Source organism: Ambystoma mexicanum, chromosome 2p (genome assembly GCF_040938575.1).
Source record: "Ambystoma mexicanum isolate Mex_15411 chromosome 2p, UKY_AmexF1_1, whole genome shotgun sequence".
In the NCBI taxonomy this organism is placed as follows: domain Eukaryota; kingdom Metazoa; phylum Chordata; class Amphibia; order Caudata; family Ambystomatidae; genus Ambystoma; species Ambystoma mexicanum.
Window position 1 is genome coordinate 792244501 of NC_090923.1, and position 980376 is coordinate 793224876.

The 980376-nt window shown below is 46.2% G+C and overlaps 3 protein-coding genes across 3 annotated transcripts; 1 reads left to right on the plus strand and 2 right to left on the minus strand.

Annotated features, from left to right (window-relative positions):
* Nucleotides 1–38138: 38138 nt before the first annotated feature.
* On the minus strand, nt 38139–179850 carry LOC138566797 (melanoma-derived growth regulatory protein-like). The gene is made up of 4 exons (XM_069644454.1): nt 179594–179850; nt 68300–68433; nt 67393–67503; nt 38139–38589 (listed from the first exon to the last, which is right to left on the minus strand). Exons 1-4 carry the CDS (start codon nt 179718–179720, stop codon nt 38566–38568), a joined length of 396 nt encoding a protein of 131 aa, XP_069500555.1. The 5' UTR covers nt 179721–179850; the 3' UTR covers nt 38139–38565.
* Nucleotides 179851–381041: 201191 nt separating this feature from the next.
* Nucleotides 381042–395568, minus strand: SNRPA (small nuclear ribonucleoprotein polypeptide A). Its single transcript, XM_069644455.1, has 7 exons — nt 395388–395568; nt 391951–392038; nt 388713–388885; nt 385508–385666; nt 384220–384408; nt 382915–383000; nt 381042–381660 (listed from the first exon to the last, which is right to left on the minus strand). The coding sequence occupies exons 2-7, from the start codon at nt 392021–392023 to the stop codon at nt 381501–381503; spliced, it is 840 nt and encodes a 279-aa protein (XP_069500556.1). The 5' UTR covers nt 392024–392038; nt 395388–395568; the 3' UTR covers nt 381042–381500.
* Nucleotides 395569–396057: 489 nt separating this feature from the next.
* On the plus strand, nt 396058–974792 carry ACTMAP (actin maturation protease). Its single transcript, XM_069644456.1, has 7 exons — nt 396058–396251; nt 521681–522022; nt 535681–535749; nt 728516–728640; nt 833505–833631; nt 948686–948756; nt 973412–974792. The coding sequence occupies exons 2-7, from the start codon at nt 521733–521735 to the stop codon at nt 973729–973731; spliced, it is 1002 nt and encodes a 333-aa protein (XP_069500557.1). The 5' UTR covers nt 396058–396251; nt 521681–521732; the 3' UTR covers nt 973732–974792.
* Nucleotides 974793–980376: the final 5584 nt, after the last annotated feature.

Sequence of the window (980376 nt, forward strand, 5' to 3'; positions counted from 1 at the left end):
AGCGAATAGCGGAATGATAGATAGATTTAAGAGGAGCAAATCATGAGTGAGGAAGACCAAAGAACTTGTACAGAACAGTAGAATAGACGGGAGAAGACTGGTGAGGAGACAAGGAGTTTTGTAGCATGTAAAGTGAAAAAAAGGGTGGACTTTGTGAATGTTATAGAAATGAAATCGACAAGCGCGGGATGTAACGGAGATATGATGGGCAAAGGAGAGATTAGAAACGAAGTAAAGACCAAGATTGCGGGCAGAGAAATAGAGAGACAGGAGGGGGGAAAGAAATGGAAGAGGGAGGAGATGGAGATATGAGGGTGTTTGCGGGAAAGAACAGGACTTGAGTCTTTCCGGCATTTAGGATGAGTAAGTGAGAGGCCATCCAGGATTTGATGGCAGAGAGGCAGGATGAGAGAGTCTGATAAATGTCAGGGGAGAAGGATGAGAAGGATAGAAAGAGTTGAGTATCATCAGCATAGACATGGTGTGATACTCCAAAGGATGAAATAATTGTGTCAAGAAAGGAAGTAAATAAGGAAAATAGAAAAGGACCTGGAACTGACCCTTGAGAAATGCCATAGACCAGAGGAACGGGAGGAGAGGTGGTGCCGCCCCAGGAGACAGCAAAAGTATGGTTGGATAGGTAAGATGAAAACCACGATAGAACAGACCCGCGAACACCAAGGGAGGCGAGAGAGTCTAGGGGCAAAGAATGATCTACAGTGTCAAAAGCAGCAGACAGATCAAGTAAAATAAGGACGGATGAGTGTTTGGAATAGTGAGCAGTGAGAAGAGAGTTAAGCACACAAGTAAGGGCTCTTTCAGTGGAATGGTGGGGACAAAAGCCAGACTGAGTCAGAGGAAGGATAGACAGACCAGACATGAATGATGAGATTCGTGAATAGATAAGACGCTCAAGGAGTTTGGATAGAAAAGGTAAGAGGGATATGGGACAGAAGTTAGAAACAAGAAGGGGATTAGCTGTAGGTTTCTTTGGGATAGGAATGATAATTTCATGTTTGAAGGCAGAAGGAAAAGTAGAGGTGGTGAGACAAATGTTAAAGAAAGAGGTAAGAAAGGTTAACAGAACTCAGTAGACTTTAGGGATAAGTAAAGAAGGGATGGGGTCAGTAGGGGCAGCTGTGGGGTGAGCTTTGGCCAGGAGGAGAGACACCTCAGAGTCCGATACGGGAGCCAAATTAGAGATGGTGTTGGAGGCCGTAGGGAAAGGTAAGGGGGATGAGTTATAGGAACGTGAGGATAGAATATCCCAGCGTAGGGAGTGAACCTGGAGGAGAGGAAATTGGCAAGATCAGATGCTGATAGGGATGAGTTAATAGATGGGTCGGGTGTAGGAGGGGAGAGAAGTCGGGTAAGAGTTTGGAAGAGACGTCTAGAATGAGTGGCTTGATTTAGAAGAAGAAGAAGTAAGTGCATTTGGCAGACTTAACACAGACTTAATACAGATGTCGTAGAGTGCATGATAAGAGAAATAGGTGGCATGGTTAGTAGGAGAATGGAGTTTGAGCCAGCGTCTTTCAAGGCGGCTAAGGAGGCGCCGCATAGAAGAGAGATGAGGAGAGAGCCAGGGTTGGGCAGGTTTGCGAGTGGGCCGAAAGGAAGAAAGGGGGTAAAGTTGATCTAGGCTAGATGTAAGACATGAAGAGAGAGTGGACGCAGCTTACCCTGCAGAGAGAGAAGAGAAGTGCGTGAGAGCTGGCAGAGAGCATATACAGGTATCATGGAAGAGTGAAGAGTTAAAGTTGCGTAGGTCACGCCTAGAGAAAGTCTTAGAGGAGGAGAGGGAGGAGGTGCTAGAGGGAGTAGGCAGGAGCAAGGAAGCTGAGATTAGTGTGTGGTAGACAGGAAGAGCAGAAATGGAGGAAGCAGTAAATGATGAGGTAAATGATGAGGTAAAGATCAGGTCGAGGGTAGAGCCAGAGGAGTGGGGAGTGGAGAAAGTAAATGTGAGTCAAGTATTGTTAGGAAGGGGGATGTTAGATAAACAGAGGAGAGATGAAGATTAAAGTCTCTGAGCAAGACGAGAGGTGTAGGACTAGGTAGAATGTGACCAAGTAGGAGGTCAATGTCTTCCCAGAATGAACCAAGTGGGCCAGGTGGGCGGCAGATAATGAGAAAGGAGATAGCATGAGGAGCAGTGCACATTTTATTTTTATATATAAATTCAAATGAGGAATATTCTGGTAAGGGTACAGGAGATGGGATAGATGAACAGTTAGGACTGTAGAGTAAGACAACACCGCTGTCACGTCCTTTGGCACAAGGGACGTGTGCAAAAGAGGATAGAGAAGTGGTAAAAGAGGCAGCAACAGTTGTTTATGTAGGAGAATACAAGTTTCACTAATACAGAGAAAATGAAGGTTTAGGCATAGAAAAAGGTCCACTGTTTTGTTGCAGAGCGACCTAGCATTCCATAGACCAAGGATGATGGTGGTGGAAGTATCAGTAAGTTGCAGGTAGATGATATTAGGATTTCTGGGTGTAGTAGTGGAGCGATAATCATTATAATGGGAGATAGTAGGGTAACGGGTAGGTATGGAAAGAGTCATTTGAATGATGAGTAGTACCTTGCAACTAGTCCAGACTATGGTAAGCGGAATGAGGGATGGTAGGAGCGGGCAGGCGGGGAGTAGCATGCCCACGAGGTCTATAGCCACAGAAAAGCAGCGGACAGCTGCAGACAGCTATATCCCACTTTGCCTCACTTTGCCGTAGCTTCACCTGGAGGCAGGTGTTTCAAGCCGCAGGCGAGTGAGCAGGAGTGAGGCTGGTGGGCATGGCCTCCAATGCAACGGTCTGTTGCCTAGTAACAGACAACAGTGCCCCTTCGGTTGATGCTGGCATGTGGAGAGGGCCTAATGGTGTGGCCCGCTGTGCTTACGCACAGCGGGTGGCCCGGGGAGTTAGGCAAGTTGTGAGAGGCGGATTCGGACAGCAGACAGCTGTAATCCACTTGGCTCGCCTCGCTGAGGCTTCACCTGGGGGCTGGTGTTTCAAGCCGCAGGCGAGCGGCAGCATGGCAGGTGGGCGTGGCCTCCAATGCAACGGTCTGTTGCCTAGTAACATACAACCATGCTCCTTCGGTTGATGCCGGCAGGTGGAGAGGGCCTAATGGTGTGGCCCGCTGTGCTGCTGCACAGCCGGTGGCCTAGAGAGTAATGCAAGTTGTGAGAGGCAGTTCTGGACAGCAGACAGCTATAATCCACTTGGCTCGCCTTGCCGCGGCTTCACCTGGGGGCTGGTGTTTCAAGCCGCAGGCTAGCGGCAGCATGGCAGGTGTGCGTGGCCTCCAATGCAACGGTCTGTTGCCTAGTAACAGACAACCATGTTCCTTCGGTTGATGCCGGCAGGTGGAGAGGGCCTAATGGTGTGGCCCGCTGTGCTCCTGCATAGCGGGTGGCCAAGAGAGTTAGGCAAGTTGTGAGAGGCAGATCCGGACAGCAGACAGCTGTACTCCACTTGGCTCGCCGCGGCTTCGCCTGGGGGTGGGTGTTTCAAGCTGCAGCGTGGCTGGTCAGCGTGGCCTCCAATGCAACGGTCTGTTGCCTAGTAACAGACAACCGTGCTCCTTCGGTTGATGCCGGCAGGTGGAGAGGGCCTAACGGTGTGGGCCGTTGTGCTCCTGCACAGTGGGTGGCCTGGAGAGTTAGGCAAGTTGTGAGAGGCAGATCCGGACAGCAGACAGCTGTAATCCACTTGGCTCGCCTCGCCGCGGCTTCGCCTGGAGGTGGGTGTTTCAAGTCGCAGGCGAGTGAGCGGGAGCGAGTCTGGTGGGCGTGGCCTCCAATGCAATGGACCGTTGCCTAGTAAAAGACAACAGTGCCCCTTTGGTTGATGCCACCAGGAGGAGAGGGCCTAAAGGTGTGGGTCACTGTGCTCCTGCACAGCAGTGGCCCGGAGAGTTAGGCAAGTTGTGAGAGGCAGATCCGGGCAGCAGACAGCTGTAATCCACTTGGCTCGCCTCACCGCGGCTTTGCCTGGAGGCGGGTGTTTAAAGCCGCAGCGAGGATTAATTAATCAGATTGGAATGTAGTTCCCAACAACAGCGGCTGGTCTCCAAGCATCTGTAGCGCATAATACAATTTCATGATGTGTTATTTATGTCTTGTAAAAAATGTGTACAGACTTCTACATCGGACAGCCAGGTGGGGACCTCTCCACTGGAGGGGACCTGGGAGTCTTGCCCCTTTTGCCCTCTCATAAAGCTTTCTCCAGCCAACACTTTCACTGAGGCCCTTGCGGCCCACTTCCTCCACGCTAATTTGAGACCTTGCATTACGAGCAGGATGCTTCCTGGTGCATCAGAGAATTTTGATTAACTCGCAGTGCTTTTTGTGCATTGCTTACTTTGAGATTAGCCTCAGCTTTACTGCGAGGCAGATTAATTTACTATCTGCCATACTGGGAAAAGTGGAATGGCCTCAAGAGGGACAGGAAGGGGGGCATAACCAGCAGCAGAACAATGCAGACGTTAACCTGCAGAGCTCCGTGGCGGGCCTGTAAACACTCTGATAAATCCTGAATATTTTTATTTTCTTTATTTTTATTGTTGCATTTATGGTACAAAAAATACCTTAGACAACAGTTTCAATCAGATTTACATGATGAACAAACCTTTAAAAAAATGAAAAAATAATAAAATTAGAAGCACCCCAGACAAGGTCCATACGCCACTTATTGAATAAAAAGACAGAACATCATTTAAAATATTTATGACAAAGACTTTAGTAAATATAAAGATAAGACCAGAATTGCCACTAAACTACATTAATGCTGATCTACACTACTTCCATTAAAAGACCTTCTGCTTCAGTCATTACAATTGATATTTGTTCGAATATTTGTTTTTAAAAGTTTACTAAAGCAGAAATTAAGGACATTTGTGTACTTGTCATAATTCTGTTCCATAAAAATACACCATTAACATTTTCAGTTGAATGAATATGGGATTTAAAATGTATGATTCTGTATTTTTTTACTCCAGTACAATCAATAACTAGATGAAAAAGTGTCTCAGTGCAATTTTCTGTGCAAAGTCTGCAGGATCTAAGTTGATGCGGAATATTCAGTTGAGGTCCTACTATTTCAAGTGTGGGCAGGCAGTTCAATCTAATTTCATATACCATTGCTGGGACATAGCAGATGGGAATTTTCTTAGAAAGAGCGTTAACTTTCTGGCAGGGATATACATTGTCCCAAATTCTATCCCATTTTTTTAACTGCTCTTTTTAGAGACAACTGAGTTGGAATTTCATCTATATCCATCAATGACATAAAACTCTGAGACCTCTCTTTAAAGCCTTTGATAAAATCATTTGTTCCACCATCCATCATTTGCTTCAAAGAGTGGGTTCTGCCTGAGTCCACAATTTCCTCTATTTGGAAATATAGTGACAGACTCCTATATATGTATATGGACCACCATGATTGGAGTCCCAATTCCAGTCTGATCAAACTGATGGAGACATATTTAGGTATACATAACGCTTCTTTTAGGACTCGACCCTCCAGGATGTGAAGGGTTTTCCGATCCTTAAAAGATATACAGTACCATTGTAGTCACATTAAGACTAGAAAACTCAATGATGGGGACTAAGGAATAAGCACAAAAGTGCCTATAGATGATTCTAATCATAGAGGTACCGGTTCTTACTTTTTCGTCTAGCCTCTTTCTCCTGTGTATGGATACATTTTTGCTTGCAAACAAAAATCCCAGATAATAGAATACGTCTGTTCCTTGAATTTTAGTCTGGTTTACTTTCCATACATAGCTCCTTTGAACCTTTTTGTTAGAGGAAACTATTATCTTTGAGTTAAGCGGATTGAGTGTTAAGTGTTCCCCTCTGTCCAAAGCACGCTGAAGACCTGCTGGTGTAAATTGAAGAACGAGCAAATCATCTGCATATGCAATACAACTAGTTCGTAACCCACCACATCTTGGGGCGTACAAAGACCATTCTTTAAAACATTCCCATTAGTCTGACATATATAGGGTAAACAATGTAGGGGCACCCACACAACCTTGTCGTACTCCTTTTTTTATTGGAATGTTTCTAGAGAGATCATCCTCTATGTTTAATCTTATTTTCACACTGTTGTCAGAATGGAGTGTCCAGAGTGTATTTAACAGATCATGTTCCATTCACTGTTTTTCTAAATGTTCCCATGGAATGTCTCGGTCTACATTATCAAATGCAGTTGAGAGGTCCAAAACTGCCACATACAGTGTCCTCCCAGTCTTACCTCCTGCCCTAGCTAAACATGAGGATAAGGTAAGCCCACTGAGCACAGTACTGTATCCCTTTCTGTAGCCCATCTGTAAGGGGCTTAAGATGTTCCTTGTTTCAATCCATTTAATAATTGACCTCAAGTGAATATTAGAAAACATATTTGAGAATGCATCCGTTAAAGATATTGGAAAATAACTCAAAGGTTCCTTCCTGTCTCCCTTTTTAAAAATTGGGACAACAATAGCCGTCTTCTAGGATGAAGGAATTAGACAAGTCTTTACTCCATGGGAGAATGGGAGAGCAACAGGAGATGGATTTCAGACCATAAAACAAGGTTTAATTTCAAAGGATTATTGATTACCCTGTCTGGTTCACAAAATCATATCAAAGGGCTCCTGGTGGAAGCAACCCTATTCTGCCCAGGAAGGCTAAAGCTACTAGAACAAAAATGAATGGGTTGGAAAACAATCTTACTATGTATCCTCCTCCCTTCTATTTTCATTCCCAAGACAGCAAATATAAGTGTATAGAATCACACTCAGAGAATTTCAAAAAGTTTTATATTTGAAAAGATTTTTGAATTTCTATTTTTACATAATGAACATCGCATCAAAGACAAAACACATAAGCAAACACAATTTGCATGGTCAGAGCAAAACAGAAACCTGTATTCACAGGGCAATATAGTTAGACAAACATTAATGCAAAATAGAAATTCAAAAGTCTTTTCAAATATAAAACTTTTTGAAATTCTCTGAGTGTGATTCTATACACTTATATTTGCTGTCTTGGGAATGAAAATAGAAGGTAGGAGGATACATAGTAAGATTGTTTTCCAACCCATTCATTTTTGTTCTGGTTCCCAAAATCTACAGTTTTCCAGTTTATTAATGACCAGTGTTATTAGATCATCGACTAGACCATGCTTCCGTAAGAACGCGTCATAATTAGAAATGATAGTACTCTTGCTTGTAGTGTTTTTTGTGTTATCCCAGAATGTATTGCTATAAAATTCTACCCAGTCATTCTCCGATATAGTTGATGACAGTTTACAGATCTGGTTGTTCTCCTTCAAATGTATTTTGTTCCATAATGACCGGGAATTATACTTCAACATATCGAAGAAGAGTTCTTGGTTGATCTTGATATCCTTCAACAGCTTGTGATTGTGCAGCAAGGATTTATACTTGTTCTTTAAGGAGCACATTTCCAGCTTCTTCAGTTGCCAATCACCTTTAAATTTAATTACTGGTCTGGCATTGTATCTGAATAGACATTTTTTAACACTGATATCGTGATCAACCACCAAGTATTTTCTTTCAACAAAGCTGCATTTCTTCCAAAACATCAATAGATGAGTCTTATGTTTGAGCATTGACACAGTGGTGTGTATCTCAAATGGAGAACACCTCACATTTTTCTCCTTAATATCAGTGAAGTTTGACCAGGCCTTAATTGCCTTGTTAACTTGTTTATGGTTCTTCCTAAATAGTGACACCCCTTTCCCTGCTTCATTTGTAACTAGACTTACACACTGAGTTTGAGAACCGACCCTCTTATCCGTAGGAAACGCCACTGTTGCTAGCAGCATAGCATGATCACTTCTGTTCGTTTTTCTTGCCTCAAAAGAGGTTATGTGAAATATTTCACAGTTAGCCATATATATGTAGTCAATTGTCAATTCACAGCCCATTCCAAACCAACTACCCGCTGGTTTTGAATAGAACAGTGTGTTCAATTGGCAAAAACCCCACCTCGCCAAGAAGGTGGCCCAAATACGTCCATTGCTCCCTCTGGGCGCCTGGAGCTTGTGCTTTGTACCAGCAGACATGTCTGTTGACTCATCTGGATTTTCATCATTGGGATCTATGCAAGGACAGTAGCTATTGAAATCCCCCACCATGATTATTATTATTTTGTTTTTGTTTTTTACCAATGCATTATCTATCTCATTTGTCAGAACATCCACATCATAATTAGCTAGATTATAGTAGATGTTGATAAATAGGATAGAGGCATTGGTTTCATCAGATTTGTCAGAAATTGTGATGAATAACAATGAATCAGTTCTACACCTGTGTTTTACTATTAGTTTCCTGCAAACATACAAAATCATTCTCAACGAAGAAAACACTAATGTCCTCATCCAGGAAAGTTTTGTGACCACTAGTATTGCATGAGAGAATTTTTAGTTTACTTTTGATTTCTTCAGGATTCTTAAACAGGGGTGAATTTGAACAGTGATGAAAGCAGTGCCCATCTGGCAAGTTCCAAGTCAATAGTAACTTGCCTTCCCTCTCCTTTACTTTCTAGGCATTTTATATTCACCTTGTCTTTCAGGTCTTTGCATTTATTTGTCACTTCCTCTAACAGAGGGACTGGTAATGTATTCTCATATCAATCATAGCCTCTATTTAGAAATTCTGCATGACAGTTCATAACAATTCTCCTGACCAATAGTGAGTGGAAATGCACTTCACATTTTCCCAATTCATTACGGTCAAACAAATGCACAAACCTTAGATCTTTTGACAATATATTATGAAGCTCTGGTAGGAATGATAGTAAAGAGACAATTCTGAATATTCTTGATATTCACACCTAAATCGAGCTGGGCCGAGGGCAGAGAAACGGGCGAGCTGATTCACGACCTTGCGACTCCAGGGTCAGACTCAGCACCACCCGCAGGTAGAGATATTGCTGGTTGATTGCTGGGTGGCACCAGCCATTTTGGTGTGGGACAAGCAGAAAGGAACAGGCTTGGAGATGCTGACCGTGGCAGCGAAGGAGATCAGCCCGGCAGGCAGAGCGTTTGAGAGGCTCTGATCGCTGGAGCAGGAGGAGGCAGCTTCCCATATGTGCAGAAGTGGAGGGGAAGTGCCTGATTGACCTGGACTGTGAGTCGGAGGCCCAGGAGGGGAGTTGGAGATAGGCCTCTGATGAGTGCCATTCGAGGTCAGGCTGAGCGCATACATGGAGCGAGCGAAGGAACCAGGAGAGGAGGCTCTCTTCAAGGAAGTTACAACACCACCACGCACCAGCTACAGAGAGGAGGGGGATCCTGACCGGCAGACGCTGCACAGGTGTGGACAGTGGAGACCACAACAAGCTTTTGATGACATCTTTGGCCTCATTGACTGCATTAGGAGAGGAGAGTCCCTAGGGAGATAACCAGTAGAAAACATGCACAGTAAAGCAAATAAGGAGAAGAGAAAAAGAAGGAGATACCTAAAGAACAAAACACTCAAGACAAAGAAGTACACCTGGCAATAGAGAAAGACAGAGTACAGGAAAAAGGCCAGTAGCAGACACAGTGATTGGTGAAGAGGACCCTAGCCTGATTCAGATAACTACAGAGACACTGATGCTGGGCCCCAGCACAGGAGGGTACACTTGGGGACAGCCCAACACGACTAGCTTTGGTTGCGCATTGACAAGGTAAACGAGACACACTTACAGAGCCAATGGGCCTCAACCCCCGCTGAGGAGGAGGAGAAATGGTGAAGGGGCAACAAAAGATGGAGGTGTATGTGGGGGTGAAGCCAAAATCATCCAAACAGACGCCGGACCGGCAGGAGGAAGATGTAGGCGCCGAACCAGTAACGGGGGATTACATGGAGAGTCTTATGGTGGTGATTCAAGACTCTCGGACAGCACAGGAGGTTGGAGTGGATGTAACCCTGGTGCGGGCCAATCAGAAGAAAGTGAATGACAGGGTGTCTGCTGTGGAAATAACCTTCGGTCTTTTCTCCCCTGAACATTTCTGACTTGGCCGCCAGCCACACCCCCCTACTTACCTTACGGCGGCACACTTTGCTGTGTGCCGCCGACTCGCTGTGTCGGCAGCAACACATTTTTGTGTTATTTTTATTTTTTACTTTTTTGGGATCGGCTGCGGGGCACTTAGCAAATGTTCTATGTGTGTCCAGCGTGCTCTCTTTGCTTATTTATTGATGAGTTTGCATAGATATCCTCTTGCAAATAGTCAATCAACCAGGATGGTGGCCTGTTGTTCAAAGTCATTAATGGTAGTGCAGTTCCGTCGTGCCCATATGGTAAATTTGAGAATGTGGATGCTGGCTAGAATATTCCAACAAGGTATTGCAGTCAGTTGGTTTACTGTAAAGTGAAGTATAAATATGACCCTCATGATGGGATATAACTAAATCCAAAAAAGGTAAATGATGGTTGTCTGAGTGGCACGTAAAGACAAGGTTGTTGTTGCACTGATTTAACCAAATCCAAATTCCTTGAGCTGTTCCTTCGTACCTTGCCAAATGAAAAAATATCATCTATACAGCGTTTCCAATTAAAAACCTGGTTATTAAAGGGATTGTTGTTATAGATTAATTTTTCTTCAAAATCACCCATGTAGATGTTGGCCAGGCTAGGGGTGAAAGCCTCCCTATCGTTGTTCCTTGCTTCTGCAGATATATATCTTCCAGAAATTCAAAAAGGTTATTACAAAGAGCTATCTGCAGAAGATTGAGTACAAACTCTGTAGGTATTCCCTGTGGCATGGGGCGACTATTCAGCCGGTGTTTAATGCATATCAAGGCTTTGTTTTCTGTAATATTGGTATACAATGCCGTAATGCCAAGCATAACTAGTAAACTGTTCTTGTGTTCAAAACCTAATCCTTCATAGTAATTGATAGTGGTCATTGTGTCCTTAAAAAATTAAGGTGAATCTTCTGCCAGTTCATAAATAGCTTTTTCAATATATTTCCCACATGGTTGTAACACTGATCCACACAGTGAAACAATAGGTCTACCTGGTGGGCCAACACAATTTGTATGCATTTTGGGAAGTGCATAGATGGTAGTTAATCTGCACTCTCTTGGCGTGAGGAAACATGCCTCTTGTGTTGTCAAAAAACTGGATTCAATGCCCCGTGTACAGAGTTCCTGCAAGGTCTTCATGAGTTTGTCCTTAGATTCCACTGAGATTTTAGAGTAGTGGTTCTTGTTATCAATTAAGCTACGTACCATCTTCTCATAATGTTCCCTATCCATCACCACAATTCCTCCACCCTTATCCGCAGGTTTGATGACTATTTTCTTATTGCGCGATAGGGCCGTTAATGCTGTCTTCTCTTCTAGACTGAGAATGTATTTCAACCGTGAGGCATTTCTATTGTTGGTCATTTCTGGCAATGATCTGAGAATCATGTTTTCAAATGTAATTATTTCAGGGGGAATGTCATTGGCCCCAGGAGTAAAAGAAGACTTTGCGGCTGCACCCGCCCAACTGGCCCATGACACCCCCTCTTCACCTGAGCAGGACGTCCAGCCACATGGTCAGCGTGGTCCGGAGTCTGAGCATGACATGAATGATAGTATGGGTGGCAGGTCGTATGGCTCACCCTGCTTCAGCAGCAGCAGCCCCCCCACCCCCCATAGCCCACAGCCCATAACGCAGGTGCCACAGGATGCCATGTAATGGAAGCTGAACACCATCAAACAGCAACAGATGAGGTTAGAAACCTTGGCAGACACACAAGTCCAACACCTGCAGGCCATCAGACACTGTGTCCAGGGCACCACTCTGAGGTTAGCGAGGTCCATGGACCGGGACTGATGACAGTCAACTCTCATATCTGCTTCTCTGACTGTTGTGGCACAGAGGGTGAGGAAGATAACTGAGAGCATCTCTGTCTTTGCAGAGGCAATGCAGGACAGCATGCTACTCACACTGCAATGCATGCAGAGTCCTGAGTCGGACCAGTCCACCTCCATCACCCCCACACAGGAGTCTCTGCCCAGCTCCCCAAGGTGCCACTCCACATACCATCTGGCTCCAAAGGTGCTGGCAGAGACCTGCAAGGACAAGAGGCCACACAAGTGACTGTGCATAGCACTGTGTATATAGGCACAAGGGGGGTGGGTGGGAAGGGTGTGTTGGTGATGGTGTTGTGAGGGGGAGGTGAGTGGGGTTAAGGGTGTATTAATGGTGTGTTGTGGTTGGTGTAGTGGGGACGGGGAGATGGGTGGGGAGGGTGTGTTGGGGATGGTGTTGTGGGATGGGGAGGTGGGTGAGGATGAGGTTTTGGGGATGGTGTTGTGGGGAGTAGGTGCATTGTAAGGGTGTGTTCACTAACCTGAGTAAAACAATAGTTCACTTGAAGCAATGCTGGGACCTTCCTTGTTGTGTACATGTGTTTAATTGGTAATGTGACTAAACGTGGTAATAAGGTGTGTAGCATATGGATTTAAATGTGCGAAAACAAATTGTCCATCAGTTCTTGCCAGACAAGACGTCATCTCTACCCTCTTCAAACTCAGTGTGTGGCAGTGCAGCACTACCAGCACTAGCAGGTAGCAGGTAGTGAGTGCCCTCTTCTGGGGGTGGTATTTCCACATCAGGGAGCAGGGGGATATGACGCCTGAGGCACATGTTTTGCAGCATGGCACAGGCAAGAACAATTTGTTGGTCCTTCTCTGGCCTTTAAGGTCCCTCCATTGTGGTATAGGCCCTGGAAACAAGCCTTTAACAGGCCAAAGGCCCGATTTATGCAGAACCTGGTCCGAACCCCCTGTGGCATCCATGTATTCCGCACGGGTGTCATCAGCCATGGTAGTTGGGGGTATCCAGAGTCAGTGTGTGTGTGTGTGTGTGTGTGTGTGTGTGTGTGTGGTTCCAGCCCTCCATCCCCTTCACCAGGGCCTTGAGGGAGCATGCATTCTTCAGATGTGGCAATATACCCCCTCCCTTCACATGGTATTTCACTAGTGCTGCAAGATTAGTTTTTGTGATGGCACCTGTATTCACATCCGTTGCCCTCTATGCCTCTCCATGTATCCAGGCAGTGTGCTGTTCTGCAGGACCATGGCATTGTGGGTGGAACCAGGGAAGCGGGCGCAGCAGTGTGTTATGAGGGGGTCCAGATCGCAGGACACTTGGACATTGAGGGAGTAATACTGCTTCTGGTTGTGGTATACCTCTTCAGATGCCTGGGGGACCACCAATGCCATATGGGTGCAGTCCAGAGCAGCAATCACATTGGGCATGTGTGCTACTGCATAATAACATGCCTTCATGGCATTCTCCTGTTCCAGTGTGGTGGGCAGGGAGATGTGCCGGTAGACATGGCGCAGAAGTGCATCGAGCACCTGCACAAGCACGATGGAAAATGTCGGCTGGGCACTGCCATGCAGCATGCCCACAGTGTGCTGGAAGGTGCCAGTTGCAAAGAAATGCAGAACCGACACAAGCTCCAAAACCGGGGGTAAGGCTGTACTGATGTCAATCCTGCTCTCGAGGTCATCCTGGCTCAAGGTGAGCAGCTCAGCTATGGTCTCCCTGTTCAGCAGGTACAAGATGATTTGCTGGTTGTCAGTCAATGTCCCGGGTGTGGGCCTGATCCGGGGTATGGGCGCTCGCTTTACATTGCGTCTCCTCCTCCTTCTCTCTGCACCCTGGATCCTGTGCTACTCTTTCAGCCTATGCAGCTCAATGCAGAGCAGGAGCAGCTCAATTTATTTATTTTATTTATTTGTAACACTCATAGACAAGGCCCATAGGCATAATAGCGCAGGGACACACCAGCAAAAATGCAGAAAACACAGTACAAGGCAGTTCAGGGGTCAGGCTGAGGGCAGTCACCTAAAGAGAACAGTTTTAAGGTCATGTTTAAATTTCCCAAAGCTTGGGCAGGCTCTTGAATTGGGAGGCAAGTAGTTCCACTGTCTTGGCGCTGTGTGTGGGAAAGAACTCCGAATAAGCAAGAGTTATTTGACAGGAGGACTCTCCTTGTCGGCAACCATTCTAATCTGTCTGCGAGGTAGCTGGGACTTTTTCCCATGGAGGCATTGATGTGTGATGCAGAGGGTCTGATAGGTCACTCTACTTTCCACCGGGAGCCAGTGAAGGGCCCTCCTGGTGTTAGAGACGTGATCAGATCTCTTCAGGCCTTCCACCACTCTCACAGCATTGTTTTGGACAACCTGAAAGTGGGCCAGCTCACCCTTACAGGTGCCCTGGAGAAGGCTTGCACAATAATCTATGCATGCTCCAATGATTTCCCGGGCAATGGTGACACAATTAGACTGATTAAGGAACAGCCTAATTTGTTCTAACAGTTTTAAGTAGTAAACCGAGCCGGAGACAAAACTTTTAATGTGTGCTGTCATGGTCTAGGATGACCCCCAGAGTTTTGACTTTAGGGAGAGTCGATATGATACATCCTGAGATGTTGAAAGCCTTGTATTTGGGCCAAGTTTTCTTAACTGGACGGACGTGCCTGCGATCACCAGTTCTGTTTTTGTTTCTGTTGAGCTCAAGGCCATTGTCCTTCATACAGGATTCGATCCTGTTGTAGGTGTTGTTAACCGTAATTGTATCTTTGGCATGATTCCCAGAAAGGGTGATCAGATATTGTGTGTCGTCTGTGTAGTTTGGGTACAGGGTTCCTTCTTCCTCCAGCTTTTAAAAAAGGGGTCGTGGTATAGATGTTAAAAAATGTCAGTGAAATGCACGCCCCCTGTAGTACTCCGCATGAGACCAGGTAGTTGTTGGTCATGGCATTGTTGTGGAAAACCTTAGCTAGTCATCCTGATAGAAAGGAATTGACCCAATCGGTCGTTTTGGGGTAAAAGTGGGCCGTTTTTCGAAGCCTCTGCACCAGTATTCTATGATCCACCACATCAAAAGCTGAAGACAGGTCAAGCAGCATCAGCATCACAGTGCTGCGCTTATCAAAGTGAAATAGGATATTAGCCTTGGGGTCTAACAGGGTGGATTTGGTGGTATGGGCCTTCCTAAAGCCAGATTCATTATGTCCCAAGATATTGTGAGATTCTAAAAAGTCTTGGACCTGTATATGTGCAGCCTTACCCAGGATCTTCAGCAAGAACCGGATATTGGTAATGGGGCGATAGTTTTGTGATGGGGCCGGGTCCATGGATAGTTTCTTCAGTAGTGGTGAGATCCAGACCTGCTTGATGAGGCTGGGGACATCATTTTCTCAAAAGAAGCAATGTATGACTTGGTGATTAAAGGTAGGAGTTGTGCTGTGCAGGCTTTAATTATCACAGCAGGGCAGATATTCCCCTTGAAGGTGGTGGGTTTAAGGCTGGACAGTATTTCAGAGATTTCTAATTCCGTTACTTCCTTGAAAGAGAATGGTGCAAACGTGGGAAGCAGCAGTTTTTCTTTTTGCCCATAGTGCTAGTGAGGTCCGGGACAGTACAATTGTCCCTTACCCTTTCTCTGATTTTATCAACTTTACTTGTCATAGCTTCCTCTATGCTGGTGCACCCTTTGGAGCCTTTAGTGATTTCAATAGGGACTGGGGATGGGGATTCGAGTTCTTTTAGAATTTTTAACAATTCTTTGGTGTTGGATGAAGTCACTTCTAGTTTTTTTTTTGAAATTTCAATTTTATTGGTTTTGCAGAAAAAAGTTTTACAGTTTTTCATGTGAGCAAAAATGAAAGATTATAACATGTAACATTGAGAGAGTGACTTAGGAGTGCAACATACAACGTGTTGGTTAGAAAAACATTATAAAAGCCCCCCTAACCCCCTCCCGTTCAGTTTGTGCCCACGATGAGAGCAGAGGCAGCTTTCTTGGTTCTTGTGACTTTTCTTTACAGGATTTACATGGCAGGATTAGGCACGATTGTTCGAGAACTTTTGACAATGGCACAGACGGCAAATGGATTGTTGTGTTTGCATTACGGCATTATGCACACATTTTTCTCATGTGGTGTATTTTGCAAGGAAGTCCACCCATTCCATTTCGGTGGAGGCACCTTTTCCATGTAGAGCAGCGGTCAGAGCCTCCATTCTGAAGATGGTTCGCGTGACGTTCACCCATTCCTCCTTGGAGGGGAGGGATGGTCTCTTCCAGGTCATTGTAAGGCAGGCTCTTGCGGCCACCAGGAGGCCCAAAGTCATCTTGGGAGCTTTTAGGATCGTGTCTTCTTCCTGCAAAAGGCCGAAGAGGACCAGTAGGGGGCATTTCTCCCTTTCTTCTTGGTCAAGGTCCTTGATCCAACTGAGAACCTCGTCCCAATAAGCCTGGACTTTATTGCAGCCCCACCACATGTGCCAGTAGTTTGCTTCTTGACCACAGCCCCTCCAGCATTGCGGGTTCGCTCCTTGGTACATTTTCGCCAATCTAAGAGGGTCGTACTGCCACCTGTAGAGGAGTTTGATTGCGTGGAGTTTATATTGGCATGATATTGATGCTTTGGCCGTCTGTCTACATATGCGCAGCCACATCTCTTCCTGGAGAGGGCCACCTAAGTCGGCTTCCCATCTGTTCCGCAATTTGGTGGAAGGAGCTAGGTTTGTCGTTATCAGAGCATTATACATAGAGTTTATCAGGCCTCTAGAGCCCACAAAGGTGTCCAGTATTTTTTCAAAGGGTGTAAGGTCCCTCTGTAGTTGAACTTTCCATTTCTCTCGTGACATTACTCCCTTCAGCTTTAAATACTGGAAGACAGACAGCGGGCCTATGTTGAGTGCATCTTCAAGTTCTTGTATGGTTATAAAGGTCTTGTTTCTCCATAATTGCCCAGCTCGTTCCAGGCCCGCTTCATACCAAGACTGGTAGCTTAATGGTTCAGATATGTCATCACGTATCCCTGGGACCCAGATGTGTCCCAGGGGAGAAGGCCAGGTCGTGATTCCTTTCATGGTGCTATCGGGTTTCCAAATTGCCCAAATGGTTCCAAGTATGGGATGGTTTTGGATGCTATTCCGCAGTTGGGGTCCGGGGATCCATAGCCATTCTCCAACGGTGTACGGCCGAAGGTGGAAGTTGTCGAGGGCTATCCAGTGTAAATTCATTTGCTGTCTCACGTGTGGGATTATTATACGCAATTGGGCCGCTTTGTAATATGCTTCCAGGTTGGGGAGAACCTTTCCCGCGTCGTCTTTCTTGAGGAAAAGAAGGGATTTTGGGACTCTTGGTTTTTTGCCTTGCCATAGGAAAGCCATCATGGACTTCGTTATTTCAGAAAAGAATTCTTTGGGTATCTTTATGGGGAGCATCTGAAACAGGTACAACATTTTTGGAAGAATCAACATTTTGATGGCACGTATTCGCCTCATCCATGAGATTGTAAGTGTGGCCCATTTTGCCATGTCGCTTCGCAGTGTCAGTAGGATGGGGGGGAAGTTGGCATTGTACAGGATGTCAAGGTCACGTGTAACGTTTATGTCCAGATATCGCAGGGTGGTCAGGCTCACTTTCATTCCCAATGGGGTGAATCTCTCCACCTCGTTGTCTTTGTTTTTGACGAGCGGGAGGAGGATTGATTTCCCAGTGTTGATCTTCAGGCCCGCCATCTGTCCGTATTCCTCAATGATGTTCAGGGCCGTCTGGATGGATTCAAGTGGATGAGTGAGATGTAGCAATATATCGTCGGCGTAGAGGCCAAGCTTGTATTCCCTGTCCCCCACCTTGATCCCCCGGACACCAGTGTCCGATCTCAGTCGCTGCGCAAGGGGTTCGAGCGACAGGACGAACAAGATGGCAGATAGCGGGCATCCCTGTTTTGTTCCCCTTTCCAGGGGGAACCATCTGGAGTAACCTCCGTTGACTGAGACTGATGTTCGCTGGGACGTGTAGAGTGTCTTTATGGCATGGCGTAGCTTTGGGCCGAAGCCCACCTCGATGAGAACCTTTTCCAGGAAGTCCCTTGTGAATCAGGTGGAGCGTTTTTCTCATGGTGTCGGCACCTTGTCTTCCTAATATGAAACCCACTTGGTCCGGGTTCACCAATCGCGGTAAGTGGACTTCTATACGGGCTGCTATGACTCTTGCATATATCTTGGCATCAACGTTGAGGAGCGAAATGGGGCGATACGATCCACAGAGTTTTGGGTCTCTGCCTTCTTTGGAGTGAGGAGGGCTTGTCCGATGGAAGGGGGTGCTTTGCCTGTTTCGAAGATATTGTTGAAGAGTGTCGTTAGGAATGGGACAATATACGAGGAGAACGATTTGTAGAAACCTGGGGTGAATCCGTCGTCTCCGGGGGACTTCCCTGTTTTGAGCCACTTAATAGCGTCAGCAACTTCCTCCTCAGTGACAGGGACATCGAGAGCCTCGCGACGGTAGTTTGACGTTTTTGAGGTATGCCTCTATGGCATTTGGCGCGGAGGGCGGGTCACACATGTATAGATCTTCATAGAAGAATGTGAAGGCTTCCTGAATCCCCTGGGGAGAGGTCTCTGTGGTATCCAGGAGTGTGCCGTCCGTCCTTTCTATGGTTTCCACCCATCTCTCGGCTCTCTGTGCACGCAAGCTTGCCTCTAGGAGGATGTCCGCCTTATCACCTTTTTCGTAGAATTTTTGCTTTAGGTGTTGTAGGGTTTGGGTTATTTTGCCGATTTCCAATACTTTGAGTTCTTCTCTAAGTTCTTTGGCTTCATTGATGTATTTTGTTCATTCGAGCGGTTTTGATTGGGCTTGCTTCTCAGCCAGATTCAGTTTCTCCCTAATGTTCTTTTCGATTAAGGATCGTTCTCTCTTTTTGCAGGCTCCCTCTCTGTTGAGGATGTCCCTCCAAGTGGCTTTGGCTGCTTCCCACACTGTGATCTTCGGGTCCTCCCCTGTGTCGTTTAACGTGAAATATTGTTTGATTTTATTTTCAAAGTCATCTCTGAACACCGTGTCCTTCCATAAAGAATCGTTGCACCTCCATTTTGTGGTTCGGGGAGTTTGGTTCGCCCAGTGTATTTCGGCCATGACCATATCATGATCCAACCATGAGATCGGGTATATGTTTGCGGCCGTGGTTTCCCACAAAAGGCCTTCGGACAAGAATAAATAGTCAATTTGTGTGAGAGTTTCATGTGGGATGGAACGGAAGGTGAAACCACGATCTGTGGGGTGGAGATGACGCCAACTGTCGATTAAGCCAAATGTCGAAAGGGCTGCCTTCACGTCTGCTGCATCGTTCATGTGGGATGGCTTGGGTGTGTTGGTCTTACTTTGCCTGTCTAGAGAACTAGTTGAAGTCTCCCCCCAGGACCGTGTGTCCTTGTGCCATATTGAACACTTTTTCAATCGCTTTGTGGAGGAATCTTTTCTGTCCGTGGTTGGGGGCATTGACCGTGGCCAGAGTGACTGGAGTATCCTGTATGGTCCCTGTTATAACTGCTGTTCTTCCCTCCGTGTCGACCCAAGTGCTGCGAATCGACATACGGAGCCCCTTCCGTATCAGTATCCCCACCCCTGCCTTTTTTGATAATCCGGAGCCCCACAGGGAAAAACCGGCAGCTCTACTCGGGATTGTTCTTTCTGTTCCCTTGAGGTTCTGAGTCTCTTGTATGAATAGAACATCAATTTTGGAGCGCTTGAAATCTCTGGCCACAAGAAAGCGCTTTGTGGGGGAATTTAGACCCTTAACGTTAAGTGTGCACATGCGTAAACGATCAGTGTTAGGTGTGTTTGCCATTGAGGATGTTTAGCGAAGATATTGCTGATCTCTGTGCCTGTCGTGCTGCCTCTCCTAGTCCTCGTGACCATAAGTTCAGTTTTTGTCCTTTGCCATTAGAAAGAAGCTGGGTCAGTTTTACCACATTTTGTAAATCAGCCCCGTGTTGTAAACAAAAAGTCTGTAAAAATCCAACATTTCCCTCCCAGCCCTCCCTCCACCCTCCAGAAACAGGCAGCCCAATGTAGGGTCACCCACACCCATCTCCTCCCGCGGCATCCGATTCAGCTGGGTTAACTTCACCCAACCGATGTCGAACCACCAGTATGAACCGCACAACATTCAGTCCAATGATCAATAGAACACAACATAACTTTAACTTTTGAGCCCCCAAATCGTGTCACTCGAGACCCGGAAGCAAGAGGCTTTCCGTGTCATCAGGCAAGACTGTTTCAACAGTAGCTCCCTGTCCAGGTGTGATCGAGTTCATCAACATTTCCCCCCCCTTGACCCCAGCCTGTACCTTATTGCACATGATTCAGCCACGGATCCAGCCTGGGGTTCATTGCAGCGTAATCGTCACCAAATGTAGTTTCGTCGTTTAAAATGTCACGTTATGATGGGCGGTCGAGATGATGGAAGAGTCAGTGTTCCATTTCTGAGGAAGCATTCATCCTCCTGGATTTCCTGGAGCCGTGCATTTTTCTTCTTCGAGGGCCTTTCATTTGCCATGAGCCTTCAGCGTTTTTCTGTGCCGGCACGTGAGGTCTGTCCGCCTGGGGGCCTAATAGGTCTGCAATGGCATTGACAATGTCTCTTTCAGAGGTCAGCTTCATCCCTGTGCCTTCCCATTCGAATGAGAGGGAGAATGGGTAGCCCCATCGGTATCTGATGCCTTTGTCCTTGAGGAGTTTCGTAATCGGAAGGCATTTCCTTCGTAGCGCCAGTGTAAGAGAGGACAGGTCCTGAAAGATGACAATGGGTGACCCTCCCCGGGAGATCTGTGGTGTAAGTCTGGCCTTCTCCAGGATCCAAGCCCTGTCTGCATAATTGTGGAACCGGGCCAGGACTGATCTCGGACCGCCTGGTTTGCCCCCGGCTCTGTGGATTCTGTCGATTTTTGGCTCGTTATTCCATCATCTCCAAATAATAGTTTCAAGATGTCATGTAGAGATTTTTTCAGATGCGTTCCTGTTTCTTCTTCCATCTCAGGGATGCCAAAGACATGTATATTGTTTCGGCGCTCTCTATTTTCCAAATCGTCAACTTTTAGACAGAGTTCCTCCTCCTTGCTCTCAATTTCCGCAAGGCGGTGATCGATTTGCATTTCCAGTGTGCTTGATGAGGTTTGGTTGTGTTCGACCTCCTCAAGCCTGTCCTCCATTTTATCTATTCTGTTTGTGATCTTGTCAATTTTATTCCCAATGTCCGCCCTCATCCCTTTCATTTCTGAAAGGAGGTCAGCAATATCGCCCTTGGTCAGTGCTTCCTCGGCATTCTTGGAAGCCATGGTCGAGGGGTCGGGCAGGTGGGGTGCTTCGGAGGACTGTATGAACTTGAATTTGGCCAATTTTAATTTTATGTCCATGGACTCGAAGTGCACCAGTGGTCCGCTGGGCAGTGCTCAGTTAACACCAGGCCTATCTGTGCCGACCGGGAGAAGGATGGGTGAGGGTCTGCGCCACCGTGGGGACCTTGAGGGTACGGTGCGTCTGTCACTTCGTTTCTCCACCGCATGCGCGGGGCGTGAATCCGATGTGCACTCGTGGTCTATCGTGCGTGGCCTTAAGGGCCCTGAGACAGGTCTGTGATGGGAATGAAGAAAGGCGAAGGAAGGTCCTTGTCACAGTGGGGACCCTTTGGACACAGGGCCTCTGAATTTATGTCTCATTTCCCACATGCACAAAGGGTGGCTCGCCTGTCCAGCATAGGCAGAGCTGACTCAATAATGGAGTGACCATAGGGGTTGTGTAGGGGGTCCACTCACCGTTGCGGGGGTGTTCCATTTAAAATTGGTGAATGAGGTGGGGTGCCTGGTCTAACCGAGGAGGGCATATGCCCCAAGATTTGGGAGCCCAACCCTCGAGTTGCCAAATGTCCGGTATGTTGATGGGGCAGCGACCACTGCCCTATGCCGCCAAGTGAAGGGGATCCAATTCAAAGGTCTGTTTTCCCTTTCCGTGATGAAGCACTGGGTGCGATAGATCTGGGCTCTCTGCCGTAGGCCTTATCCCAAACCCTGCATCCTGTGGCGCAGATCAAGGAGGATCAAGTGTCTGCTGGGCCACAGGCTTCTGTGGGAATGTGAAGTGATGTAGACACCGGCGTAACCTGTGCTCCCAAAAGGAGGTGGATATCTCGGCCCCGCGATGCTCCCGTGTTGTGCTCCGCGGAGGCCGCGGTCCGCGCCTGGCTCTCAGATGTGCACGGAGCAGCCCTGTTCTGGCGCTTCTTCCGGAATCCCAACCCGTGAGACAGTCTGCAGGAAGGCCGCCGAGCGTGAGAGATGTCTTGATGCAGGCCCGGATTGTTCTCTCCTGCGACTGCCCTCACAGGCCGCAGGTGCGCGAAGCCTCTTCGCCGGCTGCGTGTGTGCCTCTGCGCACCGTCAGTGCGCCGGAGTCTCGAGGCCCCATCCTGCTGATCCTGAGTCCTAGGTTATGCAGGACAGGGGGGGGCGAAAGGTGTGTGCCGTGCCGCAGCACCTCCTAGCCGTGGGAAGCCACCCGCGTCCTGATGCGGGGTCTCTGTGGAGCTTTGGCTGGGCAGGACGCGAGCCGGAAGCGATGCTTCCGTTTCAGGCGGAGAGACGGGGGACCACTTCAGACGGTTAATTCAGGGTGAAAACTCCACCGTTTCACTCCAGATTTTCTGCCACAGGCCCCCGGCACATTCACAAAGCTTCGTGTCAGAACTCGGCCGTGGGGGGGTCCTAAAAGTGGGGGCTCAGACCTCTTAAAGGTCCATAGCGGAGCGAGCTCAGACGGGGCACAACATCACCTGTGCACGCCCTGGTGGCCAGTCCATCACTTTGATGTCATATGACACTTTTTATGCCTCACAGATGGCTATTTGGGAGTCTTTAGCTGCACTGGTGTATTTGTTTGTATTATCTATGGTCTGGTTATAATTCCAGAGCTGGAATGCCTTTTTTTGAAGATTGTAAGTTTTTGGATTTCAGATGAAAACCAATCGTTAGAGGGTGTCACCTTGGTGAGGCGTGTTTTTTCTGGGGCTAATTGGTTGACTGCTATGGTGGGCATGGTCTGAAAAGCAGGTAATTTGCACAGTTAAGATTAGATAGATTATTAAGGGTAGGTGTAAAATGTGATTTCAATGCAGCTGAGGAGAGCTTCCGTAAATTCCTGTATTTTGTCCAACTTCTAGCCGCTAGGTTTTTAGTGGACCGGGAAAGGACGGGCAAAGAAAAATGAACGAAGACATGGTCCGACCGAGGGCAATGTATCACCTTAATGTTCTTGAAGGTCGACCCTGTGTGTGGCCAGCCAGTCCAAAGTTCTTCCTTTGTCATAAGTGGCTGACTCCACATGCTGCCGGAACTCCAGTGCTGTCTGTGTGGAATTGACAAGGTTAGCCATATTGTCTGTGGGGTCCAAAAGTCCCAAGTTCAGATCCCCAATAAAAATCAATTTGGCTGAGGGTTTGAGGAGGGGAAGGATCCCATCAATTAGATGGATGAGGAAGTCGGGTATTTTGTCAAAATCCACTACAGCTATTGGCAACATGGTGTTGGAAAGTGTGTTTGGGGAAGGGGTGTGCCTTATGTACTCCTCCTGAGTGGATTGGGTGCTCCTGTGACTTGTTTCCATCACCTATAAGCATTTACCTCCACCTTTCTAGGTGGAGGTAACTGAACTGTGTTCTTGGCAGAATTACTGCCCATTTTCACTAGTATTTTGGCAGTATTGGAATAGGGCAGAAGTACCGTTCTGTAGCCAGCTGTAATTCCACCTTATGTTGGCGGTATTCCGCCAGGCTAATTCTGCCAGTGGGGTTACCACTGACACATGATTCGGGGGTATGGTAAAAATGTCAGTAATTCTATGCCGCCACTTTTAACTTATACCTCCAGACTGATAATGAGCCCCATAGTCCAGTGTCTAAGTTGCAAACTGGGATCAAATCTCATTTTTACAGAAAGTGTGTTATTCTGGACACATCAGTGAATTTAACTGTGCTGTATCTACCAAAACTGGGAGCCCAGGTATAGGTTTACTGTTATGGTCAGAGGGAGGCAGGACACCAGCAGGGGTTGTGTTGTGGGGACAGGGAGACAAATACCAAGTATTGTTTGTTGTTGTAGGAGTTAAGGAAGCAAAGTGAGAGGTATGGGATTTTTGCTTGTAGGTGGTGAGGCAGATTGCAAGGTATGCATCTTTTGCCGGCTTAGCTCGCATTTGTTTGTTTGTTTATTTGTATAGCGCTCCTGACCCAGGAGTATATGGGCGCTTAAACATCAAGTTACAGGCAAAGGTGAGGAACATTTGTACATTTGTGCAGCATATGTATAGTTACAAGAAAGCAGTTATTGCAGAGATAGTAACAAGCAGACATAGTAAAGGACACATTCATACATTAGGCATACATACATAGTTGGTTATTTATTGAGTAACCAAGTGATGACCTTAGATCTGAAAGGTTGGAAGGTGGGGGTGGATTTGATATCCAGTGGAATAGTGTTCCACAGTTGTGAGGCTAGAACTGGGAAGCTGGATCCACCGGCTCTTTTAAGGGAATATTTGGGCACCGTCAGTTGTAGTGTATTGGAGGATCTGGTGGTTCTAGTATTCTGTCTTAAGGTGAATTTATTGGTTAAATAGGGTGGGGCTAGGTGGTTGAGAGCTTTGTAAGTGAGGCAGATGGTTTTTAGGTCTATTTTTTGTTGGATGGAGAGCCATTTGCATGAAATTCTTGTAGCCGAGATATGTTCTCTTCTAGGAATATTGAGGGCGGCACGGAGTGCATTGTTTTGTAGAACTTGCAATTTATTGATTACCGTTTTGGTGGCACCTACATAAGGCTGTTACAGTAATCCAGTTTGGATTGTATGAGTGCTCTGGCTAAAGTGAGGCAGTTGTTGGGGGAGATCAAGGGTCTGCAGGCCCTTATTAGTTTACCAGTGTAAGCAGTGGCTGAGGCGGTCATATTAATTTGTTTGGCGAGGTTGGTATTCGTGTCTAGATAGAAACCAAGAGTTTTTACACTCTTAGCGATGGGAATGGTGTTACGGTCAATGGTGAAGCTGGTGTAACTAGGGCTGAGATTCCGGATGGTATTAGGTGAGCCGACAAGGAGCAGTTTGGTCTTGTCATCATTCAGGCAGAGGCCATGTGTGGCCATCCATGCCTGAATGATGGAGAAGACTTCATTGATCCGGTTGGCGTCTGAGTTGTAATTGCCGGATAAAGTGAGGAGTGTCTGGGTGTCATCTGTGTAGTTAGTGTAGGTGACACCCAGATGGTCCAGCTTGTCGAATAGGGGCTTTGTAAATATATTATACAAAGTGGGTGAGACATAAGATCCTTGTGGGACACCGCAAGTAATGGGAATAGGGTCAGCCGCTGCTAGGGGTGAGAATACCCGCATGGTCCTATTGTCAAGGAAGGATTGGATCCATGTGACCGCAGAGTGGGAGAAGTGTGCTGCTGATGACAAGTGGTTGCACAAGATTTTGTGGTCAACCAGGTCAAAGGCAGCGGAGAGGTCAAGGAGAAGAAGGATGGCAGCCCTACCTTTATCTTTGAGTTTGTCTATCTGGCTCTTGAGATCAACAAGGGCCGTTTCCATCCCATGTTGAGGACGAAAGCCAGATTGGCGAGTTCCTAGTAATTGGTTTGTCTCAAGGTAATCCTGAATTTGTAAATAGGCCACTCTGTCAAGAATTATTAGTAAGAATGGGACAGTGGTAATGGGTCTATAATTCGTGGGTATATCTGGGTCGAGAGTTTGTTTTTTTAACAGTGGTAGGACCCAAGATTGTTTCAGATCACTTGGGACCGTGTTATTGGAGAATGACAGGTTTATTAATTTGGTGATGAAGGGGGAAAGATCCCTGGCTGCATCTGTCCCCATTGCAGTTCGAGGGTTTCAAGGATGCTATAATTTTTTGTACTTCAGGTATGGTTACCTTTTTGAAAGTGAAGCCTGAGGTAGTGGCGGTGGGTGAAGGAAGGGTGGATCTGGAGGTAGGACCATGAGTGAGTTGTTGTCGTTTGTTTTCAATTTTAGTTTGGAGCCCTGAAATTTTGTCAGCAAGGGCATTCTGGATCCCTGTGCACCATGGTTTATCCTTTGTGCAGGTATCTGTGGGAGGAATGTGGTTTTCTAATTCCTTTAGGATGTTAAAGAGCTCTTTTGTGCTAGAGCCTGCCTGACAGATCCTGGAATTAAGAGATTCTTTCTTAGCGCGTGTGATCTCATTTTTGTAGAGGGTGGAGATATTGGTGAGATTAGTTCTGTTGTCTACTGAAGGCACTGATTTCCATAGTGATTCAAGTTTACTTTTTTGTTGTCGGAGAAGTTTGAGCTCCGGGGTGTACCACGTATTCAGGTGCGCTTTTGGTTTCCCTTTGCGCATTTTTAGTGGGGCAATGATGTCGATAGCTTTAGCCATGGAATCATTATAGGCGTTGACCAGCAGGTTTAAGTCAGTTGTAGCTGGTAGAGCGTTCAGAATAGGGGTCACCAGGGGTATTAAGGCTTCAGCTGTGATATTGCTCTTTTTCCTAGTTGGGCAGGCCGGTGCAATAACAGGCCTTTTATGCACTAGGTTGCCGATATTAATGTCGAGTGGGAGGAAGTAGTGATCCGTCCAGATGAGCTGTACGGGGTCCTTCAGGGTGATGTTGCAATTAAGGGCGGTTACCCAATCAAGGATTCTGCCCTTCGAGTGGGTGGGTTTGGAGCAAAGTTGTAGGAGGCCATGCTCCTCTAATGCCGTGGCCAAGGCAATGGCTAGGGTGTCAAGAGGGTCATTAAACCCAAGATTGAAGTCTCCCAGTATACCCATTTGTGCTGAAGGTTTGGAACTTTCGGCTACTAGTGAGTTGATATCTTCCTCAAATGAGCCAGGTGGCCCCGGGGGTCTGTAAATTAGATGCATCAGGATATTACTCTTAGGGGAGGTTTGTAATTTAACTGTGAGATGCTCACATGATTTGAGTGGAGGAGAGGAGGCTAGTCTAATATCAAGCAAGGACTTAAAGATGATAGCTACACCACCTCCTCGAGCGTTAGGTCTGTCTACTCTGAGGATGGTGTAGTTATCAGGGATAGCTAGGGTAAGAGATGGTCCCGCAGCATCATGCAACCAGGTTTCAGTCACAGCGAGGAAGTCCAGGTTGTTGGTCAGAATGATGTCGGCGACTTCTATGGAATGGACGACTAATGATCTAACATTTAGAAGAGCTCCTTTTAGTGTAGGAGGGTTGGAATTGATGGAGGTTACAGTGTGATTGTTAGTCTTGTCGGGTGGTTTAGCTGGACGTTTGCTAGTTCTGTGGTGGGTTCTGGCACCAAGTCTATTGTCACGATCGGTAGGGATGAGGGTAGTAGTTTGAGACACAGTTAGGTCAGTCGTAATGGAGGGGTTGTAGTCAGGGGTAGGGCAGGATGCTCTCGTGTCGGTAGAGTTCCGCTTGGATCTATCTGAGCTCTTATTGGCTAGGACATCAGAAAAGTGTGCGTGGTCATAGGTGGGATAGGCAGATTGTGAGACCGGGAGGAAGGCTGGTGTGGTGGGCAAGAATGGTGTGGGGCAGACGATAGGGTGATCTCTTGGGCAGGCAGGTCTCGCTAGGCCATTTCTATGGGCTATGTAGCCGTTACCATTGCAGGGTATATTGCTTTGCATGACACAAAAGTGGAACATGATTGCGGTAAGGCAAAGTAGCATAATAAGGACGCTAGGACCGAGGCACCGTGCAGAGGATTGGCGAATAAGGGACATCAGTGACATAGGGTAGGGTAGTGCCAGATAGTAACAAAGTCAAAGGGCTGGTATCAAGTTGTATCTGAGTGTCAGGCAGGCAATGGTACGGGTGAGTAAGGCACAGGTATATATAATGTGATCACCATACCCACAAAAGGTCTGCAATGTCTAGGCTAGGCACAGATCAGGCAAGGCACAGTATCTAAACTAGGTACATAGGCAAAGTACAGTATGTTGGCTAGGCACATATCAGGCACAGGTATATATAAAGTTGTAGGCACAGGGCACATTTAAACTAGTCAATGCTAAGCACAAATGCAATGGTTTAGTGCAGTGACTAAAATGCAGTGGCGTAATTCCTAACTTTGAGAGAGCACAGTAAAGTAAAGTGTAATGGGTAACACCTAGATTCGAAATTATACCTTTGGGTGAAATGCAGTGTTACAGCAATTGAATATGGTAAGACACATTAGGTGCAAAACATAGTGTAATAATGCTGTCGAGCAGTGGGCACTAGCTGGGCGCAATAAGGCAAGATAAAACCAGGTGCTTAACATAGTTTGTCTTTATACAATGAAGCAACACCAAGGGTGTAGGTGGCGCAGTTAGGTTAGGGTGCTATGGGCAATGACAGAATCAATGTGGGTGCAGTACAAAGTGTACTTACACATATGCAGTAGTCAATGGAGGCTAGTGCAATGCAGGAGTGGGCACGTTCAGTTGGCTGCAGGCGTGCAAAATGCAATAAATGTCTGTGTAAATCATGCAGTAGACATCGTTTCAGATATAAGGGCGAACGTTGGTGCAAACGGCAGATACATGTACAGTAGGCCGTGTGTCGGGAAGCAAAAACAATGCACCCTGTGCTCAGAGTCAAGTTGGTCACTGGAGGTGATGGTGCAAAGGGCTCTGCACGCACATTTAGGCAGTGGGGGTGGATGAATAAGAAGGGGTTGATGATACTCAAGCTGGAGACATGGTCAAGCAGACAGTTATTGCATAGATTAGCAGTCCATTGTGGAAGTAGAGGCATATACATGCAGTGCGGCAGAGTTAGGCAGCAGCAGGGGATGGTGGAGGTGTACCTTATATGAAGAGGGCCAGGGGGTCTGGCAGACGGCACTCACGGCACTAAACAGGCTCGAAACAGGTAACAGCCTTGCCTCCCGTGGGCCTTGGAGGGAGTGGGCCGGCTTCGCCTGCCGGCAGCCAATGGCAGTAAAGATAGGCCAGTAAGCCAATCAGGTGGCTGCTGGAAGGCTGCTTAGGCAAGAAGGGCAGTTGGCTCTTAGAGACAAGCCAGGCCATCGGGCTCGACTCTGGCTTGGCACTTCACAGAGATTCTTTGGCTTCTCCACCTCTACTTGGGTATGGAATGAAGTGACAGATAAATGTGAAGTGCTGGCTATAGGGGAATATGGAGGGAATGTGACTGATACGTTTTAAAGGTATTCTATGCAAAAGAAACGTGGTGTGTAGCAGGTTGTGATTTATGTGCATGGTGGGCAAGAACATATATGAAAAGGAGTTGGGCAAGAGGGTGGGGGGTCTTAAAGAGGCAAGTATTGATCCCAAGGTGTATTGTGACGCTGAATTATTGAGGCAGTTCTATACCACCATACCTTTCAAGGGCAAGTGTGTCAACGGTTGGGCATATGTAGAGAGAGGAGGAGCAACACTATGGGCTAGGATAATTGAAAAGATTTAAAAATGCAGACATGGCTAACCTTCTTAGAATATTATAGCCTACACAAGAAGACAGACAGAATACAAAATGGCCCACTCAATTCAGATGACTAATATCTAATAAGCCCCGGTAACACTGCGAATCAATGGCCTCCGCACTGTCCATTCCTGTAATTGATGGATATGGAAAATCTGATTCCCATCGCTGATATTCCCAGACTCCCTTTATCTTCTGTATCCCAGTCATTCACTTCCATCATCCCAGAGGGGCGATGGGAAAGGAAGGAAGGAACGGGTGTTGACAGGGAAAGTTGAATATGATAGATGTGATAGTATAATTGTATTGTTTTTACAATGTTTTGTGTTTATGTACTTAAACCCGGGACTGCATAGGATTTGTATTACACTGGAAGCATGATAGCTCCAGCATTTCTTTTAGTGTGAAATTGGTCCGTTTTGAAAACCTGAATAAACCATATTTTCAAAATGAAGCCAGAGACGTCACTACCAGTGGAGCCAGAGATTGTTTCAGTGCAACAAAAGAGGAGAAAGCTGGAAGCAGGGGTGTTGCTAGGTCTGGAAAAGATCAGGGGCTAAGCTAATGTCGGTACTGGCGGGGCTAGCTGTAGCCTTTTGGTTGCAGTCCCTGAGCTTCTATCCAGGGCTACAACCAAAAGACCCGGGGCTATAGCCCCCTCAACCCCCCCCCTAGCAATGCCTCTGGCTGGAAGGTTTAGAAAGAATCCTCTGGCACCGCTCAGGTCAGCCCTCTAGACCATCATGCTTCAGCTGGGAAGCCATTACAGAAATGGAAAAGACCATATGCAAATCACTCTTAGTCCCACCCTAAAGGGGAAGTCAGGGCCACTTGGTCACATCCCTACTGCACAAGACCACAAGCAACTCCAGACATGTCTCGACCTCACAGATGTTATGAAACATGATTTCCCCAAAGCATACTTTCAGGTAATGTGGTGCATTTTACCTAAAGTCAGATGCACAAATGTTTTAGAAAGTGTGCAATAAAACACAGACACACTGCCTTGCATCACCCCATTGCACAATGTAGAGTTCGAGCACAATTCTAAAGGGGGGATTCTTTTGAGTCATTCTAGTAAGCATCCCTGGTACAATGTGTTTAACCATTTGGAATGGACATACTGTACAAGACCTCACTCAGTTACAGGTGTTTCTCGGTTTTTGTCCCTTAAATGTTAGCGGGCCCAGCACGTTTATGAGCCCTAGTTGTTTAGGAGAAGCATCAAGTGTTCAAGTAGCCAGGCAGAATGCTGTAACGGAAGGACAGGAAAATACAAACATAGGTGTTATATCCCAACTGAGGTCGGATGCAGCAATAAAGCAATATGGCAAATCAAATGAAGCAAATACAATAATACGCGGGAGTCGGTCAAGTGGCTTCTTATCTCTTTTTATCATCGGCGCTCGAACTGCCGCCTGAGGCGGTGACCCCGCCTCTTCCTGCATACTGTGGGGCACAGCCCACAACAAAAGAACAACAACAGAAATGGGACTTAGCTCCCATTCAAACAGGGTCATTAACATGAATGAGGACACAACATCTCCCCCTCACTTAAAAGAGAACGTTAGTTCATTTCTTCTATCCACCTAGTTGGTCTGCGTACTGTCCGTTTCGAGGGGCTTCGCCTCGGTGTCATTGTTCTGGCCATCTGGGTGTCGCTGTCACTGTCGTCGGCATCCCAATGTTCCACTCTATAGTCAGATTCTGGATCTGAGGATTCGTCTGTGACCAGGTGGTTGTGTTTTCACGACCTGAGTTTCCTTCGAAGACTTTGAAGAACGATGAGTTCCTCGTGACAGTTCTATGAGGCCTTGCCGCCGTTATCATGGACCCGCTGGTGTAGGTCACAGTCAGGGGTTCGGGTCTGAACGCAGGGGTGCCCTTGGTGTTTTGGTCCTGTCGTACCAGTACCACATCACCTACTTGAATCTGGCATGGTTCGGCTTGTCTCCTCTGGTCGAAGTAGGTTTTCATTTTCTCCTTGCTCACCTTGTCACTGGCTCGTGCATCTTCGGCGATGGTGGTGGGTGGGCGGACATGGGGGTTGTGCTGAAGTCTTGTCCGTATGATTCGGCCAAACATTAGGGTGGACGGGCATTCGCCGGTGGCGCTGTGTGGCGTGTTCCGGTATTCTCTTAATAGTGTGCAAATGGCTTGCATAAATGATCCGTTGGTGATGGAACAGACTTGTAAAGTCCTCTTGAGACTGCTCATAAATTTCTCGGCCATTCCATTGGCTTGGGGATGTAAGGGTGTTATCTTTCTGTGCTGGAATCCCAGATGTTCTGCGAACATTGCAAAATCATGACCACTGAAGGGCGGCCCATTGTCTGATTTCACGGTCGTGGGGATTCCATAGTCTGCAAATGTCTTATCCAGAGCAGGGATGATGGCCTGGGCGCTAGTGGAGTGTACAAGGTGTACTTCTGGGAAACGCGACATTTCATCCACAATGACAAGCACATATTTTCCGTTCACTAGGGGTCCAAACATGTTGACGGCCACCTCATCCCATACCTGTAGGGGCATGTCAGATGGCCTTAACGGTGCGGGGAATGGTCTTGGAGCCACTGCTTGGCATGTGAGGCACTTGCTTAGGAGACATTCCACCTTCTCATCCATTTTTGGGAACCAAACTTTTGTCCAGAGCTGTCTTTTCGTGGATACCACTCCGCGGTGCCCCGCATGTTCTATGTCTAGAATTTGGTTTTGCAAACTGGATGGGATCACCAGTTTGTTTTCTTTGAAAATCAAACCCTCTGGGGATTGAGACAGGGTGTGGTGTAAAAGTTTGAATGTGCGCAATTGAGATTCCTCTTGGGAGGATAGGCCCGCCTTGTCTCGGTCTTTTATATGCCATCAGCCTGCTTGTATGCACTCCTTCACGATTTGTAGGAGTTTGTCTTCGCTGGTGGCTTCCACTAGTTGGGCTGTGGAAATGTGTTTCGGGAGAGCGTTGTCAACGAGATAGTTGATGTATTGATTTGCTTTAACGGATTGACGCTCTTCTTGAGTGGGCAGAGGGTATCTGGACAGGAAATCCGCTAGATTATTGTCTTTGTCTGTCCTGTGCACGAACGTAAATGAGTACTCCTGTAGTCGTAATCCCTATCGGGCTATGCGAGGTGGCATTTTATCCGTGGGTTTGCTGTAGATCGTGGTGAGCGCCTGGTGGTCCGTGACGACGGTGAAAGGGTGTCCATACAGAAAGAGATGGTAATGTTTGCATGCCCACACGACTGCCAGGCTTTCTTTTTCAGGCTGAGAATAGGCACACTCGGCGGTGACAGGCTTCGGCTTGCATAAGCCACTATGCGTTTTGGCGAAGTTGGTGAGGCTCTGGGTCTGGACTGGGTCAGGATGGCTCCAAGGCTGACCGGGCTAGCGTCCACGGTCAGTTCAGTGTCATATGCGGGATCGTAGTAAGCCATGCACGAGGCCGAAGCGATGCGACGCTTGATCTCTTGAAATGCTTCTTCGCATTCTGGGTTCCATTGGTAGTCTCAATCTTTTCCTGTGAGGAGCCTTAGTGGTGTGCTCACCGATGCGAAATCTTGAATGTACCAAGTGCAGTAGCTGGCCATCCCTAGAAATGAGCGTATGGCTGATGGAGAGGTGGGAGTAGGGGCGTCCACCAGTGCTTGCACCTTCTCAGGATCTGGGCGCATGACTTTGTTCGAAAATATATGTCCAAAGAATTTCAATGTTGTTTTGCTGATTTCGCATTTTTCAGGATTGAGAGTGAGGTGGGCGTTTTCTATTGCCATGCAGACTCTTCTCAAAGTGTCATCGTGACTTTCTCGTGATGCGCCGAAAATGAGAATGTCGTCGCTATAATTTAGACATAGGGGAATATGCTTGATTATTTGATGAATCTCGTTCTGGAAGATTTCAGCGGCCAAAGATACTCGAAGCTTAATCTTTTATACCTGAACAGTCCTAGGTGTGTTGAGAAAGTTGTGATATATCTCGATGAGGGGTGAAGTTCAAGTTGATGGTAACCTTTGTTTAGATAAAGCTTTGAGAACAAGGTCGCCCCATGTAATAGATGCATCATGTCAGTCATGCGCGGGGCTAGGTGTCGTTCCCTTTCAATGGCCACATTTGGGGCACGTATGTCCACACAGATGCGTATGCTTGATTTGCTGTCTCTTTTGGGTACCAGTACTATCGGAGAGACCCACGGTGTTGGACCGGATGCTGGCTCTATAATGTCCTGTTGTAGCAATGACTGTATTTCATCCTCAACCTGTCACTGTACGTTAAGCGGGATGCCTCTATAATGTTGAGCAATCGGTGGTACATGGGGGTTGATGTGTAGCTTGATTTGTCGGTCTTTTAGACGTCCCAGGCGTTTGAAGAGAAATGGGAACATCTTTTGAATCATGTCTTTTGCGCTAGAAGTGTAGGCGGACATAATTTGGTACATGATGCTGATTAACCCCATTTGTATGGCTGTGCGGAAGCTCAGTATGCTTCCACCTCGGACTTCCCCTTTGATCACGTAAATTTGTACTTTTTGGCTTTGATTTTTGTATTGGCATTTTGCGGTGAACATGCCTTTGCAATCTAGCGGTTTGTTGGAGCCATACGGATATATCAATGTGTCAGCTTTCCGTAGCTCTTTCTTCACCTCCAGTGTTTTGTATACTATGTCGCTTATGACATTGATGGTGGCCCCCGTATCGATTAAGAATTCCAAATTTTGTCCATTGAGTTGCAGTGGCAGTGTTGGGCTGTATTCAGCAGCCGTGTTGTTTCCTATGGCATGTACATATGCGCGTTTCCTCTCTCCACTGGAAGATGACGACCTGGCCGTTCCTCTTTCTTGCGGCGATTCATCCAGGTACCTGATTCTTTGTCTTGGCTGGCGGTGCTGAGAGTGGTGTCTACTTTTGCGATGACTGGATGTGTCTCTTCTTTCTTCACGCCACCGATTGGATGGCATGTGCTCCCTTGACGAGCTGGGTGAGCGCCGCCTGCTGGGCGCAGACGACCGGCTTGCGTGTTTGCGCGGGCTTTCCCGCCGTGGCCTTCGGCCATCTTGTCGGCCATCTTGTCTCCAGGACTCTCTGTGAGGCTCAGCACTCTGATAGAATTTAATGTTTTTGCACACCGATTGAAAATGGTTCTCACCCCCACATTTGTCGCACTGCTGACCTATTGCAGGACATGGTCCTGTGTGGGGAAACCGAAAAGCGCATCTGTAGCATTTCATTTGTTCTGACGAGTCGGCGTGGGTGCGAATGGGACATACTTGTGCTGCGTTGGCCGTTTGCGTGATGGTGATGTTTCCTAGCGACTCAGTTTGTAGTGTTAATGCAGCGTCAGCTCTTGCTATTTGCAGGATTTCTTCTAGTGTGCTACTTTTCTGCAGTAGTTTTTTGCGAAATTTGGGGGATCCACACCCGGCAATGGCTTGTGATTTGAGGGCCTCGTCTGTGGAGTATTTGTCGAATCCACAATATTTGGCTCTTTTTCTCAATCTCATGACAAAATGATCCATGCTTTCACTTTTATCTTGTGTGGTCGTATGAAATATATGTCTCTCATAGTCAACATTTCTTAAAGGTGCAAAATACGTATTCAATGAGTCGATGATGCCTTGGAATGAGTTAGTGCTAGAATCAGGCATTTCAAATACTATGTCACGTACTGTAGGGCCCAATGAATGCAGCAAGATGGCTCTTAGGCGACGTTCCTCCATCACTCCAGAGGCGTCGATGTAGATATGCAGTTCTTGTAGCCATCTGGCCCATCTGGTAGCCAGGCTGTTCGTGTCCAACATGTCGAAGTGTGGCACGGCTTGTAATTGAAGTGACTCAGAGTTACCTTCCTCTTTGTTGCTGGCAGGCCTATGGGTGGAGCTGGCATGGGGGCTTTGGATGCCACTATCTGCGGCACCTTCCGACATGGTTGCAGCCACGTGTGGTTGGCTGTGTCGCGATGTTTTCTGGGGCAGGCCTCCCGCTGCAGATCAGCGCGGCCTGTGCCGTCTATGGGAAGTTGAGTCGTTGTGGAGTCCGCATGGTTTTACTGGCGGCGTTCACGTAGTAATGAGCGTTTTCTCCGTGGCGGTGAAATCGTTGAAGTTCACCGTGCAGTGTGGCTGCGGATGCGGCCCTCGCGCCTCGTTGTGGCACGGTCTAGTGGGTTCGGCTGAGCGTGACAACTCAGTTGAAGATCCTCATCGCCATTGTTATATCCCAACTGAGGTCGGATGAAGCAATGAGGACACAACAATAGGTTTCATGCAGAGGCATAATGTAAATGTGTGAGAACTGAAGGTGTGGGACATTGCCCTACTTGGGAACCCAAGACAGTGATTGAGGTTCCTCTGAATGGTGTGCTTCTGGGAGGTGACCAACATGCAAGGAATCCAGGCAGGTTTTCCTGAAAGGGATATCCAAGGAAAAGACCTGTCAGATGCAGAAACAAAACTACATGGCTGACATTTTCTTCTTTTTTTTTTTTTTTTTTAACCTTGAAACTGTATTTTCCACAATGTATAATGAACTGATTTCTGTAGGAAGATTTAGTTTAATGACATTTCCTATTTCCTAAATATATTTCCCACAATGTGACAAGCTGAGTTATAGGGGGAGGAGATGAGCTGTCTCTTTTCTGTCAGACCTAGTCATTACAGAATGTTAAGCAATGGAACTCTTCCTGAGTTCCAAATAACCATTGAATAAGTTGAGAGCTAGTGAGCATTCAATAGAAGCACCCCCTGCGGGTGCTCCAGCCAATCAGGTTGCTCCAAACCCATGCTGAATCACAGCTGGCCTTTTTCTCTCCTGTCCCCGCCTCTTCAATCATCTTGCCCACCCCTTCCAACCCTTGAAGGGGGACCTGCATGAAGCCCTAACCTCCGTTTCCCTGTCCGCCTTGTTATGTGAGGAAGTGTTTGTGAGAAGCAGTGGGACACACACTCGCTGCAACCTTTTGTTTCTCACAAATAAATTGCCATGGGTTGGCTATGGGGTGCTAATATCATTACACACCTGTTCTGGGTGCTGCACCAGGTGGTAACAGTGCCGGGGCCCACTGTTAAGGCCTTTGCTTCGCTTGTGCATATAAGTGGGGCCCTGGGTCGTTACCACCTGGTTCAGCCTCCACTATTGGTGCTTATTGCTTAAAATAAGCTCCTCCGCTTGATGTTTTCTGATTGGAGGCTCTGTGGTGTATTTGCAGTGCCTGGATGGATGCAGAATGTTTAGGCTTTGAGGCGTGAATTAAATGATGATGACTCATTGTTCCACCAGTGGCAGTTGAAGGGTCAGTTGGAGTGTTGCTGGTTTGTGTTATGACTACCTACACACCAAATTGCCTGCAACTACAACTAAGATGGAATAAAGAAAACGACTTGCTTTATACTTCTGACTGGAGCTGGCTTCTTGTGTTTGAGCGCACTTCAGTTACCACAGTTCCCGAACTTATAGCAGGTCCCTCACACCTAGAGGCAAGAACCTGGATCCGAAGGATGTTATGTTTGTTACATGTGCCGCCCCACCACAAGGGGGAAGAGAGATACAAAGACCAGGTTTTCTGTTGTATCCAGTACTAGCAGAAGTACCCGTTCTCCGAACGGGTTCTGTAGACAGACATAAAACTGATCCTGTAGATAGCTGCTCTCATTCACTTATCGCGTGATGTGCTTTGCACCCTGGAGTAAACTGCACTGAGAATGGGTGTATGTGGCTGGTTGACATACTTCGTAGTAGACGCTGGGCGGAGGTCGAGAGTTGGTGTGTTGTTGCATACTGGGACCTACTGTGCCCTCTCCCCACCTGCCCCTCTCCCTGGCAGGATGCAGTTTTTTGCAGTGCATTGCATTGCAAATATCTTTGAAACCGTGCATCCTAGTGCCTGGACCTCGAATTTTGTTCCTCGTGTCGGGACTGGTCCTTCGACGACCACATTGATGTTTCGCCGATTTCAAGCAAACGTCTCATGTGGGAAGGTGCTGAAATCCAGGGAAAGGGGCGGGGTGTCCAAATGTCATGTAGCTAGGGTCCTAACAGGTACCTATGCAAAATGTGGTGCCAATCGGTGAAACGGTGTGGAATTGTATAAGGAACAACGCTTCACCAAGCCACAAACCCACAAACAAATGTTGGCTTGTGATGAAATCCACGGAATCTGGTGGGATGTCCAAATGTCATATAGCCAGTAATGTCTGGAGGTTACTCACAGCTAACTATGCACAATTTGGTGCAGATAGGTGAAACAGTGTGGAATTGTATAAGGAACAATACTTTGCCAAGCCACAAACCCACAAACACATGTTAACATGTGCTGAAATCCGGGGAACTGCGTGGAGTGTCCAAATGTCATGTAGTCAGTAATGTTTGGAGGGTTCTAACAAGTAACGATGCAAAGTATGGTGCAGATTGGTGAAACAGTGTGAAATTGTATAGGGAACGACACTTCGCCAAGTCACAAACCCACAAACAAATCTTGACTTGTGCTGAAATCTGGGGAACGGGATGGGGTGCCCAAATGTCATGTAGCCAGTAATGTCTGGAGGGGCCAACAGGTAACTATGCAAAATGTGGTGCAGATTGGTGAAACGGTGTGGAATTGTATCAGGAACATTGCTTCGCTACAAATCCCGCCACAAACAAATATTGACTTTTATGTATATAGATGACATGGGGTGGAAACCATTTTGTTAGGACAAGAAAACACAGGAACGTGATGTAACCTTCACAAAAACATTTTATAAGGATACAAAATTGAAAAGAAATCAAGGTACACTATTGCCTTTAAGCCACTCTTGTTGGCTAGTTTGTGCTTAAAATCAAACAATACTAAAAGTAGTCATTTTATTAATTTATTTTCAGGGAAATTAAGAAATTAGTAATGGTATTTTTGGAAAAGCCTAGTTTTAATGGATTTCCTACTTGCTCTTCGGAAGGCATCTCTACTTGCTCTTCAGCAGGCATCCTTCCACTGTTTGGGAACGTATGTACTAGAAACTGGGCTCTCTCCAGGAACAGAAAAAAAGGAAAATGGAATGTGCAGGAGAAGCCTGGCTCCCTAAGTATTGGCAGATGATGGCATGTGTAGAACCTTCCACCTGATGCTTGGCAGATTCTTGCCACTAGCCTATGCAGGAAGTGTTGCTCCATGCAGCAGCGTGTTGCAGAAGCGAGGAGTATCCATCGCGGTGGGGCCTGGGTGCAGAGCATCTACAGGCCCACATCCCTCTGGACGTCCAGGGAGGCAGTGCAGCATCCCCAGGGGGCTACTGGCAGTAAAAGTCCCACTTCTGTAAAAAGGAAACGAAGAGTAATGAGAAACATAAAATGGCGACACCTGACACTAGTACCTTATGTTTATTCCAGGGCAATAGCAATCACTATTCAAATAATGAATTGATGTGCATCCCTGAAACTGCATTCTTATTCCTACATAGAAATACAATAGTCCAAAGGGAAGAAAACAACTTTTAAAATATGCAACATGCACATAGTTGATCATGTTCACAAAAGAAAACCTTTGAAATAAAACAGATACATAGAAGAAGGCATTCAAGAGCTTTGTGTTCACTACCAAAGATTCTACCAAAGTAGAAGCTACTGCACGTTGCACCATTATGACTACCGGGCATTAAAACAAGCATTGGCAAAGACAACGGTTTGGGATTTTGTGTAGCTATGTGATAGGCGCTGATATACTGATATTACCTTTCCCATACATCACAACAGCTGAAGGATTGAGTGAATACCTGGGTATGTAATGGCAGTACCTGGCGAATGCGAATAACTCAGTCAAACTGTTGGCTTTGTTGTTGCTTGTTTTCAGAAAGGACTTCAGTGCATGAAGAGATATAAATTATTTTTTTTTAAATCATTCTTATCATTATTATGATTATTAAGGTACTTATTGAGTGCGGACCTAGCCTCGAGAAGCAACAGAGCACATCACAGAGGTACAAGTGGCTGAAGACAACTTGCTTAAGGCATTTTTATTACACCAGGGGCCCTATATAGCTGCCATTCATGTTTGATGCAACTGCTTGATAGAACAAGCTCAAAGAGATCCCAGAGAGGGTGTTTTGGGCGGAAAGGGGTAAGTAGTGCCTGGAAAGGGCCATAGGGATTAGCATGGCCATGGGCATTCAAGGGGTAGGTAAATAACCAAACAGCATCCACAATCTGTGTGTCCCTCCTCATGTGCCATCTCCCTCCTACCTGTATGCCCATGCATTAGCTTCGGCTTATAGACTGCGCTTCAGTTCCACCTAATAGCCCAAACCAAGAATTAAGGACCTACCTTGCATATCGAACCTTATATGATAGCTGCATTGTTTCTGGATAAGCCTTCCACAGGTCTTTAAAGAATGCACAATCATTGAACCCATGGCTGATTGCAGGGCACTAAATTTGCACTAGCCACTAGCCATTGGCGAGTGAGAAATGGTATACTGGGCAGGCTAGTCGCCTGGAACGGCACATCCCCTTGCGAGCTTATGACCACATCAGTAGGTGGGGGCCCATGATGTTTTAGAGCTTAGCCCATAAGTCTGGGGCACGCAGGGACTGACGCTGGGTTAGGGGGTTACCGTGCCTGGTACCTGAGGGCCTTAAAGCCTTAAAGCTTTGCCTTCTGGAGAGGGCCTGGGCCCATTGCTGGGGTGCACGAGGACCGCCACTATGTTAGGGGGCTACTGCGCCTGGTGCCCAAGGACCAGGGTGCCACCCCTGGCCATCCAGGGTTCGGGCCGGGATGCCTCAGATCTTTTTCCCTCCGGTGAGGGCGGTGCCGCCCGATTACCAGTGCTGGATTAGGGGGCTGCTAGCCTGCATCGCACTCTGGTGACCCAGGGATCGGTTCTCGAGGGGTGCAGATCTGGAACGCCCCAGCCTGCCTCAGGTAGTCCCAGGCAGGACTCAGGACTCGCTCTGACTGCCTTCCTAATGGCCATGTGTCCAGCTGCTGGGCTTGGTGGAACTTACATTTCCACTCTGTTGCTTTTGGTCCAGTCGGTGATGGCCCGGTGTCCTGGGCTGCCAACCCAGGGGGCCTTCGGGCCGCCACATGAAGTCCTAGTAGCTCTCCCCTGGGACTTCCACCGGAGCCCAGATCGCGCTTGGGCCTCAGCTGCTGGGCTCTCTTAATACTCACCCTGCGCTCAGCCCCCTGCGCTGAGGCCCCCTGGCCACCCCTTCGGTTTGGCTTGCCGCCTTCCTGGAGCACCAGTCCGGGTGTGGAGGAGGTGGCCACAGCCGCCCCCCAGGAAGACACTTCCCATCGACTATTCTTATGGAGCCCGACCAGAGACAAATGTAGCAGTCAGCCGGGCCAACCGTGACTCAGACCATCTGTTCCGACCTTCCCAGCTCGATGACCAGTCAGGCCCAGCCAAAGGACTAGATGGCCTGGGCAGGCCTGCACCGACCAGATGCTTGGGCGGCCACAAGGCCGTGCCTGCCTTAATGCCACTATCCAGGGTCTGGTGGTTAAGCTACCAGCTCCGGTCCCCGGGGCCGGGCTTAAGCGGTCATCCACATCCAAGGCCTCGCCTCTCTTCCCTGCCTCCTACGGGCTGTGTCCTGCCACTCTTCCACCTGCGGGGACAAGGCCATCTCGTCTGCTAGGCTGGCCAGAAAGGGAGAGAAAAGCTCTGCCTGGCCTTCCCACCCCCACAGGTGCATCAGGCAGGACAGCCTTTGACAAAAGCTTGGCCCAGAGGATGACATTGAATAGATTGCAGCTGGTATCTGATCGGCTTCTTACAAAACCCTGACCCATAATCAGGTATTGTATGAATGATTTAGCACCTGGTTCCCCATGAAGTCCCAAGGCGAGCGGCTCTATGCACTGACCCAGAGGCCAACTATCCTGGGCCAGCCGAGGCTCCACAGCGCTGCGGTATCATTACGGTTTACGGGGGATTCAGACTTGGAGCCAATCAGTCATAATCCCACAGATGGTAGCTTCACCCCACTGGCTCCTCGGGCAAGCACATACACTGCATGTCTGAACCTGCGGTTCCTCTCATACTGAGCAGGATTACTATTGCAACAACGCATCATCAGTGGGGTAAAACTGACCTTTCTCACAACGGTGTAAACCCAGCCCACGTTCCCTATTTGTTGGTGAACAATAGAATGCTTGCTGAACTCTGCTTCACAGTGGAAAAGTGGACATAGAAGGATCAAAAAGCGATGTTGCTATAAAAGCTTGACTGCCACAAGCCAGTTATCTCTATGGTAACCTTTCTGACACCCTCTGCTTGTTCTCTTGGCTGTGGCTGTGCCCAATGCTACAGCGCCATCCATATTCAGGGCTAGTTGATTCGGCAGGTGAGTTGTTGTACACTCCTTAGATGAAGCCGACTTCCATGACCACCGTCCTGCTGTCTATATAAACCAAGACCATTTGTGGGATCTGATGAGCATTTGCATTAGGTGCCTTAACCAAACGTTTGGTTCATCCCACAGAGCCAGCTCTGCTTACTAAATGTGTCCCACTGGGCACAGGCCAGTGAGCTGGGCTTCTTACCCATATAACGTTTGCGAATAGGTTGATACTGTTTCAGCCCCAAGACCTCTGATAATTTGCTTTAACAGATAAAACAGAGGTTTCTGAGTGCCAGGCATCCTGAGGGACACTTCAGGAGGAAGCAGCTACCAGATGGTTCGATTAGTCTTTCACCCTATACCCAAGTCGGACGACCGATTTGAAGGTCAGAACTGCTACGGATCTGCACCAGAGTTTCCTCTGGCTTTGTCCTGCCCAGGCTAGTTCACCATCTTTTGGGTCCTATCACACATGCTCATGCTCCTCCTCTCCAACAGAGTGCCGCAACAGAATCCCATCTCAGCCGGTGCACACCAACACTCACCTTCATTGTGCCATAGGGTTTAATTCAGCCCTCCATGTTGCACACATGTTAGACTCCATGATCCGTGTTTCAAGATGGGTTGGGTGGGTAACCGACATAACAGCAGACCCCTGGTGCCCTTCGTTGGCCTCCCAGCCCGGCGGCATGACATGGTCGGGGCACACTGAGGACAGCCCACTCCAGTTGACAGTCCCACCAGGAGCAGGCAGCCCCGTCCCCTGTTGCCACCACAGCGACCGCAGAGAGGGGTCAGGACAGTTGCCGGAGGAGGGCATGGCGGGGGTCAATCTCTCAGCACTGCAGACCTGGCAAAACTGCTGCTACGGGGCTGTAACACTCTCTGCTGGAGCCCCGCATCCTTCCCAGCCGACCTGGAGCTGGTTGTGGTGCACTGCTACTTTGGAAATGCACCCTTTATGGGCAGGGAACTCCCGGGCAGCGGGCCCACGATTTTCGATTCCGGGCGACTGACCTGCCTACTAAGTGGAATCCTCCCGTCAGACTGCACAGACCCTGCCCATTTACCTCTCCACAGTTTCACACTCTCTTGAACTCTCTCTTCAACGTTATTTTCAACTTTCCCTTACTTGTTGGTTACCCGTATTTAGCCTTAGCTAGAGTTTACCACCAGCTTTGGGCTGCATTCCCAAACAACCCGATTCCAGCATGCCAGGTATCATTGTCTGCCTAATACTGGCCACGGAGTGAGCCTCAATCAGAAGGACTTGGGCCCCTTGTGCAATGTCAGGGAGTCAGCCTTCTGTACGCCACATTTCCTGCACCCACCACTGGATAGTGCCATGCATTTGCAGTGGGCCTGCTTGGAAAGGGTCCTTGGCCTCCTAGCAAAGGACCAGCATGCCACCAGGGCACGCAGGGATTTCAACTGGGCAGGGGCATGGTCAACCCATGTGCATGGGAGGGGAAAGCACCCCAGCCATCCTGGAGATCTGGGCAGGGAGCAATAGAGCTTTTCCATCCAGGGAGGGACGGCAACCCTGCCGGGGCTCCCTGGAGTGCCACTGGGCAGGGGAACAGATGACCCACGTGCGAGGCAGGCACCCAAGGGACGGGGCAGCACCCCAGACCATCAAGAAGCTCTGGCTGGAGCGCATTAGATCTTTTACCTTCAGAGTGGGATGGGGACCCCTCTGGGGCACACCTCGACCACCACTGCCAGGGGGATGATCAACCCATGTGCAAGGCAGGCATCCAAGGTAGGCGGCAGCACCCCTGGCTGTCCTGGTGCTCTGGCCACTTCCTTTGGACATCTGTAACGACACTTCCCGGATATCCTTTAGGACAAGTTAAGAACCCCTTGTTTCACTAGGCATTTCATGACTATCACCCAGAGACTTCTTGGGGTATAAGTGCAATACACAATGGTACAAAATCAATATTAATAATAATAACATCAGGTGTTTATATAGCACTTCCTGCGGGATTCTTCCTATTTCCAAGAACTGTAATGATAGCTGGAAATGATTGCCCAATTCGATGCTTCTCAATGTATCGGCCTCGGACGCATGAAGAGCTGAGTCGGCCATGTGGTGTTAGAACTTAAGTTGTTCAGGCTTCCCTCATTTAAGAGGCAAGTTATGAACCTGTGAGCTTTCCGCTGACATGGTTTCACGTGTTTTCGCGGCATCCACTTTGCCCGCTTGCACTTTAAGCAGGTTTCACAGCGATTGTTTTTGACGATTTTCCTTTTTTCAAAATGGGAGGGTAGTTGCCCGCCCATCCCCTATCTAACCCACCCTCATGACCTCACCCTGTCACCGACCATCCCCTAATCCCTTACCCCAAACACACAACACATTAAAAGAAAATCGCCGAAAACATAAATTAAGAATCAATCAACCGATCAGTCATTAGGATTTACTTGCATAAATTGGACGAAAGACGTGAACTCACCTGAGTTACACAGATTAAACAAAGGGAACCATTCAAAACTCTTACTGAAACTATTTAAGCAATAGAACCCGAGCCCATAGGTAAGGACCCGAGCGAAGCGAGTCGGTAATGCCCTCGATGCGAGGGTTCTATTGCTATTAGTACCCCGGCCCGCAAAAATTGCGTGACCGGGGCACTAAAAGGTTTTTTTTTTTGTCCCGAAACGCTGCAGCATTTCGGCGCTGCAGCGTTTCGGGAGAAAAAAAAAAAAGAAAATGGCCGCCTCCATGGAAAGGGAAAACGGAGTCCGTTTACCCTTTCCATGGCGGCCATCGGGAGCGGACGCGCTGGGAACACAAGTGTTCCCAGCGCGTCCGCTCCCAAAAAAAGGATCAAAAGAAGGTAAGTGGGGTTGGGAGGGCAGGAGTGGGACGGAAAAAAAAAAAAAACGTACCTGCGCCCCGCTCCGAGTCTCCACACGGCTAGAGGCTTCCCTCGTCCCCCGCCGGGGACGTAGGACCAAGAAGGTAAGTTTTTGGGAGGGAGGGAAGGGATTAAAAAAAGAAAAAAAAAGACTTACCCGAGTCCCCGGCGGGGGGCGAAGGCATCCTCTCAGCCGCGGGGAGGCTCGGAGCGGGGATGGTGCCGCGGGGAGGCTCGGAGCGGGGATGGCCCTGCTTCAAGCCTCCTCATTGGCTGAGGGGCTGCCACGCCCCCCGCCGGGGACAAAGGCCGTGGAATCCCGACGGAGGGATTCCCGGCCGGGTAGGGACCTGGCGAGAGCCAATCAGAATGCTTGTTGCATTCTGTTTCGCTCTCGCCGGGTTACTAATAAAGATTAGGATCCTGTCTGGGAACTCACCACCCTTCTTTCATGCAAATCTGTTTATTACTGGTGGGGGCAGGTGTGATGAATGTGAGCTTGTAAGTGTGTTGTTGTAGATGTGTGACTGTATATGCAGACATTCAAGTTTGCAGAAGTATTGTTCAGGTGTTTCCAAAGGGGAGCAAATGTGACCAATTTGGCCTAACAAGAAACCCCTCTACTGGCCTGTGCAATTAGCTAACATCCGAGTCTTTGCCCCTCACCAAAGGAGAGATATTGAAGCTTTTGTGCAATCTAGATGTCATCAAGGGTTCACATTGCAACCCCTATTTCCTCACTGAAATTCCTATGCTTGTCTTTTGTCTGCTTCAGTGATATTGAAGAGTCATGAGTTTCACATTCATTGTTGGATTTGTATGAAATGTTTGTGATGTCATCACCGTCAAATATTGCCTGTCATGTTCTGTGATTTCATCACGGGTCCTGGACTTCACTCCCATCATGCCTAGCCAGAATAGTCAGTATTGAAGGTTCAAATAACCTGTTGTATGGGGTATGTCTTAGTCAGGAGGGTCTGCAACCACATGTAAATAGTTATTTCTCTTCTGTGAAGGGTACAGTGAGGTAAAACATAGTTGTAGGCCCTCCTGAGAGGGATACATCCCGTAGAACAGTTAATTTGAGCAATGTTCGTTCTTAATAGAGGGGCTCCAACACTTTCATAAATAGTCAGACATCTTAATCCATCATACTAGTCATAGTACGTCATCCTAATCCGCATCCCTTTCCCTAGTCCTTCATTCTACTCGCTTGTGTCACAACTTGTCCTCATCCCTAATCCTGATCCCTTAACCTAGTCGTAGTCTCTCATTCTAGTCCCTTGTCCCATTTCTAGTCTCTCATCCTAAACCCTCATTCTCGCCCTAGTCTATCTTCATTTTCTCTTGTTCTAGTCTCTCACTCTAGCCTCTGGTCCTAGTCTCTAATCCTAATCCCTCCTCATAGTCCTAGTCACCATTCTAGCCCCTTGTCCCGATTCTAGTCCCTAAACTTTTTTAAATATTGGTTTATTAGTAAAACTGTTGGTGGTTACAGTGCATAACAATCAAAGCATATATCATCCTTAAGTACACCTGCAATGCCCAGCATCACCCCAGCATTAAACCATTCAACCAATACAGGTAAGCATAACATTACAAACAAATACCCATCACATTTCCATTTAAGACCTATGATGCTAGACACTGTTAGTATCTCAATGAGTCCATTGTGTACCATAAGCAGACCTTGTCTGCCGCATCGAGGTAACGGCCACAGGCTATAGCATATGACATACCTATAAGTAAAGTCAAGGAAAGTGAGCCAAGTCCAACAGGGGGGATTCATGGTGGCCTCTCATCCAAAGGGGAGGAAACTGAGTCTATAAGGGCTTTCCAGGCTTCAAAGTTAAGTGTTGCATCTCCACCATGGGCTTGTATCACCCCATTCCATACCATTGTCTCAATGTTGCACCAACGCACAAATTCTCTAACCCACTCTCCAAATTGTGGGCCCTTCTTTGACTTCCATGTCATAGCCAAGCATCTCTTGGCTATTATGTATGCTAAATCCATAACTTTGGTGACGTGCTTATGCTTGCTCGATCTGGGTGTAAAGACTGGGGGTGGGGGGTGTCTGTACTTCTGCTCTCTATATGGTAGAGGAGAGGCACAGAAGACCCCAGCCAAGATTCTCTATTCGGTAGCTTTGGTCGAGCAATCAAGGCCTAGCTTCTCAGGAGGTGATGCAGGCTGGTTCTTAAGTACAGTGTAGTCCCCAAACCCCCACAAAGGAATGTCCACACACTGTATTAGTTAAAACACAGTCTTTATATAATTAATATTCAAGGTTATGTACACTAGCACAATAACTCACTTTGTGCTCAGAAAATCAATAATGGTAAATATATACAGTTCTAAAGTGGTACCACAATTATTATCAGATCTCATTAAAGTGCATCAACTATACTGTCAAAATGCCACACAGATCAATAAAGAGGAAACCAGCAGTAGAGAGGGGAAGGAAAGCAAGATGGTTGAACAATTGGCAGAATACTGGCCTTTACCAACTAGGCACAATTCTGTGTGGAGATCCCCCCACCTGGGCAACCGGTAAAGCAAAGATGTTTCACAAACCCAGTCCATATATTGTTCTATGAGTCTTATTTCCCTCTACAATAGATCTACAGCCCCAATGTACATGGAATTGTAGCATTCGTCGTCAGGGAATCGACAGCCCTTCTTGAGTGCCCTCCCTTTAAGGCAGGAGTCACAGTTCGTCGAACGTCCCACAGAGAACAGGGTGAACTACGGCGGTGAAGTGGCAGCTTCGTTCCTAAAGGTGCTCGTCGACGACGGAGCGTTGGCGTCCTGCAAGGAAGAGGCAGTGACGGTAGTTCTGGACTGCAAAGAGATGTTGAAGAATTGTGGCCCAGCAAGGCATCAAGTCATCGGCGTCTCTGTGGTCTTTAGGTGGCGGGAAACCCACCGGCGGATGCTCCTCGGTGCTTCGACTGCCGGGCCTTCTCCAGCGGGATAAAGCGGGCGGCGATGCAGACGAGAGCATCCTTGGCTCAAATTAAGTTCTTAGGCAGACGGGAGCACGGCGGCTCCAGTCGGCGATGGCGGTCGTCGACAGGGGCGAACAACAGCCCAGGCGCTTCTCTTTGGGATTCCGCGGCAGTCCCCGTCTCCAGTCAGCAGCCTGTCGTAGGTCTGTCTACCAGGGAGCTATGGCAAAGATCAGCTGGTGCATGATGGTCCCTCATAGCTCGGGAAGAGGGCACCTTACCAGGTCCTCTCTGGGTCAGTTCTTGGAGACACAGCAGCTTTCAGATTGTGAAGGAGAGCAACAGCAATTCTTCTCTTCCAGCAGGGCTTCAAGGTTAAGCTTCAGTTTCACTCCAGTTACTCTTCAGCTTCTGAACACGATTCCTAGCAGTGAGAGGTCCCCAGATATACTGGTGATCTCCTATTCATTCCGCTGGGTCATACTCAAGCATCCTATCACGGTGAAGGGCATTCATGCAGGCAGGCAGCCAATCAGGCACACAGTGCTTTCAGGCTATTCACTTCTCTCCCGCCATTCAACACTACACACTGCATTCATACAGGTTTCGGGCAGGGCTGTCTCAGTCATTGTGTCAAACACCAGATACTAAACACCCACAACGTAGAATGCGTATTTGTTACACACTCTATTCACCCAGGTCCCACCCACAGGCGTACCCACAACATACGGTCATTGGGAAGGCTCCAGCCAGTCTGGTCAGCACTTCCCCACACTACCATAGACAGAACTTCCACCCAACAGCCAGTCAGGGGGAAGGGACAGAGTCAGGGTGTCCCGGGACTTCGGGAAGATCATGGTAACAGGTGATGGAAGGCAAGAGGCCATGGAGCCATCTTGTCTCCATCAGGAATCTACCGATTCAAATGACAGGGCCTGGGCATCCCAAAATGGAGGACACTCAGGGCACCAGTCAATTCAGCACGGAGCTGCCGCCAGTCCGTACCCTGCTCTGTGGGTCACACACAGGTGCCCAGAAACATACACTAGGGGCACAGGGTTGCACCCCTACCCATGTGTGACATAAGGGTATCCCATGGGTCTGTTCACCAAAACCAAAGGAGAGAGCTGCACCGCCAGGAGTCCCACATGAACTCCTGTGCGGATAACATGACAGAACGCACGATAAAAAGCAGTAAAGGACAAGGATACGGAGGCCCTGTCCCTCCGATGCATTTCCAGCATCACACTGGGGTAATCGAGTGGATTGCAGTTATTTCTTTTTCTCCCAGCGTATTCGCAAGTCTGTTTAACTCGAGATCAAAAGCGCTGTACCACAACGCATGTCCACAACATATGAATAAAGTGGGCGTCATCCTGGCGGCAAGTGGTGAGTGCACCCTTCTTGAATTTGGCAACTCTAGAGGGGGTCATATATGTGCAATGTAGCACATTAACTTGTATGAGCCTGAACCTGGCATTGCTTGATACATTTTTAACAAAACTCAGTGCCAATGTCCATTGTCCGTCTGTTATTTCTAGGCCGAAATCGGACTCCCAGCACATCTTCAATTTCATGGATTTAACATTAGCTCCCTCTAACAAGCACTTATATAATCTAGACACGAGTCTCCAACCATCTTCCAGAGGATACATTGACATAAAAAAAGCATTTGCTTGCGGCTCAGTGGGCCATTCGCCCCAACTTCACTTGGCTACCTTCACCACTCGCATGTACCTCAAGAATTGTCCCTTGGGTAATCCCTCCTGTTGGGTTAGACTAGTCAAATCCCTGAATGGCTCCATTATCGTACATGTTTATGTGGTTATGTGGTTATGCTCACTAGTTCCCAACATCGAGCTTGTTTTAAGTCGTCTGAGTTGCCGCATGTGACTGTGAGGATTTGAACATTGGGAGAGTAAGGGTATTGAAGTCAGAGTAGCTTTATTGTTCTAACCCAAATCCGCCTACCCACACTCAGTGCTGGTTCGGATTACTTCCAGTCTTTTGGAAGCGATATGACCTCTTTAAGCCAGGCAGTTTCACTAGTGTGCTGCGTAGCTCATGTTCAGATGTAGATTCGTCTGACAGCCATTTCGTGATAAAGCATAACTGAGCAGCCAGATGGTAAAACTCCAGGTGTGGGAGTTGAACTCCTCCCTCCTCGTAAGGCAGAGACAGGACAGTGATTGGCAACCTATATCTATTCAGCCCCCACAGGAAGTCTTGGAGTATGCCTTCAAGGTTGCAAAAAAAGAGGTATCTATATAAAAGAGTACATTAATAAAACCATATCAAAAGTCTGGGGAGAATGATCATTTTAGTTATGGCAACCCTACCCATGAGAGATAAGGGTAGACAGGACCAAAATGCCATTGACTGTTCAATGCCCTCCACTGCCCATTTTGTATTTAGTCTGTGCATATCTACTGGGGAATGTGCAATTTGTATACCCAAATTATCAAAGGTTTCCATCCCAACTCAGGCAGTTCAGCTGTGTCTACCCCTTGCAACCCAGCTAAAGGAAAAATACATGATTCATGTCTATTGAAAAAGATCCACGATAGTCTGGAAAAGCTTGCTGGTACATCTAATATCAATGGAAAATTATGCTGTGGTTGGCATAAGTAAAGCAACACATCTGCATACAAGGAACCAAGATGTATAGAGCCCCCTATTTATATTCCCGCCTCCGATTATTCCTGCCTCAAGTAAGCTGCGATTGGTTCTAGGGCTAATATATAAAGCCTGGGCGAAAGTTGGCATCCCTGTCGCGTCCCTCTCTGAATAGTCCATTGCCCCGATATCTGCTGGCCAGTTCATACGCTGGCTGTGGGGTTAGAATATAACAATTTGACCTACCGAGTAAAATTAGCACCAAACCCAAAACCCTGGAGCGCTACATCTATCCACTCCCAATATACTGAATCAAAAGCTTCAATCGCATCTAATGACGCCACCACATATTGCTCAGTGCAAGTGTTGTTCTGGTCAATAATATGCTGTAATTTCTGTAGGTTCAGAGTAGTACTACGGCCAGGCACAACCCCATTTTGGTCAAAGTGAATCAAAGTTGGCAGACACCTGCAGAGGCGTGCAGCCACGATAGTAGCAAGTAGTTTAACGTAATCATTTAGCATGGCTAAGGATCTATATGAGTCGGACAGTCCAGCAGGCTTTCCAGGCTTAAGGACAATCACCACCAGGGCTTCCCGCACGGTGCTTGGAAGTATGGCTGTATCAAAGGCCTCCTCAAAGACCTTTAATAGTATGGGAGCTAGAGTGGATGGTATGTTTTATAAAATTCCAAAGATCCTTTTGGCTAGCATTGAGCTTCAGGAGTCGGATCATCGCAAAGACCTAAATTATATCCTCGGCAGGTATTTGTAGGTCGTGTCTATATAGTTTGGCATAAAAGCCAGCAAATACATGATTAATTTTCCAGGGGACGCCACAATCGTTGTGTATCAGAGTGGCCAGTGTTCTAGGTTGTTCTCTTTTGCATAGCCAAATTAACAGTGTCCCAGATCTGTCGCCTTCAGTGTGTATTCATGCTGTTCTAGTGGGATCCCTGCAAGATAGAGGAAAGAGGCCAGTTTCTTCAGGACGCTACTTTGACTGCGGATGGGAGGACTCTTGGAATAGCCCGAGGGAGGTGAGAATTTCCAGGATTAGGCAGACCCATTGGGCTGCATAAACACACTGCCGAGTAATTTTGCTATAAAATCTTTAATTCTAATATGACTCCCACGTTATTGGACATGTTGCAATTACCTATGATTGGGGTATTGGCCCTGTCAGTATTAATTACGGTACTCTTTAGTGTTTTCTGCCTATACTAGTAGTGAAGAGTCAGAATGTGTCTGACTTGTTAGGTACAAGACATGTAGTTCTTGATACCTTAGTTCAGGTATATGATTTACGGTATATCTGATACCCTTGTGGTGATGAGGGATTGGCTATGGTGTATAAATTTAACCTATTATGCCCGTATTAGTGATATGTTTGTTTGTTTTTCATCCTTAGAGATAGCAATTGGTGTATGAATAGGAAGATTCTACCTAAAGCACAGGACTACTTCTGCCCCTGATGAATGTCCGGTTACATCGAACACAGAGGACTGAAACTTATATAAGTTGGGCTTTGTCACACAATGGAAAATGAGATTTATTGAGTTGCCAATAGTGTGGTATGCTGGTTGAATATTTCAGCATACTAGTTGCGATACTGTGAGGTGGTAGTGTTTTTACTTTGTATATGACTGTGTTGTGTATATGTGTTTTAATAATTTTTGTATTACCTGTGCTTAACAAAAGATTAATATATTAAAAATGATATTTTGTGAAGAAAATGTTTTCTGATGATGATTTGAAACACAGAATGCAGCCTATATTTGTTCAAGGGCTGTGTCTTGAAATTGCTATCGGAGGGGAATGTGTTGACTGTTCCTTCCTTTTGTAGAAATATCTATTCTTACTCTCCCATCCTCTTTCTAATGGTTTATAAAAATGCTGCCCCCCCCCATTGGCCACCCCGCGAAATAGCAACACATTTTTAAAAAAAACATTTTGCACTGAACTGTGCATGGACAATAACATGCCCAGTTCAGTATGGGAAAAAAAGTATTTTTTTTGCTTTTTTGCTGCGGCCCAAAGGCATAAGATGGTTTTCAGATCATTCCTGAATCTAAGGAGGTCCCATTATTGCAGCAGTGGGTTCCGAATGATAAGCTTTGTCACCAAGAACCCACAGTGCCCTGCCCCGGAAATGATAGTGTCGGAAATTTACCAGATTTGCCTCTTCAGTCTGCCGTTGACCGCAGATTATGGCTCTATGTTGGGGCAGCAGCTGTTTGCTCATGTACTTGGGTTTACTGCGCTAGCATGGCTTGTGGGCCAGAGAAAATATCTGAAATGTTGCCTGTGGCTCCATCCATGGTAAGGCAATAAAAAGCCTCCAGTACGGTTGTTGAATGGTGCAACCGTTTGAGGCACACCATCAGTCTTCCTGCCTGTTGTTGCATGGATTGCAAATGATTCATGAATTTCTGCTTGCTATAACGGTAGTTTAGATGGGAAAGTAAGTAATCCGAAAGCCAAAGGTAAGTAAGTCCATTTTGCATTGGAATGGCACAGAGGCACTATTTCAACACCACAGTTACCTGAGTGGCAAAATATACAATTGAGGTCCACTTTAACCTCAGGTTCATTCTCGATATGGAAGTCATGGAGATAAAAGGCCTTGCATTACTGGAGCACCTTCACTGGTCTGCTCTTCTTTACAGTCCCATTATCTAAACTGAGTGCGCAACCGGCCTAAGGAAGTTTCTCATGGACTTTATAATGGGGGGCCGCCCGCAATGGTCAGGAGTCAGGGCCGGACAGACCTGGAAATAAACACAGCCTGAGCCTGGACGCACGCATTTGTGCTTTGGCTTGCGCTTCCAGGCTGGTTTTTTTTCCGGGTTTCCTCCTCAGGCTGCATGTAGGTTGTGACAGCCCGTGCGCACTGCAGCACATCTGTATGTACACACGCTGCCAATATTTCTGGATTGGCAGTGGCACTACATGCAAAGGAGACCTGGGCTGCGGGGCTGAGAGTTTCCACCAGGCAGGCAAGCAAGCACTTGAGGGCTCAGAGGTAAGCAGAGTGTGTCTGGAGATACATACAGTCTGAAGTGATGCTATACAAGGCACCACGCGCGCAATGTCATTGAGCTAATCGGGTGCCAGACCCCCCACCTACCTCCTCCTCCAAAATGGGAGCTGAAGGGCAGGGAACAAACAGTTCAAAGGATCAGGAACATAGACCTGGGCGCATTTTGTTTCTTCCGAGGCAAATCTACAATCTGCTCGGCTGATCAGGCACTGTCATTTCCCCGAGTCACAGCCCCCCTGAGACACACAGGTTGCTGCCCTGGCTCTGCAGCCAGTGCGGAAATAAACTGGACAACACGTTTGTTTTGTCATCAGCAGTGCAGCCTTTCTCATGCAGGATGATGAATTTCCAACTGAAAGACCACCAGTCACCTTGCAAATTTGGGACAGTTAAAGCAAGCAACACAATAAAGCACCCTTTGAAATATATGTTCATACCCATAATGTCTAAAAGCTTGATTTGTTAAAAAGTAAAGTTTGCATTGATGTCCTTAGTTGAATGTTCTTAAAACCATACATACCACGTTGGAGGTTTGTGACGAATCTCCAAACCTAACTGAGTTTACTACGCAGCTTCCTTCATCGTGCGTCTTAAAGCGCTGAAAATAAAGTGGGTAAATAGATAGTTTGCCTTTTGCATCTTATAGTTTTACATCCAGGATGTGGAAAATAAAGGTATTATTTTATCTCAACATGCTGCTATATGTATTTACATGTTGTCATGATGCTTTATTTTTCAAGTAACTCTATAATACAGTATTATTGTAGGCCCTGACTCCCAAAACTTTATTATTTCTTCCAAGTAAAGCGTGGAAGAAGGTGGTTGTGCCTAAATTGGAGAGTGGGTTAAAATCCCTGATTCGCTGTTTAGCATAAGCGTGTGATCCAGCGCAAATAATGCAATCTCACCCTGACTTCAACTGCAAAAATTGGAGAGCTTATCAGTGATTATGTTTACAATAGGACAGTTTTAACAAGTGTAGGGACAAATTGGTGTACCCTGGTGCTCCTCTGCTAGTGGCTCCAATACTGTCATATATAAGTGCATGATTGCTGCACTGGCCCTCCCCCAGTCCGCAATCACTTGATTTGACAGGCAGACTCACCAGCCAGTCAGTGCACCAGAGTTTCTAGTATAGCGGACTAATTGTGTTTGAAGACAACATTACATTTTCTACCCTGTTGCTCCCAGCCACTGAAGTTGCTTGTGCCGCCCAGAGTACTGCCCCACACTCTGCAATGTCCTGTTATGCTATGATATTGAGTCTTTCATTGCACATCATCTGCCATTTTCACACTTTCTAGGAGCTTCAGAATCTGCAAGTAATAGGTTAGACGGCTAATGCAGTAGCAGAGGGATCAGGCCAAGATTGCTTTGTTACAATATTGATGTTTGCAGATCTTAAAAGATATGTCTCTGTACGGTGAACGTTTTAGATATTTTGTCAGCTGTGTGGAGCACTGGTTATTTGTGTTTCAGGTAGCTAAGGTACTTGTTTGTATGATTGACAGAAAATTGAAGCGTTTTGCTTCTTGTTTTTTCTACCAACTCATCAGAGAGCCAAAGACCAAAGGAGGGATGGACCAAAGGTTCACCTGCAAGAGAGCCAAGGACCAGAGGAGAGTTCACCAGAGCAGCCAAGGACCAGAGGGGAAACTGACCAGAGAGGTTCACTTTTACCTTAGTTTTACTTCATTCTATTTTAAATTTTGCTGTAAACTGAAACTATTGAACTGAAGCACAATTGGGAAGGACAGGACTTGTGAGGAGGGCAACTTGAGGGCGTTTTATTTTACCAGCGCAATGACTTCCCATGGCCATGCTAATTTCTATGGCCAATTCCACCCACTACCTGAAGAGTATTGCTAAGAAAGTCTAACTTGAACTGCCTGGGTAGTGTTCTCAGTGAAATAGAAAATAGTAAAGGAAAGATGTGTCGCTCAAACTAACAAATAGCATTCTGAAAACTAAATTGGGGATAGCAGAAGAGCTACCATTTCTGAAACTGAAAATAAGTCTCTTGCTATACCCTCTTCTTACCATCAACCTGACTTCCCTAAGATTCTTTTGTGGAGACCAATGCGTAAAATGTACCACTGGGTGCATTCCCATCGTAAATGCAGTCCAATGGCAAGATACATCTAGTATTCTAGTCAAACCCTGCTGAGTGCACCATATTTGATAGACATTTTGGCAATTAAAAACTTGTGAGTGAGGATCTAGAGCATTCTCTGGATATGATATGATATTTTATTTGTATCGCGCTCATAAAGAAGTGTTTCAGAGCGCGACAAGGCAAGGGAGGGTAACAAGGGAAGACAAAACAACGATCTTACTAGGCCCAGTGACATTGAGAACGCACAAGTGCAGGGAGAGGGGAAAAGTGGAAAGTGTTGAGCAAGGGGTACAACTATACAAAAGGTAGTGCAGCCAGCAAGGTGGCAAGTGCAGGTTTTGAGTGCAGACAAGGGGTGTCTGGTAAGTGCAGGTAAGGGGACTGTAGGGTAACAGATACAGGCCCAAGTGCAGTGCGGGTGAGTAGCTGGGTGGGCATGGACCTGGGCCCGAAAAAAGTGGGACACCCAGGCGCATTGTGCCAACGCAGACAGATCAGCAGGGGAGAGGGGGAGAGGAGGTAGAAGCAACGAGGAAGGTCTTGAGGTGCTTCCGGAACTGGAGATGGTTCTCCTCAAGTTTCAGAGTTGCAGTGAGGCTGTTCCACCAACTTGTTGCTTGGAGAAGCGACCGACCCTGAGGGAGTTGGAGGTGAAGGAGAGAAGAGCTTGAGCGGGAAGGTATGTACGGAGGGAAAGTTGAAGTTATTTTGGACCCATGCCCCAGAAAGCCCTGTGGGCAATGCAAAGGGTCTTGAATTTAATCCTTGCAAACACTTGGAGCCAATTAAGAGATTTCAGGGCTGCAGAGATACGATCCCAGGGCTTGATGCCAAGGACAAGTCGCGCACAAACAGGATTGTGGAACTCAAAATGTTAACCGTACTGGAATTAGTCTATGCGCATCAGATAAATTAATTAGTTAACAGTTAAATAATAAATGGAACTATATCAATATACAATTCCTTAACTCTCATATATACATAGTTTTCAACTGGACTATATACTCCATCTATTAGACCAGAAACTACACTATAGTATGTATAGTATTTTGGCCTGAAACCAATCGCATCATGTGACAAACATCGTGGTCAGAGAATCGTCAATGTAACCAGAGGGCGTCCATTTTGTGAAATGTTGGCCATTTGCTTTTTTCCTTTCTGTCAAAACGCTTTCCAAATGTATTCTATGCTTCGAACTCGCACACAGTGCGAGGCCAAGGCTTGAACGCTGAAACACTAACACAGACAGGAATGTCAAACTATGCAGAAATACATTTTTTTTCTCTCTCACTAAGTCCTTGAAGCCGAACAGAAGCTGCATCTAATCAGTAGTCCAGGTGCCGGCCTGTCTTGCAGACGCTGTAGTAGAAGGCAGTTAAACCATGAATTATATTCTCCTAGCGGTCCTCCTTCGCAGAGAATGGTATTTTCTGCTTCAGAACTGTTTGACCCTTAGCTCATGAACCGAGACACACAGATAACGTACTAAGGAATGTTTCTCTGCTAAGAACATGATATCTTTGCCGAGCTAAGAGCTCTATGTTCCCCATAACAGAAAGCTGTCTCTGCTGCCATTGCTAGAATAACTATGTTTAGACTGAATGAAGACTTGTCATAATTGTCATGATTGTCAATCACCGAACCCTAGCCTGAATGACGTGTTTGTTGGCGGATCGAATTGCCTTTGTAAAGATTATATGTAATGTATATATATTGCTGCTTGAGTGTTGCTCCCTCTCTCGCATCTCACGAGGTATGGGAACACACGTCATGAGGCATTGAGACCCAGTCGGCCGACTGAAAATACTTTGAAAATAAACCAGACTTGTTTGTAAAACGAACCTTGTGTCTGACGTGTCACTTGGATATATGGTTATTGTGCCTTAGTTTCCATATGTGGTCTTTATGGCCTAGCAAATATGGTGCCCGAATAGGGACCCTCCCACTAATGCTCAATCGTATACATTGAAGTTGAAAAGGCAAAAACGAGTCGAGGACGAAGCCGTCGAGCCGGGATCGGAAGGTGTTCGGGGCGCCCCTGTAGAAGTGATGAGAGACTCCTCCGCAGATCTGTACACAGCCGATCCCTGATCAACGAGCAGCGCCCTGAGAGCATCAAGGTGAGGGTCCTGGAACGAGGCAGATTGCGCCAGACACACAGTCACGACGATTCTTGGTTGTGTCTGTATACGGGCGAATTGCGTCCTTAGAGACGAATTGGTTGATCAGGTGAGTCATGCCCCGATTCTTAAACATCCTGATATTGGTTGAGAGCTGCTCTTGCAAGATCAAACGCCCAGGGTAAGAAAAGGGTAAGAATTAACCATGCCTTAGGAAATTGTCTTCCTGTTTAGTATGTTTTTTTCACTGTGGTAGACAATCTTTGGAAACTGGCCAGGTCGCACCACCCGAAGGGACGCTGGCACATGAAATGTAGATAAAATACGGTACAGGGGCAATAGCGTTTAATGCGATTTAGCATAGGCAGACCAGACGTGTATCAGATCTTCAGTGGCGTAATAATGGGAGCTTTAAATTAGCATGTATAGCACACCTAGAATCAGTACTGTTACGCAAGAAGGCCCGACCAGCAGCGTTCGACGTTGTAAGAGACTGGAGGAAGGAAGCTAATCTCCGATTGAGAAGTAGAGAGAAATATGCGCGCAGACATAAAACAAATGTAGAGAAAGCGCTAGAGCATGACCAACATCAGCAGACAGAAGCCATTAGGAACATGGACAGGGCCTTCCAATTAGATGTATAGAAAATATATCCTCAGCAAGATTTGCATACGTCAGATGAACTAATAAAGAAAATATTGAATGACCGAAGAAATGAACATCAAAGTACTGACCCAGTTGCACCTCCTCCTTATGTACCTCACATTCCCATAATTCCATCTGCACCTGCAGTAAGCTGTTCCTCTCCCCCTGTGCCTGTGACACCATTTCCTCCACCGCCACCAGAGCATGAGTTAGCCACTTTAGCAGGCAGTTCTACAGAGATGGGGCATGTGCAAGGAAGCATTAGACAGACTTGTAGCACGATTAGCAAAGGAAGGAAAGAAGAACAGAAAGAGTGGGCCAAAACGTATATGAATGATGACAATGAAGTGGCTGTGCAGAGTTCCATATCTGATCATTGAGGCCTTGGTGAACAACAGGTATTGTTAGAATGCATGGGGAATTATCTTTTGAAAATATGGGGTGATTTGACCGATAAAGTGGTACTGCAAGAGTTGCGTGATTTGGTTGTTCTTTCGAATTTGCGAGATGATGCGATGAAAGTATGAGATCAGGCAAGCCAAATATTTGCGTTTAAGTGAGAACTTGATCAATTGCATAAAGAGCTATTGAAAAAAGATAAATCGTATATGTCGTATGTTCAGCAACGGTTTTTACCGCCATTGTAACCTGTTAGTGAAGAGATCCAAATTTGTATGTGAGGCGCGCTTAGATGGATTACGGATGCCGCCATTTCCCCAATTGAAGTGCATGATACGTTTAGTCAGTATACACCAGAAATGCAGAGAAAGGTATTGCAAGTCATGGTAGAGTACCTACGAGATGAATGTATTAAGAATAAGATATGTTGTCCCGCTGATTTAATGACAATTTATAAAAGAGCATTTTCGCCTGAAACTGGAACGGCTGTTTTTCACTTGATTTAGCTTTGTTGCTTAATAGACGAACAAATGTAGAATCGCCTAGTTTGCAATTACCCATGAGGGAGGTGCCTACGACGTTTGTCCCGAAAGTAGAAGATGCTTCCTCTGGAGGAAGTCCAGCGCGAACGATAGAAGCTCATTATATTGCACGGTTTGGACATGTCCCTTATTATTTTAATCAATATGAAGAAGTATTTGCAGACTTTAGTGGTCAAGATCTAAATACTGAACCCGGGAAGAGATTGTTTGTTGATAAGTTTGTGCAAGGGTTGCTAACAGAATTCAAAGTTTAATAATGGCATCTGAAAGTGCATGGCAAGCAAAAACACAAAGTGAAGTATTACATATGGCCCAGTATTATGAGAACAGAGTAAATTCAGAGAAGGATAAGGAACTAAGGGAAAAAGGGAATTTGAAGACAAGAGTATTTTTTCAGCAAGTAGCAAACAATAAAAGAGGCAGTGGGAATGCACCGTCCAGAGTCCAATTTGCATTAACATTCAATATGCAAGGGGGTCCAAAAGAGATTAATCAATGTGCCTATTGTAGACAAGAAGGCCATTGGCAAGCACAGTGCCTGCATATACAGAATAGAAATGGGACCTTACCAAGAAGACAGAATAGAGGTCATTCGGGGATACAAGGACAGAATAGAAACCAAAGAGCGCCACAATTTCAAGATAACCAGGGTAATCGGAACCATAATCAGAACCAACAGCGAAACAATACAAATGGTGGGAATGTTTTTGACAATCAGACCAATGCATATTACTATGGCGACTTCACATCTGACAATGTATTGTTTTACTAGGACAGCCCGAGACAGGGGTTGGAACCAGTATCTATTCCCGTAGACCAGAAAGGGCCCTACGTACAAATGAAGGTTGGGAATAGGGAACACATTTGTTTAGTGGACACAGGTGCACAAAAATGTTCGATTGACCATCAGCGGGTTCCAGATATACCACTGTCAGGGCATAAAAATGTCTCAGTAGGGTTCTTAGGAACATCAGTAATTAGTCCAGTGACACAACCAGTACCTATAACATTAGGTCCATTCACAGAGTCTTGCCCATTTCTTTTGATGAAAAATTGCGGCGAACATTTGTTGGGATTAAGTTTGTTGAAGAAATTGAATGCGGTCATTTATTGTTCTCCAGATGGAGTGTATTTGACAATATCGACACAAAAGACTCCTGTATCGCAATTTGTATCTAAGCCACTACCAACTGAATTGAGTAAAGTACCGGCTTGTATATGGGCAGTAAATGACAATTATGTTGGTTGTTTGAAAGTAGAGCCAATGAAAATTGTTTTGAAAGAAGGAATTACATTGCTGCCTATTCCGCAATATAACATTTTGGCCGAAGGAGAAAAAGTGTTGAAATGCATTATATCAGATTTGATTTAAAGAAACGTAATTGAAGAAACTTCTGGTAGTACTTGCAATAGTCTGATTCTTCCGGTTTACAAGAAAGGAAGTAACGACATACCATACCATTTTATAATTGATTTGCGCGGTGTAAATAAAGTGGTTGATCCGCAATTTCCATTAGTCCCGGATGTGACTACAATTTTGACTATGATTCCAGCTTCGGCTTCATATTTTAGTGTCATTGACCTGAAGAATGCTTTTGTTAGTATCCCATTGCACCCCGATAGCAGATATTTATTTGCTTTTACTTTAGGAGGACGTTCATTTACATTCACATGAATTCTGCAGGGCTACACTGAAAGTCCAAGTATTTACAGTAGAGCATTAAAAGAACAATATGGTATGCTAGAACTACCGACAGGCTGCGTATTATTACAATACATTGACGATTTGTTAATAGCAGCAGACACAGAAGAAATGTGTAAAGAAAGTACAGTTGCATTATTAACACATTTAGCAGCACGTGGACACAAAACTTTACTAAAGAAATTCCAGTATTGTAAAAGAAAGTGACCTACTTGGGCTACCTCCTTTCGAAGGAGGGAAGGAGATTGACACCAGAAAGAATAGAAAGCATCTCTGATATGCCTATTCCAAATACGCAGAAAGAAGTCAGGGCTTTAATTGGCATGGCTTCATATTGTAGGCGGTGGATCCCTAATTTTTCTATGATCGTGAAACCAATAGTGGCATTGACAAGGAAAGATGGTACCTTACCTTTGCCATGGAACATGGAATGTCAAGAAGCATTTGACCTGCTTAAAGCTGCATTATGTTCGGCTCCAGTTTTAGGCACACCAAATTACGACAAGAGTTTTAAGTTATTTGTGCATGAAAATAATGGATGTGCTTTGGCTGTTTTGACTCAGGGACAAGGAGGGAGAAATAGACCATGCGGTTACTTCTCTTCCACGTTGGATCCTGTTGCATGTGCTTTGCAGCGATGCTTGCGAGCTGTTGCTGCAGCCGCTGCGTCAGTAAAACAAACCTAGGGGATGGCTTTAGGTCATGCTTTAACCATCAGGTTACCCCATTTAGTGGACGTTCTTTTAAATAGAATGCAGACACAACACCTTACATCAACCAGATTAACAAGGTATGAAATAGTTCTATTTGCACCGAATATCCAAATTAAAAGGTGTTGCGCTTTAAATCCGGCTGAGGTAATGCCCTCTCCGAATGACAAAGGGGGTGAAAAACAATTCCTCCATGATTGCTTAATGGTTACTGAACAAGAGACAAAAAAAAAGAATTGACCTAACTGACACCCCACAGACAGAGCCAGATGGAGAACTGTTTTGTGACGGTTCTTGTTTTAAATTACCAGATGGCACATCAACTGATGCTTATGCCATCACTACACTGAAAACTATTATAGAAAGCAAACAAATCCCATATAACTCAGCACAAGCTGCAGAAATAATAGCGTTAACAAGAGCATGTGAAATCTCTGCAAACCTCAATGTAAACATATACACTGACAGTCGGTATGCCTTTGGGGTGGTACAGAATTTTGGTAAATTATGGGCTGAAAGTGGTTTCCTGACACAGAATCAAAATCCAACATGGCACTTTGATAGTGAAACTATTGTCAGCACTTGCGCTTCTCAAGCGATTAGCAATAATGAAATGTGAAACACATAAAAAAGTAACATCTGATGTTGGAAAGGGAAACGCATTTGCAGACAAAATTGCGAAACAAACTGCCACTGATTTACACACAAAAATGTATATTGAAAGATTAGAAGAAGTACCTTGCATGATAGAAAATGGAATTGCAACAGTGAAGGAATTGCAATCAGAAGCTACGGTAGATGAAATAAAAAACTGGTCTGAGGGTGCAACAGAATTAGATTCAGAAGGTTGTTGGGTGGACAAGAAGAATAACAGATTCATGTTACCAAATGCCTATGTGCTGGCAATGGTCACCATGGCCCACAGTCCAACACACATATGTGCTAGAAAAATGATACAACACCTGGATTCTGTATGGCAGAATCTGCACATTAGAAGACCTGCTGAAAGATTGGTTCAAAATTGTATGACTTGTTTACAACATAACATTGGAAAGGGAACAGAGATGCCAGTAGGACGTTTTTGGCCCCCTCTATGCCATTTGAAGTCATCCATTTTGATTTCATAGAAATGGAAAGGTGTCAAAACTATAAATACGTTCTTGTGGGGGTCTGGGTAGAGGCATATCCCCTAAAAGATTGTACAGCTATGTCCACAGCTAAAGGAATACTTTCCCCGTTTCGGCCTGCCCCGTGTCATATGGTCAGATAACAGCCCACACTTTATTGTGGCCGTGATATTGCAAATTTGCGCAGGTCTCCAGATTGATAAACGATTCCATTCAGCCAGACACTTGATGAGTGCGGGTTTGCTAGAATGTCAGAACGGTATCTTGAAAAATAAAATAAGGAAAATCTATGTGGGGAGCAATTTGAAATGGCCCGATGTATTAACGCTAGCTTTATTGTGCATACGCACAACTGTAGAGGCGAGGACTGGTCTCTCTCCTTACGAAATTGTGATGGGGAGACCAGCGAATGTTTGGAATGCCCCTCGGCAGAAACGTCTGAGGGATATAGAGTACCCATTACTTATTGATTACTGTAGACAGTTGACTGAAAACGTGCATTTGATTCATCAGCAGGTGCAGGAGGCTCTTCCTGTCAGATACACCGGCCCAGGACATTGTCTGCATCCTGGGGACTGGACATTGATCAAGAATTTTGAAAGAAAATCTTCACTTTCACCGCGATGGGTGAGAACCTTCCAGGAGCTGCTGGCTACGCAGACTGCAGTCGAAGTGAATGGACGCAAGCACTGGATCCATACAACACACGAAAAGAGTTCAGTTTCCTTTGCCACATGAGAAAGAGCTTGATGATCCTGACATCGAAGGAAAGACAGCTGCACTTGATCACAAAGATATCATCGCCAGCTCTCTGCCAGAAGTGCTTCCTAACCCTGAGAAAGTGCCTGGGGAGATTGCAACAAAGATCAAAACGCCAGAGGTGCCTCAACTTTGTCCGACTGCTGCTTCATCATCACTCATTGCATCGCAAGCTGGCACTGATCTTGCATCTGGAAATGAACATACGTTCACAAACTCGGAAGTGATCAGCTTTTGTTTTGCCTTTGTTCCCAGCATGGATGAAGTGGGAACGGAGGCCTAGGGAAAAGGAGCATATGAGCTGTATCAAGCTGGATCAAATTGAAAGCTCTGAGACGCGGTTTTCTGGTGCTACCATTGAAAAGTGAAGGGCCGTTGCAACCTTGCACAGACAAGCGGGGCAATTGGTACCGACACAATCGAATTGATACTTGCTCCTTTCTTTTTGAGCTCTGTGCAAATGCACATCAGCTTGCTGCCATCTGTTAGGCAGACTAGCCTGAACTGGTCTGAACGCTTTGCTGCTAACGTTTGTTGCTGTGGAGAACTTTTCCTCTACGGACATTGAAAATCTTTTCCTGAGATAAACATTACAAACAATGCCTATATTCACTCCTGCTCCCTCCTGCACCAATGCTGTTGATGATATAGAAATAGAGGCTAAGCCTGTTCCTAGAAAGACTTGGTTCAGAAAGAATAATATGCTAATGATTATGATACCGCTTTGCATTTTGATTAGACTGATCCCAATATTTTGGTATCTAGAAACTGTAGATCCTTTGAACTCTCTTTTGACTGCTACCCATGCCCCTACTACGAGCAGCCCAGTGCATGTGCTCTCTTATACTCTCCCCTCACAAGAAGTGTAACATAGAAAAAGGGTATGATAATAATGCATTGCTATTGATTATGAATATGACTCATGCTATCTTGAATAGGACCAATTGTTGGGTCTGTTCCCATTTAACCCAACACAGGGAAATAGGAATGGGTTGGTATGTACATCCTTTGCCACTTAATAAAGCTTGTTATGCTTCATTAAGAGCACTATTTTTCAGAAAATTGAATGATGGTGTCACTGGTCAGTTCGATAGAACAAATATAAATGAATTTGAAAGATTGGTGTTAGAACCGTTAGGTTGTTCTGTTTTTACAAGCAGAAACAAAATAAACCCGGTAACAACAAATCCAGTAGATAGTCTCTCTAGGCCTTACAAGTCCCTAATCACTTTCAAAATGGCTCCGGTAGTAAATAACGATGCTGTGCCGCCCTCTTATACCATTAATCATAGTCCAAGTTCTGTCCCATTCTGCTTATGGAAAAAGGGTTCCCATCTGGTGGGAACATTCACTAGATGCATGAACATTGCCGTGCTTGAACAAGAAGAAAAGCCCTTATATATAGGAGGTTCTGTCTATTTTATATGTGGAGATCAGGCCTACCCATGGTTACCTAGAACTTGGGAAGGGACCTGTTATTTAGGTATACTTCTGCCTGGTGTATTTCTTTCCAAAACTTCTGAGATAGCAAAACTATCTAGATCTCGGCCACATCGAGATGATACTGCAGGACAAATTGCAGGGGGTATAGCAAAATTATTTATACCATTCTGGGGGCAAGCAATACATTCATGGAATATAAGAAAACTGTCCAGGTAGTTAGAAAAAATGATAAATGTAACTACAGATATACTCTATAATATGACATTGGAACAAAAAGCAATCAGATTAATTGCACTTCAAAATAGAATGTTCCTTGATATAATTTTGGCTGATCGTGGAGGGGTATGCAAATTGGTGGGGTCTGCTTGCTGTGTATTCGTAAGTGACTCCTCCCCCACAATATTTGAAGCAATTTGAAGAACTGCATGTTCCCACAGGTGATTGGAATCTGAGTATAGGTTCATGGTTTTGGGAACTGCTGCGGTCATGGGGAAGGAAACTAATTGCAATTTTGGTTATGATATTTGGAATCCTCATGTTCTGCTGTTGTTGCATACAATGCCTGTCAGTCCTTTGCTCCCAAATTACAAATGAGTGTGTACATGCGATTAAAATGTATGGATGATGCTCTTGGTTTACGGCCAAAAGGAGGGTTTGTTAGACCAGAAACGACCCTAAAGTATATATAGTATGTTGGCCTAAACCAATCGTGGTGAGAGAATCGTCAATGTAACCAAAGGGTGTCCATTTTGTGAAATGCCGGCCATTTGCTTTTTTCCTTTCTGGCAAAACGCTTTGCAAATGTATTCTATGCTTCGAACTCGCACACATTGTGAGGCCACGGCTTGGACGCTGAAACACTAACACAGACAGGAATGTCAAACTATGCAGAAATACATTGATTTTCTCTCTCAATAAGTCCTTGAAGCCGAGCAGAAGCTGCATCTAATCAGTAGTCCAGGTGCCGGCCTGTCTTGCAAACGCTGTAGTAAAAGGCACTTAAACCATGAATTATATTCACCTAGCGTAGCTCCTTCGCGGAGAATGGTATTTTCTGCCTCAGAACTGTCTGACCCTTAGTTCATGAACCGAGACACACAGATAACGTACTAAGGAATGTTTCTCTGCTAAGAACATGATATCTTTGCCGAGCTAAGAGCTCTAGTCAGCCGACTGAGAATACTTTTAAAATAAACCAGACTTGTTTGGAAAACGAACCTCGTGTCTGACGTGTCACTTGGATATATGGTTATTGTGCCTTAGTTTCCATATGCGGTCTTTATGGCTTAGCACATCAGCATAATGCAGTTTTGTGTTTGTTTTGGTGTGCCACCCCAAGATTTCCTGTGGCCTCATCAGGCCACCCATATAAAAAATGTCTGGGGGCGCCACTGGAAAATGGTGCATCAGATAGGATTGCTTCAAGTGTATTTCAAGTTTACACAAATTGATTCAAAAAATACATTGTGGGTGTTGTGTGTGCCCCCATGAAGTGCATGCTTGCATGCACTCGCGACCGTATTCCTACTCACAGGAAAAAAGGCTCCCATGGTGCAGAGGCCCATATGAAAATCTTACGCCATCCCAGCACGCTTGTCTAGCCCTATCTACTTTACCTCTTAATTATTCTAAATTTCTGTCTTTACAAAATACTTTTAGTTAATATAGCTGTCCTCATCTCTGTGCTACTGTACGCTCCACACAATTCAATTTCGAATGTTGTCGGTTTCATCAATTCCCTGATCCTGCTACATTCTAACATGTCACGCTTGAGGTGCCACAACGAGGCATTCGTTTCAGAGCTGGGCATTGGAAAAACGTGTTCAGGCGCTCGCTTTGCCTAGAGTTCACTCTGCCTAGAGTTCACTCAAGCAATGCTGAGCTGTTCGTTTTTCCTCCACAATGAAGGTTTGAATATCGTGTTACCCACGATTTTGAGAGACTTCATGAGCTCAGTTTTTCAAGTCTGCATTACAAGTTTCCTCCATGGATCTTTCGAATGTAGGAATATATTTCTTTCAAAACCCCGAAAATATAGAAAAAGATAAAAAATCTAAGAAATTCCATCACCAAAATTGCCAGCACGACCTGAATTAGTATGTTGCTATCACTGCAAAATTTGCCTTGTTTGAGTTTATGTACAAAAAAAGTAAAAAACATTTTTGTTCAACTGTTCTTTTAATTTCTTATTTTGGGTTGTCAATTATTGGTAACATTCCAACGGTTATAATCTATCGATGTACTCTAAACTAGTTCATGCCAGTGTTCCACATAATAAACCGTGTTAATGGTGTATAAACATCTGGATCATTTTAATGGAACTAACAAATAATGGAGGATGGTATTGAGAATTATACACAAATAGGGTTTCTGAATATCGCTCCACCAAATTGAGAATCAGTCTGCAAATAGTGACTGTGAAGTACTTATGGCACGGCGGAGATGCGCGTGTGACGGAGATACCCACACAGAGTTGGGTGCTGTGCCAGTGCTACACATGCCGTGGTGCCACGCTCCCACTATGGAAGTGGAGGAAGCTGGGCATTTGGCAACATCCCCAGTGCTAGGGCCACTCCGAGCATTGCTGGACAGGAACCATAAACACAGATTCCACTCCACATAGCACGACCACAGGATTTGGCACTTCCAAATCAATTTTAAATATATGTATTCCATGGCACCGGCCATCTATGATATGTGTAGACCGCTTCATGCCTTTTCATCTGTACTCACATCAGTTTTCACCTCCATCTTCCCACGCATCAGGTACTGGTCCTCCCGCACGATGCTGCTGGGAAAGAACCCCAGTCGGGCTGCCTGCTCACCATAGTACTCCCCTTGCACCTACAAATACAGCAGACAGAAACATGGAGCCTGAGTCATTGAAGACATACACAGGTTCCAGGCAGAGGTAAGAACTGTGCATTACCTTATTACACAGAATATACTCCCCTGTGGGAGTTTTATTATTAAAAATGTAAAACATACACCTATTTGGGTTTACTGAGGCTCTCATACGTGGGCAATGAAGTGTTGCATCACAAACTTTGATTTTAAGGGTAATTAGTGGTTTCGTCAGCCTCAGTCTTTGTGTGGTAAATTTGCCAGACCTGTGTCTGGTATTTGGACTTAAAAAACATACCTGTATCTGAATATGGAGGAGTGTGAAGGAGCGGAAGAAGGGGTGGTGTGAAAGAGGTGCTGTGGTTGGGGGGCATGGGAGGATGAGGGGCATGGTAAAGACCCACCTCATTAAAAGAAAAAAGTCAAACTACCAAACATAGGTCAACCAAAGTTACCATACAAAAATTGAGGTCAACTAAACTACATAGAGCAGATTTGAAGGTCTTTGTGGTCACACACACAATCGGTTTCTTAGCTTCCATCCTGCGTTGTGAAGGCGCTTCTAGCTCTGGAAACAGTGTGATATGAAACAGCAGCCAACAGTGCTCCATGCAGACCTCTAAACCTATCACAGTAGTTGAATTGCCAAACTAAAGCTAATGTATGGAATGCAATATTAATGCTCCTCTTCAAATAACAGAAGTTTACAGCAGGATAATAGTTAGGTGCGCAGAAATGCCTACATTCGATGTCCCACTGGAACAATGACGAGAGTAACCAGGCCTCAATCACTTACACTGCCCGACCAGAAGAGCCTTCCCTTTCCTTTCAGCTTGGAGTACACGTAGAGGACCTGCCCTCTGTAGACGCTGATAAACCTGCAGTCCGGAGCAATGTAGTCCTCCATAGCAACAGCGATTGAAATTGGATCTGAAAAGAAAGAACACGAGGAAAGAGGGCCTCAGCACATTCTTAAGCTCCTTGGTCAAACAGAAGGCACAGTTTCAAGTGAGGACTCAAAAAACAAAAACAAAACTGGAAAACTCATTCCAACATTGCAAATCCCTTGTATTTTTCCAAGGTTTCAGAGAGGATGTATCGACCAAACAAAATGCTCTCGACACAGATGGATGACTGCACTCATTGTTTCAATCAATACTTTACATAGTTGAACTCCTTTACCTAGAGCAAAAGATGTCTTATTCCAAAGCGTTTCCACAACAAGTGGCTTTCGAAAGGCGATCAAGCAAACATAACCCATCATAATGTCCTTTCTATAAACAGCACCTGAAAATATTTGTTCCAAAGAAATGTATCAATAGGAGCTTATTTTCAGAACTAGAAGCCAGGCAAGAGATCTCAATGAGAGCATCCCATGGAGTAATGACAGTGAACAATGCATAGAGATGACATTGGTGCCACTGGACATAACGGCCACAAGTGCATTGCGATGGATGACTTCCTGCCACCTATAACTGTTAAGACCCATATCAGGACTAGCGCAGTAATAGGGATGCCAGATACATATCTCGAGAATCAGATGTTCCCTTCATAGGGTAGATCAAGGGGTCCACATACATTAGGAGGGGGGTCCTCGCTCCCATATCAACCACTGGAAATAATAGAGGACAGTCCAATCCCTTGTCTCCTGGCGAAGAGTCCAGAGCCATCATGATCTTGCTCTCCACACCTCTGTTCCTCCTCAATGCCTGAGGGTCTGTAAGTGCAACAAAGCCATTCCGTCATGGACAGTCCCTGCTCCATCATAGCCCTGCGGTTGCTGGGCTGGGGTAAATCTCTACCCACATCCATGATCTGCTCAGGATTTTTCCTCTTAGCAGGGGAATTTTTCCCTGTGAATTCTAACCCCACACCGCCTTCTGGAGCCGGTGATCCTTCAACTAAATTGTTATCAGTGCTGCAAGGCCTCTGGGCCAGAGTCTTGATTTCTGTGTCATTAAGGATTCCCGAATAGTGGAAAACTTTGGAGGAAAGGCTTTGTCTACTGCTTGATAAAGAGAGACGTCAATGATTGAAACAAACTCTCCATGCCAGGCCTCTTTTTGAGATTCGGAGTCCTCCTCAAATTCAACAGTGCCCTGGGACTGAGGGTCGAGATTATCAATAATATGTCTCTCCAGATCAGCACTGTCTTACGTCCTCAGCCAAATTTCATCCCCTGATGAGATCCTGCATACCTTTACAAAGAATGTCCCTTTGGAAGTGTTTACCCTGTTAGGGAGACGGCCCTGCCGCACCACACAGGTTTGAGCTGGTTCCTACCACTGGGGTCCTGTTAGCGGCAGTAGTGCATGGAATGCAGAGGGCATTCCTCTAGCTCTGCTGCAATGCACTCACTGTTGCTCACAGAGTAGACTACTCTCTCCTAGATGTCTCTAAAAAGTCAAACTTCCTACTGCATCTCCTCAGAGGTATTCTGCCTTTCCTCTCCTTCCCCTAGAAGCTCATTGTCTCTCGAGCCCTGGTTCTCTCTAGGTTGGATTATTGCAAAAGCCTTTTTCAAAATCTATCTGCTTCTACTCTCGGCCCTTTGCAACTCATCCAGAACAGGACTGCAAGACTTGTCCTAGGCCTCAAGCCCTGGGATCGTATCTCTCCAGACCCAAAATCTCTTCACTGGCTCCCAGTGGCTGCAAGGATTAAATTCAAGACCCTTTGCATTGTCAACAAGGCTTTCTGGGACCTGGGTCCAAAATATCTTCAGCTATCCCTACGTAAATACCTTCCCTCCCGAGCTCTTCGCTCCTCCACCTCCAACTCCCTCAGGGTCAGTCGTTTCTCAAAGAAACGAGCTGGGGGTAGATATCTGTCTTCAGCTGGGGCCTCCCTTTGGAACAGCCTCCCTGCGACTCTGAAACTTGAGGGGAACCATTGCTGGTTCCGGAAGCACCTCAAGAATGTCCTCTTTGCTTCTGGCTTCGCTGACCCTCTCCCCTGCTGATCTGTTCTGCTTCAGCATTGTGCACCTGGTTACCCTCTGATTTCGGGCCCAGGTACCTACTCACCCTGCCACACACCTGCACTGCCTCCTGGCAACCCTTGCACTTGAGTCTGTATCTGCAACCCTACAGTCCCCCCCTTTCTGCACTTATCAGACACCCCCTGTCTGTTGCCTTAAACCTAGCACTTGTCACTTACTGGCTGCACTACCACTGTTTTTGTGTTATTCCTTTGCTCAGCACTTTCCACTTCTCTCCCTCCCCCCATGCACTTTCCCCCTTCCCTATACCCTGCACTTGCGCATTCTCAATGTCACTGGACCTAGTAAGATCGTTGTTTTGCTCTCCCTTATTTCTCCTCCCTTGCCTTGTCGCGCTCTGAAACACTTGTGTATGAGTGTGATACAAATAAAATATCAATATCTCCTCATCTTCTCCATGCTGCATAGGTTTGCAAGCACAATCGACCCACGGGATAATGGGTTCATCAAAGCAGTACTGACCCAAAGCCTAGTGAATACTCAGTACTGTATTCCTCACAAGTGAAGTAAGCAAAATATATTATCAAAATGTAACCTAAAGCACTGAATTGAACTAGAACAAACTTCATTATAACCGATAGATCATTCACAAGCAAACAGAATGATATCTTATCTCGTATGAATTCATACGAAAGGCGAAGGAGAGAGTGCCATTGAGAGAGATAATGGACACCCTGGGTTATGATTAGACTAAGGGTTATGGGCACTACGGGGAGGGCTATGGGGGCTGTAGTTTGTTTAAATTAGAATTTGTATCCCCTCTACTTGAATAAGTGAAAGAGAAAAGTGCATATCAGAAGCCCCTGTTCAATGTCGCACAATTAGAGACATAAATCTGCACAACTGCTCAAAGATATAAATATTCAAAAGTACATATTGTAATCTAAAAATTGACACAGGCTTTTTAGAAATGGTTTTAAAACAATTGTAATGACGCATTAAATCACTCGATCTACATTCTGTGTATATCTGTGTTGCAATTTTTAATACAGATAGGCGGGTCACCGTGCTGGCAAATGTACAAAATGTGTTTCTTTCATGTAAACTGAGGAGCATGCTCACCAAAAACATGGGTGGCTGTTGTGGTTTGTTTAAAAGATGTTGTCCTGCATTTTTGCACAATGAGAACAACGTTACTAAATCAGGATTATTTCTGAATAGTATATGTACACTCAGAGTAGATTCTCAAAAAAGAGCACTAATGATAAAAGTGCAAAGGATGCCCTTTTTTCATTTGTGCTCATTGGAGAAATGCGTATGTCACCTTATTCTTAAAATTGACACGCGCATATCAGGCGTGGCCAGAGATTTGCACAAGGATGTGCTGGTCAGTCCCCTTTCATAATTAGCGTTGGGTGCGCTTTCCTGACATTAATGTGGGACTGCATCCCAGCAGTGCATTTCACAGTGAGAGGCCTCTAAATGCATGACAGAATCAGGAATTGCATGACAGGATCGGTCACAATTTTATTCTTCATCGCTTTGTTTAATTCTTCCTATTTTCATTATGTTTTCTGCCAAGTCCAGGAAAATTGTTAACAAATCTATGGATCTCGCACTTAAAGATTTATCCTGCCCCCTCACCCTGACCCTCTATCCCTCCTGTTTCAGGAGCCCTTTCAGCATTATCTTCTGTTCAACCTTCTCAAACTATGACTGTTCTTCTGAAAGAGACCTCTCCAGTTCCAGTTGATTACAAACAATTATTTAAATTCTACCATTATTGACACTCATTCTAAATCATATCAACGGGACTCGGAATCTATGGACTACTTACCTGATGTGATAAATGATCAGCAAATTCAAGATTTGGACAATCCTATCTACAGAGACTTTATCTCTCTCCTCCTCACTTTTATAGAAAAGTCTGTTCTAAACATGTGGGTAGCCCCTCAAATGTAATCACAATGCCATGCTCTAGATTACCCATACCTACTCGCACGGATAATAAAGCTTTCTCTGGTGCACTCTTTAATTGTTGATCTGCCTTGTCTTGCTGCCCTGAAATCTTTGATACTGTCAAATCTCTCTACCTGGATTTTATATTTGTGGCCGAAACATCGTTTTTGCCCTATTCATAGTGTTTTTTAACACACTCATCCCAAAAGACGTCTCTCCGTTTCACGTAGACAGAGTTGGTCAATCTGGCGGCATGTAGCATGTATTGTCCCCAATAGACTTACTTGCAAACAATAACCCTCTCTCAAGTTTTGTTTGGTCAAACCTTTATCCCTTTTCATAGCGCTGACTCCTACTAAAACCATAGTAGGCCATCTTATTTACTGTCGCCCTGGTAAAGCAGAGGCCTTTCTTGATGAGCTTTCCGACGTAATCTCTCATGTTACGTTGGATCATGCTATCAATATATATCTCTGTCATTTTAACTTACCCAACATCAATAATTCTGCTTCCTTCTTGATAACAATTTGGAAAAAGTTTGCCACATTCTAATCTTTTTAGCGCAACACATAAACAAGGAAATCAACTTAATTTTGTTATTGCACATGAATTCCTTTGTAAGGCAAGTCCCAAAATCAAATATTAAAAATTAATCTACTGAGCCAAAAATAATGCATGAGATATGAGAAAAACTAAAGTTTTCTAGACACACAGAGCCTAGCCTGGGGAATGATCAAAAAGACATTCAAAATGGCTTTGGACAACAAATGTTAAAAGTTATTCACAAACCCACAGCATGTGATTGGGCATCGTCTTTTGTACTATAGGCAAAGCTATACAATACCTAGCCCCAATGGCTTATTCTATCCTCAGGAACATGGCAAGACATCAGTTTATTAATTATTTGACATTGAGATCATCTTCCTTCCCAGAATGGTGATTGGATGCTACACTTTATAATTTGTTTCTTCTAGACTTAATAGCTGATCGGTTATTCCAGGAGGAGTATTCGTGTAGCGAGTGACTTAATAGAGTTCAACCAATCACTGTTTGAAATTTTACAGTGTAACAATGAAATGATAACTTTGCATCCTCTTCCCAAAGACATCATCAGTTGGAACCATCTTTCCATTCCGATCATTATGAATTTCATCGAAAGTTCAATATTGTAACTCCTTGTTCGAAACAGTACTCACATCTCCTTCCTTTCTCATGGTTTGTGCATGATTTCATTTGCTCTGTCTTTATGACCTGGGGGCGTAGGTGCTTACAAACCTCATTCTCTTACAATTATATGAATATATGTTTGTACCTTGCAACATGGGTTGACTGGGAACCAAAAGAGCCCCTGGATATAATGTTCAAAGTGGCCCCATGTTACATATTTTTAGCAAGTCCAACCTTTTTCCTATGGGAAAATGTGGAAATACCACACACAAGAGGCCCAGAGTTCAGAGGCCTACTGGGAAAACTCCAGAGTTCCCTATAGGCCAGTCCACCCCTGCCTTGCAACATTATAAACATACTCATCACCAATGTTGTGTATTTGCTTTTGGGGGTGTTCATAAGTTTCAATGAACATCATTGGTACCTAATTAATTCTACTCTATGTGTAATGATACTTGTTATGGTTCCTATCTTAGCAATTGGATCTCTCTCTGTGAGGTTTTTCCTAGAGAGGGCAGTGTTGCTGCTTGATCATTCTTCCTGAACATGTACATACTGCTCTGCTCATTTTTTCATTATTGCCCAATTGTGACCTTCTTTGTGATATGTTTCGATGTACTAACTAGGAGCATAAGTTGTTGTATATCTTTTGAACACAGGCTTGGGAACTTTGCTAAGCTGATGTGTCTCAGCCAATCCATATCCCGATTTTGTCTCTTAACATCTGGGGTCTGTTACTTATTTGTTGCTTTTGCATGACCTCACTACTGAAATTCAGGCTTGAGAATGTGTTTGCCTACCTGCCTTCACCAATCAATGCGCGGCATTCAGTCTAGCTGTGGGAAGTGACAGCTTTGTGTATGTGTGCTTCTTTGCGAGAGCCTGGCTGATATTCTCTGTTGAGGGGATGTGGAATGTTATGCTTCTGAGATGGCTGAATGTGCCGTGAGGCATACTTGTCTTGTTCATTCAATTAGTGTAATACAAATTCTTTAATGTGATATAGTATGGAAAATAAATTCATACTTTACACATATATCAATAGACATAAAAAATGAAAATTATACATATAAAATCATACATCTAGACTCGTCCTACTAATGTGTAACACCAAATGCACAGCAAATCTATAGTCTAAAATCCAAACAAGAGAGGAGGGAATTGGGGTAAAGGGTCAGAATAATCATAATTGCTGATATAGGCTTCATATTGTTCAAGGTTAGTATTTGGACAGCTATGTCAAGTATAAGTGCCTCTGCGACTCGTTACCCAAAAGTCAATGGTGGAGTTTGCTCATTTTTCCATTACATATTCTATCTGTTGCCAGACGTTATACAGGGCTATGAAAAGATGCATGTTCGATGTATTAGTACAATAACGCCAGAACATAAGTTTGGGTATTGATAATGGATCATGCACAAATTCTCCCAGATAGCGGACAATAGTCTTCTTGATTGCTCTGCATTGCGTTAATACATGTCTTGTCGTCTCCAGACATACAGGAGATTTGCACACTCGGCAAGTTCGTTCTGCTGCAGGTATGTTTTCCCTTACTCCTATTCTGGATAGGGTGGGCAGTTGTTCCAGTCTGAATAAGATGATGAAACGGCGGAGTCTTCTAGTAGGACATAGGAGAAGATAGTCCTGAGGTTTCATGAACTTGTATATTCTGTAGGGCACAAAGTGGTAGGATTTGAGGGATTCCAAGTGGGCAAAGTTCTCTAACCAATCCCATAGGTCTACCTTTTTCCTCAAGGCATTTAGCATATCTTTGGTGACAGTTGCCTCTCTGTATATCCAGCCAATTTCGTTGAGAAATTTACCCATATCTTTGTATAGAGATGCAGTGGTAGATTTGTTGTCTAATTCCTGATGGAGTGTCCCTAATAGGGCGTTAGGGGAACCACTTGTCATTTTGAGGTAGAAACCCGCTCTTTTTTTAAGTACCATAGCCCTGAGTGAGGGAAGACCCAGCTCCAGTCTTATCAAGGCCATAGGCACCCCCGGTGGTAGTCCCAGCATACGTCGCCAGAACTTTCCTTCCAGTACTTGTAACCATGCCAAATTCATCGTCAGCAGTGACTCAAGGCCATAAATGACCATTGGTGCGAATACTTGCATGTAGAGATGGCGAGTTCCCCACAGAGTGAAGCCCCCTTGCTTGTTGGTAAAGGATGCTATAAGCGAGATCACTTGGAGAGCCCTGCTGTTCCGATCCTGTTTGCAGAGTGTGTAATCACCTAGGGGCTCTATCTCCACTCCGAGGTAGCGATAAGAAGGGGCATACACAATTATCTGTTCATGTACTATCAGATTCACACGCGTTGTTCTTTTCTTGGTGAATCTTAATACATTGGTCTTCTGCAAGTTAATGTTCAAGCCATTAAGCTTGGCATATTCCCAGAGGATATGTGCAGAACGTCTGAGACCACCAATAGTGTTGTCTAGTACTACCAGATCGTCTGCATATGCCAAGACCACGCATTTTTCTCCACCAAGTTTAGGAGGACAATTATTTGCCTCCGCAAGTGTCGCAGGAATATCATGTACATACAGATTATATATGAGGGGGGCTGTTACGCAGCCTTGCTTCACCCCTCTATTTTGGGTAATCTTCTGGGTAGAGTGCCCCTCCGAATTAAGTCGTAGGCTCACCATGGTATCTCGATGAAGTAGTTTGAGATAGTATAACAGACCTATGGGGCAACCCAATTCTTCTAGTTTATTCCAAAGCCTGGCTCTAGGGATTGAATCAAAAGCTGCCTTGAAATCAATAAACAGAGCATATAATGGAGGCTGATCCTTGCTGAGTGCTCTCGTGCGTAGTATATCCATTACTAGAAGATTATGTGCAGTCGAGAACTCCCGTCTGAAGCCACATTGAAATCTGCAGAGTATTTGCTTGTCTTCCACCCATTTATGCAGTTCGCTGAGTAGTAGGGAAGCAAAAAGTTTGCCCGACACATCCAGCATCGATAGTAGTCTATAGTTGTTAGGGTCAGTGCGGTTACCTTTTTTGTACACTGGGATCAGGATTGCCGTTTGCCAGGTTCGAGGGATTTCTCCCCCTGCAAAAACCTTGTTGAAGAGTACAGAGAATAGTTCTGCCCAGAAAGCCGGGTTGTTTTTTACCACCACGTTTGCTAGCCCATTAGGGCCAGGAGCTCTGGAGGACTTGAGAGTCACAATTTTGTTGAATATTGCCTCCAGAGAAATATCAAATAATTGGGACATTGGAGGTTTTTCCATGGTCCAATTTGCCGACCCCTCTTCTTCCATATTACGGTCTAGAAGAAATTTTTCCCAGTCTTCCTTGTTTATTGGGTTAGTTGTTGTGCCTTTGACCTTGGTTCTATTCTCATTTAGTAACGCCCATATGCTTCTCGAATTTCTGGAGCAGATAGTTTTGACCAAACGTTGGTAGCCAATATTCTTCTCTATCGCTTTGATACCTCTCACCTCTGACCTATAACAGTTTCTGATTGTTCTTACTTTCTGTTGATGTCGAATTACCGTGATGTTCTGATCTTTTAGGCTGCGTATCTTTCTTCTCATTTCTCTTTTAGCATCTCTGATTTTCCCATTAAAGGGAAGGGGCACTTTTCCCTCTTGTGTAACATAATTCTTTTTGGTTGCTGCATGAAGGCCTGAGAATTTGGATATCCACTCTTCAATTTCGTTGACGGTCATAGTGTGAAAGTCTCGTCCATTATCCTCCAGGGCGCCCTTTAATGTTTCTGAAGCCGCTCTGATATTCTTTTCAGACCAGACTATTCTGGTTCCTGTGCAGTTAGCTGCAATACTTCCAATGTTTATCTTGGGAGTGTCAGGCACCTGAGTCCTGAATGAGCACAGTACTGCCGCATGATCGCTCCTGCTGTTGGGCTTTACCCGCATATCAGCCACTCTTGTCTGCATAAGGGGGCACATGAATACATAGTCCAGAGTACTCCAAGAAGAACCGTTGGTCCAAGTGTGTGTCCCCGGGCTATCACTCATGGTGCGGCCGTTAATCATAGCCAAGTCCCAGGACTCAAATAATTGCAACCAGCCCAGGCCTTCCTTTTCTCTTTTCCCATGGGTCATCTTGCATCTGGTACTCAGGGCAGGATTGGTAGATATGCTAGTTTTATCTTCCATATGACAGTTAAAGTCCCCCACTACCATCACTGCGGTGTTGTTTAATCCTAGTAACCAGGACGACATTAGATCTTGTATAGCTTCTTGCAAGGACTCTCTTATACCTGCACCAGGAGGGTTGTAGAGGTTAATAAGCAGTAGCTTACCACTTCCCTCTTCTTGAGGGTACATCACTTCTACTGCCAGTAAATGGTCCTCTGCTCCGCAACGGATTTTCTGTGACCTCAAGGTATTAGAGATTCCCGTAAGGAGACCCCCAAAAGGGCGTCCTATACTTCCCCTCTGTGCCAGTGATTGATAAACGACATATCCATCCAAGAGAAGGGGTTCCCGAGCCCAAGTCTCTTGTAAGCAGATGAAGGTATGTTGGAGCAAAAGATCAGACGAACCCTCTGGCCTCAATAGGTGGGAGAAGCCTCTACAATTCCAGGATAGCAATGATAGGCTTCAGTGCTTATGCACCAACTGCGGTAGTGACTCCAGTAGGGCCTTGATTGCTTGTTGTACTTCTGCTAATAGTGGATTCTCCTCTGTCATCTGACCGGGGGCATTCTCAGCATTCACTATTTCAATAGGGGTTACTGGGATTGCTGATAGGTCTTTCTCTTGTAGATCCACATCTATAGCAATGTCTACTGCTTTCAGCTCTTCCTTATGTTCTCTTAAGAGTGATGCAGTGTTCAAGAACACACAGTGGAGGGCGGAGACGTTGGGGTTCGGGCCCGTTAAAGGCTCGATGAATAAGAAATCCTCTGATTTTAATACACGAAGCTGAGGTATATGGTATAGCCTAGTCAATAACTCTGATCGTGCCAGCCAGGAGTGGCTGTCCCTAGGATATAAGTTCTTTATAAGGCAGATACGATTCATGTGGCTACCCAAGGCCTCCTTCGTTTTCTCTACGAGTAAAGGTTCTGATGGTTCCCTTACTGGGGTCTCAGGCAGAGTTATCATACTTAGTTTGCATTCTATTTCAGTGATCTCTCCAGTAGTAAGGTCAGGATCCTCCTCATTTTGTTTCTCTTTGGGTTTCAACCAATCTTCCAGAGGGCCTTTTTTCCCTGCCATCCTCGCAGCTGCTCTCATCATCCTTTTCCGGGCTTTTTTGGATCGGGTTTCGATCACGGGGCCATTACTCCCCGTATGAGGCACCAGGCCTACTTTGGGAGGCTTATTTTTGCGAGCCTTTTTTGCCAGTCTTTGCTGTTTCCGTGTAAGCAGGGCCTGTGAACTATCATTCTGCTCCCAATCTATTTCCTCAACGGGGACTTCTTCATTCGAGATATTAGGCTCCGGTTCCTCCAAACCCACACTCGCCTCTCTCTCATCTGTCTTTTCTTCCATCTCCTTGGCAATTTGTAGAGCCTCTACTAAATTTTCTTCCACGTCCTCTTTCGGTGAGTTCTTCATTTCTAATGCCAAAGCAATGGCATCGGAGTTTGCCAAGATGCGGCCTGTCATCTGCAGTAGTATTTTTAGGGCAAATTGGAGGGCCCCCACCGACGTTTGTAGCTCAGCAAGTTGAATAGGACCGGCTACCGATCCCTTATCCCCCATAGTCTCCTCGTCCGGCTCGTCCTCCATCGAGACCATTACCAAATTTGGGGAGGCGGAAAGGCGTTCACGGTAACCTGCCGCGTTCTGCTCCTCCATTGTACTGTTGCTGCTGTTGTCATTCTGGGTCGGGGTGCCACTAGAGATGATCTGTGGGGTAAGTGGTTGCATTCCCCTCTGTATTGTGAGGCACAGGTCCAAGAGAGAGTTGTTGTCAATGTCGTCATAATTTGAGGAGTTGATAGACTGGCTTACTCTGGACACTTGCGCCGACTCCTCATTCAGCGCAGGTTCTTCATCTATTATGGTAGAGTTTATTTTAGGGGGTGGATTCACCGGGAAAAACTCCGTGATGGCACCATACACTACTGGGAGCACATATTTAGTGTTCTTCCTGCATGTGGCCCCTTTTTTTTTCGGCTCCATGGGCTCTTTCTGGGCTTTTGCTTGTGCCTTGTTCCTTAAGTTATAAATTGAGTGCAAGGGTCTTTTCCCCCGCTGCATGCCTAATATGCAGGCCCCTCCACCCCAATGGTCACTTCAATTACTTATACCTTGCTAAGCTCAATGCTAAACTCAATGCCTCAACACTGCCTAAACCTTTCGCCGGAGGTATAAGTTCCAGTGTTGTGCACTGAGTACTGCAAAGGCTTCTTTGAGCTTTTCTTTACTCGTAGCCGTCTTTCTTCCCCCGAATTTCACCAATTCCTTAGCTAGGAGGTTGTCCCCGCACCAGGGGAAAATCACTGTGCTCACGGGCCACAGTTTACGCGGGTCGCCCTGCAGAGTGCTAAAACGCTCACCCGCTTCGTCTGAGCACCCGGTGCCGTGTTCCCAGTGCTCACTGGCACTGCACGGGCTACAGCCGTCCCAGCCCTCCTTATGGTACACTAACTCGTGAGTCCGCGCTGCCCAGGGACCAAGGCAGCCCACAGTACTTACTTGTCCCACAGGTGTCTCACGGTGTACCCACGGACCACGTATCCGTCCGCCCCACAGAGCACAGATTCACATGGCTCGCTTGCTCACACGCTCGCCTCGTCTCGCCTCATTTGCTTAGAGGAAGGGACCCACACAAGTGTCAAGCCTCACCTCTTCCTCTACCACTTCCACGTCTCTGAGGCCGCTTCCGACACGTAAAGAATATACTTAAAAGTTCACTATCATTTGCTATCATTATGAGCGCCCCTAATGGTTCCCTGGCTAATGCTGAATGCCATTATACTTGCTAAGTATACATGGTTATGCTGAGGTATAAGGTTTGCACTTTATGGCTTACTTGTCCCTCAGGGATACTGCTTACTGACCGATGGTTACTAGTGCATTTATTGGCCTGCACAGGGAATGCTATATACATGGGCCTGCTTTCTTTATGCTGTGTACTTTTTCAGAAATACTTTTGAAGCTTGTATTTTCAATCAAGGTGAGGGTGTTGGATTTACTCCCCAACACCTTGTTTCTTGCTCGACTCTAGCTGCTATTGATTGATCGGATCGCGTGTTATGATCCCTTCCCATTTGTCAACTGTTCCTTAGTTTCTTACTAGTAATATTGCGGCTCGTCCTACATATATTTTGCAACTTGCATTAATATCAGTTGCCTTGCTAACTTATAGGAAAGCAGATACTGATACTCTACTTAATGCTTTAAATAACACTGTTTCTACTGCTTTTTTATGCTCCATTACTCTTGAAATTTACTAATTTATATTATACTTCTGAACTGTCTTAAAAAAAAATGCGTCTCCGCAAGCTCAAAAAACAATGGAAAAAATTGCATACAGAAGAGCCTGTTAAACAACTTTCTTTGGCTCGTCAATTTTTCTAAAAATGATGATTAATGATGATTGCTGCAGCTACATCAAGGTTTTATACTAATCTATTGTAAAAGCTAGCTCAGGCTCTCAAACCCTATTTGAAACTGTGCAAACCCCATTTACAACTGTGAGCCATTACTTGCATCCTGTCACTGCCACAGCCCCAAATTATTTATTGATAAGTGTAATGATATTATTTTTGTTTTGTTTCAAAAATAAATTTGATCTGCAACCAACTCTTTGAGAAAACAGCACTGACGGACACTCCATTATTTCCTTCCTGGCCCATACCAACTTCAAACTCTTTTCCACTTCCTTCATCAGAGGATGTATCCTCTATTTTGAATTCTATCAAACCAACATTTTATTCAGATGACCTGATCCTTGCCAGACCTTGGACATAGTGGAACTGTTCTTCTCAGTCTGCTCTGTTAATGCTTATTCACTCTGCTCTTACCCAAGCACTTTTCCCCTCCTATCTGAAAACTGGTCCTATTACACCCTTATTTTAACAATTATCGTTAGGTTTTGATGACCACTCCAATCTCAGGACAATTACGTGTCTCTCATTATTGGGCAAAGTTCTAGAAAGAAGTAGGTCTAAATCAGTTGAGTGATTATATAAACTTGCATCATTCGTTATGTCCATACCAATCGAGCCTGTGACAGTTCCATAATACAGAAATGGCTACACTCTTGTTACTTCATGATTTATTAGAGAGGTTACCGATGACCAAAATGCCTGCTTATTGGTTCTACTCGATCTTTCAGTGGCATTCAGTACAATTAATCATGAAGTTCTGCTTTTTATCTTAAATGCATGAAATGTGTTTTTGGTACTGAATCAAAATGGTTTCATTCTTATCTGACCTCGAGTTTGCAATGCGTTGTAGATAAATCAAACCGATTTCTACCTGTCCTGGTCTCATGTGGAGTTCCTCAGGGGTCCATCCTGCATCCTACTTTAAGTATATGTTGAACCTTTAGGGTATATTGTTTACAAATATAACATTGCCATCTATCTGTATTCTGGTGCGACACAACTTTGTCTTAGTGTATCCCCAGCCAACAATATTCACAACCTAACAGACTATTTGTCCAATATTGAGAACTGGATGTTGCTCACCAACCCCATAATCAACTCGAGACAAAGCGAGTTTAATCTCTTTGCATCTCCCAGTCAGGAAAATGATGCACAAAGGTGGATGATCCTGTTAACCATTGGGGGTATTAATCCTTCTCTCGTATCTAAAGCCAGATCTCTGGGATTCTGGTTAGATTCTACACATCCTGTAAAAATCATCATATTGAAAAGGAAATGAGTTTAGCTAATTATAAATTGGCAAATCTTAGAAAAATCATACCCTACATCCCAATAGCTCTCTTTTGAACAGCAGATCAAGCACTTGTCCTGTTGCATATTGATGGTGGCAATGCCATCTGAATGGGAGTATCCAAATATGCTCTTCAACCTCGCACCAGCATTGCATTCTGCGCCCGGATTGGCCTTGGATGTAAGGAGGTAGGATCATATTTCACCAATCTTGAAAGCACCGCATTGGCCCCATTTGGAAGTGCACATCCATTTCAAACTTGCCTGCATTACCTATAAAGCAGCTGTTTTTCACCAACCCTCAAACTTAGCTAATTGACTGTCAATTTGTGGTGGCACTTGAGCCACTCGATATAAAGATGTCTTACGTCTCTTGATTAAAAAAATGAGAAAATCCCTTGCCTCACAGCAGGCAATGTCTGCAGCTCTTCCACAGTTGTGGAATTCATTAATTGTTTCCCTTAAACTAGCAGGCTCGCTTTCTCCTTTTTGTAAAGATCTGAAATATTCCCTGTACCCAACTTATTTTGTTGGCCAATAGGCACCCTGTTCACTGCTTTTTTTTATTCCTACATATACTGCACTGAGCGTCAATGCCCTGGGGTCAGGGTCGCACAATATACAATGAAAAATGTATAAATTGGAAGTGACCATTAGAAAATAAAGATAGTACAATTTAAAAATGAGCCAGTTTACAATGTAAGTCCAATTAAATATAGATGTTTTAATTGCTGCCATTGTAAAAGGACACCCAAGCCCCTAAAGTTAGCTGGAGTTTTGCCTCTGGTCATGCAGCTGTCGGCAAACGTGACGCGTATGTTCAGTACAAGCAGATATCCCTTAACCCATGTAAAAAAACTGAAACTAAAGTTAGATGCAGAAAAGTGTTAAACATGGGAAAAATTACAAGTATAGTATATCATCATTTTAATGAGAAAAATAATATATTTATAATATGCAGCATAATGTTCCCTAATACCATATTCATACACAGTACTAATAATTACACCAAAAATCTTATGAAACCATTAATAAGTCAACAACATAACACATTTCATTGTACATAAATCATCAACATAATACAGATTTCCTGTAATCTGACAATCCTTTGTTCGATAAAATAATTATGACTGTTACACAGTTATTTTAGGAACACAATCCCTGTGTTCTCCATGGAAGGTCGGCTGGATTACAAACTTTGATATCCAGTTTGGCTTCAGTCAGAGTTTCTTTTTGTTAATTTGCTGCAAATCAATCCATCCCATCATCAGATTTGTTTCCGTTATTAACACCCAATCACCAACCCGTTTCTACGTATCAGGCCAAGTAATGCCACGTCTTCATTAGGGTAATTCGTGTGCACAAAATCAACATATCTATATTTTAGTTTAATACCACCATGCTGCTAAATTACTTAAAACTGAATTACCTTACAAATAATTGTATTCGTTTTTCACAGGATGGCAAATGTATTCAGCCTGTTTACAGTAACATACAACACAAATTACTTTAGGTATATTCCTTTCCCTACTGCATGACTCATTCTCTTCTCACTTCCCACTGCTTACTTTCACCCCAAGTCTCTCTCTCCGCACATACATATGTCAGCTGCTGCGCAAATGGAGGCATACACACATACCCACTCCCATGTGGACCTGGAACTCTATCTCAGTGCCTCTATTCAAATCGATAGAGCGAAAAGGGAATTCTACCTAACCCACATTGACGCTCACGCCAACCATCCTCTCCGGCTACAGGGCACCCTAAACTCACTCCTTCTAAGTCAGACCCTTTTGCTCCTCAGCTAGTCAAGCCTATTGACCCTTGGTATTGGCCAATTTTACCAAATATGTTTCACCGTATGAGTCATTTGACTGAATTTAGGCTGTTCGATATGATCGCGCAACCAAAGATTCGGTCAAATGGACCATACGGTCAAAAGATTAAGGCCCCCTACCAGCAGGTTTCAGCTTCTGTCACTCCACAGAATCTGCTTTCATGAATGTGTCAAATTTCATCGCCTCTGCTTAGCACTATAAACCTATTCTCTATCCTAATTCTTCTTGACCTGTCTGCTGCTTTTGACATGGACGATCACTCTGATCTCCTTAATAATACTCTCTTTCTTCTGGGGAGTCGCGACCGATCCCTTGCCTTGATTGAATCCTATCTTACACCTTGCCAATTTGCTGTCTTCTGGAGCAATACAACCTCTCAACTCACTCCTCTAACTTTTTGAGTTCCACAAAGTTCTGTCTTGGGTTCACTCCTCTTAATACTCTACACCTCTGCTCTTGGGGCACTAATCTCCTCCTTTGGGTTCTCGTACGTACCTTTCACAGATGATTCTTCTCTTTTCCTAAACTCTCATCTGAACTCTGAACTCTCGTTCCTGAACATTTCCAGCTGTCTCTCTGCCATTAAGTATTGGATGGCTTTGCACTCTCTGATGTGAAACTCTACCAGAACAGAGGGGCTCTTCTTCCCTGCCAAATTCTCCCTCTCATCTCTTCCTCTGCCTATCCAGTTCCCACCTGACACTCTCCCTACTGCTCTTCTACAGCTAGTAACCTCTGAGTAATCTATAACCCTTCTCATACCTTCTCTACTTTCATCTCCAAAACTGGAACAGCAGCTCGCCTCAGCCATCAAAATATTAGGAAAATCAGGAAAGCATCTCTTAACCACTCTTGTCTTCTCTAAACTAGACTACTGTTCCAGAATCCTCTTTGGTCTCCCCATCTATGCCTTCTGTCCTCTCGACAAGATCATTAACTTTGCTGCCAGGACTCTCTTCAAACTCATTCACTTCACACCTACCTCCTCGTACCGTCACCAGGCAGGATGGCTGACGATGCAAAACAGGGCCAGATTTAAATGTCTTCTCCCGGTTAACAAACCTATCCATGTTAAGGCACCACTATGTCTATCTTCCTCTATCCAACTCTACAAGCTAAGTTGTAATCTCTGCTCTGACTCCTCGACTACCCTTGTGGCCCCTTGCCCCCACTGTGCTTCCTCTCACTTCTGCTCTTTATCTCTTCTTGCTCCACTTGCATGGAATTCTCTTCCCCCGGACATACAAGAAACAGTCCACACAGATTTGTTCAAAACCAAACTAAAAGCCTACCTCCTCGCCTGTGAGTTACCCTCTTAACCTACCTCTCTCGTCTGCCAGAAAGCTAACATTTCTCCCTTGCCTCTAAAGTGCCTCTGTCCCTCGCTTCCTCTTCCTCTGCCTCCACTCTAGCACTCCACCCATCATGGTCCCATCCCGAGCACAGCTAGCCCTACCGCCGACCTACACTTAGAAATGGCCAATGTTCATTGTCCTTCATCTATGTATGTCTACTTACGTATTTTCCCCAGTGACTGTTCCATTTACCCCCTCCACTGCCTGGTCAGAATATCCCTCAAAGTCCCTCCATTGGAAGAAGCTCACTGCTCCCCGTCAAATCTGATGTCTTATCTATGGTACGTTCTTTTGTGATCAAAAGAGCATTGTTCCTCCTGTGTATAAATAAATATCCTTACCTAGGCAAATAAATATATAAATTTGACACCCCCCACTTTTATTCAAATAATCTATTTTTGCCCTTTATTACAGTTTTTCCTTTTATAAAAATATCTTTGGACCTTTTTTGTACTCACATCTTCAACACAACTCCCTTTCTCCAACTTTACTCCCAGCCCCTCATTTCACCCCTTTTGTTTCTTTTGTATGCCCCTTCCCGATTTATGCTTAAATTACCTTTGCCAGCATTCTTTGTCTCACTGGTGGCATTGACATGGTGGATTGACTAGGGGATATTCTAATTGGTAACGGTACATGGCCTGCAACGGCTGGGGTGGCTCTCGGAATCACGCACCACCTGATTACGCAGCTCTTACCCACATAGAGAGAGACACAGAGATACAGAGAGAAAAGGAGCACAGAAAGAGTGAGAGCGAGAGCTGTACATCGGCGTATGATACGACGGGTACAGCTAGTTACATATATGCACGTTGTGCAGCGCCCTGTTGCACTACATAATTACCATACATTTATAAAGAAAATTAAACAGCTCCATTTTTTCTCTGTCTTTTGTTCTGACACCGAATGCCATACTTCTGTTCATACATACATAAATGTAGGAATTTCTTGTTCTGAAACAGTACTTGTACGCGCTACTATGTGGCGCTCTTGTATTAAATTGCATCATGCTAGGGAGCATTTTTTTGCAATAAAGCACTTCGTATTTGCCGAGATATTGGGCCTCATTACAAACCTGACGGTAGCCGTGCCTGTCACGCAGGCACGGCTGCCAGCGGAGTTGCATTTTTTCCAGCCCCTGGCAATGGGGACGTACAGGGCCATTCCGACCTTGGCGGACCCTGTATGTCCCCATTGCCAGGGGCTCAATGGGAATGGGGAGGTCGGATGCACCGGCACCGTTTATAACGGTGCCGGTGCATCCGAGAAAGGCACCCGCGAGCACAACTCGTAGTTTGCCGGTCCGGGAACTACGGTGCCAACAAGCTTGCCGGTACCGTGGTTCCTGGACTGGCAAACCTGTAATGAGGCCCATTGGGCCTCATTCCGAGTCTGGCGCTAACCAATGGCGCTGTTAGCGCCTTGGTCGGCGCCGGACCCGTACCGGCACCGCCCTGGTGGAATGTGAAATTACTGCCCTATTCCGAGTTGACCAGGGCGGTAATTTCCCATTCCCCAGGGCTCTTCCCCATTCCCAAATGAGCCCCCATAGGGCTCAATGGGAATGGGGAAATTGCAAATAACGGGGACCGTACTTTACGGTCACCGTTATTGGCTTAAAAGCCCCTTTGCGCCCTCGTTCCTAACGCCTGCTAAAAGCAGGCGTTAAGGACGAGGGCTCAAAGGGAACTCGGAATGTGGCGGTAAGGGATTACCGGCACCGGTCTCGTTAACGGTGACCGGTATCCCTTACCGCCATACTCGGAATGAGGCCCATTGTGTAAAATCATTCTCTTGTCTAAGGACTCTTCAAACATTTCCAACTGCTGTTTTATTTCTTAGTGTTTCTATTCTGCAAACATTTGCAATCGCTTTGGCATGTTCAGTCATCTTCATTTTTAGTTTTGGCCTTTAGATGGAGCTAGCCGCCCACCTCCTGGTAAAACTCCTGTAACTTTGAGAGATAAGAAGCAGCTATTGCCGGGCAACGCAGCAAGCAGCATCTAGAGAAGGGTACCCTTCTTGAACACATGCTCTCAGTACTCCTGGAAATACCTCAGTCACACACACTCCCTTTCTCTTTCTCTAGTTCTCGTGCTCTGTCCCTCTCCATTTCACTCTTTGTTCGAAGATATAACAAACCACACGCACTTCACAACACCACAACAATGAAACAAACCACACATAGCCTCGCCCAACAGCACTGGCAGCTACCAACCGATAAAACACACCTACGCTCAGTGAACGGTGTCAACCGAACTGAAGCTGTTAACAGCACATCACAGCTCTCTTGCCGCTTTCCCCCACTCAGTCCTACTAACTTACCCGCCTCCCCCCTTGCTTTGCAGGAGCGCCAAGAAACCACGCAGGTGGCAACATTGAGCGACATGTAAATTTTAACATAAAATAACACATAATTACAAGAATGGTAAAACAATGGGCAAATCACTAGAGGCATCCTCATGTCTATGACGGGAGCTTGGCCCATTTCATTGGAGACAGGAAGCTACACATCCCACTGAAAGGAGTGTTTACATCTCAGGGATAGGAGCTTGTGATTTCACTCAAAGGAGTCTCTGGGCCTCATTACGAGCATGCCGGTCCGGTAACAACGGTGCCGGTAAGTCTACCGCCACTGTTGTATCCGGACCAGCACACTCCGAGCCTGCGGGCAGCTGCCGTCCCGCCTGCAAGGTCTGACCAGGGGGGCGGGACATCACCCGCCCGCAGACTTTCCGGGAACCACTGGCACCGATTTTAATGGTGCCGGTGCTTCCATAATCCCCATTGAGTCCTATGGGACTCAAATGGGAATGGGGAATTCACGTTTTTCCGGTGCCTGACTTCCAGGAACACCAGGGTCGTAATCCCCCCAGTGTTTCTGTGGAGCCAGGTGCTGGAAAAAATTCACGAGTCCGGCGGCAGCCTGCTGGTTTTACTGGCACGGCTACTGCCGGACTCGTAATGAGCCCCTGTATCTTTTATTGATAAGAGTTTATGCATCCCAATCAAAGGAGTGTGTACATCACACTGAGATGAGTTTGTCTACTTTACTGACAGAAGCGTGTGCATCCCACCCAGAAAAGCATGTCCATCTCAATGATAGGGGCATATGCATCCCACTCAAAGGCGCGTGTGCATCACACTGAGATGACTTTGCATACTTCACTGACAGGAGCGTGTGCATCTCATTCAAAGGACTGCCTGCACCTCACTGATAGGCGGGTGTACCTCCCACACAAAGGAACGTGTACATCCCATTGAGATAAGCTTCGCATCTCACTCAAAGGAGTGTGTGCAGCTATTAAAAAGAGCTTGTAGTCTCACTCAAAGGATCATGTACATTTCAAAAGCTTCCCACTCAAAGGTGGGGGTCCGTCTCACTGTCAGAAATATTTGAGGCCATTTGCATTTTTCCTGAGGGAGTATATGCACCTCCCTTAGAACAGTGTGTGCATTTTACTGGGTGGACTATGCACATCTCCCTAAGGGGGCTTGTGCAAGTAACTGATTTACGCATGTACAAGAAAGAAGGAAGCTTGTGCATCTCACTGAAATTGGTGCCAATGCATCTAATTTAGGAACATGTGTGCATATTATCAAGGTGAATTGATTCATTGCCCTAAAGGGGACACTTGCATCTCTGAGGGGTATCTGGTCATCTCAGTGAGATGAATCTGTGCATCTTACTGAGAGGAATCTTTGCATGTCACTGAGGGGAATATGCATATTCTCACTAAGAGGGATTTCTGTATCTCATCGAGGGGAATCTGCACGTCTCACTGAGGGGAATCTGAGCATATCACTACGGGGAATTTGAGCATCTCAGTGAGAAGAATCTGTGCATCTTACTGAGAGGAATCTTTGCATCTCAGGGGCATATGTGCATTGTCACTGAAAGGGTCTGTGAACCTCACTGAGGAGAATCTCTGCATCTCATTGTGTGGAATCCATAGATTGCAATAATGGGAATCTGCATCTCACTGAGGGGAATCACTTCAACTCACTGAGGAGAATCTCTGCATCTCACCAAGGAGAAGCTGTGCCTCTTAATGAGTCGAATATCTACATCTCTTTGAGGGGGATCTGAGCATATCAACTAGGAAAATCTGCACATCTCACTGACAGGAAGTTTGCATCTCATTGAGGGGGATCTCTGAATCTCACTGAGGCAAATCTCTACATATCACTAAGGTCAATATTTACATCTCACTTGGGAGATTCTCTGCATCTACAATGCAGAGGCAAGAGTATTTCTCAGAATGAAGCGATTTGATCATGTCACGCCAGTATTACATACTCTCTACTGGCTATCCATCAAAAAAGGGTGCCTTTCAAAACCTTGTGCATAGCCCAGTGTCAATACCACAGAGTGGGCCCTTCCTCCTTCAGAAGAAAATGTAACACTGCACTCCTTCCAGAACACTTAGGTCCAGCAATGCTGCACTAGTGCTAGTCCCTAACTTCACCAAGAAATGGCAAGGAGGATCCTCTTTTTCAGATCTAGCCACAAAACGGTGGAACACCCTACTCAAACCTCTACGTGTGGAGTAGAGCCACCTGCCTTTCAGGAAACAGCGCAAGACTTGGCTTTTTAACCATCTACTTTGTAAGAAATTAAAAATAATAGCAACCAACTAAAACCTGAGCACCAGAAACCTTTGTGCTAATTTACATCAAGCATTTTTCAAAACCCTTGGCACAACCATCTGCAGGAAACCAAGCTGACTCATGGAACCTCCCCTGCATGGCACTGGTGATATTATGGCCCTTTTTAGGTAGTGTGTCATGCAAAGGATGGGAAACAGAGCAGCTCTGTACACCAATAATCAGACCACTCAGGAAGATGGCAATGTCCTTTTTTCTGTTTTATTACCAATTATCTAAAACAGGGAGTTACAACGCACATCAAACGGACGTCGCACAGCGTTTACTCTCAAAGCATTTCATAAAAAACAACACTTTTACAGCAAGAACTTATCATACGTGATGTCATACTATGTGGCAAATAAGGAAAACCTATGGACGACTGTGGTTGGCTCAATGCGAACATCTAAGTACACTTTCTATAAGGGGTCGGGTTGTGATTGCGTCTCTACAATCAGGTGGACAACTCATGCCCACCCCTAGTGCAAGTCATCTTCAACAGTTATTAGAAGCATGGTACTCCATTCGCTCTCAAACTGTAAGGCCCATTGTTATATGGCCCTCTACAATTGGTTGGCACATTCGGTTCACTTATCAGCATTTGAGCTCAGACCCAGGTGCCGGGAGGTGGAACTGACTTTACCTCCCCACCCAATTAGCCCATCATCTATAATCACCCATGCCTTCTGCCATGCATACTGTCTTTGAACTTGGCCTTGCAGTGTATTCTCATCACTGGGAATATAAGGGAGTATGAGCACATGCTTATCAAAGTTCTGAACTGCACAACCCTATACCTATCCTTGGCTCATATGACAGGAGACCGCAATTGTGCACATTTTATAGCATTAAATTGTCTTGAATTAATAAACTTGGCACTCATGGTGTTCTTTCTTTGCACCTTAACAAGGGATGAATCAGCTTATCACGTTCTCTGCCTTCAAGAATAGATAACCAATCTTTGGCTGCCTTCTGTCTTGATGCCACGCCAGACAGCCCTTCTTGTTTCTTCCATGCTCCCAGCTAATTCTCTGCTGCGACACAGCCTTCAGCCCTTCTCTTCATGGTCTGAACTTACTAAAATTGTGACACCGATATCCAGCTTCTATATAATGGTGGCTTTTCCTGCAGTCTATTTACTACTTATAGCCAGCTTCTATGATCACTAGTCTACTTGCGTTGCTGCTTCTGTACATTTATCAATTTGCATTTTCTCCAGTGCTCTTCACACGTGCAATGTTCATTACGCACATAAAAGTTTACTTGATTCTTTACTTTGTCATCAGTTTCTATAAAGCACATACATTCTCTTCTTCAGCCAGTCTTCTCTGTGCATCATGCTCATTTCCTGTGACGTCACCAACTTCTTTCTCTCTTGTTCATATTCCTTTGGGCATCTCCTCCAAGAGATTATCATCTCTTCTGGGATACATCTGATAGGGGTTTCTTAGTGGATACCTTTTCTCAAAGTCTCAACATGGAATAGTCACAACTGCTGGCCTCAGGCATGGCACAATTTCAGGCTGACAATATATAGGGGGTAAAGGGACGGGACTTCCTGTAGAGGCATTTGACTGCTCTTCTACACTTGTCTACACCTTTAATCTCAGTGAAATCTACCACCAAGTGCAAGAAAGTGACAAAACCCTCATCCCACTCCCCACAATCCTACTCCCTCAACTAACTGCTCACTACTAAAATGTTGCATCCGTACCCCTCCCACACTCCTACAGATGACCTCCTAGGTCTAGTGTACGGAACAGATTCAGACCCTGTCTATTTTCTATCAACAATCAAGCTGTTACTTTTTGCACTCCAACTACAAACAACTTAGAGATTTTCATATCAGCACTTTCATTTCAGATCCTCAATTCGTGGCTTCCTGCTTTCATGTCTTGTTTTCAATATTACCAGGCAGTTTTTGCCCGGTAATGTTCCTGCTTTCACGTCTTGTTTTCAATATTACCGGTTAGTTTTTGCCCGGTAATATTGAAAACAAGACGTGAAAGCAGGAATCCGCGAATTGAGGATCGCCATGATGATATAAAAATCCCTGGACTATCAGTTTCCAAACTAATGATAAGGGAAAGAAACTAACATGACCAAAAACTAAATTGATGGAAAATCACGACATGGCCAAGGAAGGGAATACTCATCCTTACTCAGCACCAAAAGGAAGATAGCTAATTAAGACGCCACCAGGAATATCTTTAGAATAGATGTCGGGCGCAAACCATCGCCTTAGGTCTGACCAATTTGGGAGTTTTGCTACCTGTTTTGAAAAGTGGATATATTCCCACGTCTGAACCACTCCCACCGAATACATAGTGGAGGTGCCGTGGCTTACCCTACCTATTGAGACAGGGCATGGAGAGGTCTCTGTCTCTCCCGTCCTGAAGAAGGTTGCTGTACTAAGGGACTGAAACAACATGTCCATAGACAACTGGAAACACGTGTAGATGATCAAAGTCTGTGAGATTAGCACTACACAGAAGACTGTATCAAAGTTTTAGGTCGAAATAAAATGGTTGCATTAACCAAAAGTTGCATTGACCAAAAGTTCTAAAAATGTTACCACCAAAGGTTCGAAAACCAAAAGTTCGAACCTTAGGTGGTAGCATAGAAAAAAAAATGGGGGCTGCTAGGGTGTCCCCCGCATCACCCCGCTCACTATACTTCATGGTATAGTGAGCAGTGGTTGCGGGGGACACCCCCACAGCCTTCCGTTTAAAAAAAAAACGGTGGCTGCGTGGGTGTCCCCCGCATCGCTCACTATACACTATGGTATAGTGAGCGGGGGCTGCGGGGGACACCCCCACAGCCTTCCGCTACAAAAAATAAAGAAAAGAAAAGGACCTTGCAGCGCCGGTTCCCGATCACGGAAGTGAAAGGGAACTGACGCTGCAGGGAACCAGCGTGAAGATCAAGGTAAGTGGGGTTTGTTCATGTTGGGGGTGTGGGTGGGGGTGTGTTGAGGGTGTGGGTGGGGGGGTGTTATGGGTGTGTTGTGGGTGTGTTGTGTGTGTGGGTGTGAGAATGTATGTGTGTTCGCATGAGAAAGGTGCAAACTTTTGGTAGTTCGCACCTTTCTCATGCAAACGATTTGCCTGCGGTACTTTCAGCCGCGGGCAAATCACTCGGATTCTGTATCAAATAGTAAACCTGAGGAATAAAAAAATTGTGTAATTAGGAAAAGGGTTATCTAAAGTAAATCGTTAGAAAAAGAATCAACACATTAATATCAATGTGATGTTGGAATGAGTTTGAATGAATGGTAGAAGATTTGTATGGTCAGTTGGGGTATTTGTATCCAGTCCTATAATTTGTATAGTGATCTGGATTTATTTGCTTAATCATTTTTGTTAACATTTATTGTCGTTTTTAAATGTTTGTGTTTTAATTAAAATTGAATTGACTAAGTATTGATCAAAACTGTTTGTCGGTTTTTGTAAAAAAGACAAATTGTATAGTGGCTGCTATTATCTCTCTCGTCCACCACATACCGTTTATGAATCCTGTTGAAGCCTGAAGGACCAGGCGTTGTGAATCAGGCATCCCCTTATATATATCCAGGTGCACATTAGGTCATAGATATGAGATGTGCTGATTTTTTTTTAGAATTGCGCATTAGGAGCCCCGCATTGAGGGATGTTTCAACCCACTAGTCCAGGCCCGGCAACATTCCTGTGGCTGCTTACATCAGGAACATCTGAATGGCCGCCGGAGGGCATTTTGCTCCCTAAAAATCATCCAGAAGCGCGCAGGAAAAATCTGAAAAATAGGCCGCCATCCACTTTTGCCTATGTCAGTGGTAACACAGGAGACCACTGCCAAAACCCATCACTTGGCTGCCCACAGAGCAAGGCTGATTGCAAAAGAAACACAGAGCTGTGTGAAAATCCGTTTTTTCTTGGTTGTCAAATTTACAAAAATCATGGCTCACAAACCACCCAAAAGATCCAACCTCACTTGTTCTGAATTCAATTTAGCGAATAATTTTTAGCATTTTTCCCATTCAATTCAAACCACATTTAAAAGCAATTGACCTGTTTAAAATCATTCCTGTTCTCTGTAAGCTTGCTGGGGGAATTGGGATTGAACTGCATTGTTGATTGTTATTCCTGAAACCTGTGTGCCCTCATACCATATCTCTATATTGCATATTGGGGGGAGTGAGTAGTAACAGAGGGAAAGAGGGATCATATTCAGGCCGATTCATGGAATTAATGTGCGCTGAAAATTTCCACGCAAGTGTGCGAAAGCGTGCGAAAATCGCAGCGAAACCCACGCACAGCGATTCATGGAAGTCTGTGCGCGTGTAAAGCCATGGATGTGCGCTAAAATCCTGCGTGGCGCACGCGGGTGCACACGTCATCAAACAGCGTGCGTTGCATGCACAGCGAAAGCACACATAGCGCAGCGCACACAACAAAATTAGGCGGAACACGGGGCGTAACACACGGAATGGGGAACAACACGTGAAAATGTGGCCATTACGGGGGAAGTACAGGAGGCAAATGCTCGGAACACCCACACTCGCGCCTACAACACGTATTCATGGAATCGAACGGGGCTAATGCGTGCGCCAAAAAAGACGCGCTAATCCGGAAACACGTACACAAGCAGGAAGCAGGCGTATGTTGACCCGCGCAGCATAAAAGTGCACGCAAACAACAAACAAGCTCAGGCGCTACGATGAATATACCGTTCCTCACAGCAGTGGTCGTGGGATACCGCAGGAGGAGGAGGAGGATAGTCAGGGCCAGAATATTTACACCCAGGACCAGCCTTTTTGGGATGCCTGATGACCAGGTGTATGGGAGGTACAGGTTTCCACCTCACATAATACTCGACCTGGTGAGTGAGTGGGAGGATGACCTCACAGGCATATATACCTGTCCAGAACACCTGCAGAAAGGCAGGCTGTTGTCCAGGATTTTTACGGGGTGGCACACTTCCCCAAAGTGCTAGGTGCCATTGATTGCACCAATGTGGCTCTACGTCCTCCCAGGGCATCAGAGCAAATCTATAGAAACTGCAAGCACTGGCATTCCATCAACGTGCAGGTAGTATGTGATGCCAAGGGAATCATCACCTCAGTATATGCCAACTATCCAGGGTCCACCCATGACAGTTTCACATACAGAATGTCAACCCTAAACCGTGACCTAGAAGCTGGGCGGCATGGCGATACATGGCTGCTTGGTGAGTATAAATGCCACTACACATGCATGCATGTCAGATACTGAGTAATGTCACAACCCCACTAATGATACCCATCATCACCTCCCCAGGGGACAGTGCCTACCCTCTGAGCACCCACATGATGATGCCAATTCAGAACCCCACCACACCACACCACCCGAGGTAAGATACAGCACAGCCCATATTGCAACCCGTGGCATAGTGGAGCGCACATTCGGAGTGCTCAAGTCATGCTTTCGCTCCCTTGACCGTTCTGGTGGGCAGCTGCTATACGCTCCCCCAGTAGTGTGCAGGATCAGAGTGGCAGCATGTGTCCTGCACAACGTTGCAACACGCCGTGGCCTGCCGGTGGACATGGTGGTGTCCCCACATCCCCAAACACATGCACGGCCGCTGCGCATGGGAGGGGAAAGGGCACGTGGTGAGGCAGCCCGTACGCAGCTGGTGGCTAATTACTTCACCTAAAATCACACCCCTGTGGAGTGCACACAGCCCTGGTACATACCAGCTGACAATCAATGATGATGACATTAGGGACAGTCAACTGTCACAACCATACAAGCCTGAGATTGGTCACCTGGAAGTTTTACATTGTGTGCATCCCTACCTACCCAAAGACAACCAATGCTGTGTCATTAAAAGACATACATTCATGCTGCATGAATGACTATCCACTAGCAAAATACAACATGAAAATAGCGCCATGTCACCCAACCCTCCCGATCTCCGCCACCCAACACACCATGGCATGTCATGCAATGTGAAAGCAATCAAAGCAATGCACAAGACCTGACACAAGTGTCACAAAGTGCACTGTCCCAAATGGAAACAGCCCACAGACAATATGCTCCCAGTAATCAATAACAAACAGCACACATGACCAAATACTTACCACCAACACAATACACCAACACAGCATGAAACATTGCAAAAACATGACAGTACAAAGTCAAAGTAGTGGTAGTCTTACAACCTGAATAAGCCAGCACATCGACACCTTCCAACTGCAGAGTGTTGCTGTCACGCAAATGTGTCAGTGTACTGCATTCAACATGAACTCCATCTGCAAAGGAGACGGCCTTGTGAAGACATGAATAAGGTACCTGCAAATTTTGAGGAAGACATGGATGCACAAGCACATATCAATACACCATGCAGTGTTCAATAGAACAACAATACCCACTAGGGATGTCCACACAGTATTGACTACAGACTGCCCACACAGCTCATGGGAGCCCAATATCACTGTGTAAGTCACTGTCACTTGGTCACACCCTTTGCAAGCCCATGGTAACGGGAAGTAGGAGGGGTGTGTGTGTCACGAACCCAAGCATCTAACCCAAACTCAGGACAAGCCTGCATGTGCCCAGCCGGAATACACAGTGGATGCCCATGGGAGCCACACAAGGCAACACACTGTAAAAAAAAAAAAAAACAATTCTAAAATGGCCATGTGGGAGTAAGGGGGGGGGGCAGGCCACCCAGGAGGTTCGAGGACAGGGTGCACACCAACACCCACCTGCGTGGATGTTGGGAAAGAAAAATACCTCCAGGGGCTCATAGCCTGCACGGCTATGCCATTGTGGGAGAACTGCTGTCGGTCTCTTCACCCTCTGCTGCTGCATCAGGAGGTGGTGGTGCAATGGGATGCAGCCCACACAAAGCCCTGGTATGGTCCTCCATGGCAGCAAGCATGCAGGTCTGGAAGGTCTGATTCTGGAGGATGATAGCGCGGAGATCCCCATGCAGCACCTCACGGGTTGCCTGCATTTCTGCACGCATGGCCTCGCGTGATGCCCGGATCTCCTCACGGGTTGCCTGCAGCTCAGCTGAGAGCAAACATCTGAGCTGCTCCAGCTGCTGTTCTGCCCTAAAATTTCAGGAAGCCTCAAGTTCAAGCAGAGTCTCCCTGATGTTATGAAGTTCTACCCTCAGGGCTTCCCTGTGGCCCTGTGACTCTATTGATATGGCTTCGCGCAGAGTCTCCAGTGCCGCCCGTCGGTCCCTGTTGGACGCCAACATGTCTTCCCTGTGTGATTAGCAAATGGAGTCTGTTGCCTGCTGTTGTTGCTCCATCTGCCTTTCAGGGGGATAATGGAAATGGCCAACCTCTCCATTGCCTGAGCCATCATTTCAACTGATGCTGCCTGTTGGGTTGCCATACCGTACATGGAGTTTTCCCATACAGTATTGCCTGGTGGCGCATGGCCACCGCATCGGCGGGCACCACACCTGTTTGGGGCAAGGCGATCTGCACCTTGCTGTGCTGGCACTGCCTGAGACTGCAGGACTGCATTCCCCCTCTGATCTGCTGGCCCAGGAACAGGATCAGATGTTGTGCAGTGTGACCCTGCATCCGTAACCGCCAAAGGCGGACCTACCAACACTGACATCCCCATAGAGGGTTCTACCCCCCTGGTGCAGGTGGGTTGGACAGAACAGAATCCCTGCCAGAAGCACTCACCTGCGACAGCACATAAGTCTCATCATCCGATTCAGCACCTGAATAGAGGTCTGGGGAGGTGCACCCAGAGGCACCCCTGGACAGTATGGTCTGCAGTAACAAAGGGTTTTCACCCACCACCACACCACGTCTTCCACTGGTGCCCGGTCGTGGCTGAGATCCCTCCTGGGTCTGCACCATCTCCTCAACCTCACCAGCATCAAGTGCGTCATCACCTGCAAAAACATGAAATACAACAAATGCAAACAGGCATGAGCACCATAGCACACACATAGGCCTGACAAGACAGAGATCCTGTACATGATTTACACATGTCCCACATGACTATAACCCTGGCATGCATGCACTGTCAATGAGTTGGAAGGGGAGGCAAAAAACAGACACTGAGGACACCAAGATGGAAAAGCAACACACTTGCTGCATGTTGGGTAGAACTGGCATCACACATTAGCCTGTGAGTGGCATGTCCAATACACATACATGACGCATGCCAGCACACAGATGGTATGTAGCATAGTACATTAGACAACTACAGCGATATGTCAGTGAATGAGTACTGTCACCCATCCATGTGAGATGGACATGATGAGATGAAAAATGCTAAATAGTGTGGCAAAAGATGCATGTGCCACACACTGCAACACATCCAGTGTACAATAATACAGTGATTGTAGGCAGGTGTACACATCAATGGTTGGTCACTTTAACATGACAGCAAACAACTATCATGTTCCACATTCAAACAGGCCCCAAAAATTAATGTGAGCAGGCCAATACTCAATCAGCTTGAATGGTCTAATCATTCACATAACAAGGCAACACATGTGGGCCAATGTGGGGTGTAATCAATGACAGTAGCATGTCACATATGTGGCATTAGGGCTGAAAAATGCATAGCAAAAATGGGAGAATTGAAACAATCAGCCAGAATGAACACTGAAAAAATCTGAACAATGTTGTTGCAAGATGACAGGTCAAGGGCAACTGCAGTATTGTGGCGCTGATTGGCTACTGTGGGCAGAAGGGATTCTGTCATACCCAAATCCAAGGCACGTAAATGTATTGGAGGAAGCACATGGGTGACCCATACCACTCTGGAGTACACACCCTCACCTGGCACTCAATATGAACCTGTCACCCAAACAATTTACACATGGATTACACACACATGCATGGGCACTCACCGGACAGTGCATCGTAATCAGGTAGGTCTCCCACGCCTTGGATCTGTTCCTCTGTGACGAAGGTCCCAGCAACAGACTCATATTCAGTGAGTTGGTTGTCCTCTGGTGGAGACCCACCGCCAGTCACCAGAGTAGAGGCATGATTTGAGGCCGGCTTGTTCTTTGCTCTGCGTTTCAGGTCATTCCACCGCTTGTAGCAATCAACAGCTGTGCGCCTCACAAATCCAAGGGCACTAATGTGGTCCGCAATGGTCTGCCAGTGTGCCCTACATTGACCAGGTGTGGTCTTGCACCCTGCAGTCACCACCATTTTGCGGCTATGTTCCGACACATAGGCCACAAGTGCATCAAGTTTGGCGCCATTAAAGCTACGCTTCCTTGACGTGCCGGAGTGTGTAGCCGTGTCTGGGGTCTCAGCCTGTAGTGCCAGAGCACCCTTCTTCTTCTTTTTCAAAGGTGGTGTGGATCCTGAGTGGTTTACACCGCTCTGGTCAGTAGGGGCAGAAGCGCCGGTGGACTGTGTACTAGGAGTGTGTGAAGGCACAATGACCATAGGTCTTGGTGCAGGCATTGGCTGCAGGGTGATGTTGGCAGGGGCAACGTCGGTCTGATGGACCTGGACCGACACTGTCCCGGCTGGGAGACTCAGAGCTGGGGTGGATAGAGCTGCAGCTGCCCCTGCAGCCTCCCCACCCTGCCTACTTTGGGCAGCAGATGACATTGCTGCCCCAGATCCACGTGGCCTGGTGACAACAACTTGCACCACCACACGTGGCTTAGACTTGCTGACCTGGAAGTCAGCCTGGGAGTCTTCCTGTGCCGGTTCAGGTGCCACAATGGGCCGGTCCAACAAGGGCTGAGATGGGATGGTGTCAGCTACATTTCCCACAACCATGGGGGGGTGAGTCATGGGTGTCCCTGATTGGTCCTCCACACATGGGAGTCTAGGGGCACCTTGCACATCCTGGCCACGTCCCCTACTGCGCCCACCACGCCCACCTTTTGAAGGTCAGCCACCTTTGCCTCCCTTACTGCTTGGTCGCCTCCCAACCATGGCACTGATGTTGTTGTGCCAATGGGAGTAGCAGTAAACTATTGTCCTGGGCAATTGGGGGTGAAAGGGGTAGAGTACTAGATGGATTTTGTACCCTAGTACTCTAGCAAGGCTGTCTGTGACCCCTGGGGGAAGATGACGGGTCACGCAACACACAGGCACCCCGAAAACAAAAATGAACGTGCACGCAACCCCTCGTAGACCACGTGCGTGGAAAAATGAACCCGCACTACGCTGTGGCACCCAGAAACACAAAAATAAGCGTATGCGTAATACACGCAGCCTACAATGACCTCTGAAGGAGTACGCAACACACGGGGCAAGCGCAGTTGGTAAATACGTGCGCGACTCACCATATGTCTGGAAAAAGAACGTGAAAAAGACACGCGTGTGTGCGTTGGCAACTCCAGCGCCAAAAGAAGAATTGTACGCTGTCTGAGGAAACAGGACAAAAGAAGAAGTGAACGCTGTTTGAGGAAACAGGGCCAACCAAAAAAATGAACGCTGTCAGAGGTAACAGGGAGTATGAACTTGAAACGCTGTGAAGTAATCGCGTGTGAACCGACAAGAAGTACATAATTCACCCACTCGCTCTCCACGAAAAGCACGTACAAGTAAATGGCGTCCTACACGTACCTTTTAAACCGGCCCACACGTACAACGTCACTTACGCTAAGGCCCTTTCCTCCAATTACACGAGCTGACACTCGGACGTGCAGTTTTTGCACGTGTACGATGAACATGCACCCGTGTTGAGGGAAACGCCCTTGCGCGTCACGTCACAGACGCGCTTATGCGCTAAAGGGCTTTTGGTCCAATGAATTTGCGTATGTGCGGTGTATTCACGTGCTGATTCACTATGCACCCGTCACGAGGGAAACACCCGTGTGCATAACGTCACAGACGCGCTTACGCACTAAAGTACTTTCCTCGAATTACACGCTGACGTGCAATTTTTTCACGTGCCAAATCACTCCATATCAAGCAGCCAGGCGATAACACACGGAAGACCACGCTCCTGCCCAGAAGGCCGAATTACTGCCCCCAAGAGCCCTGAGCACGCTCCCACCTGCCATCTGCTGCTGCCTGCCTGCCTGCTGCCCATGTGCCCTGCTATTTGCTGCCTGCACGTCAGCCAGGGGTGAAGTTGCTGTGACCACCCCTGTTGGAACTGAAGACTCCCGACTGGGATACCATCGCTCCACAGCCCAGCCCCAGGACCCAGTTACCCACCCACACCTGCCTCTGGGGTTGCCATGTCGGGCACAACACCATCTGGCACCACTAGCAACCCCCCGCCAGAGAGGCAGAGGGCCACCAGCTTCAGTGCCAGGGAAGTTGGTGTCCTGGTGGAGCAAGTCCTGGGGCAGTATGATGCCCTCTTTGGAAGTTTGCGCGCCGACTATGAAGGACGGACCGGGATCTGGATGGACATCGTGACTGCCATCAACGAGGAGGGGGTGGCAGTTCGCGACATCAAACATGTCAAGAAGCGCTGGGAGGACTTCAGGTCCACGACCCTCGACAAGGCCCGGCGCCTCTTGAAGGCAGCGGATGCCAAGGGGCGCTGGGGCCACCTGTCCGACCACCAAATGAGGGTCCTGGAATGCATAAGCCCAGCACTCCACATCCAGGTCCTTGAGAGGCAGACCCGCCTGGAGTCGAGCGGTAAGTGTACATGCATACTGGTTGGACGTTGTGCGTGTCGTGGTGTGCCAGTAGTGTGCATGTTACGCACGTGTTTCTGTAGGGCCATGTATGGATGTGTATGTACAGAGGCGTGAGGCTGACACATGCGAGTCCTCTCATGTGTGAGACACATGGATGGTGTATGTGTGGATAAGCATGCAGGCCAAATGCAGATGTGGGAGTATACATGTTTGAATTACTGTGTATGTACGTTGGCATGGTTGTGGTGTCACACATGGATGTTGGTTCCAGCTGTATGTATCTGCACTGTATACATGTGCATGTGTGTGTATTTGACAAGTGTGCAACTGTGATGCAACATGGATGCATGTGGCACTGACATGTAGATGGCTGAATGCCAGATGTGACATGGATGGCGATCTCATCACTCTGACAGTTGGTGGACATGCACACATGCATGTAAGTGTGTTGGTGTGTGTGCATGTGTTGTGTACTCCCCGTGTTTCATGTGACGTCAGGCTCACCTTCGGATGCTGATGCTGTTGTATGTGTATGGATGGTGCTGCCTAGTGCAATATTGCTGTGGAATTGCTCATGTGTGTGAGTAGAAATTACATGTGTGTTAGGGAGTGTAATGCCATGTCTGAAGTTTGACACTGACACTCATGTACAACTGTCATGTGTGTATCAGTCCATTGTACAGTGCCCTGATGCCTGTGTTTTATCTCTCCCTGTCTGCAGCGTCAATTGATGAAGAGGGCGGAGAGGGTGCTGTGGAGCAAAGCGGCAGGGATCGCACCACCAGCCGCAGATGCAAGGCCCGGCTCCCCTCCCAGATTGTCATCTCTTCGGGGAGTGAGGAGTCTGGTGCCGCATCCCAGGCCGCAGCTGCCGAGGGTAGGTCCAAGAGGCGGAGGTTGGAGATGGACTCCTCGGCAGCAGAAGGAGCAGCTGAGACCCCACAGGGTCCGACGGAGGAAGATGGCATGGAGTCATCCAGGTTGGTGTGGGATTTGGAGGAGGAGGAGGCCGTGGAAGGGACACACAAGGGGTCTGGAGGTGGGGATTCCACTGGTGCCAGTGGTGCAGTGCAGGGGCAGGGACAGGAGGCAGCACAGGCCGCCGCGGAGGTGCCTGTGTGTAATCCTGTCCCTGATCCTGTGACTGCATCATCCGGCACCAGCAGGGATGTCTACATCCAGACCCGTTTTCAGGGAGGGGATGGGCGCACAACAACTGGCCTTCCTCTCCCTGCGGACGTGGCTATTTGGGACCATGTTGAGCCTGTCCTGGCTGGGATAGTGTTGCGTCAATGGGGCATGCGAGGTGACCTGCTGTGTTTTCGTGAAGACACTGCTCGTCATCTCGGATGCCTCTTTGACTGTGTTGCCTACTGGGACGGGTCACCAGTGCTCGATTCCTACGTGTGCTGGACCTTCTTGTGACCCCCTCCTCACCTGAACCCCCTACGCCCAGCCGTCCTCCATGCCATCTTCCCACCCATGTATCACCTGGGTTCCCTGTGGAGCTGCCTCTGACCTAGCGGCCAGGCTGGTGGAGGACACATCCCTGCCACAGTCGGGAGTCGGACATCCAGCAGGTGTGGCCACCACAACAACTGCACCCCAGCCGGAGGAGGACGTGCAGGCAGCAAGAGCCATGGCGCAGGCACAGGCACAGCAGCAGCAGCAACATGGTGGGAGCAATGATGGCTCGGGGCCTTCAACATCGGAGGGGCAGGCATCGGCCAGAGGGCAGGAGGACCCAGGATTGCAAGTGTCTTCTGTGTGGCAGCGGTTGGGCCACGCCATAGATGCGGAGCGGCAGCGGGCGGAAGAGGCACGGCTCACAATGGTCAGGGCGGAGAACTCCATGCGGAGGGCACTGAGGCGTGCCGAGTGCCTCGAAGCAATTCGCAGGGAGTTGGAGGCCAACATGTCATCGTCCCTGCGAACCCTCTGGGCCATGGAAGAGGATCGCCTCCAGGACATTAAGCGGGAGTTCGATGATGCCCTGGCCCGGGACATCCAAAAGTGAGCCGTCGGACTAGCCCGCTGCCATTGTAAATAGTTAGTTAGTTAGTTAGTGTTAGGTTTCATTTTGGTTTTCATTTTTTTTGGGGCGCTTGGACAATACCCCACATTTTTGTATATAGTTATTCATTAGTTAGTGTATTTTTGTAGGTTTCATTTGGACAGTTGGGCTCATGGACCCAGGATTTCATCCTTGTAAATAGTTGGAATGTGGATTTGTCCGCATTTTCTTTTTTGATTTTTCCATGGAGCAATGGATTTTACTTTTTCATTTCTGTTTGAATTTGCTTTGTTGGAAGGAAACTTTGGAGACATTTTTGATTTCATATATTTTGGATTCTGATTTCTTTTTTTTATCATTATGTGACATTCTGCATTGTTTTCCTTATGTCCATTGTTTGGTATTTGATTTTCTTTCACCACATTTTTTGTTTAATACATTTGTTCCCGTACTTCAATGTGTGGTATTCTCTCATTGGTTTCATGCATGTCACGATGTGGGTTTTCACATTCACTGGCACCCATTGTGTGTGTGTGACGGACATGTGTTGATGTACATACATGCCATTTGGGTTGTTTCATGTAATGGGCATTTCAATGTGGGGTGTATGTTATGCTTGGTTGGTTATTTCGGCAGGGGTGGCGTGCATGGGATTTTGGTGGCCATGAGGGCCATGATTGTGGGTCATGTTGACATGTTGGGAGGACATGAGTGGGGGCCTGCTGGCAGGTGCCCCTCACTGCTGGGGGGTGGGGGTGCAGGGGGACATGAGTGGGGCCTTCTGGCAGGTGCCCCTCACTGCTGGGGGGTGGGGGTGCAGGGGGACATGAGTGGGACATGAGTGGGGGCCTGCTGGCAGGTGCCCTTCACTGCTGGGGGGTGGGGGTGCAGGGGGACATGATTGGGGGTCTGCTGGCAGGTACCCCTCACTGCTGAGGGGTGGGGGTGCAGGTGGACATGAGTGGGGGCCTGCTGGCAGGTGCCCCTCACTGCTGGGGGGTGGGGTGCAGGGGGACATGATTGGGGGTCTGCTGGCAGGTACCCCTCACTGCTGGGGGGTGGGGGTGCAGGGGGAAATGAGTGGGGGCCTGCTGGCAGGTGCCCCTCACTGCTGGGGGGTGGGGGTGCAGGGGGACATGAGTGGGGGCCTGCTGGCAGGTGCCCCTCACTGCTGGGGGGTGGGGGTGCAGGGGGACATGAGTGGGACATGAGTGGGGGCCTGCTGGCAGGTGCCCCTCACTGCTGGGGGACATGAGTCGGTGATCATATTGCAACGTGACATGTGGCTTGGCTGGGGGGCATGCCCATGGTGGATGGGCTGCCTGCGGGACATGACCAAGGGTGCAGGGTAGTCTCCTGTGGTGTGGGCTGCCTGTGGGGGCCATGGAGGGGGTAGAGGGGACACCTGGGAGGACCCACAGTGCCAATTCACGTGTGGGACTCCCCGCCACCCCACTGGATACACGTACCCCGCTCTGACAGCGAAATCGCGTGTGAAACTTCTTGCGCACCCCCGAAATACACCTACCCCGCTATGACAGCGAAATCGCGTGTGAAACTTCACGCTCACCCCCGAAATACACGTACCCCGCTCTGACAGCAAAATCGCATGTGAAACTTCACGCGCACCCCCGAAATACACGTAACCCACTCTGACAGCAAAATCACGTGTGAAACTTCACACGCACCCCGAAATACACGTAACCCGCTCTGACAGCATGATCGCGTGTAAAACCTCACTCGCACCCCAGAAATACACGTACCCTGCTTGCACAGGGCCAATCGTGTGTGAAACTTCCCGCGAACGCCAGTAATACACGTACCCTGCTCGCACAGGGCCAATCGCGTGTGACACTTCCCGCGAACCCCAGAAATACGCATACCCCGCTCGCACAGGGCCAATCGCGTGTGAAACTTCCCGCGAACCCCAGTTATGTAGGTACCCTGCTCGCACAGGGCCAATCGCGTGAAACTTCCTGCGAACCCCAGTAATACACATAACCCACTCGCACAGGGCCAATCGCATGTGAAACTTCCCGCGCCGGGGTGTACATGTATTCGGAGGGGTGCGCAGGGAGTTTTACAGGCGTTTTCATGGTTGGGGGCCTGTGCACCATGTACGGGATTTGTGCGCTGTGCATGGCGCATGGGGCGGGGTTAGGGGCGTAACTGGCGCTGCTGCAGGGTCGCTGCACCACTCTGCGCCATGGCTGGTTTTGGATGTTAAAATCCATGAACACGCTGTGCGCAGAAATGGATTTTAGCGCACGCGGCTGGCGCAGACTGTCGCACGTGCAGACTGTCGCATGCGCACACTGTGTGCCAGCCGCGTGCGCCACTTGTGCGCTGGATTCTATGAATTACCCCGATTGTCTTTTGATTGAAGTCATATCAAGTCTTATTTCTGTGTTGCATTCTTTCCTATCATTGCATTTCCTTGAACCATACAAAGTATTCTCTGCTATATGATTCTTCCTATTCCTACTCCCAATTGATTAAAGAGATTGTTGATATTGTAATATTACCCATTGCTGATCATTGCATAAATATTCATAAGTGTGATATTCAGATGTTATTCATATTTATAAAAGTGTAATCTATATATTGTTCAATTCTTCAAATACATTTTTTAATTTGCAAAACAAACCTACTGCTTGGCTCAGTGAGGCCGGGGGGATTCAAAGAGAGGGGCGTTATAAGGGTACATCATCCAGAATTAAAAGAACTTTTGACATAAAAATATATAAATAAGGGTTTCCATTGGGCATCCCATACTAGGCATTGACTTAGTTGGAGTGCTGGATTGAAATCATTTACAGCGTTAGATGACGTACAAAGCTGGATCCGACTTGAAAGGACAGGCAAAGCTGGGACCAGTGATCTGGCATCCCCTATGGAGCAGGCCGCCTTTGTATAGGGTTGCACCAACCAGCTCTGCAGAATTATAACTTATGTAACGTAAGTCAACTGTGATGCTTTGGACCTTTATAACCTGAGACTCATACTAACTCTGCCAGAGCACTCAGAGGCAGCAGAGTTCTTTGCTATCAATAATTTGTTTTTATGAGAATAAACCTTGTTCTCCTTGAAAGAGGTGTGCTGGGCCTTTTTCCCTAGTGGGTTGTATTTTTTCTGGTGAGAGCATTGAGGGGCTTCTCTACATTTTGGTGACCCCAACGTGATCCCACATTTTCTGCAAAGATGGTGGGTTCCAGGCCGCACATCTGGAGGGGCCGTGTTCACCTGCAGTGACCAGTCTCAAGTGCGCAACCCGTAGTAATATATAGGTGCCATTTTCACAGAATTCCTGTCAGCTCTTTGGAGCGGGTTGCAGCTCTGAGGAAGGTGCAGGCCCTTATTGGGACCCTGTGACAGAGGAGCTTGGGTGAACGCGCAGATGTAAGTACACCTCTTGCTGGTGACAACAGTGGGGAGGTAGTGAGAAACTGTGATAGGTTAGTGTATATTGGAGTTGAATAGTGTTTAAAGGCCACATGGAGGTTTTTTATGATTATTTTTTATATAAGTATGTGAGAAGCGAAATAGAGAAGTGGGATCCTTTCCGAGCTAGGGAAGAAGATGGCGCCATATTTTGAATTGTGATACGAGGATGAAAAAATTAGGGGCTCCATATAATTAGTGAGCTCGGATTCCTGTGCCCAATATATCCTGGGTGTGGGAATAAGAAGAAGTAGTGGTTATTATTTTAGTTTGTTATTTTAACTTGTTGTTTTAGTGTTTTAAGATTTTATTGTGTAGCAAACGGGGACCAAAGGAGGGCCTGTAGAAAAGGTGGTGTGCATAGCGGGTGTGAGGAGTGAAGGGGTGTGTAGGAGAGCACGCGGGGGGGTGCTAATACGGGGCAACAGTGGAACGGGAAGTGAAGGATTTATAGGATCATTGATGACAAATTGCATTTTTTTAGAAGGGTTTGATACTTTTAGAATTCAAATGCTGTCAACATGGGGAGAAAGACTCAGTTGGAGTATATGTGTAGTGCATTACCGTTGTATAGGTATAAGACTGAGAAGTATATCAAGCAATGGGTGGTGGAGACACAAGGGGGGATATCCCTACCATGGCCAGAGCAAGGTACAAATAACAGGGGATACTAGAACACATATATATGTTTTTGACCGCCAAATACAAGGATAAGAAACTACAAAGGAGAAAAGAGATTTAAGAGCTGTGGAAGATGGTGGAGGACATGGAGGATAGTGATGAGTGTAAATGTCAGTGTGAAAACAGCCCAGTTCCAAATATAGCTAATTCAAGAGTACCCGAGGAAACACAGTCGCCCCCTCCCCAAGTAGGGCTTTACCCAACTCTTCCTGCCACCGAATACACAAATCCAACCTGTGTGCCCTAACTTGCCATGTCCCCACTCCCATCACTATCAGCTCCTCCCATATCAAATGAACACTAATACTACAGTGCCGCCAGGTGGGAAACCTCAGAAGGAACTAGAAGAAGATTTGCAGGCCGCACAAGCAGAGTTGGGCACGATTGCAGGCCCGCCAGGAAAAAGGGAGTAAACCGGCAGGTGAGCTGGATGAGTGGAGAGCTGGAGACATTTTGTTTATACTAGACAGCACAGCAATGAAGGATGTACACATTGAGAAGTAGAAGAGTCATGAGACGGGACCGGGGAGCGTAGGTTATGGGACAGTGAAGTCAGACGGAGATATGAACAGAGAGTTGTGGGGGGAGGAGTTGGACACATTGGAAGAAGCAGAGGATGGGGAAGAGGCACTGGCAGTTAGCCCACGAATAGAAAGCTTGTGAGGTCTCCAGGTGAGGAACAGGTTTGTGCGGGCAGCAATGGCTAGGAAAAAAGGAAGTGATGGCAGAAAGAGAAAAAGGGGAATGGGTACGCAGTTGCCATTGCTGCACAAAGGCCCTGGGAGGGTGCATTATGTGACTTGGGCTCAGATGGATAAAAATAATCTCATCAAGGTGCTTCGGCCCCCGATTGCAGGGGCTGGTAAGTACATATACGCTTTTGAAAAACAAAAGGCAGGAATACCATTAGCGGTGGGGCACATGAAAGTTTTGATTATAGCAATTGTAGAGGACCAGGCAGGAGATGTTTGGGTCAAGGCGGGATATCCGGGTGTGAAAATAGATGATGGTAAACATGATGGGGCACCTTTCAATAATATCAGAGCACAGGTGTAGGATGCACTGCAGCAAGCCTATGCTGACACACCAGACCTGCGGTCAACAAAATGCAATACACGATGGAGAAGGATGAAGACCCCGCTCAGTACATTTTAAAGGTAGAGGAAATTTGCAGGGCCAAACTGGAGACCAGTGGGACCGATCAGTTCTGCTTTTCTATTTTATTAAAAGGGGATTACCAAAGGAAGTGCAGAAGGCTCTCAATAAGATTGTGGGTATAGAGGTGAAAGGGTGGGCCGAGATACAGACTATAATAGTACACCATTGCAAACAAATAAAGGAGAGAAATGGAAACGGCACAAAGGCTGCAGGCTGAGGAAGCAAAACTGGTACAGAAAAAGCAAGCAATATTAGCAATTATGGAGGCGGTAGCAGCAGTGACACAGACAGACTCCACAGAGCAGGCTGCAGCGCAAACGGGAACAAGAATAGCAGCGTTCTGGCCAGGCAAAGGACAAGGACAATAGGGTGGTGGACCTCAACCACCGTACTGAGTCTGGTACGAAAGATGTCAGAAACGTGGAAGAGGGTGATTCCAAGGAGGTAGAGTGGGCAGGAGTTGATTCGGAGCAATGGGACCGAGAGGCGGAGCAGGACTAGTTCAGTGCGGAGGATGCAGGAAGCGGGGTAATTTTGCAAGGGAATGTAGAAGCAGGATGGGAACGGGGTACAATTCATACACTCCTGCAGGCCCAGTAACTCAACAGCAGCATTTCCACACACCCCCGATGCCCACATCTATTCCATATGAAATACATCAAGCATACACCCAGCTACCATCACAACCCCCACAGGCGCAACTGCCGCATCCACCCAACACCCCAGCACAAGTAGTGCCACAGTACCAGTCATTCGGCAGTCCTATGCCTGAAAGTAATGCCATCCCGAATGGGACAACAGCACCTTATAGGGGGATGAGTGTTCTCGGAAGTAACCCTTTCACATTCCCAGATACCAACACATACATACCCTGATTAGGACAGCCCACAGAAGGCTTTTGCATGACCAGTCCTGTCAGTGACTACTCCCCCCTGAGGAGTAACCCATGCAAGGCACAGAGATAGGAAATAAGCAATTCATCTTCATGGTTAACATGAGTGCCACTAAATCATGTATCAGTGAGGGAGCCTTCCCGCTACTGGATGAAACTCTTCACATGCAGGGCTTTTCTGGGGCTGTCGCCATGGTTTCATGCACAAAAGAGGTAGATGTTAAAATAGGAGGAAGGGTAGTTTGTACACCTCTATTATATTGAGAGACCTCCCCAGTACATTTGTTAGGGTGCAACCTCTTGAGCAAATTGAACATGACTATCTCCTTCACAGACTGAAGGATATGTGCCACCTAAGGAATGTGCGCCATGAGAAAGATGTTTATAATACAGGCCAGAGGAGGGGAGGTGGTAGTTTGTGGCATTCCTGTTGACCCTGACATGTTTGTGTATGGGATTACAAATCTACTAGATGCCGTGCCCCAAATTGGTAAAGCATGTTGGCTAGTACCATCCGATTTCATCTCCCGGGAGGATAGCTCAGCGGCAACGTTCTCGCCTTGGAAGTAAGACGAGGCGGAGCAACACAGGTTCGATCCCCGGGTCCATGCTTAGAAACCTCTGGGTATTAAGCATGTTATAAATAACCTATAATATCATAATATCATAATAATAATAGACCCATTGTGACCCCAGGACTTGTGGCAGGGACGGTACTATCATTGGATCTACAGGGGTTGGTAATGTCTGCAAAAAGAAATGTAGTGGGAACAGATTCCGAGTGAGTGGCGCACGGTACTGTGCACTGGGCCGATGGTATCCCTAAATGAAGGGACAGATGCAGAATTGTTTGAGGATCGGGCTGATGATGGGGAAATAGTGTTTGCTATCTGCATCCCTTGTGAGATCATGGAGCAGTATCGCAAGGTGCAATGTTTGCTGATAGCCCTTGTCACTATGTCCTAATTTACTGACAAAGACTTAGAGTAGGTCCCTGAGAGGTTAGAGACAACCAGTGCCTACAATGTAGGGCTTCTGAAGGGAGTGGCCACATAAGAATCACACTCAGACCAGGCAGACCAGGTGCAGTGTTGCCGCAAGTGAAGCAATATCCACTATCCAAAAAGCAGAACAGGGAATAAGAGAACCCATTGACACACTCCTAAATCCCGGGATTGTTGTGCCCTCCGATTCCCCATGCAACACGGCTATGTACCCAATAAAAAAGGTGAAAGGGGGAGTTGGAGAATGATTCAGGATCTCTGCCCTCTGAATGACATTGTACATGCAGAATTACCTGTAGTTCCCAAACCTGCAACCATTCTGTGCAGCATCCCAAAACAAGCAACACACTTTACTGTGGTGGATTTGAAAAATGCCTTCTTTTCCATACCCCTGCATCCAGACTCACAATATCTCACCTCGTTCAAGCATAATGGGAGGCAGTTCGAGCACACGAGATTGCCACAAAGGTACTGTGAATCCCCTAGTATTTTTAACAGAATATTACATGCTGACTTGGGGAACATCCAAGTGCCCAGTACTATCACTCAGTATGTGGATGACCTGTTAGTGTGAAGTGACAATGAACAGCAATGCTGAAGTGACTCTATTGCCCTCTTGCAGCTGTTGGTGTACAAAGGGTATAAGGTAGACAAAGCAAAGTTACAATATTGTCTCCAGGAAGTGCTTTACCTGGGCCAATTGGTTTCGGTCCATGGAAAGAAAATCATCCCAGAATGCGCTGCATCTGTGCACAGTGCTCCCCAGCCCAAGACTGTCAAGGAAATGCAGAAGTTCCTCAGGTTGTGCAAGTACTGTAGGGCATGGATTTTAGACTATGCAGCATACGCCAGGCCCCTGTTGCAGGCCCTTAAAGAGGCAAAGAAAACTGAAAACACAATTATTTGGAAAGAGAACATGGTCACTAGGTTCAATGAAAGGCAGTCATCTCCACTGCCCCAGTGCTAGCGACCCCTGACTACACACACAAGTTCTACCTATTCTTCCATTCCAATGGTCAGATGATGACAGCAGTGCTGACCCAGAAAAGCACAATGGGCCAGATGCCACTGGCCTTTTACAGTGGGGTGCTAGATTCAGTGATGCAGGAACAGTTCCCTTGCGAGCAAGCTCTTGCGGCTGCTGCATTCATGATTGAGAAAAGCTCTACTATTACTATGGAGTGCTCCATGACACTGTATGTGGCGCATGCAGTGTTTGCCATTTTGGCGTATGAGGTAATTGTGTCTAGCCAAACATTCATCTTGTGAGGTGCAGGGCAGGGAACCCTGCAACCTTTTTGACAGAGTTATGCACTGAAGAAGATCTTGCCAAACACGACTGTGTGACTTTTGAGGGAGAGGAGGAAGATATCCCCAAAGCAAAAGACAGCACGCTCGGAAAGAGTGGGGGTGCTTATCATTGGTAGGTCAGCAACTATTGATCAGGCAACAGGCCTGAGGCATACTAGAGCGGCTGTGTACTGCCTAGTGGAAAGGGAGTATGAGGTAGTGGAGCGAAAACAGTTAAAAATGCATTATTCCGCCCAAGCAGCGGAACCTATAGCACTATTGAAGCGCTGTTCGTGTCCCAGAGCTGCCGAGTGACTATTTTCTCGGGCTCTGCCTATGATACCACATTGGTGCATTCAGGATTGCCAAGGTGGAAAAGAAGAGGGTTCAGTAGAGCTGACAGATGCACTCTCCTAACCCTCTATGACGGTGGTGGTTAAATGCACCACCCAAACCAATGACACAAATGCAGTTTCTCTCGGCAATGCTGCTGCTGATGCGGTGGCTGAACTATCTGCATACCTCACTGTGCCTGTCATTTCTGAGTATCCGGTAACACACAGGCAGGAGCAGTTGCCAGCTCCATACATGTCCCTCCCACTTGCTCAGATTATTTAACTACAGACACAGGCACCACAAGAGGAGAAGGATTTGTGGAGGAAAAGAGGGTGTACGCAGTCTCCCATAGAAATGTTATGACAGCAGGATAGTACAGGCAAAGTTGTCATGCCGCACAGACTCTTGCTAATTGCTTTGGACCAGTTAAACTTGTCAAAAACACACATTGCTGCAGACATACAGGAGGCCTGATTTGTTCCAAATCTTCAGGAGGCTCTTTCTACTATGGTCATGAACTGAATAACTTGCCAGACATACAGCACAGGTTACACTGTGAGAACCATACGGGGAACCTCCCTCCGCCATACTGGGCCATTCAGAGAGCTCCATATCGACTATGGCGATATGGGAGGGTGGCGTAATAGGTCAACGTATTTAATACTGTATTGTGTCCTTTTACATAGGGGGTCAAGGCTGATGCTTGTGCACATCCTGATGCATAATGCGCTGCCAAATCTTTAGTGAGGGAGGTGTTGCCTCATGGTGTGTCTGCAATGTCTTGCAATCTGATAATGGCACCCATTTCTTTAAAGAGCTCTTTAAGGAGATTACAGCTTTACAGGGCATAAGGCATCGGATGTGCACAATTTACCACCCCCAGGCCAATGGAATTGGGGAATGGATAAATGGACTGCTGAAGAGCAAACCTTCAAAGCTATCCACAATGCTAAAAAAGAATTGGGTGCACTTTCTGCCCCTAGCATTGTTCAGTATGTGCAGGCAGCCCTGCGGTGGTGCAAGGGCGCAGTGTTTGGTGCTGCAGGTCTTCGGTGCCTGGAGGTGGAGGGACAAGGCTAACCCGGGACGGCCCTTGTGAGGATATTGCACTAAGTAAAGGTGAAAGGTGGAAGCGGAAGTAAGTCCAGGGCAGAGCTGGATAACCTGCTGTGGGAGGAGGAGGATCACTGCATTGTCACTGACCAGAATGTCAGTCTGTGCTTTGGTAAGACAATGGAGCCTCCCCTATCTCACCTTTCTCGCCCTTCCATCTGCTCCTATTCTGTACTCAGCTAGTCCCCCGGGATGACCATCCTACCCACAAGTCCCAGCATAAAATGTTGGCTGGAAGAAGGTGGCAGCAACTGCAAGGATGTTCCAAATTCATCACTAGAGACCCTGTTCCGTGGGGGTAAATGGGGCAGAGCTACCCCCTAACAACCATATTGACCCTGCGGAGGAGGCCGATCTGCTAATTGAAGAAATTCACCAATTCCTGGGGGGTGACAATTATGTTTTTGGAGGGGCCCCTGGACCCCCCATAGTACCACCAATAGTTTACTGCCTCCAGGGATTAAGGTACTGTAACTTAGGTAGATTGGTTGGAACTTGCCTTGGGGTGGGTTGCACAGATACAAACAAAGAAGCCCCAGTCTTCATCAGAAGTATTCCAACCTCCGGAGGGACCCCCACATGTAGTGGCTTGGCTACAGATAAGACTGGCGGTCTGGATGTCAAGAGCATTATCCGCCCCACATCACCAGCTGATACCATCTGGTTCCATGAGCCCCCTGATGAGGTCCCTGTTTCCATCCCAGCATACTGGCTCCCTAATCCATCATATTCTGGGCCGCCAATACAGGTAGCATTTGTAAAGGAGGTTGTCATCCCGGCTTTCCCTGCCAGTATTTGCACACTACAAAGCCCTACTCCTGTAAACTACAGTTTGGATTGTGTCCTTGCATCTGCCACTGATCCTGCCATTGATGCCCCTTCAGTAACCCCTGCGCCCACCCTGGTTGAACCGGACAGAGTGACTGATGACCCTTCCATTCACAAACTCCTCTCATGCTCCTCTCGTAGTGCGTGGAGCAAGTATTTGTCCCCCACAAGCTCAGGAGCCAGCTTCTTCCTTCGCTTAACACCACTCAGGCCCCCCAAGTGCCCCAGACATGCAGCCAATCTTGGGGTTGGAACGGTCACTGGTCCATCTACCGGGGGCGACTGTACATCCAGCGAGTGGAAGTGCGATCAAGTGCTTTCTGAGCTGGCAATAATCAGAAAAATGCTCACAGCCCTGATGGAGTCTCAGGGGAGGGGAGCGGAGGTCACAGGGGGAAGATAAGCCCTGCGCCAGCCCAATTCGCTTGCAGGGGACCTAAGAATCCATCTTTGGAACGCCCCATTGTTCACGTTCCTGTGAACTCAATAAACATTGAAGTATTGAGGTAAATGCTGGCCCCCCAACCTGGCACCCAGGAATCGTTGTTCTGGAGATCCCAACGTCTCCCGGGAAAGTAACATTAATACCAGGGAGACCAATGGAATGCCAAACCTCTTTGGAGGATCACGCTTCAACCCTGTAGGTGTAAATTACTGGGGGGAAACTAGAGTACAAGTCCCACGGCAAAAGAAGGGGTGAGCCATGTGACCAAGGAGGGCCTCTATGTGCCAATGCATTTCTTCATGTGGTACCCAAGCTGGCGATGGACAAATAAGAATCAAGGGACGCCCTTTTTAACGAAAGTCTACACCACTTGCGGACCGCTGGAGGTTGTGCTTTTGTCTCCAGGGAAGCCATGGCAGGTTGCTGTAGCGTCCCAAGCAATGGCATGAACTCCCATGACACAGTTGAATTAACTTTTTGGGGTTGGAGAGTGGCCAAGGGGATCATGGGAAGAAGAGGGGGGATTGGGTGGTTTTCCAGGAGTGGGGTCTCAATTAGTCCACATTTTTACTCTGGTCTCTACTCATTTAGGTCAACGCTAAGGAACACTCCTCTAACCGGTGCGAATCTTACACCTTTGGGATGTAGCATAGTGGGGGTTAATGTGGCTGGGCTCATGGAGTTGGTGATATCCTGATTGGGGCTGGTTTCTTCTGTAACTTTTTGATGTGTTGCATTATGTTTTGGATTATTTTGTAGTATTTGGATAGGATGTACTTTGATGACCCTACGGCTGAATAAAGTTATCATTAATTGATTGTATGTGCACGCAGGCCTGCAAGGATCACCATTTATTGCCTCACGAGGTGAAGACCAAAGCAGTGCCCAAATCCTAGGCCAAACCCACCTCTTTGGTGGATCATGCTTCAAGCCCTGTGGGTGTAAAATACTCTAGCCCAGGGAAAACTAGAGTACCAGGCCCACAGCAAACAAGGGGTGGGAACAAGCCATGTGACCAAGGAGACCCTCAATGTGCCAATGTATTTCTTCATGGGATACCCAAGCTGGCGAGGGACAAATTAGAATCAAGGGATGCCCTTTTAAACAAAAACCTACACCGGTTGCAGACCGCAGGAGGTTGTACTTTGTCTCCAGAGAAGCCATGGCGGGTTGCTGTAGAGTCCCAAGCAATGGCATGAACTCCCATGACACCGTTGAATTGACATTTTGGAATTGGAGAGTGGCCAAGGGGGTCCTGGGAAGAAGAGGTGGGGTTGGGTGGTTGTCCAGGAGTGAAATCTCAATTAATCTTCATGTTTACTCCGGCTCGGCTCATATAGGTCAACACTAAGGAACACTCCCCTAACTGGTGCAAATTTCACACCTTTGGGACGTGGCATAGAGGGTGTTAATGTGGCTGGGCTCACGGAGCTGGTGATACCCTGATTGGGGCTGGTTTCTTCTGTAACTTTTTGATGTGTTGCATTATGTTTTGGATTATGTTATAATATTCTGATAGGATGTACTTTGATGGCTGAAGTTATGATTGATTGATTGTATGTGCACGCAGCCCTGCAAGTATCACCATTTATCGCCTCATGAGGTAGAGACAGAACGACAAATGCACACGCCCCTATCTCCCATCAGAAAAGCTTCGGATTCTCACAGGGTTGCGTTCAATCGAGTGGATGAGTTCAGTGATTATCGTTCTGCCTTAACAAAAGCCATAAAATGTATCTCAACAGATAGCACCACTGAGGTCTGCATCTACCTAAGGGACGTCACCACCACTACAGCTGTTCCCAGGAGAGTGCATGTTCGTTAAGAACTTAGTAAGCCAAGATGCAATGGTCCTTACACCATTTTCGATGCCACTGCGCTTGCAGTAAAGGTTAAGGAGCTGCGTTATTGGTAACATCTTTCGGATGTCCATAAAGCTCCCAATACCATACCCCCTGCACAAGACATAGAGGTGTGAAACTGTAATAACACATGAGATGTCCTGTAAACCAGTATTAGGTGTACACATTTATATAACCAGTGGTAAGAAAGAAGTGTTACATAACTGTTTATAACAACATGTTTGATCTGCATTATTCATATTATGTTTAGGATAATTATACATGCCTTTATTGTTTCAACGGTGCTATACACAATTTGCACTTTATTTTTTCAGATGTCTCCCCTCCACTATTCTATCTTCCTAAGCCCGCCTCCTATTATCTTTCTCCACCTTGTTGTCATGATAAACATACAGATATTTGCAGATGTGCCTGATGAACGCTCACAACCTCCTCTTCATCACCGCTACAAATGCAGTTCTTTCCCCTTATACCTGCGTGACGTGATGCATTGTGTAGTTGGATTATTTACTTTATCTATGTTTGCATTAGGCATACATCTAGGATATAGTTGTATATGGGGAGGGCATATAAAAGGGGGGGGCAAGGAAATGTCAATATTTCTTCATCACTAAATATCATTATTCCTACATCACTGAAAGTTAATGTGTCAGAATTAAATGGTACAGGGAAAAATGACACTGCAGCTACTAATGTGAATACAGCTCAACAGGAGAAAACCAATTTTACTAAACTTGCCATGACATTATTACTCCCAAATATATTGCATGACCTGATCACAAATGCAAGAACATTTAAATGTATTAAAAGGCAAGCAAGAAGAAGTAACTGTTTAATTGAATTGTTTTTTTATAGCACACCTAATACCGTACCTGAGTTTCTAAGTGCAGATCTGGGATTTCAACCTCTGTTGCTCTGCATGGTCTTGCTTCCAAGACCAGCGCGTTGCCCCTGTGCTATCCTCCATTCACTTGTCCTCTATTTGACGAGAATAGAGGACTGGGGTTAGATGTACTAGATGATGTGCACCACCGCGAGTTAAGTAATAGCTAGTATGCAGACATGGAGCTTGTTGGGGAAAAAGAGGGTTGATGGGAGTTATTACATCTGTTCCTTGATACCACACGCGTCGGGGGCCCCAAGGTATTGATGCCACAGGAGGTTCCACTCTTGGATGCCCCATGTCTGGTCCATCTTACATCATGCAGACTGTGAAATATTTTTCAGGCACGTAGCATACAACTCGTCTTAATGGATCCTGAAAAACAACAATATGCCCGAAATCCCCAAAAGCCGACAGTTTTGGCAGAGGCCATATATGAAGTTGGAAGGCGTAAGGTTTTTGGCAAACAGATGGCAAGAAACTACAATGAGTTGCATGTCAAGAGTCCTCGTATAGGTGGTGCAGAGAGTGAATGTGGTATGCAAAGAATATTGGAAGGAGCATGTGCCGAAACCCACATGGATTGAGGCAATGGAAAAACCAGTGAAGGTGCAAAAGCAAGAAGAATATGAACTGTGCTTTTACAACGAAGGAAGCATTTTTTAGGGGCCAACAGCAAATGCAACAAGATGTTATACATTCCAGACCTCAAAAAAGGGACAGCTGCAGTTATGGACAAATATTGGATTTGTGGCCAGCAGGCGCTTCTGCACCTCCCACCATTATGGAGGAGCACTTATTCGATGGCCTCATTGCATTCCACTCTCATCGTGGTCCCTGAAGAGCATTTGATAGTGGGACCAGGCAGGCTGTCCGCACCAACAACAACACCTGTGGTTAATGTCACTACCACAGTGGTGCTGCAGCGGCCTGTATTTCGTATCCTTCCAGAGAAAGAAAAGAAAGAAAGGTTGCATCAAGCAGAAGATCCAATTACTTGTCTCAAGACTCATCACAGCTGCTCAAAGAAATACCAGACCAGTACAAACTGTATAGCAAGGAAAATACTTTTTGCATCACTTTCACTGCCAGGAGTGCAAGAAGCTGCCAATGCCAAGTGGCTCCAAATTGTTTGCTGGGAGGTGATACAGTTGGGAAATAACATGGAGCAGGGACTCAATGCCATAAAATGGAGATGTGGGCGATCTGGCTGATGACGTTGCAAAATCATTATGTCTTGGACTTGCTTACAGCCATGGAAGGTGGGGTTTGCTAAAAGATCAGGGATTTGTGCTGTATGTACGTTCCCCCAAACGATTCTGACAATGGGTCTCTTACACACACAATAGTGGCCCTGCACACCCTTAGAACCAACATGCAAACAGAGGCCGGTATCCAGAGAAGTGAGCGGTTCGATGACTTGTTCTCGTGAGCACCATCATGGATGGGGGAGATCATGAAGATACTTGTACCACTGATGGTGGTTGTGTTGGTGATATGCACATGGCAAATGGGGCTTCCATGCTGTGCCAAGGCAATGCCTAGCAGTGCAATGATGATGGTTTCAAGTGGGGCACATAGCGCACATTGCGGTACAAATGACAGTCAGGTACAAACTGATGACACTAACAAGCCCTGCATGGTTAGGTTGGAGAAGTGTCTTTACCCGCCCTCCTCCACAGGTACTGTCACTGTTTCCCCACTAAACCCTGTAAATTATGACGAGCACTGGGTAGATCTTGCAGGCGATGGTGGATGCATTTATATGAAGTGCACTCCAGAACAGTATGCCCAAGAGGGAGAGAGTTTGTGTTCAGTATGTAACGAATTGGTACCAAAGAAGGGAACACAGCCATATGAGGAAGCTGAAAGATTGGAATGAGAAGGAATACAGGAGGAAGAGAAGAAGAAACTGGCTGGGGAATTTGTTAATTTGAAGTTAACGCAAAAGCGGGGAATGTTGGGGGGTGGGGACGATCATCCCTGGCCCTCAAGAGATTTTGCACAAGGAGGAGATACAAGAGTCTGCTGGAGGGAATCTGGGAGCCCATAGGGTGGACCTACAGCCACCATAGTATTACTGTAGTTTGTGACAGGAAAATAGCAACTATGTTGAAATCAAGGCCTAGCGCTGCACCATAGCCAGATCAGCAGGACGTGCCCAGAGGTAGATTTTAACATAGGCAAAACCTGCGTAAACTCATAAACCTTCCATTGTCTCATAATGTTAGCATTTGTATCTTTGAAGGAATGCACCCTGCAAGGCCATGAGGGGACCGAGAGCTCCTTGCGAAAAGCTATCCCACAAGAAGGAAGGCACGTGTGTATCTGACCAAGGCAGATCTGGGCATCTCACTGTGCATTTCAGTGAGGGGGATCTGCGCATCAAAATGAGCAGAAGCTAAGCATCTCACTGAGAGAAACCACTTAGGGGAATCTGTGCATCTCACTGAGAGGAATCTCTGTACCAGCCTTGGGGGAATCTCTGCATCTCACAGAGGTAAATCGGAGTATCTTACTGAAGGGACTCTGTGCATCCCACTGAGGGGAAGCTCTGAATCTCACCGAGGGGAACACCTACATCTCAATGAGTGAAATCTGCACATCTCACTTAGGGAATCTTGGCATCTTACTGAGGGAAATCTCGTCATCTCACTCAGGGGAATCTCCACATCTCGCTGAGCGATTTTGTGTATCTCATTGAGGGGAATATGAGCATCTCCTTGAAAGGAATCTCTACACCTCAATGAGGGGAATCTGGCCATCGTGTCTGAATCTGCATATTTCATTAAGGGGAATCTGCATCTCACTAAGAGATATATCTGGATCTCACTGAGGAGAGTCTATGCAACTCATCAATGGGAATCTGTGTGTCTCGATGAGGGGAAACTGCACACCTCACTGGTGGGAAAATCTGCATGTCACTGAGGAAAATTTCTCCATTTCACTGAGGGGAATCTGTGCATCTCACAGAGGGTAGTCTGTGCATCTTACTGAGGTGAATTGTTGCCTCTTACTGAGGGGAAACATTGCAAATCACTGAGGGGATCATGAACATCCCTTTGAGGGGGTAACTCTGCATCTCACTGAGGGGAATCTGTGCAACTCGTGGAGAGGGATTCTGCATCACATTGAGGGGAATCTCTGCAGCTCATTGTGGGTATCTCTAATCTGTAAATCTCCATCAGGGAATCTGTGTATGATCATGAAGAGAATCTATTCATCTCAGGAAGGGGAATCTCTGCATATAACTGAAGGATATATGTGCATTGAGTAGAATCTCTGCCTCTCGATAAGGGAAATTCAAGCAACTCGCTGAGAATGTCTGTGTCTCAATGAGGGGAGTCTGCATCTAATTGTGGAAAATTGCTGCACCTACCTGAGGGAACTCTCTGCATCTTACTGAGGGGAATCTTTTCTTCTTACTGAGGGAATTCTCTGCATCTCACTAAGGTGATTCTGAGGATCTCACAGAGGAGAATTTCTGAATCTTAATGAAAGGAATATGAACATATCACTGAGGGGAATCTCTGCATCTCACTGTGGAGAATATGCTCACCTCATCAATGGGAAGATGTGCATTTCAATGAGGAAAATTTGGTCCTCTCACTGAGGTGAATCTATGCACCTCATGGAGGGAAATCTGTGCATCTCACTGAGGGAATCTGTTGCATCTCATCAAAGAGAATCTGTGCATCACTTGGATGGAAATCTGCATATCTTTGTTGGGGGCTGAAGGGTATGTGCATCTCTCTGAGAGGAATCTGTGCATTTCAATGAGAGGAACATTTGCATCTCAGTGAGGTGAATCTTGGCATTTCAACGATGGGAGTCTTTGTACCACACTGAGGTGGCAGTGCATCTTGCTGAGAGGAATCTATGCATCTCCCTCAGTGGAATACCGGCATCTCATTGAGGTGAATATCTGCATCTCACTGAGGGGAATCTATGCATCTCCCTCAGTGGAATACCGGCATCTCATTGAGGTGAATATCTGAATCTCACTGAGGGGAATCTATGCTCCTTACTGTGGCGACTGTCTTTCTTAGTGAGGGGAACTTGTGCTGCTGAGAGAACCTGCAAACTAAGAGAAGTGGTGCAGTTGTCACAGAGTTGCTTGACCTATGTCTATCTCAGTTTAAGTCTTCTCCCTCACTGTGTTACTTGTACTGCACAGTTCCACCTGCCATTCACTGTGCCAGGTTCACACTCACCCTAAAGGCAACAAGTGTCAACATATGCCCAAAGATAGAAAGTTACCAGCTCCGCCAAGATATTAATGAGGAGTGGGGTGTAAGGTATTGGTCCACCATTATTTTGGAGATCAAGATCCAAGGTGAGCTTCTTTAATATAGGTGTCATCCAAGATTATTTAAGTCTAGGTGGTGTTATGCTTTTGCAAAGAGACTCATTAACAGTCGGAACAGTTACTGTTCGGAATTAGCGTTGTTTCTTGGGCAGACCACTGACTTCACAGGCCTTGATGCTCTTTAAAGGCACCGCAAGGGTTAACTTTGTCTGAAGTTAGTTTGCTCATGCCCAGCTCTCATCAGAAGATGCCACCCACGCATGTAGACCATCTTCTACAAAAGGTGGCTCAGTGCCCCCACCCTTCCCCATACAATGTCATGGGGATATAGGAATTACTATGCATCATAAACAGGCAGAGGTAGGAGACTGGTGTCTTTTGGGATATAGACAATGGTATGAATCACAAACAGTCTGACTTAGGTACAGGAGTTTGGTGTCGTTTGAGATACAGGCGTTACTATAAATCGTAAACAGGTTGGCATAGGTGCAGGTCAAATAACCTTCCGCAGGGCAGAGGAACGCAGATTCTAGGTTCAGGTGAGAGGTAAATGTGGCCGTAGGGCGGGAACACTAGTAGTTACAGCTGAAGTGCTGCATAATGATGAGCGGGAATCAGGAAGGATATGAGAAAGCCTTACAGGTTATTAGATATGGCATTGATTAGAGATCAAATTGTTAATGGTGTTTGTAGGCAAATTCATCCAGATTTATTTGGCAAGAAAGTATTTTTTCTTCTTACACTAGGTGTGTGGCCTAACGTGTTTGGGAAAACAAAGAGTAACACATTTTTTTACCATGGTGGCACATTATGAAACTGACACAGAAGTGATGGATGGCCTGTCAACTAAATCAGCCAATATCAGATCCATTTCACACAATAATGTTGCTGACCAATGAAAATTTCTCCATCAGAGATACCAACAAGAAGTATATTGGCAATAATATTGTAAGAACATTGTTTATATTTCTAATGCCTTGAAATGGTAAAGAGTCAAAGAAGGTGTCAGGGCCTTTTACGTTTTTTTCAGTTCAAGCCTCTAGGGGACGCCCAGAAACTGCCTCCATGTTGCCAGTATGCAGTCTTGCAACACAGCAATACATTCCTTTTTATATTATTTTCATTCTGGCGCTTTAAATGTGTGCTATGCAGTGCTTACCTTAAAAGCTTCTGGCCGTCACTTCCCTCCACGTATAGAGAAGTGTTATCACCTGGTTGCCTTTTAACACTGGTTCCTCCAAATTAGCCACTTGCTGACGAAGATTTATAGCTTTTCAGTGGACATTGAGGGCCCAATTCATGGAAATGTGCGTAGAAATCCTGCAAGGGCCACACGCTGAAAAGGAGACTGTGCAAGCCTGCGTGCAGAATAAAAAATGTGCACCCTGCATATTCATGTAATTTAGGGGGTAATTCATAGAATTTAGCGCACAAGTGTCGCACGCGGCTGGTGCACAGTGTGCGCATGCAAATCTCTGCGCCAGCCGCGTGCGCTAAAATCCATTTCCGCGCACAGCGTATTCAGTGGTGCAGCGACCCTGCAGCAGAACACCCCTTGCGCAAGGAAAAGCCATCAAAATCCCCAATCCAGCGCAAAGGGCTGCGCTAACCCTGGACCAGTATACATGGCCGCCACACAGCAGGAAGTTTCACATGCGATTGGCCCTGTGCGAGTGGGGTACGTGTATTACTGGGGTTCACGGGAAGTTTCACACGCGAAAGGGCCTGTGCGAGTGGGGTACGTGTATTACTAGGATTCGCGGGAAGTTTCACACGCGATTGGCCCTGTGCGGGTGGGGTACGTGTATTACTGGGATTCGCGGGAAGTTTCACACTCGATTGGCCCCGTGCGAGTGGGGTACGTTTATTACTGGGGTTCGAGGGAAGTTTCACACGCGATTGGCCCTGTGCGAGTGGGGTACGTGTATTACTGGGGTTCGCGGGAAGTTTCACACGCGATTGGCCCTGTGCGAGTGGGGTACGTGTATTACTGGGGTTCGCGGGAAGTTTCACACGCGATTGGCCCTGTGCAAATGGGGTACGAGTATTACTGGGGTTCGCGGGAAGTTTCACACGCGATACTCCCTGTGTGAGTGGTGTACGTGTCTTACTGGGGTTCGTGGGAAGTTTCACATGCGAAAGGGCATGTGCGAGTGGGGTACGTGTATTACAGGGGTTCGTGGGAAGTTTCACACGCGATTGGCACTGTGCGAGCGGGGTATGTGTATTACTGGGGTTCGCGGGAAGTTTCACATGCGATTTTGCTGTCATGTGGGGTACGTGTATCCAGTGTGGTGCGCAGGGAATCCTACACGTGAATTGGCAATGTGGGTCCCCCAAGGTGTCACCTCTACCCCCTCCAGGGCCCCTGCAGGTAGCCCACACCACAGGGGACTACCCTGAACCCCTGGTCATGTCCCGCAGGCAGCCCATCCACCATGGGCATGCCCCCAGCCAAGCCACATGTCACCTTGCAATATGATCACCAACTCATGTCCCCCTGCACCCCCACCCCCCAGCAGTGAGGGGCACCTGCCAGCAGGCCCCCACTCATGTCCCCCTGCACCCCAACCCTCCAGCAGTGAGGGGCACCTGCCAGCAGGCCCCCACATCCCAGCAGTGAGGGGCACCTGCCAGCAGGCCACCACTCATGTCCCCCTGCACCCCCACCCCCCAGCAGTGAGGGGCATCTGCCAGTAGGCCCCCACTAATGTCTCCCTGCACCCCCAACCCCCAGCAGTGAGGGGCACCTGCCAGCAGGCCCCCACTCATGTCAACCTGCACCCCCACCCCCCAGCAGTGAGGGGCACCTGCCAGCAGGCACCCACTCATGTCCCCCAGCACCCCACCCCCAAGCAGTGAGGGGCACCTGCAAGCAGGCCCCCACTCATGTCCCCCTGCACTCCCACCCCCCAGCAGTGAGGGGCACCTGCCAGCAGGTCCCCACTCATGTCCCCCTGCACCCCAACCCCCAGCAGTGAGGGGCACCTGCCAGCAGGCCCCCACTCATGTCCCACACATGCCCCCCTACCCACTCACCCACTCAGCAGTGACATGCCCATCTCATGACACACACCAAAAGTCAACTATGTACATCAACACATGTCCGTCTCACACACACACACACACACACACACCCAGGTTGCCATTGATGAGTAAACCCAAATGTCAACATGCATGAACCCAATGAGTGAATCCCACACATTGAAGTAAAAGATCAAAATGTATTAACATGAAAATCAATTGAAAGTAATTAAAGCATAAAATAATGGCAAACATGAAATGAAATGCATGTCCAAATAAAAAAATAAAATTCCTCAAAAAAACCCAAGTAATCCAAAAGAAAAATGGCCAAAACTCTCTGTCCACCAAATCAAATCCAAATGAAACGCAAAAAGGTGAATCCATTGATCCATGGTGAAATGAAATTAAAATGTCCAAATAAATCCAACGTCCAATTATGTACAATACAATTTTCAAGGGTCTATGAGCCCAATGAAACAAATTAAACCTGTCTAATAACCTACCTAACAAAAAAACTAGTCCAAAAGCCCCACAATAAAAAAAATAAAAGGAAACCTAACACTATAAACTATTTACAATGCCGACGGGCAAGACCTGCGGCTCACTCAGTGATGTTTTCGGCCAGGGCATCATCGAACTCCACGTCTATTTGCTGGAGGCGGGCCTCAGTCCTGGCCCCGAGGTCTCGCAGGGAGGCACTCATGGCCTGTTCCAACTCCCTGTGAGTCGCCTCGAGGCACTCTGCCCGCCTCAACGCCCGACACATGGAGAACTCCGCCCTGACCATGATGAGCCGCGCCTCTTCCGCCCGCCACCACTATGCACCTATACGCTGGCCCAACCGCAGCCACATGGAAGACACATCCATTCCAGGGTCCCCCTGCCCTCTGGCCGATGCCTGCCCCCTGATGTCGATGGCCCGAGCCATCATTGCTCCCACCTAGAGCCTGCTCCTGCTGCTGCTGCTGCTGTCCATGTGCCCTGTCCGATGATGCCTGCACATCCTCCATCAGCTGGTCTCCAGTTGTGGTGTCCACCCCTGCTGGACCGCCGACTCCCGACTGTGGCAGCGATGGGATCTCCACCAAGCTGGCTGTGTTGGTCAGGCCAGGTCCACAGGGGGCCCTCGTGGAATCTGGGCCAGAAGACGGCAGGGAGAACGACTGGCGCATAGTCTCCACAGAGGAGGAGAGGTCTGCCAGAGTGCACGTCACATGTAGGAACCCACCAACCAGGGACCCTCCCAACAGTGCCACGTCGCAATGCTGCTGTTCGTGATGGCGTGCGTTCTCCGCACAGGAAGAACGCACGTCATCACGAATGTCATGCGTGCGCAACGCAACACCAATCAGGACGGAGCCCATATGTTCATGGGACCCCTCATCCGCAGGTAGTGGAGAGGCAGATGACATGGCACTCTCCTCTACCTGCGGAAGGGCCTGGGACGGGGCATCCCTGCTGGTGCATGGTGGTGATGCAGTCACAGGGTCAAGGACAGGGACATGCACAGGTCCCTCCGCGGTGACCTGTGCTGCCTCCTGACCCTGGCCCTGGACTGCACCACTTGCACCAGTGGTACTACCCCACCAGGCCCCATGTGCAGCTCAGTAGCGGGCTCCTCCTCCTCTGTGGAGACCACCAACCTGGATGTCTCCGTACCGTCTTCCGCCATTGCAAGCCCCTGTGGTGGCTCACCCGGCCCTTCCGCCACAGCTGTAATGGCAGACACGGCACCAGCCCCCTCGCTCCCGGATGATGGCAAGTCCTGGGAGGGTGGCTGGGCCTTGCATCGCCGCCCAGTGGAGGCATCCCCGCCGCTTGGCTCCACAGTGCCATCTCCACCCTCTTCTTCACTTGACGCTGCATAGAGGGAGACATAGAACACAAGCATCAGGGTACAGTACAATATTCCCCTAGACAGGAAGCAATAACACATGAGTGGCAGTGTCTAATGTCACTTCCATCCTGTCCCTCCACAACACATGGGTGAATGCACGCAACACACATGCATAAACAGGCATGGCGCCTGCAATCAACATCAGCATCCATGTACAAGGGCCTCTATTAATAAAAATGTTGCCTTCAAACTCACATGCATCATGGCTCATCATTGATCCCATGCACACACATCACCGGAGGGTCATGCATCATGCCTTGTACACCACAGACACAGTGGATAGATACAGTGCATACAATGGTGACCGCACTGCATGAGTGAATCTACACATCATCACGGACATGTGTCATGAATCCATGGCGTATCGAAGTCACAGACACACTTCTCAGACACACACACATGTGCAACACACATGTACATGACAGCAGCACCCATCCCTCACGCCCCAACCATGTGCAAGAACAGACACTGGCATGCTTTCATGTGTGCATTTGCCAAACAGCCCCCCATGTAGCATTGGAACTCATGCGCCAACCATGTGGTTCGCACATTACTGGTCTCACGTGCATGACCATGATGTCCCTGCACACACACGTCCATACATGGCCCATGTCACACATACAGGCAAGTATCAGACTACCAGCACACTGCAACATGCCCGGTCTCACACACCAATACTTGGCCACTTACCGCTCAACTCCAGACGGGTCTTCCTCCGAAGGATCTGGGCGTGGAGCGCTGGGCATACGTGTTTCAGGACCCTCATCTGGATGTCACTCATGCTGACCCGGCCCCCATCTGCGAAGTGCCAGGCCTTGTGGAGGGTCCTGGACCTGAAGTCCTCCCAGCGCTTCTTGACGTGCTTGATGTTGCGGGTTGCCACCCGCTCCGTGTTGAGGGCAACCACTACGTCGTCCCAGATCCTCTCCCGTCCTTCCTTGTTGGCGCGTGATGTTCCGAAGAGGGCATCATAATGCCCCAGGACATGCTCCACCAGGACACCAACTTCCTTCACACTGAAGCTGGTGGCCCTCTGCCTCTCTGGCTGGGGGGTCGCCAGTGGTCTCAGATGGTGTTTGCCCCGACATGGCGACCCCCGAGGCAGATGTGGGTGGGCAACTGGGTCCTGGGGCTGGGCTGTGGAGCGATGGTATCCCAGTCGTGGGTCTTCTGTTCCAGCAGGGGTGGACACAGCAACTGGAACCCTGGCTGACCTGCAGGCACCAAATAGCAGGGCACATGGGCAGCAGGCAGGCAGCAGCAGATGGCAGGTGGGAGCATGCTCGGGGCTCTGCGGGGCAGTAATTCGGCCTTCTGGGCAGGAGCATGGTCTTCCATGTGTTGTTGTGTGGCCAGCTTGATATGGAGTGATTTGGCACGTGAAAGTCTTGCACGTCAGTGTGTAATTCGAGGAAAGGCCCTTAGCACGTAAGCGCGTCAGCACAGGTACGCGTTTTCATTGGACCAAAGGCCCTTAGCGCATAAGCACTTCTCTGACGTTATTTCACGCGCGCTGAACCACTATGCCCACGTCACAAGGGAAATGCCCGTGAAAAAAATGCACGTCCGCGTGTGAATGCGTGTAATCCGAGGAAAGGGCCTACGCGCATAAGTGACATGACGCGCGTGGGCGTTTCCTTCAGGAGGGGTTAAAGGTGAGTGGGGCCAGCAGTTCGCAGTACGTGGCTTTCGTGGAGACCGACGTATGTAGCTGCTTCGTGTTGTTTCGCGCGCCATCACATCTTCACAGCGATCGTGGACGTATCTCTTCTTTTGATGGGGGTATTGGCTACGCGTGTTTTTCATTATCACGCTAGTCAGACGGTGAGTCGCGCACGCTATTTTTCCCACTGCGGGTGCCCCTGTGTATCGCACCCGTTTTCAAGGTCATTGTAGCCTGCGTGTCCCACGCGTACGCGTTTTTCGTGTTACTGGGTGCCACCGTGTACTGCGAGAGGTTGATTCCACGCACATAGGCTGCAGGGTTGCGTGCACGGATTTACTGCAGTTTTGGGGAGCCGGAGCACAGCGTGACCCGTCACTACATCACCGGGGTCACATACAGCCTTGCAGGTGCAGGGGGGCTGTTAACATCTTGCACCCCACCCCCTTCACCCCAATTGCACAGGTCAATTGTGGTTTACACCTCCCATTGGCACTACTCCATCTGTGCCAGCACTACTCCATCTGTGCCATGGTTGGGAGGCCACCAAAGGTGGAGGGCGCCTCAGCTGGGTGTACTCCTCGTGGCAGGCATGGTCAGGGACGTGGCCAGGGTGACCAGGGAGTCAGGGGACTCCAGGGTGTCCAGAGTGGCCGCAGAGGGGGAAGAGGCAGGGGTGCGCCACTTGAGCACGATGTTGTGCCATGTGTCGGTGCAGTCATGCCACCACCCCTGTGGTTCTGGGAGATGCAGCTTCTGCATCTGGCGCTGGCACCCGTGTGACCCGGCAATCCGTTTCATCGACTGCCACGGGCCCAAGGGTAGTGGTAGCTGCAGGTGCAGCTGTGGACACCACCCAGGCTCAGGGTCTGCCAGCGCAGGCTGCGTTGGCAATTGAAGAGCCCTTGGAAGGTTTCCAACAGGACCGGAGGGAAACCGTAGGGGCACACAGGGCTGTCCTGACCAAGACACGTGTCCCTGGGGCAGTAATGTCATCTGCTGCCCCGAACAGCCGGGTGTTGGCAAGTGCAGGGGCAGATGCAGCCATCAACACCCCGGTTCTGAGTCTGCCAACCAGGACAGTTGCGGTCAATGACCCTGCCACAGCGGATGTTGATGCGCAGGGTTCATTAGAGGGCACCCAGCTGCCACTGACACAAGTCAGCCCTTTGGTCGTCCCTCCACCTGCCACTCCCTTGGCTCAATCCACCAGTCCCACTGGCCATACTAATCAGGGCGGCATCAGCCAGCCAGGGTCTACGCCACAATCCAAGAGGAGGAAGGTTGCACCTGCAGCACAGGCTGGGACCCCACACACAGCCACGACTTCATGCATGTCGAGGAAGAAGCCTTTCTGCAACCAGGAACTGGACTTCCTTGTGGGCTATGTGCGGAAACACAGCCGTGACATGCTAGTGAGTGCTAATTGTCAGACTACGGCTGCCCACCGTGATACACACTGGAAGCAAGTTGCAGAACATGTGAGTGCATTCGGCCATGAGGTGCACACGGAGCAAGAGTGCAAAAAGCGTTGGAATGACCTCAAACGCAGCGCTAAGGCTAAGCGTGCCTCAAATTACAACTTGACTTTGGTGACTGGCGGTGGGCCTGCACCGGAGGAGGAAGACCTCACTCTGCATGAGTCACTCGTTGCGGAGTTCATACCATCTGAATCGGTCGAAGGAGTGGGAGAGATGCCGGACTTTGATGCCCAGTCCAGTGAGTGTTGATGCGTGTTTGTCGAGGACGTGTATGTTTTACTTGTGTGATGTGTTGTGCATGACTGCCACTACATGTCACGTGTACATGGTTATGATGTGTGAGTAATGCAATGCTTCCCTGATGCATGTCTACTCTGCTGGATGGTGGACATGTGGAGCAGACGGGGACTGTCCACATCACCACTTTTGCACCGTAGTCACATGCTGGTTACCAGTATGCCCCTCCAGTTCATGTTCCAGCTCACTGGCACTTCTGCATGTAGCGTGGGGTGAGCTTCCTCTCAGCCAAGGAACTATGCATAGCATGACTGACGTGCATGTGTCCTCTGCGTGCAAGGGGGTAGCCAATGTAGGCATGCTCCCTTGCCCCTCAACCCCCTGCTCTGCACCCCAATTCCATCTTAGCACTGGTCTGCTACAGTGTTGCCGTTGGTTATTTCCCTGGTCATGCCTCCTGTGTACATTCTAACATCCAGCGGCCAATCTGCCAGACATATCCATTGTGGTACATCCTTAGTACTTGATGCAGGGTGTCTCACTTGGACTGTGCAGAGGTCAGATGCCCCGCAGGGATATGAGTGCCCATTCATGCTCCATGTGCATTCCATGCATGCCCATATGTGTCCATGACTGGATGATCACTGTTACACAAGTCCATGATGACCCAAATTGCATGGCATTTCATCTGCCTTCCCATGTCAACTGTGGCTCAATACTGCATTGCACACATGTTTAGGGTCTGACAATTTGTGAGGGTCACAGGCCTCAGCCTGTTTAATGGCCAATGACCCTGTCCAACTGGTGTAGTGTCTTCTTCACACGTGGGTGGACTCCAGAGGTTTCATCATGTGTTCTGCTTACTGTCCCATCATCATTTGCAGTGTTGACACGTGACTCACATGAAGCTGTTGATGCTAGTCAACACTGTCTGTCGATACACAGGTCTATGGTCAGCCTTTTGATACCATGCTAGGCATCCCTGCTTTTGCACTTGGGTGGAGGGGTGCTTTGCTTGTAGATATGCTACCCATTGAATGCAGATTGCACGTGATGCCTGAAGTTGACCTTGCACTGCCTTCACATTTTCTGACACACACCATGAAGTCCTTGTACATGTAGGTAGTGAGTAACTTACATATTTGCTGCACTGCATAGACCCACTTCAATGCAGACTGCCACCTTTCAACAGGTCTGATCACAGAAGCAATTCCAAGTTGACCCAGCATGAATGCCAGGTTCTATTTTGTGTGTCACATGTCTGCCTGATGTGTTTGTTGTCGGTGTGTGTGTGTGTTGTGTGCTTCTAACATGTGAAGTGACCTTTTTTCTCTCTATTTTTCAGATGATGACGCAATGGAGCCGGAGGATGGTGTTGTCATGCCAGGCACAAGGTTGTTATCACTACATCAACCCAGCACAAGTGGGGGTAGTGGGGTGGTAGGCCACGAAAACCCCCAAGTGCTACAGTCCATCTTGTCTCTGGCTGCCTATGAGCCCAGCCCTGATGAACACTCTGACGACCATGTCGAGTTGGATGAGCATCAGGTCCATATGTCAGGGGTGAGTGATTCTGATGTGGACACTCCTCTGTCCGCAACACCTGCACTGAGGGGTCAGAGAGTCTTGGAACCTCCGCCTGTGGTGGATCGGGACGCAGGGTCACCCTCCACACCAGTCACTGATGTGTCTGGGACATCACGTCGAGGGGGGCATGTAGTCGTGCAGCCGCGGGCGGTGCCAACACAACGAGGACACACGGCCCTTGGGTCCTGCAGGGGTCAAGCCCAGCAACGTGGTCGCCGCGCGCAACCACAGCATACTGAGTGGGAGCAAGACATGACTGCCAATTCTGAACTACAGGGGGCAGCAATGGAGAACATCGCTGAGAGCATGGAGCGATTGACCCAATCTGTGCTCCCCCCTGCTAGGCAGGTGCATCTCCAGCTGCAGGCGGCACGTTCCACGGCCCGCTCGCTCAGGCTGGGCATGGCGGCCTCAGACAGGGCACGCCAGGCTGAAATATCATCTCTGCGTCAAGCAATTGCTGCTCACGCAGAGGCACACATGAAGGCCCTGAGGGAGGAGCATGTTTCCCTCAGATCCACTCTGGGTGTCCTTCTGATGTCCCAGAGGAAGCGGGCAGAGGAGAAGTTTGCACAGCTTGAGCGTACCATCTCGGCTGAGCTACATGCTTGCCGGGAGGTGCAGCGGTTGTCCAGCCAGGCTTTGCAGGAGGAACTCTGTGTTACACATGCTACCTTGCAAGAGGAAGCACGTGTATCATGTGAGGTTCTGCATGCAGACCTACATGTCATTGCCACACAGAAGCAGGCTCACCAGTCCGGCAGACCTGCTGCCGACGAGGGGCAAGCTGCAGCTAGGCGTGGTTATGCTCCTGTGCCACGTCCTCCTTTCCAGGAAGAGCCAGACTCGGACGACAATCTTATCCCACATAGGTCGGGCTATGCAGGCGTTGAACCCATGGAGGTTTTTTTCTTTCCTCAGCATCAGTTAAGTTAAGTTAAGTTAAGTTTCTGTTTGTTAGTTAGTTTAAATAGGTAAAGTAGGTTTTTCATAGTTAGTGTAATTAGTTAATATAGTTTAAAATTGCTAGTCTATTGTGCTTTCATGTGACGGTGTGGTGCTTTGTGGCTTTTGAAAGCATCCACTGTCTGTTCCAACTGGGCCCTTCAAGCTTGTCTTGTGTATGTGTTTGCTGCTTGGGGTCCTTGACTCACATATGCCAATCCTGCTTCCCTTATCCATGGGCTCACAAAGATCATCGCATGTGGGTGTTGATCAGCACCCTGTACCTCCCCCCTCCTGGGTGCCTCCCCTCCCTGGGTCGTATGTGGCCATTTTTGATTTTTCTTTTAGTTTAGTTAGTTAAGTTTCTGTTTGTTAGTTAGTTTAAATAGGTAAAGTAGGTTTTTCATAGTTAGTGTAATTAGTTAATATAGTTTAAAATTGCTAGTCTATTGTGCTTTCATGTGACGGTGTGGTGCTTTGTGTGGCTCACAAAGATGGTTCGTTGTAACAGCCTATTACACAAGGGCAATGGACTGTCATATCTGTGGCATGTCTGCTGCTGTGGAACTTGTGTTAACACCCCTAGTGGGGATGATTGGGGTGTAATTGACCACTGTTCTTCTTTTGCTAGATGGGGTGTTTAATGATTCATGTGTACATTCATTGCTATACATTGTGTAGTATGTTTCTTATCTTTAATGAACATGTGCTTGTTGAAAATCATGCCGTAGATAGTGTGTTCCACACTGTTGCTCTGAAAGACGGACTGATGGTGTGATTTCTGATGTACGTCTCTGACATGGTCCACTCATGTAATGCCTGAAGAGACACACACAGATGAATATTAAGCATTAATCATGTGTTTCATGGACTTTCTTCAGGGGGATGAGCCTCAAGACCACCTTTGCCAGCAGACATGGGCCATTGGACGTCTGGAATCTGGACACGTTTGGTGGTGCCAGCACGCGCATGTGTGCGCAAGCAGAGGCACAGGGATTGCGATCATACATCCAATAAACGATGACGTGTTTCAAGGGACTCCAGGCAAGAGGAGCAGCACAGGGGGGTCACAACACAGCAAACCTTCCACCTGGCCAGTTGCACATGCATGCTTAGTAGCAGCACTGACGGTGAGCTTGGACAAATATTGGTGTTGAAGCGCACAATACAGCTCAGATGCGTTGGTGGACTGATGGCTAGTTGATTGGAAAGTTGTCTGGGGCACCTGCATGGGCAGTGGCACATACCCTCCGCTCCACCATGGTCCATTGAGGCATTTGTATTAGCCATGTAGCGTTGCAAGACATGGAATGAAGCACAGGGACAGACAGCAAGGGACAGACTCGGGTGCAGTGCATTTCATTTCCAAGTAGAATTTGATACATGCACTGGCTACTTTATTTTGGTCATGGTGGTACAGGACTTGTTCTGAAGTCAGACCTTGCTATATGCGCCTGTCTGCTTACCCAGGGAACATTGCATGTTGTGTGAATCGTGACTCATTGGTGTTCCATTTACCACGCACCCACCGGTGCTTGACTTATTGCATTGACTGTGTATGAACCATCACAGGGGTAATGTTACGTATGGGTATGAAGCATCCACACAAGATTGTCTGTTTGTAGAGTATTTTGTTACTTTGGGGCATATTTGGTGGTGTGTTTGTGTGTTTTGGGCACGCACAGATTATTAACTTTGGCTCTCTTTGCAGCATTGTACTGCTCCTGTTACCGGACCGGACAGTGCGCAGGCAGGAGGCCAGCACTCACCCCAGAGATAAGTTTCTCTTTGACTTCCATTTGAGTAATTTGCTGCTATGTGCATGTGAAAAAGTTTGGTCTATTTGTGTATGTGTTAATGTGTGTACTACATTTCGGTGCATTCCCTACTTTCCCATGTCAATCCTACTCCCCTCTCCTGCCCCTCATTCCGGTTATCCAGTATGCCAATGCCTGTGCCGACTGCATATCCCTTACCCTCCTTCCCCACCAGGGTCTCAGAGGCCTGTGTGAGTTAGACCTTGCAGGTACCCAGACCAAGGTGGGGGTGGTTGTTTTGTGCCACTCCTGCGCCTGTACACTGGAGCTGTGACAGTAGACATCCGTTCGTGTTGCATCATTCTATATTATGTACCACACATGGTTCGGATCCTGTTGTGACATTGTTTTACTGTGCTACCTTGGTTGTTAACATCATTGTGGTAGTACTTGGCCTTTGTGGCGTACTGCTACTGAAAGTCATCTACTGGAGGCTGTTCTGGTTTGTTTTACTGCCTGCAGGGTATTTGCTTGGATTCTGTGTTGTCCTGCTTTGAGTTCTCTTGGATTTTGTGCTTTTGCAAATCTAGGTGGACTCTGAGGGTGCTGGCAACTTTTTACACACAAGGTGGGAGATGGTGACAAAGGGGAAGGGGGGTCCTGTGGCCAGGTGGAATTCAAGGATGTCGGATGAATAACCCAGATGCAGTTGTTCAGTAGGTCGTGGTGATTTGTGATGGAGGGGGGGGTGTTTTGTTGTTGATAGTTGCCTTGCCCTGCAGTGTGATGGGCACCCTGAAATTGTAATTGTGCTTTCCTATGTACATGATGTATTCTGCTCATCAATGCCTGTTCATGTGTTGTGTTTGCCTTTCAGGTGTGAGGGGATAGTTGTGGTTTGACATGCTGGGGTATACACATGGTGAATGTTCACATGTGATGTGTAGAGGACAGTGATGGTCACTTGATTTCACATGCATATGTTGAGTGCATGTCCCTACTGACCCACACACTCGCACTATGATCCACTACATGTACAACCACCCTTACATGTCCACGTGTACACTCTGTTTGCCTTCTGGTGCCCACTGTGTCTCTGCAGCGAATGTTCTATGACCATTTGTGGATCCTGTACATGCCTAATTTTGTTATTTTATGTAGTTTGCCGCTTAGATGTGATGCTCAGGGTGTGCATCACACACAATGGCTGTTCACTCTGCTGTGCGCTGAGCAATGTGTTGCAGGAGGTGGACACGGCACACAGTAGCTGCAGTGTGGATTATGCAATGCACATTGTGCATGTGGACAGGCATTCATTGTTATGTTTCAAATACAACTTTTGGAATGCATTTGGGTATGACTTATGTTGGGTGGGAGGTTGTTGGTCAGTCATTTCATCTGATTCCATGTCAGGCATCATTGTCTGATGCCATTTACATTTTTCACATGGCAATGTGTACCTTATTGGTACTGTGTTGGTGTATGGCTATTGCTTGCCATGTCATGTTGTGGTTTGGGAGGGTTTGAGTGACATACCAGTGATAGTCATGGCCTGTTTTGCAGGTCTGTGTGATTCACACCTTGCATGTGTGCCTTTTGGTCACACAGGATTGCTTGTGTTTATGTAGCTAGGGATGCACACAATGTGGCAATTCCATGGCAACAATCTCAGGGTGGTAAGGTTGTGACAGTTGACTGTCTATTTGTCATCATCGATTGTCACCTGGTATGTGCCAGGCCTGTGTGCACTCCGCAGGGTTGGGAGTTTAGGTGAAAAATCTGGCCACAAGCTGGGACCGGGCTTCCTCACCACGTGCCCTATTCCCTCCCATGGGCAGCGCCTGTGCCTGTGGTTGGGGATGTGGGGCACCACCATCTCCACCGGTATGCCCTGCCGTGTTGCAACATTGTGCAGGACACATGCTGCCACAATGATCCTGCACACTACTGGGGGTGCATAGAGTAGCTGCCCGCCAGAGTGATCAAGGGAGCGGAAGCGTGACTTGAGCACTCCGAATGTGCGCTCCACTATGGCCATGGTTGCAATATGGGCCGCATTGTATCTTACCTTGGGTGGTGTGGTGGGGTCCCGGATTGGCGTCATCATGTGGTTGCTCAGTAGGTAGGCACTGTCCCCTGGAGAGGTGATAATGGTTGTGATTATTAAGGTTTGTGTATTTGTGTGTGTGTGTGTGACATGCATGCATGTGCACAGGCATTTGTACTCACCTAGGAGCCATGTGTCGCCATGCTGCCCAGCTTCCAGGGCCCGGCTCAGGGCAGACATTCTGTATATGAAACTGTCATGGGTGGAGCCAGGGTAGTTGGCATAGACAGAGGTGATGATTCCCTTTGCATCACATACCACCTGTACATTGATGGAATGCCAGTGCTTGCAGTTTCGGTAGATGTGCTCAGTGGCCCTAGGTGGACGTGGGGCCACATGGGTGCAATCTATGGCACCGAGCACTTTGGGGAAGTGTGCCACCCTGTAAAAGTCCTGGACAACGGCCTGCCTTTCTGCGGGTGTTCTGGGCATGTATATGTGCCTGCGAACTGAGGGGCGTGCTGTCATGATTGCCAATACCTGGTGTAGGCAGTGTGACTGCATCAGCCTGTGAGACCCCCCCACTATGGCAGTAGTCCGCTGAAAAGACCCAGTGACCAAATAATGCAGGACATTGAGCACCTTCTCCAAGGGGCTCAATGCTTGGGAGCAGAGGGTGGGGGATGTTAGGTCATCTTCCCACTCCCTGACCAGGTCTAGGATGATATGGGGTGGAAACCTATACCTGCCATAGACCTGGTCGTCAGGCATCCCAAAAAGGCTTGTCCGTGGTGAAAAAATGCGTGCCCTGGCTATTCGCCTCCTCCTGCGGTGTCCCACGATCAGTGCTGTGACAAATGGGGCATTCATCGTAGCTGTATATATGTGTTTGTTGTTTGCGCGCACTTTTATGCTGTGCGCGGGGATGCTTCCGCCTGCCTTCGTATGGCAGACGCGTTGATGCCTGTGTGCGTCTTTTGCCGTGCGTGGGTTTCCCGTATTCAAATCCATGAATACGGGATGTTCGCGTGCGTGTGGGTGTTCCGTGTAGTTCCCTGCAGTATTTTCCCAGTTACGCCTTCTTTTTCACGCATTATTCCCCATTCCGCGTGTTACGCCCACTGTTATGCCCACTTTTGTTGTGTGCACCGTGCTATGTGCGCTTTTGCTGTGCGCGAAGCGCACGCCATTTGATGACGTGTGGGCCCGCGTGCGCCATGCACAGATTTGGCGCACAACCAGAGGGAAAGTAGCGCAGCGCCTTCCTTGAATCGCACGCGTGCGCTTGCTTTCTCACGCTTGCGCCTCCTTACGCCTGCTTGTGCTGGGATTTTTGCCGCACATTTGTTCCATGAATCGGCCCCTAACTGCTCAAAGTAACCGTAATTGCAAGCCCCGGCTGGAACGCTGCTGACACAGCCACATGCAAAGCATAAACAGCCAGAACAGCTACCATTGTGTGCTCACCTGGGTGCGAATACATGCACCTTTAAAACAGTGCGTGGGGTCCCCGCAAGCAGGCCTCCATCTCGGGGACCCTGCGCAAGGTCCTCTGTACCTATTTCTGGCACCCCGACAACATGTGTATGAAAAATCGTAATCGGTTGAAATCTCAAAAAATCAGAGTGCAAAGCCCCGTAAACTGTTGCTGCACCCCGCTATATCGTGTACGCGCACCCCTAAGTTTGATAGCACTGGATGCGCACATGCACCTCTGACATGCAAACCCACCTCTGAGCTGCGATGCCTTTGTGCCAGTGTACTTGCGCCTGCCTTTGGGTGGCAGATAGTATGAAGGACTTACATGGCCATTTCCCGTCCCAGAGGGTGTGCGATCGAATCCATGACTAAGGGCCTCATTACACGGTAGGCGGTAAACCATGGCGCTATTAGCGCCATGGTTCATCCCGGTAATTTACCGGTACCGCCTTGGAGGAAAGGGGAATTTCCGCCCTATTCCAAGGTTGGCAGGGCGGTAATTCCCTCTTCCCCCGTTGCCCTTCCCCATTCCCATTTTTGCCCCATAGGGCATAATGGGAATGGGGAAGGCGCTAATTACGGTACCGCAAATTACGGTACCGTAATTAGCACCCTGGTCCCTTTGCGGGTTGGATTTTTAACGCCTGCAAAAAGCAGGCGTTAAAATCCCCAACCCGCAAAGGGACCTCGTAGTAAGGCGGTAAGGATTTACCGGTACCGGTAAAATACCGGTAAACCCTTACTGCCTACCGTGTAATGAGGCCCTAAGTCTTGTGCCGCGCAATTGTGGGCTTGCGAGGGACTGCCTGTAGGCGTCCCTCGAAAAGCCCACTTTTTCACAAGTTCTACCCCATTATTGGTGTTCCGCACTCTTTCCAGCCCTCTGCGCAAGCCACGCCCATGTTCTGCGTGGTGTCTCGCGCAAAGCGCTCCATGGCTCGCAACGACATGCCGAGCCTACGCAAACTCCACCCAAGTCCAGAAGAAATCCTGCGCATTCGATTCCATGAATCGCTGCACGGGAGTCCCTGGTTTTCCAAGCAAATAATTCCATGAATCGCCCCGCCGGCATGCACCCCACAGGTGCTTCAGTCTATTTTCTGCTCTAAACAAGAGAGCCCCTCTAACCATCAAATTGAAATGGGCCCCCACATATCTTCAGTCGGGCCTGAAAAGAGTTGGCTTTTGGCAGTCGAAGTGTAAGAACACGATGTAGGTGTGGAAATGCGCTGTGACACGGAAGACGGGATGGTGAACATTGCCTTAAACCCTCTTTTAGAAGAGAAGCAGCATGAGTGAGAAAATACCCAAAGGCTGAACTAGGAGACAAGAACAAGACTGGGAGGAAAGGGGATAAGGAAGTGGTGTGAAGATAAGAGCCTATTAAATATATGAAACCAAAAAAAAGAACCAGACGAAATGTAAACAAAAAAGTAAAAGCATTGTGGAGATCACAGTATCATGTTTTTTCTGTGACATTTACACATGAAACCAAAGCGACGGTAACTGTTCATTAAGACACACAAACGAATACTGTGAGGCGGCTGCAAAGGCTATGTCCCCTGGCCAGACATCACCAAATACAGTGGAGGCATTACTAATGGAAAGCAAAGTGCGTTAGCATTAGGCACTGGAGTTTAATACAAGAGCGCCACATAGCGGTGAATACAAATTCTGTTTAAGGGTGATCGATTCCTAATTTGAACGGAAGAGAACCAATAGACCTATATTGAAGATAACGTGCATGCAAATATAAGGATGGCTTCCCTTCTCATTTAAAAAAGAACCAAAAACAATTGTTTTATATATATATATTTTTTGTTCTTTAAGGTATTAACGGTTTGTGTAAACCAAAAAACGAATACAAAAAGGCGCGAAAATACGTATGCTACCCCTTGGGCTAGAACTGGGTGGAACATTGTTTTTGTAATCATTATTATTATTAATTGACCTATATGCCTGGTTAAAAAATGATGACGTAAACAAAAAAAACCACTTATAAATGACGGAAATGACCTCAGGAATGGTTGAGTTTGGTGCCATGTAAAAGCAAATTTTCTCAGAAAAATGTTGTGAGAAATAAGAAATATTTCCCTTTTGCCAGAAAAGGGAACGAAAGAAGCAGTTATTTCACAAAGGAGCGTGGTCATTCATCTGGTATTAGCTGTGTTTCCACACTGGACTCTGGCTTTTTTTCCTGCAAAGTCGCTGCTGCAAGGCAGATTTGAGACAGGGGGGAAACCAAAGTGATGCGTCCATCTGGGTCAGCGCCATCCCCAAAGCACGGTGTGTTCTTGTATGGTTTGAGGCACTAATGCCAAGCTATTGCTTGTTGTGGCCTATGCTGTGCACGAACAGCCCTGGTCCAGTGACCCACCTTCAAGTGTTTGCTGACTTGATCAGAACCAGAGTCCCAGCTAAGGAGGGATGCGATGGTTGTGCAGCTGTGCAGCACAATTACACTATCCTTGATTCACTTAAAATAATTCAGAAGGCTTCACTGGTTTAAAGATCACTGCGGACCTTTGAAACTACCGGGTATTTGCTAGAGTCTTAAAGTTGATCACGTTAAACAAAATCACAGATAATACAATCTAGGTCTGAAGAATTACAGGCAAACTCTATTGATTCCCTTGCACAATTAGATGAAGGTCAGTCTCTATCTTAAATCTATCGAGGGTGGGAGATGCTGCTCTGTAGAAAAGTCAAATGTCAGATATAGGCCACTGCTAAGGGTCTGGCTTTTCCTTACGGTAGATGTTCCAGGTGGGAAGTGTACAGTTCCGGTCCCTCTAGTCTAGATGGAAATGCCGGCGCCTAGGCCTCTTCACCCATAGGTTCGTTCTGGAGGGGCGTATCTTGAAGGGGTGCTTGGAGTGTTCGAATCAGCCCCTGCACACTTCCAATTACAACTACATATTCGAACCAGAGTTAAGAGTCATTATAGACGTCTTAACCTTAGTTAAGAAATCCATAATGAAGAAATGGGAAGGAATAAAATTGGATGACACACTGAATAGGTTATTTGAAAAACCAACTATATTTGCTTACATAAAGAGTCAATCACTAATTAACGTATTGGTACAGGCTGACTCTACACAGAAGGCAGAGAAGTTACTGGAAATTGTAAAGAACACAACCATGTTGCAATTGCCATCATTGCCACAATATTATTAAAGGTAATCAAATTAATCATCCTTACAATGGCAAGACAATTGCCTTAAACCATTCAACAACAAGAAATTGTAATATATGGCACTCGCAGCATCTATTATGTAGGATTAACAGAGAGAAAAGCTAAAATACGTTGGGCGGAACATAAGTCCAATGTATGTACAGACAATTGCAAGCCACCAATTGCAGAACACTTTACTCAGAATAGACCTTCAATTGTATAATTGCAGTTTATTATTTTGCAGCATGTAACGTTACCAAGAAGAGGAGGCAATCTACAATCAATACTAGAAAAGAGAGAGCTTTTTTGGATTATAAAAATGGTTGCGTTAGAACCGAAGGGACTGAATATTGAATGGAATTTGACCTGCTGCATTTGATCATAATTGGATTGGTAGATTTCTGAATTCGTTTTAGTTACTAATGAATGCATTATGTGTACCATCGTATTTAAAAACATATATGATAAGTAGATAATTACATATGAGTTATCACTGGATATTACATGGTAAGAAAGGATATAGAGACTTGAGTTGAACAGTCTCTAAATTTAGAGATGTTTCAAGGAATGATTACATGTATAAGTTGAAGAGATGTATTCAACTATATATATATATGAGAAGCAGAAGATTCAACCAATTATTACCAGAAATGTGATGAAGATCTAAATTGATTTGATTGAGAGACGGTTCGCCATATTTACTTAACTCATGTTGTCACACTTTATGTATGATGTCACCATATTTGAATCTATTTGAATCACAATGAGAATGCCACGGCTTTCACTGTGCTTCTGTCAGATGCATAAGAATTGTTACTTAGGACCATCAGCTTTAGGTAAGTGTCTATGGGGACAATTTATATAAGTAATCTTTATGGTACTGGTGGAGTACTAATTGAGGAATATTATTTACATAGGATGTTTAATGTTAAGAATGCTTTGAGATACTTGTCTTGTCAGATGAGGGGAAGGCTTCCTGTGGTTTTGGAATTGAAAACAAGAATATTAGGTGTGGAACTTACTTTGTATTGCTATGTACTCACAAGATACATATTTATATTTTAGTGATGAACATTGAATACAGTAGTAACATCTACAGTCCATATTACTTCCAGTTAATTGAGAAGCAATTCTAAGAAAATTAGGTAAGGAAGTCAAGGGACACTTGTATGAAAGTTAGTGATATATTAGGATTGAAGCATCATTTATAATGGCAAGGAGTTCATACTGAAGGTACCGTAATTGCCTGCGAGGTCCCTTTGCGGGTCCCTACTTTAACGGTTGGTCCAGAACAGCCGTTCAGGTCGGGTCACGCAAAGGGACCTCGTAGTAAGGCCCTAAGTGGTTAACGGCGCTGCAGCCTTTTACGGCACGTTAACCACTTAGCGCCTGGGTCGTAATGAGGCCCAATTAGTCTGAAACGTATGGAAAATTTGGGATGGATTAAAGACAATGGGCCTCATCAGGGGTTGGGTGCAGTGGTAACAATGCAGTGGTAACGCTATTACCGCTCAGCCCAATCCCGAGTTGGGGGAACTCGGAGCATTTATTGATAGCTCCGAGCTGAAGGTGAATGGACTGACTTTCCACCCAATTTTGGCGCAACTGTCGCACGCAATTAGCGCTGCGGTAATTGCACCCAAAATGCCCCAGTGAGTGGGGATTTACTGCGGTACCACAACTTGTGATCCAACACTAAAAGCGCTGGAACAAGTTGTGGTAGCGCCAATTGCATTGGGCAGTATCTCTGCAGATTTACCACCGGGATACCGCACACTCATGATGAGGCCCAATGAGTCTTCCATGAACAGCTTTTGATCTGTTGAGATGCTGTAATAACTAATCAATAATATCGTACTTCTCATTGAACATAAGCATCAACATACAAGATTCACGGCCACCGCTTGGATTGATCTTTCCCAGGTGTATAATGGATCTGAATGAAGAAAATGAGGTTCCTCCTAGGAACCCCTTATCCACCCTGCTCCAAGAGCCGGGACGTAAAGGAGCCCCCAGGGAAAAGAAAAAAACCCTGTGTTGGGCTTCTAGGGTTCGTGGAATCCTGAGGACAGCTGGAATGGTGGGACTCCTCTACTAGCTTCACTGTGAGGATGTTAGTGGAGCTGGATGCTGAGGTACAAATATATATATAGATGAGAAGAAAAATAAGTCAGAACCAGAGCTGGGAAAGAAATGGTTGAACTGAGGAAAAAACAAGGAAAAGGTCTTACCCCTGTATAAACAGTCTAATCCTTATCGTGAAGTTAAAGCGGCTGAAGAGCTGACACCTAATCTCACAGGGCTATAGATAAACGGAAGATAAATCTTAATGATTAGGTGAGAGGTTTAATCTAGGAAGCCCAAAAATAAAGCATCTCTTACCGCCTGGTAAGACAAGCTGATGGAAAGGAGTTTTCTTGTACTTCCGGGTAAGGATCCCTACTTCTTTCAGTACGACATATAGAATCCAGAGTCCTATTTTACAGAGAACAAACTTAATGGTGTCGGGGGTAGAAAAACGAATTACCAGTGGAAGCAAGTAAGAAGATTTACGTACGTAGCTTCCCTAAAGGCAATCCCGAAGAAGTCGGCAAAATCAAAGGATCCCGTGGAGGTTGAATAACAAACAGATGAAAACCCTGCCGGTTCGTCTAAGAAACAGAAAGAGTGATTGTGATCTCATACAACAAACTATAACAAAAAGGAAGGTAGTCAGCAATAGCGCTGGGAGCACTGAAAGTTCAAGAAAGCAAGTAAGCTGAGATAAAGCGCAAATTTACGGAGCGTGGCGCCACTCTGGAATAGAGAAGCAACGCAAGTTGCAATCGGCGAAGAGTTCAGATATGCCGTGTGAAAGCCAGGGGGCGTGGCTAACTCTCCATTAGGATCCGGTAGAAACGCTAGCGCATTACAGCTTGTTCTGTGTTCCGACATACTGGAGGAACCCGGAACAGCTCGCACAACATGAAGAAAGGGGCAGGCAGAATGATAAACAGAATGAAGTATGACAGTATGCCCCCTCTTAGATATATTCTCTCCTGGTTTTCCAGGGTGCTTCTGATGAAATAGTTTTATCAATTGTGGTGCATGAATAGCAGATTGGGCTCCCAGGTTCGATCTGAAGCTGAGTAGCCTTTCCAATCCACTAAGTACTGAAGCTTCCCGCGATGTATTCGGGAGTCACAAATGCCTGAGACCTCGTATTCCGGTCCTGTGGATTTGGTGACTGGTGCTGTTCGGGCGGAGATACAGGGATGGAATGTATTTCGTTGATCTGGCTTCAATTGAGAGACGTGAAAAACAGGATGTGTGCGTGCCCATGTCTTAGGAAGCTCAAGTTTAAATGCTGCAGTTCCCATTGGGGCTGCCACCAGGAAAGGACACATATGTTTAGGAGAAAGCTCAGAGGGTTTAAGATGCCTGGGAAGAAATCGGGAAGATAACCACACCCCGTCTCCGGGTTTAATCCCTGGAGCAGGGGTTCGGTGTTGGCCAGCAAACCGTTTTACTCTGTCCTAAGTATTCTTCAGAGCTTCTTTTGCGAGGTCTTGACCAAGATGTAGTTGTTTAAGTGAAGAGTCAACGTCCGGAATCTTATTATCCTGGGTTCTTTTCTCTGGAAATGATGCTGGGTGAAATCCATAGGTACAAAAGAATGGGGATGTTTTGATGGCAGAATGATGTGAATTATTGTAACTGTACACTGCAATGGGTAACACATCCTTCCAATTATCTTGAGCAGCAGAAATGTAATTCCTTAAGTATCCTTCCAAGGTTGGGTTAAGTCTCTCGGTTTGGCCGTTGGTTTGCAGATGATAACCCGAATTTAGGGCTTGTGTGATTCCCAATCTTTGACAGATATGTTTCCAGTATCTGGATGTATACTGGGATCCTCGATCCGAGATTATAGTTTCGGGTAAGCCATGTAGGGAAAAAATCAGAGATATGAAGGTACGTGCCATTACGGCAGCAGATGGAAGGTTAGCAAGTGGTAGAAAATGAGCCATCTTGGTGAAAGAATCTACTACTACCATAATAGTAGAGCATCCTCCAGAGGGTGGTAATTCAACAATAAAATCTGTAGATATTACTTGCCATGGCCGTGAAGGTATCGGGATCTTTACCAAGGTTCCAAAAGGAGAATGTCTAGGACTCTTGGACTGCAATCAAAGAGGACAAGATTCCACATACCTGCGAATATCCTCCTTCAGGGATGGCCACCAAAAGTATCGAGGTATTAACTCGTAAGTGGTAGCGTTACCACGATGTCCTGCAGTTTTGGAATCATGGCACATGACAACAACCTCCCTTTGTAAGGATTTGGTTGAGATGTATGCTCGATTTCCCCAGAAGTAACATCCCTCTTTCCTAATAAGAGTGTCTTGTTCTTTTTTAGACAGTAATTTTAAAGCTGAATTATCGGAACATTTTTCTAGACGATGTAAGAAGTCCGGGGACTTAGAAACACTCATAGCCAAACAAGGGAAAATTTGTTCTGATTTGGTTGAGATATTGGGGTAATTGTCCTTACGAGACAGAGCATCAGCCTGTAATTTTTTTTCCCAAGGATGAAAGTGAATACAATCGTGAAAGGGGAAAAAAATGAGCCCACCTTGCCTGTCGACTATTACATGTTTGTGCATATTGTAGAATCCGTAAATTCTGATGGGCTTTTCTAACTTCAATGGGATGTTGGGCTCCCAACAGCAAATGTCTCCACTCTTCGAATGATCTCTTTATCGCTAGTAGTTCTTTCTCAAGAACTGTGTAATTCATTCTGCCGGGGAAAGAGTCTTCAACAGATATGCGATGGGACGTTCAAGATCTTGCTCATCCTTCTGTAAGAGAACTGCCCCTAAAGCATACTGAGATGCATCTGTTTAGATGATAAAGCCCCGGGATTGGTCCGGAGTCTTCAATATAGGTGCTGTTGAGAATCTTTTCTTTAGCGTTTCAAAGGCTTTTTGTGTAGATTTGGTCCAGGCATAAGGAACCCCTTTTTGTAGAAGGTTGGTGAGAGGCTGAGTAAGAGCAGAGAAATTGGGTATAAACCGACGGTAGAAGTTGGAAAATCCCACAAATCTTTAAATATCCTTGCAGGACTTAGGAATAGGCCAGTCTTGCACTGCGGAGATCTTTTCAGGATCCATGGCAATGCCCTGGGCGGACAAAATATAACCTAAGTATGTTACCTTGGATTGGTGAAATGAACACTTTTCAAAATTACAATATAAGTGATTGCTCAGTAGTCTGCCTAGTACCTCTTTAAAATGGGATTTGTGTTCAGGAATGGTCCTAGAGAAAACCAGAATGTCGTCTAAGTAGATGTAATGCAGCAATACATCTGAAAATATGTGATCCATAAATTGCTGAAAAACCACAGGGGCATTGGATAACCCGAATGGCATGACTTGATATTGAAAGTGTCCAAAAGGTGTCCGGAAGGTGGTCTTCCACTCATCTCCTTTTTGTATTCTGATCAGATGATAAGCGCCCTTGAGATCCAATTTAGTGTAGATTTATGCTCCTTTGACGGCTTCCAGGATATCCGAAATCAAAGGCATGGGGTACCTATCCAGAACAGTGATCATATGTAACCCCCCGAAATTAATACAGTGCCTGAGTTCCGTAGAGTTTTTCTTGGGCACAAAGAAAAGTGATGCTGCTTCTGGCGAGGTTGATACGGTTATTAACCCATTCTTTAAATTAGTGTCCAGGTAGTCTCTCAAAACCTCCCTTTCTGATGTAGAAAGGATATACACCCTGCCAAACGGTAATGGTTGTTCAGGGATGAGATCTATGGCACAGTCATCTCTCCGGTGAGGTGGTAGTTGAGTATATTCAAACGGGGAGAAGACTTCAGCAAACTGTTGGTATTCTGCAGGGAGGCCTGCAATAAAATTAAGTGATGTAACCTACCTGGGGTTAACCTGCATAGAGTCATCGGGGTTAGAATGAATCTCTGATGACCCCGTCTCTGTGTGACCGATACAGTGAGTCAGACAAAATTCTGAACCCAGAAAAAATGAACCTGCCGTCCAGTTTATGAAGGGGTTGTTCCTTTGAAGCCACAGTAACCCCAATATGATGGGATAATGAGCAGCTCGGATGATGTCCAAGGTAAGAGTTTCTTGATGAGTAGAGACAGACATAGTTACTGGGGAAGTCTGGTTGATTATAGGGCCAGAAATTAGAGGGCTACAATCGACACTTTCGACTGGAACAGCCTCTGCTTTAACCGTCCTGGGGATATGATGTTGCATGGCCCAACCGTCATCAATAAAATTCCCTGCTGCACCACTGTCCAGTAAAGCTGAGACCTCCGGTAAAATAGTATTTCCACATTTCAATATGACACGTAGTACCAGCATATTAGTGAAAGGTGGATTACTGCCTTGAAAGGTTTGCAAATGGGTGGAGGAACCTGGATTAGACACAGGACCCCGGGCCGCGGTTCCTCATATGGCTGAGCGTTGGCGTTTCCCGACCTTCTTCGAGGCGTAATCAGACACTCCTGTACCGTGTGTGCATTATAACCACAGCACATGCAGAGTCCCTGCGATCTTCTTCAAGCTCTTTCCTCAGGGGATAGGGGACCTCTGCCAGTTGAACCTAACTGCATTGGTTCTTCGGAACTAGTTCCTTTATTAGTAGAGGACGGAGTGGCGAAGGTACGAGTAAATTTCCCTTTGCGCCTTTCACTGCTTCTTTCCTGTATTCTATAGTCGATCTGCATAACTAGCGCAATAAATTCAGTCAGGGAAGATGGGCGAGGTACTCTGGAAATCTCGTCTTTTAATTCCTCCGATAACCCCCTCCGGAACAAGGTTACCTGAGCATCATCTGACCATGTAGATTTTTTTGCGATTTGTTTGAATCTGGTAATATATGTTAATATGTCCTGACTTCCTTGTTTTAAATCTAAAAGATGCTCCTGAGTGGTGACTCTTATTTCCTGTCTTCCGAACATAGTTTTAACACCATTACAGAAGGCAGTGTGGGAATCAAGGATGGGGTTATTTGTGGTGACCAGGGGAGTGGCCCAGGCGAGAGCCGGACCCACCATTTGGGGGATCATGTATCCGACACGATCACGGTCAGAATGGAAAAGGGCATTTTTAAATGAAAACTGCAAAGAGCAGGTGTCGAGAAACTCCTTAATCTTGTGCGGGTTTCCTTCGAACTGACCCCCTGGCACTGATCTAAAATAGCCAATAGATCAGATCCTGATGCATCAGAAATTGGTTACACTTATATCTAAGCATTGAAGATATAAAGGATTAGGAGTGTGCCTAATAGTATCATTAGCATTTCAATTTTACCCTGTACATAGGTGAGGAGAGCCCAGTCAGGTCCCACAGTGAGGTTCGTGGCAAAATGCGTATTTTCAGACAGTTTCTCGATGACCTGGAGAACGCGTCTCTGACCTGCAATGACAGCATTTTCAAGGAATTCGAAAACTTTGTGCACCTTTTAATCTCAACAAGTAAAGATGCTGGTTTCCTTCTGGGTGAAACAAGACACATGCCTGGTGGATATTTCCAGAAGGGGCTCTACCACGTCCAGAGATGGACCCCAGTAGTGACCAGTTATCAAAAGCTGAGTGCTCTAGCCCCCCCCCGCCCTCCTCGCCTCGTGTCTCTTTCCTCTGTCACAGCAAGAGGCCAGGCCCCACCCCCATGCTCTGGGCCCTGCTGGGAGAGCTCACGATGTCCATGGAGGCATTGTGTGAGCGAGCTGAGGTGGAAGATGGGCTATACACTCCTGAGATGAGCGTGATTGCGGGCCCTGCCCTTGAGGGGGCTGGGCCATTGTTTTCACAATTTCTTAAGGGGTTCATAGTAAATAGACTGTGGCTTGTGAGCACCCCCAAGAGTGCCCCTCACCAGTTTGTACATTTTAAATAATTTAAAATGTATGCAAGCTAACATATAAAAAAAAGGAAATACAATTCCTACAATTGTACACATAATATGATAGGTTATTTATAACGCACTTAATACCCAGAGGTTTCTAAGCGTGGACCCGGGGATCGAACCTGTGTTGCCCTGTGTCATCTTGTTTCCAAGGTGAGCACGTTGCCCCTGAGCTATCCTCCCGAGATGATAAGATGTCAGTTTTGCCCTTCCAGCGATACTGAGTATCCCTTGGTCACATTACTTATTAGGGAAAAGGCCTACACCTGTTTCACACTTCTGCGCTATATAATCTAACTCAAGATGGGTGCTTCTTCAGGGCCTGTTCTCAGTAGCTACTAGTATATGTTGCTGTGGTTGTTGTCCCAGTTGTCTTGGGTTAGTTTGCTAAAGTAGTGAACTTCATTGTCTTGTTCTGTTGTGAGATATTGCATTAGCTTGCCGATCTTTCCCTGTGTTCCCATTAATGGTCTCTTCTATTTATGATGAAATCTTCACCATGCACGCAGTGCGTAAACCGCATGTCAATGTCGTCCGGGTGCTTTTTTGAGGCTTTGCTTCGAATAATTGGCGCTGCCCTTTCCTGTAAGAAATGTGCACACCAAAAGCTTCTGCCTTGATTCAGGGGGGAAATCTCTTGCTAGGACGCGTTTCTTCCATTGCACATTACAAGGGGGCTTTCCCATTTCATTTTTATCTCCCAAACCTGAAAGCAATCAGGAATGTTTCAAGAAGCAAGCGAGGCATGTGCAAAAAGCAGTGTTTGCAGGCACTGCGTGTAATGTAAAGGTTACTTAGCGTAGTGACTACTGTACTCCGAGTCCAATGTTCCCTTTTTCCCCATACTTATGGGGTGTCCATCCCACAGATACAAGACTAGAGCTGTTTGCACAGCACAACCCTTAGCGCTTTGGTGAAGCCGGCAAGCATGCTGGGGATGTAGTCGCACTCCTCCACGCAACGCATTTCAGCATCCCTCACCCATTCCTTTGATTTCCCAATGCCATACCGGTTGGCTGACTTATTCAGTGTGGAGGGTGGAAGGGCAAATGAAGGAAACGGTACAGTGGACTAGGATTACAGTAGCCACTACGGTGTGTAGCTGTTACATACGTTCTGGATAGATGGCTTTCACCTTAAATTGAAACAAACCGGTTTTGTAATATTGCCTGCCCAAACTCAGAATCGGTTCTGGAACTGGAGTCATAAGAGTAATGAGAACAGAATGTAGAAGAAGACATGATGTCTCCTTTCCATAGAACCTCAATGGGCATGTGTCTCTGAACGGTCATGAAGGTTGCCTGGGCCCTGATTGCGTCAGCATGCAAGCCATGAGAAGAAAGCAAGTCTTGAAGTGTGTAGACTTCTAGAATGCATGAGAACATTCATCTACTGATGGACATCTTCGAAGATTGTTTCCCAGCTGTCAGAACTCAACAAGTGACAAACAGCATGTCAGATGTATGAAGGGTTTCTGTCCCATCCTGGTAAAATGTAAGGGCCCAGCAAATAGCTAGGCTGTGCCATCTAAGATAGGTTCAGAAACAAAGTTGGCAAACAAATCTCCTGGTTGATGTGAAATCCGAAAAGAATGTTAAAAGGGAGGATGGGTGTAAAATACCATCTTGTCTTTGTGAAAGACTGTTTAGGGCTCAGAAGTAGAAGGGGGCAGGGGCTTGCAGATACACTGTGCTGAAGTGACAGCCATGAAAAATGCGGTTTTCCATGAGACCAAATACAGACGAGCTGTGGCCATTGGCTGGAAGCGCTTATGTGCCAAGAGTACCATGTTAAGGTCCCAGACCAGGTGATGAGCAGTGACAGAGGAAAGAGATTGCTGTGTCCTTCTAGCTGACGTTTGGTCACTGGGTTCTCAGTGTAGAAAGATGTCTCTTTCGAGTTGAGGTAAGTGCCATTAGCTGTAAGGTAGGTTTGGCACATATCCACCGGCAAACCCGATCTCACTAGGGCCAAAATAATGGCTAGAATAGAATTCATTCTTGAATTCAGAAGTTTCAAGCCTCTGTCCATGGACCAGTGATTTAAAAACTTGCTGTAGTACCTCTGACTAGTGGAGGCATTTACTTCTGCTGGGAGAGGAGATTCTGACAGTTCAGCAGAGGAATGCGAGGATGAGGTGGGAGGCTCATGATAACCAAAATACATAATTGGGCTGTTGACTGAGGATCACAGTCCAACCAGACTTATGAATATCTGAATCACCCATGGAAGGATCAGAACAGACATACATGGAGAGAGGCATATGGGCTCAGCCCACATTTGTGGAAAGAGCATTTCCCAGAAAAGAAGGGCATCTGCCATCCATGATTCCTCAAGAGAACACATGGAGTTCAGCTGATTGGCATGAACGGTCTTCATTCATATTACTAGCTCTGAAAGAGGTGCACCACCACAACTAGGTGGAGTTCTGATGAGAAAGGCAATAAGGAATCATATTCCTAATTAGTCTCCCCACCCAAGTAGGAGGCCCCTATAAAGATGCTCAGCAGAAATGCCCACTCCTATAGCTGTACAGCTAACATGCATAATTGCATGTACTTTGTACCACCGTACAAAGTGGCATACTACATGCGGTTTTGTTGGCTGCATTGACCAGAACATTCTTGTCATGGAAGGGGGCACCCTGAAGCAAATTGCTCTCTTGCTGCTATTGTGATGAAGTCCTATATATTAGGTGGGGTGATGGAATTGGGGTAACCTTGGAGGCTTGGTTTCACCATCTGCTCTATGATGTATGGCCTGGAGGCTCCTGAACCCATCAGCAGCCTTAAGCATGCTATCTGTCAATACTATACCAATGCTTGGCCAGGTGTGTTTGAGTATAGGTAGGCGTTTTATATTTCAGTAATATATGATTTATTCCAATTTATGGCCCTTGGAAATGATGTTCCCTTCCAGAGTTCATACGAAAATGTCGACTAGATGGCAGCGGTGACCTTGCTACACCTGGATTAATGTATTAAAGTGAAAATTAAAAGCAAAGTCAACTCTGCCATATAGTGGGCGTTTTCGTACCTCCATATGATCCAAACTGAAACAGGTGATATGATATCTTTCCCATAATAATTATTCATTGTATGGACCATGCATTTTAAAACGCAGCAATTTTGAGCTTATTATTGAACCCCCAAAGCTACATGGCTGAAAACCTTCAGTGAGCCATTTTGCAGAGAAGATCAAAATGGACCACTTAATGAAATGGCACATTGTATGCCAGTGGTCCTCTATCAAATACTAATTTGTATACATTCTTTCTGGGAAATGAATAAAAGAAAGGTCACTTCTATTGCTGTAATGCACCGTATTCAGCAAAGCTTTAATTGCACTGTTCTGTTAAAGAGAGACAATGTTTCCTAATATGGATATAAACACATAAAGGGGCCTCACGGAACCAAATAATGTTCACATATTTCACAGAAAGCCAACAGAACTATTTGCAAGAGACTCAGGGCTTAGAAACACACATACCTCCCAAGTCCCAATGTTAAGTCTATGATCCCACATAGAAAACAATTGACATGTGTTACCCATCCTACCGGGTTAAGTAAAGGATATTCACATAAAGCCTTGCAAGCACTGCAGACCAAAGAAGACTCTAGAGGGGTGAGATGCTGGAAATGCATTGGAGGGACGGGACCTCCATGTCCTTGTCCTGTACTCCCTTATCATGTGTGTTCTGTGTTGCTTTCTGCACAGGAGTCCAGGAGGGACACCTGGCAGTGCAGCTCTTCCTCTTTTTGGTTGTGGTGAACAGAGAACCTTGGAATACCCTTGTGGCAACCATGGATGGGGGTATAACCGTGTACCCCTAGTGTATGTTTTTTTGGCACCTATCTGAGGCCCACAGAGCAGGGTATGTGCTGGTGGTGACTCCATGCTGAATTTGACAGGTGCTCTGAGTATCCTCCATTTTGGGATACCCAGGCCCTGACATAGGAATCAGTGTATTCCTGATAGAAGGCAAGATGGCGCATGTGGCCTCTTGGTTTCTATTACCTGTTACCTTGTTTTTCCCAATGTCCTGGGAAGCCCTGACTATGTCCCATCCCCCGACTGGCCGTTGGGTGGAAGAACCATATATGGTATTGTGGGGTGGGGGCTGTATGTTGTGGGTTCACCCTTGGAGTGGGACCTGGGTGAATGGAGTGTGCGAGCAATATGCATGCCATGTTATTTGTGTCTGGCTTCTGTGTGTGTGACACAATGAATGAGACAGCCCTGCCTGAAACTGACATAAATGCAGTTTGGTGTGCTGAAGTGCTGAGTGCTTGCCCCAATCCACGTTCCTTGTTATGGGTTTCTGGGTGGAAGTGAATTGCCTGAATGCACTGTGAGCCTGATTGGCTGCCTGCCTGTATGAATGCATGTCTGTCTGATTGGCTGACTGAGCTTGGCTCAGCATGTGTATATCTGGGGACCTCTCACTTCCCAATTTGTTCGGAAGCTGAAGTTGAAACTTGAAGCTGCTTATCCTTGAAGCCCAGCTGGAAGAAGAAGGTTTGCTGCTGCTTACCGTCGACGAAATCTGAAAGCTGTTGAGTCTGTCGAGGACTGATCCAAGAGAGGACCTGGCTAGGAGACCTCTCCCCAAGTTACGTGGGAACATCGTGCAGAAGCTGGTCTTCATCGAGGCAACCTGGAAGCCAGCCCCGAAAGGCTGTCGACCGGAGATGGGGTTTGCCGAGAAATCTTGAAGTAAAGCACCACGACATCGAGGCCAACGAAGTCCATCGTCGTCGACCACGGTTCGGAGAATTTCCCTAACCACTGAAAGCCAGTCGAGTCGTGTTGCCCAGAAGCAGGGACAGCTTGATGCCATGCTGCTCGATGACCGGAGCCGCAATGCTCCACCTTGCCTAAGAACATTGAACAAAGGGCTACCTTGACATCATCGTCGACCGCTTTGTCCCGCCGGAGAAAGTAGAGGTCATCAACGACCGAGGAGAATCCCCTGCTGGGTTTCTCGCCACCTGAAGTCCACAAAGACGCCAACGAGTGGAGATCCAAAATCCAGCCGTGGTCGAGTCGTGATCGTCGACACCCGCTGCCCGCTGCCAGGCCTACGTTCTTCACTTCGTCTTCTTTACTTCCAGGTGCACTTCTTCTTCGCAAGACATCCACGATCGATCATCGACAAGCACCACGAAGGTCAAAGCTGCTGTCTCAACGACAGTGTTCACATTTCTTTGAAGGAATCTCAACGCCCCGTGGCTCCTGCTTTAAAGGGTGTCCACTCTCGAGGGATCCATAGACAAACTGTTGAAGAAACTCTTCTCACTCAGTTACATTGGGGTAGTTGAACATTATGACCAGGAAACAAGTCTATTTAAACATATATGGAATGAGCTTGTCAATATTCTTTATTACAGGTTGCCCAGGTGGGGGATCTTCACTCAGAACTGCCTCTAGGTAGAAGGGGACAGCATTCTGCCATTGTTTAACCCAACTTGTCTTCCTATGATCTATGCTGATACACATTGTTATATGATTTGTATGCCATCATAACTGTCAGCAGTGGATGCATTTTAAAGGAGTCAATAGCTAAGTGTGGTACCACCTAGACATTGTATATATTTGCCATATTAGAATTGCCAGAGTACAGAGTGTGTTATTAATTGTGTATATATCTTGAACCTTATGTTTATATAAAGAACTGTGTCAGCATTTAACATAGTGTGTGGACATTCCGTTGTGGGGGATTGGGGACTACACCGTACTTAAGAACCTGCCCGCATCACCCCCTCAGCGCTTAAGCCTTGGTTGCTTTTCCATTGCTACCCTATAGAGAAACTTGGCTGGGGTGCTCTGTGCTGCTGCTCTGCCATATAGAGGGCAGGAGTACAGATACCCCCTGCAGTCTTTACAAGGGATCAGAGGACTCAACAGAAGTTGCATCACACCATGGATCAGTGTTTGCTAACTCACCAGAGGACAAACTCTGCAGGCTGCACCGGAGCGGACAGGAGCCCCTCCTCAATCCCTCCCTTCAGGAGCCGCATCTATCGAGCAGCAGCCAAGGACAGGAGTCCTCCGGGCACCGCAGCACGTGATCAGCCACAAGAATCACGGCGAACAGCTGCCTATGCTCCCCGCTCGAGCCCCGATCAGCTGGTTACTGAACAGCTGTAAGGCCACGCCGTCGGTGGCCTGATCTCAAAATGGCAGACCGCAGATGCGGCACCATACCGAGGTCAGCCCACGGTTGCTAAGCAACCTCAGTATTTGTTTCCCCCAAGCCCCAGCCGGCAGGCGGAAGCCGGCCCTCTCTGGAGCAGGCCTGACCGGAAAAGGCCTATTTCTGTGCCTGCTAGCCTCACTCTGCAGGCTGCACCGGAGCGGGCAGGAGCCCCTCCTCAATCCCTCCCTTCAGGAGCCACATCTATCGAGCAGCAGCAAAGGACAGGAGTCCTCCAGGCACCGCAGCGCCATACCAAGGCCAGCCCACGGTTGCTAAGCAACCTCAGTATTTGTTCCCCCACAAACCCCAGCCGGCTGGCGGAAGCCGGCCCTCCAAGGAGAAGGCCCGACCGGAAAAGCCTGTTTCTGTGCCTGTTTGAGCCGTATGAGCCTAGGCCAGAAACGCTGCCCCCCCCCACGCTACGCTCCTGCAGGAACACCAACGTTGCTACCAGTTTGGGTAAGGCTGCACCCTGCCCCTTGTGACTCCACTCCCTCAATTGACTTGATAGACTCTATCGCAGTACCTCAATGCATATCTGCCTGCATTGAAATAACATAGAACTCTTGTCACCATTCATATACTACAGCATGCATATACTCATGTAAGCAAACCAGGCTGCAGAATTCTAGGCCGCATTGCCTACTGACGTCCTGTTTATTTGAACCTGCCTATTCATGTACAACCCTTAGCTAATTCGAATCTGCCTACTGTTATGAACATCCTAAATGCAACATAGCTAAATGCATTTTTGAATATATATATGATATACTTGTGTCCTTCGAATTAAGGCTACCTCCACTGCCTTATTAGCTAAATGCATATTTGAACATACCTTTGATTTTCGAAAGTAGGTACCCTGCACTGCCTTGTTAGCTGACTACAGCCCTGCACCCAACCTCACTGCCACCCTTTCTCAGCCCTCTAACTCTGCTCACCATGAGTCACTCGCACACAACCAGCCCACTCACTAGCAACCAGCCCGCCAGCCGCCCCCCACCTTCCCCTCCAACATTTCCCCCACTTACTTTCTACCCTCCTTCTTCACTAAAAGCAACATCACAGCTACCTACCCTCCACATACCAGAACATCATACCCCAGACCCACCAACATCAGGAACCAACTCCTGGGACTCCATTCCAGACTCCCGAGCATCACACACCAAACACCTCCCAATTTACCCATAATCACAGAATTGTCCACCCTCACAATCAAACTTTCCGCACCCACAGCAGTCGTGGCGCACCCCAACCCCACCTCTCCGGCCCTACACAACACCACCCCCTCATCCGAGACCCTACAGTGTGCCCTTATCAATGCCAGATCCATCCCTGCTCATGCCACCGAAATTCACAAACTCCTTATCAATCTAGACCTCGACATCCTAGCTATCATAGAAACCTGCCTCCAGAGCGCCGCAGGACCAGCCTTCAACCTTGCCATCCCACAGGGCTACTCCATCATTAGGCAAGACCACCTCTCCTCAGTAGGAGGTGGGGTAGCACTCATCATGAAAGATCACCTAGAGGCCAGACAAATCACATCCAACCTGGATGATAGCATAGATTCCTTTGCTATAAAAATCGCCCTCTCTCCCAACTCCACCATCACCATCAACCTTGTCTACTGCCCACCTGGCCCACTACTGGAGTTCCATGAGAACCTCCTACATCATTTAACAGAAAACCTAAAACTCACCTCCAAAAGCCTCCTCTTATGTGACCTTAACCTAGGCTACAATGACAAAAAAGATAAGCCAGCCAAATCTCTTTCATGAGCCCTAAAAGAACTAGGCTTTGACCAAAAGATAACCTCACCTACACATAACAAAGGCTGCATCCTTGACTGGGTAGCAGACCACTACTGCCACATCGACATTAGCTCCATCACCCCGACCCCCTGATCAGACCACCACATCATTCACTTCTTCATCCCAGCCGCATCCAAGACCAAAAAGCCTAACCCGATTCCCCCAGCCCTGGCAAGATGCACCAGAAATCTTACCAAAGATAAGATTATACCCCACCTCAGCGCACTCACAATGGACCCTAAGTCCTCCGACCCGTCAGTGCTAGCAGAAATCTATAAGAGCACCGTAAACACTGCCATAGACACCATTGCCCCATTACAGAATAAAAAAGCCAAAACAGTGAAACACTCAAACACCTGGTTCTCACCTGAACTTAAAGAACTCCGCACTCAAAAAAGAAAAGCACTGAATATTTGGCAGAAAACACCCTCCCCAGCTACATTATCTTCCTACAAAAACATCACCTCTCAATACAAGAAAGCCATAATCATAGCCAAGTCAGCCTCTTACAATGGAAGAATTGCTAACGCAAGTTCCGAATCTAAAGAACTCTTTGCCATTTTCAAAGAACTCTCCACTCCAGCTACCAAGTCACAAGACATAGTCAAGGACCAAACCTGGTGTATCTCCATACAATCTGCACTATTGAACAAAATCGAACTCCTACAAGCTCAAATCAAGGAGCACCACAAAACCCTGTCTCAACACCTCGAACCAACCACCACGTCTGACCACCAGCACAACCCCAGTTCAGTGCCCCTTCCAGCCAAAGCCCCCATAACCCCCTTCAAATTCAGGGAAGTAACAGAACAGGAAGTCATTGAGATAATGAACAAGATTAAACCTTCCAACTGCAAAGGAGACCCCTGTCCAGCTAGTCTCATCAAAGACTGCACTGAAACACTTGCCCCCTTTCTCAAATCCTTCATCAACGCCTCCTTTAACGCTAACACAGTTCCAGACAGTTCAAAAGAAGCCTGGGTACGCCCCCTTATAAAAAAACCTATGCTTGACCCAGAAATTGCTAATAACTATAGGCCCATCACCACCGTGCCTTTGTTGCTCAAGATTCTGGATAAAGTTGCCTACACGCAAATCCAGGAATACCTTGAAACTAACAATATCCTAGGTAAAAGACAGTCAGGTTTCCGACCCGGTCACGGGACCGAGTCGGCCCTACTCGACCTAAAAATACAACTTGGGGACATCATGGACAAAGCCAAACCGGCACTCCTTCTCTTACTGGATCTGTCCGCCGCCTTCGACCTTGTCAACCATGATATTCTAGGCATGCACCTAAAAAATGAAGCACATTTTTCACCAGAAGCCATCTCCTGGGTGGCCTCATTTCTAAATGGCAGACTCATGAAAGTCTTCTCAGACACTGCCTCAGCTACCCCCACTAGCATCCACTGCGGCGTCCCTCGGGGCTCCTGCACCGCCCCGACACTCTACAACATATTTACCCTTCCACTCTTCAATGATCTCGACTGTCACAATATAGCGTACACTAACTACGCGGCTGACACGCAGGTACTACTCCCACTAACTGGGACCTATGAAGAAGATGTGACAGCCCTAACCAAAATCTACACAGCCATCCAAACATGGATGGCTGCAAACGGCCTCTGCTTAAATGGGGATAAAACCGAGATCCTCATAGTAGGGACTAGCAAAACTCTCAACAAACTCCCCCCTCAATATAAATCCTTTAACATCGATAACTTCATCATCACAGTCTCCAAGACTGTCAAAACCCTAGGTGTTCACCTAGATGCCTCACTATCCATGTCCCGCCAAGTCAACGCCATAGCCTCCGCCTCAGCGCTCACCACCAAGGTGATCAACGCAGTCAAGCCTTTCCTCTCCACTAAAAACTGCATATCCATTGCCAGGGCCACAATAGGTACCAAACTGGACTACTGTAATGCCCTTTTTCTAGGCACCTCTATCAACAACTTAAAAAAACTCCAAATCACGCAAAATAACGCGCTCCGGCAGTGCTGACCATTCCCAAAAGGGAACAAATCTCGGAAGCAAGGAAAAACGCCCATTGGCTACCGGTAAAGGAACGCATACTCTTCAAAGCCATGGCCATCACACACAGGTGCATTACATCAGACGCCCCACCCTATCCCTAGAAAGAATGTCCCTCAACACATCAAACAGACCTACCAAAGCACACTGCGCCAACCAGATGTATGTTCCCACGTTCAAAAGAACTAGAGCTGGAGGGTCCAGCTCCCAATACCTCGCACCCAAAAATTGGAATGCCCTGCCAACCTCACTAAGGAATGAAAAATCATACACCAACTTTCGAAAAAATCTAAAAACCTTCCTATTCCGCTAAAGTTTCCGAACTAACCTGCACAGTTATGCTTGCACTGTAACCTTAGCAAAGGATAACTTTATTGATTACCATGTCATCGTACCACTGCTAGCGACTGTTACATCCTAAGCTATGTTGATCTCAAGTCTTCTGTAACAGCGCCACAATGCCTCAGGGCAGCTCTGTGCGCTTTATAAATGTAAATAAATAAATAAATAAATAAACAGTTGAGAGCTAGCCTAAGATAAATAAACTGTGGCAAAGCTTGGTTTTGAAAAATCTTGTAAAAAATGTTTTTTATTGATGTTATGGCTATATGTGTAAAATGAGTACATAAAGGCATAATTCAAGCCCCAAAACAAATAAGTAAAATGCCATTTTGTAGGCTCAGAAAGCAGATTTACTCTGCTATGGTAAATATAATAGAATAGCTCTCTCTACCTGGCCCGGATTATGTGGGATGTTCTCACTTTTGGGCAACTGTCCGGACTCCATGTCAACTGTACCAAGTCAGAAATCTTCCCTCTGATGGACGTGGTGTCTGAACTGCACAGCTTCCCTGGCTTCTCCTGGTCCCCACTGGAGATGGGATATTTAGGGATCACAGTAACCAGACATCACTCTACCTTGTTTGATCGCAATTATGCTGCATACATGTTGAAGCTCATGCTTAAGCTTAAGGCTTGGGCACAATTGCCTCTGACCATTGTGGATAAGATAACCTTTGTCAAAATGATAGTCCTCCCAAAACGTCTTTCTTTTTACCAAAATATTCCACTTTGGCCTGGAGCAAAGGTTTTCAAAGAACTGCAAGTCGGCATTAATACTTTTGTGTGGCACTGTGGGGCCGTACGGCTTAAATGGGACACACTGTCTAAGCCCTACACACAGAGGGGGTTTGCTGCCCCGATTTCAAGGTAAACTAGCTGGCAGCACAAGCACAAAACATGGATTTCTGGTTCACGCACAATGTACCTAATACACATGTTAAGCTTGAAAGATATTCTGTGGATGAATGAGATATTATAACTCTGGTGATGTCCCCAGTGTTTGCAGACTCCTGCCCATTTGATCCTGCAAGTATGACTGCCCTGGTGTAAAATGTGGAAACCTTTAGGTGTAGCCCACCTGTTCCATGGCAGCTTTCCCCTATGGAACTGCATCCCGTCCCTTCCCAGAGTAGATGCTACTACAGAGTGGCAGTGGGTACAAAATGGATTTGGCTTGTTGGGGGACATGTATGTAGGAACTTCATTGCTCCCCATGATATACCGGTGCTCACACACCATAAGTCTTCACAATGGCTTCGCTACATTGGTTAGCGCAGAGTGTTCAAGGGGCTGTGAGCGGAATATCTGGTTGTACCCGTTAATGACTCTATGCTCAAGCTTATTATGGATGCGCATGTTTTGTCTCTACTCTATATGATCTGGTCCAAAGCCGAGCTCAGGCGCCCCTCAGGAAGTCTCGGTCCAACTTGGCACAAGACATGAATTTACATATCACTGACGAGATCTGGGGTGATATGTGTGCACAAACCCGCAAGGTCTCTTACAACTCTTGGTTCCACTTAATACAACTTAAAGTGCTACACAGGTATAATTACACCCCTGCTTGATTGAAGCTCTTCTCTCAAAACAGGTACGGGCCCGTGCCCCAGTAGTAGGGAATATGATGCTGGTTACTTTCACATGGTGTGGAGTTGTTCAAAGCTTGATGGGAACTGGAGAGAGTGTCATGAAAAGCCTCTAGGTGCTTGCAGTAACCTGCACTTGCACTAACCTACTAAACTATCTTGTGTGTATTTAGAGCTTATTCGAAGTGTGGAGGAAAAATGCTGAACCAGCCAGGCCTCTCGAACTGAGTGAGCCAGCATGCTTGCGAGGGGTTAACTGTGAAGGCCCTTCTTGAAGAAATAAAACATCTAGCTTTGCAAGAAGCTCTGTGCAGCCTCTAGGAGACAGGCACAGCCTTGCTCGTCTTCGCTCTGAGAGTCAGGTGCACTGATATCACAGGAATGTCAGGCCTTCCCAAAACAACGTACATGAAGCCTGGGAGCCAAGACTGGCTGTTTCCAGTCTTGTAACTTTCCAGGCGAAAACATGTTTGCTTCCTGGAAAGGTGAGCCTAGAAGATTCTCGAAGAGCTGGTACGTCATAGTGATTGACATGCAGCCCCTAATAAGAGAACTATACCGGGGCCAGTGAGGGAGGGACTCATCCTGGGCTGTTTGTGAAACACGCCTACAGAGAGGAACAGCACCTGGACGACCAGCCGTGCACTATCTGGGCCGAGACTCCTATCATCACATCCCCGCTCTGGTGCAGGCCTGTGGGGGCTGGGCCAGTCCTCCCCTCCTCTCTCTCTCGAGGGGTGCCGGGCACTTCAAGTGGCAAGGGTCCTGGGTGTGATTCGATAATATCTCCATCCACGATATCTAGGAGCGTAAGATAAATAATTGCATATTCATCTGTGACTGACAATTGGTATTATTCCGCTTGCACTTTCATTCCCATATTATGGTGAAATGCTGCTTAGTTCTCATTAGACACTGTAGTAATAAATGCAAGCATCATATATTCTGTGTGATTGGTTTTCTTCCAGAATGAGTTCACTGTGCTTCGCATAGATACTTATTTGTCTGGGAAGGTGATTAGGAGTGATTTTATTGCACTAAGGGCTGGTCCCAGGGAGGTGCGGGTTCTCTCTTTTCACTACATTTGGCGCTGTGAGCAGGGTTTGCGAGCACAATGCCTTTCTGGAAGAAACAAGCAAAGGATGAATGCAATGTGGCGGATAGTGCACTCTGTCATATTCCAGGTTGGCCAGCATCAAACGCCTGGTTGGGTGTGGCAGACATTTTGCATCTGTATTCGGCACTGAGGGCATGGGACATGCTTGAGAATGATGTTTCCCCGGCGGTAATTAGTGAGTGCTTGGAGAGTTTGCTGCTTGGGAAATGCAGACAGGAGCTAAAAGCAGCAGGAAACATAGGCTGGTTATTCCTGCAGGCGCTCAGGAAGTTGCATGAGAATGAATTGCTTAAAGATGCGCAGATTTGCAAATTGAACGATGAGATTTCCCTGCTCCAGGAGCAACAAATCATTATGAGAGAAACCCTTGTACCGCCCGTTAAGTGGGCCGATCAGATGGAGGACAGGTGTACCTCTTTAGCTGCGCATGTCGCCACGCACAAGCGCAGACAGCGGCGGGGCAACCCATCAAAGATAAGGATTTGCGCATTAATTAGGAAAGATAATTAGGACCCAAATTGATGGTCGGGTGAAGTTAGTGATAGCGAAACCAAACAAACATTTCACTGGAATGAATCCGTTGAAGTGAGACTTGCGGAGCTAGACTGCTCTGATGAAAAGGAGCTGGAATGTGCTCCAAAGAAATGCGTTTATCCAGCGTAGCCATTAATCACTAACATGTCAAAAGGCCAAGCTGGCGGTGGAAACATTCAGAATACTAGGATTGTCCACAATTATACACAGACAGAGCATTTACACATTGCCAAGTTATTTAGACAGAGGGCAGGTGAAGCACTTCTGAAGTGGTATCTACGTTTGTGGGATACGGGTGCCGATGGGATCTTCTTAACCCCAGAAGAATTGTTAAAAATGGGTTCACTCACTACTAATGTGATGCTGGGGCAGTGTGTGGTGCGCTAGGGCAGCAAGGCTCGCATTCCTTCTTTAATTGGCTTCAGACTGCCCTATTGAATCTGTATGCAAGTCCGATGGATATGGAAGAGAATTGGGGCCTTTGGGGGTCACTAACGGAAGCGACAGATCATCTTAGTGAGATGGGTTTACAGTGCGCACTGTACAGTGCAAATTTGGCAGGGCCTGATATGGAGATGTTTACAGCTGGAATGCACGTGCGCTTGTTGAGAAATGCTCCGAGTCATATGAAGGGAGTATTGCTTTCATTGCTGGGTCCAGCGCAAGGTAAAGCCATTGGTGAAGTGGCACTGCTGCTAGGGCAATTAGAAGGGTTGGATGTGCGCAAGGCGGCACGCCTAGTGGTGGCGAATAATGATTCAGAGAAAAAGCGTGGGAAAAATGTAAAGTCTAAAGAGAAAACTGACACAATTGAGGTCACGCGCAGACAAATGTGGGTGGACCTGCTAAAAGCGGGAATTCCAAAGGAAGAGATAGACGGTAAACCCACACCTGTGCTGCTTCAGAAATGGAAAAACTGAAAAAAACAGGGATCAGGAAAAACTAGGCCTTCTGCACCCTCTGAAGAAGAGGTGTTGAAGCCCAAAGTGCGAGCAAAGGGCTACCCTGATTTGGCAAAGGACAAGTGGGAGGTCCCAGACCCCAATTTTGATTGAAGGGCTGGCTCTGTCTTTGAGGTACGGTTAATAAAGAGAACCAGTCCCAGAGACAGATGCCCTTTTGTGCCACTAACGTTGTATTTGGATGAGAAAGTAAAACACGTCCTGGCTCTATTAGACACGGCAGCTGGGGTAACCATTTTAAAAGGCAATCCCAGTAAATTATCTGGTCCCAGAGTTTTAGTCAATGGTTATGGGGGAGCAGAAAGCTTTTAATGTAAAAATGTCAATTGGCGAGGGATTGCCTTTCACAGCAAATGTCTTGATTGCAGACAGACCGGAGTATATACTTGGCATTGATGTGTTGTTGGGCAAAAGTGTAACTACAGATTTAGGTTAATTTGTTTTTGGCAATCGGAAAATCCATGTGAGAGTTGTTAGCCCCATGGTGGTTGGGCATGCAAAATGGTCCCCTTTGCATTTACCTCCCCCTGCTGAGCCAGTGTGCGTGAAACAGTACAAGCTGCCAAGAGGGCACAAAGAGATTGGTGAAACTATTGAGTCATTGGTGAAAGCTGGCATAATGAGGCCAGCAGTCAGTCCATTCAATTCGCCGATCTGGCCTGTTCGCCGTCCAGATGGGGCGTGGCGTCTGACAATTGATTATCGCGTTTTGAACAAGAAGAAGCCACCCTTAGCTGTGGCGGTGCCAGACATTATTATTCTGATTGAAAACCTTTACGAAAGAAGTGGGTGAATGGCATGTGGTCCTTGACCTGGCCAATGCATTTTTCTCCATTGATATTGACACTGAATCACAAGACCAATTTGCTATCACTTGGGGAGACAGACAATGTACCTTTAGTAAATTGCCCCAGGGGTATTTGCATAGTCCCACTCTGTGTTATGGATTGATTGCAAGAGACTTAAAGATGGTACAGTTAGATGATGTGTATGTTGCTCATTACATTGATGATAACATGCTGACCAGTGCTGAGAAAGAACATGTAGAAAAGGCTGCTGAAATGTTGATTACACACATGCAAAACCAGGGGTGGGCCATAAATCCCAAAAAGGTACAGGGGCCCGCTCAAGAGGTGAAATGTTTAGGGGCAATCTGGTCTGGGTCAGTTAAGAAAATTCCTGACCCTGTAATTAATATGGTTCAGCAGATTACTCCACCAGCAAATAAAAAAAAGGCACGAAGGTACATTGGGTTAATGGGTTTTTGGAGAAATCACATACCTCATTTAAGCCTGATACTGAAACACATCTACAAAGTCACCAGAAAGAAACATGATTTTACATGGGGCCTAGAGCAACAGTCTGTCTTTCAGCAGGCTAAGGACGCTTTGCAGAATATATCACACTGGGCCCCATGACGAAAACGGATCCTTTTGAACTGGAAATTCTTGTTTACAATGATGTTGCTGTGTGGAGCTTATGGCAAAAGCAAGGACAGAAAAGAGTGCTGCAAGGTTTCTGGTCAAGAAACCTCACAGATCCTATGACAAGATACACTCCGTTTGAGAAACAAGTTGTTGCAGTGTACTGGACTCTAGTTGAGACTGAAAGAATCACAACCAGTGACAATTTGCACAGAAATTCTGATCATGGGCTGGGTGCGCAACTCTGCTGCAAGCAGAAAAAGTGTCAGAGCACAAGACGCTACTCATGTCAAATGTAAATGGTATTTACAGAAACGTGCGAAAGCTGGCTGCACAGGGTTTTCCAGACTGCAAGAACAAATGCTGGAGGCAGTAGATCTGGAAGCGATGCCTGAACCAAGCACCCCTATGGCGTTGCCAGAATCTCCCTTCAAAGTCGCACCCACCTATGATACAGAGGCAGAACAAAAATGTGCATGGTTCACGGACGGCACAGCAAAGTATGATAAAGGGCAAAGACACTGGCAAGCTGTTGCATTCCAGCCCCACCGAGAAACACTGCTGATGAGAGAAGGTGTGGGAGGATCCAGTCAATATGCTGAACTGCAGGCGGTGGCCTCCATGATTGAACAGGTGAAAGAGACAGAGACTGCATACATATACACGGACAGTTGGGCCACATATCAAGGCCTGACACATTGGGCACCGACATGGAGAAGAGACGGCTGGCAGATCAAGAACACTCTGATCTGGGGAGGGCCGGACATCTGGGAAGAGATGTGGTGCAAAGGTGAGAGGTGCAAAATCTGCATTGGGCATGTCGATGCACACATGCCCCATGACACCTCACTGGCTGCCCTGTTCAACAACGAAGTGGATAAAATGGCGAATATTTGCCCAGTGACAACACCTGAAGAAGCTGAAATATTGCAAGGAATGGCGGACTGGGCACACCAAACCTCAGGGCACCTAGGGCAAGCAGGAACCTATGAATGGGCTAAGAGGAGACAATTGCCCATTACCATGGATCATGCTAAGCAAGCTGCCTCCCAATGTTCCGTGTGCTGCGAAGTGAAGCACTACCCGCTGGAGAGGAAACCTCAATGCACTTTGAGAAGAGGTGAAAGAGCTGCTAGCATATGGCAAGTTGACTACATTGGCCCTTTACCACCCGAGAATGGAAAGCATAATGTGTTGACCATGGTAGACACATATTCCGGACTGCTGCTAGCCTATCCAGTTGCCCATGCAGATCAACGGGCTACCTTGCAAGGAATGGAATACCTCATCAGGCATTATGGCATTCCGGATGAAATCCAATCAGATCAAGGCAGCCATTTTGCTGGACACAATGTGCAGAACTGGGCGCTAGAACAAGGCATCAAATGGACACTGCACATCAGTCGATACCCAGAATCCTCTGCTCTGGTGGAGCGCAGTATTGGGCTACTCAAGCAACAAATAAAGAAACTGACTAAGACTCATACTCTCAAGGGGTGGACCAAACACCTGGCACAAGCACTGTTTGAACTGAATAATCGTCCATTGGGAAATAGGCAGACACCCTTTGTGAGACTGCCAAGTGAGAAAGTGGAATCCACAAAGACTCTTATTGTGTGGAAGACAGACAAAGAAGCAAAGCTGCCTGTGCAAGCCATGGTGGGTAGCATTGGACTTGATTTATCTACCTCTGAAGATGATGTTATATCAGCGGGACAAACCAAATCCATATCGCTGGGTATTGGCATCAAATTGCCGGCTGTTACCTATGGACGCATTGCTGCATGATCCAGCCTGGCGAAAAAAGGCATTGACATTTTGGGAGGTGTGATTGATACTGATTATAGAGGGACTGTTTCGGAACTCTTACATGACGCTGGTGCATCTGCAGTACCATTAACCAAATATGACCGAATTGCACAATTGATTTGTGAGCAAGCAGTTGTTCCCCTAGTGGTTGAAAGTAAGCAAGCCCCAGGCACTACACTGAGGGGGGAAGGAGGCTTTGGTAGCACCGGGAAAAAGGTGTGGGTTCACCATCCAAGCAAAAAGCCTGAGGCTGGGGAAGTGTTAAGTCAAGGTGTTGGAAGTACTTATGTTGTACTTTTGCAGAATTCTGACATGCCTATTTATATTCCCGCTACTAGGTTCACACCACGAACGTAGAGCAGTATGAAGGGGATGGGACTTGCCTTGCTGTGGGTGCTCCTGACCTGCCAAGCAAACGCTTTCTCTGTAAAGAATGGGTTGATGCAAGACGCTACATGGACTCTGAGAATCGTATGCACTACACCTGATGCTCCAGTCCTGTGTGAAAACTACAAACACACCGTAACCTGTGAGAAAAGCGCTACAAATGGGTATCCACATGGAACTGCAAGAGTTCAAGCTTGGCACATTGTCGGGCATCTTTTGTCAGACTCATATGACTGGCGCTTATGAAATCTTAGGCCCAAACGTTTCAGTGAATGGATCCAATAATTTGTTTGCTCTTACATGTTTCTTCTGCCCCAAGAACTGCAGCGAGTGTACTCGCCAAGACTTTTTGGACTATAACTTGACTAAATGCATTTCATACAATTGTACCTTGAAACAGCCGTTGCCAGATGGTAGTAGGGTGTTTGTATCTAAAACTAATATTGTATATGGCAGGCATCCCACATGGAGGATGGTGTTCTTCAAATCACACAAAGTAGAAACTGTGAACATGGTAGATTTTCCAGTAGTAAGACAACATTTAAATTGCAAACACGTAATGCACGCGTCTACCATTACAGAGGTACACTTAGACATAGATTTATCATGAGGCAATGTTTCCTTATTACTACCAAGCTGCTACAAATGGAGTCAATTTCTATGGCCCATCACCAAATTGCGCGTAGCTAGGGGGCTAGATTCATTAATTGCGGGAGCAGCGGGGGTGGGAACGGGAGCTTTAAACGCTTTTGACATAGAAACTGTGCGCAATAAGCTAGCCACTATGGGTTCTGATGCCAGCGCTGCTATAAAACCTCTGGCCCAGTGGGGCCCATTGATAAGCCCTACCCTGAACAACACTGCTACAAGTACTGGTAACCACTGGAGATGGCAGAATTTTAACTATGAAGACATAATTTCTGCCATAGGGCAGGTCAACAAGACTGCTTAAGACACACGATGCATTTTATGGCAAACTTTGTTAAATCAGCAGGTGTTGGCTTTTCGCTCCGAGTAGGGGCGACTATCCTCAACCCACTGGCACACAGAGCTACAGTTACCAGCAAACATATGGATTAAACCGCTTGCTTTTGATTGCATGAATAACACATGCCATGCTTTAATGCAAGTTAGTAGAACCGCTTATGTTTAAGAAATATGGCGTCCTTTTATAGTTTTGCCTACGAAAATAAATGGTTCCTGGTGGGTTCTGCAGATACGAGGGGAATGGTTAGACAGCCAAAACTACACCATCCACAGTCACACCTGCATGCCTTGGGATCAGGGGTGGGTGTGTCCCCAAACTGGAAGGATTCCGGACCCATGCATGCATCCCATAGCAGGGGAATGCACCTGGATGCAATACCACATTAATGGGACTGACATTTTCCAGATAGATCAACATAAAGCCTGCGTAGTTACTAATCATTCCTTGCTTATTAACAAGTATAGGTTATTAGGGAATCCTCAAGTATTTTGCGTAGATCAGGTTGTGACTATCTTAGACATTGTTACTCACACCTTATATTCATTAACCCAGAGGTCTCACACTACTCTGCATGCCGAGCTCACGCATTTGCTTAACTGGACTCTACCCTATGGGGTGATTACTGCCCGGCTTCAAGCTATTAGACAATTTGCTCAAACTGTTTGGAAAGATTTCCAAACGCTAGCTACCTCAGTTATCTCTGCAGAGTGCAAGTTGATGATAGACAGAAATCAATTAATTAAAACTGCTGACCATCTGCAATCGGTTACTACTCACCACTGGTGGGATGTATTCACTGGATGGTCTACCTCCTCTACGAGGCTGCTTAATATAATGTTGCATCCCTTGCTGTGGCTGCTGATCTCCCTAATACGGATTGCTATAGTTTTTTTGGGCTCTTGCGCAGGATGACATTTCTCTATAACAGAATGACTGCGTTGGAAAAACGGTTGATCGGCCTGCAGCACACCGTACATGCTTCTAAATCATGGCACTGAGTCAGCATTTTCAAGCCTCACTTCGAAAGGGATGGAAAGTCATGAAAAGCCTGTAGGCGCTTGCAGTAACCTGCACTTGCACTAACCTACTGAGCTATCTTGCATCTATTTAGAGCTTATTCGAAATGTGGAGGACAAATGCTGAACCAGCCAGTCCTCTCGAACTGAGTGAGCCAGCATGCTTGCGAGGGGTTAACCGCAAAGGCCCTTCTTCAAGACATAAAACATCTAGCTTTGCAAGAAGCTCTGAGCAGCCTCTAGGAGCCAGGCACAGCCTTGCTCATCTTCGCTCTGATAGTCAGGTGCACTGATAACACAGGAATGTCAGGCCTTCCCAAAACAACGTACACGAAGCCTGGGAGCCAAGACTGACTGTTTCCAGTCTTGTAACTTTGCAGGCGAAAACATGTTTGCTGCCTGGAAGTGTGAGCCTAGAAGATTCTCGAAGAGCTGGTAGGTCATAGTGATTGACGTGCAGCCCCTAATAAGAGAACTATACCGGGGTCAGTGAGGGAGGGACTCATCCTGGGCTGTTTGTGAAACGCGTATACGGAGAGGAGCAGCGCCTGGACGACCAGCCGTGCACTATCTGGGCCGAGACTCCTAGAATCACATCCCCGCTCTGGTGCAGGCCTGTGGGGGGCTTGGCCAGTCCTCCCCTCCTCTCTCGAGGGGTGCCGGGCACTTCGAGTGGCGAGGGTCCTAGGTGTGATTCGATCATGTCTACATTCACGATATCTAGGAGCGTAAGATGAATAATTGCATATTCATCTGTGACTGACAATTGGTATTATTCAGCTTGCACTTGCATTCCCATATTATTGTAAAATGCTGCTTAGTTCTCATTAGACACTGTAGTAATAAATGCAAGCATCATATATTCTGTGTGATTGGCTTTCTTCCAGAATGAGTTCACTGTGCTTCGGATAGATACTTATTTGTGTGGGAAGATGATTAGGAGTGATTTTATTGCACTAAGGGCTGGTCCCAGCGAGGTGTGGGTTCTCCCTCTTCACTACAGAGATGTATGTGCTACTCTTGCTGATATGTTTGGTTGCAAACTGGAGGCCACTCCCATGCAATGCCTTTTCCATGTATCTGAAGGCCTAGCGGGGATTATGCGAAAACTTGCTAGTCTATGCTTGTTACTGTCGGTGTGCTGGATACTGCAGCTTTGGCTAGGGCCCTCCGCACCATCAGCTGGGCAGTGGCTGCGTGCAGTTGCTTGGGCCAGTGATACCGAAGACCATTGCATTTCTATGCAGCTAGTTATTAACCACCCATATATATGCCAACCCTTTAAATCCTACTTATTATGCACGCAGGAGGATGCTCACCTTGATTAGTATGTGACTATTATTTGCTCCCCCACTGCATTGTCCTAACTCCTTTTTTGCGCTGCCTGTTTTTACCAACGATTCTTTTGCATACTGATGTCTTCTTAAGTTCTGTGTCTGTTGTCAGTTGCCCTCTTGACTTTATTGGCAGCTTCTACGACATTTGTGTTTTGTTTGTATAAAATGTGATACCAAATGCTTTAATAAAGAAAGTTAAAAAAAAGAATAGCTGTTTTTTCTTACCCAAGCAGTCGGTCCTTTCACCTCTGCCACCCCACTTGGAATCTGCTCCCCAGGAGTGCCGGAAACTCTGTATAAACACTTCACTTTAGAGCTTACTTTTATTGGGTTGATTCAGGAAAATCTCAACAACACTTGTTTTATTCTAGCCAATCCTGGGCTTTTAGTTGTCATTATTTACAATTCATGTAAGACAGTGTTTTGCAATTTCCTAGGCTATAATATTGGTTATTAGGAAAACAATGGAAATAAGTGACACCACTGCCCATAATCTCTCCCATAACAGAACTAACCAGCCAGCTGCTTTTGCCGGATACTGCTCAACATGGCTCATTTTTTAAATCCCCATAAATTACACAGAGGGGACTGCCTGCGTTTGCACTTGCGTGCAAAGAAAGAAACTAGCCAGGCAGCTACTTATTTTATATACTAAACATTGAATGGTTCATTGTCATAGCCCCCATAAATTGCCAGGAGGGGACCTCTTACGTTTGCACTAAGGTGTAACCATCTCCCTGTTGTGCAATTTTTGTCATTTGCACTGCGAAGTGCAAAAAAAGGAAGGTTTAAAAAGCAAGTGAAATTGCCTGTATGCCTCCCATTTGCACTTCACAGAGCAAACTGAGTAAATGCTGCTTGCCACTTATGCATGACAGGCAGCATTACAATGGATTGCTCTGAAATCCACCTTACAAAAGGCGAAAATACCCTTTTAGAATACTCCCTCTCTCATACGGTCAGGGGGTGACCACAACTGTTTGTATATCAGGGAGACAATTACACTAATTTCAAATTTGAATGATCTTTACAGATGGTCTGATGAACAAAAACCTCCCAGTACCTCTAGTCTTGAAAAAGTAGACCAAGTATGTGTTACTTATGCTCAGTATCAAAACATTTTTTAATAAAGTTAACATGAAATGAAATGGAGGGTAACACTATCTCCAACATGCAATCCAGTGCCTGTCATCTAACCAAGCAATTTGGAGTCCTGCCACTTCCATTATTGTCATTTACCTCGGGCAGTTGTCGAACCAAGTCTTTTTTCCATGTTTATGATTCAAATATATATTTTTTATTTTTGTAAAAAATATTCCCCTTGCGGGGGTTTCTGGTTCCATTGATCCTAAATTGGTTGTTTATAGTTTTAGTAGGACGATGCGGTCGTGTCTTATGTCTTTAGACTCACGAGTGTAGCTGCTGGGTTTGAGTCCTCTTTTTGTATCCATGGAAGTGAATCTCCGAGTCTTTTTTCCATTGCGACAGCCACAATGGAGTTGCTATATGCGAATCCGTGTAGAGCATGGGTGCACAACATACGGCCCGCGGGCCAGTTGCGGCCCGCCATGCCCTTTTGACCGGTCCGCGAGGCACAAAGACTTTCCTAATGGCGGGCGGCCCGCGGCCGCCCTCCATTAGGAAAGTCTTTGTTGTCTTCCGGGCCGGTGAAAACACTGGCCCTCATTGGCTCAGCGCACACACACATCACGTCGCTCCTACGAGCCACGTAATGTGTGTGTGCTGCACCAATGGAGGGCCAGCACTACGGCTGGCGTGGTCCATAAGGCTTGATGCCGGAAGGCATTTCAGCCTTGGACCACGCCAGTCGTAGTGCGATTCCAGCGTTCCAGCTTACCTGCCGCTTACCTGCCTGCCTACCAGCACGTCTCCGGTAAGTGGTCTGTTTGTGTTTGTGTGTCGAGTTTGTTTTGCTTTATGTTTGTGTGTGTATGTTGCAGGGGGGTGTGTGTCGGATGTGTATGAATGTTTGTATTTGAATGTATTTTGTGTGTATGTTGAGATGCGGGGGTGAGGGGGTGTGTCGGATGTGTATGAATGTTTGTATTTGAATGTATTTTGTGTGTATGTTGAGATGCGGGGGTGGGGGGGGTGTGTCGGATGTGTATGAATGTTTGTGTTTGAATGTATTTTGTGTGTATGTTGAGATGCGGGGGTGGGGGGGTGTGTCGGATGTGTATGAATGTTTGTGTTTGAATGTATTTTGTGTGTAAGTTGAGATGCAGGGGTGGGGGGGTGTGTCGGATGTGTATGAATGTTTGTATTTGAATGTATTTTGTGTGTATGTTGAGATGCGGGGGTGGGGAGGTGTGTCGGATGTGTATGAATGTTTGTGTTTGAATGTATTTTGTGTGTATGTTGAGATGCGGGATGGGGGGTGTGTCGGATGTGTATGAATGTTTGTGTTTGAATGTATTTTGTGTGTATGTTGAGATGCGGGGGTGGGGGGGTGTGTCGGATGTGTATGAATGTTTGTATTTGAATGTATTTTGTGTGTATGTTGAGATGCGGGGTGGGGGGGTGTGTCAGATGTGTATGAATGTTTGTGTTTGAATGTATTTTGTGTGTAAATTGAGATGCGGGGGTGGGGGGTGTGTCGGATGTGTATGAATGTTTGTGTTTGAATGTATTTTGTGTGTATGTTGAGATGCAGGGGTGGGGGGGTGTGTCGGATGTGTATGAATGTTTGTGTTTGAATGTATTTTGTGTGTATGTTGAGATGCGGGGGTGGGGGGTGTGTCGGATGTGTATGAATGTTTGTGTTTGAATGTATTGTGTGTGTATGTTGAGATGCGGGGGTGGGAGGGTGTGTGAAAGTTTGTATTTGAATGTATTTTGTGTGTATGTTGAGATGTGGGGGGTGTGTGTGAATGTTTGTATTTGAATGTATTTTGTGTGTATGTTGAGATGCGGGGGTGGGGGGGTGTCGGATGTGTGTCGGATGTGTATGAATGTTTTGATTTGAATGTTTTTTGTGTGCTGAGTTGGGGGGTGGGGGTTCGGGTCTGTATGGGTGCATGTTTGTGTGTGTGCTGAGTTGGGGGGTGGGGTGTTCGGGTCTGTATGGGTGCATGTTTGTGTGCTGGGGTGGGGGGTTCGGGGCTGTATGGGTGCATGTTTGTTTGTGTGCTGAGTTGGGGGGTTTGGTTGGGGGTGAGGGGGTAATGGGGCATAGTGTTTGGTTGGGGGCGAGGGGGCCATGGGGCATAGTGTTTGGTTGGGGGTGAGGGACATGGGGCATAGTGTTTGGTTGGGGGTGAGGGGGCCATGGGGCATAGTGTTTGGTTGGGGGTGAGGGGGCCATGGGGCATAGTGTTTGGTTGGGGTGAGGGGGCCATGGGGCATAGTGTTTGGTTGGGGGTGAGGGACATGGGGCATAGTGTTTGGTTGGGGGTGAGGGACATGGGGCATAGTGTTTGGTTGGGGGTGAGGGACATGGGGCATAGTGTTTGGTTGGGGGTGAGGGACATGGGGCATAGTGTTTGGTTGGGGGTGAGGGACATGGGGCACAGTGTTTGGTTGGGGTGAGGGGGCCATGGGGCATAGTGTTTGGTTGGGGGTGAGGGACATGGGGCATAGTGTTTGGTTGGGGTGAGGGGGCCATGGGGCATAGTGTATCTAGGGTCAATAAAATATATATAAGTTAATTAAACAGGCGAGATACAATAACTAAATAGAAATAAATTATAACAATGGAAAATGTGTAGTACAAAATGTAAGTTTGAAATGCAAATAAAAATCGTTACCCCTCAAAAACATTCTTTTTCCATGTGTTTAGTACAAATTGGGGGTTTAAAAAGCCTCCTGCCACGCCCCGCCTACCGCCCCGCCCACATTTACTTTTCGGCCCACTATAGCCCTCATGTAAGGTACTTTCGGCCCTCTGTCAAAATCAGTTGTGCACCCCTGGTGTAGAGAGTGACCAGTGCGGCTCGTGTACACGTGGAGTACTGGAGTCTGTGGTTCTCTGGTCACGCAGAGATTGGTGACTGCATGGGAATAAGGTACGTTGGCATTGAATTAGTTTCTTGTTGTTTTACGCGGCATATGCGCGTGTTTGTAGCAAAACGAATGCGATCACAAATTGAGGTAAAATCTTGATGCCTGATGTTTATTCCTACTTTTTTTTTAAAAAGGTACCCTACTTTGGAGGTGCTGCCTCATTGAAAAACCGTATTTGGTATGGAAAGGATGATGGTGGAAGTCCTGTGGGCAGTGAACTACTAAATAGGAGGTACTAGTTTTGCAATAATGATGTTTGGTGATGTTTTTATTTTACCAAGTCACAACAGAGGGTGTGCAGTAAGGCACCATACATTTTCTGGTATCACTCGCGGTGTAGGAATGGAATTCACAGTCCTATATTGGAGGGGAAAAGGTTGTGAACGGTGACTGTGGTACAGTGGTGTTTTTTGGTGATGGGACATGTCTTATGTGGTCCCTAATTGGCATACATTTATGGGATGGTGTTGTTTCTTTGCAGTACTGAACGGGACCTACAGCTATTTAGAAGCAACGAATAAATTTATAAAGACTTGATGTTTGGAGTCTTCAGCTATTCTATGGTGTATTGAAACACCAGCACTACTAATATCATACGAAGAGGTATGTAGTTAGTTCTAGAGATTGTGAGGCTAGGTTGATAGCAACCTGTGTACCTCACCCAGTACATTGCGACTAAAAAGCTCATGTTACTGGGTTGTTGAGCTATGTTTCAAGATGAATGATGGTGATGCATAATGATAGCCCCCCCCCTTTTTGTTTGTATCCTGGTCTTATGAACAATGTTGGAATCTCTATGTGTGGCCCTGGATTGCATGGCGGAGACTAAGACAAGAAAGAACTGAAACATGTCGGGATTGTTGTTTGTCTGAGTTAGTATACTCAGAATTTGAAGAGGTGTTAAAGCCATTTGTGTGTTTCTGTACTGTTTTTTACTATTGTATGTGGTTATATGTATGTGAATTCTGCGATTTGAATTGCTTTTATACCTACCATGCTGTGTTGTGTTGGGTCATACTCATGCAGAGCATTTTTATGAGCTTTTTTTCTTTGTGTAAAACTTTATTAAAACAATGTTTTGATACTGTGCATAAGTTACACGTACTTGGTCTATTTTTTTCAAGACTAGAGGTACTGGGAGGTTTTTGTTCTTGCTCTGAAATCCACCTTTTTGCTGGTGTAAAAAGCAGGTAGATTCCCTGGGAATCATCAGCATCTTCGCCAGCATCAAAATATCATGCTGGCATAACTGCAGTCATATTTGTATGGTGCAGAGGATGGGGAGGCATAAAGGAATATTCAGTTTCATGGCCCCTTTTTCGCCAGACAAATAAATGAAAATGAGGTGTTGCCTAAAATGCATGCATTAGATTTATACGCATGTATTTTACGCATGCCTCACTGTGAGCCCAGGTATGTGATGTAAACAATTAAATGATCCCCTCCCGTAACCACACTTGACCAGCCGGCTGCTTATTTCATATGTGTAACATTGAATGTTATGTAAACAACTAAATGATTGACATTTTTGTGAAGGAAGAGGAGAAACCCATGATTATTCAATCATAGCATTTTACCAGTATATGTGTTCTCTATATGCGATTGGTTTTACATAATGGCTGAAAAGTCGAGTTTAACTTCACATGTATTCTTATATGGAGAAATGTCCAGATGAATGCATTGTGATTTCATTATTCGGGGCCATGTGCTCATTTGAACTATAAACTCAGGGATAAAAACGTTTCTCAGCTTAGCTAGGTAAAACAAGATGGTTGAACGCAGACATGGGGGTGTATTGAAGGATCTGGCTCGGCAGCAATGCAAGTAGAAGGCTGTGACCAAGGAGGTAAAGTGGTGCTATGTATTGGTTGATGGTGGTCGATGGAGCATGAGTCAGGTGTCTGAAGTGGTATTCTGTCACAATGGTGACAGGGACGATGCAAGTGGCGAGTGGATACGTAAGTGATGAGCCCGTTTGGAATGCTCATCTCTCCACACATCATCCACACCCATACACAGATCTACCTCAAGATATCCTCCATCGAAGACATCCACAGGCTCATGGCCTGCCTTGCATTGATCCAGTCCTGGATGCCCAGTGCTTGCCTGAAGCTCAGCACCTACAAGACGAAATTCATACTGCTGACCAACATCACTGAACACCTTGACATCCAGACCTGGCTCTCTGCTATGAACCTTGAGGGATTCACACCCCAGCATGCCCCCTGTGCCAAGTTCCTTATTTTCAACATTGACAGACACCTCACATTTAAACAGCACATACCAAGGAAGGTAAAACCACCCTGGTACCAACTTTCTCACCTGCGAAAAATCAAGCCCTTCATCCCAGAAAACAACTTCACATCCGCTGTCCAAGCCTTGGTCCTCTCCCACCTGGATGGTGGCAATGCCCTTTTAGAAGGCTTTCCAGCGATGACCCTGTCACCCCTGAAATGTGTCATGCATGCTGCAGCAAGACTCATTAAAGGGCTCCGTATATTTGGCCACATCACCCAACCCTCATCGAACTGCACTGGCTCCCGCTACAATCCTGTAACATCTTCAAATCCTGTTGCATTATCTACAAGGTTTAATCTAGAAGTCCCCAAGGTACCGCACTGAGAAACTCAGCATCGCTCGAGGCCTGTGATCCACCAGAAGTAAGGAAATGCGCAGACTTGAATTACGACCATGCACGAAGGAAAGAACCAGAAGACAGGCTTTCTATGTCTACACTCCAACACACTGGAACCTCCTCCCAGTCAACATCAGACTTGCTCCATCACTTCTACAGTTCAGGAAAGAGCTCAAGACCTACCTCTTCAAGGAATGGCTCCTCCTTAACACCTAGGTCCACACACCCTGCGCTCCCCACCTTTCCATGTGACTAGGTGATCTTCTCCCCACTATCTTCCCCACATGCTGCCAATTGCCCTGTTAGAGCCTGCTCCTTTTTCTCTGCTTCCCTCACTGTGTTCTTCCCCTATGCTTGTAAAACATTCCGTTGCTTCCCCAAGCTAGGCCGCGCTCAATAAATACCCCAATATTCATAACCCTAATAATAATGAGTGGAAAAGGGATCTAAAGAGAGAGATGTGACGTCCTCCTAGATCAAACGAAATTAGTGGTGGTTGTGAGACGGAGGGGGTAGTTTTTCAAATTCCTCAGACGACTTGTCAATTGCAATGTCGTTTTATGGAAGTTAGGTTGTTCTTAATTAATTGTGTTGTTATGCGCCATTTTATGCAGTAGTATGTTGTTTTGTTTGTTATTGTGTATGGGATGGAGGAGGAGTTGTTGCGCGGTATGTGCTTTGCGTTACAGCTAAGGGTTAGGAGTTGTTCTGAAAATAGAATTTTGGGCTGGTTCAGGTGGTTGGCAGTTGGTTGGCATCCTTGTCTGTGGGTAGCTGTTTGTGGACATTTCCATGGCATCATCTTGCTTACTCATCCGTAGAGGCCGCCTCTACAGAGTCCCAAACAGTCTGCCATTATGACAACCTTTCCCCACAACACCCAGTGCACTTGTGCCGCTGGGACTGCTTATGACTGGGGCTTTTGTTACGTTGCCCACTTGCGTGAACAAACCTATGCTCATCGTTAGCGAATGCCACTCTGCTGGGGTGTCTTGTGAGCTAGGATGTTTGTGTTCACTGACTGGCTGATCTTGATCTGCATTGAGTGACTGGTTTTGCACAGACAGGTTGATTGATGCGTATTTGCACTGATTGTTTGATGTTTGCATTAATACACCGACTGATTGTGTTTCCTATATACTGCTCATGAAGCTACCAATTGGAATGTGAACTGTGCTTTTTCAGCAATGCAATTACTTGTTGGACAGGATGGGCAGGTTGTGTACATCCAACAACACACAACCTAGTTCCGCGCATAAGGGATTCTGTTGTGGAAACTAACTGCAGAAGCGTTGCTATTCATCTCAAAGCAAAATATATCATTGCACCAAAGCTCCTCAAAAAAGTGACTCAAAAATTCCCCACGTAACTCTCTGAAATTGGCAACAATACTAAAACGAACACGTGATTGTGTTTGCTACCTTTCAGTACGAGGTATTATAAGACCCCCCCCCCCTTACAACTGAAAGGCGTATTGAATTGACAGTGAATGCATGCATACCGCGAGACCAGCCGGAGAACAGGGAGGCCGCGTGGTATATAAGGACTGGGTAAACAAAAGTACTACTGCTACAGCACGCAACTATATTGTTACTGCTGTTTTGCTTTTAAAAACGCAGACAATTTTCTGTTCGTGTGATATTGTACCCAGGGCCCGCCCTACACACACCCATGATACCTTGTTTTTTTGATTTCTTGCTTTTTGGGGGGAAATACATATATGATTCATGGAATTATTTGTGTGAAAAACGCAGATTTGCGCACCTTTCTGCCCGAAAATCTCTGTTTCAAGTATGGGGATTTTCGGGCAGAAAGGCGCGCAAATCTGCGTTTTTCACGCAAACAATTCCATGAATCAGAGCCAAGCAACCTGTGGACCCTCTCAAGCGCTTTGTAACAACCTTTGAATATAAATTATTAGCATCACAATGTCGCCCTCTCTCTCTGAGTCTAACACGACCAGTCTCCAATCGTTGTCCTAAACCTGGGCCATCAGGCCGTTTCGGAGTTGCTTTCCCCATAGCCCCTCCCGCTCCTGCACACCACACCAGTTTCTGCGGTCCGTTTTAGAGCTAAGCGGGTACATACTTACGGCTGCATTCCTCGTCTGCACAAAGTTTCTTGTCCGCCAGTTTGGCCATCTGTTTGCCCCCCTGCGCTCCTACTAAAAAAAGGGCATACACTGCCCCTGCAAGGCGAAGCCCTGCCATGGTGCCCATCTTCCTCTGTGTCGCGCTGCCCGCTGCTGTGGAGTGGCAGAGCACACACGCACGGGGATGGGGGCGGGTGTTTGCTTGGGCCACACAACCTCTAAATATATTCCGCTGTTTTCACTTGCCGCCCACATCTCTTTTGGAATGTTTTGCTCCGCGTTTTCAGCGAGCAGGAAGGAATGGTCACCACATGTTGACCGTATTTTAGTCCAGATTGTAAATTGTTGGTCTTTCCCAACACACTATTTTTTATAGACTTGATCTTGCGTTGGGAAGGAGCAGAATGCTGTACGTTTGTGTTATGCAATGCCACAATAATATATTATGCATTATGCATATGCGTTGATAAATTAGCAGTGGTTGTCATGATCTGCTTTCACATGCTAAATTGTTACATTTATCTTGTCTAGTATTCTATGCTGTGTTACGCTAAGTCGTGTTATGTTACACTTTGCTGTTATGGGAAGGTCCTAGAGATTTGCAGGCACAGTATTAAAGCATATATTTCACGGCATAGCAGACCAAGGCCTTCCACCCCTCCCGCCAGCCTACAGTTGAGAGACTGGGCCCAACCAATGAAGATTACCTCTGCTACTTGCGCAAGGAGTCTTGATTTTATTAAAGACTTCTTTATTCACTCTTCAGAAGTTTCAACAATAAACATAAGAAAACAGAAAATGTGTGTCTCTCTTCATCCCTCTAATTTTCATTACAAAACTACAAATCCCACTGTCTCTGTAGTCCTCCTAGTGGCAGTCCAGTCTATGACCCGCTTCCTGTCCCTGGACTCCTCCTCTTCTTTTCGTGCTCTTCTTCAGAAAGACATCAAGTTTAAGCGTATTTGTATGCATATTGGTTGTATATAACAGTAAATTATGTGAGAGCCAAAGGGCTCTTATAAAAATTTAGGAGAAATGAATATGAATGATGTGAGAAGTGCAATTAGAAGCGACTGTAGGATAGAAGCGAGCGGGAGTTGATAGTGGCGCCGAGCATTCAAGCAGCTCGATAGGGAGTACGAAAACATTTTAAAGAATCTAGGAACCGTTCGGGTGAGCGGATTGAACATGGGCATGAGGGAGGTGAGCCCTGTGTCGCATTCACGGCACGCCTGGGGGCTTGTCCTCCCTCGCAGCCACAGGAGCACTACGGCCCCCACCCTCATGGGGGCATAGCTTTAGCGAGAGTGACGCGGCGGCCCCCTCCTGCGGAGAGGCAGAGCCAGGGAGCAGTGTCGCATGCGCGCATTGCTTGTGCGACTTTTTTAAAGCACAGCAGCGTTCAGGAATGCTGGGCCAGAGGTGATTGTTGCTTCGCTCAGACAAACAAAGCGAGCAAGGTGAAATTTCGGGCTTCAAAGCCATCGACAGAAGCCCGAATTATTACGACTCAGCAGTGGAGTCCACGAGCTTAGAGAAACACAAAGCTATGTGGTAACGACACATGACTGGAGGGATAGCAGCTCTCAGATCAGCACAGCCCAGAGAGGCCTAAGGGATTAAAGAGAAATACAGGTGCTGGCCACAGAAGTTAAATAAAAATGAAAAAAAAAGTATATGAATCAAAGTACTAGTCTTAGGAGATCATTCTCCATTAATCCAAGTCATCACAACCAATGCAGAGGGGGCGTGCACAAGACACTGTACAGGTATCAGGCACACACACCCTGACATCATGTCCGAATTCAAATGGAGCGAGGAGGAGCAATCCCTGGACCTCGCCTCCAGCTTGAAAGAAGTGCTGGGAAGCTCACTGGTAGATTCTGTGACGCAAGGGGTCAAACCCTTACAAGCAGTGGTCGAAGTGTATGAAAAGAAGTAGTGGAGCTATGTTCCCTGCTGGCATGCCCCTGCTCCCCACAAACCCCATTGCCACAACCCCTCCCACACACAATACACCCCCCCAAACACTTGCGCCTGCTGTTTAAGGGAACGTTCAGTGCAGTGCACTGAAAGTGAAGGTTTCAACTTCTTCCTACACTTTTATTTTAAAACAAAACCATTCCGGAACGGTTTCTTTTTAAAATAAAAGTATAGGAGCTGTACAAGCTAATTTAAAAAAGTATAGGAGCACCGCTCCCGACCGCTCCCGCTCACTTCGACCACTGCTTACAAGAGAGGTTAGAGACACTAGAGTCCATGCTAAACCGGCACAGAGAAAGAACCATACAAGAAGACAGCACGCCCACGGAGTCCTTGACAAGAGGCTCGAAGGGGAGTAATCAGACCCGCAAGAGGAAACCTTCTAATGACCACCCGGGTCGACCTTAAAGGGTAGCAGAAAAGGTCCCAGCAGCTGCCGACGCATTTGCAAAGCTAAGAGAGGCATTCATGCAAAGGTCGGCACTGCCAAGCCTCATGACCCACTTCCCAGGGGAAGAAAATATGGGCAAAGATGACCCGGGCTCGGAATAAGGGCCAGGGGAAGACGAGCAATCCTCCCAAGAGGGGGAAGAAAAGGAGGAGGAGTAATTGGAAAAGCCCAGCGGGGGCAAGAAAGCCTGCAAGGAGAAACATTTGGACAAAGAGCCAGAGGAAGGGTTGCACATGTTTAACCCAGACAGCATTAGGAACTCGAGATCCGATTGGCAGCCTTCCGCGAGGGTGACGAAGTACATGGTCCTAAGACTGAGTAAAGCACTTGACAAGGAAGTGAGACAGCGCTTGAGAGCTGAATGTCCCCGGCTGGACCTGCCTGGCAAAGTGGCAGAGACACCGGAATTAGACCCAAAATGCTGGCGTTCGTCTCAAAGACTAGCAAAGACCCGTGCAAGCGGATAGACAGATCTTGGCAGAGCTGCCAGGAGAAGGTTCTGGATATTTCTGGCCCGCTGCCCAAGATTATGGAGCTGGCCGAAAGAGCCCGAGACACCGGAGAGGAGATCGACCCGGAAGCCCTCGCAAATTGGACAAAGAGAGCAGTATGTTTACTAGGCAATGCGAACTGTGCCATTTCCTCAGAGAGCTCTTCTGCACAAGATAGATGCCAAGTTCAGTGACTTGGCTTCCTACGAAGCCGGAGAGGCAGCACAGGGCCTCCTCTTCGGGGAGACCTTCGGCAAAGAGATGGGCAGATTTGTGGGCACCTATACATCTCTATAAAAAGCCCAAGCGTCAATATGGAGGCTCTTTCCGGGCAGAGTTTTTGCTGGGATCGGCCGCTGCCGGGGTCAAGCAGCCGGTCGTTTCCACGTAGGCAGAAGGCCCCAGAATCCCAGAGCCCAATACTGGGAGACCAAGCAGCAGGATGCATTTTTCACGACAAGAGGGTGATTTCCGAGATGTCCCAGAGACAGAGGAGCCGGCCGAGGCCAAAGATTCACCCCAGGTGAGAGAGCAACATTATCCTCTGGGCCCTGCAAGCTGTCAGAGGTCTGCAGCTGGAGTTTATACAAGAGCCAGTACAAGAGAGCTGGCCCAGGGAGATAAAGCTAGCACAAGCAGAGCAAGAGAGTTTATACCGCATGCTCCGGCAACTAGAGCTGAAGGGAGCGATAGAGAGCGGTAGAACAGCCCAGAGATTTGTTAGCTCTATGTTTTTGGTGCACAGAAAAGAGAAAGTGTATCCGGTCATAAATCTGAGGGAATTGAACGGTTGGCTCGTATACCACCATTTCAAGATGGAAGGCATACACCAGCTGAGAGACACCTTGAGGGAAGGGGAATGGCTAACCAGAATAGACTTGAAGGATGCTTACCTTACAGTGCCAGTGCAAGGAGAGTTCAGGACTTTCCTAGCATTGCGCCTGAGCGGGCAGCTATGGCGTTTCAGTACAATGCCCTTCGGGCTAGCCTCAGCACCCTGGGCTTTTACCAAGCTGATAAGGCCAGTAGCAGCAGCGATCTGGGAGAAAGGGATCCGCATGATGATATACCTAGATGACCGCCTGCTCCTGGAGGAGGATTGGCGAGCAGCGCTAGTCTACCAGACTGCATGGGTACAAGATCTCCTGTCCTCGCTGGGGTTCCTTGGAAACAGAGAGAAGTCAGAGACCACACCGGCACAAAGATAGATTTTCTGTGTTTTGTATTAAACACCAGGAAGGCGACCTTAGAGTTGCCAGCTCGAAAGATCAAGGATATCAAGAAGGAGATCAGGGGCCACCTGAGCAAGCAGAACATATCGCTCATAGGTCTAGCGGGAATAGTGGGGATTTTCAGTATTCTTATGTTAATTGTTGAAACTGCTAAAGAGTGAATAAAGAATTTGAAGCATAATGCTTGCCTCCAGTCTTGACATAGAATCAGAGGATCTCTCTACCCAAGATCAGAGAACACATTGATCAATTACACAGTAACTGTAGAACATGGAATGTGTATACAGAACTGCCATCTTGATACCGTCCACAAGACACAACGCTATGAAATGGCCACAAGGTGATCTATAGCACTCTAAACAAATAAACACAGAATACATTCAAAGGGCCCTCAGCTCATCGATGCTCAAAAGTATACCTGCAAATGTTGATTAAAAAGGTAGGCTTTGACCCACACACTAGCAGCTTAACACAACCAACAGGACAAAATCACACAATTCGCATACATGTAGCACCCACTCACGCACACATTTTCAGTTTGCCTGGGTTTGGAGATAATTCGTGCCCAGTTATATACTAGGAATTAACAATTGCTGGAGGCATTTACAATCAGAATTCCCATATAAAAGTCATAGGGATTCCATAGGCTTCCATAGGCTTAATACCATGATAAAAATACATGCTGCGTTAACCATATGTTGCTTTGAGGCGTAGCAGGAAAGTATAAAAGACGCATTTTGTCTGTGCAGTGCTCCCACTGCGCCTCAAAACTAAAATAAAGCCCCAAGGATTGTTAAGGAAGGTGTTAAGACTATCATAACACACATGTGCCTTTTTGCAAAATGTACCCCAGATGATTCTGTACCCTCAATGTTAATGTGAATAGAACAAATGAGGGGACTCCATTGTAATCTGCAGCAAAAAACAAACGGCGTCCTCGCTGCCCTCTAGACCTGAGTTCAGGTATTTATCGGGCAGTAAGACTGCATCTAAGCGCAAGTGGAACACAATTTAAAAAACAGTGGTTAATAACAGTGAGGCATTCTAATTCCTAGCTCCTCATCACAGCCAGCCCTGGCTATAATGTACAGTGTGAGCTACTTCTGTGGTCCATTTAGGTTTGATCTAAACTTATGTGTGGGTTGAGAGACAAGAGAGGGCCCTACCACTACTGATGTGTTACATGGGGAGAAGGAAGAGCTACCATTAGGGTTTGATGTCTCACTGTACCGCCCAGGAGGCCGTTGTGTGCGTCACTGGCTGACTGTGTCTTAAAATGCACACCTTGACTTACATTTTCCCCCAAAATATGCCCAGGTTCTTCATAGTCACAAAAAGGAATTGCAAATGATTCACACATGTTTTAGTGCCTTGGCTAATTTTGCGTTCCAGCCCAACCTTCCCTATGAACCATTCGGAAGGGAATTCAACTCACACTCCAGAAACAAACAGAGGGCCTAGTTTACAAAAAAGTCCATGCAAAGTAATTAGCGCAAGAAAGAACATTGCGTAGACGAAAAGAATAGCGCTAGGAGCCAATTCATGGAATAAAATGCACACAGAAACCTGCAGCGCAAACAATAACGAGTAGCGCCAGGAACTCCCCCAACAGACCCCCATTACAAACAGAACATAGCGTTGTGGACCAACCTTTGCGCCATACCCATAGAAAAAATGAATCCAGGATTACTTACTAGCAATCACCATTATTTCCATTCCACTGCTACGGCTGACAAGTCAACGTCCCAGCACCCCCACTAAACTGCGCCTCGGCCTCATAACCTTAAGCAGCACCCACGTAGTCCCACTAAACTATGCCTCTGCCCTCTAACTTAAGGAAGAACCCATGTACCCCCACTAAACTGTGCCTCAGCCCCCTAACTTAAGGCAGCACCCACGCACCCCCACTAAACTGCGACTCGGCCCACTGACTTAAGGCAACACCCACATACCTTGACTAAAATGCGCCCCAGCCCCTGAACTGAAGGCAGCATCCACATACCCCCACTAAACTGCACCCCTATTTCACATCACTCTATGCCCACTCCTCACTCACACCGTAGTTGCCCCAACAATGTGACACATCACAATCAAGTACCCCAAACACACATCACCCCAATGCCCACTCTTACTCATACTGCGCACAGTACTGACAATGAGTAGTTGGACGAAATTGCACATGTCTGACAGAACATCCATTGAACCATCCTTACAGAGGTCTGCGATGAATCCCCAGACCACCTAAGTAGACCACATACACTTCCATTTAATTTGGCCAAAACGCTAACTTGGCAACAGCTTACTCAATGTGCCCCCATAAACCTTGGACGTTGGGACACAACAATTGTAGTCCCACAGATGCACCAATCTTGTTGCCTGCTGAACAGAGGAAACAGTATGCTGGAACTAACCCATGATCTGTTGGGTAAAGGGAACTGTAACATACCCAACAGCAATGATTACCCACATCCAAACACTGTCCCAAAAAGGTGACAAACAGGCTTGCAGGCCCTGTTCAGTACAATAGTGGTGTCAGCCTCATAATCATTAGGACACCAACAACACTTGGCAGAAATTAATCATGAACACCCATGGCTCAGTTCACTGTGGAGCACTTATCTTCCTCAACTCCTCTGGACTGTGTCTTCCATGAATAACACCGGGAAGAGATCCTCCTCCCACATGATCACTTGGAAGCAGTGCTGTTGAATTCAGGGCAGTCAGCCTGCCCATGACCTCCACTTGAATCACACTCAACTGCACAATAACAGCCAACCAAAACATCACAGCAGCTGCACCTTTGTCCCTCAATGGTCAGGTGTCATGATTCCTGCCCCTCATGTCCCCAGCCCTCCAAGATGTCAGGCTGGAGCCAGGCTACGGTCACCTACATGGCCCTCAAGGGTCTCTCCATCCCTCCAAATACCCACTTGGAGTCAGACTTGGCGCTTGTGGCACCAGACTCACTCACTCCCATAGGATAACATTGGGGATTGGACTTGTAGTGCATTGATGGGGACAAGATGGATGCCCCCACATATTTCGGTTCCCTGAACTGCATGTGCAGTCTAGTCTTTTGGGTGTGGTTCAGCCCAGGGACACCTGGGATACCCAGAGACTATTTAAGCCACGCCCAGGCTGAGAAACATGCTTTGTGTTTTCTGCACCTGCAGGGTGACACTCACCGTGTTCGGATCGGTCTCCAGTAGGCCTGCATCTTTCTTCTCCGCTCAGCTCCTGCAAGAACAAGAACATCGTTAGGAACAGCCTTACCTTGTGGCGCTCCTGCCCATCATTCATCGCTCCTTTTGTTCTGCGGGCATCTTCGGCGGTGTCATTCCCATCCCGGCACGCCGCTTCCTAAGGAAAAGGGAAAAGAACAGAAAAAAGGAATTAGTAAGCATTCAGCAAATCTTCGTTTATTTTTAAAGACTGTACAAGCTTCAAACGCTTACCTGAATCCCAGCCGCTCTGGGGGAACTCTGTCTCTGGAACTTCTCATCCATCTGCAAGAGGGAAAAGACACTCCAGGTTAGCGTGGAAACATCTAGAGGCGCTGCATACCGCACTTACTCACCGCATTTCTTCTTCATAACCGGCATCCACGCTGAAAACGTCGGGGCACCTAAAAGACACAGAAAAATAACTCAGTTCAATACAAGTACAAAAGGGACGCATCGCGCATCGCGCTCTCACTCACCTTCAGCGCTACTCATCTCAGCAGCACGTCACCATCCCCGGACGCCGGCCATCATCTAAGGAAGGAAAGGAACGAAGTTAGAGAACTGTTCAAAAGACTCATTATACTTACCTGTCGGACTCTTGCCAGTGAAGTAACTAGACAGCAACGAGCCTGCATCAATCAACGCGCCCCTGTGCTGAAAGCAGGACGGAGAGCACACTTACCAAGAAAACAAGGTGAGCTGTGGATCAAAGGGAAGGGTTGGACCCCGGGGACGAAGGGGTTCAAGCACAGAGACAGTAGGGAGTTAAACTCTACCAATCCTGTGTTTCAGGCCCAGTCTCCAGTCGAGTAGACTCCAGGGAAGGGTTTGAGGTCGTAAGAGGTCAGAACAGGCTGAGTGATGTCCCCGTGGATACCAGGTGAGCGTTACATCAGGTGACATAGTCCACATCTGAGGTGTGTAGCCTAGTGAATCAGAGTGAGAGCACATCGCTCCCACTCTTCACCAATGCCAATAATCAATACCCATTCAGGAAGTGTGAGCACATCCAGATGGACAAGTAAGTGCCAAAGAGCCAGCCAAACTGCTCTGGAAGCATCAAGGAACACCATGTCCAAGAAAGAAATTCTAAGAAGTGAATGGGCACAGGTGATTGAGCTGCCAACAGAAACCTCAGACATCATCATGAAACATACCTACCATCTTGAAATGATTCCCAACATCCCCACCATCAGACACACAATCCAAAACATACCCAACCACCACCGATACACCGACAGCAAACATGCATTGCCCATGCACCATAAATGGCATCAGGCAACCATCCCTTGCCACCTCCACACTTGCGATGCCCCTTCTCTACTTGTGAAACATATGTCCACATGGCCATTTGGGTAAGCCAATCTAAGTAATGGCACCAGGCCTACCTCAGACAACCCCCAACATGCCCCAACACCCATGAATACATGTACAAAGGAAGTGCCATGCCAGCCACAGCATACATGTCGGACACACCCACGCACACCATGCACAATAATGATCAACTTCTCTGTACTGCAAAGCACAGAAGTAGCCAAGCGACAGATGTGAATGACAAAGACGTCATACATGTGCAACTCCCCATATCTACCATTGTCCACATATATACGTTGTCCATGAAGGCATCATAGTAAACATCACACTTGCATGAATCATGCACACAGGTCCCCCAGCAACTAGGTCAGTACCAACATGACCCACAAAGTCTGACCAAAAACCCACATGACAGCCATGTGACAAACTAAGCTGGAGATTATGTACAAACAAAATCTGCAAATGGACAGAGAGACAGCAAACAGTGGTGCTAAATAACAAAAGTAAACTGTATTGATGAAAAACTATGTAGAAGTATGCCAACAAAAACAAATCCTGAAAAACATAAGGCAAAAAGGAAACCTACAACGAATGAACTATATACAGGAGTCAGCGGGCTACTTTGTGCCGATCTCTTAAAATGCTTCAACCAAGTCTGATTCTCCCTCCACTTCTGCCTTGTACAGTCAGGCCTCTGTTGCTTTCTGGAAGGCTTGCAGGGCCTCCATCATCCCACGCTCAATCCTCTCTGATGCCTTGCAAGAGTCCTCCAGGATGGCAGCCCGCATCTGCACCATCCTCTCCTCAACCTCGACCCTGGCTATTACCACATCATGTGCCAGCTGCCTCTCTTCCTCCTGATGCTTCACGAAGTGCACCCGGGCAGACACTAGAGTCTACAGGTGCCATCATGCCTCCTGCCTCACTGGTACCATGTGCGTGTCTCCTTGCCTCCTCCTTCTTGCAATTCTATCTATGATTTGCCTCCTCACTTTTAATATCTCCTGCTGCCTGGCAGTGTGTCTGAGGAGCAGGTACTCCCTCCAACTGGATGACATCTGTGTCGGGGGAGTACAGAACCTGCCCGGCCCTGAGGTATCTGTTGTTGCTCCATAGCCTGTTACCCTATAGGCTCTGTGGCAGACTTGGTGACCACCTCTTCTGCCACCTAATGGGCTTCCACTGCCGCCAGGGACACAGGCACATCCCCTCAGCAGCATTTCCTGATGTATGGGATGCTCCCCCCAGCCACATCACCCTCGGAAGTGTAGGTGACAGCTGGGCAAGGCTGGCGTCTGTGTCTAGGTCTGGAGGCCTTGTCCCTAGGTTGCAGCTCCACAGCACAGCTTGTGCCCTCTTCACCAGCCGCAGCAACTGTGGAAAAGGCAGCAAAGAACATAGGTATCAATCATCAGTGCCAATGCATGTGTAGTCTCCTCAACAGTAACAGAAGCATGCAGTCAGCATGAGTCAACAAGCAACTGCCTCACACACACACAGGCATATGCCCTGAAATCAGAATGAATACAGTCTCACAAGTGAAAGGAAAATGACATATTGACTTGTGGCCACATACACATGGCAACAACTCATCTCACATCACAATACCAATGATGTAGTGACCCAAATGTATCCTCCAGGCAGGGAGATGGCAAGGACACCTGGCCACATGTGTCCATAGCACCATAGGCACTTCTCCAAACAACCACATCTAGCAACATGCACCCCAAACAGTCCAACATGACAGCATGCAACACCTACATGCAACCGTTGCTGAGGATCAAGCGGCAATGCAGTTGCTCCCAATCCCAACAAATGCCATAATGGCATGCCATGTATGGCCCTTCATTCAGTGGCCTGACATATCACAATGTTGTCCCAGATAGTCAAATGCACAAAATTACCATTAGCACACATCCATACAGATGTGGCAGTCTCAGCTGCTGAGTGGGAATGATGCAATCATCATACACAATTGAGCAGGACATAGAGCAGGTGTGTGAATGCACCTCACATGCTCGCAACATCTGTAACTGGCAACTGTTCCAGTCTGAGGCATTGATGTCAACATCTCACATTGCACGCACACAAGTGTACTTTGTCACCAAGATCTGACAGCGCTCATCCCTACACCTGTCCACTTCATAGATGTGTGCCATCACACACTCTCAGCGTCGGCATGAAGCTACATGCCAGTTAAGAATTGTGCGAAAAGAAGTGACTTGCTTAATTCATGCATACCCATGCAGGATACACAAACTATGGAAAAGTTCAACCTGTGCATACTCACCAGCAGCTTGGATGGCTAGGTTTACCCACTCCAGGCCACATAGGTGAAGGGGTGACACCCGTTGGCGGCCTGCAGAGTGCACCTGCCTCGAAGGACGCCTTCGCCTGGCTCCAGATCCTGAGGTCATCCGAGAGAGAATGTTTTAATTTCTTTTAATCAAGCATTAATTGAGATTTATTGTCAAGTAAGGCATGAACCAACAATCAATGTATATGATGCTGTTCTCTTGAGCTAAGAGGGATAATTAGAGAGTGTTTTATAAATTGCAAGTGATACATCTGCAAGGAGATTAGCAATTGTAATGTACTCACTGGTAACCTGTTAAACTGTTAATATAACTATTTGAAACTACACAAGAGATTGCGGCATTACTAAGATTTGCACATCACACAACAGCTTGTTTAGTAACAAGCAGAATGAGACCATCCTGACTCTTCGCTCAGACTGAATATGATCACATTAGCATCACAAACATATATGGGAATACAGGATGGACATCCCACAATCACATTACATGAAATATGCAGACCTAATAGTTCATACAATTTGCTATGACTGGGTTGTCACAGCGAAATGAATAATTTTAACTGCGTGCCCGTGAGTTTATTTACAATTTGCGAGCAACGGGAAGTGGCGTTGCGCGCAATGAACACGTGACATCATCAAACCATTATAATATGGTGCAAAACAAAATGGCGCCCGCCAAGTGACACATGCGGGACACCTGATATTTGGAATTTTCCACGTTTGAAATACTCCAGGAAATCAGGTAATCCAATATAGAGATAGCTTGCTTATATGTTTTCAGTAATGAACCAACCATGTATCTTTTCATGGCATTAGAACCAATTGAATGGTCCATTTTAATCAGGTGCACTTATATTGCAACAATCTATCAGGATACCTAACTAGCAGGATTGGACCAACTTGAATGGAGACAAATGTAACATTATATATAGGGTAAGTGGACAGTCATTGCAATGACCCAATGTAAATGTTAGAACTAATTTAATCCGTGAAGGGATTGACATCTCAAGAAACTGTCATAACGCATAGTAGCCAGTTATGGCCATTGAACGTGGGCCTAAAATTTTGTATATCAGAATGCATATCAGGTCAATTTAAAAGGTACATCTGTCATATTTTTAACGCTTAGACGATTTGAAGTTGGGTGGATTTACACCCGCGAATCGTTCACAGTGATTGGATTGAAACTAGGGTAAGGACACATGCATGTCACAGTGGTATCTGTGAGTGGAGGGCCATACCTCGCAATAGACACCAATCTAGGATTCATCCTGAATTATATCGTGCATGGGCAATCACCCCGCGGCAATCATTTTATCATCCACACAAGGACTAATGGAATGGCGAGTAAGCTATATTATTTCCAAATCGATTAGCTTTATTCATCACTGGTTTAAGAATTCTGGTGGTCTCACGAAGCTTGGAAGAAAGTTACATAAGCACAAGAAGATGCATATTCCAAAGCGCATGCTAACACATTCATTGTTTGAAGTATCATGGAAATCCATTTGACGTCATTGTTAATTTAGAATTCTATATTATTTTACCGTAATTTCGTTGACAAATATGTGTTTTCTTTTCTGCTTTTGTATTTTGTGTGTTTCTCCTCTGGTCTCCCATTTTCTGGCTATGTACTATTGTTTTGGTGTAATAGGAAGAGACTCGCATGCATAGGATGGATCCGTATTTGGCTAATTCGCCATCTTGTGCACAAGGAACTTTGTTTGATTATTGTATTAGAATTAGGGGCATGCTATAGCCTTAAAAACGACCTCTGCTCGAAACACGTGTCGGCTTGCAGATAATATTTTGTTGATAACATGTTGTCGGTTGAGAAATCAGGAAGTGGGAATCTGATCCCATGTAATGGTTTGTTACTAAGTTAAAGCTCATGTCGAGGTTCATTTATGTAATGGTTTTTGACAAAAAGATGATGAATAATAAGTACAGATTTACATATCACAGGTATAGAGCATTTATTTTGTGTGTATTCATTGGTTAGGCGCAGTGTTACAGTGACCGTTCAGAAACTAATTTTCTGATCAGGGTCTGCTGTATGGCTCTCTGTTACTGAGACTGCGGCCAACCATATCATCGAATCATTGAGAGTACATTTAGAAAAGTAATTGTCCAAGCGCACCAGGGACACAGTTACTCCAATTAATTTCCAAATATTGTGGTACAGTTGTCCAGGTACTTCTGACCCATCCATGAGTACTACAGTGATGCCACCATGGCCACAACCATCACATGATATGCACCCTGCAAAGTGGAAGTTTGAACTATGTGTGCGGTTGACATCGATCTTTCAGCACACACTACTGTATTCATATTTTTTAGCAACAACAATACACCTACATGTGGTAATGGCCTGCAAGACACATGCCACCGACACACTTGCTGTGTCATGCTTGTGGATGGTGCATTGTGAACACAAATTCTGACTCACATGTAATGACACCAAGCAGTGCATGACATGAAAGTTATACACGCACTGGCCCTGGAGGCCAGTGGACATGGATGAGCGACAATGACAGTGCAGGATGTGGGTGTGTTACAGGCAGGAGTTGCAGTGGTTGGACAATAGATGCTTGAGTGATGTTTATTCCACGTTTGGAGTGCCAATTGTTCAGTGGTCATGCAAGTTCACACAGATCATGTCCATGTTACACTCACCAAACATGTAGTTGCAATATATTGGAGTGTGGGTAACTGCGAATCTGGACTTGGAAAATATGTGAAAGAGGGTGATGGGGATTTTGGCTACACAAATGCTGCATACAGGTTTGGTCAGCAGGAGGAGATGTGATACTCCCACATGTTGCAAGTAGGCATGGTTGAAGTAGAGTAGAGTCTCAGCAATGGAGCATGGACCTCCATCCGTCAACTGTTAGACCTTCCACTCTCATACATATCTGAATGTATGTATGGTCGCCTACTCCTCCAATCCATGGCATGAAGCAGGGCCCAATTTTCACCTACATGATTGCACAGGGCACTGAATGTCAGTCACCTGTACCTTACACATGTCAGAGTGCCCAGTTTCAATGTTCATATATGTGTGGCTGGCCGTATTGTGTCTGTATGTATTAGTATTCACATATGCAGGCTCAGCCAGGTAGGTAGGCCTCTGAAAATTATTATCTGACTTTGTGCAGGTAAGGACACAGCAGATGAGAAGGTGGTGGAGAATGAGGAGGAGGAGGAGGAGGAGTAGGAAGCAGATGAGGCTCAACCATCCACCAATGCAGTCCGGGATGCTGTGCCTGGTGAGAATCCCCTTGTGTTGCAGGCCCTCATCAGCAGGCCTGACGACTCTTCAGATGATGCTACCGAACATTTAGTAGGAGACATCAAGGGTGTCCATCCGTGATGACACTTTGGCTACTCATGACATCCCACACCAGGACCTTTTAACTATTGAGGTCCTCATGCACGCATCGCTCTCATGAGTGGCCATAGCTAATGAGGACCAGGCTTTGGCATTGTGTGGTGAGAGTGCAGCATCCCACGATACAGCCCAGGATGGGGGTTCCTGTTGAACCACACAGGTGATGCCATTTGCCATGTCCCCACACACACCACTCCTCTTGCCACCATAATCCCTTCTTCGTGTACCCTGGTGCCCATGAGCCCCTGGAGGAAGCATGTATTTTTCCTATTCAATTCTTTCTAACCCACCATTCTCCCTTCCAGGGTGGACAAGTTTTAGTATTTTTTATAAATATGTATCTTTTTTTTATTACCTCCATCCATGGTAGACTGTATTCCTTATTTATGTCCTTGCCCAGAGTGGACTGATTTCTTTATTTTTGTCCGCGTCCAGGGTGGACTGTATCATTTTTGGGTCCTCATTTTAGGGCCATTTTGACTTGAGTGCAGTGAGTCAACTACTCATGGTAGTGGGCAAAATTACGGACTGTGGGACTGCACATTCAACAATGTTCAGTAGAGTCAACTGACGTGGTGTTGTGGATTGCTGCAGCCTCCCACATACAGGTGAGCATTCAATTCTACCATGATGTGTATATGTACATTCTATCAGACAGACTCCTTTAGCTAGTCCAATCACATGTCCAATGTTATTTCAGGTATGTTGCCTTATCCAGTGCCCACACTCTCTGAGAGGCCACCACAGCACCCTATTTGCACCCAAGTCCCCATTCTCTCTGCTAGACAGTGGCCCTCCTAGCGCCAATGCGGATCCCCAGTGTTAGGTCGGGGTGGTGAGGAATTCACAGCAACAAAGCTGAACCACCAGGTAAGGTTGTGCATAGTCATAGATTTTCATAGCTGGTGACATATGCATCCCAATTGTGGCATGATGTGGCACTCGAAGGGTTTTCCTGAATGATGTGATTTGGAGATGATTGGGTGATGGTCACTGTCACTGAAGACGTGAGTTGTCCTACATAATTGTGTGTGTACATGTCTTCTTGATCAGCTATGCGTGTTCTTTGGGTTACTAGTTGAACATCCATGACTTGCTGCTTGGAGTCAGTCTCTGTGGGATGTCCCTGTACCGTATGTCGTCCTTTTGCAGACGGTCATTTTTTCAATGGTTTTTGTGTGAAATCAATCCATCGAAAAAACTAATTTAAATGCATATGGGGTCGGGTTAGGGTGTAAAAGGGGCGGGGAGGGGGTTGCGGTTACAACTTAGGAAAATGCAGAGCTTGGGGGGGGCCCAAATAAAAAAAATACACTTCAAGGAGTTATTTCAATTAATTTTTGTCAGCAAAACAAAACATCCATAGAAAAATCGAACGATGACATAAAATGACATAGAACCTCCTGTGCACATGTTTTTGGTGAGGGATGTTGGAATAGCTTAATATTTTGTGTGGCATTACATTTGCACTCCTGTCATGCCACGATGCCCGGGGCTGACGTGCGCTCTACAAATGTGAATAAAATAAAATAAAATAAAATGTCAGCCTTGCATGTTGTATCGTGAAATGTGTCTTGTTCAGTAGCCACTCCATGATCAGGGGTGGACTGGCCTATTGGTTACTGAGAACTCTCGTATTTTCAGAGTAGGCATCTACACCCTGGGCCGCTTTTATGTTTTTCCACATTTTATAATGAAAATAGGGTTAACCCTGTGGTACAAGTGTGACATGGGGTAATTTTGGGTATACTTTCCATGGCCGCTTTTGATTTCCAGTCTACCACTGTCCATGTTGCATGGGCATGTAATACACCTAACTGTCACAATCCACACATGTGAATGTTCCATTTGACTAGTATGCATGTGGATGATGTGTGTTGTATGCACCGCATTGCTGGCGAGAAGCAGGTGTCGGGGGACGTAATGTCCTTCTCATGTGTCACGTGTAATGCTGCTAATGTGTTCCCATTGATATGATCATGGGCTGTCGATGGAGAGGGGTCTCTTACTGAACCTTTCAATTTCTGTTTGTGTATCCTGTGGTTGGCTAGTTTGCTTTCTGGTACTCCTGGAGAGCATCTTTATGTTTGGATGGGGGACATGTTGAGCGTATCAGAGACAAGCATGTGGAGGGGGTCGGTGGGCAGCTGTTGATTTTCCTCATTGCAGGAGCATGTACATATGGCAGTGGTGTGTGGAGGTGGGCAGACCGTGAGCAATGGTGCAGAGGGACACAATCACAATATCAGCCATGTGAGCCCTGTTTTGTACTTGATGCATGCCACTCAGGGGGGACAGAGGGGCACACGGTATAGGCACATTGTCCCAGCAGCTGGCTTCACTATGTTTTCCATTTTGCCCAGTGTGGGGTAGAGGTGGGCAGGACCAGCAGCAATGGTGCTAGGGGACACATAATCATGATGGCAGTCAGGTGAGCCCTCTTTTTCACTTGATGCATGCCACCAGGGGGGCACATGGTATGGGGACATTGTATTTTGGGCCTGTGAAATGGTCACTTTTTGTTATGTTATGTTATGCAAATTTATTGGGCGCAAAAACGCCCGAGGCCCCCATGGCGCTAACACGTGAGCAGAGTAGATTAGTACCAGAGTTAGAACACAAATGTTTTTAGCAGGCATCGAAAGGCAAGGTGGTCAACAGTCTTGCGCAATGCAGGAGGAAGAGTGTTCCAAGCCTGAGCTGCAGCAACCGAAAAGGCCCTTTTTATTACACTTGAACTGACTGTGGTGGTGGTTTGTGCACTTCATGTGATGGATGTTGATGGGGTGGCTTTGTACTTTTCACTTTGGGGGGCACACACAGTTTGGCAGTTCGAGAGGTGCATTCTCAGGGTGTTGTTATGGGCAAGCTGCATTCACCCAATTTTCTTCAGGAATGTGGCTTTACTGTGTATGTTCCACAGGGGTTGGTATTCATGTGAAATAGGTTTGTGCTACCTGGTTGCGTGTGTCCTGTCCTTGTGCCCGTTGGCTTGCTATGGGAATGGGCCATGCCTGTGGATGAGGGATGGAAACTCTCCTGCACCTCGGCTGCTCTACCCCAACATGTGCCAATATTATGCAAGCCACAACATGTCACAATAATTTAGCATACTAGTGGGGGGGCATACAAGCAATAACCCACCTGAGTAGAAAAGGGAGCGGAAGCGTGACTTTATGTTACGCTCACCTGGCTCCCACAGGGACGTCGATCGGACCCGGACAGCTGCAGTCTTCTCCAACGTGAAGCGTAGTGCAGAGATGACAGACTGGACTGGCCTGCCTAATCTCGTCTGCTTGACCCGTAGAAGTATTCTCCTGCAAGTGGAGAAAGGGATTTAGCCACCCGTGGATTCTAGTAATGGCACCCCACTGCTCTCCCCACTAATCACCTCCAATATTCCCTTTCAATAATCTCACCTTATGTTTTTGAATGATGAACTCTCCATCCTGCATGGAATGCAGGGGCGCGTAGATACCAGTTACTTCACTGGTTCGAAGGCGTTGGAAGAGTTCCGGATGAATATTGACTCCGAGGTTCCTGGCGAGAACCCGTAAGTTTAAAGTCCAAAGAGTTCAATATGTCCGATGTTCACTCTTGTCCCATTCCCTTCTTGTGTTGCAGCTGGGTCCAAGAGAAGATTGTCTTGTGGCAGCTGATGGCGTTCAGGTAAGAGTCTGTATTACCCAACACTGTCCAGTAAAAGATGCGTCTATTTAACTTGTTGTTTTCTCTCTCCTTACAGGTGCGGCGTAAGAAGTTGCGGGATGTTAAAGAATAATGCCTCTCGTGGTAAATCAGGTAAGTCTATGGTGGTAAAAAAGAGATTGTATTTTTTGGCTCTCTCGGCTCACCTTATATTTTTTTTGTCCCCTAGATGCTGGAGTTCGGCGAAGAAAATGATGGAGACAGAGCCGAATCGAAAAATGATGTGAGGACTACTGAGTATGACACGGTGCTGCAACTGGTGATGCCACCGTGCAGAAATAATGTCCTTTCCAAGTTCGAAGACGTGATGGATCCGGAATCAGGTAAGGAATTAAAATAATGTCCGTGTTCTAACCTTTCCTTCTCCTTTCCTCTTTTTCTAGGAGCTCTGGATTCGAGGCGGGCGTGGCAGAAGACTGGATGCTGACTGCAGGCACAGTGAGCGTTACGCTGCTGGATGCAGAATAACGCGAAACATGTGCTGCCGTTCGGGCGTGGTTTAAATAGCCTTCAAAGTAGTCCCAGGTAAGAAGTTCCCCCAGAACCACACCAGAGTAAAAAATAGTCCCTGAAGTAAAGTAGTCCCATTTAGGCCTCACATTGGCTTGACTTCATTGCAGCATGGTCTGCATGAGGTAAGTAATGTACATGAGCCTGGCGCCTATGGCGCCAGGACTGATTTCTTCTATGAGCCTGGCACCAATGGCGCCAGGACTGTACCCAGACAGTCCCTAGCCGGGGCTGTTGGGCTTTTAGTAAGCACCTGGATGCCTGCTCCCGGGGCTAATGGGCTTGGTCCGGATGCCCCGGGGTAGGCATCATGACACTTTAGTACTCAAAACATGCACTCTACTATGGCCCTAGTGGCTATGTGTACTGTGTTGTAGTGCAGTTAATCACAACTAAAGTCAATGGGTTAGCGGTCCTTTCCCGACCCATGCATCGTTATAACACAACAAAGACAGAATATATTTATTACAATTATTCCTAAGACTTGGTTCCCTACAAATAGCTCACTGTCCCTACAGAATGTCTCTTTATCCCACAACTGATTGTTCTCGCCCTAGTGGTGCACTGGTGCATCGCCTACTAAGGTTAGGGGATAGAAGAGAGATCTCGCCCTATCCTCTCTCACTGCTTTGCTGATTTGCTAAGAAAGGTGCACACTACTCCCAAAAGTCAATATATACCTTTTTAATGTTATTGCTTTCATTTCATGTGACTTATCACAAGGTTTAAAAGGTTGATACCATATGGATAATAGTTTTATTCCATACGTGTCTCGATGTCAATTTCTTAGTCCTACAAACATCGAGAATAAAATGACGTCTTTATACAGGCCCATTTTTTGTTCTATATGTGTTCTGGGGGTTGGATCGTCGGGCCAGCCCACTTCTTGTCTACCGGTTTCCGAGGATACGGATTCACTTTCCGCTTTCTTCAGGACTTCCCTATGGCTTCTATTAACCCAGGGATAATATTTCATACAACAGACACTTTTCTCAGTTGTTGTCTTGTGCTCCTTCCTTCACTTCATGGAGGGCGTCTCAATTTGGATATTGGGACTTCAGATTCTTCATTCTTCCTGTCCCTAGAAGGGAATATGTACAGAAGGGCAACTATCAATATTGTATCCATCTATAAATACTCGTGTTGGGGGAGACACAAAAAGAGGATGGCTTACCTCTTTATGTCATATCAGAGGTGATGTGTATTCCTCTTCGGTTCTAGACTCTATGTAGTTCATTTATCCCCTCAGGTGAGTTACATCTGTAGATAAATAGTAGTTCTTAATTTTCTGGGGTGTATAACTTGTTATGAGCACATATAGGTTCTAATTATAATGCTTTCTGGTGGCATGCGCAGTACTCACACCTAAGCGGTATTCTGATCTCATTCTTAATGTAGTGTGGAACCCGATTTCTGGTAGCGGTTTGCTGGTATTTCTTCAGAAAGTTGTGCTATTCAGTGTTCACCTTGCAGCACCTAGTTATGAAGAATATTGCATCAGTTTCACAATCTCGTTATTTCAGTATGTACAGTGGTTGGCATAGGTAACGCTGGCCAGAGTGATATTGCGGGATGCATTCACACTAAAATGGCAATGATGCATTATCATTCTTTTCACATTCTAATGTATCTATCATATTAGTTTGAGTGTTCTTTACCTTCTGGGGATAATAAGCTTCCCACAGAGTGTGATCATCTTTTTTGCCATTTCTAAAATACATTTTGCGTATGAAAAACATTCTGCGTCTAGAAACACGAATGCGCTATATGGCGGTTAGTACATGCATTCCAACTATTTCCTTAGGATGTCCTGAACTCTGTGGCTGTATGCACGTAATCAGCCGTCCGTCTACTTAGAGGGCACAAGAGCAGTATATTGGGCTCCGGGATAGGCGGGGCACATACATACTATTCCTTCGGTTCTTACCTCCATTTTTTCTTGTGATCCAGTCGAAGTCTGTCTCGCGGCCAGTGTATCCTGCGATTGTTGTGGCGTCCGCCATCTTGGAGGAGCCGGATTTGTATTTGGTGACACTCGTGAGGTCCCTACATTACTAAAGTTGGTCCTTTTTTGATGTTGCTTAGTAATTCTGCATTACTAGATGTGTATAGGTGTCTGATTACTGTGCTTGTAGCAGTCGTGTCTTACTCCAAGTTTTTTACTGTATTGAATAGACATGAAGCATTTTGAAAGCAGATACATGCAATCATGTATACACATACAATTTCTTGGTTGAATGCAACGGATCCTTCCATGTGTACAATCATATGGGTTCATCTTCAATGGATGCATATAATGTAGTCAAACCAGTATGGTTGCGATTACTATCTAGAAAAGATACACAGTGAATTTCATGGTATCTTCATGGTAGAGTGGCTGGTGAGGAAGTGGAGTATTATAATACTGCTAGGGTCTGCCAGCATATTTCCTCGTTAAGTCCATTTTGATGGCTGCCCAATCTAAAAATCCATTGTTGTTCTCTTCTGAGTAGTGTGGCTCCGATGTTACCTCCACGCTTGGGTACTATTACTTTCTCAAGGATGGGCCAGCTGATGTCATTCTCTGAGTGTTTGTTAAGTACATAGTGTTCAACCAGAGGAGCCGTGAGTCTCCTACGTCTGATGTTAGATCTGTGTTCACAGATTCTTATAGGGACAGTGAGCTATTTGTAGGGAACCAAGTCTTAGGAATAATTGTAATAAATATATTCTGTCTTTGCTGTGTTGTAGTGCGCCACGCTTGGGGTGGCTGGATTCCTGGTGGGTGCCAACAGGAATGTTGACAGCAGGTAGGCACTGTCCCCTGCAAAGGAGTAAAAAGTTGTTCATTGCATGTATTATAATTTCTTGTGTTTCTGTGTGTCATGTGACTGCTTCTGTGTACGTGATAGTTGATAACCACCAGCCAGGTGTTCCAAAGGTTCCCGATGCAAGAGCCTAGTATACGGGAAATGGTGAAAGATGTATCTGGCATGCATGCATTCTGGGTAATTGGCATTGAAATGCATGATGTGTCCATTGGCTTCAAAGATCACCTGCACATTGATGGGATGCCAATGCTTCCTGTTTCGGTATATCTGCTCAGCGTCTCGAGGGCGGGGATGTTGCAGCGCTTCATGGGGGCAGTCCATGGCTCCCAGGACTCGCAGAAAGTGTGCATATGTATAGAATTCCTGACACACCTTTGCCTGCAGTTTGTGTGTGGCCTGTGAATGTGCCTATGGACACGTGCAAGGATGCAGCACAAGAACTGGTGGAGGCACCTTGATTGTGTGGGCTGTGATATATCCCCCACAATGGTGGTGGTGTAATTGTGTGGGCTGTGATATAGCCCCCACAATGGCGGTCGTGTGTTAGAATGATCCTGTAGCCAGGAAGTGTAGGGTTTATTTATTATTTATTTATTATTACATCTTGGAACACAAGAGGGTTCACGCATCTTTTCAATGATTTCGACATCAACCTACAAAGGTTCTTTGTAATTTGCCTACAAGAGACGTGGCTTGGTGAAGCTCCGTCTAGAGATGGTTTTGAAACCCACCTGATCCGGCTGTGAAGAACCCCCATGGTCGTCCTTATTCGGGGCTCTTGACGCTGATAAAAATAAACATCTGGTGGACTACCCTGGAGATCATCAATCCTAATCCTTTTATTCAAGGCATAGTCTTGCAATCTTCTCATCTAAAAAAGGAAGAGCGTCAGCATTTGCTGATTATCAATGGTTATTGGAACCCGCATAAAATCAGCACATCGACCTTCATAAAGGCCACCACCCATTTGATAGACAACGCTCTAATAGCACACAGAAACGTATCTTTAATCTGCTGTGGTGACCTAAACTGTTCTTGGTTTAGGTTCGACGCAGATCGAGGGATAAATGTATCTTTAAATGAGAATGAGACGTCTCGACGCAGTCAGGCTTGGATGACGGCTCTAACAAACCGCAATTGCCAGATGGTAAATGGAAACGCTCAAGGTGATGATCCACCGGTTGCTACCTGGCACCGTGCTGACTCCCACAGCATCTTGGACTATTTCTGGATATCACAAAACATGATTGAAAAAACGATCAGGTTGAACGTCGAAAAAATGGTTAACAGCGATTATGACCTTCTTCGAATGGCTTGTTCGATCGAGTGGGCAAGCTCATATGAGCAATATGTAACACCACTAACAGTAAATGCCGGAGGAAACAGGCTGCGAATTAACGGACCGCAACTTCAATCACTAGGCGATCAGGTAGTCAAACTTTATGAAGAACAACAAGTCAACTATGCCCCGCTCTTGCAACAACTCAAGACCTCCATGGTCACGCCTCGACCAATTGGAAGTTATCATAAGCATATGTCATGCACAATGATCTCAGCGCAAAAGAAATCCATGCGGTGCGATACCAGACGGCTGAAAAAGAATCTTGCGCTCATCAAGCTCCCCAAAGATCTAAGAAAGGCTATTAAACAAAGGAGACAATTGTACCGAAACTGGTTAAAATCCCAGAAAATGATTATCCTTCAAAATAGAGCCGAAGAAATGATGAAAATCTTAGTGACCAAAAATACCAGACAAATATGGTCCATCCTGAATACGGGCAACTCTCGATGCTCGGCCATCATCTCAAATGAAATAAATAGCAAGCAATGGGAATACCATTTTTCTGAAATCTATCAGAAACCGCAAGAGGAACCGTTGGTCAAATAAGGGATGCCGATGTAATGTGGGAGGTGAATAGTTCAGCATCTGACATAGCAAAAACGATCAGATCTCTAAAGAACTCGCATGCAGCCGGACCAGATATGATCACCAACGTGATGCTGAAAAAGCATGCCCAACATTGGGCAGCACTGATCGAAGTGTTGTTTGGAACGATTTCCACCATGAAACAAATTCCAGATTCATGGCTAGAGGCAATAGTAGTCCCAATTTTCAAGAAGGGCAATCGTGCGGACCTGACAAATTACCGCCCGATTGCCTTACTTGACACGATTGGGAAAATCTTGGGTGCTTTCCTCCGTCAAAAACTAGCTGACTGGGCATCCAACGCAAAGATCCTGGACATCCGTCAAACTGGCTTCACCTCAGGATTGGGGTGGAAGTAAATTTGCTCATTCTTAACATCCTGAAGTTGGAATCTCTAAAGGCAAAGAAGAAATTGTATCTAGCCTTTATTGATATACGTCAAGCCTTCGACAAAATAAATCGAGACTTGCTCTGGAAGAAGCTGCAGAACTGGAACTGCCCTCGGTCCATATTGGAACCGATACAAGCTCTCCATGACGGCACATCAATTTCTGTGCGTATAAATAATCAAGGAGACTTGTCAAACAAAATTTTAACACAAAGAGGCGTGAAACAAGGATGCCCTATGGCAACGGAGCTATTCAAACTCTTTATCGCTGACATGCCGGAGCACCTGAACCAAGTACATTGTTTCTCACCCAAACTGAATGCCACTCATATCAAGTGCATAACATATGCAGATGATCTTATGCTGATCGACCGCACTCCAATTGGGTTACAACGGCTATTGGGAAATCTCCACAACTATTTAAAATCAAATGATTTGGAACTGAATGTTGAAAAAACAAAAGTAATGATTATTGGTCATCCTGGGTCTTGGAAAGACAAAGCCTTCAAATGGAAAATCGATAATGACACCTTGTTGTCAGTAAACTCCATCCGTTATCTTGGAGTTATGTTCAATAATTCTCTAAACGAGCAGCATTGGAGGCAGGACCTGGTTGCACGAATGACTCAATTTGGAATTCAGGGTTCCAAGATTAATAGTGAGTACGGGAAATTCAGCCTATCACCCGTTATCATATTCTACTTACAAAAAGTAATACCAGCAATCAAGTTCGGCGCCGAAGCCGGATGGAACTTGGAGCCGCTAATATGGCACAAACTAGAAGGACTCTTTTGGAGGCGTGTATTGAGATTACCAAACTATGTCTCTGTAAGAGCGATCCGTTACGAGTTATCACTGAATTCCTTATATTCAGTGGTAATCTGGAAATCACTAAGTGCCTGGCGCAAGATGCTCTTATCACCTGCAATACCGGCATATCAAATCTTTGCCACAAAACAAGACGGACCCACCAATAACCTGTTAAACGAATGGAAATTATCCTTGGCAAATCATCTATCAAAGGCTGACATAAAAATCGATGACTTGATCAATTTACCACAGTTGGCGAAAAAGAAATTTGAAACCTGGACCTGGATTTCAAACTCTGAACAACGAAACAAATTGAAATCAACATTGAAAGAAGCCAAAACGTGTTTTCACAGACTGAACAAACAATGTAGATATCTATTAAAGTGTCCTACACGCTATTATCGAGAACAATTCTTGAGGTTCCGCTTAAATGCACTGCAAACTAAAGAAATGCTGTGGCAGCGAAAGAACAAAGACACAGCGGACAACATCTGTCGATATTGTTTGAGTGACATTGAATCGCTTCATCATGTAGTCACAGCATGCACAGTGCTGAGTAATCAGCGATCATGCCACCTTGGGTCGTACGCCCCCCAGGATGGTGACATGGCAAACTGGTGGGGACGTGTGACTGCAGGGCATGATATAAATTTAACCTGTGCTCTAGTGAATTATCTAGATTCATTCCTGAAGAGGGGCCCACAAGTATCGATTGACAGCGAGCACCACTGATTGATTCTTGTCGCCATACCTGTTTAATTGTTTATCCAATCTTTCTGTGTTTCTTTGTTGTTTGTACCTTTTTACTCTCTATGGCCATTGAGTACAAAGTGGAGGTCACGCGACAGGAGTCAACTGACTTTTCTTCTTCCTTTTATTTCTGATGCTGTCCAGATGTGAAATGGCTTCTGTAACAAAAGTCATGCTTGATCAACTGTAAAGTTGTGATTGGTAGACTGAAGTTTCAATAATAAAAACATTAAAAAATAATTATTACATTTGTATTGCGCACCTAACCCTTAGGCATCTGGGCGCATTACTTATGAATATGGTTACAGGTTTTGCAAATTTAAGAATTTGGTTACAAGTTATGCAGATCATAAATTGTGTAAGCTTAAGAATTTGGTTACAGGTTAAGCAGGCTTGAGACTATGGTTACAAGGCATGTAGGCTTACATGGATGGCTACAGGCCCTGCAGGATTACAAGTAAGGTTGCAGGGTTTACAGACTTAGGAGTAAAGTTACAGGTGATACTTAAATGTACCGGTTAGGGTGTTATATCATGCAATAAGAGGGCAATAAGAGGGTTGATAGCACTTTGACCAGAGGTGGCATAGCATGTGACCACGTGGTGGGTGATACCAAGTAATTCTCGCTCTCCCTGACCAGGTCTAGGATGACATGGGGAGGGAAGTGATATCTTCCATGCACCTCCTCATCTGGCATCACAAATAATGTTGTGCGTTGATGGAATATTCTGGGCCTCCTCCTCATCCTCCTCCTTCCATGTAATAGTATCAGTGCTAGCAATGCAGGATCCAGCATCATGGCAATCTATGTTCATTGGGGTTACATTGTGCTTTTATATGTGAGCTTTCAGTGTGCTTTGTGCTTTGCGACGTGTAATGGGTGACGGTAAAATCACAAGATGTGTGTTCTGCTTTAGACTGCAGATAATTGCGCGATAGCTTCTGTGAATAGGGTTTCCTTAGTGCTTGATGGGGCATGTTTGTTGTTTGCACAGTGCCTCCCTCCCCACACACATATTCTTCCTAATTTTCCACCTTGAATGCGGATTTCTCATGTTCTGCCACCTATTTAGTTCTTTGCTCTGGCCCTTTCCCACCGTTCCGCTCTGCTTCACGCAAAGCGCTCCTGCGCAGTGCAAAGTGAGAAGGGCCAGCGCAAAGTCTGTTCTGTGAATCGTTAACTGTTTATTGCACCGCACAAAGTCACTTTGCGCCACGCAAATCTATTTGTGTATTAGGCCCAGAATCTCTTGCAACGCAATGGCATTATGCCGAGTCGTGTAAAGGCGACGTCTGCCATTTTGGTGGCTTCTCAGCACCTGCTTCTGCAAGAGAGGGTAGTTGTGAGAGAAGCTAGAGGGAGAGGCCAAGTGTGAATCCTGTTGTGTTGGTGTGTGCAGATTCAGAATTAAGCCCTATCTATGTGCAGGTCCAATTCCAAGTGAGTTTGCACAAGCAGGTTTTGTGCTTCCACTTGGTCCCCAGTTCTTATGCTCTGGTGCGTCCTCACAAGAATCATCCTACGACCATGGTGGCTGTGTGGCGATGCAACGTGGTGTGATGATAGAGCACGCACATTGTCACTGCAGGACACCCACGTTTCAGCTTCACTTCAGCATCCTATTGCAGTGGCATTCATCCAGCCATTCACCCATTCCCACACCCTCAATAATGCCAGGGCAAGAAATAGCAGCTGAGCTCTTACTTCTGGAGACATTCTCACACAGTTTGGGGTTCATCGGTGGAAGGGAGTTGAGGATCGCCTGTAGAGACGCTTCAGGAGTCGATATACGAAAAACAACCAAATAGTAAGAAGACCTACATCACAGAAAACAAATGTCAGTATGCCACCAAAAACAGCCTCTCCCAACTGCCTGTGTTCCGTTTAGTATTGAAGGAGTTTATTCAACCCCAGCTTCTTATTAGCCTGCCTTCCTGGGATAGGAAGTCTTATGTTTGCACTTCAACTGTTAAAAAAATGCCTACCCAACCTGAAAGCACAGAGCCTTCATTGTAGGTAGAGCTGGTGCTTGCTCAAATGAGATGCAAAAACGGTGGGTGTAAACACCTTCCAGAAGGTTCAGACGTTTCTCTGTAAAGGACACTATAGTATAACTGTTGATCTGTCCTCAGCGTGAATTAACACAATGTTCGTTCATCGTACATGAAGTGAGAGATGGGTACTCATAGGAGGTGAGCAGTGGATGGATCAGGGAGGATCAGGGCTTCCATCTTGTTGTGGTTCACTAAGCTTTCCAGGCCCCCTTATCCCCAGTTGCAGATAAGTGCTATTTCTTCCAGGTGCGCAACTAGACTGAAACTTCAGGGGTTGGGGAGCCTGTTGTGGAGGGTCTAACATTTTAAATGGTGGGGGAGGGGCTATCCTCAGAGGCATTGGGCCTGATTTACACCACATTTTTCAATGGGATTGCGCTATTGTAGAGCCCTTTTGTAAATCAGGCCCTCTGTGTAGGTGGAAAACATACGTGTGGGAAGGCATGCGCCCAAAAGGAGTGTTTCTGGGAACTAGTACCTAGTTAGCAGCGAACAGTGTGCTTCAAAGCACGTTTGGCCACAAACATTTCCTATAATCATAACTGGATTCATGGTCAAAGGGCACATTTATCTTGGTATTTGCCTGCATGGCAATGTTGTGGTTGTGATGTGGTATGCGGTTGGCTTTGTCAGCATCAAGTTCATTGTGCATCTCTAGCTGCATTGTACCACCACCATATTTAGGGCAATCTGGTGGTTTAGTTGGAGTGTCTTTGGGTGTGAGTGGGTCATCAAAAGGGAGGCCCCAGGCAACTGATTACACATTGTGGGTCCTAAATGTGTGCCATTGAGTACTGGAACATGGCATTGCATGACTTAGCCTAGCATCACATAATATTTTATACGAGGCAAGACTCAATAACATAGCATAGCAGGGCATAGCAAATAGTTCCACTCATTCTACGGTGGTGCAGATTCCTGACCGGCGCAGCAACCAGTGCCGGTGAGTGGCAGCAGTAGGGGTGGAAAGGAATGTTGTGTTGCTTCAGTTAGTCCGCTACACTAAAATCTCTGCTGCACTGACTTGCTGACAAGAATGTATATCCCCATGGTAACTAAAGTAATAAGTGACTGAGGGCTGGCACTGCTACAATAAGGCATTTCTAGGTGACAGCCTCGGGGGACAGCAACAGAGTAACACAAGAAACACGATTCTGTCGCTAAATCTATTGAATCTGCCCCCTCCAAGTTTTTTTTTAAGCAATGAGGCCAAGCCATGGTGGGCATTACCATGTCAAGTAAGGACTCCGGGGTCCATAGTTACAGGCCCCTCGTGAGGGCCTTAACAAAGGCCCCAGGGCATTACCAGACACGGTAATGCCCTCCGGAGAGGGGTTTATTGCTATTAGTACCTGAGCCCTTTAGACTTGGGTACTAATAGTTACTTTTATAAAGTTGCGTGACACCTGAAAAAAAGAAAAAGAAAAGATGGCCACCACGGAATGGGGAGAAGGGACTGTACATAGTCCCTTCTCCATTTCCATGGTGGCCTTTGAAAAACGAATTAAAAAGTCAACAAAAAAGCTGGCCGCCTTGGAAGGGGTAGAAGGGACTACATTAGAAGGGACAACATGTAGTGCCTTCTCCCTTTCCTTGTGGCCGTTGAAAGAAGTGAACCAAAAAGATGGCCACCAGGGATCAGGGAGAAGGGGCTACATGTAGTCCCTTCTCCCTTTCCATGGTGGTCAGGACGTGTCTGCGACCGGCCAGACAAAGGCTTTGTCGGGCTGGTAACAACCCTCTGAGGGCCAATGAGCTCGCTTGTTACAAGCTCATTGTACCTCAGTGGGTACTAATTTCAAATAACGTGAACTTTATCACTTCTAAGGACACTAATTCTTGCAGTTAAGGTGCAGTTAGATTGCATTACTTGCTGTGAAGCCAAGATTTTAACCCACTCCTCAATTTAGATACTTGACAACTTATAGCAGTGTGGCATAAATGTTTTACCCAGAAATAGTGCAATTATGCAAAATGAGAGACCCTGAAATCCCTCAGGAGGAACATTGGGGGTTGGAGATAGAGGGAGTTCCCACCCGCCAGATTGTATTTTGTTTAATTATAGGTCGGCATGGTTCATTTAACAGCACGCATTCAGGGAGAAACTGTATAAAAAGCCATAACATTCACAAACAGTTCTGTAATGGATAATATTAAATATTCCAATACTTCAGATAACAGATACTGACAGGAGAAGGAGTATTTCAATGCAGCAAGTTTAAAGACGTAGCCATCATGAAACGGAGCACTCCAGCCAAGCAATGGATTCCCGATACACAGATTCAGATTCCCGCCTCACCATCACTGAAGGAGAACGTGATATATGTGCCACTGCCAATCGAGGAAAAAAAATCGATTTGTAAAACACGTTCCAATAGATATAAGAGTAGTTTTAAAAAACAAAAGGTTTGGAAGACCTGGATCTCAGGTTGCAGCTTTATTTTTGCTTAGATGTAAGTTTCTGATTTGAGTTTTTCGTGCAAGGGAAACGTCTTAAGCACTTATTTTGAAGCAGGGGTGCACAGTTATACTACAGAGTAATGTTGAGCTAGGCTCAGACTTTAATAAAAAGGAAGCCTGTGCAGCTGGGGCGGGCTGACTTTGATCTCCTCCATTAGAGCACATTCTGTATGTCCAAGGTCTGATCAAGAGGCTTTGGGGATCTGATCCGGCCCACGGTCCTTATGTCTACCCCCCCTGATCTAAAGTAACCTGAAAATAGCGACCTCTTTAATCTCTCATAACAGGAACTTCCCTTTTTCTTGTCCCGCCCCCTCCCTAACCCAACGGCCGGGAACTAAGACCACAACGGCGGTCTGCCCACACAACGATGTGGGCGGGCTGCATAGCCCTGACTAACGATCTGACATCTCCCCCCTTTTTAAACAACCACATGTCTCTCTGTACCTTACTCCATTTCTTCTATGAGTCTGTGGGGCTTGAAACGACTTCTCTGAGGTCGACCTCTGCGGCCCGGTGTCTGCTCATCTAGGCCCTGTGGTGATGACCTGTCCTCACCTTCTGAGGACTCGCTCTCTTCCACGTAATACCTGTCAAAGGCGAGGTCATCTTCGCTGTCTGCTTCTTGATTCGGTGTCTCCTCCCTGTAGCACCTCTTGGGTTTGAAAAACGACACATTTCTCGTAACGGAGGACTGGTCGGTCCTCTGGGCCGTAATCATCGTACCTTTCTTTTGCGTGACCGTCAGCGGTACCGGTGCGAACGTGGCATCCTCCTTGCGCTGTTTCGGTTGCCGCAGCCACACTTGGTTTCCCAGTTCCACGTTCGACTCCTGTGCCTTTCTTTTGTGATCAGCCGTGTCCTTCATTTTGGCTTTGGCGGTGTCATCCTTGTTTCTGGCCTCTTGTTCCAGAGGCGTGGCTTCGGCTGCGCGGGCATCTTCTGGCAGTCGTGTCTGTACTGGCCTGCGGAACATCAGGTCAGCGGGGCATACACCCGTGGTGCTGTGGGGAGTGTGGCGATAGTCCCTGAGAAACTGATACAGTGCTTGTTCGAAAGGTTTGTGGAGGATGGTCGCTATTTGCAGGGTTCTCTTGATGTTGGCCATGAATCTCTCGACCATTCCATTGGCCTGAGGCCATCGCGGAGTTATCTTCCGATGGTGGAAGCCCATATACCTCGCGAAGTTCTCGAAGTCTGTGCTCATGAACGGCGCTCCATTATCAGATTTTATGATCCTGGGTATTCCATATGTGGACAACATACGGTCTAGTACCGGAATAACGCTGGATGCTGCTATGCTGTCCACGATCTGGGCGTCCGGGAATCGGGAGTGTTCATCCATTAGCACTAGCACATATGTGCCATTTCTTAGGGGTCCAAAGAAGTCCACCGCCAGTTCTTCCCATACGTTTCTCGGTAGTGGCGACATGTGGAGTGGGTTTGGGTGCGGAGGCGGTGCTACCTGTGCGCACGTCGTGCATTGTCCTATGATTTCCTCAACCATCATGTCCAGTTTGGGGAACCACACTTTTTCCCTTAGTAGTCTCTTGGTGGCCACCACTCCTCGGTGACTTTCGTGTGCTACCTGGATTGTTCTGGTGCGTAGCGACTTCGGGAGGAGCACTTTGCACCCTTTGAGTATTACGTGGTTATCGACAATGGAGAGTTCGTCCCGGACATGGTCTATCAGTTTGACGTCTTCTCGGACCTCTTCCGATTCGTGCTGTGCCTGTTGACGCATGTGCGCCCTTCTGTCCTCTTGTATGCAGTGTCGCACGATGCGTAGAGCCGGGTCTTGTTCCGAGTGTGTAATGATGTCTGCCCATCCTACTGGTAGCGGTTGCAGGTGATGCACCACGTAATTGAGATATTCGTCAGCGATGGATGGGTGTGGTGTGGCTGGGCCGGTCGGGTGGCGTGACAGATAATCCGCTGGATTATCTTCTTTTCCAGGCCGGTGCTTGATGACGAATTTGTAGTCCTGCAGTCGTAGGCCCCATCTGGCTATTCTGGGCGGCATCCGTGACTTGGGGTCTCCATATATTGTGATCAGTGCTTGGTGGTCGGTGATGATGGTGAACTCCTTGCCGTACACAAACAGATGAAAATATTCGCATGCCCATACCACCGCTAGGCTCTCCTTTTCTGCTTGGGAGTAGGCTTGTTCTGTCGGGGTTAAGCTCCTGCTGGCGTATGCGACCACATATATATTTGCCGGTTCCAGTGGGTCAACTTGCGTTAGTATGGCGCCCAGACCTACGGGGCTGGCGTCCACTATCACCTCGGTGTGCCTTTTGGCGTCATAGTATGCCATGTCCTCTGCCTTGGAAATGGCGTCTCGTATCGCCTCGAATGCCTTCTGACAGTCTGTGGACCATGTGTAGGGTTGATCCTTGCACGTTAGGAGGCGCAGCGGGTTACTGATGGTTGCGTAGTCCTTGAGGTATCTGGAGCAGTAACTGGCCAGTCCCAAGAAAGAGCGAAGCTCTGTCGTGTTCGTTGGGGGTGCGGCTGAGTTGAGTGCCGCCACTTTCTCCGGGTCCGGTCGCATCCCTTCCGAGAATATGTGGCCGAAAAATTGTAGGGAGCCTTTACCGAACTCGCATTTGGCTTTGTTGAGCGTGAGTCCTGCCTCTTGCAGTGCAGCGCACACTCTGTGGAGAGCAGTGTCATGCTCTTCTTTGGTCTTTCCAAATACGAGGACGTCGTCCGAGTAATTCAGGCAGTTGGGCACGTGCCTGATGACTCTGTGTATTTCCTCCTGGAAAATTTCTGCTGCGGAGGATATCCCAAAACTAAGCCTTTTATATTGGAACAAACCCAGGTGTGTAACGAATGTCGTGATGTACCTGGATTCGGGCGCAATCTCAATCTGATGATAGCCTTTGGTGAGGTCCAGTTTCGAGAAGACCTGGGCCCCGTGGAGCAGGTGTATCATGTCAGTGATTCTGGGCGCCTGGTGTCTTTCCCTTTCAATTGCCACATTGGCTCTCCTCATGTCGACACACAGGCGTATGGATCCGTCCGGTGATTTCTTGGGGACGGGAACGATGGGGGACACCCATGGAGTGGGCCCTGAGACTGGTTCAATAACGTTGAGTTTGATTAGCTTGTCCAACTCCTCTTCGACCTGGTGTTGTATATTTATCGGAATGCCCCTGTAGTGCTGGGCGACGGGTGGTATCTTCGGGTTTATGTGCAGCTGTACCTTCCGGTGCTTTAGTTTTCCTAGGCCTTTGAATAGGTTGGGGAATGTTTGCTCGATGGCATCCGGTCTGGCAAAGTATTTATGGGCCATTAACTGATACAGGATGTGCACCAAACCCATCTCGACGGCTGTCTTAAAACTGAGAATGCACCCGCTGTTGGCTTCCGTCTTCAGGATGTGTAGCATGATTTTTGCGGCGTGCGATTTATGCACGCACCATGCAGATATAGTACCTTTGCATGGCAGCGGGGTCGTGGCGCCGTAGGGGTATATATCCACTGACGCCTTTCGGATCTTTGGGGGGCTGGGGAGTGAGTTGTACGCCTGTTCGCTTATTATATTGACAGTCGCCCCCGTGTCTATGAGGAATTCTAACGGTGTGTTGTTGACTTGGAGCAGGAGCGTCGGACTGTGCTGGGTGGCTGTGGCGTTGTTGAGAGCCCACACGTACCCTTTTTTCCGTTGATCATCCTCTGATGACTGGGATTCACTGCCTGATGGGGATCTCATCTCAATGTACCGGACGAACCGTCTTCTTTGCGATCGCCTCGATCCGTCCGAAGGCCTTCTGTCGTCTCTGGCGTAGGCGCTCCTTCGTGGTTTTTCTTCTCTCCTGGGTCCCGGCTGGTCTTCATCTCCTCTGCCTGCTGGTGGGCTATATCGCGAGCTCCTCCTTCTCTCTTGTTGTCTCGTTCTGCTGGGTCCCTGTCCCGGTGGATTTTTGCAGACGGCTCTGTAGTGGTCCATTCCGCCACATGCGGCGCATTTTTGTCCTACCGCAGGGCAGTCACCTGCGTGCGGATACTCAAATCCGCATCTGTAGCACGTGGCGTCTGTTCCTTTCCCACTCGGTGAGGGCGCGGTGTACAGTTTATTAATGGTCTCCGCAGTCGGTGGCGGGTGTTGAATGGTGACTTTGCCTAGACTGTCGAGTTGCGACTCAACTGCTGCTTCCATCCTGGCAAGTGCAAGGATTGCCTCCAGGGACCTTGTTTTCTGGAGAAGCTGTTTCCTGAATGGCTGTGAGATGCAGCCTGCTATGACTTGAGATCTTAGCGCCTCGTCATTAGAGTACCTATGGAACTCACAGTACTTTAGCTTGATGCGTAGGCGCATCACGAAGTTGTCGAGGGACTCTCCTTTCTCCTGTCTCGTAGTGTGAAAGACGTGGCGCTCGTAGTCAATGTTAGTATGGGGCGTGAAATATTCTGATAGCTTCCCATGTAGTTCCGCATATGTGACAGTGTCTACGTTCATCAGTTCGCCTGCGATGTCCCTGACAGCGGGGCCTACTGTCATGAAGAGGGTGTTTTTTAGCATCGCATTGTCTGTCAGACCTTTTGCCCCCGTGTAGAATTTGAAATCCCTGAGCCATATGACCCATCTGGGTCCTAGGTTGGATGTGTCTCTAACATCAAAGGGGCCCGGTAGTGGTAAATTATGAGCGGCGGTACCTGACGTTGGTGCCTGTTGATTGCCATCATTCGCGGCTCCAGATCCGTCTGACGAGGAGGCTACGGGGCTCGCTGAGGCCGACATGTCCGGTGCGACAGTGGTGGACACCAGGCACCTCTGTGCCGCTTTGTGTTGTGCAATGTGGCAGCCCGCGGCACGTGTAGGCGGTGAGCAGCCTCTTCACTGGCTATGGCTTGTCCTTGTGTCCCTCACGGGCTGGTGCGTGTGCTTGGCCTTGTTTCCTGGACCTACTGGCCGTCTCGGGTCCTCCCTGGACAGGTGCTTGTATTTGGCCTTATGTCTTGGGCCTTGGGGCCGACTCCGGGCCGCCCGCCGATCGCGGGTTGATGAGAGGGGGAGGAGGGGGGGGCGGGACCCTGGCCGTTTGCCTGCGGGCCCGCGTTCGCCTTTGCAGGCGCAACTGTAGCCGCTCCCCCGCGGCTTCGACCGCTGCGGCCGCTCGTGTCTGCGGCCTCTCCGGCGGGTTCCTGTTTACGGGAGGTGCGCCGACGCGCCACGCCGCTCGACCGCGGACCTGGTGCTCCTGGCCTGAGTGGCGGCGTTGCGCCGATGCGCAGCACCCGCTCGCCTGCGGATCCCCGGGGTTGCGAGTGGGTACAGCGTACCCCTCGTCGCCAAATGTGGGGTTTTACGCGGGTCCCCGAACCGCGTAATAAGTCACACGGGAGCCGGGGAACAGTGCGACCTCTTTAATCTCTCATAACAGGAACTTCCCTTTTTCTTGTCCCGCCCCCTCCCTAACCCAACGTCACTTCCCTTGCCGGGAACTAAGACCACAACGGCGGTCTGCCCACACAACGATGTGGGCGGGCTGCATAGCCCTGACTAACGATCTGACAACAGGGCCTTCAAGTTTTCGCATTCTTCCCATCTTCCCTAATATGCAGCTTTCGAGCTTCCCCTTGATCCTTTGATCATGCTTCCCCTTGATCCTTTGATCATGGAACTCTAGGGGTGACTCTGTGTTATTGTCTAATCCTGTACTAGGTCAATCGTTGAAAAACCATAATCTTATTTGTCTTCAAGAGACACGGTTGCTGAAATGCCCAGCATTGGATGGCTATATGATTACTACTCAATTAGCAGGAAAGGGGACATTAGGGCGTCCATTTGGTGGTCTCATCATTTGGGTTCGTGTTTGTAGGCAACTATTATTCATCAGCACAAAGGAATTACTCTTCGGCATCTTGGGAACACATGTTTGGATGTCGCTTGATTCACCTATACTCGTGCCTAACATTTATTGGCATGTGGGCTTGGGCCTCCTCGAGACGTTTATTGACTCAATCATGATTCATGTAAATGAATGGTTGGCAGTTAACTCAACCGGCCAGGTGATTTTTTTAGGAGATCTAAACGCATGTCTACTCAACCAGCAAATGACCTCCCTGCATAGGTTCAAGGAAAAACAGTTTGGGTACATCTGGTACAAAAAACGTAGAGGGGCTTGGTCTGACAATGTTGAATGGTTCGATTGCAGGTGAAGTTCCAAGTCATTACACCTGGAATAATGGGATGGTTCGATCAACATTGAACTATATCTTTACAAGTCATGGCTTGTTTAATAGATGCATCCATCTCCTCATAGCCCCAAAGGACTATAGGGGCCATTGCTCCTGATCAACTGTTTTTTCATTTAATTGTGTTGAGCAATAACTGTTGTCTTCTGTCTCTCTTCCTGTCAGTGTAAATCCAACTGGAAACCGAGTGGGTTATAATAGGGGCATTATTCAAAAGAGTCAGCATCAACATACCTAACAGCCTCAACAGTGGACTGTGGCAACATGCCACATTCATGGTGGGAAAATATGATGAATTCTTGGTGGATCGTTTAGCCTATGGTTTACCATCACATCAATGTAATGGGATACTCTCTAGAAAACATATGCATTCTTTCAATCCTAATATGGTGAGTCGGAAAAAGGGTATGCAAGCCGAAATTAGATCCTTGAAATCTAATTGTGATACTTAGTTCACAAAATAGACTTCTACAAATGAAAACAGTTATAGATACGTATACAAATTGGGTGAGTGGCAATCTCATGTTATGGTATCAATGCGATGCTGAGAGCATGTTATCCATTTTGAGAAATAAGGATGCACGCTCATTTTGGTATCTGATGAATGACAGGGACTGTTCTCAGCCCAATCTTAGAATATCATAATTTTCAGAGAATCAGTGGGTTGCCCACTTTGGGAATGTCTTTTTGAATCAGAAATGAGTGGCCGACCCCATGCCCTCAATATTAACATCTGGATTTTGTGCTTTGAGTCTGGTTGTGGAGAAAGATTTAATTCTGGGGGTCGTCTTAAATACCAGCTCCTCGTGGGCACCAGGCCCCAATAATTTATCAAATATGTTATTCAAAGGGGACCCAGAACTTGGGCAGAAGACAACTGGCAGAATACCTCAATGGCAGACAGGCTTTCGTAGGCATCATTGTACCTCATTGATCAGGTTAATATTGAAGGCCACTTTGAGTCAGGTTTGGCAGAAAAAATATAAATCAGTTTATGCCTTTGATGCAGTTGATTGTGGCCTTTTGTGGGCAAAATTGCAGAGATGGGAGATCCCTGAGGGCTTACTTCGGTTAATTATTGGTCTTCACAGCAACTCTAATATACAGGTGGTACTGGATCATGAGGGAACATTGTCTCGCCCAATCCCAACATCTAGAGGGGTCAGGCAGGGCTGCATCCTCAGCGTCCTGCCTGTTTAATCTCTATTTGAGGCATATCACCGTCCGCGAGCCAGGAGAGGGTTGGAGCCCCACCACTGCAGGAGCAGTGCATCAAGGCTGTCCATCGCCTCAGCGCACCCCAGCGCACCCCACTTCCATCTGAGCTGCATCCACCTATGCAACATCACTTTCCTCACTGCAACGTGTTTCGCTGCTTCCTTCGAGCAAATCGAGTGCTGGAGGTACTTCAATTCACTATTTGAATTGCCCATTTGCCGCGCGCACGGCCGCCTGATTTCAAAATGGCTGGCGCAGTGCGGAACCACAACGAGGCTGCATCATTGCCTAGCAACCAAGTCCTAATCTAGCCAATCACCCGCACCGACAGGCGGAAGCCGGCAAGCGGGAGAAGGGTAGGGGACAAGGCTGCTGTTTGCCGCTGTTCGCCCAAGAAGCCGAAAGCTTCCAAAAACCTCAGGGAACAGTGAAGCCATTGCAGTGGAGTGGGCAGGAGCCCCTCCTTAGCCAATTCCCTTGAGCACCAACGTTTTAGGAGCAGTGCTCTGCTCGCCTTGACTCCATCAGGAGAACCTGAGATGAGGAGCCCCCCTCACCTGCTCACAGCAACTGCTGCCCGATGAGCTCCGCTATTTGTTTTGCACTCGATCAGCTGCTCGACACCAGTGCCCAGGGTCAGAACCCCCGGCCGTCTCAGCTGATCTAACTACAAGAATCCTGGTAAGCTGTTTAGTAGTAACCTGCCCTTTGTTGACATTCTACCTGACTTTCTCATCCCTCCTGGAACTCTCTGGTGGTTTCTGCCAGCTGAACATTCCCTGTACCCTGGCTGTGCCCACAACCTCATAGATGATTGACCTCTTGCTCAATCATTGTCAGCACTAGCCGTGGCACACCCCCGTCCCGATTGTCACTACGTGCTGCATATCATTCTTCCGATGCAGGCATTGCAACTTCATTGTCTGTATCCTCAACAGCCATCCCCTCCATTATTCACCCCCTGTTCACCACCCTCATGTTAACACGTGCCTGTACCCATTCTTTGCATGCATTCTGCCTCATCTCAACACGAGGTTGTACTGAATGTAGCATTTGATCGTTGCACATTTGAATTGTGTTGTGCCCTATGGTCGCCTTCAGACCACATTTGAATTGTGTTGTGCCCTATGGTCGCCTTCAGACCACATTTGAATTGTGTTGTGCCCTATGGTCGCCTTCAGACCACATTTGAATTTTGTTGTGCCTTATGGTCGCCTTCAGACCACATTTGAATTGTGTTGTGCCTTATGGTCGCCTTCAGACCACATTTGAACTGTGTTGTGCCCTATGGTCGCCTTCAGACCACATTTGAATTGTGTTGTGCCTTATGGTCGCCTTTAGACCACACTTGAATTGTGTTATGCCTATAGTCGCTCCCAGACTACACTTGAACTGTGTTGTGCCTTATGGTCGCCTTCAGACCACATTTGAATTTTGTTGTGCCTTATAGTCGCTCCCAGACTACACTTGAACTGTGTTGTGCCTTATGGTCGCCTTCAGACCACATTTGAATTGTGTTATGCCTTATAGTTGCTCATCGGCGATCCTGCCGGTGCCTCCTGCTGCGCCTAAGCCACACTGATACCTCCTAGGACCTTAGGATGCTTTTTAGCCCACTCTGATCCTATCCACTCCTGCCTACCTCAGGCCAGGTCCACTCACCCTGACTGTGTCCTCCTCCACACACAGCCCCACCCAGCATACAATCATGCCCATAGCGTCCTGCAAGATCACCATTGCCACCACCACGCTGCTCACTCTCCTCGCAACACTCACTGCTCTCCAACCCTATACTCCTATCCATCCCCTCATACCCACACCACTAAGCACACTCCCCTACCCCAAGCATCTTGCTACCCCGGATACCACACAAACCCTGCCACCTCGCACACCCTGTGTCGTAATTATGCATAGACTAGAAAGGCTTAGAGCTCGCACACAGACCACAGAACTTAGCACACTACCTCTTCCCACAGAATACAGAAACTATAGACTGAGCTCCCGCACCACTTCCAAACGCTGCCCCCGCATGGGACACCCACTCTCCCACAGTCCACCACCCATTAACCACACCACACCCCGCAATACCACCTCACTTAACATATCAGATACGACCACCACTCGCACTTCCACAAACAAACCACACACACCTCACATCAAATGTGCCCTCCTCAATGTCCGATCACTCCCAGCTCATGCATCTGATATTCATGACCTCATAACCAACAATAACATTGACCTATTAGCCATCAATGAAACATGGTTACATGAAGCATTAGGCCCCACCGTTGCACTTGCACTACCACCTGGCTTCACCATACTCAGACAAGACAGGCCAGATCGAATAGAAGGCGGAGTAGCCCTCATCTACAATGAGAACCTCCACCTCCGACCTGTCATTCACCCATCGACCAACAACTCTGACCTCTTATTGGCCAAACTCACACTGTCACCCAACAGCACCATCAACATTCACCTACTATACCGCCCCCCAGGCAACACCCCAGACTCCCATGATAACATCATTCACATCCCCAGCAATAATATCAAAAGCTCCACCAAAATCCTTCTACTAGGAGACCTCAATCTCGGATTCAACGATATTAATGACAAATCTGCAGCCACTCTCACCAAGGAACTTAATGACCTGGGCTTCACCCAAAAAGTAGAAAGTCCTACTCACACCAAAGGCCACCTTCTTGATTGGATTGCAGACCATAACTGCCTCTCCACTATCACCTCTAACTCCTCATTGCCCTGGACTGACCACAACTGCATCGAGTTCTCTATTCCTATCACCAAAACCACAACACTCTGACCCCTGCTAGCGCTGCACAAGTCAGAAGCTCAAAAAAACTCATAGAGGATAACCTGCGCCCATACCTCAATACCCCCGAGTTAGCTCCCCCATTCGCTAATGACCCCAATATCCTAGCAGACATCTACAAAGATGTCATCACCAAAGCTATCAATGAAATAGCACCACTCGAATGGAAAAAAGAGAAGAAATATCTACATACCAACTCATGGTTTACTGAAGAACTGCACTCAATGCGATCCCACAAAAGAGCAGCACTAAAAAACTGGCAATCTGACCCCTGCACCAGTACCAAAAACAAATTCAATTTTATCTCCCACCAATACAAGATAGCTATCACCGATGCCAAAGCCAACGCTTTCAACTCACGAATCCCTAACGCCAAATCACACTCTAAAGAGATCTTCGCCATTTTTAATGAGCTCATCTCCCCCCCCAATACACCGGACGAAATAATCAAAGATGAAGCTTGGTGTACCAGCATTCAAGCTGCCATGCTACACAAAATTGACATTCTCCAAAATAAAATCAAAGACCACTGCAAAGCACTTCCTCAACAGACAGGAACTAAACCTAGCAACACCCCACCCACCTCGTCCAAGCCCACCATACCTGACTTCTCCTTCAGAGACGTCACTGAATCAGAAGTTATCAACCTACTAAAAAATCTCAAACCCTCCCCCTGTAAAGGCGATATTTGCCCACCAAAACTCATCAAAGACTGCGCAGACTGCTTTGCGCCGCTCTTTACGGCATTCATCAATGCGTCCTTTAAAACAGGCATCATCCCAGCTACCCTCAAAGAGGTCTGGGTCCGGCCTCTCCTAAAAAAACCTACTCTCGACCCCTTACAACCAAACAACTACATACCAATAACCACGGTGCCATTCCTCCTGAAATTACTGGACAAAGCCGCACATTGCCAAATCCAACACTTTCTGGAAACCCACTCCATCCTCGGGACGAGGCAATCAGGCTTCCGGAAAGGACATGGCACAGAAACAGCCCTGGTGGATCTGAAGAGTCAGATCACCCAAATCGTGGACAAAGGCAAGCCTGCTCTTCTGCTCCTTCTAGATCTCTCAGCCGCTTTCGATCTGGTTGATCACAAGACTCTCACTTCACACCTCACACACTCAGCCAACTTCTCTAAAGAATCAGCTCTCTGGATCACCTCCTTCCTAGAGGGAAGAGCCATGAAAGTCTTCTCGGACATCGCCAACACCACTCCCACGACAATCCACTGCGGGGTCCCTCAAGGATCATGCTCTGCACTCTACTCTACAACTTGTTCACCAAGCCCCTCTTTGACAAACTCGACTCATACGGCATCACATACACAAACTATGCGGACGACACACAAGTACTTCTACCCCTTTCAGGATCATACAACGAAGATGCCAAGGCACTCCACACAAAATCTACTCCATCATCAAGGCATGGATGGCAGTTAATGGTCTTTGCCTCAATGGAGACAAGACTGAAATCATGATAATAGGTCAACAGAACACCCTAGACAAACTTGACAAACTGTACGCTAACTTCTCCATTGACAACTCCATCATCCCCATATACACAGCCGTAAAGACACTGGGAGTATACCTTGACTCCTCACTATCTATGACTAGACAAGTCAGCGCAATCACTTCCTCATCTGCGCACACCACCAAACTCATAAACGCCATCAAGCCTAACCTCTCTAAACCCAACTGCCTCTCTATAGCGAGAGCAACCATTGGAGCCAAACTGGACTACTGCAATGCGCTCCTAGCAGGCACATCAGCCAAAAACCTAAACAGACTACAAGTCACGCAGAACAATGCTCTCCGGGCCGCTCTTAGTATCCCAAGAAGAGAGCATATCACCCATGCCAGGCACTCAGCCCAATGGCTCCCGGTCAAAGAGCGGATCACTCTCAAAATCCTCACCCTCACTCACAAATGCCTCTCTCTCTCCGCCCCGTCCTATCTATCAGAAACCATCCTCAAACCATCCTCCTCCCGTTCCGCCAGGACGCAATACTCCAATCTACTCTGCATCCCACGCATCAAAAAAGCCAAAGCCGGAGGTCTAGGTTTCCCCTACATTGCAGCCAAGACCTGGAATGCTCTTCCTGGAGACATTAGAGCGGAAAACTCACTCCCCATTTTTCGCAGGAAACTGAAAACCTCATTCCTTGCAAAATAATACGAAACTCTCAGGAATCCATGTAAATATACTGCATTGCTAATGTGTACATGTCTACTGTAAATATTGTATCTTGTATGTAAATATTGTATCCTACGTAACTAAGATATTGTCTGTAACAAGCGCCACGATGCCCCCGGGCTGACGTGCGCTCTACAAATCTGAATAAATAATAATAATAATAATATCGGGGAATATTTAACTTCGTCAGCATTGGCTGCCCCAAAAATCCACAACTTGATACGAACTTGGCTCACCTATGCAGATTACTTTTTTTATTTTTCATATTACCCCGATTGGCCTTCAATGTCTGTTGACTGCCTTTCTAATCTTGCTGTGGCCCATAAATTGAAGAACAATGCCAAGAAAACAAAAATGTTCCATTCTACCTTGCGTAAACATTTTATGAAAGGACAATCATTCCAAAAATATTGTACGGTATAAAACTCCTGCCTTTGTCGGCTTTGTACTAACTGCCCATTATTGAGGGGAGGATGTGGAGGAGGGTCCTTGGGATCCCCACTAGCACTCCTTTTTATTTATTTTTTTATTTTTATTTTTTGCATTTTTAAAGCGCTCATACAGCCCAGTTCGTTATGAGCTAGGCATCTACTTGCTTAAAACCTGAGCCCATTGCAAATATTTGTTTATTATAAAAATTGTTATCCCCTGTATCCTCCGTATATATAGAACTTTATTTGATCCTTAAAGAGAGAGGGGACTTTTTCATTTGTGAATTCACCGATTTTTGTAACCAACTATTGGATGATCTTGGACTTTTACCCAGTGATTTGGCTGCTAACCCGATGAGAGTTAAAAAAAAATGGACTGGGCTCAAACGATTGACACCTTCCATGCTTACGTATCCTCAAAACACCTGACGAGTGATTTTAAAACGGTTGGAGTTCTTGCGCCTTAGCCACAACTTATCCTCATCGGCATAGCAGGCGCCTGTTTATTCGGGTTAGACTACATTTATTTTAACTAGAGAGGTGCTTCTTCTCTATAACAAATTATTAGATGAATGCAGCCTCTGTCGTTTTTGTAATTTAACTACCTCAGTCATGTCCATGGAGCATTTATGAATGTATTGTCCTATTCTCCAAAGTTATCGCGAATTGCACTTTTGGCACTTTTCGTCTCTTATGGCCCTGACGTCAAATGAATCCTTTTGGCAATGTTGTCTTGCTGGACGATCTACCTCATTAGTGATGGCAGTTACAGGCTTTTTGTCATCTTTGAATCTTTACTATTTCATCAGTGATATTATATGGTATTTTTTATAGTTTTTTTATTGGTAAATGTGATTATGATTAAAGTGTTTTCTTTTCATTGCTTTTCTACTAAAGAATTAAATAATGTCTACATGAAAAAAAGAAATTTCTGATGCTTGGTTTTGTGATATGTCAATTTGTATTTGTATATGTATTAACTTTGGATTTGTTATTGGTTAACCTGAAACAATTTAAAAAAAAATACCATGATAGATTTATTTTCCACATCCTGAATCAAAGTTTACGAGTCCCATAATGCAAACCCATTTTTTGTCATAATTGTCATTTTTTGTTAGAAGGCAGGGATATGAACTAAGTATTTAAAAGCAGCTCTGTTTTGGGACTCACTTTCTCGCTCTAGCATCACACTTCTTGAGGCACATTTGAGTGAAATTCTTCAGCTTCAGCTTTCATGTCTGTAACCGTTGTGTTCATAAACACATATGGATGCCCTTAAGAAGAACGTCTTTAAGGGAAAGGCCCCACACCTCTAGTACACCAAAAGAGATCCAAACAGATTGGAAACACAAGCAAATTATAAACCACCCTTGTCCATTTTTGGTAACATGGTCGGAACGGCAAGCTTATCTCTGCAAGGTCACGGATCGTTGGTTAGTTGCAACACAGCAAAAATACAATTATTACCCAATGATAAAAGGGACTGTCCAGTCAAGGTTGTATAACATCTCTACTTTATTATTATCACAACAGGCAGTTCTAGCACACTATAAAATACAACCCACCCTGTAAAGGAATGCAGAGGACAGACAGTTTCAAGAAGGAAAACGGATGCACTCCATATACTGACAGGAGAGTAGTCGGTAAAGTGATTAATTGCAATAGATCAAGGATACTTGGTTTCAAAACAAAGGGAGCAAATGGGTCGTAACATGTCACTATGGGGCTGGGGGACAGAACCACAATGTACCTTGTGCTTGTACAAGTTCTTGGTGCTCGACAAGGTCGAGTCGGTTTCAAGGTGCTTTGCAGCTCCTGCAACAGAGTTCAAGACGGGAGACAGCTGCGGGGTATCAGGCGGCAGGCAGTCCAGCGAGCGAGGCTGGACAGATGACTGCAGGCTTTGCTACAGGGCGGCTCGGGGTCAGGAATCATCTCAGTGCTGGTCGGTGGGTCTGGAGCACTGATTGAAGCATCTCGAATGACGTTAGCGACTGCGGTGTGATAACAATCAGTGGTGCAGTCGATTGCAGCTCAAGGGGCGCAACTGGCTGGAAAATATCCTCTTTGCTTCTGCCTTCTCTCTTCCTCTCCCTTGCTGATTACCTGTTTGATCCACGCACTGGTCATCTGGTCATCTGAATTTGGGCCTAGGTCCCTGCCTGTCCAGTTGCAACCCACACTGCCTCTTGGCTTCCCCAGCACTTGTGGTCTGTATCTATAACCCTACAGACCCCTTTCTTGCACTTATGAGCCACTGATTGGCTGCACTCCTGAGTACCCGCACTGTGCCACCTGTTGGCTGCACTCTTTGACACGCACTTCTCCCCATCCCCTTCCCTGCACTTACGAGATCCTAATGACATAAGGCCTAGTAAGATTGTTGTGTTGTCCTCCCTCTATTTCCCCCTCCTTTTCTTGTCGGGCCTTGAAACATGCCATATCATATTATATCTGCCCAAAAGAGGGCTTGACCCTCTTTTAAAGCCAAATTTGCCAAAGTGATTGGTGTATGCTAATCCAACCTTCATGAGCCAATCCTGGGCCCCCACCAACAATCTCCTGTATGCATGAGGACATAACCAGAGTGCTTTGCATCAGAAAAGGCAAAGGGGTGAAAACATGTAATACTAAGTCCCTGTTACGCTCACCTGGCTTCCACAGGGGCGTCGATCTGAACTGGACAGCTGTGGTCTTCACCAATGTGACGCGTAGTGTCGAGATGAAGGACTGGACTGGCCCACCTAGCTTCGTTTGCTTGGCCCGTAGAAATATTCTTCTCCAAATGGAGAAAGGGAATTAACCACCCGTGGAGTTGAGCGTTAACCCCCCCCCCACTCCCGCTGATCTCCCCACTGATCGCCTTTGATGTCCCCTCTTATAGTCTCACCTGATGGTTTGAAAAGATGAGCTCTCCATCCTGCATTGAGAGCAGGGGCACGTAGATAACCAGTTGCTTCACTGGCTCGAAGGAATTGGTGAGTTCCAGAACAATATTGACTCCGAGATTCCCGGCAAGACGCCATAAGTATGTAGTTCGTAAGAGTTCAAATGTCTGACTTTTACTCTGTCCGATTCGTTGCAGGTTGCAGCTTGACCCTAGCGAAGAGTTCCTCGTGATAGCCGGTAATATTCAGGTAAGGATTTGTATTATCCAACACAGTTTGATAAAATAATGTCAATATGTGACCTGTTGCTTTCTCCCTTATTCAGGCGCTGAGAGAAAGTATGAAGTCTCGGGGAATAATGCCTCCGGCGGTAAAATCAGGTAAGTCTATTGTGGTGATGAGGTTTCCCTTGTTTTTCCCTTTGTTTCACCTTGCTGTCCTTTTGTTTCCCCTTAGGGGCCGGGGTTCGGCGAGAATGCAGTGGAAGCTGCACCGACCCGTGAAGAGGAATAGTACCCCCGGTGGTAAAATCAGGTAAGTCTATGGGGGGTAACTAATATTGCCTCTGTGTATTCCCTTGGCTCACCTTGCTGTTCTTGTCTTCCCCTTCGGTGCCGGAGTGCGGCGGGAACATGCAGAAGGATGCGGTGGAATGTGAAGATGCTGCGAAGGCCGGTGAGTTCAGCGCAGCGCTGCAGCAGGCGCATAAAATAACTTCTTTCTTCCAGCTCGAAGGCGCGATGGATCGGGAATTCAGGTACGGATCAAAGGTATTGCTCTTGTTCTAACCTTTTCTCCTTCTTTCTCCCTTTTTCTAGGAGCTCTGGACTCGAGGCGGGCGTGGCAGAAGACTGGATGCAGACTTGCAGGCACGGTGAGCTTTACGCTGCTGGATGCAGAATAACGCGAAGCGTGTGCTGCTCTTCGGGCGTGGTTTAAATAGCCCCCAAAGTAGTCCCAGGTAAGTATTCCTCCCCAGCCCCACCCGTGTAAAAAAATAGTCCCTAAGTAAAGTAGTCCCTTCCAAGCCTCTTTTGGCTTGGAGCTCTTGCAGCGTGGTCTGCATCAGGTAAGTTTGCAGCATGGTCTGCATCAGGTAAGTTTTAATCTATGAGCCTGGTGCCTATGGCGCCAGGACTGACTCTCCATATGAGCCTGGCGCCATAGATGCCAGTACTGCACCCAAATAGCCCCTAGCAGGGGTTGTTGGGCTTGCTTGGAATGACTTGATGCCTGCTTCCGGGGTTGCTGGACTTGGTCTGGGTCCCTGGGGGTAGGCATCATGACAGCACTCCCCCCCAAGGCCCCTCCTAAAGTCATTCTTCCCTGTGGTTTCGGTTTGTCTGGGAAATTTCGGTGGAATATTTTCACCAATCAGGGTGCATGAACGTGGTCACTAGGTGCCCATGACCTTTCCTGTGGTCCGTAACCTTTCCAGTCGATTAAATAAAAAAGTCTTGATTTTATCAGCTTGGAGTCCAGGGTGTTCTTAACTTCAAATTTCGGGTTCCCCGTCTACAAGGATGGGGTCTGGTGGCTTGGTTAGTCTTGTCCCTGGTTGCACTGGCTTCAAAAGTGACACATGAAAGACGGGGTGAATTCGCATATTAGCAGGTAAGTCCAACTTGACAGCCACCGGGTTGATAATGGCCTTAATAGAGTAAGGTCCCAAATATCTGGGGTTAAAGGTCCATGTTCCCTTTAGAGGTATATGTTTTGTGGCTAACCATACTTGGTCCCCTATCTGGTATTGTGGAGTCCTTCTATGCCGATCAGCATCTTTCTTGTATTTTTCTTTCGCCTGTTTTAAATGTGCAGTTGCTTCCTTAAAGGCTTGTGTAATCGTAGCGTGCAGATGGTCCACTGTGGGCATTTCTAAGTGTTGGGGTGAGTCAAGGTCTGAGGTTCAAGGATGGTGCCCATATAAGGTATAAAAGGGGCTTTGTCCAGTTCCAGAATGTACTTAATTATTGTATGCATATTCGGCGAGCCAAAGAATGTCTTTCCAATTACTCTCAGTCTGATGTAACATACAACGCAGGTATTGTTCGAGAGTCTGGTTGGTCCTCTCCATTTGGCCATCGGTTTGGGGGTGGTGACTGGTCGATAACCTCACATCGATTTGCGCCAATTGACAACATTTTTTACAAAAATGTGAAATGAATTGACTGCCCCGGTCAGAGACCAATACGGACGGAAATCCGTGTATGCGAACAATGTTTTCGAGGAACCCCTTGGCCAGGGTTGAAGCTGAAGGTAATCCCTTTAAAGGAATAAAGAAGGCCATCTTGGAAAAAAGATCCACAATAACTAGAATGGTGATAAATCCATTCCATGGGGGTAGATCAGTAATAAAGTCTAACGATAAGGTGTGCCATGGTGTAGGCAGAATGTCTAAAGGTTGTAAGAGTCCAGCTGGTTTTTTCTTTTGACTTTTGTTTTGGGCGCAAATGCCACAAGACATCACAAATGATTTAATATCCTTTCGCCAGGTGGGCTACCAGAATTGTCTCTTAATTTTAGCTTCAGTTTTTGCAATACCTTGGTGCCCCTCCATTAGGGTATCATGATAACAGGAAATGACTAGCTCTTGTAGTTCCTTGTGTGGCAGAAATAGCCGCCCTTGGTAATAAGGCAGGTTATTGGTGACAGAGTAGTCTGGACCTTTCTTTACCCAGTCCTGCAGGGCTGTAGGATCAAAGAGTTGCTGGATCTTTACCTGAATGTCCTCTAGTGTCTGTAGAGTAGTCATGCCAAGGATCCTTTGTTCGGAAATTATAGGTACTGGTTCTGGGTTCACTTCTGCCTCTCCCATCCCTATTCGGGATAAGGCGTCTGCTTTATCATTCTTACAACCTGGTCGATAGGTTATCACGAAATCGAACTCGGCAAAGAACAATGCCCATCGGAGTTGGCGTGATGATTGGGCCTTGGCTATCTTTAAATACTGTAAGTTCCGGTGATCAGTGATCACAGTAATGGTATGCCTGCCACCGAGAAGATAGTGCTGCCAAGCCTTGAAGGCGGATTTAATGGCTAATAACTCCTTGTCGGTAACCGCATAGTTTAACTCGGGTGCCGAGGACTTTCTGGACCAAAACGCTACTGGGTGAAGCTGGCCAGTTTCAGGGTCCTTTTGAGACAAGACAGCTCCCATGGCTAGACTGGATGCATCAGTTTCCACCATGTATGGAAGTTCAGGGCGCAGGTGCTTTAATACAGGTGCAGACGTGAATTTCGCTTTCAGCTCTTGGAAGGCATTTTCAGCTTCTTCAGTCCACATAAAGCGTTCATTGTTTCGCAAGACTGCTGTGATGGGATGTACAACATGTGAAAATTCCGGGATGAATCTGCGGTAGAAATTGGCAAAGCCGAGCATGCTTTGTACTCCTTTAACTGAACTTGATGATGGCCACTTAAGGATTGGGTCCACCTTTCGTGAGTCCATCCGGACTCCTCTTGGGGTCAGGATAAATCCAAGGAATTCAACTTCTGTGGAATGAAAAACGCATTTTTCCAGTTTTGCATATAGTTTGTCCTGGCGCAATTTCTCAAGGACTGCTCGGACGTGCTTCACATGGTCAGATTCTGAAGAGGAGTATACTAGAATATCATCGATATATACGACAACACAAACGTCAATGAGTTCACGAAGGACATCGCTCATGAAGTATTGGAAGGCTGTTGGTGCATTGCATAACCCGAAAGGCATCACCTGGTATTCGAATAACCCATACTTAGTGCGAAAAGTAGTCTTCCATTCGTCGCCCTCTTTTACACGTACCAGATGGTATGCCCCCCGGAGATCTAACTTAGTGTATATGCAAGCGTCCTTCACTTGGTCTAGTAGTTCATGGATCAGAGGCAATGGGTATCGGTTCTTAACAGTAATCTGGTTCAATGCGCGGTAGTCTATGCACATTCTGAGGTCACCTTCCTTTTTGGGCACGAAGAACAACGCTGAAGATGCAGGGGACTTGGATGGGCGAATGAAGCCATTAGCAAGGTACTGGTCTAAGTATTGTCGTAGGTGAAGGTTCTCAGCTTTCGTAAGGGCGTAGATCCTGCTACAAGGGGGTTGTGCACTGGGTATGAGATCGATTTGACAATCGTAGGACCTGTTAGTTGGTAAGGTGTTTGCCTGTTCTTTTTGGAAGACATCCTGGAATTCTTGGTATTCTGGAGGTAGTTGCATGACTGCTGTGGTTACTGTGGCCAGGCCTGCGTTCAGATTTTTCTTTGGGTAACAGGTTTGTGCACAATCCGGGAAGGTTATTCTCTTCTCTCGCCAATCAATACAAGGATTATGTGTTTCCAACCAAGGTATCCCCAGTATAATTTGGAACTGTGGGGCTTTGATTAGATCAAACACAATAGTCTCTCGATGCCCATCCTGACCCAATAGTGTCATCTCTGCGGTGGAATGAGTTACAGGCCCAGAGGCAATTTCAATTCCATCGACTGTGGTGATGACATCTGAGGTGGTTTTTCGGCAGAGAGGTAGATTCATCCTGGAAGCCAATTCGTAGTCCACATAGTTTCCTATGGCCCCGCTATCATGCCCTTACTGCGTGCATACGCGATGGCTGCCTTGGATCTATGAGGACCATTGGTATGATGAAATGCGAGGTCTGAGTATCCTTCTTCAAGCTCGGCAAGCGGACCTCTACGCTTGTCGGGCGTGGTCGTTTCCCGAGTCTGACTCCATATGGCTTTTATCAGCAGCTCCTACCACCTTATTGGGTGATTTTACAGGGCAATCCCGTAGAAAATGCCCAGAAGTTCCACAATATAGACACAATTGCATTTGCCGTTTTCTTTCTCTTTCCTTCTGGGTTAAGGGTCCTTTAACCCCTCCGATTTGCATGGGTTCTGAAGCATCTGCTCCTTTGGGGTTAGCGTGGGTTTTGACCAACACCTGATTCTCAAACTTGGCTCGATCAGCCTTTCTGTTCTGAAGTCTGTGATCTAACTGGACCACTAAGTCTATATATTCAGCGAAGTCTTGAGGTGTGTTCAGACTTGAGCCAAGACATCCTTGAGTTCTCCTCGAAGCCCTCGATGAAATAACGTTATTTGTTTTACCTCAGGCCATCCAGTTTCCACTACCAACCTATTAAAGGTTGCGATGTAGGATAGAAGGTCCTGGTAACCCTGTCGTAGGGACAAAAGTTTGTTATCCAGGGCCTGTCCTTGGGAGTGCCGGGCAAATAGTCTTTCCATGCTCATTTGAAATCCCTGAAAATCCCGAAGAATTGGGTCATCCTGAGTAACTAGTGGAATTGACTAATCAGCTGCAATGCCGCTGAGATATGACAATACAAAGGCTACCTTGGCTTGATCGTTTGGGAAGGCTCCAGGTCTGCATAAAAAGTGCAAGCGGCATTGGTTCATAAACACGGCAAACCTTTTGGGATCTCCGGCAAAGCGTTCGGGCGGAGCTAATGGAATATTTCCTGGTAGGTTTATTTGCACAGGGCTACACGATGACACAGGAGCTGGTTTTCCCCCGGGACCTGGTATGGGTGCTTGTCCAGCCTGGCTTTGCAGTAGTTGCCTAGCAAGGTCATCAGTTCACTCCTTTGACAAAATCAGTTCTCTCCTAAGAGCATTGGTTTCTTGACGGGCGGAATGCACTTCAGCCCTCAGTTCCCCTAATAATTTGGCCAATTGGTCAGTTTCTGAGGTATCCATAACACCCGGGTGGGAATGTGTGGGTAGGCTTCACGTTCTGTTACGCTCACCTGGCTCCCACAGAGGCGTCAATCAGAACTAGACAGCTGTGGTCTTCACCAATGTGACGCGTAGTGCTGAGATGAAGGACTGGACTGGCCCACCTAGCTTCGTTTGCTTGGACCGTAGAAATATTCTTCTGTAAATGTAGAAAGGGAGTTGAGCGTTAACCCCCCCACTCCCGCTGATCTCCCCACTGATCACCTTTGATTTCCCTCTTATAGTCTCACCTGATGGTTTGAAAAGATGAACTCTCCATCCTGCATTGAGAGCAGGGGTGCGTAGACAACAAGTTGCTTTACTGGCTCGAAAGAATTGGTGAGTTCCAGAACAATATTCACTCCGAGATTCCCGGCAAGACGCCGTAGGTATGTAGTTTCTAAGAGTTCAAATGTCTGACTTTCACTCTGTCCGATTCCTTGCAGGTTGCAGCTTGACCCTAGCGAAGAGTTCCTCGTGGCAGCCGGTAATATTCAGGTAAGGATTTGTATTATCCAGCACAGTTAGATAAAATAATGTCAATATGTGACCTGTTGCTTTCTCCCTTATTCAGGCGCTGAGAGAAAGTATGAAGTCTCAGGGAATAATGCCTCCGGCGGTAAAATCAGGTTAGTCTATTGTGGTGATGCGGTTTCCCTTGTTTGTCCCTTTGTTTCACCTTGCTGTCCTTTTGTTTCCCCTTAGGGGCCGGGGTTCGGCGAGAATGCAGTGGAAGCTGCGCCGACCCTTGAAGAGGAATAGTACCCCCGGTGGTAAAATCAGGTAAGTCTATGGGGGGTAACTAATATTGCCTCTGTGTATTCCCTTGGTTCACCTTGCTGTTCTTGTCTTCCCCTTAGGTGCCGGAGTGCGGCGGGAACATGCAGAAGGATGTGGTGGAATGTGAAGATGCTGCGAAGGCCGGTGAGTTCAGCGAGGCGCTGCAGCAGGCGAGGCGACGCGCATAAAATAACTTCTTTCTTCCAGCTCAAAGGCGCAATGGATCGGGAATTCAGGTAAGGATCAAAGGTATTGCTATTGTTCTAACCTTTTCTCCTTCTTTCTCCCTTTTTCTAGGAGCTCCGGACTCAAGGCGGGCGTGGCAGAAGACTGGATGCAGACTAGCAGGCACGGTGAGCGTTACGCTGCTGGATGCAGAATAACGCAAAGCGTGTGTTGCTCTTCGGGCTTGGTTTAAATAGCCTCCAAAGTAGTCCCAGGTAAGTATTCCTCCCCAGCCCCACCCGTGTAAAAGAATAGTCCCTAAGTAAAGTAGTCCCTTCCAAGCCTCTTTTGGCTTGGAGCTCTTGCAGCATGGTCTGCATCAGGTAAGTTTGCAGCATGGTCTGCATCAGGTAAGTTTTAATCTATGAGCCTGGCGCCTATGGCGCCAGGACTGAATCTCCATATGAGCCTGGCACCATAAACGCCAGGACTGCACCCAAATAGCCCCTAGCAGGGGTTGTTGGGCTTGCTTGGAATGACTTGATGCCTGCTTCCGGGGTTGCTGGACTTGGTCTGGGTCCCTGGGGGTAGGCATCATGACAGTCCCACCCATCTTCCTGTCTGTTGTGGTTCAAAGGTCTCTCTGGTTAATTGAGCTCTCTGTGGTTCCTGATGAAAGCAGCAGGTCTCCCTTGAAGCTGCAGCGAGCCAAACCACCTACTCGTACCTTCTGAATGGGGTCCCCCTGCGGGGATGACTACTGTAAACAGCTGTCCCAGACATGACAGGTCCCTGTCCTTGATACTGAGAGGTGGGAGCTGGCTTCAGGTTGACACAGTGCATATCAAAGGTTGTTGGGGTTTTCATGTCCTTTGTTAGTAACGCGACCATGCCCCCCGTGGGCCTGTTTGAATTAACTCTGATTAGTATGCAAAGCTACCACCAGAAGCTAACAAAGGGCAGTGGGGATCCATGGAGCCTTTGTTAGTCAATTAGGCTGGCCTTGGCAGGGGACGGTTTTGCTTTCCCCCTTCTGAGATGCCTTGATGTACTCTTGGCTGTCATATTCCAACTACATATGACAGGGGGGATGGGCCTGTAGGCTGTGTCCACCCAGAGTACACGGGTCTATATGTATGTTGTGCAGTGAGCATAGGAAAATGTGTGCAGATGAGCCCCACTCATTTTCTACCATCATTAAATTTCCTTTAAAATTTCCAAAAAGCCCAGGGAAGCGCACACCCACCATGCAGATGGTCAAATTCCTCACACAGTGGCTCTGTGGGTCTCTGCACAGGAGAGTGAATTCTGAGAGTTTGAGATGAAGAGGTACTCCGTCCCGTGGGGTACTAGACAGAACAACTGGAAACGAAGAAAGAGCCCCAGAAGACCCCAATGTGAAGAGAGCGGCCATCGATCCGTCTGTGCTGGTAAGAGGAAGGGCTGCAAGAGAGTACCCACATATGGAGCGCCTTCATCCTTCCTTTATCCTGCCTGGATGTAAAGGTAAGCCCTGGGCCTAATACCCCATGGCCCTGAAGCTCTGTACGAGTGCGCCGTACTCAGCCGAGTAAAATCGCCCATATCATCCCCTGCACCCGCAATTTGGAAGCCACGAAGGCGCACCCGATCCAGCTGCCACAACAAGGGTTATTAGCATCATATGAACATTCTGCTACAGCCTCCATTAGAAACCATGAGGCAGTATCCTATTCAAATATGGCTGCCTTGTTGTTCATCACCTCCTCCCTTCTGAGATAACTCCCAGTCTACCTTTGGAGCATCGAGATTGGCCCTCATCTGTTCAATTAGCCAATCCAGTCTCACCGGCAGGCGAGCGCCGGCCCACATGAGAAGGCTCCTGACTGAGCTGCCCAGCTGTAGATCGTCTCCAACAGAGCAGGAGCTCTGGCCGTGTTCACCCGTGTTGCAGGAGCAACACCAACTAGCTTCATCCTGCCTGGATGTAAAGGTAAGCCCTGGGCCTAATACCCAATGGCCCTGAAGCTCTTTACAAGTGCGCCGTACACAGCCAAGTAAAATCGCCCATATCATCCCCTGCACCCGCAATTTGGAAGCCACGAAGGCGCACCCGATCCAGCTGCCACAACAAGGGTTATTAGCACCATATGAATATTCTGCTACAGCCTCCATTAGAAACCACGAGGCAGTATCCTATTCAAATATGGCTGCCTTGTTGTTCATCACCTCCTCCCTTCTGAGATAACTCCCAGCCCACCTTTGGAGCATTGAGATTGGCCCTCACCTGTTCAATTAGCCAATCCAGTCTCACCGGCAGGCGAGCGCCGGCCCACGTGAGAAGGCTCCTGACTGAGCTGCCCAGCTGTAGATCGTCTCCAACAGAGCAGGAGCTCTGGCCGTGTTCACCCGTGTTGCAGGAGCAACACCAACTAGCTTCATCCTGCCTGGATGTAAAGGTAAGCCCTGGGCCTAATACCCAATGGCCCTGAAGCTCTTTACAAGTGCGCCGTACACAGCCAAGTAAAATCGCCCATATCATCCCCTGCACCCGCAATTTGGAAGCCACGAAGGCGCACCCGATCCGGCTGCCACAACAAGGGTTATTAGCACCATATGAATATTCTGCTACAGCCTCCATTATAAACCACGAGGCAGTATCCTATTCAAATATGGCCGCCTTGTTGTTCATCACCTCCTCCCTTCTGAGATAACTCCCAGCCTACCTTTGGAGCATCGAGATTGGCCCTCACCTGTTCAACTAGCCAATCCAGTCTCACCGGCAGGCGAGCGCCGGCCCACGTGAAAAGGCTCAGGAGAAAAGGCTCCTGACTGAGCTGCCCAGCTGTAGATCGTCTCCAACAGAGCAGGAGCTCTGGCCGTGTTCACCCGTGTTGCAGGAGCAACACCAACTACCTTCATCCTGCCTGGATGTAAAGGTAAGCCCTGGGCCTAATACCCAATGGCCCTGAAGCTCTTTACAAGCGCACCGTACTCAGCCAAGTAAAATCGCCCATATCATCCCCTGCACCCGCAATTTGGAAGGCGCACCCGATCCAGCCGAGGGTTATTAGCACCATATGAATATTCTGCTACAGCCTCCATTAGAAACCATGAGGCAGTATCCTATTGAAATATGGCCACCTTGTTGTTCATCAACTCCTCCCTTCTGAGATAACTCCCAGCCTACCTTTGGAATGTCGGGATTGGCCCTCACCTGTTCAACTAGCCAATCCAGTCTTGCCGGCCCACGTGAGAAGGCTCAGGATAAAAGGCTCCTGACTGAGCTGACTGAGCGCAACCGGTGCTAGGTGATGCTACACTGCTTGACTAGAAGCCTACTCCTCTCCCGGCAACATCCATAACATGCCAATTCCGACCCAGCCTAAGCACAGTGAGCATCGACCCTATTCTTACCTGTGTTCCATGATCGTGCAAGGCGTTTGTAACTTACATTGCTGCAAAACGGACTCCCAACCCCTCTACCCCACGCGCTAGCGAAGTGCCACCCATCCATTAAGACATATCCTACATACCGGAACTGTGTTGTTGATATAACCCCCCCAACCGAACTATCCAGGACAGAATGAACCATCGAGCCCACACGACACTCACCCCCACTCATTTCCACCAAACTAATTTGTATTTTCACATTGCTAATAAAATACATGGATCTCACCCGAGTACATTACCTCTCCATATTGCCGTGTATTGCACCATATTGGCCTGATGTTCACCATCTGACTATGTGGGGGCAGCCCCGCTCGGCTCGCATTGTACTGTGTTATACTGTATAATATATTGCTCTGTACTGTATTGTTCTTGCCCTGGTGGGTGGCTCACCTCCACGGCATGCTACTTCACGCTATATATACTTTCATATATAAGCATGGTGTTGTCCTGGTAAACCCACCATACTATCTGATTAGCACTGTTGTGCTGTTGTGCCCTGGGTCCTCCACCTTACCACTGCAGTCTGTATCATTTTGCACTGGTGCCTCCTCGCCATGCTACACTGCACTGCACTGCATAACACTGTATTGACCTGTGTCAATCTCTGTCTCCCGGCATACTGGTCTGCTCAGCATTGTCTTGCTCTCATTTACACTCTCTTGCATCACACTGTTTCTGCTCCAGTGCCTCCTTGCCGCGTTATATGGCCGTGCATACTATGGTTCTGACTAAGCGACTCCCATCCTACTACTAGCTCAGCCTGTAATACTATTGCATAACGTACTGATTTCTGCTCCAGTGATTGCCGCGCCTGCATATTCATAGTCTCCAACCTGCCCCCAGCAGCCCATATACATGCTCACTGCATACGAGCTACGGCACCATTACTGCTCACTGCTCTGTTTGCACACCTATGATTCATGCTATGGTTTCCAACTTGCCGTCAAATTGCCATTGCTTGCAACGCTATCATCGTCAACTCTGCACACTGCCATTAATAAGTATATGTGTATGTTATTAGTCACCAGTTGCCTCTAGCCGAGCCTAGACAAAATAAGTAGACAATTGTGCCAATCACAGGCAGGACAGACTCCATTGCCTGGTAACATTCCGCCAGCACCTGTACCAAATTCTTCCACAAATCCAGTGTAAATAACCCTTCCTGGGGCAGTTCCTTTAGCTCCACCTGAACGATTTACAGGGGACCCCAAGAAGTAAGCAACGTTCATGAACCTGTGTCGTCTTCATTTCCTTTGCAGACCTGGGGCTTTTCCTAATGACGAAGTGCAGGTTGCTTTTGTCTTGTCATATCTGAGTGGCAGTGCTGCGGATTGGTCGGTACCAATTGGTAAATCAGGATAACCCGCTGTTACACGACTTTGGGGGTTTCAAGATGGAAATGGAAAAACTCTTTGCTCGTCATACCCAAGGCCAAGCATTAGACAATGAACGTTTGTCACTCCGTCAAGTAAGTTAAGACTTGCTTACATATATAGCAACATTTAACAGACTAGTCATTGAAGCTGGGTGGCCTGAGGAAAAAAGGACCACACTATTTCATTGGGGTCTACGAGGGGAACTAAAGGGTGTCCTTGCTCAAGTGGTTAACCCACCTAAAGACTGTGGAGAATTCATCAACCTTGTGGTGCAATTAGATCACAGATTACAAGACCGAAAAGCGGACCGGATAAGGTCAGACACTCGAGCTGTGTATGTCCGGTCAAAGGATAATGTTCCACGTACATTGGAAAACACGGTAGAACCCATGCAAATCAGAGGTGTACGGCCCCCTTTAACTAAAACTGAAAGAGACAAGAGAAGGCAACAGCAATGTCCAGTGAAACCACCAAGGAAAACTGTTGGAGCCACAGAGAAGGAAGATAATAACAAGGAGTCGGAAAACTACCAAGCCCAGCAAGCGCAGAGGTCCGCTTGTCAAGCGAGAAGGATGAGCCACAGACCTCACACTTTGCATTACCAGTAATTTTGATCAATCACCAACAACCGTCTCGGATGCATGCTGTCGAAGCATACATAGACAGCGGAGCAGTTAGGAATTATGTAGACCAAGATCTGGCAGCAGAGATGGGGCTTCCCTTATGCTCTATGTCGACTACTGAAAAAATTACTACTGTTGATGGGACAGAAATAGCTTCCGGACCAGTAACCCAATGTACAGCAGCACTAACCCTACTGTGCCAGGATGGACACCGAGAATCTATTGCATTCGATCTCATCAAAGCTCCACAGTTTCAACTAATCTTAGGGATGCCATGGTTGGTAGCTCACAACCCTCTAATAGATTGGCGTGCCAAGAAGTTGGCCTTTTCCGATGATTGTGCTCACACCTGTTATTACCAAGAAAAGGGGAAAACAGACTTATGTACATCTGCTACTCCCAGTATGGCAGCGATTGTACTAGGTGTGACTAGTACTCTACCAAAGGAATACCAAGATTTTCAAGACGTGTTCCAGAAAGAACAAGCCAATACTCTACCACCGCACAGGCCCTACAATTGTCAGATCGACCTCATACCTGCTGCGCAAATTCCTTGTGGTTGAATCTATGCACTTACTGAACCAGAAAACCTCCATTTGAAATCTTATCTTGATCAGTACCTGGCAAATGGATTTATCCGCCCATCTAAATCACTGGCAGCCAGTCCCTTATTCTTCGTACCAAAGAAGGAAGGAGATTTGAGGACTTGCATCGACTATTGCGCATTAAACCAGATCACAGTAAAAAAACGTTATCCACTGTCCCTTATTCCCGAATTATTGGATCAAGTCAAAGACGCCCAAATCTATACCAAACTGGAACTTAGGGGGGCATACCATCTTGTTTGAGTGAAGAAAGGAGACAAATGGAAAACCCGCCTTTTGTACCAAATACGGCTTGTATGAATATCAGGTAATGCCTTTTGGACTTTGCAACGCTCCTGCTGCATTCCAGTACTTTATGAATTATGTTTTGCGGGAGTTAATCGACGTTTGTGCCCTGGTTTACATTGATTACATCTTAGTTTATTCTGCTACAAAAGAAAACCATGTCAGGCATGTCCGCTCCGTCCTTACTAAACTCCGCCAACATAAACTGTATGCTAAACTCGAAAAATGCTCTTTTCATGTCACCGAAATGGAGTTCCTCGGTTTTATCCTTACACCAAAGGTATCAGAATGGATAGGCACAAGGTAGATGCCATTCTTAACTGGCCATCACCAACTTCATTTAAAGGAATCCAGAGTATGTTGGGCTTTGCAAACATTTACCGTTGATTCATCCCAGATTTTTCCCAAATAGTGCATCCAATTACATCACTATTAAGAAAAAATAATAAAAAGTTCCATTGGACCGAAGAAGCAGAGAAAACCTTTCAAGAACTTAAGAAAAAATTCACTTCTGCTCCAGTTTTACGGCATCCTCGCCCAGACCTCCCTTATATAGGTGAAACAGATGCCTCTAGCATGGCTTTGGGAGCTGTTCTCTCACAAAAGAACCCAGGAACTGGCCAGTTACACCCTGTGGCCTTCTGGTCACGATAATTCTCACCTCCCAAACTCAATTATGCTATCACAGACAAAGAACTCTTGGCTATAAAATCAGCTTTCAAGGCATGGCGACACTATCTCCTTGGTGCTAGACATACTGTTGCGGTCATAACTGATCATCAAACCTGCAATACCTAAAAACAGCAAAGGCTCAATCATCCTGTCAAATGCGGTGGGCTCTTTTCTTCGCTGAATATGACTATGTGATCACCTACCGGCCAGGAGTCTGTAACGGAAAGGCTGACGCCTTGTCCCACATGGGTGTTGATGAAAAGGTATACATAACTCCAGATCCACTACCCATCATTCCAGACGACAAACTCCTGGGTCTTAAGACAACATTGACACAGGGTGAACTCCAAAACAAGATCCAACTCTTAATGGATCCCACTTTCTCACAAGAGTGGTGTTCTCAAGGAGAACATTACACCATTAAAGACCAGTTACCATATTTTAGGAACCGTCTATACTTTCCAAGTAAAGATATACAAGAGCATGTTATTTCGGGTTATCACGACTCCCTGAGTGAAGGTCATCCTGGAATTGCCAAAACTCTAGCTAAAGTAAAATGAAAGTATTGGTGGCCCACATGGCATAAAGACATCATACAATTTATCCAATCTTGCGGTGTGTGTGCACAAAACAAGTACCAAAAGCAGAAACCAGCTGGTCTTCTCCAACCATTGGAAATTCCTCCCACACCATGGCACACACTGTCCCTTGATTTCATTACAGATCTACCTCCCAGTCAAGGATTCAACACCATTTTAGTAGTTGTAGAATTTTTCTCTAAAATTGCACACTTTATTCCTTTTAAGGGTCTTCCAAATGCATCAAATTTAGCAAAAGTATTCCTGGAGGAAATCGTACGGCTACATGGCTTTCCATCGGTCTTGATCTCAGATCGAGGTAGTCAATTCGTATCCAACTTCTGGAGGAAATGCTGTTCAATGGCCCAAATTGACATTCGACTATCCACAAGTCACCAACCTCAAACAGATGCCCAAACAGAAAGAACAAACCAAACCCTCGAACAATACTTACGTTGCATGTTACATGAGGTGGAAAGAAATTGGAAGGACTTGTTATGGATAGCTGAATATGCCTATAATAATTCATTACACACCAGCACTGGACAAACCCCTTTCTACACTATAGATGGTAGACATCCATGTACTTCAGAATTGGATCTCCCAACCCCTTTGGAAATGCCAGCGGTTAAAAACCTACATACGACTATTTCCCCGGCCTTCAAAGAAGCAGCAGAACATTTATTCCAAGCCAAGAACAGACAAAATAAATTCGCTGACCAACATCGTAGTAAAGCCCCCGACTATCAAATTGGAGACAAGGTCTGGTTAGCATCAAAAATGTGCCCATAAAAGGGACTCACACCTTTCTTCCCCGATATCTGGGACCTTATTCTATTGAATCCATAATAAATCCAGTGGCAGTTAAATTAGACCTACCACCCACTATGCAGATTCATCCTGTGTTTCACGTATCACTCCTGAAACCGGTACAATCCGGTACTCGGGTTACAGCACCACCAAAATCGGTATTAGTTAACAGAGAACCTGAGTTTGAAGTAAAGGATATCCTAGACTCAAAATACATCAGATCCAAACTATACTACTTAGTTAATAGGAAGGGATAGGGCCATCAAGACAGATCATGGGAACCTAGTGAATACAGCCATGCACCTCGCTTAATTAAAAAGTTCCATCAGAATTACCCAGCCAAACCAGGACCAGGCCGAAGTGCCACCGTGAGAGGGGTTCTGGGGGGGAGTGCTGTCATGACCCTTGCCCCTGGCCCTCACTGGCAAGGCAGCCTTCCAGTTAGGGCCAGGTCAAAGGCCTTAAAACCACATCCAAGACTCTCTTGGAGTCAATCCTGGTGCCTTTGGCGCCAGGCTCATAACCATCATGAAGACCAACATTAGAATGGGACTATTTACTTGGGACTATTTAACTTGGGGGGGTTCAGCCAACATGGAGGCACACACCTAGCTCAGTTACAAGGAACTGAGCTATGCGGCCTAGGCTTTTGGGTGTGGCAGGTCTGGGACTACTTTACCTGGACTACTTTGGGTGTGGCAGGCCTGGGACTATTTTACCTGGACTACTTTACCTGAAACTATTTAAACCGCACCCAAACAGCAGAACATGCTTTGGGTTATTCTGCTGTGGGCAGAGTAACGCTCACCGTGTCCAGTTCTTTGATGCCAGCTTACCTGAAACCAAGGACCAGAGAGAGAAAGAACACTACGAAACTTAAGTATCCTGTCTTCAATCCATCGCTGACTTCAGTTCCACTCACCTGAAGGTACGAACTCCATCATCCGGCACCGCATGCATCCTGGAATACCATAACCTCGAAAGAGGAGAAAGAATGACAGCATTAGCAAGCGTTTACTCGTGTTTCCTCCCGAATGAAGAAATCCACACAATTCTTACCTGGGTAGTCATCTCCTGGTCAGTATCATTGCTGGAACATTACGGTGCTCGGCAAGGAACATCGCAACCTGCAAGGAGAGAAAAGACACAGGTTAGCAATATAAAAGGCGTAACAGCGCCGCACATCGCGCATTACACACCGGACAGCATCGCGCACACCGCGCTTTCGCCTACCGGCCCATGCTCATCTTCTAACTGCATGACAACACCAAAATACCTTTCCATACCTAAAAAGAAAGAAGCAAGACATTATTATTCGAACTAAGAGGAACATAAAAACTGTATATAAAGACTGTAAAGCAGCAAACCTACGGAGTCGCAGCAGGCCTGGATTCGCACAGGGGGGCTTGCACCAGTGAAGTAACTTGGTCGCTGCTTGCCCTCCACATCTAGGTGCCACTGCCATGAAGAGCCGGACGGAGAATCCACCTTTTACAATATTAAGGTGAGGAGAAGAGCCAAGGGGGAGGAAGGAGTTCAGGCCAAGGGAGGTGGGCCAAAATACCTTCAACTCTCTCTTCCTAAATATCTTCCTTCTCGAGCTCTTCGCTCATCCGCCTCCAACTCCCTCAGGGTCAGCCGCTTCTCCAAACAACGAGTTGGGGGCAGATCTCTTTCCACTGCAGGGGCCACCCTCTGGAACAGCCTTCCTACCTCCCTGAAACTTGAGGAGAACCACCTCCGGTTCCGGAAGCACCTCAAAACCTTCCTCTTTGCCTCCGCTTTCTCTCCCCCTCTCCCCTGCTAATACTACTGAAACTGCACTGAATCTGCAACTGGGCCATTCACCGTTCTCGGCCCAGCCACTCTCCCCGGCACTGCCTCCACGGCAACCCCTGCACTACGGGACTGTGTCTGTATCCATACAGCCCCCCTTCCCAGCACGTGTTTGCACTTACCTCGCACTTGCCACCAGCTGGCCCTTGTTATTTATCCTGTATGCTGTATGCTTATAACCCTGTACTGCACTTTCCCCTCTCCCTTTCCCCCATGCACTTTTCCCTTCCCCTCTACCCTTGCACTTGCGCGATCTGAATGACACCTGGCCTAGTAAGATCGTTGTCTGTCTCCCCTTGTTCCCCCCCCCTGCCTCGTCGCGCCTTGAAACACTTGTGTATAGGCGCGTTACAAATGCCATATCATATCATATCATAAAGACAATCTGATATTGAATCCAGCTCTCCTATATTGCAGACCCACCTTTAACCAGAGGCCTTACCAAGGGACCGGGAGAGGGTTCCAGAGTGCAAATCACCCAACCAGGGCTGGGTGGCATCCTGGTGGATACCAGGTGAGCGTAACACATGGTCTCTAACCCTCCATCACTGTTCATTGCTATTTTTGCACATCTAGGGCTATGTTATGGTGTCTAACCCGCCGCCTATGGCCGCTATTTGCCCACTATATTTATACCAGCTCTGCATAACTGCCCCTAGTAGCCCACGGTATAAATGTTAGTCGCCTATTACCTCTAGCCGAGCCTTTCTGCCCAGGAGCCCATCATTGGGCATTGACCTGCACCACGCATCAAGTCCCCCACAGTCTCCATCTACCTCTATTATGCACATACTGCATACAGTACCAAGCGGTATCTGACAATGAGCAATACCCACGCTATGAACCTACCCCTCTCTCTAAAATGCATGCAGCCACCACTACATAAGCGCACCATGATCGCCACTCTCATCGCTCTGCCACTACTATTTGCTCTGACCATAATCAGTATCTGGCACACCCCTACCGAACTTCAGTCGCATTGCAACATGATCCCCACTAAAATAACAGACACCAGGATCAGAGCAACACTGTTCCTACCAGCACTGAATAGCAACGCTTAGATGCCACACTCAAGCCTACCACATTCCTAACCAAACAACACACTGACACTCTTAGGAATAAAAAGGTGTCTGTACCCAATCACACATCAACCAGGAGCACCACAACGTACACTTCAGACTTATTGACCACCTGCCCTAGTTCTATGGACAGAAATCTTAGACTCTGTACGAGGCTACCCTCACACAACAGAAACCACAGCAAATCCGATCTTAAAAACCCAAGTAACTACCCTAAGGGACACCCTACCTCCAACCCCACACACCTTAGACACAATGATAACCAGGAACAACTCAAATCCGGCAACACAATACCGGACAACCTCACACAGAATATCAAAGGAGCCTTAATTAATGCAAGGTCTCTAGTAGCTCATGCTATTGACTTAGCCGATACCATATTATCTAACAACTTGGACTTCCTAGCAGTTACAGAATCCTGGCTGCACCCTGCAATGGGCCCCGTACCCCTGCTAGCAATCCCACATAATTACTCTATCTTTAGAGTTGACAGACCAATCTCCAGAGGTGGAGGTATTGCCCTCATCTTTAAAAACACGCTAGACATGAGAATAGCCTCCCCTCCATCCCTTTCTTCATGTGAAATCCTCTCAGCTAAACTTCAAACCTCGCACAAAAGCACCATCACAATCCATCTGATCTACAGACCTCCGGGGCCCATAGGCTCATTCAAGGAGAACTTAATGGCACTTCTATCTGACAACATCAAAACCACTTCGCAAAACTTAATCTTAGGTGATTTCAACTTAGGCTATAACGACCCTAACGCCCTCCAAGCAACCTCTCTAGCTAATGCCCTGGCGGAATATGGATTTATGCAAACAATTACCCAACCTACTCACGAGAAAGGAAGGACCCTTGACTGGGTAGCTGATCTAAATTGCAACATTTCCGTAAACGAAATCCTACCGCAAACTTGGACGGACCACCACCTTATCTCCTTTGAGTTTAACACCATCAAAATACCTAACAAAACTGGCCTTAAAGCACCGCCGTACCCTACCAGAAACAAACGCAATATCACTGCTGAGGCAATCATGCCTCTTGTAATACCCACATTAAGTGCCTCCCTATACTCAAACGACCCCAACGCGCTTGCAGACGTGTATAACTCAACTATGGCTAAAGCAGTAGACATAGTTGCTCCTCTCAAAATGCGTAAAGGTAAACCAAGAGCCCATGTGAACTCATGGTTTACCCCTGAACTGAAAGCTCTCCGCACTGAAAAAAGAAAACTTGAAACTATCTGGAAACATACTCCCTCACTGGAGAGCAAAACCAATCTAACCACCATAGCTACTAAATACAAAGAAGAGATTATCCGCACTAAGCAACAGAATAACAACAGAATAAATCAAGCAGGCTCCAGTACCAAAGAACTTTTCATTATCTTGAAAGAAATGGAGACACCCAACCCACCCACTGACTCATGCCTAAAAGACAAACTCTGGTGCACGAACATTCAAAATGCTCTCAGTAACAAAATTGCAACCCTACAGACCAAAATAGCTGACAAACGATGACTTCTTAATAACTCTGCCTCTACCAAATCCTCTCCAGAACCACTTACCCCACAAACCCAAGCCTTTAAATTTGCAAACGTATCGGTACCCGAAGTACAAAAAAAAAAGTATATCCTCTCTCAAACCCTCGAACTACCAAGGTGATAGCTGCCCAGCCCAGATCATCAAAGATGCGGCCAGAGACCTGGCCCCTTTCATAACCAAAACAATCAACACATAATTTTCAAGTGGCATAGTACCCAATAACTTGAAGATACTTAGATACTTCCACTTCTCAAAAAACAAACTCTAGACCCCACGATACCTACGAACTATAGACCCATCACTACAGTCCCACTTTTGCTAAAATTCTTGGACAGGGTTTCATACCTGCAAATCCAAGATTACCTGGAGTCGAACACACTTCTGGGAACTCAGCAATCTGGCTTTAGACCGCAACGTGGGACAGAAACCGCCCTTATTGACCTCAAAAGCCAGATTGACAATCGCAAAGTCAAAGGTAAACTTGCTATCCTGCTCCTCTTGGACTTATCGGCAGCCTTTGACTTGGTCGATCACAAGGTACTATGCGATCACCTCGCCTCAGCAACCCACTTTTCCAAGTCAGCCATCACATGGATACAATCTAAATAATAGGACCATGCAAGTCTTCTCGCCATCTGCAGCAGCTGACCCCATACCAATCACCTGCATTGTGCCCCAAGTCTCATGTGTCTCGCCAACTTTGTATAACATCTTTACAAAGCCTTTGTTTGATGAACTGGACCATCTGGGTGTCACCTACACCAATCATGCAGACGACACACAAATACTCCTACCCCTGACAGGCGTGCACGACATAAATGTACGTCACGTTAACAAAATCTACATCATCATTCAGGCATGGATGGCCGTCCATGGCCTATGCCTGAATGATGACAAAACAGAACTACTCCTTGTAGGCTCACCAGAAAACCTAACCAAATTAAGCCCCAACTACAACACGTTTAATATTGATGGGAATAACATCCCAACCGCAAAAGTAGTCAAAACACTTGGTTTCTACCGTGATGCTACGTCCAACCTAAACAAACAAGTGAATATGACTGCCTCAGCTACTGCCTATACGGGCAAGCTGATAAGAGCCTTCAGGCCCATGCTGTCTACAGAAAGCTGTCTCATATTAGCCCGAGCTCTCATAGTGTCCACATTGGACTACTGTAATGGCCTCTACCTAGGCGCTAATAAGACTGTAATTAACAAACTCCAGATATTGCAGAACATTGCTCTCAGAGCTGCACTTAATATATCAAGAAATAAGCATATATCTGCAACCAGAAGACAATGTGAATGGCTCTCCATACAAGAAAAGATTGAACTTAAAACCATTTGCCTCACTTTCAAAGCGCTGAACCACACAGCCCCTCCATACCTCACGGAAAGATTCACCCTGAGAACATCCACACGAACTACCAGATCATCAGACTCTTCTTGCCTGGTGGTTCCAAGATACAACTTAAAAAGATCCGGAGGTTCTAGCTTCCCAGTCATGGCCGCCCAACTATGGAACACCCTTCCTCCAGACATCAAATCCATCCAAGTATTTTCTAACTTCAGGACAAACGTCATCTCTTGGTTACTCAGTAAGAACTGTCAACCCCATGACTATACTATACCCTTTCATGTGCACCGGTTGATTCTTATCTCTCTTTGCTCTAATTAGCTAGATAACTACTATTTTTTGCTACACTTGCCTTGCCTAATCGTCCATTCACGTATAACATCTACCTTGGTAACTCTTCTTTATTGCTGATGTACCTTAACCTGTATACTTGTACCCATTTGTGTCCATAACTTCGATGCATATCTGTACCCATTGCTATACGTCCATAACCTCTAAGTATGTACAATTTTCACTCTCAATGTGCCTTTCCTTTGTATGTAACAATAGACTATATACAATATACTAAAAGCGCCCATATACCCCTGGGTCAGGTGCGCTATATAAGTAAAATAAACAAACAAACAAAGCTAGCCCAGGCAAAAGAGGCCCCTGAGAAGTAGACGCAAAGGATACGCTAGAGAAGGAAAAAGGAAGGGAACACGAAGAAGAACGCAAGGAAGCCTGGGAAAATAGGGCCACAGGAAAGTCAGCCCAGGAAGAGAGGGTGACAGGAAAGTCAGCCCAGGAAGAGAGGGCCACAGGAAACTAAGGCGCCAAGGGAGTGCTGAGAAAAACAACACAAAGAAAAAAGAAAATGGACATGACGAAGTACACGAGAAAGCCTGGGGGAAAGGCCCACAAGAAAGATAGTCCACGAATAGAGGGCCACAGGAAACTCAGCCATAGGACAGATGGCACAGGAAGAGATGGCCACAGGAAGCTCAGATGCCAATGGAGCGCTGGAGAAAGAAAGGTAATCCGCCCAGTTCAGTTTGCCGTTCGAGGCCACATCAAAGGGGAAAGGGCAGTCTGCCCACAGTAAAGAGGGTAGTCCGCCCATAGAAAGGGCGCCTGTAGAAAAGAGGGCAGTTTGTCAGGTCAAGTTTGCCGATCCCAGCCACATAACAGGGGAAAGGGCGGTCTGCCCACAAAGAAAACGACAATTGGCTGAGCCAAACGCGACGGAATTATGCCACAAGGAGAAAAGAAGAGCGACCAATGCACCATAGCTGGCGGCTACATGATGTCCTATGAGAGACGGACGATCGGCTGCGGTCTAAGGGCAACCCTGCCGTCAATCCACAACAAAGGGCAATCCTTCTAACATATACCAATCAAGGAAACAAGAATAAAGGCTCTCTTACGCCAACACATAGAAACGGCTTCCTGCCACACCACAACCCAAAATCCTCCTCAGGAGCCACATTAAGTGGTGAAACACGTGAACGTGTAGAGGCATTACATAACAAAAGACGTCAACACAGTTCATTTTGTGATAATTTTGGGCCGGGAGGGTAGCTCAGGGGAAACGTGTTTGTTTTGGAAGCAAGACAACACAGAGCAACACAGGTTTGAATCACAGTCCCTCTCTGTTGTTGAGTGCGTAATACAAGATTAATAATAACAATGAGAGGAATACTGAGGCAATAAACAAGGTATTAAACAACAAAATATACCAACAACATGTTTTGTGCAAACAATGAGAGGGGTACTGAGGTATTAAACAACAAAAGACGCAAACAATATTTCTTTTTGTAAAAACAATGAGAGGAACACTGACATGTAAATAAAGGATAGAAAGAGTAGGACAATACATCAAGAATTCAAAGACCACTTCTTCACAGTACAATACGAAGTGTACTTTGTATTGCAATGTATTTGATTTACCTGAACACCATTAGAAGTGTAGGCTTTACAAATGCAAGACTGGCAATCGTGGCCTTGGCCGCCTTATAACCAACTGAAACACTACCAGGAGTAAACAAATAAATTGCGAGGAATTCCAAAAGATATTTCCCAACCTAAACAAACGTTTAAAGGCTTTTCCTTGGTAGGCTGTCCATCTTCTGGTTGAGAATTACGTTGCCTAGATGAACAACAGGCAAAACGATTTTCTGGCTCCAATAGAACTATGGCAAATCTGCATGGAAGGAAAAATAGAAACACTGAACGGACAGTGCCCGCAGTTTGCTTGCCCGCCTGGCAGAAGTGACCATGAGCACAAAATGCTAGGCTCCAGGGACGTCATTTCACCAAAATGCCAGGGGTAGCGGAAGTGACATCACAGTGCCACGCCCCCAAGAGCGACATCACAGGAAGTGTTGTCATTTAACCCGACCCTGAAGTGACATCACAGGAAGTGAGGGAACACAAGCTTTCACCCATTGAAAAAACAGGAAAGAGCATCACATAGCATTGTTCCTAAGTACACTACTAAATATATGGTTACGATATCACTGTAATGTGATACACATTTCATACAAGAATGGATTACCATGTGTAGCATTAATATCAGTGTGTATAGGCCCATATTACCAAATTACTATGAATGGAAGCAGACGTCCAACGCCAAATGATAAAGATTTGTTATTATATAGCACTTACGCTTAAGCGCTTTATATAGAGAAAATATACATACCACATCATCAAACCTGTGTTGGTACTCATTCATGAACCTCAGAAGGATGTAAGGCTATGCTGGCCTTGCTGGGATTTGAACCTGTAACCAGCAGATCACACCCATATTGCAGCAGCAAGTGCTCAACCAACGGAGCTATCTTACGAGCTATAGTAACATGAGCAATTACATGTCTGAATGTTCTCAAAGTCACAAAGCAAATTACACTCTGTAGTGGACACCATTACACTGGTAACTGAGATTTAACAGCAGGCCAGTTCATCTGCAGGTCTGGAGCAAAGTTGGCTACATGTCAGTCAAGCTTGCTCAAGCTTGCGTGGATCTACTTTTCAGGCTTCAGATGTTGCAAAATACATACCATTGGGAGGGTTTATAACTGTGTATTAAAGATTTTAGAGTAGCCTGGGAAAGCAGCGCACTCATACAGCATCCCGTACTCTGGGCACCCATTACCTCCTACATGCAAACAAACATCCTGAACAGCATGCCAGCTCTGACTGTTCCCCTGGGTGATGCCACGATCACCCTGTGTCCGCCTTGCGCACACACACAGAACAGCCCATCATGCCAGGCCAATGCTGAATCTTGGCTCCTGAGTAATGCCACTGTTGACCTGTGTCTGCCTTGCACACACACAGAGAAACCCCGCATGACAGGCCAATTAAGATTCGGGACAGGCTCCTGAGCGAATCACAATCGGCCTGTGCCCAGCTGGCACAGACCTGTCCTCTCAGCATAACAATCCAATGCCAAGGTCTGCATTCCTGGGTGATACCACGATTGGCCTTTGTTTGCCAATGTTCAGATCTGTACTCCTGGGCAATGCTGATGCCATGGCTGGGCAGGTCTGCACAGATCCATGCACAGGTTATGCAGCGCGTGTGCATTGCCTAAAGATATTCTCGCAAATGGTCAGCATTTACAAAGAAAAATGCACATTGGCACTCTTCTAGATTTTAGCAAAGGGTGTTAAATGGAAATATTTAAAACCATGAGTAAGCATAATAAGACGTAATACAAAGTCTGAGTATTTCCGGGAAAGTACCCCCCCCCATAATTCCAAAAAAGAACATGTGGTGATATTGCTGTAATAAACAGCATGGCTATTCTGTAACAGCTCCGTGTAAAGTCCTGCAAATAAAAAGGGGATGGAACGCTTCAAAACGTGCATGAACATTTCTGTGCACATGTTGCCCTATTATAATAAGTCCACAAGCGAATTACACTACACACAGAAACTTGTAAACCGTTCACCCAACTCTGGAACAGGTAGGTATGGATTTGAAAACAAGGATAACTGTTTCTAAAACGTGCCCATAATATTTTGCGAAAAGCATAGAATTCGGTAAGCAGGAGTAGACATCAGCCCAAGCACCACACACATAATGGCAGAAAACGAGAGCATGCAGCTGTATTAACAGTGCTTGTGGGCAATGGTAAACAGGGCACACCCAGGTTTCAGTAATTCCATTGACTTGTGTTAAAAGTGCTCCAACAATTTCTGTAATCGGGGTTCCAGGGATGGCACCACTTTACACATTACAAGAGGAGCTTGCTAGGGGCAGGCATCTTTTCTCACAGAGGAAATAACTAGTTATTTGCCAAACAGTTCTGTGCATGGGCCTGATCTAAAGCATACGAGAGTACAGGTCGACAACAGAGCCCTTAAAAAATAAATAAACATAAAATCAACATTGAGAAGGGCCTGGCCCTTCTAGATGCATGCCACTCTACACGTTAGCCTACACCACCATTTCAGATTCTCGTACTCTGAAGCAAAGGCCAACCAAGCATATAGCACCAACTGTAATGGTTCTGTGCCATGCGGATCGATGGACACCACTAAGAAAACAGCTGTCAAGCAACTAGTTCTCCTCTCCTGCGAGATGCTCTCCACAGAGCCAGACTGTTGAGCAGAATGCCAAGCAGCACCCAAATGGAGAGTAGATTGTTAGGTAAACGATTCATTGGTCAAGGAGGGTCAACAACACAACGTAAGCGCCATCAGTTGCTGAATCTTTTTGCAAAACGAAAACCCTACCTTGCTGTGATATAACAGTCTCCGTCCCCTGCACGCCCCCGAGCTGCTGCTGTCTGCTCTCAGAGCTCTGCCCCTCAGCTCCGCCCAATCTCCGGATGAGCAGAGCTCAAGATTAAGAAGGATACATTTACGATCACAGACACAGTGACACCGTCGCCGCACCCGCTCCTGCTGCAGCCCAGGCATGGCAGCAAGCAATCTGGAGCTTGCACGCTTTTTAAAATAGTTTGTTGAAACAACAAACTATTTTTAAAAGCGCAACCTCCAGTCCAGGACCACTGGAAATACAGAGGTTGCAAAAATATTTCAGAGGTCGCTCGGGAGATAGCCGTGGTTGCTCTCATGACCTCTGGTGACCCCCAAATGACGTCCCTGCTAGGTTCCAGGTGATGTATTCAAGTCACCGGATCCCATATGCTCAAAAGAGTTCATCATAAGTAAAAACCAATACCAAGATACTCCCCTGGAGGAGGGGGTGAGGGACGGGGGGCACGAGGTTATCTCTAACAGGGGACCTAAGATGGAACAATCCAACAAGGTGGCAATTAATTGCTTTTTTCTTTAGTGAGAACATTTTCGGACCCCTCTTCAAATAGGCAGTAATACCCAGAGTAGCCGGCAAATAATGTGAACAAAAATAAATCTTCAAAAATCAAAGCCAAAAGATACTTTATTTCGGGAACAGAGCCCTAAAAAGTGTGAACACAAATAACATATAGATCGTCAGAAAATTCAGATCAAATGCAAACAACACATATCTAAATACATTAATGGCAGGAAAAAGATAATACAATAAATGTACATATCAAAATACATTTGTCACAACAAAAAAGTAAAATATCAAAATCGATAGTTGCAGATATAGGGCCTCTCACGAGTTGGGCAGAGCAGTAAAATGCGGTGGCAACGCTATTACCGCTCCGTCCAACCTTGAGTTGGCCGTAAAGTGGGCGTTTTACCTGCAGCTTCTTGCTGGAGGTAAAAATCTCCCCTTTCCACCCATTTTTGGTGCTATTAGCGCAGCTCTAATCGCGCTGATGCAAATAGCACCAAGAAACCCACATTGGGTCCAATGAACCCAATGGGAATGGGGATTTTTCTCCCAACCACAACTCGGGATCTGGCGCAAATTGCACCAGATCGAGTTGCATTAACACTAATAGCGTTGGGCAGTAACCAGGCACAATTACCGCCGGGATACCGCCTAACTTGTGATGAAGCCCATAGTCACCTAATACTAGCTTTTCCACAGTTCATGTTACAGAGCAGTTCATAACGTTCTTTTGAGGTTAATCACCAGGCCTTACCTAGATAGCTCAAAACTGCAAATACAACTCCACCATAACACATAAATTTGTGAATCCCAAGGGCATCGCAAGATGTACTAGCTTGATGTTTCTGATGAACCCCTAATGAAGGGGAATACGAAAACATTCGAGATTATCTTCATCAGGCTAATACAAGCTGTGATAGTCCCTTTGAAAAAGAGCATAACAATGGAGTGAGGAGCCCTGTGAAATGAAGGATTTTCTGCATAGGTCCAACAAGGCCCCATAACCATGCTCTAAATCACTCATGACACACACTTTGTAGATGAACATAAATGATGCACCCTTAACCAGACTCAGTAGCCTTTGACATTATTTAAAGAAATATAATCAAAGTGTTTATAATGACAAATAAATGATTGCTGCCGTTATGCATTAGTTCACTACAAAATACATGTAGGCCACAAAGTGTAGTTAGCTTCTCTTGAAGCACATCTCCCCATCACCCCTCAGCACAGAACAGTAGACAGACCCTTCCAGGAAGACAGACATTTCAAGTTGCGTCAATTTGCATAGTCAAAGGTTGAATGCTGCACAGTGATTGGTTGATGCAAGGGGGGGTTAAAGCTTTTCCATGGTTTAGTTGGTTATGGTAGGGAAGTCACACAAGAGTAACAAGAAATTATGTGTAGTGCGTAGGGTCACAGGCAGGACAGGAAGGACATGCAAGTAGTTTTCCAATGATGGAGTTGCAAAATGAACTAATAGTAAGCAGTACACAATGATGAGGGCATTAGAAGGTGACAACCGCTGCGGTCATTAGGAAGTTTCTTTAAAAGTTCTATTTTATGAGTCACACTGTCACATATCACAATGCTGATTGGTTAAGATCTCTGTAATTGTTCACTTCACATGTACTCCTCTTGAAGCAACCAATAGTATGATTTGTTCTGAATGTTACATGTGTCTAATGCATCTGTCCAAATGCGGTGCGTGAGAAGGGAAATCATTTCACTGAGCATGAGCTAACCAGCAAGCACATTACCGTACAATGTGGCTAGAATATGTCAATGAATTTACAAAATGTATAGAAGTACCTATATTGTAGATCACACCAGCCAATGAACTGATGCCATTTGCAACACACTGTTGTTTTTTCCTTTCTGTAATTGCTATATAACCTGTCATTTTGATTGCATTTGTTTGAATGTCTGTTAGATATTTTCTTGCCTGGCAGTTATAATACGTTTTAGTTTTTCTCATATTTTGTGTATCACATTTTCTGGCTCCTTGGATTATTTGTATTGATATGAAAGGGATCTTCCTTACACTAGTATCCACCTTTTCCATAGATATGAATATTTTTGGCAATCCAAAAGAAAGTGGATTACTGTTTCCATCACAGCAGGACAGAAAGGGCAACGTTTGGTGGAATTGAGGGCCCTGGAAAAGTATTGAGGCCGAACATTATATACAGTGCTCTATTACAGGTGGGGAATATTTAATTCAGATAGAATTAGGGTGTTAGGTCAGCTGTGTATATGATAAAGCCAAGAAACATTGACTGGGTTACGGATGCCAATATTTACATTTTTATATACAAAACAACCTGCTTAATGTCCCTGTATGTTTCGTCAGTGACATAGACATCTTTATCTAGTAGAGGGACAGAGTGTATGTTATTCCGCTAAATTGATATGTGATGAAACCAGTTCCATGATTTGCCCCCAGGGCTGTTAATTACGTCCCATAGTATCTCTTTATCGTGGTTTAATCTGGCAATCCTATTCAGACGTAAGGAGAAAAAAAGAAGGACTGTGCTATGGCGTTCATGGATTTCACTCCGTCCTCCAGAAGCAATGAAACTGTAGGAGTGCTTATAGACAGGCCAAAGACATGTTTCACAAACATATTTTCTGATTTGGCTGGGCGGTTCAACCTTCCATGCCCCAAAGTTCACTCCCATATAGTGCAGCTGAAACAGCTTGGAGTTTGTATACTTCAAGGATGTCAAAGGGGTTCAATTTACCAAGGCGATGATATAAAGTGCATGGTGCACTAGAGGGGAGTTTCCGAATTAGATTGCTCTTTGATATTTGTGTAACCCATTTTGTATCATTTTGGAATCGTATACCGATGTACTTATAATGATTAACCTAAAGGAATTCGCCATATAAATTGATGTTTGCCTTACACTTGAAGGAGCGGTGGAAGGTCATTGTCATAATTGTTTGGCAGTTTACAGAGGTACGTCTTGCTTTGTAAAAGTCAAGCACAATGGGCCTCATTACGAGTATGGAGGCAGCCATGCCCTTAATAAGGGCATGGCTGCCTCCATACCGGGTTCCAGTACCGAGTTCCTCCAATGAGGACTTACCGGGCTATTCCAACCATGGAGGACCCGGTAAGTCCTCATTGGAAAAACCCATCCCCATTCCCATTTGAGCCCCTATAGGGCTCAAATGGGAATGGGGAGGGAGGTAATAACGGGCCTATTAATTACGGACCCGTTATTAGCTCCCTGGTCCCCTCGCGTTTTACCAGGCATCCTTACCGGGTCCCGCATGGGAACCTCGTAATAGGGCGTCCCGTAATGAACAGTGCCGGTCCCCTACCGGCATCCTTCATTACGGGAGCGCCTGCCTCGTAATGAGGCCCAATGTCTTTCTGTTTTTGCAGACTGGCCCTCATCTTAGCGATAAGGACCGCATCATCTACGTAAAGTAGGATGAAAACTTTCTGTTGGTTAACTTGGGGAAATCCTCTCATGAACATAAACTAATGTTAGGAGTGCTCAATGCTCTGCTTGAGGTCATCAAGATGGTAGTGGGAACATGCCATCTTGATGAGCATACATGCAAGCTATCTATCACCATATCCATGTCATGGTTGTTTATTACTTGTATGTAGTTACGGTTATCATTGTTACATGCTTGGTTGCCCTGCCTGATGGAATCTGGAACCTTGCCCAGACTAAAGGTTCCAGGTTGTCCAGTTGAAGATGATGCAGCTGGCTGAGGGTCGCTATGCAAAGAAGTGTCCTGCCTTGAGCATGTTAAATAAAGTAGTAGCTGCAAGTACGCATTTTGACCAGCGAGTGTGATTTCCGCGCCCCTCACACTTAGCAATGAGTTGCTCAAGTACTGAGCTGTAAAGTTGAGTAATGGTGAGGAGAGGCTTGGACAGTGGAGTAACTTTGCTGAAGATTTAGGGGGGACATGACATCGAAATGAAAGGGGATCCTGCCAAATGCGGGAGACAAAATGGTGTGACAGGAAAATTGAGGGGGACAAACACCCTAGTCCCCACCTAAAATGATGCACATGGGCTTGGAATCCCACATTTTTCTGAAACAGAAGAGCTCTATCCGCAAAAGACATACCCAGAAAATCTCTTCTCTGCATGAGAAGAAAGCTTGAAATCCAGAACTATTAGTTCAATTCAGAGCACTCAGAATCACTGTATCATCACTGTTGTGCCTGACCCTCTGCAGGACTCTGCATTAAAGGATTTAGAGACTAGGCATAAAAGAACTTGTCTGACACATTCAGAATGAAGCACCTCCCTTTCTCAGGTGTGTAGACATGGTAGGGACTGCACAGACTTTCTCAGGAGCGGGGAATCAGTGGCGGTGGGGAGAGGGAGGCCTTCCAGCTCCACTGCACGTGTCAGGAACTAGTAAGCTCTCCGAGATTCCTGAAAACTGTCTGCATGGAGCTCTGGAATCTGAGGCTTGGAGAGTGCATTGAGCACAGAGCTGGTAGGGAAACATGTAAAACCGCAAAAATATTTTTGTATGTGTGTTTGTGCATGGGTGTCAGATGTGTATGTGTGTATGCGTGCATGCATGCATGTGAGGGTGTGTCCGTGTAAGTGCGCATATGAATGAGAGTGCTGTGTGATGGGTGTAAATGTATGGGTGGGAGTACATCTGTGAATGAGAATCCAGTGTGAATGTTCTAGAGTCATGTATGAATGACTGAAAATGACACTATATGGGTGTCATAAGTGACTGATGGGTGAATAACTATGAATGTGTGTATGGTTCGAGGCTGTTGGACAAGGGGCATTGGAGCATGGATATTTTCTTACAGTGACATGCCATGTTTCACTGTCATTTTGGGCAATGCCAACATTATGAGTGTTATTACGTGCAGGAGAGTTGGGCTGGGGATTTAATGGTTCAAAGGTGCAGGCAGCCTCATCCTATTCTTACTGTGGCATGGCATTCTTTACTCAGATTACGGGCAAAGCCAACATGATGAGTGTTCTTATGTGTGGGAGACTGTGGGCCTCATTACGACTTTGGAGGTAGTCATCGCGCTATTAGCACCATGGCTGCCTCCAAAATCGTGTCTGGGTCCGGTCTGGTGGAGAGCGGACTTACCCGGTAAGTCCCCATTCCAAATGCCATTCCCCCTTCCCATTTGAGCCCCCATAGGGTTCAATGGCAAGGGGGAAGGCGCTAATTAGCTCCAAGGTCCCTTGACGGGTCCCGTAAAGAACGTGTGGTCAGACCACACGTCCTTTACAGTCCCCGCCAAACGACCCTGGAATTGGGTGGTAAGGGATTACTGGCACCGGTCTCCTTACCAGTGCCCGGTATCCCTTACCGCCCAGCTCGGAATGAGACCCTGTGTCTTGTGTGCAGCCTGCAAGGATATGTTTTCTTACTTTAATGTTGCATTTTTACTGGCATTAATGGTAATGCCAACATGATGAGTTTTCTTATATTGTGGGATGGTGTTTCTGGAGCCAGTAAGAACATGCTTGCTTACTGTGGCATGAGACCAAGAGGACTATGCTCTTACATTGGGATGATGGAATATACTGGAAAAACCAGTATGAACATATTTTCTTATGGTGTCATTAATGGCATTATGCGCAAAGGAAACATAAGTACGTTCTTATGTGGGAATACTGGAATATATTGCTGCGGCCAATATGGACTTGTGATATGGGGACAGTCAGCATGGAAATGCTTGCCTTTCACTGGCATAGAGTGGGTAAAGATATCATGAAAATGTTCCTGTACACTTTTGGAGTTTGTCATGTCTTCCCCTACAAAACTGGTTATAAACTGATGACTTTTTGCCCAATTCTTCACAGAAAGTGAACTGTAACATGCACAATTTTAACCCATTATTTAAAAAAGGTTCCCAAGTAGAATCCCCCTAAAGCCCCCTTCCTGGTTTCAGGCTACCTTGGTAAGCTTGCTTGCCCCTACATATTCGGCCAAGAACAAACCTCATTCCCTCTGCTGTCTCCCTTGGGATGGACCCAACTACATTAGCTTCATGCCTACTTATTAGACAATTGTGACTACACCTCTGCCTTTTCTTTTCCAAGACACATGCGAATAACACCCGGAACAACCCGGAATGCAGTTCACAATAGTGAGAAGGATGAGGTTGGCAACTTCATTTTTCTGCCTCTGTGCTTTTCACATTCTGGACATGCACCTGGTGGTAATGGCTCATTTCCAGGTCTGCATTGCCGCCAGATAGAATGCACGGGTTGAGATGAGTAGGTTGGCAGAGTGGCAGACCAAGGGATAGCTTTACTGGATGCTGTGGAGGTTATGCATGGCAGATGCAAAGGTAGAGGATATGCATTGTTGCTTTTTCAGATCACTGTCAAAGAGACAGCCCAGGCTGCAGGTCATGGGGGATGCAGTGAGGGTGTCTGAGCTGAAGGAAAGGGCCGAGTGGGAGGCCGGGTGAATCATTAGGGGCTACCACAGACAGTGAAACCTTATCCAGTTGGCGAACAAGCTGTCTACACCAAATGAGCCTCCACCAAAACATCCCTTGAAAGATGTGTTAATAACGTGAATACCAAAGCTGCCAGAAATGTCTGTACATTAAATACAAGAGAACCTCTCAGTTGACGGGTGGGCCAAATGTGCAGGTTCTGCCTTCTTAAACTCCCTCTCCAGATCATCTAATTCCTTCTTTCTTTCCTTATTTCGATTGTGTGAGAAATCAAGGGGGTCATTACGAGGTTGGAGGTAGCCATGGTGCTATTGGTGCCATGGCTACCCCCATACCGCATACCGGGTCCGGGTTCCCTGAATGGGGAAATACCGGGCCATTCCAAACTTGGAGGACCCAGTATTTCCCCATTCAGGGAGCCCATCCCCATTCCCATTCGAGTCCCCATGGGGCTCAATGGGAATGGGGAGAGGGCCAACAACGGGCCTGTTAATAACGGGCCCGTTGTTAGCTCTCAGGTCTGCTAGCCGGACCCGCCATGGGCACCTGGCTTTACCAGGCGCCCTTTGCGGGTCCCGCGTGCAGACTCCTAATAGGGCTGTAGGGGGTTAACGGCACGGGCACCATTACCAGCGCTGTTAACCCCTTACCGCCCAGATTGTAATGACCCCCCCTCGTATTTTACCGCATAGGTTCACTTTAAACGTGTCCCAGAAGGGAAAGTAGTCACAAACTGAGTCTATATTATCTGCAACAAAGAGTTCGATTTTCCTTTTTAAGAAATCTGGGAAGAAAGTTTCATTGTCAATGGGGTACAGACCAAGTTGTTCAATATACATCGCACTACACAGCAGGGCTGCCCATTGACGCCCCCCCCCACCCTCTCTCCAACATCACACCTGGCCAGTAACCTGGGAAGTGAGGACAATATAAAGGGAATCTTTCAAAGTTGTAATCTTAAGCCTGACAGCTGATTCAGGGACCCCAACCCCTCGCCTCATTGAGGTGCTAAACCTCATTGATAAAGTCTCTAATTAAAATGTAAATAAAAGTTAATAAAAACAAAACTCAAATCTTCCCAATAACACAATTTTACCCACCAGATGGCTACATTGAGATCCAGTTGCTTCCAGCTATTTTAATAATAACATTAAGAATTTAGGAATGTATGTGTGTAGAGATGTGAGAAACTTACTAAAGAAATGTAAAAAAAAATCAAACTATAAACTTGTTTGAATAGCTTTGTTCCGGTGGAGAGGAATTCACTGACGGGCCCATAGGTCAGCGCTCACCCTCTACAACTTGTAAGACAAGATAGCTGCACCATGAGAGGACAGGGAGTGCAGGATTCACGTACTCCAACACGACTCAATAATGAGGACTCCGTAAGTTGGCAAAGGGAAGTCCGTTTAATGGCAAGTACATCAAACAGAGAAACAAATGGAAATCAGCAGCATTGCGATCAACTGTCTCGCTACGACTTCCTCGAACTTCAGTCGAACAGTCATTGTTATAGGCAAAACTCTTCATCACTGACGTCTAATTCTATAAAAAATAATCATGCAATATAATTGGTTAGGAAAGGTAACTTAAGTATAGGTGTTATATCTGTATATGATAATAGGGCATGAGGATTGGATAACTCTTATCGGGTGGGCGTTTACGCCCATCCCTCTACATCACGCATGATAGACGTCACTACAACTACGACGTCTTATTGGTTCTACTATCTATAGGATTCCAGATAACTTGGTCCATTGTGATTGGGCAGGTTACACCCCTAGTCATAAATCCCTGTTTTAATTAGCAGCATGCAGAATGGACACCCATGTGCCTGGTGTCACAAGTTTCACCCTGCCTCCCTTCCATCAATCAGTGTTTTAGGGCAATGTGTCAATTAGTTGGCTAAGGATGGCCTCGAAACTGTAGTCTCTTATCGGGAAAAGTTATGGCATCCTCGGGTCCTGGATGACATCAGGCGGTGGTACTTCTTCGTGCCTGACTGGTCACATGTTAGTTCACCATGAATCTGCTTCAGTTTCCAGCTTTTAGTGCATTTAATTCGGTTTCAGCCTCACCACCTGCATGGGCCCCCCTTATCTTGACCTTCATGAGGCAGGGTGGTATGCTCTGAAGTTGGAGTCTTGTTAGCTGACGCTCTCCTCCCTTTCTTTGGTTGACCTCGATTTCCTAGGCATGAGCCGCTCTTTGTTGAGTTTCGATTCCGCTCCTTCTCTTGCCTTTGGCTGTGTTACGAAACTTGGCCTGTCAGGCCTCTGGCCGCCTGGGTACATTTCTGCTTTTACAAAATGGAGTCGCACTTGTATAATGGGCCTTATTGAGGTAGATATTTGGTTGGCGCTTGCTTCTACTAAGCATTGCAAGCAGTATCGATTTCTTAGCATTTTGCGTTTCAAGCCTATTTACACAAGTTTAACAGGTCGGTTGCTTCCATCTTGTCTCGTAGCACTGTTTCCTTACGTTTTAACATCGTCTCTTCTCTGTGTCCATTACATTTATTTCCGTAGTTACTCGCACTGGCGTGCTTGTCTTCGATAGCCGCTTTTGTTCATTCATGAGTCTGTTCAGGCCCTTGTGTCATTTCCACTGGCCTTCCATTAGGGCTTTTTGGGTCTCTTCATGGACCGTCTGTAGGTACTCTTTGTTTCGTATCAGCGGATGGTACGGCTGTCTGATAGGGTACTGTGCTGCTCAGGGTTGTCTTGTTATGGGTGCTTCAACAGGTATGGATCTTCTGATGTATACTGGGCAGAGTCCCAATGCAGCTCTTTGTAGGTTCATTTGCTCTTCATACGTCACATACCTTGACGAGTACGCTCCTGATACCTCGAAATGAGGGGAAGGGTTGCAGGCCCTGTATGGGACCTCCTCTACAGCTTCAGAATGTACCAGGTGACGTAAGCTCAAAAGCTAATTTTGGGGAATGATAAAGGCTAAAAAGATGACTGCTTTCAGTATTGTTATAGTTAATTCACATGCTCTGTTACTGACGTAATCGAAAAGCATAAAGTATTTAAAGACTTCTTATGAGGGTTGGGAAAAATTACAAAATATTTATTGACAAGGCGGGTGGATACCCAAACTTGTGTCACAGCCACTGAACGTTCCCCAAGATATCCCTCCACCACTGGAATCACTGAGGGCAACTACTCTAAACCTGACTATACACTCATTGAAAAAGCTTCCTTGCTGCCTATTCCATTATGTGAGTTCTTCTCTATGGAGTGTTGCTTACTGTCTGTGAAAACAACCATTCATACCCACACTAAAATGCTGTAATAAAAGTTACATCATTTTGCAACTGAATGACCTCTTATCAAGCGATTTGAGCATGCGGAAAATCGCAGCTCTGAAGATTAATAAGAGTAAAATCACGTGAAAATCCTGTCAAGCCACTGGTTTTGGGCACATGCGTGTTGCATTTGAGTACCTATGATTTAAGTATAAATTGGGCACTAGTGGGCTAAGTAGAACAGAGAATATATAAGGTCAATGCCAATCTGAGAGAAGGTAGTCTTGGAGGTGGGCAGAAGAACCAAAACTTGGTATCTAATCTGAAATTGGTGGGATTTTGCTTTCTTGTTATATAGAGCCTGGTGTTTCTCCTAGGCTCTGGGAAAGAGTACGCTTTACAAGCTCTCTGATGAAGATCATTTGGGCTCTGGTGTTTTAGTGAATTGGGCAATAGACCCCCCTGATGGTTCTGACCTTCCTAGTTCTCTTTGAGCATATCTAGGGTGGCTCTAGGTTCACGGTCAGAGACTATCTCTAAGGGTGAAAACGCTGTGGTGTTCTGTGGGATTTTTCTGATGGCAAAAAGTGCCCACGGTGTCAATGTGTCCCAATGCTTGCTGTCCCTCATCTACTCATTTCCTTGAAATGGACTTGAGTGTTTTGTTGACCCTCTCAACTAGTCCATCTGTTGGGAATATATACGGGGGTCCTCGAAGATTTGATTCTCAACAGTTCTTTCCTCTTGTGCATGAGTCTTGACATAAAAGTGCTGCCATGGCCTGTTAATATCTTCTCTGGGAAACCCACCGTACCTCACAGTGGGAACACCTCAGGGAAATGAGTGCATAATCTATGACAAGTATATACCTGTTCCCCTGTTTTTATTGGTGGTTTGAGGAGGCCACCAATATCCACGGTAACATGCCAGAATGGGACTTCATGAATTGTAGTTATGTATGGTCTTTTAACAGCCCTTGAACAACTAAACAACAATCAAAATCCTAATGTGATAGTAACTAGCTCTCTTACACCCACCAGGCAATCCACCCTCCATACCGGCCATCCCACCGCCTGCGACCACTACCCAACCAACGTTCGACTCCTTCAGCCCAATATCAACCGACCAATTTCTCAAACTTCTCTCTGCCCTCAGACAATCCGGCTCTCCGCTGGACCCCTGCCCAGCCACAACCCTCAAAGAAATGTTGCCTCTACCTGTGCAGGAGAACACGCAAGAACCATCATAACTGACTCCCTTTCCTCTGGAATTTTGTTCTGACGCATTCAAAACAGTTCATGTCAAACCTCTTATAAAAAAACCTTCCCTCGACCCTCTCAAACCCAAAAACTACCGCCCCATCTCAAACACCAGGTTCCTTGCCAAACCCGACCGAACCGCCTACTCCCAACTAAATGCCTTTGTCGAAGCCAACAATCTCCTAGACCCTCTCAATCAGGTTTCAGAGCCCGACACGGAACCAAAACCACCCTAACCTCAATCTGGGATGACCTTAAAACACAGCAGATTCTGTGGGATGCACCGCACTAATCCTTCTTGACCTATCCGCCGCCTTCGACACATTCAACCACTCAATCCTCCTTGACCGCCTCCACTCCCTAGGAATTTGTGGAACCGCTCTCAAATGGATAGCATCCTTCCTCAATAATAGGAAACAAATAACCCTACTCTCCTCCTATTCCTCCCAAGCCCGACCAGTCGACACTGGAGTTCCACAAGGAGCATGCCTATCAGCCCTCCTGTTTAACCTCTACATGGCTACCTTTCCACGAATAATTTGTTCGCACAACATACTGTGCTACAGCTACGCCGATGATACTCAACTAATTCTAAAACTCCTCAACTCAAATCCCAACTGCCGACCTGACCTCGCTTCCTGCCTCCTCGACATAGATCTCTGGATGACCACACACCACCTCTTGCTAAATCCCTCCAAAACCGAAATTATGATATGTGGCAACACCAAACTTCTTCCACACCCACTACCGTGCCATCTGCCATGGGCAACTCACCAACACCCTCTAATTCAGTAAAAAAAAACTTGGATGCACCCTAGACTCAGACCTAACCCTGTCGCGCCAAGTCAACGTCTCAAAGTCCTGCCACTACCACCTTAAAACCCTTAGACGCATTTTTCCATACCACTCCTTTCACAACAGACTCTCTGCGGTGCAATCAATTGTTATATCAAGACTGGACTATGCTAACCCCCTCTACCTCGGAGTCCACGCATACCAACTGACTAAACTACAAAGAGCACAAAACGCCGCAGCCAAACTGCTACTAGCGCTTGGCCCAAGGGACCACATCTCCCCGGCCCTCAAAACTCTGCAATGGCTTCCGGTTGCCCGAAGGGTGACCTTCAAAACCCTATGCATTTCTCACCGAGCAGTGCATAAAACCGGACCTCAATATCTTCAAGACAAACTAAAACCCTATCACCCTGCACGTACTCTAGGATCAAGCTCAGCCGGCCTCCTAGTCATACCAAAAACAAACTCAGTCAAGTTAGGTGGATCATCATTCTCAGCCTTGGCCCCCACGTTGTGGAACGCACTCCCACCCCACATCCGACTCATCGAGGACCTCATGTCTTTCCGCAAATTACTGAAAACATGGCTCTTCCCCTAAAAACGACCCCTAACTCAATCTGGATAACTGCAACTCAATAACATTAGCCCAAACTGCTAGATCATAAATAACAATCCAGCATCATGATCCGAGCGAAAAATTGAAAACTAATAACCTCTAATGTAAACTAAAAAGAACAATCAGAATAGAATGAGTAAAATGGATTAAAGCAGTGAAGTGGACAAAAATAATAAATTGTATGAAAGCAGTAAAGTGGTTACATTAATGAAATGGATGAAATAAATGTAAGGACGAGGGGAAAAAAATGGACGAGAGGAATAAAATGGTGAAGATGGGAAAAATGACTACATGATACGGATGAGTACACAGAGTGCACGGAATAGGTAGAGTGCATGGAACGGATAGATGGCATGGAATTTTAGAGGTATTAGTTCCATGGTGTAAATGGAACTAATGGAATAGACGATTCAAGTGCATGAGACGGGTGTAGTGCATGGGACAGATGGAGTACATGGGACGGATCGAGTGCATGCGACAAGTGACATAGGTTGAACCGATAAAGCAGGCTGAATGGACGAAATTGGTGGAGCAGACGAAATTGGTGGAGCGGATGAAGTTGGTGGACCGGATGAATGTTGGTGGAGCGGATGAAGTGCGTAGAGCGGATGAGAGCATAGAATGAATGAGAAGGTGGAGCGGATGAATGTTGGGGGAACGGATGAATGTCAGTGGAGCGGATGAAGTGCGTAGAGCGGATGAGAGCGTAGAATGAATGAGAAGGTGGAGCGGATGAATGTTGGTGGAATGGATGAATGTTGGTGGAACGGATGAATGTCAATGGAGCGGATGAAGTGCATAGAGCGGATGAGAGCGTAGAATGAATGAGAAGGTGGAGCGGATGAGAGCCTGGAGAGGATGAGAGCATGGAGCGGATGTAAGGTCTGGTGCAGACGTAGGATGTGGAGTGGATGATAGCGTGGTGCGGACGTAGGGTATTGAGCAGATATAAGGTGTGGTGGCGTTGAGCAGTTGTAGGGTGTTGAGCGGATGTAGGGTGTTGGGCAGATGTAGGGTGTGGAGCGGATGTAGAGTGTGGAGCGGGTGTGGAGCGGGTGCAGAGTGTGGAGCGGGTACAAACACTGCGGTGCGGGTGTATAGAGTGTAGAGCAAATGGGTGATGTATGTGGACGAAACAGGTGATGTATGTGGACGGAACAGGTGATGTATGTGGACGGAACAGGTGATGTATGTGGACGGAACGGGTGATGTATGTGGACGGAACGGGTGATGTATGTAAGTGGACAGAACGGGTGAAAGAAGGAACGGGTGAAGTGGGTCGCAGGAACGGGTGAAGTGAGTGGAAGGACCGGGTGAAGTGGGTGGAAGGAACATGTGATGTATTGTGGAAGGAACTGGTGATGTATATAGACGGAACAGGTGGAGTGAATGGAATGAACAGGTGAAGTATGTGGATGGAACAGGTGAAGTATGTAGAAGGAACAAATGATGTATGTGGAAGGCACGGGTGAAGTGGACCGATGATGTGAAGTGTGTGGTTGGAACATACGATGTATGGGTTTCGAACGGATGAAGTATGTGGGTGGAACAGATGAACTAGGTGGAACAGATGAACTAGGTGGAACAGATGAACTGGGTGGAATGGATGAACTGGGTGGAATGGATGAACTGGGTGGAACGGATGAACTGGGTGGAACGAATGAAGTATGTGGATGGAAAGGATGAAATATGTAGATGGATCGGGCAAAGTGGGTGGATGGAATCGGGGGAAGTGGGCGAATGGAACAAGGGAAGTATGTAGAAGGAACGAGAGGAGTAGGTAAATGGAACGGAGAAAGTGGGTGGATGTATCTGGTGAAGTATACTGAAGGAACGGGTGGAATATGTGGATGTAATCGGAGAAAGTGGGAGGATGGAACGGGTGAAGCTGGTGGATGAAACGGGTCAAATGAATGGTTGGAACGGGTGATGTGGATGGATGGAATGGCTGAAGTATGTGGAAGGACGGCTGAAGTATGTGGAAGGACGGCTAAAATATGTGGATGGAACAGGTGAAATATGTGGATGGAACGGGTGAGATATATGGATGGAACGGGTGAAGTACATGGATGGAACGGGTGAAGTACATGGATGGAACGGGTGAAGTATGTGGATGGAACAAGTGAAGTATGTGGACAGAACGGGTGAAGTATGTGGATGGAACAGGTGAAGTATGTGGATGGAACGGGTGTAATACGAGGATGGAACGGGTGAAACACAAGGATGGAACGGATGAAATTTACGTGGGTGGAACGGATGAAATTTACGTGAGTGGAACGGGTGAAGTATGTGGATGGACGGGTGAAGTATGTGGATGGACGGGTGAAGTTGGTGGATGAACGGGTAAAGTTGGTGGATGGAACGGATAAAGTATGTGGATGGAACGGGTGAAGTATGTGGATGGAACAGGTTAAGTATTTGGATAGATCGGATGAAGTACGTGGATGAAACGGGTGAAACACGTGGATGGAACGGGTGAAATATGTGGATGGAATGGGTGAAGTATGTGGATGGAATGGGTGAAGTATGTGGATGAACGGGTCAAGTATGTGGATGGAACGGGTGCAGTATGTGGATGGAATGGGTGAAGTACGTGGATGGAACGGGCGAAGTATGTGGATGGAGCGGGCGAAGTATGTAGATGGAACGGGTGAAGTATGTGGATGGAACAGGGCAGGTGAAATATGTGGATAGAACGGGTGAAGTATGTGGATGGAACAGCTGAAGTATATGGATGAAGTACGTGGATGGAACGGGTGAAACACGTGGATGTAACGGATGAAGTACATGGATGGATCGGATGAAGTACGTGGATGGAACGGCTGAAACACGTGGATGGAACAGGTGAAATACGTGGATGGGACGGGTGAAGTATGTGGATGGAACGGGTGAAGAACATAGATGGAACGGCTGAAGTATATGGATAGAACAGTTGAAGTGGGTGGAACAAATGAAATAGGTGGATGAACGGTCGAAGTATGTGGATGGAACGGGTAAAGAGGGTGGAACGAGTGAAGTGGGTGGAACCGGCGAAGCGGGTGGAAGGGTGAAACGGATGGAACGGGTGAAGTGGATGGAACGGGTGAAGTAGGTGGATGAACGGTCGAAGTATGTGGATAGAACGGTTGAAATGGGTGGAACGGGTGAAGTGGGAGGAACAAGTGAAGTGGGTGGAACGAGTGAAGTGGGTGGAACGGGTGAAGTGGGTGGAACGGGTGAAGTGGGTGGAACGGGTGAAGTGGGTGGAACGGAAGAAGGGTGTGGATAAAATCAGGTGAAGTGGGCGAAACGGATGAAGTAGGTGGTTGAACAGATGACGCATGTGGATGAAACGGGTGAAACAGGATGTATGGAACGGGTCAAGTATGTAGATGGATGACACATGGAGAACGGATAACGTGGGCAGAACGAATGAAATGGGCAGTCCGAATGATGAAGGGATAACATGCATAGATCGGACGAAGTGCATTGATCAGAAGAAATTCATAGAACTGATCGAACTGATAGTGAGCATAGAACTAAGCGAGTACATGCAACGGATGGAATGTATGGAACAGATAGGGGGCATGAAATGGAATGTGTACAAAAATGATTAGAGTGCATGGAACGATCTGAAGTGCAAAAAACGGTTGGAGTGCATAAAACGATCGAAGCGCATAGAATGGTTGGAGTGCATAGAATGGCTGATGTACATGGAATGGTTCGAGTGCACATAATGGTTGGAATGCATAAAACAGAGTGAATGGAACAGTCTGGCGTGTTTGGAACAGTCTGGAGTGAATGGAACGATTTGGAGTGAATGGAACGGTTTGGAGTGTATGGATCGGTTTGGAGTGCTTGAAACGGTCGGAATGCATGGAACGGACGGAGTACAGGGAACGGTTGGAGTGCATAGAACTATTAGAGTGTGCTTGATCTCAAGCACCTAAGGTAAACCACCCTATCTCATCTGCACGCTTACTCTCCTCTTTACACCACCACTCAACTAGAACACAGCGATACTATGACACCGTTTGGTATAGCTGTTCTTATACAATCACTTGCCTCATATTCCCCATCATCCTAACTACTAAAACACAGCTGGTTACACACCCTCCAGCCTGGGCATTCTCCTCAGGCCTAACGCAGCCAGAATCAGTCTGGATAACAACCTGCCAGAACGAACACCTCCCAACCACCACACCTTCCGCTAAGAAGCAGCTTTCACATGAATACCACACCAGCTGCACACATATCCGGTGCTCACATGCACCTTACGACTCTCTCTCTCTCTCTACTGACTTGAACTTCGGTTCCCGAGGGCGTTCAACCCACCAGCACTTTGAGATCATACCAATGGTGCATAAGGCGCTATATAAATGCAAAGTAACATAACATAATCCAGGCCAGTAAATATTTGACAGGATATGGTACTGGGTGTTGGGTACTCCCTGGAGTACCTAAAGTGAGATGGGCAAAGGCCATTTCCAAAATGTCACATTGGAAAGGGATGTGTATAAGCACCTGTTAACACAGCCTCCCACCACCCTTGGGATGGTTTCATACTCTGTAGAGCATCCTGATCTTTTCCATAAAATATGATCCTTATCATGTTGTACCTGTCACTTCTGACATCATCTGTCTCTTGCCGCTTCCACCTCTATAACATTCGCAAAGTCCATCCCTTTCTTACCTTCCATGCTACTAAACTCCTCATTTCCTCCCTCATCTTCTCTAGACTCTTCTACTGCTCCTCTCTTTTCTTCGGTCTCCCCTCCACTCATCTATCCCCTCTTAAATCCATCTACCACTCCACTATCCGCTTGCTCTGTCTTCTCTCTCCCCACGACCACATCTCCTCTTCTCTCGCCTCTCTACACTGGCTCTCCTTTCACTCCCATCTCAAATTCAACTTCCTCTGCCTTGTCTTTAAATCCCTCTATGGTCTCGCCCCTCCTTACCTTTCACCTCTCTCCTCACTTTCCATACTCCCCCTCGTCCACTTCGTTCTGCTGATCTCTTCCTTCTCACCTCTCCTCCCCTGCCCTGTGCCCCATCCCCTCAGATCTTTTCAACTTCTTGCCCCTTTCCACTGGAACCGTCTCTCCCCCATCCGTTCCATTTCCTCCTATTCCTCCTTCCGCACGACTCTCAAATCTTACCTCCTCCAATCACCATCATAACACCTGTGCTATCTCTTTCACAATGGTCCTACATCCCTTCCTACAGTTTTACTATCTCTCCCACCACGACCCCCTTCCAGTCATGTAATACCATATTGTTCATGTAAATTGTTCTAATTACTGTTTTCCGATACTTGATTCATTGTTGTTAATGCTTGTTATGCATTCTTTTTGTCCTTATGTAAAGCACTTTGGAGTAAAGCGCTATATAAACCCTAATAAAATACAAATACAAATACAAATCTGTCTGATAGAGGGGGTCATCCTTCTGGGCACTGCCGAATCTAGTGGAGGGTGTTGTCTCATAGGTGTTTAGGTTCCCTTACCGGAAGGAAGGATCTGGAACTTCATCTATGTGACCCAATGGTTAGGTTGTGGTCTCCAACGGTGGGTTCCGAGAAAGTGACCTCTTGCACCCTTGGACTCATAATGAACTTATGGACTAGCTGCACAATGGGGAATCCAACTTGTATGGTATAGTCATCATACCCATCATTATCAAGGATCACCTCAACTTCTCACTTATAGTAAATTTCAATGACTCCAGACTTTACATCTAGTGATTGTAATAGGGCCATGCTGCACTATTCTGACATATGTCCCAGTAGGTAGATGTACTTCTAGAGAGGTTTTGACACTCCCCCTACCTCTGGCTGGGGACCTTCAATTCCATACTGAATAGATCTAGGCCAGCAGACCATGGAATTGCTCATACTGACCACTTGGCCTCCGGGAAGGTTCTGGTGACTTTCAGAGTTATTTCTGTGGGGCATTGGTGGTTGTGAGTCGTTGTATGATGGCTCATCATCCCACTTCAGTTACCACTTGTGGAAAAGCTGAGCAATGACTATTGTGGCGTTTTTGTTTCTGGTTCAAAAATAGACTTTATTGGTTTGTTTTCTTTAAGCAAAGGGTTGGAAAAATGCCTATGGTATCCAGGGGTCAATCTACAAATAATTTGGAAGTTCTTTAAAGGAATCAGTTTTAGAGGTGGGCCAACACAAAATGGATCATTCTCCAGTATCCAGCACCTTTGTATGTGAGGATCAAAATCATAAAGTTCTTAATCTATTCTGTATACATCTTTGCTCCTCCTTGTGCACCCTATTCTGCAAAATAATACTGAACAGTGTCGACAACCAAAAGGTCCAAACCCTAATCTGCAGATGTCCTCAGCCTCCCGGCTATCCTATGCTTAAACACAAAAAAGGTCCATTGTTGGGGCAACAAAAGCATTCACGATTCCTAATAAAAAATGTCCACTTCTGAGATAATAACAGAACACAGATAACTTCTGCTGGGCACGCTCCTCCAAGGTTTACTCACAATCTCGACTTTTTAATAGTCTTCCTGCTTTCGCCAGGTTGATGAAAACCTCTGCAATGTCTTAGGTTCTTTGGTTTCTTGTATCAGGATTCTTATCATTAGGCTTTCTCCTGGCTTGGGCTATCAACATACACTAGATTTCCCACACACACCTTGCCCTTGATAGGTCTCTTTTTAGACCTTCGCCTCCTTCTGGTTTCACATTGGTCTCTCACGGACCTTGGCTTTCTCAGTAGGTCTCTCCTAGAGCTATGGTTGCTCAAAGTTCAGGTTAGGCCTCTCCCAGACCTTGGGTGTAATGGGCATTCTCCACCCCCTCATTCAGGGTACATTTCAGGCAGGCAATATTCTGTGACCTGCCACAGGCCAGTTCTAGAAAGGATGTTTCCTCCTTCAAGTTTCCTTCTTTCTGGCCCAGGACCATGAACGTGATCTGCCCTCCCCTTTCAGCAATCAGTACTGCTGCAGATCATTATGCTTATTCAGCCTTGTCCTGAATAGCTACTGCCGTTTGGCCTTAGCAAGGACCACCTACTCCACTTTGTGTCCATGGATGATCTGCTTTTGGGATGTATAGCCTCCAGACATCCCCTTCTACCTGTCTGTTATGTTATGTTATGTTACTTGGTATTTATATAGCGCCTTATGTATCATTGGTATGACCTCAAAGCGCTGGTAGGTTGAACGCCCTCGGGAACCGCAGTTCAAGTCAGTAGAGAGAGAGAGTGTTGTATGGTGTGTGGGCACACCGGATATGTGTGCAGCTGGTGTGGTTGTTGCATGATAGCTGCTTTTTAGCGGTAGGTGTGGTGCTGAGGAAATCAGTTGGATGTGTTCAGTCTGGAGGGTGGACACCCAGACTGAGTTGTGGCTGCGTTAGGCTTCAGGAGACGCCTAAGATAGCCAGTATGTGCTCAGCTAGCTGTGTTTTATTAGGATGATGAGGTGTTTGTGGGGTCATGTTAGTATGAGAACAGCTAGACTGAATGTGTCATAGTATATCTGTGTACTAGTTGAATGATGGTGTATAGGAGAGAGTAAGCATAGTAGTGTGATACGGTGGTTGTCAGTAAAGCGCTTGCGAGCAAGCACGAGAGCAGGACAGGGGGCGTACATATTGCATATGTATATAAAGCGACAGGATGGATAGGGTAAACATGTGATACAGATAACATGGGGATACAGGTACATAGCATATACATTGCATAAATAGGAGAATACAGAGATATATATAGATATATCCACTCCATCCACTCCACCCACTCTATCCACTCTGTCATTTCCATCGACTCCATTCACTCTATCCTTTCCATCCAGTCCATCCACCTTTTCCATCGGTTCCATCCTTTCCACCCACTCTATCCTTTCCACCCACTCCATCCACTCCATCCGTTCCATCCACTCCATTCTTTCCAGCCATCCCATCCTTTACATCCATTCCATCCTTTACATCCATTCATTCCACCCACTTCATCCACCCCATCCGTTCCATCCATTCCATCCTTTTCATCATTTCTATCCTTTCCCTTCTTTTTCCATCTTTTCCATCCACTTTCATCCACTCTATCTTTTTCATCCACTCCATCCACTCCAATCCGTTCCATTCATCAGTTCCATCCACTTCATCCGTTCGATCCACTTCACCCGTTCCATGCACTCCATCCACTCCATCCATTCTATTCACTCCATCCGTTCTATCCACTCCGTCCGGTCTATCCACTCCATCTGCTCCATCCGTCCGGTCTATCCACTCTATCTGCTCCATCCACTCCATCGTTTCCATCCTTTCCATCCGTTCTATCCCTCATCTGTTCCCATCCACTTCATCCGTTCCATCTGTTACATCTACTTCATCTGTTTCATCCATTTCATCCGTTCCATCAACTTCATCCGTTCCATCCATTTCATCCGTTCCATTCTCTTCATCCATTCCATTCTCTTCATCTGTTCCATTCTCTTCATCCGCTCCATTCTCTTCATCTATTCCATCCACTCAATCCGTTCCATTCACTCTATCCGTTCCATCCAGTCTATCTGTTCCATCCACTCTATCCGTTCCATCCCCTCTATCGGTTCTATCCACTTTATCTGTTCCATCCATTTCATCCGTTCCATCCACTTCATCCGTTCATCCACTTCATCCGTTCCATCCATTTCATCCGTTACAAACACTTCATCCGTTCCAGTCGTTCCATCTACTCCATCCGTTCCATCCACTTCATCCGTTCTATCAAATCCATCCACTCCGTCCACTCTATCCACTCCACTATTCTCTCCACTCCGTTCGTTCTATCCACTCCGTCCATTCTATACAGTCCATCTGTTCTATCCACTCCATCCATTTTATCCATTCCATCTGTTCCATCCACTCCATCCACTCCCTCCACTCCCTCCACTCCCTCCTCTCCCTCCGTTCCACCCACTCCATCCGTTCCATCCATTTCATCCGTTCCAAACACTTCATCCGTTCCAGTCGTTCCATCTACTCCATCCGTTCCATCCACTTCATCCGTTCTATCAAATCCATCCACTCCGTCTACTCTATCCACTCCACTATACTCTCCACTCCGTTCGTTCTATCCACTCCGTCCATTCTATACAGCCCATCTGTTCTATCCACTCCATCCATTCTATCCATTCTATCCATTCCATCTGTTCCATCCACTCCATCCACTCCATCCACTCCCTCCACTCCCTCCGTTCCACCCACTCCATCCGTTCCATCCATTCCATCAGTTCCATCCGTTCCATCCACTCTATCCACTCCATCCACTCCATCTACCCCATCCATCCACTCGATCCACTACATCCACCCTTTCAACCCTTTCCATCCTTTCCATTCTTTCCACCCTGTCCACCCTTTCCAACCATTCCATCCACTTCATCCGTTCCATTCTCTTCGTCCGTTCCATTCTCTTCGTCCGTTCCATCCGTTCCATCCACTCCATCTGCTCCATTCACTCAATCCGTTCTATCCACTCTAACCGTTCCATCCACTCTATCCGTTCCATCCACTCTGTCCCTTCCATCGACTCTGTCCATTCGATCCACTTTGTCCGTTCCATCGACTCTGTCCATTCCATCGACTCTGTGCATTCCATCGACTCTGTCCATTCGATCCACTTTGTCCGTTCCATGCATTTCATCCGTTCCACCCACTTCATCCGTTCCACCCACTTCATCTGTTCCATCCACTCCATCGATTCAATTCACTCCATTCGTTCCGTCCATTCTATCCGTTCCATCTATTCCATCCGTTCAATTCACTTCATCCATTCTGTCCATTCTATCCGTTCCATCTACACCATCCTTTCCATCTACTTCATCCGTTCCATCCACTTCATCCGTTCCATCCACTTCGTCCGTTACATTTACTTCATCCGTTCCGTTCTCTTCATCTGTTCCATTCTCTTCATCCGTTCCATCCACTCCATCCGTTCCATCCACTCAATCTGTTCCATCCACTCTAATCGTTCATCCATTCTAACCATTCCATCCACTCTATCCGTTCCATCCACTCTCTCCATCCCATTCACTCTGTCCATTCCATCCCTTCTTTCCGTTAAATCCACTCTATCAGTTCCATCCACGTCATCCGTTCCATCCACGTCATCCATTCCATCAACGTCATCCGTTCCATCCACTCCATCCGTTCCATCCGTTCCATCCACTCCATCCACTCCGTCCACTCCATCCGTTCCATCCACTTCGACCGTTCCATCCACTCCATCTGTTCCATCCACTCCATCTGTTCCATCCATTTAGTCTGTTCCATCCACTTCGTCCGTTCCATCCACTTCGTCCGTTCCATCCACTTCATCCGTTCCATCCATTTCGTCCATTCCACCCACTTCATCCGCTCCATTCTCTTCATCTGTTCCATCCACTCCATCTGTTCAATTCACTTCATCCGTTCCGTCCATTCTATCTGTTCCATCCATTCTATCCGTTCAATTCACTTCATCCATTCTGTCCATTCTATCCGTTCCATCTACTTCATCCATTCAATCCACTTCGTCCGTTCTGTTCTCTTCATTCGTTCCGTTCTCTTCATCTATTCCATCCACTCCACCCATTCAACCCACTCCATCCATTCCATTCACTTCATCTGTTCTATCCCCTCATCTATTCCATCTCTCATCCGTTCCATCTACTCCGTCCGTTCCATCCACGTCATCCATTCCATCCGTTCCATCTACTCCATCCGTCCCATTCACTTTGTCCGTCCCATCCACTTTATCCGTTCTGTTCTCTTGTCCGTTCCGTTCTCTTCATCTATTCCATCCACTCCATCCATTACACCCACTCCATCCATTCCATTCACTTCATCTGTTCTATCCCCTCATCCATTCCATCCCCTCTATCGGTTCTATCCACTTTATCTGTTCCATCCATTTCATCCGTTCCATCCACTTCATCCGTTCCATTCTCTTCATCTATTCCATCCACTCAATCCGTTCCATTCACTCTATCCGTTCCATCCACTCTAACCGTTCCATCCACTCTATCCGTTCCATCCACTCTATCGGTTCTATCCACTTTATCTGTTCCATCCATTTCATCCGTTCCATCCATTTCATCCGTTCCATCCACTTCATCCGTTCCATTCTCTTCATCTATTCCATCCACTCAATCCGTTCCATTCACTATATCCGTTCCATCCACTCTAACCGTTCCATCCACTTTATCCGTTCCATCCACTCTATCCGTTCCATCCCCTCTATCGGTTCTATCCACTTTATCTGTTCCATCCATTTCATCCGTTCCATCCACTTCATCCGTTCCATCCACTTCATCCGTGCATCCACTTCATCCGTTCCATCCATTCCAAACACTTCATCCGTTCCAGTCGTTTCATCTACTCCATCCGTTCCATCCACGTCATCCATTCCATCCGTTCCATCTACTCCATCCGTCCCATCCACTTTGTCCGTCCCATCCACTTTATCTGTTCTGTTCTCTTGTCCGTTCCGTTCTCTTCATCTTTTCCATCCACTCCATCCATTACACCCACTCCATCCATTCCATTCACTTCATCTGTTCTATCCCCTCATCTGTTCCATCTCTCATCCGTTCCATCTACTCCGTCCGTTCCATCCACGTCATCCATTCCATCCGTTCCATCTACTCCATCCGTCCCATTCACTTTGTCCGTCCCATCCACTTTATCCGTTCTGTTCTCTTGTCCGTTCCGTTCTCTTCATCTATTCCATCCACTCCATCCATTACACCCACTCCATCCATTCCATTCACTTCATCTGTTCTATCCCCTCATCCATTCCATCCCCTCTATCGGTTCTATCCACTTTATCTGTTCCATCCATTTCATCCGTTCCATCCACTTCATCCGTTCCATTCTCTTCATCTATTCCATCCACTCAATCCGTTCCATTCACTCTATCCGTTCCATCCACTCTAACCGTTCCATCCACTCTATCCGTTCCATCCACTCTATCGGTTCTATCCACTTTATCTGTTCCATCCATTTCATCCGTTCCATCCATTTCATCCGTTCCATCCACTTCATCCGTTCCATTCTCTTCATCTATTCCATCCACTCAATCCGTTCCATTCACTATATCCGTTCCATCCACTCTAACCGTTCCATCCACTCTATCCGTTCCATCCACTCTATCCGTTCCATCCCCTCTATCGGTTCTATCCACTTTATCTGTTCCATCCATTTCATCCGTTCCATCCACTTCATCCGTTCCATCCACTTCATCCGTGCATCCACTTCATCCGTTCCATCCATTCCAAACACTTCATCCGTTCCAGTCGTTTCATCTACTCCATCCGTTCCATCCACGTCATCCATTCCATCTACTCCATCCGTCCCATCCACTTTGTCCGTCCCATCCACTTTATCCGTTCTGTTCTCTTGTCCGTTCCGTTCTCTTCATCTATTCCATCCACTCCATCCATTACACCCACTCCATCCATTCCATTCACTTCATCTGTTCTATCCCCTCATCCATTCCATCCCCTCTATCGGTCTGTATCCACTTTATCTGTTCCATCCATTTCATCCGTTCCATCCACTTCTTCCGTTCCATTCTCTTCATCTATTCCATCCACTCAATCCGTTCCATTCACTCTATCCGTTCCATCCACTCTAACCATTCCATCCACTCTATCCGTTCCATCCACTCTATCGGTTCTATCCACTTTATCTGTTCCATCCATTTCATCCGTTCCATCCACTTCTTCCGTTCCATTCTCTTCATCTATTCCATCCACTCAATCCGTTCCATTCACTATATCCGTTCCATCCACTCTAACCGTTCCATCCACTCTATCCGTTCCATCCACTCTATCCGTTCTCTCCTCTTTATCGGTTCTATCCACTTTATCTGTTCCATCCATTTCATCCGTTCCATCCACTTCATCCGTTCCATCCACTTCATCCGTGCATCCACTTCATCCGTTCCATCCATTCCAAACACTTCATCCGTTCCAGTCGTTTCATCTACTCCATCCGTTCCATCCACTTCATCCGTTCTATCAAATCCATCCACTCCGTCCACTCTATCCACTCCACTATTATCTGCACTCCGTTCGTTCTTTCCACTCCGTCCATTCTATACAGTCCATCTGTTCTATCCACTCCATCCGTTCTATCCATTCCATCTGTTCCATCCACTCCATCCACTCCCTCCACTCCCTCCGTTCCACCCACTCCATCCGTTCCATCCATTCCATCAGTTCCATCCACTCTATCCACTCTATCCACTCCATCCACTCCATCCACTCCATCTACTCCATCCATCCACTCGATCCACTACATCCACCCTTTCCACCCTTTCCATCCTTTCCACCCTTTCCAACCATTCCATCCACTTCATCCGTTCCATTCTCTTCATCCGTTCCATTCTCTTCATCCGTTCCATTCTTCATCCGTTCCATCCGTTCCATCCACTCCATCCGCTCCATTCACTCAATCCGTTCTATCCACTCTAACCGTTCCATCCACTCCATCCGTTCCATCCACTCTGTCCCTTCCATCGACTCTGTCCATTCGATCCACTTTGTCCGTTCCATCCACTCTGTCCATTCCATCCACTCTGTCCATTCCATCGACTCTGTCCATTCGATCCACTTTGTCCGTTCCATCCACTTCATCCGTTCCATCCATTTCGTCCGCTCCACCCACTTCATCCGTTCCACCCACTTCATCCGTTCCACCCACTTCATCCGTTCCATTCTCTTCATCTGTTCCATCCACTCCATCGATTCAGTTCACTCCATTTGTTCCGTCCATTCTATCCGTTCATTCTATTCCATCCGTTCAATTCACTTCATCCATTCTGTCCATTCTATCCGTTCCATCTACTCCATCCTTTCCATCTACTTCATCCTTTCCATATACTTCATCCGTTCCATCCACTTCATCCGTTCCATCCACTTCGTCCGTTCCATTTACTTCATCCGTTCCGTTCTCTTCATCTGTTCCATTCTCTTCATCCGTTCCATCCACTCCATCCGTTCCATCCACTCAATCTGTTCCATCCACTCTAATCGTTCATCCATTCTAACCGTTCCATCCACTCTATCCGTTCCATCCACTTTCTCCATCCCATTCACTCTGTCCATTCCATACCTTCTTTCCGTTAAATCCACTCTATCAGTTCCATCCACTCTATCTGTTCCATCCACGTCATCCGTTCCATCAACGTCATCCGTTCCATCCACTCCATCCGTTCCATCCACTCCATCCGTTCCATCCGTTCCATCCACTTTGACCGTTCCATCCACTCCGTCTGTTCCATCTACTTCGTCCGTTCCATCCATTTAGTCTGTTCCATCCACTTCGTCCGTTCCATCCACTTCATCCATTCCATCCATTTCGTCCATTCCACCCACTTCATCCGCTCCATTCTCTTCATCTGTTCCATCCACTCCATCTGTTCAATTCACTTCATCCGTTCCGTCCATTCTATCTGTTCCATCCATTCTATCCGTTCAATTCACTTCATCCATTCTGTCCATTCTATCCGTTCCATCTACTTCATCCATTCAATCCACTTAGTCCGTTCTTTTCTCTTCATCCGTTCCGTTCTCTTCATCTATTCCATCCACTCCATCCATTCCACTCACTCCATCCATTCCATTCACTTCATCTGTTCTATCCCCTCATCTGTTCCATCTCTCATCCGTTCCATCTACTCCGTCCGTTCCATCCACGTCATCCATTCCATCCGTTCCATCTACTCCATCCTTTCCATCCACTCCATCCACTGTCCACCCATTGCATCCACTTCGACCGTTCCATCCACCTCGACCGTTCCATCTACCACTTCCATTCCATCCATTTCATCTGTTCCATCCACTTCGTCCGTTCCATCCATTTCATCTGTTCCATCCACTTCGTCCGTTCCATCCACTTTGTCCGTTCCATCCATTTCGTCCGTTCCACCCACTTCATATGTTCCATTCTCTTCATCTGTTCCACCCACTTAATACATTCAATTCACTTCATCTGTTCTGTCCATTCTATCTGTTCCGTCCATTCTATCTGTTCCGTCCATTCTATCTGTTCCGTCCATTCTATCCGTTCAATTCACTTCATCCATTCTGTCCATTCTATCCGTTCCATCTACTTCATCCGTCCCATCCACTTTGTCCGTCCCATCCACTTTATCCGTTCTGTTCTCTTGTCCGTTCCGTTATCTTCATCTATTCCATCCACTCCATCCATTACACCCACTCCATCTGTTCTATCCCCTCATCCGTTCCATCTCTCATCCATTCCATCAACTCCATCCATTCCATCCACTCCGTTCGTTCCATCCAGTCCGTCCGTTCCATCCACTTCGCCAGTTCCATCTATTTCATCCATTCCATCCACTTCGTCCGTTCCATCCACTTCGTCCGTTCCATCCACTTCATCCATTCCGTCCACTTCATCTATTCCGTCCACTTCATCTATTCCGTCCACTTCATCCGATCAATTCACTTCATCCGTTCTGTCCATTCTATCCGTTCCATCTACTCTATCCTTTCCATCCACTTCGTCTGATTCATCCACTTCATCCGTTCCATTCTTTTCATCTATTCCATCTACTCCATCCATTCCATTCACTTCATCGGTTCTATCTCCTCATCCGTTCCATCCCTCATCCATTCCATCCACTCTATCCGTTTCATCTACTCTGTCTGTTTCATCCACTCTGTCCATTTCATCTACTCTGTCCGTTCCATCCACTCTATCCGTTCCATCTAATCTATCTGTTCCATCTACTCTATCCGTTTCATCTACTCTATCCATTTCGTCTACTCGATCTGTTCCATCTACTCGATCTGTTCCATATATTCCATCCATTTCACTTACTCTATCTGTTTCACTCAGTCTATCCGTTTTAGTTATACTATCCGTTTTAGTCTTTCTATCCATTACATCGACTCCCTTTGCTCTTCTATTTTCTTTGTTCAAACAACCTTGGATTTCTGTTTGTTGTGGCTATTCATTCCATTTGTTCTAAGCGTTGATTCTTTAAGGGAAGAGCCATGTTTTCAGTAATTTGCGGAATGACAGGTAGTCTTCGGTGTGTCCAATGTGGGGTGGAAGCGAGTTCCATAGAGTGGGTGCCAAGGCTGAGAATGATGATCCTCCTAAACTGACTGAGTTGGTGTTTGGTATCACTAAAAGGAGAGTGGAGCTTGATCTTAGAGTGTTCAGTGGGTGGTAGGATTTTAGCTTGTCCTGTAGGTATAGAGGGCTGGTTTTATTCACTGCTTGGTGCGAGATGCATAAGGTTTTGAAAGTCACCCTTCGTCCAACCGGGAGCCAGTGGAGAGTTCTGAGAGCTGGAGAGGTGTGGTATCTTGGACCAAGTGCTAGAAGCAATCTGGCTGCAGTGTTTGTGCTCTTTGTAGTTTTATGAGGTGGTATGATTGGGCCTCGAGGTAGAGGGAGTTGGCATAGTCCACTCTCGACAAACACTTGTGTACGAGCGCGATACAAATAAAATATCATATCATATACAATAGATCGGACAGCAACGAGTCTGCACGGAAAGGACAGGTACAGAAAAATGTGTCTAAGAGTTTTGAGGTGGAAATGGCAGGACTTAGAAACGTTGATTTGGCGAGAGAGGGTTAGGTTAGAGTCGAGAGTGCATCCAAGGTTTTTTACTGTGGTCGAGGTGGTGGGTAGATTGCTCATGGATGATGGCCATGGTAGAGGATGGGGGAGAAGCTCAGTGTTGCCGCATACCATGATTTCAGTTTTAGTGGGGTTTAAGAGGAGGTGGTTTGTGGCCATCCAGCGATCAATGTCAAGGAGGCAGGCTGCTAGGTCGGGCTGACAGTTTGGGTTTGAGTTGAGGAGTTTTAGGATTTGGTGTCATCTGCATAGTTGTAGCACAGGATATTGTGTGGGCGGATTATTACTGGGATGGTGGACATATAGAGGTTGAACAGGAGGGTTGATAGGCATGCTCCTTGTGGAACTCCGGTATTGACTGGCCGGGCAGCAGAAGCAAAGGTGGAGAGGAGGGTTATTTGTTTCCTATTGTTGAGGAAGGATGCTATCCACTTGAGAGCATTTCCACAGATTCCTAGGGAGTGGAGGCAGTCAAGGATTGAGTGGTTCATTGTGTCAAAGGCAGCAGAGAGGTCTAGAAGGATTAGTGCAGCGCATCCGGCAGAGTCTGCGGTGATCTTAAGGTCGTCCCAGATTGAGGTCAGAGTGCTTTCGGTTCTGTGCCGAGGTCTGAAGCCTGATTGTACAGGGTCTAGGAGATTGTTAGATTCGACAAAGGCATTTAGTTGGGAGTATATGGTTTGATCGATGAGTTTAGAAAGGAACCTGGTTTTTGAAATGCGGCAGTAGTTTTTGGGGCCCAGAGGGTCGAGGGAAGGTTTTTTTTAGAAGAGGCTCGACATGAGCAGTTTTGAAGGCATCGGGGAAGATTACTGAGGAGAGGGAGTCATTTATGATGGTTCTTGTGTACTCTCCTGTGCAGGTGGATGAGAATATTTCTTTGAGGATTGAGGCGGGCCAGGGTCTAGGGGGGAGCCAAATGGTTTCCGGGCAGAGAGAAGTTTGAGAAATTGGTCTCTTGATATTGGTGTGAACGAGTCGAAGGTGGATTGAGTTGTAGTCTAGAAGGATTAGACTACAACTCAATCCACCAGGCGGGGTTGTGACTGCTAGGGCGGGTGGATTACATGACGGCGAAATGAGGGCCAGTTTGTTGTTGAGAGAATTTGTTCTGTCGAGAGCAGTGGTGTAGATGTGGAGAGAGAGTGAGTCACAGAGTGACTGAGATGGGGTCGATTGGGTGGTGGTACAGGTTGGTTTGGTGAATTCAGAAATGATTTTGTGGAGTTCCTTGCTGGGGTTTTCACAGTTGAGAATTCGAGAGTTGTAGTGGACTTTTTTTGCTTTTCAGATTTCGGCTTTGTAATGGCGATGGTGCTGGGCCAGGGTGGATTTACTCAGGTTGGTTTTATCTTTCTGCCATTTGCGTTCGAGGGATTTATACAGTTATTTTGCGGTCTTCAGCTCTGGTGTAAACCATCTGGGATAAGGGCCACGGCGAGCGGAGGATTGGCAAGTGGTGGTGAGCGGGATTAATGAGGTATTGAGCCACGACTTAAAGGAGTCGGTGGTTGAGTGTTCATTACATGGGGTGGTTGTGAAAGGACTTTAAAGTAGCGCATCAGCTATGTCAGAGATGATTTTTTGTTTCTTCCAGCATTTGCATTGATTTGGGGGTTCTGGTTCAAGTATGTAGAGAGGGCGGGCAAGCGAATGGTGAAAGGCACAATGAAGTGATCTGATCAGATGATAAGTGTTGGGGGGCTTAGATGTATCTGGTCGTGGGAGCTAAAGATGGCATCAAGGTTGTGTCCTTTAGAGTGAGTTGGCCCGTTCATGCGAAGGCGGAGGTTAAGCGCATCTAGGCAGTGGACTACTGAGTGGGTCATGGGGTCGGTGGGAATGTCCAGCCAGATATTGAAGTCCCAAAGAAGAGTGAGGGTGGGATGGTTTATTTGGATGGTGGCTATCGAATCACAGAGGTTGCTTGAGAATTGTCTGTCATAGCCAGGGAGTCTGTAGATGATTACAAAGCTGTGGGTGAACGTTGGGGGGAGCGATAGTTTGACGAGAAGCGCTTTGCAGGAAGGGATGATTGTCTGGCAGTCGATGATTGAGGTAAAGAAGTGTGACTTGAAAACAATTGCTACTCCTCCTCCTCTAAGCGGTTGATACAGGCCAACGGGCAGGAGACCTCCTCAGGGTGGGAACTTTAAATGTCAAAGGTCTTAATTCCCCGACAAAGAGGTCTTTAGTATACCTAGAATTCCGCAGGGGGAAACTGTACATCCTTTTCCTACAAGAAACAAAATATGTTAGGGGAGAGGAACGGAAGCACCTGGGGGCGTGAACGGGGCTAGAATTCTCGGGATCTCGGCCTCTCAGGAGGGGAGGAGTGGGGATACTCATCAGGAAGGGACTAGGTTTCACGATCTCCAAGACATGGGGGGGATGTTGAAGGGCATGCTTTACTTGTGGCAGGCACTGTGGGAAAGGTGAGCATCACATTAGCAAACATGTACGCCCCCAATACGGGACAAGCTAGATTTCTATCCAAGACAGTCCCCAAAATTATGCTAGAAGCCACCGGACACGTCCTCCATGAGGTGACTTCAATTTGTGGGCAGACCCTAACTTGGACAGAAAAGCGGGTAAAACTGAAACGAGGGACCCCATCGAAGGAGGGCGCAGTGAGGTTGCAAATATGTTCGATATATATGACTTGAGAGATACATGGCGCAACTCCACCCAGAAGATCAGGGCTACACCGTCTACTCCACCCCCATAATACCTTTACTAGGATTGATTACATATACTTAACGGAGGGAATGCATAATGCTACTAAGAGATCCGATATCGTCCCAATCACCTGGTGGGATCACGATATGGTCACGGCTGTCATTGACTGGGATATCTTGCCTAGGCAAGGGGGCCGCTGGCAGTGTGATGAGACACTCTGGAAAGACCCAGTTTTCAAAACAGAGATGGAAACTGAGATTACTGAATATATTAAGATCAACAACACCGGTCCTCCATATCATCCTCTTTTTTAGGTCCTCCAGGGATTGGACCGTTGAATTGGAGCTTGGAATTGGCTTAGCCCATCACTCTCAATTGTGTCAATTTTAGATTGGTCCCCTTGCCCTAATGGACATTTAAGTATGTGGTCTAGACTCTTTTTTTTACTGAGCTTAATGCTGGCAACTTGCAATGTCTGTGAGGACATACATGTTGTTCTGCATGTTCAAGGTACTGAACCATGCCTTCTGACAATGGTTCTCCCCGATTGGGAAGAAAGCTGTCATTCCAATTCTCCTTCGGGTCATTTCGAGGACCTCTTGGTTTTCTTTGTGCAAGCTCTGCGATCGCGTTCTTCAACACCAAACCTATAAACCAAATGATATTTACTCCACACTAGCAATGGGTTTTGCTGGGGGGAGGCCTGTGGTGTTGCTCTATGGATACTTTCTAGATACCAGCCTCGTATTAGGCACATGGTCAGGTCACTTTGAAATGGGGAATTCTTAACAACACCTGATGGTATATGTTTAGTGTTTTCAAAACCTGGGATTTGCAGCACCCCAGTAAGCATACTACTGCACCTTGGTGGGTATCACAAGCTATGGGATCCGCTCGTTCTACTCACTGGGAGGCACATTGAGTAGCATCCAGACCAAGCCAGTCCATAGTGGCTCACGCCCTAACATAACAATATAGTAAGATCATCCAGCTCACCACAAAACATGATCAGAGGCAGCTGAGAAACATTGGTAAAAGGAGGGGGAAACATAAAGCGAAGCGGAAAGGAGAAGTGAAAGGAAAGGTTTTCACCGGTGATCCACAGTGGGCCGCGGTCGTGCTTGTGTAATCATGCTGCTGATTTACTCTGAGCAATGCCGGCCACTACCAGAGTAAAGCCCTGAAGCCCTGAGGCTGACAAGTAAGTGACCGGCGTGTGGGGGGGGGGCGTGGCTGTGGCTTGCAAATAGCCAAACAAACAAATACAGTTATAACTTACGCAAGTCTGCGAGTTCTGACTGCTTCAGGGACCGTAAGCAGCTCCCTCTGCTCTTTCTTTAGTGCACATTTTACAGCGTTCAAGAACTAACACAAAACACGTTGGTACTTTAATCGAACGCCCTGTTTAAATCCATGCTTGGGTAAATAGAGCAAGGACTGCAAGATTTGCAGGGACTGCAGGGCGCAAACCCTTTGATCTGCGGCGTACTTGTGGCTTCTCGTCATTTGATCTCTTTTTTTTTTAACTAAACAAGGCTCAATGAAAAAGGAAAAGGAGCCAGAGTACGAGATGGAAAGAATCATGCTAAATGAAATACAGTTTGGTGAGTTAGAGGATTGGGACGATGACACTAACAGTACTGCAGCCAGTTCTCATATGGACAAAGACAATAATGGACACGAAAAGGTGCACTTAACAAAAGGATACCTATTGATTCCAATTGTGGAAATAACAAGCAAAAAGGCATCCCACGTAAACATCCTGCAGAAGAAGATTGTAACATCAGACCAAAAGACAACAGATGCTATCACAGAACTGAGCATTGATCTCACAGTGTCGCCTGGCAAAATGTTGAATGACAATACAGGAGATACTATAAGATAGCAGGATGAGCATGAATTTGGGAACGCTATATGTACTTCAGACTTCTCTCCTCCAAAGAACTTAACCAACGAAGCTCTCAGTGATCCCAACCAAGTAACGATACACACTAAACAAATAAAGATAATGAGAAACCAAAAAGTGATCCAGGAGGAAAGCACTAAAGGCGACTCTTACTCGGTTTACACTTTTGGAACAAACGCTAAAAAAGCACTGACTAACCAGCATGCACAAATTAATCCATCAAGTGCATGGAAACCTAGGGGAACAACGCCAGTGCTGCTCAAAGGGAACCAGCGGTTCCATTACATTCAAAAAGACGAGAGTCAAGGGTTGGAATGGGAATTCGCTAACTGAGGAGGAGATATCAAGAACATGGCTACTTTGTCAACAGACAGTGGCCTTTCAAAACAGACGGAAGTAAGAAACAGAGAAGCATCTCTAGGAAATGATCAAAGTCAAGACACCTTACAGAAAGACCTTAACAAATGTATTGACTTGGAGAGAGGATGTCCTGATTCAAAAGGGGGGACTGCAATTGAAAAGCACACAGAGACAAAGACTGTGGCAAACACGCAACTGTGGGCTGACACCATTGTTGCCAGAAATAAACAGCCGGCTCAAACAGCAAGTCTTATGGGGAACAAACAGCACTTTAACGATTCTGTGGCACCGAAGTGGAAGACCTTCCCTAACAAGTGACAAAGGACAGCTACAGAAGAAGCTAGAACCCATTCAACGGATGAGGACATCTTAAAGGATCTGATAGCTTCTCAGGTGGAACAATGCAAGGATGAATCAAACTGTGTCAGCTCTATTGATCCAAAACTAATAACAGCATTTTCCCTGACGATGGCTCCATTCATGAAGCTAATTGAAAATCAAAATGAAAAAATTAAAGATCAAACAACAGTGATTGCCATGTTACACATTAAAATGATATATGTAGAGGGGTTTATCACCGCACTCCAAAATAACATGGACAAAAATAAAGAGCAGATCACTAACATCTTTAAAAGTATACTGGAGCCTATAATTCTGGACAAAGAGAGAAGAAGATCAGAAAGGTTCTTCCCTAATATACAATTGAAAAACTGTCAAGTGTGGGAGAATAAGAGTAAAGAGGGCTCCAAACAGCTGGGGACTGTACCGGCAGGAATTGAAGTAACCAATTATCCACAAGAGGCTCAAACAAGTGGTCTAAAGACACAAAACAAAGCTGACATTATATGCAAAAATAAGGGAGGAAACGACTGAGCCCAACACCGTGCCAACACAGATTGAACCAATTGAGGAAATGGACAAGACATTGCAGACGGAGGATAAGGTTAAACAAACGCCAATTGTCACTCAAAACCTTTCATATTTTTAGCAAATTGGGAGGGGGGATAATGAATTAATGAAAAACACAGATTCCCCTCAGACAAAAAGACAAGCATTCAGGAAAAAAATTCAATCAGCAAAAAATGCTTTGGAAAAGCAAAAATTGGCAAAGTCACAGCCCAAAGAAATAGGGACAAAAGTTGCTCCCATTAAGAAGGCTCCAAAAACAAAATTAGGCACCACTATTCGAAATATAAAGCGGCTAGACGAACCAGTGGTCTTTGAAAGATCACCAAAAAAAAACCACTGCAAATTCAACCATAGATAAATACATAATGCAGTAGACCAACAAAGTACCCAAATTCAGGTGGAAGATCACGACAAGGCTCAAGAGATTGAAATCGATGAGGCCTTATTAAACATCTCGATCTATTCTGACAAAGTAGAAGTGGTTAGTCTCAATTCACAACGGGAGAACCCGGCAAGGGGAGAGTGGAATGAAAACAAACAAAATAAGGAGGACGATGGCTCACTTATTGAATCACAAGAGGAGCCAGAGCAATTTAACGAACAAGAGCTTAAAATGAAAAACTCATTGACAGTAAGATTTACAGACAAGGAGAGGTTTGTAGAAACAGAACAATCGATAAAAGAAAGGAAAATGAGAGTACAACCAACAGTGACTGTGGAATCCCCAGTACTGGGAAAGGAGAGAAATGACTCAGAGAAAAAATGGCAATTAATGAGTACAAAACATGGGATCATAAAAGAAAAGGGGACTTAGAAAGAAGGGAAGTCGCTCCTAAATCCGGACTGGGGCCAGTAACAAAGGTGAACAATAATCTTAAAATTACAAGGAAGATTAATACAAATGACACCACAACCACCTTTTACCTTCTCCTTAGAGAGGGTATTGAAAATCAACGACAACCTAATTTTAAATAGAGCCAATGTGATGAGACTCATCAATACTGTGGCAGTACCTAGGAAGATGCAATCAAGAGACGTGCAGCTAAAAGAATTTCCAGAGGAAAATTGGCTGGATAGAGTAATGATTCACTCCTCTGATCGAAGAACAAAAGACATTTTAAACAAAGAAGACCACAGACCCCTAACCATGGCATTTTGGCTCAAAGAACAGGAAACCAACAATCTCAAAATGAACAATGTACAAGAAGGGGACATCCATCACTTTAAAAAACAGGGGAAAGAGGAGGCAATGAAGACAAAAAATACAAGAGGTAAAGATTATTTTCAAGAGGAAAGAACTGATAGGGAAACAATAGGAAGGAGAACTGCTCCCATAGCAAATATATATATATATATATAGCATATCAAACAAACAAACAAACAGGAAATGCTCGATATGATATTCACAAGGAAGATTGGAGTTGGCAAGCAGGTACACTAGCTGCTAAATCATAACGACCACAGTGTACGGATGTCATCCTTTTTCAACACCTAGTTTTCGGTTACTAGAATACTAGGAATACTAGGGGCTTTGCACACCTTTTTCGTCAAGGGGACCTGGCATTGGAGAAATATGACGTGTTGTGCCTCCAGGAGACTTGGCTAAGTGAGGAAACGACCCTGGAGGGTTACGAAATCTACTGAAATCCAGCTACGAAAGGGGAGATGGGTCGACCGATGGCAGGATTGATTACAGCCACGGAGCGAACTAGTGGATGGACAATGTGCACTTTGAAGAATCCTTCTCCTTTCATCCAGTTTGTGGTATTAGAAAAAGATCGTACCCCACAACACAACTGGTATTTATTAATTTGTAACTTTTTTTGGAACCCAGCATCCCCATTGGTGGCAATTTTCTCTGATACCGTCATGGATTACATTGACGAGACAAGAGTCACCTATACTAATATAGATATTCTGGTATGTGGGGACTTGAATATTGAATGCTTCAACTCCAGACAGGAGCTAATAACTGATTTACCAAAAAATATTACATCCATAATATCTAGAGGGCTCCACTGGAGAGAAGACTTAAAAAAAAAGAAACGCCCATCGAATGAATGGACACATGAAGGGTGACATTCCACTGAACGCCACCTGGAAGAGAGGAAAGCAGTCTAAAATCCTTTACTATGCCTTTGCCACAGAGACCTTATTGGGGCAGCTGGGATACTTGTAGGTGATAACAGCAACCATAATCTCTTAGAGATAACAGGTTGCCAAAGGAAGGGCGGATTGGCGCCAGTATTACCAATACAGAAAATGCCGAGTATTGAGGTCACATCTGGATTCAATTGGTTAAGAATCTCCAGTGTAGCAGTGAAGGAGTTGACTAGGTCTTTGATACTTGGTGAAACTGCAGACGACTCTGTGAAAACAATATCACTTTTGCAATACCCTTTGGCACTGAGTTACTTCCAGATAAAAAAAAGGTGCATGATCTAAAAGAACTTACATAACAAAGCACGCATTTAACCAGGAAATTGCAGACAGGAAAAATGCCCTGAACAAACCGTCTCGCCACTACGAGAAAGCAAGGACAACGGAATAAGGGGAGGCTGTAAGACTCGAAAAACAGTAATTTAAAAAACTTGCTAAAATTCCATTGATACCGTCTCTTGCAAAAGGATGGGGAGAAAATGTTAAATCTCATAGCTACTAAAAATACAGCTGAGATTTGGAAGTTGTTCAATGCTTCAACAGCTCCTCAAGACGCTCTCCTCGACAACTCAGTACCGTCGTCCAAATGGGAGAAACACTTTGCCAGCTTGTTCTCTAGTACGGTGCACGCACTTCCAAGGACCATAGTTTCACCAAATTCAGTCTGGTCCTTTAAATTCGATAAGGAAGAAATTCTGTCCCTAATAAAAAATGCAAGTTCTTCCAGGTCAGCTGGCCAAAATGGCCTTACCAACGCCATACTAAAAAGAATCTGGGTCAATGGGCGGACTTTATGTTGAAGCTGTTTGAGGAGATCAAAATCAAAAAATCAATACCAAATTCGTGGTTGAAGTCGATAGTGATGCTGATCTACAAAAAGGGAGATAGGTCTGACCCTACCTACTACAGACCTATCGCCCTCCTGGATGTAGTTGGCAAATTGTTTTCGGCAATACATTTGAAAAAACGTAACAAATGGTCTCTGAAAAACAACCATCAGGACCGTTGGCAGCCAGGCTTCAAAAAAGGAACAGGAACATCGCTGAATTTGTTATTTATAAACTTGTTCAAATGCAGGGCAAAGGTCACTAAGCATAAAAAAATGTACATCGCATCAATAGACTTAGCCCATGCATTTGACTCTATAGACAGGAAGATAGTCTGGAACAAACTGAAAACCTGGGATGCCCGACTGACCTGAGAGAAGCCCTTGAGCTACTACACTCGGAAACATCAATTAGGGTGCGGATCGACAGGGCAGGAACATTGTCAAATGAAATTTGGGCATCCAATGGGATAGAGCAAGGTTGTAGATTGGCACCATCCATATTCCACCTATATATTTCTGACATAGAGGAGGCATTCAAATGCTTCCCACCTAGCATTGCACAAACAACAGTGGGAATACTCCTCTACGCTGATGATATCCTTTTATTTGATAAAACAGAGGTAGGGCTACAGCAGCAGTTAAACGCATTGACAACATACGTGGATTCGAATGCCCTAACAATAAATCCACAGAAATCAAAGGTTCTGACTATAGGAGATGCAAGGCGATTGCGAAGTGCTAAGAGAAGTTGGTACCTGCAACGGGAGAAAATCCCTGCGGTCACTTCAATGCTGCATCGAGGCTTAACTTTAAATATCAGTATGGTTGACTCCAATTGAGAGACGGCTGTGAAATCAAAATCTAAAAATGTGGCCGCTCAGGCCAGAATAATTAATCGTAAATATGAGAAGTCTTCCTTAATTCCGGTCATCAATTTCTATAAACTTAAGGTGATGCCCACATTGACTTACGGAGCCGAAACTCAACTACAGCTTCCGGGGGCAGTATGGCAACAGGTGGAGGGCATCTTTTGGCGGCGTGTCCTTAACATGCCTAACTCTCTCCCAGTAGATGTGATAAGAAGAGAGATTGGCACAGTATCGTTTTACGCCACTATGGTGTGGAAGTCATTGTCATTCTTGAGGAAATGTCTGAAACCTACAGGAGAAGGTGGATTTGAGGTACTGCAAAAAGCACTGGAAACAAATAGCGAAAGGCTGCTAAATGAATGGAAAAACACATGTGTGGAAATTCTAAAAAGCTTAGTATTAAGCGAAGAAACGTTACTAAGCGAAGAAACGTTACTAGCAAACCCTGAGTATGTAAAGAAAAAATTATTCGATCTGGACTGGATATCTACAGAGGAATGCATCCACACTATGAAAAGTGGTGGAAAAATAAGTAAAGACAGTAGGAAGCGAGGAGAAATACTTAGATACCTGAATAAATTCTCCTCGCCAACGCTGAGATGTGAATTCATGAGATTCCGCTTTAATCTTTACCCATCAAGGGAAGTAATGGAGAGACATAAACCAGCTACTTCCCGTAATTACACATGTCGATTTTGGCCTGAAACAATTGAAACCCTAGCTCATCTAACGACTGAATGCCTGGCACTGAATGATTTAAGAACGAAACACTGTTCCAACAATCAACAATATTGACACCTAATGAACTTTGGGACTGCCTCAATCAAAGGAGGAGAACAACAGAAACACTAGCATTGTTGGCATTTGTTAAGGACATTTTTGGAAAAAACATGGAGACAGAAGAGACTCTAACGAACTTTGCAGGAGCCCAGAAAGGCAAAGTGTAGACTGAACAAAACTTCCACTATGTGGTTGTATTCAAATTTTAAAGTAAATATCAGTTTTTTGGTTACGTGGTATGAAACCCTTTTTTAATTTAATTTTTTTCATTCATTTAATTGGTTGAGAAAAATAAAGCATAACAAAGTTTCAAATGTAAAGTAATAATATGCTTAGTAAAATAATTTTCAAAAAAATAAATGGCCAAAAATCAAGAGTGTTAATCTTCTCGACAAAGCGAACCCCAAAAACCATGGCAATGAGGTTGCAAACACTACTTCTATTCAATCGGGATTTCAATACAATTATGCCAAATATAGCCCGCTCCTACCTCAAATGAAACGCATGCATGCTCAGCTATGTCACTTTTCTTTGAAGCCATTAATACAGTTCTACCTTTTACAGGTGGAACCTACTATATTTTATGGCCTTGACATTCATTTGAATAACTTAGGTGATAAGCTAAATACTACAGATGGCATGTTATGGAAAAAGACCTTGGGCGTAGCAACCTCACTACGTAAGACATGAGTTTGGGCTTGTATCCCTGTCCACCAGCGCAACTTGGAGGAGGTTATTGAACTATGCTAAGCTACTTAACCCACCTGCACAATCTCTGTATGAAGGATGGAGTGGAGAACAAAATTGTGAATCTGGGATTACAATCATTTACTTGAAACAACAAATGCATGACCTCCTGGTCAAGATGGCTTCCGCCAAAGAAGAGCTGACATTAAATCTGTTTAAAGTAAAAAGAAATGATTCCAACATGACTGGGCAAAAACTAAATATGAGTTGGTTAAATATAAACGTTGCAAGGAATATGCAAAACTTAATAATAAAAGAAACAACTTGAAAAATATCTACTTATTTTTCCTTGCCCAAACATGCAGAGATTGTATCTCCGTTTTCCAATAAACCAATTGCCGACTTTGGAGAGAATGAGAGGTTGGATCAAGATGTTGGAGAAGATATAGGATGCAGGCTGTGTGGGAGGAGCGATATGGCAGAAATGGTAAAACATCTGGTGATGGGCTGTGTGGCTTTGAGTGAAGCCAGAATAAAATACCTCAAGATTGAGGTAGGGAACGAAGCCTTATGGTGCAGCCTGATGAGAGGGGACCTACAGAGTCTGACCTTGGCCCTATGTAGCCTGCTCTCTAAAATTCTGGGAAAACTGGAAGATCTGAAACTGGGTGTAGAAGAGGGAGGATAGGAGGAGACTAGGCGAAGGACAGGGGAAAGGGAAATTCCTCTGTGTGTTTTCTTTTGTGCTTCGTTGATTTCTTCTTTCTGTTCTCCATGCGCCATGCTCCTTTGTATTTTCCTTTTTTACTCATTTTAATTGTTCTGTTTTAACATGGAAATAATTTGCGATGTTTTGATTTAATAGATTTTTGGTGAAAGGTTTGTACATGCGTGTCTTGTGGTTAAAACGCACTAACATTTTTTTTTTTAAAGCACCTACTTTGTCACAGACATGATCTGCTACCCAGAGCCATTTCGTAGTAGAGAAACCAAATTAAAGTTTATATTTTGTCCAGATCTGTTCTAGTATTCACCAGTCAAAAGACCAGAGCTTTCTGAGCCCCAAAAACAGACAAGCGCCACACTCAAACACAGACCACCCAAGTTCAGAGATATCTTTATGGGAGGGGAAAAAGGAGCACTTGCCCCGGGGTCTCACCTCGGGGGAAAGGGGCCCACAAGGCTGCCTTATCTAAAGAAGTCAGTTCCCATTGTTCACCAGACTTCAGTCGCACATGTCATGGTATTTTATGGCATGCTGCTGAGGCTCTAAACCTGTTGTTGACTGTACATTCTCTCTGTCTGTTGTTGACAATTACATTCTGCTCTAATCTGTTCAATTCATCCTGTAAGGCTTTGTGTGTTCACTAAGGCACACCTCCTGTAGCATTCTCACCTTTCTGGGCGGACTATATTGATCATGTGCAAAGCCAAAGTTGAAGTGCATATTGATAGATGTGATTTCCGGGATGGTTCAGAAGATAGCTCAGTGTTTTAAGCACTCTTTGCAGAGACTGGTGTTCATATGCAAGATTACAATAGCAAATTCCAACAAGACCAACTCAGCCTTTCCTATGACCCAAGTTGATAAACCTACATGTATATGTACTTTGTTTTGTAGCACAATGGGTGCTTTCAACACCAATGTACCTGCACCAGATAGTGGCTTCTATACAAACTAACATAGCACCCGTATGGTGAAGATCTACAAATTGATTACTTCCGATGGGGTGGGAGGTGTTGGTAGACCTAGGCAGTCATCCCCAAAGGTGAGAATAAAGTATTAATCCTTAGAGGTGAATAGGTATCCAAATTGAACACTGTGCAACCAAAGCATTCATAATAGTATCTTGGGTTTGCCAGCAGACAATACAATGCTCAATAACAAATCATATCGCTGCATTATTATGCTATCTTCTATGATAAGGGTTGCCTTCTCACATGCTGTTGGCATTGATGATCCCATTACCTGATTGATCTTTTTATGTAGAGCCATTGGAGTGGAAGGAATTCTAATTCTAGACAGAAGAGAGCAGAACAGATATTATGCTTTATCTATAATAATAGTGAACATTGATATATTATACACCCCAGCCACTTGTTTCTATGCACTCTAATGGCAACACCACTTGAAACCCATATTCCTCTTCTAAAGTCAATCTTTCTGTATACAGACACCTTCATGATAGCTTCTAATCTGCATCCACTATCTCTGCTGTGGTATGTGTAGCTTCCTCCTTGCTTCCAAATGGTGTCCTAGATCCATGCGTAAACACTTTCACATTCTATTAGGAAGGTAATCTGAGACCTCTGTCCTGGTTGTGTGCACCTTTTTTCATGTGATAAGTGTCCTGCCTTCATACTGCAACCCATAGATCTTCCTTGTAGCTGCTATTGATGAAAAAGGTTCCTATTCTATAATGCATGTACCCTTGTCGTGAATGTTACCCTCAAAATGGTACTTGTTTATTACTTTGATTACAGCAAGAATGGACAGGGTGAAGGAACTGAAAGTGGGTACACATGCTTATTTTGAATGTTGCAAGGCAGCATATCAAGCTATCGGTTGTGATCACAATGAGGTGGCTGCAACCAGATATTCTGGAACCCTTAATTTATTTCGTTTGGTGGAGGGGTGCCCAAAGGTGTCCATGCCCTGATCCCCCAAGAGTGCTTAAGATGGCCCTACACAAGTTCAGTCTACCTCCACACCACGAGTTCGGGTGTCAATCGTCAGTGCAGCTTTAAACCTGGTGCATGGCTATGTAAACTCTAGGGTGCAGTAAAATCATGAAAATCAATTTGGCATTGTACTATTGGCAAGGGACACCTTTAACAAACTCCTACATTGTCCTTTTTTGGAGCTGGGGCGGTTAAGAAGGGAATGCTAAAATGAGCTTTGCAAAGTATTAGCCTACTCTCACCATACCTCCCCACCAAAAAAGGTGTTGTGCTCCAGACAGTCACATAAGGTAGGCCAACTTTCTATAGTGGTTTTGCGTGACACTTTAGACACAGAGGTGCACCAGAACGCAGTCTGTTGCATAGGTGGATCTGCATGGCATCATTTGCACCCCTCTTTTCACCTGCATTCACCTGCATTCACTTTTTCTGGTCACATTACTGCAAATAACATTTGAACACATGAAAAGCATAAACATATATCAAAAACATTGTAGGACTGTTATGCATACAGGTACATGACCTGTTTGATTTTTTCCCGGGTTCGGCCTTGGAAGTTTCGTGGAGCTGTGCAGAAAAAGACATCCAATCCTCACAATTTGCATAGGTATAGACATCAGATGGGACGTCACAGGAAAGGACAATGCAAGGAGTGTCAGTCTTTGATACCCTAGGGCATCAAGGAAGTGACATTACAAGAAGTTGTTGTAAGCTAGATAAGGGACAAATAACTGGTGTACAATATATGGATGGTCCCTATTGAAGCGTTAATACCTGTATGGAAGGTGATATCTGCCCAAGTTATTGGTCTTGAGTAGAAGGAGAGAGACTCTAACTAGTGAATGTCACTTGACAAAAAACAAAGCCTGATGGTAAAGGCTGTAACAATATTAGAGCTTTTGCAGAGGGGGAGGACAGCTGTGGATTCCTGTGACACAGCTTGTCCATGTTTTGTTGGCCAGTGCCCATTGTGTACACACACAAAGGGAAGCTTGGAATGCTGCTTGTACGGGGGTTAAACCACCATTACAAATGAATGGATTAGCTAGAGAGCTGGAAGCTGTGAGAACAAGAGACGCAAAGAATGCAGGCCTCTACTTTGGTGAGAGCCTGGATTCCACACTTTCTGATTGTCTTAAGAGAAGAGAACATGCTCTAATATTATATTTGGAGCAACTTCCTACTTCCTACTTATGAGCCTACCTCCGCTGCATGTATAACACTGCACTGGTTGCCAGTTGCAGCGCGGATTCAGTTCAAACTGTTGTCTATTTGCCACAAATGTGTTTTCGGGAGTGCTCCAGACTACCTTAAGGATAGGGTAAGTACCTACATACCCACTAGAAATTTGCGATCATCTAGCGAGTGTCTCTTAAAAGTTCACCGCGTCAGGCGAGCCCGTGGCCTTGGACGTGCCTTTCACATCCAGGGCACTTGTGCCTGCAACACTCTACCTGTACATCTGCACAAAACTGAGAACTATATGACTTTTAGAAAGCAGCTCAAAACCGCCCTCTTTCATCGCCCAATTAATAATTAGTCTTGGCTTCTTCATCGGGTTCTCTCCCATCTGCTTTGCGCCTGGATGCCTTCAGGCTTTGGCGCGGTCCAAATGCAATAACATAACATAACTCTATTATCTATTAAACCATGGTCAAGGATTATTTTAAATAACATGTAATATGAACTAAATCACTTCAAGGGCTACCAACATTGGCAGGTAAGGCACATATGACACAGACCAGGTTCTACCAAAGGGCAAGGCCAACTACTACCAAAACACAATCGCCAATAAAAACAATGAAAGCAAAACCCTCTTCAACACCTTCAAGCACTGCATCAACTCTCTGCCCAGCCCACCTGCACTCCATCAAAGATCCACTGCCATCAGTTCTTTCTTCATCAAAAAAATCAGAATTATATGACCGCACATAGACACCAACATCACAACTGAAGGCACCATACACATCCCATCTCACAAAACCACCACTACCTTGACAACATTCAAGACACTCACTATGGAGGACTTTACTTCCAGCTTACGGTCACATCCTTCCTGCCTCCGTACTCAAGACCCTTACGACTGTAGCACTTATCCGGTACCTGACAATTTCAAACATTTCCCGCACTCGAGGCATCTTCCCCTCAACCGTCAGGACTGGACAAATCCTCCTGTTTCCCAAGAATCCAACTCGGGACCGTGATTACCTGAGCAACAACAGTCTTACCGATATGGCTTCAGAACCAGATGCAGCACGAAACGGTTACCATCAAGGTGATCGACGATGCACTTGGCATCCTTGATGACGGCCATCCATGACTCTTGGTTCTCCTTGTCGTCTCAGCAGCATTCAACAAAGTAGACCACACGGCAGTCACTGGCATTCTTCATTGCTGCATGGGGATCAGCAAGATCACCCTCAGCTGATTCAAATCCTTCCTCGCTAACCACTGTTAAGATGGATTCCTGAACTCTGTCCTGGAGGGGCAGAGGTTCAGAAGGCCAGCCTAGTTTCTTGGAACAGGGTAACCTCTGGACAAGCCAGACCAATCAAGGTAGCGATCGCGGTGGTCAAGACTAGGTCTCAAGAGGGGTGAGGGTGACTGAAAGCCCGCAATGAACACACAAAGCAAGGACACTTACAAATTACTCCAAGCAGGTGTTATATTACAAATATAGACAGTTTATTACAAGGCCTTTGTAACATTGACCGTAGCGAGAAATCACAATAAAACTCAAGTAAACCAACACATCACAATCAAATACAATATATATACAATTACCAACGAGTCTAACGAGTTAGACGCACGAAATGTGCAGACCACCTAGATGGGGAGGAAAACAGGCAGTGCGAATAATAGTTAGACCCAGTCCGCCTTCAGAGGCACCTAACTAGAAGGAAGTTCGAGCCCTACGACGAGTGGAGCCTTGTGCTCAAAAGTACCTACACACGCGGGTGCCAACGGGCAAAGGGGAATCTCCTCGAGGGAATCAGGCAGTTCAGTTCAGTAAACAAATGAAGATGAACAGAGCTCTGCGACTCAAGTGCAGCCTCCACTGTGGGCAGAAGCAGAGCGCGAGTATGGAAAGGCATGCTGTTTGACACAGCGGGGAAAAGCTATGGGCTACTGCAGGAGGGCGACCAGTTCATAGCGATGCTACTCACCGGTCCCCGATGCAGGCAGACCCAGGCTTCTCCGCGTCAGTTTCAGTGCTGGCAGGTTCAGATACGAGCAGGGGACATCTCAGCGTTGTGTAGATTCCACAGCAGCAGAAGTTAGAGTTGAGGATGTCCCAAACGCAGTGAAACCGCACAGTTTGTTACCACAGCAGGGCAACGGAGCGGCCGTGTGTATTTCAGCCCAATGTACACTACTCACTCAGACCTGGGAATGCCAAGTGTACGAATCGTGTGAGAGTGGCAAGGACTCGTAATACAGCAGCAACCTGACGGCGGTTACAGAGCAAGACTCCTGGGTAGGCTGGTCCGTCCACTGGATGGCCCAGAGACACTTCCGAAGGCTTACGTGCAGGAGATGGTGAAGATGCCGAGAATAGTTCTTCCCACTATTCCAAAGGGTCGAAGTACCAGTACAGGCCTTCTCGTTCGATCAGAGGTAGAAAGGATTTCACAAAGCGACAGCGGTGCACAGGAGCAGTCCTTCAGCGGGTCACCAGCGATTCCTCGGTTCAGCCTCGTAGTTGCAGGATACTTGGCTCCTGTATCCCTTTGTTCGTGAGAACTCAGGAGATCGACATGGTAGTGGTGTTTCCAGCCTCCTCTTATCCACGGTTCCCTTCGCGCCAAAACGGAGGGGACCCAATGGGAGATCTGCTCACAAAACACTCACACCATACGTGGACCTATCACGGACCACGGTGGTCCCAGGCATTCACGACACACTAGACTCTCTGGCACCCAGGATGTGTATTGGGACCAGACATCCCAGCCCACATCCTGGAAGCACACACAAGGCCTGTAGAAGCCCGCAAAAGCATCTGTGTTTCGCGGGAAAGTACATGCCCAAATAAGGAAGGCCCCGGGTCGGCTCGACCTGGGGAGGTGAAGGGGGCAAGACGGTCAGCGGGCAGGACAAAGAGCCTTGTGGTCTGGCCATTTTGGAAACCAGGCCACCATTTTGGGCTAAGCACGAGAAACATGCTTAAACAGCCAAAAGGAGCTCAAAACACAAAGAAACGATCGCTGCCACCAGTCCCGTCCGTGATTCACTTGCACCGTTCGTTAACAATCCAAAGAGAGTGTCTAGGGCCTGTAGAAGACTAGAGACCCAAGAGAGCAGTAACTTAGCTTACAGTGCCCTATTGTGCCATGTTGCGCGAAAGCTGCAACATGATAAAAGAACTACGGAAAACAACGTTTCCCGGTACTGACTGTCTTAAGGGCATGTCAGTTTCCCCGTAAGAATGGATCGAAAGCCCAGAGGAGGGCGGCAGAAGGCTGCACTTCTCTGGCAAAGTCTAGATCATGGTGAAAACAACAACAAAAAGTTTAGGGGTTGCCACATGGAAGGAAAATTACCCACAATTAAGAAATCTTTCCAAACAACCACCACTAATTTTTCCAAATGGATTTCTCCAGATCACCAACCCTACCCATCCCCTGTGAAGTCCCACAGGGATCCATTCTTTCCCCTGTGATCTTCAACTTTTACATGGAACCACTTTGAACCCTCCTGGCTCAACACAACATCCACATCCATCAATGTGCATATGACATGCACCTCTATCTCAATATATCCTTAATTGAAGACATCCACAGGCTTAGGACCTCTTCACATTGATCCAGTTCTTGATGTCCAGTGCTTATCTTACACTGCTGAGCCATTGAGCTATTGATCTACAAAACCATAGTACTATTGATGACCAACAACATCAACAACCTGATGTCCAGACCTGTCCCTCTGCTATCAACCTTGAGGGCTACACAGCCCAGCTGGTCACCTGCAGAAAGTCTCTTGTATTTGACATCAACAGATAACTTTCATTCAAGCAGCACCAATCGGGGAAGACAGAAACAGCTTGGTACCGACTTTCTCTCCTGCGGAAAATCAAGCCCTTCATCCCAGAAAACCTCTTCAAATCTCCTGCCCAAGCCTTACTCCTTTCTCACCTGTATCAAGGCAATGCTCTTCTGGATAGCCTGACAGCGACTATCATGGCACCCCTGAGATGTATGTTACATGTTGGATGACCACTCATCAAAGGAATCCGCAAATTCAACCACATCACCACAACCCTTATCGAACTGCACTGGTTTGCGCTGCAAGCACTTAACATCTTTAAATTCTACTGCATCATCTACCAGGCTGTTGCCCTGATGTCCCTAACCTACCTCACTGAGGAACTCAGCATTTCTGGAGGCCTGCGATCCACCAGAAGTAAGGACATGCGCAGACTTTAACTGCAACAGCGCAGGAAGGAAAGAATCTTGTTGGGGTGGTCGATAATGGTTTCAATCGGAGAGAGGGGTGCACGTTGCATGCGCCAAATTGGTGACTGGGGTAGATGCAATGTGAGCGCAATGTTGCAATTTAGTATGTATCCAGTGTAGTTAATGAGAATGGGATGAGTTTTACTATTAGTGTTATTGTGTCCATAAGTGATATATTTTAGAGTCACACACACATAGCAACATAGTGATAATTCTGCAGATAACGCATGAACACAATGTAGCTGTGTGGCATGTGATACAGCGCCTAACGATGGGAAGCGAGGAGCTTTAAATGCGCACATGAGAAAGGTGATTTGCGGATATGGAATCCACTGTGAGGGGATGCAGTAGTCTTGCACATACATGCACAGGGATTTTCAGGGACATGTGTTTGGGACATTTGGGGATCAAATGGTACATGGCGAATACATGAATACATGGGAAGGCTGTATACCGCGGGCCAGTCATAGTTGGGGTTCGTGTAGGCTGCAGAAACCTGGGGTGGGGAGATCAATTCTGTGCAACCAGGGAAGCTAGTTGATTGAGGTTGTAGGTTGGGAGAAGGCAGCTAACTGCATTTAGGCAGCTGCAATAACATCAGATGGTCAATTGCGGTCAGCAATGGGTTTATGACTTGGTGCTATTGTGGATAGGGGATGTAATCTTCCTGAGAACATGAGAGTTTGTTATTTAGTGACTAGGGAAGTCTGAACTCCTGATAATAAACCCGGTGTAAGGGGTGCTGGAGGGCAGAGTTGGCAAATGGTTTATGGGTTTCAATCAGGTTCTCAGAAATGACCAGGATGGGGCCAGCGGCCATGCCTGCTGAAATAGTAGTCGTTACGATCAGTGTGAAATGAGAGATACCAGGGACGTCAGTAAGGCTGGGTGGATAACATGGTTATCACTGGTTCAAAGGGAACTTGTTTATTTCTCTACCCTCCTCATATTGTTGAAGTGTCCTTGTAAAAGCCATGTGCACTACGACCGAGTTAGAGGCCCATGAACAGATGGAACTTGTAATAAATTAGGATTGTTGTACATGAATATGTAACCATGTAATGAAGTCACGACCGACTAGGGAAAGATCCCAATGGGATGTGCTGTAAATATGAGCTAATACAAATGTATGTCAAAAGGGGATGGTGGTTAAGTAAATGTGTCCAATGAGAGCGTGGGAACGGAGGGGGATTAGATTTCCTTGCAAAGGGTTAACCAATCATGTTTGGGGGATGACTTAGTAACGAAATATGTCTGAGTGTGTTAAATGTTGCAATAATGTATATAAGATATAACCTTTCTGTGGTTTGGAGAGAATCTGGTTAGTTCGGTCTCTAAAGAGTTGTCCAGCCCCTCCCGGCCATTTATATACAATAAACTTGCTTTACGGACAAACGTGCACTAATTTCTTGAGAGGTGGGCCTATTTTCCGTTAGGAGATCAGAGGTCCACCCCCACATTTGGTGACCCCGATGTGATCTCCAGGCTTTCCAAGATGCTGGGAGTTTCCTGTCTACACAATTCGGCTGCAGCGCTTCCCCGCGGGGATCAATATTTCTTGCACGTTAGAAGGAGAGGGCTACAGGTGCCATATTGGTTAAATGCCTGTCTGCTCCCCAAGGCGTGGTGATGTGGCTGTGATGTGACGTGGTGGTCCAGCTGTGCAGGGCGAGTTGAAGGAGCACTACTTCGGAGTGATTTGGAGAACATTTTCACATGAATGCACTTTGTGGGCAAATCAAAAGGGTGATAGGGGAAAACAGTGTTTTCTTTCATTTGCATTTCTCGGTAGGGTAAATTAGGCATGTACATGTAGGAAAAATAAAACATTGTAGTTGAAAATGTTGTAAGAAGAAGAAGTGATGAAGTAGTCAAGACGATTTTGGGCTGGCACTGTTTGATAAAATGCTGTCTTTTGTGTAAGAGTGGGAAGTATAATTAAAAGTGAATAGCTAGTGAGGCAATCGTGGTGAACGTGAATGAGGTGAGTGGCTGTGGGGAAGCATTATGAAATTGGGAAGCAGGAAAAAAGGGGTTCTATGGTTTGAAATGTTGTGCCGCAGGTTCGGCTCCATGTTTAGATTGTTGATTTCCGGAAGATAATTATTAGAGTTAGGCTGGTTTGAAGTATGGAGACTCCCCTTGATCACTTGTGTCAAGTGCTTCCTGGGCATAAGGTAAAGATTTTGAAATACCATTGAGAATGGATGTGGGAAACTAAGAGTAAAATGCGTTTTTCCTAGCCTGAAGAGGGCACCTACGATAAAGGAATGTTGGAAAATCTGTAGAGCTTCTAAGTTACTAGGCATAAAGGATCGAAGTTAGATAAATGTTTAAATATTTTAGAATTATGGAAGATGTACGAAAAGGGCAGAAAATCTCACAGCCTTAAAACTGAAGAAAATGGGCCAAGCAAGAAGGGTGCAGAGATTACTTTCCGCCCAGTCCCCATACGGTGGGTGTTATCTTTTATCACCTGCAAAGAGGTATGCTAACTCTGAGTTCAAACCAGCGTTATACCCCATGGCTACTCCAGTGGTTGCGAGACGGACACAGGCAATGCCTCGTTCAGCTACAGTGCCTGAGAGATAGGATATTGAGGGAACTGGAAGGGTAACCCCTTCAATGGTTAGGGCCACAGAGAGATTGAGAACAAGGGGTGAAGGCAGAATGACTGCCGCAACCATTAGGTTAGCAGAGAGATTAAGGGTGGAGGAGCGAGAAAGAGAAAGACCGGTAACCGAAAGGTCAACTCAAGGGTTGAGAACAGGTGACAAAGGAAGAACCATGCCTCCTACCGCTAGAATAGAGGATAGGTTGTGAATGGTAGTGGAAAATCAAGCACAGGGGAATTTGGAGGAAGCATCGGGACTAGTGGAGGAAGAGGTAGTGCTGTTGCGGCAGCAGAGAAATGAAGAGCAAGAAGAAGGGAATAGGCAGGTAAAGGATGTAGAAAAAGGGAGGTGGAAGCATGGATAAGTCCTCGTTAGGCTCGATAGGTTGGTTATCAAAGATGTTCACGTAGACCTTGGAGAGGTACGGGACTTGGTGTTGCTTAGGTACGGGACTTGAACAGGGGGAACAGGAACCAGCAAATCATGACAGTATCGATTATGATTCCCTGCCCAAGGAAAGGCCAATGGATGTGATAGAAGGAGAAGAGAACGAGGGGGGCGGTTGGTAAATAGATACCGATCAGGGAGAGCAGGGTTGAGCAGCAGCTATAGATATCACACCATGGGGTTGTAGGACACGCCGTGGAGCTCATGTGGCCGTAGTCAGAAATAAGGGAAAGATGGGGAAAGCTCCAGTAGCAACTCAATTTCTGTTGCTCCAGAAGAGACAAGGAAAAGAATATTTTGTCCCATGGTCGCACATGGACTGGAACAATTTGGTGAAGACACTCCCTTTGCTCACTGCAAGGGCGGGGAAGTGGATTTATGCATTGGAAAAACAGACTGCTGGTGTTATGTTGGCCATAGGGGGCATAAAAAGCGTATTCACGGCTCTAAAGGGGGAAACGGTCAAACAAACTTTGGAGACAAGCGGGGTATCCGGGAGTTCAGTTACATACAAACACCCACAATGGGACACCCTTTAATAATTACATGGCAGAGGTATGGGGAGCCCTACAGATTATGTATCCTGATATGCCAGCCATAAATTTGATTCTGGCTAAGACGATGAAATTAGATGACGATCCTGCCGGACATATTCAGTTGATTCAGGAGATGTGGAGAGCAGAGACAAGAGATGCTTGGGATACAAATGTGGATATTTTCTACCACATGTTAAAAAAGGGACGTCCTCGAGTAGTTCACAATGATTTGGATAAGGTGGTGGGAATGGAGGCCAAGAGTTGGACAGAAATTCAGGCGCACATTGTGCATTTTGTAAGAGAAGGCAGGAAAAGGAGAGTACTAAACAGCCACAAAAGGCAAAAGCAAAGCTCGTTCAGTAAAAAATTGCTAAGATTAGTTTAGAAGGAATAGTGATTACCAGCTCCATGGAGGCACAGCAGGTACAATTGGTACAGCACGGACATATCGAACCAAGTATGGCACATGGTTGAATGGAGAAGTATGCACCCAATCAATGACAAATGAGAGGTTTTCCAAGGGGAAGGAGAGGATTTCCAAAAGGAGGTGGGTAATTTGGGAGGGTTTGGAGGAATGAGACCCTGGTTCAACGGGCCAATGGGTGGTAATTATGGAGGACTGTATGGGATTTGGTGTTGGTCACGTTGGAGAATGGGCCATGTGTCATGATATTGCTGCAGCAGGCCACAGTAGTTCAACCTAGGTACCCAGCAAATGCAGCCCCTGACCATGCCATATACTCCAGGGTCTCTGCAATCACAGCAAGTACTGGTTGGACAGACCCTAGCATCTGAGACTGCACAGACCTATATGTTTCAGCCAATCGTGTCAGAACAGGCACCAATACAGACATGGGAGAAGAATCCTTTACCCCAAGGATTGGTCACTCATTACACTGGAGCAAGTGTTTTTGGAGGGAATCCTTTCCCGCTCCCAGGTACTAACATGTGCCCGGATTAGGACAGTCTACAAAGATCTCTAATGTGTCCAGTCCTGTCTGTTACTGCTGATCTGGAAGAGAAACCCCGGATAGGTGTAAAGGTAGGTGATTGAATGTTTTCATTTATGGTCAATATAGGGGCTATGAAATCTTGCATCAAGGAAGATAACTTCCCCGTCAGGTAAAACAATGGATGCACGGGGATTCTCTGTGACTGTCCTGTTGGTTCCTTACACCGAGGATCCATGTATTATAGTAGGTACACAAAATCTATCTGCTCCGTTGTTGTATTGTACAGATACGCCAATGAATCTCTTGGGTAGGGTTCTCCTAAGCAAGTTAAACATGACAATTACTTTTACAGAGAAAGGTATGGTATACTCGATTCCAAGTTTGTATCCAGTGAGAGAATCACTGCTTTTGCATGCATTTTATAATGACAGTGTGACAAGGGGGGTGCCTGTACAGTCAGCTTTGTTCTTTTACGGACTGATGGTTGTGTTGGGTTGGGTCCCTGGGATCAGAGATCGGACATTGCGGATACTGACAGAATTTTTGTTTCGCCCAGGATGTAGCACCAGGCACTAATGTCACAATTGTTTTAGAAGCGGTGGTCATTAAAAAAAGACAGGATGGTCTCTCAGGAACCGATTTGGAAGGCGCAGCATGGCACACAGGCTTGTGCATTGATCCAACCTTATCGCTAAAGACATGTCCAACAAAAAATTGTTCGAGGATGCCGAAGACACAGGTGAGATGGTTTTTGATATTGGGGTGCCTTGCCAGATAGCGATAGAGCAAAGGGAAGTACCATGTTCTTCATTAGAACGACATTGCCATATTGGAAGGAAGATTTGTAGAAGATTCCGAACTGTCAATCCTCATGATCTGGGGCTGTTAAAGAGTGTTGGAGCAGTGCAAATAAAATTGAAACCTGGTGCGGCAATACCTAATTTCTAGAGTGGCTGACAAAGGGATTTAGGAGACCATTATGTCGTTGTTAAAGCACAGCATTATACAACCTTCCTTGTCCCCATGTTATACGGCTATCTATCCTGTAAAGAAAGGGAAGGGATCCAGTTGGAGGATGGTTCAGGATTTGAGCCCTCTGAATAATATTGTTCAGGTGGAGTTTCCAGTGGGACAAAATCCTGCTACCATTCTCTGTAACATCCCTACTGGGTCAACACACTTTACTGTGATTGATTTCACAAATACATTTTTCTCTGTCCCCTTAAACCCTGATTAACAGTACCTTACTGCGTTCACATATCGTGGTCAGAGATTTGAGCACACAAGGTTGTCCCAGGGCGATTGTGAATCTCAAAGTAGTTTCAATAGGGTAGTTCAGATGGATTTTGGGAATATACATTTTTGTCCAGTACAGTAATCCAGTATGTGAATGACTTACTAGTCTGTAGCTGTCATGATTCCTGCCCCTCTTGTCCCCAGCCCTCCAAGATGTCAGGCTGGAGCCAGACCACGATCACCTACATGGCCCTCAAGGGCCTCTCCATCCCTCCAAAGACCCACTTGGAGTCAGACTTGGCACTTGTGGCACCAGACTCACTCACTCCCATAGGATAACATTGGGGATTGGACTTGTAGTGCATTGATGGGGACAAGATGGATGCCCCACATATTTCGGCTCCCTGAACTGCATGTGCAGTCTAGTCTTTTGGGTGTGGTTCAGCCCAGAGACACCTGGGATACCCAGAGACTATTTAAGCCACGCCCAGGCTGAGAAACATGCTTTGTGTTTTCTGCACCTGCAGCGTGACACTCACCGTGTTCGGATCGGTCTCCAGTAGGCTTGCATCTTTCTTCTGCGCTCAGCTCCTGCAAGAACAAGAACACAGTTAGGAACAGCCTTACCTTGCGGCGCTTCTGCCCATCATTCATCGCTCCTTCTGTTCTGCAGGCATCTTCGGCGGTGTCATTCCCATCCCGGCACGTCGCTTCCTAAGGAAAAGGGAAAAGAACAGAAAAAAGGCATTAGTAAGCATTCAGCAAATCTTCGCTTATCTTTAAAGACTGTACGAGCTTCAAACGCTTACCTGAATCCCAGCCGCTCTGGGGGAACTCTGTCTCCGGAACCCAGAACTTCTCATCCATCTGCAAGAGGGAAAAGACACTTCAGGTTAGCGTGGAAACATCTAGAGGCGCCGCATACTGCGCTTACTCACTGCATTTCTTCTTCATAACCGGCATCCACGCTGAAAACGTTGCGACACCTAAAAGACACAGAAAAAGAACTCAGTTCAATACAAATACGAAAGGGTCGCATCGCGCATCGCGCTCTCACTCACCTTCAGCGCCACTCATCGCAGCAGCACGTCGCCATCCCCAGACGCCGGCCATCATCTAAGGAAGGAAAGGAACGAAGTTAGAGAACTGTTCAAAAGACTCATTATACTTACCTGTCGGACTCTTGCCAGTGAAGTAACTAGGCAGCAATGAGCCTGCATCAATCAACGCGCCCCTGCGCTGAAAGCAGGATGGAGAGCACCCTTTCCAAGAAAACAAGGTGAGCTGTGGATCAAAGGGAATGGTTGGACCCCGGGGAAGAAGGGGTTCAAGCACACAGAGACAATAGGGAGTTAAACTCTACCCATCCTGTGTTTCAGGCCCAGTCTCCAGTCGAGTAGACTCCAGGGAAGGGTTTGAGGTCGTAAGAGGTCAGAACAGGCTGAGTGACATCCCCGTGGATACCAGGCAAGCGTTACAGTAGCGTTACAGAAGAGCAGTGTAGAGGTGATTCAATAACACTCCTCACCCTACTTGTGGAGAAGGGGTACAAAGCGGACGAAGAAAAATTGCAATACTGCCAGACTGAGGTAGTATATTTGGGGTAAGTGATCTTGCCCACAGGAAGAAAGGTAATGGCTGAGAGAGCCACCGCAGTTCAGAATACACCCCAGCTCACTACTGCAAAACAGATGCAGCAGTTCCTGGGACTCTGTAGCTATTGTAGATCATAGATTTTTGACTACTCTAGTTACACAAGGCCCTTACTGCAAAGACTTAAGGGAGCACAGAAGGCGAAAGGTCCGATTGAATGATCCAAAGAGATGGTGACTTATTTTCGAGAGCTCAAGGCTGTGATCAGCAATGCTCCAGTCTTGGCAACCCCACATTACCAAAAGCCATTTTATTTATTTTCACATTCGGATGGGCAGGTGATGACAGCGGTCCTAGCCCAGAAAACATCACTAGCCCATAAACCCTTGGCTTACTACAGCGGACTCCTAGATCCAGTTATGCAAGTCTAGTTTCCGTGTGAACAAGCTGTAGTGGCAGTGTCTTTTGTGATACAAAAGTCTTTGACCATTACTATGGGTTGCCCGGTGGCATTGTATGTGGAGCATGCAGTTTTTGCGATTTTGGAGAAGTCCAATCGACTCTGACAACACCGAGAGTCTACGGGTATGAAGTTATCCTATCAAATGCTTTCATACATCCAGTAATGTGTCACCTAGTCCATCCCGCAAAATTTGTAGCGGAACCAGTGCAACCTGATGACATTGTCCATGACTGTACAACTTCTGAAGGAGAAGATGAAGAGAGGACAAATATTAAGGAGGATTCTTTGGAGGGAGGTGAGGTACTCTTTGTTGATGGTTTCTCGACAATTAATAAGGACACTGATGAGAGGCATACGGTTGCGACCGTTGTGTGCTTTGTGGATTGGGAATACCAGGTCACATTACTCTGCGCAAGCAACAGAATTAGTGGCACTCATAGAGACGCTGGAAATGAGTAAGAGGAGGTAGTCACTATTGATTCTTCCTCTGCATATGTTACCTCCACTGTACATTCATGCTTGTCAAGATGGCATAGGAGGGATTTTATGAGATCTGACAGGACCCCTGTCCAGCATGCTGCACTGTTATCCAGAGTAATCAAAGCCTTAATATTATCAACTGAGGTAGGAATAGTTAAATTTGCTGCACATATTAACCGTACTGACGCAATAGTGCGTGGAAATGATGTCATGGACAGAGCGGCAAAAGAAGCCGCATATTTGCCATTTACAGATTCCTAGAAAATGGAAACTGTGTCCCAGCAGGTACAGTTGCTAGCCCCGTATACTGTGGTCCCTTTGCTTCAACTTGTAGAGATGCAGGAAAAAGCACTCAAACATGGGCAAAGAGGGGATGTGCATTCTCGCCCATGGATTTGCTGTGGGGAAAGGAGTTTACGGGAAAGGTAGTTATGCCTGTATAGCAACTAACATTAACCGTTGCACACTTCTCGGTGATAAATTGCAGCAGAGCTCCAGAAAGAATGCATTATGCCAAACCTGCAAGAACAGGTGAGTAAATTTGTAGGGAACTGTATAGTATGTAGGTAAAATCCTGGAAACACAAGGAAAACGTTAAGGTGAATTTTACTTCAACCTTCAGGGCCTTTTCAGGAACTCCACATAGATTGTGTGCATATGATAGAAAGATGTAATATTTTTCAGCATCGCATTGTAGTGGTTTGCTCATTTCCACAATGAGGCTGGTCACTGTGTACACCCTGAAGCTAAGTCTGCAGCGAGGGAGGTATTTCCACGGTGGGGAATTTGTGAGGTCCTGAAGTCTGATAATAGGACCCACTTCTTTAATACCTTGTTTTCAGAGATCACTGTGCTCTTGGGAATCACGGAAGGCATTTCCATGGACTGTACCACGTGATTTTCGTGACTCCGACTGCTGTGGAGGTAGAGGACAAGAGCTGGATTCAATTTGGTGACGTGTGGAAGGGTACCGGCGCCCCACCACTGGCACAGGAGCAAGAGCAAGCTCAAAGTTAAATATGTCCTAAGATTCAGAGTTTGTTCTAGTCGAGAAGGGGGGACCAATAAAAGCCAGGGACTGTTATTATAATTACGAAGAAGAAATGTGGGCTTAAAATTAATGTTAGAATGTTTGATTATATGTTTTTCTTGCTTTCTTTGTTATTCTGGTCAGGTGTGATACATAGTGCAAATGTGAATATTTTTTACTTATCTAATGATGGAAGATTTGACGCAGTGTTTTGTAGACCACAAAGGAGAATTGATTCTGAACTCATGAAGATTCTGACAATGTAACTAAAGATCAAAAAGGGGATGCACATGGCTTTGCAACTGATAATGTTTGGTACTGGCATATGAGGAGGGTGGATAGATAGGGATCTGTAGGTTCTAGCTACACAGAATTTACTGTAGGTTCTTGCTACATTTTCTCTTTTATCCCCCATGCTTCTGGTGTCCCTAGACTGTTTATTCCTGATGAGATAAAGTTAACAGAAGCACTGTGCCTGGTGCACCTAGCCTTGCGCTGGGTTCGAGGGGAGTTTCAAGGGCAATAAGGTACTGCTTCTGTCCCACCTATTGATGAGGATTATTCGACAAAAGATTGTAAAGAGCAGAAAAATGTAGGCAGTATACAGAGTCCAGTTGAATTTGGAAGAGTCTATTATTGTGAGTAACCGATGGAAGCAAGGGGTGAAAAGTTGCAGAGCTGGAGGAATGAGGGAACTTTCTGAAGAAGGGGTGGCACAGATCAATCAGGATTGTAGAAATGTCTGGAATAAGTACCTGAAGCATCTGACATGGCTCTAGGAGCCAGAGAAATCTGTTAGGATCCAGTTACTTACACATTTTTCTCTGTGTTTTAAGGGCAATGGCACAGTGCTTGTTGGCACAAATGAGAACGTCAGCTGCATGCTTTGAATTGCTGATCTGGCTGGAGGTACATCAGCACTTCTTGATGTGTTTTGGTCTTTCAGACAGTTTTCTTACAGACAACTGCCTCCAGCCTGGTGAGGTGTGTGCATCACACCGCATTGCACATGCCTGTTCTCATTGCACCCCAGAACCATTTGATACTTGCCAGCCGGACACCTAAATCTACATCTGTGCCCATTTTGTACCTGTGCCCTTTGCATCCCTTGTTTCATCAAACATGGACAGCCTATTGACTTTGCCTGAACATAAAGAAGCAGGATCGTTGAATCAGACTAAAATATCTGATTACATATCTCCAGCTTCCACAGAAGTCCTGATGAACATTCTTGAACAGTACAGAATGTTTCTTCGTACTAAAATGGTCTTTGCTTCTCTTTTTCTCCATGGTGTTCAAGCCATTGCTGATGCAAAGTGGCTGCAAGTCACTCACTATGAGCTCTCACTGTGTATGATCTTTTCTGAATCAGCTTTTAGGGACTTAGGAAGTACTAGGGTCCTTGAGGCTTATGGCTCTGCAAAACAGCTACACCTTCAACCTCCTGGCAGCTATGGAGGGGGAAGGGTGCCAAAAGATAGGGAGCACGTGCTGAACCTTCGTGCCACCTAATGATTCTGAAAATGGAACTCTGACACAGACAATCGCTGCATTGCATAAGATTAGGGTGGTCATGGAGAAAGAAGCGGAATTCACAAATGACCCTTGGTTGGACTCTCTTTTCTCTTGGGTGCCTTCTTGGATGAGCGTAGCTGTGAAGATCCTCATGCGGATTTTTGTCTTTTTGTTTGTTATCTTTTGTACCTGTCAGATGCTCTTATGATGCCTTTCTCCTAAGATACCGAGAGCAGTTGCCATGATGACTGTGATACTGTCCAGGGCTAGGACCACTGCCATTTCATATCACACAGGTACTCAGACTGAGTTAGAAGTGGATCCAGGGTTGTTTGGGATTCCAGGTACTGTCCTATGTCCTCCACCAAATTGGGGTGATTGTGTGGAACAGTGGGTAGATTTTTATAACGCAGCTAATATCATACCCAAATTCAGTTTCTAAGCATCAGCACATTGCCCCTGTGCTATCCTCCGTTGGCATGTATCCAGTGGAGTTAATGAGAATGGGATGAGTGTTGCTATACTGTTATTTTGGTAGAAGTGATACATTATATATTCACACACATGCAGCAACATAATGATAAGTCTGCATATACAGTATGAATACAGTGTAGCTGTGTGGCATGCGATACAGCGCCTAAAGATGGGAAGCAAGGATGCCTTATATGCACCTGCAAGAAAGAGATTCATGGATAGGGAAGCCACGGGGAGGGGAACATACATGCACAAACATATAGATACAGGGATTTTCAGGGTAATGTGTTTGGGACAGTCAGGGAATAATGGTAAATGGCGAATACATGGGAAGACTGTATGCCGTATGCTCCTCAAAGTTGGGGTTCGTGTAGGCCGCAGAAACCTGGCATTGCAAGATAAACTGTGCGATCTGGGAAGCTAGTTGATCAAGGTTGTAGGATGGGGAAGGCAGATAACTGCATTCAGGCAGCTGCAATAACATCAAATGGTCAGTTGCTGCCAGCCATGCGTTTACGACCTGGTGCTATTGTGGATAGGAGATGAAATCTTCATGAGAACATGAGCGCTTTTATTCAGTGACCGGGGAAGTCTGGACACCTGGTAGGATCGACTTGGGGGCAGGTAATAAACCTGATGCAAGGAGTGCTTGAGGGCAGAGTTGCCAAATGGTTTAGGGCTTTCAATCAGATTATCACAAATAACCAAGATGTGACCAGAGGCCATGAGTGCTGAAATGGTAATCATTATAGATTAGCATGAAACAAGAGATGCCAGGGACGCCTGTAAGTCTGAGTGGAGAAGATGGTTATCGCTGGTTCAAAGTGAACTTGTTTATTTCTCTCCCTCCTCATATTGTTGAAGTGACCTTGAAAAAGCCATGTGCATCACGATTGGGGTTAGAACTTGTAATAAATTACGCTTGTTGTATGATAATATGTAACCATGTAATTATGTCACGACCGACTCTGGAAAGATCCCAAACGGGGTGTGCTGTAAATATGAGCTAATGCATGTGTATGTCAAAAGGGGATGTTGGTTAAGTAAATGTGTCCAATGAGATTTTGGGAACTGAGGGGGATTAGATTTCCTTGTATAGGGTTAACCAATCATGTTTGAGGGGATGACTTTGTAATGAAATGTGTGAAATGTTGCGATAATGTATATAAGATGTAACCTTTGTATGGCTCGGAGAGAATCTGGTTAGTTCGGTCTCTAAAGTGTCGTCTAGCCCCTCCCGGCAGTTTGTATACAATAAACCTGCTTTACCAACAAACGTGCAATCACTTCTTTAGAAGTGGACCTATATTGAGTAAGGAGATTTGAGGTCCGCCGTCACAATCTGAAGACTGGCCTGCTCTGTCTATACCCCCAGACTCTAGAATCTCCTCCCCATCACCACCAGGCTTACCTCCTTGCTTCTATATTTCAGGAAGGAGCTCAACACTCTCCTCTTCAAGGAATGGGTCCTCCCTAACACCTAGGTTCACCCAGCCTCCACTCCCCATCTAACCTGAGAATGAGTGATCTGCTCTCCCTGTTTCCTCCTCTCGTTGCTTGTAGATCACTTGTTCAAAAATTGCCCACCTACCCCACCTCCCATTGTTAGCTCTGCCTACCTTTTATTGCTGCTTCCCTCAATGGGTCTTTCCCTCTATGACTTGTAAAGCACTCTTGATTCCCAAAGCAAGGCATGCGCTCAATAAATATGCTAAAAATAATAACAATAACAACTCATCATGTGTTGGGCCTTTGCCCTTAAATGCAGCGGTAACGCTATTACCGCAGCATTTAAGCATTGGCCCAAACATGAGTCGGACAGTAAGTCCAGTGCTAACAGCGCCAGACTGAGTAGCGGTAATGCTATTTGCACTGGCGTTATCCCAGCGGTATTACCGCCAGGATACCTACAGACTCGTGATGATTAAATGATTTTTCCAGGATCACACACTTTGGTTAAGTGGTGCAACTGGGATTTGGGCCCAGACTGCGATTTAAGCACTTGACAACATACCTTCCCAGCTTTAGTTCTAATAAATATTTGTTACGGTTTGGGTTTTTTGAGCATCAAGAATAATTGGTTTTAAGGATATGCCTTGAAATGTACATACATCACATAATAAACTAACCTTAAAATATACAGATTGTTACAGAAACATAAGGAGCCAAAATAATGTGATTATATCTTTATTTTCCCAGATCCTGAATTGAAGATTACAGTAGCACCATACAAAGTTAGGTGAGCCTAAACCAAACTCATATTCATTTTATAACTGGAATCATGATTTTACACTTTATAGTATAGAAGAAAACAGTTCAAATTCACATTTTAATGGGAAGGAAAGGTGTAACACACAAAAGCTATATCATTAAGAAAAATATTTTTATTATAGAAAAAAGACATAATTCTCATTAAAACTGTGTTAAATAATACACAGATTAAGGAACAATCCTAAAACCAGGTTATCAAAAAACAGGACGATTACATACACAACATCAATGTAAAAATAAAAAACAACCATACCACATTAACTAAAAAAACAACATTTACCATACAAATATCAGTGAAAATTCATTTGTTGCAATCTATATATAACCCAACAAGTTTCTGTCTGTTGACTCTTAGATGTCTGACATTCATCAGGGGTAGTTCTTCTTAAAATTCTACAGTGATCGTCCCCTCCAGTCCTGGTGGGCATGGATCTGAACTTGATCCTTAATGCAATCTATAAAAACATACAACCATATTAAAAATTGTGTGTGCACCAACATTTGCCAAGATGTACCTACTTTTTTTACACACCATGCAGTATTCTGCACCTCGCACATTTCTCACACATTTCTTATTGTGCACCAATCACATCCCTTAGTGGATAACAGGTGGCCCACTCTCTGCTGTTTCTGGGCCATCAACCTCTGAGCACTTCCATTGTAATGACCTGCTGACTCAAAACAATGTGTTAAGAAGCTCCTTCGTAGATGTTGCAGCAGGGGCTCTGTACATGCATGTCAGAGCATGACAATCGCAAGATAAAGTGTGAGCTCCAAGTGCTGGCAAGGCTTTGATCCTGTGGAAGAGAAGTGGGCAACCACAGTGAAGACACGCCCCCGACATGCTGTGTGCAGGACAGCCCATAAAAATGGTCACTGTCCTGCAAAACAAAGTCAGTTGTCACTCTAAATTACAATACTTACCTGTGAGGTAACAACCTCCATGACAGGAACCCATTACCAAATCCTTATAGCACTGCTCTGTCCCAATGTGGAGGCATAGTGCCTCTTAGATCCCATAATCCTCCAAGTAAGAAAATGTCCCGCCCTATGGACAGGGTCTTAGGTCAGTAACATGGCTGCTCTCATCGTCAACTCCTTGCTGCTGTGCTTAAAGGAGTAATCCCCAGTCATCTTTAACATCTATATGTAACAACTTGGTTCACTCCTAGACGATCCGATGATTGCAATGCACCAGTATGCAGTTGATTTTACCTGAGGGTCATGAGTCCACATAATATCACTTCCCTTTGCTCCTGCCTTGCAACCATTCCAACTCGCATGGCGAGTGCCTATTAAGTCTTAACCGCACCAAGACTGAATTTGTATTCCTGGACCACCTCTCCAAACAGGACCCCACTCAAAAGTGGCTGGTTAAAATGCCCTTGGACAGGTCAAACCCTCACCTCACCCACTCAGTAAAATCCCTAGCCTTCAGTTATTTATTTATTGAAGGCCCTTATACATCAAGTAAATTGTTTTTCAAAGAGCCCACAAGGCAACAGAGAGGACACATGGGAATGAAAGGCAAATATAACAATAGAAGAGAGAGGCAGTCCTACTAGGCCTTGTGAGCATTCCGAGTGTGCAAGTTCAGGGATAGAGAGAGAGGGGGTGAAGGTGGGGGGCGAAGTGCTAAGCGTAACAAGAATGGAAGTGCAAGGGAGTAAGTTGCAAGCTATTAAGTGGCTGGCAAAGCTCATATGGTGAGTGGTCGACTGCCAATAAATAAGTGCATGACTGTGATGGCACAGGCCAGTGGGCGCCTAAAGCAAGTGCTGGGAGTGGGAGGAGGCTGAAGGCTATTGGGGTGTGAGGCCAGGACCCAGGAGGAAACATAAGGGCCTCGGTCACCAATCTCAGTGACTGTGGGATTTAGCAAAGGAAGGAAGGGCGAAGGAGAAGGTGAAAAGTAAAGTCACGAGGAGCTTCCGGAATTTGAGGAGATCCGGCCCAAGATGGGAGGGGGAGACTGTTCCATAAGAGGGAGCCAGCTGAGGAAAGAGATTGACATGCAGAGAGTTGGTGCCGCAGGAAAGTAAATATCTGGAGGGAGTGTATTTAGTGAGAGCCAGTTGTAGATAGCATGGTCCCTGGCCCCAGACAGCCTTATGGATGGTTCACAGGGTTTTGAATGTAGTCCTTGCAGAAAACGGGAGCCAGTGCATGGTTTTTAGGGCTGGAGAGATGCAGTCCCTGGGCTTGAGGCCAAGGATAAGTCTTGCAGCCCTAGTCTGGATTAGCTAGAGGGGACGAAGAGAGGAAGAGGGTAGATTAAGGAAGAGGCTATTGCAGTAGTCAAGCCTAGAGAGTACCAGAGCTCTGGAAAGATTGAGCTTCTGGGGAAAGGTGAGGAAAGGAAGGATTCCTTTGAGGAGGTGGAGTTGAAAGAGGGCCTTCTTGGCAATGTCCTGGATGTGAGGAAGGAAGAAAAAAAGAGGACTCGAAGATGAGGCCAAGGTTTTTGGCTTCAGATGAAGGAGAGGGGGGAGAACCCATAGAGCGAGGCTAGAGTGAGGGGAAGAAAGAGGGGGCAGGAGTTCCAATGGGAAGAATCTCAGTCTTGCTGGCATTGAGGCAGAGATTGTTGGAGGCACACCAGGACGGATGGAGGAGGTAAGGAGAGGATCAGAGGGAAGTTGGAAGAAGAGTTGTGTGTCATCTGCATAACATTAGAAGTGAGGGGGAGATGGAAATTAGGTGTGCAAGCGGGGCAAGATAGGTGCCAAAGAGCCAGGGAGAAAGGTTGAAGCCCTGGGGGATGCCACAGGTAGGAGAGGAGAAAGAGCCCAGGATAACCTTGGAGGGACGGTCAATGAGGAAGCTCAGCCAGTCCAGTACCCGCTCCGAGATACCTATACTGTGGAGATGTTTTATGGGGATGGAGTGGTTACATGTGTCAAATGCAGAGGCGAGATCAAGTAGAATGAGAATGGCAGGAGAGTAAGAATCAAGAGATGCAAGCAGTTTTTCATGGATGTTCAGAAGAGCAGTTTCCGTGCCTCTGGATGCTAGGAATCCAGATTGATGGTCATGCAGGCAACCAACAAGCTCAGTATGCTGGGTCAGTTGGGGGAAGAAAAGCTTCTCCAAGAGTTTCCCAAGGAAGGGGGTGATAGAGATGGGGTGGTAGTTTGCAGGACAGGATGGGTTTGCAGAAGGTTTTTTCAGGAGGGGGTGCACAAGAGGGTGTTTGAGGGAAGAGGGGAAAGACCTAGTAGCAAAAAAGTGATTGCAGAAATCAGCAAGTGCCTGGGAAGAGAGCCAATGTTGTCCTTAATAGTTCTGGAAGAACAGGGGGAGACCTGTTTGGAGGAGACCTTCATAGAGCGGACAACTCTAGTGACCTCATCAGATGTGATAGGAGAGAAGGAGGAGAGAAAGGCAAATGGTGGCTGGGAAGCCATAGGTGGCATGAGGGTGGGCAACCGGAAGGGGGAAGGAGAAGCGAGGGTGCTTAGAATGTTCTGAGATTTTGAAGTGAAGTGTGTGGCAAATGCATTGCAGAAGGCCTGGGGGGGGGAAGAGGTGAGGTGATATGATGTATTTTATTTGTATCGCGCTCATACACAAGTGTTTCAGAGAGGTGGAGACTGCGTAAGGATTGGCTAGTTCCTTGCAGATTTTAAAAAGTTCAGCCGTGTTATTGGATGCACCAGAGACGCGAGTCTGGATGTGGGTCCTTTTCTTGGAGCTAATGGAGAGTCAGTATTACCTTTGGAGTAAGCGACAAGCCAGTTTGTCAGAGGGTGAGCCTGAGGTCTGCAATTTCCATTCCACAGCTCTGCACTCGCGTTTCAGGGATACAAGTTCAGAGTTGTACGAGGTGTTATGCTTGGAGGCATGTTTCAGGTGGATCCTCATGACTGGGGCAGGAATGTCAAGAGTGTTAGTGTTGGCAAGATGGAGGTTGCTGAAAGCGGAGTCAGTGGTAGAGTCTGCAGTAGGTGGAGAGGGGGATGAAGGTAAATGCAAAGGCAGCAGCTGACACTCGTTTCATTGGACGGATTTTCGTGAATGAGGTTGGCAGGGCTGGGGGCAGTGCAGTCAGATGGCAAAGAGGGCCCAGGTCAGAGGAGAGGAGAGAATGGTCAGACGAAGAAAGATAGATGGTGAGTGGGGAGAAGAGCAAGAGATCAGTGTGGATGATGGCATCGAGAGTGCGTCCAGCCAAGTGGGTAGGCCCAGAGGGGGGAATGGTTAGGGAGAGTGAGGTGCAGAGGTCACGGAAGAGAATAGATGCCATAATTGAGGAGTCAAGGTGGATGTTGAAGTCACCCAGGAAAAGGAGTTTAGAGGTGGATGAGAGGAGAGAGGAGGAGAAATCAGCCCATTCAGAGAGGAACAGGGTGATTGAACCGGGTGGCCTGTAGATAGTGGCAATGGTCAGGGAGGAAGTGGGAGAGATGACCAGTTTGCAAACCAGGCTCTCAAAGGAAGAGTAAGGCTGGGTGGGTATGAGGGAAGAAGGAACCCACTCAGGGAAGATCAGGGCAACCCCACCACCGGCACGCTTAAGGCAAGGATTAAAGATGATCTTGTAGCCATCTGGGAGAAGCGAGTCCAAAGCAGTGACTGAGATGGCATTGAACCACGTCTCGGTAAGAGCGAGGATATCAAGGTCAAGGTCTTCAAGGCGGATACAGATGTCAGCAGAGTGTTTGATAGCAGAGGGAGCATTACGCGTGGCTAGAAGCAAGAGGTCAGTACCTTTGAAGGTTTTCTGAGCAGGGGTACAGGGTCGTGGTCACCAGTCAGAGGAGGGGGGACAGAGAGAGTGGGAGAAGGAATAGCAGGGGTGGGAAGGAAGTTGACGAGGAGGTGGTTGGGTTGAGGACCCTGAACCAAGATAGTGCCATTGTGATAGACATTAATGATACACCTGGATGATGAGAAGCCTGCCAAGAGTAATTCCCATCTAGTGCTACCATTAATGGGTGAAGATGTGAGAGGGGAGAGAGGAGAGATAAGATGAGGAGTCCATAGATCTGGAGAGGGGACAGAAAAGAGGATATCAGTGAAAATCTGTCTGGAAGTTGCATTGACATTGGCATATGCGATAGGTAGGCTAGGGTTAGTGGTCAGGATGTCTTTTTTAAGCTTTTTTCTTCCAGACTTTGTGAGAGAGGGAGGATAGGTAATAGTATAGACATTTGAAAAGATAGGGGAGATGGTGAGTGCCATAGGGGCGGTGGAGGAAAGGAGGAAGATAGAGGAGGGGCTGCACAGCACAGGATGAACACAACTCACCAGACGGTCTAGTTGCCCAGAGAAGCAAGAAAACAGATGCAATGGGGAACACTTTAGTACCGACAATGCGGTGCAGAGATATATATATATATTTTAACAGGGTTCAAATTAGCACAAGGGCACAGAATGCAATTCAAAATGGGTGCAGATATATTAAAACACAGCAGGATTCGAATTAGCACAGGGCACAGAATGCAATGCAAAATGGGGTGCAGAGATATTAAAACACACCAGGATTCGAATTAGCACAGAGGCACAGAATGCAATGCAAAATGGGGTGCAGAGGTATTAAAACACACCAGGATTCGAATTAGCACAGGGGCACAGAATGCAGAGTAAAATGGGGTGCAGAGATATTAAAACACACCATGGTTGCAGAGATATTAAAACACACCAGGATACAAATTAGCACAGGGGCACAGAATGAAATGCAAAATGGGGTTGCAGAGATATTAAAACACACCAGGATTCGAATTAGCACAAGGGCACAGAAATACATTGAGTGAAGGATCAGAGAAGGCAGGGAAGGCAGAATGGCATAGGCACAGCTTGGTTCAGCGGCTGTTTAGGTTAGTGGAAAATGCAATAACAGTGTTTTAACATGACTCATGGGTATTCTTGGGGTTTGTACAAAGTTCCAGTGGCCCAAGTTCGTGCGGTAGCAGGCTGCATGCCTGGTGGCTTTCCCATGGTGTGCTGAGGGGGTGAAAGGCGAAGGGGGCACTCTGAGCCCTCCAAGGCCCGGACGGCTTAGCCTGCCGGCTGCTGTGATTAGCTTAGATGCCAGCTGTTAGCCAATCAGAGAGTAACAAAAGAACAAGCCTGCGCTCCTGTGTCTGTGTTGGTGCTGCCAACCATCTTGAAAATGTGAGGACTGCTTTTTAAACATATACCCCGGCTGGCCACATCAGTTGGGAAAACAGTGCGATCCTGCTGCAGAGAGCGAGTATATCCCGCGGTGGAGTTAAAGATCACAAAGCACTGTAAATGCTGCTAAGTGCGATTACCTACAGATATTGCAAAATATGGCTGTAATGCTTAACGAGCCCTGGTGGGCTTACCTAGTAGATTGTGCTGCTTAGGGATGATGGTCACAATGGTGATTCGGTTAACACTCATGAGATAGAGACTGATCAGACAGATCAAAGCACTGAAAACATTATGCAAATTAATCCTTCAGTGTTTCTTTTTATTAAAAAAAAATCTATTTAATCATTAATACAATCATACATTTTAACCACGTTTTAAACCATGAAGTTTTGATTACTAGTTTGTATGATTGTATTAATGATTACATTGTTGTTTTATAAGAAGAAACACTGAAGGATTCATTTGAATAATCTTTTCAGTGCCTTGATCTGTCGCATCAGTCTCTATCTCATGAGGGTTATCCATTGAACATCCCCGGAAATAGGTAGAGACCGCATTTAGTTATTTGCTTCATGGGTGCATCCTGGGGTTCCTCCATTATTTCCTAGCACAATGGTGATTCTTCATGGCGAGGAGACGGGCGGGCAACCTGCGTCCATGTGGAGGTGAAGGGAGGAATATATCCTTCCAACACATCGTAAAAAAGGATCAAACAGCGTGGAATCAGATCGCTCTACTCTGCAAGATCAAGCCATTCCTCTCGAGCCAGGACTTCCAAATGGTGGTGCAGGCCCTAGGGATCTTGCATATCAACATGGGCAATGTCCTCCTCACAGGGCGTCCAGCTGCTCACCTTACCTTGGCTCACCCTGCCTCGGCTCACCTCGTAAATTTGGAAGTCTGAACACATCACTCCCATCTTGCACGAATTACAGTGGTTCCCCACGCTGGCTAGGATCTGGTTAAAAACCGCAGGCCTCACATACGAGGAAACTACTGCTGGCAGGCAGGTCTACCTACCTGGCAGCCAAACCACAAACATCAGGTGGCACTCATTTCACAGTAAGAGCATAGTCAGGCTGGCTCTCAAGGAGAAAACTAGGAAACAGCCCACCTTGTGCTACGCTCCAGGTCCTCTGTAACACCATCCCATTGGCAATTCAGACTGCTGCAAATCTCCATCAATTTAGGAAAGAACTTAAGACCTTGCTCTTTCAACAACACTGTGGTGTATTTTAGATTCCATCTAACTTGTGCACACCCCCATTGATGACTTGTTAGGTTCTTGTTACCAATGTTTTGCTCTACGACCCATACAGTGCTCTGTTGCTCCTGAGCCAGTTTTGCGCTACAAAAATAAATAATAACAATACAGCAGTACCACTGAGGTGAGAGGGGTGAGTAGTGAAGCATGCTGATGCCCGAAGCTTTAGTACAGGGAGCCAGTGGCATATGTGCTAATTTTGTTAAATGGTGGGATCCTGTACATCTTCCCAGGCTAGCAGGAATGATGGTAATGTAAGGAGCTGAGGCATCCCAGAGCCAAACCGGCAACCATATTTGGTTTGGGAGGAGCTGCGGCAGCCCAGAGTTGTTACATTATAGTGTCAAGAGCTGGGCAAAGTACAGAGAATGATGTGCTCTTAAAAAGAAAACACATGTTATGGGTGAAGGGGGTGTGGGGTAGACTTAGGTCTGAGCAGAATAGGACTCCTCCAAACAAGAAACAGGAAAAGTGCTATAGAAAACACCTATCTGATTGGCATTGCATAGAATGTTTAAAAACAAACGTGAAACACATTTTAAAACAAATAATTCAAGAACAGAAGAAAGTTAGGAGAAGGAAGATGCCTCCTTCCGCTTCAACTTCCTAATAAGGCTTCTCTTCCTTCACCTCATCTTTGACCTCTTCCATCTCAGAAGAGGTTAGCAATCCCAGAGGAAAGTGCTTGGTTCGTGAAGTGGATTAAGTCCTGAGGCAAATAACAGAGGCCATGGGATGGTGGATCAAGTCAATCGCAGTCCTTCGGCCAAACCTGTGATAAGGTAATGTAAATATTCCCCCAAGAGCGGTCTCTCAGATATCTCGGAGGGACATGATTATGAAGGAATAGAAGGATCCTTTACACTGTTGTGAATCTAGCCACTGTATTGAATCCAACCACGGTTTTGAATCCTGCTGCATTTTGAATCTTGTCACTGTTCTGAATCCAACCACTATTTTGAATCCTGCTGCATTGGAATCTAGCTACTGGTTTGATTCTAGCCTCTGGGGTGAAAACCAGCCCCTGTTTTGAATATAGATAGGTTCAGAAACTAGCCACTGTTTTGGGCCACTACCATGGACCTTCCCCTGGAATAGTGCTGTATGTCTGAGATTTTAAAGTCTCCTGTATTCTGAATCTAGCTGTACTTATTGCCTCTACGCTGCACCCTTCCCACTGGGATTGTACTGTGGGCCCGGAATCTAAGTTTCCAGCATTTGAATTCTAACCACTGGCCCTCAATATATGTTTGCCGGTATCCCGCCAGTAATTCCGGCGGGATACTGGAGAACGGACCTACCGTTACCAGTGCCTGATATCATGGAATTTACAGGATATTACAGGTGCCGGCAACAGTAGGTACATCCCAATTCCATGGACTTCAAAGGACTCCATGGGGGGATTGCCCGGTGCCAGTGATACCAGATGTTTTTTTGCCAGAGTGGGCCTGATTTACCTACAGCTGTTGGCTGGAGGTAAATCAGTCAACCCCCCACCTCCACCCAAACAGCAGACTTGTAGTTTGGTGGTGCGGGAAAAGTGGAGGTAACGGAAAGCACCAGAAACCTGCCCAACTCTTCACGCAGCCCCCTTCTCCACCCTCCTCCGCCCCCTCCACATGATCGCTCCTCAGGGGGAAGATGATCCCCTAGCGGCCCCTCCAGACATTTCCCACTGCACCTACTACGCAGACCTCAATCCATACCATCCCAGTCTGACCATACCCATCCTAACACCCTCTATTTCCCCCCCACCCTGTCTTTCAGCCTCCCCAACAAGGTCATAATAACTCCAGACCTGGCTGACTCCCTACTTGCCTCCCTACCTAGTTTCCCCCTCCAGGGAGGTCTGCCGTCCATCAGCCATTTTGACCAGTGGCTCTCCAATGCCCTCAGACCTCTCTCCTCCATCAGAACCTCCTCCCACAGACAAGACCCTTCCACCCAGATGGTTTGCCCCATCTCTCAAACCCCTCAAAAAACAAAACCACACCATGGAACGCAGATGGCAGGCTGACCCATCACACCATTACCCAAGAATAGAGCTGCATACGCCTGTCAGATCAAAGCCTAAAAGGCAGAAATCCGGAAGGCCAAGAAATCCTCCTACTGGAACAGAATCTCTAACGGCCATAACACTAGCAGAGAACTCCACAAGATCATCTGAGAATTCAAGGCCCCTCCCTGCACTTCTTGCCCCCCCCACTCTCAAGCACTCTGTGATGCCATCTCAGACCACTTGCACAACATAGCAGTGGAAAAAAACTGCACCACCACAGCTAAACTAGCAGCGCTCCTGCACCGATCACTTGCACCCTCGTCCATCCTCATAGACCCTTCCTCTGCCTGCCCTATCTTCTCCTCCTTCTATCCTGTGTTGCCACCTGTATTCCTGAAGCTACTTGCCTGCAGCCGTCCATCGGGATCCCCGGGAGATCCGTGCCCTCCCGCTCTCCTAAAAGATATCCTTTCCTCAACCTGTGCAGGCAGCATCAGAAGATCTATCATTAACTCTTTCCTCAAATCAGTCACATTCACAGCAGGTTTCAAGACATCCCACATCAAACCCCTGCTCATAAAACCCTCCCTTGACCCTTCCCTCGTACCGGATAACTACAGACCTATGTCTAACAACCGTTTCATAGCCAAACTATTTCACCAAACAGCCTTGACCCAGCTTTGCCTTTTCACCAAATCCAACCTCCTCCTCATCGCTGCCCAGTCCAGCTTCAGACCCCTACCAGAAACTGAATCATCCATATTCTCCATATGGGATGACCTAAAAGGTCCACAGACTCAGAAGGCTGAGCCGCACTTATGTTCCTCGACTTCTCAGCGGCCTTTGACACCATCACCCACTGCACCCTCACAAACAGATTCCACTCGCTCAGCATCAGGGACACAACATTGATGTGGATATCCTCCTTCCTCACCCACATACTCCCTTTCTCCTCAACCCCTCGCCCTGTCACCAACAGAGTACCAAGGGCGCCTCCATATCCCCCTGCTCTTTAACCTTTACTAGAGCCCCTCCCTGCTCTTATTCGCTCACATGGCCTATCCTGCTACAACTACGTAGATGGCACCCAGATCATCTTCAAGATCCCTACGACCTCTTCAACCACCCCAACCTCGCCTCATGCCTCTCAGAAATCAACCACTGGATGATGGCTAGATACCCCCTCCTCAACACTGGAAAAAACCAAAATCATGATCTGCAGAAAGACTGCCCTCTTCCCACAACCCACTCCGTGGCAGTCCTCTCTAGGCTCTCCTCCCGCTACATCCAAATCAGTAAAGCACCTAGAATACACCATCAATACTGATCTCACACTTTCTCACCACATCAATTCTGTGTCTAAATTGTGCTATCTACACCTTCGCATTCTCCGACACATCTTCCCCTACCTCTCCTACCCCCAAATAGTCACAACAATCATGACTATCATCCTCTCTCACCTAGACTACACTAATTCCCTATATCTTGGCGACCCCGCATCTCAACTCAGAAAACTTCAAAAGGTCCAAAACACTGCAGCTAGGCTCCTCCTAGCCCTTGTCCGCAGAGAACACATCACACCTGCCCTGTGTTTCTTTCACTGGCTCCTTTTCAGGTGATGGTCCACTTTCAGAGCCATGTGCATCACCCACCGTGCTCTGCAAAATACAGGCCCAGAATTCCTACTACACAAACTCACCCCTTACATACCCAACAGAAATCTGAGATCAGGCACTGCACTCCTCCTTGTCATTCCCTACCTTCAATTCAACCAGAATAGGAGGATCCTCCTTTTCCATCCAAGTACCCACAATATGGAACTCGATTACCCTTAGCATCCGCCGCTAAGAGGATCACCTTGCCTTCCAGGAGGCCCTCAATACCTGATTTTTGTGCCCCTGCATCCTGAAAATCCCATTCCACCCCTCAGGTTAATTTAACCAAGTCAGATAGGATGGGGTGTCAATGAGTCCTCATAGAATGTACTGAGCGATGCAGAGAAAGGACTCCAGCAGACCAAAGGACAGGCCCCGTGCCACATAAAGAAAAAAGAAACCAGTCGGGACTCACAGGTACATATCACACTCCATGGCAATGGAAGATAGCCGTAGGCACAGCCACCCACCAGAACACATCTGCAATCATACCCCTGTCATTGGAATGCAGCTAAATCTCATGACAACAGTTTGGTCTAGCTGGACACACAATCAGTCTCCAGGACTCGCATACCCTCACGACAACCTCACAGCACCCATCCACAAGCCAACTAGACATTGGTCGGTAGCAGGGACGTGGCCACCCCTATCTACCTTCGTATTGGCTAAAATGCATGAACAAAAAATATCATGTAGGTTTTACCAGCAGCAAAACCCTCTGACAATTCTCCCATACCATGGACTTCGGTCCCCTGAGGGCGTTCATTTACAGCGCTTTGAGGCCATATCAATGTGCATAGGCGCTATACAAATGCCATATTACATTACATATTTCAATGCCACCTTCCATGTCCAAAATATACCCACCAAAAGGGGAAGCAGTGACACTCCCGGAATTAGTGGAAACGGACTCCATTCTCTCTAGTCTGGTAGAAGCTCATCAATGAAGGATCCAACACAGCTGAGAAAGTGCTGGGTGGCTTTAGGAAATTAAATAAAAACATTGAGAATGGATCTGACTGCTACCCAATATTGGGAGAGATGGAAAAGCAAGTGGTGATGCTCTCTAACCCATCCTTTGTACAAATCCTTTCATTGACTTGTCCTTGGCCTCAAGCCCATGGACCGTATCTCTCCAGCCCTAAAATCTCTCAAACGGCTCCCGGTGGCTGCAAGGATCAAGTTCAAGAGCCTTTGCATTATTCACAAGGCTTTCTGGGGTCGGAGCCTGCACTACATCCCGCGCTCTCTTCCAAAATACAAAAAGGACAGATGTCTAAAGAGGATCTTAGTAGCTCAGGTGTTAGAGCATGGGACTAATTTCAAGCTCCCAGACAGGTAGCAAATGACCCCAAACATGAAGATGATTTGTCAATATGAGAAAACATTGTATTATTTTAGTTCTAAATGCTTTTTACTATTTGGGGACCAAACATGAACTTGGTGTGGAATGTGCTGCTTTAACATGGTGCAGGAGTTGGCAGTAGGCATAGCTCCCACAAAGCTTGTTCGGGTATGGCATGTTGGACATAGGGCATCAGTTAATCTGATCCACCTGGTGGATAATATGCTCTTTGGGAGGGGTTTGACCAAAGTAGATTTGAAGTCTCAGGGTATAATTTCTTCAAAGTTAATGAAAAACAGTTCCTGGAATATGTTTGTTGAGTTAGGACAGTCTTCATGATGCCAGGTGGCATGGGTCAACGGTTCACCTGCAAATCATGGTCTAGTATTGCTTTAAAAGCATTACGTGGGGCCAAGAGTGCAACACGTTTGTCATTGGCAAATTTGACAGTATCCATTTAGGCTTCCAATTTCCATGTGGTTTAAAGGTCCCCCCTTTGCAAGATGAATAGACTTTCAGTGCAGATGGAACAATTTGTTTTTGGGTTCTCTTCAATCAAATTTCTCTACTGTGTAGTGTTGTAGTTGCAGCGGTAATCTTTGCCTCTAATAATGTAATACATTGTCCTGGTTAGTTCCAGTTTGTTTAATTGAGCAGGGCTAGTACTGCAGCGTAACACCTGGCTGCATGATTCTTGGTCGAAGGTTTAGAGGATTTCATGGATGCAGGCCTATCCATGCCATCCAGCATCCAATTCTTTATTTAGCAGTATACTTCCTCTGGATCCCTAAGGAGACCTGGCACCTTGCTTGGGATTGAGCTCTACGGGATTGCATTTGGATTACCCAGATCACGTTTCTTTGCAAAATCCTTTAGCTGTAGTTTGGGCTTTCTTGTGGGCAGGTGGAGAGTACACATGAGGAGAGGGATAGCAAAATAGTCACCATAGTGTAACATAATCAGAGGGATCAGATCAGAAGACAGGACCTGGCTGAACGGTTGGGACTAATAACCATGTTCAAGTCACCTTGGACTTGTAAAGTGCCTTTTGTCCACTCTGGATTTTGCGACTGTCCTTCACTCGACCCAAAAGGCTGGGTTATATGACAGTGGTTATCAGTGTTAAGAAATAGTTAATGATGAAACGCAATAGGAAGGAATAGCAAAGCTGAACTAATCTTAATGGATTGGGTTACGTGGAGATGAGCAAATTATGATTTCCCCCACCTCCACAATTGACTACTGCATTCTTAATTTTAAGGGTAGCTTAGCATATTCTCGTCATCTAGCAAGCACTTGGTAATTAGGTCCAATTACACAGGGTTAGCCTGTGGCATGTCAGGCGGCAGTTGGGCGGGGTGCACCACATCAATGTGGAACCTGCACCCCTGTCCAAGTCTGGCATGAGCCTCCTGATGCCCCAGGATAAGAGCAAGATTTTGCACACCACTGCACCTCATGATTCCTCAGCACTAAGGTGTGATGCCTATTGAAAATTAAACAGAAATGAGAGAAAGAGGAAAAACCTTTCCACAATTGCTGCCAAGCAATGGATGCTCAGTAGCAGTCCTTTTACTGTTTTGTTGCCTGGAATTAGTACACAGCAAAAAAGAGGGCAGGGGGGTTGTTTGTAGGACAGGAAATAAGGAGAGGCAAGTAAACAGGTGAGCAGCGGGGGTGACGTCAGCAGAGGGAGGGTCACGAGCAATCCTGAGCAGTATTGGGTTCTATGTCTCCTCTGGCAAATTCTGCCCGAATGTAATGGATTCTGATCGGCTCTTAGGTTTCCAACATTCGATCCAGGGTGCTAATATTAGTTATGTTTCATACCTTATAATAACTAGATCCCACTGTGTGTCTTTTAGGGAAGTGGAAATAATGGCGCAACGGGTATGCCCATGGACATGCAACAATGTAGCCAAACATGACCACCTAGTCCTGGTGGAACAATGGATGACAATTTTGGTGGTGGTCCTTGGTCCTTAGTTGTGTAGTGCAGGCACTGGTCTCATGAGTGATACTGCACCAACCCTGGTCAGCCCTAAACAAAGGAGATGCATCCTCATTGCCCAATAAGGGGGGAGAGAAAGGGGCTGCTCTTGGTTAATTCTGGTGATAACATGGAGGGTGAGGTTGGTTTCATTTTTAATTTGTTTTCTTTGGCATTTATGTCTTTATTGTTATATAAGCTTAACATGAAACCTGCCTACCGTAGTTGTGCCATCCCCCTATTTGCTGACTCTCTATAATGGATATGCGCTGGTTCACACAATCAGCTGATCGGGGAGGTCTGATCTCTTGTGCACATGTGATGACCAGGCTTGTTTAACAGCCCCTCCTCCCCCAATCCTGGCTAGTCATTCTTTCCTTGAACCTTAAGGAAGCGAACTGCTCGACAATGAGGAAATAAAATTGTCTCATAAAAAATGGCAGATTTGGTATTTCAACAGGAAACCCATCTGCTCGACAGGCATAAGTAGTATATATTGAACAGGTATTACAATAAGGAAATCTCTAGTTGCTTTATGGGGCGGTCTAGGGAAGTTAACATTGTCTTTAGATGAGACCTAAGCTATAGTACTGACATACAGGTAGTGAACGCCAGGGGCAGATATGTGGCAGCAATTGTTACACTAGAAAGAAGACCATTGCTACTAGTAAACATATACACACCAATTGTGGAACAAAGGGCTGTTATTTTTGGAATTCTTGAAAGCACATTGGCGGATGGGACAATATAATAGTAGATGGCAATCATCATGTATCATTGGATTGTGGAATGGACAGATCCAGGGAAACATTCACTGTGAATCAAGGATAAAGCAGGCATATGTGTTATTACGTGGCTAGACTGTTCTACATCCAATATAGGCAAGTGGATGCACTGTAGCCAATGTAGGCCAGTGGAATAACACCTTTCATGTTTGCTTTACACTTGATCTACAGCTAGTGTGTATCAAGAAAAAAGTAAATATAACGTAAGACAATAATAACACTTCTGTGGCTAGACAGTCTAGCCACGTGATAACACGTATTATGTTTCCTTAACCCTTGATGCACAGTTACTGTGCATCTAGGGTAAAGTAAACATGATACGTATTATTACATGGTTCGATTGCCTAGCCACATAATAAAACGTATCATGTTTGCTTTACAGTTGATGCACTATTACTTGATGTGTGATAATTGTTATTACTTGGCTAGTCTTGGCCACATAAGTAGTGCTAGCCTGCATTAACTTTCTTAATGTGACATGACATTATTTACTTAACATCAAGGGTAAAGCAAACATGATAAGTTTGACTGGCTGTCACTTATCATGTTTGTTTTACCCTTGATGTACTGTTAGCGCAGAAGTACTTGATACATAATAATGTTTATTACGTGGCTAGACTGGCCTACATTAGTAGCGCCAGTCTGTATTTACTTTCTTAATGTGGCATGACATTTTGTACTTGGCATCAAGGGCAAACCAACATGATAAGTGTTATTACGTGGCTAGCCTGGCCTAGTGTGTCAGGGTGCATTTACTTTCTTATTGTGGCATGGAATTGGTTACTTTTTACTTGGTCTCTGAGGTAAAGCAAACATGATGCATGTTATTGGTTTATATTGGTGACAAATATTCTTTGTGTGTCATGCATTTCTGTACTTTGCATCAAGGGTAAAAGCAATCATAAGTGTTTTTATGTGGCACACAGGCCTATCTTGATATAGCCAGTCTAGATATACTTTTTTTTCTGTGGCATGGCATTTTTTACTGGCTGTGAGTGCTTATATAGTAATACTGGCATATATTGGTGAAACCTGCATTGACATGTATGGGCACAGCCAACATGAACATAATTTATGTACTGGCATAAGTTTTGGGCAAAGGCATAATGAAAATGAAATTGTCCTGTCCACTGTTGGTGACTTGCATCTATTTTTTTTTTGCATGTGGTTCCATACAAACTTATTGCAAACGGTGAGGCTTTTGACCCATTTTTTCTCAGAAAGAGCTGTACAATGCACCATTTAACCAATTGCTTTAATCACCTTCTCTGGCTCTGGAAGAGAACCCCTCCCCATCCGAACCCTCATAGTTTGGTTCCAGCGCAGTGTAAATACTCACTTATTTTGGATCAATTGGACACAATGGGGCTTTTTTTGCTGAATTACCGCAGCAGAATTACCACCGCAGTAATTCTGCCAATTCTGCTGATTTTTAGGTGTTGAGTGGCAAGATCTACCTCCATGGTTTTGCTGGTGGTAAATATTCCACTCAAAGCGAAAACTCATAATTTGGCATAGAGTAGAATTGGAGGTAACTGAGTTACCTCCAATTGTGCTACTTTACTGCCATCTTTCAGCAGTCTTGTTTATTCCTTGGATTCTGGCCTATGGGGCACAGAATGCATGCAGTGCAAATTACACATCAGAGCACTACCTCTGGGGGTGGGGCGACCAGAAATGTGAACGTTGGTGAAGCAGGAAATCCCTGCTTTAAACAAAGACGTCAAACGTTTGGCCAAGACACATGCCTTGCGACTTGAAAAGAACACTGCAACTCCTTCACACATTGCTCATAATAGGCCACAGCAGTTATAGCATAAGGGAACTTGTAAAAGGGATACACCTCCATATAAACCTTACGAAACCTGCTACGGCCATTAGCATCTAAGCAGAAAAAGACTGATCGGGTGTTTTGGAGTAATCTTCTTCTGTTTCACAAAGACACAATTCTATCTGAACCTTCTGAGCCTGTTCCATGCACTATAACAGCAAAGCAAGAACTGGTGAACAGAGTTATAACTATCCAATTTCAAATACAAAGAGGGGGGGGGGCACAGCAAAGCCTTGTGTTATGTTTAGCAAGGCGATCCCGGAAGACATGAGCCATGGGTATAATTTAGGTGATGTATTTGTAAGAGAAAAGCCTGAGGCCTCTTGTCTCCTTCACTCTCTATCTCCAACCGTCGTTAACTCCCATGATGGAGAAGCGGTGTCACAAGACACAACACTACTCCTTCCTTTTATTTTAAATAACATACAATTCCATTAATAACTTTTTACTAACATTGCCACAACTAATGTTGATATCTTAACTATTACTAGTGACTATTTTCACCCACACCCTTTCAATATCATGAACAAGTGTAAACACAGGGGAATTGCGGGGAAGAACAAGGAAATACAACTTTTGCCTCAATCTCACTGGGATTTTGGAAATACGTCCCCTTTCCTTCACTCTATGCAGTGATTTGAGTCCATACCTGATGTCGAGTCTAGAGTGTTTTGCTAGTCTGGAACCCATGTGGGTCATCCTGGCCACGTGATCCGGTACTTATGGAAACAGGTGTTGTTGCCCACACAAGGTGCAGATAGGGTTAGTGCTGGGCGGCTTCCTCTGGTTTGCCCTTGACTATGTAGTTCTGCTCCTAGATTGATATTGAGCTACTCGCTCCACATTCTACACTTTATTGTGTGCACTGTTCCGCACAGTACATGGATGTGAGGTGTGGTGATGCTCGGACAGCATTTTCATACGATGTGTCATAGAGTTGTATGATAGAGAGAGGTGGTACGATGCATGACCTGAAAGCTGGCATCCCCCACAATTATAGTGAAATAACCAAATAAGAGACACTAATGGACACACCCAAGTAGGGAATGAGACCAGGACCAAGTGCAAGTGAGGTAAAAGAAAAGACTTTATATAAAGTTAAAAATGGGGCATGCAGAGGACTCTGCTATTCCGAGAGAGCTCTGCCCAAACAACAGAAAATACATGTTATACTTCAAAAATGCGTCATCTATGACGTGTGCTATAGGGGATACATTAAATCGCGGTTATTGGACAAAGGGGACAGGACAGTATTGATGCCATAGGGTTGGTGCTCCCAAATTGGTTGATGCTGAACTGGCAACTTCGTGGAGCACGCGGGTCAGCTGGGCTCATCTTGGAGGGGTGCAGGGTCAGGTGATGTCCAGGTTGCTGTGAGTGATGCTATCTAACATTTGCCCTTGCAGCTACACACATTTTAATACAGTTCATATATCCCAACATGCAGTATATTTAGATGATCAAATATTTGACCTGAACAATAAAAGTGAGGGTATATGGGTCCAGGTGTCTTATCTGACACAGTGTCTTAGTATTACATTTATCAAGGGTTTCCTTAGATGTATTATGGGTGTTCTTTACTGTTTGTTAGTACAAGGAGAATATATGGCCACACTTGGGTTAAGTGAAAAGGGGTGAACTGGAGTGGCACATGGGTGAGGGGCATGCAACTTTTACATCAAAAGAGGGGTGAGGTTAGGGGGCTTGTGGTCTATATTTCTTTGGAAGGGTCTGCTGGTGCGGAGGCAGATGTGTGGAGATGGATGTTTTCTTCCAGGACCAGGCTTTGGCTCGGTCACATACCCCCACAGTGATGTCAAAGGAAGAAGACAGATACAATGTTTAGCTGTTCTTTTTTGTGCCCAAGCTTCCGTGAGAACAGGACAGCCGCAGAGAAGGCAGAGGGGAGGAGGTGGGGGTTGGCATGCTGGCTGTACGCGGAGGATGAAGGGGAGAGGTGCAGGCCTGCCTTCACTGTTCACATGCGGCCTTCTAGAAAATGGAGTTAGTCGTTGATACAAAAATGGAGTCTCGTGGCTCATAGGCCATGCACAGTTATGGGTCATTCAATGGTGGCCCCACACCTTGGCCAGAGGTGTGCTGCCAGCCATGGAATTAGCATATCGTGTGTTGTTAGGAATGAATGGGGGCCTGGGAGACCCTTCCTCCCTTACATTCCCCCCTTTCATTACTTAAGTAACGGATACTGTAACTCTCCCAAACGTCTCCATTCGGCTTCTTCAGCTACATCTTCGTCCCAAGCTGGGGTTCCCTTTCTTGGCATCCAGGCCTCACATACCGCCCTTAGAATCTCCCCCACCCGTGCATATTCATCAGGGGGTGCACATCATATTGATACATCCTCCAACCCCCTCCAGATCTACACATACTTCATCATACCACTCCAACTCCCTGAGCTCCTTAATTTTTGTGTGCCAGAGCAGGTCTACAATATACCCAGTGTTATAAATAGCAGTCATTCGATATTTTGGTTCTGAATCTTCTCCTGTTTGGACCTCAGCCTCGTGTGTTATCTGCACCACTCCTGCTGCGCTACCCATTATCACCATCATCATTGCACTATTAGGAATAGATTTTACACAGCACCTGAGTCCCAATTGGCACACACAAAACATCAGCAGGAAAAAGACGATAATGGGTACCAGTAGCTTCACTGTCATTCCAAGCCATGTCGGTACCCACTCAAACAGGTTGTCGAACCATGTGCTTGACTGCACTCCTCCTTCTTCTTTCATCCTTTCACCAAGATTATGCACTAGTGCTATCACATGTAATAGTGTCCCGTTATCCGCGTCGGCAGAGGGTACGAACGTGCAACACAAGCTCCCGATTTTTTGGCAAACACTGCCGTCCATAGCAGTTAGCAAGTCGAGGACATGGCAGTTCTGCATGGTCATCAACCGCAGGGCTCTCACTTCCACTTTAATGACATTGAACCCTTCTTCTGTGTTGTTGGCCAGCTGGATGAGTTCCCAGCGTGTGTTCTGGAGCCATTTTGCATTTGCTCGAGCTTGAATGCTTGGAACAAGGGGGGCGTAAAAAGTCTCTGCAGACGTGAAAAGGTTAAATTTATCAGGGATTTGGGCCAGCAGTTCAGAGGATTCTGCAGCGATGTAGTTTGATGATCTTCGCTTTTGGGACACTGCGCTTTGCAGCTGTTCCTCGGATAAAATGCCACATGCAGGGGTTTCTTCGGTTGTAGACGTTGGTGCCTGGGACATCTTTGCTGGCATCCTCTCCCCTCGAATGTGGCTTTTTGGTATTACCATCAGGGCTGAATGCAGCATTGCCACAGCGCAGGTGCCCCTCCATGACTGCGGAAGGTGCAAGTACGCCTGTTTGCCACATACCCAGTAAGTGTCCATTAATGCTGCTGTTCCTTTTTTCATGTCTGGAATGATGAGATTTTTGCTACAGTTCTTGTTCATTCCTAAGGGCACTTTCCCTTCTCCATGAAAGCACAGTTCATAAGAGATTTCACGCTGCACCTTGATCGGTTTTTCAAGAGCTGTTACCCATGTGCGTTTGGTGATGTGATGGGACCAGATTGGAGCGCATGTGCTTTTAATCCATTGTAGCTTCTCGACCGACAGTCCTCGCAACGCCTCTGCCTTGCACATTACTTGCTCTTCATGCCATTTGTTGTCAGAGAACATTGTCCCCTGGATAACAAAGAAAGGCTCCTTAATGCAGATTACTCCTTGCGGCTTGTTGTACCACATCTTTTCGTTTTGCAGCATTTGTAAAGTGACAGTGTGTGCCTGATAGGTGCTTTTCATTCTACACAGTGCAAGATGAATTAGACACTGAGCATCCACATAGGTGCTTCTTGTGGTAACAACACCTTAGGTGTCCCCGAGGCATGAGGAATCAAGGAGCACACATAGCAGCTTTCATTTGTAGCTTGCTTTGCCATTGTGCACATGTCTGCATACCATTTGTTGGACTGGTGTGGGTGACGTGGGTCTTCTACTGTGTCTAAACCCAAGCCCTGATATTCGTCATACCTTTTCCGTTCTGCCCCCCTTTTTCTCCACATGTTCACCCCTGGACCATTTTGGATTTCTATCAGTTCTTGGTATAGGATTGGGACTATTCCAGCCATTGCTTTTGCCCCTTCCATAATTTTTCTGCCCATCCAGTTTATCATAAGTCAGGGCGGGTCTCTGGTTTTCATCATTTACATAGTCGTTGCTTGAGGTAGTTTGTGTGGTTGTATGGAGGTCGTCATATACACATTAAATTCATGCTCATAATAATCAGCTATGAAATAGTTCATTAGTGGGTCTCTAACAGTTTTATTCTTATGCAGAGTAGTGAGGTTTGCAGAAACATTGTGGGTCCATATTAGCTCAAACCCATCCATACTTTATAACCTTAACCTTTCTCTTCCTCCACATGTCCTGTCATTATGTATTCTCCTTGTATTTCTCTACCTAGGTAGGCTGCCTCTTTGGCAGCAGCGTCCGTGGCCGTGTTTCCCAAGGTGATGACATCAGTGTTGTTAGCGTGGGCCTGGCAGTTAACCAGAGCCACCAGTGTTGGCTCTTTTAACACTTCTATGAACTCTTTTAGGAGCTCAGCATGCTATACCGGGGACCCATCTGCTCTCCTGAACCCTCTCCTCCCCCAGCGTGATAACCCCCAGTGTATTGTTCTTGTCACGTAAGCTGAATCTGTGTAAATAGTTACTGCACACCCTTTTGCTACATGTAGCGCCTCAATGAATGCTACCAGTTCTACCGCGTGTGCTGAAAAATGTGCTGGTAACCTCCTTTTTACCTCTTTTGTATTATTGTCTCATACTCCGTCTTCCAATCGTACCACTGCTGCCCCTACATGTTTTTCTCCTGTTTCTGAATTTATTAACGCTGATCCGTCTACAAAGTACATTTCTCCCCCTTCCAGGGCATTCTCATTTGCTTTGGGCATGTCATCATCCTCCCCTCTGTATGTGTCACAGTGGTGGTTTTGCATATCTTCTATTGTGCAGGCCTCAGTAAGGAACGTTGCTGGGTTTACTGTTTTTTCACCACACTAGGTTTATGTTTGGGCTGGACAGAGTAATCTCATATGCTGTAGCTCTCTGTGTTGTCAAAGTGGACTTTGATCTTTCAAGGATGGAAAACAGCAAAAGCTCAACAAACAACGTTACTGAGCATCCCATTACAATTGTGGTGCTTCTTTCAATCGTGAACGTGGCAGCTGCGAGAGCTTGTTCACATGCGAAGTGGCCCTGCATTACCGCATCAAGTGTCCCGCTGTAGTATGCTAGAGGCTTGTGTCCTAATGACATTTTTTGTGTCAGTACTGCTGTCATCAACATTCCATCGCAGTGTGAGAACAAGTAGAAGTCACGGTCATAATCAGGGGTTGCTAAAACAGGTGCTGTTGAAATCAACTCTTTGAGCATGTCAAAAGCTGTGCTAATTTCTGGGGTCCATGTTAACGTTGTGTTCTCTCTGTGTGCTTCTTTAAGTGCATGCAGTAGACATTTTGTGTTCGCTGCATAGTCTAATATCCAAGCACGGCAGTAATTGCACATGGCCAAGAATTTTTGCATTTCCTTTACTGTGTTTGGTTTGTTTACTGCACGCACTGCTGCTGCTCTGTCTGGTATTATTCTCATGCCATCTTTTAATATGAGTTGACCCAGATATAATACAGTTAGGCAGTATTGCAATTTCTGCTTCTCTACTTTGTACCCCTTCTGTGCAAGCAATGTGAGTAGGACAATTGAGTCATGTCTGTATTCTTTTTCAGTCTCTCCGCAAATTAGAAGATCGTCTACGTACTGAATAATGGTGCTATTCATGGCAATATTCCCAAAATCCTCATGTAGTATCCTGTTAAAAATGCTCAGACTTTCACAGTATCCCTGGGGAAATCTGCAGTGTTCGTACCTCTTCCCTCCCAGGGTGAAGGCTGTTAAATATTGTGACTCTGGGTCCAATGGTATTGAGAACAACGCATTTTTCAAGTCTACCACTGTGAAACACGTCGCTGACTTTGGGATGCTGCACATAATTGATGCAGGGTTTGGAACGAGTGGGGATTCCTTTTGTATGATGTCATTAAGGGGCCTCAAGTCTTGTATCATCCTCCAAGCCCCACCCATCGCTTTTTTTATCGGATGAATGCAAGTATTACAGGGCGAATTTGATGGCACGATTATCTCTTGTATTGTTTCTCTTATTCCTTCTTCTGCCTCTCGTGACAGCAGGTATTGCTTTACATGGGATAGTATTGCCCCTGGCTTCAGTTTGATTCTGACGGGTGTTACTTCCTGCAGGAGCCCCACGTCATGGGGCCCTGTGGTCCATAATATGGACAGTACCTGTTGCATGTCTTTGTCAAAAAAGGCCAGCGGTGCACTGACAATGCCATGAGGGGTGTCGTCACCTGCCGGTGTTGAATTAGTATCTCACATGGGATGGAAATGTCCATTATTATTTCTCCATCAGTGTCATTGTCAGTGAACAGCTCCTCATCCGACAAGTCGCATAGGGCTGCATGTCCATTCCAATTACTGCAATTCGTTGCGCAGATTCTTGCACTGCATGTATGTCTATGAACACTATTGACCCGGGTATCATCTCGGGGGTTGCCACGGGGCAGAACACAAATTCTGATGGTACACACCACTCTTGGCACGTTATTTCTGGTACTACCCTTGCCAGTACCTGTATCCCTTGCATGAACATGTCGGGGTGAATGGGTATCCCCGGAACTGCCAATTCATTGGCTTGCGTGTGTATCAGTAACATGGCCCTCATGGCACATATCCCTTGTATTGAGCACACTATGCCTCTTTCTTTGAACGGTATGGTCATATTGAGCTTGCTGAGGAGGTCCCTCCCCAGCAGATTTATGGGCGAATCTTCATAATAGAATAGGGGTGCGTGCATTGTTTATACCCCCACTGTTACTTCCAAATCTTCAGAGTATGGAACCTCGACCACCACCCCAGAAAATCCCTGCGTCTCCATTTTTCTATTCGACAGCGGAAACCGGCCTTCTTTTAGAAACGATTTTTCCGCTCCTGAATCTATCATAAAAATGAATTGTTTATTTCCTATCTCTGCCCCCACCAGTGGTTCCTCATCTGCACAGAGGGTCGTTGATAGTACTGGACACGCAAATGCTTTCTGTGGGCTGTCCTATGCTGGATGTCTCGTTGTGTCAGGATTGTGAAAGATATTATCCCCCACCACTGCTGTCCCACTAAATGGTGCCGGTGCACCGTTTGCTATTGTGGAGAATGGGTTGCTGCGTGTAGGTGTCATGTGAACTTGTGGTGGTGGGTGTTGCTGTGTACCTTGCATGGGTGCTCTGTGTTCGTATGCATACCGGGGGTCTGCTGGTTCCTGACGTCTATATCCTCCCCTTGGCAGCCCATAGGGGCTACCTGAGTGGGGGTGGCCATACTGTTGTTCATTTTGATAAGGCGCCATGGGACGAGTGTGACACTCTTGAAAAATAGCCCCACCTACCACAATTCCAACACGCACCTTTCCCTCCACCTCTGGGCCCCTGACCTCCATACCCCCCTCTTTATCCTTTGTACCCACCTCTTCCTCCTCTTCCGGCCCTTCCTTGCCACTGTGGCCCTCCATACTGTTCTTCACCAGCCCATTGCTCAAGTCCGTTTGTTGCCCAAATTACTGCCATTCTTGCCTGTATTGCTACCTTCACCAGCTTCGTTTGAACTAATTTTGCTTCGTCTGCCAACATTTTCTGTACTATCTCTCTTTCCCTTTCTTTGATCGTCCTCCAATGGTGCACTATGATGCTCTGTATTTCTGGCCAGCCTTTGCGTCTATCCCTACAATTTTATTGCATGCTTTCTGTACTTCTCTTGGGAGGCTTGGGTTTAATTATGAAGTAAAACGGGGAGGTGGATTGGTCCCAAGCCGTGCCCGTCTCTGCTCTCCACATGTCCTGCACCCGAAGAATGTAAGCGGAAGCATCTTAATCCTCCCCCATAGTGCACTGCATTACTGACTGCAAGTCATGAGTGCCTGGGAATGTACACTATCCCTCAGTATGTCCCACACTCGGGCCCTCACAGTGTTAAAAGACACCCCATCACGGTGGTCACAATCCAACGTTACCCCAGGGAGTTCCGCTTTCGCCCACACTCTAATAGCTTGATCACCTACTGCCGAAACCAATAAACTTTTAACATCACCAATTGCTGGGGGGACCCCAGCAGTGTTTTTCTCAAATGCATATATCCACTTGCTTGCCCCCCTGAAAGTGGAGGCAATGTCTTCAATAGGTTTGCTTTGTCGATTTGTGCCTACGGGCCATAATGTGGCCTCCCCGCCCCCTTGTGTATCTATGGCATCTGTAATTTGCCCTTCCCTCTTTCCATATTCACCTTTACTCCCTTTTTACCTACTACCATTACCTTCCCTTTTCTATTCCTTAGTCTTCCTTGCCACCCTTGCCCTTCTCCTTTTGCACTGGGTGATGAGCCCATGAGGAGGGACGCTCCACCGGATGCCCCACCTGTCATCTCACCTTCTCCATTCCCCTCCCCATCATCATCTAAATCGCTCCAATATTCTTCCTCCCTCTCAGATGACTCACTCGCCTGCCCCATACTCACCTGCTCCTCTCCTTGCCCTAGTTGTATTATTCTGGTGGGGGTGTCATTAATTCAAAATAAAATCTCCCCCTTCTTCCAGTCGTAACTCACTACGTTCACTGGGGTTCCAGGCCTCTGGGGTGATGACACCTGCTCACGCCTCTGCGCGGGTGTACTCTGCTCACATATTCCTCAGACTCATGCTAGTTCAGCCGGTGTTATTGTTAACCGTGCTTTTAAGTCCTGTGTTAACTGTTCTATATTCAACGGAGGGGTACATGTATGTCCAAATGAGCCTTTTGGATCATATGGGGGTGGGGCTGGGGCTGTCGCTTGTGGCACGGGTGTGTGCTTGGTTTTGATACATACACTGGGTTGCTATATCCCTCTGCAGGTTTTGTTAACATTGGGTATAGTCTAACAGCTTCAATTGGCTTTTCCGTACGTGTCCCTCCCCCCTCACTGTTGTTCGTTGCCTGGGGAGACATGCCTTGGCCATTACTCTTACTTAAGGGTATTTCCTCAAATAACCTCCATAATTCCAACACTTCTCTTCTGTTTTGCAACTGTTTGCCTTTGTACATAATGAACAAATATGTTGCTACCATGTCTAATATACACTTATTAAATGACCCACCTTCAGGCCATACTTGCGGCATACGTTCCCCTTTAATTTCTGTGCACCACTGTTTGTGATAACTTTTTAATTTTGTCGCTGTACCCTGGTAAACTTTGGCATATATACATAAGTGGTACATAAGTGGAGTTTCTGCCCCCATCGTGCCTTAATTTGGGCCTATTGTGTGCGTGTGTGCGAGTATGGACACTATAATATCAATTTCTTTCAACCTTTTGACAATATTCTTCCCCCCCTTTTTTTTTCCTTTGAAAATTATTACAGTACTGTTTACGACAATATCTTTTCTTCAAATTTCAATTACCACATTTTGTCATTTCCAAACCCAAATTAAACAAAACATTGGCCACATGACATTTAGGGGGTAATTCATAGAATCCAGCGCACAAGTGGCGCACGCGGCTGGCGCACAGTGTGCGCGTGCGAATCCCTGCGCCAGCCGCGTGCGCTAAAATCCATTTCCGCGCACAGCGTATTCATGGATTCCAGCCACCAAAACCAGCCGTGGCGCACAGTGGCGCAGCGACCCTGCAGCAGCGCCAGTTACGACCCCAAGAACGCCTCTCGCGCAGGGGAAAAGCCATCAATATACCCAATCCAGCGCAAAGGGCTGCGCTAACCCTGTACCAGCACAGCAAGCGGGCTACGTGTATCACTGGGGTGCGCGGGAAGTACCACACGCGATTGGCCCCGTGCGAGCAGGGTACGCGTATTTCAGGGGTGCGGGGGAAGCTCCACACGCGATTACATCATGGTACGTGTATTTCAGGGGTGAGCGGGAAATACCACACGCGAATGGGCCCGTGCGAGCAGGGTACGCGTATCTCAGGGGTGCGAGGGAAGTTCCACACGCGATTCCATCAGGGTACGTGTATGTCGGGGTGCAGGGGAAGTTACACATGCGATTTCCGCAGGGTACGTGTATATCAGGGGTGTGCGTGAAGTTCCACACGCGATATCAGCAGGGCATGTGTATTTCAGGGTGCAGGGGAAGTTACACACGTGATTTCTGCAGGGTACGTGTATTTCAGGGGTGCGCGGGAATTTCCACACGCGATTGGGCCCGTGCGAGCAGGGTACGCGTATCTCAGGGGTGCGCGGGAAGTTCCACACGCGATTCCATCAGGGTACGTGTATTTCGGGGTGCGGGGGAAGTTCCACACGCGAAATCAGCAGGGTAAGTGTATTTCAGGGGTGAGCGGGAATTACCACACGCGAATGGGCCCGTGCCAGCAGGGTACGCGTATCTCAGGGGTGCGCGGGAAGTTCCACACGCGATTCCATCAGGGTACGTGTATTTCGGGGTGCGTGTGAAGTTACACACGCGATATCAGCAGGGTACGTGTATTTCAGGGTGCAGGGGAAGTTACACACGCGATTTCCGCAGGGTACGTGTATTTCAGGGGTGCGCGTGAAGTTCCACACGCGATATCAGCAGGGTACGTGTATTTCAGGGTGCAGGGGAAGTTACACACGCGATTACAGCAGGGTACGTGTATTTCAGGGGTGCGCGGGAATTTCCACACGCGATTGGGCCCGTGGGAGCAGGGTTCGCGTATCTCAGGGGTGCGCGGGAAGTTCCACACGCGATTCCATCAGGGTACGTGTATTTCGGGGTGCGGGGGAAGTTTCACACGCGAAATCAGCAGGGTACGTGTATTCCAGGGGTGCGCGGGAAGTCCCACCCGCGATTCCATCAGGGTACGTGTATTCCAGGGGTGCGCGGGAAGTTCCACACGCGATTCCATCAGGGTACGTGTATTACAGGGGTGCGCGGGGAGCACCACACGTGAATTGCACATGTGCGTCCTCCCAGGTGTTCCCTCTACACCCTCCATGGCCCCTGCAGGTGGCTCACACCACAGGGGCCTACCCTGCACATGTCCTGCAGGCACACCATCCACCATGGCCATGACCCCCAGCCAACCCACATGTCAACTTGCACTACTGCCCACCAACGCATGTCCCCCTGCACCCCCAGTCACCAGGGGCACCCTCCACCAGGCCCCCACCCATGTCTCCCACCACCCCACCCCCCAGCACTGTGGGGCACCTGCCAGCAGGCCCCCACCCATGTCCAACTCATGTTCCCCACCACCCCCACCCCCCAGCACCGTGGGGCACCTGCCAGCAGGCCCCCACCCATGTCCAACTCATGTTCCCCACCACCCCCACCCCCCAGCACCGTGGGGCACCTGCCATCAGGCCCCACCCATGTCTCCCACCACCCCCACCCCCCGGCCACCAGGGGCAGCCTCCACCAGGCCCCCACCCCCCAGCAGTGCAGGGGCAGCCTCCACCAGGCCCCCACCCATGTCTCACACCACCCCCACCCCCCCAGTCACCAGGGGCAGCCTCCACCAGGCCCCCACCCATGTCTCACACCACCCCCACCCCCCCAGTCACCAGGGGCAGCCTCCACCAGGCCCCCACCCATGTCTCACACCACCCCCACCCCCCCAGTCACCAGGGGCAGCCTCCACCAGGCCCCAACCCATGTCTCACACCACCCCCACCCCCCCAGTCAACAGGGGCAGCCTCCACCAGGCCCCCACCCATGTTCCCCACCACATAAAAAACCCCCACCCCCCAGCAGTGCAGGGGCAGCCTCCACCAGGCCCCACCCATGTCTCCCACCACCCCCACCCCCCCAGCAGTGCAGGGGCACCCACCACCAGGCCCCCACCCATGTCTCACACCACCCCCACCCCCCAGCAGTGCAGGGGCAGCCTCCACCCGGCCCCCACCCATGTCTCCCACCACCCCCACCCCCCAGCACTGTGGGGCACCTGCCAGCAGGCCCCCACCCATGTGCAACTCATGTTCCCCAGCCAACATGTCATCACAATCTAGATCCCTGGTCCCTATGGTCAGCCTCCAAATGCAAAACACCCACCCGAGTATTGCATCCACCCACTCATAATTTGCAATTACATCACAGAACACCAATTGCAAGTTCCGAAACAAACACATTTCCCTCACATACACCCAATGGGTGTCAGTCAATCTCAAAACACATATCATGAAATGCATGAAACCAATGAGATACCACACATTGAAGTTCACCAAAAATAATATGTATTAAAGGAAACATCAATAGAATAAAAAATGAAGAAACAGAAACGTGAATGTACAAAAATTAAAAGAAGCATGTCCGTCAAAAAAAGCAAAACCAAAAATAAAAATCCAAAGTAATGTCCAAAGTCAATGTCCACAAAACAAAATCCAATGGGAAATAAAAAAGAAAGCCATTGCTCCATGGTTAAAAATAGAAAAAAAAATACAATCAAACTGTCAACTATGTACATGGGAACAATCCAGGGTCCATTATCCCAACAAAATAAAGGAAACCTATCTAACTACACTAACTAATAAAATAAACTATATACAAAAATGTGGCCAATGTCCGAAAGGTCCAAATAAAATAAAAACAAAAATGAAACCTAACACTACCTACATAACTATGTACAAGGGCAGCGGGCTAGTTTCACGGCTCACTTGTGGATGTCCCGGGCCAGGGCATCATCGAACTCCTCCTCAATGTCCCGGAGGCGGTCCTCCTCCATGGCCCCGAGGGTCCGCAGGGCCGCCGACGTCTCCACCTCCAAACCCCTGCGGATTGCCTCGAGGCACTCGGCCCGCCTCAGGGCCCTCCGCATGGAGTTCTCCGCCCTGACCATTATGAGCCGTGCCTCTTCCGCCCGCTGCCGCTCCGCATCTATGGCGTGGCCCAACCGCTGCCACACGGAAGACACTCTCTGTCCTGGGTCCTCCTGCCCTCCGGTCGATGCCTGCCCCTCCGATGTCGAAGGCCCCGAGCCTTCATGGCTCCCACCACGTTGCTGCTGCTGCTGTGCCTCTGCCCGTGCACTGCCTCCTGCTGCCTGCACATCCTCCGCCGGCTGGGGTGCAGTTGTTGATGTGGCCACCCCTGCTGGACGTCCGACTCCCGACTGTGGCAGGGATGCCTCCTCCACCAGCCTGGCCGCACCGTCAGAGGCAGCTCCACAGGGCACCCAGGTGACTGATGGGTGGGAAGATGGCACAGAGGACGACTGGCGGGTAGGGGGTCCAGTTGAGGAGGGGGTCGGAGCAAGCCCCATCAGACGGAGGAATCCGGCCTGGGTGACCTGTCCCAGCAGGCTGACGTGGTCAACGAGCCATTCGAGATGACTTGCAGTCTCTTCATGAAAAGACTGCAGGTCACCTCGCATGGCCCGTTGACGCAACGCCACACCAGCCAGGACAGGCTCAACCCGGACCTGGATAGCCACGTCCGCAGGCAGAGGAAGGCCAGTTGACGTGAGCTCATCCCCTGCCTGAAAACGGGTCTGGACGTAGGCATCCCTGCTGGTGCAAGATGATGCAGGGACAGGATCGGGGACAGGATTGCACACAGGCACCTCCGCAGCGGCCTGTGCTGCCTCCTGTCCCTGGTCCTGCACTGCACCACTAGCACCAGTGGGATCCCCACCTCCAGACCCCGTCTCTGGTGCTTGCACGGCCTCCTCCTCCACCAAACCCCCCACCAACCTGGATGACTCCGTGCCATCTTCCCCTGTTGGGCCCTGTGGGGTCCCAGCTGCCCCTTCTGCTGCCGAGGAGTCCAACTCCAACCTCCGCCTCTTGGACCTACCCCCGGCAGCTGCGGCCTGGGACGCGGCACCGGACTCCTCACTCCCCGACGAGATGACAACCTGGGAGGGGAGCCGGGCCTTGCGTCTCCGGCTGGCGGTCGGATCCCCGCCGCTGTTCTCCACAGCACCTTCTCCGCCCTCTTCATCAGTTGACGCTGCAGACAGGGAGAAACCCAACACAGGCATCAGGGCACTGTACAATGGACACATACACACATGACAGTTGTACATGAGTGGCATTGGCAAACCTCAGACATGTCATCACAATCCCCAACACACGTCATTACAACTCGCACACATGAGCCATACCACAGCCATATCGCAACTGCCACCACCATGCATACACATACAACAGCATGAGCAGCCAAAGGTGAGCCAGACATCACATGCAACACAGGAAGTGCACCACACATGTACACACACCACCACACTTGCATGCATGTGTACACCTCTGCCAAGTGTCGCACTGTTCATACGGGCATCCATGTCACATCTGCCAATCAGGCGTCCACATACCGCTGTCACATGCATCCATGTTGCATCACTGTTGCACCCTTGTCAAATACACACACATGCACATGTACACAGTGCTGATACATGCAGCCGAAAACAACATACATGCGTGACATCACGGACATGTCTACTTACATACACATTCATCCAAACATGTGTGCCCACACAACTGCATTTGGCATGCAAGCCTACACACATAAGCACCATCCATGTCTCACACATTACAGCCCTCGCATGTGTCAGCCCCACGGCCCTGTACACCCCCACCCATACTCGACCCCATACAAACAGATGTGCAACCTGCACACTACTGAATAATCACCACACGCACTGCTCACAGGATGCATGTACACTCACTGCTCGACTCCAGACGGGTCTGCTTCTCTAGGACCTGGACGTGGAGCGCTGGGGATATGCGTTCCAGGACCCTCATCTGTTCTTCCGACAAGTGGCCCCGGCGCCCCTTGGCATCCGCTGCCTTCAAGAGGCACCGGGCCTTGTTCAGGGTCCTGGACCTGAAGTCCTCCCAGCGCTTCTTGACATGTTGTAAGTCGCGGACTGCCACCCCCTCCGCGTTGATGGCAGTCACGATGTCAGTCCAGATCCGAGTCCGTCCTTCCTTGTCGGCGCGGGAACTTCCGAAGAGGGCATCATACTGCCCCAGGACTTTCTCCACCAGGACACCAACTTCGGTGGCACTGAAGCTGGTGCCCCTCTGCCTCTCTGGCCGGGGGTTGTCAGTGGTCACAGATGGTGTTTGGCCCGACATGACAACCCCAGAGGCAGGAGTGGGTGGGCAACTGGGTCCTGGGGCTGGGCTGTGGAGCGATGGAATCCCAGTCGGGAGTCTTTGGTTCCAGCAGGGGTGGTCACAGCAACAGCACCCCTGGCTGATGTGCAGGCAGCAAATGGCAGGGCACGTGGGCAGCAGGCAGTCAGGCAGCAGCAGATGGCAGGTGGGAGCGTGCTCGGGGCTCTGGGGGGCAGTAATTCGGCCTTCTGGGCAGGAGCATGGTCTTCCGTGTGTTTTCGCGTGGCCAGCTTGATACGGAGTGATTTGGCACGTGAAAATCCTGCACGTCAGCGTGAAAATCGAGGAAAGGCCCTTAGCGCGTAAGCGCGTCAGCAAGCGTACGCGATTTAATTGGACCAAAGGCCCTTACAGCGTAAGCGCGTCTGTGACGTTTTGCGCACGGGCGTTGCCCTGGCAGGGCTTGGAGATCCCGCGTGCCTTTACACTGTTCTGTACGTGCTTTTCGTGCGGTGCGTGTGTTTTCCATCCGTTGAGGTTCACACGCTATTACTTCACAGCGGGTGTTGGCTAAGCGTTCTTCTACACGCAAGGCAGACGGTGAGTGGTACCCCGCTCCCCCAGGCCCGATCGCGTGAAAAACTTCACGCGAACCCCTGAAATACACGTAGCCCGCTCCCCCAGGCCCGATCGCGTGAAAAAGTTCACGCGAACCCCTGATATACACGTAGCCCGCTCCCCCAGGCCCGATCGCGTGAAAAACTTCACGCAAACCCCTGAAATACACGTAGCCCGCTCCCCCAGGCCCGATCGCGTGAAAAACTTCACGCGAACCCCTGATATACACGTAGCCCGCTCCCCCAGGCCCGATCGCGTGAAAAACTTCACGCGAACCCCCGATATACACGTAGCCCGCTCCCCCAGGCCTGATCGCGTGAAAAACTTCACGCGAACCCCCGATATACACATAGCCCGCTCCCCCAGGCCCGATCGCGTGAAAAACTTCACGCGAACCCCCGAAATACACGTAGCCCGCTCCCCCAAGCCCGATCGCGTGAAAAACTTCACGCGAACCCCTGATATACACGTAGCCCGCACCCCAGGCCCGATCGCGTGAAAAACTTCACGCGAACCCCTGATATACACGTAGCCCGCTCCCCCAGGCCCGATCGCGTGAGAAACTTCACGCGAACCCCTGATATACCCGTAGCCCGCTCCCCCAGGCCCGATCGCGTGAAATACTTCACGCGAACCCCTGATATACACGTAGCCCACTTCCCCAGGCCCGATCGCGTGAAAAACTTCACGCGAACCCCTGATATACACGTAGCCCGCTCGCACAGGCCCAATTGCTGTATGTTGCCACTTTTTTAATGCGCAGGGACGCTACCGCCTGCCTTCGTGTGGCGGACGTGTTTCGGCTTGTGCGTGTCTTTGGCTGTGCGTGGCTTTGCCCTATTTGATTCCATGAATACGTGTGGTTCGAGTGCGTGTGGGCGTTCCGTCTGCTTCCCTGCAGTACATCCCCAGTTACGCCCTTATTTTCGTGCATTGTTCCCCATTCCGCGCGTTACACCCCGTGTTCCGCCCACTTTCTGGTGTATGCGCCGAGGTTGTGCGCTTTCACAGTCCGCGTCGCGCACGCTTTTCGGGATGTTGCAGTGATTTGTGCGCCATGCACGGGTTTGGCGCACATCCCGAGGTGTACACGCGCAGGGACTTCCATGGATCGCACGCGTGCGCGTGCGCCTGTTTTTTCCGCTTGCGCCTGCTTGCGTCTGCTTGCGCGAAGATTTTCGGCGCACGTTTGTTCCATGAATCGGCCCCTTAACATTCAATTAGACAGATGCAACATATACCATACAACATTAAAACGAGGATTTATGCACAAACATTAGTCTATGGACCCTGCCTGCCTACTGTTCTCTAGTTTCCCCCTACCCTTATTACACCCAGAGTCACCCTACTATCCTGGCCCCTTCTAGACCACCTTGTAAGGAACACGAAAAGAAGAAAGTAAAAGAAAGAAGCGTTTTCTAAAAATTACTCTGGGTCTTCTCTTTACATAAGACTCCTACTTTGTTCACTTTGTCACCTTTTAATCCCTGTATTAATCGAGATAGTAATATGTGGCACTGCCTTCTACGCCCTCGTGGAGCTGGGTTCTATTCACTTCTTCTCCTCTTACAAAATCCGAATGGATTAGGACGAAGGCAAACGCTGTATCCCATTTGATGGAACCCCGTGACAGCAATGTCCGTGGCCAATGTGATGGCATGGTCCGATGCCACCTCGCCCTCCTGCAGGATCTCCAACGTTTACACTCTCTTGTCATCTGGAAGGAAGTCCAGGAGGGGAGTGATTTTAAACCAGAGCTCCCTGTCGTAGCGTGCCACAACTTCTTCCCCTCGCTGTCCAGGGGGGAGGAGGTTTTTGATGCAGCAGAGCCAGAAGATTTCTTCCTCACCGCTGCCGAGACTACCGAATCCGGGGAGGGCTGGGACCTCAAACACTGGGGCACACTGTACTTCTTTTCATACCGGTCCCTCTTCGCCGGGGCCGAGGACAAGTTCTTCATAAGGGACAGCCCCTTGTCCCAAATGTCAGCCAACAGAGGGATTGACAGCACGGTCTTCCTCTTTGCCTCCCGGCGTTGGCACAGGAACCCCGCTTTCTTCTTTTCCTTGAGGATCAGCTGAAACAGGTCAGAGGCCCTAGAGATCATGGCATGGAACAAGCCTATCTCGTCAGGCGGTGAGGCTCTGGGCGGCGGAGACGGGAGGTCTCTTAATCCGCTGTCGTCATCCGTGCCCGTGCCCATTCCCGTAATTGCTGTGTCCGGGTCCGTATCCTCCCTTGGTGGAGGGCAGGGGGCAACTGGTGAAAAGGCGGTGGAGGGTGAACTCTCCTTTTCTTGGTAGGTGGCGCACCTGATGGCCTCGGTGCCGCGGGATCTACCAGTGCCGCAGGATCTTCCGTCGGTGGAAGGGGCATCCTCGTCCTAATCTCAGAACACAAGGTGTGGAGTGCCTAGAGAATGTCCACTAAAATGTCCGCTGGGGGTTGAGGTGGTTGCTGAGGTGGCGGAAGTGGGAGCAACAGAGGCAGCAGTGTAGGGTTCTCCAACTCCTCCATGGCCTGCTCCTCTTCGCCAGTCTCATCGCCACGCTCAACGTCTCCCTCGTCGGGATCATTACCGTAGGACTTGTTCTCGACAAACTTCTTGTCCAAAATGGTCTGGAGAGTAGAAAGCTCCCCCTCAGAGGAGATGTCCATGCCCTGCAGGACTACCCTGCCCGCCCCCCACCCCTCTTTTCGACCAGGGGAGATGGTTTCGGGGAGATGATGGGCATCGCCTTCTCCAGTGTCTTCTCAATGGGCTGAAACAACGATTCCCTCCTGGCAGGCAGGGAAACTCGCGCCTTGGGGGCCGCAACCTGCGAACCCGTGTCAGCATACTTCGCTAGGGGCGCCACCAGTCCTTCAGTAGAAGGCTTCCCCTGGTGATTCTGGGCCTGTATGACCTTGGTCGAGCTGGAGGCCTTCACCTTGGGGGGGGAGGGTCAGTGCCCGCTGCCCCTAGGCCTTCTCCACCTGGCCCGTCCGGGGCTTCTCCAGAAGCTTGCCCGGGTGGTCCGACTTCCTCTTCTTCGCTGAACCTGAGCGTTGGCTCGTGGTTGAAGGTGCAGGAGACACAGAACTCGCCCTGGCTGCCGGGGAGCCAATCGCAACGGCACTACCGATGCCCGTGGACTCATGGTGCTTAGCCTTATGTTGGGCCCCCCTCACTGGAGTGCCCTCAAAGATCTAAGAAGACCGCTCATATTTCTTCTTGTGGCTGCGGAGGCCTGCTGACGGCACTCACCCGTAACAGGGGCATTGGGTTGCAGCCACTCGGTGAGGCCTCTGCGGTGATCCTTCATGGTGCGGGGGACCAACTCCTTGCAAAACGCACAGTCTTCCTCCAGGTGCGTTTGGTCCGCATGCAGACAATAGAGGCATAGGGAATGCCCATCGTCCAAGTAGATGTTCCGTAGGCCACATTCTGGGCAAATCCTGAACAGAGGCATTAAGTCTTCCTTCTCCTCTGCCATGTCCACGCAGGGTAGGCCTCGGAGAATCCTCTGGAATCTTCACTCGATGAAATTCAGCCCTTGAGTGGCACTGGAAAATCCGAAAACGGGTCCCCATTAGTCAGATGATGGGTCGATGGAGCTTGAGGCTCGATTGACAGAAAAATAGAGTGAAACTGTGGAAAAAAGTGCAAAACGCAGTGAAAAGCCCGAGAGCTAATCACAAGGACTCCCAACACTTGAACGTGCGGTAACAATCTGAAGATGGCTGCCAGAGGAGGGGCTTAGGTAGGGAGCAGTCATTGGCTGGGGGCAGTATGACCCAGAGACCAGTGATTGGTTGTTAGGAGAAAGACAGTTCAGAAGTAAAACTGAAACTGATTTTTTCTTTACCGAGGATTCCCAGCCTGACGACGGGGAATATTCATGAGCATGTGAATCTATGCCAGACCCCATGCTGGAGAATCAGCACTACTCTCCATCTGGGATGACCTAAAAACAAACACAGACTCCAACACAACCTCGGCTCTGATTCTGCTCGACCTCTCAGCAGCCTTCGACACAGTAAGCCATGACACCATAAACAAAAGATTGGCAGATATAGGTATAACAGACATTGCACTACTCTGGATTAAATCATTCCTAACAGACAGAACAGAAACCGTATGGATAAAACCCTTCAAATCTACTCCACAAGTTAATGACTGGAGTACCACAAGGATCCTCACTATCATGAGAATATCCTGTAACAGCGCCACAATGCCCCAAGGCTGCGGCGCACTTTATACATTTAAATAAATATACTTGAACATCTACCAGACTCCAGTTATCAGGATATTCAAAAAATACATTACATGCTACAACTATGCAGCCGACACTCAAATCATCTACAAAATCAAAGATACTCAAGCCGATCACTCAACCCTAATAGAATGTCTAAAAGAAGTCTTTGACTGGATGAACGTCGACAGCTTAAAAATCAACCCAGGAAAGACAGAAATCATGATTATATCCAAAAACCAAGAGAACAACACCTACATTCCCTGGCCGATGGAAATGGGACCCCACCCACACCATCTAAGGTAGTTAAAAATCTGGGAATCCTAATGGACAACACCCTAACCTTAGAACCACAGGTAAATGCAAAAATTAAGAAATGCTTCTTCCTCCTTCACACAACAAGAAGAATCCTAACTTTCCTTTCATTCACCCATAAAACACTGACAATCGTCGCCCTCATCATGTCAAGAATCGACTATGCAAACAGCTTCCACCTCGGGATGCCAGAATACTTCCTGAAGAAATTACAATGCATCCAAAATGCAGCAGCCAGACTCCTCCTCAAACTATCCAGAAGAGACCACATCACTCCAGCACTAAAAATACTACATTGGCTCCCAACCAAACATTGTATCACATTCAAAACAAAGTGCATAACACACAGGGCAATCAGCGGACAGGGAGTAGAATTCCTACAAAAGGAAATAACACTCTACAAGCCAACGAGACTCCTCAGATCAAGCAAGGAAATCCGCCTGAAACCAAAGCCATATGTCAACTAAAAACTAGGTGGCTCCTCTTCCTCCCACCTGGCCGCAAAAAACTGGAACAACGTCCCGAAAGAAATAAGAAACACCAAAGACCAACTTACATTCAGAAAACGTCTAAAAAACTGTCTCTTCAACACCTCGGAACCAAATTGAAACAACTAAACAATCAAACAGGAAACACAAAGAACAGATTGACAAAATATATGATGGCACAGACAACACCCAGAACCGACTAAGGAAACTCCTTCAAGAACAAGAGAGACAAAGCTAGGTGGAATAGAACACAAGCGACAACCCCTTGAGGACAGAAAATAGTATATATCCCCAACCTTACCAATGACCTTACCCACTCAGAAAGGACATAGGGTATGGGAGTAGCTAGCAAATAAATCAATCCAAAAACTAGGTTACAGCAAAGACAAACTGGGATAAATGGGTGATTTGACCTATAAGAGCTACAGAGTTCTAAGTCGTTACCCGGTTTCGGGATCATTATTGTGAGGGATTCGTCCTTTGTGGAAGGTAATGTGGCCGGAGGTCAGAAATGAGTTGTACAGCTTGGCCATATGTGGCGCCAAGATGTGGGCGTATGTTTTTATAAAATCGGGCTATAAACCCGTCCGTGCCTGTCATTCCTTATACCTCCTCTGCGGACATGAGCTTCTGCAAGGGCGCTAGGGGTGTGTGGAGACTAGGAAGTCGTTCTGTGCCCCATCCTCTATATGAGTATCCAATATAACCGCCCTATGATGGGCAACCATGGATTACATTCTTTCGCTGCCGGTGGTGAGATGGGCCTCTCATTGCTACACTTAGAACTGTGAATGTTAGCAAGAGCCACACTTAAATAGAATTATGAAAATCAATGTGTGTCGCATCTAGATAGGATTGTGAAGATGAGCAAGTTCCACACTTGGATAGCATTGTGAATGTTAGCAAGTGCCACACCTAGATAGCATTGTGAATGTTAGCAAGTGCCACACTTAGATTGCATTGTGAATGTTAGCAAGTGCCACACTTAGATTGTGAATGTTAACAACTGCCACACTAAGAACTATGAATGCTAGCGAGTGCCTCACTTAGAATTGTGAACATTAGCCTGCGTCGCATATAGATAGGATTCTGAATGTTAGCAAGTGCCACACTTAAATAGAATTGTGAATGTTGGCAAGTGCCACACTTAGAATTGTGAATATTAGCATGCGCCACATCTAGACAGGACTGTGAATGTCTGCCAGTGCCACATTTAGACAGAATAGCGAATATTAGCCATTGCCACATCTAGACTGCTTTGGGAATGTTACCAATGCCACATTTAGGTAGAATTGTGAATTCTACCTGGTTTCGGATCTAGACAAGCTTTTGAAGGTGGGCCAGTGCCACATTTAGATATGATTGTGAATATTGACATGCGTCATATATAGACAGGATTGTGAATATTAGCCAGTGCCGCATCTAGATAGAAATGCAGAGATATTCACGTGCCACATCTAGAAAGAATGTGGAAATTTAACACATATCACTTCTAGATAGTGAGTCCAGTGACCAACCCACTAACAATTTCACCCCCCTGCATACACCTCTCGAACTCTAACCAAACACAACCACAACCCTAAAGCACAACAAACCGTACAAACTTCACTACACCACAATAACAAAACAAACCACACATAGCTTTGCACAACATTACACGACGGCTACCGACCAGAAAGCACCCCCAAGCTCAGCGAACAGTGTTAACCGAACTGAGGCTGCCAACAGCACATCACTGCTCTCTTTCACTTATCCCGCTCCTTCCTACTAACTCACCCCGCACCCTCTTTCCTTTTCAGATCCGCCAGAGAGCCAGGGGACCACTCCGGTGGTGAAAGTGTGTGGTACAAATATCCTTTAACATTAACATTAACATGTGAATGCTGCTGAGAGTACTTACAAAAACAGTGTATGGCAAGTCCTCAGAGCGAAGGGTACCCCCCATCTTTACTGTCAAAAATGTTTAGCTGCCCAGACATAAACCAAGGCTTCCCTTTCAATAACTGAATAGTTTCTTTCCATGGGCTTGAGCTCCCTAGATGCAAACGCGATGGTGTGCTCATTGCTTCCCTTGATTTGTGAGAGAACAGCCCCAAGCTCTTTGGTGCTTATCATCCACAATCAGTGTTAAGTGAGTTAAAGCGTTGAAGTTCAGGGGGGCTTCTATATCATGTTCTTCGTACTCTCAAAGGCTTCTTGTTGTTCACCGGTCCATCGAAACTGGGCTCCTTGCTTAACTAAATGTCACAGTGTCTCCACCACAGAGACAAAATTCAGTGCAAACTTGGCGTAAAAATCACACAATGCCAGAAAAGACACTAGTTCTACCTTGGTGGGTAGGGGTACTCCTGCGATTGCTTTAACTAGATTGTGTTTGGGTCAGAATCCTTGTGCTGACAGTGTGCACCAAGTAATCTACTTCAGGTAGTAATAATCAGCAGTCCAATGTGCTTTTCCAACGACACTGTGTAAATTAAAAGATTATTTTGTAATACCAGGACACTGTGTTTTTAAATAGTTGATCCTCGAGTCTCTGAAAACAGATAGCCATGAATGCCAATCCAAGGGGCATCCACAGGAATTGGTATGATACAAAATGTGTGATACATGCTGTTAATTTCCTAAAATCTTCAGTTAACTCCGCTTGATCATACGCCGGCAGATATCTGTGATGGAGAAGAATTTAGCTACATCAATCTTGCTCGCTCTCCAAAATATTTTGTAGGGGGTGTGTATCAACTTTTATATTCTTGTTTAGACTTCTGAGATCAACACACATTCTTATGTCCCCATCCGCTTTGCATGCTAAAACTATAGCAGCTAACCATTAATTACTTTCTACTTGATGTATTATGCCAGCTTTCAATATCTCTTCAAATTTGTGCTTGTAGCTGGTCTTGTAGTCGAAGGGAACCTTCCTCACTTGATGTTTGACTAGTTGTGCTTCCGTCAAGTACAATGTGGTGTCTGAAATGTTTGATTCTCCGGACCGATAGTGAAAACTGGGGAATATTGTTGCATAACACTGTCAAGCAATTTCTCAGCTGTTGGTGCATTATCTGTCTCAGCACAATCATTGCTTATTTCCTGCATTTGTCCTAATTGTCCCAACATAAGTATCTGTTGTTCTTCACCTTGTCGCAGTGTGAGAGGAAAGGCCACCTGGTATCTCCAACTGAGGCCAGGGGGGCCTTTGGTCGCTACATAGATGACACCTACTGTAGACTTCTTTTTGTACCTCATCAGTGCTTGGAAGTATCCAAGAAGTCATAGATGATGCCCAATTGTGGTAATTGCAAAGCATATAGGGGACAGTTGGTATATTTCCTGATGTAAGGTTTGCATGAATAGTTCTTTGGATATGAACTATGGGTCAATATGCAGAGGCTAATGGCGTGTCGGTAAACCTAACAAAAACAAATAGACCCATGTTAAATACGACTCAGGGCCAACTGAATATACAGACTCATAAGTATCTAGGCCTTTCAATGTCAAATAGCCTATGATACATGAATATAATGGATGACAAAAGAAGGAGGGCTAAACAGATAACACTACTAACACAAAAATGTAGAAATCAATATGCTGGTTTCTCACTTGGTAGAGAACTAGTATACCCCCCAACTGTAATTGTACCCGTCAGTATTGTATGGAATGGAATTGAGGCTCTCGGCCTAAAGGATGTGAAATGGTTGAATGTTATCGAGGGCTTTTTCTGGCATACTATTTTGGGTCTGCCTCATTCGACCCAGATGGAGAATATCTGTCTGGAGCCAGGTCTGCTTTATTTGAAGGCTGTTATTGAAACGCAGAGGAGAGCTCTTTCTGAAAGCTAAAACACTCCCATTGTGCCCCCACTTATGGATACTAAGAGCCAGCCCCAGCCGGTTACTTATAGGCAAAATCAGGTACCCGTTTAACACGTTGATGCGAGATCTGTGCCATGAGTTAAACTGGTTGCTTGATGCCTGACTCTGAACGTTGCAATCATAACATTACACTAAGGGAGGCTTTCAGGGGAAGGATTGTAAGATGGGACTGGGGGGAGAACTATGATCATTTGATGAAGTCACATAATTATCCTCAGGTGGCACAAGTGGTACACAGATATATGAACCCTCAATTATACCTATTGAAATGCCCTAATCCAGTGGTGTGCAAATTTCGACTGCAACTGCGCACTAACCAACCAATGTATTGTTTTTAAAAAGGTAATGTTATAAAGATTTTAAATTGTGACATATGATATGTTAATGACATGTGTTTGTTTATTTAAGAACACATTGTAAATGTTTCTTTGGAACTAAATGCAATGTAACAATAAATAAAAGTATATTCACCACTTCATCTTTGTTCTTGCTCACTACTCTTCCACTAAAATCTCTAAAATGTTTGACTGCCATCCTCTCCACCTCCTCAACCCTCCTGTCTACCACCTCTTGCCCTTACCTCTTCTAATCTTGACTACTTCTTCCATTTCTCTCCTATTGATAAGCACCTATCATTTGCAACACAAATCTTTCTTGTACTCCTATTGACCCCTTTTCTCAAAAAACATATTCTCAATCACTTGGTTGTATCTCTCTGAACTCTTTAACCTCCCTCCCCGCTAGACTCTTCGCCGTCTCCTTCGAATCTGCAACTGTCTTAACCCCATTGAAAAAAAACCTCAGCTAACTCAAACATCCCAGCAAACTATCTCCCAATTTCATTCTCAATCACTTGCTTGTACCTCTCTGAACTCTTTAACCTCCTTCCCCGCTAGACTCTTCGCCGTCTCCTTCGAATCTGCAACTGTCTTAACCCCATTGACAAAAACCCTCAGCTAACTCAAACATCCCAGCAAACTATCGCCAAATTTCTCTCCTTCCCCATTGGTCTCAGAGCAGGTGGTCTTCATAGAGTACTGGATGGGTTTCAATCTGGGTTCTGTGCAGCTCATGGGATGGAAACAGCCCTAGTAGCATTATGGGATGATCTCATAAAACTGGACCATGAGGGCACTTAAACACAGTTTATGTTGGATCTTTTGGCAGCTGTTGATACTGCAGATCACAACATCTTGCTGCTCAAGTTGTCAAAAAAAGCAGGTGCATCTTGGCAGGCATTAGGTTGGTTCCACTCGTTTTTGAAGGGTCACACCCAAATAGTTAAAATTGGTGTATGCCTGTCTGAGCCGCTAACAGTTTTCTTTGGAGTAACCACAGGGTACATCTTTATCTCCTTTGCTCTTTAACATCTATATCCGGCTTCTGACAATTATTTTTAAATATTTTATTGTGCCATACAGTACAACCTGTACTATTAACACAGAACAACACTAACAATTTAATAAAATATAACATTTCATAAACTCCACAGTTAATGACACAGGAGAAAAAGTCACACCCTACAGATTATCCTCAACGTTCTAAAACCAATCCATTAAGAAACCACTGCACAGGCCTTTAAAAATTCCAGTGCACGTATAGACAGAGACAGTTCATTACAGTTTATAATCCTCCACCACAGATCTTGCTCTATGGGCATGAAGTTCAGCAAGAGAATAAGAGTCTGCAAAGTCCACAGGCTAGGACACTGCACACACAAGTGCTTTAAAGTCTCTATTTGTCTGTGACAGTGGCGACAGAGTCTCTGTTCCCGAGGGACATTGTTTTGGCGACCCAATATTTCTTGTGTTGGCACCAGGTTTAGTCTTCTGACATCAATTTTGGCTTTCAATATTCATAGGCCAACAAAACACAGAGATCTAGTTATGGGTCAATAACTCCTCAGATTACTTAAACCTTCTAGCCATCACCTGTTTTGTTTTGCTATAGTCAGCCCGAGTGGGACGGGTATGCCCAGACGTGGGACCAGTGCCTGCTGGTCTTATAGACCCAAGCTTCTCCTCACTGATGAGGCCGAAACATGTTTGGGGATGCTTGTGGTCTCGTGCAGAAGGGATATGACCAAGCATTTTGGGCTGGACTGCCCTTTTTGGGGTAGGACCATGCCTGATTTGCATAAGGTTTGTCCCCTTTTTGTAATGGTTTGCCAGGCGAAGAAAGTTGGTCTTGAGGGTTGCCCAGCACAATGCCAGAGGTTAAGATTAATTCTAAACCTTTCAGCCATAACCTCTTTAAGGTTTTGGTTTTTAAATGTTTGCATATACTAGCACCACCCTAACTCTGTCAAATGGTCCACGAGTATCAGCCAGAACACATTCTCCAGTCTGCTCACAGATTTCTGCTAGTCTTCCCAAGTTCCTGATTTGTGCATCATGGAAATGGGCATTTGTTTTTAGGTCCCCGCCTCTGGAATTAATTCCCGATAAATCTATACTCTATTGACTCTTTTTTGTAATGGCCACTTTTTCGACAAACTCCTCCTTCGTTCTTGGCTTTTTTTCTCCTGTACTTCTATAAATGTACTGAAATCAGATGCAGTTTATTCTTCCCGGTTATGAGTATAATAAACACAAAAATGCAAAATACTTTGAGGATAACGGCCCTGGAGATCCAGTTCAAAGTAGTTTCAGTATTGATTGATTGATATTTTATTTCTATCGCGCTCATACACAAGTGTTTCAGAGCGTGAGCAGGCAGGGAAAGGGAACATGGGAGAACAAAAACAACGATCTTACTAGGCCCAGTGACATTGAGAACGTGCAAGTGCAGGGCAGAGGGAGAAGGGGGAGAAGTGCATGGAAGGGGGAACAAAAGGAGAGTGCGGAGCGAGAAGGAAAATAAAAATAATAATAATAATAATAAAATAATAAATAAAAAGGCAACAAACAATGGGAGTGCAGCCAGCAAGTGGCAAGTGCTGGCTTTATGCAGCAGGCCGTGTAGGTCTGAAAGTGCAGGAAGAAAAGGGGAGGGCTGAATGGGTACAGAAACAGACCCCAGTGCAGGGGGTGGCCCGGAGGCAGTGCGTGAGGGTGGCAAGATGAGCAGGTACCTGGGCCCAGAGGACAGAGGGTGGCCAGGTGCATGGTGCCGAGGGAGAGTAGAATCAACAGGGAAGAGGGGAGGAGAAGGCAGAAGCAAAGAGGAATTTTTTTAGGTGCTTCCGGAACCGGAGATGGTCCTCCTCAAGTTTTAGAGTGGCAGGGAGGCTGTTCCAGAGGGAGGCCCCAGCCGAAGACAGACATCTACCCCAGCTCGTTTCTTTGAGAAACGACTGACCCTGCGGGAGGTGGTAAACAATCCATTAAGACTGCACTCATGCATGGCTCCAACTTTCTCTGATGCTAACCATTCCAAACTATTCTATAGTTGACGACATTGTGTACACCTCTGCTGCCTTCAACACTGGCGACCACTTTTCTTTCCTCATCACTCTCCAGGTCCTTTGATTTCACTGCCCTCGCCTGGCATCATTCCCCCCCTACCCTAGGAAGATTCAGTTCATCCTTTGGCTTTCACAATCACATTTCTGCTGATGACATGCAACATTTTTTTCCCATTTCCCACCTTCACCCCAACCTTCTCCGAATGGTTCACAAACTGTCCATGCAATTCATCACTGGATGGCTCTTCACTGCCTCATGCTGAACTCTTCAAAAACAGCAGTGATCTTTCTCCTAGCTTCCACTACGATACCCCCATTCCCTCCTTCCCACCTTGCTTGTTCACCCAAAGCGTGCAATTTGAGGGTCTTTTTTGCTAATGATCGCAGATGCAAAAATTCCTTAGTGCCACTGCCTCTGCTGCCCGTATTAATCTCAACATTCCGCAAATTGGTCCTATTCTTACCACTTTAAAGAAAAACTAATTGCAACACTTGTCCTCCTAAAAACTCACTATTGCCGAAGCGTACTCCTTGACCGTCTGTTCTAATCCCTCCTCTCCATCGACAAAGTCCTCACCTTTGCTACGTGTCCACAATCTTCAGAGATTCTCCTCACATCCACCTACCAACATCATGCTGGTTGGCACTCCATGCACAACTGCTCCGTTTTCACATTATTTCTAGTCTACAAAGCCATCAATGGTCTTGCTCAACAGTATCTCTGACTGTATCTTAGTTTACTCACCATCCGGTTCCCTCTGATTCTCCTCTGGACTCAACCTCACTGTCCTGTACACTCCCTGTGCCTTTGCCATCTCCCTACTCACCCCATTTACATGCATTTATTTAGCGCACCAAATGACAGAGGCCTACGGGCACAGGAATATAAAGACAAGAACAAAGCCAAAAGAATATGGCTAGCCACACTCGAAGTATATATTGCAGGTCAAAGGATGGGTTATCTGAAAAGCAATGTTTTAAGTCTTGTCAGATCAGTGGATTGCATTGCTTTCAGATCCGGGGGTATACAGTTCCAAGCTTGTAGTGCTGCTACAAAGAAAGCCCCTTTAATCACCTGTGTCAATTTGCATCTAGGCACCCTCAAAAAGTTCAGATCATTAGATCTAAGAGATCGTACAAGTGGCTTGCTTTTAAGAGCCTCGGATAGATATGCCGAGCTGGTAGTCATGCATGTGTGGGTGATCATGAGATGATGAAAGTTAATCCTGGCATCGATAGGGAGCCAGTCCAGTCTCTCCTAACATCAGAGACGTGATCACACTTCTTCAGACAGGCAATGACCCTAACAGCACTATTTTGTATCACCTGCAGTCTTGCACAATTATTTTTGGTGATCCAATGAGCAGGCTGCTAAAATAATCTATTTTCATGCCAATGATAGCCCTTTCCACAGTCTCTCAGTCTGCTTTAGAAATAGGTCGGATTTGTGGTAATAGCTAAATATAATATGCAGTGGTAGAGACCAAACTATTTACTTGTGCCTGCATGTTCAGATTTTGATTGAGATAATTGCCCAATGTTTAGACTTCGGTTACAGACAGTCTGCAATCTGGAACTGCACATATTCTGTTCCAAACTTTAGAATTTTGTTCTGTGGGCCTACTTCCATCCGTGCCGTTTTTCATTATTCAAAGCCAATCCACTTTCAATCATCCAAGCCTGTATCAATTTGTATGCCATATTTATGCTCTTAGTAGCTTCATCAATAATACCCAAAAGCAGGATGAAACATGTATCTGCATAATTTGTGAACCAAATGGTTTTCAATAAGCCAAAGAGGGGAACAGTGAAACTATTGTGCAAAGAGGGAGAGAGGCACATGCCCTGAGGCACTCCCAAATGCAAGGATGCAGGAGCAGCCCTTGCCTCATCACTGCAGACCCTGATGAGTCGGTTAAACAGAAAGGACTCAAATCCAGGTAGCTACCTTATCAGAGAATGCAGCCACTTCTTTCAACCTACTGATTAGTAGAGGGTGGTCCACCAGGTCAAAGGCTGCAGACAGGTCCAACAACATAAGCAATGCAGTTTGTCCGTTATCCATCACTTGGAGTAATCTAGATTTTAAGTCTAAAAGGGCTGCTCCAGTGCCATGCCCTTGTCTAAAGCCAGACTGCCATTTATTTAAAATATTATGGGTATTCAAATACTCTAATCTCTTGTAAGGCAGCATTAACACATTTTGTCAAAATTCCCCATCAGTGCAGGAGCACATGCTTTAATGGTGATCACTGGGCAGGTATCACCCTTCCATTTTGTTGGCTTGAGTTTGCTGATGATGTTGGACATCTCAGTTTCAGACACCAGTCGGAAATTAAGTCCTGCAATTTTCTTAGTTAGTGTGATGGGTGGCCGGGGGGGGGGGGGGTTGGCTCTTCCTGTTGCACCAACTTCCTTCTGACCTCGAAATTCTTTTTTTAGCGGGTCTAGTTTGACAATCATAGCCGTTTGCATGGACGCACATCTTTGATGAGGCCATCCCGTTTGATCAGGCAGGGATTTTCCTATTCTTTAAGCACTTTAAAATGTTCTTTTGACTGATGTTGAGCATTGGAAATTCTAGTATCAAACAGGTTTTTTCGCTAAAACAGTGACTTTATTGTAGGCATCCTTCTCCAATTTCTTTGGATTCTTTCCAGACATAGAAGCATTTTGGGTTTTTTCGCTTTAAGTTTCTGGAGTTGATGGGAGGACTACACATTGACCTTTTCGTTCTGTATCAACCTTGTTTTAAGGGGTGGGGGGGGCAATAGTATTAGTTGCTTTAGACAGGGCTCCCTGATATGTTTTGACAATCTCGTCAGCTGATTCCATTCTGTTAACAACATTGACTAGGGGGGGAAAATCAAGACTCCATGGCTGCTTGAGATATGGTATGTCTTGATGTTATGAGATTTTTCTTAAGTTTTCATCTTCATGCTTTGGTCAAATATTGTGACCCATTGGCTGAAGAAATGAGCAGGGGTGCATAGAAAGATAATTGACTGCAATGTTGCGAGTGGTCATCCAGTCAAGGGTATTCCCTTGATGTGGGTGGCATCATTAATTAAATGGGAGAATCCTAAGTTGCTCAGTGAGCTGTCAAGGCTTTTTTGTTAGGTGGTCAGTAACACTTCCTTACCACACATTAAAATCCCCCAAAAGCATAGCATTGGTGGTGGGCTTTAAAACTGGTTAACAGCATATTGCACAATTCAGTTGCAGTCACGCATCATGAGTGGTCCATATATATAAGGTTGAAATTAGTTTCTGCATCGGTCCAGACTTAGACCTGGAGGGTTTCACAGCCCACTGGCCCAGATGCACCTACCTCTCAGACCTCAAGGCTATTTTAAAGATATGGGCCACTGTTCCCCCTGTCCGCTTGTCTGTCTCCATGTATCAGGCTATACTCAACCGGCAATGCAAGGGATATGGTGGTTCCAGCAGCCTTATATAGCCAGGTTTTATTTAAGGCATATATGTCTAGATTTTGATCAGCTATCTAAAAGGCAACGTCTGTGGTATGTTTCATAAGTGACCTAATGTTTAAGAGGACTATTTTCAAACACAGATTCAATTGCTTTCCATGAAGGTCTGTATTGTGTGCTAAAGCGCTATTCTTTAGTAATCCAATCTGGATCTCCTTATATTTAGGAGTTAAAATGGTAGGACTGGGGGTATCCTTACTAAACTGATGATCAGGAGAAAGTTGCTCACCAATATTAGGCCCAAAATTCAGTATTCCCTTCTTAACTGCTTTTGACTGTACTTTAAAGCTCACGGAGGCATTATAATCAGAAGGCTTGATAAGGAGGCGATATATATTGCATAGATGGCTTCAGGCTGGCAATGCAAATTGCTTCAAGAGGATGCATTTCGCAAAGCCGCAAACACCAATACAGCTTAACGTCCAGGGAGCGTGAGCACCGGGCGTCATGGACGGACACAGACCGGCTAGCCCCGACATGCCTGACCAATAAAAAAAATAGGCGCAATGGACTACGAAAATGCAGGGACTTGTAGTCCCCACACATTTAGACCTGATAAGTAAAGTCGGATCTAGAAAGAGCTGGAGGCTAAAACAAGACATGCAGAATGGACAGGTACGTTTAAAAGTATAAAAGGCAGATGAATTTTCGTTTTAAATTAAATGAAAACAATGTCAGAATCAAACAAATAATTAACTGCATGGCATACAATAACATTTACAAAGTGTAAACATCTGAACACACTGAGGGCTAAAATGTCAAGTTTAAAAGAATTCAGTTAAAATACAGGCTAAAACACAGAGGCAGTAAACCCAGCTACACTGGAATACACAGTCCATAACAATCGAAGCCAGCCCAACTATGGATCTCTTCCAAACACGGCTTAAAATTCACTTTATCTGCTAAAGGGTGAGGTCCTCTTGCCCTCTCCCCATCCTCCCTACTCAACCACATCACTCCCTCCAGTGACCTTAATGTAATTTTGTATATTTAGTTTGAAGTGCTAATGACTAGGGTGCAAGTTTGAGTAACTGACAGACATCCTCCTCCAAAGGATATAGTGCAATCAGCACGAAAGATATTGCAGCACAAGTCTTTAAATATTTCACCATTTATTCTAGAGTAGCTGGGGTACCCGGCGTTGCCGTGTCCTGACCGAGTGGTGTCTCAAGTGACCTGGTGGATATTGCTCGTCAGCAAGTCTTGCTTCAGTTTGCTCTGGTGTCATGTGCCCTGGAGGGTGTGCTCTTGTCCTCATGTTGGCAAGTCTTGCTTCAGTTTGCTCTGGCATCTCATTTACCCTGGAGAAAGTTGCTTGTCGGCAAGTCGTGCTGCTGCTGTGTTTCAGAAACTCTTGATATTGATTTTCGCTTTGCATCAGATGAAACTTTTCCAAGTGATGTTCGTTTTTTGTGCAGCATGTTTCAGTCACTTAGTGGCTTCAGCACATTTGAGAAATTGTCCAATAAAGATCGATTGTGCTCTCTTCTCGTGAATGAACAAGTAAACTGTAACCTTGCCATTTCCCATATTTGGAGTGGCATAACATTTTTTTAACTCCCTTTAACAGTTTCAAACTGTACAGTAGTAATACATTTTAAAGGAATAACCAACATAATCATTTTGCTTCAGACTGTCCCAAATTTTGCCTCCTTCTAGTACCTACTGTAGTGAATCGGAGTGAGCATCAGTAAATGAGGGTGTCTACGGAGTACATTTTTTGCATTCAGACTCCAATCTTGCACCAGGCAAATGAGGAATCCATGCAAAATTTGGTAGCAGTGGGTACAACAGTGGGGATTTGTATAGCCGGACAAACACACATACATTCAGCTTTATATATAAAGAAAGATGACAAATATCACTTACCTGTAAATTTCCTTTGAGGTTTGTATTTGCTTAGTCACATGCTTTGCATAATCTGCCATCTAGTGGTTGGCTTGAAGTATAACTTGTTTTTTCAAAGTTGAAAAAAGGTCGTTCCTGTCACACTATCCCCATCCTACATGTAGTACCCACGATCACTTGTGCATCTACATCCTCAGATTTATTTCTTTTTCTGACATTAGTAAAGTTTGTGGACTACCCCACTGCACTCTGGCAGGGACATGTGACAGCAGGTACAAGTCACAGAAAGATGATTACTGGCAAGTAGTCTTCAGGGCTTGTGAATCTTACATTCACATGCTTTGCATAGATTAGCAAGCAGTACCTGAGGAATGTGGTGGGTCAACGGGTACAGGAGAGAAAATGATGAAATACTGCATGTCCCACTTGTGAATCAGATGTTGCTTGTGTATCAACACAGCACTATTGTGCGAATGTATGAACTGAACTCCAAGTTACAGCCTTACAAATGTCCTCTAGTGGCCCACTAGCAATAAAGGCTAGAGTTGCACCTGTAGTGCATGTGCACTAGGTTTGAGGGGTAAAGTCTTTTTTGCGAGCAACAAAGTTGTATGCACTTCACAATTAAACTAGAAATGGTGGCCTTGGTAACTAAGTCACCCTCTGCCAGTTTCTAAGGAGACGAAGAATTGGCCTGTTTTACATAATTATTTTGTTTTATGTAAATACAACATAACTGCTCTACAAACATCCAGTGTGAGAAGTGCCTTTACCACCTTTATTTTGAGGGGTAGGGAAGGCCAGTCTATGGACTGGTTAATGTGGAATTTTGAAATGTCTTTAAGAGATAACCATGGATCTGTGCAAAACATGTTTATGTATAGAGGCCAAAGGCTTGGATATTGATATGCGTGTAGCTCGCTTACTGAACTGATAGTTAAGGCTGCTATTAGAAATGCCACTTTGAGCCAACACACAGGCCATATTAAGGGCCAGCTCTTACAAAGTGCTCCATCAGACTTTGGAACGCCGTTTGGATCCTACCCAAAGGGCGGGTGTGTAAAAGATGGATGCATTATTTTGAACGGGAGGGGTGGTGGGGGTTCATGTTTGAGTAACCGATGTAGACAGACATCCTCCTCCCAAGCATGTAGTGTCATTAGCAAGAAATATATTGCTGCACAAGCTTTAAACACCACTTAGATGAAAGCTTGAACTACTGGAACCCTCCACCAAGATAATTTATTCTAAGATGTCATGTGCTGATAAATGTACTTTGAGAGTTGCAGATTAGCTCTAAGTCCAGCAGGAAAAAAAAGAGCTAGGTTACAATGTGTGTTGGCCAGTACACAATGGGATTGATTCGGCTTTGACTACACCACATAAAACACTTCCACTTGTTTAAATCCCGTGCATTTGGTTTACTGCCTTCCTTTAAGATCGCCATACCCCTTGGTTTTAAATGTCCAAACTCGAGGACTTCAGGAACAATGCTAATAAACCATTTGTGGGCAAAGATGTGAGTTTATCAAGTCAGAGTTTGTATGATGGTTGAATCACCATCTTTAGAAGGCGAGGATACCACAAATGTCTCACCCACAGATGTGCAATTAGTATTATCTTTAGTCTCTCGTGAAGTAGCTCATGAACTATTTGAGAGACGTGGTGTCGGTTGGGGTGGAGGGGGAAGGAGTTACGCAAGCAAATGCCGCTGACCAACTGATCTATAAAGCATTGCCCAGTGATCCTTCTGCTTGGATGTGAAGTTTTGGCATTTTGTGTTCTGGGCTCTGACGAATCCAGAGATGTCGTCACTTCTCCCAAGTACAAGGGTGGTGAAGATGCAACCTGATATTCCCCTGTGGGTGGTACTCAGCAGGAGGATCTCATGGGAAGAGACCTCCTGTCTGGGGATAAGGGAGGGGGACACACGTGATGGACTATTAAGGGTCTCACACCAGAATATTGCCCTGTTGATCATTGTCTCACATTCAAATATCAGGTCAGTCAATTAACGATTGTTTTCATATTTCCAAATTGTATGGATTCTGCCTAACTAGCCCTATGCTAGAAACTTTAAAAAATGTGTGCCATTAAATCAACTACGGGTCATCTGCTTTCCAAATGCATTATTTTCAATTTTATTCGTTTTCTATGCAAAGGAGTGCCATTTTAAAAAAACGTTTTTCCCAGAATATTGCCAAAAATGTTGCGTTTACTGCTATCAAAATAAAAAGTGAACTGAAGTGCCTCGGCGTATTCCCCCACACACTATAAATGAGTCTTGGGATTTTTGACTCCTTTCATAGTCCTCCATCTTGACTTACAAGAGGAATAATGTACGGCCTGTCACCAGATTGCTGGTTCTCCTATTGTTTTTCGGGTTGAGAGCCTACCGGTTTCAGTGGTGTTCAAGATGTACCACTTTCATCAGGGCACTTCGTGATGTGCTGCATCTGTAGATGGAAAAGAATCAGGGAACAACGTGACAAGGGGGGGCGGGGCGCTTCTTTGCCATCTGCAGGTGGGTACTCCACTAAACAAGACAAACAGATGTTGCTAATAACTCTAGAGGTTAGGTTGCTGTTAGATTGAAGGCATTGCTGATGTCAGTGGGCCATATTGTAGATATTTTTGCAAACCGCCACTTCTGCTAGTGAAGTCTGCTAAATAATTTACACACTCGAGATCCTAGAAAATACTTGTAAGTCCTAACATAATCTGTTGTGCTATTTGAATTTGCATCGATTTGAATTGCCATGTGAAAGCATACGATTTTGAACGGAGGAAATCCTGAAATATCTTTTGTTTTCTCATATTTGACTTGAATTGCACGCATTAATTGACCTGCACCAGGGATTGCCAGAGGAAATTTTAAACTATGGTACTCCATGCACATATTTTGTTCTTACTTACCTTGTGCTACATAACTACAACAGCTTGTTCAGGCTTGAACATAGCTGCCACTTGGGAACTACAGTTCTCAGAGTCCCTAAAGTCGCACTAAAGGAAACATCAGGCGCTTCAGCACCAGCGCTTCCACAACAAAGCTGGTCTACGCCGGTCCATGGCATGTCGGCGGATAGCGCTGCTCCACAACCATAACCCTGAAACAAGCTCACAGGTATGGGATTCTCTAAAATATGTCACCTACTGGCCAAGTCAACAATCTTACAAAACCAAAAACGAGTTACTGCCAAAGACCAGAAATGAGTCTACTAGTACACTGGGTCCTGAAGACACCTTAGCACATATAGAGATTGACTCTCCTAGACAAAACCACCCACGCAGATACAACAATTTTTAGATGCACACACACAGAACCACCATATAAAAAAGAAAGTAGCAAACCAGTGACTATAGACACGATTGCAGAAATTAAAAATAGCACTGCGCAACACAAGATCCCTAAATAAACATGCTCAACAAATACATAGTGGATGAGAAAGTAGACATCCTTTGTCTTACTGAGACATGGCTGCAGGAACCAATGGGACCCACCATTGACATTGCAGTACCGTCAGAATATACCATCTTCTTTAAAAATCGTGAAATGGGAAAAGGGGGTGGTGTGGCAATAATTGCCAAACAAAACCTTAAACTATTCCCCTCGCCAACCCAGTGCACAAGTTGCAAGATCCTACTTCTCATAACTGCTGCTTAAACGTTAGTCATCTATAGACCACCCTCGTTGGGCTCGGACTTCAATGATGAACTCACACTAATTCTAAACAACCTTAAAGCACCAAATACAGGAACACCACTCCTGGGTGACATCAACAGATGGCGTGGAGACACCAAAGATCAAGAAGCCATATGCCTAGAACTAAATTGTTCCTACTCAATAATAAACAAAGATTCCACTTCATCTCTGGCAATCAAGTTGATTAGATAATCACTAACACTGAAGCGACAGATCCTGAAACTTATCCATGTATCTGGTCAGACCACTACAAAATCGAACTTGGACTAACACCAAAACAAAAAATTGACAAGCCAAACAATGTCCCGATTAAAGTCCGAGGAAGGACTACTTCCATACTCTCCCAAGGAACCACTCGCATCATGAATTCCACAACTGATGACACATGTGACAAAGTTATCCAAACAAATAACCACTTGCAGGAACTTCTAGACACTCCTGCTCCTATAAAAAACAAAGTCAGACCATATATAAACCACCAAAAATGGTTCAATGCTGAATCCTCCGCACTCAAACAAGAAAAAAGAAAACTTGAAAGGAAATGGTTAAAAGACCCAAATGAGGCAAACAAAACAAATTGGAAGAAAGCTGACACCAAATACAAAAATAAAATTATTGGAAAAAAAAAAAAAATAATAAACACTACAATGAACAAACCACTGCCTCTAATTTTACAGGGAAATTGTTCCACATTTTGGAAGCTGTAGAAAAACCAGAAGCCCTATCCTCACCCTTCCAACCCACTGAAAAGACTGAAAACGTCCAAATGGCCTTTAAAAACAAAGCAAGAGATACAATAACAAAATGCAAGATTAACAACCAACCTACATTAAAGATGAAAGTCCAAAATCTAACATCCCTGAATTTCAGTTTGCACAAATCACAACAGACAATGAGGAAAACACTAACTTAAACTGTACATCCTGCACAAAAAACATTACCACCAAAACCGATACTAGACAACCCAGAAATATGTACTCCCTTCCTCATAAGAATGGTAAACGCCTCTTTTAGAGATCACACTGTTCCACCATCTATAAAAACAGTCAGTTACGCCCTTACCCAAAAAAACAGAACTAAGTCAACAAGATCCCGCAAATCGGAGGCCGATCAACTGTAATTTATTATTTAAAATACTGGATAATACCACCACAGAACAACTCCAAGATTATGTGGATGGAAACAACAACCTCCACCCACAACAGTCAGGATTCAGGAAAGCCGACAGCACAGAGTCTGCATTGCTCGATCGGCAGACAGAGATGCTTGGCCTCCTAAACAAGGGCAAAGCAGGCGTGCTGATACTTTTGGACCCCTCTTCAACTTTCGACTTGCTCGATCACCTGAAGCTACGAGAGGCCCTAGACAGCAGGGAACTGCTCCCAGGGAGCCATTGATTGGGTGTCATCCTTTATCCAAGACAGATAATCCAAGTCTGGGGTAATCATTCCTCAGCACCTAAACCAGTGGATTGCGGTGTTCCACAATGAGCCAGCTTCTCCCCGCTACAATTCAAATTTATATCTACGCTGCCTATGAGCACTGCTGACCCATCTCAGCATTTACTTTATAAATTTTGCCGATGATACTCAATTGGTATTTCAACTCAGCAGAGACTATAACCAAGACAACGCCAAACTAACATCTATATACACAGCCATTGAATCATGGATGATAAATAACTGATGTGCTTGAATGGCACTAAAACAGAGCTAATGATTTTCGGCTCATCATTCGCCAGGAAAAAACTTAGCTCAGCCTATGCATCATTTAACATCAAAGATACACCCATCATGGTAACAGACAACAAAGTTAAAACCCTAGGTATCTACCTGCAAGCATCGCTAGGAGCTGAAGCCCAAGTAGCCTAGCTTAAAAAGAATTGCCAGTACCATCAGAAACTCCAGAGAAAAATTAGACCCCTACTAAATAAACAAAACAGCACCACAATTGCTAGGGCTATCCTCTCACTGTTGCACTATTGTTGCCTTAAAACAGTGTCAGGTGATCATGAACAACGCTGTAAGGACCATCTTCGGCAAAACATGGAGGGAACACATCACAGGCAAGAGAAGAGATTTACACTGGCTAGCCATAAACGAACGCACCACGTTCAAGTCCTTAATGGTCCATCACTGTTTTACGGACTGGCTCCACCATACCTAAGCAAACACTTCAAGTGGTACGAACCAAATCGTAATCTAAGATCAGCAAACAAAGGCATACTTCAAGCCATGCAAATCAAAAAAGCAAATGGCCTAGGCCTAGGCCGAGCCTTCTCGGCTAAAGTAATATCTAAATGGAATACACTACCTGAGACTCGCAACCAAACCACACCTTAACTCCTTTAAAAAGAAATTGAAGACCTTGCTCTTCAAATAAATCCATCATGCAAATATTAGATCATTAATACAGGTACATACGTTGTCCCGTCACCATTGTCTATGTCTACATGGAATGCGCTCTTATGCCTGCAGGCTGCAGCGCTATGTAAATAAAGGGACATAAGTAAGCTATGAAACAGGACAGTGGACTATAGATTTAAACTACTGGCTCAGCCAGAATGTCAGTCTTTTAGTTGAGGAAGGCAAACCCCTCTTAAGCGTTAGGGAATGTTAGGTTCTCTTTATTCTTCGAAACAATAAAAGTTTATAGCAACCGCTATGCCACCTGAGTGTCAGTCTCCTCCTTCTGTACCCTCACAGCTGTTGCCAACAGGCCCACCGTTGGCACTCCCCACATCTCAAAAGTCTGCGTTATTTCATTTGTATAGCATGTACTGCCATTAGTATGGCCTCGAAGCACTGGAGTTGAACGCCCTTCGGAAGACCGTAGTCAGGTGAGTAAAGGATTTCTAGAATGCATGTGTGCATTTTCAGCCAGCACAAAAGGAAGGTAGGAAGTGGCTAGTTCCCCAACAGCAGCCAATAGTTATCCAGTGGGAGGATGGCAGCAGTGACAAATTGTTAAGGGAGGAGACTCCCAGAGTCAGAGTATGTTAATGTTAAAGGACATTTGTACCACACACAGTATCACCACCGGAGTGGTCCCCTGGTGCTCTGAAAAAGGTAGGGAAGGGGGAGGGGAGAGTTAGTAGGAGGAAGCTGGAAAAGTGGAAGAGAGCAGTGATTTGCTGTTGGCAGCCTCAGCCCGGTGGGTTCATTGGCTGGGCCTGGGGTGTTTGCAGCCAGTAGGCATCGTGGGCTGTTGTGCAAGTATGTGTGTTTTTGTTTTGTTGTTGCCATGTAGTGGCGTTAGTGCGGTTTGTTGTGCTGTAGGTTTGTGGATGCATTTGGTTAGAGTTTGAGGTGTATGCAGAGGGGGAAATTGTCAGTGCAATTGGTTAGTTGGCATCTCTATCCTAGATTGAGGCGCTGGGTTTGTGTAATCTATCCAGATGGGGTTCGGGAGCACCCCTGCGCCTCTGGGCCCGTCTAGCTTTCAAGGTCCCTTTCACATCTGGCCCCTCCTTCACCAGCCTCCATTGCCACCTTACCCGTCTTCCTTTCCCACTCATACAGCCAGTGCACCTGCCAATGTCCACGACTCAGCTAGTGTGGTGATTGCCAATATCCTGACAATTCCACACCACTGTTGTATCTGGTGGCAACTAAGGGGCAAGTGCGGGTGTTGGGTGGGATTAGGGTCGTTGTTGACTCCATCTCCATGGGTGTCGCCTGTGTTCCACTCTACTCGGCGTCACCCGTCCAGGTGCCGTAGGAGCTTCCCAGTCTGTTCTGGGAGTTGTCCATGTTCGCTCCAGTTTAGTCATCCCTTTTCCTTTCTGTTTCGGTTTTCAGTTTGAGTCTGTGGTGTTGAAGAGCCAGGTTTTTAATAATTTCCTAAATTACAGGGGATCTTTGGTGTTTCTCATTTCTTTTGGGATATTGTTCCAGGTTTTTGCAGCTAAGTCGTAGGAGGTGGTGCCAGCTAGTTTTTTCTAGGAGGTATGGTTTTGGTTCCAGGTGAATTTTGTTGCTTGACCCGAGTCTTGATGGCTTGTAGATTGTTATTTTCTTTTGGAGGAATTCTGCTCCTTGTCCATTGATTGCCCTGTGCGTTATGCACATTGTTTTGAAGGTGACAATGTTTTACTGGGAGCTAGTGTTGTGTTTTTAGGGCAGGAGTGATGTGTTCTTTTCTTGATATTTTGAGGAGTAGTCGGCTGCTGTATTTTGGATCCGTTGTTTCTTCAGGAGGTATTCTGGTATTCCGAGGTAGAGGCTGTTTGCATAGTCGATTTTTGACATAAGGGCGACAGCAGTGAGTGTTTTGCAAGTGAAGGAGAGGAACGGTAGGATTCTTCTTGGCGTGTGGAGGAGGAAAAAACATTTATTGGCCATTTCATTTATTTGTGGTTCTAGGGTTAGGGTGTCGTCCATCAGGACTCAAATATTTTTACTATCTTTAATGGTGATGGTGCAGTTCCCATTTCCGTTGGCCAAGGGGTGGTGGTTTTGTACTCTTGGTCTTTGGATATGATCAGGATTTCTGTCTTTCCCAGGTTGATTTTCAGGTTGTTGGCCTTCATCCAGTTGAAGACTTTTTTAGACACTCAGGGTTGAGCGATTGGCTTGGGTGCCGATTTTATAGATGATTTAAGTATCATCTGCGTAGTTAAGGGTGTATTTTTTTAAGATGCTGATAAACGGAGTCTGGTAGATGTTGAAGTACAGTGGCGATAGTGAGGATCCTTGTGGCACTCCACAGTCAACTCGTGGAGTGGATTTGAAGGGTTTGATCCATACAGTTTCGGTTCTGTCTGCTAGGAATGATTTAGTCCAGAGTAGTGCTGTGTCTGTTATGCCCAAGTCTTTTGGTTAGGGTGTCATGACTGTCGAAGGCTGCGGAAAGGTCGAGTAGAATAAGGGCTGAGGTTGCGTTTGAGTCTGCGTTAGATCTTAGGTCCTCCCAGATGGATAGTAGTGCTGTTTCCATTCCTCTTGCAGGTCTGAAACAGACTTGAGCTTGGCCTAGCAGGTGGTGTTTTTCTACGTGTTCTTGGGTTAGTTTATATACGTAAGTTTCCAGGAGTTTTACCGGGCAGGGAATGTTTGAAATCGGCCTGTACTTGGAGGTCTTCTACGTCGCCACTTGTGTTTTTCAGAAGTGGTTTGATATATGCTGATTTGAAGGTCCTCCGTACAGTTCCTGTTGCTAGCGATAGGTTCAGAAGGTTTCTGTAGTATTCTGCTGGCGTTCCTTGTGCAAGGATTGATTTGTAGATGTCCGGGGGAGCAGGGATCCATGGGTGATCCAGCTTTCTTGCTGTGTTTTAACAGCATTGCGAATGCCTCTGCTATTATTGTGGGAAAGTTCGAGTTTGTGCTGAGGTTCTGTGATAGGTTCGCTTGGTAGTATGTTGTGGTCAGTTGGTATGTTTTGTATGGTTTGTCGGATGTTGGGTGTTGTCACAGCCCGAGGGTTTCTCATCTCTTTAATGTTAAACATTTCCTTTTGTGTGTTGGTGGCATTGGTGATTCCATCATCATAATGCCTCCTCTTTGCCTTTGAATTTCCTTCTTGTATTCGCGGATTTGTCTCTGAACAGTTTTTTGTCTGGGTTGTATTCTTTCCTCCATTCCAGTTCCATCTTTTTGTTTCCTTTTTCATGGTGCTTAATAGTGGGGTGAACCATTTTGCCATTGCTTTTTTTTGATGGGGTGAATGGTTTTCTGGGGCAATCTTGTCAATTGCATCTGCAATCCATTTGTGTAGTAGCTCCGCTTCCCCGTCTAGGTCGGCTAGCTCTAGTTCTGTAGTTGAGGGTTTGGTTAATTCCAGTTGTTCGAATAGGTTGCTTTCTTTGACGTGTTTCCTGTTTCTTTTTGTGGTGGTTGTAAGTTTAGGAGGAGGAATGCAGACTTGAGTAGGCAGAGTGATCACAAATGGGATGATGAGATGGTCACTCCACAGTATTTGTATCATTGGTGCAGTGGGGATGAGTTTTTCCTTGGCAAAAATTGCATCAAGGGTGTGTCCTGCCGAGTGTGTTGCCCCTTTGACTAGTTGTAGTTTCATGGTAGCGAGTTGTTCAATCAGTGAGTATTGGGAGTTGGCGTGCTGGTCTTCAAACCAGATGTTGAAGTATAACTGGACCAAATTGTGGGTGGGACTCTGCTGTTTTCGATTAGAGGGACTGATGCGGGATTGTGTGTGTAGTCCAGCAGTGTTTGTTGCAGATGAGACGGGATACAGCTATGTTCCATTGTGATGGCGTGCTTGATGATCCAGTGAAGACAGACAGACTTGGATGTTGTCATGCAGAGCTTATCAGGATGTCCCGACAGATGCATTCAGTCAGGAGTGTCATCACCCACATTGTCGACTCTTTAGGTACCCCTCGCATTCTCATCAGAGGCAGATAACAGTTCACACAGGAGGTTGAATCCAAGTCTCTATGGATATCACTGAAGAGCAAGGTTCTGAGATCCTTTCTGAAGGTTGTGATCGCCAACGCAGCAGATGTTAAATGGGATAGAGTTCCAGATGGTGGGTGCTTCAACAGAGAAGCCCCCTAGTATGGTTGATTTGGTCATAGGAATGACTAGCACAGTGCTGCGTCTGATTTGAGGAGCATGCAAGTTCATGTTACACATACTTCTGTCCTATGTTGTGGAGAGCTCATGGCGAAATGCACATAACCTTGAGGGTGGATCGTCACCCAATCAGATGCTATTGAAGGCCACCGAGGGATAGTAGGATGTGTTCTACAGGGCTAGGAGGAGGCAGTGTTTTGTATCCGTTGGCGTTTCCTTAGCTGTGATGCAGGGGCTTCCAGGTATAGGTTTGCATAGTCCAAGCATGAAAGGATGACAGCAACGATCACGGAGTGTGTGAGAAAGTCAGGTAGGGGTAAATGTGGAGAATGTGTAGGTAGCAGTTTGTCACAAGTTGATGTGATAGTTAGGTTGAGTCCATAATGCAGAAGAGTTTTTTTACTGGGTTGGGGGTGGTGGGCAGAAGATCTAGATAAAGGCCACAGGGTGGTTTGGAGCTTAGATGGCCGTTTACCCGCAGACCTTGTGTTTTGTCTGGGTTGAGGAGGTAGGCGTCAAGTCATCCAGTATTCAATTTGAGACGTTACAAGAACAGGGAGGAAGGGCTCCTTGGTATTTTTATGGCTATCAGGGGGTCCTCTGCTTAGTTATAGCAGGATAGGCCATGGGACCACATTAGTGCAGAGAAGGGGCTGAGGAAGAAGTTAGAGCAGCAGGGAGAGGGTCTCCGTAGGAAACTGGGAGGCACGTCAAGGAGAAAGGAGGCATGTGTAATTTTTGGGATCTGTTGGAGAGGAAGGATATCCACCTCAGACTCATCCCTAATGCTGAGAGCGGAGTCTGAGTGTGGGTCGTCACTGGTGTCAATGGCTGCAGATCTGTCACGAAGAAATTAGGGTGGCACAGCCTTCCGAGTGTCTCTTAAGATCTCAGATGAGAATAGGCACGATTCAAATCCTCTTAAGTGGCTGAAGTCAGACTGAACAGAGTTTAGGATCTGGTTGGATATTCCATGAAGTGGTATAATTGCAAGTGTGCTGCTCTTGTCGGTTAGTTCAAGTATAATTAAGTTGTTTGAGATGGTCTATAATTGGTCGAGACGAGGGGAATTGAGTGAGGGCTTTTTGAGCAGGGGGCTTGATTGTTGTTGGAGGTTTCAAAATCTGCTGGAAGGTGCCGTAAATTGCATTGTTGATGGATCTTGTCTGTTCGAACTCACAAAGAGTGATTCGATTTTAGTGATGTAGTAGTTTCTTTCTAGGGCTATGTTGTGGAAGTGGTCTGAGAAGGAGTTGCAGAGACTTTGGGTGTGGATGGGATGGAGGAGTGCATGCTGTGGGATGGAGGAGTGCATGCTGAGGCATATAATTCTGAGACAAGCTTGTGCAGTTCCTGGGTAAGATGTTCATAGCAATGATAAATCTTCCTGACCTGCGTCAATCCCAGAACTTTTTGCTTCACTGGAGGATTTTTTCCTTATAACTCTGAGTGGGAACCTTTTTCTACAGTCTTACTTTTTAATGGGTGTCATTTTCTCTCCGTAGTGTCTTTTCAATTCAATCCTCAACAACTTTTGGCACATACTGCCTATTGTTGCTGGGTTGCCCCTTTGAGAACCGCCTTTTAACTTTCTCTGGCTAACCTTGAGGACTACAGTAGAAAGGATCTTTGGATCCCTTTTACATTTTATTAAGCGAGACCAGCAACCCCCACGGTATCTGAAGTGCTGGGGAGAGAATGCATCCACTTTCACACTAAATTTGTAACAATGTTACAGGGACAAGCTTACCTTTAATGGCTGTTGGCAGTGACACCTTTTATTAATTTGGTGCACCTTTACCGTAGGCTGTGTGCAGAGTCCCAGTAAAGGCACCCATGGGTGCTCATTTTACCAAAATGAGCCAGTCTTGTTTTTCGCCATTTTAGTGTTTCTGGTCCTTCCTTGTTCCACCCCTCCACCACCCCCACTCCCCCCGACATTCAGGGTAGGAAATTCCTGTGTGTTATTTTTATCTTCTGCCCTGGACTCCAGGTTCCAGTCTGTCAAGGAAGGAAGTGAGAGTAGTATAAAACTCCAGGGCCCTTTGTCTTCCTCCTTGCCTGAATTGGGACAAATCACAGTGGGGGGATTGGACAACCAGACCCCCCCCCCCCCTGCTGTAAAATGCAGGGAGATAATGCAGAAGTTGTTCTGTAGTTCCTGTGAAATAATCCGAACCTGGAAGCTGAAGACAAGTTGACCACTGGAACCAAAACCGAAGATGACAGAAGTGGCTGAGCCGATTTCCAGCGACCAGAGAGCCGGATGTGTAACCTGAGCCTGCTGTAGCACTTTCTTCCTATCGACCTGGGGACTCTGAAAACAACAACCATGACCAAGAGCCTGGTGAGACCCACTATACCAGGGCCGCACAACATGCGGCCCTTTAAGACATTTTTGGTGGCCCTTCAAGTCACACGAGTTTAACAAGTGTTGCCTGGCATAAATTCAGTCAGTCTCTAAGTCTATCAGGTCAGGTGTGGCAAGCCTCTGGTTTTTCTGTCTTTGCATAATAAAAAGGTGCAGTTTCAATTATTTAAAAAATGATTGTCACATAATACAAAGCAGGAATCACGCAAGTTATTTTTCACTAATCTGCACACCAATGCCCATACCACACTCATTGCAGTCGATGTGCAGCCCCCTATATGGGACTTGTGTAGTCATTTGGCCCACCTTGCACTAGACTCAAGACGACCTGCATTTTGAGCCAACCCAGGCCGTGCTGCGACCTTGCGAGCTGCAATACCCTTAATACCATTGGACCTCAAGCCATTGTGCGGTGCACGGTCTTCCAAATTCCAAATCTTGCTGAAACTTTCTGGGCATCCTGCTGGATCTCCAGAGGCACAATTCCAGTCTAAAAAGTCCCATCAGAGTGCAGGACCTTTGTAATATCAAGAATCTGACCAGCTATATTCAGTCTTCTGTGCTCCTGAAAAGGCACCAAATCCACAGCCGCAAGGAAACCCTTGCCTAGAGCCTTCCCTGTCGATCTGTGCTGCAAAATCCCTTCCAAGGTCCTGTTTTCAGTCACCCCAACAAGGAATCCACCAACTGGGGTTTTTGGCTGCAGATCCTGAGCTCGTCCTGCTGAAAAATCTGTGCTGAGGTACTGTGTTGGCTTGGGTATTCACTTACCTTAAGTCTTGTGCGATTCCTGTGTAGTTTTGGGGTGTTTTGTGATTGGGAGGCCTCTCGTCCAGTTCACCCAGGCTCACTGCTGGAATCCACCTAGAGGACCTTCTGTGAAGCCCCTGGACCCTCAACTAAGTAAAATATGCACGTTACAAAGTCTTTGTTAGGAACTCTGACTTTTGCTACTTAACCTATCCTGACACTGCCTGTTGGCCACTAGATCCTAGTGATCCCCCCCACCCCCCCTTCTGCCACTGGGAACACTCATGCTTCAAGAATAAGGGAAAGACTTAAAGGATTGGGGCCTTTTACCTAAAAAGAGAATAAGTGACATACTTGTAAAAGAAGTTGGTTGGTAACCAGGTCCGAGATTGAACAGTTACAAAAGTGAATTACTTACCTTAGAAATGTTTTGCCACTCTGAAAAGTATAACATCCTTCTTTCCTTAGAAACTGATTCGCCATTCTAACACAAAGTAGCTGTAAGGGTAGATTACTCACCTGTGATTTGGTTGTGCCTCTTCCCAAAAGTAATGCTGTTGGTTTCACTTCACTATTCCGGTTAGGATAGATGTATGTGTTCCCAACTGGGTCTTGCTTCCCCCGACTTGCCGTTAGCCTGTTCAGAATAAGTCTGCATAGGTTTTACCTACCTAAATAACCTTGAGTTTTAAAGACCAACACTGGGTTTTGCATTCCCTGGTCTGTTTTAGACACACAAAAACAGTCTTGGGTTTATACCTGCCCCAAGTTGTTAGCTCCTTGAAAAAGTATATGGGTTTTACTTACATTAAGTTAGCTGTGTGCCATCCTCAGAGTTACTGATTATCTCAATCTGTGTTTCACTGATCTCAAAAGCAGATGTAATACAATATTAGATCCTTAGGTTTTATCCACCTAGTTTAACTTATCACAAAAGTAGTTATATGTTTTTACTGTACCTAGAATAAGTGTTCAATTCACAAAACGTTTGTCCAGTTGACTTAATGGGATTTCTTGCAGAGCTTCCACTACCCTGGTATTACCGAATGTAATCTGAAAGTAACCATTGGTTTTATTCCAAGAATAGGTGTGTCCCATACTGAATGTGTTTAACTTCCCTAGAACTGTTAAGGTTGTGCGCTTTGGACTGCCTACCGTCAATCATTGTGCTGTGATTTTTATTATAATGTGTGTGACTTCACCAGTACTTACCAAGACTTTGGCCTCACTGTATTTAAAATAAACCTTTATTTTAAACAGTACTTCTGGTTGTCAGTGTTTCTATCGATTCATTTGTGCATTATAGATTCTTTGTACCCGTCTACAGCCCTCTCCTTCCCAAGGTAAGCCAGGCTGCTCTGCCCAGGCTACCATGAACTCAGGTGGTACAGCCTTATACCAAGAGTGGAGTCTTGTACTGTCTCAGCGGAATCGTTCTGATTAAGTATAAGAACTGTTTTCTTGAGGGGTTCAGAGCGTTGGGGAATTCTATACCAGTAGTAGTATGTTTGGCCATGCCTATTTCTACCTGGTAAGCAGCGCTGGGAAGTGTAGGCTAATCTGTTTGTTGGGCGATGGGTCTGCATGCTATCTGCATTGTGGGATGTGGTTATGGGATTGAAGAATTAGGACAGAGGTGAACCATCTGGGAGAGTGGCCTTGTCTAGAGAAGGGTGTGATGGGATGAGGGAGCAGAGTGCTTCCGAGAGCAGCAATCAAAGGTGGGTGGAAGGGAAATCTGACCCAAGAAGAGGGGTGTGGAGATCAGGGAGGAAAGTTGGGAATCTTCAAGGTCAGAGGTGGGTAGTGGCCTGGGACTGTCAGAGGATCTACTGTGGAAAGAGAACAGGCTGGACAAGTGGGCGAAGTGGTGAGCCCAAGATGGTGTCTAGTGTTTGACCTGAAAAGTAGGTAGAGACTGATGCATGGTGTCCAGAAGGGTGATCGGGTTATGTGGGATGTCGAAACAGTTATTGAAGTCCCCATATATTGTGAGGAGGGTGTGGGAGACCAAGATGGCTAAGGGATTCTGAAAAGCATTTGCTGGATTTTATAATGGTGGGGGTGTAAGAAGTAATATGGGTGCTCAGCCACCATAAAATCAAATAAATCCAGTGAACACGGCCAATGCAGTGGGTTGCACCATATCTGCCTGCACCTGGACAGCAGGCGTGTTGTCACCGGTGATGTGTGAACATCTGGGTGCATTTCAAGCACATTCCATAAGCTAGCTGACCAATGGATGCCTAGATTTAATCACGTGGAAAATTATTTAAGTAGTTTAGTCCATCAATGCCATCTGCCTAATCTCCAAGTCACCTTTCATTTACAGGATATAAGAGCCACCAAAAACAATGTCATTTAAAGTTGTGATCATGATCAGTTTAATTCGCTGCTTTAAGCATGGTTTTCTCTGCAAGTAATTGGTTTATGTACTTTTCACAGCGCCTTGAAACTGGTTTTCCTGGCAGTGCGCTTCATGCATTTTACCACTGCTAGATGCGACTGGACCCTTGAGTTCCGAACACTCAAGGTGAATTACTTAAAAGCCAATCTTGAACTTGTTCAAACCACTTTTAAATGAGTGGTCTTGAAATGGGATTCCAAGGGGATTTCTATTGCTTTGCCAAAATTGAATTGGAGGGTTCTCCACTGCGGTAGCATAGATTATTCCAGGTGGTTTTCCATTGGTGTGTCAAGGTTGGAGCGTTTTCAGCGGCACTGGCACAGTGGCATAGTTTAATCAAGTGCTTTAGCACTGCTGTGACAAAGGTAAATCCAGGTATTTCCACACTGTATAAACCACTGTTCTCACCCCATCTTTAGCTAGTGTTGAACCGTGCTGCACCCTACAGCTAGACCGAGTTGAACTGTGCCCGATAGTTGCCCACTGTCCACCCCATAGTGAGCCTGTGTTAAACTGCAGCCTGCCCGATAAGCTTGCGTTGAACTGTGCTGTGCACTATGCCACTGTGCTGAACTGCACCGCCACACTATGAACTGTGCTGCGCCCGTAGTTCAGCCTCTTGTGTGCAACTCTGGCGCAACCTATAACTATCCATTGCATTTCGAATCCGCCGTTAGCTCCTGTGAAACTGTGCTGCGCCCTATTGACCAGTGTCGAACTGTGCCACACTATCTAGAGAATCCCATGCAATGTATTAAAATTAACTATGTAGACTAATCATGCTTCACCAAAGATAACGTAGTTCAGCCACGCACCACTTGGAAGGCTTGTGAAGACGAGTCATGCGCCACTTTAGATTCCAATCTTACAACGCACCAAAGCACAATTATACCAAGGGAGCAGCCAATCTGTTGCACTCCGAGGAACCGGTGGGCTAAGGTCACCCAGAGAGCTGGGAGAGGTGGAGGGGATGGCCAGCAGACCTCAGTGTTGAGGGTACCACTGAGCGGCAACCAGATGAGCACCAAGGACCTACTTAAACAATATTATTAACTAATTCACCATACCTTAACGTAATTCCACGACTACGGGATAACAATACACACCAAGCATTATGTGCAATCACAACTTCAGGCACTGGACCTACCCTCAGACGCAACATACCAGTGCACACAATCCCTACAACTGTCAAACCAGACAAACTGAAATACATACCAATGCAACTCGCACGCATACAACAAACCACGACATTGAGCCCCCCCTTATGGATAGATACAACAAACCAGGGCTCACGATTATACCCTAACCGTACATGGCTAACCGAACAAAAACACTAGTACACAACTAAGGTAGAGGCTAACCCTTATGGTTACATCAAGCCAGGCCATACAACCAACTTGCAGGCGCCAGTTTCTTCGTGTTCCTATCCTCACTAACATACAGGCCCTCTTCCCCGCAAGCCACGTGAGGGCCTACACACCGCCTCTGGGTGGTAGCTTTGCACAGTATAAACATAACATCCTCCAAACATGAAAAACTGAGCACTATAACTGCACAGATTCCTTTTAAACAGTCCCCCACGGTTGACATTAGAATGGCTGCACCCAAAAAAAAAAATCTTAAGAATCCCCAATATTCAAAATCCCCACAAACATTAAGCCAACAAGAAATGCTCAGTTGGTAGAAAACAATTTATTTAACAGAAGCTCCAGGTGTAGTGTCTGGTTGGCAGACTCTGGGTGCAATGCTTCACCACAGTTTTTAAAAAAAATATTTGTTTACAGCTGCTTTCAACCACGCCATACACTCGTACAAAAAAGTCTTACCCAACGCATGGGGCCAAGGATATCACTAAAGTTGTTTACGTGAAATCACGACAAACCAAAATTTTCTAGGCGATTATCAGACTAAAAGATTTGGACCTGTGAACTCAAGACTGCTTCTAGAAGAGTTACAATCAGGGTTCCTAATCTGCTTTTAAAACGTCCCATCTGAACACCAGGGAAAGACTTACCTGACAAAATAAATTACATCTAAAAAGCAATTGCACGAGTGAGAGCATTGAAATTAAAGTCATTAACGGCTTCATTAATTAAGCCGAGTTGGAGCTATCTTTTGTTCAGAAGTTGCATTCATTTCTTGGCAAAGGAAATCTTCATGGCGTTTGTCTGTGTGATCTTGAATCCCTGCAATGCATCACGGGCAGCTCCAGCCTGTACGTCGTTATCAAACTCCACAAAGGCGATGTCATGGCGACCTGGCACTAAGCGCACCTCCTTGAAGCCAGGAAACCTGTAAAAAACAAAACAGTTAGAGCGTGTGGAATTCTATTTACTTTTCTAGAAAAGGATTGAGACCACAATTCAAGCATTGTCATTTGCTGCCCCAGGTCCAACGCACTCTTTTTCCCCAGCACAAGTCAGACAGGAACCAGGGCACCTGCTTCCTGTCTGCATGCAACACAGGAGCAAGAGACCGAATCGACGACTGTGTGTAGAGACTGCATGAACAGGCAAGGACTGTGCGTCCCGAATAGACGACTGTGTAGGGACTGCATGAACAGGCAAGGACTGTGCGTCCCGGACTGGATTGTGTAGGTGGTCTATATATGCCAGTATGGGCAGCGAGCGCACGCGTCTTGAGAATGAAGTGGTGAATGGACTGGGTGCCCGTGTGTAGAATGAAATGCGAGTGAACGTGAGGTGTATGGGTATGAATGAGATGTGGGTGTGCGAGACGCTGGGGGCCCGGGAAGCACTGAAACATTTTTTGACATTTCATTAAGTGAAATGGCATGTTTTACTGCCACTTTTGGGCAAAGCCAGCGTATGCGATTACGTGGCTAGACTAGGATTCTGGTGCAGACAGTTCGGGTCTAGCCATTCCTTAATGTGGCTAGACATTTTAGTATGCTTTTAAGAAAAATGCAAGCATGTCTAGACAGGCCTACATTGGAGCCAGCTTTGACACTTTTGTAATTAAGCACAAAGCTGAGTAGGTTCTTATATGGGAATACGGCATGTATTGGTGCAGCCAGCATTGAAAAAAGTGGGCGTGGAAATGCTTTCAATATTGGCAAATGCTCCCAAGCATCGTTGGTAACTCGTGCACAAAATCCAAAAGATGCAAGTAACAAAACCAGAAAGGAAAACCACATTTTTACAGAATGTGTGCTGTATATACACTATTATAAACGTGACGCCATTGGTTTTACATGCTTGCAGCAAATGTTTGTGCATCCAATGTTCATGAAATCTCATTTAGAGACTGGTTGGAGAAGGAACCAGATGTGCAAAGTGGGCAGAGCCAGGTGTCATGGGACAGAGCCCAAAGAGGTAAACGGTTGGAAGCAAGCCTGGCGGTGTCATTCAAAGGGCCCAGATCACATGCAACAATAATTGGCTAAAATTGCACCCAATTTAACTGCATTATAAAAATGAATAGCTGAGACAACATGTTACACAATTAACACGGGTATGTTCCAAATGTAGGCCACCACGATAGGTGTGATAGAAGGCACGATAGGTTTGATAGAAGGCCACTTACTGGTTGAAGAGCATAGACAGCATCAGCTCATTGGTTTCTTCAGGTAGATTAGTAAGGAAGAGAATATGGTTCGGTGGGTTTTCAAGCTGAAATAAAAACAGGCGGTTAAATTGCGAGGACTGATGAAAATAGGTTCTGCTCTTACAATCATCAATTGCTCCAAACACCACCCCCCCCCCCCCTCACCAGAGGGCAAAACATTCGCTACACCTCCAAATCAACATATTATATAATTTGAGCCGTATGTAAAATGTAAAAGGATGCACAGCAATGCACTTGGGAACCTGTCCGTAAAACCATCCAGAGAACAAGGGGGGGTGGGGGGGACACAACAACAAGCTTCCTTTCGATATCCTCACCGAAGGTAACAAAAACTGGGTCTCAAACCATGTACGTGTTTGAGACCCAGTTTTTGTTACCTTCGGTGAGGCTATCGAAAGGAAGCTTGTTGTTACCCCCTTCTCTTTGCAATTAGTCCAACAAGCTCCTACATTTAAAAAAAAGGACCCATGCTGTAATAGCGTGCTCGTTGACTTTTTCATCGTAAAACCATCCAGCCATGCGTGAAGGTGGTCCATGCCAATTGTAAAATACATGACAATCCACTAACCCACAACTAACTTGTCCCCTCCTAACAGCCAATCAAAGTCCCAATGCAATGATTGAACATGCGAGATTCTAAATAAGCCAACAAAAACAGTTCCAACGGGAAGGTGACTGTTCAAGATTGCAGTCTAAGCAAGAATTGCACCCCACCCACCCACCCCCCCAAAACACCTCAGCTCACTATCAATTTTCGATTACAGCCGATCAAACCATTTCCCCTTCGTAAACCTTTTTCAATCAGTTTTAACGGCTCTAGTACCATAACCTCGATGGGGGGCGGCGGCCCTTCTGGGTTTGCCTAAATTGTGTTTCGATACCAGCAACGCCTGCCTTCTATACTGCCACACGACGGGCACAGATGGAAAAGTGTCATCATAATACACCCATTTGCACAACACATCAGTGGCTTGCATTTGAAAACAAATTCAGTTCATGGTTTAATACTACCATTAATTTAAAAAAAACGTGCTTGCACGACTTGAAAACTCCAAAGTTTGAAAAAGCTAGCACTGTTAATCGAGCAGCTCCAGTGACTATTCCTTTCTCAAAAAACTCCAATTCGTGTTTTCTTTTTCGGCGTGTAGAACAGAACGGCGTTATCACGTACAAGTTCTTAATAGCATGTGATTTGAAATGTGAACATTTAACTACGTTTAACACTCCACCACGTAACAGCAATCAAGATCACCAATCACTTACCGGCTGCATGAGTGGCATTTGACCAGGCATCATTTGTGAGGGACCCATTCCTCCCGGCCCCATGCCTCCAGGACCCATTCCACCCATCATGCCAGATGGGTGCATATACGCACCCTGCCCTTGCATATGCATCATACGAGACGCTTGGCTCATTTGCTGCATTCCTTGCTGCATTCCCGGTTGCATGCCCTGCAAAATATAAAATGTATTCCATAAAAAAGCATCGATACGAGTTTAACATGCAAAATCAATATAATCTTGACTAGTCACCAGGTTTTACTTGCAGCAGGAGCGAAACATGTAAATACATGACACGTATTCTTATCAGGGGAAAGTGACTAATGCAGGAAACGGACTAGTAACGAACACCTGAATACGCCATCCAAGGGCAGAAAGACCTTAAGGATGGCAGGAAGTGGAGCTCGGCTCCCGAGACTCATGAAAATGGGAGTCTGCTAGAGATGAACTGCCTACTGGGGCAACTCACAAAAGGGTCTTGATGGGAGACCACAGAATGGTGGTGGTAGTATGGACGCCCAATGGTGCTGCCAACCAACCTGGTTTCCTTCTCTATGGAATTGTGAATGGAAACCCCCACGGGCACTACAGTCCAGTTTAGAAGGTCAGATCACGAGAAACGCAGGAATTTAGCTTAAAAAATGCATCACTAATAATGTCCCCATACATAATGTCGCCAGGAAAAGACATTGGTGACATATCGGGACCGGTTGCGGGGATGTCCCCACCTCCCCTGGTTAAAAAAAAAAAAAAAAACAAGGCGACATTGTCAGGAACTATTACATGGAACCAAAAAAGGCAGAGCTACCAACAAATTAACCTACGCCTGTGTCTGCCTTGCATGCCCCAACCTGTATGCCTACAGCCTGTAACGCACTGCCCAAGTCCTTGCAAGTGTACTTAATTAAGCCATCATTGACTACCCACTTAAATCATTCCTTTACTGTACAGCACTCGGCGCTTCAGAACGAAGCTGATGCTAGACAAATCCAGCATACACAAAGACAGCACACCATGTCTGCGCCATCATACTCCCTAGTGCCTCTGCCAACCCTGCAGAAAAACAGACTAGTAGATTTACACCCCCCAACCAGATCTGCTTGAGAACCCAGGCAAGTAATCCTTTGGCCAAGCATTAACATAACCGTCTTGCTACACTACACCAAACTGCACCTTCATTCCTTAAATCAAAAATGCCGCAAATCAAACATGCACACCTTTTTGCTGTTCACAAATTATACATTGCACGAAATGCTCATGAAATACTCACAGCCATCTGCCCAACAACCGCCTGAACCATTGGTGCAGCCTTTTTCACAGGGGGTGGCTCTGGCGCTTTAGGCTTCTTCCTTTCCTTCTTCACACGTTCCACGAAGGTTCCCTTCATCTTGGCAATTATGTCAGAGTCCAATTTTGAATACTGTATTCTCTGCAAGACGAACAGAATTACGTTTCATAGGTCAAGCCATGCTAACCAGGAACACACTAACATTTTAGTTACCCGCAATTAAAGAATACTTGCATTGTTACCAACAGGAATTTCAGACAATCACCATTGCAGGATGTCACGTCTAACCACATCTAATAATGGCTTAAAGCGGGCACTCAAAAATGCAAAGAGCATGCTAAACGAAAAGGGATCCAAATCCAAAGATGAAACTGGGACACCTCAATGGGTATGGTAACGTGGGCGGGCTATACTCTTAAGAAATGCGAGTTTACACCGAAACAACTAAACGGCACCACCATTAGGGTAGCAAAGAATGTTCAACCAAAGTCCTAGAATGTAATTAAACTAAACGCCATAACCCAACCCTGTAAGAGAAAACAATGAATATGCATATTTTATAAGCAAAGGGGACACTGAAGAAAAGTACAGAGGCAATACTTTGCAGTTGCAAAATCAAACTCAGAAGTTGTCTTTAAATAAAGAGTGAGCATCAAAATGTCACTAAGGCCTTTAATGCGCGCCAGGGAAGCGGGACCACGCCAAATACTTTAGGCCTTTTGGGTCGCAACAGCATAGAGACATGTTTCTTAGGGTTTTCTGCATTTCCAGAGGGTTCACAATTGGATGAGAAGGCCCAAGACAAGGCGGTCTTGCAGCAGTGTTCCTCAAGATCAGGCCTGCAATGCTGAAGGCAGATTCGTGAGATCCAACTAAAGCAGCTATTCAGTGCCGCTCAGCTCGAGAACACCTGCCGCACATACACCTGACCGAAAAAGCAGTGACAAAAGCAGCTTTGGTTCTTGCAACAGCTCAAAAAGCAACAAAAGCAGACGAGTAGGCTCAAAAGCAACAAAAGCAGACGAGTAGGCTCAAAAGGGGGATGCAGCAGGCAAAGCTTGCCATGCGCTGGTTCTTGACTTGCCGAGGGACCCCACTCTGGGCCAAGTTGAATTTCTCCATGTCCCAGTCAGGAAGTTTCCAAGAGAGCATTTGCAGGAGCTGAAACCTCCAGTTAGGATTATGGGTACCCGTGGTCCCAGCTTGCAGCAGGCCATGTCCACTTGCAGACCTCAAAATGTTGGGTGAGGGCAGTCTCTCCATACTCAATGTCTGGTGTGCAGTCATTTTTTCGAAAAATAAACGTCGAAAGACAACGTCGAAAAATAAATGTCGGAAAAAAAAGGCGAATTCCTTTTTTAAAAATTGTTTATTTTGGGGTCGGAAATAAAAATGGTGGTAAAATAAAAAAATGAAAGGGGGGTTGGAGGCAGTGAACACCTGCACAACACATTTTGCTATGCAGAGCTATTCCACGATGGCCGCCAGCATCGCATGCTCCAGGGTGGCCGGGGCTTGCCCATCTGTAGGTGACCAGATTATGGTCAGTCATACCTACTGCCCTATTAGAGAGCCGACAGGCTTGGCCGGCCCTCCCACCAAGGCCCGATCCTAATGCCCCCGTCTATGCCCTGTCCGCTACATGTATGCTATGGTCGCCTGTGCGCCCCACCCCCTACGGTTGCCCGTGTGTCGTGTGCACCCCCACCCCCCAATATGGTTGCACGTGTGCCCACACCCCCACAATATGGTTGCCTGTGTGAGCCCCTCACCCACTCTATGGTTGGCTGTGTGCCCTCCAGCCCCCCTATGGTCACCTGAGTGCTGCATGTGTCCCCCACCTATGGTCACTTTTGTGCTGCATGTCCCCCACCCCCGTATGGTTGCATGTGTTGCTGTGTGAAATCACCACCCCTCGTACCGGTGTTCCTCTCCCTCGCTTTTCCCTCCCCAAGCCACGTCCGCCTAAACTGTCTTTATGCATGTGTATGCTGCTGCCACCCTGCAACATGGGGTTAGGCAAACTGCATGTCTTTGCAAGCACTTCTGTAACTAAGTAAGCTGCCCCCTGCAACGTGGGGTTAGGCAACATGCATGTATGTTTTCGCAAGCACTTTGTAGCTAAGTAAGCCTTCTGTAACAGCACTGCGATGCAAATAAATACAAAGTCTCTAGCAATTACCACCCTGGTATGGGGTACCAATGGTCCAGGCAGGGCTCACCCCTGTGGCCCAGAGCTAACCTCCTGGTGAGATTTCATTGAATGCCCTGAATAGTAGTTTGGGTGACACCGACACTATTCTGTTACAAATAGGACGTTCAGCATCAGGTCTATTAGCCAAAAACATGATCAGCTCTTATACTGTGCCAAACCATTGGCTAGATCTCACTACTTAATCTGCCCTTATGTCTGCAAGGAAAGAAATGTGTGCACTGTGAACAGCCCAGTCAAAGATGGGTGCTATGGTCCAAGCATCACATAACAGCTAGAGAAGCCATAGCATTGGGGTACTCCACCAAAAATGTCCTTGCGTGTAGGGCAAGAAGGAAGATGCAAAATAGCACTGCCACGTTGTGTACATCAAGCAATGAACATGGTAAACCACAGCCAATCCACATGTCCAGTCAGTCATTGACCCCTCCCTTAGCTCTGGACGTTCACAGCACATGATGGTATCCAGTGTTAAATTTGCCTGAGAAAAGGTCGCCGGGGGATGCATTTCCCCAAATTTTAACTATGAAAATCAGGCACTTCCCCAAATTTTCTAGGGCTGGCGTTAGAACAGTACATACCCGTCGTAGAATGAGGGGCATCTCTCTGCAGGGGCCCCGAGATTGCTTAGGGAAGCTTCTGACCCTGAGGGAGTGGAGGCGGATGAGCAAGAGCTCGAGAATGAAGTTATGCAGGAGGAGAGCGAGTTACTGAGGCCCCAGAAGGCCTTGTGGACAATGCAGAGGGTTATGAACTTGATCCTCGCAGCCACTGGGAGCCAGAGAAGAGATTTCAGTCCTGGAGAGTTGGTGTATAAACCTGAATCCAGAAATTGCAGATCGAGGATGTGCAATGGCAAGCTCCTGCTGGTATTAGGACAGTGGCATCAGTTAATGTTTGCACCCACAGCCTTAAGTGGGCTTTTTTTATGCAGGAGCTTTATTAAACTAACAATTAATGAACACATGCACTTACCATGGGCTTATCGTAGAATGGAAACCCCTGCATGGAGCGCAAGGCATTGGTGGAACTGCTGACTTCTTTAAAGATGACAAATGCTTGACCCCTCATCTTTAAACTACGAGACACCAAAATATCCAAGATCTGCCCAAACTGTGAAAAAATTGCATAAAGCGATTTTTTCAGCTCTAGTTAAAAAAAGAAAAAGGGAAACAGTATTAAGTTAGATGTGACATCACATGCACCCAATGCACAATTGACAATCAGATTGGTTAACAGGTTCAGTCATGTTGCAAACAAGTGAAAATACTCCAGCAGAGATCAGTATGATGAAATAAAGTGGGGGGGAAATACGCTGGTCAAAGTAGTACCATTGACCATGGTTCCCGATTACACGCACTTATTGTTTTGAATATGCCACCATGCATGACCATGAAATTGGACGACCAGAAGGGGAGAAAGAGGGCGAGAAGTGTGGACAATGTGTCCAATATTTGGAAACTTTAGTGGAAGGGAGAGAAAAGACTAGTGTAAAAGGAGTAGTTGGCAGGGATTTCAGAGCAGCAGTGGAGGGGGTGGGGGGGGGGTTAGGGTAGAAAGTAACCGTAGGCAGGAGGGACAAAGGGGCAGTGCTTTAGACTAGTAACATAAGTGGCCACACATCAAATGGATGGCTGGGGAGATCCAATGCCGAGGCGACATGGGGGGGAATGGGCAGGGTAGTGACCACTGAATGGGCAAACAATGCAGATTTCAAGCCACATCAATGGAGTGAGCAAGTGCAGGAGTGTGCTTGGAGCGAGAAACGGACTTGGTAGGGAAACATGAAGCCAGACGGTATGGTGATAGAGGGATGAAGGGGAGGAATAGAGATGGTGACATGAGTGGCTGGAGGGGGATTACAGCAGAGAAACCAAGGTGGAAGATAAAATCAGAAGTTGCCTTGGAGGGTCATGTAGGAGGACTATAAAGTTGTCAGGGTGGATGTTGGAGCTGTTGAACACCTGGAGAGGCGACAATCGCTCATTAGAATGGCAGGGACATCAGTTGGGTGATTTTTTTTAAAAAAAAATCAAGATCAGAGGGGTAGGATACCGTATAGATTAGGAGCAAAAAGTTGGACTCATATGTACTCAGAGTTGAGAGAAATGCCAGCAGTGCATCCTTGCTATCACGAGACAGTCTTTTTGGAGATTAAGGGCATCAAGTCAGTGGGTGGGAAGGGCTGCTAGTGTGGAGGAGTTGTGGGGGAAATCCAGGTTTCAGTGATTGCCATTACGAGTTTGGGTGATGTCAAAATGATTACCAAGAAAGAGAATGGAGTTAAATCACGAATGCCATAAAGCCAGCGAGAAGTGGGTAGAGGAGAGATGCGAGTCGATTGAAGGCGAAAGCTAAGCAAGGGGGCTTGAGTGGGTGGAAGAGGAGTAAAAGTGTGGACAGCGCCATCTGGGATAAGGAAAACCATAATGAGCAGTATTGACAGAGGTATGGTAGGCGGCAATGGACCAACAGGGTCCTAGGTGATCGTAAAATGCAATACAAGTGTTTAAACAACCAGATTGACAAACATGTCTGGTGTTCTCTAATCTATGCTGGTCCTTGTCAATCCTCACTGGCTGATTTTACCCATTCCATAGTCAAGTGTAAATATGGCTATTCTTTTCAGTGGAAAATGTGGGGTTGTATAAACATTTGTTTCATGAACTTCTCACACTGGGTAATTTGGTGGTAGGTGTCCTAGTGAACCAATGCCCATGGTTAATGGACACTCCCGTCCCCTGCACACCTACAAAGTACTGAAAGCAAACTTCAGTCAAAATTTGACAAGCACCCATTTTATACATTTTCCAAATCTACTGTTTCCAACCAAAGTAATTTATTCAAGATACAGAAGAGAGCATGTTGCATATTTCAGTCATATTGCATTTCATCAAATGAAATTTCACAGTTCAAGTGAAATTTCATAGATCAAGTGTCACCCTGTTTGATTTGTGTAACATTTTCTGAATATAAAAGTTGTGTTCATTCACGAGACAACGGTAAAATAATTGGATAAAAATAAGTTGAACAATAAGGCTCTACGTGTTTCGAGAGATCTCTTCTTGAATGTATGCCTTTTCTTGCAAGAATATGCATACATTGTATGTCTAGTCCGTCTTCCCTATGAGTTCTAATTTGCATACTTTGTTATTAATATCAATTTTGCATTACACGTACCACTCAGTTTTGGTATTTATTAATTCTTACATGTTACAAATTATTCATCAACAAAACAATTTGTAAATCAATTTGTTGTAATGTTGTTCTAATTAATAGAAATAATTTAACAGGAAAAAAATCCTGGCGGACCAAACCCTGCATGTAGAATAAGCAGGGCCTTCGCCAACCAAATTGTGGTGCAGGCGATATATGCATCTGTAGCAGTGGTTGTTCAAACAGCAATTTGGCCTCCCGTGCGAAAGATGAGTGGCAACCAAGAGGTACAAGTGGCAACCATGACACTGACGCCACCAGGGCCAGACAGATTCCCAGCTGAGTTCAATAAGGGCGCTGAGAACAGACTGCTGAAACTCCTGCCTGCCATTTTCATGGACTCCCCTTTCCAGAAGACACTTCCTGAGATCTAACCATCAGTCTTACGGTCTAAACTACTACATGCACTGATAGAACAGGATTTTAAGCAATAGTTAATAAGCCCAAACCAGATAGTGTTAAAAACTGGAATGCGAGGGACACTACGAGCCTCATTAGAAAGGATGACAGAGGGGCGAGACATCAATTAAGCGATGACCCATCTCACTTGAGGAACCGGTCAATAAAGGGAAATATGTTCATAAGGATGGCTAGGGTTTAAAATTCATTGACACCAAACTGCCATTTATTCTGTCACAAATTATCCAAAACCTGGAAAAGAAAAGGCAAAGACGCCCGCTATTTCCGCCATTATTCATAGCCGTTGGCAGTCAGACAAAGCTACCAAGGGCCTGGGTAGCAGGTGAAGTGCTGCAAAAGATAGACTGCAATGGGTAGGTGGTTTTTTGGATGCACATCAGGCTAGCTATGATGAGTGACACAAAAGCAGAGGGCTGACAAGTTTGCACCAGATGGGCTCTGTGGAGAGTTAGTAGTGCCCTAAAAACGTTTTTGGGGGAGGGGCGCACATGCGGAGACAGTCGTAGCAGGCAACATGACAAGCGTAAATACAAGGTAAAGCTGATTGCAAAGAAAGCACAGAAATTAACAAACATACCATCCTTCTTGATCTTCTCATTGAGGTTGTTGATGTAGATTGTATGGTTGGGGCGTGCTTCTGGAACAGCCATGGCTCACGATTGGACCTTCAGAAAAACAAAAGAATCGTATAAAACGGTACCCATTTAAAAACGACACAAACAACTGGGTGCCTAAACAAAAGGTGCACAGCCCAAAAATCGAAATACAACGACTCTGCTGCGTTTGTTAACAATTGTTCTACAATAAGGGGAAGAAAACAGACAACCGTATTATAATTAGGCATCAATCTGATTCCTGGCAGTATTTATTTGGAGGTTCCTAGTGCAATTTGCCTACCATGTGTTTTAAGCTTGTAGTCAATTGTATTATATGTGAAAGAAATATGGCTTGCGGGGGTAAATGGGACATTCAACTTTTCATTTGAACAGTGGAAAAAAAGAAACGTATCTTCCAGTTTTTGTAGACATGAACCAAACCCAAATGGGTAACGGGGCAACATTTCCGAAGGGGATAACATTTCACGTGCTACACACAATGTGGACAATAACTTTAAAAAATTCAAACAGCTTTGAAACTATCAACACCAGATAAAAAGCTACTCAACGGAGCAGGTTCCTGTTTCGGCAACTTAATAGAACATTAGAGATAAATAGGAATGGCCAGTAAGAAATATATGACAAGCCAAAATACGTGCGAGTTAAGTCCAACTACATTGGTGTAGCCAATATGGACATTTCTTACAGTGGGCACGCCCACTTTACTGCCATTATGGGCGACGCTAAAACCATGGTTTGTACACAAGGATACTGGCCTACATTGGTGCAGCCAGAACATACCCACTCACAGACAGAACAGTGGCACATATGGTGGAAAAGCTGGTATGAAACTGTTCCTGTGCAGTGTTGGAACCCATTTGCTTTTGTCTTGGAGACAAACGCAACACAGGCGGCTGTGTTTACACAATGCTGTAAAATGGCAAATTAAATCTAGTTACCTCAACCCTTCCATAAACCATGCATACACCATTAACCAGAAACACAAGAAACTTCTCAACAGCCATGCCATCAGGGTTTACAGTCTTGCTGACCACAAAGCACCAAAAAAAAAAAAAAAAAAAAAAAAAACAGCTGACCACTAAGCCCATACAAAAGAAAGCCAGGCACAATCTCTTTTGAAAAGAATAGCTCTCCAAAAACCTGAAGAGCTACCCACTGAGCCCGTAAAAAAGAAAGCCAGGCACATATCCCAGCCTTCTTTTGAAAGGAATCGGCACAGAGCAATCAGAGCTCCCGGTGGCTGCCAGGATCAAAGTTGAAGACCTTCAGCATCACCCACAAGTCTTTTTGGGGAAGTGGCCCCTACTCTCTACCGAAGTACCTGCCCCCTAGAGCCCTTTGGCTGTACACCCAACTCTGTGGGTGAGTCGCTTCTCCAAGGAGAGATTGGGGGCAGAACGCCATCCTCTGCAGGTGGCTCCCTGCCCCCTCTCTGCCTTGAGTCGGACCTCCTTAAGTTCTGGAAACACCACAAGACCTACCGTTTCTCCTCTTTCTATCTCTACCCTGCCAACCTTCCCATGTTCCCACTCGGTCTACTGACTGGCTGCCTGGTAAGTCTCACAGGAAACCACGCCCGCCTGATCAGTCACCCGCACTTGCCACCTGGCCCTACTTACTGGATAACCACCTGGATTTTTGTGCAGTCACCAGTAGTTGCAGTCCCAGACCCTGAATTCCCCCCCCCTCCCCAACACCAAGGAATGTGGGATGCAGAAGTTCAGACTTTCTTAGAGGGCACTGGGAATAGGTCAATAACCAACCCAAAGCCGAACAGAAGGACACCAGGATCATCTCAGTAATACTGAGACGACCAAAATAACCTGCCCTAGTGTCCCGCTTCACAACCAGCACAGCTATACATCAGTCCGGCCAGTACACTGGCTTGGCATCCACGCCTCAAGGTCACAGACAAAGGAACCTGGAGGGGAAAGGGGCATCCTGCAGAGAGATAAAAAGGTAGCAATAGCACAAATTACATCTTAAAAATACAATACCCCTTCCTTTCCAGAATCCTCAGTGGTTGATGCTCCATTGCTATACTCGGTGGGTCATAATCATGGGAAATGTTTACAGACTGCAGTTACAGGGTTCAAAATGGAGATTCAACAGGCATGAGCTAAAACCAACTTCTGGGTGTGGGGCATCACCCTGAAAGCAGGAACTACCAAAGATGCTCTTAACTTTGTATGAACCATTGAGTTAAATAGTATATTAGATGTTTTCTAACCTTTATTAAGCTCCTCAAATACTCAAAAAGCTAATGTTAAAGGATATCTGTACCACGCACTACCACCACCGGAGTGGTCCCCTGGCACTGTCACATTTACATGTTTAGAAGGCACCCTAGGGGAGCCAAAAGAAGCTTGTCATAGCTGTTGGTTCCAATCTACAGGTTCTACTATGCTAGAAGCTGGAGCTAAGTAACTCCCAGCTCCTCTAAGTTTGGAACCCAAAATTACAAAGTACAACAGCCGCTATTGAGTTTCACAAGGTAGACAAAGAGCACGCACCATAGCTTTCTACCAGTAACACCCTCACCGATTTAGGCATGTTTCGTAAGGTTTGGGTAAGGGGTGCCAATATGCTGAGAACGGTCTGAAAAAACCTAGTTGCGCACCCCTCCTCCACCACGCTGCATTATGGCAAGATAAACACTGTCAAATGAAAAGCCTTGCAATTAAAGACAATCCCAAAAAAAGCATTCTCCAAACCATACATAAACACAAAATACTGCCAATCCCCATCATGGCCTGCAACTGGCTCTACATTCTCCACCCTGTGGAACCTTGAGCACTTACCCCCGTCCCCTCTCTCAGCATTTGCCAAAACAACTGTTCACAAGGCTTAGTAGGACTGCCTCTGCCTTTTGCTCATCGTTACTTTGTATTCCATTGTCTTGTTCCCTCCCCTTTGCCGTGGGCGCTTTAAAACACAATGTATTGTTGATGTATAAGCGCCTTACAAATGCACAATAAAATAAAGTCAACTCCTATCGCAACAGCCTGCGTCCGGTAGCGATTAGGGTACTTAAAACCTGCAGTACGCAGACCGATCAGAATGTCCTCCATACCGTTGAACGCTATGGCTGCAATACGCAAACAGATCAAAATGTCCTCCATACCGTTGAACGCTATAGCTGCAATACGCAAACGGATCAAAATGTCCTCCTTGCCACAGCTGGTTCTACCAAACACTTAACGTGACGAAAGGAAGCACGAATTGCGGGGAGCACTACCACGGTCCGAACATGTGCCGGCCAAAGAGTACCCCCCTCCCCCATCCACACCATGCAACACTGCGACCTTCCTCAGACACACTGCTTTGCCTTCCAAGTTCCAACCGTCCCTTAAAACTCACCTGCAACAAAACTAATCAACAGCTGATGAAGACTTACTCAAAATGAAAGATAGGTAGCGCGAAAATCGCTGTTCTGGTTCAGTAAAGCAGGCCTCGCTCACACAACACAGCGGGACTTGAAAAGAACCGGATATGCGAGAACCGGATATGCCTAGGTGGGTGGCGGTTACTGGTTGCACTCTACTCCGGATCCGGAAACGTCCCAATAAACAACCAATAAGGCTGGCCGGCCGGGATACAAACCAAATTTCTAACTCTAGAAACAGACTAAAAACATAGACACAAACATAGGACATGAATACTTTTACGAACCTAGATGCCATATTGGAATGCTTCCCATAACTGTATTTTTATATATTTGTTATTACAAAAACATAATCTCTAATTTCAAAATCGATATTTTGTATGCTTCGCATGGACTATGAAAAGATGAACCCCGTCAAGGCACCATGTTGAGGCAGAGTTATAGATTACTTCGCAATACAAAATATAGATGAAACGGGGATTTTCCATTTTAATATCAAAGCACTTCAATTCTCATTAGAATTGAAGTCTCCGTAGTAGGAAATCGGTCAAATCTCAATATATCGAAGTTATTTACATTGTTCGATCGATGTACTTCATAATTTCTCAAATACAGTACAGTCATTTTCAAAGCTTGCACACGGTTTTTTGATTGTGACTTGTTGGGTAGTCTCGTTTATATAGATGTGCAGGGGAGAAAAGCGGGAAAGGAATGCCAAAGTGAGATGGTCGCAATATTTGTAAAGGCTCTTTAAGCCTGGCTCTATCTTCTAGGGTGAACGTTATCCCCCTGTATTTCTTCCATGTCCATGCCTGTCTTCCTTCTGTTCCTCCAGTGGGCGTGTTTTACGTGGATCTTGAGTCTAACGTTTTGCTGGTCAGTACACTTCGTTTCTTTAGACCAACAAGTCTACACTTATTGACATGCTTTGTGGCACCAACATACCTTTTTTTCCAAAGCTTTCAATGCTTCTGTACCCAGATGACTCATTCTTTCGCTTTTTTAACTGGGTTCAGCCATCTCTGCTCTTTATGTCCATGGACGTTCTCGACCGATCTAAAGTGTCAGTAGCAGCTATATCCTGTCATGGGCTTAGATAACATTGGGCTGGTGTTGTTGGGAGCTGTCTCCCCCCACATAGCATACTTGCCAACATTTTGTGACCAAAAAGATGTAGGATTTTTTAAAGTTTCAAAATAGTAATTAGAATAATGATATTGTTGGAAATGACTTCATGTCACCTTTGACCTGATGACATCACAGAAAATAACATCACCTGAAATATGGCCCTAAACCGATCACAATGAAGCAGTGTCTGGCATGGTCTAAACCTGACTATCATGAGAAATCATATTAATAAATGAGTGGCCTCCGAACAATGGTCAGATTTGACCAGTTATTTATTTCCGTGCAATCTGCTCTACAACACGAAACGTAGAGATCCCTCAGGTTTCCAGTGACCATAGTAACGAGGCCATCTAGTCCAAATTTTTGGATTTTGGGAAAACTGCAAGCCCAGTATTTCAAAAAATAGGACTGGATGCTTTCTCACGCATATAAACTTGAGAGCACAGCAATTTTAAGTTTGTTTTTTACTTTTTCACCTAACCTTTTGGGTTATGGCAACTATTATTAGCATCACAGGAGCTTAAAATCTACACAAGCTTTGACGCAGACTATTTGGGGGCAAAGGTGCCAACTGCCCCATTGTTCCGGAGCAATGGGGACAAGAACATCATTTTTCCCTCGTGCGGATACTGAACGTTTCTGGGAGCATTCTGCCCAGGTGCCACTGTGAAAAGAATTAGCCATTTTGGAGTTCTATATGGGGTTTTCAGTATTGCCATTTTGGTGGTTCTACACCCATAAGAAGAAACTATAGCACTTGAGAACAGCTAGGAGAGTGATGGAATGTGAGGAGGGACACAACTCTTGTTTATGTTGTTTGTTTAGTAACCCACCCTTTGATTGCCCATGGCCATGCTTATCCCTGTGGCCATTGCCACACAGCTCTCAACCTTCCCCTGCCCAAAACTCATACTCCTGGGATCTATTTGAGGCAGATTTATCACGCAGTAATATCAAACTGAAATAAAACTGCAGGCACTTCAAGCACAAAGCAGTCTTCTCGGAGTCAATGGCTTTGTTGGAGGTGTAAATATTCTACTAGAGTAATAAAAATGCTGTTGTAATCTGGCTTAGAAAGCAGCTGTGTGTGATGTCATGAGCTGGTGGAATGTTAGGGTCGGAGTGTTCTACTGGGTGACCGTTAGACAGATAGAGAGCTTAGAGCTGATAAGTTATGGGTGTGGGGGTGAGCCCAGTGTTTCCCTTGTGAAGCTGTGTCTTCTGTGTCCCCTACCATCCCTGTGTTTGACTGAAGGAGTACAGGACCACGGCAATAAATAACCATAACTTACCTTTGGTGTCCCGGACATCCACTTTGTTACACTGGCGACTAGGATGGGATGTAGGTGGATCGCCTTCACCATCGGCGCTGCTGGGGGGGTGCAGCACTTCAGGAACACCGCCCCTGAAGAAATCCCCCACACCCAGGCGGGTCCTTGTCGAGTTGGCCCGCCATATGGAGTTCATTGCCCTTTGGGACTACGTTGGGCTGTATTTGCTGTCTCTGCCAATTGGAGCCAATGGCAGCATTTCTCCGAGTTGTGGATGGCGGCGCTACGGGCGTACAACGGGCTGGCGCCCCTCTGTTCAGCGTGTAGTCGGGGGTGGTTTCGGAGTGCAGCCCGTGTCCTGGACTGGCAGCTGATCTGCTATCTGAGCAGCCTGGGGTGCCGCCGTCGGAGGGCGGACCTGCGCCGCCACGTTCCCAGCCAGGATGGAGTCTGAGCGCGGCGGTAGTCGTAACAAGTGGGGTCCGTTCCACCTATTTCTTGCAGGAGTTGCTCTCGGAGTTTCTCTGACTGGGAGCGGGTCCGGCGTTGTGGCGACGAAGAGCCCCTACAGCTGTCGTCATGGGGTGGACCATTGCCCTTCCCCGACCCCTCTGTGCCGGTTGAGAGGAGTTGGGTCCGGCTCTGTGTGGAGCTTCCATGCTGTGGAGAAATCTGCCCGATTGTTGGAGGTGCCCGCTGTCGTCCTGCTTGCCTTGCAGGAAGGGCTGTGTTGTGTTTGTACTTTTCCTCCTGGTTGATAGATCTGTGTACATGAGCCCCTGATGGAATGTTGGTGTGGAATGTTATGGATGAACTGTGTCTGGGTGTTCCACGAAGTCAGTTGGGGCCTGGACTTGGATGATGAGGGGGCCGGTGGATGTCTCTCCCTGTTTACTTACTTAACCTATTTGCTTCATATATACTTACCTCCGGTGTCAACTTAGTAAAGAAGTTATCCCAAGCAGAACGACTCCCTGGACTCATTGAACCCAAGCACAAACTTAACAGGCTACAACAGGTGTTTTTGCCCAATTCCCTAGGAACTTCCTTCCACGCTCACGGGAAGTCCCATCGTTCTGGGACGGTTGTCTGGCATAGGAGTGGTGACGTCACTCTGTGCGGCTGGTCCCAGGCCTGTCACGTGATTGGTGGCAGTTGATGTTTCTACGGGCTGTTCCACGCTCTTTTGCAGTACGGGGATGTAAGCAAGAACGTGTCCATGGGTGGGCGTGTTTTTAATATCACGTGATCTGGTCGGGTTTTCAAGCATGGACATGCCATGTTGGAGCCAACAGCCAGAAGCCGGTTTCAACTTTTGTTTATATTGTTTGTGCCATAAACAAAGAGTCTTTCAAGAAATGACAGAGTGACCGTGAGCCTAGCCAGGGGACATTCTATCAGGTTAGTGTATCGGGCCGTGTGAGTGGTATGGGTGCAGTTATATGTAGTGGCCCATGTTATCTGACAGGTACCTAGGCCCTTATTTAAGTCCCGGGGGGTGTACCTTTAAGTTTTGAAGGCCGTTGTTCGTTTTCCTGTGGTGTCCAGTGTTGTGGCCTTCCGTTGTAGTGCAGGGCGTAGTTGTATATGGGAACGGAGCTTCTGCCCCTTCCATTTCCCAAGGCAAAGGGTGGGGGGGGGTGTGTGCTGTGCTATTTACTGACGGTTGTAGTTCAGTCCAATTTCTTTGTACAATCCAAGTGGTGAAATTTCCGTTCCAGGAGGACCATAGCTGCAGGGAATATGGTTTTAAGTTTTACTTGTGAACGGAGTAATGTGAACATGGGTACCTTTGGTGTGGTTTCTTTGCGTGGAACTCTGACTTTCATGCAGCGTTGACAGTGTTCGTGCCCAGCATTCCATGTCGGATACCACCTGTAGGTTATATTACCCAGTTCTGGGTGACAGTGGTATTGTCTGCACTTAATTTTTCCATGTATTCTGCAATGTTTTCAGCATTTCATATTGTTGCATGCTTAGTGTTATCTGTGTTTGGAGTGTGGTGTATAGGTGCATGTAGAATGGGTTGGTGCACGTGTGGGCGCACGTTTATGTCTGCATTGGGGTTCATAGCTCCTGGTTTAGTGCCAGGGTAGGTCGCTATGTCTGTGTGTGGTTGCGGGTGTTGGAGCAGTTAGAGTGTAGGTTTTGTCTATTCCCATAGTGCCCAGTTTTAACGCTGGGTTTGGTCTCTTTGTGCATTGGTCGGTAGGTTGAATGGATTGCCTTTTGCGGGTTCAGGGTTTGTTTGGTGTGCCTGTTCCCATATGTTGTCCTCTTTGTGTAGTGCCTAGTCTAGTCGGGGTAGGTCACTATTTTTGTGGTGTCTCAGGGCAGTATTTCTCGGTGGTTCCATAGTTCCTGGTTTGGTGGTGGGATAGGTCGATATGGTGTTTTTGGGTCTCAGTAGTGCGTTATTGCTGAGTATTGTGGTTGGAGTTGATGTGGTGTTGTTGTGGTCATAGTGCCTGGCGCAATATCAGGTTAGGTCACTACGGGTGTTGTTCTCAGGGCAGTGTTTTTCTGTAGTGTGTGTCATAGCGTTAAAATTTCAGTTTGATCACTATGCCTGTGTATATATTTGAATTTCATTTAGTTCTGTAGCGCCTATTCTAGGGGACTAGGTAGGTCGCTATGGTTGAGGGGTTATTTGGCTTTGCCAATGTTTCATTAGTACCTGGTTTTGGACTGGGGTAGGTTACTATGTTGGATCTGTGGTTGTTCAGTTTACCTCCTGATTCCTAGTTTGATAAATCAGGTTGTCTTACTGATGTGTAGAGGTGGTGTAGCGTAAGAGAGAGAAAATGGCCAATGCTTTAGTGGTAGTGGAGCAGTATTGTGGGTGCAGTTTTTCGTGGTACTGCAGTCAGAGTTGTGCTGTGTGAGTCCCTCGGTTGCTGTTGGGCATATGTTGCTCCGTTGGGGGCGGTTGGTTTGTGCTCAGAGGGGCAGCTCTGATACTCCGGGGGGCAGACAGGAGTGGAAGGTGTTCAGTGCATAGGAGGGTACGTTTGGTTAGGTAGTTGTGTTAGTGTTATCTAATAATAGTGTGGCTAGGGGTGGCAGCCCTAGGTTCTGAGGGGCAGTTCAGGACAGGCGTAAGTGTACAGTTTATTGTTTTTAGTCCTCGAGGGTGAGAATCTGGGGTCTTGGGAAGTTGTGTCGAGGGTTGTGGCATGTTGTTGTCATGGAGTTAGTGTGCCGTTGGCATTTTCTATGTGGTCCGGTTTGGCCTGTGCATGGTTCCTATTGTGTGTGGTTCCTATTTGTTGAGGTTGCCAGGGGTTCTGGGCATAGGCGGCCGCTGTGTGCGGGATTTCTGGTACCGTGTTTGTGTTTGGATGATTTGGGTTTGGTGCTGGTCGCGTTACCTTAGTCATTCTCTTGTGTTTCCCTGGGGAGGGAGAGGTGTTGTAATCTGGCTTAGAGAGCAGCTGTGTGTGATGTCATGAGCTGGTGGAATGTTAGGGTCGGAGTGTTCTACTGGGTGACCGTTAGACAGAGAGAGAGCTTAGAGCTGAGAAGTATGGGTGTGGGGGTGAGCCCAGTGTTTCCCTTGTGAAGCTGTGTCTTCTGTGTCCCCTACCATCCCTGTGTTTGACTGAAGGAGTACAGGACCAGGACAATAAATCACCATAACTTACCTTTGGTGTCCCGGACATCCACTTTGTTACAAATGCCTTACGTAAGTGTGCCTTCAGCCACCTGGTATGAGCCGTATGCATGTAATTCACTGAAGGCCTCTTAAAACAAGCATTGACAAAGCCAGCAGTTTAGATTTGCCAGTCCCTATTATTTTCCCAATTAATCCCACCATTTTGCAGATGTTGCCATTAGAGGCTAGTTAGTATCATTACTGCAGTGCCTGGCAAATGTCTACAAAAAGGTCCAAGCAGCTGGCATTGCCAATGCTGGTTTATCCAAGCTGCGGCCCGCCCCTAAGAGCTATCTGGGGGGTCAGGGAGGTGTTGTGAAGTATCCCGCCTGCTCTTCCTGCAGGCCTTTTAAACAGCATGTACTTTATGTTTCACATTATTTGTTTTCAGTGGTATTTGACTAATGTGCAGCAGTTAATTAATAGCTGCGTCAAACATCATGTGTAGGAGTGCTCTAACCTCTGAAACGTATTGGGTTAAGTGTTAATACAGATTGTATTTTGTGGAAGTGCTATGCACGCTTTACATAAAACGATGCATGCTATGTCAAATGGTGATTTACAAGCAGAAGGGTTAATCACAAAGGCTTTTCTGAATATTGTCTACTTTTTGAACTTAGTAAGAGCTTCAGGATGGTTTAATGCAATGTCAAGTTTTGCACTATCGGGTGTAAAATGATCAGTCATCCTAGCTTTTAGGCTTTATCGTGTTGCCTTCTGGTACTTATAGCCTAGCACTTCTAATGTGAAAAGCAGTGCAAAATGACATGGCTGTGTTTGCAGAGAACTACTTTAGAATTTTCCGCATATTTTTTATATTCGAGAGTGTGGATAAGGTAGTGACCCCAGATGACAAAAAGTAGGCGGTGATTGATTTGCTTTTCTAGCTTTGGAGCCTTAAGAATTCTGATATTGCTCAAAAGGGAAAAACATGACCTCTTCCAATCAAAATGGCTCATCCCATTGGGCTATCTACACATAAATGTAGATTCCCAGAGATCTTTGTGCAAATTGCATGTATGTTGGATTTCAATGAGGGTCATCTTTGCACTTTTGTGATATTAACGCATATTGTGCAGTATGCTCCTTTGGGCACATTAAAAGATCACACCAGAAAGGGTCAATCAAGGAAACAATGCTCTGCAAACCCTCCATCTGGAAGTGCAAAGTCTGATCAAACACATTAAATCTTTTCAGGTCTATCACAGCCTCAACATGCTGTTTGGTTCCGGGACAACAAAGATGATGCAGTAATAGCCCTGAGCCATCTCCATCTGGGAAACATTTCAAATTGCTCCTTTCTTCCATAGGTCCAGAATCCTTTGAGTCATCAACAGTGCATTCTTCACCACCTGGAATAGGGATAATGTAGGATGTTCTAATTGTGTGACATCTAATTCGGAGGAATTTTACACCTACCCCAAATCAGGCACGCACAACTTAATATTTAATGAAGTACTTTATATGAGCCTAGAATCCCCAATGTAACAATATTGATTCGATACAGCTTCCCTCCCCTTTTGGGGCAAGAAACATACAGGGTTGCAAATGAGGTCTATTTATTATTAAAATGGAAATAATTGAATTAATTTAAATATAAACAAATTATACATGTATGATAATCCAATGGTGAATAGTGACTCCCATGACAAAATATCAATACACCAGCCAACTCAATTGTAAATGCTGCATCTACAGGAACAGAGGCTTTCGTAATGCACACATCTCCATCTGTCCCTTTGATTTACCCTGAGTTTGCATCCACCATGCTTTGAAAAGCATTATGTGCTCAGGATAAAGCTGTCATTTTATAGAAAACCAAATTAACTCAGAATTTCCCTGCCTATCTAAGACTCTGCCTCCCCTTTATTGAAAATAGATACCCGCATGCCTCGACTCAACAGACATGTCAGAATTTCAAACAGCATCCTAGGAAACTCAATTGAAATACTGACTTTTTGATATTCCTCAGTCTGTGGGTCAATTTTATTAAGCATCCCCCTCAATCCCCTCTACACAACTCAATTCTATCACTCTCCTCTGCATTAATTCCAGCCTTTTTTTGCACTTTTCCAAAAGCAACCTCCAGCGATTTGATCTCAGACGCACTTTGTTTCCTGATATAAGCAGTGCGGCCAATGAGCTCCCCCCTCACTGTTGCCTAAAAACAATCCCAAACCATATCAATCCCCACGACTTCCAATTATCCAAGAAATACTGTTCAATAAAACTACCCATCCCACGATGAACAGTCTCATCCTTTAGAATACACAAACAAAGCCTGTGTCTCCTAAAGCCCTGACTAACTCTATTCAATGCAATCTTCTAGCGAATACTAGCATGGTCAGAAATATTCCATTCCTGTATGTGAACTTCAGCCACCCCATCAAGTGATGTATCAGAAAAAAAGAGTCCAATCTCAAGTGAGAGTCATGTGCAGGAGAGTAAAACGTATATTCACGTAATCTGGCAACTTAGTTCTCCAAACATCCACCAAATTAAAACTCTCAATCATACACTTGTGTTCCCTCGTTGCACTAGTTCCAGAGTATCTCCAATCTGATCTATGTAATCTACCACCCATAACACAATTGAAATCTCCCCCATTAATCATCAATTCCACATCCACACCTCCCAAATGCGTAACCAAACCATTAAAAAAAGCATTACCATCATTACAGGGACCATACAGACCCAGCTGACTTCCAAGAGCACCACTCCCAGCGACTCAGCAACAACATTAAAAAGTCCTCCAAAATCCTTCTATTAGGAGACTTAAATTTAGGATACAGTGATCCTAAGGATAAATCTGCCACAACCCTAGCTAAAGAACTCGCAGAATTAGGTTTCTCCCAAGGAGTCCTCACCCCCACTCACTCCAAAGGCCGCACCTTTGACTGGGTCATGGATCACAACTGTGCATCCAACATTACCTCAAACACCGCCCTTCCATGGACGGACCACACATGCCTCGAATTCTTCATCCCCACCAACCCTAAACCTAAGACTCTCACCCACGCACCACATGCCACAATAAGAAGTTCTAAAAAACTCAACTCAGACAACTTGCGTCCCCACCTTAAAAGCCCCTGCCTAGCACCACCTTTCTCTCAGGACCCAAATATACTATTAGCTATCTTCAATGATACTCTCACCAATGCCATAAACTCTATAGCCCCACTTGAAAGCAAGAAGGAAAAAAAAACATTTCACTGCAACTCTTGGTTCTCAGAAGAACTTCAAACACTCCGAGCTCAAAAGCGTCAGTCGCTTAAAAACTGGCAAACGGATCCAAGTGATCTAAATAAGAGCCTCTTCAAACAAATAGCCCTCCAATATAAAAAAGCCATTTTAGCAGCAAAATCCAACTTCTTCAATGATAGGATCTCAAAGGCCAACTCCCAAGCTAAATTCGCAATCTTTAATGAATTAGTCACTCCTCCGGCTACCGCTGACGGGATAACTAAAGACAAAGCCTGGTGTGCCAGCATTCAGTCCGCCATGCTCAACAAAATAAAACTCCTCCAGAACAAAATCCAAAACCACTGCAAAGCCCTCCCAAACCAAAAAACCAACCGCCCCACACAAGACAAGCCTAGTAATCTCAATCACGCTCAATTCTCCTTCAGAGACGTCACTGAACCTGAGGTCCTTAATCTCATCAAAAACCTCAAATCATCCCTCTGCAAAGCAGACATTTGCCCTCCCAAAATCATCAAGGAATGCGCCAATGACCTAGCACCCCTGATTACTATCTTCATTAACACATCTTTCCAAACAGGAACTGTCCCAAACAATCTCAAGGAAGCCTAGGTACGGCCACTTATAAAAAAGGCCACACTTGACCCAGCGCAACCCAACAACTACAGACCGATAACGACAGTCCCGTTCCTCCTAAAAATCCTGGACAAAGCAGCTCACATCCAGATCCAATCATAGATAGAAGCTAACGCCATACTAGGCAAAAGACAATCTGGCTTCCGTGTCGGGCATGGAACAGAATATGCCTTATTAGACCTAAAAAATCAAATCTCACAGATCATGGACAAAGGCAAACCTGCCTTGCTCTTCCTTCTCGATCTATCAGCTGCTTTTGACCTGGTAGATCACCAAACACTCACCACCCACCTCAGCCATGCAGCATCCTGGATCACTTTCTTCCTTGAAGGAAGAGCCATGAAGGTCTACTCTGACACAGCTAACGCAGATCCTACCACTATAAACTGTGGTGTCCCCCAAGGATCTTGAACAGCCCCCACCCTCTATAACCTCTTCACAAAACCCCTCTTTGACCTACATGACTCTATGGGTGTTGCATATACAAACTATGCAGACGACACTCAAGTACTTTTACCCCTATCTGGACTCTATCACCAAGACGCCACGGCCCTTCACAACATCTATGCCACTATCCAAGCTTGGATGGCAATCAATGGCCTCTGTTTTAACGGGGAAAAGACTGAAATTCTCATCCTGGGCCAGACAAACACATTATCGAAACTAAGCCCCAATGCAACAACTTCAACATAGACAACTCAACCATCTCCATATCATCCTCTGTCAAGACTCTAGGTGTTCACATTGATGCAAATCTATCACTGAACAAACAGGTCAGCGCCATAGCCTCTGCATCAGCGTTCAGCACAAAACTCATCAATGCCATTAAACCCTACTTATCCAACCCCTCCCACTTGGCTATAGCTAGAGCAACTATAGGAGCCAAACTCGATTATTGCAACACCCTCCTAGCTGGCACCTCCGCCAAAAACATCACAGACGGCAAACCACACAAAACAATGCCCTCAGAGCCGCCATGAGAATCCCTAGAAGAGACCATATATCCAACGCCAGACGTGAAGCCCGGTGGCTCCAGGTCAAAGACCGTATTACTTTGAAAATCCTCACCATCACTCACAGATGCATCAACAAAACCGCTCCAGCATACCTATCTGAAGCAATATCAAGGACCACATCCACTCGCTCCACCAGAGCTCAGTACACCAACCAGCTACACATACCTCTCATAAAGAGAGCCACAGCGGGAGGTCTAGGCTTCTCCTATATTGCACCGAAACTCTGGAACTCACTCCCTGCCACCCTTAGAGCTGAAACTTCCATCTCTGTCTTCCGCAACAACCTCAAGGCCACTCTCCTCAACTAGCAAGTGGAGGACTGCCTCCTCCACCTCTGCCATGTGTATTGTAATATAACACAAATGTAATATAACTATATTGTAACCTGTATATATACTGCTAATGACTATGTAATTATATTGCAACCTATATATATATTGCTAATGACCATGTAACTGAGCTTTGTACTGTAACACGTGCCAAGATGTCCTTGGGCTGTTGTGCGCTATATAAATACGAATAAAACAAACAAACAAATCAACAATCTTCATCTCATCCAAAACAACAGCCAACACAAATCTTCCTTCTGGATCATTCACAACCTTCTCCAAACCAATATTCAACCCCTCTGAATCAAAACACAGACCCCTCTAGGTCTTGTAACAAAGGTGCTAGCAAAAATCTGGGGATATCTGGAGTTCAAAACATTCCCACATTTGGATCCAGCACATGAGTCTCTTGCGAAAGAGTGAGGTCCACCCTCAATCTCCACAACCTGTTGAGAATTTTTTTTTTTTGGAAGGACAGTTCACTCCTTTGATATTCCAGGTTAGAAAGGTAAAATATTTAACATATTTAAAAGAAACAGAATATAAAAGCCATTGCTGCAAAGAGTACACAGAAGTCATCATGAGCAAATGAGCCCATTGCATGATATTAAAGGTGAAACACATACCCCCAACCCCCAAAAGCTCCCATTAGATAACATATAGAACAATGTGCAACAAATCATTGGACACACACAAAAATGACAAAACACACAAAAAACCTAACAAATAATTCTAATACACATAACGCCACTGATAGCAATTCAATCATACAACACATTTTCATTTACAATATAACAACACAAATTAGAACTGATCAATTACTTCATAAGACCCCCACCCACTCAACAGTACAACAGTATCAACCTATATAACCTCAAGCTAACTAACATTTAATGTTATCAACATTTAATAGAACTAAAAGAAAAGGAAGACAAGCCCAACATTGCCACAGTCCAAATAGCTACATTCCAAACCAACTCAGCAATGACCACTCCTGAAAAGGTCCAGTCTCAACCGGCCGCTACCCCGTATAATAATATAGCCACCCATTCGATTCCAAGGAGATCCACTCAAGTGAACTGTGCCCCATGGACATCATAACAGGATCAACATTTTCCCTATAGAGCAAGTAAAAAGATTAGCCCACGTATGGGCCATTAATGAGGGACATTCACAAGTTTTTACAACACTGGACAGGAATCTGCATGTTAGGATGCAGAGCTACTCAACTAAGTAACCGTGGCACACGCAGCACTCCAGTACTTGACATTCCTGCATGCAAAGCGCTTGTAAAGAGAAACATGTTTGTTTAACATGTCTCTTCACTAGATTCCCTTCAATTGTACTTCTATTGCATTACCGTGTAAATGTGTACATTTCTCATGTACATGTTTATTTCCCCTCCCCCTTAGGCACTCCTGTGTGCTCCCCCTTCTAAAGAAGCCCTCAGCCGATCCTTCCTCTCTAGCTAACTGTCGCCCTATTTCCATCACTCCTTTCCCGGGCAAACTCTTGGAAAAGCTGGTCATCTCTGAGCTTAATCTGCATACTGAATCTGTTGGTTTCCTCCATGACCACCAGAGTAGCATGGAAGCTGCTCTCCTGAACACCTGTGAAGCCCTGCTCTCTAATCTTCCTTCTGTCCTGATTCTCCTCGATCTATCCTCTGCTTTTGACACTGCTCAAACGTCTCTGTCACAACCTGGGTATCCGTGATCAGGCCCTAGCCTTGTTGACCTCCTTTCTCTCTGACCGACCCTCTCAGGTTCAACTGGGGTCTTATCTCTCTCTCTCTACTTGTTGTGTTCCCCAGGGGTCTAACCTCTCTCCCTAGCTGTTCAACCAATACCTGGCACCTCTTGCCCACTGTATCGCCACTTTCTGCTCCAACTTTCAGTGCTATGCAGATGACACCCAGCTCTCTTTCAGGCTTGCCTCGGCCCCCTCGCTCCTTCTCTCATGCCAGACTGTCTGGCTGCAATTCAGGAATGTTGTGCCACCAATGATCTCTGCCTTACTGCCAATAAGACTGAGATACTCCTCATTGGGACACCTGCTCCTTCCTTTCCCCTCTCTCTCTCTCTCTCTCTCTTTCTCTCTCTCTCTCTCTCTCTCTCTCTGTCTGCCTATGGTGGGCCTTCTCCCTGCTCCTTCCTGTAAGGCTAAGAATGTTGGTGTCATCTTCGACTCCACTCTCTCCTTCTCTCCTCATATTTCTGACGTCTCTAAGACGTCAAACTATCAGCTGAACCTCCTCAGAGGTATTCTTCCTTTTCTCACTTTCCCCCAGATGCTCACTGTCTCCAGAGCTCTGGTCCTCTCTAGGGTCTAGTCCACTACTGCAGCATCCTCTTTCTAAATCTGCCTGCTTCTACTCTTCGACCATTACATTTTATCCAGAACAGGACTGCAAGACTTGTCCTTGGGCTGAAGCCCAGGGATCGTATCTCTCCAGCACCGAAATCTCTTCACTGACTCCCTGTGGCTGCAAGGATCAAGTTCAAGACCCTCTGCATCGTCGACAAGGCTTTCTGGGGACTGGGACCACTCTACCTCCAACTTTCTCTTCCAAAACATCTTCCTTCTCGAGCTCTCTGCTCATCCACCTCAACTCTCTGAGGGTTACACGCTTCTCCAAGCAGAGAGTTGGGGGCAGATCCCTCTCCTTAGCTGGGGCCTCCTTCTGGAACAGCCTCTCTGAAACTTGAGCAGAACCACCTCCAGTTCCGGAAGCAACTCAAGACCTTTCTTTTCGCTTCCGTTTTCTCTCTTCCTCTTCCCTGCTGATGCTCCTGACTGCTCCGCTCTCTGGTCACTAGGATACCCTCTGAACTCAGGCCCAGGCGCCTGCATGTCCAGTTGCCCATGCACTGCCTCTGGGCTCCGCCAGCACTTAAGACTCTGTTCCTGCACCCTGCAGTCCCTTCTCTCTGCACTTATGAGCCACCTGCTGGCTGCACTTATTGATTTATGGGCACTTCTCTCTTCCCCTCTCCCTTGCGCTTCTACCCTTCCCGCTTCCCCGCACTTGCACGATCTGAATGACACATGGCCTACTAAGATCGTTGTTTTGTCCTCCCTTTGTTTCCCCCTCTTTGTCTTGTCACGCCTAGAAACACTTGTGTACAGGTGCGTTATAAATGCCATCATATCATAGCAATGGGCAACTTAAAGGCGTGAAAGTGGTTAACAATTAATAACCATTTTCCCCAGATTACTTTGAGAGTAGAGCACTGCTCTGAATCAATTCTGTGTATTTAGAAGGTATTTGTCTTACCATTGGTCCTGTAGTGGCCCAAGCTGATCAAAAAACAAGTGAACAGGCTACCCCTCCCTTATCAACGTTGATCAATGGCCTGAAGCTATGGTATGTACTCAGGTTGAAAAAGTCCAATGCACATTTGTCAGAGATAAGTTGAAAAACAATTTAATGGACTAAATCATAGCCGAAATACAATTCAATCATACACCACTATAGACAACAATGCACAATGTCATTATTCCCCCCTCCTCCGTGGAAAGTTTGTCTTCCCAAAAGAAGAACCCAGCATAATTGTTAATGAAAGATTAGGATAGTAGCATATATATACTACACTGTAAGAGGGGAAAATAACATAATCGAATGAAATAGCAAAAAAAATGTTTTTGACATCATAGGTGCGACAGAAGCATCCGTTCTCTTCTTTTTTTTATCAACCTAGCTTGGAAATCAGAAAGAAAAGTAAAAGAGGAGAGTATTTGCCCAAAGATCTTCTGTTGACCTAGATGCATTGGACAAGGCAAATCAAAAGGTAATGACCACCTAATAGTTGGACTTGAAGTTTTGTAAGAAATTAATCAAATCCAATAATAATGGTAGAAATTGGTTTTTCGAAGGATTAATCGAAGGTGACAGTATCTTGACCCGTCCTATGAAAAAGAAATGTGGCCCTATACACGTATAAGCGAAGAAAGAAAAGGACAAGGTCAGTGGCCGAGTTATGTGTGTTTTGCTTACATGAAGAGCATAGCTTTTATGTCAGAGATAAGTTTTTAATGGGATGTATGGTATTTTTTGTGTCTTTTTACAGTTCTGTATATGCAAAAGAACTTTGAGAATCAACAAGAGTAGAAAAGCTGGTTCTCCGTCCTGATGAAGGACCCTCTAGCGAGCAGTTGGTATTGTCTAGAATAGCCAGGTCCCTGAGTAGGGGCCAGAAACACAATGTGTCGACCCATAGTTTGACTCATTTACTGTATGAGTCATACGTGTTGAACCTGTGTACCTACAGGGCCCTTTAAGACAAGGTAGCAATACTTTGTGATAGATGAGGATGCAGAATTTACTCAAACATCAATAATCAGACCGACTCAGGAAGTTGTCAAAGTTAGTCTGTTTTATTTGCAATTGTCTAAAACGGAGTACAACAGACGTGAACGGACGTACGCTCGATTTTTCTCACTCAGCGAGTATCATAAAAAACGCAGTTTATATAGTAAAAATTCATCATCACTGACGTCAATCTACGTGGCAAACTGCAAAAACCTACTTGGGAAAGTGATAGGCGTAGAGGTAACATCTAGGTATACGTTCCATAGTTGTCAGAGAAACTGATTGGGTCTCTAACATCAGGTGGGCAACTAAGCCCTCCTCTAGTACATGTCATCTATATCGTCACAAATTACACGACGATCAATTGGCTCTTTGGTACGTAGCCCTCTACAATTGATTGGCACCCTCGTACCCCACTGTAGTTTTCCACACACGCTAGCTGCACGCAGGCTGGTACCCCAAGTGCTCGTGGCTGGTCTTGACCATAGCTTCCCACCCAATAAGCCTGACATCCATCATCACTCTTGCCGTCTGCCAGACTCTCTCTTCTCTAACACCATCTATAACGCAATCCAAACTTGGATGGCCGCCAACAGCCTCTGTCTCAACTCTGACAAAACTGAACTCCTACTTGTAGGCTCCCCCGACACTCTTAAAACACTTGACGCTCAGTTCTCCCACTTCACCATTGACTCTATCACCATTCCAGTATCTGAGTCAGTGAAAACCCTAGGCGTCTACCTGGACTCCAATTTGTCCATGACTAGACAGGTGAATGCCATTGCCTCCTCAGCTGCCTACCAGGCCAAACTCCTCAATGCAGTTAGACCCTACCTCTCCAGCGACACCTGCACAAACATAGCTAGGGCTATCACTGGATCTCGGCTGGACTACTGTAATGTCCTCTTCCTAGGGACCTCCACAAAAAACCTTGAGAAACTGCAAGTTACTCAAAACAACGCCTTACACGCAGCACAAGGCATCTCCAAAAGAGAACATATATCTACTGCAAGAAGAGCCTCCCACTGGCTACCTATAAAAGAGAGGATCATCTTCAAAACCTTGACCCTCACCCACAAATGTATCCACTCTGCAGCCCCAGCCTACCTTACACAAAGGATCCACCCGGCCATATCCGCAAGACCAACCAGGACCCCCTATACCAACCTACTCACGGTACCCATGATAAAAAAAAATCAAGAGCAGGGGGTTATAGCTTCCCCTACCTTGCGGCTCTACACTGGAATGCCCTCCCCACTGCCCTGCGAGCTGAACCTTCCCTGACCACCTTCCGCAAAACCTTGAAAACCACCCTGTTTGCTTGATTCCCTACCGTTTATCACCTACACTCGCCACATGTATACCTGACCTTTGTACGCCTCCATGCATAATATCTGTTACACCTAAATGTCAATGCCAAATGATGTAACCTATGCATAATGTAACTAAGCTTTCTGCAAGTAACAGCGCCAAAATGCCCCTGGGCTACCTGCGCGCTATACAAATTAAAAAAATAAAATAAAATAAAATTAGCCTTTGAACATGGCCTTGTAAATGTTCTCTGTGCCTGAGAATAAAAGGGAGTATAGGCATACTTTGTCTCTTGGTTTCGGTGTAGCTCAACCAAGTGTCTATTTTCATCCGACCATGTGACTGGAGACCATGTTTCAGAGCTTTCTGCTGTATAAAGTACTATTAAATGATGAACTTCTGATGTCTTCAGTGTTCTTCCACTCCACCTCAGACAGGGGCTTGTTCTTTCTCACGTTTGCAACTGCTGACTGAACACCCAGGCTCACGGTGGCCTTGACTTCTTTTTTGCTGGGCAAGCCAAGCCTTTCTTGAATTCACCTCCGTCATTAGCTGTTTTGCAACTGTGCCACACTGAAAAAGCCTTTCTGTTCACGAGGCCCAGACTCTGCTAAAGTGCGTTATGTAACATCCATATTCTATACATTCCTATGCATACACTTTGGCGCATCGCTGCAATCTGTTCACTACATGGCCAGCCTAATGATCACTTTGTCTGCTTGCGTTACTGCATCTGTACAATTGTAAAATGACTTAGCATTTTCATCATTATTTCTATAGCATGTGCATCTTCATCTCGAGCCCGAAATGTTGCTCAACTTTAACACCTCTTCCTTAGATCCTATATAATGTCCTATAGAATGTCTGTATTCTTCAGCCTCTTGCCTCTTTTCTGGATGCGTCAGTAGATCCATTTCCCCACTTATTTCTTGTGGTTCTTTGGGTACAGGAACTTCCTTCCCTCAGGTTCATGGATGGTGGCCTTCAAGTTGTTTCTGATCTCTTCATCTGTCAGCTCTTTAAGTTTGAATCCTGATTCGACATCAATCACAATCTTCATTCCTTCTGCCTTCTTTGCAGTCTTCTTGCATTGTGTGATTGATATCCTGATCACACAAAATCCAAGCATAATCATCACCAACAGGGCTCCCAGGAATTTGAAAATGTTCGCCGTCCACTGTGGAACCCATGAAAAGATTGATCCAAACCAACTGTCATCAGCAATGTCTTCTACTTCATCTTCCATGTTAGTGTGTGTTTTCGTCAGCAACGTAATGGCCTCTGTCAAGGTGCCATTCTTGTTGTTGTGAGAAGGTATGAACGTGCGACATGTTTCTCCGATTTTGGCACAAAAACCTCCATCCATAGCTGTGATCATGTCCAGGACATACCTATTCTGTCAAGTCATCAGTCGTATTGCTCTCAGCTCCTCCTTGACAGCATTGAATCAATTTCTGGTAGTGTTAATCGTCTGAAACAGTTCCTACCTGGTTATTTGTAAACAATTGGGATTTGCTGCCGTCTGGACTCTGGGCATAAAGGTCAACGTAAATATTGATGAAGTCTTACTGAACAATCTGTGTTCATACAGAATGGCATCAAAAGCTTCTATTGACTTGGCTGAGAAATAGTTCTCCCTCTTCATTCGATTCAGTAGCTCAGCAGATCTCTTCTTCCTCAGGTGAGCATCTGCTTTTGGAAACTCCCCAATGTTCAAATCACTTTTCGGAATCACCAACGCTGGAACGTGGACGATCACTATAGAACACAGTCTTCCCCAATCTCTGGGAAGCTTCATATAAACTCTGGATCCACAGGCCCAGTAGTGATCCATTATCACTGCTGTCCCGTCCTTCATTCCTGGCACATCAAAGATGTGTCCACAATGCTGATTCTCTCTGATTTTTCTCGTGCCTTCGCCAAAGGCACTATCTGCAATGGGCCTCCTTTGTCTTCGACTCATGTCAAAAGCTTTGCAAGCTTTGGCCATAAAAGTTTGCATCCATTACCCACATGTTCAATAACTGGGTTGCCATGGCCAGTTACTACCACTGCTCTGCATATGTCCACACCTTCTTCCCATCCATCTAGATATAGCACTGATCCCCAAATATGCATATGTCATCTCTCCTTGCAGCTTCAAACCTCTTCATCAGTTCTCTCTTGGCAATTGAGTTTTCCATTTATCTCCCACTTGAATCCAGCTCCCTTTACATTAGACTGTTCATATCTGATCACATGATTTCTGGTGTGTGCTCCTGTTCTTGTCTTTATATCTTGAACATAATCATCTTCATCTGGTGCTGACCGTTCTGTCACCCATATCAAGGATGCTGTTCGACCCTGGAACTGACCTCTTGTATGGTAGAGTGCAAGGTGAGTCAGGCAATGAGCTTTCTGCACATCTATTTCAATGACTACCAATATCTTAGACTTCCCCATAGTTTAAGGCAGGAGTGCACATACATAGCATTCCTTCTCTGATGTTCTCTTTCACAGCTCTTTCATGTGCTGTTACCACATGTTGTTCCCCAAGTGTGCTGTGCTTTGTAGGTAATCATTCAATTCATAATCACCCTCCCTTGTACTTCTCTTAGGTCTCCATTTTATCAAATTACCATAATGCATGTTAAACCAGGACCTCCTTTCCATGGGACCTACAGAAACGTTTGTCGCAGAGCTAGGTGACTTCACATGAGCTACTGGTGTAGGAACAATCACAAAGTGCCTTAGCTCTCGTAAAATTGCTATATCTGCACCTTCCTTCTGCATGCATGGGAAGATACATGGGAACCACTGCTCTCTTTGGACCAACATAATAATCATTGTGTATCGTGAGAAACAGAAGAATAATGATGAATATGATACATGTATGTACCAATACATCAAACTCCAACAGCAATGGCTTCTCGTACGTCGCTGTGCTCTCTCGTTGTTTGCTACATTATTATTGCTATCAATATTCACCATCTTGCCTGTAATTACTTTTACGGAAGGAAAAAGTGACTTTTAATAAGGTAAGTTTATCAGATGCTCAGGTAGTAGACAAATTTGTTCAACAATCTTGTGCAGCAGCCAATTTATTGCAAGTCGATTCCTGGATCTCTCAGAAATACACGAGTATTGGTCTGTCGTCCGACAAGATAAGGATGCTCTTGAAGTATACAATACAAGATCATACCAAGCAGTTTGTGGGCATCCTCATTAGATAGGACCATCTGTACCTTCTGTACAATACTAAGGTAGTTGGAGGATTTGCTCAATGATGGCTGAGAGCAGTCTCCTCACGATGGGACAATTTTTAGGATCTTGCAGAAACATATGAATGTCACACGTTCTCCCAACCAGTGCAGGATATACTCGCATAATAAAGAGAAAAACAGCAAGAGCGAGCCGGTAAGTGTTGACATCAGACACCACCAAAGAGAAACTCGTTAAGAAAGGAATCGGGGAACTGCTCCCTCTTCCAGTCTTCGAAAAGGAATTCAAGATCTAGCATTTTTCTTCTTCAGGATCTCAATGCTTCACAGTCCAAACTCCTGTGACTCAAGAACAATAGCTTTTACACTCCTTGCTTAGCAGCTTCAAAGAGTGCCTCGGGGAACCACAATCCATGTATACACTGTTGTCTGTCTACTGGAAAGTCTCTGCATCCTTCTTCCTCGTCATCGATCTAGTCTGCATGTGCTGAACTTCTTCTCCTTTGCTTGCTTCCGAATGAGGTCGGGGTGCGGTGGCCTCTCCAGCGTAAACTTTGACGTCTCCCAGGTGTATCCACGCGCATCTCCCTAGGACCTTAACTGCTGATGGAGTAATGTCCCCCACTATGAAAGGGCTGTTAAATCTGGCCTTGTGCCACTTTCGCGTGAAATTCCTGATAAAAATGTTATCACCTGGAAATAGTCTTGGGACCTGTAATTTCTCAGGTCTGGTTGCTGTATGGTCTTCATCTGTGTTGTGAGACCGACACCCCGTCCACTTGACTTGATCTGACATGACAGAGAGATGCTCGCGGTCATACATGTTAAGTAAGCGCGTAGCTCATTTCCTAACAATTCTGCAGTTGTCTGGGCATCACTCCTAGTCTTCGATGGAGGAGTTAGAGGCATTCTCATTCGCCTCTCAGTTACTAGCTCGTGGGGTGTGAGGTGGTGGTCAGAGCTGGGCTGATTCCTCAATGCTTATAATGCAAGGGCCAGGCAATGCAGCCATCCCTTTTTCAGCGTTCGTTTCAACTTAGCTATCCTCTCTTTGAGCAGACTGTTGAGCCTCTCAAATATCCTGTTCGCTTGCAGGTGCGAAGCAGAAGAAAACTTGTGTTTTATGCTGAGCAATAAGCTAATTTGCTCAAACACCTAATTCACACAATGGGGGTCATTATCTGATCTCAACACCTTGCATATTCCCCATCTAGGAAATACATCTTGGACTAAGACGTTCACAGTGCAAGTGGCGTCAGGGTGTGCGCATGGACCCACCTCGATCCACCTAGAGAAGGGGCTGTAACGCTTACCTTAAGTCTCCGCGGGAGCGTAATGCCTTTCAGCTGAGGACCTGTGGTCTGGACACTAGTTCTGTGGAAACAACAATTATAACAAAACTACTATTGTAATCCCCATTCTCAAACTGATAACTGTGATAGTGTACTTTGAAAATGACCCTCCCTTCTCACCTGTGCTTTTGTTTTGTGGAGCTCTCCATCCTGTATTCTACAGGGGCGCGTTGGGTAGGTGACTTATTCTGAGGGGGTAAATGTGTCGAAAGCCTTTTATCTGATATATATATATATATATATTATCTGAGCTATACTCATTTTTAAGGAAACATTAAATTATGTAAGTTTGTCGAAAAAACTGAGTAGTAGCTGCCTTCAGAAACAAGCGTGGTCAAAATAATCGAAGAAAAGCCTTGCTGAGACTTCAGGTAAGCACACGCAAAAACAACTTCGTTCTTTTCTTTTAACAAGTTCATTCATTCATTAAATACCTTTGTTTTGCAGGTCTTCGGAGAAACTGTGGAAGAAAGTACCTTCGGACGATGCAGGGAACTAACTGCTGTGGAAACTTAAGGAAGAATACGCTGCGACCACGGACAAAGGCTGCTGAGGGAACAGGAGATGCAGAGACTTTGAATATTACTGCGGACTGAGGAAAATTCTTGGAAAACTTTGGTTCAGTAAGTCTTTACAGTTTTTCTGCTATTATGTTGATTTTGCTATGGAACGTATGTCTTTGACTCGTTTTCTTCGGTTGACAGGTTCTGTCAGGAGATCGCTGGAAGCGTTAGCCGCTGTCAGCGGAGAAGACGCAAATCGAGAGCGGTGGAGGCAGGACTTAAGTAGCTCCCTCTGCTACAGGTGTAGAATGCACTGTGGTTTACTTTATGGGATTAGCAGCGGCCATGTTGAAGATAGGAAAGATAATGTAAGTGTAATGAGCCTATAGGTACAATGCTAACAGTGAGGCAAATGCCTCTTGCGCCAAGCTTGAAGCCACTTTTGACCCACAGATGGAAATGAAGTTCCCTGCCTCTCAAGTATTTCTGAATGGGATCTGTATTTCTGTGCTGGGATCATGACAGTTTTCCCCCCAAACACCCCGCCCAAGGATGAACCCTCCGGTCATTGCTTAGTCGGGTGATTTTGATGAAGCCTTTGGAGTAGTTTGGGGGCATGAATGTTTGAGCTAGGTTCCCAAGTCCTATCCTGTGGACCAAAACATTTCCAATCTATCAGGTAGAACCATTTATTTTTAACTATCTTAGAGTCTAAAATGTCTTTTACTATGAATTCTAGTTCACCTTTGACAATGTGGGGTTTTGGTGATGGCTGTAATCTGGTCCCTGGATTCAGTGGTTTGATGAGAGAGACATGAAAAACTGGGCAAATTTGCATGTGAGAGGGTAACATACTGCTTTGGGATTAACAATAGTCTCTACTGGAAATGGGCCTATGAATCTTGGTTGGAATTTATGTGGGCCTTTGAGTGCTATGTTCTTGGAAGACAACCAAACCTCGTCTCCCACCTTATACTCTGGTGACTCCCGTCGAAGTCTATCTGCACATTTCTTTTGATCCTCCTTTGCTGTAGCCAAATGTCGTAGAACTTCTTTCTGTACTCTGGTAATGTCATGGAGACGCTGTACTGCTGGCATCTTTAAAGACTCAGTGGGATCGAAAGTGGAGGTCCGAGGATGTAAACCTTTCACAGTGTAGAAAGGAGTATGGTCCGTGGAATTGGGTTCTGAGTTATTATAAGCATACTCTGCGATCCAAATGACCTCCACCCAAGAACAACCTATCTAGTGACAGAGACATCGAAGATATTGTTCAAGGGTCGGATTGGTTCTTTCTGTTTGAAGTCAGTGGGTGGTGGCTTGTAGATAGGCACACTTCAATCTTGGCCAATTCACAACATTTTCTCTAGAATTGGGATACAAATTGGCTTCCCCTATCTGAGATCACAGTAGATGCAAATCCATGAAGGCGCACAATTTGTTCCAGGAAGACCTTTGCTACGACTGCGGAAGTTGGGAGTCCCTTTTGGGCTATGAAAAGTTGCCATCTTGGAAAGTAAGTCCACCACAACTAAAGTAGTGTTATATCCTTGACAAGGAGGTAGTTCTGTTATAAAGTCCATAGAAATGATATGCCATGGCACTGGTGGGTTGGGCAACGGTTGCAGTAGTCCTGCTGGTTTCTGTTTTGAACTTTGGTTCTGAGCGCAAATTCCACAAGTTTGAATATAGTCTTTGATGTCTTTGTGCCATGTTGGCCACCAGAAGTGTCTCTTGATCCTGGCCGTGGTATTAGCGATCCCAGGGTGACCCTCCAAGGTGGCTCCATGGTAATCTGTCATAACATTCCTTTGTAACTCCAGATGGGGTAGGTAAAGTCGACCCTGCAAATAAGGTAGACCTTCTTGAAGACTTAAACTTAGGTCCTCTTGATTCCCAAGCCTCTAATTCAGATGTGGTTAAATGAAGTAGAATTTGTGCTTTTAAGCCTTCTTTGTAGAATCCAGTGACTCCCAGCATCTTTTCTTCGGGGATTATGTTTACAGTTTCTGTGGTGCTTTGAACCTCTTCTTTTTCTCCAATCCTTGGCAGGGCATCTGCTTTGCCATTACGTACCCCTCGGCGATAAGTGATAACAAAATCATATTCTACAAAAAAAACGCCCAACGGAGTTGTCGTGATGATTGAGCCTTGGCATTGCGCAGATATTGCAGGTTTCGATGATCTGTGAAGACAGTAACTGTATGTCGGGCCCCTAACAAGTGGTGGCTTCATTCTTTGAACATGTGCTTTATTGCCAGTAATTCCTTTTTTGTGATGCTATAGCTCAATTCAGCTGTTAAGAACTTCTTGGACCAGAAGGCCACTGGTTGCAGCTGTCCCGTTTCGGAGTCTTTCTGGGATAGTACTGCTCCCATTGCAGCACTGGACGCATCGGTTTCTACTACAAATGGTAACTCTAGCTGACAGTGTTTCAACACCGGAGCTGTGGTAAATTGTTTCTTCAATACCTGGAAGGCCTCTTCTGCTTCCGTGGTCCAGGAGAAGGTCTTATTTTTTTCATAGCAATGAAATTATCGGGTGGACCAATTGTGAAAATCCTGCAATAAAACTTCTGTAAAAATGTGCAAATCCGAACAAAAATGTGGACTCCTTTCACTGAGGTAGGAGAAGGCAGATTGAGAACTGCTTCGACTTTTCTGTTATCCATTTGGATTCCTTTGGGTGACAATATGAATCCCAGAAATTCCCCTGATGTCGTATGAAAGGAACATTTTTCCAATTTTACAAAGAGCTTGTGTTTTTTTTGTTTCTGGAGGACTTCTCTTACATGGGTTATGTGCTCTTGTACCCACCTTGAGTATATAAGAATGTCGTCCAAGTACACTACAGTGCAGACGTCGAGTAATTCACATAAAACGTTGTTCATAACATTTTGGAAGGCTGCTGGGCGTTACATAAGCCAAAGGGCATGACTTGCTATTATCCACATTTTGTGAGGAAGGCAGTCTTCCATTCATCTCCTTCTTTGATTCTCACTAAGTTGTAGGCTCCTGTAAGGTCTAATTTAGTAAACATCTTGGCATCCTTAACTTGATCCATCAGTAGTGGGATAAGTGGAAGGGGATAACGGTTCTTGACAGTGATCTGGTTTAGGGCACAGTAGTCTATGCTGGTACGAATGTCCCCTTCCTTCTTGGGCACGAAAAATAGAGGAGATGCCATGGAGGACTTAGAGGGCCGAATGAACCCATTGGCCAGATAATTGTTTAGATAGGTCTTCAAATGAATATTTTCTTGTTCAGTTAGGGAGTGGATTCTGCTGCACAGGGTTTTTGAACCGGGAATCAAATCGATTTGGCAATCATATGGTCGATTAGGTAGCAGTACTTAGGCCTGTTCCTCTTCGAATACCTCTCGAAGGTTTTGATATTCCAGAGGAAGGGTCCCTATCATCCCTAAAGTGGGTGTGTTGCAAGGAATCTCTGGTAACCCTTTCTTCAGAGTTCCGCCTTGAACATAGCAGGAAGTCCTGCATTCCTCTGTGAAAACAATGGTCTTGGCTCACCTATCAATCCGTGGGTTGTGTTTTTCTAACCATGGAATTCCTAGAATCACCTTAAACTGTGGAGCACAAATCAGGTCAAAAGATATCTTTTCCTGATGTCCTTCCTGGCAAAGCAAGTTACAAACCTCAGTACACTTCGTCACTGGTCCGGATATTAATTGTGTTCCATCTACCGCGGTGACATTTTCTACCACAGCCTTTGGATGTATACTAATACCCATCTTGCCTGCTAGTTCGTAATCCATGTTGTTTCCAATCGCACCACTGTCCACATATGCTTCCAGAGCATACACCTTGGTTGGTTGAAGGTCACTACTTAGGATGACCGGAACAACAAAATGAGAGATCTGAATTTCCTTCTTTTGGCTTGACAAGTCCATCTTTATACTTGTTGGACGTTGGAGTTTTCCTGATGTTCATCTTCTGTGACTTTTCTATCCCCCTTGTCTACGGCTCCCACTGGCTTCCATGGTGGTTTCACTGGACAGTTTTGCAATTGATGACCCACTGAGCCACAATAGAGACATACATTCTGCTGTCTTCTTCTGTCTCGTTCTTCTTTAGAGATGGGACCTCGAACTCCCCCTAACTGCATGGGTTCAGGGTGACTTTCAGTCGTTTAACGATTTCCAGAGTCTCTAGAACGAACATAAAATGATTTTACCTCTGATCTAGCCCGATCAGAGCGTCGGTTCTGTAATCAGTGATCCAACTGGATGGTTAGATCTATGAATTTGGCACAACCTGTACGAGGATTCACGACTTACGCCAAAATATCCTTAAGTTCTCCTCTCAGGCCTCGATGAAAAAGTGTAGTTCTCTTCTCCTCAGAGCAATTTGTTTCAGCTACTAATCTATTGAAAGAGGCTATATAAGACTACAGTTCCTGGTTATCTTGGCGTAAAGAAAGCAACTCGTTGTCTAAGGCCTGACCTTGAGCAGGATGAGCAAAATGTTTTTCTAATTCCTGCCAAAAACCAGGATAGTTCCTCAGTAAGTAATCATCTCTGTTGACTAGGTGTATGGACCAATCTGCAGCATGTCCTCACAAATAATATAACACAAATGCCACTTTGGCCTGATTGGAAGGAACGACCCCAGGTCTACATAGAAAATGTAAATTACATTGGTTAATAAATACTGCAAAATGCTGTGGATCTCCTGTAAATCTCTCTGGGGCTGCTAAGGGAATAATTCTGGGTAGGACTACTTGTAGTGGAGGACTGGAAGTGGGAATTCGACCTTGTGAAGCCCCACCAGAGAGTGGTACCTGTCCTGCTTGGGACTGTAGCAACTGGCGACCCAATTCCTCCGTGCGCTCCCTATTAACTACCAACTCTCTCATAAGAGAGTTGGTTTCAGACCTGGCGGCATGAACCTCTGCTCTGAGCTCTCCCAGAAGTTGGGATATAATTATCTATTCCTGAGTCCTCTGTTACGCTCAGGTGGGCTTGTTTAAGTACGGCTTCGTGTTCTGTAATGCTTACCTTAAGTCTCTGCGGGAGCGTAATGCCTTTTCAGTTGAGGACCTGTGGTCTGGACACTAGTTCTGTGGAAACAACAATTATAACAAAACCATTATTGTAATCCCCGTCTCAAACTGATAACTGTGATAGAGTGTACCTTGAAAATGACCCTCCCTTCTCACCTGTGCTTTTGTTTTGTGGAGCCCTCCATCGTGTATTCTAAAGGGGTGCGTTGGGTAGGTGACTTATTCTGAGGGGGTAAATGTGTCAAAAGCCTTTTATCTGAATAGCGTCCAAAACATCTTTTAAATTATCAAGGGCAAGTCTCTTGGTAAGAATAATAATTGTTTATAGTTCATTAAATTAGAAATGGTCCCTACGTTGGAGAGATCTCTGTTGCTAGAATTTCCTTTTATCCTTTGCAGGTTCCTAGTTCCCTAACAAGGGCTTAGGCTGTGGTAAGGCTGCAGCTTACTCGTTTTTAAAGGAATGGTTCGGTCAGAAACTATTATTGGCCAAAAAGATGGCCAATAATAAAACAAATATCTAAAATATATATTATTTTTAAGTCCCTATGGAATGTTTCGAGCAAATGAAGCTCAAACTTTAAAATTACATTCACTAGGGGGCATCCATTTTGTGATTGCAGGCAGCCTCCTCGGCTCTGCATTTGCGGCACTAAACAAGCAGCAAAAGCCCCCTACTGGGAGCTTTTGCTTACTGCAGCCTGAGCAGAGCTGAGGAGGCTGCCTTCACTTTCATTTTACGTTTTCTGTGCTCCCCAAGCCCAGGGAAGCACAGAAAATGTAAAATGAAGGCAAAAAGCAGAGGCGCACCAATTAAAAATATAACGTTGTTGTATTTGTGATTGCCGTGGTTGGAAAACCATGGCAATCACAAATACAACAACGTTGTTATTCTGACAGCGGCAGCTTTCGCATGGAGTCTCCTGGATTCCCCCAACCCTGAGGGAGTCCAGGAGACTCCCAGCAAAAGCTGCCGCATTCAGAATAACAACGTTTTTGCATTTGTAAATACTACAGCATTTACAAATCCAAAAACATTGTATTTCTCACTGCGGCAGTTTTCACTTGGAGTCTCCTGCACTCCCTCAGGGTTGGGGGAGTCCAGGAGACTCCACGTGAAAGCTGCCGCAGTGAGAAGCACTGCAGCATTTCTAAACACCCACTTTGTGTTTCTGCCTACAGCAGCTTTCACTTTGGAGCTCTTGGGCTCCCCAAAGTGAAAGCTGCGGTAAGCAGAAATACCACGGCATTTCTAAACACCGGCGTTGTGTTTCTGCCTGCAGCGGCTTTCACTTTGGAGCTCTCCGGCTCCCCACGGGGAGCTCGAGAGCTCCAAAGTGAAAGCTGCTGTAGGCAGAAACACAGCGGCATGGAAACACAACCGCGTTGTGTTTCTGCCTGCCTTGGCTTTCACTTTCACAAAGTGATAGCCACGGCAGGCAGAAACACAACGCGGTTGTGTTTCAACAATGCTTCGGTTTTTCTCTTTAAGTTTCTCAGGCTCCTCCGTCTCGGAGGAGCCTGAGAAACTTAGAAAGAAAAACCGCAGCTTTTTTGAAACACAACAACGTTGTATTTATGTTTGCGGTAGCCCCATGGGGCTGAAGCTACCGCAAACATAAATACAACATTTTAAAAGCTGCGGCTCCTCCAGCCCAGAAATCTTAGGAAAAAAAACGCAGCTAGTGCTTATTTTTTAAAAAGAAATAGCACTTACCGAGATGCAGCTGCAGCTTTCCTGCCTGTAGTCTCTGGTCCCCGTCCTCCGCGTCCGGCAGCAATGAAGCAAAAGCCACCCAGTGGTAGCTTTTGTTTACTACAGCTGGCTGGCTTTTGCTTCATTAGTGCCGCAAACGCAAGCACAGGCGGCATCCATTTCACAAAATGGATGCCCCCTAGTACTTGTAATTTTAAAGTTTGAGCTTCATTTGCTTGAAACTTTCCATAGGGACTTAAAAAAAATATATATTTTAGATATTTGTTTTATTATTGGCCATCTTTTTGGCCAATAATATTTCTGAACGAACTATTCCTTTAAGGAAACATTAAATTACGTCAGTTTGTCGAAAAAACGGAGTAGTAGCTGCCTTCAGAAACAAGCGCAGTTAAAATAAGCGAAGAAAAGCCTTTGTGAGAATTAAGGTAAGCACATATGAAACTTCTTCTTTCTTTTCTTTTACCAAGTTCAATCATTCATTAAATACCTTTGTTTTGCGGGTCTTCGGAGAAACTGTGGAAGAAAGTACCTTCGGACGATGTGGGGAACTGCTGTGGAAACTTTAGGAAGAATACGCTGTGACCGCGGATGAAGGCTGCTGAGAGAAGAAATGCTGCGGCTGCGACGGAGCTTCTGACAGGAGATGCGGAGACTTCGAATATTACTACGGACTGAGAGAAAATTCTTGGAAAACGTTGGTTCGGTAAGTCTTTACAGTTTTTCTGCTATTCTGTTGATTTTGCTATGGAACTAATATCTTTGATTCGTTTTCTTCTGTTGACAGGTTCTGTCAGGAGATCGCTGGAAGCGTTACCCACTGTCAGCAGAGAAGACGCAAAGCGAGAGCTTTGGCGGAGGCGGGGCTTAAGTAGCTCCCTCTGCTAAAGGTGTAGAATGCGCTATGGGTTTAGAGGCGGCCATGTTGAAGATAGGGAAGATAATGTAAGTGTAATGAGCCTATGGGTACAATGCTAAGAGTGGTGCAGGGGTGTCCCCCGCTTCCTTGAAACTGCAGGTGGGGGGGCAAAAAAGAAAACATAAGCCTGATTATGCGTTTAAATTGGGCACTGACCGAATTGATTTACGTTCAGTTTGACACGGTCAGTTTGATTTCGGTCAAACATACCAAAACCAAATTCCTATCTGCTCACACCAGTCCTAAACATGTCTGCAGTGTGTGTCATAGGCCTTTGGGCTTCATGGCTTCTTGTCATTATGAATAGATCGAGCTACTTCTCAGCACAGACCATGGAGCTGTAGTCTTTCCCACTCAACTCCCATTCCCCCTCCAAACCAGATTATTTGGTTCTAAAACTCTTTGGCCCTGTTTTATGGTAAACAGATAGGTCAGGAGGAGAACCACAAGGGCCACTGCAAGCTCCATAAGGAGAGGGAACCAGCCCCTTTTAGGCCTAATTGGAACCACCAGGATAACTTCTGCTGTCAACTCCCTGATCTTCAGTATTACCTTTGGGATCAGTGGGAGAGGAGGGAAAGCATATAAGAGGCCCTGTGGCCAGTTTGTAGCCATCTCATCTACCTCCAAGGGAGCCATGAGCAAAATTGGAGTGCCTTTGCATTTTGCGGAGAAGCAAAGAGATCCACGCTGGTAGTCCTGTACATCTAGCAAATGCTGAGATACCCGTCCTCCCTAAGTTCCCACTCTACAGAAGGAAATACTCTGCTCAGCTTTTCTGCCACTGAATTGTCCAGACCCCTGATATTAACCCCCAGATCCTTTTCAAGAATTCCCAGGGTTCTGAAGTGATAACCTCTCTGCCTGTTGATGTAAGACAGTCGTAGCTTTGTCCATCTGGAGTAACACTGCTTTTCCCTGAGGAGCAGTGGGACTAACTACAGGGCCTGTGCGACTTCTGCAAATAGCCTCCAGTTGTGGGAGCGAGAAGCTTCTTGCTCTGTCCATAACTCCTGGTGTGTCGGATCTCCCACCACACACCCCCAGCACTTTATGCTGGCATCAGTGGTAAGAATGGCAGGAAGGGGCTGGCTCAGAGGAAATCCATTTTGGATATTGTTCAACTGCAGCCACCATTTTAATGTTTTGCTTCAAGAGGTCCTCAGAGGGGCAACGCTTTGACTTTAACCTGTTGTTGAGGAATCCCATTGACTCCACAGTCCTGCTGGTCTGGTCCACATTTAGCATCAGCCTATCTCGAGATAATGCCTTGATCAGCCAGTTATCTAAGTATGGCAAGACCTGTATCCCCTTTGGGTGGAGGGAAGTTGTAATTTGTTCTCGAACGTTTGTGGAGACTCGGGGAGCAGACCTCAGCTCTAAGAGGAGAGCTCTGAATTGGAAGTGGTTCCTGGCAAGAGAGAATCATAAGAACTTCTGCTGTTCCTTCCAAATTGGAGAAAGGAAGTAGGCATCTGTAAAACTAGAGATGCCAGGGAGTCTCTCTCTTGCCCTCGGGAAATCAATCGCTGAAGACATTCCAATTTGAAATGTTGAGAAATCATGCTGAAATTTAGACTCTTCGGGTTTATGATCAGCCTGTACTTTCCTGGTGTCGTGGGGGACTAGAAACACAATAGAGTAAACACCCCTCCACTTCCCCTACTTGGCCACCCTCTTATGGCATTTTGTTTGTAGTAATTCCTGGATGGTGAGAGGGGGTCAGAAATGTGAGGCGGACAATTTGGTAAAGGTTTTTCACAAGTAGCCAATTTATTAACTCCTAAGGGTGGGAAAAACGCCTCACTATCCCTAACCTAAAGAGGATTTCCTTGCCTATCAAAAGAAACTAAAGGAAAACACTCTAATAAAAGGAATCTGTCCCTCACACTTGTACATCATCAAACTCATAAAGATAACAGTGATAACAGTTATACTCAACATACACCTAATAACTGTGTATACTTGTAACCTGGGTCGGATCCCCTTCCCCAGATTCAAAGCAGGATTTTCAATCAGAGGTTCAAATAAGAGTTCCTTTTTGTAACCAAGTTCTTATCATGAAGTTCTTCTTACTCCAAAAGTCCTTCACTTGGACTTTTAACAAAAGTTCAGCAAGGCGAAAAAGTCTTTATCCCTACATGTTCAACACAACTTTTTATTCGTAAGAAAACAAAAATACTTTTACAATTCTTCTGTATCAACAAAAATGGTTGGTCAGGATCATTTCACCACAGTTCATGAAACACGTTAGTGCTCTTGACACTACTTCTTTTTCACAACTTTCAAGCACAATGCAGTACTTCAATCATTTCTTCCTGGTCCACTAACCTGCGACGGCTACCACTAAAAGATCCCTTTCCAGGTATACCTGCCTGCCAGGATACAAGCTCCTAATACTACTGCAAGTACTCTCTGATGAGGTATGCTTGAAACCTTTTGGAAGAGTATTCGAATTTCAACAACATCGAAATTCACAACTGCTTCTGGGACGGCATGATACACATTGCTGCTGTTTGTTCTACTGTTGTATTTGTCACATGCAATACAGGTTATACTGCTCTACTCCTTGATACTTTCTACCAGCAGAGCTTTTTTACTGCCACTCTTGTTTTCCCACTTTCACATCAAATAACTGCTGACATTTTCCACTCTTTGACTTAGGCAATGCTTGTTGATGTCCTGCTCAACTATTAGCTCTTCTTCACTGTATCAATAATGGTTATAATCTTTCTGCAGTAATGTTCTGTTGTTATTTTGCCATTGTGGATTATATGCTTTTTGAATTATTGCCGCCTCTTTAATTTGACAATGTTGGTTATAGTTAGCTTGCCCCCTCTTTGTCTTGCCAATAATGTTGGCTTTGGTATCAATGTTATAACCTTTCTTTTCTTGTCTTTTTACAAAGTTCTTATTATACCAATAAGACTTCCTTATGTAGTTTGGTATTCAGAATTGTTATCAGTAGTCAGTGGTCGATTACAGACCGTACCGGGATTACCCGACAATGGGAAACTCTCCGGTTTCTGTACACGCATCCGCTGCCATTGCTCGTTCTGCCTGTTCTGCCACCCCCTGGATGACAGACTGCTTTGTTGTATTTCCTGCAGCTCATACCATTGGGAAAGGAGCTGTTATTTCTCCTAATGCACTCTGGTCCTCATCAGCCACTGTGACACAACATGCAGTAAGGAAAGCCTCTGGTTCCGAGTGACTGTTTTGACAGTCACATTTTCGACTGACAAAAGCTCAGACATAAAAGTGTCGAAAAAAAAGTTTTCAATGTTTTTTTGTTTTTTTATGGGGGGGGGGTCCCCCCAAACCCCTGTTTTTTTAAAAACAATTATTTAACTATACTAAATTAAAATAAACCCTTTAATATTAAAAAAAAAAAATTCAAAACTTTTTTTTCGGTACTTTTGTTTCGGAACTTTTGTTATTCGAAACTACTGATTCGAAACTTTGCGTGGACACCAAGCCTCTCTCTCTAAAGGGAAAGCTTGCTACAACATTGCTTCCCGCTGCGCAACCTCAGCATTTAAGGTCATCAATGCTGGAGAACCTCTCAGGACAGTCATCTGCACCAAAGATAGCGGCGTCTACGGCATCTCAGTTTCCTTTCTTCTTCTGCTGCAACTGACTGACTCTGCAACTACTCCACATTCTGGTTCCAATGGCCTATACCGGAGGGGGCCTTAAATATGCAAATGTCCTGCTCAGGTATGGGTCATTAGAACCAGTAGACTGCATACTGCAGTTTAGTGCCTCTGAGTCCCTCTTCCTTGTCCCAGTACTTAGACCTTTGTGGGAGTTGAAGTCCCCAATGTTCTGATTTATCATTTCCATCAAAGGCCTCAATTCTATAGTAGACCATTAAAACTGTAGGTTCTATAGAGAAGTTAGTAAAGGCGTTCTTCCAGTTCTACTGATCCAATTCCCCTCTTGTTTGATCCCCCCACAGAAAACCACCCCCTGGATCCGGATCAGGAAGTGTCTGCCTTTCCCTGGCCACATGAGAAGAGTCCCAGGCCACGGCTTTTGGGATAATCACCTCTGATTCATCACAATTGGGTGTAGCATAGGTTTCCTCTTAGCATGTCCTTTGGCTAAGGGAGTTTTAATGGTCCCTGAGGGATTCAGAACTGAGCTGAATTCTATTTGATATCCAATCAAACCAGACTTTTGGGCCATGCATGATATGATATGAGGCGGCATTTATAGGGCGCCTGTACACAAGTGTTTCTAGGCAGGACAAGACAAGGAGGGGGAAACAAAGGTAGGGCAAAATAACAATCTTACTAGGCCTTGTGTCATTCAGATCGTGCAGGGACAAGGGAAGGGGAGAAGTGCCAGGGGAAGTGGGAAGTGCAGTAAACTCACAAGTGCAGCCAGCTGGTGGCTCATATATGCAGAGAGAAGGGTCTGTAGGGTTGCAGATACAGACCCTTAAGTTCTGGGGAGCCCAGAGGCAGTGCGAGGGCAACTGGACATACAGGAGCCTGGGCCAGAGTTCAGAGGGTGACCAGGTGACCAGGACACTGAGAAGTCAGGTGCATCAGCTGGGGAGAGGAAGAGAGAAAGCGAAAAGGAAGATCTTGAGGTACTTCCGGAACTGGAGGTGGTTCTGCTCAAGTTTGAGAGAGGCAGGGAGGCTGTTCCAGAGGAAGTGTGAAAACAAAATCAAAATATCGAGGGTGAGTACCCCAAAAGGAAATACACCGAACACAGGTTACAAAGGAACATACAAAGTACTTTAATTTATACTGAATTCAGTTACAAAGAACAGAACAAAATCAGATAGCTATCGGCCCTCAGTGCAACGCAACGAACTCCAGCGTGGTTCAGTGTGTTCAGTGAGAGACGCTGTACATTAGAATTCATTGCTCTTTTATACTATTTGCGAACACGATGTCCAACCCTACTTCGGGTTAATATTCCTCTAATACATTACTGATCTAGGGTTCATGCCGAGTTCGCATATCCACATGTAACTGGTTTGCTTTTAATACATATATCAACAAGCCTACACGGCAACTGTGTATTCTGGGATTTCCCATGCAGGTCTTCTCAAACATTAATACAATGTAGTTAAACGAGTGTTCTTAGTTCAGTATTTGAATACATTGTTCTTAACATATGCTCGCAGATTAGTTTCTTTGCACGAGTAATCCTATACACACAGGTCAACGAAGGACAAGGTCTCAGTTCACGACCTTAACAAGTGGCCTGCAGGCAAGTTACATATTAGCTACATGCAGAGGTCAAGACGGCCATGTTGTATTTCGGAATGACATCGCCCACCATTTTAACTCACAGGGTGACTTTACAAAGCAAACCTAAAATGGCGGATTGACCTAAAAGGGCGACTTACATTGATTTTAAGGTCAGGACCTTGCAACACGGATTTCTTCGCAAGTGACTTACAAGCAGCTTGGCGTAGGCCAATATACATATATTCATTGCAATAGGAGGCACAATATACTTTCTCATTTGAAAGAAGGCCCCAGCCGAGGAGATAGATCTGCCCCAACTCTCTGCTTGGAGAAGCATCTGACCCTCGGAGAGTTAGCGGTGGATGAGCGGTGAGCTCGAGAAGGAAGTTGCATCTCCTGACAGTTGCGCCACTCCTCCAGGAAACATTTATGGTGACCCACAAGTGGACTGCCATCAGAACTTTACCTTTAAAAGGGATGGAAGATGTTTGCCTTGTTGAATGTATCTCTGTCGGTCATCTCCTGGCTGTCTGTGGATCTCATACCTGGATGTCTGATGCTTGCTGTTTCTTTTGGATGAAGAGGAGGCCCTCGGGTTGGGATCGATCTTCCTTCTTTTACTTCCCGCCATGTTTATCTCTTTAAAGCCCTTATAGACTTTTTCCTCTCGGCAATCCCCAAATAGCAATGGCCCTTCAAAGAGAATCTTCAGAACTGTAGGTTTCTGGTCAAGTCAGTATGCCACTCTCTTATGTGTAGGTGATGATGTCTTGTTACAGTGTACCCCATGGCCATTTTTCCGAAACCTTAACCCTGCTGTAGGCCAGATCAGATGTGAACTATGGACCCTAACTGCTTGTAGGATGGACACTGGGTCAGTCCCGTCAAGCAGGGCCTTAGAAGGTGTCTTCAGGCATCCTAGGGCTATGTGTGAAGAATATGAGGGTGCTGTAAGTGCTCAATGTGCTCTCCCGTGTGCCTTTGCAATGCCCCAAACATCCTTTTTGTCTGTGGAGTCTTTTATGGCTTCCTCTGGGGCAATGGATGATCTTCCCACCAGGCTCCGGGGAATAATGTTCACCTGAATTGTTTGTGGAATGGATTTTTCTTCACCCTGTAGACTTTTGCCAAAAACTTAGGAACCACTGTTTTCTCTGGTTCTCTCCATTCCCTTAAAGGATAGTTCCGGGACTTTGTTTTTTTTAATTGTCCCTACGGTTCGGCCATGTGTTTTTAAGCATAAATCGGTAGATCGTAGAAAACTTTCCTATGGACCTTACCCGACTTTTCGTCCATTAACGCACTCGAAATCAGCCGCCATTTTGTGATAATCCTATCATTTCCCCCCATCGACCTGGCTCACCTGCGTTTGCGGCACTAAATCATATCCCCCGCCCCCTGAAACAGACTTTATCAAAACATTCATATTCCCCGCCTCTATCCGTGACGTGACTGTGCTGCGTAGGCAAACGCGCCCAGGCGTCTTCTACGCGACTCCACACAGAACCCGGAAACCAACACAGATCAGCTCACAACACAGCGCGCCACAATTCGGAATATGAAACTGTACTTTTAAATCAAACCGCAAGATTGTAAATTTGGTAAAGTACATTTATTTGACATCAAATGTTTAGAGAATATTCAGCGATTTGCATTTTTATTTGCTCTCGATCCAAAATAGTTCGTCTTGAGGCAAGCGATGTTCGTGTGCAGTACACAGGGTGTTGGTTTACGATAAAATAAGCTCTTCGGTCGCACTGATAATCGCATGGCTGTTCCAACAACGAGGCACTAGGCCACCACAACGGTATGTATGTTGCATCTAGCCATTAGTACCGCGTAAGGGCATACTTGTACTTGGCGATCGTCCCATAAAATGGTCAGGGTGGTAACGTTGTTCACGCGGAGAAGCAACTGGCGGTTGTAAAAGCCATCCGCCGGTGTCTGGTACTCGTGACACAGACAATAATGAAGGATGTACCTGTTTTAAAAACATAAAAAATGAAATTAGTCTCACCATCAGATCTTTATTAAAATTATTCATTTTATAAATTAGGTCGGGAAATTATTTCATAGCTAGGACAGTGCAACTGGGTATTATACGTCATTTCCAGTAACCCACCCCCTCTCCTCTGCCTTTTTCAGAGCCGCCTGAGCGCCAGTGGACCACTTCGTCACTGATATGATATAATATGGCATTTGCAACGCGCCTATACACAAGTGTTTCAAGGCGTGGCGAGGCAGGGAGGGGGGGGGGAACAAGGAGAAGACAGACAACGATCCTACTAGGCCAGGTGTCATTCAGATCGCGCAAGTGCAGGGGTAGGGGGAAGGTAAAAGTGCAAGGGGAAGGGGAGGGGGGAAGTGGAGTACAAGGTAAGTAGCATAAAATAATAAATACATAGGGCCAGCTGGTGGCGAGTGCAAGGTAAGTGCAGAACAAGTGCTGGGAGGGGGGGGCTGTAGGATACTGAGACAGTCCCCCAGTGCAGGGGTTGACAGGGAGGCAGTGCAGGTGGAGAGTGGAAGGGCCCAGGACCATGGTCGCAGACAGTGGACCAGTTGTAGCAGGGGAGAGGGAGAGAGAAAGCAGAAGCAAAGAGGAAGGTTTTGAGGTGCTTCCGTAAAAGGAGATGGTTCTCCTCAAGATAGTGCGCGGTACAAAACAATATGCCACATAGAACGAACAAGTACAACTTAACCCGTCTTTAAAGCTACTGTATAGTAATTAAATTGCGGTATAAACTCATCTAAAGAGTTACTTACATTATATTTGCATTTTCCATTGTGTCTGTGCGTAGGGCAGCCCCGAAATACCACTCCTTCTATGCCGACGTTATTTCTTCTAATGAACGAACATTAAATGGCTATCGTTTCTGAAATTTTATTCATTATCGTTTCTTACGTTATTGCACCACACCCCCAAAAAGAAGTCTTTCGGGATGGTCCCGGCCTGTCAAGGTCAAATAACAATAGAACCTTATACTGAGTTGTGGGCCATTCCGGCACCCGAGCAAAAAATCAAAGCAGCTGACCTTCACTTTGAACGAGCACACATTCCTAGTTAGCTACATTCAGTGTAAGGCCATCTCACAGGACTTGAAATTTACACTCCATCTTTGCATTTTGTCTGCGTGCTTTGCAGCCCCAGAGAACCATAAATACGGAGACATTCTATATTTTTTGAAAAATGATTTATATTACTGTTTGGTTTAATTTAATGCGCAAATGAACAAGGTTGGATAGACACATTGCATGTACACTGAGCAATCACTTTTATTTACACAATACATAGCTACACATATTCAATGGGCCTGCGACATGAGGAGACTCGAGAGCAAAGTCACAGGTGACACCCGGGTGGTTCGCACTACTGCACGGTGAAGGGAGGGGCAAGGGTGGAGAGACACATTGCATGTACACTGAGCAATCACTTTTATTTACACATTACATAGATACACATATTCAATGGGCCTGCAACATGAGGAGACTCGAGAGAACAGACAATCAAATTACAATCATTTAAACCGTGATGTGTATTTCTCAATGAGCTCTGCTTTAGGTGGACATGGAACAGAGGCAATGTTGGGTGGCAATGCAGTTGTCCCCTGCACAGGTTCGTTCACAACTCCATGTATGTGCCTATCTAGGACATCAACAATAAGTCTCTCAATAAACTCATATTGCATATCCTCAAACACTGGTTTGATCACCCATTGTTTACTTCTTTTAGTGAAGGCCTTATTGTAGCGAAGCGTCCCTAAAGTTCCGGTCATCCTACTTTGTTGACGGCCAACATTATGGTTATGTGCCAAGACCGCTAGAAGAGTCCGATTTATCATGCCCTCCATGCCAAAATGCAATCGTTTTGGCCTGTACTTTAGGCACATATTGTGGAACACCTCCAAATCTCCTGTGTGGCAGAATTCCGTGAGTCCCCTCAAATCTCTTGTTATAGTTTTATCAAATACAATCTTTTCAATGGCTTTGTGAGTGGGTGATGAAGGAATCAACCACTTCTTCTTCCGTGCCTCCTCTGTGGACAAATGGCCATGTTCACAATTGTGGAAATGTTGGTTTGTGGTCCAGCGGTGAACGTTGCTACAGTGTTGCATTACTGACCGCTATTTTTCCAGTAGAATTTCCAACGACCCTTCACATGTTTTTGAGCTCCACCAAAGATGGTTGCTGATTGACTTGGACCACTGTGAAATACCTTGCATATCTTTTTTTTTTACCTGCAGCCGACATTTTTTTATTGATTGTTTTTGCAAGATGCCATACGTCAAATTGGTGATTTATATTTTTGTACTCTTCTCTCATTGTCTTGGCAATTGAAACGTGTCTGTCCGTGGCTATCAGGTCGATCACCATTCCCCGCGATTGTAGTTCTTGCAATGATGCTACAAAGCCAACTTTCTCCATGGCCACTGAGGATGTACTTTGTGACACCTGCACGACCACCGAACTCACAATTTTCTTACTTTCCATGTCCTGAAAGTGGTAGGTGCAGTACTTGGCTGAAAATCCTGGGCTGTCGCACTGTCCATCACCGGCTAGCCTGAACCGTTTGCCCGCGAATGTACTTTCAATAGACATTTTTTCCATTCTCCAAGCTTCGCTAATGGCCGGAAATAGATAATCGGTTTGGTATTTGTAGAACTGAGTTTTCGCAATGAAATGAATTCCCACAAACTGAAAGAAATACTCTAACTTTTTAAAACTTGAACCACTAAAAAGTGCGGCCGCTGCACAAAGTAGATTGCCTGCTGGCAGTTGCCCCAGCATGGGTTGTGCAGACCATGAGAACGGATGATATTGTGTACAGGTGGCATGTATTTTAAGGTTAGTGCCTCGAAATGCACGAGTCACATTAATCAATGGCTCCCCACATACTTCCCCACCAACCGAATGCCCACATTTCATCTTAATAATAATATAAATCAAACAACTATAGAATACAATGAATTTGGCCTCTTTCCTTATACTGTCACTCTGCATCCCAGCTGGTTCGGCCTGCAACGTTGAGGACATGTCACTCACATTAAAGGTACAATCTCTGATATCGTCTTCCGCTATGTTCAGTGATATTGATGGTGTTTCATTGTCGTCCATTTCATTCTCTTATATTGCAACATCTGTTCCTTCTCCGGCGATGGGAGACTAAAACAATTTCTTCAACTTTCTCGCGGTCTTAGTTTTTGAGGGTGTGGATTCTGTGAATTGATCTCCGACTGCATCCGAACTACTAGGAGGACATTCACTATCAATGGCTGGTGGTGGTATAGCTCCGTTGTCAATCACTTCATATTCTTCCCATTGGCACGATGCATCTCCAGTCTCAAGTCCCTGGCAAAAGGTTTGACAAGCAACATCTCTCGTTCGCTTCACTGTCTGTGTAGATCTAGTTCGTACACCCACTTGCAACTAGAGGACAGATTGGAAAAGGGATGTTCATTTTAAACACAACTTACAGTATTGAACTATTAACAGTGAAAAACAACATAATATAGTGACCAGGACACTAACCTTCTTTTGCTTTCTTTTCTTTGAAACTTTCTTGCCTCGAACTTCAACATCTGGACGCTGTTGCTCCGACTCGTGTGTGCATGTCTCCACTTCCTCTTGCGCTGCAACGACTATATTTTCATAAGCACATCCATCACGCACTGACGCTCCATCGACTCCCTGAAACATCGAACTTTCATTAGTATGTATAATAATATTGAAAACACAAAATGTACTTGGGGACCAATACCCACGTACATCTCAATAGCAAAACACGAATGAACGCATTGTGTAGAACATTCAAACGACAATTATTCACGCATTGTTGATCTAGTTAGATGGAACTGTCAAGATCCATACCTCGGGCTCTGCATAGACTTCCATTGATGATATTATTGAAGATGACGCTTCAGCAGCTCCCTGAAACACAGTAATTGCATTAGTATGGTTTTCTATTTTGTTAAAAAGAACATAAACTTTGTGCAGGCGTCAACGGCTCATCTAAATAGACCTGCACAAATGATCAGTTGTCTAAAATAAATAATGGATATCTAAATATGATTCGATTTGCTCGATCGTTGGAAGTGTCACCACCCAGAGATCTGCATCAACTACTAGGGGTGATGTTCTTGTAGAAGAAGCTCCGTCATCTCCCTGAAACATAGTACTTGCGTTAATAAAGAAGGAAGTATAGCGGATGTAATCACGTCATATGATCTCGCTTGATCGAACTGTCAGTATCCATACCTCGAAATGCATAAGAACATCAAGGGACGCTGTAACTGCGGTGCACACTTCTGCAAGCTGTTGCGCCGACCCGTAACTGCATGCTCCCCCTTCTTCTTGGACTAATGCTCCATCGACTCCCTGAAACATAGGACTTTCATTAGTAATGAACACAATATTGAAAAAAGAAGACACATAGGAGGGCGACGACAGAAGGACATATCAATGGCTAAAAACGAAAGAAACATTGTGTGTAACAATCACGCTACAAGAATGCAAGATCTGATGATCTCCATCGATGGAACTGTCCGGAAACGTACCTCGAGCATCTGAGTGACATCAACGGTTGTCGTCAATGCGTTGGACTCCTCAGCATCTCCCTGAAAGACAGTACTTGCATTATTTTGGATAACAATAAGTATAACTGAAAACAAAGACTAGAGGACGAGTACTAGGGTGTACCATTAGGTAAAATAATTACACGATAAATTAAAACTATTGATTTACATGCCTAAAACAAGTCAGTGGCAGAATAGCTAAGTAAGATTACCCGATAGGCGCTTGAAGTGGCTGATGACTGCAATAACGACACGGATGGAGAATCTTCCGCCTTCATATTGAGTGGATACATAAATGGGGAAATTATTGTTAGCTAATGCTACACACTACCGCAAGGCCGAGAGCTAAATCCGTAAACTTGACTCACCAGTGGAGGGATGTGGACGAATAGAGTGGGAATAGCGGTTGAGAGCAATTTTCGCGTCGCTCGCGGTGTTTTCTTCTTTATTAGCAATGATGTGGAGTACATGTCTGAGCTAAAGTGCCTGCTGCAGATGCGGTATCGATCACCCCTCTTGTCCGCAAAGACTTCTAGGACTCTACTTTCAAGCTCAGACGGTGGATATCCGCAATATCGGACCCATTCTCTTATCTGATCTATTGTCTTAGGGAAAACATGCATTACAGTACCTTCAGATTTATTATGGGTCTTCGAAGGGCAACCGCCAATGGAACAGGCAGGCATTGTGGAAAGTTCTGAAAAGTAAAGATCAACAATTCTCTATGAATACCAATGTGTTAAAAAATTAAATGACACATAAAAGGTTCAATGCAAGGTTCGTTTTGGTTCTTGGAACTATACACGTTATTCACATGCGGATAAGTATTTGAATAACTTTAAAAAAATAGAAAAATAATTTGACTAAACTCAGAACATGTGACTAGTTCCTTGCATGTACTGTCTTGAACAAAAAGAAAACATGGATGCAATTTGATGACTACTAGCAAATAGATATAAATTAAAAAATTGGACGCAAAATGATTATGGTACATGGCCTTACCTTGACGAACAAACAGTTAGATGCAGGGATCAGAGTAGTTTCTTGTCGTAAAACAGGGAGCAGTTCACAGGTTGCAAACTGACGAGTTTGCTCGAAGTGGTCACGGAAGTTCACAGAGACGAAGAGCAGATAACCAGCACCTTCACGGGTTGACTAGCAAAGCGCAAAGAAGTTCTCATTAGAAATATGAAGTGGGTTATAAAGAATTCGAAACAGGGGTGTGTTTGTGAATGAATGACGTGTATATGTCGTGGCATTATGCGGTTTGCAGGGGGGCGTCCAGCGTGAGGGGGGATGCTTGGCAGGAGACACGGGGTCTGGAGGTAGACATGGGAACAACAACCCATGCTCTATAGACCACTTTGAAGTGTACATGGTCTTTGGCACCTCTTGGCCTTTATCGCTCCCTGACAGCTCCACTTGCCAGCGCAAGTACCCCGGTGCGAACTGCCTTTGATAGGGCGGGGGGTGGATTGGGGCGGTGGTCGTGCAGACAAGACTCGTTTGCCGCAGGGCCTCACCAAGGAGAGGCCATCTAACTGCATGTAAGAGGCAGGCTGCAGGATCTAGTACATGGAAGGCAGGGGGGTGAGTTTATAAATACCTCACCCTCCCAGGAGAATATATGGGTGCAGTTCACCCTGGAGACCCTGGATGCCTAGGCAGTTAGTCAGCAGCAGGCTGGCCTGTGGTGGCAAGGCGGCACGGGCCAGAGGGGGTCATCTCTGTACCCGGTGCCCAAAAGGATGACTTATTATGATCAACCATATTGATTATTTACCTATAACCATGTTTTGTATCAATAAAATCCAACTGCCTTTTATTGCCAACGCTTGAACAAAGTGGTGTGGTAAGTATTTTTGGGGGAGGAGGCAAGGCCGGGAGGCTTGATGCCAACCCGCAAAATAACATATGTATGTCTGCTGCATATGGGTTCAACGGTTATGTGGATTGAAGGTGGGCGGCCAGCGTGAGGGAGGATGCTGGCCGGAGACATGTGGTGTGACAAGACAAGGCACAGGAAGACTATTCAATGGAGACACACTAGATTCATTTAAAAAATCAAAACAACCATTGTTAAAATATATGTTGGGTTTTATTTTAGATCTTAATTTCAATTGAACATAAATAATAAACATTACACATTGTAAAGTTCCGGTTGCAGCACATCCAGGGAAAATCCGCGGTATTGTCCACTGTCGCTGGGGAAATGTTGTCTAATGGCAAGTACCGCACAGGCAGGTATTACTCTCCGAACGCGGTGTCCGAGCCTCCCGTGAAGCCACCAAGTGAAGCAACGATAGGACACCAGCCTGTACCACCTGTGAAAAAGAATGATGCAAACTGTATTAAAATGACAAAACTTTCTTATCAATGTCGATTCAGGTAAAAAATGTCATTCTGCTTTGAAAAAAATTCTATCTAGAAAATGCACAATATGGAACCAATTTACATGCGTTCGAATGATATGTAGATGTAATTTTATATGTGGGAGACGACCATGAAATAGTAGTGGCATCACTGACATCACAACCAGAGTATACTTACTCGTTACTCGGATTACGCGGACGAACAGTGCCGCGAAGTTCGTGCATAAGCACCATCATCATCCTCAACACGGTCCGTGAGAGGCAGGCTTCCCTGAACTCTGGCAGCTCGGTGATGCATTGGGAACTTGGCTCGCCTTCCGAAATGTAGGCCAAGCACCTGGAATTTTCACGGCAGCAGCAGTTCTCCTCCTCAGTTGGCATTAGGTCGCACCGATTGCACGTACACCAGGTGGAGATGCCGTCCATGCGACATGGTCCAGGCTCTTCATCTGTTGACTGGTCCTCCCAACTGCCGTCCGAATCCCCATCGTTTTCGCGTGCTTGCCTTTCCAGTAGTTCCTCCTTGGTGTACTCGGGCTCGTACATATACGGCATTATTGTAGCCATTGTGTGGTAAAGAAAGTAAAATAATTTACAGAGATGGTACAGGTGTTCACAAGGCCTAGAAGCGGCGAAGGTAGCTGACCAGAGCACAGAAACGAGTCACAGAATACTCAAAGTAACACAGAGAGAGTAATGGAATCGAAAATCTGCTGCTGTGTGTTGTGAAACGGTGTGTTTATACTTATTGAGGAAAGAGGCGTCCTGCCATTTCCATGGCGACACTTCATTAGCTGAGGCGCAGCGATTGTTGACACGAAACGTGCTTTGGCGTTGGGAAATGGGCGGTACGCGTCTGCTGATGTCAGGCTCAGGGGCTGTATTGTGAGATGATCTAAGACCCTGTGTACAGCAAAGGAACATCGCGTGCCTCAAGACGAACTTTTTGGAACGTGAGCAAATAAAAATGCAAATCGCTGAATATTCTCTAAACATTTGATGTCAAATAAATGTACTTTACCAAATTTACAATCTTGCGGTTTGATTTAAAAGTACAGTTTCATATTCCGAATTGTGGCGCGCTGTGTTGTGAGCTGATCTGTGTTGGTTTCCGGGTTCTGTGTGGAGTCGCGTAGAAGACGCCTGGGCGCGTTTGCCTACGCAGCACAGTCACGTCACGGATAGAGGCGGGGAATATGAATGTTTTGATAAAGTCTGTTTCAGGGGCGGGGGATATGATTTAGTGCCGCAGACGCAGGTGAGCCAGGTCGATGGGGGGAAATGATAGGATTATCACAAAATGGCAGCTGATTTCGAGTGCGTTAATGGACGAAAAGTCGGGTAAGGTCCATAGGAAAGTTTTCTACGATCTACCGATTTATGCTTAAAAACACATGGCCGAACCGTAGGGACAATAAAAAAAAAGTCCTGGAACTATCCTTTAAGGTCTCTTCCATAACTTCAGTTAGGAGGGGAAGGTCTGTTTTCATGATATACTTGAATTGCATGGGAGGTGCCCTGGTGACTTTCTCCACCAGCAGGGGCGGGTCGTACTCTGAGAAACACATGTAGTCTGGCCCCTGCATTAAAACTGAGACACTGCCTCTTTATCCAGGTATTTCCCTCTCTTTTCCTCATCTTGAGAGGACAGCAATCAGACAATGTGTTAGAGGAGGAAGAGGAGGATTCAGAATAAGAGTGGGAGAGATTCTATGCTTTCTCCTCTTAACCAACACCCTCTACTTTAATACTCTTCCTAAAGAGTTCAAGAAGCCTTTCCTCCGAAAACCTGGAGTACTTCCTCCTTTTCTTGGGCCTTTCTGGAGACTGTGTTGTGTGCTGAAGGACACTCGGGACTCCAGTCGACACCGCTTTCCTGTGAGTTACCCCATCACTCATTGCTGCTGACGGGTAACTCGCAGAGATGGCCCTTCATCCTCCTGGTTTACTTAAAACCGGTTCTGTGTATTTTATACATTGCTATGCGTTTCTTGTTTGTCGTTTACGTGTTGTTTGTAGGGGATTACCCCTGGTTAGTCTGTTCTGTTCTGGGTGTTCTATGGTAATATGTGTTGCTTTTCAGAATGGCTGGGTGGGTTCTGAGTGTTGGATGTTTGGGGTTCAGAATGGCCGGTTGGGTTCTGAATGGTTTCGGTGCTGGAAGGTATCTACTGTTGGTTGAGGTCAGAATTGCTGGGTGGGTTCTGAGTATGGCTGAGTTGGGTTCTCAGTATTTTCTGCCATTGAATGGCAGACTAGGCGGAGGTCCAGCAAGGTGCTGTGTGGTCTTTTCTGCCGTTTCGGGGTCAGAATGGCCCGATGGGTTTTGAGTATTTTTGTGTAAAGGTTCCAGAATGGCTGTGGGGGTTCTGTTTTGTGGTTAGAGGTGCAGTTAGGTACTGTGGTAATTAATTGCATCTGTCAGGGTGCAGTTATGATGGTGCAGTGAGGATCTGCATTAGGGTGCATGGTCACAGTTGTTTTTGCGTATTGTTTTATGTTTACCCCTAGTAATTAATAACACTGCTGGGGCGCAGCAGTGGGGTGCAGTTAGGTGCTGCAGGAGGGGGCCTGGGTATGAAAGTTTTTACGCATTGTTTCATGTCTTTCCTCTAGTCATTAATTAGACTGCATGCGTGCAGTCTTGGGGTGCAGTTAGGTGCTGCAGGAGGGGGGCATGCTTACAGTTGATTTTCCACATTATTTCATGTTTTTCCTTTAGGAGGGTGACAGGAGTCTAGGATTTGTCAAAGTGCTTTGCGCATTGTTGCATGCATTTCCTTAAGGAGGAAGAGAGGAGTCTAATGGGTGCCACGTTGGTTCCAACTACCGTTTTGTTTTGTTCGCCCTGTCAGCAGTTCACGGTGGTACCTGCAGAGCAGTGGTTTGGGGTGCGACATTTGTGTTTTAGTTGAGTCTGTTCTGGTGTTTTGTTGATGCTGCAGTTGGTTGTTGCTTGGTTGGCTTTTGTATGTATTTGCGGGGTTCCGGCTGCGCACGGTTGTGGGTCTATACATTGTGTTTGGGTTCTTTCATTAGGTTTGCAAGGTGCCCACACGTTTACTGAGTAGGGGAGTTTCATTCCTGTGTTGTTGTCTAGTGACCTGCAATGGGCAAGTTGGTATTGGTATGGTTGTGTTGATTATTGACGGCCAGAGAGGTGTTACGATCTCAGGTTGGCATTGCATTGCAGAGCTATTGGATTGCCGTGAATTCACTCCCTAAATTTAAAAAAACTCTGAAAACACGTTTATTTGTATGATTTGATCTCTGACTCCTCTTGACTCTGGTCTATTTTGTTGCTTATGAATTTGTGTTGGTGTTTTGTCTGTCATGTCGGCGCTAGTATGCCTGCGTGCCTGTGCTTATGCACTTTACACATAAATAAAAATGTTGTGAGGTCATCATGGAGTGTTGAGTGTGTGACTGTTTGGAAGGATTCTGAATGTGTCACTTACATCTGGGAGCTGGCTGACATGTATGATTTGCCAGTGTCTCGTCTAAGGAACATACCTGTCTGTCATTTACCTAGTGTGTAACAACGGACATAAACTTACTTGAATGAAGCCTGGGTTCCCCGTACTCCTAGCGGACAAACCCACTACATTTTGTCACCATGGCAGTGGGTACTGCTGCCATTGTAAACTTCAAAAAACTTTGTTGTATGTGCGCCCCTACTGCCATGGTCCCCTTACCACCGCCCGGGGTTGGGTTTAACTGGGGCTAGACACTGCAGACTGCTGCTGTATATTCCTTTTCCTCTATGTGTGCCGCGCTATCTGGCAGAGACCGCACCAGCAGGACCGCAACAGTGCAGCTTGATGATGCTCTGCGTAACCGACATCCACTCACTCTGCTCGTGCACCTGGAGCTCTTTCCTCAACCATCAGGACTCTCGCACCCAGCAAGGGGTTCTGATGTGAGAAACTCTACGCAACCCCGTTCCAGCCCACGAGAAGGGGAGGAGAAAGTAGAGGACAGCACTGTTGTCTCGGTTCCTGCCAGAGGCAGGGATATTTTTACCTCAAGCCTGTGGAGATGGGAGGAGGTTTATACCCTCAGCAGATGGTGGCGGGACATGCAGGAGAAAAAGTATAGATAGAGGAGAGGAGTTCAGAGAGAGATAAGGGCAACTTGCAAGTAAGTACTGAGACGAGGAAGGGAGAGGTGGAAGCAATGTCATTTCAAATCCTAATTTGATGTCAATGAGGTCCTTTGAGCGATACATGAGGTCAGTGGTGTTTGCTGAAACGTTCATAGAACCATTGGAAACACAACAAAATTAGGATGTCCAGATGGCTCCATGTCACTGTGACACCACATTTATGGAGAACCTTTGTGTACAAAAGTTCAACATGAAGAAATTACAATATAAATAGCTAGCTAGATGTGACTGGCACATGTCTAGCAATTCGTTCTGGCTATTGGTATCAGTGAAGTGGTTGGCCAAGTGTAATGTAAAGCGATAAGGTTGTTATTGGGGATGTGAACATATTGCTGAATATATGAGAGATTAATATAGCATGTTGCATGCAGATGAATTCATAACTAAAAACAAGGGGATGCTTAGAGCGCTAGAAATGGAAGAAATGTACCTTCTTGGTGCACCCCCCATGGGGTTTGGGGAATGACTTGAGTAATAGGGGTGTTGCCAGGGGTGGACTGGCAATTAGGGAACTCTGGAGATTTCCCGGTAGGCCTCTGCACCATGGGCCTCTTTTGTGTGGTATTTCCAAATGTAATCACAGGAAAAGGGTTGGGCTTGCTGAAAATGTGTAATATGGGGCCACTTTGAAAATTATTTCCAGGGCCCCTGTTGGTTCCCAGTCCACCCCTGGGTGTTGCTGAAGGCAGAGTCATGGCAGAAGACATGCCATCTCTGCTGGACGATGCACATTTTCTTAGCTAACTGTGTAGGAAATTAAACATTCTAATAAAGACAGAGGAGCGTAGATTGTGCATTTAACCAATTTAGTGAACTGCCGGCTGCAAAGAATGAAACTATTAACATAGAAAAAAGACGCCACCAGTGTGGCCAATATAACCAAAGGTGGCCGTTGGCTGAATTACAAGCTATATAATGTCTCTTTAAAGGCACTTTAAAGTGATCTGGTTCTGGTGATGAAGAATCACGCTAAGTCCACAATCGGTAGGTTAGTTCCTTTGTTTCTGTTTCTGCTGGTGATTCCAATATCATGTAAAGAAGACAGTTACAAGCACAGCCCAGTGGGCCATCTACACCCATCCATCTCTCCTTCCATCTGCCTCTCTGGAACACTCACCCAGGCTCACTGACATTCCATCCATGCATTCAAGCGTTCTGGCAAGTGGACTGCTACACACATCCTCTTCTTTGTGCAGACGATTAACTTCTCCAAGTTGACCCATGGCCAGAGCAAAAAACTCCCAGAAGGTATTAACTAGTATGAAGGAAAATCATAGTTGAGAAGAGAGGGGTAAAGGGTGGGAAAATATCTGCCTCTGTGACTTAATTATAAGTGGCACATCCTTACACAGCCAGCAAAGAAATGTTTGGCCTCATTACAGGTCCAGCGTTAAAAAATCGTAATTACCGGCATGCCGATGAAGCACTGCTGCCAGAAGCAACAGTTGATTCCGTGGTGGCGTGCCCGCACATTCCGGCATGCCGGAAACTGGTGCACCGGCATGCTGTTAATTATACCAAACTCTCCCAAAATCCCCAAAACACTGTTAGACAAGATTGTATGTAGTAACCCTGTGGGAGAAAAAACCAACAAACAGGGGTGGGAACCTCAGAAATCCGACACCTCGAGGTAAGGCAATACATATGAAACAGATAATGGTGCCGGAAACAAGAGAGCAACTGAAGAACTAGGCAAAAGGTATTACATCAAATCATCATTTTCTTTTATTGTAAATTGTGATACATCATCTTAAACATCTTTAATGCATTTTTATAAAAAAAACATCCTATATAGCAGACATTCATACATTCATTCAACTAATGCAACTCTAAAACTAGTACATTTTAAATTTTTTTGTGGAAATGTGAGACAAATGCAACAACAGTTCCATTATTTAGATAAAAGTTATACTTTCAAAAAGACAATTAATATTGTCAAAAGAGCATTCGGTTACACAAATACAATTTCTATATAAAGAAAATGTAAAAAACACTACCAGTGCTTTGAGAATTAATGGTTCACTCCAGACAAAAAATATATTTTTTAGAAATTGCCCTCCCTTATCAAGTCCATTGTCAGCAAGAAAACCTAAATAGCCAAAATCAAACGGGACTGTCCATTCTTACTAAACTGTCAAGACCGTATCAAGATAATCATTGTGCAAATTAGCTGGAAGTTGTTGCCTACAAGCAACATAACCCACCATTCCTCCATATTACCATTTAGGGGTGCAAAATTGCTTAAGAATTTGTTTCTTTGACCATTCAGGGCTAAACATTCCGTGATCAGGTGTTTGGATGATTCCACTGAGTTTTCACAGAACCGGCACACATTGTTCAGGGTGGCTTTGTCATGTCTTAAGAACAACATTTCTTTTGTTTGATATACATTTTAACGCAGCATCAGAAACCGGTGTCTGTGATATCTTGAGGGGAATTTTTCTAGATATTTCGGGGTTTGATTTACTCCACGTGCGACAGCTCCACTATTTAATCTTGTTGCTAATTTAGATCTTTTGTCTAGGGTTTCTATCCAATGGCAGAGTTTGAGCTTTTTTTTGCTGCACGTGGGTTAATCAAGACTGTTTCCATTCCGACACCAGCGTGGGTTTAGTTCTTGTCTATTTTGTGTGCCCAGACCTTGAAGAGCCCTTTATAATGATTTTCTGGAGTCCGGGTCAAAATACGGTAGGCCAGAGGAGCTGGGACCATTTGCATTTTCCTCAGGGCTGCTACCGATTTCCAATGAACAGATGAGTATAAGGATTCGAATCCAAGTTCATATCGAATTGCGGTCATTGAAACATTTCGAGGAAGTCTAAGGACTTTCCACCAAAAATATACCTCTAGGTAATCCCAAGTAGCACAACGTATATTCAGACCAGCTTCACTGCCGTAAGTGATGGTAGCCACAACCTTTTGTGTATAGAATATCATCACAGCTTTTAAAGGGAATTTGCCCTGTGCTGCATTTAGTTTTGCACCTTGCATTGTCAAATTGCGCATTTGTGTTTTCAAATCTTGGGTCCATTCCCTTTCTCGTATTGATTTGTTGGAGAGGATACCCAAGTATCGATTGCAATCTGTTTTCTCGAGTGGCTTGCTGGCTATGAACCATTTGAAGCTCTTTCCTCTCCTCCCTAGCTGCATTCCAAAAGAGAACCTTTTTGATTTATTTACATTTATTTGCAGGTCATTCAGTTGTAAATAATCTTGATGGTTGGATAACAGCCTCTGTAAGCCAATTTGCGTGGTGTCAATGAGCACCAAGTCGTCGGCATAAATGGCCCAACTAATTTGTTGACCATTGATTCTTAGAGGAAATGAATTGGTTTTCAGTAGAGCCGCAGATGCATCTGAAATGTACAATTTGAAGATTAGAGCCGCCAGGGCGCAGGCCTGCTTTACCCCTCTTTTTGTTGGGATTTTTTCTGTTAATTCGCCTTCTGCATTTAGTCTTACCCTAATCGTTGTGTTAGAACGTAGGGCCATGAAAGGTTGTAGAAGCTCTGTCGGACAGTCCCACTTTTGTAATTTATTCCACAGCATTCCTCTGTTGATGCTATTGAAGGCTTGGTGGAGATCAATAAAGGCGAGAAACAGCTTATTTCCTCCTTTTAAAGTCTCAAGTTTCAACAGGTTGAGCAGAATTAGGTTTAACTTGTTTCCTACTCCTTTTGTAAATCCTGTTTGACGACAGTCGACGATTCCAAAATCAATTGCCCATTTTGATATTCTTTTTTGAAGAAACGAAGCAAAGATTTTACCAATGAGATTGAGCAAGGCAATCGGACGATAGTTGGAAGGGTTGTCCCAATTGCCTTTTTTAAATATCGGCGCAACAACTGCCGATTGCCAGGATGATGGAATTTTCTTTATCATTTAATTTATTTTGAAGAGTACTTCAATGAAGAAGGCCCAATGATATCTGTTCTTCTGCCCTTGACATTTTTAGTTTCGAGATTGCGTCTAGGATATCTTCCTTTGTGTCACAGACATTCCATGAGACCATTGTCTCCACAAGGGGGACAACAGTTATTGGTTCGGAGCTTTGGAACACATTAGTGAAGTGTTTTACCCAGACGTCGGTGTTGACTCCATTGCTCATCATTGCATACTCATTTAGAGAGCCTTCATTTATTATTGCCCGGGTATCTCTACTGTGGTGAGTACATATTAGTCTTAACATCTCCTCAGCTCTCTCCTGATCACAAATCAGTTTAAAGGATTTAATCCAATTACGATTTTTTTGGCGTCTTTTCCTAATCACCTCTGATTGATGCATAGAGGCTCCTATCTTTGAGAGCTTGATGTCCGGGTTCAATTTTTTCTTTCCCCGCACACTTTCATGCTAAAAGGGTATTTGTTTTTATGGTGATCAACTTTAAAACCACTTTCCCTGAATTTAAATTGTGAAAGAAGCAGAGCATAATTCACATGGTATGTGTCGAGAATGCCCTTAGCTGAAATTAGTTGCAACAAAGCCTCAATCTCCTTCTTGTTTATTTTTAATCTGTTTAGGCCTTGGTTAATCTCTATGTTGCAAACATAGCGATCACCAACGACGCTGATATTCATTTCCCAAGTTAACTTTACTGCGTCTTGATCACTGTTTGTCATTTTGATTATTGTCAACTGGTCAATTTTGCATATGAGATTTTTTGAAGCCCAGGTGTAATCTAAATGTTTTATGGGTTTGGTTTCTGTGCCAGGTGTGAAAGGCCTCTTGTGTGACCATTCAGCATTTTGCAGCTTCGAATGTTAAGTTCAATCTTCCGACGTTTCCCACGTTCCAGGTTGCCACCGTGTGAATTGGCATCTAGAGTTTTCAATTGCCTGTTGCCTTCGAACCAAGAATAGTTTAAGTCTCCACAGACGATGATAACTGCGTCAATGAATTCTAGCATGCAATCGTCGATTAAGGAGGTAACAGATGCGTTAAACCTCCCAGTTGAATTCATTGATGGGTTCCAATAAGAATTTACAATCAAAACCTGTTTGATTTTGTTATGAGCTGGCATACAACTTTGTAATGTTGTTCCTCGGACAAACAGATTTGGATTAGAGGTTTTTATCACTTTCCAATTTTTGATTTTCTTTATCACGGTCACAAGACCTGAGAAGGGATGGTCTGTTTTGTTTTTCATTGTTGCGTTTAGCAGGACTGCATATCCATCGCATATTGGTGTTTCGTGCAGCAAAGTTTCCTGGAGACAGATCACGAAGTGCTCCTCTTTAGTTAGGCTGGCTTCTTGAAATAAGTGCACAAAACCTCGGGTATTCCAAGAAATAAGAGGACACCCAGCTCCTTGCATCCTAGTATTTAGCTATCATCGGTTAGATTGGCGATTTCCAGTGTTATTTGGTCTTTGAAGATAATCATTTCGACATCTAGTTTCTTCATGGCAGTTCTTTTTACGACCACTCGTTCTCGAAGACTGTCTCTCCTCTTTTCGTTAATGGTCTGATTGCCACTTAAATTCAGTGGTTTTGCAAGACGTTGTCTCTTAGGTTCTGTATAGGAGGATAGCTAACAACCAAAAAATAAGAGTTTGTTTCTTGCATCCCATAGCGTTTTTTCTATACATTGAGAATAGACATGCAAGATTACCCAATCAGAACGTTTCTGAGGCGTATTCCACTATTGCAATGTCTTCAGTTGTTATGGTTCTCAAGGATGGAATGAAGTTTCATTGTGTTGCACCTATTCAAGGTCACCTCATTCTTTTCTCTAAGTATGTTTTTCAATTGTAGTTTCCGACGAGGGAGAACGTTGGATGAATTTTGAGTCCTATCTTGTGCTGTCTTTTTTACCCCATTTATTTGGGTTTATGCCAGAGTGAGTTTTGGATTCAAGTTTGAATTTGAGGTATTTGGTTGAAATTCAAATGATTTGCTTAGAACCTTTCTCCTTTTTTCAGGTGCGGAGTCCTTGTTGAATATTTTTTGTCTGGTTTTCTGAGCACCTGCCTCATCCTTCATGTTGGAGTGAAAGCCCGGCGCTATGACTTTCCATACCACAGGACTGGGCACCGAGTGTTCACTGCGGCTATTCATCTCTCTGAGGGATATGTCATCGCCATTAATCTGCTCATCGTCTTCAATGGAGACAAATCAGCCAGGTCGATTGAGGTAGTTGAGTCAATTTTAGTCACATCTTCAGCCTCTACCCTTGATCGTTTTTTAGGATTAATCGGGACTTTAGAGCAGTCTTGTGCGAGGATGACATTTCCTTGCAGACTTTGCTTTTTCATGTTGTTTTTTCCGAGACGGTCATTCGAACAGTGCAATTTGTGGAGGGGTAGACACATTTCTAATAAACCTTTTTGAACAGTTTGATCTCGATTTCAAACCAAAACTCACTTTCTCCTTTATTGCTTTTGCTGTTCCATTAATTTGGCGCAAATTTCTTTTCTTTTCCATAATCGTAGATAATTGTTTCTGGGCTCCAGTGAAAATTCCAAACATTGGTTTGGTTGCGCTGTCATTACATGTAGATGACAGACTTTATTGTCTCGTTGCACCTCCATGGAGAACGTTTACAGCCCCTAGATTTAGGGCCTAATTCACAGAAGTGTTTTGTAATGGCAAATCGCTATTGGAATACTTTCTGTGTATAAGGGCCATTATATCTGTGCACCATCAAGAGTGAAAACGGCGCTCGAACTTGCAATTGTTCTTGTACAGGGCCAACCTTAGTTGTTGGTCGCAGAGGAGTCTCTGGACAGTTATGTCACCACACCGAGGACACTCATCGCTATGTGTCATTTCACTGGGACTTTGGATGAGTATATAAGGGACCGCATTATGATAGGGACATGCAATGCCAAAATAAGGAAGCGACTGTGGATTTACCAGGACCTGCTCTTGGAGAAGGCATAGGAACTGGCTAGGGCCATTGAGGAATATGCCATTAACATCCGGACAATGCCCCTAAAGAATGCAGCAATGTTCAGCGGTGGAGGCACATCTATACAAGCGGTATATCCTGCCAAGAAAAGTGAAAGCAGCAGGCCCAGACGGGCAAGTAGGAGAGAGTGCCAGCACAGACGGAGGAAATAAGGGGAACTGCAACCATGGCGGTTGGGGGCCACACTACAGGGGGTCAGATTGTGACCTGCTGTGGTGGCAGAATGCAGGCACTGTGGTGTGACCGGACATTTTGCCAGGCAATGCAGAACAAATAAGGAACATTTTTGCATGCAGAGAGGCAGTGTCCACTTAGTGGAGGATTCCAAATGCAGGCAGCCCGTTATGGAAGAGGGGGTGATACTCCATGTACAATGGGAGAAAAGGAAAGGGCCATGGAGCATTGTAAATGTAAACGGCGCAGAACCTTACGAGGATACCATCAGGAGGCAGAAGGGTGTCCACAGATTTCCTGACATAAACCCAAGTGTCTATGGGCATGCTCCCATCGAAGTTCAGAGATACGAATGGGCAGATATCCAATTCTGTATGTTGCACACAAAGGAGCCAGTGTGCTGCAGTGGGAAGAACAAGCTGCGTTGGATATTGAGTGTCAGAGGTACCCGGGGCTCTCCCGCGTCAATGAGCAAGACGAGAGAAGCGCTTCCTGCTGTTGTACTGTCCTTGGCTCCTACAATAAAGCAGTGCCCGTCAGCACAGCCGGTGAGTCTGGGAGACTGATAGCAGACCGGTCTGTGTTAGAACCAAGGTTGCAAGCAGCAACATTGTATGAAGAAATCTGAAGAGAACAGTGCATGAACCGTATGTAACGAGCAACACGAATATAATTGAATATCAAAGGAGTGACTGAACTTTTGAAGCCAAGATAGATACCTTATACAGAGTGGCCCAGCGCCACGAGGTGGTCATTCAGAGGTCTATACTAGGTATTCAACTGAGAGGTGGTGATTGTAAAATGAATTTTGAAATCAAATTGGTCATGCAACAGGTCAAACCAAACTCTGTGCACATTCGAAAGTCTTCGATAGATAATACGAACTGAAATTGGTCCAAGCCTGGCTAACTGAGACTAATTGTGTAAGAGGAAGGATCTGAGCCCAGCTGAGGGATCCGGTTTGAACCGTGAGTCACCCGAGAAAGAATATTCTCTGAACATTGGAGAAGGGGATCTGAGCCTGGAAGAGGGGGATCCAAAGTAACGATTTTTGTATAAAAGTGATCTGAGCCCGGCTGAGTGGGATCCAGGGTGAAGAGCGAGTCACCGAATTGAGTATTTGTAAGAGGAAAGGAACTTTTAGTTTTGTTTTGATACCATGGAGTGTGCTATACTCGAGTGAACTGCCTTGTCCCGTGCTGAAAACATGGGGAAGGGAGGCCAACGGCTTGAACATCCTGACATATCATTTTGTGAACACTTATTTCTTTTTCATAAACACTACCCAACAATATTTGTATTTCGAGGTAAGGATTGGCAATGTTTTTTTTTAGTATAGGCCCTTTTATTTTGACAAGACTCCACTAGGACTGCATTATTATTATTTGATGGTCGTAGCTTGCTCCCATCTGTAGATTTAGGATTCGATAGGTGTTTATCATACCATTGCTGATGTTCAATAAACACTCTTGAACTGTGGTCACTTGTGTCTGTCTTACTGTTGATAAAATGCCTTCCTTATAGGGTTCCAGACTCGCAATTCATCATAGTATCTGCATGGTTCACTTTCCTGCCAAACATACAATTCCTCTTTCCCTACCTTGGTTATTCTCGGGTTCCCAGACCATCTTATACTTTGACTTTCAAATGGGTGTGGGTCCCAGGCTCGCAATCTGTTCTCAGGGTTCTAGACCCTCTCATTACGGCTTCTGCTTTCACCCTCTTGCTTTCCCGGACCTCTAGCACCTCTCGGGTAACCTGCGTACCTGTTTGTCTCTTCCATGCAGGTAACAGCATTTCCCGAGTAGCTGCGCCCCTTCTCGAGGCTCCAGCAGCATTCGGGTAACTGGTGGTGTTTGCAGCGGCTGTGTAGATGTCTGACTCTTCCCGGCTGTGCGTCCTCTCTCTCAGGCAGTTTGCCGGGGCCTGGGGCACCCAGAGGTTCGGCTCAGCAACAGCCGAGTAGTCCTTCCGTCCTGGACCACGTTCAGGTTCTCCTTCTCCCCTGTTCACGGCTTCCCTTTCGACTATCGTCTGCTCATCTCATGCACGGCTCCCACAGTTCCTCCTCAGAGGATGGGTCTCTCTTAGCGTCCCAGCTGAGCTGCCTTCAAACTCCCATGCTGGATTGTTGTACTGCTTTGGTCTAATCGCATACCGTGAGAAGCTAGAGTGCTCACTCCGGTTCTCTAGAGTGACCCTCGGACTCCTGGTCATCTTGTTTTTCACAGTACATGTTTTAAAACCATATGTAACATACTCTGGCATTTTAGTCTTGTCAAGTATATTAGGTTGGCTAACTTGACAACAGAACACATTGTCTCTATCTAGACAGGGGGACGGAGGGTTTGGCATTGGAGAAAGGGTTGGGTGTATTGAAGTATTGAAGATGGGGTATAACACATTCTCTGATAATGGTCGTCCCCAATTCCATAAGGGGCTTCCTTCCCCATGTGATCCTCCCTCGGTGCACCCCTCACCCCACCGAGGGCTATAGTACTGGGGACACATTGCACTGGCCCCATGGGATAGGGGCGACATCCTCTGATTCGTCACAATTGATACCAGGGCCACATATGGCTATGTTGGTCATGCTTGTGAGGCCCTTTTATTCTATCTATTAAGGGGACTCTTTCATTCTTTTCTGTGGCGCTTCAGTATGGTGGTGTAATGATGAGCCATGTCCTCTCAGGATTGCCCGCAGGTAAGTGGTGTATTCATTGCTACCAGTTAGTAGTTCATCATGACCCACTGTATTGCTCGCCAAGAGTGCACGGACAGTCATTAATCGCCGGCACAGTTGCAGAGCCAAAACTTTGAACGCAGGTAGACGACGCAATGACTTACAACCACACGCACGCTTAGAGAGTAAGTAGCACTTATACGGCTATTTATTCGTAATTATACATACATAAGCAGTAAGTGATAACACAGGAATGGTTACAGATTGTCGGGCTATGTATGTACCCCATAGGTAACCTTGTAAAGGTATACTGACGCCCGCTCCAAAAAAATGCAAACTGCTCTTGGCACTCTTCAGCAATTGGCACAGAGAAAAATGCATTGGCTAAATCTACCACTGCGTACCAAGTCCCCTCAAACTTTTGGACATTCTCAATCAAGGTAATGGCATCTGGGACCGCGGGCACTAAGGGAGGAGTGTGTTTATTCTACTCACGGTAATCCACTGTCATCCTCCAAGACCCATCCCCTTTTTTGCCCGCCAGAGAGGATTGTTCCACGCGGTAGTAATAGGGCGTAACACACCCGCCTCCACATACCCTTTGATGGTGTCTGAAATATCCTTGTGCCCCCCAGGAATGCGGTATTGCTTCATTGCTACCCGCTTGGTTGCCACAGGCACTTGCACTGGGGGCATCTTCAATTTGCCTACGGTAATGGGTGTGCAGGTCAATGCACTCACCCCAAACTGGTACGTTTTACTTCCAAGTCCCAAAGTCAACCCTTCCAGAATGTCAAAGCCAATTGTGTACTCAGGTATCGGTACAATCAACACTTGGTATTTCTGCCTATTCAAATTGCCCATTTTCATCTCCACTTCAGTTTGTACTGCGGGGGTCTCCTTTCCCCCGAGACCTGTGATAGTAAATTGTCTGCCTTTGAATCGTGCTGGATTTCCATGAATCAGAGAGGCCTCTGCCCCGGTGTCTATCAATGCTCGCACCCCTTGCGTATTTCCTGGCCCCCAAAAAATCTTAACATTAACATGGGGCCGCCTATCAACTTTTATGCGAGCAGATGCTGCCGGAGCTTGGCCGTAACCCTAGTCAAATTTTGAATGAGTGCGACCTGACTCTGCCTCTAGCATTGCACTCACCACCTTCCTCAAATCAGCGTATGTTGGTTGGTACGGGGAAGGTGTCCCCAGAGACCCTTCTTCCTGTTATTCCTCAGGAGGGGCAGAAGGTGAGGTGTCCCTCTGTGGCTTAGTCACCACCTGTTTCTGTTTGTAGCGCTCCTTGGCTGCAAGCCCTCTCTTTTTGTATAGTTCGTACATGACCCTGGTTTCAATGCCATCAATTTCTTCCCGTGGCACACCATCTTTTAACAGGGTCAAAAACATATCCTTTCTGGACACTCCGGAGTCTCTACTATCCCGCCTCCTGCCTTCAGTTCTTCTCTCACTATGCCCCTCTCTCTCCCGTGGCTTGTCATCACTCTTGTCCCACTCCCCTAAATCTGCCAGTTGCCGAATGGCATCCACCACCTCATCAGTGGGTTTGCCCATCATACCTACGAGCAAAGTCATAATGACACTTTTGTATGTGGAGGGGGGGGCAGTCCTGATCACCATATTCCTGGTTGAAACTGAAAGCGGTACGACCCCCATGTGTCCTGGTGCATCTACGTGAATTGCCTCTTTCATAGCATGCTCTCTGACCTTTTGAATCGCTTCTTTCAAAGTATACCACTTCTTTTCCTCACCGGGCCAGTCTGTGGTAATAGGATCCTTGCAATTACATGCCTGGGCTGCTAGTTGCAACAAAGACACCTGTGAAGCTTGCCCAGTCTCATCAGGGGGCGGCCCTGCCCTTAAGACATCCTGTACACTGGTGTCATTTGACAGAGGCAAAAAGCGTGGTGAGTCTGTGGCATCTACCAACAGCCCTGCGGCGCCCCATCTAGCAATCTCACCCTCCATGCCAATAAAGGTTCGCCTGACTTTTGCCTCAAACGAGTAATGATTTCCCAAACCTCCTGCTGAGTGTAATCTTCCAGTGTGGTTAAATCCACAACCCCGCCTGCAGGATCCTGCGGGTGGGGTCCGGCACGCCGTCTTCTAACAGGCTTAGCTGCAACTGCCTTTTGATTAAGTTCTGCTTTGGAATCTGACTAGCTTGCCGAGCTGCTCCCAGGGCTGGTTGAGTCAAAAATGTCTCCATCCCACTTATCAGGGTCCCAATCCACACCTGCGGTGGCGATTACATCTACCACTTTCCTTTAGTTCACCCCTCCCCGTCTTTTCCTGTACTTATACCAGGCTACTCTGACTGCTACCCTTTCTGCCACAGCCTGATATTTATCAGCTTTATCTTTGAAAAGTTTCATTTGAATCTGCTGCATTAACACAATCTGCTTTTCTGCAGCCAACTCTTTTTCTAATCGCAAAATATCATTTTTCATTTCCACATTTCTTTGATGTATCTTTCGGTAGGCATGCAGGAGAACCCAACCCCGCCTACCCAGTGCGGTGAATTCCTTTCCCAACTCTACTGAAACCTGTTGTAAACAAGACATTACATCTGACGGATCAGCGTCTCCCAATCCATGATCCCATATTTCACTTAGCCCCGCGCCGCATGCCCACACCTGGCCAATTTATCATATGGTTTCTTAGCCCACCCTGGGATTATGATATCGGAACATTCACCGCCAGCGGGAACGCTCTTTTTCCTGAACAAACTATTCATCATTGCAGTAATGTACAAAACCTCTTTATATATGGATATTGCTTCCTTTCCACACTGCAGTCACTCGCGCAGACACGCACACACAAAAAACAAACAGATTAACACAGTCCAATACTCACTGCCAAATAACTTTTGCTTGCAATGTAAGCAAAGCCTATCTGCGTTCAAACAGATTCTTTAATATTTGGAGCAATTCATCACAAATATCCCATCCTCGTTGCCAAAAATGTATTGCTCGCCAAGAGTGCACGGACAGTCATTAATCACCAGCGCAGTTGCAGAGCCAATACTTTGAACGCAGGTAGACGACGCACTGACTTACAACCACACGCACGCTTAGAGAGTAAGTAGCACTTATACAGCTATTTATTCATAATTAGACATACATAAGCAGTAAGTGATAACACAGGAATAAATCACAGATAAATCACAGAAAAGATAGTAAGTTAGCAGGAATACATCGCCCTGGGCGTAACTGAATCCCTCATCTCGCCAGAAGCGGCTGGAAGACCCCGGTAACAGCCAGGCCGAGAGCACAATAGCCCACAGGTATGTCGGAAACAAGGCGTCCCCCCTCCGACTGAGGTCTTTGTGCTTATCCCGTCTGACCGTTGAGGGGTTCCACATACATGCACTCCTCAAAAAGGGGTGGCAATTACTTGAACCTTCTGGCAATGCGCTTGCGCATTGATGAGTGACCGTTGGTTGCCAGCTGGGTCAACGGACAGTAACCTCAAGGAGCAGAGCGCTTCCCTCTCCTAAAAACAAACGCCACGGAAAACAGTTCCATAACTCATCTCAAAACCTTGGCGCGGGCATAGCAAACTACAACAACTCTTGTTATCAGGTACCAGCCGGCACCTGTGGATCTTAGCTTTCCCAGTGCCGTGTCCTTGGCTGAGAAAGGCCTGCATTCCAGGCCCAGCAGCCAATAATGTTGAAAGCATGCTGTTTCACAAAGCAAGTGCAGCTTTCCACTGAGGCATGGATAAATATCCATTATGGGTCTGAGTGCCCCCAGAATGCACTGTGCACCAGCGCCATGTTTTAGTTCGAGCATCACACCAACCTGCACAAAACTCTTGCCACTCTCCAGCCGTTCTCATCTCCGCTCACTCCCTCTGATTACCTAAGCTTCCATTCTAGAGTCTGCCTGACATCTAGAACTATGAAAGGCCACAAATCATCCTTCCTTTGGTGAGAAGTAGTGGCTTGGGGTGTGAATTTATTGAAGGAAAGTGGGAGGCCTGGTACTTGTATACTTTGCTAGCTAAGGGATTGGGTATGTTTATGCTCACTTCACTTGGGTAAAATGGAAACGGTCAAAAACATTCTACAGAGTGCCTTAAATACTCAGGTTTGCACCAGTTGATTTTAGTTCCGAATATCTTCAGGAACGAATTGTCGCTTGGTGCCACGCCATTGTTTTTGCTTGTATTATAGCGCCTTAAAAGCCCCCTGATCGAGTGTGAGGTTAACCTGCCCATGTTCCTTTGCTGATCTGGAGTCTGGATTCCCCTGGTAACTTAGGGTGAATGGGTTGTGTTTGTGCCGGGAGAGGGACTCCCAGACCTCTTTATGCAAATGTTTGGGTGCTTTGGGTTCTCACCCTAAATTACCAGGGTAATCCAGACGTGGGCCCCTTACTCAATGTGTTCAGAGAGGCACAGCTCCACCTCACTGATGAGGCCCGACTAGGCCGAAACACGTGTCTGGGGCTGCTGTTGGTAATCTTGTTCAGAGGAGATTTGCCTAGCATTTTGGTGTTGGACTGCCTTTGGGTGGGATAAAGACTGATTTGCATATGGAAATTTCTCCTCTGTGAAAAGCACAGTGACCTAAAGCATTGTTGAGACTCTCCCGGGGGCCATCCACCCAGGAACAGGTCAATGGGCTGTGTTTGTGCTGGTAGAGGGACTCTCAGACCTCTTTTTGCACTTCATCTTCTTCAATTATTTTGAGCATAGTGTTGTGTGTCCTATATATTATCTTATTTTTTTCTTGTCTGTCATTTATTCTTCTCTTTACCATATGAAGGTTAACGTTTGCTATGTTTGCTCTTTGCATAGAATGTGGACACACTCGGTGTTAGGTTTCTTGCCCCTCCAGATGGGGCACTCCTGTGGTCGAGTGGGGAGTCAACCTGTGATCTACCACTGTGTTTATGACCGCTTCCTTCCAATCCTCCTACATGGCAAGAGCACCCTGTATGTTCACCTATTTAAATCTTTCAACCATTCCAATTGTCTCTGGATGATACATTGTGGTTGTATGGTCCATTAGAATTACTGTGGAATGCTGTCTTGATATGGGCAAAATCTTCCTCGGGGCCAGCCCTTTGAGAGCAAAAATACCCAATTCAGCCCAAAATACAGGTTCTATTGTGCTGAGCAGTGATCTCATGCTAGTGACACATGACACCCTCAAAGTTTTAGCATATTTATTCTAAGCAGTGAATTTCATATACATTTGGGATTCAAGTTAAAGAATATTACAAAGCATAAACTTAGAACAATGCAAAATATAGTGAAACATGGAACTTAGATAAACATAGAGAAACATAGAGAAATATAGAGAAACATAGAGAAACACAGTCTTACGTCCCTTTAATCAGCACTGGGAGACCTTGGCTTTTCATAAGCTAGCTGTAAAAACAAGCCCCGCTCAGAAAAACAATGCTGGAGGACACCGTGAGAGCCAATTCCGGGCACTTGACCGTGCATGAATCAAGTCCACAGGACGATCTCCCCCCGAGTCATGTGTGCATGGATATTTTATAATCTCTTGCTGTCAGTCACCATGACGCACAGTTCCAGAACTTTCCCTGTGCAACTGGCTCATGGAAAAAACCCAACTCTCTCTGAGAGGCACCCTGCTCGCTCCTACCCCTCCCTGGTTCCCATCTGCGCTGGCTGAGGAATGTCTTATCAGTACCTTCCCAGAGAAAAGGAAGATTAGCTTGGAGCCAGGGCTACCGTTAGTGAGGCTGAATATTCTAAGGGAAGCAGGGATGTATTAACCCCATCTGCAAGCTCTAAAAGGCATGCACTCATAGCTTAGTGTTTATAGCGCTTAAGACTGGCTATCTAAGCGCTATATAGGTGCCATGATGTTCCAAACACTCCAAAAATACCTATTAGCTACATAGCTAGGGGCCCTCTCCCTGCCTGTCTATCAACAATGCATAATGTGACCTATTTCATACTAGGCCTGCATATTCCTTGTAGCTCACTACTGCATAATGGAAGTGCTACAACAGACTACTGTCAGCATTTTTAGCACATACTTTGAATACACTATTGGCTTTCAGCGGCTAATGCTGTCATCTAAAGCCCTGATTGGCAAGGCTGCAATTTCGTGTATCACTACATTCCACCCCTATTCAACGTTTGTGCGACAAATGCTGACTAATACCTATCAATATAGTATTTAGTGCAGTGATAAAGACCTAGGGGCTTTGCAAGAGGTTTAAGCAAACTATCTTCTAGCGGTTAGTTAGCGTGGCATGCAAGGTAAAACACTACCTAAACAAAAATGTACACAAAGTGAACAGTGACATATACCCTTGCCAAAACCTGGCCTACACAAAAAATACCTACACCAAGTGAACATGGACATTTACTCTAGCCAAAACATGGCCTACACAAAAATACCTAAATCAATTTTGTATAACTGATTGTCAGTTAAAAAGCAGCATGCAGTTAAAATGTCAAGGCAATCCAGTGTAGTCTAATCTACAATGCACTATTGCATTTATGTATGGTTACCAATTCTAAAACCTGGCAGCCTTTCACTCTAAGGGCCTACCTCCCCCTGATCCCAGGGCATTCAAGCGTGACTATGGGCTGTGTGACTAGACACTTCCCCCAGGTAGGTGGAACCCAACCAGAAACCATCTAATTTCGTGAACAAGGTGAACCCATGGGCACCAGGTTGTCTAAATAAAAACAATTCTACTAATTTACATCAAAGCATGGCATGTGTTATTCATGCAATCAAAAAGCAAGCAATTCAATCCATATGTATGCTGGTAACTGTAGCTCTGCGTGCCAGTGTGTGGAGGATGGTTGCCCCCACCCAGTAAAAAGCCAACACCTGCTGATTTAACAATGTTTGCCATACAATGCATTGTGTGTATTTAGCAGTCTTGTTGACCTGCCCTATTGCAGAAAAAATGTCTTCATACCTAAAATTCTGCCATCTTCAGTTGGCTGTCAATACTTGTAGCAGTGTTGGGCATATCAATGGGCCCCACTAGGCCAGAAGTTCTATAGCAGAGCTGGCATCAGAACCCATAGTGGCTAGCTTATAGTGCACAGTTTCTATGTCACAAGCATATAAAGCTCCTGCAATTAATGAATCTAGCTCCCTAGCTACGCGCACTCTAGTGATGGGTCATAGAAATGGACTCCATTTGTAGCAGCTTGGTAGTACTAAGGAAACATTGCCTCATGGTAAATCTTTGTCTAAGTGTATCACTGTAATTATGGATGTGTGCATTACCAGCCTGCAATTGTGACTTGGAGAATACTCTTCTTCAAGTGGGATATCTACCATATACAATATTAACTTTAGCCACAAACACCATACTACTATCCGGCAGTGGCTGTTTCATCACATTAAACAAATTCATTTAGTCAAGTTATAGTCCATAAAATCTTGGCGAGAACACTCGCTGCAGTTCTTGGTCAGAAAAACATCACATTAGACAAATTAAACAAATGGTATCCATTCAGTGACAAAAGATGCCCGACAATGTGCCAGGCCAGTACACTAGCAATTCCATGTGGATACTCATTTGTAGCGCTTTTCCAAAGAATTATTCCAAATGTCTACAATCAAAAGGTGACTCTTTGCATTAGTGTGCTGGAGACAGCTGTCCCCACAAAAACATGAAACTGGTTGGTTTAACAAAAACCGTGTCACACTCTGTGTCATAAAATCAAACATCAAGTCAGTCATGGTTTCATTTACCTGCCTTAAGCTGGCTGTAAAAGTATCCAGTGTTTCAAAGATTACCATTTCAAATTATAGCTCACACACTTGGCAGCATTACTTCAATTAAGAATCTTAACCTACGCACAGGTGACTTTGATGTGCGCACTCATCTTATCTCAAAATAAATTACACTCCTGCTTGCATAATCCTGCTGCCCCAACAATTCATAAATCATTTTCCTGCCTACGTGCAATGTAGAATATTTTTTTTTTTTCAAAAAACAAAACATCTCTAGTTAAAGCAATTCAGTTGGAAGAGTAAAACCATTTCGTTTTTTCAGAGTCATCTCAACAGTGCATTTAAAAACCATTTTTCAATGTGTTAGCATTCAATTGCTGTGTCACACAGCTGTATGTGGTGCCTGATGTTACAGTCCACAACTCATTGTCCATAGTCCTTTAAACAAGAAAGGGCAAAGCATGTCAATTAAGTTATTTCCAGCAACTGAGTCATTTGAATGTGTAGCATCAAATACTTGATAATTAGCCAAGTCTGCATCGTGCCAGTTCAGCAAAAGTTATTACTCTGTTGGACACTTTTCGCAGGTTGCAGCAGCGTTGTGCGGTGCAGGGCATGTTTAAAGTTGAAATAGCATGTCGCAGTGGCTCGCTTTCTCTGAGAATGCGTCTGACCCTTCTTTGATCAGTGTCACCCGGCATTTGCACACGTCTACCCCCCAATCTATTTCTTGGTTATTTGCCTAGGCAAAATACAAACAGAAATGTTAGGATTTCATCAAAAGTTCAATATCATTATTCTTCATGTTAGGATGTCATCAAAACTTCAATATCAGCGTTATCCACCCCTTCCCATAATACCACCCCCATCTTCAAAAAGTCTCATCAGGTAACTACACACTTTATCATTGCTACTGCAATTATTTATCACCTTTCTGCATGTTTCTGGGGGCTTATTTACACTCAACCATACGGGGTGTAACTGCCTAATCACAAACTCATTTGTGCAATGCAATCATAGTTGGTCAGTGGTACCTCAGACTGATCTGTGCTTTTACAAAGCCATATAGTAAGTACCCAGGTCGCACAATGCTTTTCTTTTTCACCAAAGCGATCACAAATGCCAGGCGCCAACTTGCTTCCAGTGTCTCATGATCTTGATTTAGTTTGCCCTGCTGGCATCACTCCATTTTTCAAAGGTAAAGTCTTTCAGTCCAATACCGCTTACAGTTGCACAAGCAGCTGTTTATTTTTCTTTCCATACAGGCAGTGTCTTTTCAAGCCTCTGGTTTTTTCACTTGTCATTTTTTCAAAGGGTGTTTGCTGTTTCTTGGACCACCCCTTTGAGTGCGATAGTCTAAGTCAGTTTCTTTTGTTGCTTCAACAAATCATTAATTCTTGCACTAAGCCGTGTGGCTTCTGGATCATGGCTAATGTGCAGTGTTCATGTTGTACTTCAAAGCCCCGCTCTGCATGTTGTCTCTTGCAAAACGGCTAAGCACTTTTGTCAGTTTTGCTTCCATCTGGAATGCCATAATGTCTTTGTCAGTTATTCCATCCCCTGGCAATGTAGCTTGCAGTTTGCCAGATGTGTATTTTCTCTTCTCAAAGCGCCTAGAGGTTTCTTCTCCAGTGCACAGCGCTTTACTTCAGTTCACATCACATGGAGCATTGGAATGCAGCTTGCACAGCAATAGCGTTTCACTTCACATCACATTGGAATGCGGTTTGCACAGTAATGTCTGTTGGAATGGGCAGCTGTCTTTTCTTGGCCCATTCACAGATGCATAGGTAAATGTTCAGATGTGATGTGCCCGTCTGCCATCCTGCATGAAGCCTTTGTTTCCCTACCACAGTGTTCATGGGCAAATTCTTTACTTCTGAACAGCTCTCTGTCTTTGCTCCCCCTTCCTCAGGAATGCAGGCATGTTTATCTTTCGTGTGCACCTGGCAGCGCCAGCAAGCTTATCTCTTTTGCATATAACTCTTACACTGTGGCGGCTTCAATGGAAAGCACTCGTTTCAGACAGTTCATCCAGATTAACTCTTTCTTGTACTGTTTCTGCTTTTGTTTGCCTTCGCTTTCGCGCACCTCGCCCAAAACAGCTTCAAGGCACAAGCTCTGCACACACAGCAAGACTCTTGTTTTCAAAAGCGGCACTTTTCTTGTCATCAGATTCTACTCCATGTAATTTTGCAAAATGTCAAAGCGTCTTTTTTGCCTGTTTTTAAACTGATTAATGTCCCATTTAAAAGCATACGTTTTCTTTTCTTGTAATGTGCGATCTTTCAAGAGAACTCACAACCCACTAAATCTTTGTGCTATCTTATCACACACAGATGTTTCATTCTGTTGTACCATTGCCAAACTATAACCACTCATTTCAGTGCATTTAAAAAATAAAAATGCCATATTTAGTGCAGCTCCCTGCACGTTTTCCTGCAAGAGCAACCCACACTCTATTACTTGTGGGCTGTTTAATGTGTCAACAACATTTTTTCACCATGTATCACAGTCAACAGGTCACTATTTCCAAATCATGCATCACTTATAAGGCAACAGCACAAATCCATGGCATAGCATGGGATCAAAAATACTCCAGGGGCAATTTAGAAAAATATAAATTGTTTTTCCCCCCAAACCATTGCAAACTGATTCAGCAAATTCAAATCAATACACAAAAATCGAAAATCCAAATAACATTCACTCACTTTCCTTTTAAGTGAGTCTCTCACCCATTAAAAGCATGGCACAGCTTAAAATACAATATAGTCATTTTAGTGTGTTTCCTTTAAACAGAATTCGCCACCACCAGCACATGGAATTTTACAGTTGCCAAAAGAAAAAAAAACTCTTTAGGCTCTCAGCACAGATGTTACTCATTCTCCTAAGCATGGCTCCTCATTATTCAGGAATGCCAACATTCAAAAGCATACATCAAAAAAGCGAACCTTCGCCTCCGAACATTACAGCCCCCACTCGCTAGCACACTGGGGCTGAGTCAATGGTTAAATCACTATTCATAATTTGCATGTCAAATCCTTGCAACATTTTTTTCCTGCCCTCATGACAGAATAGAGATGAGAACTCCGTCTCACTATGCATTCCAAATTACAACTTTAAACTGGGGAAACCGCATGATAAAATTCTTTTCTAATTGAGCATACATCTTTCTTGACCATTCATCGGAGTGCTTTAAACAAAGCCATTTCCCGCTCGTTTATCGCCTTGTACTCCCTGGCACCAATCCCATGCAATAAGTCAGTCACGACTGATTTACTGAAGGGAGTCTTAACCACACAAGCTATCGGCCACGGCAAGCCGACACAACATTGCTGCCTTTTGAAGTCTCAGAGCTGCAGTGAGACCACCAAGGAAATGCGACAGCCTGCTCCCCACTCTACACTGTGTTCTCTCACACACTTTGTCATGTCATAGCATGGCACTGCTCTTCACAAATCCCACAAAGCTGCCACCAAATGTCTTGATATGGGCAAAATCTTCCTCGGGGCCAGCCCTTTGAGAGCAAAAATACCCAATTCAGCCCAAAATACAGGTTCTATTGTGCTGAGCAGTGATCTCATGCTAGTGACACATGACACCCTCAAAGTTTTAGCATATTTATTCTAAGCAGTGAATTTCATATACATTTGGGATTCAAGTTAAAGAATATTACAAAGCATAAACTTAGAACAATGCAAAATATAGTGAAACATGGAACTTAGATAAACATAGAGAAACATAGAGAAATATAGAGAAACATAGAGAAACACAGTCTTACGTCCCTTTAATCAGCACTGGGAGACCTTGGCTTTTCATAAGCTAGCTGTAAAAACAAGCCCCGCTCAGAAAAACAATGCTGGAGGACACCGTGAGAGCCAATTCCGGGCACTTGACAGTGCATGAATCAAGTCCACAGGACGATCTCCCCCCGAGTCATGTGTGCATGGATATTTTATAATCTCTTGCTGTCAGTCACCATGACGCACAGTTCCAGAACTTTCCCTGTGCAACTGGCTCATGGAAAAAACCCAACTCTCTCTGAGAGGCACCCTGCTCGCTCCTACCCCTCCCTGGTTCCCATCTGCGCTGGCTGAGGAATGTCTTATCAGTACCTTCCCAGAGAAAAGGAAGATTAGCTTGGAGCCAGGGCTACCGTTAGTGAGGCTGAATATTCTAAGGGAAGCAGGGATGTATTAACCCCATCTGCAAGCTCTAAAAGGCATGCACTCATAGCTTAGTGTTTATAGCGCTTAAGACTGGCTATCTAAGCGCTATATAGGTGCCATGATGTTCCAAACACTCCAAAAATACCTATTAGCTACATAGCTAGGGGCCCTCTCCCTGCCTGTCTATCAACAATGCATAATGTGACCTATTTCATACTAGGCCTGCATATTCCTTGTAGCTCACTACTGCATAATGGAAGTGCTACAACAGACTACTGTCAGCATTTTTAGCACATACTTTGAATACACTATTGGCTTTCAGCGGCTAATGCTGTCATCTAAAGCCCTGATTGGCAAGGCTGCAATTTCGTGTATCACTACAAATGCCTCCCTTCTAAATATTTCATCCAAAAACTTATCACAACTTTAGTGCATATATTGTGGGCAATTGTTTCCTCTACCTATCTGGTTCTTAAATCTATTAACACCATGCAATATGACTGATAGGTGGGACCTCTTAAGAGCCCTGCTACATCAAATCCTAATATCTCCCTGTTGTGATTGTCATGGGATTCGTGCAAGTGGTGTATGTCTTCTCATTGTTCTCACACATGACACACTCTCTTACATCTCTCTCTACATGCAGATCACATGCAGGCCACCAAATATGTGTCTTCTCCACTGTTACGTTTTGGTCATGCTCTGGTGCCCTTGCTGTGCTAGCTCAATTATTCTGACTCGTACACCTTCTGTTGGAATAATTTGATCACCTCTCATCACAAATCCCTGTTCAGTGTGTCATTTATATTTAACTCTCCATAGAGATTCACTGTTTAGTTCCTGCATACTCGCTTTGTTGATGCATTCACCTTGTTAGCCTAAATTCTGTTCAGGACTGCATCGTTTTGAATAGCTCCTACCAGCCTTCTTTGGATACAATCCCTTGATCAACCATGAGTACTTGCTCTTCATCACTCTATTCTTTGATGCTGGTGTCTGCTGCTCTTTTTTTATCCACGGTACATGTACAATATCCCACGTGTATTCTTTCAAACTGGTGACCCATTTCCTGGGGCAAAGGGATATTTTATCCAACCCTTTCATGGTCAGGGTCTCCTTCAATGATTTATGATCCATTCGAATTTCAAATCTAGTGCCCCATTAAAGGTCTGAATTTCTCTAAAGCCCATTTAATGGCTAACAACTCCTTGTCTATAGTTGAGTGATTTCACAACTCTTGATGCAAAGGTGATTGTATATTCCTTTGTTCTATCTCTTTACGACATAACTGCACCCTAACCTTCATTGCCGGCATCGGTTGTTACTATACCTTTTAAATGGATTAACATTTTTGTTGGAGTTGGAGCTTTACTTAATGCTTCTTTTACATTTACAAATTCAGTGTCAAATTCAGCATTTCAGATGAAGGAAACAATTATTTTTGCCAAGTTCCTTATATGACTAGTGGTACTGGCAAAGTTAAGTGTACATCTGGTGTATTACTCTGCCTTAGCTAAAAAGGATAAAAGTTGTTATTTGTTCTTGGGAGGTGACGTGCATTGTATATTGTTTATTAGTTCTTTTCTGGGCTTAATTCCTCTCGCGGATATGATGTGCCCCTAAACAGCTTACATTTGTCCTTACTCAATGTCGTTCATGCATTGCTCTTTATTTTCAATGCTCACATAAATCTCTTATCATGTTCTTTTTTTGATTCTTCCAAGACTAGCATATCACCTTGGAAACATGCAATACCTTCCTCCTCTTGAAACAACTTGTACATTATTCTTTGGCTTGTGGACACCGCTGATATTAATCCCAATGGCATTCTTACACATTGAAATAGTGCTTCCTGAGTTATAAATGCTGTGAGCTTTCTGGGTGAAGGATGTAGCTTGACTTTATGGTACACCGATTTAAGATCCAATGTGGAGAAAACTCTGGCTTCTCCCATTGTACTTAACAACTTTGTTCTGTTGGGAAGAGGGTGCCTGTCTGTACAAAGCACTTGTATTGTGCCCCGAGATCAATGCACAGTCTTCAGTTTCCATTAGGTTTTCTCAAAACACCAATAACTGTGACACCCACTCAGCAGACTCTATTCTCTCTATTGCACCTTGCTTCTCCGTGGACAACAGTTCAATCTTTGCTTCTTTCCTTAGCAATAGAGGCACATTCTTGATTTTATGCACTACAGGTTTGTTAAGTTGTTTCTGATGTGACAAACTCAATGGGGAGGCGCACTACCCTTTTAGGACATTTATACATATCCTCTTGATGTTCTGTCCTTGAAACATTAGTCAGCATAAAACCATCCTGCTAGGCCAATTCCTTTGCCCCATATGCTAAAATGTTACTATCGATATCATTCAGTAGGTTCCCTACTCCTGAATGTTGAATTGTATATTCTTTGTGGTAGCAGTGTGTACTTTGCTCCTGAGTCAACTAACATGTTTATTGTAGTCATTGGTACCTTTATGGGTGCCATTTTCTTTTCCATCAGCGTCTTTGTCTCCTACTGCAAACACCATACGCTCACTCTTTCCACGTTTTTTAAATTTCAGGTCTCTTCATCTATTGTGAAACTGGACTACTCTAATTCTTCACTAAGTTCTTCCATGCAGTTTGTCGATGTCACATTGCGGCAGCATTTAGCAAGGGGCCCTTCTTATTACATTTCCTACATGTAGCTTTCAATGCTCTGCCACTTCGCTGTTTGGACACAAGGGACACCCTCCTTGAGGACATACATTAGCATCCCTACCCAACTCCATCCAACAACCTCACCCACTCCATGAATGCTACCAGCTACCATACTTGGACAGTTGCGCCGGGCCCGGGCGGAGTTGTGAATGATGGCAGGTGCCGCGCCTGGACATATTTGCAAATGTTTGTATATGCCATGCTTTGAAGGGGCTACGAGCGGTAGCCTGCATGAGCAGCTGGATAGAACTTTGAATGACGACCACTGCCACATCTGGATGGAGTAGCGCTGGTTGACCGATGCCGCATACGGACTGGATTGGGAATGCTATCGGGCCAGTTTTGTATGGAATCACAAACAAATGCTTGCCCAGCATACCGGCAGGTTTGACGGAGGTGGGTGGGGCTGAATTTGGACACGGTTATGAACGTGGGTGGGCATCTAAACCTACTATAGCCCCTTCTATTCCCACTAGGAATAAAAAGGACATCACTAGGGACAAGCTACTCCCGCTCATCCTACCTATTTTAAACAACTGCGCCACAGCATACAATGACCCTACGGTCTTAGTGGACTTGTTTAACCAAACTCTGCTTAAAGCTATTGACACCATAGCCCCACTTAAACTCAGGAAAGCTAAACAACGAGCTTACCTGAAATCGTGGTTCACTCCACACCTCAGAGCCCTGCGCAAAGAAAAACGTAAGGCAGAATCACTCTGGAAAAGTCTCCCTTGTGCCTTTAACAAAGATAACCTCTTCATCACATCCCTTAATTACAAGGAAGCGATTATACAGGCAAAAAAAGAAACTTACAACCTGCGTATCTCGCAAGCTGAATCCAATACGAAGGAGCTATTCAAAATTCTCAAAGAATTAGAATCCCCTTCACCTATACCAGATACCTGCAACAAAGATATCACCTGGTGCAATAGTATCCAAAATGCTCTCCTCTCTAAAATAACCACCCTACAAGTCAAAATCAATGCCAAACAAAACTCTCTCCTCTCCAAACCACTTGCACCTCAAACGTCCACCACCTTCTCCCAGCCTCCATTCAGCTTTCATCCTCTTACTATCCCGGAGGTTGAAAAAATAATCAGTAATCTCAAACCTTCCAACTGCCAAGGGGACTCCTGTCCGGCACCTATCATCAAGGAATCCGCACACGACCTTGCTCCCTTCATTACCACATTCATCAACTCTTCATTTCAATCCGGAACTGTTCCCAACAATCTGAAGAACGCATGGGTCATCCCACTGCTGAAGAAACCCACACTGGATCCATCTATACCGACCAACTTCAGACCGATCACCACGGTCCCGTTCCTCCTAAAAATCTTAGATAGAGCGGCCTACCTCCAGATACAGAAGTATCTGGAGACTAACAACTTACTTGGCACAAGACAATCTGGTTTCAGACCCAGGCACGGGACAGAAACAGCTCTATTAGATCTGAAAACTCAAATAGAGGACTTAAAGGATAATGGCAAACTAGCCCTACTACTACTCTTGGATCTCTTTGCAGCCTTCGATCTGGTCAATCACCAGATCCTATGCCAACACCTGAAATAGGCTGCCCATTTTTCAGAAAACGCCACTAACTGGATCAGATCCTTCATAGACAATAGACTAATGAGAGTATTCTCACCCACTGCATCTGCGACCCCATCGCCGGTCCCATGCGGAGTCCCTCAAGGGTCGTGCGTATCACCTACGCTCTACAATGTTTTCACCAAACCATTGTTTGATGTGCTTGACTATCTGGGTGTCACCTATACCAACTATGCGAACGACACCCAGATACTCATCCCCATCACTGGTGACTACATTGCAGATGCCAAAGCTCTGAACGACGTATACCAAGTTGTAAAAGCTTGGATGGCTCACCACGAGCTCTGTCTTAATGACGACAAGACAGAGCTCCTCATCCTTGGCACCCAACAAAAACTTAGCAAACTGGACCCATCCTTCAGCACCTTCAACATTGATGGTAACTCCATCAAAGTGGCTAAAGAGACCAAAACATTAGGTATCTATCTTGATGCCACCCTATCCCTAAATCGACAAACTAATGCAGTCGCCGCAGCCTCGGCTTACACTTGTAAGTTGATTACAGCCTGTCGCCCATTCCTCTCTACCCAGAACTGCATCACTCTTGCCAGAACGCTGGTGATGTCAAAACTCGACTATTGTAACGCACTTTATCAAGGCACCAACCAACGTAACCTTAACAAATTGCAGATCTCCCAAAACAATGCTATCAGAGCAGCCCTCAATATTCCTAGGTCAGCGCACATATCCGACACTAGGAAGAACTTACATTGGCTCTCGGTAGCCCAAAGAATATCGCTCAAATCACTGACTCTCACCCACAAATGTGTCAACCATCAGGCCCCTATCTACTTAACTTCCCGCTTTTCTCAGTACATTCCTGCACGGACTCTAAGATCTGCCCAAGCACAATCGCTCACCATTCCTAAATACAACTTACAGACTGCTGGAGGCGTTAGCTTCCCAGTCCTCGCTTCCAAACTTTGGAACTCCGTGCCACTGTCCATCAGAACTATCCCGTCCGCCACGCTCTTCAAACACAAAGCCAAGCTCTGGCTATCCTCTACTTCTCACCCACTACCAGCCTAGCCACATGTTTCACTACCCTTGAACTACTGGTATTGTTTGCATGAATAGTTAACTCTTCCTGTACCTACTTTTATGCTCTTATGCCTAATGTGTACCTCGCGACCTAAGTTATGCTCCTGTGAATTTAATCTGTAACTGTATCAATGCCAGTATTGTACCCTGTGCCTCTAAGATATGCGCCTGGTTGCCCTCGGGCCTAGCGCGCTATACAAATAAACAAAATACAAATACAAATGTGTGGAAGGGACTGTGGTTGTCGTCCGGTGCCGGATCTGGTGGGAGGTGCGGAGATGTTCGTGTGCCGCACCTGGAGGGAATGTGGAAGTTTAGCACTTTGCTTCCAGACAGAAATGCCAATTAACCAATCCACTAACAAATTTCACTCCTCTGCATACACCTCTCAAACTCTAACCAAACACAACCACAAACCTATACCACAACAATCTGCACAAACGTCACTACACAGCAACAACAAAACAAACCACACATAGACTCGCACAATAGCACACAACGGCTACCGATCGGAAAACATCCCAAGCCCAGCGAACAGTGTTAAAAGGGTTGAGGCTGCCAATGGCACAGCACTGCTCTCTTACACTTTTCTCGCTTATTCCCACTAACTCACCCCCCCTCCCATTTCAGAGCCGCGAGAGCGCCAATGAACCACTCCGGTGGTGATAGTGCGCATTACAAATATCCTTTAAAATTAACATATAGAGAAGGGGCTGTTGCATCGATAACACCTCCTTCTTTCTTCCCTCTCAGTTTTTCTTGAATGATTCATTGTAATCCTTCTCCTGAACAGTGATCTTTTTCTATCCCAGGCTTTGACCTACACAGTGTGTCGGAGCCGTGGGAGTATTTTAATATCTCCCTGCCAGTTCTGTACTAACTCCTTGGCACACTGGGTGGTGTGCTCCACGTCTTTCGCTACTCTTAGTACTTCTGACAATGCAGGATTACTTTTAGTTCATAATACTTCTCCCACTTTGCTGTCCCTACATTCCAACATGAACTGGTCTCTTAAATGTTTCTCAAGATTTGCCGGAAATTCACATGTGGCAGCCAATGTTCTCAAAGATGTGATGTACTGTTCAACTAATTCCCCTGCACCCTCTTGCTGAAATGGTAGCACTCCAATATTATGCCTGCTTTCTTTCCATAATTTTTTATCTAACATTCTGATACATACATCAGAATGTATCATTTGTACATATCATTTGAGATTCTGGGCTTCAGTTTGGTCCAGATGTAGCAGATTTTTTAATTGGTACTGTCCACTTGTGCCCAGGCAGTGTATGAGGAGGGACTTTTTTCGCTCTATAGGGCCTCAGCACGAGTTGGGCTGCAGCCCTTAAATGCGCCGGTAACGGTATTATCGTTGCATTTAAGGGCTAGCCCTATCATGAGTTGGGTGCTAAATGGGCTGTTTTACCTCCAGGTTTTTTTCTGGAGGTGAAAATCCCTTTTAGCCCTCTGTATTACCGCCGGCTGTATTAGCGTGCAGTATTACCGCAGAAAATGCACCATTGAATCCAATGGACCCACTGGGGAATGGGGATTTAACGTTGGCGTCCAACCTGTGATCCGGCAGGAATACCGCCAGACCGGTGGGCGCTAACGCTAATACAGATGGGCGGTTTTACAGCCGGGATAGTGCCCAACTCGTGATGAGGCCCATAGTGTTTAAAACCATTCCTTCAACCCCTTTGTGGCACGGGCGGTTCTCCATCTGCCATGAGAAAGACAATTGGTGGTCGAGCTCCTTGCATGTAATGTCCAGCTGTTTTTTACAATCCCCTGATACGATTTCACTTAATGTATGTGGCAACTTAATGTATGTGGCAATGTGAGTCTATTTTCTTTTGATCTCCTACAATTGTACTGCACCAAGGGTTTGTGTTCTACTGCACTATTTAGTATGCTTGTATTTTGTTGGTTGTTGTTCCCCTTCCTCTTTCCTTTGTAGGTGCACTGTGCTCAGTCTTTTTTGTATATGTATTTCTGTGTGCTGTGGAGTGGCTCCCGTTTTGGGCGTCCCGTTGCCCATTTTACATGTTTTCTTTTTTTATCGGCGGCACTATTGAAAGCTTTAAGTACCACGTTGCCTGACACCCGTTTCTCCTTTGGCGCCCTTTTTTTCCTCTGACGCTCAGCGTCTTGTCAGGCAAGGCCTGCTTCTTTGCCATCGCGCCTGCCTCAAACGTTTCGCCTGTTGATTACGTTTTCCATTGGTGTACCTCATGCTTCTTTCTCCCTAGTGAGCAGCACCTCTCTGTTCCCCTTACCGGAGATGCAGAAGGCATGACCGTTCCTCCTCACTGATCAGGACCTGGGCACCTCCACTGTCCCACAGGTGCCGGGAGGTTAGGGGGGCGGGGGAGGCTTGCCCAATTAATAACGAGACAAACACTCTCAGAATTGCCCGCAGGTAAGTGGTTTATTCCTTGTTACCAGACCAGTTAGTAGTACATACATCATGTCCACACCTGCTGCCTGCACAATGCTTCCTCTCCACTCTCCATCCGTTCTCTTCCCTCCGACGACCCAAGCTTCCATTATAGATTCTGCCTGGCATCGATAACTAGGATATGCCATAGGTAGTTAAACGCAAAATTGCAGCCCCTGTCTCGTGATCTAAAATGTGTCTGTCGGCATTCATTTTTGTATTTTTTCTTTCCAGTTCACCGATTTCCCCAAACAAAGAGTTCACCTAACCATTACATAGCTTTTAACAAGCGTTATGGCTTGTCAAGCAGTGCACTGTTCAGAAAAGAATTCTGAACATAAAGCGAGGCGTCGAAGCAGAGTGGAGACTGACACAGCAATGCTTGCTTTTACAGAAGTGGAATGCACTCATTGTTAACCTTTGAAGGCTGTTTAATTCTTTCCCTTTCCTGCATTGTCAGCAGTTGAGTATGTCTGAAAATGCTGTAACCAATCTTATCAAGCAAGCTTTTGAAGCGCCTGCGCTGACGACCGCGTGAAGCATGAATGGCACAACATAAGCGCGTACTCGAGGGGAAGCAGATGAAATGGTTCCTTCACGCCTGAAGAGCCAACTTTCCCAAACGGTGCTTAGAATTTGATGAATACAAACCCATTCGCAGTCCTGCTGAAAATGCTGAGTGCCTACTGTGGCGCTCACCCCCAAGTGATTAACATGCAATTCACCAACAATGCTGCTACAGTGTCCCCTACGGCAATCCTGTTTGTGCAGAGGTTGGCGACCCTGCATAGATAGCTTTGTGTTCCGGGATCCAGGGAGATATTTTTGACCAGGTTACAATCCAGGAAAATCTAGTCCGTTTCTACCACTTGGTGCCTCGCCCCTACACATCCACCCTGCCTGATATATGTTTGAATAATGTCCCTTTAGCCACCTGCACTTACGTTTATAGTGCACTTTTATGGCAATGCCACGTTATGATATGATGTCCTTTATAACCAGTGGCATAACACAAAGTCTTCTCTCGTCATGGTGGTCCTAGTGTGTGACTGTGGAGCTTCAGTCCCACTGCAGGTTCTGACAGTGTTCAGCCATTTGCAAAGTCACCTGTTGTGCCTCATTTTATGCTACAACGGGTCATGCAGATGAGCAGCAATTCGAAGCGCGTAGGATCGCTTCGTAATATCCTCTGGTGCGCGTACCGATGAGGAAGTTGTTGCGTGTGTGCTGCCCATGCACAACACCAATGTCTAGGGCAGGTCACCAACAACAGCGCTACTAACTATCAGCTGTCTCAGCCCTGATGACAGTGGTCCTCACCACTGAAACCGGTTGGCTCATCATATCACTGTATCTGTGCAGGTAAACTGAATGATATATGCCAGATTACAGTTTGATCTATCCGTTAAATGAAGACGAGGACTGAACAAGGATATCCGTTAAACGAAGACGAGGACTGATCAAGGATCTTCACTGGGTATCCAAGACACAGGGACAAACACTTTAAAATACTAATATTAAGAGAAAAACGAAAGAAGAACAAAAAGAAATTGACACCAGGACCCCTGGTCCACCATGAATTAACTATACCCACCCCCTAGCACCACGGTCTTAGTGGTTAAAATGCCATAACATCAACTAGGGAACAGTGGGTCTTTTTTTAAGTAAAATCTGCCCCCAAGGGAAACCAAATAAAGACAATATTGTTTCACCTCGAAGACAGTCTTCTTTTATGACACACAACAACGTTTTCCAAAAACTTTTTCTCTTTTAGAAAATCATTTAAATAAAAATACCCAAATCCAAGTGTGAAAGTCTAGAACTTGTATGCCAGGGGAGTGATTGGAAGGGTAGAGAGGGGACAGGAGACTGTTCATTCTCACAGCCTTCCATACGTTTGGTGCTTTCAGACTTAAAGGAGAGAGTTAACTGCTTGTAAAATTGAAGCTGCACTAAAATAGTCTCATTAGGATGCGTAAACAAGTTAAATGCCGCCACACAAATAAGTGTACCCCTCCCCCACCGCCAGTGAAGTTTGCACCGCTCTCAACATTTGAAGGGTTAGCCATCCCCGAAATGTAGGTTTTGTTGAGCCCCTGAACACAAGCACACTCACCATTCACTATACACATACATGCACACACTCCCAGCCACCCATACATTTAAGTGTGCACCATTTCACCATACAGGCACACCCAGGCAGCCACTGATACATTGAAGTGTGCACCATTTCACCATACAGGCACACCCAGGCAGCCACCCATACATTGAAGTGTGCATCTTTTCACCATACACTCACACATGCATTTTCTTACCTTTAATCCGTTGGTCCAGGGAATGAGACCTTCAGCTCCCTGAAGCAGCCAGGAATGGTTGTTTCCGTCACCTGCAGAGGATCTTGAGGCCTCCGTGTCATGGGGTGGAGGGGAGCCACATTACTTCAAAAATAAATGGTTTCTTTTTGAAGTCACTCTGACTTCATAAAGAAATTATTTCCGTTAAAGGACTGAGCCGGAACAAAAATAATTTCTTTATGAAGGCAGAGTGACTTAAAAAAAGAAACTATTTCTTGTTTCTGTTTTCCAATTTTTAAATGTACTTTTTTTTTGTTTGAGTCTGTGAGGGCCCCCTCCCAGGACATGTGCGGTGCCCCCCGCACTGCAGGGGCTATGGGGGCCCCCATTACGCCAGTGTTTATAACTCGCCAATACACAAGAGTTTCTAGGCGCGACAAGACAAGAAAGGGGAAGACAAAGGGGAACAAAACAAACTATCTTACTAGGCCTTGTGTCATTCAGATCGTGCAAGTGCAAGAGGAAGGGAGAGGAGAAGTGCTGGGGGAGGGAAAGGAGAGTGCAAAAGCAAAGCTCAACTAAGTGCCGCCGGGCTGGACGGTTCTAAGGAAGTGCAAGGAGGCAGGGGACTGTAGGGGTGAAGATGCAGTCCCTAGTGCGCTGTAGGCCTGGAGGCCGTGTATGGGGCTACTGGTCATGAAGGAGCCTGGTCCCTGTAAGTTTCAGAGGGAGGCCAGGTAACCAGTTAGTGCAGCAGACAAGAACATCAGCAGGGAAGAGAGAGAGAGAGAGGGAGAGAGAGAGAGAGAGAGAGAGAGAGAGAGAAAGAGAGAAAGAGAAAGCAGAGGCGAAAAGGAAGGTCTTGAGGTGGTCCTGCTCAAGTTTGAGAGAGGCAGGGAGGCTGTTCTAGAGGGAGTCACCAGCCGAGGAGAGGGGTCTACCCCTACTCTCAGCCTGGAGAAGCGTCTGACCCTCAGAGAGTTGGAGGTGGATGAGCGGAGGGCTCGAGAAGGAAAGTGCTTAGGAAGAGAGATTTGCCCCAGAAAGCCTTGTGGACAATGCAGAGGTTCTTGAACTTGATCTTTGCAGCCACTGGGAGCCAGTTGAGAGATTTCAGGCCTGGAGAGATATGATCCCTGGGCTTGAGGCCAAGGTCTTGCAATCCTGTTCTGGATTAGTTGCAGAGGGCGAAGAGTAGAGGCAGGTAGATTTAGAAAGAGGCTGTAGCAGTAGTCCAGCCTAGAGAGAACCAGGGCTCTGGAGACAGTGAGCTTCTGGGTGAAAGTGAGAAAAGGAAGAACACCTCTGAGGAGGTGCAGCTGAGACGTCCGTGATGCAAGGAGAGAATGAGGGTGGAGAGAGAGAAAGAAAGAAAGAAAGAAAGAGAGAGAGAGAGAGAGAGAGAGAGAGAGAGAGAGAGAGAGAGAAAAAGAAAAAAAAAAAAAAAAAAAAAAAAAAAAAGAGAAAAACAAAAAACAAAAAACACAACAACACTTGGGCCAGGTGGTCTGTAAATGGTGGCGACAGTAAGGGAGAGGCCAGGAGAGATGTAGATCTTCATAGGAATGACAGAAGCAGAGACCCACTCAGGAAATAGTCAGAGATATTCCACCTCCTGGACGGTTGGTTCTGGGTTCAGAGAGGATCTTGTAACTATCAGGGTGGAAAGTGTCAAAACCCGTGACGGAGGTGGCCGTGAACCATGATCGGGCTGAGGGCCCTGCACCAATACGGTGCCATTCAGATAGACATTAATGGTGGTCTTGGAGGAGTGGAAGGGGACTAGGAGGACCTCCCACTGAGTGCCACCATTAATGGGAGAATAGGAAAAAGGGGGGAGAACAGAGGCTATGTGAAGGGTCCATAGGCCTGCAGAGGGAACAACAGAGACAATGTTGTAAGGGTCTGTCAGGAGGAAGTGCTGGTGTAGGTATCGCCGATAGGGATGTCTGGGTTGGAGACCAGGATGTCCCTTTTGCACTTCTTCCTACCAGATTTAGTGAGAGGGATAGGATAGGATATTTAGTGAGAGGGATAGGATAGGAGATAGAGTAGCAGTTAAACAGGATGGGAGAAACAGCAAGCACCATAGAGGGTGCAAGGAAGGTAGGAGGATGGAGACAGGCCTGAGGGAAGAGAGAGACGCACAGCACTGTGGCACACAACTCTGGATGCGCAGTGGGTGGGAAGGCCGGGTTCACAACAAAGGAAGACACAGGGGGAGAACAAGTAACACACAACAGTGGATGGCACGCCTTGCAGGGGGATCTAAGGTGGGAGGGAGCCTAAAGAGACCCAGTAACGGTGTCACAGTTACCAGAATGCAAAACACCAGATTCAACTTTCCTAGAAGGGGGAACAAGGCTCAGTTTCCTACTAAAGATTAGTCACTGGCGCAGGGGATGGGGGTGGCAGCCTCACAGCAAATGAGGAGGCTCAGAACGGGGGCATTACCACATTGTAATCCCATCACTCTGAGCCTCCAGAGGGCTGAAGGCCGCCATCTTCCTTGCTGGTGAAACAGGTAAGTGTTCCCTTCCCTCCCTCCCCATATTTCCCTCCCCCACTTACCTTCTGTTTGGATCCTTTATAGGAGCAGAGCGCTGGGAACACGTCTGTATCCGCTCCAGATCTGCGACACACCACCATGGAAAGGAAGAAGGGACTTCTCTCCTTTCCGTGGCAGACATTTTTGGTTGACTTTTTCAATGGCCGTCATGGAAAGGGAGAACGGACTCTCTTTCCCCTTCCTTGGCGTAATTTATTTTTTCCTAAGTTGTGAAATGCAGAGCATTACGCAAATGAAAAAAAAAAGCTTTTAATACCCAGATCTTAGGGGCCGGGCTACTAATAGCAATAAACCCCTCGCAGGGGGGGGAATTACCGCTTCAGGTAATGCTCTTAAGGCCCTCGCTTCGCTCGGGCCTGTAGCTATGGGCCCCAGGGATTACCTGAAGCGGTAATGCCTCCCCTGCTCGTGGCTTATTGCATAATGAATCCCAAGCTAAGGAATCGTAGGCTTTTGTTTGGAGAAGATTAAGCAAAAGAAGTTGGCTAATATGTCGCAACAGTTTCCTCCATAAATAGGGCAGGATCAGGTCTTCAGAGGATTTTTTCCCAAAGATTTTTTCCATGGCCCATTGAAACAGGGGACATTCGACTGGTCAAAGACAAAGACCAGCATATTCTGTTGACTGCTGCCAGAGTAGGGAATCACAGCCCTTTGTAACTGAACTGCAACAATTATTCGTTCCGGTCAGGATCTCCTGACTGGTGTTTGTTCTCACTGTCCAATGCACCACAGCGATCACCCATTGTATATGTAATCCAAGCAGTGCGAGGCATCATTCACAATTTGAGGAGGTAACGAACCTTACCACACTGACACTGCCTTGGGACCATAATGGGAGAAAATGAAAATGGATATGGCTTATATGTATCACATGCTCCCACCCTACCCTCCTGATGAGAGTTTATCTACATTAAGGTGACAATGGATGGCTGACACAGGGAAGAAGAGCTGACACAGGGAAGAAGAGCTGAAGGTATCCCAGGGGAAGAATTCTTAATGTCCAAGCTGCAAACCCACCTGCACACGGACAAACCTTACGACAAGAAGATGGTCAAAATTCAGAATGGTTTTAAGTCCATTTAAGTTCAAAGTTTGCTGAGTGATCCCACAAAGAAGAGTCCTTGAAACAGCAAAATGGCAGTGGTCTGTCAAGATGGAGACTATTTTAACAGAGAGGAAGTTAAGACCAGAAACGAGGATCCCGAGGTACCTGAGATGCTGGGAAAAATCAGGATGCAGAGCAATCCAAGAGCTCTTCTGAACTGTTTAGTAGCGGTGCCGCTTTGGAGGAACGGACCTAAAATGGACCTAAATGCGGCACATGTTGCGCTACAACGCGGCCTCTGGGAAATGCAGTTCAACATCTCCTAAAGATTCTCCATTCATGGTATCCTGTTCGGGCTGACAGCAGAGAAGTCTCAATGCGGGTGAATCATATTTCTTCCTACTGTAGTAATTTCCAAGGGCAATATAGAAGTCTGGTATATTCAATAGTATTTAATCCTCAACATTTTCCAGGTTAAAGTTTAAGAATTGCATAACATTTTTTTCACAATTGGGGGAAAATGTGACTTGGCCATAGGTCCCATCAATCTGTTGCGGAAAAGATCCTTGCAATGTTATCATTCTCTGCCCCAAGGTTTCTTAGCAACTGGTTTCTAGTAAAAAGACAGAGAGGTGTTTTTGACCAGTCATTAACCTTGAAGATCTCAATCATTTCAAGTGTCCCGGGATTGGATGGTTTGATTGGACTTAGAGGATGTATATCTTTCAGTTCCTATAGGGGATGCTAAAGGCGATTTCTACAGTTTTTGTTGGGACGGAAGCATGCTTCTGTTCAAATGCCTTCCTTTTGTTTTTTGTTTGGCTGCTTAATGCCTCCCCAACCTCCTTTGTCCAGCAGTGTCAATGTTAAGGAATATGGGATATTTACCAAAATAATATTCTGATAATAGTCGGGAGAATGTCACAAGCACAATGCCTCCTCCTTTGAACAGTAAGATGCTGTGCTTCCGTTATATTGACACAGTGTCTGCTCACCTCCTCCCTTCTCGCCCCACCTCCAACTGGTTGGTAATTTGACTACCACATTGTGGGTAATAATAATAATAACAAGTAACATCGGTTGGTAAGTTCTCTAAAACTGGACTTCCAGTGATAGTGACACTATATAAAACAGAATGATTATTATTGTTATAATAATGGTTTGAAATGTCCTGGTTTTAATAACATTTCTGAGAGCTAGATCCTTATCAGAGCATTTGTCCGATAAAGGTGGATGCAGCTCGGGTTACAGCTGCAGGAAAAGCATAGCAATGCGTCAGGGGGAGACTGAGTGAACATAAACAACTCCTATTGGTGCCACAAAGTCAGAGAGCTGAACAAATAAAGAAGACAATTACATACATCAGAGGTGACAGAGTGTGTTGAAATTTCATGGAATTGCGTAGAAGAGAACTGTATAAAATGCCTTGCATGCATTCTGATGCATTCTGAAAGCCCACTAAATATTTAAATCTAGTGGAGTGGGGATGTAATAAGCAGTAACACAAAGGAAGAGTAGGCACAAGGAAAATAAGCAACAGATGTAGCATTCCCATCAGAATTTATAATCATTAGTGTGTATGGAGAAAAGATAAATTGCCAAAACAGGTTTAAATTATTCTAAATTAATTTGATATAGTTAAAAATGGCTCAACATCTGAAGACACTCGCACATTTGGATGACATTAAAAACAAAATCCTATGATGCATGAGGCATTCAGTGTGCTTAGTCATTCCAGTCTGTCAGACTTATTTCAGGGTCTTCTTCATGGCTATTACTATTATACTAACTTGCACATTTGTCTGGGGGTTTGGTTTGTAAAATCTGGCCAACCTTTAATGGCTTGCTCTTGAAAGAAGAGGGAGAGCAATCATCAGACAGCTTTCTATCTACTTCAAAAGCTAGGATTTATTGTAAATCAGGCTAAGTCAGAAATGTTTCATACTCAGCAGTTGCATTTCCTGTACTTGCTGATGGACGAAATGTGTTCTTGCATACACATTCTCTAAATGAAGAATCTTTGCATTAAGAGATAATTGAAGAGGGTTCTAAATGCTTTGGAATTGTTTTACAAATGCACTTGTTCAAGGACAAATTGTTCAAGAAATCCACTTGTCCCAAATTGATCCCTAAATCAATAACGTATAGTACAAACACATGAATTACATAATTTATTATCAAGCTTCAGAATGAGAAAAGAATGAGAGTAGCTGCATTATGCCTTGGCCATAAGCTTAGTTTAAGAATTAGGCCTTCGGATGGACAAAAGAAATCTTATCTTGCTTCAAAACACCCTGTCAGGTAATAACAGCTATTCAGTCCAAAAATGTTATTCAGTCAGGTAATAACAGCTATTATTACAGTGCTTAGAAGACTGCAGAATCAGGTAAGAAGCGCTATACAAAAACCTGATTTTATTATTCAATTGATCAGGCAATTCCCGTCAATTGGCACAGACCGTCTAGCACACACAATTCCTTGATGCCCTATGGTACAAAGGAAAAGAGTAGCTATCTAAGTTTGTTGTATTGCATGAGTCCTCTGCCCTCTAAAAAGTGCAGGAAATGTTTGTTTCTACCAGCCCGGTGTGGGTGGTACCCAGATATATTACTGTGCATAGCGAGCGTGTATGTGGATCCATGGTATGACTAGCATCTCTTTACATGGGAGCAGGTCAACTAAACGTTATAGACAAAGGGGGTAATTACGAGTATGGCGGTAGCCATGGAACAATTAGCTCCATGGCTGCCTCCCATACCGTGACCGTGTCCGGTGTTGTGCAATGGGGACTTACTGGTCTAGTCCGACCCTGGCGGGACCGGTTAGTCCCCATTGAACAAACCATTCCCCATTCCCATTTGAGCCCCTATAGGGCTCAATGGGAATGGGGAGGGCGCAAATAACGGGCTCGCGAATGGCAAGCCCGTTATTTGCACCCTGGTCGCTTAGCGGGACCCGTAAGGGACGTGTGGTCCGACCACACGTCCCTTGCGGTTCCCGTTAGGGGACCTCAGAATCGGGCGGTTGGGGATTACTGGCACCGGTCTCCTTGCCGGTGCCCAGTATCCCCTACCGCCCGACCCGTAATGACCCCCAAAGACTTTTTTTAGTGTTGGGAACTGGCATGATTAGTCCCCAGGGCTCTCGGTGCAGGGAAGATCCTAGAGCTAGGGTAAGAATGTTCCTTTACGTGAGCCATAGGCTCAAGCCTAACGGACCTAGATAAGACTGGATGTAGACCTGTGGGAGGGGAACAACTTGGGGGCGGCACCAATACAGGACTGCGCTGAGAATACCTTTGGTCAAATAGGATTTCACATGTAAGCAATCTGTTAATAAAAGAGCCCTGGGCTGAAGACCCTGTTAATTGTGGGCTTTACTAAATTCAACAGCAAAAATATCCTAAAACCTGATGAGGGAAACTGTCTCTTAAAAGTTCCACTCACTGAAGTAAACCAGATCTCCAGCCTCCACTTGAAAAGGAGACACAGATTATTGAGGTGGGAGCAGATGGGACAAGAGCTATGGAAAGATACAGAGGTATCCAAAAGATCTGAAAAAACATGTATATAATCAACCTGTATATTTGAAGGCTCACAAATGTTTTGCTGAGTACCACTGCAGGTGTAGAGGGATTGTGCGTGGTGGCTGTGGATTTGCCACCTGTACTGCCCAATGATATTGGGCATAACTTATCTATTATAGGGCGGCAACAGACGCCTTATAGTTAAGGTGAGTCGGAGACACATAGAAACCCCCCAAAATTCTATTGTTAATAACGTTTGATTCGAGTAATGGATTTGGCCAAAACCTTTGGAAGGGATTAAAAGTCTGTGGGGCTCCCCAGACTGCAAAGTTTCGTAAAGATTCGTAAAAAAATAAAAAAGTAATTAAAAAGTTTTTTTTGCCAAAAGTGTGGCCTACTTCACACTTTCCCATAGACAAAAAAGGTAAATTTTTGCCAAAGCGAACAGCCTAAACTGCTGGACGGATTTGGACCAGGTCCGAAACAACTTGGGCACGAAGCGTTGACTCACGATCAGTGTATGGTTTGGGGTTATTCCGTGCCGTAGCTATTTTAAAATTTAATGTAGAAGGGGGTGCCCCGTTCCCTCAAATATTATAGTTATATCTCCCATGGTGCATTGCAGGATCATGGTTTTCAGAAATGAAACGACCGCCATCGTGTTTTTCTCTCGATGCGAGAGATATTTGAGGCTATAGTCAAGGTCATGGGAAAATGAAACACAGTAAAAAGCTATTTGCATGTCAAAAACATACAAATGCCATCAGGGTAGAGGTGGGGGATGGCTAGAATACACTGAGTGAAATTTGGGAGTTGGAGGGGGTCCAGGGACAGAGTTTGCAACACAAAACATTCTGTAGCCTTGGCTATAGCCGCGAATAGCTGACCTCTGAAAGCAAACTGCGTCACAGAAGCAGCGTGTGCTCTGGGGTAAAAGGGAGAGGGCAGGGAGGGTGAGGGGGCGTCTGGGGAGTGAGGGGATCTGGCACAGATGAGGGTGTCACTTGGTGAAGGCTTGTGGGGGCAGGAAAGCATTTTGTTCCAGCTGTTTTGGAGATATTTGCGGCAATATCCGAGGTTACAAATGACTACAGATAACCACGGGTATGTGTAGTTTGGTACCTGCAGTTACACTGTTGTGAACAGAGGATAGCATAGGGGCAACATGCCGTTCTTGGAAGCAAGACCACGCAGAGCAACAGAGGTTTGAATTCTGGATCCGCACTTTGAAACCGAGCTCAAGTATTAAGCGCGATATAAAACGCCAATAAAATTAATAAATACATTTTTTTAATTCTATTTTTAGAACTCTAGTAACATCCGGGGTCAAAAATCACTGGCCATGGCCAGTGACTCAATTGCCATCCAGGTCTCCCTTTTGTGCAGTAACCAGGACAGACTCTGCTTAGCTTCGAAGTGAGGAAAGGGCCAGCCTCCTCAGGCCATGTTGCCTGATATATGAGCCGAACTTACAAAAACACCTGAGGAATGGGCTGGCCTTATCTTGATTTGAAGCTAAGCAGGGTTAGTCCCGGTTATTGCATGGATTGGCGACTAAGTGGGCATCTGAATTATTTTTTAAACCGTGCTACTGTCAGTCTGTGAAGGTTTTGCACTCAGAGACAATTTTCTTGCCTTTTGCTGAATTGCATTTTGGTATTTGTAGTCCCTCATTCAATAATTAAAAAAATAGGTATTTTTACAGCAACAGTGGGTTTCCTATCCCTGCAGTAACTGGGACTCATCCTGCTTAGCGTCAAAGTGCGGAAGGGGTCGGCCCACTAAGGCCATGTTGCCTAGCATATGGACCCCCCTCTTAGAAGAATACTTAGAGAAACATGGCCTAAGGGGACTGGATCCTTCCTCGCTTTGAAACTAAGCAGGGTCGGTCCCGGTTACTGCATGGATGGCACACAGTCCATGGTCCTGAATGCCGTGGGTTTTCTTAGTTTTAAACATCTCATAATCCACGGCATCCGCATTTTTATGAAACAGAAAAAAATAAAAATTTTAAAATCACATTTATGCTGAACACTGCTATCGCAGAACCCTGGTCGAGACGCAGCACTTACCCATTATGCTACAATGATGTTATTGTTTGGATTTTAACAAGTTTCATACCTAGCCTTTTATCATTAAACATATTAAACTATAGGGTAAATATGAAATGTATGCCCCATCAAGCAACAATCCATTTTGGCCTAGTGGTTAAATGTTGGGCCTGAAACAATGGCAGACCGGGGTTCAAGGCTGTATGTTTTTTTTTTTTTATTGAACTAATTAAATTTAATTAAAAGAAAAGCAACGCAAGTGGGACGTGGCGAGATTTGTTGCAGTGCAGTCCTGTGATATTATTTAGTATGAGGGAATTTATACATGGCTGCAATGTCAGTCACGTCCAAACATCCCTTGTGCCAAAATAATGGCGCTGCAATGGCTTTTGCGCCAAAAAGGGTGCACTGAAATGGGCGCTGCAACGGAATATCTGTGCCAAATTGTCCTGCGCCAAAATGATGGCACAGAAAAGGGATCTACCGCTTGGCGAACGCTGCTTAACCAAAGTGGGTGCTCCATGGCATATAATGTAATCTCACTGCACATTGTCTGAAAACATTGTGATTATTTTTTTTTAAACCGTGCTACTGTCAGTCCTTTCAAGTTTTTAACTCTGAGACAATTTTTTTGTCTTTTTCTGAATTGCATTCTGGTATTTGTAGTCTCACAGTCAAGATGGGATGGGGGGGATAATGCCACAGTTGTACACTTTTGCCTAACATCGTTCTATAAGGATTTATATATTTGAGTTACGCTATGGCAGGGGTGCACAACTGATTTTGACAGAGGGCCGAAAGTACCTTACATGATGGCTATAGTGGGCCGAAAAGTAAATGTGGGTGGTGCGGTAGGCGCGGTGGGGAGTGGCATGGCAGGAGGCTTTTTCAACCCCCAATTTTTATTAAACACATGGAAAAATAATTGGTTTTTGAGGTGTAATGATTTTTATTTGTATTTCAAACTTACATTTTGTACTACACATTTTACATTGTTATCATTTATTTCTATTTAGTTATTGCATATCATCTGTTTAATTATATATATTTTATTGACCTTTGATTGGACATTCCGTTATTTTGGACTGCTATACTTTGCTGTTTGGGTTGCCCAAGAGGAGTATGGCCTTCGTTGAGTCAGGTTTCCACAAAAAGCAAAGGATGTACATCTCCTAACTGTGCCTGTTTTAGCTTTATTATTGGGTTCTTGCTTGGGGTCCGACACTATGCCCCATGGCTCCCACCCCCAACCAAACACTATGCCCCATGGCCCCCACCCCTCAAGCAAACACTATGCCCCATGGCTCCACACGCAACCAAACACTATGCCCCATGGCCCCCACTCCCCAACCAAACACTATGCCCCATGACCCCCACCCCTCAACCAAACACTATTCCCCATGGCCCCCACTCCCCAGCCAAACACTATGCCCCATGACCCCCACCCCTCAACCAAACACTATGCCCCGTGGCCCCACACCCCAACCGAAATCTATGCCCTATGGCCCCCAACCAAACACTATGCCCCATGGCCCCCAACCAAATTCTATGCCCCATGGCTCCCAGTCACCAACCAAACACTATGCTCCATGACCCCCACCCCTCAACCAAACACTATGCCCCATGACACCCACCCCTCAAGAAAACACTATGCCCCATGACACCCACCCCTCAAGCAAACACTATGCCCATGGCCCCTACCCCTCAACCAAACCCTATGCCCCATGGCTCCTAACCCTCAACCAAACACTATGCGCCATGGCCCCCATACCAAACACTATGCCCATGGCCCCCACCCCTCAACCAAACACTATGCCCCATGACATCCACCCCTCAAGCAAACACTATGCCCCATGGCTCCCACTCCCAACCAAACACTATGCCCCATGGCCACCACCCCATGCACCCATACAGACCCGAACCCCCATATCCAAACTCAGTACACAAACTCACAAGCATACAACAATACACTATGCACCCATACAGACCCAAACCCCCCACCCCCCAACTCAGAACACAAACTCACAAGCATACACCAATACACTATGCACCCATACCGACCCGAACCCCCCACCCCCAACTCAGCACACAAACTCACAAGCATACAAATACAAACACCCATACCGACCCGACACCCCCCCACCCCCTCATCTCAACATACAATGGGCAGACATACAAATGCAAACACCCATACAGTCCCGACACCCCCCACCCCCGATCTCAACGCCTTAAGACCAGAGCTGAACATCCCATACAGAGAGCACATCTCTAAATTCCGGAAAAAGACCCATTGGCTAAAAATAAAGGACAGAATCCTCCTCAAAACCATATCCATTACTTCCAAATGTCTCAACAACGTAGCACCTCCTTACCTATCGGAAAAAATCACCAGGAAATCCACAACCCGACCTTTGAGATCTGCCAACAGATTCTTGCTCGATATCCCTAGATTTAAACTTACCACGGCTGGAGGAACTAGCTTCCCAGTCAAAGCTGGGCAAGCTTGGAATACACTCCCAATAGACCTCAGACGTCCCCTACCTTACGTCAGATTCAGAACCAATTCTCTCAAATCGCTTCGCTCTAATGACCCTTAATTACTGCACCCTGACAACCACTGCAACTGACAGTACTACTGCGATTTACTCTTCGGTCCTGCCTGTCCATAGCTACAGCCGTAGGCACTCACTAATTTACGCAATGTTAAGCCTGACCTGTGTCTTGTATCTAACTAGCTATATCTTGCCATGCTCCACGAATGGAAAATGTTTATACTACTTCATCTACTGTATTCATATTGCAATCACCTGTATCCACGTATGACAAATGCCTGTACTGTTTCATTTACTGTACTACACACTGTATCCACATGCATGCCCAAGCCTGTGACAGGCAATGTAACTAAGCTTTGAGAATTCTTGTACTGCTGCGCCCAGCTGCCCAAGGGCTTGGTGCGCATTATCAAATTAATAAACAAAACAAAACAAACAAACACTGCGCAGACATACAAATACAAACACCCATACAGACCCGCCACATCCCCTACCCCGCCTCTCAACATGCACTGCACAGACATACAAATACAAACACCCATACAGACCCGACATACCCCCAAACCCATCTCAACATACACTGCACAGACATACAGATACAAACACCCATACAGACCCGACACCCCCCACCCCCGCCTCTCAACATGCACTGCATAGACATACAAATACAAACACCCTTACAGACCCGACACACCGCCCGCCCCATCTCAACATACACTGCGCAGACATAAATACAAACACCCATACAGACCCGACACCCCCTACCCCCGCATCTCAACATACACTGCGCAGACATACAAATACAAACACCCATACAGACCCGACATACCCCCCACCCCCGCATCTCAACATACACTGCGCAGACATACAAATACAAACACCCATACAGACCCGACACACCTCCCACCCCTGCCTCTCATCATACACTGCAGACATACAAATACAAACACCCATACAGACCCGACACATCCCCCACCCCCGCATCTCAACATACACTGCACAGACATACAAATACAAACACCCATACAGACCCAACACACCCTCCAACCCCCCATCTCAACATACACTGCGCAGACATACAAATACAAACACCCATACAGACCCGACACACCCCCCACCCCCGCATCTCAACATACACTGCACAGACATACAAATACAAACACCCATACAGACCCGACACACCCTCACCCCCACATCTCAACATACACTGCACAGACATACAAATACAAACACCCATACAGACCCAACACACCCTCCAACCCCCATCTCAACATACACTGCACAGACATACAAATACAAACACCCATACAGACCCGACACACCCCCCACCCCTGCATCTCAACATACACTGCACAGACATACAAATACAAACACCCATACAGACCCGACACACCCTGACCCCACATCTCAACATACACTGCACAGACATACAAATACAAACACCCATACAGACCGAACACACCCTCCAACCCCCATCTCAACATACACTGCACAGACATACAAATACAAACACCATACAGACCCGACACACCCCCACCGCCCATCTCAACATGCACTGCGTAGATATACAAATACAAACACCCATACAGACCCGACACCCCCCATCTCAACATACACTGCACAGACATACAAATACAAACACCCATACAGACCCAACACACCCTCCAACCCCCCATCTCAACATACACTGCACAGACATACAAATACAAACACCATACAGACCCGACGCACCCTCCACCGCCCAACTCAACATGCACTGCGTAGACATACAAATACAAACACCCATACAGACCCGACACACCCTCCAACCCCATCTCAACATACACTGCACAGACATACAAATACAAACACCCATACAGACCCGACACACCTCCCACCCCTGCATCTCAACATACACTGCGCAGACATACAAATACAAGCACCCATACAGACCCGACACAGCCCCCACCCCCGCATCTCAACATGCACTGCACAGACATACAAATACAAACACCCAAACAGAGCTGACACATCCCCCAGCCCAGCATCTCAACGTACATACAAAAACAAAAAACACAGTCAGGATGGACCCAAGACAGACACACACACAAACATACAGCCCCCACACCATGTACTTACCAGACGCGTTGGAACGCTGGCGAGACTTCTGACACTACGGCTGGCGTGGTCGTGACAAGGCTGAAATGCCTTCCGGCATCAAGCCTTACTGGCCACGCCAGCCATAGTGCTGGCACTCCATTGGTGCAGCACACACGCACTACGTGGCTGGTAGGAGCTGCGTGGTTCGTGTGCACTGAACCAATGAGGGCCAGTGTTTTGTCCGGCTCGGAAGACAACAAAGACTTTCCTAATGGAGGGCGGCCGATGCTGCTTGCATGCTGCCCTCCATTAGGAAAGTCTTTGTTCCTCGCGGGCCGGACAAAATGGCTTGGCGGGCCGCAACTGGCTCGCGGGCCGTAAATTGTGCGCCCGTGCACTATGGTATGTGTACTTTTCAAGTTAGCTTTATAAATCAGAGTATTGTTGAAAGCCAGACATGGGGGTGAGGATAGGAAATTATGAGAGGGCAAGTAAGTCATGAGTATTTGCCCATGATGTGGCAACAGAGTTTGCAATCCTGCACACTGGTGCAGTTATTTTCCCATAATTGTGGCTGCTTTACAGGGCACAACTAAAGGACACATGTGGGTGAAGAGCGTAACTTTTTTTCAGAGGGCCGAACGCGACCCCTTGTTTTTCTTTTTAGGTAGGCGAGCTTGCTTAATTATTTTGCGACCAGGATCTTACCCAGGTTGTCATGTAGACGCTCACTCACAAGACCACAAGCACTTGTTTCGTATTGGGATTTAGTTTTCCAGGGAATATTTCACGACCGATTGCTGGGTTTTAAAGGTGAGCACCTTTTATACTTTGCCAGTATATTTTTTTGGAACATTTCCTCTCTCAGGTTATTTTTCTGGTGTTCATTACTTTTTTTTAAAGTCCAATGCTACTTTCGCCTAACAAATAGGTCTGTATTATTAATGTTAATTATGCCTGGAATAACAAAACCCTTGAAATTCAAGGAAAAAAGTTAGTTGCAGGGAGGTTAAGGTGAGCACTTAATGCAACAAACCCCTGGAATTTCAGCTAAAGCCACCTTAACTTCGCGCCCCCTGTTGCGCAGACTATGACCACAATGATGACATCACAGATAACGCTGTCCAGACAAGTGGTCGACTGTAAATTGGTCGAAAGACAAATGGTCGACGTAATTTGGTCGAAAACCAAATGGTCGAATTTTTTATTTTATTTATATATGTATTTTTTTGGTTTTCGTTTAGGGAAAAAAAGGGTTTTTTAGAAGAAAAAAAGGGTTTGGGGGGGACTCCCCCCCCAAAAAAAAGGGGTGAAAATAAAAAATAAAAAAATTCGACCATTTGGCTTTCGACCAAATTGGTTCGACCATTTGTCCAGTCGACCAAATTTTTTCGACCAAATGTCTGGCAACCACAGATAACATCACTAATTACATTACAACAGTAACTGGCATTAAGCATGACCTTCAGCCATGGTCAGAGTGCATGGCCAACTATAGTTTAACACATGAATGGATACTAGTCATGGTCTTCAGTTATGGACAGTGGTCACAACTTTCACCCATGTGCACTGACTATTTTAAAACACTAACAAGCTACCAACCATAGATTTTGGCCTTTACCAGTGGATGCAGATTTCAACAGTGTCCACTGCATATTATATACACTGAACAGGCACTAGCCATGGACTTTAGCACAACACTGGCCATTGACTGTGCCCACTATACATTCTAACATATAAATGTGCCACTAGCCATGGCCTTTGAACTTCATCAGTTTATACATATTTTGGCCATGTCCACTGTACATTTTAAAATTATAAAATGCAATATGTGATGGCCTTCGACCATGCCCACTGTATACTATATACACTAACCAGCCGCTAGCCATGGTGTTCAACACAATACTAGCCAGTGGCCACGGCCTTTGGCTGTGCCGACTTTATATTCTGACATATTAATGGGCACTAGCTATGGCCTTTAGCCATGACCACTGACTACAGCGTTCATCGTTGCCCACTCTGTATTTTAAAACAGTGACAGGCTACTAGACATGGCTTTTAACCATGCACATTGGTATATTTTAACACTAACCGACCACTAGTTATGGCCGTTGGCGCTGGCCAGTGACCCCAGCCTTTGTCATGGCCAAGTCCATGGCCTAAATGGTTATTAAGGTAATCAAAGTTTTCATGAACTAACTTATAAATTATGTTATGTCTAATTCCATTATTGATGTAATCTGTTCTATACAGTGCAATTAGTGTTGTCACCATGATGGCATCAGTGATGTGATTTGTAATGTCATCATTGTGGTCATAGTCTGCGAAACAGGGGGCGCAAAGTTAAGGTGGTTCTAGCTGAATTTTCAGGGTTTTGTTGCTTTCATTTCTCACCTTAACGTCCCTGCAAATAAAGGGTTTTCCTTGAATTATAATAGATGCTCTAGTGCATGCATTTGTTTGGAGACAGTGACCCCTCTGGTAAACATGTTGCTCCAGTCTCTGGGTCCTACTCTCCGCTTGAATTCCGCCCTCTCAAGCAAACCAACATTACACAAAACACCTTCCTGCATTTGCCACCACCCTAGTTTTAGCACACTTCCAAAGTGTGATTCATATTGACAAATGTGTTTTCTATGCTCATAATCTATGTAACAGGATTGATTACGAGCTATGCAGGGCTAGAAAGATCTCCTCGCTGACTCGCACAGTCGAGGAGATTTTATGAAGGATGAGTGTACCATTTGTATTGGTACTCGACCTTGTTGGCGAGTACACGGATGTTTAAAACTTATATTTGGCGTTTAATGCACATTTTATTTGCATTACATGCCAAATAAAAATGTCACTGTGCGGTGCGACGCTGGCCTCTGGGTGGCAGCAGTGTGCCAAAAAATGAAGTATGTTCTTATGGTGACATGCACCATTTCACAGAAAGCACTTGAACATTTTTTGTCACCACTAGCAATGGGATCGAGCATGAAAACAAATTTGCAAGAGGTGTTATGGTGAGTACTTACACCACCATACATGCAAATAATCTATCACATTTATTGGCAATAGAAACAGTCTATCTGGCATTCAAATCAAAGAGAAAAGAAAGAACTATTAACTTGAATATATGAGCACATTGGAAACGCATAAGTGCGTGTAAAAACAAATCGATTGCTATTTAAAGCAACTGCTTTGCCACCACCTGGAAAAGATGAAAGCAAATGCACGGTCAAGGGGAAAGAGACAAACGCTTTGTGCAAATAAACTGGGAAATGTTGGCTTGAAGAGAGTTAGCATAGAACAGCAACTGACGAAGTTGATTCTTTGGATCTACGTGAAAATACTGCATCCGTCACTGCGAAGCCGAAAATGTTGGGTTTTTTTTATAACTGATTTATTCGAAAATGAATGCGATGAGACCCCGCAACCCCCAGACCCTCCACTTTAGCAAATACCCGAACCCCAACCCATCTCTATTTTCTCATAAATGAGTTGTAAAACATGCAACATGTTCGGAATGGATTCCCAGTAATGGTCTGCGTATTAATACCGATTGTTCCATTAAATGGGTTCATAGTACACCGCAAACAAGATATAATACATGGTGTGTGTGCAATGCTAGGGCTGCTTCAGTATCCCTCCCCTTGTATTAATCAAAAGGATCTCTGCCATTTAGGCACATGCATTCCTTTGGACTGCCTTAAGGTCTTTGCAAATGCCAAAGGCTGCTAAATGGGGGCAAGTAAGTTAGAGAAGAAAATACCAGACTGAGTACACCTGCAGAAGGTACATTGACTAGCATACTGACATCTCTGCTGTCAAATGAGCACTTTAGCTTCCTGCACAGTACATCAAGGGCCTCACTGTGCCCAGCATCAAAGTAGACCAAGTTAAAAGGTCTGTAAGTAGATGGGTATTATGTGAACCTGTCTCTTGAACAACTGCCATGCAAGAATATCGGATATTTCCATGCGACCTGTTAAATTGTCGGCCGAAGTGCATCCGGAGAATGACTAGACCATGACAGTTCTGAAATAACAGATGAAACTCAGTGCAATAGAAAGTTGTGGGCCTCAATGAACCGACAAATCACCTGCACCTTAGCTTGCTCTCATGTTATGGGGGCGCGGCAGCAGTCCTTATTAAAGGTACAGAAAACAGGATACAGAGCATTGTGAACAGTCATGTTTTTCATCTGTTCTTTAGTGGTGGTACTTGTGAATTAAAACAAGTAAGTGTGGCATTCTATTTCAATACCTTGGATCATGGAACCTAATCAAAAGAAGCTTTCAAACTTCACAGTAAAGGAAAACATGTATTGTAGAGCACAGTTGGTCAGATAGCACAGTGAGTAGAAGGCTCACTTTGATATCCATGCAGAGCCTGTTGACACATGCATAGGCGTAACTTTAGGGGGGGACGGGGTGTTTGTCCCCCCCAACTTTCATGGCACACCATTTTGTTCCCGTTTATTTGGCTGGGGCACTTTATTTTCAGATGTCATGCCCTCCCACCCCCCCCCCCCGCAAAGTTACTTCACTGGACACAGGTTCGAATCCCGGCAAGGCCAAACTCAGCCTTTCATCCTTCAGAGGTCGATAAATGAGCACCACACACTGTGGGTAATAAGCAACTCTCATATACCTGAGGGTTCTCGGTCCTATATAAAAGCAAATTATTACAGTGTGAATACTAAATTTGAAGAAATACACTATGCTAATTTTAGAATGTATAGGTTTAAAAAGACTCCTGAATGTCACCCATTCTTTAGATACACTGTCAAAAGAATTGGAGCAGAGTTATAACAATTACATTTCTCTTTTGCCCAATAGGATGAGTATCCGTGCCCACACCTATAGTGTATGGCTTTGTTTGCCAGGTGTATGAGCATTGGGTATTTTATACATGCACAATGAATACCTAAGCATAACACAGTGGCACGAGAAAGTGGAATCACAGCGCCATGTTGGAGGATCACATTGCCCTGCTAGAGAGAGGACACCCATGGTAATCAAGAGACCCAGAGAACCATCATGAAGGGGATCACTTGGCACCAATGTTGTCTGAGGAGAGCTCTGAGGCAATCATAGTACCATCTATGGTAACGTGGTCCAGGGGAATCCATATGTTTAGGTATAAGCTAGTGATGGCATGACCTGGTACATCTTGGCCTCGGACAGCAGGCATGATAATACATATCTCTCAGGCATCACTTCCCTAATGATCCAGTGCGCAAAATGTTGAGTGTATTAGCACATGGCTTCTAGACCATGGAAACATGATAAAGCGGACAAAATATTCTCTAGTAGTGCCAAAATGACACAATGTCAACTTGTGAAGTTTATTTGAGTGGCAGACCACCGTGTTTCTTTAACATACTTGGTACACACGATTTCCCTTTGTCAGTGCGTGGGTTGATGGAAAGCATCAAAAAGCAAGTGAGTTTGTACTGTGTCTATTTAACCCATCGTTCTATGAAAATGATCTTGAACCTGTATGGTCCTTTTGATCAAGGCAACACATCGTATGATGGAAGGGACAGAGAATAACTCTTAAACCCAATAATAAGACCGTCTCAGGAAGTTGGCAAAATGTCTGTTTTATTTTCAATTATCTAAAACAGGGAGTGCAACGGACATCAACGGACATAGCACAGCATAATCTCGAAGCATTTCATAAAAAAACAACACATATATAGCAAAACCTTGTCATACGTGACGTCTACTACGTGGCAAACTAAGAAAACCTACATGGGATTGTGATTGGCTCAAGGGGAACATCTAATATAAGGGATTGGATTGTGATTGGATCTCTACAGTCAGGTGGACAACTTATGCCCTCCCTTAGTGCAAGTCATCTTCAACAGCTATTAAGTACACAGCAAATCATTGGCTCTCAAACTATAAAGCCCTTTGTTATATGGCCTTCTACAATTGGTTGGCACACTCGTACCCTTCTGGAATATTTGATTCTCTAGCAGCACGTAAGCTGGTACCCCAGGTGCTGGTGGGTGAACTTGACCGTACCTCCCCACCCAATTAGCCCATCATCTCTCATCGCTCTTGCCTTCTGTCATTCAAATTGTCTTTGAACTTGGCCTTATTGTCACTTCTCGTCTCTCGGAATATAAGGGAGTGTGAGCACGTTCTTATTTAGGTTCAGGTCTGCATGCCCACTTCTATTTCCATCCTGGACTCACGTGATCAGAGACCGTCAATTGACCCATTTGATAGCATTTAATTGTCTCGAATAAAGAAACTTGGCACTCATGGTGTTCTCTCTTTGCAACTTAACAAGGGATGCCTTGGTGTCTCACATTCACTATTCTTCAAGGACTGATAACCAGTTTTGGCTGCCTTAGCCTTTGACACCAGGCCAAACAGCCTTCCTTTGGTCCATCTTCAAGCTTCAGCTTATTTCTTTGCTGTGATACACACATAGCTATCCATCCTCCTTTCTCCACGGGTTGAGCTTACTAAAGTTGTGACATCGAATATGCAGATTCTCTATACATGTATATATATTGGCGGCACTGCCTGCAGTCTATTCACTACGTATAGCCAGACTTTATGATTACTTGGTCTACTTGCGTTACGGCATCTGTAAAGTTATAAAACGGCTTGCATTTTCTGCAGTGCTTCTCCACACGTGCAATCTTCATTCTGCACATGAAAGTCTTCTCAATTCTTTACTTCGCCATCAGATTCTATACAGTCTATGCATTCTCTTCTTCAGTCATCCTTCTCAGTGCATCACGCTCCTCTCGTGATGTCACAAGCCTCTCGTGTTCACATCTTCACACTTCTTTGGGGTTCTCCCTCAGGGGACCATCATCTCTTTGGGGATACTTCATATAGGGCCTTCTCAGTGGATACCTTGTCTCAAAGGCTCTTCGTGGTATAGGCACCATTACTGGCGTTGCACATGTTGCAATTTCCGGTTTCCAACATATAGGCAGAATAGGGGCGGGACTTCCTGCAGAGGCATTCAGCTGCTCCTCTACAATCTTGTCACAGCTTATTGTTTGCGCTCATGTGTCTGCATCGAATTCACGCTTCAAGAAATGCTTGTCGATCAAAAATAGCAAAGCACTATTGCCAATTAGTGGATACCTGAGAAAATAGCAGGCAAAAAGCATGTCTACTTGCCTTGTGGATAAAACTTTTCTAAACACATATTGTCCCTGACATCAAACAACTTGTCTCGGGAGTCGGGCGGTAGGACTTCCACACCCCTGGAAGTTCTTTATTTAACACTGATATCCCTTCAGCCCCTGGCTTGGATACTAGCCCTATCGTCATCATCATCATTCATCACTTTCTGGGCCCACTGTATAACAGGGGTCTGCAGAGAGAGTTAAGATTGGCAAGTTACATCTGGGATGTTAAGATTGGCAAGTTACATCTGGGATGGTTATACGCAGATTGTGTGACTTGATATTGCAGACAAAAAGCGAGATCAGATGATGCCACACTCACAGAGAGCCTTGGAATGGCAAAGCCGTTTATAATTGCTCCCCAGATCTACTCTTAGAATCAGATGCAAGCCAGACAGTCTGAAGGGCCAAGTATAGAGGAACCTCAACTGGAGGACGACATGTTCTCTATTGGAGAAGAAAGTACATGTACATTGTTTAGAACTTCTCACCTGCTCCTTTGCATTTTGAAGCTTTTTGAAGAATGGATTTCACTGTCCCATCAACAATATGTCACGCATACACTACATTGATCGATTAGTGCTAAGAGGCGTTCGAGGACTCTTTCAGAGGTGGACAAGGTATGTGGGGAATTTTGCCTTACACATCCAATCATGTCCCGCACAGAATTCCTCCCAGGCTCTTACAATACAGTAGTCGATTGGTGCTCCAGGAAGCTGCTGGACTCCAGCGATTGACAATCCTTTTGGCGATGTTGAGTTCCATAAGGATAGAGATTTTTTTCTTCGATAATAAATTTAGAACTTCCGTGTTTTTTCAGTTGGAGGAGAGAACAGGCACCTCTAGCACAGATGCATTTTTTCATCTTTGGGTTCCGGTTTATTTTATTTATTTATGCAAGGCTTATAATGTGCTTTTATCTAAAGCAGTGGTTGGTTTCTCTCCTTTTTCCCTTATTCAAGCACATCTTTCACTGTCTAGCAGGCAAAGAACATAAAATATTTCAGTGTTTCTTCTTTAGCCCTTCAAGGCATGGTAGCCGATATACTTTAGAAATCAGCTCACACACACCTGTGATGGTACTAATGATCACACATTTCCTGAAAAACGAGCGGGTATTATGGGTTGCAGAACTCCCCATCCTTTTATATGGGGGAAGCAAGTCACTAGAGAGTGGGGTGGTACGGCTGTCACCAGATGTACCTCCATGAGGGTGGTTGAGAAGGGATTCCTCCAGTTCTCTAAAACCCCATGAGACATGGCCCACTGTAGCTCCAAGAAAACCTTCAGACTAAGGATTGTCAAAAGTCACATCATCCAGTTATGTTGCAAGGAGTTTGTCCAGCTCGTGAACTGGAAGCAGTGGTTCCTTGCCAAGAAAAGGAGCTTGAGGACAATGTCCTGGAGGACCTTGAGCCCGTGGTGATACTTGGGACTAAAACTACCAAAATGGCAGAGACCATCTACAACTGGCTGCAGGAGTGGAACTGCAGACTAATGAAGCTGCACGCAGCTGTCTCAGTCACACTGCGCAACAGGCTATAATCGCAGAAAAAGCTACTTACTCTTACCAGTGGAATGCAAAGTCCTTGTGCGATTTGACGTGCTGCCCTTCCTGGTGCAGTCTGCTGTCAAGTTGTTCTCGGACCAGAGATCAGAGGGGAAGCCACAAACCTATTACAAGCAAACCAACGAAATTCAAGATGGTGTTGAACACTGTCAATGCATTTAAAGTTAGCGGTCACAGTTAACCCAATCATTAATCCTTGTGCTGGGTGACATTCAGTCCATGCCTCATTTTGAGACAAAGGGACACTGACGATGTGATACCTGCCTGCGAGAAAGCAGAATGTTTGAAGAACCTGAGAGCTACTGCTACCTGGAAGAGGGCGGTAGACACAATTAAGATTTGGAGACGCTCTCTAGTAGAGTCTGGTAACACGAGACCCTTACATTGGGGTTGTGCCTAGAGGTATGCCAAAGCAGCTCTTGGGTCTAGAGGAATTGGTTAGCCAGGTTTGAAGGCTTACCACCAGTCATTACATTGTAGAATGTGGTGCCCAAGGAGGGGCAATGACATTGATAATAGGAGTTTGAACTTTATGATTTTGCGCAAGTATGGTGTAAATCACATTGAAACTCTACCTTATTTTAGTCCATCCCAGACACTGTTTTCCTTGGAGGACACCTTGTCATTTATACAGAACCCTGATAGTTCCTACAGCCGTTCACCCAACCCATTCCTTGTGTGTACTATCATTTAAAAAACACTGTTTTGACAGCCATGGCAATTGTGTCTAGTGTGTTTTTGCTTGGCCATACCACAAGGGTCAGTTGCATCAAATGATCCTCACAAGGACTTTTGCTCACATGGCAGAAGGTATTTCGTGGATGGCTGCAGAATTCCTTTAGGCAACATTGGCCCCAGAAATTATAAAGATTTACATTTCTGCCTGCAATGTGTGGGTTTGCTGATGTATCCCCAGAAGTGTGTATATCCCTTTAAATAATATGTAGTCTAGCGCGGTAATTTCCTGAATGAACTGGCTTTTATCACACTCTTATTGCTCTTTAAATTTTTACAGATCTGCCATTTATCCTAAACATGACCGGGTGGATTGGCAGGTAATGGGAGAACACCCTTTGGTCTACTGTCTCCTACATGGCATCCATTTTAAATGTCCCACAAAGCTTAGGCATTCGGTTTTGTGGGTTTGATTCTTAAAACTGGTCTTAAACTATGAATTGATTCTGCAGGCCTTGTCCATCAAATTGTTGACGCTTTTGTGTCACATATTTTTTTGACAGGTTTCTGAAATAGGTGTCCTGGACTTGACCAGGTGGGCCTTTTCTCGCGCAAGTGTAAATTCTTCTCTTTTGCAAAAACTAAACTAATTTCAGGAATGCAGAATATCTAGATTTTCTTTAAGTTTGTGTCGTATGTCTGGAATTTCTTTGAGGGGGAGAAGATGTTTTCTAGTGTTAATGGGTTGCGCTGTCTATATTTTCCTTTTATAGTTCTTCTGTTTGTTGCTCTAGGTTTCTCTTCAGATGCAATTGTCTTTGACAGGTTTTGGGCTGTTCCAAGACCCCAAAGTTAGGGTATGCAGTGATAGAATCGTGGCAAAAATGTCACCTGTAAAATAATAAATCACGCCCGTGGTTTGACCAGTTAAAGGTGTACCCCATTACACCATTTACGGTGTGCAGGGGTTGTGGGGGGTGTCCCCTGCTTCCCCTAAATGGTATAATGGGTCAGGGGGTGTCCCCGAATCCTTTACATGGATTGCGGCGCCAAAACCACAGCCTTTTTGCCGTGATATTTTGTGTCCACTGCCATTTTTGCAGAGATTTTAACACATGGAACCAAAGTTAGCTATTCTCCTAACCCTAGTGTTCCAGTGGTCACAGACAGAAGCAAATCAAATAGTCTGCTTGCAGTATCCTTTGGCACAACTTATGGCCATGCAGTCTGGGTGCAAAAGTGCTACTCCAACAAAGGTGCAGGACGTATAGAAATCAGCTGGGACAGTTAGTTATATGCAGGAAAATAATTAAAGAGGGCAAGGAGTAAATATGTACTCATTAAACCACTGTACATTCAAATTAAAAAGCAATGAAGGGAGAATGTGAACAGTAATAGTACAGTACTTGCTGGTTGATGAAACACTCCTTTGTGGGGTTAATGTTAGTTTCACTGTGCCCTTTCTAGATGGGGACTTGGTAAATCCACAGGGCATGTTTGGTTTGGACTGTGAAAATTGTCCTTATGCCATTCACACATCAGCAGGCTCTGACCCAAGGTTTGGGGTGCAAATGGTGGGTGGATCGCAGAACCTACTGCAGAAGTACCAGAAATTCAGGCTGTTGGCAAAACAAGGGTCAAGACAAGACTTATGTAGGCAGGCTATAATCTCCACAGCAAATGTGTGCTTTTTTGTAGACAACAATGGGGGTCATCAGGATTTGGGCGGAGTGGTAAAAATGCGGCGTTAATGCTATTACCGCCACATTACCGCTCTGGCCAATCCCGAGTTTGTGCGGAAAGTGGGTGGTCTCACTTTCTGTGGGGTTGATTGAGTGGGCACTGTTATTTTTTCTTTGTGCTAAATATGTTTCTTAAACAGCTGATTTCTTGTAGTTATGGGGTGCAGCCCGCTGGTATGTGTTTCCGTGTAGGACACAATATGTACTTGTGGGAATGGACCTTGGCTATCTAGCCATCGTTGTGGGCCGCACACCCTTTAGCCCGCTCATGGTTCTGTAATCCTTTGCAATATTAGTCTTTTATCAAATAATAATAATGTGCAATTTATTTAGTTACATTTTTGATTGAATATGCTTTTTTTCACAGATAAGTGTTAAATCAATGTTTTCTATCTGGCCGATGCATTTCGGACTTATTGTCCTTCTTCGGGGCCTTGTCTCAGTTGCTGGACGCTGTTCGTGTTCATGTATAGTGGAAGCCGTACGCATTCATATGTAACGTAGTGCTTTCTATTTATTTGGTGTGACCAAGCTCGCGCACAATCGAGTGTTCTTTCCGCCCATTTGCAGCGCTATTACCGTGGCACAAACTGTGCCACGGTAATAGCGCCCGGCAGGCCCCATAGAGTCTTACAAAAATGGGGAATTACAGCCTTACCGCAACTCCGGATCTGACGCTAATAGTGTTGGGACGAGTTGCGGCAAAGCTATTTGCGTTGGCGACAACCCGGCGGTTTTACCACCATACCGCAAACGTTATGATACAGCCCAATGTACCCAGTCAAGATTTTAGATGCATGATGTTGAGAAAAAAAATCTCATTTGCATTAAATATGATCACAGACAAGAGACAACATTTCAAAGAGGGCTTGCAATCCTATGGTTTCTTCTTTGTGGCCTTGCGTGATAAAATGTTTTGACGTCTATGGTTTGCAGAACTCTTACAATTCCTTGTTAAAGTCATTGGGGTAGACTGGAGCGTTTCCAGTGTAAGTGTTGGCAGCAGGGCTCTATCTCCTATGCAGCTCTAGTTTTTTGGGGTTTACTCTCTTCAGGCTCCACTTGGGGGTCGGTCGCATGATGACGATTCCTTTATGCTACAGTGATGTCCTAGCACGACTACTAGCCCGACTACTGTTGCGTCACATCTGCCAGCGCAGAGTACTTGGAATTTGTTCTGGTGGTCTGCTGTTGTCCCTGCGGCAAGGGCTCACTTGATCATCTTCTGCTGGGCAATCTCTAGGATCCAGTGGGTGGCTGCTCGTTGCATTAGTCCAGGGAGCTGTCTGGGGCAGCCGTGGTATGCCTTCTTTAGTCCTATAAGAGACACGCAGCGGTAGAAGTTGACAGTAGCACAGGTGTCATATATTCTGGAACAAGGCTATATGGTTGCTACAACAGCCTCTCCAGCTAGCCGGCCCTGCCTCTTCAGTAGATTGTCGTTGGGTTTTAGACCATACCGGCATCTTCCCTTGACCCTGGATCATCAGTCAGTGGGCTTCTGCTCTTCATTTTGATGAATACATGGTGTTGTCACAGGCAGCCAGGGCATCTAAGAGCCCAATATCAAATCTACTATTTTTAAGTGGGCATCTGAAACGGGGGGGGGGGGGGGGGAGCGGGTGGGGGCAGGGCACTCGAGCACTAATAACGGAATGTGCCGTTCACCACTTCCTTCCCTAATAACGAATACATTTCATAAAAAGTGTTTCCAGCGCCACTATAAAAACGTGTGTCATGACTTTCTCCACTTTCTTATGATGTAACCAGGCCATGGAAGGGCTTCCCTCTATACCCTTGTGGCGTTCACCACTTCCTGCCCTAATAACGTATTTAGCTCATAACAGGTGTTCCCAGTACACCCTTATGACGTATGTGAGTTTGTGTGCTAGCTGACCTCAGTCGCAAAGCCAGGCAGGGATGTGCAAACACCCTAAATGGGGGGCTATTGCTATGATTAGTTCCATCAGCGTCTTTGTGAGCAGTGACCAGGCTTCGGTAACGGGTATTACTACATGCCTGTACTTCCTTACTTGAGAGCTCTGATTTCGAAATATGAAAAACCTGAAAGGCTTCGAACGCAGCTCTTTATCCTTTTGCCTTGCAGCAGAGTGAACATCCGCCGTGACCCCACGTAGATCTCATCAACGTGCACATTAACTTAATTCCCCCCATAGGCCACAATAGGCTCTTTGGTGGGACCAGGCAATTTAAAGATTATTAGTCGTTTGATACTTTAACGGATCCCCCAAGTGAGATTTAAGATTATGGGAAATCAAAACTAGGATGACACGAAGATACGCAGCTCAAAAACAGGCATAGGATCCATTTTAGGTTACATGTGCTGCTAACGGAAAGGTCAACGAGGGCTGGCGTTTTTATTTATAACTGTATACATGGGTTGACTGTTTTCTAATCGCTCCACATGTTTGAAAATAAGCTTACATAATGACTTGTCCGTAAAGTGACTTGCTCATAATCACATCATTTAGTCAAGCGGGTGAGCCGTATTAAAATTCAATTCTCGTTCCCCAGTCCACATCTTGTGCGCTAGATGACCTCTCCTCTGGAGTTATTTTCGTGTATTGGAAACGGTTGGAAAAGTCCTGTGAAGACTTATGAGGGATATTATATACTGTTTTGGCATTGAATGGGACTGGGATTTCTTCGGGATCTCTTGTGCCATTGATGTATAGATGAGGTGTGTGGATTTGGGGAAAGTGAATTGCCCTGGCCCGACCAGGATTTTGGCACTGTGATTATTCTTGTAATAGTTATGTAAATAGCGTAATTTCCTTAATGCATGCTACAACTCATGGGATCGTGGAATACAGACTATCACGCTGCTTGTAAAGTAAACACTTTAAATATTATTATCCAGGAATAGGAAGACGCTGGTATACACACTTATAGGCTAGACTGCCCTTTAGGCGTGAAACCGAGCCTGACTTGCTTATGGTCCTTCCCCTTTCTGTAATGGCTTGGCAGGCTAAAGTGCAATGGTCTGGAAGGTTGCCCAGAGCTGTGCCAGAGGTTGAGATTAATTCGAAACCTCCCAGCCGTCACCTTTTCTTTTGCTGTAATCAAAGGTTGAAACAGTTTGCCAATCCTACATCTCAAAAACAAATAACCAAGATTTCCATCTTGATACAAGATGATCACCTCACACAATCCAATACTGTACTTGACATATTAAAGAAGAAACTCTGTTTCCTAAGGAATGAAACCACATTTTGACCACAGGAAACTACTTTGTAATATTTGGTTTCAGTGAAGGATGACTGTTGGGACACACACAATGTTCTGCTTGAAAGGGGAAGAGCCACCTTTAGCCTCTGAACTCTTTTTGTGCGCGACTGCAGCTAACTTTTTAAACCCAAATGGAGGCATGTTGCACCCCAGCAAGTTGACTCGGTCCAGGTTTTTCTATTAGATACACATCCTGAAAACTGTGATCAATCAGCCTTTCAGTGGATCGACAATATGCCTCATGAGCATAAGCATAGATATATATTTCTATTCCCTGCTTATTCCATCTCATAAAGGGCCCATGTACATCTGATCGTGATGGGATAAACCTTATGGAAACCACAGGAAGAGTCAACACATTTAGATGAGAATCTGTCACAGAAGGACTCAGAAAGAATGGAGGTTGTCCTTCTGTCAAGCCCTGGGGATCCTTCCCAGATTTCCTCCTCACCTGTTTCTGTAAGGCCTATTGCAGGAGTGCGCAAGGAGCACAAAGGCAAGACAAATCGAACAGTTCAGAGCGAACCGAAAGGAAAGGGTGAAAGGAGAGGGGCGCAAGGTGCGCGAAGGTAGGACACTGCGAGCGGTCCAAAGTGAACCGAAGAGGAGATGATAGCAGAGGTGCACAAGGTACGCAAAGGTAAGACACAGCGATCAGTCCAAAGCAAACTGAAAAGAAAGGGTGAAGCTGTACAGAGTGCAGCGAGAAGGCTGACGGCTTTTGGAAGAGAAATTTGAAACAGAACACATATTGAAGAATCAAGAATGGAACAGTAATATTCACTTATGGTCACGGTACATCGATGACATTTTTGGAATCTGGACAGGTACCGAATCCACATTTAACAATTTCTTTGAATACCTCAACAGCATTGATTCGCGAATCCAGTTCACGAGTGAGATATCCAAAGATAGGATCACATTCCTTGATGTCTTAATAAAGAAGGGAAACAGCGGTTACAGTACAACTCTGTTCCGCAAAACCACTGACCGTAACAACTTGTTACACCATCTCACCTTTCATCAGCCCAGTCTCTTGAGAAATCTTCCATATAGTCAACTCTTGAGAGTCAAAAAGATTGTGAGTGACCCAGAAGAATGCCTAGCCCAACAAAACGAAATGAAGGACAAATTCCTGGCACGTGGTTATAAGCAAGCAGAAGTACATTTAGCATCTGAGAAAGTGAATGTTCTTAGTCGTGAGACCTTGTTGACCAATATCACCAAATCCAAAAGCGAACTCAAATCACAGGTCTATGTTTCAAAATATTCGATTCAAAGTAACAAAATCAAGAATTCCATTAAAAAACATTGGGGCATTTTCAAGGATGATGTGAGAGTTCAGAAATTATTCGATCAAACACCAGTATTTGCCTATCAAAGAAGTAGGAATCTTCGTGATGAACTTGTTCGTACTAGACCTCCTTTAAAAGAACCCAGCACCCAACGGACAGGCACATACCCCTGCCTACACTGTGCTAACTGTAATATGGTGATCAAAGGAAATATTGTACACCATCCCCGCACAGGCAACAAGATTCCTCTTAAGTCTTTTGGCACTTGTGATAGTGTGAACATAATATATGGAATTAAGTGCCCATGCGGGAAATATTATGTTGGCCAATCCACGAGAGCTGCTAAAGTACGATGGAATGAGCACCGCTGGTGCATCCGGAATTCAAATCCCAATTCAGCAGTGGCCAGACATTGGAATGAGAAACGGCACAGTTTAACACAAATCAGGTTCCTGATTTTGGAAGTACTAACCAAGATCAATCCACATGAAGATTTAAGTCTTCGCCTCAATCAGAGGGAAACTTTTTGGATTGATAAACTTGGGAGTTTGCATCCCAATGGTCTCAATGATGAGATTAACTATCATTGTTATCTTTGATGCTTCAACTTGCAGTCAATTTGTTACCATTGAAATGCACATGTTTTGATGTTGATGTGTCTCTTCACTCTCTTAATAAGATATAGGGTCCATCATAACAAGTCTGCTTCTCCTGGTCACATGACTAGGACCCTAGGTGGTACTTCTCCGTGCCACCCTTTCCAGGCTTGTTGCAGGTTTTCCCACGCTGCCCCGTATGTTTTTTGTACTATACATATGTTAATAAGCGTAGACACACATGGTTATGATTAGTATTCCACCTGCTTGTTTCATTTTACAAATGAGATACATTATGATTTACCCCAACTAGTCTGCTTCTCCTGGTCATCCGACTGGGACCCAAGGTGGTGCCACCTGGTACCACCACCTGCAGATTGGTCGAATATATATTTTTATGCTGTCTTGAATGTTCATTATGCTATTATATACATCTATCAGTATGGATAACTTAGGTATTGGCTAGTGTTCACACGAGCACTTCTCATGAACGCTTTGATATTTCTTTCATTCTAAGGTGATACAGCTCTATATTACACTTTGTGAATATGATGGATTTCGATTATACTTCCCATATACAGGTTATGTTTGGCTTATATTGTGGCTGTCTGTATATATATGATGAGAGTATTTTTTCTATGTCTATGTCATGCACAATTTTTACTTTTTACTTTTTTTCTCTTCAGTATTCATGACTCAGCCCCCACAACCCCCGTAATTGTTTTTCTTGCACCATTGTTGCCCCCAACGGCAGTATGCTGTCTCTTGAATTACATTCCGCATCGCGCGGGTTCGCCCAGCGGGTTGCGGTCACGTGTCCATTTCACTCACCGTTTCCCTAGCAACGACTTCAGTCAAGCGATGCACCACGGCTCGCTGCGTCCACCGCCGACACTATTCTTTGAACTCAGGTAACCGAACCTCTTGTGGCTCCTTTCACACCGTGTACTCACCTTCTACAACCGCACCTATTTAAGTTTATTTCGCTTTTACAGATCGCACACTGGATCCCCTCCAGCATCCGATCGTGTTCTTTGTGAAAACATACGTCTGATACTGTTTTTTTCCTTTTTCAACGCGCCTGACTCTATTCTTTAAGCGAGGTAATTTTCTTCCACCTATGAGCACATGACAGTAATTGAATGGTTTCAAATGCGATTTCGCACTGATTTCTATTTACTCTATTTTTTCTGTTTTCACATATTACACCTTGACTTGAATTCTTCTATTGGGGTATGTAACCATTATTCTTCTATGTGCTTTATGATCATTATGCTACCATCACATATCATTGTGTATCTCTCGTTCTATATACATTGTATAACATTTTTTTGTTGATGTTACTGTTTCCTAATAGCACAGACTTGCCCTGATGAAGGAGTTTCACACTCCGAAATGCATTGGCATCTTAAGTCTACTCGCATAATGCAACATGTCAGCTGCGTCCTCACTAAGACTTGATTAGTGATCATTCTTTTGATTTACTTGATAAAGAAATATACATTACATAAACAAAGTCTCGGAACTAATTTTTCTATGAACAATTCCCGGATTAGGAAGAACCAAACCAACACTGTTTGGAACTGTTTTTTCGAACTAAATTACCCAGACCGGGTACAAACGGAGATCGGTTGTGTGACTAGATTTCCCATCTAGTCTATTGCCTTACTTGGCTTTTGGAAGAGAGCCATCTGCCGCACCAAGGATAGAAGAAGCCGTACTCTGTATGCGCGTAAATTAAGGGAAGAAAACTTGAAAGCAGATAGAAGAGATTAAGCTACCGACCGAAGGTGGGGGTGAGCAGGTAACCGAAAAGAAAGAAAACTACGAGAAGCGCAAAGAGCCTAAGAGCGGGCGAGTTAAACACAAGAACAAAGCAGAAGACACGAAGGACAGCCTGTCCTAAGAAGGGACAGTGAGAACAGGCAAAAAACTACAGAGTGCAAAGGCAGAAGCGAGAAGGCTGGAACTCCAAAACAGAGGACAAGCAGGCAAATTCCCCAAAAGATGGATACAACGCAGGGAATGATTGTCTCCGCCCACCTATATAACCAGGCGCCCATCTTGGTGGAAGACTAGACCGTTAAGGAGGACTAAGCCTTGAATTGATATTACTGATATTTCCACCATTGCCACAACCTCCAGAACTGGTGCATGACACCTTCTTTGATCCGCTATTGTCTAGAAAGGAGCATCTCAAAATCTACTGTGTCAAAGGCAGACCAATCAGCCCATTGTTTCGGTCCACTTGCACCACTTCTATGTGAGTCAAAAGTATTGCAGTAGATAGTAAGGGTTGGCCTGCTGAAGGTGGATGTCGATGTATAGTATTGCATTGTGTGTCCCCCATTTGACATGGATTGGAACAGGAAATAGAAGTGTAAAAGCAAGGTATAATGTTTTTACCATCAAAAAATAATCCATAGGCGCCCCTCTTTGAGAATGAACACGGCTAAATGACCTGTTTTTTGGAAAGGTACCCACTCAAGAATCCGTAGCCACACTTTAGCTCACTGTACCTTTCACAGAAAGGAAATATCAATTTGCATATCGGTCTTTGTCCCGCCCACATGGGCAGTCCAGCACCGAAATGCTATGGCAATTCTCTTCTGAACAAGAGTACCAACAGCAATCCCATGACTAATATTTGTATTTTTTTAATAATGCTTTTACACCTCCATTTCTCACTCTGCCCCATTTCCCTGCAGTGACAAGGCATTGAGGGCCATTGTGAGGGGTCAGAAATGCGAGACGGACACAAAGGAATAGTTTTCTCAATATTTGCCTTTTATTAAACGCCTATCTTTCCCTATCCCAACCAGGATGTCCCTACATAGCAAACTAAACTAAAGAAGGATGACCTAGTGTCCAAAATGTTTCTGACCCTAACACTAATACATACAACAAAAGTATACAAGTAATATTTTGCTGTCTTCAGTTCAATAAAACAGTATAAAAGTTTAAACATTTAGGTTTTAGAAAGTACTCCTGGTGACCAGGGTTGGGCTCCCTTCCGCTGGATCAATGTAGGCATACCATTGGAAAAGTTCTGATCCAACAAAGTGCAACACAACATTTTTTTCCCACCAATCTGTCCTTTCACTTGGTAAAGCAAATGTCTTTTTCACAAACACTTGTTCAAAAATCAAAGCAATTGCTGAGCTCCACAGTATCCTTCTTGGAAAGGCAAATGTCTCTCTCACAAAACACAAGTTCATAAACCAAGGCAATTGTTTTCCTTGGGATGCAAAGCAGGTATTAGCATATCACACTTATTCTTCAAATGGAACACTTTTATCAGAATAGTACAGCAACTAGCTTTGATGATGCAACAGTTTGTCAAAATGACACGCTCTTTCCACCACCTCACCTGCCAGGAAGAAAACTCCTACAACTACAATTGGTCTTAGTGGCAATATTTGTTCCAAGGTTCTCAACAGCAGTATCCCATGTGAGGAGGGCTGAACAATGGCTGCCTCTTTTTAGTCTCTTGACTCTTGGCAATGTAGGTTACAGGCTTCACCAAACTGGAAACTCAAAGGAGAATTGCACCCATGTTACCTCTTGACTGCTTCTTGATAGCTCCTTGGCTGTTGGCAATGTGTATTACTGGTCTCACAAAGTTGGTATCCCATAAAAGGGTAACTGCAACCTGGTCACCTCTTTACTTTATTTGTTTGGTATTCAAAATGATTGGTTACTGGCAAATGTCCTGTTCGGAGCGCACCAGGGTCACCTTTCTGCTCCAGGCCCACTCACCAGTCTCCTTTGGCGTCTCTGCTTCACTTTCTGCTGCTGCGGCGGATATTCTCCATTCTATCCACTCGATTGCCAGCTCCCGCGTAACTTCAGCAGTCTGCACAGCTCTTTTCCGGAGCTCTGCCAACTCAGTTGGACCTTTGCGTCCTCCGCAACACGGAAGCGACACACGTCGGGTTGAGAGCACGTCTCCCATACGGCTGGGCTTCCCTTCCCATTGCCGTCCATAATGCCACTACCTGCTGCACGCACTCTGCAATACCGCACGACTTCTCTTTCTGCGTCGGCTTCAGCTGGTGCTCTTCCTTCTGCAGCAATCCCAGAACTCCAGACTGCTTCTTCCTCTACTACTCCTTCCGCGTCTCTTCCCATACGACTGTAGCTCATTCTTGGATTTAAATGGCCCGCTCAGGTGCCTTGTTCTACAACAACCAGACCGCACATTCTGTTCAATACCACCTCTGATCCTCATTGACTCTTGGTCCTTCTTCCTCGTCCCACTACTACAGGCATTATGGATCTTGAAGTTCATAATGGATTGCATTGCAGTTACATTGGTTTGCCCTACTTTACAATATGCCATCAATGCTTCAGGGAGAATAAAGGAATTATGAGTTGAAAAGGTCACCAATTCCCCTGATATGAGTCTCCTCCCACATAATACTACCCCCAGGGTCAGGATCAGGTAGCGGTTGCCCTTCCCTGGCCACATGAGAGCAGGCCCATGCCGGGGTTTATGGATGATCTCACTAGATTCATCACAGTTATAGAGCGGCAATAAGATCTCCTTCATGCAGTCCTCCACTGTCTTATCAATGTGCTTGGTTGCATGAAAGTCTCATGCCAGCATACATATGTACAACAGTTGGATTCCTATTCAATCTGCCTTGGTTATGCACTAAGTCAATACTGTGAGAATTCCATAGGAATCCCTTTGTAAATGTAGCCTGCAAAGCATCTTTGAAGGGAGCGTTCATATTTTTCATGAGACAAAGAGGACAGTGAGGCAAACTCACTTTTAGTCCTTCCTTCTCTCTTCACCTCACTGAGCAGCCATTTTAGGGTCAGGCTTTTCTCCTTAATTCCGGCCTCGCATTGTTCGGGTCAGGCTGTACCCAGGTTTGATTATATACAGACAGACATCGGTGCATGAGGGGGGGAGTTCAGAACAACAACATCCAAGCGTGGTTTCCTCCCTCTTCCCTACCATAGCCATATCCCCCAACATCATGCTTTTAGATAAACCAATCTCACCACAGCCTACCCACAACAACCTTATGCCACCCAACCATACCCCATCACCTAACTCAACCACACCTCAGCACCTCACCACCAAGGCTTGATTGGCCTATAGGGCATTACCCGAAGGGCAAGCTCTAAAGGCCAGGGTGCATTTGTTTTGGTGACAAATGTGGACACGTTTTTTTTACATAGTGTATTGCAAAAATGGTGTAATCACCACTCGCCACGCATTTCCATGAAATGCTCCCCCAGGAACTTCTCAAATGGTTTGCCATGAACAATTGTGAATTGCGCAAGTGAGCTTGCTTTTATTTGTTGCAATAACTCTTTATTGTCCCAGGCCAAACCTGCTCACTACTTCTCCCCAGCACCCACCAATCCAACCTCACCCCTCCATCTCACCTCACACAGTTACCTTGTTTCATACCATAATTGCCCCATAGCTCATCTCACTTCACCCTAACACCTGATCCCACGCTCATTCTATTACAAAGAAATTCAGTCCAGCCGATCACTGCACTCACTCAACCTCACCCCACCATCTCACCTCAGTACCCCAATACATACCACCCTAACTCACCGCAGCACATCACCTCTTCCCAGCACCTCACCCCACCAACCTTATCCACTGAGCCACACCCCCCACACCTCACTGCAGCCAACCTTTCCCTAGCACTTCATAATATCCAACCCAGCAACATCCTCCCATCCAATCTCACTCACTCCAGTCTCCCCAACCAGAATGTAGTTCAGCAGAGCAGCCCCAGTCCCCAGCCCAGTTCACTATCGTACAACTGTGATGAATCAGAAATTATTTCCCCCATAAACCTGGACTGGGACCCTTCTAATGTGGCCAGGGAAGGGCAGACGCTTCCTGATCCCGTCCCTGGGGGTCGTGTGGGTGGATCTTATGCGGGGGACAGGTCAGGAAGACTAGGAAACCCCCTTGTTTAACTTCCCACACTTCTAATGGCTTATTGGCAAGTAGAAGAAATACAAAAATACCCAGTTTGGTTAGTTAGGACTACAAGTCCCATGATCCCCTAAGTACATGGACGAGGACGAAGGCAAAAGAGCAATGCTACAGGAGTAGTCAACCTGTTCAGCGTAATGACCCACACCTGAGGGAAGCAGAGAGGCTTAAAAGGCCCCCACAGGTGCAGGTCCTTAGATGGAGAGGCAGAAGGAGCTGTATTTGGGGTGGTTGCAGCAGTAGCAGAAACAGAAGCAGAGCACAGTGTTGGCAATCCAGGCAGAAGTGGGTGAGACGATGGGACGCCGGGACTTTGACCAAACAGAGTTCTGCTGCCTGTCCTGAGAGGGTCCTGTACCCCTAAATTCTGAATTGCAGAGATTGCGCAGCAGGAAGCGTGCAAGAGACCATGGCTGAAGAGTGTTATGCAGCCAAGGGTCACAGGAACAAGAGGAGCTCCTTGACTGCGTGGTGGGACCGAAGACACCTTCACCGAGGTGGGGTGTGTCCAGAGAAGGCCTAAAGCAGTCCAAGCCCTGTTGCACGCAAAGGGAACAAGACAGAAGCCGGTGAGTGTTACCAAGCATTCTGATCCCTTGCGCGAACAAAAGCAGGCAACTGTATACAAGTAAAATGACTCGCGTGCGAGTGAAAGCTATATTCAAGCGACCGTTGATTGTTGGACAATGAGAAGTCTGAAAAGTAGCACTCGCTTATAAGCGAATATTATTAATTTCACTTGCGTAAGAGTAAAATGCTTTAAACACGTTGATTGAATATTAAAATGTATGAAAGACTGGTTGCATATGCCTAAAAGTGATTCTAAGGTAAAAGCTAACCTAAGAATCAGTAGAAAATCAGTAGAAAACAATGTGGCACTGAAATTAAGTGGCTGAACATTATTAATTGTAAGTTCAGGAAACCAGCATTGCCCAAGTCAAAGCAAGTATTTATCAAAACCATAGAGTGGTGCAAGCATTACTCAAAGCCAAGAGAGAGATGAGCACTGCCAAAGCCAATAGTTGGTCAAATATAGTCTTGAGCCAAAAGAGACTGACTAAACAGCATGCAGTTAAGCTACTCTGGTTGGCAGGAAACAAAGGGGTGAATGCAAGGGTGCAAGAAGGTGGGCCTCATTATGAGTGAGGCGGAACGGGTTAACGGGACCCGCTAAAGGAGGCGGACCCGTTAAACCCGTTCTGCCTCATTACAAGCTCCCCTCGCGGGACCCAGTAAGTAACGCCTGGTCAAACCAGGCGTGCTTACCGGGTTCCACAAGGGGAAGAGGGAGCAAACAATAGGCCGCTCGTAATCGGCCCGTTGTTTGCTCCCTCCACCATTCCCATTCAGTCCTATAGGGGCTGAAATGGGAATGGGCAAGGTCCGGGTCTGGGTTCCTGGAGGGAGGAATTACCGGGCCCTCCGAACTCAGAATGGCCCGGTAAGGCCCCATTCTGGGAATCCGAAACCGAAACCGATTTCGGCGGCAGCCATGCCGCCAATAGCGGCATGGCTACCGCCAAAATCGTAATGAGACCCGGTGAAGCTTGTTGATGATAATTATTCCCTATAGGTTGGTGTAACTCACATTGATAAAGCCACAAGGGAAAAGGTGCAAAGTGTAACCTTAAGGGCATTTGGTTGTTGATGCAGCAGAATGACCAGAGTGACAAAGAGGCAGCCCTTCTGAAAGGTGAATGTTCAGAGGATGAGTGCTTGCCTGCATGAAGGTGCTAAGGAGCATTAATGTGAAGATTGTGATTTCTGGAAAACTGTTACAAATCACAAGGTTGTGAACTATTGAAGTTGTGGTAAAGCTTTTTGGTTGGCAGTAGATTTGAAACATCAAAGCCTAGTTGAATGTGGAACACCATGGTGCAGACCAGTAGACCTACATGGTGAATCCTTGCAGAAGTTGACCTGGTATGAGACTTACCCAGGTAAAAGCAGTGGTGCTATGAAGTCATCCTGACAAAGTCATAAACTGTGCCACATAATGCTGTGAAGAGAAACGGAAGGAGTGCTGTCAACAAGCTGTGTTTCTTTTACCTTGTCAAGAGTTGTCCTTATTTGACATTTCCAAGTTGTGGCAAAGAATCAAGACCCAGAACGTCATTGATGCTATTTGATGAAGTGAAAATTATTACTTAAGAAAGGTTGGAAATCTTTCTGTTGTTGAATATTCATTTGGCACGGTGAAGGAGCCAAGAACTGAATTGAAACTTTGTTATGAACTCGTATTTCCTTGTTTCTTTTTGTTGAACATTGGTGCTGAATCTAACTTGAAACCTGGGGAAGAGGAACTTAATAGTGAATTGCCATATTTTTTCTTGTGTATGCTATGTTTAAGTGTGAGGTTAAGATATCATTTGTTAGAGTGTTTTTCCTTTAGTTTTTATAGGCAGGGAAATCCTTGTCAGGGTAGGAATAGTGAGGTGTTTGATGCAATTTATGATTTCATAAAATAGCATATTTTGAGAAATCATCCAAATGTTGCCCGCCTCGCATTTCTGACCCATCACACAACTCGCCTTAACTCAGCCATTCACCCTCCCTCTATCCATCCAGCCTAGCTCACTCTACCACCCCAACCCAATTGGTAAATCTTCGCACATTTTAATCCATCCGGCCACCAACGCTCACACTGGCACCCCTCTACCTCCTACAGTAGTTCACACCAGCACACTAGCTCACCACATCACCACCCACCCTAGCTCACCCAATCACCCAATCCTAGCTCATCCTAGCACCCTCTACCCAAGCCTACACCAGCACATCCACCCTTTCTAACCCAAGGATCGGCACCCAAATTAGCTCACCCAGTACCCCACTCACTGACCCTGGTTCAACTAAGTTCCCTGTACACATACCATAGCTGTCACCCATCCACTTTAGCGCCCCACAGCACACACCCAACCCTAACTCATGAACTCTGGCTCACTCCAGCAACTGCACACACCCTAGCTCTCCCCAGCACCCCCTCTCACCCACTCTAGCTCACCCCTTCATACCCACCACATCACTATTCAACGTAACAACTCATTCAATCAATTCTCAAACACGCACTCACAATCCTGGGCCACCAAAAAATAACTTCTGCGAAAAATGGGAGATTATATAATAGATAACCAATGCCTATAAAAGAGCCACTACTGTAGGCTCTGCCAATGCTTGTTACTTAATGAGTAAACATTCCCTGTCCATTTAATCCATGACCGCCATATCATCAAAGCCAGTCACCATATGCATAACACCATTCTTCTTTATAACCCCCATACAATTAATGGCAGCCACATCATCCACAACTATAACATTTGACCTGAGGGGGCAAGTTTACATTTCTGGCTCATAGTGCAATGGGCCAAGCCCACTGTACAGCGGCCCCAACTTCCAGAACAAGTAATCTGAATACCAACCTCTTCTCCAACACATTCCCAAGTGTACATAGTAGACATTATTGATATTGCATTCATTTAATGCTAAATATTTTTCTGTTATGTTATGTTACTTGCCATTTTTATAGCGCTCTATATATCATTGGTATGACCTCAAAGCGCTGTTAGGTTGAACGCCCTCAGGAACCGTAGTTCTGGTCAGTAGAAAGAGATAGTGTCGTAGGGTGCTTGGGTGCACCAGATATGTGTGCAGCTGATGTAATTGCCGGATGGTAGCTGCATCCAAGGATTAGGTGTGGTGCTAAAGATATCAGTTGGATGTGTGCAGTCTGGTGGGTGGACACCCAGACTGGGCTCTGGCTGTGTTAGGCCTGAAAGGACGCATATGTGAACAACTAGGCCGGAATGTGCTCGGCTAGCTGCGTTCTATTAGTTGGATGAGGTGTTCATGGGGTTGTATTCGTATGTGAACAGCTAGGCCAAATTAATGTGGGGTATAGCTGTGTTCCAAGGCATAAAATAAGCAGTGTTGTGGAATAATTTGCTATGCAATTCTGTAGGTTTGCTAATTAAATAATCACTTGTGTAGCAAAGTTAACTATTTAAGTTACCCTGTTCAATGATAACGCAGCTCACCCTGCATTCCCCTTGCCTTCAGAGCTCTCTCCGCCCTCTTTTCTCTGTTCACTGCAATTTCAAAGGGGCTAATGGAAAGAGAGTGCAGCAGTAATCATCCCCTTCATTCATGTGTAAAAAAGGCCTTTGTGGGAGTGCTATGCACATTTAATTTTTATTTTTCAAATAATTGTAAACCAGAAATAATCGGGATAATACTGTTATTAAGCTAACTGTATCCAGTCTGCCAAAGACCAGTATGTGTTATTTTTTTTAAAAAAGCTTTCAATTCCTTTTCTAAAAATGTAATAGGTCACATAATGCATAATTACAGTATTGCTACAGTAAAACACTACATTGTCTCCATGCTTTACAGTGAAGTGTATCTAAATCTCTGTGTCAACTAGATTTAATTTTTTTGGGGAAGATGCATCATATTGACGAGTGGACACCTTTGCAAATGTACATGACCACACAGCCAAATGCTTTGATGGAAAACTTAGTCCTGTGGCCTGCTGGTTACATACAGCTTGCAACTTGTGCTCAACCAATGAGCTTATCCCATACTCCTTGACATCCTATTATACCATGTTGGTTTATACCCGCTACCCTGAAAGTGAGATGGCCAAAAAACTACAATATTCTGCCTAGTTTGCCTAGTTCTCTGGCTGCTATGTCATCCACTCTCAGTCTTTTACATTATGGATACTCAATGCCAACTTGATATTTACTTAAAGTAGCGATCAATAGTTTCATCCATTCTGTACATCCACAGACCTACTGCAAAACTGTACACTGTAGTTGGCCTCCAGAGCTCACTTTGCTCTATGATTATGATTGCATTATATATTTGCACCTGCAGTAGAGCGAGCTGGCCAAACAGTATTAAGAGCCTTTTTTATCATATCTATTGATGTGTGTCCGCTCATTCAGCTAACCTTTTTACAGACACTCATTCAGGTCTCGCAAAGTATTTTCGCCCACTCGCACAGCCGAGTAGATTTTAAGAAAGGCCAGTACCATTTGCAGGGGAGGTTGGAAACCTTTATTTAAACTTTACTTTGTTTGCAGTAGATGTCAAATACAAGTTTCACTGTACATGGCTGACCTCTGGGTGGCAGCAGTGTGCCAAACTAAAGTGGGTTTGCGGTGACATGCACCAATTTACAGAAAGAATTTGCAAGGCCCAACTCACTAATGTCTTTCTTCAGCGGTATACAAAACGGCTGTATTGTTGCTCTTTTTATATCTTCGGTACAACTATCTTCTGGTGGCATCACAAACAGTACAAAATTGCTAATCAAATGGGTTTGTTTGCTAATCAAGAAAAATGTAATTAGCAAACTCTGCTAATCAATTTCTAAAAATTAATTTATGCCTTGGTGTTCTAGTTGAATTATGGTGTATAGTAGAGAGTAAGCATAGTGATGTGATATGATGGTTATCTTTAAAGCGCCTGAGAACAGGCACGTGAACAGGATGGCAGGGAACAGAGCGACACACAGACCCAGAGACAGGGGGCTGAGCTTACAGCGACAGCAGGGGGATACGGATATATAGCAACAGCATGGGGACCAGGAAAGCAGAGTACACATTGATACACTTGTGGGGCATGTTAACATTTACATTCACATTTCTATCCAGCTGCGAATCAGGCTAATGTTCACAGCTCCACTCAAGTGTGGGACATGCCAACACTTGCATTTCTATCTAGAAGCGACTCAGGCTAACCTTCACAACCCTGTCACGGTCTGGTGCAGGCTAATGTTTTCAATTCTAACTAAGTGCGGTATTGCTATCATTCACAATCTAGTATGGGTCTGGGCAGGCTAATGTTCACATTTCTCTCTAAAAGATGGACAGCTTAACAATCACAGTCCTGTTTGGGTTTGGCACAGGCTAATGTTCACAATTCCCTCTAAATGATGGACAGCTTAACATTCACAATCCAGGTGGGGTATGGCGCAGGTTAATGTTCACACTTCTCTCTAAATGATGGACAGCTTAACATTTGCATTGCTGACTAGGTCTGGCGCAGGCTAATGTTCACAACTGTGACCAAATGCGGCATTAAAACATTCATAATCCTGACTGGGTCTGGTGCAGGCTAATGATCACAATTCTAACTAAGTGCAGCATTGTTAACATTCACAATCCTGTCTGGGTCTGGCGCAGGCTAATGTTCACAAATCATGCTAAGTGCGGCATTTCTAATATTCAGGCAAATGTTCACAATTCTCTCTAGGTGCGGCATTGCTAACATTCACAATCCTATTTAGATGTGACGTAGGCTAATGTTCACAAATCATGCTAAGTGCGACATTGCTAACATTCACAATCCTGTATGGGTCTGGCACAGGCTAATGTTCACAACTCTAACTAAGTGAGGATTTGCTAATATTCACAATCCTGTCTGGGTCTGGTGCAGGCTAATGATCACAATTTTAACAAAGTGCGGAATTGCTAACATTCGCAATCGTATCTAGACGTGATGTAGGCTAATGTTCACAATTCATGTTAAGTGTGGCATTGCTAACATTCAAAATTCCGTCTAAACGTGACGCAGGCTAATATTCACAATTCATGTTAAGTGTGGCATGTTTGTGGTTTCCTAGAGACCCGGACCCATGGAAATTCTCCCGCTTACCAAACAACATTATTTCACCAGGATAATGTAATTGGTGAAATGGGAAAGCTGGGATTTGAGCCCCGTTTTCAGTGTGTTTGTAATTTGTCAGCAGGCTACATCTATACTCAACCAATGTAAAGAGGCGGCAAAGCTAGATAATTCATTGGTAGAGCATAGCCATTGCTAAACCAGGGGGTCTGGTTTTGCTCTCAGAGTGAAACATGGGCTTTCTGCCTGCCAGGCCCACAACACAGAACCCACACCTGCATCCTGTGTACCCACCTCCCACAACATGAGACCCTCACTTGTCATACTGTCTCCTCAACAGTATGCTTAACACAAATTGTTAATGTGATTTACAGAGTAACACTATAGAGTAAACCCCACATGAGTGAGGCTTTCTCTACAGATTGTTAAAGAAAGAAGGGACAGTGAAGATAACCGTCTGTATACTGAGGCAAATACATCTGAGAAAAAGGCTAAGATTATAATTATAATGAGTACTTACTTTTTAAAAAAAATGTAATTGTTTCATTTTTGTCTAAATTTTTATGTTCATTCAAAGGCTTTCCATCATTCATTGGAGTTGGATTATTCGTCTGCATGGGTACATCAGTTCAGTTCGTCTCTGTTTGATGTGGTTGTATAATGTTGTTGCAGAATTGAATGATAGTAAATGTCTGATTTTTATTCGTCCCTGAAAGAATCTGTGCCCATCTATCCTTTGGCTCAAGCGACATTTTTGCAGTGGTTATCCTTTTTCTAAATAGGTTTCTCTTTTCAGTCAATCCAGGGCATTCCATGATAATATGATATAGAGATTCTATTGTGTCTAGTTGTTCACAGAACCGACAGTGATTTAACAGTCTTGGAATCTGTGTTGTTATGGCAAGAACTTGTTGGTAGCTGGTTTAATCGGAATATGAGGAACTGGTCTCTGATACGCCGATCTGAATATAAGGATAGATAGAGCGGCAGGGAGTTGATTGGTCTATTATCTAGTTCACAATTGATGTACAGTCGGTATTTCCTCTTTGTTTTGATCGCCTCAATCCAATCATTCTGCATGATCCATTTTTTTGCCAGCTGTGGGCGTTTTTGATGAGCATTTTAAACTGATGTCCTTGTCCTCTAGATTCTGTTTAGCTATCTGTTTCCATGCATTTAAGACTGTTACCTCAATCGAATTATGTCTATGCCGGAAAACGTCCATGGCCGGTATGTCATCTTCGTTATGGATCTTTCTGTAAATATCTATTTTTTTCCATAGTACTACAGATTTTAATGATTGTATTGCGATCTCATGCCGGATTCTAGGTGCTGGAATGTCTTTGGCAGCGCTAATATTTTACGCCAAAAGATTCCTTTGAGGGCTTCCCATATTGCTTGATCCAAATTAATAATTTTTTCACTCCCATACGTGATTATTGCCACCACCTTCTGTTTGTAGAAGGTGATGATGGGTTTCAAGGAATATTTCCCAAACTTATGGTGGATGGATAGGCCTTGTCGGGCCAGGGATCGAATCTTTAGTTTGAGGCGTTCTGCCCAATCTTTTTCTACTTATTTATAATGAGTACTTACTATAATTATACTCTTAGTTTGTACAATTGTGTGAATTTACAAAGCACCAATTCACATGATAAAGCAACCTAAAAAAATATAAGGGAAGTAGTAATTGAAACATATGTTCATAAAGCAAGCATGCACACTTAGTCAGAAACAATGAAAAGGTGGTCAAGCCAATCCCACAATCAGGTGAACCTGTTGATAGAGAGGGACCAAGAGAAGCCTATTATATTTATGTGTGTTTTCAAATATGGTGGAGTTTATGTGTTTTCCAGTTTTTGTGACTGGGTTAATATGTTTGAGGGTATTTGTGACAGTGTAAAGTATAGGTGGAAGGATGTATCTGTGTTCATGTGACTTTGTATCTATATATCTTTATTTGGGGTTGATTTGTATATGTGTTCTTTGTTGGTCACATAAGAGGAAGAGTGTACTGGGGAAGACAATGTAAACCGATCATTCAGAGTTGGCAAATACAGTTGATTTCACTGTCCTCTCAATTCAGGGTTTGTTCAAATACCATCTTTGGCATATTATGGGACTACCGACACTGGTATTTTACTACACCCTTTTGCAGAAATTCATCTACTTTTACCTCCACCATAAAGGTGGAGGAAAAATTAAACGGACCCCAATTTTTTTTAAAAAGGTACTTCCCTTCAATAGAGTAAAACACGTTTTGAGGGGGTAAAAAGCTGGGCATCTGATTGTCCCTTACACATATAATGCATAAAAGGGCCATGATTGGTCCTTTTTTTGCATAAACAAAATCAAGAGTAGTGATATGTGCACTACTGTACATAATTCATTTCTCCCTTCACATTGATGATGAACATGGCTGACATTTCTATTTTTTTTAAAAAACGTTTTTACATTACTGCCATGAGAGGTGGTATATCAGAAATAGCACTGGAGTTATTCAAGAAATACCACCTCTGCTGGTGCTAAACTTTGAGTAGGGACAATTTCCAAAAATACCACGGTCGGGGCTGGTAAATCTGAACAACTCTGAATGATCCCTTTAGTTTGAAGTCTTGTCATAATGAATATCTCCATATTACAACTTTCTATGTGTGTTATTCAACTGTGTCCAGAAGTAAGTACCACAAACAGCCCAACAGCCATTTCTAAGGAAAGCATTCATACAGAAACCAACTGAGGACAAACTCTAATAAGATATGCCCTTACTTACTTGGAAAGTAGGAGTCGTGATAAGCTGCAGTGGATTGGAACAGGCCAGTGGTGTATGGGGAGCAGTGGTGCTAACATTACCATCCAGGGTCACAGAATCTTATTTAAATGCCCACATTTAACAAGTCCTCAAAACAAAGCTGTTTGAATAACCTTACTCAAATCCCTTCTCCTTAGCCGAGTACCCTTCCTTTTAGCCACGCCCCCTGTAACCAAACATAATCTCACATGTATATGTATACAACTGTACTATGTGTAAACTACCTCGTCGCTGTCAAGAACACACATGTTCACTGTAACCATATGAACTGCGTACACCTTATATGTATTTTTGCAACTTTCCTCCCTCTGTAACAGCGCTGTGATGTCGACGGGCTGATGTGCGCTATACAAATAAAAACTAAATAAATAAACATTGCCACTGGGCGGTATGAACATGTCCCTGCAGCCTAGACTCCTCCCCCTCTCACTCTCTGTGGAAGCCCATGTGTGGGGGCCGAACAGGCACATCTACAACATTGCTGAAATCAAGACGAATGCCTCGCCCCATCTACACAGAATCCAAGGAGTCTTTGTAGCACTCGGTTCCTTTATGGCAGGCTAGATTCTGAAGGATTTCGTCTTTTTAGATTATTTCTGTTACATTCTGGAGCTCTGGGGCAACAGGCCAGCCAGCCTGGGGGGGCAATTGCCCTTTTACCCCCCTTGCCAGTCCATCCCTGTATGGCGGTCATACTGTGCATGACCCCTACACCACCAGGACTGTCACAACACACATTACCACCATGCTATCCATAACCTCCACACCATTGATGACCGTCACATCATCCATGACTGCTATGTCATGCATAGCTGAAACACCATTCATGACTGACAGCATGATTGCTAATTGATATTCTTATATCATAATTGAACATATTAACACATGGCAAATAAAATATCCCTTTTCTTTATCGACCATCATATCCTTACAGAGTCAGGTATTTAGGTTAGGTGAAGGGGTAGGCACATGGGGCTTTTGTCAACATTTCCAAAATTACAGCAATAAAAACAGTATGTTTTATATATGTATTTATTTTCTTAAAGCCACATTTAAGCTGGATAGGAGTCAATCTTTCATCTGCCCTGCATAATAGTCTACATCTTTGGCTGCAAAAACATTTGCTAAGAACCTGGGATTCATCATTTATTTATCTTTATATTTCCCCAGTTTACTCTGCTGTGCTTTGTAGGCATCTTCAGCAAACAGAACTACACACATAATGTCAGCAGCCAATGACATAGAAGAGCTCCAATGCGACCTTCGCCTTATCGATGGAAAACCTAGAAAAGTGGATGGAGACTTCTCTTTGCTTACACAGCCAACCCTGCCTCCAACTCCACCGTTGGATATTCTGCCACCCCCACCACCACCCCTGCCTCCAGCTCCTCCTCATCCACCAGCCTTTGATGTGGAGAAAAGCAAGTTCTTTAAGATGATAGCGGAGAGGAACACTCCTGCAGCAGAACGACCCGAAGACATTCGAAAGCTTCTGAAAAATAGAAGAGACAGGTAAGAATGCATGAGATGAGACAGAAAATGCGATCAACAACTGCAACTTGTGAGTGGCCAATGACATATTTCGTTCCACTATATATAAGGCAAATGGGGCAACAATCACATTATTTCCCTCTATGACCTTACCACTTGTGGCCAATTAGAAAACCGAGATAGCAACCACTGCAGACCTGCCAGGTAGCCATGCGGGAAAGGAACATAAGCATCGCAGGGCATACTCAATGCACAGTTGGGTGGAAGCTCATTGCTACAGTTGATGTGATAAAAGTGGACTGTGTGTAGCGTGTGTGATGTTGGAAATGCATTGGAGGGACAAGACCTCCATGTATGTTTATGGGCACCTGTGTGTTGCCCAGGGAGCAGAGTATGGGCTGGTGGCAGCTTCATGCTGAGATGACACGAGCTCTGAGTATCCTCCATTTTGGGATACTGAGGCCCTGCCATAGGAATCAGTGGATTCCTGATAGAAGGCAAGATGGCCCCTGTGGCCTTTTGGTTTCTATGACCTGTTAGCTTGTTTTCCCAAAGTCCTGAGAAGCCCTGACTCTTTGGCTGTTGTGTGGAAGAATCACATATGCTATTGCGGAGAGGTTTAGGCCAGGTTGGCCGGAGCCTTCCCAGTGACTATATGTTTGGGGTACACCCTTGGGGTGGGACCTGTGTGAATATACTGTGGGACCAATATGCATTCTATGTTATGGGTGTCTGGTTTCTGTATGTGAAACAATGAATGAGACGGCACTGCCTGAAACTGACATAAATGCAGTCTGGTGTGTTGAAAGGCTGGGTGCTTGCCCCAATCCACATTCCTTGTTATGGGTGTCTGGGTAGAAATGAATGGCCTGAATGCCTGTGAGCCTGATTGGCTGCCTGCCTGCATGAATGCCCTTCTGTGTGATTGGCTGACTTAGCCTGGCTCAGCCACATTGAATGAGGGAAAGATGTGTATATCTGGGGACCTCTCACTTACCGATTTGTTCAGAAGCTGAAGTCGAAACTTGAAGCTCATCCTTGAAGCCTAGCTAGAAGAAGGAGATTGCTGCAGCATTTCATTCGAAGTAATCTAAAAGCTGTCGAGTCTGTCGAGGACTGATCCGAGAGAGGACCTAGCTAGGAGACCTCTCCACGAGCTACGAGGGACCATCGTGCAAAACTGTTGTTCTTGATGGAAGCACCCTGGAAGCCAATCCCGAAAGGCTGTCGACCAGAGACGGAGTCCGCCGAAAATCCCGGATAGTGCGCCTGGACATTGAGGTCATCGAAGGCCATTGACGTCGACTGAGGTTCTGAATAATTCCAAGACTGCTAGAAGCTAAGCAGAACCGTGTTTCCCAGAAGCGGGGACAACTTGACGCTGTGCTGCTTGATGTCCGGAGCCGAGAAAGTTCCATTTACCTAAGAAAGTTTTGAAAGAAGGCTCCCTTGCCATCACCATTGACCACTTTGTCCTGCCAGAGAAAGTCGAGGTCGCCGGCTACCGAGGAAATCCACCGGTGGGTTTCCCGCCACCAGAAGCCAACAAAGACGTCCCGAGGACACTGACGGAGTGAAGATACGAGGTCCAGCCCAGGGTCGAGTCCCGATCGCTGAAGCTATCCTGAGGTACATGCTACAGCTGCAGCACAGTGAGGCCAGAGGACTGCGAATCGATTCCTGACACCCGACACCCGCTGCCGGGCCTGCATCCATCACAGAGTCTTAATTGCGGCAATGAACACTTTGCATCAAGGTTTACTGCACACCTCATCTTCCCAGGACTTCCACGATCATCAAGAGCACCGCGAAGATCGAAGCTGCAGCATCAACACAAGTGTCCTACATTTTCTCCGGGTTCTCGATGCCCCGTGGCTCCCGCTTGAAAGGGAGTCCACACTCGAAGGATCCCATCGACAAACCGTCGAAGAAACTTTTCCACTTCAGGTATTTTGGGGTGGTTGAACTTTTCAACCAAGAAACAAGGCTTGTTGAACATGTATGGACTGGTCTTGTTAATTCTTTATTACAGGTTGCCCAGGTGGGGGGGGGATCCTCACACAGCATTGTGTATCTAAATCCAAAGAAAGCATTCTACAATTGTTTAACTTTAACCTGCCTTCTTTCCTTATTGTCTATGTTGATACACCTTACTGAAATATGTGTATGCTCTTTCTTAACTATCAGCAGTTGAGACATTTTAAAGGAATCTAAAAGTTAAGTGTGGTACCACATAGCATTGTATAGATTCACCATTATAGAATTACAGGGTACAAAGTGTGTTATTGAATTGTGTATATATCTCTGAACCTTATTGTTCTATAAAGAACTGTGTTAGCACACAACATAATGTGTGGACATTCCTTTTTGGGGGCTTCGGCACTCTCTGTACTTAAGAACCAGCCTGCATCACCTCCTGAGAGCTTAAGCCTTGGTTGCTCGTCCATAGCTACCATATAGGGAATCTTGGCTGGGATGCTCTGTGCCTCTACTCATATAGAGGGTAGAAGTACAGATACCCCCCTCCAGTCTTTACAGCTTGCACCCCTGAAGTTTGGAAAGAATCAAGTTTGACCATCATAGAAAGCACATCAGAAGTTAGTAGGATGGAACCACTCACAGTTTGGAAACTACTAGTATATACTTAGGTTGACAATCCCAATATAATTCCAGTTTTTACAACCCAAGTACCCTGACTGAAGAATCTCAACACAGATGATGAAATTTCTTGACATTGAAAATTGAAGAATTCTGTATAAAACACTATTGATGTCTAAGGTATTAAGCGTGCATGTTCCACCTTCCTAATTAGTGAGCTAATAACATATTTCCCTTGGTTGAGTGTTTTAGTGGAATAGGACTAAGAAAATGTAGGACATTGTATGAACTTGATAAGTGAAAGAAATGTGTCCGGCCCATATCATTTTTTTTTTTTTTTAAATTCAAAGTTTATTGAGTTTATACAAGTTGAACATTCACTTACATTGCGATGAAGAAATTTCAGTGTATAAGTAGAAAGAGCACAAGAGAGAAGTATCATCAACATAAATCCTGTACAGTATTTCCTGAAAAGTGAACAGTATAGTGAACAAGAACAACAACGCCCAGTCGCACCCCTCCCCCTCCCCCCTCCCCCCCCTTCTCTAATATCTCCAAATAAATGGTTGGGAAACCTCCTTGCACAGCGAGACAACACCAGAGAACTTCGAATATGAGTATGATGACCGACCATTACACATAACGCAACTCAGAGAGCCGCCACAACAAAAATCTTCATTTGTTACTATTATTGACACAAATCACAACAATGTATTGCACACTTTGTCTTTACGGGGCATGCTTGGCTCTAAACTCAGACCAGGCACTTTCAACATTAGTACGATCTCCGCGTAACGTAGCGGTCAGGCAGTCCATTCTGTAGAGATTCTGTGCCACCCCAAGCCATTCGGTTTTACTAGGGAGCTTGGGCCGCTTCCAAACCATGGTGAGGCAAGCTCGCGCAGCCATCAGGAGGCCCTGTACCATCCTAGGCGCTTTCACAACGTCGTCTCCTGTTTCGATCAGACCGAAGAGGACAAACATTGGTTGCATCACCCTCTCTTCATCATCCAGGTCCCTGATCCAGCTAAGAACCTCCGACCAGTAAGTCTGGACCATGGTACACCCCCACCACATATGCCAGTAGCCAGCCCGCTCCCCACAACCCCTCCAACAGTATGGACTAACACCTTGGTACATTTTGGCGAGCCTGATCGGGTCATACTGCCATCTATACAAAAGTTTTATAGCATGCAATTTATATTGGCAGGATATTGAGGACTTCGCAGTGCGTCTGCAGATGTGTAGCCACAGCTTTTCGGAGATCTGTCTGCCCATATCCGCCTCCCATCTGCCCTTGAGCACCAAAGAAGGGGAGATGTCAGTCTCGATCATGGCCGAATACATAGCACTGATCAGACCACTGGAGCCTGTACATCGATCAAGGATCGCCTCAAAAGGGGTAAGGTCCCTCTGCAGCTGGTCTTTCCATACAGGCCTTGTCATCACCCCTTTGAGTCTCAGATAGAGGAAGACCGAGAGTGCTCCTATGCCAAGCGCTTCCTGGCGCTCTTGTATAGTTACGAAGGTTCCCCCACGCCATAATTGGCCTGCTCTTTCCAGCCCCGCCTGGTACCATGTTTCGTAGCTTCCCGGTTCCGGTATGGCGTCACGGATCCCTGGAGACCAAAGGTGACCCAGGGGGGATGGCCACGTCGTGACTCCAACCATTTTCTTGCCTGGTCTCCAAATAGCCCATAATGTACCTAGGATAGGGTGAGATCTAACACTTTCACGTAACTGGGATCTGGGGACCCATAACCATTCAGGCACAATAAAGGGACGAAGGTGGTAATTATCTAAGGCTATCCACTGGGGTTCCGAGCGTTGCCTAAAGTGTGGGACAAGGACTCTAAGTTGCGCCGCCCTGTAGTATGTTTCCATGTCCGGGAGGCCTACTCCCGCGTTGTCTTTGCGGAGCTGGAGTAAGGGTCTTGGGATTCTGGGTCTTTGGCCCTGCCACAAGAAGGACAAAAACATTTTTCGCACATCTACGAAATATTCCGGGGGCAACCTAACGGGGAGCATCTGGAACAAATATAATATCTTGGGGAGAAAGACCATCTTTATGGCATTTAAACGACCCATCCAGGAGATTGTGAGTTTAGACCACCGTTGGCTATCTTTCTGTAAGGCAAGTAGCAGTGGGGGGAAGTTAGCACCATATAGGGAATCGAAGTCACGGGTAACATTAACGCCCAAGTAACGGAGGGTAGTGAGGCTGACTTGGACTCCCAACGGGGCAAAGCGTGCGATCTCAGAATCTCTACTCTTATCAATCGGGAGGAGGACTGATTTCTCCGTATTGATTTTTAGGCCGGCCAGCGCGCCGTATTCCTCAATTATTTCAAGCGCAGCTGGGATTGAGGCCAAGGGGTCGGTCAAATGAAGCAAGATGTCATCCGCATATAGCCCCAGTTTGTACTCTCTTTCTCCCACCGTGATGCCCTTGACTCTACCGTCATTTCTTAGTTTCTGCGCCAGCGGTTCAAGGGACATGACGAACAATATCGCCGACAGTGGACAGCCTTGTCTCGTACCTCTTTCAAGGGGGAACCAACGTGAGTATCCCCCATTCACCGCCACCGATGTCGTAGGGGAGGCATACAATGCTCTAATGGCACGGCAGAGTCTGGATCCCAACCCATATGAGACCAATACTCTTTCTAGAAAGTCCCAGGACACCCTATCAAAAGCTTTCTCAGCATCAAGTGATAAGAGCAATGGGTCCCCCTCCATTCCCTGTGCCTCGTATAATAAGTGGAGTGTTTTTCGCATGGTATCTGCGCCCTGCCTGCCTAGAACAAAGCCAACCTGGTCAGAGTGCACCAGTCTAGGGAGATATGTTTCGAGCCGAGCCGCGATGACCCTAGCATACACCTTGGCGTCGATGTTAAGAAGTGAGATGGGCCGATAAGAGCTACAGTGTTTAGGGTCTCGGCCTTCCTTGGGAATTACAGCCAATAGGGCCCGAGAAAAGGACGGAGGGGCCTGCCCAGTGTCAAGAATGTGATTAAACAAGGATGCTAGGAAGGGTGCAAGGAGGGTGGAGAATGCTTTATAGAAACCCGGTGTAAATCCATCTTCCCCCGGGGCCTTCCCTATTTTCAGCCTCTTGATGGCACTTTCCACCTCTTCCCCAGTGACCGGAGCGTCTAGAGATTCGGCCTCCGCGCCCGTGAGGGCGGGGAGACGCGCCCCCACAAGATATGCATCCACGCTCCCTACAGGGGGAGGGGGGTCACACATATATAGGTCCTCATAGAAGTAGGCAAATGCCTCCTGTATGTCCTTCGGGGATGTGACCGGTGTATCTATCAGGGTGCCATCATTCCTCTCAATTTGGTCGACCCATCTCTCTGCTCTCTGCGCACGGAGGCGGGCCGCCAAGAGAGCATCTGCCTTGTCCCCCTTCTCATAGTATTTCTGTTTAAGGTATTGCAAGGTCTGGGCCGTTTTGCCAGCAATAAGAATCCTCAATTCTTCTCTAAGTTGCTTAGTTTCAGCTAAGTACTTTGGTCTATCAGCCGGGGTGGTCTGCGCCAGATTCTGTGCCACAGCAAGCTTCTCCCTGATGCCCCTTTCTAATATTGTACGTTCCCTTTTCTTTCGGGCCCCCTCCCCTATAAGGATACCCCTCCAAGTAGCCTTGGCTGCTTCCCATACAGCTACCTTCCCTACTTCCCCAGTATCATTAGTCGGAAAGAATTGCTCAATCTCTATCTCAAAGGTCTCTCTAAAGACCGGGTCGGCCCAGAGGGAGTCATTACACCTCCATTTTGTGTTGCGCGGCGACAGCTCACCCCAGGATATGTCAACTGTGACCATGTCGTGGTCTGACCAAGCGGAGGGGTATATAGTGGCAGCTTGCAGTACACGTAGAAGATCGTTAGAGAGAAAGATATAATCGATGCGTGTGAGTGTGTCGTGGGGGAGGGAGTGAAAGGTAAAGCCTTTTTCCGACGGGTGTAGATGTCGCCAGCTGTCTACAAGGCCATAAAGATCAAGGGTAGACTTAATTTCAGCCTCAGTTCGAGTGTTGGGAGGGTCTAAAGCATCAGCCCTGGTCTGTCTGTCAATAGAGCTATCCATCCATATGTTAAAGTCTCCGCCCAGGACCGTGTATCCCTTAGCCATATTGAAGACTTTTTCAGAGATTCTATGGAGAAAGCGATTTTGCCCTTGATTGGGTGCATAGAGTGTGGCCAGAGTAATCGTCGTGCCCCTTATATTGCCCACAACCGTGATCGCCCTCCCCTCATTGTCCGTCCATATGTCAAGGGTTGTCATTCGGAGGCATTTACGAACCAGAATTCCCACCCCTGCCTTTTTGAGTATACCCGAGCTCCAGTAGGTGAGCCCGATATCACGTGATGGGATGGCTTTCTCCTCTCCCTTCCGATATCTCGTTTCTTGAAGGAACAAGATGTCTACATTCGACCTTCTAAATTCCCTGGCCACCATCGACCGTTTTGTGGGAGAGTTCAAGCCTTTGACGTTGAGTGTGCAAATGCGTAATGTGTCCCTACGGGGTGTGAGTGCCATCTTGAGTGTAATTGTTGATCGTGGGCGGCCATTCCCTCTGTGCCACGGCACATTTCCTGTCGGCCATCGCTATGCATGGGTCGTCGTGATGGGATTGGTTCCCAGAGAATCCCATGGAGACCGACGACCAACTCATCTGGAGCATATCGTGGGCCTCGGTGTGCGCAAGGTGTGTCTGCGTGTACGTCGTGTCAAAATCAGTGTGAGAAGTGTGTTCCCCAACCACCCCCTCCCCCACCCCCCTCCCCGTCCCCAACACATTCGGCGCCCGATTCGCCCAGGTTGACATCACCCAGCCGAACTCGGACCACCCGTGAAGACCGCAAAACAGGCGGTCCTATCATAATAGGATAATATATATCAGTGAGCCCCCAACTTTTGTGTGCACTTAACGATAACAATAATTCAGTAACAGAGACATTTACCCTCCCCCAGGAGCTAGCGGAGCAGAGATATTATGCCTTATCACATTTCTAACATCTGCGAGACATCGAGCTAACAATACCTCACACTTGGAGGAGGCGACCTTTCACAGTCAGTCACATATATGGAGGTCGACTCGCACATGAGAGTTCGTAACCTCCGTGGTGGAGTAATTTTCCCAGTTTACCTCTAACCAAATAGTATGTCAAAGTACCTCAGGCACCCTGTCAATGTTCCATATCTTGGGAGGTGTTCATTTTTCTGTATTTTCTAGAGCCTGGAATCCTTCTTCGCCGCGAAGCCTTGACTTTCCATTCACCACCAGATGATCCTTGATCCTCATGAGAGGGAGCACCCTCCGGCGCACCCAGCAGATCCGTCGTACAGTCAGCAATGTCTTTCTCCGAGACAAGTCTCATTGTCGAGCCTTCCCATTCGAAAGTGAGGGAAAATGGATACCCCCAGCGATACCTGACGCCCTTGTCTTTCAACATTTTCGTGATCGGAGAGCACTTTTTCCTCATCGCCAACGTGAGGGATGACAAATCCTGAAAAAGTGAAATGACGGAGTTCTCCAAGGACAGCTGTGGGGCGCTTCTGGCCTTGTCCAAGATTCGCGCTCTGTCCGCATAGTTATGGAATCGGGCCAGGACCGATCTCGGGGCCCCCGGTCTACCTCCGGCCCTATGGATGCGGTCAATTTTAGGCGCGTCAATTGAGTCATCGTTGTATAGGAGCTTCAGGATGGCATGCAACGATTGCTTCAGGTCCAGTTCGGTTTCGCCCTCTTTCTCAGGAAGACCAAATATTCGGATATTGTTCCGGCGCTCCCTGTTCTCGAGGTCATCGACCTTAAGGCGCAGTTCATTCTCTCTGTCCGATATATCTGCGATTCGGTGATCCATCTGTGCTTCCAGCACATTCAGAGATGTTTGGTTGTGCTCAACCTGTTCGAGCCTATCGTCCATTTTGTCGATCCTCTGCGTGATCTTGTCTATCCTATTGCCAATATCTGCTCGCATGCCCCTCATTTCGGCAAGCAAATCAGCAACATCCGCCTTGGTCGCGGTGGCCTCGGATCCTGCAGTCGACATTATAGAAATCAAGGAGGGCCCTGGGGATCTGGCAATTGGTGAAAACGTATATTTCGCTAGCCTGGTTTTAGGGTCCATAAAGGGAGGCCTCCCACAGCATCCGGGTCGTGAAGCGACGTTAGCACCCGCCAACGCGGGGGACGTGAAGGACCAAGCCACCAGGGCCTCCTGAGCTTTGCAGGGGGGGTGAGGGGTCCGCCTACCGTGTCGCGGTGGGGGTATCAACCGCCCTTGGCAGAGGTGCGCAGCCGGTTCCACGCGGAGGACCGAGAAGTGCGCCGGATCAGACTCAGAGGGCGGCACTTCCCGCGTATACGCAGGCCCGGGTTGGGAGTTCCGCGGAACTCACGCCGCGCCGAAGGCCTCAAAGCGCCGGCGTTAATTTCACCACGATGCCGCTTCCGATTTTCTCCGGGTTTTCTCTCAGGTGGGGGGGACACCTTCCCACGTCTCTTGGTCAAAAATCAGCTCTGGGGGGGGTCTCGAAGTGGGGGCTCACTGCCACTTTCCGGACCCTGTGTAGAGCGCTCACACGGAGAGGCGACTCATCCGCGCGCCCCCTGGTGGCCGACCTCGGCCCATATCATTTTAACTGCCAGTACAGTCCCAAATTGCCAAACCCTGTGCACTCCCAGTTCGTTTGCACAATCTCTGCATATTGTGAGGTTGCAAATGGAGGTATAATCCCATCTTGAAATTCTAATTAAATTGCCAGTTAGCCGAATCCAAAGTATTTCCAGTTTTCAGAATCCCAGTAGTCACAGTTTGCAAATTCCTACTAATGTTCCAGTCTGCGCTATTCTGGTTTCATTGTCTGAGTGTATATATATAGAGTTTGCTAAAATCCAATTATCCAATTCCAGTACAGTCCCCGATTGCATAATATCATTGGCAATCCAGGTATTCATGCTTGACAGACCCTTTATACTCCTGATCATATTACCTATGATGCAATTCCATGTGATAGACTGATTTATAAAGAATAAGAGACCCAGGAATAAAGTCAAACTAAACTTTATTTTCCAGTTTAACTGCAGAGGGGTGAGAGGCGGCTGGCAGTCAATATTGGCTTCTGGTCACAAGTCTTCACAGTTCTGTGTTTGATGTTTTAGTCGCTCTAGGAGTAGTGGTCTCCAATGTTTAGTCTTGAGCATCTTTGATCAGTATTTCTTTCTTGAATGTTAAACGAGTGGGAGACTTCCATTCTCAGTATGCAAGGTTCTGCTTCAGTAGTAAGTGACTCCTGCCTTCAGCATGTAATACTATGGACCTTATAACGAGTGCATCTAGTTGAGACAGTCTTTGGCTGATTCCGGCGCTCCTCAAAATGTCTATATGAAATAGATGCAAATCAGCGAAACTAAAGTCTATTACCCCTAGACTGTAAGGGGAAATGAGTATACGTATTTGCTTGTTTTAGACCTTAAGGAGTTTCGCGCTCTGCAAAAAGCAAGACTATGTTCCTAGTCAGCAAAAGAAAATATATATATTTAAAATGATAGTTACAAGATCTTTCGCAGAAATAAAATGAGCCAAATGCTAATTCTGTGGTCTTGATTTTATTCCAAACAGGAAATGGTATAAATGGTAGCAGTTCAAATTTGATCTCCGGTTCGATTGCCGAGCGTTCGTGCTGTGGACACATGCTGTGGACAGCATGTGGGGGTATTTAAATGTGAAGGAACAACAACCCATACTATAAACGAATTTGCACCTTTTTGGCATAGCTAAATCCTGTGAAGCAACAGTGTTTACTTTGCCTACAATTTATAATTTATACCATTTCCTGTTTGGAATAAAATCAAGGCTAAAACCACAGAATTAGCATTTGGCTCATTTTATTTCTGCGAAAGATCTTGTAACTATCATTTGAAATATATATATTTTCTTTTGCTGACTGGGAACTCAGTCTTGCTTTCTGAAGAGCGCGAAACTCCTTAAGGTCTAAAATAAGCAAATACGGACCTTATAACGAGTTTGCCAGTAAACCGCTAGTAAATCTGGCGGGTTACCGGCAAACTCGCCTTACTGTTACCAGCGCCCCAGTGTTACTGGGATATAACGGGTGTCGGCAACAGCGGTAAGTTCCCATTCCATGGAGTCCAATAGAACTACATGGAATGGGATTGGCCCAATCACCGGCACTGCTAGTGCCGGTGATTGGAGCAATTCTTTGCCGGTAGAGGCCTGAACTCCCAGCAGGTCAGGCCTGCCAGTAGTTCACTGCCCCTACCGGCAAACTCGGAGTGTGCCATCTGGTAAGAATGCCTGATCCGGTATTACTGGCCGTTTCACTGGCATTTTAACCGGACCGGCACACTGGTAATGAGGCCCTATGACTCTCCTTTTTTCTGTCTGTAATATTCAGTATCCTAACGTCATGCAACCTTCTCTTGGGCATGGCATGATAAGTCAGAGCGGAGATTCACACTCAATCTCGCTGCCTTCGGTGTCTTCTCTCAGGCAGCATCTGTAATACCCTGCTCGCAGATTTCTGCTCGGAATTAAGACTGCATTTCCCAGCAGATCCTTTTGGCCACCCCTGTACATTTTTCTTAGTTCCTTCTGGGCTACGGGACTGCATTTCCAAGCGGGCCATGGTGTCTTGTCATTAGTATTTCTCAGTTTGGTTCTGGGATTTAAGTTTCCGTTTCCCCACATGCAGTGGCATCACCCGGTGAGTATCCTAGTACTCTATTGGACCTGTGCCTTGGTTTGCACTATGTATTTCTCTCAATTCGCTCTGGCACTTGACGTTTAGCTTCCCAGGCTGACGCGTGTTTTTAGACAGAGAATGTCTATCGGTTTGCAATGGGAGTCAGGGTTAGGTTCGCCAGCAGGCAGCTTTTGTATGTAATGAATAGCTCTCCGTTCGTTCTGGGGCCTGTGCCTCCGCTTCCAGCATATAGCGCCATCACACTGCACATTGCGTAGACTTCTCTGGGGCGTGGCACGATGTCCCCATCAAGCATTGCTGCCCAGCAATCAGGTTTTCTCGGATTGACTCCAGGGACTAATATGCACATTCCCAATATGCCCCATTTCCTCAAACTCTAGAACTTGTGATGCAGCATTCTCTCTCTCTCTCTCTCTCTCTCTCTCCCTCTCCCTCTCTCGTTCTCTCTCTCTCCCTCTCCCTCCCTCTCTCTCTCCCTCTCCCTCTCTCTCCCTCTCTCTCCCTCTCTCTCCCTCTCCCTCTCTCTCCCTCTCACACACACACACTGGATGGCTCAATGTTCTCTGATGCTTATGACATTTTACCGGAAGGCAGCGTTCTCGCTAAATGACGCTTTCTTAGTTTTGCTCTGGTACTCTCGACTCTGTTTCTCACCTTGCAGCGTTATCTCCCAATGAAGGTCTTGCATAGATCTACATGGCAAGCTGCTTTTGGGCGTCCCTCCTCAGCTCGGCATATTGCTCGCTACCCTCCACCTGGAAGGGCGTGTTCATCTGCCGGCTCTCCTTCCTTGTCTTTGCCTGGTCCTTACCATGTTCTTCTATCCCCTTCTGCTGCCTCCTGTGCCTCCACAGATATGGGCCAGTGCCCGGGGAATACCAGTCCCAGCTTTGCAGTCCAGCTCCTCTCCTGCATCTGTAAGGCGCCAGCATTCATCTCGCCTCTTGCTTATGGTCGGATAGTCTTGTGTCTGGCTCACTGCAGCCTGTGTACCACATCCAACAGATGCCCTGTCCTTGATCCTGCCTCCTGCATCTCCCCAATAGCAAGCAGCAGGTCATTGTTTTCTGGACCCCCAACCCCCTCTGGTTGATGAGCCTTCTAATTGGGCCTCCTGACTGTAGCCAGGAAAGAAAGCCGGGTTCTCTCAGGCTACTTTCACATCCAGTAACCTCCCAGTTTGACACCGTGAGAAAATTGATCAAACACTGCATATTCCCAGTTTCAAGTATGCTGTCATTTCCCCAGTTTAACGATCTCAGTATGCTCCGTTTTCCAAAATTATAGTTTGCTCCCAATTTTAAAATGTACAGTTTGCACAGTCTGCTCCCAGTTATCTAATCTCAGTATAGTTTCACTTTTCACAAAACTAGAATATCTCTATTTGGACCATTTCAGTGTATTCCAGATTGGACAAATTCACAGTCGGGCTAAATTACCAGTTTGCGCCGTTCCTGTACCGTCCCAGTTTACATCTAGTTTGCAGACTTCCAGTTTGCAAACTCCCCTATCTGTCCAGGCTTGACCATCGCAATGCACAACCGGTTTGACGATTCCAGAAGCACACACACAGTAAATGTCCAGTATGCTCCTGGTTTGGCAGCCCCAGCGTACTCCCAGTTTGCACATGCCTGTGAATTCCCAGTTTTACAATGCCAATAGTTTCCCAGTTTACTGACTATGCCACTTGGCACAATTCCAGAATATTTAGATTACAGTTGTACAATTCCAGCATGCTCCCAGTTCACCCCAAGGCAATTCCGGCATAATTATATTTCACTTTGACACAATTCCGGTATAGATAAGGTTTGTGAAATTTCAATATGTTTATCGTCTGCACAATCTTTGTCTATTTCCCAGTTTGGCAACCCATTATACTCCCAATCCGAGCACATTCCCAGTTATAAAATCTCAGTGATATGTTCGAATTTCAATGGAAACCTCAATATATTTCCATTCTAACCACTCCAGTCCACTCCCAGGAGCACATTCCCAGTCTAAGGCACTGACAAATCCCAACTCAGCCCCAAATATCATAGAGAGCAAGCTACCACTTGAGAAACCCTGCGTGTATACCCCCGAAATGAAAAGGGAAAAAGCAATGCAATGAGGCGCATGACTCATCACGCCAAAACCAGCTACACTCATGGCACCTACAAGGCAAACGCATATCAGTATGCCCCATTGCGTGACAGAGTGTGATGGCAGGCAATGCAATGAGGTCTATAACTCCTCACGATGGCACCTACAAGGCCAACGCTCGGTTGATTTCACCCCAGTTTCCTCATTGAGGAGCGTTGATGTTGAAAGAATAGCAATTGATCGATGTTTCTCTCTTCCAGCTTTCGCAGGGAGCTCCAGTGGCTGCTTTTCCATTCGCCCTTGCCATCCCTCATACAGGAAGGTCCGCAGTAAGTAGAAAGGGATGCACTGTACACGGGGCGGGGACTGTGTTGCTCGCAGTGGTTGTGGAATGTTGAGGTTCAGTGACCACTGAAGCTCTGATATGAACCCCCCACTTGAACTGTGGATGAGTCTTAATACACGGAAAAGGGACCTCGTGTCCCATTTTCCATCCACCCCATCGCAGAAAGTAATCTCACGTGGTCTTTTAACCAAAAATACAATAGGAATTGATGTCACAGTACTGTTACTTCTGATCATGCAGAGTCACTGATGTCAACAAAGGTGCAAATGTAAGTCTATTAAAAGTACAAACAGCTCATAAAGCAGGTAAAGGTTGTTTTAGTTTCCAGCCTCGTATATTGTTATTGTTATTGTTATTTTGCACTTATATAGCGCCTTATATACCATTGGTATGGTCTGAAGGCGCTGGTAGGTTGAACGCCCTTGGGAACCGAAGTTCAGATCAGTAGAGAGAGTAGGGAGAGTCAAAAGGTGCGTGTGTGCACCGGATATGTGTGCAGCTTGTGCGGTACACATGTAATAGCTGATTCTTATCGGTAGGTGTGGTGGTTGAGAGATCAGGAGAATGTGTTCGTTCTGGCAGGATTTATCCAGAACAGATGTGGCTGCGTTAGGCCTGGGGAAAACGCCTGGCTGGGAGTGTGAGACCAGCAGTGTTTACATAGAATGATGTGGAGTAAGCGGCAGATTTTCGTATGAGAACAGTTATACCGAATGGTGTCATAGTATCTCTGTGTTCTAGTTGAGTGGTGGTGTAAAGGAGAGAGTAAGCGTGGGGTGTGGTATGAATGGTTATATGCTCTTTCAGTGTGTAAACTTCTAAATGCAACTTTCCCAGATAGGGTACTGGGCAAACTTCTAAGTTCTATTTTCCACAGAGAGGCTACTAGGCGAACTTTTAAGTACAATTTTCCATACAGAGGCTATTGGGAACATTTCTAAATTCCATTTATCAGTGAGGCTACTGGGACACTTCTAAGTGTAACTCTCGCAGAAGTTATTGGGTACACTTCTAAATGCAATTTTCGCAGAGCGTCTACTGGGCACATAAAAGGAGGATGACCAAAACAAAACAAACAGACGACCGACCCAATAACCCCCCTACATCACCAAAGCAAGAGGAACCTCCAATCAACAACCACAACCCCCGGAAGACGAACCCGATGAAAACACTATTCTTCCAATAGATGTCAGGGTAATACCATAACAGTCATCGTAGACCAGTGGCGTATCGATCATAGACAAATGCCGATACGCCGTGGGGTATTAGGAACCGTCTCGTATATCCAGCCTCAGCATCCGATGCCCCGTACAGCCTCCTTGCCAGTTACATCCTAATGTGCAATTACAGCCTCGTATGTCCAGCTAAAACCCCATATGCCCAGATGCTAACATTATGTGCCATGTCTCGGGAGGCTAGCTCATGTGCAACGTGTTCGCCTTGGAAGCAAGACGACATGGAGCAACGTGGGTTCGATCCTCACCTCTGGGTATTAAGCGCGTTTTAAATAACCTATCATATCATGCATAAAAGATCTATGCGGGTGTCACAAACCTCACTCCCCCGACCTGCACATTTCCTGACTGGAGGTTAACGATTTTTTTGTCTTCCATACCGCCTGTTTTTCCCCACCCACACCCACCTTCCTCTGCGCCCTTCCACAACAAGCCCCTGTTCTTTCACCTCCAAAATGCGCTAATGTTCACACAAGGTCTTTGTCGGAAACGTGTTCCCTGAAATGCCACTTGTTAACATGAAGTCAGCATGATATCAGCATCCCTGCACAGCCTCCTAAATCCAGGCACTGGGGGTCTGCAGCCTTTGTCTCGCCAGATGTGTTGGACTACAACTCTCATCAGCCCTCCCAGCACAGCGAGTGGTGAGGGATCATGGAAATAGCAGTCCAAAACGAATTTATGGGATTATCACAAAAAAAATACTGAAACCAAAATACTGATTTCTTAATTTTATGTTTTTACTTTTTCTTTTCGTACATTTGCACGCAATGATATGCTGGGGAGATTTCCCACCACCCCTGCAGTCCCCACCACAATCTCGATTCATTATTTACTGCTCTAACCCACCACCCATCCCACATAGCTCATTGTGTTAGTCACTTGTTGCAGAGATGTGTATTCACATGCCAGACCAGAGTACCAAGTTTCGTCATCCTGAGGTAGATATGACCCCTACTGTGCTACCAAACCATGGGCTCTGTTGCGAGTTCAGCGGTATTTCCTCTACCATCACTAACATCAGCAGCAAATCAGTCAGGTTATGAATGTTGGGCTGGCATTAATAGTTCCCATTCATGGAATCCCAGAGGATTTCCTTGGGGATTTGGAGCATTTACCATTAATGGAAATTCCACCCATGGTCAAGCTTCCATTTTGTGCAGGTAATGTAACATAAGCATATTGCTGGTCTACAGCTCATCCTTCTAAAGCAGGGCTGGAAAAATTGGGCAGCCACTCCCGAAAAGGAGCATAAGCTTTAGTTGCTACAGGTGATTTTGTTAGCCAAATTCGAAACCGTGCAGCCAACGGACCTCTGGCCCTGCAAGGTGGAACAGCATACAAGGCGAGGAATGAGACAAGAGGCTCTGGGGGCTCAGCTATATACTGCCATCAGGGCCAGTATCATGGAGCAGGCAACCAACTGCATTTCCCGGGTCTCCCAGGACCTGTCCCCTAGTCTCTTCAACATTTACTTTGTCACCCCATCCATATATTGCGCAGGGACTTCATTTCACCAAAATGCCAGGGGTAGAGGAAGTGACATCACACGACCCTTGACCTCTGATGACATCACAGGAAGTGATGTCATTTGAACCCACCCCAAAGTGGCATCACGGGAAATGATGGAAATTGACCATATACCCCTTGACAAAACAGGAAGTGGCATCACATAGCATTGTTCCTAAGTACACTACAGAAAATATGGTTACAATATCACTGTAATGTGATATACATTTCATACAAGAATGGATCACCATATGTATCATTAATATAATTGTGTATAGGCCCATATTACCAAATTTCTGCGAATGCAAGCAGACGTCCAAGGCCAAATGATAATGATGTGTTATTATATGGCACTTACACTTAAGCAATTAATATAGAACAAATATACACATAATATCACCCAATCTGTGTTGGTAATCATTTATCAACCTCAGAAGGATGAAAGGCCGAGTTGGCCTTGTCAGGATTTGAACCTGCAACCTGGGGATCCCACACACATCGCAGCAGCAAGCACTCAGCCCACTGAGCTATCTTACCGGTTATAGCTATCTCACCGGCTATAGTAAAATGAGCAATTACATGTCTGAATGTTCTCAAATTCAGAAAGCAAATTGCAATCTGTAATAGATACCATTAAACTGGTAACTGATATTTAACAGCAGCCCAGTTCATCTGCAGGTCTGATGCAAAGTTGACCACATGTCAAGCCTGCGTGGATCTACTTTTCAGGATTCAGAGGTTGGCAAAATACATACCATTGGGAGGGTTCATAACTGTGTATTAAAGAATTTAGGGTTGCTCATGGAAAGCAGCGCACTCACATAGCATCCCGTACTCTGGGCACTCGTTACCTCATACATTTAAATAAACATCCTGAACAGCATGCCAGGGAGATAGGAAAGATAGACACATTACAACAAAGCTTTAATTGTGGCACAGTGAAAACAAGGGCCACGTTTTGTGCTATGCTCAAACATTTTTACACTGTACACAAGCTTTTAGGCACAAGGATTTTGTCAAGTGACCGAGGACACCGAGATGGAATGTCTTCTGATGATTGTAACAGAGAAAAAACATGCTATATCTGCAACTTGCAAAAATCAAAATACATAGTCTGAAATGGATGCTTATTCTACTCTAAATGCTTTTTGGACGTTTTGTCTGTATTGTGAATTTGAGGTGTTTAAGAACAGACTAAATCAGTGACTCACCCACTGAAGTGTGCCTGAAATAAGTCTTTAATGAGTCTAGCAACCACTGCATAGAATTCCAGAAAGGCATTATTTGTTATTCCTATTCTTTCTTATTTAGGGTCACTGCTCAAAGTGTTACACATATGGAACCTGCTGTTTTGTTTTTCAGAGGCGTGAACAAGAAAGCCAGTCAGTCGCTCCAGAAATAAAGAGCCACATGTCACTGGCCAAAGTCCAGGAGCTTCATTTTAAAAAAACTAAAAAAGTTTTTTTAGGGGTAGCAAGGGAGACCATAGGGGTAGCAAGTGAGACCTCAGGCGACCCCCAAATGACATCCCTGGTTTGCAAATAACAAATTCATTTGCTTCTTGACTCAGTACTTGAAGACCATGGCTCTATTTTAATCTCAGTCTGTGGTTGAGTATGCACACCTTCCTGACGGCCTCTGCTGCATACTCTCTACCTATACTGGATGTGCCCTAATTGGTGCTTCCCATCTGTCTCCTTTATCCATGCTTGAGCATAGGCCGTTCCAGGAGTCTGTTAATTGGAGTTCTGTACCTATGTGGGTAATTTGGGACTGTGCCTGGTGCATACTGCCACAACGCTGTTCTACTACAGCCTGTATACTTTGCTCTGTGCTGCTATTCTTAAATTGGGCCCTGTTACTTAACTTATGCTCCAACACAAGTATCCTCATTGTGAACTGCTAATGTTGCCCTAGAAATGCCACTTGTTGATTATTCTGAATCCAGCATGGAAGAAGGAGTCAGGAGAGTTCAAGCGAGCTTGGAGTTTTTGTGGGACGGAGTCGGATGCTGGGGGTGGAGGCGTGTGAGGGTGGCGCAACCAGATGTCCTCGGATCCCTTCATTTTTTTGGTTTGAGTGGGGGAGGAGGGCACATTTGCTGTGCCCAGGTCCCAAAACCCCTTAAGACTGCGCAATGTAAGTTACGTCTGGCCTGGTCTATGGAAGTGCAGTGCTGCGCTGCATAGAGCAGGGCATTTCAGCATTTGCATTTGAGATGTTTACCGCAACCTTAAATACTATTCTTTTTTGGGATATCAGAGGGCCTCATCACGAGTTGGGTGGTATCCCTGGCGGTATTACCCCGGCGCTACTAGTGCCGCAACTCGGGTTTGGTGGAACAGCAAGGTTCCATTCCCCATTAGGCCCATACAGAAATTCCACATTCCCCATTGGGCCCAATGGGTAATTTTTTCAGTGCTACTACCGCCGGCGGTAATAGCACCGAAAATCAGCAAAATCGCAGCGGATTTGCCTACATCACAGGGCTGGGGGCAAATCCTGCTAGACCCGTGATTTAGCAGACCCTTAAATGCGGCGGTAAAGCATTACCGCCGCATTTAAGGGTTAGTGCCAAACTCGTCATGAGGCAGTCTGTAGTACAGAGACCTGCAGACAGTCTACTTTGAAATTGCAATCCCAGTAGCATTTAAACCCTCCGCACTGTCCTGCACAGGTGTGCAACTGGGCACAAGGATCTGAATTTCAATTGTACCATCCCTTTACCTACCACCTCTTGTAGAACAGTCTTGCAGGCACAAGGCCTAAGGTGGCATTTGTATATATTCTGCCCTCTATTGTACAGAGAAGCTTTGAATACAAGCTTTGTTACCAGAGAGCATAGCTTCCATACAACACGCTCTCCACATGAGCTCATGCGGGCATTCGGTCCACACCCACTGCACCCTCTAAATGGCACTCTGCCTCTCCACATCTCTGGGCACCAGCAAGGCGCTCTCGGAGGACAGAACTACATTGCCTGCTAATGACAGGAGTGAGCACCCAATCCACACAGAGCACAACTGGGTAGCGTCGGTGAACGCCAACCCTATGCATAATATGCCAAGTCTGCATCCACCCTTTGGGGTTTTCTAACACTACCACCGCCTTATGCCACCCCATCAGCCATTCTCAGTCAGTGGGATCAAACCAAAGCCCAACCCTCGCCAGGGGCTGTGTTCAGTTTAATACTGACCCCTTGCACCTTTTGAAAGGGATAGTGCTATCCATTGAGCCATACAAATACAGCATCCGGATGTCTGCAGTTGGATCTTGGGGCTTGTCTCCTCATATTTAAGAGGAGGAAGCCACTGGAGTTAGGTTAGGAATGACAACCTCCGAGTGCAGGAGCGTCTTTGTGTGACGCATTCCCCCAAAACACCTGCTCCTTCATCCTTCTCCTCAGCCAACAGAATCCTGTCGGAGCAACTGTAGAAAATGCATCCCTGCAATAGGTAATTACACCTGTCAATCTCCCTTCAACCTCCCAGGACACCTGATATCACAAAGTAAAGACCAGCCCCATAAAGGGGAGAATGCCAAACTGCAGTCACCTTAGCTGACCAATGAAACTGCCCACTGTGAGTGACGCAACCACCTGACAGGAGAAAGGAAGAGATTAACTCCATGGAAGGCAGGAACTGCAGACCCAAAGGAAAAACACATGAGTGACCGAGTCACAAAGGCTGCCCCTAACCCCCATGTAAACACTGGGCTACCTCAAGATCTCACGGGACACTGAGCTCCCCCCAGCTGTCTCATTACACACTCACTACATACTTAGCTCCCGTATCACACTCGGAGAGAATGCCTCCAGTTCTCACCTCAAACAATCACAGCACTTCCAGCTGCTGCATCACACCCACAGCATCCTTAACTCTGGCATCGCACTAGTCGCACCTGCAACTCTGCAATCACACTCTCAGACCCCCTAGCTTGACATCACATCTCCTCACGTCACTCTTGGCTCTCAAATTAGGCTCCCAGCGAGCACGACATGCCATCACACACAGTATTTCCAGTTCCCAAATCACAGATTTCCAAATGTCACATAACAAACTCACATCACTCGCAGCTCTCACATCTTATCCAACTCCCACGTCCACCACAGACCCACTGCAGGCTCGGCTCCCAAATCATACACATAGCCACCACAACTAGCTCTCACATTACACCCAACACCTCCATCTCATATCACACTTACTGCACCTCCCAGTTCACACACCATTCTTATTGCATCTCCACCTCGCACACTCACTGCACCCTCACATCACATGCAAGTATATACACCTAGAGGGAACATCTCCCCCCTCCCAACTGCTCTCATTACAACTCTCACGATGTAAACCAATTAATCCCACACTCATGAATCACTCACCAGCATTCCATGTTCCAGCTTTCAAGACTGCCCTCTTACATCAATGTTGTAATGGGTCTTCGTGTTGAGGGTCGGTGTAGTGCAATTGGTTTGGGGGGTGTCACCAGGAAGCTGTAACATCCATTCTAGTGCTTTGGTTTAGGAGTTTTATGAAATGCCACTGTTTTTCAGTTGGGTCTGTCCACTGTGCCCTGCTGCTGTGTGGAGCGTTTATTTTATGATAGTCACGTGTATTACAGACTCTGGCCACTTGGAGTTTCTGCATCATACACTACAGCCTAAGTAAAAGAGCAGCATGCAGGGTATGTAGGATGAAAGAGGACTAAGAGGAACCGGATAAAACACTGGGAGAAAATAGCAATATATCAAGTCTACAAAATAACGTTAAAAAAACTAGCCGCACAAGGACATCTCTGCAGGTTCTTCAGGGCAATCGACAAACCCACACACACACGCAAAGTGACAAAAAGAGAGGCTTCAAAATGAAGGCAAGTCACAGTTTGGGAGTTGTAATGGGGTGATAGTGGCAGGCTGACCCTGTCGGTAAGGGCCTGCCGCCCAAGTTAAAGGCCTGAGCGAAGCAAGGTTCCCTTAGCGAGGGCAGCGGTGGCGCATTACCAACAGGGCTGGCCTACTGGCGAGGGAAGTATCGCCATTAGCAGCCATGGAGTTGTCTACAGGGGTGCTAATGGTGTCTTTTTTAAATAAAAAAAAGAACCTTCCCTTCGTTGAGCGGCCCGCAGCCGCTCAGTCAACATTGAAAACGTACTTAGGGAAAGCACTGCGTGGCCCATTGCCGCCCAGCAAATTTACGTTTCTTTTTTTTCTAAACAGAAAAAACACACTCTAGGCACCCCCGTAGCAAACTACACAGGTGCTAAGAGGTGAGGAGGAAGAGGGAGTGGGTAAGGAAAGGGGTCGCTGGCTACCCAGGCTGCTCAGAACGTGGGCTTGTACCGTACAATACAGTTGGCCAGCGCCCCCTTCGAGGGTGCTAGTCTTCATTAGGTCCTTTATGCGTTTGTTAGAGGATTCCAGGCTAGACAGCATGCACAAGACGGAACGTGAAGCAGAGGATGATTCATCTTATGCTGAGTGAGCACATGGAGGGAGACCATAAAGCTCATTGTTAAGTTACTAGGCATCAGTGATCACGTGAAACAAAAGATGACAACAGGATGCTTTAAAACATTCTGCTAGGAGTCTCGCCTAGAAGTACCTGTCCACGAGAACTGTAACATCGGCCGATGTGCAATGTGCCCTTTGCGCCGTTATGCGAGACCCGTTGTCTTATCGAGTGACCTCTGCTTTATTTTTATTTATTTTCTCATTGCTGATATCCCTAAAGAGTAAGTAACTGCACCTCTCTGTTGTAACGTGAGCACGTGCGCCATGGTTCGTACACAGTCACATGTTGGGGCCATGTATGCACACACGTGGCCTGCACTAATAAAGGAGCCAAGCGGTCTGCGAAGACCCTTTGAAACCAGCTCTACTGTGACAAGACCACACAGACCAAGAAGAAAACAAACCCACGACTACATACTCAACCCGAGAAGATGGAGTAATGAGGCTCAAGCCTCGGTATCCAAAAATCACCGCTGATGGATAAAAATCTATCAGCAAGAAGAAGAACAAGCCGCCGCTCGGCAGTTGCAGTAACAGACTACAGCCGTGTCTGTGTTGTCATGCAAGCACTGCATGCGCCGTGGGCCCATCGGGCCGCCCCACACTGAGGGGCACCACCATCATGATGGGGGCCCGAGACCCTGGCACCACGTAACATCTGGTGACGAGCATGGGATCAGCGGTATGCTGATCCCAATAAGGACCCAGCCTGTCCCTGCCACATCGCTGTGGTGTAGTAAAATGTGCTCCCGCCATGGATGTCGAGGGACCTGCTGCCCTCCAAGGCTCCTGACCGGGGAAGCCCGACACAGGGAGGGGAGGGGCTGCAGCCTGTCGCAGCTTTTGAGGACAAAGAACGTGATCGCGGCGCAGGCTCCTCCATCTCATGGAAATGTCGGCTCCCACTTGGGGAGGGAGTGAGCAGGAAGGCCCGCCGCAACAAAGCAGCAGCATATCACCCGCCTGCGGGAGGGATGCAGTAAGTTGCAGCGACTAGCAATGAAGTCTCCTGGTGCGAAGGAAGAAGCGCGGTCCCAGCTCCTCCCCCACCGCAGCCTAATTAAATGTTGGACTCCCGCCTTGGGTGAGAAGGAGCGCGGCTGGCCCCCAATGACACTGCAGCCTGCAGTAAGAACTCCCGCACCGGGAGAGTGAGCAGCACAGCGGCAAGGACCTCTGCTGAAAGAGTGACAGCGGCGTGTTCACCGCAATTAACAATAAACTCCTGCCTGTGGGAGTAGAGCAGCCCTTGCTGCTCTAACAAAAGAGACATTTTCCTGCCTGGGGGAGAGATCTGGCACATGCTGCCACAGTGCTTGTATGAGCTCCTGCCTGGGGAAGTGCATGTGGCCCATGCCACCACATGGACAGGAAGTTCTCCTGACTAGGGGAGAGCAAGCAGCCCCTGCTGCCACAAGGACGTTATGAACTCCTGCCTGGGGGAGGACAGCGGCCCATGCCACAACAGTGTATTTGGACACTCCTGTCTGGGGGAGAACAGGTGGCCTAAGCCGCGACAGTGCCACAGGCCCTTGTCTGGCGCAAAAGCCAGAGGAGCACTCTGGCCCACTGGACACTGGAAGAAGGCACTCCTGTCGGGGGGAGAGGTGCACTGTCGCAAACAAGGCACTCCCGTCTGGGGGAGAGATGCGCTGCCTAAATAAACTCCTGACTCGGGTAGTCGCTCAAAGAGGAAGTGTGGCTCGGCAAGACCGGGCACCGCAGCCTCTTTCTAAGGAAGCCACCAACATGACTCTGCCTATATGTGACTGTATCCCGGAGCCCAGGACAGTAAGTTAACACTCGCGCCTGGAAGGGCGCCCGCAGATGGCACAACATAGACCACTGCCATTCCTGTACCCAAGCATCACTAATCCCTGCCACAACGCTGGCATGACCGTGGCCCTCCCCATGGAGAGTGCTTGTGCGGTCAGGCAGAAAATCAGCAGGAAAGCGAGCCTGGACCAAACAGGCTGCCGTCAGCACCTGCCTGGGAGAGACGAAGAGGGCGGCAAGAACTGGTGCTGCCAGGGCTTAACGCGAGCCACTACTGTGACTGCCTATCCTTGCGGTCAACGGGCCAGGAGCGGATAACGCAGTGGGGTACGTCCCTGCCACCACCAACACCTGAGAGCAGTGCGGCAAGCTGCACTGCCACACTGGTCGTACACCAGAGGAGTGAAAGGAAGAACTCCTGCCTGGGGAGGCCACAAAGGACAACAGCCAGCCAGGCCGCAGCTCTCCCCAAAGAGAGTGCTTGTGCAGCCTGGCAGAAGGCAGGCCAGGAGAAGCTCCTGACTGGGGGAGCCTGGCCACGGCACAACCGCCACCGTTCCAATGCAAGTACCATCTGTGAAGCAGAGGGAAGACCCGAGGCACTGCATGGCCCTGATCGCTGCAAGTGCCATCTCCTGCAGCGGAGCCTCAACAGGGTGGGACTGCCGCTGCAGCGGTAGCAGGTAAGAGCTCTCGCCTGAAGGGGGAACCTGGGCAAGGGTCTTCCCGTTGCCATTCAGCGGTTCCTCACCTGGGGAGGGATGGAAGGAGAGTTTCCTTCCCTGGCCCCTATCCGCATGGGGGCAAGGGTGCACGAAAGACTCCAGACTACGATCTGCCGCGAAGGGACAGACACCACTCAGGCCCGCTGGAGGACCACCCTACAGCAGACGGCCAAAGACCTGCTGGCAAGACGACAGCCAATGTGGCCCACGGTATCCCCAGGTGCGACTTTGCCGGCTAGTGGAGCGCTTGCCATCATAGACGAGCTGACACAGAGGGACTGCCCTGTGACCATCTGCCGATGTAGCCTCGGTATCCCCAGTGCAGCTTTTCCGACCAGTGGGGCCATTCCCATTCCATATTGGACTAAGAAAATTAGTAGTAACCAAGCACAAAGGTGTGTTACACCCCAATGTATATATGTGCCCAAGTGTACACCAGACCAAGGAGGTATGTTGGTAATGCAGTGACACCGCAAAAGTTATGTGTGTTAAGTAGTCCCTGTAGAAAGATTGACATCAGTGCTGGCCAGAACTGCAAGCGGAAACGGGAGGTAGCATCACCCTCCACGAGACCATGAACTTAACCGCCCAACCCATGGTTGTGCACCCTTGTAGCTAGTGTGTACAGTAGCATGCTTAACTAAGAATCTGTATATATGTTTTCTGAGATGACGCACACGGTCAGCATGAGCATTAGCAGTTGCTGTAACACATGCCATCTTAAATGTTCATCATTTGTTTGTCTTTACCCTTGGCATGGGATGTTGTAACGTGAGCACGAGCGCCGTGGCTCGTGGACAATCACATGTTGGGGCCATCTGTGCTAACATGTGGCACGCACTAATGAAGGTCCCGATCGGTCTACCGCTCTGCAGTTGCAGTAACAGACTACAGCCGTGTCATCATTCAGGCGCCACGTCCCAAGCATGCCATGGGCCCATCGGGCCGCCCCACACTGAGGGCCACAACCATCGTGACGGGGCCTGAGACCCCGGCACCACGTAACACTCTCTACTACCTCCATGGTGTGGTGCTTGACAGAAACCAAGTGCAGTGTTTTGCCTAAGCCGAGTGCATGAAGATATATGGGGGATGTGCTATCGCTCACGTAAGCTTCTGTGGAACTCGCTTGCACTGCCTTGGGGTGGCAAAGTGGAAGGCCCCCAATTGAGCAGACATGACAATGTCTTATTGGAAAAGGCCTTTTCTTTATAGAGCTGAGGCATAAATAAAAAAAACAAAATGCTCTGCTCTTCTTTATATTATCATGGTGGTGTTGCTTGTCTTTGTTGCTAATATGGATTTGTGTAATAATGGAAGCATACACTGCAGGTAAGTGAAGATCCTTTATTAGTAACCAGCCTGGGCCCAGCAGTGCTCAGCCTGCACAACACCTCTTCACTTGAACTGCTCAACGGCTCCCCATAGAATCTAGAACTATGAACAGATGTAAACATGACATCAGAGTAAGAGTGGGATTCTACAAGGTAGAATTCCACTCAAGAGCAAAACACACATTACAACACTTCTCCCCCCTTTACCCAAAAAGAGACACAAACAGACACAAACACCATAACATCCACACTACTACATACACAGGCACTCACACATACACACACACACCACACCAACTCCAGATTCCACCTGAAGAAACAGGAAAAATGGAAAGTAAAGAACAAATGCCAAAGAACAAAAGCCAAAGAAGTGTGGCTCCCAAGCTATGGAAGGTGTAAGGAACCATAGCTAATGGATGGCTCCCAAGACATAATCTTTGTACTTAGAGGGAACCTTCCTCTCCCTGACAGGATGAGCATTGCCCTGGACAGCGACAGCCGCCCGAGTAGCGGATACCCCCTCATCACAATCACCCACCGGACTATCAGTGGTATCAAGGTTATGAATAGAAACCGGAATGGAAGGCACGTCATCCTGACGGAAATCCAGAGCCACCCCACTGTCCATGGGCTGGAAATCAACTTGCCCCCACTCGCTTCCCCAAATGAAGGGCATCTTAACGGATGTCCAAACACCGCCCCAGCATCATTTACGCCGCAATTGGGCTCCCCCGACTCACCACCAGCAGAATCCACTTTGTCCTTATTTACCACTACCACACGCCTGAGGCTCCATCTGGACCCATCATCGAGTTTCACGTAACCACGACCACACTTGATAACCACTTGTCGTTGCATGTACCTGCTGAGACCCTTGGCCACAAACCTGGGATTCTTGATCTGCACCCAATCACTGGTCTTAACCGACAAGGGCTTCCTATGGGCCAGTTGCTCTTGCAGAAAACGCTGTTGCCTACTCCAGACTCGATCAAAAACCCCTTGCATATCCACCTGCGATTGGACACCACCACCCAGCGCAGGGACCCTCAACTTGGAGCCGGGTTTCCTCCCCCGCATCAACTCGAAGGGAGAATGACCAGTGGAAACAGGAGGAGTCAGCCTGTAAGCCTTAGGCAACTCCGACACCACTCTCCCCCCCGGAAGACCATTGGCAAGGGCCAACTGAATAGCCCCCTTGACAAAATGATTCATGCGCTCTACCATACCGTTGGCCTGTGGATTATACAACCCAACTTTAGGATGACGTATCCCGTGATCATCCAAAAACTTCTGCATGTACTCCGACACAAACTGAGACCCATTATCGGTAACTAAGCCAGCCGGAACACCTTCCCTGTCAAACACTACAGAGAGGAACTCCAACATTTTCTCGGCAGGAACCGTAGACAAGGCAGTGGCCTCAACTCATTTTGATGTATAGTCCACCATAACCACAACAAATCTCAGGCCTCCCCCCCAACGAGTCCATGGGCCCCATTATGTCAAGCACCACCTTGGACTATACTTCACGGGGCACCTCCACTGGATAAATCGGTTGGGGAGCAGGAGCTTTGCTTTTATCGCTGGCGAAACAGGCCGCACAATCCTTCACCACATCCTCCACCTCAGTGTCCATTCTGGGCCACCAATAGTCCTCCCTAAGCCTCCTCTTAGTCATGGACCTGCCTAAATGCCCCTCATGGGCCAAACCAACAAGCTTGAGGAGGAACCAACCTCAGACCTCTAGCCACACCCCATGGACCCACAGACAATTCCTGCCACACATGACCATAGAGCTTGGAGAATGCTGTACTAACAACACCACTACTGAGCGCCGTCCTTATTTCAACCAACTCAGGATCAGCCTCACACTCTGCGTTCCATTCTGGCTCAGACCAACTCAGGATCAGCCTCACACTCTGCGTTCCATTCTGGCTCAGACACAGCAGGCACCACACTAGCAACCATGGTACAATCGTCCCCATTACTCCCTGGACCTCATCAACACAACTAGAGCTCGGAAAACGCGACAGACAATCCGCTACCGCATTCCTCACACCTGGGACATGCTCAACCTTGAAATTGAACTCTGCCATGTCGGCCATCCATCTCATGATCCTTGAAGATGCATGAGACAAACCTTTGGTCGTCAACACCTGTACCAATGGCTTGTGTTTGGTACGAAGGGTGTACTCCATTCCCCACAGAAAGGTTCCGAAATATTTGGAAGCCCACACAGCAACAAGAGCTTCCCTCTCTATGACGGCATACCTACCCTCAACCTCTCTGAGCACCCTGGATGCAAAGGCAATGGGCCGAAGCTCCCCATCGACCCTTTGTTCCAACACAGCACCTATGCCATACTCACTCGCGTCCACGGTAAGAAAAGTTTTCCTGACCGGAGAAAAGGAACCCAAGGATGGGGCTTGCTCAATCTCCTCCTTCAACCTGAGAAATTCCGTCTGGCACTGATCATACCATGCAAAATGCACACCTTTCTTCAGTAAAGACCTCATACCAACAGTCTTGTCGGCATAGGAAGGCACAAACCTACTATAATACTCTGCAAGACCCATGAAGGATCTCAACTGGTCTTTGTTTACTGGGGCTGGTGCATCATTCAATGCCTTCACCAACTCACTCTTAGGATGAATACCCTTGACATCCAGAGAATGACCCAGGTAAGTCACGCTGGGAACACCCATCTTGCATTCGCTAAGTTTGACAGTGAGACCGCTATCCTTCAAGACACCCATCACCTCAAGAACCCTAGCATCATGCTAAACTCGCGACTTACCCCACACAAGAATGTCATCCTGGAAACATTCCACCCCTCGCACGCCTGCAAAAAGCTTCTGCATTGTCCTCTGAAAAACCGCTGAAGCGGAGGCCAATCCAAAGGGCATCCTACAAAAACGGAATGCGCCAAAAGGGGTAACAAAGAATGTAAGGGGGCGAGATTCAACATGCAGGTCTATCTGATGATAAGCAGACGACAGGTCAAAGGTCGAAAAACAGGTTGCACCACACACTAAGGAAAGCATCTCATTGATATTGGGCAGGGGATGTCTGTCAACCCATATGCTTGAATTAAGATCCCTGAGATCTACGCACATTCTCATGCCCCCGTCAGCCTTACGCGCCAATACAACCAGGGCCAACCATTCCGAACTCTCCACTTCCTCTATGACCCCAGACTCTTTGAGTTTGGCCAACTCTTCTTTTAAAGCATCACGAGCCATAATCGGAAACCCTTCTGACTTTATGGACAACAGGCACAGCACCTCTCTTGAGAACTATCTTGTGTGCAAAACCTTTGAACTTGCCCAGCTTAGAAGTAAAGACTGAGGGAAACTTACTCTCCAAAACTTCCGCCGTGAGATCCAAAGGCAACACAGCACCCTCGTTCCCCTCACTCACGCTCATCACAGGGACTGGTTTCCCTGGCCTTATTTCTAGCTCCAGGGCAGCTTGTTCGTCCCACCCTACAACAGGTTCACCTTTGTGAGCCACATATAATGTTCCCCTAGCCACCCGGCCCTCAAACTCTATATTGGCCCACTCAAACCCTAAAACCTTGATGGGTACTCGTCCATAAGCACACGGATTTATATCGGAAGAGGAGAAATCGGACACTTTCTTGTGGAACTTGGACACATACAGTTCAGGGGATATCATAGTGTATGGAGACCCCGTGTCCACCATCATCTCCAATGGAACACCATTGACCATAAGTGTCGCCCAAGCCCTCTTCTTACAGCTCCCCACACTCAACAATGACCCTTCAGACACATCACCATCCTCCTTGTCAGAACAACCCATGTACCCCACTATTGTCGCGTGCTCTTCATCATCATTCGTGTCTACCATTTTCACAGACTCCTTAGTGGACGCAGCACCCCTGCACATGCAGGCATAATGCCCCTTGGTTTTGCATCTCCTACATTCCACATTGGCAGCAGGACATTCTTTTGCGCCCGCCACGTGTCCACGCCAACCACATCTCCTGCACAGTTCCCTCGACGAGAGCATCGCCCTGCTATCCTTGTTCCTTACTCTAGCATCAACAGCCCTGCGGGGAATCACAGCATGTACAGCTTCCCCTTTATCGGCCATTTCTCTCACACTCTTCCTGGATTCCTCAATTGCACGGGCTATTTCAATGACCTTTTCCAGGGGTGGATCCTTTTCTATCCATAGTCTCTCCCTGACGCGTACATCACACGTCCACATCATAACCTGATCACGGATATACTCATCAATGGTACCAGTGAACTAGCATGTCGCTATCAAAGTGTGCAGGGCAGTCACATAAGCATCTATGCCCTCACAGGAGCCCCGAGTCCTCGAGAAAAAATGTTATCTCTCAAGTACAACGTTGGCTCTCTTTCCAAATCGCGCTTCCAACTTGCCCAAAGCTGTTTCATAAGCAAGCACCACTCCTGGTAAAGCATCACCACCCTCACTGCCTTCTGCAGGGGTAGCGGGGGCAGCGTGCACATTGGGGCCGGGAAGATGTCTGAATAGCATTAGACCTTCAGTTCCCAAACAATTGAGCAAAGCCGGATCCTTTTCATCATCTGTAAACTTAGCACCATCTGCCGCCCTGAGGTACACCTTGAAGGTGTCCACCCACAAGTCCCATACGATTGCCGGTTCACCAGGACTGGCCAAGAATGCAGGAGGCGGACGTGCATTGTTGTGCTGCATGTTGAGGATGGGGTTGCCAAGGCTTGTAGTATGTCAAATCCAAATCCACTCTATAACCTCACCACCATGCTTGGCAAAACAATAACCTCTGAATGTCACTATTCAACATAAACGTGCCATGAGCAAAAATAGAGCAGTGCCCAGCACCCTGGAGCTCAACGTAGTCAACAGAAGCTCACACTGGTTAACTTTCCCACTCTTTGACTGGAACGCCGCCCCTTTAACAGTATGCGCGCAAATAGGAGCTGAACTGTCTACGCGCTTAACACCGCCCCTTCCAGCTGGCGTTGCATCCGCTATGGAAACGGGGACCGACAGGCACAGGACACTGTTGATAAGCTTCCCTCGGATCCCCCTGCTCACCGCGCTGGATCGACACACAGCGGGGAGCAGAGAGCCCTTCCCTCCTCACCTGCTACCAGCAGAAGCACTGCGTTCGACCCGGACTGGGGAGCGCAGGCTGGGGGCACGTCGGCCCTGGTGCCGACGTGCTCGGAGGAGCCTCCTCTCCCCAAGTGAAACGAAAGTCAGGACTCTGAGGCGCCGCAGCCCACGGGCGAAGTGTGCTGCAGCAGCAGGGGGCAGGACAGGCTGGGCCACGCTCCTCCACACAGCCAATCCAAGACAAGTCGCTCGACGCGGACGGCGTCAGCAGGAGGGCTCACCTCCTCACAGGCCCTCCTCCACACAGCTGATCCAGAACAAGTCGCTCGACGCGGACGGCGTCAGCAGGAGGGCTCACCTCCTCACAGGCCCTCCTCCACACAGCTGATCCAGAACAAGTCGCTCGACGCGGACGGCGTCGGCAGGAGGGCTCACCTCCTCACGGGCCCTCCTCCACACAGCTGACCCAGAACAGTCGATCGACGCGGACGGCGTCGGCAGGAGGGCTCTCCTAACAGGCCCTCCTCCTCGCAGCCGAAAGAGAACAAGTGGCTTTCCTCCTCACGGGCCCTCCCCTCCTCTCCTGGTGCGGCACTCTGCCAAACACAATGAACTGGCACCAGCATGGGATGATCGTGTGCAGAGGAAACGGGCCGCAGGGAGGGGAATGCAGGCAATTGCTGGGCGGCCAAGAAGGCAACGTGGGTTGAAGGCTTGCTACTCTCGTCGCCAGTGTAATAATGGAAGCATACACTGCAGGTAAATGAAGATCCTTTATTAGTAACCAGCCTGGGCCCAGCAGTGCTCAGCCTGCACAACACCTCTTCACTTGAACTGCTCAACGGCTCCCCATAGAATCTAGAACTATGAACAGATGTAAACATGACATCAGAGTAAGAGTGGAATTCTACAAGGTAGAATTCCACTCAAGAGCAAAACACACATTACAACAATTTGCAGATGTCATGGTCCAGTGGCAATATTCTGGCCTTGTGTGTTTTTTATTTTGGTTTTTATTGGGTAGGCCTAAGGCTGGTGTCATCTGCGTACCCGCTGATTGAACTAAAGAGACTTTATTAAAATGTGTGATGCCCTTCTACCAGCAAGTGCGCTAGTGTTACTGTCCCCATCACAATGTGGCAAGGATGCCCCTCTGAGATCAGAAGTTAACCTCCTGCAGAGTGCCCGCCTCTTGCTTTAGTCACTTGCACGGTTTTTTGCATCTTTTGACACAGACGACTTCTAATTAAAAACGTGCTCTTTCCCACCTTCTAGCGTTCAGCCCCATTTAAAATGCACCATTCTTGAGAGACATTGGAACTTGTGAAATACTGTACCAGCTGCACCTATATACCCGTGCATTGGCTTTCTCTGCAATGTCTGAATGCATGATCTCAACACTGCGTCAATGCAAGGGCATGGAGAAGCGTGCCAAACACAGGGAGATCTATGGCGCAGTGTATCTCTTTACGGGAATCAAGCAATGACACACCATTCTCAGAATTTCCCTTGCACGGTCTGGCATTTATAATCACACCAGTGACATGGCACACCCACGGAAGAGGATCATCAAACATCAAGGCTAGTCAGTGTTCTACAACTTGATTGTGCTGCAGTCAGAGGTCAAAGTGTAATATAATGTGGGTTTGCCTTGCCTTGCATTGACCTGAATAGATGAAACGTTGGCTTGCTCGAAAGTACACCGTAGATATGCTTGTAAACATGTTCTGATGCAGTACATACTGTAGATGAAAAATGCCCAACCTACACCGCCAGGTCAGAGTAATAACATTGGAAGCAACGAGAGGTGTGTTGTGTCTACAGTAGATTTAATATTATTTCACTGGAAGAGTTTTTAATTCCCCTTCTGACAAGCCCTCGTCAGGGGGAAAAAGTCTGGGATCGTTAGGTATCTGTGAGAAATGTATTTTGTATACCTGCGTGAAAGAAGTAGTAGCTACCCTTATTGAACTCTATATGCCTGCCCATCATCATTACAAGGTGTCCCAGAGTTGCTCGATGAAAAGGTTTGGTAGTACTTTCCTTCACTTTAGCAGAATCACAGAATCAGTGCTAATAAATGTGTTCCCTACCGTGCTCACTCGGTTCTGGGCTGGAAGTGGAGAAATTCAAGGCCAGTTACTGTACAGTACACTGATTCACCCCCACACTACCTCACCCCCGCTCTACCTCACCCCACTCCACGTCAAGCAACTCTACCACACCACACTGCACCCCCGCCGACTTTCCCTCTACCACTCCACCCCACTCACCAACTCCTACCTCACCCCGCTCACCAACTCCACCATGCCCACTTGTTCTCCCCACTCTACCTCACTCCACTCATCCACTCTATTGCATACACTCTCCTTCAACACAGTCACCCTCTTTGACTCACTTTACACGCACTATCTCACCCAACTCACCCATTCGACCTTACACCACTCTATCTCATCCACTCTCCTTCACCTGCACACCCACTCTACCACACCCACTCTTCCTTTATTGACTTACTTACACTCTACCACTAACCCATTCTATCCAACCTTACTCATCCTCTCTACATCATCCAAATCTTCCTCACAGCATTCATCCTTACTTGCCTCACCCACTCTTTCTCAACCCCACACACACGCACTCTACCTCACACCACTTAACCACTCTTCCTCACCCACTGCACGCCACTCCACTGACCCACCACACCTCATCCACCCTACTGTGCCCCAGTCACCCTCTCATTCATTCTGCTGTGCCCCAGTCACCACCTCGCCTACTCTGCCTCCACTTACTCTACCTTGCTCCACCCACCCATTCCCCCACTGTTCCTCTCACCACTCAGCCAATCTTCCTCACCCCACTCCCCCAGTTAGCTCAACCTCCAATACTTTACTCCACCAGCACACTATAACTCACTCCTCTCACCCACGTTATCTTACCCCACTCACCTACTCTAGACCACCAACTCTACTGAACCCTACTCTTCCTCATTCCAATCTTCCTCAACTATTCGGCAGCTCCTCCTCACCCTACTCACCCATTCTTCCTCCCCACCAACCACCCACTCTTCCTCACCCCACTCTTCCTTTCCCCACCTCGTCCACTCTACTTCACCCCACTCACTCTACGTCAACCCACTCACCTACTCTTACCCACTTTTCCAAACCCCACTCACCCACACTACCTCAACCTCCCTCACCTCTCTACCTCAACTCACTCAATCACTGTTCTTCACCCCATTTTTCCACTCTACCTCACATAGATTACTGCTCTGCAGGAGTGCAGGGATGCTGTGAGGGGTAAGAAATGTGAGGCGGACAACTTTTTGAAGGTTTTTCAAAAGATGCCATTTTATTAACTCAAAGATTTGATAAACACCTCACTATCCCTATCCTGACGAGGATTTCCCTACCTAAAATAAACTAAAAGAAACACTCTAACAAAGGATATCTGTCCCTCAAACCTATAAATACAGTAACTCAACAAGGTAATCAATGGCAGTTCAAAACAACAAAATAATATAATAGTTAAGTTCACAATATGACAACAGTCTCTCCTTATAATCTGGATGAATTTCCCTTCCCCAGATTCAGGCAGGATTCCGTTCCACACTTCTAAAAAGAAATGAGAAAATCCTGGTTTGCTCAAAGTTCTAACACAGTTCTTTGTAACTCCAACTTGGCAACAGATACTTCCAACACTATAGTGCTTTCAACAAAAAAGGGTCCTTCTCTTCATCTTGTAATAATAAGATTCAAAATAATCTTCAAATAACCAAACAATATTTGTCTCAGTTCATGAGTAGCAATGTACATTGTCTTTGCCAGGGTGCTTTGCCACATCTTATTTATAAGGTGAATAACCCTTCTGCAGCATTCTTACAAAGTTGTTTCTTCAGCAATGAAAGTTTGTCAGAACAATTTGTTAACACCGCTTAATAGCACTTCATTAACTTCTACCTGGTTCACTTCCATGCCAGGTCTGCTACTTCAGTCACACCTGGCTTACTCACATGCCAGGCCTACTACTTCAAGTTTGGTATTCGGGTATACTTGCCTGTCCGAATAGCTATTTACAAAAAGTGCCTCTGTGGTTAAGGTCAGCTGACAACAGCCTTGCAGTGCTCATCACCTCCAATCCTCAGATTTTAAGTAACTCTTCAGAGAAGACAATATTCACTTTGGTGCTCTTTAGTACTCTTGGTATACTTTCTAAAAACCTATGCAAGTTATGCTCCTGTCCTTCTGAACAATCTTTCCAGAAGGAAACCCAATCCGGAACTGCTGGCTAATGTCTGAGGCAGCGCAATCAACGCCGGAGAACTCCAAGCTCCCTCCTGAAATCCCAGCAATCTCACCAATATGGCAGCCTGTTAAGACGCATTGAGGCCTTGTGCGCCACCAACACCACTTACCTTCACATTCCTGGAGGCTATACCCTCGCTGGTGTGGTCGGCAGCACACGTCAGTGTATGATGTACAGAAGCGGGTGGCATGGGGCTGCAGGGGGTACCGCAGTCTTCAGTAGACCTTCCTCATAGGCTCTGCTCTGCGCCAATGTCACAACAGAGCCACACGTGACCTGGTCAGGTATCCCGGCCAGCAAAGTCAGCGTTCAGTTGCCGGGCGACCAGTGATGCCAGAAGCCTGCCGTGCTCACCATAAAGTGCAGACGGGTCTTCCCTTTGGTGCGTATTAACGCTCTGCGTACCTTGTATGGTCTGCTTCGATTGCTCCTTAATCCTGCTCCTTGCTCCTCGTCCTTGCTTCTCTCCTCCTTTTCATTCCCTGTTTCTGGCTCCTTGATTGCCGTTGGCAGATTGTTCGTTCGATGTCTGCCTTCCGGTACAGTGGAACCCCCACGGTTTCACTTCTCTGCTCCGCATAAAGACCGGAAGGCGAGCCCCTGGTGTGGGTGAACTGGTCCCTGACTGGACCCAGGCTTGCCATGCCGGGTCTCTTGCCTGCACTTTCTTCTGATCACCCTGGACTTGCAGCAACCTGATACCTCTGGGAAGAAAGGAGATAAGCAGCCCTCATCAAAACCTGCTAAGCAGCACCCCAGGGATCTAGCTTTTAACACAGCCTCCAAAGAAAACATAGAGTGCTCCTTCCTGGAGTTCCAGGATAAGTTCTCCACTTCTCTACAAGCGCAATTTAGCACCTTCATTACAGAATTCAGGTCTGCACTATCCAAAATGAGATAAGATGTTTCATCTCTTGAGGACAGAACGGACATGAATGAAATGGTTCCACAAGACCTGGCCCTTGACAGCACGAAGTCCAATGACAGAACAACTGGCCAAGACAGCTCACAATATTGAATTGCAATGCGAGGACCTCGAAAATAGATCATGCAGATCCACTATCCGAATGAGGAACCTCCCAGAAACAGTACAAGAAGCATACCTGAAAGAAGTAGTGACTGGCATTTTTTTGCGACCTTTTAAAAGCGGAAGACGAAGTGGATATACTTATCAATATGATCCACAGAGCGGGCCCAAAAGGCGATGACCCAGGCGCATGCCCTCGCAACACCGTGGCAGCCCTGGCAAACTACCCACACAAGGAGCAGATCCCAAGAGCAAGCAGAGGGGGATGCTGATTACATACAACGGCAAAGAAATACAACTCTTCCAAGATCTCTCCCAAACTACGCTTCAGAAACGAAGGGGCACGCGTGAGCTACTAAATTACCTACAAGCCAAGAAGATAACATACAGATGGACCTTCCCATTTGGCTTTCTGTTCAGCTCGGAGAGCAAGCAACACAGGGTGACTTCAAAGGAGGAAGGGCCCTGAAAAATGCGGATTGACCTAGAAGACCACGTAGGAACAAACACGGCCCGGCAGTATACCTCACTGGGGCCCCGGCCATGGGTATGGAGCCTGACGGAACGAGGCCGCAGGAGAAACGGGAAAGGCCCCTCGGGTTGCGCTGCCCCGAGCACTGAGAAGGCAATAGACCCGTCTGTGCAGGGACGATGTGGCTGAATCAGGTAACAATTCACTGAGTTGGGAAGATTACTCAAGTCAAGCAAAGCTACGGCAGAGATCGCCTTGGCGTCCACTGAAGACCTACAGTAGGGGTTTTAGGATACCCTGCATATGTCCCTGGCAATATCGGTAGTCCACCTCTGAGGACGGAGCCCTCGGGAAGGAATAGCAAGGGTGGTTTAAACCAGGGGGAGAGGAGGTGAGGTAAAGTTAAGTTATGTTTGGGGAGGAGGGAGGGAAGTTTGACTTTAGGAAGTTTTGGGGATCACAGGTGTGAAATAACATAGTACACAGGGAGGAAATGGTCAAAGCATGTACATATGGGCACAATTGGGACACTCCGTAAGCGCTAGGCCCAAGCAATGGTCGTACCTTCAGATGTTTAACTCTTAATATTAGGGGCTTAAACACCCCGGCCAAGAGGAGGAAGCTGAAACGCCTTCTCGTGATACATCAGCCCGATCTGATTGCCCTACAAGAAACACATATTAAGCTTCAAGACCGACATAGGTTAAAAATCAGACAATATCCCAAAATCATCCAAGCGAATGCTAAGGGGAAAAAGGTGGGAGTCTTCCTCGCATTTAAAATAGGCACCCAGGTGACAATCTCACAATAAAAGCTGACAAAGAAGGCTGATCTATCTTTCTAGTCATACAATTTGGCTTGAAGACCTTAACTGTGGCTGCCATATACATCCCAAATACAGGCCAGGAGGGGTTCTTGAAATCGCTCCTCACGGAACTGAAACTATTCAGCTTTGGGAAGACTATACTGATGGGATACTAAAACATTGTGTGGGATTCCCTTGAGGATAGATGCTCCAGAACAAAACATAAGCAAACCCACCCCCCCTCACACACCCTCAGGCCAAAATTTGAACAGCTTACACTCAGATATCTGTGGACAACCCTGAAAGGCAATGAAACTGAATATACACATTATTCCCATGTTCACAAGTCTTTCTCCAGAATCGGCTACATACAGTGTTCAACCATGATATGATATGATATGATCTTCCTCATCCACTCTTCCTCATCCACTCTTCCTCATCCCACTCTACCATAACTCACTCACTCACTCAGTTTTCCTCACCCCACTCACCTATTGTACCTCATCCCACAAACCACTCTACTTCACCCCACTCTATCTCACCACACCAAAGACTGTTCATTTCTTTCATTATATCCATGCTGTGCTCATGCTCCACATGCTCTACCCTGTGAGTCACCATGTCATTAAGGAATAGCCGATGGCCCATGTGAAGTCTTGGATGGGGACGATGGACTACTTCAAGGATGTCCTGTTCACAGACATGACTAGTGACTTGTAGGCATTGAGAGATTCAACAGACTGATATTCAGGAGGAAATTACATTTTTCAAGCAAGCCTGCTGTGAAGCATCTGATAAACATACATGTTTGGGAAAGCATCTCCAAGAAGGTCCCACTACGCTGTTTTTTGGGCATAATAGACACAGCCTTCTTCAAAGAGGCCATACTTATGAATATGATATTGGGATAAGTACCCACAGGACACCCTCAAATTATACATCATGCAGGACAATGACCTAGGCACTTCTCTGCTGCTGCCTTTTCGGCCTAACAGGGACTCATTACTGCCACAGGATCTGTGCCCTAATCTATTTGAGTTGACATTGGCATGACTTAAAGGGTTGAATGGTTTGAGAACTACAATCCCCTGGAAGTCTTATAGGGCTACTTTGCTTTCACTTTTCCAGGTCTAGACAGAGAGGAGGAAGATTACTTTGAGTTGTGGTGCTTCAGGTGCTGCTAAAGAGCCTGCTTCAGCCCTGGGTGTGTCAATATTTAAGATGCTGCCCACAGGAGCACTTTGTCCTTGCATTTAAGTCACTTGTAGACCCTATTGCTTCAAATCGTGGTTTTCTGCTGAGTCCTGTTGCGGTAGTTCCCAGAACCCGCTTCTGTTAGTCATATGCTCTCTGCCCAGTATGTAGTTGCCGCCCTCATTATCCTTGTACTTAGCCTCTAGTCGTTTTGCTTATACTCTTACATCGCGATTTCTGTCTTGAACCTTGTTTCTTTTGACTTGCTGTTCTTTTCACAGACATATCAGTGGTGATTGATGTCACTGTACTTGTCTTCACTTGTGCCTAGGTATTTCTGTTGTCGAGCGCTTGTTTTTTTGTTAATGGTATGCTCGTCCCTGTTTAAGTAGGCAGCCACTGTTCAGTTCCTGCTGGACCTGTTCAGGCTGTGGTCTTGTGAATATTATTTCCTTGTTCGTACCTTACATTAGTCTACTCTTGCTGCTCCTTCCCATGAGTATTCAGAGTGAGGTACTGTAATAGCAACCTGCACAGAAGTCTAGAGCTTCACCTGACATTGTGAGAAATCATGTGACTATTTGCTGTACACCCTAGTGGGAAGCAAATAGGTTTGTCTTAATTGGACCCCCTTCCCTTTTATTGTAAAGGGAGCTGGGGCAATCCCACCCCCCCCTCTATCCCCCCATGGAACATTATTTACCACTGTTACTATTTATTAAAATATTTAATATATCATTATTAATATTTAATTAATTATTTACTATAGCACTTACGTTATATTCTGAATTAATTTGAAAAAAAAATCGATTTATTGTTTATTAGACATTAATATTTTTTCGAAATAATATTTTCGACATTTTGACTTTCGAAAATATTACATTCAAAAATATAACTGGATACCCTCTGGCCTCTCACTTCTCTGCTAAATCTCAGGACATCCTGTCCACTATCTCCTTTTCATCTCCCTCTTCCTCTCTCGGCCCCCCTTTGGCCATCTCTACCTCTCTTTCTCCTTTCTCCTCTTTCTCTCTGACAACACCTGACAACGTTTCTAGACAAGTCCGATCCATGAAAGTGTTGTCCAAACAGGTTCTCCCCTGCTGTTCCAGAACCATCAAGGACCATATTGACACCTTTGCTGCAACCTGGGCCGATTTCTGTAATCACTCTTTCACCACTGGAATGTTCCCCTCTCCCCTTAAGCACTCCCTTGTGCACCCACTCCTCAAGAAGCCGCCTGCCGATCCTACCCTAGAGTGACTGATCTCCTTCCTCTTGGACTGCCTCTCCCAGGTCCAACTTGGTCCCTTTCACTCTGCCACCTCTCTCTCTACCTGTGACATTCCCCAAGGCTCTATCCTCCCACCCTGGTTTTTCAACCTCTACTTGGCTCCTTTGGCCCACCTGATCTCTACCTTCTCCTCTAACTTTCACTGTTATGCGGATGGCACTCATCTTTCCTTCAGGCTCCTCTCATCTCTCGCCCATTCCTGACTGTCTATTCGTGATTCAGGATTGGTGCGCCTCCAACGATCTCAGCCTTAATACCATTAAGATGGAGATCCTTATCATTGGGATCCCTGCCCCTGCTTTCCCTCTCTCACTCAGGACGACCACCATGGGCCCTTTGCCTTTGCCTTTCTGTGAGGCAAAAAACCTTTTGTGTCATCTTCGACTCCACTCTCTCTTTCTCTCCTCGCATCTTGGATGTCGCCAAGAAGTCCCACTACCTACTAGCTGCTACTCCTCAAAGGGACTCTTCCCTTTCTCACTTTCCCCCAGAAGCTCACTGTCTCCAGAGCCCTGTTTCACTCTAGGCTAGACTACTGCAACAGCCTCTTTCTCAAGCTGCCTTCCTCTACTCTCCGCCCTCTGCAACTAATCCAGAACAGGACTGTGAGATGTATTCTTGGCCACAAGCCCAGGGATCATATCCCTCCAGCCATGAAATCTCTCCACTGGTTCCCGGTGGTTGCAAGAATCAAGTTCAAGACCCTTTGCATTGTCCACAAGGCTTTCTGGGGTCGGGCCCACACTACATCCAACGCTCTCACCAAAATACCTTCTTTCTCAAGCCCTTCCCCAGCTATCTCCAACTCTTTAAGGGCTAGACGCTTCTCCGGGCAGAAGTGGGGGGTAGATCTTTTTCCACAGCAGATGCCTCCCTCTGGAATGGCCTCTCTGCCCCTCTCAAACTTTAGCGGATCACCTGATGTTCCGGAAGCAGCTCAAGATTTTCCTCTTCTCTGTTTCTGCTCTGTCCCTCCCCTGCTGACCTAACTGACCTACCTGTCTGCTGTATCGACTGGTTGCTTGGCTACCCTCAGAGTCTCACTGAGTTCAGGCTCTTTCTTGATCAGTCACCCTTGCACTGCCTCCGGCCTACCACGCACTTAGGGGCTGTAACTGTAACCCTACATTCCCTCGTTCTCCTTGCACTACCCAGAGCCGCACTGCCGTTTTCCCCTCCCTTCTTCCTTGCACTTACCCCTTCCTTTTCCCCTTGCATTTCTCGTTCTCGCACTTGCACAATCTGAATGACACAAGGCCTAGTAAGATCATTTGTGTTGTCTTCCCTCTATCTTCCCTCCCTTGCTTGTCGCACCTAGAAACACATGTGTACAGGCATGATATACTAGACTTATATCATATCATTTTATCACAGATGCCCAAAAAATATACAATGCTGCAGTAAGAAACTGCTAGACTGGCAGCACCCAAAAACCAGTCTAACCAGATAATTACACTTAGCAGGACTGCTTTATCAGAAATGCGCAGCTAAAAAAGTCATACCAAACTGAGGAATAACTAGACTGGCTGCACCAAAATGCCTCTCTAGCTACTAATACCACATATCATGCCTGGTTAGCCTGGACATGGACAACCATTATGATTTATCACACAATCTCGCCCCCCACACATCCCTTCTCCCTTCCATGCCCTGCCCCAACCTCCAAAATCAGCTCCTTGGCCCAGAATTACCTTCACGTCCCTCTTCCTTGTCCCAGAGCTTACGTTTGAGGCTCCTTGCCTCATAAGTAAGTACTGGTATGCGAAAGCGTGGGATTAGGAGTAATGAAGATACAGGTAGCTAAGTCAGGCATTACCTCCATGTACCTCTACCTCATCCCAGTACTTGTGTATGAGGCATAGTGCCTCATACACAAGTACTGCCTCATACACAAGTACACGGACGAGGAAGAATAGGGCTAGGAGTAATGACAATTACCAATATGTAATTAAGGCATTAAACACAAGTAGGGGCTTAACAATATTGAGTTGACTTGGCTTCAGCACTCACCGCCAGAAATGTTGGGCTATGTTGACTCAACCTGGCTGACCTTCAGAGCTGTTGCCAGACAAAACAGGACACAGATTTTATATGGCACTTGGGGTTTGCTTTTAATAAGGGCCCATCAATTACTAACGTAAAGCATTTCACTGTTAGTACCTGCATTCAAATGCCAAATTCTTTAGGTATTTTAAAATGTGATGTGGGTTTAGTACTTTCATGACAGGGAAATGATTGGGAGGGTAGAAAGGGAACAGGTGACCGTTCATTCTCACAGGAGTTCATAAGTGGGTGCTTTCACACTTAAAGGAGAGAGTTAACTACTTGTAACATTGAAGCTGCACTAGAATAGTCTCATTAAAATGCGTAAAGAAGTTAGATGCCCCCACACAAATAAGTTTGCCCATCCCCCATCGCCCGTGAAGTTAGAGCCTCTCCCAACATTTGAAGGATCAGCACCAAAAAATGTAGGTTTTGTTGTGCCCTTGAACACAAGCACACACCATTCACCATATACATGCACGCACACCATACCACCCAGGCAGCCATCCATACATTTAAGTGTGCACACTTTCACCATACAGGCACACACAGCCAGGCACCCACCCATACATTTAAGTGTGCACCTATTCACCATACGTGCATACAGGCTGCCACCTATACATTTAAGTGTGCACCCTTTCACAATACACTCACACGTGCACACGTCATGGGGTTGAGGGGAGCCCTATCACTTCAAAAAGAAATTGTTTCTTTTTGAAATCACTCTGACTTCATAAAGAAATTATTTCCGTTAAGGATCGAACCATAACGGAACTCATTTCTTTATAAAGGTGAGAGTGACTTCAAAAATAAACTATTTATTTTTGAAGTCATGGGGCTCCCCCATCCCATGACATGGAGGCCTCCAGCTGGGGGCTTCCATGTCATGGTGTGGGGAGAGCCCTCGCACTTCAAAAAGAAAGTGTGGCTCGGATTGCTGCTGTGGTCACTCCCGCCCGGGGGTACACCGAGGTGGAGTGGCCTCTGTCTCTGCTGCATGGAGGCAGTTATCTTTCGCCAGAGAGAAAAGGAGCATGGCACTGGCGTGGCCATGACAGCCACCTCTCTTCACTCCCGCATAGGGGAGTCTGGCATGGACTGCTGCCCAAATTAATAACAAATACATCTGCCGCCACATATAGGGGTATCGCTTCTGCCTGGGGGAGTCTGGTTATGGTGCAACGCGGACTGTGCTGCAACTACCAGCACGAATACAGCCCATTGACTTGTTCTTGGGTGGATGGCCCCTGGGAGAGTCTCAACCAAGTCTTTAGCTCACTGTTCTTTTCACAGAGAAGACAGTTCCCAACATATCAGTCTTTGTCCTGCCCATGGGCAGTCCAGCACCGAAATGCTATGCAATTCTCCTCTGAACAAGAGTACCACAGCAACCCCATACACGTGGTTCAACCTTGTTGGGTATCATCAGTGAGGTGTAGCTGTGCCTCTCTGAGCACAGTGAGCAGGGAGTCCACGTCTGGAGTCCCCTGGTAACTTAGGGTGAGACCCAAAGTTACTTGGTATGCAAAACAGGGGGGGTCTGGGAAACTATAGCTTAAATAAATTTGGATGCAAAAATGTACACATGTGGTATTTGCCAAACGAATTGAGCCATTTCTTCAAGTCTTGATTCAGACTGATCAGTAAAGCCTTATCAGACATGGCAACATTCTGGAGCCCCTAAGAGGGAGATTTCACCACAGAAATCGGGAAAATGTATTTTCCCCATAGGATTGCACTGGGTACATACATTTTTTGCGTGGGAGACAGTAAACCATAGCAATATTTTTAATTATAAAAATCGGGAGTCTCCTACTTAAATCGGGAGGGTTGGCATATATGCTTTATTCCTAATTGAAGCACTGCTGACAACACCACGAGGGTGCTACACATAATCAACAATGTTAAAAGATTGAAACACAAAGCTGTGATTCTCCGGTTAGACACAGAGAAAGCCTTCAATTGGATGGACTGGTATTTTTTGTTTAGGCAAGGTCCTTATAAGTATGGATTTGATCAAGGAATGACATCTATGAACCTGGAGAATTACATAAAATTCAGAGCTAGAGTAAGGGTCAATGGCGCCCACTCATATCACTTTCAATTGCTCATGGGATAACCGCTCTGCCCAATTCTTTTTGCCATGATTAAGGAACCATTTGTGGTTTATATTAGACAGAATGACAAGATATGCAGGATACGAATCGATAAAGAGAAGCACAAATCATGCTTGCATGCAAACACCATTCTACTGTCTAAATACGTATTTACCTGCATTGAGAGAAATCTAAATTCTTTCCTTCAACGTTTTCACATCAAGCACCAAACAACCTATTAGTGCAGTATACGTTTCAGAAACAAGGCTACCCATCTAACCAGCCTATGAAACAATAAGGCATGGATTGAACTTTAACACTTGGACACACAAATAGCTGTCAATCACAATATTGTAATTTTCCTCCCGAAGAGCCACATAGAGGTGGTGAAACAACTGTAGGGGATATAAAAGAGAGGATATCAAAGATGATCAGGAAACAAGGAAAAATTAGGATATATGAGGGTATAAACGAGGACCAGGAAATAAGGATAAATGAGGATATATTAGAGGACAGGACACAAAGAGGAAATACTAAGAAGAGGTAGATATAAAAGAGGACCAGGAAATAAGGATAAATGAGGATATATTAGAGGACAGGACACATAGAGGAAATACTAAGAAGAGGTGGATATAAAAGAGAGGATATAAAAGAGGACCAGGAAATAAGGATAATTGAGGATATATTAGAGGACAGGACACAAAGAGGAAATACTAGGAAGAGGATATAAAGAGTGCAATACTATGGCCAAGAGGCTCACATATGAGCCTAATTAAGATTTGAAACCTTCCTGTGGTTAATTCTTGTGAATAAAAACAATAACAAAAAAACTTTTTGCTTACTTATTTGGTCTTTCACATTCATTCTGTTTGCAGGCGCTTTTGATTTGTAAGCGATAACTACTTTCCAATGTACTTATACTCTTGTCAAACACAAGAGTTAATCCCTTCACAAAAGCAACGAGATCAACCTTACCCATTAAGGAGATTGCCCGGACCAACAGTGAATGTTTGCACTACAATTTACATAACCATTCTACTGTGGCAGTGTGAGGGAGCAGTGCGGCCTCTGCCAACGCCTCAGTGTTTTGTTGGGAACTCCCACCGGGGAAAGAGGAAACCTGGCGCACCCGGGATTGCTGCCGGTATTAACACATCTACTGGCGCCACATTTAAGAGAATAACTCCAGCCTGGAGGTGGAGCATCAACATGGCATGGTCGGGCACGCTGCCCGCCCCACCCTTCCGGAAGGGGGAAGCCTGAAGTGGTGCAGCCTCTAACCACTCTGAAAATAACTCCTGCCTGGGGAAGAGGAAAAGTGTGGCATCCTGCTACCGTGGGAAGACAAACAAGAGCAACTGCCCTGCCAGCAGGCAGGCGGCCCCAGCCCCTCCACCTCTCAAGTTATGTACCTAGCTGCGGCTCTCACCTCAAGAAAGTGCTTGTGTAGCCAGGTCAGGAAGATGACCGCAAGGTCTCCTGTTTGGGGGGAAACACACCCCACCTCGTGGAAACACTCCCACCAGGCGGGAAGCCTAGATGAGGCACAGCCCATGAGCTACTGCCTGCTACAACCCCCTGCCTCGGAAGACAATCCTGCATGGGGGGACGAGACGTGGCTCAGCCTGTGAGCCGTCGCCTGACTCAACGAGCAGGGCAAAGTCCTCTCCAATTTGACACCCTGCTGCGAGCCCACAAACCGGGGAATAGGTCACCAAGGACACTGCTGGCACGAAGCAGATGTGGCCCCGAGCGTCACTGGGTGCGGCTTTGCCTGCACGCATACGGAGGTGTGCTCTTCGTGCTGAGTGATGATGGACTGGAAGAACTGTATAAATGTAAAGTGTCAATGCCCCAACAGTGAGGAGCTTTTGGCGCTGTGCTCCCGCCCCTATAGTAGACTTAGATTGAACTCAGTCAGATTGAATGTCATTTTCCACATCTGTGTAAATACCTAATGGACTGTATGCAAAGTTGTGTTTGTCATTGTTTTGTTTCCTACCCCTGGCATGGGATGTTGTGACTTTAGACCCTCCTGGGCACACATGACATACAACCCGTGATGCCTCTAATGAAAGGGGCGAGCGGCTTCCCGCTTGCCAGTTAATCACCACCAATGGAGTCTGTGTTGTGTGTGCGTCTCCTGGTTAACTCCACCTCACCCCCCCCCCTCCGAGCCTGTAACATCCGGTAGGGGTGGGAAAGATAAAGAGTAGGTGTGATGGTTTGTGCGGAGAAGATGGGTGTACAGGGCTCGGGCTGGGGAGAAGGCAGCAGGTACAACTGGAATACCATAATGTATGGCCTTGCTGGCTTCTGCACTTTTTATATTTGAGTTATATTTCATTTTATTTAATTTCCTTTCAGCAAGCTCAGGTGCACAGCTGGTGACTGGACGCCACATTGTTGAAAGATTTTGTTTTTATTTTCTGTTTATTTTGCTGATCTCCTTGTAAACCGCCTGCCGGCTGGAAGGTACCTGGCTTACTTCTTCAGACACGCTTCTGCGGTCTGTTTTCCGTTTCCACTCACTGGAGTGAGAGGGCTTTAGCTAATGTGATAGAATGTGTATTCATAAGGGAGACGTCCACCGGAGGCGCAGCGGACGGGCACAGCAGTCGAGGGCCTTGCGCACCAAAGTCGCGCCTTAAATCAAGCCCGTCTGTGCTCATCCGTGCGCTGGCCGGGCCATGGGACCACTGCCCCGTTGTCACTAATTCCTCAATATGTACGAACTCCATCTCCCGTGCTGATTTACTTAGCTTGGTTCCAGCTGCTACTATATTTCCACCTGATTTTAATGCTAATTCTCTGGTTTTAGATAATGCCCCCTTGGATAGCAGAACGTGCATTTCTGTGAACTGTTTTGTAGTGAACGCCTGCTCTTTGGTTGCCTACACCCAAGACTGTAACAGCCTTCTTGAGGACTATCATCCTGACCTAGTGTTTGTCTCCGAGACATGGTTTTCGGGAACATTCTGAAGTGTCAGCAATTCAAACTTTACCTCCGAACTATGAGATCCTGCGCCGTGATCACGTAGTGTCTCATCCTGTTGGGGGCCGTGTTGTTCTTTTAAATAGTAATTTAAAAATTACCTCCATTCCAATTACTTATTCTCTGAAAATGGAATGTATCCTTGCGCGCATTCTAGTTTTTGCTACTCTTACGTTATTTGCTCTCTTGGTGTACTGCCCTCCCGGCTATGTCTTGGTTTCTGTCTCGAGTTTCCAGCGTTTGTGGCTGGCATACAGCAGATATACCATAACCTGATTAATGTTGGGGATTTGAATCTCCCATCAAACAAGTCCAACTACCATCTGGTTGCTAATTTCTCGGCAATGATGTTGGATCTTGGCCTACCTCAATTGGTCACATATCCTACACGTCGTATGGGCAATACTCTCAATCTTATCTGTGCCCCTCCAGCTACTGCCTCTGTTTTCTCTCCGCTCCCTGTAATTGGGTTGGACCAAATGGTCGTGCCCTTTTCAGTGCAGCTTGAGGGTTCTTTGCTTCCTCCTCCCCGGCAGTATATTCAGAAACACTGTTGGCACACTATTTCTCATTACGATTTAAGCCTCTTAATTTCCAATGGCTGTGCGAACACTACTGATTGCACACTGCCAATCCTGTCCCCAGCACTTAATGCAGTAGCAGATACTCTTGCCCCTTTTAAGCGCGGTTTAGTGAAAAATTGCCATTCGGCACTGTGGTATGCAACTGATCTTAAAGATCTTTAACTCCAACGTAGACAGGCTGAGAGGAAGTGGAGAACTGGCTACTTATTAGCCGACAAAGTTCTCTTTCGTTTGGCTACTCCAAGATACCATAGAGCTATTACAGTGGCCAAACAACTATTTTTTTTGTGGAAAAATTGAGCAGGCTTCCAACCAACCTAAAGCTCTATTTGAGGCAGTTCAATCGCTGATCACTCAGCCTAAGTCTCAGCCCAGTCCCCCCCCCCCCCTCGCAGGAGCTTTGTGACTCCTTGTCTAAGTTCTTTGACAATAAGATAGTTGCCATTCATAGTGAGATTATTACTACTCTTCGGCATTCCACCTATCCATCTGTGGGTGACTGTGGAGCTACAGCTGACTTGTCTACTTTCCCTACTTTTATGGCCCAGGACATTTTAGCCTCTATTAAAGGGCTAAAATCGGCATCACCTCTGACCCAATCCTGATTTCTTTATTGAAAGATGTTGAGTGCAATCATCCTGTGGTTGGTCAAGGCAGTTAACGATTCACTTTCTTTTTTGGCGGGACACTCAGTCTGTTTCTCTGCCACCTTTTCAGTCCCAACCTGTACCTCTGTTATGTGGAGTCCCTCATGGCTCCTCATTGTCTCTCACTATGTTCAACGTTTACATCCAGACGCTTCTTGACATCGTCCACGCACATGGCTTCCTGTGCTATTCCTATGCCGATAACACACAGATTATTCTGCGACTCGATCTGTCTCAGCCTGATACGGCTGTTTGGCTAAGGAGTTGCCTGGAGGCCTTGGGTGGATGGATGTCCTGAAACTGGCTTAAGTTGAACGGGGAGAAGATAGAGGTGCTGGTGGTTGGTACGGCTAATCCTTCTATATTCTGGACCGCGGAGTTGGCCCACTAGTTTGGGCCCTTTTCCCACACCTGTTTCATCGGTCAGTGGCCTAGGCATCCAGATTATGTCTTCTTTATCCAGGGCGGATCAGGTGTCAGCCACATGTCAAAAGGGTCATTTCATGCTGCGGACAATACCAAAGTTTTGCCTTTTATTCCTATTAAATGTCATGCTCTCTGGTAATCAGTGGAATTGATTATTGTAATGCTCTTTATTTGGCTGCACCGCACTATTTGCTCCACCGTCTCCAGCTGCTGCAAAACATGGGTGCTAGAACGGTTGTTGAACCCCCGCCTGGTGCCCATATTTATTTATTAATTTATATTTATAAAGCGCTCACACAACCCAGGGGCATCGAGGCGCTGTTACACGATTATATCTTCGTTGCATTACAAAAAGTGGACGGTTGGTTACATTTGCCCATCACAACAAGTCTTGTTTACATTTCGTTCGGCTTGTCACAGTCGCCTTCCAGTAGTTGGATAAGCCTGGGAGGTTATCTCATTACAGTATGCAGGCTTAGTTACATTGTTTGAATATGTGTGGGAGGCAGCAAGGTTACATTTGAGCTGTAGTCATACAAAATACCGTTTGTTAGGTTTGGGGAATCCGAGTCGCAAGATAGTGAGGGTGAGGCCTATCTATTGTGTGTATGGTTTTGGACAAACAGTCTGGTTTTGATGGCCTTGCGGAAGGCGAGATGAGAGGGTTCACTTCTGATGGAGTGTGGCAGAGAGTTCCAGTGTTTAGAGGCAATGAATGGGAAGCTAGCGCACCCGCTCTTGCACGTTTAATTCTTGGGGCCGGCAGTAGATTAGCATAGGGTGCCCTAATGGGTCTTGTAGCAGGAGGCAGGCTCTATGACTTCGGCAGCTCCACTGGCTCCCAGTTGAGCAACGTGTGAGGTTTAAGTCTTTGTGCTTGGTACACAGAGCCTTTTACAAAAAAGGCGCAGAATATCTTCAGATGAAGTTTTGCCCTTCTGTTCCCCCGAGAGCACTGTGCTCCCAACCATCTTTGACTATCTCAATTCCTAGGTGTAGGCTTTCTCGGGTTAGAGGCTGTGCTTTCTCTGTGGCTGCGGCACGGGCTTGGGATTCTCTTCCTCTTCACCTGCATGCTATTGAGGCCTATTTTTGTTTCCGGCGGCCCTTGAAAACATTTATTTTTTTAGTTTCTTGTGGGTACCCAGCCGGTGCATACTTTGCTTGGGGGATAGCACCATGATGCCTTTGGGCGAACGATCCAGTTTACAAGTGTCAATAACATAACATAACATAACTATGGGGAACCGCTTTACTCCCCTTTACAATTTCTACTTATGTTGCTCTCCACCAGCGATACCAATTTCTGTGTGTAAGGAGTAGGGGTGGCAAAGTTGCAGCTTTGGTCCATGGTGCAGTCCAGTACCTCCCTCTCAAACTGTAAAGGCTCTAGAGGGGTCTCTGTTAAGAAACATTGGGCCTCATTCTGAGGTGGGCGGTAAGGGGTTAACGGCGCCGGTAAGAGTGCCGGTGCCGTTAACCCCTTACCGCCGCATTACGAGGTCCTTTAGCGGGTCCCGCTAAGGGCGGCTGGTTTTACCAGGCGCCCTTAGTGGGAGCCGCTAAAGGACCAGCATGCTAAAAACGGGCCCGTTGTTAGCATGGTCCCCATTCCCATTGAGCCCTATGGGGGCTCAAATGGGAATGGGGATGGGTTACCTGAAAGGGGAAATACCGGGTCCTCCAAGGTTGGAATGGCCCGGTAATTCCCCATTCGGGGAACCCTGACCCGGTATGCGGTAAGGGGGTAGCCATGGCGCTAGTAGCGCCATGGCAACATCCAACCTCGGAATGAGGCCCATTGTATTTATGTTCAAATATTTGGGCACGTAACACATAACCAATGTAGCAGACCACATTGCAAGGAGTTGCAGGGGAGGTAGGAGAGAGAGAGAGAGAGAGAGAGAGAGAAAGAGAAAGAGAGAGAGAGAGAGAGAGAGAGAGAGAATTGTCAGCAGTGGGGTATATACTGTATAGTAACAAACAGTAACCTGACATAATGCTCTCGGTTTGTACACAGGCAAACATTACAGTACTGTAAGAGACAGAAGAGAGAGAGACATGCTTATTCTAGGAAGAGGGAGGCGTGTGTGGTGTAAACTTTTTTAGGCATTTTTATTCTATATTAAAAGAATGGGAGTAATACACTATAGAAGTTTATTTGTCTGACTATGATTAGTATTGATGAGACAGCAGCACAATATTACAATGATTATGTGTGGAAAACAAAATGTAGCGCTATGCCCAACATGCTTGCGAGATATAATTGTATACATTTACAGTATAATCTCCGAGCGCGGTGCTGGCCGAGAAGTGTCAATAACTTTTATGAGGCCTAGTCGTGCCTCAGTTACTAAAATAGAAACCGATAGTTTGGGAAGAGTGATTCATGTCCCCATTCTTATTTAGAAACACCCATATACCAGTGTTGCATGTTATAGAACTTCTTCTTTAAATGAGCTAGTAAAAATGGATCATTGTCTTCTTTATTATTATTGTGCTATACATTATTTAACAACTTGAAGCCCCCTGCTTTTCCCCCTTCCACCTTCCTTCATTCTTCTTCCCGATTTTCGTTTCTCTTTTTCTGTTTTTGCTCTTCGTTTTTTCTCTTTCTCTCTTTTGCTTACTCTTTGGTTAATTCAAAATCTTCCTTCCCTTTGCCCCTGTGTTCTATTTTCTTTATTTTCCTTTTTCCTTTACTCTCTCCCTTTTCCTCCTAATAATCTTTTTCTTTTTCCTCTTTTTATTATGTTATTTTCCTCCCGCTCCTCAGATTCTCCCCATCACAATCTTTTTCCGTTTGTCCTCCTTTGCTGTAGTATTTCCCTCCATTTCCTTCTTTTCCCTTTTCCTATGTTTTTCTTTTTATTTCCTTTTTATATTTCCATCTTCCTGTTTTTTCTGCTTTCCTCTGTTTAGTTTCCTCAATATCCGTCCCTTTTTCCATTTGTTCTGTTCACTTTCTCCCTCTCCTATTTCACCTTGTCCCTCTGTCCACCAAGCCACATCTTCCCCTCCCCTCTGTACCCCCTTTTGCTTGACTTTCACGTGTCACTTCTTTTCTTGAGGTGTTTTAGCTTACCTTATGTATTACATTTCCTTTGTTGCTGGTATAAACAATGGCAGGTTGCCATTTTTTCAGATTTTAGCGCCCATCAACATAATTTTATAATTGTAGTGGCATACTGTGTATCCGGTTGAATTTTTGGTTGCCGTTTAAAGTTTTCTTTTTTGTTATACTATTTCAATGTAGGTTTTCTCGCTCCACTGTTATGGTGTGCTTTCCCACATTCGGGTAATATAACTGCCTTTTTCCTGCAATGTTGGTTTTCCTGCTTTCCTTGGAAATCTTCTGGTGCTCTCTCCTCTGAACAGGAATCCGTAATGCCTTCAACTGGGTAGCACGTACCCTTATCTTTAGTGTGAGAGTTTTGGTTTTCTTCATCAATTTAATTGCTCTTTGGTGATGCTGATTGTCCTTCTGTGATTAACAGATCACTATTGTAATGTTTCTAATACGCTTTCTCCTGTTCTAATGGAACACCTTGCGCATTACTCAGGACTTTTGGCTTCCTTCTCAACTTGGATAGATTGGAGGTGTTGTTTAGCAGAATCTGATGTATTATTGCCAGTGAATTGAGTTGTGTTGGAGGTGGCCTCTGAGTAATTGTGCAGTCGAACAGTGGAGGAGGTGCGGCTTGACACTCACACACACATAGGTTCTTTCCTCTAACTAATTTCTAAGCAAGCGAGCATGTGACAGAGCAGGAGGAGTAGCAGTGCTCTGGAGTCGCAACAGCCTGGTGCCTGAGGGGGTTGCAACTGCACCAAGCAATTGTACCCTGTACCCTGCAGCCTCGCCTGAGGCTTGCGGCTTGGGGATCTGTGAAGCTGGTGGTAAGCCTTTAGAGCCAGCGGTAAGCCTGTATGCAGGCTGGCTCCAAGTCCACAGTGGTGCTCATTCTGTTTGCGGACTGCTGTGTTTCACCACCCGCCATTTTTTATTTTTTATTTGGTTAGTTCAATCATTGAACCTTTCAAATGTTACAGAAAAACAATAGAATCATCAGCAAATTCAACATATACTAAATCAATTAAAACCAATACGCCTTTACAAAAGATAAATAAAGTGCCCCTAATTACAATCTAATATTGACTTAAAACAAAAGGAGCATTGACTATATACAATAATACAAGCATATATACACTGAAATTTCATTCAATTTAAGTTGTGCCAAAAGTAAATTAAAAATAAGAATAAAGCTCTATATTTCTTAATTGGATTGCTTATTTAGTCATTTTCAGATTTAAACAATTCATTCAGAAATTGAACAGTGGCAATTTGTACAGATAAATTAGAAGTGGAGAAAAGCCATTTCCAAGCTTCAGACTGATTCATAGGAAGTAAAGAAGAAGTAACTTTGGCAAAGTATTTCTTTCGCAAGTCAACAAGGTTCGGACATTCTATTACAGTGCTTCAGGGTTTCTTTCTGAGATTGTATATTACACCATCTAAAGAAATGTTGATTCTCTGGTATAAGTTTCCTCCTTGCCAGTACTGACCTAGTATGCCATAAGTTGCATCTCAAGCGAAATATTGGTTACGTGTGTATGGTGACGGATATTTCTGCAAATAACCAGCCAAGGTTCCTAATTTATTGTGGCCAAATACAGTTATATCAAGAAATTCATTCGGGAGCACTCCTCAATAGTAACAATCCAGTCCATTTGAAATAGATTCATCCTTGCTCTCGCAGGATTGTGTAACAACATTTCTAATGAGATGTTAGAATCTCCAACAATATTTAATATGTTCTGCGTCCATCTAGTGGAGAAGGTGTGGTTTGTGGTTGCCAAATGACATGCTAATATTCCTACTGCATTCGTAGAAGCAAGATTTAACAAGCATTTTCTAAATAACGCACATCTTTTCCATTGGTCTTGTGAGTGCAGAGATGTTAAGCCCAGTTCAAACCGAAGTATTGCTTTCGACATGCACATGGGAAGATGAAGGATTTTTTTCCAAAACTTGGATTCTAACGCATCCCAAAATTTACGTTGTTTAGGTAATGTGGTTTCGACACCATACGTAAGGATAGGAATCACTTTCTGTTTATAAAAAAGAAGAATGTGAGAATAGGAAAACTTTGCACATTTATGCATTAATAACTTCGCCTGGGCAATCAAAGGATATAATTTCTGAATAATTCCAAGCTCGTTGTCGTTATTTTTTAGAGAGTTGGAAATCAGAACACCCAAATACTTGTACATGTTAACTTTTTCAAGTTTTTCAGCTCCCAAGTACCATTGATAAGAGTGGACCTTCGACTGTGTCTTAGGTTTACAGACCAAAACTTGCGTTTTAGCAGTGTTGATGACCAAATTATTTCTTGAAGTATAAGAGTTTAATGCATTTAACATGTTTTGTAATCCACTGGGAGTTTGTGAAAGGAGAATGAGATCATCTGCATAGAGAAGATAATTAATTGGACGAGTACCTAATTTGGGAGCGTCACACATTGTCTGTAAGGAGGCAAGACTAATGTCTAATATAAACAAATTAAACAAGGTGGACGCCAAAATGCACCCCTGCTTTAAACCTCTTTGAGTGTGAATATGGGCAGATAGTATGCCATTTAGAGTCAATCTCACTTGCATATGAGTATTACTATGGGGCAGCCCAATTAGAGCTAGTAGTGTGACCGGACAATCATAGTGCTTTAGTTTTTGATAAAGAAGTAAACGGTCAACAGAGTCAAAAGCAACTCTGAAGTCAACGAATGCAAAATAAATTGGTTGACCAAGTTTGGCATACTTCGCTTTGGTTATGTTCAGGATCATTATATTGGGTATAGTGCCCACTCCGGTTACTAAGCCCGCTTGTAGAGGGTCCAACAACTGCTTATTCAAAGCCCAATGGTTAAATTTTTTTAGGAGGAGGTGCGAAAAGATTTTCCCTGGTGCGTCTAGTAGTACTATGGGACCGTAACTATTGGGGGCTTGTCGATTTCCCTTTTTGTAGATCGGAACTGTGAACGAGTGTCTTCACGACTGGGGAATAGATTGAGATTTGTTCACTAAAGAGAAGATATTAAAGAGAATCTGGGCCCACATGTTAGGGTTCTGTTTTAGCATCTGATTGGATAAACCATCTGGGCCACATGCTCTTGACCGACTTATGGATTTAATGCATAATTGTATGTCGAGGAGGTCAAATTCCAAGTTGAATTTAGTAGGAAAATAGACTGCATCCAAACTTGCATTGTTTATGGGGCTAGCGTAAAGGTTAGAAAAGTGAGATATCCAATCAGACTCCATAACACTATTAGCTTGAATAAGTCCTTGCGGTCCACTTGTAGTGCCATTAATGATTGCCCACGTTCCTGTTGAATTTTTGGATTACATTAATTTGAGCATATTTTGGCCATCTGTATGATATAAGTTTGCGTGTCTGGCCCTCAGCCAATTTTTATATCGGGTCTTGATCTTCATCAATGTGGATCCTCTTAATTCAATAGGTAGTTTTAAAGCATTTATTTTCTCATTTCTGAAAAGGGATTTTCGAATTTTGAGTTCATCATTGTAAACATGCAGAGGCGGTTTCAAGAATAGAGAATTTCTTCTCTTATCAACTAGGAAATATGGCATCATAGCATAGTATGCGAAGTCTAAGGGCTCACCCTGTTTAATCAAACCCAGACAGTTCTGTATATAGACATGGAATTCATATAGATGCTTGTCTGAGCATCATAGTCTAGTGCTTCTAGCGTTTACAGAAAGATTTGTTAGGCAGAGAGCCCTGTCTATCTGCCTTAGTGGAATGCAGGATATCCATTTTGCAGTCAATTGATCGTGGTCACTGAAACTGGATTGAACAATGCGAAAGTCAACAATAGATGGAAATAAGGAAGCACTCACATAAATGTAATCAATCGAAACAGTTGAGTTCCCTCGCCGCCACAAGGTTATGAAGTTTAATGAATTGATTCCAAGCTCTCAATCTCGGTTGGGTCTTTGAAGTTGTAACACCTAAACAATTCAGATTGAGATCACCTCCCATGATAATAAGTGTAATGGATTTATCTTGGGAGATCATTAACATGAGATCACTAAGATCCTCAAGGAAACGTGTCTCTATGATGCCAGCCTGGTTCCAGTACAAGTTAATAAGTGAAAATGCGTACACTGGTGTTATAACTTTGACCATTTGTATAAATCTATTTGGATTGGACCATGGTTCCATGACGAAACCTGGGGCAATTTTGATGGCGATAAGAAGTCCTGAAGTTGGGCGCCCATTGCCAGATTTGACATAGAGCCTAGCTAATTCTGTGTATGAGAGCTCATGTGGCAGCTGTTGGTTAGCTTCTCTTGTGACAACGTTTGATCTGAACTGTAGGACTTATAGGCTCTGTTACTAAAGTTGGTTTGTTTAAAGCTTGGTGTAGGATCTTGAGGATCCTCTATTGCAATAGCAAAGCCCAGATTATGAAGTGCTTCTTTCGCCAACCATATTGTATTTAGCACTACTCTGGACTCCATCCAGAGTTGAACTGTTGTGGCCAGTTTATTTTTGGAAAATTCTACTAGGGTAATGTCAGCTGACATTATATCCTCTAGTTGAAGGACATCAGAAAAGATGGCTAAGACAGTATGTCTATTATTGACGTACTGTAGAAATGGAGCCGGACGACATGATAGTATCAATGAATATGCGGCTGGCCGTTTTAAGCCAATGGGAAATAATTTGGCTTGAGATAAAGCTGGCTTTTTGGTACTAAGATTTGATTGAATCTTTTGATCATCTGGTGGCAAGAGACCTGCAAGTGCCGTTTGTAGGAGATGGATTGCTTGCATGGAACTCAACGGGGCTTGAGAAATCTCTTTGGCCTTTTGCGAACAGGAGGTGTCTGTTGGGCAAGATTCAAGTTCAACTGATTGTGTAGATTCGGACTCAATTTGTTTTTTGGTAATTTACTCAGAGTCGATTTCAGTGCAAGGTTAGTGATATGGGAGACAGAGTTAACTGGGTGCGGCCAATTGCTAAACTGCTGTGAGAGATTGAGTCTGGTACAATCACCGCACTTTTTAGATATTGCAGTCTTGGCGGTATCAAACCTATGGCTACTAGAAGAGATTTCAGCAGGTAAATGTTCTGACATATAAGCGTCAACCGCTTCCCGGATCTCTCTTCGTTGTTGGACTTGATTATCAATACACTGTGCTTTAGTGTTTTCATGTGGGACTTGATTATGTTGTTTCTCAGCCGCGTCCACCAAGCTATCTAAAGGGGCATAGGGAATGATGACTCTGCCCACCTCCGGACTGCAAATAGGCACCGTTTTTTTTCCTTATCAAGATTTTGATATTTTTTAGAAATGGCTTTAGAAAGTAAGATGGTGTTCTTTACTGGTTTTGGCATTCACAGTGCTTTGAAGAATTGTTTAGAGTTAGAGCCAATATTCTTTGGAATACATTTCTGGTTTTTGGAAAGCTTAATTGTATTGGGTAATTCTTTTGTTACAACTTTTGATTTCGTGAAAATGGTATATGCAGATTTTTTATTGTTAAGTGGACTTGATAAAATTGATTGTGAATCTGGAACCACACAAATGGACTTCGATTGGGGAATGTGTATGGCTACTTCATGGACGTCCAGCGGCTCTTTATGCATGGATTTAGGGAGCACTGCACGAATTGGACCATCTATTAGTGGTACTGCACTAGGCAATTGCACATTTGATGTGAGGTTAGAAATTGTTTGAGAAGACTGCGTCACGAACTTCGGATCACAGTCAAGTTTTTTAGGACACAAACACTTTCTATTTTACCTTCTAGTGATTCAAACAATTTTGTCATAGTTTGTAGAGCTAAATTCATTGTGGTGAATGTAACCTCCAGCACTTTTGTAATTGAGTCTGGTTGGTAAGTCTTATATACCTCCCCCACATTTTTTACTTTTCGAGGAGTGGGGGTTGTATAAGAGGCTATCGAACAAATAGAGGAGTGAGAGGTATATAAAAATATAATTGGAGACCTAGATAGATTTTGATGTGTTATGTCCTCTCCATAGCTAGAGGTGGGTGCATATATATCAATGACAACCTGTTAGTCTTCAGCTTGCGGCACCATTGGTGCTGAAAGTGGATGCCCAGGACGCTCACATACATTATTCAGAATCATGCTGTCGGTAGGCGAAGGTTGAACAGCAACGGGCAGAGCTACCACTATAGCAGCCGTGGGGCCAATCACTTCAGAGAATCTTGGTGAGGTAACCGACGTTGGTAGTATTCGCTGCCCAGGTGCAATGATGGGCTCACGAACTGCAGTTTCTGAGTCAAACTGTGCATCCGGTGCTGGGGAAAGATCTTAACAGTACTTACGGATGTCTGAAAGTACCTCCATTTTAGAAATGGATTTCTTTATTTTAGGAGGAAGTCGGATTATAGGCGATGAGCTTGTTGCAATTGGCAAATGTCTTTGACTGATACGAGCTACGGAGCATGAGTTCAAAAGATTACTTTTTACTGTCATTATAGGGGGCATACCTGATTTAAGTGTGGGAAGTACACGCTGCATTACTAGCACAGGCCACGTAGAAGGACCTAATTGTATACTGCACCGTTACGAAACTGTGAGTAGACTGTTGGATATCTTGTAACGCAGACACCGGCGAATTGCCAATTGAAGTGATAAGTCACGCTCTCGCGTTCAGGGCGAAAGAGTAAAGGCGGCGCCACTCAGCAACTATCCGATTAGAACAATATACAATGTAAATAGACAAGACAAAAAAGCCCTTGAACAACAGCGCTTTCACAAAAAGCGAGCGGGCAAAAAGCGCAAGTTTTCCAGCATAAATGGATTCTGGGAAATGTGGGTGGGGACGTCAACACTTAGAAAATTTCCAGGCAAAAGTCACTGCAAGAATAGAAATTGGGAGTTAGCAAGAAATGGTCACTGCTACTGCCGGATGTTTTGGAGGCTTCAGAGAGCGCTCAGTCCATACCAAATGTCCTCCGTGAAAAGCAGCAGGCAGGCACAGGAAGCACAGCGTCTCCAGCCACAGACAGCCCTTAAACAACAGCGCTTTTACAAAAAGCTTCCACCCGCCATTTATTTGTAACGGCCCATTGGGTCAATTGTGTAGCTTTGCTGATCGTATTGCTTGTTTGGCTGTCTGTCCCAGTCGTGCGATCAGAGGGCTGCCAAGGCGGCTGTAGGGTTTCTTCCCTTTGAACTTCTCTTGTATGCAAGTGTCTGACCTACATAAAACTTGTCGTGCACACACTCTGGGACTACTTTGATCACCAGATAGTGCTGGGTGAGTACCTCACTTCTACAGGTGGAGAGGCGACATGATCCAATAAGCTGTTCTTAAATTTTGCTGCTCATGGTCCGGCACTAATGTGGATCCACGGTCTCGGTACAGAGAGATCAGTGAGATCCCAACTATAGTGTGAGCTACCAACACCCTTTTTTCAGTTTTCTTATTGTCTGTGACTGTGGGTCCTCACTTTAGGGCTGACCTGTTCCTCCCTAACTATTCTGTTAAAGTGGGACCTGGAAAGTGAGGAGGGTGAGGTGCAGACAGATCAACCTCTCGGAAATAGCAGGAGCCTGGGAGTGACAGATCAGCCCGACTCATCGCTGGTCGCATTACTTTGTAATCAGTGACTGCGGGCTTTAGCAAGCCTTTCAGCCGATTGCCCTGAAAAGAGTAATAGCAATTGGTGACTTTAGGCAATAGTAAGCCTTTGAGCCGATTGTAATCTGTGAAGTCGGTGACTGCAGGTGTAGGAAGCCTTTGAGCTGACATTTCTCTAAAATGTGAAGTCTGTACTGTCAGTGCTCTAAAACATTTTAGCTGCCAGCCAGCTCAATTTCAATCGGTGTCTGTTGGCCTTAGCAAGCCTTTGAGCCGATTGGTGTGGCCTTCGTTCTGAGTACCTAATGGTTTTCAGAGCCTCTGAACTGTCTCTTTTTTCCTGTAGTCAGTGTTTGGGGTGTTATTGAGCCTTTGAGCTGACAAGAAAAGAAAACTACCGAGGTATCCACTTACTAAATGTGAGCTTTCATAAACAGTTAGTTGCAAGAAGTGGTACCAAGGTTTTGAGTTTAATTCATTATACTCCCTAGTGTGATAGAACATCACTAGGTATAAAGGGCTTTTACTCCATAGCTCTACCACACCGCTCACTACTATGTCACATAGTTTTTATCTAAGGCAGTGATCTCCAATGTGTAGCTCGGGAGCAACATACCATGTTGCTTGTGGCACCCTAAATTGTTGCTCGTCCGCTGCTCTTGGCCATGGTGTGGAGGCCTAGAAGGAGGTGCTTTAAGGTTGAGGCCTCAGCAGTATAGCCAGGACAGAGTCCTGGACTGTGTGAGAATGTTGGACAATGAGCCTGTTGTGGTTCCAGTCGGCTTAGTTTTGCAGCTGAAAGATTTGAGTTTGTTGCCACCATTGAAATACTTTTTCAGTAAATGCCCTTAGTTATTATATCAGTGTCATTGTTAAAATCCTGTAATCTTGAGATGATTTGCCCAGCTGACTAATGTATTAATGAGCAAAATAAATGAATCATGTCCCATGTTTATGTCCAGGGGAATACTCTTCCTTTGTACAGCTAGTAGGAGCATAATGGACAAATAAATGACATGCATACCATATTTTCTTTAACTAATTTGTATGCACTGCTTTTTGTACAAGTGAGGTTTGTGTTTGATGCTACCATTGAAATACTTTTTCAGTAAATGCCCTTACTTATTATATCAGTGTCATTGTTAAAATCCTGTAATCTTGAGATGATTTGCCCAGCTGACTAATGTATTAATGAGCAAAATAAATGAATCATGTCCCATGTTTATGTCCAGGGGAAAACTCTTCCTTTGTACAGCTAGTAGGAGCATAATGGACAAATAAATGGCATGCATACCATACTTTCTTTAACTAATTTGTATGCACTGCTTTTTGTACAAGTGAGGTTTGTGTTTGATGCCACCATGCGTTATATTCATCAGAAATATTACTTGTTGTGTCACCTATATTTATTATTACATAGTCTCCTAGTGGAAAAAATGTCATTGTTTGATACTCTGCCACTCTGACACGTGGATTCAGGTCAGGTAAGGCAAATGCATGCCACATTTTTCATAATTAATTTACTCTTGATTCAAATCCAGTTGGGTTACTGTTAAAAAGTTTAAATTAACCAGCCAATTAATCCAAATACCTAGCCACACCACCATAACCCTCTATGAAATGGTGGTCAGGTTTTGACCAATGTTTGTCACTAGGTTTTGTGTAAATTGCCTTTTGGACAGAGAAAAGAGGCTCCAAACCCTTCCGAAAAATGTTATTCTCGTCACCAATGTAACAGGTACCAGATGCTTTAAAATGCATTATTTTCCATTGAATGCCAAAGGAATTCATAATTCCAACAACCCCAGTGATACCATATAATGACGAGTATTCTCTATGATGGTGCTCAGAGTGAGGCAATGGTCTACTGAAATAAGCCCTCCCCTGAAACCTGCTTGGGAGGGCTTCAATATATTGTTACTCCTCTGACGCAAGAGACTTTGCTTGGAAGAGACTTCGACACAGAAGGTCCCGAGATTGAACTGTAACCTCATGCTGGGAAAGCCTAGGATTGTGCTGTGCTCACGAGTCCGGCCTTTTCCTGTGCTAAAGAACGTGGGGAAGGGAGACTCCGGCCATAACATCCTGACTTATCATTTTCTGAACACTTCTTTCTTGTCTTGTGAACATTATCTCACACTATTTTATAGTATAGCGATAAGGTTTGGCAAGAGGATTTCTTAGTATAGGCCCTATTTATTTGACTGGACACCAGTTGGACGGTTTTCTTATGATTTTATGGTCGTAGCTAGCTCCCATCTTAGATTCAGGTTTAGAATAGTCATTTATCTCACCTACTTTACTGTTTAATAAACACCCTTGAACTGTGATCCCTTGTGTCTGTCTTACTTTGATAGCATGCTGTCCTTACAGCTGTCAAAATAGTACAACAAGACATGCACAAGTGAAGTCAGATGGATAATGGCATTCAGATTGCACCTTGACGCCACACGCCGGCCTCGCCTAAGGTCTCTTGGTATCTGTTGTTTCTCCTGGTTTGGGTGGGGGTGGGGGGCACCAGCCAGAAACCTTCCAGTGAGCTCCCACGTGGCGCCGGACCACTCTATCTCTGGTGCCTGGTTCACTCACAAAGTTTCCAAGGGTCTCCCTCTGCCAGGCTCGGACTCCTCTTAAGGTTCACAAAGGACCTCTCTCTTCCAGGCTCGGACACTGCTCCCAAAGTTCACAAGAGTCTCCCTCTGCCGGGCTCGGACCCCTCTCACAAAGTTAATAAAGGAGACTTCCCTCCACTGGGCTCGAGTCTCTCCTCACACCTCACAGTTTTCAAAAAGGGTTTTGGGACTTCCAGTCCAAGAATGCACTGTCATGGTTTTGCTCCCACTTCTCAGCTCCCCAAACAGCATTTGGCATTGGGAGCTGCAGGAGCTAAAAGGGATATTGTTCTGCGGTCAGGGCCTCCTCTGCTGACCCTCGGAGACCTGGGTTCGCCTGACTGTCCCAATGGAGGAGTCTTGCTGTGGGTACTGCCAAGCAACCGCAGATGCCCCTGTACTTGCCTTCTGGAGGTACAGCTCCCTCTGCACAGTGCAGTCTCCTCTGGACTCACAGGGCCAGTGTCAGGTGGTGTTCTCCTCCTCCAGGTCTCCCAGGGTCTCTACAGCTCTTCTGGTGCTTGCTGCACCTTCCAGCATCCCCAACTCTCTCAAAGTGTGCTTTCCTGCCCTGCCTTTTATACTACCTGGGAGTAGTGATTGGACCCAGGTGTGAGTGGTTGGAAGCGAATGCCTGAACCTGCCTGTCCTCGTTAGCGGGACAACATGGCGGTCGTCCATAGGAGTTAATGGCCCAGGGATTCCTATGGGTAATCCTTCTCCTCCCAATCTCTCTCCTCTTTGTTCCAGTGGTTTTAGGGACAAACAGTGTGGGTGGATAATGAGACTTGCCGTTTTTCCGAAGAATGCTGGAAAACCCATCTGGTTTTGTCAAAGTGAAGGGGGTACCTGTATTGTTGGGTACAAATGGGTTGTTGTAGGGCACGGGGTGACATATGTACTTTCCTATTCTCGGTTCTTCTGTGCTTTGTTTCCGGTTTGGTATCTGTTGGAATGGGGGTGGGGGGTAACGGTATGGGTTCTGAAATGGTGTCGGTTAGGGAAGTGTTAATCCATTGTTGCGCTCGGTGAGATGTGCGTGAGAAAGTGTCCATGTCTGAAAAGGAGGACGTGGGTGTTGGGTTTCTAGATACCCTAATGAGTAGGATGGGGAAAAGGTGTCATACGGTAGGGTGTACGGCATCTCGCCATCGGATGCCCCTATCCTACTCCCTGAGGACCCCTCACCCAGGTGATCCTCCTTCACTCGTCCACCCCCAGGGTCTGGATCCAAGGGTGATTGCCGTGCAATGGCCACCTGAGAAAGGGATTACCATGGTTCAGAGAGTGAGACACCCTCAGATTTCTCATACTGCACATTCACCATCAGCCTAGGTTCAGATAGAAAAGCACTCTCATAGTTTGATTTAGGTTTGACTCAGGCATCTGAGCTGTTACACCCTGTGTTGGGACTACATTTCCCAGGTGCCCCAGGTTCAGATATTTAGACACCTCTGGCACTTCTGCGCTGTCGCTTCTTAGACAAGCCGGTCTTCGCCGGTCATCGATGCACATCAGCGCTCGGTGCACCTTACTCTGCTGCTATCAGGTAAACCTTGCTTCTTAACTTCCATACTTGGTCACCCTGACAATCTGTAAACATGGAATACCCAGAGAGGGAACCTTTATCACGAACCCTACTTCGGGCTAATCGTATTGCTCTTGTTAACAGGCTAAAATTGCAGAAATTGGATTCACTAACTACACCACTAAATTTAGCACCTATTACAGGACAGAGTTCACATACTGACACTCCCCCGATGGCTGCAATCATGACTGCTAAACGCCCCATGCCTCACGAAGTCCTGGATGTGGTTTCTAGCATTTCCAAAGGGCTACCTACTTCAGATTCAACAAATTGGCTGCTACTAACTTGGGTAGACAACGAGAGGAGGGCGTAATTACCACAGCCTGTTTGACTGATAATAATTTTTCACCTATGAATCTGTCAGGTATCACTTTAAAACTGGCGCTTCTTAGAACAAGATCACTGAACAACCATGCCAGTAACATCCAAGGAGTGGCCTGCTTGAAGACGATCTAAGGGCCCTAGAGTTGGATGAGCCTGTTTCTATTGGTAAAATTGAAAAAAGCAGATAAAGCCATCAGTGACTTCAGCCACTGCTGACCTACTGCCATCAAACTATTTAGTCATTGAATCATTTTCTTCTTCAGACTCAGGCCTGTCTGATGGGTAGCTTTGTAGGAGGGCCACCCGTCTTCTTTTAACATTATGAGCCTAAGAAGAACATTAGAGAAGGGCCTCGAATATACACTGACTACCATGAAGAAAACAATAAGGACTATTTTATAAAAAGAAGATGTCGCAGCCTGGGGGATGCAGAGTTGCTTGCTATGGGGGACATAATGGACATCTTGGATTCCAGCTGCCCAATAAGGGATAGTTACATCAGTTCCCCATCTCAAGCACCGGTTGAGTCTATTGATTCAAATACACCTCAAATCCCCTCTCTTGCGGGCATTTCTTTAAGCCCAGTATTAGGACACCCTGATGCCCTCATGGGGGAGTGGGGAATCGGCTGTCACCAGAAAGGCCCTGTTATAAAACAAAGAGGGGTGAGGCCCCCCAAGAGACTCAAAAAGAGGCTAATAATATTACATTAACAGCGTTGAATTTTGTCTTCAACTCCTTGGTCACAGTGTTTGAGTTGTTGCGTGGTGAAGCACAATCACACACTGGGTTGTTATTGGAGCTAACAAAGGAAGTCAGTGAATGCGAAAGTTCAATTGTTGGTTTGAAAGCTGCTGTTAACACCTCTTTATGAAGCTATTTATGAATTAAAAAAATGAAACAAAACAACAATCATTGATTACAATGGGCCTACAGGTCAGTGTGTTAGTAACACAGGATTAACTAGTTGCTCTTAATGGCACTGTAAAATGTTGTGTCAGAGGAAGTTTCAAAGTTGTCTAAAGTCAGTGTAGTTTTAGAACCTGATGGGGGGATGAAGGTAGTGATGAAATGGATGATACACCACTTTCAGTTTCAATCATGGAAGAATTCATACGCTCAGCTCAAATCACTGAGGATGTATCTGAGCATGGCAAGGTTATCACAGGTCCAGCTCAACCTGCTCAAGACGCAGAGTTGGATCTGGTCTCTCAACCTTGCAAGCTCAATGGAATATCCCTCAGGAAACGAAAGAGAAAGAACAATGCCTGTGGTGCACAGTCTGACTTTCAAAATAATGGGCAGGAGAAGAAAACATAGAATCAGAAACTCCATTAAAAAAAGAATGTGGCTTCTTTTCAGTGATCCACCTAAGGTACTGAAAGCTTTGAAGCAGAAGGCTCAGACTCCGAAAGTAACTGGTGGCACAGGGGGCTGTACTAAGATTAATGCGCAAGATAGTCAATTAGACTTTATTCCCTTAGTAGCCAGTCCAGGAAATGTGAAAATTACTGTGGGAGTCCAAACGGACCCCCCCCCTTGTCCTCCTAAGGGTGGCGCCAATATTTCTTTGGGACAAGAGCCCTTTGGCCCAGCCCTAACTTCTATCCAGCTAGACCCTAGCATGGAAGGAAAGACTGTGAAGACTCTGGGGGCAGCTTTGGGTCCACTACAGGTGGTCTTGGACCAGGCGCACAGGACTATCTGCAATGATGTGCATAGCTGTAGTTGCATGCAAACTATTGATCAATTCAGTGGGAAACAGGCCAAACCCCCAAGTATAGGACCAGTAATAGATCTAGCGCCAGTTGCGGGGGGTACCTTCAAGAGCATTCAAGCTAAGTGCACTGGATCCCTCACGCTAGTCCGAACTCCTGCTCAAAATACATTGGAAGCGACAGGTGGTAGAGGCAGAAATTGGGAGGAGCACTCTCCACAGGTACATCATCCGTTCGAGCTTCCCAAAGTGTGGGCTAAAAGATTAAATGGATGGACGAATCCCAGATCCCTCAATCGGTGTGAAATCTTGCCAGATTTTCAGGAGGTTGAAGAGCTCTACCTCTTCTCCTCTCAGGATATCGAATATGTTTGTTTTCTCGATCATAGGAATGTACAGATTGTGGAACTCGGACTGAAATCCTGGGTGGGGGCTAAAGCAATTTTGGCATTTGCTCATGCCCTAGCGATAGAGGGCTTCATGATCTCGGCAGAGCCAATCCAGGAGCAAGGGAAATGGATGGGTAAAGAAAACTATGTGACTGGAAGCCAAGAAGTATCTTGAATATATCTGTACCCCAACGCTGCCGATAGATCAGCCCCCGAGAACTGCAGCCATCCGAAGCCAATTCAACCAGTGCGGCCAAAAAATAATGTATGGTCCCTGGTTCCTGAGATTATTTCTCAGGTCTTTCAAAAACTAGGCCTGGAGGAGGTGTCACTCTAGCCAATCGGCACCTGAAACTGATTGGATGGAACTCGAGAGGTTCCAGTTCCTTCAAAAACAGTGCTACTAGAGAGGAACTAAGTAATTACTTTGATATAATAGCCCTCCAAGAGACCTGGTTGGTCACAAGATTTGATGTGGATGGATTCTCAGTTAGTATAATCTGGTATCTGGTCATTGCATTGAATGCAATAGCATCGAATGCCATACCAGAGAAATAAAAGCATCGAAAAAAAGCATTGAATGCTTTTTATTAAAGGTAAAGGGTTTAGTTTAATTAAAATGGGTTTTAAAGGTAAAAAAAGGGTGTTGGGGGGGACCCCCCACTAAATAAAAAATGAAAAATGCATTTGCTGCTTTTTTTCTTTGCTTTTTTTTCTCTGGTATGGGATTCGATGCTATTGCATTCGATGCAATGACTATAAACCGTGTAATCTTAATAGGAGATCTTAACTCTCAATGTATTAGCTCATCACCTGCCGTAGGGCCCCCAAAACATCCAACACTGAATGGCAAACAGTGGTATACCTTTCTAACCGATTGGAATATGCACATGGTATATGGTAACATCAAGGGGGATGTTCCCTCAGCCTGACCTGGTCATGAGGGGTGCAGGACTCCATGATTGATTACCTGATTTTATCACGGGACCTATTTGACGTGTGTGTTCTTCATTGTCAGGCATGTGAGTTCAGGTGATCACACCATGCTGTGTGGATCCTTTGATTATACCGCAATTGGTGTTAAAAGATTTTACCCTGTTGTTGTTGAAGTTAACAACGCCAAAAATAGAGTTGTAAAGTTCAGAGGCGGCGGCTCGGGTTTAAATAGGGACCTGTCCAGTCTGGTGTCTTCTTATAAAGATTCAGAACTTGAATCTCACTGCAAACCCAGAACATTTGTTGAATTCTTATGGGAAATCCATCCACCAAGACCATTGGGGGACAAAGGGAAGTCGAAGAATCTACATACATTTGACGAAGAGACATGCGCCAAAGAAAAAAGAAGTTAGGAGCGCTCTGAGGAGACTGAAACAATCATCCTCAAATAAAACAGAGTATAGCATAGGAAGTAAAAAAGTGAGAATGGGATAAAGGAATTGGTCTAGGTCAAATAATCATATCTGCTTGCAAAATGATGGTGAGACGATGCTTAGAGCCTTAAGTAGCCTTACTTCACAGAACTTTTGGTCACTGGTTAATGGTAACGGTCCGAGCCAGAGCAATTCTCAAAGTATAGTAATTGGGGAATTGGCCTGGCGGGATCATTTTACATCCTTAGATGCCCGGCGCGTGGCAGACCAGGAATCTCTCACTGATAAGGGTACATGGGAACTGAATTTTACCTGAGAAAGTATAAAATATCTCATAAAGAACTCTTGGCCTCAAGGGCTTCTGGTCAGAATGGTCTGACAAACCAGATACTAAAATCTGACATTTCCCTCTGGTCTAACATCCTATTCCATCTCTTTAAGGAGGTAATTGGGCTAAAGACTCTGCCCGACTCTTGGTGGGGGCGATAATTACATCCATGGCCAAGAAGGGAGACCAGGCGGATCATGTAAACTACCACCCGATCTCCCTACTAGACGCCGATAGTAAAATCTTTGCGGGGTTGGTGTTAAGAGACCTGGAGCAGTGGAGCAATTCCGAAGGCATACTATCTAAGTATCAAACAGGATTCCGCTCTGGCCTTTCCACCACACTGAATGGCCTGATTCACAGCACAGTGTCAAGCAAGTCATTTAGGAACGGGGGCTCTTCGCTGTACGGGGCCTGATTGGATCTGTCACAGCCTTCTGATACAGTGAATAGAGCCTGTCTATGGTCAAAACGTAGACAGTGGGGTATTCCCGGCACATTCTTAACATTGATAGTAGAGCTCCATGAGCACTCATACCTGAAGGTGAGGCAGGATCTCCAGGGTAATCTATCTGCTCCAGTTGAACCAGAGAGAGGAGTGGGGCAGGGATACAAAGTTGCACCCTACCTCTTTAACCTTTTCCTGGCTGATCTTGCAATATATTGGAGTGATTGTGGTCTGGTGAGCCCGAGGGTGTGCTCAGCAAGGATAAAATGGATGGCCTACGCCAATTACGTCATGTTGCTGTTTACACCCCTGTGGGACTACATTGCTTGTTGGATGGCTTAGGGGAGTATTCCAGGGCTAACAATCTTAAAATGAACCAGGCAAAATCGAAAATAATAGTTTTCAAGCGGCCAGGGAAAAAGGACCCTCCCTTCCAGTGGAGGCTATCATGCTACGTGATACCGATTGGGAAGGAAGTCCTCTATTTGGGTTTCAATGTCAGATCGTATCTGAGAGAATCCTCAGATGGTAAGTTAATTCATCTGGGCTACTAGATGAAGAAAATAAATCATGCTTTTGGCAAATGTTTTGTGATCCCCCTGATAAAATACTATCTAGGTAAGATAATACTGTCTCTAATATATGCTCTAGAGGTAAACCCAGTCATCAAAACCTTAGACTGGCATCCCCTGGAGGGTAAACTGTGGAAGTACGTTCTCACGCCCCCCCTTCCAATATACTGTGTCAGGTATGAACTGGGTTTGCTCTCCCTTTTGTTTCCATGGTGAGTGGAGGATCCTATGTCTATTTAGGTTAATTTTAGTCCCCGACTGGAATTCACTTTATGAGGATGGCATCAGAGAGGTCGAGTAGAACCAGGAGGCAGGGGTGGTCGTCGTCAAGGATGTTGAGTGTGTCATCGACCACCTGTATGGTTGCTGTCTCTGTGCTGAATCTAGGTCTGAACCCAGATTGGTAGGTGTAGAGGAGATGTTTGTGTCGATTTGTTGCTGCAGTTGTGTGGCTTCCGCTTTCTCAATGATCTTACCAAGGAAGAGAAGATGGGTGATGGGGCGATAGTAACCTAGGTTGTCTGGATCCAGAGTGGGTTTCTTTAGTAGAGGAATGGTTTGTCCTGTCTTTAGGGTCGATGTGAAGGTGTTGCGAGTTAGGGAGCTGTAGATGAGCTCCAGGTAGGGAAGGAGGGCTACTTCGGGGAGGGTCATGAGGATGGATGCTGGGAGGATGTCATCTGTATACGATGTGGCTGCAAGGGTGGCCATGGTTTCTACCAGGACCTCTGTTGAGAGTGTCTTGAAAGTTTTCAGGGTGTAGGTGGGTCTGTGGATGCAGAGCTATTGTCTATGTTTTGGCCAATCTTGCTGATTTTGTCAATGAAGGTGTTGATGTTGGTGCATTTTTTTTTCTCGATGGAGTGTGATATGGGAGGGTCAGATAGCAGTTGACGTAGTGCTTGACCGCTTTAAATAGGGCATCTGCTTTTGTTGTCAGTTTCTGCTCTGGTGTTCTGATAGTAGGAGGCATTGGCTGTGCTGATTAGATGTCGGTGGGTTGCTCGAAGTTCTTTGAGGAGCGCCGGGTCAGATGCGATCCTGAAGCAGCGCCAGGTTTTCTCTTGTTTCTTGATGACTCTTTTGCTGAGGTTGAGGTTTTGCATGTACCAGGGTCCTGATGGTTTCGTTTTGAAAGTGCATTGTTTCAGAGGCACATGTCGGTCGATGGAGGCTGAGAGGGTGGCGTTGAGCACTTCCAGTAGAGAGTCGCAGTTCGGTTGGGGGTGTTCGGTCCATGTAAGGTGGAGGTTGGCAAGGTCTTCCGTGAGGGTTTCCACCAGTACGTTCTTGAAGGACCTGAAGGTTTGTCTGATTTGTTTCTGCTGGGAGCGCTTGACTGGGGTGGTTTGCAGGATGTTGAAAGGCACGGCTAGGTGGTCAGACCAGTCAAGCCAGAGAGGAGAGCTGTAGAGGAGGGAAGACATTGCAGTGATGGTTAGGTGGAGGATGTTACTTTTCTTGTGTGTTGGGTTTTTCATGTGCTGAGTGTTTCGAGAAGGCTGAGGGGAGCTTCCTTCATCGGTTTGGTGGATTTGTTGTCTGGGAGGTTGAAGTCGCCTGGTAAGATGTTGTTGGCGTGTGTGAAGGACATGGTGGTGACCAGGTCAGTGAAGTCTCAGATGAAGGCAGTGTTGGTTTGGGTGGTCTGCAGATGAGGTGGAAGGTGACTGTGACCGTCAGGGAGAGCAGGAAATGGCAGCAGAGGACTTCAAAGGAGCCAGTGTTGTTGACGTCAAGCCTGGTGCAGGGCCACAAGGTCTAGTTGATGTCTGCGAGGCCTCTGTCTGTCTTGTTTGACCGGTCTCTGGGTTGGATGTTGTAGCCGTCGGGGACAATGATGTCTAGGATGTAGGATGAGGTGGGTGTTAGCCAGGTCTCGGTGATGAAGATGGCGTCAGGGTCGTGTGGAGTGATGAGGTAGGCAATGTATGCTGCACGGGTGATAGTTGAGCGGACGTTGGCGAGTATCAGCTTCCATGTTGTGGATGGTGATGGGCTTGGGGTTGATGTAGGTGAGGTTGCTGCATTGCAGGGTCCATGCCTTAGAGGAGGGGTGATGTCGCCCTTCTTCGTCTGCCCTTCACTTCAGACGCCCAGGCAAGAGATGCCCTTAATCTAAGAGTTAAGAGCATAAAGGAAGAGGCAGGGCTAGGAAGGTGGGTGTGGCTTAGGCCATGTGGCCTAGATCCACTTGTACCTGCTCACCATTGCAAAGGAAAAGAGGCTGGAGGGTTGCTTAGGTAGGGGAAAAAGGGCGGCAAAAACCGCTTTCCACACCACCTTTCCATCCCCTCAAGGGTTCTGGCAGGTCTCAGAAATGTCCAGGCAACCTGGTCGAAGGCATGCAGAGCTCATCCTCATTCAATGGTTTCATGTATTTTAATTGCAGCAATTTTCGCTGCAGCTATTTTCACTGTTATGGTTTTACCCTGGCCGTTTTGACCATTTAAAAATAAATCCTTCCAACTCATCATCTAACCCATCCCCACCACCCCAAAACCTCTACACAAGCACACAACACACATATATATATAATGTATAGTATGATATTAGGAAGGTGTAGCAAATTAGGGTGAAAAAAAAAAAAAAAATATATATATATATATATATATATATATATATATATATATATATATATATATATTTTAGTATGATATTAGGAAGGTGTAGCAAATTAGGGTGAAAATATATGCTACACCTTCCTAATATCATACTTACCCCCAAAATAGCAGTATTTCTGTCCAATTGAAAAGGTTTCACCTTAAAACTGTGCCATTCCCCAACTTCTAGCATCATTTTTAACACTTCTATACACTTTTTCCACTGTTTTTGTATTTTTCGTCATTCACGAACGTCTGTCGTAATCGCTGACTTTCCGGACAGTGTCATGTGATCACATGCACATGGCATGATGACGTGTTCGCGAACCCACCCGCACCTCGCGAAGGGGTCCATGCTTCGCGAACAATTCAGAACTGCAGTTTCAGCTGATCTAGGCACTTTGAAGCTCAAAATGTACCCTTGCACAGCTCCTACACCTATGCTTACTCATTATCCATTAACAATCTAGCACAGAGCACATACTTGGAAGAATATTAGCAAAATTGATATTTATCTTAAAAAATGGCATCAGCTATTGCCATCCCTCATCCCCAAGAGCCACCACCACAGGCTGCAGAACCTACACAACGAAAGAAGCGTAATACTTCAAAAGACAATAAAGAGGACCAGGAGGTGGCAGTGGTTCTAGGTCAAAGGATCGACAGTAAAAGGGTCGAGAGGTCAAAGGATCGACACCAAAGGGTCGACAGGTCAAAGGATCGAATTTTTTTTTCCACTTTTTTTTGGGGGGGGGGGGGGTGTTCCCCCCAACCCTCATTTTTTAGCTAAAAATCACTTTTCTTCCCTAAACGAAAACCCAAAAAAAATATATAATTTTAAAAAAAAATTCGACCCTTTGACCTGTCGACCCTTTGGTGTCGATCCTTTGACCTGTCGACCCTTTGGATTCGATCCTTTGACTTAGACACCTGAGGCAGTTCTTTACCACTGTTGGGGATGTACCAAAGGCTAAAGCTAACAAAGTGAACGTGAGTGCAATATTGTGCTCAGTCGCGGACAACCTGGGCAGTTCTTCTACAGGACTACCTCCATGTGACGCCAAACCAAATCCAACCACCACAGTGCTCTCAGAAAGACTGTTATTTTCTCAGAAATAGTAGGCTGTCTTCCTCTACCTCATCTTCCTCAGCAAATACTGTAACCACACAGCCTACTTCTGTGGGACACAAAATCCCACCAGCTACCTTGCAAGCGATAAAAGAGGCTGTTGATCCATATCTTTCGAAAACAACAGTACTCTGTATATACTGAAACACACCCCTCTGCAGGGGGAAGCAATTTTGAAGTGCTTTTGCCACTGTAATCGAGGAGCATGAGAAACACTGCCCCATACCTTACATTTAACACACAGGCAACATCTTCCTCTGTCCACCTCCCCCTGCATATCTGTGGTTGGTGCCCATTCCCTCATTTCCCTCCCCGCCTTACTTTCTGTCCCCCCACACCTCACAAATAAATAATAAACCGTAAAAAAAAAGATTCCTTTAGGAACTACCTTTCACAGTAAAAAAATATAACAAAAGAAAAATAAGCTTATAGACGCCATCTACAGTGAAGTAGTTAGATTCAATAAGATTCTCCAACATTAGCATTTTCTACTATGCTAATAGAAATAATGGACAATTGTATACTAGAGAAAAACAAAAAAGCACAGGAACAATTTTCTGTCTGAAATTCTTCTCTCTAGTATAAAATAAAGACCATAATCCATTGCCCTTTATGATTATCCACAGTCTCCGCATACTCGTCTAGCCCATTTATTTTTTATTAAACCCATATTGCACATGTACACCATCACACAAGACAACCCTTCCACTCTTTTTGCTGTTATGTTTGTAATACTCCCCCATTGCCTGCTTTAAACCATTCACACATATATCCACCAGTCAGTTAAAGAAACTCTACATATACCCTATTAACATATTAAACTTACAGACCAACTGCCACTTAACAATGTTCTACAAATCTTTTGCAACTGTATTTCCTATACTTATACCAAAACATACAAAGTGCTCGTATAAAATGCACATATTCATTGCACAGTGAGAGAAGGGCATAAATAAAAGGGGCAGTACGGATTGGCAAGTGCTCATGGGAGCCCAGGAGGGAAGTGCCAAGGGATGCCAAGGTGGGAGGCCACTAGCTAACTGCTGGGGCGGAGAAGTCCCAAGGCTGTGATACATATTAACCCAACATCCCTTTAACAACATTTTTTCTGTGAATTAAATACGTTTTTATAAGTGAAACTGTTTCATAATGTTACATCACTGTATATAAGTTATTAATAAAACATCTTTTAACATATATGAAAGAACTATAAGCCTCCTTTAACAAACATATTTTTGCAACACATACTTATATGTGTCATTAGCAGTGCATGCTGGGGATGCAAGTCATTGTCTCGGGAGGATAGCTCAGGGGAAACGCGCTCACCTTGGAAGTTTGACGATGCGGAGCAACACAGGTTCGGTCCGGTGGTCTGCGCTTTCGAAACCTCTGGGTATTCAGCGTGTTATAAATAACCAATTATAAATTGTTAAATTGTCTAGGGCATGAGGCTCGACCATGACCCCAGCCCCACCAAACCACCCATGTTATCCATTGCACCTACCCAGCATCCAAGTTCAGTGTCCACTATACCCTAATAATGTGACCAATGGCCATTGCTCATAGCTTGCATGGTCAGTCTCCAGAATCCATGGGGCATGGGCTTTGGCCATGACTCGAACAATCTGGCCACTGGCCTTGGCCACACGCTATAACTCAGTCACCAAAGGTATATCACTATTTTTTGTACCTACATATCACACTTTTCAAAAAATAAAACACAGACACATTTGCAAAACCATACTTTCGCATCCTTGCCAATGCTCCCTGCGTGAGCCTGCTGCAAATCCCTCCATGTTTTATTTTTTGAAAAGTGTCAAAATGTATGTAAATAAAATAGTCTTATAACTTAGCCCCAACTTGACAAAATCCATTCAGACTGCAGGAATATTCAAGGTTCAAAGGAAATCTTTGCTATCTTCAATGAACTCATATCTCCTCCCAATACCCCAGACGAAATCCCCAAAAGGGAACATATTTCCCATGCCAGACAGACAGCTCACTGGCTCCTGGTTAAAGAGCGCATCACTTTCAAAATCTTCACACTCACCCACAAATGCCTCTCCTTAACAGCACCATCTTATCTATCAGAGACAATAACTAAATCTACCTCTACACGTCCTATCAGGACTCAATACAGTAACCAACTAAACATCCCACACATCAACAGGGCCAAAGCTGGCGGGTTAGGCTTCCCCTACATAGCCGCTAAGTTATGGAACGCTCTACCCACTGACATCAGAGCTGAAAACTCTCTTTGCCTTCCATAAAAAACTCAAAACGTCCTTCTTCATCTAACCCACTGTATTCACTGCTCTCTCTTCATGCCTGTAATGAAAATGGCAATGTTCACCTTATCTGTAACTAAGTAAACTGTCTGTAACAAGCGCCACACTGCCTTTGGGCTGATGCGCGCTTTACCAATGTTAATAAAGAAATAAAGGTTGGGTGTATAATCTTTCTAAAATCTTTTATGCACGTTTGTCAAATGGCAACAAAGTTATAAGCCATCTAAAACTGTTCAGACCCCCTCTAATTTTGCCCCTCTTGACAAAATCCCACCAAACTTTTCAAAAACATTAAAATCTGGGTCTTATATTGTTTTGCAAACTTGTGTTCCAATTCGTAAAATGCACCAAAACTATAAGCCTTTCAAATATTTTGGGACCTCCGCTCTAATTGTGTTTCCTCTTGGCAAAACAGCACCAACCTTTGTTGAACCATTCAAAGTCAAGTGTAGAATAATATCACACAATTTCATACAGTTTCATTGAGTAGCGCCATGGTTTAAGCCATCCAAAAACTGCTTTTCACCAACCATTTAATAGAATAATATGCATGGATGTCCCCGAACATCTGACATTTTGGCGGACTTCATAGAAGAAAAACAGCCGGTTTGGGGCTTTTTATGGCTATTTCCCATACCATCCTCATGACTCCTCACCTCCCCAGAGATTGTTTCATTAGTTTGAGTAGTGCAATGATGTTGTCTTTTTTTATATGTTTTTACTGCGATGCCCGCGGACAAAGGCGGCTGTCCGTGAATCCAACATGGCGACCGTTTCAAAATATCTGACGCAGCACATGTTTCTCACCATCCAATCGGCGGACCGGATAGGGAAGTGAGTCTGTAGACCAAACCCAGATATCACACCATTTTTTACCTACGTTTTGGTGTTTTTTTAAAGAATGACTGGGCGAATTTACATCAAATTTACAAAAAAGAAACTTCCGCGAACAAGCTGACGCTCTCGGCTCAAATTTGGTGAAAATCCATCCAGCGGTTTGGGCTGTAGGCGTGAGCAAAACTTTTTTCCATTGCGTCTATGAGGAAATCCATACATTTAGTGACCCCCCCCTTTAACATTGCCCTCCCTTGGACAAAACCTCTCCAAACTTCGATAATCAATCCAAGGGGGCCATATACTTTTTTTGCAAAGTTTAGTAAGGAATCATCCAGGGGGGGCAAAGTTATAAGCCACCCAAAAAGTGCTTTTCCTATGAGTTGAGCAACGTAACATAACTGCACGCTCGCTACTGCAGCTCGTTATGTATATATATATATATTTTCTTTTTATTTAAAGCACCAAAAACATCTGGGGTGAAAGCACAGTAAACACAATGGGAGACTGGTTCTGGTTATTTCACACCCTGCACACAATCCCAAACTTATATTCACACTTAATGTGTACAGGTATTGGGAACTGTTGTTATTTCGTTATCCTTACAGTATAAACTCTATTTGACCCTTCCACCAAACTAACTGTGCCCTCCGAGTGAAATTTGCCCCTATGTGTCCGCGGTGTACCACCTATCTGTCTTGAAAAGGGGAAAATCCTCCTCGGGACCCGCCCTTGAGAGCAAAAATTACCAAATTCAGCCCAAAATACAGGTTCTATCGTGTTGAGCAGTGAACTCATGCTAGTGACAAATGACACCTTCAAAATGTTTACCATTTATTAGACAAAAAGCATAAACAGTAAAATTTAGCAGCACTTTGGAATTCAAGTTCGAGAAGATTACAAAACACAAAACTTAGAGAAATACAAAATATAGAGAAACATAGAACTTAGAGAAACATAGAGAAACACAGTCTTACGCCCCTTCAATCAGCACTGGGAGACCCTGGCCCTCATAAGCTAGCTGTTGCCAGCCCCGCTCAGATGACAGCGCTGCAGGGTGCCGACAGAGCATCAGGTTCCGGACACTCGATCTTGCTCGAACCAAGTCCACGGATCGATCTCCCACCTGATTCATGTGGGCATGCATTTTTGTAATCTCGTGCTGTCAGTCACCATGACGCACAGTTCCAGAACTTTCCCTGTGCAAAATATAGGCTTGCTCATGGAAAAACCCAACTCTCTCTGAGATGCTCCCTGCTTGCTCCTACCCCTCCCTTGGAGCCCTCTCTGCGAAAGCACTGGAATGTCCTTATCAGCGTGTGGGCAAGGCCATACCAGGCCTTCTCAGGGAAACAGGATTTGTTTACTAAGCCATGCAGGGCTACAGTTAGAAAGGCAGAATATTCTAAGAGAAGCCGAGATGAATTAACCCCATGTGAGCAAGCTCTAAAAGGCATGCACTCATAGCTTAGTGCCCATAGCACTTCAAAGATCTAAACACTATATAGGTGCCATAATGCTCCAAACCCTCCAATAATGTCTCTATTAGCTACAGAACTGGGGCCTTCGCCCTGCCTGTCTATCTACAATGCATTATGTGACCTACCACCCCTACTAGGCCTGCATATTCCTTGTAGCTCACTAGTGCATAATGGAGGCGCTACTTTCAGCATTTAGCATTACTTTCAGCATTTACTTTCAGCATTTAGCACATACTTTGAATAAACTATTGGCTTTCAGCGGCTAATGCTGTCATCTAAAGCCCTGATTGGCACTTTGTATATCACGACATTCCACCTCTTTTCAAAGTGTGGGCGACAATGCTGGCTAATACCCATCAACATAGTATGTAGTGCAGTGATAAATGAGGTGGTTAAAGACCTTGGGGCTTTGCAAGAGGTTAAAGCAAACTATCTTCTAGTGGTTAGTCAGCGTGGCATGCAAGGTTAATAAAAACACTACCTAAACAAAAATGTACACAAAGTGAATAGGGACATTTACCCTAGCCAAAACCTGGCCTACACAAAAATACCTAAAGAATCATCATATAACTGATTGTCAGTTAAAAAGCAGCATGCAGTTAGAATATCAAGGCAATCCGGTGTAGTCTAATCTACAATGCACTATTGCATTTATGTATGGTTACCAACTCTAAACCTGGCATCCTTTCACTCTAAGGGCCTACCCTCCCCCCTGATCCCAGGGCATTCAAATGTGACTATGGGCTGTGTGATTAGACACTTCCCCCATGTATGTAGAACTCAACCAAAAACCATCTAATTTCGGGAGCAAGGTGAACCCATGGGCACCAGGTTATCTAAATAAAAACAATTCTACTAATTTGCATTAAAGCATGGCATGTGTTATTCATGCAATCAAAAGCAAGCGGTTTAATCCATATGTTTGCTGGTAACTGTAGCTGTGTGTGCCAGTGGGTTGAGGATAGTCGCCCCCACTCGGAGCGAAAAGCCAACACCTGCTGATTTAACAATGTTTGCCATAAAATGCATCGTGTGTATTTAGCAGTCTTGTTCACCTGTCCTATGGCAGAAAAAATGTCTTCATAGCTAAAGTTTTGCCATCTGCAGTGGTGGCCAATACGTGTAGCAGTGTTGCACAGGGTAGGGCTTATCAATGGGCCCCACTAGGCCAGAGGTTTTGTAGCAGATCTGGCATCAGAACCCATAGTGGCTAACTTATTGTGCACAGTTTCTATGTCAAAATTGTTTAAAGCTCCTGTTACCCCCCGCTGCTCCCGCAATTAATGAATCTAGCTCGCTAGCTAAGCGCACTTTGGTGATGGGCCATAGAAATTGACTCCATTTGTAGCAGCTTGGTAGTACTAAGGAAACATTGCCTCGTGATAAATCTATGTCTAAGTGTATCACTGTAATAATAGAGGTGTGCATTACCAGCCTACAATTTAAATATTGCCTTACTACTGGGAAACCTAGCATGTTCACAGTTTCTACCTTGTGAGACTTGGGGAATACCCTTCTCCAAGTGGGATGCCTACTATATACAATATTAGTTTTAGATACAAACACCATACTACCATCCGGCAGTGGCTGTTTCATCGTACAATTGTATGAAATGCATTTAGTCAAGTTATAGTCCATAAAATCTTGGCGAGAACACTCGCTGCAGTTCTTTGGTCAGAAAAAACATGAAACATCAAACAAATTGTTGGATCCATTCACTGAAACGTTTGGGCCTAGGATTTTTTAAGCACCAGTCATATGAGTCATTGACAAAAGATGCCCGACAATGTGCCAGGCCAGTACGTTAGCAATTCCATGTGGATACTCATTTGTAGCGCTTTTCTAATGAATTACTCTAAATGTCTACAATCAAAATGTGACTCCTTGCATCAGTGTGCTGGAGACAGCCGTCCCCACAGAAACATGAAACTGGTTGGTTTTTAATATAAACCGTGTGCACACACTGTGTCATAAAATCAAATATGGCGTGTCTTGGTTTCCTTTAGCCGCCTTAAGGCTGGTAAAAGTATCCAGTGTTTCAAAGGTTACCATCTCTAATTAGAGCTCACATACTTGGCAGCATTGCTACAAATTAAGAACCTTAACCTACGCACAGCTAAGTTTGGTGTGCGCACTCATTTTATCCCAAAATATATTACGCTCCTGCTTGCATAACCCTGCTGCCCCAACAATTCATAAATCATTTTCCTGGCTACGTGCAAAGTAGCAGTTTAAAAAAAAAAAAAAAAAAAAAAAGGCAAAGCATCTCTGGTTAAAGCAATTCAGTTGGAAGAGCAAAACATTTCGCTTTTTTCAGATACATCTCAAAAGTGCATTTAAAAATACATGTTTCAATGTGTTAGCATTCAAGTGCTGTGTCACACAGCTGTTTGTGGTGCATGATGTCAGTCCACAACCCATTACGGTTGCTTTGTCCACAGTCCTTTAAACAAGAAAGGCAAAACATATCAACCAGGTTATTTCCAGCAACTGAATCATTTGAATGTGCAGCATCAAATGTTTGACAATATGCCAAGTCTGCACCGTGACAGTTCAGCAAAAGTTATTACTCTGTTGGACACTTCTCACAGGTTGCAGAACAAATGTCGTCACGCATGTTAGCAGCATTGAGTGCGGTGCAGGACAGTTTCAAAGTTGACATAGCACCTCGCAGTGACCCGCTTTCTCTGAGAATGCGTCTGCTTAACTGATCAGTGTGACCCGGCAATTGCACACGTCTACCCCAATCATGGCACGCAACTGTCTTGGTTTATTTTGCCTAGGCAAAATACAAACAGAAATGTTAGGATTTCACAAAAGTACAATATCATTGTTATCCACGTTAGGATGTCATCAAAACTACAATATCAGCGTTATCCACCCCTTCCCTTAACACCACCCCCACCTTCAGAAGTCTCATCAGGTAACTACACACGTTATCATTGCTATTGCAATTATTTGTCACCCTTCTGTGTGTTACTGGGGGATTATTTATGGTACCATATTCCATATGGTGGCAACCATGTGACCAAGTTAATAAAAAGAATGGGCCATTTCCGGCTCATCAGTCGATCCTACACTGACTCCGGTGTCGTTCTTTAAGGCACCCTGCGGGGTGCCTCACCGTGTGGAAAAGGCCCAAGGACGGGGCCCTGCGTGAGGACGGTGCCCCTGCTGGGCAACACCGTCCCCCCTCGAATGTGCACGCCATGTGATCATGGCTAAAGTTGCAACCCCGGCCTGGGTGCCCCCAGAGCCAGGGCTGTGGTGAGCTGGGTGCCCCCAGCCCACGTGTGGAACGCCGGTGATCCAGAGAATGCAGGGTGATCCCTGTGCCTTGTTGGTTGCGTGAACGCAGCCCTGGGGTCCCTGTCGGGTGATCCCGACATCCGTGTGGCCCGCTCTGGTGACCCGGGAGTGGGCCACAACAATGGTGGCGAGGGCTGGTCCGGGCCCTGAGAGCTAGTGCTTGCGGGCTGCGGGGAGTCCGTGTTTGTGAAGGTGGCGTCGGCCGCTGATGAGGAGTAGGTGGCTCTGCGGGTGGCCCACGGCCCTGTGCTGCTCTGGGCACGGGCCGCCTGGTGCCCGCAGGGTGGTAGGCGGCGTCGGCCGTGGAGGAGGAAGAGATCCGTGGGTGGCCCAGGGCCCCGTGTTTGCAGACACGGGACGACCGGTGCCCTCATGGTGGAGGTGGCGTCGGCCGCGATTGGAAAGATGGAGAGGTGTCACTGCTTGCCCCGGCCGCGGCCCTCAGTAAAGAGGGTGCACGTGCGGCCGGCATTAGTGGGTATGTGCCTGCACCTCTGTTGTCCCACCCGAGGAAGGGAGAGGTCACCTGACGGGGCCGCGGTCGGCGGCTGAAAGAAAAGTGCCCGCACATAAAGAAACACAGAAAAAAAACATTTGCTCCCTACCAGAGTTTGGAAAGAAGAGAAAAGTGAAATGGAAAGAGGCCCGCGGCCCCCGAATGACAAAGGATGAGGGCGTGGCCATGATCACCGGGCCCGTGGCGGTACAAAACAGAAAAGAAAAATGGAACATGATGGAAAATTGGCCAGCAGCGTTGTGAACATCTGTTGACTACGGTCCCTGAAGGGAGTCACGGTTGCCCAGCCATGCAGACGAGCTGACAGTACCCACCACATCCCATCAACAAGGGGGGGGGCAACGAGAACATTAAACCCCACATCCTCCATCTGCCACCATGAGGGGGTGCTGCCATCGTCAGCTGGGGTGGGGAGGCATCCAAGTGAACATATGGGCAGGCAAGCCGGGGGTAACCTGACGAGGGAAGCCATATTGCCATATGGCCCCACAGCATCAAGGGGGAGGGCCATGTTAATAGCTCTGCCCACCAGCCTACAAGGCCCATCAGTTCGGGGACATTAGAGGATGACCCACTAGCCCATCAGTTCACTCCTCGCAGAGATTCTCGTTTTCACTAGGAGGACTTAGGCAGGGTAGAGGCTCCATATGGAGTGCTCGTGCGCCCTCAGCGTTACTTAACTCTCTGAACCAAGCCATGTATCATAGCTGGCCCAGACAACCTGTCATCGGCGTCACCTTGCCAGCAGCCCCGCAGTAGTAGGGGAAGTGAAAGGAGTGGTTTGTCAGCCAGCCTCCAGTACCCTGTACCAGTGAGCCTGCCCCATCTAGGAACGTGGCCCCTGGTGCTTCCAGATGTGTTGGTGCCCACCCCGAACCGTGTACTCTCCTGTCATCCGACTTCCACCGGATAAGGGCTAGGTCTATGTGGCCCCTAGTGCCCCCAGGTGCGGCTTTACCGGCCCTTGAACTCTTGACTGCCCTGAAGACACCTCAGTGGAGGTCGGACTGGCACTCTGTGGACCCGGCGATCGGACACACAACGGCTGTAGCTGTGTTCCTACGGTTGTGAGTTGTTGTAGTAAGGGGTGCCAGGTGTGAATGAGGGTGGTGTGTCAGTGGGGTAAGGCTCACTCACCCAGATTAATAAAGAGTGTGCCGGTATGGGGGGAATTTTGGCTGTGTCACCAGTAACTCACCAACCCAGACCATCTCCCGTGGACAACCTGGGCACCTAAGTGTGTGAAGACTAATACGATTGATAGTACTAGTGTTATTGTGGTCATTGTGCAGTGACTTTGTATTTTTGTTTTGTTGTTATGAAAAAGGAGGAGTGTTGTATGTCACCCCTCCTGGGGCACATGGCACTGCCCAAGGATCTGTGTATGGTCACATGGTGGCAACCATGGGACCAAGTTAATAAAATGAACGGCCGTTTCCGGCTCGTCAGTCGATCCTACACTGACTCCGGTGTCGTTCTTTAAGGCACCTGCGGGTAGTGGAGTAACTTTTCTGAAAATGTTAGGATGGACATGACATCTGAAGAAAGGGTGCCCCGGCCAAATGAATGGGGACAAAATTATGTGCCATGAAAGTAGGGGGGGGGAGAACACCCCTGTCCCCCCCCCTTTAAAATTACGCCCATGCCTGCGGGTGCCTCACTGCATGCAGAAGGCCCAAGGACGGGGCCCTGCACGAGGACGTTGCCCCTGCTGGGCAACACCGTCCCCCTAGAATGTGCCTGCTATGTGATCATGGCTGAAGTTGCAACCCCGGTCTGGGTGCCCCCAGAGCCGGGGCTGCGGTGAGCTGGGTGCCCCCTGCCCACGTGTGGAACTCCGGTGATCCGGGGAATGCAGGGTGATTCCTGCTCCTTGTTGGCTGCGTGAACGCAGCCCTGGGGTCCTGTAGCCCTGGGGTCCCTGTCAGGTGATCGGATGTGGGAGCGGGCCACAACACTTATGTTGTTGCAACATTCTCCAGCAATCAAAATTGCCATATTTTGGAAGCTAATTAGCTCCTTGTTCCGCCAAATACTGCGCTATGAAATGCACTTTGTTGTCCCCGCCATGCTGCCTGCCATTTATTCATTTATTCATGTTTTTCTGTCTTTGCCTGCTACCACCACTAGGTGTCAGCAGAGAGCACCAAATGACTCGCAGTTTCCACTTCAGTATAATAAAGAAGTGTGCATTCGCGTTTAGAGTTGCAACCCTGTGCAGTGTCTTAAGTAACTTAATGGAAAAGTAAAAGTCGATTTTAAACTTTAACAGGGCCATAATGTCTGTTTAGTTGAAATGGGTTTACAGTGTTTGTGGAACTGAAAATGTGATGCACGTTACACAGTAAAACAAGATAGATGTCTGTGTAAAACAATGACTAACCAGGCAACGTTATTGCACACGCCGTTCTAGGGATGGCCACATTTTGGAACGTGCACATCCCATGGAGCAGTTTGCATAGATCTCGCGTTGGTCAATTCCAACGTCAATTAAACAGGAGTGGAGTAACTTTGCTGAAAATGTTGGGGGTTGAGGGGTGGGAGAGACATGACATCCAAAGGTAAGGGGCCCCTGCCAAATGTGAGGGACAAAATGGTGGGCCACGAAAGTTTGGGGGCCTAGCACCCTTGCCCCCCCCCCCCTCCTAAAAATGAACCCATGTTAAACAATCCTGAACATGTGCTCATATTATACTCAATGCTGGTACTTGTAGACTGTAATTTGTGGAGGAATGCAAAATGGCACACACTGAACATGCAAGTACTTTCGGAACATGATTTGAGAGCCCCGTTTTGTATATATTTAAGAAGCAAGAGTATGAACGAAGGAATGATGCCAGGCGAGAAACCTGGGTAGTGGTTTGTCCACGTGCCAAGCTTTCAGATGTTCGTATTCTGCAGTTACTATGCCTGTAGATTACTGCGCAGTGTCAGAAAACACCTTCTCCTCCCGGCTCAGTGAGCTCACTTCTTGGCACCAAGCACGCACTTCTATGTGGATCTCCAGAGGCCACAGGCGTTTTTATGGGAGGGCAAAAGGGGCACTTGCCCGGACAAGGCTGCCTGATCTAAAGAAGTAAGATTCCTTTGTTCACCAGACTGAAATAGCACACATCAGGATATTTTATGGCGTGGTGCTGAGGCTCTAAACCTATTGCCTGTCTGTTTTGGCAAGTACATTCTGCCTCAATCAATTCATCATGTGATGCTTTCTGTGTTCACTGGGGTATATATAGTGCCTGATCGACAGAACGTTTCCCCATGGGATTGCGCCAGTATCAAATGCTTCTGTGTATCCGGCCCATAGTTTGTGTCTTCGTTCCTTGCAGCACAACTCCTGTCGCACTCTTTCCTTCCTGTGGCAATTATGCTGATCATGTGCAATAGCCACATTTGAAATGCATATTGGTAAATTGATCACCACAATGGTGTTGAAGTTAGCTCAGTGTGTTAAGCACTCATTGCAGAGATATGAGTTCCTTTGCAATATTCAAATTGCACATTCCTGTAAGGCTGGCTGAGCCTTTCCTATGTCTGACGTGTATAAACCTGCCTGCATATTTACGTGGTCTTGCAGCACAACAGGTGCTATTATCATCAATGTACCTGCACCAGTTAGGGGTTGCTATAAAAACGAACATGTCATCCTTATGGTGAAGGTCTATAAATTGGTTTGTTCAGATGGGGTGTTGTAAAACCTAGGCAATAACCTCCAACGATAAGCATAAACTGTTAGTCCAAGAGATGAATAAGCATCCAAATTTGGAACCAAAGCATTTATGCTTGTATCCTGGCTTTGCCAGCAGACAATACAGTGATCCTGCTCAAATCTAATACCTCGTACATTACTGTAATGTCTTCTGTGAAGTTTGCCTCCTCCCATGTTGGTGGCATCGTTTAGCCCATTACTTGATCTTTCTTCTTATGTAGGCTATTTGATTGGAAGGGGTGGTAGACAGAAGGGAGCGGACCAGATGGTGCAGGACTCGGGCAAGCATATTTTAAAGTCTGCTTGTTTGACACAAAAAACGCTTTGCATTTTTGTAAAAGTCCAAGGTTTTTCTGCACGTTTATAAATGACAATTTCACAAGCCAGTGTTTTGGAACAATCTAAAGCTTTAAAATGCAAAAGACCAACCAAGATTAAACCTGTTAAATCACACTGATTGGTATGCTGGTACTTACATACTTCTCCTGATGATGGAGAGAATGAAGCTAGAATCATTCTGTGATACACCCCTCTATAATATTTTGTTTTTTAAAATGGTCACGATTGGTAATGTGACTGGTGTACTTTCCAAGTCAGTTTTATATAAAATTAGATTATTTTAGTTCATGGTAAGAACTGGTAATGAAAGTGTTTAAATGCAGTTATTGGCACATATCCCAGATTCACCCCTTAACCAGCGTTTGTAATGCTGTGCATCTAATTTAATCTTGTATTGCCTGGCCTCTCGAAATTGCCAGTCCCTAAACCTTTCAAAATTGTCAGCCCTTCAGAGAGATTTCCTTCTCAGGGTATGATCTTCAAAACAGTCTCACTCATGGTTTCAATGGCTATAGTGCTGCTTCCACTATAATAGTGAGCATTGATATATTGCACACCACAGGCACTTTATTCTTTTGATCTCTAATGGCAACACTATTTAAAACCATATCCCACTTATAATCTCAGTCTGTCTGGATTCAAACACCTTCCTGGTATCTTCTAATCTGCATTCACTATCCATTCTATGGCATGTGTAGCTTTCTCCTTCCTACCAATTGGTCTCCTCTATCCATGCTTGAGCACGTTTGCGTTCTGTGGGGCAGCAAATGTGAGTTCTCTGTCTATTCTGGGTTACATGTACCTTTTACAAAAAGTCTCCTTAATCTATGCTAGAACAGAAGTAACCTCTCCGTAGACTGATAATGTTGGCCTTCAAATGGTACTTGTTGATCATTCTGATTAGAGCAGGAATGAAGAGGGTAAGGAGACTTAAAGGGAGTAAGCATGCTTATTTTTAATGCTGTGAGGCAGCATATCAAGCTATGGGTTGTGATTGCGGCAGGGGAGGCGGAGCAGATATTCTTGATCACTTAATTCCTTTGGTTTGGTGGAGGGGGGCCCAAAAGATGTCCATGCCCAGGTCCTCAAAAGTGCTTAAGATGGCCCAGCCAGAGACTGCTGTCCAACCTGCATGCATATGTGTGAATATCAGTCTCTGTCTTTCATTCTTACAGGCCAACCCCCTTATGGACTGTAGCAGTGTTGTAGGTGTGGGGCATTGGAGCCCAACGAGAGGGCTACTTCAGGCATTCACTCGATTTTCCCCCCGGCACTTTGGGAGTTAAGGGGTTATTTTGCAACAACGTTTTCAGCTATGCACTATTGGTTCTGCTTTGTGCAATTTTCAATGCTTTGCAGGCAATGTTTCATTACGGATTTGTATGGAAATGCCTGGTCTTACGCAGGTGCTAAACCAAGGTCTATTCCAGAAGAAGCATTTGGTTTTATGATTGCACGAAAATCTCATGCATGCGTAAAACACTTGTCTCCTATGCCAACTCCAGAGCATGTGTGGACCCAAGCCTCAGTGATCTGAGTATTTACAAATATGTGCATGCAGTTGGAAGGGAAAAAGGCCTCTCCTTGGCCAATGGTAGAGGTTTAACATGCCCATATCAGTCTCAGAAACAAAGGGGGGGGATGTATGGCACACCAACCATGCTTTAGGGCTTCTTGAAGCCTCTCTCCATAGCAGTACAACCACTGGCGTAACAGGGGTCCCCACACCCTCTGTGGTGCGGGGGGCCCCACTAGCACATGTCCTGGGAGGGGGCCCCACTTGGAGAAACAAAAATGAAAAAACATATTTTCTCTAAATCTTTTTTTTTTCAATTTCTTTTTTAAATCACTGCCTACATAAAGACATTATTTCTGTAACTGGAGGCCGCCATGTCATGGGCTGGTGTAGCCCCATAGCTTCAAAAAGAAATAGTTCATTTTTGAAGTCCCTCTGCCTTTATAAAGAAATGATTTCCGTTATGGTTCAGTCCTTAACGGAAATTATTTTTTTATGAAGTCAGAGTGATTTTAAAAAGAAACTATTTCTTTTTGAAGTGATAGGGTTCCCCTCAACCCCATGACGTATGTATGTGTGTGTGTGAGTGTATTGTGAAAGGGTGTACACTTAAATGTGTAGGTGGCTGCCTGTGTGAGTGTATTGTGAAAGGGTGCACACAAATGTATGGGTGACTGTGTGTGCTTGTGTGCGTGTATGGTGAAAGGGTGCACGCTTAAATGTATGGGTGGCTGCCTGGGTGAGTGTATGGTGAATAGGTGCCCACTTAAATGTATGGGTGGGTGCCTGGGTGTGTGTACCTGTATGGTGAAAGGGTGCACACTTAAATGTATGGATGGCTACCTGGGTGTACCTGCATGGTGAAAGAGTGCACACTTAAATGTTTGGATGGTATGGTGTGCGTGCATGTATATGGTGAATGGTGTGTGTGCTTGTGTTCAAGGGCACAACAAAACCTACATTTTGGAGTGCTGATCCTTCAAATGTTGGGAGAGGCTCTAACTTCATGGACAGTGGGGGACAGGCAAACCTATTTGTGTGGGGGTCATCTAACTTCTTTACGCATTTTAATGAGACTATTCTAGTGCAGCTTCAATGTTACAAGTAGTTTACTCTCTCCTTTAAGTGTGAAAGCCCCCACTTATGAACTGCTGTGAGAATGAACGGTTGCCTGTTCCCTTTCTACCCTCCCAATCATTTCCCTGGCATGAAAGTACTAAACCCACATCACAATTTAAAATGCAGAAAAAAATTGGCATTTGAATGCAGGTACTAACAGTGAAATGCTTTACGTTAGTAATTACTGGGCCCTTAATAACAGCGAAACCCAGGTGCCGTATAAAATCTGTGTCCTGTTCTGTCTGGCAACTGCTCCAAAGGTCAGTCCCATTGAGTCAACATAGCCCAACATTTCTGGGTGTGAGTGCTGAAGCCAAGTCAACTCAATATTGTTAAGCCCCTACTTGTGTTTAATGCCTTAATTACATATTGGTAATTGTCATTACTCCTAACCCTATTCTTCCTCGTCCCTGTACTTGTGTATGAGGCAGTACTTGTGTATGAGGCATTATGCCTCATACACAAGTACTGCGATGAGGTAGAGGTACATGGAAGTAATGCCTGATTTAGCTACCTGTTTCTTCATTACTCCTAATCCCACTCTCCCTCATACCAGTACTTACCTATGAGGCAAGGAGCCTCAAACATAAGCTCTGGGACAAGGAAGAGGGATATGAAGGTAATTCTGGGCCAAGGAGATGATTTTGGAGGTTGGGGTAGGGCATGGGAGGGAGAGGGGATGTGTGGGGGGCGAGCTTGTGTGATAAATCATAATGGTTGTCCATGTCCAGGCTAACCAGGCATGATATGTGGTATTAGTGGCTAGATAGGCATTTTGGTGCAGCCAGTCTAGTTATTCCTCAGTTTGATATGACTTTTATTTAGCTGTGCATTTCTGATAAAGCAGTCCTGCTAAGTGTAATTACCTGGCTAGACTGCCATTTGGGTGCTGCCAGTCTAGCAGTTTCTTACTGCGGCATTGTATATTTTTTTGGACATCTGTGATAAAATTATATGATATAAGTGTAGTATAACATGCCTGTAGACATGTGTTTATAGGCGTGACAAACAAGGGAGGGAAGATGGAGGGAGGACAAAAGAAATGATCTTACTAGGCCTTGTGTCATTCAGATCGTGCACGTGCGACAACGAGAAATGCAAGGGGAAAGGGAAGGGGTAAGTGCAAGGAAGAAGGGAGGGGAAAACAGGGCAATAATGCTCTGAGTAAGTGCAGCCAGGGCAGTGCGGCTCTGGGAAGTGCAAGGAGAACAAGGGATTGTAGGGTTACAGTTACATCCTCTAAGTGCGTGGTAGGCCGAAGGCAGTGTAAGGGTGACTTATCAAGAAAGAGCCTGAACTCAGTGAGACTCTGAGGGTAGCCAAGCAACCAGTCGGTACAGCAGACAGGTAGGTCAGTTAGGTCAGCAGGGGAGGGAGAGAGCAAAAGCAGAGAAGAGGAAAATTTTGAGCTGCTTCCGGAACGTCAGTTGAACCGCTCAAGTTTGAGAGGGGCAGAAGAGACCATTCCAGAGGGAGGCATCTGCAGAGGAGAGAGATCTACCCCCCACCTCTGCCTGGAGAAGCGTCTAGTCCTTAAAGAGTTGGAGGTAGCTGGGGAAGGGCTTGAGAAAGAAGGTATTTTGGTGAGAGCGTTGGATGTAGTGTGGGCCCGACCCCAGAAAGCCTTGTAGACAATGCAAAGGGTCTTGAACTTGATTCTTGCAACCACCGGGAGCCAGTGGAGAGATTTCAGGACTGGAGAGATATGATCCCTGGGCTTGTGGCCAAGAATACGTCTCGCAGTCCTGTTCTGGATTACTTGCAGAGGGCAGAGAGTAGAGGAAGGCAGCTTGAGAAAGAGGCTGTTGCAGTAGTCCAGCCTAGAGTGAAACAGGGCACTGGAGACAGTGAGCTTCTGGGGGAAGAGCAGGAGGAGGAGCAGCTGGTAGGTAGTGGGACTTCTTGGCGACATCCAATATGCATGAAGAGAAATAGAGAGTGGAGTCGAAGATGACACAAAAGGTTTTTTGCCTCGCAGGAAGGCAAAGGAAAAGGGCCCATGGTGGACGTCCTGAGTGAGAGAGGGAAAGCAGGGGCCGGGGTCGCAATGATAAGGATTTCCATCTTAATGGCATTATGCAGAGATCTTTGGAGGCGCACCAATGCTGCATCACGGATAGAAAGTCAGGAATGAGCGAGAGATGAGAGGCGCCTGAAGGAAAGCTGAGTGCCATCCGCATAACACTGAAAGTTAGAGGAGAAGGTAGCGATTAGGTGGGCCAAAGGGGCCAAGTAGAGATTGAAAACCAGGGTGAGAAGATAGAGCCCTGGGGAATGTCACAGGTAGAGAGAGAGGTGGCAGAGAGAAAGGGACCAAGTTGGACCTGGGAGGGGCAGTCCAAGAGGAAGGAAGTCAGCCACTGCAGGGCCTGATCCGTGATGCCCAGGTTCTCACGTAGTCGATTGATCAGGATGGGGTGGTTGACTGTGTCGAAAGTAGAGGAAAGTAGAGGAAAGATCAAGGAGGATTAGGACAGAAGGAACAAGGTTGTAGAGCAGATCTTCACGGGTGTTCAGGAGAGCAGTTTCCGTGCCTCTGGCAGCTCTGAAGCCAGGCTCATGGACACAACCAACAGATTCAATGTGGAGAGTAAGCTGGGAGATGGCCAGCTTTTTTCCAAGATTTTGCCCAGGAAAGGGCTGATGGAGATTGGACGATAGTTTGCCGGACAGGTAGGATCGGCAGCCGGCTTCTTGAGGAGTGTGTGCACAAGGGAGTGCTTAAGGGGAGAGGGGAACATTCCAGTGGTGAAAGAGTGATTACAGAAATCGGTCAAGGCTGCAGCGAGGGTGTCAATATGGTCCTTGATGGTTCTGGAAGAGCAGGGGAGAACCTGTTTGGACAACAGTTTCATGGATCGGACTGTCTAGAAACCTTGTCAGGTGTTGTCAGAGAGAAAAAGGAGAAAGGAGGAAGAGAGGTAGAGATGGCCAAAGGGGGGCAGAGAGAGGAAGAGGAAGAGGAAGAGGGAGAGGAAAAGGAGATAGTGGACAGGATGTCCTGAGATTTAGCAGAGAAGTGAGAGGCCAGAGCCATACTGAGGGCCTGGGAGGGAACAGGAGAGGTGGAGACCGCAACTGGATTGACCAGTTCCATGTAGGTTTTAAAGAGTTTGGCCATGTTGTTAGAAGCTGCATAGACCCGGTCTTCAATGTTTGCTCTCTTATTGATGAGTGTTATTGCTTCGTCTGGCATTTTTGTGCAACCAGGCTAGGTATGTATAAATATTGCCTGGCATGCTTTACTGTAATATTATTACGTGTCTACACTGGTCTACATTGTGCAGCCAGTAGGACATGTTTTCAATGTGGCATGGCATTTTTAATAGCAAAGCATTAATGTTCCTGTGCACTGTTGGTGACTTGCATGTATTGGATTGGTGTTACCCTACAAAACAATTGCAAACACTAGGGCTTTTTAGCCAATTTGTCTCAGAAAGTGTGCTTTATATTGCATTAAACCACATATTTATATCTTTCTGCTACTACAGTGTGTGGCATACCCCTTCAGCAGCATGTTAATGCATATTGTGCAAGGGTGATAATCTAGGCCGCCTCAGAGTTTAGCACAAACACGTGATTTGTTGCTGAGTTGGGGGGTGGGGGTGAGCCCTCAGCATGGCTCGCAGTGGGGCCCCCAAATTTTGTGTTACGCCACTGAGTACAACACCTTTGGACCTGCCTTCAGACCATTGTTACTCCATGTTTTGCTTTACGGCTGTGTCTCACCAACAACAAGAGTGATGTCTGGCAACGTGTGGCGCATGGTGGCTTGTGATATGTCAGTGACATTGGTCATCTTACATGGTGAACAAGCAGGCCCTGGGAAAAAGGGGAAGGGAGATTCCACGACTGCAAGGTTTCTGGGAATGGTGCTGCCCGATGGCTCTTGCTCTTTCATTGCATATACTGAGTCATGCATCATTATTGAGGAGGCCCACAGAGCGGTGTTTCGGCACTCCCTCAACAAATCCCGCTCTGCTCCAGTCACATGTATGCCCAGAAGCGGAAGGAAAGGCGTGAAAACTGCATGGTCAGCCGCTTCCACACTCCTTCCCGACAATCATGCAGTGCATCTGACACACTCCTCTCAATACACCCACATAAACTCCATCTTTTATTTATTTCTTTTATTGACATTATCAAACTGTTACAAAAGGAAAGTACTAATTTTTCCCTCCCTCTCTCCCCTGGACACCCCACCCAACCGCCCGTTGAAGAGTCCAACGGAACAACTGGAGACAGTGGGGCTCATTCTAAGTATGCCGATCTGGAAACAACGGTGCCGATAAGCTTACCGGCACCGTTGTTTCCAGACCGCCATGCTATGAGTCTGCCTGCCGGAGCCGCTGTCCCCGACAGGGCAGACCCTGCCAGACACAGCAGCCACGGTAGGCAGGCCGTCACGAAAGCACCGCCACCGTTAAAAACGGTGCCGGTGCTTCTGTGATACCCATTCCCATGGAGTCCTATGGAAATGGGGACTTAAATTTACAGGGGCCTGACTTTCCGGAATGCCGGGGTTGTAATACCCCGGTGTTTCTGGCAAGTCCGGCGCCTGTAAATATATACGGGTCCAGCAGCAATCTGCCGGTAATACCGGCACAGTTACTGCCGGACTCATAATGAGCCCCAATGTTTAAAAATGTCAGCCTTTGCGTGCATGATGGTCTAACAAAGTTGTTTTATAGGAAAGTCAGGACTGGGCCCAAATCCTGTTGAAATTAAGCATATTCCAGTTGGAGGGAGTATGTTGCCCATTCCAACACTACAAAGCCCCATATTTTTCGTATCCAGTTTTGCTCTGTCGGAGCTTCCTTGCTTTTCTATGTTTGTGCTATTAGTAGCAGGACAGCTAGGATCAATACCATATAAGCCTTAAAGAGAGGTTTTACTCTGGGGCACTTTCTCAGGATCTCACAACCCCAACAGACATTTGTCAAACCCTAACACCAAAAGCGAACCAAGCATATTATGCATTTGTGTCGGGGACCTCTCCCCAGAAAGCTTTAACTGCTGGGCATGTCCACCAAATGTGGTTCCAATCACTTCGAGTGTTGCAACCTCTCCAGCATTCGGAAGCGGTCTTGGGGGGCATTTTCTGTAGCCTGCTAGGGGGGTAGTGGCGCTGACATTACCATAACCATATATCTAGGATTTGTATTGCCCTAGTCAGCCTTGGTATGTTCCTCCAAATAAATTCCCAGTATTTCAGAGAAATGGTATGTCCCAGTGTTCCTTTGCACTTGGTCATATATGGCCATTGTGTTCTCTGAGAAGGTTTTATATAATGATTGGGTCATTGTTTTAGCCTGTCTGGGTGACCAGACATTGTTCGAACAGGGTAAGTGGTCAGGAGCCACTTCTTTAATAATTGGGTCTGAGATGCCACAATTGGTAATACCAGAGTCTTTCCCTTTACAGTGAAGAAAGATTTACAATCATGAAACGTTTTTATCGTTTAACCTTGGAAGAAATCCCTTTGCTTCAGGCATCCCGCCTCCCACCACAGTGTAAAATGCTCCAGATTCCTGCCCCGGTAAAAACTGTGGGTTTCGAAAGAGGGGAGTGAATGGAGTAGGGAATGAGGTGATCCAATATTGATCGATCAGTGTGTCAGATGCATCTCCCATTGGACTTGTGATTCGGCTTAAATGCATGTTTTTAGGTCTGTGACTTTTGTGTAGCCATAGGACCTAAATCACTGGAGTCCCTACCACTACCCTATCCATTCTGGCTCAGGTCTTGCTAATATCTTTGGAAAACCATTACCTAATGATCTGAGGCTGCGCTGCTTCATAATAGGTGGTGAAATTCGGAACAAAAGACCTCTCCTTTTCCTAGGGACCGTAAAGATCCAATAAGAAAGTCAGGGTGTTTAATGTTTAATGTTTTAAAAAATGAACTGGGCAATGGTAAAGGTAAATCATTTTGATTGTGGCGATCTGACCCATCCAAGAAATAGAAAGAGGGCCTCATCTAGAAAGATCCGATTTAACCTCACACAAAAGTGGTATAAGGTTGGCACTGTAAGTAGTCTCTACTTTTATTTTTAAGGGTGATTCCCAGATATGTAATGCCTTCAGGGGTCCACCTACAGGGTGAGGATGACCTAGACAACTCCAGTGTTTCACGCTGGATGGAGAGATTTCTAACTTACTTAAGTTCACCTTGAGTCCAGCCACCCCCCCCAAAGTCTTTAGGTTCTCTCACTACACTGGACAGTGAGTCAACCTGGGTTTGTCAGCGTTAATAGACTATCATCGGCGAACGCCGTTACCATATGCCACCCCCTCACCCAAATGGGATACCCTGCATCTCTTTAGCAGACCTAAGGCAGGTAAGGAAAGGTTCTAAACAGATTGCTAAGATAAAAGGGGAGAGTGGATATCCCTGTTTGATTTCCCTCTTAAATTAAATCTTTTGGGCTACCTGCCATTGATTAGTAAACGTTTCGAAGGGGCATGGTAGTTTCCTCTCATCATCCAGAGAAATGAGGACCCAAATCCCATATACTGCAGCATTTCATAGAGGGAGGACCACTTGACCAGATCGAATGCCTTCTCGGCATCTAGGGAGAGGAGGAGCAATGGGACCCCTGTTTTCGCCACTTTCTCTATGAAATGGGAGACCCTTGTTTTGTCAAAAGTTTGGCGATGCCTGACCAATCCGGATTGATCTCGCCCTATGAGCCTGGGATGCAGAGGGTCCAGCCTATTGGCCAGGACTTACATTTTAGCATATATGTTAATTAGTGTAATGGGCCGATAAGAACCGCATAGGGCTGAGTCCTTGTAAGACTTAGGAACTAGGACCACCATTGCCTCATCCATGGACGGGGTGATGCTTCCCAGTGTTCGAAATGTATTGAATAGACTAGTCCATTTAGGGAAGGTTTTACAAAAAGGCAGGGAAACCATCCGGACTTGGAGATTTTTTGGTAGGGAGCTTTTTCATGGCCTCTAGTACCTCTTCCTCTGTAATGTCAGCGTCCAGATGCTCCCTCTCCAATGGAGTCATTTTTGATAGAGGTACATTTTTCAGATAATCGACTTGAAGGGATTCCTGAGGCGAAGTTGAGGAGTATAGGGAGTTGTAATGTTTATTGAATTCTTCTACTATCAAGGTAATTTTTGTAACCCTTTTTCTCTCTGCGTCTCTTAAGCGCTTCAATAGTTCTGGATACTGTTTGTTCCATGAGGGTTTTCGCCAGAAATTTGTCTGCTTTGTTGTCCTTCACATAATATTTTTGTTTAGTGTATACCAAAGCTTCTCTGCTTGTCTAGTGCGCAGCATCTCTGATTGTCCCTTAGTGCCTATATAGGCCCTCAAATTAAGCTCTTGAAGGTTTGTCCTCAGAGGCCTTTATGCTTAGTCTTAATTCTTACTCTACATCGAGCTCCGTTGGTCTCATTTGTCTATCTCTTTGAGCCTTCATGAAGATCATCTCTCTATATAATTTAGTGTGTTTTGGAGAGCAGCGCCACTGCATGAGATCACATTATGATGGTATTTGATTAGTATTAGTGATTAGTATTTGTTAGTTAAGTTAATTAATCAAGTATCTAATGTGTCTCCTGTAACTGAGGCATTTTCAATTGACAGAAAAGTGGTGTTCTTTTAAACTAAGTATTGAAAAATGGAAAAAAAATGATGTTCATAGCTAGCCTGTCTTCATATACCTGTCCATAACCGTGTCCTTAAGTAAATCAGATGGGAAACTCCATCTCCACAATCTGTCTGTTACGGTAGGGAGCTTAAGTGTAGCTATGATCGGGGCATGATCTGACTGTGATATGGTGCCCAGGTCAATCCCCTCAACTCTCCCAAGAAGCTGAATCGATAGCCATATATAGTCAATTCTGGAATGTATTTCATGTAGGTGTGAGTAGAACGTAAATCCCCTCTCCTGCATTCTTATTTCTCTCCACATGTCCCTAAGTTTCAACCTCTCGATACATTGTTTGATGGCTTTGGAAGGGGCATTACGTACCCGCTTCTGTCGACCATTGGGGGTCAGGCTAAGTTGAAGTCCCCTACGAGTATTATATCGCAAGAGCAAAATCTTCCAGTTGGGATAGAACAACACATAAAAAGCCACAAACCCCATATTCATACCTTGTCAAACAATCACTATAAGTAAGTGTCTTGTCAATTAGTTTTGATGTGTGTCTATATCTTTAAATTATGTGACAAAACACATAAATTGCAGGGATCTCAGGTTTCGTTTATTTTATTAAATATATACGGTTTATAATAAACCTTTATACTATTACATTCGACAAAATGTATCAATTCATTCAACATTTCATGCAATATCAATACATAAATTACCATAAATGTTGATCTAAAAGATGATAAATAATTCCAGCAGAACGTATATCAACCGTAGATATTAACAGGGTAATTCATAGAATTCAGCGCACAAGTGGCACACGCGGCTGGCGCACAGTGTGCGTGTGCGACTTTCTGCGCCATCCGCGTGCGCTAAAATCAATTTCCGCGCACAGCGTATTCATGGGTCTTAACATCCAAAACCAGCCGTGGCGCAGAGTGGCGCATCGACCCTGCAGCAGCCCGTGCCCCAACCCCTCCCCGTGCGCCATGTACAGCGCACAAATCCCGTACATGGCGCACAGGCTCACAACCTAGAAAACGCCTGTAAAACTCCCCGCGCACCCCTCCGAATACACGGCGTGGCTGACCATGGTCAGGGCTGAGTTCTCCATACATCGGGCGTTGAGGCGGGCAGAGTGCCTCGAGGCGACTCGCAGGGAGTTGGAACAGGCCATGAGTGCCTCCTTGCGAGACCTCGTGGCCAGGACAGAGGCCCGCCTCCAGCAAATAGACATGGAGTTCGATGATGCCCTGGCCGAAAACATCACTGAGTGAGCCGCAGGACTTGCCCGTCGCCATTGTAAATAGTTTATAGTGTTAGGTTTCCTTTTATTTTTTTTATTTTGGGGCTTTTGGACTATGCCCCACACTTTTGTAAATAGTTTTTTTGTTAGGTAGGTTATTAGATAGGTTTCATTTGTTTCGTTGGGCTCATGGACCCTTGAAAATTGTATTGTACATAGTTGGACGTTGGATTTATTTGGACATTTTAATTTCATTTCACCATGGATCAATGGATTTATCTTTTTGCGTTTCATTTGGATTTGGTTTGGTGGACAGAGAGTTTTGGCCATTTTTCTTTTGGATTACTTGTTTTTTTTTGAGGAATTGCTTTTTTTTTATTTGGACATGCATTTCATTTCATGTTTGCCATTTTTTTATGCTTTAAGTACTTTCAATTGGTTTTCATGTTAATACATTTTGATCTTTTACTTCAATGTGTGGGATTCACTCATTGGGTTCATGCATGTTGACACACACACCCCTCCTGCTTCCCGTTTCCATGAGCTTGCAAAGGGTGTGACCAAGTGAGAGTGACTTACACAGTGACATTGTGCTCCCATGAGCTGTGTGGGCAGTCTGTAGTCAATACTGTGTCGACATCCCTAGTGGGTATTGTTGTTGTATTGTACACTGCATGGTGTATTGATATGTGCTTGTGCATCCATGTTTTCTTCCTAATTTGCAGGTTCCTTCTTCATGTCTTCACAAGGCCGTCTCCTTAGCAGATGGAGTTCATGTTGTATGCAGTACACTGACACATTTGCGTGCTAGGAACACTCTACAGTTGGAAGGGCTCGATGTGCTGGCTTATTCAGGTTGTAAGACTAGCACTACTTTGACTTAGTACTGTCATGTTTTTGCAATGTTTCATGGTGTGTTGCTGTATTGTGTTGATGGTAAGTATTTGTTAATGTGTGTTGTTTGTTATTGATTACTGGGAGCATATTGTCTGTGGGCAGTTTCCATTTGGGACAGTGCACTTTGTGACACTTGTGTCAGGTCTTGTGCATTGCTTTGTTTGCTTTCACATTGCATGACATGCCATGGTGTGTTGGATGGCGGAGCTGGGGAGGGGTTGGGTGACATGGCGCTGTTTTCATGTTGTATTTTGCAAGGGGGTAATCAATTTAGCAGCATAGATGTATGTCTTATAATGCCACAGCATTTGTGGTGTTTCGGTAGGTAGGGATGCACACAATGTAACACTTCCAGGTGACCAATCTCAGGCTGGTATGGTTGTGACAGTTGACTGTCCCTTATGTCATCATCATTGATTGTCAGCTGGTATGTGCCAGGGCTGTGTGCACTCCACAGGGGTGTGATTTTATGTGAAGTAATTAGCCACCAGCTGCGTACGGGCTGCCTCACCACGTGCCCTTTCCCCTCCCAGGCAAAGCGGCCGGGCATGTGGTTGGGGATGTGGGGGCACCAACATGTCCACCGGCAGGCCCCGGCGTGTTGCAACGTTGTGCAGGACACATGCTGCCACTATGATCCTGCACACTACTGGGGGAGCGTATAGCAGCTGCCCACCAGAGCGGTCAAGGGAGCAAAAGCGTGACTTGAGCACTCCGAAGGTGCGCTCCACTATGCCCCGGGTTGGAATATGGGCTGTGTTGTATCTTACCTCGGGTGGTGTGGTGGGGTTCCGAATTGGCATCATCATGTGGGTGCTCAGAGGGTAGGCACTGTCCCCTGGGGAGGTGGTGATGGGTATCATTAGTGGGTTTGTGACATTACTCAGTATCTGACATGCATGCATGTGCATTAGCATTTATACTCACCAAGCAGCCATGTATCGCCATGCCGCCCAGCTTCTAGGTCCCAGTTTAGGGTTGACATTCTGTAAATGAAACTGTCATGGGTGGACCCTGGATAGTTGGCATATAATGAGGTGATGATTCCCTTGGCATCACATACTACCTGCACGTTGATGGAATGCCAGTGCTTGCGGTTTCTATAGATGTCCTCTGTTGTGCCACCCCATAGAAATCCTGGACGGCAGCCTGACTTTCGGCAGGTGTTCTGGGCAGGTATATGTGCTTGCGGACTGATGGCTGTGCAGTCATGATGGCCAACACCTGGTGTACACAGCGTGACTGCGTGGCCTGTGACACCTCCCGCCACTATAGCACTTATCCGCTGAAATGATCCAGTGGCCAAGAAGTGCAGTACATTAAGCACCTTTTCAAGGGGGCTCAGTGCTTGGGAGCACATGGTGGCTGATGTGAGGTCATCCTCCCACTCACTCACCAGGTCGAGTATTATGTGAGGTGGAAACCTGTACCTCCCATACACCTGGTCATCAGGCATCCCAAAAAGGCTGGTTCTGGGTGTAAAAATTCTGGGCCTGACTATCCTCCTCCTCCTCCTCCTCCTGCGGTATCCCTCGACCACTGCTGCAAGGAACGGTATATTCATTTTAGCGTTCTGAGCTTGTTTGTTGTTTGCGCGCACTTTTATGCTGCGCTGGTCCACGTACGCCTGCTTCCTGCTGGCGTACGTGTTTCCGGATTAGCGCGTCTTTTTTGGCGCACGCATTAGCCCTGTTCGATTCCATGAATACGTGTTGTAGGCGCGCGTGTGGGAGTTCTGCGCATTTGCCTCCTGTACTTCCCCCGTGACGCCCACATTTTCACGCATTGTTCCCCATTCCGCGTACACCCCGTGTTACGCCTACTTTTGTTGTGTGCGCTGCGCTATGTGCGCATTCGCTGTGCGCATAGCGCATGCTGTTTGAAGACGTGTGCGCCAGTGTGCGCCACGCAGGATTTTGGCGCACATCCATTGATTTACACGCGCACGGACTTCCATGAATCGCTGTGCACGGGTTTCACTGCGATTTTTTCGCACTTGTGCTGCGATTCGCACGCTTTCGCACGCTTGCGCGCACATTAATTCCATTAATCGGCCTGTAAAACTAAGTCGCATGTATACAGCTCTCGATTTCCTATCTAGAAACATCATGAGGTTTTTCAGAATTGTATTACATTTTCTGAATACATTTCTACATTCACAACACAATTTATACTTTTTTTTTTTAAACAAACATTTTATTAGAGTATTCATAGAAAACACAATGACATTAGCATAGTATTTCACAACAACACAATCTGTCAGAGATAGCTAACAGCATGACCATGTGGCTGCAAATTGGTTGAGATACCAATAATAAATGCTTTTCCCCCGGTACCCCCGGCCATAGTTCAGTGTACCTCTATCCCCCCGCTCTATTAGTAAGTTCCTCCTTGGAGCCAGCGCGTTAGTGGGGCCTTCTGGTGAGGAATGGGAATTTTTCGGTGTAGTCCAAAAATGGCGCCCAAGTGTTGAAAAAATAGTTCAGGTTTCCTGTCCGAATGGCCGTAACCTTTTCGGCCACCATAATTTCCCAACATTTTAGCCACCATGAAGGTATATAGGGGCCATCAGTGTTTTTCCAGAGCCTTGCCATTGCCACTTTTGCAGCCAATAGGAGATGCGTGCAGAGCCTTGATATCTGCCCAGACAATGGGAATTCCCCTCCCCCTCTCTCCCCCAGGAGCACAATTCCAGGATCCCACAGTATTGCCAGACCAGTGATTGCTTTTATGTGGTCTTTCACCTCCCTCCAGTATGCCTCGGCCTTTGGGCAAGACCACACCAGGTCGAACCCAGAGCCAATAGATGCACACCCTCTCCAACAGTTTGGGGGAATTTCGGTATTGGCTTTATTTAGTTGGGCTGGGGTGACATAATATCTATAACAGAATTGATATCCTCCTTCCCTGTTTGAGATGCATTGCGTGCTCTTGTGTAGCCTGGTCCAGATCTTACCCCATTCCTCGATATCTATTTCTCAGCCTAAGTCTCCCTCCCACTCTATAATGTACTTTTTTTTTTCAGGGTCCCTTCTGTCCAACAGGCGGTAGAGTTTAGTTTATTTTAGTTTCTTTATTTGTACCGTGTACCGAAATCTCGGATAACTGGGCGCTTCAAGCTTATACAGAGGTTACAACATTATGAATGCATACATTTACAGATAATACAGGTGAGTGTTACAGGAATGACAGATAATACAGGAAAGTTTTACAAGAGAAACAGGTATTTTAGGATAATACAGGAAATTTTACAGGAGAAGCAAGTGAATTTAGGACACAGTGATTATACACAGAGAGAATGCAACAACAGCGATAAGTGCAAGGTGACCAAAGGATACAGTTTGTGGTCGAGGAGGGGAGCCACAAGAAGCAGTGTCAGGGGGGATTACATCAGGCAGGGTAGACTGGCTGTGCCAGGGACTGAGCAAACTGGGAGCTTCCCAAAGAGCCAGCTTTTGACTTTAGCACAGTTAGGCAGTGCATGTAGATGGTCCTGGTTGGTCTGGCGGGCTGGTGTATGTTGAATTTAACAGATAGGTATTTGTGGACAGTGTTTGATAGGCACTTGTGAGTGATGACCAGGGTGCAAAGGGCGATTCCTACCCGTACTGGGAGCCAGTGGGCGTCCTGTCTAAAACTGGAGATATGTATGGATCTTGGTATGCTTAGGGCTGCTCTTAGGGCATTATTCTGAAGGACCTGGAGTTTGTTGAGGGTCCCTTCGGACGTGCCTAAATAGACAGTGTTGCAGTAGTCGATCTTGGATAACACTAGAGCCCTGGCTAGTGTGATGCAACTACTGGGTGAGAGGAATTGCTTGCAGGCGTTAATTAACTTGTTAGTGTAAGCCGTAGAAGATGCGAGTGCGTTAACCTGCTTCTTGAGGGACCGTGTGGAGTCTAGGCAGACTCACATAGTTTTGATCTCTTTGGCCACTTTGATTGGGTTACCATCGATGTTGATGGAGGAATAGCGGGGGTCTAGTTTGTTCAGGCGGGTCTGGGAACCAACGATCAACAGCTCAGTTTTATGGTTGTTGAGGCAAAGGCAGTGTTCTGCCATCCACGCCTGGATTTCCATGTAGATCTTGTTCAATCATCTCCCCGAGAGGGTGATGGGAACCTGTGTGTCATCAGCATAGTTGGTATATGTGACACCCAGGTTGTCAAGGCGGTCGAAGAGGAGCTTGGTGAATATGTTGTAGAGCGTTGGAGAATCGCACAAGCCTTGTGGTACGGCGCAATGAATGGGAATCGGATCCGCAGAACCCGACGGTGCAAAGACCCTGGTGGTGCGGTTGGTCAGGAAAGATTGTATCCAGGTAGAAGCGTTGCTGGAGACGGCAGCTGTTGTAGACAGGTGATCAGTAAGGATTTGATGATCGACCAGGTCAAAAGCTGCTGACAGGTCTAACAGCAGGAGCATGGCAAGTTTACCGTTGTCCTTAGCCTCATTCAATTGTATCTTGAGATACAGGAGGGCTGCTTTAGTACCATGTCTGGGCCTGAAGCCAGATTGTCTGAGTCTTAGTAGGTTGTGATCCTCCAGGTGTTTCTGGATCTGGAGGTAGACCACTCTATCTAAGATCTTTAGTATGTAGGAAATGGTGGTGATGGGCCTAATGTTTGTGGGAAAGTTAGGATCCTGTTTTTTTTCAAGAGGGGCATGAACCAAGCTTCCTTGAGGTTGTTGGGTACCGTGTTGGTCTCGAATAAGGAGTTGACTAGCGCTGAGATGAACGGGGCTAGCTCCTTAGCGCTTTCCTGAATGATCGTAGCTTGGTAGAGATCACCTTGGTATTTAGAAGGTTTGAGACTTTTTATAATTTTTTTGACTTCTTTGGCCGAGACTGGCGAGAAGGAAAAAGGTGGGCAGTCTGGGATGTTAAGCGGTGGGGGAGTTGAAGTTCTTGATCCGGCTGCTCTTCTTTTGCTCAATTTTGGATTGCAGTAGGGCAATTTTGTCTGCAAGGGCTTTCTGGATGTTTGCACACCAGATTGCGTCTTTAACGCAGGTTTCCGAGGGAGGTGCTGGTGACTCTAGCTCCATGAGAATGCTAAAGAGCTCTTTAGTTTTGGATTTGGCGTTGTGGATGCAGTTGTCGTAGGTTTCCTTTTTTGCACTGAGGATGGCAGTGTTATATGATGTTGCTGCTGCAGTGAAGAGGGCCTTATTGTGTGGGTTGGGGGATTTTCTCCAGCTGGTTTCTGCAGCTCTTTTGGCATTCCACAAGATTTTGAGATCAGGTGTAAACCATTTGTTGAGGTGGGCAGTTGGTTTGGCTTTGGCTAATTTGATGGGGGCGATGCTGTTCACAGCTGCCTCAAGAGTATAGTTGTAAAGATCTACTAGCTTGGTTGTATCTAGGTCCTTAAAGAGGGTTGGGTCGAGGGCGTTCTGGATCAGGGGTCGTAGGTTTTGAAGCGTTAGGCTACGGTTATTCCTGGTGAGGACTTGTGGGCCAGTGTGACAGGTGGGGATGGTCGGGGCGTTCCCCTGGATGATAAAGGAGATGAGGTGATGGTCCGACCATGCGGTAGAAGCGTTTTGGAGGATGGTTGTTGAGCAGGTGAGATCAGCCAACCAATCCAGGGTTCTGCCTTTATTGTGGGTTGTGGAGGTGACACCATGGTTAAAGCCGAGTTGGGAGATGGTGTTTTCCACGGATGAGGCATTGGTGTCGTTCGGATTAGATAGGCCGAGGTTAAAGTCACCAAGACGTATTATTTGTGAGCTAGGGTTGGTGTTGTTGGTCAGTAGGTCAGAGATGTCTTCCTCGGAGGAGGAGATGTGACCTGGGGGACGGTAGATGATGTGGATGAGGATGGTTTGGGTTGCTGAGATGGGGGGCTTGACTGAGAGGAGCTCCATAGATGATGGGTTGGCCGTGGAGGTGGCTCTGATGTCGAGGGATGTTTTAGTGATGAAGGCTACTCCACCTGCTTTGCTAGGCTCTCTGTCCTTCCTTTTTATTGAGTAGCCATCTGGGATCGCTAATGAAAGGGCTGGGCCAGCTGCCTGATGCAGCCAGGTCTCGGTGAGTGCCAAAAATTGCTTAAAATTAGGTTTGCGATGTCTAGGGCGTGGGCGATCATGGAGCGGGCATTGATGAGTGCGCCTCTAATGATGGTGTGCTTAGCTGAGCTAGGCGTTTCAGGGGTGTTGGGCGTGGAGGAGGTGTCCTGGTGAGAGGATGCTGTGGCCAGGCTGGCGGATTCTCCAATGGAGGGTCCTCCGTGGCGGGAACCGAGAGCTGAATCTGGAATTCCTCGCTTCCACTGGGCATGGGGTCCAGGGAGTAGGAGGGGCTGCATAGCGGTTGATCCATTCGGAGGGGCTAAGGGAGGTACTCGGGGGGGGGGGGGGGTTGGATGTGGGTATTATGGTTGAAGCTGGAGGAGGGCTCCATGAATGTGTAGGGATGATGTTTCAGAGAAACTGGGTGTAGCGGGTGAGGGTTGTCTGGTAGGGGGGATGTGTTGAGGATAGAGAGGGTGGAAGCCATGATTAGAGTGAGGTAGATCATAGTTCAGTGGCTAATTCTGGGATCGCCGGACTGAAGTGGGCAGATGCAGTCAAGAGGGCAGCGGATCTGAGCTGAATGGACGTAATGGGTTAGGGTTTCCAGTATAGATCAATTACTCATTGACAAACACTGCTATAATGGTGTAGGATGCAACGTAGGGTGCAGAGAGTCAAATCAGTGGACCCACTGCTGGTCACTAGGTTGCAGGTCCGAAAGGCTGATACATACTGTAGGTAGCAGTAGGTAGGCACAATCGGATATGATGCAATGGGCTAGGTCACAAGGTTACAAGTACATTCAGTAGGTAGCAGTAGGTATGCACAATCAAATATGATGCAGTGGGCTAGGTCATAAGTTTGCATGTGCAATAGGCTAATACAATCAGTGAGTAGCAATAAGTAGGCACATACAGATTCGACATTACAAATGCGTTAGCAATATATCATAGTGTCATGCAGGTTGAGCGTGCTATATTAATTGCATAACGGGCCACGTTGTGGTGTGGGTCTGCAATGTTGTTTTCCTGGGTTTGTGCCCGTCGGAGATATCTGTCGAGGCAAGGGGCCCAGGGGAAGGTCTTGGGCATGTTATCTGGCTTCGCGCTGAGCTTAGCAGGTCGAGGAGGGTGGGCTAGGAGCACGCTGGTGATGGAGGTGGAGGGCGGCGAGCATCGGCTAAATTCTGTTATATTGACAGGTCATGCGAGGGGGCGCTGGCATTTTGCTTCACACTTGCATATTTAAGGGAGACAGACGATGCACACCTATGATAGAGGAGTCCAGAGTTGCACGCCGTCACAGTCCGGCAAACAGGAGGCAAAACAGGGCCTCATCCTGGGCCTTTGCTGCAAGACGGCTGCCAGCTTACGGTGGTGATGATTGGCTCTTACGCTGGTCGTTGCTTACGAACTGAGGTAAACAGCCTCAGTTTCAGGCCGCGTTGCGCCAGCCATCTTAGGTTGGGCAGAGGCCCGGCAGCAACGTGGCGAACGGAAAAGGGGAATGGTAAGTGCAAAATTCATGTTCATTGGCTGGAAGGGAGTCAGGCACAATTTGTGTGCATCGGCTGGGGATGTGATCAGGGTAATTCTCACCCTGTGTTGTAGGTGGTTCCACCGAGTTGCAATCCTGGCTGGGTGTTGCAAATGATGCGGTCGCTGGAGATGGAGGTGCAGGGGGAGGAGGAGGGCTCCTGCCCACTCCGACGCTGGCGGTGAGTCTACTGTGTTGAGTGTTGAGACTCTGCCCCAAAAGGCGGCATATAGTAGAGAATTCTCGAGCGTGTCAGTTCCCTGGCCCCATTCTCCCTGAACGTTCTGTGGGAGACCCAGCATTGGAGTTAGGCATAGTGGAACCTCTCCTTCTCCCCTACCCGAATTTTTCTTTACCGTTCAAATGAGATGGGGGAGCCACCCTCTAACATATCTGACAACTTTCCCAGCCCTTCCTCCTTCCATGATGTGAAGCAGTGTGGGGGATTACCTGGGGAGAAATCGGGCTTATTCCAAACAGTGGTGAGTGGTCCCCTGGGGCCCTTACAAACCCATTTCCGGGCTGCTGTCTTCCAACGGTAAACATTTGCGTTAGTAGCCTAGACGGGGCCCTGGTTTGCGTGCGTTTTTACCAGTGGTAAGTGAGGGAGCTCTGATGGGGGAACCGGGCACCAGGCTTCTTCTAACTGCTTCCACAAAGTTTAGTCAACGGACTAGGACCATGTTTATGCGTGGGAGAGTTGGGCTGCGTGTGCGTATCTAACCACATCCGGGACTTCCATTCCTCCCAACACCCTCCGCGGGGCATGATCCTTTTTGCTATTCTGGGTCCCCCCCCCCCCAGATACATTTTTGTATATTTCTCTGCAAGGTGATCAGTTCGCTTGCTGGGACGTTTACCGGGAGAGCAGCGCATTGGTATAATAATCTAAGAACCAGGATCATTTTTACTGCGCCAATGCGCCCGAACCAGGAGATTTCTTGAGTCTCCCACTGCTTCAGATCTCGCCGGAATTCATCCAGTAGCTGGGAGAAGTTACACTAACACAGGCGGGAGATGTCCTTAGGAATTCGCACCCCGAGGTACTTGATCGTAGATTCAGCCCATGGGATCGGTAATGTGGGACTAAGGGCTGCCTTTTGTTTTTTGGTGAGATTCATTAGCAATGCAGCAGACTTGCCTAGATTCACCTTGAACCCGGAGACCCGGCCAAATTCCTCAATCTTATTTTTGGGTTTTGCCAGATCCTGTTTGCAAACGGCTCCTTAGATAAGGCAAAAACCAGTGGCGACAGGGGACAGCCTTGCCTGGTGCCTCTAGTTATATTGATCAGTTCAGATCTGGCACCGTTAACGCAGAGCTGTGTGGTGGGGTTTTGATAATTAGCCATTACCCATCTTCAGAAATTTGGGCCAAACCCAAAGTGTGCTAACACCCTACTTATATAGTCCACCAGATCAAACGCTTTGTGCGCATCCATTGATAATACTGCCATCCCCTCCACCATCCTGGACGCGCTCTGTATAAGATCTATAGTACGTCGGATGTTGTCTTGTGTTCCTCTCCCCGGGATGAACCCCGTCTGATCGCGGGCTATTAAGTCTGGGAGATGAGATTTCAGCCTTGACCTGGTTCGGGTCCTTCCCCGGTTTTTGGACTAGAATCGCCATTGATTTGGTGACTGAGTCCGTGGACAGAAAGGAGTTAAACAGGGTAGGTAGTTGTGGGGTAAGAATGTGGGCATAAGTTTTGTAAAATTTTGCAGTCAGCCCATCGGGGCCCGGTGCAGTGTTTTTTAGGGGCTTGATGGCTTCCATGACGTCCTCCGATGTAATCGGATTTTCTAGGGCTGACAGGGAGGTTGCAGTACGGGGATTGTGGGTGAGCAAGTAGCTGGGCAGGCTTTCGCGGAGAGCGTGTGGGCCGGACATTACTACCCTGTGATGATAAGTCTAAAGATATTATTCCTGCTGTGAACTCTTCTTAGTTTATATGCAAGTACTTTATTGCCTTTGCTATAATATAATTGTTTAGTGTAGGTTAGTGATTTGGTGGTGCGATCAGCCCAGTGCATTTCAAGTGCAGTCTTAGCTTTCTTCCATGCCCGCTCAGTTTTCCCGTGATGTGTGGGACTTCAACTCCTTTTCCAATGAAACTACCTCGCCCTCTAGTTTAGCTGCGGCTATTTTCGAAATCCGCTTCTGCTCCTCCCCTGCGCTAATGAGAGTACCCCTCACCACCGTCCCAGATAATTTCTATGCCTATATTGGGTGTTGCATTTTCAGTGAAGTAGTTAGTGAGTCTTTCGTCGGTTTCCCTTTTTATACCCTCATTCAGAAGGATGGCGTCATACAGCTTCCAGAATCACTCGGGGGGGATAAGTGGAGCCTTTTATGCTAAGATTCGCAGACACTGGGGCATGGTCCGAGATCGTCCGGGTGTGTATGTCTATTTTCTCCAGGCTTGGGTAGATGACACCCGAAACAAGCAGAAGGTCTGTGCCCGAAAAGCCCCTATGTGCATGAGAATAATGAGTGTAGTCCCTCGTCCCGCTGTTGTGCAGTCTCCATGCATCTACAGTCTCTGTTTCCCTCAGGAGTCTAGCAAGATATAGGGCATATATGGGATCTGTTCTGGTCGGGGGAAGAGTTTTGTCTACCAGGGGATCCGGAACCAGGTTAAAGTCGCCATCCATAATAAGAACACCCTCTGCGAAGGGCAGAATCGTTGGGATCAGGTCGGAAATAAACTTGTCCTGGGCAGCGTTGGGGCAGTAAACAGTTATTATGGTAATAGGGCGCTCAACAAGGTGTCCCTTCACCAGGAGGAATCTCCCACCAGGATCTCTTTTGACTGTGATGTTTGTTAGAGGGACCCTCTCACTTAGTAAAATTTCGCCCCTCGCTTTTTCTCCCCAGATGTGGCAAAGAACCCCTTTTTGTGCATCCTAAATTCAATGCGCTTTTCATCGGCATGCCGTAGGTGAGTCTCCTGGAGCAAAACCACATCCCCCTCCAATAGCCCCAGCTTGTGCTCCACGGACCTGCGCTTCCTTGGGTAGTTGAGGCCTTGGAAGTTCCATGTGAGGATTCTGATTTCTCTCTCATCATTCGTCCCCAGCGTCCTTAGCGGGTTCCGCGAGCAGACCTCATAATAGGGTGTTAAGGGGTTAACGGCTCCGGCGCCTTTACCGGCGCTGTTAACCCCTTACCGCCCACCTTGTAATGAGGCCCAATGTGTTGCCTTTCTTAGCTAGATGTAGGAGGAGAGGTAAACCTGTACCAACACCCTCCAATCTAGCCCCTTCCCTCCCCCTGTCCCTCCCCTAACCCTCCTCAAACTTGAAAACCGGTAGGATTGAACACATCCCACCTAACAGGGCAGCTGGTGGTTCTCCAGCACCAAGCAACAGGGGCCAACCGGGCCCAACGCCTCATAAAGAGGAGCGGCGGCAACTCTAATTCAGTGGAAGGGGGTGCAGCAGACCTGGAGTGTTTCCCGAGAAGGCCAGCCACCCTCATTCGGACCCTAGTCTCCCTCCGCCCCATGCCTTCCCCCACCCCGGGGCTTATGCCACCACTTAAACACCTGGAATGATGGGATGACAGTATGTGTGAGTGTAACCCCAAAGTCTCTCATAGGGAATTCTCTAACCTTGGGAGCAAACATAGCGACTGAGATGAACAGTCCGGTTTGGGTGTCTTTAGAGGGGGGCCACGGATACTAAGTCTTCGGCTGACCCTCGTCCATGACGTTCCCCACTGTTTCTTGGAGGAACTCTGAGGGACATCCTCGGCCTAGGAAGCTCCACTTCCTCCATGAATGCCCACACATTTTACAGCATCTCTCAGTGAGTGGATCTGCTGCTGGGCTCCCTCCCAAGTAAATTTCACCGATGTTGTGAATCCCCAGTGGTACGGGATACCTTTTTACCGCACCCATCCATTAGTACCTTGGGAGCCTTCCGTTTCTGAAGGGTCGAATTCACTAGATCTTGGTAGAGCATGATAGTAGATCCTCTGAAGTTGATTTATTGCATTGATCTAGCTTTTTTCATGATCTCCTCCTTTACTTTGTAGAAGTGGATCCTTGTTAGGACGTCCGGTGGAGATGAGGTAGATTGTCTCGGGACCGTTCCGTGGACACGATCTAACTCAAGCGAGGCACTGTCTGGGAGCGTTATGATAAATCTAAATAGATCCGATACATACCCCTCAAGGTCTGAGTCCAGGACAGTTGTTGGAGTGCCCTTGAGGTGAATGTTATTGCACCTTGACCTATTTTCTGCATCCTCCTGTTTCACCTCCAACAGTTCGCACCCGGCCTCCAGGGCAGCGATCCTGTCCTGCCCTCGCTCCCATTCAAATTTCTGGTCACACCACTCATTCTCCAACTCTGCCGTGCGAGATTCTACATCAGCCACTCTTTTGCCAGGAGGTTGATCTTTTTCTAGACTTCTTCAGTGCCCTTCTGAATCTCCTAAGTCTGGGCCTCAAGCAGGTCTTTTAAGTCTGATTTTGTGGTGGACTGTTCTGTGACTGCGGCCAACTGGCTAAGGCTGTATCCAGAGGATGATTCACACAGCATGTCGCCCTTCTTCGCCTTTTCCAAGTTGGTGCCGCTCATGAGCACTGCTATGTCCGCCGGCTTGGTTGTTTTGCCACTTTTCGCCATTGTGGCCTGGTGAATGAAGATGACCAGGAATGTAGTAAGTCCACCTGTGCTTAGTCCACTCCTTCTCCCTTGCTAGCACTCTGAGGGGAGCCAAGAGGAGACTCCTGATGTGTGGATGCGATCGTGCGGGGTGAGAAGTGTCCAAATCCGTTTCTAAGGGTTGTAGAGTGCACTCTCCATCATGACGGTGAGAAGCTTCACACCATGTCAGCTCTATGCCAAGCTCACCAGGTCATGCCGGTTGATGCACTGTTGTGTGGCGGCATTCAGATGGTCTTAAGTTCCTTCAGGAGGGAGGACCAAAGGTCCGTGCTGCAGGATAGCTTTTTCAGCACCAGGATGCCGTGGAGAGCGCATGCAGTGGATTTTTCTGAAGGCACCCTGTCAACCTAGTACATGGTGCGGTCATTGGCGCTCACTCAATGTCCCCCAGTCTACTCGGCTGACCCCCGGGATTGAGGTAGTGCAGTGTAGCTGGTGCTTCAAAAGTGTGTCGCTGAAGACTTTCCTCCTCTGTTATCCCCAGAGCTCACTGTCATTAAGCGGGTGCGTGGTCCGTGCTGTTATGCTCCTCAGGGGCTCCACAGCTCAGGCTTCTCTTCGCGTTTCAGGGGCCCCCAAATGTCAGTTATTCTGATTGCAGTTCAATGGCTCGGGGGGCCACGTGGCTCCAACCACGCTACTGAGCACTGATCCCGGCGCCTCTTCCCGCTGGGGAACGTGGGACGTGCTAATGGAGCTCAAAGGGAAAAGACGGAAGGCAACTCACGGGGGGGATCCTACGTTGCATCGACGCTCGGGGAGCTTGTCCAAGGGCAGGCCGACGTGGACTCCGGGCCGGGCAGGGTGGTGGGCCACAAGCTACCGCAGGATGGGCCGCATACCCAGCAGGTACGCACATCGAGGGGCAGCACCGCACTCCCGGTGGAGAATGCGGGGTGGAACCCCAGTCAGCTCAGGTGCGCAGAAGCAGGCTTCGGCTGATGCTTCGTAGGAGAGACAGAGCCCGTGCAGCCAAGTTGCCGCGGATGATCCCCCGTCAGCAAAGTCAGTCCACAGTTGTTGGATCACCCAGAAAGCTCCTCCATCCTTGTGTCAACGGCGTACCAGTGATGGTTAAGGGCGCCGTAGGGCTGCGCAGTGAAGGGGAACGTCGGAGCTCCCGGCTGAGATGGTAGGAGGGAACCTCAGTCAGCCCCGGCACGTGGAGGCAGACGTCGGATGATGTTTTATCGGGGAAATGGAACCCATGCACCTAAATTGTTGCAGGCGCTCTCCAGCCAGTCAAGCCAGGCCGCGGGTGTCGCTCTGCCCGGACGGCCCCATCTCCATAGCATTTACAGTGTTCCGGCGGTGGTTCTGGGGGCCATTTTCGCTGCAATTGCTGCGCCGGGTGGGTAGACCCCACTGCTGTTTTCACTGTAATCACTGCAGTTTTTCACTGGATTTTGCGGAGTGATTCATGCCCTGTTGCCAAGGCATGTCATATTTTCAATTTAATGCAAAACCAGACTGAGGAGCCGGCGTTGATCTGCTCGATGACAGGAGCACACCAGGAGCTTCTAAGGAGCCATGCTTCTTGCAGTGGCTCCAAGCCATGCCCCAACTTATACTTTCTTAAAACTTCATTTTATTTCATCCAGTCATGAGTGCACAATTTCCCTTTCACCTTTCTTTGATTTTCTGCAAAATATTCCTCAGAAGACCCTATTTTCTCCAATGTGAATATACACTCTGTGGCGAATAGTATACATGGCTTGGTGGTTGGGGGGATAACCTTTTCTTGAAATAGAAAATAGGAGCTCGAACAACGTTCCCTTTGTAGGGTTTACAATTTTTTGTAAAACCATCAACTTTTTTAACTGCAATAGGGAGTAGATAGATTAGAGCAATTGGTACTCACATAGGTAGATTCAGAACTTTCTTCCAAACCTGTCCCTCCAGTGGGTTCAACTATTTCTCCTCCAACCTCTCCACTACTTCAAGATGATATGTTATTTCTGGTATAATTTTTGGCCCTGTAGAAGTTCAGAAGTGGTATTAAGGAGAAGGAGCACTATTTGGTTCTTATCTTCCTCATTTGAGGCTACAGAGGGGATAGTTTCTTAAGGTGAATGCCAGAAATGTACCTAATAGCCCGTTTGCTAGTAACATTAAGTAAATAAAAAGACTGGCTAATCTAAGGTTTATAAATAACAATTATAAAACTCCTTCTGTTTCGACTGTTTCGACTCATTCATTAGTTGCTCATTATAGCAGTTTCATTAACATTAATCTGCAGATTAATGTCTTCTGCATAGAAGTTTATTTGAATCAGCACTCTCTGCAGGTCTACTGGTGTACAATCTATCAGTACTTGTTACGCTCACCTGGTCTCCACAAGGGCACCGAACGAAACTGGACTACAGCGGTCTCCACCAGCGTGTCTCGTAGCGAAGTGATGAATGACTGCACCTGCTCACTCAGTTTCGTCTTTTGGGCACAAAGGAAGATTTGCCTAAAATGTTGAAATGATATGTTAACTAGCCGTAAGGAGGAGGACCGACTTCCACCTCCCGTGACCTCCTTGTGCACCCTTCTACTATGTCTCACCTTAATGTTATGAATGGCGGGCTCTCCATCCTGCGACTGTATGCAGGGATGCGTCGAGATTCAGGGATCCAGTTAACTTCACTGATCCTGTAGATTTATTGCAGAGTTCCCGACAATGATGACCCTGAGGTAAGTCTTTATGCCAATACTCGATAGTATGGATTGCTTTAGAGTTCAAGTTGCCAAAAGTTCACTCCTGTGCCTTTTCTTTGCAGATTCCCCTTTGGGATGCACCGGATGAAAAGCGACTCCTCTCCGGAAATGGTGAGTAGAATGCCAAGGTAAGTTTCTATACTTGCACAATGCAATAATGTCTAAACGTGCGATATTGTTCTTCTGTGCAACTAATCTGCTGTCCCTTTTCTATTCTGCAGGTGCTGTGTCTCTGGAGCGAAGATCGTGTGAAGGTGACTCGTGGAACCGCAAGCGAATGCAGCTTAAGGTGAGTATTTATGCTGCGTGAGATTGGATGATTAGAGAGGCGTAGCTCACCTGATGTTTTCTTTTCTATTCAGCAGGTGCAGCAGCTCCGGAGCAGCGATTGCGTGCGTGTGCCTCGTTGGATCGCAAGAACGAACAGCATTCAGATGAGTATCAAGCAGCGCAATGCTCAATGTCTTTAAAGTGGTTCTTTACTCTGTGCGGTTAACCTGGTGTTCCTTTTCTGCAAATGCAGAGACTCCCGGAACAATCGAGATGGAGAATCGGGTAAGGGCCTTGTTCTATTCTCTAGTCTTTCTTCCTTTGCAGACACGGATCACGATGACCAGGATGGGCGTAGCTAAAGACAGGACTGGAGCTTGCAGACACGGTGAGCGTTACGCTGCAGGAGTGCAGAATAACGCGAAGCGTGTTCTGTTCCAAGGGTGTGGTTAAAATAGCCTAAAAAGTAGTCCCTCCAACCACACTCTTGCAAAGTAGTTCCAGGTAAAGTAGTCCATCCAGTATGCCTCGGACTATGCTGCACAGGTCCCTCTTCTCCTGCAGACTGTTTTTCTTGAGAGGGCAGTATGAGCCTGGCGCCAAGGGTGCCAGGACTGAATCCAGGAAGCCCTCGGGTAGTCCTGTGGGGCCTTAAAGGTCCCCATAGGTGCTAGTACCTGGGGCAGGTTGGTCTGCTTCCCCTGTCTGGGGGCAAGTACCGGGACAGTACAATATCATCAGCAAAAATCAGGACACCAATATGTTGAGGCCCTAACTTAGGTGGAAATGTATGCACATTATCTTATTCCTCTGTTACATCAGATATGTTGAGATTAAAAACTATCAGGGCTAATACGTAGCCCCGGCGCAATCCTACTCCAGTTTTGATATCTTTGGCGCACAGTTCTGCTGAATTTATTCTCACTCTTATTTCAGTTTCTGAATATAATTTAATACATTTTAATAAACCCTTGGGGATAGCCCACTTCTACAACTTATTCGACAGTTTCTTGCAATCTATGCAATGAAACACGACACATAAATAAACATATGCTGCATATATCGGGGACTTTTCTTTTGTTCTAGCCTGCGAGAACAATACATTTAGAATAAAAGCATTGAGTGTCATCCCCGCCCTTTTCCTGAAACCTGTTTGGAAGATTGATAGTCTGTTAGTTTCTCTAATCCACTATTCCAAATCTGCCAGCACGAATGAAAATATTGCTGATAAATTACAGAAGAGCAATAGGGCGGTAATTGTCCGGATTAGATCAATCTCTCTTCTTATATATAGGCACTAAAAAACTTCTATGCCAAGTTTCAGGTAGCCTATTTTCATTTCTGATTTGGAAGAGCAATAAAGCTAACAGATCTGCCCAAAGTGAGGATCCCCCTTTAAAGGTTGAGAGCCCATCAGGCCTCGGAATTCTTTGATTTCAAAATGATATCCTTAATTTCTGACTTGGTAACAGACCTACTCCAAGATGGCCAATCATCATAGCAGAATACACGCATGTTGTAACTCAACCAAATTTCCCTTTAAAATGTTCAACCCATTTTGCTTCTTCAATCGGGTTAACTTGCATATTATCTTGGGTCCTCCCCATTTTGTTTATGCATTCCTAAAAATAATTTTGACATTCCTAGATCCCAGTACCTTCAACATTCTTGTACTATTTCTTACCTTCATTATGTTTCAACAACCAATTCTTATATTTTTGCTTACACTTCTTTACTGCTGCCTTTTTCTCATTGTCTATACATGAAGGCTCGCTACCTATCCTTCTTATGGTGCTCCTCAATACTCTATTTTTTAACATGATCTCAATGTGGAATGTATGATTATACAGGACTGAGCTCTTCATCGGGTTATACACACTATTTTGGATAGAAGAGAAAAGCTGTTCCAACAACAGATTTTAATTATTAATTGATAATTTGCCACTTAACTGTTCCCAATATTCGCTCTCTACCATTTCAGCCGCATCTTATTTAAAATATCCCTTTAATGAACTGTCCATTGTGCCTTGGTTCCCTAGTTGTTGGCTTCAAGTTCTGCCAGACACTTTGATGTTCTCAGGCTAACAAGGCAGATGATTAAACTTGGGGACAAATATGCATGATCACATAAATCCGTATCATGAATGCGTAGAGATATTGTTTGGCCAAAAATTGGTGTAGAGGTAAATATGTAATCAATTTTAGTTGCAGTGACCCCTCTTCTCCACGTAGTCCTTCCTGGCAAATCACCCCATAAATTGCCTTTTATCTTGGTTAGTTGCCAGTTTTACATAAACCTAGACCAGCCTATTCCTCTTTAATCTACGCTTTTGTCAATCGAAATTCCACATCCTCCCCCATCCCACAGGCAGGCAACATGAACATGTGTTCCCCAATGCCCTGGATAATTCTCACTTGCACTGTTGGTGACTTGGCAGGCATCTGTTACATTGTGTCAAGTGTTACTATGCATAACCAATTTAAACTGTGTGGCTTTTTACCCAATTCTTCACAGAAAGTGTGATGTGAAATGCACCTTTTTAACCCATTACTTAAAGAATGTTCTTGGGGGAAGGTGCAATTATAATATAATTTGAATCTGAAACATTATAGCAATCTGTGAGCAGCAGGTCCAAAGTGTAAAGTAACTCCTTCTCAGGAGTAGCAATCGAGTTCCAATAGACATTAATTAATAGTAGAAGAAAGTTATCCCATTTGAGGCTGACTGCCAGAATGGCATCGCAATTTGTAAGCCACTCCCTAGATATACACCCCATAGAGTTATCCACACCTATGTGGAGACCACCAAATGGTCTTCCTTTTAGGGCCTTTTAAAAAAAAATGTGTATACCCACCAAAAAGGGAAGTTGAGACTAGCCACGCGTCTTGTAATACAAAAACATGATGACCTAATATTTTCATATTATCAGGTGACACATTTAAAAAGCTGATAAATCCTCTAGAGTTCCAAGATGATAATTTCAAACCTTTAATTCTAACAACCTTCTATGTTCAATTGGCCTTAGACTTTGCAGCAAACCAATGGGGGAGCCAGAACCAATCATTAAATATCCCGTCAGTCTCCTCCTGATTTAGAGCAAGGCAAACCTTTCTATCACCATTGCCAGCTAAAGCACCTTTCTAGCTTTTATTCCTGCAGGATATCCTCCCTATCGATGAGGGCATGCCTTTTCCTTGGGATTCCCTTTGCTCGTCCTGGACCTTATCCCCAGCATATACATCAAAGCCAAATGTTATAAAAGTGTCAGTTTCACTCAGAATCAGGTTATAAATAATGTCGAGTGTAATTAAATTACTACACAATCCACTCTCTCCTCATCCAAAAGCTCAACTAAATAAATGCCTCTAGAGCCAAACATCTCAATAAAGGAACCGTGGAGAAAAGTCAAAGTAGTGAAGATCTATTCAGCAGTAGTTCACCTTGGTCCAAGAAAATGTGTTGAAAACAAATAGCACATTTCCCTGTATCTTCCCAAGATCCTTCCTTAGTTAAGTGTGACAAGTGATCTCGGTTTTCTCTATGTCAGGTGTGAGATTATTATTCAGTCCTTGCTTTTTGCCTCACTTTACTTTGAATTCTTGAACCTGTAGTTGTGACTTTAACCGTCAGTAGTGGTCACACACTAAGCAACAAAAGTATGGATGGACCAAGTTCCTCTGCATTCGGGAATGGCTCATTAATGCTCATGGACCTGCTTAGCCACCCAGGTGCTGCTGTGCTATTAATTACATTTCATAAATAACAAAAAGCCAGACGGTGACAGTGCTGGCTGCTAATGCCTGCCATGATGGCTCACTGCTCCAGTCAGCCTACATGGCAATGGCACTGCTCTCTTACTGTAATAACAGGCAGCACTTCCTCAGCAGGGTGGTTGGCTTTTGCAGGTGCTGCTGGCAGCAGTCAGGCGGCAGCATTACAAGGAATAGCTAACTGCTCTATTGGGCAGGCGTCCACACACATGCATATGTGCCAATGGTATGGCTGGCGTGCAATAAGCACGGCTCTGCTGCACCTATGCATGCAGGAGCACATTGTGGGCACATGCAGGCCTTGTTAAGCTGGGAACTGTCCCTTTCCTTTTTATTTATTTATTTGGATTTATCTAGCACCCAGCGGCCCGAAGGCTTCGTGGCGCTGTTACAGAATATTCAACTTGGTGCATGCTATTAACATTGGTTAGAAGGCACAAAAACAGGTATATTATTACAATATCAACGGAGTTCCGTGGTTACAGTGGAACAGTGTAGGAGGCGGTGCAGAATGGTACACAGTTTAGTTGAACAGCTTTGTTTTTAGCACTTTTCTGAATTTAAGGAGGGATTCTTCGTTTCTTAGACTGGGCGGCAGTGAATTCCAGGCTTTAGGGGCTAGGACTTCAAAGCTGGTTCTGCCGGCTTTGGCTCTGTTAAATGCTGGAACTTAAAGTTGGTGAGAGTATTTTTTGCGTTTAGGTCTGTGGGTCGGCGCTAGGTGTATTCTCTCTACTAGGTAGGCTGGTGCTGTCTTTTTGGTACATACCTAGCATGCGTTGTTTGATTATATAGAAACATATTGTGAGTGCTTCACCTTTGAGGACCTTCATAATGGAGGAGGGGAGAATGTCACCTTTGTAGTTTGTGGTTTGAGGTCTGCTGAGTTTTGGTCCTGTTTCCTGGAGTAATTGCCCTGAATTTGGGCCATCTTATATGTTACAATATGTTATTTGTGCGGTGTTTGTGGTGCATTTGCAGTTGTCAATGTGTTGCTTTATCTTGTCTATCTTATAAGTGAAGAAGCTGTTTATGGCATTACATTTGTCAGTGGATTGTGGTCTTGCATGGTCTGTCAGCGGGTAGATGCAGCTCTTCATGGCTTAGAAGAGCGCTTTGCTCTTGTTGGATGCTTTCATGATGGTTTTTGTGTAGCAGTTTCCTATGGCTGTGGTGATGGGGGTCCTGCATCCTGATCCACGGGTTGTCAGGGTGATGAGGTCTTCTGGAGCGATTTTCTAAGTTTTTATTTTTTACAGATGTTCACTTGCTCTTGATGAGTTCCTATGTCTACCAAGGAGAGGAGGGCTTATGTTCATTGAGTCGAAGTTTCAATGGTGCATGGGTGTTATCCATTCCTTCAATGTCCCACTCACACGATTTTGTCTGCGAACAACACGTTGCCAATTGTAATATCTGAAGATTCTTTCTTACAGTCGTCACTTGTGTTAATAGGAACAAAACAAAAAAGCGTATTCTTAGTTGCAGTGAATAAAGAAGGTTGGTAGAATATGTATAGGCTCCCAGCAGCCACCGCCATTATCTCTTCCTGTTCTTAGGTAACCATCATACCTGGAACCCATTAATCTCACTATCCCTGTATCCCCCACCAACATTCTATGCAAAAAACCTCCAGACACGAAAAACACAAGTTCATTCCAATGGTAAAAGAAATAAACACCCAGTAGATAGCAATATGAGCACTGTTCAAAGAGAAGGGAGTAGTGACTTTATGACGGTCCAAGTTAGTGATTATGTCATGAGCTGTGATGATGCATGATATTGTGTGCATAAAATACACTCTGTTCCCGCATCGCAGCACCTCCACTATTTTACCTATCTGTTTTACCTGTAACGGAAGACCTGTGTTTGAAGATCAGTGCTGGACTTAGCTGGAAGGACTAGCAGTAGCCACACATTCCTGAATCTTCCTGCACCAAGCCTTCTTTTAATGCATACTCTTATTACCTCCTAGCATTGATATCACTCACTTTAAATTTCACACCACTCTCATAGCACCTCCCGCTCAAACATCACAGAACCTGAGCTCCCACTTGGCACACTCACAGCACCTCCGGCTCCAGCATTTTGGTATCTCATCTCTCACATCACACTGGTAGCGCCTCTAGCACTGGATATTTTACATTATGACTCAGAAGCACTTAGACTGTTGAATCAAGAAGATACTTTTGATGTACTTCAAGGTGACCCTATAATATCGATAAGGGAACTCATCGGCCAGGTGACTAAATCTGGCATTGATGCTGGCTTTTTGTCCAATAAGGTATTTGACTTTTTGAACCCCACGAATCCTAGAACACCACTGTTCTACATTCTACCGAAGATTCATAAGAAAACAACTAGACCACCAGGGAGATGCATTGGGCCTCATTACGAGTTTGGCGGTAGCCGTGCCCGTCTACCGCCGAACTTGCTACGGGTACCCCGCAAATGGGCCATAACTGGCCCATTACGAGTTGAATGGGCCGGTAATTACCCATTCGCAGGTGCGGTTTGGGTGGGCTCCCGATCCCCATTCTGCCCTATAAGGCAGAATGGGAGTGGGGAGCATGGTTGCACCAGCACCTTTCATAACGGTGCCAGTTCAATCACGAGTTCTGCTCATGGGTGCTGCTCTGCACGCCTGGTCTGACCAGGCGTGTAGAGAGGCACCCGCAAGCAGAACTCGTAATGTGGTGGTACGGTAACAACAGTGCCAGTAGCACTACCGGCACCGTTGTCACTGTACCACCACATTCGTAATGAGGCCCATTGTGTCTCTATGAAGTACCGTTCTGGAACCTCTTGGAAAATACGTTGATTTTTTTCCTGAGACCATTGGCGATGAAGACATTGACATTTTTGGCTGACTCAAGTGCCTCACCTTTAATCCCACCAGTGATTTACTGGTGACATTGGATGTTGAGTCCTTATATTGAAATATACCCCAAAGTGAGGCTGTTTGAGTATGCAAGGACTATCTAAACAGTAGAATGCAACCGCATGCTGTGCCCACAGATTTTATATTGGAATTGTTGGAAATATCACTTAATAAAAACTATTTCTGCCTCAAAAATCGATAATACATCCAAATCAAGGGTACGGATATGGGTGCTTCGTTTGCCCCAAATTTGGCGATTCTCTGTATCGCCAAGATTGAGGAGTTGTCCATTTTCAGTGGCACCAACCCCTTTCTTCCTGCGATACGCCTTTACGAAAAGTATATTGATGATGTCCTCACGATTTGGTACACCACATATGCAGATATTGAGAATTTCAATAAATGAGTTAATGTTTTAAATTCCAATCTGAAGTTTACCCTTGCTAGAAGTACTGAACATATTCCATTATTGGACTAGGATATCAAAGCATGTGATGGGAACACTGGGGGTGGGTCTATACAGAAAATCCACAGACCGGAACACCATCTTGCATTACCAAAGCTATCACCCCAAAACACTTAGGGACAATGTGCCTTTTGGTCAGTTTCTCAAGATCAGAAGAAACTGTACCTTTTGCTAAAGATTTATAAAAGGAGGCTGGCATTGCCCCTTAATAGGTTCACCAACAGGGGGTATCCCAATCACATCTTGAGATTAAGCAAAAAGAGGGCGAGAAATCTAGATAGATACACCCTCTTCAAGAAAACATGTACCAAAGTGAAATCATCCAGAATGGTACGTGTTACATCATTCAGTCAGCACAGCAATGAGATAAAAAAAATGTATTTAAAAAAATTGCCATGTGTTACAACTTAATCATTCGGATTTGGAACCTCCTTTGTTTGCCTTTAAGAAAGGTAAACATCTAAAACAGCACTTGGTATTGGCAGACAGAATGATTGTTAAACCATCCACCAATATAAGATCATTTTTAGGTCTCCCTGCTGTGAAGGGGCATTACCCCTGAGTTGTGTCACTTGCAAATTCTCAGAGATCAAAAAAAGTTTTAAGATCAAGTACAAAGATTGTTTTTTGAACTTCCACAGTACACGTAGGAGCATTAATGTCATTTATATCATTCCATGTCCATGTTTGAAAATGTATGTGGAGAAGACATCTAGATGGGTAAGAACAAGGATTACGGAACATCGATCCATAATTAGAACTAAAACCATCACAGCGCCCCTAGTGTAACATTATATACTTAAGGGACATAATGAGAGTGACATAAAATGGTGGGCGATTGATAAGTTTTTTGATATCGACCAGAGGAGCACAGACCATTTGCTAGCACTGAGAGAACAGCATTGGGTATACCTTGGACACATATAGATCAGGATTTAACCAACAGGATGAGTGAAGCCCCATGGGGGGGTTATAAAATCCTTGAAACTCATCTTTTTGATCTGCAGCTGTTTCAGTGTTTTTGTATGTTATGTTACTTGACATTTATATAGCGCCTTATATATCAGTGGTATGACCTCAAAGCGCTGGTAGATTGAACGCACTTGGGAACCGCAGTTGAAATCAGTAGAGAGAGAGAGAGAGAGAGAGTGTCGTATGGTGCGTGGGCGCACCCGATATGTGTGCAGCTGGGTAGTTGTTGCATGATAGCTGCTTCTTAGCGCCGGGTGTGGTGCTGAGGAAGTCAGTTGGATGTGTTCAGTCTGGAGGGTGGACTCCTAGACTTGAGTTCTGGCTGCGTTAGGCCTGAGGAGAACGCCTTAACTAGCCGGAATGTGCTCAGCTAGCTGTGTTTTATTCGGATGATGAGGTTTTCGTGGGGTGATGTTAGTATGAGAACAGCTAGGCCGAATGTATCATGGTATAGCTGTGTTCTAGTTGAATGATGGTGTATAGGAGAGAATAAGCGTAGTAGTGTGATATGATGGTTATAAGTAAAGCGCCTGCGACCAGGCACGAGAGCTGGACAGGGGGGCATACATAGCAGCATATATATATAAAGAGACAGTATGGATAGGGGTAAAAATGTGATACAGATAACATGGGGATACAGGTACATAGCATATGAAGGAGATATACATCCTTTCCGTTCCATCTACTTCATGGAGAACCATTCACTCCGTCCGTTCGATCCACTTCATCCTTCCATCCTTTCCATCCGTTTCATCCTTTCCATCCATTCCATTCACTTCGTCCGTTCCATCTGTTCCATCCACTCTGTCCGTTCTATCCACTCTAACCATTCCATCCACTCTATCCGTTCCATCCACTCCATCCATTCTATCCGTTCCATCCACTTTATCCATTCTATCCACTTTATCTGTTCTATCCACTTTATCGGTTTCAACTACTCGATCCGTTCCATCTACTCTATCTGTTTTGTCCATTCCGTTCTTACTCCGTTTCACTTGTTCTATCCGTATTAGTTACACTATCTGTTTTTAGTCTTTCTATCCGTTCCATCGACTCCCTTTGCTCTTTTATTTTTCTTTGTTCAAACAACCCTGGATTTCTTTTCATTGTGACTATTCATTCTATTTGCTCTAAGCGTCGATTCTTTATGGGAAGAGCCACGTTTTCAGTAATTTGTGAAAGGACAGGTAGTCTTCGGTGAGTTGAATGTGGGTTGGAAGCGAGTTCCATAGAGTGGGAGCCAAGGCTGAGAATGAGGATCCTCCTAACCTGACTGAGTTGGTGTTTGGTATCACTAAAAGGAGGGCAGAGCAGAGCTTGATCTTAGAGTGCGCAGTGGGTGGTAGGGTTTTAGCTTGTCTTGTAGGTATAAAGGGCCAGTTTTATGCACTGCTCGGTGGGAGATGCATAAGGTTTTGAAAGACACCCTTCGTCCAACTGGGAGCCAGTGGAGAGTTCTGAGAGCTGGAGAGGTGTGGTCTCTTGGGCCAAGTGCTAGAAGCATTTTGGCTGTAGCGTTTTGTGCTCTTTGAAATTTAATGAGGTGGTATGCTTGGACTCTGAGGTACAGGGAGTTAGCATAGTCCAGTCTTGACATTACAATAGATTGGACAGTGGCGAGTCTGTTGGGAAAGGAGAGGTATAGAAAAATGCGTCTAAGAATTTTGAGGTGGTAATGGCAGGACTTAGAGACGTTGTTGATTTGGCGCGAGAGGGTTAGGTCAGAGTTGAGAGTGTATCCAAGGTTTTTTACTGTGGTCGAGGTGGTGGGCGGATTGCCCATGAATGTGGGCCATGGTAGAGGGTAGGGGAAAAGCTTTGTGTTGCCGCACACCATGATTTTGGTTTTAGTGGGGTTTAGGAGGAGGTGGTTTGTAGTCATCCAACGATCAATGTCTAGGAGGCAGGCTGCGAGGTCGGGCTGACAGTTGGAGTTTGAGTTGAGGAGTTTTAGGATTATTTGGGTGTCATCGGCATAGTTATAGCACGGGATGTTGTGCGGGCAGATTATTCCTGGGAGGGTGGACATATAGAGGTTGAACAGGAGGGCTGATATAGGCATGCTCCTTGTGAAACTCCGGCATTGACTGGTCGGAAGCAAAGGTGGAGAGGAGGGTTTATTTGTTTCCTATTTTTGAGGAAGATGCTATCCATTTGAGAGCATTTCAACGGATTCCTAGGGAGTGGAGGCGGTCAAAGAGGATTGAGTGGTTGATTGTGTCAAAGGCGGCGGAGAGGTCTAGAAGGATTAGTGCAGCGCATTCCGCCGAGTCTGCGGTGATCTTAAGGTCGTCCCAGATTGCGGTCAAAGTGGTTGGTTCCGTGTTGTGGTCTGAAGCCTGATTGCGCAGGGTCTAGGAGATTGTTGGATTCGAAACAGGCATTTAGTTGGGAGTATGCGGTTCGATTGATGAGTTTAGCAAGGAACCTGGTGTTTGAGATGTTTGAGGTGGAGTGGTAGTTTTTGGGGTCAATGGAAGGTTTTTTAGAAGTGGCTTGACATGTGCAGTTTGAAGGTATAGGGGAAGATTCCCGAGGAGAGGGAGTCATTTATGATGGTTCTTGTGTACTCACCTGCGCAGATGGATGCAAATATTTCTTTGAGGATTGAGGCGGGGCAGGGGTCAAGGGGGAGCCAGATGGTTTCTGGGCAGAGAGAAGTTTGTGAATTTGTCTCGATATTGGTGTGAACGAGTCGAAGGTCGGTTGGGTTGTAGTTGCTGTGGCAGACGGGGAGTGACTGGTAAGGCGGGTGGATTACGTGGCGGGGACAGGAGCGCCAGTTTGTTGTTGAGAGAGTTTGTTCTGTCGAGAGCAGTGGTGTAGAAGTGGAGAGAGAGTGAGTCGCAGAGTTCCTTGCTGGAGTTTTCACAGTTGAGAATTCGAGAGTTGTAGTGGACTTTTTTTTGCTTTTCAGATTTCGGCTTTGTAGTAGCGATGGTGATGGGCCAGGGTGGATCTACTCAGGTTGTTTTTATCTTTCTGCCATTTGCGTGCAAGGGATTTATACAGTTGTTTTGCATTCTTCAGTTCTGGTGTAAACCATTTGGGATAAGGGCCACGGTGAGCAAAGGATTGGCAACTGGGGGTGAGCGGGATTAGTGAGATATTGAGCCATGAGTCGAAGGAGTCGATGGTTAAGGGTTCATTACGCGGGATGGTTGAGGGAAGAGTTTAAAGCAGGGCATCGGCTACGTCAGGGAGGATCTTTAGTTTCTTCCAGCATTTGCGTTGATTGGGGGGTTCTGGTTCAGGTATGGGGATGGGGGCAGGCGAGTGAATGGTGAAAGGCACAATGAAGTGATCAGACCAGATGATAGATATAGGGGGGTTTAGATGTATCTGGTCGTGGGAGCTAAAGATGGCATCAAGGGTGTGTCCTTTAGAGTGAGTTCGGCCGTTCATGTGGAGGCAGAGGTTAAGCGCATCTAGGCAGTCGACCAGTGTGTGGGTCATGGGGTTGGTGGGAATGTCGAGCCAGATATTGAAGTCCCCTAGAAGAGTGCGGGTGGGATGGTTTATCTGGATGGTGGCTATCGAATCACTGAGGTTGCTTGAGAATTGTCTGTCATAGCCAGGGGGTCTGTAGATGATTCGGAAGCTGTGGGAGAACGTTGGGGGGAGGGATAGTTTGATGAGAAGCGATTTGCAGGAAGGGAGGATTGTCTGGCAGTCGATGATTGAGGCGGAGAAGTGTAACTTGAAAGCGATTGCTATTCCTCCTCCTCTAGAGGGTCGGTTGAGTGGGATGAGGGAGTAGTCAGGGGGGAAGGCTTCTTGGGCGATAGGGGCAAAGTCGTCGGAGAACCAGGTTTCTGTGATAAAGACTAGGGGCCTCATTACGAGAACGGCGGTAGAGGGTTAACGGCGCCGGTAGAGCTGCCGGCCCGTTAACCCTCTACTGCCTCATTACGAGGTCTGTTTGCGGGACCAGCTAAGGACATCATTAACGGGCCCGTTGTTAGCATCCTCCCCATTCCTATTGAGCCCTATGGGGGCTCAAATGGGAATGGGGATGTACCAGGTCCGGGTTCCTTGAATGGGGAAATACCGGACCCTCCAAGGTCGGAATGGCCCGGTATTTCCCCATTCCAGGAACCCAAACCCGGTACCCGGTATGGGGGTAGCCAGGTCCTAGGTCTGGATTGTCTGAGGTGGGGAGGTCAAAGATGCAGTGTCTGTTTTTTGCTACAGATCGGGCATTAAAAAGGATGCATCTTACTTCGGCAAAGGGGATGTTGTGGAGGTTGTAGGGGTGGTGGTGGGAAGGAGTGGGTGAGTGGCTGGCTTGGATGGTGGGAGTGGAGGTTGGTGGGGAGTGAGCGGGATCTGGGAGGTGAGAGAAGCGGATCGGTCGATGGGGGTTGGGAAGAGTAGGCGGGCAGGGAGGAGGTGGGTGTGGGGCGGATGGGGCTGGACGGGTGTGTGGTCGGTTGGGAAGACGGATTTGGGGCTGGGGATTCAAGGGTTAGGCGCGTGGGGTTAGGGGCTCTAGACATGAATGGTGAAAATTCAAGGGATAGGGGTTGGATGCAGGGTGAGGGAGGGGAGGAGGGTGGTGATGTTGGAGGTTGAGAGATTGAGATGATGGGTCGAGGCAAGAGGGGCGAGAAGTAGTGGGAGGTTGAGGGAGACCCGGCCCGTTTTCTTTTTTCAGGGTTTTTGTTGCAGTGGTTGTGTGTGAGAGAGTAGGGGGATCGGAGGGCGATGGAGATGCAGCCACTGTTCTTGCCAGGGCGAGACGTGCAGTTTTTAGGGAGGGGAAGGGATGCGGTCTGTGGGGGATGCTCGAGGGAGTTGACGCAAGGAAAGGGCAGGAGGTGGTGGTGGGATGGGTGGGTATGGGAGGGTGGGTGGACGGTTCATTGGTGGGGCATGCGGTGTGGGCATGCTGAGGGGTGGGTGGGTGTAAGGGATAGGAGGAACAGGAGTCTTAGGATGATTGGCGTGCCATCGAGCTCCTCTGGCTTGAGGGTTGGATAGGGGTGGGTGGGGTGAGCGTGTGGTGGAGGGTGGGATGTTTTGGGATGGGAGGGCGAAGGAATTAAGGTGGGAGGGAGTGATGTTACTAGGCACACTTTTCAAATTCAACTTTAGCACAATGACGCTATTAGACACACTTTCCAAATTCAACTTTAGCACAGTGACGCTATTAGGGCACACTCAATGATGTTGGGAGCACAGTCTAGGTTTAACAAGGTTTTATGCAAGGTTTAACATATGATGCTTTTGGGGTACATATAATTGTTTGACCTTAATATGTGACTGTACGATGTAACACAGTAAAGAAAATGTAAGATTTTTAAGTAAGAGTGGTAGGGCTTTCTGGCATGAAGTAATTGCTTCAGTCCCCACCCTGGCCACACTTGCTTTTTGGTAGGTGCTGGTTGACGGCAGGCTACTGGCTTCTTGCTTCTCCTGCGGATACCTGCAGATACTATTTGGAGCCGCCCTTTGGCTCGTGGTCCTTAGCTGCAGGGGGGCTGCCTGGCAGAGGGTAGCAGTGTGGTATACACCGCCCACAGCCATGTCTTTCATACATGCTGTGTTGCCCTTTCCAAGCACCTGGGGGCTTTTCCGTCTTTTAAATGTATTTTCATAAAGTCCAGCAAGCCGCATTACCTTCCATGGGATCCGTGGAATGAAATCTGGCATTGATTAATTGTATGGGTCATTTCAACACACACAGCTTCAAAATGGTTATAAACATCAGTAGGTTCGTTGGAGACTACATGTCATTTTGATATGTGTAATTTGTCATATTGTGTGATAAAACACTGTTTGTGAACAAGTAACCTCAATCCAACAGTGTTGCAATGGGAATGGCAATCGGTTTTATGGCACTGCTCCCTGTTTCTATGTGGGTTTTGGAAGTGCACACTGGGAACAAATCGTGTATTGGCGAACTATAACATAATACCAAAGGTTAACCATGGCAACCTATGGCGTTGCAGACATCCGTTCGCGGTAACCAGGATACATTGCCCTTTTTTGTTTTAGTTTTTAGCACAGCCTAGAGCTGTAACTTTAACCCTACAGTGTTGTAATGGGAGTGGCGATTTCATGATATAAATCGCTATTCCAGTGTGGGTTTGTAAGTGTGCTCTGTGGATAGATTGCCTACTTGACGACTATCACATGACACTAAGGTTTACCCATGACTACCAATTGTGTTGCCGACATTCAGCCCCGGTAACCCGGATACAATTGCCTTTTTAACACAGCCCGGAGCATTGTGGGGTGAAAGTTCGGCACTCGAGAGGCTGAGATGGTACAACAAGCTCTCGGCACGTATGGACCCACGCAATGGTGTACCAAACTTGGGCGAACTGAAGGTAAATCTTTTCAGGATAATTTGTATAGGCTAATCGTTGTAGGCTAATCGTTGTATTGAGATAGAATTACTGGCATTCTTGGACGGTTTGGGTGGCAGGGGAGAATATTTGGTTCCCGGGGCATTTGAGCTAGTGTAAAGCATTAAGCTGTTTGGCTATTAGCTTGCCTCAGCACACGCTTTTGATTTTCCACTGGTGTGTTCTTCCTTTAGAGTAATTTAACCATCACCATTGGGTTTGTCCCATTTGTTTGAATCTGTCATGAGTGGCAAATGAATATCACTTACTGGAAGTACCTATATCTGAACACGACTCAAAGAAGCAGAGATACTTTGAAATCTCGCAGTAGATGTAAACAGAGACAGCACAAGTAATGGGTAGTTGCCTTTCTGTTTTTGTGATCCAGAGTTTGGGGTAACTGACCGGATCCATGCACTTTTTGTGATAAAATCTGTAAGTGTATTTATTTACTCTAGTATTATGTTAGTTGACACATCATATGGGAGAATAGATTGTGACTGAGTTACGTCTTTCTTTCCTTGTTTTGTTTAGATATGGACACACCGGTCCTGAAGAAAACCTTTTCCCCAGACAAAAGGGATGTTGAAACTAGGAGGAGGGAAAACAAGTAGACCTCCAGAAGAGCGCTATTAAAACCTGGAAGACAGTTGTACATCTTTCTCACCTAGTAAAATGTGGTTGTTTCCATTGATTATGGTTGTTTCAAATCAATCAGAACACCTATGTTTAGGGTTTTGTTTTTAGGGTATGCATATATTGTTGTACTTGCGCCTATTAGTGGCGGATAGCGATTCTTCCTTAATTAATCCGCCCGTTGTATTTTGGTGGTGGACACCAGCACTTTTTGCACATTGCACTTCATGATATTTTATGTGTATGTATATTGTGATGTTTTGATAAAATTAAATTGTATTTGTATTTGTCAAATTTGTAATATGTATTGTCAACTATCAGCCAGCTATGGTGGGTTTATAAAATTATATAATGGTTGAACTATCAATTGTTATGTTATAGATTGAATTCTCATTCAAAAAGCTTTTGTATTGCATTGTGCAATTTAGCCCTCTGAATGAGGAATTAAGGACCTTCCTACTCTTTGGGATTTAAGTGCCTCTAGCACTGACATCACATCCTGAAAGCTTTTACATCCCCATCTTGCTCCTATTACTCATGCTGAGCCACCATCTGTGTAGTACCCCCACCCTTTCTAGACCTAAGCTGCGTGCTCACAGAATGGTCTCTGAGGTTTCCATGCACCCTCCATCAACCTACTTGGTTAAGGAATCACTCCTTTTTCTATAAGAGGTCCTTTCTGTTGCAAAACCAAACCGTAGCAGATTTTGTCAAAAGAAACCGGTCCGGTTCGCCATGCTTTGCACTGGCCGGCACCCATTTCAGACATGCGCTTTGTTTGATTGACAGCAAGGCCCAACCAGGGTCGATCTGTGGCAAGTATTATACTTAGGTACTAAGGAGCACAGAGCTCCTTGGGGCTAGCAGGGAGAGACATATTTTTGGATACAATTCTGACTAATGCTGGGAACATTTGTCGGTGGGTTTGGAAGTTTTCCCACTAAGGACACTTTAGAAAATCTTAGAGGAGAGATTTGGGGGTGGGGGTTCTCCACTTAAAACATTTTCCAAATATTGTGGCAAGTGGTATATTTTTAAGCTCTGTGGTCTAGTAATAGAAATCTACACTGAATATGATTAAAAGGCAATTGTAAAAGGAGGTTGAGGATTCGCTCCCGGAGGATTCTAGTCTAAGCGGCAACAAATGGTGCTTTACAAAATATTCTGGTCCAGTGACATTGATCAACACTGGATGGGGTTTAAATCAACTCTATGGGATGTACCACCACCATCAACCTCCAATTTACATTAGAAAAAGGATTGCCAAACAGGGCATTTTGAGCTGCATTTAGACCAAAGATCAACAATAATTGGGTGAAGTTATAAATGGATCTGCAACTCAATAGTCAAATGTCAAATGTTTAGTGGGAAGCTGGTTTTAGTGTGTTCCAGTGGCCCAGCTATTAGTGTGAGTGGCCACCAGTATATCTGACAGAACCCGATGCTGGTGAGTCAGTGCCAGTCAGTTCTCATACATGCAATAGATCCAGTGTTTGCATATCATTTCTCCATACATTCAGCACAATATACGAGATCAAAATGTCAGCACTTAAGTTCCCTCACACTTTTAGTGCAAATAACAGACTCTGGCACTACAAAATGAAAGCTTTTGTCCTAATGTCAAAACACAGTGGGGGTCAATACAAGTTTGGCTGTATCCCGGCGGTAAATCAGCCGGGATACTGCCCAATGCAATTAGCATTAGCGTAACTTGGTCTGGCGCCATTAGCACCAGATCCCAAGTTGCGGTGGGGCGTTAAGTCACCATTTATATTGGGTTAATTGGACCCAATGAGTAGTGGTGCCGTAAGGCTTGAGATAAATCATCCTGGGTATTGCTCATGACGGACATTTAGGGGTTTGTAAAACCAAAGGTATGATTCGGCAGAATTATTGTTGGCCGGGCATAGATTTAGATGTGAAGCAACTTTCGAAGCTGTGGGAAGGATGTGATAAAAGTGAAAAGGTGGTGATCAGGAGGATCCCGCCCATGAATGTAGTGGAGCCGCCCAATTTGTTGTGGCATGTGACAGAAGTTATTCTGGGACCGATTGCTGTGAGAGATAGACAAGGAAGTTATGTAATTGTGGCAGTTGAAATGTTGTCGAAATGGCCAGATTTGTGTATGATGAAGGAAATCAGTGCACACAGAGTAGTGCAATTTCTGGAGTCGATATTCTGGAGTGAGGCCTTTGCAAGAAAGATTGTATCGGAAAACGGTCCTCAATTTGTAGCAAGAGAAATGCAAGAGTTTTTGAGAGAGACTGGTGTGCAACATTTGACCACAGCATTGTACAATCCTGAGGTAAATTCTTTGGTAGAAAGGTTTAACAGGACATTAATGGGTGTGCTAAGGATTGCAGTGGCTACGGGTGGAGATTGGGTGTGTGCTGTCATGCAAAGGGTCTTTCAATATTTGGCTGGCGCCACATCAAACGTCTGGGGCATCGCTGTTTGGGATATTGAGAATTGGGAAACCGAACATGAGGTTGCATCCTGGATGGATGAATAAGTACAAGAATAAGGAAGTAGTGACAGAATTGGAAGTAAGGAAAAGAATGATGGACGCACAATGCAGGGCCAAGGAAACAGATAACGGGAAGGATTGCTTGAAAGAAGCTGATGCCGAAAGGGACTATGGTTAAGGTAAAGGTGGGGAGGATAGTGGAGAAAGGTCTTTCCAAGTATTCATGGCCAATGAAGGTTGAGGAAGAAATGGGTAGTACTGTGTGTTTATGCAATGGAGAGAAGCAGCACAAAGAGGGATTTGTGGTGGTGAATGAAGGAAGGAAAGGGAAGTAGTTGTGTTACACAGTGAGTTTTGTTCTAAGAGCGTGTGTTGTTGAGAAGAATCAAGCTGCCCTGTTGGAAGGAAGAAAGAGAATGTTTGTGTTTGAAAGGGGAGAGAAGAGCGAGGGAGACAACTGGAAGGATAAGGAGGCAATCAGGGCTGCTAAAATGTCAGCTTAAATAAAAGAAGACAGGATTAACATGTACCTGATGTCTACGTGTTGTATGTGGGCATGGACATAATAGATGTCACCTCTAGTTAGCAGGATCCTGATTACTAGAGGTCAGGCAGGCCTGGTCCAAACAGCAGTGCACTCCAAATGGTCCTCTGCGAAGGGCGAGGGACGGACTTTCTTCTTTATTGCAATGCTTTATCGTCAACTTTATGGCAGAGGACTTTGGGCAGACTGAGACCCCAATGAAGTTTCAGATGAATCCTCCTTCTGATGTACAAAGATGATTCAATTAAAGGGGTCATGTCACCTCCTTTATATAGTCAGTTTTTCACATCGGATTGGTCAATTTCAAGCCTTTTGTAAAGTCCAATCCTGGCTGATTTGATCAGTGTCTTTTGTTGGTGATGTCAGTCCCATAGGGGTTTGAATGCAGAAAGTTGAAATCGGGCATAGGAAGTGTGAGTGACCTAAGAGACTCCAAGTTGGCAGGTGCCTTCTCTAGACTACAACACCTTTCCAAACTCTCTCCCCTTTCTGCCTTGGATCAGAGATCTTCTAATAATTCTCACCCTGGTCTGACTTCCCCATTTTCCTGGCAGAGCTATCTTTTAAAGCATGGGTCGCCTTCTTACCCCCAGGGTCTTTCCTGTTCTCTGGGGAAGGGAGTATTAAAGTTTATTACACCTCTCTCTCGCGCTCACACTTCCCGGTCATTTTTTATCCGGGTTTTTAATGTTTCTTATGTTCATTTGGTCCTGAGGACAGCCATGCTTGCACGTTTGGCCTGATTAAGTTAGGGCCAGCCGCTCCTCTGTCCCCACACCCCAGACAGACGGTCTCCACACAGATACATGTTTCCACTATACTAAGTTGAGAGAATCTTGGCACATTTGTGAAATACCTTCCCCCAAAGGTGACAGAGCATTTTGCCTACTAGGTATTTGGGGTATTTGGAGGAAAATGTTGTGAAGGGGACAGCCCGAACCCACCCCCCTAAGCGCTTTAGAGTGAGATGAGATGCATTCGAACCACTATGATGGGTCAGGGGGCCGGGGACCATCAAAAGACCACCCCAATATAATAAAATATAATCAACTCACATAGTGTAGCTCAGGGCATAAGCAACATTGCTATTTATGTATAGATGTTAATAAGTGTAGTTAAGAGACGAGGCCTGTGCGACAAATGCGGTAGTGCCTGCATATTAGTCCCAAATTGCGAGATGAGGGAAATCTCCAGCCATGCCCGGGCTCCCATGAGGACAGCCCCCACCCCCACCCGCCACAATGCCTAGTCATTGTTATAATAGTGTTGCAAAGACACAAGAGGAATGTGCCCTACAAGGCTGCGATCAGAGACAGGCGCCTCGTGTGCATGTTATTTCACACTGGCCAAAGCATATATATAAGATTCAGCTTGTACTGCTTTTCAGCAGAACATTCTTGGCAGCAGAGTACTTTGCTGTTGCGCTCGTAAGTGTATGAGAATAAACCTTGTTATCCTTACAAGATCAACTTGGTCCTTTCTTCCTTTCCGTGTTGTATTCTCTCTGGTGTTAGCGTTCTGTGACTTGCCTTCAATTGGTGACCCCCAACATGGTCCCAGGGCCCCCCAGTACTTGCAGAGTCTACCAGGCCACTTCTCAAGTAGGAGCCGAGCCAGCTACAGCGACCCGTCCTGAAAAAACATGTGTTCTGAGTGGTTTAGCAGGAGCCATTTTAAGAGAAGTCCTCTCCGCTCTTTGAAGTGGGACGCAGCTCCGAGGAGAGTGCAGGCCGGTGTTGTAACCCCATGATGGAGGAGTTCGGGTGAGCACGCACATGTGAGTAGACTCTTGCAAGCGATAACAAGTAGGGGACAAATTCATGGGGAAATGTGAGAGGTGGGAGCACATGGAGAGCGAGGTCATTGATGTAACGTGGGTGTGGTTTGTGTTATTTCTTGTTGGTGTTTGTACTGTGAAGAGATTATTTCGGTATGGCATTATAAGGTAAGGCAGGGAGACCGTCCTCGGAAGGGAAGGGAAGGGAAGGAAAAGAAAAGATAGGGAAGGGAAGGGAAGGGAAGGTGGGACCATGATACAATATATTATTTAAAGGAGGAATACAGAAATAAAAGTAGTGGTCTCATATAAATAATAGGCCTGGAATAAGTGGTGAATGTTATTTTAGTTTATTTCAGGTTATTGTATTTGTGTTTCATTGGAAGAAGAACAGGCCCTAGGAGGGGCATTAACTGTGTGTGTCGCAGTGTGGTGTGTCATTGAATGGTTATGTGAAGTAATGTGTGGGCATGGGGGAGGGGAACAGAAAAGGGTGGAGGTTGATTTCCCTTTTACTTGTTACAAGCAGCAGCAGCGTGCGCATCGCTTTAGTGGTGCTTTGCGGGATTAGTAAGACAATAGACAGCACTAACATGGGAGGAGACACACCATTAGAGTTTATGTATAAGGCCCTGCCACTGTATCATAACAGGGTGGAGAAATACCATAAGCAGTGGATCGCAGAGACAGGAGGAGGAGGGATGCCCTGCCCGTGGCCAGAGCAGGGCTCCCACAATAAGAGCATCCAGGAACATATGTCCACATTTTTAGTAGCTAAGTATAAGGGGAAACAGAAGAAAAATACATTTCGGACCTCTGGCGTATGTTCGAGGACACAGAGGATCAAGGGGACGGAAGAGGGGCACGAAGACAGAGAGATGGAAAGTGCAGGAAGGGAGAAAGGAGAGGGTGGGGTGTCAGCTGAGCGCAGGGATTATATCCCTTGACAGCGTGTCCCGCAGAAGGGTACACATCCAATCTATGTACCCGCTGTGATAGGGACCCCCTCAGCTGTGATAGGGACCCTGTCAACACCATTACCACTGCAGGCTACCACTCCCCCACACCAATATGCAAACCCACCTGAAACGTTGGCATCCACAGGTGTTAGATCAAGAGAGTTTGAAGATAAGTTGTCAGAGTTGTTAGCAGAACTGAACAGTACACAAGCATCCTCAAGAGAGGTGGGGGATTTAGGGGCACCGGAAAAGGGATTAGGGGAATGGAGATCAAGAGATTTATTGCTCAGAATGGATAAGGGAGGAATAAGAAACGTATGTGTTGAAAAGGAAGGAGATGGGGTAAGTGGGCACTCTTTGGGCAAGAGGATACGGTGGAGGGAAATGTTGAGAGGGAGGACGATAGTGACTTGTTTACTGAGGAACAGGATGAAGGGGAAGGAAGGGGTGAAGAGGCAGCAGAGAATACCCCCCAGGCAGCAGGCATGCAGGGACAGGGTAGGTTGAGAAGTAGGGCGGGCCGGATGGCGTTAACAAGAAAAAGGGGAATTGTGAAGAAGGGTGTGAGAAGTGGGGCAAGGATGCAGATGCCCCTGATAAGTAAGGGGGGCGGGGAGAACACAGCATGTGCTCTGGCCCCAGATGGGCTCGAACAATTTGATTAAGGCTCTCCCACAGCAGGGTCAAACAAATGGATATATGAGTTTGAAAAGCAAACAGCGGTGGTGCCCCTGGCAGTGGGTGATATTAAGAGCTTGATGGTTGCTATAATTGGGCACCATGCTGGGGATGTGTGGGCCAAAGCTGGGTACCCAGTATAACCCTGGGGGACGATGAACATGATGGAGTATCGTTTAATGGAATTAAAGCACAGGTGTGGGATGCGTTATGGAGAACCTTCCCGGATTCCCCCGATTTACAGTCCCTGATGCAGTGTACAATGGGTGATGATAAGGATCCAGCATTCTTAAATTACAAGAGATGTGGAGAGCTGAAACATGAGGACCGTGGGATCGTTCAATATTGTTTTTCTATTTTATTGTAAAGAGAGGATTGCCAAAGGAAGTGAATAAGGCGTTAGATAAGATTGTGGGTATTGAGGGAAAGGGGTGGCCGGAGATGCAGAGTATAATATGGCATTATTGCAAAAGGATTATGGAATGGGAGACAGCTCAAAGTCGTCTGGCGGAGTAAGCGGAATTGGTAGAAACGAAATTGGCAAAGGTGTCGTTCAGGTACCTGTATCGACGCCTGTACAGGTGGAGGGGACAGAGAGTACCCAACAAGTTGTGAGCGCTACCATCACTGCACTCTGGGTAGAAGAGGGACAAGGACAGTGGGGCAGGGGCCAATAGTACCCCAGTTCACAGTGGCAGCAGGGAGAACCGCAGCGAGAAAGAGGGGGCTTCTGAGGAGCAAGAGGAGGAGGATTTGGACTCAAAGGAGGTGGGTTTGGACCATCACAATGTTGGAATTGTTTAAGGTGGGGGTATTTCACAAAGGAGTACAGGAGTAGGCCTGCAATGGGCTACAATTACAGGTCACTGCAGCAAGGCCATTGGCCCCAAGGACTAGGGTATCCGCAACAGGGTCAAGGGTATCCGAATCAAGGGTATCCACAGGGGTAGCCCAGACATGTAGCCAGCAGCCTCAAGTATCTGATATACAGTTGTGGAACCCGCCACAGCAGCAGCAGGGTGGTGCTACACTGGTCAATAGGGTACAGAGTGGGACCACTGCTCCCTTCGGAGTAGCAGCAGTAATGGGGGGTTCCCTGGAACAAACATATACCCTGATTAGGACAGCCCACAGAGAGCACTAGCGTGTTCGGTCTTGTCAACGACCATCCACCCTGAGGAGGAACCCATGGTGGGGAGCGGAGTTAGGAAACAGGCAGTTCATATTCATGGTGGAATCCAGTGCAACAAAATCATGTATCATGGAGGGGAATTTTCCATTATCAGGCAAATATCTTGACACGCAGGGATTCTCTGGGGCTATTTCCAAGGTTCCATATACTGAGGAGCTGAATGTAAAAGTGGATGGGAAGGGGCTGTGGGCTGCTTTGCTATTTTCCGAAAGTTCCCCAGTCAGTTTGCTGGGCAGGGACCTGCTCAGCAAATCAAACATGATCATATCATTCACTGATTGTGGCATAGTTTGTTTCACACCTGGGATGTGCGTGATAAGGGCAATGCTGATAATACACACAATGACAAGGGAGGTGGTGGTTTGTGGGATTCCCGTAACCCAGACCTGTTTGTTTATGGTATTACTGTGCTTGTGGAGGTGGTGCCTCAGATTTCCAAGCAGTGATGGTGGGTGCCCACAGATTTAATCTTTCACCCAGTTGTGTCACCTGAGGTGGTGGCGGGAACAATATTGTCACTGGATTTACAGGGATTGTTGGATTATGACAAGAGGTCTGTCCTACTAGGAATTGACAGGCCGGGTATGAGTGGTGCACAGTGCTCTGTATAGCTCCAACAGTGCAATTAAAGGAAGTGACGGATGATGAGCTGTTTGAGAACAATGATAAAGATGGCAAAATAATATTAGAGATTTGTATCCCTTGTGACATAATGGTACAATACCGAAAGGGTGCAGTGCCCGCTGATGGCAGTACTAACTCCACTTCTGTTTCTTGACGAAGGCTTGCAACATGTGCCTCCACATTTTTGGACTACAAATACACACAATGTGGGACTACTGAAAGACGGGACTCCTGTGCATATAACTTTGAAGCCAGATGCAGTATTCCCCAGAGTAAAACAATATCTGTTATCAAGGGAGGCGGAGGAGGGTATTCGAAATACACTACAGGCCCTACTGGACCAGTGAATTATCATGCCGCCCACATGTCCGTGGAACACGGCAATATACCATGTCAAAAAATTGACAGGGGGCAATTGGAGAATGTTCCAGGACTTGAACCCCCTAAATGATGTGGTCTAAAAAGAATTTCTAGTCGTTTCTAATCCTGTGACAATTTTGTGCAGTTTTCCTAAAGAAGCTACATACTTCACTGTAGTGCACTTGAAAAATGCATTCTTCTGGATTCCACTCCATCCTGAATCAAGATACCTCACAGCATTTACACAGGGCCAGATGCAGTTTGAACATACTAGGAGAGCCCGAACATCTTTAACAGGTTATTGCATGCTGATTTAGGGAACGTTCATGTGCCCAGTACAATTATCTAGAATGTGGACGATTTGTTAGGGTGTAACGACAGTGAGCAACACTGCCGAAAGGATTCCATTACGCTCCAACAATTGCTGGTCTACTAAGGGTACAAGGTTGATAAGGCTAAGTTACAATACTGCCAACAGGGGGTGCTCTATCTAGGGCAGTTCATATCAGTGAATGGTAAAAGGATACTACCATATAGGGCAGCGTCAGTACATGCCAACCCCAGACCCGCCTCAGTTAAAGAAATGTAGAGGTTTTTGGGGCTGTGCAATTACTGTACGGCATGGATGTTAGATTACGCAGCAGACACAATACAACTTTTGCAAGCCCTTGGGGAAACACACAAAACAAAGGATCATAAGTTACAGTGGACTGCAGACATGATCCAACAGTTTGATGATTTTAAAGAAGTCATTATTTCGGCACCCGTACTGGCCATACCAGGCTACATGCAGGAATTTTACTTATTCTCAGATTTAGATAGCCAGTACATGACAGGGGTACTGATACAGAAGAGCAATATGGGCCATTGGCCTATTTCAGCGACACTCTGGATGCAGTCATGCAAGGGCAGTTCGTGTGCGAACAAGCTTTAGCAGCTGCTACTTTTGCATTAGAGAAAAGTTCTACAATTGTAATGGGGTGCTCAGTTACATTGTATGTGGAACACTCTGTTTGCCATTTTCGAGAGGTCAAAATCTACCCTGACTACACAAAGGTCTTCTGCGTATGAGATTATCATTTCTAAACCCCATATTCATGTGGTTAGATGCATAACAGTGAACCATGCCACCTTCCTAACAGACATGCCTACTACAGAGGATTTAATGCTGCATGACTGTGCCAAATATGAGGGGGAGGAGGACTACATCCCCACAGCAAGGGACTGCGCATTGTCAGAGGGTGAGATACTTTTTTTTGACGGGCCGTCCACAATTGGCCAGGAGAGTGAGCAAAGACATACAGGGGCAGCAGTGGTACGACTCAAGGAAGGGGAGTACAAGACAGTGGTTGTGAAAAGATTGCTCACGCATTATTCTGCACAGGTGGCAGCACTCATAGCTCTTATTGAAGCTTTGAGGGCGTCCCAAGGGCACCATGTCACAAAATATTCAGACTCAGCGTACGTCACAACAGTGGAACACGCCGGTCTATCCAGCTGGAAGAGGAGGTAGTTTCGGAGGATGGATGGATCCCTGGTGTAGCATGCAGCACTGCTAGAAATACTGATAGAAGCGTTATCCCAGATGAATACATTGTGGCCACCCCACCAGTAAGTGAACATCCGATACCTTATTCAGCATTGCCCATCTCCCAGATTATCGAGTTACAAGGAAGGGTACCAGGAAGGGAAAAAGAATTATGGCTACGAACAGGTTGCAAGCAATCCCCAACAGATCTATTAAGGAGACAAGATAGCTCTGATAATACAGTAATGCCCCAGGAGCTGCTAACAGTGTCATTTGAACAGTTACACTACCCATCTCACATTTTGAGGCAGCACATCGCAGCAGATATACAGGAGGAATGGTTTATACCAAACATTCAGAAAAGCATTGCAGAAATTGACGTATATTGCACCACATGTCAGAGTGTCAGTACAGGGATGACACTACGGATGTTACGGGGCACATTGCCCCGCCCTACTGGCCCGTTCTGTGAATTACACATAGACTATGTTGATATGGGTGAGCATTGCAATGGATCCCGGTACCTCATAGTAGAGGTTTGTTACTTCTCAAGGTGGGTGGAGGCAGGGCCGTGTGCACATCCGGATACCAAGGGTGCTGCTAGATTTTTGGTACGTGAGGTTTTCCCTCAGTGCGGTGTGTCCGAGTTTTTAAGGTCAGACAATGGGACACATTTTTGCATTTAACTGTTTCAGCACTTCACAACGCTACTTGGCATTAAGCACCGGATGTGTTCAATTTACCACACATAAGCCAACAGTGTTGTGGAGAGGATCAATGGGCTCCTCAAAAGTACATTGTACAAAAAATGTGTACCATGTTGAAGAAGAACTGCATGCACCGTTTGCCCCTGGCCCTCTTCAGTTTACGTACACAGCCCAGCAAAGACTGTCATTTGCCACCTCACGAAGTGGTCACTGGTCGGCAAATGCACACCCCCATATTCCCTGTAAGAAGAGCTTCACACCCACATAGGGCAGCAGCCGTGTTCGGCGATGAGTTAAAAGATTTGACCACACAAACAAGCGCAATTAAATGTGTCTCCCGACAGATTCCACCTCCCAGGATTGAGATGACAGACACCGGACGTAGCAACCACGACGGCAACAGATAACGAGCGCATGACCACACAACCGTTGCTGCCTGGTAATTTTGTGTACGTTCGCAATTTCGTGCGCAGGTGGAACAATCATTGGTTCCAGGGGCCCTACGAGGTTGTGTTTTGCACTCCCGTCTGGGTGAAAGTAACAGGCTTGCGTAATTGGGTCCACCTCTCAGACGTTCACTGGGCACCTCCAGATAGTACATTGGCACATCAATTATCTAAGAAGAGGGGCACCAATACCTGCACCCCATCTACCTCATCGGCCTGTCCAGGCGCGATACGTGTGCGGTGGCAAACACCATTGGCGGGAACGAAGCATAGCTGCTAGCTCTGTTTCTTTCTTTCTTTCCTTTTTTCTTTCTTTCTTTCTCTCTTTCTTTCTTTGTTTCTTTCTTTCATTCTTTCTTTCTTTCTCTCTCTCTCTTTCTTTTTCTGTGTAAAAAGTATATCTCGTACGTCTCTCCTGTTTGTTGTTTTGTGTGTCTGTGCTTTCATTTCAGGAGAGAAGAAGATGGACGTGACTAATGTAAATAATTTGTAAAGTAGGGATCTGAGGTGTAGATGCACGAATGAGAACATATGGGCCTACCTTTACTATTGTGGGTTGACCATTATCGCAGGTCTTTGTGTGACAGTGATAGTACTATTGGGATTGTATATCATCCAAATGAGACAGTACATATAAATGTTAATAATATCATCAGGGTTATATATATTAGTAATTGTGTGAATGCTAACACTAATAATAGAAATTAACATAGGAGTAGCAATAGTGCTGATACAAGTGTTAGTGGTGATTATAACAGGTACAACACGACAATGAGGGAAAATGTCAAAAGGTTGTTTTCAGCAAGTAGGAGATTGCCTAACAATTATGAAAAAGAGAAGTACAAAGAAATATCATATGTATCAAGGGCTGGGTTTGGATATGATTGAGTATATCCATCATCCCGAGCTTACCAACTCATGTATTCCGACATAAGTAGTGTGGGAAGAAATGCTGTGAATGGAAGCTGTTGTATATTCACTCATTCTGCACATGTCAGGGGCTCCAAAGGTGTTAGTACCGCAAGCAGTCCCAATTATAGAGGCACAGTGCCTAGTTCATCTTGCGCTATGCAACATAAAAGGAATGTTGCAAGCGCACAGCGTGTAACTGCAAATGGTGGGTCCAGATCTTGTACAGTGCCGCAGTGATTAAAAAAACATCAAGTGTGTGGAGCTACACAATCTGATGGCGAAAGGGCGTAAACATGTCAATAACAACTGGCAGGAAACCACACTACCTTGCTTGGCAGAAGGACTGGTAACATACAGCAAGGAAAGGATAGCATGGGTGGACAATTTCTGTGCACAAATCTGGACAGAGCATATCACAAAGTTGACATGGATTGCAACAATGGAAAAGCCGGTGTGAGTGCACAAAGAAGAAGAATATAGACTCTATTTCCGCAGCAAGGGCACAGTCTTTGTTGGCTCATTAAGAACGTTGCAGTAAGACTCTCCTGATCGCAAACATGAAGAAGGGAACGGCGGCGATGATGGATTACTACTGGGTCTGTGGCCAACAAGCTTACTTGCACCTCCCACCATCATGGAGAGGCTGTTGTATGCTGGCCACATTGCACTTAGCGCTATTAGTAATCCTAGAAGAACACCTGAAGGGGGAACACTGCCTGCCGAGGGCCAGTTAGTCTCCCCGAATTTGAAAATGAAGATACTTGCCCGCTGCCCTCACAAGAGCTCCACATCCTGCCAGGAAAACGACAGTTCCAACCACTAAAGAGGACAAAAAGATCAAATTACATATCCAAAGACTCTTCTGCATTGCTTGCTGAAATACCAGAAGAATACAGGCTCTTCAGCTCAGCAGAATCCTTTTTCGCATCTTTACTTTTGCCCGGAGGGGAAACCGCAGCAAATGTCAAATGGTTGCAGATTGTGAGATGGGAGCTGGTCCAGCTCACAAAGGATACAGAGAATGGGTTCAATGTGATGAAGGTTGAGTTGCGTGCATTAAGACTTATGACGATGCAAAACCGATATGTGTTCAACATGTTAACAGCAATGGAAGGAGGGGTTTGCAAAACATTTGACGATTCCTGCTGCACATTTGGGCCTCCAAAGGATACAGAGAATGCATTGTTATCCCACATCATTGCACCTGTCCATGCCCTGGGTGTTTGCATGAAGAAGGAAGGAGGGATACAGGACAGTGATTGGTTTAATTTGGCATTCAATTGGGCCCCGTCTTGGCTCGGAGCAATCTTGAAGATGTTGATGCCCATTATCGTGCTCGCCGTAGTCATATTCTGCACCTGCCAATTAGGCCTTCGATGTTGTGCTAGTGGGGCACCCCATAGCGCAGGAATGATGGTATCAATTGGGGTTCCAAAAGCACCGTGCAAGACAAAACATAGCGAAGCACAGATTGATATCCCACAGAGTGATCCAAAGTATGAAATGTTCCCCTTCCCATATGGAGACGAAGTTGACCATTTATACCATACTATCATTATCCCACTCCCTCATCTAGACAATTATACAGATGTTTGGGTGGATCTGGCGTGCGAGGGGGAGATACATCTATATGACTTGTTCACCTGACGAGTACACGCATAGCGGGGGGAGTTTGCGGTCAGTATGTAGGGCCTGCGTGCCAATAAAGGGAAGTTAGCCATATGTGGAAGCAGAGAGGAGGGAGCAGGAGTGCAGCGGTCTTATGGAGTTTGTTACTATAGAAGTAATGAAAGGGGGAAATGTTAGGAAGGGGACAACCCTGACCCACCCCCTAAGCGCTTTAGAGTGAGGCGAGATGCATTCAAAGATCTATGATGGGGGAGAGGGGATGATGAAAAGACCGTCCCACAATATAAAGGACCCCACCTCAATATAATAAAATATATTTAACCCACATAGTGTAGCGAAGGGCGCAAGTGACATTGCTATTTTTGCATAGATGTTTGTAACTATAGTTAAAAGACAAGGCTTGCGTGACAAATGCGATAGTGCATGCATTAGGCCCAAATTGCGAAAAGAGGGAAATCTCCATTCATGCCTGGGCTCCCATGAGACAGCCCCAGGTCTAACCGGCACAACATCTATTCATTGTTCTGACAGTATTGCAAAGACTACAAGGCCAATTAAAACTTGTGATCCTTACAAGATCGACTTGGACCTTTCTTCCCTAGCAGGTTGTATTCTCTCTGGTGTGAGCCACCAGGATCTTGCCTTCAAAAGGAAGCAGCTAGTCAGCAGCTACAAGCCAATAAAGACATGATGGACATAGTGATCAGATCAATTAATTGGGCAATTTGTTTGAGACACATCCATATCTTACCACTTCCCCTCTTATCAAGACATTTAGGACAAAGAGCTGGCTCTCAGTTTGATAGGAAGACTTTCTTTGACCTGTCCAGTGACGGTTTGTTGCAGAAATGTAAAGCTAGCATCACTGCAGCGAAATCCTTAAATTCTGTTTCTTCTCAACCTAAGAGAGGTTTCGGCTTTATCAACCCTTCAAGAAATGGCAGCCTTTTCAGGCTCCCAAGCTGTTTTATAAAGCTGGAAAAAATCAAACATCCAGACCCAAATCTAAGTCTGTAACTGCTTTGGTTTCATCCTCCACTCAAGAATCTAAAAATCTGATTATTATCAAGGTTTGCGCATTCCAGGTAGCAGGAAGACGTTCTCACTTTCTCTTCCAATTGGAGCTTCTGACTGAAGTTAGAAAAGAGACAGTGAGTCAAGGCTACCCCACCCTCCGACACATAGGTAGTACTAACAACCTACAGGAAGCTAAGGTATACTTTCCTCAGCCGTTTGTGATCGAAAATTGACAATTTAAAGTTCTGTTAAAACAAAATTTATTCTAAATTAATAATGTATCCATATTAAAAGAAATACAAGACAATTATCAAAACATGTGACGGAAATTGTCATTCACAACACAAGAACATATGATAATTATGAATCTAGACAGGTGAGGTTATTAACTCAAGCTGATTGTATGTGCTGCGGACAATGACAGCACATTTCATCTGTCAACACTATTGTGTGTTTCCAGTTCGGCTGTTCCCAGAAAAATTCTGGGAATAATATTTCATCTTTGTGTCTTGGATAATTGTGAAGTTGATGAGAAGAGGTTTATACTTAGCCCTTTGTTCGATAGATAGGCAACCAATCTGGCGACAGGCAGAAGATGTAGAGGTAAAGCGAGACAGGTTGAAACATGTGCAGATTGCAAAGTTGAGTACTTTGTCCAGAGATGAAAAAGCATAGTTGGGAAGGCCATACAGGAGACTATTGCAGTAGTCCGATCTAGAAGGGACAATGGAGGAGATTAGCTGTTTAGCAGTATTGAAAGAAATTGATATTGAGGAGTTTGAGCCTGCTTGCAGTGGCAGACTTGGAGATGAAGGGCGAAAAGTTGTGTGATAGGTCAAAGAAGACACCAAGGTTATGTGCGGAAGCAGAGTAAGGAAGGTAGTCAGGAGAGAAGAGAAGAAGAGGGGGAGAGGAAGAGATAGCCTGTTTGGCCGGGAAGTAGAGAATATCAGTCTTAGTGATGAACATGAGTGAGTAAGACGACCTCCAACATAAGATGGCGGAGAGACAGTTTGAAATTTTTGACAAAAGCTTGTCATATAAGGTGCAACAGGTGAAGAAAATCTGAGTTTCATCAGTGAAGAGTTGATAGGAGAAGCCAGAGATCAGAGCGCCAAGAACTGAAGTATAGAGAGTGTAGAGAAGTGGACCAAGGACAGACCCTTTGGGAACTCCCACAGTAAGGTGGGTGAATGGGGAGATAAGGCTGTTCCGGGAAACCTGAAAGTGTCTGGGGGCATGGTATGAAGCAAACCAACGAGGGCCTTATCTCTGATGCTCAAGGAGAGATAATGTAGAGAGAAGATCAGAATGGTCAACAGTATCGAAGACTGCATAAAGGTCGGGAAGAATAAGAATAGATTAAATGTTTGCATGCCGAGCGAAAGAGATGAAGTTGGTGACTTTGAAGAAAGCTGTCTTGGTAAAATGCCGAGATCAGAAGGCAGATTGAAGAGGGTCCCATAGGTTTGAGTACCAAGGAACTCAGTCGATTGAATACGACTCGCTCTAGGATTTTGGAATAGTGTGGTAGAAGAGAGAGAGGGTGAAAGTTGGCAGGACATTTAGGATCTAGACCAGGTTTTTTAAGGAGAGGGATGACAGTAGCTGTTTTATATGATCTTGGAAAAACAGTACTGTCAAGAGAGGAGTTGAAGGCCGAAGTAAAATGTGGAGCAACACCTGGAGGTATGGGCTTCACAATGTGTGGGGACAGTGGGTCAGTGGGGGCACCGGAAGGGTTAGCCTTGAGGAGTAGGGCAGAATCTCAGGGTTGGTGGGGGCAAAGGAAGACATAGTAGAGGCAGAGAAGGCTAGGAGGAGTGGGGAAATGTGTTTAGGAGGAGGGGATAGAAGGTAATTAGTGAGGGTATTGTGGATGGTAGACATTTTAGAAGCAAAGTAGAAAGCAAGAATAACATTTGAAGAAAGAGTAGAGCAGATGGAGGTGGGTGTAGGAGGTGAGAGAATTGAGTTGAGAGATTTTTGGAGGCGTCTAGGTTGCGAGGATTGAGATGCAATAAGAGTGATAGAAGTCACATTTAACAGAGTCAAGAGTAGAGGAATAGCAATGGATAGCAGTGCGAAGCATGGACAACAAGACACACATACACAAACACACATACACACTCACAATGCTACTGCACTCATGCCCTTTATTTCCGCCTCTGCTGTTTCAGGCTGTATGCATTCAGGCCTCACAGAGGGCCCAAGTGGGATTCCATTCAAGAGTAACATGCTCCACAGCAAACTCTGTGACTACGCCCACTCGTTTGTTAATTCTCAACAGTGCTAACTCGGCATACCCAATAGGCTTGGTGGTCAAGTCTGTGGCGGCTAGAAGTGTGAGTTCTCTGAATAACATCAGGTTGGTAACACACTGTAACACACATACTCTGAGCTGACCCTGCTCAGGCATAGTAATAAGGCTATGTCAGGACTTTCTGTCCAAGCCAGTTGGCAGCTCTAGTCTCCGTTCAAGTGTTCAGTTGGTAGCAAGGCAGGGATAGTCGTCAATTTTCAGATAATTTCCTAACTCTGCTTTGTACAGAGGGGGAACGTTCTCATCCCTTGAGCCTCCCCTTTTTTCCTGCCAGAGCCAAAAGAGGCTGCAGGGTGCTAGGGGACTGACAGAGTGAGCATTACCGCCCCTTCTCACTCATAGATCCTTAACAGCCTCCTATTTACAGAAGATGTGTTTGGGAAAGACAAGTGTCGAGAACATCTAAAGGTAAAAGGGCTCATAGGGAGGCCTGTGTGCTTTCTGCTGCTGCTACTCCTGCAATTGCTGACCCAGCAGTCATAAGGGTAGGGCAAAATGCAACTACGAAGGATCCAGGGGTAGCCCTCAATGATGTCCCTGGATGGAACCGCAATATTAGTGTGCATGAGGACCAAGGAAATGTCTAGAGCAGTCAAGAGCGTGCCACCTGTAAATATGTGCTTAGGATATCATGAATAGTTTTAAACTAAGTGTGCTTTCATATCTATCTCCAGAGAGCGACATTGATCATATTTAAACTTCAAATATCGGACCGGATGTTCCCTTTAACCATATACACCTGGTTTGCTTATATCATTTTTTCTATCCTAGTAAATAATAGCACCTACAGCCGATTGGAACGCATTTCTGCACCCTGTGTTTTAAAACACACTATTTCTGCTCTTTTATTTGTGCTTTCTAAGTGGTTTCAGAATATATTTTGTCGGGCCACATATAGCAGGATTGGAATTATGGGGCAAAAATAAGCTTGGGGCTATTTTTATGGAGGTTATAATTTTGGGTAGAAACATACTGTTTTGATGTATTGGGGAGCCCCCTTCAGAAGGACTACCACATTCACATGTCTTTTTAGCTGAATAAGGGAAACATGTTCTCCCCTCTTTCCACACCATTCAGTCAGTATATTCCTCAAATATGCCCTCTCTTCCCCTTCTAAGGAAAAACGAAAGGAGCCTGCCTCTCTCTATCTAGCCCTGTGATGAGAGATACATGTATGTGTTAAAAAAGTATATGCCTGCAAACATCACTAGAGATACTTGCCAAACTGTATGTCGAATCCTTGCACCAGCTTGCTACCTCTATCTAGCTATCTAGCTATCTATCTATCTATATATATATATATATATATATATATATATATATATATATTACATGGCCTGCGGTAGCGGCCATGTAGTTATGGTTAAGTTGCTAAACCCATAGGAAGAGCACTTTTTGGACGGCTTATAACTTCGGTCCCCCTGGACGAATTCTCACCAAACTTTGCAGACAGAGTATATGGCCCACTCTGGTGACGTTTGGTCAAGGGGGGCAAAGTTATAGGGGGGTCCCAAAATTTATTTTTTCCCATAGACTAAATGGAGAAAAACTTTGCTCACGCCTACAGCCCAAGCCGCTGGATAGATTTTCACCAAATTTGCAGGGAGGGGCGGCGGCTTGGTCCCGAAAGTGTGCTTTTGTAAATTTGGTGGAAATCCGTTCAGTAGTTTTTAAAAAATGACCAAAAAGTAGGTCCCAAACAATTAGTTATATCTATGTCCGCTCCGTGTACACACTTCCCTGTTCGCTCCGCAGACAGGACTCTGATTGGCTTAAAGGGCAATGTGGTGTCCGCGGACATCGGACGCACCCACTGATTGGATGGTGAAAAGCGTGAAGTGTGTCAGATTTTTGGAAACGCCCGCCATCTTGGATTCGCAGACAGCGGCTGGTTTCCACAGAAATCACGGTAAAAACATATTAGAAAACACAACATTGCACTTGTCAAACTCATCAAATAATCTCTGGGGAGGTGAGGGGTGATGAGGATGGGATGGGATATGGCTGCAAGAAGCAAATAATAATGGTGTTTTTTGCTGCGAAGGTCCGCAAACGGTCCTGTGAAGTTTGCGGGCACCTCTGCATTACAGGTTTGGTGAAAAGCAGTTCTTGGATGGCTTATAACTTTGGCGCCACTTAATTAAACTGCATGAAATTGTGCACAAATCTACACTTAAATTGGGGGAACTGATAATAGTTCTAGGTATAACTGCTTTTGCGACGTTTGGTGGGATTTTGTAAAGAGGGGGCAAAATTAGAGGAGGGTCACAAATTATTTTAAAGGCTCATAAATGTAGTGCCATTTGACGAATCTACACAAAGGTTTGTAAATAGATTATATATCTAAATGTTTTTGCAAAGTTCAGTGGGATTCTGTCAAGAGGGGGCAAAATTAGAGGGGGGGTCCCAAATTATTTTAAAGGCTCATAAATGTGGTGCAATTTGACGAATCTACAAAAAAGTCTATATGGATGTAGTCAAGTGGGGGCTAGGTTATATGACTATTGTATGCGCATACATTTGACACTTTTTATAAAATAAAATGTGTGGATTTCCAGCAAACCTGTGGAAGGAGCATTGGCAAGGATCTGAAAGCATGGTTTTGAAAATGTGCCCGTGTTTTGTTTTGAACAAGTGTCATGATGTAGCTATAAAAAATAATAATATACCTTTTTGGTGACTGAGGTATAGCCGGTAGCCATGGGCAGTGGCCAGATTGTCCGGGTCATAGAATAAGGTCATGATCCGGACAATCTGGCTACTGGCGATGACCACGAGGGACAACACATGGGGTTAAAGTGGCCATGTCCACCTGGGACTGGTTTTGTGGTAAAGTTGTTCGAAATTGGGATAGGTTTAAAAGAGAAGATACATTTGCTTGTAGTAATATGGTCATAGGGTTTTCTCTTCGTCTTCTCCAGGCTGCCATGGAAAGCGAAGAGGGGCCCTGTATGGAACCCACCTTCCCTTTCCACTGTGGCCATCTTGGAAAAGGATTTTCCTTCCTACACCGGGACGCCTCTGGCATCCCGGTGTAGGAACGAAAATCCTTTTTTGGCACTGCAGGTTACCGCTTTGTGAACCTAGGCTGCTAATGGCCTTCATCCCTCATTACAGGGGCTGGAATGGGGGGATAATGGTCCGGAGACCTCATTATCCACCCTTGCTTCGCTTGGGCTATTAACTTGGGCTGCTGGGCAGGTATCCACCGTTCCAGTTCCTGGAGCGGGGGATGAACGCACCAACATTTCCATTAGCATAAGACAAAAAGCAAATGGAAATGTTGGAAAATCTTATTGAGTCTATGTACTTTACTGAGAAATGTAAAGTAGATAGAGTCTATACTTTTTTTTATTCTATTTTTTAACTGTGAACGATGGTTCCTAAAGGAACATTTCTTTTGTTGTTTTTGGATGTATTTTTTTTTTTTGGCAGGAGAGCTAAGAACGAAAGGTGGGGAGGGAAATGAGGGAACAGGAACCAAACACTAAGATGGACGGGCAGGTGGACAGGGGAAAATGTTGCACGTGTGTTATTTCTAAGGTAGGGGGCAGTGTTTCTCATGCTCCTTGATTACAGCAGTGGTGGAGGCTCTTGGGGAAGAGGGGTGGCAATAGCTGATGCCATTTTAAGATAAATAGCAGTTTTGCTAAAAGTATGTACTGTGCACTAGATTGTTAATGGATAATGAGTAGGAATAGCTGTTGGAGCTGTGCAAGGGAAATTTTGAAGTTGAAAGTTGCTAGATCAGTAGAAAATGTAGTTCCGAACTGTCCATGAAGCACAGATCTTATCATGAAGTGCGGATGGGTTCTCGGAAACGTCATCATGCTGCGCGCCAGCGTATGGTCATGTGGCACTGTTCGGAAGGTCCGCAATGAAGTCAGATGTTCGTAGACGTCTACGGATGCAAAACTAGTTGAAATAGTTTCAAAAAGTGTATAGAAGTGTTAAAAATTATTCTAGAAGGTGGGAAATGGCAGAGTTTTAAGGTGACACTTTGTAAACTGGACACAAATATTGTTATACTGGGTAAATATGATATTAGTAAGTTGTAGGAAAATAGCATGCACTGGTAAAAACCCATGAATTTACTGAATATTTTTTGTTAAAGGGACGTTATGGTTAAGTTGCACTAACAAAAACCTATGAAATTCAATGAAAAAACTTTGTTAAAGGGACGTTATGGTTAAGTTGCACTAATAAAAACCTATGAAATTCAATGAAAAAACTTTGTTAAGGGGACGTTATGGTTAAGTTGCACTAACAAAAACCTATGAAATTCACTGAAAAAACGTTGTTAAAGGGACGTTATGGTTAAGTTGCACCAATAAAAACCTATGAAATTCAATGAAAAAACTTTGTTAAAGGGACGTTATGGTTAAGTTGCACTACTAAAAACTTATGAAATTCAGTTTAAAAAAGTTGTTAAAAGGACGTTATTGTTACAAGTAAAATTGAAAAACCCCTGAAATTCACCAGTTATGGTAAGCTAAGCAACCATAACTCGCGCCACCACCGTGCACTGCAAAGACTAACACCCAGGACATCAAAGATGACATCACAAATATCACTGATGACATCACTGATGACATCACATGTGCATTTACTTTTCATACAAGAGGTTGTGAATGTAATGTTGGCAAAAAAGTATCAGGGATTATCGAGAGATGTGTAATAAACTACATACTTGATTACGCAATGTAGTGTTCTAAAGAACATTCCATTCCAGTGTTCTTTCTAGTAGAGGAACCTACTCATACGGAAATATAGGTATTGGCTGCAGCATACACCATAAAACATAAATAGACTGCTATGCATACAAATATGGTGCTTATATATGGAGAGTAAAGTAAGCAAACAAGAGGCAGTATCATTAGCAACTGTGTATAACCTACATGATTGTATTCACGCCCAAAAATGATTGCTGTGTTTCAGTCCTGCTTCTTCCCCTATATATGTACATCATAAGATGCGATTAAATTCTAAGGAAAGTAGTGCAAGAACATGTGAGAATAGCAACATCTATAAATGTAACACCTTTTGAATTTTAAGTTTCTGACTATCAGTAAATAAAACCACCTGGCCTAGATATGGCAGTGAACAAAAAAGAATGGGCTAGACATGGGATGTCATCAATGATATTTGTGATGTCATTTTTGATGTCCTGGGTGTTTGTCTTAGCAGTGCACGGTGGTGGCGCAGGTTATGGTTGCTTAGCTTACCATAACTTGCGAATTTCAGGGATTTTACTTCTAACCATAACATCCTTTTAACAACTTTTTTTTACTGAATTTCATAGGTTTTTAGTAGTACAACTTAACCATAGCGTCCCTTTAACAAACTTTTTTCATTGAATATATATATAAGTGAACATTTGTGGATTTGTGGCAACGCGTATGTTCCCTATACAATTCCACACTGTTTTATCAGTCTGCGCCACATTTTGCACATTCATCTGTTGGGACACTCTGGTCATTAATGGCTACGTGACATCTGGACACTCCACCACTTTCCCCGGATTTCAGCAAAAGTAAAAATGTGGGTGTGGGTTTGTGGCTTTGTGAATGTTCCCTATACAATTCCACACAGTTTCACCAATCTGCACCAAATTTTGCGCAATCACCTGTTAGGACCCTCCAGACATTACTGGCTAGATGACATTTGGACACCCCACCCTTTTCCCTGGATTTCAGCAAAAGTAAAAATGTGTTTGTGGATTTGTGGCTTAACAAAGCGTTGTTCCTTATACAATTCCAAACTGTTTCACCAATCTGCACCAAATTTTGCATCGCTTCCTTTACCTATGAGAGCATGAAAGCCAGGGAAATGCCGGGTATATCAGCTACTATTCAGATAAGAGGCTGCAGATGGGTTCTTTCCTTCCACTGCTTGGGGACAGGTTTACACGGCCAAACATAATGTTTCTGGCTCTCTGCCCCTAAGAAGCGTTCTTCTGGTTTTAAACGAAGCCAAGAAACCGGTTACAATGATTTATCATTTAAAGAAAATGTGGCTAATATCCCCGGCACAAACTATTTCTTCACTTTTGTGGTTACGAAAGTAATATCAGGAAGGCAAAATCAGCACAAAATAAAGACCCACAATTCCGTAGTTGGATGCAAGGTTGCTTAAACTACAGTACATTTAACTTCAATAGTCCACAAAATCGGGTTTATCACCGTTCAAACTAAAACTTCCTCTAAATGACCAATGAATACATTTCCTCACTACCCTCCACCTCTGATGACAAAAACAACCAACCCATTGCCTTCGCCTTCAAGTTTTCTCCCTTGCCTAAACTCACGCTGCAGTGACCTGACCAGGATTAAAAGAGAAGGAATTCATTTGGACAATTTTCAGAAGGTTTATAAGGATTACCATTTTCTGTAAAAGGGAGCCACTACCTATATCATAGTTATAAATAGATGGACACACTACGTCATGGTATGATTTTACAAGAAATTAGAAGCTTTTCCACAATGAATGCACACAGTGCACATGTAAAACTTTTTTATTTTATTTTCACAAATTCACAACTATTTTCTCGTTATTAAAAAGCTCACTGCTTTAATGACTTTTCTAAAGATAAAACTCAAATAAAAAAATGATATATTATTCTGGGAGGGCTGTCATTATGTAGTTCATTTTGAGCCATGCGTAATTGGAATCAAAAGCTTAAAAGCCTTAAAAAGCCTTGCGTAAGGCTTTTATGCTGTTGATTACCCTCACAGCTAATTTACTTGCATTTACGTGGCTCCCTTCCTCTCCACTACACAAATACTCCAGCATTTGCGGCCGCATTTTAATGCCAGTGCAAATGCTGGGGAGCCCAATGGAGGCTGCCAGCTAAAAGCCAGCTAATTCCATAGGCATTCATTGTAGAGGCTTCCCGTCATGCGTACATGACATGCATGGCATGACACGCTTGTACATCGCCTTTCGCCTACCTTCCCCTTTTGCATTCCGCTGTACAAATGACAAATATTTGTCAGCTGGGACTTGGCTCTGCCGGAGTGCAAATGTACCATGTCCCACCGCCAAATACCACAGAGCATCAAAATGAGCTCCTGTTTGTACTGACCGCACACCCTCCTTTTAAAGGTTGATACATCTACAGCACTGCTGAACTTGGTTGTGAATCACTGATATTATTTACCCCTGATTTCTCAGGAAGAGGGCACATCGTTTTCAACTTCTAAGCAACACTGAAAATACTTTTGGGGGGCCTAAATTACTTTTGCCAGGAGAAGAGCTACCTTTTGATGGAAAATAAACCGATTTTACCAAAACTGAGCTTGATAGGAGAGGGCTTGTTTTGAAAGGTCACAGTGTTGCACCCTGCGCACCTGTTGGCCAACCACTGCTGCCAGGGGATCAGCCTACTACTTTAAGCGGTGCACAAAGGAAAGCACAAAGTAAATTCATTACCTGAGAAATGCTCCTGGATCTTTGCTGAAAGCTTTCCTGTTGGGGAGTCACCTGGTACAATGGCTCTTTCTATGCAGCTCCATACATGTGATCTCTAAGAGCCAATCACATTCCAAGGATGTGTATTCGAGTATGCTGCCACTAGAAAGGGAGGGCAAGAGGGAGAAGGTCACCTCTCTTCTCCCAAAAGACCCATATGATTGTAATTTTGATACTGACTGTTTTTACTGGAGATAAGTGACAGCAAACACCCTCCACATCATATGCATTATCGCCATAAAAAGATAAAATACCTTGGACTGCGTACTGATGCTTTAAGACCTATACCGTCCTACACTCTATAAGAACATTTCATTCTCTCGCTGCTGGCCTTAACAACTCCCACTCAAGCCATCTCAATATCATGTAACCCCAATTTCCCTTGTCTCGTCCCATCACTGTTTCACCTAAAAGGATTTCTGTTTTTTCCTACAAGCCCTCTTCCCACTCCTACTGTAACCGCCCTAACCTTCAACATCTGGCAATATTTCCAGCATCCAGAACATCCCCTCAGGTGGTGTTATTTCTATCTGCCCCTCGCACATGAGTTCTATTTCATCCACATACGTTAAGTTGATTAACTAGTGGATTCAAATGTGTGCCCTTAGGTCACATACGCCATACTATATCTGTTTATCTACATGCAGCACAGTCCTGTTCTGTACACCATGGCTTCATTTCCCTGGATACCTCGCCCTGTTAATTGCTGATTGCTGCCTTGCGCCTCTCCTCAGCCTACATGTCCATAAAGTAGACTACACCAAGGTGCCCTCTAGCCAACTTCTCATGAATATCTGCATGGGTATTCCCTACTTTCACCGCATTACAGTTTTACAGAATTATTTTTCTGGATTTTTTACCACTAGTTTTACCGTTAACATGCGAATGGTACGTTGGGGTAAGGTATATAGAAGAAGGGCTGGAACCAGTAGGGAGTGGGCTCGCCCCCCACATTTTGCAGCAAAAGGGTTGTAAAATCGGTACAAACAAACTGATGAAAGTGTATTTCTGGAAATTATTCATAGATCCTTTTCATGTGCCTTTCTCTTGACCATGGTCTCCTACATGTGTGATCACTGACACAGGCCTTCCCTTGAATGTTCTTCCTATAGACCTCATTGTTACTGTTTGCCCCTGCCCTTTCCCATACATGTTGGTACCTATCATGGCCTTCTATGCTGTAGTTTGCCATTCATCAATAGACGAGTTGACGACTTCTCCTCATCAATTCCAAAACACTAAAGCCCAGAAAATGCCATGTCTGTAGAAAAAACGAGCCCAATTAAGGCAACACTTCAAAGTTAAAGCAATAGCCTGAAGTTCTTTCTTCCATCGGTGTGTCATGCCAAACCTGTCATTCCCACACTACGTCGACATTGTTATTGGGGGATTTGTTGAGCCCAGACCTTGCTTCTGGAAGCAACAGGCACTTTACAATCATAGGGGGAAGAACACAGTGAGGGAAGCAGAGAAACAAGGAGCAGGGCGCAAACCGGGGATGGTGGGCAATTGGCAGCATGTGGGGAGCAGATCTCTGAGTCTCAGGTAGGGTGGGGAGTGCAGGGTGTGTGGTAGGTGTTGAGGAGCCATTCCTTGAAGAGGAAGGTCTTGAGCTCTTTCCTGAACCGGACACCCTTTACTTAAGCCTCCCAGACAACTTGCTGGCCCGTCTACAGAGAGTACAAACCACTGTTATCTTGTGTTATGTTACAAGGCTTTTAAACCGGGCCAGATCACAACCATTGTGGCATCAGAGTGCCTTGGCCTGTCTGGAAGCTGGCGTACTGAATGCCCTCCAGGGGTACCCAGACATTAATGTGTGGAGGTAGAGTTCCCTCATCACAATAGCCACACACAGAAAACGGGTTCTTCTGATCTGCACTAAACACTTCAGCTTTCACATCTTGCTCTTCCCTCTCCTCCTATTAATGTATCTGTCTTTTATAGAACTTAGACCCAAGAGGCAACCACAACAACAGAGGTTATGCTATACAATACCATATTACATTGCCTTCTTCCCACCACATCTAGTGCAGCAGGCTTCCTTTTGTCCTATCTACTCCTCGGCAGGATAGCTCAGTGACAATGTGCTCTCCTAGGAAGCAAGAAGACACGGAGCACCACAGGTTCGATCCCCCGGTCCGCGCTTAGAAACCTCTGGGTATTAAGCGCGTAACCTATCATATCATATCCTCTTTTTCCTGGCCCGTCCTTACACCATCCTCCATAGGATCTCAATCCCTGCCAGCACTTCACCTACCCACTCTTCCCCCACATAGTGCAATAACAGTAAACTCGATACTAATCAGAACTGGGACCCAACACGAACTGTGTAACATAATCCTCCATCACATGAATACTGGGGTTACTTTTAGCGTGTCTTAGAAATTCCTTGTATGGACACCCGCCTAGTTGGATTTGCCAAGGACCCTTCTACACAACGCAGCCTCTCAGATGCCCATTGTTCGCAGTTATAGTTGGAGCCTTGTCTGCGACTGGCGCGACCCCGTGGAGCCTTGACCGCTGTGAGCAAGCGAGTGCGTCAGCAACGCAGCTATTAAGCATTGGTATGTGCCGTGCTTCAAATGTTCAACTACAAGCCCTGCAACTCAAATGCTCTGCATATTCTCAGCTCCCAAGTGAGTCTGTTGACTGCTTGTTAATGATAGCCGCTCAGCTCTCATTGTCGCCCTCCTATTTTCTTGTTCCTCTCCCCATAGCACAACGCTGACTAATACTGGGATGTATGCCAAGAATACAATGCTGTGTTTCCGGTAAACCATACTGCTGGTCACCATTCCATGCATTACACTTTGTGCCAATACGCGCCAAAACAGCTGCACCTGCGCACATCCCTCCTTGCCCCCTCTTTCGTTTGGTGAACCACAGTTTTAAATCATCGTAGTATCTAACACATGATTCCCGTATTGTCAAGTTTCTTCTAATCCTGTATACCTCACTAATTCTGTGCGTAAGCTTTGCCACCCGTTTTATGGCAAAGGCCATGTTCCAAAGAACATGGAAGACTTTTGCCTTTGCGCTTTTGCCATTGAAGTGGTAGCACCCCCAAATCATTGCCAATGCCTTGAAATTGATTGATCAGTTTTTCACAATCTCCCATCCTGTCTGCTGGTAGTTCAAAACCTGCACAGCGCCAAGATGCCCTGAAATTGGAAGAGGATAAGCTATACTTAAGACTTGGTAACATAACATAAGACTAAAATCTCTGCATGAATACCCATTTCAAAAATATGTTCAGCACCTCAACGTGCACAGGAAAATATATTATAAGCGTGGACCAGGGATTCGAATCTGTGTTGCTCTAAATTGTCTTGCTTTCAAGACAAGTGCGTTGCCACTGAGCTATACTACCCGTGTCTACCCGTGTATACTACCGGAAACGCATGAACACTCCATTAGCATTGCCTTATCCATCAGCGTGGCGCTTCAACTGCACCCCCAACAGGTGTGTTGGTTCAGTGGCAGGAGGCAGATGTTACATAACACCTTGCCATCTTCACTGCCCTCCTTGACAAGTCCTATTGCCTAGTCAATAATAGTGTACTATGTTGCTCTACCCTGTGTCACTTAAATTATTCCCCCAGAGCCACTCTAGCGACAAATGAGGGAGAAGTCTAAACTCCACTTTTGCATCTTTTATGCCCAATGTAGATAATACCAACTTCTAAGTAGGGGGTGTCTTAAATGGCCCTGCCTCTCTTCCTATCTTCCTCTCCTTTCCCAACTTTTAGTTTACGGTCTCAAGCGTCTCTTCACTGAAGCTGGAATTTCTGCACATCTCCCCTTTTTTGAGTGCAATATTGAACCCAAATTGAGTTTTCACTGCAGCAATAGTTGTGACGAATAGCCGGATTGTTGTCACTTCTCCCCAGGTGGGAGCCTTTCCCTCTGAGGCTAGGGAGGTGAGCCCGCTCTGCAATACCGCCCCTAGAGGTAGAGGCTAGCGGGACCTCACTGAGAGAGAATTCCCCTTCTTGGGACAAGGACTCCCATTCTAATGAGGAACTCCCTGAGCTACATATCACAAACCCACCTTTAAACGCATCTTCCGAAGAAAGACATGAAGAACAAATCAGAATTGTATTGTAATCCAAATACTTTAATTGTGCCTGTGAAGGAAAACGTGTGTTCTACTGAAATGAAGAAAACCACTGGAAGAATACAGAATACAAGTCAAACATAAAGGAAGGACTTTAATGCTGCTCTGGGGAAGTCCCACAGCAGCGTAATAAGAATGAGAGGCAGAGGCATTGAGAGAGAGAGAGACCCAGCGATTTTGAAACTGGCTTGCCGAGGTACTGAGAAGGAAATCTGGACGTGCGTCGTCCGATGCAGAACTGAAGCCCATGTGCAGCTTCAGACGTGTGTCGTTGAAAAGGATAGGAGACCCAACGAATCGAGGGAGACACAAAGCATCCAAATCCCGAGCGAGGAATAAGTGGTGGTGTGACCACGATCAAGCTGTGATGGACCAGTGGGTCCCGAAACAATGATGGCACCACTTCCATTAAGGAAGAGCAAAGCAAACTGAAAGAAGGAGGAATGGCAAACCCGTATGGGAAACCACAGAAAAGCCAGAGAGCCAACCTGACAGGTGACAAAGAGGGTCCCACCCTGTTCTGCAGTCAAGTGATGTTATCCCTAACCAAATCGAGTAACAAGGAAAACGGTAGACCCGGGAGGAGGACCGAAGATAATAACTGGAACACTCATACTCGTCCCAGTCAAGATAAAGCATTGACAGTGTATGAAGAGAGTAAGGGGCTATAGAGGTTGGGGCAAGGAAAAGGGGTTAGAAAAGGGGCTAAAGGAGGCAAGAAAAGGTTCTAAAAGTGACTGGGGAAAGAAAGGGGGCTAAAGGGTGGTGGGGAAAGAAATTGGACAGGGGCCTGGGATGTAGTAACAATGCTGGTGCTATAGGGAGGGTGCAGGGGCAGGAAAAGGGAATAATGACTTTTGAGGGGTTATGGGGGGGGGGGGTTGGAGAAGCGCTTGAGAAGGGGAGCGAGCACCAGAGGAGAACAAAGAGTTGGTAGGCACTCCCATTTCTAGTCGCCGGAGCACTGGGGCATCAGCCTGGAGACAGCACATAAGCACAGGCACCCGAGGCATGGGAAGAACCCAACTAAGAAGTGAGGAGCGGGCGCTGCGTCCCTCACACCCCCCCTCTCGGCAGCGAATGCAACCCAGGCGAGGACATAGACACTTGCGCCGTCGCCCAGTTGAGGGAGCGAAGCGTGTACCCCTCGCCAGCCGAAATCGGAAAACATGCACAAAGAAAGTCCCCCACTGTGCCGATGAAACATTCCCATCCATAACAATCACACAGCGGGGAACAGCAGAAGATGCAAACGAAGAGGAACACTGTACACAACCCGCACCAAACCCGCTACATGCTGTGGAGGTAATAACCCCACGATAACAACTCAGTCCCATATATAACCCCCTCCCCTAGAACACACTGCTATATCCAGGAAAGCTTAATCGGCCTGAAACAAAGCAACAAAGCAACAAAGCTGTTAACAGTTGCAGTGAACAGGAGGGATTATAAAGAATCAGACCGTTGCTTGATAACGCACCATTTTGGAAGCCGGGAGAACACACCAGGAACCACTGCGGCCCCCTCAGGTAGCACACAATAAGGCACATGAACGGTGGAGTGCTACAACCCTGGTAAATCTTCCACACTGCTAGCTTCAACAGGCAAAAGGGGCTGCCTAGAACTCCACAGACATCAGTGTGAGGGACGCTGGGCTATAACAATCGCGCAGGCAAGTCCAAAACCCCCACCGGACACTGTGATGACTAGCCACATTTGGATCAAGAAATAGGTGGACTGAAATCCTCTGCTCTGTGTGCCCAACCCCTATCCATCCAGCCTGATAGACCTATGCCACACAAGTGATAAACATATGGAGACCACCACAGAGGCAGACCGTAACCACTAACTGCATGCCAGCGGAAACCCCCAACCAACAGTGCATCCCCACTGGACCACGAGCTATCCACTGTGACAACAGGCCCTAGCTGCAAGCGGCACACAGGGGTTGCGAGCTGAAGTGAAACTTAGAAGCACAGGCGTATGTAGAGGTTAAAGCCCACATTACCCCTGGCACGAAAAACAGAGACAATCTTGCACTAATAGCAGGAAGTAAACCAGTAATATGTGAGTAGGACTGGGAACAGCACTGCACAATCCTAGACCCAAAAGCCATTTATTTATTTATTAACATTTATAAAGCGCACAGCAGCTCTTAGGCATTGTGGCGCTGTTACAAAGAGAACTTGCTGGTTACAGAGGATACAGAAGCTTAGCGGTTACATAGGATGCAGAAAACTTAGTTACGAGTTATGCAGACAAGACATGTGGAGCTATTTGAACAGAGTGGTTTTGAGGGTTTCGCGGAAGATGGATAGGGATGGTTCAGCTCTGAGTGTGTTGGGAAGTGCATTCCAGTTTGGGGGCTATGTGAGGGAAACCTATACCTCTGACGTTTGCTCTTTTGATGTGGGGGATGTGGAGTTGGTTGCTGTGGTGACTTCTTTTGGGGCGAGAAGAGGTGTTTTTGGTAATGGTTTCAGATAAGTAAGATGGGGCAGAGAGACTGATGCATTTATTCGTGAGATTGAGGATCTTGAAATCAACCCTTTCCTTGATTGGAAGCCAGTGTGCGGCTTGCCTGGCCTGAGTGACGTGGACTCTTTTGGGGATGCTCAGGGCTGCTCGGAGCACATTGTTTTGCACTATTTGGAGCCTGTTAATATTTTTGGCCGAAGTGCCTGCAAGGAGGGCATTACAGTAATCCAGTTTAGCTCCTATCGTGGCCCGGGCGATGGATAGGCAGTTTTTGGGGGGGGGGTTAGGAAAGGTTTAATGGCATTTATAGTTTAGTGGTGTGGGCAGAAGCAGAGGCAATGGCACTGACCTGTCGAGTCATTGAAAGGGTTGAGTCGAGGTAGACTCGCAGAGTCTTTACGGATGTGGAGACTGGAATGGTGGTGTTGTCGATGGTAACGTTGTCATATTTTTGTTAAGTTTGGGCAGAATTTCCTTGGGGCGTAGAATTATGATCTCGGCTTTGTCCCCATTTAAACAGAGACCATTGGCTGCCATCCAGGTTTGGATGGTGGAGTAGATTTGTAGAAGGGCTGCTGCATCTTGATCGTAGTCCTCAGTGAGAGGGAGGAGTTCTTGCGTGTCGACGGCATCATTTGTGCATGCTATGTCGAGCGAGTCCAGTTTGTCGAAGAGTGGCTTCGTAAATATAAAGGGTGGGTGCCGTCCAAGAGCTCTGGGGAACACCGCAGTGGATGGTGTTGGGAGCTGCATTAGGCAGATCGGAGTAGACCTTCATAACTCTGCCCTCTAGGAAGGAGGCTATCCATGAAGTTGCTTTTATTGAGAAGTGGGCTGCGTTGGATATATGGGAGGTACAAAATGTTGTGGTCAACCAGATCAAACACAGCTGAGAGATAGAGGAGAAACAGGAGGGCAGGGTTGCCCTTGTCCATTATGTTAGTGATTTGGGTTTTGAGATCTAAGAGGGCGGTTTCTGTGCCGTGTCCTTTGCAGAAGCATGATTGGCTTTTGCCTAAGATGGCGTTTGATTCTAGGTAGTGTTGGATTTGGGTGTGGGCAGCTTTGTCTAGAATTTGGAGGAGAAAGGGGACTGTGGTGATGGGGCAGTAGTTGTTGGAGCACGTGGGATCTAGGGACGGTTTATTTATGAGGGGACGGACCCATTCTTCTTTCAGGCTTTGCGGTACAATTCCTGAGGAGGAGGAGGCATTGATGAATGCTGTGATAATTAGGGTTAGCGTGTCTGCGCATTCTTTGATAACGCCTGGAGGGCAAATGTCTCCTTTGCAGGTGGACGGTTTGATGTGTTGGAGGAGATCACTGACTTCCTTTTCTGTGACGTCTCTGAATGAGAAGAGAGGGATGTCGGGATGACGAGTAGGGGGGATAGGCAGGGGCAGTTTGTCCTGTTTGGGTAGTGTATTGCGCAGAGATTGGATTTTTTCTTGAAGAAGTTTAATTTTGTTAAGGAGGGAAGCTTGAATGCTAGAACACCAAGCTTCATCTTTGGAGATTTCATCTGGACTTGTCGATGTGGTGATGAGATCTTTGAAGATTGAGAACATTTCCTTGGTTTTGGAGTTAGCTGTGGAGATTCTGAGGTTTAAGGCTTCAGATTTGGCTGTAAAAACTGCTTTTTTGTAAATTGAAGAGATATTTTAAGATTCTGTCGGAGTGGAGTCGTTTGGCGTGGATTGGCACTTAGCCAAAGCTAGGCGTTTGTTGGCACATAAGGCGGATAGCTCTTCCGTGAACCAGGAGTTTGTGTGCATGGATTATTTTTCCTTTTAATCCACCAGAGGGGCTATGGCCTCGATGGCTTTGGTGAGGGTGAGGGAGTAGATGTTGGCAAGGGATGAGAGGTTGTTGATAAAGGGTAGTTTATGTTCAGGAATGTGAAGAAAAGGGAGGTTGACTTTGGTTATTTTTTAGAACTTCTGACTTTGGCTGGGGGAGCGTAAGAGAGCACTTTGGGAGGGGGTCTGGTAGGAATAGTGAATTGAATGCAGTGGTGGTCTGTCCAAGGGTGGGCCGAGATATTGGTGATGGCGGCTGAGCAGTTATGGTTAGCAATCCAGTCAATGGATCGACCCTGGCAGTGAGTAGGTTCTGTGACTCTGTGGAGGAACCCTAGGTCAGTGAGCCCTTTTGCAAATGAAGAGGCTACTTTGTCTTTTGGGTCATTCAAGCCTAAATTGAGGTCTCAGAGAAGAATAGTTTTAGTGGAGCTCTTTAAATTGTTTTCTATGATTTGAAGGAGATGCCTTTGGTAGTATGGGGCTGTACCCGGAGGTCTGTGTGTGATCAGACTATTTATGGTACAGTTGGGAGATAGCATAACACCCCAAACAGAGAAACAGAACCCTCCACATCCATATGCCCCCCCAAGCCAGCAAAAACAAAAGGAAACCAAACTATCATGAACAATTACACTAAGAACCCACCACAAGGGTCCTTAGATAACAAAGATGAAACGACGCAAGCTACGGACAGAAACTCCATATCAACAGAGAGTCTGATCCTCTTGGCCATAGCTGAACTGAAAAACTCCTTGGAGGCCAAGATTGACACAGTTATGGTGGACGTTGGGCTCCTGCGTCAGGATATCAGAACACTGGCGGACAGAACCACAAATATCGAAACGCAGCTCAATAAAAGCACCACAGAGATCTCGGAAACACGCTCAGGCATCCTCATTCTACAACAGAAGATCACGATACTAGGAAATAGAGTGGAAGAGCAGACCCACAGAAACAACATCGGGATACTTGGCGTAACGGAGGGCGAAGAAGGGTCAGACCCCACAACATATGTGGAAAACCTGTTCTTACAAGAATTTGGCCCAGGATACCTTACTCAGGGCTTTACAGTTGAGAGGGCACATAGAGCCTTGACTAAGAAACCACCTCTGGGAGCCCCACCAAATCAATTATAGCAAAAATATTAAATTACAAGGATAGAGAAAAAATTCTGTCCTTCACTAGGACAGGCGGTACTCTACAAAGCGCACCTAACAGTCTATCCAGATTATACCATACAGGTGCAGAGACCTAGAACCCAGCTCGTGTCTGCAAAAGAAAGACTCAGCAAAGCAGGCTTGGAGTACATGCTTATATACCCAGCCCGCCTGAAGATCATATATAAATACCGCTCTCGATTCTTCAAACTTCCTGAAGAAGGCCATCCGTGGATGAAAACAGAAAGAGTGCGACCCCCCACGGAATAAACACTTGAACTACTCCACCAACAATAATAGACAAAAAGAGAATGACAGGTCCACTATTCTGCCAAGCATGCAAAAATGAAACGACGAAAAAAGCATGATCAAGTCACTGAGTAGCACAAAGACAAAGCAGATTGGGCTTTGGCAAATCTGTAGAGGACCAGAAAATTCACATAAGGTATATATCTCCTTTTGGACTGGATACCTTCTTGGAATTATCTCCAACCATCAGATGGCAGGACTAAATCCATGTAACAGACCACACTACCTAGTGATGGGCAGCCGTCCTCTCTTTTTCTAGGTTCAGTTCTACGAGCCTACCCACTGTGCACCCGATTCACGGTCCTGTGACTGCGAGCGATGGCGAGAGGCAGACACGCCCGAGCATGTACTTTTTAGCTGGGGGTTTATTTCAAGTTGGTACAGTTGGGATTGTGTTCAAGGACCAATGTTTGCCTATACATATTCGAGTGTGACCGTATGAGAAAGGATAAGACCCCGCATATAGTAGAAAACAGGTGCAAGCAAGCTTTAAACAGGTGGTCACCACCGGAGACTGGCCGAGAAGCCATGATTAGATGCCATAGGCACTGCCCTATGGCAGCATATGTCACCCCATGGCAGACATACTCAAACTAATGTCCTGGAACGTCCGGGGGTCTTAACAATTATAAGAGAAACAGACTGTACACATATTTGCGCAGGCATAAAATAGACCTAGCATTACTGCAAGAAATGCACCTAACTGCATATAGACAGGACGTGATTACTAAGAAGTGGGGCGGACAAATAGTAAGATCCACCTACTCAGCCTATGCCAGAAGGGTTTTAACTTGGATAGCACCCTCAGTGCCCTTTAGAATAACCCAAACCAATGAAGGCAGGATGGCACTCATTTACGGGTTCGTGGAAAATGTAGAAATGTGTGTGGAAAAGACATATGCCCCTAATCATAATACAGCATTGTTTCTTCAACTGCACACTAAATCCATCACTAGACAGATCAGATAGTAAGTGCCCGAGACAGCCCCCACCCACCAGGGCCTTACAAGCACACTTAGATTCGTACGACCTGTTAGACATTTGGAGGTCACTACACCCGGACACTAGACACTACTTACACTTTGCAGCCCCACAAGCTGTACAAACTAGACTAGACTACTTCTTTGTCGGGAGAGAAACATTGAATGGCTGTATCGCGGCTGAATTCAAAAGCAGGGTTCTCTCAGACCATGCCCGCTCCTCCTCACCTGGCAACCCACACACAACCGCCAGGCCTCCATTCCCAACATGGAAATTAAGAAGCAAAGCGCTACGGAATGTATTGTTTAAAAACCACATTGTAGACAACATCACAAGGAGCGTACCTAGAGCATGAACCCTACGGGAGGCATTTAAGGTGGCTATTAGAGGAGTGGCAATAGCCAAATCAGGGGGTATCCAGGCAAGCATCACCCAAGAACTCGACGGAAGAAAACCTCGAATATATTGAACATAACTCCACAAACCAACTAGACATTATTGCAAAAGGGACCACACTGCAACAGAAATGCCTGAGTTGCTGTGATAGATTGGGGAAGCACACTTATTCCAGATACATAAAAGAAACAGTACACAGAGGGAGACAAACCCGTCAGTCTCCTAGCCTGGCTGTACAAAACGGAAGGGAAAGTAGATCCGATATACACCATTCACAACGCCTCGGGCACTGCATGTAACAGACAAGACAGAATCAATGAGGCCTTCCATGAATTTTATCGCTCCCTGTACCAAGGTGACACTCACACTCCACTAATCGAAATAGAGGAAGCACTAGATCAAATCAACCTCCCTAGATAGACTCGATGTCGCAGCATCAGATAGCCTCAATGCCCCCATCACCTTGGAAGAACTACAGCAGACAATACAGCTGCTGCCAACATGCAAAACCTCTGCCTCAGATGGCCATGCCAAGTGAATTTTACAAGGAATGTATAACAATCCTCACCCCTCCTCCCTTCGACATGTATAACGAAGCATTCCAAATGCGAATCTTACCCTCTATCTTAAGAGAATAAACAATCATCCCCCTGCTCAACCCGAACAAATCACCAATGGATTGTGGATCCTATAGACCACTATACTTACTGAACAAAGATAGTAAGTTACTTATGCCACTACTGGCCAACAGGCTCAAAAAGGTTATTTACACTTTAATACACCCCGACCAGATAGGCTATGTGCCGGGTAGAAATATATCGTGGAACCTAAGGCGCCTACACCATATCATAGATAACACCAGACCCCTAGACACGCATTGTGCAATAGCTGCCCTCGATGCCATTAAGGTGTTCGAATTCCATCAAATGGGAATGTCTTTAAGCCACACTACAGCGATTCGGCATAGGACAGGAATGCATACGATGGGTACAACTAATATACACAAAGCCCATCGCCAGAGTTAAAACCAGAAGACACTTTTCAGAACCCTGGGAACTAGCAAAAGGCACAAGACAAAGCTGCCCGCCTTCGCCACTACTTTACATTCTGGCTGTAGAACTGATTGCAGCGTGGTTACCAGTCAATTGGTCGAAAACATTTGGTCGACAGGACAATTGGTCGACACCATTTGGTCGAATGCCAAATGGTTGAATTTTTTTTTTGTTTTTTTTTTACCCCTTTTTATTTTTTTTTCGGGGGGGGGTCCCCACCCCCCCCCCCCCAACCCCCTTTTTTTTCTTTTTTTTTTCTTTCGCCACACAAAAACCCACAAAAATAATATATAAATAAAAAAATAAAAAATCGACCATTTGGCATTCGACCAAATGGTGTCGACCAAATTGCAGTCGACCAAATTGCAGTCGACCAATTGACAGGACACCTTGCAGCGTACCTCAGGCAAGAGTACATTGAGGCTGGCATAAACATAGGAGGGACACATCACCTAATATCTGTGTTCGCTGAAGATACACTATTATATTTACAAAACCCTGAAGACAATCTCCAGTTCATAATAGACGTCCTAACACAGTTCACAAAACTCTCCGGAGTAGAGATTAGCACTGAAAAATCATTCCTGTTCCTGTTGGCAGGGCTGGCCAATCCACAGCAAGAAAGACTATCGGTATTGACGCTGTAGTGGAAATTGGGCACATTTAAGTACTTAGGAATCAATATATTTCAAGACCCTGAAAGAGAACACAAAGCTAGCACACTGAAGGCTATGGGAAATATAAAAAACTATGACTTTTTGGGCACGACTGCCTCTCTCAGTGATGGACAGAGCTGCGCTACTCAAAATGGTGGTCCCTCCAAGGCTATTACATTACTTTGTGAACATCCTGTACAACATACCAGAATCCTTCTTCAAAACATTGGACACCCTGTGTAGGGAGTTCCTGTGGCAGAACAAAAGGAGCAGAATAGCATTGTCCACCCTTCAAAGACAACATGTGGAAGATGGAATCAGAGTTCCACAATATGAGCTGTACTTTCTTGCTGCACAGCTACAATTTGTTGCATGCCGGTCTAACTGACAAACCTACTTTAGATACCTCTATGCTCCAACCTATGATTCCCAATACCTCTATGCTCCAACCTATGATACCGCAGTACTACCTGTGAGAGTTGTTGTGGATCAGACTACCTCTGAATAGCCCAAACCCACACTTAGCGACATTGGGTAATACAGCTTTGGAACAGAGGGTGCAGGCTGGTAAAACGTATTCATGCATTTTCCACACAGATCCCCCCAGTATCTGTGGCTCTGGACAAGCCCCAGACTAGACTACATATAAGAACACACTGGGAGACATGCAGGGTTGGTACGATAGGCAACTTAATACACAGCAACTCCTTTATACCCTTCCAGGTGCTCAAAAATCACACAGGTTTGCATCAGGGCCAGTTCCTACAGTACCACTCAATCACGCGGACTATAGCACACAGATGGCCAACATATGGCGAAATACACAACATAAATTAGACTATTGGCCTCATGTGTGTTGTAGCGGAGGGCGGGCATGTACTGTCAAGGATATACAAATTGCTCCTGACAGCAGGTTTCTACTCTGTACTAGCAGTTAGAAATAAATGGGAGAGAGAACTCGGCGCCCCCATCCCTGTTTCAGAATGCACAAGAGCACTAAAGTATCACAAGACGGTGTCCAGAAATGCAAAATTACAACTCATCCAATTGTTCATAACACACAGGGCGTATATGACGCCTCTGAGGATCTCAGGATTTCCCGGTGCGCCCAAGAAGGGTTGTCCCAGATGCAATATCAAAGAAGCGGGTATGCTACATCTGTTCCGGTCCTGCCCGAGGTTACGGGGTTACTGGACAGAGATAGCAACTAGGATGAACAAACGGGGACTTGAGCTCAATATTCATTCCCCAGCCGCAGGACTGTTGGGTATTTTTACACGACCAAAAAACACCCACCATATGCACAAGATGAAGGAGAACGCGTACTTTCTGGCCAAACGTAGAATTTACATGTCCTGGAAATCATCAGCGGGACCTAGAATAGAAGATTGGTGGCAAGAGCTACATAAATGGGCCCTAGCTGAGTCAGAGGTATGGCAACAGGCAGCATACACTGCGCATTCTGAAACCAATGACGACATTGCGGCCTGGAACACACTGACACAAACCTTATTCACATCAGAGCAGTCAAACTCTGCACCAACAAGCCCAGCTGTTCTAGCGTTTACGTGAAAAGTACTTCACAGGCATCCATGGGTCTACACTCACAATCGTTAGCCCTAAGAGACATAGGCAAACACAGTTGAGGGGAGGGAGGGGGTTGGGTGAGGGTGGGTTAAGGGAGGGCGAAGTTTGCAAGTATTGTTGAAACTGTTTTACTTACAACTGTAAGATTTCTCCTGTATGTCCAAATGGTCACGTTGTGCCTACTAAGCCTAACATTTGTTGTAACAAGGAGGGAAAATGTTATAAAATCAATAAAGTTTGTTTAAAAAAAATACCTAAAATAAAATAAGAATCATTACTGGAACACTCATACTCATCCCAGTCAAGATAAAGCATGGAGAGTGTATGAAGAGAGTACGAATAATTACTGGAGCACTTATACTCGTCCCAGTCCATATAAAGTGTTACGAATATGTGAAGAGAGTGAGAATCATTACTGGAACGCTCATACTCATCCCAGACAAGATAAAGAGTGGACATTAAGAAAAGGGAAACCTTTAAAACTGAATGAAAAGGAAAGAACATGAATGAATAGGATAAGACAAGAAGAGTATGAAAGGGCTGAGGAAGAGCGGATGAAGGCAACGTGAGGACGCATGGAAAGTTTGACGTCTAAGATGACTCCCAACGTCTTCACCTTCTTCAAGACAGGAATAATGTTTGAGGCAATTGAAAAGTTAGCATAGGTGGGATCTAGTCTTCCCAGACAGATTTTCGATGCCACAATCAGGAGCTCTGTCTTTTTGCAATTGAGGGCAAGTGAATTAGTGGCCATCCATGCCTGTATTCTTTTGTAGATGGTGTTAATGGCAGTCTAGTCCTCCTCATAATTCCCACTCAGCTGGAGGATGACCTGGGTATCATTGGCAAGTATTCAAACAAACTCTTACACTCAAGGTTTCTTGGTAAAACACGTATTAATTTATTTCACAGTCAGTTATAAAACATTCACTAGAAGGAGGCAATCTATATAACACAAAAATGTACTTCAATACTTCACACTGTCAGGGTCTGTGGCATTTAAACTACTTTGAAGGAGGAGCAAAATGGCATTCAGAGTGTTTCAAATAGGAGCAAAAAGGCATAGGTTAATAAAAATAATATTACAGTAATTCTTAAACAGTGCAAATAGTTTGAGTTCGCCAGAGGAGTCAATTCAATGCAATAGTTTAGGCCAAAGTCAATGGGCTAATGTCTTGTATAGGATAGGCAGTTCTGAACGGAAAAGTCTTTGCCAAAGTTCCCAGAAATAGTTTGTAAAAGAAAGATTCATATGTTCAAAGATTCATATGTTGGGTCACAAGCTGACTAGGCCTGCAAGTTGCCAAAGTTTCAACCACTTTCGCAGTGAGAGGTAAGTTCTCTCGCTCGGGTTTTCACAGTACCTTACAATGAAGAAAAAGATGCAGCTGAAGACGTCTGTTCCTGGCAGTTCTTGCAGATCTTGCTGTTCCTGAGCCTCAGTCGTGGGGACAAGAGGGAGGATGTGGGGGGGACTCCTGCGCTGCACTGGCAAAGGCAAATCTTCAATTCCGGTCGCTCACCATGGAGAGGCACACAAAATGGTGTCCCTCTCCATGGTTATTTGGTTTCCTGCAGCACTCTGAGGCAAATACAACCAGCTCTGAGAATGGTATCCAGGTGGCTTAAGGTACGAGTTGATTGATCCCACCAACTCAAAGGGAGAAGTCGTCCTTGAAGGGCTTCTCTGTCGAGATGAACTTGGCGATTCGGACCTGCAGCAGGGCTTCCCCGGGCAAACCAACAGTCCAGGAGTTGCAGCAGCCATCCTCTTCCAGCTCGTCTTTGGTTCTTTCGTTCCAGTGATCGACTCTGCCTTCCAAGCCAAGAGACTTGCCTTTTATCCAGTTTCCTCCCATTCATTCCAGCCTAGCTGCCACACACCCAGCAGGGTGGCTGTCCTTGCCGGACAGTCAGCCAGCCAATCATGTCAGAGTGCATTTGGGTCTCCTAGGAGACTAAGCACAGGGAGTTCCGGGCACCTCCCTCACTTCCTGGCCGCCCCAGACACTTGGGCGACAGAGGCGGTCTTCAGTCCTGAAGCCCGCCAAAGGCGTAGGAACAAAGGGACCAAACCTGGTTTTGCGCACAGAGACAGCCTCTAGGAGGACCATTCCAAAAAGAAATGGCGAAAAAGAAGACCGGGACCTGTTTAAACAAAGGGGGCTCAGACGCCATCTTGAAAAACATGGCTCCTGTGATTTAACGCTACCGGTGTTAGCGGTCAGGAAAAATCATGGTAGTTTGTTGTAAATCCACTGCCACCAGCCATTTCAATAGGAAAGGGTAGCATTTGACTGCTACATGAGTTTCTAGACATAGGGGATAATAAGTAACCCCTCCAGCACTCTATTGTAAGATAGGGTGTGCTGGGTCTAGGAATTTGAAAAGACTAGCAAAGTCAATTTCACTTTACTTTCTCTGGGAAACAGTAGTTTATCCCAGAGAAGGCATTTAAACATTGGGACAGCCTAAAAGTCTTCTTCCCCTGTGTCACTGCACTGAGGGTGCTCTGTGATACAAATGAAAAGATGATGGCTATCGAGTAGTCTAAAACTCCATAATCAAAGAACACAAGAGTAAAACACATTCAAAATACATGAGAGAGTGGGAAAAAAGTCTCACACTCTCTCCAGGTGAAAAAATATCAAGTCCTCAAAATCCAGCAAAGTTGCTGGGGGTCTCTTAGGTGAAGGGAATTAGCACATTTATGAGAATTCTCCCTAACAGCAACAACAAAGTCAATGGTCAAAGAACTTACGTTTAATTCCTAAAGCCTTGTCGAGGATGGCTGACCTATGCTTTTAAAGTGTATGAATTGTGTGTCCCATTATACGTATGCATGTTGCTATATCTAATATAAAAAGCTACTGTCCTATGTAGTCAATAAAGCACTACACTCTCCAAATGATTTTAAGTGTATGCATTGTGTGTCCCATTAGAAAGGTCGATCTTCAGAGATGTACTTGGGATATCGCTGTTTTCCCTCTGCATACAAGTACCTGTACTATCTAGATACATTCATAGAAAAAATGTAGTTAGAACATTTTAGCCATGCTCTTGCTCTACTATCCTTATTACTGTAAAAGTTCCTGCTGAGATGTAGATGTTCTCTTTCTTTAATGTCGCTGCAGGGAATTAGAAGCCTTGGCCTTCTAAAGATGTGTGTGCTGACACCTAGTATTCCCTGCAGGTAGCAACCTATATCCTAGAGTTTGTGATATGCCTGTGCCTCTGAAAGGCTGTTGGAACTTGGGCCGGTTTGGTCACAAGTCATGTAACCATGTGTGGTTCAGGTGTTTGTTAGAGGTAATAGCTAGGTGAGAAAGCTCCACCTTTGCCTATAGGACAATCTGCCTCTGGGGAGCATCATTGGCAGGTCTTTTTTAACACACATTATGGCATAACGCCTGCTTTATGACTTTCTGCTTCTAATATGTCTGAGTTGCAGGGGCCAGTGTGAAAGGAGACCCTGGTATAGCCTCATAATATTTCAGGGTTCAGGCAGCTGAAACAATAGATTTTATGAGGTTATTATCTGTAGACTGTTGTGACGGAGTCAACTTTAGGTGACCATTGAGGGGAACTGGGTAGCTCTGGGGGTCAGGTGTACCTCCCAGCCACATGCCACCCGTGGAGGTGGTACTTTCAGGATCCTCCAGAGCTCCCCCAGCCTCCCCTCAGGCAGCCCAACATCTACCTTGCAGTTATCCCCACTAGTAAGAGCTCCCTCATCCAGCCCATCAGAAAAAGAAATCATTGGCAAGAAGAGAAAGTGCCCTGTAGTGGCACATCTAGAGGGAAATGCTGGGGTGGGATGGGTCAGGGCAAGGAACCCTGGGAAATTCAGCTTAGAGAAAAGGTATTAAGGCTAACATGTGTATGGCAGTCTGGTCGCTTAATCGGGGCTTGGTCTGTGAGTCCACTCGTGTAATGCAATTCTGCACCAGTGTATCATTGCCATGTTACTCCTGGAGCCGACCATGGACCGTAGTCCAAGGAAAAGCAGGCGCTGGTAAAATGAGAAAGGCATTCACGGCATACACATGCTACGTAAAGTAAACCTGAGTGAGTGAAGGCAGTTGCAGGTGACATCAACAGCCGAAGTGAGGGGTCTTCTGGCTACCATAACACCTGCAAGAGGGTAGATGGACCATTTCAGCTCTCGGGCTGCAGTGGCTAGGGCACTGGCTGAATTCATTAATTAATCTTTTATAACACGCTTTAAATTGGAGACCAGTCTCTAAGCGTGTTGTCTTGCTTCCAAGACTAACCCGTTACCCGTGATCTACCCTCCATGGAATGGAATCAGTGGGGAACACATGTAACACTACTGAATGCTATTGGAGGGGCTGGGGGGTCCTCCACCTGAGTAGGAGATGGAGTCATTTTACAAACACCAATATCACATCCTTGTGCTAATGGTATAATAGACCCACCAATCTAAACTCTAAGTGTAACAATGAGTCTCTAGATCAACTTATACAAATTTGAGCAGCCAGTAGGCAGGGTGGTAGTTGAGCGTTCCTGAGAGTTATTGTTTTAACAAAGAGAGGAACAGGGAAACCGGGGTGAGAGCAGGAGGTGAATAAGCCAAATTGTCCACACTGTTAGAGATTAGAGACTGACAGGACTGAATTGGAACAAGAAGCATTCTGGGGGCTTTAGACCAGAAGCTGGAATGAGATAGAAGACTGAATAGAAGGAGTAAGTAGGTAGCATGCTACAGGCTCTAGCCCAAATCCTGGCAGTGGCTGCCAAGCCCCTGTTGTGAGTCAGAAGGAGGACACAGACTCTGGCCAGCCATTTCACTGATCATTTTATTAAACAAAAAGGTGTAAGGCCTAACTGTTCCTATACTCTACCTAACAAAACTGCCTAAGGTGCTTGTCTGTCATTAGTGAAAGTCCAACTCAGAATCGGTGCACTGTCCAAACTAACCTGCTCTGACTATACCACTACTATAACAACAACTATCAGGAGAATGATCCTTATGAACTTCTTATCTTTTGTTTGTATTAATCCTTTTCCAATCATAGGGCAATGTTATCCAACACTTAACATTTATCTCTTGACTTCCTGATTTTTTAAACCATATATTACAGGCTTTAACTCTTTTTTGGGTTTGATGCTTAATCTTGGTCTCAAGGGGTTCTGCACTTTTTCCGCTCTCACAAAGTTTCCTATTTTGCAACGTCTCAAGGCTCTTGTTTGGGCTTAATGTCAATATCTTAAGACTGGGACTAGTAGGAGCGTTCCATTAATGACTCTATTTATCTTCATTCAATCTAAACAATTTAGGACTGGACGAGTAGGAGCGTTCCAATAACCAGTCTCATTTCTCCTCCTGGGTCTCCCACCTTCCCCGTTACCTGTGTTGTACCAGGATAGCTTCACTGGGGTTCTCGCTTGGCTGGGACGTTCCTGTTTTCTTGTCAGGTTGGCCTCGTACAGTCTCTGTGCTTACTCCACGGTGGTCTCTACGTTGTTTACGGACCTATGTTTCCACCCCTGTTTCTACTCGGTCACACAACACCTATTTCTTACCTCTGTGAAGGACACCTTGCATCCATCTTAGCCTCTCTCTGTCCCTCCTTGTGCTGACGACTCACGTCAGAATCTCTTTCCAAGTTCCATTCTGGAATAGGGGCCAGTGCATCCTCAACACACGCCTGCGAACAAACTAAAATCTTGCAGGCTTTCTCAGCTCCTTCCCAGTTTCCACCTCTTTCCTTTATTGTGCTGTGATGGATCTTCCTCGGCACAACGTTGTAGTCCTTTATGTCTGTTTGTTGATTCTATATTCCTCCAGATAGGTTTCCTTTTGTCACAATATGAGATAATAAAGGGATAATTTGTATTTCTTGATCACAGTAACACATCTTAGTATATTCTTCATATTTCGCTTTACTGAATGGTTGTAAAAGTGTGTCATTGGTATGGCTCCTAAGGAGTTCTTCACAAAAACAGGAGTCCTTGTCCCCAAAGTGGGAGTCTTTCCCAATGAGGTCCTGCTTGCCTCTACCCTGAGGGAGGGTATTGCAGAAAGCCTTACTGGGAAAGTCTCCCCTTTGGAGAGAAGTGACAGATTCTGCGACCATACAAATTCGAGACTAGTCTCCTACCCATGTGACCCCTGAGGGCAAGAGGGGGAAAGCTACAAGGCAGAAGGAACACCAGCAGGAACACAAAGGCAAAATCTTCTTCAGGCCGCAACGCGTCCTCTTGGGTAAGAGAGGAGGTAACAGAGAACGTGAACTAAGAAGGAAGGAGGACAGAGTTATATGTGAAATGAGAACTGTGCAAGATGGACTCAATACTGATCATGAAATGCATATTTTGAGAGGATTGTGTCCTCCGACGTATTCCACATCTATGACAGGTAATGTCCACAGCTGTGCTGCTTTGGAATCTTTTCAACAGACGGCGTCCTGCGTCGATGGCGTCGATCTGTTGTCCTTCGAGGGCCTCCGTCGAGGGTCGACGTCACTGTATGTTATATATAGGAAGCACAGCGTCTGTAGCCTCAGTTCTGTTTTTTCCGCAAACGTGTTTGCTTCAGAATCTCTGCACGCTCGATTCTTTCTTCGTGTACGATGTCTTCATCTTCTTCTACTACCCTGAAGTCAGACTTTAAAAAATGTCAGGACTGCGGTTCGAAGATGTCCATCACGGACCCACACAACATCTGCCTGTGGTGCCTCGGAAAAGCCATGCCACCGACGACTGCAAGGATTACCTGTCACTGACGTCTAAGGCCTTGCGGGAACGTAAGGGGAAATTGAAGGTAGGTAGGGTGTCTAAGCCCCGTAAATCGAAGTCTGCTGGGCTTTCGACCGATGACTCGAGGGGCGACTCTCCACGTCAGCGAAAATCCAGGGTGTCTCGGTCTACTAGTGGTTCCCGCCATTCCTCTGCCTCGTCGAGGCATTCTAGGAAGCGCCGTCACTGGTCGCCTTCCCCGTCCTCGTGGGATGCATTCCGCCAGAAGATGTTAGCGATTTTTGAGTCGCAAGGCACAGTTCTGGCCGCACCTTCGAAAGGAGCCGGCGGGGAACGGGCTAGGTCCACCATTCGCACGCCTTCGGGCTCGGGCAGTCGGCGCGATCATCAGGAGCCGTCGAGGTCCCACTCAGACAAGGGAGATCACCATAGCCGTGCCAGGTCCAGGTCCTCAACGCCATCGAGACCGTTGGAACCTGTGAAGCCTTCCAAGAAGGCGTCAACGCTGTGTCTGTCGAGGGGCTCTCTCGTGGCTCCGGCCTCGAAATCGTCGACGCCATCGGCGCTGTGTCCATCGAGGGACACTCTCGGGGCTCCATCCTCGAAGAAGTCTTTGATGCCGTTGGCGCCTCGGTCGACGTCGACACTGATTCCTTCAGCACCCTCGACGCTGTTTGTGGAGGATTTGACAGAGGTGCCCCTGAGGGTTGTGGAACCTCTGAGGAAGGCTGCCAGTAAGTCTATGAGGCCTGTTTTTGAGCCCTATTCTGTTCCTCCTCCTAGATTGGAGTTTGTCCAACCTTTACAGGATATTTCAGAGGTTGAGGAACTGTCTAATGAGGAGTTGGCCTTGCCTGTGCCTCCTGATGTCCCTGATGACCTTTTGTCTGGGCATAGTCAGATAGAGGAACTCCGTCAGTCATTGCATGACGCTAGTGGCCTTGACACCTCTCCGGAGGTGGAGTTTGCCTGAACTGAGCCTGGGGCGTATGCAGATTCCTCCTATCGGTGTCTCATGTCAAGGGTGACAGAATACTTGGGGTGGTCTGCTCCGCCTGTTGATTTTGCTCAGGATGATTTGACGGACATCCTGGATCACGGTCCGCCCACTGACCCAGTGTTGCCGTTTCACATGGCTTTGCAAAGGAGGGTCGCGGTGGCTTGGACTGCTACGGAGAGTCTACCGGCAGTTAAGTCGCTTCCGAAGAAATACCGCCCATCCAGTAGTGACCCCTGCTACTTATCGACGCACCGTACTACGGAGAGTTTGGTGGTGCAGGCGGCTACAGCCTCCTCGAAGCAAGCTGCGTACCCTACCATCCCTCCTGATAGGGACGATAAGCACTTTGATGGTTGGGCGAAGAAGGTATTTTTTCGGCTGGGGGTATGGCGTTGAAGTCGGTCAACTCCACTTGTGCCTTAGCGAGATTTGCACACACTCTGTGGAACTGTGCGTCTTTGGCGGCTGAGCATATTTCCGAAGGGGAGGAAGGGGATGTTTTTCTAGCCCTCGTGCAAAACGGCAAGGATGCCATGTGTGAATCCCTTCAGTCGGGTTTGGACAAGGCAGACTGTGTCAGCCGGTCCATGGCTGTGAGCACCGTGATATGCAGGTTTGCGTAGTTGCGGAAGTCGGGGTTTGCTCCTGATGTGCAATCCCGTCTTCTGAACATGCCCTTTGATGGGGTTCATCTGTTTGGCAACAAGGCTTACGAGAGCCTTGAGAGGTTGCAGACCTCCAAAGCTGCAGCAAAGTCTTTGAGCGCTGCAGTACATTAACCTCCGCCTTTTCATCCTAGGGGACAGCAATGGAGGGGAGGTTCCTTTCGGTACTACTCTTCCTTTGGTAGATCGAGAGAAGCTGCCAGTCAAAAGGGCCACCATAGGAGTACCCGGGATGGAAAGCAAGGTACTCGGGGTGCCAAAGCCACTTGGGCAGTTGCCTCTTTGCCCTCAGGCACTGCCGCAGCCGCGTCCGCTCAGTCATGAGGCCATGTCCCATGGTTTGCCGGTTGGGGGCAGACCTGCGCAGCATCTTGGAGAATGGCGGGCCATTACTTCAGATGTGTGGGTTCTGGAGATCATAGCCCACGGCTACTCTCTTCCCTTCCGGCAGAGGCCTCACGACAATCCACCGGGGAAGCGCTCTTGGAAGCATCCGGATCTGCTCCTTGCGCAGGAAATCCTATCCCTATTGTAGAAAGGTGCCATAGAACTGGTGCCTGTAGCGGAGAGGAACAAGGGATGGTATTCCCCTTATTTTTTGATCCCGAAAAAAGATGGGGGATTGAGACCCATCATGGACTTGCGTTGGTTGAACAAGCTCCTCAGGAAGGACAAGTTCAAGATGGTAACTGTTTCTCAAGTCCTACAGGCCCTTCAACTTCAGGATTGGTTGGTGTCTCTATACCGCAAGGATCCTTACTTTCATGTGCCGATTCATCCCAAGCACAGGAAGTATCTGAGTTTTGCGGTTGGCGACTCGCATTTTCAGTTTCAGATACTGCCGTGCGGATTGACCTCCGCCCCGAGGGTTTTCACCAAGCTCATGGTGGTGGTGGCAGCGTATCTCAGGAAAAGGGGGATTCACGTCTACCCCTTCCTGGACGATTGGTTGATCAGGGTGCGCTCTCCCGAGCAAGTCCTGGATCATCTGCCAGTCACCTGCCACTCCCTTCACAAGCTGGGCTTCTCCCTCAATTTAAATAAGTCCCATTTGACACCTACCCAGCGGCTCCAATACATCGGGGCAGTGCTCGACACATCCCCGGGGCAGTGTTCGCCTCCCCAGGTGAGGGCTCATCACATTCTGCAGATGGTGAACACGTTTCAGCGTGCCCAGAGTCTCCCGGCGTTCAAATTCTTGAAGTTGCTCGGCCTCATGGCATCCTGCATTTTCCTAGACCCAGAGGCCAGGATGCGGATGAGATCCCTGCAGTGGGCTCTCAAGATGCAGTGGTCGCAGTTCTCCGGCAGGATGTCAGATCCCGTTCAGATTCCGACCTCGGTCACCCAGGATCTTCTATGGTGGGACGACAAAGGCAATCTGATGAAGGGAGCACCATTTTGGCAACCATGACCGGAGGTGACGATCGTGTCGGACGCATCCCTCACAGGTTGGGGCGCTCATGCCAACGAGTTGACAGCCAGCAGACGTTGGTCTCCGTCGGAGTCCAGACTCCACATCAATCTGTTAGAGCTGAGGGCCGTCAGGATAGCCCTGAAGGCTTTTCTGCCGTCTGTGCGGGGGAAGAATGTCCTGATAATGACGGACAATACAGTGGCCATGCACTACCTCAACAAAAAAGGGGGGGCAGGGTCACTCCCGTTGTGCAGGGAGGCGATGCAGCAGGAAATTTCGATCTCGGCAGTTCATCTGGCCAGAGACGAAAACGCGGCGGTGGATGCTCTGAGTAGGCAGAGCACTGTCTCGCACGAGTGGGAGCTGGCTCAGGAAGTTCTTTTGGAGATCTTCGCCCTTTGGGGAACCCCACAAGTGGATCTCTTAGCCACCAGTGTCAACCAGAAGTGCAAGCGATTCTGCTCGCGGGAATTTCCCCCAAGAGGAGCCTTAGGGGACGTGTTCGTAGTGGAGTGGTCCTTCCCACTGCTGTATGCTTTTCCTCCAATCCCCTTAATTCCGCAAGTGTTGCGGAGATTACAGAGGTTCGGTTCCCGAATGATCCTCATTGCTCCAGCATGGGCTAGGAGAGCGTGGTACCCGGACCTTCTAGACCTGTCCATCTGCCCTCCACGCCATCTTCCCTACCGAGACTATTTGCTCTCACGGGAGGGGGGTCGGGTTCTCCATCGAGAGGTCAAGTCTCTCAGCCTTCATGCGTGGTATCTGAAAGGTTGAGGAATAAGGATTGGGACCTCCCGAAGACGTGAGGGAGGTGTTGCTTTCGGCCAGAAGGCCCGCAACGAAATCCCTTTACCGTTGCCGTTGGAGAAAGTTCTGTGACTGGTACAGGGTACAGAATGTGGATCCTTTCCAATGTTCCATTCCTTTGGTTTTTTCTGTTTTGCTTTCTTTAGCCCACAAGGGCCTGTAAGTGGGTACCATTAAGGGTTACCTGGCGGCGCTGTCCATATTTAAGCGCTCGTCTGAGGAATGTTCTTATTTTAAGATTCCTTTGATTTCCCAGTTTCTAAAAGGGCTAACTAATGAGTTTCCATCGTCGCCTTTCCAGGTGCCGGGATGGGATTTGAATTTGGTTTTGAAGTTCCTAATGGGAGCTCCATTTGAGCCCTTACATTCTTGTCTGTTGTGACTGATGTCCTTTAAAACTGTGTTTTTAGTTGCAGTTATGTCCGCATGCAGAGTGAGTGAGTTGCAGGCACTTTCCGCCAAGCCACCCTTTACTGTTTTCCATTAGCACAGGGTTGTCCTACGGTGCGGCCTTCTTTTTTTCCAGAGGTTGTGTCGGAATTCCATTTGAGCCAGAAGGTGATTCTTCTGGCGTTTTATCCTCCTCCACATCCTGGTAAGGAAGAGGAGAGGCTCCATAGTTTGGATCCTAGGAGAGCTTTGAGTTTCTATCTCTCACGGATGTCCCGGGTCAGAGTGGACGATCAGCTCTTTGTTGGTTATGCTTGAAGGCGCTTGGGTCAGGCTGTTTCCAAGCAGACCTTGTCCAGATGGATCATTTTGACGATCTCCGAGTGTTACCGTTTGGCGGGAAAGGATCCTCCAGTAGGCTTACAGGCTTACTCTACTAGGGGTGTGGCTGCCTCCACTGCTCTACAGAGGGGCGTTCCTATTTACAATATTTACGAAGCAGTCACATGGGCCTCTGTCCATACTTTTGTGAGACACTATTCCTTGGACTCCATTCAAGGCAGTCCTCTATTCAGCCATTTGATTGGGCTTTCTAAAATTCTAAATTTGTAAATTCTTTTCCCACCTCCATAGGTTGGTACTGCTTTGGGAGTCTGTCACAGATGTGGAATACATTGGAGGACACAATTCCCTCGAAGAACAAGTTACTTACCATATCTGGTAACGTTCCTTCGATGGGATGTTCCTCCGACCTATTCCACATCGCCCTCCCAGCATGCCCCTCTACTGAATTTCCTATGCGATTGCAGCTTATGTTTCCGCAAGGCTTTCTGCAGTCATACTGGCAGGAGATTGGTGCCACACGTTCTGGGAAAAAACTACAACTGAGGCTACGGGCGCCGTGCGTCCTATATATAACATCAGGTGACGTTGACCCTCGACGGAGGCCCTTGAGGGACAACGGATTGACGCCATCGACACAGGACGCCCTCTGCCGAAAATGTTCCGAAGCATCACAGCTGTGGACATTACCTGTCATAGATGTGGAATACGTCGGAGGAACATCCCATCGAAAGAACGTTACCAGATATGGTAAGTAACTTGTTCTTTCCTCTAACCATCCTCCCAAATGGTACTAAGAGTCAGGATACACACCTCACATACTACATACAGTGACTTGAAGGGTTTGCCTATCTGACTTATCTTATTGCATTTTTCATGAATTTGAAAACGTGCATACCTCTGTGGACATGATTCTGTAACTAAGAATGAGGTGTTGGATTTCCTTGCAAACACAATTGGGACTGTATAAACTTTTGAATGATGTCTACTCTCACCAGTTATGGCTTCCCGCAGAAATTCGGTCTGCTCTGATATATGAGCCCAGATCTTAATCATGCATTATTTCATTGATTTATGGGAACTCATTTGTGTTTCAACATGAACACAGGTTACATGTATGAAATGCCATATTTCATTTATGATTGGAACTCTATTATAGTTCAATATGAACACGGGTTACATGTATGACACCGGATGAAGGCACTGGGTCTTACTATATTTCTACTTGTGAGAACACCAGAGAATGCACCTTAAATGCGTTCTGCTCATTTCTGACATTTACTTTCCGCTTTCTCTGTCTTCCCTCAATTGTGGCACCGACTACAATAGGGACTTCAGGCGCATTTAGAAAAGATAGAGAGTTTGGAGTGCTTGCATCCTACAATGCACATTTTCCAGGGTACATATACGACTCTATTTTTGACACATACGAACTAGAAGTATTACATTGCCAACAGATACTACCATTCGCATCATAATAATTAGATGTCTGCATTTTTAGGCATCCTTTCAAAAATAGTAACGGTAACACAACCGTGATTTTGAATTTTAAAAGAATGTACAACACGTGAGTGAAGGGAGTGACGCCACGGCATACTATGTCATGTGCCAAGTTTCTAGGTATATATAATGAATCTGCAAAATGGCATCCGCGGACTGTCCTACATTAGCACTATTTAATCAAATAACATGGGTAAGAATGGTTTCGGACATAATGCGCCTTTGCCTTTCCCTAAAGCATACCCACATTTTCTATTAAGTGATGACTGCATCTTTTCTATGGGACCCACACAACGAGGAGCGTCATAGAATACAGAACTCATTAGCCTTGGGGACTTTGCTCGTAGCTATTTGCAACGAATCCGAGTTATTTGCCCGCGGCTGAAATTACCGCGGGCAAATCGTTTGCATGAGAAAGGTGCAAACTACCAAAAGTTTGCACCTTTCTCATGCGAACACACGTACATGCTACGGGGGCTGCAGGGGTGTCCCCCGCAACACCCCGCTCATTATACTTTCGAGTATAGTGAGCGGGGTGTTGCGGGGGTGCCTCCACATCCCCCGCAGTCTTTTTTTTTTTATACTTACCTATAATGCTACCACCAAAGGTTCGACCTTTTGGTGTTCGAACCTTTGGTGGTAGCATTTTTAGGACTTTTTGACCATGCAAACTTTTGCATGCGGTCAAAACGTCCTAAAGCATTTGTAACGACTATTACATAATCTGTCTAGATGTGATAGGATTTAGAGCAGCAAATGAGAACGTCCCGCCTTTTTGACTCTTTTTTTAATATTTATTTTTTATTGCCATTTTGCAACATCAAACAAAACAATACCCTTCCGCCCTTCACCCCCCATCCCTGAAGGTTCTGTGGACCTGTTTAAATCCTATAATCATCCCTAAGGTATTCCAACAATACGCCACAGTCTGTCCCCCAGTATATAATAGATGACCCATTCCATAGACAATATATGCAAGATTTTATTCAGCCATTCATGGTGGGTAGGGGTAACTTCCTTCTGCCAATTCCTGGCAATCACTAGTAATGCCGCCAATGTCAAAACCATACATGCCTTGAAGTGTGCCCATCCTTGTGGTGCCATGCCCTTCGTCCAAAGGCCCAAAAGACATTGCCCTATCCCCATGGGTGCATCTATTCCTACCACCTCCTTCACTGTCGAACAAACTTCACCTCAAAATGATTTCAAGGCTGGACAAGACCACCAAATGGGCATCCAGTACCCTTGCCCCTTACATCCATGCCAGTAATCCGGGGACATCTCTGGGTACATATATCTAAGCCTCCTCAGGGTATAATTCCATTGGGTGAGGGTTTTATATCACATCTCCCTTGATTGGATGGACAGAGTGAGCTTCGAGATATTACCCCATAGAGCCTCCCATTCTTCCTATGATATTTGTCGATCCAGGGTACTTTCCCACTTACCCATGTATAACCACTCCTCCCGAATGCCCCCTTCAGATATCAATGCATAGAATGCTGAGAAAAGATGTGTATCCCCTGAGTGAGACGTGATATATTTTTCAAATGTTGTGAGTTGGCTGCCTGCAGCTAATCTATTGAAGGGGCGTGTAACCCAGTGCCGCAGTGGTAATAACTGAGCCTATCCCCTTCCGTAAGGCAAAAGACTGTTTACACTGCCCAAGTTCCTGACTATGCATGAAATCTTTGAGCCTTAAGCATCCCGCCTCTCTCCACTTCCCAAAGGCTCTCGCCGCCATCCCTGGCGTAAACTGGGTATTCCCAAATAGTGGTGTGAATGGGCCCGGAATTGTTCAGATATGCCCCTGTTTTACCACATCAACCCACACCTCTCCCGATGCCTGCATACTAGGAGGCCCATTCTCTTTAAGCAACCATAATACTACATCTAGTGGAGCCCCCACCACTGCTCTGTCCATTGAGACCCAGAGTTTACTATCGTCCCCTGATAGCCATTGTTTCAGCATCCTCATTTGGGCCGCCCAATTGTACTGTCTAAAATCAGGAACTGCCATTTCTCCCCTGCTCCTCGGAGCATTAGGGTTCGCAGGGCCACCCGCGGTCTTTTATTATGACATATATAAATGCGGATAATAGTCAAGTGATTTGAAAATGTCCACGATAGGGAGACCGGCAGGACCTGAAAATAGTAAAGAAAGCGGGAGAGGGTCACCATTTTAATCGAGGCCATCCGCCCCATCCACTATTGGTGTAGAGGGTTCCAACATTTCAGGTCTGTTTTAAGGGTGCTAAGTAACTGGGGATAGTTTGCCTCATACAATGTTCCATTGACTTCGTAATGTGAGTCCCTAAATATTTGATGTTCTCTCCGCCCACTGAAACTGGGTTCACTTCCGTATCTGCCCTACTGTTTCCCCTCGGTAGTGTGAGATTTAGTATCTCTGATTTATGTGTATTAATTTTTAAACCCGACACATCACCAAATAATGCCAACTCTAAGGCTATCGCCCTTAGGGACTCTGCCAAGTCCAAGAGAGCTAACAGCATATCATCGGCAAATGCCATTGTTTTGTGCTCATGCCCCCCAAAGTGAATACCTTTCACTCCCGGTGCTTTGCATAGACGCTGCAGAAAGGGTTCCAAAAAGATTGCATAAAGCAGGGGAGACAACAGACACCCCTTTTTGGTCTCCCTCTCCAAACGGATATGGGCCAGAGAGCTGTCCATTAATGGACCGGTGCAATGGAGGGGTTTGATAATTGGCTTGTATTCTCCAGAGGTGATGTTCCCCAAACCCCATGCTTACCATAGTCTGATAGAGAAACAACCATTCCACCCGGCTGAATCCATTTTCAGCATTTAAGCATAGGAGAACCACTGCGATATCACGCCACTCGACCTTTTCAAATGACACACCCTTCTTGTATCATCAAATGTTTGATGTTGTTTGATGAATCCAGCCTGATCAAGGCCCATTAGGGTTTGGAGTCTATCCTCCAATCTAGAAGTCAAAATATTGGTATATATTTTAGCATAGATATTAATTAGGGCTATTGGGCGATATGACCCGCATTGGTTTTGGGAACACCACAAATTTGGCCTGATCCATCAAGGCTGTAATGTGCCTGGTTCTTTCAAATGAGCTATAATGTCGCGTTAGATGAGGGACAAGGGTCTTTCAATATTTTTTTTATAAAAGGCGGCCGTGAAGCCCTCTGGGCCTAGAGCCTTGTTCAAGGGGAGTTTTACAATAGCCACACTAACTTCCTCCTCCATAATATCCTCCTCTAGATCTTCCCTATCTTCTCTCGACAGTGTCAGAAGAGTTAAAGCTTCCAAATAGGTGTTCTGCAGATCATTCCGCAGCCTATTGGAAGAGTACAAAACCCCCATAGAAGCATTCAAAACACCCTATGATTCCCTTCCCTGCCCCTTCCCTAATTCAAAAGATCATTTGGGCTGCCCCCCTTTGTCTCAATTGTCATGCTGGGAGCCTCCCTGCTCTGTTCCCCTGCACATAATAGTACTATTTAGCTCTAAAAATGGTCTTCTCCACCTTTCTAGCCCTTAGTACCTCGAGCTACCCTCAAATTGCTCTGAGTTTTTATTGTGCCCCTCATTGGATGGTTACCCATCTTCAGCATGAATCCTTAAGTTGTGCCTCTAAGTCTTCCTCTAACTGCCTACTCTGCTTTCCCCTCAAGGCCTTACATACAATTAATTCCCCCCTCATTACCACTTTAAAGGCATCCTACCATATACCCGGGGAGGTATCCAACATCTCATTCTCTCTAAAATAATTCTGGATCTCTGGATCTTCTCCTCTACCTCTGCTGACAAAACCGTATCTGCTAGGATCCATTCCAGTAATGCCCACTGCCAAAGCCCCCTCCTTCGATATGTCATATCCAACATTGCACCCGTGGGTGCGTGATCGGAGAGCGCACAGGAATACCTCCCGGATGTGTCCTGCTAATCTGGATGAGAGTCAGATATAGTCTATGGAGGTCATTACAACCTTGGTGCTAAGTACACCAACTTTACCACCATGGTGTAAACTAGGTTTACACCATGGTGGATGGCGGATTTACTGCCCCATTCCAAGGCGAGTGGGGCGGTAAATCCCCATTTCCCATTTTCCCTTCCCCATTCCCATTTTTGCCCCATAGGGCATAACGGGAGTGGGGAAGGCGCTAATTACGCCACCGTAAATTACGGTGGCGTAATTAGCATCATGGTGGATTAGCGCCATGGATTTTAACGGCTGCTAAAAGCAGGCGTTAAAATCAGAATCAGGCGTTAAGGGTTAACGGTGGCGTTAACCCTTAACGCCTGAGTTGTAATGAGGGCCTATGCGTGACTGTGTTCTGTGAACATGCGAGTTGAATGTAAATCCTGTTTCCATAGCCCTGCAAGAGTGCCAGATGTTGACTAACCCCAATTGTTTGATGTTCTCGTTAAGTCGCTGGGACGGTGTGCCCCGGGCACATGTCCTACTTGACTTCTATCTGTCTCTGAATCCCAGGCTATATTTAAGTGCCCTGTTAATATGACGTACCCCTCTGCTATATTGTCAAGTGTTGCCAGGGTAACCCTGAGAAATCCATCCTTTCCGGAATTAGGTGTGTACACCGTTGCTACGGTAAATACATCTGTCTTTATGCGAAAATTAACAAACAGATATCTACCTTGCTTATCCTCTGTGGAGACCAGTACCACCATGTCAGGATTGTTTTTAAATGCTATCAAAACCCCTGATTTTTTATCTTTCGCAGTCAAATTTGCGATTTAGCCTTCTTTTATATATTGGAATTTCTTGGAGCACGAGACAGTCCGGTTTCTCACACCTCAAAAAATGCTCAAGCTTACAACGCTTGACTGGTGAGTTTAACCCTCAAATATTGTACGTGTTGATTCTAAAACCCATGATTAGTCCCTACACTTCCAATTTCCATCCACCTATTTTGGCCCCTTATCACTGGCCCCCGTTGGGATCCCCCGTGTTAGCCTCACCTTCACCTCTTTGGATGTGAGTAACCCGTTTTCGGATCTTTGTTCCTCTTACTCTCTTATCCGCCCCCCTATCCCGCTCCCACTTACATGCCCAGCAGCACCCCCTCCCATTCCCTTCCAACCCCCCCTAACCTCTTGGAACGACCCAGGCCAGTTCATGTGTCCTAGAGACATCTACGCGGAAATCCCCAAACAATGTACCAGTAAACTACCTGGATCCAACCAACTGCAGAGAGGTGAATCTAACCCTCTACAAAAGATACCAGTTAGGCTCCCTAACCCAACCCCCAACCTTGACCCACCCCCACAACAACTACCCTTGCTCAGCCCCCACCAAGTCTGATATTGCTGCCCTGACTCAACAGTGGGCCAGACCCCCATCCCCCTGCACCAACCCTCAGTGTGTGGCGTGTCTGCTGGTTTTTCCGAGCCTTTCGGAGCCCGGGATTTTCTATTTTCACGAATCACTGTGGACCACTCGCATTGCCGCATATGCTGGCTGGTTCAGCCCCCATCATCCTGTGTCCCGGTCCGATCGCTGCTCTCGGGTGCCACCACATTAAGGCCTTCATCACAAGTCATCACTCTGCACTGCCTGCCTTTCCAGGAAAATAGCAAGCCAAACGGGAAAGTCTACTCGTATCAGACCTTTTCCTGGTTAAGGAAGAGCTGTACTTCCGAGCCACTGATGGCCAAGGACGTGCCTGCCCATGCTGCTCTCAAAATGTCTTCTTTCTGCCCACAGGAAGTCAATGCTGCCAAAACATCCCTTGGTCGGTCCCCCGGCTCTTTTCTTGTCGGCCCCACTCTAGGAATCCTGTCTAGATGAATCTCGTCCGAGGGGATCTCCAAGAACATTTCTGGAACATTCTTAAAGCAAAAAGTTTGAGCGCTTTGACCTATTCCCAAGATCTTCGCTCTTGCTTGTCTTTCCAGGGCTTTGTCGTTTTTCAATGAATCTTCAGCCAATTCCTGCAAAGCTCACTCGCTTGTGTCTACTCGCTCTCCTAGTTTCAAGAGTTCACCTTTTATTTCCTGTATGGCACCTTTTTTGTCCGTTTTTAGAGAAGAGAACTGCTCCTGAAAGGATTCTTGAAGAGATTCCTTAAGACGTTGCTGATGGCGGGCTAGGCATTGCATCAATTCTTCCTTGGTGATTGCCATGGTGTCCCAATACTCTGGCGTCTCCTTGTTTCGAGCTACTGTTTGTTGAGATTGGGTAATTCCTGGAGCCATCTGCGCGTCTGCCTGCCAGAACCTACTGATCGTGCCCTCTGACCACCCCAAGTGTTCGCTGTGAGATGTGCCGGGGTGCCCTTATTCCTTCCTCTTCCTTTGGTGTTCAACATGTGCCCCCCCGTAGGGTTGTCTTCCTGATGATCCCCAACTCCCCATCAATTAGGATCCGTGCACTCTGGTGTACGGTTCCGCCCTCCGAGGATCAGAATGGACCCATCCCTGTCACTGTTGATTTACTGCACACCGTAGGCCCCAATCTGTGTTGTGTCTACTTTGGTGCTGCCTGCGGCCCTAGATTAAATAGTGTCCTCACATTGAGCTAGAGAGTTCTCTTATGAATGAGGCCTGTACTCCACACTATCTTGGCCCCTTTCGCATTTCACCCAGGGGTCACCTATCACTTGACTTGGCAGGCACCTCCTCGCCACAGACTGCCTGGAATATCTCAGACTCTGCTCATCTGATGTTCTCACTGTGGTAAGGGCCTTCCCCCTTGCTGGTGATCTCTAAACATTCTGCCGGCACTGGAATGCCCCACAGACCCCCGTGTGCCTCTTCTTTTATCAAGATGCCGTGGAAGCCGGGGGGCCCCTCGCTCTTCCTCACCTGTGATCTGCAGCTTAAAGCACTCCTAAACTGGCACCCTCCTGTGCCTCAACGGAGCCCTGCTCTGTCTTCCTCCAGCCTTCCTCTGCGTTGCTTTGGGGCGGCGTGAATGTAACCGGGAAAGGATCGGCACCGCCCTCTATCAGGTCTGCTAGTGCTGATGCCCCAGTTGGGCCTGCCGCTGTAAATGTCTCTGAGAGGCGGCGACCCACCCGCACCTTCGAATCCGCTGGAGTGGTTCCACCCACTCCGTGATGTTTTTTTGGCAGCCGCCCCCACCTTACCATCGGTCGACACCCAAAGAGTGAGGCCTCCTCCTCCTCCGAAATCGCTCTGGACACTATTGATCTATTGTAGTCCTCCTTATTGGCACCCCTGGGAAGTATGGAGCATTCTTCCTCCTTCACAAGCGGGGCTCGGTGAAGTCAGCTGCGCGGGGTAGCAGCCGCACACTGTTCCCTCTCCGCTCCCCGAGCCGTCACTTTTACCACACCGGCTATATTTTCATAGTTAATGGCCGCACTCGCCATTGCTGCCCTGATGGGGGCTTCTCGCTGTGCCCACTCTCGGGGGTGGAGGGAAGCAAAGACAGCTTTTAATTCACCTTTATAATGGGGCCAGCGACGAGCCGTAATTAGCACGTACTCCACCTGCAGATGGCCATCTTGGAATCTCCTTTTGGACTCTCTTACACACATATTAGGCCCCTATTTATTTGTCATTTCTTATAGGGATCAACATTTACGTATTGCTACTAAAATGTGAATACCAGCCCATGGAAGGGCTTGAACTGAACATTACCCGAACAGGGGTGAGTACGCTGAGGCAATACAAATAGCCTACATTAACTAGGTACCTCATCTATTTAACTACTTACACTTTTCACTAATGTGCTTATGTATTTTTTCAGACCTTTTCATGAACATCAGGAAATACAGAGTGCTATATACACAAACACACACAAAAAAAGTTACTATAACACAAGTTACTATTTTAGAGTTACTTACGAGTGATATAAATGAATCTCAGAAATCACGTTTCACTTTTTCTTTCTCTCCCTTTTTTTCCCTCTTCGCTCCTTTATTTGGTCTGCTGTGGAATTTGGAGACGATCTATTGAATTTCCTAACTGGTGTGGTGCATTTATATAATCTTTGCTTTTCTCCACCTGTTGATGATTTTCTTTATTGACGGTTTGTCACAGGTATATCTTATTTTAATGTACTTGTAAATAGTGTAGTCACCATTGCCTAAGCCTTGAGGAAGACCGTGAAGGTTGAAACACATGTTGGCTTTGTGGTTCTGAAACTTTCTGCAGCACAATTAAAAAAGCTTAATGGATACAAACAAAGAATAAGTGAACCGTAATTAAAGATCACTCTTGGACTGTACAGGGCATGAGAGCATACACGGATTAACTACTAATCTCAAGTAATTTAGATTGGGGTCCTGGGCATAGCCACTATGTTTCTGCCATGCTGAACATTCAGAACAATGAGTGCCACCAACCTAGCACAGAGATAGAGTACCTATATGCTCAGCCTCACACCCTGGAAAGGTACAAGGCCTGACCTGGCCTGGCCTTGCCCTGGTAGGAAACTAAGACGTTCTCTAGAGCAAGAGGCGTAATCCGAACTTTCTTGTTGCATCGGTATAAATGGGTCCCATGGCGAGGACTGCTCTTTGTTGGGATCATCTGCAAAGATCAAGTAAAGATGTTTGATGGGGCCCATGAAACTCTGTGAGACTCTGTGAGACTGTTGGCGCTCTGAAAGATGCTTTTTGATTTGATTTATCTCTCCATCCTGACAATTATTTTAGTTTCTTGTGAATCTCCCTTTTGAGTTGTTCCCCAACACCCTAATGGCATTCCGCCCACCCCTCCTTTCAGAGAACCAATAAAGGTGTTGAAATATCCCTGTGTGTTTCGTGTTCTGCTGCAGGCACAGCATGACACGCGCAAACTACCATAGGAGTGACTGCATTACAAAAAAAGCAAAACTGCAAACACCAAATCACTTTTTTTCTTTGTTACTTGTTCTTCCTTCTTTATTTCTTATGTTATGTTAATGGGCATTTGTATAGCGCCTTTCACCATCTCTCCTGTTCAATTTTATATCTCTGTGATCTCCCTGACCCCCCCCACCTCCACTGCTCCTCCCTCCCCACTCCTCCTCCCTCCCCCAGCCACACTCATTAGCCCTGGTTGCCTAATTTCCCCACAGATTATTTTTGACATGTTGTCCAAGTCAACAGACACAAGATCAAAGTGAAGGATGTTATGTTAAAGGTTATTATACTGCGCACGGTTGCCACCTTTGTGGTCTCTTGGCAATCTGGCAGATCTGTAAAGCAAGGAGGGATGCGGTTAAGTTAGTAGAACGGAGTGGGAAACAAGAGCAAGAGAGCTGTGATGTGCTGTTGGCAGCTTCATTTAGGTGACACATTTGCTGAATGTAGTGTGTTTTTCAATTGGTAGCTGCCATATGGTGTTGTGCGAGACCGTTTGTTTCGTTATTTTGGTGCTGTGAAGTGTGTGCAGTTTGTTGTGCTGTATAGGTATGGCTGTGTTTAGTTCCGAGTTTGAGAATATGTATGCAGAAGGATGAGTTTTTAGTAGGGTAGGTTAGTGGCAGTACCTTTCCTACCCCCCTCTGTTCTGACTAAATGCGTCCCATATGCCTTCCCCTGTCGTACATTGTAGTGTGCATCAATTACCACCACATGGGTTCCTTCGGGGATGATGTGTTCCCTGTGCCCTGCGGTCCGTCCGTTCGAGATATGGCCCACTAGCACAAATGGACTAAATTGATATTGATATTGATATTTTATTGCTATCGCGCTCGTATACAAGTGTTTCAGAGCGCGACAAGGCAAGGGAGGGGAACAGGGGAGAACAAAACAGCGATCTTACTAGGCCCAGTGACATTGAGAACGCGCAAGTGCATGGGAGAGTGGGAGGGGAAAAGTGCATGGAAGGGGGGAGAAGTGGAAAGTGCGAAGCAGAGGAGAAACAGATAAATAACAATAAATAAATAATAAAGGCAACAAACAGTTTTAGTGCAGCCAGCAATTTGCAAGTGCTAGGTTTAAGGCAGCAGACAGGGTAGGTCTGATAAGTGCAGGAAGAAAAGAGGGGGCTGTATGGGTACAGTTACAGACCCCAGTGCAAGGGGTGGTCCGAGGCAGTTTGTGAGGGTGGCAGGGTGAGCAGGTACCTGGGCCCCGAGGACAGAGGGTGGCCAGGTGCACGGTGCCAAGAGAGAACAGGTCAGCAGGGGAGAGGGGGAGCGAAGGCAGAAGAAAATAGGAAGGTCTTGAGGTGCTTCCGGAACCGGAGATGGTTCTCCTCAAGTTTTAGAGTGGCAGGTAGGCTGTTCCAGAGGGAGGCCCCAGCCAAAGACAGAGATCTACCCCCAGCTTGTTTCTTTGAAAAACGACTGACCCTGAGGGAGTTGGAGGTAGAGGAGCGAAGAGCTCGAGAGGGGAGGTATTTGCGGAGGGATAGCTGAAGGTATTTTGGACCCAGGCCCCAGAAAGCCTTGTGGACAATGAAGAGTGTTTTGAATTTAATCCTTGCATCCAGTGGGAGCCAATGGAGAGATTTCAGAGCTGGAGAGATATGATCCCAGGGCTTGAGGCCAAGGACAAGTCTCGCAGTCCTGTTCTGGATTAGTTGCAGAGGGCGGAGAGTAAAGGCAGGTAGATTTAGAAAGAGGCTGTTACAATAGTCCAAGCTAGAGAGAACCAGATCTTGGGATACCATGAGCTTCTGGGGGCAGGAGAGGAAAGGCAGAGTACCTCTGAGGAGGTGCAGTCGGATATTTGACTTTTTGGAGACCTCAGAGATGTGGGCGGAGAAGGAAAGGGTGGAGTCAAAGATGACCCAGAGGTTCTTAGCCTCACAGGTGGGGGTAGGAGGAGGGCAAAGGGAGGCCGACCAGAGAGTGAGGGGAAAGGATGGTGAAGGTGTGCCGATGAGGAGGATCTCCGTCTTGCTGGCATGAGAGAGGGAGAGGAGGTGACAGAGGGCAGCCTGAAAATGAGTTCAGTGTCGTCAGCGTAGCACTGAAAATTTGAGCAGAAAGTGGCAATGCAGTGGGCAAGAGTTGCCAGGTATTGGTTGAAAAGCCAGGGCGAAAGGTTAGACCCATGGGGAACACCACAGGTAGAGAGGAAGATAGATGATAGGAAGGACCCAAGTTGGACCTGGGAGGGTCGATCTGAGAGGAAAGAGGTCAGCCAGGCCAGAGCCTGATCAGTGATACCCAGGTTTTCACGGAGACGGTTGAGCAGGATGGTATGGTTGACCGTGTCGAAGGCAGAAGAGAGATTGAGGAGGATGAGGCCAGAGGGAATGTTAGAGTCAAGGTTGGAGAGCAGATCTTCACGGATGTTCAGGAGAGCAGTTTCCGTGCTTCTGGCAGCTCTGAAGCCAGACTGGTGGTCATGGAGACAGCCAACAGAATTGGAATGAAGGTTAAGCTGAGAGATGGCCAACTTTTCCAGGAGTTTGCCAAGAAAGGGAGTAATGGAAATTGGGCGATAGTTAGCTGGACAAGAATGATCAGCTGTGGGTTTCTTGAGAAGAAGATGCACAAAGGAGTGCTTCAGAGGGGAAGGATCCAGAGGCAACGGAGTGGTTGCAAAAATCAGCAAGGGCCGGAGCAAGGGTGTCACTGTGGTCCTTGATGGTTTTAGAGGAACGGGATGAACCTGTTTTGACGAGGCTTTCATAGATCGGACTTGTCTTGCGACCTTGTCAGGGGAGAAAATGGGAAAGGATGAGAAGGATGGTGGGGGGGTGGCTAAAGGAGGGTCAGCAAGCACAGATGGGGAGGGGAAAGGTGGGGTGTGGGTGGAGAGGGTGGACAGGATGTGCTGGGTTTTGAGAGGCAAGGGATTTGCAAAGAGTCTGGGAGGCAAAAGGAGGGGTAGAGACAGCAGCACGGTTGGCCAGCTCCTTGCAGATTTTAAAGAGTTTGGCCTAGTTGTTAAATGCCGCAGAGACACAAGCTTGAATGTGGACTCTCTTCTTGATGAGGACAGAAAGTCGGTATTGCCTTTGTAGCAGGCGACAGGCCAGTTTGTCAGAGGATGAACAGGAAGTCCTCCATTTCCTCTCAGCCGCCCTACACTTACATTTAAGTGTAGCTAGGTCAGAGTCATACCAGGAATTGCACTTGGGTTTGGACTTCAAACGGATCCTCATGACAGGGGCAAGAGCATCAAGCGTATCAGAAATTGAAGAGTAGAGCAGAAACAGGGCTGTGTCAGGATGTGAGACAGCCAAAGGTGGAGGGGGGGAGAGAAAGTGGCGGCAAAAGCCTCAACTGACACACGCTTCAAGTACACAGAAGGTAGATGGCAGTGTTGGGGTAGGCTTGGCTTGGGGGGAAGAGAGGGAGAGATGAGAGGAGAGGAGGGAGTGATCGCTCCAGGAGAGAGGAGTGGACAGAGGGATGGAGAGGGGGGGGGGGGGTCAGAGGAGATCAAGACATCAAGTGTGTGCCCTGCAGAGTGAGTCGGGCCAGAGGGGGAGGATGGACAGAGAGAGGGAGTCGCAGAGGTTACGGAAGAGTACAGAGGAGGCGCAAGGAGAGACTAAATGTATATTGAGGTCACCAAGGAGGAGGAGTTGAGTGGTAGAGGCCAGGAGGGAGGAGAAGAAGTCTGCCCACTCAGAGAGAAATGAGGTGATTTGACCAGGAGGCCGGTAGATGGTACCCCACAGTAAGAGAATGGGTAGGCGAGAGAGAAAGCCTACAGACAAAAGAGGAGTAGGTCTGAGTGGGAATGATAGAGGCAGGAATCCACTCAGGGAACATCAGGGCTACCCCTCTGCCCCCGGACCAGGAGGATCTGGGTGCTGAGAGGATCTTGTAGCCATCAGGGAGGAGAGTGTCAAAGCTTGTGACAGAGCTGGCCGTGAACCATGTCTCAGTAAGACCAGGGCATCAAGGTCAAGTTCTTCAAGGAGGTGGCAGATGTCAGAGGAATTTTTGACAGCAGAGCGAGAGTGGCAATATGGAGAAGGTTGCCAGCCTTAAAGACCTTCCGGGGAGGGGTACAGATCAGAGGTACGCCCTGCGGAGGAGAAAGAGCCCTAGGAGGGGCAGGAGATAGAGGGCAAGGTAGCCAAGGGGGGAGAGGAGGGGACAGCAGGAGATGAGAGGAAATTGATGAGGCGAGGGAAGCGCCTATCAAAGAGGAGGAGATTGGCCTGAGGGCTTTGGACCATGACAGTGCCATTTAGGTAGACATTAATGATGACTTTAGAGGAGTCGAAGGAAGCCATTAGAACTTCCCAGCGAGTGCCACCGTTAATGGTAGAGAAGGAGATAGGGCAGAGCACAGAGACCATATGGGGAGTCCATAGATCTGGCGAAGGAACGACAAAGAGGATGTCGGTGAGGGTCTGTCTGGCAGAATAATTGAAGTAGGTGTCGGCGATAGGAAGACCACGGTTAGAGGCCAAGATATCCTTTTTGAACTTCTTCCTACCAGACTTAGTGAGAAGGGAAGGATAGTCAATGGAGAAGCAGTTGGAAAAGATAGGAGAAACAGAAAGCGCCATGGGGGTGGAAACAAGGAGAGGATGGAGATTCTGGGGGTGCTAAGGCAGGTAGGTGTGGGACAAAAGAGAGTGTTGAGGTCACTGGGCTGGCAAGTTACAGAGAAGAAACAGTATACAAGCAAAGTACAGAGAATTTTGCAATGGGCAGTAAGATTTGACTTTTTAGCACAAAGCAAAAACAGCAAGATTTGACTTTTTAGAACGAAGCAAAAACAGCAAAATTTGACTTTTCAATCTTAGAATCGAATGTTAGCAACGGGTTTTAGGAAGCACTGTGCATCAGGATGACAACATGGGAGTAACAAGCAGAAAGAACAATGAGAGTCAAAGGCAGTAGGAGTGAGTCCATAAGGAGGGAACTAACCCATAGTTCTGGAGGAGGCAAAGTCAAGGCAGTCCGGATTTCTTAGAGGAGTGAGGTGGCAGCATCATTGTGGTTAAGTTGCAGGATATTACTCACTAACACAAATGGGATAAATGCAGGATATTGCTCACTAACACAGATGTGCTAAATGCAAATTATGGCTCACTAACACAGATGGGCTAAATGCGAGATATGGCTCACTAACATAGATGGGCTAAATGCGAAATATGGCTCACTAACACAGATGGGCTAAATGCGAAATATGGCTTACTAACACAGATGGGCTGAATGCGAGATATGGATCACTAACAGATCGGCTAAATGCGAGATGTGGCTCTCTGTTAAGCCTCCCACAGCGGTGCTATAGAATTGGATAGTGTAAGCCCTCCGTATGTTGTGTTTGCCTTGTTTAAGACCGTTAGCAGAGTGCAGGCTCTTTGCTGCAATGAAAAACATTTTTGGCATTGCCAACAGCTTTGGCTTTTGGCTAGGCTTGGGATAGGCGTTTGCGTAATGGTGCTAACTGACCATTATTGGTAGCAGCTGCAAAAGGGTGCGAGTACCTGACAAATGCCTGTCTAATACCTATACACGTGGTAAAACTCATGGATTTGCCAATGTTTCACAAAAGGATACATACTACTCAAAAATCAAGTGGCTGAAAGCACACTTGGTTTAGACAGTTTAATTACACTAGTTGTGCATTTACAGCTCCAATTAAACCATAAATCCTCAGGCAACCATTTTGAAATAATGCTGACAGGCACTTCGAGCACAAATGTTCTATTACTGTTTGATCAAGCTAGGTGAAAGAGATCCTGTTATGGTGTCTTTTGCGTGGGGTGGATCAGGAAGTGGCTGGGAATGGCCAAGAGGATTAGCATGGCCATGATCAGCAAACAACAATTTCAATCTCTACCCCCCACCCCCACATGCGTATGCCTCATCTCCTTTGTAGCTGTACTCTAATGCAATACTTAAGGCTTACAGGTGGCGCCACCTAATAGGCTAATAGCTCAAACTAAAAAACACACTGAGAGCAATTCTCAACCCATCCTACTCCTACTGTGGGCACATTCATCGCCTGTTGCGTCGCACCTCTTCCCAGTAATCTTTGGCCTACTTGAGGTTCAGTGAGGTTGGAGGGAAATCCAGCAGTTCTGAGGTTTTTTGATTAACTTGAATGGGTCTTTGGGTGCTGCTGCAGCTGGAATAGTACCAGTGCATCTCGCTACCATACCTTTTGTCTCACTGATCCAATACATGATTTACAATATGCTTCGGCACTGATTGGAAGCACCTAATTGAGCATGGGACATCATTGTATCCTCTGGCTGGAAGGGGAGTCCTGTTGAAGCAGCTGTTAATTCCCTCCAGTGAAATGGTGGCCTGACAGACAGGCGGGCACAGGACGTAGGCCTCCGCTCCACCCATCTAGAACTCCTAATGTCATGGTTTCTTGTGTTATTCCCTGAATGTGAGGCAGACAAGTTTATTGGCCTACAGGCTGGTGCCTCTGAAGGGTTTGCAGGGAGAGGAGGCAGAGTCAGTGACGCCAGGAAAGCCACAGCCGCGGTTGCTTAGCGACTGGTACTGCCTTTGCTCTTCCTGTCTTTCATAAACCTCTCCGGAGACATGTGGTTGACTCTTGCTCGTTACTGGCGTTCTTTCAGGCAACACTGGCGCCTGTAACTATACCAGCCCTACCGGTCTTTCATAGCACCAGTTTACGACAGTCCACCCCTCCCCATAAGGAATGTCGAGAACAAATAAAAGGAGTGTCCACATCCCTTTTCCAGTTTTCAAATGTAAAAAGGCCTGAGAATACCCCACAGGCGAGCCTGTAGGTCTCCTTCCTGCCCTGGAGCCTCTCCTCTCGCCACAGGATGAGACGCAACTTCCTCTGTAGCAGCAGCAGGCCCTCGGTGATATCTCTTAACGGACACTAACTACAAAGCTATATATAGAAACAAAAGCTTATTTTACCTGCATCCTGGTTCGCCTCCCGCCTGACTTCTGACTTGTGCGTTGTCTCTGTTTGGGGCCTGGGAGGCCACGGCCACCTGCCTTTTTAAACAGTTCTGCAGTGACCTGCTGTGCTAGACTGTCTCTAAAAATAAACCCGAGGAAAATATGTGCTCAACAGGCCCCAGGCCCGAGTACAACCCGTGGCGTGGTCTGGCCAAACATTTTTTTTGTCATTCACATTTTAATAAGAACAATAAACATGTGGGTCAATACAGCAGTAATACTATTAAATCCAAAAAGAAAAAAGGCCATTGGCCATTGACCATCTCTCATTTACAAAAACTCTTGTCGGTGAATGATTACAAAACGCTCCAATCATTTCTTGGTTTAAAATGCAGTGAATATTCAATTGAACAAAGCAAGGATAGAAGCACTCATTCAGATAGGTGTGGCACTTGGACACGTGTAGTGCTCGGAAGAGTTGTCTAGATTGTGATCTACAGAGGCTCTCATTCGGGCAGGAAAGCTTTGAAGGCATCTGCGTGTAGCATCATTTGTTTAAAAAAAAATAATCTTTATGTGCATATAGTTTTAAAACACATTTAAACCTTACACAAAGTTCATCATGCTTCATACATTTTTAACAAATCAAATAAAACCCTCCTATATTAAACAGTCTAAAGTAAACATATATATGTATATATATATCCCTGCCAAACAGAATAGAATTGTGTATAAAATTGAGGTTATATTTAATACCATTTTTGGCCCTATTGATATGATATGGCAAGTTAGGGGAAACAGGGAAGACGGAGACAACGATCTTACTAGGCCAGGTGAAATTGAGATTGCGCAAGTGCAAGGAGCGAGAGGGGGGAAAGGGAAAGTGCGGGTAGGGGAGGGGAAAGTGCAATACATAGGATCAACAGTAAAAAGTTGAATAAAAACAGTAGGTAAAAGTGCGGCCAGCTAGTGACAAGTGCAGGGGTAAGTGCAGACATCAAGTGTCAAGAGCTGGTGGGGATGGTAGGGATACAGAAACAGCCCCCAAGTGCAGGGGTTGCCCTGGAGGCAGTGCAGGTGTGCAGTTGAAGTCAGAGGGTATTGAACTTAGTCCTTGCAGCCACTGGGCGCCAGTGCAGAGATTTCAGTCCTAGAGTGATACGATCCCTGGATTTGAGGCCAAGGACAAGTCTCACAGTCCTGTCCTGGATGAGTTGCAGAGGGCGGAGAGTAGAAGCAGGCAGATTTAGAAAGAGGCTGTTGCAGTAGTCCAGCCTAGAGAGAACCAGAGCTCTGGAGACAGTGAGCTTCTGGGGAAAGGAGAGGAAAGGAAGAATACCTCTGAGGAGGTGCAGCTGGTAGTGTGACTTCTTAGAGACTTCAGAGATGTGAGGAGAGAAGGAGAGAGTGGAGTCGAAGATGACACCGAAGTTTTTAGCCTCACAGGTGGGAGAAGGAAGAGGGCCAAGAGAGGCCGGCCAGAGAGCGAAAGGAAAGGAGGGAGCAGGTTTGCTGATGAGGAGAATCTCAGTCTTACTGGCATTAAGGCAGAGATCATTGGTGGCACACCTCTCCTGGATAGCGGACAGCCAATCCGAGATGATAGAAGGAGAAGAGGTGGCGGAAGGGAGCCTGAAAAGGAGCTGAGTGTTGTCCGCATAGCACTGAAAGTTGGGGCAGAGAGCGGCAATGCGGTGAGCAAGAAGTGCCTGGTATTGGCTGAACAGCCAGGGAGAGAAGTTAGACCCCTTGTGAACCTCACAAATAGAGATACAGATAGATGAGAGGGAGGACCCAAGTTGGACCTGGGAGGGTCGATCGGAGTGGAAAGAGATCAGCCAAGCCAGGGCCTGATCGTTGATACCCAGGTTATCACGGAGACGGTTGAACAGGATGGCATGGTTGACCGTGTCAAAGGCAGAAGAGAGATCAAGTAAGATGAGACCACAGGGGGTATTGGAGTCAAGGTTGGAGAGCAGGTCTTCGCAGATGTTCAGGAGAGCAGTTTCCGTGCTTCAGGCAGTTCTGAAGCCAGACTGATGTTCATGGAGACAACCAACCAATTCAGTATGAAGATTAAGCTGGGAGATGGCCAGCTTTTCCAATTTAGTCAATTTAGTCACTTTACCCACTCACAAGATGTTCTGACTATTCCTAATTTCTACTACACTAATTTAATGTTTATTAGAAATTGAAATAGAGATTTACTCAATTGATAAGATATCTTGGAGCAACACTTATTCCAGAGTACTTGTCCCGTATTACTTCCATAAAGTTCTATACATTTCTTAAACAGGACGTACGTTGGTCCACTAATGCTTCACAAAATAGAAATAGATGTAATGTTTCACTTGACTTTGAACAAAATCTGCAGTCTCCCAAGTCCCCCTTTTTCCATTTTTTGTGATCAGTGGCAATTTTCTGATAACTATTATAGCTACCCACTATGTCACATGTCCTGGAGCAATCAGCACGCTACAATCTTTGTTTATAGCTACCTGGGACCAGATCAAGTAAAACCCCCTCCAGACCCCAGTCTTCCAATGTCATTGTCGCTTCAATTAGGCTTTTGCTAAGGTGCGCTCCTGATTCTACAAATTCTGCAAACATGGATATTTTAGGTCTAGTTTTAAATTTATGACATCATAATATTCTTTTCCATACGATATGGGCCTCTAGGATAGACGTCTCAACTCGTATATGATTACACTGTGTGTAGCATTTCAGAGACAGGTCGCTTGGGTGATCATAGCCAAGACAACCATTTTACCATAAGTATGGTGGAAAGAGACGCTGGAGTGAGAAATTTAATTGCCCCAGTGACTACTGTACTCCTAGTCCAGACCCAATTCCTCCATCTGCCCCTCGATTTATCCGCCCTAAAATAAGTAGTGACGTAGCCCATCTAATGCAGGAAAGGAGGAGGGCTGGCGGACATGGCCGGTGGGTGTAGTCGGCGTGCAAAACCACCATGCCCTGCGCATGCTCGGATCCGCCCCCAAGTGTACATTTGGAGGATATGTTTGTTATCCAAATATGTTGTTCACGTCTCAGTGGGGTGGACACCCAAGATATGGAGGAAATGCACTACGAACTAGGAGCACTATACTCCGTAAGGTAACAGTTTCTTTTTTTAATATAATTTAGTTATTAGCGAATGACTCGTTAATAGTGAGCTCACACAGAAAGTAGTGGTGTTTTACTTCCGCTAGCCTGGCGTTTGGTGAATGGATGTGCTTTGGTTGAATACGGTGTTACCAAGAGGAATGCACGTGTTCCTTTTTTCTTAAAGTAAAAAACAAACCGGTTCTTCAGAAATAGTGCCTCTTGTAGCCTTCCGAGCTGTCATCTAGAGCAAACCTTGTATTTGTTACAGCTCGTGGGACTTTCCCTCAGTGCTGTAAAATGGCCTGTCATTCCGCTGCTGACATTGATTTGTCAGCTTCAGGCAGAAATGAACTTAACAAAGGAAAGGTGGGGAGGTATTTCCGGCCCTGGGCAAGTGCTGTCCTCCTGCTAGGGGTTGGGGATGCCGTCAGTGCCGCAGCTCAGGTGGGATTGGCAGAAATGCTGGTGAAGTAAGGAAAATAGGCCACCCCACCACAAACATCTTCTGAAATAAATGGAAATGCTGAAATAAGTCGACCGAGCTGCATGTGCCTTTGTAACAGGGCTTCTTTAGAGGCACAGCATCAGCCCTGGAGCCAGAGGATGGATTGGCTGGGTGGGGATTTGGGGGTTTTATGCAGGCTACTGGGTGTAAGAGTTGCACTTCCTAGGTCTCTGAGACGCCTCTAATTGCCTTTAAGAAATTCTGGTCTGTCGAGAAATCTAACTTCGTTACCCTACTCAAAATAAAAGGCCTTCCTTGAGCATTGAATAAGCAAGCAACCTGTTCACAGAATGCCTAATTTAAGAATTAACTAAGCCCTATCCAGGCATGTCTAGGGCACGGAATATTTAAATTAGATAATGCTTGTATGCGCTTTTTTTAGCAAGGACTATGCAAGTAAATATTTATTAAGGCCACATCATTTTTGAATGTATTCAACATCTTAGTAGCTCTTTAACTATTTTATGAATGCTAATGGAAAACTGCATGTGAGCATTTTATGAACAGTTAGCCCAAAGCTTAAAGAAAAAAAGAACTGTTTGTTAGAGAGAAATGCTCATCACTGCTTGGGGCTTGTTTTTAAACATTCCACCTGCTTGATAAGCACTTAAGAAATGTTAGGCAAGCATTTCTCGTTGTGTAGTCTATATATATGCCAGACGTTGACTGTTTGCCATCCGGATTTGCCCCATGGTCAGTGGTCGAAGTGTAAGAAAGGAAGTAGTGGAACTATGTTCCCTGCTGACCAGCCCAACTCCTCACAATCCCCATTGCCCTGTCCCCTCCCACACACAATACAAACCCCCAAACACATGTGCCTGCTGTTTAAGGGAATGTTCAGTGCAATGCACTGAAAGTGCAAGTTTCAGCTTCTTCCTACACTGTTATTTTAAAACGAAACCATTCCGGAACGGTTTCTTTTTAAAATTAAAGTATAGGAGCTGTAAAACTTAAATTTAAAAAAGCAGAGGAGCACTGCTCCCAACCGCTCCCGCTCACTCCGACCACTGCCCATGGTCCTCAAAGCGCCTTTCACCTCAAAGTCTCTGGTTCATTGCTATTTAGGTTATAAATGGACCAAATTCTCGAATATGGAACATTTTCCTCCCGTGCTTTTATTTTGTTGGTGTTCCTTAAGTAGCTCGAACCTCAAGAGGTACCAGAGGATTCTACACAGGACAGGGATTAAGTCATCGATTAAGTCACAGGACGCGCCTCCTCACGTGCACGATGAGAGGTCTCATTGTTAAGTGATATGCAGTAAATGCAGAGATCTGGTCAGGTGACGAGGGGATGAGGTGGGGGTTACTCAGGAGGGGTGGACAGAGCTTTGACATTGACAACCAAAACTATTGGTAAATAAACGTTAAGTGCACCCCATATCAAAGAATTCCAATACAGTGTGTGTCTCTTTTGATAAGATGTAGCGCCCAGATTTGTTCACTCAGATGTTGAGGCATAGAGACTCGGGGGCCTAAGTTTGAGGCAAGCCTACACCGGTGCTTCAAATCGTGTTCCTTATCTGTATCTAAATACAGGACTGTAGAAAAGTGTTGGCTACAAAGTGAAGCTCCAGTGAAGTTTGTTGTAGATACAAAGTAGCCCTGGGCAACATGTCTTCACTTCATGAAGAACGCCATCCCCTCAGCTTCATTCTCAGAACACTGACTGGCATTTCACATTCCACGTCTGTAACCTCCCTCTTGTTCAGGCATGAACTCCTAGTAGCGCACATGCCCACCCCCTCCAGCCCCGCCCCAGCAAAGTAGGAATATACAAATGCCTGTAGTGTGAAGTATGTTATGAAAGCAGACTTTTCCATTTGGTAGATCCTCTGTTCAACACTAGTGCCTCAAACATATTCGTCTCTTTCATTAAAAGCATTCACTTAAGTTGGGCTGAACCGCCAAAGGGACGTCCGTGTTCAGTAGAACAGCGCTGATTAAATAGTTTCAATAACTTCTAACACGAGAAAGAAAATGTGTTCAGTACACATTTTACTGCTGATTTTTCGGATTTACTAGTTGATAGTCTTTGAAATCTCCAAGCCTATGTTATGTGAATGGATCCTATACAGTCCGAGGTCATTGGCTTCTGTGCGCTCAAGGTATAGGATGGATTTAAATTGGGTGAGAAGTCAATGAGAGTTGAGGGGGAAGAGAAAGGTTTCTGTTGCTGCAGTGTTCATTAATGTAGATCGGAAAAAACTGGGCTCTGTGTGCGGGGACGTTTTCAGGAGTTTGGGGGCCGAGTTTGGGTAATCCTGCATGGGCCTCTTGGGTATGTATGGTATTAAGTTAGGGTTTCATGTATGCATGTCGTGCACTTTGAGGTTGCGGTAAAGAGTGCTTGGTATGATGGAATTTGCCGTCATTTAGGGTCAGAGGCTGGAAGGTTATTTTGGATTTGGTATTGGCATTGGGTAAACCGATGCCCCTAGGTGCCTTCTATATATTCGGTCCATAGGTGGGACTTCCGGTGCACTCATGCTTCTGCAGGAAGCAAAGTATTGTGCCGGTTGATAGTTCCTGTTTGTTTGCCCCTAAACACATGTTGATATTACTAAACTGTGTATCTTCTTCGAAGTTTGTCTTGTTACCAAATATGGAGCAGAGGTGGCGCGACAACGCACAGTCACAGTACTGTTTAGACTTGCATACTTCAGTAAGTGTGGCCTTTGAAAGGATCAATGCTTCAATCCTAGACTCACAATGGGGGTTATTATGACCCTGGCGGTAGCCGTGCCGATAAAATCGCCACGGCTGCCACCAGAGTCGTGTTTTTTCCGGCACCCAGCAATGGGCAATTACCGGGGCATTACAGCCCAGGCGGACCCGGTAATTGCCCATTGGCAGGTGCCGGAAAAAATTACTCCCCATTCCCATTGAGTCCGGACTCAATGGGAAGGACGGTAGCACCGGCACCATTCAGAATGGTGCCGGTGCTACCGTCAGTGTCTGCGGGCGGGCGCCACCCACAGAACTCGTAGTTTGCCGGTCCAGTAACAATGGTGCCGGTAGCTTACCAGCACCGTTGTTATTATCTCCATCTCTGGTCACTTGCTAGATACACATCCCTGCCACAGCTTATTGGAAAGCACCTTACACTCAAGTTGGTCCCAAATAACTTGACCCCTTCAAAAAGATTTAGATTGCGTTCTACTTATGTGCACCAATGATGCATTTGTGTAGGTGAAAATGCCCTTTATTTCATTTCCAAAATCACCAAAGGTGACAAACACATCAGATGCTCCCCTTTCTCCTTGCCCCTGCCTATGTCTCCCATCACAGTCATACTCTCTTTACCTCCTTCTACTCCTTCTGCTCCTGAGGAACCGAGACATCTGTACCAGACTGAAAACCCCTCCAGTGCTATGATTGACCCATTTGCCCCTCAGGCAATTGAGGCCTTAACACCCTGCACCTGCTCTTTCCTGTCCGTACTCTTTAACCTCTTGCTGGTTTCAGTGACCATCTCTGCCTCCTTCACAGCAGCAAACGGCAGAGCTATCTTAAAAGTAAAATCTGCTGGTTCCAATATCCCAGCCAAATACCAACCTGTCTTCTTCCAGCCCCACCAATCTAAATTTCTCCAACATGTTGTGTTTAATCAGATAACATCCTACATTGAGTGCAACAACCAATGTGATTCCCCCAGTCAGGGTTCCACAGTATACACTTCACGTAAAGAGCACTCATTCGTGTTACCAACTCCCTCACCACCCCAAATGCTCAGCCTTTCTTACTATCCTTGATCTCCCTGCTACATTTATACTGCTGACCTTCCCCCGCTGACTCTCTCCTTGGCTTTGGGGTACTGCCCTCAAGTGGATCACCCTTTACCACTCCAACCGATACCCTGCTGACACCTGTAATGGTGACACATACATCTCTTTCCCAGTTAAAATCCCCACAACCCTGGTTCCAGGTCCCCTCTACTCCACATCTCCTGTCTTGGCAAGGTGAACATCTCCTTTTGGTTTACCTTACCTCCATTTTGCTGATGATACTCAAATCTTCCTTTCCTCCCCATCCCAAATTATCCTCTTGTCTCTCCAACTGTGTATCTAGAATCTGTCACTGGATGGTACTCTACTTGCTGAAGTTATCTTCCTCCCTGCTCCTAAAGTCCATTTCCCCAACCTCCCTAGTCTCATTCCCACCTGACGTCAATCCATCCCTCTTGGCTTGCAACGTATGGTCCTATTTGGTAGCGACCTTAAAATTCAGCAATTTAGCATCACCGCCACATCAAGGGCAGCCAGGCTCAACCAACTCAACATATGCACAGTTCATCAATACCTTACCTACCACTCTACTAGAATACTCCTCTGCGCCCTGTTCCTTAGCAGATTGGATTGCTGCTCCAGTCTCCCAGTAGTTTGTTCACTCTTCTTCCTTTCCACCCTCAAGAAAGTACTCAACTTTGCCACCCACATGATCTTCAGTCTCACTCATTCTTCCCCACCTTTGCCTCTCGACTCAGCACTAGCTGGTGCATAATGTAACACTGGCCACTCTGTAAATTCCTTTGCACCGCTATGTCTTTACTAGGACCCCATAAATTCTAGCCATTCTCAACTTCTCTGCTCCATGCCCTCTCTGTGCTGCCCCCATTCCTCGTCCCTCCTGGATCCACACCACAGTGCACTCCTGCCTTATAGAAAAATCTATACCAATATACAGGGCTTCAAGATTGACCTAAAATACCCCCTCCTATCCCTTGAAGGAGTTCCGGCAAGCCACAATATGATGACAATATTCTTTATTAAAGCAGCTCTCCTTTACCTGTGGCATGTGGCTCCTTTGTTCTGAATACTGTCGCCCACATGATCACTCTTCTTGTCCCAACTGTAACTTGTACATATCTGCACATTTCTTAGTGTCTGTGTCCGCGGATAACTCATGCATTTAGCTTCATAGTTATGTTCATATCCCTTACAACACATAGGCCCTCAATAGGAGTCCGGCGGTAGCCGTGCCTGTAAATCCGTCAGGCTGCTGCCAGACCCGTATCCAATTACCGGCACCTGGCTTGCCAGTAAAACCAGGGTATTACAACCCTGGCTGCCGGTAAGTCTGGCGCTGGTAACTATGTTGTTCCCCATTCCCATAGAGTCCTGCAGGACTCTATGGGAGCGGGCACCACTAAAAGTCTGCGGGCGGGTGCCGTTCGCCCACCAGGGCATACCTGGCGGGCGGGAAGGCAACCCGCCCACAGACCCGTAGTTTTCTGCTCCCGATGGCCGCCATGGAAAGGGAAAACAGACTCCCTTTTCCATTCCATGGTGGTCATTTTCTTTGACATTTTTATTTTATCTGTTCCGAAACGCCAGAACAGAAAACATGCTATTAGTACCCCGGTCTTGCAGGCCGGGGTACTAATAGCAATAAGCCCCAAGCGGGGGGCGCGGTGGTGCATTAAGGCCCTCACTTTGCTCGAGCATGTAACTATGGGCCCCGGGGCATTACCTGACTCGGTAATGCCCCCGTGGCTCGGGGCTTATTGCTTAAATATATCCCAACTCGTATGCATGAAGACACTGAGGCCTTGGAAGGCCTACATGCAATTTTGAAGTCAGGTGGAAGCGAGACTGCAGCCGTGCAGCTCCACCTCATTACGGTCTATACTTTTGTGGGTTCTTTGCTGTACCTCAGAATTGCCAGAGCAAGTTGAGGTCACTTAAATTGCAGCCATGAGGCAGCACTGATGTTCAAGCTGCCCTTGCATGCAGAAACACACGTCTGTGAAATAGCTCAGAGCCCTGTCTGCCAGAGGAAATGTAATGGGATCTGTTAAAGCTCACTGTGTTTAGGCAGGCGGGGAAAGGGGCTACCCTCCCTCAAATGACGATACGGTTGGGGTGGCGCTCTGGGGGTTAGGGGGCTGGGGGAAGAAGTGTTATCAAACGTTACTTCATCACTCTGGCCAACTGTATGCCTTGTATTACAGCTAATTTCCATTATGCGGCATGCTGCAAGCTTCAAACATTGTATTTTGAAGATGTACAGAGTGAATGTTTGTTCAACTTGCAGCGTGGCCCCATGAAGCCCCTTGTTTAAGCCTCTAGCGCCCAGTAGTGGTCCTGTACCTACACAGTTCCACCTGTCTTCTTATGCGAAGCTTTGTGACTCGCATGGCACCTGCCTGAGGGGAAGAAATATTTTTACAAATCACTTCTTGTGGTATTTTGGGATTCTTCTGTGACACTTGTTGCCTTTTTTCTAACCACAGCACATAATTCAGTGGCTATGCTTTGAATGTTGATTGGTATGCAAACCAGAGTTCCTCTTTTGAGTGTTGACCGACTGTATCTGATGTTGTATTTGGTCCGCAATGCTCAAGGCAGGGTTAGGCATTCTCCCCAACAGGTTCTCGGAAGCTGCCATTATGAGTTAATGGGCATAGTGACAGCGAATCAACTGATAGGAATGCAACATAACATGCCTTGAAGCACTGAGGCATTATGTGGTCACAACGTAGGCCCCAGAGCTTTTAGTTTTTGGTGTTAGGTTGCGCTTAAGCACCACCTACAAGGTGAAACTATTGCTTTGGAAAGCAGCTATGAGCGACATGACATGTGAGGAGGGATAGACAGACTGCTTGTTTGACCCACCTATTGACTACCCATGGCTATTTAATCCATCTGGCCATTCCCATCCACGAATGGCCCATCCCACCCAAACAACATTCTCCTGGGATCTCCTTGAGGTAGCTTTATCAAGCAGGGACATCAACTGTTAACCTGCCACTGTTACTTCTAAATAGTTTGCTGAGAGGTAATGGCTTAATTGCAGCTCTAAATGTGCTACAAGCAGAATAAAAACGTCTTAACCAAGTGTGCCTTCAGCCACCTGATGGATACATGTTCTTGCACTGAAGTCCTGTCAAAAACATTGACAAAGCCAATTTTAAATAGGTATACAAGGGATAGGCATTTGCCAGGCACTGCATTCATATGCTCAGGTAATCACACCATTTTATAACTGTTGTCATCGTATGGCCATTAGCTCCATTATGGCAGTGGCTGGAAAATGCCCATCCCATGCCTATACTAAAACCAAAACTGTTGGCTTTGCCAATGTTTGCTTCCATTGTTGTATGAAGAGAATACTCTGCTTTTGCCTGCTACTGAACAACCAAAATAGTCCTGTCAGATTTTTTCTCATCATCCTTGTAGCTAAATTCTGAACATTTGGACGCAAGCTAAACCTCCAACAACGTTTACTGTAAATAAAAAGGATTTGGCGCCATGTTTACAAATCATGCCTTAGTTCATCAAACCATCTCCAGCATCGTCACCGGTCTAGGAACACTTGTATGTTCGGGATTCCACTTCTGCATGCATGCATCAATACAACAACAATCTACCTACACAAGTGTGAATCACCCGGAGTATTGTTTACTGTAGCTAATGATTTTCAATCTTCTCTAGGTGCGGCCTGGTTGCTCTGTGGATGGCGGGGGCCTTGCTAAAACCCGAGGATGCAGTTTCTCTAGACACAATTGTCCACGTAGCCCGAGAACGAGGCTACACCGCCCAAGGAGAAATGTTCTCAGGTAAGGCTCCTCATCCGTAATGGTCATGTTGACATATAGGACTTTCGTGGACATGGCAGATCCCAGTAGCCATGTTGGTTGCCCATCCTGTCTCGATAGAAGACTCACACGGGGCCAGTCTACTGCATCTGCTCATACCTTGCTTCCCAACTACTTCCAGAGCCGGATATGAGAGTGTGCGCAAAGGGGGTTCATTGCAGATGCTCGAAAAGCGTCAGGGTCGGCCTGGGAAATGAAATAAACCCGGGCAGCCAAAAAGAAAAATGTGTCACAAAACATAAACAAAGGCCCACACAAACAAAGTGGCTTAGATCTGAAAATTTCATAGATTTATAGCATTTTGCAGCACACTATTTGGGAAGATGGAGGAGGGGCGGCTCTGCACGCATTTGTGTTGTTTGTGATGGGGTTCACGTTTTTTACTTTATTATGCTGCTGCAACCTGCAGCAGACCAACCAAGTGTAGCATAGCAAGGTAAACTTTCCTGCTACAGAATCATACATCGTGATCATTATTGTGTTGTTCGAGCCCTCTGTCCTACTGGTAGCTACCAAGAGGAGACTGGTAAAGTGCATGAACGATGATCATGATGAGCAGAGTAACCGAGGGTCTGACAGGTGACTGCAGTCAGTGCAATGGTAAGTGATCGTAGATGGCATACACGTTGATCACATGCAGAAGGGATGTACTGCCTCTGCTTTTGTACAATGGGCCATCATGCATTGCTATGGGCAAAGCTATGTGTCACATACTCATGTTTTAGGATATTCTGCGACCATCACACACTCTAACACTCCTGTTTGTACATCTCTGAGAGTATTTGCATGTAATAAAGTGTACCTGTGACCAAATGATAGTTCCACATTGTGAGTGGATCATACAGCAGATGAGTATATCATGTGCTCAAGAGTGGATCAAAGTCCCTTGAAATGTGAACTGCCATACCACACATGTCATTAATATGATTGGGTCTAGTCTTTGACCAAACCATATCTCAGATCGGAAGCATCCTTGAGTGCCACTCTGTCTTGCTTGCTATCTACTGCTCCACCCTTGCCTGTTTTTTCAGCGTTTGGAGCCCTTCTCCATGCACATTCAGTGTGGCCAGTGTTACGCTGTGAAATATTGCTCTGTATCAGCAATCATACTAGTAAGTGAGGAGGCTTGTGCCTAGCACAGAGATTTCAACCACCCCAAAAACACAAGATAAAATAGAATCATCCAACCCTTCGATATTTAATAACAGTAGTTACATAGTCGTTTCTGTTTTAGAACTTGTTTTTTCTAGATCCGAGCACAGAAGCATATGATGATTTTCCCAGGATGTGACGACAACTTCATTCATTTTGGGAAGCCGGGATTGTAAGTCAGTTTCTCTGGTCCCAAATTCTGTACCTCCACCTACAATGGGTTGGCACAAAAATTAATTGCCAGAGCATGTAAGCTCAATTACAGCAACCCCCTCTCACACAGGAAGCAACATTCAGTTATTTATGTTCATTTTGTAGACTCAGTCCACTGGTAAGCCCGTCACCCCACAACTCAACAGACATTGTAATAGTCCACCATTTAGTTGACTTTTCTTTAAGAAAACCATGGTTCAAAAATACAACTGAAGTTGTCAGAGATGGACTAAAAACCAATTCAGGCTCTGCTGTGTTATCTAGTATTTCTTTGGGAGCAACACTGCCGTGCATTTAACTTGAATGAGTGAGGCTGTTTATGTGGTGAACACCTAACCAAAACCACCTCAAGATGCTCACACATTTAGCAGCTAGTGAAAATAAAGCACAGTGCTCACAGTGAGGTAAAGTAATTTGCCCATGGTCACATAACCTGGTGAAGTTGAGATTTGAGCCCAGCTTTCCTGGTTTCACCCTTTGCAATTTCACAGTAGATTACAAATTCTCCTATGTATCTTCTCATTTGTACGCAACATGTTATGGGTTTTGCATATTTGTGTTTTCAGGCCTTGTCTCGAAATAAGTGATAAATAAAACAAATTCATAAAACCCAGTGCAATCACACCACTTAGAAGAAATATCTACAGAAACGTGCAGTGCAAAACATACATGATGCATACAGCGCGGATAGAGGTAAAAAAAAAATACATGAACATAAAAGGAATGAAAGGCAATTCTGTAACAAAGGTGGATTAAAAACATTGTGGGGGTGCTCCATATTGCAATGCAATATCAAATGTAAACAAGGCAGACAACTGTGTGCATTTAAAAATCGGGAAGTTAAAAACTGATTTACCATAAAAAGTTGCGAGGTTGGTAAATTTGGTATTGATAAACCCCATTTAAACATATCGGCGATCTGTTTATATCGGTATAAAATTAGAACGGGATCCATTGCACAAATTATTACGCAGCTGCAGACTGCTTACAATAATGTTATCAGCAGAGCATGCCTTTCAGCATTACATAGGCCAGTGACTGCCGGAAGGCCTCCGGCAATACATGGGAGATTCCTCCCTCTTCTAAGCCCTATAATAGGTTTAATTACCCAATTTAACACTACTCCTATCAACCTTGGCCGGATGAGTGGCAGAGGCGGGCCCTTCTTGCAATGGAAATTGTTACTTTAGGTCCTTATAAAATACATTTCTAAAGTGGGAGTTTAGTAAATGGGAGTGTTTGTGGCCAAGAAAGTTCTATAGCTTTTTAGGGACCAAGTTAGCTAGGTGATGCTTGCTCATATAATGCACCAATCTACCTGTCAATGTGCGAGGGGGAAATGACTCTGTTTTTCAACACCCCTATGATTCAGTGTGTTATGACCTACAAATCCATTACAGATAATCAACATGGACGTATTGAGGATTGTGAGCTGGTCACCTTTCCAACCGGCAGTCACTCCACTGAGAGGTGGACTGATCTATAGAGAAGTTAACATTCTAGAGGTGCTGCGGCAGAGAACAATCTGATGTCAAGCAAACTCTTTTCTCCAGCCTCTTAGGCCTTTAAGGCGACTAGCCAGTCAAGTAATCTCCCACTCTTCCTAGAGGCCACACAGTGGGTCTGCTAGCCCTGAAACCTGGGGACACAATATCCATTTTAGTTACTCTTTCTTCCTAATTGTTGTGTGGCCGCCCGTGCCTCGGGCCGGCCTGCATGCACTCGTGCGCTCAATCACACATGCAGGAACACACGGGACACGGTGTTGGCCGGTTCGCCTCCCGGCCGCAACTGCCGACACGGGCGCACTTTATTATTAACCGCGCATGCGCGTACCCAGAACGAGGCTCGCGCATGCGTATACCGTGACTCGCACGTCACATCCCTTTTTTTCTTTAACGAAAACACAAACCCAACATACCTCGAAATAACAGTTCAAACTTCGAACACCCCAAACATTTTCTTAGTCTCAAAGAATGCCTCCCCCCACCTCGGCTCAGTCTCCCGAGTCCAGGACCTAGTCCTTGAGGTAGGAGGGCGGACGCACAGGGTACCTTGACATCTCTGGCGCAGTTCCACTGAGACCATCCTCAGCTGGGCCGACATTCCTCTGGACGTCTTCCACTCGACCCTCAGGGGTTTCCTCGGAAGCCCTGCTCTCGCTCGGCTCACTCGTCTCTGATGAAGTCACCATGGTCCCTTTTACGTGTGTGACCTTCCACGGGTGGGGTTCATAGGGCAGTGATAGCTTGCCTTCAGGGTGGCGGTTACGGACTAGCACCGCGTCCCCTACACGTACTTCTTTATCTTGCAGACCTCTCCTTTCACTTTCTCGCTGGTTTCGTGCTATGCGATCCTCTCTGACTTTCTCATTGTCAATGACGCCTGGCCCGCGGCCATCCATTTCCGGTATCATGCCTCTGGGGCAGCGCCCAAACAGTGCTTCTGCGGGGGCTACCCCCGTTGACTGGTGCGGGGTGGTCCTGTACTCTCTTAGGAATTCTACTAGCTTCTTTGGAAGGTCTTCCCCCCATGGGCAGAAATTCTTAGCACTTTGTTCAATGTGCGCATTAACCTTTCGGCTTCCCCTTTGGCGTGCGGCCACAGAGGTGATACTCTCCGGTGGTGGATGCCTCTGTCCTTGAGGTACTGGGCGAAAACACTGCCAGTGAACGGGGGTCCATTATCAGAGCATATTATTTCCGGGAACCCATGTGTCGCAAACATTTTGTCCAGGGCCCTAGTGGTGTATTCAGTCGCCGTGTGTTCCACCACTTCCACCTCCGGGTATCGCGACCATTGGTCCACGGCTACTAAGAAATACATGCCCCGACCAGTCGACCCAAAGTCCACGTGGACAGTTCCCCAGGGCTTTTCGCTCCGTTCCATCGACCTAATCGGTGGGGCCTTGTCCCCTGGAGCTGCTGCTTGACACGGCAGACATCTTCCCACGAATCGCTCAACCATCCCTTCAAGATCGGGGAACCACACCTTTGGACGGAGCTTCGCTTTGGTCTTGATGACCCCTTGGTGCCCAATGTGTGCTAATTCCAGGACGCGATTCCTCAGAGCTTGCGGAATCACAATTTGTCTCCCTCTCAGCAACAGTCCATCATCCGAAATAGACAACTCATCCTTCACCTTCCAGAGCGCCTGAAGGTCCTTTTGTGCTTCTGGCTGCCTCCCGGAGTTGTACCTTAGCACAGCTTTCCAGTCACCACTCCTCACTGCCGCCTTGATGATATGGAACACCTCATCCTTGGATGACTCTGTTGCGATGGTGAGTCTCGATAGCGCCACTGGCAATGCACCTTCCACGACGTGGCAGAGTAGTCCCTGGCAGTCCGACACTTCCTCATTCATGTCCCCACTCACCCTGTTGGGGTGACGCAACAGGTAGTCCGCCGGGTTGTTGGTGCCTGGCCTGTACACGAGCCTCACCCCATACTCCATCAGGGCCAGCATCCAACGCTCAATTCTGGGAGGCGGCTTGGACGACACTCCCGCCAGGATGGGCAGTAACGGCTTATGATCAGTCACGACCACTACGGGCTTGCCCAGAATGTAAAGCCGAAAGTGGCGACAGCCCCATAGGATAGTTAGAGCCTCTCTTTCAATTTGCGAGTAGCGCCTCTCAGTGTCAGAGAGTGCTTTGCTCGCGTAAGCGATGGGCCGCATGTCCCCTCTTTTTGTCTGGCTGTAGTAGTACTGCTTCAACACCCACGAGACTAGCATCTACAACAATTTCAAATTCAACTGATGGGTTGAAATACGCCATGGTGTCACTATCCGACAGGGCATTCTTGAGGAGCTGAAAGGCCTCTTGCTCCTTCCTCTCCCATGCCCACACGGCTTCGTTCCTGGTCAACGCCCTGCGGGCCTCCGACAAGGAGGCCAACCCTCTGATGATGAGCCCGCAATAATTGACCATCCCCAAGAAACTCCTCACCTCGGTAGGGGATTGGGGCGCAGCGGCCTCACGAATGTCCTTAATCTTTGCCGGATCCGGTGACACACCACTGGCATGAAAGATAAATCCAAAGAACCCAATTCTGTCTTTGAAAAATTCGCATTTTTCGCAATGTAAGGTGAGTCCCAAATCATCCAACCTCTTCAGTGTGCACTCCAACCTCTTCATGTGCTCCGACTCAGATTCAGCGAACACTAGAATGTCATCACTCATGTTCAAAACGCCTTTGAGGCCCGCCAGCGCCCCCCTTATGGTGTTCTGGAAGACTTCGGCGGCAGATAAAATGCCGAAGCTCAGGCGCTTAAACTGGTATAGGCCTTCATGCGTCGTGAACGTCGTAATAAATCTGGAGTCTGGGTGGAGTTCAAGCTGATGGTAGCCTGCTCGCAAATCTAACTTCGAGAACACTCTTGCGCCCTGCAGTTCCCCAATGATGTTGTCAAGAGTGGGTGTGATGTGTCTCTCCCTCTTGATAGCAGCGTTGGGGAGGCGCATATCTACGCATATGCGCACTGCTCCAGGCTGCTTCGGCTTGGGGGCTACCACAATGGGCGAGACCCAGTGCGTGGGGCCTTCCACCCTCTCGATGATGTCCATCTGCACAAGCGAACAAAGCTCCTCTTCAACCTTTTCCCGGAGGTGGAACGGGATTCTACGATGCTTGATTGCTGTAGGCCTGATGGTGTCATCTATGTGCAGATGTACCGGAGGAGCCTTCAATTTCCCCACCCCTTCGAAAATACCTGGGAATTTGCCCAGTAACTGCTCAATGTCGACTTGGTAAACTTCCCACGCAAAATGCACCAGATCGAGGGCCTCAGAAGCCGCACAACTGAGTAGAGAGTGAGGGCTCACGTCTGTGGCAAAAAACCGGGCTTTGATGGTCTTGCCTCCTCTGGACACAGGTGCCACGAAAACGCCCTTGATAGGGATCGGTGTATCTCTGCCAAACGTGAATATTTTCGCGGTTGAAACGTCCAGCGCCGGTGGACCCGGTATGGACTGGTAGTGATCGGACGCCAGAACACACCGAGGCTCCCGTATCCACCAGTACTTGTGTCGGTACCCCTTGAATGTCCACAACACACTTCGGTTGCCTCTTCTTTTTCGCCCCCGTGGCCAAGCTTGAAATGAAGAACACCTCCTCCTCCTCATCTTCTTCTTCCTCGGCCATGTTGAGCCTCTGCATTTCCTGCTCTAGCACGGCAACGCTCCTTTGTCTCCTTGAATTTCCGCCAAACGCCCTGGCGGGGCCCCTCTGTACAGTCACCGGGGCGGGGGCACGACACATCTGGGCATAATGACCAGGACTGTTGCATCTGCCGCATGTTCTCGACTTGGCCGGACATTCTTCAGAGTGTGGTAGGTCATATCCACAGTATTGGCACACAGACAACGCCCCTTGCACCGACCCAGTGTCCTGGTGCCTTTGGCCCCACTTAGCTTTCGACACCACCTGTTTCCCAACGGCAAATGCCTCTTCCAAATTTCCCGGGCGCACTGCTGCATCCATTTTGGCGGCCCTTGACTGCGCCAGCTCATACGTCCTGCAGCTGTCCAAGATCTGTTGTAGAGTCCAACCCGGCTCCCTCAAAACTTGCCTGCGTAACTTGCCTGAACCACAGCCTTGGAGGACCTGATTCCGGATCATGGATTCCTCGTTGTCCCACCGACAAGTTGTAGCCATTTGACGCAGGCGAGCGCAGAATTGGTCGAGTGACTCCTCATCCCGCTGCTTTTCGCTGCAAAACAGGAATCTCTCGTAGTCTACGTTGGACAACGGAATGAAGTAGTTCTCAAGAGCAGCTTTGACGGCGTCATAGGTGGTTACCTGCAGATTCAGGGACTCATACATGCGTAATACGTCAATGCCCGCCGAGTACAAAAGGGTGGCTCTCTTTGCGTCATCGTCGGTTTCCCCGTCGCAGTAAAGTACACGTCTAATTTCTTGATCCACAACAGCCACCTCGGGCCTAGCTTGGAAGGGGGGCCCGTCATGTCAAATTCTTGCAAGGGTAGCAACGCCCCTTGTTACCTCCTTACCACCACTCTCGCTGTTTCTAGTTCGCCGTCGCTGTCTGCCATGTTCACAAGTCGCACAGGCACCTCATGGTGGATTCGAGGCCGCAAACCTGACTCAGGTGACTAGTGGACGTACCTTGGATCACTGCGCAGTCCTTGAACCTCCAAGTTGACGAGGGTCTTCCCTTGTGCCTGTATTGTGTACCAGCTGCCCCTTGTTTGATGGCAGCTAGTTCAGGTGCAGTCCTCCTGTCTGGTGGAGACTGCAGATTTTCCAAAAATTATTGTTCTGAGAGGATTTTCCAGTAACAGCAGCGCACGAGCACCTTTTCAGGCCGCTACTGCTGTCCACCAAGCGTGAAAACACCTCCGTTGTGTTCGCGCCGGGTTCGTAACGTACCGCTGTACGGCGTTATGAAGATGAAAGCATTCAGCGGCGTGTCACTCCACGCCCCGCTTGCATCCTGCCTTGTCGCCACGATGTTGTGTGGCCGCCCGTGCCTCGGGCCGGCCTGCATGCACTCGTGCGCTCAATCACACATGCAGGAACACACAGGACACGGTGTTGGCCGGTTCGCCTCCCGGCCGCAACTGCCGGCACAGGCGCACTTTATTATTAACCGCGCATGCGCGTACCCAGAACGAGGCTCGCGCATGCGCATACCGTGACTCGCACGTCACACTAATATAGCCCTCAACTCAAAAAGAAAATTGTGGAGAAAATCAAGTGTTTGTGTGTTCTCCTGTAAGTTAGTTTGGGTGTGCTTGCGCACTTAACTGTAATTAAGAGAAAGTACAAGCCTCCTGCGGCCTTTTCCCCTTGGGCACATTGGTGCATGTACAAGCCTCTCAGATCAGTGACAGCACAGTCAAGGTGTACAGCAATGTTGAACACAGTGGGCCAGGCAGCAACAGCAAAATAACCCCGTAGGATGCAAGTTGTAGCCCCCAACAATGCACTCTGAGCATGATCTTATAGACCACATTCAAGTACAGAACAGGCTATATAACGTTGTCTCGCTCACACTGTTAGTAAAAGGAATACTTACGAGGCACTTAGTCACTCTCTGACACACACACACACATATGTACAACATACAACAATTCATGCACCAACACACAGAATCATTCACACACAAACTGCATACAAATTCGAAGCACATATAGAAACACTGGATTTGTTTAAAAACTCTTTTCGTTTCCACTTCATGGCCTGTGCTAGCCCAAAGAAGTTGATGTTGAGCCAGCAGCATCCAAGGGTGGGGCTGACAATGAGGGTGGCAGAAGGGGGCAGAGTCACGTTTTCTAACTTACATTTTGTGGAGTCGGACTCCAGCAAAGTGTCCCAGTAAAGTTTGTCAGGCATAAAAATGAACACTTGTAGATGAGATGCCGAGGAGTTTCAGCTCTGCTCAGTTGCCAGGCAACATGCTGTTGCTTCAGGAGGCAAGAAGTCAGCTCTTCATGACCTCTCTTAATCATACACAGACACTTACACATAATTATGTTGGAACAGCCCATTTCTATGGTGTTCAGACCTGGCCATTTTAACCCACAACCGAATAGCCAGTGTGGCCCGTCCAACCCTGTGTATGGTGTTCTGCCATACAGCTGACATATGGGAAGACAATACTAAGGGAACAGCTTTTGGCATGACATCACAGAAATGTGTGCGTGCAGTATGCACAAGCTCATTTCCCTTAAAGGATATTAGGGCCCCACATTCTTGGGTAGCGTCCTTGTGGAAAACATTGAGAGACGTGGGCCTCATTCCACCCTGCCGGTGCTACTAGCGGGTTGCCGCCGGGCTTCCTCCACCGGAGATCCCGGTGCAACTGGGACCTTGCAAGTCCCGGCGGCCTGGGATATCAGGTGGCGGAAAATGCTAGTCCCCATTCCCATGGAGTCCCATAGGGCAACACGGGAATGGGGACTCTGATGCACCGGCACCGTTAACGGTGCCAATGCTTCCGTGACAACTGTACCTACCAGGGCTGATGCGCTCGGCAGGTCAGACCTGCCGGGTGCATCTGCTCCGGCAGGCAGCGTTGTAGTCTGACGGTCCAGAAAGGGTGCCAGTATGTTGCTACCGGCACCCTTATTTCCGGACCGGCAGACTCGTAATGAGGTCCCTGGAGACAGCCTCTATTTAAAGTGAAAAGGCACTTGAATAATGCATCCTTTAATTCATTCATGCGTTTCATCAACTACCACGAAACTGGGTTTTTAATCTTTATGACAATAGGGAAATGCTGAATCCCCCCATTCGAAAGGGAACTCTCTACATTCATGACAAATGGTGCCTTACTGCATTGTACTGTACACAACTTGAAATGATCGGACATGGGTAAAGGTTGAACAGGAGCTTTATTCACCAGGACAACACAGGAAGTTTACTAGTAGCTGGGTATGGAGAATGAGGTGGGGCAGGTTGTTAAAGACTGTGTACCACGTGCAGTGAGTGACGAGTCGAACAGTGAGATTACAGGCTACAGTGGAGTATGGAGTAAGGTAGCCCTCAACAAACTTGGTTCCCACGGAGGTCGTGTTTTTGAGAGATGCAAACGGTTTTGAATAATCAGATCTCAGAGTGTAAAGCATTGATTATTCCGAGCAAAACGTGTGCTTCATTAATTTGACTGATACAGCAATCGTCCATCCAGACTTCGCGTACAATTGACTGCATAGCTGGGAAGTACCAGCATGCGTCTCTGTGGGTAACTTGACTGTACCCAGCTCTGGCATGCACCTCCAACACTAATTCATGGATAATGTTGAAATTGGCATATCTCTAGCCATCAATGTGTGTTGATGGCACGTGTGTACTGAACTATTCTTTTCGTCCTGATGAAGGCCGTGTATTGATGCTTCGGGGATTATGAGGATGGGTGTACCCCTGACATGGTGTGGCCGAAACATATGTGTCGACATGCTGTGTGAATCAACTTGAGAGAGTTATCCTCTCTTTTGTGTACATCCTTTGGTAACTGTGACACCACTAGGAAATTGACCTATAGCTACAGGTGACTAATGGCCCACTCAACAGCTGGTGAATGAAATGAAGCACTTTCTCTAAGTCATAACTAGGAAATTTTAGGCCAGAAATATCAGCTGGGTCAGTGGGGTGCGATTTGCTCATTGTCGTTCCCTTTGTGCGCTTGACATTGTTAGTTTTAAAATGTCAAATTTTCTGTATATGCACATTGCACTTGTTGGTTACTAGCCTCACACACGTGTAAATTGTTATTACACAATTGTGTCTGTTTTTTTTTAATGAATTGATGTTTAAAATACAGGGTCTCAAGGTTTTTATAAACAATGTATAAAAATAAACCCTGATGTACAAGTTTTGTAGAGTGTATACACAGGATCAAATCCACACAAAAAGGTTTTAGCTGGGACATGGTGTGTAGGTGCCTGTATAGGACAGGGTTACCTGCTTCCTTCTTTTAGAATATGCCAGTTTCCCCCACTTAGAAGTAGATGTCCTTCCCCCTTGGGGAGGAAATAATTGGGGTGACCCCTGTTTTGAGATTTCCTCTGAATGGCATCTGAATATACCTTTGGTGGCAACTAGAAGCGTGATGACATTTTTGGAGAAGGTGTTTGACATGGAATTGGTCCTGTATGGTATGGTAACACATAATGGTGTACAGTTTGTATCACAACAGATGGAGGACTTTTTTGAAAGGATGGGGTGTGGAGCATCACAGGACAGAAATATACAATCCTAGATTAAATGAACGGGTTTGTCCAAAATACCATGCAATTGCCTCTGGCAAGCTGGTTGAGTTGGTGTGATTTGCTGTCTGAGGCTATTAGGGCTCATACACGCTTGCTGTCTGTACTTGCTAGGCATACATCGTTTGAGATGATGCGTCGCAATAGCATGGTTAGGTAGTGGGGCACAAGTGAGTGTTGACATCAAGGAAGTGGTGGAGCCCAATTTAGCGGATGCCAGACAAGGCGCCAAGGCAGTGCAGGTACGGGTGGGGGGCAACATTCGGGTACGGAATCCTAGGTTTGTATGTAAGGGCCTTCCTGTGTATTTCCAACCTCGCAAGGTAGGAAAGAGATACGTGAAATCGGAGGATGGCACAGTATGTAGTAAGAGCTGCATATCGGTTCAGGGTGAAGGGGTGGCAGTGAGGATGTTGTGGGCAGCGGATATGTGAGGAAGAAAGGGACAGAGTTTGTTGGGGTGAAGTAGTGGACCAGGAACCGGGGCAGTCTGATACAACAAGGAGGCGGAGCCAGTAGGGGGAAGGTGTGAGAATGTATAGGGACACAGATACAGGCCCTGGTGCAGGAGATGAAGGTGTGGAAGTGACTGGATGCAGGCGTTTGTGTAGAATTAGGAAACAGCCCAAGATTGTATGGAACTACATCCATGGTGTATTCAGGGCTGGCGGTGAAGTGGAAAGTGGTTAGTCAAGGGAAAAAAAAAATACCATGGGGGCAGATGTTCTATTTGGGGTTTTGTGGGTGGAGTTACAGTGTGTTGTGAGTTATAAATGTTCAATGAGCAATTGTTTATATTTGACTTACCTGCATTCCAGACTAGCCATGGCCTTCTGGAACTGGAATCCTGGGGAGCTGGGCAGTCATTTGGTGGATGGACTGTGGCAGTGTGGGGTCACTTGAATAAAGCTTCTGTTCAACCTTTATCCACATATCCTATCCTCGTCGTCATTGAAATGAACCGGAATAAACCAATTCTCTGATAGGAGCTTAGGGGTCAATAGGTGGTCAAGAGTAATTAGAAATACATATGAAATCGTTTTCCATGGAGTGTAAAGTCAATGGAAAGGCGTAAAAGCCTTGAGTAAGGCCTTAATGCCTTTAATTCACATCACACCCCACTTACAAGCCTTTATATGGCAAAGAGGAGGGGCAGAACTCAACTTGCGTTTCCACCGCCTCCCTTCCTTGCCGCCATACAAATGCTCCATCCTTTGCGCTGGCATGCCTTTTCATGCCAGCCCAAATGCTGGAGATCCCTATGTGGGCCACCGGTTTTCTACACCAGCAAAAAGCAGGCAGACCCCATAGGGATTGTGACAAATTCATAGAATTCATTGCTTCTCCCTTTGGGGCAGCCACCCACTGTAAGGCTAGGGAGGTGAGCCTGCTAAGCAAGACCCTCCGTATGGGTCTGGGAAAGCGTGACCTCACTGGGAGGGACTCCCCTCTAGCGGACAAGGACTCTATAAGGAACCCCCTATGAAAAATAGTCTTTCTGCATGTATGGGAATGGAACAGACTGCTGTAGCTTCTGTTTTACATTCAAACCCTATTGCCATTATTTCCATACAATTGGCTCATGGTAATGCTGGAATCCCCTTGAACCCAGCAGCTGACCAAAACCAGCATGGCCCTTTCAAGTACGGCGGTGAGAATAAAGAGACGAGGAACTTTGAATGGAGGAGTAAGAATCCTACGCAGAGGCAAGCCTCTCAGGTGAGAACGTTCTAGAGGTGTATAGCCTCCCTACACCGCAGAGCCAGCGGTCGTGTGGAGAAATGAAGAGAAGTAAACGAGATGCCGGAAGCCCTACACCGCGAAGTGTGACATTGCAGAGACGGAAACGGAGACCGACGAAGAATTGTCTTACTTGGTTGTGTGACCACGCTGCAACCGTAGTAGGTCTTGGATCTGCGAACTGACGCAGAGACCAGTGGACAACGGAGGAACAAATCCTCCTTCCTTAGTGTGGAGAGCACAGAAACTGCTGAGACGGGCGGTAGACAGACCATCTTACCTGGTGGCATGACCACTCTGCAACCGTGGTTGGTGTGGGGCCCTCAAACAGACACCAAGAACAGGGAACAAGAGCGGAACAAATCCTCTGCTCTCTTTACGAGGTTTACCGAAATTGCTGAGATGAGCAGGAGAAGGAGAAAAGACACCTATGTGCCAGGGACGCCATGCCGCTGGAGCTGGAGCACACCCAAAGGCATAAAAGGTACAATGGTTGCCCAGGGTGGAGGGAGGCGAGTTGAGTTACACAAAGGCGATGTAAACACCTTTTTCACTTCACAAAATTTCGCCCCTGTAGTTCAAATGACAACATGTTGGTGGTGGGAAGCCGGCTATGTTTAAGTGTTAACGTAACAGCTCCCCATCGTCAAATTAAGTAAAGGAGCAATATTAGTGTCACGATCATTCGCGTTTCCCATAGTACAATACCGGACTTCAACACGGCGGCTCTCGCTGACATGCCTGACTCCAATATGGCGGCTCTCATGGACCGCTGCAGTGTGTGCAGCAGTCTAGTCATCGGGCCCCAGAATGCTTTGCAACGTTTCCGGAACGAGATGCCGACGGCTTATCAACCTGCAGATCCCGAACAAGGACGCGTTGCTACTCTCCAAGGAGCTGGCGAACGCTACGTGAGTCCGTGTTAGGGAATCCCTTACTCTCTCTGCTCAGGCTTGCCTTTTGCTGATTTCAATCTGTTGCGACTTTTGTTTCATTGGATCCTAACTGAACTTTGTTTTTTGTTGACATGTGTTGTTTTAGGACTTCTCGGAGCCTTTCAGTTTCAGTGTTATACCAAAGCAACTCGCTTTGGAGGATTTTGCTTTCTGCATCCGCCTTCGACCGGTGCAGGTTCCTAGGGTTTCTTTTGGTAGGCATTTGTTTAGCTTGGAGCATTGAATGTTTAATGGTTTCTCTCACTGTGGATTCATAGTTTACGTTTGTCATTATACAGATCCAACACCCTTTGCTCTTACTCCTTCTGGAGATCTGTTATCTCTCAATATAGAGAGGGTCCCTGGTTACTCTGGGTAAGATTGTCTTCTTCTCTCCTCTTTGAGTTTAGGTTGTGCTCTGTAACCCCTCATTGTATGTTTACCATCTCTGTTCTGTGCTCTGCCTTGTCCAGTGTACCCAGTCCTTTAGCTCATCCGTGGTCTTCGGGCAGCTTCATTTCAAAACCGAGTAACCATCAGATCCTTTGGTAAGATTCCCACTTCCAGAGTTTTCTTTCCCATTACAAGGCAAACTCAAAAGACTAATCACTCTGTTTCCCTATCTCTCTTTAGCCAGCCTGGCATATCTGCTCTGGACCCAATCCTCTAAAGACACAACTAGTTATCACCAAACTCCCGGGATAGCGTAATCTACATCCCCGGGACTTCTCAAGGAGTCTACGTTCACTAGCAGCTCTGCAGGGTTTTATTCCCCAAGAGGGTTTCCCTGGGAACCCTCCTGTGCCCAGGCCTCTGTGCCGGTTCACTGGGTGTTTCTCGGGGGAAATTCCAATTATCATCTGAAGACAGAAGCAGACATCAATCCTCTCCTGGGTATTCTTTTTCTACATCATCCTCAACAATCCTTGCTTCTATCCCCAGATGAGAGTACTTTGTTTCTATGTTTTCCTTAATCGGGGCATCTTTGAGTGTAAAAACAGTTCAGTATTGTATTCAGTCTTAACAGTTATAACAGTTAGCAACGCCCAAAAAAGAAGAAGAGTTTCTGTTTCTATTCTCAGTTGCCCCTGGTAGGGAATACATTTTGACTATAGGCTAGGATGGATCCACAGCAGCAACAGATTCAACAATTGATTGCTGCGGTTCAGTCCCTGACCAATGAAGTTCAGCAATTAAAACAGGAGAACACCTCTTTGAGACAGCAGCAGCAACATGCTTCTCAACAGATTGCACAACAAGCTGCTGTGTCTCATATCCCCCATTGTTCCGAGGTACCTCCCGGACCTCTTCCAGGTGGGCAGTTTGATGGGAACCCACATAAGGTGAAGGAATTTCTTGATGCATGTGCTGTGCAATTCGCATTCAAAGCCAATTTTTTCCATACGGATCGGGATCGGGTAGGCTACATAGTATCCCAGATGGTAGGACCTGCATTAGCCTGGGCTACTCCTTTGGTTACTAATAACAACCCACTATTAGACTCCCACACAGCCTTCTGCAATAGTATTCGTACTATGTTTGGACGACAGGAGTTTAAGGTTGCTTCACAAGAACACCTCTTGGATCTCAAACAGGGCAATCTAGACATACTGGCATATATCACAAAATTTAAACAAATGGCCAGCGAAACCACATGGTCGGATGATGCGCAGGTCACGATATCAGAAGGGGTTTATCAGAAGATCTCAAGGTCTCTAGAGTTCCACTCTCACTCTCACTGAGTTCATCACCCTAGTAATGCAGATAGACTACAGGATGAAGGAGAGGATTGCTGAAAGGAGGAAGGGTAGGATAACAAGGAAATCTTTTGGTCCTTCAACCTCTAAATCCCCGCCAACTGATGAACCTATATAACTGGGCTCTGCATCTCGAGGACCCTTGAGTCCCGAGGAGAGAAATCGCAGACGGAATCTGGGACTGTGCATGTATTGTGGCGCCAATACCCACTCAGTTCAGGAATGTCCAATTACTCCGGTCCAGCGGTCGGGAAACTCCAGCGCCCGGTCGTAAGAGGAACCACGATCCAGGAACCAAAGTCTGTTCAAGGTTCCTCACATACTACACATTCATTCTATTGCACCAACCTTTCAACCACCAACATGTTGGTATTAAATGTATCTTTCACCATAGGAAGTCTCATTTTACAAGATGTTCCGGCTCTAATTGATAGTGGGGCAGCGGGAAATTTCATGGACGACCACTGGGCTGCTTCTCTAAAGATTCCACGTTCCCCCAAAAAGGAACCGATTCCTGTCGAAAGCGTGGATGGTAGCCCTCTGATCTCGGGTCCCATCAAAGATCAGACCGAAGCAATCCTAATGTCCATTTCTACCCATCAGGAGATCCTGACTCTAGATATCATCCGATCAGCCCATCATCCGGTGATCTTAGGGCTACCTTGGCTCCGGAAACATAATCCGTTTATCAACTGGACCGCTGGGTCATTCTTTCTTGGTTCAGAGTTTTGTTTGACACACTGCATAGGAAGCCACCAGAGGGTGGCCATAGAACCATCTCCTTCCACAAGTAACACCAAAGGGGTACAGTCTCTCAATCAGATCGCAGGTCTCCCTGAAGTTTACGAGAAATTTCAGGACGTATTCTCATCCTCTGAGTTTAATCAGTTGCCTCCCCACAGGAGAGACGACTGTGCCATCGATTTGATACCAGATCAACTGCTCCCTTTTGGACGCATGTATATTCTGTCCAACGTGGAAAAAGAGGTTCTGCGTGAATATCTTCGCTCCAATTTGATGAACGGGCTGATAACAGAATCTACATCCCCAGCTGCCGCCTCTTTGTTCTTTGTAGCCAAAAAGAATTCTAAGGAACTACGTCCCTGTATTGATTTCCGCGGCTTGAACAAGATTACTGTGCCCGACAAATACCCCATGCCGCTTATCCCTGAAATTCTGGAAGCAGTAAAAGGGGCTACTATATATACTAAGTTGGACTTAAAAGGTGCATACCACCTGATGCGGATACGGCCCTGGGACGAATGGAAGACGGCTTTTAGAACGCCGTTTGGGCATTATCAGTATAGAGTCATGCCATTTGGGCTATCAAACGCCCCAGCAATATTTCAACGTTTTATGGACCATCTCTTTTCCGATCTTCTCTTACAGAGTATGGTGGTTTACTTAGATGACATTTTGGTATTTTCTTCCTCCATACAAGAACACATACAACATGTTCAAGAAGTGCTTCGACGCCTACAACAAAATCATTTGTTCTGTAACCCCGAAAAGTGTACTTTTCATCAATCAAAAGTAACTTACTGGGGATACGTTCTATCCGCCAAAGGGATAGCAATGGACCCAGAGAAGGTCTCGGCGGTACGAGATTGGCCTACACCTACATCTGGAAAAGAAATTCAACGCTTTATAGGTTTCGCGAATTTCTATCGGAGATTCAAACCTGAATTCTCAAGACTTACCCAGCCACTTACTAATTTTCTTAAGAAAGGAGTCATATTTGTCGGGTCGTCAGCTACTGATCAAGCATTTGGCAAACTTAAAAAGCTATTTACTTCAGCACCAATTCTTCTAACTCCTAATCAAAACCGAAGATTCATCGTGGAGACTGATGCCTCTCAACATGCTCTAGGAGCCGTTCTACTACAACCTGATGACCTTGACCAGGAGAGGCCAGTAGCATTTCTTTCCAAAACTCTTTTACCCTCTGAGATCAACTACACGGTCCTGGAGAAGGAACTTCTCGCCATCAAGCGTGCCTTTGAGGAATGGCGGCATTTACTTTTGGGAGCCAAATTCCCGGTTGAAGTACGTACAGACCATCATAATCTTCGAATACTTCAATATGCTCTGACTTGTAACAGCCGTCAGGCAAGATGGGCTCACTTTTTCTCTCCCTTCAAGATCACGTTTTCATTTATTCCTGGAAGGGAGAATCTAAGAGCAGATGCCCTGTCTCGCAAGGACCATCCTATCGACAATCCTTTCAGATCAGAACCCATATTTCCACCACTAACCATGGGAGTAGTGTCAGCTCCAGATTTTTTGTCTCCCCTCAGAGCTCATTCTGATTCCATCGCAAAGAAATCGCTTTCATTATCTAACCGATCTGTTCTGGTAGAAGAGGATGGATGCTATTTCATGGGACAGAAGGCGTACATTCCGACTCGTCCTCTTCAAAAGGAAGTTTTTGATATGTGCCATAAATCCAAGATCGCAGGACATCGAGGTTTTGCCTCCACTTTGGACCTAGTTTCACGTTCCTTTTGGTGGCCTGCTATTCGAAGAGACACCAAGGAATACGTGAGTTCATGTCCCACATGCTTACAAAATAAAATACCAAGACAAGCACCATTGGGAGAACTGGTCAGAATGCCCTTGCCTTCCCGTCCATGGCAAATAATATCCACGGATTTCATCGTAGACCTGACACAATCTCAGGGCTATTCTACTATTATGGTCACAATTGACACCTTGACTAAATTGGCTCCTTTTGTCCCTTTGGTTGGGATACCCTCTGCTTCTCAAATGGCACGTATTTTCATCAAACATGTTTTTTCCCTTCATGGCTTACCAGAAACAATCATCTCGGACAGAGGTCCACAATACACCTCCCAATATTGGAAACTGATTTGCCGATTTCTGGGGGTATCCAGGGCTCTTAGTTCTGGTTACCACCCCCAATCGAATGGTCAGACGGAAAGGCTAAATCAAACATTAGAAGGTTATCTCAGGAGTTACATCTCTGTGGCTCAGGACGATTGGAAGGATCTCCTGCCTCTAGCTGAGTTTGCGTATATTAACTCTTACCATTCGGCCATTCATACTTCTCCTTTTCAGTGTACTTATGGGTTCAGTCCCACATCTTTTCCCACTATGAAGAGATCTGACACTAAGTTTCCAGACCTAAATAAACTATCGGAACAAATCCGTCAAGGACAACGCTCCGCGGTTATCGCTCTACGCCATTCCCAGGACAGGAGAAAACACTTCGTGGATCGCCATCGTACACCTGCACCTATCATCAAACCCGGAGATTGGGTGTGTCTTTCTTCCAGATTTCTACCTAGACATCTTGTTCCGTCTAAACTCTCTCCTCGGTATTTTGGTCCCTTCCGAGTAATCGCTGCCATAGGTTCTGCGGCTTTCAGACTCTGTTTACCTAACTCCTGGACAAGAATACACCCAGTTTTTCATGTGTCACAACTGAAGCCCGATAATCGGAGTACATTCCATCCCACAGTTTCAGACTGTCCTGCACCCATCATATCTGATTTAGGGCCAGAATTTGAAGTCAAAGAAATCTGCGACTCCCGATACCATCGGGGTCGTCTTCAGTACTTAGTTGACTGGAAGGGGTACACTCCTGCTGATCGTACCTGGGAACCAGTGTCTGCCATCCATGCTCCTCGGTTGATTAAAAGGTTTCATATGAGACATCCTGGCAAACCGGGAGGTGCCAATCCTAAGGGGGGGCATACTGTCACGATCATTCGCGTTTCCCATAGTACAATACCTGACGTCAACATGGCGGCTCTCGCTGACATGCCTGACTCCAATATGGCGGCTCTCACGGACCGCTGCAGTGTGTGCAGCAGTCTAGTCATCGCGCCCCAGAATGCTTTGCAACGTTTCCGGAACGAGATGCTGACGGCTTATCAACCTGCAGATCCCGAACAAGGACGCGTTGCTACTCTCCAAGGAGCTGGCGAACGCTACGTGAGTCCATGTTAGGGAATCCCTTACTCTCTCTGCTCAGGCTTGTCTTTTGCTGATTTCAATCTGTTGCGACTTTTGTTTCATTGGATCCTAACTGAACTTTGTTTTTTGTTGACGTGTGTTGTTTTAGGACTTCTCGGAGCCTTTCAGTTTCAGTGTTATACCAAAGCAACTCGCTTTGGAGGATTTTGCTTTCTGCATCCGCCTTCGACCGGTGCAGGTTCCTAGGGTTTCTTTTGGTAGGCATTCGTTTAGCTTGGAGCATTGAATGTTTAATGGTTTCTCTCACTGTGGATTCATAGTTTACGTTTGTCATTATACAGATCCAACACCCTTTGCTCTTACTCCTTCTGGAGATCTGTTATCTCTCAATATAGAGAGGGTCCCTGGTTACTCTGGGTAAGATTGTCTTCTTCTCTCCTCTTTGAGTTTAGGTTGTGCTCTGTAACACCTCATTGTATGTTTACCATCTCTGTTCTGTGCTCTGCCTTGTCCAGTGTACCCAGTCCTTTAGCTCATCCGTGGTCTTCGGTTAGCTTCATTTCAAAACCGAGTAACCATCAGATCCTTTGGTAAGATTCCCGCTTCCAGAGTTTTCTTTCCCATTACAAGGCAAACTCAAAAGACTAATCACTCTGTTTCCCTATCTCTCTTTAGCCAGCCTGGCATATCTGCTCTGGACCAAATCCTCTAAAGACACAACTAGTTATCACCAAACTCCCGGGATAGCGTAATCTACATCCCCGGGACTTCTCAAGGAGTCTACGTTCACTAGCAGCTCCGCAGGGTTTTATTCCCCAAGAGGGTTTCCCTGGGAACCCTCCTGTGCCCTGGCCTCTGTGCCGGTTCACTGGGTGTTTCTCGGGGGAAATTCCCATTATCATCTGAAGACAGAAGCAGACATCAATCCTCTCCTGGGTATTCTTTTTCTACATCATCCTCAACAATCCTTGCTTCTATCCCCAGGTGAGAGTACTTTGTTTCTATGTTTTCCTTACTCGGGGCATCTTTGAGTGTAAAAACAGTTCAGTATTGTATTCAGTCTTAACAGTTATAACAATTAGCTCCATATAGTACCATCCCAGGGGCTCAAAGGGCTATGGTGGAATCTTTTAACAGGATTCCCTATGTTAGACTTCTGGTGGCTGAACTGGAAGGTACCCTGTATTTGTGGACCATGTAGTAGTTAGTAGTAATTTAGTAGTGGTTTAGGAAAAGCCACTACTTGGCACTCGTATCCACCTACAGATACGTACATCTAGTTAGCCTCCTGGTGTGGGAAAAGTATTTCATGTCCCTTGTACTAACTCTGAGATTGGGCAGGTGTGCATAATATGCCCCAACCAACTAACCAGGTTTGTTGGAAATTTCTCACCATATGGGACATTTTTCCCCAACTGTGAAATATATTTTCTCCTGGGTAACTGTTTCATTATAGGGTTCCGATGTGCACTGACCTGATGTAAGAATGTAAGTTGGACTGTGAAATATATCTAATGTGAGCCCAAACCAAGAAATGTGTAAGATTTTCCTTTTGCTTTTTCACATTCTTATTTGGGAACCCTTAAAGACTTTGTCATATCCCGTTTGGGTGACCTTTACAACAGAGTTACTCTTCCCTGCCCAGGAGAGCAGTGTGGAAGACCCAACGGAACATTGCCTCTTGCTGAAAGGAAGACTGCTTATAGTTTTTCATTTCTTCCCTGTATCACTTGGAGCCACTTCCACCAGTCACTCTACCTGAACCACAGTATCTCTTATTTTGTTTTCATTAGAAAAACACCTGTTGCACCTCGCTCAGCTTGTCTTGTGCTCTGTACCTGCTCAGCCAACTCCTTCAAATTGTCTGTCATCACATATTTCTACATGATCATCTAAGCTGCCCACTGCATTCATTACATGTTGTAGTGCTTAAGGTGTCACAGGCAAAGGGATCAACAGACTACTCAAAGCCAATATTTATAATTCAAGGATTCTTATTATTCAAACTATTACTATACTAGGGAATTATGTTTAACCAAGGTCACTTGGTGGGAAATTAACAGAACATAACACAATCGAGCTACTCTAGAGGACCGTGTTGCTGGGTCCTTCCCCCTCTCTCTATTAGGCTTTGCCCTCGTGGCAGGAAACCCAAGGTCACTCACAGTCTTAGGAGTTTCAAGTGTCTCATACATTTGTGTTGCTGTTGAAGTTCCTTGCCTGCCTTTTGTGGATGCTGTCAGAATGTGACAATTCTTCTCAGACAACAACAGTACCACCTTGTTCCTTGTGTCATCTACACCTGTGCCAGTTGTCAGCCAATTTCAAATCCTTTGCAGGGCACTTCGGTTGTCAATTTTAACCATTTTGTAAGCACGTTCGGTAAGACTGTTGGGAAGGGGGGCAATTGTCCCAGACTCCCCAAGCACTTTGGACTGAGGCAGTGGCCTGGAAGTGTACGGTAGGGGCTCGGGGAGGGGACTGTCGACCGGGGCTATAGTGCGGAGAGGGGAATGCATGCTTAGGGCTTAAAATCCAGTGAATCAAACGCCATCTTAGATACTAGCAGTCGTATTGGAATCAAGGCCCAATTCTGCATTGCGGCTATGATCACAGCCCTAGGCCACAAACATGGGAATAAGTGTGTGCATGCATAGATAGGCTGCATCTTGGGCACCGGCGAGAAAGGCCAGAGCTGCAGAGATTCATAGACCTTTCACTGTCTCATGTTGCCAGCATTCGTATCCCAGAAGGAATGTGCCTTGCAAGGCCACGAAGAGGTTTAGAGCTCTCTGTGAAAAGCGATCCCACGAGAAGGCTGGCACAAGCCTCCGACCTTCCCCCATCCCAGCTCTAAGTAATAGCGCCCATGTACCCCCATCCCAAGACCCCAGCATTCCAAGGTACCAGTCAGTCCGAGACCACAGTTCATAAAATTGTTAGACCCCCAATCGATCAGAAAAGATCAAAAAGCAGGGATCAGTTGCCTTCACCACGTGATTTCTGCTGCGAGGTGCCTGGAGGGGCAAAACAACAAATCCAAAACGTGGGTGGGAAGCTTTGGATGGGCGCCGAAATGTCTGGAAACGAGCTGGTGTGTGTGATATGGAATGACTTCAAAGTATACGCTTAGCCTTTGTCTCGAGTACCAGGTGCACATTAGGTTAGAGATAGAGAATGTATTGTTTTCTTTTTGCATCTAATGAGAAATTAGTTGTAGCTTCAAGCCTGATGGTGCGTGAGAAGGAGCCAACGTGGGAGAAGATGGACAGACGGTGCTGGGACCAATGGCCTGACATCCCTTATGGAGCAGGTAGCCTATGTATAGAGTCTCACCAACCAGCCACTCGGATGTGAACACTGTATAACTTACATCACTGATGATGCTGTATTTCTTCTTAATGTGCTGCTTTTACTAATTTTGCAAGAACGTCCCACGGCAGCAGAGTGCTTTGCTGGTGCATCTCTATTTTTGTGGAAATAAAACCTTGTTCTCCTTGCAAGAGGTGTGCTTGGCCTTTTTCCCTAGTGGGTTGCATTTTGTCTGGTGTGAGCGTTGAGGGGTTTCTATACATTTCTGGTGACCCTGACGTGATCTCTGGAGAGGCCATGCCCACCTGCCGTGCCTGTACCAAATGCACAACCCGCAGTGGTGTACGGAAGCTGTTTGAACAGAATTCCTGTCTGCTCTTTGGAGCAGGGCACGGCACTTAGGAGGGTGCAGGCCGTTATTGGGACCTTGTGACGGAGGAGGTCAAGTGAACACGCATATGCAAGTACACCTCTTGTGAGCAACAACAACGGGGGATAGGAGAGAATGGGGGAACGTAGTATGTGTGTGTAATGGGAGAGTGTGAAAGGCCACGTGGTGATTTTTCGCATTTATTTATTATTATTATTATTATTATTAAGGAGATAACGAGGAGGAAAGCAGGAGTGTGGGATCCTTTCCGAGTAAGGGGAGAAGATGGCACCATATCTCTATTGTGATAAGGGATATAAAAAGTAAGAGCTCAGTATAATTAGAGAGCTCGGATTCCTGTGCCTAATACATTCCGGGTGGGGAAAGGAGGCAAGGTTGTTATTTTGGCTTCTTTTTTTTTTGTTTTGACGTGTTGAAATAGTACTGTGTTGTTTGTGGAGGGAAAGGGAGGGACTGCAGTAGTGGTGTGGGTGTCTGGTGTGCTGAGTGAGAGTGTGTTTGTGTGCGAGGATGGGGAGAAGTTGGGGGTGCAAATAGGGTGCGACTGGGAAGTGGGAAAAGAGGACTGCTAGCGACACTAATAACAGCTTTGTGCGTGGCGCATAAGCAACAGGTTTCTTTTGTTGCAAATACGATCATTGTCAATATGGGGGTGATAAATCCGTTGAAGTACATGTGTGCTGCATTGCCATTGTATACAGGTAACATAGATAAATATCAGATGACCCACCCCTGGCCAGAACAGGGTACTAATAATAGAGAGATATTGAAACACATGAGCATGTTTTTTAACTGCTAAATATAAGGGTAAAAAACTCACAAAGAGAAAAGAGATTTAGAATTGTGGAAGACGGTAGAGGACTTTGTGGACAGTGAAGGGCACCAACCCCAAGATGGGAGTGACCCAGCCCCAACCTCGACCCAGCCCCAAGAGTGGTGCAACCAACCACACCAAATGATACCCATCTACCCCCACCCCGAATAGGGCTATATCCGCTCACGGCCCTACCCGCTACAGAATTCACAAACCCAGAGTATGTGCCCCCGCCCACCAACGAACCACCCCCATATCGACCAACACCTAACGTTGCCACTCTGTGGGACAGTAAATCACAGAAGGAGTTCAAGGAGGCTCTAGAGGCAACCCAGGTGGAATTAACATGATTTTGGGCAAATGACGAAAGGAGAGAGCAGATCGGGTTGTGGGTTGGACAACGAATACTTAAACGCTGTCATCACGCAGCACACAAGCAGCAAGGATCACCCTGCACAGACCGGAGCACGGGACTGCAGGACAGCGGCTGGGGGGCTCCCAGCACGAGGTTGCCACTGTACTGGGGGCAGCAAGTGGGGACGGACCCCCAGGCCATGATCACACAGCAGAACAGTCACCCACAAATGAGACACAGACACGAGTTGCTGCTTCCTGGGGCTCTGCTGCACTGCCCCTTATGTGCCAGCAGAGCCCCTTTTATTAGAGGAGCGTCATGACAATGTCATGATGCTTCCTCACTCAGAAACAATGGAAGATTTTGGGCGTGTAGCAGTGGCAAGGAAAAAGGGAAATGATAGACGGAGAGCGAGGCGAGGAGTGGGCACGTAGCTGCCATTATTGCATAAAGGTCCGGGGAGGGCTGTGAAAAACCTGAAGGTGTCTCCCTAGCTAGTCCCCGGGGATCTGTCATCCAGGTGGCCAGGACACAGCCATCGCTATTGGATCCAGTTCCTAGAGGTGGACCAGTGAGGGAGGATCACCTCGATAAGGGGGTCCTTGGGGAGTGGGACACCGATGGGTGAGATGCAGTATCCCCCTTCTTTCAACACCTTTTCCGAATCCTTCCATGTAGGATATTCCAAAATACTGCCCCCGCCACTTTTCCGACATGAACACTTTTGCACAACACGAAAGACAACGGGCTAACAGCCGTTTACCTGGCATGTCCCAATACAAGGGTCAGGCAAAGTTAGGCAATTGACCAGAACCACACACACCTGACGGCCCTTTCCCTTCCCCACAGGGATAAAAGGTGGAGCACGAGAGCATAGGACAAGCATGGCAGACTGCACGGCGTGAGGACTAACTCAACACTGCAGTTCAAGAGGAGGCGAAAGACAGCGAATACTGAGAGGGTGACAAGGAGAGACGTGACCTTGCCCTTTCCGATACAGGCCCCTGAAGCCTCCACAATCGGAAACATAAGACCACGAACAAAGGCCAGCGTGTGTGCCGCAGATGTCTATGGTACGCAAGACCCTCCTTCGCTGATAAACAAGCCGGGGAGAGACACTTGTCTCTGTGGTACCAACCTTGACTCGAAGGAGAAGAAAGCCAAGCGGATCATCACAGCCGGTGAGTTGAAAGGAGAGTCGATAAGAAACCGAACTGTGTTGAACAAAATGTAGCAAGAGCTGATTTGAATTTTGAAAGGAACTATTGAGAAAGAGAGGAAAATCAGTAACAGAGGCGACCTGCACCACGTGGGTGCTCACGTAGGAAACTCTGGGCAATTACCCAATTATAAGAGACTGCCAGAAGGCATTGGGAAGAGGCGAAGAGGGGTCCAAGTAATCATACAGGGGTCTTGTAAAATCCTCTGTACCGTCTAAAGTCTTTGACCGACCGATGATTGGGAAAGAAAGGGAAATTAATCCTGCATGCTGACACAACACGTACATTAACTGTTTGTTAAAGTTGACAAGAGTGAACCCGGCGGAAGGATGCTAACGAGAAGGAGCAAAGTCTGAAGTCCCATGGTGAACTGTATGTGAAAGTTGGCGAGAGTGAAACCGGCAAAGGGAACCTGACAATCAGAGATCGAAGCCTGAAGAACTGTCTAAAAAGACATTAAGACCTGTGAAAGTAAGAAGCATTGGAAGACCAGGGGAAGTGAATGGTCCACCTTGTCAAGTGGGTCCGAATCCGGTCGAGGGAGATCCAAGGGTAAGAAGTCCTCACCCAAAGTCCATTGAGACAGGAACTTTGTATTTGTTTGTTGTTTGTTTGTTGTTAACTACATAAGGCAAGAGACTTTTTATTGAAAAGAGAGTTACTCATCGAAGAACCTGATAGCTGGAACAGAACTGTTAGCTCATGCTGAGAAAGCTTGAGCGTGTGCTGTGCTCCAATGTCCCACCTTGCCCTGTGCTGAAAACGTGGGTAAGGGAGACGCCTGGCTGTCACATCCTGACTTATTATTTGTGAACAATTCTTTCTTTATTGAACTCTTATCCCACACTCTTTGGGCCTCATTACGAGGTTGGAGGTAGCCATGGAGCTATTAGCTCCATGGCTGCCTCCAAAACCCTTTCGACTCCGCCCTGGTGAATGGAGCAATTACCGGTCCATTCCGAGGTCGGAGGGACCGGTAATTTCCCATTCACCAGGGTCATTCCCCATTCCCATTGAGCCCCAATAGGGCTCAATGGGAATGGGGAAGGCGCTAATAACGGTACCGCAAATTGCGGTACCGTTATTAGCTCTAGAGTCCCTTTGCGAGTCCCGTCCTTAACTCCTTCAAAAACCAGGCGTTAAGGAAGGACCCGCAAAGGGAACTCGTAGTAGGGAGGTAAGGGATTACCGGCATCGGTGCCCTTAACGGTGCCGGTAATCCCTTACCGCCCACCTCGTAATGAGGCCCTTTGTGTAATTAATTGTAAGGAATTGGCAATAGGTTTTTCTTAGTATAGGCCCTTTTATTTTGACACAACGACACAAGGACTGCCTTATTTTTCATTTGGTGGTTGACGCTTGCTCCCATCTTAGATTTAGGTTTAGATTAGGTGTTTTTCCACCCTGAATTTACCGTTTAATAAACACCCGTGAACTGTGATCACTTGTGTCTGTATTTACTGTTGCCACCATGAGTTCCTTACAGGGCGCCTTATGTGCCCTGAGCTCAGATGGACAAGAATAATTTGATCAAAACCCATCTGCCCCTCACTGCTGGGACTGGGAAGTGAATATACGCATTTGAGAAGCAGACAGCGAATAATCCCTTTGGCATTGGGAGACATGAAGAGTTTTCTCATTGCAATTGTGGGTGATCAGGCTGGGCACATGTGGGTCAAGGCGGAGTACCGAGGAGTGAAGCTGGATGATGATGATGATGCGCACAATTTGTCTCCTTTAAACAATATTAGAGCACAAATGTGGGGCGCTCTGCGGCCGGCGTGGCTCGATTTACTGGACTTGCAGGCCATAATGGTGTATATACAATGGTACAACGAAAATGTTATGAAGAATGCACATATATTGAATCTTTTATAATGAAAAATATAACGAAAATGTATGTGGGGGTGGGGTAAAGGGTTAAATCTTGTGGGGAAACAGTTGGGATGGATTTTTAGGGGTTGGAAACAGGAGATTGGGGGGAGCCCTCTTCCCCAAAAAATAAATGTGTTATATTTTTCGTCATAAGTGCATTCTTCATAAAATGTGTCGGTATAAAGACATGTAATCTCCATAATGCAGAACACCATGGGGGGCGATAAAGACCCTGCGCAGTACATTTTAAAAGTGCCGGAGATGTGGCGAGCGGAGATGGGTAGATTTTGTTATTAAAAGGGGGTTGCGCAAGGAAGTTCAAAAAGCGCTAGAGAAGATAAGGGGCATTGAGGCAAAGCGGTGGGCTGAAATACAGACTATCCTTATACATCACTGTAAGAGGATTAAAGAGCGAGAAACGGATACTGCTCAGAGGTTGCTGGCTGAGGAAGCAAAACTGGTACAGAAACAGTTACCTAAAATAGCAAATGAAGAATCGGTAACAACGAGCACACCGAAAGATTCAGCAGAGCAGGCTGTAGCACGCAAGATGTGAGGATAGCAGCATTTTGGCCAGGCGAATGACAGGGTCAGTGGGGCAGAGGTCCTCAGCATCAGTACTCTGGATGGCAAGAAGGAGGTCAGCCCGGGGGAAGAGCAGGGTTCCAAGGGGGAAAGAGGGGAGATTTGGTGGGATGGGACCTAGAGGGGGCATGGGGCCATCACAGTGTTTGGGGTTGTTGGAAGTGGGGACACTTTGCAAGAGAATGTTGAAGCAGGCAGGGAGCGGAGTACAACCCATACAGTCAACCCGCCTCTACACGACCACAGCCATTTTCTTCCCACCCCCGGTGCCCACTTCCATACCCTATGAAATACACCAGGCTTACACCTAATTGCCACCAAAACCCACGCACATGCAAGCACAAACACTGCCTAATGTCCAACCACAATCGACCCAACAGAACATCCTGTATGGCGGTCAGACTTCCACAACCAATGCAGTGCCAAATGGAACAGTAGCGCCTTACCGGGGGTTCAGTGTCATGGGGGGCAACCCTTTTTCGTTCCAGGGTACCAATACGTACCCCGATTAGGACAGCCCACAGAAAGTTTTTGCATGCCTGGTCCTGTCCATGACTACCCACCTTGACGGGGAACCTTTGGTGGGCGCTCAGATAGGTAATAAGCAGTTCATCTTTATGGTCGACACAGGTACCACTGAATAATGCATCAGTGAAGGAGACTTTCCATTATCACGTGAAACTCTCGAAATGCATGCAGTCTTTGGGGCTGTCGCCGCGGTTCCCTACACAGAAGAGGTAGCAATCAAAATAGGAGGACAAGTGGTGTGTGCACCTTTACTGTACTCAGAGTCTTCTCTGTTAAATTTATTGTGCCAGGATTTGCTGAGTAAACTGAACATGACCATCTCCTTCACGGACCAAGGGGTGGTTTGTGGCACCCAAGGCATGTGTGCCCTGAGGGAGATGGTCATCATACCGGCCCGGGTTGGAGAGATGGTGGTTTGCACATGTTTGTGTAAGGGATCATAGTTTTGCTTGATGCAGTGCCCCAGATTGGAAAGGCGTGTTGGCGGGTGCCCTCTGATTTCATCTTCTGCCCCGTGGTGACCCCAGAACTTGTGGCAGGAACGATACTCTCTCTAGTTTTAAGGGGCCTAGTGGTGTCAGTAAAACGGATTGTTGTGGTAGAAACAGATTCTGATGTGTGCGAGTGGCGTACTGTGTTGTGTATTGTTCCGACGGTGCCCCTTAAAGAAGTAACAGATGCAGAATTGTTTGAGGATGAGGCTGATGATGGAGAGATTGTGTTGGCAATCTGTATATCCTGTGAAATTCTGCAATATCACAAGGTGCAATGTTCTTTGATGGCCCTTGTCGCCCCGCCCCCCTTCACTGAAACAGACTTAGAGCAGATCCCATAAAGATTATGTACGACCAATGCCCACATTATAGGGCTCTTGCAGAGGGTGGCACTGGTTCGAATAACACTCAAGCCAGGCGCAGTGTTACCCCAAACTAAACAGTATCCGCTGTCCAAAGAGGAAGAGGAGGGTATATAGGACACCATTGTGGCACTTCTGAATAAGGGAATAATAGTGCCTTTCACCTCCCCATGCAACACAGCTATCTATCTGATCAAAAAAGCAAAAGGGGGAGTTGGAGGATGATACAGTTCCTTCACCCTCTAAATGAAATTGTACAGGCATAATTTCCTGTAGTTACGATCTCTGCAGCGATACTGTGCAGCATTTCTAAAGAGGCGACCCACTTTACCATAGTGGACCTCAAAAACACCTTCTCCATACCTCTGTGCCCCGATTCGTAGTACCTCACTGCGTTTATGCACGGGGTGCGTTTTATGTGCACAAGGTTGCCTTTTTGACAGAACCATGCCCAAACGAAGACTTTGTGAGACATGATTGTGTGGCATTTGATATGAGGAAGACGACATTCTGAAAGCGAGGGAGAGCCCACTCGACGAGGGGAGGAACCTTTTCGCTGATGGGTTAGCTACTATTGACCAGGGAACTGGTTTGAGGCATACTGGGGCGGCAGTGGTCCACCTAGTAGATGGGATCTATGAGGTATTGGTGCAGGAAAGGTCACCCATGCACTATTCGTGATCCCTGAATAGCATTTAATAGTGGGATCCCAGGGCCTGCTCGCTCCAACACCAGCACCAGTGACAGAAGCATCCACTATGATTCCAGTGCCGCCCCCCCATATTCCGCATCTTGCCAGAGAAGAGAAAGAAGTAAAAGATGCGCAGAAAAAGAATGTCAAATTATCTATCTCAAGGCTCATCACAGCTACTCAGAGAAATACCAGATGAATATAGACTGTACAGCAAGGAAGAGATGTTTTTCGCGTCACTCTTGGTGCCTGCAATACAAGCAGCAACTAACGCCAAATGGCTCCAGTTTGTCTGCTGGGAGGTGATACAGTTGGCAAATGACACTGAGCAAGGCCTCAATGCTATCAAAGCTGAAATGCGGGCCATCCGGCTGATGACCCTGCAGAACCGCTATGTACTGGACTTACTAATAGCAATGGAGAGAGGCCATTTTCTGCTTTATTGGTGATTCCTGCTGTACATTCATACTTCGCAATGATGCTGAGAATGGGTCCCTTAAGCAGATAATAGGGGCCCTGCACACCCTTGGTGCTCACGTGCAAATAGAAGCTGGAATACAATAGAGTGATTGGTTCGACAAACTTTCTTCTTGGTCGCCTTCTTGGATGGGGGAGATCGTGAAGCTGCTGGTTCCTGTTGTGGTGTTCGTGTTGGTGTTCTTCTGCACATGCCAGCTGGGGCTCCGATGCTGTGCCAAAGCAGTGCCTAGCAGCGCAATGATGATGGTCTCAATTGGGGTACAGGGTACACCTTGCGGTACAAAGGGTAGTGCAATTCAACTCAATGACCTGTAAAAGCCATGCATTGTTGCAATAGAGCAGCGCCTCCACCCCCCAGGTACCGCCACAGTTCCCCCACCAGACCCTGAGAATTATGTAGAACACTGGGTAGACCTAGCAGGGGATGGCATGTATATACATGACCTGTACCCCCGAACAATATGCGCAGGCAGGGGAAAGTTTACGGTCCGCGTGTAGAGCATGGGTACTAAAGGAAGGGTCGCCACCATATTTAGAAGAGGAAAGATCGGAAAGTGAAAGAATGAAAATGGAGGAAGAGAAGCTCACCTGGCAGTTCGCTAATGTGGTATTAACGAAAGGGGGAAATGTTGGGAATTGGGGATGATTGTCCCAGACCCCCAAGCACTTTAGACTGAGTCAGAGGCCTGGAAGTGTACGTTAAGGACTTGGAGAGGGTACAGGGGTGAATGGGTGTTACAAGGAGCTATAGTGTGGAGAGGGGGATGCATGCTTTGGGCTTACAATACACGGGGCATCAAATGCCTTCTTAGATATTAACAGCCATATTGGAATCGAGGCCCAATACTGCGCTGCGGCTATGATCACAGCTCTAGGCCTCAAACATGGGAATAAGTGTGTGCATGCGGGAATAGGCTGCATCTTGGGCACCAGTGAGAAAGGCCAGAGCTGCAGAGATTCATAGACCTTTCATTGATATAATATGCCATTTATAACGCGCCTATACACAAGTGTTTCAAGGCTCGACGAGGCAAGGGACGGGGAATAGAGGGAGGACAGACAATGATCCTACTAGGCCAGGTGTCATTCAGATCACTCAAGTGCATGGGAAGGGGGAAGGGTGAAAGTGCAGTACATGGGAATAGAATAAATAACAATAAGTGTGAGGGTAAGTTCAGACATCAGATGTCAAGTGCTGGTAGTGGGACTGTAGGGATAAAGAAAACAGTCCCCATGTGCAGCGGTTGCCAGGAAGGCAGTGCAGGTGTGTGTGACTGGCAGGGGAGGGACCTGGGCCCGAGTTCAGAGGGTGGCCAGGTAACGAGTGCAGTTTCAGCCAAGAGGTCAACAGGGGAGAGGAGGAGAAAAAGCAGAAGCAAAGAGAAAGGTTTTGATGTGCTTCCGGAACCAGAGATGGTTCTCCTCAAGTTTCAGGGAGGCAGGAAGGCTGTTCCAGAGGGAGGCTCCAGCCGAAGAAAGAGATCTACCACCAACTCGTTGCTTGGAGAAGCGACTGACCCTGAGGGAGTAGGAGGCTGATGAGTGAAGAGTTCTAGAAGGAAAATATTTAGGAAGAGAGAGTTGAAGGTATTGAGGGCCCAGGCCCAGAAGGCCTTGTGGACAATGCAGAGTTTTGAACTTAATCCTTGCAGCCACTGGGAGCCAGCGCATAGATTTCAGTCCTGGAGAGAAATGATCCCTGGGCTTGAGGCCAAGGACAAGTCTCGCAGTCCTGTTCTGGATGAGTTGCAGAGGGCGGAGAGTAGAAGCAGGAAGATTTAGAAAGAGGCTGTTGCAATATTGCAGCCTAGAGAGAACCAGAGCTCTAGAGATGGTGAGCTTCTGGGTGAAGGAGAGGAAAGGAAGAATACCTCTGAGAAGGTGCATCTGGTAATGTAACTTCTTAGAGACGTCAGAAATGTGATGAAAGAAGGAGAGTGTGGAGTTGAAGATGACCTGAGGTTTTTAGCCTCACAGATGAGAGCAGGAGGAGGACCAAGAGAGGCCGGCCAGAGATTTACAGGAAAGGAGGGAGTGGGTGTGCCGATGAGGAGAATCTCGGTATTACTGGCTTTAAGGCAGAGGTCTTCATGGATGTTCAGGAGAGCAGTTTCCGTGCTTCTGCAGCTCTAAAGCCAGACTGATGATCATGGAGACAACCAACAGATTCGGTGTGAAGATTGAGCTGGGAGATGGCCAGCTTTTCCAAGAGTTTGCCCAGGAAAGGAGTGATGGATATTGTGTGATATTTAGCCGGGCAGGACGGGTCGCCTCTTAAGAAGAGGGTGCACAAGGAAGTGCTTCAGGGGGGAATGGAAGACTCCAGTGGTGAAGTAGTGGTTGCAGAAGTTGGCCAGGGCAGGAGCCAGGGAGTCAATGTGGTCCTTGATGGTTTTGGAGGAACAGGGGTGAACCTGTTTTGACGAGACTTTCATAGATCGGACCTGTCTAGAAACCTTGTTTGGAGAGAACAGGGGAAAGGCAGAGAAGGAGGGAGGAGAGGTGGCTGCAGAAGGGCCAGAGGAAGAGCACGGAGTAGAGGAGGAAGGAAGGGGAGAGGAGGAGAGAGAGGACAGGATGTCCTGAGTTTTAGAGATGAAGTGAGAAGCCAGTGCCGTGCAGAGGGCCTGGGAAGGGACAGGAGAGGTAGAGACTGTGGCAGGATTGGCCAGTTCCTTGCAGATTTTAAAGAGTTCAGCCGAGTTGTTCGATGCCGCAGAGAAGCGTGCTTGGATGTGAGCTCTCTTCTTGGTGAGGACAGAGAGCCGGTATTGCCTTTGGAGCAGGCGGCAGGCCAGTTTGTCAGAGGATGTACATGAAGCACGCCATTTCCTCTCAGCCACCCTGCACTTGCATTTAAGGGTGACGAGGTCTGAGTCGTACCAGGAGTTGCACTTGGCTTTGGGCTTCAGGCGGATCCTCATGACAGGGGCAAGAATATCAAGAGTATCAGATGTAGCAGAATGGAGCATAGAAAGGGCTGTGTCAGGGTGAGAGTCAGCCAAAGGGGGGGGGTCAGGAGGAGTGGCAGCAAAAGCCTCAACTGACACGCGCTTCTTGGGTGGAGAGGAGGTGGGTGGCAGTGATGGAATTGGCTTGGCCTGAGGGGTTAGAGAGGGTGAGCTGGGAGGAAAGGAGAAAGTGATCACTCCAGGAGAGAGGAGTGCTGAGAGGGACAGAAAGGGGAAGGTCTGAGGAGATCAGAACAACCAGAGTGTGTCCTGCAGAGTGAGCCGGGCCAGAGGGGAGAATAGAGAGTGAGAGAGAGTCCAAAGGTCGCAAAAGAGTCCAGAGGAAGGACAGGAGGCATCCAGGTGAATGTTGAAGTCTCCAAGAAGGAGGAGTTGAGGGGTCGAGACCTGGAGTGAAGAGGAGAGATCTGCCCACTCAGAGAGGAAGGAGGCGATCTGACCAGGTGGCCGATAGATAGTAGCCACAGTAAGAGAATGGCTAGGAGAGAGAGAGAGCATGCAGATGAGGCATTCGAAAGAGGAGTAGGCCTGTGTAGGAATGACAGAGGCAGGAATCCACTCGAGGAAGAGCAGGGCTACACCACCTCCAGAACGGTTGGACCTGGACGCAGAGAGGATCTTGTAATAGTCAGGGAGGAGAGTGGCAAAGCTTGTGACAGAGCTGACCGTGAACCATGTCTCGGTAAGACCGAGGACATCGAGGTCAAGTTCCTCCAGAAGGCGGCAGATGTCGGAAGAGTGTTTGACAGCTGAGCGAGAGTTAAGAGTGGCAATATGGAGAAGGTTGCCATCTTTGAAAGACTTCCGGGGAGGGGTACAAATCAGAGGTACGCCCTGCGGAGGTGTAGAAGAAGCCCGACAGGGGGCAGAAAGGGAAAGAGGAGAGGGCAAGGGTGCCAATGAGGAGGCAGCAGGGGAAGGCAAGGAAGCCATGGAGGGGGAGAGGGAACATCAGGAGAAGGAAGGAAATTGATGAGGCACGGGAAGCGTCTATCAAAGAGGAGAAGGTTGGCCTGAGGGCCTTAGACCAAGACGGTACCATTCACATGAACATTAATGATGACCTTAGAGGAGTGGAAGGAGGCCAGGAGGGCCTCCCACTGGGTGCCACCATTAATGGGGGAGGAGGAGAAGGGAGAGAGCACAGAGACCATATGTAGGGTCCCTAGGTCTGTTGAGGGAACGACAAAGAGGATGTCGGTGAAAGTCTGCCTGGAGGAGGCACTGGTATAGGTGTCAGCGATAAGGAGGCCTGGATTGGAGACCAGGATGTCATTTTTAAACTTCTTCCTACCAGATTTAGCGAGGAGAGCAGGATAGTAGATAGAGAAGCAGTTAGAAAAGATAGGAGAGACAGAGAGCACCATAGAGTAGGTAGGGAGAGGGAGAACAGGAAGGGGGAGGGAAGTGGAGAACACTAGGGAAGGCCACAGGGCAGGGTCCAATTGTCTCATGTTGCCAGCATTCGTGAAGAAGAAGGAAGGAATGTGCCCTGCATGGCCATAAGGGGGTTGAGAGCTTCCTGTGAAAAGTGATCCCACAAGGAGGGCACGAGCCTCCGACCTTTCCCCGTCCCATCACTAAGTAATAGCGCCCAGGTGCACCCGTCCCAAGACCCCAGCACTCCAAGGTACCAGTCAGTCCCAGACCACCGATCATAAAACTGTTAGACCCCCAGTCGATAAGAAAAGATCAGAAAGCAGGGATTAGTTGCCTTCATCAGAGGCCAAGTGATTTGTGCTGTGAGGTGCCGGAAGGGGTAAAACAACAAATCCAAAACAAAGGAAGTTTGCCTAGCATTCCGGTGCTGGACTGCCCTTGTGGGCGGGACAAAGACTGATATGCAAATGGGTATTCCTCCTTTGTGAAAAGTACAGTGAGCAAAAAGCGATGGTTGCGGACTCTCAAAGTGGGATAAAACCACAGAACAGGTTGCCATGTTCTTTCTAGAGAGGTGCACCTGCTACCTTTTTTGAATAGTTGGGAAAGTGGGGAGTAATCTGATGTGACTCAAGCACCTGGGTTTCGTTTCACGTATGTGCTGCTATCCAAGCCGAAAGTCCAAAGTTGGGTAGGGATGCCAACCAATCAGTGGGTCTATGGGGTAAATTGCCATACAATGTTACATAGACCAATCTGCTGCCATTTTGTCCACTATAATCAGCATTATACATATTTAGAGGTAGTTCGAGGTGTGCCTTACAGATAAGAGACAGCCAATGGTGAACTAACCCATATGTGTTATATAAGTAGATATGTTCCCCTAACCAATCCCCCCGTCAATAGGTTTTACAGTTTGCCACATAGGATGCCGTCATAGATGCCGCATATTGGGGTACAGAACCTCTGTGTAATCAAGTTTATGTGTGAGTGTGCAAGCATCAGTCCGATGTCTGCCAGTTTGCCCTGCTTTATTAAATTAAGAATAAAGTAGTACTTTGCCATTTTCTTTGAATCTGTCTGCTTATTTGGTCTGATATCTTTACTGGTAATCCCATCGAGCACAAGAGACGTTTTCAAGGTGCTAGAGCACACCTCTTTTCTGCACCTCTTTGCTTCCTTCTCCTCCTTTATCTCCACTACACTCCACTCTTTCCTTCTGACGTTATCCGCTCCTCTTTTGTTTGGCTCCATCACACTGCCTTCACCAGTGGTCTTCTCTCTTTCTGATTTCTCTTACTTCCAGTCCACTTTTTTCCATACTAATGGGATGTCATCTGGAAAAGGGAAGGGACCATAGCAAATTGGCAGCAGCATTTAGATTTTTAAAAAGCAGTGGAGCTCGTGCATGTCCAGCAGATAGGCCCCTGCTTTCATCCGCTATGCGATTGCTCCCCACCCAACCTTCAGTTATTCCCGCCATTCACTTATAGACTGGAGCTTGTACGCACCTACATTTATTCTGTAATCCTCTTGGGTATATGCCCTGGGACGCTGGGTTCCTGTGCCTGTAGTATTTCTGTAGCTGATGCACACAATGTGTGTTTAGAGTGTCTCAGGGAGGATCACACTGGGGACTCTTTGCAGCCTGTTTTTCATTTACAGAACAGACGCCTCAGTTCCACATGGTGGCTCCAGTGGTGCTCAAGAACGCAGGGGTTGAAATTCAAGTTAGGTCAGTTATTCTTTAGGGCACCACAGCCAGAGAACATGTTCCCCATGCGTACCCAGGTCTTGAAGGGCTCTGCTTGACTGTATAGCCTCATCCATCAGAGGCGCTACGAGACCTCTTCGCCAGAGTTGCGCATGTGATTCCTTTAGGCTCAAGTCAAGCACAGCTCCTCAGCAAGACCCTTTGCTGCACATGCACTGCACCACCTACCACAGGAAGGAAGCTGCTGTGCCCTTCCTCTCGCCTCACATTTGCACGTTACACTCTGTCGCTACAAGGCAGATTAAAGTAAGCATAATGGGAAATGAAAGCTATCGGCACAGGACAGGGCTTCAAACCCATACAACTTTGACTATGTCCAGTGACCCTCAGGAGAAGATCCACAGGCCACATCCTACTCACTGGAAGATCACTCTGAGCCTGGTCAGGAGGCTGGCAGCAGTATTACTCGAAGACTGGGAAAGGCATGCACAGAACGGTCCATTCCAATGAGGGAATAGCTCTTCCCTTCCTGCAACCCCATGCTGTTCAGATTGCCGGATCCTTACACACCACTGTTTAGGCCGGCCCCCTTTGTGAAACTAGGCTTTGCCCACTAGGTCGATGCCCTCTACAGCCATGAGGGGTTCTTTTATGGATTAACCTTTTCTGGCAGGATTCTGCATTATCATGACTTCCTCAACTATGAGGCAATTTTTCACAGAACTGATCAAACAGATGGTCCGTTTGGTCTCAGGTGCGCCTGCACCTCCTGCTCGCTCAGAGGTACCATCCACGTCTGTGGATCCAGCACTCAAGTCCAGTACTAACTGGTCCTGCAGCTCTTCTGTTGTCTGCAGCGCACCAGGTACCCACCATTCAGGTGACTCACCTCGATGCTTCAGCTCCTCAGCCGTCACACAGGCCCACTACTCTTGCACTAAAGAGCCAAACCCCTGCTGGGGATGTTAGATACTGTAGATTCCGTACGAGGCTTGGTTGACAGAGAGGACCAAAATGTCCCTGGGGTGGTGTGGAGGAGGCAGAGATCTGGCCAACAGAACCACAGTTATGCAGCATCCCATAACCAGGAGGGCCAAGAGGGAACAACGCTGCGTACTGCTGGAACTTTGAGAAAAGTTTCTGCAGCTGGGGCAAGGATTGTAAATTCAAACACCAATGCAGCACATGTGGGGGAGAGCATGGCAGTGGGAGATGGACAAAGAACAAGGCCCCCCGTTCAGGCCCCAAAAACACAGAGGGGAAAAAACACACAGTAAATTTAAACTGGGGACTTCAACGGTAAAGCTGGGTAAATTGATGGAATGGTTGCAACACTTCCCAGATGATGCAACAAAAGAATTTGTAGAGAAAGCGTTCATGGAATGCTTTAAAATCCCATTCAAGAGGCATGGCTCCCAACATATCCCCAGCAATCTGAAGACCTGCATGGCTCACCCAGAAATAATTAGAGAAAAAATAAAGAAAGAATTGGGATTAAGCAGGATAGAGGGTCCATTTGATAGAATTCATATGCTCACCATTAGGGGTGGTGCCTAAGAAAGAAGTAGGGGAATTCAGAATGATCCACCACTTATTCTACCCTGGCGGTTCAGTTAATGGTGGAATCTCAGCCACAGAAGTAGCAGCCTCCTACACCTGCTCCAGGATGTGGTTGACATAGTAAGGTTAACGGGGAGGAATGCATTGATGGCTAAAGCAGACATTCAGTCAGCTTTCAAGCTGCTCCTAATACATGAGAGCACCTTCCTGTGGCTCTGTTTCCATTTAGACCAAACGTTTTACCGTAACAAATGCCTTCCTATGGGTTGCGCAATTTCATGCACATATCTTGAACAAGTAAGTCCTTTCCGACAGTGGACCCTACAAAGGGCATTGCGAGGGGTACTAGTTGTACATTACTTAGACGAGTTCTTCTTCACAGGACCAGAAGGGTCCAAGCTGTGCATTACAGTGCTCAATAAATTCAATGAAATGATGGCAGGTTTAGGGATCCCACTGGCTAACGAAAGAACAGTAGGTCCTACACAAGTTCTGTCCTTCCTAGGAATTGAAATTGATTCCCCCGAAGGAAAATGTCACATACCAAAAGAAAAAATGGCTGACTTACTAGAAACAATCAAAATAATCTCAGGCAGAAACAAAGCGACACTAAAAGAAATCCAGTCGCTGGCTGGAAAACTTAACTTTGCAACAAAGTCTGGAAATGAAAATGAGAGGTGCAACAAAGAAGCACCACCACGTAAGGCTAGGCGACACAATCCGGAAGGATTTTGAAGTATGGGAGGAATTCCTAAAAAACGTTAATGGTAAAGTCATATGGCGCACGCCAACGAATGACAGCAACAGAAGAGTCCTGTTCACTGGCGCTTCAGGGGATAAAGGGTTTGGAATATGCTTTGGCGACAAATGGTGCTCGGGCCACTGGCCGACCAGTTGGTGAGAACGGGGTTGGACCAAAGATATCACCTTGCTTGAAATATTCCCCATATGGATGGCAATCTACATATGGGTTGACACCCTGATCAACACCGAGCTAGTGACCTGGTCCGACAACATGGCAGTGGTGCAGGTACTAAACAAAGGCTCCACATCCAGCAAACTTGTTCTAAAGGTTCTAAGGGGAATAACCAAACGTACCCTGAATGCAACATTGTAATAAAAGCACAGCACATTGCCGGCAAGGAGAATGATGCTGCTGACGCACTGTCTCGTTTTCAGTTTCAAACTTTCAGAGCCTTAAACCCCCAGGCAGAGGCGGGGAGGACAGCAGTACCAAGGCGAGTGTGGGAAATCATGGAAAAAATCAACTAACTAGTCACCCAAAAGGAAACCCTGCACATGACTGCACTCAAGGCACTGGTGCAGCATGCAACAAACCTCGTCATCAAACAGCTACAGGTGAGCCCACAGGCATTTTGGGTGAGCTAGCGAAAAATGCATTGACACAGAAAACACCCAAACTTTACAGCAAATGCCTTAAAGAATTTGGGGAAATACCTAATGTTAATAACATCAGAGAAATATGGGAAAACCATGAGAATTACTTTATGGAATGGGCCTTCAGGCAGAAAAAGAAGACATCTTGGGCATCTTCCAATGTGGCTGCTGTAGCTTCCTATAGCAAGCTAGCGGGGGAGTGGACCCTATACACAGTGCACTGCCACAGTATGCATTAAAAGGGTGAGCCAAACTGGAGAGCGTGAAGAAGGACGCTATGCGCCCTTCAAACTTTGGCAAACTCAAAAAATGTATAGATATCCTGCACAATGTATGCAACAATACATATGAAACAGCATTATTTAGGGCTGCCTTCACCTTAAACTATTTTGGGGCTTACAGAATTAGTGAACTAGCGGCAAGAAATACACTATCGGATGAAGGACTAGCACTGTCTGACATCAACTTGGGCAAAGAATGCATGGCCATTAAATTAAGTAGATCTAAAACAGACCAGACAGGAAAAGGGAGAATTATTTATCTTTATTGCATTGACAACATAAAATATTGACCAATCTACAGAGGGCGCTAGAGGGCCACCTAAGATGGCCGCCACAGCTTGAGCTCCCGCTCTGCCCACGATTAATCCGTACGAATCCTGCTGTTCCCGGCTTGGCTCGACATAACCAAGTGTGGTTCCCGGTTCCTAAGCCTCACGACTCCCCTCCCTTCGAATCTGGAGGAAAATCGGCCTTTCTACACTCCAGAACGACCCACCCGGTGCTCAGGCCCGCCATTTCATGCACGCCAGCCATCTTGGTGCGCGAGCAGCCCCAGGAGAACATTTGTTCCGGGCACCCCCCGACGCCGAGGCTGTTCTAACATCCGCAGCTCAAGCAGAGACGTTTGCGGCTCAAAGTGCAGAGGAAACCAGAAAGTACCCCCTCCCAGGCACCCACTACGTAAGAAACAGGCCGGCGAATCGTTGACGTGGGGGGCGCTGGCCATCGGCGCCACACCGGCAAGTCCGCTACTTCGGACCCGGAGACAGCCCCGGAGTCCCTCGGTGCGCGAACCTGCGCCCCGCGCCGGGTGGTGTAAGCCAAGCACGGAACGAGCTCCGAGGGAGCCAACACATCGAAGCTCCAACACAGCGGGAACGGGTGTGGCCTGGGCGGATGTGATTTGACGGTGGAAGCTGAGACAGACCCACGACGGGACCGCAGACTGAGGTACAGGCGGCAGGGCGCAGGGATTGGGAAGAGGGAGAGATCGCAAGCATAAGCGCCCACACCAAGCCCTCCCCTTCCCTGGGACGTGCCCCCGCTGCCGCACTGCTTTCTGGGTCTCGCGGCAACAGGACTCCACACCCCCGAGTGAGCGGTGCATCACAATCCACAGCTGCAACTAATAAAACCCCCAGGGCCTCTGCTCCAGCGAGGCGCTTAGACTACAATTGAAACCCGCTACATAAAGCATCACCCACCGCACGTAACCCTTTAAGGTGAAGGCCCTTCGACGACCTACTCCAGGTGAGAAACGAACGATCATCACTCCTAGGTCTCCGGAACGGCCGCAGTGCAAGTTCTCGAATTCCCCAGGGCCGCGGCTGGGTCCTGCCTACGTACGGGAAGCACTCCACCAGAAAACAGTCACAACAATCCAAACCCTCTCTCCTTTCGCCAGCATTTGCCAACCCCAGCCCCTGCAAAGGACAGTGCGAGGCCCCCATTCGGTGGTAAACCTACACTACCTAGAAACCTCACATACTCAGCAAAGCAAGATGGGGAAAACAGATAAACTGCAGAAGAAGCTGACTTTTGAAAATGGTACGACTCCGAAAGCCCCCCACCTACAAGACTAGAGTGAACCCACGCCTGGCGGCTCACTTCAGGCAGCATCAGGGACCAATCCGTCTGAAATAAAAGAACTCCTCTTAGAGCTAAAAGTGGGCATCGGCAGTCTAAACAGTAAAATGGACGGCCTGTCCTCTAAAGTAGACCTAATGCAACACCGCATCGATACCCACATGGAGCGACTAACTTAGGTTGAACAGCGGGTCTCCGACCTGGACGACAGCGCGATGGCCTTATCGAGCAAGGTAGCCAGACTTGAAAGCCAAATGACCACAACCATGGCCAAGTGCGAGGACTTAGAAGGCCGCTTCAGACGCAACAATATCGGAATCATTGGAGTAAGAGAACATGAACCCCAGACGAAGATGGAAGATTATGTTGAATCACTTTGCATCTCTCTCTTTGGCCGAGAAGCGTTCTCACAACTGTTTATGATAGAGAGAGCGCACAGGACTCTGTCCGCCAGACCAGCCCCTGGTGCCCCGCCCAGACCCTAAATTACAGAGACCGGGACGCCATTCTCCGCCTGGCCAGAGAGAAGGGAGAACTGCTCCACGACGGGGACAAAATCCACCTCTACCCCGACTTCTCGGCTGCTGTCCAAGCACAGAGAAGAGCTTTCACCAATGTCAGACAAAGACTTCGAGACAACCAGCTGGTCTACTCAATGCTGTTCCCGGTACGGCTCAGAGTACAACACAATGGAAGAATCCACTTCTTCCAGTCCCCGAAGAAGCCCACACGTTCCTAGACCAGAACGGTTGCCCAGATCACCATCCTCGTCAGCTCCGTCCCCAGAGAGAAAGAAACCCCAGGAATCCTCCTTAGGGAAACTGCACCCAACAATCACCCCAGTTAATCACAAGGAGCCAACCGGAACAAGTGCAATATAGTAAACACGGGAGGGCTGAGACGTTGGGGAAGCCCCAAGTGCCCCTAGCACAGCATTTGTTCCCACGTTCAAGTTGGGGGGATCCCGACGGACAAGTTGGGGGTTGTCCGCGCTATGGGAAAAGTTTTAAAGTTATTAGTTTGGACACGCTCCATTTGTTCACGCCCGATCCCGACCCACGCCCATCCGCCCTGACAAGCCCACTACCTCTACAGAGCCTTCCCCAGCGAAGCCGCCGCATCATTCCGCAAGAGACCCGGTGCGCAACAAGTAAAAGCACGAGACCTGGGCTGGCCTCATCGCTGCCGGCTAACACGAATATAACGAGACATAATCAACTTTTTGACCCGCTTCATTCAAGGTTTTAACATGGAACATAAGAGGGGGTAACATCCCGATCAAAACCAGAAAAATCCTGCAATACTTGAGAAGGCACGAGATCGACGTACCCATGCTTCAAGAAACACATCTACCCCCTGGGAAAGAACACCTCTGGGCCAGAAGCTGGGGTTGCCACAGGTACCTCTCCTCATATTCGTCGTACTCCAGAGGAGTCGCTATCCTTATCCATAGGAGAACAAACTTCCGGCTAATCCACTCCGTAAAGGACAACAAAGGCAGATCCATTCTAGTGAGTGGTACAGTAGCTGGCCAAAGTATAACCCTTGTCAACTCCTACGCTCCGAACACAGACTGCCCCGACAATTTTGGTTGGGTACTAACACAGCTCTCCGCCCAGGCTCAGTCAACCATAATTTGGGGGGGCGATATGAATACAGTGCTCGACCCGGCGAAAGACAGATCGAGAACTATGCCACAGCCCATGTCCAAAGCCTGTTTTCAAATAAAAGAAATGTGCAGGGCATTTGATCTGAAGGACGCATGGAGAGCAGCTAATGGGGAGCAGCAAGAATACACCTTTCACTCAGCAGTACATAACTCGAGCTCCAGGATCGACTACTTTTTCATCTCTGCACGGGGTCTGCTGGTGAGCGACTCTTCCTGTATCCTCCCAAGAACGCTATTCGATCACTCCCCGATAAGCCTCAATCTCAATCCAGCCAACTCTAAATCCCCATTACAGCGCTGGCGTTTCAAAAACGGATCCATGCGAGATGAGGTATTTGCAGCCGAGCTGAGAGAAGAAATCGCCACGTTCCTGGAAATTAACACAGGGTCGGTCTCCTCCCCCGGCACAGTCTGGGAAACGCTGAAATGTTTCACTAGGGGAATTTGCCTCGCTAAGGAGAATGGCATCCTTAAGCTCATCAGGCGTGAGCTGGCAAACAGCGAAAGGCGCCTTAAGGACCTGGAACGACAAATCATAAGCACAGGCGACCCCAAAATAAAAGCGGCCCTGAAAGAGGAACTTCTGATCTTTAATACCACAATGGAACGAGAATTAAAATTTCTAGCCCGTAACAACCAAATCAGACAGTATGGTGAAGGCCAAAAACCTGGTGCCCTTCTGGCAAATCTGATAAGGGCAGATAACAAGTTACCCCCTATAGAAGGCATACGCTCCAAACAAGGTAAGATGATCCACACAGACAAAGGAATGGCAGAGGAATTCAGGCTTTTCTACAAAGACCTTTACAGCACAAAGCATAACAGTGACTCAAATTCTCTACTGGAGTATCTCGAAGACACAGAGCTGTACTGGGTCGAGAGTCATCTGCGGGAACCACTCAGTGAAATGATCACACCAGAGGAGATCATAGAAGCCATCAAGACCCTTCCGAACTCCAAAGCACCTGGACCGGATGGCCTAAAGGGGAAATTTTACAAAGCACTCGATAACACCCTTGCCCCCCTCCTAGCGGCAGTATACAAGGAGGCACTTAAAAAGAAGACAGTTCCCCAATTCCTCTGTGCCGCTAACATCATCCTTTTACACAAACCTTGCAAGCCTCCAGAGGACTGCGCATCCTACCGTCCCATCTCCCTGCTTAACCTTGACAATAAAATTCTAGCAAAAATACTTGCAAACAGGTTGATGCCACTAATACCCGCCTTGGTCCTGGCAGATCAGGCAGGGTTCATTCCGGGCCGCAACACGTCCTTTGGAATCAGAAGAATGTTCGGCGTTATCGCAGCACTGGATCCCGCTCAGCAGGCAGTCGCGGTTCTTCTCAATGCCGAGAAGGCATTTGATTCAGTGGAGTGGCCCTACCTGTTTGCAGTGCTCACCAGGATCGGACTAGGTGCCCGATTCATCAAACTAGTGTCCCTGCTCTACACCAATCCACAGGCTAACATCATTGTGGGAACAGCGAATTCGGCCCCGTGGAATTACAACACGGAACTAGACAGGGTTGCCCACTTTCGGAGCTGATTTTTGCCCTAATAATGGAGCCCTTGGCGTCCAACCTTAGGGAATTGAGGCAACAAAGAGGACTTAACATAGGACCACACAAGCTCATCACATCCCTATACGCAGATGACGTAGCGGTGTTTGTGCGCGACCCCGAAGAAAATCTGAATCCAGTACTGAGAGAAGTCATTAAATTCGGAGCAGCCTCAGGTTTAAAAATCAATCAGTCAAAATCCATTATTTTCCCATTGACCCCATCGACCTGGGCGTTTGCAGACGACTTTCAGTTCACATGGAAAAGATCCAAGGTCCGGTACCTAGGGATTCAGTTGGCACTGACTCATCAAGAGGTGTTCCGAGACAATTACGAAGAAGTCACCAAATCCTTGCAAGAAAAAGTAGTACGATTGAAGTCCCTGCCATTGACTCTCTGGGGAAGAGCCTCCCTAGTCAAGATGGTGATACTCCCGAAACTACTGTACTTATTCACTAACATTCCCATACTACTGCCACAATCTTACCTGAAAAGATTGAAAAGCTTGGTTCTTGAATTAATATGGGCAGGCAAAACAGCCAGAGTGGCGCACTCAACGCTATGTCTTCCGGTGACGAGCGGGGGACTAGCCCTTACAGATCTGGAGAAATACTTCTGGGCGGCACAAGCACAGTTCCTCAGTCATTGGTACGCCACACAACCAGTCAGACCCCACGTGCAAGTGGAACGGGCCCTGGCGACACCCAACCTGTTGAGTGCTGTTATACTCGGCCAGACCCCGGTCCCCAATAACACCATGAATGCGATGCTCTCGACGTACAAGATTTGGAAAACACTTGCCCAAATATATGGAGTGCAAACGCGGTACTCTCCCCTTCTTCCTGTGAAATTCATACCAGGGGTGCCGCTGACATCCGAGAAAGTTTACCACCAATGGGTTGAAAAGCTCCACATAAACTCCCTGGGAGATTTCTTCATTGAGGACAGTTTCATAACCCCACAACAAGCCAGACAGAGGGGCGGCAATACCGCACTTGACATTTTCATCTACTTTAGAACGCGATACACTCTGCAAGCAATCCTACCTGACTTTCCAAAGCAACCACAAACCTGGCAGTTACTCCATAACACAATACAAGCACAGGGAGAAGGCAGACTGGTATCGCAGATCTACAAATCTATTATCACCGACACGACCACCAGCAACTCCCGTGCAAAAACCAGATGGGAAAAGTCCCTACGTACATTCAACCCTGAGGAAGACTGGACCTTTATTCTGAGACAAGCGCAGAAGATAGCTCTGAACTCTCGCTTTAAGCTAATCCATTTTAATTTCCTTCACCAAACCTACTACACGCCAGCGAAAGCAAACAGACATCACCCTGACGCATCTGCAAAATGTGAAAGATGTGGTTCACCCTCGGCGGATTTTGCGCACCTCGCATGGGACTGCCCAAAACTGTCCCTATTCTGGAGCCAAGTTATGGAGACAACAGCCACGATCGTGGGAGAAACCGTGCAGCCCGCCCAGACAGCAGCCCTGCTCGGTATGACAAGGCTCCTGTCAGCACCAATAAGAAAATTGGCTGGCCTGCTGTTGACTCTTGCTCGGAGGCGGATTGCCATGGCCTGGGGTCGAGGTCCCCCCCCCCACAGTCGCTGCTTGGCGCAGGGACATTCTGTATTGCCAAGATGTTGAAACAGACTTCATTAAACTGTTGCCCCTTCATGCCCGTCCGCCGGACATCTGGGGCCCCCTGGTAACCTTTCTGATGAACGAAGCAGAGGATGCCCCGTCCTCCCCAGAAATCGACAGTTAGAAGAGAAGGCCATGTTCGGCAGTTCATCTGGCTTAGTACCTCCAACTCACTGAGACATTGAATTGGGGCGATGCAATACGCAGCACAATGTGCACTGAACTTCGGAGTGGGACGTCTGGGGGTTGGGGGGGCGGGTCGAATGGGATTTGGAGCAAGTTAAGTTCACCCTAATGTGGGTGTGTAGTTGTACTATGTTGACATAAAAATTAAAAATAAAGGTTTTTAAAAATAAATAAATAAATAAATATTGACCAATCTGTACCACCAGTACTTTCCTGGGTATACACACAGGGTCGGGCGGGCAACTCTTCAGGTATAAAAATGGCACAGCACTCAAACTCTAACTGGGGACAGTACTTAAGAAAGAAATAAGGGCAGTGGGATGGGATCCAGCAGAATTCCGGTCACATTCTTTTCGGTTTGGGGCAGCGACCTCAGCCTAGATGGGAGGGATGGAGGAGAAAGCAATCAAGGGAATCGGTGGCTGGAAATCCGGGGTCTATAAAAAATACATCAGGAAAGATTTAATCTAACAATCATCTCCCCCACCCCCTTTTTTCCTCCCACAGGGACACCTCCACTTAAGTCAGCTTGGATTGTGGGCCACTCATTCGTGGCAAGAGCAAGCAGATGGCTGGAGGACACACACGATGGGCTACATTTTCAAAGACCTATCACTTCCTGGTGGGGCAAGCCCGGCATGAGCTGGGGGGACTTGCACGACAAATTAGCTGATCTCTTGGGGGTCAGCACCCCTCCCCCTGATTTCCTGATAATACACCTGGGGGACAATGATTTGACACAATGGGGAAGAAAGAAAGTGTTGGCAGAAAAGTGCACCTCGCTCAGGAGGATTGCAGAATGTTGTAAATAGACAGAGGTCATGATATCTGAACTACTACCCAAACAGTATTGGCATGGGGCAGAATCTACTAAAGCAATAGAAATTTCCAGAAGGAAATTAAACAAAGCATTAGGCAATTTCTGCATATACACAGGCCTCAAGTTTATCAAGCATGGGGGCATTAACTTGAATAACAGGGAATTATTTCTCAACGGCATGGTTCGTTTATCAAAGGAAGGAGTGGAGAATTTCACAAGAAACATTTTTTGGACCCTGGCAGAAAGAGGATGTACATAGAGGATATTTTGGGGGGCCTGCGGGGCTGTATACCCCCTCAGGGTTGCGGCAGGGGTCAGCCTTGAGTTGGCCCTACGATGGAGCAGGGTCCCCGCTCACCTGATCCCATGTTCCCCAAAATGCTTTTACCATTTCTGTTTTTTATCTTGTTTGCTTTTATGAGTAGATTATTGTGTAATAAAGCTTACGGCATAATTTTTCCACCTTATCTGATTTGGGTTCCTCATTATTATGCATGCTAACCGGATAGGGAGAGAGGGCGGTGGGGAGCCGGAAGCTTTGGCATTTATTACTTTATTTCTCATACATGCTTCCAGGTTTATGTGAACGAAGTTTCACAGGCAAGTTAAGAGCTCCCAATTACCCCCAGACAATGCACACTCTCAATCTTGAGTTACAACCCACACACCTGACCAATCAATCTGCAAATATCCTTTGCAGTAAATGGCAATACAATCAGCAGCAATGGCCACGTTCTGTATAGGAATTCAATCACAATGCTTTGCAGCGTTTCACAGAGCAATTTATATGACAGCGGTAACTGCAGCTACAACTAACAGAGGACTGCCGACTTGCTGGTTTCACTTCGGCGTGCTTCGCGCCACTCCACCGCGCTGCAAGCAGTATGGACTGCAAGGGAATTTATAACCTGTGGACCCAAGAGTCTTGTGACAAAAAACTTCCCCATGTAACACCACCACCCCTCCGCGCTCCCCCGGGTACCACAACAACATTGTGTAAGTGTTGGCAATGAAAAGCTGTAGTTTTTATTGCACATTACGTAATAATATAATAATACACAATCATCATAATAATACATAATGTACACTTTGGCGTACGAGGTCTAGGGTTTCACCCTCTGGCCAGGTGCCGCCTTCTTTTTCCCACAATGACGTTCGTTGTCCTGTATCTCTTCTCTTTCCTTTCTCTCCCTTTTTCTTGGGGAATAGAAAAAGTAAGCTGCATACGCAGCTATACTTTGTTTGGTGCTCCGTTCGGAGTCCCAACGTGATTGTGCCTTCTCGCTGCTTGGGCAGCTCCTTATATTGTCCAGCGACTAGCCCTGGACTTTCTGCCTGTTTGGGGGCTTGTCCAGCCCCCGGCCGGCCTGTGCCGACGATGGCATTGGGATCCTTGGGTGCCTTTTGTTTCTTCCTGGGTGTTACCTGCTTCCCCTGACCTTGGTGATTGGCACCTTTGTATTGTCCCTATTGTTTTGGCTTGTTCCCCCATGGCCCCTGATCGGGCCTGGCTCCAAGAGTCTGGAATAGGTGTGAGGGAGAGGTGTTGTACTTATTTCCCTACCAACAGGCTTTTGTTCTGACAGCCAGTGTCGTGCCCCTCTCCCTTCCTGTCCTCCTTGGTTCACTGGTTACTGGCCCCACTTTCTTAGCTGCAGGGTGCCCCCTCCGCAGTGCTGTCTAGATTCAGTCACGTGACAACCACCTAGCTCTACTTGCTGAGGAGACATCCCTCAATGTCGAGAGCAGCCGCTGCGTTCAAGTCTCATCTATAAAGTGACACCCCCAGACATTTTTCATAGGGGTGGCCTGGTGAGGTCACCTGAAATTCTGGGGTGGCACACCAAAACAAAAACATAGCCGGAAGGTGTGCCAGCAGTTTTTGTAAGGGTGGCCTTGGTGGCCCCCCTGCATTGGTGTACATCGATGAGGTAGGTGACCTGTGAGGAAGAAAACACGGCTTGTCGGCGTTGCTTGGTTATTTTCCCACTCATTGACTGCCCATGGCTGTGCACATCCCTATGATCATTCCCTCCCACGACCAGCCCCTCTCCGCTCAAAGAGTTGAGCTAGCTCTATGAAGCAGTAACTTCAAACATTGGCCTGCCAGTGCTATTTCCAGGGTCAACCCTGGGCATGGGCCATCTGTGCTGTCACCCAAGGCGCCATGCTTATGGGGACCCCGCAGGAAATAGCTGTGCCTTATATACAGACTCCATGTTAGATAGGCTGCACTGCTACCACGTGTGAAGTTTTATTTTCTGCATTTCCACGTCAGGCTGTCACCGCCAACCCCTTGTGTTGCTCTGCAGAGCCATCACCCACCACACTTCCCCAGTTGCACATCAAACGTTCCACAGGAGCTCCCACTGGGGGGGCCTGCAAATAGCTTGGTACTTAACACTTCTCTTTGTAACAAAGCATTTACATAGGAAGCTATTTGTATGTGATAGTTCATTCATGAGCAACCATTTATTTCGTCAAGCCCATGTTTAGGTGATGTAAACTGCAACAGGGGCATTTTAATTCTAAAAGCACACACAAAGCACATGTTAGCTACCCAAATCTATCCCTTCTTTGAAAACGATTATACCATTCAAATATGTCAAACAAAAACAAAGTTTTAAACTAGCTCCTTCTTATTATGCACCAAAAAGCATTTCTTTTTTCTGTAGGTCACATTTTCCTCAGATGATATATGAAGTATGCCTTTATCGAACAGTGATTTCACACAATCTTTTATTGTGAGTCTATGTTTTGAAATAACAATTACAAAATTCACAGGCTTTTTTTTTAGCCCCACGCTGAATTGCATCCTGGTATTTGTAGTTGTCCATTGATGGGAATGCCACAATCGTACTCTTTTTGCTTAATATATCTCTTTAACGATTTATATATTTGTTTGAGTGGTTTATTATGATTTGTGTACTGTTCAAGTCATCTCTATAATATAGAGTACTGATGAAAGACACGGCAGTGAGGAGGGTAAAGGAGGAGAGGGCAGATAGGTCATAAGGTTTTGCCAGGTCCAGCGATGTGGAAAGAGAGGTTTAAGGCTTGGAGACAGGAGAGGTTTATATATATATATATATATATATATATATATACACACACACACACACACACCCACTGCACCGGCCCACCAGCCCAGGATCATAGGACATTTCTTCTGCAGCCCCCCATCCAGAATCTTCCCCACCCTATCCCCTCAACTCCTACCCTTCCGCCCGCTACCCAACCCTGTTTATACTCTCTCCCGCTCCCCTGATAACCCACTTACTCCCTTTTCACTCTCCACTGTCCTCCCTGCCCCCTCCATCCTTCTCCCCCCCTTTCTCGTGGCCCAATTCCCTCCTCCCAGGCACTCAACCTTTGCTTCATTAAGCGCAGCCCACACAGCCTTGGGCAAAACTCCAAACTCTGCAGACCCCCCCACCCTCACCCACACACCTTTGGCACCCTCATATCGGTTCAGGCACAGAAGACCTTCTACTCACAGCCGCCACCCACTACAACTCTGCCCCTGCCACCGCAACCCCATTCTTTGCCACTCTGCTACACTCTGACCCCCCGAGGCCCCACCCTGTCTATCCTCTCGTACTCTCCCCTCTTTCACTCTCTCTTTCTTCTCACCCCACTCATGCCCTCATCCCTATCCACAACATTTCACTCCATAAACCCCCACACCCTTTTCAGGACATTGTCCCCCTTGCACCTCTCTTGCATCATCATCAAGGCCAGATAATTTGCCAGAAACGAACACATGATTTTTGTCCTTATCGCCGATGAAAACCCAGACATCCTTTTCATCACTGAAACCGGGTTCTCTGATGAATTCCTCCCCTCTGCACACACGGCCGTCCCCCCAGGCTCCTCCCTGATCACCCACAACTGAATCAGATCAGGTGGAATAGCCATCCTCCACAAGCCTCACCTCACACCCTTAGAGGTCAGGAAACAACCATACAATTTGGACTGTGAATCCCTGCTAATCAGATTCCAATCCTTTCCTTCTTTCTCCATCAGCTTTCTCCTCCTTTACAGACCCTCGCACTATAACAGAACCTTTGCAGACTCTCCGAGTGACTCTGTATCAGCCATCTTGATCTCTCATATGACTCTCACTGTTCTTGGTATTCTAAACATCTGGTTCGACACCCTCTCCAGCCCCATGATCCGTCATCTCCTTGACAACATGGAAGCCCTCAATTTAACCCAGCACATATCAGGCCCCACACACATTGCAGGTCACACCCTAGATGTAGTGTTCAGCTCATCCAACTTGATCTCCTCTACCCTCCTGCTCCCTCATCTGGATTGATCACTCTGCTATCCTTTCTCAGCCCTGCATCCAGCCCCCTGCCTTTTCCCCCAGGATCCCACTCTGGAACAAGGTAACCATCTCCCGGATCTATCCTCCTCCCTACTCTCCTCCCTTCCCTATGAACCCCATCTCCAAACCTTTTCGACCAATGGCTCTGAGACGCTCTGTCCCCCTTAACCCGTTCAAAACCCCGTTCCCACCGCACAGGTCCTTCGCCCAGGTAGTTCAGCCCTCGCCTCAAATTTCTCAAAACCCTCAACCATCACCTGGAATGACACTGGTGGTACAACCCCTCTGCCAAAAACAAAGCCACTCTGGCTAGACAGATGAGAGCCTACAGATTCAAAATTAGAAAAGCCAAACATGCCTTCTACACCTCTTGTATCGTCAATGCTAACAACCCATGCAAAGAACTCCACAAGAGTATCTCTGAGTTCAAGATCCCCCTCTGCTCTGCCTCTATGTCCCCCGTCTCCCAGGCACTGTGCAACACCCTTTCTGACCACTACTTCAAAATAGCCATTGAAAGGAACATCGCCACCCACCCTAAACTATCACCCTCTTCCAGCACAGCACTGACTGTCCCCATCCGCTGTCCCTGACATGCACGCTCTTCAGTTCCTTCTCTGAAATCTCCCATCCTGAGTTCTCAAGGCTTCTCTCCAATAGCCGCCCCTCAGGTTCCCCAGGAGACCCCTACCCCCGGTTCTCCTCAAAACACATGTTCTCCTCCACCTCTACAGGCACCTTCGCCAGATCTATAATCAACCACTCACTAACAACTGGAATCTTCCCACCAGCATACAAGACCTCTGATGTCAAACCACTACTAAAAAGCCCCCTTTTCACCACTTCTGCCCCTCCAATTTCTGCCCCATCTCCAACATTCACTTCATAGCCACATTATTAGATCGCACAGCATACTCCAAGCTCAGGCTATTTGCCGAAAAAAAACCCACGGCCTTCTTGACCCTGCCCAGTCTGGCTTCAGACCCTTCCATGGAACTGAATCCTCCCTGTTCTTTATCTGGGATGACCTGAAAAGAACAGCAGGTTCTCATGCTCCTTGACCTCTCAGCATCCTTCGACACGATCAACCACTCCATCCTTACGAACAGACTCTTTGACCTAGGCATAAGGGACTCCGCCCTCAGATGAATTTCCTCTTTTCTCCCTGACCGCTCCCAAATCATCGTCCTCCTATGCACCCCTGCCCAGTCCCTCTAAGGAGTCCCTCAGGGAGATTCCCTCTCCCAATTCTATTCAACTTCTACCTTTCGCCCCTCCCCATGCTCATCCGTTCCCACAATCTCACCTGTTACAACCATGCTGACGACACTCAGATGATCCTCAAGATTGCCAGCTCCCCCTTCTCACTCCACCCAGACCTGGCATCCTTCCTTTCAGACATTGATTTCTGGATGACGAACAACCACATGCTCCTCAACCCTGGAAAAACTGAAATCCTAATCTGCAGCAAAACAGCTCTCCTTACGCAACCTATCCCTTGGCCGCATTCATTAGGAACCGCGCCCGCAGCATCCCCCTCAGCCAAAAATCAAGGATGCACTTTTAGCTCGGACCTGATCCTCTCCTGTCAGATCAATGCAGTCTCCAGATCATGCACCTTCCACATCTGCATCCTCAAGCGGATCTTTCCTTATCTCTCCTACTCCCTTAGAGTTTCCATAATCATGGCCATCATCTTCTCGTGCCTAGACCACTCCAACTCCCTCAACCTAGGCACGCCCACATACCAACTCAGAAAGCTCCAACGGATTCAAAACTCAGCAGCAAGGCTCCACCTCTCACTCTCCCCCAGAGAACACATCTTCCCCACACACCGGACACTTCACTGGCTACCCACCAGCCGACAGGCCTCCTTCAAAGCTATGTGCATTACCCACCACGCCATTCACAAAAAGACCCAGAATTCCTCGAAAGCAAGCTCACACTCTACCGCCCTACTTGAATACTCAGATCAGGCTCTGCACACCTCCTTTTAGTTCGCCCTCTAGCCTTTCCAAATTTCGAACGCAATAAGATAAGTAGAATGAGCATTTAAAGCCATTCTTTAGAAACATATATTTTTCAGGACCTTGTAAGATTCGAAGAGTCACCTAACGGAAGAAATTGACACATTTTGGAAGCAAAAGTACACATTTATAATCATCTTCAAAACACCTATTGACACATGAAACAAGACCACGAGTAACCTTAAGTAAGTGCAAACATTTTTGGTACAAATTTCCTTACATATTTGAAAAAGATATTGTTGTTGTCCATTGGAGTGTGATATATAGTCAGTATGACTAAAACAAATTTTGTATCTTGTTCTATTATTTTGCAGAAAGGCTATGTATTAATGCTTTTACCCTCCTGAAGAACCATTGTGACCAATGGGGACACACGTTGTCGGGGGTCAATTAATTTCAATTAATTTAAACAATAAGTGAATTTCATAAGACAAAAGAAGATACCAACAAGAATAAAATTACTTTTGGAGCGCAAGTACTACAGTTTTTGTATTTCGGTTATTCATTTGCCAGGCACTGCCATCATATGCTCAGGTAATCACACCATTTTCCAGCTGTTGTCATCTTTTGGCCAGGTAGTACCATTATGTAGTGCCTGGCAAATACCAATCCAATGCCTACACAAAAGCACAAATTGTTGTCGTTACCAGTGCTTGTTATATTGTGCTTTTTAAACACCATCTATAGAGAGTAGTGTGCTTATTTGAATTTATAGACTAGTGTACTTAGTAACTTAACTACAGTTTCAATGATGAGAATTGAGGGGTGCGGTTTAGAAAAGGTGTTTGCAGTTTTGTATCTTGACCTAGCCCTTTCCCTGCAGCAGATGACTGTTTCTCTAGTAAAGCCTCTAATAAGCAGCTGATGGCTTTGTTAGCTGCAAGACGAACACGTCCCTGTTTCGTTCGTGCTTGTTTGAACTCCATCTCGCACTAAGAGGAAGACGTCATCGTTTCGTTACTGTTTGTGGGAACTATGTCTTGTGCTCTGTCTTGCTTTCGTTGTTTACGGAAAGGAACTGGGTTGGAATGTGGGCGTTGCGTGACACAGAGGCACGCTTGCAGTCGACGTGCGCACGTCGGAGACGGAGAGCGATAATGGGAAGCATCCTGGCTGCATCCTGATCACAGCTGGTTGTTCATTTACTTTAGCCAGCGGCCCAACGAAGCCAGTGGGCGTGGGGGGCGACGATGCCATGGGGTGGGGGAGGCTGACCCTTCAAATGTTGGGGGAGGGGCAAACTCTGTGTTGAGGCATCCAACTTTGCACATTCTAATAAGCCTATTCTAGTGCAGCGTCAATGTTACAAGCAGTTAACTTGAACGCACCCACTTAAGAACTACTATGAGGATGAGCTGTCCCCTTTCCCTTCCAATCGCTCCCCCAAGTACTAACCCCACAGCACAATTTCAATTGCCTAAAAATGTATGCACAATGAAATGCCTTATGTTATCATCTGTGTCCTGTTCTGTCCGGCCGCGGCTCTGTAAGTCAGCCAGGTCGAGTCCACATTGCCCAATAAATCGGTGGGGGGTGAGAAAGAGGAGGGGGAGCGGGTTAGAAGCCCAGTCAGTCCGCTTGATGGTGTTGCGACACTGACGTTACCGAATGTACATGTTTTACTTTGATTGGTAAACCACATATTGGCAAAGTACTGAGCATCAAATACTATTATTGTTTTTTTATTTGTATTTTTTTTTTGCTTAAAACCATATTCTTACTGACACGGCAAGTATCATCACTTGCTTGAATCGGCTGCGCTTGGAAATGTAATCATGTTAAAAATTTTACTTTAGGGATTTAGACTGTGGTAAAAGTGTAGCGACAAAAGTCGTGCAGCTGTGGTCTTGGCGGCAGGGAAGAGGGCAGGTGGAAGCATAGTGCAACATGTGACAAGTGTTGCGGCCAGGGTGTTCCAATAGGAACTAAGGCTCCTATTACAGATGTACACTTGCACAGGGATATGAATGGACAAATCCTCTATATAGAATGGTAAATGTGGTCATAAAAACTAGTGGGATGGTAAACAGAAAAAATTCAAAGTAGTGGAACACTGCTCCTGACCATTCTCGCTCACTTCGATCACTGGATTTAGACCACAGGCCATCAGGGGAACCACATTACATGTAGAAGGTTTTTTTTCTTGCTTTAAAAAAAAAAACGACCATCAATCTGGATTCCGAGCATCCAGAAGCTCAGGGGGTCCCAGGCCAATAAAGTTTGAAGGCTGCTTTATTAGATAGACATTTGTCGGGTATTGCATAATATGCACAGGAAATCCCTCAATTTTCCATTTATTGCGATCTCATGCCCAAGTAGTACCATTATATCCATGCCTAGCAAATGCCTGTATTATACCTACACAACGCCCAAACTGTTGGCTTTGCCAATGCTTGTAAGATGTCAGTGGGAGAGGCAGGTGCACTGCTATCACTCATTTTGCTGCACCCACCTTTCCTTTTGTTTCTTAATCTGTGGGGCCGACCCCTGCAGGCAGCCTTTTCACGATGCAATTGGTGATTTGTCATTATTACTCCTTGATGTCTGATTTGTTTTCCATCATGGTCGTCTTTCTATGTCTCGTACTTCCCAATTTACCTTAAATCGCGTAGACAAACAATGCATATATTGTAAATGCTGTTAAACACATGGCCTACTGTAACTGTTGAAATTATTTGCCTGACTGTGGATGTTTAATGGACTAGCCCTTGATAACATTGTTACACACTGACAATGAAAAGCAAGGTTTCCATGTGTGAAAAAACTGTTGGTCCGATTTAAAAGACGAGATTACCAGAATACTGCCCTGTTGTTTATTTGCGAAAAAGCAATATAATGGGGATCACTGGCCGGTGATCTTGATTATTCCTATTCCTGCTCTTCCTCGTCACATTGCTTACTCTGAGGCTTCCCAACTCCCATCAGGACCCTTCCCACTTTTTTTCTTCATGTCCAGCCCCTCTACTTTGTGTACAAAGCCCCCACATGACCCATAATTCTCTAGTTCCATTATATCACTCCTTCTGGTCCAGACATCTGAAGGGGTGGGAGTGGTGGGTCGTAAGTACTGTGATGAGGAGGATCATGACTAGGAATAATAAAGATTACAGGTAAGAAATTCCCATATTATCTCCACTTTCTGCTTCCTCGTCCAATGCTTACTCTATGTGCAATAGCCAGGCAATGGATGGATGGATGGTCCAAGAATGACACAGACTCCTGTGTGCTGCTAATACACAAAATTACCAGAAACTCCCATATTGTTCAGATTAAGCGCTCAAAACAAACGAGGTAGAAGCATGGCCTGTTAATTTAGCCTTGAATGGCGAGTAAACATTTTAGTATCTCTTAACGTGGCTGCCCGGCATATGTCTTGAGTGGGCAGTCCCCGAGCCACTGCTCATAAAGCCTCCATACCTCTCGTTAAATCCAAGTGTACCAGAGCTGGCAACCTCATTAGCCTCTTTAATGGCATTCATGATCCACCTGCTTATGGATGCCACTGACACCTTCCTGCCAGTCTCACTCCCCCATAGGCAAGGAAGAGACTGTCCGAGCTCCTGAACCCCTGTTTTTCCATCTAGATAAGTTAAGCCAGCCCTCTTCACATCCAAATATTGCCATTCTTGCTCTTGGGCAGATGTGGGGGTTCAGAAAATAGCAGGCTCCAGCTCCTGCGACCCAGGAATGTCCATTCGGCCACAAAGAGGACCAAGGCGTTGGGGAATATTTGAAGAAATGTATCGCTACACATCAGAGCTCTGATATTTCCTAACTTCCTAGCCGAGGTAATTGCCACCACAAACACAACTTTTAGGGGGAAAAGGTTAACCCACACGTTGCCAAAGGCCAGAAGGAGCCCCCTGCATTGCTTTTAGGAACTTCAGAATGTCCCAAGGACGAACCCCTTCTGCAGCTGGAGGGCGCACTTACATATAGCCAGTACTTCAGATAAGAATTTGAGGAGTGTTTTACTCACTATTTTATAAAGTTGGGAGCAAAATGATTTGTAGGGAGTAAAAAAGCAAGTCCCATTGCCAGGGGCAGTATTTAATACGCAAACTTTGAAGCACAATGTACTTAATGTATAAGCGCCTTACAAATGCACAATAAATAAAATAAAATATGTTTTAAATATAAAACAGAAATGTTTGTAATAAAAAAAACGTGCACCTAGTTATTCATGCACATTAAACGATACATTTTCTCTCTTCAGATCAGGCAGCAATAATAGTGGAGTTTCTTCATGTGGCACTGGGTGCACTACTGGTCCAAACATGTCCATGGAGCCCTGTGGCTGAAAGCAGGGGACAGGATCCTATGTGTGTTTCCTATTTTTTGGGGTGGGGGGAGTATTTGCCTATTTTAGGGAGTAAAGGTAGCTGCAGACAGTCCCAAACTTCCCCCAAATAAAATGCAAGTCTTGGGTTGGAGTTATGTTGGATTTCTCCCAAATCACCAAGTTCTGTAATTTGCTGCACAAAATAGTCAGATGCTCTTTCATCAACTGACCAGAAGGAGCCCTGACCAGCCAATCATCCAGGTAAGGAAATACAGAGAATCCATCTTGTGGAGATGTGCCATCACTGGTCCCATCACCTTCGTAAATCCCCTCGGGCTGGTCCTTGGCCCGAAGTGAAAGAGACAACTCGCGGCCTGAGTCCTAAGAAGTTGATGATCTGAATGGTGAATCGGCACCTGATAATAGGCATCCTAGAGATCGATTGATGCCAGAAAGTCCTGTTCCTTAATCAAAGGAATGATCCTTTGTATTGTCTCCATTTTGAACTTCTTGGAGGAAATGAAGGTGTTCTGTCTTTTTTGAGCAAGGACTAGCCAGAACTTGCCGTTGGGTTTTGGGACTACAAATATATGGAATAAATTCACTGTCATCTTTCCTTTCATGGAATTCCAGGACACCAGCTTATTTTCCAGCAACGCCTGAATGCACTAAGGCTCGATGCTTCAAACAGAGCCTCGGGACCGGGTTTGGTACTACCCTGGGATGACTTGTTTCTTTTTCAAATTCTATTCTGTAGTTATGTCTGAACATTACACTGACCCATGTTAATGATGAAATCTTTTCCCATTCCTTAGCAAACCATTAGAGCCGAGCTCCTACTGGACTGGGGTCAGGTCTTCTGCAAAGGGTCAGACGGAAAGGCATTTTCAAAGGGCTGCTGCCATATCTATTACTTTTATAGCCCTCTTTCAGATTTTGACCAGCACCTACTCTCTACTGTGAGATCTAGCTTTGCTGTTTTTCCTTCCTTCCCTTTCTGGGGACAAGGATAATGAGCTGGAGGAATAGATCTCCAAATGCTTCGTTTTACTGCATAGCTTTCCCATGTTGCAGTTTTCAAGCAGGTGGCACACAATCTGATTATCACCAGAAGCCATGTTAAACCTATCTGAACCATGCTTAATTTTACATGTGGCACGAATCACCTGCTTCAAGTGCCGTGCCATAATTGGCTAAGCCAGACCGCACACCCCTCAGTCGGCCCCCTCAGCTTTTCATCCCAGGAGGTCGATAGGGACCCTATCTGGAAAAACAAAACCAAAAGACCAGGAACATGGTGGGTAAGATGGACTTTATGCACCACATAGGAGAGGTGGATCCTAAAGAAGAAAGGTTGGGAGGATTAAATCCTCATAGAGTAAGTACTGGATGAGGAAGAGGGATGTGGAGTTATTGCCTCATTCCAAGGGCATTTCCAAGTTAAAGGCCTGACAAAGTGAGGACGTTTAACAAGGGCCAAACAGATATTACCACCTGGTTATAGCAGGGGGGCATTATTGCTATTAGAACATTCCACCCAATGTATGTCAACTGTTCTGTTTATATCTAGGAGAGACAAAGGATTGTTGGGACAATAAGAATTAAAGCAGCCATTATTTCCCTCTGCAAGTGCACTGTCTAAAATGGAATTGCCAACATTCCAATTTTCTAGCTAAGCTTTATATCCCTAGCCTCAGGGCCATACCTGGGGTTATGCCCCTCATTGTTGTCTCAGATTGAAACCACTCCAGTATGTTGTGTTTTTCAAAAATATGCTAATTAACACGTACATGCTGAGGGAGGCGACAGTGCTTCGTACACAGCCACACTGCGTCTGCCGGGTGTTGCCCGCAAAGTAATGGAGTCGCAATGCAGGGGCAGTTAGGGGGAGAGGCTGAACTGTGTCTCCCAGGTGTGCCTCAGCAAAGATTGTGAAGAGCTGAGCGGAGGGGCCACTATCCCAAACGTATGGAGAGATAAAGCAGGCTGGAGGTGGGGAGTTGTAGTGCCTGGGCCGTGTTTGTCAGATGTGCTTGGGCGTGGAGGAAAACGAGGAGGCGAGCGGTGCAGGCTGATGGGCTGCTATCAACGCCATGCTCCAATGAAGCAAGGGAGCGCCAGACAGAGATCTCTGCCCGCGGCTCAATGGTGTTTGTCGCTGTGGTACCTGCTGCAATCTCTGAGTTATAATGGTTCGTATACCTTGCAGTTTGGCCATTCGGCACAACGAACTGACCCCGGGTGTGCACTAATAAAGGTTTAACTGTACAAGTTGAAGGCATCTCCGTGTCAGCTTGTAAAATCAGTGGTGGGCCGCCACTATGGGCAGGAGGGCGCCACCCCCTCGCCTAAGTGGCATGCAGTCCACTCCCCCTGTGTTTTCTTTGCATGGGGGACTGTGCTGCCTGACCCTGAGCAGGGTCGTGTCCCCCTCTAAGGATTTTCTTTTTCATTTGTACCACAGGTAATGCAAACCTGATGAGTGTTATTACGTGGCTGGATTGTTTTACATTAGTGGCTCCAGTGTGGCCATGTATTCATTGTGTGCATGGCATTTTGAACCAAGGGTAAAAGCAACCATAAGTGTGATTATGTGATACACTGGCCTATCTTGGTATAGCCAGCCTAGATAGTCTTACTTTTCTGTGGTATTGCATTTTGTTACTGGCTTGGAGTCCTTATATAGTAATACTGGCCATATATTGGTGCATCCTGCATGGACATGTACGGGCACAGCTAGCATGAAAATGTTTTATATTCTGGTATATGTTGTGGTCAAAGGCATCATGAAAATGCATTGGGAAATGGACGTGTACACTGTTGCTGACTTGCATCTATGATTTTTTGCATGTGCTACCATCCAAAACTGATTGTAAACTGTGGGGTTTTTCCCCCCAGTTTTTCACCAAAAGTGCTGTAAAATGCACTTTTTAAACCCAAACCCATTATTTAAAAAATGTTCTCGGGGGAGAACTCCCCCTCTCCCCGAACTTCCTTTGTTTGGTTTGGGCTCCCTCGCTCTTGCATATTGGGTGCATACAGTTACGCTCCAGTTCAAAAAGTCACCAGCCTCCACTGTAAACTGTTTTGATCATTATTTTTGTAAAATGGTATACAAATGAAACATCCCCGTATATCTTCAGATGGATCTATTTTAATGATGATACTGGGGCCGGTACTGTTTGGGTCTTACCCCAATGAAAGGACACGACACCGGTGTACTGGAGCAACCTCCACTTTATTACCTCCTTACATGGCATCTACACCGGAACTGCTGTTCCGAACTTGAACTCCTCCCTATCCCCTTTGTTCCTCCCACTTCCCACCTGGCGTTGTGTCTCTACCTTAAAGGTGTAGAGACCTGTAAAATCACCACCGGACAAATGTTCTGGCATCAGGGTTAGCACTCTTCCACCAGGCGTATGGGCTTTCTAGTTGTGCGCTGTTGGCGCATCCATGTTCCGCTGGGTCCTGCTGATTTCGGGTCTCTCGGCTGGTCCAGCAATGTTTTTCGTCCTTCCTCTGGGGGAACCCACAAGTCATCCCTGGGTTCTCTTGGTTCAGGGTTGCCTTCCGGCAAGAGCATTTCGGCTCCTCGCTTTTGATGAGGTATTTGAATTGCGAGCTGTTCCTCGTTATTTCGTGGGACGCGTTTTGAGCTGTCACCATGGATCCTTTGAGGGCTACCACCTTAAGGGGGTTTGGCGAATACCTTGCATCCATCTTCCTGTTCATTGGCTGTCTCACCAAGACTTCATACACGATCAAGAATTCCTTAAGGGACTGCTCTCCTTCTAGTGTCGGTGTCAGCTTTGGCCCGTTCTTTTCCCAAAGTGTCTCTCATTATCATTTCATCGTCTCCACTCTCTTGATCGTCGGTGTTCCTCACACTCCTGCTGTGCACCTTGTAGCACATCATTATTTCCGCCGGTGATTTGTTGCTGGCTTCCTGGGGCGTATTACGATAGTCTCTGAGCATCCTGCACAGTGCTTGGTGTGGGTTTGTAGCCTCGATGTGTGCTCTTTGGATGGTCGTCTTGATTGTTACCATGAAGCGTTCCGCCATCCCGTTGGTTTTGGGCCATCGGGTGTGATTTTATTGGTGTGCAAATCCATGTGTTTTGCAAACGCTGAGAATTCGTGCCTGTGGAACAGGGGTCCATTGTCTGACTTGATGGTGCGTATATGCCCCACTCACTGAGTACCTCGTCGAAGATGGCAGCCACCTGGGGGTACGCTGTTGCCTTTTTCACAATGGGGTACCATGAATACTCATCAATGAATACTATCAGGTAGTCTCCTGACTCCATTGGTCCATAGAAATGGACCACCACTCAGTCCCCGGGTCGTTCTGGTATGTGTGTCATTTGTAGTGGGATGGGAGCTTCTGCCCTCGTGGTGCATTGGCATGGTAAACAGTTCTTGACCCGCCTGTTCACTAGAGAGTCCATGAACGGGAACCAGACGTGGCATCTTAACTGTTTCTTTGTGTTGTCGGCCCCCAATGCCCTACTTCAGCTCTGAGCGTGGCAGGGATGACTATCATGCAGCCTCGAAACAGTATGGAGTGGTCTTTGACTGCCAGCTCATTGTTTATCTTTACCAGCCTCTCTATCTCTTCCTTGCTCGTCCCCGGGCTGCTCTGGTTGGCACAACGGTAGTCTCTCCACTCATTGATGCTTGTGAGGGTGATGGCCAGAGCCATTGATGGATCAGTCGCCGAAGCAGAGGCAACCAACTCCAGTGACAGTGCTGGTCATAAGGCGTTGGCAGCAACGTAGTAAATATATTCTGTGTCTTCTTTCTGCGTCGTCGGTGCACCTGTTGGGTGGCGCAAAATGTAGTCCGCTGGATTCTGGTCGCCTCCCGGTCTATGGATGATGGTGTAGTCATATTCTTGTAATCAAATGCCCCATCGTTCAATCCTGGGTGGCATTTTTGTTCGAGGGTTTCCAAACAACGAGAGCAAGGCCTGGTGGTCAGTTATTAGTGTACATTTCTTTCCAATGACAAAATTGTGAAAATGTTTGCACACCCAGACTGCCGCTAGTCTCTCTTTTTTGGCTTGTGAGTATGCCGCCTCTGTGATGGAAAGGGCCCTGCTTGCATAGACAACTATGTGCCTTGGGTGCGGGTCGCCCCCCCCCCCGGTCTGAGCGAGGATAGCGCCGAGCCCCACCAGGCTGGCGTCCACTGTGATCTCCATGTGCCACATGGGGTCGAAATATGCAAGCCGCCGTGCTTCTGCTAGCGTCTTTTTGATGTTATCAAAGGCGGTTTGGCATTCTCAGTTGAACGCAGTGTCCTTCTGTACTAACCTTCTCAGGGGCTCTGTGTGGGATGCGTAGTGCAGGATGTATCTGGCTTAGTAGTCAGCCAAGCCAAGGAATAACCTCACGTCTGCCACCTGGGTTGGTGCTTGGAGGTTAGTGATGGTGCTAACCTTTTCTGGGTCTGGTGTCATCCCTTCGTTCGAGAAGATGTGGCCAAAAACTTGAGCATCTGATTGCTGAACCTGCACTTCTCCAGATTAAGCATCAGGCCGGCTTTATGTACCGGCTTTGTGCAGAGCATCGCACGTCTCCATTAACGCTGCGTCGTTTTCCTTCTCTGACATGCTGGAAACAAGGATGTCGTCACTGTAATTTAGCGCCGACTTGATGGGGCGAATGACTTGCCTGATGGCCTCCTGGAAAATCTCTGCGGCTGAGGAGATACCAAAGTTCAGTCGACAATAGCGAAAAGGCCCTTCGTGCGTGGCAAAAGTGGTGATGCCTCTTGACTCTAGGTGTAGCTCAAGCTGGTGGTATCCTTGTATGAGGTCCAGCTTGGAAAAAGTGGTTGCTCAGTTTAGCTTCACTATCATGTCCTTGATACATGGGCCAGGGTGTTGTTTCTGTTTTATGGCTGTGTTGGCCATTGTCTTGTCGATGCAGAGTCGCAGGCACGCTCCTTCTTTCGGGGCGATGACTAGCAAGGAGACCCATGGGGTGGGTCCGGTGGCAGGTTCTGTGATATCCTCGTGGAGCATTTGGTTAAGCGCCTTCGAGACGGCGTCCTAGCGGTGGAACCCTACACTCTGGGGTGCTGAGGGACCGGTCTGACGGACTCCTCATCAGGGAATCTCGACAGGATGGTGTCTTTCGTTATGGTGTTATGGTCCCTTGGAATGGTGTTAATAGCACACACCACTTCTCCGTTGTTTGTGGTCGTCGTGGTTTAATGGATCACCTTGCCCTCTCGGAAGCAGATATCAAGGAGTCCAAGGCAACGAGCTGTGTGGTAACTAGGTAGGCAACAGCCTTTCGTTGGGCTCTTAATGACGTGGATGGTGGTGTCAAGCGTCAGTCCATTGTGCATCAGACATCGCCTGAATTGTCCCATTGAGTGTAGGGGTAGCGTTGCACGCCACTGAAATATCCTCAAATCTTTTTTCGAGAGTTCAGGTCTCTCCGGCATCTGCAGGAATTCCTGTTCCCCCATAATGTTCACTGTTGCACCTAAATCAATCAGGAAGCAATACAGTCTGTTCCCTACGCTGACAGACATTCTGGGTGTCTCTTTCACCTCTCGGTCGTCTTGAATGAGGTTGACATATTTGTCAAGTTGACCCTGATCATATTCATTGCTGTGGTGGTATTGGAAATTGTGTTGTTGCGCCCGATATGCCTGGTATGGGTTTGTGAGCTCATCATATTTCATCGCTGTGACGGGAGTATGGGTCATATCCCTGGTCCGGGTCTTGTAGATGGTGTTGGGTGTCCTGACCCACGTTTAAGCTATCCTGCTACAACATTTGGTGCTGTGGGCTTAGGAAATTCAAGATGGCGGAAAACCCACATGTGCGCCGAAATCCAGGAAAGCTGCGCAGTTTGTGCGCCCACCAAAATGGTTGCCTCACTTGCCACCCACCAGTGCGAGAATGAAAGGCCGGGTTGCCATGAGGGAAATGGGTTGCCAAAGGAAAAACAGTAGCGCCGGTTAGCTTCAAAGCGCTTTAAAACCACCATTGGACTACCCGCACAGTAGTCTGAAACCATTGGGAATGGCAATGCTGATTGCCAAATGCAACCTAGAAGTGTGGGGAATTCATTTCTTAAATCCCAAAAATGAGTGCAGTACCAGTACTCACCACTATCCAAAAGCCGGCGTTTTAAAACCACTCTGTGTGTTTTTCTGAAGGCAAGCAAAATGCCTATTTCAAACCTTGCAACATGTGCAAAATATTCACTGAACACCAGCAGACATTTGGCAGAATGGAGTTTTGTGTGCCTACAAAATCTGGGAAATGAAGAGCCCAAAAACAATGCTTATAACAAAAATGCTATGGAGTCAGCAGCTTAAGCCTAACTGCAACTGGATTTAAAACCACCAAAATCGAAAATGTTAAATTAAATGAGTGACCTATGTTTGGTGTCACATGCCTTTGTAACTGTTGAAATGTCATAGTTTTGCACTTAGAATCAGCATTCTAGCTGCATGTGTAAAATTACAAGTTATTTTAAAAGCAACAAAAAGTTAGCTGAAGGTCTGGCTTAAGGAACTTGATTTTGCCTAGCAACTACCCATCAGGAGTGAAACTTGAGTCACCACTGTGTTCCCAGGCCAACCTTCCTTTTGCTGCCCAGGCTAAGGATATGCCATCTATCTGATAATTGAATTATCTGTGCTCTGCAAGAGAGTGAACAAAGCCCTCTTCACTCAGGCAAAGGTTTTTATTACCGCAGTCGTAAATTGTAGCTTCCTCTTGGCAGGAGCTGGGAGGAGCACTGCCTGTGAGAAGCAAGCTGGCTTGGCAGAAACTGGAAAGACTGGTTTCTGTACCATGTGACCTGAAAAGACACACCCCTGCAGCAAGGATATGGTTTTATAAAAAGATGAATAACTCATAGAGCGGACATGTGAAAATTTTATAAATGATACCATAATTCTTGTGATTTTTCTGCCTACAGTTTAAGACGTGGTAGGAACCGGTGGTATGTTCGGGGAGGTTTTAGCGGAAAAGTGGATATTACTCTAAATGTGTGCATGTTAAAAATCTGAAACTTCATCAGTTAATGTCCCTACCCCCTGCACACATGTATGTAAAGTTGGGTCCATGTCGGAAATTGAAAAAGCAGTTAAAAAGTGAAATATGTGCCAGTTCTGAATGCAAGCTCCCAGGAAGAGCAGAGTTTGAACAGGGGATACCTCCTGTGATGCATGATGGGTGCATATGATTTTAAAACAATATGTACCTCTGCAAATATGTATTTGTTTCAAATCTAGATTTGTGTGTAAGTTGACAGGAGGAGTGGACTTCTGCAGGCTGTAAAATGACATCAATCTGACTCACAGTTCAGTTTGCCAATCAAGCGGAGGAATGGAAGTTTGACCAATTAGAAGCTGAGAGAGAGGTAGGGTCAGTGATGCTAGAACACACCCACATTCTAAACACATAAAAGCAGACAGACAGGACAGATAGGGACTTTCCAAATCCATTTGCAGCGGGACGCTCTGCCGGAAAAATCCATACTTACCTCCATCAACCTCCAGAAAGCCAAACTAGAGACTTCAATCTATCCAGAACTAGAGACCAGACCAGAGGGAGAAAGCAGTGCTGTACCCAGAGAGAAAGCAGTGCTGTGCCCAGAGAGAGACCCGAGCCCAGTCCAAAACCCTGACCAGATCCATGGCGAGGCCCATTTCACTCAAGAATATAGAGTGAGTACCCAGCAGAACTGTGTAGAACCAATCTCTTAGTTTAAATTCATCTAATTCAATCTATTTAACCTAAGTAGAACTGCCTCCTAGCTGTCACCTGTCATTTCTAGTTGCAAGCTGCACTTGTCATTTTGAGCTTTTGAAATTTGCAAACCCAAAAACGACCTTTATTAAATCGCTCATATCTCCGCGACCGTTTGGGCTAGAGACTTGCAATAACTTTTATTTGATAGCTTAGAATCGTGGCTTTCCTACGAACCAAGAACCGCATTCCTACCCCTTATAGTTTTACCACAATCGCGGAACACGCATCCGCGAATTTTACCGCGATTTGCAATTTCTTCACATGTAAAAACGGCTGCTTGCCTTCCATTTGCCAGAAATTCGTTTGACCTGCTAACTATCCCTGCATCATTGCTAGTGTGAGCCTGGACTAATATTAACTAGATACCACTCACCCTGAACCTCTGTAAGGGAATTAAAAGCGTTTAGCATATTTCTCATCCATTGCTAGCACATATCCAAGCATTTGGGCCTGTGTTTTCAAAACTCCTATCTGTTTTCTGTTGTCTAAGCTTGCTGGATTGAACTGAATTACAGTTGATTGCATTTCTGAGAACTGTGTGTTTTCCTTCCATTTCCTTGCCTTGCATCAAGGGGGGGGAGGGGATTGCCAGAGGAAAGTGATTACATTGTTGGGTTGAAATCACATTGAGTATTTTCTGTATTGCATTCAGTGAATATTGCATCCACCTGAGCTACATAAAGCATCCTCTACCACAGTATACTTTTGTTCCTATTTCCCAGTGTGCTACCTTATCCATTTCATGTTAACTCATTAGTCATTATAAAGAAGTGTGCTAGTGCCAGATTCTCCGTTGTTAATATTTCCCATATCAGATTAAGTGTGATATTCAATTATTAATTTATTATAAAGTGTGATATCTATATTTTAATTTATCAAATAAACCTTTTAAACTTGCAAAACAGAACTACTTCTTGGCTCAGTGGGGTCAGGGGGATTCCAAGAGAGGGGTGTCATACAAGGGTAGTCATCCAGAACGCATGAACTGGACCTAAAGATATATCAATAAGGGTTTTCATTCAGTATTATAGACTAGGTGTTAATTTGGCTGTAGTGCTGAATTGAATCCTCTTACAAAGTGGGGGCTCGTATCCGGGATTCTGGGTTAGAATACCACTTGTGCAGCTTAATACAGTGTGCTAACTGACGGGATACATACATCCAGTCGGATCACCACGCTGCATTACGCTGTGAAGCATTCCTCAAAAGGGACACTCCAAGAAAAGTTCTGTTCTGCAAAAATAAAATACAAACTTCTGTAAGTCAGGACAGAGACCAATCTCTAGAATGACGACCTTAGTAGACATGAAAATAGCCAGAGAGCACCTCTTGCATAAGCTATTTGTGAGAGGTGAATGGACCGAACAGGGCCAGGATGTGTGGTTGCAGGCCATCACACAACAGGTCACTGAAACAGGGTCAGATATATATAGAGATCAGGGTCCCTTACATGTGGCCCTGAGTGAACTATATATGGCTCCTAAAGCCAAAGAGGAACACAATAAGATTGCCAGGATAGCAGCATACCTGTACCTATACGTTGGAGACATGCAGGATAGATGTGCGGAAAGCCAAAATCTGGCAAATAGGCAACAGATGGCATTACAGAAGGCCCAATCTGATCTGGACTCTTCTGAGCAGAGGCTGCAGAGGAGCCAGGAGTCAGAAAATGACAGCAGACGGTACATCACTAAAATAAAGGAGGATATGGATGTGCTGCAAAAGGAAAAGTCAGAACAGGATACCAGATTTCTGGCCCTACAGAAGGAGCACCAAGACAGTTTGGACTCCTTACTGCAGAGCCAGAAAAAGCTGGAGCAACAATTAGACTTTAACAGGGCATGCACGGAGCAGGTAGCCACCCTGCAAAGTCATCTAGATAGAGTGAAGGTAGAGAGCAACAAGCTGATCTTGAAAGACCTGGATACCCAGGCAGAGTTTGATGAGGAGCGCCAAAAAGCTGGTGCCCTTCAACGGCAAAGGGACGACCTGGCGGCACAAATGCAGGCTCTTAGTCAGGAAAGAGACGCCTTAGGCCAGGAAGTCTGCCATTTAAAAAGGAAAATGGAAGAAAATCACCTGGCCCACCAGGGGCTGGGTGACCTCCAAAAAGAAAACCAGAACTTGGTAGAGCACACCAGAAGGGTGGAGGATGCTCTAGCAAGAAAGGAGCAGGCCAATAGGGACACAGCTCAGGAGGTAACCCTCCTGCAGCAAAGACTGGCCCAGTTCTCCAGGACCAACCAGGAAGCACAGAGGGAAAATGAGGCCCTCTGTCAACACAATGATAGGCTCCAGCAACAGGTAGCGATGCAGGAGAAACTGATAGAGTCGAGTAAGGCCTTAACAGAGGAACTGAAAGCACAAATGCAGGCTCTTGCATTGCAACAGGGAGCAGGGGCGGATAGAGATGAGGTCCGCTGGGAAAGAGAGACTCCTGACCATAACCGCAGGAGCCCTAACACCAGGGGCCTTCATCTTCCCCAGTCCCTGGACTCTACCACCCCCGTGTCCCCTGGCGCACATGAGCACAGGGCCACAGGGATGGCAGATTACTATCCAGCTAAGAGTATGGGGCTCATAGGCCAGTACCATCCAGGAATGGAGGGGTGGGCATCCGGGTATGGGCACCCAAGTACAATACAGTTCAGTGGGGAACCCCAGGAGAGTAGGCCCATTAAGGGCATCCTGAAAACCTCTGCCCAGTTAGGTCAGTGGAGGGGGTACCCATCAAATCCTGACAGCAAGGAGGAATCTGAAGACTCCTCTGAACTGCGCAGGACACAGGAGACCAGGTCCCCACATTCTGCCAGCCATTCCCAGGCTCGCAGAATCCGGGAAAACCTGGAAGAACAGACGGGAACCTCTGGGAGCAGTGCCTCTGAGTCCGAGGAAGAATGGACAAGGGTTACCCGAACCAAAAAGGCCAATAAGGCAAAAAGGGCCTTGCTTAAGGACCCCTTAAAGCAGATTAAGGCGATCAGGAGCGTCATCACGCCTTACCATAAGAACGCTAAGTATTCTGTTTGGGAGCACTTAGAGTTATTTGAACAAATGATGGAGACTTTCCATTTGAAGGACAGCCAAAGCTGTATTCAATATGTAAAGTGGACATTCTCCCCGGAATACTCCAGTTTCTTTGCGGGGCTGGAGGACCAAAATCATTTAAGATGGTCCACATATAAGGCGGCCATCCTGAAACATTTTTCTGTTCACAGAAACCCTCAAGAGGCTCGCAAGGCGGCCTACAATTTGCAATGTGGGGAGGATCAGGCCCCACGAGAATTTGTGCAGGAGTTAAAGCGTGCGTTTGCGCAAACCACCAGAAGGGTGCGCACAGATAGTAGAGAGTTTGTCAATACATTTTTCCATGCCTTGCCCAAATATATAATGACCCAGCTCGTGAGAGATTTTCATGAGAAAAGATCTTTAGACTGGGTCATTGAACAGGCTACCCGGATCTATGAGGTGCAGAAGCCCATAGACAATAAAAGCAATGCCCAGAAAAACCCCAAAGCCAACAGCACCCCTGCTGCTGTCAAGGTGGCAGAGGTAAAGGTCACCCCCGTTTTGGATCTGGAGATGGGGGGGCCTAAAAACCTACCTGCACCTAATAATGCTAGGCCCAGAAGGTCCTCGGGCCAGTCACAGACAGGGAGCCAGGGAGGCAGCCCCACAAATGGGGTCCCTCGCTCTCCTGACTATGTAAGTCCTCGCTACAAAGGGAACAGACCCATCCTGGGTTATGTGTGGACTCCTCCAGCCCAAGGGGGGGGATCCAGCCAAGCACCTAACCCAGGGAACTTCCCTCCAAACTTCCCACCGGAGGGCAGAAATTTACCAAACCCTGGGCAGAACTTTTTCCCCAGATATCCTCCCGACTTTCAGCCCCAAAACCATCCATCCTTCTTTCCTCAATTCCCTGAGCCCAGACCACTGAATCCGGGAGAGGGGAGGCCAAGGGTGGAGGGGTACCCAAATCTTCCCAACCCGGGGTACTACCAGAGGAGGGACAGCTACCCTTCCCGGGATCAGCCCAGGGGAGAAAACAGGGTCCCGTATCAGCCTGAGCGGGTTTCCCAGTTAGAGCGCCAGGTCCAAAACATGGCGCGGGATATGGGTCACATACTGAGGGCTCAGCAGAACCCTCAGATCAGCATGCCGGCGCAGAACGCACCCAACTCTGGACCTGGTGCTCCAGAACAATGACGGGGGCAGCACCCCGATAACTCACCGGTTCCCAGGGAGGAGGCACAAAGGGAAGGGGGGTGTAAAGCCTTGGAGGAAGCTTCCTTCCTCACTTGTAAACAGCCCCTGGAAACCCAGGAACCGGAAACAAAATCTCTTGCCCCTGAAAGTCTGCCTCCTAAGGAGCAGAGGGGGGGTAGGAGAAACAAAAGACCCAAACAGACTCAGTTTGAGGAGGAGGTACAGATCTTCCAATTTGAGGGAGAGGGATCCTCAGAGGATCCTGGGAAAAGGATCTTCTCCTTCAGAGAGGGGGGAACTCCTCCCAAAGAAAAATGGGTCCCTAGGGATGCAAATCCAGACTGGGGAGATGTGGAGACTGAGCTACCGCCGCCCACCATCTCATCCCAGAACCAACAGCAAGAAAATCCCCTGGTTCAAACCCATCCTGGCGACTGCCTCCAAAAAGGGGGGGGCGGCCCAGAAACGGAGCCAGGGGAACCCACAATGGCTCTGATCTCCAGTTGCAAATTTTTTCTTTCAGATTCCCAAGACTCTCCACAGAATTCTGCCCAAATCTCCTCGCTAGCGATGTCCAAAACCAGAAAATTAGCCCACCAGTTGTCCAAAAATGTACATTATCTGTGCCCCCTTGAGGAGAAGGAGGGAAGATATTATGCCCCGGTACAAGTACAGGGGCAGGGTACAATCTCAGCACTGGTGGACACTGGATCTCAAGCTACCCTTCTGTCCAGAAGGGCCTTTGATGAACTGAATGCAGGAAGGGGAGAGGATTACCAAATTCCTCTCACCTCTCTTCCGGGACAACTCCAGAACTTTGACGGGAAGGAAATTCACGTCGAGGGGACGGCAGACTTGGACATTAAGATCGGGCGACACAAGTTGAAACACCCGGTCATAGTTGTGACCCCAGAGGGCACCCTTTGTTTACTAGGGAATGACCTCCTGAGAAGGTTGTCACCCCTAATAGATTGCGTAAACAAGGTCCTCTGGACCCAGACTAGCCGACCAATAAAATTAAAACAGAGTGTCAACCATGTTAGTTTAAACGGCACATGCCACATGGTTGAACAAAAATCTGACCAAGTAGAATTTCACTTCCAGAACAACCAAATTCCAGACGTGACGGTAATAGCAGTAGGACAACAGACTGGTGATGGGGGGTCCTCTCTATTTCTGAAAATCAACCTTCCTTCCAGTCTAAAGTGGTATTCCACGCTGGAAGGAAACACTCTGAAATTCTATACTAATCCACAATCAGAAACTCCCACTCCTATAGTCCAGAAAGATGTGAAATCAGCTCAAAGCCTGGCTGATATTCAGCAAATTGGAGAGCAGTTGTTCATCCCTGTTCAGTTAAATGATGGGAAGGACTCTGTTCTCGCTCGAGTGTGTGTGAACAACGGTAAGAGCTTCACCATGTTCCGCCAACTCCCAAAAGATCCAGCCATTCCCACCTTCAAACTAATAGACAAATGGGAAATGGACCTGGAACCACCTGACTCCAAACATCTCCTGCCAAGCAGGTGTATGCTCAAAATCTCCATTGGCAACAAGAGCATAGTCCATAATTGTTGGGTCGTGCGAGACGTCACTGCCGCCTTTTACTTAGGCAGTGACATTCTCAATCGCTTTGCCATTAGTTTGGACCTAATAAACTTCAAAGCTTGGTCCCGAGTAGCGGATAATCCCATGGGCTTTGATGATCCAGAAAAAGCATTTAGGTCAGCTCAATTGCTACCTTATGCAGTTGAAATTCAGGTTAAAGAGGAAGTCACCATCCCAGAAAGGACCCGACAATTCTCCCTGGAAGTGAAAGTTAAAAGGGGACAAGAGTTGAAAAACCCTGATGCTTACATACATCTAAATGCTTCTCTCCAACAGCAAGGGTTGGGGGTAAACCCGACTCCATTAGTCAACATAGAACATGACCCCATTCTAATAGAGGTGGATAACAGCGACTTAAAGAGTATTACTCTAGCCGCAGGCACCATTATTGGAATGGCGGTTGATGACCGACATTTCTCCATTGATCTTGTAAATGAACTGTTAGGACCCATCCCCAAGGACTGTTTTGACAGTGACAGTGATGACAACGCAACACCAGACAGGATTTTTACCCGGCATGGGGGGAACTTCCTGGTGTACACTTCCTGCCCCTATGGTAAGGAAGATGTGACTTGTGACTTCAGGAGGGATGAGGTGATTTTCCAGGTACATGAGGGCTGCCTTTCCCACCTGAAGCCTCCGGTCCAAATCAGCACTCTGACCAGGGACTTCTCCACCCAGTTGGAGGAGGCCGCTGAGATAGCCAAACCAGAAGTCTTTCCAGGCTTCAGGCAGATGGTGGAAGAGAGGGTCAACCTAGCTGATGCCTGTGTGACTCTGGAACAAAAGCAAAAGTTGAAACAAGTTTTCTTGGATTTCCAAGATCTCTTTGCGGTAGACTCATATGACTGTGGTCGCACTGACATCCACACAACAACAATCCCCACGGACCCTGGCATGACTCCTGTGTTTGTGAAGCAATATCGCTTGCCTCTCGCATCAATGGAGTCCCTTACTGAAATAATTAAGAACCTTGAGTCCCGGGGAATAATCCGTCCAGTCCACAGCACCTTCAATAATCCGGTGCTGGGAATATTGAAGCCAAACGGCCAGTGGAGACTCTGCGCTGACCTCAGGGAGCTCAACAAACGGGTCCACACTTCCCGATGGCCTCTTCCCTACATTGACCAAGGGCTGGCCCAGATTCAGGGGTCACAGGTATTCACTGCAATAGACCTGACCAATGGATACTGGACCGTGCCTGTCAGCAGGGAGGACCAATACAAGCTGGCTTTTACCTTTGGGGGCCAGCAGTACACATGGACCCGGACTCCCTTCGGATACCTCAACTCCGGCAATGAGTTCAATATTTTCCTACATAAGGCCATGCCCGACCTGGGTGCAAGGGGTAACCTGGCTTATGTAGATGATGTCCTCATCAAAAGTTCATCTGTGGAGGAACACATAGCGGAGATCCGTTATGTTCTGACACAGTTGAGGGCCGCCGGAGCAAAACTTTCCTTTCAGAAAGCACAGTGGTGTAGAACCCGTGTTAATTTCTTGGGGCATGAGATTACTCCTCAGGGTCTCTGTCCCCAGGAAAAGAAAGTGGAAGCACTTCAGAAACTGAAAGACCCCACAACTCTGCGGGAACTAAGGAGCCTCCTTGGACTGACTAATTACAGCAGAAAGTTCATTGAGGGCTACGCAGAGATCACCAGACCCCTGATTCATCTCCTGAAGGGGGGGGTCAAGTGGGAATGGGGTCCAGAACAAGCCGAGGCAGTAAAACAACTCAAAAGAAGCCTCTCACAAGCGCCTTGCCTAGCTTACCCTGTCAGAAACAAGGAGTTCTTCCTGGAGACGGGGTTCTCTAATACGTGCTTGACGGCAGTATTATATCAAAAGCATGACAAGGTCAATAAAGTAATCTCCTATGCGAGCAAAACTTTATCCTCTGTGGAGGAAAAATTCAACGATTGTGAGAAGGCACTCCTGGCAACGGTGTGGGCATTGAAGAATTACCGCCCGTTTATCCAGGGGGAACACATCATAGTGGAGACTCCACACCAGCCTCTGCAATATCTCCAAAGTGACAGAATCCGGGCCGGAAATGTGAGTAATTCCCGAATTACTTCCTGGATTCTGTCAATGCAAGGCTTTCCTGTGGAGGTCAGATATGGCCAAAACAAGAAGAGTCTCCTCGCACAAGGTCTGGCTGACTTGCATGATTGTGCCAGAGAAAACTGTCTCGAGGACGAAAGTCTAAAAATAAAGGACAACATGGAGGCATACCTTAATTCCCCACACAAAGTCTTTGAAGAAGACAAGTGTGAGGGAATGCCCACTGTCTATGTGGATGGATGCTCTTACCATGTTGACAACAACGGGGAGAAAGAACTGGTGGCCGGCGTAGGGAATGCATGGGTGAATGAGTCCCCAGAACCCTCCGCTGGATACAAAATTGGTCCCCGAAGTAGTCAGGTGGCAGAATTGATGGCTGTGCATCAGGCCATCCTCACTGCTGTCCAGCATCAACTCCACGAACTGGTCATAATCACAGATTCGGATTATGTACGGAACGGGTTCGTGGAGCACCTGGTTAATTGGAAAACCAGAGGCATGTTATGTGCTAACAACAAACCCTTGAAACATGGGAAGTTGATCCAAAACATTGATGATCTGGTCACCTCGAACGAGATGACCATCTATTGGAAGAAGATCAAGGGTCATTCCAAAGTAGAGGGACCAGACAAAACTGGAAATGACTTAGCTGATCAGCTGGCCAAAACCGGGGCCATCCAAGGGGATCTAATTGAGATTGAGTCCCTGTTGGGGGAAATCCAGGTCACTGCTATCACTAGGTCCCAGACAAATGCTAACAACGACCTTTCAATTGCACAATGGAGTAAGGAGACCCCTGATGCTGATTTGATTACTGCTCAGAAGGGGGATCCAATAATTAGTAAATTTTACCAGCACCTTGAGGACCCTGAGAACTTTCCCCTGACGGATACCGATTACATTGGGAAAGAGGACCTAAGAGTGTTAATGAAATGTCCAAAAATGTTCCGAATCCAAGACGGTTTGTTGGTAAGGAAATCCAAAGCTGGCCACGATCAGTGGGTGGTTCCTACCTCATTCCGAAGCCTGATGTTAAGTCACGCCCATGATGCGGCCACCGCCGGTCATAGGGGGTTTCACACAACATTGGAAATCTTAAGAGAGGTTGCATACTGGCCACACATGGGCCAGGACCTCAACCAATATTTGAAGGGTTGTCTTGTGTGTGCACAATTTCAGCCATCATCCCTCACGCACCGGGCGCCTTTACAAAAGAGGGGAATGACACTGCCATGGTCAGATTTACAAATCGACTTTGTAGGCCCTGTGATTCGCTCGGCTAGGGGGAATAAGTACATGTTGACTGTGACATGCTTGTTTACCAAGTGGGTGGAATGTCTCCCAGCCCCAAACTGCAAGGCAGAAACTGCAGCGGCCTTGATGATTAACCACATCTTTTCCCGTTTTGGTCTACCTCAAAGGATTGAGTCAGACAGAGGTAGCCACTTCACCAGTGAAGTAATGACAAAGATGTGGGAGAGACTGGGGGTCAAGAGAAAGCTGCATATTGCTTATAGACCAGCTTCTTCTGGGGCAGTAGAGAGATATAACCGGACAATTGTGAGCATATTAAAGAAGTTTGTGGCAGATTCTGGGCCAAGTTGGGATATCCGATTACCTCTGGTCCTAATGGCCATCAGATCTACCCCTTCATCTGCAACCAAAATGTCACCATTTGAGTTGATGACTGGGCGCAAGATGGTGCTTCCGCAGCATTTGCTCTACAGGACCCAAGAGCAGACACTGATAAATGCCTCCACTACTCATGAGTATGTAGAGAATTTAAGGAAACACCTCCAACATGCTTTTGCTTATGCTCAGCGGAATCTAGAAAGATCGGCTGATAGCATGAAGACCCATTATGACCTGAAAACTTCCAGGAAGGAATATCAGGTGGGAGACCGGGTCTATCTATACAACTTCCAAAGGAACCAGGCCAAGCAGCGCAAATTTTTGCCTACATGGAAGGGACCCTTTGAGATCGTCGATAAGATCTCCCCTGTGGCCTACAAGATCCGCATCCCCAAAGGTGGTTCGGCAGAGGGGGAAGACAAGTGGGTCCACATAAACCAGTTGAAATGTTGCCATCCCAGGCACACTCTGCAACAACTGGAGGAATCCTCTGGAATCCTAGCGGGTACTGTATCAGACTAATTCAGTTCCAATCATAAAACCTACCACATCTAGTCTCTAAAATATTGTGATTTACATGAAACTGTCTCTAGTGATGCTGTTTTTTTTTTTTTCAAAATAAGAATGTAATATTTCGTTACGATGAAATGCATATGCTGCCCCACTATCTCAACAGTGGTGGAAAAAAAAATCGTCTATGAGTAGATATTGCCGCTCTTCCTTTATCATCCTAGGAGAGATGAAACCATGAAGGATGACCAAGAAGGACGATCCGGAGACCGGGAGCAAAGACACAACGGGCCCGGGGTACCGCCCAATCTTCCCATCAGGACCGGCGAGGAGAACTGATCGATCTGACCGGATGGAGAAGAAAATGCTGAACTGTGCCATCTACAGAAGAGGAAGAAGATTATGCGGACAGACCGGTGCATGGGTCAAAACCCTTGTGCACGCGACTCCCCATCGACTCAAATTCAAAGTGCAGTCGCGTGGGGGGGACTTGTTGGGTGTCCTGACCCACGTTTAAGCTATCCTGCTACAACATTTGGTGCTGTGGGCTTAGGAAATTCAAGATGGCGGAAAACCCACATGTGCGCCGAAATCCAGGAAAGCTGCGCAGTTTGTGCGCCCACCAAAATGGTTGCCTCACTTGCCACCCACCAGTGCGAGAATGAAAGGCCGGGTTGCCATGAGGGAAATGGGTTGCCAAAGGAAAAACAGTAGCGCCGGTTAGCTTCAAAGCGCTTTAAAACCACCATTGGACTACCCGCACAGTAGTCTGAAACCATTGGGAATGGCAATGCTGATTGCCAAATGCAACCTAGAAGTGTGGGGAATTCATTTCTTAAATCCCAAAAATGAGTGCAGTACCAGTACTCACCACTATCCAAAAGCCGGCGTTTTAAAACCACTCTGTGTGTTTTTCTGAAGGCAAGCAAAATGCCTATTTCAAACCTTGCAACATGTGCAAAATATTCACTGAACACCAGCAGACATTTGGCAGAATGGAGTTTTGTGTGCCTACAAAATCTGGGAAATGAAGAGCCCAAAAACAATGCTTATAACAAAAATGCTATGGAGTCAGCAGCTTAAGCCTAACTGCAACTGGATTTAAAACCACCAAAATCGAAAATGTTAAATTAAATGAGTGACCTATGTTTGGTGTCACATGCCTTTGTAACTGTTGAAATGTCATAGTTTTGCACTTAGAATCAGCATTCTAGCTGCATGTGTAAAATTACAAGTTATTTTAAAAGCAACAAAAAGTTAGCTGAAGGTCTGGCTTAAGGAACTTGATTTTGCCTAGCAACTACCCATCAGGAGTGAAACTTGAGTCACCACTGTGTTCCCAGGCCAACCTTCCTTTTGCTGCCCAGGCTAAGGATATGCCATCTATCTGATAATTGAATTATCTGTGCTCTGCAAGAGAGTGAACAAAGCCCTCTTCACTCAGGCAAAGGTTTTTATTACCGCAGTCGTAAATTGTAGCTTCCTCTTGGCAGGAGCTGGGAGGAGCACTGCCTGTGAGAAGCAAGCTGGCTTGGCAGAAACTGGAAAGACTGGTTTCTGTACCATGTGACCTGAAAAGACACACCCCTGCAGCAAGGATATGGTTTTATAAAAAGATGAATAACTCATAGAGCGGACATGTGAAAATTTTATAAATGATACCATAATTCTTGTGATTTTTCTGCCTACAGTTTAAGACGTGGTAGGAACCGGTGGTATGTTCGGGGAGGTTTTAGCGGAAAAGTGGATATTACTCTAAATGTGTGCATGTTAAAAATCTGAAACTTCATCAGTTAATGTCCCTACCCCCTGCACACATGTATGTAAAGTTGGGTCCATGTCGGAAATTGAAAAAGCAGTTAAAAAGTGAAATATGTGCCAGTTCTGAATGCAAGCTCCCAGGAAGAGCAGAGTTTGAACAGGGGATACCTCCTGTGATGCATGATGGGTGCATATGATTTTAAAACAATATGTACCTCTGCAAATATGTATTTGTTTCAAATCTAGATTTGTGTGTAAGTTGACAGGAGGAGTGGACTTCTGCAGGCTGTAAAATGACATCAATCTGACTCACAGTTCAGTTTGCCAATCAAGCGGAGGAATGGAAGTTTGACCAATTAGAAGCTGAGAGAGAGGTAGGGTCAGTGATGCTAGAACACACCCACATTCTAAACACATAAAAGCAGACAGACAGGACAGATAGGGACTTTCCAAATCCATTTGCAGCGGGACGCTCTGCCGGAAAAATCCATACTTACCTCCATCAACCTCCAGAAAGCCAAACTAGAGACTTCAATCTATCCAGAACTAGAGACCAGACCAGAGGGAGAAAGCAGTGCTGTACCCAGAGAGAAAGCAGTGCTGTGCCCAGAGAGAGACCCGAGCCCAGTCCAAAACCCTGACCAGATCCATGGCGAGGCCCATTTCACTCAAGAATATAGAGTGAGTACCCAGCAGAACTGTGTAGAACCAATCTCTTAGTTTAAATTCATCTAATTCAATCTATTTAACCTAAGTAGAACTGCCTCCTAGCTGTCACCTGTCATTTCTAGTTGCAAGCTGCACTTGTCATTTTGAGCTTTTGAAATTTGCAAACCCAAAAACGACCTTTATTAAATCGCTCATATCTCCGCGACCGTTTGGGCTAGAGACTTGCAATAACTTTTATTTGATAGCTTAGAATCGTGGCTTTCCTACGAACCAAGAACCGCATTCCTACCCCTTATAGTTTTACCGCAATCGCGGAACACGCATCCGCGAATTTTACCGCGATTTGCAATTTCTTCACATGTAAAAACGGCTGCTTGCCTTCCATTTGCCAGAAATTCGTTTGACCTGCTAACTATCCCTGCATCATTGCTAGTGTGAGCCTGGACTAATATTAACTAGATACCACTCACCCTGAACCTCTGTAAGGGAATTAAAAGCGTTTAGCATATTTCTCATCCATTGCTAGCACATATCCAAGCATTTGGGCCTGTGTTTTCAAAACTCCTATCTGTTTTCTGTTGTCTAAGCTTGCTGGATTGAACTGAATTACAGTTGATTGCATTTCTGAGAACTGTGTGTTTTCCTTCCATTTCCTTGCCTTGCATCAAGGGGGGGGAGGGGATTGCCAGAGGAAAGTGATTACATTGTTGGGTTGAAATCACATTGAGTATTTTCTGTATTGCATTCAGTGAATATTGCATCCACCTGAGCTACATAAAGCATCCTCTACCACAGTATACTTTTGTTCCTATTTCCCAGTGTGCTACCTTATCCATTTCATGTTAACTCATTAGTCATTATAAAGAAGTGTGCTAGTGCCAGATTCTCCGTTGTTAATATTTCCCATATCAGATTAAGTGTGATATTCAATTATTAATTTATTATAAAGTGTGATATCTATATTTTAATTTATCAAATAAACCTTTTAAACTTGCAAAACAGAACTACTTCTTGGCTCAGTGGGGTCAGGGGGATTCCAAGAGAGGGGTGTCATACAAGGGTAGTCATCCAGAACGCATGAACTGGACCTAAAGATATATCAATAAGGGTTTTCATTCAGTATTATAGACTAGGTGTTAATTTGGCTGTAGTGCTGAATTGAATCCTCTTACAATGGGCCTCCTCCAACACTATTATGTACCTTTTCTGACCATGGTAATGGGTTGAGTTAGCCCTTGTTGGGTATACTGACGGTTGGGGGGGGCGACTGTAGTTCCTCCTTTGCGGTTGCATGTCCAAACAGGGAGTGGGGAATGGTCTCCTCTCCCTGCAGACCGACTGAAAGTGTCCTTCTCTCCCGCAGTTGGATCACTTTTGGGTGGGGGCTGTGCAGGCCCCTGAGTGTGGGAAGTTAGCACTGTCTGTGTGGCCTGAAGGGCATCGGGTTGTTTGGTCTTCCTGTGGTTGTCCCGCGGTCTGCACGTCTTTGGGGCTGTGGTTGGATAGCCACGATGAGCTGGCCCTTCTCGTGTTTGGGTTTCCATCGATGGAGGCCGCTTGATCGTCCACCCTTTCAAATATTCTGGCCAGCTCACTTACTTCATCTATGGTAAGGGGTTTCTTGAGTAGCTGTTTCCTGAAGGCAGGCGATAATCACCCCTTAATCACACATAGTCGTATCGCTTCATCAGTGGAAAATGGGGGGAATCGGCAATGAGTGCTCTTCAAGCAGAGGTGAGAGGTGAGTCATGAACTTGTCGATGGTCTCCTCAGGTTTTTGTGTACATTGGTTAAATACATCGCGTTCGTAGTCCTGGTTGGGCTCGATGATGAGCTTTTTGTTAAAAGCAGTGATTAGGGAGGCAAAATGTACTTTGTCTTCTGGGGCATTAGTTTTGACAATCGTTTTGATCTCACCTCCCACCAGGTTTATGAACATGCCACATGGTGTGGGTGATTTCTCTTCTCCTGCAGCTTTGACGAAGTGATTAAAGTCCTCCACCCACTCGATCCATCTTGACCCTTTGTCACTCTGTGGCATTAGTGTAAAGGGAAGCGGTTTGCGCAGCAGCGCTGCTTTGGATGCGGGTGGTGTGCCAGGGGGTTGAGCCCCCGGGCAAACCAGGGATCCTGGGCCGCTCATGGTGGCGGTAAGGTAAGTGGTTGTTCAAATTGGAGCCTCAGCGCGTTCACTGTGGTGCGTATGGGGCCCTGAGAATGGTGTGTGATGTACCTCAGGTGCTTCTGGTGCTCTTCTGCCACTGCTTGTGTGTCCACCCTTCTCGTGCTGCTCCTGCGGTGTGTTTTTGGGCCTGCTGGGTAGGCCGTGTGTTGTGGTACTCTGCTTCAGTCTCCTTGGGGTTTCGTTTTGTAGCGTGCTGCAGCACAGCTCCTGCTGTGATAGTTGTATTCTTGGCTGTGGCCTAGGAGAGTGCTCCGCGGCAACTGCTGCCGGTGCTTTGTAGAGCGGCTGGATCGCTGTGTGAGGGACATGCCACATGGTTGGCGTGTGTCATGCAGCTCCTGCTGTGTGTCGCGAATTGTGGGCCGTTGCGCAGCTCCTGCTGCTTGCTGCCGGTGGGCGGCGGGATTGCTGCCAGTATGTTAGGACGGCTAGCAGCTGTGGAAGGATGTCTGTCGGCAGGGCGCCTTGCAGAGGAGGAGTGGTGGAGTGCCAGGAGAACGGGTGCTCCACAGGATCTCCAGGCGCACCTGGAGTGCTGGAATGGAGGCAGGATCGCCGTTTTGAGGATGGTCATGGTGGGATCACTGCCCTGGAAGTGGAGGAGCGGGAACACACCTCATCGCCAGGTGTTGGGGTCTTACCCCAATAAAAAGACGTAACACTGGTCTACTGTCGCAACCTCCACTTTATTACCTCCTTACATGGCATCTACACAGGAATTGTCGTTCTGAACTTAAACTCCTCCCCTTCCCCTTTCTTCCTCCCGCTTCCCGCCTGGTGTCCTGTCTCTCGCTTAAAGGTGCAGAGACCCGTAACAGGTACAGGAAGAGATTTTTTTTTTGGCTGCTCAAGAGTATCCAGTGGATTCAGGGCTTGTTAACTCTGACCAGGGGGTGGGACCTTTTTCAGAGACCACTCAAACTACCTCACTTCCTGGCTTCTTTTTCACCAGACCTGGAGATATCTCCTCCTCGGCCTATGATACTGGATGTGTTTTAACCAACGTTCAGTGCGGTTTATAGTGACATTTTCGAATGCCACATTTTCGAAATGCCATTTTTTCGACACAAAATTACCGAAATTATTTTTTTTCAAGTGCTTTTTTTAAAAATTTTATTTTAGAAATGGGAGGGTTGCCCCCCAAAACCCCCATTTTTTTATTGCCCTTTTTTTGTTTACTACCAAAAAAAAAATTTAAAAAAATAATTTGAAATTCTTTTTTAGCGCCATTTTGTTTTCGAAAATATAACCGGATACCGTTCAGTGCCCTGGGCACATGTTTTTTTAGCCTCTAGCAGCTGCCAGGCTCTTCTGAGCTTAGTCTTAGTCTCCTGGAGCTTCTAGCATGTCATCCTTTCATGATGGACTCCCTCCTCTCGCCAATGTCTTTTATTGTTCCTCGAAGGAAGACATTGGTGGCCTTGGCATCTTTTGGCCAACTTTGCATGGGCTCCTGGATGTTCTGTCCTCTGGCCGGAGAAGAACCTCAGTGGCGACAGATGACCTTCTGTGCATATTATTATAATAATTATTATTATTATGCTAATGCCTTTTTGCCCCATCCTATCTCTTGAAGGGCAGCCCCTAAAGAGAGATGAATACTGCATACATGCTCCTCCCCTGCTATCAATAGTTAGTTCTGGCACACCGCTTTCCTAGAAGCTCTGGCTTGATGCAGTACCTAGTAGGGGCAGGAGACACTACAAAATAGGAATTCCAGTGTTGCTGATCCACTCATCCTATCATCCAGCCCCAACTCCCTCTCTTCCTCAACCAGCCTGCTTCTCCTCAACCTTACTGCAGCACCCCTTCGGACCTGAGGGATGGAGCACCTAGCTTCATGGGATCCAGTGAAAATGTTGCTGAACAAAATCCTGCGACCGAAAAAGTCACAGTTTAAAAAAAAAGAAGCACTTTTAAGTGCATATATATGTGGGGGGTGGGTTAGGGTTATATTTTATGGCAGGGTGGAGAATGGGGGAGCTGCGGGGGGAAGTGCTTTTTCGGCCGCAGGATATTTTGCGGTGAGACTTTCACATAGAACCGCTTCATGGGGCCCTTTGAGGAATCCGGAATCCTCCTTTTAACTTCCTGCTCATCAGTTCAGTTCATAGAAGCTTTGTTCGACTTTTCTCATCAGCAATATCAAAAACAAAAGCAACAATACATCAATTAAGATCTGTAGTCTTGCAAACAAAGCCCAACGATCGCTATAAAACACATTAAAATCATCAACAATTAGGTACTACGTATAGCGCCGGAGGGCTGTCATAGGCTAGAGGATTATCACTCCTAATAGGAACCTGACACAATCAAATATTTACACTATAGCGATAATACAAGATTATATATGCAGACACAATAGCATTGATAGCTTTTAAGGCGTCCATCTTTTTCTCACCAACCACTCACGATGGATATACTTTGCAGTAAAATAAACAATGTTAAGATCAACATTCTCCCTACAAAATGTCACTGCCTCATAGGTGTGGCGAATATTAGCAGCTCTAAACAGAGGTAACAGATAGTCAATACTCTATATCCGGTGCAGAGCTATACAAAATGTACAATCGTTTCGTCATAAAAGTTGCAGACTGGATATCTGTCAATATTGGGATCGCTCCAGCTGCTTGTGAATTTCCACACTTTCAATATACCCAATCATATCATTTCACCATGAGGAAAGGCTGGCAGGCTTTCAGCGCCAATCTGAAACTGAAGTTATGGAGCAAACTCCTCGAGCTGCCACAATCGCCTGACGAACGCCTGACAAACGCTGCCCTATGAACCGAAGAGCAGAAGTCCCAGCTGGCCACAGAGCTATACCACCCGAGCAAGTCAGAGGGAGATTTGAGGTTGCGGTTAGCCTGCCAGACTACATGGTAAATAAGTTTAAAGGGGTGTCTGGGGTCTTCAAATCTGAACCAGTTGTTTCTCTGAACCCAAAATGCCTGCGTTTCATAAACCTTAGCACCTAGCTTATGATAATAAGCGTAGTCTCTGGACGGCCCTCTTTCCGCATCTGCCAAATCCCAGAGCCTTGTGGCATATTGGATGGAATGTATCCATTTGAGAGAGAAACGGACAGATGACTGACTGACAGGGTCTTCTAGTGGCTATGTAAGAAAGTGAAATGGGACTTGCCTGTAAGATGTTTGCGGTTGGAACATGGCAGGGACACTAGGTTGTAAGGCCTTTTGCATGGTTTTCTATGACTTCTAATGCATTTTGGTAACATTCATACCTTTTTGCATGCCTTGCTGAGCCATTTTATGGTCGCTATAAGTGGTTTCACTTTAGTCTGCCCATTAAGATCTCAGACTGTTCCCTGCACTAGCACTACAGACAAACAAAGCTTCTCTTATTTTTATTTGAGGGGCCTAGGGCCATCCCTTCCTCTCTCATCTGCCCTCGAACCTTCTCCCTAACCCAGGCGTCTGGAACCCTTGGTTAGTTCTACCACATGGTAACACCTACGTTCTATGATCTCCTCCTATGTGTGACTTACCTGTAAGCAGGCTGACTAGACTCCCTCATGGTCTTCCTAACTGTCCCTAATCGAGCAATAGCTTAGTGCTTTAAAAGGAGTTAGGCCAGTGCCTTGCACTGGCCTGGTATTCAGGCTTGATCCGCCACGCCCACTCACTTCTTCTCCACTAATCTGTCTATCACTCCCCTTGACTTACTCCTCCAACCAAGTCTTTGTCCTGCCAGTGTTTTTACTTCTCCTGCGCCTCGCTTCCACCCTTTGATGTAACCACTTCTCCATCTCCACTCCACTACTCTCCCATGTACTCATACTCACCTCATTCTACTACATTCCTCCTTCCGCTATTACACTCCTCCTTCCACTATTGCACTTCTCCTCCCCCTACTTTATTCCTCCTTAATGGGCAGCAGGCACCTCACCTTCTCCAATAATCTCCAGAATCCACTGCTCCTTCCTTCCTCCTGCTGGTCTCTTGGTCATCCTCCACCACTGACCTCACCCAGTAAACCCACACATTTTCCTTCCTATTACTGACTTGTATTGCCCTACCTTTGTAGGGATTTGTTTCTGTTCCCTAGCCAATGATCTCCTGTGTTTTCCCCCAGGATGGTGTACATGCGAGAGAAAGGCATAAAATTAGTGCTTAGCTCGACCACTTCTTCCGCTTCTTCCCGCAGCGGAGCGTCCATGACCTAGGTGGGGGCCGATTCCCTGTGCCCTTAAAGGTAAGTCTTAGGGCTCTGAAGGTCCCAGCTCTCGTAATGTGTCCCTAGTGTTCTAGAGGATCCAAGGAAATAATGCTGGTCACTGATGATGTGCTGTGGTAAACCGCTACATGTGCGGCGGCCGCTTAAGTTCTGCGACTTAACGCTCTCTTGCTGCGTCTCTGGATTGCTAGTGGGGGATTTTGGCTTTAGGTCTTCCTTGAAGGTTGTTGGTGCTCTCGGTTGTCTCTGTCTCCAGTTCTTGCTCAGGGTGATTGTGCAGTCTTAGTTGGTCTGTCCCGCTGGTCGCACCATTTTCCTCTGATGCTCTAGAAAGAATTAAAAAAGACTGTTGCACATCATGTAAAAGAAGCATGGTTGGAGATTATTGTCTGTATGCAGGCAGTGTGGAACAAAGGGAATGCAGGAATTTGCACCCGCTCTGCTGCTGCCATCCTCCTCAGGGGTAGGGCTGGCTCAGGACGGCTTCCTGGTAGGGCTCCCCCACCCCACCCCCAGCTGAGAGGGGCTCTTTCCTCTCTGGGCACGGCATGATTACTGGCCTTGTCACAACATAGAACTAAACACTGACCTCCCCGCCCCCCATGCAGAGCTAAGAGTATTTCTGGCCTGCATGCTTGAACACAACAGAAAATCAAACTTGCATTTTTGATTTTTCCCTCACTATCCTCCCTGATCCCCTCTCTTTCAGATCCACCAGACCCCCCAGAGACCATGCAAATGTAAATAGAGCACAGTATAAATCCAAATAACCTAACGTCAATCTCCTGAATGCCCTGTGATGAAGTACATTTTCAAGAATGCATTATCTTGCCAGCAACTTGTGAGCCTCTGCCTCAACTGAATTGTTCAGGGGCACAAGCACTAAATTCAGAAGATCATGCTCGCCCATTCATTACTGTATGCCTCACAAAAGTAAAGGTATGATTGATCTGGTCCCGCTGACCATCAGACACTCCCCCCCAGATACATGCATGATCAGAAAATTCCAAGAAACCTTTCAATATCCTACAATATCCTAAAATGTAGTAATTAGTATGGATAATACATGTAGACATCAAATGCTTTTGATGTAACCGCTTTGATGTAACCTTATGACATCTACATGTAGTATCCATACTAATTACTACATTTTAGGATATTGTATGATTTAACACAAATAAAATGCTTAGGAATTTGACTTTTGAATTTGAATTATCTAATAGGCTAAAAACCTTTTGTATACAGATTCATGCTTCAACTTATGGCTGATATTTTCTAACTGTTATAGCACAATAATTCCTTTGTACTGTATTTAGCTAGGGAGTTGGATTTCCTCTATTTAGACGAAGAGTATTACCTAGTACCATTCATATTAATTATGAAACATTATCAATTTGTTCTGATTGAGTACTACAGTTGTCATTAACTGATGAACTAAATGTCTTAATGTGTTGGTACCCATATTAATATCATCAAAAAAAAATTTTCTTGTAGACATTGATTGAATGGAATTTTTTGGCCCCTGACGAAGAGTGAAAACTACTCGAAACGTGTTGGGCTACTCCTCACAATAAATCAACTTGTTGATTATTAATAATTGAATTTGTCCAATTATTTAAATTGTCTAATGAAATACTTGTTCATGTGTTACCATATGATATGTTACCTTATTCCATGTAAAAACAGTGAATTAATCCATGAATACCCTCAGAAACATAAAACGGTCCACTTTATGCTCCTCAATCAGGGGAACAAATATTAGACCGGACTTTTCTAAGAGCACATAGGCTTTGGCCATATAATAGTGTGCAGGGGATGTAGGGTTCCTAATTGGAACTCCTTTTGTTTTGCATTTTCGTCCAGTTTAGATACCAAAGCTGAGACTTTCTCCCCCACACCTTAAAACTTCTCAAAATGAGTGACTATTCAAATCACCCCTGACTCACTGGCAGTCAAATTGATATAAATTACAAAATAGAAAGGTGTGCTATATTGTTCTTATTGCTTGTTCTAGTATAGGTTTCCCACATCGGGTTGGTATCAATACTGAACATAAGCACCATGACCCAAGAATGTCATTTTCTACTATCAGTTCTTTAACTGACAAATCAGCTACCACATTGGCCTTTTCTGAAGCTGAAGCTACCAGAATTCTAGGCCTTATTAAGGATACCAGTACTGAAACCACAATTGATGAAAATCTGGATCTACTGATTCAAAACCTTGAAAGAATAATAATATGCCAGATTTTGCAAAAACTACACGCTACCACACTAGCACAATATTACAGAGCTAAGAGGATCCCTACAGGACTACGGATTTACTTAAAACCAACTTTATGCAGCGAGAATAAAGATTTCGTAAACAGGTGGCAACACATTTTAAATAATTGTTCCCTGGACCTCATTCTCCTGACTATTGAAGAACTCGCAAAATCGGTAACAAACATCAAACTTGAGATAGACGAAGTAACAACTCAGCTATCTAAACTAAAAACAGGAGCAGAATTAAAACAGATTCTGGAGGACACAAATTCAAAGTTGGAAGGATATAAAAAGGACATTGAACAACGAAAAATTCTGAAATTCAGAAGACATACTTTGGACTACGTGAGGGATATAGTCTACTCTTGGCAGGAGTTTTATACCAATAGCAGACCGAGACCAACACCACACAAACCACCAAGACAATCTTTTCCCAATAACAACAATACTGATAGCAGTGAAGTGACCAGTGGAGAATTGGAAGAAAGACCCACTACAAGCACTACCCCATGCATCAAAACCCACCAAGTTGAGTCACTGACGGCACCACCGAGTGAGACCAGATCACAACCTTCACAACAGTCTTTTTTAGGAGACGGACAACAAGAAGAGGACAAAAGAAAACCCAGACAGAAAAAGAAATAAAACAAAATGTGGTCATTAATATCTCCTCCAAAGCTCTCACCAAGACACAATTGGAAACATTGAATGTAAGGGTCTCATTCATACCTACTAACAACACCTCTCTTTTTGAGGAAGAAGTGAATCTGTTATAATTGATAAGGAAGATGGAATTGAAAGTTTTTTTCAACAACATTGAAGACCTCTCACAGCACAATCCCAAATCCAAATATTTGGAAATGAAAAATAAAACCAGCTTTCATCCACAAATTAATCATCCCCTTCTCAATCTATTTAAACAGAGGACAACTAAGGATCTAAGACGTCTGAAATATGAACTCCCTAAAACTAAAACTTGCAATATTCGCAAACACCAACTAACTATCATTAAGCAGTTAGCAGAAGACAATAGTCTTACACTCAAACAAGCAAGGGAGGAGCCCTAGTCCTCATGGACACGACGCTCTATAACACAGGATGCCTTAAAGTCTTGGTGGACACCAGGACCTACATGCCATTGGAAAGCACCCCAATTCTGGTTATTAAGGAGATTATTAAACAGTCCCTTGGAATGGTGTTAATAGCACACACCACTTCTCCGTTGTTTGTGGTCGTCGTGGTTTAATGGATCACCTCGCCCTCTTGGAAGCAGATATCAAGGAGTCCAAGGCAACGAGCTGTGTGGTAACTAGGTAGGCAACAGCCTTTCGTTGGGCTCTTAATGACGTGGATGGTGGTGTCAAGCGTCAGTCCATTGTGCATCAGACATCGCCTGAATTGTCCCATTGAGTGTAGGGGTAGCGTCGCAAGCCACTGAAATATCCTCAAATCTTTTTTCGAGAGTTCAGGTCTCTCCGGCATCAGCAGGAATTCCTGTTCCCCCATAATGTTCACTGTTGCACCTAAATCAATCAGGAAGCAAAGCAGTCTGTCCCCTACGCTGACAGACATTCTGGGTGTCTCTTTCACCTCTCGGTGAAGATTATTAAACAGGTGGTTGACAAAGCTGCTGACATGTATTGGATCTCAGATAAAACTGTGGATTTCCTCATTCAAAAACACCCAGTAACACCAGTCTTATATGGACTTCCGAAAATCCACAAAAACATCAAGGATCCGCCTTTTTGACCTATAGTTGCCAGCACAGACAGTGTCTTTCAGCCTCTAGCCATTTATCTGGACAAAGCCCTACAACCACTAGTACAGAAGACCACAACTTATTTAAAGGACACCACGCATCTCTTACAAATCATCAACTCGCTGTCACTGTCTGAGGATAATCTTATTCTCTTTACAATGGATTTAAACAGTGTTTATACTTCCATCCCGCACAGAGAAGGCATTGAAGCACTCGAATGGTTCTTACTCCAACACAATGATATCAACATTCAAAAAATATTTGCATTAGAAATCGACACAAAAATGTGATTCACGCACTCCGCTGCCCCTGCGGTAAATATTATGTAGGGAAGACCATCAGAAAAGCAAAAGAGAGATGGACGGAACATAAGTCCTGCATCGGGACTAAAAACATCAAGTCACCTGTATTCAGGCACTATCATGACAACAAACACATCATTGCACAGATGAGTGGTGATTTTGGAAGTAGTACATATCCCACAACGGGGAGGCAATCTACCCAAAATCCTAGCCCAAAGGGGGCTATTTTGGATCCACAAATTGGATGCAATGACCCCTTTAGGTCTCAACGAAGAGTATTACCTAGGACCATTCATATTAATTATGAAACAACATTATCAATTTGTTCTGATTGAGTAATACAGTTGTCATTAACTGATGAACTAAATGTCCTAATTTGTTGATACCCATATTAATGTCATCAAAACATGTTTTTCTTGTAGAAATTGATTGAATGGAATTTTTTGCCCCCTGATGAAGAGTGAAAACTACTCGAAACATGTTGGGCTACTCCTTACAATAAATCAACGTGTTGATTATTAATAATTTAATTTGTCCAATGATTTAAATTGTCTAATGAAATACTTCTTCATGTATTCACATATAATATGTGTTACCTTATGCCATGTAAAAACAGTAAATTAATCCATGAATACCCTCAGAAACATAAGACGGTCCACTTTTTCCTCCTCACAGGGGAACAAATATTAGACTGGACCTGTCTAAGAGCGCATAGGCTTTGGCCATACAATAGTGTGCAGGGGACGTAGGGTTCCTAATTGGAACTCCTTTTGTTTTGCTGCTTCTTACCAAAGCAGCTCAGTCTTGCAATTGCGTTGTGCCTCAAATTATTGAAGCAAGCGTTATAAATTCGAATTTGGAAAGTGTCAATTCTAGGCTCATAGACAGAACTACTGTCATGGCCCACGCATTAAAATAGCTGCTTGCTTTCACTTACCCAGGCTGTCAGACTCTGAATCAGCGAAGCCTGCCAACTCTCCCCTTTCAGGTTTCTTCACAAATGTGGCCTCAGACTGCTTCTGTAGTCTGTGTGTCCCGGCTGACTTGTGCAGCTAGATCTATAGAGTATGATCACAAAGCTTAAGCCCATCTAAACCATCCTTATTTCTTTGCTAGTCAAGTCTGACTGCTGGGTGTTTTCCTCTTATCATTTTTAGCATATGTTAACTTGCAATTCGCCTAATCATCAAATTTGATCAGCTGCCCTTAGAGCTTAGGTTGTTGGCCTACTGAGAACAGGTTTTACCAAAATAGTTTACATTTGAAATGTCCCCATCTAGGTAACCGTTCAAGAATCACTGCCGTGCCACTGTCGACTTGTATCAGCTGTCCTTGAACAAACTGCCTTCACTGCTAGGCTCAGTGTTCTAATGTATAACATGGGTTTGCGAAAATGTTTACTTTACAACTTCAGATAAGAAATCATATATTCTGCACATTATAGTTTCAGCCAATTACCATACATTTATGACCATGCACGTTTTTCTTCTATGCAGCTCGTTTTTGAAAGTTAGGATTTTCAGAATTCAAGCTAAAATGGATCCTATACAACGAACATTATTTAAATAACTTACAATTTCAACGGCACGCACTGTAAGACAATGTAAACAAGTTTTCATGAGCTACAATGTGCAACAAATATCTTTAAAAGTACACGCTGTGCTCAACAAATAGTCTTTTTAATCCTGCATTCACTGTTTCATAAAACAAAATGAGCATATCGAATAATGGCCCTTCAGCACGCACTCATTTTAGGATTAATCATGAAGTAATGTTTTCAATTTAACACATAAATTAGCAATAGAAGAACATAAATGGAACCTTTTAAATGGTACCTTATAAAGCCTATAAGTAGAACCCCTTCTTCTCTGTGCAGTCAGCATTGAAAACAGTATTTTAAATGTAAGAGAGCTATTTTTGGTTATATCAGTACTTTCAAGTGTCATTTACAGCAGACGCCGATTTATTTAACCAGTTTCAAATGTAATGGAAAAGATTTGAAAACTATTTGTATGTGCTACATGTGTTTGCAAGTAAGACCCGTGAAATTCAATATGAAGGCACTCCCATGTGTGCATATGCATCTCTCTATGTGTTTGTTAAAACTTGTCACAGTCAATAGGAATTAATGTACATAGGTTCCATGGTTACAACTTGCCTTGGATTGTTAAACTGTTCAATCACAAGTATATTTATGCCATATGTAACATTGCTACCCACAGTCTGCTCCGTAATGGGAAAAGACAGTAAAGAACACCAGACCTGCCTCTGTCAAAGCGCTTGGAGCAACATATTTATTTAATTAATTTGTAAAGCGCCCATGACCCTGAGGTATCACGGCGCAGAAACCATGTGACATTGTTTTTCCAGAATTATAATACAACAAGCTCCTTCTTTGGTACAAAGAAATATATGTCTCACACATTTCTGATGCTCTAAATAGAGGGAGGCATTTTTGTATTTTTTCAACATGTGCCCACTTTTTAAATCCTGTAATAATGTCGTATTTTTATGAATAGTGATACGTTTTAGCTTTTTCTCTGAGCCACCTTCATTAATGTTGACCAAAACAGCTCAGAATTGATCACATCTCCTAAATTCAGAAAAATGTAACCTTAGTTTTACAGGCACCATGTTGAGGGCACAAATTGCCAACTCCCGTACTTCTGATGCTGTAATACAGGGGTGTACATTTTGCTGATCAGCATAGTACTTTGTTAACACTGCAACAATTATGTTATATTGTATTTATTTAAAAAGATATTGCAGTCAAGGGTTATTTTTAGGAAGTGAACTTTTAGCCTTTTTTGTTTCCTGGGCCACTTAAATATGTACCCAAGGGAATGGCTACAAATGTTTCACAATTTCTAAACAAATAAGTACTGAACCCTGATAATGACTTGTTTTAGAGAAAAAATTCTTAACATTGGTCTTTCAGCATTAAAGTAGAGAATGTGCCTTGCTGCATGTAGAAGTAGCCAGCTCCTGTTCTTTTGATGCTGTAAATGCAGCGGTGGGCCTTTCTACACTGAACATAGTTCCCTCTTTATGTTACTGCTGTAAAATTATGTTAAATCTTTTCTAAATGAGTTTGTTTATTGAAATGTATTTTTATTTCCGATGTATGGAACCCAAATGGTTCTAACCCAAGCACAACTCCCAAAAGTAAATCTGGGGCACTGATTGATACTTTAAGGCAAATAAATGGTGACATAGTTATTTTCAGAAGTAAAATAAATGAATGTAAACATCGCTGCCACCTAAGTTTCAAATGCTGATAATACAGATAAAGGAGAATGCTTTGGAAGTAGCTAAAGCGGGGAATATCAGCCAGTAGGTGGGAATGTAGATAATATAATAGCTATGGGCATGCTGCGGTTGGTGTGAAGAAGTCGATTGCGTTAAGGTAAGGTAGCTGATGGACTGGGACGAAGAGAGTGGATAGAATAATGAATCACTCAATTTCTCTGTTTTTGAAAATTGGATAGCAGAATTTTGCATTTTAAACCCTGAGAAGATTTTTCTTCTCAAAATTGAAGTTTTCAAAAAAGCCAGATAGGCTGACTTCAGGATGAGAAGCCCTTGGTAAATATAAGCCTTCTTTGTACTCTTTGAACTCTTTGAACTGAAGAGAGTCCATTTTTACACCCCCCCTCCTGCTTATTTTTGGGGACTGCCCCAGGAACCCCTCTCGCAGCTGCATGGGCCATCCGCCTATCTTCCTCTTACCCTCTGCTACCACATTCCCATGTTCCCGCTTGTTGCCTTCCCGGCCAGTTTCCTGCTTCGAGTGCCGGGCTGCTGGGCGGAAGTCTGACGTAAAGTGTGTCGGCCTCTCCGCAACACTCTTTTGAGCATCGTGCTTCAGCCCCGTGGTCTGTATACCACAATTGAATAAAGACAAGAACTGAGTGGTTAAGAGAGTACCGGAAGGGGGTGGTCAGGACTAGGAGAGAGGAAAGAAGAGAGGGGCTTCTCAGGACCTGGGCTCAACTTAAGTTCTTGATGTGGCGAAGGAGGAGCTCAAGGGCTAGTGCAGGCCTATTTGGGGGAACAAAGCTACATAGCCCAACCAGGAGGGGGAGGGGGAAAAATAAAGTACCCAGTGATCCAATCATCAGAACTTTACCAAGTGCCTGATCGTTCCGGAAGACTTCAGAGTACCAGATGGGGTATCTAGTTGTAGAGTCTGGAAGGACCAATACATGATCCTGTTCCACCAAATTCAGGAAAGGAGTGTGTATCACTATAAATCCCAGGGACTGTAAGTGAACCTTTACCGCCAATAGAAACCTTGTACTTGATCATACAGAGTGTTCCTGTGGAAAGCCTAAGGACGACAATCCTATGAGGGTTAGGAAAGACCTCAGAGTTTGGCACAGCCTGACCCTACTTGATGTGAATAAAAAACCCTGTTTGAAAACTTTTATTTGGCCTTGAGTCTTCTGTTGATCCCTCACCCTGCCAGTGGGAAGATAGCCAAAGGACATCTGCTGGCTTGGTGTCCCACCTCGTGCAATCTCCCACACACCCACACGCTAATGCCAATAATTTCGCCTCACTAGGTGGCAATAAACCACCAATTATGAGACAAAAATAAAACATCAGACAAATTGCTTATACTAGAAAGGGTCATGGGATATACCAGGGAGATCATGTCTGATGAATATCATTATTTGGATACATCACCAACCCCGCCATAAAAATGATTTGGCCCAATAAGCCCAATCTGTACACAACAAGATCTGTGAAAAATGATTTAATGTTTGGTGGTATTGTTTCCTAGTACTGATCTATCATATCTTCTTCACTCTATTAGGCCAACACTTGTTTTGCGCCCTATCGGTCCTTCATCTGTGCAGGAATTACAGTTCTGTGTTCCTGAATGTTCCTTCCGTCTGGTAAATCAGAATCCTCAAAATATGATCTTTATTAGTAAGTTCCCCCAAATGGTCTTTGGTTATGGACTTCAAAATGCGTGTTGAGTCTGTGAAATGTACTATATACTGTTTGTTCTGGAGCATCCATCGTATTCAACAAGGATTCAAGAAAAGTACTCCGAGTGGACCAGAAAGGAGAACCCATCATAAGAGAAAAGAGCTTAATTGACAAGTTTGGCTGACTTGTGGATATAATGGGTCCTGTTGGTAATAATGCACACCCGGGATTCGAGGCACATTTTAGAGTATAGAATTGAAGGCCGTTTCAGGGATCCCACTAATAAAGATCCATTTTTGTGTATTCTGATTTACTGGATGGAATGGACATAGAGGAACACAGAATTGTAATTACTGCCCTGATGAAGAGCATATAGGGCTAAAAAACATGTGTCGGTTTAATAGGAAGACTGTACATTTGGACCATGTGATTGTCTGAGTGGAATGGACTATGTTTATGTGTGTTCTGAGTAAGTCAGGTCTCTGCAAACTACAATTATCTCAGCTGGGAGGCACTGGTTAGCGTCAAGCCCATCTCAGTGATGATGCTGAAACATTTGGACGAAGGATCTAACCTAGCAGTTGGGCAGGACTGCCCCTTTTGGGTTGGAACAAAACATGATTTGAATATATTTTTTTACTGGTTACCGTGTTTTAATCATTTCAATTTTCACCATGGCTATTTTAATCGTGCTGTTTTCACCGTGGACGTTTTTGGCAATTTCTTTTTAATTTAAATATATGTATTTTAAGTTTGAGAAGAGCATTTAGGGGTGGTGGGAGTGGGTTAGATGGATGGTTGTAAGGGCTCCCCAGAAAAGAAAAAAATAATCGCCAAAAAGGGGCAGGGTGAAAACACGATTAAAATAGCTACGGTTAAAATAGCCTCGATTAAAACATGTGAAACTGGAAAAACGGTGGTCTGGGTGCTAAACCTGTGTGATTAATTCAAAAACATCCAGACATCCTTTTTCTGTTTTTCTGTAGAAAGTACATTATTTTGCCTACAGATATTATTACTCCCAGTTTTAAATAATATGCTAGGTTATATATTTGTCGATTAATTTGATAATTAGAACCCATTTCCTGCACACAAATGATCTTCGAGCCTGCATGTCTTTGGTCCTGTGCTAGTTGGGAAGATGAATATCAAGTACCAGAATGCGTACACGAAAACCAGGACTGGATGAGCTATTATTATGACCACATGCCATCAAACAAAGTGCAACCAACTAGCCATACTCTGCTCCCAACTTCTCCTGTCTGCGACAATGACGCCAGCTGAAGTATTGACATGGGTTTGTAAAAAGAGTGAACTATCCTTACACCTAATTGGCCCCTCGATCTAATTGAGGTGGGCTGCAGACTCTGAAGTATGCTAACACTTGCAAGTGGACCCCTTTGGGGGCTGCATGCAGATTCCTCTCTGTTATCCCTTTTCCTTTCGAAATCAAAGTTGACAGCTGGCCCCTTCCCATTAAGAGTATCCAACCATGGCTTTGTTGTCAACAGCACATTGCATGTTGAAGTTTGTACTTATGAGCCTTAATATGAGCGTGCAGGTGCAGTAATAATGTGCTGGTGTTACCACACTGGTATGCTCCAAGTTTGCTGGTAGGCTGGCGGATTCACCTAAAGCTCTGAGCCCTACTGGCAAAAAACTGCCATTATTACCGGCCCGGTAATACCAGTGGCAGTAGTACTGGCCGATCCTCCCGTGGAGTCCAGTGGGACTCCATGGAATGGTTATTGACTGGCATTTCCGCCACTTGGAATCTGCCGGTAATTCCAGTAGACCAAGTGGTGGAAACGGTATTACAGTTTGCCAGTATCATGACGGTATTACCGGCAAACATGTCATGAGGCCCATAGGTAAAGGCCTGCAAGTTCCAGCAGGCAAAGTGGGATCAGACCTGAGTTGCATGTTTTTTTGCATTCTGTCATGGCACGGCAGGCAGAAAAACAGTGGTTTGGACGGTTGCCAAGAGCACTGTCAGTGTTTCGGATTCATTCAAAGTCTTTCGTCCATCACTCTACATTGGTGCAAAAGTCACTCTATCTTATACAGATATGCCCATGCTTGGGTATTGCGCTTGTTGTGCCCAAAATGTCAAGCTATGCACCAAATGAGGACACAAGCACAAATTGCGACCCAAGTGTAAAACTGAATGACGATGACCATTCTACTGGGTTGATATAACCATATAATCAAAGCATTGAATCTAAAAATAGCCTTTCTGTATCTGAAACATTGCCCATATCTATTGCACAGTAAGATCAAAGCGCACTTGAGGTGGTTTGTGAACTTTTGCATAGGCGACTGGACTGCCCTAAAGTGGGCCCACGCCTGATTAACTTATGGGGGTTTCCCCTCTGTAATGGCTCATCAGGCTGAAGAATGGTGCTTTGCAAGGTTTCCCAGTGCAACACCAGTGCGTCATTCCTCACCTCTTTCTGTAACTCTTGAGGGGTGCAGCATGCGAAGTCACAAAAAGGCATGACTGCATAAAGGTGCACCCAGTGATGGGGATCAAAAGCATTTTAATAGTAGAACAGCAAATGTTGTCTTTCAGTTTTTCATTCTTCGCAAGCAAGTGGTGTTATGGCTACATGTATGAAAGAATGGTGCTAACATGTAATTCCAGAAAGCTTAGCCGTGTTACTGCCATGAGCAGTGCAGACCAGTGGGCTTGGCTTGAAAGTGACCATGCCAGATTTGCCAGTCACAACATTGTACTGGGCTGCATCAATTAGATGTGTCTGCTTAATCTATGCGCGCATGAGCAGAAGGAACTGACAACTAATGCTCTCGGGATTTGACTGAAAGCCAGCACAGTTCTCAGGCAATTGTGGGAGGCGCCTTGTGGGCTTTCCATGTAGAGTATAATGTGTGAAATTATTTCAGATCACTTGCTATCACTGTGACCTCGGAGACCCATAGACACGCGCTGAGTGTGCCCCATTGGAACTCTGGCACGGTTGGTTATTGCAGTGACAACATCCTGCCTCCTGTGAGGTGCACTTGTTTGAGTCCTGCTGCATTCTAACTCAGGTTTGCAGTTGCAATATCCTGTTCTGCGTGAGGTGCCCTTTTATCGGCGTGCACTCACCAGTTAGTACTTCAGTGTCGGCGTCGTGTCCTGTGTGAGATGCACTAGTTGTACTCCTGCAGTGAACCTCGCCTTTCAGTACTAAAGTGAAGGTGACTGGTGTGAGATGCCCTTGCCTTAGTCCTGCTGCCAAGCAGCCTTGTGAATGGCATGATGGTTTCCGTGGGCATGTGCAGTCTCTGAAACCACTCCAGTGGTTTGCCCAATGGTGAATAGGATGGTGCACGCTGATATGCAATGAGAATACCCATATGATATCCATTGGGCACTGAAGATGCCCCAAAAAGGAAACCTGGCGGTTTGCCCAGGAAGAGGCACTGGGCATGTCTCTCTGATGAGACATTGCTGGAGGAAACCTGGCGGTTTGCCCAGGAAGAGGCACTGGGCATGTCTCTCTGATGAGACATTGCTGGAAGAAACCTGGTGGTTTGCCCAGGAAAAGGCACTGGGTATGTCTCTCTGATGAGACATGCTGGAGGAAACCTGGCGGTTTGCCCATGAAGAGACACTGGGCATGTATGTCTCTCTGATGAGACATTGCTGGAGGAAACCTGGCGGTTTACCCATGAAGAGACACTGGGCATGTCTCTCTTATGAGACATTGGGCATGTCTCTCTGATGAGACATTGCTGGAGGAAACCTGGCGGTTTGCCCAGGAAGAGGCACTGGGCATGTCTCTCTGATGAGACATTGCTGGAGGAATCCTGGCGGTTTGCCCATGAAGAGACACTGGGCATGTCTCTCTGATGAGACATTGCTGGAGACACTGGACATGTCTCTCTGATGAGACATTGCTGGAGGAAACCTGGCGGTTTGCCCATGAAGAGACACTGGGCATGTCTCTCTGATGAGACACTGCTAGAGACACTGGGCATGTCTCTCTGATGAGACATTGCTGGAGGAAACCTGGTGGTTTGTCCATGAAGAGACACTGGGCATGTCTCTCTGATGAGACATTGCTGGAGACACTAGGCATGTCTCTCTGATGAGACATTGCTGGAGGAAACCTGGCGGTTTGCCCATGAAGAGACATGCGGTTTGCCCATGGAGACACTGGGCATGTCTCTCTGATGAGACATTGCTGGAGACACTGGGTGTGTCTCTCTGATGAGACATTGCTGGAGGAAACCTGGCGGTTTGCTCATGAAGAGACATGCGGTTTGCCCATGGAGACACTGGGCATGCCTCTCTGATGAGACATTGCTGGAGACACTGGGCATGTCTCTCTGATGAGACATTGCTGGAGGAAACCTGGCGGTTTGCCCATGAAGAGACATGCGGTTTGCCCATGGAGACACTGGGCATGTCTCTCTGATGAGACATTGCTGGAGACACTGGGCGTGTCTCTCTGATGAGACATTGCTGGAGGTTGCAGCTAGTGTTTGGGACTGAGGTCAAGCAGCTATGCTACATCTGGAAAGATGGACCACCTGCCCCTTTTGCCCATGTTTCAACACATCTGGAGATGCTGCCTGGCCCTGGTGTCTGAGGTGAAGAGCTCTACAAAGGGATGCTGGCACGCTTGGTCAAAGGAATTGCATCTGTGCTGCCCATTCCACACGGGTGAGGGTTTTGGCACATATGGTAGGTACAAAACAATGCTACAGACATGAGAGAGGGGGGAAAGGTTGTTCAAAAGCTCGGGTGTCCATGGAGCTTTGCAAGATTTCAGTGACTGAAAGGGTTATTTTCAGGTGTCAAGGGAAACACTAACTATATGAGGCCATCTGGGGAAGTGATATGATGTTGTGTGGGGCTGAAGATAGAGAGGGTAAAGGGCGGGCGGGTGAATGCTCTTGATGGCGGATTTATGTTGCACTTCAGTTTTTCACATGGTTAACAAAAGAATGGAATACACACGAAGCCGAGTGTGTGATTGGCCTGGCACTGGCAATGCTGTTGGCATGCACTGGCCGCATCTCAGCCTGTTTGTTTTGGTGTACTGCCACTCAGCGCGCTTTGTTCTGCCAGCATGTGTCAGCGCAGGCGGGAGTAAACAACAGAAACCTGCAGAGCGGTGCAATTCTTCAAGTCTGAGTCAAAGTCCCGGTCTCTCTTATTCTGCACAGCTCGGCTTACTGGCCAGGGTCCTTATTCCTCTGACTCATCGCAGTTCTTTCTTACATCAGTTATGGGCACGGATGGAATTAACAGCATGTACAGCATGCTGCGCAAGCTCGTTTCGGGCTAATCCCCCCCCCAGGTCCCCTCCCCTGTTATAAGCAGAATATCTACACATGAATGACCTCTGTGCATGGACATGGCTGGTAAACCTTTGCTGGATCTTAGTATGGCACAATATTCACTTCTTGCTGCAAAGGATAGGCATGATGCAGTACATGCCCTCACACATGGTCTCATGTAAGAAGCATGTTACAGCGCCTCAATGCCTTTGGGCTGTAGTGCGCTATACAAATCCAAAATAAAAAAAGAAACAAAATATGTATATTGTATTCAGGTTCAGAGTGGGGCCGTGCCCTTTTTTTGGCCCTGTGGTGAATGGCTTGCTAGAGATGACGCCATTCTGTTGGGCATCATGTTTTCGGCCGTGGGCAATTGGGGCTTGAAAGGGTTTTAACGTCTTAATGGGGCTGCTCCAGATTCATGGCTAAAAATATAAAATGCCAAGAAGAACTGGAAACCCCCCAAACCATTGGTTTGGTCAATCGGTGATGCCATCCACTGTATGCAGACCGGAAGGGCAGGGTGGGGGTTAGAGTAGGACTTTGAGCGGGAAGCACATACATCCTAACACTAATGTAAAGAGTGAAGGAAAGAGGAAAGGGAGCAAAGGCCGAGTCAAAATAAAAGGCCTTTCTTACGCACTCCCAACTGTTTACGGAAGCCCCGATGTAATCATTTACTAAGCCCTGCCCAGGCATGTACAGGGCACGACAAATTTAAATTGGATAATGCTCGTTTGCTGATTTGAAAATGTCACGCAAATACTTAACGCTGCTTGTCAGCTGCGTTTTTTAGCAAGTCCTATGCAAGTTAACATGTATTTAAAATGTTTAGTGCTACGCTTTTGTTATAATGAACATGTTATAAGCAGTTTACACGATTCCTAAAGAATATACGGACTGCTTGGCAAATGCTATTTAAACATTGCACCTGCTTGATAACGGCTTGAGACATGTTAAGCAAGCATGTTTCTAGGCAGAAATGCATACTTGCCAACCCTACAGATTTAGGCAGTAGGCTACTGTTTTTTAAGCAGTCCTACCGCCTACAGATTTGGGTGACAGATCCTACTGCTTTTTACAGGGGCAAGCAATTTATGTGACTCTAAGGCAGGCTGCTTGACCTGCCCAGGACTAAGCATGCACCACATTAGTTAGTCTGTCTGTACAGGCGACATGTCATTGATTACTTTGAGTGATGGTCTCAGACCAATCCAGTGACCTGACAGCTACATGACTCTGCCCTGCACCCTGGCCGGGACAGGCCATAGGTAAACCACCAGTGCAGGCAAGTGGCAGAACGTGCCACCATCACACAGCATCTGCATATCAGACTGAGCAGGGTATCAGTCTCCATGTTGTTCAGTTATTACTCTTGCACTGCAGGAATCAGGGCTCCCACCGGCAGAATGAGGTTGGGGCTGAGCCTCCACCCCCAGGCCGCAGCGAAGAGACGCAGTAGGGATGGCCCTTTGTTCCATCTATACTGTGGGCCTCATCATACCGCCGGCGCTATTAGCCCTACCGCCAAACCCCCTGGCGCTATTAGCGCCTGATCACAGGTTTGGCAGAACGGTTAGTGCCCATTCCCCATTGGGCCCATTCGGGAATTCCTCATTCCCCACTGGGCCCAATGGGGTAAATTCACGTTATTACCACCAGCAGTTTTCCCGCCGGCAGTAAGAGTGCCGAAAATCAGCAAAGTTGCCGCTGATTTCCCCCCAGCTGAGAGCTGGGGGAAATCAGCCAAGGCCATGATCTGGCAGTCCCTTAAATCTGGCGGTAATAGCACTACCGCCGCATTTAAGGGTTACCGCCAGACTCGTGATGAGGCCCTGTGTCTCTCTCTGGCGGCCCGGGTAAAAGCCGGATAAAAAACGATGTTTAGAAATTGAGAGACAGATGCAAAGCAAGAGGCTCTTGCTTTGCATCTGTCCCTCAATTTCTAAAAATCGTTTTGGTTTGGGTGTACCTCTACATACACCCAACACAAAACAATTTTTAGAAATGGAGGCACAGATGCAAAGCAAGTCTGTCCCTCAATTTCTAAAAATCGTTTTGGGTTGGGTGTACCTCTGCATCTGTGCACCCCTCTTGCATTGCATCCATTGCATCTGCAGAGGGAGGGGGACGGGAGAGGGCAAATAACACTGTTTGCATGTCTCTGAGTGTGCATGTGGTGAGGGTGAATGCTATGGGCGGGGAACTGAGGCGTTGAGGGAGGGAACTCACCTGAATTCTAAGGAAGGAAACAGTGTGGGTGAGGGGGGGTGGAGTGTGGGGTTAGTTGGGATAACCTTCTTGGGGGGGATTTGCGGTGGGACAGTAGAATGTAATAATTTGGCATTTTGAAGACCACACAAATCGGCCAAAATAAATTTTTTTGTATTTGTTCTTCAAAATGCAGAATTATCACATAGAACCCAGTATGGACCTTGCCATACTGTTGACCTTGTTCAGTGTAATAGCATTCAATGGGACAGTACTTGCGGGGCTGCTGTAACTCAATGGTGCAGAGCTATTACGCTTCTATATTTTTAAAGAGACAGTACCAGCCCTTCTCAGCAGGGCTGTGCAATCTATATGAGCCAGCACTTTCTAGTAGAGCTGCCATATTTGAAATGGGGCAATGTTGGTACTCCTCAGTTAGCTCGCTATACTCTTGATGGGGTAGTACTGCAGTTTCCCAACAGGGCTTCTATAATTGTTGAATCTTCTCAGCGGTAATACTATGCTTTTGTTGAGGCAATGCTAGTTCATCCTAGTGGGTCTGCTATACTTTTGATGGGAAAACATCAGCACTTCTCAGTTGAGCTGCTACACTCTTACAAGGCCCAGCACTTCTCAGCAGATTTATTTATTTTTATTAGTTATTTATAATGCGCGTAATACCTAGAGGTTTCTAAGCGCGGACCGAGGGATTGAACCTGTGTTGCGCGAACCAAGGGATTGAACCTGTGTTGCTCTTTGTCGTCTTGCTTCCAAGGCAAGCACGTTGCCCCTGAGCTATCCTCCCGAGACTTTGAAGATCTGAAGTACATTTAATGATACAGAACCAGAACTATTGAGCAAGTCTAAAATCATCTTCATAAACATCAGAATAACTCAACACTGTTGTGGTTATACAAGAGCAAATATATTTAAAGGGATGGAATTACTCAGAATGTAGCACCACTATTTAATAACCCAAAGTGCTTAAGCATAATTAATGTGAAAATACTACACTTCTCGCCGTTGGGACAGTACTGCCACTTCTCACAGAGGCTTCTACACCTTTTATGGGGCAGCACTGATCCAGCCTACTGGACAGCTTCACTTTTAATGGCACTTCTCAATAGGGCTGCTATACTTCAATAGGAAATGACCAACACTACCCAGCAGGGAATTGCATACTCTTGATGCCACTGAAGCAGCACTTCCACCCACCACAGCTGCTTTATTGTTAATGGCACGTGTACTTCTCAGCCACTCTGCTTTACATTTAAACAGACCAAATTGTCATTTCTGAGCATGGGTCTGCAGCCCACACACACGCAAGGGATTCCCATGCTCCCACTTGCGAGATTTGCACCAAATTAGTGAGAGTGTGCTCCAAGGTAGGAGGCACACACACAGTCTTTGCTCTGAGGTTTGACACACTCACAGGATGGGCTGGCATTTTGTTCTCCCATCCTACTTGTGTTACTGTGCCTTTTGAGGGCTACTACAACCTGGATGATTATAGAGGGGTGGAGTAGGGGCAGTGATGGCTTACTGGAATGCAACTGGAAGGCTTAAACCTCCTCCTCCTTACTTGACTTTAGTATATGCAGTAGAAGCTAGCCAATGTTTCCACTGTTCTGCGCCCCACCCCCTTGCACCAAGTTGGCGACTGCGTGCAAATGCGGTCATATAACTGCTGGTGATGTCACTTCCTACATTTGGGCACCCCCGGAGAAATTCATAAGTCGGCTCCCCTGGCAGGAATACATTTGTATTGCCCATGCTGCTGCTACAGAGCAGTGGCACACGTTGCCTACCAGCTCTGTGTGATTACCTTCTGTGAAGTGAAGTTAGGTCATTGAATTCGGTGTTAACTTACCATTACATTTGAAAATCTTTCCATGTTGTGCTGTTTGATGGGTTGTGTATTTTAGAATGCTCCAGTGGTACCAACAAAGTATGTTTTGTGTTTTTCTGTGATGTATTTGTTATGCAAAGTCATTTTTTTTAAACTTGAAAAATCCTACATCTTTTGGGTCACAGAATGTTGGCAAGTATGCACGTGGTACGAGTACTGTGCAGTGCAGTAAGAAGGTCCAGATGCAGGGTAGGGAAGAAGGTTAGGTTGTGTTGGGTGCTGTTTTGTAGCACATGCTGCAAGCCTATGAACTCAGACCCCTATGTATTCCTATAAAGGGAGGGCTGGCCTATAGGGACCCCTGGAGATATCTCACTGGTCCTTCAGAAAAGGCTAGTAGGGCGGGAGAAGAACGTCCTTCACATGGCAGGTGGGAACCAACCCACCATCTGACTATCCCTGTCCCCGCCCTACTGAGTGTCCGCATTCATCCAGCCTGTCTCAGTGCCAACGCGACCAATGAATCACAAGAAGAAGAAAAGAGTCTAAAGCGTCTAACGCCCCTTTGTGCTGCTTCTTCTTCCAGCGGCAAGCATGGTTCACCTGGCACGAGAAGTCTTCCGCTGCAGAGCCGACCTCCTCGACGACGGAATGGCCGTAAACCGAGGGAAGATTTTGCGCCACCTGACCTCAGGGCGACCTGTCCTGGTGCCGTATCCTTTCTGATTCGCACGTCGGCTCAAAGCCTTTGTAGGTGCATATTTGCGCGAATCGTGATTTGGCTCAGCCTTTTGACCCAGATGACGCAATTGTGCCGGGGATCTGCGTATGCCTTGTAAAGTAACATATTTCTGTGTTCCTCATTCTGCAGAAAGTTGATGCACGCCTGATACTCACCCACGGTACAGTGCTGAGTAAGGTGCAGAAGGCCCCCTGCGAGCATTAGCTCCTGTTTACGTCATTTCCTGCTTGCAGAATGTTTGTGCGTGGGGCCTTTTGTAAAATGACTGCGCTAGGACACAGCTTTGAAAGATTTATGGGAAAATTGCAGCGTTATGATGTCCTGTTGAATTGTACTTATTGTGCCATATTGTACTGAGGGCCCGGTTGTGAGGTGCATGAAAACATAGAAAAGTATTCCTTGGAGGAACACCACTTTCCTTAAAAGCAACATATTCTGTAAAAGAAAGTATGTGTTGTACTGATGTCTAAGCCTCCACTCTGGTCTGACAACGGTTGTCATTAACGCTGGGCAGACAGCGCGAGGGTCTTACAGAGTCCTACATTTACATTTTAAAAAAGGAAAAAAGAGATCAAATATGGCACCTGTGAGGGGGCCCAAGTCATATATTGCACACGTTTTTCTTTTATAAGTTAGGCATTTCCTTAATGGCAGCGCCACTATTCCGATTTATTGATGGTTCAACAACACTTTCCTAAATCTGAAAGTGGCACATTTTTAAGAAATGCACGCACTGATACAGGTCGAGGTGCTGCCCCAACAGAAATACATTTTGGCAGCTCTTGTAACTTGAAAGCACAGCATTTCCCCTCCAATCCTTTCACCCACCAGTTGTTGGTGCTGGAAACTGGAGTGGAGGATGTCGGCTTTCCACACCACTTTCCCCCAGAGCTCAGAATCAGGCATGAGGGTCTGATTCTGATGTTGGTGCATAAATGATTCAGCATAAGCTTTTCTTATTTACACATTATTCGGAGTCACTTGAGCCACTTTTATGATGGGCATGGTGTTGTGGCCTGAATAATCACGCTAGGCCATGATGAGGTTATTGATATTGATATTTTATTTATATCGTTATTGATATTGATATTTTATTTATATTGCGCTCATACACAAGTGTTTCCAAGCGCAACAAGGGAGGGGAGAGGAACAAGGGAGAACAAAAACAGCGATCTTACTAGGCCCAGTGACATTGAGAACGCGCAAGTGCATGGGAGAGGGAAAGGGGAAAAGTGCATGGAAGGGGGAGAAGTGGAAAGTGCGGAGCACAGGAAAACCGAATAAATAATAAAAAGTTAATAAAAAATAAATAGACAATAAAGGCAGCCAGCAAAGGGCAAGTGCTGGGTTTGAGGCAGCAGACAGGGTATGTCTGATAAGTGCAGGAAGAAAGAAAAGAAGGGAGGGGGACTGTATTGGTACAGATACAGACACCAGTGCAAGGGGTGGTCCGGAGGCAGTGCGGGTGGGTGGCAGGGTGAGCAGGTACCTGGGCCCGGAAGACAGAGGGTGGCCAGGTGCACGGTGCCAAGAGAGAACAGATCAGCAGGGGAGAGGAGGGGTGAAGGCATTAGCAAAGAGGAAGGTCTTGATGTGCTTCCGGAACCGGAGATGGTTCTCCTCAAGTTTCAGAGTGGCAGTGAGTCTGTTCCAGAGGGAGGCCCCAGTCGAGCACATAGATCTACCCCCAGCTCGCTTCTTTGAAAAACGAATGACCCTGAGGGAGTTAGAGGTGCAGGAGCGAAGAGCTCGAGAGGTGAGGTATTTGCGGAGGGATAGCTGAAGGTATTTTGGACCCAGGCCCCAGAAATCCTTGTGGACAATGCAGAGGGTTTTCAATTTAATCCTTGCATCCACTGGGAGCCAATGGAGAGATTTCAGGGCTGGAGAGATACAATCCCAGGGCTTGAGGCCAAGGACAAGTCTTGCAGTCCTGTTCTGGATTAGTTGCAAAGGGCGGAGAGTAGAGGCAGATAGATTTAGAAAGAGACTGTTACAATACTTTTTATTACAGCTCAGCATTTGCCCCTATCGTTGAAAAGTGTGCAGTGAAGTTCTGCCTGAAACGTGTGCAGATGTCCTTAAAAAAGAATGTTCTGAATTTCTACAAGTGGAATGCCTGTAAAGGCCAGTCTTGGACACTCAATTTACTGCAAAGTTGTTCGTTGTAACCCTGTTTATTTAGCTAATCAGCGTTAAAAACATTGCCACACATTTCCCCCAAAATATGCACTAGGGCTATGAAGTAATGGGGTTCGCCACTCACAGGTGAGCTATTAAGTACTTTATTCCAGATTGTGAGTACAGGTAAGTAATATGATAGGAAGCACTGAGACATCCACCCCAGCCAGCACAGCAACTCCAACTGTCACTGTCAGAACCTTAGAACCCTGTCTCACCCACACTCCAGGACCCACTCACACACTCCAGGTTCCATGTGACCTCACATTTTGCACCCACAACGCAGATGCCCATATAACCTCATCATCCTGCACTTACACCTGTCATCGACACCCAGATGACAGTATGACAGACTACACAAACAGGAGATCAGTTTGAACTATGGAGCCATGCCCCATTTTCAGTCATTTGTATGGTGTAGAGGAGGGGAGGAATGCAACCTTCCTTCCTCTCTGCCATACAAATGCTATAGCATTTGTGCTAGCATGGATTTTTATGCCGGCGCAAATGCTAGCGATCACTATGGCGTCCGGCGGAATTATGCACCAGCATAAAGCCAGCGGACCCCATTGGTATCCATTGTACTTGCAGGCTGCCGTGCTCGCCTGGCAGGCAGCATGTACAATTAAAGGCTGCCTGACATGCTAGCATGTCGGGCAGCACTTTATTTTACTTGTGTACGCTGCTTACCTTGCAAGCATGCCAGATAACGTTTACTCATGTGGCAAGGCAAAGTGCAGAGCAAAAGGCGGCATACAAGCATGCATGTATGTATGTACGCTACTTTTTCCCCTGTACATTTTCACCCTGCTGTGCAAATGACAAACATTTGGCAGCGGGGACCTGGCTAAGCCTGAGTGCAAACATACTAGGTCCCACCATCAAATTACGTATTGGAGCAAAATGAACCAGTGTTTTAATTAAAAAGTCTAGAATTGTTTTTTGGAAATGTTTGGGACTTTTTCTGTGATTCCCTGGGCCCAGTACTTCAGTTTTTGGATCATAAGGCCAGAAAAAGCCAAAATACGTCCAAAAAACAGGAGTCTGCAAGTCACAGACTTCCATAAATTGCACTGATTCAAATATATGACTTCCAGTTGTGTTGCTGCTGAGAAGTTTACTTAAACATTGGGCTCCTGGGCGTCGGTAATAGCTGCGTCCTCGACTGCTCCGCCATTGTTCTGGGAAGAAAGCGTCTTGTTGCTGTGACTCCCAATAAAGGGCCCTTGGGTTTTGAGGACTTCTCTGCAGGTGGAAACGACCGGACGCACAACTTCTGCTGTGGCCAGTCCCGGCAAAATTCCTGAGTGGAAAATCTGTTTAATGGACATTTGCGCTTTCTCAAGGCTGCCTTCGTACCCACAAATCTTCCCATTTCGTTAGCAAAGACCTCTTCAAATAAAAGCCCTTGAGAGGCATCGCCTGCCTCATAGGATGCCAGCTCGCCTAGTTTCTAATCAATTTTCAATAGTAGGCATCTCCTTCTTTTGGACGACAAGGCACAATTTGCGTTCCCTAAAAGGCACACCACCCTTTAAGTCCAGTTGTCTAGGGTGTCGGGGTCCACAGGCTTCCCTGTGTCCCTGGGCCTTTCAGTAAGGTTCATGATCTTAACTATGGGGCCTGCCATGTCTAAGACCTTCTCCTGGCAACCTTTTCAGGCCTGGTTCATGCCCTTTCTAAGATCTCTGGAGGCTTTGGATATGTATGTAATAATTTTCGGCTCTAGTTCTGGTGTCTCCGCTACCTTCCAGGGTAACTGCAGCTGGGGGCACATTCGTACTCTCACTTCTTTTTTGATCGGCTTGCGTAGCCTTTGAGTCACTTTTGCAACCACTCTTGGTGACAGCAGCCAGTCGTTCGATCTCGGCTGCACGATTGACTCGGGGTCAAATATGTCTGTCAATTCCTCTTTGGGCTCCTCCAAATGCTTCTCCTTGCACTTCCACTTGCCACTATTTGACTTCTCAGAGGATCTAAACTCTGGCACAACAGACTCTGGAGAGGAGTCTATATCCCATATATTTTGCGCCTCTGGGGAAGGGGGTAGGAGGCTTGGCATGGTTCAATGCTTCATGAAGGCGCCTTTCAGCTTTTCAAATGCATCGACAGCCTCAGGAGGCTTTCTTTTTCCCTCCTTGTCAGGACCCGGGGGAGTCAGAGGTCTTTCTCTTACGGGTCTGGTCTCTCCCTTTATTTGTTGCATCACTGTTCAGAGAAAGTGCTTCTGTCAACTTCGGGACCTTTTTTCTTAAAGCCATTCCCAATCAAGCACTCCAAGGCTTGCAGCCTATCCTGCACCACTCGGGACACCGCATTGACCAGTGAGTTTCCCTGTTCTTGGCTCCCCACACTCCCGTCATCTGATTCCATCAAATGAGTCTATTGTACCAGTGCCTGGGTGCCTGCTCTGTGCAGGCTGGAGGGCACGTCACCTGGGACTAGGAGGGCCGGACCTATGGGGTTCTGTATTTATTTTTACTGTGCACAGCCTACCCTCTTCAGTTGGCTGATTAGTGCTTTCTTTCTGGAGCCCAACATGCAGGCCTAAGTAGGGCCTGCAACAGTTCTGCTCAGCTCTGTGTTGTGGCTGTTTTAGTTCTACTCAGCTGCACTGCTGATAGCTAAATGCTTCTGGCCTGGAGCCTCCACTGATGGGCTGGGAAAAAACGGAAAGTCTTATTTTCTAACCTATTCAGTCTCAAGTCTGTTGGTGTTTCGTCCATGGTGCGTTTAGTGCCAAAATACATTTTAAGGTGATAGAGTGCTCTATAAACTGGGTACCGATTACTATGGCATTGCATCGCCTAATGCTGCACTCAGGAGCCAACCGGCATTACTGCCAAAACAAATTGATTTTGTTTAAACAGGCAGTTTCTTAGAGTTCATATGCACAGAATCAGCACACTTCTCTGCCACACGAAGCAAGGGGCACTCACATTTAAAGCTTTGAGTTCCTTTAGGACATAACTATGCACCCTAAAAAAGTGGTCTCATGTTGCTCTTATATCTGTCACAACTAGGGCAAACCGAGCACACACATACTGGTGTACTAGGTTCTGAAAACGGTTTGTCTCAGGGTGGTCAGGATATTCGAATGAAAAGAGACCATCATGGCGTTGGGCACTCTCCACAGTTTTCTAGTTCCCAATACAGTCTGCAAGTTCCCCGCCAACCCTCAAGGTCTAGGAGGTTCCACCCTTGGTTTCAAGATCTCACAACATGTGCAAAACCCTATTGGCTTGAGGATCGCCTACAGGATCAGGCAACCCAACAGAAGAGCTTTCTAAATAAAACACTGCACGGTATATGGTATGTGATGAGATATATAAAGGCCTGAAAGTCCACATTTCTTACTGTACAAATGTAGGTATTTCCCTTACATGGGTAATTCTGGTTACAATAAATTAGGTCACTTAATAGGTCTATTTTCACTTAGCAAATCCTCTTTTACTTGGCCTAGCAGTCTTGCCTTTTCCACCTGCGACTGGACTATCCTCCCCAGTTAACTTATTTCTCCTTACTTGAATTATCTATACCTTACCTCCAGAAATGCTTACAAGGGTTTCCCTGTGCCCAGGAACATAGGCTTATCGAGCTTTCCTCCCGATGTGACTCAAGTGGTCTAGCCTAATACTTCTATCCAACTGACTGTAAAAGAGGTCTTCTTCCAGGCTAACTGCCGCAAGATTTGTGGGCACCCCTTAGACGCTGTCTCCAGACTCTAGCAGACTTGGTTGGGTCGCACGAGTCTCAGAGGGAGACACAAGCCAGATCCTATTGCTAGGTCCCCCTCCCCCAAATCCTCAAAACCTGCCCTTCAGTTGCTAAGTCATTGGGGCTTTAGAGGATGATAGCTTAACTGTGATGTCAATATGTTATCTAACCTTTTCTACTTTCGTTTCCGTATTCCAGAATTTTATGACTGATCGTCTTGGTCATTTATTCCTTATGCATTGGTTGTATTATGCTGAGATCATTTTGTTGTTTATTGTTTTTTGTACTAAAAATCTTAAATTAAAGTGGATAACACGTCTCCTTAAAAAAATTTAAGAAGACATCTTATCTTCGTGGCCCCAACCCTGAACTCTTCTTCTCGCTACAACACTGCTCTGTTCTTGATCCCCTCTCTCTACACTAATTGTCTTCCACTATCCCCCAGGAGCCTCGTCATATGTCCAAAAGTGCCACCTCCCAGAGTTGTGTTTCCTGTTCCTTTTTTATAAATGTTTAAATTGGGAGATTGACCTAGCCAAGCTTCGACTTGGTGAATCTGCTTACCTGAATGTGTAGCTATTTGTGATTGGCCTATCTAACTCAGGACCACCTGCTTCCCTTGTGTTCCTTCCTCCTTGGTGACCATTCTCATTTATTGCATATTCCTCTCTCTACCGCTGCTCTCTTTCACCAAAAAGGCCATTGAGTCACATGCAGAGGGCATAAGAAGTGATACGACCATCTTGAAGTCAGGAGGATTCAAGATACCGCCTGCGCTTCTCATCGTTGTGTCTCTGGTCCTGGCGTGAAGGATGGCGTGCGGCTCGCATGTCATGGTGTCCCTTCTCTGTCCATTACCTTTCTTGATCATATGTCTGATTGCCAGCGGTTTTGTGATCCTCCTCACGGGTCCCTTGACCTAAGTTTGTGGAAATGCTGGATTCAGCAGTACATCTGTGGTCCTGACCCGCAAGCCGCCCATCACTCCTAGGGCTGCTGAGCTGTTGTTACTGAAAAGCCTCTCTCATAGGCTTTTTGGGTCCACTTCATTCCTCACCCTTTTGCCTATTCCAGTAGGGACCCCTCACTGTCTTCATTATGGTTCTTGCACCAAGTCATGGTCCCCTGAGCCCCAGGATACCCTTCATGGATTTTAGGGAGAGTTCTGAGTTATTCATGCACCACCTGCAGGTGCCGCATCACAGAGAATGTGGCTTCCCCTAGACCCTCTACGGCTGTTATGCAGGTGTCCTCCTCCGAGAGCGTATAAACATATATGTCCTGCAATTGGAAGGGGGTTGCAATAAAACCCATGTACCCTCTTCCCAAAGTCTGAGAGACCCACGGGTAAAACATTTTTTTGTTCTGGCATTCTGGGCCTTGGGGAACATGTTTAGGGAGCGTTTAACAGGCTAACATTTCCACGGGCCAAAGGCTCACTCCTTGAGTCGGCCACACTCTGTGGACCCTCCCTGCCCTAGACAGTTCCTTCCCTTTTCTGTATCCCCTGCCTGCAACCCCCGTATCCACTTTCTTCATATCCTTCTCACAGGGCCAGTAATATTCTGTTCTTCTCATTGTATCTATAGTATTGTATCCTATTACTGTATCCCCTTCTTGTACAGCATGCCGTTGCTTCCCGGCTCGATTATACCGCATACTGGAATCTATCTTCCTGACTCTAACTTGCCTTTTTCGATACTTGACAACTGGGCTTCCGTCTCGATTTTAGAAAAGAGCAAGCACAGCTTGGGCAAAGTGCTGCAAAGGTAGCTCGAGTTCAACAAGCTTTGTATTGTACTTTGCGGATAGGTTCCATTAGGATTTGTGGTATCCAGTTAATATGTCGAAAAAATAATTTTGAATGACAAAAATGTCAAACATTTTACCTAAAACCAAATTTCGAATGTATTATTTTTTAATTTACATGTTTTTTTTGGTTTCACGAGTAAAAAAAAAGGGTCAAAAAAAGGGTGGGAGACAACGCGGGAGTAGGCCTCCCGGACATGGAAACATACTACAGGGCGGCGCAACTTAGAGTCCTTGTCCCACACTTTAGGCAACGCTCGGAACCCCAGTGGATAGCCTTAGATAATTACCACCTTCGTCCCTTTATTGTGCCTGAATGGTTATGGGTCCCCAGATCCCAGTTACGTGAAAGTGTTAGATCTCACCCTATCCTAGGTACATTATGGGCTATTTGGAGACCAGGCAAGAAAATGGTTGGAGTCACGACGTGGCCATCCCCCCTGGGTCACCTTTGGTCTCCAGGGATCCGTGACGCCATACCGGAACCGGGAAGCTACGAAACATGGTACCAGGCGGGGCTGGAAAGAGCAGGCCAATTATGGCGTGGGGGAACCTTCGTAACTATACAAGAGCTCCAGGAAGCGCTTGGCATAGGAGCACTCTCGGTCTTCCTCTATCTGAGACTCAAAGGGGTGATGACAAGGCCTGTATGGAAAGACCAGCTGCAGAGGGACCTTACCCCTTTTGAGGCGATCCTTGATCGATGTACAGGCTCCAGTGGTCTGATCAGTGCTATGTATTCGGCCATGATCGAGACTGATATCTCCCCTTCTTTGGTGCTCAAGGGCAGATGGGAGGCGGATATGGGCAGACAGATCTCCGAAAAGCTGTGGCTACACATCTGCAGACGCACTGCGAAGTCCTCAATATCCTGCCAATACAAATTGCATGCTATAAAACTTTTGTATAGATGGCAGTATGACCCGATCAGGCTCGCCAAAATGTACCAAGGTGTTAGTCCATACTGTTGGAGGGGTTGTGGGGAGCGGGCTGGCTACTGGCATATGTGGTGGGGGTGTACCATGGTCCAGACTTACTGGTCGGAGGTTCTTAGCTGGATCAGGGACCTGGATGATGAAGAGAGGGTGAAGCAACCAATGTTTGTCCTCTTCGGTCTGATCGAAACAGGAGACGACGTTGTAAAAGCGCCTAGGATGGTACAGGGCCTCCTGATGGCTGCGCGAGCTTGCCTCACCATGGTTTGGAAGCGGCCCAAGCTCCCTAGTAAAACCGAATGGCTTGGGGTGGCACAGAATCTCTACAGAATGGACTGCCTGACCGCCACGTTACGCGGAGATCGTACTAATGTTGAAAGTGCCTGGTCTGAGTTTAGAGCCAAGCATGCCCCGTAAAGACAAAGTGTGCAATACATTGTTGTGATTTGTGCCAATAATAGTAACAAATGAAGATTCTTGTTGTGGCGGCTCTCTGAGTTGCGTTATGTGTAATGGTCGGTCATCATACTCATATTCAAAGTTTTCTGGTGTTGTCTCGCTGTGCAAGGAGGTTTCCCAACCATTTATTTGGAGATATTAGAGAAGGGGGGGAGGGGGGAGGGGGAGGGGTGCGACTGGGCGTTGTTGTTCTTGTTCACTATACTGTTCACTTTTCAGGAAATACTGTACAGGATTTATGTTGATGATACTTCTCTCTTGTGCTCTTTCTACTTATACACTGAAATTTCTTCATCTCAATGTAAGTGAATGTTCAACTTGTATAAACTCAATAAACTTTGAATTTAAAAAAAAAAAAAAAAGGGTGGGGTTGGGGGGAACCCCCCCATTTCAAACTAAAAAATAACAAAAAAAAGACATTCGACATTTTTTTTTTAGGTAAAATAAAATGATGTCATTTGAAATAGTCACTATAAACCACAGTCTATGCACAAGGGTAATTTTTGAATGGACAAATACACTGTTCAATCCACACGCAATGCTCATATTCACTAAGAACTTTATGCTAAACTGCTCTACACGGGTGTGTGACAAGGACGGCATTAGTGTACCCGCTCTGTCTCTCACAAAACCAGATTTAGGCATGGCTCTCTCAGAACATCACAAGGGTGTTGCGAGGTCTGGAAAAGATCCTGGGATACGCTAATGTCGGGACTTTCGGGACTCGGGACTAGCTAGCCTTTTAGTTGTAGCCTCTTAGCGTCTATCCTGGGCTACAACCAAAAGACCTGGGGCTATAGCCCCCTTCAGCCACTCCCTAGCAACGCCTCTGAGGTCCACATATTTTCAATGCTTCCTTTTACAAGGCTTGTGCTTCACGTAATGTAGTCCACAATTATAGGGCTGGTTAAAGCCTATTTATTTGTCCTGCCATCCTGCTCTCCATCTTTCCCAACTTGGTTAGGAATCCATCGGCACTGTTCCAATCACCGTGGTGTCGGACTGCGCCACACTAATGATCCCTAATGAGGGCGCACCATGCACGTGGTTGTCTGCATCCTTGAGAGTTGTCTGTCTTGGTTTGATAAAGCAATGTGTAAAGCTGACAAAATCGAGGTTATATAGAACTGGGAGCACCATGAATGGGGCGTGATGGTCGGTCTCTTCATGTATAGGTCGCTTCATAGATGGCAATGCCCAAGGGGAAGCAGCCGTGTGCAGAGACATCCTAAAGCTTGAAGGCTTTGCCACATATAAATGCTTCCAGATCTGCCTGCAGGTATATTCTTAACCAGACTGACAGAAGGCGAGCACGGACCAAAGTCATTGGAATCAATATCAAGGTAAGTGCTCCTCTCTTCTAACCATTTCGGGACCGCAGCTCAGAAAAACAAGCCGGCCATCCCTAGTAGGCCTCCTCCCTTCCATCTCCTTTCCTTCATACCTCTGGGATGCTGCCCCTGCAAGGGGGTGGTCATGGGGGTGCCCTCCGTGCTGCACCGCCTCCGCCCAACCAACCGAAACTGCCAGGCCTTTCCTCTGCACTGATGGGACCGGCACCTCGCCGAGGAGCAGCTCAATGTTCTCACTTGCTCTAAACCACAGAGCACAGGGGTTTAGATGCTGCGCACCTCGCGCAAAGACGTAAGCAGATTCCAACCTGCACGCTTTGTGTCGGTCTACAATGGCTGGGGCCCAACCATTTCTGGCCATACTGCGTGATGCACTTGCCTTGCCAGCCTTTCATAGAGGTTTTTCAAATACTTAATTGAAAGTAAGGATCCAAGTGAACCTTACTGTTCTCAGACACCCCGAGTTACTTCTCTTTGGTAAGTGGGCGGATGCAGAGATAGCACCAAAACCCTTCACCCCATCTACCCCCCACACTCTTCTGTGAGATGCAGAGTGCTGGATGCGTTCTAAGGTGCCTTCTGGTCCTAACTCTGAAACTCGTGCAGAGGAACCACCAGAAACGTTCACAAGGAGCAACCTCAAGACGCCATCAATGGAATTGAAGTGACTTACTTGCTCAGGTTTCGGTTGCAACTCCTAGGAGTTCTGTGAAAACACCCTACTTCTCAGGTGGTCTGAACATACTCCCAAGGGTTCACTGCCTGCTTTACATAATCCTGACCACGCTATGACCAGGGGCATCCTAAGGCCTTTTTTGGCTGTTCAACTGTGACTGTGCCGTCCACAAGCCTGGCCTGTGTCCCCACCGCGGCTGCCCACAGGGATAGGCTCTCCAAAATCGGACACATTTCTTTAGTTGTTTCGGTTTTGCTCATGTGGCTGTGTGCGAAACCACAAACCAGGTTTCTGTAAGGCCAGTCCACTTTCTGGCTCGTCACAGTTATGTTGCTGTTACCTAAGGACAACTCCGGGGCCCCTAACATCCTCTGATAGGCTGAAAGCCTCCAGGTTCCACGCTTACAGGCACACACGCACAGGCCAGGCATGGCCTCTGCCATCTGAGATTTCCTTGAGAGAAACCAATGCTGCATGCCACCACTTTGAAAATTCGGGGGGACGTTTGGTCTTTCATACAGATCTCTGTTGATTCAGTCCCTGTTGCTCGTTGATCTTCCTCTGATAAGTTTTTGGTTCCTCTGATAGTGGTTTGGGTCCCACTAGACACAGCACCCATGGGAAAAGATACCTGCTTTACAGTTCTGATTTCTCCAAAGGCACAATTTCTCCAACCAGGGAATAGAGACAATTGTCTTGAAAGTCTGTGTAAGGATTATACAGGATCATAAGAGGGTTGGTGTGGTGACTGCTCTGTAAGGAGAGGGCTATGGCATTTGGGGTTTGACATGTTTTCCTGGAGGTCATTGGGTTGCTGCCTCAGGAATGGGCAGTGGGGCTTCCTTTCTCCCTTTCTCCAGCAATAGGCATCTCTGACATGGTCACCCTCCCCTTTGCTGAACTTCCTGAACCCTGTTTGCTAGCACGGGTGTCCTTATTCTAGGGTTGTCACCCCACGGCAGGTCCGATCTTGGTGTCCCCTAGTTCTCAGCAAGTAGGTCGTTTTCCCAATGCTGATGAAGGACTGGGCAGTCTGGAGGAATCCCAGCCTATCTCCTCTAGGCCCCACATGATATGATAGGTTATTTATAACGCCATTAATACCGAGAGGTTTCTAAGGGCAGACCCGGGGATCGAACCTGTGATGCTCCCAGTAGTCTTGCTTCCAGGGCGAGCACTTTGCCCCTGAGCTATCCTCCTGAGACATCACATCGGTAGTGGTAGTACTCAGCACTCATGGCACCCCAAACACACCGCTACAATAGGACATGGGGCTTTGTCACAGAGGTGCTGGGTATGGGTCATGCAAGCATTCCAGCACATTCCTCTTTCACTAATGAAGATGCTCTGAGTCATTCTATGCTCTCATCCAGTTCCCAGGGATGAGATGCCATAAGCATGAAGAAAAACAGATTATAGATTAGCAGTACATGGCTCGCTGTGACGTGTGGCTGGTTCTCTCTTCCCCAAGCACCCTTAGCAGCTACTCATGAATAAGTAGAATCCTTTCAATGACCAGTCAATGGAGATTCAAGGACCAGCCTTGGCTCCAGCTTTGTCTGCACATGTCTTTGTACTGATACTGGAATGACTTAGTGGCCTGCTGACTTGCACACTCTCGTGCTCTGCATATTATAAGGGAATCGACCACTGAGTGTCTACAGTTCCCAGGATTATCAGTGACCTGAGGCACACACAGCTCCAGACCCGTATCTGACAAGGCCACTTGGCAACAGGTTACAGTTAGGGCATCGCACTTGTTGACTCCGGGTAGTAGTGCGGCTTGCAAAGAGAAAGCCAATGTTCTTTTATAGTTCGGCAAGACCTGGTAATAGATCAGAAAAGGCTCCTCCCAAGTATTTCCAGTGGATGGAAAACTCTGGAATGCCCAGGCTTCTGATTGCCAACACTGATCACAATGCCCTCCATTCTGGGCCCGACCCACGAAGTCTTGCTATTTGCTCCTCATCTAGAAACACAATCCTTGCTCATCTCCTCTCTTTTGCTGATCCTACAGAGGTTTAATTTGGAAAGAGCGTTCTAGAAATGCAGACACTGACTCAACCATCCTCTAATTTAGTCACCCACTGCACTATGCAGCCCCTTAACAACATTCACACCCAAGTGCCCTCTCATGGCCTACTGAGCAATTCACCCTACGCCAGCACGCCCATCCATGTATCTCGCTTCTCATCCAGCCATCGAGTAAGCACCCACACACTGACCCTCTTCCCTTTCCATTGCTTCACACAGTCTATACACAGGCCTCATTTATTCTTTCCAAGAGCTGGCCGCTGAGTCACAGCACATGCCAGTGCAGACACCACCCAGCTGAGAGCTCGCTGCTGAGTCACCACCCAGCTGAGAGCTCGCTGCTGAGTCACAGCGCATGCCAATGCAGACACCGCCCAGCTGAGAGCTGGCTGGACAGCACATGCCAGTGCAGGCACCGCCCAGCTGAGAGCTGGCTGATGAGTCACAGCACATGCCAGTACAGACACCACCCAGCTGAGAGCTCGCTGCTCTGAGTCCTCAGATAGGTGTGGACGCCTGCAGGGATCAATGATTCCGTTGGGTGGCGGACAAGGGGTAAGAGCCTATCATGTGTAGAAGACTCGCTCAAGCTCAAACAGTGCATCAATCGAAATCCATTAGCACTCGCAGGAGTGTCCTGACGGCCTCCACAACCTGCAATCTTACACATATTGTAATGGTATTACCCAAATTGACCTTTTACAATTGACCTTTTGCACAATTGACCTAATTATAGTGGTCCTAATTGACCTACTGCACAATTGACCTTTATATTATTTTAGTTGTTTTATATATGTATTGGGTTGGTTTTGGATTATAAATAATATAAGGGGATTGGGTGGGTGTTTGCAGGGTGTTTTGGATTGGGTGGCGGATTGCGGGGGGTTTCCCCGCATATATGTCCTAATTGACCTTCTAAATTAGGTCAATTCTCCCGAGGTCAATTGTGAAAAGGTCAATTAGTATACAAACAGTGTAATAGCTACAAACATCCCAAACATTATCGATTGCCCAGTCATGTCCCAAAACCTTGTATGGAGCAGAGAGCTCCTGCAATATTCAAAGAAACAAGACTACTCTAGTTCTTTCTGTTAACCGATTCAGTGCCATTGCCGCCCGACTTCCCAGTCCAGACTTTACATTTCATTGAAATAAATGTCCCTGACTGAATGCAAACGTTAAACATGAATGTAACACGAGTACATTTCCTATTGGATTTACCACCTCCAAGGGAGCGTTCCCTGAAACCAGCTCCCTAAACCTGCCCTGCCTGCAGTCTCTACTAAGATACAGCATCACCCAATGGACACCTGTCTTGGCTGTATCATGAGTGGGCTGGGGTTTGAAGGGTTCGACAGCGGACCACCAGAATCTTTCTCCTATGAGAGAAGTCGCAGGCGCTGAAGTATGCCCTCAGGATTAAGCTGCGTTCACAATGAAGCGAAGAGCCTAGAAAGATGCTTGGAGGTCACCTGTTTGTGGAAGCGTGCCAACCCATCACCACAGACTGAACAATGTCGCTATTTCCCACAGCCACCCATCCATACTTCATTCTTAAACGTCCAAAATATTTGTCACATTATTTTCAGATTGAGGTCGCGTGGTGAAAACTCAAGCAGTGCAACTACGCCTCCAGTTATTTGAAATACTTGGATGTCTGTCACACAATGCACGTGTCGGCAGTATTTTGCGTTTCAGATTTTCTCAATACTGAAAAATGTGTTATGAATGTATCATAAAACCTCACTTATAGAATTTAGATTGCAATAAACGTATTGCTTTAAATGCAAAACGTGGAGCCCGGTGCGGCAGCCTTTTCTGTCAGAACGTGTATAGTACTTAGGTATGCTTGCTGTGTAACTTAACACATACCAGTGCCTCCCAGGCAAGATGGCGGCACTTTTTTCACTAGAGCCCTGCGCTTGGAGCAGAGGTTTTGGTTTCTAGAAATGTTTGAAATCCAGCTATTTTGAACATGAGCTCTTCCCAGGCTTTACAGAGTGAACGCATCACCATCTTCCAATGTCTCATAACCATCCTCCTGGCATTTGCGAATGCAATTGCTATCCATTTTTTTCTGCTTATTAGATAAAATGCACTGTCCAAACTGCTGGGCCCAGCAGCGCCATTAGGCCTGATGTTGTCAGTTTTTGAGGTGTGTTGCACTTTCTCAAGGAAGGTGCCAATCATGACTTCCCAGCATGCACCACACCGACATTTTTCATTTTACACCTGCAGGATTACATTTTAAACTGGGTGGGATTAAGTGTTCCTGCCACTGTTCATGGGTGTTGCCGGCTTTTAAGGACAGATAATGGGCACCTTTCGGTAAAACGTGCTCCTCTGAACCTTTTACCTGGCAGGAGGCTTGCGATTTATCTCCTCAGAGCAGTCCTCACGTGGAACACTAGCTGCCCGAGGTGAACCCACACACCCATCACTAGCCTAATGAGAAAAGGTTCACTTGAATATGCATTAACTTCTAGTATCTCTAATTGTTTATGCTCGAGATAATGCGAGTACACTGAAGGCCAGATGAGGCAAGGAGAGTGAGATTTTCTCTGCTGAGGTGGCACCTTTTAAGTGTCCACACTTTTATTTATTTATTTATTTATTTATTTAGGGGTATAGTTTAAAGAAAACTGTACGCAAAGAAAAAAGGAGCAGAAACAAATAGCAGCGTTTACAAAAACAATCGAAACATACCATCACATTCGTTATGTCCTCCTCGCGGTGGACGAATCTTGCACATTTCCATGGTCTCATTACAATGACGACATAGTCTCTCGTCTTTTACAATGTGCATTCTGGCTCCTAGAACAGCACGCGTTAAAAACAAATTTAATTTCAATCTTAAAATCTTTGCCTGTTAACGAGTAACACTCTGTTATGCACATTACAATCCATCTAGAGATTATTTGTTTTGTGACCACCATGCCTAATCTATGACCAGCATAACCAATGAAAAGCTGATAATCTTGGCAAGATGATCAGCTAAATAAGATGTAATAACACTATAGGGCTTAATATGCCAAGTCAGATTATCATAAAAAGACTTATAATTCAGCAACATCTCTCAATTTAAAATCCAATCTGTTTTACATCATTTATACTTAGTTTTCCCTGGTGCCAAACACAATTCTTCAGCAGATGAGTTGATTTTGAACAATAGCACATCACACTTTGCTTTTCCAGTCTTATAACACTTTACACGAGGCCTGATATAATTCATCCTTCAACTTCGCAAATAAGGTTGCTTTTGGTTGGGACAGAATATGCTCATGAAGCTGCATTACAATCTACACGAGATTGGAGAGAAATCATACCCAATTCATGTTGTGTTGCAGCCATTGGCAAAGGGAGAGTTTTCTGCTACTATATGCCTTCTAATCTGGACCAGGCCACACCCTGCTCCAGCAACTCAGTACCATAAAAGCAATTTAGAGACCAGTTTTTGATAGTAGAACCTTAACACCGGGATGATTGAGAAGAACAAGTTACTTACCTTTCGACTGGATGTTCCACGTAGTCGTCATCTTTGATATAGTCGGTCTACTTACAGCTTGCTTTGGATTCTTTTTTCATAGGGTCGAGTGTCAGGCGGTGTCAACTCTTGGTCCTCGATGGCCTCCGTAGCATCGCTCGTGACTTTGACGCCGGTATATATCAAGCACTGCGCTGACCGTTGCCTCAGTTCTTAGTTTTTTCCCTCCGTTAACTTGCATGCTGTGTCATAGGAGGAGACAATCTTGACGTTGCGAGAAAGGAAGGTGTAAGACACAGAAATTCTAGGCAGGCAAGAGGGGATGGATGGGAGGGCAATGAGGAATACGTGGGAGGAACATGCAGTCGAAAGAACATTACCACGGGTAAGTAACTTATTCTTCACATGAATTGTGCCCTTTGATAGACTCCTAGAGCAGTTTGAGTTAGGCGGTGGGTGCCAAGAATATTCCTATTTGTTAATATTATGGAGGACAGCCTTGCCAAATTTGGCTTCCTCTCCTGAAAAAGAATCTACACAGTGAAATGTCCAGAAAGTGTGAAAGGACGACCAGGTTGCCGCTCTACAAATGTCTTGCACCAGCACACCTCTTTCCAGAGCTGAAGAAGCAGCCACCCCTCTAGTGGAATACACCCTCAAACCTACGGGCAAATCTTTGCCTGTTAACGAGTAACACTCTGTTATGCACATTACAATCCATCTAGAGATTATTTGTTTTGTGACCACCATGCCTAATCTATGACCAGCATAACCAATGAAAAGCTGATCATCTTGGCAAATAAATTGGAGTCCTTGTAATGTAGAGGCTTAGTGCCCTTTTTGGGTCTAGACGATGTAGTCTCTCCTCCTCTTTAGATGGATGAGGGTAAAAAGAGAGCAGTACAATATATTATGCTAAATGAAACTCTGACACAACTTTCGGAAAGGAAAGATGATTTAACTCTTAAAATGACATTATCCTTGTTTGTTTGGAAGATAAGGCCTGTATCTCACTTAACCTACGGGCAGACGTGATAGCTACTAGAAAGGCTGTTTTCATAGTGAGCATCCTCAAAGGGCATGATTGTAAGGGCTCAAATGGAGCTCCAATAAGACTTCTTAATTCAAGATTTAAATCCCATGATGGCACGATGAAGGGAGTGGGCGAAAAACAAATTTTTTAAGCCCTTCAGAAATTGTACCTCAGTCAGCACTTTGAAGTATGACCCCACATCTTTTGAAGATTGGTAGAGCCGTTAAGTAGCCCTTCACTGTGGCCACTTGCAACCCAGAATGGCTCAGGTGGAGCAAGAAAGATGGAACATGGGGAAGTTTACACATGAAAGGATCTAGTTTATTTTCCATGCATCAACTGCGAAACCTATTCCAATGGCAGTGGTACAGGGATTTAGTTGCTGGTTTCATTGCCGAAAGCAACGCTTCCATTACATCTTCCGGAAGGTACCAATCCTTATATCTTACTCTTTCAGACACCAGGCATGAAGATTGAGAGTCCTGATCTTTGGTTGTAGAATGAGACTTCCCTCCTGCAGGAGTAGGTCCTCTCTTTGGGGAAAACAAATTGGAGGGCAGATGGCCATTTCTAGAAGGTCCTGGTACCACGTTCTCCTGGCCCAATCCAGAGCAATCAGGATCATAGTTTTCCCAAACTTCCTCAACATCCTGATGACATTAGGAATGACGTGGACTGGCGGAAATGCATAAAGCAGTGGAAACTCCCTGTCCACCACGAACGCGTCCACTAGAGCTGCTCTTTGGGGAAATTCCCTGGAGCAGACCAGCTCGCACCTCCGGTTGACACTGGTTGAGAACAGATCCACTTGAGGGCGAAGATCTTCAGAAGAACTTCCTGAGCTAGTTACCACTCGTGGGAGGTTGGGCTCTGCCTGCTCAGAGCATCCACCGCGTGTTCTTTTCTCTGGCTAGATGAATTGCCAGACGAGATATTCCCTCTTTTTGTGCCCAGAATCAGAGCTGCATTGCATCTCTTCACAGGGGCAGTGACCCTATGCCCCCTTTCTTGTTGAGGTAGTGCATGGCCACGGTGTTGTCTGTCATTATCAGGACACTCTTCCCCCGTATTGAGGGCATGAAGGCCATCAGCGCTAGTCTGATTGCCCTCAGCTCCAAAAGTTTGATACAGAGTCTGAATTCAGATTGCGACCAGTGTCCGCTTATTGAAAGATCTCGTGTGCACTCCCCATCCTGTGAGGGAGGCATCTGTCACCACTGTCATCTCTGGCCCTGGTTGCCAAAAGGGTTCTCCTCTCATGACATTCTCTCAGCTGGCCCACCACAGGAGATCCTGGGCGACCTTTGTCGGGTCCTGGAGAAGGTCCGTCATTCTGCTGGAGAATGGAGACCACTGGGATCTGAGAGCCCACTGAAGGGATCTCATTCTCAGACGTGCTCCTAGTACCAGAAACATGCAGGATGCCATGAGGCTGAGCAACCTTCGGTAGTCGTAGGCCAGAAGACATTGGCCACTCTGGAATTTTTGGACCATCTGCAAGAGATGTTGAGCCCTTAACTCAGGCGGCAAAGCCTTTCCCGAAGCTGAATCCAGGACTGCTCCAATGAATGGAAGCTTCTGTGAAGGTGTCAAGTGGGACTTCTTGAAGTTCAGGGAGAAGTCCAGCTCATGAAGGAAGTGGCAGATGCGACTGAGATGATTCTGAGACTGTTCCAAAGGAACAGCCCTGATCAACCAGTTGTCTAGCTAGGGGTAGATGTGAATCCCTTCCTTCCTTAGACTTGCTGCCACCAGTGTAATAAGCTTGGTGAATCCCTCAGGGCTGAGGTAACCATGAATGGCAGAATCCAAAACTGATAATGAGAACTGCCAACTGCGAACCTCAGGTACTTTCTGTGCTTCTGATGTATTGGCACATGAAATTAAGCATCCTGAAGGTCCAATGACACCAACCAATCCTGTAGTTAAGGGGGCCTGAAAGAGTTGCCATCTTGAACTTGTCGTTCCTGAGGAACTTGTTCAAGCATCTCAAGTCCAAGATGGGTCGCACTCCTCCTTACCTTCTTGGGTATCAGGAAGTAGGAAGAGTACCAACCCTGGTTTCTCTTCACTGCAGGTACCAATTCTGTTGCACCTTTATCCAACAGGATGAGAATCTCCTGTTGGAGGAGCAGATCTGGATTCAAGGTTGATTTGGATTTTGGCACTCGGGAGGTCTTTTTGGAAATGGAAGACCGTAACCGTCTCCTACAGTTTGAAGTACCCATGCGCCCCAAAGTTATATTTCGCCAACTCCGGTGAGGATATGACACTCTGCCTCCTACCACAGACTTGTGGGCGAGGGAGTTATTTTGCTGTACCACCTGCATCTGAGGGTAACTCTGCGGGTGTTGAACGGGGAGCTCTTCCTCCTCTAACTCCACGAGAGGCTCTTCTTGGGCCCCTTTGTGAGAATTGACCTCTTCCTCTAGACACAGAGGAATACAAATGAAAAGGATTTCCTCTCCATCCTTGACTTGAAGATTGAGGTTGTCTGATTGCCGCCCCGAATGATTTTGCTGCAGCTTGAGACTCTTGCAGTTTTTCAAGGTTACTATCAGACTTCTTACCAAATGGCATGTCAAGTAAACATGCCTGGACGTCTATGGAAAATCCTGATTTTCTTAGTCAAGACATGCGCCTAAGCACTGTACTGGCAGCCGATGACCTGCTTACTGAAATCCACAGTATCCAGGCTGGACTGTAAAGACTGCCCCATGGAATATTTTCCATCTTGTTTTAGGCTTAAGAAACCCTCTCTTCTTCCACCTCTGGAATGTTTTCTGCTGCAAGAGCAGCTACACCCCAAAGTTTGTGAGTCTATTTTGCTAAGGCACTGGTAGCATTAACTGATTTTAATGCTATGCCCCCTGCATTAAATACTCTTTCCCAAAGAGTCAATTCCTCTATCCTCCTTATCTGCCGGAGCAGAAGGGTAAACTGCGGCTTTTGAAGAAACTGTTGCTGCCTGAACAGCCAGGCTCTCTGGTGTGGGGTGCATGTTTAAAAAAAGTAGGGTCCACAGAAGCAGTTCTGTATTTCTTTGTTAACAGTTTGTTAACCGATGGAACTGAATCTGGGTTTAGCCAGTTTTCCCTAAACCCCGACTCTTAAGGCTTCATGACATGGTAACATAGCCTCCCTAACTGGACCACTCTCTAAAATATCAGTGTGGTCATCAGTCTCCATAGCAGCTGCAGGTTTGGAACACCCCAGATATTCAGCCCTTTTATAAATTACAGCTCTGTATGAGGGATCAGCATGACCAGCCATTTCTGGGTTACCAAACTCAGTCTCTGAGGATGTTTTCCAGCTACTGGTCTCCTTTAAAGTTTCAACAAGATTTTGCATCTTGGATTCGTCAGACATTGACTCTTCTGGAACATTTGGTGTCCCATTTTCATACCCAAAAGGGGGCTGAGATTCCTCTTCATCTTCCTCAAAGATTGATTCCGTTTGCCTGAAGAAATCAGGCTGATTAATGGGTTTGAAAGACGTAGACAATTCAGCCATAGGTTTAACAGTCTTTGAGAGCACTGAATGCTCTGATGAAGCTGAAGGTGTTGAAGGCTTCCACGACTTCCTCGAAGCAATCAGTGAATGAGCCGACAATTTAGTATGCTTCGATGGCTGTAGATGGATTACATACCTCAAAGGGTCAGGCAATTAATATAACCGGTTATATTAGATCAGAATGGGGGTGATCCTCAAATGCGCCAACCATTTAGTGCAATGTTCATTGTGATATTCTGGAGAGTCAAGATTCAATTAACATGCTGACACAAAATTCTGTTTCCAAATTTTGTCTCTACATTTTATTTAGAATGTGTTTCTTCACACCAATTTTCAAAAAATGATTCATGCAATGAACATTGTTTTTTGTCTCTATTTTTCTCATTTGTACAAGTCTCTCAACACATGTTTCCCCATTTTTATTTTTAAGGGTTCATCAGAAGAGAAAGGTTGTCTATAAAAGAGAAAAAATGAAAACTAAAGTAAATCCATCTCTATGAGTCTAGATGATGGCTTGATATAATAACAAAAAAAAACAATAAAATCTTGATTGTTTTTTCAAATAACATGCAAGTGAAAGCATATTCCATCATTGTTTTTCTGTGCCCAATGAAAGGTTAGCTAGACTTCATATTCTATTCAAGGGGAACATAATAAAGCAAGGTGACTCATCCAGGTTTCACAATTCCAGTAATGGTATATCTAATGTCTTGATTCAATTCACAATAATTGCAAAGGGTCCCTGTTGGGTAAGTCCTTCTTGTCTGGATACAAGCTGGTGCCCCAGAAGATTTGGAGGAGAAACAATAGAAAACATTTGTGTGTAAATATTTAGGTTGAAAGGTTAGTGAGAATGAAGAAGTTCAGCGTTTGGTAGTGGAGCCTCACCTAGCTTTAAAAGCAGAAAAGAAAGGGATAATCTTACCTTGTAGCTCTTACTATTATCGGGCCATGATAAGACTGATGCCCCGTAGTTTTCAATAGGAGGCCTGGGTTTAAAACGATTTTTCACGCTATTTATGTCGCGAGATCAGCGTTATGCGCCCGCGTCATGACATCATCACGTACATCCCGCAGCCATTTTAGAAAGGGATGCAAGATATGTCTTTCTTGGAACCATGACTTTTGGAAAAAAAGGAAAGAAAGACAAAAATGATGATTGCTGATGTTCTAAGGGAAAGAAAAAACAAGAAGAATATGGAGAATGTTTTTATGCCTACTTTAGGTGCTGATAATTGCTGATAATTGTGATACATTGTATAGTAATGTATGGATTGCTGTGATATATGTACAGATTGTTACCTAATTACGGAGGAGAAAAGTTAGCAGGAAAATAATGTATACAATTAGTGAAAAGGTGGATTATGTGGTGACAATTAAAAGATGGAAAAGAGAAAAAGGTTAAGATGTTTCGGAAACTGCAAAGTAATAGGCCCATCCCCTACATTGCCTGTGCAAAGAAAAAACCTTTTTTTTTTGGAAAACATTTTTTGATTTCTTTTGGGACAAATAGAACAAAAAGGGTGACATCTTTAAAGTATCTATTGGCTGGCTCTTTCATGTTCATTTATAGCCAGTACATTCGTGAATCGCAATTTAAACCAGAGATACAGGTATCCAAAGTACAAATCCATTTTGATTCTTTCTGTCGTAGGAGGATCTCTTTGTTTCCTCCTCTTGGTGGCTGTTTCACTTTTTCCAGGCCAAATACTTTGGAATCCTCAATAATAATGCTTTGGTGGTCTGTTATTACGTGCTCTGATAGGGGATATGTAGGGTCCTTGTTTTGAATGGCTCTAGGGTGCTCAAATATTCTGGTCGTTAGCGCCCTGATTGTGCTGCCTACGTACATTTTTCCATAGGCACATTCCATCCTATATATAACTTTCTTGGTATTGCAGTTGATGAATTGATTGGGGGTTTTGATTGTCCATTTGGAATAAGGATTTCTTTCTTCCCCTGATATATGAACGGGCAAAGTTTACAATTTCCACATTTATAGTTGCCCAAGATAGGGTTTTGATTGAAGATTTCTTTTGGAGTTTGATTCGAGATGGGGCTAAGAAAGCTGGGGCTAATTAAATTTCCAATGGTTGGTGCGTGACGGTAACTGATACTGGGATGATTTTTCAGATATTTGTTTAGATTAGGATCCATTTGTAGGATGTTCCAGTATTTATTAAGGATTCTCTTGATTTTAGATGCTTCCGTGCTATATGTTGTGATGAATTAAGGAACAGTTCTTGTGGTAGTTCTTTTGGGTTTGTCTGTCAAGAGATAATATCTTGAGATCTTGAGATCAGTGCATCCCCTATCTGTGCACATAATAACAGACCACCAAAGCTTTATTATTGAGGATCTCAAAGTATTTGGCCTGGAAAAAGTGAAACAGCCACCAAGAGGAGGAAACAAAGAGATCCTCCTACGACAGAAAGAAACAAAATGGATTTGTACTTTGGATACCTGTATCTTTGGTTTAAATTGTGATTCAGAGTTACAACTGGCTATAAATGAACATGACAGAGCCAGCCATTGGATACTTTAATTACGTTGCCCTTTTTGTCTATTTGTCAAAATAAACTCAAATTTTATTTTCAAAAACAAAATGTTTTTTCTTTGCTCAGGCGATGTAGGGGATGGGCTCATTACTTTGCAGTTTCCAAAACTTCTTAACCTTTTTCTCTTTTCCATCTTTTAATTGTCACCTTATACTCTACTTTTTCACTAATTCTATACATTATTTTCCTGCTAACTTTTCTCCGTAATTAGGTAACAATCTTTACATAATTGGCCTTTATATCACAGCAATCCGCACATTAATATACTATTTATCACAATTATCAGCACCTAAAGTAGGCATACAATCATTCTCCATTTTCTGCTTCTTTTTCCTTTCCCTTAGAACATCTGCATTCATCATTTTTGTCTTTCTTTCCTTTTTGTTCCAATAATCATGGTTCCAAGAAAGACCTATCTCGCATACCTTTCTTAAATGACTGCGGGATGTACATGATGATGTCATGACGTGGGCGCACGTAAACGCGCGGCTGCACATGATGTCATTGAGCATAATGCTGACCTTGCGACACAAATAGCACGAAAAATCACTTTAAACCCGTGCCTCCTAATGGAAACTACGGGACATCAGGCTTATCATGGCTCAATAATACTAAGAGCTACAAGGTAAGATTTTCCCTTTCTTTTCTGCTTTTAAAGCTAAGTGAGGCTCCACTACCAAACACTGAATTTCTTCATCCTCACTAACCTTTCAACCTAAATATTTACACAAACATTTTTTCTCTTCCAAATCTTCTGAGGCACTAGCTTGTATACAGACAACTTAAGGACTTACCCAACAGGGACCCTTTGTAATTATAGTGAATTGAATCAAAACATTAGATACCATTACTGGCATTGCGAAACCTGGGTGAGTCACTTTGCTTTATTATGTTCCCCTTGAATAGAATGTGAAGTCTAGCTAACCTTTTATTGGTCACAGAAAAACAATGATGGAATATGCTTTCACATGCATGTTATTTGAAAAAGCAATCAAGATTTTCTAATTATTTTTTGTTATTATATCAAGCAATCATCTACAAACATCTCGACTTGCGCCAAGGAGTCTCTCATCCCGGGCCTTGAGGCGCGCGTGACGGAGACACACAAGACTCCCTACTGGTCTTGTCAGATGCTGACGGGTGGTTTCTTTTCTCACACTGTTTCAAAGGGGCCCTCAGAGGAGCTTTCCACTGGAAAACTTCAAGCATTTTCAAACTGAAGTTTTCTAATTCCCCCAGAGTCGAGTCCTTTTAAAACTTTTCAGGAGAGGAAGACGACGGCAAGGATCTATGATGCCGTTTTTTATTCTTCTTATGAGAAGAGGACGAGTGTTGTGAACTGGCACTCGAATTTCTTCGATGTTTAGGGCACTTTCTAACGGTAGAAACAACTCTTGATTCGGAGGATGATTTTCTTTTAGATGGGGTAACGGCTGTGGATTTGGCGGAGGGCTTACCTACATCGAGTTTCCACTTCCTTTGCCACAAGGCCTTGACAGTCATGGATTGACATGAGCCGCAGCCGTCGACTTTGTGACCCGACCCCAAGCACCACAGACAGACACATTAAGGGTCTGTGAAAGACATTTTAGCTCCATAGTCTGAACAACGCTTGAAGCCTGTCTTCAGTGTCAGGGACATATTCGAAGAATATGAAACAAATGTAATCAAAATTGGCTGAGGCGAGTAGCTCTGAAGCACACAGCAATGAGGACATAACTGAACTGAGATAACGGTCAGTGCGCCTGCTTCATATACCAGTGTCCACGTCACGAGGGACTCAGCGGAGGCCATTGAGGACAAAGACTTGACGCTGCACGATGCTCGACCCCATGAAAAAACAAATACGAACCAAGCTGCAAGCAGAATTGAATATATCAAAGATGAGGAATACGTGGGCAGACACAATCCATTCGAAATGCCCATATTTGATATCAATTTGCTGCAACTGGAAAGCTGCCGACATAAAAGATGCTCTAATTGATTTATAAATTGTCTGGTAAATCCTCTTAGAATACATCATACTTCCCAGATATTTAAATTGATTTACAACCTCTAGACACCAATTACCAACATACCATTTACTTTTTTGTTCCCTTTGATCTTAAAGCATTCAAAATTAGGATTTTGGATGTCACAATATTTAACTGCAAATCCAAATGGTACAAATGTACTGCCTTTAATAACCTCTGTAACCCAATCGGAGTCAAATCACATAAACCATGTCATCTGCATAGTTCATATATGTAATCGCAAATTGCCCAATTTCAGGGGATTTGCCTGGACCTTCTGTAATAATAGACCCATATCGCAAAAATACTAAATAAAAAGGAGGCCAAGACACAGCCTTGCCGGAGTCCACAATGGGTATCAATCCATCTAGTGCATCCTCTCTGTTCATTAAGTCTAACCTTAAATTTAGTCCCCTCATGAAGGGTGGCCAAAATACACCCCAACAAGCACATTTTATGCCAAAGTCTACTACTTATCACACAGTTGGAAGCCTTTGAAATATCAAGAAATGCCAAATAACGAGGACTTTTACATGCTCTTGAGTGATTAGCCAAAAGCTGTAGTATTAAACTATTTAATGAAGTCCCGGCCCCTTCTTGAAACTAGATTGAAAGAAATCCTCACAACCCGTTTTACTTGCCAAGCACTGTAATTCTTTCATAATTATGCTGGCAAAGATTAATGGCTGAAATCTATGACCACTTTTAAAAATAAAAATCACCACCACACATTTCCATGAAGAAGGGATAACTTGTGCCTTTAAAATATGATGAAATAGAACTAACAGTACTTTAGCCCACAAATGTGGGTCGGATTTCAATGTTGCATTGGACAATCCGTTTGGATCTCGGGTATTTGAACTTTTACATTTACAAATAAGATTAAAAATCCTCCTCTAACATGCTTGAGAAGCTTAACACTCTCCAAAGTAAAATTCGTGGCCACCAAAAAGCCCTCTCCAACATTATAGCGAACATGCATGCTAAGCCACCCACCAAGACCACGTCCTCCCCGTTGTTCGAATTTAAAGATATCACAGAGCAAGAGGTCATTACCCTGCTCAACTCCATTAAACCTTCCAATTGCAAAGGGGATGCATGCCCCGCCAGCCTCATCAAGGATTCCGCACCTAGCCTAGCCCCCTTCCTCACGGCCTTTATCAACTCATCCTTCCAATCAGGCCATGTCCCATCAGGACTTAAGGAAGCTTGGGTTCGCCCACTTCTCAAGAAACCCTCTCTCGACCCAACCGTCCCGGGGAACTACAGGCCCATTACGACTGTACCGTTCCTGCTCAAAATCTTGGACAAAGCAGCTTACCTGCAAGTCCAGAAGTTCCTAGAGGACAACCGCCTCCTCGGTCTACGGCAATCTGGGTTCCGCCCTCGCCATGGCACTGAAACGGCCCTCCTAGACCTGAAAAACCAAATGGACGATCTCAGAGACGCAGGCAAACCTGCCCTTCTACTGCTCCTTGACCTCTCTGCAGCGTTCGATCTTGTCGACCACAATACCCTGTGTCACCACCTAGCCACACAAGCCAACTTCTCCCCTAAAGCCTGCCAATGGATCACCTCCTTTCTCAAAGATAGGGCCATGAAAGTCTTTTCTGAAGTTGCTGCTGCCACCCCCAGCCTCCTCACCTGCGGTGTCCCCCAGGGTTCCTGTATCGCACCTACTCTCTACAACCTCTTCACGAGGCCATTGTTTAGCATCTTGGACTCCCTGGGTATCTCATATACCAACTATGCGGACGATACGCAGGTACTCATCCCACTCACGGGCGACTACCTAGCGGACTCCAACACCCTCTCCTCTATCTACTCTACCATCCAATCCTGGATGGCGGAGAATTGGCTTTGCCTCAATGGTGAAAAAACCGAACTCCTCCTTATTGGCTCACCTTTCACCCTCGGCAATCTTGGAGAACAGTACGCCTCCTTCACCATTGATAATATTCCAATTAAAGTCTCTAACCATGTTAAGACACTCGGAGTCTACCTTGACTCCGACCTGTCGATGGACAGACAGGTCAATGCCATCGCCGCCTCCTCATCCTACTACACCAAAGTCATCAAGGCAACAAGGCCCTTCCTGGCCCGTCAAAGCAGCCTCACGATTGCCAGGGCCATCATCGGGTCAAGACTTGACTACTGTAATGCCCTTCTCGTCGGGACCTCCAACAAAAACATCGCCAAACTTCAGCTAGCCCAGAACAATGCTCTAAGGGCAGCCACCGGCACCGCAAGGAGAGACCACATCTCCGAAATCAGAAGGCAAGTGCATTGGCTCCCTGTTAAAGAAAGAATTGTCTTTAAAACTCTTGCCATCACCCACAAATGCATTCACGAGCTTGCCCCCCCCTACCTGACGAACAGAATCACCAGGCACTCCGCCACAAGACCGCTTAGATCTTTCTACGCCAACACCATTGTCATGCCTACCTCTCGGAAAGTGCGTGCTGGTGGCTCCAGTTTCCCCACCCTTGCAGCCACGCACTGGAACGCCCTGCCACCTCACCTCAGACTCATCGAGTCCCACCTTGCCTTTCGTAAGGCTATCAAAACCAGACTCTTTGTGTGACTTTAACCTGTTTCTGCCTTTATGCCTGCTAACTTGTAACTAAGAGCCTCCTGCACCCGAATGTAATCTTAAATCTGTGTTTCCTCTGTAACAGCGCCTCGATGCCTCATGGGCTGCAAGTGCGCTTAACAAATGCAAATAAATAAAAAAAAATAAACATTATGCAACTATTCCAATTTGTCCTTGTGATGGATCGAGAGACTACCCGAACCGAACAAGCATATAGCGTTGAAAAGTGATCAACCCATAGATCCTCACCAATCAGTTGCACTTGAAGACAACCCTAAGTATAAGGAACTTTAACAAGTTTCCAAAAGGTAATGGAGTCTTAAAACATAATACAATGAAGCATCTTCTAAGCATCATGTAGAGCAAGTAAAAACCTATAGGAGTTTAACCAATTTGCAAAATTGTGTTTTATTTTAAAGATTTGCCTCAGAGAATGTAAACCCTCCTTGCACAATTGTCTAATGTCCCTGCCCATATTTCTTTTTTAAATTTGTATCATTACATCAAATGAATGGGTATGAACATTTTCCCGTCCTCAAGATGTTTATCCGTTGTTAAGCCACTCAAAATCCCTTGTAACATAGGAACAAAGGTTTTTGGATTGGTCAATAGCACACTATTACCCCCAAGGATACCCTACACAAAGGCGTTAAATGTTTTGGCCAATTTTGGATGCCTTAAAACAGCAGAATCTCTTGATCTGATTTCCACAGACAGGTGCCCTAATACTGTATTCAATTAGTAGAAGAGAAGAGTCATCCTAAAAAACAACAAACTGTATTCACTTTGTACTAAATCCAAAACCTCCATATTGTCACCTTGTTCCACCAAGTCTGGTGAAATAAACATGTAATCCAATGTCGACCTTATTTCTGAATTCTGCCTGTTTAACCTTACAGGTACATCACCAACCACATTCCCATTGATATAATATAGGTCCCATGCCTCTAATTTTTGCTTAATTTGATTACCCAGTTCCCTTGCAATCGCAGGGACATTAGTCCGCTTCCCCCTAGAATACCTTATGGAATCTAAACATTTACTATTAAAATTACCAACAGTCATTATGCTTTCTCCTTCCTCCGGGGTTTCCGACAATAATAGTTCTGAAATGTTAACTAAAAAAAAGATCTAAGTCTACATTTCTTGGGTTAAAATAAACATTAAACATGTCTGCATTCTATTAGTTAACTTATCCCTCCACTCTAACATCACCAATAAAATATCCAATAAATCTGTATCCATTTTATGCATAGTAATACCCAAACACACTTTTACTGCACAGATAAGACCTAACGGTCTTCTCTTCCCCCCCCTTGAGGCTTTTACATAGCAAACTTCAAAGCCCTCTATAATCGGGCAGTCCATAATCCAGGTTTCTTGGAATCATAATACTGTATGTTTATCAAACAACTCATGCTGATGCATTTCATCATCATCATCATAAAGTACATACTAATAAAAAACAATGAATTCATAATTAAAATCAGCATTACCGATGACTAAATTAAAAGACACATATAAAAACAAGCTAATATTTGCCACTAAGTGCAAGTGCTATACATAGATAAAAAAGAATTTAGGATTGGTTTGTGATGGGTTTCAAATTAAGTGAAGGAATAGCATACAGTAATTATACACGTAATAAAACATAGGCTAAGTGCTGTAGGATTAGCGAAATCCGTTGGGTCAGATCTAATATAAAAACAGAAGAGGAGAGACAGTGGCTCGCAGCCTCTTCTGTGAGGCAACGATTTCCTAATTTGACATATTATAGCTACGCTCAGGTTTACACTCTGAGTAACCAGACTCTATAAATGTAATGTGCTGTTCTACGCCCAACATGTAGATCTGTGCTATGGCTCAGAAATCTTACAGCACTATCTGAGTATCAGACCCCAGCCTCTCTCAACATTGGCATCAACTACATTCTTCTAGATGTAATTGTTCTGGTACAAAACAAGAAATGCAAAACTGTTTCAATACCCTCCTTACATAGAGGGCACACACTTGTATTAGCGGGTAACCAATTATGGGCAAAAGAAGCCAAGGGTAGAATCCCCAAACGAAAATGTAGGTACAAAGACTTTTCATAGGCTGAGTAGATTTCATCAAGGTATAGCTTGTACCCTTGTTCATGCCTCTGGTCGAGATAACTAAATCCAAGTTTCAAGCTTGAGGCATCGACCGACAAACTATCGTTACCTCTCGACCTCATCTTCACCTTGATACTTCTATCATTGCTGCCCGTGCAACAGCGGGATAATTCCACAGGTCTACCAAGTCTAGGTCCCGAAGAGTAGTCCTGACATGGAATGTCCATGATAGACTCCTGCCACCCACCATGTCTAGGAGAGGTTGTACTGCCTTCCGGTATCTTTCAAAGCCGCACTGCTTCCACAGTCTAGCCCTAAAGAGGGCTGGTCTAGCGCGGATTCGGTCGGCAAACGGCATACCGCCAAGTTCCAGAAAGAGCAAGGCTGTAGGGGCATTGGCAGGAAGCAACAACAATTTCTTCAGAAAAATGTATTCATAACTACAAATCTTTGAGATGTTACTATACCCCTACAGTTCTGAGCCATTTAAAGCTGCGGGGATAACTTGTTTGTGGAATAGGTCCAAGACAGGAGAGACTCCACCCCCCATGTGTTTCACATGCAATGCCAAGATGGCTACCCCACCTTCTTTAGAGTGGTGGCAGATTTATTAATCTGGGCCGTCCAACCAACATACTCCGCGGATCTCAATCCTAGATGATCATAAAAATCGACCTGTTCCAACAGGGAGCCCTCAACTTCGACCTTTAGTGATCTAGTTTTCTCTGATTTGGGTCTAAAAATCATTCCCTTAGATTTTTCAACGTTCAAACTAAGGTCCAACTCCTTACGTTTTCTTCAGAAATACAGATAGGTACCTCCTCAGACCCTGCAGAGATGTTGCTATAAGGTCCGCATCGTCTGCATAAAACAGGGCTGGGTACTTATCAGAGTCAGTCTTTTGTCAATCTTGGCACTCCCTTAGTAAATAATCTATAATTTCTTGTACATATATGTTGGAAAGAAGGGGTGCCAGGGCACAGCCCTGTCTAACTCCCTTCTCGACATCAAAGGGTCGTGTCAGCTCGCCACCAGGCCCAAAACGTACCCTTGCACTATTGGCGGTATAAAACTGGCGTTTTATGTTCATTAGTGCAGCAGGGGCATTCCTTGAGTGTAGTATCTGCCACAGGGTTTCCCTACAAACCGAGTCATGTATATTGCGGGCTATAACAACCTCTTTGATAGAGACTGTCAGGATGTCTACGGCAGTGAGGGGCTTAGAAGGGAGTGAAGACACCACCCCTGCTATAGGAGTTTGGTACAGGTTGGCAGAGTGCAACCACCACCCGTTTTCAATAATATGACATAGTAATGACGGGGCACCCTTCAAATCTTTTGCCAAGACCAGATTCCAAAATAACGGTTGATTTCCTTTTTGGAGTGTGACTTGGAAAGCAATCCATTTCTCATGGGTGGACTCCTTTTTCTTTGGGAGCACCAAAGATTTATATATTAAGTGGAGCTCACGAGTTTCTGTCTGTTGAGCCCTAAGCTATATCTAAGGCAGTTAAGATTTTCAACCTTAGCCGGTCGACATTCTCCATCATACCAATTAGATTTAATTAGGGTTTGTTTTAAAAAAAAAAAAATTCTGCAGCACTGAAATACGTGTGATCAGTCCCGTGGTAAGCTTCTCATATTCTGCTAGGATCTCAGCATCGTTCGAATCCACATCGCATATACCTTCTAAATTCTCCATAATAGAGTTGTAAAGATTAGGTTTGGCTTCAGGCCTCTGGGGATTAGACCATTTTATGGCTTTTCGAGCGTGGCCGCTAACCTCTACTGGATGGGAGTGGGCATTAGTGCTTGAATTATCTGAGTATACATCGCTCCCCCTAAACAATAGGGTTAGTGGTAGTTGCAGAGGAAGGTCAAAGCTCTTCAATACCTTTCGTTATTAACATCAAGGCAGGGACGGAAAGCAACTGTGGTATTGGCCACTCTAGCTCAAACAATTGTTCAGTTCCATTCTCTCAACCACTTCGAAATCAGTGACCCTCGCCCAGTCCTGGCCTGAGACAAAAATGTAATCTATGTGGGAGCTCCCTGTTGGTCCCATGAAAATCAGTTTAGCGGGTTGGTCTTTACCAAAGCGCCAGTTGCAGGCCCTCAGATTTAGGTTGGCAAATATACAGTATGATTCCAAGGCCCGGCAATTAAGTCTTTTCGTATTACCAGCAATCGGGGGCTGATTTGTCCTGAGCGTAATCTTGGTCATGCCATAAATGCTCTAGCTCCTTCTCACCCGCAACCGAGGTGATAGTATTAAAAGACACTAAGGGCGATCTACTGGACAAGTAATCTTCTAGGGAGGATAGGGTTGCCATTCCATGGGACGTAGCTGATCTACTGTAAACATTACATAAGTGGATTAGGTCATTGGCATCTGTCCATAGCCTGAGTGCTTGGAAATCCAATATACCATTTCAATCCTCCATCATAAGGTAACATCTATCCATACCAATAGACCGCCACTAGGACGGCCCCTAGGTCCCCTAGTGGTTGGGATAACAAATGTCTGGTATCCTTGTATACGTGGAGGGTGACACGCCCATGTTTCTTGTAGCATAATAATGTGGAATTCTCTCACAAATGTACACCAGTCTGGAATGTGAAGCAGCCTTCTGACTCCCGCAATGTTCCAAGACACCAGCTTTAATTCTTTTTGTGTGGCCCAATGGGTTCCACCTCTCTGCTCAGTCTACTTCCTCCAAATCCCCTCCCCCGTGCCTCTTCCTTCTACAATGGTTATGGGGGGGTACACCCACTAGCGTTCGTACCCTGTCACCCTATGTGTTGTCGGCTCTGCTTGGTTTGGTTTGGGGGGAGGTACTGACACATTGCATTAAATGAGTAAAGCCTTGGGTATTCCACAAAGCCAAAGAAAAACGGATTGCTCAGTCCGATGACCCTTCCTCCCATCTATCCCTTTGTAATATATTCATGATGGATGCCAATCATAATTAACAGTCCTTTTACAATTGTTTGAGCTAGAGCGGCCAATTCCACAATTTCTTTTCCGTCCCTGTCTTGATGTTAATAACGAAAGGGATTGAAGAGCTTTGACCTTCCTCTGCAAAAAACACTCTATAATGGGGATCTTGCACCATAGCACCATCTGGCCCCGTAGATTCAAATATTTCATATCCTGATGATAGTAGTGTCGGGCCCTCTGCTAAAATTGCATTTCTAACCATCCTAGAGTGCAAATATATCTTCACACGGTCTGTACAATTATCCACGATAAATTCCACTAAAGCCAAATCTTGTGATGTTATAAAAACGAAGGCTTGGAATCTCAAAGAGTAGAGACAGAATATAATGCTGATTCAGAGGTCTACCCTCTTCACCTTTACAAATCCGACCCAAAAACAAGATACGTGAATCAGAAGATGAACAGCAATCCTTCATAGCCTTAACAGCTAGTGTTTGCTGCACCCATTTTGATTGTGCGGAGTACACTTGATCTTGCTCTCTTACCTTTATGGTGGGTTGTAATGGCTTCCCCATCTCTTGATTAACATACATTGCTTTCAAAGTAAGGAAGATAGGGAAAACCTTTGGGTGGCTTATTTACCGGAAGCTTGTTAGGGCAGAAAGAGAGTGCAAATGGTTGAAGGGAGGAGCCACTGTGAGAAGCCCCCTTTTTTGTTCATCTACCTGGTCCTATTTTGTGGGAGACTCTGAGGTCCCACATTCCCTGCCCCCCTCTTTACACAAACACAGGGCCACGGAAGAGGGTGACAGAGTAACAAAACTAACTCTCATACATAGTACTGGGCATGTCCCGTTAATCGAGTCAGGCACTTGACTTCAAGTGCATACACCTGATACCAATTAGCTCCCCTCACACGGATAAAAGGCAACACCTAAAGACACACTCTGAGCAAGGCGGAACAGGAGTACGAGCAGGACTTCCAGGGCAAAGGTAAACTTATTGGAGCAGAACGACGGACGAAGGGACGAGAGTAGCAGGTCAAAAACCACAAGATTTCCCTACTGGAGTTTTTTCTCTCCGACAGGCCTCGAAAGACACGTGGAGAAGGACAGATCCAGCAAGTGAAGACTGCATTGTGTTTCAAGGATGCCAGTGACCCTCCCATCTGAACGGCACAGTTGGGGAGGTGAAGCCAAGCCTGTGGTTCTAGCCTTGACACGTGAAGGGGAAATCGTAAAACTGAGAGAAACGCACACAGCCAGTGAGTTTTTAAGCGACCTGAGAGACCGGTGTGTGTTAAAGAAAGTTTGAAGTGGCAACATTATATCACAAGGGAAGGCTGGACGCGTTTAGATGAGACGCAAAGAAAGGCAGACCTGTGAATGAACTTTTGAAGTAAGGACAGCTGTGAAATCGGCAATACTGAGAAACGGAGTGGTCCTGCGAAAGGAAGTAGCCCACTCGAAAGTCTCTGTGAAACGTACATTGTTTGCAGCAATAAAAGTGAATGAACTGCAAAAGCAAAATAAGGTCAATTAACCCAGAGAGAAGGGGAGAGTAAAAAGCTCAAAAGTGAACTTTGAGTGGAAGTGATGCTGCAGCGATCTGTAAAGAAAGCCACGCACATTTGAAAGTCTTTGACATCCAAAAGTGGTCTGAGCCCGATTAAGAGAGACACCCGAAGTGTAAGAAGCGTGGGCAAGGGAGCCCCCTTGCAAGTATTGTTGAACTTTGTTGTGAAAGGTCTGACCCCCGGCAGATGTGGATCTACGTGTACTGTGTTTGAGAAGGGGTCTGAGTCCAACAGAGGAGGACCCATGTGAACTGTGTTTTGAAGAGGTCTCAGCCCAACAGAGGGGAACCTACGTGAATGTTTTTTTGTTGAAACATTATTTGGAAGTGTAAAGAGAGACTTAAACGTGGAAAGCCAGGCATGCCTCGATCCATGTTTTGAAACTGGCTATTGTACTGAGAACCCGAGCCAGAGTGTCATCCTGCCTACAAGGACCGCCTTACTCTGTGTGGTCTAACATGGGGAGGAGAGCTGATTCAGCTCCCTTCATTAATTTGAACACTGAATTTTCCCTTGCATACATTTCCCCTTTATACACCTTTTGTATAAGAGATGGGGCAGGCATTAGGTTTTGTTAGCCTAGGCCATATCCATTTGACTGACCCTACCAGGACTGTTTTATTTATCTTTTGACGGTCGAGACTGCTCCCATCTTACTTATAGGGCAGAATAGGTGTTTTCCAACCCCAGAAACTTCAATAAAGGTTTTTACAAATTGTACCTATTGTGTTTGTATCATACTTGTGATACCATGCCTCCCCTACACCACCCAATGAAATCCTTTCAAAACCAGACACTTTGGGCAGAGATGATTTTATAGCTATATCTATTTTTTCCTTCTGCACCATCGTAAGCATATTTGCATCGGGATGAAAATCTTCTGACACAGAATATGTATGATAGGTCACTTATGTTCAGTATAGATTCAGCCTCGTGCCTAGGTTTTAGAAAATGGGTAATGACGCTCTTTCCCTGAGCCAGGGAGATGTGTTTTTTCTTAGGGTTTCCATTCGAAAGCTCTACTTGAGACAAATTCTTATCCAACTTAACGCCCTTTAAACATAAATCTACACCCACTTTTGCACTAATTCCACCGAGCACATTTGACAATTTCATGACCACCGGAATAACATCTTGCTTCATATTAACCTTACACAAGTCAGATTTAAATTTTCTCTGAAATGTATACAATCCTTTGTTTTGATTTCTAGGCATAGATTTACAATTCTTTGACTTCTTGGTCTTATTTTCACCATCATTGGGGTGCACATTTAGCACAGTACACCTTATTTGATTGTTACTATTAAAGGAATGCAGTGTTAACCCCTCATTTACATTTACCAGCATCAACACAGTTACAATTGGCTCATTTACTACCTCATCATTGACCATTACTCCACTCTCAGTAAGTCTTTCACAGTATATTGACCATTGGATCTTGTCTTCTGGCAAGGGGACTGACTCCCAGCCATCCAGAATGGGTGCTGAGCCACTAGCCTCATAATCTATATTTGCAGATGTAGTTACCTTAGAAACACCCCTAAAGTCACAATTTGTGGATTTGGAACTCATTATTTGCTCATGTCCTACTGCCATTTTAAAACCTTCCAAGAAATTCATTTTTGCAGATATATCCTTTAAAATTAGACATACTTCCCACATCTCAAAGTTCACAATGTCATAACCTCTGTCTCTCGAATTTACAATTTGAGATTATTTATTTATTTTAGCATTTGTGTAACACTCTGTATCACAGCGTTTGTACAAATGGATACAATAGAAACATTTTAGACATACATTTAGTAGGTACAGTGGTAGTCCAAACACAGTAGGATGCAGCACATGCGTAAGAGTTAGTCATACTTATTTAATAAGCAAGTTTTCAAAACTTTCTTGAATGCAGGGTAAGAGGGCTAATTTCTTAGGTTCTTGGGAAGAGAATTCCAAAGGGAAGGCGCCATGGTGCTGAAACTCATCCCACCTGCTCTGGCGAGTTTGAAGCTTGGGACAGCTAAGGTAAGCTGATTAGAGGAGCAGAGAGTGTGACAGTGATGTTTTCTTGCAATGCAGTCATTCAAGTATTTGGGGCTTCGTTGTAGATGCAACGGTGTGCAATGGTTAAAGTGTTGATGTCAATCCAAGCTTTTATAGGTAGCCAGTGGACTTCCCGGCGAGTTGCAGATATGTGGTCCGACTTGCGGAGGTCCAGTGCGGCACGAAGGGCTTTGTTTTGCAGCAGCTATAGCTTTGCTAGTTTGGAAGCAGATATACACTTGAAAAGGGAACTACAATAGCAATAGTCATGTTTGCTCAGGATGATGGCTCTTGAGAATGTGAGACAGTTGTTAGGGCTCAGGAATTGTCTGCTTAGCTAAATATGTTTTGCAGTGGGGGCAGTTGAGGATACTAGGGAATTGACATGCCTTGTTATAGATAGCTCACCATCAAGGTATACCTCCAGTGTTTTGGCATGTTTGAGGGAAGGAATGGTGGTGCCATCAATGATGAAGGAGATGTAAGAGGGGTCAAGAGATTTATGCGGGAGGGGGAGACCACAATGAGTAGCTCCATCTTCTCATCATTGAGGCAGAGGTTGTGGGTAGCCATCCAGGACTGAATGGTGCTGGATACTTTATTAATGGTAATGGAGTCATTAGTGTGTTTGTTGGATGGGGCATATGTCATTTGCAAAGTTGGTGTACGTGATGCCTAGAGTGTCAAGAATGTCAAAGAGCGGTTTAGTGTAGGTGTTTTAGAGGGTAGGGCAGAGGCAGGATCCTTGCAGGACACCATGAAGGACCGGGATAGGGTTGGCTGTGTGGTTGTCAATGAAAACTCTGGAGGTGCAGTTGCTAAGGAAGGATTTGCACCAGCAGACTGCCTCAGAGGGAGAAGTGGAAGATCTGGGAGAAATTTTAGCAGAGCAGGTCATGGTCCACCAGAACAAACGCAGCAGAGAGGTCTAAAAAGAGAAGGATGGCAAGGTTGCCAGAGTGTCTGATTCTGTCAAGTTGCATTTTTAAGTCGATGAGGGCTGTTTCAGTACTGTGCTTCGGACGGAAGCCAGATTGTCTGACATCAAGGAGAGAGTGCTGTTCCAAGAATTGTTGGGGTTGTAAGTAGGCAACGCGGTCTAGGATTTTGAGCAAGAAGGGCCATTTGGTGTCTGGCCTGTAGTTGGTAGGTACTGTTGGGAACAAGGATGTTTTTTTAACAAGGGGTTATCCCAAGCTGATTTGATACTGGTGATGAGATGAGGGTTGAGTTGACAAATTCAGTGATTAGGTGGGTGAGGCTAGGGGGGCAGAGCTTTATGATGTGAGCGTGGCAGGTATCTCCTTTACATTTGGAGGGTTTGAGAGAAAGAATGGTGTTCGAAACTGTCTCTTGGGTGACAGGGTGCAAGGAGAAGCAGGGGACTGGCTCCAGTGGGAGTGGAGGCAGCCGGGTGGTGCCATGGGGGCAGGTGCATGAGCGTGGCAGCTAGTAGAAGTCTTTCTTGGTTGTTATTTTGCTGCAGAGCTGGTTGATTTTGGTAGTAAGAGCAGTTTATATGGTGGTGCACCACACTTTTTCAGGTTTAGCTAGGGAGGTGGGTGCACTTCCATGCCATGCCATCCTGCTCAACCGTCTCCGTGATAACCTGGGTATCACCGATCAGGCCATGGCCTGGCTGACCTCTTTCCTCTCCGATCGACCCTCCCAGGTCCAACGGGGGTCCTTCCTCTCCTCTTTCTCTCTACCTGTGATGTTCGCCAGGGGTCTAACCTCTCTCTCCCTGGCTGTTCAACCAACACCTGGCACCTCTTGTCTACCGCATTGCTGCTTTCTGCCCCAACTTTCAGTGCTATGCGGATGACACTCAGCTTGTTTTCAGGCTCTCTTCTGATACCTCTTCATCTTCTCCAATCTCTGTCTGCTATCCAGGAGTGGTGTGCCGCCAACGATCTCTGCCTTAATGCCAGTAAGACAGAGATTCTCCTCATCAGCACACATGCTCCCTCCTTTCCTGTCGCTCTCTGGCCTGCCTCCCTTGGCCCTCTTCCTGCTCCCACCTTTGAGACTAAGAACCTCAGGTCATCTTCGACTCCACACTCTCCTTTTCTCCTCACATCTCTGATGACTCTAATAAGTCACACTACCAACTGCACCTCCTCAGAGGTATTCTTCCTTTCCTTTCCTTCCCCCAGAAGCTCACTGTCTCCAGATCTCTGGTTCTCTCTAGGGTGGACTACTGCAACAGCCTCTTTCTAAATCTGCCTTCTTCTACTCTCCGCCCTCTGCAACTCAGCCAGCACTGCAAGACTTGTCCTTGGCCTCAAGCCCAGGGATCGTATCTCTCCAGCACTGAAAACTCTGCACTGGCTCACAGTGGCTGCAAGGATTAAGTTCAAGACCCCCTGCATTGTCCACAAGGCCTTCTGGGGCCTGGGCCTCAATACCTCCAACCCTCTCTTCGTAAATATCTTCCTACTTTATCTCTTTGCTCCTCCACCTCCAACTCTCTCCGGGTCAGTCGCTTCTCCAAGCAATGAGTTGGTGGTAGATTTCTTTCTTCGGCTGGAGCCTCCCTCTGGAACAGCCTCACTGCCTCTGTGAAACTTGAGGAGAACCATCTCCGGTTGCGGAAGCACCTCAAGACATTCCTCTTTGCTTATGCCTTTTCTCTTCCTCTCCCCTGCTGAATTCCTGGCTGAAACTGAAATGTACTGCTCACCTGGCTACCCTCTGATCTCGGGTCCAGGTCTCCGCCCCACCAATTGCACACCTGCACTGCCCCCCTGGCTATCCTTGCACTCAGGTCTGTATCTGTAATCCTACAGTCCCCCTACCTGCACTTTGGACACCTGAAACACCTGAGTATAGGCGCGTTACACATGCCATATCATATAATTTACCCTTGCACTTGCCACCTGCTGGCCGCACTTCTTTTATTGTTTGATCCCATGTACTGCCCCCTCCCCTTCCCCTCGCACTTTCCCCCCCTCCCCTGCACTTGTACGATCTCAATGTCTCCTGGCCTTGTACGATCGTTCTCTCTGTCTTCCCTTTGTTCCCTCTCCCTTGCCTCGTCGCGCCTTGAAAGACTTGTGTACAGGCGTGTTATAAATGCCATATCATATCACTTGGATTTTCTAATTTGCGCAAGATGGTGAAGAGTTCCTTGGTGTTGGAACGTGCCATGGAGATTCCGGTGTCATAGGAGGCAGCTTTGGTGGTTAAGATAGAAGCCTTGTAGGTCTTAGAAGAGGGAGTGAGCCGGATGACATTATAGGGGGTGGGATGTTTCTTGAACAGATGCTGAATGGCTCTTTTCTCTCTCTGCGGAGCGAGACTAGTTCATCTGTGAACCAGAGGTTGGTAGGTTTGAATGGTTTTAGGGATTTGTTCTTGAGAGGAGCATGTTGATCAAGCGTGGCTAGAAGGCTCTCATGGTAATGGTGGACAAGTGCAGTGGGGCTCTTGCAGTTGGAGGGCCGTGCTTCAATGAGGGAGAGTAAGCTGGGTTTGAGGATTTCATGTGTGAGCTTCTGTGTGCTTCTCGTCAGGATTTGAGTTGGTGGTAGGCACAAGTGTTGGTCACATTGTTGGTGTGGTGCAGATTAAATTCGATCAGGTGGTGATCAGACCAAGGGACAGGGCTGATGAGTGATATATTGATGGTGGAATTGGTTGTCATTATCCAGTCAAGGATACGCCCTCTAGACTGGGTAGGGGCAGAGACAAGTTGTGGGAAGTTCATGTCATGGAAAGCTTGGACCACAGAGGTAGATTTATGATCGTCAGGATCATTGAAGCCTAGGTTAAAGTCTCCTAGAACAATACATTTTGTAGCTGGTTTGAGGAAAGGTGTTATGAGGTGTGAGATTTCAGTGTCATGCGGATTGTGGGAGTTGGGTTGTCCATAGAGCAGGAGAATGGTGAGGTCAGTCTTAAAGTTAAGTAGAAGTGTTTCAAACTCCTCAGTGGGAGGCAGAGGAAGGGTGCAGATCTGGAGGTCGGATTTGAAGATGAGCGCATTTCTGCCATCGATGGTATTGGCACGGTCAGCTCTGTGGATGGAGTAGTTAGGGGTATGGCGAGGCTGAGCATGGGGCCTGAAGCACTATGAAGCCAAGATTCCTGTGATAGCTAGTAACTCAATATGATTGTCAATTATGAGGTCATGGATTTCTATGGTGTGGGCACCCAGGGATCTGGCATTCATAAGAGCACAGTTGAGAGGCTTATTCTGAATGGTTGGTGAGATGGGCACTGGGTAGGCCAGTGGATTCGTAGTTGGAGGAGGGTTTTGGAGTGGTCGAGGTTGTGTGGTTTGGCTGGCTAGCCTATGTATTCTAAGATTCACAGGAATAGGGTAGAAGTAGTGTTGGAGGTCATGGGGATGCAAGGCTGTTCTGGCTCGCAAGTTGTGTAATCTCTGGGGTCCCAGATGAAGGCAGGAGGCTCTCTGATGGATGGAAAGTGGTAGAGGAGTGAAGTTTGTGGAGTTAGGAAAAGAGGGGGTCAGGCTTTCGTGGGTCATGACTAGTGGCAGTGTATTCCCTGCCATTGTAAGGGGTGGTGGTGGGGCACTCTTAGCAGTAGTCAAGGCTGGTGGCAGAGCACTCCTTGCCATTGTAAGGGCTGGTGGCAGGGCACTCTTAGCAGTATATAAGGCTGGTGACAGGGCACTCCTTGCTATTGTAAGGGCTAACACAGAGCGTCCACCACTTGCTGATCATAGTGTTCCGTCCCTCCTCAGGCTGACAGGAGTTGGTATCCCCACAAGCAGCATGCACCATAAGTATCAGTGAACTGGCAGTGTTAATTTGGTGTTGTAATCCGCTCCCTTCCTTAGCAGGTATTTTATTACTGTTCAATATAGGAGAGGATTCCATTGCACTTAGATACAGAGGCCGATGCAGCATTACATCGGGTTTCTCCTCTAACACTGGAGCAACAATTGACCTTAAATCCAGAGAGATGCACCCTTTTCCCAAGTTCATGTGAATATACGGGTCCCATGATGGAAACACCCGAAACTAAATCCACCTGGCCACCCAAAGCTACATATCCCCTACATCAATATTGTCTAGTCAGCATAGCATCAAATGAGAGTCGGGTAACTCTTGGACCCCACCAAACTGATCACTTGCTATTTAATGTACATCATCCTTACCAGCCGACAGTAGCATAGCACGCCTACTATTACCACATTGGACCCCCAGCAACTTACACAACTATGGGCCACAAGGTCCCAGTGACACAGAACTTGCATAAAATGGGGCCCCCGCAATATTTATTTGCAGATTAGGTTGTAGGGCACTAGAAACTTCGACAGCGCCCAACTGAATCATGCCCAACTGTTTATCATCCAATTTGGCAGAAAAAAGTTCACATGGTGCAGGAACACATACAATTTCGGTGTTCTTAATTTGATTGATCTTGTTCCTTAAGACATAACCCATAAGATTCAAATCTTGCCCAAAACCAAGGTGGCTTACTTATCTTCCTCAATACCGTCTCAAGAATCAACAGCTTCCACTCACAACAATAGAGAGGCGTGGACATAGAACAGACGTAATAATCATAATCACGCTGTACTACCAAACGAAAAAGTCAAACATTGCCGAAGTGGACCAAGGAGTGTTCAACAGTAAAAGATTGGCATGTATTACAGCATAGCCTCAGGCTCTGCTGCCTCGGAGTGCCAGCCAACTCTACCACAACTCAGCCAACACCTTACTTACAAGGTCCACTGCCGCTGCCGATATTGCACACTGACTGTCAAGCTGCACTAACACTCACAACATGTGTCAGCCACCTCCAACACTCTGCTCTATGAGTGGTATAACACTGAGCATCAAAATACTAGTTGTAAGGGTGGCATGGTATCACAAATATGACACAGACAAAAGGGACATTTTGTAAATCCTTTATTAAAGTTTCTGGATTTGGAAAAACTCCTACTTTGCCCTATAACTAGGATGGAGTATTCTTGACCATCCAACGATAAACAAAATAGGCCTAGTGGAGTCCATCAAATCAAAATGGCATATGCTAACAAAACCTAATGCCTGCCCCTTCTCTTATACAAAAGGTGTATAAAGGAGATATGTACGTAAAGGAAAATCAGTGTTCAAACAAAAAGAATAAATGTGGCTGAATCAGTTCTCCTCCCCATGTCAGACAGCACGTAGTAAGGCGGTCCCCGTAGGCAGGATGACACTCTGGCTCGGGTTTTTAACACAAAAACTGTTCAAAACGTGAATCAAGGACCGCCTGGCCTTCCATGTTAAAGTCTCTCTTTTCAGCCTTTCAAACAACGTTCAACAAAAAGTTCATCCGTGTGAGGAGAGCTAATTGGTATCAGGTGTAAGTACTTAAAGTCAAGTGCCTGACTTTGTCTGACCTGATTAGCAGTACATGTCCAGTGCGATGTATAAGAGTTAGTCTTGTTACTCTCAGTCGCCCTCTTCCTCGGTCCAGTGTTTGTGTAGAGGGATGGGGGCGTGGGACCTCGGATAATCCTAAAAAATAGGATGGTTAGGTGTACAAAAAAGGGGGAATACTGCGTCTCACCATCAGCTGCCTCACCCCTACTCCCCAAAGACCCCTCACCCAGGTGATCCTCCTGCAATGGTCCTCACCCAGAGTCTGGATCCAAAGGCGCTGGTTGTGCCCTGGTTATCTGAGAGAGAGCTCCCCGGGGACTAGTAGGCGAGACAACCTTTGGTTTCTCACAACATCCAGAATATAACTCAGACTCCCCCACCCTTGTCCCTTCCCCTTGTACTCACAGCTAGAATAGAAACCGTGCCACACTACTGGATTTAGCACTATGAAGTGGGTGCCAAAAGGATGGCAGCCAAGGCTCAACCTCCTCTCTGCTCGTCTGCTGGCCACAAGTCCTCACTGCTGTTCGCTGCCTGCTGCCCAGCAGGATGAGCGTTCACAGGGCACCAAATAACAAACAGAGTCATGCGATCATCGGTAGTCCCAGACTGAATCACTCAGAACAGTTCAAACAGAGCGAGACAAGTTAGAGGAAATCACCTAGAAACGTGAATGACTGTCAAGCTACACCAGGATTCCAACACATCCAGCATATAGTCTCTTCCGATGTTATAACAGTGACTCATAGAATCCCATGCTGAGTCAAATTGTCTCTGTCTATGCTGTGACATCCCTTGAATTAGCAGGGACTTTACATAGAGACCCTGGCTATGAGGTGAGAAGTAGCCCTTTGATAGCCTATCCCCACCTTACGTCTTACTGTTGCATGTTGTGAAGCTTGAAATCCTATGAAGGAGACTAATCCCAATCTACCAACCATCCATGAAAACCACAGAAGATTTCATCCAACCTGACGATACATTAACCCATTCAATCTCTGAAACAAATAAATCACCCAACATGATATATTGACAAACCCAATTCATCCATCAACCAACCCACCATCCATCCATCCTGTGGAAATCTGATCAAGGTCCTAATCCAATAATTAGTCTAGCCTACCCTTCAGTTAACCCACTCCAATTTATGGCTATCCTAATCCATCAAGTACCACAAACAACTAGGGGTATCCATCAACCAAGCAAATCTGTAATCCAAATCTATCTCATTCATGAAGCAACCTGATACATCAACACGGTCTTAAAATGGACAACCCAGTACACAAACTAGCCCAGTCACACAACCAACTCTGTCCAATTCATCAAAAAAGCAGATCTGTTAACCAACGAGCCATTGCATCACTGTACATGAACAATTAAGCATACTAACATGATCCATAAATAACTCATGCAACCAATAAGATGAACCAGGTTGCTGCATTTTTCAAACCAATGCATCCATCACCCAACCTGATTCATCAATCAGCTATTAGTAAAGTCTGGGGCATACAAATCAGAAAATAAAACATACTACGTAAAAACCACACTGATCCAGAAAAGAACTGGATACATCGAGCATATGAATACATATCAAGCACCGATCAATCAACCAAACTCCTTCATTCCCTAATCCTAATCAACAACTAACGTGACGCATCAAAATACTTGATCAAACAAGCTGATTCATCATCAGTGCTGATCCATTAACTAACCCAATCCATCAGCCCACAAAACAAATGTGAGAAGTACTCAAATTCAGCCCATGAAACAACTAAACAAACTGCCTAACTGGATCCAGGACCAGCCTAAATCCATTAACCAATGCAGTCAATTAAACAATGCAATTCATTAAAAAAAACAATCCAATATAAGCATTTGCCTGTTTGGTATTTGCATAAGGAAGGTAAGTTGGTTTCCAAGATGAGTCAAAGGGACGACAGTCACTGTACGGAACACCTTGCACAGATAATAATAATCTCTGAAAGCCCCATTCTCTTTTTTTGTACATTTTGGCTCTGTTATACCATACTTAACGTACAGTCCTCTCCTCTACCGCCTCTTAGGAAGGACAGGCCCTTACAATGAATACTGCATACATGTTTTGCAATGCTTTTTCTTTTCACAACTGGAGGAAATGTAGGCCGAGGGGTGATGCAGCTTGCTTTATGGTGCAGTGACTTTTGACCTCTTTGCCATGTGAGATGGGTCAAACATCTTGGATAAGCAGCCAGGGATTCCGTCCTCTGCCCCTATAACCTGATGAAAGTATGATTCACACTGTTCTTTGTCCCACAGAAAAAGTCCCATTATGCCCTACTTTGCACAGCACCTAAGCAAGTTGGAGTGAGGTTTAAGATGGCTCTCAGTCTGCCAACCAAGATAGTTATCCCTGAACCAGGATGTTCATACGCCCACAGCACTTCCTTTAGGGTAATGAATGAAGTCAACGGTTAGCTCCCTGCCTGAGTCTGACATCCTCTTATCCTTGCTACATATGGTGGTCCGTGTGTGTGTGGAGGAGAGGGGGAGTAAATAGACAGAGAAGGAGAGAGGGTGGGAGGGAGAGAATGAAATAGGGAGTAAAGGAGGGATAGGCAGAGGTATAAAGGGGAGCAAGAAGGAGTGTCTGCCCTTGTAAATATTAAAATGGGAGCTGTCTCATCATGTGATGGCCAATGCTAGAGGCATTTGGAGGAGGGTGTGTTGTGTCTTCTTATGCTTCTTTCAACCTGTCATGCACTTGGAAGCCTGTTGTCCCTAAGGTGACAGTGATCAGGAATTGGCCAAGATTAAATCTCTGAGAAATTAACTATTATTAAGGCGGTTTAACTAAGAATGTGCCACAAATAACAAAATGGGAAAAAAATTAGATATAACCAACTCAAGACTCTAGCTTTTTTCCCTACCGAAATTGTCTCTGAATTTTTGTTAGGAGGTTTTTTTCAATGTCGGTTCTCACTGGAAGGCCTTCTTGGTCAATTTAAATTGGGGTCTCAGTGTTTCCCATCCTCACTCTTCCCCCTACCAGTCTATGGTTTTAGAGGTTTGCCACAACCTTATTTTTTCTCTACCAGTCTAATGCTGTAGAACTTTACCTGCACCCTCTCTTTTCTCTACCAGTCTCAAGCTCACGTGGTTTCCAGCACCCAGACATGCCAATCTTCCCGACGTTGCTATTATTTGCTTTTGCCATCATAAATTGATTCTAAACCCAATGCAATTCAATAAGAAAATGTTATTATCCCCCTTAGGTAAACAAAATCTCCCTGGTTATCCAAAATGTTGGCATATATGTACACACTCTCTTTTTTTCATCCAGTATGTTGCTAGATTTCCTGGTTGACTCTTTCCTGTGCAAGTATTCTCATAATCGACACAGTCCTGCCTTCAAACTACATGGAATTTTGAGGTGCTGCCCACAGATCATCAGGTAGAGCTGATGACCTGAGCTATCGCCATCTTGCATAGTGACCCTAGCCCAACCCAAGGGTTCCCAGATTCCCCAGAGTCTTCCTTCCTAGATGCTGCTCTGTTCTGGCCATGGCCACCCTCTGACCCCTTTGGATAATTTCCCTACCTTCTGCCTTGGGTCCAACTGGCGTCCCCTTTTCAAATCTTCGTTTAATGTCTTTCACCTTCACCTTCTTGTTCTTGTGCAGCCTCCTCTTGGGTCTCATCTGTTACCAAACTCTTCCGCCATTGCTCTTGCCACCGACTCCTGATCTTAAATTAAATCCTCCCTACTTTCCTCCACCACCTCCTCGTTACTTTCCTCTATCATCTTATTCTGAAGTTCCTCTATCTCCTCTGAAATTCACGTTTGCACCTCTTTCGGATCTCCAACCTTCTCCTAAACTCCAACAACTGTATCCTTAATTCCTTGATATGATACGATATGGCATTCATAATGCGCCTATACACACACGTGTTTCAAGGCGCGAGGGGCTTCTTCCACTGCTTCATTATCTCCAACAACCTCCTCCTTAATCCCTTTTTTGCACATCCCTTTGATCTCCTTTGACCTAATTAATGTTCTCTACCACCTCCTCTGGATGTTGTCCAACCTCCTCCTCAAATCCTTTTCTTACTCTCTCCCACCCCATACTCATCAACTGCCTTTCCAAGCTTCTGCTTTGCCCCAAACTCCTCCTACTCTTCAGGGTCCTTCGTTCCAACCTTCCACACTATTTGTCTGACAGCACGGGGTACTATAGCCCTGCAAGCCCTCCTCTTGGGCCAAACTCTCATGGTCTGCATCAGTAGTGTAGAGTAGGGGAGGGACTGGGATTGGCTGTGGCCCCAAGGTTCGCCTGTCAACCCTAATTGATTGGGGAGACAGGCCAAGTCTTTCAATAGCTGGTCTGTCATCTTGGATTTGAAATCCGTCATGATCATGTTCTGCGGGGAGCTGCGGGAGCTGTGGTGTTACTTTACTGAACTTTTGGAAATGTTTGTAAGTGCGGTGCAAGTACATTAAACACTAATTTTTCTTGTGTTTGCTTCGATCGTGGAGCGAGAGTTTCAGGCTCTGTTGGAGCAGTCAAGCGATCTTTTGCAAATTCAATCCGTGGGGCGCGCCAGAGCTTTTCATGAACTCTGGGTGCCTGAGTGAGCCAGTGAGCGAGGTCGCTCAAGACTCCGCAAAGAGCCTGTGACGTCAAAGTGGGCTGAGGTGGGGGATGGTGATTCTTCATGCAATGTCTTTATGTTTGTGCTGGTCTGTTTGGAGCTCCAATTCTTTAAAGCTACATTGTTGTTATGGTGGTGCCTCAAAAAGAGGAGGCAGAACTTGATGTCATGGTCTCGAGTCTGCTGAAAGGGGGTGGGTTATTGACCCATCTTGAGATGTGGTGCCTGCTGGATGAGTTTCAAAAGGGCCGTGTCATTGTCTATTGCTGTGACTGTCCCCTGCCATATGCAGGGGGCTAAGTGGGGATGATCAGCATATCCTCCCCATACCCCCCCAGGACCATAATTCTTTAGCTTAGGGAGGTGCCCATTCCCCTTGCTCCCCCTACTAGAAGTCCCCTTAATCAGCCTGGGGACTTTGTCGCACTTTCTATACCGTGTTATGCTTTTAAAGGGACTACTATGCAATCTTAGCATTTGTCATGCTATTCATACAGCTGACGCCCCGTTTTACCCACACATCTGTTTCAGTGCCGTTAATCTGTCCCCACAAACTGTGGATGTTAACTGTTCCCAGCTGACCTGAATAGAATGCCGGTAATCCATTCTATGGTGTAAGGACTTTTGTCCCTCTATCTTTCCAATGCATACCTGCAACTCCTACCGATGCAGAGTGCTTAAGTGGGTTCCCGAAGCTACATACCCCAAAATACAATAAATGAAAGAATTGTTATGCATATTTGCAAATAATGCTTCCTTTGTTGGGGAAGGATTCATAGAGAGCCGATTATTGAAAGTTAAAAACTGCAAATGTGCACCAGAGCCCCTTAAGTGGGAGTTCTGCAAAGCAGTTGATCTGAATAGCTCTTTCCCTGCTTGTCTGGTATGTTTAGTCTGATCCATCACCTCTGCCCTCCTGACTTGCACTTCACTCTACATGTTTGCTCTCTGACCTCTTAATACGTATTGCTCTGGGACTGTTCCTTCTTGTATACTGGTCCCTTGGTGGACTTCTGTCTCATAGATGCTGCTTCTGGGCTGCAGCTTTGTGTATTTGGCCCCTTTAATGTTGCACACCTGCTTTTTCCACAGCCTCCAGATACACTAACACCATCCAAACTCTACAGCACTCCCACCTGCTAGTCACACACATCTCCCCAGCAACCCTCAACCAATACCCGTTCTCACAGCAGACCAGGGGGCGGGCTCCTTTCTGTAAACATTCTGTAAACATACCCTAAGTGCCCTTGCCATTACTCGCCTAGAAACACAAACGCCTACAGAAAGCTGTTTCTTCCCGCCTGTACTCGTCAACTCTTCAGGTTTCAAATCTTGTGTTGCCTCTCCTTCCAGCAAATTCTGATTCCCTTTCTTAACGGATCCAGGGTCCAGAGGCTGCCAGAATGACAGAAGTTGTGCTATACAAGACCACTTTACATCTAATCGAACAATATGATAAAAGGCCAGATGTATGTTTGTCCTGTATGTTTGTCGATACAGTAGCTTTGCCTGTTGTCACCGCTAGAGGGAGCTGTTGCCTTAGGATCTATAGAAAGAAAGTCAATTTGCATAGCTTCACCTGTTGTCACCCCTAGAGGGAGCTGCTGCCTTAGGATGTATAGTGGTACTACTGTGTCAATGTACACCTGCACTTTAGCCTGTGTACACGGTCAGGCATGTCTCTGAAGAATCGTACACTAGATGTGTGCATAGGTGCCTGGTAGAACTGTAGGGCCTAGACCGCCCCACTAAGGACCAAGAGGGCTCAGGTGTACCATCTCTTCACCTAGCCTGAAGACAACATTAAATAGAACATAAACCTAAGGAGTTACAGAGAGACAGGACTCCTGCTGCTCCAAGCAGATGCCGAATGCACGTGCACCGGTGGAAGCAACGACTCAACATTACACAGACACGCACAGGTGACACCGCGACAGTGTAACGTACACGATGAGGATTCCTATCACTAACATGATACACGAGTAGCGTGCGCTCTCTGAACGCAGAGACACATAACTAATGAACTAGGATGACATTTTTAAAAAAGTGGGGGTTGGTTTTTGGAGGTCTTTAGCTCACCAGTGAGCACTACTACGGTCTGCAGAGCTCGCGTGCCATCTTCTGAATAAAGCATGGGACCAGTGCCGCATCTGTTGCTTGCTAACAGAGGTTGCCATGCCAGGTGCTGCCCCGAGCAGATGAGCTGATGTGTGGGTTGATGCGTTGCTGCTCTGCGCTCAGGACTCCTCCTAACGTGCATTTGCAGTATTTCGAGATTGGTGGTGTCAGGGTGTGCCACACAGGGTGTATTGCTCCACCTGCCAGACACTGCGCAAGCCTCGGTACCAGGTCTACGCCTACTACTTGCACATGCATTGGATCCCAGCATTATTCTTTTTTTTATTAAATAAATGTTGTTTGGCTTAAATTAAAGCTTCTACACGAATTGCATGCAAGCACTACACTCCTATTACAGAGCGCCGTAAACGCATTATAAGATCCTTACATTCATCCTTTAACCGTTCATAACTGATAGAATATTAGAAAAAGAGATATACAGAAAAGAACTGTCTCGAACATCACCATTTGCACGCATTCCTTGTCACAGCGAGCGATACGCTTAGTCGTTGCCCGTTCATACACCTCATCCAAAGGTGTTCCCGCTCACAGCCTTTGTGTCATGAACACACGTTCCTCGTATCTGCACCCTATCCCCTAGTGACGCAGGGCAGTGTAAGCACAGGCGTTTCACATGTTCCCGCGCTTTTGCAGAACCCACAGGCTCTATTGAATCCCGGAATCCCTTGTCTGGCACAGTTTCTTAGCGGACATTTTGAATAGATGTATCTGTTGACTTTAGATGGAAAATGCACAGCAGAGTTCTGCGTGACTGAGGGTAGAGGCGGGAAAATGACGGAATTCTTTTGGACAGGGCCCAGCTGTTGCAGCAGCCCAGTTCGTTATCAAATCATCTTTGACGGACTTTTTTTTCAAGTTCTTCCAGTTCATCTCTATGCAAAGGCCACAGCTGTAGAGAGTCTATTTTTGTAAAAAATGTTGATTTAATTCTCTAAATTTGTTGAGAGTCACACGTTTTATTTTTTTATTTAATGAAAATTAAAGGGAAACAATGCGTTTTTTGCACAAAAATGCATACAAAATATCGTAACATTGATTTGCAGAGCAGAGGACCAGTGCCCTTAACAATGGGTGTGCGCATGTGGACATAAGACCACCCAGGGGAGGCAGAAATATGGACCGTGGACAAAAACAGTATTTCTTTGTCTAATGACTGATCTCAGAAGTTTGTGCGTCTCCCCAACTGGAGAGTGCATTATCTTGGTGAAGAGTACCCGTCTTTTGATTCTCAATGTTGTTAGCCCCATTTCAATTCTAATTGCAGCAAGTGTTACATGGTTGAGAAGTCCCAATGCTGCACGTCAAAATGTACCCTCCAATTTTATAAGCACTTTCCCAAAATTGGTTGTCAGTACTTCTAACCCACATAAAACCATCAATACGAGCTTCTGTAAGCAGAGTCTGCCCAATGGGACAAGTGTGAAACCTCCTAACTTCTTATCTAGCCCTCTCAGATAGGTGCCCAGGGCCGTCGCTCCTTTAACTCCTTTGTTCAGTAGTTTAGTGTCAGAATTCCCAGACGAAGTCTCTAGGCCAATATATGTGTACTCATTAACCACTTCAAGTGGTTGATGAAGCAAGTACCATATCAAGTTATTTAACCCCATGCATTTTCCTAAGGGAAAATGTCACCATTTTTGTTTTGTTGATATTGATTGTCACTGTGTTTCGAATGGATTGTGTCCTCCAACGTATTCCACATCTTTGGCATGTAATGTACACAGCTGTGCTGCTTCAGAATTTTTTTTGGCAGAGGGCGTCCTACGTCGATGGCGTCAGGTCGATGTCCCTTGAAGGCATCCGTCGAGGGTGACGTCACCGGATGTTATAAATAGGACGCACAGCGCCCGTAGCCTCAGTTCAATTTTTTCCGCAAACGTGTTTGCTTTGAGAACTCGGCACGCCTCGTGTGATCATCTTTGAAGAAAATGTCTTCATGGCCTACCCCTCCGACTCCGCGGTCTGGGTTTAAGACATGCTGGGACTGTAAATCCAAAATGTCGATTACGGATCTGCACCGCATCTGCTTGTGGTGTCTGGGCGAGAGTCATGATACCGACAACTGCTCGAAGTGCCAGTCGTTGACTGCTAAGGTCTTGTGGGAGTGTACAGGGAAGTTACAAACCCCGTAAACCCCGGGTTTGTAAACCCCGTAAATCCCCAAAAACTGCAGGTATTTCCACTGACGATTCAAGGGGTGACTCTCCTCGTCGGAAGGAGTCCCGGGGATCTCGATCCCAGAGTAGGTCCCGCCACTCGTCCTCGTCTCGGCACTCCTGGAAGCGGCATCACCAGTCGCCTTCCCTGTCCTCGACGGATGATGGCTCTGCGAGGAAAGTGGCTTGTCCCACTAAATCCTCGACTCCTGGGGAATGGGAGACATTCAGGGAGCAAATGCTGGCGATTTTTCAATCCCAGGGCACAGTTCTGTCCGCGCCTTCAGAAGAAGCTGGCAGCGAACAATCTCGGTCAGATGCTCATGCGCCTTTGGGCCTTGGCACTCGGCGCGATATAAATCGGGAAGCGTCAAGGTCCCGCTCGGACAAGGCTTCGGTGGATCGTCAGAGACGTGCCCGATCCAGGTATCGGTGTTCGTCCCCAGCGAAACCGCAGAAATCTGGAAAGGGCTCGAGGACGGCATCGGCATCGTCAGCGCCGTGTCTGTCGAGAGCGGCTGTCGGCGCTTTGCCTTTAGTCCAGCCCTCGGAGCCTTTGGCGCCGTTGTCTACATCGACGCAGAAGCCATCCGCACCTTTGGGGCCATTTGGCCGGAATTTGCCGGTGGAAGCCCCTGGTACTGTGGATCCTCTGTGAAGGGCTTTATCCAAGACTGTGAGGTCTGTTGTGGACTCCAGGGCCACTCCCGTTCCCTAGGAAGGAGTTTTTTCATTCTCTCCATGATATTTATGAGGATGAGGAGAGGTCAGATATGGAGTTTGAGCCTGTTGAAATCATGAGGCTCCTGACAAGTTCTTTTCTGAAGACAGTCAGTTGGAGGAGTTACGTCAGTCGTTGCATGATGCCAGTGGCCTGGACACATCTCCTGAGGTGGAGTTTGGTAGGCCAGAGCCTGGGGCTCATGCTGAATCCTCCTATAGGAGGTTGATGTCAAGGGTTACAGGGTATCTCAGGTGGTCCAGTCCTCTGGTTGCATTTGATCAGGATGACCTGACTGATATTTTGGATCAGGGCCCGCCCACTGACCCAGTGTTGCCTTTTCATTTGGCATTGCAAAAAAGGGTTGCGGCTACTTGGCAGACCCCGGACCTCTTCCGGTGGTCAACAAGTCATTAAAAAAGAAATACTGCCCATCCAGTAGCAACCCCAGCTACCTTTCCACTCACCCCACTCCCGAGAGTTTGGTGGTTCAGGCGGCTACGGCCACCTCGAGGCAGGCTTACCCTACCATCCCTCCAGATAGGGACGACAAGTGCTTCGATGGTTGGACATGCAAGGTATTTTCTGCTCGAAGTATGGCACTGAAGTCGGCCAACTCCACTTGTGCCTTGGCAAGGTTTTCACACATTCTGTGGAATTGTGTTTCTCTAGCGGCTGGGCATATCCCCCAGGGGGAAGAAAGGGATGGGTTCCTTGCTCTTGTGCAGGATGGAAAGGATGCCATCTGTGAATCCCTTCAATCTGGGTTGGACACAGCTGATCGTGTTAGCCGGTCCATGGCTGCGAGCACCATGATACACAGGTTTGCGTGATTGCGGAAGTCAGGTTTTGCTCCGGATGTGCAAGCCCGCCTTCTCAACATGCCCTTTGATGGCTCTCATTTGTTTGGCGGCAAGGCTGACGAGAGCCTTGAGAGGTTGCAGACCTCCAAAGCTGCTGCTAAATCTTTGGGTGCAGCTGTGCGTCTACCTCTGCATTTGCGTCCTAGGGGACAACAGTGGAGGTGGGGTTCCTTTCGTAACTACTCCTCTTTTAGTAGAACGAGAGGAGCCGCTAATCAAAGGGGTCACCGAAAAGGTACCCGTGGTGGATGGGGAAATAGAGGTGCTAAAGCCGCTCAGGCAGCTGTCTCTTTGCCTTCGGGCGCTGCCACAGCCCATCCAAAACAGCTATGAGGCCATGTTCCATTGTTCACCGGTTGGGGGCAGACTGTCGCAGCATCTCGAAGAATGGCGAGCTATTACTTCGGATGCATGGGTTCTGGATACAATAGCCCACGGCTACTGCCTTCCCTTCCTAAAGCGACCTCACGACAATCCACCGGGGAAACTCTCTGTGAAGCTACCAGATCCACTCCTTGTGCAGGAAATCTTGATCCTGCTGGAGAAAGGTGCAATAGAACTAGTGCCTGTGGCGGAGAGGAGCAAGGGATGGTATTCCCCATATTTTTTTATCCCAAAGAAAGACGGAGGACTCAGACCCATCTTGGACTTGCGTTGGTTGAACAAGTTCCTCAGGAAGGACAAGTTCAAGATGGTCCCTCTTTCTCAGGTCCTCCACGCCCTTCGACTTCAGGATTGGCTGGTGTCTCTGAACCTACAGGATGCTTATTTTCATGTGCTGATTCATCCAAAGCACAGAAAATACCTGGGGTTTGCGGCTGTCAACTTTCAGTTTCAGGTCCTGCCATTTGGATTGACCTCCGCCCGAGGGCCTTCACCAAGCTAATGGTGGTGGTGGCAGCGTATCTCAGGCGAGGGGGGCTTCACGTCTACCCCTACCTGGACGACTGGTTGATCCAAGCGCGTTCTCCAGAACAAGCTTTGGATCATCTCAGCCTCACCTGCCGCTCCCTTCACAAGCTGGGCTTCTCCCTCAATTTCAAGAAGTCGCATATGTATTTATTATTTTGGATTTGTATAGCGCACTACAGCCCGGGGGCATCGAGGCGCTGTCACAAGAAGATGAACGTGAGCTTGATTAAGGGTTACAAAAAAGCTGCCAACAGTTTCTTAGTTACAAGACAATAACAGAATTTGCAAACAGTTATCACGAGGCAAAAACAGGAGAAACCTGGCCCCAGAGTTGCAAACAGGCTTGGGGGTCAAGCTAAACCATGGGCTGCCAGGTGCAGGTTAATTCGGAGTCAGACAAATAGCAGGGTTTTGATTGCTTTTCGGAAGGCAAAGTGCGAATCAATGAGCCTGACGAGTGGTGGTAGAGCATTCCAGTGGGATGCCGCGAGGGAGGGGAAACTCGTCCCGCCTGCAGGCACTCTTCGGGTTTTAGGCAGGGAGATCATATTGGCGTAGGCAGTCCTGGTGGGCCTGGTTGAGGTGGACTTGGCTATTCTTTGGACCAGGTAGGGGGGTGCCAGGGCATGAAGATATTTGGGTTTTAAAAACAATTCTCTCTTTTACTGGGAGCCAATGAACTTCCTTGCGCACCTGGGAGATGTGTTCCCTCTTGGAGATCCCAGTGGCGGCCCTGAGGGCATTATTTTGTACCAATTGCAGTTTGGCAATATTCTTACTGGAGGTCCCTACAAAAAGAGTGTTGCAGTAATCCAGACGTGACCCCATTATTGCCCTAGCAATGGCAAGGCAGTTCAGTTGGGAGAGGAATGGCCTGGCTCCATTGAGCAGTTTAGAGTAGTATGCTGAAGATGAGGCAACAGCATTCACCTGTCTTTCCATGTTAAGATTGGAGTTGAGGTAAATGCCAAAGGTCTTGACGGTTTAAGACACCATGATGTGGGTATTGTGAATGGAGAAGGAGATGTACTGTTTGCCCAATTTGCAAAGGGTGGCAGGAGATCCAATTAGGAGTAGTTCAGTTTTCTCTGTGTTTAGGCAGACCCAATTCTCTGCCATCCAGGATTGGATAGTTAAGTAGATGGAGTTGAGGGTGTTCATGTCGGACTGGTACTCTCCAGAGAGGGGGATAAGCACCTGGGTGTCATCTGCGTAATTAGTGTACGAGATGCCCAGGGCGTCCAGCAGAGTGAACAGCAGCCTTGTGAATAGGTTATATAAGGTAGCAGCAATGCAGGAGCCCTGTGGGACTCCGCATTTGAGAATACTGGGGGTGGCAGAGACAGAGTCTGAGAAGACTTTCAGGGCCCTATCTTGTAGAAATGAAGCAATCCAAGCACAAGCCTTGGGGGAGAAGTTAGCCGCGGTGGTGAGATGGTGGCATAATGTCTTGTGATCCACCAAGTCAAAGGCAGCGGAGAGGTCAAGGAGCAGGAGGAGCACAGGTTTGTCTGTGTCTCGGAGGTCATCAATTTGATTTTTCAAGTCGACAAGGGCCGTTCGGTGCCATGACACAGACGGAAGCCAGACTGCCGCAGGCCAAGGAGACGGTTGTCTTCGAGGAATTTTTGGACTTGCAGGTAGGCTGCTTTGTCCAGGATCTTTAGTAAAAAGGGAACAGTGTGATGGTTTGTAATTCCCTGGGGCAGAGGGGTCAAGAGAAGGTTTCTTAAGGAGAGGGCGTACCCAGGCTTCCTTAAGGCTGGTCGGGACATGGTCAGACTGGAAGGAGGCATTGATAAAGGTGGTGAGGAAAGGGGCAAGAGTAGTGGTGCAATCCTTGATGAGCTGGGCAGGGCAAGCATCCCCCTTGCAATTGGACGGTTTGATTGCATTGAGAAGGGCGATGACTTCCAGTTTGTTCAAGTCCTTGAATTCAAAGGGTGGATATTCATTCTCAGCAGTGGTGACTGTAGCAGTAGAAGGGTTACAGTGAAGGTTGGTTAACAGGTTGGAGAGAGCCTTTTGATGGGTTATAATTTTAGCTTGCAGGGTGTTAAATTTGTCCAACATGGTCATTTGGATGTTGTTACACCAGGTTGTATCTTTAGAGAGGGAGGGAGGCGGAGGGGTGGGGTTTTCCAGCTCTCTAAAGATGGCAAAAATGTCTTTAGTCTTTGATTTTGCTTTCGCTATCCTAACATTAAATGAGGCAGCTTTTGCCTTGATTATGGACGATTTGTACTCCTTGGAGATAGCCTTGAAGTCTGCCTTGGAGGAGTCATTGGGTTTAGCTTTCCATAGGGAGAGTGCTAGAGTTTTTTTGGAACGCAGGTTAAGAAGGTCTTTGGAGAACCACGTGTTCGAATGTTTAACTTTTTTGGCTTTCCTCATAGAGAGCGGGGCAATGGCCTTGACTGCTTGGGAGATGACATTTTTAAATGCACTTGCTAGTGCTTCAGGGTCATTGGAAAATGGAGGAAGGAGTGCAGGCACGATGAGGTGAGGAGTGATCCTTTCTTTGGTCAGCTGACAGGCACTCCTTGATAAGGCTGCAGGGAGTGGGACCACCAACTTGGGAGCCCCTTTGGAAGTTATAAGGTCAAATTGGATATAATGGTGGTCAGACCAGGGTATGTATATGACACTTCCCAGCAGCTCCAGTATATCCGCGCTGTGTTGGACACGTCCTTGGGGAAGTGCTCGCCTCCCAAGGTGAGGGCTCATCTCATTGTACAGATGGCCATCAAATTTCAACGTGACCAGAGTCTTCCGGCTTTCGAATTCTTAAGGTTGCTTGGTCTCATGGCATCCTGCATTTTTCTGTGTTGCCAGAGGCCAGACTGAGGATGAGATCCCTTCAATGGGTACTCTCGTTCAGGTTGGAATTGCCACTGCATTTCGGTGCTGGACTGCCCCTGGGCAGGACAAGGACTGATATGCAAATGGATATTTCCCATCTGTGAAAGGCACAGTGAGAAAAAGCAGTGGCTGCGAACTCTCAAGTGGTTAATAACCACTGAACAGGTTATCAAGCCTTGTTCTATCAAGAGAGGGGCGCCCGCTACCTTTGAAAACCAAATTTCAAGGAACCTGGGATTGGTAACCCTAGGTCTCCTGGGGGCAACCAGACGTGGTCTCCCTCTCACTGTGCTTAGAGAGGCATCAGCTTTACCTCACTGATGATCCCCAACAAGGGTGAAACATGTGTATGGGGTTGCTAGTGGTACTCTCGTTCAGGTTGGAATTGCCATTGCATTTCGGTGCTGGACTGCCCCTGGGCAGGACAAAGACTGATATGCAAATGGATATTTCCCATCTGTGAAAGGCACAGTGAGAAAAAGCAGTGGCTGCGAACTCTCAAGTGGTTAATAACCACTGAACAGTGGTTATGAAGCCTTGTTCTATCGAGAGAGGGGCGCCCGCTACCTTTGCAAACCAAATTTCAAGGAACCTGGGATTGGTAACCCTAGGTCTCCTGTGGGCAACCAGACGTGGTCTCCCTCTCACTGTGCTTAGAGAGGCATCAGCTTTACCTCACTGATGATCCCCAACAAGGGTGAAACACGTGTATGGGGTTGCTGGTGGTACTCTCGTTCAGGTTGTAATTGCCATTGCATTTCGGTGCTGGACTGCCCCTGGGCAGGACAAAGACTGATATGCAAATGGATATTTCCCATCTGTGAAAGGCACAGTGAGAAAAAGCAGTGGCTGCGAATTCTCAAGTGGTTAATAACCACTGAACAGGTTATCAAGCCTTGTTCTATCGAGAGAGGGGCGCCCGCTACCTTTGCAAACAAAATTTCAAGGAACCTGAGATTGGTAACCCTAGTTCTCCTGGGGGCAACCAGACATGGTCTTCTCTCACTGTGCTTAGAGAGGCATCAGCTTCACCTCACTGATGATCCCCAACAAGGGTGAAACACGTGTATGGGGTTGCTGGTGGTACTCTCGTTCAGGTTGGAATTGCCATTGCATTTCGGTGCTGGACTGTCCCTGGGCAGGACAAAGACTGATATGCAAATGGATATTTCCCATCTGTGAAAGGCACAGTGAGAAAAAGCAGTGGCTGCGAACTCTCAAGTGGTTAATAACCACTGAACAGGTTATCAAACCTTGTTCTATCGAGAGAGGGGCGCCCGCTACCTTTGCAAACCAAATTTCAAGGAACCTGGGATTGGTAACCGTAGGTCTCCTGGGGGCAACCAGACGTGGTCTCCCTCTCACTGTGCTTAGAGAGGCATCAGATTCACCTCACTGATGATCCCCAACAGGGGGGGAAACACGTGTATGGGGTTGCTGGTGGTACTCTCGTTCAGGTTGGAATTGCCATTGCATTTCGGTGCTGGACTGCCCCTGGGCAGGACAAAGACTGATATGCAAATGGATATTTCCCATCTGTGAAAGGCACAGTGAGAAAAAGCAGTGGCTGCGAACTCTCAAGTGGTTAATAAACACTGAACAGGTTATCAAGCTTTGTTCTATCGAGAGAGGGGCGCCCGCTACCTTTGCAAACCAAATTTCAAGGAACCTGGGATTGGTAACCCTAGGTCTCCTGGGGGCAACCAGACGTGGTCTCCCTCTCACTGTGCTTAGAGAGGCATCAGCTTCACCTCACTGATGATCCCCAACAAGGGTGAAACACGTGTATGGGGTTGCTGGTGGTACTCTCGTTCAGGTTGGAATTGCCATTGCATTTCGGTGCTGGACTGCCCCTGGGCAGGACAAAGACTGATATGCAAATGGATATTTCCCATCTGTGAAAGGCACAGTGAGAAAAAGCAGTGGCTGCGAACTCTCAAGTGGTTAATAACCACTGAACAGGTTATCAAGCCTTGTTCTATCGAGAGAGGGGCGCCCGCTACCTTTGCAAACCAGACCAGGGTATGTATATGACACTTCCCAGCAGCTCCAGTATATCCGGGCTGTGTTGGACACGTCCTTGGGGAAGTGCTCGCCTCCCAAGTTGAGGGCTCATCTCATTGTACAGATGGCCATCAAATTTCAACGTGACCAGAGTCTTCCGGCTTTCGAATTCTTAAGGTTGCTTGGTCTCATGGCATCCTGCATTTTTCTGTGGTGCCAGAGGCCAGACTGAGGATGAGATCCCTTCAATGGGTTCTCAAGATGCAGTGGTCGCAATTCTCGGGCAAGATGTCGGATCCCGTTCAGATTCCACTCTCGGTCTCGCAGTATCTTCTGTGGTGGGCCAGCGAAGGGAATCTGATGAAGGGGGAGCCGTTTTGGCAACCATAGCCAGAGGTGATGGTGGTGACGGACGCTTCCCTCACAGGATGGGGAGCTCATGCCGACGATCTGACCGCCAGCGGTCGTTGGTCTCCGTCAGAGTCCAAGCTCCACATCAACCTGTTGGAGCTGAGGGTCATCAGGCTGGCCCTGAAGGCTTTTCTGCCGTCTGTGCGATGGAAGAATGTCCTGATCATGATGGATAACACAGTGGCCATGCATTACCTCAACAGAAAAAGGGGGGTAGGGTCACTCCCGCTATGCAGAGAGACAAGGTATATCACTCTCGGCAGTCCATCTGGCCAGAGAGGAGAATGCAGTGGCAGACGCTCTGAGCAGGGAGAGCATGGTCTACCACGAGTGGGAATTGGCACAGGAAGTCCTTCTGGAGATTTTCACCCCTTTGGGGAACCCCTCAAGTGGATCTGTTTGCGACCGGTGCCAACCAGAAGTATGAGAGATTTTGCTCAAGGGAATTTCCTCCGAGAGGAATCTTAGGGGATGCATTTGTCATGCATTGATCATTTACCTTCTAGAAATGTCCATCTGCCCTCCACGCCGTCTTCCCCACAGAGAGGATCTTCTCTCACGTGAGGGGGTGCGGGGTGGGTTGGGTTCTCCATCCAGAGGTCAAGACTCTCAACCTTCATGCTTGGTTTCTGAGAGGTTGAGATATAAGGATTGGGACCTCCCAGATGAAGTGATGGAGGTGTTGCTTTCGGCCAGGCGGCCGGCAACCAAATCCCTTTACCGTTGCCGTTGGCGCAAGTTTTGCGACTGGTGCAAAGGACACAATGTCGATCCTTTTCAGTGTTCCATTCCGATGGTTCTTTCTTCCTTTCTTTCTTTGGCCCACAGGGGTCTTCAAGTGGGTACCATTAAAGGTTACCTGGCGGCGCTGTCAATTTTCAAGCGCTCATCTGAAGAATGTTCTTATTTTAAGATTCCTTTAATTTCCCAATTTCTAAAAAGGCTCACAAATGTGTTCCCGCTTTCCCCGTTTCAGGTGCCGGTTTGGAATCTGAATTTGGTCTTGAAATTCCTGATGGTTGCTCCGTTTGGACCACTGCACTCTTGCCCTTTGAGACTGTTGTCTTTCAAGACGGTTTTCTTGGTTGCAGTTACATCTGCTCGCAGATTGAGAGAATTGCAGGCACTTTTGTCTAGGCCACCCTTTACTGTGTTCCACAAGGATAGGGTTGTACTGAGGGTACGTCCGTCCTTCCTAACTAAGGTAGTGTCTGAGTTTCATCTGAGCCAGAAAGTGGTGCTTCCTGCTTTCTATCCTCCCCCTCATCCTGGTAAGGAAATGGAGAGACTCCATAGGTTGGACCCTAGGAGAGCTTTGAGCTTTTATATTTCTAGGATGTCCAGCTTTTTGTGGAGCACACTGGACACCGATTGGTACCAAACACACCTGTCCAGATTATGTAATGGTGGATTATCCTCACCATTACTGAATGCTACAGATTGTCGGGCAAGGACCCTCCTGAGGGATTGCGAGCTCACTCCACTAGGGGCTTGGCTACATCCACAGCCCTGCAGCGGGGAGTTCCTATTAAGAATATTTATGACGCAGCAACCTGGTCTTCCATCCACTCCTTGGTCAAGCATTACTCCCTGGATACAATCTATAGTCAGGATATGGCCTTTGGTAAAGCGGTGCTTTATTCTGCCATCTGATTGGGTATTCTAAATTCTTCTCCCTCCTCCATTCACTGATACTGCTTTGGGAGTCTGTCAAAGATGTGGAATATGTTGGAGGACACAATCCATCCGAAGAACAAGTTACTTACCAACTGGTAACGTTCTTTCGATGGATGTTCCTCCCTCCAACGTATTCCACATCGCCGTCCCAGCCTGCCCCTCTGAAGAATTTCCTATGCTACTGCAGCTTGCGTTCCCGCAAGGCTATGTGCAGTCAAGCAGCAGTTGTGTACGAGCATGGTATACGTTATGGAGGAAAAAAACATAAACTGAGGCTACGGGCGCCGTGCATCCTATTTATAACATCCAGTGACGTCACCCTCGACGGAGGCCTTCGAGGAACATCGACCCGACGCCATCAACACAGGACGCCGTCTGCCGAAAAAATGTCCAAAGCAGCACAGCTGTGGACATTACATGTCAAAGATGTGGAATACGTTGGAGGAAGTCGAAAGAATGTTACCAGTTGGTAAGTAACTTGTTTGTCTTGTTGTATATTGTCAAAATGCGTTCAGAGATCTTTACTGGGAGTTTGATTGTATTAATACGATATCATCCACATAGGATGTACATTGAAATATGTGCCCCTCTAGATTAGGTGGGAAAGGATCTGTATTTTTCCAGCTTTCTATTCTATCAGCCAGATGAAGATTATAGAGAGTAGGGAGTAACACGCAGCCTTGTTTCAGGCCTACATTGCTTCTCAAACTCTTTGTAGGGTGCCCTTTGGTGTCTATTCTAGTCTTCACCTCTATGTCTTTATGAAGTCCCTCTATACATCTCAGAATCTTCTTTGACAGGCCCCAGTTGTACAGTTTAGACCATTAACAATTTCGACACACCGTATCAAATTCTCACTGCTGCTTATATGAATGGTTTATTTTTCACAAACCAATCTTTGCTAAGCGTGTCAAATATTAGTGAGTTGTAGCTAATTGAGCACCCTTTGCAAAACCCCAGTTGTTCCACTGACAGCGACTCTTTTTGACTGACTCATATTTGTATTCTTCTTAATACGAGGCTAGCAAATACCTTTCTCACTGTATCCTACAGCGCTATCAACCTATACGCCATAGGATCAGCCATTGGGCCTTCTTTGTTTATAGATGCTAACACAGCCTCTTTCCATGAATGAGGAATATTCCCAGTCTCTACAATTCTACTAAAGAGAGGGGTTACAAGCCTCGCTCAGTCTTCTGTGTCAGCCATCAGGATAACATTGGTGAATCCGTCAGGACACTGGACTCACATTATTGCCCCTGTTTGGTTTATGCCTGCTCTGACCAGACCTTCTCCAGTCTTGTGAATTGGTGTTGCTGGTTTCAGAGCTTCTTGAAGATGATTTCAAGAAAGCTTACATAAATCATTGAAATTAATTTGACCATAGTAATCGTGTCCATAGTTTTAAAACGATGACAAATTAAAATAATGTCTCTTAGTAAAAAATGCACCTAACCTCCTAGTGACATACTTCCAAATAAACCGAGCTGGCAATATCTTCGGCACCAACATCTAGTCCATTAACCAATTGAAATCACACAAACAAATCCAATTAACATCTGCTCCATCAAGGATGACAGCCTTGAACTACCCATAGACCCCATGGTTCCAGATAAGTCTCCTCAGACCCTTGAAAAATTTCAAGGAAACATTACGATTTAAGGATCCCTTTTACTGCACAGGAAAAGGTCCCTAGCCGTCCTTGTCTAAAAACCCTGGGAATCCCCAAAAACCCTGTGACATCTGAAATAAGGACTTCCATTCACCCACAAGGCACTAGATGTGTGCCACCAATAACCTCTGGACATGGGCACTCTTTACAAGAGCCCGGGTTAGAATCAACAAAGAGGATGTTTTGTAGAGACTTTGACCCGCATCAGTAGCTCTCAATGGAACCGCTGCCAGAGGTGTTGGCAAGCAGAAAAATACAATAAACACAGCATGCTTTGACCACTGGCACCGCCTGTGAGCAGGCCCCTCGTGACTGGAGGACTGCAAATTTGTCAAACATCTGCAGAGCCCAGCCCATCATCTAATATGAATCCTACGCATAACAACCAGGACTCAAAGTTCAGGGCCCTGCAGAGCGACCCCAACCTCAAAAAGCATGGATACATTCAAGCTAGTTGTGGGCTGAGGGAAAGCTCCTGTTTATGACCTTGACTGGACACCAATCAACCAATCTGAATCAGCGAACTACTTTGTAATCCATACATCGGCAGCCGATCCCAGAACCAACCAGCCCCGAGCTGAAACTAATTAGTCAGTTATCGCATCATCAGGCTGAGCTGTAAAAGGGATGATGTCAAAGTGAATTTGTGAGAGTTTAGAGAAAGTGGAGGATAGAGCGAGATAGTGTGGGTTGAAGCAGCAAGGTGGAGAGTCCAAGAGGGGAGATGGAGGAGGGAGCATAAGAGAGATAAGGAGTTGAGAGGAGTAAAGACAAAAAAGAGAGAAGGAAGTAAGTTAAGAGAGAAGAGCATGACTATGGTGGAGGCGGTGGAGTGAATGAGAGTATCAGAGAAGAAGGGCAGGGAAGAGAAGAATGGAGAAGAGGTAGAAAATCAGAAAAGTGGAGGAGGGGAGAGCAAACTTAAGAAAGTAGAGGAGAAGAGGGGGAGTGAAAACGAGAATATCACACCAGTTAGGAGGGGAGGAGAGAACATGCAGAAGTGGCAGAGAAACAATTGCAAGAAGTGGAGTAATAAAAAAGACTCTGAAAGTTCAGAAGGGCCGTAAAAAGGTGATGCAAATTAGGACAGAAGAGGAGAAAGAAAACAGAGACGAGTCCAGAAGGAACTAAAGAAAGAGGGAGAAGTGTGTGGTGGAACATCAAGGAACAAACAGGAAAAATGAGGTCACTGAGGTTGAAAGGAGGGAAAGAAGGGAGAAAATGAGAAAGCCAGAGGGTTAGCCTGCAGCAAAGGAAAGACTGTCGGCCAGGTTTTAAGAGGCTTTGCTGACGAGCTCTCCCAGATCTTAAGAGGTTAAGGGATTAAGCACTATGATATGAGGTGGCATTTATAACACGCCCGTGCACAAGTGTTTCCAGGAGCGACAAGACAAGGAGGGGGAAACAAAGGGAGGACAAAATAACAATCTTGCTAGGCCTTGTGTCATTCAGATCACGCAAGTGCGGGGAAGAGGGAATGGTAGAAGTGCCAAGGGGGGAATTAACTCACAATTATAGCCATCGTATGGCTCATAAGTGGAGAGAGAAGGGACTGTAGGGTTGTAGATACAGACCCTTAAGTGCTGGGGAGCCCATAGGCAGTGCAAGGCCAACTGGACATGCAGGAGCCTGGCCCGGGCTCAGAGGGTGACTACGTGACCAGTGCGTGGAACAGTCAGGGGCATCAGCAGGGGAGAGGAAGAGAGAAAGCGGATGCGAAAAGGAAGGTCTTGAGTTGCTTCCGGAACCGGAGGTGATTCTGCTCAAGTTTGAGAGAGGCAAGGAGACTGTTCCAGAGGTAGGCACCAGCTGAGATAGATCTGCCCCCCACTCTGTGCTTGGAGTAGCATCTGATCCACAGAGAGTTGGAGTTGGAGCTGGATGAGTGGAGAACTTGATAAGGAAGATGTTATGGAAGAGAAAATTGGAGGTGGAGCGGTCCCAGGCCCCAGAAATCCTTGTGGACGATGCAGAGGTGTAGTGATACATAAAATTGCAAATTTGCCAATCAGGGCTTTAGATGACAGCATTAGCCGCTGAAAGCCAATAGTTTATTCAAAGTATGTGCCAAAAATGCTGACAGTAGTCTGTTGTAGCACTTCCATTATGCAGTAGTGAGCTACAAGGAATATGCAGGCCTAGAAGGGGTGGTAGGTCACATTATGCATTGTAGATAAACAGGCAGGACGAAGGCCCCAGCTCTGTAGCTAATAGACATTATTGAAGTGTTTGGAACATTATGGCACCTATATAGCGCTTAGATAGCCAGTCTTAAGCGCTATGAACACTAAGCTATGAGTGCATGCCTTTTAGAGCTTGCTCACATGGGGTTAATTCATCTCGGCTTCTCTTACAATATTCTGCCTTTCTAACGGTAGCCCTGCATGGCTTCGTAAACAAATCCTCTTTCTCTGAGAAGGCACTGATAAGACATTCCTGAGCTTTCGCGCAGATGGGCTCCAAGTAGGGAGGGGCACAGAAAAGGAGCACAGTGGAAATTCACAGAGGTGGGTTTTTCCATGAGCAAGCCTATATTTTGCACAGGGAAAGTTCTGGAACTGTGCGTCATGGGCTGACAGCACAGGATTATAAAAATGCATGCCCACATGACTCAGGTGGGAGATCGATCTGTGGACTTGGTTCGAGCAAGATCGAGTGTCCGGAATCTGTGGCTCTGTCGGCACCCTACAGCGCTGTCCTCTGAGCGGGGCTTGTTACAGCTAGCTTATGAGGGCCAGGGTCTCCCAGTGCTGATTGAAGGGGCGTAAGACTGTGTTTCTCTATGTTTCTCTAAGTTCTATGTTTCTCTATATTTTGCATTTCTCTAAGTTTTGTGCTTTGTAATCTTCTCTAACTTGAATCCCAAAATGTTGCTGAAATTCACTGTTTAGAATAAATACTAAAACTTTTTGAAGGTGTCATTTGTCACTAGCATGAGTTCACTGCTCAGCACAATAGAACCTGTATTTTGGGCTGAATTGGGTATTTTTTACTCCCAAGGGCTGGTCCCGAGGAAGATTTGCCCAATATCAAGACATTTGGTGGCAGCTTGGGGATTTGTGCAGAGCAGTGCCTTGCTGTGAAGTGACAAATTGTGTGAGAGAACACAGTGCAGAGTGATAAGCAGGCTGTCGCATTTCCTTGGTGGTCTCACTGCAGCTCTGAGACACAAAAGACAGCAACGTTGTGTTGGCTTGCCGTGGCCGATAGCTTGTGTGGTTAAGACTCCCTTCAGTAAATCAGTCGTGACTGACTTATTGCTTGGGAATGGAGCCAGGGAGCACAAGGCGATAAACAAGCGGGAAATGGCTTTGTTTAAAGCGCTCCGATGAATGGTCAAGAAAGATTTATGTTCAATTAGGAAAGAATTTTATCATGCGGTTTCCCCAAGTTTAAAGTTGTAATTTGAAATGCAAAGTGAGACGGAGTTCTCAACTCTATTCTGTCATGAGGGCAGGAAAATAGTTGCAAGGATTTGACATGCAAATTGTGAACAGTAATTCAACCATTGATTCAGCCCCAGTGTGCTAGCGAGTGGGGGGGTGTAATGTACGGAGGTGAAGGTTCGCTTTTTTAAATGTATTCTTTTGAAGTGTTGACATTCCTGAAGATAACGTGGGAATGAGCCGTGTTTAGGAGAAAGAGTAACATCTGTGTTGAGAGCCTAAAGGGTTTGTTTTTCTTTTGGCAACTGTAAATTCCATGAGCTGGTGGTGCATTCTGTTTTAAGGAAACACACTAAAATGGCTACATTGCATTTTAGCTGTGCCATGCTTACAATGGGTGAGAGACTCACTTAAAAAAGAAAGTGAGTGAATGGCATTTGGATTTTCGATTTTTGTGTATTGATTTGAAATTGCAGAATCAGTTTGCAATGGTTTGGGGGGAAAAGACAATTTATCTTTTTCTAAATTGCCCCTAAATTGCCCCTGGAGTATTTTTTGACTGTTCCCACGCTATGCCATGGATTTGTACTGTTGCGTTATAAGTGATGTATGTTTTGGAAATAGTGACCTGTTGACTGTGATACATGGTGCAAAATGTTGTTGACACATTAACAGCCCACAAGCAATATAGAGTGTGGGTTGCTCTTGCAGGAAAATCGTGCAGGGAGCTGCACTACACATGGCATGTTTTAAATGCACTGAAATAAGTGGTTATATTCTGGCAATGGTACAACAGAATGAAAAATCTGTGTGTGATAAGACAGCACAAAGATTTAGTGGGTTGCGGGTTCTTTTGAAAGATCGCACATTGCATTGGAGTGAGTTTGTGAAGCCAAACTACAAGGTTACGAGGAAAAAGAAAAAAAAAATGTATGCCTTTAAATGGGACATTGATCAGTTCAAAACAGGCTAAAAGACGCTTTGACATTTTGAAAAATTACATGGACTAGAATCTGATGACAAGAAAAAGTGCCTCTTTTGAAAATAAGAGTCTTGCTGTGTAGAGCTTGTGCCTTGAAGATAACTTGCACTGTCTTGGGCGAGGTGCGCGAGGGAAAAAAAAACACTGTTGGAGGAAGGCAGAAAAGCAGAATACTGCGCTCATGTTCAGTGAAATGGTGTTTACAGAAGCTGGCAGATATGGGAGCTTTTCTGAGTTGCTGAAGCAGTGCAGGAAATAGTTAATCTGGATGAACTGTCTGAAATTAGTGCCTTTCATTGAAGCCGCCACAGTTTAAGAGTTATAGGCAAAGAGATAAGTTTGCTGCGTGCTCATGGCGCTGCCATGTGCACAGGAAAGATAAACAATGACATTCCTGCATTCCATCCCCTGTGAGAGACACAGTCAGTGTGGGCAAAAACTGAGGAGGGGGGTGCACAGACAGAATGCTGAAACAGAACTGAAGGCAATAATTGCTGTGAGTGAGAAATTGAAAAAGAGTGCAATCTACCTTACATGCTGATGTACGCATGCTTTCTTACACCGGCATGCAATAACAGAGCTGATCAGATGTAAACAATTAGCCCAGTATCAACACTGGAAGGAAAACAAATGCTGCATGCAGGATGGCAGACGGGCACATCGCATCTGAAGATTTGGGGAACCTGTGCATCTGTGAATGGGCTAAGAAAAGACAGCTGCCCATTTCAGGAGACATTGCCGTGCAAGCTGCATCCCCATGCGCCATGTGATGTGATGTGAAGTGAAGAGACATTGCCGTGCAAGCTGCATTCCAGTGCTCCATGTGATGTGAACTGAAGTAAAGCACTGTGCACTGGAGAAGAAACCTCTAGGCGCTTTGAGAAGTGAAAATACACAGCTGGCAAAAATGCAAGCTACATTGCCAGGGCTGGAGTAACTGACAAAGACATTATGGCGTTCCAGATGGAAGCAAAACTGACAAAGGTAGCCGTTTTGCAAGAAACAACATGCAGAGCGGGGCTTTGGAGTATAACATGAACACTGCACATTAGCCATGATCCAGAAGCCTCACGGCTTAGTGCAAGAATTAATGATTTCGTTGAAGCAACAAAAGAAACTGACTTAGACTATCGCGCTCAAAGGGGTGGCCCAAGAAATCAGCAGACACCCTTTTGGAAAATGACAAGTGGAAAACCAGAGGCTTGAAAGACACTAGCTGTATGGAGAAAAATAAACAAAGCTGCTTGTGCAACTGCAGGCGGTATTGGACTGAAGGACTTTACCTTTGAAATATGGAGTGATGCCAACAGGGCAACCTAAATCAAGATCATGAGACACTGGAAGCAAGTTGGCGCCTGGCATTCGTGATCGCTCTGGTGACAAAGAAAAGCATTGATCTATTGAGAAGTGCGACCTGGGTACTTATTATATGGCTTTTGTAAAATCACAGATCAGTCTGAAGTACCATTGACCAACTAGGATCGCATTGCACAAATGAGTTTGTGATTAGGCAATTACACCCCGTATGGTTGAGTGCAAATAAGCCCCCAGTAAAATACAGAAGGGTGACAAATAATTGTGGTAGCAATGATAAAGTGTGTAGTTACCCGATGAGACTTCTGAAGGTGGGGGGTGGTGTTAAGGGAAGGGGTGGTTAACGCTGATATTGAAGATTTGATGACATCCTAACATGAAGAACAATGACATTGTACTTTTGATGAAATCCTAACATTTCTGTTTGTATTTTGCCTAGGCAAAAAACCAAGACAGTTGCGTGCCATGATTGGGGTAGATGTGTGCAATTTGCGGGTGACACTGATCAGTCAAGCAGACGCATTCTCAGAGAAAGCGAGTCACTGCGAGATGATATGTGAACTTTGAATCTGTCCTGCACCGCACTCAATGCTGCTAACATGCATGACGTATGAGGACATTTGTTCTGCAACCTGCGAGGGGTGTCCAACAGAGTAATAACTTTTGCTGAACTGGCATGGTGCAGACTTGGCTAGTTATCAACCATTTGATGCTGCACATTCAAATGATTCAGTTGCTGGAAATAACCTGGTTGATATGTTTTGCCTTTCTTGTTTAAAGGACTGTGGACAATGGGTTGTGGACTGTAACATCATGCACCACAAACAGCTGTGTGACATAGCACTTGAATGCTAACACATTGAAAAACGGTTTTTAAATGCACTTTTTGAGATGAATCTGAAAAAACGAAATGTTTTGCTCTTCCAACTGAATTGCTTTAACCAGAGATATTTTGCCTTTTCTAAAACTACTACGTTGCACTTAGGCAGGAAAATGATTTATGAATTGTGTGGGCAGCAGGATTATGCAAGCAGGAGCGTAATTTATTTTGAGATAAAATGAGTGCGCACACCAAAGTCAGCTGTGCGTTGGTTAAGGTTCTTAATTTGTAGTAATGCTGCCAAGTGTGTGAGCTCTAATTTGAGATGGTAACCTTTGAAACACTGGATACTTTTACAGCCAGCCTTAAAGCGGGTAAATGAAACCATGATGGACTTGATATTTGATTTTATGACACAGTGTGTGACACGGTTTTTGTTAAACCAACCAGTTTCATGTTTTTGTGGGGACAGCTGTCTCCAGCACACTAATGCAAAGAGTCACCTTTTGATTGTAGACATTTAGAATAATTCTTTGGAAAAGCGCTACAAATTAGTATCCACATGGAATTGCTAGCGTACTGGCCTGGCACATTGTCGGGCATCTTTTGTCACTGACTCATATGACTGGTGCGTATGAAATCCTAGGCCCAAATGTTTCAGTGAATGGATCCAACGATTTGTTTTTCTGACCAAGAACTGCAGCGAGTGTTCTCGCCAGGATTTTATGGACTATAATTTGACTAAATGCATTTCACACAATGGTGTGATGAAACAGCCACTGCCGGATGGTAGTATGGTGTTTGTAGCTAAAACTAATTTTGTATATGGTAGGCATCCCACTTGGAGAAGGGTATTCTCCAAGCCACACAAGGTAGAAACTGTGAACATGTTAGATTTTCCAGTAGTAAGGCAACAACTAAATTGTAGGCTGGTAATGCACACCTCTATTATTACAGTGATACACTTAGACATAGATTTATCACGAGGCAATGTTTCCTTAGTACTACCAAGCTACTACAAATGGAGTCAATTTCTATGGCCCATCACCAGAGTGCGCGTAGCTAGGGAGCTAGATTCATTAATTGCGGGAGCAGCGGGGAGTAACAGGAGCTTTATACGCTTTTGACATAGAAACTGTGCACAATAAGCTAGCCACTATGGGTTCTGATGCCAGCTCTGCTATAAAACTTCTGGCCTAGTGGGGCCATTGATACGCCCAACACTGCTACAAGTATTGGCAACCACTGCAGATGGCAAAACTTTAGTTATGAAGACATTTTTTCTGCCATAGGGCAGGTCAACAAGACTGCTAAATACACATGATGCATTTTATGGCAAACATTGTTAAATCAGCAGGTGTTTGCTTTTCGCTCCGAGTGGGGGCAACCATCCTCAACACACTGGCACACAGAGCTACAGTTACCAGCAAACATATGGATCAAATCGCTTGCATTTGATTGCATGAATAACACATGCCATGTTTTAATGCAAATTAGTAGAATTGTTTTTATTTTGATAACCTGGTGACCATGGGTTCACCTTGCTCATGAAAATTAGATGGTTTCTGGTTTGGTTCCACATACATGGGGGAAGTGTCTAATCACACAGCCCATAGTCACGTTTAAATGCCCTGGCATCAGGGGGAGGGTAGGCCCTTAGAGTGAAAGGCTGCCAGGTTTTAGAATTGGTAACCATACATAAATGCAATAGTGCATTGTAGATTCGACTACACCGGATTGCCTTGAGATTCTAACTGCATGCTGCTTTTTAACTGACAATCAGTTATACAATAATTATTTAGGTATTTTTGTGTAGGCCAGGTTTTGGCTAGAGTAAATGTCCATGTTCACTTTGTGTAGGTATTTTTTGTGTAGGCCAGGTTTTGGCAAGGGTATATGTCACTGTTCACTTTGTGTACATTTTTGTTTAGGTAGTGTTTTTACTAACCTTGCATGCCACGCTGACTAACCGCTAGAAGATAGTTTGCTTAAACCTCTTGCAAAGCCCCAAGGTCTTTATCACTGCACTACATACTATATTGATGGGTATTAGTCAGCATTGTCGCACACACTTTGAATAGGGGTGGAGTGTAGTGATACACAAAATTGCAAATTTGCCAATCAGGGCTTTAGATGACAGCATTAGCCGCTGAAAGCCAATAGTTTATTCAAAGTATGTGCCTAAAATGCTGACAGTAGTCTGTTGTAGCACTTCCATTATGCAGTAGTGAGCTACAAGGAATATGCAGGCCTAGTAGGGGTGGTAGGTCACATTATGCATTGTAGATAAACAGGCAGGGCGAAGGCCCCAGCTCTGTAGCTAATAGACATTATTGGAGTGTTTGGAACATTATGGCACCTATATAGCGCTTAGATAGCCAGTCTTAAGCGCTATGAACACTAAGCTATGAGTGCATGCCTTTTAGAGCATGCTCACATGGGGTTAATTCATCTCGGCTTCTCTTAGAATATTCTGCCTTTCTAACGGTAGCCCTGCATGGCTTCGTAAACAAATCCTCTTTCTCTGAGAAGGCACTGATAAGACATTCCTGAGCTTTCGCGCAGATGGGCTCCAAGTAGGGTGGGGCACAGAAAAGGAGCACAGTGGAAATTCACAGAGTTGGGTTTTTCCATGAGCAAGCCTATATTTTGCACAGGGAAAGTTCTGGAACTGTGCGTCATGGACTGACAGCACGAGATTATAAAAATGCATGCCCACATGACTCAGGTGGGAGATCGATCTGTGGACTTGGTTCGAGCAAGATCAAGTGTCCGGAATCTGTGGCTCTGTCGGCACCCTACAGCGCTGTCCTCTGAGCGGGGCTTGTTACAGCTAGCTTATGAGGGCCAGGGTCTCCCAGTGCTGATTGAAGGGGCGTAAGACTGTGTTTCTCTAAGTTCTATGTTTCTCTATATTTTGCATTTCTCTAAGTTTTGTGCTTTGTAATCTTCTCTAACTTGAATCCCAAGATGTTGCTGAAATTCACTGTTTAGAATAAATACTAAAACTTTTTGAAGGTGTCATTTGTCACTAGCATGAGTTCACTGCTCGGCACGATAGAACCTGTATTTTTGGCTGAATTGGGTATTTTTTACTCCCAAGGGCTGGTCCCGAGGAAGATTTGCCCAATATCAAGACAAGAGGGTCTTTCAATTTGATCTTTGCAGTCATGGGGAGCCAGTGAAGAGATTACAGAGCTGGAGAGATACGAACCCTGGGCTTGAGGCCAAGGACAAGTCTCGCAGTCCTTTTCTGGATAAGTTGTAAAGGTCGAATAGTACTGGCAGGAAGATGGCAGATGGCACTGACCAAAGAGCACCACAGCTGATGGGCTTTGGGGGGGCTGCTGGGTGCAGCAACACCCAACGAGAAGCAGACGAGAGACATCATGACCAAAGCAAAGACAAGGAGTAGATGAGTGACACCCTGGTAAGGATAAATACTCCAGTAACAAGCTCAAGACACTCAAAACCTCAGAGACTGCAAATGACTGCTTGCTTTCCCAGGCAGAAAGGCTGAGTCTAGGGGAGAGAGAGAAGGACCGAAGGACCACAGTTTGACAAGTTTGAGTTGCTTCATCCCTTTAAACGACCACTGCCTTGCCACTGTCTTCCCTAAACCGTTTTGTCTTTTTGGAATAAAGACCCTTGGAGTCAAAACGTAATCTTTGGCTCTGAGTTGTATTGATTTCTCTGCCTTTGACAATCAGTCAAAACAAAGCCTGCCAAAATGAGCTCACATGAATAAGTTACACTGTAAGGAGACTGATTCAAGAACCTAAAGCTATTTACATACAGCAGAAATATAGCTAAGAATGGGTTTGTCATTAGTGTCTATTTTTTGGAAGAAGCTGTTCTCTTTTGATAATTTAACTGTTATTTTGTGTCAAGTAAATTGTTTTGGGGGGGATTTGCTGCAATTATTTTTCTGGATGGAAGCCACAAGGTTCGGTACAAGAACAAAGTAAGCATCTTTACACACACTGATTCCTGTTTCCTACGCCGGCGTCCCGTTCCTGTCTGTTCCTGTCTTCATCTTGCATCTATCCATCTAAACTCCAGATTCCAACCACAAGGCCAAGCAATTGCTGATCCTGCTTCAGCTAGGCCTCAATTCTAAAATAATCCCCATAACCAAGGGAAGCGCTGTGGTGTTTTGGGGAAGCATCCTGAATTTGCCTGGCTTGCTGCCACTCACTGCATGCTGCTGCCATCCTGATGCCCTATAGTATCCAGTAACTAGAATTATCAGTCCAGAAGAACTATCCTTTGTGTATCCAGTCACTGCCCAACTGACTCTGTCCCGATGAGTTTTTCCGGCTGCCCTGTGTTAGACCAGATCCGTGTGGTGATCCAGAGCGCTGACAGTCCAAAATCCAAACTAAAAGTGGACCAAGTCTGTGATGCTGCGGAAGAGCCGGAGCTCTCTGCTTGCAGCAGGAGCAGTGCCTGCACCTACCTGAAGTGCACACCGAGTCCAGGTAAGCCCATGGGCTCTGCACACGCTTTCTGGAGAAAGTACCCGCTTACCGAAACAACGTGGCGAAATGCTTTTATCCTCACTACCTCAACTTAGAATCGCTTCCGATCCATCTGCTTGTGATGCAATTTGAATAAGCCGGCTTGCCTATCCCTGAAATTCATTTCACTGGCTGACTCCATTGTGCTCCACGAGGCACAAGATCTTCTAAGATGGCCGCTGCAATATTGTGCTAATCACTGAATCTGCCCCCCTTCACCCGCCCCCCTGCACCGGATTGGTGTCCACCTGCTTTTTTACCCCAATCAGAACGCCGGTAGCTGTGAGCTGACACATCGAACTAAGGCGCAGGACAAAGGTGCCTGTCTCAAGCCTGTCTAGAGTCGGGCTAGAAAGGCATGAGAACTCTACCATGCTATTTGATCACAACCGACACTTAAGGATACTCCACCCCAGACAGATATGTGTCGCTGTCCGCTGCCGTGTAAGTACACTAAGTACTAGTACAACGTGTAATGGCATGCAAATCACTCATAACTACTCTACGTATTGAAAGCAATTAAATCAGAATAATATCTGTAATACTGCATGCCTCCCTAGACAGGCCGAATATTAGTACCTTGTAACGCTAGTGTACAACACGCGACATAACAGCTGTTATTTACTTGGCTCCGGCTGCAATGACAATATATTCGATTGCCCCACCGGTACCATTACTATCTTACCGACACTGTAACCTCATTGATTGCCGGCCCGTGCTGCCCCATCACTGATTGTTGCACTGTACTGCTCATTGATTGCCAGTCCGTGACGCCCCCACCACTGATTGTTGCACTGTAGTGCTCATTGATTGCGGGCCCATGCTGCCCCCACCATTGATTGTTGCACTGTACTGCTCCACTGATTGCCAACTCTCTGCCACCTACTCACACCATGCAGCCCACCAGTAAGCTCATATACAAGTTTCTTACTGCTACCACAGTTTTTGCCCTCGCACTCTCTCTATACTGTATCTACAGAAACCCAATCCATCCACACCTGCCCAGTCTCACAGCTCTATACCACCCCTACTAGCCCCTCACTACACCACACCACACAACTACAACACCATCCTAGGCCCCGCTGCTCTTACACCACCAGCACACTCCTCATTCAGAACTCTACCTCCTCCCACACCAACCGTCACATTAAACTTAGAGCACGTTCTCTTACACTAGAACCCGAAGGCCATCCACTTCATTCCGAAACCTACACTTAGGTTCCAGATACACACACAAATACACGTCACACATCAAACACCCTCGCACTCCCACTCTCACATCCAAGCCCATCCAAGCTCACTGCCTCACCTATGCACCCCCCACTCCTCACGCATCCGGCATCCACACTCCTACCAAAATCACAACTGCACCGCCTCATCACCTCAAATGTGCCCTCCTTAACGTCAGATCACTCACAGCTCAAGCCCTAGAAATAAATGTTCGAGGGGATTGGGTCCTCTGACGTATTCCATATCTATGACAGGTAATCACCACAGCTGTGCTGCTTCAGAAAATTTTCGCCGTCTGCGTCCTGCGTTGATGACGTCGATACACTGTCCTCGAGGGCCTCCGTCGAGCCAACGTCACCGGATGTTATAAGTAGGATGCACAACGCCCGTAGCCTCAGTTCTGTTTTTTCCACGAACGTGTTAGCTTCTGAGATCTCGGCGTGCCTCGGTTCTTCTGAGTTCTATTCTTTCGTTTCTTCGAACCTGTTTGTTTGTGAAGATTTCCATGATGTCTTTGTCTTCTTCTACCCCGTGTCTGTGTTTTAAGAAGTGTCGGGACTGCGATTCCAAGATGTCGCTGACGGACCTGCACGACACCTGCCTCTGGTGCCTCTGTGAGGACCACACCATGGACGTGTGTGACGAGTGCCAGTCGTTAACATCGAAGGCCTTGCGGGAGCGTAAGAAGAAGCTTTCTGTCGGTAAGGTGTCCAAGCCCCGGAAGTCGAAATCCACTGGGCTTTCAACTGACGATTCAAGGGGCGACTCTCTGCATCGTCGGCGTCCAGGGGGCCTCGGTCCCTGAGTGGGTCCCGCCATTCCTCTGCCTCTTCGAGGCACTCATGGAAGCGCCGTCACCGGTCGCCTTCCCCGTCCTCATCCGAGGAATCCACCCGTCGCCGGGTTGCTTGTCCCAACAAGCATTCCACTCCTGCGGAATGGGATTCATTTCGTAAGGAGATGATGGTGATTTTTCAGTCGCAGGGCTCCGTTCCATCCGCGCTGTCGAAAGACGCCGGCAGGGAATGTGCTAGAGACACCGTTCGCATGCCTTCGGGCTTGATCGGTCGTTGCGATCACCAGGCACCTTCGAGGTCCCGGTCGGACAAGGTGGATAGCTCTAGCCATGCCCGCTCCATGTCCCGGTTCTCGATGCCCTCAAGACCGTCGGAGCCTGTGAGGTCTTCGAAGAAGACATCGACGCCTTCGGCGCAAGGCTGTCGAAGGACTCTCTCGAGGCTCCGCCTCCGAGAAAGCCGTCGACGCCATCGGCATCCCAGGCTGTCGAAGGACACGCTTGGGGCTCCGCCCTCGAGGCCTGTGTTGATGCCGTCGGCACCACGCTCAACGTCGATGCCGATTCTGTCGACGCCTTTCGAGGAGGCTTTATCGGAGGTGCCCCGGAGACCAGTGGAAACTCAGAGAAAGGCCCTGCAGAAGTCAGTGAGGCCTGTATTTGAGCCTTTTTCTGTGTCCTCATCCAGGGATTTATTCCAGCCACTGGATTACATCTCTGAGGTGGATGAAGGGTCTGATGAAGGTATGGTTCCTGAAGTGGTTCCTGACGAACTCATGTCTGGGCATAGCCAGCTAGAAGACCTGTGTCAGTCCTTGCACCAGTGGTCTGGACACCTCTCCAGAGGTTGAGTTCGGTAGGCCAGAGTCTGGCACGCACACTGAGTATTCGTACCGCGCCTTATGTCGAGGGTGACGGAATACTAGGGGTGGTTTGCGCCACCAGTGGATTTTCTGCAGGATGACTTGACTGATATCCTTGACCAACGTCCACCAACTGACCCGGTACTGCCATTCCATATGGCCTTGCAAAGAAGGGTGGCAGTGGCTTGGACTGCTCGGGAGAGTCTCCCAGCAGTGAGCAAGTCTTTGCCTAAGAAATACCGTCCAGCCAGTAGCGACCCCAGCTACTTGACTATGCACCCCACTCCGGAGAGTTTGGTGGTGTAGGCGGCTACGGCCCCGGCAAAACAGGCGTCGTACCCTACCATCCCTCCTGATAGGGATGACAAGCATTTTGATGGCTGGGCGAAGAAAGTGTTTCCTTCCTTCCTTCAGGGTGTATGGCTTTACAGGCACCCAACTCTGTGTGCCTTAGCACGTTTCACTCATACTCTGGGGAATTGTGTCTCTTTGGCAGCTGAACATATTCCCGAAGGGGAGGAATGGTATGGCTTTCTTGCTCTTGTTCAGGATGGCAAGGATGCCATGTCTGAATCTGTTCAGTTGGGTCTAGACATGGCAGATTGCGTCATCCGGATCATGGCGGCGAGCACAGTAATGCGCAGATTTGCGTGGTTGCGGAAGTCAGGGTTTACTCCTGATGTACAAGCCCGGCTTCTCAACATGCCCTTTGATGGTGAAATCTTTTTTGGCAGCAAGGCTGACGAGAGCCTTGAGAGGTTGCAGACCTCCAAAGCTGCAGCAAAGTCGTTGAGCGCTGCAGTTCGCCAACCTCTGCCTTTTCGTCCTATAGGTCAGCAATGGAGGGGGGGTTCCTTTCGATATTACTTATCCTTTGGTAGATCGAGAGGAGCTGCAAGTCAAAGGGGCCACCGTAGGAGTACCAGAGGTGGAAAACAAGGTACTCGAGGTGCCAAGGCCGCTCGGGCAGTTGCCTCTTTACCCTCAGGCACTGCCGCAACCAGCTCAGTCATGAGGCCATGTCCCATGGTTCGCCGGTTGGGGGAAGGCTGGCGCAGCATCTTGTAGAATGGCGTGCCATTACTTCAGATGTGTGGGTTCTGGAGATCATAGCCCATGGCTACTGTCTTCCTTTCTGGCAGAGGCCTCACGACAATCCACCAGGGAATCTCTCTTTGAAAAGTCCGGATCCGCTCCTTGCGCAGGAAATCAAATCCCTGCTGGAGAAAGGCACCATGGAACAGGTGCTTGTAGCGGAGAGGAACAAGGGATGGTATTCCCCTTATTTTTTGATTTCGAAGAGAGATGGAGTATTGAGACTCATCATGGACTTCCGTGGTTTGAACAAACTCCTCAGGAAGGACAAGTTCAAGATGGTTACTCTCTCTCAAGTCCTCCAGGCCCTTCAACTTCAGGACTGGTTGGTGTCTCTCAACCTCAAAGACGCTTACTTTCATGTGCCGATCCATCCCAAGCACAAGAAGTACCGGAAGTTTGTGGATGGAGACTCGCACTTTCAGTTTCGGGTCCTGCCGTTCGGATTGACCTCCGCCCCCAGAGTTTTCACCAAGCTCATGGTGGTGGTGGCAGCGTATCTCAGGAAAGGGGGGGATTCACGTCTACCCCTACCTGGACGATTGGTTGATCAGGGCGCGCTCTCCCAAGCAAGTCCTGGCTCATCTGTCAGTCACCTGCCACTCCCTTCACAAGCTGGGCTTCTCCCTCAACTTAAAAAAGTCCCATTTAACACCAACGCAGTGGCTACAGGACATAGGAGCAGTGCTCGACACATCCCTGGGGCAGTGTTTCCCTCCCCAGGTGAGGGCTTATCACATTCAGCAGATGGTGCACAAGTTTCAACATGCCCAGAATCTCCCGGCGTTCGAGTTCTTGAGGTTGCGCATTCTTCTGGTGCCAGAGGCCAGGTTGCGGATGAGATCTCTGCAATGGGCTCTCAAGATGCAGTGGTCACAGTCCTCCGGCAGGATGTCAGACCCCGTTCAGGTGCCGCCCTCGGTCGCCCAGGATCTTCTGTGGTGGGCCGTCAAAGGCAATCTGATGAGGGGGGCTCCATTTTGGCTACCCTGGCCGGAGGTGACAATTGTGACGGACGCATCCTTCACGGGATGGGGAGCTCATGCCAACGAGTTGACAGTCAGCGGTCGTTGGTCTCCATCAGAGTCCAGACTCCATATCAATCTGTTGGAGCTGAGGGCCGTCAGGCTTGCCCTGAAGGCTTTTCTGCCGACTGTGCGAGGAAAGAATGTCCTGATTCTGACGGACAACACAGTGGCCATGCACTACCTCAACAAAAAGGGGGGGCAGGGTCACTTCCTCTGTGCAGGCAGCAGGAAATTTCAATCTCGGCAGTTCATCTGGCCGGAGACGAAAATGAGTTGGCGGACGCTCTGAGCAGGCAGAGCGCGATCTCTTATGAGTGGGAGCTGGCTCAGGAGTTTCTACGGGAGATCTTTGCCCTTTGGGGGATCCCACAAGTGGATCTCTGTGCCTCCAGTGTCAACCAGAAGTGCGAAAGGTTCTGCTCGCTGGAATTTCCTCCAAGAGGAGCCTTAGGGGACGCGATTGTGGTGGAGTGGTCCTTCCCACTGCTGTGCTTGTTTCCTCCAGTCCCCGTCATCCCGCAAGTGCTGCAGAGGTTACAGAGGTTCGGTTCCCGGATGATCCTCATTGATCCGGCATGGGCCCGGAGAGCGTTGTACCCGGACCTTCTCGACTTGTCCATCTGCCCCCCACGCCATCTTCCCTACCGAGACGATCTGCTCTCACCGGAGGGGGGTCAGGTTCTCCATCCAGAGGTCAGATCCCTCACCCTTCAAGCTTGGCTTCTGAAAGGTTGAGGTATAGGGATTGGGACCTCCCTGAAGACGTGATGGAGGTGTTGCTTTCGGCCAGACGGCTGCCAACAAAGTCCCTGTACTGTTGCCATTGGAGAAAGTTCTGCGACTGGTGCAGGGTTAAGAATGTGGATCCTTTTTCATGTGAAATTCCTGTGGTTCTGTCTTTTTTGCTTTCGTTAGCCCATAAGAGCCTGCAAGTGGGTACCATTAAAGGTTACCTGGCGGCGCTGTCCATATTTAAGCGCTCGTCTGAGGAGTGTTCTTATTTCAAAATTCCTTTAATTTCTCAGTTTCTGAAAGGGCTCACTAATGTTTTTCCACCACCACCTTTCCAGGTGCCCGGTTGGGATTTGAACCTTGTTCTAAAATTCCTAATGGGTGCTCCATTTGAGCCTTTACATTCTTGTCCTTTGAGACTGTTAACCCTTAAAACTGTATTTTTAGTTGCGGTTACTTCCACTCGCAGAGTGAGTGAGTTGCAGGCACTTTCTGTTAAGCCACCCTTCATGGTGTTTCATAAGGACAGGGTTGTCCTTAGGGTTCGTCCTTCCTTTCTTCCGAAAGTAGTGTCGGAATTTCATTTAAGCCAGAAGGTCATTCTTCTGGCATTTTATCCTCCTCCGCATCCTGGTAAGGAAGAGGAAAGGCTCCATAGGTTGGATCCTAGGAGAGCTTTAAGTTTCTACATTTCACGCATGTCCCGGGTCAGAGTGGACGATCAGCTCTTTATAGGTTACGCTGGATGGCGATTGGGACAAGCTGTTACTAAGAAGACTTTGTCTAGATGGATTATCTTGGCAATTTCTGAATGTTACTGCTTGGCGGGTAAGGACCCTTTGGTAGGCTTACGGGCCCATTCTACTAGGGGTATGGCTGCCTCTCCTGCCCTGCAGAAAGGTGTTCCTATTCGTAACATCTGTGAAGCAGCCACATGGGCTTCGGTCCATACTTTTGTAAGACACTACTCCCTAGATTCTATCCATGGCAGGATCTGGCCTTTGGCAAGGCGGTCCTTTACTCTGCAATTTAATTGGGCATTCTAAATGTCTATATTCTAAATTATTTTGCCTCCTCCATACGTTAGTACTGCTTTGGGAGTCTGTCATAGATATGGAATACGTCAGAGGACCCAATCCCTTCGAAGAACAAGTTACTCTCTTACCTGGTAAGGTTCTTTCGATGGGATGGTCCGACGACCTATTCCATATCGCTCCCTCCCTACCTGCCCCGCTACAGAATTTCTTTTGCGATTGCAGCTTACATTTCCGCAAGGCTTTCTGTGGTCATACTGGCAGAAGATTGGTGCCACACGTTCTGGGGAAAAAACTACAACTGAGGCTACGGGCGTCGTGTGTCCTACTTATAACATCTGGTGACGTCGGCTCGACGGAGTCCCTCGAGGACAGCGTATCGACGTCATCGACGCAGAACATTTTCTGAAGCAGCACAGCTATGGTGATTACCTGTCATAGATATGGAATACGTTGTCGGACCATCCCATCGAAAGAACGTTACCAGGTAAGAGAGTAACTTGTTCATCTCTTAACCAATAATAATATTGACCTACTAGCCACCACTGAAACATGGCTGCATGAGGCATCAGGCCCTGCCATCGCCCTTGCACTCCCAGTACGCTATGCCATTCTCAGACAAGATAGACCAAACTGACCAGGAGGAGGAGTAGCCCTCATATTCAAAGAAACTCTATCCCTCAGATCCATTAGCCACCCATGGCAAAGCAACACTGATTTGCTCTCTGCTAAGCTCTCACTGTCCACTAACAGCACCATAAATACACACACACTTTATCGCCACCCAGGACTCCCATCAGACTTCCAGGGACACCTCACCCACCTACTTAGCAACAACATCAAAAGATCCTCCAAAAACATCTTACTTGGAGACCTGAACCTAGAATTTAACGACCCCAAGGACAAAGCTGCTGCCACCCTTGCCAAAGAACTTAATGACTTAGGATTCACACAAAGATCGCCACCCCTACCCACAACAAAGGCCGCTCCCTCGACTGGGCCGCAGACCATAACTGCCTCACCACCATCACAGCTAACTTAGCGCTACCTTGGACCGACCACAACTATATTAAATTCAACCTGGCTATCACATCAAGCCTCAAAAAAACCTCACCCGCCCCTCCCACTCAAGCCAGAAGCTCCAAGTTCCAAAAAACTCAACGCAGACAATCTACGCACGTACCTTATTATCCCAGCACTTGCCCACCCATTCTCGGATGACCCCAACATCCTAGCGGACATCTACGAAAATACCCTATCCAAGGCAATTAACACCATAGTTCCACTTGAAAACAAAAAAGGAAAAAGGACTCTTCATTGAAACTCCTGGATCACGGAAGAACTACAATCTATGCGCTCCTGCAAAAGAGAGGCATTAAAAAACTGGCAAACCAACCTTTGCGATATCACCAAGAACTGTTTCAACCTAATCTCTCACCAATACAAAGATGCCATCACCAAAGCCAAATCTGGCGCCTTTAACACTCAAATCACTAATGCTAACTCGCAATCCAAGGAAAGCTTTGACATATTTAAGGAACTTAGCTCTCCCCCAAACTCCCCCGATGAGATCACCAAAGATGAAGCCTGGTGTGGCAGTATTCAAGCGGCCATGCTTAATAAAATGAGTCTTCTGCAAAACTGCAAAAAAAAAATCAGGACCACTAGAATGCTCTACCCCGCAATACTAGGGTCAATCAGACTCAATCCGCCTCATCCCAACAAGCCCCTTTTCTCCTTTAGAGACATCTCAGAACTGGAAGTCAATAACATCCTCAAAAACCTAAATCCATCGACATGCAAAGGAGACATTTGTCCTCCTAAGCTCATCAAGAACTGCGCCGACATCCTTGCTCCCTAACTAACAGCCTTCATCAATGCCTCATTCAGAACCGGCATCATCCCCACCAGCCTTAAAGAGGCTTGGGTCTGCCCCTTCTCAAAAAGCCCACACTAGACCCCACCCAACCTGACAACTACCGCCCAATAACCACCATGTCCTTCCTCCTCAAGATCCTGGACAAGGTTGCCCATTCCCAAATCCGACAATTCCTTGAAGCCCACTCGATCCTCAAAACAAGACAATCCGGCTTCCGCAAAGGAAATGGTACGGAAACTGCCCTGGTAGATTTAAATAACCAGATCACACAAATCCTGGATAAAGGAAAACCAGCCATCCTTCTACTCCTAGACCTCTCGGCTGCGTTCAATCTGGTGGACCACAAGACTCTCATTTCACGCCTCACCCAATCAGCAAACTTCTCCAAAGAAGCAGCATTCTGGGTCACCTCCTTCCTCGAGGGCAGGGCCATGAAGGTCTTCTCCGACATTGCCAACGCAGCCCCCACCACCATCCACTGTGGAGTCCCTCAGTGCTCTTGCACAGCTCCCACTCTATATAACTTGTTCACTAAGCCTCTCTTCGACAAGCTTGACGCCCTGGGTATTGCATACACCAACTAGGCTGATGATACCCAGGTACTCCTACCACTCTCTGGAGTAAACCACAAAGACGCTGACGCTCTGAACCTAATCTACTCCACCATGGCAGCCAACAGCCTTTGCCTGAATGGGGAAAAGATCAAAATCATTATATTAGGTCTAAAAACAACTGTAGCCAAACTCGACAAATCATACTCCAACTTCACCATAGACAAAACCATCATCCCTGTGTCTACCTCTGTGAAGACCTTAGGAGTTCACATTGATTCTACCTTATCCATGACAAAGCAAGTCAGCGCCATCTCCTCCGCCTCAGCTTACACCATCAAACTTATAAATGCAATAAAGCCATACCTCTCCAAACCCAACTGTCTATCTATAGCCAGAGCAACCGTCGGTGCTAAACTGGACTATTGTAATGCCCCCCTAGCAGGTACTTCAGCTAAAAATATTAACCGACTCCAAATCACTCAGAACAATGCTCTAAGAGCAGCCCTCAGCATCCCAACAAGAGACCACATCTCCCAGGCCAGACAAGAAGCACACTGGCTCCCAGTCAAAGAATGCATTACATTCAAAATTCTCACTCTCACCCATAAATGCCTCACCCACACAGCACCCACATATCTATCTGAGACCATAAACAAATCCACCTCCACACGTCCAGTCAGGATGCGCTATACCAACCTATTACACACCCCGCACATAAACAAAGCCCGAGCGGCTGGGTTAGGCTTCCCATATATAGCATCCAAATCATGGAACTCACTACCTGATGACATCAGAGCTGAAAACTCCCTCCTCGCCTTCCGGAAAAAACGAAAAACCACCCTCTTCAACTAATCCCACTCCATCTCTTCTGCAAATGTCAACGCAACTGTAACCAAGAATATGATCTGTAACTAACTGTAACCTAGAATATGATCTGTAACGACGAAACAAAATGTCTGTAACCAGCGCCATGATGCCTCTGGGCTGTTGCGCGCTCAACAAATGTGAATAAATAAATAAAATAAATAAATCTTAGAAACTCCACCAGAGGGAGGTATCATCAGATGATTGAGTGATCTATGAGCTGGCGAAGGAATGGTCATATAGGTGGGTGGCAATACAACTGTTGAACCTTGGATTCCTAGGACAGAGAGGATTAAGGGTGAGATGAGTGGTTGGCAGTGCCAAAGGTTGTTGATAGGTCGAGGTGAATCAGGAGAGCTTGGAGTAGTGGGCAGTGTTGTGAAAGATGATGACACAGGAAAGGGGCTGTGAAAGTCTTAATAGAGTGAATCTGATAGATTGGTAGTTTCAGTCTAGTGAGTGATGTGATTGAGTACTAATGTTTCCAGAACTTTAGAGTGGTGGCGAAGAAGAGAGCCAGTGCCGTCGTTACCAGGATTATTAGGGTTCGCTGAAGGCTTTCTAAATGATAGGCAGAACAGTGAGGATTTTAAAGCGGGTTGAGAAGATTGCTGGGGAGAGGGATCAGAGAAGAAAGAAGCAGGGATAGGTGCAAATTAGAGATTGTAGCTATTTGATGGTTTGTGAAGGAAAGGAATCCATTGGGGCATTGTACCGGTTGGCTGCTCAGAGAAGGGAAGTCTGCTCTACGGTGAGGTAGGGGAGAAGCTACTGAAGACAGTAAGAGAAGAGTTGAGAGCAGGTGGGAAATCATGGGAGGAAGAAGCAGTAGAGAGTTGTGAACTTGTTACTGATCTTGGAAATCTTGGCACTAATGTAAAGGGCAAAGTGGTAGGAAGCGCTGGAAGGGCGGGGAGAGATAGCATAGTTTAAAGGTTTGAGGAGAATTTGCGGGGCTGGGACTGTATAGAGATGATGAGGTTAGTAAATCAGTGTAACGTAACTGAGTCCAGGGCTGTAGTGAGATTCAAAAGGGCATTCTTGTAGGGAATGAGAAGGAGAAGGGGTAGGATTTGTGCCATCATCAGCTAGGTTGCACTGTTATGTTGTAGCTGCTTTAGGCACTAAAACATCTTACTGAACATTTTTTAAAATGTGCTGAAACACCTTGTTAATAAAGCTACCTAGTTTTGAAAGCTAATTGGCCATGCAGATTCGTGAGTTACATTACCTACTTGTAGTGTGCATAAGGCCACTGAAGTGTGTGTGTGAGACACGTTTATTTTCTGTAAAGGTTGGCATTTCTTATCGCCATTGGGCGGGAAAACTACAGTTCCCATCTGCCCCAGCTGCCAGCTGCCTGTTTGTCCTGTGACATGGGACACCAGCGCTGGCGCACCAGGAACAAGCCGGCCATCGACGTGCTCAGCGTCTTTGCATACAGGTATCTACTTGTTGTCGGTTTTGACTAAACTGTGCCTTCTGTGGCAAGCCATCTCCCGCTCCTTCCCGGGCTGGGACTGGGTAGAGTGTCTGTGAAACTCTGTATCAATATAACCATCTTTGCAGAGCAAATATTTGTTACACACATGATTGCTCTTATACTCAGTGGTCATACTGACATACACAGACCTTTAGTGGTTGTGCACTGCTTTGAACTCTGCCTCTGTGTCGCCCACTATTGTACTGCATTACGTGTAGGTGCTTAAACATGTTAATCTCTTTTTACATGGAAGTACAGGATGCTTTTGAGGCTAAGATCCTCAAAGCCAGGGAACAAATTCAGCTCGCACTGTCGCAAATTGACACTAGGCATGGATGAACATGAACTGGATGTGCCTTAACGTTAGCAAAACCAAACTACTCATCTTTGGCTGATGGCAAGCTCGTGACAAGCTGAGTGCGGATTTCATAGCCTTTACAGTCGAGAGCAGTATCATTCCAGTGCTTGCCAAGGTGAAAACCCTGGGTATCATTTTGGAATCATCACTGAGCGCAGAATCCCATGTGAATCAGATTAGCAAAAAATACCAGTACCATCCACTCTTACTTAGACATATGAGGCCCCTGGGCACTGAAAAGAATAGTTCCACTATCGCCCGTGGCACCATACTCTCAAGGCTGGACTATGGTAATGCGCTCCTGATAGGAGCTAACACTGCTTGCCTGACAAAATGTCAGACAATTCAGAATGACCCTGTGCGCATCACTAAAAACATACCAAGAGGTGAGCACATTGTGGCCAGAAGAAGAGACCTTCACTGGCTGGCGATGAATGATTGGCTTGCTTTCAAAGCAGCCACATTAGTACACCGTTGCCTCTTTGGAGCTGCTCCAGTCGATCTAAAATCACTGGTACACCCATAGGCTCCCAGCAGGCCCTTGCGCTCAGGAAACCAGGGTCTGATTAACGGCATAGCCCACAAACGGTCAAATGACTTGGGCAGGTTTTTTACTGTTAGAGCCGCCAAGCTCTGGACCAGTCTCCTGACTGCTCGGAGACTTGAAAGAAACTTTTTCGCTGAGCTTTAAAGACCTTTTTATTTAGGTGAGTACCTGTGAGAATCTTGTTCCCATCTGTTCTGTTAACATTTTGTCATCCTTTGTCTTTATGTTGGCGCCCTGATGCCTGCGGGCTGCAGCGCCCTACAAATCTATACATAAATAAATTCCAGTCAGGAGGAGGAGGTGGGTTGTGGACCTGATCCATGGTTACGGCAAGCTTCAGATTGAGTTAATTTGCGGGGTGGGCAGTGCTTTTAGAAGGGAGAGTGTTAGGGAGAATTCTCTGTTTAGGCTGAATTTCCTAACCTAGTGAGTCCCCCAGCAGCTTTGCTGGATTTTTGGGGTTAATTTTTTTCTCCTGCCAAGAGTGAGACTCTTTTACCCTCACTCTTGGACATGATTTCAGTGTGTTTCTTTGAATCTAGATGTGTTTAATGGGCTATGGGGTCTTTTACTCCATAGGGTTTCATGTGTTTTTGTGATGTGTGTTACACAGCACCCTCCGTGCAGTAACACAGGGGTGTCATAGTGACCCCCCAGTATAGACTCCATACCCTGGGACTGACTACTGTCTCCTAGGGCATGTAAAGTCACCATTGACTTTACTAGTCTTAAATTCTGAACAGAACCAGTACAAACCATCATATTGTGGACGTACTGGCTGGGGCAATTCGATTGCCCCAGGGTCTTTTAGTCGAGGGGGCACGTCTCCGTCCCCCCTGATCGAGTTTTGGCTGGTGGCAGTGGATACTACTTTTTATATTCAACCGCAAATATTTTCCTATGGGATTTCCCATTGTTTTAGGCTACTATCTATATTTAATTATTTAAGGTAGCCTCGAACATACCGCCGATTTATTTAATTAATATTAATTCTCCGGTTGGTATTTTTTGCCAAAACTTGATTCTAAAATGGCGTTTGTGTTCCCTTCTGTGACTCCAACCCAAGTCGAGCCCTTTGTTCCACTTTTTGGCAGGCTTCTCCACAGAAGCCCTCCAAAGTGGTGCCACTATGTTTGGGGTACTTAGGAGGGGTGGAGGGGAATTTAGGCACCCTGGACTGAGTTGCCTAGGCAACTCAAGTCGCACTCCGTCCTGATTGGCCCAAGTGGTGAGCCGGCCGGCTCACCACTTAGCATGTTTGAGTGACAGCTAGGCTGAGTGAATGGGGGTTTGCTGCATAAAAGCAGGGCTTTGGGGACTGGAACTTCAGAAGTCGCCACAGGACATAAGAATCCGACGAGGGAGAAGCTGAGCCGACCTGCCACGACGCCACGACCGGTGGAGCCCTGCTGGACCGTCTCACCACTTTTCCCAACGACAGAGGAGATCTCCCGCCGGAGAGTCTTCTTCCTTTGACTGGTGGGGATAACCAGTTTCACCGTCTTTTCGCTTTCCCGACGTATTTCGTGGCTGCCTTGCCCGTGCTAAGCACCCCGGTAACCGGGATACCACGTTTTACCACGACCGCGAGATAAAGGTACCACCTTTTACCGGAAAACTCTGCGGCAGGTTTCTGCCCTGGTAGTGCAACGACCTGCATCTTTCCTCCATGTCGAGATCCTCTCTTCCCCTGGACGACGCCGCAACTTGCAACCACTACCAGGAACAACTGCCACCGCTGGAGGATCCTTCCCACTTAAGGTACCGTGTCCCGCCTGGCTTCCCTTGCAACCGACTGTGTGGGGTAGATTTAGCCCCCGGCTTTCGAACTTGGGTTAGCCTGGGACACCCTGGCTAAACTTTTGTAAGCCTCTCTAAACTCTTCACTGAACCCTCTGCAAGACTTTCTAAGCCTAGTGTAACTGTGTGATCTTGGGCGCATTTGTGCTCTGCTCTCTCTAAGAGTGGGCCCAGCCTTTGGACTTTGGCTCACCAGTGACTTTTTGCTCTCTGCCTTGCTAATAGTGTTCCTGAATCATAGAGTGGTGTAATCCTGCCTATTCTGTCTTTTTCCCTCCCTTTTTCACAACCTTAGTATAGTGCAATCTACTTAAGCGCTCACCTCTGTATGGAAATAAGTGGTGTCTTACTGTGATTTTTTAATAAGGGAAAAAGGGGTGTGTATATCATAATAGTAACTGTGTTTAGAATATTTTACAATAAGAGTGCTGGAGTGTTTCAACTGTGTGTTTATAAATAAATAATTATATACTTTGATACCAAAGCTCTGGTCAGTGTTTGCTTGTATTATTGTATCTCAGTGCCTATTGAGTATACTTTGCATACTGCCTAACTCTTCTTGAGGGAAGTCTGACTGCTCAGCCACAGCTACCAGGTAAATCTGGGTGGTACAGACTGCTACCAAGTGGGTTTACTGCTAACACCTGTAGTCTTAAATCTTTTGCAGTGGTCCCTAAGGGAACTGCACAGGTTTCTGACTAACAGAGAGCTAAGAGTGGTGTTGAAGTCTCTTAGAAGAGAGAGCTTGAAGTCTTTTGAAGTATGACTCCTTGGGAGAGGGATAGAGAAAGGAGAATATTGGATTTAAGCCAGGCAGGGAGCTATCGAGTCTGGCTTTAATATTTGGTTAGTGGTGGATGAGGCAGTTGGAACCAAGAGGGCTGGACGGACTGTGGCATTGAAGTGAAAAGGTGAGCTGTATGAAGGGCAGGGATCAATAGTGAGATTGCCTATTATGTGTGAGGATGATAGGCAGACAAGTTCAAAAGTTGCCTTGAATGAGTAGAAAGATTGTGAAGGGAAGAGGAGTGGCCAGAGAGGAAAAGGTCAGGTTTGAGTTGATGGTAGTGGAGATTTTGAGTAAGTTGAAGTCTACTATGACAATCAATAGGAGACTTCTTCAGGACTAAGTTGAGTAGACGGTTAAGATCAGAGAGTAACTTGTGGAGGAGCCAAAGGACAACAGACTGAAACATAATGACAGGTCAAGGAGGCTGAAATTGAGTAGTATATTCAAAGGCGAGTGGGAGAAACTCATATGAGAGACGTGCAGCTCGATGGATATGCTCTATTAAATCACAAGGCCAACTTATGTGCTTTTTTATTTGGTTGCCATGAGTGTACAAAGGAAGCCAAGACAGTATAGGGGACTGCAAGCGTGGCAGAGTCATGGGGCACAATCCAGGTTTCAGTGATTATCCATAAATGTGATATTGGGGGTTCTGTGAGTCATAAAGGTCAGTGTGGAAGGATGCAGGCAAGAGTGAGAGTTGGAGAGATTGTGGGAATAGGTTGACTAATGCGTAGAAGGCAAACGGGATGGATGACATAACATCCTGTTGAGTGATAGTTGTAATGTGCTTTTGGTTGGTGGGTGACATGGGATCAGAGGCATGAGTTGTAATGTTGTGGAGGTGGTAGAGTGAGAGGATGAGGGAAGAGACAGTTGGAATAGGGTAGACTGAGGAATTCGAGCATTATTGACAGAGAATTAACAGGAATGGGGGTGAAAAGGTCAGTGGAGGGAAATGGGGTTAGGGAGTACGATGGCATAGAGGGCATCCAGAGTACTGTGTGGAAGGCAATAGGCAATCACAGGTACAGTGTGAAAGGCAATAGGTATTCACAGGTAAGGCGTGCAAGACAATATGCGCTCACAGGTATGGTGTGCTAGGCAGTAGGTTCTCATAGTGCACCGTATGTAATACAGTGGGTGACTTAATTGGACCAAAGTGAGTGGTTCAGAACACTTGGAAAGCTTGGTAGGGATTAGAGGACAGATCCATAAAGTGAACTGGTATAAGGGGCACAAGTGAATTCAAGGCAGTAGCTTACCATCATGCTGACAATCTGGAAGGGTGACAGGGTGACAGGATAAGCAGCATAAGAGAGGCTATCAGAGGAGCCTGTGGTGCCACACTGTGAAAGTAGCCAAACAGTGGCCTCAGTAGGGCTAGGATGCTGGGGACGGACTGAGTTGTGGGCCAGCTGGCAAGATCAGGGGTCAGCCCCAGGATGTTCAGCTTGCATTCATGGCAACCTTTATGGCAGCAGCCATCCTTCATGAGTGGAGCAGAGGCAAAGCCTACTGCTCAGCCCCTCTCTGTATGAACAGGTTGTACATTATTGCCTCAGTGCTTTGTTGATACAGGTAGGGCTGGGATTGTGGAGTTGGCCGATTTGTGGGCAAGACCAACAGCTCAGTCCCAAGATGACAGTCTTGTGTTCAGCGAAATGAGAGTGACCCCAAGCCTTGATGACAGTAGTGGTCCTTCAGTGAAGGAATCAGAAAGAGCAAGAAGGGTTGTAGGGAAGGTGCGATCAAACTCAGCAAATGGAGGGCTCTGAGGCTGCAACTCAGGCATGCAGATCAATCATAAACAAGGGCATCATGGACAGTCATTTAACTAGTGGTATATGGCAGGCGGGGCTGAGGTCGGAAATAGCAGGTCAATTTCGTAGACACACACAGCGAGCAGATTAGTCTGAGACGGACAATGGTACAAGGCAAGCATGTACGTGGGGACTCCTAGGACAGAACCTGGCTGGAAAGGCACAGTGAAACAGGGTGAAGACCCAGCAGACACAAAATAGCTGGAGCTGGAAGGAGAGGGAATTAAAAAAGTAGAACCACATAGCAAAACAGATGAGAAAGCAGCCAGCTCAGTTGCTCAACAAAGCTGCAGGCCATAGGCCCCCAGGAAGGCAGGATTTGTGATGGATGCTGTGCAGAAAAACTGAAGCATGGAAGACCCTATTCCTACTGGCTACACTTCTTTCCCATGACTTGAGATCGTTGGCTGCCTGTTTTGTACTTGATGTCCTGGGACACAATGTGTATGTGCCATTATCAACCTGCTACCCATGCTCCACTAGTGCAGGGAGACCGATTCAGCACAGAGACTTTTCTAATTTGGCTGTAGAAGGTGTTCACTCTCCATGCAGGTGCCCATACCCCTGAAGCGCTAGCATCAGGCATCAAAGTTCTGTGGATAATAACACGCCACATATCCTCCAACAGGGTATTAAAAAGGCACACTTGAAATTGTACACTCTTATATGCCCCTTTTCTCCTCTTCCTTCCCTTTCCCCCTCCCATGCTAACTCTCCCCCTGTTGCTGCAACTGAGACCTGGTCTTTTCAGATTCATACACGGGCCAGACCACCCCCTATTAGCCCCCCAACATCCCCACCAGCACTTTCCCTCTGGCTCTCTTTCCTGTACTAGCCCAACCTGGTCCTCCCTGTCCACCGCACTCATCCTCCTCCCCCTCTTCCCCTGGCATATTGTGGTTTTGCCTGCCCAGCACTTGCCCAACCCCACCCTTGTGACCACCCCACTCCTGTCCTGTACTTTTCCCTCTAACCCATCCCCCCCATGCACTTACCACCGTGTCATGTACTTGCACACTAGGATTGTCACAAGACCAATATAACCATTTTTTGTTCTTCTACTTTTGTTGTCCCATGTTGACCCCCCATCCCACCAGCACCCATCTTGTCTTGCGGTGGCAGGAAACACTTGTGTAGGCGCCATACAAATGTCCAATAAATAAATAAATATAAACAAAGAGGTTATATCTTGGAGATTGCAATAGTAGGTACAAGTGGAATAAGGCACCATGAACAGCTCAAGTTTAAACAGGGTGGCTTCTGCAGGGGTGCAACAAAACAGGTTCTCCAGAAAAAGGACCCTTCAGACTAACCCCAGCTGCCTGACCTGCTGAAGGGTTAAATCTTAAGTCAATCACGGTCCTGGGGTTTTTATCTGTTCTTTTTTCTTGACTTCTGTGTCTGTGGTATCACTGTCATCTGCTTCTCGTTCTCATTGTGCCCTTCTCTTAGCACGCCACTCTCCATCTGTCTGAGGGTTGGCGTACTCCACAAGCTAGGACAGACAGCTTTTGCAACGCGACACGACTGGAGCAGTCCCAGAACTTCCACTAGTGGGCACATTGTTTCCCACAGCTCCTAATAGCTGGCTCACCACCTCCCTGTTTCAGGGTCCTCACTTTGTTTCCAAGTTGCCCCCCTTTCTTTTACACCTCCTCGATGAACCCCCTATGTGACCAGCCTAAGAGGACCATTTCTAGACAATTTGTCTCCCCTGTTTTTCCTTTCCTCCTGCTATCCGTCCATGGTGTTATGCTACATGCTTGTTTTTCTCCATGGGTGGGCCGGGGGCTTGTCTTCTCCTGTGTTCTCTCACCCTCCTGCTGTGCATTTCCCCTTCACCCTCTCCTTAATCTGCCCTCATTTTTCATCCTGCTTAATCTCTTTTTTTCGTAATTTCTATTCCGCCTTCTCTCCTGATGTCACGTCCTTCCTCTTCCTCGCTATTCGTTCCTCCCTTTTCATTATCTACATCCTCAATTTCCTCACTGTTGTTCCTTCCTTTTTCCTCCTAAATATTATCTGCACTTATTCTCTGTCTTCTCTCCTGATATTTCTTCCTTCCTTCTCTTCAGTACTCTTTCTTCTTTCCTCCTTATTTATTCCTCCACCTCCTTTCTGATGGTTCTTCCTCATAACCTTCTCCATCAACCTACTCTCTGTTATCCCCATTACCAATCCCCTCTCTGGAGTTCCTTCCTCCTTCTTTTCTGCTCCCAACCTCCTCTCTTCACCTCATGTCCCCCTGCTCATCAACCTCCTCTTTCCATCTCTCCATATCATCATCTTCGCACAGCCTCTTCTCTCAACAGACTCCTCTGTTTGGCTGTTGTAACCCCCATGTCTCACTTGCCAACTCCTCATAACCACCCCATTGTCAGATTGCCCATGTTTGAGTGGTGGAGATGTAGTCCTGGTATTTTAGATCTCCTCCCACTGTTCAACACTTTGTATTGTTCTTCCATGATCTTTGGTTGATAAGATCCGTACCTTCCCCCTTCATTCCCTCTGATGGTGAACAGACTGAAAGTGCAACCTCCTCTCTCAGTCTGTGTAGATATTCATTGTCATGGTGCATTGTCTGTGCAAGTGTTTGTATTGGTGCAAGTACTCAAGTGTGGATGGAGTGCAGAACGTCAGTTGGATGATAGCTTCAATTGAACATGTGCAATTTTGGCATCCTGGGTGCACACAGCAAGTGCTGCTGTAGATGTGAGAAGACCATGAGCAGCACTTCTCCCCCTGCCTCTGGCATGTTTGGGTGCTGCTGGCAAGTTGCCCCAATCTGTCAATCACTTACTTACAGGTGTGGGTCCCGCCTCCCCCAGTCTCTACAGCTTCACCCCACCAGAAGCACACGAGTGTGACTCTCCCAAATGCTGCTCTCAGGAATTCTTGTCACCTCCTCCTAGGTGTCCCCTGGTGGCATGTGTCCCGTCCACTCACTACAAGAGGCGTACACTGATTGCTGTATCACCCGCCTCTCCGAATCCCTGCTACTACTTCTCACCAAAATCATGTGAGTGGGATTCTTGCACAAGCTGCCCTCAGGGATTCCTTGCTCCTCCTTAGTGTGGGGCACACGCTGGATACATTTTTCTTCTCGGGACATGTCATTTACCGTCACTTATTCACATGATGCCTGCTTTCTCCTCCTGCCATTACTGGTATTTTCACCTGACTTCGAACAGTGTAACAGAAAAAAGAGAGTCTTGTGTGTGTAACTCACTGTCACCCAAGCTGTTTTTTCACACATGGAATTCCCTCTCCATAAACCCATACCAGATGGCACTTGTGTTGTTCATCCACTTCAATAACTGAATGTGTCGGATAGGGCTGCATAAGCAAAATCTACCCTAAATCTAACTCTGTGAGTAGTCAGTCACTCTCCACCCCTCCTCATCCCTTTCCTACTCAACTATTCTAACACTTCAATGTATTCCCTCCTTCCCTACATTTCCTAAACCTGCTTCCAGCAATGACCAGCAGCCCCTCTGAAAACAGCCTAAGACTGAAAGCCACATGTGCACCATAAAGCTACGTGGTTGAATTTAGGTCAAACTTCTTAAAAGGTTTGTCCACATTGCGGCCTGGTCGAATCAACTACAATTTTGAATGACTTTAGTTTCTAATGAAATATTTAATCCAGGCTGCCTTACAGATGCGCGTTCATTTTCTGCTCCTACATGTCAGGTGGCCGATCCGGCTTCCCTCCCGTGGGTCCACAAAAGTACTTTTCGAATGGATTGTGTCCTCCCACGTATTCCTTATCTTTGATATTTCCTATATCCAGCTTGCTGCCTGGGAAAAAGAAATTCCCCAGCAGAGGGCGCTGCGTGTCGATGCCTGTCGAGTCGATGTCCCACGGAGGCCTCCGTGCCAATGTCGACGTCAACACAGGTATAAATAGCATGCTTGGCGTTCGTTGCTCATTTCCGTTTTTCCGTGCTTCACATCTTTGATAACGCAACGCTCGGTTCCGTGAACCATTGAATTTCTTCGATTTTCCTGTGAAAGTTTCTACTAAACTTCGACGAGATGGCCTCCTCATCGGCCCCGTCTAGGCCTCGGCCCAGTTTTAAAAAATGCTGCGACTGCGGGGCTCTGTCTGTGGTGCCTTGGAGCAGAGCATCCATGTTCCGAATGTGACCAGTGCATGTCAATGACAGCCAAGGCCTTGGGGGAGAGCAGAGAGAAGTGGGAGAAAGTTAAGCCTCAAAAATCTATTACCCCGTCCAAACGCAAGTCTTCCGACGAGTCGAGGCCTTCGTCTCCTCGTCATAAAAAACACTCCCGATCATGTTCTCAAAGTAGATCACATCATTCTTCCTCTTTGAAACATGGCAAGAAAAGGCACAATAGGTCACTGTCCACCTTATCCTCCAGTTCACCATAGAGGGTAATTGGTCCCACAAAGCACAGTACCTCTGCACAGTGGGAGGAATTCCATAAAAGTATTTTAAAGGTGTTCGAGAATGCAGCCTTGCCACCTCGAAGACACCTAGAGGCGATAGCCCAGGAGAAACACCTGGAAGACACAGAAGCCGTGAGTCCTCAACCTCGACTGGGGAAACTCCTTGAGAGTGTGAAAAACCCTTGAGTCGAGACAAAGCCTCTGACGCACAAGAAGTCCTCACTATCGACTCATACAGCAAAGTCTAAGAGTGCGTCATCAAAGCCCTTGGCGCCCTCATCGAAGGAGAAGCCATCAACGCCTTGCGTGCTGACCTCCTGGACGCCAAACAAGATAATACATTCACCGATTTCGTCGAAGACATCGACATTACTGTCGATTCCGTCGACAACCTCGAAGCCATTGACAGTTTCATCTAAGCCATTGACTTCATCGTCAACAATTTCGACAATTTGTGCTCCAATAATTACATCTATAGCGCCTTCTTCTACATTTGAGAAAAATTACACAGCAAACCTTGTTCAGATTACTTAGAAACCCTCTCCTCAATCTATGAGGATGCAGAATCATCTGAAAAGGAAAGATCTTTTGCTCTTGAGTATGGGACACCTTCTGTTCCAGAATAACTGGTGTCAGAAGAGTCTAGAATGATTCCCTGCATGACGCAAGTGGAATTGACACTTCCCCGGAAGTTGAATTCGGTAGACCTGATCCAGGAGATCAGGCTGAAAGCAATTATAGAATTCTTATGGCTAGAGTGATGGAGTACATGGGGTGGTCTAAGACCCACACCTGTTTTCGAGCAGGATGGCCTAACAGATATACTGGACAAAGAACCACAAGAAGACACTATTGTCCAGTTTCACAAAGCTTTACATAAAAGGGTATCCTCCAACTGGGAAACACCAGAGGTTATCCCTGCAGTTTACAAAAGATTGACTGCTAAATATAGAGCATCAGCTTCGGATCCTCTATATCTTTCAAAGCACCCAACACCAGAAAGCCTGGTAGTACAGGCTGCAACTTCTTCTGGAAAGCAAAATGCATATCCCACAATTCCGCAAGATTGTGATGAAGTATGAGGCCATGGCCAAGAAGGTTTTCTCGGCCGGCAGCATGGCTTTTAAGTCTGCTAATGCCACATGCACGCTGGCGAGGTTTACCCACACCCTTTGGGATTGTGTTTCGATGGCGGCTGACCATATCCCAGAGGGGGAGGAAAGGGACAGTTTCTTGAACCTTATCAAGGATGGAAAGAATGCTATGTGCGAATCCCTCCAGACCGGTCTTGACTCTGTTGACAGCATCAGCAGAGCCATGGCAGCTAGTACAGTAATCTGCAGATTTGCGTGGTTGCGGAAGTCAGGATTTGGCTCAGACGTACAGTCCAGACTTCTCAACATGACCTTTGATGGCACACATTTATTTGGGAGTAAAGCTGATGAGAGTTTGGAGAAGCTGCAAACTTTCAAGGTGGCAGCCAATTCCTTTGGGGCTACGATAAGGCAAACTCCTAACAGTCCCACAGGTGCGCCCTGGAGGGGTAGGTCCTTTCACTATTATTCCGCATTCAGTAAGGGCAGAGGACTGCCAGCTCAAAGAGGCCAGAGAGGATTCCCCCTTGGTGGGCGGGGTAGAGCTATTAAGACCGCAACAGCAGGTGCTACTTTACCTTGAGCATCTGCGTAAACTGCCCCAAAACCTCTCTGAGGTCTTACATCACAAGACAACAGTAGGAGGCGATTAACTCAACATCTGACAGAATGGCAGGCTATTACTTCAGATGCTTGTGTATTGGAGACAATTGCCCAAGGATACTGTCTGCCTTTCCTACACACACCTCAGAGTCATCCACCGGGAGACAACTCTTTGAAGATTCCGGATCCACTCCTTATGCAGGAGATTTGAACCCTGCTAGAGAAAGGTGCTATAGAACCGGTACCTGTAGTGGAGAGGAACAAGGGTTGGTACTCCCTGTATTTTCTAATTCCGAAAAAGCACGGAGGGTTGAGAACCATCTTGGACTTAAGAGACTTGAACAAGTTCCTCAGCAAAGACAAGTTCAAGATGGTAACCATTTCTCATATCCTTCAGGCTCTCCAGCCTCAGGATTGGTTGGTGTCATTGGACGTTCAGGATGCTTACTTTCATGTGCCTATCCATCACAAGCACAGAAAGTACCTGAGGTTCGCCATTAGCAACTTGCACTATCAGTTTTTGGTTCTACCATTTGAGCTAACCTCTGCCCCAAGGGTTTTTACCAAGTTAATGGTGGTTGTGGCAGCGGGTCTCAGGAGAGGGGGGAATTCACGTCTACCCCTACCTAGACGATTGGTTGATCAGGGCCAATTCCCCAGAAAACAAGTCCTAGATCATCTAAGTTACGCGTGCCACTCTCTCCACAGACTGGGCATCTCCCTCAACTTCAAGAAGTCCCACATGATACCATCACAAAGACTCCAATTTATGTGAGCAGTCCTGGATGCATCCCTGGGAAAAGCCTTGCCACCAGAGGTGAGGGCTCAAGACATTCTACAGATGGTGACAAAATTCTAGAGTGCCCAGCATCTCCCAGCCTTCGAATTTCTGAGGTTGCTCGGCCTCATGGTATCCTGCATTTTTCTGGTGCCAGAGGCTCCCCTGAGAATGAGATCTCTCCAATGGGCTCTCAGGATCCAGTGGTCACAGTTCTCAGGAAGGATGTCAGATCTCCTACATATTCCAAACACTGGACCTTCAGTGGTGGGCCTGTCGGGAGAACATCTTGAAAGGAGAACCTTTTTGGTAACCCGGGCCAGAGATAACAGTAGTGTCGGACACCTCACTCATGGAGTGGGGAGCTCGTACCAACGATTTGACCATCAGCGGTCGTTGGTCTCCATCGGAGTGCAAACTACATATCAACCTTTTAGAGCTGAGGGCAATCAGACTAGCGATGAAGGCTTTCCTGCCGTCTGTACGGAGAAGCAATGTCCTGGTAATGATGGACAACACAGTGGGCATGTACTACCTCAACCAGAGAGGTGGTGTAGGCCCCCTACCACTGTGCAGAGAGGCAATGCTGCTCTGGTTTTGGGCAATAGCAGAAGGAATCTCTCTGTCGGCAGTGCATCTAGCCGGAGAGAAGAACACAACAGTGGATGCTCTGAGCAGGCAGAGCGCAGTCTCTCACGAGTGGGAACTAGCTCAGGAAGTCCTTCAAGAGATCTTCACTCTTGAACCCCTCGGGTGGATCTGTTCATGACCAATGCCAACTGGAAATGCGAACTGTACTGCCCCAGGGAATTTCCCCAGAGAGGAGCTCTAGCAGGCGCGTTTGTGGTGGACTGGGAATTTCCACTCCTCTACACATTTCCTCCAGTCCCCGTCATTCCTTACGTAATAAGGAGGTTGAGAAGGTTCAGGAAAACCATGACCCTAATTTCCCCGGATTGGGCCAGGAGAACGTGGTACCCGGACCTTCTGGACATGTCCATCTGTCCTCCGATTCATCTTCCACAAAGAGAGGATCTTCTTTTGCGTGAGGAAGATCGGGTTCTCCATCCGGATATCAGGATTCTCAACCTTCACGCATGGTTTCTGAGAGGCTGAGATACAAAGATTGGGACCTCCCGGATGACGTAATGGAGGTTTTGCTTTCAGCCAGAAGGCGAACGGATGTTCCTCCCATGTATTCCTTATCGCCCCTCCCATGCTACCCTGCAGTAAAACTTCCCTTGTGGTTACAGTGTGCGCTTCCTCAAGGGTAGTAACCGTCTAACTCAAGACACTGCTTCGCTTCAAAACGGAACTGAGAAGCGGACCCTGCACATGCTACTTATACCTGTGATGACGTCGACATTGGCACAGAGGCCTCCGAGGGACATCGACTCGACAGGCATCGATGCGCAGCGCCCTCTACTGGGGAAAATAAAATTCTGAGGTAGCCAGCTGGATATAGGAAATATCAAAGATAAGGCATACGTGGGAGGAACATCCAGTCGAAAGAACGTTACCATGGGTAAGTAACTTGTTCTTCTGAGGGAAAGTTGGAAAAAACTGAAAGACAAATAGGCCACGATTCAGATTATATGTGATTTTACCGAAGTAAAATTCAGAGTGGTAAGTTTTACTGAGGTAAAAAACACCGGGGAAAAAACATTGTTTTTGTACATTTTTTGTATTTGGGGGAATCCAAGCCCCACATTTTCCTAACCTTTTAACCCCATCTCCACTCATTTTAACCCCTTATCACACTACCATATATATATTTCTTGAACATTTTCTGTATTTTTTCAGTATTTTTTACTTCCGTAAAAGTTATCACTCTGAATTCTTTTCTGTAAAATGACTGGGTTCCCCAGATTCATTATTTAATAAAGGGTTATTGCTCTATCATTAAAATGAGTCCTCCGAGATCCCACGCATAGGCGGAGATATTCAGTGCTTGATTGTTTACGAATATCAATTAAGATCCCATGATAGTGAATTAGGATTACAAGTATGTTTTTCTTCTTCAGGCTAACCTTGGCTTTCTTCCTAAGTTATTGCTTGTCTTTTTCACCAATCAAATCATTTTCCTCTTAATTAGGTTGCTACTAATTCAGTACAAAGGGCGCTTTGCTGTTTAGCTTTTCGGAGGGCCCTCGGATTTTACTTGTAGTGTACACCATGTTCTTCGGCTGACAGGCTCTTTGTCAAATGTGGCTGTTGTGATCCTTCATAATATCAATGATGACTCTGAGACATTAAGTGGGTCTTACTTCTTTTAATGTCTAACTCTAACTGCCCTGAAGCTCTCAAACGAGCCCTTCATCCTCTATTCCCTTCAGCCACGTGCCACATTCCACATGGCCAGGTTCCACATTCCACATGACTACAACACCTCCCCCTTGCTTATCACATGAGTTCACCCTATCCATCTGTCCAGCAAGACCAAACCTTTAATGAAGTGAGGCCAAACAGGTTCTTCTTCGCTTCCCTTGCAGAGCGTTTATCAGCTGCTGGTTGGACTGCAAGGTGTCAGTATCATATCAAAGTTCAGGTTCTACACGCAGTCCAACATCTCCTGATCCCAGAGAAACTCCCAGTCAAACTTTTCCCCATCCCTCCCCAGTCCAAAAGAAATTTTTTGATTCAGTGGTAGGTACCATATCCTTTGCTGTATCTGTAATACTCTTGATACAACTCTGTATTCATATGTTCCTCCTCAATTGACGGGTTTTCGTAAGGATCCCCCAACTGTGCTCTTCTCTCTTGATCTTGGTATGACTGTATACTACGATTATGTTCATGTTCTTCACCAGCATGCCTAGCTGTTTCTAATTGCATGCCCTCTATTGCCCAGACAAATCCCGGATGTGTTTGATATGTTGCTCTAGTGGTGTTGGGCCGTATGATGTCTTTCTCTTGGTACAATTTTGTGCCGGAGGTTCCTTGCATGTCACATCCTCTATTCGGCAATGTCTGTACGTTAGATCTGTATGCAGACAACAAAGGCATTCCCTACCTGCACATTACCTGAAAGTGTCCCTCCTGACCACATTCCATAGACATTCGACCACGGGCTGGGCACTGGCCTTTATGTGGGAACTCAAATCCACATTGATGGCATTGTCTTTCTGGTGGCATGTTTGATCTCAGGGCAGCAATGGTATCTGACTTTCTTGGATTTTAATGCTTCATTGTAACTAAAGTTTGTAAATTCGCAATATGTTGCTTTTCTTTGTAGTCGTTGCACAAACTGCACAATTGTTTCATGTGGAGCTTGCACACATTGATTGAATATATAGCGTTCATAATCCTTATTGGGAGGAATTATTAAGCGTCCACTGATGGCAGTCACTATAAATTTTTATGTTGTTCTCTCCTCTGATGGTATGGCCTTGATGATATTCTTCATCTCCTTTCCCACCAGATTTATAAAAATGTCTAATTTGTTAGGGGCATCTTGATTTCCCACTGCCCTTAGAAACTCTTCAAATTCGTCTACCCATTCTTGCCAACGTTGTCCCTGATCATCCTGTGGCTCCAGGCTGAATGGATTTGAACGGCGTAAATAGTTGACTGGGTTTGCGGACATATTCCCAGACATGTTCTGAGACGAGTTTATATCTCCACAGACATCTTTGCTTATTCCTTAGATGTGAATATTTCACTGTGAATACCTCACACCATGTAATGTTCTCTAAATGTCTTATTCATTTTATCGTGCAGCTGTAGTAGCTCAGATATGTTTTATGTACACCGCTTATGATTGAGGTCCAATTGTTTTATGAATCGGGTGTCATAGCAGCCAAAATGTTACCTTTGCACTGCGAGGATTCAGCAGCATAACAGCTGAAGTTATTTACTTGCGTCGTAGTCATGACAACCTTATTATTGCTGTTGTCAAATCCAATATGGCTGCACGTTTTCCTTAGTTCTTAAGTCCTTTCCTCTAACATATGTTAGAGCTAGGTGCTACGTCTAAATATCAATGGTGTTCCATGCTTTCAGGTACAGTGGGCAGGTAAGTAGCGCGCGGCTTTGAATACTTTTTTGAAAATTGCCAGCTAGTACGCATTACTCAAATGTCTTAATGTTGCTTTGCACGTTCTGGCATGAATCTGATGCCGAAATAGTTAAACACTGCATCTGGCTATCTAACGCAGCGCATCTCACCGTGTGTGTGATTGTTGTTGCTGCAGTGCTGGTGCAGTCTTTCCTGGTTTCCCCCAGCATCCTTATTTCCTTATCTTGTATACGCAACCACAACCTCCTCCATAGGTCGCTTGCACTGTTCCTCGATGTCCTCCTTCTTTGCCACCTCCATAGGCTTATTATCAGTTCCTCTTAGCCACCTCTGTAGGCTTATCATTAGTTCCTTTGGCCACCTCCATAGGCCGAATAATAGTCCCAACCACCTCCTTAAACTTATTATTAATTCCTTTGGCCACCTCCACAGACCACCTCTATTATTTTCGTCTTCTCCGTTCTCGGCAGCGCAGGTCGTGTCTTCGTCGCCAGTTGTTGTGATCAAAATTCCATATATATGATTCATAATATCAATGATGACTCTGAGACATTAAGTGGGTCTTACTTCTTTTAATGTCTAGCTCTTACTGCCCTGAAGCGCTCAAACAAGCCCTTCATTCTCTATTCCCTTCAGCCACGTTCCACATTGCCACGTTCCGCATTCCACATGTCTACAACAACGGTGTTCATAACCATGGGGGGAAGGCATCTGAGTTATCTATTGGCATTTGGGCTGTGTCATGCCTTATGGAATGTTTCTCAATGTAGATGCTTCCTCTTCCTTGAGGAAGTGGAGATGTATATTCATGCAGAGCATAGCTAGTTGATTTTCCAAATGCATGGTCCTTTTAAAGTTATCTGCAAGGCAGATACAGGGAGTTCTTCACATGCTTTATGTGGCCTCTAATCATTGAATTCTAAAAGGTTCCTTTTATAAACCCCTGGATCCTTAAAATGAAGTGTAAAATGAGGACATATACTTTGTATGCTTCCCATTAACTGTCCAGGGGATTTGTAATAAATGTGAAGGCATAGTGCGGGAACTGAATGCGATATGCGCTTCCACACAGCTCAGGGTCTCCGCTAGCATGCCTTTTCATGCTGGCAGAAAACCTAAGGATTCCACCTACCTTTTGCACCTGTTAACAGCAGGCAGTTTCCATGGTTGTATACGAATTGATCGTTTTACAACTGCTCGAATGACAATTGACCTTTTCACAATTGACCGAATTGTGAAGGTCAATTGTACCATATATGTGGGGGGAAACCCCCCACCCAACGCCAAACCCCCCAAAACCCATATATATATATATATATATATATATTCGGTCAATTGTGACCCTTTAAATTCGGTCAATTGTTCATTCGAACAATTGTAAACGACCAATTTGGGTAATACCGTTTCCATAGGAATCCATAGTAAATGCTTCCTGCAATGCATTATTTGCAGGTGTTGTTTACATTTTATTTCCACAACAGATCGGAAAAGTGAAAAGCAAAGGCTGTTTTACTCTTCACATTTCCATTCTGTTTTGGAAATGACAAAAATTGCATAGAACAGGACCCTTTGCACATATATGTAAATGGACACGTCCCCCTTCTGTGTAGTCTAGGAGGTGGACAAAATGCCCCCCTAAATCTGTAGTCGATGTCAAGTTTGCTATGGAAGGAAACATATTTAGTTGAAGCCCTAAAGGTTTTGAATGCTGCCACTGCCGTATATCCATAACATGCGTTGGCTTTCCCTCGTATAAATAAAGGAGGCCCTAAAGAAGTAGATCCAAGTACGAAACACTAAGCTACGCGCTATAGTAACTTCTGTACACCCAGCAGGTCATCCTCCCTGTTTACTAAGAAGGAAGGGATATCTGACTGCGACATCCCAGATTGCCCGATTGAGGTATATCCAAGGAAGAAAGGAAAACCTGAAACCAAGAAGCCAATACAAATCAAAAGAAGATGACACAGCAAGTAACACCACTCCAAGCGTTCCTCTCAAACTCAGGTATGCCTTACGCACCACTGCGGCAATGGCTTCAGAGTCTTAAGGCATGTATGGAGGCATCGGGCGGCAAGAATCGAGCGAAAAAAGGAAAGCTACTGTGCTAGTGAATTCTCTAGAGATAGAAGGACAGAGACTATTTCAACACTTGCCGGTAGAACCACAATGATGACTCCAACATTGATAGCCATGAGAAAGAACCACCGACTACATTTAGCAAGAGATTCGATAGGGACAGCAAAGAGCTGAGACACAGATTGTATTATAATAAAAGGTGACAATGGACAATGGCCAAAGACACGGTTTCTTCACCACATTGAGAACTAGCAGAGCCGTCAGTTTGACGAATCCCTAGACATAATGCCATGGCACTCGATAGTGGTAGGTTGACGATGTTCCAAGACGCTAAAGAAAATGTTGCAGAGCAGGAATCCCACACTAGAAGAAATGTTACCAGCAGCACATATCACAGAAGGGAGCACACTGCACAGACAGCGGGAGCAGATCATTGAGAAGGAAACAGGGTGTACAAAGTCAAACGTAAAGCAATAGAAACTCAATTCAAAGTCAGAGGAACAAGAGGCAAAGTCTACATCACAGCCGATGAAGGCGACTCCATGCCGGGATCGCAGCACCACGCGGACCTTAATATTAAGCTTGACCCCTTGCAGAGGAGCAGGGCATGGCACTGACCAAAAACCCAGAAGAAATGCCAACATATAGGGAAACTCAAAGAGTGCATGCATGAAATACAAATACGAAAATGAGCCCTACATGTCAAACTGAAAGTCACACCAGTTCCTGGCACAGCTTGACAGGTGTTCCAGACCTACTGGAAGAAGGAATCAGAGACGGTAGAAGCCTCCGATTGGTTGCGCCCCATAGATGTGACGCGAAACAATCGATCAAGCAAATCGAGAACATGCATCAAACTTAGGGACCTAAATCAAAACGCGGTGAGTGACAATTTCCCCATTACCTAAGACCACAGAAATTATGTTATCACTTAAAGAAGCCAAAGTGTTTTCCAAACTAAGCAACCCCACTGCATACCACTAACTGAATTTCCATTGTCATCCAAAAAGACAGTTGAAACACCTTTACACGTCAAAGCACTTAATTACCGGTTGGAGGGCGCTCCGTGACCTTGGTTTCCCAGAGAATACCGCTTGGAATTTAGAAAATAAAATACTTTCCAGATGACATTCTTGTCCATGGGACCTCCAAATAAAACGCAGTGAGGTTTGGAATGAAGAACTAAAATCGCGAGAGACCATGTTGAATTTTTAAAGAGAGAAGTGTGAATTCAGCAAAAGAAAATTAGACTACCTAGGACACTCCATTTCAGCAAATGGATTTGATCCCAAAGAAAGCCTCGTGCAATACACATAAAAAGCATCAGAACCAGTGAATAAAGGACAATACAGTTGTTATTGGGCACAGCGAAGTATTATGTCAAGTGTGTGAAGGGGTTCGTGTCTAAAGAACCTTTTCTGAAAAGGTGAATCGTCTAGATAGACCGAGCAGCAGGGGCGTTGCTAGGGGGGGCTGAGGGGGCTATAGCCCCTGATCTTTTGGTTGTAGCCCCAGATAGAATCTCAGGAGCTACAGCCAAAAGACTAGCTAGCCCCCAGTCCCAACAGTTCTGACATCAGCTTAGCCCCGGGTCTTTTCCAGACCTAGCCACTCCCCTGCCGAGCAGTGCAAAGGGGATTTTAACAGGATCCAAAGAGACATCCCCTATCCACCTAACCTGAAACCTCTCCGCACACATTGCACCACCACGATTGCGGTGGTTGCCAACGCCTGTGTAAGAGGAGCGGAGCTAATGCAGACGGGGAAGAAGGAATGCACACACTTGCCTTGACGGAGACGGAGCAACACTATTCAGTGATTGAAAGAGAATTATTAGCAAGCACTTCGGCTTGCGTGTGTGTGGGGAAGAAAATTCAGACTTCGGATGGACCGCAAATCGGGGCCAAGGAGTACAGAGAACTAAACACCTGCATTAGCGAGACTAGCAATTAAATGCAAAAATGCCATTTTGTAATTGAACCTATATGGGATGGCAGAATCATCAACCGGCCTGCTTTTCCAGACTGCCAGTGAAGAAAGACAGCAGCAACACCCATTTAAAAGATTAACTGAAAACGATCAAGACAAGAATCCTACCTCTAGGACATGAAGGACACATAAGGGCTCATTTTAGAATGAGTGGTGCGGAAAATGAAAGCGTAAAAGTACCTTGCAACTTGTAATTTCTGCTCCTTACATTTTCGTGCTGTTCTGAGGTTTAGGAGGTCAGCAAACTGGAATTAACATCTCTGCTTTCCTCCTCCGCCTCAGAAGACCACATGGTTTTATAGCTGTATGGGATTTGCATGCAGGCGTGAAACCAAAGGATTCCAATGGACCACGCCTTGCATTTACACCTGGTAAACAGCAGGAAACCCATTATAAAGCACGGCCTGCAAAGCGTAATTTGACAGCATTTTATTTCTCACAAAGCAGAGAGTAAAAGTGAAGAGTAAAGGCGATTTTGCCTTCATTTACGCATAGTAATTACACTCTGCTCTGAGAGTGTTAAAACTGCATTTATGGGACCAGCAGCATGTAAAAAAACTGTTGGCGGTCCCCTGCATGCAATTAGCATATAGTATACAATCAGGGACGTCATTTCACCAAAATGCCAGGGGTAACGGAAGTGACATCACACAAACCTTGACCTCTGATGACATCACAGGAAGTGATGTCATTTGAACCCGATCCCCGAAGTGATATCACGGGAAGCGATGGAACACAACCTTTCACAAACAAAACAGGAAGTGGCATCACATACCATTGTTCATAAGTACCCTACAGAAAATATGGTTACGATATCACTGTAATGTGATATACATTTCATACTAGAATGGATCATCATATGTATCGTTAATATCATATTGTTTAGGCCCATATTACCAAATTACTGTGAATGTAAGCAGATGTCCAAGGCCAAATGATAATGATGTGTTATTATATAGCACTCACACTTAAGTGCTTTATATAGAACCAATATACACACAATGGGCCTCACTAAGGGTCTGGCGGAAACCGTGCCAGTGCTACCAGCAGGTTGCCGCCGGACTTGTAATGATTTACGTGCACCTGACTTCCCGGTAACACCGAGGGATTACAACCCCTGCAGTCCAGGAAGTCAGGCGTCAGCAAATTGTTAGTCTCCATTCCCACAGAGACTTATGGGACTCTATGGGAATGGGTACCACGGAAGCACCGGCACCGTTGATAACAGTGCCGGTGCTTCCGTGAAATTCTGCCGGTGGGGGCCGTTCCGCCCGGCAGGTACAAAGAAACATCCTGAACAGCATGCCATGGAGATGAGAAAGATAGATACATTACAACAAAGCATTAATTGTGGCACATCAAGTGCTATGGTCAAACATTTCTACACTGTACACAAGCTTTTAGGCACAATTATTTTGTCAAGTGATCTAGGACACCGAGATGAAATGTCTTGTGATGATCATAACAGAGATAACAGCAGAAAAAAAACATGGTATAACTGCAGCTTGCAAAAGCAAAATACGCAGTCTGAAATAGATGCTTTTTCTACTCTAAATGCTTTTTGGGTGTTTTTTCTGCATTGTGCATTTGAGGTGTTTAAGAACAGACCAAATCAGTGACTCACCCACTGAAGTGTACCTGAAATAAGCCTTTAATTATTTGTTATTTCTATTCTTTCTTATATAGGATCACTGCTCAAAGTGTTACACGTATGGAACCCCCTGAGTTTTTTTCAGAGGCGTGAACAAGAATGCCAGTCTCTCCAGAAACAAAGAGCAACATGTCACTGGCCAAAAGTAAAAAATATAATGCTTAGGGGTAGCAAGGGAGACCCCCAACTGACATCCCTGTATACAGTTACCCCCACAGGAACTATTTTAACGAAACAGAGTGAAATAGCAAATCTGGTATCCCCAGATGGCCTTGGAAATTGAAACAAGTAGACAACTGCGCAGTGTGTAAAGAAGGAGACAAAAGGTCAGTAACCAAACTCACTCTACTCATGAACGTTACATGGCAGAACAAACCTTGGCCTCAAGTAGGAGTCAACTTCATAGGGCCAATGGACTCACATGCCTGATGATCAGAAGTATGTGACAGTTCTAGTAGACTGCACATGAAAAAGGATAGAACCAAAATTCATGAGAGGTACCTCAAGTGAAGCAACAGTAAACATTTTTGAAGAAGTGTTACGGAGGGAAGGAAACCCCAAATATCTAGTGACAGACAATAGAGTACAGTTCACATCTGAAGGATTGAAGAGTTACCTGGAACTTAATGACACAAAGCATAAAAGAGCCCCACGCTAACACCCCACAGGGAAATGGGCAAGTGTAAACAATGATGAGATATATAAGGCATTTGCACCCGGGGAAGGAACATTAGCCAATCGGGTGGCTGGAACAGCGAGCAAGAATATACATACAAGTGGATCACAAAATAATGACCATCTGTTTGATCTTGAGTCTCTCCTGGGCTGTAAACCAACAGAGACCCTGGAGAGCCGTGGGTGGTACCATGGGCCATTGTGTCCATCCTTGTTCCCTTACGTTGGATAAAATGCTGCTATCCAACTTGCTCTTTGAGTAGACCAAGGTTTACGATGTTACCATATCCAAATCTGTGAGGGATTCAGTTGTGGCCCGTATTAGGGAAAGGTTAGTGAGAGTATGCATGACTATGCGCCAGATTTCACGTGCATCACCAAAACTTAGTTTGGTGAGTCATCTGGTCCCTCGTTGGCCCAGTTGGTACCTACAGATTTTTAATGTTGCATCTAGATGGGGCTGCCACCCACCCTGGCAGTGGGGTTGCTATCATATTTAGAACTCATTTTATGGGCAATACAACACCTGTAAAATACAATATTAAAATGGAGGCATTGCTTGCCCGTTTTGTGTTTATTTATTTTTTCATTTATAGCAGCGTGCGAAACCCACAGGTATCAGAGCGCTAGTTACAGTACGTATTATCCCAGACAATGACTATTCATCCGATTGTTGTGTATTGGCCACCAGGCTTTGATCCTAGTTTTTGTGATTCCTCTCTGAAACTTGCTGCCGATTTACAGCTGCATTATTCTAATCTATGCAGTCAGTGCGTTCATCTTATGGCCAATGACCCTTTGGAACAACATGCTGCTAAATGTATTTTAGCCATGAATGATCTTTGTCTATGTCAATCGGTCATGGATCCTACTCACCGTCTTGGTAATACACTTGATCTTATTTTTTCACCAATGCCTCAGGTTATGGTTTATCCTGTGGTCCCAGTTATTTGGCCGGCCCATTTTATTATTCCTTTTTCATGGAAAATTCCACTTCCTTCAAGTGGACATAAGTTATGCCCCACTCCTAGGTGAAATTGGAGTAATGTATCTCAGAATGAAATTGCCTCTCTGGTGACAAATCATTGCCCAGATCAATCAGCTCTTGATCGAAATATTATTGGACTTCTTGACCATTGCTGACCGTATTGCATGTTTAAAATAACCTAGACCTAGGGCTCGCATATCTGAGCACTGGTTTACTGATCACCTTTGAGTGCTCCGTTTGCAATGGAGACAGGCTTAACGTCGTTGGCGTAGGGGCTAATGTGTTGTAGCCATCACATTTGGATCCAGACCCATTGAGGGAGGATCACCTGAGTGAGGGTTATTCAGGGAGTGGGGGTGAGACAGTCGATGGTGAGACGTGGTATCCCCCCTTTTGTGTTAATCTACCCCATCCTATATTATAGGATCTTCTGAAGTCCCACCCCGCCCCTTTTTTTTACCCAAACACTGAGCCAAGGATGCGGGTGACAGAGTAACCAGACTAATTCTCTCACATCGTACTGGAGATATCCCATTAGTCGGGTCAGGCAAAGTCAGGCACTTTACACTAAGTACATACACCTGATACCAGTTAGCTCTCCTCACACAAATAAAAGCCACCACCTAAAGACACACTATGAGCAAGGTGGAACCAGAGTATGAGCAGAACTTCCGGGACAAAGGCACACTCACTGGAGCAGAGCAAAGGACTGAAATCCCAAAGGGTTCTCTACTGGAGGTTGTTGCCTTCGACAGACTGCAAATGACATATGGAGAAGGCCAGATCCCACAAGTGAAGATTGCATTGTGTTTCAAAGACACCTGCAACCTTCCCTTCTGAATGGCAGAGTTGGGGAGACGAGGCTAAGCCTGTGGTACTAACCTTGACTCGTGAATTGTAAATAGCAAAACAAGAAAGAAGCGTACACAACCAGTGAGTTGGCAAGTGACCCGAGAGACCAGTGTGTGTTAAAGCAAATGAAGTAGCAACATTATAGTATCCAGAGGCCTTCCCCATGCGGAACGACACGACCCAGCAAACTTTAAAACACCAGCTGCCATTCTTTTTTATAGTTGATTTCCCCAAGGAAATTGAATAGATCAGGGATCCAATTTCATGAGCAAACTTATGCGTGAAGTCAAGCATTTACTACACATTAACACCTTAACAACCTTAGTTTAACACCTCCAAACAGACGGGTTGGTAGAGAGATTTAACTAAACCCCAAAAATGATTTTAAGGAAATTGGTAGATGAAGATGTGAAGGACTGGGATCGTATGAACCCATGGGCCCTATTTGCAGTAAGAAAGACCCCTCAGGCATCCACCGGATTCTCTCCTTTTGAATTACTTTATGGTAAAGAACTGAGAGATGCCTTGGACATGCTCCGGGAGACTTGGAAGAGAGAGAAGAGGCACCCATTCCCCTCTCACAGACAGCTGCCTGATTGCAAGCACACATGAAACCCGCCTGGATTCTAGTCCACACTCACATGGAGCAATCTCAAGCCCAACAGAAGTCCACCTATGACAAGAGCGTGAATTAGCGATTGTTTTCAGTAGGTCAGAAAGTATTAGTCCTCCTATCTACCTCTGAAAATAAACTTGTCTCAAAGTGGTATGGCTATGAGGTGCTAAAGCAACCGCCCCACCTGATAGAAAACAAAAGACCCACCTTTACCACGTAAATCTCCTAGAGGAGTGGAAAGAAAATCCTTCCGCTACCACCTCCTCGATATTGTCTTGTTTGGTACCGAGGAGATAGACAACTCTGAACTTATTCCGCAAGAAATATCTAAGCAAAAACAAGAAGATTTGAATGACTTTATTATGGCATTCCCCAATGTATTCTGCGAGAATCCAGGGAGAGTACATGGTACTTATCATTATATCAGAATCCCAAAATGGTCCATTTGAAATCATATAGACTCCCAGAAGCACAAAAACAAATAGTGGTTGAGGAAGTGAAAAAAATGCTTAAGTTATCGAGCCCTCTTCAAGTCCATGGTCCTCTCCTATTGTTTTGGTAACTAAACCTGATCATTCTTGGAGGTTTTGCATAGACTTCAGGCAGGTTAACGCCATCTCCACTTGCAATGCCTATCCTATGCCACGCACCAATGAGTTAATAGATAAACTTCGAAACACTACATTCATATCAACCCTAGATTTAAACAAGGGATATTGGCATGTCCCAGTACATGGACGTGATGAGGAAAAGACAGCTTTCTTAATACCCCTTGCATTATTCCAGCTCAAAGTCCTCAATTTTGGCCTGCAGTATATTACAGCCCTACTCCGATTTCTGTGCGGCTTATATTGACGTAAAGTGTAACGGGAGGAGGAGAGTTGTTGAACTACCTTTATTCTTTTGAACACTGATTTCTCCTTTTACACTTTTTGTACACGAGATAGGGCAGGCATTAGGTTTTGATAGCATAGGACATTTTATTTGACTGACTACACTAGGACTGTTTTGTTTATCGTTTGATGGTCGAGACTACTCCCATTTTAGTTATAGGGCAAATTAGGAGTTTCTCCGACTGCAACATTTTCAATAAATGTTTTACGAATTGTGTCCATTGTGTCAGTGTCATACTCATACCATGCCTTCCCTACACTACTGAGGTTGTTCCTTCTTCTCAGTTACTTTGCAAAACAATTTCAAATTATTTTGCAGAAAAGATCGTTAAAATCCATCAGTCAATTGCATCCTCTGCTTATGGCCCTCTTGAAACTTCGTCTAGGATAAGTGGCTCTGATGGCTTACAATCTTGGTCATCTTTTCCAGTATTCTCTTCTGATGACAGCTTAAGGGTGACAGGTCGATTAAAATCGGCTTCCCTACCAATCTGATTGCTTTGTCTGTATGAAAAGGAAGTTATGCCTTCTAATACTCTTTTGATTAGGCAGGCAGGTAACCCTTTTTTTCCACGGGCCAGAGTCCAGTGGCACTTAAACACGCTTTGGGTATCCCTCTTTTGAAGAAGCCCTCACTAGACTCTTCTGTTCTGGCTAATTTTCGGCCGATCTCTCTCGTTCCATTTCTGATGAAACTCTTAGAATCCTTAGTCTGTCTCTTCTAAATTCCTTTTTTTATTCCTCACAATCTGGTTTCCGCCCTATTTGTGCTACTGACTGAGAGTGTTTCTGGTTTCCGTGGTAGACGATCTGATGCGGCTGCAGAAACAGGCCTGTGTGGGAGCTCTAATTTTGCTTGATCTCTCCACCGCCTTTGATACGATCGATCATGCTGTCCTGCTCGATTGCCTTGTGGGGCCAGCCTCTCAGGGACTGTCCTGCCATGGTTTGGTTCATTTCTCTCGGAGGGTTCCCAATCACTTTGTCTCCCACCTTTTCGTTCTAATCCTACTGCCCTCACTTGTGGTGATCCACAAGGTCCCCCATTTTGCCTATTCATTTCACATCTATATGCAGCCACTGACCAAGTTTATGCTCTCCCACAGCTTCCTCTGTTATTCCTATGCAGATGATACCCAAATTATAGTTTGCCTCAAACTCTCACGTTCTGAGACGGCACCTAGACGTAGAGCCTGCCTTGAAGCCGTGGGGGCAGTGGCTTGAAACTTAATGGTGAGAAAAAAGAGGTGTTGGTGGTGCCCCCTGCCCCCTTGGTTACTGCACTTTAGACTCCCCTCTTTTGACCCCCTGCCCTGTGCGTTGTCAGCGGCATTGGTTACCTGTAGCTAAACGTGTTCAGTTTAAGGCTCTCTGTTTGGTGCATCGTGCTTATCACGGTGTGGGGGGCAGAATATTTCCATATATTCCATCTCAAATGCTCCGCTCTGCCAATGTTTGCTTGTTGGTGGTCCCTCACTTTAGATATGCCATATTGGTGGTCAGACATTCTCCGTGGCCGCCGCCCTTCTTTGGAATTCTCTTCCTCAGCCATTGCGTGCTACCGAGAACCATTGGCTGTTTAGACATTCCTTGAAGACCTACTTGCGGAAGGCAAGGGGACGGAGTGGATGCGGCGGCAGTGCTGCCGCCAAAATAAGGTCAGTATGTATGTGGGAGCGTGAAAAGAAAATAAGGGAACAGAGGGTGGGGGGAAAATGGTGGCGGGGGAGCTGGCTGTCAGGTGGCATGGAATGCGGGCTTGCTCTCGCGGTTCAAGCCTGCGTTTCCTAGCCATCTGATTGGCTGGCTCCCCCCAGCTAGGATGCTAATTGTTCTTAATTTTTCTTTTCTTGTTTTCTGCTCTGTTAGCGTCAAGATGCCTGAGAGTGTACGTGCGCTCTATAAATATTTTTAACATAACATCTGAAAGGAAAACAAGTAATTGTGATCAAAACAAAAGTTCTCCTCCTCTATTCACTGGAATGGAATGTCAATTTTAACAGCATGCTTTCTTTTGTAACATCACTTTCCGAGAATGGTGACCTTCATAATTAAGACACAATTCTTTAAGCACGGGAAGGTTTGCGAGGGAATGTTTGGTACTTGAAGCATTGCATGGTTTGGGGGAATAATGCCCCACTAATCTTTAATGGACGTGTTGCTCTTGGGGGTGGGCCCTTTTTGCACGTTATATGTTAGACTTATTGTGTGTAATGACCATGTAGGCCAGAGACACATTTCTATTTGCCTTAATGGTCAATGTAGATTTATAGAGATTGGCAGCTTACCAATCAGAATGCATCTCACATTCAAAGAGGTGTATACATGTTTTAAATTGCTTTAACGGGAAAACAGACTCAATTTCATGGTGTGGGGGTTGTGGGTAGAGGCTGTAAACAGTTCAAGCTGTCCAGTTACAAATGGGTTCTACTGTATCCACTTTGAATATATATGTGTTTGTGGACATTGGATTGTATATGTACACTGAGAAAAAGATGTAAAATACTATTGTTTAAAATGAAAACAAACGTTTAAAACCATTATACACAATAACCACTTCTAGATTTATTTATTTATTTATTTATTTATTGCACGCCCAGACCCTCGGGTGTCACAGCGAGGTTATAAGACAGCTTAGAAATGAATACAAACATCATTACATTGGTTACATTACATCATTAGTGGACAGTTGGTGCAAAAATACAAATGACAAGTATTCACAATAATATGCAGTGGTGCGGAATCTTATCTTTAGAGGCTAATATTGGTTGAATAACCAGGTCTTTAGCAGTTTCTTATGAACCATGAAGGAAGGTTCTTTTTTTATATTAATGGGTAGGGTGTTCCAGTGTTTGGGAGCCAGTGTGGTGAAGCTGCTACCCCCGCTCTAGTGGTTTGAATCAAAACATTGGACTTTGAATCATTTGGAAATGTCTCTATAGCAGTTCAACAGATTTTTAAAAAATTATGTTCCAGCAAATCTCTCCAGTAAGTAGGACTTGTACATGGTCACCCAGAATTTCGATTTGGGTGAAACGGATACCTGAAATCAAAATGGAATCCCTTAACGTTCTTCCGACATAGATATGATGAAGACTGCAACCACGAGCCGTGCTCCAGAGGAGGCCACAGGGCCCACTGGGCCGCCCTGTCAGGTAAACGTTGATGTCTGCTTGTGTGTGCTGCTGGTCCTGTACTGGAATGGCCTGAGGCCATGTACGTCATACATGGTAAACTGTCCTATCACGTGAACGCTGTGGACATGCCGCTTGTGTGTAGCCTGCCAGGGACACGCTGGGCGTCTTTGTGTCTCCTCACAGATTAAAAGAGGTGTCTGCCTGTGCCCCCTGTCAAGTAAATACGAGGCCTACTCTGAGCAGTGCTCCCATCAGATAACCAACCACCTGTGTCTGGTAAACGCATCGTGAGTGCTCACACCATCCATGGGGTCATTTTCTAAGCCCTAGAGCTGTAAAGCAAGTCATTAAGTGGTTTGAACGTCGCTTTGCCGCTCTGGGAGATTTTCTATCCATTTGAAGACGAAGCAGGGGCAGGAAGCAGAAGTAAAGTTTCATCCCTGCATTCCTCCGCCTCCCTCAAATAATGCATTGTTTACAGTGGCGTAACACAAAATTAGGGCCCCCTCCCCCTAAGAGCCATACTGAGGGCTCCCCAGCCCCCAACTCGGCAACAAATCACGAGTCGCGCCACACTCAGGGTCAGCCTAGATTACCACACTTGTGCTACGCACAAATGTGCTGCTGAAGGGGTATGCCGCACACTTCACTAGGAGAAAGATATAAATATGTGTTTTAATACAATATACAGGACACTTTCTGATAAAAATTGGCTGAAAGGCCAGAGTGTTTGCATTTTTTTTGTAGGGTAACACCAATCCAATGCATGCAAGTCACCAACAGTACACAGGAACAATAATGCTATGCTATTAAAAATGCCAAACCACAATGAAAACATGTCCAACTAGCAGCACAATGTAGACCAGTGTAGACACGTAATAACATTACAGTAAAGCATGCCAGGTAATATTTAGACATATCTAGACTGGTTGCACCAAAATGCCAGTCCAGGCAATAACACTCATCATGAAGAGAGCACAAATTCAAGCTTGCATCTCTGCGGCCTCTAAAAACACGAGCAAACTCTTTAAAATCTGCAAGGAACTGGCAAATTCTGTTCCAGTCTCTACCTCTCCTGTTCCCTCCCAGGCACTCTGTACAGCTCTGGACTCGCACTTCGCTGCTAAAACTCAGGATATCCTGTCCTCTATCTCCTCTTCCTAGCCCGGCCCCTTTTGGCCATCTCTCCCTCTCCTCCTCCTTTCTCCTCTGTCTCTTTGACAACACCTGACAAGGTTTCTAGACAAGTCTGATTCTTGAAAGTGTCATCCAAACAGGTGCTCCCCTGCTCCTCCAGAACCATCAAGGACCATATTGACACACTCGCTCCAGCCTTGGCTGATTTCTGTAATCACTCTTTCGTCACTGGAACTTTCCCCTCTCACCTCAAACATTCCCTTGTACACCCACTCCTCAAGAAGCCGTCTGCCGATCCTACCTGCCCGGCAAACTATCACCCAATCTCTATCACCCCTTTCCTGGGCAAACTCTTGGAAAAGCTGGCCATCTCCCAGTTTACTCTCCACAATGAATCTGTTGGTTGTTTCCATGACCATCAGTCTGGCCTCAGAGCTGCCAGAGGCACGGAAACTGCTCTCCTGAACACCTGTGAAGATTTGCTCTCTAACCTTGATTCCAGCCTTCCAGCTGTCCTCATCCTCCTTGATCTTTACTCTGCTTTCGACACGGTCAACCACGCCATCCTGATCAATCGACTCCGTCAGAACCTGGTCATCACGGATCAGGCCCTGGAGTGGCTGACCTCCTTCCTCTTGGAACGTTTCTCTCCACCACCCCCTACCTGTGGTGTTCCCCAGGGCTCTATCCTCCCACCCTGGTTTTTAAACCTCTAATTGGCCCCTTTGGCCCACCTGATCTCTAACTTTCCCTCTAACTTTCAGTGTTATGCAGATGTCACTCAGCTTTCCTTCAGGCTCCCCTCAGCCGCCTCTCCTCTCTCACTCATTCCTGACTGCCTATCCTTGACTCAGAATTGGTGCGCCTCCAACGAACTCTGCCTTAATGCCAGTTAGACGGCATTGGGGCCCTTGACCCTGCTTTCCCTCTCTCACTCTGGCCGCCCACCTTGGGCCCTCTTCCTTCCCCGTCCTGCGAGGCAAAAAACCTTGGTGTCATCTTCGACTCCACTCTCTTTCTCTCCTCACACCTCGGACGTCACCAAAAAGTCCCACTACCAGCTGCACCTCCTCAAAGGGACTCTTCCCTTTCTCACTTTCCCCCAGAAGCTCACAGTCTCCAGAGCCCTGGTTCTCTCTAGGCTGAACTACTGCAACATCCTCCTTCTCAAGCTGCCTTCCTCTACTCCCCGCCCTCTGCAACTAATCCAGAACAGGATTGCAAGACTTATCCTTGGCCTCAAGCCTAGGCCCCGTATCTCTCCAGCCCTGAAATCTCTCCACTGGCTCCCGGTGGCCACAAGGATCAAGTTCAAGATGCTTTGCATTGTCCACAAGGCTTTCTGGGGCCGGGGCCCGCACTACATCCAACGCTCTCTTCCAAAATACCTTCCTTCTTGAGCCCTTTGCTCAGCTACCTCCAACTCTCTGAGGGTTAAACGCTTCTCCAAGCAGAGAGTGGGGGGTTGGTGTCTCTCCTCTGCCTGCAGCCTGCCACGCACTTAGGGGATGTAACTGTAACCCTACAGTCCCTTGTTCTCCTTGCACTACCCAGAGCCACGCTGCCCGGGCTGCACTTACTCATAGCATTGCTGCTCTGTTTTCCCCTCCCCTCTCCCTTGCACTCCCCCTCCCTGTCCCCTAGCACTTCTCGTTCTCGCACTTGCACGATCTGAATGACACATGGCCTAGTAAGATAGTTTGTCTTGTCCTCCCTCTGTCTTCCCTCCTGTGTCTTGTTGCGCCTAGAAACACTTATATACTATGCTGCAGTAAGCAACGACTAGACTGGCAGCACCCAAATGCCAGTCTTGCCAGGTTATTACACTTAGCAGGACTGCTTTATCAGAAATTCCCAGTTTAAAAAATGTCATACCAAACTGAGGAATGACGAGACTGGTTGCACCAAAATGCCTCTCTGGCCACTAATACCACATATCATGCATGCTTAGCCTGGACATGAATGACCATTATGATTTATCGCACAATCCCGCCCCCTCCCCACACATCCCATCTCCCTCCCACCCTCTACCCCAACCTCCAAAATCATCTCCTTAGCACAGAATTACCTCCACGTCCCTCTTCCTTGTCCTAGTGCTTATGTATGGGTCTCCTTGCCTCATAGGTAAGTACTAGGATGAGGAAAAGTTTGGGCTAGGAGTAATACAGATTACAGGTAGCTAAGTCAGGCATTAATTACCCCCATGTACCTCTACTTCATCCCAGTACTTGTGTATGAAGCAGAATGACTCATACACAAGTACTGCCTCATACACAAGTACTGGGACGAGGAAGAATAGGGACAGGAGTAATGAAGCTAACCAATAAGTAATTAAGGCATTAAACACAAGTAGTGGTGCAACACCATTGAGCTGACTGAGTGTCAGTGCTCCCCTGACCCCCTGAAATGTAGATGTTGACTCGACCTGGCTGACCTACAGAGCAGTTGCAGGACAGAACAGGACACAGATGTTAAACAGCATCTGGGTTTCGCTGTTAACAAGGGCCCAGCAATTACTAATGGAAAGCATTTCACTGTTAGTACATGCATTCACATGACACATTGTAATGTGAGTTCAGTACTTGCATGCCAGGAAAGTAATTCGAAGGGTAGAAAGGGGCCAGGAGACTGCTCATTCTCACAGCAGTCCATAAGTGGGTTCTTTCAGACTTAAATGAGAGAGTGAACTGCTCGTAACATTGAAGCTGCACTAAAATGGTCTCATTAAAATGCGTAAAGAAGTTAGATACCCCACACAAATAAGTTGGCCCCTCCCCCACCGGCTGTGAAGTTAGCACCTCTCCCAGCATTTAGAGGGTTAACCCCCCGAAATGTAGGTTTTGTTGCGCCCCTGAACACAAGCACACACACCATTCACCATATACACACATGAACACTTAGCCATTCACACATTTAAGAGTGCACTCTTTCACCATACAGGCACACCAAGGTAGCCACCCATACATTTGTGTGCACCCTTTCACCATACAGGCACACCCAGGCAGCCACCCGTACATTTGTGTGCACCCTTTCACCATACACTCACATACGCACATGTCATTGGGTTGAGGGGAGCCCTATTACTTCAAAAAGATATTGTTTCTTTTTGAAGTCACTCTAACTTCATATAGAAATAATTTCGTTAAGGACCGAACCATAAAGGAAATAATTTCTTTATGAAGGCAGAGTGACTTCCAAAATAAACAATTTCTTTTTCAAGTCATAGAGCTCCCCCCACCCATGACATGGAGGACTCCAGCCTAGTGTCTTCCATATCATGGGGTGGGGGGAGCCCTCGGACTTAAAAAGAAAGTTTTCATAAAGAAATTATTTCTGTTACAGAAATAATTTCTTTATGAAGGTAGAGTGAATTCAAAAAGGTTTTTTTTTTAAACTTTGATTTTTTTTTACTCCAAGTGGGGCCCACTCCCAGGACATGTAGTGGTGGGGGCCCCCTGCACCGCGGGGGTCCCCGTTACGCCAGTGATTGTTAAATGCCAACATGTATTTTCAGTCTGGCTTTAAAGCAATGGATTGCATAGGACTCCAATGTAAATGTCATCGGTAAACTGTTTTAAGTAGGTGGCATTGACAGTTGTTAAAGAGTAAACGCAATTTTGCCTGTTACTTTTGCTCCCGTTCTGCAAATGTTGAAATTGCAAGCAGGGGATCCAACAGCACGCAAGGGACAGTGTTGGCTGTTCCTGTACGCAATTGTGACTTAATATAAATGCCCATGCCCCTCAGGTGTTGTGGGTATCTTGTCAGGTAAATGCAGGAACTTGCTTCTGCGCGATAAACACCAGGAACGTGCTGCCTGCATTGTGCATGTTTACGCTGTACCTGTGGAAGTCATTTTGTAAGAAGTTGTAGTTGCATAAAGAGGACCACCAATGTCCGCACCTATGTGTTATTACACCCTCTCCCCACATTTTTAAAACAGTGTACAAAAGCAAAGTAGAAAAAGAGGCAAAACCCGCATTTACACCTTTTACTCTGTGGGCCTGATTACAAGTTTGGCAATAGCGATACCAGATGTTTTACCACTCCACCAAACTACGGGTTTCAGCACTGATATTACTGTTAAAAGCCTGTATTTGTGTGGGTGTAAGTACCAGACTTTATAACCAGATAATTACATCCACACACATGCATTACCACATTTGGTTATTACCTCATTCAGTAATTGCCACATGCGGTAATATAAAATCCACCAGGAGTCCGTTAGCAATCTAAAATGTGGAATAATGTAAGGGTCTGAATGACTGGGAATCATGCAGACCTTAAAATTCACGCATGCTTATGGCATGCAGTCATGGTATTACTGTTTGAAGAACTACTGCCAACCTTGTAAAGAGGCCCCCAGTTTTCTAAATAAGTACAAATGCTGACTGCTGTTCATGCCTGGCAGACAGCATTTACAACGGATTCCTATCTTCTGCTTTTAGCAGGTGCAAAAAACAGGCGGAATCCATTCATTATATGCCCAGACAAAACCCCAAGCTGGTGTAACACCAGGAGGCATTTGAAGGAGGAGGATGTGTGAAAGTAAGGCTCAAGCGGATTGCACTTTGCTTTCATGCCTTATTTTTGCTTGCTAGGGTTTAGGGAATGACCACCTTTGTGTCCTGTCATATAAACATTGCTCTGTCAGGCAAAACCAGTCTTACAAGGGCAGAATTGCATGGTATTAGCACTATGGCAAACATTTGTGAAGGGAGGATAGCACAGGGGCAATGTGCTGGTCTTGGAAACAAGACCATGCAGAGCAACAGAGGTTTGAATTGCGGATCTGCTCTTAGAAACCAAACTCAGGTATTAAGCGCGTTATAAAAAACCACAATAAAATAAATAAATTCTCCTAGTGGAAAAAACAAATACGTTTAGTGCATTTTTGCATCAGGGCAAAGTTTGCCCTAGTGCTAATACCATTATGTATTATCACCCGGGCAAAAATGCAGGGGGCAGTGCTGTACATGGGATCAAAACAATAACAAATAGTGCGGCAGCAGGTGGTAGGTGCAAGGGTAAGTGCAGACAGCAGGTGTCCAAAAGTGCAGGTAGGGGGACTGTAGGGTTACAGATGCAGACCCAAGTGCATGGGTTGTCGGGAGGCTGTGGAGGTGGGTGGCAGGGCGGGCAGGGACCTCTCAAGTAAATATTCTGGCAAATGTTCACGTGAACACTTTCCTGTTACGTGAATACCGCCGAATTGTACGTACACTTTTTCACAAACACAGGACTACATGTCCTGGCCTAAAAAGCCGACTGGTTGAAGGTGTCCCAGATGACACGGGGCCCTAGGGCAGCTATGACTCGCTCTCTCCTATGGGTGGACAGCGGGCCCGCCTGCTTTGTGCCCCGGTGAAACGTGTGGGCGGAATCCGCTTAGTCACGCCGAGCCCAGCGGCTGAGGAGTTCAAGGGCCTGCCCGACCTGTTTAGTCCTTTAATGCGCGGAGTGCTTTGTTCGCTGTTGTTGTTTTCAGTTTGGTGGTGATCAGTGATTGTTTGCGACATCAGTGTATTTTTAAAGCATGCTTTTTGTATTAGGCTTTCAAACAGTATCATTGTTATTCCCTAAGCGCCCAGAACACACAACTCCATTTTTTATAATTTTATTTTCAAATGTATGCAGACATACATACATACATACATACATACATACATGCATACTGATGTGACATGGAGCACATGCCATGCTGCACGTCATCACACCTGCCTGGAAGCCGGTGACTGCGTTTTTCTGAGTACTGCGACTTCGGAGAACCCGGAGTACCTCTATATATGAACAGGCAGCTAACAATAAACCGTGAGAGCCACGGTGCTTACTGCAGTTCTAGAAGGTCTGACAATATGTGAGGGAAATGCCACACCCTCTGGGTGGTCACTCATTCGTACTCTAAAGGATTCTCTCACGGGTATCCAGCCTGGCCGTTGGACTGCAGGGAGCCATGCCTCCATTTTCACAGGATACCATGCTTCACTGCCATGCGTGCCGTAATGAACCACCTGCTTTCATGCTTTCAGAGAGATGTACGGTTAGCGAGTTCATAAAGTATATTCACCCCTCCCTGTAACGCGCTGAGCGCCACGTCATTACGCAAACTTAGGGTGAAGGGTAAGGGAAGTGGGCAAAAAGGTCCCGAAACGGAATGAAAAACAAAGTGTCAAAACGTACATCCCTTGGCTCCTGTGTTCTGTCATGTCTGCCATGTGTGTCTCCACATGCACTGACCTCACAACACAATGATGGGGGCGAGGTCCTAAAGGAGCCCACGACCTGATATGCACTCCGTGTTTTCGTGGCTGCTCCCCTGCCTGGACCTGGCTGGCGGGGACAGGCTGGTGCGCTTCAGAACCACACTGTGCTTCACATCGGCTGACCGCGCCGCCTCCCGTAAAGCGGATCTCCTGTCTCCATTTCAGGCGCTTTGTGCAGAAGGCTCCTGTCCCTGCAGCGTCCCTACACAGAGCTTGCTACCTAGCGGGGCCATCCCCTACTATGGCCCACCCCTGTTTCCCCCAGGTTCCAAGACATAGATTCAATGGTTACATTATTCGAATATTCACATAGACAATTTGTATAGAATTTGGAAACACAAGTTCACATTTATTGGAGTCGTACACAATTTGGCGGGCGGTGCCAGCCGTAAGTGATGCAATCTCCTAAGACTTCTAAGGTGCCCTTTAGGGTTTTACCTGGGCTTGCAACAGTTCTTATTGTCCCGGGTGACACTTGTCCCTTCCGGGTTTTGCAGAGTAACAGACGCCCGCCTCTGGTTATCAACTGCCAAGCAGTAGTTTCCCTGGACCACTGTATCTCGTTGACGAGGAGTCTCAACTGTCCATAACGGACTCAGTGCCCATCGTCCGAATTTGTCTGGAGTGTGGCCATCGGGAAACCGCCCACAGCTGAAACTGGAGCGTCAACTGCCCCGTAACTCTGCCTGTGACAAAAAAGGAAAGGTTAACAAACATTACACACCATAATGAACAAAACATTCTTGTTGTCTTACACCCTTCGAGAGGTGCTAGGTAACCCCGTAGGGAGGGGGGGGGGGGGCGGTGCACTATGCAGACTGTCCATCTAGCGTCCCATCCAGGGGCTGGCTAGCCCCTGAGTCTGTATTCTCTCATAACAAAGTACACCCTGCGACGCTTGTCAGATTCCTTGCGAGTGAAAGCAGGCACCCTGCTTCTTTGTCCGCTCAGCGCTGTGTGCCACGTTGAACATTTCTTCCACGCAGTGGGTGCCCTCTCACAGCGCCCGTCGGATTCCCGGTGTGTGAAAGCAGATACCCTGCTTATTATCCCACACCAATGCCTCTTTGCACATTTCTTCCACATAAGGGTGAAAGACAAGACATATGCCAAGGGTGAAACCCTCGTTTCGAGACTGGTGTTGGCTGAATGTCCTATTCCTACATCTGGGGTCTCTCTGCATGACGGATATAACATCTGGTTGCACCTATACACCACATCCTTTGAAGCAGGAGTTCTGACAACAGAAACCCATGCTACGGTCAGTGATTTCACTGTGCAACGTACCATCAACAAGACAAACCTATCACATCCAAAATGTCTCCTGCTCCAGCAATCTAAGGCCCAGTTGCGCGTGCTGGATCCTTGACTTCAATACTTACCTTGACGCACTCGGAAGACAGGACGAGAAAAGGCAAAGGGAAATTCTCATTATTTCAGTGTGTCCAGCTCTCTGCGACATTATCTATGAACTTCTTGAGCCCGCAATAGCCTTGTTGAATGGGCCACGACATGTTTAACAGATCACTTTATGCCGCACAAAAACATCGGATTATGAACGTCGTGTGTACCATATACCGCCATGCAGCTGAAAAATGAGTCAATGGATGCGTTTGCCATGCAACTAGGCTTGTGAGTGATTGCAGGGTGCAAATCATCCATATTCAGAATGAAATAACTTCAATAGCCGCACACTCTGGAGGAAATCTTCCATATGGCCAGAACTGCACCGCCATTGATCAACAGCCTGAAACCATGGAGAAACTGAAACTGGGCTCCCCAGCCGCACAGGTCGCTCCAATAATGCAGATTTCATCATCCCAACCAGCGTTAACATAGCCAAGTCGCATGTGCTATCACTGTGGTTATGAGTCCCCTCAAAAGGGTGGGTGCCAGGCCATTGGACCGTCATGCACAGCCTTTGGGCATGAACAACCATTTTCAATCAGTGTGCCAAGCATCTGGCTCTCTACGTCTGCCAAGGCTAGAATCATCCAAACCCCAGATAGACGTTCCCAGAGTAATGTCCCATTGATTCAGACATCAGTCGTCTTGTTCGAAGGAGAGTGATCAAGAAAGCAGTAAGGAAAAGCAGACATTGTCCATCTCCAGAAAACCAGAGGATCCAAAAACCAAGGAGAGCTGCTCGCTACCTCGAGATGATATTGCGATCCGGCTGCGAGTCTGCTAGTTAGTCATCATCTCCCGCTGACAGAAGAAAAGGATGCGTTTATGCGTTGGGGAAAAAAAACGCCATGCCGCACAGCCCCACTTTGCCACTCAACATAAACAGCGAGTGTAAAGAATTCCTCATAGACATGGGAGCTACTGTGAATGTCATCAGAGACACCGAATATCGCATGCTAGCCATATGGTTTCTATGTGCCTCTTCCATGTTTAGGAAAAGTTGTAGTGACATGCTCATACAAATCTCACTTTGCATGTGTGGAACTTCATGCAATCGCCACAAAAGCTCATACTGACTGTATTCTGTGTTTTGGCGCTGCAATCAAGATGAGCCTGATTCATGTCTTATACAACCTCATGCTCACAGAACACCTCAACTTACCATCCAATATGGAGGCCAAGCTTCTAGCATTGTTTCGGGCATTGGCAAACTCAGGAAATGGCATATTCATCCTCACATTGATACAACTGTGAAGGCCACGGCCCAATGCTACTGTGGTATTCCATTTAACATGTAGAAACAAATGGGAGAGGAAATATCACACCTCAGAGCTCAAGATATCATTGAACCGGTGCTGGAGTCCACTCCGTTGGCCTGCATTGTTCCGGAACCGAAAAAAAAATCATATTCACAAGACAAGGATATGCATTGACATGAGGTTACCAAACCAAGCTATTCATAGGGAACAGCATCAGGCATCTTGTATATGGGACATGATTCATTTACTGAACGAGGCTACCACATTTTCAAAGCTGGATCTCAATAAGGGGCATCAGCTGGAGCTAGCCCCGGAATCGAGATACAGTACAACATTCACGACTCACATTGGCCTTTTTCACTACAAGCGATTACGTGTTGGCATTTCATCTGCTTCCAAAATATTTCAGGCGGAGATCCATTGTGTCATCCAACATATCACTGGCTGTATGAACTATAGCAATGATACCCTCGTATTTGTGAAGACCCAGGAAGAGCACGATGAAACACTCCACCTGGTGTGTGAAGTGCTAGAAAAAGCACATCTCATGTTGAACTCAGAAAAATGTGAGTTTGGTAAGAATACTGTTGTATCCTGGCACGCGTGGAATGTTATTCTACTTCGTAGGTCAACATTCCCGGCGTGTCAGTAGTTTGTTTTCCTGTGCGATTTTGCTGGCTGCTCCCTGCTGGGGTCCAGATTAAACAGATTACTCTTAACATGGCTCAGATTTCTTCACTGGCAACAAGGTAATCTGGACGCCGTCCTGCGTGTGCGGGGACCATCGCCTCTACCCGTCAGTTTCTTCACCTCGGTTGTGGGAAGGCTGGTAGGGGAAGCAGCCTGTTCCGGGCTGGAGGAGGGGCTGCGGGCTGCATCGGGGCCGGTGCCCTGTGATTGTGAGGCGGTCAGAGTGCTAACTGTGGCAGTGGAAGCAGCGGGCAGTCTGCGCCCGATTAAAGGAGGGGCCGCGGATCGTATCGGGCAGCCTGCTCCCAGTCGTAGGAGGGGCCATGGGCTACAACGGAGCTGGCGCTCTGCAGCTGCGAGGCCATCAGTGCGCTGTCCGTGTTGGTGGAGGCAGACGGAGGAGTGGCTGCGGACCGCACCAGATCTGGGGCTCTGCAGCCGCACGCAGCTTTGGGCACTGTTGGGAGCGTCTCTTGGCCCCTGCTGTGCAACGAGAGGATCTACAGCTGTCGGAGGAGGCAAACAAGGGCGTGGGCGTGAGCTCACATTGGGGGCGTTCCTGAGCTCCTCATCCCCGTCCATGCATGTGACGTGGTGAGCCCTCGGAGGGGCCGCAGGGCCATATTGGATTGAGCTCGCATGGGGGCGTTCCTGAGCTCCACATCCCCTCTCACGCCAGTAACGTTCCTGTGTTCGGGATTGGCCAATAAGTTAGTTACTTTTCTTGGAAGCATATTCACATTACTACATCTATCGAGGCGTATCCTGGAGGGAGCAGGAAACAGGGATGTGTGCTTTCTGTGCTACATGGTGGTGCTTGTGAATAACTGGTACACTAAGGAGTCATAAACAGGTACGATTTTAATACATATTCACAGTTCTTCCCCAGTTTTATGCCATAGACAAAGTTGTTGGTCAAGGGCGTACTTACACAGAAGCAATCAGCATTCCAGTGAGGAGGCCATTGGTTTATATCTGCAGTTGCTTGCAATAAATGCCAGTCATGCTTCATACTGCTTCCAGACCCCTCCCCCCCTGCATTTCTGCCATCACCAGGGGAACCGGCATCTCAATGGATCAATGGATTGATGCATTTAAAGTGTACTTAAGGGCAGCTGGAGGTGCAAATTTCAGTGATGATGAAAGGGAAGCTGCACTTTTAAATTGTATTAGCACGAAGGGTCTGCGAATATTTCGCCATTTACCAGGGGAAGATGTATACATTCCTGGTCGTGGGGAAGGCAAAAGGGTGATAAGTACTTACGAGACTGCCTTAAAAAAGCTGGAAGGTTGATGGCTACATGTATCTTTTCCGGGATTTTGGAGGAATACATAAGGGACCAAATAACGATGAAGACCAGCAGTCAGAAGATTAGGGAGAGACTCTGGATCGAGAGTGACCCACTCTTGGATAAGGTTGTGGAGAACGCCAGGGCCATCGAGGCATCCAAAGCGAGTGTACAGATTGTCACTGAGAAGGAAAGCTCTAAGGATACTGTACAAGCTATTTTACCTCAATATAAGAAGAGTAGTATGGATAATAGAAGGAGATCGGACAAAGGAGACAACCAGGACTGGAGGTTGTCCAAGGGTAGAGAGCCATGCAAAAAGTGTGGCTGGTTTAGTCATCAAACTGGTTCTAAAGAGTGTCCGGCTATTAGTATTGAATGCAGAAGATGTAAATGCAAGGGACACTATGCACGCATGTGTAAAGTCAATGGTGAGATGCAGTCCAAAGGGGTGATTGGTATGGTGGTGCCTGATTGTGGTGGTGTAGGTCAGGATGTTGGTACCCATGACAAGACCAATCAAGGGGTCATACTTCACGTGGATAGTGTGGTGCGGAAGGGTCCGTGGGTGACTGTTTTGGTCAATAGTCACCCTTTTGAGATGTTGATGGATTCGGGTTCTCGGTATACTATTGTGTCACCTGAAACATACAAGGAGAAGTTAGAGAAGGAGGTATCATGCTTATGTGCTTCTGACATAAGTCCCAGCGCCAATGGGCAAAATCCCATCAGTGTTCTGGGGTATGAGCAAGCTTGCATTCAATTTAGAGGTCGGCACACCATGGGTAAGCTTTATGTTGCTCTCAAGCGTACCAGTGTGTTGGGATGGGATGAGCAAGCGGCTTTAAATATTGAAATTCACCCGGAAAGGAGGTACCAGTATTGAGTATTCAGGATGAATCTGGTGGAGAAGAGTCTGGGTTAACATCTGAGTTGTTGAGAGATAAATACCCTGAAGTGTTCTCTGAGAAGTTGGGGAAACTTAAAGGTTTTTCTTATCGTATTGTTCTCAAGAGGGGAGCCGTACCCAAGGTACAAAAGGTCAGGAATGTTCCGGTAATGGCAAAGGAATGGTTGAGGTCTGAATTGGAAAAGCTTAAGTCTGAGGGTGTCATAGATCAAATAGAGTGTTCCGAGTGGCTGTTCCCAGTTGTACTTGTTAAGAAGGGTGATGGGGGGGGGGCTTAGGATGTGCGTGGACCTTAGGGAGTTAAATGCCAGTATTTGGGTAGATTGCCATACGTTACCAAATATCAATGAGTTGCTGCTTACTCTGGGCAAAGCTAGATGTTTTTCAACATTTGTCTTATCAGCTGCATGCTACCAGATCGACTTACATGTGGATTCTAGACCTCTTACATCTTTTATAACCCCCGGTTTTGCCAAATGCCATTTGGGTTGGCATCGGCATCTGCGGTATTTCAATGACTCATGCAGGAATTGTTTGGTGGTATAGCTGGTGTGAGTTATTTTCAGGATGATATATTGGTCTGGGGTAGTTGTCGTTCTGAACATGATGATACGGTGCATGCGGTCATGAAAGTGCTTAGTCAGAAGGGATTGACTGTGAAATTGTCTAAATGTCAAGTGGGGGTGGCTAGAGTAACATACTTTGGGCATACCCTAAGTGTGGGTGGAGTCAGTCCTTAGGCAAATTTGGTTCAGGTGATGAAATTGACACCTGCGCCTGTAAACAAGGACCAGTTAAGATAGTTTTTAGGATTAACAGAGTACTATGTAAAATTCATTCCTAATTATGCAGAGAAGACAGTGGCCCTCATTACGACCCTGGCGGAGAACCATGGTGCAATTTGCACCATGGTCCATGGCGCTAAGCTGCCAACTCCGCCACGGTGGTTGGCGGACTTACCGCCCCATTCCGACCTTGGCGGGGCGGTAAGTCCCCAATCCCCATTTACCCTTCCCCATTCCCATTTTTGCCCCATAGGGTATAATGGGAGTGGGGAAGGCGTTAATTACGCCACCGTAAATTACGGTGGCGTAATTAACAACAAGTCCCGTAGCGCCATGGATTTTTCCGCCTGCAAAAAGCAGGCGTAAAAATCACCATGGCGCTACGGGAACTCGTACTCTGGCGGAAAGGGGCGCCATGGTTTACGCCGGCGTAAACCCCTTTCCGCCAGGGTCGTAATGAGGGCCAGTATCCGTGAGAGCATTACTGAAAAAATGTGTCAGATTTGAATGGTCTGACAAATGCCAGGAGGAGTTCAATATGGTAAAGGATGAGGTGGACCATGCCCCATGTTTGAGATCATTTGATCATGGGAGGTAAAACAATTCTTACGGTGGATGCCAGCGAGGTGGGGCTTGGTGCTGTGTTGGAGCAGTGGTGTGATGGTAAATGTGGGCCGGTGGCATTCGCCTCCAGAGCCTTGAGAGATGCTGAGTGTAGGTATTCAATGATTGAGCGGGAGGCTCTAGCTGTGACGTGGGCATCCAAGCACTTTAGAACATTCTTGTGGGGCATTCCTTATGTGGTCAGGACCGACCATAAATCACTGGTACATGTGTTTTCCACCCGGGGTATTGTATCGGTTTCTCCAAGAATATCTAGGTGGGTGTTAGAATTACAGGAGTATAATTGCACCATGGAGTATTTACCTGGAAAGAGGAATGTTGTAGCTGATTGTTTATCCCGGTTACCGGCTGTAAGGCCTGTTAGTGCACAAGGAGAAGTTGTTGGGGAGGAGGATATACAGGTTGCCAGTATTCTCCCCACGGTTGACAAGGGTGATTGGGAGATGGAAAGTGAAAAGGGTGCTGAGCTGTGTTGGGTTAAGGAGGGTTTGCTCAAAGGTTGGGATGCTGTTAGAGGTAAATCAGAGGGGAAAGGCTATGCCCAGGTGTTGGATGAGTTGGCTGTGGGTCCGTGGGGTGTGTCAAGGGGTGAGAGATTGGTTCCGCCTGTCAGTGTAAGGAGTAGGTTGGTGCGATGGCCCATGAAGGTCATTTGGGTCGATCTTCAACCAAGAGGAGGTTGCGTGAAGAGTATTGGTGGCCATCAATCGATCAAGATGTGGACATGGTGGTCAAAGATTGTTGTGCGTGTGCACTCAGCGACAAGAGCAAAGGTCCACAGCCCATTCATTCTGTGGAGATTCCCAAGGAAGTTTGATCGAAGGTGGCTTTGGACATTATGGGTCCATTTGAATGTTTACAACCAGAGTGTAGATTTTTGTTGGTGTTGGTGGATTATACGTCCCGGTGGGTGGAAGTGGTGGCGTTCGGCCGAGTGACGACGGAGTGTGACATTGCTTTTTAAAAAAAAAAATGGACAGAGAAGGGGTGCCAGCCAGTTTGGTGATGGACAATGGTGTTCAGTTTGTGTCCAAGCTCATGAAGGATTTTTTGAGTCAGTTTGGTATTGTGTATCATTGCACTGCTTTATATAACCCGAGTGTCAATGGTTTGGTGGAAAGGGTAAACGGTGTAATTAAGAGTGCTATTCAACTTGCTCTTGCAAATGGGCTTGATTGGTAGGTTGTGGTTACGGAATATTTGTCTGTGTATCGCAGGACTCCGTCTGTGAGCACTGGAAAGGCACCTTTTGAACTAATGAGGGGGAGGAAGCCGGGGCAGAGATTGAGGACCATGGCGTTGGGTGGTGGCGGTCCAAGTGATATAGATTTGGAAGGGGTGCAACAGAGAGTGTTGGCGAGGCAGGAGGCTGTGAGGATGAGTCAAAGTGGTAGGAAGGAGTTACAGGTGAAAGTAGGTGATATGGTTTGTGTCAAGAATCCCAGGTTCATGTCGAAGGGAAAAAGTGCATTTCTACCCTCCATGAAAGTTGTTAAATGCGGAGTGGGGTATGTTCAGCTGGAGGATGGCTCAAGATGGAGCAAAAAACGCATTGTGGTTCTGGATAGGTGTAGAGGTGAGGCATTTACGGATATTGTTCCGGTTCCTCGGGGGGATGGTGAAAGTTTGAATTATCTTCCAGACTGTCGGGAAGGTCCTGGGAATGTGTTGGTGGAGAATGTAGTGCAGCCGAGAGAAGGAGTCGCTGTTCATGACATGGAAGGAGGTGGTGAGGTTTGCAAATCATCTAGTGGTGGAATGCACGTGGATAATGATAATGAGCTGTCTGGTGAAGCAGGGCATCCAGTCAGAATCCATGGGCCTCCCATGAGGCTCAGAGATTATGTGCGATAGTGTATTTTGTTTTAGTGGTTAATGTTAAGGGATATAGGTGCAAAGGTTATTATGCACTGTTATGTTATATTGTCAATGTTGTAATGCATTTGACATTCTTTAAAAAAAAATGTAATTGTGCTCTTTTCAAATTGTATTTGGGTGTTAAGGGGGGAAGATATGTTGTATCCTGGCACGCATGGAATGTTGATCTACTTTGTAGATCAACATTCCCGGCGTGTAAGTTGTTTGTTTTCCTGTGCGGTCCTGCTGGCTGCTGCCTGCTGGGGTCCAGATTAAACAGATTACTCTTACCGTCCCTCAGATTTCTTCACATACACTTAAATTCTTTGGGCACGTCTTCTCTGACCAAGGTGTTGAAACAAATCCTAAGAAAATTCAAGCCCTCACCACCACGCCGTGCCAGCAAACCTGGTTGCCCTCCGCTCCTTCTTGACCCTAGCGAGCTACTGTGCTCATTACATTCAGGACTTTGACACTCTGAGTGCCCTTCTTTTCCAATTTACCAAGGAAGGTCAAACGTTCACGTGGTCCTTGCAGTGTCAGTCTGCCTTCAACGAGATCAGAAGTAAGATAGCATCGGCTGTGGGCATGTCTTATTTGGACCCAGTGAGTGAAACGGAAATCATGGTGGATGAAAGCCCGGTTGGATTGGGGGCTATTTTGGCGCAGTACAAAAAGGGGTCAACCACGCCCAAACAGATCATGTCCTGTGCCAACATTTTCATCTATGGCAAGTAATTTACTGTGATCACTGATCACTGATCATCAGGCCCTCTTCACCATCTTTGGACCCCAAAAGCAAAAATGTCCCTGAGGATTGCCCGCTTGGGCCTCAGGTTACAGGACAACAAATTCTCCTTTCTACATAAACCAGGAAGGATGCAAATCCAGCTGACCTTCTATCGAGATATCCAGTGGAATCATGCATCAACCCCCCCACCCCGCCATGGGCGACAGATAAATAAACTATATCATCCAGACAGAAAACTTTGAATCTGTTCCCCTATCTGCTATTGAACACCACTCTCAGTTGGAGCCTCTCCTGCATACTGTTGGAAACTGTATTGACTCAGGAAAGTGGAGACAGGCATTGATGTCTGAACGGCCGCTGGCAGCTCTGAGCAGGGAAACACTTTGGGCACTCGCGCTGATAAAACACAATCTATAGGCAACATCATCAAACATAATCCTCAAGAATGAGCGCATTGTCATCTCGGAGGTGCTGCAGAAACAAATAATAGCAGTGGCTCATGAAGGGCACAGCAGTGTGGTCAGGATGAAACGGATGCTGCGACAAAAGATATGGTTTCACAGGGTGGATAAGATGATTGAAGATACAATAGCGGGATGCACGGTACGTCAAACCATGCAACCCCTCACTAGACCGGAGCCTTTGCAGATGATCACCCGGCCGGATGGTGTTTGGGAAGAAGTGGCGATTGATTTCTTTGGCCCAACGTCAGGGGGACTATATGCGTTAGTGATCATGGATGAGTATTCCAGATTCCCTGATGTCCATATTGTGTCATCCATTTCGGCAACCTCTGTGATTCCAGCGCTTCACAAGACCTTTAAATCTTATGGGATTCCACAAATTATAAAATCGGACAATGGGCCGTCGTTCACAAGCCCCTGACTTTCATGACGTTGCTGCGTACATGGGTTTTAAACGTAGGAAACTAACTCCTCTGTGGCTTCAAGCAAATGACAGCATTGAGAGGTTCATGAGCAGTATAAAAAAGTCCCTTTGCATGGCTTATCTCACTCATAAGCCGTTTGAGCAACTGATCTACCAACTACTTCCTGACTACCACAATACACTGCACAGCACCACTCACGTGACTTCATCATCCTTCACACATTTTCACCAGATTACCCCACCTCGTGACAGAGTGCATGCGTGCACAGGATAATGACGTTTGGGACGTTTGGGAAAAGGATTACAATGACAAAGTCTATAGGAAACAATACGCAAATGGCAAAAGAAGAGCGAAAGACTCCACCCTTACAACAGGGGACACAGTAATAGTACGCCAATCAGCGCAGAACAAAGCATGTACTCCTTTTCATCCAGTTTCACTGAAAATAAACGAGAAAAAGTCTATGATCGCAGCTGAAAATGACAGGAAAAGAATAATGAGAAACTCATCGTTATTCAGGAAAATAAATAATAATGCGCCAACAAACTTCATCACATTCACAGTTTAAGCCAGCCCGGGAGCGCTCCTGGGCTGGCTTAAACTGTGAACGTCAAACGTGGCTTCTCTTTGACAGTTCAGTAGTACCCCAGCAGGCATGCCCAATGAGCCATGCAAGGCCAGGGGGCATTTTGCTTCCCTAGCCTTTCATGGACTGTACGGGATGCAGGCCTGAATGTGACATGGGGAATTCTTGCGCCTCCCCACACATCCAAGGACTGAGGGGCAGCGAGATGGAAGTGCTCCGGCTCCACCGTGCATATGCAGCAGGTGCCAAGAAGCACTCTCTGCTTCCTAGTCCCTGCCATATACTGCAAGGGAGACAGAGGGTCTTCATTACAGAATACAGCTCTCCCAGCAAGGGGACTCACTGCTTTGGCTCCGGGTTACTGCGCTGCCATTGGCCTGGCTCCCGGCTTCTTCTCCATCTACCGTACGGGCCACCTCTTCTGGAGCGTCTCCCTCTGTCTCGAGCTCTATCCTTTGATCACGGTGCTCCGCTGCTAGTCCGCTGCCCAGGGGCCCTTAAGACATCAGTCCCGGGTTTCACTGTCCGCCACGAAATCACCTGTGTGTAGGACAGGGGCTAGAGCTCGCTAATCAGGCATCTATCTTGCCTGCGCCCTCTGGTGGCCTCTCACGTCCATCTTTCAAGGACATTTTCAAGGCAGTCGAGCGGACTGCACCACTGACTGTTGTCACCATGCAGACACTAAACCCGTCCGAGATGCCTCGACCAGCGTTCCGGATCTGCCAACCAGCACAGAGTCAACGATTCTTGACCCTGAGCTGCTGTGCAGGCCAGCCTGCATCCGTCTATCCAGCCTTGCTTGCCAAACTGCCTACCCCCTGATACCCGTAGTTGTCTCTCGTCTTGAATTCTGTGACAGAAGTTGCAAAGCATCCTGGAACCGACTCAATGCTGTCGAGCATCAAGAACATCTCAAGCACCAGGTACATTGTGGTTCTGTCCCCCTGGTCCTTCTCCGAAGGCCCCTACTGACATTTACGACCCCTTGCTCCCTTGGTTCTGAAACCAAATAACCTTCAACAGTTAAGACTGATTGCTTTACTGACTACCCTCCTGCCAGTATCCAGAGTGCATCCCTTTCCTTCATGAAACTGTCTGTCCTCTGTGTTCCTTTACAGGGTGGCTTGTATTTTGTAGTGTGCTAGAACTGTCTGTTGTAGTAATAATAAAGTAGATATGTTTATACAACCTTGAATGGACAGTCCCTTTTATCATTGGGTAATAATTGTATTTTCGCTGTGTTGCAACTAACCAATGAACCAAGAGCTTGCAGAGATAAGCCTGCTCTTCCGTCCACGTTACCAAAAGTTGGACAAGGAGGTTTATGATGTTCTTGCGTTCCAATCTGTTCGGATCCCTTCTGGTGTACTAGAGATGTGGGACTGCTTCATGGTTTAGAAGCCGATATTCATCCCTGGACCACTGGTGCCCCGGAAGTTGATTCGTCACAGGCACAATTGCTGGAAAGATATCATGGAAACATAGGCTTGAGTTTTGTGAGAAAGGTTTCCCTGGTGGTGGGGGAGTCTGCGTTGTTGGTTTTCTGAGCATATTACCAACAGTTTATATTGTTTGTGGAGCATTCACATATGTGGCTATCTATTATATCTTTTTAATCCCTTATCTTCCTCTATCAGTCTCATCCCTTTTCTGGCATGACTGGCCAGCTGAGTCCGTTTGCTTAGGTGCTGGATATTTCTTTTAATGCCCAATAATGGGGAAATGGAGTTGAATGTACACTACATGGGGTGGTTCAGGCCTAGTGTTTGAGTCATTCCTGGAAGTTCTATATGTCGCAGTGGTGGTTCTATTTCATTTTTATATCTGCATTCACAATTCAATAAACAATTAATTGAAACAAAAGAGATGACGAGAAGAAAAGGAGATCAAGGAAGGGTTCAAAAGGAAACAAGAGACTACAAGAAAGAGGAGGAACGGAGCTAAGAAGGAAAGGAAAGCCAATGAAAAGACACAAAAAAGGAGACATTTGGGCGCATGGTCAGAGACAAACGTAAACGAATAGTGAAGTTAAAGATCAACTGTAAGCAAAAAATGCAGTAACATAGAGCTCAAGCAAAGGGATGGAGCAATAGCCAAGAGGTAAAAACATCAAGAGGAAAATAAATGTCCTGGTGGCCTGAAACTTGAGTAAAGGACTGCTTTTATGGATACTAGAGTTAAAAACGACAGATACTAGCAAGAAAAGGAAGACGATGAAGATTATGGGCAGAAGAAGAGGGGATGAAAAGTGAAGAGGGAAATATATTGAGGTGGAAGACAAGAACGAGGAGCGTGGACAAGGAAGGACACATTTTCCATTTTGGATGAATTGAGATGAAGTGATTGTGAAAGCATCCAGTTTTCACTGCGAAAAAACAGCCAACGAATGTCCACAGAAAAGTGACATTTTAAGCATTGGGAGAGATGATTGAAAAGGGAGGAACAGCACCAGGGGCGGTCCTAGGGGGGGCTAAGATGGCTATAGCCCCTGATCTTTTGGTTGTAGCCCCGGATAGAATCTCAGGAGCTACAGCCAAAAGACTAGCTAGCCCCCAGTCCCAACAGTTCTGACATCAGCTTAGCCCCGGGTCTTTTCCAGACCTAGCAACTCCCCTGAACAGCACAAACGGGAAGTAGAAGAGGGCCCAGAACTGAGCTCTGTAGACAGGGACGTCATTTAACCAAAATGCCAGGAGTAGCGTAAGTGGCATCACACGACCTTTGACCTCTGACATCACATGAGTGATGTAATTTGTCCCCCCACCCACCTCGAAGTGACATCACCATGGAACACGACCTTTCACCCAAAACAGGAAGTGACATCACATATTGTTCCTAGGTACACTACGAAAAATATGGTTGCAATATCACTATGTGATATACATTTCATACAAGAATGGATCACCATATGTATAATTGATATCAGTGTGTATAGGCCCATGTTACCAAATTACTGTGAATGCAAGCAGACGTCCAAGGCCAAATGAAAATGATATGTTATTATATAGCACTTACGCTTAAGCGCTTTATATGGAACAAATATGCATACAATATCACCCAACCTGTGTTGGCACTCATTTATCGACCTCAGAAGGGTGAAAGGCAGAGTTGAGGTGTTACAGTCTAAATCAGTGACTCACCCCCTGAAATGTGTCTGGAAATAAACCTTTGAGTCTAGCAATTATTGGATAGAAGTCCAGAAAACAAATTATTTGTTATTCAAATTCTTTCTTATTTAGGTTCACTGCTCAAAGTGTTACACTTTTGGAACCCCCTGTTTTTTTTTTAAAGAGGTCTGAACGAGAAAATCAGCCACTCCAAAAATAAAGAGCCACATGACACTAGCCACAGGCCAGGAGCTTGCATTTTAAAAACATATCTTTTTAAAAAACGTGTTTCTTTTTTTCTAGGGGGTAGCCAGGGAGATCTCAGGGGTCACAAGTGCGACCCCCAAATGACAAACTTGCCTGTAGAATGCCATAAAGTAATGGGAGTGGGGGGAGAATCTGCCCCCCAGGACACAGAGCGATCATAGAGCTAGGAGGGCAGGCCCAGAATAACCAAGAGAGGAGAGAGATGGGCAAAGGGATCCACCGTGTTGAAAGCTGCAGAAAAACAAAAAAGAATACAAAATGACAGTTTGTTATGGCGACCAAAACTAAGAACATTAGTGGCGGGGAGGAGAGCTTTCTTTCAGTGGAGCTGTAGAGGGGGTGAGAGAGAGAGTGGGCATTCGGATAGTGAGAAAGTCTGATATAAACCATGCATTCGAAAGGTTTAGAGTGAAAAGGAACAGAAGCGATAGACACAGGTAGTTTGAAGAGAGGGATGAGCAAAGGAACTTCTTTTGAGAATAGGAAGACTAGAAGCATGCTGAAATGAATGAAATCAACCAAAGAAGAAAAGAAAAATTACTAAGAGCCAGAAGATAAAGGAGAAGACAGGCATGTAGTGAGTGAACGACTAACAATGGGAGAGGAACATGAGGAGCAGTGGTTGGATTGGCCCGTTGAAGGACACCAAGCTCTAGTCTACCAATGGGGTCAACGGAAGAGAAAGTCAAAAGTGGTCAAGAAAACAACGTGTAACATTGGGATTAAGAGGAAGAAGAGGGAAAAGAACAAAGGTTGTACATTATAGAAGTAAAATATGAAGTGACGTTCAAGGCAGAAAGCATTCCAATGCAGTCTTTTCAAATGTTCATTTCGTCACATTAAACTGATTGAAATCTCCAACGTTAGCTAATGACGCGCCTCCATTATTCTCACCTAGTGCCTGTAGACTGGTGACGCAGTGCACCTTCCTCTTGATATCAAGCGTTCTCTCTTTGTTGCAGTTTCCTTCAGGATCAGTAAAGGGTGGGACTAGGCCCCTCTGAATTCCCCTCTTCCCTGTTATCGCTGTGAGAAATTGGATCTTGCAATGCATTTTGTATCTCCTGCGCACTGCCTCGAAGCGGTGCTTGAAATCATATGGTTCCACTATTTTATCATTGGTGGTTTGAGCTTTCCAACTACTGGAGCAATGGCCATACTCTTTATGGAGATGTCCAGAAGCTATTAAGGCTAATAATAATACCCAAGTCTTCCCAACTGCTCATTCTGATTGTGTATTTCCCTACTTTGAATATTCCTGTTGTCCTGAAATTGGGCTTCTAAGTCCAAGGAAGGGCCTTCTCCTGATTGTCTAATTTATCTAAACAGTTTTTATTATTATTTAGTATTGGTCAAATCATATCATGCCAAGTGGAGATTTTGTTCCTGTATAAGTTCCTTTCTATGCCTCCTCATGACAACATGCACATCATACACACACAATTAAATTCTACACTTCCCATACTTAACCCCAGTGCCCTCCAGCTCCCGCTCACAAGAACAGGAACCAGAAAGCACAGAGCGCTTACTGGTTCCTGCACATGCAAGCAGGAGCCAGAGCACCACATTGTCAGCTCCACATTCAGTCTGAGTGTGCGTGGATTTGCAGGGAATCCCCCTTGCACATTCATGCAGTTCCCTAGCCTTGCATGGCCCATTGGACCTGTATGCTGGTGAACATAACCGGTCAAAGGAAAACCCAAGTTTTCCTTTACCAGTTTAAGCCGTGGCTCCTCCATAGTGGGCGAGAGTACGGGCGGGTTGGTGCCCCTTGCCCATTATACACGAGCCACCTAAGGCTATCCCTGATTTACATCTTTTGTTGTAAAGATCCTGCAGTGCTGTTGTTGGTGCTGTGCTGTAGCAAGCCTATATGCCCTGGGTCAAAAATTCAGATTAAATATACAACCAACGTACTGCATCCATCTGTGATATTTTGCCGGGCTTTTCAATGTCATATTCCCTGGATCTTCCACGGTACATGTGCTAAAATGACCATAATTTGTATCACCCTATGCCATTTAACAGAAGCCACTATTTCAAAGCTCTTAAAACTGCAGAGTTATTGACTAACCAAAGTAATGGATTAGCTCAGAACTGTGTTGCTATCTCAGTTCCTCCTTGTCCTGATGAAGGCTGAGCCCTTTCCATCCCAATGACCCAGTTAGCCGAAACTCAAGTTGCTTGAGTGAATGAACCACTCACAACTAAACACACACCAAAATGTCTTTCATTGTCTTTTTGTCAATTTGTTTATCAATGTTTTAACGTGAGTTTACACTAATTTGTTGGTGTAATGTCATTACGTTTTTACTTGATGTTTTAAAGATTTACTTCCTCTGTTTTGTAAATGTTCCTGAAGTAACACTGTGTTGTGAATTGTACATGTTTACCAGCACTCTCATCTCTTTACTCATGTATTCACATAGCACGCACGATGCCTGACGCAACGCTTTGAATTGTATATATCTATATTTTCTTCCTGTTTAATATATTAAAAAATTAACTTTTTTTGATCATGTATACACATGTACGATTGGATTAAATCGAGCTATCCATATGAGGGAAGGTCTTTGCAACACATTTGTTTACCTCTCAAACCCTCTATTCCCTAAAAGTATAGAGAGATCTCTTTGCCTTCTGTGGGGATTCACATATTTTGTTCTGCTGAGCATGATCCCAGTTACATAAGATAGAAGCACATTCCTATTTCTAAGGGAGTTTTCTTTTATCTAAAAGGAGTATGTCCTCAAGATTACCGATCCACGCTGGAGCTCAATTCAAGGCGAGTATGCAAACTAAATATGTTCAACCTTTGCCTAACTATGCTCCATTTACCCCTCTTGCAGGTGTTCTACTTGGGCTACGGCACAGTTCCACCATCAGTGACTACCAGGAAGACCCAGATGTGCTTGGACTTTTCCACCCTCATCCGGGCTCCCCTTGCCCACCAGATCAGGAAGTAGAAGATGTGTTTCTGCTGGCAAAGCAGGGGAAGAGCCAGCGGAGCCAGCTCTGGAACTACGAACAGGTGTGCTCCAGTAATCTGCAGCTGCTCAACCTGGATCCCAAGCGAGCCAGCGATGGCAAGACCTATGTGCTGCCCGAAGGGGGTGTGAAAGCAGGCCTGTGCGGAAAGATTGTCCTGTTGCACCCAGGTACGGCATAGGGTATGGACCAGAAAGAGGTGGCATGTAAAGTCTGGGCTATTCAGAAAATATGTTCTGTTATGCTACGACCAGGCCTGTGACAGGGAAGTGAGAGAGCGGTCAGACGTAGCAGTTACACAGCTGAAAAGACTCTACATTTAGAATGGGCTATTGCACAGGGCCAGGTTCCTGACCCTCCAAAAATGTAACAAATAATGAGAGCAATGAGTGATGCAGGGCTTTCCTTCCCCCCTTCACAGTAGCGCTGTGGTCCAGATATTGTTTTTCAGGTATTGTAAAATCATGACTGTCCCGCAGAACAGGTCATTGCTTCGCAGGAAGATCCTTAGTGACTGCACATCAAAATACTGCAACTTGGCGTACAGTGGCACCCCCCCAGAAGATTAACAGACAGATGGCAAGGATCGGTCTGGTGCCAACATGGTCCTACTGGCATTTAGAATAAAGGGGATTCTTCTTTGCATCGTGCACCAGTCCTTTTGGAGCTAAGGCTCAAGCTACCTACAATAACTGGCTCTGTGTTACCCACCAGTCCAAAAACTCTGTTCAACCAAATCACAGATCATCTGCCAGAAAGCATTTCAAAGGAGAAAAGCACAGCCCCAGACTTTGCAATACCTCAACTCTGACCGTGATAGACTCATCAAACGATCTCACTTTCAGAAGATGCTGAGGACTGACTTTTCAAAGAAGCATTTGACTGATAATTGACTTGATCATGTGGTGAATGACAAAAGCAAACTCGGCCGGATACTAAACGAAGTCACTTGAACCTGTCTGGCTTGTTTCGACCTGCCCTACTACCCCTTCTCCTCTTCTGCTAACTCTGTCGCTTCCCTCCTCCCTGTTATCACCCTTTACTCTAGTACCCTGTGGCCTGCCTGTGTCCATCTCCTTTCTGTTTGAATGCAATTGGTCATCTATTCTCCTCACTCCTTCTTCTCTGCCCAAGTTATGGTGTCTACTTTCCAGAGAGTACGTGAAAGCATCCGCAAGGCAACAAGTATGGCGAAATATAAAACATCTTGATTCAAATAAATATATACCACAGGTCAGCCGAGCAATGCTTCTGTACCACCCGTGCATAGGGCTTTAGAGTGAGGCGGTTCTGCGTGGGAGGATTACATTGTGGCACCCATGCTGCCCTGTCTGGGGGCACGTGAGTGTGGAGTACTGAACTGTGGCGTAGATGTGGTAAATCGGGGCTGTGATGAGCAGCACGAGGAGCATGTGTGATCTCTAATCCTTGTAGGTGACATAAATGTAGTATTTGAATTGTTTGTTAAACCTCCTCCTAACGAGCCAGCTGGTCCGTAGCAGTCTCACTTAGCAGAGCTAGAAAATTACCATTTCGTCCTACAATCAATTAACTTAAGCTTTGCTCATCCTCTCAACACTCCGAGAATCAGACCGCTGGCGATCGGTGCAAAGTCACAGTATCTAGACTATCTGAAAGGTCCAAAACGTGTCCTAGTTTTGCACCCTTCCTTGGCTTTTGTCATTGTACTCGAGATGAAAGAAGGAGGGCTGTTTGCTAACATGTTTTTTAGAATTTAGTCATCCAATGTGTGTAGCCGTTGCTTCCTAAACACTAAACATGTGATGCAATGCAGCCACTCATTTAAAAACAGAGAGATGTTTCCACTCAGAGGTTGAGCTCTGGATATTCTTATTGCAGTCAATTGGCACAAAGCAATTTAGTAAATGATGTGCCAATAAAAAACCCTGAATCAGTTTCCCCTTAACTACAAAGTAATGCCTCTCATTCCAGGAAACCATTTGTTCGCCTTCCACCTGTCCTGTCTGTTTTGTGCATCATGATTACAAAATATGGGTCACTTTGAATCTATCATTCCATGTTGTTTATGTTTTTGGTGCCCTGTGATCTTAAGTCTCCACATTGCTGCTTTCAGAAGTGAGGGGCTCCGACTGCAGCAACTATCACCCAAGAGTCTCACTAGAGAATTATGTGTGCCTGGCTGATGATACAGCTGTTTCCTTCCTTCCCCGACACAGCACAATATGCCTCCATTCAGAAGCTGTGAATTTAGGCCTACCTACACAGGCATCATCATCAGTTTCATGCTCCATGTGGGAGCGCTCCTAGATACTTAGCAGTTACGCTTACCTACACAGGCATCATTATCATCATCAGTTTCATGGTCCTTGTGGGAGCGCTCCTAGATACTTTGCAGTTACGCTTACCTACACAGGCATCATCATCATCAGTTTCATGCTCCATGTGGGAGCGCTCCTAGATACTTAGCAGTTACGCTTACCTACACAGGCATCATTATCATCATCAGTTTCATGGTCCTTGTGGGAGCGCTCCTAGATACTTTGCAGTTACGCTTACCTACACAGGCATCATCATCATCAGTTTCATGCTCCATGTGGGAGCGCTCCTAGATACTTAGCAGTTACGCTTACCTACACAGGCATCATCAGCAGTTTCATGCTTCATGTGGGAGTGCTCCTAGATACTTAGCAGTTACGCTTACCTACACAGGCATCATTATCATCATCAGTTTCATGGCTCTTGTGGGAGCGCTCCTAGATACTTTGCAGTTACGCATACCTACACAGGCATCATCATCAGTTTCATGCTTCATGTGGGAGTGCTCCTAGATACTTAGCAGTTACGCTTACCTACACAGGCATCATTATCATCATCAGTTTCATGGCTCTTGTGGGAGCGCTCCTAGATACTTAGCAGTTACGCTTACCTACACAGGCATCATTATCATCATCATTTTCATGGCTCTTGTGGGAGCGCTCCTAGATACTTTGCAGTTACGCATACCTACACAGGCATCATCATCAGTTTCATGCTTCATGTGGGAGTGCTCCTAGATACTTTGCAGTTACGCATACCTACACAGGCATCATCATCAGTTTCATGCTCCATGTGGGAGCATTCCTAGATACTTAGCAGTTACACTTACCTACACAGGCATCATTATCATCATCAGTTTCATGGTCCTTGTGGGAGCGCTCCTGGATAAAATGCATGCATATAGGCATGAACGAAAAGCTCAGAAAGTTGTTCTGGTGCCAGAACATGTGGTCTGAACAGGAATGAGTTACAAGCCCTGCTTTGTGAATTGAGTCGGTGTTCGGTGTACAATAACTGTGTTAATCACAAAGTTCAGTGTGAAGCCTACCAATATCACAAGATGTAGTGTGGGTCACTTGGATTCCAGTCACTTTCATGCATAAGAAAAGTATTGGGCTGAGCGGGGGCACTGAACAATGGGTCCCGTAGCACTGCAGAGCCCCCACCCACTCATGTTAACTCCAGTGATGTCTCCCTTATGTTCCACATATGTATTGCTCCATGGGATCAATATTCCATGTTATGTTCTAGCAAGCATTTAAGTGTTGACCTGAAAGATGAAATGGAGTAAAGGAGGAGTGCACACCTCAGCAGAACTGGTGCAGGATCTGAGCCAAGAGCCTGAGTGTGGATATTCACAAGATCATATAATGGTGAGGAGACATAAAAAGGCCCCTGTTGAGAGTGTAGTATATAAAATGGTGTCCGAATCATGCCTGTGAATTGTTAAGCTAATGCTCATGAAGAGTAAGCGAAGGATGCCAACATATGTTGCAAAGGATAAGCAAAGGGTTAGTCACGTTGGGCTGCCCTTCCACAGATGGATTGGTCTGTAGCAGGTAACATTACAGTAAACATAGACGTGTGTGTAAATGGCCACAGTCTGGCTTAGAGTCACGTGTGCTTTACAATAGGGGAGTCTGTTATCAATGATTAGGCTGCAGTTCCATTCCTGCACACTTGTTTTATCTGTGCTGCAATGCCATCACTATTCGATCAGCCCGGAGGATAGGCTTACACACACACATGCACAGTTTGGAATGTGCCTTCATTCTTATACTGCGTAATAGCAATCATAGGGCCTCATCCTGAGTTGGACGGTATCCCAGCGGTAATTACGCCAGGATACATACCGCCCAATGCAATTAGAGTTAACGCAACTCGGACTGGCGCAGTTTGCGCTGGATCCCGAGTTACGTTGTGGCTGTAATTCCCCATTTTCTCAAGAGTCCATAGGACTCTATGGGGATTTTCGGTGCTATTGCCGCCGGCAGTAATAGCACCGAAAATGGACCGAAAGTCAGCGCAATCACCTCCAGCTCAAGGATGGAGGGGAGTGCCTTGACCGCCCCCAAAAATGCGGTCTTGGGCAGAGCAGTAATAGCGTTACCGCTGCATTTTTGCTGCTCCGCCCAACCTGTGATGAGGCCCATAGCAGGCTCACTAAAAGTGGAAATCCTTGGAGGTTAGACACTCCAAGCGAGCTTCCCTTGCCATGTATTCATTGCGACTGATCATTGAGGTTGCAAGTAATTAGAACTCAACTACACTCATGTTGCCATGTCAGTTCGCACAGTTTAAGAAAGTTCTGCTTTATCACTATGGAAACACTCCCAATAAATCCATTAGGACTATTGCGATAGCAGCGCCAAAGTGAGGTTTATTTCTGTACAGCTGTGGAGAAATGGACAGAGAAACCATCAGAGTATCCCAATCCCAGGAAAGTGGGCCCCCGCATGCACGGCTAACTTAGGAATTTATGGGGTTTTACACAATGCAAATCATACATAAGATGGTAAGATACATTTTGTCAATTACCTTTCTACAATATACTTCCTAACAGAAGATCCTACAATCTTGAGGAGCATGGCTGAACGACACCATGTTATGCCTGCACAGTTCTGCGCAGCCCACGCGTGTGACAAAATCTCTACCTGCAGCGGATCACTATCATACGTAATGCGCTATGGTCTAGTGAGCAGCACCAACCTTTCACCTAATATGGGTTTCAGACAAGAATGTTGTCATGCTTGATGTGTCACTCGTCACTGGGCGTGCCCATGTTCCAAGAAGAGACTAACGTCACAACCTTCTGGGCTTTCTGAATGTAGCCAACCAATCGTGGGTTTCTGCGGTTTTGCTTCATCATATCACTAATCATGGCTGTGCTGCCGCTCTACCCCTTACAGCTGCAATGCCAACGCTCATTAGAGAACATAACATGCTGTCAGTTCCGCTATTTTGTGCTTAGCTCAGTTTTCCAGTATTTTATTCTCTCTATTACATCCCAATACATTCAAATATTTCATTTTCCTCCAATTTTCTGAGCCTTTATTTTTTGTGCAAAGTTGTTCTAATATAAAAGCAGTTATTCAAATGTACTAGTTATTGTGCTAATGTGCCCATACATCAAGGAGCTCATTTTCCATGTACCCGGATAAAAAAATAGTGGGGTGATTACAAGGGTAATAGTTTATGCCTTGCCGCATACTTATACCTTCTGCCTGTGCCCTCTGCCTTTATGCCACCAAACAAGGGTAATAGTTTATGCCTTGCCGCATACTTATACCTTCTGCCTGTGCCCTCTGACTTTATGCCACCAAACAAGGGTACTAGTTTATGCCTTGCCGCATACTTACACCTTCTGCCTGTGCCCTCTGACTTTATGCCACCAAACAAGGGTAATAGTTTATGCCTTGCCGCATACTTATACCTTCTGCCTGTGCCCTCTGACTTTATGCCACCAAACAAGGGTACTAGTTTATGCCTTGCCGCATACTTACACCTTCTGCCTGTGCCCTCTGACTTTATGCCACCAAACAAGGGTAATAGTTTATGCCTTGCCGCATACTTTCACCTTCTGCCTGTGCCCTCTGACTTTATGCCACCAAACAAGGGTAATAGTTTATGCCTTGCTGCATACTTTCACCTTCTGCCTTTGCCCTCTGACTTTATGCCACCAAACAAGGGTAATAGTCTATGCCTTGCCGCATGCTTACACCTTCTGCCTGTGCCCTCTGACTTTATGCCACCAAACAAGGGTAATAGTTTATGCCTTGCCGCATACTTATACCTTCTGCATGTGCCCTCTGACTTCATGCCACCAAACACGGGCATTACACATGAGTGGCTAATCTTGCAGCTGTGGCTCGTATTTTGTTATTCGTGCACGTCCCACGAGTGGTATCCATGCATTCCTGCAAGATTTCTACGAGCGGAGCCCACGGGGACACCAGGAACAATGGTCTCCGCCCGTAGAAATCCTATTACTGGAAATAGACCATAAATTTATTTTGAATCAGGAAATAAAGGATAAGTCTTGGCCATCGACCAATAGGTTACAGAATAAATATGGAACGTGCAGGAATACCTAAATATGACCACAAGATCATCAAAAAATATAACAAACCTTGAAAAAGTCCTGTGATGGTGAAACACGTGTCGGCACATGTCACACAATGTGGCACATGGCATACAACTCTGTAAAGCCCAATAAATAGTGGTTATTCTGAGGATAATGGAACATTATTGTTGAACACAGATCTATGTGATTTTACTGAATTATTTTCCAGAGAATGATTTTTGAACGAAACCAAAAAATTGAAAAATCACTGAATTTCTTTTTTTGGGCCCCCAGCCTCCAAGGCCACCGTTTCCCTGTGTTTATAACCCACCCCAAACCCTCCCCACCTCCACCCCTTACCCCAACCCACATATATATTTTAAAATAAACAATATTTGTTTTATTTTGTTTCGTTAAAAAATAATTCTCTGAAATGTTTTCATTAAAATCACTGAATACCGTTGA

Excerpts from the sequence above, each read along its gene's own strand:
- LOC138566797 (XM_069644454.1), bottom strand. The coding sequence starts at position 179,720 with ATGGGCACCATGGCAGGGCTTCGCCTTGCAGGGGCAGTGTATGCCCTT. Across the intron at positions 68,434-179,593 it reads TGCAGACGAGGAATGCAGCC|ATCCAATTTCAATCGCTGTT; the intron begins GTAAGTATGTAC and ends CTTTCTTTTCAG. Across the intron at positions 38,590-67,392 it reads AGATGGAGGTGAAAACTGAT|AAGTGGGACTTTTACTGCCA; the intron begins GTGAGTACAGAT and ends TCCTTTTTACAG.
- SNRPA (XM_069644455.1), bottom strand. The coding sequence starts at position 392,023 with ATGGCTGTTCCAGAAGCACGCCCCAACCATACAATCTACATCAACAAC. Across the intron at positions 384,409-385,507 it reads CGGTTGTTGGGCAGATGGCT|GGCATGCAACCGGGAATGCA; the intron begins GTGAGTATTTCA and ends TATATTTTGCAG. Across the intron at positions 383,001-384,219 it reads AAATGCCACTCATGCAGCCG|CTTGAAAACCCACCGAACCA; the intron begins GTAAGTGATTGG and ends TTTTTATTTCAG.
- ACTMAP (XM_069644456.1), top strand. The coding sequence starts at position 521,733 with ATGTCAGCAGCCAATGACATAGAAGAGCTCCAATGCGACCTTCGCCTT. Across the intron at positions 535,750-728,515 it reads CTCATACAGGAAGGTCCGCA|GTGCGGCCTGGTTGCTCTGT; the intron begins GTAAGTAGAAAG and ends AATCTTCTCTAG. Across the intron at positions 728,641-833,504 it reads CCAAGGAGAAATGTTCTCAG|CGGCAAGCATGGTTCACCTG; the intron begins GTAAGGCTCCTC and ends TTCTTCTTCCAG.